This window comes from Neodiprion fabricii, chromosome 2 (genome assembly GCF_021155785.1).
Source record: "Neodiprion fabricii isolate iyNeoFabr1 chromosome 2, iyNeoFabr1.1, whole genome shotgun sequence".
In the NCBI taxonomy this organism is placed as follows: domain Eukaryota; kingdom Metazoa; phylum Arthropoda; class Insecta; order Hymenoptera; family Diprionidae; genus Neodiprion; species Neodiprion fabricii.
Window position 1 is genome coordinate 24266848 of NC_060240.1, and position 1123795 is coordinate 25390642.

The 1123795-nt window shown below is 38.9% G+C and overlaps 14 protein-coding genes and 6 long non-coding RNA genes across 56 annotated transcripts; 13 read left to right on the forward strand and 7 right to left on the reverse strand.

Moving 5' to 3' along the window:
* Nucleotides 1–297: 297 nt before the first annotated feature.
* LOC124176583 (myc protein) lies at nt 298–27751 on the reverse strand. 3 transcript variants are annotated; one of them, XM_046558067.1, is made up of 3 exons: nt 27280–27751; nt 21484–22326; nt 298–4521 (listed from the first exon to the last, which is right to left on the reverse strand). In XM_046558067.1, exons 2-3 carry the CDS (start codon nt 22298–22300, stop codon nt 3779–3781), a joined length of 1560 nt encoding a protein of 519 aa, XP_046414023.1. In that variant the 5' UTR covers nt 22301–22326; nt 27280–27751; the 3' UTR covers nt 298–3778. The 3 variants fall into 3 exon arrangements, with proteins under 3 accessions (XP_046414023.1, XP_046414021.1, XP_046414022.1); XM_046558065.1 differs by having other exon boundaries at nt 298–4524; XM_046558066.1 differs by having other exon boundaries at nt 298–4524; nt 21484–22329.
* Nucleotides 27752–79904: 52153 nt separating this feature from the next.
* LOC124176588 lies at nt 79905–81144 on the forward strand. Its single transcript, XR_006869416.1, has 4 exons — nt 79905–79919; nt 80181–80295; nt 80700–80782; nt 81119–81144. It is a non-coding gene; the product is annotated as an uncharacterized LOC124176588 (long non-coding RNA).
* A 9535-nt stretch (nt 81145–90679) lies between these two features.
* LOC124176581 (tyrosine-protein phosphatase Lar) lies at nt 90680–549506 on the reverse strand. 12 transcript variants are annotated; one of them, XM_046558053.1, is made up of 24 exons: nt 549018–549506; nt 486950–486999; nt 399234–399276; nt 308395–308535; nt 212524–212562; nt 203769–203900; nt 202712–202870; nt 131807–131989; nt 114773–114883; nt 114394–114669; nt 113715–113999; nt 112082–112105; nt 111616–111716; nt 110691–111020; nt 110423–110573; nt 108474–108770; nt 103063–103071; nt 101629–101768; nt 101329–101528; nt 100596–100762; nt 98952–100312; nt 98595–98821; nt 96691–98497; nt 90680–96600 (listed from the first exon to the last, which is right to left on the reverse strand). In XM_046558053.1, exons 4-24 carry the CDS (start codon nt 308453–308455, stop codon nt 96532–96534), a joined length of 6129 nt encoding a protein of 2042 aa, XP_046414009.1. In that variant the 5' UTR covers nt 308456–308535; nt 399234–399276; nt 486950–486999; nt 549018–549506; the 3' UTR covers nt 90680–96531. The 12 variants fall into 12 exon arrangements, with proteins under 12 accessions (XP_046414009.1, XP_046414011.1, XP_046414010.1 ...); XM_046558055.1 differs by lacking the exons at nt 486950–486999; nt 549018–549506 and adding an exon at nt 401281–401502 and having other exon boundaries at nt 112082–112087; XM_046558054.1 differs by lacking the exons at nt 486950–486999; nt 549018–549506 and adding an exon at nt 401281–401502 and having other exon boundaries at nt 98952–100309.
* LOC124176590 lies at nt 311391–394685 on the forward strand. The gene is made up of 5 exons (XR_006869418.1): nt 311391–311498; nt 311738–311843; nt 382877–383096; nt 383840–383997; nt 393402–394685. It is a non-coding gene; the product is annotated as an uncharacterized LOC124176590 (long non-coding RNA).
* A 26428-nt stretch (nt 549507–575934) lies between the features above and the next one.
* On the reverse strand, nt 575935–579118 carry LOC124176584 (opsin, blue-sensitive). Its single transcript, XM_046558068.1, has 8 exons — nt 578804–579118; nt 578207–578398; nt 577895–578110; nt 577684–577814; nt 577088–577260; nt 576551–576708; nt 576383–576478; nt 575935–576311 (listed from the first exon to the last, which is right to left on the reverse strand). Exons 1-8 carry the CDS (start codon nt 578857–578859, stop codon nt 576200–576202), a joined length of 1134 nt encoding a protein of 377 aa, XP_046414024.1. The 5' UTR covers nt 578860–579118; the 3' UTR covers nt 575935–576199.
* Nucleotides 579119–607149: 28031 nt separating this feature from the next.
* Nucleotides 607150–708983, forward strand: LOC124176586. 16 transcript variants are annotated; one of them, XR_006869415.1, is made up of 10 exons: nt 607150–607634; nt 609645–610183; nt 662898–662973; nt 673491–673617; nt 690506–690641; nt 691428–691561; nt 703723–703835; nt 704240–704313; nt 708320–708517; nt 708647–708983. XR_006869415.1 is itself a non-coding variant. In XM_046558075.1 (10 exons), the coding sequence occupies exons 3-10, from the start codon at nt 610138–610140 to the stop codon at nt 708403–708405; spliced, it is 792 nt and encodes a 263-aa protein (XP_046414031.1). In that variant the 5' UTR covers nt 607829–608307; nt 608978–609117; nt 609645–610137; the 3' UTR covers nt 708406–708983. The 16 variants fall into 16 exon arrangements, 15 of the variants coding, with proteins under 15 accessions (XP_046414025.1, XP_046414035.1, XP_046414027.1 ...); XM_046558075.1 differs by lacking the exon at nt 607150–607634 and adding exons at nt 607829–608307; nt 608978–609117 and having other exon boundaries at nt 708320–708983; XM_046558069.1 differs by having other exon boundaries at nt 708320–708983.
* Nucleotides 708984–725489: 16506 nt separating this feature from the next.
* LOC124176592 lies at nt 725490–727259 on the forward strand. Its single transcript, XR_006869420.1, has 3 exons — nt 725490–725724; nt 726057–726176; nt 727130–727259. It is a non-coding gene; the product is annotated as an uncharacterized LOC124176592 (long non-coding RNA).
* A 20207-nt stretch (nt 727260–747466) lies between these two features.
* Nucleotides 747467–749566, forward strand: LOC124176589. The gene is made up of 4 exons (XR_006869417.1): nt 747467–747836; nt 748700–748838; nt 749010–749255; nt 749352–749566. It is a non-coding gene; the product is annotated as an uncharacterized LOC124176589 (long non-coding RNA).
* Nucleotides 749567–755746: 6180 nt separating this feature from the next.
* Nucleotides 755747–757084, forward strand: LOC124176591. The gene is made up of 3 exons (XR_006869419.1): nt 755747–756116; nt 756241–756392; nt 756978–757084. It is a non-coding gene; the product is annotated as an uncharacterized LOC124176591 (long non-coding RNA).
* Nucleotides 757085–821090: 64006 nt separating this feature from the next.
* On the reverse strand, nt 821091–825135 carry LOC124175408. Its single transcript, XM_046555633.1, has 3 exons — nt 825069–825135; nt 824106–824923; nt 821091–821853 (listed from the first exon to the last, which is right to left on the reverse strand). Exons 1-3 carry the CDS (start codon nt 825075–825077, stop codon nt 821664–821666), a joined length of 1017 nt encoding a protein of 338 aa, XP_046411589.1. The 5' UTR covers nt 825078–825135; the 3' UTR covers nt 821091–821663.
* Nucleotides 825136–841401: 16266 nt separating this feature from the next.
* Nucleotides 841402–848732, forward strand: LOC124175409. Of its 2 annotated transcripts, none has more exons than XM_046555635.1 (4): nt 841402–841665; nt 844990–845365; nt 845608–845727; nt 847970–848041. In XM_046555635.1, the coding sequence occupies exons 2-4, from the start codon at nt 844999–845001 to the stop codon at nt 848011–848013; spliced, it is 531 nt and encodes a 176-aa protein (XP_046411591.1). In that variant the 5' UTR covers nt 841402–841665; nt 844990–844998; the 3' UTR covers nt 848014–848041. The 2 variants fall into 2 exon arrangements, with proteins under 2 accessions (XP_046411591.1, XP_046411590.1); XM_046555634.1 differs by having other exon boundaries at nt 841410–841665; nt 848034–848732.
* A 1580-nt stretch (nt 848733–850312) lies between these two features.
* LOC124175407 (serine/threonine-protein kinase meng-po) lies at nt 850313–859590 on the forward strand. Its single transcript, XM_046555631.1, has 2 exons — nt 850313–850652; nt 855644–859590. Exon 2 carries the CDS (start codon nt 855644–855646, stop codon nt 856805–856807), a length of 1164 nt encoding a protein of 387 aa, XP_046411587.1. The 5' UTR covers nt 850313–850652; the 3' UTR covers nt 856808–859590.
* A 3906-nt stretch (nt 859591–863496) lies between these two features.
* Nucleotides 863497–864513, reverse strand: LOC124175410. Its single transcript, XM_046555636.1, has 2 exons — nt 864029–864513; nt 863497–863936 (listed from the first exon to the last, which is right to left on the reverse strand). The coding sequence occupies exons 1-2, from the start codon at nt 864489–864491 to the stop codon at nt 863794–863796; spliced, it is 606 nt and encodes a 201-aa protein (XP_046411592.1). The 5' UTR covers nt 864492–864513; the 3' UTR covers nt 863497–863793.
* A 25417-nt stretch (nt 864514–889930) lies between these two features.
* LOC124175035 (THO complex subunit 1) lies at nt 889931–903465 on the forward strand. Of its 3 annotated transcripts, none has more exons than XM_046554846.1 (9): nt 889931–890147; nt 898036–898204; nt 898751–899443; nt 899827–900074; nt 900641–900931; nt 901154–901303; nt 901384–901531; nt 901688–901921; nt 901998–903465. In XM_046554846.1, the coding sequence occupies exons 2-9, from the start codon at nt 898169–898171 to the stop codon at nt 902151–902153; spliced, it is 1956 nt and encodes a 651-aa protein (XP_046410802.1). In that variant the 5' UTR covers nt 889931–890147; nt 898036–898168; the 3' UTR covers nt 902154–903465. The 3 variants fall into 3 exon arrangements, with proteins under 3 accessions (XP_046410802.1, XP_046410803.1, XP_046410804.1); XM_046554847.1 differs by having other exon boundaries at nt 889934–890147; nt 902013–903465; XM_046554848.1 differs by lacking the exon at nt 898036–898204 and having other exon boundaries at nt 889934–890147.
* On the reverse strand, nt 890116–897397 carry LOC124175036 (mitochondrial cardiolipin hydrolase). 4 transcript variants are annotated; one of them, XM_046554849.1, is made up of 4 exons: nt 897205–897397; nt 893044–893284; nt 891621–891811; nt 890116–890873 (listed from the first exon to the last, which is right to left on the reverse strand). In XM_046554849.1, exons 2-4 carry the CDS (start codon nt 893274–893276, stop codon nt 890656–890658), a joined length of 642 nt encoding a protein of 213 aa, XP_046410805.1. In that variant the 5' UTR covers nt 893277–893284; nt 897205–897397; the 3' UTR covers nt 890116–890655. The 4 variants fall into 4 exon arrangements, with proteins under 4 accessions (XP_046410805.1, XP_046410808.1, XP_046410809.1 ...); XM_046554852.1 differs by having other exon boundaries at nt 897271–897392; XM_046554853.1 differs by having other exon boundaries at nt 893044–893299; nt 897271–897392.
* A 1896-nt stretch (nt 903466–905361) lies between the features above and the next one.
* Nucleotides 905362–1054560, reverse strand: LOC124175034 (collagen alpha-1(IX) chain). The gene is made up of 24 exons (XM_046554844.1): nt 1053674–1054560; nt 1032812–1032891; nt 995138–995409; nt 991929–992204; nt 960405–960476; nt 948077–948154; nt 932240–932318; nt 931266–931375; nt 930831–931001; nt 929019–929216; nt 927437–927466; nt 926600–926960; nt 925100–925491; nt 924524–924532; nt 912278–912382; nt 911455–911716; nt 911059–911133; nt 910674–910768; nt 910184–910276; nt 909374–909496; nt 909241–909255; nt 908391–908588; nt 908186–908301; nt 905362–906152 (listed from the first exon to the last, which is right to left on the reverse strand). Exons 1-24 carry the CDS (start codon nt 1053682–1053684, stop codon nt 905837–905839), a joined length of 3537 nt encoding a protein of 1178 aa, XP_046410800.1. The 5' UTR covers nt 1053685–1054560; the 3' UTR covers nt 905362–905836.
* Nucleotides 911567–934198, forward strand: LOC124175037. The gene is made up of 3 exons (XR_006869064.1): nt 911567–911577; nt 924728–924734; nt 934040–934198. It is a non-coding gene; the product is annotated as an uncharacterized LOC124175037 (long non-coding RNA).
* A 14064-nt stretch (nt 1054561–1068624) lies between the features above and the next one.
* On the forward strand, nt 1068625–1081900 carry LOC124175290. Of its 3 annotated transcripts, none has more exons than XM_046555365.1 (3): nt 1068625–1069017; nt 1079412–1079752; nt 1080025–1081900. In XM_046555365.1, exons 1-3 carry the CDS (start codon nt 1068935–1068937, stop codon nt 1080315–1080317), a joined length of 717 nt encoding a protein of 238 aa, XP_046411321.1. In that variant the 5' UTR covers nt 1068625–1068934; the 3' UTR covers nt 1080318–1081900. The 3 variants fall into 3 exon arrangements, with proteins under 3 accessions (XP_046411321.1, XP_046411322.1, XP_046411323.1); XM_046555366.1 differs by lacking the exon at nt 1068625–1069017 and adding an exon at nt 1075487–1075530; XM_046555367.1 differs by lacking the exon at nt 1068625–1069017 and adding an exon at nt 1075512–1075540.
* A 1903-nt stretch (nt 1081901–1083803) lies between these two features.
* On the forward strand, nt 1083804–1087503 carry LOC124175728 (palmitoyl-protein thioesterase 1). The gene is made up of 7 exons (XM_046556174.1): nt 1083804–1084082; nt 1085154–1085263; nt 1085361–1085488; nt 1085604–1085762; nt 1085852–1085969; nt 1086937–1087095; nt 1087174–1087503. The coding sequence occupies exons 1-7, from the start codon at nt 1083953–1083955 to the stop codon at nt 1087315–1087317; spliced, it is 948 nt and encodes a 315-aa protein (XP_046412130.1). The 5' UTR covers nt 1083804–1083952; the 3' UTR covers nt 1087318–1087503.
* Nucleotides 1087504–1114247: 26744 nt separating this feature from the next.
* Nucleotides 1114248–1119599, forward strand: LOC124175877 (homeobox protein aristaless-like 3). Its single transcript, XM_046556474.1, has 4 exons — nt 1114248–1114508; nt 1116232–1116366; nt 1117632–1117897; nt 1118520–1119599. Exons 1-4 carry the CDS (start codon nt 1114431–1114433, stop codon nt 1118803–1118805), a joined length of 765 nt encoding a protein of 254 aa, XP_046412430.1. The 5' UTR covers nt 1114248–1114430; the 3' UTR covers nt 1118806–1119599.
* The last annotated feature ends 4196 nt before the right edge of the window (nt 1119600–1123795 follow it).

Sequence of the window (1123795 nt, forward strand, 5' to 3'; positions counted from 1 at the left end):
TCGCTTGCAACTTTATGTTATTAATATTAATATTATTACTATAATCATCATCATTGTTATTATTATTACTTTTGTAATTGTTACACTTGATAAGAATAGTTTTATAATTATTACCATATCTTCGCTTATCGTTATCGTTGTTAATATTATTATTATCATCCCGTTCCTCAATTTATGTATTACTCCATAACTGTAGGTTATTCCAAGAAGTTTAATGTTGCGGTACAACTCGGTAAATCGTTCAACGCGACAGCGTGCCAATATCTGTCTACGTGAGTATACGCCCAAAATTTTTTCAACTGTTTCATCTTCGACCGCATACCCGCCATACCACCACCGTCCCCTTAGGCAATTGGGTAGCGGAGGGAAATAGAAAAAAGGAAATTAGCGTAACAGAAAATCATCCAAAAAGCAGGGCAACTTCGTAACCATTGAGGAATAATGAAATGATAATATGCGCATCGTGCTATTACTGTCTCGGACCTCGGAGAAAATGAGGAATTTTTTAAAAAGTAATTTAACATTAGGGATTCACATTGTAACAAAACTTAAACCCGTTTCCAATTTGTACCGATAATATTGTGGCTGATTATCGAGGCACCTCGATTGATTTCACATCCGTCGTTAGAAGATATTAAACGCTTCGTCGGTTACGATTTTTGTTCTCTTATCATCTACGCGGACGAATGAGAGAAAAAAAAAAAAAAAAACTTGTAACGTGTATAATATTAACTTACGCTGAGCAAAAAATTATCCAGCATTCATCGCTTCAACATGTTTTATCGTTATTACCATTGTTATTATTCAATTAGTGTTTATATAGGTATAATATATAGGGAGAAATATAAGTGCTGCAAAATAATTAAAATTAAAACTACGCTTACTGCGTCCGATGCAGAAAACTTCAAAAATTGATTACTAAACCCGATTTCAACTCTACGCCTACCGTACTAAATATTACACCTTTACACGTAGGCATATTATCATTAAATTCTAAGTTTTTTTTAAACGTACCCTACTTGAGAAATTAACTATGCAATATATGTTGTTGTTGTTGTTGTTGTTGTTGTTGTTGTTATCAGTATTGATAATATTATGTTTGTAAATATTTATACACACGTATTTTTAAATTTTATATAATGTAATACAATGTGACGTACCATAATAAGATTATTACTCCCGTGGATAAACGAGCAAGTGTACTAAACAGTTTGAAAATAAATTACCTGTCTTTGATGGCAACGTAAGCGGTCGAAATTGAAAAAAAAAGAACAATCATTCCCTTTCCTCTGCGCAAATTTCGCAAGATTGTTCCGGCATTTGGTTTTGGTATTTTTTCAAAATACTTTCCATCACTTTTTTTCTTTCTTTCGTTCTTCGCGTCGCTTGATACCGTTTTTTCTATTCATCTCTTTATCATAAGTTTATCTCACTATCTACATTCAACTACGTACTCATTTATTTATTAACTTATTTATTAATCAACTATAATTTATTTGCAGATTTTTTGTGCGTTTTTTGTTTTCTTTTTTTTTATTTATAGCGAGTTTCAAACAGACTTTGAACAGTTTTTGCGGACGTGTTTTTCATACGTGCTGCGAAGAGGTATATGAGTTTTCCTTTTTGTTTTTTTTTTGTTTTTTTTTTTTTTTGTTTTTTTTTGTTTTTTTTTTCCACTACAAATGTATACAAACAAAGGCGATTTTCATGCCCCTGGAGCTAGTTTCGTGTTTTCCGTTATTTGAAACAATTGTGATAGACGGGTTTATAATAACATACTCACAGCGCGCATGCCGGCGACAAACCGACGGGAAATCGAGCAAGCAAGTGCGCACAGCGTATATCATAATTCAGTTGCATAAATATTGAATGTTTTTTTTTTTCTTTCATTTCGTTTCATTCCGTCTCAATTCATTTCATTGCTGCTCCCTCTCTCTCTCTCTCTCTCTCTGTCTCTCTCTCTCTTTCTTTTTCTTTTACGCTTTATCGAAGCACATATCATATTATATGTATAGTTTGATAAGCGTGGTAAAAATGATCAACCGATAGGTACATGATTTACGGCAGAACTATATCCTTCAAATAGAAAATTCCAAAATATATGATATATCTGTAATATGCTCCGTTATTTCCTCGTTAAAAGGTATACAATAGCGTGTACTAGATATAATCAGAGCGCGTAGGATAGATATAGAAAAATATAAATGTTGCCGGTTATTATTTATTTATTTTTTTGTTTGTTTGTTTTTTTTTTTGTTTTTTTTTTTTGCGTTTTTTGTATTCCTTTTTTTGTCTGTGTAAAAAAGCTAATATCCGTATCGACCGTAATCAATTACATTATTTAACGCTAACTATTGTATAAGACGTACATGTTTGTCTATATATTTATATTTTATATATTGATATAACGTACGTTTGCCTATATATATATATATATATATACACACGCAAACACACGTATATCAATATATAAGTATATTTATACATTTATTTATAAGAGAGGACATTTAGGTAAAAAGATATTGCCTTTCACATATACGTTGTCAATAATCGCGTATGCGACGTCTATAATATATTTAATTCAATGTTATATACGTACTGAACATGTATTTAGCGGTGGTCGTAAAACAGATTATTCACCCTTCGAAAATTCACAAGTTTTTCGTAGAAACTTTGGAAGAAATAAATTAAAATATCGTAAATCGTTCCAACGTTTCGTTTCAAATTTCGAGAATTTCTAGCCATGTTTCGATTTTGTATTTGTTTCTTCCTTTCACGAAATAATTCAAGTCAAACTGTTGAAAATCTCTGCACACAAGGGTTTCGATGCTGCAAAGGAACAAATATTGGATTCAAGATGAATTTTTACCGTTTGTATCATCAATCTTACGTCACAAGTTTTGCTTTTGGTTGATCGTGAACCATGAATGTCGCTTTTTAATAAACAATATAAATCGGAGGATTTTGATTAAGCATCGATTTGAGAATTTTTCCTTCATATTCTCAACAAAATTGTTTCAGCAAAACTTTTTCTTTCCTTCTCTTTGAAGTATGAAATATATCGTACAGTTTCAACAATTCGTAGGGTAATTATTTCCTCACTTCCTAACCGGGGGGGAGGGGGGGGGGCTGGGGAGGGGGATAATAATTTTTTTCATGTCACTTGGAAAAATAAACTTAGAAAAGAGAAAAAACATCAAGATATAAAAATTTCACCGCGATTGACGCTGTCCTATATACATACTTATGTGCCTGTTAACGTGTGTACGTGACTATGTACATACATATATACACACGTATAAATTTTTAAAACTCGAAGTGTTCGCTACCGATTCCCGCAGCTGCCGAAACTACATCGCCGCGGGTTAGGCAATAAACTCGAATTCCTCGGTAAGAAAGACTGTGCTTTTTTTTTTTTTTTATCCTTTACCGTGTATTTTTTATCCGTCTCGAAATAAAAATGAAAAATTAAAAATACCAAATAAAAACAAAAAGTAACATTCGCGGCGTTATAACCTCGAGGTTGAAACATCGTAGCATTCTACAAAGTAGAAATAAATCAATGAAACGAGTGTTCGAAAAATCTACGAACGTTCGCAACATCAATCCCATCCATCCGTGCTCGCACGGTTTTTTCACAATGAAAATGAATATACCGTGAAAGAAAAGAAGCGAAATCACACGCGTGCATCTCTCTCTCTCTCTCTCTCTCTCTCTCTCTATGCGGTGCGTGTGTTTGTTAAGATAAGTAATATTCGAAATAAACCTTTTCCGCCGCCTAGCGACACGCCGCGAAGTTTCTCCTCAGCTGACTGAGCTTTGACCTGAGGAGATCCTGCCGACTTTTTAGGTCCGAGACAGCGTCCGTATTTGTACGGTCCGTCTCGGTAAGCTTATTACAGTACACCGCGGCCTGGCGAAGGATCACAACCTTCGGCGCCTTCTCCTTCATCTGTACCTCCGGCACCAGGACTCTCAGATCCTCGAAGGCGTTCCTCAGTTCTATTCTCCTCTGGCGCTCCATGTTGTTGTGAAGGCTTCGCTTCTCCGTGTCGGGTTCGTCGTCGGAACTGCTCCGGGAAACCGTGCTGCTCGAGGCCTGTGATTTTCCTGATCCTCCACCGACTCGTTCCGAAAATCGCATGTGATGATGCTCGTTAACTTCGGCAACGTTTTTCGCACCGTCGATTGTATCCCCGATCCTGTCGCAGTTTTCAAATCTGTCGACCTGCATGCTTTTCGAACTTCCGCTGCTGCTGCTGCTGCTGCTGCTGCCACTTCCGGGCTTTCCCCGCTTTTGATACGATTTGTGCCTCGGTCTTTTTGCCGGTCTTGACTCCGTTTGGGCCGAACGTTTTCGCGGAGGGTTGGAAGGTGGCCGACCTCGTGGCCGAGGTGGTGATTTATCCTTCAAAGCCGATGTGACAGTTTTTTGGAGGTGCTGTTTATCCGCCGCGCTTGGATTTGTTGGCAACGAGGCAGGCCTGCACGGTTTGTCAAACGTCACTACGTCGATCTCTTCTTCTGGAAAGAAAATTCAATAGTAGAAAAGAATTATTACCCGCTTACGGCGTTTTTAGAAAATTTTTGCATCGTTTCATGTAAAATGTTCTCCGGCAGGTCCGGCAACAAATTTCCACTCGATTTGACCATTTTGTAATATATCACCAAGCAAATAAGGAACGATTAGGAATTATATGTTGATATGACAATTCGAATGTTAAAATTACAAAAATTTTTCTCACACTTACTAACGGAAATGTAACAAATGATACAAATACAAAGTGAACCTGCCGGGACATTATTTTTAGTTCATTTTTTTCAACAGTCTACGGGTCGACAGAAATTTGGGTGTTTCGTTTAAAGGCAAGTTTCAAGGGAAAGCGAAAAGAAATTCTCAAGCAGATTTAAATTTTTCGAAAAATTATCATCAAGTTTCGATCATATTTTGTGGAAATACGTTTCCAACATTCATTTTGCGACACATTTCAAATCGACTGTTTATTTCTCTTCAAGCTTTTCTCGTGTTCGTGTCAGTTTGTACATTTTCTATAACATCAAAAGTAACAATTACATCGAGTATAAAAATTCGAAATTTTCAATATTTTACTGCTTTTTTATACCGTCAGAAATCTTGGCGTTATTGTTCAATTAAATTTTCATCGCACATAAAAGGCAAATTTGCATGTAACATAAAAAAAAAAATCATTCAAAAATTCAGGGGGGCTTACATTGTAATGAAACCGTGAAATCACCTTCAACGCCTTGAGACGGTTCAATATTTTCAAAAATATTTCTAAGATATGCATATTCGGAGAGATATTTGCATACGAACTCGTATATTATCGTCTCGCAGCGCTGGGTTCAAGTTTTCGAAATTAAGTGAATCGTCAATATTGAAAGACAAAGTTCGCTCCGTGACCGAGCGATCTTCACGTTCGAGTACACAAATTATACCACCTATACATGCGCATGCATATACGTGTCCATGTAATAGAAAATGCACGGATTATTCTATGGGGGTAATTTGCCTCGTGTGATTCACCGAGCAGACACTGCATATTGTAAATTAATGTCTCGCAATTCAACAACAATAAGTCAATGTGAGATGAGTAATTTAAACACCCACGACATTACACGACGAATAAAGGAGGAACGATTAGGGTATTTAAATTGCTTTAATAAACACGATCTCAACTATCTCTACGTAGTTCCAAAGGAATGTCGTTTGTACTAGTCCAGTAGAGATAGACGTTCAAATGGAAATAATTAGGGGGTTATTGGAAGTCTAAATCTCGATTTTCGGGAAAATCCCGCCATTGCGTTCGCCGTCATCTCGATTTAAAGTTCAATTTTTTCGTTTTTCCGAAATAACTCGTTAATTTACAACTTTAGAGCAAAAATGGTCGAATCCAAAGTTGTTGGAAATTCAATTTCCCACAAGTTTGGTCATTGTCATTTTTACGCTAGGATCGATATTCGCAGAGTTATACTATCAAGATTATCAAAAAAAAAATCGTAATGGGTGGAATTTTATTTCCTTCAACTTCGGTTCTCGCACTTTTTCTAATCCACGATCAATATTTTCGAATTTATATATATATATTGCTCCCAAAAATCGAGATTTAGATTTCCAACCACCCTCCCCCCCCCCGCCGAATTAAAAAAAAAAAAAAAAAAAAAACGCTCCCTCTGATTATTTCCATTTAAGGCTATTTTTATGTCTATCCCGACTGGACTATACGTCAATTTCACAGACATGTGTCGGTATGCGGATTGTCGACCAAGAGAGTGGACGCAACTCTCTTATACGCCGAGGTGACAACGCGGGTGAAAATAACTCGACTTATCGCTCTCCCTACTTTACACACGTGGGGATGAGCATATAGATAAAAGATAGAGACGGATAATGCGCAGAGTTCGTACTTTCGTAATGGAAATCTACAACTTCGGGGCACGGACACATACTTGAGAAACAATAACCAACGTGCAGGGAAGTTTCCAAGGAAGAATTCATTCGGACATTCCACACTGAGTGAAATTTTTATTTAGCTCAGTCCTTGACTATTTTCATTTTTTACCACAATCGAAATATATTGTTCTAGGTATAAAATGAAAATTAGTTTTCCAGTGTCCGATACTATTCTTTCTCATTACGATCACTGTTGCTATATTTTCTTGCAACTGTTGCGAAAATTTAATGCTTGTGCGAGAAGAAATTGACGTTGAAGCCTTATTTGAATAAAAAAGTAGAATAAACCGAACAAACTTCGAATTGAGTGGTTGGTCATTTTTCTTTGGTGTCAAGGAGAGATTCATTTAATAAAATTACAATTCCATCGATATCAGTTTCAATTTTCAAACGTTTATTTGTATTTATCCATTCGCTTGTTTTTCTTTTTTACAACCGGTCGAACTCTTGTGAATAAGATTTTCAGAAACCGATTGAATCAGATTTCGAAACAAGGATAATTTTTAACGAGGCTGAAGTTAGCAAGAATAATGTAATTAATGTTGAGTTCAGAAAATCAGAATTTCTTCATTCCGTATTAACAGTTCCCTGAATCGAAAGTAATCCTAAAATTGCAAAATGAAGACTTTTTCCAAAGCTGCGTCGTTGCAATAATCGTTACAAGCCTCGCAGCCTGATAATTTCCGTCACTTATAGGTATGAAAAAGCGTATATATATAAACGTGGCTTGAAAGAAAAATTCCCCACAAATCGAAATACTCCGTGGATCTTCGCTCCGCGTCGCAAATCAAATATACATAATATGCGCGATGTTTCGACCAAGTTCTCGCGAATTTTCAGCACACGTTTTTAACCTTGACGCTGCTGGTTAGGGCCAGTCACAGTTATTTGCATGGCGTGTACGAACAGCCGCGGTTACGCGTTCGGCTTGCTCGCTTTGTGACGTAGTCGATACCAACTTATTCATGAGTGATTTTATCATTCAATGAAACGATCCCTTTCCATTTTTCATTGAAAATAAACTCCACTTTGCTATTCAAAGAAAATATCTTCGTTGAATATTATTACTTTAATTTTTTCCATTTTTTTTTTTTTTTTTTTTTTTTACCCCTATTCAAAACCAGGGTGGCCACAAATTTTTTGGGAAAAAAAATTCCGAGACATTCCCCCAGTTCTAGTAAGTTAACAAAACCAAAATCATTCAGTTCATCAACTATAATTATATTCGGTTCAAATTCGATTCGAATTGAAAAAAAAAATATAGATTACAAAAAAAGTCAGTTCAGGCAAATTTGTTTTTTTCGGCGATAAAAGTAAACTTGCTACACTGAGATAAATTTTTAGTTCCGGTTACCGCTCGGTTCTTAAATATTTTCATTTTTTACCACAATCGGAATATATGGTTCTAGGTAGAAAATGAAAATTAGTATTTTAGCTGTTGCTGGAAACTCTGGTATCCGTTACTATTTTTTTTCATTACGATCACTGTTGCTATATTTTCTTGCAACTGTTGCGAAAATTTGTAATCCCAACGAGATTCAAAAAAATTTTTTAACAATACCTGTTTTACTCAGTTTCTCTAGTCGCCGCGACAAATGAAATTTTTCTCAGTGTACCTCAAAAAATCATCTCTAATTCCTGTCGCTGAAAATAGTGATGTGCTCAGTTTTTCTTTCCATAGCCAAATTAAAAATCCCCTGACAAATCTAGGTTTTCCAGATGTTTGACCATCTCGACAACAGTTTGATCAATCAAACAGCAATATCGGCAAAGAATCGGGTTTCTCTAAACTCTCGTTTGTAAAAAACTACAAAGTAGCCGAGTTGTCGACGTCGTTTTCTCAGCGAGGCTGATATTATCACGCTCAGAGTTTTCCAAATATTTTAAAACGTCACGTATTATTCTTACTATTACCCCACCGTTTAAAGTTTAATTTGTCCACAGCGCGTGTATAAAATTTTCTGCTACCCTAGAATTTTACTCATCGCAAACAGTCGATTTCTTCAGTTAAGTACTTTTGATACTTCGATGCCAAGTATTACAAACCACGCGAAAAACGAAGCGATATTCATTGACGAACAACAACTCGAGATAAAACTACTGTAGGTTTACTTTTACGACTGTTTCGTTTGATATTCATGAAATTCTGTTCACAAACTTACACTATTATATGAATGAATAATATGCTCTTTGCACGCGTAGCTTCAATTAACTGGCAGAATAGGGTGGGAACAATATTTTTCTGTTCTTGCAACTAGCCTTAGTTAGCGAAACGGCAAATAACCGAGGAGACGGTTGAAAAGACGGTAAATATTGATATTTTTCCCCAAGTTCGTTGAATTTCGTTGATGTATTCAATTTGCTAATTCGCCAAATACGCTTTGCTCGTTATACATCGTGCGGCGACTCGTTTGAAAAACAGTGAAACTTCGCGTATTATTCGATGAAAAATGAAAATTTAAATAAAAATCTATCCCTTAATTATCAGACGTTACATATTACACATCGACGACACGTGAGAAAAATTCTAAATGAGAAAAAACCGAGCCTATAACCGCTGTGTATGTGTGTTTATATTCGTGTACGTAATACCATTTATTTCGTAACTTGCACTCGTTGACCGTCATCTTGCACGAAAGCCTGTAGCAAGTCGTCACGATCTCAACGAAGCAAAAAAAATTCCAAACCCAATGAAATTTTGGATAATTGACGTTAGAAAAATGAAATTGCGTTATTACAACGTCTCGGTAGCAGCATGTTGTTATTTTTTTACTCGTACGAAATCTTTCAAGAACGAAAAATTGACAGTATTCGTTGAATACTCATCGCGGTTATCCGTCAACGGAATCCACACCGTGATACTAAACCGCACGGCCTTGGACTTAATTCACTTATGTATTAGTATATCACCGGGTGACACAGGCGATAAAACGACGTTATTTCGACCAACCGAAACGTAGTTAATAATGAGAAACCTTCTTTTATCAATGAGGCTAAAAAACTGGCAACAGTACAGGATGATCAATTTTTTGTTTTTTTTTTTCTTTTTCAAATTTTCAAAGCAAAATCAACCCAAAAACATTACAACCGAATGACAAACAACAACAAAAAAAAAAAAAAATTCAATCATTCTAAACATATCAAATATAAAACCTCTTCTCAAAACATTAATACCTCATTATTACCTTGTATTATCAAAATTTACCCGAACCATTTTCATCGCACGTAATGGAAAGAAAAAAAAGTAAAAAAAAGTAAAAAAAAAAAAAAAATTATTATTAATTATTAATGATTTTTACAAAAGATCTCCAACAATCATTCTATCCGCCTAATTAAATTTCCGATTCAAAGCGGCCACCGTTCATTTTTTTTTTTTAAATATAACGACAGCCAACCGAATATCGCATGCCAGCCAGACGATTCGCCGTGCAGGAATTTCCCATATATGCGTGCGCCGCCGGTGTATATAGACACGCGTAAATCGACTAGGCGTCCCCCCCCCCTCCCCCTCCTGCCGCCGATAGAACGGCACGTGTACAAAGGCTGAACAGTGACCGACGGAGGCGTAACGCCGTGACCTTGCTGTTGGGTCACTGGCCTTCGCGGTAACGTGAACCTCGTGTTGGGGTAGGCGTCTAGTCGCGTCGCTATCTTATCGACCGAGTCCGCTGCCGCCAACATCCGCCACCCACCACCCTCGACCTCACCCTTGGCTCTGTCGCAAAACCTGACTGTGAAATCGACCTCGCCCCGAACGGGATTCGGATAATAATAACGATATTACGATACATCGATTACGGATTGTCGCGATTAACCTTTCGCCGGAAAACGTGGACGATATCGTTCATTCCAGGTTCCTCATTTATCGGTGTCTCGGGAATTTTTCACTGTTTAACGGTTTTTACTAATCGCGCGTACTCGTTCGACTCTTGCAGAGAAAGAAGATCCTTGAAACTGGGTGTACAACGGTCGTTGATTTGAAAAATGGGATCTGGGAAAATTTCAACATTCAACATGGCGGATTGAAGATGAGCTAACAGGATCAATTTTTACATTTTCATTCCGCCATATTGGATCCGCCATCTTGAGGTTTTAAATTCTGACGTCGGATTAGTTTTCCTTAATGCATTGCGACATGTGTATTGGTAGTTCGTTAATTTAGTCGAGAGTCGTGATCTTGCTCTTTTTGTACGCGGTGGAAATCGAGAATGTCTTGAAGCCTTTTGGTTTTTCATTTCACTTAATTTCAAAGAATTTTTGGTAAAATATCACCTCAGACGGATAGCGAATAAACGATCGATCGTTAAACGGAACGAACGTTCGTTACAAAAATTACCGAGCGTAAGTTACGTACGCGCGATTTATCTCTCCACGTCAATTTGAACATCGCCGTAATATTTAATAAAATTCTAGAAAAAAAAACGTCAATTTGAACACGTCCTCATCGCCGTCCCTGTTTCGACTCGTTACATCCCCCTCATCCCAGTCATCCTCAAGTTACGTTTCAATAATAATTACAAGCGACTTACTTGTTGAAACATTCGTAATAATTACAATCTCGGCAAAATACATTAACGCGCATTCGCATGTACATACTATGTATAACTGTTGCATTCTACGATTGAGCGAATGTCGGTATTGAAGGAGACTTCCTTTGATTGGTCCGTGGCAAATGAAAGTAGCATCGACACCGCAGGCCTGCGGTAAGATATCATCATCGACAAGATGTATCGTACACACGGCAGGGGGGGGGAGGGGTCGGTGGCCGTTTACGTGACGCACAGGAAAATACTTGTTACTCGCATCACTTAGCAAGCTCAATCATATATGTATATAAGTTTCAGCGGCAACAGGATCGATATTTCGTTATCAAAGTCCTTTTTTATATATATATATATATGTATCTCATTTGCCAATCCAACGATAAGTTGGATCACGATTATCTTTGATTAATTCGTATTCTTCTCATCTGCGAAAAATTTGATTACACGGATAAAAACTGTGTAAACGTTGTGGATTCGAACGTACAATCGACGTGTAACGTGATACCTTTACGAAATGAAAAATGAAAAAAAAAATAAATAATTACAAACCAAATTATTCCAATGAGAACAAGAAAAATAAGCTATAAAAATGTTTCAATCGATTCTCGTTATAAATTTGTAAAATGAACCGAAATAACCCATTATCAGATCGATCTTCTTCGCTTCCTATCCGTAACGCAGGAAGGAATTGAACGAGAGACGAGGAGTAGACGATGAAACGCGGTAGAATAAAAAGGAAAAGTTATAAGTGGGCAGACGGGTAAACGGGACGGGTAAATCCACCCAGGGACGTGTGCGAATACAGGTGCTCGTCTATGTGGGTACTTGAAAATCGAAAATTATAGCCCGTGGTTAAGCGGATGTGTACGCACAACCATTCAAGCCTCCTACCGCCGCGGTTAATAGTATACGCATAATATCCACACACTGGGTTTCCACGACGAGCCGACTGCCGCAGACTTTTAAATGCCCGAACGAGACGGTGACGACGTGTCGCGTCTTCCTTGTACATGCCTACCATCGTTGATTCACGGACGTGATATCAACGTTCGCCAGGTACAATGTGCGCGTTTGTAGTCAGCGAACCGAGGAATAAAAAGAGCGAGAGGCATGGCAAAGAAGCGGAGGAGAGTTGAGAGTGTCGGGCGGCCTTGGTGAGGACAACGAATCAGGCGGGACGGGAATATCCTAACATTTTTCTATCACGATTGGAATTTTTTTACGATTTTCAACGTGAAATACTGAAGTTCAATATTTTCAGACATTTCGAAACCTAATTTCAATCGCAGAGAATTATGGGGAAAGTCTGTAAATATCTTACACTGACAACGAGAGAAATTTTTAGTTTCGGTTACCGCTCGGTTCTTGACTGTTTTCATTTTATACCGTAATCGAAAAATGTAGTTCTGGGTGGAAAATGAAAATTAGTTTTATAGCTGTTACCGGAAAGTCTAGTATCCGTTGCTATTCTTTCTCATTACGATCGCTGTTGCGAAAATTTAACGCTCGTGCAAGAATAAATTGACGTTAAAGCCTTGTTTAACTAAAAAAAAAAAGTAGAGTAAACCGAACAAACTGATTTTGCGTCGCAATTATCAAAAAAGGATCGACGATAGCGCAAAATGGTTACGCGTACCACGTTTTTCGTAATTTTCGTAATTTTTTTTTATATTCCATGGAAAATCTTTCTTTTTTTCCATTTTCAGGTAAACTGAAAAACCGAATTGCGCGACTAAAAGGGTTAATATATACATAACAGTGGTTTTTCATGTAATTAAAAAAGTTTCGATCGACGGAATTGCGTTTTATACAACATTCGAATATCTGGATTGTTTGAAAAATTTTAATGGTTCAAAATTTATACACAAATCTCGACGGAAAATTTAACGAAATTGATTTATTACATCATTTGCTCATTTTTGAGATCACACAGATTGCTGGATAGGCATTTGTTAGCTTCCACATTAACGCTGAAAGAGTAAACACGAAAACATAAAAAGGCTTTTAGACATTCTCGGTGTCCTCCGCGTACAAAGAGCAAGATTACGACTCGACTAAATTAAGAACTAAAATATACATATTACAATACCTTACAGGAAAGTCGTTGGGGTAGGAATTATGGTGTCGATGGCGATATGCGATCAATCCCCCCCCCCAAAAAAAAAAACGATCAAAAGCAATAAAAAAAATATCGATCTCTCAAAGTTTTTAAATCCTACATCGCTATTTCAAATCGAACGCAGATAAAACAACATCGAAATCGGCGTTAAAAAATAGTTCCGATAGCTGTATCTCTACACTTACGTAAAGGAGCAATTATCAGATTTTATAACAGTGCAAACACACAACGACTGGATATGTACCCGATGTACCCACGTCTTAGAGAGGGTAAAAAAAAAAAAAAAGAAGAAAGAAGAAGCAAAAGAAAAAGACAAGTCTTGTAGTTGGAAAGAAACGATAATATAAAAAAAAAACTAAGAAAAAAAATTCAAAATACCATTCTCAACGGTAAGAAAAATGATAAATGCTACGAAACGGACCGAAAGAAAAAAAAAGAAAGAAAAAATCCGACTGTAGATGAAATCAGCAGACGTAAGCTCGAAGTATGTATCATCGGCATTCGGACGTGCAATTATTAATAATCTGAGAATAAAAAAAAAACCACTTGTACAGAAAAATCTGAGACAGAGTCTGGAGTTGAGAAAAAAAAAATGAATGAAAAAAAAATTGGTAATCAGGGCATCGAACTTGTACAACGCCTGCTCGTAGATCGCATGATTGATATTGATGTTAATATACACATACGTACGAATATTAACATTAATATTAATATGAGTAACGATGAATTTTCGTATTTCAAGACGGGCGTGTCGTGACGAACGATTTCGCGAATATCTTGCAAACTTCAGCAATGGTTGGAGAGGGGGGTGAAGGGGAGGGAAGGGAAGTAAAAGTAGCAGCAGCAAGAGAAGGAGGAGGAGGAAGAACGCGGCGGCGAAGAGCGAGAGAATCGAAGTAAAGAGAGTCAACGAACTCTCCTCTCCGGTGAATTTAAATGCGGATAGTATGTACCGCTGCAGGGGATCGAGATACACATCCTCGTTCGTTGATTGCGAGTGTGTGTGTATGTGTGTGTGTGCAGATCTGGAAGAGGAGAAACTAGAGACGTACGATTCGAGCGGGGCGAAGGAAGAACTGCTCTTGGTACTTTGGCCGCGAGGGGAGTGTATTGCAGGTACATAGTCGCGTTAGATCGTTGGACGATCACAGAATGTATGAAAAGTGGCAGAGGAGGATACAAACGTTATAACCGAGCACCCGGTAACGGTACGTGTAACAAAATGAATACGACATTTCGAACGAACGCGAAAACGAACAACGAACGCGGACCTCCGATAATGAGCTTTTAAAATGTCACGTCGTCGTTCGATCGGGTCTCGATCAAACTTCCGGACCGGCGAACGATTCAGGGGTTGACTTGGTGAATTTCGACGTTGCCGTACACGCGTCTCTGATTATTATCAAAGTTCAATCATTTACTCTTAAGGGGGCTTTCCAGTGTGACAGCCCGAAAAATCGCTGTTTTTCGCGATTTTTTTTTTTAAAGAAAAAATAATCTAATCGGTCTGGTTTTTTTTTTGTATATTAATTGGGTATTGAAGAATACAAAACAATTTTTTAAAGATCGATTTATTTATTAATTAGTATCTATAAAAATGATGAAACAATTGTTGCAGAAAATGCACTTGGATGTGGTGGCCACATTGGGGGTCACAATTTTGATCTGAGACAAAAAACACAAAAAGATTATTGATCGGTATATAATTGGCTTTCGTGCTATGGAAGCTTTTTTCTTTTTTTTTTTTTTTGCAAAAATGGCGCCGGTTTGAACAAAAAGTATCGATTTTAGCATTTTTTTTTGGCAGTTTTTTTTACAAAAAAATAGGAAGATGTCAAAAAAAAAAAAAAAGCTTCCATAGCACGATAAACAATGACGTTAAGAATATTGTGTAAAAAATTCAACTTGATAGCTTTAAAACTCTGCCCTCCAAGTTGGCCACCGTTTTGAAAAATGCTGTTTCGAGAAAAACGCGTTCAAAGTTTCAAGTGAGGAAATTTTAGGTAAATCGTTTACTTACGGTCAATCAGCGATGCCAGGTCCATACAATATCCCTTCTGCTTCTTCGAAAAGATCGTGCTCAATGGATTGTTCAATCCGACGAGCTGTCCTCGCCTCTTTGCTATCCAGGGACGCCCGGCGGTTTGCTTGGGTGATGCGCGCATTCTTGTATTTAGCGGCGAAATCTGCGGCGCTCGGCCCTATCGTGCATCCCATCGTCTCCAAAATTTTTAAAATTGGGTCGTAACCTTCATTGAAGGTGCACACAGCACACTGCGTAGCGATTTCTACTATCTGCTTGCCGCAGAATACGTGCTTTGGGGCTGGTTGCCACACACAGTGATTGATTGATTTTCAAGAATTTAGCACGCCATCCGCTTTTTTTTTGAAAATTGAGTGCGACAAAAAAATAAGTCGCGCGACTAATTTACGGCTAATTAACGGCAAATTATGCAATAGTCCGAATTCACATTTTCGACAATTGGCGAGCCAAGTTCATGTACGTGCAGGTAGGAACGAGACAATAGAAATAACAGTCGCACGGGCAGACGGCCGACGCGGCAGCTGTAGCGCTGCGTTGCCTTCTTCCAAAAAATGCTGTACAGTAACCGAAATAATCTGAATTTCGGCATGAAAATTTCAGGGAATATTCGGAAGAGTGTATACTATTCGATAAAGCAAAAAAAAAAAAAAATCGATTTTTTGAAAATTTCACACTGGAAAGCTCCCTTAATGTTTGCCTTGAAATGAATATTTATTGGAGTAACATTTGTAGCGCGTGAGTCGACAGTTGTAACTAGATTGTGTTCTGCGATTTTGGGATCGCTGATTGCGAATCTGAGATTCCGATTTCGAAAATTCAAGATGGCGGATTCAATATGATGGAACAATAATTTCTAATTTTCACGTTTTCGGTGGGAACTTTTTCCCATGACGGTAGAATTCCCAAGAATCTGACGGAAAAGTTACGTCTTTGAAGCTTGTGAATTTTCAAACCTTTCTCAAAGATGTTCGCAATTGTTTACAAAAAAAAAAAGGAAAGAATAAAAAAATTAATAAATAAATGGAATTACTTGATTTACGATTTGGAAACTTCAAAGTGGAAGTAACTTTTTTTCTATACTGTTGAAGTCGGACATCCTGATTAAACGGTGATTCGGATCTCGAAAGGCGACCGTTACTTGGTGGTTCTCTGTTTTTTCAAAATCAGAAACCGTTTGCAAATTTCTGAAAAAATCATTACAGTGTTTTAGAACCGGAGAGGCAATGAAGAAAATCACCGATTACATTTGAGGCGATAAATTTTCGTACTAAATTAGTAACAAATTCTGAACTGAAACACGCGATAAATCTGTATGAAAATAAAAAAAATTCGATGAAATAATGTAAAAAACCTTACTTCCACTGCTTATAATTTTCACAATAAATTGGAAAGTTTCCGGGCACGATTTGAAATTTCACAGTACCGATCCGTGTTGTTAAAATAATATTGAGAATTCTTGGTTGAAATAAAAGAAAAAAAAAAATAAAAAAACAATGTTACGGTCAATTGTTCACCGAGTAAGAATACGTACGCATATTCTTCGAAAATTTATATTCCTCTGTTGTTCGCTAAATTACATAAAACATACTGGTCGATTTTAAACGGAAAAAGAGATTACTCGGTCTCGTTTTTTCCATTCCGTTTTTTTTTTTTTTTTCAAGAAAGAAAACTAAAGCAGGATAATCAAGAGGGCGAAAAATACGGGCGACGTGGTCGTCACACGCATCAGTTTCTCCAAAGTGACTATCGGGACACCCGCTGCTCTGTCGCTTTCGTCTGTGCAACTAAAGCACATAAATCTTCCTAATTTACCACAATTCTCGGAAAAAGAAGCCCGGCAGCGGTACCCGTATGCAATACGTACATACATGCAGAAGCTGGAGGTTTCCCACAGATCTTACGCATACGCTCGACGACTGACGATTCACGTATTACGCATACGTGCACACGTGTAGAGGTAGAGACGTGGAGAGGATGGGACAATTTTTTCACCCAAGTTTTTTCAACGCGCCTTTTTTCGGACGTTTCTATTCAAGATAGATTCGATATGGGAAAAATATGGTACGATAAAAAGTGGAATACATTTCATTCGTAAATATGTATACCGGGACAATCCGTTGACACTTGAAAATCAACCGCGCATGCGCTAAAAAATTCAATCTCAAGACGCAGGCGTGCCAACCTACGCAAAATGTGTACGTTTGAATTTTTCAAGAGCACCGGCATTAAATTCCGACCGTTCTTCGAAGAATCGACTTTCCGACTCGGTAACAAATGCTTCCCCAAACTTTCTCCGAGTCACTGCCTCAATCATTTGAGATTCTAACCTAGAAAATTCGTGTCAACTAAATCGCCGCCGGAAACGGTTTGACGGCTGAAAACTCGGGATTGGCCAGCCTGCGCGAACAGCCGATAAATCTCGCGCATGCGCGGTTGATTTTCAAGTTTCAAGAGATTTTACCGGTGTGAATTTGTATCGAGTATTTCGTTCGGTTCGCTAAGCATTTGCGATTACGAAATTAATTGTGAAAGAAAAACTGTTGAGTAAATATCAATTTCAAAGTAAACAAGACGACAGAGCAGAACGGACGTTACAGGTATGAGATACTTTAGAATTCCAGTCCAATTTCAGTTGAAATACTATCTTGTTACGTTAAAGTGAAAAAAAAAAATGAAAAAAAATAAAAAATGAATAACTACAGATTTCTTTTATTGAAAAACTTTTCGTCGTTTATTTGTTCTTGACAATCCGACCCAACAGAGGAATGCAAAAATAGACAACGGAGTCAAGAAGGGAAAACAAATTCGAATACAACAAGAATGTAACGAATAATCGAAATGATCGGTGTGTTCCGAAGAAGAAAAACTGCATCCCCGATACCGTCAGGGTATTTTTAACCACCCTGTGTAGACGCGTGTCGGAGTTTCATGCGAAAGAGTTACGTCGCCCCGCCGCATTCCACGCGATTATCATTTAAACCGAGACTGAGCGCGAAAGAGAGAGAGAGACGAGAGAGAGAGAGCGAGAGAGCGAGAGAGACGAAAGAGAGAGACGAGCCTCCCACGGCCGTCAACTGGCCATGCTGGTTGGAATTTGGCGGGGACGAATGGTCGGAGGGGCGGAAGGAGGAGGAGGAGGAGGATGAAGGGGTGACGTCATCGGACCCCCTTCCCTGACCTCGATCATTCATTCGCAAATCGAGATATAGGCGCGGATATGTCCTGAGCGTGGGTGGGCGGCTTTATTCTCGCGGAGCGTCGTGTTCAATGGACTTACTTACGCACGGCTGCGCGTACGAGGAAAGAAAAAGGAAGAAGATACCAAGACGAGGAGGAGGATGAATAAGAGTAAGAATAAGAATAAGAATAAGAATAGGAATAGGAATAAGAAGAGGGAGAGAGGAATTAAGAAAATTACCTGCTGGCGTATTTATAAGCGTGTGTATGTATTGTGGCCGCGACGTGTGTTTCCCAATTAGAGCTCCTTTCTTTCCAACTTTTATTCGACTTGGATATCGGTATGACAAATCGTGCTACATTTTACCGCGTGATCGGTACGATATTGCGTTACGCCAACCAAAGCGTGGAATTTCGCAGCGAGCCAAAATATAAATAAAACGAAGAAGAAGGGAAATCTATCTAATCTGCGGAGTATCGATTGCAAAATGGCGGTATAGTTAAGAGTTGGTACTTGAAACGAGAAATTTTTGACACATCGAACTGCACGAAAGGAAAAACGTAAAAAAAATTAATACATTATTTTTCACCTTCGGAGAAACTTGAAATTTCAAATTGAGTTCACCACGTATGAGCACTGATTTGTTTTATTACGGTTAAGTAAAGTTTATCTGCAATCTAAGGTTCTCGACTTTACAAACCGAGCTGCGAGCAGAGATGAAGGTTTTTTTATGCACGGACCAAAAGCCGTGCGAAGACCGAGACGAAGACAATTTTCAACTGTCTGTAACGAGGTTACATGTTTCCAAAAAATGGTTCAGTGAAAGAGACTCTCGGCTTATTTAAAACAAATCCTCCCGACTTCAAGCATATCGGTTTACCAACATTAATGTCCTCGTGGTTAGAACATCTTGTCTTCTCTTCTCTCTTTCTCAACATACATGAAGCTCAGCGTCTCTCCGTAAGTTTGCTTATACCTCTAAAACTACCGAACCCACTTCGATTCCTTTTTTTCCCTGTGGATAGCTACAGAGTCTCGCCAAGTCTTAGGCTATATTTAGTTACAATCGGATCAATCATTTTAGAAGTCTATAAAACGATATTTGCAAGCGAATTCGGAAGCGGATAACACACAGAGTTTTCAATGTCTCGACGAGCTCTACATAGAAAAAAGAAAACAAAACAAAACGCGAAAGCACGCCATCAGACTATGTCTGATAGTTTTTTCACGAGAAATATTTGAAAATATTCGCGAACGGTGTCGTGACTTGATGCGCTGGTGGTAAACTAATCGATATTTTGGTAGTCGATAATCAGTAGTATCGATAATTTTACTGCAATATCGATGAGAGCGTATCGAAATCCCAACTGCCATAATACCCCAAGCGTATCGTTGTAAGATAAATTTAATTATCGAGTTGTTGTTATATTCTACTTGGATAATTGTAATAAATTTGCTTTATGGTAGAACGTTGCAGAGAATAAGTAATTCTAACATTAAAGCAAGTCCAAATAAATAACTCAAGGTTCATTTTCCAAGTTACAGTATTTATCGATGTTCGGATCAGCGATACATCGATAATATCGATATCGAAGAGCGCGATACTTATCGATATTTCGGCAAATATCGCGCGACGCTATCTGGCAGGCTTTCGCACATGTTCACCAAGAGACAACGAACCACTCCTCCGATATTTAAGGAGGGGGAGATCCTGCGGGCGGCTCGGAGAGATCTCGCCGAGAGGATCGACCGCACTTGACATTCAGACTTTGTCTCGTCGCGTCGTTCGGGCGATGAACGCAGCACTGTAATTGCCTCCTCGTCTAGGGGTCATCGCGGACTATCCGGCGAACGGACAACCGGTACCTAATCTACTACCTGCGCTGATAGAATATAGACGTAGTAAAAAAAACACGCGTACATCCGCACCGAAGCCGGCGCCCGCAGGATTGACCGGGTCAAAGTACGTATTTCCGTTCCGAATATAATTCGGGCGAGCGAAATTCGCGGGACTTTTTACCCGGCCCAAAGCCGGCGTAGCGACGGAGAGTAAAACTGTGTAAACAAGAGATTCGATTATCCGAATGACGCGCGATAATACACGCGCTAGTTGTTTTTACAGACGCCGGGTGTGTATCTCTTGTACACATGTATCGAGTAATAACAAAACGAGGAAGTAAAATATTATCTCTGTACGCTACTTTCCGTTTATCGTACGTATTACACAACTTTCTTTTCTTTTTTGACATTCAACGTCATTTTCATTGGTCCGATAAACGGTTTCGAAATGACGTTCGCAACTTTCGTCGATCGGAGAGTTTTTTACCGTCGCGGAAAAGCTTCGCGATTGTCGCGCTCTCCCTTCCTAATTCAATTTTTCGACGTTCGTGGACAAATTTTTTTCACTCGTTTTCGTTTTTGAGTTGGGAGCAAGTCCGACGATACGGATAAGGAAAGGATCTATGAGTAAACTTGGCACAGAATAATCGCCATTTTCTTAATCTTTTGTTATCGTAAATTCGTTAGTTTGCGTAAAATGACACTTGGTAAAAATAATTTGAAGGTTTCTTTTTTTTTTCAAGACATTTTTTTCCAACGCACAACGTTGGACAGACTGCACAAATTTATGCAATGTCCACCTCGAAATTGCCAATCTATGTATAATTATGTACCGGATTAATTGGTATCTATTTATTTGATTCTACAGTTCTTCACTTTTCCAGACGTTGCGAGCGAATCTTATTCATCTTTCATACTGTACACGTGATTTTCATTACGGATTCCACGATCAATCGAAATTCAAGGATACTTTGAACGATTTAAGGGTATGCGTTACTTCTACCTTTTCCTTCTCGTATTAAATTATCATTAAAAAAAGCTCATGTCCCGAAAATGATGAAAAAAATTCGGTGTTTTTTTTCCGTTGGGGGTAATATTCGTGAATTTAAAAAACGTGATTCGTTCGTTTACTCAATATAGGAAGGAAAAAAGAGTGAGTTTGTTCGGTCGGTAAAGGTAGGAGTGCTACATACCCTTAAAGACCAAATCCATGTGGCTAAAGCGGTACGTCGTCCGGCCGATTTTTCATTTTCAAAAAAATATTGAGAGAAAGAGAGCGTCGCTTACCTGAATCGGAAGGTGTCTGTACTCCTAGGTGTTCGAGCTTTTTACTGCTGGAAGTCTGACTGAGGTAATAGCAGTGATCTCCGAGGGAAACGAGAGACTCTCTGTGAGCGAGGCCCTCGGCATTGTGTCCTACACCGGGCGGTGTGTTGCTGGCTGTTTTCTTCGGCTCCTGGTGAACTTCGGTCCTTCGACCAGTCTCTCTGACCCTCCGGTCGCACTTTTTTCCCGGTATCGCGATCCGCCTGACGAGTTGACCGGTGACTTCGCTGACCGGAGCGGCTGCGGCGTCGCCCAAATACTCCGTCAACTTCTCGTTTATGCTTATCGAGTCGTGCCTGAACTGGGGTGGTTCCTGCTCCTCCTCCTGCTCCTCGTCCTCCTCCTCGCTCTCGGACTCGCAGCTCTGCGGCGTTTCGGGCCTTGTCGAGTCCCCGTCGCTCTCGAGGTTCTTAACCGCGGTGCAAGCCGGCGGCTTCCGGTTTATCAGGAGACTTCTGCCCGCCGGAACCTTCTTGCTGCTCATCTGTACGTCTTTCTTCGCCGGGTGGGTCCTGTTGTGCTCCTTGCTGATGCAAAGTCCGGCCCACATGCAGTCGTGGTGCCGAATCTCGCGCGCCTCGAGCCGCGACATCGAAGTCTTCTCGTAGGGCTCGGGCAGCATCGCACCCTCTGTCGTCCCGTAGTACTGCTCGGTTGTAAACGGCTGCGGAAAGTCCAGATCGAACTTCTTCCATATGTCCTCGGAGACGACGGTCGTCGTCTCTAACGGTTCCTCGAGGAGGCCCAATTCCGCACAATCCCAAGTCGGCACCGGCATGTTTCTCGGGTTTTCGTTCTCCAGAGCTGCTGGAAAATTTCATCAACGTTAGTTACTTCTGCTGTTTACTCTTTCTCGCTTTTCCACCTTGTCACGTTTTTGTTTCAACCGATTGCGACGCGTTTCTTTCAACCTTTCGCGCTTGTCGCGATTCGTGAAATTTCGTTGGGTGAGCGGAAATCGTCGCTCGAGGTTAAACAAGGACATTAGCATCGAATTATCTTCGGAATTAATCAGGATATTCGAGATGGTCGATAAAATCGTGGATTTTATTCTTAATTCGTACGTTTTTTCTTCTTATACGCATACCAGGCTGAAGCTAGCCGGCCGAATTGGCAGGCAAACGTTCCAATGTTCACTCGAGTAAGACCGTTAAGTCCGAAAATCAACATTCTTCGAAATACCTTAAGTCGCCGATACTTTTCCATCGGGTTCCCAAAATTCCGGATAATCGAACTCGGGTTCGGAAAGGGTTTCTGGCAATCCCCAAATCTTTGGGTAACCCGAAATCTTCCGAGTATCTGAAATTTTCGGGTACCTGAACCGAAAGTAACACATTTTACCCGACCCGGCCCAAAGAATTTCAGTACTCGAACACCCCTACTGGTCGATAATAAAATTACTTCACCACGACGTGCTAATGAAGCAGATACGAAAGAATTCGAGAGTTTATTTTTCGGTGAGCCGCTAGTCTGATTTTTTGAGAATAAAACCTATGGAACTCACGATTCCAGACGACTGCGAAACGGTCCTTCAGATTGTCAGGAATTTCGGAAATGACATAAGCCTGAAATTTTCGATAGTCTGTGTTCGCTTTAGAAATCCCGGTATTTTTGGAGGAAGCGAAAACAGCCGTGACCAAAATTTTCAGCAACTTGGGATTTTCGGGTACCCGAAATTTTTGGTAATCCGAAAGTAATCCATTTTACCCAACCCGACCCGACCCGAAGAATTTCAATATCCGCACACCCTTACTTTTCCAGAATTGTGAGGATAAAACTGAACTGCATTTTCCTATTTCCCAAAAAGTTTTCCTTGGCTGCCAGCTTCAGCTTTATTATCCACGTTCTTGTTTTCCGTTGCGTTATTACGGAAAATGAAACATCGATTATACGGATGTTTCAACTAACGATGGGCTTCGGAGAGCCTTGGAACAATTACTCTGACAGACGCGAGAGCTTGTTTCAGAAAGTATATAATTTATGTAAATTAAGAAGAGGGGAGAAAAACTTGACCCATCGACATCACGTTTTTGCAAAGTTATGATATCAATATCGCAATATTTAAAATACGCAAAGTGGAATGAAAAATGTACGCCGTGCGAAACCATCTGTAATCTGTGAAGGTGTAAATAAATGTAGTATGAACTTTCAAAAAATCGTATTCGAATTAAAAAAACACGAAAAACCGAGACGTAAGTTATTCTGCGTAAAGGCGGCCGGAGCAAATTGAAGTATTTGAGCTTCATCAAACAACATTGCTTGTAATCAATGAAAACGTTTTACTTCGAAGGCTGACAAAAGAAAAATGTTGAAAACCATTTGAAAAATTCATTCCTCTGGTTTTTCGGAAGAAAACCTCGGGCACCTTAAAAAACTTAAATAACAAGAAAAATCCTTGAAAATTATGAGCTTTACATACACCGATCGCGTATAACAGATAATTCCTTATTCCTAGTCTGTTATTACTCCGTCAACCTCTCGGAATATTAATAATCCGTTACGGTCTTTTGCGGTTTCCGGACTTTGGTTAATAAGTAAATATATATATATATACACATATATATGTACAAGTGCAGTGAAGTCAAAGAAGGATGCGGATGTGGAGTTTTCTCCACCGAGTGCATTGCGCGTATCAACTAAGAAAGGAAGGGCATACACCTACGGGTGTATGCAACATATGAGGTATTCCGTGCCAACTGAGAGGACATTTTCCCTGACCCCCGCCAATTTGCTTCATTATTTTTTATATGATTCTACAACCTAAAAAAAGCCCTCACCATTTTTTTCAGATTTTTCGTCCCAACCGTTCTTTTTGAAAAAATGTTACAAACCCTTTTATGGTCCTTAAAACAAAACGCCATTTTTTATCTTTTTTACAAAAACCAACATAATTTCTAGGTCCCAAAACAAACATTTTGAGCCATAGTTCAGAGTGGAGAATTGATTTTCTGTATTTTTTAAACATTTTTTTAGAGGAATAATCTTTCTTATTTTGTACGTATACAAAACATATGTTACGTTTGTAACATTTTTTAAAAAAGAACGGTTGGGACGAAAAATCTGTAAAAAATGGTGACGGCTTTTTTTAGGTTTTAGAATCATATAAAAAATAATGAAGCAAATTGGCGGGGGTCAGGGAAAATGTCCTCTCAGTTGGCACGGAATACCTCGTATACGTGTAACAAAAACCGACACGGTGTTAAAAGACGTTGCTTTTATTATCCTGCGGCGGCATGCAGACACGTGCATGTGTCCAAAGAGTCTACACTGCGTGTCTACACACTGACCTCGATAAATTTGAACGAGAAATATAAGCTCCTTGGCGAAGATGCGCCTTCGCGCGGAAAAAAACAATGTTTACACACGTGACTATTCGAGCTCGGAGCTCTTCAACAGGCATTGTAAGTTTCAAAGTTTTCAAAGACGGTCGCCCATTGTACGACTGCATTTTTTACCGTTTAGAGGATGAAAAGAATGAATTATTACATCCTTCGTAGACTTTCGACGAAAAGCTAACAATAAGAAAATGCAGAAGAGAAATAAAGATCCCCGTATATTCTTCTAAACTTCAATGGCTTGATATTTAATTCTGCATTCGTAGAAATAAATATACTTTAAATAACTTGGACAATCTTTGGGTTGCATCTACAGCGTAATACGCGTTACAAATTTTTACGGAAAAATTAACGTTCAAGGGTATAATTGACTAGTATATCGTAAAACGATGCTTGTTTATCTCTTTTATTTTTCCAGCTGTATATTTTCTATGTTTTATTGTCGCTGTCATACGTTATGTCATATTTTCTCTCTCAACTTTACTCTTTATGTAATATTCTAATTTTAACTGCCACGCTTCGATTCCCGAGCTCGAAAATTATCCGTATTTCCGTATTTTTAATTCAACCAATTTCACTGATCGTTCGTCGCCGGTTGTTTCAACCTTCCTATCGTTAACATAAACAACAAGAAAAGAAGAATGCCACGAGTGGGATGAAGTAGAAAAAAAAATTACGACGGTACATCGCGTCGATAAGTAAACCAAGGATGAAAATAAAGAATCGGTCGGAAAGAAACCTCTACGGCGCAAACAATGAAGTGCATAAAAAAAGGTTAAGTCGGCCACACAATCGGCAATGGTGAGCGTATACGGGTCGGCCTGAAGTCGCCGAGTTTCAATGTCAAAATTTTATTTATCGGGGCAACATGTGTCGGAGGTCTTTAAAGCCGCGGCACGACGTTCCGTGATGGGTTGGGAATAGAAAAAAATAGCAACAACAATGATGATAAAAACGTGCCCGAATATATTTAAATACAAGATATTATAGAAAACGAGTTTGGTTATGTTTGATAAATTATTTTTAGACGCGTGTAGCACCGGCGTGCATTTTCGGTTCTTGTTCTCCAATTTCTATCAAAATATTTTAATAATCGGTGATAGAGTACTAATTTTACCGTCACTCTTATCAGACCAACATCAACGAAAATCTTCTCTGTGTATTTTTTCGGAATTGGTATTAAATAATCCCAGTTCGGTAATAATCGTTAGCAAGACAAAAATTATATCAGAAATGATGCACGTATTCGGCACAAGATCGAAATAAAGAGATACATAAAAAGAAAAGTTAGTTTTCCAAACTGTATTGTTTCCTCGGAAAGAGGTGAGCTTGCAAATTGATTAGATATACTCGTACGAGTTCTGAAAAAGTTTGAAAAGAAAGATGGCGAAAATTGGCGGAAAAAAAACAACAACAACAACAACAACAACAACAAACAACAAACAACAACAGTACGGGGGATGGAAAAAAGAAACAATCGAGTTAATTTTTCTGACAATTATCATAACTAATCGCAACTATGTCGTAAATTGTTGCACTGCAGGAATAGAATTCGTATCGCGGCGAATCGACGATCCGATCAGCGGGGATATAATCACGTTGAAGTTGGTAACATTATCGTAAAAAACTGTTACTTTTCAATTTTGGAACTGTTTCAAATTGATTAAACCGTAACGAAACAAAACATACTTATATATTGCAATCCTGGTTACTCAAAAAAAATCATTGTAAAAATAAGAAAATAAGTGATTTTTATCTCGAACGTCTCGTTACGATAACGTAACCGAACTTCAGCTTCGTGAATACCGGATGCCGGTTGCCCGAGCGATTCGGGATTCTGTTGAACCGCCGACGATCGTTGGTTTATGAATAAATTGCGAATCGCATCGTCGGCGGTCGCTTTCAATTCGCGGAAGAATCTACTCGCGCAGTTTTCGAGAACCGAACCGCGGCCGCGACGAATGACGATGAGGGGGGGGGGGGGGGGGGGGGGTTCGAGAGGCTCCGACATCGCACGCGACGTTTTTCAAAGTATAAATTGGCGCGAGCGGCGATCGACTTTGACCGAATACGCGAGTCGAAGTCGCCGCCTGGCGATTAATCTCGCTGCCGATCGTCGAATATTTACAATCGCGTACATGAACGGGTGATATTTCTTATTAATCTCCGGTATGCAACCACCGCCTACTCCTGGGACGAATCGCCCGGTTAATCGATTTGAGAATAGGAAAAAAGCCTCGTAGACTCGTCGCTACTCATTCACGTTTTACGCGTGTATGTATATGGATAGACGAACGAAGGGCGGGAAGAAACGGGGACGGAGAAGGAAAGAGATCGATGAGAGAGAGAGACAGAGAGAGAGAGAGCGAGAGAGAGATGGGGAGAGAGAGAGAGGTTGCGTTGGGTTAAATATTGTACGAACCTTGTTATGGATAATCCAAAAAAACAGAACCAACAATCGATCCGTGCACAAAACTTGCGGATTTCTTCCGGCTTCTTTAGCTATTTCTTTTTTTTTTTTTTTTTTTTGTTTTATATATTCTAACTTTGGCGGTGACGAGAGACGGATCGGAAAATTGAAAAGAGAAAACTTCTCAACCCGGCTAAATATCAGCGGTGTGAATTTTACCACGGATACGATGAAACTGTTTTGTTAAATTTTCCCGTTTGACTACGAGAGCCGAGTGATTCGCTCGGCTTTACAATCGAGTCCCGCGGCTTACGAATTCGATATATATCTCAGGATAAACGATTTCTGCTACGATACGATTGAAAACACACTTTCAATTTACCGAACGCGATGCTTTTACCATTGACAACGTGCAAGATCATTCTAGCGCACGGCGGTATTCGCGGTTTAACGACGCGCGAGTGAGACACGTTCGGTTGTTCAGCCCGGCTTGAGGCGACTGAACGATCCGAATTCCACTTTCTATGCTTGAGGAGCGAGCCGCCCGGCGCCAGGGGCGGCTCATTGCCACTGTCGCCCCATCCCCCCACCCCCCTCCTAGCGCGGACGCTTCTACCGCCCCCGCCCCCTCCCTCCTCCGCCGCTTCGTTTGGACACTGCAAACGGCACGTGCGTCTAAGGCCGTTTTCCCCCGTGACCTTTCCCGGCCGGTCTCATGATCCGCGGAAATCGATTTAATTGTTGCGATACGTGAGGACAGTTTTCCCGCCAGAACTGAACAGCGGGAAGAACCAAGTTCGGAAATGTCGAATCCTTACGGCGGAATTGAAAACCCGCTCGCATGCCCATCGTTCTTCGGTATCGTCGAGGTGCAATTTTTACCATTATCGTCGAATGACATGAGAATATTATCTGAAACGAAATCTGAACAACCGCCGATCGTTCGAGGGAGATTCGTGGAGCCACCGCACGTTGACACGGTGCTGGATGGTCCGCATGGGTGCCGCACCCGAATGAATTATTCCATAGTGCGGTTGAAATTGGAGAAACTATGTCACGCCGAGCTTCGAAAGTTGGATAACCTTGTAGAGGGTCGGTTATTACGTCGATGTGCGAAAGCTCACCGGTTGTCTTTGCGTACTTTTTTAGATATTCGACGATATCCATCGGCTCTTGAGATGCGGACTACTTTATGCGGCGGAGGCGCGCGTGGCGGGCGGAGACGGTGTCGCGCGGCCGGCGCGGCGGAGGCGAATTTTAGAGTCGGAGGGAATTCTGCTGCCCGCTGGTTGCCGGCTTTGCGGTGTAGAGGGCAGGAAATATCGCGGAAAATTAACGTCGAGCGAGGCGGGATGCCCGATGAATGTTAAAAACGACGAAGGACGCGTTCGGCGACAAGCTTGCACGCAGCGCGTCATCCTACGCCAGCGATCAAAATTAGGCGAGTCGGAGGTTTCGGCGGCTCGTTACGGCTAACTGTCTTACCGACCGAGTGGTAAATGCAGTTGGATAGTTTTATTTGAGCAGTGGAACGAGACTGCCGAGATTAATCGTACTTTTATTGATAACGAAGTCTTATTCGTACTGTACGGCTCGAGTTTCCTCAACCGATTACAATATGTATTGCAACGAATGCTACGACGAGGAAGATAAAGCGAAACAATCGAAGAATCGACTGTATGTTGCTGGGTATGTGTAGAAGCAGATTACCGCGTTATTGAATCAATTAGTTCGACGATCTTGACCCTCGAGACTATGAAATTTTATTTAAATATTATATCAAGGGGAGGCGGCCAATTCTCTCGCGTATTTTGCAAGCACGTATTTAAAAAGTGGAATAATGCCAGTAATCAAAATTAGATATAAGGTTGAAAGACCGTCTGTCACCTGCCTCTCGCCGTGACGATCCTAAAAAAATCGAACAATACAGGTCGGGAACTGAAACTTTGATATTTTTTGTTGGCTTTCTTCTGGCCATTTGAAAAAAAGTTTTCGTTCAGTCACGTCTACGTTGTCCGTCAAATAATGACACACCGTGTCTTGTAGTTTTGTAAACATTACAACAAGGGTCAGTCGCAAGGATATGAGAAATAAGACGAGGGATTTTTAGAGGCATCGTCCAAAAGACCGCCGGCCATGCGTCTCTGTCATTGTCAACTAATTAAACAGAAGCCGGCGCACCGTTTGGTAACCTCCTAGGGCTATGATATAATGAATCCGCAATGCTCTATTTTGGGTAATATCAAGTTTCTTTGTTTTCACTCCACGACAGTAGATGGTCAAATGAATATGTGGGAATCAATCGCAGACTGTCTTTCTCCGAAGTAAGAATATGCTAATAAGCTGGACCTACGTATTACCTTCTCGTTTTCGTTTGCCCCTCTGCCTTCTTTAATGAAAATATTTCAAAAACCACTGAGATTGGTTGAAAAACTTGCGAAACCAACGGACGTCCATTTCCTATTCCATTCCAGCCTTTCGTCATTGGCCAGAGCTCGTCTGACGTCATCGCCATCGCGCCAGTATTTGAGTACTTCGTAACTGCAAACAATCGTTCGAAATTTTTTTTCGTCATTATTGATGAGATTTTTTGTTTTTTAAGGGAATGGTAATCGAAGCTAATTCCTACAGTTTGGCGACAACTTGAGCAAATCTAACCTAATCTAACTAGAAACACATTTTTTTTTTTTTTTTTTTTAAACCAAAAAACCGATTTAGCTTGACGTTTTAGGGATATGAAAATGTCCGTTGAAGTTTGTCGGGATCTGTAGAAGTCCACACCTTCTACAATGTTGTATTGGTAAATCGGCCTTCCATAAAGTCATATTCTGTGGCAAAATGTACGGACCTGTGCACAACCCGAAAGTGCTTAGGTTCGACACAATTCTTTTAAGAGTGATAAGAGATAGATTGGTAAGTGTTAGTACGGTAAGCACTCATGTACGTTTGATTATTGGAGCAAGATAACTGAAACGTAGCGCGTGCCATAGTTGCTTCTATAAGCGATAACGAGGAGAAATAACAATAATAATAGTAATAGTGACATAAGTATTAAAAAAAAAAAAAAAAAAGAAAAAAGAGAGGCGTCAGCGCGGCACCTTACAGGCGTTAGATAATGCTATACTCACACTGATTATAGTACACTAACTATACCGTTATATAGCCTATAACCAGCGATAAACGAATGCTCGAATACCATCGACGATGTCGGGAACCTTCGTTTTGTTGCAATGCGGACACCGTGTATAACGTACGTGTTATACGCTGTGCGCGAACGAACGAAACGAGACCCAGACGTGGTTTACCGCAAGCAAGGGTTCGAAGGACGAAGGGCTGCGACACTTCAAATCTGCAACCGGTTTACCTTCAATCGTTACATCATCGATCCAAAAATTTGCTCTTCTATTTTCGCACCTTCCATTGGGCTACATTTAAACTCCAGGGCTGCCTCAAGAGCTCTCGAAGCCCCTATTAGCTTTGTAAAATCGATTTCGTGCCTTCTGTATGCTATGATAATTCTTATTCTCAGGTTCGAATATGTTTTAAATTTGAACGCGAGGTGAACATCCTCAAAATTAACAATTCAGATGAATAGCCTACATGAACTATGTAAATCACAAACATGAAATTGCCACGTAACTTCAATTCTGTTTCTTTCTATTCAGTGGTATTCCGCTGGAGGGGAGAAATTTGTATTTCACAATTCTGGAATCGGTTGACAGCAGTATCTAAGCATCAAGATGCTCAATTTAAAATATATCGATTAGCCGTTCTCCCGGTACGGCGTTTTTAAAAGCGAACGGAGTGATTTTGCAAAATCGACGATTGCTTGAATTTAATTTAAATTTGATATCAGTATTGATAAGATGAGTGTGCGTAAGCTTCGATAACTGTAATTGTGCAAACTACAACATTTTTTAACGACTGCATTTGGTATTAACTTTTTTCAACTATTAAACGCTGCAAGATTTCACGTATTAAACTTCCCAATATGGCCAACATTGTACTCATTTGTACTCCTGTCCCAATTCTGTCCGCACGGCCATAACCTTGACAAGCACAAAAGTGTTTCACATTTTCCATTGGCTATTATTGTTTCAAAGTTACATTCTCACGAAATAAAGCAGACGCGAGCCACGAGTGTTGTATCGTACGATAATTTATTACGATACATCTGTATAATCATATTTTTTACAACTTTTTCAAATAGTTTTTTTCAGAAAATCACAAAAAATCACCAACTTCTAAGACTGTCCTCAGCATGGAAAGTCCATTAGTGAATGAATTGAATAAACCTGTACGTGCAATCAGGGCATGAATTATCAATGAATGAAATGTCGACTGTATTAATAGATGAGTATCATTTCAACGAAATGAAAGAATCAGAAACCACTTGATTTATATCAAATTATGGCTATCGCTATAAATGCCTATGAGGAACTCTCCATCATCTCGGCAATTATTATGTTTCGCCGGTATCGCAGATATTATTTATATACCGTGGGTTTGCGGTAATGCGCGATAAAGCTTTCTGTGAATTATTTCCGATTTTTCGAACGAACCGTTTGGGAGATACCATTTTTTTTTAAACACCGTATTGAGAGCAAGCAATTGGTCGTACAAAAAAACTTTCAGGGCAAAGAAGTTATCAAATTTGGTCAACAACGAAATGGATTTTTAAATGCTAATTTTATCTATATTGATATTGCCATTTATTGGCAAAAAAGTGATAAAATAATTTATATTAAAAAAAAAAAAACGTTCCTGACAATGAGATATAAAATTATTTTCTAACTTTTCTGCCAAGAAATCGCAATCCCAACATTTCAGTGTATTTTACTCTCAAAGTGTAGTATCCGATGTTTAAATTAGATATTTTCGAAGCTCATCGGATAAAGTTCAAAATTCTCATTGTGTTTTTTTTTTTTTGTTTTTTTATGCCAGCGATCCGGCTGCGAGATAAGCTTCAGGCCGGGTTATTTTTTATCCATAACGGCTGACAGATTGACATAAAATCTGTTCAAGAGCAAAATCAATCGGTGTTTATTTTTCGACCACTTTCTCACGAGTCAATTTCTCAATAGTCGATTTATCCCGCATGCTCGAGTTTCACATGTACGATTTAATCAGCAGCGAAATAAAAAATCGGTGCATTCAACCTACCGTAAAACATCCCGTGCCTATAACCTAATTTTTTTCAACTTCCATGGAACAAAAATCACAGGCATTATCGTATTTTGTAGTCGTTTGCACAATTTCGCCATTTCATTTCCATGCGTAACAATTCGTTTCGATATAAATTTATAATTCGTATGATTCGGGATTTTAACCACTCGTAAACTTTGATGTGGACCCGCCTTGGCCGCTCGGCTCAATCTAACCTAACCTAATCCAAATATACGCATGCGTGAATGGACAGGATAACTATGTAAACATACACATGTCTGTACGTTGAACCGTGTCAGGGGTGTTTTAATCTTTTTTCAATGAACCGAAACTCATTAGCTGAGGAGGTAGACACGCACACATACAGGTCATGACGGCGGTAACTCAAAGAGAAAGGCGCACAATGTGCTTGGCGCGAGTTCATCCTGGAATCGTCGAATATAGCTTAATTTTGAGGGTACATTGGTAGAGGAAAAATTTGAAAAGAAATTATATCAGTGAAATATGACACCCTGAAGATTTATGACTCGCGCACAAGCAAAGCAGCTCGACTGAAGCAAATCCCGCAATTATTCCCGCAGGAAAAGTCTGCCCTCCATAGAAAATCGGGGCCTCTACGACCCTTGACAAAACCCGGGGGAGGAAAATTCGAGGATCCCATGCGGATGCGGGTCTGAAAATGGGGTCTGGAAAAATTAGGGGCGTTATTCTCGCTGCGTCATTGCGGCTGGTTTGCGAACGCGTTGAGAAATAGGTTGACGGGCCCCGTCACGATGGGACCAAGGATAACGTCATGGGGCCTTAGATAAACTCGAAACTCAGAGAAGTGTAACTGCACTCTCACGGAAGTGACTCGGCTATGCGTTGATCACCGATTTTTTCACCCATAGTATAAAACGACTTGACTGTAATCGTATTACTTCAATTATACGTATAGAGAGAATTCCTAGCGACTGCATGGTCCGTTGGCTACTAAAATTGAATGCGTACGCTCTAGAATCTGAGAGCGACTGTCTCTAACCTCAAAAATTTTTGTTGTTAGAGACAGTTGGTCGCCCTGACGAAGAGCCGCTCTCGAATTGTAGCGCGTGCGCATTAAATTTTTGAAGACAACGAAGCGGGGAGTCGTTATGAATTCACTCTGTGTAGACTTCGTACAATTAAGCCTGATAAAAGGATCTTCTTTTCAAATCTACGCTGTGCCAATCATAATTGACTTACATTAGCGCAAAAATGATGCGTGGTAATGTTTCTATAGCAACGATCAAGAAGAAAAAAGTAAGCGAGACTTTAACATTATCATAAAATTAAGTTATTGGGATCGAAAGTGAGAGCGTGTCGTATCAATCTGACGTTACGATAAATTAATATAAAAAATCCGATTTCTTTAATTCATTACAACTTGAATCGTGAAATTTACGTATCTTTGTTACAAATAGAGCAATTCTTTATGATTTCTGTGCTGACCACAGCGAAAATAAAAATGATCGATTCCTTTTTGTGTCAGCATGTCACTCCCTTTTTTCGAAGAGTAAAAATAAGAAGGGACGTTATTATAATCACACCGTAAATAAAGAGTCGAGTTTTCACAAGATCTCGACTTTGAAAAACCTAGAGAATATCTTCCGACCATTTTCGGATTGACGTTTGAATTTTCATTCAGTTTGGGTAACTTTGGTCGCAATCGATGGGATTTTTTGAACTATCAGACCTGACTAGATTTTGGATATAATCGGTATATTAGTTTTAGAGATATATTAGATTAAAATCAATAAAACGTCAGTTATAAGATTTCGAGAGATTTTCTAAGTTTAGAAATGACTAATTTTTGTATTTATTCGGTCATGTAGTTTCCGAGTTACTTGAATAAAAAAATTGAAAAAAAATGATAAAATTTCATTCGTCAATGTTTCACGGGCTCGTAATGCATCCCAGCTTGAACTTCATAATTATAGATGTAATAAATCGGAAAGAGAAATTCTCACCGGATCATAATCGATTGCATTCCTTATCGACATTATTACACCGTGAATAAATTTCGCGCAAACGGTCGTTACGGGTTGATGCACCCATCATTTCCTCCCATAACAAAGATTTCGATTAGGCACGTCTGGGCGCCAAAATCCCGGGACTACCGGGATCTTCGGACTAGGATCTAGATTCTACCGCGGCTCGGCAAAGGGGGTCAGCGCCGTTAATTGCACGTCTGATTTCTCTAAGCCTGATAATATCGCGAAATCGATTCTCGGTATAGAGCAACGTGTGCGGATTACGCAGACATGCAAGTCGGTAGAAAAGACGGTGATTAGTCGTCAGGCTACAAACACGTGCGGAGTATCTTCGCGCTCACAAAGTACGTTACACGCATAATGCCTATGTATGCACATGAACGGAATTTACGGACGTTATTAACACACCGATATTCGCGCGCTAATTGTGCCCATGATAAATAACGTTGTTCCGAAAATCCCGTACCGATATTGCTCGTCAAGTCCAGGGTCTATGCTCTGTAACCGTCTTTTGAAGGTAGGTATAACTTACAGCTATATTACACGCCGATTCTGTTCATCGATTAGTATATCGTGTGAGTAGGAAGCAAACTCGGTCTTTTCGGGCCGAGCGTAAGTTTGTAATATGAGGCGTAGGTGAGCCGAAGACGAGTATTGAAAATACGCGAGGCGAACAAGAGTATGTTTTGCTTTTTTTCACGAAGCACGAAATTGAGGTTAGGGTCGCGTAATGTCAGATTTGTTTGCGACTGCGCATGCGCGCAACTTAAAAGTGGTCTTTTCGGTACTCCGCGCATGCGCACACGCAGACTCACTTGACCCTCGTGGAAACGGGTGCTTTGCGTATGGGAAACACGCATGGAAAAACGCGAAAAACATGCTAGCGTTGGATGAAACATTGGGTGAGGGTCAAAATCCCGAAAGACCAAAAAGTCGACTTGTCGAAAACCTGAAATTTTCGAGATACGAATTTTAAAACAACGAATGATCAGCGTACCGAAGCTGGGATTTGCGTTAAGTCATTCGGTAGAATAACTGTTTTCGCGAAAGTTCATTTAAGTATTTTCAGAAGAGTCGGCATTCCGAATGACCAAAGCACGGAATGTGGAGATATGTGAAAACGAAAGTTTCGAAATTAAAAATTGAGAGCGGCTAATACTTCACACAGCCGCAAATCCGAAAAAATTAGTTTTCGACAATCAAAGTTCAAAAGGAGCAAAAGTACGCTCCGCAAAATGCAGAAGGGCCAGAAAGCCGAAAGGCCTTGCAAAGAATATATATATGAGTTTCTTTCTGACGTCATCCAACCTTTTGGCATTTTGGCCATTCTGTCTCTAGCGGGTTTCGGGATTTCGATCTTTCGACTGTTTGGTCAATCGTTAGTGATAAATTCGGATTCGTAAATTTTCGACAAAGGCACGAGTCTGACATTTGAAAAGTCGACTTTTTGACTCTTCGTTATTTTCGCAATTCAATATTTCGCCCTTCTTAATCTTGGCCACTCTAAAGAAAGAATGTCGGTATAAATTTATTTATATATTTTTGCGGTCTCAATTTTTATTTTTCTACAAGTTATCTTTTTGTATTCACGGACTTTCGGGATTTCGTCTCATCGACTTTTCGGTCTTTCCCATTTTTGTACCCAACCCTGAAATATTATACACAGCAATAATGTATTGAACTTCGCTCATAACTACCGTTAAGCATAATACGTTTGTACCCAGCTTTTGAGGGCACAACCACACACGCGTTATGAATCCTCGTAAGTCTGCACACGCACAGGCATGTATATAGACCAGGGTCGATAATTTTTGAAACCAAAAAAAATAATAGTAGGATGAAACCCATTGGAAAAGGAAGAGAATATACCAAAAATGAAAGGAAAAATAAATTACGGGCAATATAACATGGAATATTACGTTTTCCGAGTAATTAAAGTGTAAATTTTAATAAATAGCTCAAAATTGTACATAATGATTAAAAAAAAAATTTCGGATTCGAGTGTTTTTCGTTTCTTTGCATTTTCTGAGAACATTTACCATAGTAGGGTATATTTTTTTTACACCATCAGAAAGTAGAGATTCGAACGAACGAAAAGCCTACCAACTTTTTCGAAAAAGCAGGTATTTTGACGTGAGAATTTTCGATTGAAAATTAGGGTGCTTTTTAGATATTAAGTCAAAATAAGGTGAAAAAATACATATTATAAATCAAAAAAATTACAGTGTGTTTGGGACACAAAAAGGTAAGTTTTCACCAAATTTCGTGGAAAAAAAATTTTTTTGTAAAAGATAAAAATAAAAAACCAAAAACTTGGTTATTTGAATTTTTCACATAAATTTTGAGGTTATGTGAAAAAAGTGTAGATACAAAAGTTGTAGATCTTTTTATTACCTGCAACTTTGCCGTTCAACTTTTTTCCATAGGACTTGTAGTTTTGTCGGAAATCGAGATAAACCTTTTCTTACCCTCAAAAACTCACCCCCTACCACTTCCCGGCCTCAGATCGCCCGTAATTTATATTTCCTTCCATTTTTGGTATATTCTCTTCCTTTTCCAATGGGTTTCATCCTACTATTATTTTTTTTCACTTCTTACCATTTTCAAAGGCTTCAGCCCTGGTCTAATAACCTATGCTCAAGTCTGACTTGGGTTTGTCTCTCGAACACGTTGAATTTCCCGCCATGGTCACTCCGGTCCTCCCCGCAGAAACGAACCTTATCAATTACATCTATACTTACATTTCCTTTGTTTAATACACTCTGCAGGTCTTCACAATCCGCGCATAGATACACGAGAGAACAATTTTCTTTTTCCAGAAATTCTATACCATCATGGTTATCAATGTGTGGTGAAAATAGTGTTGCACGTATAAGATAATTGCAAGCATAGACTTCTCTGATAATATATCAGCATTTCTCTACTTTGATAACTGTAATTAACTGTTGAATGCACGTTTATTTATTTATTTTATTCAATATTCCCCTACATCAGATAGGTTCAGGTCTTAAGTGTGTTACTAATACACGGCGTGCGTTTTCTTTTTTTACAAATCTAGTTCTGATTTTTCAGACTAACCATGCAACAGCATTTTGGATTTATCAGTCTTGTTGGAAATTTATTTACCATTTAATTTCCTTGTATAAGCACCTCCTGGAGCAGGATGAGAAACCACATTTTCTCTCACTAGTGCGTAACATGTCAGTTACCCGACAAACATACTTTAACGTGGCATCAAGGAAACAATTTAACCTTTCGAGCGGCGGTTTTATTTTCGTTTTTTTTTATTTCTTCGATGCTTCGTGACTTTAACCTGTACTAAGGCATTTTTAGACTCTTAGGTTCCTAAATAATGTAATCGTTATGGAAAATTAGGACAACTGACTTGTTTTTTTTTTATTCTTATAAACAATAGATTAAAAGAAATCAATTTCTTCCGGAAAAATTCGGCTACTGGTAAACGGATAGAGCTAGAGCACTGAAAATTTTCACAAATCTTTTCTATGCTTACCATTAGTACTGTTATACATATTTTTTGCAAATTTTTTGGCGCGCGGTTATGTTGAAAAAAAATTTTGAATTTTGAATGCCCCAAATTTAAGGACAAAGAAAAATCATTTTTCGAGGAATGAAAAAGATAACTTACCTTATAAAAATTGACATTTAAATTGGAATTTTGTTTATTTTATCTAGTTGATTGGTATTAAATTAACTAAGTAAACAGAAAATTGCAATTTAAGAACTGGAATTTATACTATATACAGTTAATATCACGCTAATTATAAATTCGGGGTTATGTTATCTCTTTCATTCTTCGAAGAATGATTTTTTTTTTGTTTAAATTCTACTATTACCTCTAGAATCAACGTAAATGTTCATCAGTGCCCTAGTGATGAAAATTATTTTAATTTTTTGACAATTTTACAGTTAGGAAAGGTAAAAATAGAAATAAAATTGAAAATATTATAAAATTAATTATAAACCCAAGTTTAACGTTGACTAACTTTCGAAGGAGTAATTTTATCAAAAAATTATAAGAGACCTTTTTTGCAGAGCATTAAATTTCCTACAAAAACATGCAGCACCCAGTGTCGTGCTTCAACTTACTTCGGAGTAAAAAAATTAAATGAAAAAACTTGCAGAATCCCACGTTATTCAAATGGAAAATGTATCACGGTTTCGGCACGGTTTAAAGTGAAAATTAAGGGCTTATTTAGGGCCGCTGTCTTTTTTTAGGACACAAACCATGGAGATTCAGGGAGCGATTGCTAAAAAAAAAAAAAAAAAAATCGTTTTGGGAAATGACGGACACCCTAATGCATATGCGTATAATAATATATAATGTAACAGCTAATTGACGGAGGTCAAGAGTCCGACGACATGTTATCGGGCTGTGTCCGTTACGTAGGCACAACGTAGTTGCCTGCCTGGAACTGTCGTCCTATCGTTTCCTACGGTTATTGCAGCTTTCGCGATAGACGAGCGTACTTCGGCTCGTGAGAATTCAGTTCCTACTTGCGATAGGTTACGAGTACCCACCGGAGGTGATAACAATTGCCCGGAGCAATTTATGGCTTGACGAGCATATCCCAGGTATAATAGTAGGTTCATGCCTACCTACATCGGCGGTATCGCTTACCTGCGGGCGAGGTTTTTGTTCCGTTCTATTTCCGTCTCCCTTTTCTTTCCACATGTACGTATCCATGCACGCACACACGCTACAACCAAGTTCTTTAAGGCGTTCCTTGAACGAAATCGAATGTTTTGCTATTTACTGATTTTTCTTTACAATAAATTACTGACACGTGCTACTGAATTAGAAAAATTTCAAACCAAGTTACACGAAATTTATCTAAAAATGACGACTTTGATAAGCTGTTTTCGTATCAAGGGCGGAAAGTATTACAATATTTTTCGTCCTACGTAGGTGTAAAGTACCGTGTAAATACGATTTTTGGTGTATTACGACGATTATTTACACTTTACGATTACGCTTTTCGGAGACGACATGCTGGCCGCATTTCTATTTGATAATTTGTGTACCGAGTAATTCTGGATGTCTGATACAAACTGCCATGAGCATGGCATGTGAAAAAATCTAACGAATCTGTAACTGCGATAAAAACAGGGGTCACCGAATTTTTAAGAAAACAACAATGACGAAACTTGGAAAAATGTTGCGAGCAGAAGAATTTTCGTAACCGTAACTTTTTGCGGGTTATGTTTAGCGAAACGATTCACGTAAGATTTTCGATTCTAGTTTTTCGTTAGGTGTAATAATTAATCATACTTCATTTTTATTAAGAGCCAGTCTAATTTACGAATTTACCTCACGTTATTTATGCTAATTTGATTTACTTATGGGCCAACAAAATACTGAAATCCGCACAAGGAATACTTTGTGGGAGAGTTTGTGGTGTAAGTGGTAAAAAAAATTAATACTTTTTTTCCCTTCGCATAAATGAATTGTATACGGGCCAAAATTTGAAAGTGGAGTATTTGTCTGAAGATGAAAATTAATTGACGAAACGATCCCGTACAGTGATATCGAATTTCATCCAAATCGTGTTAGTTTTTGTTATCGAGGCAATTTACACGATGGTATACGTTGCATCAACCATTTTTAATTTCGAAAATATGTAACCAAATTTCCATTCCGTTGTCTTAAAACTTTTTATACTGACATTTGAATGGAGATCCGAATGCTTTGTTCCAGTAGCCTTTCAGCATAATACAATATGTTATTTTTCGTCGGACAAAGACTCTACATTTTTCAACTCCGCGTTCAAGAAAACTCAAAAAGCAACCAGCCATAGGACTTTCGCAAAATATGGTTGAATTGTTTATAGTTTTACCCAAGATTTTTACCAATCGTTATAGTTTTTCATTCCAAGCTTCTTTATTTTTTGTTTAAAGCTTTGTACTTTGTACAAAAAATGATATATTTTTCGACAATTCTTAAATTTTCATCCTTCGATCGCAGGGCTCAATTGATTCGAGTCTTGCAGCACAAGCTAATCATAAATTTGTCGGTTTTCCATCAAATCGAGAATCTAAGATCTGAAATTCGTTTAAATGAATAAATTTACAAAAAATAAAAATTTCTTTCGCTGAATGAGTTATTTAAACCTTTTTTCAAAATTGGCACACCAATTTCGCTATCATCTTCAACTAGAAGTCCAATAATTTCAATGGCAAATTTCAATTCACAATTTGTCTATAACATGTTGATATCGTTCTGTAATTCACATGCTGCAAACTAATTTGAATAATATACAACATTGCACACATTTTTCATACTGGTTATACCGTCAGTATACAATTTGTCTCATACTGTTTGATGAAAATTTTCCTCTCCCAGCAAATCCTTTTTGATATTTAAAGTTACATTTATCAGACTCAAATCGTACTGATTTATTGTTTTGTCTAATCTTTTCAGATTATTCTCTAACGTCGACGTCCATAGAGGTTTGGTAAATTGAAAACTTTAAATCCAAGATGCATATTAGCCACTGATTTCCCATTCACTCCTCTTGAATCAGAATCATACTCCTGAAGTTTGTTTGCACATTTGCTCGAAGTTATTTAAATTCCATTAAAAATGAAAATTCCTGCATACTGTTCAAGGTACAAAAAAATGCATTTTGCAGTACTAGAACGTTGAGGTGTATTTTTTTCTTGAAATATAAAATTTTAATAGTATTATGAAATGATCTTACAATATCTGAAACTCCATATATTTTCGTAGAAACATTCAAATTAATCGCACGAAGGATTTTGAAACCTTTGACTTCCGGTTAATCTTATACAATTTTCAAAATTCACTGTGGAACTTCGTAATCAGGTTATAAATTCCGCTAAAACAATTATCGAATTTTGAAAACTTTGACAAGATTTACTTTCTTATTTGATATCAGGTGAACTGCTTATGAGATTTTTGAAGCAGCACGAAACTAAAATCGCTGAAGGGCGAAAGGAAACAGTAAAATTCTTTCAAATTCCTATCAAATCTCTGTTCGAAAGATGTTGAATGTAATTCCGGTCACGTATCTAATGTATCAAGATCCCAAATAACAGATAAATTCTTTGACATCTGCATTCGAGTTCGGTGCATGTGGAATTTTTTTTCGAGACGTCTAACCCGTGAACAGGCCTCCGTTGTTTCAAGTGTTCGATCAGTATTTCGTGTTTGAGTCTCGTTTACGAGCGATAAAAATCGCGCCTGCAAACGACGAGCCTAAAAAAGTAATGCCGAAGGAGAAAAAAAGCCGCTAAGAAAAATCATAAAAAGTGTACAAAAGAAAAACGCTTCGGGCCAGAGAGAAGACCGGAAACCGGATATCTCGTCACGTGATAATGACATTGTTTAAAGCATGCGCAGCCTGATCGGTACGTACGGTGCTTGTAACATTAGCAGTATCTACTCATCAGCCTGAACCCTCATCGATAACCCGCGGAGTCAACCAACTTCCGCAGCTGTCAAGAGGAAGGTGATTCCAAAGCTTGGAGGCGTGCATCTGTTTACATGAGATTATATTTATTTATGCGTGTGCATGTATACTTGAGCCTGGAAGAACGCGGTGAGCTTGACTGTTGATTAATTTAATTAGGTACAAGGAGGGAAAGGAATTCTTCGATCAACGAAACCGATTTTCTTGGACTCCATTCGCTTCAATCGAGTATCCCTTACTTGTTCCTACGATGAGAAAAATTTCATTTGTTACAAAGCTAATTTTCATTTTGTACCGCGAACTATATTTTTCGGTTGTAGTAAAAGATGAAAATAGTTAAGGACTGAGCTGTAACCGGAACTAAAAATTTCTCTCAGTGTAATACGATGAATCCGATTCAACAATTTTTATTCACAATCAGTCAATCTGTCAAAATGATTCAGCCAAGCGAATTCTTTGATTCAACAACATATTTTCTTGTCGCTATCGAGTGAAGTATTGATTCGATCGAACCTTTTCATGTGCTTCTGAAATTGATTCAACTAAATATCATTTCACTTGAAGTTTATGCGTTGTTTCACCGATTCGGATGTTCGTTGACAGGAATAATTAGATACTTTTAACAAAGCAAGCACGTGAATCTAGGAAACAAAAAATTTACATCGATCGATTGCCATACTTTGTTCATCTAGCCGGAGCTTGTTTGGCGAAACTTGTTGAATCAGTGGCAGTAATTTGTTTACGAGGTTAAAGAAACGCCACATGCTTTGAAAGAAATAGAGAATACCTTCATCGAAAAAATCTGTATCCCAGTACTGCAAACGGTCACTAATTGTAAGCAGTCAACCTTTCTCCTACTCAGTTAGGAAGTCAGATACGGATAACATAAGATAGTCATCAGACCTATTACAAGCGAAGAGAGCATAATACCAAGTTTCGAATTACCGAAATTGACGGTGACGACAAATAATCAAAAAACTATTGACTCATTTTCGATTTATACTTCTACGTATACAACAATGAGTTCTAGGGTTTTACGCATTGAATATTGGGTAAATTTCTCAAGATTTTGAGTCAATAAAACTATAACTCATATCATTCGAATAATATATTTTGTGCGCTTGGATGGCTTGGATGTTGGACACAACAATTTGATATCCTCTGATATTTCCAACATCACCGAAATCGTCAGTTCGATCAAGAATGATCAACGATTTTACGACTAGATATGTGACATGCGCTTTTTGGTTTATATAGATTTACAATCGGTGATAAATACGGTTGACCATCTTGTATAATTGATCCGTGGAATTGTAAAATTTATACGAACACTTCTGGTGGCTTCAGTAATTTTTCTTCGTATCATTGAACAAGTAGTGTTTTTGCGAAATTATGACCGACATTGGTGTCCAAAAGGCAACTCCAAACAATGTGTCAAAAATTGATGTGTGTATGGTGGCAAAGTTTTCGATAAAAACGAAGATTCCACCGAAGCTGAAAGATGTGGAGTAAAGCCGGCTGGTGAGTCATATCATGTTGGTGTGTTAGTGTATCATGTTGATCCGAATTTATGGTATTTGGTCGATAAACTGTAATACTTTACGTCCGGTTCTCGAAAGTGCCTGACAATACACGTGAATCGTAGTCTGCTTCATTAATTGTGTTTTCTATATACTTCTATATACCCAGGAGAGGGTACAGAAATTACTTATTTATTAATATCAATTAGCATCTACCTTTTCCACGTACGTAACCCGACAGATATACCTTACATGTATATAATTAGGTTTGCAGGAGAAAGTACGTCGCTGAGCTCAGCATGCACTGTGGAACAAAAATCACTCCAGAGCACAAAGTGCATCGCAAATCAAAAGTCGGAACATCGATGGCGGACAAAGGTCAAGAATCAATAAAATCTGCCGAATGTCACGAGTGTGCGGTGACCGATGGTATGTACAAAGCTATACGTTTCGGCATAAAATATGTGTGAACTATCATCAATTTAGTATCTTGTTTGGCGGGTGGATGCACGCACGCTATCGCCTCTTTCATGTGGGCTCACCGAAGAAGCGTAGATCCGGCACCTACAGAAGTCAGCTGATGCCGGCAAGAAGCGAAGGACAAGGGTTGGAATGTACAGAAAACTATGCTCTCATAGAACAACGCATTTTGTAAACAATCCATTAGCTGCGTGACACATAATGCAAACGATGTTCGCCAGTCTGCATAACAAATGAGTTACTGTACAAGTATTTGCTGGGCTTAGTGTCTCCTTTTTCGACCTTGTTATCCCGAAAAGTTGATTGTATTGCATTCTGTACGAGTTACTTTTAGATCTGTTCTTGTTTGGTTTCTGTTCGTTCATTTATCATCACAAAGTTTGGAAATTTTTGTGATACACAACGCAAGCTGCAAAGTCAACAGATGATTGCTTGAACACTATTCATGGTTTCATATATTCTTCGAGACACAACTTTGAGCTAAAACATGTACGAAATGTACAGTGCTATGTTTTACGTAAGGGACCGTCCATAAATTACGTTACACGAATTTTAGAACTTTTAAACCCCTCCCCCCGTCCTTGTCACAGGTTGTCACATTTTTAGAACCCCCTCCCCCCTGATGTGACGTCACAAATTTTTCAAACTTATGCATTTATTTAAAAATAATCAAAAGAAAACAGACATATTCATTTTTTTCTTATTTTCATTAAATAATCTTTATATATAAATTTCGTGTTTTAGTATCTTAAATTTTAACGTGTGACGTAATTTATGGATGGCCCGTAATCTATTTAGTTTGTCTAGCCTGAATATTAAAACGTTCTTTCTACATTTTAGACACTGAAAGCTTCGACTGAAGTACAAAATGAAAATTAAGTGTGAATAAAGAACAAAATAACTCATACATTGATGAAAATCCACAAAAAAAAGTAAATCAATAGGTGATACTTTTAGACGGTCCGTTTTAGAAAAATACCTTCAGGAATAAATCAAATTCTATGACTATCGTTTCATGTAATTATCGTGCCTTGAAAGAGGCCCTCCAAGTTTCACCCACTGATTTGATTTTTTTTTTTTTCTGGATTTTCATTTTAGTATGAGTTATTTTGTTTTTTATTCACACTTGACTCAAATAATCCTTTTCCTCCGTTTACGTACACAAGGTTGTAACTAGAGCATTATTTTTTAAATCGTGGACAACATCTTAAGATCTCGGATTTTGTATGTACTTCATTTTTCCTTTATTTTGGTCTACCTACCGAGGGAAGCATTCGCGATTGTTTGCTGTTTTTTTCCGAAACATTCATTTTGATTTGGTCTCGAGTGATTTTTGGAAAAATATAACCTGCTTAAATCTTTGAAGTGAATATGGCTCGAAGTTTAAATGAGATATTTAAAAACATCGACGTGTGTGCGTTTTTCGTTCTGAGTCACAGATTCGTAAAGAATTACGAAAAAGTAACGTCTTTTAAAATTCACGTTTTTTTTTTTTTTTATTCGCAGGTAGTTTTTCTTTGTCGTGATCTTCCTGTTTCATTCTCTTCTGAAAAATGTCTAAAAACATATTGTTTCCTTTTTTTTCATAAATTTTAAACCAAGTATCATTATGTGTTAATTTTTCGTTATATTTTTGTTCGACATTTGAACGGGAATGTGATTGAATTTCTCTGCAAAAACTTCACATCCGGTCGTATCAGGAATGCATTTCATTATACTTTCAGTCGGTTGGGCTGAACTTTATGATGCTCATTTCTTTTTTTTTCATCAGAGAGAAAAATCAAAAAAAAAAAAGAAAGAAAAATATGCAACGAATAAATATTTGGCTACAAAGCATAGCTCAATCGACTACCTATCGACTTTAAAAAAATTAACTCAACAAAACTCACATACGGGTCAATAATAAAATTATAACTCGTAGTTACTCGGCCGATAGTGAAATTTGAATTAAAATCACGAAAAAAATCAACAATATATTAAAGGATATTTTCCATCGAAGAATAAAATGGGAGCGACAAGATGAAATTTTTTTTTTTTCGTTTCAATTTTAAAAACGTTAGCAGTTTTCATTATTTAATATAATATATTCAAAAGTTCATAACTTTATTTTCATGAATCGTTGATTGGATACGAAACGGAACATGTGCTAATAATTTTTCTTCGGTACATATTTTTGAAAGGAAGTAAAATATTTTATATCGGTCATTTTGATACGAAGTTCACGAAGCCAGACTTTGAAAATTGTGCGAATGAAAGTAATCTAGTAGTAAAAGAATTATCCAAAAATCAAAACGATTTCCGATTCGCTTCTCTTGTGATCCGGTTTGACGTTCGAAATTGCATTATCGCGATCAAAATTTGTAGGTATTTAGGATCCTGCTAGATTCGTGTGGACGATATCCTCGGCATATATAAAGAATTTAAAAGTCGAAAATTTCAGCTATAATGCAAACCAAATATAGATAACTTTGGGTCAATACCTATTATTGGGAGGTTTCTCCTACCCCTAAAGTCTAATCGTTTCACAAATTTTCTTGAAAAACAATTAACTTTATTCACGAACATGTCTTTCGCAGATTGTCTACAGATTGCGAAACGATTTTTCAAATGAATTCTGTAATTTTGTTCGACAAACGGTTAATTTCATTAGTAAATAAGCTAATCGATGATTTATATGATTTTGGTACGGTTTTCCAAATTGCTTCTCCGACCTCGTTCACTCGCTGTTAATTTCTTCGGTTAACGAGTTTTTCGTGTACCGGATTTCCAACACTAACAATTACACGATTTTCACATGCCACTAAAGCTGAAAAATTCCTATCTCAAGGATCCAACACATTATTCGCTGTACCGTGTTATTATTTCAATTCCAATTATACCGACAAGTTTATTATTTTATCAAGTGCTGAAATTCGCTGACTAGACGTATTAATTTCGTTTGACAAAAAAGAAAATAAAAAAAAAAAAAAATAAAAATTTATAAACAAACTCGCTCCTCGGCGTGTCGACACTTTTTTTTCTTTTCTTTTTTCTTTCATTGCAAACGATCAGCCGCGATACATCGTTAATTGTAAGGCGGCAATTATTTCCGACCCTTTCAACTGGCCGCCTCGAATTCTCGCGTGCCCGCCGAGATTTGGCAACGATGTTTAGCGTAAAGACTTCCCAGAAGGTCCTGCAAGGATCGCTGCCCATTCTGCGCCAAAGGACGAGGTGCGGATCGGAGAATTCCGTCTTCTCGGCCTGACCTGCAGGGCTAGTCTTCGGACTCGGGTTCTCCCCGCTGATCATTACGAAGTCCTGGCACGTCGAAATAGGGAGCCGGGTGCATCGGAGGACGGCGATTCGCCTCGCTAGTGTGGCCGGCTAACCTCTTCGTCTCGTTATGTGCGTCTGAAAAAGAAGATTTGTTGCCGTATGGACAGGAGGATTTTTTTGCTGCATTAGCGGACCTTTTGCAATACTGCAAAAAGGCTTCGCGCCGGCGCGGCGAACGGATTCACTGTTATACCATGTCTTATTGTCGATCCGTTGAGTCGCATGTTATTGTTGTATATTCTCTGGTTCTTGGGGTCGCTGATTACGAATCCAAAATTAGATTTTCAAAAATTCAATACGGCGGACGAAAATTTCAAATTTTGATCGAATAGGGTCAATATACCCTATGCAAGGATTTATGGGGTCGCTGATTCGATTCGCATTACTGAATTTTCAAAATCTGATTTCAGATTCGTAATCAAGCCCCTGGACAACGTTTTTGCGCCGGGTTCGATTGAATTGGAAATTTTTATCCGCCATCTTGAATTTTTTAAACTGTAAAACTACACGTATTCATGCAAGACATGTATACGTACAGAAGAGTAAATTTCTCGGAAACGAATTATTCCTTCAATTTCCACGATTAATTTCACTTAATTTTGTTTCTAACAATAACAATTTACGTCAGATCGCAATTACTACTCTCAAGTATTGAAAATCTATTAACATACTTTCAGAAATAGCAAAATACTGCGATGAAATGTATCGAAAACTTTTCTAAATTTTCAGAATACACGTCACTACGACTCAAAGGCTTAAGGCGATGATGGAAGTGCAGTATTTACGCCAATGCGAAAGCTTCAGCTGCTCTCTGAACGTCATCGCAAATCGCCGCACGATAAAAGTGACCGTCGATTTATCAAAAATTTTTCGAAAGGTTTACGACGGTAAAACCATAGCGAAACTGTCTTCTCATCCTCAGTCGAACGATGAATCGTCAATTCTCTTTTGTCAATATTCCGTTACGGCGGAGGAAAGGAATTAGCATTATTGCCATACGGATGGGGCTTCGTCTATAGGAATACAAATGAACTCGAGTACCTACCTGATGTACAAAGTCTAAAATCAGGGCTGGATAATATTTCGTACATCTTGGTACAATATTTCAGATTAAAGCGAAGGACGATACATTCCTCGTTCTATCTTAAAGTCATGTTGAATGAAAATTTTCTGAAATCATGCTTTAAAAATCTTCTAACGTTTTCAAATTGAAATTCAAACTTCTTCGGATTTCACAGTTGTAATTACAAAAGGTATTGTAATTACAAAAAGCTTCGAAGAATTTTTCAAAAAAAAAAAAAAAATTGTCAAGTAAATTCACAAAGTCAGTGACTTGTCTACGATTTTTTTTTAATCTGTCTTTATCCGTCGAAAAATTCTCTGACAATCTATCGAACCGTTGCAACACCGTGACGGAATCTCATCTGGATACGAAAGTGATATTTCATTCGCATCCGCGACGTCTAAGATACGAATTATACGAAAAGAGTTTCGATTTCGCAAAAATTCTTGCTCTCCTCCGCACTTTCGCAGCAACGTTGCAACGACCTTCCTGCATGGTTTTAAGACCTGGGTATTCCGTTAGGTGATTTATTCAAAAGTTGGGTTGTTTCCGCTTCCCGTTTTACGGCTCAGACTCTCGTCTTGGATACGCAACTGTACACACCGCATTTCCAGTACCTAAGTCCTTAAATGTTTCAGGACGCCTTTTGTACGAGGCAATACAATGCTCCTCGGTTCTAATTCCTTGAAAGGTCGACACCGCCCGCAGGAAAAATTCGAAGGAACAACGGTGCCAGGGATGTTTGCTTTGCGGGTACGGCAAGTTGTAGAATTGTAGGTAAGGGATCATCCCTGAGTCCCGGGGTGTTCAAATGCCATCCTTGTCTTCCTTTCGAGAACCGACTCCCACTGAAATTATAAATGTGCAGTTACTTGGATATTTGTTTCGTTTTGCCCAGTTACGAACTTACGATTAGTTTTACGAATGAACGTAGGTGCGTGTATAAGATTTTTGAAAAGCAGTCACGATTGATTTTTGTCAAGATTTTCGAAATCCGCTTCTCGAATGAGGAGAGGAAAATAAAATTATGTACAGCAAAAAGTTATTTTCTAGAACGAAGTTAGTTCTGACAGTTGTTTTTTTCTATGTTTCTGTTCAAAGAGATGTAAACTATGTATATCGTGCGTGAAACGTGAGAAACTCATTTTTTGTTTGAAACATGTAATCCGGACACGGGAATATTTAAATATATACCTAGCGACAGTTTGTTCGAGCGTTAAAAAAAGAAATCGAACAATTTACATCTGATCTTAATTTACAAAGTACAAGTACACCAACTTTTGATTTTTAATCATGGAATGGACGATAACGTCGTTTTTCCGTTATGTAAAACACGTTGTTCTCCTTTCACGCATGCGTACCGCGGTGAAAGTTTCCCCGATACGAACCAGTTTTTGCTAGTTTTATAACAAAACGACGAGGAAAATAAATCGCATACTACCATTTTCGGCTAATGAACTCCTTCAAGAATTCCGTCAATTTTGTGAAAATTCGCCCGACGATAGGGCGAAAAAACTCCAATTTTGATAGGAAAAAAATTGAATTTGAAGGAGAGGAAAAAACTAGCAAATGCAATGACGAGTCGTCGTTTCGTACGACGATGAAAGAAATGAAAATAATCTTGTTTTCGCGATGGTCTTGAGATTTATCTCCGATTGATGAGCCGCCGGTTTCCACAAGCACACGCATAATGAATAGCTAATTACCAATTACTAATTAACCCGACGCTTTACCCGTGATAGCGATCGCCGCGATCAGATTATGCGCAGACGCCCTTTCGAAAGAGTAAAGTGTAAATACTTACTTGCCTTATGGCTGTTAGATCGTGCGGGCATCGCATGATAAAATTGCACAGACAACGACGCAATACTTATCTCAATAATAATTACCTACCCAAATGATAGAATATGTAATGAGGTTTTATAATTGGAGTGTTTTATTAAGTAATTAGCTAATAACCGCCACATGTCTTGATTATTCGTATCCTGCGATCCCTCCGTTCTTACAATCAACGGAAAACAAACACAGGAATAAAAAAACAAGAGAAGGTAATATATGAAATTGTTTGAAAAATTCTACAACCTATGCAAAAGTATCGAATTCTTCGGCAATCTGGGAAGGGATTTATTTCGCAAAAATATTGACGTCAAAAAGGAAATGGTTTCATTTATGCAATAATTTTTACTGCCCTTATATTGTTCTTTTTATCTTCTCAATTCCATAGTGAAGGTCATTGCTAGGAATTACTAAAGATAGCAAAAAAGTGCAATTGCAATTCCGCCCGAATTCATAGAATATACATATTTACAAATTTCCTTGGAAATATTCACATTCTTCTACCGTTCATTTTTCTTACCTCGAAGAAACGAAGATTCTTGATCTTTTTGATAAATCTCTAAAAAATTCTTTTACAGTTTGTTATTTTGAATCATTTTAACTCGTTTGGCCAGGGTTATATAAGTTGTCCCAGATTCATCTAAATCAAAAGCATATATACAATATATATACACAACAATACTGCATAATAATAATTGTTCACACTTGTATGTTTTTAATTGAAATAATGCTTGAACACAACTTACACTTTCTCATCTATCGTCAAGTTAGATTCAATTTAAATTTCAACTAGTCATTGATATCTTTCTTCTATCCAATTACAATATTTATTAACGTAATATAATTGCATGCGAGTATCTACAAAATTACCTATACAGATTTGTTGAAACGTTTATGTGAGTATTGGTGTATGCACTAAACATGTTCGCACGTACAAATTAATAATTTTGAATGAATCTTGTATTTCATTTTCGCATCAATTACAAATTATACCTGCAATTCGTAATTTGTAATTAACTTATTATAATTGTGTCCATTGCTCTGAAATAGGAATTCACTTGCTGCCTCAATCGATTGATTTCCTGTATATAAAATCATATATGAGAAGAATATGAATTACAGTCTCTGCGAATTGACATTTTCTCCACACAGATCTGATTAAAAGAATACATCTTGTACGATGTAATTTCTCAATCACGCATAATTATCGGTAATCGATGAACTTTGTTTGCACTTTCAAACATTTTGTACATCATATATCTTTGACTACGTTTGATACATATTTAAAAGTACTAGTCAAATTCACGTTGAAGGATTTTTCTTTGTCTGCTGATAGTTGTAAATCGTTATCATGTAATCACATATCGATGCATTCTTGACTATTCATGCTTTTTGATTTTTTAGGGGGAAAAAAACACATTTCGAGAAAATACGGTTTCAAAACTTTGCGACTTTGGTTGAATAAAACGGCAAGGAACTACAAATCCTTTCATGAGATGCAAGTTTTGGTTTTTATTTTGTAATTGTGCATTCGGCCTTCAGAACTGCGAATTTTTATAAAAATACAATTTTCAAAATGGGAGTAGGACAATGTGGTGAAAATTTTTTCTCGTCCAGATTATGATCACGAAAATATACATATATTCACTGATTGCTGGTATACGTTGTCACAATTAACTATGTAAAAATAAGAGTCTCGACAAGTATCGAAATTTGTCGATATTCGTAAAATAGAAAACAGAAGAAAGTCGAAATCTTTGAACAACCAGTAAAAAGTATCGACATTAATTCATGCACAAATAAACTGAAGTTTTCAAGCTGTTTTTCAATTTGTCAAGTCCAAGCGGATCAAGCCAAGTCAAAGTGATTGTTTTATCCGACTAGAAATTTCATTTTGTTGCATTAAGTTTGCCAGTGCATGAATACAACCGAGTGCGAAATAACGCATGCCAGTGAGACTGAAAATAGTGTTTTTCGATACTAGTGCGCGAAGGTGGCAATGCCCGCACAAGCGTGAAGGCGCAGCACGAGCCCGGAAACGAGTTGAAGGGCGAGTGTGGCGCATTCACGCGAGACAGGCATTGCCAACTTTCGCGCGTGTATCGAACTCTATTTTTTGCTACACCTGTAACGGAAAGTCCGACATACACGATTATTTTTACACAAAACCACGGCACGATGTCTGTTCAGTGACGATGTAGAGCACGGCAAAGAGTGACAAACTATTCCGTCGGTGGCGCTAGTGCAGCTGTTTGCGAAATGCGCAACTGTGGATAAAAGCGCGACCGTCTTTTTCGCACACCGCTAGCAATGTGCGAAGGTTTTTTTCTCACACCCCTAGCAATGCGCGAAAGTTTTTCCCGCACATGTGTATAAAAGACTACTTTCGGTGCTTGTAAATGGTGCATAAAAATGGACTTTCCATGCAGGTGTTGCAAAAAAGAAAATACAACCACAACGAAAATCGGTGGTCGGGCAAACCGGTAGTTATACCAAAGCGAGTGCCACGCTGCGGCGCATGGCGATTCGCAGGTCAGAAAGGCGCTCTTTCGGCTCGTTCCTTTTTCTTATTGTACATTATCCGCATACACATGTAGCCGTCGGAATTAGCCGGAATCATCCGAGAAACAGCTCTCTTATAAATTGCACCAGAGCGTGTTATGCGGAGCGCAGAAAGGGTCCAGACACGCACCTGTACCTTGATCCCAACGTCGCGTCATCCTTCCTTCCTTTCAGGTTCGGGAGCAGGGCCCTTCCTCCGGGGCATCATTCTATCCGCATGCTCCAGACTCGCGGATCTCAGGCAGGTACCGAAATTCGCGCGCATAAAGATAATAAAATTATGCGACTTGGGAGGCTTGTGAATACATATCGGGCGGACGTTATCCGAGACTTGTTAAGTTCTTGTTCGAACGAGCGTGTAAACTGCTTGCCTTGAAAAATTAAGCGCTTTTCTCAAACGATTCAATCACACAATGCCCGAGTCTTTGTAATTGTGCTTTTATTTGAAAAAGTATACGTCGCGTTGATTCGAACGAGGCCGTACGGATGAGAACCTGTCAAGTTGTAAATTCGTACTTGTAATTAAGCTTGCCTCTTTTACCGACGAAAATTCAACTGAATGCGATTAAATTTTCATTCAGTCGCAATTTGAATTCAGACGCGAAGAACCTGTGAATTTGACAGTGTATGTTTTTATTTAAGCTTACCTGTTTTACCGACGAATATTTAAGTCAATGTGAATAAATTTGAATTTTCTCGCAATTGCGATGCAGAGATAAAGAAGCTGCAAATTTGTCAGTTAATCTTTTTATTTAAGCATACCTGTTTTACCGACAAAAATTGGAGTCAATATGTGAATAAATTTGAATTTTCTCGCAATTGCGATGCAGATATAAAGAAGCTGCAAATTTGTCAGTTAATCTTTTTATTTAAGCATACCTGCTTTACCGACAAAAATTGGAGTCAATATGTGAATAAATTTGAATTTTGTCGAAATTGCGATGCAGAGATAAAGAAGCTCTAAATTTATCGATTCGTCTTTTTATTTAAACCTACCTGTTTTGCCAATGAGAATTGAAATGAATACGAATAAATTTTCATTGCAACGCAATTTAAATTCAGACACGAAGAGCCTGTAAATTTGTCAATTCATATTTACGTTTAATCATACCTGTTTTACCGACAAAAATTGAAGTCAATACGAATAAATTTGAATTTTCTCGTAATTGCGATGCAGAGATAAAGAAGCTGCAAATTTGTCAATTAATCTTTTCATTTAAGCATACCTGTTTTACCGACAAAAATTGGAGTCAATATGTGAATAAATTTGAATTTTGTCGCAATTGCGATGCAGAGATAAAGAAGCTCTAAATTTATCGATTCGTCTTTTTATTTAAACCTACCTGTTTTGCCAATGAGAATTCAAATGAATGCGAATAAATTTTCATTCGGTCGCAATTTCAATTCAGACATAAAGAACCTGTAAATTTGTCAATTCGCATTTGTATTTAAGCATACCTGTTTGACCGACGAGAATTAAATTGTATGCGAATGAATTTTTATTCGGCCGCAATTCCGATTGACGTATTTTAACGCATCCAATATGTACAACACAATTAGATAAGAATGAGAACAAAGTACATCGCAGAGATAATGAAAGTCTATTGTATTCAGTCGTACGGATTGAATAAAAAAAGGTGAATGCTCAGTATTCAATTCAAGCATGTAAATTATGCAGATGACCAAGTTTCGTATCAATTTTATTCTCTCCCAAGTGTGAGTTACATTTCGCACAATGTACCATTCTCATGCAGCAATATATAATATGGTAAAATCTCATAAATCTTTTTCGTTCCCGTTGCAAATGTGAAATTACACATCTTTTTTGATTCTAGGAAACCTCTGCTAGATAAAAAATCGACAAGAAACAAGTTGCTTTCACCACGAAGCTTTTTTTCTCAGCGTGTCTGACTTTCGAGTTAATTTTTTTCGAATCCTATAAATCCTCCGTACCGGCTTGTCACTGCAGGTACGCCTTTCACTGCGATCGTTCGTCAAACAGCAGAACAAGTCTTCGCAAGTATTTCTCCTGTTTGTGAGTTTGTACAAGGATAAGACCGGATGCAGTTATCAAAGCGTTTCTCTGATAACCGGTGGGAAACGCACGTGTATTGCAATGCTAAGGTATCCCATGCAGCGTGATTCCCACGTTGAAACGAGTCAAAGAAAAGATTGTGGTTGCGGTATAGCCGTGAAACGACTATGATTATCTCTCAGTGCCAAACCTTGTGCCGCGTTATCATTGTTTCAGAAATCAAGTGAAATAAAAAAAAAAAACCATGTTTAAAAAACAAAACGTGTGTTATACGAATGTCGGGAGAATCCAGCGTTCGCTGTTTGACCGGTAAATCGGTTAACTAGACCGGTTCATCGATTATTACTATAATTATCATAATCCTTGATTTAACATGCGCGCCACAGCTTTAATTAAGACGCATGAAGAACAATCGAATTGTACATTATGTAGATGGGACGCGGATCACACCTGTTACACAACGCGATCATTTCGATTGGCTAATCACGATTTGAAACCCGCAGCATATTTTACAGGTATTGAAATGTTCTGCAATCGCACGATGCGAAAAAAAAAACCGTCGGCTGATTGAAGAGGTAACACTACTGTAAAAACAAAAGGAAAGCGCTTTTTTACCACTTTGTTTTTTTTTTTGCCGGAAGAATAGGTTGGAAGATAATAATATTTCAGGAAGTCATTGGGCATATATTTAAGGATAATACTAAAAATTACTGTCAACATGTATTCAAAAATGCCATTTTTGCGAGACATGTTGAATTCTGCGGCACGATGTGTAACTGGTGCAAATTTGAATCTAGAAAAAAAACTGCTCAATCCACGTGTCTAGAGGTAGAGAAATGCGCGGGGGTTTGAAAGTAAATGTTCAATTTTTGGCTGAAAAAAGGGCAATTCTTTGTTAATAAATAATGTTTAAGTTAATTTATGGAAAATCCCCTACGCGTTTCCGTAGCTATTAAAATGTAGATTAAACTGTTTTTTTTTTTTTTTTTTTTACAAATTCAGATCTGTATTAGCAAGATTGCGTGCCGCATGTTTCGCGATAATGTCTCCAGTGTCACCATTTTTGAATATTTGTCGATAATAATTTTTTTTTATCATACTCGAATATATGCCTAATAACTTCCTTAAATTTTACCTCAACTTTTCTCCCATCCGAAAAAAAAAAAAAAAACAATAGTGCATTTTTCAGATTTTTACAGCGGCGTTACCCCTTAACGAAGAAAACAGGTAAATATCCATCAGACAACTTCTTTGTCGTAGCAACTACTAAAAATCATAGAAAATGTCGTGACGTAATTTATGGATGGCTCCAAGTGACCTATTTATTGCACTTGAAATAACGAATGAAATTTCTCTGTCTTAATGGCAACAAGTATGCTCGCTGGTAATAAAATTATGGCTATGTATCTGTGGCGATTAACTTTTTAACCATTGCTGTTTAGTTGTTATCATTGATTATTATAACTGTTTCCATTCGAATTAAAATGTTCGAATTACTATTACTTGATTGTTAGCGTAAATTAAAATTGAGTTGTGAAAATCTTCCGTAAGGCATTTATACTTGAGTATTCGCTATTGATGTTTTCCTTTGGTGGAAATACTTCGATATGTAGAAGCGTCAACTGATCGATAGTCACTACCTGATTTTCACAAAACAAACAATCAATAAATTTGGATCGCGGAATCGTAGGAAATCTGTTGCGCGCAGAAGGTCTTGACCAGAATTTGTTTTGTCTTTCCGAATAAAATGTCCCTTGGTGAGAATTTTGAAATTATTTTATTCAGAGAAGACGATCATTCGTAAATGCGATAAGCTTCGGACGATGTGGTTTTCCGTTGAGAATGAAAATTTGCAAAAGGTTGCACAGGAATAATAAAATAATATTTAACCGTAAACAATATAAACCTCTCTTTCTCTCTCTCTCTCTCTCTCGTCGTCTAGAAATCTCGAAAGGTACCGGGACACATTAGATCCGTTAGATCCCTCGCGGAAGCTGCTTCCGAGATTTGTTGGATCATTCACTCGTGCACAGGTAAACCGTGTGTTAACCTCGGGCCGATTTTGGAGTTGCGAGCATGACAACGAGAGAAAGAGAGAGAGAGGGAGGGAGAGAAACAGAGAATTGAAATTACTACAATCAGAGGAGGTTTTCCTCTATCTGAGATTCGAAGTAAAATTCGATGTCGTGATGACGCATGAAATGAAGATATTTATTCGATCCTGCGGAATCTTGATCCGAACATATCACATTATGGGTTATTTAGCGTAGCGCTGAATAACATATAAGTAATAAATGACAAATAAATAAGTATAGATTTAATTTATACCGAAATAAAGATTCTCGGGATGTCGAGCATTATCAGTTGCGTGCGCATACCTCCCCACTCCGCGCATGGCGACGGCAGGGGGGGGGGGGTCTGACCATATAAACGAACGCGCTGAAGCGAGAGCGTCTGTCTACAGAGAACTTCGGTACTGAATAGATCGTAACAATAAAGGAATTTAGAGACTCACTTTTCTTTCTTATATTTATATATAACGTCTTTGCTTAACCTAACCCGAACAGTAACTATGTAAAAAATAAATTCATTACACCACACGTTTTGCAGTAACGATTTTTTATCGTTGTTGTGTGTCCAGAAAATACAAAAAAAAGTTACAGAAGACTATACAAATTAACAATAGTAAGTTTCTTTTTAGATATGGGGCAATGCTTGTGAAATTGGACAAGATTTCGATCTGAAATTTTTCTTTGGCTTTGTTTAAAAAAAATTTTATCCGGTTTATTGAAGGAGCATTCCTGATTTCTTTGCAAGTTTTATCTAAATTTTTTACTGAATTGTAAGTTTTTGAAAAATTTCCCGATCAAATTTTTCAAATGCATACAACTCGAAAACAGAAACAGATATTGAAAGAAATCAGAATATGTTTTTTCGACTTGAATCATAGATTAATAAGTAAAACATGAAGAAAATTACATCTCATTATAATCACTAACTTTTTTGAATCTCGAATGAAGAAACTATTTTTTTCATCACGATGCTCTCGGGTTGTACTATTCAAAAAATATTCTTGAAGACTTTGTATTTCCTACGAACTTAAACCTCACGTTATCATTATTGCTTGATTAATCGTAATATTTTAATTACTTGTTCGGATTCGAATTTTGTCTAGCTTCTTTCAGAAAGTTGAGTCGATTGATCAATTCTCATGCTTCAAATATTTTTACACAGAAGATTGAAACATCTTCCTATCTTACTTCGTATCATCGAACATCAAATTTTTTAGCTTCAACGAATCGTTACGTTTCCTAACCTCTAAAACGCGAGTAACAGGGTTTTGAAAATCGCCGGTATATCGGTCTGTCCAAAAAACTCCCACGATGATATTAGAAATGGCTCGACGAAAGAATTTGAAACTTAGGCATGAAAAATTGCCATGTCGCGTTTAATTTAAACTTCCGGTTCTATCGAAAATGAATCGAATCTCAATGCTTAATCGACAAATCTATACCTTTTCTTCTTAATTATTTTTTCTAAACGAAAAATCATGTTTTTCTAATTTTAAAAAATATTTATCACGACAAACTTTCACGGTGATCTCGGAAACGGCTCGATGAAAAAATCTAAAGCTTACAGAATCTTACAACGAAATGATGGGCATGAAAAATTGCCATGTTCTGTTCTATTTGAACTTCCGATTCTACTGTGAATAAATTATTTTTAAATATTTTACCAACAAACCTATACTTTTTCCTCCTCACTAATGTTTACAAATAAACGATTATGTTTTTCCAGTTTATTTATTTATATTTAAAAAATTATCAATTCTCTGTTGTTCAGAATTTTTTATTTTCAATTTTTCTTTTAAAACTTTTTCATTTATCTACCAAATCTGATCAATTTCAGATCTTTGATTCGGCTGTTTCTGAGATCATCGCGGAAGTTTTCCGGACAGACCAACAGACTCTTCCCTTTTACGGTGATGAAAAGTATCGCGAAAAGACTGTTTTTCTGGCGTGTTCGTCGTGTAAGCGAATGGAACTGTTGGTTTGTTAAAAAATGCATATCGAACAAAAATTATTTTACATTTTTAAGAAACGAAACATAACAACATGTATCTATGTTTTTTTATGAGAAATAATTTTCGTGAAATGAACAGTAAGGCGACTTCTGGAGATGGAAATCGATCTCTTTTAGAGAATGAAACTTGTGGCCTTTGTCATAAAAAACTAAGACGATTTCAATTCGATCAACAACTGTCAGATTATTTTCGACCGATTCACAGCACTCCAGAGGTTGCAGAAAAAAGGAACAAGCAAGTTGAAAAAATGACCATTTCTCAACATTTTTTTCCTGTGTATTACTGAGGAAATGTTGATTTCAAAATCTGAAGACAATAAATCAATGAGTAAAATTTAGGTTGCGATTACAAATCCGTAGTCTGAAAATTCCAGCACACCTGCTTTTTTCTAAAATCAAGATAATTATACACATTGGCCATTTTTACGATTTCCAAGTTTTATTTTCTTAAAATTTTAAATCCCGCAACCGACTGCAAAAATTACCGGTACGACGAAAAATATTGAATACCAACGTAATTTGTATTATCTTTTTTTTCTCAAATCGTGAAGTAAATTTCACATTATCCGTGTTTTATTCTCCCTATTATCGTACAATTTGCATTATCGTACGATCCTTTTTTGGTAATTGCAACGCAAAATCGGTTTGTTCGGTTTCCTCTACTTTTTTAGCCAAACAAGGCTTTAACATCAATTTATTGTTGCACAAGCATTAAATTTTCGCAGCAGTTGTACAAGAAAATATAACAACAGTGATCGTAATGAGAAAGAATAGTAATTAGCGGATACTAGACTTTCCGGTAACAGCTACAAGGCTAATATTCACTTTGTACCGCGAACTGTATTTTTCGGTTTTAGTAAAAAATGAAAATATTTATGATGAATTTTCGTCATCACTGATTAGCAGCACTCACCTTGAATGCGGCTTCTCCCGCGTTCGCTTGGTCGCCGTTCGATCAGGTATCCATGGAGACAGACACCCCCATAGCACAGCGACGCGCCCTTTTTCGGATTCTCCGCGAGCCACTTCCCGCCATGCCACCAGGTTGCTCTCGATACCCTCCGGTCAAAGGTCACGTAGTGCCGTTACCCCGCATCCCAGGGGTAGTGGAAATAATCACGTTACATCTTACTCGAAACGAGGGGTTTCACTTTTCTGCAGGAGAAGCCGAACGGTTTGCACTAAAACTCGAAATTGTTTACCAATTTCCGTTGAATAATATTAGACCATGATTGGAGTGTTGCATGAATCGAAATTCAAGTTCTACTTGCAAGAAGGATATAAATGGGGTTAAGGAGGTCTGATCCCTTTCGATTCAAATAATTATAAACTCGAAAACGTCGAACAAGTCTATTTTATTCTTGGCTACAAGATAGCTTCAAGTTTGTTGAGTTTTTGGTGAAAAAATTATTTGTTTTTTATTGAAAATGACGCACTGCGACTGTTTTCGCAAATACCATCCGAGCCGCTGGCCGATCGAAAAACTGGTGGATCTGAAAAGAAGGATGTTCTTATTCGTGAATAGTTTGGTTACGATTTAGCGTTCAATTTTTGCGACAAGTTTATAATTTTTCTAATCGGACTGTATTTGCCGAAATTCTTGCTACTTGAAATTTTTTTTTCATTTTTCAGCCGCCATCTTCCGCCCCCTGTGCATTATCCATTGTACAAATTTTATCATTCTATCAATCTATCAAGTCCTATGACTATCTTAAAAGAAAGAATAAATCTAATTCTAATTTTTTATACAAACAATTAATATCATCAACGATTATAGTCGACTATTTTACACATCACAATCTACAGGAAAGAAATGTAAGGAAACCATTTGTTAAAGTTTTGGGAAACTTTTTGCTTTGAAAATAGGAATGATTCGCATCAAAATTTGTTGCAGTTATAAATTGGTTGACTACTATTTCAGTAATGATCGATGATTATCGCATTACCCCGCACTGCAATAATTACCAGTGCAATTGTAAGTTCATCGCTCATTAGTACATTAATACAGTAATGAGTAGCGTAACTGTGAATTCATTGTTCCAATAATCATAAATGCGGTTGTCGATCCACTGTCAATAATTGCAACAGTAATGGCCAATGTAATTATAAACTCATTACTGTATTAATGATTAGTGCAAATGTAAATCATTTACCGTTATCCATTATTCTACGGCACGGAGAGGCAACGAGCCGAGAGAGATAGCGTCGTGACGTAGTCTCGTCTTTGCTTTATGACGTCGCGCATGCGCTCGTCACGGTATCAAAAAGCATCTGCAAAAAGTCAAGCTACGGTTAGTCCTTTGAGTCATAGTAGGAAGGATTCTTACCACCTATTTTTTAACCATTTTTTGTATATTTAAACAACTTTTCAACATATTTCTTTGCGGTTTTTTTTACTATTTCTGATAGTATACTAATAGGTTTTCAATACTCGAGAGTAATCATTGTGATATAATGTAAATTATTGTTGTTCATCGTGAAAATTGAAGGATTCATTAATTCCCGAGAAAGTTACCCCTCTGCACATGTACGTGTTGTACGTAAATTACAAGTTTTTGGGGGGCTTCAATTGATTGCGATTTTGAAATTAGATTTTGAAAACTCAAAATGGCGGATCCGATGGTGGACGAAAACTTCAAATCCCGGACAAAAAACTGTTCAGCTGTTTTTGCGGTTGGAGATTACGAATCTGAAATCAGATTTTGAAAGTTCAGTATGGCGAATCCAATCAGCGTTCCCGAAAACCCCTGCATAGCGTTTTTTGACCAGACTCGATCAAATTTGAAATTTTTGTCCACCATATTGAATCCGCCATCTCGACTTTCTGAAATTTGATTTCATATTAGTAATCAGTGATCCCAAAAACCACTGCACAGATTTTTTTGACCTGATTTGATGAAATTTGAAATTTTTGTACACCATATTGGATCGGCCATCTTGAATTTTTGAAATCTGGTTTCAGATTCGTAATCAGCGACTCCAAAAACCGTAGGATATATTGGATCCTGTTTTGTTTTAAAAGTTGGCTCAGCACCGTAACGTGTGACTCGAGGGAATTTTCGTTCACTCATAGTAGCATTTTGGAATGGACTGTACAAGGAGAACGCAACTACATCATGACGCTATCTCTTTCGGTCGGCGTCGAAAACATCGGAACACATTTCAGTCATATTATAATTCAGTGCTAACGATAGAATGGCCCATCGTCTGCTACAGTTTAATGCGCATGCGCCGCAAGCAGTTGTTTGCCAGTGCGACCAACCGTCATAAATATAACCTCAAAATTTGTGACAGTCGTCACTGGCAATTGTGTTCGACACCGACCGCTGTCAAAATTTTTTGGGTTACATACATCGCGGCGAAATGTCGTCTAAATTTGTGACGGTTGGTTGCCCTGGTAAACAACTGCTCTCGGATTGTAGCGCATGCGTATCAAACAGCCAACGGACCGTTCTATCGTTATGAATGTAAATTGATAAGGAGTAATCTTTACACGATTTTGCTTCACGAAAATTCGATGCCTTTTTTTATATTTTATCACGAAATAAGCGTACATCAAGTATTTATCAGGTTATTAGACTCGTAAGCCACGTGACCCGTTTTATTCGGATGACTTATTACTACTTCCTACAAATTCACTGAGACCACGTTTTTCATCGTGCTGGCATTATTAAATATCTAATGTACAGCATTGCACCGATACTGATTTTGATCAACAGATGGCGGGCGATATTGAATTGATTAGTGAAAAAAAAAAAAATTATATTTTGTATCTGCAATTTCCTTGAAAATAACCTTTCGAATGAAAAAAGCCAATGGAGGGTAAAATCAAACGATTCTACTAGATTTTTAATCGATTGAAGCATCTTGATTTAAATCGAAGTGTCGAAAAGTCTAAGTTTTTGTTTTTATAATTTCAGTATTTTATATTTTTGTATTTTTAAACAGATCTTCGTAACTTACGTGAGTACTTATTGTACGACTGTTTCGTAATAAAATTGATAAAAACTATCAATCCTTGGCCAACTACCTCCTTCGGTGAAAAATTTTCAACATGACATTCTAAAATAAATTAGTACTTGTTCATCTTAAAAATAGTACTCGACTAATGAAAATGTTGACAATTTTATCGTAATCCATAGAAATTCAGTTGAGTCCGCGTTACAGGAAAATTTCTTATACTTGTGGGGGGATTTTCCACGTTGAATTGAAAAATCAAAAACCCCTCATCTTCGCTGTTTCCAACGGCAATTCCCCTCTGAATCACTCTTCTGATTTTGCCAGATTTATTATTTCTGAACCGTTAACAAGTGAGAATTACGGCCACATTAACAATCTTGGTAGAATTCATCAAAATTTTATGGTCTTGCACACATAAAAATTTGAAAACATTAGAAGGGTGTTTCAGAGGAAGTACTAACATTAACAAAAAAGATCGCGGATCAAAACAGGGGTGAAGAGGGTCTTTGATTTGTAGATTTTACGAGATAAAATTCTGCCGCATTTCTTGATCGGAGAGTTCGTGGACGTAATTTTTCTCTCCTTCAAAGTGTGACCAATGAAATTCACTGGGCTCGTTGAGCTTGCGGAATGCCATGCGTGTCACAACGACGTTGTTATGTAATACAATGATCTTAGTGTCGCTTGAAAATTGTCACGGGTTATAAGCTGCTATCCATCCGTTAAATAATTTATGGTTTTAAAAAAAGTTAGGCGCATAAGTATTCTCGATAAACTTGTCGAGCGCAGGCAGCGCCGTGCCTAGCAGTTGGGGCGCCTGTGGCAGACTGAAGAAAACCGCCTTTTTCAATACAAAGATACGTATCTATGGGGAATTACATACACACAATTAACGTCTAACCCTCAACATGTTTGATTTTGTTTAAAATTTTTTCTGCGATTGACCCAATTCTGATACGGCACCCTATCGATTTTTTTAGATACGTTATTCAACCGATCAATTATTTATAAATATTCAGAGTGATTCTGAAAAGCATCTTCATTAGAATTTTTACAAAAAATTTCAAAAACTGTATTTTCTGTTCCAAATATTTCAAGACTATTTTTTCGGTATTTTTATTTTTTTTTTTTTTTTTATCAACTAGTACGTTGTTTAAACGGTTCTGAAAATTCCCGAAAAATGCTCGAAACTTTTATTTCTCACTTAGAACATTTCTAGACCAATTCCATTATACAGCGATTTTTGTCTACTTTTTTTGGTAAATCCAACTTGTGTTATCAACTTCACAATGAAACCAGTCTAGAAATGTTGCGAGTGAAAATTAGAAGTTTCGAGAATTTTTAGGAATTTTCATCAAACACAGTCAAAGTGCTTAAAATTTTTTTTATTAAAACCAGCTTATCCCAGGCTCGATGCCTTGGCAGGTTTCGAAAAGAAAATACAATTTTGGCGAGTTTTGCGATAATCTTAAAAAAAGGTCCTGTTCAAAATCACTATTAATATTTATAAATAATTAACCAGTTGGATAAAAATTTGAAAAAATTCGAGGTACTCTTTCAGAATTGAATATATAGTAGAGTGTCCCAAAAAAACCGACTATTTTTTTTTTTCAAAGAACGTTGAAAAATCGTTAGAGTATCTCTAGAAAATGATCCTGTGAAAATATAAGCTCTTAATATCAATATTTAGAGGTGGCGATTTGTAATTTTCTATTTCCCATTTAAATAACATGGGAAAATTTTTTTTTGAACTTTGGAATTTTGTGATGGGATAACGAGCTACTTCATAAGTATGACAAAATCAGGCCTTATAGGAAATTTGATGCTCTACAAAAAAGGTCTGATTGACATTTTGCGTAAATCCAGCCGTTTCAAAAATATCGAGCCTCAAACTTCGGACTGTTTAAAATTATGCTTTTTTTTTCGTAAATACAACAAAAATTAATTTATATGTATTATAAACCCAGAATTATCAACTGAAGAATAAATATAAGAATAAATATTTGATAATTCTGGGTTTATAATACATATAAATTAATTTTTGTTGTATTTACGAAAAAAAAAGCATAATTTTACACAGTCCGAAGTTTGAGGCTCGATATTTTTGAAACGGCTGGATTTACGCAAAATGTCAATCAGACCTTTTTTGTAGAGCATCAAATTTTCTATAAGACCTGATTTTGTCATACTTATGAAGTAGCTCGTTATCCCATCACAAAATTCCAAAGTTCAAAAAAAAATTTTCCCATGTTATTTAAATGGGAAATAGAAAATTACAAATCGCCACCTCTAAATATTGATATTAAGAGCTTATATTTTCACAGGATCATTTTCTAGAGATACTCTAACGATTTTTCAACGTTCTTTGAAAAAAAAAAAATAGTCGGTTTTTTTGGGACACTCTAATATATAGTCTAACGTGTTATGGACGTCTGGGGTGTAAGCCACCCCATGCTAAGTAAGTGGCTCATATTACACTATTTCTGAGGAAAAACGGAGATTCTCACACATTTTCATTTCATTAAATGTCATTTCTAAGGTTTGAAAATTTTATTAAAATTGATCACTTTCAACTTTAAAATGTATTATATCGTTTTGCTCGGTTAGCCCTATGGAAACAAATTTTATCTTGAAGTGTGCTATGTTGAGAGTTTGTGGTTAAATATTGAGCAAAAAATATTTACACAATTCAACGTTTTATAAATATTATGGGTTGTGTGGTTTTATAAATATTAAGAAAATTTTAAACGAAAGCGTATTTCACTCAAGGAATCGTGGTGTTAATGACATTCGAAATGTTTCCGTAACCTCCGAAATTACACTGAAATCAGTAATATTAGAATAACATTCTGCATTAATAATCATTGATAGTAATGAGAAATCATCTAGGATTACAGAAAGCTCTTTGCATTCATAGGAAATCGTGCGATATCTTAGTATTCGTGAGAAATTACTTAATCATAGTGAAATTTATTCATCACGCAATCTCTCGTAATCACTTCATAAAATGTGTAAGGATTCACGAAATATGGAATCATAGTGGCAATTTTATTTCTCAGTCAAACCCCCCTTGCTTTAAACTTCGTCTGGTTGAAAAATTCTCCAAACTCATTTGTATAATTTCATGAAATTTCTTCAACCATTAATTCGACGCTACCTTCTACGTAATCGTTATATCAAAAAAAGAATCTCGATATTTTTCGAAAGAAAAGAAGAGGCTTTTAAGGCGACCCGCAAGTGAAATTCTAACCCAACGATACGTGTATGCTACAAAGCTGCTGATTTTTTTTTGTAAATGACTTTGGATAAGAAATGATGATGCGTGTCGATAAATAATTCCAGCAAAATCTTCGTTATTTCCGAAATTGATGTTTTTGAACGAGCAAGAAAAATGTTGCAAAATTCATGCGTGATGTCGTTTGAAATAGTGAACAGGACATGTGAAGAAATCGGCGAATCTTGATAAGAAGTATTGAAGGAGGAGATACGTTTTTAAGTAAACAAAAATGACTAAGAGACCGTTTTTCGAATTAGCAAGCTCTTCAATTTCATGAGTGAAACGGAAAAGTAAAAAAAAAAAAAAAAAAATGTTCAGTAACGGGGTGTGTATATTCATATAAATTTCATTCTTCTTCGTTCAAAAATATCAATTTCGAAAATAGCGAAGGTTTTGCTGTGATTATTTTTCGACATGGGACATTATTTCTTATCCAAAACCATGTTCAACAAAAAAATCAGCGGCTTTGTAGCATATATTTATCGTAGGGCTAGAATTTTATTTCCGGATTTGCGGGTCCCCTTACTGGATTCGTTTTTTTGACGTTATATCACTCAAAATTTATTTACCCATTAGTCATCTATTTATAGTTGTTACTCTCAATGTTCTTTATTACTAAATTTCTAAATCCAGTACTGCCGCATAGGGTGAAATTTATAGTTTTAGAAACTATACAGTTTTTTACTACTACGATGTCTTCTCGTAACCGAAAAATACATTTCTAGGTACAAAATGAAAATTACTTTCGAAGCTGTAGCTAGAAAATCTAGTATGAATGTGTTGCTTGTTATATATACATATATATATATATATATATATATATATATATATATATATATATAACAATATATATATAATATATATATATGAGTAACGAGATGGCAGCACTTCCTAGTTCAGATAGAACCACTGTAATCGAGAATGTAAGTGGTATCTCTCATGTATCAGAAAAAAAGTATTACATATCCGAGGGAGACATGAATGTTCCTTTCTTCTCTATCAAACACAACATTACTAGTTATTCTTTACGATTATGGTCACGCGGTAAAAATATGCCTGTAAGTATTGCGGTGATTTGATATTTGTACAACAATAAGTTAATGTTAATGTTATATTCTTCAATTGACAAATTGTAGAAAACAAGAGAAACAGATTTAATATTACATCAAGAAAATGTAAAACTGATAACAATAATCACACTAACGTCGGTTACTTGTGCCCACATTTTCTTATAATTCCAAGAACGTTTCGAGATAACGATACCCATTTTACAAAGATTTCCTCGTAACTGTGATAAATAAAATTTTTGTCACAACGAATGCGGTTTATTTATCCGATTGATTTGTTTCATTTTATACGATCGTACGTAGAAGTATAGACGAAAATTAAAACTGTTTTCCCTTATACTGAACGATCGTTCATCGCTGGATTTATACATTTTGCTGCGCTACATGCTAGGCCGATAAATTTATGGCGCCCTTTACAAAAAACACACTATTTTTGACGGATATAATTTTTGACGGAACAAAGTTGTACATGCATACATGGGTCCTTCTTTTAATTCCGAAGCTAGTTCTCGGCCTGATGGTTTTTACACTTTCTGTAACTGAGCGTAGATCGTCGCGTCCGATGATGCCATGGATTTAAGGACTTGGATAATTTTTGAAAAAAATACTTGTCTCTTTGACAACCGAAGTCGCTCGGAAAATATTCTAGATTATAAATTTGTGGCAAGGGGTCGCAATAGGAGGGAATACTTTGAAATTCAGAACGTGACATCTTTAGTCAAGTTATTCCGTCTTACTGCTCATGGATCAATAAAGCTTTATGTATTCCTATACCTATATATTCACTGTTCTATTATGCAGCAAAATGAAGTGTGACGGGGATGCAGGTGGAACGAGATTTTGGTGGTCTAATTTTTTCGGTCGGTTTATTTTAAAATGGTTTATCCATAAATTATTTTTTTAAGAATTTCTACCGTGTCGATAAAATAGGGATCTCGTATAATTTCACCAGGCACAGTTTATCAAAAAATGACACATGATGCTAATTACAAAATTTTATTTCCAGAACCTCAAGACTTACACCATATAGATTTTAGGCACTATGAATATCTTCTTGCGATTACTTTCTCTTCAATATGACATTTAATCACAATTACTTCAGCCTGGAGCTCCAAATTTCTCTCAGCTCAATTAGCTCAATTCATCAGGTAAAAAACGGTATTAAGTAACCATCTACATCGATTTCTGAAAATAATTCACACAGTAGTTATACATATATGAATAGATACGATGCAGGAGTTAATTTTACGTTATAAACAGTAACTAACCAAATTCGCATACACGCCGTGATTTCTTCGTCCAATTCTCATATTTTCACTCTGTGAGCCAGCAACCTTCGTTCTTGGACGTTAAACAAGTAAATCACTCGCCGTTGGAGAGGAAATCTGTAAAGGCAGTTGTTTGGCGGGGATAAAAAAGGTTCAGCTTGAACCTGAAGGTGTTTTGAGATTCGGGAATCCATTTATAGATCTACGTAGTTAACATCACGTGGGCTGGAGCGGGGGGGCTTTTCAGATTTTAAAAGCACGTGTCGCCCGCGGTGCTTTTGTAGGTTGCCCCATACCGTGAGTCCATGTCTTCCTCCTGGCACCAATTTACCACACCTGTCTAGTAGAAGCCAGGCTACGGACCGCAAAATACCTAGACGGATACATTGGTACTCAGAACAGGGACGGGCAAGTGGAACCGGAAACACAAGCCTCAGAAATCCTGATTAGAATATACCGGGGCAATCTTTTGAAACTTGAAAATGAACTGCGCATGCGCCAAACAATTCAATCTCATTGGTCGGTGAAATCTTCCCGCAGCGATATTCTTGTCTGTGATGCAGGCGGGCCAACCTACGCAAAATGTGTACGTTTGAATTTTCAAAGAGCACAAGCATTAAAATCCGATCGTTCTTCGAAGAATCAACTTTTCGACCCAGTAACAAATGCTTCCCAAATCTTTCCGAGTCACTGCCTCGATTATTTGAGATTCTAACCTCGAAAATTCACATCAACTACACCCCCGCCAGAAACAGTTTGAAGGCTGAAAACTCGGGATGGCCAGCCTGCAGGAGCAGCCGATAAAACTCGCGCATGCGCCGTTGACTTTCAAGTTTCAAGTGATTGTCCCGGTATGTACATTTATTGTCACTTAACCCATAATTAGAAACGATTCTAACCGCGCTAATTTACATTTGTAATATTATAGCACGGCGAGAGTACTCTTACAGCTAAATATCAGGAAATACCGCGGCTGTTATTATGCAACGTGCTGTTCTCGAAGTGATAAAAATCTCTGCATGGTTGAGTCTACAGGACAAGTTACAGATTCTTATGGTAGAAAGTGAACCGCATGCAGCGATGTGCCTGTGTCACGGGCTCGTGAAAAAAGGCCTTTAGAACCGAAGGATCGAATTTATGGCCCATCAAAGGACGATATCGGTTCGGTAACGGATGTTGGAACTAAGTGAATAGATCAAACCTGGGTTACATGTCGATATCCGTCGACTTATGGTCGATACGTGTATCAAAATTATATAGTTTATGCTGTTCTCATACACACAAGTGTTGCGTCTCCGTAGGAATACAAAATAGCAGTAACGCCATAATTTCGCAGTCATCCCCATGTGAAGGAATTTCATAACGAAATTCAGACGAATAACCGTTCTTCTTATCTAAACGCAATTCTCTCGGAACTTATTGTTAATGGATTCATATCACAGTTGTTGATTCAATGATAAAATTTTCGTTACAGATGTTTTTGCGCGCACTTTATAGTTGTGTCAATGCAATTCCAAAACGATCTTTGAGTACATAGGTACTGAAAAAATTCATGCGTTTCTACCCGGTAAGCTGAAAAGAGCGGCAACGCCCTATCGCTTGGAACACAGCATGCAGGAAAAATTATTACATTTTCCACGGACTCATTTCCTCGGACTTACGTAATTGAAACTATAATGCGTATTATTATTATAATATTTTCTTGGCATTCTTACGTAATCGTCGGATCAGGGCGATTGTGAGGTTTACCACACAAGTTGTTTTCCTTTCTATTCATATCTTCCTTTTACTTATAGCGTAACGTGGGGCATGACGGTCCCCTACATTGAGAAAAATTTCATTTGTTACAGTAACTAGAAAAATTCAGTAAAACAGGTATCGTTAAAAAAAACTGTTTCAATATTGTTGGGATTACAAAAAATGAGGTACACGTAACCATTTTGAGCTATTGTCGATGCTTTTTTTGGTGATTGCAACGCAAAATCGGTTTGTTCGGTTATCGTACTTTTTTATTTAAGTAAGGCTTTAACGTCAATATATTGTTGCACAAGCATTACATTTTCTCAATAGTTGCAAGAAAATATAGTCACAGTGATCGTAATGAGAAAGAATAATAACAGATACTAGACTTTCCGGTAACAGCTACAAAACTAATTTTCATTTTCTACCTAGAACTATATTTCTCGATTGTGGTAAAAAATGAAAATAGGCAAGGACTGAGCGGTAACCGGAACTAAAAATATCTCTCAGTATAAGCCGCTAATTATTTTTTGTGGCTTTTGAGCACCGGATTCAAGTTGTTTTGATCTATCTCAAACAAATTCATTCAAGTTGTTTTGATCTATCTCAAACAAATTCATCATTATTTTACCACAATTCGAAGGAAAAATTTGTGGGGGATGACGAAACGCCTCCAAAAATAATTTTTTTATTTTTTCTAAATCACTCTCCATTCTTTAATTTTCCCTGTAATGAAAAATTCTTTGACTATTTGTCAATATGTATGACAAAAAATGAAAAAACGTATATTCCGGAGCAAATGGATTTGATATAAAATATCATTAGAAAAAAAAAAAAAAAAATTTCGTCCTAAAAGAATGTTGCGTACTTTGATTCAACAGATATTAAACAAACCTCTAATAATATCTTAACGCAAAAGACAAAAAAAATCATTTTTTTGCCCAACGTTACCCGACTCACGAGCACAACGGTTGTTAAATTTTTATTTCGTATTCCCCAACACGTGAGGCTTCTTATACCGGGTTGACCCGAGACTTTTATTTTCATTCGTGCCTTCAGCTGTCACCGTCCCTCATGTTCCGTACACGCTAAGAAAAAGGATCATCTGATCTAACAAAATTTAATCTCCGTCAACAAAATCTCTTTTTTATTCGTGGTATGTGCAGTATGGGCATGAATTCATATACATTGATTCTACTCGTCAGCGGAATACTACCAAGAAAAATATGAGCCAGAATCCTCGGCAGTGAATGCATGCAAATATTCCGTATCACATTAATTGCAATTTCAAAATTGATCTTTCGAAATATTTCTATTAATTACAAAGTCTTTGTCTCGGACTCTAAGAGTTGGAACCATCAAGCGTCTTATCATTAATTGCTTACCGAATATCGAACCGAGATTGATTATGTAATAACATTTTTTTCACCTTTCTAATGACACTAATCGTTTTGTATTTCATAATAACCAAATTAAAACTTCGTTGCAGCAGGTGGAATTTATTGCAAACAATACAGATAAATTTCAGCGTTCCTATGGTGTAAAAATTTTGCGTACCAGATCTGATTTGCAGATATTTTTGAACTTTATACCGTTGATTTTTGTGATATCTTACACGTTTTGCATGGTTTTAATTCTGAAGATTCATACACTCTTTAAAATGACATCGGACATTTATTATTTTGTGTCTACCCACCGCAAGATGGTGGGCTGGATATGTAATACTTGACAATTTCCATGAATGGACCGTGCAACAGTGCTATGGACGGATTTTTCTATTTGTTTTTTAATCATTTGATATGTTAGAAATTTGCAAGCGAGGCTTTTGTCGTTTCGCCACCATTGCGTGACGGAAAAAGATTTCCCCCTGGCTTATATTTGGTACAGAATAAACAGATCGTTTTGTTCTTCTTGGAAGTTTTATTTTTCTCTTGCGATTTCGTTTATCTTTAATAATGAAAAAAAAGATGAACAGTGAAATATGGCACCATGTTTACCTAGTTTTTAATTAGTTTAGATGTAAAACATTGTTTCGTTGGTCACAATCGTCTAAAATCAAAGAATTTCGTTTTTTCTCTGGTCTGTGATGCTTCCAAACAGATGAGTAAGTATATTCAAAAAGCTTTTCATCTAGCTTTCATTTGTTGACAGAATAAATCAAATAAATTGTTATTTTTTTTGTCGCAGATGTGGGAAATTAAAAATCAAAGATATTTGATTTAACTGTCGCAGTTGTAAAGTGATAAGATTATCTTACGTACTAATACAAGTGCAATTTTACATGGTGTCGTAACTTTTGAGAGTGCAATTTTAACAAACTTCTATTTATACTTCAACTATTTATCATTTACACTGTTATATCACAATACATTGGTCGGCGGATTGTTCATTATTTCGGTGGTCCACGAATGGACTAGATTAAAAAATGTAATATTGCTTTTCTTGAATCGAAGGTTGACAAAATATTTCCCACATCCGAATGTTTTGTAAAGTAGGATTCAATGAGCGCATCAAAAATTGATTTTGTATCTCGTACTCAAAGTGCAACTTTTATTACCAGTTTATAAGAATATGTCAATAGGAACTTTACGCTATCCTTAAAAGAGAAGGCTCAAGTTAAGCGTCTCTTGCGGTTTCTAAATTTCATAGAAAAATATTAGGAGACCGAATGATATAAAAACATTTAATTTCTGGGATAAAAAGTGATTTGTGAACAATTTTTAGGAAAATCGGAAGAATTGCGAGGTTTGAAGTATCAAATAAATCAATACAAACGTTATTCAACTTTTTCTTGACGTTTGAAGATGTATTCATTCAAATAATATCCAGCTTCTGCTATCGCACCCATACAATTAGCTTCTTCTTGATGGTGTCACCTTAATATTATAATCTTACTAAAATATTTGGCTTCAGTTGCCAGTTTTGGCAAATTATAAAATATCTCTGAGAGGTGAACGGAAAAAGTTACTCGGTCGGTAAAACAGCTTCTCATAATTATTCATTTAAACATTTTCATTTCAGGCATTACAGACTTTTCGCATAACATAGCCTGGTTCATATTTTACGTTAATTACTAATGGTGCCTATGCAGAGGCATAAAAAAATACGCCACGTGTTATTACTCATCATTCAATTGACATACGGCATCTCATATGCTGTATAAGAGCCTGTTTGGCCGGCTCTCGTTTATCCGGATATCCGGTTAGTATGGACCGGATATATTGAAGCATTATTATACATAATCTTGCGTACGCTCTTTGTCGCGATATTCCTTTTATAGAATACAATTTTCATATCTGTTTTATTATACTATGCCTTGTGGGATATTAAAGATCGAGGAAAACCGCAGGGTGTGGTGGGGTATGTTTCTCTTCGAGTGACACACGTATATTTATATGTATACCGGGTGAGCCGAATTAACAAATGTCAATATTATCCGGATATCGAAAAAATCCGTCAATGAATGGATTCTTCAACCGATGTTACAATAAAAATTAATGAGAAACTTTCCTGTGACTTCTAGGCCTGCCATTTTTCTAAACAGATATTTTTCAAACATGGTTTTGAATTTCTGAGAAAATTTCAATTACGGGAGAAAATTAGCGATCAATAGGGCGGTGTATCAACAAGGGAATCAAAATTGATGCTTTCAGCATGATACTGATAATTCGATTTTTTCCCCATGTTGCCTCGTTTCACCTACGACTAAACCGCATAGACGAACTGTAAAACACCTGATAGAACGGTACCTCATTCATCCTATCATCCTCTTTCTTCGCACGAACAACTCTTTTCTGTATAAATTCTTGTCGTAGGCTCTGCATCAGGATCGGGTTGAACGATCAAGTGACAAAGACGGTGATTTAAGACAACACTGAGTTGAATCACGGGAACGGTATACATAAAAAATTAATATCATAAATAATCAAAGGATTTAAATGACGAACTGTAGCTTAATCGCTGTCGCATCACACGGTTTACCGAAATACAGTCTATTGCAGGTTTAACCCCGCATAGTGCATAATGAATGATAGACGCGTCCCACCATCTATTACAACGACGTACTCACTGATTCTTATCTTCAGCCACAAAAAATTACCCAGCCACAAAAGCCAGTGAGAGTTAGAAAACGGGAAAGAGAAAGAGATAGAGAAAGAAACGAAAAAAAAAATAGAATAAAGTAAAAAAAACGATGTCAAGAATTTTTCCCTACTTTGAAAATTTAATGTTCCATATCAAGTGTACGCTATTTTCGTTAATATTTTATTCTAATTATTGACGCAGAATATCGCCGTATTCAACTTACAAAAAAAAAAAAAAATGCGCAGTGAGTGTATCTTCCCTATTTTTTTGGTCTTTCTATTCGTGGGTATCGACGAAGCTGAATGATTGAAACTCGGCAGATACCGAGGGTCAAAAATAACGTCCAGCCTAATTGAAATCACAAGTGTTACGACAGCGGCCGTTTTGATTTTGCGTGAATTTTCAGTCCGTCTCAGAAGTATTGTTACAGCCCTGGGTATAGAGCCTGGGTTCGTTTCCCCAATAATACATTACTGGTCACGCACTTTGCGGTACCGTATACCGAAGTCAAGAACACCAGCTCTGGCGGAAAATATACTTTTTGTCCGATCCCTTTGAAAACTCGTAATTTCTTGCGTGTAAAGCAGGTGCCAAGTAGCGCGTTTCAGATCCATTCGGAAGCGGGCGGACAAGGACTTTCCGCCCGGTTTTAGCGGGTGTAATGGTATAAGGTCGAAGCGAATACGGCGCCTCTTCGCGTGACAAATAGGAACTATCAATTGGTGTCATGTCAATAATTGTACTGACAATAAGAAATATATTTCACAAAACGTTAAACCGTCCATTTACTGCGTCGTTTTGTCCCGTATATATATATATATATATATATATATATATATATATATAGCTAAATAACTCAATGGCACTGATGTTTTGTTTCAGTACTTCGCCTTTTCAAAAGGGTTAGACAAAAAGTATCGTGTGCACCACGGGCGGTTTGCAATTTTGCCTCGCTTCGCTTGTGCGGCTAGCTTCACACTCCTCATAATCGCCTCTTTTCCACTCTTGATACACAATGCACTAATTTTCCAACACCAGCTTGGAACGGTCCACTTTCGAAACCTGTGTAGCGGGCGAAAAGTGACCCAATTTCGAAACGGTGTGGAAAAATGACGTTCGTGCATGCGCACAGCTGAAATGAAAAATCCATCTTCAATTTTACGCGCTAACTATCAGCAGCATCTTTGGCGTTCCGAAATCAAACTTTGCTGCGCTGAGGTTGCGAAATATAGCCTGTGTTACACGTATGGATGGGCTGTTATGTCTTTACCCTATTTCTCTTTTACTTGGGGAATAAGATTTTTGCTTTCAATAACGTAAATACTTTTACATTAATTTCGTATGTTTATTCTTACATCACGGCGATACCTGATTCCATAATTACAGCGTTCGCCCTGGCTCATTACTGCGCTTACATTAGTCCTTTAGAGTCTTTTTAATATGATTTGTGCCACTGCATGATCTGTTTTTGTCGGCTGCTCGGATTCGACAATTAATGGCGGACTTCGATAGCTAGACAGTGCTAAAAAATCGAAACTAGCGTTAATCTATGTGTGTACGTACACAAACTTCAACTTGCAATTTGGTCTTTCATGCGGATTGCGATAATCTGTTCATTCTAAACGTCACAAATCGTGTCGAAGGCTACCGACCGGAAGGATGCAAGCGGTAAAAATAGTGATTACCGCCATAAAGGCGTTTCCTCAACATCAACAGGTATGAGATCCAGGCGGGATGTCAGCCACAAAAGCGTAAGCTACAATTATTTTGACCTTATTACTGCCAGAAGGGCGTATCCCATGAAAATAAGAAAGAGAGAATACGCCCTTTTGGCCCAGTGAGGAGCTTTCGAAAATTGAAAAGATTCGATTCTAGTGCTGCCAGAAGGACGTATTCCTAATTCTTTTTTCATTCTTTAATAAAACCTGGCAGAATACAGCGGGATGAAATGTTTTATATCAATTTGACCCAAAGTTAAAGTATTGAAGGTTTCTGTCAATACCGAGGAATCTTCTGCTTCTTGATCGTGTTGTCGATAGCTTCGGTAATGTAGGGATCTGCTAAGTGCGAGCTTCATCCGCTCGCTGGCCTTGCATTCTGTGCGCACTCGAGTTGCCGGATCCCTACATTACCGAAGCTATCGACAACCTAAATTCAACGTGTCACTCTGGTTGCCTATTCCAGGCGAATCAGATCCGTGACCGCGGGTACACACGTGAAGATGTATCTGCATATTATGCATCGTATATTCAACATAATTTTAGTGCATTCGACTTTAAATGTGCAGGTAAATTCAATGTGTAAGTGAACTTGGGTATATATAGGGCATTCCATTTCAAATCGACCAAATCTGACCAACACCATTATTGATTTTATTACATTTTTTTAACGTAATATGAGCATCTTTGGAACCCGTCATTTGCATTTTTTCTTTAGAACTACTGATGAGTAACGAATATTTCAACCTTCTTAAAGTTGCACCTTCAGTAAAGTTTTCGAAAAATTCTCAGAAATTTAATATTTGTTCAATTCATTTCAAAATTGAGAACAATTTTGGTTTTAGCACCTCGAAAACTTCGGACTGACGAGAACGATGTTTGAAGTTTCGAAAATATCGAGAAAATTTGTAAGCATTTGCCGATCTAAGAGAAGTACGTGAAAAAATGAAGCGCTGTAAAAAATAACAATATCTATAACTGAAATTTACTTCTCAAAAATTTTGAACGTACTTAATAATGCTCGAATCAATTCTTTAATACACTGCATCGACGTAAAGTTTCGAGAAAAATCGATTGCGCGCAGTCCAAATATGCTGCGAGTAAATGATCAAGACTTACATTTTCTTCGTAATTTCCGTTGACTGAAGAACATACAAATACCCCTGGGTAAATTTATGTGACCAGTTTTCGGCGGGCAAGTGGGCCTAGGTGGGCCTGCGAGCGTAGGAGGGTTCTACTCTATCGACTCTACCTAACGAGCTCGCACCGACACTCGTAGTGGCCAAAGTAGTGTTGGTATGAAAGCTTGAGATTAAGTCTGTACAAAGTGAGTACGTAAGACTCTTTGTCAACTGCGACTTAGAAATGTCGATCAGCTCAATCATCTCTGTGAGAACAAGAGTAAACGCGTCCACCGCCAACCACCACCACCTATCTCCAAGCGCCTCCAACCTCCGTCAAACATCTCCAACCACCTCCGACCACCTTCGTTCACCTCCTACCACGCGCTGCCACCTCCGAACACCTCCTACAACCCCCTACGACCTCCTACCAGCGCCTACCACCTTCTACTGTTTCCGAATACCTCGGACCACCTCCAACCACCACCGACCACCTTCGTCCTTCTCGTCCACCTCGTCTGCGCCCTCCTCTTCCTCCCGCCCCTCGTCATCCGCGTCGACATCGTCCTCATCGACCTCCTTCAATCACCGCCAACCACCACCAAACACCGCCTGCGTCGACTGAAGAATATGAAGACAGTTGCTCTAATGGGCTTTGGCGCGACAACCGAAAATCGTCCTGCGCTTGCGCTGCCTGAGATGTTCCTATGGTAGAGTTGAGAACTTATTGCAGAACATCAGGGAGGTACCGATTTCGACATGATGCTGGCTGCATTCACCTTCCGAGTAACACAGTCTTCGCAATGGTGCGCTCAAGCCAGTACTCAGCCTGTGTGTACTTACCGACTTGTCAGCGATACAAGGAATTAGTAATGAGCATAAATTTCTTCCAAAATTCTTAGCAAAACAGTGATTTAATTAGAGTATAGGTACCCGAGAGAAGAATGTATACGTAGATCATAAATAATAATAGATCAGACGTAATAATGATGCAGAGACCAAAATGTATATATGTAAATGCGGCCCATGTACGATATTAATATGTATGATCCATTTACGATCAATACGTAATGCATACTGTAAATATGATGATTTTCCAGGAGACAAACTAGATTACCTACAATAATACTTTATAGTATGGAAACAGAAGACTTCTTCGTTTCGAAATGGGATTCTATTCGACACGCGCTCGATGTATTCCGTAACAATAATATTCATAATTGTTCCAACAACTTTTCATTTGCTCTCTCGATCTTGAATTTTCGTAGGCATAGAATCGAAACGCTGTTTTAGTTAGTCGCAAGTGAAGTATCGACGTTGGGTAGAGAAGCAGAATTGGTTTCGAAAAGTGCTCGTATGGGAAAAAATTCAGAGTAACTGTAATACATCACGGATGCGCTAATTTTGAACGAGATGAAATGGATGCTTCGTATATGAGACAGTATTTAACGCTGCGTAGTGGTTTAAAGACCTAGAAAGGTGATAGGGAGAGAAAGAACGACGCTTCTTAACACTTCGAGTGTATTTTAACACACATTTGAAAGATACGAGCGAAATTTTTCATCATCCAACTGTCGCAGAACGGCAGCGTTATCAGCTGACCCGTTAACTGAAGGATATATCTTCAGTCAACGGCTGACCATCGAAGGGACTGGTCGCTTGAGTCTGGAATCGGCAGGAGAGATAAAGTGTGTATTTCTTGTATGAATCGTGAAAACTAAAATCATTATACATCACATCATATCATCATACATCATACATCATACATCATACATCGTACATCATACATCATACATCATACATCATAAATCATCATACGTAGTATGAAAGGTCGAAACCAAAGTTTGGATGTCGGATGTTCAGAAAGTGACGTTACCGATCTAAAATCAGCTAGCCAAATTCCTCAGTCTGCAACGAACCGCGCAGTAGAGCGGACGGATGAGAGTCGCGCTCCGCAAATTTCGAGTACCAGGTTCTCAACCTCACGGATCCCGCCCTTCGGGTCCGCTACGCGGTGAAGCTCGACTTCCAGGATAAGCGCTCCGTGGTTCCTGGTTCATGTTTACAATAAATTATTTCAATTCGTTTTTCGCGCAAGCCGAAATTCAGTAGCTGTCAGTCCGCTAATAAAATTTCTCGACTTCCAGGATAAGCGCTCCGTGGTTCCTGGTTCATGTTTACAATAAATTATTTCAATTCGTTTTTCGCGCAAGCCGAAATTCAGTAGCTATCAATGCGCTAAGAATATTTCTACAATTTTCATAATTTTCTCTTGATCTCCTTGGTCAAATCTGTGACTGAAAAAATTACATTATTCCTTACACAATATTCTTGATATGTTCTAATACTTGGATTATTTATTAGTATTCGATGTATAACCCGAGGTGGTTAGCAGTGGTCCTTGAAGGTGGTTGGAGGCGGTTGTTCGTGATCGAGGTAGACGACGAGAAGGACGAGTATTTGTGCATGGTGAGTAAAAGATTTTTATGATATTTAACGGGGATTGTAATTATATTTTATCTGAAATTTTTCAAACTTGTCATGTTTACAATAAACTGTTTCAGTTCATTTTTCGCGAAAGCCCAAATTCAGTAGCTATCAATGCGCTAGAGAAATTTCTATAATTTCTTATAATTTTCTCATAATCTTCTTGGTCAAACCTGTATATGAAAAAAATACATTGATCCTCAGACAATATTTTCCACGTGTTCTAATACTGAAATTATTTATTAGTATTCGAGGTATGACCCGAGGTGGTTGGAGGTGGTCGGAAGTGTTTGAGGGAGGTTGCGGGGGATCGAGGTGGATGAGGAGAAGGACGGAAAGGAGGAGGAGGAGATAGATGAGGAGAAAAAAGTGGACGAGGAGGACGAGGATAATGAGGATTTCTGCACTGTGAGTATAACATTTTTATAATATTTCATAGCTATTGTAATTATATTTCATCTGAAATTTTTTACACTTGTCATGTTTACAATGAATTATTTAAACTCATTTCCCGCGCAAGTCCAAATTCTGTATCTATCAATGCGCTAATAAAATTTCTACAATGTTTTATAATTTTTCCATAATTTTCGTACAATGTGTCTATGCAAAAATTACATTAATGCTTACACAATATTTTTAATGTGTTCTAATACTGAAAACATTTATCAGTGATCGAGGTATAACCCGAGGTGGTTAGCCGTGGTCGTTAGAGGTGGTTGGCAGCGGTTGGAGGTGATCGGAGGTGAACGAGGAGGAGGACGAGGAAGACGAGGATTTGTGCTCGGTGAGTAAAACATTTTTATAATATTTGATGGCAATTGTAATTATATTTTATCAAAAATATTTCAAACTAGTCATGTTTACATTAAATTATTTCAATTCATTTTTCGCGCAAGCACATATTCAGTAGCTATGAATAAGCTCATATAATTTAATATATTATTAATTACTTAATTAATATTCTTATAATATTTAATGACAATTGTCATTATATTTTATTTAAAATTTTTGAAACTTGTCACGTTTACAACAAATTATTTCAATTCATTTCTCGCGCAAGCACATGTTCAGTAGCTTCAAATGCGCTAATAAAATTGATCATATTATTAATTAATTAATTAATTATATTAATCCTTGAACAGTGTTTTTGATGTGTTCTTATACTAAAAATATTCATTACTATTCAAGGTATGACCCGAGGTAGTTCGCGGTGGTTGCGGGTGATCGAGGTGGGCGAGGAGGAGGACGAGGATGACGAGGACTTGTACACTGTGAGTATAACATTTTTATTATATTCATTAGAGTAGGAGTAGGATCAGGAGTAAGAGTAGTGGGAGTTGAAGTAGAAGTGGTAGAAGTCGGAGTAGGAATAGTAGTCGTAGTAGTAGGAGTTGGAGTAGAAGTAGATGTATGCGGGGAGGGGCGGGGAGGGGATATTATCATATCAAGTTATCAGTAATAAGCAATTGCGGGTAACATATTAGCTTACTTTCGTAAGTATTTATGAATATAGCCTCTACGAATATTCATTGTTGGTATATAAGGTCTGGCAACGTATCTACTTTCTGTAAGAGATGTCGACGATTTTCAACACAATTATGTTTCAGTTCTGTGCCCCACCTAGTGATCCACTAGTACATATCCTCCGACGTGACATCGCTCCGCGACGTATGAAGAAGAAAAGATTTATTAGGATGCAAATTGCTCCTCTCTTCTTGCCATTGTGCTTTCAGCCATTGTTGTGCTGTGTGTTTAAAATTTAGGACAGTATATAATATAGAATAACATGTACAGCTACGAATACAGCACTACAATCAATCTTATAGAAATGAGCTTTCATTGAGATTTCTCTGTATTTATAACTCGACGCGAGAAGGCAAAAATCAATGTAATGCCATCTGTAAGGTAATTGGACTCGTATTTGCACTACGAGAACTCGTTGGGCATTTTGCGGTGAAATTTGAAAAATTGTTGTACAAGAAATTGAATAACTATAAAAATGGATAAAAAATATTATCTCTAATAGTGAATGTAGCTAATACAGCTTTAACCGTATATTGATTATGTTAATGATCTATTGTGACAAGATCGGAATTAGATAAGCTCTCTAAATACTCTTTTCTAGTCTATTAATTTATATCATGTTTATGTAAATGTATATTTCTTCAGTTTGTACAATCACTGCACTAGGATTACCCTTGCCATGTTTTATGGTGCGCTTGTGTAATTTGTATATTATTAACCTTACGTTTTACTCCATTTGCGACAAGTTGTTAGTGTTTACATTTCTTGGCAATTATTTATGTACATGTATGTGTATATATGTATACGTATACTTATGCATGTGTATATAAATGTATACACATATTTAAAACTAGACTTTTACAATAAACACAGAGGCCTTAGTATATTCACATACGGATTTCTGTGTATAGGTGTACTTGAACTAAAATATCCTTACCTCTAATACGGTTTTCTTCGTAATTCGCATTTGTTTTTGTAACCCAATGTCCTACGAATAATGGCAAAAATCGAGATCCAACTTAACTGAGTCTCAAAGTCCAGTTGACATAAAAGCAGCTATTTGATAGAAATTATAGTTTGTATTTTACACAGCCCATTGCATGATATTTCATTATAAATACATATGTCTCAATGTATTTAGGAATAATTTATCAAATATACAGAGGTCATGTGCAAATAATAAATGAATTCGACAGCAGTTTGATGTATTCATTGGAGCTTTAACAATAAATTTAAGCTTTGTTACTTCTTTTATTTTATTATGGATAATCAAAAACATTTTCGACTATTCGTGCTGTGGAAGCATGGGGATTAAACCAAATGTAGCTAAAGATTAGAAACAGTGTATGTAGAGTACGGGTATTTTTCTAATAATGCAAACACGTGCCGCTGGCTTAGGTTTTGACATATCTAGAATACCACGCCTTGCGAATTAGCTTTCCAGACAGAGATGAATGATGAATTTTAAGGACTGCATTATCGTTGTTGAATACTCTATGCTTTATGGGAAATGAAAATCTGTAACGATAAAACTGATGCACCGGATCGTCGTCGACTTTAACTTTTGAAATGTCCTACCATTTCCGAACACCTCCAACCATCCTATCTACCTATATTACTAGATTAGCTATGATATGAAAAGAGAAGTATTTTTCATTTCGAAATGGGATTTTATTCGACGCGCGCTCGATGTATTCCATAACAATAACATTCATAATGGTTCCAACAACTTTTCATTTGCTCTCTCGATCTTGAATTTTCATAGGCATAGAATCGAAACGCTGTTTTAGCTGGTCGCAAGTGAAGCATCTGCGTTGGGAGGAGGAGCAGAATTGTTTTTCGAAAAGTATTCGGATGGAAAAAAATTCAGAGTAACTGTAATACATCACGGATGCGCTAATTTTGAACGAGATGAAATGGATGCTTCGTATATGAGACAGTATTTAACGCTGCGTAGTGGTTTAAAGACCTAGAAAGGTGATAGGGAGAGAAAGAACGAAGCTGCTTAAAACTTCGAGTGTATTTTAACACACATTTGAAAGATACGAGCGAAATTTTTCATCACCCAACTGTCGCAGAACGGCAGCGTTATTAGCCGACCCGTTCACTGAAGAATATATCTGCAGTCAACGGCTGACCATCGAAGGGACTAATCGCTTGAGTCTGGAATCGACAGGAGAGATAAAGTGTGTATTTCTTGCATGAAACGTGAAAACTAAAATCATTATACATCATATCATATCATCATACATCATACATCATACATCGTACATCGTACATCATACATCATACATCATCATACGTAGTATTACAGTTCGAAACCAAAGTTTGAATTTTCGGATGTTCGGAAAGTGACGTCACCAATCCAAAATCGGCTAGCCGAGTTCCTCAGTCGGGTAACAACCGCGCAGTAGAGCGGACGGATGAGAGTCGCGCTCCGCAAATTTCGAGTACCGGGTTCTCAACCTCACGGATCCCGCGCTTCGGGCCGCTACGTATTTCGAGTACCGGGTTCTCAACCTCCCAGATCCTGCGCTTCGGGTCCGCTACGCGGTGAAGCTCGACTTCCAGGACAAGCGCTCCGTAGTTCCTGGTTTACGTTTACAATAAATTATTTTAATTCGTTTTTCGCGCAAGCCGAAATTCAGGAGCTGTCAGTCCGCTAATAAAATTTCTCGACTTCCAGGATGAGCGCTCCGTGGTTCCTGGTTCATGTTTACAATAAATTATTTCAATTCGTTTTTCGCGCAAGCCGAAATTCAGGAGCTGTCAGTCCGCTAATAAAATTTCTCGACTTCCAGGATAAGCGCTCCGTGGTTCCTGGTTTACGTTTACAATAAATTATTTCAATTCGTTTTTCGCGCAAGCCGAAATTCAGGAGCTGTCAGTCCGCTAATAAAATTTCTCGACTTCCAGGATGAGCGCTCCGTGGTTCCTGGTTCATGTTTACAATAAATTATTTCAATTCGTTTTTCGCGCAAGCCGAAATTCAGTAGCTGTCAGTCCGCTAATAAAATTTCTAGACTTCCAGGATGAGCGCTCCGTGGTTCCTGGTTCATGTTTACAATAAATTATTTCAATTCGTTTTTCGCGCAAGCCGAAATTCAGGAGCTGTCAGTCCGCTAATAAAATTTCTCGACTTCCAGGATAAGCGCTCCGTGGTTCCTGGTTTACGTTTACAATAAATTATTTCAATTCGTTTTTCGCGCAAGCCGAAATTCAGTAACTGTCAGTCCGCTAATAAAATTTCTCGACTTCCAGGATGAGCGCTCCGTGGTTCCTGGTTCATGTTTACAATAAATTATTTCAATTCGTTTTTCGCGCAAGCCGAAATTCAGTAGCTGTCAGTCCGCTAATAAAATTTCTCGACTTCCAGGATGAGCGCTCCGTGGTTCCTGGTTCATGTTTACAATAAATTATTTCAATTCGTTTTTCGCGCAAGCCGAAATTCAGTAGCTGTCAGTCCGCTAATAAAATTTCTCGACTTCCAGGATAAGCGCTCCGTGGTTCCTGGTTTACGTTTACAATAAATTATTTCAATTCGTTTTTCGCGCAAGCCGAAATTCAGTAACTGTCAGTCCGCTAATAAAATTTCCCGACTTCCAGGATAAGCACTCCGTGGTTCCTGGTTTACGTTTACAACAAATTATTTCAATTCGTTTTTCGCGCAAGCCGAAATTCAGTAGCTGTCAGTACGCTAATAAAATTTCTATAACTTTATAAACTTCTCATAATCTTTTTGGTAAAATATGTCGATAAAAAAATTATATTAAACCTTACACATTGTTTTTGATTTGTTCTCATGCTGAAAATATATATTAGTATTCGAGGTATAACTCGAGGTGGTTGGCGGTGGTTGCGGGTAATCTCGGTGATTCAGGAGGAGGAGGACGAGGATTGGTGCTGGGTGAGTAAAACACTTTTATAACATTTGATGGCAATTGTAATTATATTTCATCTGAAATATTACAAACTTGTCGCGTTTACAATAAATTATTTCAATTCATCTTTCGTGCAAGCACATATTCAGTAGCTATGAATAATCTTGTACAATTTATTATATTATTAAATAATCAATTAATATTCTTATAATATTTAATGGCAATTGTAATTATATTTCATCTCAAATACTACAAACTTGTCACGTTTACAATAAATTATTTCAATTCATCTTTCGTGCAAGCACATATTCAGTAGCTATGAATAATCTTGTACAATTTATTATATTATTAATTAATTAATTAATATTCTTATAATATTTAATGGCAATTGTAATTATATTTCATCTGAAATATTACAAACTTGTCACGTTTACAATAAATTATTTCAATTCATCTTTCGTGCAAGCACAGATTCAGTAGCTATGAATAATCTTGTACAATTTATTATATTATTAATTAAGTAAATAATATTCTTATAATATTTAATGGCAATTGTAATTATATTTCATCTCAAATACTACAAACTTGTCACGTTTACGATAAATTATTTCAATTCATCTTTCGTGCAAGCACATATTCAGTAGCTATGAATAATCTTGTACAATTCATTATATTATTAATTAATTGATTAATTACATTAATCCTTACACAATATTTTTGATGTGTTCCTATACTAAAAATATTCATTACTATTCCAGGTATAACCCGAGGTGGCCGGAGGTGGACGAGGAGGAGGACGAGCTGGACGAGGAGGAGGACGAGGTCGACGAGGAGGAGGCGGGGTGGGTCGTGGGAGAGGACCTCTCCTCTTCTCAGAGGAGGGGAGGGGAAGGGAAGGGAAGGGAAGGGAAGGGATGGGAAGGGGAGGGTGGCGGGGAGGGGCCGGGAGGGGAAGGGAGGGAGGGAGGGAGGGAGGGAGGGAGGGAGGGAGGGAGGGAGGGAGGGAGGGCGGGAGGGAGGGAGAGAGAGAGAGTAGAGGACGGATGTTGATGCGAGCCCGTTAGAGTTAATAGAGTAGTAAAGACACACCCCCCCCCCCCCCCCCCCCCCCGCGCCTGCCCTCCCTCCCTCCCGCCCTCCCTCCCACCCTTGCCCTTCCCTTCCCTTCCCTCTCCCCCTCCCTTCCCCTCCCGGCCCCTCCCCGCCACCCTCCCCTTCCCTTCCCTTCCCTTCCCTTCCCTTCCCTTCCCTTCCCTTCCCTTCCCTTCCCTTCCCTTCCCCTCCCCTCCTCTGAGAAGAGGAGAGGTCCTCTCCCACGACCCACCCCGCCTCCTCCTCGTCGACCTCGTCCTCCTCCTCGTCCAGCTCGTCCTCCTCCTCGTCCACCTCCGGCCACCTCGGGTTATACCTGGAATAGTAATGAATATTTTTAGTATAGAAACACATCAAAAATATTGTGTAAGGATTAATGTAATTAATCAATTAATTAATAATATAATGAATTGTACAAGATAATTCATAGCTACTGAATATGTGCTTGCACGAAAGATCAATTGAAATAATTTATTGTAAACGTGACAAGTTTGTAGTATTTCAGATGAAATATAATTACAATTGCCATTAAATATTATAAGAATATTAATTAGTTAATTAATAATATAATAAATTGTACAAGATTATTCATAGCTACTGAATATGTGCTCGCACGAAAGATGAATTGAAATAATTTATTGTAAACGTGACAAGTTTGTAATATTTCAGATGAAATATAATTACAATTGCCATTAAATATTATAAGAATATTAATTAATTAATTAATGATATAATAAATTGTACAAGATTATTCATAGCTACTGAATATGTGCTTGCACGAAAGATGAATTGAAATAATTTATTGTAAACGCGACAAGTTTGTAATATTTCAGATGAAATATAATTACAATTGCCATCAAATGTTATAAAAGTGTTTTACTCACCCAGCACCAATCCTCGTCCTCCTCCTCCTGAATCACCGAGATTACCCGCAACCACCGCCAACCACCTCGAGTTATACCTCGAATACTAATAAATATTTTCAGCATGAGAACAAATCAAAAACAATGTGTAAGGTTTAATATAATTTTTTTATCGACATATTTTACCAAAAAGATTATGAGAAGTTTATAAAGTTATAGAAATTTTATTAGCGTACTGACAGCTACTGAATTTCGGCTTGCGCGAAAAACGAATTGAAATAATTTATTGTAAACGTCACCAGGAACCACGGAGTGCTTATCCTGGAAGTCAAGAAATTTTATTAGCGGACTGACAGTTACTGAATTTCGGCTTGCGCGAAAAACGAATTGAAATAATTTATTGTAAACATGAACCAGGAACCACGGAGCGCTTATCCTGGAAGTCGAGAAATTTTATTAGCGGACTGACAGTTACTGAATTTCGGCTTGCGCGAAAAACGAATTGAAATAATTTATTGTAAACGTAAACCAGGAACCACGGAGCGCTCATCCTGGAAGTCGAGAAATTTTATTAGCGGACTGACAGTTACTGAATTTCGGCTTGCGCGAAAAACGAATTGAAATAATTTATTGTAAACGTAAACCAGGAACCACGGAGCGCTTATCCTGGAAGTCGAGCTTCACCGCGTAGCGGACCCGAAGCGCAGGATCTGGGAGGTTGAGAACCCGGTACTCGAAATACGTAGCGGCCCGAAGCGCGGGATCCGTGAGGTTGAGAACCCGGTACTCGAAATTTGCGGAGCGCGACTCTCATCCGTCCGCTCTACTGCGCGGTTGTTACCCGACTGAGGAACTCGGCTAGCCGATTTTGGATTGGTGACGTCACTTTCCGAACATCCGAAAATTCAAACTTTGGTTTCGAACTGTAATACTACGTATGATGATGTATGATGTATGATGTACGATGTACGATGTATGATGTATGATGTATGATGTATGATGATATGATATGATGTATAATGATTTTAGTTTTCACGTTTCATGCAAGAAATACACACTTTATCTCTCCTGTCGATTCCAGACTCAAGCGATTAGTCCCTTCGATGGTCAGCCGTTGACTGCAGATATATTCTTCAGTGAACGGGTCGGCTAATAACGCTGCCGTTCTGCGACAGTTGGGTGATGAAAAATTTCGCTCGTATCTTTCAAATGTGTGTTAAAATACACTCGAAGTGTTAAGAAGCGTCGTTCTTTCTCTCCCTATCACCTTTCTAGGTCTTTAAACCACTACGCAGCGTTAAATATTGTCTCATATACGAAGCATCCATTTCATCTCGTTCAAAATTAGCGCATCCGTGATGTATTACAGTTACTCTGAATTTTTTCCCATACGAGCACTTTTCGAAACCAATTCTGCTTCTCTACCCAACGTCGATGCTTCACTTGCGACCAGCTAAAACAGCGTTTCGATTCTATGCCTATGAAAATTCAAGATCGAGAGAGCAAATGAAAAGTTGTTGGAACAATTATGAATATTATTGTTATGGAATACATCGAGCGCGTGTCGAATAGAATCCCATTTCGAAATGAAGAAGTCTTCTGTTTCCATACTATAAAGTATTGTTGTAGGTAATCTAGTTTGTCTCCTGGAAAATCATCATATTTACAGTATGCATTACGTATTGATCGTAAATGGATCATACATATTAATATCGTACATGGGCCGCATTTACATATATACATTTTGGTCTCTGCATCATTATTACGTCTGATCTATTATTATTTATGATCTACGTATACATTCTTCTCTCGGGTACCTATACTCTAATTAAATCACTGTTTTGCTAAGAATTTTGGAAGAAATTTATGCTCATCACTAATTCCTTGTATCGCTGACAAGTCGGTAAGTACACACAGGCTGAGTACTGGCTTGAGCGCACCATTGCGCACTGTGTTACTCGGAAGGTGAATGCAGCCAGCATCATGTCGAAATCGGTACCTCCCTGATGTTCTGCAATAAGTTCTCAACTCTACCATAGGAACATCTCAGGCAGCGCAAGCGCAGGACGATTTTCGGTTGTCGCGCCAAAGCCCATTAGAGCAACTGTTTTCATATATTTCAGTCAACGTAATTTCTTTGCTGTTGGTCTTATCTGTATTCTGTGGGTTAAATCGGTTTGGAAACAATCGTACGAATCGTTTCTGAAACAAAACATTTTTTGCTTACTAAAAACGTAACGGTAACCCCATTGGATTTCTGATGAAAAGTTTCGCGAACTTGAAAAGTGCTTGAATCCATTCTTTGATGCACGATATCGACGTAATTTTGCGAGAGGATTCGATTGGGTGCAGTCTCAATACGCCGCGAGTAACAAGTAAAAAGTTAGAGCTGAAAAACGAAATATTTCCTTCGTAATTTCTCTGCTGTTGGCCACACGCTCTTCTTGGTGCTTTTCTTGCGTTCCTGAGGTTCTTTGCCTCTGATGCCTCAAAAGGAAGAACCGCCCCCCCCTCTCCATTGCCCATGAAAACAAACGTTGACCGATTTATCACAATAATACGGTACATGTCATTATTCGCTATACAAAAAAAGCGACCTGTAGAGAATGAGATATGACTGATCCAATGGTTGATGAAATTCTTTTGTTTTAATAGAAAATATTGTTCGATTCATATTCAAGATATTCAAGAATAGTTCTCCAGGTCGGGTTGCGCGGGCTCACCTTGTTTTCATTGTGAAGTTGTGGAGCCACTTTTTCTTGAGGGCGTGTTGCAAAATAGTTAGATGAAAAAATCATTTTTTGTTGTGCCTAGCTCGGGACCCTTTGATTCAGGGGCCCCTTTGGCGACCGCATTGGTTTCATCGGCATAACTACGTCACTGACCAGATAGTCAAGCTTCAACATTGCATACAATCAGTGACACAGGGATACCAGTGCTATAAGCTACGAAGATTACGCCCATCATACGTACAGTTCTTGTGCATTTCAATTACAGTTTCTTCTACTTTAGTCTCGATGCTGCAGCGCTTGGGAAACTTATGTCTATACATAGGACCACTTTTAGCACTTACCGGTCATAACACCCGCTATATCACAGAACAGAATAACAAAAAGAATCGTTCAGTTCTAATTTCCCTTCGAAAGGCGTTGTAAGATCTGAAAATTAAGCCTGATAAATACTCTCGCACATTTGTGTGTACGTGATTATTCACAATGATTTCTCGTCGATCACAGATAAATATAAAATTTTTTTTAACTCTTCATCTTTTTAAGACGTTAACTATCTTCATTCGGTTTGGTCACAATGTAATTTGAAATTCTCAATAATATACTCAAAACATTACTAACGTGTTTAGATGCGAGATTATTTTCGACGTGACGTAACTTTTTGAATTAACGTAGGGAGCGACTTGACCGAATACACATATTGTACCGTGATGAAGACTGCTGAGCTGCTCTGGTATGTATATTACGAAGACTTCAGATCACAGGTGCTGCTACCCAAGGATATTGCAACAGCTGCACAATTACTCGAGACGGATACCTCTTTTTACGTCCTTACCATGATCTTCTCTTTCCACCTGGCACAGATGTCCATTATCATTAACCGTTTCGAAAAAATTAATGATGTCAAGATCATAAAAAATCACTTGAAAAATCTTTACCAATGCTGCAAGTAGCTAAGTACAAAAACTTACTAGTTTTGAGCCTATCTCGATATCCGTTAAATTTTATACATTGTTTTTAAACAATTGTTTCAGATTTTAGACAGAATAAAAATTGATTTTACAAAAAGATGCATAATATGTTGGTTGCTAGTTTATTGATGCCACGAGGCTATACATAATGTATATATATATATACATGGTATCTCTTTTTGTCAACAGACTTTTTCACGTTTGTCCCTATTATATACACATATATGTATACAATAATATTCGATTTGTATGGGTATGCGTGTGTGTTTGTGTGTTAATAATTGTAATTAGTAACTTGGCATTTTTTTTCCATGTATGCCAACCGCAGCCTGTTGTACTCTTTCTTTTTATTTCCGTGTTCAAAATTTCATAGAAAAATTATACCCGAGAAACTATTAGTAATAGTGATTGTAATAAAAATAATATTAATTCTTTCAAGATGCTTTATTACAATTTTATAAATTATATTTGCCAATTATTACCCTTAAGTATATCTTTTATAATTCCAAGACTAAGCAATTTCATGATCATTCGGGATTAAATTTGTTTTCGATCCTGTTAAATTTCAGAGTTTTAGCATACAGTAGTGATTTACTATATTGACTAACTATATGCCACGAATTATTATACTCAGTGTCTTCGTTATTCGTGATATGAAATTCAGCTTCCCATAGATCTTCGCAATCGTTCAAGAAGAATACAACAAACCACATTATTACATATGCATGCATTCGTGAAACACTTTGGGTTATAAATAAAACTTAAAATTTATAACGATACTGGTAGCTAAAATACAACGTACACTCAAATTTAATTAATATATGGTGGCGATAAAACAATGTTGTAATTATGAGAAAAAAGTTTACAAAGAAAAAGATATTTAAAAAATGTGTAAAAAAAATATATATATGTATAGATATTATTATATAATATATTGTATATCATATAAGTATATATGGGTAATGGACTGTTGTATACAGATAAACGGTAAATGCATTTAATAAATGCTACACTTGCAGTTGATGCAAAAACATATATCATTTAACTATTCGTACACAATTCATTATTTGTTCATATTGTAGATATTTTAATGGAATTACGTTTTCTAGACGTGAGTTTTGAGAAATCTTAATTATATCAGAATAAAATCAAGATTCATAATCTCACCGCATGTTAAGTAACTCTATTCTAGTATGGGAATTTCAAAAAAATATTACAATCATTGAAGGTGTATAATACAATCCGAGGAAGAGATAGGAATGAGAAAAATATATTTCACTTTAATGAATAAAATTATTTTCTGTGGTTGTGAAAAAGTATAAGAGCGGTTTTCGGAACGTATATTGAGATATCATTAAAAATGTCTCAAAGCTCACCCTATGTGGCTGCATATCAGCTGCTCGACGTAAACTAAATAGATAATAACCCTTAAAAAATATAACATGCGATTATTGATTTGTAAAAATATATAAAAACGTGATGATACAAAGTATAAAAGAAGCGTGTTAAAATAATCATATTTTCTAAATGCTGCGCGAATATTGTTTTTCACCTTGATCGGGAGGTGTGCAGTCGATACGATAAGTCAAATACAGTTAATCGTAACTATATATATGTATATTATTATCGTAGTATCTTGATAGTCTTGAAAATATTCATCCGATCAGCTGCACTATGTTTATGTATGTATATAATTCTATACTTTTAGAATAATATCATCGTCATCGTCTTAATCATCATCATTAATATTAATGATAAAATATGCATAATATATATACATATGTGTATTCATGTATATATATATGTATGTGTTATTCTTTCTACACGTATTATATGCTATTAAACGCTATCAATGATAGACGGTGCATTTTTTATGTACACATAAATGTGATAGCCTGGCCCTCGTTAATCGGTTATTACTAAATAATAAGTTTCGTGGACAACGATTTCATTTTAATTCCCTTACAATTCACACTTGGTAATTCATTTATTATCACTTTTGTGTGTGTGTATGTGTGTGTGTGTGTGTGTGTGTGTACGATGATTTATAGTATAGATATGGAATTCGTTTATAATGTTCAAAGTCGGAATGATAGAAGATGAGTTGATAATAACAAAATTATTACATATATCGTTTTGTACAGAAAAATAAAATTGCAAAGTGGATGACTAATTTCGCGAGGAATTTTATTTATATAGTAATGACAATTATCAGTCTTGAACAACGAAAGTAGAAAGAGAAGCTGCCAAAAAATTTCGCGAGCCTGGAGGGCATTGTTTCTTTTTTTTTTTTATTCATAATTATTATTATCTTTAAATATGTATATATATTTATATCTACTAATGTACGCATATGTGTACACTATAAAGGTGCAGTACTGTAAATGTTAACAGGCACAATTAAATTTTTTTCATTGAAACATTATTGTCAGCAGTACTTATTATAATGTATATTAGCAACAAACGAGATCATAGAATTCGATCTGAATAAAGATATACATTCATGTACCCGTTAGGCTATTTACAAACAGCTCACCAGCTAAAATTTGAAGGAACTTTGTCGTGATTGTTGACTCAGAATTATACAATTTCTTGCAAAAATTTCACTATGTGGAGAAATAAAAAAATAAATAATGTAAAGATAAATTTCATTCATTATGGAAATTGGAATGCTATGAAGAAAACAAACGATGTTACATCAGCTGCGAATATTTTTGGCATTCTATACATAGTTTAACGTATGTATAAGTTGTACCTTCCTTGTAAACTGAGCTACTTTTTCCGTCAAACTTTTGAATATTTTTCACTTCTTTTCATATTTTTAGGTCCGACCATACGGGAAATTCGTTTTTTTTTTCATACAAGCTGGCATGTTATGAGAAAATACTTGTAGTAAAATAAAATTTTACTTCACAGCGAAGATTCTGTTGACGGTATATGTATGGATTATATTTAACTGTCTCAATACTCAAAACGTATTTTTATCGTTGAATTTTTTCATAAATTCTCATTCATTTTCTTGGAAGTATACGAAACGTACAGAGAAATGTGTAACATGGTACTTCAAATAGTTTCGTTGTAATAAAATGAAAGCAAATGATGAATTACTACAAAATTATTTTGAGTTGATTGGTTTTTACACAATTCCGCATTAATAGTGGTTTTTCAGTTCGAAACTATCAGAACTACTGATATTACATATTTCCCTATGGATTCTGCACACAGTTAAAAAAAAAAATGAAATACAATTCACAGCTATTAACTTAAAGACGTTGAATCGAACGAATAGTCTGTTTTTAGAATATTTTTCCTTAAGACTGGTCTGCATATCCTCGTTAAAATGATAAGCAGGTAGAATTGCAAAAAGCAGATGATAAGAATATCCTGGATTATTTTGATTCGCGTGATCTATCACGTTCATGCCGTATTGCTTTGGAGGAGAAAAACGGATCTTGTGGTTGAGTATTAAAACATGTGGAAATACGTGAAAAATACCCAAGAAGTAAATAGGAAATGTAACTTATTGACAGTTGACAAAGAACGCTTTATATGCATATAGACATGTTAAAGATAATTTGTGAGAAATTAATCGCGTATACGTACATCCTTATGCCTACATCGTACAATTTTTGAATGAAAAATTTGTCATTGTGATGAGACTGCAGTGTGTGGAGTGGGGCTATAAATAGTGATCGAGGGCGCAGGTAAACTTTACATGAAGTCAACATACAGTGTTCTACTTAAATAATAATTCATCAAATATTGTGCACCAATGAACCGTGCACCGTTCCTTAGTTAGAGGCACCGTACTTTCTTTCATATCGTTATCTCGCTCTATATTTCTATCTCTCACTCTTCTCGTTCACACCATTCATTTATTTACGACAACTTTTTTACTAACGGCTTTCCGTCTTAGTCCAAGCTTGTATAATGTTTCGCTTATTATATCTAATTTCAATTCATTAATATATGTATAATGTAACGTAATAATAATGTAGATAATTCATACGAACAGGAGATTACCTATAGTGCATAGTGGGGTATAATGTATACGTATATTTATAATAGTATTAATAATTGTCGATTTGGCAGTATGGCAATTTTCACCGTTGATAAATGGAAATTTTCATGTATTTGCAAGGAGTTATAATGTTATTACGTTTTACTCACTATTATAGTAATTGTAGAGTGTGAAGCATACGCTAGAAGTATAACTATTACACTTCGTCTAAAGTATAATTCGCATGCTCGTTCTTCTTTATTTAATTCTCATTATTAGTATTATTTATTTTTATTACTTTTTTTTTTCCTATACAGTAGAAATATGGTCGTTTCAACATTATCGAGTTTCTATGCTATATAATTGAACTAACTAGATATGACGAAGAAAGGTTTAAAAGGGCTCAAAAAATTTTACCCTCAAGGTAGGGTGAAAATTTAATTATCTATATCCCAATTTTAGATATGTCCGACTCCGATAGCTATACTTAGTAAGCCATTCTTTGATTTGTGTATAATTCCGCAGGTTTCAATTCGTTTTAATTTCATTTCTTTATTTATATCGTATATATATATATATAATGTTAAGAGTGCTAAAAACAATCGAAAAAAAATCGGACCATCATGGTTCAGGTGTCCATATGATCGAGATGAAAGACGCGATTTTTGAGACTTTTTGAAGATTTTTCATAACGTTTCAAGATGGCGTTTCGTATATATATATATATTCAAAAAGTCTCAAAAATCGAGTCTTTCATTTCGATCATATTGACACCTGGACCATGATGGTTCGATTTTTTTCGATTGTTTTTAGCACTTTTAACATTTTCAACAACATTTTCAATGCATACCGTTGCAAGATAGAGTTTCGTTTGTTGAAAATGTTTAAAGTGCTAAGAAAAAAAAAATAGAAAAAATCGGCCTATCATCGGCCAGGTGAGGGTGTGATCGGAATGAGAAACTAGATTTTTCAGAATTTTTTAAAATTTTTAAAAACGACCGTTTTCGAAATGGGTTTGAATAACATTTAAAAAATACGGTTAGCGAAAAAAATTTGAAAAAAATCAGGGGTGCCTTTTTTAAATGGTAGAATCGTATAAAAAATCGCGGAACGAATCAAAAATGGTGAGGGAAAAAAGGGGTAAATTTGACATGGAATGCCCGATATTCAATCTCTTTGTAACGATCCGTCGTGCTTCTGCGATTATAACGCGCATGGGTAATAATCTAGAAAATATTAACTAATTGTTGTAGATAGCTACTGGGGAAAAATTAGACAGACTCACAATCGGACGTCATTACTGTAAGCTGGAATGTAATTAAATTTTTTAAATTCATCACGTCGACAATATTAAATACTACAGTTGAGAAGACTCTACATATGGTATTAATATAGTCCTAACAATAACGGTGGAATTGACGATACGCCAGTTATCGCTTGTCTACAGATCGTTAAATTCGCGGTAAAAATTGTTCTTTAGTAAACTACCGAATATTTTATCAAATTTTTTTTTAATTAATCATCGTTCTTCTTGGTTTTATTAATTCGTTTACTTTACCTTCTTTTCGTTACTATTACAGCGCAGACACTCATCACTCTACAAAACGATAACAATGAAAATTTCCTTTCGAAATTGCTTCTCCTGCATTCGCTTTTACTATTACTAATCATTATAACACTAACTACATAGTCACTGTTTTTAAACACTTGTTGGAACTTATCCTAACATTTTACTAAGCTACGATCGTAATATAAGTCTCTGTAAAATAAGAATATAACATCCTATGTGTTTCAGCCATCGCCAGTCATCGATAGCCATATTAATATCTTATTTGTCACATCGTTTTTCACACTCACCAACGAGTCACTCGCAATTCTATACACGACGTATTCTCGCCTGATCTCCGGAATCGTGATTTCGCTGCTGTTGCCTTTCCCTTCGATCGCATGTTTCTGCTCGTCAGTTGGCATAGTGATCGAAGGAGCCCAAATATTCAAGGCTTGCTCGATAGCAAAATTGGTATTGGTCCTGGAAAGAAAAGGTGTGATTTACATTGTCGGTATCGTTGGTAACTTAAATTCGATAGTTTTCATTTTTTCAATCGTCGTTTCAACTCACCTCCGTTTGAACCATAGCAGGACGTTGCGTACGGAGTATTCTAACTGTTTGGAAGATATCGACAACACCCTCGTATTGCATACGCTCGAGGACGATGCTCAGGGTGATGAAAACACCGGTGCGCCCAACACCGGCGCTGCAGTGAACCGTGATGGGTCCATCCTGGCCGAATTGTTCTTTCGTCTTGTGCACTTGTCCTATGAAGTCTATGAATCCATCTCCCGACTTGGGCACCCCTTGTTCCGGCCAGTCTATGAACTGGAATTGTCTAACCGTACGGCTCGCTCCGTCTCGTGCATCAGTCACTTTGAATTCCCTGAGTATGTACTGCGGCATGTTATATTCGGCGATTGGATCCACCACGAAACACTGGTACCTTATTGAGCGATCGGAGGGCCAGTACTGGTGGCATTTTTCCCTACCCATTTCCTTGAGCTTTGTTAACATAACGACTATCGTCGAATTGTGCTCCCACAGCATGCGCCAAAAGTCGTCAGTCGTGTCGTTTAGCGGTCCTTGAGTGGCTATGTAGGCACCGCGGTATCTGTATCCGTCTATCAGACTGGCATTTATGTAGTCGGATCCCTCGATGTTTCGCTGCGGCTGAAGACAGACTCTAGTGCATTCGTATGGAAGAATATGAACTAGTCGATTTTTGTGCTTGTTGCACGCAAGGTTTGCAGATATGAACCTTGTCGAGTCAGCCTTTATGTTTGATAACTTTTTGAACTCAAGTTCCATTCCCGTTATATTGTCCAGTTCGGGTTGCATCAGCTTCTGAATGTGGGAGTGCAGGTTTCTCGCCGGTACCTCGGTGTTACCGCAAATCACAGCCTCCAGCAGTGCGTCATGGATGAAAATGTACTGGTCTTCGGTCTGGACCATGTAGTTTCTCTGCGCACGGAGACACGTCACGTGACCGTAAATGTCTATCATCTTCTCGTGCTTGATGCGTTCCAGCATGGAGTCGATGACGATGAAACAGCCTGTTCTTCCTACTCCGGCGCTGCAGTGAACCACTAGCGGCCCGCTGTCAGGTACATTGAGGGATTTGACGCGGCGTAAGAACTGCAAAAACGGTGCAGGATGTTCCGGTACCCCATGGTCAGGCCAAGCTGTGAACTGGAGCTGCTTGATCTCGCGTCGCTCAGAGTAGCCATTCCTGCATACTTGGAAGGTTCTGATGCAATACGTGGCCAGTTCCTGCACGTCGCTGATGGTTACCGTCATCTGACCATACGTGTCAGCGCCTCTGGTTGGCCAATACTGGTCGCACTTGATTCTGGTCCTCTCTTCGAGCTTCGTCATCATCACTATGGTGCTTGTCCTCAACTCCCAACACATTCTCCAGAAATCAGCAAACGTATCTTGGAGAGGACCCTGGGTCGCGACGTATGCGTTTTGCTTTCTGTATCCGTCGCAGTAGTTCGCGTTTATGTAGTCTGATCCCAGCATTCCGTCCAGGGACTGAAGAATCACCCGGGAATGATCATACGCGATCACGTTGGCGTAGCGATTCTTTGGCTTGTTTACTTCCATGTTTGAATGGTCCCATGTAAACTGCTGTCCCGGTTCAATCGACTCGTATTCTTGACTGAATTTCAAATTGTCATTGGCTTTCAAGCGCTCGATGTGGTTTCCTAGCTCGCTAATTGGTATCGGTGGGTGCGAGATCATTCCTGGTGTCTGGAAATTGAGTCGACGCATTTCGACGGGATCTGAAGGCGCGTGGCTTGAGCTTATGTCCGCTGCCATTAGAGGACGAGTGACGGCCGCCTGATCAGGAGCTTTGCAGGGCTGTCTGCGCCTGGAAGAGAATTATACGCATGGTCAACGGATGTTACTCCGATCCGCTATATTAAATTTAGTCGTGAGTTGGTATGATTTACATATGCTGTACTTACTTTCTTACAACGAACAGAAGTACCATGAATACGCTGCCCACAAGAGCTGCAATGATTGGACCGACCACCCAAACCATCCCTGGTTCTTGTCCGCTATTCGTAACGGACACTTCTGGATGTCCATCGACTGGAATGTTAGGGTTCGGCCTACTTGGTGGCTCACCAGGAGGAACTTCCCTCATGTCCAAAGACAGGTATTCCGAGAATGGGGACGACGTGTACAGATGCTAAAGAAAAACACAAATCGTTCATAAAGAATTTTCGTTTATCATCTATGATACAAAAGATTATATTTACAAATAATGAACTAACTAATTCAACTACTAATACTTCTACTTCTATTTCTGAATTAATTACCTTTCGTGGTGTGTCCACAATGGCACGTACAAAAATCCTGTATCGCTTGTTCCTGTCCAATTTCCTATTGACAAAACCTTCGTATAAGCCTCCACTGCCGAGGTGAAACGTGTAAGGGATATTCCTCTGCAAAAACTTGGCAGCAATGTAAGGCGCGTTTTCCCTTTCCTGTTTACCACCGAGGTTCGATATCGTATCTTCGGTCAATTCGTCCGGTTGTTTGTTAGCAGTTGCTGTATCTTCGGGCACAACGATCAAGTAGTAATGCGAAATAGGTCCATATTCTTCGGATGCCTGAGGTAATATCACTTGAATTTCTTCGCCGTTGACGACTCCATAAAAATCAGGCTTCACCATTGGCTTAGGTGCAGCCATCTGAGTAGTAACGGTGATTTTGGCAGGGGGTCTGTACTGCCCATCCGAAGGAACCGCCGTAACATTTACATTGTACGTTGTGAATGGAGCTAGTTCGTTTACGGTAGTTGTAGTGGTTTGTGGATCGACAACGATTTGTTTACGCTGAACTACCTGGATCTGAGTTATACCTTGAGAGTCAACAAATTCCTTGATTGCATCGAAGGATATAGTGTAGTTGGCTGGGTTCAGTCTTATCGGTGGCTTCCATAGCAGCGTCATTGAGTGGGTCGATACGTCAGGTGCTCTCAAGTTCAACGGCACGTCTTCTGGCTTTACCTTCACCGTGACCTTATCACTTAGCCTTCCGAGACCCGTTTTGTACCGCGCTGCTACGGCGACCGCGTATTGAGCATATTTTTCTAAATTAACTAGGTTTGCAGACTCCGTAACACCAACAGTCTTCTGTTGCCACTTGTCAAGATCCTCGACGGCTGTCATGGTGTAAAAAATTTTGTACCCAATTATTTTCCCCCGATTAGGTACAGGCTCCCACCACACTTCGACACTGGATTCTGAAGTAGCAACCGCTTTGACGGACATCGGAGCTCTTCCAACATCTTTTTCAGTCAATATTGTGATCTTTTCAGAGAAGGGACCGGCACCCTTCGACGTGTAGGCTCTGACATGAAAAACATACTCCGTATTCTCTTCGAGATTTGTAAAAACAGCTCTCGTCTGCGTCGTGTTTCTATCTATTGTTGTTGTGTGGTCGTTTTTCTTGTTGAACTGTACATCGTAGCGAATTATCTGACCATTCCTATGGTGACGAGATGGCTGCTCCCAAGTGACACAGACGGTATCCCGCGTTTGAAAGTGGTACGACAAATTCGTAGGCGGTCCTGAAGGCGCATCCTCTGGACTGAACCAGTTCCGTACCGTTTCCTGACCAAAACCAATATGGTTTTGCCCAGCGACTCTGAACTCGTAATCTACACCTCGCTCTTCTCAAAAAGTAAGAAAAATTACACGTTGTCGCATTAAGGCCAAGCACCTACATTGTCTTGTAATATCAATTGTGTGGTGAAAAAAATGCAGACCCTCCACGAAAAAAATTTGTCAAGTATCCGGCGGGCTCATTTCAAATTTCATGGAGCGTTTAATTCTAACACTGTGTATACATTGTGGTACAGTGATTCAACTAGCTCTGCATTCTTCTCTATCCACATAATGTGACAGGCTTGATAAAAGAATTGCATTTTCAATAACTTTCCGATAATAAATATTTACCAAGATCCGTGATTTTATGAGTATCTCTATGAGTACCCTCGAGGAATTCCTCCTTCAATGTCTGATTCTTGATACCGTATCGTATTCTATACCCCAAAAGTTCTCCGTAAGTCTCGCTTGGACGGCCCCATTCCAATTCTAGGACTATAGGGTTTCTCTCCATGACTCTGAGAAATGAGATATTTATTTATTTCAAGTTCACAGAATATTATCTTTTCTAGGTTTCATTTTATATTCAATTGTTTAATTAACGGGTTGAAGAAACGAGGGCGGAACATTGGGTGGAGGCTGGAGAACGGGTTTAAAGTGTCTTATTTCCATGCCATAGAAATCAATGCATTAGTATTTGAATTCACTTCAATGCAAATATTATACTGGTTTCTTTCAGGCTTGATTACGTACGATATTTAAGTATCTGAGGGTGTGAGGAAACTCTCATTGCCCTGCTGAAAAAGTTTGATAGGACATGAAAGATTCTGATAGAATATTCTATGGAATGGAATTTAGAAATATGACAGATTTATCGCTTTGTATCACGTCCCTGAATCCTATTTTACGATATTCTTTAACACTAAATCGTGATCTATCAAATCTTATCGGACTTTTTAAGCAGGAATCTACAAAGTTTCTTCAGCTTTGTTATAGTTCTAAAATAATTGATGTCTAGTAGGCTTGATTAATTTTGGCAAGCTAGAAGTTACCTTACTCAATATTGAAAAATAAAAACACATACTTTAAATTCACTTGCGGCCTGTTAGGTACACCGCCTGGAGTCTGAACATGGACTGGCGGAGACCGATCGCCGTCTCCTTTTCTAGTCAAAGCAGCGACTTGGACCGAGTACCTTGTGTCAGGTTGTAGCCCGGTAATGTTTAATTCCGAAACGTCTTCGAGAACTTCTCGACGCATGGGATCGTTCAAGAAACCTTTTCCCTGTAGCGAACGAATCAAAGTAAGAAGGATTTATCAGAAATGTTGAAAAGTATTACACGATGGAGGGAAATTTTATTGGAAAAAATTTTGCATTACATACCTCTTCTCTTTCTTCTTGAACGTGTATATGATACCCACGAATCAGACCATTCCTGTCCTTAGCTAGTGGTGGTTTCCACACCACGTGAATGGCTGTTGAGTTTATCGCAGTCGCTTTAACGTCTTGAGGGTCTCCGGGCACTGCAATGCAACTGTATATTAGTATCCGGTTGTTTTTCACATACGTTATTGCACGCACACGCACAGACTCACAGTCACACGCAGAGTCACGCTTATATTGGCTAATTAGGCAAAGCAAAAATAACTGGAACGCAAATTTGTAATGCGTATGCTGAAAATAAGTCATAATTTTTTTCGCGAACATAAATATAATAGCTAGAGGTACCGTGCTTGAAAAGTTTGACAAGATACATATGAAAGACGGCGATCAGGTATTGAAGAATATCATAGAATAGGAATAAAAAGTACCGTACAAATAATGAGTCTATTGTGTTTCCGATTCCTATTCTAATAATATCCTATCGCAAACTTTCACGTTCTGTATCGAATTTTTGAAGCAGGACTGAAAACAAATATAACAATATCGGGTTTATTTAGTTATTACAATTAAATTATATGGCTAATAAAGAACGTTTTTTGAAGTTTATAAGTATTTAATTAGACTGGAAGAATTATTTCTCGATGCAACAAAGGAGGTAAGTGATAGCAGCATTGTTGATTGAAAGAGCAAAGAAAGAAGTTCAAACAAAATGAAGATCTCTTTTCGTCCTCTTTGAGTAAATTAATAAAATAAATTATATTAGAAATCAACTGCAGTCACACATGGACGTCACAACACATAATATCCAGGTACTAAATACCTGTCTTCTACCTTCAATTCAAAATTTGCTCCATTTGAATACCAATAATTGTAAGCATTGTTTAATTTTTTTTTTCCTGCACGTTACTTTTTACACGAGATTTGCTCATATATAAAATAAGATATCTACCAGCATTAGACGGTCCATGATCTTTAACACTGTGGTGAAAAATAGCAATCGTGGAAATTCTTGGAACTTGATTTCCGACTATGTGAAAAATTCATACTTTATTTATGTATTGTGATACGACACAACGTTAAGTAATGTTCGATACAAATAATGCTAGAGTTTATGGACAGTCTTATACGAAGCAGTAGAGAAAAAAATATATATATATATATATATATATGACAGACGAAACAAAGTAGTGCCTGCCTAATTGGGATAAATAAGAAATTGAGTCAAATATATTCTACAGTGTATGAGTCAACTTGAGAAAATTTCTCTTACCACTCGCACAATGATCAAACACATTATATTCTACAGACACTCATATACATCTAACTGCCACTCACAGATAACAAAAATCCATAAAAACCGATCACCGCAGATGCCTGCAGGTGAGGAATCAAAAAATTTGAGGCACAACGCTTGAGAGTCGATAAAATACTCACTTTTTTCAGCTGCGCCCCAAAAGTCGCCAAAAAATTGAAAAAACAAAAAAAGTTGTCAAAATTCATGTCAATTTCGCTCGCATATTGATTATTAAATTATAGAATATTTATTCGATTAAATTTGACAAGTAGCATCTACTGTTATATTTGTTGTTGCATAAAAAATTTGTAGCTGGTTCTTTCTCTCTTTCATTTCTCTTTCTTTTCCTTCATTTCAAAAATGATCCTGATGGGAGGGAGAAAAAATTTCTCTGATTGGCTGACATAATGGCTTGGCCCTCAGTTTCGCAGATGATCGCAGAGAGGCGGGAGACGTGAGAATATCTTTAGCATGCGCAATCACTACTATCCAAATATAATAAAATGACTAAAACCCAATTCCACGACGTGGCGTACGTCGAATCTTTAATACGTAGCTCGAAGGAAATTGTTGTTTTTTTCCCTTTAAAAAATATGTATAATGATAATGTATATAGTTACAAAGAAACAAGGATTCGTATCTATTGCGTTATAAAATGCAAAGTATAACAAAAAAATGTATGCTTCATTTGAATAAGATTAATTAAAACGTCGCGCTGCAGTGTCTGCGTGTCAAAAAAACAACCATTGGCTGCAAGGATTTGCAAGTGGGCAAAAAATCGTGGTTAAAAAATCACCCAAAAAACGACCACAAAAAATTGGGCTCAAAAAAATTTTTCGAAAGGGGGGAACTTTTTTTTTTTTTTGTTTTTATAAAAAAGGATTTTTGTCAAAAAGGTACTTCAGGTACTTTTCTCTCATCCAAACCCACCCATTCATCATCCGTTCAAAAAATATTTCACAACCGATTATCACGGATGTGATATCAGTAATATTATTCACTGCTGCAAAATATTACCATTGTGCTTACGTACACGAGTTTATGATACATATTAATTATTATTATCGAGCCTGCAGCGTTCTACGTACGTTAATTTAGAAATTGGCGAATTAAAATTGAATCATGCTTCTTACACGGTTGCAAACTCTGACTCAATTTATCAGCGTTTGTATAGAACTTTACGAAAAGAAAATATTTCAATTTCTTCATTACGATGATAATAGTCATGGTATCAGCATTATGAAAATCATCTGCTGTTGGCATGCAAAATTCACAATTCATTGATACATTAACAATACGTATATAATATATAAAATGTGTAATGCATTCTAGCGAGCCTAAAATATTATGGAATTTCTCATACCAAAATTCGGGTAAAATCAAGACCAAAAATGAATACTGCTTTGATTATTGGTGTTTGCAATAAACAATTTTCGAATTGTAGAACACATACAGTATATAAACAAAAAAGAGAATTCAAAACTGAAGCCGCAGGCGTTATTATAGTGGCTGTTTGCATACTGAGAACTAAAATCTTCGCGTGTATTTGTTGACAAAGCGCTGTTGCTATTCAGTTTTCGTGTAATATGAACATTTTTTTTTTATATCACTCAATAATTGGGCATCGAATTGTGCAGAACGGAAGAAAAATGATTATATTATATATTCACTTGGTCAGATACTGGAGTAAATGTATTGGTATTCAAATGTATAAAAGTACTTGCTTCGTTGTATCACCTGTCTAATGAGAATAAACATTTTTTTTTTTTCAATCTTCATCGAATAATTAGACTTTTTTGTTTTAGAATCGTCGGTTCCTTTCTTTTTAATATCATTTTAACCACAATCGCTCATCCATTCACACATTTTGCCTTTCGCAACGTGGCAAGCCAGCAATATCTTTTCGTTTCACGTAAAAATATAAACTATAGGCAACGAAGTTTATCTATGCAACGTTGCGAAAGGCCAAGTACATTTCGCATGACAGTTGAAAGTGGGGTGCGTAGTATTATATAGGTGCTTTTATAATATTATAGTACTGTGCTGGTGCTTAGCACGATATTGTGCGCTTATGCGTACGTTAGATTTTACATCAATTGTGATAGACGTGATTTGTGCTCTGCGTATAAAGTTAAATATGGTGCAATAAAAGTGCAACCCAGCTGCAAGTGTGCGCTCAAGTACACAATCACGATGATTAAGTAGAACCAATTATCTTTGTGAGTTTAAGAGGTGTAGACAGGCTTTCCCAATAATAATATACAGGTGCTTTCAGCTGTGCTTATAGTTTTTAACCATTTTCCTGCTAAGCCGAGTCTGCAAATGTTTGAAATTCTGTTACTACAAAGATCAATAATAAGTGTGTTCGAATTGTTATAAATTATAACAGGGTTGAAGGATTTACAGTTAATCAATGTTCATTCTGTATGTTAATATTACTCTACGTGTATTCGACTAGTTTGCGATTTGGAAAAAAAACAAAAAGCAAAAAAAAAAAAATAAAACGAAACATGAGGAAACAATAACAAGGAAAAACTGGAACCGTTCCCACTTAAAACTTTTGGCACACCTAACAAAACTCGGAGCAAAAATATTTATCCTACATCTTCATGGAATATCTGGAGTCTCAGATTGAGGTGCATCAATTAACAACGGCTTTATCATTGCCGAAATTACTCACTATTTTCTGCAGCAAATTTTTCGAATAAGACATGTAAAGTACTTTTTGAAATTCCGATAAGCGAAAGTAAACATCAATTCTTAGGCCTTTATTCAATTCTTAGGTAAACATTTAATTTGGCCAATGTAAATTTAGGTGACATTTGTTAATGACTGAGAAAAACTCTACGATTTCGGTTGCCGTGGCATGTCACGCGTTATAATTATTGCATAACTGTGAAAAATAATTGCAGAATCCTGGAAATGAAAACTTTTGTAAACAGATTCGACATTCCGATTTCTAAATCTTTCAATGATGCGTATAGCAGAAAGAACAATATTCTTCACATGATTTAGTATGTTGAAAGCTTGAAATAAGATATGAATATTGAAAATGTAGGTATTAATGGTGTAAAACGAATTATAAACTTGATTATGTATTGAAATAATGAATGGAGGTGAGAAGGTGCAGGTGGTTCATTCGATGTTTGAAAAAAAGTTCCCCATGCATCGGCGTGCCATTCATTGGAATATATTGAACGTATTAACATGTGATACGTGTGTATGAGAAAATTTGCAGACTCTGCTTTGTAAGTTTGTCGATGGGAGTTGAAAATTTTGTAGACGGATAAATTTGAGGTAAAAATTTTGGAAATTGCAGGATGAGGAGAGATATGTGATAAACAAATTAGTAAGGCATGCTCTAACATGTGCAAACAATAGAACTAAATTTAAACTAAAGAATATATCAGTCTTATATATTTGAGATAATATATATATATCAGTAATATATATGTTATATCAGAAAAGAGTTATAAGTGCGTTATTTGTGTGTCTGTTTCACATTCGCGTGTCGTGTGCTAGATGTAAGCGTTTAGTAATATAAATTTGAAATTTATTCTCAGCACGCTGTCATTGAGTTGTACGCCACTCGAACTTTGAGTTCTCTGTACAAAGAAAACTAGATATTTCATATAACTCGAGACAGTTAGCTATTTCTATCGTCATTACATGTGGCAAGAGTGAGTTAACAGTTAATAAATAAATAATGTAAAGTAATCAATAGAGATAAGTGGAAATAAGATTGAAAAAGAATATAAATTAAGTTAAATCAGAGAATGAAAAAAAAAAAAAAAACCATATCAATTAGTCACGTTAACCACCAGAAAAACATCGATTTACATATCATTATATGGATATATAATCTTAAAAACTAGCTGTTCAAAACCTGCGTCATCCTCCTGCAAAAGCTTCAAGGAAAGACAAAAATTGATGAATTATTATTCGACAAAAGATGTTATTCATATTATACTACAAAAACATGTTAGGCCCTGTAAAAAAATTTTTTCATTGTTTTTCTTTGTTTTTTTTTTTTTTGTCAATGTACACATACATATGTGAACCAAAAACAAAATGTTATTTCGGCTGAATTCAAAAAATTGTTATCAGCATCCAAAAAAATCCGTGGCTGCGTAATAAACCTGGAAAAAAATTCTAGTGCGGAAAACACCATCGGTGGAGAAAAATTATGATTCTTTTGGTGCAAAAATTTTTTCCAAAAATATAAAATTCCGCCAGCCAAAAAATACGGCCAGTTTTTTTTTTTTTTTTCACAATTATGAATATTGAGGCGCCAAATATGAAAAAATTGTAAAACGCCCACGATCGACAAAGTGTGGCGAAAAATATAATTTGCATCGTACGTGTACGTGTAAATATACTACGATATGGCCAAAATAAAACTGAAAATAAGAAAAATAAGAGAAAATCAAAAGAAAGTTGAAAACGAATAGTGTTTTGGAAAATTTGAACTTGTTAAAAATACTTTCTTAAAGAATAATAGTTATACGATGGAGGCGTACATGGAAAAATGAAACAGTGAAGAAAAAAAAAATTTTAGTGTATCAACGGATTAACTGACGTAAATAAACCAGGAGTGGTTGATCGATTGAGTAGGAAGAGGTTGAAGAGCGAGAGCGAAATCTGAAATTTAAAATATAATTAATTCGTATTTGGCATATCATTGTATCCCGCACATAAACGCGCAATTTGGAAAAATCGACATTTTTGGCGGGCTTTTATATTTTTGGGTGTTTTATACATATGATTGATGATTTCATGAGGTTATTATATTGATTTTGCAAGTTATGCCATCCGTAACGTATGGTATTCAAAATATCAAACCGTAGGTTAGTATGCAACCAGTATAAAAAATGCGAACGTTAGAATTTCAACAATTTCGGTCAGCACAAAACGTTACATTCGTTATCTTCACGGGAATGTTTCAAATTTTTTCACTTCGTTTGAAAAGGAGGCAAAAATCGAAAAAACTATTAGTCAGTAATAAAGCTGCGTATTTTCGCATAAAGCATTTATTAATCTTCCAAAAGTCAACAATATGTCGATTCGTCAAACGAATACAACAAAAATTTAGAAAGCTTTATGTCATACCTAATTGATGTGATCACCCAACATTGATTCGAATCGATTGTCAGTCGATTGACCGGTTGTGAGTAAGTCATTCGATCGTTTCGAAACCTGACGAGGGAAAATTGTGGACACAATGAGAATTGTATAAGCTAGTGATAACGCAGTTAACGCACCAGATTTTATGTATATTATTTTCAAAACTTCGTGGTAAATTTCCTTAACTTCATTCGAATCGATCGAATCGTTTCTGCGGAATGTTTTTCAAGTAATCATTTTCACAATTACGTATTTAAATATGAGGCCGATTCGACTGTAAATCTGTCGGTACTTATTATCGTGATTATTATACCGAAAGAAACAAACGCAACGTTTTCAAAGTACGTTGAGTGAAGTACAGATATGTTGAACACCAATGTTTGCGGGTGTTTTTCATAGACAAAATCGTACGATTACAGTTACATACCATCTTCGTGAGTGCGGACAGTGGTAGGAAAACTAGGGGGTCCGTCACCAACACTGGTGCCAGCCAAAACCCAAATCCGATACTGAGTCCACTTTTTAAGTTCGTCCATAACGAAGCTAGTTGCGTTGAGTTTGATAACGGAGGCCTCAGAGTCGGATCTCCCACTTTCCACCGCGAACAGTTTGTAGTAGGCTATTCTTCCGTTTGACCTGTCAGCTGGCGGGGGTTCCCAAGAGACCAAAATTGCTGTCGGGCTGACAGCTTGTCCGGTTACATTGCGGGGCGGAGCGCCAGGGACTGTACAACACTCATTTTTAAGGGAAAACAAAATCGGGATAACGGGGATGCATGGTAGACACTGATCATTTTTGATTCCGAGTTAGTGGTACGTAATGTAGACCTCGTGAAACCGGCATGATAGTATTCTAGTCCAAAAGACGTCTGACCACAAGTTGGAAAGACTTGAGAAGACTCTGGGGGATGTTTATCTACAGAGTCGATAGAAAAAATCTTCCCTGACGGTGACTTTTTACCACCTGACAACAGACCTATGCAAGGTTTCGAATAATCTAGATTCCGATGTCACTTCTGATGGACTTACCCCAGAATGCTGCCAGGGCGGTTACGGTATATTTCAGATACAATCAAATTGTGATAAATCCATTCCCTGATTTCAAAAAGACGGTGCAGTTAAACAAGGGGATTTGACATTGAGTAGAAAAATCATTCTGAGGTATTTTTTTTTACGGATTTGCAACATGTTTAACATGCAGGTTTTTCTGGATGAAAAACCAGGTTACTTAAACCGTGTCAAAATTTGAAAAATTTGTCAAATGTTTCGATATTGCATTTGACTGTGTACTTTAAGCATGAACAAATGAAGAGAGTACTTCGCGCTCAGATAAAGTTGTATGTACGACGTGTAGGACAGTACAATATACGAGATGTCACATTGTAAAGATAATATTGAAAATACTCAAAAGTTTCAGGATGAGGAAGTGTGCTTTTGACAAGAAGATATTTTGGCGAATTTAGAGTCGGTGATTGGAAATAAGATAGTTTAAAATTCTTGAATTCAAAATGACAAATCTGTCGCAATATCCCCATAATGGAAGTATATTTTTCAGGACAAAAACCGATTTATTTCACTAGTTATGTCGTGAATAGGAGTCTTTTGAACCAGTAACTTGTGGTAGACTTGAAAATGCATGTATGTAAAGCAAGTGTTGCCCCATGCAGATGATTAATGACTATTATTGCGGTAAATACTGACTTGCCTTTCGAAAACCTGTGACAATTACTCTTTATCCAAGAATCAACAGTGGCTACCAAAGGTTAATAAAATTTGAAAGTTAATACTAAGGAGAATGAATAAATGAAAATCCTTGAACACTTTGAAGAATATGTCGATTAGAAGTTGCCTAATGGTGAATAACGATTATTCAGTCATCATTTTTAAACGAAAAACCAAGATAACGAACCTAAATTATAAATTTATTTATAATAAAAAGGTGCCCAAAATGCACACATATATCAATGCAGTGCATAAGTGCAATTTATATATATGTATATACGTATATATATATAAAATGGCATCCAAAAACGTTTTTGCAACACATGCAGTCATTCTCACTCTCCCACACTGATGTTTTTTGTTCTCATTTTTTTTTCTCTTTTTTTCGTTTTTCTCCTTGTCCTCTTTAAGAAAACAATTCCTTTTTAACTCTCATATTTCAATTGGTAGCTATGACATAATTCGTAGCTTAAGCTACTTGCGGGAGCATCTAGCGGGTGCTAAGTACCTCCTACCTGTTGTGCCACTTACAATGCCCAGTTCCTCATCAAAATAAAACCTTGTCGTGGAATTGTCGTTATATTTTGACGAGTAACGGGGCCGGTAAGCTGATCCGGCATTCCTCGCAGCATGTTTCGTTGGTTTTAGGGCTTACCGTACTGTTTGGTGCGAACAGGATAAGGGCTAGTCGTGGCACCTTCACCTCTCTGGCTTCTAGCTGCCAGCCAAACGTAGTAGAGAGTATTCGGGTACAACCCGGTCAGTACATAAGTTTCACCGATCGGTATTCTTCGATGGTGCTTCTCCTAGGCGCCGGGAAATCACCATGAATAAGTTGCAGTAATTATAAGATACGGTAATTCGCAAGATTGGAGAAAATGAGAAATCTACCGAGCATCGCCAACTGCGACCCCTCAACATACCTTTGCGTAAGTATCGTTCCAGTAAAGCTCATAGCTAAGAATGTTTTCTCCGCTATGAGCCGGTTTACTCCATTGGAGCGTTACGCTGGTCTCCCCAATTTCAGTCGCTCGCAGCATGTTTGGCTGACTGGGCACGCCTTGTTGTGTTTTCACCTGAACCGGAGTGCTCAGAGGTCCTGGACCGACGCTAGTCAGTGCCTGAACCCTGATCGTATAGATGGTGTGCGGAGTGAGGTCAGAAATAGTAGTCAACTGGTTGTTGTCTACCATTTGGGAGAGCCAGGATGCCATTTGCTGGTTCGAATCCGTCGTGTAGTAGACTTTGTACCCCTGATCGGTATAAGGAAATCGCTCGGTTACTAGACACCGTGTTTGTCACATTGTTCTCCACGGATTTTACATCACGAATAGAAAATATTGTCTCGTTTGAATCGATGGATCGACAATAGTTTCCTATTACAACGAACTCTAGACAAAATGGAAGCTAACGGATGCAGGAAAAAGATAAATGAAGATAAGCGGAGAGGGTAACCACTTCTGAAGTTGGGTGTACACTGATTTCGGACCTTCAGGATTCCGTGTCTTCAGCTGGCTTTACATGACTTCAGAAAATTTCACGTGACTTAACGTGACTCCAACCTACTCTAAGACTTTACGCAATTTCATGTGGTTTTAATTAACTTCACAAAAATTTTTTTTACAGTGTACAGATGACTTTGGGAATGGTAACCCTCTAGAGATAATCAAATTTTTCAAGCATTTTCAGGATAGCTTATCATGTATTAACTATGTTCACTTTGGTTGGGCTTGTGACATTGAAATTCAATAATTTTTTTTGTTTCTTTTAGTGTGTAACGATTATTAAACTATTTGAGAGAGGTACTTGTGTGTGATTTGAAACGATTTTTTAATGAAAAAGACTAACCGTTACTTGACCGTTGGGTGTCTCTGGCTCATCCCATTGAATGACCATCGTGCTCGAGCTCAGCGGCCGAACCTGAACGTTGCGGGGTGCGGTTCCCGGTTCTGGAAACACCATGAATTTGACGTGTTATTTTACTCTAGATGATACAGTATGGTGGAATCATACGAATTAAAAAATATCAACGACTATGCTCCGGTTAGTAATTGCACAAAAGTGAGAAACAAAACACAAAATGGTAACGCGTGCTTTGTGATAGTTTGTATAATCGAGCCGAGATTTCTATAAAGGATTATAAAAAGTAAATAGACGTCGTATACATCATATTACAAACTGTTACTGTTAAAGATCACAAGAACAGTCCTAGATGAAACATTAAAAAAAAAAAAAAAAAAACACACATTTCGAGCAATAAAACATGTTTTTTTTTACGTTTTTCTACTGACACACTTAGTACATAGTTACTTACTGGCACCTCCATATGTCGATTCCGCTACGGCAATGGCAAATGCAAAAATATTATCGATTACTACCAGTTCAATGATTTATTAATATTTTTTTTTTTTTTCAAGAATTATGAGGTGGTTTTTGGAAGTGTAGAGATTTTCAACGGGTTTGCTTACACACATAAACAGTGAACACACATACTTATTATCGGTAGATTGTGATTGCAAAAACATCAAAGTGTTAAGAATTGAGAAAAGTCCAAAATATTGTACACGAACGTTGCTATGCAGCGTTCCTTTCTTTTTCCTTAAGTATTCTCATTCCGTTACTGACAGAAAAGTGAAGAGTTTGACGAGTTTTGTAATGGAAAAAAGCCAACTTCAAAAACAAGTTTTTAAAAATACAGCAAAGTGCGACGAATAGGTGACCAGGAGATGAGGGATAGTGAAAATTCTTTCAGACTTACATGGATCAAAGTGTCCAAGGCCAAGCGAGCGGTTCGAGACCATGGACAGCATGAAAAAATGTCAAAGTACCCTCAAAAAATATTACAAAAACATTTCATCATGTTGGTGCAAAAATCTAGCTAGGTGCAAAAACTAAATTTCAAACAATTTACTTTAGAAAAATATTATTTCTCAAATTTCCGACCGTCCGCAATATTTTTTAACGATGACACAGAATCCGAGATGTGAAAATTGACGACGGACCGCGTTATGATACGATGATTATTATCGTTCAAGGCGAATATGCTTTGAGCCGCGATCGTGAATTATGCGCGTTAATCACATCTGCTACTGACGAAAGTAACAATAAAGTTATGTTATACGGTAATAAAGAGTGCAGCATTAAACAATTTTCCAACAAAAATATTACGCCAACGTGAAGTTTTTTAGTCACTTGAATAACTGACGGATGGATGCCAAGCAGGATATCGATTCGTTTGTTCGAATACACAGTCTTTATACACCCCGACGTTTCCTGGATGTATACACGTATATTGATAATTCATCGCATTCAGTGCGACATGACATAATTAACGTTATTACTCATGCCAATTCCCTAATCGCTATACACATATGCAAACAGGTGTAAAATAAACATGACTCTCATCAAATTTTGTTTTGCGGCTGTGCTATCGCTGTAAATATAAACGTATAGGTCACGGATTATAGGCACTACAGCAGTGGTAGCTGCAGTTAGAGCCTTTGATCGTTGGTGTAGCTCCTTAAAAAACATTAACCGGTAAGACGGATCGATTTTTTCCATCTCAAGGTACACTTCAGCCGTTTATAATCCCGTAAAGGTAACGGAGTACTCTCACGTTGAATGAAACAATAATCGAGGTCTCCGTGTTTGCAAAATTGCAAAAATACTTTCGTACGACGTGTCTGAGGTATTTCATTCGGTGAAAACGAAACTGACCGCGAAATTGCGAACCGGATACATCGAATTAAAAAAGTTAAAGCAAATTTCACGTGAAAATAGCTAAATTCAACATGAATGAAAAGTGATTTTCAAATACCGAATTTACTTCCGGTGAAAAAATCCACCCGCCTTCTTACCGTTTGTTCTCTTGTTAATTCTTACTGCTGAAACGAGCTTTGATCGAAGAATGGTAATTGGTTATAAGAGAGCATCGTGTTAATACTGACTTGTTTCACCCGTTGTAACAATCGCTGGCGCACTGGGGGGACCACGTCCGATGTTATTGACGGCAATGACGATGAGCTCGTACTCTGTGTAGGGGCTGAGACTTCGCACGTGATAGTACATGGTTGTGATTCCGGAAATCTCAGAATAAGCCTGGTTGGCATGCTTGGGTTTATGCTGGATTACGTAGTACTGTAACTCGTCGGGTCCCTTGTAGGACCAAGTCAGTTTAACAGACGTTGCCGTGATGTCAGATACTTGGATATTTTCCGGTGGCACTGGCAGAGCTACGCATAAGATGAGAAACATTCCACAGACGTTATTCGCAAAATTTATATTATACTCGAGAAATGAAAAATTCATCTCAAGTGTTGCGGATTGGTGTAACTGTTTCTTGCCAGCTTCTCAAAAAGCAAAATCATGGCGGCCAAGCCGAATCATTCTTAGATTAGTCTAGTTATCGTTTAAAGTTGAAGACATGTCGGAAACATTCACAGTTGAAATATTAGGGTACCTACTTAGAATAACTGGTTATAAAAGCATGTTCCTGAACGTGGGATCGGTTCTTGTTTAGACCCAGGAAAAGAAAACTAGTTGCCATTCAAAGTAGTTGAAATGAATTTGCTTCGTTGAAGCATTAGCTCGTCTTATTCCAAAAGCTCAGCAGTTCTGTTAACTCACATTGCACTTTGACCATAGTTCCAGCTTCAATGATTCCCAGATCGCTGGCAGCAATGCAAGTGTAGTTCGAGCTCTCTTGAATATCGGTTAAGTAGAGTACGTTTTTCCCGATAGGCAGGTTGTCCTCGGGGGTCAAATCCGTGGCTGGATCTTTACGCCATTTGACGTATGGCATCGGGGCGCCAAAAGCCACACAAGTGATGTTCAAAGACGCGCCGAGAACAACGTCGTTCACCGCAGGCGGAGGTATGGAGAATTGGGGAGATACACGACGAACTGGATAATTGATAAATGTACGGTGTGAATTAATCAAGCACGAATATCGGTATAAGCATGAAATACACCCTGCAGCCCTGGGTCAGTCTGTCTTCTAACTTACTTTTGACGTAGAGCAGAGTAGACTTGGAGTATTCCGTACCCACAGAATTGTTTGCGACGCATTCGTACTTCCCCTGATCCTCAACTTGGGATCCAGTGATCTGAAGAGCTCCTGAAATCAAGTCACAATATTTAGGTGGCAGCTATTCGTGACAAGACTTTGCTATAGCTGGTACATATTTTTTTCAGGATTCTCCGGTAAAGTAGTAATAGTTTTGCCTATTTTCTTCTTTAACGTTCTCGCAATTTTATCATTACACCAATCGGGTCATCTTCGGTACAAATTTTGTGTACTGTAATTGTAACTTAATTCTCATTATTATATAATAGTAATTCTATGAGTGAAAAAGAAACCGTGACAATCGGAAGAGATAAATTTTTCGTAATATACTTGCAAGACGGATGTAATATTTAAGGTTTGCGCTACAGTTATTGTTGCATTGATTGGTACTAGGGTATGGAAATAACGAAGCGTGTAAGAACTTGTCAGGGGTTTTACCGAGCTCGTGAAGATTCGGTATTAATCTTTTGAAGAATTGATCTACTCCTGTGGAGATCGAAAAGTGATTACGTTTTTCAAATAAATAAAGGAAAACCTGACTGAATTTGAGTAGGGATTTCATCAGACAATAATGGGTCAGCCTGTACCGGCAGTATTAAAAAGCAAACGACACCGAAAACTTGGGGTTGATGGGTTAGAAGGGATAAAGAAAAAAAAAAAAAAGTTGTAGAATGGCGTGGTAAGGCGCTTAAACAGATTACCGCGTTTCAGAAAATGAGGGTGAGTCTTCTTCTCTTTATACTTCTTTTTTTTTTTTTTTTCTCTTGTCAAATACTTCATAGCGTTCTCCGCCAAGCGTTCATCGAAATAACTGTCAAGATAAAGAGAGCGGAGGAAAAGAATAAAGAAAAAAGCAAGAGGGGGGGAAAAAAATACATAGTAAGAGCTAATGATGGGATTAGGTTGAAATGTCGAGTTATTAACGCTCTTCGAAATTTCGTGTTTTATCGCAGCGACCAAGGGACCAAGCGTTCGAGGGGATACCGAGGATGGAGTTGATTAAATTACTTTGGCTCGTCTCCGCGACGTGGAAAAGTGAAACATAAATTAAAAAATAAGAATCGCGCAAGGTTTCATATCGATCCCCGGGGGGACGAAGCAGCAAAAAATATCCTCTTTTCGGCTCGATGCCTGCGTTCATACGCTGTATACATAGATATTGTTATCTCGCAATATTTTCCTATCTGTCAACGGTGGGGGTATATAATTATAATCTTGGTTAAACCAGCACCGTTACCAGACTCCCCCGGCCGCTCACCCCCTGGGCGACCCTTCGCGTGTTTCGTCATTAATTATTTATGACGTACAACGGCAGCTTACTAATTGCGACTTAATTATTTCTCTAATTAGAATATAATGGTTGTGTTTCGCGAAGAAAAGAGTCATTACATTAGTACCAAGTCACGGCAAATTATACCGGTCGTCTACCATAACGTATTCCGATCCGCAATGATAGTGACTTTGTTCGCCCAGTGATGGAGTGCTTGGCTGGTACCGCCCTGCGATACCGGCACTGTGTCGTATCATTTGTAATGGTGTTCGTTGTCAAGGGGCTTGCATATCGCACCTTCGAGTAGGCAACGGTCAACGTCAAGGAGCAGCTATCCGTTTTACAAAAAGAAATTCTATCTATGCGTACGTATATGAGGATTTTTTCGTACCATTGGAACAACCTTGCGATGTCTTTACTTCGACGTTGACGTGTATATCTCGAAATATCGAAGTCCACGTATCTGAAACGCGAAAAAGGGCTTAACGGCCCCATTCTATACGCAATTCTGAACAAAAATACTCGAATGAATTTTCGATTGAGGAAGAAATAAAGAAATGGCATGAATTCTACGAATTTACTATTGCGATTTCGTAGAATCCATGCCATTTCTTTATTTCTTCCTCAAATGAGAATGCATTCGAATGTTTTTGTTTAGAATTGCATATAGAATGCGGCTATTGAGGATTTTTTTACATTTAAAATTTGTGGACTCCAATCGTTGGAGATATATACCACAACGTTGAAATCGACTAGGGTACCTCCTCAACGGTCTTTGCAGACTGAATTATTATAAACAAAGTTCGGTGTTCTGTGGAGGATGAAAAATCGTTTCGGACCAACTGCATTATTAAACTATAACCCAATATCGGAGCTGTGAAGATATTTTCAAAGATTGCGGAAATGTTTTTATATTCAACTAACTAAGTTCGACATAGCGGCCGAGATAGGAATCATTGTACGTACCAAGGTGACAACAACAACTGGAAAGCAGAAAAAAGGCAAAACTGATAGTTGAGTTATATTCCTGCCCGTGGATGCTACAGCAGCCGTTCTTGCAAACTTCTGAACGAATATTGAAATGTCTGCCTTGGAAGATTTAATATTACGTAGGCGAACGCAGGGCGCGAGCAAGATGCACGTTCGAGGCACCCTCTTCGTTTTTCCTGTTTCTCTCGTAAGTAAAACACAAATATTCCAATGGAAAATATGTTTACGAATCCGAAAGACGGATGCGGAGGAGGCGGCTCTGTTCGTCTTGTGGATATGGCCAAGAGACAACTGCGGGGAGCGCGGAAAATGGGAGCCATGATCGGAAATACTCTTCGCGGAAGCCTTTGCCGAACCCTTTTCAATGAGCATTCACCATGCAAACGTTCACTACGATACACCGAAGGGTCTCCTCTTAGCGATTAGGTCGAAATCAAAGAAGTCACCAATCGACGTTTCGGCCGACCTTTCCGAACCCTCGTTACAATTTATTTCATGCTCTATAAGGCCAAGCCACTTCACAGGAAAAAGGTAAGATTAGCTCGGGATGACAATTTTTTAGGGACTTTGAAGAAATTCGTAAACGGGGACGATTTTTTTTCACTCGTTGAGAATCGAATGCATTGTCCGTTCCGTTCATTTTATAACTTCTTTCGTATAATTCATCCTCTCGTTGCAACGTTTCTGTTTTTAGAAAATGTATTCCGAAGAAGGAATTTATTGTATTTTCCAAACGGATTTTAAAGTTATAACCTCTTACCATACATGTTTCACCGTATGGGAAGAGAGCGTAACGCTAGTAAAAAGCTGAACAGTAAAATTCAAGTATTAGGTACATGAAAAAGCGATAAGTTTTAAGAAATGAGTTTTTTTAACTTTACGTTTGAATTTTCAGGGTTGCCATTAGATGTTAGAAATTTGAATCCGTAAAAACACTGTCAAATTAATATACATTGTAAAAAACTTGAATCATTTTCAAACCAAATATGTACTTGAGTATCATTGGATATGCTCACGAACCTCACGACATTTGACGTTTTAGACGCGAAGTGGCGTTGTCGGAAGCTGGGAGTTTTTGTTAGAAATGTCGCTCAGTTTTTGTAATAAATCAATTTACGGAAGCTGTTTGCGAGATATACCGTTTTGCACGTTGGTCCTATCTTGCTGCCACTTTGATCATTAATTGGTATTTGGTTTGTTTGAATAATACAAAAATGCGTGTACCTACACTGAATGTTCCTACTGTGTAAAAAAATGTTCATTAGGTTCATTGGAATCAGAGTTTGAGACTAGTACCTGATTTCGATTATCGCATTTAGTTACTTACTTATTACTTTACTATAACTTATTCATTTGTCGACGCATAAAACATCGGATCGAAAAAAAAACCTACAATTATCTAGGAAGCAAGTTTTAGCACTCAAGAAAAAGTTTGCTAAGCATTTTCAGAAGTGAATGTATGTGAGCACGGATTTCTCGTGAGTTGATTCCAGTCGAACCGCTGAAATGATTCGGCTGTAATTTGGATGGGCCACTGTTCTTATCCCGAAGATGTGCCAATAAGATTGTCGACTCAATCGCAAGCTTGGTAATGAGAATAAAACATAATACAGCATGTTTCCAAGTAAACGTCGGAGTATGTGGGGTTGCCCAGACCTAAGGGGAATAAAAATCGGTAAAACAGACCTACCGAGTCATCATCACTTTAGTCAAGTCGAGTCATATAATCGCGATTCCGGAACGCGATCACTGATCACTTAAGCGTACGTTATAAACGGCGAAACAACAACTTGGCCAAATCCGCACAAAGTGAGCAGTTCCAGCTCATTCGCAAGGACTTTAATCGCGCTACCTACCCATACCGATATTTATTCCCCTAAGTGGTAGGCAGCTCAACATACTGCGGCGTTTATTTGAAAACCTCCCGTTTATGGCAGTCCTCTTCTATGATCATATTGCGATTATGTGAGAATTTATCATCGAGGATTACTGATTGCCGCCCTGACCATGATCTAGTGAAATTGAAAAAATATGAATTTTAATCTGGAGAGTTGAGAAAAGCAGTATTAAAAGCTCGTGGACCCCTTAAGTGTTCTACGAATCGATCTGCAACGGGTTGGTATGTAAATGAGGGAGACTTCAATGGAAGGGCGTCGCCAGACGTCCGTCAAAGAGTTAATCGTTCACCCGCCATCAACTTTGTTCCAACGAGCTTTCCCTTTGTCCTTTGCGAAATGAAACTCAAAGGTATTACAGGACGCGCGATCGGTAGGGCCGACTGCCAGCGTTACTCCGCCTTCGTGCGCCTGTAGATATAGTTGTTCGGTATCTCGTCGAACAGGTTTGAAGACAGGGTAGCTGATAAGTGCACCGACATTTTTCTCCCTCTCCACGAGGCCGAGGTGCGGGTAGGTTGCGCCCCCCAAGATAAGACGGGAAGCATCGTCGGGGAGGTTCCACGTCGGGGTGTTGCCGCGTTTGGGTTGGTATACGAAGACGGGATCTAGCCTCGGCAACCACCCCAGGTAACCTATACCGCCCCCGTAGATTACCATCGACGGGGTAACTCACTCGAGCCTCTGCGGCACCGTCATAAGTCAGTCCCTGAGGTACGAGGGGGGGATGCAGGGGCTAATGGCTCGAAGGGAGGGTGGTGGGCCGGCGCCTTGGCGTGCTTGAGCACAGGTGTTAAGCGGCCTTCATCTCTAGGCAGTAGGTACCCTTATAGGGGGGGGGATTGTATGCGTGTACCAGAGGCATGAACGAAGGGGTAAGTTGTATCTGGCGCTGTGTTGGCTCTGGGCGTAAGCTTAATGGGTGAAATTTCATGAGCTTTCAGTTTCAGCCCAGTGCCAAATATACGACGTCTTACAACGCGGGCGCGACAAAAATTATGATTCGGTGTCGACATCTACTGGTTAATAGCGTTTGCGTCATTGTTGTACATTTGTTTGGATATCAAGTGTGCGTGATTTCAATTGATGTTCATTGATTTCTGTCTCATCGTGTTATTTCTGTTAATGTTCAATGATTTTCTTATATTCTATAGGTGATTTACAGTTATATATGGGTTTTAAATTAGATCATCACATCATATGACGAATAAATAAGCCGTAGGGATAGTATTTTATGTGGTACTTTTCATCACCACACTAAGCAATCCAATTAGTGTAATTACCGTCCAGTATGGTCCAAATCTTATGGCGTTCAAATTTGTATTTCTTCATAACGTGTTTCTTTTATTTCTTATGAAACTCTTCCTTATTGCAGTATTTTATTTGCATCATAGTGATTTGTATAAAATTTTCTATCAATTTTAGACCAAAGCCAATACGTTTTACTTTTAGTTTTACTACTAGATTAGCAAATCCGCAAGTGAGCTGATAATTTTTATCGATCTTTCCGGTACGAGAGGCGCTAACTTCTAACGAAACATGCCAAAAGTTATATCGAATCATTTCTATGTCACTGTGAAATATCGTGCACATGAAATAAAACGCATGCCAGTCCTCGTAGTAGAAAGAAAATAAAACAGGAAAATTAAATAATATACACATGTAGTTTTATAAATTGGCAGCAGTGCATACACGTATGAAGAAAGAAAGTTGAATTTGCCAAATCTGGTGATTAAGCATGGCAAAAAGAACGATATGTTAGTTTAAAAAATTCTGGTTTCACTTGATAAAACACATTGTATGTATATATAAATGAAGAAAAAAAAAGAATAAATACACCAAGCGGCGAACATTTGACGTATAGTTAATGCGAGTTCGGGTAGAACACTGTGCGTGTTATCCTGCATGACAATTATTCCTGGCGTTAATATCGGAGCGATCAGCCAGCGGAACTCGAAACGTATAACGTATCTGCGTACGTATACGTGGGTTCGTTTACAGGCCTAAGTCGTATACGTATAATTTTATCCAAGGGCGTAGGTCCTTTCATCAGATTAGATCGGTAGATACATAGATAGATATAAATTTATTGTACAATAGGACTGTATTCGTTGTGTCGGTATTAGATCGCAGGTTCACACACAGGATAATGAATTATAGACAAATACTTACGACATATATAATTCCAAGTTCTTTGCCTAAACTAATTATAATTACAACTCGAGTTGTACCGCAAAGATAACGTTTTCATAATGATTTTATCGTATGCTTGTTACTCTACTGAGGGCTTGTTAACAAGCCTTTAGAGATTACACTGAGAAGATTTTTTAGTTCCGATTGCCGCTCAGTCTTTCGACTATTTTCATTTTTTACCAGAATCGAAAAATATAGTTCTAGGTAGAAAATGAAAATTAGTTTTCTAGCTGTTACCGGAAAGTCTGGTATCCGTTACTATTCTTCATCATTACGATCACTGTTGCTATATTTTCTTGTAACTGTTGCGAAAATTTAATGCTTGTGCAACAATAAATTGACGTTAAAGCCTTGTTTAACTGAAAAAGTAGAGTAAACCTCACAAACTGATTTTGCGTTGCAATTACCAAAAATGGATCGAAAATAGCGCAAAATAGTTACGCGTACCTCGTTTTACGTAATTCCAACAATATTCGAAGAGTTTTTTTCAACGATACCTGTTTTACTGAATTTTTCTAGTTACTATAAGAAATGAAATTTTTCTCAGTGTAACGAGTCACTGGTGATCCACGAACTCCAAACGCTATTCAGAAATGTTTAGATAGTAACAGTTAAGTTCTATCGGTGTAGCTACTTGTACCGTCAGTATTCTAATTTCGCGCCTAGGAACGCCTTGAAAATGAACGTGAAACCAACTTCGAAATATCATTTTCGTACGAGATCTTGTGGTCCGGTCTTTAAAGGGTTGAATGATGGTTGAATTTTGATTAAAAGCAATACAGGAATTCAAGAGGCAGAGCTTTCCATATTATTGCCGATGTTACAGCGGAAGATTTTCTCAAAAAATTTTTCTTCTGCATTTGCGTCACATTTGACTGATCCATAGCTGCGGTAGAAATGAAGTGAACCAAAATCCATTTGAAAGCTGCGGATTTTCGTTGTAAAATACAAAAAAAGTTTTTCAAGTCGTCTCAAAAATCGACTCCTGTATGTCTGTTTAAGCGGAGCTTTGCGGCAACCGATCGGCAAAACGGTAACCACGTTTGTAAGTGAACGGAATATCCAAAATACAAAAACCAAGACTTTGGAATCGTCAATATATCTTCTAACCTTCTATCAAACGGATCTTTGATAAATTGAAATTTGGCTTTTTGCTGTGACTTTTTCTTTCGGTCTCAAAGCGGAAACTTTGGCTCTCGAATACATTCTGTTTTATTCCATTCCAAAAATGATAATTTTTTACTGTTCTGGGAAACCCCCATAAAGACTGGATCGATTTAATAGTAGTGCAAATTAATATACTTTTTTTTTCATTCAAATTTGTTCGTCTACCCTCTTTCAACTAGATGAGGATAAATCTCGAACGCTATGCACCTCGTTTGATTAAAATAGCACATAGTTAAATGAATTCAGGTCACATGAAACACGTGACTTTTTTACCACATTTTGTAGGCACGATGATATGAAATAAAATAAGAGGGCAAGTATCGTGCATATTATATAACTCGCAATGCAATTACTCGTTGATTAAAATTCTTTCCGTTCGTGTACCGATGCGGGATGCTTCATGGCTTACAATATCATCGTAGGATTGATGCCAGTGAGGCCGTGCGATTATGTAATATTTTTGTTTATAACTCATGAATAATGAATTCCCATGTACAATATGGTGGTCCTCAAAAAGTTAATTTTTTTTATTTCGACTTTACTCACCCCCCAAATCGGCTCGAAATAATTCAAAAATAATGTCCTAATTTTTTCAATTTTTCATCTCAACTCTAACCCGTGCCGCCAGAGGGTTGACTTTGCCATTTAACCCTTTCTAAAAGATCAGTAAATCTACCTAACGGATTTAGAAGAAATTTGATAGGTTTCCGAGATGTCTGATTACGAATCCGGCCTCGAAATTTCGTAATTCAAAATAGCGGATCCAATGTAGCAATACCAAGTGACTTTTGGGATGTTTGACGGTCACATTGGAGCGACCATTTTGAATTTCCAAATTTCAAAACTAGATTCGTAATCAGCGATCCAAGAAGCCCGCCTCTATTAAATCTCATCAAAATCTGTTTCGGAGAATTACTGTTTCCTTGAAAAGGGTTAAACAGGGAAATAAATCCTCTGGCGGCACGGGTTAGAGTCGAGATAAAAAACAAATTTCAAATTGGGGAATTAGTTTTGAATTATTTGGAGGCAATTCGGTGGGAAGACAGTCAAAATTCAAAAATTAGCTTTTTAAGAACCACCCGAATATACAGTTGGTACTTTTAGACGAATACTAGCGAAATATTGACTAGGGGGGATTAAATTAGATTAGAACGGTATTTCTTGTTTCAGTTTAAATAAACATTTGTGCAAGGAGAGAGAGAGAGAAAAAGAGAGGCAAGGAGGTAGGGAGTGAAAGTCAGTGTCACACAGCCCTCGTATCTCTCACGCACGCGGTGACTCGGCTACATAACCATTCGCATTGACCTAAGTTTATATTCGCGTGTATTCTCCCTTACCGACGCAATATAACCGAGGTTTTCACATAGATATTATACTTCTCGGTAAAAGAAATGTGGATGTGTTCGTATCCCCGTATTTTGTATACGGGGGCAAGTGCGCGATGGTGGTTGTGAACACATTACGTTTATCTATGTAAGGGATGCTTTATAGCTCGAACTTTTCTTCGAAAGCTATTCCGCTAAAACGAAAGTTTTTTTTTTTTTTTTTTTTTTGGTTTAGTTTCTTCTTACTATGGGTCTAATTCGTCGGTAGAACGGACTATTACCCCGTATTATCATGTCTTGGTATAATTATTATTTCATGCTGAACGTGCATGAATTTTTTAACTATTGAATTCGACGTGCTTCGCGTGGCAGTGGTATTATAAGCGAAAAAGAAGGAAGTTTGACAAGTTTCGGGGAACAATGGGTAATATATGATTCGAGATTTATCGTGATCGATTTACTTATTGTGTGTAGATACGGGGTTCGTTTTATAGGGAATAGTTAGACCGTCTGAATTGAGGGAACTTGGATTTCTTTCTTCATTTGTCGATGATATAATTTGTAACTCGTGCCTGAGATAGTATCTTATTTCGGCATTCGGAATGAGGAGACAAGCGACTGGCACGCGCATAGCGAAATCTTTGGATTTCCAAGGCAGGTTGGCATTTCTTCACCCGACCCTCTGCGGGGTGCAAAAAGAAAGGCGAGAACGTGAGGAGAAAATAAGAAAGAATTGTGGAAATATGTGGATTTGTTGCGTAGCTCGACCTTCGTGCTCGACGCGGAATAATCCAATAATATGTAAATGTAAGGGGAGCGGGTATTACGTTAAATTTACTATAATAATAACCAGGAATTGAGGAAAAGAAGGAGAAGTATGAAAAACCAGTGAAAACTGGAATACGAATACAGGATTCATTTCGTTTGGAAGTAAGTCGAGTCTCAAATGAAAATCAGTAATTTCGAACGAACCCGGACGCCAGTCAGTTGTTTCCGTAATTTTTGAAGAATAAACCAGCACCCAAAATTTTAATGTTATGAAATCATCGAGTAAAACTCGACGAATCGCTGGGAGCGATTTTTTTTTTGTAGAGACCGACACGAGTTAAAAATTGTAGGTATTCGTCATATGCGGCATTGAAAATGAACATTTTGTTTTGTTTTGGTATCGAAGATTGTGAAATTTTTTTGCATTTGAACTTTGAAAAATATTTTAGGGTGAAAGCCGTTACCAAATAGCGCGAGTACCTTGTTCTAACTTTTACCACATAGCAGAATTTCTAGCGGAATAACAAACAGCAGCTCTGTTTTCCGAACGCTCAACTGCCTTTTACACGAGAAACGGAAAGAATTTCGTATCGACTAATATCAGCTGTGCGGAAACTACAGTAATATTATCCAACTATAAATAAATACTCTCTCGTGTGTGATTTATTAAACAGAAATAACAAGAGTTACCGGCTTGTGGTTATTGCAGGTAAACAAAAACTGGCGAACAAATACCGTGGATTCGAAAGGAATCAGTTACTCCGAAGATTTCAGCTTCTATGACAAAGTACAAAGTTTTTTAACGCCAAGTTTAGATTGTTTCAACATTTTTTATTTCAAGGATACCGACTATGATGAGAATCGATTGCCGAAAAGTCTATGTGAGTATTCAAAAGACACTAAACTCTGAAATTGAAACGTTATAACTAAAATACCTAATGATAAGGGGTTAAATATCTATGAAAATGTTCTGAAACCAACATTTTTGGAAGAGGTTGATTCGAGAAGAAAAACGGGATTTTAAAGTTCAAATATGCAGAACTCCACGTTGCTTATATGTATCGTCAAGCTGAGCCCTAATAGCATTCGACTTTGAACATAAACGAAACTTTTTAACCCGAACTTTTAAAGTGGATTTGGATTTCGACCTTGGAAAATTTATATTTATGACCGAAAGAGGAAATTTCGTTGCAAAAGTTATTTTCGGTTATTCTGACTTATGGCAGCGAAGACATGATTTAGTTGTTAAAAGTTTCGACCTTCAAACCATTCAAAGCTGTTATCGACACCGGAACTTCATTTTAACCCTCGATTTTTGCAGAGTAGAAAATCGCACATTTCTTCATATTCAACCCTCATCATGTATGGAAAATTGAAGCGGTTCTTTTTTTACGCATTTCGCGTTGATCCTCGGAAATATCGCGAACCGATCAAAGGGCGCATTAATTGGCTCGTGAACTTCGTCGTACCAAAACCCGTATGGTTAGGATTACGCACGCGGTTATTTGAGCCGTTAAATCTCGTGAGATCAATAACTTTAAACAAAGGGGATTATATATACCTATCGCCAGTATTAATGCACCGGCTGAAAGTTTGCCTCAACGGAGAAGGAATGGGTGAAGTTTTGTCGCAGATGACAAGAGTAGCTCTGTACACGTGAGACGAGCATGGGGAACGTTTGGCCAGTTTTTTTAGAGTAGAAATTTCAATCTGGCTTCAGCTTGGATACGCTAAGAAAAATTTCATTTGTTATGGTAACTAGAAAAATTCAGTAAAACAGGTATCGTTAAAAAATATTTTTGAATCTCGTTGGGATTACGAAAAATGAGGTATGCGTAACTATACAAAATCAGTTTGTGAGGTTTACTCTACTTTTTTAGTTAAATAAGGCTTTAACGTCAATTTATTGTTGCACAAGCATTAAATTTTCGCAACAGTTACAAGAAAATATAGCAACAGTGATCGTAATGAGAAAGAATAGTAACGGATACTAGACTTTCCGGTAACAGCTGGAAAACTAATTTTCATTTTGTACCTAAAAATATATTTTTCGAATGTGGTAAAAACTGAAAATAGTTAAGGATTGAGCGGTAACCGGAATTAAAAATTTCTCTCAGTGTACGACGAAGCGTACGCACTAAAATATTGAAATCTTATAATCTTTAAGCTTTCAAACGAGAGACACGTTAATCAGTTTTAACCCATTTTTCAATTGAACCTCATCTCTTATATTTTTAGCACTTCTTGTCGTTGGAAAATAAATAAAAATTGACTTGATTTTTTGTTTTCTTTTTCCAAAAAGTGTCTAATATTTCCACATACGAAATACATTTATCGTAGAAACTCCGCAAGATCAGTTGTGAAGAAATACGCATTTTCGGCATTTTTAGTCCTGTACATGGGAAGGACCAGAAAATTAGTTCGTTTTATTGATAGTCTGAAAAAGTAGGTGTTTTGGAATATATTGTAAAATTTTTAGAGAGCGATGAAGATGGAACTATAATCAAATCAATATTTATAAATATTATAGTGAAAAGTAATATATTCAGAAAATTTGAGGTCCCTGGAATATCTACACCGATTTAATTATGATTCACTTTTCGTCTAAGTCTAAAAAAGTATTCAGTTCAAATCATAAGAATTAATATTTTGGTTAGCCTTCGCATATAAGTGACTATAAATGGCGGAAAATATATTTTTTGTTAGTTCTTGTGGAATTTTTAACCATAGAATGGATTTCATATTTGAAAAGGTCAGTTTCTCCATGCAAGAAACACACCAGATCACAAAAAAAATTTGTATTACAAAAAGTGCAAAAAATTTGAAGTCACAGGTTTAGTTGATTAATGGGATAAAATTGATAAACATATTTCTCGTAAATGATAAAGCTTGAATGTACACTACGACACATCAAAATTGCAGTCAGATAGAAATTCCCACCCCAAAAAGCTGACAAAAACTTGGTGGATCGGCCCAAGGACACGTATGGGTATAAAAACGTGTGGGGAAAACTTTTGGTACGGATATATCGTTCTTGGGACGAATTTGGCAGAACGAAAGTACGGATGGCAAACCTTCGCACGGGAACTCTGGAGAGTAGGCGCACGTAGAGGAAGACACGCGTTATATATCCGAACGCAACTAGACACCTAGCCGCGCTAAAGTGGATCCTGAGACGTACTTCCTGAACCACGACGTGTTCGACACCCTCTCCTACCCTCTTCTCACCGAGTCTCGCAAAGGCATCTTTGAAACTTGATATCACCTTCGAGCGGAGCTACGGCGCAGAGGTGCAAGAAGGGTTTTGTACCTCGCGATATTTTGTAGGTACGTATCACGGGACGCGTCCCGTCGGAACGAATTTTGAAAAATACTTTTTGCAACACCTGCATGGAAAGTCCATATTTATGCACTATTTACAAGCACCGAAATTAGTCTTTTATACACATGTGCGGGAAAAACTTTCGCGCATTGCTAGGGGTGTGAGAAAAAAACATTCGCACATTGCTAGCGGTGTGCGAAAAAGACGGTCGCGCTTTTATCCACAGTTGCGCATTTCGCAAACAGCTGCACTAGCGACACCGACGGAATAGTTTGTCACTCTTTGCCGTGCTCGACATCGTCACTGAACAGACATCGTGCCGTGGTTTCGTGTAAAAATAATCGCGTACGTCGGACTTTCCGTTACAGGTGTAGCAAAAAATAGAGTTCGATACACGGGCGAAAGTTGGCAATGCCTGTCTCGCGTGAATGCGCCACACTCTCCCTTCAACTCGTCTCCGGGCTAGTGCTGCGCCTTCACGCTTGTGCGGGCATTGCCACCTTCGCGCACTAGTATCGAAAAACACTATTCTATGCTGGTGACTGCCGATACCTCGAACTCGAGGAAAATTGGAGGTTTTACTCTCTAGGCTCTACTCCTCTTTCTACAATCAACACCGTGCGAATGTTTCTAGGAAAAGAAATATCACACGTAGGGGGAAAGGATTGTTTGAGTCAAGTGATATTCGTTTGATCAAACTAAATGCTTTAGCCAATACTTCCTTAATTTAACAAAACACTTTTGTCGGACGAAAATACTTTTGACAACTTAATACAGAATTGAATCAAGCCTTCGAATCAGACCATGCTGACTATCAATTTATTCAAGATAAGACGAGTTCTTCCTAGCAATAATGCGAATTTTGTATCAAGAAAATGTGGTGATTGAAATTACCAAAAATTTGCTTGAACGCACCTCAATCGTGTTGTTTTAAAAATATGACATTCTTGTATTAAAATAAATTGATCTTGTTTTAATTCACGTTCTGTTGAGTCAAGAGTTCAATGGTTGAATTGGGTAATGAAGTTTGTTGTTACAAAAATCCTTTGCATTGACTGAACATGAGAGTTCATTTATAGACATCATTTATATAATTCTGTTGACTCAACATTTTGTGGGATTTACCCGATATTTAATGAGTAAGACCCGAAAATTTATTGTCGTATACGTACAAGTATAAATTGAACATGTTTCAATAATTTTTGTCTGTTTGTAGTCAATATCAAATTCGATGACTCGAAACTCGGTGTGATACTTTCCTCGCTTTCAGTGGGTCTGACTATAAATTCATCTTACGTTACCCGTATCTGATTTCCTAGCCAACTACCCCGCTTTATAACTATCTCTGAAGCTACTTCCGTATCGAGAAAGTTCACCGCCTAGCAGCCGTTTATAGTACTGATATACCGAAGTTGACGATCAACATATTCTCTACTTGCTCCAAAGCATGTCATGTTACTTTTACCTCGTGAGCAAATTAGTGCAACTGATTCAACCAATTACGATTAACAGGCTCCGGTTGGATCAACTAAGAATGGCATTAGCTAGTTGCAAATTTTTTGTCGGCTGGATTCATGTACTTATTTTATTTGAAGTATCTAATTATTTCTGTCAACGAACACCCGAATTGGAGGAAAAATACATAAATTTCAAATGAAATGATATTTAGTCGAATAAATTTCGGAAACACATCGAAAGGTTCGCTCGAATCATACTTGACTCGATCGCGACAAGAAACGATGTCGTTGAATTAAGAAATTCGCTTGACTAACTCATTTTGACAAACAAAATAAGGGATAAATAAGGGATAGATTGAAGTGAATGGACTCCAAGAAAATCTATTTTGTCGGTTCAAGAATTCCTTTCCCTCTGTGTGCAGGGTTTTCCGGTTCGTTAGTTTGCAAGGAAATGGTAAAAATTATTTTACCACTGGAACAAGGTCAAAACTATAGTTTTTGTCGAAATAATGTATTTAAAAATTAATTCTTACAAATTATAGAATTCCAAATTATAGAAGCTCAGATCCACTAGGTTTCTTATTTCACGTGCTCTTTCCCATTTAAATGACGTCTAACGAAGTACACTCATTCCAGTTTGTTCGTCAAATCTTCCAAAATCACTTTGTAGTACGGTTTCATAACCAGACTGGCTTCGTTGAAATATAAATAGTAACATATTTTTTGTCGTAAATCTTAGAAGATCGGTTTTAGTCCATCATTTTTAATAAAGTTGAAAAAAGTTTTGGTTCTGACAAGATCTGGTTTTTATTGATCCAACGCAGTAAAAGCTACTACAAAATTTTTAACAAATAATTTAATGATCCATCATTATTATATTCATATGAGACGGTACTCGTGATTATTTTGGAAAATTCCGAAAAGATACTAGACTAAGTACGTTTTTTCGCACGTTGTAAGAATGGGAGAAAGTCACGTGCTGTTAGGAACCTTTTATACTTGAGCTAAAAACCTTAAACTTTGAGGGAAATTTTCTCACGGTAAAAGTTAATGTTCCAGCAAGAAAAAAAAAACTTTTACTACTTCAAAACACTGTATAATATATCCGTTGCTCTGTGCTCTGTGACTTCGGAAGGTCTTGCGTGATTTCACATTTGTCTTTTTCTATTCCACATTGATGACGAATGTACGGAGTGTCCAATACGAGATTGTAAAATTGTGATAAATGAGTTGACAAAGTAAGTAACGCAAAAGGTTTTGCTAAGATATCAACGTAATCTGAGAATCCGTCTTGAAAAAAATACACTCTGGGGTTCAATAAAAATTGTCGATTGAGTGATTTCCGATGACTTTGAGTTTATTACTAATTTCAGATAATTAGTAGTGTGATTCGAAATTTTGTCATTGGTTTCAAGTAATTTTAGGTAATTCCGAATGCAATTTGCGTTTATTGGATGCACCAGAAATTTCAGAGACAGATAGCATCTCTGTTACAAATTCTCTCAATTTCGGGTCACATTGTTCGAAAGTGGAATGACAATTTTAAAAATTTTGCAGAACAGCATCGATTATCGTTTTGATATTGTTCAAACTCTGTACATCAATCGATAAAAGATCTATAGTAATCCAAGTGCTCAAGCGTGATATTTTAATATAATTGCATAAAGTGCAAGTCGACTCATGGTTGACCGATGTGTTTTTCTCAGTACAGTTTTATTTGGTTCATTTTCGCGTTTATGAAGAAAAAACGAATTCAAATCAAAAGCAACGTCGTGTATTATAACCTGTAAATCAAAAACACTCGATCACAATTAAGTGAAGTTCGTTGAACGATTTGAAGGGTGTAGCTTAACTACGTACAGCGTTAATGGTTTATCGAGCGTTTATATTTGCATTGATAATGTAAATATGTGCGAATGTAATAGCGCTAACGACGATGCAAATCAATTTATCGACGACTCGAAGCGAGTAGGGCGATATTGGCACTGCAGCAGAACTTGGCCGCATACGCGCGTTGTAATAACGAGGTTAAAAATTAAGCGGTAACGTTCGTTTGACGTGCACCCCTATACATTACTTGCACACATACGTTCTTCAGCCGTTCAAATGATATCCACATTCGTATACTCCATGTATTCGCGATTTCTATACCGGGGAAAAACTTTTGCGATTTGTCAAACCTCCTCCGCGTGCCGAGCGGGGTATAATATTTTCAAGAGTTTCTTCCGTTTTTTGCCTCACCCGGTACTCTCCTTCGCTAAAAGTTCAACGGTGTTACCAACTAAGGGATATCCGACTTTGCTTCCTTCTTTTCTTTCACTTATTCTCTTTTTTTTTTCCTTCTTCTCTGACCAATTAGCGTTAATTAGGAAGGATTCCACCGGGAGAAGGAATGAAAATTTTTCAATACGATCTACGAAGTTGAGAATGATAACTGATTGCGTATCAGAGCGGATTACAGTTCGAAAAGTATGTCTGGGCTGATTTAAATCAATCCTCTACACAACAAACTCGATAATTCTTTCATCTAACTTGGCTTTTACATGCAGGTTGGGAAAATGAGTGAGAGAATAACGGAAACACTTACCGCTGTCCAGCACCGAGTATCGGGGATTATTCGTGTCGATGGGCATCATGTCTCGGACCCAAGAGATAATGGGTCTTGGCGATCCAACAGCGGCGCAAGACAGCACTGCGCTGTGCCCGATTTCAACTACCTTAGTCGTGGGCGCCTGAGTGATCATCGGAAAACCGGGAGGCAAATTTTCCGCTGTAAGCATAAAAACGAATGTCCAAAAATTAATTGCGATAAAACGGATCCGATTCAAAGATGATAATTATTCGGTTTTGCTTCACTCGTTTTTACAAAGAGTGTAAGGTGTATCAGATGTTTCGATGATCCTACGTTTGTTACTTATATGTTTGTGGTAAAGTTCAATAACCCTTGAACATAGAAATATTTTTCCAACGGCTGCGTGGAAAGTTTGATTTTTAATACGCGTGAAGCGTGCGCAAAGTGCCCCGTTTCCGTACAGTACGGCAAAAGAACATTGGCGCATGCGCGCAAGTGAAATGCCATATTTTACACACCAGGACTTTATTTGGCGCAAGCGCACGTTGGTGCAGCTCAATTTTACGCGCTCTGTTATTGAGCGTAAGTCAATTTTTTTTTTTTTTTTCAAAGTGACCTAACGTCAATTTTCGCGCTGTCAGTGGCATCTTCGTTGCTTCTCGAATGAAACTCTCCTTCACAGGTGTCGGAAAAATAGCGTGTGTCATATTTGCGAATTGACTGTATCTGAATTGCGTGAACGTAGCACTTGTGGTTCACGCTATAAATTTTATAATCATCGGAACTCCTTGAACTTCCGCACTTGTAACACGATATACTATTTAAGCATAAGATTTAAAAAATTGTGACCGACGTTTTCCAAAATTTTCATTTTGTATTTTCATCCCTCAAATAATAATCTAAATTGCGTGAGTCAATTGATGTTTCTTCTATCTGTTACCAATTAGGTAAAAAACGAAATAAATCCTTTCTTTCCAAGCGATTGAACGAAATGTTTTGTATCTGTTATCGATAAAATAATTTCAAATGACTGAATAACGTGACATGGCGTAACATGCAAAGAGAAGGAAACAAAACTATAAGATTTGACTAACCCACAAATGAATTGTTTATAATTTCGCGCTTGCAGAATTGGACGAATGTCACGTTGAAGAGAGAGAGAGAGAGAGAAACAGAGAGAACTGGGACAGTGGATCTCCAGGGAAGGAAAAGTTAGCAAAGGCTCTGTAGGTGGATACTGGCAGTCTTTCGATTTCATGGGGGAAGTTGGCCGGGCGGAGAGGAGAGGAGATGACGGGAGAGGAGAGGAGAAGAGGGGAAAGGAGAGAAGAGTCCGACGATACGGCGATGGATACGGTACAGTGCCGAAGGAGTGGAGAGCAGGCCTCAGGATAGAATCAAAATTCAATATCTCGTATAAAACTTTTTTTTTTCCACCCCTCGCTCCCAACCCCCAGCTTTACCCTGCAGCAGCGGGTCTGAAGTAGCTCGGATATATGCAACCGCGCGATCGAGATTTAGCGAGGATATAAAGAGAGGAGATCAGCCGTTGTTTTCTTTTCTTTCCGCGTGTTACTCAAGCCCTCCGACCCCGGGTTTAATAGCGTCGCGATTCGGTTCTTCCGTGAATGTAGAAACGGAAAGAAACGTAGGAACAAAGGAAAAGGGCGGGGAAAGGGAAAAGGTAAAAAGCCTTGAAATATCCGATTCAGAGCGTCGTCGGCGAACAGTTTCCCGGCAATCCGAGGTCCTAGGAGACAAATGCAAGTTCAATGAGGCTCGGAAATAGGGTAGCGAAAAGTTGAGCCGTTGAAGAGTGCGAGCGGTGAAGCGAGGCGAGGCGTGGGCGATAACTCGAGGCGAGATTTAGAGTTGTCCGTAAAACTTTTGGTATTTATTTTTCTATTAGAATTTTCAAACTTCACTTTTCAAGTGGGTAGTTACGCAGGTATGTGTTGGCCGAGGGTTCACGACCGAGTTTTCAGATCCCCGGAAGGGTTTTAGTCGGACTCGGTTCACCGGAGCTGATAATTTATACGCGAAAGAACAGCGGTGATCTCGTCTGCTTCCTTCAACTCAACGTGATTCGATCCTGCGATCGAGGATGCGATAGTTGGATGTCGCAAGTTCACCCAGATAATTTATCAACTTATGATTATGCTGCTTTGAATTTTTTTTTATTTGACAAAAAAAGTGATTAGCGTATCGGCCCAAATGATTGTACGTTTTACTTTGATTAATTTCAATGCGATCAATAGTATTTACTTATTTTAGTCTTAGCAGTGAACGAATCATTATTTTACGTTACAATAATTGGCTTTTGGTGGATTTTCAAAGCTCTTGACTTACAGGTTTCAAATGTTGTAATCTTAACTCTTTATAAAAGAATACAAAAGTTGATCTCTGAAAGTTCGTACCGTAATTGTAATAGTCGAAAGCACAGAAAATTTTTATCTTTTTCTTTGTACGCTTATGATCAACAACTGTTGATAAGTTTATTGAAAATGAGCTTTTGAAAGTGCAAATTTACATTCGATTTACTGACTTCTTAGCGACGACTTTGGAAATTAAATAATTCTCGCAGACTAAGTACCAGGAAATAACTATCGGTAGAGGTTTCGAAAATCTGTGCAGAAATAAAAGAACCTACTGGATCAGCAAGGAAAGTGTTGACGTTTAGTAGGTCTAAGATTTTGACGCGCTAACGGGAAGTGTGCAATAAGTAATATAAAATAACGAAGGAAAAAAATTAGAAAAAAATCACTTCCCGCTTGATACGAGTGTATAACGATAAGCATTTTCGGCTCAAGAGAAAATAAATTGTTTCATTTCATCAAAGATTCATTTTACGGTTAAAGAAATATTTTTCCTCACAACCGAGTACCCTCGGAAAATTCTTTTTCTCAATTGTCTAGATTAAAACTTTTAATTTCCGGCCAGTCCACTCAGCAGATTTATTTTTTTCGAGTCATCTTACAGAGGAAATCAGGATCTCCGGCAGGGTTAAGGATACTGCACGGAGCGGTGGATGAGTACGAAAAGAAATCGGGTGCGTGGTGAAGAGTTTTGTTGAATAAAAAAATTGTCATCCTCGGCGAAATACCCGGAGGGACATATTGTGGTCAAGTGTTGCGGGTAAAAAGGCACAAAAGACAAATTCCACGGAGGTTAACGGAAGAATATCTCTCTCTCTCTCTCTCTCTCTCTCTATCCCTCTCTCTCCCTCCCTCTCTCTCTCTCTCTCTTCGAGTCGCGTCGGGCAAAGTCTGGCTCGAGAATGGCGTCGATCGCGGCTATATTCCCGGACAATAATTTCCCGGCCACCGGGTATTGTTTGGCTCCGAGTCCTGCTGGTGATTTCTATTGTCGGGTACATGGAAGCTACGGAGAGGCGAAGAGGAGCCAAAGAAGGGCGCGTAGCGAGGCGGCCGCGCAACTCCCTGACATAATTGGCATCACACAGCGGATAACGGAATGATAACAACGCGATAACGACCACAAAAGAAATCGCGGTAAAGCAAAACGAAACAATGAAAAATAATGCTGTATACCTATAGCGAATATTTTGTAAGGGATGACAGGAGCCATTCGGCTCGGATGCTGCATTGTCGCAACGAGCGAACGTCGCTAAAGGATAATGGCGGCCGATGAAACGAAATATAATAGAAAAATATGTCTCGTTTCTTCGATTTTTTTTTTTTTTCACTTCCTTTCTCCTCCTCCTCCCAACGCTTCGTTAAACTTTATTTTTTTCTCGCGCCTGCAACGTTTCTTCATCGATTTCTGTCTCGTCATATATTCTTCTCTTACAAGACTTTCATCATTTTCATTATTCAACTATTCTTGTTCCGATTAAAGTCCACGTGATTTTAAAATGAACGTTGTGTTACTTGTAACTTTTAACTCGCCATTGATTTATTGAAATAATTTGGAGGACAAAGAGAGAGAAATATGGCAGTGCGGGACTAAATGCTACCCTCTTTCAAAGTTGAAGTGAAGGGTTAAAGGGACCCTTTCAGAAAGAATGAAATGTTTATAATTCGTGGAGTGTGAATAAAGTATATCGAGGATCATAGTCTATGAATTTGTGACGTTGCAATCGACGTCGGTAAATAAAAAAATGCTACTTTTTTTTCATTATTTTTTAAATCCGGGTGGCCATTTAGTCCTCTTTTTCCCACCTACCCTACATTTCTTCTTTGTCTGAATCGACCGTCACACTCTCGATTCTATCCTTGTATTATTTATGTTCTACCAAAAGGCAGACATAACAAACAAATTTCTTTTCTTGCACGAAATTGAACAGTAATTTATATTATTAATTTCAAGTTTAACCAGTTCTAATCAGAATATGGAATACCAACTTTAGATATGTGAGCAAAATTGAAGGTATAAATCATCGGTGAAGAAACTGTATCAGTTTAAAACTATGCCTCTAAATTTGTTTTTCCTTGTCGAAATTGTTTCTCTCTGCATTTGTCTACTGAAATCTTCTTAACATTCTGACTTAGCTGTTATCTTTACGTTGTATACAGTCCTTGTTTTGAGTTTCGCCGGTACACTTGAATCTTTACATCCTTATCTCTACATCGACACGGTCGATAATGAAGCCAGATTTATACACTTCGAGAAAGAATTTGTACATTCAACGACATGTCCTTTTATGAGCTTTATTTCTTTGAAATAAGCATAGTTTATTTGACTCAAGAATCGTGAATTTGGCTCGAAAATTTCTAGTAAGTTAAATTGACTGTATAATTTCGTCGAAAAGTTTTCTTAATTGAAATAAAGTACCTCTTGAATCAATAAGAAATCTTTTGATTCAATTAAACGTTACGTTAACTTGGAACGGTTGTTTCAGCTGACTGTGTTTTCGGTTATCGATAAAATGTAATACATCATTTTCCTGTAGATTAAACTTTTGTTCACTGCAACATTTCCACGCTTCAAAATCAAACATATACGATGATCCAATGAGCTGAATACTCGTTCTGTGTATACATAGTATTTTATTGACATGACTGAATTTGTATTAGCGTAACCGATAATTTAGTTCGACTAATCACCATGAAAATTGAGTCGATAGCGGGAATGATGTTGTTTCAAATGTTTAATCGTAAGAATCGAAATGATTTTCGATAACTCAAAGTTATTCCATACAAATATGAATTTCGCCGAAACAAGTGCAGTTTAATATTAGTGTTTCTATTTCTCAGATTTACTTGTGAATTCTTTTAAAAATAATTCCAGTATCATTCATCGTCGCATTGGAGTAACTCGTAGTGATGGAGATATTACTGACACGAATAAAGAGCTCCGTATAAGACAGTGAAAATTGCCATATTCTCAAAGAGTTAGCTTTGTGTGGTAGTTATAAGAGCGTTGTACGACTGGTAATGTAAGCGTCCCCGATTCAAGTCCCTCCGTATGATGTAAAATTACGTATGATAATTAAACATAAACTTATATTTGTCGGATTTGTTTAACCAATAGGCATATAATGGAGTTTGTGGTTCGTTGAAAAGTTTTATTAATATCAAATTTATCGGTTTACTAAATTTAACGGTGTATATAGAATGTAAACAGTAATACTATAGAGTATTAGGCTTCGCTTTGGAGCAGCGTTTGGTTTCAATGTATACAAGCGACTGACTTACTAGATCAACTTTTGTTTTGCTCTATATTCGTTCTAGAACCTTCTAGAAGGTAGAGGAATTCGTAACGCTATATTTTGGTAGCTCCGGTACACGCGCACTTTTACTATACATTGTCCTACGACTATACGTATAGTTTAAACTGCCATGTTCCCATTTGAAATACAACGATAAATTTATCGATCAATTCGTCACAATACTTTTAGTTGTAAATGACCAGTATTACCTCTACATTGTCTGTCCCATCTATTCAACCAAGATATTTAGCTGAATTGGAAAAGCATTTCTTTCGCCGTATTCGATCGCCATAATCGGCAGAGTCAAATAAACGGTAGTTGACTCAAACAATCTTTTCTCTGAGTATGATCGCGTTCATCAGCGATTGACAACAATAGAAGAACGGTCGAAGGTAATTGAGTCGCGATTTGCAGAGCGTGTAGTTGAGTAAGAAGAAAGAAAGAAAGAAAGAAAGAAAGAAAGAAAGAAAGAAGGGAAGAAATAAAGTGGAGAGAAAAACCAACGGAAAAATAAGACAAAAAGAGCGAAGGTGAGGGAGGGGAAAAAGTAAAGTACAGGAAACAAACGACTTTGGTTACACGATGTAGAGTCGGGCGAACAAAGAGGGAAGAGAAAGCGGCGAGCGAAGAATAGGCAGAGGAACGACTATACGTATAGTCTCAACGGTTCCTGAAGCAGCAAGCAGGAACCGGAGGCACCGCAGGATTCTTTTAATGCCGGGCGCGCGCCACGCCGGCGGTCCTTCCCGGGCTTAAAAATCTTTGAAACATGAGAATCGGAAAAGCGGAATAAAAAATAGGGCCCGCCCGGCGTTGAGATATTGCCGGAGTGTCGCGGAATGTATCACGCGGTCACCGCTCCCTTCCTTACGCAAGGGCTTAACTCCATCCAGATGCCGAAGACTTGGGCCCGGCGCTACTCTGAAATATAGAAATAACAACGGCGCATATATCTACATCGTTCAAGGGTGTGAAAAAAACCTTGATATGCCCTGCCGCCATAAATCAACCCCGTATCGTCTGGTGTAACAGATATGTGTGTTTTGTTTGCACTCCGTGTCTGACGATGAGTATATGGGTTCGAATGCGAGATAACGCCATCTAAGTTTACAGATTTTTCGCAAAATACAACTTTGAAAATGATCGTTGTCGTGATTGTGCGAGTGAATGCAAATAACGACGCAGACTTGTAGGAGCTGGTAGGCGATTTATTTACAAAAGTATGTACAGAAATTTGAGAGCTATGATATGAGAGGTCGAGTACTCAGATCGAGGGGACTGGTCGACTGCTCTGCACGAAAGTTGGTTAGAGACTGTGGCATCGTATGCAAGTAGGTAGTTAGGTACACTTGGGGACAATGAATCTGAGACGGCTAATTTTTTACACTAGACAGTTACGTTGGCAGCACAGAGAAACATACAGCGCCACAGTCGGCCGAGCGCGAAACAAACTCAATCTCAATAAACGTAACGTAACCCATGACCGCCGAATCTAACCTTAGAATACCTGTCAATCTGCCAAGTCATTATTCCCGCGGTATTCTCAGATTAGATTCGGCGGTCATGGGTTATGTTACGTTTATTGAGATTGAGTTTGTTTCGCGCTCGGCCGACTGTGGCGCTGTATGTTTCTCTGTGCTGCCAACGTAACTGTCTAGTGGAAAAAATTATCCGTCACACATTCATTATCCCAAGTGTACATACGTGCCGGAAAGCAATATTAGAAAAGGATAGAAAAGTTTTTTGAAAAGAATGATAAAGAAGTCGGGAAAGCGGAACCTGGAAAAAACCTGGCTCGCCAGTTGGTCGCTAGATTTTATATGACCCTGTGACGCTGACCGAAGGCTACCCTTCCAGGTACCGCAGGATAGGGAAGAAACTCAAAAAAAGGTTTGCGGATAGGAAAGTCAAAAGTATGGAGAATGGCGAAAGCAATAGAAAGAACAGAAATATATTTACAACCATAGATTTTTTCACTTTTTTTTAAGGCCCTGCTCGAAAAATGTGTGACATGAACCTGGAGTGGGTGGGAAAATATTTAGGGTCGCTAATAATTATTGTAATATGTATTATTTATTTTTATGTGTACACCTTACGGACTTGTTAGTAGTTTATTTTCTTCTGTATCGTGGCCCGATTAATCGTTCACGAATCAACAGCAAACTGCGCGTAACAATTCCGCAGTTGGCTGTTCTCGTATTTTACCCGAAAGATTAATCGTCTCGGAGAAATTTGGATAACACTTTTTGCTATCGAAAGAGGAATCTCACATGATATTAGTATCCCTATTACGTTTTCAGTTCTGATTTTCATGAACAATGATTAATCGGACCACGATATGAAAAAAATAAACTGATAATAAGTTCCTAAGATATACACGTAAAAATAAATAAAAAATATTTCAATAATTGGTGACGACCTCTAAATATTTTCCTACCTCCTCCAGGATTTACGACAATTTTTGCTACAGTATTTGTCATAAATTTTTCGAGTAGCACCTTAAAACAAAAAGATAAAAAATTAACCACCCTAGTGTACATATATAGTGTACTATTTGCTGGAAACATCTTTGAAGCCAGGATTGCGGGTGCTTCGCAGATGAAAGTGCTAATTGCTTATGTTCTTTACGGGTTCCTGTTACTCAAAAAAGCCAACGACATTGAGAATTCAAAGTATGAAGGGTAGTAGAATGAGTCGATTGGCATAAATGGAACATATTCAGATTCTGTTGCATCGTAATCATTTAACGAAACACCAACATTTTTTGAAATAACGGGGATGTTTAGACACAATTTCCGAATACTTGACTAAGTATGAAATGTTTCAGGCAGGGATGTGTTTCACCATAATTGCATTTCAGTTGCTCTAACAGAAAATTGAAATCGTACTATAACGATCATCTTCTCGAGAAGGAGGAATTAGACTCTCTTGTAGTTGTAATATAATTCCTGATGGTAGGTAAATGAACTGACAATAAATAAGTTTCAGAAAGTCTGATAACCTTTATGCACGCCACCGATTCATTTTTCGTTATGTGGTCTGAAAGATGCAGTTTTTTTTGGAAACAAATTAAACTGCGACCGTATCTGCGTTCTCGCCTTAAATTTGTAATAACATCCGACTGAAGAGGACGTGAAATTTAGCAATTGATATTCTCTCCGTCAGCTCGACGTATGCAGTTTAAACTCAAGCTGTGACAGTGTAAACATTGTCGCTTAATCATAGAGTGTAAACGAGGCGTAAGTGTCTTGGGCGGTAGACGTTCAAGATACGTGAAGGTACAACATTCTCCTGCTACCTATCCCGAGCCAGACCTGAGATTAAGTGAGGACGGGGTGAATGTGTGTAGACTAGAGCGAAATACTATCTCTGCCGGAGCGCCTTTCGATTAGCTCCAGGAAGGCAGCGGCGGCGTGGCGTCTTTCCGTTGGATTTACAGCTGGGGGGTGGTTTTAGCTACCCTTCGTAGTTGCGCGAAAGGGCATTGGGGTTAAGAGAGGAGATGCTATACATGCTGGTCGGGCTGATGGAGGGGGCGTTTCCGATATCTCGGACACGCCACCGGTCTTAGAGTGGAAAAAAAGTGTCTTTAGGCCGGGCAACGGGCCCCGAGCTGCTTAGCCGCATCGGAAGAGCGAGAAATCGTTATTCCGCTATCAGATGCTATCAGTGATCTACGGGAATCCATTTCGACCGATTTTCAACACACCAGCGATTAAAACTCGAAATTAAACCATAAAAAGTGATTTCCCTGAATTACAGTGAAATCTTGCAAGGCCAAAATACTTCTTGTGATTAGTAAACCGCAAATGTTGGGCAAGCTCCTAATAGTTTCTTTCTCCTCATCGAGTTGGTACATGTTTCATTTTACAGCGAAATCCGTGCACAAATCTACCGTGAATCTTCATTTGTGAATCGAATAATGTACACGATAAATTGATTTCCAGCATACAAGTTTATTTTTGAACGATCAGTTCACAAAATCAATTCAAAGTTGAAGTCTTAATATAAGAAAATCGTAAAAGTACGAGCGAAAAAATTTCATTGCTTCTTGTACCTCACTAGAATTACACTTCGAAAATAGCCAACTTTTTCGGATTTCCAGGCTTTGGCTCTTCTTCTTAGGGTAGCTAGAGTTTTCTCCGTATCTTTGTGCAATCAAAAACTTACAACAGAGTTTTTAGGGAAGAACCATACGGTAGTACTAAAGCGTGAAAGATTTTAGTTCGCGAGAGTTCAGACTTGATCTTCCCATCCCCAGTCCGTCATGCGGGATAGTTTGGGGAAGACGTAGAGCACGAGTTTCCGGCAGAGACTCTCCGGAGCTTTCTCGAACGTTCCAGTCGAATCAGTCAAACCAGAGAACGTGTTTGCAAACCATTACGGTACAGTTTTAAACCCCGGATACCCTCCCGTGTTTGGACTCCAGTTCTCCCGACTACTCTTCTCCCCTTCCAGGCAAACCACCCACCCTCGGATTTCGGTTGGGTTGGATGGCGAATTTGGTGCAGACCAGGTTGGGCGTGGAATGTTTCCGTATTGTTCGACAGGTCCGTGCGTGAAAAGTTGGGGTAAAAGAGACATTGACATTTCCACAGATAAAATTTTAGAAATTTTTAATTGTAATTTGTATATCTTGAAAAAATATGTCTGTATAAATATTCTGTTCTCTTGAACCGATTGCTGTTAGTCTAATTCCTACATATTTGAATTCCACGTTTACTTCATTTCACTACTGTTTCGTTTCGCGACACTACATAACTGAAACACCATAAACCTCTTCGTCCAAAAAGCTTCTGAGTCTGCCTTAAACATTGGTTTAAGATGACTTCCGGCAGTGGTGTATGGTACCGATGATCGGTAATTTGGATCAGACGACCTCACAAAGAGGTCCGAAAATATCATGACATATCTCTAGACACATAAGCTTTAAGAGTATTTAACTAGACACCGCGATGAATGCACATTGGAAACATACCAGCCACTAAGAACACCGACTGATAGACGGTGGTGCATTAATTGCGAGAAATTGGGCTGTCCTGACTCGCCCCCATTTCACGGATGATATATACTGAACGGGAAAATCAAGGCGCGGGAAATTCCTGCGTGTATGGGTAGCAAAATGCTCCTACATATGCAGGCCCAACTCGGAAACAGGGAAGAAGGGTGACACCGTTTACCGGCATCTCTTGGTCATTTATACTTCCGGCCGGACGGAACTGCGTCTGAACCAATGCGACGCCGAGGCTAGTCGAGCCGCAGCGATCACTAGTTTCCGGCGATGAAATTGGCTAGAAGTTACTCGCGTCCTCTGCCCGTGCTATCGTCTGCCAAAGTTCCAGCACCGTATCATCGAAAGTCGTTTTCCTCGCTTCTTCTAAGTAAGTTCTAACCACCTACCAACTCATCCCCGTCTGCGCATCGCTCTTAATTGGCGAAAGGGACGGCGGAAGACCGTTCGCAGTGTACCACCAATCTCTGCCCTTCTCCAACAGAAGCCGAGGTCGGCGTAATCATCACTGATGTGAAGAAAACTGATACTGCTAAGATTACATCGCTACTTGGGCGGAACTGATTCTGATACGGCACTAGCTTCAGTAAATATAGCATACATTTTTGATAGGAATTACTCACTCTGGTGTTCGCACGTCACTTGATTACATTGCGGTGAATTCGTTGTGACTGATTCAACACATTGTGCTGGTGTTGGAAGGTCCGATTCTCGCGGTGTAAACATGTTGCGAAATCAAGCCAGAATTACGCTAGCAGTATTGCACTGAGAAAAATTTTTAGTTCCGGATCCACTCCTCAACTATTTTCATTTTTTACCACAATCAAAAAATATAGTTTTAGGTAGAAAGTGAAAGTTAGTTTTCTAGCTGTTACCGGAAAGTATAGTATCCGTTACTATTCTTTCTCATTACGATCACTGTTACTATATTTTCTTGTAACTGTTGCGAAAATTTAATGCTTGGGCAAGAATAAATTGACGTAGAAGCCTTGTTTAACCAAAAAAGTAGAGTAAACCTCACAAACTGATTTCGCGTTACAATTACCAAAAAAGGATCGACAATAGCGCAAAATAGTTACGCGTACCTCGTTTTACGTAATTCCAACAATATTCAAACAGTTTTTTAACGGCACCTGTTTTACTGGATTTTCCTACTTACTATAACCAATGAAATTTTTCTCAGTGAAGGTATTTTTTTCTATTTTGACTTTAACCCCTTCGACGGCATTGACGCAATATCCCGTTGAAAAATCGATGTCTTTTTATGGGCACTAAGTTAACCCTGCCGTCGCAGGGGTTAAGCCTCCTCGCAACTCTACTCTGCATCTTTTCCTTTCCTTACCTATACTTTATACTCAGGAATCCTTGCAACCAACGTTTCCCACACACAGTATTTGCAGTTTCTCTTCCTCGCCTGCATTTTCAAAAACTTTTCCAAGAACTCCGACTTTCCACCCCTACATCCTACTACCAATCACCTCCACACGTTGTTAGACACTCGACCCAGTTCCCTTTATTTTTTTAAAAACAATCTTCAACAGGGATAAGCTGTTCAACGCCAAACGTCAACTAACTTTCATCTCTTTCAATATCAACTAATGGTCTTAGCCTTTTTTAGACTCCCCTGTAAACTATCACCATTCATCTTACATCACAATCATCACAATTCACATATTTAATAAACCAGTTATTTTTTTGTCGGTTAAATTCATCGTACGTCGAACACTATTTCTCCTGCAAATTCACACCATCCCCGTTTTAAGAAATTGTAGTAAGGAAGCTGCATAGCCGTAACGATAAGGAAGTTCTTTGTAGGTAAGGCCTTACAAATCTTGCCACCTCCCATAAATGATCGGAGCTTGTTAGGGCACTAAACCAAATATTTATGACATATCACGTACTGAAGAATATTTATAGAATATCTAATATTAATGTATATCGATAAACCGATCTGAAGTTCACAATAAACGCAGGAATAGTGCTGCACAATATATTCCAGTGATCGTGGTATGGATGGACAAAATGATCTGATCCAGATGCAGTATAGCTGCATTGACCTTGGACAGCACTTCATATCAAACAACAAAATTGAATTCTTCTTTTTAGAATACATTTTTAGAAAGGAAGATTTCAGAGGAGTTAATCACTTTATAGTATTCTCCTCAGTGGTTCATTCTTCTGGCGAAGCAACGATTGGAGAGTTGATTAATAAGGTAAGTTAGACAAGAAAAGGTAATTAAAAGATTCGGAATGGTTTTGGAAGACTTTAAATAACTTGAAAATAATTCCGTGGAACTTTACATGACTTGAAGTGACCTGACCTGCTCGCAATAAGCTTCTCACAAAGCCAAGTGAAACGGTTTATAAAACTTCGAAAGATTTCAGGTGACACAAAGTGAAATCAAACGACTGTCACGAAGGTACGCGCCGGGTTTTAAGTATGGTTAACACCATGGATGCAACAGAATCTGCAAGCTTCCTCAAAGAGACCCTCTGTGTTGATCGTAGGAAAACAGGCGCGAGTTGTTTTGCAACGAGTTCTCTGCGACTGTGCGATGCACTTCCGATGATAGATGCAGACGTTGGTTGGTTTTACACGTGTATTTGCGTAGGTAGGTAGGTAGGTACCTCCTCGTGTTTGGGGACGACGGTGTATACGAGAGATGTTTACACAGAGGTACTTAATTAATTAATGAAAGTCTCACTGGCGGAGTCAGCCTCCCCACGCGAGGATGTTTTAATCCATCTCATTTTGCACGTACCTTTCTCTCCTTCCTCCCATTTCCCTATTCTCTGGTCCGCCAGCCCCATCCCCTGCAGGTGGCCCGGTGTTTACTCGACTTTCTGTTTGATCGCGAGCTTTTTGCTGTTGCTATTGTTGCGTCATCGCCATCACCGTTGCTTTTTCAGGGCAGTTTTCGGAACGAGTCCGTTGCTGACTTTTTTGTCATCCTCCATACCTTTGTGCACGACGTGTTCTTGGGCTCAGTGCAGCGCAAAGTATAACGAGCTTTGCTAGAGTAGGTGCATTCCCAGCAGCGCCGCTCGCCTGCGGAGTGACAACTTCACTTGGCCAGTTTCGCAAGTCAGTCTGAGTTTCAGACTAACTTCGTTTATACCTGCTCAGGTGTTTCAACTGAATTGATTCGACGCCACGTCTGATTGTAAGCCAAATGCAAACGCCCCTGCGCTCTGTGGGGTTCTCGTTATTATTATACCAGGACTTGTACCAGGTTTATAACCCCCGGCCGCAAGAGACATGCACGACCCAACCAATTTCTTCGTAGGCTTCTCAAGATCCTTGATTCCAATTGCTTCGGGCGATTTCCTCTACAAGCATCGTTGCTTACCGCATGTTACCTGCGTTATTGACTTTCACACCTGGCTCACATGCTTCAGCCTTACTCTGCTACCTCCAACCTTTTCGGACCAACGACAATGTTCTTGATATTAACCTCTTTGTAAAAGGACGTATACACAGATGTTTCCATTCTTATCATAGAAATTTGTTTTGGGAATCTAGATATCTCACACACGTACCGACGCACGATTTTTCTTTTCCTTTTCTGTAGTGGGCGTCAATTTGAACTTTAAATACTTTTACAGATAACAATTGATTCTTCAAAAAAGCTAACAATAAAATTTTCATCAGGTTAATCTCTGTTATGTGTTGTCGCAGGAGGTATTATGTATTGAATAATCTACGAACTGGTTTAGACGTTAAAAAACTGCAAGTAAGATCATTATCCTTTCCGACTACATCATACCAAGTATTAAATTTCCCTTCGTGAAAATTCTTATAGTCTTATTTGTCCAACGGATAGATTCGTTTCAGGAGTATTTGTGACACTTGAACGCGAGAACTGACGCTTGTACGATCATGACAGAATCACTGAATCACGTGTAAAACGTTCGAATTTTACTGGCCTTATTTTTGTCACGAATCATTAGCGGTGTTCGGTTTAATCTGTAAAAGAGATCCCTGATCGTTACGTAACGTTATCAGGGTGTGCGGTATGGAATAGAGTAGCCTTAATACATGCGGGGCGAAACACGAAGAGCTTACAGGTTTTGCGTGCGAATGTTGAGTCCTTGAGGAGTTTCTATCGTGGTGAAGATTTCGTCGTTTATGCGCAAAGTCGGGTACACTGTATATTGTATCACCCGTTGCGCACGTCATGCACTGCACCAGGCGAACCTTTTATTGGCTGTATGCTTGTCGGGATCGATTGTTTTACGTAATCAATGTGCGTATTTCTTTATGGGTAGAACGAACAAACTATTGGCTCATCCATTATTCCCTTGACGAATTAATTTAATGGCTCAAGTTACTTCCTCGCCGGACGTGTCCATCAAATCAATTCCCTAGTTTTCGGGCCAGAAGTCACGATTCAATCGAGTTACCAATAGACGCCTATAGTCGGCGCATAGTCGTAAGAAAATTCTTAACAGGCTGAGTACCTGTACTCTAACAAATTAATCACGTTAAAACAGGCAATTTTCCGCCACCTTGTGTCTCTGGCTGAACTGACTCCATTAAACATTTGCCCTCTGCATTTGATCCGAGTTTTGTTCAACAGCTTCATTACGAATGTTCACCAAATGTGTCGTGACACTTGAAATAAAATTCACAGGGTTGTTTTGGAGTGGGGAAGAACTATAACCGAAATTATGTAAAACTTTGTCACGAACACAGTTCGCGTGATGCACGAATATTTGATGGCTGAATTTTTACACAGTTGAGGATTGGGAATTCATGATCAACACAGAGGGTTTATGGTACATTATGAATTTTACTTGAACGATGAATTTATTAAATCAGTGTTAAAGATGTAACAATAGAAATCATTGTATACGATGATATACTTTTTATTTTTTAATTATTCATGTTTGATCGATAAGGAACGAGAATCAATATTCCAGAATTTTTTTAGTCAATCAAGTAGTGATTTCAAAAAAAAAATACGTATAAAAATCACGTTGGCAATTTTTAAGCTGTTCTCTGGAATTTTTGGACTTTTTAGAGACTTAAGAGTTCAGTCTGATGTAACACAGCATGCACGTTCAACTGTTTTACATATAACCTCAGAGGTCAAAGAAAAGTGCTTTTGGTAGTAAAGTGATGTAAAAGTGGTGCTGTATACTGAAAATACGGTTAAAGAGGTGAACGTGCAATGATATCAAATTCTCGTATGTCGTGCAGTTAGTGATCGAGTCGCAAAAAAATCATTGGTGTTATGTAACACTCATTTTAGGCATTTTGATATTTGTGTTTTTTTTACCATCAAGCTTATTACTATAACACAGTGAGGGGAAACTGACGCCTTACAACGGAGTATATTTTTCGTATTTTCAGAGTGTAAAAACAGTCAAAACATTCGGCATAAATTTCGTACTAATTATATGGCTGTGTTCTGCGATGGAAAAATAGTTTTGCTTACAAGATTCGTCGATTTACGAAGATCACATTGCAGGTACCAATTCCCGAAAGAAATTATGATTTTTACATCACCATTTGAATATCTGAATTGTATAGAGAGAAGAGCATTATGTATTCCGAAAGTTGAATATTTGTTTCTTATAATTTCACATTTTAGTAATTTGTCAGTCGTTTCAGTTTCAGATATTCTCAACTACAAATGAATCTGAATTCGTGATAGGTGTATATTATTTCAAGCTGAGCAGTTTAGACGTAAGCTTCTAACCTCTAATCCCCACTCAACAAGGTAATATATATGTATATGTATATATATACATATTGAATTTAACGTGGCGTTTCGACGCTTGCGTTACAAAACTGTTTCCCGAATCTGCCTCTCTCCGCCGTCCCTCCGCATCAACTGATCGCGAAATTTGGTGGAAATAACCGACTAGCAACGAGGACTGACCAGATTCGCTCAAAATTTCAATGGTGGGGGGTGTCCTCTTATTGGAGCATCGGCCGTTTCGCCTAGTGACCACGAGTGTCGCTGCTGTCGAGGGATTCAGGCTGAGTGAGAGAGACGGAAACAGATTTCAAAACCATGGATAGGCAACATCCTGCTTCCATCTCTCTCGTACAGCGTGAATCCCTCGATAGCAGCAACACTCGTGGTCACTAGGCGAAACGGTCGGTGCTTCAATAAGAGGACATAGTCCCATCACCAGATTTCAAACCTGTATGTAAGACCGTGACCGGACCCGTCTTCACCGGCTTATCTAAGAGTTGCGCAAACGACGAAATTACGACGTAGCCTCAAGTTCTATGTTAGCGACAATACAGAAGGTGCGCGACGAATTGCGCGATCAACGGATATGATTCAGAATCGATTGTCACGAATTCTGGCAAGTACGTGACGTCACTGAACGGATGGCGCAAAGGGGTCCGCGTTGAGGTAAGGTCCCTAGATTAGACAGGTCAAGACACGCGTGTTCCAGTTTTCCTCACTATAACGCGGGCAAAAATGTTCTATGCGCGTTCGCCCAAAAAATATCAAATTTACATTACCGCATTAAGCAGTTTTAACCAATCTTGCTCAATTTTTTGAGGTTAAGCATTAACGAGTTGCGCCCTTAGTGTCCTGACGTTCACGAAATAAATAGAAGAACGTATATATTTTGAGGTTAATCATTGTGACAGGTCAGGAATCAGAACCACACCGAGTGCTTTCCATTTAGAGCACAGTGTGACACAGTGTACAAATTTCTATTGTAAGCGGTCAATCCGGGCAAAGGAATAGACCAGAAATGTTTACACCGTGTCATATTGTGCTCTAAACGGAAAGCATCCATTGTCATACGAAACTTTTGGCGCATTCTCACTAATTTTTTTGCCCACGCGTGTCTTGACCTGTCTAATCTAGGGACCTTGCGTTCAAGTAGTACGGAGAAAGATTCGAAACTCTTCCTCGTTACGTTATCGATGGTAGACTGTTTGTTAAGAAACAGAAATTTTTTATAGTTCAAATTTTGGCAGTGAGTCTACCACGTAGAATACGTCACACGAGTAGATTGCGAAGAATTTCGCCGTCTGAAGGATTCCGTTGTTTTGACTGAAAGGCGGTAATGAGATCGATTATACTTCTCGTGGTGGACTTTTGGAGCATATTTGGTTCTTTTTGAACTCCAGAGATTCAATACCGTTCTCCGACGTGTGACCGTAGCTCAGTTTTTGTTCGCGAGTCCAAGTTCCGACTCGGAGTACTATTTATCTCTTCTTTTGTTATTATCGAGACTTAATGTGTCTCGGAGGTTAGTTTTTTTGCGAGAATCGCGAGTCACCTCTCGTATAATTTAGGGAACCGTAAAAGTAGCGTCGTTGTAGAGTTTTTCGTGCTATCTTGAATCTCTTTTGATTTATCTTCAAGTTCGTTTACGCAATTAGCAACTTGCATTAGGTCTTGAGTTATAGACTTTGAGAGATATCAGCAGCGTAAATTTCCTAAGTTGGCTTATTTCTTTGTGATTTTAGTTGCGATTACGTTAGATTTTAAGTTCTTTTGTTATTATTTCGGTAAGTCATGTAATTTTGCTCGTGATTGCGCTAATAATATTGTAATTTTTTATTCCTCTGTTATTTATTTCATAAATTTCGATTGTAAATGGTTGATTTTGGAAATTTCAATTACAGCGCAAGTACGTTAAATTTATTTCCCCGTATTTTCTCTGTCTTATTCTCTGTTTTCCGCAAATCGTCCCACCCTCTCTCCACAACATCGTGTTAGCCGGAGCTGTCGCAAAAGAGCCGATTGACCAGTAGCGTATTGAAAAATCGGTGTGGCAATACACCTGGCAGTGGTTTCCACAAGTCACTACGACAAATACTGAAAATGATATTTAGGGTCCGATGTACACGTCTGAATCCGACGCGTAGCATAACTCACTGAGAGAAATTTTTAATTCCGGTTACCGCTCAGTCTTTAACTATGTTCATTTTTACCGCAATCGAAGAATATAGTTCCAGGTGCAAAATGAAAATTAGTTTTGTAGCCGTTACCAGAAAGTCTAGTATCCGTTACTATTCTTTCCCATTACGATCACTGTTATTATATTTTCTTGTAACTGTTGCGAAAATTTAATGCTTGTGCAACAATAAATTGACGCCTTATTTAACTAAAAAAGTAGAGTAAACCGAAAAAACTAATTTTGCGTTGCAATAAGCAAAAAAGGATCAACAATAGCGCAAAATGCTTATGCGTACCTCGTTTTTCATAATTCCAACAGTATTCAAACAGTTTTTTTAACGATACCTGTTTTACCGAATTTTTCTAGTTACTATAACGAATGAAATTTTTCTCAGTGCTCGCAAGTACCCGTCAAATCCCCATGCGTAGGTACGTTTCGAGTACTGAAAGTTTTTTTCAACTCACGTTCAATATTGCTCCTCGTTGTTAATGCGATTTGATGGCTCACTAATGAAAATTCGGGCATATTGCGACCATGAGATGGAGAATTTTGGATTGCCCGAGTTTGTTGTATCGTTTTCTCTTTTTCCGCTTCTTCATTTGTTCATTTCGCCATTTTGGTTCGCCAGCTTTAACCATGATTAAGACTTATGTCAGACTTTAGTTTTGCCGTAAAGCATCAAGATATTAAACCACCCACTTCCGGTTCCCGATACCGCAGGCAGGTGCGATGCTAAAATTGATAGGAATGGCACCGGAGACTGCAGAAACGTGGCGTTAGCGTCCGGCTAATTTGCCGGCTCTGGCCATTCCATTCATTTGTTTCGAGGTAATTTAGTGGGAAAATACCCGAAATACCGGATGTTCATTAGTTGCGCAGCCTAGTTGCCGCGCAAGCACATATGCTGAGGTCCACTGCCTAATACTACTAATAGGGGTTCGGTAGGTATTTTCTATTATATTATAATACAATGTGTAACCTAGGAAACGAATTTCATTACGTAACCGGCTAATTAATTTATGGTTGAGATATTTTGCCGCCACGCCTGTTTAGCGATCCGTTAAATTAACCGTACTCGGCCAATAATAATCTCCCGTGCAACGTTGATTAGCCATGGGGCCTCGTTCCTGGTCATTAAATCATCAAGACTTCACTGCACATTGCAATTGTCATTTTAAATACGAATTTTTTATATATTTTTTTCCACTATACATATACACCGCTGAATCGCCTGCATTTGCGCTGGTACGAAATCGCACAAAATGCTAACAATGCGGAACGAAATTGTACGAATTACTGCAGTCCGACATGTTAAATGTATTTCAAAGATACGGAATTTTTATTAGAATCCACCAGTTCACGAAGCTTCTACAGATCTGAGAAGAAAAAAAAATATATGAAACGTAATGCTTAATTACGTGAATTCTAGGTCTTGACATCCGTTGGTTCGAACAGCTCGGAAGTTTTCTGCGCATCAACTTTTCACTCTCTGAAAATAAATTAAAATCCTTTTTTTCCGTAAACATCAGTCAACTTACACGATGGACTCTCCGTGAACTCGGTCACTTTTTTCACTCTCGTACATATTTCGATTTGCACCCTTTGATTTTGTCTGTAAAGTTTTTCCTTAGATTAACAGATCTTGAAAAAGGTCAATCTGGCAAGATTTTCCTCGATTCGCGGTAAATTCCAGATATATTCACAGAATTGCATGTCCGGGATTTCGAACGATGGCTGAGCCACTCGATTGTTGGTTGATCCTATTTGGCGACGCGTTACGGATCGTTGGTCATATTCATTTGAGGATCGTTAGGTGAAAATGCACGAAGAACGGGTAAACAGGTGGTGAAAGAATCTGGCAAGATTTTCCTCGATTCGCGGTAAATTCCAGATATATTCACAGAATTGCATGTCCGGGATTTCGAACGATGGCTGAGCCACTCGATTGTTGGTTGATCCTATTTGGCGACGCGTTACGGATCGTTGGTCATATTCATTTGAGGATCGTTAGGTGAAAATGCACGAAGAACGGGTAAACAGGTGGTGAAACGTGACGACGTATGTTCGCTTTTCACGAAATTTCTACTATTTAGCGAACGTATTATAGAAGGGGCGACGGTGCCTCGGGATCCACGTACAGAGGGTTTGGTGTTAATGAAATTCGCAGGTCATAGCTTCGGAGGCCCCAGGAGGAATCTGGAGCCCGGATGCTGGGGTGGACCGAGCCGAACTGGAGTGGCGATAACACAGTCACTTGTTTCATTCCGTCCTATTATAGCGATGGACTTGAGGCCAAGCAAGTCTGCCGGGCCCCGAGGGGCGTTTGGTGGTGGCTGTTAACACTAAACTGCAGATTTGTCGAGCGAACTAATCAAAGACTTTTGTTTGTTAATAAATACCGGTGGAAATGGCAGCGTTTCGCGAATAATAAAGCGAACCACGGGCCGGAAGTTATATACTCTGCGTGTTTATACTTTGAGTAAACAGAAACGGTAACAAGATGACGACGACTGCGAAGCTCCGGCTCTAACTTCACCTCGGTTCACCGACTCATTCCGGCTTTCTCGTCAATGTAGCCACCGGCGATCAAAGGGCCCTTCGACCACCGATGCTGCCTCTTCACCTGACTTTTCTAAGGGTCCTTCTACCTCGACGCAGAGGAGTCAACCCCGCAACTAAACGTCAGCTAAGGTTGCGACTACGTCTAGCTAGATACCCAGTGGTGGGTTCGTGACGACGACCAAGAAGCTACTTGTTAGTTTGATTCGTGACGAGTCTGGATACAAGCCAAATCTGGACAATATGAATCCAATAAGTTGTATCTTACGTTGTTTAGAAGCTATATTATCGATGACTGAAACGACTTCATCGTGATATCCTTTTTGAATATAATTATTAAATTGCAAGAGCCTCTGCAGACGAACAAGTGCGTTTCACACTCCAGGACAATCACTTTTAACCGAGTTGCCTCCGGTTGTGAGTTTTATCCAACTGTACTTTAGAGTGTGAATAAACGGACGTGGAAAAACTCAAGGATTGAAAAATCCCTTCTATATGCAAAAATCAGATCTACAAGTGCAAGAATTATTTTTGAGTTCGGGTTGTACAAAGCTCAAGTAAAATTTTAACAATATTGGTACATCTTATCTTAAATGCTAGTAGAAACATTACCAAGCCCTTGAAAAGACGGTAACATAAAGATGGAGATAGGTTTTCGGAATAAGATTTTATACATTTACATTCTAATATATTTCTTCGAACCGGATTCGTTGTTACAAAGAATTCATTGGAAAAATTAGTGCAGTAAGATATTGAGGTCAAATTTAAGTAGAAATAAAATATTACTTTCAATTCTGCATTAATGCCAGTTTTTACTCAACGTCGCGACAATTTTTGCTTCTAGAAGTTGTAGAATATTTTGTAATTTGCACCGTGAAACAACTTATTGAATTTTAGAGGTTCACGTATAGAGTCTCTAGGGTAAAGGCGCAGCCAATAATACAATTTCTAATTGAAGTAAGAAGTAGAAAAAAGATTCGGTGTAACTCTCATCTTTTGAGAAGGGACGCTAGGAACACAACAGAAATATGGTAAAAAATTGAGGAAAATTGAAATCTACCAAAAATTACCGCTTACTTCTATACTCAGCTGTTATTTTGCTCTGCTTAGCTCACTCAGTCCTAGTTCGCTTTGCTTTACTCCCTTTTGGCGTCGTGTTGCCCTTGTTATCATTATACCAGTTATTATTATCTCATAAAGTCTCGTTACCCGCTGATACAATAAAGCCATTATACGGTCGGGATTAGTTCGCAAACAATCTCCACGTCTATCGCGCCGGACCGCGAATTCTCTCTCCGTTTCTTTCTCTCTCTCTCTCTCTCTCTCTCTCACGTTTCCTATATCGAGGTACAGCTACTCTTACCAACGCAAGCGTAAAACTTTCCTGGATGTCTATTAAGCCGGCGTGGCATTCTGCGGCTTAAGTCGGGTATATGAAAGTGTCTAAAACGTTCATAAAATTATGCGAATTAAGAAAAAAGCGGTGTCAGTGTTTTATTGTTAGCGAGAGTCGTGGTCTGATGAGGTAGCTCACTGTAAATAATCGAATTTTTGAAACCAATTGAGAGCATGACGAAATATAAATGTAAACGAGTTGATTATTAGCTGGCAATTTTCTCAAGTGCAGATCTACAATTTAACTTATCGCGTAAAAAGCCCTAGGAATGAACGCTCAATAAATTGTCAATCGATAAAATATACGACAGCTGAAATAAAGGATGGCGAAACTCATTTGGAAGTGTCATAAAAATGTAAGTACGTACGGAGCGATACAATTATGATGAGCAAAAGACAAGAGGCAAACGTTGAAACTATTATGGCTGATTGGAACATTGGTCGACTCGAAGAGCAAGCAATGTACCGAACAACTTATTCAGCGTCGAACGATTTCGATTGATAGAAGTTTCCTCTATACTACCTACGTAACTTTGGTCGCTAAAAGCTCCGGGGCATTATGCTGTTCGCAGCGTTATCGTGGTCGCAAGCAAATAGTCGAGAGAATATCGAAAAGACAATACAATACACGTGGGTCGAATGCTGGGTAGGCTAATGGTTCCATTTATTTTCAAGCAAGTTCATATCCATTCGCATCCATGATGGTTTGTTGTTCAAAAAGGGCAGAAATTTCGGAAATATCCCTCTGCAGAGTATACATACACATTCAGAATTAACCACCACTCAGCCAATTACGTACAACGATTATTATAGGAAAGGGTTGAAGGTTTAAAACAGTTACACTATCGACAATTAATTTCTATTTTTTTGTATGATTGCCCAAGTACTGATTGATAACGGTACAAAATTGTACAGTTGATGGAAAAATAAAAAATTAAAGAATTCTGGCAGAGTTACGACGAGAATCAAAATAAAAAATTGGAGCTAAGTATAAGAACAATTTGACAAAATTTTAGGGATCAAGTTTGATTACGTTCGGATAGTTTGTGAGTCTGAACGTTTGGCTATAAAGTAAATATCAAATAAAAACGTAGAAAGTGTAAAAAATGCATTATTTTTGAAACATTGTTAATTTTGAGTGTCAACCCTGAAAAAAATTAACCTCAACAATAGTATCAAAGAGCGTCGATTGCTAAACAGTTTTTAGATCCTGAAAATGAATCAAACGACTTTGTGTATAAATTGTTTAATCTGAAAATGGATTTAAAAAATCAGATTAGGTAGCCGTCAAAATATGTACTACACGTGGTAGCCACCAGGAAGTGTATTGGAAAAAAAAAGGAAAACCAGTTGACTCGAGAAAAGTATTTGCAATTTGGATCAGATATTGCACTCACCTCTGTTTCATTAATATCATTTTAAGAAAGTTTCAACGGCGTTACATAGCTAGTCAAAATTCGGTTGCGTTGCGTGGCTGACTAGAGTATTAGGTGTTTCAGATTTTAGCAACGTCGCGTTATTGTGAAAGCTTTGTATATTCACTCCATACTCTTCCAAGATCTGTCATACATGAAATCAATTTTTTTAAATTTATAACCGAAAAGTAACTCTAATACAGTAATTTTATGTTTTACGCATGTGTCGCGCTGTTGCCACGTCACAACGTGTTACGGCCTGCACAGCTGGATACAACCTCAGACATGTATACATTTTTAAAAATAATTTTTCCCAATATCATGTGAGTGGTGAATATTTCTGGTTTTATCAATTATTATTAGACTTGCTTCTACTGCCTCAAAAAATTTCTATAATACTTTAATGTCACTTCATTACAAATTTAATCGATAACTTCAATTCTCGTCCATTCCTCCATAAGAATACGTGTAGAATGTTTATTTTATAAACAATCCCGTCAATCGATACGAAATTTTAATCTGGTCATCGAATTGCATAAATCCATTGAATCGTCAAATTTAATCGAGAATTGATTTTTAATTCTCGTATGGTTAAAACTCCGCCAAGTGACGATACTGGTATACCTTCCGAATAATCGTTTTTAAGGTAGGTATATAAATACTTCAACCCAGCAACTTTGCAGTGAAATTCAAGCGTTTGAGTTACGAAGCTTTTGATAAATTCAGTAAACGACCGTTATAAGTGTGGTCAGAACTCGAGAAGATCTTAGGCGCTCCGCGTGTGTCGTGCAAAGCGTCCCTAATACGTCAGTAAAGGTATACCTGAACACGGTGACAGGCATACGACCATATGGTAATGGTAAAGAAACGTTTTCAATTTTTTCGCTCCAAGTCTTCCAGCGCCGCGTTTCGCCGCCAGGCTCGCATATTTTTATGGGATGAAAACATCGCATTCCTCGTCTTCTCGCAGGGGAAAGGAGGCGCAGGGGTTGGCGGCGGAGGCTAGAAACACTTCGCCCGCTTTATTATTCATGAACCTGGAGCGGACGTTGCGTATAGTGGTGGTAAGGCGTGTTTCCCTATGACGTCACTTAGTGCCGGTGCACCGCACCCAGCAGATATCTAACGCTATACCCGGTGAACTATGCCGGTGCATTACTGCTGCTTGTCTCACGGCGCAACTCCGTCGGAGCCTCGGCTCGTCTTGTCTTTTGCTTCGCCTTTCCCTGCATCCTCTTCCGTAGCCGGATCCTGATGCGGCAGGTGCATTAGCCGCAAGCACCCGGGAGGAACTGTCACGGGAATATCGAGAGAAGAGAGAAAGTTTTTACCTTCGGTTTGGTTGCAGGTAGAGGAGCTCCGAGTGCAGGGCGAAGCCCGTCGAGGTGCGGAATTGGCCGGGTCGAATAGAGGGGCACGGAAAGTCTGTGAAGGATATTTTGAAAAGCGCGGGTACAAGCTCGGGAACCGCTTCCAGTTTCGCTTTTATCCCCAGCCCATTACCAAGCTTGGTAACGCGTCCTAGAACGGAGGCAACGAAGTGAGCTCAGCCACTGCAGGCACCGTGGACCGGCGGAAAAAGACGCCTGTACTAAACCGCCCTGCTTTACGATCCGCGGCCTCTCGCTCGATGTTGGTGCCAAGCTACGTTTTAGCGCTCAACGCCAAGGGCGCAAAGCCCAGGGACACGGCCGATGAGCTTGCAAGCTACGCCGGACCGCCACCTGGTTGTAGAATTCTGCAAGGGTTTCAGCCCCTCTCCTCCTCCTCTTCCGCGTAAAGTGGGACAGATTACTGCAGAATATTCATCATTGAGATCGGGTATAGCGAAGACCATGACAGCTACGGAAATACTATGTCAAATACTCGACTGCCACCGTACGCTACTCTATTCAACGACACTCGACCGAGGGAAACCGTATCGTGTTCTGAAACGCAATGGAGTTTTGCTCTACTTTTGTTCGTATGGGAAACGTTTTAGCTCACCGCGTCGGCTAATGAAACGAGCGTGAAACAGGAAAAATGCATGAAACATATGTGTTAAAAAGCGGACTTGATAAGGATGAATCTCGGTTGATGGATACCATTTATATTGTTCAATTTTTACAGCATATCGTTGGTCCAGTTACAATGGACTATATGGCTCATTTGAACAAATAACAAAGTCTTCTCAATCCGTGAAAATAACTGTTTCACTTGGCTTTTCAGTTAGATCGAATATGAACATAAAATGATAGGTGGAATGATTAAGGATCAGATTACAAGCAACAAGCTTTTAATCTGTCGAAAAAACGTATATCCCATATATAGGGGAGATGCGACCAATTTCGACAAAACAATTTTTTTGTCCTTGGCCTAAAAATACATTTCAAGCGTTGTCGATATTTTTTGAAATCCTATTTTATTGTACAGGGATCTCATTTTGCCCGCTTCTCTCTTATAAATGAATGTTAGAAAATTCATTTCCGAGTAAAACGAGCCGTAGTTTGCCAGAGGGAGAAGTAGACTATGAGTAAAAGGAAAAAAAAGGGAAAAAAAGAAACCGCACTAATCGCGGAGAAGGAAAATGAGATTAAGTCTCTGCTGCTTACAGGAGTTTTTTTCCATGTGATAATTCTATTCTAGTCACAGCCGATGACTGCGAGGCGGGGAAGAGGTTTCGTATTAATTAGTCCTTGATTGAAAAAACTATTATGAGTTTGCCAGGTAGGAGCGAGGTTCAGAATAGATATACGGGTTCAGTACTGAACTGGAGTCAGTCTAGGTTAGAGCAAACGATGATAGAAGGCAACCAGACGTGAAGCGTCGAGACGGGGAGGTGGCGAGGATATTAAAGAGGTACCTTAACAAAAGGTTCCGTAAAAGGGAATGCCTATTTGTACTTCTTCGTCCCTGAAAACGGGCGGCGGAGTGAGCGCGCTCTTTACACTGCGAAAAGAGCCTATTTTCATTCTACTTACACCGTTGCTCTATATTACGTAACTATAGAGAAGCTCCCAATTTGCTGGATTGGTGACCTGAAATGTTTTTCTTTACTAGCTTTTGCTTTTGGGAAGCAGAGCTACGCCATCGTGAGTTTTTTTAGAGGTAAAAAGTATCAAGTTTTGGTGTCAGAGACAAGATACATCATCGGGTGATAGGAACGTTTAGAAGCGACTTACCATTGACCAGAAGTTGAAATTTATCACAACCAACCTGTCTAACCGGACACAAATTGGTCCAGGTCCTTGTTAAGAAACCAAAGATCAACGCATACGCACGAAATTGAAACATTTGAAATATAACAGAATTCTGGAAATTCAGCAGAATCCCGTAACATTTTCATGCTAAAGCTAAGAATACTTAGCAGTATTCAAAAAATTCATGTAGGTATTTTCGTCTGACAGTGAGGTTGTGTGCAATATGCACTCCTTGCTCGTGACTGCGAGTCGCTGAAGTGAAAAGATGATGGAATATGGACATTCCTCGAAATCTCCACTCACAGAATTCTATGCTCACGATGTAAGACTCTACTCTACGTGAGATGAGTAATGTGCCTTCTAGGACCCACACCACCATTATGATTATCGCACAGAGATCCGCACGCTCTGTGAAATAAGACTGAATGAGTATGATGGTATGTTGCTGCGATACGAGTGCAAACAATCATCCACGACACCGTGCATAATTAACGTTTTTGTATTTTCATTATGTGGTGTCGAGGTTCGAAAGCACTCGAGTGCTTGGGCACCAGACCTTCACATTCTTCAGTGTCTGGTCCTCTGACACTGTCGTAAGATTTTTAACGCTCACTTTGTCATCGGATGATTTCACCGTCATTTTATCGATAAATTACTGTAGTACAAAAACTTGACCAATTCTTATTAGTCGACACAGTAACGAGGTCAAGAAAGATGTATAAAGATTGACGATACCAATCCACGAAACAATGATTGAGAATTACTACAGTCGGACTACTGAAGAAGTGAAAAACATTAAATTCGATCAGACGTACGAAAGATCTGACCAGCTCGCTGCGCTACGTTGAAATTTTACGTTGAGAAACCGCGGATGGGTGGAATGGTGAGTCCACTGAGTTGCTCGACACGTAAGAGGACTAAAGTACAAACAGCAGTGGGTGGTTAAACATCTAACGATAAGTAGAGACTGCGAACGTGGGTTTACAATCAAGCTAGACGATAAAGAAACAAAATGAAAAGGAGAAGAAGTGCGCGATTACGGGGTGATGAAAATTCCGGTAACAATGGCCGATCGTGGTCTCGAAGAACGAGCACGTTTCGTATGGTACGCGGGATACCTACGCGTTAATTTATTCCCACTCGGGTGGCGATCGAGTCGGTGCGATTGCCGGGCTCCATCTCCACGGCTTCAAACAATCTCCGCCAATTTTGGGACGAAATTTGATTATACATACCTGGTTCTACCCCACCCGCTGTAAACTGGATTCGTAAAATTAATTATCAGGGTGGTAGAGCGCGGAGACGTGGCCGAGGTAGGCGTACCAATGGTGGGATGGAAGTTATACGAGATAGGGGTGAATCCCTTACTACGCTACGACTGTTCGCCGGGATTCACAGTCCCATTCCTCTCCCCTTGCAGGAAGGGACCCGGTACCACAATCAGCGAAAACGTCTCAGTCCTTCTCGACGTCAGTTTTATCCGCCAACTCCAACGGATTTGAGATTTTTCAAATTTTTCACATTACTTGTGTTATTTTTCCGTTTCCAAGACTCGGTGCATGATTGATGCGTTCATTTTTGTTGATTCAGGGAATATTTGTTAAAAACAACTTTTTTTTTAAATCACCGGAAAACGGAACCAAGGAAAGAATACTTCTTAAAAGATTTCGATAATGGTTCTATGTGTGCTGAACAAATATTCCATTTAATTTTCTGCAATGAACGTGTTAATTAACGCAAGAAACCTTTCGCAGAAGATTTCTCGCACAATAGTCGCAAAGTTTTTGTGCATCTACACTTTCATCGGAGATGATGGAATTTTTCTTTACAGTACACAAATTACCGTAATCAAAATTTTTTAGGATGCAATTTTTTATTACATGTTTCTTTAGGTATTTCATGAACTGTAAAGGCATTTTTACCAAGATTTCGTTAACCCCCCCCTCCTGAAACAGAAATTTTTCTCGGCGTTTCAAGAACGGTAAATGAGCGATAATTTACTGTCCGCCTGAAATAAACTATTCTTGTCCGACCCCTCTGAAAACGCGTCATTTCATGCATGTAAAGCAGGCGCAAAGTAGCGCGTTTCAGGCCAATTTCAGCAGATTGATTTTTTGCGTGGTCCGCGATATAACGAAAATAACCATGTCGATAATAATGAAACTCGGCATTGTGTAATGGAAACGGGTTGTGTAAGATGTTTCATGGAATTGGGGATGAGATGATAAATCCGAGCATAAACCGAGATATTTGCGGCTTCGAAATTATTGTTTCTAATTTGAGTCAACGCTTAAATTCTCTTGAATTTGGTTTTGTTATGCTGTGGAGTAAATTGCGATCTTTGGATGAGTAGTCAACCTTGTCTGGTCTGTAATCATAGCAATGTGGTTACAAAAATGGTGAAAAAGTTATTTTCGCTTGATTCAAATAGAGCTTTATCACAATTGCAACACGATGTGATGTCAGCGTTGGCAAAATTGGATTCAGCATAAAAAACAATAAAACACTAAAATAAGTTAAAAAAGTTAAATTGAGAAAAATTTCATTTGTTACAGTAACTAGAAAAATTCGGTAAAATAGGTACTGTTAAAAATATTGTTTGAATATTGTTGGAATTATGAAAAACGAGGTACGCGTAACTTTCTGGTAACAGCTGCAAAACTAATTTTCATTTCGTGCGTAGAACTATATTTTTCGATTCTGGTAAAAAGTGAAAATATTTGAGGACTGATCATTAACCGGAACTAAAAATTTTTCTCAGTGTATTAACAAATCGAAGAAAAGTTCGAGCTCTTGACGTTCGGGAGGAACGTTAGACCGTGTAAGCTTTAAAAACGTCTTTTCTGGTTTCGTGTTCCGCGGATGATAAGGCTGGCCAAGTCCCAGGGTCTGGGAGTCGGCAAACAATCGAATCGGGCTGTTGTTGTGGTCGGGTAGGACCAGCTCGCTGGTCGCTTTGTGAACGGTAACCGTGTTACCGTGCACTTTGCCGCGATAACTCTATTTCACCCCCTCGCACCCGACACCCTTCTATTCCCCAACTCACCTACCCCCCTTCCTCTCTCCGGCACGGTTATACCGCGTCTCGCCTGTGCCTTGGTTCCCAAGATATTGCCAACCAAACTAGCCAATATGCGCGCTCCCGCAGCGCCAAGTGCCATGGCGCGCTATAACGCGACCCCACACTCTGCGTACCCTGTACAAAGGTATAGTACACCACGACACATAACCGGGCGGTTTACTCGAGAAAGCGACTATGCCAGTGGTAATTATCGTCTCATAACATGTCGCGTTTTTTCCTTTTCCGATTCCTCCGATCGACGTATCGAGTCCCTAACGGGAAAAGTCTCACGCTGGCGGATCGTTTGGCTGATAGACAGGAAACGTGTAACCGTTTTAACGGAGTCCGTATTCAGGCTGCGTTGATTTATCATAGGATCAGGTGAAATTATCACGTCGACCTGGAACACGCGCGCCTCCATAGATCATATCGTTTGGTTTCCTGACCGCTTCCCCCTTCCCGCTTCCCTATTCCCTATTCTCATCCCTCCGTTTTACCTCTCTTCTCTCTCTTCTCTCTCTCTTTCGCCCGGTAACTCTCTCCAGCAACGGCAAGAGAGCAGTTGGGTCCGGTAGTTGCTTATATTACCATACGAATGGGCGATCGATCCAAGAGAGAACCTGCACACCACTAGACGCGGGAGCCAAGGTTGAGCTGCATCCACCGAACCACGAATTGCACCGCGTACTTGCTGCAGCTTGCGGATTGTCCCGAGCGTTAATCATTATTATTGGCATCGCTAACGCTGCCAACGCGATTCTGCAATTGCTTGCCAACCAATTCTCCAGATCGTACAGCCATCTGCCAATTTCGTCCAATCTTAAAAGCCCCGAGGAAGACGATCTACCTCCGTGAACGATATCTTTCAACGTCACCACTCAACAGTTCGAGATGCAGCTGAGGTCGTGAATGACGGTGGAGCGGTAGAAAGATTCAATCAGGTATCGAGAGATGGTGCGGTGAAAGTAATCCAAGGGTGAATAATATCTAGATCACTGATAGCGCGTGATACCGCTATTCAAGATTGCCGGTACATCGTCTAGCATCCTTTATAATCCTTCGAGGATAAGAGAGCGGCGAATAAGGGTAGGTGGGTATTATTCATTCCTGAATTTGCTTGGGCGACGAGTCGAGAAGCGAGAAATCAATTCACTCTCGTTCCTGAAACTTCGACGTCTACTTGTTTTTTCATCTTTGTTCAACGATCTGGGAGCTTGGGTCGACTGGTCAGTGGGAAGAGTGAGAGAGAATGCGCCGAGGGATGGGTAAAAATGAAAGGAACCGGGAGCAAGGGAGATAAAATAGAATCTGAAATCTAGAAGCCGGATCGAAGTGCAACGGCGTACGGATAGAAGAGGATGAATAGGTGAGCCAAGGGGTGAGTGATTCAGGGGTTTAGGGAAACGGGAAAGCACTCAATATTTGAGAAACCGAAACCTGACTTCCTCTCCCTCACTGCTCGTATAGTGTTGCTTTTACCTTCGTGTCTCGACTTCGATGTTCGAAGGTTTACAACCGAGAAAGTCCCAGAGAGCAGAGCCGCACACTATCTTAAATCGAAGGAAAAAGTATCGGTGTATCTGCGAGCAATACTACTGTAAAAGGAAAACATCACGATCGAACGTATGTCAAAGATGCGATAATAACTTTGAGTAACACGGCTTCGTTTTAGATCGATGCACTAATGAAATTTGAGTATCGGTCAAGTGGAATTTCTGTGGATGAGTCAAATCATTGGACGTGACACAAGCTTAACACCTTTGCTTCGTTAATTAACGATCAATCTTTCAACGTACAGTAAAAATGAATTCCACTGTAGTGGACAAGGTGAGTCTTTCAGTTTTTCATTAAAATTTATTTACATGTACCAAAGTTAAATGAAAATTGTAACGCAATAATTGATAAGATAGTTTTTCTACGTGGAAAATGTTTTTTGAAAAAGAGGCTTTTCAACTTAAAGGTCAGATTAAAACGTGAAATTTAGTCAATCGTTGGAAAAGGAATGTACTTGCTATAAGCTTCCAGCACACAATGACAGCATACCCTGAATATAATTTCATTCAAACAATTTCTTGAATAGCTACAAAGATAGCGAATCCGAGTCAATCGATGAAAATCGCGCCTGTTATGCAATGTATCGGGTGGCAGGAAGTCAGTATTCACAACTAATTGTAAGTCGTTCGAGGAAAAGTTTCTAACGTCAGGATAATTTTGAACTCAACTTTCAAGACATTAAAAAATCATTGCTTTGATCCGAGGGGTTGTTCATTCTGTGATCGAGTATATACGCCTGACTTTGAAACTTTAAAGTGCCTTCGTGAATTTGGAATACTTGAGAACACCTCAAGAAATTTTAAACTGACTCCACGCGACTCCAGGGTGACCTTACATGACGTGGAGTATAATGAATTTCCCAATTCGTCATGGAATTGTTATCGTCGATGCAGATTGTCTACGGCAATCGTGAGAAAATAATTGAAAAATTTACGGACTTTAATTTCGTTTACTTATGAATTTTCAAGAATAAGATAAGTTGATTAGGTGTTAGGTGAATCAAAAAATGTATACAGCAGTTTATAATACAGATTGAATTGCTAACGACTGCGTGGTCCGACTGCTAAAATTTAACGCATTCAAGACTGCGTATTAAAAATGAAATGTCTCAGTTTTCAATCAAAAATTTATCATGTAAACTTTTCCAGGACTCGAGGAGTTATTTTTGCTCTCCAGAATAATTCCAGGGTTTAAGGATATCGAGGAACAGTATAGATCACAATTCGAATTTGATCGAATTATTCGAACTTGGACTTGCACACCAGCATCCAACCTTTCACAGTGGTGTTTTTTGTTGTTTTTTTCTTCCATCTTTTCCAGATTACGTCGAACTGGTAATACCGAGGAGGCGTAACGACCCTACTTGACTTTCGGAGATTTAACGGGCATGGCAGAGCGCGGCCTAGCTCGGCGCCTGTAGAGGGTGGCGTTAAAACGGACTAATCTGTTTAATACGTCACGCAAGTAAGGTCGGAGCAGCATATGCACCACCACGTTTCATTATCAAAGTTGCGCTAATTACTTAACGACTCATTCTAGGCGACTGTTCGGGGTGAGAGGAGTAGGGCAGGTAGCCGGCACACGTAGCAACCTTCCAGGGAAGTGTTGGTCGTGCAAAGCACATACGTGCAGAGCTAGATTCGAGTGCGAGTACATGGCAAGGGAGAGAGATGCTTTCGTATTATAGTTACACGGCGGTGTGCAGGGTGCACATGGCTGGGCCAGGGAGGCGGGTAGGAGTTGCGGCCAACCGGCTCTGGCAAAGTGCAGCGTGCTAAAAAAGTTGAGGAAAAATATAGAAATTTATTACTTTGATGGCGGAGTGCCGGCTCCTGGGTCTGGTCTGCCAGTGCACGTCCTCCACTTCGTACGGAAGACGGAAAAAGCGGCTGGCTTTTAACGGTTCGCACCGGGGGTGTGTATAAACGTGAAGTTTTCTATATCCTTCTACCGCTTGGGTGTCGCTAATTTGAATTAACATCACGGTCGCCATTTCCGATCAGTGCACTGAGCTATGAAATTATCTTACATCTTAAAAACGCATGACTATGATTATTGCATGTACGAATAAATGATTGTTTTCGTCAGCAATTCGTTCGATCGTTTCCCGTCAAGAATTATTACAATGTTACAGTATTTGCCGGATTGCGAGCAAACATATATGCGTTTTAATAATCGTCCAACATATCAACTCATAGGAGAAGTCATTTTGCGCGTAACGGTGTAATTAAAACACTGCTTGAATAGCTTGAATGTTAAAAGTTTCGTTTTGGTGTTATAGACCATAAAAATTGATCAAAAATATTCCGACGAAGGGACCGGTGTGAGTTAACATTGACAAATGGTAGAAATATTCATACCGGGTGCTCTTAACCTGGAGCTTTTTAATACCAAGCCATGTTTGGCTGAAATTTTTCAGCAATTTGTAGCGCTATAAAAAAATTTCGTCGAGTTAGCCGTTGAGATGTGGCTTGACGCTAGACGCTGTTGCCGAGTGAAATTAGGGCAAGCTTTCTTCTGTCGTTTCTTCTCCTTTTGCAAATTTCGGTTGCGTATTAACCGGCGTGCGAGATACGTGTGTCTGCACACATGGGAGCACTTTGTATATTTCGTTCGGTTCTCTCCCTTTAATCTCTCTCGCCCACCGCTTTTACCCCATCCGAAGCCCTTGATTAATCACTAGACTTTACATCTGGCCTGTGTTTTCAAGCATAACCACCACTGCTCCCGCTACCACCACCACCACAACTACCACCAGCAACACCGCTTCGCTGTTAAGTATTGTCCACCCTCGGAGAAATATCCCCCTTTAGAGTAACCCCACGGTGTCCGTGTCTCTCTCCGTCTTTCTTTCTCTCGCTCTATGACCCTACCTAATTTGTGGTATTTGTGTAATCTCGGTCGCAGCTGTTCCTTGGCCCCGAATTACTCATATCTTGCGATCGAACAAAAGCTCTGGCAAACACGCCGAACGAGCTTCGCCGTTGGTAACGATTAAGACAGCGTGGCGCGGCGCTTTCTGACGTTACAATCGTCGGACTACGTCCGGACCAAGAAATGCTCGGAAATCGGCGTTATCGGATGTTTTGCAGCTTGCCGCCAGCGCCGTTTCTGCTTACGTGCCAACTCCAGAATTTCGGGACCCGAAAGACAAACAAACCGTAACACGCGCCCACGGACAATAGTTTGTCCATTCGAAGTCTGAGAGCTGCTTTCCTATACACCCGTAATACTGGTACACAGTGACTGGCGGCAAACGCGGATTGCGATATATTATACGGCGTGCTGCGAGGTGGGATAATGGATTACTTGTAATTAAGTAAACACCTGGATTATGTTGGCTAGTGCGCTGCTACACTACGCCTTTTCCATTTCGCCGTTCCCGCACGAATCCGCTCGAACCGCCTCGAGTTTACCTCACGATATACGTCACAGAAGTTGCCGGATAACGAATATATTTATAGGAAAATACAATGGAATATTTTTGATGTATCGCGAACGTGGATCGTGATATTAAAATTTCTCACACCAATTTACAGATTAACCCTGAATAGTTTGATCAAAAACTTCGTCAGAGAACGTTTTTGTTTAAAAGAGTTGTGTCAGTTAAGAATTTCAAAGAACAACTTTCAAGTTATTTACTTGATTATTTTAAGATTGATAATTGACCTCAAGTTTTTGCAAAAGCAAGCGATTTAGACGAAAAGTATTTGGCAAATTCTTTCGAATAAATAAGATGTTTGAATTTCGATCAAAAATCTTGCTATTGGTCAACGGATTTATATTTACCCATAATACCCGAATTCCCAAATTTCGAGCTCAAGTGGCGTCGCTTCGAAATTATTCACCTCGGCTGAAATGGAATTGGTGAAACATTTTCTTCTCCCATAGCGAGTGGTAATATCCATGGGTATAAATGAGAATGCATCTCGTTGAAATCGTAATAACGTAAGATCAAACTTTTCTCGAGACGTCAGAGGGGGGATGAGGGAGGGACGCTGCTCCCGCAATCCCGTTTGCACGAGTGCCCGCTAAAGTTTGCGAAAACTAATTTGAATTTTTATTCAATCCTCGAAACAAATAATTATCATGGCAATATAAGCCCCAGAGCGCCACGGATGAAGTTGAGTATGTACCCGCCCTGTGTATACGCAATAAGAAGGTCTCTTTTTCATTATAACAATACGTATAAATTATTTTTCCATTACAAAGGACAGCGGATGATACAGGCTGATTCTTGCGCCGAAGGTAAAATATACATCTTCACTTACTTTAAGAAACAGGGTGTGACGGACAGCGATAAACTTGCGGAAAGGTCATTATGTCGAAATATAACAAATCAAGTGCAGCCGTAAGAATGGAATTAGTGAGCCTTTAGGTATTTTCGGGGTGGTGGATTAAAAACTTCATTTTGCAGCTTGAACATTGGTAAAAACGTGAAAGTTTCTTTTTAACTTCTGTATTTGATTTAAATCAATTTCTTGCGTATGTTGGGCTCTTGACCGAAATTCTGATCTCAAGACTGTTTATTCGAAATCTGAAACGCAATTAAAATTTGCACCAACAAAACATATATATATATTTCACATTTCGATATACCTTTCAAAATATGCTATTCAAGTTTTTGTTCGAAGTTTTACATTTTCACGATGTCCGTTTTCTTTCTCAATTACGGATCAGCATTTTGGATTCGTTGATTTGCATTTTACTGGAATGTCGAGGTCTGCTTTGAAATCAATCACCGCCAAAACCCTTAACAACGAGTTTTTAAGAAACTTTTTCCGCTAGAATTCTTCTTCACGGACGAGGTGATTATGAACATGACCTTGGATACACGTACATTTTGCAGTTATCTAGGATAATTGTATTCGGCACAAGAAGTACTTTCCTACATCAAGTGAAATATTTTACCCGTTCTGTTTGACGTTTAATACACCCTAAAGATCTTTTGACTATCAAAACACATACAGGTGACCGTATACCGTGAAGAGATCTTCTCTCCATGAAAAAGAATCTCAACGCGCGTCACGCATTGATATTTTGTTCGTCCGAGGAGAATCAAAGGGATACAAAACTGTGAAAATTTACTGAACAAAATCAGGGCATTCAAAGGTAAGGAGCATATACCCGCGAAAAGGATGACGGCACAGTGTGAACAAAACTCCTGATTATAAACGTTAAGCGTGTATACCTGACAAGGAATATGGTGGAGATTTCCCCGCCTTACGGTAGTGGCCGGGATATTATACCACACCAGTGTAGATACACAGCGATGGAACATCCAATTTCAGACGTTACATACGCCATCGCGACAATGCGACAACGACAATGACAACGACAACGACAACGATACCGACCAGGACGAGAAGTACTTGAGGTAGACTTAAAATTACACAACTCCCCGCTTACGGCCACCAGCTAACAATTGGTGAGCGTTATACTAATCTCTCTACGATAGTTGTGCGGGGCCGTTTGCCTGAAGAGTACAAAGCGACGAGTGGTCTTCGGCACTCGTCTCAACTCTCGTTCGAGAGGAACAATAGAAGTCTCACGGGGGGGAGGACTTTCAACGGCTAGTGGAATATATGAATAAATAAATAAAGCGTGTGTCCCGGCTGTAGGAACGTGACGGAAGACGAAGAATAAGAATGAAAGAAAGAGAAAATTCGTGCAAGAAGTGGAAGTTTAGGCGACAGAGAGAGTCTTGGGCAGGATTAGTTGCGGTTCTTCGAGAGCTGTATGAAAAAGTTTTGAATTGAGTTAAAAATCGGCGAAATATTCTTTCGTACATTTGGGGAAAGCGGTGTTGCGAGTGGAGCAAAAGGTTTTTCAGCTCCTGAGGAGTTGAAGTGAGACACGCGCGACACCCTGTCTCTCTCATACTTCTTCTTCATGGTGGAGTGGAAAAGTTTAAGGGTTGATACAGCAGGGAGACCCACTCGGGTGGTTCGGGTTCTCACGAGAGATTTTCAGTTTGCTTAGGCCTGATTTTTATCCACTGCCACCCCAAGTCCAACGTCTTCCCGCCAAAAATGTCGAGCCGCTTCCTGCCCCCTTGCTTCGGTCTTTGCTTCTTCTGCTTCTGTTTCTTCTTCCTCTTCCTCTTCTTCTTCCTCTTCCTCTTCCTCTTCCTCTTCCTCTTCCTCTTCCTCTTCCTCTTCCTCTTCCTCTTCCTCTTCCTCTTCCTCTTCTTCTTCCTCTTCCTCTTCCTCTTCCTCTTCCTCTTCTTCTTCTTCTTCGTGTTCCTTTTCTTGTTCGTGGTATTAACCGGTTGCCTGCGGGACGGATCTTACTGCCCATCTCTTATCCCGAGGGAGACAAGGGACTTTCATCTTTCAATCGAATCACCAAGGTAACTATATACGCGCTTCCACTCTTCGAGGCACCGCGGGTGATCCGATGTCTGCGTGGGTGGCTAGGTATAGAGGAAATAACATAAATAGATGTATGTGGGTGTATGGATGCGCACTGGTAGAGAAAGATAATAATAGTCCTGCGCGTCTGGGAAAGTCAATTTTAGTAATTTTATATTCCGGTACGTTGGATGGTCCGGGGTTCCCCCAGTTTGCCAGTGTTCTGGACGCGGGTAGCGCGTAACGGAATAGGTAACCTCGTCAGTCTAACTCAATAAAACATCGCTCTACCGTCATTCCGACTTTCGTATCTTCCCTTCGGTCGCTCGCCCACCAGCTCCAGTTCGTCTACTCAAAAAATCACAGGACTCCCGTCAAACTTGTAACGAAAATAACACAAATAAAACTATGAAAGTGTATGAGACGGAGAGGTGATTTTACCCTTTCCATGTTCGATACCTTAAGGGACATTCACTTATTCGTCATGGCCCCTGCTGTTCCTCTTGCTCTACATTTCTTGCATGTACAAAGACACAGTTTCGTCGAAAATGATGGTAGGTACATACTGGTCGTTAAGGATGCCAATATAGTTTAGAGTATCAGCCGGTCCAGCCGATTTTTAATGGAATGGATTGCCAGAAGTGTATAAGTACGAAGACTTGAAGAGTTCTAATCGAAATGTTCAAGGGATAACAATGCATGATGTAAGTTGTACGGATCTTAAAAATTTTTGAAGTGAGCTTGATCCAAATGAGTCGAGTGGATAATTTTTTACTCACATCCAAGTACCCGAAACACGATCTTCGAAAAGGTAAGCTCGGAAGAAGTGGAATGTGCAGGGTTTCCAAAAGTAGAGTCCGAAAGTGGATCGTCCCATTCCGTAACATTAACCAGCAGTTTGCACGGCCAAATACCGAAGGTTTAAAATGTAGAATGCGCAGATTTCTGATCGACCGTAATTGGGAATAGCAGAGTGCTCGGTGTAGCAAAGTTACGATAGGTCTTCGTATAGAATCCACCGCATTCGCATAGGGCACACATGCTTACTGACAAGGAGAGTATCAGACTTCCGGATCACAGATTCCGCTGAGACTTCTATGAATTTTTACTCTGCCCCAAAATATAGAGCTTCTGATATATAGTTCCATCCATGGGTTTTTCCTTCGACCGATTTACAATACATCAGGTTGTCGAATATCAGCAGTTTTTGTTTTACTACGGCTTTGAAATAGTATTATATCAGTTTACACTTGAATTGCAATATTTCTTTCGCACATTCGGCTTGAAGATTCTCGGTTGTTTAGTAATTCGGAATTTCGGACTCCCACACGTAGCATCTTAATTTTATTGCAGCTTACATTTTATAAGTCACTCTATTATTTATAATTCGATTTCAAGTTAATAGTAAAAGTTTATACAGCATTTTGATGTTTTTCCCCGTCTATGATATGTTCTCAAAATCTATGAGTATTAATGTCGTCTCTTCTGAAAACGAAGTCAATGGTTTTATACCATGAATCGAGGACAGTGTAGGAGATTCGGAAGTTTGCTCATTAACGGTACTTCGAGCCAACGTTTATCTTGTTGAGAAACAGTCTGAGCCATGTCAAATAATATTTCAATTCTTTAACAAGTCGCGAAATTATCTCTTACATTTCATTAAAACTTACTTGTGATGTAGAATCATGATCGTGTTTTATAATTTATTTTGAACAAATTTTTCTCCATGAAGTCGTGCATTAAGCTGCTTCAAGTACTGCTAATCCGGTTCGTTAATTTGTTGATAATTAACACGTACTGTGTTGGTCGTTTCAATGCTAAATTGAAAATTATAGCTGCACTATACGGTTACAGATTAAGAGCAGACGAGCTCGGAAAGACAGCTTTTTCAACGTCTCCAGCTTTCGAGACAGTAAACAAAGGATGAAATAATCTCGCCTGGCTCTTAATCGTGTCCCGTTTTAATTACCATCGGGTGTCTTCGTAGATGAATTCAATTGAACCAACCTGAACTCGAATCAAACGAACGAAATTACAACCCATTAAGCCAAGAAAGACGAGATTATTTCCAAGAGCTAAATTATGCGGAAAAAGATTTTTCCGGTTAATTCACTCAGCAGAGATCTTAATTAATGAATTACGCGGATAGCGTAAAAAAAAAAAACTGATCGCGAATTAAACTAAAAATGGAGATAAATAAGGTCACCACGAAGCAAGCTTGAGAAAGAGAAAAAAATTGGTTGGAAAAAGTTTTTTTTTTCCGTAAACTGTGAATCCGCGAGGGGATTGAGATATTTTCTTTAAGAATATCGAGACACGCTTTTCGAATTCACCCAAGTGATGCATTAAAACATTTTGAAGTTATTGGGACGCGTAGCAGACATATCAACTCGCGACACGTAGAGGTTTGAATCGTTTCCCATTGGTTGCAAGGTTGTGGTGCATTCAGATCGTGACGCGGTTGGACTTTACGCGATTGGGGATGCAATTTTGATGTCAAATGCGGGGTGGAGGAGAGGCGTGGAGCATCGGATCGTGCGGAGAGAAACTGGAAAGAAGTAAACGATTGGAAGCGGATACACGCCTGTCCACTTTTCCACTCCCAACTCCTAACTTCCAGCCCCTGGAAGCCTGAAGGCAGGCCATTAGGGAGAGTAGGTTTTGACTTATGCCGTCGTTCTTGGTGGCCGATATATCTCTATAAACCGCTGCATAAAATATAGGAACGGTCCACGAAGATCTCGGGAATTCCCCTCGTTCACTGGGGAGTCTCGTTGGGGATGAAGCGAATCTTCGGTCAAAATTCCACCGCGGTACTTATATCACCCGGCAATAAGAATAAAGAGTAGGATGAACTAAATAGCTTTTCTACTTTGCATAAGATACGACCGCATCGCGGATTGTGGAAGTTATCAATTTTCGGAAAAATCAGAGGTTGGCAATGTTCTCGTTGGGAGTATTGAAGCCATCAAAAGTGTTGCAACTTCATTTATTCAATTAATCTCACGTCAATTTCAATCGACTGACTTATTCAGCCGTCCAGAATCCCGGTGTCATTGAATTGGGAAAAATCACACGACGACGTGAATGATTCATGAGCAGAATTGTTTGAGTGACAGTCATTTTAAAAACTGAAGTGACGGGAACTTTGAAGGCACGTCACAATTCAGGGTATAAAAGTGTTGACCTACATAGAAGCGTGCGTATATGTGCGAAATAGCCAGATACAAAAAGTTTTAATTAATCGACTGTGCCGCAAACTTCTAAGAGAAATGAAGAGATAAAGAGATGTAAAGAACGGGGGTGCAAAGTACGCTAGGCGTATTATTTGTCCATTGTTCACCTTCAAATCACACTTGTATCTGAAACAGCGAATATTGTGGGACGGTGGGAGTTGGAAGTTTCGAGGAAAAGTTGAACTAGCGGAGTGGTTGGACAACTTTGCGTCAACAAACTGGAGCGAATATGTGTGGCGATGAAATTTTGATAGAGCTTCTATACTCAGCTTAACGTGATGGAAGTGGAAACTGCAGTGATCGAAAATTGACCAACAGTGAACTGAAATCGTGTCTTTGAGGCTAGCTTCGATCAACTTTAGCTGTACTTCACATCGCTTGGCAAAATCGTACAGGGTAATAAATAACAGTCGTGCCTGTTCTGCTTCTAGCTCCGTGCAAAGCCAATGGCAGAAGAGTGATGGATGAAATTGGGAGGGGGAGCAGATAGCTGGTCTCTTACCTGCTATACATGTAACTGGCACTAAGATGGAGCTACATGTACACTGTCCCATCTTAATGTCGTCCGACAACTTATCCTTGATACTGATGGAGTGCTCCTCCGACTCGTCTCTACTCTACTATTGAGCAGCCTTTCGGTACTTTTACACATCGATAACAGTGATCAAAATATTATTGTATTAGACGTTCATACATTAGCATGTAGCAGATGGCGGCGATAAGTATTAATGTCAAATCTATCGATCCTAATCATTGGGAGTGAGACAAGCACTTCATAGAGTCTTGAGTTTATAGATTAATTATTTTTCACATGTACGCAAGCTTTTTAAACTTCTACAAATAAACTTTCATGGATCACTATCTTTAACGTGTCCCCGCATCGGAGCTCGAAACAATTACTGAACTGATTATTAAGGGAGAGTTGGTTGTATTTATAGGGAATGTGAGACTGTTAGAATATTTCATCAACTTTATGCTTGCGCACTTTTCAAATACCTACAATGACCCCAATGCCGCTAGCAAACGAATTTGTCACTGGTACTCACAATGTTATCTATTATCTTCATGCTTACCTACATACTTCGGCATAAAAGATCGTGACGATTCTGAACAAGGTAACGGAGAGTCTCTGATAAGTTGGCGTGGAGAGTGAAAAGGTGGAATGCTAAAAGGTAGTGGGGACAAAAATTCCTGAACGTCATTAATGGAAGGTTGTGTACATTCGCAAGACACTCGAGGCAAGGTACGAGACTGTTTACTGTACTGTAAGCTTGCTTTTAAAATTTTATACGGTTTTATCGAAAGATAGCAGTATTGCAATTGGTTGATATTATAAACGAGGACACACCACTTTTGATGTGAAAGGAAATCAGTTTGCAGTTTCGAGTATAGGATAATAGCGATACTTCATACGTATGTATGTAAGTATCAAAGTAATTGTGAAAGTGCGTCAGAAGAATGGAATCGTATCATGTGTGCGTGTGTGTGGGTATGTGAAATTTTACAAAATATACGAAAATTAGTCAATTCCTCCCCTTTGTGGTGGGGGCACTGCCTTAATGAGGGTGGGCCGGAGCTAGGCCCCCAGCCAAACCGTAGACTAATTAATAATATCTCGGAGGCATATACCTGCTATAGTTCAATGCCTCGACACGAGACTGGTAACCTCGAGTACGGAGGTAGTGAGCGTGGTTGGCGGCGTATGTGGCCGCACAGATACCAGATAACACTGGTAGACTCCGGTATCCTCGATATTCGAACGCGGGGCGCGTAGGTATAGTTCGACAAATCGAATCGTCCGGAGGCCGGTTGACGCCCAATTGCGTGTCTAATTATTAATTGCGGGTATGCAATTATGCCGGGTGCGGGATACGCGGATGTGTACCCTCCTACGATCTGCTGGACGTCAAGTCTACGATGAACTTGCAAACGTATGAGGGAGAAGCCATAGTTGCACGGTTACCTATTTATTTATGCTACTCAAACAATGCGCTGGCGATTCATTACCGGATGGGAATACAACGGTCTGCAAGGTTGACGGCTCCTGGAAGAAAGAAAGAAACTTGACACGATTACTAGAGAACTTGAATGAATTATCATTAACTGGACACCGTACTTTGAGTACGGTTTGTCCTTGGGTTTTGACGTTGAGTTGCCAGCGAAACATTCAGGGACTGCAAAATTTTTCGTTTCAGGTTACGAGTGACGGCTGTTTGTGATACTAACAGGGGATTGAAAGTAGCGCGGGAAACAAAGTTTGACAAGTAACAAGAAAGAGTAACAAGAGTCGGCGGCAGTAACACTTGGTGTCGTAGTATTGTTGTTTTAGTGAGTTGAATTTAACGACGTCACGTTACAAAATTGGCTATTTGTTATTGCCGGGTAACTAAGCATAGTGGAAACTTTCAACCTCCACCACATCAACAACGCGGGGTTCGAACGTTGGAAACGATAGATTGCCTCGTAATTGGAGCGGTTCTACCACCAGAATTTTATTGTTTCTAATTAAGCGACGTCGGGATACCGAATTTAATATTACCAATCTCTGTTGCGACCAATCAGGACCAAAACCATATTCATAACGTCAGCAATAGCTGGGACTTTTGCAGCAAACAATCATAGGTAGGTATAATAAAAAAAAATGTGGCGAAAAATGTCACCAACCTTCAGTTGAGGTCAAGCCAATGAAAATGTCATCATGACCATAAAAATGGTCAAAGCAACCAGACGTTGGATACATTAGGCCGTAAATCAATTTTAATGCCCTACATAGCCATACATGTATCAATATTTTGCTGTTAGCGTGTAATACATTATTTGCAACAAGTCATAGGTATAAATCGTTCTTAATGGCGTTCTGTTTAAAGGAAAGGTTTACGGAACGACAAACATGCGTGTAGAAATTTCGTCAGGGTTGAAACGAGTTTTGGTCCAATCGGTTCGATTTGCAGCGGAGCTCCCATTACGAGAAAGTATCAACCAGAATTTTAATCTGTCGCACAACGGATATTCATCAAGGTAGTCTATCAATCCTCAAGTCACCTCTAAGTGACCCGAATATGTTCATTCCGTCAATGCCTATCATTTTCACAAATTAAGGGAATACTATCATTTACATCTGACGAGTTCCTGACGGGGCAGTGATAGAGCAACGTTGTCGCGAAAGCCATGGCTACTCCTGATCTAAAATTTAGCATTCTTCAGATCTTCTCGAACCGAGCAGCTACTTTTCTCTTTTCCTTTCGCCAGGGCAAAGAACCACGTCATTCCATCGGCAGCTATCTTCCATATATGCGAAGGAATGCTGGGTCCGTGAAGACGTGAGGAATAATCGTTCGCCTAGCGTAAATCCTTCAGAGTGTAATCGGTTCTCGAGGTGATAAACGAGTCTCCTGGTACTCGTTCAGGGGTGTCGATGGGTAAGCGAGCACGGATTTGCTCGTGGAGTGGCGTTGGGAAGGCAGTTCTAGTCCCGGGTGGCGTTACGTTGCGTGGCCAGACTTCCAGGTTGACGTACGTAGCTATCCGTTAAAAGCAGCGAGGCAGCGAACGCGTCCCCGTAGGCGTCGGAAACGGGTAAACACTAGCTCACCTGGCATGTTTCGCTTCATTAGAGTCCACCAGGTCACGCGTGTCCCAAGTTTGCCGAGCCGGTGCATGAACCTTGCGTCAGAGACTGCCAGTGCAGAACTGCGTGGTGTTTATATACGTGCTCAAGGTGCCACGCATGCGCAGTCAATCTCAATTTAGAAGATGATAACATTCTGGTTGCAAACGACCCGAGAACCATGCTTCGGAATCTTCGAGGCGATCCTATCATCTCGGGACACTTTTTCCATGCAAATTCCGCAGGAGGTCAGACCCTTCAGTCCAGAAGTTAACGACACCTTGGATCATATCGGTTCAGAGAGGCACTTTTTTCTGTGCGGTAATAGTATGTAACCGATGATTATCGATAGTTTTGATATTTTTGAAACTCCTTCAGAATGAGTATCTCTCGCAATTCTTTTGATGCCACAATTGACAGCCTATCTACATTATATGATTCGAGCCTTCGTACCAATTATGTTCCCTTAATGTATACTCTTATTGAAATGACTGTCATGAGCACTTATGCAATGCTGCTTGGTTTGTTCATCGGGGAACAGTGCCAAATTTTCAAATCAAACGAGGTATGGTACCCCGAAAGTGTTTTGGTCGCGAGTTCATGTGGGATAAAATACCGTACGGAGCTGAGCAGACTGTTGTCTACAAGTGTATCGAAATTTTTAAATAGACTATTTGAATAAGTATTTAGCTGAATACAAAGCTGGTGAATATAGATGTGTAGATAAGCTGCGGTGTAGCCAAAAAAATAAGGTACGTACGTACGTGGAAATACGTACCATGAAAGGTTCGTGCTGGAATCTGAAGTCTCAAGATACGGGTGGTTCTCTGGCAATTACACTAATGGAGAGAGAAGGAGGAGAGGAGTTTGGCAGCACGGTTTGGGGTGGGTAAAAAGTGAGCAGTATTTGAAGGGGGCTCTCGTCTGCTCTGTGGTTATGTATTTCTGGTCGACGAGGTGGAAGGGTGGCTTCGGCTGTCCAGAATAAGAAGAGTATTAATGAATGAGACTTTCGCCGGGAGAAACGACCGAGGGCAGTTACATGGAAAAATTTCTGTAAAGAATATCGTTGCTACCGCTAATGAAAAGTATGCAGTGCTCGAGACTGTATCTTTAATCAGTCAGGAAAGGATCACGGATTCTATAACAGCAGCGTGAAGTGATATCTTACGTCTAAGTAGACTTCGGAGATCAAGGTACAGAATTGAATTCAACAAGATAAAGAGCACTTTGTCATATTTGAGAACAATCGCATATCGTTACGACGTCACGTGCTTACGTATCGGTGACCACTTGCCTTCCGTGGTTCCGTCGTTCGATTCCTTCCCCGTTTGCCGAAAAATATTCACAATAAAGGGGTGAAGCACGTATTCCTTTCGGCGAAGGTTGAAATACGGCATTCCCCTTGAATTTGTATGCTCGTAATGTGCGGGTTTAATCAGATAAATGCTACTACGCTCAGGAATTTTATTCACAGTACCTAGGATTGAATGCATTCCAGGCCGGTGAAGCAGTTATTCAATCCGTAGATACGACGGTGCAGACAGTGTGAGCTTTCAGTTATAACCGTGGTCGAAGATCGGTTTTTCGTCACGTGTAAATAATATCAATGTACCGTGAATAGATTTCTTCGTCAAATGGATTTGGAGCCGTAAAAAAATCCAATCACCGGGTAATTTTACCCGTTTTTAAGCTCGAAACCTGCAGGAATGTTCGCCTGGAACTACGGGTCGGCAACCTGGTGAATGAATAGCAGCGTTCGTGAATTCTGATTGTGGTTATATGTGCATCAGAGGGGCCAACTTTCATAATATTCTCAGGCTCAGTTCCAGTAAACCTTTTATTCAATAAAAGTTGGAGAAATTTATCGGAGCTGTGTAACAGACTGAGCATTTCTACGCGCCTCTATACAGTGGCCATTGTGTCTGCAGCATTGTATTGCATTCACACATAGAGCCTTCCTCACCCTCATTCCAGTTCACCACTCCAGAACCAGAGACAGACGGGCTCAGGGAAACACATTTTCGTTCAATAGGTACACGCTGGATATTTTCACGTATGTTGTTTCACTGGGAGCGCCAGGCTGTCCATAGATATACGAATACGTTCGGTCTTCGGGGAATCAATTAACAAACAGGTAAATTGATATTTATATTATATCCCAAGCCCAGCTATTGTTCGTAATGGAAAACAATGCAAGCTCACGGGGGATAAGATCATTGCAAACAAAACGTTAAAAAAGTGAAGACGTGAAGAATATCACACTCTGATCCCAGTATCGAATAAAAAATCGTCACATCATACCGCTTATCGTTAACCTTGAATCTTCGATGTTTATGGAAACAGTCAATTTTGCCTGATTGTCAAATAACGTCAAAATTTGACTTGTGACTTTTATGTGTTAAATAAAAATGTTCCAAGAATTCAGTAAAGCATTGAAAGCGATTATTATATCAATAATTCGTAAATGTCCGCGAACTTTTGGTATGAAAGTATTGTTTATAGACCGCAAAAGACATTGACAGCTGCCAAGATGAAAACAGTCGAACAGTTCGGTTCTTCTTATCGTTAGCTAAAATTGAATAAAAAACAACGCTCGATCAAAAGTCGGACAAAGGCGGCAGGATATCTGACACTGTTCGGTCGAACGAATAGTCAGAGGTGCCCAGGCACGAACGGTCGCTGATACCTGAGCACAAGCGCAATGCTTATACGAAGTCGCCAGCGACTTTATTTACCACGATTATACTGCACGAAACAGTCAAGACTCCCAGCGTAATTACATATAAATATAGATTCAATTCGGATGGTTCAAACGAAACCAGCAATCAATACAACCACATATATATAATGTCTCCTAATCGTAGATTTCTCCTCCGAAATAATTCATTGTGCAAAATATATTTGATATAATGAATATCCTATACACATTGTAAATTCATCATTTGAGAGGAGTTTTTTTCTCTGCGGTTCATACCTCAAAGATTTTCCTCTCTGAGCCATAATAAAACATAGAACTGATGGCTCAAAATGTGTGTTTATTTCATTTATTCCTATCCCCTAGATCCTTGTTTTCTAGAGTTGGAAATCGTAACCAATTTAAAAAAAATACGCGGCCTCGTTTTTATTAAAGAGGACGCGCCCCACGAAACCGACACTGTGCTCTAAGGTACGAAGAAGAGTCAGTGCAGTTTACGCATGTCTGACTTGAAAGGCGGAGGTACCTCCAAGTAGCACAATCAAGGTAAATGGGGTTGATAAAAGGGGAGAGCAGCAGTGGAACCCCATGCAAAGCACGACGAGAGCCCCTCCTCAAGATGCTAATCTCGTACGGTGCCAACGGCAAAACAAGTTTGACCTAATCCGGGAGTAGAGTAAGCATGTACAGGATGAGAGGGATGAAGAGGGAAGGAGTCAGGCCGGCAGGCAGGTACAAATCTGTCAACTTTGACCAGGGATTCCTGAGTTCTCAGTTCTCGTTCGAGAGTTGTTATACGCGCGTAGCGGCTATGCCTCCACCCCCGCCCCTCCATACCCGACGCCCAGCCCTCGAGCTTATAGTTTTAGGCTGTACAGTCGTCGGGTATAGATTCGAGGAAAGGTCGAACAACGTTGGGAATTCTCAGGCACGCGTACCTGTCATGATTCGCCAACCAATTAACCTGGTACCCAGGGCCACATCAGGCCGCCAGCACCGCCGTCCGGATTATAATTAGCCAATTTATAGTGGGTGCACTCGTACGCGAGGTGGCTCAGGATTGGGGGCGAAGGGAGCACGATTTAGATTAAAGGTCGTCCTCGTCGTCGTCGGCGTGTCTATCGTACAAAACGGCGCGGGAGAGGCGCGTTCTGCACGGTCTGGTCTGGGGGTTTCGTTCGTTCGGGACAAAGGAACCACCCGCGAGGATGATCGTAATCGAATATGATTATCTTGCCCCTTCATCAGCCCAACTCCTTTGCCGCTGCTTGGTTGTTCCGTTTCCCGTCGACGAACCGACCCGCTTACGGTAGATTCTATAAAGAAACCGACGTACAGGACACTCCGTCATGTTCTTATCATTTTTTCCTATCCGTTTAAAACATCGTTCCACTGGAAAATGTTTTCAAATATTTGCCGGGATATGACGGGATACTTTGAATTACTTATAACTCGTTTCCCAGAAGTACGTGCATGTTGAGTAAAGAGCCTTGTGAATTTACCTTTACGCGGACAGCAAAATACTTTTTTCAACTCTTGACGTAGTTAGCGAAATGACAAAACGTTTAATTTATTAATTGCCGTGGTTTTAATGGTTGTCGTGAGCTGAGAAGATCAATCCCGAGCTGAGTTCTCGCGGTTTTGTTTTAAATCGTACTGAAGACCTCCGGTACATTAGTTGTCTATTTTCGATTAAAAGTATGGGGCTTTTGAAGCTTTTACCGTCTCTTTTACATAGTTCTTCTCAACCGAACGGGCGTTCGAAGAATTTTACTTTTATTCTTTTATCAATAAAGGTAAGTATTTCGGAGTCGTTCATGGCTGAGCTGCTCCTGCACTATTTCAGTCGACCCATAAACGTGAAAGGTAGGTATAATAAAGAAGTGGTATAAACGTAAATACTTTATGACTAGAGTTTTCTTCGTATTTTCAACTATTTTGTTTAAATTGATGGGAAGAAACGGGGCAGAGGAGAGGTGTAATCGGGTCTCGTCTTACCGAAAAGGGTGTCGAATTAAAAAAATTAAAAATCAACCCACGGTCGAGCAACAAATTTGGAAAGGTACCAAATACGGCCATTAAAATCAATGCGTGCTCATTGATTTTGGGAAGGCCTTAGAGGTTTAAGGGTTCCTCTCGAGTCCCGCATAACCCTTGGAACCGAGTGACGGATGGGGCTAGGTTAGCCATCTACGGGAGGTCGTAGGGTTGATGGCGGTTCGGGGTGGTTTAACGTGGTTGGAGGCTACTTAATATGACCGATAGGCGCCGGCCTAACCTATCAAAGTACCCTACATCTCTATCCCTGCTGCTACACCGTCGCTATCGCATCCTCGCGCCCTTATAATGCATAGTCAGCGCTCTCCTCCCAGCTGCTTCGAGAGTTGAGAACTAAGGGTGGAACTTACGGAGAGCCACTTTCTACTCTACGACAACGCGAGCTGACGAATAGGTGTCCAGTTACCAGATCTACCCGATACCGATGCACTAGATAATTTCACCCCCCCCCCCCCCCCCCCCCGCTCCCAGTCATCCGCGATACGCGCCGTTTCTTCATCCAGCTACAAGCGCAAAGTCCCCTTCGAAATAAATTTCGATCCGTTTTCTATCAGATATTTCAGCAAACGTCTGGGTGACAGGGTTACGTATACCTTGTAGTCGAGGCCACGGTTGATCCCGGTCCAGGCCCTAACATTATTCACAGGATATTAATGGATAATTTTATTGGGTTAGCACCGGTTGTCACGTCCCTTGTTACTTGACATCGGCAAGGCTGCGCTCATTTCGAATCAAAAATCACCAGGAACTGGACAATTTTCTCGCACAGCATTGATGCATTGGAGTCACAGGCTGCCTTTTATCGATCGTCAGGTGTGTAAGTAGAAAGCTTTTGGACCGAGAATGAATCGGTGGAAATTGGTGGCTATAAAAATGTTACTCGGCGTTACTTCGAAGCGAAGCATGGAATCGCACTTAAGTCAGGTTGTATTCGTGTCTAGCCCATGGGTCGTCTCGATTTTGCAGAAAATTTCTGAGCACTCGCAACGATTTATACATTTTCATCTACCGTGCATTTGCCGCGACTACCAACAAAGGAAAGTTAACGGCCTTCTCAACGGGCGTGGACTGACCCCCTGCGAAGTATCAGAATCAGCGTGATTTAAATCAAAGAGGATGACGCAGCTTCAGAACCAGAGATCTGCCCTGCGAACAATGTCTGTTGATGGGGGGCCATCGTTCAGCAAAACGACGCTCATCATATTTTCATTAGTATAACAGTTGAACGGGGAGGAAGAGAAAGAGAAGAAAAAAGGAGAGAAAGAAAGCGAGAAGGCGGTCAGGTCAGGTTGAAAATTACGAAAAATCGATTAGCTCAAATCGTGCCACGAGTTCGCATGATGGTTCATTTGCTTCTGATAAGTTTCTGCGGTGAGCTGTCAACTTCCCTATCTTTTATATTTGCCTTTTCGACGGATGAGAATCAGATGGTAAAATTCACCGATTTGTTTCAAGAAGCGCCGCTTGTTCTTCGAAAACTGCGATAAGAGGGACGAGTGGAAGGAGAATCAACGGCTATTTAGCAAAATTAGGGACATTGATTAAAATAGCGTCTTTCCAGAAATTCAACCACGTTAATTAACTGCTCTTTTGCCAGTGGTAACTTAGAAATTTCATTAATTCAAACTTCTTCATCACTCATCTGCCGTAGCGGGCGCGAATACGTATCGTTTTGTATTCTTGAAGGGGCCTCGTTAATCTCTCGCGGGAGACTGAAATGTATTGTCAGAGTTTTATTTCGCTGCATGTTTCACTGATTTGTGAATATTTACTTGACGGGACAAAATGTCTGCCGGGAATCTAACGAATTCAACCGTCTTAAACTCAAAAAATGTAAAAAAATATTCGAGTATAATTGAATATGAAGAACAAAGAAAAGACTTCACAGTTATTTCCAGAGAATACGAGATTCCAGGTTCAATAAATCGACCCCTAATCGGAATCACATGCTCCAATTATCTTTCATGCTACGCAATACACGTATATGGGACAATAAGTATGGAAAGTACAAAAAATGTATGCGAATATAAGTCTTTACATTAATCTCAGTAGTTGAATATTATAATAATAAACACGATTCTGGTTAATATATATAAAAGATTAGCCACGCCTATTTTGCAAAAGCTCAATTTGTCAATCACGACCTCCGTTAAACTTGAGATTAAACTTTATCAGAAATTGAAGGAAATTAGTTTTCCGGTTAAGTCAACGATGGCACGGAATTTTCAGCAAATCAAAAATTATGAATTGCTTTCAAAGAACTTGGCTGCTAACGTGATTTGCAAAAGAGGTAAGATTTTTCGAACACTATTTAAGAGAAAAATTATCCGACAAAGATATAATTATAGGATCAAACGAACTTACCTGTAAGTGAAGTTCGATCTTAATTGTATTTTGCGCCTCTTCCGAAGAGATCAGAATGTAGTGCCTCTACTATGCACCGATGTCGCCACAATCTTTATAGTTCAAGTTTTTTATTCCGGTCCTATTCCATGTATATTCCGGTACGCAACTCATTTATTCAAAGTGCTGCCGTAACCCTCAGGGTTTCTAATATATGTATAATTAGAAGAAAGGGGAAAACCTGTTGGGTGGGACTGATCTCTTCGGAAGAGGCGCAACATACAATTAAGATCGAACTTCACTTACAGGTAAGTTCGTTTGATCCTATAATTGTATTTTGCGCCTCTTCCTCAAGATCAGAATGTAGTTATTTAAAGTTCGTTACGGCAGATATTCCATGACTCAGAATGTAATGTTTTTCAGAAATAGACTCTTCCGGATCGATGTTTCGTCGTGTTGCAGGTCCGCTAGGAGTTTTGCAACGCCGTTGAGGGGTTCTAAATATTGCTTCTTATCGCCAAGATTCGATTTGATTAGCAGATCTATAACCTTCCCCACCCCGGCGAGTGAAGCAGCGACCTTTTCTTGTTTTTCGACAATTCTTTCGTCTCTTTTTACGACTGTACTATCCAAGGCTGCCTTAACCGCCAAATTCAATTTGGGAGGATCGATGAAGACACAATTCCGCGGAGGTGAAATCTTTTTCAAAAACCCTTTCCGTTCCTCCGCCGGGAGACCCTTTTCGATTTTCTCACTTTTGAAAAAAGTACATATAAAAAAATCTATAAAGGTAGCGTTTTGTCAAGAAAAAGAATTTTATTCAGTAAAAAGTACGCGTGTGCAAAGGCCAATGTTTTTTCTAGAGAAAATTAGCTTCTGGAAAAAAATGGCAGCTACAGCCTCTTTTAATTCATCTCTTCAATATAAAAACAAATCGGATAGCGGAGTAGCGACACTGTGATACACATCGCTGGTGCAGGAGGCAGGAAATGTTAATTCCGTATATACGCGCGTTTTTACTTTCCGTGGATCTCTATTAGCCCCGAGCCTCTCTTCCTCCATTTCACCCTCATGATCCAGTACTTTTTCGTCCTTTTTTCCGTTTCATTCTTGCGAGGGATTTCCGACGACGACTTAGCCGTAGGTATACGCTGCGAGTCTGATTTCACCTCGGGGTCTCTGGCACTTTGGCATAGAATTGTTTCAAAGTATGAATTTTAACACGTCGAAGTTGGGAGCCGCCCTTTTTTACGGGGTATCCCCCGCATCTCTCTGTCGCCTTTCTCCAACTTCTTTAATTCCGGCGCAAGACCCTCCGGAAGCTTCGCTCGGCACCAAACTCGCCCCCCACGGTTAAGGGTTGTGATTATTTCTTCAATTATATAAGAGGGGATGATCATTCCACCCGTTTCTCATGGGCGAGATGCGGCGGAAGTTTTCGAGGCTTCTCTGCCGCCGCGAGACTGAGGAGCCAATATATAATTCTTGTAATTTCTGAATCTCCTCCGGATCTCGTTCTCCCTCGCACCATCATCTCACGCGAGACGATAAGACGCTCCCTAACTTTCCGCCCCCCGTACATACCAACTAACACATCTTGTAGACACGATTCGTACGACGATGATTATCAGTTTTGAGATTTCGTTTACGTAGCTCATCCCCTTTCGGGTGACAAACTGAAGAGTAAGTGATTGATTATATATACTCATGTAACTCGACAATTTCGCCTGATCTTTATGGTAAAAATTGATACGCGTGCTTCGCACCGGTGTTTGTTTGTTCATTTTTGGTCTCAGTTCATAATCTTGCCGATAATTCCCTCCAGCATATTCGTATAAAATTGCGTACTTCGTGATATTCAGCTTCAATTATACAGAACTTGAGGAAAATATCTAATCATCTTCCAAATTGAAGAAACTAAGGACAAAAAAAAAGACGTTTCGAAGTTTTTATCCCGATAATGCGGCCAGATTCAGTCATGGCGAATGTCATCCTACACTGTATAGGAGGCACTGTATCAGGAAAACGTTTAAAAAATGTTTTATCAATTGAGCATTTTTTAGAGTTCATTGGGACCAAGTAATAGCATGAAACTCATTTAGATCAGGATTTTCGGTCTTTATCATGAGTTTGAACGAATTGTTCATTTAATTTGAATAGAACGTTTCAACCCCAAAAATCGAACCAAGGTCTACTTTCAATTATTGCTTGTATTCGTTCACGAGACTCTTATACACCACAAGATAAAATTCGAGAGAAAACTAAACATGAATCAGGTGTAGATTGGGATTGTGGAGAACGTCCATCACTCATTTTCTGTAGAATACTCTCGCGGCTGCAGTCACAACAGGTAATACGGCCCCTGCTCATGTCGCTCGGCTGCTTCACGATGTTTCACAGCTTCTTCTTCCAGTTTGCGATATCGGGCCACATGTTTCTGCATTGCTTCTTCTTCTTGTCGGCGAAGCGCATATCGCCAATGCTCATCAGCTAGCCGATGCTGCTCCAGAGCACGCCAATGCTGCTGGTCTTGTTGCTGCTCCTCTTCTGAACGACGGTCGTCATCTTGCCGGAGACTATATTCGTGTAGCGAGATCCCCTCCGGGGGGTTTACTGAATCGTCGATTATGAATGTGATACAGGAGAACAGCAACTGGTACGTGGTTACTCCGCAAGTGTTCGTCACAAACTGAGCTGTTCGACTCGTTATCGTACTATACCGTTGCGCTAGCGGAAATAATGATTGCGTCATCCGTTCCCGAAACACAATTCTCTACCGAGCGGGCGAAAAGAACAAATGTACTTGGCCAGGCTTTTTCCCCGTCAAGGGGATTATGAGGTGCACCGTCGTTTACTTTTGTAAACATCGAACTTTTGATACACAACTAGTGCACTCTCGACTAGTTCGGTTTTCTATCACCAGGCATCATGGCGTCATTGGCCAGATCCCATCGTTTGAACACGGCGAATGGATATAGTGTCGGTATTTATAGTGTGGTTGATCAGAGAAATCTTCATTCGAGCTGCCCAGCGTTTCTCCGATACGGTGAATTTTCTTAACTCAGTGTTTTCTTCAAGCTCTACATATAATACGAAAAGACTTCGTGCTGGAGTGGTCGCACCATGGAGCTACCGATAAGACCGCGGCGCACGTGACTCTCCAACGCCGCATGGAGCTCCTGGTCACACAATAGATTGAAATGCAGCGACTGTGCTATCTTTGAAGAAAAAACCATGTATTTCTACTCAGGCGTATCAACAGTAGCTTCAGCCCGTTACAGATCACGTTGCAACATACAAAAAGTTGAGCTTGCAACAGATTTTTCAACTTTGTATAATGCAAGCCTGAAAGCCTGTTGCACATAGCAACGCGCGTGTAGACATTTTTTTCAATTAATTAATCACACATGACGCACACGCGCTGAACTTTCGTGAAATTCTGAATAATATTATTGAGGACAACCACTAAGATTGATACCGAGCGATACGGTTACCGTTATCCTCATTTCGCAACGGAACTATATTTTTACATTTTCCTTATCGTCCGGCTGGAAGGTAAATTCCACCGAGATTTACAAAATCACATACCAATCACCCCGTGTAGTTACTGTAATATCGCGAGATGAGGTATTTGGTATCGTTTGGTTGCTATGGTCACAGAATAAGAGAAGTGACTACGGTTTTCACCAAGATGACAGAGGTTTCATAATGTTTGTGCATCTTTACATAACATTGTGTCTCAAGCATCGCTTCACATTACAGTACACAGAGAACCCATCAGACGTTCATACTTGCTGCCTCAAGCAAAAGGCATGTCTAACGTCACTATCATTGCTGAGTACCGGCATGACGACGGATCGTAACAAAGACACTGTTCACGTCATGTTCAGTTATGACCTGCGTCGAGCTTGTGTACGTGTACGACACATGACCACACACACGCACACGCATACAAGGAAAACGTGTTATGATTTCAGTAAATGTCAGGAACGTTTTAAGATAAAGTAATGTGTGTAGCAGAGGTCTGAGAGCAGGTGAGCCTGGCTCAGGTATGGTAGATTGCTGACGTTGACACTAGCCTTAGGATCGACGTTACGTTACCAGAAGTCAAAGTTTTGCGCCAAGGTGTTCGTTAGCTCTGCAGCGTTTATCTTCCTATCTTTCTGCAACACCTGAGAGTCCTATTTTGCAGAGATTCATGCCTAGGCCTTATCCAGAAGCGTGCCAGGAGGCTGGCGACCATCGTTTGTGGTGAAAAAATTCAACTGCATTCTGAGCCAAATGCATTTCAATGCATCAGGTTGACATTGCAATGTCGAAATTCCTATTCTCACCAGATGGTGCATCTAGGAATTATGCATCGTACGTTACTGTGTTCCAAACTGTACGTTCTAAATGTACGACGCTGTCAGATTTCAAGATCTCTCTACAATTAATGAAAAAAATATTGAGCTAGGAGCTAAACATAAATTTTCCACTCCACTTACAGTTGAATTTTTCTCCACCCATTCCATTTCTTAATCCCCTTGGGCATGTTGGCACGAGGACCACGCGTGTATTCGTGGGTTTGGTATACGACGCGATGGGCGGAGTCGGGATGGCAAAGTGGTTGCTTCGCGTACAGAGAGCGACGACCAATCATGTGGAAAATTCAGTTTTCCTTGGAATTAAACGTGCAGGAGTGGCTGCAGAGAGGCTGAGAACAGGGTAGCGAAAGCCTTTACCGTATACACATTATACATGCGCGGAAAGGGGAAACTGGTAGCAGCTACACATCAGGGGATGCAACATGTTTTCAGCCGTGGGTGGTTAGGGAATTTTTTTAAGGAAGGACGAAATGGTCACGCATCGCCAATAACGCAATGCTTATCAAGTGACGATTCGGCTAAAGTATGGACAGCCATCATCAGATATAGTGACGCCACATTCTCCACTTTTTCTCTGAAATAAACATACGGATACGGGTCGAAATTCCGAATTCTTGAAATTCAGATTCACGGTTACATCGAACTATCGTAACTTCAAATGGTCGAAGCTTTGGATGATAGTGATGTTTACACATGCCGTGAAGCTTTCGCAGCATATGTGAAGGTTGGTAACGATCGGAGTTTCAATATCTAAAAATTCGAAGTGTAGAGCATTCGAGGTTTTTTGAGCATTCAGACTGTCAATCATTTGGAATTTTCACCGGTTGTAGCTATGGCCATTCGAGGTTTTGACAATATAGAGTTTTGACCACTCGTTGGACGTAACGGTTAGTCTGAACCGTGTTGATTCTAAATTTTTACCCACACTCCCAACGTTTTGCAGGCACGGTCCAGCTGACTATCTCACCTTCGTTTCGATGTGGCCAATCATTTTTAACTTATCCATACTACAGAATTCGTACGTATTGCAAGCGGTTCACGGTCATGGCAAAGGAACGATTAGAAGTTCGTATTGAGCGTCGTGCACCGCGATACCTATTAACGATTGAAAAATGGTTTGGAGTTGGCTCTCGTCATTTTTCATCCCTTTTCGGTACGTCTAATATCGCTGCAGTTTGTCTGAACCCCGCTGACGCGGGAGATTCCGATCCTCCTGCTGGAGATCTTCGAAGAGAGGAGAGTGAGCGGAGAAGATTCAACCCTTAAGAAATTAGATATGTCTCCCGCTCCGTGCCCTTAACGCAAGGTTAAGTTGTTGAGTGTTCAGACCGGGAGATTAAAGTGCTCCGATGTCCATAGGGATGGGTAAGAGCAGCCTCCGGGGAATTCTAATGACCGGTTTTTTTTCTCTCTCTCTCTCCTTGCTGTCTTTCAATTCACTTCTTCCTTATTTCTTCCGCATTCTCATTCTCCTCCTCTGTGAGGTAGTACATTAGAGGTCGGTTAGTCGGTCTGAGCTACCGGATGTAACCGTCTCATTGTCAAACTTGTCCCGCAAGTTTCCCGCTGCTGTAATCCCTCTCCACTTTCTTCAACTATTCATCCCCTCGAGCCACTCTTTCCCAAGCTGCGGGTGGAAGAAACTAACAGGTGAGCACTCCAATTAGAGAAAGACCATAAACAGCGCGTTTCAAAAAAATAATAGCCGGAATACAGAGCCGCTTAACGTTTCACGGCCTCGTTACACGAGAAGGGTAATGTAAGCAGATCCTGATCCATCCGTGTTTACGGCGTGTGCTACAGCCCTACATCCAGAAACCGACCGCCTCTCTGGCCTGCGGGCCAGGAGATACCTGGTCTCCCAGCGGGGCGGTGTCTTAGAATTAAGATGGTGGGTATTAAGATGATACGTGGGAGATATACCCGGCAACTTAGCACTTAACAGATGCTTTAAAGTTACGTGCTATCGAGAGGGGAGCCTGCCGGGCGAGATGGCGACGACCGGGCACATGAACACACCGGAAAGCGCCGCTTCTTCTTCCCTTCCATCCTCCTGCTCTTCCTCCTCCTTCTTGTTCTCGTTCACGGAGGGTCGGTCGAATCTGCTGAGTATCCCCGGCCGTCCCCGCTCCTTGACGGTGAAAGGGTCGGCTGCGGGCCTCCCTAGTTGACTCGAAGATTTTTATTGAGGAGCTTAAGGCGACGCCCGTAGAAAGTTGCCAGATCCAATTACAATCCGATACTAATTTTGATCCCTGTAGCAGCGCTCCTCCTGCACAAGATGACGTCGCGTCTTGTTTGTACGGCGCAAATTACCGGAGACAGATGGTGAACCCATTTTATACATCCGGCATATCGACGCTCACGGTTCTTGGATATTTCATATCTGGACATGTGTTTTGCTCTCGAAACTATCCATCATTAAACGCTGCAGAATATCTGCGAGGAACGTCAATTGCAGACTCTTTCTTGTTTTTTGGATATTACCCTTACAATGGAAAAGCGCGGAAAAAAAATGTGGGAAACGCGGGTTCGAAATTCGCGGAAATTGGCTAACGAAGTGGCATAAGTTATGCAAATCTGGCCAATTTTTTATTTACTTTGGATGAGGAGGAACAAATTTTGTGAAAAGCACCGAAGTTGTGACGTGGTGGCGAATATCTTGGAGGTACGCGCTTCTGAATTTTCAACAATGGAACAAGCAGACTGCTGTATCATGTATGCTTACTTTAATGTAGAATTACAATGTAGGTAGTTGATCACGTTTGCAACACAAATTGCACGCCACTTGAAGAGCAGCTGGTTTATGTGTAACATAATCCGTTCACAGAATGTCACGTTGCAAATAAGACACGTCACCGAATGGAAAAAACGAAAGCTCACCCACAAAATAGAATTTGGAAATAGAAATTTTTCTTAACAATTTTGAGATGTAACTGGACAAAGATTTAGTTTCAATGATTCGCAGCATATAATAGTAGCGGGCTAGCTTTATTTCAAATGCTAAATGTGGCGTGTCTTACCCTGGCGTTATAACTGGGTACGTGTTTATTTGAACGTCTCTCTGAATATAAACGTCATTTTTACTGGCTCTTGCAAATCCGTTTATCTCGCAAACCAGGGCGGATACATATTTTTTGTGCTCATCGGCTCTCGTAAAAAGCGGGGGGGAACGTATCGATCTTGGCCGATGCGTTTGTCGTTGGTGTCATATTTACATCGGGATTCGTCAAGTGCGCGAGAAGTCACCGTGCGACATGATTTCCCGCCGTTTCCGATCTCGTTTGCCGTAGTCGTTCGAAAGGGCAGGGGTGTCGAAATTTGAGAATAGAATACGAAAACGCCGACAAAACAGCCGAAATGGAGCATGAAATCATAAAGCGACTCTATAGGGTCTCGTGGATCGCGGATGGCGGTTCCATTGACTTCTCTGTATAGGCTTCCCACCACCTCTGACAAACCCAAAAACCTGGGGGTGTAACCAGCCGCCCTTGCTCCCGGTTTCAACCTCCCCCCTTTCTTCCACCCTTTCTCAACCGCTTCCAGAGGACCAAATAGCCTTTTGTTAAATGCCAGCATTATCCCCAATAACCTGAAAAGGTTCAATTTGTCCCATTTCCCCGAGACCATCGAGTGCGCCTGCTTTCACAGAGCGTGACAGAAGTCTCACCGTCCCATATAATTTCTCCGCTTCTCAACGTCTCAGTTTACCAGTTTGTCTTCCTTACGCGACTTTTTGTTATCATTCCAGAATCATGGCACCGTAATATCCTGGAACCAAGTACGTTGAAGTATACATCAACACGTTTATTCTGGCCCGTTGATCACGCGACGTGTCTACTTTACACCTCTATTTTTTATTATTATAATTGAATATACATATATAATAATATTATTATATATTAGAGTGTTTCAAAAAAACCGACTAGTTTTTTATTTTCGAAGAACATTGAAAAATCTTCCGAGTGTCCCTCAAAAATGACCTCGGTAAAATATGAGCTCTTAATATTGATATTTAGAGGTGGCGATTCTCACTTTTCTATTTCTCATTTAAATAACGTAGGAAAAATTTTTTTTTAAATATAGGATTTTATTGCTCGAACACGAATCGGTGTGAAGATATAAACAAAACACATTCTTGTAGGAAATTTTACGCTCTACAAAAAAGGTCAGAATAAAGATTTGCGTAAGATAAGTCGTTTCGGAGTTATCAGGCCTCAAACATCGAACCGTTTGAAAGAATGATGTTATTAATTTATAAATGCTACAAAACTGACTCATATCGTTGATTAATGAAATTTATTAATTAACATTTCATTGGAAGTCTATAGTTTTAATTTTAAAATCAATAATATTGTGTATTTAAGTGATATGAGTCAGTATATATATATATATATATGTATATCGACTTGCACATCTCGGAAAGCTCCACTCCCACCATCTTTAACGACGGAAAGTTGTGGAGTGGAGACTCGAACGTACAAAAAAATTACTCGCTAATGAGTGATTATATAAATCCAATTTCAGAAGTTGAAGAGGTCATCGAACATTATGCAAAATAAGATGGTTAATTTACACATTAAAAAAATATAGTTTAGACGCCTATAGACTATAATTTGGTATTTAATACTGAATTTGTGAATCGACTGCAAAAATCTTTCTTGGGTACATCACACTTCGCGCTTGATTCAATCTACTTGACTAATGTTTAGATGATGTTTTAGTCTTATTTTGGTAATACCGAAATATTGGCGAATGAGCACTACCAATAAAATAAAAATTATGTGTATACGCGGTCAGTGACCATATTCTTGACGATCATTGTCGTTCGCTTTGTAAAAAAAAACTTTGAAGAATTTTTGTTTCTAATCCCGTAAGAAAAATACCAAGTCGACAGGAATTTTCCTGCTCGAAGTTTTCGATCGGGAGTTTCTTCGCGAAGAGTGAAAAATCGCGCTCTGTAATATTGTGCAGTGTGCTCGGCGTGCCAAAGTGCAGGTGCAGAGAGAAGCGCGAAGGAATGAAAACAAGATAAAAATATCTGTCGTGAACTCTGATTAAAAGCTAATCTGAAGCAAAAAGAACGCCGAGTTCGCGAGACAGGGAGAGAGAGAGAGAGAGAGAGAGAGAGAGAGAGAGAGAGAGAGAGAGAGAGAGAGAGAGAGAGGGTAAAAGTTGGCGCCGCAAGGCAATGCGGGGCGGACGTCTGTAGCGTTTGCAAAGTCGCGGCTCGAAAGAAGAAGTAGGGGGAGGCGGAAGGGTGAATTTAATTTGGCCCAAAAAAGCAGTGCTTTAATTAGTAATTAATTGGCACATAAATTAGCCGTGAATTTTCACCCCGCCAACTTTTTTTCCACTATGTATATACGCGATAAGAACGCGAGAGCGCGACAACTATTTTAGTAATTTAACTTTGCGCCGCACCCTTCTCCTCTTCGAGGCTTACTCTATATCGCCCTCCAAGTACCCGGTACTCAGAGAGGATCTCTCAACGATAAACCAGCGATCTTCCGGCGTTATAACGCGCACGTTTCAGACCCCATAAGCAAATACCCGTCGATCCGTTTATCCGTCCATTTTCAACGATCTCTTATAAAAACGACGAATAGCGACGAACTGCACGGTTCTCAGAGAAATTCGAAGCGTCTGGAATATAAGTATGTATAAACGATATACAGAATTGGGATATTGAGTATATTCTCAAAAGCGCGGTAAATTTACATAAATTTTCTATCGCCTTTCATTTTATTCCACAGATTTATTGAAAGTAAACTAAGAATTATTTTATTTCAAATTGCGGAACGTATAATCGATCGAAGAATGGAACTGGGTGGAAAATATACACTCTACCGTCAGCTTTCGTTGGAGGTTATCGAACCGCGAAATGATCTGCGATTTGAACAAATGAAAAGACAAATATTCATTAAGAAACAGAAGGTATAGATTCAAAATTAGCTGACGTCAATATCTCAATGCTGATTGATTTTTATTATACTCAATTATACTTGCTTACAAAACACCTTTTTTCGCATCGCAGATGCTTTTCCCTAAACGTATAATGACAAAAAAATTTAAGCTCAAAGCGGCTCCTTGTCTGTTTTTTTCAAAACTGTGAGAGTTATTCTCTAAAAAGAAAAGTGGGGAATCGGAATAATGGAATAAACGTCGTTGACGTAGGAAGACAGTGAGAAATGCAGTTGATCTAAACTACAAATTTGGCCAATTCGAATAATGAATTTGCTTTAACGAAGAAGTTCCAAGTGTAAAGTGAAGAATGCAGGAGATGAGAAATGAATCGGAGAAAAGAGATAGTCGTAAGATATTGAGCAAAATGGGGAATATCAGACCTGCGGATCACGGATTCTGCTCAAACCTCTAGGGGTCTTTCTTTGGGCCAAAATATGGAGCTTCTGACGCGTAATTCCATGCTAATAAAGTAATTTGGCCTTTCTTCGCTCCGATTAAAACTGATTAGGTACATAAGCAGTTTGATGAATGCAATACCGTAATAACCGAAACCTGTTGTGTATTTCGCCTTAAATATTCACTTTCGTTCACTTCTGTTGGAGTTCCGATAACGGAATTTCATAAATTCAAATGTCAACGGATATAATATGACTTCAGAGCCATAGTGAAGTATAAACTGCCAAATTTCGACAACCTGATCACTTGTTAATTGGGCCGACGAAACGACCCTGAGAAGTTTCAACAGAATCTGTGATATCGATGTCTGATACTCTTGTAAGTCGAAATTCTTGCGATATTTCTCCAGCGCCGGTGACTTCTGATAATTTCGAGTGTGGAGTTGGAGCACGAGTATAAAAAGAGAAGTGGAACAATTTTTTTTCGTTTTTTATTTATTCATTGCGAACGTTGAATCTCTCACGAGGTTTTTATCATTTCATTTTATTTATTTTTGACAGGGTAAATTGTATGAGACAGGGTATAGTTGATGCGCTCCTAGCGATCAAAGATGAACTATAGATTCTAAAACTGCAGACCAACTTATCCGCAAGGATAACGTCATCGGTAATGTAAGTTTAATATAGCCAAATATAAAAACGATGAGTTTAGGGGCAATTCCATATTTTTTCAGATCAAAACAAAATTGATATTCTTCGTATTTTCAATTGTAGGATTAGTCAGGAGAATTTCGAGTGTGGACATCTCCAAACCTTCCACACAACAGTCAACAACAGTCAATAGTGAATAAGAACAATCGATATTGTCAGTTATTTGTGATTTAACGTTTCTGCAACATCAATTCCAAGGATTCGTCGATTCTTTTTTGAACTGTCTTTTCGCATTAGTTATTTTTCATCACGGTTGTTTTTTTTTTTTTCTCTTCAACTTAAATGAGGATGAGAAGTCGTTAGTGAGAAGGTATAAGTAGTCCTTTTACCAACAGCGCTGAGTACGAGCAGAGAGAGCAAAGTATAATGGAATATTTTCAGTTCGAGTGATTATACCTCGTTACTCGCAAAGTATCAAGCGGAGGTGAAGAGGAGGAGGGAAATAATTTGGCGACTCGGGGCGCTTTTGATGGTTATAAATTTAATTGGTGGTAATAATGGAAAGGATTCAAATATTTGCCAGAGCCTTTCTACCGGTTCAGCAGATACAGACGGAGGTAATCTGGGTAAGGAATCATCAAAGCGGAGAACTCGACCCTCGTCTTTTAAAAATCTTTCTAAGGTAAAGTCACTGATGAGTGCTCTTGAAACGTATTGCAAAATTTTTGTTTTTTTACACTCGCAAGCTAGTCAGCAACGTTCGAAAATGTTTTTCTACTTTAAATGTCGATTGAGAAAGTCGACTAGCAATTTTCCGCTACTGCCTGAACTTGCTGCTCCTTTGACAGCTAAATGGTGGGACGTTTTCACCAACCTAAAAACGCTTTTCGTCCCTCCTTTTCCCTAATCTCCCTAGTTACTTCCCTGGGCAAACACTTCGCTGTTCGCTGAATTGTTTCTAATTAAAATGTATATCAGCCCTGTTAAGTTTTGTCACCGAACCGTTATCGCGCCTCAAGTTTTACGCTGTGTACACAAGCGCTTTTGGATATTCAAAGAAAGAGAAAAAGACAGAAAGGGAGAGGGTGAAAAGGTTATTAAAACAAAACAGGAACCCTGGGAATTGCTGATAGCAAGTACCTTTTTTATGGGATCTCATTAACAGAGCACTTACTCTGAGATGTAGTTATGTGATGCTCATACTGAACGTATCTCGTTCCGAAGGTTTTGCGCAAGTCCGTTGCATACATACGCGTGTTGAAATTTGACACAGATAATTTTAAATAACAGTAAAAAATGAACAGTTTCACAAATTTTACTGGTTTCATGCTATATTCGAAAGCAAGAGACTTTCTGAATTACAAAATTTCACCGTGTAAAAGAATGAGAGTAAAATTTTTTCCTTCTAACGAACATACGGTCTATTTCTTAGGTCAAAAAAAAAAAAAAAACTGAAGAGTATCTTGTATCTTGTAAAAGAGCTTTTTTTTATACCGCGTGGCTTTTCGTGGTTCCCTAAAAATATTGTTCACTTTACCCAACCATTGAATGTATTCATAACTTGGAGCGATCGTTCCGCAGAACAGTAATAACCCGGGGTGTAATTATTTCGACTAATTTCGACTTAAGAAGGAGCTGGCAATCAGCAGGGAGGTTGTAACAACCGTTTATTGCGAGAAATATTTTATATTTTTCGTTGGGGAAAGTGAAGTAGTTAGTAGAAAAGAGGATGCCGTACTTTTGAGGGTGTTAAACCTTTTGTCTTTTGTTGAGAAACGTTGATCTTTTCTTCTTAAATAGTGTATCTTGACTTCATCTGTCACGGTTTAAAGTTTGGAAAAGATAACTTGCTTTCGAAGCTTGCCGTCAAGTACAAAGGTGAGATTGAAAACCGAGTAATTGCAACGTTATTCTTTTATTAGCTCTACAATTTTGATACAAGAATCACACTCAATGGACAATTTTTCATTCCGTTTTTTCAATTTCTCTGGAGTAATGGAGGAAGCATGAATCTTATGATCCCTAAGTTGAGGAAATATCAGCGCCCGTCTTAAATCGCTCAAGGCTTGATGTTCAACGTCATTCAATTTTCTAACATATCTGTTTTAGTTTAGGATTGTAAACAGCAGTGAGACATTGAATTGCTCAATGATTATTACAGGCACCAAGGCTAGGTACGATTTGTGACGATGTATCCTGTTCAAAATAAATAGTGAGAATATAAGGTCTCAGGGGATAAGTGAAGCAGTAGGCTTACATTTGAAGGAGAACGGTCTAATTTATATCTGTGCGAAACTATAAATTCCAAAAGTTTGATCTCACAAAATTAATCAACAGCCCGTTTAATTCGACGCTCAACGTGAAAAAAAAGGAAAAAGAACGGGAAAATCATTTCGAACACTAACTAGCAAATAATAATATCAATTATCGATGTCCATTCAATACACGACGTCATTAAAACGCTCTAGTCTCTCATATATATTTTAATTGTTATTGTTTTATTGCTTCATATTTCTCTCTATTTACAATACTTGTCGTTTTTTGTTAAAATTTAATTATAGTTTTATTTATACACTCTCTGCTGTCTACTTATATTTCATATTTAGAACTATCAAGCCAAATTTGTTAGCTTGCGACGAGTAGGAACGATTCAGTTTATGTTATATTACAAACTTTATGGTATGACTCGTTAATAATCAGATAAATAAATGAAAAATCGGCTTTTCTTGACACTGTCTCAAACTATCTCGTGCATTTTTCTTATTGATTATTAAAACCTTACAAATTTAGTTCTCTCTTCACGATCTGGTCGCTGAATTTTTTGATAAAATACATATACACGAACACTTGGTCCAACAAATTGTACATCAAGTGGCGATTACTATTCTTATTAGTCACACACCTGTGTCTTCAATCATTTATATCTTACGATTAAAGTGATCGATTAATCGGTGTTTTTCAATCGAAAGCTCAGATGGTGTAGAAAAAGACAGTATTTGCGGAATGATTATGAAAAAAAAGAGATGTGTCTTCATTTTGAAAATTGTCAAAATGTGACTTCATCCCTGGTTATCCCATACCCACTGCGCCTCTTGGTAGTTAAGATTTTTTTGCGATATCTAGAGCTGTGCAGCCATTCGATTAATGGGATTCATTTCCTTCATAACTGTTTGGTCTGTACTTTCTATTACTAGCTCTTTTGGTCGAACTATTGACAAGTAAATCTTAAGCGGAGCATAGACACTAGATTTCCGAACGTTCGCAGTAAATCGGGCTTCAGTTTGAGTAGAAAACTGGACACCGGAAGAAAACAAGCGAGAAAATAGAAAATAGATACGTACGCGTATAAAAGATACGCCTCGAACGTTGATTCATTTGTAAAATTATTACGATTTCCTGAAAATTTGCGGTTTGAATTAATCGAAATTACAGCAAACAAGCAAGCTGGATCCACTTCGTACCGTCTGTGCGGTGATCGGAAAGTGGCAGGACCTTCCCAGTGGCCGCAACATATATACACCGTATGTAAAGGTGTACAGGTATGTGCGTATATAGATAAAAGAGAGAAAGAGAGAGAGAGAGAGAGAGAGAGAGAGAGAGAACTCGGGACAGTGTGTATGAATTTCAATTTACGTTTTGGTCGCTTAATGGTCCGAATGGGACAAGCGCGAATGGAGAACGGTGCGTTATCGCATGGGATGAACGGAAGAGAGAGGAGTTGTACGCAGAAACTCCAATCAGTCGCTTTCATCGCGTTCACAAAATATTGGAAAATTTAATGGACGTGGGGTCTCGGAGTAGCGGGGGTCGACGAAAAAAAAAAAAGAAAAAAAAAGAAAAATTGAAATTGTACAATATCGAAAACAACCCTTTTACGAAAATATAATATTTATTCAACTTTATCCCCTATAGGCTACGTTCCTGATACGCGTGCTCCATTTCCCGCCGAGAAACGTACGAATAATTATCTTGATTAAATTTTCAGTCGTTCGGAGGAAATCTTTAGGACTCTTGGTTGCGATTTCATTGAGAGTCCTCAGTGTCATTTGCCAAAAACTTGAGTGATGTTGTTGCGTGAGTCCGAGTGTCATTGCTGATTTCGGAACGGTTGGACGGTTCTTTTTCCACAAACACGGATACTGGAGAGCGGCGAAATACCAAGAGACCACTTTACGCCTTACATAAATTAAATTGAAAGCTCTAAGCTCCAAGATATCGGAGGCAAAATGTCACGTGCATACGTAAAATTCCGTACACTATTCTGATTCTTGACGAATCCAAGGAGGAGTGATTAACTTCACGGGAAAAAGGCCCCCCAAACAGAGTGAGAAAGACAGAGGTGGCTAAATGATCGCAACACGTCATGTTTGTTGCACAATTACAAAATCATATTGTTGCTAGCCTGTTTATTTCTGGTAAAAAATACGCTCACTCTAAACCATTGAAGTTTCAGGTGTTAGAACATATCCTTTATCATCGTCAACCGCGCTGCGGATGACTAATGAGAAAAATTAATTGAGTCGTGAAAATAATTAATAAAAAAGACACAGGTCAGTTTCATAGTTGCGTAACAAAAAGTGTAAAATTTGATGCCATTTAGCGTCTCCGGTTGACGTAACTTCTCAAGTTGTTCAATCGCAGTTTATTTTTCCTATTATTTCAACAGATTTGCCATTGATTGTGATAAAGTATTCAACTTATCCAGAATCTGAGAATTTTCAAAATTTTACGACCATTCAAAATGTAGAAATTACACAAGTTTCACTGATCACCTTGCCGTGCTCTTTGAAGATAATTTCTTTGTCTGGCGATAAGATTTGGCCCCTTTAATCACGGCGTCAAATAATTAAGATATCTGTTGACTGTAGTCCGAATCAGGGTGGATCTGATCCTACTTTGAGAGAAGTTTTGTCCGTCGTTTCTTATTGAGAATCGGATTTCAAGAAACACCACTACTGCGTTTCGCTTTGCAAAGGGTTTTCTCTGCACAATGCCAGGAAGTAAATAATTAATTTTGCATCGCACGCCCACCTGCCAGCAACGGTGAGCAACGGCAGGAGTACTCGTCGAGCTCAAGACTCGTCAACGATAAACAATTTGTTTGAATCAACGAGGAAAAGTAGATATTGCGGACGGTTCAGTTTATCCACGACGGTGTATCGGTGTTCATTTTTACATTATCGATGGAGTTGGACTGACGAACTGAATCGAACGATTGGGCCTTTTAAATTCCACAAAAAAACAGAAAGAAACATAGTCTGTGCTTATCTTCGGCAGAAGAGGTTATTAAATTCAATTAAACGCGGCACGAATATGTATATTGCATAAAATGTTCTGAGGTGAAACGTAGCAAGAAACGGAGAGTTTTTCAAATTGCCAAAAATATATTCACGTACATGAGGGAGAAAGCAAAAACCAATGCAACGAGTTATTCGCTTGATAATTTTATTTGAAACGCGTATATTCAATTTAGTTTCATCATTTACGTTTATTCTGAAAGAGTTTTGCTCACTTGCAGCGAATCGTCGAGTTAAATATTAACAATTATTTTTCCAGCAAATCACGGCCGTTGTGCATGATATTACGCCCGCCCGATGGGATTCTACGGCTGGGCGAATCAAGTTTGCGCAACAAATAAATTGAAACTCGGTAGAAGTCCGCTATCACGATCCGTGTAAGCGGAGGGAAAGGGGGGGTGGGGGGGAGGGGAGGGGATAACACCGTCCCTGGATCACGTACGCGCCCTGTTTTTTTTATTGACATATACACACGCGCACGGACAGAGAGATAAAATTTCAGGATGGTTGACAACCGGAAACCGCCGCCTTCTCCTTCCCACTACGAAAACCGTGGATGCAAGGACTGGAATTCTTGCAGATGGAAATACTCTGGGGGCTAGTTGAGGAGGGGCGGAAGAACGGGCGTTGTCAGGTGTAGTTTTACGATTTGAGTTTTGGCAAGTTGCTCGCCTCGTAAACCCAAAACAACCCTAACTAGTGCCTACCTGATATCTTACCAACCCCCCAAAACACTCCATTCGCTTCCGTTTCTACCTATTTAAGCCTTTGTCAGGACTGAAAAGTTTAATCGTAAGTAAAAGTACGCCCTCCATATTATTCTCGTGGCGGTTTGCTAGCCATGCTTTAAAATAGTGCGGCTGGGGTTGATTTTGCACGTTTGTTTCAAACGCAATATTAACGAGATGAATTAACTAGAAATCAGAAATAGCTGTAGAGTGAGTTGAGTTTGAAGTGAGTTGATATGTCGAGTATATTCACACTTACAGAGAGAGATATACTTGTTACAGTTCAATAATTTTTTTTTTAGCAGCCACTATCTGGAAAGTTCGATTTACGAAGCCTGTGGATCGTACGCAAGTGCTTTCTTTCCGCGCAGTGCGGAAAAACAGCTTATTTCTAAACGGGTGTTGTAAAATATACTATTTCATGCTGCTGATTGGACAAGTCACAATACGGTTTTTTCTGTATCATATCAAGTACAAACAGTGGCATTGAGAACAATCAACGGTTATACCGAATCAAATGATTGGGTTATTTCGTATCGTTGTATTTTGTGTCAGTACGAACGAATTGCATATTTCTGGAATGTCAATATAGTCACCGATAGCGTGGGTAGATTTGTAAATAGCTTCGGTGATGATCCATCGTTTACCGTGAACATTCGCATCGTTTAATGTAACAAAGTTGCGTTCACTTTTCACTGTTCAATATCGTCAGAATTACGCGAATTATATTTTCATCGGTATTATACCCTGTCATAGAGAACAGGCTGAAGGCACAAATCAGTAAATGACCATTTCAATGAACTTATTAAAGCTTTCAAATAATCATTCACTAAAGGAATTTGATCGGTTTGCATTTTCAATTGTGTAAAACTAAAATAAATTTCTGCAGCAGCTGGGAACAATGAATTCGTTATGTATTTGAACGTCACAATAGACTGCATTTTGAATAAGAACAAACTGCAAACGATTCCGGTTTTAGAGGATTAAATCCACGCTGGCTGAACTGGTGGTCACATATGGTGGACGCAACATGTATAGAGACGACTCGTAAGACGAAGATAGAATAAAATGCTACGTACAAGTATTTTGGGTGTGTCCGGAATTTGGTCGATGATCAATCAGGTAGTGTGAAAACTTACGAGCAATAAAATACAAATGTTTGTTCTCGATTTAGTTTCTCAATCGATCGTAATTGGATGACCCGCGTAGTTTGAGTTGTTTTGTGTCCGTAATATTGAGAATTTAATTTTTCAAGAAATTGCTTCATGGTTGTAAAGGAGTGCATAAGTTGATAAGTAGTTCAACTGGCCTGGCTACTTAATCACCAGGCACACATGGTGCAACGAAATCGTCAGTCCAATACTACAGACTTGGTGCTTGGTGCCTGTATTCCCACTTATAGCATGCCAAATATTGAAACGATTTCCACACCACCGACGTATCGTAACAAATAATGAAAAGCAAATTAAAACAGATGTAAAAAGGACTCACGTTCGTGGACGGTGAGCTTGGCATCAGCCGAAACGGCATCGCCGACGCCATTTTCAGCAACACATTCGTAGGTAGCATCGTCTCGAACATCGCGCACAGGTTCGATTCTCAGAAAAGCACCACCGGGGTAGGATTGCACCAAGTAACGAGGCTGGGATGCTGCAAAAGAAATTGAGTCAGAACCAACGATTCAAAGAAGTAGTTGCCAGGTTCACGGGACATGAAGCAACGTGTTAATTGCAGGAAGTCAATTGCCCGCAAAATAAGGCAAAATGTAATACATTACTTGATTACAATTGAGAAAAGCTTGCGAGATTTCAATAACATCCAGTTGTCCAGCCTCAATTCCGTACCCCTCTCTGGTCCGTTACCTCAATTACTTCTACGACGCTCTTTGTTTGTGCGTTTACCCGATATGGAGCATAATTTCATTCCACTAGTGTTTGTCTGCTTACAAAAACTAGGTGCGATGAAGACGGTGCGAAATTATCAACAACGGGAGAATTTCGAGATGTTTTGGTCGTGCCGTACAGGTCAAAACCACATAGACCTTGAATAATTTTTGATGGACAAAGTACAGAAGCATCTAGAGCTTGTAAAATGGCTATCGTAGATTATTACAATATAAAAAACGAAACTAGCGAAAATAAAAAAAAATAAATAAATAAATAAAACCTTGTCTCTGAAATGACATGAATACCAGTAATAATGGTGAGGTAATGGAAAACCGTATGAAACCGAGGTGTTTGAACTAGCATGGAACTGTTCATTTCGCCCTAGCTTTGCAGTAATTTCACTAAATCCTGAAAATTATTCAGCTGCGTACATTAAGCGTTCACCATCGGGCTAAAGTGCTTGTTCCGATTATAATAACATGCTTTGAAAATAATAAACAGAATTGCTTTTGTTTGTTAATAAATTAAAAAAAAAAAAGTCGGAAATCAAAATCATTCGACATTATAAATTTTGTTCCTCAGCTTTTCTTTTGGAAAGATTGAAAAATAGAGCGAAGGAGAGAGAAGGCAGAAGGGAAAAAATTGTTTGAATATTTACTCACTTGTTAATTTCTTGGTATTTTTTCGCCACTGTATCTGGGGCTGGGGATCCCCACGGGCGTCACAGTAAAACGACGCTATTCCACCAGCCTTGACATGCTGCGATCGCGGTCTTCTCAAAATTTCCGGTGGATCTGCGAACAAAAATAATTTCCCTCCTCTTAACATTCATTTCATTGCCATTATCCGCATGCGCAAAACATAATTATATCGAAGGTAAAGTAGCGTTCAAAAGTATTTTGAAAAACATATTAATTGGATTAATTAAAAGCAAATATGAAACATAAAAATCAATCATTTATTTTATTGATTGATATTCAATGTTGTACAGAACAGTGACCAAGTGTAGCCCTTGTTCGCAACGTAATAGAGCGTGAATTTTTTTTTAATGAGGAAAATGGTGGAGCAAAAGTGTTTTGACATAGTTGAAAAAAACGTATTTTTTAACACATAATTATTATCTACCGTAATAAGATAATAAATATTTAGTGGGATATCCTTTGGATTTTATGACAGCCTCACTGAGTCGATTAACTTTTGGAATCCATCCATCGGAATTTTATCCCACTCACTTTTGAGAACTTCATAAAAAGCGTCTTTGTTCGATTAATTTTTTATTCTTATTCCGCGATCCAACTGTCACCACAGATGTTATATAGAATTCAAATCTGGACTTTGACTTGACCACTCTAAAACCTTGACTTTTTCGCGTTTTAAAAAATCACTAACGTACTTGGACTTGCGTTTGGGATCGTTATCTTGTTGAAAATACCGTCCAGCTGGCGCGTGGTGTTCAGCGTATGGTAGCATTTGAGTCTTCAATACTTTTTCGTAAACGAACCGATCCATATTTACTTCAATTCGAACAAACTGTCCAACTCCAGAGGGCGAAAAACATCCCCAAACCATCACACCGCCACCTCCATATCTGACCGTGAGAATTTGGTACCGATGGTAATATTTTTTATTTACAGGACGTCGAACATACTTGATACCATCAGGATGACATTAAATTAAATTTGTTCTCGTCACTCCAAAAAATTTTAAACTCATTGTATCATCACAGCCGACTTGCGAACATCACTTGATGATAACTTTTTTATGATATGATCGAATTTAGGAGACTTTTTTTTTGGACGTCCACTACGAGGCTTATTTTCGACAGTCTTTTGTTTATTACACAATTTATTCCGTGCACTAAAGAGTTGACGAGACACTTTAAAAATACGAGCAACTTCGGTCTGTTTCAGTCCTTGCTTTGGTGCATTTATCACGGCTTTTCTGAAGTCACTGGAATATTCTTTACATTTCGGCATATTGAAATAATCACTGTAAGTAAATATCCGTAGAAATCAGAACTAAGAAGCAACTAACGTCCACGAATTCACGGAGCTAACTGCGCGTCAAAATACTCTTGAGCTCGCTGAAAGTTACATTCTCCCGGCAGCGCAAAGTGTAAACAAACAAGTCGAAACCTGACACGTTCAAATAATCGCAGTTATACTGCTCTTCACTATACTCAAGTCACTGTCCGATAGTGTTTTATTTTAAGAGAAATTTTATGTTATCAAAATAGTTTTGAGCGCTACTGTATTTTCATACGAATAACAATAAGAATAATGTCGACAATAATGATAACAATAAGGTAATAAATAATAATAATGATAATATCAACACAATAGCACGGTACAACGGCGGAAATGATCTATATTAAATATGACGATCACGTCCCTGACACGTGACGAAGAAAATGAATATATGACAATAAAATGAACGTGGATTGGATATAATCTATGGATATAATGCAGTCCGTTGCAAGTTGGGATCAGGGATATTTTCTTCGATAGTTTGGTTTCCTTCTTTTTTTGTTTTTTTGTTTTTTAGAGAAATAAAAAATAATCTTGTGCTCTGCGCGCTGCGTTGCAGGTGGTGGGAAAATTTGTATATATGAAGCGTAATTTCATCCGGAATGAAAATTAGAGCAATGTCTGCGTGAGGTTAAAACGAAGGGATTAGGTACTCTCGGAAAATTGCCTTGGCGAAACCAGAAAAATGTTTAGTTTTGACAATCAAAATTTTTTCACCCTGAATAAATTTTGAGATTAATGTACAACCCACAAAAAACCTTGTGCTGGAGTAACCACAAATTTTAATCAAACTATTTTGCATATACAAAACAACGATATTTTAGTCATGTGTAGGAGAAGGTTTGACACTGCATAGTTCTAAAGTTTTTTACAGAGAATATTTTACCATTTTAACATAAAATTTTCTAGGTTCACGATGTATATGTTATTAGGTGAGTAAAATTATTCAATTGCGATAATCAATTAGTGGTTTTCACGATTTTGTAAATTTGACTAATCTTGATCAGCCAGATGGACTTACTGAATTATTAGAAGCAATTTAGTCGAACCTACCAGGGAGTGCTTCAATATTTTGATAATACCATGAAAAAGTATTAGCATCTTAAATTTATAAAATTAAAATCGACATTTCGTATTTACAAGTATATTTTATACGATGAAATTATGCTATTGGCAACAAAATATTAAATTCCCGCATAAAAAAAAAGCTCTAGAAATACGTCTACGAATTGATTTTTTTTTAAAAGAAAGAAATTTTCTCCGAGTGCTTAGGACAAAGCAGGGCGAACGTATCGGGCCGATAGGTATTTTAGATTATTGGCTTAATCGCACGATTAGTCCATAAATTTACAGCGCGTATGTTTATTTGTAATGACACGTTAAGCGCACCTGCGGGATCCGGTAACATAAGCATATAGATATATATATATACACCCATTAGAATAATTTATGACGAAATTAAAAATAAACGGATCAAATACCGTATCACGATTTAGGATTTAGTTTTTATTATCTGTGATTCCTTTTCACTTTTTTCTGTGCCATTTTTCTCCACAGTTTCTATTCCGTCAACCGTCAGCTGTCTCTCTTGATTGTATTTAATTGAATTTGGAAGTTTCGATGTGTCCGGTTTAGTTTCTGGTATGACTGAGCGTGAGAAACAAGTAATAGAAGAAAGTATGGAAGGCTGCCAATGCGCCGTAGGATGGGGTGAAAAACGATACAGCTCGCTTCCAAACTTAGCTAAACACGTCTCGTCTTATTGCAAATTATTCACCTTCAGTAATTTTTCAAGTTATAGCGAACAAGTGAAAGGAACTGAAAGGAAAAAATAGATTTTTCTCTTCCGTTTTTTAAATTCCGCAATTTATTTTCAAATAATGTTAAAACTTAATTATCGACGTCAAGAGTGAACTAAAGGAAAGTTTTAAGAGACTAGTATAAGTTTACTTTGATAAATGAACAGAATACAAGAAAAATAGCTACGTATTTTTTCATAACCCGTTAATTAAACAATATCATAGATAACTGCGTTTTTATCTACGAATACTATCTGCAATTTATTAAGTCACATTGTTGGTGTTCGTAAAAGTACCCTGTTCGGTCAATTCAACAAATTTGTTTAGGGACTCAATAAATCAATTTTAACAAACTACATGCTCGAAATTCAGTTTTCATCGAACAAAGTTATGTAATTTACGCTATTCGTCAAATCTAATCTACAACACTGCTCATTTCGACATCGCCAGCTAGCAGTTTATATTCATTTGCCAATAAAAATGTACTTTGGAGAAAGGTGAGAGAATGCGAACAAAGCGATCCTCTCGATTCGCGGGTGTGAGGATAGAGAATCGAAACCGGCTTCGATACGTGACAAACAATGTGGACAGCGGGAGAGAAAATAATTGCAACTGTACAGTGGAACCGTTCGTTTATTCGTTTGCCCGTTTGTTTTCTGTTCAGGTGCAGGATAGCCATAGAGAGTTAGAGGTGCGTGGGAATGCCTGGTGGCAGTGAAAAAATACAAACGAACAATAACGAAGATCAAAAACCGAAGCAATAAAAGTATAAAGGAAAAAAGGTGGAGCAAATAAAATGAAAACTGAAATTTGCACGAGAGCGAAGCATCCTACGTACAGGAGCGGACGAGACAAAGCCTCGACTTGTGTCCTCTTGCACATATTCCTTCACTCAATATGACCTGTGCTGCCCGTCCACGTCAAACGAAAGAATCGCCAATGAATATTCGCTAATTAAAAGAAGCCACGATTCCGGAACATTCGAGAGGGTCACCCGAATTTTACGGAGAAAAGAATTTTTTTTTTTATGCACTGTGGAGGATCAAGAGGTCCTTTGTCATCGCTTTCTTCTTCGCGCATGCTTTCGATACTTCGTTCGGAAATTCATCCCGTTTTGTTATTGCCCAAACAAAGATCCGCAGTTTCTTCAGAATTTCGGAAAATTGTGACTGACTGTGAAAAATTGTTAATTTTTATGATGTAGTGACAGTCTGCGCGAGTAAATGCAATTCTAGCATTATTTATACTCAATGGTATTGGCTAAGCTTCGGTTACAGGATTATAACGTGTTTTTATAATTTTTTTGTTCTTTGTAATCCTTGGAAACCTTGGATTGGCTGCATGCCAATAATAGAAACCATAATGGGACGATTTCGTCGACAAATGAATAATAGAAACCGAGATAAGAAATCTATTCCCTAAAAGCTTCGTCAATGAGTATAAAAATTATACAATATCATCGGAATAACAGTCACGGAAGGATTCGCGTTTTGAAGTGATGGAACTGAACATTGTTTTCCGTTTTGCCGTGGAAACAGAAACCGAAATACCGGAACGAAATGTCAACAAACACCATTGTGCATCCATAAGCCGAATAAAAATCTGATCAGTGCAGTTGCTGGATATAAATAAAAAATACATAACGCTCACTTTGTTTTCGAATAATTATTTCTGGACTTGTTGGCAAAGCAGCTTGGCTAAGTCAGCGTTACCGCATTGCTCGAATGCGGTGAACCAGGCGAGTTGGCTGGCTGGTCGGTTCGCAGGGTGCCTTTGAAAACACTCATGTATAGTTGTAATTACACGGCAAGGATATGTGGGTCGCGGCGAGAGCGCTTTTAAATTGAATTAATATTTGCTGGCAGCAACGAGTGCGGTTCGTCGCCCGATGGGTTTAGCCGCTCTGACGTGAATAAGACCCGTATAATTGTTTGCGATAAACCTGGCCACCCTCACCTTCCCTTCCTGGACTTCCATCCGCGCTTTCACCCCATGTGGACGAAAAATCGATCCGTTTATCCATTTACCCATCTCTACATAATGTGACAACAGTGATCAATGACGGCTCGAGTGCCACTAGCGGAGCTAATTTTGCCGGCAAGTGCTTAGTATCGGCTACTATTAACGCGCACCTTCAACACGACGGAATTTAATGCTTTTCGTGACCGTCAAGTGATCTAAAAAAAGATTACCGAACGAGTACTCGCAAGGAAAAGATCAGGTTTTGAAAAATTGAGCTTTTTTCGGTTACTGCCGCGCATATTCTTCACGTCAATTTGAGAAGAAGCACCGACAGATATAAGCTTCGGAAAACATTCCTGCAGTTGCTCTAAAAAATTCGAATTTAGACTAGATGGAGCAAATTACCGAGAAACTACTCGTTTATTCTTACAGCTTAGCAGTGAGGAATGCTTGGAATCACTCAGTTTTTTACGGAGCCAAGGTACGCTCCCTGTTTCTGCTCTGACGAAAATACCGATCCTTCGTTCCAAATTTTTCTTCACTATTCAACGCCTCGCGATAAATTATTCAGGTTCACTGTTAACGGCCGATGTTTTTACGACTATCCAGGGTAGAGAGCTATGATCGAGGGAGCTCGGAGGCTGACAATGAGTCTTTGGAGCGGCTGCGAGTTTGAGTGGGATACGTATGCAAAACAGTTGTGTTTTAAACGAGTTCACGCCGAGCATTTCCATTAGCCCAACGAACGGTGCTCGAGCGTCAGAACGCTGCGTGGCATTGCATGGCTTTGGCTTAAGCGAATGATTTCAAATCAACGTGTCCGGTAGCGCGAGTAATTCAATTTGAATATGCATTTTGCAGCGGAGATCTCGCGTGGTCGCGGAATCTGCACAATAATCCGTGAATTTTTATCCTCGACGTTTTTCACCGAGTGTCTTCACGCAGGGCCCCAAACGGGTCAGCTGTTCATCGCGGCGAGCGAGGGATCCGACAGATAATCGGGATGCCTCTGATTCGCGGTTAGACAGCCGTCGTATCGCGGCGATATCTGTGCCATTAGTTACAATTTGCAGCCAATCGGGAGTCTGCGAGACTGATCTCGTCTATTCGCGGGTTGATTATGATTCCCGTCAGAAGTTGGCAAGCTCTCGTCAATCAAGCGTCAAATCTCGGGCGTCAGGCGTTGCGAATGGGGGTGAGTCTTGGGAACGGGGGACGCCAGTTTGCCGGGTTATAAACGCCCACCTACCAAATGCTGGGCGAAAGTACTGTCGGCTTGGGAAGACCTGCGCGAGATGTATGCAGATGTATGCCAATAATATTCTAAACAAGTAAGTGTCCCCTTCAGACCAGGGCAGCTCCTCTGCAGTCCTCGAGAAGCTCTGAATCAACGTAATGCTCCTCCCCTCTTCTCAAACCCCCAGAATATGGATGGACGAACGAACAAACAAGCAAACAAACGTACGGGCAGCGCTGGGTTTGTACGAATCGTATCGCGTTTCGGACACTAAATACTCGAAATTTATCTGCGCTGATCTGGACAAGGAAAGGTTCGGCATTGCGCATATTTATTGGTCGAAATCACCGCGTAATTGATAGGGTTCATAGATGACCCGGTTTCCAGGTGGCTAACCACCAGCTACAGGCATGTAAAACGAACATGCTGGAATTGGCAAAAGATATGGCGTCGGGTCGAGTGGAACTGAGTGTGAAATTTCAATACGGTTGATAACTGTAGCGACAGGATCGAAATTGGAAGGTAAATTTTTTTTTATTTTTCACCAAGAAGTTATCCGTCACCCGAATATTATCTTATGACGCATGTTTTGAGGTAATATCATTTGGTTTAAGCGATAGGCAAGAAAAAAAAAAATACTTGGGAAAAACAAGAGATTCTGAGTTTTATCCGACCGTTACCATTCGTCTTGAGGTATTTGTTGCAAAATTGATCGACATCTCTGGGAAGAGCACCAAGTCGTATGTTCAAAAAAATCAGGAATTAGAAGGCACTTTGGGGAAGTCGTTCCCACTGATCAGTTACTCAACGGAGTCATCGCGTCACTAATTGTGGAAAGATTAGCTTGTGCTTGTTCGAGTAGATAAAAAAAAAAAAAAAGCGAGAGAAAAAAAAATTCCAGCCCGTGAAGTTTGTTAATTCACTTTCACCGAGCAAAAGCTGACGCGGGAGTGTTTTGGGTTACGGAAACGTGAAAACGTGAATTAACGCGAGGTAGCGAATGTGGAGTTGAAGGGAGGGCGAGGGAATTTCGTTAATGGGTATGAAATCGTAATCGCGAAGCATGACGTTGCGGAAGTAGACGAGATAAAAAAATAAAAATAAAAATAAAACGCAATCGAACATACAAAAATAAAGGCAATGCTGATGGCGGTCGGGCGGGCACAGCGCGTATAAATGTAAAAAAGAAGGGAATAAAAGAAAAATTAAATACCCATAAACAGACAGTATCGAAATTGAAAATGCAAAGCGGGTACTGGCAGAGGCATGGCATGGCGGCGTACCTCTGCACCGCTCTACCCAAGCCTCGGGAATAAATCACAAAATCAATTCTAGAACTGAAAGCACCATAAATAAAACGAGGATGTGAGTTGAACGAAACAAATGACAACAAACAGGAACATCCCAAGCTCGGCTTGAACCTTGCCAGCTGATTGGTCCGCTCACCGGTGGATATTTGAAATTCAAAGTACGTCGATAAGAGTGAGTGGGTCAAAAATACACATTAGCAGATTTGAAATTTAGATCGTTTAGCTATCAAACTGGAATTTCACCGATATTCGAGTACCGCTGTCGAAGTCTGTTAGTTCCTGGTTCGGGGTTGAGGCCAATCTCAGGCATCACGAAAAGAATATTACGAACCCTCGTAATCTGGACTAAGAACCGTCGGCTTATTTTTCGACTTCCCTACCCACTCAGTATCACCACTTTGCCGGTTACTTCGCTGGTGTGCTCTCGTTCAAAAGTTTGTATTGAGACAAGGCTTGTACCTTGGAGTAAACCTGTTACTGTTACAAATGGAAAGAAAGCGACAAGGTGATGAGGTTTCTGTTATCAAAAGCATGACTCATGTGTAACTCTGTGATTCGGACGTAGTTGTGTCAAACACCAGTTCTCTAACCTGAGTTGTTAATCTGCTACTAAACAAGCCACGTACGGGTAGGTATACTCTAATACATCCGTATTGTCAGTCTGAAATGCAATGCGAACTGGGTTTTCAGAAACATTCAATTTGATTTTCCGGAACCTTCTTGAACGTAACGAATTCTTTTAGTCTCGACTTAACTGCCCGGTTCTTGTTCGAGTACTCCACTCACTCATTATCGTTACTTAACGGTTCGTCATCTCATTGGCAAATTTTTTTGCGAAATGTTGCAAGAAAGGATGAATAATGCCAATGGGATATCGACCTGAAAGAACTCTGATTGTGAGTCAAAAACGTCACTAGTGCGTTACTTGTAAGTTTTATATGCATACTTCATCAGGGTTTCGACGTTTGCAATTGTCGGTGAAGTCAGCATTTTTTTCATCTTTTATAAATGTCGCTGAGAGCTATGGACGGTTTTACTGTAAAACAAACATTAATATACTTACATCTAGTCATAATACTTACGCGTTAAATAATGGATGTAGGATAAGTCGCTGAAGTTCCCTGAAAAACACTGGATGGTCATCGTCGTGGACGAGTAATCGTCACCTAGCACGGGCCCGATACCATTGAATGACTATTTCAGCCATTCGAGAAAGTGGGAGTCGTTCGTGATGCGATTTTCGTTACAGGTGAATAACAGATTACAGAAATTATCTCTTATTGTGACTTTTGTGGGAAGGTTGAATATAACTGTGGTAAACGTGAAACGTGGCTGAAGGGATGAAAGTATCTCGTGTGTGTGTGTTACAGGGTGAAAGCATAAAAAAATAAAAGAGAAAACGAGAAAAAGAACTACAGAAATGAGCAGGTTTGATAAGAGAACAATAACGTCACTTTATTCGTTTGAATAAATGTGAAATGGAAACCTGATATTAGATTAGTCAAATCATCTTTAAATCTCGAGATGCACACCGCGGTTCCTTACAAAGGCCTACATATTTCGAGTCCCGACAAAGGCAAGGCTTCCACAATATTTTCCCCAGCGAATAACGTGATGGAAGCGTTGCTGCTTGTGCTGGTGCTCCTTCGAAGAATGAGGGAAAAATCCGAATATCTTTTTTTCACTCCATTAAACTCAAACCACCAAACTTACGAGACATACGACAGAAGGCTATAACCCCTTACACCAATAGTGAACACACCATTGCCCAATGTGCTAGTTCCACTGGCAAGGGATGCCAGTGACACATGCAGACTGCATTAGTCAATAACACTACCCTTCGTTCTTTTTTGCCGCGACAACTACATAGGTACATATGTATAGATATTAAACGGTCGAAGCAGGGTGAAAGGATTGCTATCCTACATCTTCCGGTTGAAAAAGGGTCCCTCTGTTGCAACGGGGTCAGACTCTGGGGGGGCAGGTCAAGAGGGAAGGAGGGGTAGGGAATGAAGGGACGAGATCAAACAGTACTGGTATCCAAGGTCGTCCCAGCGAGGGAGTGCTTCCATGCGACCAAAACTTAGATACAAGCCAGGCGGAAAGGGCCTTTGTTTCCCTTCTGTCTGTTTTATGGACGGACAGACGACGCGGAAGGGCTTCCCGGAGGGCGAGCAGAGAACGAGGAATACCGTAACCCGCGGACGGAAGTTAAAGCAGCTAAGCAGCTAGGTCACAGTGAAAATTAATTACCTACCAAAGTGTACACCGCTGTGACCAACTTTACAACTGGGCACAACGTTTATAATATTATTACGAATCACAAACTCGCATTTGCGGTTCGTCGTCAAATCTTCCAAGGTTTCGACAGTTTAAGCTTTGACATTCGGGGCTTCTTCTTAGTTAGGAATTTTTTCTATAATTTCGGCAGCAATCACAGCGCGGCCTTACAGATTATGTTGACCATCAAGTTTTGAAGGTGTTGGTATGACATAAAAATCTACGTACAGCATGGAAGTACGAAAGTTTATGAATGCATTTTGTGCACTGTGATATCGATTTTTTGAGTCCGCTTTTTCATATTAAAGGTAGGGCATTGATTTTTTGATGCTCAATTTAAAGAAAGAAAAGTTAAAATTTTGACTGATCAAGCTCCGTTCATTACAACGGCAGCTTTCGGTGAATCTCGATTATAAAAAAAAATTAAACTTGGCACCTGACGTGGATCAGTCAGGTGAGGTATCTTTTCAGAAATGGCAGTAGAGATCTAATATGCATCTGGCGCTCAGCCGGGAGGTACAAGTTGGGATTTTGTGGGAAGCGAAAAAATGAATAAAATTAAATTAGGGAGAAATCGATGGCGAGTAGCGACTAGTGGAGGGGCAGGGTGGTGAGTTGACTCTTATCAATTCTGGGAGGAGTTTGTCTCGTTAATAACCCATAGATGACGATCCGAAGAAACGCACGTACTTGAGTCGAAGTCTGCTCTATCTCGACCAAGCACGATGGGAGCTTTGCGAGGCTCTGCTCTGTCTGCGCTTCTTCTTACCCTCGTGTTTTTTCAATGTTCGGTTTCTGCTCGCAGAGGGTGCGTTTCACCCTCTATTAATACCGATATATTAGCGGTTAATTTTACGAGCCGAGTCAACTTGCGAGATACAGCAGCTCCGCATTTTACTTTGTGGAATAACCAAATTCAGTCGGTGATTGGGAAACGCTTGTACACACCCGGATGGGGACACGATTTCCAGATAAATTCTAAGGAGATTTTCGAGCCCTTCGACCAGTAGAAATATACACGAATAAGCGATAAGGTATTTTCGTATTATACCTAAGACCAAGCAGCTGTTTAGGACAATCTGCGCGCGTGAAAAGGCGTAGAAAGGTGGTGATACTTTCCAAATCTTTAAAAGTAGAAAAGGACCGTGTACGTAGCCGTATCCCAGCGCAATCTGGTGTGTGCTCTTCGAGCTAGATGTCAAAGTTGTTCTGAATTATCGCTTTTATAATGTTCACACTGCGGAGTTTCGCCCAGGGTAAGTGAACGCCCGAGACCGCGTGCATTGGGGTCATAAATCTGGTCTGCACTGACTAGCTCGCTGACATCGTATCGACAACTTTTGAGAAACTGTAGAAACTGGAGATAGTGTCCCAAGTTCAGATGTGCGACTTGCGACCTATCAACAAATTTCAAGACCTTTCGTTTTCGTATTTCTATCGTAAAGTTTAGCAAAGGTCCGAACCAACCCTCGTCAATGTCGTAAGGGATCACCAAAAATCCCAATGCGGTATTTCTGGGCTGAGTACAACACGTTTGTTAGTCCACGTCAGATTTGGACAATTGAACCAATTCCTTCTGAATTTTTTATGAATTTATTATGTCCAAAAATCGTGTCAATCCTTGGCAAAGCTAATCATAGGACACCTCATTTTCACTCGACGTTCAATATCTTACCGACGACAACCTTTGAATAGGATATATTACCGGAAGGCGTTTTGCTTTCCAAGTTCGTTTCCATCAAATGTACAATGTGTATAAATGTACTCTGAGTGGTAAACATCTAGATGATGCTACGTAACATGCCAAGTTTTCCGTTATGAATTTGCGACAGCTTATCGTGAAGGTTGAAAATTGTACTTGGAATTTTTTCATATTGGAAAATGCTCCACCTTAGGTATTGCTCACAGCGCAAAGTACGTTCGAGACAATGATCCTGCTAGGAATCATGGAGGCTGGCGTAGTGATATTAGTTCTCTGGTCACGGAGATTGGCATATGATCGTGTTGCCGGTGGGACCGGACACCCGTTACATCGCAGATACGATTGTGGGCATTGTGGGTATCCATTGTGGATGGTTTGGTGCCGGCAGTTGACTCAACGGAGGCGTTCACCACGTGCCTAGAATCTCAGAATCCTTAGAGATGCCCCAAGTGTCCGTGTAGCCGGTGGGATATCGCGTGATCCTTATTGGATTACCTGCATCTCTCTCTCTGTCTCTCTTTCGCATCCAAGTTTCATCTCTTTTTGAGGTTTATTTTGGTACAGTTTAACATTTTATGGTGAACAGGTGGACGGGGAATTTAGGAAAGGAACGCAATTCTATTTCGAAGGTACTCCACGTCAGCCGATGTAATGGCAGAACTGGGCGACGTAATTAGCTCACACAAACCACCAGGTGCAGTGCAATGCGTCACTAGGCAGCAATTCACCCTCCGACCCTCAGCCATGGCATAATTCGAATCTATTACTCTGTTCACGCGTCTCATTACCGGAACGAGTCGCTAGAGACGATGAGATGGGTTCACGGAAGGCTAACTGGGTCGAAAATTACGGAGATAAGAGTTCTGTGAAATTTCAAGCTGAGTTAACGCAGAAATATTATGTTGCAGCTCTTCCTGGGTTAAACAACAGTTTCAACCCAGTCTATAGACCATATTCCACAGGGCAGCAAGCTTTACGGCTTTGAGCACGACTGAACGTTACCGCCAAAGATGAACAAATCGGTGCTTGGAATAATTCTAAGAGGCTCTTAACGTCGCTATACCGCAGAGGACATAAAATATGTGTAGTGTGCCGCACAGGCTTACGAGAATACACGTACGTGCACTGGGGTTCAACTTGGTATAGGCGTGGACTAAGCCTGAGGCAATGCCGTGCAACTAGCGTGCTTGTAGCGGAAGGAGATCCACGAAGGAAGCGGAAGGCGGAAGCCTCCTTCGTCTCAGCCGATATTTAAAATAGTTCCACCATAACTTTGGTGCCATTATTCTGATGCACGTTTCTGGCATCGTATAACTGACTACCGGCACTCAAAGTGCAGTTTATACATAGGTAACCGGCACTCGTGCAATACAGAGTTCTTGGTTTTCGAACAACTTCAGCTTGATGACGTTTTAATACGGTATGGTTGGACTTAGTTTCGGTAAGGATATGAATCAAACTGCCAGGGATCAAAGAGCAGTGCACAAAGTGTTCGGAGAACAGGTTCTTTCTATCCGTTGCTTATTCCGAAGATGGGAATAACTATCCGTCGCATTATTCTAGAACGCTCAACGTCCTGGTATTTCTTGCGGCAGAGAGAGAGAGAGAGAGAGAGAGAGAGAGAGAGTTATTCTTCGTATGATGTATCGTGGCGGACTTACCCTGTACACGGGTCAAAGAATAACACGTATTTTCACAAATGAATAGAAGAAAAATGGTACAAGGTTAAGACAGTCTGCATGCAGAAAAATGTCTGCTCTTATACCACATTGAATAGAGGTGTACCATAAATCGTAAGAGATCGTGGAACGGATCAATACAAAGACAAAGAAGCTCGTGCTATTATGAATATTATGAATATTTACTGGATACGATCATGTTAGTGTGAGCAAAATTCTACTCTTGACACTGTATTATGTATTTGACCTCGGGATCGATGGACCCAATTCGAACTCTATTTCAAAAGAAGACGTTTCCTTTGCCTTCAACATTGTGACAATGATATCTACTTTGACTAGGTGAGTTCACTTGAACGTTCATTAAGATTTTCTGTACATTAAAATAAATGAAATTGAATAGATACAATTGATGTCCTTTGTAAGAAAAAACACAGTATCGAAAATGAATCGTATACAGAGGTTTTGACAACAATGAGCTTATTCATCTCAAAATAAATGTTTTTAAGATTCAAAGATTAAGTATAAAATTTTCACTACTGAATTCTAACAATCCCGAGACTTGCTGGACCTCGAGGTTTCCCTTGACATCTTGTCACCCCGGTATATTAGTTCTTTGAGCATCGGTGTGCAGTCGAGTAAGTTTCCGGTATTATATTCATAACTCGGTGGCCAAGTTTTTGCATGCCTGCAAGAGACCGACAGATAGTTATGCAAACTGGTGAGACCCCCACGTCAAGCCGAGGGTTAATGGTTAACGACTGTACTATTGTAGGGTTATGCATGTATTGGTATTCATCATACGTGACTCGCCTGATAATCAGCCTACTTTCGTATCCAACTTTGGCTGTCACATTGTATGCAATTCAGGCAGCGGCTTCTCGTCTCTGTAAAGTGTTACTTTGGACTTTAATTCCACGTCTGCTGTAGCAGTGTAGAATCGTTTGATGCACGGTTCTGCATTTTGAACGGCTGTTTAATCCGTCACGGCGATTTTCGAATCGACAGAAAACCGTTCGGGGAGAAAAAAAAAAATGCAAGGGTGCGTGGGTGAGATAGAGAGAGAGGGAGAGAGAGAGAGAAGGCTGGAATGTGGCATCGGCGAAGTGGGGATATCGCTCGCGTATGGAGAGGAAAATGAAGAAGCAGCTTTTCTGCCCAACGAACTTATCGAGATGAGAATCCTTCGCACGGGGGTCTTTTCACCGAAACAAATTCCAATATTCTTAGCATCGCGCGTTGAACGGTAGAATTTTTAACCTTCATACCTCTCTCCATCCTCTCATCCAACCTAACCTAACCACCCCTTTTCTGCTTTTGTATACACAAGTTAGCCAGTTGAGGAACGTTCGGTAAAACTGCCGGTTATATACTTCATCGTCAGTCTACCGAGAGGGCGTCATTTTATTATCAAGCAATCTTCCGTATTCATCCTTCCATCTTACATTCTCTGGTCGTCCAACCGAGTCGCCGTTATTCCGATCCAATCTCTTTATTCAATATCATTCATACCGCGGTTATAAATGAAATTTATATTTTAATGGAAATAAGACGATGAATTTCATTCACCGGGGGTTTGTTCTCCCTATCGGATGGGGGATTACGGCTCTTTACGAAGCGACTTCGATACTAACACTTCAAATAAGCGATTCTTCTCGCTGTAAAATATGATCGTGACTTTATTTCATTTTGCACTTTTTACGCCGCTTGTCCCGAGTGCAAAACACCAACGTGGAACCGTATGGTGGACTTATACAGAGTATTTTCACGATTTCGGGCGAAGCTTAAGGCTACTAACACCCGCAAATGCTTTCCACGCCGCGCCAGCGACAATTCGCGAGAAGATATAACTGGCCGAAATTCCATTTTCGTTTTACCCGAAAAACGATTTGTCAAGCTTTCCATATTCCGCCCACGGAACTGCGCGTGCCGACCGACGCGGTTTCATCCCAACGCTTAGATCGCCGTCACTTTTTCCTGATGGCCTACTACTTCCGTCGGGACGTCCAAGACCCTCGATTCTACGAAGGTTTAAGGTTTCACTTAGGCATTGTCACGCGCTCGTAACCATTGGCGTGGTAACAGCTTGCTGCAGCAGAGCTGGCGCGAACATTCGGATTGATATTTCTGTGATTAATCGACTGGAATCACGCAAGAAAGAGGGTGGACGATACTCTAAGGTAATTTAGGACAAGTATTCTCCTCAGTGAGAACGAGCTATCTCAAAGTATACAAGACGAAGGGAAAGAGATGCGGCAAAGTTTCGTTTATTAGCTTTCGAGAAACATTCTCTCGTACAAAATCAACTCAAGGCATAAAACACACAGCTTATAGAGCTGCGATGCGAACTGAAGGGTGCAGGGGGGGGGGGGGAGCTGGACTGGAAGCTTCGCGAAAATACGAGATGTCAGACTGAGGATAAAGCATAACCGCGCGCAAGAACTTGCAGTCGTTATACATCGCTGGATTCCCCATTACAAAGTGAATAATACGTCGGTACAATCAGATACATTTCCTCTGAGCTGAGGTTACATTGTGTCTTCCAAAAGCATCTCAAGTGCAAAAGCTTTGCGCCAAGTAGATTAAAGTGTAAACTACGAACAAAAATTCATTTTGCGACTCAGAAACCATCAAAATGATAACGTACATTCAAATAAGTCTTTTGATGAAATTCATCAATTTGTACTGACAATTAAATTCATATTGCTGATTGAGCTCGTTCGAAACTTTAAGTTACTTTTCGTGTCTCTTTGTGAATCAACCGTTCTCAAACGACTCAAACAAACGAAATATATCCACAATTGTGCATCTAGGTTAGGTTCGATGTGATAAAACAAGTTTTTGAATTGCATGGAAAACAATCGTGCTACCGCAGAAAGCTTAGCAGCTTTTATTTTATTACATCTTTCAGCCCAGTCTTAGTTTGAGTCTTTCATGTGAAAACTAATAATAATTCACAGTTTAGTACTCTCTAATCTTACGTCTTATCACAGACGCATTGCATATTAATTCGTGCCTGATGAAATGAAAATGTATTCCACAAAGCATGCTGTTCTGCGTCATACAAATTTTCTTACATATCAAGCTAAAAATGATGGCCCGGCGATTAGACTCATTGATAGAATAATTTTTTGAAGATTATTCGACAGGTAACTCTTCTTTCGTGTAAAATATACTTCATAAATTTTTCACACGAACGATCCAGAGCATTTTTGAATACTTTTTTATTCATTATGCCGACTATTTTAAAAACTATGCTTTTATAACCCTGAAAGTAAAGGCATTATTGTTCAAAAAAGCGAAGCCATATTCGGTGCAATTTTTATGCTGCAATATTGTTGTAGATAAAAAAATCGATGCAAATAATGTTCACCGATTCATTTCTTATATTTTAAAATTGTTTAACACTGACTCTTATGTTCTTTCCGTTCGTTCATTGGCATCATGTGTTACGCAGCTGACAGATTATTTACAAAACTTAATCGTGTACCGCATTACCAGGTTACATTATTATCGACTAAGAGCGAGCGATCGACACGCCCTCTCTTGTGCTGTCTCCGTAAGCTTCTCGGGTGGAGCTATTTTTATCATATATATTAAACGACAAGTTTATGCCTATGTCATATATGTATCTAGTTCAAAGTTTAAAAGTCGACGAAAATTCTTAATCGAACTGACGATTTCGACGATGTTGCAAATATTACAACTGGTATATTTCGGCTCTTCGTACATGGATCGTGTTGATATAGGGCTGAAACGAAAGCTCTTAAAATCTAGAAATTCGCAAAACTTGTCAAATGTCAAATTTCATCGTGAGAGGAGAGAAATATATGATAATATTTTTGTCGGGTAGGCCAAGGGCTTCTCTTCGCAGTAAAAGATAGTAGGTCGGCTCGCGCGCGTTCAATTTCTTTTTTCTAATGAACTTGGAGCGATCGGCTCTCACTTATTTTGCCTATCTTCAATGTAAAACTCATCGGTGAATCGAGGAAGTGAATTCACATCTTTCGCAAGAATACTGAAATATGGATTTTAGTTTAGCGGTCCGGAGACCGATGTGCCTCTCCAACTTGTTTCATGCATACCACTGATCGAAGAGTGGAACAGGCGGTCAATTATGACCTGATTAAACCCCGCACAGTTGCGAAATAAATACCGAATATCCGGGGGGTCTCTGTTGAAATGACACTTAAATCGGACAGTGAGGTTGTTTAGTGGTTTCGGGGCGGTTCCTCGAGGGGCTGGGTAGCAGTGATCTAATGTCCCCCGGAGCATTTTCCTCAACCACTCTAGCAGGTCTGGGTTCCAGCGTACCGTAGCAGCCCTTAAGCCTGGGGCGTACGGTTTTATATCTAATTGTTTGTGGCGTGATTGGGACGTGGTCGTTGCTTCGGCGTCGGGTGGGCCTCGGGGCGGTGCCGACTCCTGAGGGAGAGTATGGGACAGGATTTATTTCGAGGTTTTACAACTGACTCTTGTCGGCCTCTTGTCGGGCGTTTGTCGAGGAGGAGCCGCTGGGATTAGAGCATAATCGAGGAGCCCACGGAGGAGACGCGATCCGCTTAATGACCGTCTGCAAATCACGACCGACACGACTTTGGCCTCGCCTGTAAGGAACCTCGAAAGTGGAAGTAAAAATAAGCTCCAGAAGGAAAAAAGAAAGACTCCAGAATCATTCCTGTTCTTGATTTTGGCACGAACTCGATATTTCTCATTATTCAAAAGGGAAAAGTTTTCACGAGGAGTTCCCATTTGCTGGCGGACGGGGGAAAATTCGTTAATCATTCATTAGCTAAGCTCGGGGGAGCAAACGTGGCGAGAGGCTGTAGCCACGACGACGTTTCGCTATCAAATGAGCTCAAGGTTTTCCCAGGGGTAGCCGGCGGGCTGCTCAAGGCGTCCAAACTATCCGTACGCATTTCCCGCCATAATCGGCCTATGCTTAAGCCTCTGGAGCTGAGAGCTAGGGAAAAAGGAGATACCTGTTGAGTGAAGTTCAGCGAATCATAAATTTTAATATCAAGGCAAATACTGCAGCACGTTACGTATTCCAAGCTCTTGTAACTAAGAGTTCTGATCGATAAATGTCAAGGGTTTGGAGACGAAACTTCAAGTCGTGAAGGAGTGTTGCATTGAATTTATCCCGATTTATTTAACAGTATGTTCCCCATGGCATCGTTTCAGTAAAGTAAGCAAATGAATCTTTGGATTTTCGGTATGTTATAACAAGTTTTGCCATGTTGCAGCTCGATCCTCATACGCCGTTTATGTACGGGTAATGAATTCAAAACTTTCACTGTTTCTCAAGGAGCCTTCAAGATTATATTGATATCAGGCGAACGATATCAATTTTAATAAAATGCGCTCCATTGGTCAATTCATGTTTGTTTGCCTTTGTCGATGATTACCTAATGGTCGGGTAGAATTGGTGACATTCTGACTTTGGAGTATTTTGTTAGCGGTCTGAATCTGCTTAGCGAAAATTATCCCTAGCGTTCGAAGCATGCTAGTCTAACGGATGATTTCAAGTCCACAATCCAGAGAAGAGAAATCTGTCTGAGGGAATGGGGGGACAGGCTGGTTGGTGGTGGCGGCGGCGTTCTCCGGTGTGGGGAGCGATTTCAATTGTCGCAGAAACTCCGAGACTCAGCTCAGCAAGGGGGGCGCGGGAGTACCGGACCGCTAAGAGGGTGGAATTGATTAAATAATTGGCCCCTTAGATCGGCAAGACGGCGAAAGGGAAGGGGTTAGTTTCAGGAATGAATACCCTGGCTCGAAGCCAACTCTGCCCGGTTATACCCGCGGAAGGACCGCAGCCACCACATTGCCCACCTACCAACCTAGCCGTCTATATCCAAGCGAACAAAGTGCGGGGATGAGCTTAATAATGGCTTTGATTGGGGCCGAAAATGTGGTTCTCGACTCCCGCGACGAGATCTTGCTCCGTTACTCCCTGGAAACTTGTCACTTCCGGTAAAGCCTTCTTCCGAACAACCACAAACTACAACCGGTCCCGTCTCTGCGAATAAGAGAGTGGTTCGTTTCTGCCGGTATTTTCTGCCGGTTGGAATAAAGCGGCAGCTGGGTAGCGCGGTAAGATAATGAGCATAAATTCACCGGGTTTTTCGGATTTATATTTTGCCCGGTATCAGCGATCTCATTTGCATCGAGAATTTACCACCGTCCACTCGGCGTCGCCGTGGATCGAGCACGCTTTCGGAGGACGTTATACCCGTACATCGCAGAGCCCGATAGGAATCGTACCGACATAAATGCTGGGTGCGCCGAAAACTATTGAAAAATGATACGAGCTCTGCACGTAAGTTATTGCCGCACCGTGCCCCACCCGATCCATCACCTCATTTTCTCTCCGCTCAAAATCTCCGTTCACTTTCTTATCACCGGAAAAATTTACCTTTGACGACTATTTAATTGCTTCGTGATTAATCAAGACTCCGCTGGCCTTTGAGTACAGAATGGAATTACATAGTGAAACTTACAGATTTTAAACTACCCTGGAATAGCGCCTTGTATTTGAGTAGTAACTGATATCATTTTCGAAATGAGTCAGCACTGATAGATTTCTGCTGAAGATATTGATAAAATGACGCGTATGGTATAAATACATTTTTAATGATAGAAATTTGTACCATTTTTTAAACCGAGTGCTCCATTGTTAGTGATTCCAGTTCATTTTGTGATCATAGAGTGCACTTGACTTTACAGACTGCATTCTTGGATCTTAACTCAAAGACTCTTGAATCGAAAAGTATTGAAAATAAGGTGACGTTAATTCTTGTCTGTAATACCGTGGAAAGGCAGGTCAGTTCGTCGGATTTTATGATTGTAAATAGAGTCAAGCATCGAAAATTCTTAGATTCGTAGCAATAGTATTCACACAAAATTTTAGATGGCTACATTGAAGGTTGATTATGCTGAATTTTCGTCGTCTAAGCATTGGCAACTCACACGGGGTGTTCCCATGACTTTTTTAATTACGGAGGTTATCATGTTCAAGGAATGAAATGAACGGGTAAGTGTGGTTGGAATAAAAAAAATTCCGAGTGAATAAAGAAAATAAACAATACACGCGTCCAAAAAAACATAGAAATAATAAAGAAAGAAAAACGGAGATGACAGAATAAAATAAGGAAAATCAGGTATATAACTTTGATAGCAAGTCGCAAAGAAAACTCTGGCAGGAAATGAATGTATAAATTTGGGCTTAGTTACTATAGGGGCGCGGCGTTTCATCCTCGGATTGAAACGACTTATTACGTTTGAAACCTCTCGGGTTTGAACCCCGCTAGAAGCGACTCCACTCGACTTCTAATAAGAACGTCTTAAGCCATGCACATTGCTTCTGACAATACAGCAGCGGAGGTACGCGGTGAGGCAACAGGAAGGAATATTTTCAGATCTCGCACAAGAAGGCTCTCAACGATGCTCGGAAAGATCACTCGACCGCGCCAAGAAACTCGGTTCGCAGTTCAATTGTATCCAATAATCTCCACCGGCGACAGCTAAGTTTAACCAATAATAACAGCGTTTGATGTGCCCGGTAAACTCTGCGAGGCATGCGCTCTGAGAGCCTCTCGTGTATTTTTTTTTCCCCCTGATTCCAACTTCACCTTTACTTCTCCCCCGAGACAGTTCTTCGATAGCATGAGCTCTAGTGTTTGAAAAATGCGAGGCTTGCGTGGGCTGCGTGAGTCCCGGGGTTGACCAGAGCCCTGGGGCTAGTGGCTAAGGGCAAATCCCCCCTCCAAGATTACCATAACGACCTGAATGAGACTACGTTAAAACAACACTGCATCTTGATTCCTGGCTGCTATTAACCGAATACCGGGAAAAATACCCTCCCCCCCCCCCCCACCCCAGCCCTGTTCGCCGCCCTTAAATCCACATCGTTCATGCGCTATGATTCTCTCTAACGACATCTCACAGGCCACGAAGGTAAGTAGAAATGGACGGAATTAAGTTATGCCATACTCGTATTTTCCTATTCATTCTCACCGATACGAAAGAATATGTGGCGAGTCGATAAAAAGACGTTAAGGGGAGGCCCTAGTCGACTTCAACGTTGTCGTATATACCACCAAATATCGAAGTCCATGTACCTATCTCGAACACAAGAAAGGGCTTAATAACCCCATTCTATACGCAATTCGAAACAAAGACACTCGGCATTTTTATTTTTGCGTTGAATGAAAATTTGTTGGAGTGTTTTTGCTTAGAATTGTGTATAGAATGGGGCTGTTGAGCTCTTTTCGCGTTTGTGATACGTGGACTTTGATATTTGGAGGTATATACGAAAACGTCGAAATCGATCACGACACCCCTTTAATCACAGGCTTGGATTTTGATTTATTTACTTTGCGAAAGTTTGTTTTTACTGTCATGGTTTTTAGCTGCCCCTGGCTTCAGTTTTGAGTTGTGATATAAAAGCGTTTGCAAATTCGTCACGACAAGGATGTCTGACCAATTCGAAAGTCTCGTTGATGTGAGCGTTTTTTTGGGGGGATAAAAATACTGAGAAATAGTATTATTTGTTCCTCAAATGCGGAAAATAATGCCAAGGCTTACCAATATTACCATTGCTTCAGAGGTAATCACTGACCATTTGACTTCTGGTATTGTACGACAGTTATTTCTGATCTTGATTCTTTGCATGGTTCCTAGAGCGATATCATTATCATAACCTGTACGATAAATGTGATAAAAGCAAAGTGGAGAAAATTACTAACAGTTTTTGAACAGTAAAATTATCGAGCATGCGATGTATGGCCGTAAAAAATTGGTGTCACATATGGGATTGCGTTCGGGATAACCATACTCTTCTCACTGTTAGTGAGCTTCAAAATTGCGTGGAAATAAATCAAACTGTTCACCATAAATTTCCGATGAAATCACGCGAAAGGATGAGTTATTAAGTATATTGAACAATTTGACATTATTAACAATTGTAACAAGCAGGTACTTGTGATTAAGAGAAAAAAAACCTCTGGACTAGTAATCCGTATAATTTTTCCGTTTCCAGCGTAAAACCGTTTACGTATTATATAACGAGCAATATATCCTAGAGATAGAAATACGTTGACTTAACGAGATGCGTCTAAAATGGTAGTGCTGAGAAGAAAAGAGGGCGCGTATATCTTGCTAGAGATCAGAGAGTAAAGTATAATACAGGGGAGCGCACGGAACCAACCGAATCGCACTCTTTCCACGTAGAGTAATAAAAAGTAAAGCATAAAATCAGACGCTGACTAGGGATTGCTGCAGTGGTGCAGGAATATGCGGAGTGCGCGATTTAAATCATAAAATTCGAATAAAAATCCAGCTTTTTGCACCACCGCGAAAATGCTTTCGAAGCGATTGCCCGCGCTTGAAAAAGAAATAGTTTATGCCCGTGCATATACATGCGGGTATAACCTGGCGTTTTGGCGCTTGCGTTGAAAATTACTCCTTGAACCCTGAGTTGCGTGAATAGGTAAAATTTCGACTGGAAAGCCTCGAAGTTAATGGCTACGGAACAACTAATCAGCAAACACTGATACTCCGTCGAGTGACGGTAGCGAATTATTGAGCGGACAATTTTTTTCCTTTTTGTATATTTCACTTTCCTGTACTGTACCACGCACGATGAACACAACACACACGCACAGAGTACCTGCATACGGGTTGTGGAGGCACTTGTACGAAATTCGAGTCATAGCGCTTTTACCAATTCATCGTGTCTCACTATTGTGCGAGCGAGCAAAGTGGAAGCAGAGCCAACCTCCAAGTTCGAGTCTCGTCTGATCGTGGCTGATCCTTGAGCCCTCGAGGCATTCGTCCGGCCAAGTTAACGTCCCAGATTGTCAACTGATTCCTAGGTCCGACAGAGATGTCAACGGGGAAAGTAGATGAATAAAACGGTAAAGGAAAATCGTATCTCTTTGTGAGAGATAGGTACGTTCCGACCGTCTACGGATGGTTTAACATCGTCTACATCGGTGCTTCTGATGTCTCTCCCATACCTACGCTAAGGTATTTTCAACTTGGACATTTCTCGTCCTCAGGCTAAAAGATTCAGCGTATAATCGTAAGTGTTCATCTGTCCGGGATATTCTTTCCCGGATGAACACTTCAATTGTGAAAAATATCGATGAATTTTCTCACGAAGGTAAGAAGATGGTCGATTTGTTAGTACCTGACCTAAATACGTGACTAGGTTTACTTCTTGTTACAAACATTTCGACTAATATTAAGTATAATAATAGCAGTGAAGGAGACAGCTTTTTCGGTGTTGCAAGTGACATCAGAGGTATTAGTGATTATGAAGACATCACAACCAAGAGAAATATCGAGTCACTGAACAAATCCGCTGTAGATATCCGAGAATCAACTTTTATTGACGAAAATATCTGTTCGTAATATTATTTAAAGGCCGCCACATGAACTTTTCTATTCAATTTCGATAGCTCAGAGCCAATACTCAAAGTAAATAATGTATAGGACTCTCTGAAGCAAACCTTCGTCTGAATCTGATGGATTTGGCAAAGGTATCAGATTGGTCATTTTGGCTGGCTAAGATTGTGTTAGGCTGCGTTGGCGTAAAAAGCGAAGTCAACAATCCTAGTAGCCCCTACAGGAACGCTATTATTCCGCGAGTCATCCATGGGATGGATCATTGAGTTGGGTTACTGGACCACAGGGGAACCAAGAGCAGTTACCGGTGATCCGGAAGTCAGGAATCCGGCGTAACGAAATGGGCAATATCGATGCCCGTAGCGGTGCCAAATACGGTGCAATACGTCTCGCTGACCGCTCCCTGTAGGTCGCGGTTAGCGTCCATCTCTCTATCTACCTGCCGTCCGAGAGCCCCGGCCGCCCGCATGTGCCGAACCGGATTCCGTCCAGGGGTGATAAATGACGTGACACCCCAGCGCGGCGCCTGGATGCTAGGGGTGCGCGAGGGCGTCGTTAGGGGCAATTAGATTCTTGGGGTGCTACGCGGATGATGAAAAATCGCCGTCGTCTCGAGCGGCGGACGGCGTCATCACCGAGGCAGATCGGCAGGTCATCTGGGGCGTCTTCTACGCTGCGAAAGTCAGCGGTAAGTTGGCACGTCTAGGGGTGCGACTTCCCGCATTCGGGGATTCCGCAAGGTAGATGACGACGCCACTCGACCTCTACCGGGACTCGCACTACGTCGTCTATGCGTCCACGGAGGTTGGGAATATTATTGACCTGGTTGAACAGTACGTTGGTTTCGTGGCGGGTGCCGGGTCCTGTCTTTAAGAACTTGTTGTGCGTGCCGTCGAAACGACGACCGTATGGCCAGGTAGCTAAGGGCGACGGGGATGACTGACGGTGCGCGATCGATACGCACGCGAGACCCCGTTAACGGAAGCGGTTGCGCGGGGGGAAGGGTGAGAGAGATTGACAGCGTGCACTGTTGATTTTAGCTAGCTACATTGGCCCTCCCGCAATTGATGAGTTGCGACACGCCGAGGAGACCTCGAAGGTCAGAGGAAATCCCAAGCAGTCGTGAGAATTGCCTACTCCTAGTGAAGGAATCAAGTCGTCAAGGATCGGGACAGGCGCGTTTCCATTCAGAAATGTACACTAGTCCGGGCTGCAAAAGACGCCCGCATTTCCACCTCGTCGCAGTGAACCGGGTTTGTAACACTGGCGGTGGTTCAGGTGCAGGGTAAATGGGGGTAGGGGAGATTGCAGCCCTCCATCCCAGGTGGGTCCTTCGTCATCATAAAGCCTACAGCGTAGCTACGACCACCAGTGCGCTATAACGTTGTTACCGCTCGGTTCAACTGGTACCGAGTGTCCAGACTCCCAAAACGGTAGTTAGTGCCGTTGCCGATTGTTGTTTATGGTAAAAAGTTATCCGGCGGATGACTTACTGTCAAAAACAATCAGCTGAGGTAGTTTTTCAGTTATACAGTTTAGGTGTCACCGTATTATGTGCCGGCACATAACTCTCGAATGTTTTGAATTGAAATTACTTTTCATTAATAATTCGGTTATGACGTGAGTAAACGTACACTATCGAGTCTTTCATCCATATTTTAACATGTGTACACGGCGCATGTGCTTGTGAGCTCGACTCCTTGTAGTTGGTTTTACGGTTAATTCAAGTCTCAGCTACTTGCAAAGTATTTTTTAAAGTATTCGAGCTAGCCTAATGATCTTTGGGCTACAGGATTCAGCGAATAATTAGCTCTGTGTCGAGTCTATCATTTTGGTACATTGAACTTGAATAAATCACTGCGCGAAATACGTCCTCAATTTTTAACTCGGTTACTTCAGTTTCATTGTCGAAACAATAATAAATGGTTTCAATTTAGAACGTTGAATGTGGATGCGCCTCTTATTAAAAGGTCTTTTGGTCTTGAACGAATCTCAAAATAATTCGTTGGGTCAGGGTTGGGGTTTGATAGCTGTCCAAAGTTTTTTTTTCATTCCCCGAGAAGTTTCGAGTTTGTGCAATTGCTTTAAACCTACTCTGAGTATGCGAAAGAGTTCCGGTACCATAAGTACACGTATAAGTTAGCCCGACAAGAGGGCTGCGCTCGCGACGATACCATTGGCCCGAATCACTCGGACATTTAGGATAAGAGCGGCAGTTTACTCCCTCTTAGACGGAGTTGACGGCGGTGGCAACATAAGCCTTGTTAAAAGGCAGGGCGACTACCTCGGGCTCTCCCCTCCACTGTTGAAAAATGCCACTGCCATTAGTTAACTATTATCGCGGTCTCTTTCGCTCATTATGTGCTTTTACGTTCATCTCCGATCCCACGTCTTCCCCACTACTTATTTATTCAGTTATATTTGTTTACGTGGAGGGAAACGTCGCAGGTTGTATGAATAGGACGATATTTGATCGTTGAAACTGAGAAGCCATTAAGGGATGGAATGATGTCGAATACGGTGGAAAACGCGGAAACTGAAAAGCTCAGAAAAGTTGAAGTGGAGCATAATTTCTTGGTGACAGGGTGGTAGTAGCTTTTTAACCCTTGTAATATTTTCCATCTGTCCTCTTTCCTCCACTACTAGAACGAATACATTTGCATGCACCCCCCCCCCCCCCCCCCCCCCGGCAGATCCGCAGTCTCAACGCTTTTGCTGTCCTTTCTTAAGTTTAATTACCAACTTTTCCTTGTTTCCTAGAATTTGCGCCGCAAGCTTTTTCCCACTTTCAAGCATCGCGCCGCTCTCAACTCATTTCCCTCCTAGATGCTCCGAAGGGACGGAGATAGGGTCCATGTCAATCGGTCCCGATTGTGGAATTCGGGGATATCCGCTGCCTTCCAACCAAAACCTCGGGGAGGACCTAGGATCTTTACTGGTCCTGAAGGTAACGAGCTTTTTCGATATAGTCAAGAAGAGTTTTCCCCAAGGAATAGTACCGTCAACGGTCTCCAGTTCTAGGTCGAATCGCGTCAAGGACGAAGAAAGGTCAGGCGTATCTACTCATCCTGCAGGTACCGTAGCTTGGGCAGATAACGTGACATGAGAACAAATTAGAATTTAAAAAAAGGACGATAAAAGCCAGGATCTTTTGTTTGCAAACGACTAGTGCATGCGAGCATGGTTCACAGTTTAAAATTCAATTTCATTTTAAATCGCCTGATGGTGGTGAAAGGCAGAACACGTTGCTCTAAACGGCCGAAGAACGGGCGACGAACCAGCCACATGTACCTATCCCGTTGGTGCAATGCTCGTTCGAGCAAATGGACGATTGCGAGGGCGAGCTGTGGTGTAGGTATGTTTCTACAGCGACTGGGTTCGCGCTTAACGGCACTTTTCTCAACGGTTCAGAATAATTGGTCTAGTACTAGATGAAATTTAGTCGCGGTTGTCAATTACCAAATAATTCCCCAACAGGCTTTACAATTTCCACCGCCATGTTACCTGGTCGGCGTGAGGTGCAGCTACCCGGCATTTTATATTACTTCGCATATGCTTGAGGCAGGGAGTACCGGTTGAAGTGTCGGAATGAAATGTTATCGGGAAATGTTTGCCGAGGTGCACTTTTTTGAATCACCTTGAATTACGCTGATATCTCGTATCCGCAAACATATTCGGTTATTCTTGTCGGTAGATATCGTGTGCGAAGAATAACGGGATGTAGCGGTTAGAGAGAAGAGAAATCTGGCAAAGACGTAAAGGGAATGAAGAACGCACGCTTGCGGAATACATTAATACATATTTATAGGTGGGCAGTAGCAACGGTAGCAGCAGAAGTAGAAACGGCATCTGCGAAAAATCGAAAACAGAAAAGCACGAAAATATGTCGGTGGAGACACGTGTATTATTTTACTACCAAAACAGTTGCGCGCCAGTTGCTCGATAAGTATATCTACTTTTGCACCTTCGGGTTTGATATTGAAAACCACGAAACGGTTCCTGGTTTTTTTTTTTTTTTATGTATAAGATTCGTTTCCCGGGCATTTTTTGGCTTTTTTCGCGGCCAGACGATCACTTTAATCTTGAACCAATCGAAACGGAACGGCGTCGTCTAAGTAGTTTGACGTTATTAAGATATTTCTGATAAGATCTGACGTCTATTGGTTATTATTCATTGATAATATTGTTTGTCAGACACCTGTGTCACTCTGTGTTTGCCCTATCGGAGTATCTGGCCGGTAAAATATGGTCGAGACAACCGCGAGGGCAACGCCAGTTTCGAAACGGGACAATACTTTTAGAGCTTACGAAAAACACAGCGTTATTCTGTCAGCCACAATCTGTCACTGTCACTATGCAATAACGCCCTACCGTCTCACGTTCTTCTCTGCCTCCTTTACCCGCCCATGTGACCCAGTCTTTCACCTTTCTATTCTTGCTACACGACCTCCGTTCTTTCCGCGGAAAATTTTTCATCACAGTCAACGCAACTCGTATGCCACGAAGCGATTATTCGCGGAAACATTGTTAAGTAAAATTAGAGATGGGGTGATGGGGGACTATGTATGCGTACTCAAGAAGTTTAGAAAAATTTGGGATTCAACCATGCGTTGAATTGCATTGTTTTGCGACATCGATTTTGAGTGACTCTGAGTTAATTTTGGGTTGGTTTGCAGTATGGATACTCTACGTTGAATCAGTTGGCCATGCGCACAATAAAACAGACCTCATGTTCAATAACGCTCGTTTATCGTTTTAAGAATTTTCTAAAATTCACGCAATCTCACATTTCGGAGGCATTATCTAGGTTTAAATTTTTAACGTCTTCAGAAGAAGAGCTTTCTGGATCTGAAGATTTGAAGCTCGAGCGAATCGGGTTCCTCGATTGAAGGGAGGACCGTTCAAAGCGAATTTGTCCGAGGGAGTCGATTATTCGAGTCGAGTGATTCGGGTTCATAGCGATTATGCAAACGTAGCTAGTCTTGGCTGTCCCTCGCTTGCGTTTCCTCTACGTCGTATCTGTCTTCCAGGTGTTTCTTGCAGCGAGAAATTCACCGACCAGGTATGATCAATGGAAAGCTCCGCAGTCAGCTCGGAACTCGTTCAAAGATCGCAGTTTTCCACCGAACCTCGACGAAGTTTGGATACTACCTGTTATCTTTGTAATTTGTATCGAGATTAGGTGATCCCAACGCTAATCTCTATCCTTGAGGCATCTCCTTCTTCTTGTGAGACAGTTAAGATCGACTTCGCATAAACACCCCTGTGAGCCGATTACATTGAGTTAATTCAAATAATTGTGAGGGAGAGTAAATTCTTCGTTCTCTTCACCAAGCATGGGCGAAACATAACATGTTTCACCTTGTCTAGACGCCACGAACCTTGGACGTACGTGACGGATCGATTTTTTGCATTAAAGGTGAGAGAAGTAGAAAGGTACGTAGCTCCCGAGCGAAGCTTCTTGGCGAGGTATGTACGTCAAGCAGGATGAAATCCAAAATCTAGACAAATTCAATCTGGGCTCACAATTAAGAGATCAGACACGCGCGGACGGTCTGCCAAGCTCAGCGAAACAAACTTCTCCGTTCCTTCTGGTTTCTTCGGAGAAAACAAGAACTACCAAGTCTGGGTTACGTCCTGAAACACCCAACCACCCATCTCCCGCCCCTGCGACCCTCCGCTTCGTAGAAGTTGCTCCTCTTTTGCACGAGGTAAAAAGAGAGAAAGGGAACAGAACTCCGAGACGGGGACAGGATGGACGTAATATACCGTAGCTATGAAAAATAAATTAGTTGTAGGTACTAAAGTCGGCGCCGCTGCACGATGAAATCAGTGAACTTTTCGACTGGGTGCAGATTAAATTAACTCCTCCCCCATGTCCCAGTGGCACTCTTTACTTCTTCATTGCAGTGCTTCTTTTCTCAAATGATGAATTTCAATGAGTTTCCACGTCACTCACTTAGCCTGGTAGTCGTACTTCTGGGTACAAACGACTAGAACAAAGCTATAGCAATGACAAAAAAACAGTTTTATGGACGTCGTTTGAGAGGTTTACGGTTTCAAATTGCGGACAATTGTGTCAAGAGCTTCAGGATCAATGTTATGAAGTTAAATAGCTATTACGGACTATCTGAGAATTGATTTTTATCAACGGTATAAGTCCACGTATCACATCAGCGTTACTGCAACATAATTCTGGTAGGAAGTAAAATTTCACGAATAACCGCACATGCAGTTCCATGTTCGAAATCGTAGCCTATTGACCATGTACAGATGCGTATTCAATGTCTGGAATGAAAATAAATCCAGCGAAAGAACGTCGACGCGGTGAGCGGACTTGGAGAGATGTTGAACAAACTTTGTTATAAACGGACTTGAGAGGCGTTCAAAACGTCAATTCTAACTTCGGAACGAAAACCTTTTGACATGCTAAGCGGTACGTAGACAGTTTCTCGACCGTTAAATTTCATGCGGCGTAAGGCGAGGTTACCTATTATATTGCCTATGCATACCATTTCCAGTAGTTCATGCTACCCCGAACAATCCGAACCACGTGTGCCAGTTCTGTAAGAAAAAATGGTAAAAGTAAAAGAAGAGACGGGATTAGGCCAGGGATGTATTACCTCCCTCTACTTCGAACCCCGTAGCATAACATTCCCTTGGTAATTGCTATTCCATTTTCGTTTCAACGTTTTGGCACAACTTTTCCATAGACCGATCCTCTCGGTGGTTCTCTAGCCGAGATTTCTGGCCTCCGGTACCCTGGCACTATGGCTTGCTGGCGAGCTGGCTATCAGATGGTAAGATAATGTAAACTTATGCGAAGCACGCCCTTATTCCACCACCCCTCCAGCCCACCGTGCTCCGGCAAGCTCCAAACTTTACCACGTTTAAATATATCACCGGCCCATTACAGTTTAACCGTATGCTCGGCGTGCCCCGTGTCTCCCTCCAAGCTGCACTCCAGATATAGCTGGATATTCTCAGATTTACTTGCAGGACGTACGTTCGGCGTGCACGTGCATGGCCACACGGGCCACGAAATGTGCCTGGCCGAAGCGTGGCGATTCTTGTGGATCAACCGGTATAAATTCGATGCAGAATTCTCTGCGGTGGCAAGAGCTAGCCGGTATTGTTCCCCGATCCCCCGATTCAAGTGACTGTGATGCGACCAAGGAGAGAGAGCAAGTCAGGGAGTATGCTAAGCCTCTTAGCATATTTCGCGCACAACTTTGCTATTGTTATTGCTCCGTATATTTTTATTGCATTAATTATCGCTGATCCTCTTATGCGGAATTCGAATTAATTGGTTATTTTATAATGAGAACGCCCGCTCCGTATAAGAGTGTTTGGCTTCGTACTAACTTTCAGGGCTTAAGCCACCGCTAGCCTCCATTCGGCCGCCCCCTCTTCTTCGCTCGATCGGCGGATATTCTGAATAATCTCAACAATTTTATCAAATTAGCTTTCATTGATCCCAAAGTATACACGGAGATTTATTCCGACCGTTTTATAGACGCTGCCGTCTCATATCTTCCCACCACTTACACAACTTCTGCTCGAATAAGAGTCATCTATTCCTGCAGGATTATATATGATTTCAAGGCTTGACGCTTTATTCTACGTTACTTGAAATATACCGAATCATTTATGTATTTAATTCAATTAAACAGATTATAGAATAAATTATTCATTTGACATGAATTGATGGTACTTTACGCGACTTTGAATGTACATAGAAAGCTGCTTCAAATTGCTTAGCGTAATTACACGAGACATCCAAGGAATTAAACTAATTCCACGAAAATTCATCCAGTTTGAAATGAGATGTAACATACGATACTTGAAAAGTTCCTTTCGTTTTATTCCTACATTTTCTCTCATTGCATTCAATATAATTATTAACTTGCGCTACAGATACCGAACAATAAATATTGACCGTAAAATAAGTAGCAGTCTGAAAAACTAAACATATACTCATCTTCGTGAGAAAAGTATTATGGGGACGATTCTGAACGGTGGCTCGAGTATATTAAACTGAAAGCGCCACGTCATTTTTGCTGACAACTTGTTGAATGGCGACCGAGGTTCGCGCGTCAATTACAAAGACGGCGTGCCAGGGGTTAATTCGGACGATATCGTTTTTATTCTGTTGTTGTTATCGAAATTTGACGTTTCATTTTCACTCAGTCGACGGAAATATTACATAATTCAATGCGATGATATCAAGTCACGAATTCGACGAACTGTAATTCACACATTGACGTGGCGCTACTACTTTAATGAAAATGTATAAATGAAAAGTTTTTCCTTTTAAAATTACAAATGAATTTGCGAACTGGCCGATAGCTATCCTCCAATCGGAGAATTCGAGGCAATCAGAAGCAAGACCATATCTGTGTACAATGATACCAGGACGCTTGTGGATTTGGTGAAATTAATCTGCGGTTTGCCGTTCCGAGTTCGCACCACCGAGGCTGCTGCAAGCACCCACACTACGTTTACTCGTCGTAAGCATGGCCACGGTAAGTTTTAATTTTCATTCGAATCTCGAAATGCGCAGGAGGTACAGTCTGCCGCTAATGGCCGGCTAATTATTATTTAATATTTAAACGATTTTACGTGCTCTTCTTGTCGAACGTTCGCAATTGCCCGCATATGCAAATATTCTTCGTATAGGTACGAAGTCGATACGTCGATAGACGGACGTCCTACTTCTTAGAAAATTTACATAGGTATAAGACGCGTAGTACATGCCTTCCGCTCACCTATAAGTATAAAAACGAAAAAAAAAAAAAAATGTTACGGCCATACCAAATACTTTCAAGTACGCTTACATACGTGGATACAGATCCACGTTTACGTGTCCGACTGAACGAAGACGGCGCGAAGGGACGAAGCTATTCCACTTTGGCGAGCCAGAAAACTGCCCGTAAAAGTCGTTATTGAACATTAAAGATTCCATTAGAGATGTTACGCTACTACGGGATACGCAACCTGAGATGCGACCGACAGACCAACATTTTCAGTGCGTCTGTCTGTGTGGGCAATAAAAAAAAATTACAAAAATCATTTTTATTCCGCATTGGCATCGTCTAGTGTTTTGCGAAGACGAAACGCCTCTCTAAAATGTTATGAAATTAGGACTTTTCGTAGAGCTTCGGAATTTCACGTAGAGAACTAATGTTTTCACGATTTCAAGTACTAATTTCGATTAGTGCGGTTAGTGACTAGCTGGTTTGACGGGCAGGTGGGAGGGGGAGGGGGGCGGGGTTAATGAAAGGCTATGCTAAACTAGATTGGGGGGCTGGCTGGGAAATGTCCACGATAGACGACACAGGGAGATAGGAGGGGTGGTTCAAAAGTTTCCAAAATAGAGCGACGTAGTTTACGGACAGCCCCCAAGTTGTTTCTCTACCCTAAGTCAATCTTGTGCAAAATAGTGAACATTCGTAGAGATATTATCGGAAAATTACGCTACCATGAAATATCTAATGCGTTCACTTTAACCCTTATACATACGTAATGTGGCCGAGGTATCATCGGGCGAGGATGGTTGACATCAGCTTGCCGAAAAGCTTGGTATGGGCAGCGATGTATTTAAGCCTTATTGGGCTCAACAACATCTCGTAGCTTTGGTCAGTACGGAATTATGTATTCTGTTTTGTTGGAATAAGTGATCCAACTTTACTTCGTTTTCAAGACGACTTTTGAGCGTGAAAATTGCGGCGACTATCTAAATGTTGTTTCCCATTTTTTTTTAACAGCCTGATGATCGGAGATATTTTCCCTGACGCGGCGCCGATAAAACGCGAAGAGCAAAATACTAAAGTCTGATTAACAGGGGGTCATAATGTATCGACTTTATGCGGCGAATATAGCGACAATGATGGTGCCGCGGAGGGCTGGAGCTAAACTGTTCCACAATATCCAAGAGTTTACTACGGTTTTCTAACGGGCTTCTGTATATCACGAGACACATTTTATAGGTTCGTACTACAGGTACACGTGGCGTGTATTAATATCGAACGTTATTCACTACCCAAGTATAGAATATTACTTTTACGGAGTTAATTGCGATAGTCGAATAACCTCGTAGCAGTACCAAAGTTCGCTGGAACCATTCGAGAAACAAAATTACGCGGGGTGCCGTCTGTTTCTCGAGGACTGAGGACGTACAGATTTGACATCTGAAAACCCATTCTACTTGTGTTTTACCCTGAATTGTAAAATTCTGTTAGCAGTACCCGAGTAATTCGATTTAATTAGTCATTAAGAGACCACCGAAGACGTTTCTTCTTACTATCGCACGCGTTGTGGTTCGTTCACTAACGACCAATTTTGTTTTGTTTGACAACAAACGGATGTGCCTTTTCCGGAAACATTGATTTTTAGTGAAACTGACAATAAAGCTAATGAGATCAGGTTCCTGACGACAGTTTGTCTGATTAGCCACACCCTTCTTTATAGTTGACGAAAGATAATGTGTTCGGAATTTCAAGCTTCACCGAATGTCAATGGTAATAAAAGAGCTCAGATTATGCTCGTGGTCAGGGATGCTATGTTCAATTCTGTAGTAATGCTTAGAGACTTTCTACGGGGTACAATGTTTTAATTTCAGAGTCAAAATCGATATTGTTCAGTTATAGCGTAAGAGAACCAAGGATTATCTTTTCTTTCAAAGCTGCTTTCCAAACAAGTCGTAATTTCTGGATGCAGGTGATATGGATGAACGGAATTCCAGTGTGATGAATTTGATAGAAATCTGACTTGATTGTTCAATTCATAATCCATTGAAATGAATTTCGTTAGGTTAGGCTGACTTGCGTTGTGGGGTTACGTTGAGTTAGGTCAGGTTGAAATAGCTGCGTCCTCGTGCGAGTGAAAATGGCTTTTACAGCCGTATAAGCATCGCTGGCGATGGACCGAGTGTCTGCTGGCTCGCTCCCGTAAGAGCAAGGGTATTCAGAAGCTCGACAGTGTTTTGTTATGCGGTCCGGGGTTGATTACATTTTGTTTTATGACGCCATCCCGGCCATACCTGTGCTCCCGAGTTTCCGCTAACTTGTTTTCACTCTGGTTTCTTGATTAAGAATTTTGAACCTGTTCTTTTGCAGTACTGTGACCAATGGTTATGGCGCAGCCGAGCGACCAGTTTTCATCCCTCTTCCTCCCATCCCAACATGCGCGCCACCACGGATCGCACCTAATGTTTCATCGTATTGCATCGTCAGTTACAGGCATACATTTTTTCCCATGATCCTCATTGCCAATTTTCGAAGGGGTAATTCATTTCAAGCACTCGGAATTGGTACCATTTTTCATCATTTGCGGGTGAAGAAAACACCAAATACTCAGCATTCAAGTTATATATTCTGTCTTTCATAACGCAGCTGATATATCGTTTAGTTCAGCTGTATAGTGTCCTATTTGCTTATCCGAAAATTGGGATATTCCGTTTTTCAAAAGTTGGGAAAATCTATTTATTCAATACAATGAATTGATATTAGAGATATAACATTTCTGAATGCTGAGAAAGTTTTCGTCAGGCTGACATTTGTGAGTTTGGGAAATGTGGAAACTTATGGTGTTTCTTGTTGTGCAAAAATAATAAAGAGAACTAAAAAATAATGCCCTTGGTTCGTAAAATCATGCGTTTTCTTTTGTTCATTGACTTTCTTCACCAAAATACTGTAGGGAAGTGGTTTCAATTCCAAGTAATAAAAATGTATGTAAACAGTTGAAATGATCACAAGTTAGAATCAGACTAATTTTACGATCGGTTCCTGTTTCGTTTCCTTTTATTGTCGGTTCAGTGCAGGAGGAATCAGGAATAGCGAGAAGGATTGCGATGCGATTCATCACGGGAAAAGAAAGCGTTCTTATTTCGATTCTGCTTATTGTGAAAAGTGGAGCGAGGTATAGATCTGCTGATCTAAAGAGAAAAAACGTGGGAAAACGGGTTCTCTGTACCTTACCGCCGAAGATAGTAACAGCGAATTCGCGCAAGGGCAATCGGAAAAAGTTTGTTCGTAACGAACCGGGTCTCACTTAGCCGTTTGCTGTGCTCTTGTCCATCTATGCAGTTAGTACACACCGATCCCTGCCATTTATAGCTTTATATATACCTTCACCCTGGCCCGGGTTTTCTGGGTTCCCCGGCCGTTATAAGGGTTAAGGCCTCAAACATACGAGTTCCACCCAACGGCTGGCTTTTATTATGTACTCTGCTATCTGCCTCCGTGAACGAGGGGCGGTCAGTTGCGCCGGAGACGGAAAGACAGTGTTATCATTTCCCCGATACGGTTGTATCACGAATGTATGGTGGCATATTCTTCGCACCACGGTGTCCCATCGCATAGTGACTGGTACCACTGAACGAGCATCTAACTTTCGATGAAATTGTCGTAGATTGGAAGAACGAGAGATAAAAAGTCGAAATGGATCTCAAGAAATGTATTCAACTATGAATTATACTGTACATAATTACCGGTGAAAAATTTAAATGCTTGTGCAATACGAGAACTGCCTTAAACTATACGTTTGTACGCTATGATATGGAAATAAAATTTGTTCGATGATGGCACGTTTGGAAAAGCATCGCATGTTATTCACGAATTTCCTAAAGTGTCCTGACTTTTCTGTAGCTCGACAGTTCTTCGACAGTAGCCCGTTTCCCAGGATCACGGCTTAAGCTTGTATCTCTGACTGTATTGAAATGCTGATTCCAGTTGGATAGAATACCGCACGCGTAAGTACGGGGATAGATAAAAATGCCTACAGCGAATAGTGGGTAAGCTCGTTCTTGAAGCGCATCCAACCACCCGAGTAAAACCTCACCGCACTTGTGAAAATATTTTAAACGACACGGCGACGACGACAACGACGATGACGGGAATCGAAAAAAGAAACTACCCACTTGCCACGTTTGCAATATCACCCCGGATTCGGTTTGGGAGGGTTCGATTCAGTCCGTGTTTGAAGAGCCTTCAATCTGTCTGCCACAGTAGTCCTCACGAGCAGGTCTTGGGTTAGTTGGAGGCTCGGGGCACTCAACCGTCACTAGTCTCTCACCCCAAGGTGTACATATACATATACATGGGCGTCACAGGCGCACATTCACAACCGCAGTTCGGTGCACCAACGAGACACCGCAGGGAGCGTGGCTAATTCTCGAGAGAAGGAACGAGAAAGAGAGAGTGAGAGAGTTGGAAAGGATAGAGAATGAGAGAGATCTTTTATAGTGGTTGAGGGCGGGGGGCGATGTGGTGACCCTTTTCGAGAGGGTCGAAGGTCACTTCGGGGTTGACGTAAAGTCGTGGCTAAGGGCAATAAAAAACAACTGTCCCCCTCCAGGCGCTTTTCCTCTTCGTCGAATCTCAGCAAGGATGCTCTTGTTATATATGAAAACAACGAGGCTAAGAGTGGAATCGAGTATTCCGTGACTGGATCAACGGAAGGGAAACAAAAGCTTAGGCCGAGCCGTAAGCGCTTGGGGCGATTCGCGGTGAGAAGGAAAAAACAGCGGCGCGGTAACGTCAATAAAACGAGGTGGCCACATCGCGGTTTAAAACGCACTTAGTTTCTTTCATATCCGCCCGTGGAACGGCGCGGCATGCCCTGATTTGAAACAATTCCCATTCACGGTGCGGATCTCTCTCTCCACTCCCGCCTCCACCCGCGCCCCCGGCACCCGACTACCCACCCCTCGACGTCGCGACGCCACGGTCTACCGAGCCTTGTTCATCCGGGGAGCCAGCAGTGGGGGGGTTACGCCAGCGTTGGGGAATCGCGATCGAATGAAATTGAGCTTAAAATAGTTCGGCGAGGAAAGGGAACATCCCGAGGGATTTCTTGCCCCGTTCGAGAGGGTCATATTAAGAGGGGTATTTCGATTATTTTCATGCAGCTACCGTTAAGTAAATTTTCGGGTGCAGGAGATGCTGCTTCGAAAATGCGAAAGAACACCGTGGTCATCAATTCAACCGAGCACTTGAGGTGTCCATTGGTAGTTTCATGGGTTTTGGCTATTCGTATTCATCCCACGGCCAACTACTTTCGGAAAGTTTCTCCGCAACTTGAGGTCAATTTCCTTCCTCATCTTTTTGGGATTCCCCTGTTCAAGTCTGTGCCCTCGTGGTAAAACTGCTCTCAATACTTGCCTGATCTTTCGAGTTAATGAATGGTACATGATAATGGTTATTGAGGAGTCAGTTACTTGAGGATCGAAAGCACAATCTCAGTAATATTCACTCGAATTTAGAAAGCTGTCACTATAGGTACTTGATGTCTTAATAAGTGGTTCGAATTACGAATGAAATCTCGAAGTAAAAGAACTATGTTATCCAATAGTCCGTAACACATAAATGTCGTTTAGTAGTATCAAATACAGTCATTTGTGTGATATAGGGTCCGACTATTTACGGAGAGTTATAAAGATACTTCGGAAGGAAATAATGTTTTCTTTTATGAGTAAGTGTAAATTATAGAAATATTTTCCAAAATACACGGAGCGAAAAGGTAGAGGCAGTCGAGCTTTGAGAGCTAGAAAAATGTGTTGCGTAAAGTGTCTACTGCTAGACGCTGCGACGAGATTTGAAATTGAATTGACATCGAGAGAGGTATGGATACGGGATGTATCATCCTCGTCGCCTGGTTCATACGTATATCTACAGAAATGCTTTTGCATTTTTAACATCTACGTCATAGCTATACCCTGCATTCGTGGATTTCATTCCCACGGCAAATATGGGCTAGAAATTTCGTACTCTATGTTGACACGGAGTAGAACGTATCACGCGGTATAAACGATTTCGTAATACCCGCTCGTCGAATTCGAAAGCGGCATTAACCTTTCAAATCGTGAATGAGACCAGATCTGTACGACGAAATTGGGAATGCAGACGCGCTTGTGAATTGGTCATGTCCTAAGATTGCGCGGTGCTGTTCCCACTGCGACGTGGATCTAAAATTGGTATTCTGGATCCCGGAGCTCGGATATCAAGTTTCGAATGACAGTTATACAGGAGGAACAAAAGGAGCAAGAGCCTTGACAATGGGACAGACGAGGTTGACGGGCTGTGAGACTGCTAGGGTGACGGCAGACAGGAAAACGCCAGGGTTACAATGCTGCTTCATTAGACTTTGGCCTCAGCCAACGTTTCCCGCTTCTGGACCATCCGAAAGACGGAGGCCGAGGCTCAGCTGCGTTAGTCGAGGAGGAGGAGGATGAAGATTGAGTTTGGGAATCCAATGGATCTGCCGTCGATTTTTTGCGCGAGCTAATCGAGGCTGATTGATTATAGCGTCGCGTCAAAAGTGGCCTCTGCTCCTTTCGTGGCAGGTCAAAGATGTCGAAAGAGAGTCGAGGGAGTGGAAGGCGAAGAACACTTCCTGGGAAATGAACCGAGTTCAAGTGAGCTGGTCGAGGCGGAGTCGAGCGAAGCGCTGGTGAAAGGGGGGGTACTAATGGACATTTTACGGCGTCAATTATACACAGTCATAAAATATGAATAATTACTCAGATTTATGGACATGCAAAATTTCGCAGGCCTTTATGCACTGTAAAATATATTAGCAAGTAAAAATTTTTTACGGTGTTTTCAGGATATAAAAAGCGTTTCGCGTTCCCGCAAGCTTGCGGACGAGGGGTTGCTATACCTAGATTTTCTCTATTAACCAAGTCTCGAAGAAACGGTAAGCCGAGAGTTGTCTCCAGCCTCCGGACGGAAGCAAAACTATGTGTTATTTGAACCAAGCTTTTCATGCACAAGTCAAGCTAGTAAAAATTTTCGGACTACGAATTTGGCTGGCTAATAACATCACTAGGAATCACTCCTTTCGAAGAAAAAAAAGGGAGAAAAATTCAGGCTCGCAATTTCAACTTCTCAGAAATCTTGGGGTGTTGGAATTAGAGCTGCTTTTCCAAGTGAGATGGTTAAGCTTACGTTTACACGAAAAGGGTGTTCTAGAAGTCGCAGAAGTCGGGGTGTAAGTGAAAAATAATATGCAAAAAAAGATTTTCATTTGTAGTTTCCAAGAAGCGTGTATAAAAATTTTAATTTCGAAAAGGCCATCTTGTAGCTGAGACACAGCCGACTTACCAGCTATGAGATAACAATTTTGCGGCGATGCCAAGCTATTAATCACCAGACGACATAGCCTGGCATCGTGGCAAGTTGGGGCGGGGTGAAGAAGCTTTTTGCGGCAAAAGTATTAACACTTTAACGCGATATATTATTGCTTCGAGAAGTTGACTCGGGAAAGTTTTACCCCACAAATTTGGTCGTCTGAAAGTAAACTATACATCTACGATCTACGTCTTTGCACAGAATATTATTTAATGCCTCAGAAACTGCAGCAGAGGATCAGAGCTGGAAATGTTGCTTTCAATATATTTGTATTTTACATCTGTGGGTAAATTATGAATTACGTATTCAGAGCGCAGAATAAGTGGAAAGTTCTTGAGAGTTGTTCTATTTCGAGGACGAGGTTATCAAGGTTTTTTTTAGAATTGCATGAAGAATGAAGAAGTTATTATGAAAATTGTAACGAGGAGTTTTATTATTCCTGACAAATTTTTCTATCAAATTGTTAGATTTTAACAATTGCGTGGTACACTAGATTGAACAGAGCAGTATTATAGTTTAGTAAAGTTGTTCTTTTTCAAATAATTTTTTCACAAAACAATGTACGGAAGGATTTTTTCAAACCGTTTTTAATGTTTGATTACAAAATATATAAAATCATAAAACTAATAATCAATAAAAACGTGATGTTTGATGGGCCATCGTATGTAAAAATATGAATGTAAAGTATAGAAATACACGAAAACAAAATTGTCATCGGATCGGAATATGTACGGTTTCAAGCCTTACTCAATCTAATGGAAAAGAATCGTTCCATGACGTGTTCGAAACAGCGATCACCACTAAACCTACCACGTCTGGATTTTACGCTTCGAATGACCTTCCGTGACGCTTCGCATTTAGCCAGGTTTGGAGATGCTAATTACTGGTGTTGTTTGTTGGGCGACAACGTGTATGTTCTTTAATTTCAGGTTCCAGGAAACCCTTCGGATAAGATCCTCCTCACTTACACGAGTTCCGCGCTAAGTTTGTCAGTAGCTTCGCTCCTCGCTATATCCTCGAGTCCTAGGCTACGAGACGATATTAACGTTGTTTCTTACAATTTGCGGGGCAACAATTCGCGGGCGGCGTCTTGCGGCGCATGGTGCAGCTTAGCCCGCCGTAAATCTCACTTATTGCGTGGGACCAGAGCAAAACCAAGACGAGAGTAGAACGAGAGAAGTTGGTGCGATTTTGAAGTAAGGTGAGCAGAGGAGAGCCCTGCAAGCCCACGGAAGTCGCAATCAAGACTGACGTTCAGGGATTTAAGCGCGTGCAATTAAACCAGAAGTAATATGCCCTAGCCGCTGATAAATTACTTACTCCGAGACGTTTTTATCAGCATGCGGAAGACCCGGAGAATGAACGTGACGATGAGCGAGAAGAGAGAAAATAAAAATGGCGCTGCGAGCGCAGTTATCTCGGAGGTGGGAGGCGACGGTTGCCTCACGGTTGCCACGAGATTTCTGGTTGAGATTTTCCCAATCTACTCTGGCTATTCAACCATTATACGCCGCGGAGGTGGGAACGAGAAAAATCTCGAACCTCTTGGATGGCTTCGCAAACCGATCCGTTTCCATCAGTCGGAATGACTTCAATCAAATGTTTCGATAATTGGTGGATCTTCTTGAGTCAGTCCGTCCGAGAAGCTAGGTAACATCGACGATTTCCGGACCGTAACTGCGGTACACGAGTCTGATTATCAGGCGATACTTCGTAATCGATTTTCTCCAAACAACGGTGGCGGTGGCGGGTGTTCAATCTGAGGTAATTAATTCCTTGTTGTTTTCAGGTCAAAAGTTCCCGGCTCGATTACCAATCAACGTCTGACTAATGATAGACCAACGTCGAGTCCGGTCTTCCTCCAGTTATTCTTCCGCCCCCGGTCGAGAGGACGGGGAAGCGCTACCGGCCAGAATCTCGTGATAAATGAAACTTAATGATACTAAAGCCAACCCCAGAGTCGAGGTACCTGCCTCTTTGGGTCCAGGGGCTGGATCAGAGGCAATGAGGCAGGTAGATGTCACAGGTCGAAAGATTTCCGGAGGAACAGTGTGAGGTTACTTTGGCTAATGGAGGGAACAAACAGTGATTCTGTCACACTGAAATTCATTTTTCGTCATTGGAGTCCAATTTTTAAATAGATATGAATAAATTATTTATGGGAATGAATGTTCACTTAAGCTTTTTGAAACTCATTTAAATTAAGTTCTTACTTCTTGAAAAGTTCCAAGTTTGATGTTGGTCGTATTCAATTGGTGGTCTGGTTAAATTTTCAGAAAAAAATTTCTTAATCGTGTAAACAGAGCAAATTGTAACCGTATTTTTGTTCTAAACGAAGAATAGCAGGAAATGTTGGATGTTCTTGCACTCTATCATTATTTTCGAATAAAGTTGAACTCTACCAAAAAGTGTGCGAAAGTTTCCTCAACTCACGCGATGGACACTTTTCTAATCGAATTAATGTGCGATTTTAAATCTGAGAACGACGTGTTTTGCTGCATATAAAGATATCTGTTGAAACTATACTCCTATTCAACTTCGAAGATATTGAATGAATGCTTCATGCATTACGGTCTGAGACGGTAGTTTTAACGAAATATGGGATTTACAAAGTAGGACTGAGGTTCGAGTGACATGATCATGCAGGTAATAATATTCAACTGGTCATACGGAGGACCGAAATATAGTAAAAAATCTGTCTCCATAGTTGGACAACGTCTTGCGTGGATATTTTTTGATATATCATTAAGATGTGGGATCTGCAATTAGGGTACCAAGGATGAAAAATGCTCCCGCTAACCGAAAATCTTTTGGCACATCAAGTAACCGCTTGTGCTATTTAACGGTACCATCATTTTCATAAATTTTAATCGATTCGATATAACCTTTGGCATTGTGTGCGAACACTGAGCTGATCCACTATCGTTTGCATGGTTCGTCCTTTGTAAAAAAATTTCGAACACGGCGGCCGTGCTATTCGCGAACATCGCCCGCGCGGCACCTTTTTCTTTTTCTGTTCGAACTTTATTAGCATCCTCTACACACGGATAGAGATGTGAGTACAGGTACAAAGTAGATTTACCCTCACACGTGGACCCGCGCGTATCTGAAAAGTTCACGTGTAAATTCTGACCAAGCAGCGAAACAGGGCGTATACTTTGCCTGGCGTAGTCCATTTCCATCTACCGGACAACAAGAACAAATAAACTATGCACGTCCAGACCTGGCGTAGGTGCTGCCCACCACCTTGCACTTTCTGCCTTTTCTCCTTCCCTTTCCTATTCGTCCCGCGGGATTTTAGACGGTGTTTTCTCATAAATTGAAAATGTCTTTTCTTTACCGTAGCTTTTTCTTTCCGTGTCATCTAATCCCGGTTGATGCACGACGAATGGTTGTTCATAGATTAACATGGACGTATATACGGGGCGGTGTACGCCAATGTCCAGACTTGGATTCACAAAAACTGCAGCATAAGCGAGATTTTCGTTTTTCCAGACGTTTCAGGAGTGGTTCGATCGTATCTCGAAGCTCTTGAAACCAGAAGAACGTTGGTCACGAATTCACACTCTAAACGCCTCTCTACGAGCCTGAAATGGTACGACGAATTCACACTTTGAGGCCACTCCAGGTCATTGCTACGAACGGCACAGGATGTTTCAGGAAGGATTGCGGAATATTAAGTGAAATCGAAGGAAGAGTTACCGTCTCTTCTAATTCTTTTAAACTACTCGGATAAATATTTCATGACAATGGCCTGCTTTTTTCAACCGATTCACGTTATAAGTTAATTATAATTATAGTCATTTTCCCATGCCTGAAAGAAACGCCGAAAAAGCTTATTTTGTACACACAACGATATTTGAATATTATACCCAGATGACAGTATAAGCCAGGTACAGTGGAGACGTAAAGGAATTACGAGAGTTGCCGTATAAATGTGGGCGCCAGTCTAACTTAAGCCGGGGGCAGAGACGGGAACAGGGGTAGGGGCGGGGGATAGAGAGGGCGGATTTCGCTTCTGCAAGGGGAACCCTTCTCTTATTAAAATATCTAACGTGATTACCGCAGACTTGGCAACTATAATAGACCGACTTGAAGTCGAGTTTGCGTAGGTTCCGTGACTGTAGACAGGAGAAGGACAGAGACTCATTGCGGTGCGGAATACGGAGTTCTCCGTGCTCTTTCCCGGGATATAGCACGGTGCGAGCACGAGGAGAGTGAAGAGCAGTTTCAGTTCACGGTTGATTATTACCACCGCCGACAGGGATTGTTAACCATTTTGCATTAATTTCACTTTTGTCGGTACCCATCAACCGCTCCCCTCGCCCTCGCACTCGTCCCGCTGACGCTGTTCGTCAAACTTTGGTCGGTACGGGCGGTAGGTTTTACCCAGTGATAAATTTTACCCAGGAACGCACCAAGATCGACACCGTAATCCACAGGTGCGTGAAGTGTTTTCTCCACCGGTGCCGATTCTGGAAATGGTGGAGAATTTCCGTACAGAAATCTACGGCTATGGAGGAATCTGGGGGAAAAGAACCAAAGTTTGCAGCCCTTGGTCTGGGCATACCTATAGATGCGGAATGACACGAAGGAACGGTAGCGGATAAAAGTTTCCGCGGTACCACGTCGCCTGCACAATAGCTAGTTACGGGACAATGTGCGGACGGGATGGGCGAGGAAGGGGAACGGAATTTTGCCGAATTTAATTATGAAACGTCTTAGCTTTCGGAGCTGGAAACGACGGCCGAGACCCGTGTACACGTGTACATGTGGCTACAAGAGAAATTGAATACAAACTAATTTATCTCACAATATCCTGCAGCGTTTCAGCGCTACACTTTATTCACTTTCTTATTTATTTCCATACCCCCCCTCCCCCCCCCCCCGCCCGTCTTTTCTTTATGCTTCATTTTTTATTCTCATTGTTTCTCTTTTCAGTCTCTTTTATTCTCCCTCTCTCATCTCCTATATATTGTTGTGCCACATTGTAAGAAGGAAGGTTAACGTGGAAGATCTAGAGACGAAGATCTACGTTCTGTAACTATTCACTCTTGTCCAGTAAGACTGGAACCACTTTGGTTCACAATTTATTTCTTGAGGCAATTGTTTTTGGGGTGAGGTGGTGATTCTATCAACTTTTCGTCTTTCAACCGGGAAGGGCTCTAAAAGCCTCTTTCTTTCGCAGACGAGACGCTCCGGCAGGAGGAGAAAAAGGGCCCGCGAGTTGGTCGAGGTTGAGTCAACATAAATTATGTCCGTTTAATCGAATCCTTCGCGGAAGATTTATACGGACTTTATTGCAGCGACTTAGTCTCCAGCAGCGTCGCTGCTCCGTCGTTTTGCCTATTACTGTCTCTTCCATTTTGTCCTCACCCTACGGCATGTCGCCGGCGTCCAGTACACCGAATTCCGAAAACATGGTTCACGGTTTGAAACTTTTCAAAATCTCAACCCTCTCTCGGTATTTTAGATATTAGAGAAGATAAGGCTTCAGGACTTTCGGCAGGTGTACAGTTGACACATTGTTTCCATTTTACTATAGATCCGTGTACACTGAGTTGTGGAGTATTTCATAGGCTCATTTGGCAGGGGAAAAAAATTCCCCCAACAACGTCTTAAAGCTTAACTGTACCGAATTTGAGGAAGCAAAGAAGATCCATCACCGCGTAAAGTAGGTCAGGATTAAATCGATTTTGGAATTTTAGTAGAACGATGAAGAAAAATGAAACCCACAGCGGAACCACCGCGAGGTGGTATCCCTGAATCTACTGGTCGACCGTGAAAGCCTAACAAAATTCCTTTCAAGCCAAAGCGTGCCTGGCTAAAGAGATGGGGTGTTTTACAGGGCAGTGAGTAAAAGAAAAAGAAGAGAATGAGGAAGGAAAAAATGGCGGTGGTTTTCGTTGAAAGCGGTAGTATCTAGTAGCCCGAGGTTGCCCCACGTTGGGGATGTAAGCAAGAACGCTGGGCAGAAGAACCCGCACCGCCGCCTTTTTGCACTATTCGCCAAAATGAAACACGCGAGGGATATACTCTATGGTTGCTTGCTTAGGAGGGTGCCGAGCAAAACACCGAAACCACCTACACCGCGTTATTCGGGAAAGACCTTTAGGTCACTCACCGAACGGGCTGAAGCGATCCGAAGTGTGTTTACGCGTACGGAATACGACGACCTCAAGGTGTCCCTAATTGGCAAAATGTCTATTGTCCTCGAAATCCTCGTCAACCTGGCTATTTATGTATCACAGCGATAAGCCTGATTTCAAAGGTATGAAGTTCACTCCCGCCAACTGCTGCCCAGTTTTTGCTCTGCAGTACTAGGTATTTACAGCAACAACTAACAAGCAACAAAAAAAAAAAAAAGAAATCAGTAAACTGGTATAGAATACTTTATATTTACTAGATACTTGGCGATACTGGATTGAGGAAGTTGATAGTTTTCTTAAAAATTACTATAATTATGCACAGGCGTTTCTTCCAACTAGTTGGTGAAAATAACAGAGTAAAAATGTGAATATAGCAAGCAGGCAGTATTTAAAGTAAACAAAACTCGGAAAAGCTGTTTTTAAACAAATTCAGCGAAGATCTAAATTTCACAGTGTATTTCGTGGCATTTGTACGCCAGGTGATCGGTTCCCGACAATGTTCGTGGACACATACGTATACTTATGTAAGCACATAGGGGTTGGTTAGATATATCACGGGTTAGGTATACCTTAGCGTCGTTGGCGAATGCAGAGCGGGAGAGTAAGGGATTTGAGATATGCGGAAGGGTATCCATTGTCCCATTACCCGACCGAAATCGCGACGCTTACAATACGATTGTTTTAGGTCCTCGGTTTGGTCTTGAGCAAGCCTCTACCCTTCAAACTATTAAATTCGTTATTAATGTTAGCGATGCGTTTGCTCACCCACAACCGTGCCCCCGTGATATTCTTGTAATTGCTTGGGAAAATATAATTCCCTAACCGTTTGTCATACGGACAGACAGAGGCGGGAGGCTAAGAGTCTGCTGTTAAAATGCAGGATGGGGAAAAATAAATCAAGCTTTAGATCCAAGTGATCGGCAGATAGAGGTATTAGAATTCTGTATTCCCATTGATCAGTCACCATACCATAATCTTGTACATTTCTATTCACTCCATAATTGGTATTTTACAAGGTATAGCAAACATAAGTATCGCCAAAACATGATGACTACGATTGAAACGTGACGATCACGTGAACTGCACGTAACATATTAGTGGCAGTGGTGGGATAATGGACGTATATCTGATATTGGACACCAGGAAATAATAGTCAAAAGCTCTTCACGGAAAACGACTGAATGGCCCGTTGGTATAAGCCGTGTATCAAAGTGGTGGACATCCATTAGTAAGATTACTACGGGGTACTCAGAGTTGACGAGTAAGGTATAAAATGATAATATTTACACATCAATATAGCCTAATGAAATTGCTCGATAAGCATAACAAAGCTGCGCAGCGCTCCGGAGCTGGTTCCACAGGTCATTGGTATTAGTAAATCCCCGGCAGGTAAAGTTGCGGGCAGAGACGGTTTAAGTTGAAAAGCAAATCACTGACAAAAAGCGGGGCATCACCTTGAACGGACGAAATCTGTTACGTGTCAGTCTTAGGGAACAGCGAAGTGTTAGGCGAAAACCAATTTGCAAGATCACTATCGCAGCTCTATGCGATGCCAGGCGAGGCATCGTAAGGTGATTGACGCACCGATTCACGAAGGCATTGCTTGGGTGGGCGCCACCTGTAAATTTACTCCCCCCCCCCCCAGCCACATTCTCATCCGTTTTTGGTGAATTAACGGGATCATGGTCTAGCAAACCACAGTACAAGCCGGGAGACCTTTGAGTTCACGTCAGTTTTCATTTCTCACGTAACAGATGCCTTTTGTAATTCCGGGAACACGTGTATTGAAATTCAATCTGAATTAAAATGCAGCAAAATTTTCCTTCCAAAAGTGTTCGAGGTACGTAACTTTTTAGTTTTAAGTCGTTCAATATTGCCAGAGTTGCTGGTAGAGTTCTGAAATCATGCGTATGCGTTACGACTCTTACGAGAATGTTACTATGCTGGTTTCATCGATTGTTTCAGAAACTGCCTACTCACTACTTTTCTATCCAATGTTCAGTGTTTTAGATATACGATATCACGTCTGGTGGAGCAGTTAGGGCAGAAGCGATTGCCGCAGAGCAGTAGAAGAACCGAAAATTTTTAATAAAACCTTATGAACCTTCGTACGTAGGATACGGCGTGAAATGATAGCAGGGACAGGCTTGTGCAGCGTGGGAAGCTTGGCACGTACGCGGCCCACCGTGCCGGCATTATGAGTTGAGCTAAATCTTCAGTTGCCGATATCGCGCTCAGTAGCAGTGCTACGTTGCCACCCGGGTGAATGCGGAGTGCCACCCGTTTACCCAGAGAATTGAGCTACGTTAGTCCTATCACCGGGTGTCTAGGTTTAGGAGAAATAAGCTTAGAGGGTTCTGAAAGAAATAAACGCTTCTGCTGTCGCTTATGGATCGTTGCTCAAGACCAAGGTTCTGGTACGTTCTGGTACGTTCTCCGAAAATACAAAACAGATTCTGTGAATTGAGAAATTTGTTGTTTAATCTTCTTAGAGTTGATGACTTGTAGAGTTTCTGGTTTGTCTTACGGATCAAGCAGTCAACACGGGGTTTCTTGACAGTCCGAAAATAATGAAAATCAATCGCATGCACTGTATTGAGTCGCATGGTGAAAAGTGAGGGTACTGCACGAGTGTACCATTACATGCTCGTAAAGTAAGCTTACCGGACAATCTTGGCTCTTATAAGCCAATAATAAAATGAACTTTGAAGTTGATTTCTGTCTAGTTATACGGCACCGACATATAAGATAGTCGAGACAAGCGTGACGTTGTATCAGTATTCACGGTTAATTTTATGGTTCACATTTTCAGCTGCCATGTAACATGTAATTGCAAAGCGATGGTTTACCAGGGTCGTCCTCGAAATTTCTATGATCATCGGTGTGTAATTGAAAAAAAGATGCGATGTTCGGTAACCCATCGGTCGCTGGTGGTGGCCGTCGGAAGAAGCCAAGTGATAATTCTCGGATGGCTCAAATGAAAATGAACTCTTTGCCGAACAGAGTGTTGGATGTTTCGGCCCCCCGAGTCACCCTGCCTATGCGGGCGGGTAGCTGGTAACGCGGGAGATTTTTCCCGTGAGACTTGGCCTCCGTTGGAAGGGGGTCCACTAAGTGATACGAATGCGTTTGGGGCTTGTGGTTCCCCTAAACTATATTTAATGCCACGCCAAACCCTGCCTTCCCACCACCAGTTCTAGTGCTGCGCTTCGTATACTATATACCAGCAGCTGCTTCCCGGGTTCAAAATGGTGGGTGCAGGATGGATCCGTGTCTGACGTATATCGGGATTAAATAAAAGAAATGGACTATTTTCTACCTCGCTCTGACGTCTTCGATTTTTCGATCAGTACCAGAAGCAAGGAATCTATCGGTAGCTTTACCAGCTCTATTAAAAGAGAAAAGGCTAACTAGAGCAGTAACGGAGGTTAGAAGAGAGAATGTTTGAGTGATATTCGAGAACCGGTGTGCATCGGTCTGTCAATTATATTGAAATGTTTAAATCTAATCGGCACAAAAACTGGTCAATTTACAAATGCCCGACGCCAGGGCAGATGATGGAAATCAATAGGGTTCTGAAAGACGACGATGTTTTGTCTGATTGGAGGGTTTGGTTTACCCACGAGAGTATATTGCATCCTATTACATAGGGAAGATTAAGTCACACAGGGGAAGTAAAGGTGGGTAGACGTGAGGGGCAACCCGTTGCTCGCTTGAAAAGTGTCGGTCGCAGGCAGGCAGCCAGGGGTAACTTCACTGGAGAGTCTTGCAAAGTGGTATTCTAGGAATTACGGCTCAAGTTTTACGCACGTAGTTTGCACGGATAAGAGGGAGCAGGCTTCTGGCAAAAAGCGGATCCGGACACTGATGTGACGTCAGCTTAGCTGCGTCTAACTTCACCGCAGGGCCTCCTCAAGACAGTTGAACAGTCCTTCGGTCTTCTGGAGTATCCAAGGAGGGGCAATTATAATCTGCCTTGAAACGCGTATTTTATTACCAGCTTGATGCCGTAGCGTTATTGATTACTTATTTGATCAAGTTTTAATCAAGTTTTAATCAAGTCTTCGACGGTTAATTTCAATGGCCGAAAAAGGAGGAAAGGCGGAACTGGGTTATATCGAGCGGTTGTCAACGATACACGCGCGGAGATGGACAGCTCTGTGTCGTGTTTGTGTTTATCGAACCACATGTGTGTACAGGGACACTTATTATGGGGCAGCGTTTCGAGATTAAATCTCCGTCCAAGGGCCGGCTCAGGAAGTCCAGCCAAAATTGAATCTAGGTGATGATGTTGACCTGGGCGATTGTGTGCCATCAGAAACAACGCTTCGGTTACATTGCAACGCACTCAGTCTTTGTGTCAGGTAGTTTCACGCTATCAAACTTGAGTTAAATTAATGCAGCGTGGATGGATATGAGGTTACACAATTCTATATGATAAAGTTTTACAAATCATAGTTTCACTTCTGCAGACGAGTTATTGAAGTCTCATGTTTATGTGAATGTGAATCTTGAATTGCTCGTTAACTTTGTACTGAATTAAAAGAAACGGGCTAATTTGACCTACCTCGAGCCGCTGTAAGATTGTCTGCCGCAACTTTGGGGATTGATTAAGCGGTGCCAGTTTTGCAAAGTCAGATTTCGTTACTGCGGGGGTAACATAAAAGACTCGCGTCTTTGCGCGACGCTACAGCTCGGACTACAAAGCTGAAAATTACGAAACCGTTTCACGTCACCACATGGTCGTACAAATCCGTGGTGCTTTCGTAGCACATAGCATATACGGGCAAGGCAAAACTGTGCTCGTAACCCTTTCGCGGTTGGGCTTCACGTTGAATTATAAAGTCAAAACTGTGGGAGGAGATGAAATAAATGCGACTATTATACGCGGTTAGAAGCAGCCCTCCTCATTCCATTCCACGGTATCCCATCCCGTTTCACCCCGCTGCACCGCTCCTCGACACACGATAAGTGTTTGAAATATTGAAAGCTGAAGCGTAGTCTCCCAACTACACCGACCAATAGTCGAGGGAGAGTAGCAGCAGCAGCAGTAGCAGTCGTACTAGCTCGAACATAATGCTGTCATTTATACGGGAAACTGCGGCCTCCCGTGGGTTCGATGGGTGGGGTCGAGGGTAGGATTGGGGGAGGAAGAGCACTTGATATGCGTAGCGAACTGCCTTCCGCCTGGCGTGATTGATACCAGGCTTGTCTCCGAATATTTCAGATCGGGAGCTCAGAAGTTCGCGGTGGAACTCGCACGTTACAAGTGAAATATCACGAATACATTCGAATGATAAGCCAACCCACGGCATGTACGTTATATGTTACATTAAAATAATCGCGTGAAATGTAGGTGCGGGACCAGTGTAAACACTTTCATAATGCGTGCGTAAAATTTCAACCAGATGACAAAGAGAATCTGGAATTGCGTTTTTGTTGCAATTATAAGCTGGGTAGTAATTGGTTGATTTTTTTTTCGTAGATAGTTGACACTTCGGTAGCGATGCATTTGCAGCAGCGTGCAGCAGTGCGACTGAGAAAGGCGGATGTTGGGTGTTTGTCAGTCTCCAGGATTTGCGATGTGGTTTCGACCGAGGTTGGAAGAGCGAAGCCAAACGGAAAGAACGCCAGAAGCAGAACGAACGACGCGAAGGAGATTTTTGTCCCATTCTCGGCGGCGTTGGAAGCAACAGCAGCAGCATCGTCTCGCTACTCTGCTCTGATACCCTGTGCATGACCATAGAAAAATACGGCTCTCCAAGGAGCACCTATATTCCAGCTGCTGCCGTCACTCGTCTACAATCATCCTCGCATCGGCTAGGTGCCTTTGCTCGATTGTTATTTATCACACGTAGAATAGTCTGTCAAGTTATCCAGACGTGACACGTGGGTAGTTTTACATGCTGGCATACTACTACGGCATGCTAATAATTGAACACCTTGCAACGAGTCGGTACATGCACGCATTGGTTTACAACGTTACGTATCAAGCTGTCAAACATTACGTTCCGTACCGTCAAGTTTTACACGGACGTTGAGAGAAAGGCGAGTCTCGGATTTACTTTAATTGGTATTTGAGGTCAATAAATGAAAGTTGTCTATGATCATCTGGTTGGTTTCTCAATACCGGCTACATAAGTGATGAAGAACTTGCACTTTTTGAGTAGTGAGGCATGTTTATGCACGCCTTTATTCATACAACCTTGAACATCAATTCGAACTATAGAAGACTTATCCAATGATGTCGACAATAAAGTATTGAAATATCAAAAGTGAGAATTGCACAAAGATGCTCGTTACGAGACTCAGGACTTGTGGCATCTCAAGTTTATGGAGTACAGGCTACGCCTAGCTTTCTCGATGCAACAAAAGTTACATGTACATCCATTATATCTAACGTATTCACGTTTTGTATGGCAGGTAGTAGCAGTCCAGGTGTTTTATAAGGTGTCCTAGATTGGCACACCGTTTCGATTGCACTATATTTCGATTGGAATAGAGTTTAAACAGCAAATAAATACATGCAGAAGATCCGTCTTCAAGTGCAAATTCATTTCCGCATGTAAAAATATGTTTTATCATGTTCTTCATTAATCACCAATTATTTATGATTTTTTTTCGTCCAGATTATAGGAGTGAAATGCGCTAAGAAATTTGAAATGCGAACTGTATCAAAGCAAAATAAGATTTAGTATCCAGGTGGAAATAAGAAAGTACTTGCGTGGGTAGAACTAACGTGAGTTCAGGGATGGTACTAGCTTTGAGAAAAAACACAAATCAGATTTTGTTCAGCAATTGGCACACCAGAATATAACAGAAAATTTTCGATAAAGTTTTTCGTTTATAAAGAGTAGCAGGCGTATTTGGTCCTCTCGCATAATGTGCTCAATGAGATTTTCTTTGGCTGACGAAAATCCTGGTATCAGAAGGGATTTATTATGTTGCCAGGCTGCATGTATTTCGTTGTAGATCGAAGACGCGTATATTGTCAAATGGTCCGGTTCGCGTTCAGAAACTCGGTGGGAGTTTTCACAACGAACATATGTAAACCGATCATCTTTCTGGGGCTCTATTTAAAGCGGATCCCCATGTGTACCTTGGTGTCCAGAAACGCTACCACCCGGAGTGTCATTAGGTGCCTGCGGCTCGGTGTCAGGTTGTAAGGGTAGCTTTTATCCAGTTTAAAATTCCGTCTCTACGAGGAAATTCTTGCAGATACGAGAGCAGGTACCTGTTCTTAAATTATAAACGTAATCGAATCAGTCTAGCCCGCAGCTAGGGCATTATTGTCATTTGGCGGTCCCCCTCTGCCGGCTTTGTCCAATCAGCCCTTTGTTCCACAGTGTACCTAGCTTCCAACGAATTTTAAGACACTCAGCTACTCGGCGAGAACCTGGATTGCCAGCTCGAGCACGTCACCAAAACGGTAATCGTAATCGGGCTTGGGTGAAAGCAAGCTATTTGGTAATTCTAGGAATTCTACCATCTACACGGTGCAAGTAAAAAGATGAAGCTGAAACTAGCAGCCGGAGTTGGCAGCGAAACGTGTTGAACTTTAAAATGCAGTTCTCGGTCTTATCCTTGTAATTCTATAAAAGTATTGTGGGTTCAAGGTGTTGCTCAAAATTTTGATGTTGTGACTTATTCAAATGAACATAAGAACGTTTGGCTGCTAATTCTGGCTGCTAGTTTCAGCCTTGTATTATAAATTATATGATTGGGGTAGAACAAAAGGGTGAAACGCGGAAATTAACTTGCTGGTAATGCAATCGATGTGGAATTTCGTTCAAAAAATTTGTGCTCAATCAAAACGTCACACAATAAATAGTGCAGAACCAAACTTAGGTAGTACGAGTTGACCTGAAAGTATGTCGCATACGGATTGTGACACGCTTCTTGTTCGCAGAAAATTTAATCTTCTCAAATTACTACTTCTATTCAAAAGAGAACAGAAACTGATTTCTCTTCAATTCATGTATTATAAATTCTACGTGCCATAGTCCAAAATTTATCCATCTATTACACAAGAAAAATTTGTGAGCATAAACTACAAATTATTGTTCTCCTTTGTCGTCGGTGCTGATTATACGCTTGTTCTCATTCGTTGAAATGGATGCTCAACGACCGGCGGGTAAATAACCGTTAGTTAAAGACACTATAGTTTCCGACGAATCTTTTCTGCGTAAATAAGTGCTTGTCACATCCGGGTTCAGTATATTTACGCAGCTATAGTACAACATACGATATCCTATGCAATGCACATGAGAAAAAAAGTCACTCTCAGCAGACATCTGGCATACGGAGGATATACATTAAAAGTTTTCGGTGGATTTGCCGGAGGGTTTCGCCTTTGTGCAGTGTTGTAGGGGCAGAATATATATACATATAGTTGACTAAGCACAACTAAAGCATACCCTTTTATTAACTTGGTGTCTCCGATGCAGCAGAGACCGGCGCGTTTGTGCCGCCTCTGCGGTACCGTATTGTTTCGTATAATTCCAATTGATCTGGCTAGAACGACCCGAAACAAAGCGATCGACTATTCATCCCCTTCTCACTGATTGCGGAAGTTTAATCAGAAAGGCGAAAGAAAACTAAAAACAATAGAAAGCTGAAAGTTTGTAAAATGGCCAGTCGTTGATTTGGAGTTGGAAATGATCTCGAACGAATGTTTCGGAGAGGCTGGATTGCAGTACGTGAGAATATTCCGAGGAGTGCACAGTTGGGATTTGGTTGGAGTTCGCGTGCGGTTATAAAATAACATTACAAAACCAGAGGCTGCAATTCAAAGGCAATCAAGGTAGCGAAGGGTTTGTTGGCGTCTGGGGAGGCGGATGCCGCGGCGTGTCCTATTTATTCATTGTCATAGAAGAGTCGTTCCAATTTCCTGAGCAACCGGGACACTCAGGTTTATTTACTACAAGTTTCTTTCAACGTTACCAAAGAATGGACGAACGGGCTATTTCTGCCCTCTGAACACTCCAACGATACAGCGGTCCTAATACACCGGCATTTGTCGAAGCCAAGGGTCAAATGTCGTGCTGACCTACATCATAATATGAATCTCAATCGGGAGACGGACGTCACATGCCAGATTCAGAACAGCTACGTATTCCTCTTCGCGTATTTTACATAGAAAATTAGACCACACTGCAAGTTGTATTGCCTGTTTTTCAACGTTTGAATAGGAATCTCTCGTCTGACAATAATGCGGATAATGCAGGGAAAAATGCTTGATTCTGTCAATAATTGCTCTTTTAGGCCTCGAGTCGATGGACTAGATTCATAGTACAACTCTACTGCGGTAGTAACTCCAGTGTACATAAATCTAAATTATCGATGGCAGATATAACAAAGTTCTTCTGTTGATTTTTTTTTTTCTACTGTTTGCAGAATCGAAATCCATTTGTGGTATTAGTCATCGCGAGAAAATAGAATTTTCCTTACTGTGATGAAATTTATAAGATGATAGAGTAATACGAGAAGTTTTCAATCTACAAACTCGTGGTCAGTGTAGAAAAAAATAAAATCTCAAATAGCTAAGACATTTTAATATTGAATAACCCATTAGTCTAATTCATACCTGACGGTGAAAAACTCTGTATTTTTGTTTGCGTACAGCGTCAGGAAACTTTTTATTAGCGCTTACTCAGTAAACACTCGAAATTATGCATGTTACGATATCTTGAAATAAAAGTTGGATTGAAAGTCGAAGAAAGTATAATACAATATTCGGAATGGAATCAGTTAGTAGCCGGAGGTGAAGCAAACCAGTGAAACCGTAGTTGCCATCAAAATGAATCTTGTAAAATATTGATACTTACTTTTGATTCTGAAACTTTTTCGATACCCACGCAAAGTGCACCAGCTTTTGAAGTTTTCAACGGAAAACGCAAACTATCACGACAAAAAGAAAAATACGATCACACGCATGGATCAAAAAATATTGTGAACACAATATGGCAAAAGGCATAAAAAAAAAGCTCTAAAAACGAAGAATGCACTGTATAAAGAAACACAAGCATTCGACTTGGGTAGGTGGATTGGAAGTAAAAAAAAAAAAAAAAAATGAAAGGACTGGTTTCAACTCGAGCGCGTGGGCCCATCGTTACAAGGAGTTGGACGACGGGGGCGATCGTCAGAGGTCGAGACGGGGCAGGAGGGAGAATTGTTCTTGCATCTTACGGACGCCTTTCCAAAAACTCGACATGGCAGCGTAAGAACCCACACATTTGAACCGATAAATTCGGAGAAAGTTGCATGAGCCAACGACTGATCGCGATGAGGCGGATACATCCTGCCCTTCGTCTTTTCAAGAAGTTTTAAAATAGTGTAACCAGAGTCTGGAGGGCAAGCTCGCTGAGCGCTCATCTATGAGTCACAAATCAGAGAAAGTGGCCTGAGTCGAGTCCTTCAAAGAGATGCGTGAGTAGCTTCTTCGTATGCACTCAAAACGTGTAGCGAATTCACTACACTGATTGTGGAAGGGTGGTTACCCGCGGTCGGCCCTTTTGGAAACATGCGACTTGACAATATATAGAAAAGGGATTTTGAAGAGAACAGTCACGTCTTCACCAACAGTTCCAACTTTCTTGACCATCTATTTCTTCGTGATTTCACTAAATCCTGTTATCGTTGAAGTTTTAGTGTTTAAAATTTGTTCCATTTGCCAACGTGACATTGCACCCACCGAAACACTATCCTAACTAAAATATCAAACTTACTGGATGAAAATACGGTAACCCAAGGTTCTAGGGCTTTTATCTTACCCATGAGCGAGTCGGGACCGAAGAATCGCTATAAAGAAGATCCCCGAAGAAAAATTAAATATCTTTGGAACAGTGATAAAATGCGAAACTTTCAAAGATCGTGCTTGGCAAGGGATGGGGTGACCAGCAATAAAGGCAAGGCACACAGTGCCTAGTGCTCCCCGTTGACCATCATCGTACAACGTCGACCAAACTACCCACCATCTCAGCTCACTACCCTTAAAATTTAGATCGAACTTACCTAGCCAGCCGGAAAATTCTCAATCAATCGGTGCGCCGCGGTGGATATAAATGCCGAGGTTCAGACGCTGGCTCGAAAAATTTCATCGCAGCTGATATTACCCGGCGATGTTCTTGTTTCCGATGCATCCAGAATTCTAATAAAAATTATACAAGGGAAAGAGGCGAAGATCCGCGCCCAAAGATGCCTGTGTAAGTGCAAACACAAACCAAGCCCCTGCAGGAAGATCGATAGATGTTGCGAGTCGCGTGCGGCTAAGTGACCAAGGAATTAATCGCTATCTCGACAGGAGTCAGAGGAAGAATATTATCTGGGTCGTTATGTTTCCCGAAAAGGGTGTCCGGTTGATAAGGAGGTCCACTTTTTTGTCAACAGGCCACAGCGAAACGTGTCACCTGGTAATTGAGAGAGTGACGGAAATTGGTTTTTTGTATACCGTAAGGCATACAAAATATACAAAAAAGTTCACGAGTATCTGTTATTATAAAAACAGTGAATTAGTTGCGTTAGAAAAATGATGATACGTTTATTCAAAACACAACGGAACTCAGATTTTGTTCAAATTCAAATTCATCGTTGCATAACATGTCTCGAATTCGTTACAAGTTCGCGTGTATTGTGAGTCAGTGAATAATGTGCCATCACTTTGAATGTAAATCTTAATATTGGCTTAAGATCGTATGAGAATTTACTTCAAGTGATTCGGATTGGCAACCTCTTTTGAAAATGACGGCGTTTACAAGGTCGGAGTTGCCTCCTGCTGACTCGAGAGGCGACGATCAACAGCCAGGTATACACGACCCCGCAAAGAAGAGACGCGATAAACAAGAAGTCGGTATAACGTTATATTCGAGTTATACCGACATAGACGGTGCCAGAGGCAGCCGATGTACAACGAAGCAAGCCAAAGAATCTGCGTAACGGGGAGATCCTTGAGTTGAAATGCGGGAGGGATAGAGGAGAGAAAGTACCAGTTGGCTCGCAACTTTTTCCATTCGGATAATATGGGAAATATAATATTTCTCCTCCTGGAGTGTCTGGCGCGGTTCCAAGCAGCTCGTTGATCGGTAGTATTTCATGGATTTCCACCCTATCTATCGGTCTACACATATACAACGATGAACCGTTTTGAAATATGGACAACAGAAGTTATTATGGCAGGGTGTATGACGTTCGGAGGTCTGCTTACGGCAGGAACGCAATTAATCGTATCACCTACTCGCGCAACCAAATAAGCCTTGAATCGAGCTGAGCCGAAAGTGAAGAGCTCGGAGCCTGCAGGAGTAAAAACGGCAAGTAATTCCGTACGAAGAAATCAGTAAGGAGTTGAAAAAAAAAGGTTCGAGTCGACTGATCATTCGACAAAAAATGTGCCGGAAGCTCAAACGGCGAGAGCATCCGTCGCCTCGCCCCGGATCGAGATGTGGAAAGGATAATAAATGGGACCGACAACAAGCGCGTTGCGTCGGTCTAATTTCGGTGTTGATTTCACCGAGTGGATGGAGGACCTCTTACGGGCTCAGGCACAGAGTCCTGTATCGCGTATCCAGTGGCTGCCTGTCACGTCACACGCACCTCGCGCCATGCCGATCGACGTGTGGATTTTTCACACTACACGGAGGTGTAATCGCGAACGTGTACCTACGACTGCGTCATATTGGAGAATCAAGGGGGTGTGCGTCTCGTAAGAGCTACTAGGGTAGTTGTGACGCGGCACGGTGGTCGGGGAGTGTGTTCATTTCATGGGCCGTCAGGTCGCGTCAGTCCAATGGCGCAGGGTGTGATTTTTCCGAACGAATTTCGCTCTGTTTAATAGAGATCCCGTATACGTGCGTCTTGCCTCAGCTTCTTCTCGATATTTTTTTCCTTCTCTTTCCCATCCCACCTCTTGTTCTTTTTTTTCACCCTGCTCTGTCCCTGCATCTCCCTTTTCATGCCTCATCCTCGCACTCTCAACGTAGCCTGGAATTGTTTTCCGCTTTCATTGGATCACCGACTAATAGGTATACCTATTGCGACCCGTCTATCACTCTATTCTCTATCGAGAATTTCCACCGTTTTATCCACCGACGCTTCTTCTTTCTCCACCCATCTTCTGGCAATCTTCCCTCGATCTCGGTATAGTTTTCTCCGTAACATCCAAGATACGGCAATGATTTCAGCTACCGGTATACTCTTATCGCACCCACATGCATACCGCCGACGAGAATAAAGGTAAAACATTCAGCGCGCGGCTTGAATCGCAACTTATTCCTATCGTCAAATAATTTTTTTCACACAGCCAAAACCGTTTGATTTGTAGACAGCTATTGACAATCAAATTTTCTTAGTATCAAAGTTTCTTGGTGCCTACGATCGGTGAAATAAAAGGCTAAATATTTTGGACATTTTGGTTTCATAACGAGAACCGTCTTCAGTAGACCCGAAAACTGTTCATGGGATCGAAACATAAAAAATCATGTGTTTTCGATTGTAACGACAGCAGAGACGAAGAAACTTTAATATCAAAGCTGTCTGATGTCGAAACTTTACTGATACCATTATACATTTGTATGCAGTACAGCAATTACGAAAGCTTCTTATACTCTTGTCGCACATCAGAGTTCCAATGTCGAGTTTATTCACAGGTTGTGGTCGTGATGTCGATTGTTTGCTGCTATTCCGAAGCTCTATATTGCGGTCGGAAATAACTCTACCCCGGAGGTGGAGTTATGCAAAATTTGCAAACTACGACCGCCCCTATTTTCCAACTCCGCGCAGGTAACGCGTGGGTAATTATCCGTACCACGTATGTACGATGCTACAACCATATTAATAATAATGACGGCAATAATTTGTCCGCATTGTATTTTTTCGAACCGTTTTACGGGATGGCGTATAGCCGGTCCGGGATTTCATGAGCGACCAGTAAAGGGGACAAGGCGGGGTGTAACAGACGTCGCGACTAGGCAAAACATGAAATAGAAGCTGCTGCAAGCTATGGGGGAACTTCTTGCGCCGAGCTCGGTCGCGTTACTGTCCGACAAAACCGACCACTGTCACACTAAATAGACCGCACGTATGTACACATAAAGCTTTATACCTACATTTGGGTACCGCGATCGGATAATATATTACATTGGCAGTCCTGCAGTCTCGTAGCAGATGAATGGTTCAGCGCACTAGCGCCAACTTCGCTGGTGTTGCGAGTGAAAAGAGAAGGTTGCAAAAACCTTTTGAAAAAGTATAGTGAGTACGAAATGAAGTGAAAAATAAAAAATGTCCGGTGGAAAAACGAACGTGCCGTTTCACGCGCGAGAGTAAAAATCATCCCAAATGTATGTGTCGGGGGCGTTGAGTTTGTGCACATCCCATAATCGCGTCGACCCAGCAGCGTGAAAGATACATTTTTGCGATAATCATCCGCTGTATTGTTACTCGCGTTTACAGTCGCTTACGGATGTTTTGCTAGCAGGGATGCGAGCACCAGCCTGACCCGGTGGTTCGTGCTCGACTCTTCTTTACATTTTGTTCTCCCTTTCTTCCGGATATTTGCAAGCTTCCCGGTATCTATGTGCCAGCCTGATTCCAGTTTCATCTCAGGGTGTAAATACGAGCTCTCCGTAACCGGAAGTACATTGATTAGAAGTAATGAATACTTTGCTATTTTGATTGCTGAATTGATCTTTACTCCGTGCGAATTGTAAACTACCTTGTAGTACTACCTTGAGTCATTGACACTGTCAATTATGACATGGAAAAAATTTCGTTCGATATTTATTAAAATGTATCTGCGTTGGCAAAACGTTGTGTATAAAATGGATTTATCGGGTGAAAATTCTAATGGTGCAACTGTTAATTGTACGAAGATCATATTTTTGTGTCATAACTGTTGTGAAACGAAGCAAACGTATCGATGATTCTATTTTACCATCAGTTTACATTAAAAATCCTCCAATGGTTTTTGGAATCACTCAATGTCTGGCGGCAACATCCGACTTGAGTAATTAATCAGTGAATAATAAGCTTACAAATACAACTAGCTGTGATACTTTAAAGCTTGACAAACGATACAGAATTTTTATATGCTAAGATTCAGGTACTCCTTACTGAATTTAAATTGATAGAAGTCAAGTTGTGGTTTTAACATTTATGTGTTTGTTTTCGACGGTCACTCGATTTTGGGTAATCAAAATAACGACGATCAAGATTATATAAAGAATTGCTTATCCTTCAATTTACGGACGGGGACAATCAGAGAGCAAATTTTAAAGTAATTGAGACATATCACAGGAAAGATGATTCACAAGCTGTATACTTTGGCATTGATAATAATTGACGAGGTTAAAGTTATTACTTATAACGTAACAAACCACTGAAAATACAATCAGTGTTTAGCAATTTAAGAGTTGAGATTCTAAAGGAATTGAGATTTCAAATTATGAAGGTATTCTCCGTTGTTACGATTCACCAAAATAATCGGCCAAATAACAGTTTTCACCGAAAATTTGTCGTTTACATTGACGTTACGATTTTCAATCTCACGATACTTAAGGATAAGAATTACGGACTTGATGCTTCAAGTTTGCAGCCTAACTACACTAGACATCGAAACCCAAATAAATGGTCCATCGTCACATAACTTACAAACATACAAAGACTTCCAGCAATTCCGTCGCAACGAAGTGAGTATGTATAAATTGCAAACCGCATGGTGCACCTAGGCATACGGGAAAATGGGATGAGAAAAAGAGGATCATTTTGGAATCGTGGCTTCTAACGATGTCCCAGGGCGTATGAAGACGAGAAGAGACGACGAGTATGTACGTCTATATTCGCAGGTCCGGGGGTTGCTAATTCTGGCAAGAGTTAGTGCAGAGAGCAGAGAAGTTCCCGGTCCTTATTCTCGAGCATGCGGTTTTGTCAATGTGCCGGCTGGCTCTTGCCGCGACTTCATTTGCGTCACTCAAGTGCGCGCTTATCTTTTTTTTTTTGGTTTATTTTTTTCTCTTTATTCTCGTTTCGTTTTTAGTTTCTTTTTCTCCCCGGCATCTCCTGACATCCGAAGTGGCTGCGTTGCGTCTCTTGTTCCAGCACTCGCCGACTTGTCTACACCTGGCGACGTCAAGTTTTGACTACCGACATCGTGGTTATGTTTTTTTCGGTACCTTCAATTGACAGAGGGACACTGGGATGCGGCAATGCGATCATATATCAGTACAACATATCCAATCTCAGACAAAAATTTTACTAGCTCGATGTTACAAATTATTGCGGTTTCTGAACGAAAACCTATCTCGCCGGGTAGATTCTCTGATTTTTTCTACATCGGCGCAAGTAAAAAGTTTATTTAATACAATATGGTTAAAAAATAATTTGCTCTTTTTAATTTAACTTCTGACCTCTTCGTTGAGGCAAGCAAGGTTTTAAAAAAATTTCCATACCCGGTATTTGGAAGTAAGCATTTTCATTTGAGAACCAGAATTTTTTCTTCCACAATCTGGGAAATCGATGGTCCCTCAAACAACAGCTAACCTTTTACACGCTTGATACGGGGGCAAGCCGTTCGAATAACCACGAAACCAGTTCAATGGAATTATCCGAATTACTTACGAGGTTCAAGTAAAAGCTTAGAGGCATGCGCAGAGGATAGAGAAAAAAGGTGGACAAAAAAGAAAAAGGAAAAGACGAACGAGAGGGTAAAAAGAGGAAGTAAATCCGGGGGGGGGGGGGGGTGGTGAAAGAACCGAGCAACCGAAGAATTTACCCGTTCCCTTGTTCCGGGGCTCGTTTCGTCGTATTTTCTCACCTTCCGCTTCGCGGCGTTCGCTCATCGACGACCGCCGTCCTGGACGCCGGCCCTCCACCGCGTATCCAATTTGGCCAAGTTCGAGAGCGGAGCCGAGTTCGAGTTTTACGCTGAACCCCGAACTCGGCCCGTCGTGTATTGGATCAGTCAACCGATGGCGGGTCGTCGAATCCCTCGGAGCTTTTCGCTCCCCTCCCGCCCTCACCGCGTATACATCGCGCAAGCACACAAGCATGTTGTAGGTGATCTTGCCGAGTAACGGAGGTCGTTGCAGGGGTCCGGACAGACATTGGCACGACGCTGGGGAAGAGGCCGGAAACTGGGAGCCAAACGAGAATTTCCGCCTTTTGTCGCCACCCTCGACATCCGGTCACTCGACGGACTGGCATGCGGCACGGCGCTCCCGCTCGGCCCGTTCGCCGAACGAGCGTGCGAGCTTGTTTCTACAAAAGCTCTGCAAAGCTTCCCGAAGCTCCTGCGATCGCTTCAAATTGCAACGCTAACAGCTCCGCAACATCCCATCTTTGTCGCACTTTCGTCTCCTGTGGGATGTGATATAAGAATTTTTATATCCTTTCGCCGGAACAAAAAAGGAAGGGGCGGGTAGTGAACGAAATTTTCTAGTCTACCGGAGGCGCGGAAATTCAAGAGACAGGGTTAAGAAGAAAAAAAAAAAAAAAAAAAACCCCGGCGTTGCTGCATGGTAGGTTCTACAGAAATCACTTTCTACCTGCCAATATCGAGGTTTTATCAATCCGAGTCGTGAAATAAATGGTAAAGAATATCAAATTGTTCTTCACAAACCGGATAACGCTGCTTGTTGAAAATTGAGATTTCCATTGACAGGCAAAATCTGGCAGTTTATGTGTGATGTAGAAGCGTTTTTCATAGCTCATGCACTCACAAGCTACATTGCGTTTAGTCTTTTACATGAATTTTTTGAAAATATTATCACAGTAGGGATCATGAACGCTTCTACCAAAGTGCTGAACAGATTTTAGAAGAATTGAGAAATTTAAGACTTTATTATTTGTGGTTTCAAAAACATTTCAGAATTTTTTCATTGAAATTAATAACAAAATGGCGGGATGGCGCATATAAGTAGCGGATGACCACGTTTTCAAACCGGTGGCGTAGATTCCTCGGTTTATTTTTATTCGATCAACTTAAAATTTTCACACAATCTGTAAAGCTTGTTTATCGAATCGAGCTCGTGGTTAGATTTTCGAATTTCAATCCCGAAATAGTGTATAAAAATTTTGTTACGCATTTTTTAGTCGAAAATGGAAATTTTTCGTTCATAATCATACATATTGAAAAAAAAATAAATGTTTTTTCAACATTTGGGCTACGAACTTGAACCCAAAAAAGCGTTTTGAACTCTGAAAAATTTTCTTTCTGTAACAATTTCGTCAGTGATATCAGGAGATGCGTCACCACAAAAGCCCTCGAATTCGGAATTGTTCGCTACTTATATGTATACGCCATACCGTCATTATGTTATCAATTCCAATAAAAAAATTATTAAATGTTTTTGAAACTATAAATAATGACCCCCTGAAACTCAAATTGCTTCAAATGTTTTTTCATGAGTATACGTCAAACTTGTTTCAAGACCTACACCAGTCTTGCGAAAGGTTCTACCTATCACGGCCGTGTCTATTTTTCGTCAAAATTCGTTGGTTTGATGCGAGTCATATCAATAGTTCTTGGCTCTGATCGTAAGGTCAAAAAGACTGTGAAGTATTTCCTGCCAAGTATATATGTTATCCAATTTTGAACTCGCAAATGATGCGAGTGTCGAAAACTTTACTTTCTCCCCGACATTTTGCTGCCGTAGTTGATAGTTCACGAATTCACATTCATAGCTGTTCTCCACCACGTGGGGGAAGAATATCGAAAATAGGTGAAGTAAAGAGAGAGAGAGAGAAAAAAAAAAGAAACTATAAACGAACCAAATGAATAAACGAGACCTTAACTCTCTTAAATTTCGGCAATTTTGTTTGATTACGCGCGGCTCTAGAGGAGCGCTGTCACGACGACCTTTGGCTCCGGATGCAGACTCTGATGGAGCATTGCTCGGCTGGCTCACACACCAGGTCGGGAGCAGCGCAGCGTCTCACGTGCCTCGGGGTGTAAGGAGTAAATTGGTAAAAATGTCCAGCTAGGTTGTCCCCGGGCGACGGTCGACACGGATGCTACTGCCGGCTATCCTTTTAGCTGTCGACTCTCCCTGCCAGCCGACATCCCTTTGTTTTCCTCTCTCTCCTTTCGTGAAATAGAGAAGGAGAGGAAGCGAACTGGTGTTTTACCGCGGAAACTGTAGTCGGTCCGGCTATTCCATGAGACGGCTTCCAACATCTGCCTGTCACGGAAGATGGCGCAACACTTGTTTCGTGAATCCAAGCGGTAAATTAACTATTTCGTTTATACCAAAATGGTGATCCCATCGCTTCGCTTCTCCGGTATGCCCATGCCGGTGAGAAAGGAGAATGGAGCGGTTAAAAATTCATGGATCAGACTTCTCTCTATTTGCTTCATTTTCAACCCTTACGATGCACACCTCCTGTGTACAATACTTGTGACATGCCGGGGCTTTGGAGACCCCGCGTCATAAATTAAATCGTAGGAACGGAGATATCGATTCAAATGAGTTGAAACAATCCTGGGATACTCTTTAAATATTACATTTCAAGACGAATTAGTTATCGTTAGCAAAATAAAATTTTGAACATCGCGCGAAAAATGTCAAAAAATCATCACTTGCTGTATTTTTAGTGTTTTCAACTAAAAATTGACTGAGTAACTCTCAAAACACAGATATTTGAGAAAAAAATATGAAAATACTGCATGGTAAAAAAAAGCTATTTATTTGTGCGTGTGAAGTTGAACTTCTGGAAAAAGAATGAAGTAAAGATTTTTACGATATTTCATTATTTATCTTGGATGAAATGAATTTCGGATGTTTTTCATATGAAATTTACGGTGAAGAAGCCGTGGGATCATTTTTACCCTGATGTAAAGGTTAATGGGAGACACTTTCAACGAAACCGATTTTATACCGCCACGAATAGTCGACTTTTTCACTATCCATTCCGGCTCTTTGTAGTAGAACTGATTTATTTCGTTATCATAATTTTTACACTATTGCGTGAAGTAGTAAATTTACGGCAACTTCGGAAGCTCCAATAGTTAAGATAGCGCTTCGGGTCTGATATTCAAAAATCGTCTTGGCAATAGCTTATACAGCAGCTCAATAGCTGATCAGTTTCTTGAATAGCTGCCATCAATTTCTTACACTATTTCAGTCGTTATTATTATCTCGAGTTTTCAGATCTAACGTTGTTCCTGAACGATACGTTCTTTGAATGGGGCACGTGCAGGCTGGAGATATAATGATCTAACCAGGGTCAAATGTTCACAGGTTATTTCTAACGTATTTTATCTAAAACGTAAGTATCCGAAACTCGTATATTTTCGCTACGCATCGAATTTTTATTTGATATTGCAATCAAGCTGTGCCGTGTTGGAATATTTAGTAGAAAAAAGTAAGATGCCTATTCACTGTTTCTAAAATGTTGAAAATATTCGTATGAGATTGAACTCGTACTATAAAAACACAGATTCAGACACGCTGCAGTCATTGTTTTGTAAAGATTTTAACATTTGGTCATTTTCCCAATGAACTAATGTCATAAACCATACTCACGTGAAGTTATTTTTGAGCAGGTAGTCCATGCACGAAAATCAACCTTCTGCTTTCAGTGTCGGTTACTTATACATATACCTATGGACGATATCCTTCGGCTATTTTTTTTTTCGATTTCATTTACAAGAAGTTTGAGAGAAAAAAAGTATTTCCAAGAATGAAAAAAATTCACTCCCACCACTGCTCACACTCACTCACCGCAATCTTCTTAACAAAAGCAGACCCTGACCATTCTGCCATAGTCGCGTACCGGTAAAGCAAATTCAGGCGTAATAAACCAGGACGTTACGTGTTATCCGAAGTCCAATGCGTGTCAAGTAAGCCTTTCGCGAATCCCTAATCTAGATATCACTCACACGCTTTACTGGACAGTCGGTGTATTATTTGTTTCACCTTTTATTCTGCAAGTACTCGCGGACAAGATGATAGGGCCAAGGTGTAACCCCCTGTAGGTACGCACCTACCACCCGTTAAATATAGATATGTTCACATGCCGACGCGGGCGAATGCGGAGAGAAGAGAGAGAAAGAAGAGAGAAGGCGAGAGGCAAGGAGAGGTGGAGAACCACCCTCATAAATATTCACGATGAAATCTACCCCTCGATAATAACGGGCCCCGAAATATACGAGGGCTCTATACGCTCTATCTGATGGAAAGCCGCCCTTGTCTGCGTTGGTGGCTCGCATAGCTCTCTTGCGGGTTGGGTTGGACCCGGCGTTGGGGGTTGGATAGGCGAGCCTGATTCCGGCGGGCGCACCTACGATTCTCCCAGGCCAGTTCACGAAATTTTAACTGATCGTTCGCAAGGGAGGTTCGCCGCACCCGGCGTAACGCCCTGTTTCAAGGAACACTAGGATCATTATGTTGCACGTTACACGGGCAGCTTTACATCGACGGTTAAGATTCAGCCTAACGAGAAAAACATTACAGACAAATGCCGAGTTGTGCAGACTGTTCACGGTGAGGATCGTTGCGCTGGGAAATTTCGATTCCAATCGGACACCGCACTTTGAACTTTTGCGTAGTGATCGGAGACGTTCATTGCTAAGCTTGAACGTTTCAACATACCTGCAAGGTTGATTTTAGTATCTTCATTTGACGGAAAATTTTTAAATTAAACCGCAATAACAATTGCTGGCCGGCGCGAAGATGAGTCAACGTTATTTGATGTTGCTAAATACAGAGAAGAGCTGAGGAGAGTAAGAAACTTTCTGTTACTCTTCTATACCTGCTAATAACAAATAAAGTCTATTTTTATACAAAATAGGAATATTAATGAAAAAATACATGTGTCCAGTGTTAAGTTTTGAGAAAATTGCAACACGTCGATCTGATGCTGTATCTGTGAAATAGAATCTGGAGAAGTAGTACGGATCAGTGAAATGTCGTGCGTGAATTTTTGTCGATTACGCAGTGGAATTAGTGAGACAATTTTGAGCTCGATTACTTTTTACAGTTTGCAACACAGGCAGAATTTTCAAATTTTGTATTCTTATGTTCATAAATAATAATGCTTGAGTGTTTTACATAACTTGAAAGTCGCTGCAAAACGTACTTATATCTTTTGAAACTGTTTTCTGAAGAAACGGCATTTCAATCAGAGTTCCAGAAGTTAGGGATAATACGTTTTTTTTTTTTTCTTCTATATTGTATCTTGTGTTCCACGCGGTTTCTTGCGTTATTTGACTTTTCATATTGAAACAAGAAATATGAATAAAAAATTGCTGTGCATTATGTGTGCAGCTAATAAATCCTAATTTATTACGGCGGATAAAACATGAGAGAGTAACAAATAAACGAAAGTGTACAGAATAAATGCCAGCGATTACAAGCCAATGAAATATGAATGCACTACAGTAAAAAAGTGACACAAACTTTTCAGCGTAATCGTACTTTTCCCGTAGCATTAACGAGTAGAAGACAAATTGCAAGATTAAAAGAAATAAATCGTTATACACTGCTTGGTTGACGGTGGCGACGGTTGTTACAACAGGAAACGGGGTAAAAGTTTTTTCCACCAAGTATCAAACGAAACGTTTTCTTCTTTTTAAAAATGAATGATACGAATAATACTCAGGTTTTCACGGTACGAGATTAAAGGTAAACGGATACGTATGCATATTATACACATTTATAAACAGACACCCGAGAGTAAGAGAGAAAAACAGGGAAATATAGTAATAATGACAAAAAAAAAAAAAAAGTACAGACGCAGAAAAAAGTATTTACTCGAGAATTATTCATGCTGGGTAAAGGGTTTTGGCTCCTACGACGAGAATATCATCCAGCGGATGCGGGGGGCTGCATTCGGACGGAAAAAAGCACATGCTCTGGTCCGTACGTTACTACGCGTACGTGCAACAAGCTGGATGTGTGAGACGCTAGGCAGATTTGGCTTACAGCATCGTGGATTGCAGAAAGAGAGAGAGAGAGAGATAGAGAGAGAGAATAGGATGCGAAAATGAAAGAGAAGCGTCACAGTAGAATGCATTTGCTCAGGTACTGCAGTCAGCCGTAACAGATTAATAGAGCGTAGCCACAAAGTTGCCTTTCAACACTAAACCGACCCTGTGAGGATGATGCCTTAATTGGACGGGGGTAGTTTTCACGAGTTTCAAGTCCCCCTTTCACCGGCTCATCGTCAACTTTCGGTGCCGCGGTTGAACGAGCCCTGGTAAATATCGCGTGCAAGTGCATCAGCAGCTTTATACGCAACACATGTGGACGTGCACTATGTAGATACGAATTGTGGAAAGTGCTATGTACGTGGACTCAGAATGTGCGTAGCAGTTACGTCATGAAAATTTCAATTGTACGACGGTACTTTGCAGACTAGCAGCGCGGCAGCCTGACTAATTGTAAACGTTACTGACGACTGGGAAAAATGCAAGTTTTCAGACCAATGGCAGAACGTCTACTTAACGGAACGAAAGTAAGTTTGGGCTTTAACGAAGTTTATCTCAGTCCGCTGATTATCGATAATTGATACAGGTGGTAGATAAGTCAATGAATTACCAATTTTCAGTCGAATAAATTTTTGATGACAACTTTTCAAGCTGTTCCCAATTTCACGTTTGATTTCAATCGACGGGATCTCCCGCAGCTCTTGAGAATTAGTCACGCAAGCAGCAAAAACTTTTATCAATTTTTTCTTTTCTCAAAGTGATTCCTGAGGAGTCGCAGTTGTTTCAATTTTGCCAAATTTCACTATTTCAATGAAAATGCGGTAAGCGGAAAAAACAAAAAACATAAAACAAAGCTGAACATCAAAATTTCACCAACGACGTAGATTAAATTCTCACCATAATGGTCAAATGTGTGTTGGTTAATCTTCTCATTTCTGTTTTATGGAATTAAAATATTTTCGATTTTCTGGAGTATGAGAACGATTTTGGTGTTCGTTTGATTCTTTTTCAATAAAGTTTCACGAAAATTAAAGTTTTTGAAAATGACTGTAGTATTTTTTCAACCAAGTCGTCAATACACGATCAATCACAAATCAAACCGCATACGGCTGCGTTGCTGTAGCTAATATCGGCAGTAATAAGGATTGCAGTTCCGTTTGGAGTTGTGGGAATATTTGAGGCACACTTGGCACACACGTACGACGTCATGTTATATTGATTGCTCGGATCGGGAGAGCTCGTTATTAAAGCGAAGCAGCGAGATAGGGTGGAACGGACTCTTGAGGTCCGAACGATGCTGAAATAGTTTGCGAAGTTAAAAATCCCATCCCTCTTAAGCCACCCGGTATTGACCCGTTCACTCAACCGGGCCTCCCCGCCCGTCCTTTGGCTTTAACAAAACTATTTCAAAGTTTTTATATTTTCCGGGCAATTAAACATGAATTTTCCGCTCCACCCGTGGGCCACATATGTCCTGGTTAAATAGCTATGAAACTCGATGGTCCTTTCGTCGTTCACTTCGATATATCAAGTCACGGTGATCCGCCCTCGATTGGACCAGCTTGGATCGCACAAATATACGAAGGTGAGGCAGCTTCATCGAGATGGAGGTTAAAAAACTGAATAGTTCAAATTACCGTGTGGTAAAATCTTTGAAACTGATTACAATTGATCGTAAGAAGCTGTCGTATAGTATTGAGGTAATTTGACTGATAATTTTTCTAAAATTTGACTAATCATGATTTTTTTAAATTCAGACTGCTGAAACTTGGCAGGACTGATGACGGTCAATTTTGATTTTGATAATTCAGAATTCCGACCGACATCCGAGGATGGAAAGCCCGGGAGAGACGGTTGAACGAGAAAATAAGGCGACCTTCGTTGAATTTCAATTAAAGAGTGAGACGACGAGGGCGGAAGTCCTTGAAGAAGTGCTAAGATCAATTCTGGTTCACCCTTTGAGGCTCGACGCTGAGCCACGGCGAGGGAGTCTTTTTGAGCAAGCGTGAAAACGAGGAAGCCGGGAAAATCGCGGGAAAACGCCGAGAGGGCGGATTGAGGAAAGTGAAGATAGCGGCGGAAAGGGGGAGAGGAAAAGGAAGTCGGAGTGACAGAGCCAGGGGGGCGCGGAAGAGCGTCCCAGCGTAACGCCGGCGAAAGGAAACGAGGAAAGGAAATTGGATGGTGTTTGGTGTTCGCCTCTGCAGCTTTGCAAACCTGCACCAGCAAGGACTTGCGTCCAACTCCGCTCAATTGCAGATATTGACTTTTAACTACCGAGACAAAGAGATTCAACCCTAGGTTCAACATTATATTTCATTTGGTCGGGGAATCGTTCCAGGAATGGAATGTAAGTCGTATAATTCTGGCACTTGATTGGCAATTTTCAAACATCGAGACTTTCATATTTTTGTTTCATTTTCACGAACACCCAAATTCGTGGATCTAAAAATTTGATCAATTGTCGAAAAGTTTTTAGCTTCACGACGTTTCATTTTTGTCCGTGTTGTCAGATACGCGGATCCGATTTTTGACCATCGACAACTTTTCTCACGCATCGCAAGAGGTTAGTAAAATGGATGTTATGAAATATTTGGTAAATCTTAGAACACTCTAGAGGAAATTCATTCAAATTTCACTCCGGTAGAAATATTTCTGATCAACAAACGAAATGCTATTGAGATTGAAAGGTATTTTATGCTAATTGTGGAATATTGCCAAGCTGCGAAAATATCTGTTTTAAATTTGGCGAACATCTTTCGGCTGATGATATTGCTTTGAATTATTATAAGGCATCAAACGTCTGATATTTTAGCACGGAGAAATGCTTAGCATGAAATCCATAAATTACACACACATAACTTTCGTGGAATGCTTGAATATTAGAAGTAAAATGAAGTGGACGGGTGAAAGCAGAGCCGGGGGTATGATAAGTAGTTTTAGAGTAGGTACCGCGGATAATCTTAGGGGAATGTATCGTGCACGCAGAATGGTAATCTGCTAAATTAAGAACTCCGTGGGTCGCACGCACTCTTTGTGCTGAGAAATTGCATAAATCATTCTGTCTTAAAAACAGTTTCCTCTGCATCAGGAGATTCATAAATAAGATACGGAAATTACGCCAAGAGGGGTTGGTTTGCGCCTACATCTCGTCGAGTGAAGTTACGTACACTGTCCTGAGAAAATATGAGTGTTGAGAAAATTAAGCGGAGGAAGGTGAAAGGGGTTAAGCCGGCTCACAAAACACGCCTGGTGAATATTGCGAAGTCGGCGTAGATATGAAGAAGAATTATGCGAATTGTACGCGGACAGGTGGACAAGGTATAACAACTACAGATACTCGCTCACGTATAATCATTTTGTATCAAGAGGTAAATGGAACCAAAACAAAAATAGATTCTATGTACATAAATGTATCTACGTACATTATTACCTCAACAAAAGATATCACACTCAAGTTGACTTAAGGCGAAGAAGCTACGGTGTCTAGAAATTTGGAATTCTCTCATGTTATCTGGGGCAAAACTTTGTTTCGATGCAGTGAGCATAGTAAAGCAGTGATAGAAGTAACAGTGAGAAACATCATGCTGGTGGGTTGTTCGCAAGATCAAACATCATCTCGAACTTGTGTCGCCTACGTTTATTGAAACGTCCAGTGTTGATAGACAATAATGTCTATTTACGATAAATTTTATCCGGGAAATAATTTTTTTACGGACTAATCTAGTAGATGTAGAATTTCTAAATTAGAGATTTTGTCACAGTTAAAATGTATGAAAAAGCCTGACGTCACGTACTGTTGATTACTTTACACAAGCTGTCAATTGTAACACGTGATGTCAAATGGCGCCAAGAAAGTGTTTCCACGGAGTGTAAGATATTTTAGAACCAGTAGACTGCGATAAGCTTTGACATATAATTCCATATATGTTCTTCAGCAATGATAACGTTGCCTGCATTTTATACCACTTTGTCAGTGTGAAATCTTCAAAACTGGACTACCGTAAAAACGTGTGGAAAATTTTTATTCCAGTTTTTGGAGCTCTATTGGTTAGTCGCAAGTTGATACAATCGTTCACCAATTCTCTCGAATACACCTATCTGAAGCATATCCGCTACTACAGTGTTTGCGAATTTGGCCCAATGTAAAGCGCAATTCCACATATTTCGTTGAATGCAACGCGTATCAAAATACATACAAATCGTAGTTTGAATAGGAAAACCAAATGAAAATTGATTAAATCACTTTGAATTGGCTTAGGGCCAGATAAGGTACGATACATGAATACATGTACGTACATACGGTCTATTTATTTAATCAATTAACTCTATCAGCCTTTCTACATTGCGTTATTAATCAAACCGCCTGCCAACTGTAGTTTAAAACAAAACCCAACCTTCAAAAATTTCCAGTTTCTACGCTGCGAACCACCGCGGCTTGTTCTCAATATTGAAATTACTGCTTCGCAAACATAATCACTTTGGTGGTTGAGTTCGGAACAAACTTTCTTTTTCACTGGGGAGTTATGAAAAAAATTATCAGCACGACATTCGAACATTAAGCAATTATCAACTAACAGATATATGCCTCTGTTATAGATAATTAGTAGCAAATTTGCATTATTACACGCGGCTCACGTTTGAATCGCAAAATTTTGTGAAATAATACATTTTATTGGCATATGAATTTTTGCTTATAACGTATCGTTAGGAATCCAGGATTATGCGGCAAGTATTACTAAACAGGAATGATGTCCCGCAAGATAACTACTCACAATCATTCGTTAATTTACGGAAATCGTCAATCCGTCGAGTTCGAGGTCGGACCGAATAGCGGAGCTCTTTGAACACGTTGTATTCACTGCCGTGAAAGATAACGGTCAGCTGGATTGAGGGTACAAGAAGTGCTCGATCGCAGAGATTAAAGCTCGGCTAAATTGCAACGAAATCTATTGACGACCATTAACCAACACACCGAGGTATACCATAGTATACATCCGACGCAGGATGCAGACCGCGGATCATTCACATCGGAGAACACCGGGCCAAACTGAAAGCAGTTGGCGATCGCTCTGATCTCCTCCCAGCACACGATTGGAGCCTAGGCACTCAATATTCCAAGCTTCAAAGGCGAGGCAGGGAATTTCACCTCCTCATGGAACGCTTGAGCCGGCGTTCGACGCGAGCGGATGGTAAAAATACCAGCTAGACGTAAATTTTTCAAGAGTGAAACGCAGCACCTGAAAAGTAGATGCTCAGATATGCGAGCCAGCTATCATGTGGCCTCAATTTGTACATCAATTTTGGTTTATCATTTGCGGCACTTGAGAAGCACCCTGGTTTCTGAAACTGGAAGACTTATTACCTTTCACAATTTTACCAAACAGCATCTTAAACGTACTGTTCATGGTTTGAAAGGTGATGGGTCATTTGACTTTGTATGGTAAATGCATGCACGTATCAACTCTTGCATCATGCTGAACTTCAGAGTATCGTGACAAGTGATACGGTTTTATTGCTTAAACGTATTAAATGGATTTGGGTGAAGTATAGCGTGCCCCATATTAAATGTATGAATTCTTCAATTTGAATTGCTGAAGTACGGAGCGTGACATTTTTTCGTTTCTTACTTTGCCAAAAATTTGGTACATCATTTTGATATTTTTTCTGACGAATGATTCTTCAAGACTTTCTTCCGGTTCTTGAAACACTAATCGAATAACCTGTGCTTCAAGTCTAAGATTTTTTCGTTGCGATCCAGTTTCCCGTAGTACGGTATAAAAATAAATACACAGTTTCTTTCACCGTCTCATTTTTGCTGACATGGATAATTTGACGTAACCACTGAAAAGAAGATACTTTAAATCAAGCTTACAAGTCTCACCTGTTTCCCTTTCCCCATTAGATTTTATGATCAAACTGACAGTATGGAAGACAATTGAGCCAACCCGAGGGCCAATTGTTCATCATCTTTTCACGGGTCAGAGGAAAGAAGGGTGTCAAGATCTGTTTGGTGAACAAGGAAAGCCGGGATTGCTGGAGCGGAAGTTGGTAGTCGGCAGCCGGTGAAACAGGGGATGCGTGGGACCGCCGGTAAACAATGGCACGTATTGTTTCGCGTGCTTAAATAAGATATACAAATGGAAAAGTAGCCCGAACATCGCGCGAGGCGCGAGTACATAAACATGACCCTTGTCTAGACGGCGTATACCCGGGCACGACCCTTACTACACACACAGCGCGCCGCTTCCATTCCCATTTTTCACGAACATCCGCGCGTGTAATTGCAGTATTATCAGGAAAAATATTATCGCCGAGAGAAGATATATCTCTATTCTTTCCATTTTCCCTGGTTTATCTGCACCACAACTTGCAACGTCCACACGTACGATGTTGTATTACATCGCTGGATACAGGTAAAAAAGATAGCTGGTGTTCCGAAAATTCAATCGCGTCTCGAATTGCGATATCTTTTTATGGTCAAAAGTTTGTTTAATATATTTCGGGCTAAAGGTCGTCCAGGTCACGGTCGTGGAAAACGCTGATAATTTGAAAAAAAAATAAATAAAAAAAATTAGTCTACGGACACTTTGGAATTTCATTCACGACTTAAATCGATATTCCATTCGTCTCGAAAGGTTCAGCAGACTCTATGACCGAAAACTGAAAGATTTATGTTCAGTGGATGAGTGTAATGAAAAGGTCACTCATCACGTGAGGCTATTGTTATTGATTTGAATAAAGTCGAAAATTCATTTACATTTCTCTAACGATATGAACGGTGGAGAGTCGTTGCTGAAATTCTAAATGAACTTGAGAGAAAATATTGGCAGAGAAATCAGTATAGCACATTAGAGCAAACGTCGAGGGACTGACTTTCTTTGTTTAAAAATCACCGAGCATCATAGCACGTATCAGAGTTTAAATTCATTAGGCAGCGGCAGCATGGAAGAGTTATAATCGGGGGGTGCCAGCAGCTGGCGTATACCTATAGAGTCTGGTTCTGTAAGTTGGTTGTGGGAACTAATTTCTAATCGGGTAAAAACGGAAGCTCAAATTAACCTGGCGCGTTGATGGCGAGGTACGAGGAGGTCGGGTGGGTGGGTAATGCAAGGAAGACGATAGGTGCTTCTCGCATATCGTGCGCAGTACCGGGCACGAGAAACTTGGTACGGGAAACGGCGTCACATATCCGGTTTCGTTGAACTAACAAAGTTTCGCCGGCTCTCGATCCTCGTTCGCGAACCTCTCGAGCCTGAAAATCCTGGAACCGTAATTATCAGCCACAAAACAAGGGCGGTGGCCGGGGCGCAAGGGGGAATGGAAAGTGGTGTACCTGTACAAGGAGCCGAGGATGCTGATTTCTATATTAATTAATATAAGGGGTGTTTTGTGCCCGGCTCGGCATGCCGCTATGCCCGTTGAGCACGAGGGTTGCTCGTGGCACATCCCCGCGGGGATTCGAGGGTTTCTCACCGGCGTGGGCACACCGAAAGGTTTCAGCCGAGTGGCTGTCCTCGTCTTACCCTGGCATCTGCCTTCCTGCAGGGCTACTGTTTGATCAGGAAATAGGCCTTGGTCTATTGGTTATTTAATGGGGTGCTGGATGTGGAGGAGGAGAACTTTACCCCGCTTGTTTCGGGGCCGGGTTGATTAGGTTCCTACAAGTGCAACCCGATGAGGAATTTAGTGCCGGACACGAGAGCAAGACCGGACTTGGTTTCGCCTTGGTCTTGTTTGTTTCAGACGAGACCGATACAAGATCACGATGAAGAAACTCCAAACGATACCAAGATTGGACAGTATTCAAAGGGAAGCCGTAGAGAATAATAACTGGCATTTGATTATTCTAATTTTATTATTTTTTATTTTAAATTCAAAGTTATGACTTTTTCATGTGAACGACTGGTGCATCATTACGAAAATTCGAAATTTATACAGGGTAACACTCGACTAATTCAAGGCCAGGAATTGACCCAATCGAACCGAGACCAAGGCAAAACAAGTCCACGTGCAACTCTGTGTCCGAGAAACACGCGCGGAGACCAAAAGTGAAAAATCGTAACGTATTTTCGTTCGAGCGTTACAGTTCCTCTTGAAAAACGTATATTCATTTGGTAAGCCAACGTCGGCTGCCCCGTTAACGACCGAACAATTAAACAGAGAACATCAGTTAAACGTGCTCGTTTGTTAACTGTTGTGTACTACCAACATTTGTGGTAGCGGGTAACCGGATATTAAGCTTTTGCTACCGAGCTGCACGCGTTCGAAAGCAATCGCTGTATCAAACCAACGCACTGGCATGTTTTCAGATCGGCATCATCAGCCGGATATGGCATTTTTAACACGATCTCGATGGCTGCAACAATTTCCGCACTGACTTTTTCCGTTTTCTTTTTTTCGATTACTCTTCTGTATATATTCATACCGTCATGCTATCCGCCGATAAATCAACCCCTGTCTTTTCGGTCCTCGCGCGTTACTCGACGCCCATTACTATATTTCAATCCTGATCCCCTCCTCCCGAGTAAAGTTTCGATTCTTCACCCACTCTACCTCTCTTCTCAAACTCAAACGTATTCTTTCGCCGACTCGAACAGCTCACCTCTAATCGCTTTGTTTGCGGTTTAACGGCACAGTTTTCGCGCGTCCGATACACCCGCGTTTCACAGGCAATAGGGCGGGACTCGTATCGAATAAATTACTCAAGGGCCTTGATGGAACAATAAAAATAAAAAATAAAAAAAATGGATTTTATTCAATTGGAGAATTTTAGAGCTGACGGATTGTGGAAGGGAAGTGATCGAACATTCTGAAATAGATGTGGTTATCAGTTGGTGTGAAAAAACGCGGTTGAAATTAGATTTTTATAACCTTTGCAAGAATTTTGTACGTTCTGTTAGGTAATAGCTTCTTCTGCTAAGTAAAATGTGGTCATTATTATCTTCTTTTAGTTGCGATTTATGTCAAAAGCTGATACTTGCGACGGACGGTGGTATTTTTTCAAAAATGATTTCTGCACCATTATAGACGTTATACGTTAACCATTACCGATTAAACCACATTTGAGTCGCATTGTCTGCCATACTCAATATTCAACGATTAAAGTCTTCTTCTTCAACGATTAAATCCCGATTCAAAGGCTTTGAAAACTCAGCAACATTGTAGTTGATACGAATCGCGCGTAAATTGGGTGAGCGTACCAACCACTTACATCATTGCGACGTATGATCTCATCTTCGCTGAATCATTGCACAATGCGTTTTTCATAAACAGACACGATTGATTTTGCCATATCTTCTGCACTTCAGCCGAAGGTGTTTCGTCTTTGATAAAGGTCTCGAATAGATTTCGTCCGCAGCGTGTGAGCATGTGCATCGGTAGACGAATCGTAGGCAACGGTTGCTCGTCGGTAGATTCTGTGGGTTTGGAGCCAATTATGGAAGGACGTGTAAGCCCCCACGAACGCAACCATCAGAAAATCGCCCAGCGTTCTTTCAACGCGCATATGGGTACAGGGGCAGGTGGAATCACGCACACGTAGACAGGTATCCATCTAGTCACGTTGCTGGTTGGCTGGCCGATCGCCAAATGTAACAGACGTGTCCATTTTTGTATATACATGTGTATACTGTGTTTGTTCGCTCTGGAGCGAGAGCGACGAGGTAAGGCGAAGCCAAGGTTAGAAAGAGAGAAGGACGCCTACGTTTAATGCTGTAGAAAATGTGTGGTGGACCGACCTGCAGCTTAAACTGTGTGCCACTTCATACCTACACATGCCTCAACACACACACACACACACACACTGTATTTGGATCACGTTGAACGGGAGACACGCAAAGTATTTTTCAACTATGTCGAAACGTGCTTTTCCTTTAAAGCCGGATCAACTTTGAACCCAGCTCCGTTTAGAGAGCGTTTATAAATCCGCATGCCGACCGTTTGCGACCATCTATCCGTCCCGGTCACGGACCTCAGTCCCTTGCTTTTGGGATAAACCGGGTAGCCGGTTGAGGAGCGCGACTCTTGGAAAGGGAAATATGAACCGCGGAAGGCAAGAGGATTGAGAACCAATTACTGAGATTCGTAACCGTGTGTTGGCATAGCGGGCACTCGGACATGTCTGAAAAACAATGAAGTAAGCCGGTGGAAATTGGGGGATAAAAACAAAAATATTCATTAATTAATTGCGAAGTTTGAGGCAGTTTTTATACTCTCGTCCACCTCGAATTCCGCATCGTTTTTGTGTTACAAACGGAACGTATAAAATAAAAAAAAAAAAAAAAATTAAAAAAAAAAAAACAAAACACGAAGCAGCTGCATGAAAGTTCTGGAAATTCAAATCATTTTTGCATGAAGCTACACCTTTTTGTAAAGTAGTGCCTTGTAGGGTCGCTGGAAAAGAATAAGAAATTAATCGGAATCATTCAGAAATAATGTAAACTTTTTTTTTTATAATCGGCTGAAAGTAGTTTAGGTTAGGGTTGGATCGGCTTCATCAAACAAAGAGATTATGAAACCTTTGCGTTACAGAATCTACTTAAACTTTTAGGATTGTTTTATTGGCCTAAAATATTAGACTTGTGATACGTAGTTTTCTATCATAGGCTTCTTTTCACTCTGGCTAAAATTGACTATAGCAGTAATTTGACGAGTGAAAGGTGAAATAAACAAAACTTGTTGCGTAGGTTTGCCTTGAATATTATTTCTCGTTATCTTCCGTTGAAGTTTTGATGACAGGATCTTACTAATTCAAGCGTGAATGGTTACATTATTAAATCAGAACTTTCGTCACTGCGAATTTTTTACAATCTAATTGCAAAGTAAACAAAGAAAATTTTGATTTTTGAATTTTTCCGTGCACCTTTCAAATGGTGAATAAAAATATTTTGAAACACCTGAAGAGATGCTCTTTCTGAAGAAATCAAACTTATGGCATATGCATGACTCAATTGATTGAATTCTTGACATCAACTGATGCAGTAAAGTGGAATGTTAAAAACTTGAGTACGTACGTCTCACAATGAGAGGAAAAGCTTAAGCAACTGATGAAAAAGTGTGCGATCCTGAACGATACATGCAAATCTTCGATAGAACGTCTACATGTATAACAGTTTGTAAAGGGTTTTACCACTAGTTCACCCTGTCCTGCACCCGAAGAAACGGGGTTAAAGTTTTTCTTTACATTTTCATTTTTTCTTCTTGTTTCACCTGCAGGGTCGATACACGGGGTTGAAATTTAATGCACGAAGGACAGGAACGCGCCTCACGTTACTCGCCAGCGCAGAATTATCGATCTGGAGATGCAAACGACCCGATGATTCTTGGTCGACTGGAGACTTTGCGACGTTCGTTTTCCCTTTCGATCATTCCACTCTCAGTCACTCGTCAGTTTAGACGTCATGGTGAACTGGTGCAGATTCACTGTCAAAGAACATCGAATGACTACGCTCGGGGTTATGAAGTGAAAGAATTATTGAAAATGGCTATTTAAAAAACATGAATCGAAATCTACCCCGAACCTTGCCGCAATGTGATTACTTACAGAAACTGAGCATTACGTGTGACTGACCAAGGCGATGTATACTATGAAGACAGAATGAGTGGTCACTTAACGAGCTTTTACTACGTTTCGAGCTCTTGGAGTTGGCAAAAGATGCAGTTAAAGTTTTTTTTTTTTTTTTTTTTAAATCACGCGTAGATTTGTGAGTATTACTTCACGTTCTTCCAGTCACGCGTGATACGCTGACGGGTGTGAAACGGACGTCACTGCGACTGAAATCCTCATTAAAAGGTAACAGATAAGTGAAGAAAGAAGGGTTAGAAAACTAAGTACATGTAATCTGTAGAGTAAATGTAAGTTCAACGATAGGTACGGAACAAATTTACGTGTGTCGGGCGAGGACAATAATTCGGAACTTCGGGGCGGTCGCAAGCCATGTTTCAGGATTTCGTTTTCGGGAAGCACTATCTATTCACGAAGATGAGGGAGTATTCTTTGTTTAAACAATAGATAACGTTTAATCTCTCAAAAGTTGGTAAAATTGTGCCTTTATCACGCTCCGAAGTGGAGGGGGGTGAAGCGGGGTGCGGATGAGGGAGGAACGAGAAAAAAAAAAAAAGCAAAAACAAAACTGAAAAGAGAATTAAAAAACAGAAACTCCATGATTCCCTCTGTTGGGATTGGGGGACAGGGAAGTGGGGAAAGGGCAGACGAGTTTTCCGGATAAAAAGAAAATGGACTGGAGGTAGCGAGGACTGGATGGCGCTGTAAAAAAGCTCAAAACCCGGAGACAATGCAAGCTCGTTAATCAACTTGTGGAAAAACCAAGGGTGCCGGTACGTTGATCCGATCTTCCTTCGGATGCTTACCGCCTGCTCTGCTTTACGAACACCCGACACTTAGTTATACAGCGAGAAGTGGAAGTGCTATCGAGGGTGGCTGGCTTTAGCCAGTTGAAGGTTTCCAGGCTATCGATCGACTGATTCGAAATCGAAATAACTCGAAGACTAGTAAACGCTGCTTGGTTGATCGATCGACCATTCAAAATTTTCTCAATCATGTTTCTCGCTTATGAAATCTACCACCATCCGTGCGAAGTCACGAAAGAGCTGTCGCCTCGCTTCCGAAAGAACCAACCAATAAATTGGTTGATACAATGCCTGCTCGATAATTAAGATTTCTAACTACCGGACTTTCCATGATTGAGTTGTATCTGTAGAGCGTAACTTGCAGATCAGCTATTTTGAATTTCTTGCCAATTCCATACGAACACTTTCAATTTCATGGTGCCGTGTAAGCAGCTTGGTAAAAAGTATAATTGATCGATGTTCGATCAGCTGCATAGCGCTAAATAATGTTTTAAAGGAAGAAGGTTGAAGATGAACTGTAAAATTTCCACTAAAATTGTACCTGCACGGAAAATCAAGATGTTTCCATTCGAAACTTGCTTGCTGCGAAAAGTTTCGTGAAATATCTTTTAAAAACTGTACAAATGAGAATCCCTGCAACAGCTAGGCTTTCTGGGATTTTCAGGTCACTGAATATCCTGTAACACGAGCATAAAAAAACTTACACACAGGTACTCACACGCGACAGTTATGACTAGGTATAGAGAGAAGAGTTTAAGTAAGCTGATAAAAAGCTCTCGCAGTTTGTCTTGTGATAGATTCACTGCAAGCTTTGTTTGATGCATTTATTACAGTAGGTAAGGTATACTGTTTTTTTTTCCACTTCGGTTTCCGTTTTCGTCGTTATTTTTCTCTCCTCCTGTTTGCACGGTAGTCGAACAATAAAAGTGGCAAGTTTACAACCTCTCGTGGCCTACGTCGGTTTACTTTTACAGTGTGTGACCAGTGCTGGTCCGTCGGCGACCAAGGGGTGGTAACGTCCTCCACCTGCCTCCAGAAAGGTGGCAGAGGACGGCCGGAGGGCGGGCGTGGGGCTACTCGGCACGCCACAAGTTGAGATCGCGTGCGAGTCGAAGGCTACGCATCGACCGGTCGAGGCCAACCGGCTGCCCAGCTCACGGAGGAGGGCTCGAGTTAAAAAGGAAGAGGGAAAGAGGAGCGCGATCCTCGAAGAGGAAAGAGCAAGCAGGAGAGAACGAGAAGGAGAGGAGAGCAGAGCGTGGGAGGGACTAGCGGGAACGATTCAAGCAGAACAGACCCAGCACAGACTTCTGGCCGAAGCTATTATATCTGAAATCGCACGCCGAACGCTAGTAAAACCAACCTCGAGAAATTGCCTACACAAATTTATGTGCCGTTGTGGTGCTCGAATTGTCGAGGGCGAAAGAAGAATCCAGAAAGCGTGTTCTGCACTTCGTGCAGGGGTAAGTACAGATAGAATAGTAATCAGCAGCGTGAATGCCAATTTTCTTTTTCTCAAACATGCCTGACCGTGCACAGTGGTTGCTGATTTTAAAACCCTCGGTGATTTCTGTCGTATCGTAGAAGTATCGACACTTGTGGGGGTATAATGGAACTGCGCAATCTGTTCAGTCCGAATTTAGGTAGAAGTAATCAGTGAATTATCCTGGCTAATGGTAGTATCGTGCGTCAGGAGTTGCAATAAAGAGTTATCGATGTATCTCGTCATGCACGTCTGCGCCAAAAACCGTGAAAATTATTTATTTGTTAAAAGTTTAAGGAATTGGAATTCCGAAACTCGAAGAAAGTTTCGGAGCACTTCCTAACCTAACCCGGCACATGATTTGTCTTCCAGTATTCATTGAAATTGGCCACGTCATTTTGCTGTTTTGAATATTGACCACTGGAAATTGTTGGAGATCTTAGAAAGAGACAAAGTTCAGTCTCGCATAAAAAGTGATATTTTCTATCGGGGAAACCGCGCAGAGTCACAATTTCATATCTAAGCAGTGGTGTATAAGGTGGAAACGTATGGTACATACGTAGCATCCATATTTAATTTTGACCGAATCATTCGAGGCGTGAGAATGAATAAGATATGACGAGATCGTGTTGCGTCGGAACGTGTAAAATGGAATATACCCGGACGTAAAACTCTCAGTCAACAAACTTACGATCACAACCACCTGCGTTTCATATTTGCATATGCTCCTAGCGTCGCGGAAAAGCTTGATCGTGAAATTCGCTTCTATCTCATGATTGAATTTCTTACCGTTATCGAGAATATCATTTCCAAATGAAAAAAAGACGTCCAGCTGTTACTCTCTCACTACGTTAGATTTAGTAATTTCGTCTAGAAAGTAAATTTTCTTGTCCACTTGGTAGTAAGAAATCTGCAGAATCGTCGAGATCCAGAAAAACGGCTGGTTGTAGCTCGTTGGAAACTTTACGATATAGCGGTGGCTTCTTGCGTGGTAAGTCTTGCTGGTAGAGATCTCTCTCCGTCTAGCTGTGTAACCTTGTCAGCGTAAAAACGGGGAGTTACCAAGACGGGATAAGACGCCGATGGCAAGAGAGTAAAGTAAAAGGAAGGTGCAAGAAATCGTAGAGTAACGGGAAGTGGAAAGCATCGAGACAGAAGCTAGGCAGGCGGCAGGAAGAAACTGAGCGAATGAGTGAGGAGGGGAGAAAAATCCCTAGTTTTCTATTTCGCAGAAAGATCTCTCCCACACGGCATCGTCCCGGGCTGCGTGGCGATTGGACACAGGCCGTCCTAAGGCGAGATGTCACAGATGGCTCCCGGAGGGCCAGCCGTCCGCGAGGCCGGAAGAAAAGGTGGTGGCACTCTGTCGTCTGGCGCGAAAAAGAGTGGAAGGGGCCAAGAAATATATATGTGTAAATCTCATAAAACGCAAATCGGAAATGAATTGTTACCGTACCACCTCTTCACGCAGGCAGCCGCGCTGAAAATACAGACACCTACAATGGGTGTCATGTGGCTGGGAGGGGGGGATTGATCGTGTGGTAGGCAAAAAACAATCAAATCTATACAAATATACTCCAACCCTCACAGGGGTTCGGGCAAGTTCGGCTAAGTTCGGGTTAGGTTAGGTTAGGTTAGGTTCGGGTATTTCCGGATAGATTCGGGCAAGTTCAGGTAACTTCGGCTAAGTTCGAATTCGGATGGGTTAAGTTAGGTTCGGGTATTTCCGAATAGATTCGGGCAAATTCGGGTAACTTCGGCCAAGTTCGGGTAGCTTCGGGATTCTCGACACACCAGCGGCGGCGGCGGTGGCGATATATCTTTATATAATATAGAACGATATTTTGTATACTTGAATCCCTGACTGAGCGAGCTTCTCTGACGTTCCCTTCCGAATCCTCCTCTTCTGGGAAGTCGGAACCATGGCGTCATAAAACAACCGTCATTTGTCATGCGACGTAGGGTTGAAGAGATTGGGCAACGTTGCGCTCTATGGGAGGGATGAAACGTGCAAAAAACTAACCCTGGTCCATCCGGATCCTACTTCGTGTCTGCTGCTTTACCGCGTATTGCTGCCCTTGGCGGTGACCCCGTCGTGGCACCCGTGTAGCCTATGAATGAATTTCTGAAATTTCTCACTGACAGGAGGCGAACCCAGTAGGCAGATTATCTATCGAGTACCCTAAGCACTGTTCAGAGTTTTTGTTGGTTCAGTGCTTCATCTCGTCGGCCTGAACCTTCGTAAAACACACTGATCACATTCTGCGATGCTCAAATACGACTGGAGGTAGTATGGCAGAGGGCAGAGAGCAGCGCATGTGAGTAACTCTCCGGCGAAATTTGCTTGCGCAACAGCAACGTGAACGCGTTCTGTCTAAATCAACCCGTCCTATATTTACACAATATTTGGCAACGTAGAATTTAGCTAGTGGATATGTTGAGACAGAGATTGTGCTTGGTTATAAATGTACAGCTTCGGTTTAATATGATTATAGATAATTAATCTTTTAATGAACACAATGCTAATGAATTTCAGCAATTTCACGCAGGGGTCGAAACGGTGATGAAGTAGTACTATCCAAATTTCAGATTGTCATCAACTGATTTGATGTGATTTTCCATGACTTCAATCAAGTACCCCGAAATCGCTAATGGAAACAAAGTTTCAGGGTTCATGTTAGAAAGTCTGTACGATTCCACACGACAATGAATGAATCTCAGGTTACACTATGATGTCACGTAACAAAGCGTTCATCATTGAGTGTTCACTATCTACACTACCGAGTATGAAGAACAAAAAGACGTTGTAACCGAGTGCTTAATTCGTGAGCTTTAATCAATGAGTAACATTCGTTACTTCCTTGAACTCTTTTGTAACAACGTTAACGTTCAACTCGACAATACATTCGCGGTAATCGTCCGGGTGTATAGATACGGGGCAAAGGTGAGGCTTGGTGCAGAATATAATGGGTAGGGACAAATCGATCGGAGTCAAATAATTGAATCGATTAAGTTGACCCGGGCTATCGGAGGATCCCGTCTGTCGTAGCGGGCCGCCTGACTGGCTATCGAGCTCCCGTCTATTGTATCCAATATCAGCACCGCGTCAGAATCGTCAGAGCGAGAGATGACCGATAGAAAGACGAGGACCAGAGAGAGGGAGACGGAGGTGCGCCGCTTGCCGGGTCGCCTCCACGGTGTGGTTTCCGGGGGAAATTATCAGGGCGATCCAACACGGGGGAGAAGTGAGTGCTCCGTTACGACATTCTTTGCACGACAGTTTCGCGGGCGAAAGGCCAGCCGCAACGACCCATTACGTGTTCGCAGCCCACCACCTTCTACCTCCCAGGACAGCTCCTTCTTCGTGTTGGTAACTGTCCGCTCACCCATAGACAGAGGACGTTGAACAAGGTGGTAGGCCTTCTGCCCTGACAACCACCGACATCGCCATCTAATCTATTATCATTAATGCTGCCACCTATTACCCCGAACCACACACAGCCTGACTGTGCACGCGTATGCGTAACATGTAACTCAAACGCGCGGAGCGACTACCCATCCGCCGTGGTACATTAAGCTTTGTTATTTCGGGCACCATTTTTTGATAACTCCTTGTTTGTAGCGGGAAAAATCCCCGGCAGCTGAGAATGTTCAGGATGTTGCATTTCGGGTTGTTAATTTTGGTGGACTGCAGCCGGGTGCAATTTCGTAATTACAAATATATCATGGCACTATGACGTATATTTTTCATAGTCCGTATGAGCACCCATTGCCAACATGTAAGCTTCATAATTAACTGTTTGTTCTTTTCAGGAGAGGATTTTCAGAATTGTCTCTCTCCGTAAAAGTAGAAATTAAATCACTGTAGTGTTACAAAATTTCAGTGATATACGAACTCGAGAATATATGACTTAAATTATCCATCAAAGGTAAAACCCTTTGAGAAAGAAGTTTCGACTCTTTTCTTGTTCACGGAGTGAGTAATGAAATGCAATTTTTCTCATTAAGATTTCACTTTTGGTTAGTCTATCTGTATTTCGCTGAGGCGATACCTCCTGAAAGTCAGATATTATACGAGGTTTGGATGTCAATGGATTGTTTCCAAATTCATTTGTTCGACATTACACTGCAGGCAGTGCGAAAGTATGACCGGAAAAATTTTAATGAGCGGCAAACTGGTCGTGAATTTTCATTCGCGAACCATAAACCTCTGAGAACTATTCGAAGTTTGTTATCAACACTAAAGATGAACACCGTTGAGTAGCAGTTTCAGCAACTTGGGCAGAATAGAACATACATTTCGCGGTGGGAAGTTCTGCCAAGTTTCCGCTGTAGTATGTAATTACGACGTTGTTCTTCGTCCCCACGATTTTCAGTTATTGACAATTTCGCGCGTATCTTTGGACGTAGGAGAATAACCATCGAGGATAAAACTATCTATTACCAACACGTATCGCAGCCCAATGGAATCATCGAACCGCACCTTCCCGCATGAGAACTGCGTCGTTCGCTTGGAACGTTTCTCACCTCGAAAATCCGAAGGAAAAAAATCGTCGCTTCTCCATCATATATCTGCTGCCGGGCGGGATAAGGGTGTCCATTGAGCGTCGCGAGACATTAGTTTTACCAGCAATCAACGGGACACGTTGCGGGCAGGAGGATAGGTAGGTGGCACACACTCAACGTGGGATCGGTTTCCTCGAATTTAGTTACGAAAATTGCGAGCCAAGGGCAGTTCAGTGGCAGCGAGGGGGGGTGGGTGGGTCGAAGGACGGGGGTCCGCAAACGGTTAATTGAGGCCGCGGGTCCTCGAAAAACTCGATTCCCTCCCGCGTGCGCGTTCTTCCCTTCACTGGGAACTTCCCGAGTCTTCTTAATCAACAGTTACTTCACCGCAACTTCGAGTTCGACCGAGAAATACGTCGTTGGCACATCCGACCCGGTCTATAGCCAACACCCCGGACTAACCCGCAGAATCGCTGCCTATTTCTTCTCCCTCAGATCGATCCAAAAACCTTGTAATCAAGATCAAATGTTTGCCAAGAAAGAAACAGACGGAGTATAAGATGAAACATCTTCGAAGCGCTCCTTCTATTTTGCCTGTACGTTTCAGAAAGTTCTCGACTTCCGGAACTACGACGACCTATGGAATTATTGCTACGGTCAGAAGTGGCTGGGTTGCATCACCGTCAGATCTATCATGTTGAAGTTAGTAACGTTATCGTGACGATTAACGCTGAGGAAAAAGAGTTATTTCGCAATTTTGGAACTGTTTGAAATTCAGTAAACCGTAATGAAACGAAATATACTTATACTTTGCGATCCTAGTTTCTTCAACATCATTGTAAAAATGAGAAAATAGTGATTTTTTCTCAACGTTTCGATACGATAACGTTACTTACTTTAATCTCGTACACATTTTATAGTAACAAGTATTGTTTATGAGATCAGAATGCAATTATTTGTACAGGATTATATTGACCACATTTTTTTTTTCAATTTTGAATATTCGTACCAACATATGGCGTATATTCAGTTATGAAACAAGATTTTTTCAAATGATATTTCTGTTATTTGGTCTACTTCTTCCATACAATGTGTAAGATCCGTTGCATTTCGTATTCTGCAGACTATACCATTCGAGAGGGATGAGATAATTCGTTGAAAGGCGAAGAAGGCAGGGAAATTGAACTTTTGAACTGTCCCGCCTGTTCCGTGAACAATAGCCGAAAAAGAAGAAATGTTGAAAAAATTATAACGATGATAAAAGGAGGAGTAAAAGAGCGGGTTGAAAAACACATTGTTCAAGCTACTGATAAACGTGACGGTATCGTGTTGCGCTTCAGGGGAGACAGTCTTCAGACAATGTCGATGGGCTCTTGAGATAAGGAAACACGGAGTGGAATGATACGAGGATCTTAACATTCTTAACGTTGCTAAGAGAGCTTCGAGGTCAGGCTCGTCGACCTAAAGTTGTCTGAATAACTATTGCACAGTGCGACTGAGAGTAGCGCAACAAGAAAAATTAGAGGTTTGATCCAATGGACAGCATAAAATTATGCGAAGACTGATTACAATTTCCAACGACTTTTTCCAATTACAATGTTTACGTATCTCAGGTAACGTTAATTTTTCTACGATGAAAATTTATCTCTATACAACAGATAGAATAGATATGAAACTGCGCATGGTATTTGTGCCAACTGTGTTAATTGGACTGTTGATATTATTCCGGGAGGGCACATAGATTGCCACACGTGTATGTAGCGTCTGATGACATACCAAGCGTAAATTTATGCTTGTGTTATATATCTACGGATTTTGAGTCTAGATTAATTAATTGCGTTGATTAAGGTGTCCGACCCTCGTTAAATCATTTGACGGATTAAGCTCAAGCTTGGTTTAATTTACATGATCGATTTCGCGTTGTTAATGGCTTGGTAATTAGCACTTTGCTCAGCGGTGTGAGGCGTCTTCAAGTTCAAAGTCTTTATAACTATAACCAATTCCACGACCAGCCGCTTATCAAAGCCAATCCCCCTTCATCCTCACTTCTCGTTGTGTCAATCCCCCTCCCTTCCTCTCACTCTCTCTCTCTCTCTCTTCCACTTACCCTCGGTTTCATATCTGTGTCTCGCTTTTACTATCTCTTTCCTTGCTTGTCAATTTGTAGAAAGACATTAAATTTCGAATAATTCGCATGTGTAACTGCAGTGAATAGTAAGTAGTTTACAACGGTTGAAAAATCCCCGTGTAGGCTCTTAGAAAAACTGGTTCAAATCCTCTCTTAAGGTACAGTAGACGGGAAACTCTGTTTCTAAATTGCACACAAGAACAGCATCGAATTTTATATCGGTCGTACGAACTACATGGTGAACCGTTTGCAGAGTTTATTGTTCGTGCACAAGTTTTTTCACTAATGGTTTACATGTTATTAATACAAGTCCACATTCGTCGTCCATAACAATACGTAGTGTGCAAAGAGCTGCATTCGAAATTCTGTACCTCGAAAATACAGAGAGAACGTAAACACGTTGACATTCATACGAAATATATACGATGTATAACCGAGTAGAACCCCCAAGGTACCTAAATATGATAGTACCAAGTACCCCCCAACACGTAAAACTTCCCAATCTTCAACAATAAACTTATGATTCCGACATTTGCTCGCACGGCTCACGGTTTCAGGAATCATTAATTAATACATCTTGTTTACAGAACGAGAACACCGAGAAATTTTTCAGACAAACTTACAGTCTATGACCCCCATTTTGTAGTCGCTGCGTAAGGGTGGTTTAGTCACTCGAAATACGTATACTCGTGATTTTTTAATGGATTTTGGAAACAATTTATGTTTTCTCCTCAACTGCTAGTACGCCATACCATACCAATAATTTGTCTTGCTATGACACAGAATTAAGATGGAGAATATACGGATTATGTAATACATTCACATACAGTGTCCGATGAGTGAAAATTATAAATAAAGTAGGTAAGTTCTACTCATTCTGCATAATAGTCCAAATCAAAGTCTACGTGATCTTAACGCAGATGTTACGTTTCAGTGATCAAAAAACAATATCCTTAACCTCATACAAAATCACGGTTACTGAAATTGGCACGAGGATAACTGATCTTTAAAAGCGTTAGGTATTTATTATTCAATTCTCGATCGTGAATTTTCCATAAAAATTTGGTTTGAAATGGTTCATGAAAACAAATTGCCACGGTTCTAACTGAAAATTCTTGAGTTTCGTCAATTTTCACTCGATTGCTGGAGCACATAACTTCGCCGATGCAAAGATTGGGTTCAAATTCTGAAGGCTAGCAATTTGGCTTCGAAATAAAATAAGTCCTTCAATATTCTGTCTATATTTTGGCACAAAGTAGCGGCTGATAAGGCGGGGTTTGACTACAGGCCCAAGAATTGGTCCAGGTCATCGCTCCTGGTAGTTCAAAGCGTGGTCGGAATCACATGGCTACTATGTCCGTACGGTTTTGGGTTATATTTATTTAGGTCAGGCAACGCTCACTGCGACAAGGGGAAAAGGGAAGGTTCGCGAAAGACGAGGACGTATCCATCCTTTGCGTTAACGTTAACGTTTACGTGGCGAACGCCAGGTGCAAATCGACCCGCCACTCGACCTAATGCGTACTAGGCATCCACCTTGGCTACAACTCTCTTTCACAATTACAGGATCAATTCTCTTATACCGAGGCAGAGAGCGGCAAATGGTGAATGGTGAACCGTGAGACTCGCCTTGCCTGGCGGTCTATTAGGAGAACTTAGATCTAATCTTGGCGAATTGGATCGCGTTGTGGCGGGGCAAGCTGCGAGGTTATTGGAATATTTCGCGCCCCTCAGACCCCAGTAACTCACCGGCTTGATTATATCGGCGGAAAAATGTGTCTCAATCATCCCCCGATCATCGATTAACCTCGTAGAAATGTAGGGAATTGTTTGCTCCGGATATGCTGCAGCACAATTTTCTACTCATTTTCACCCAACAATCCGGCAGCAAAAATTTGATTTACCCGCCAGGTCTATATCACATTCTATGAAATAACGGATAATGACTAAGAAAAAATTAGCTCCATAACGCTATCAACCTTCAAATATTCACCTGCATAACATCTTGGACCTTGTTGAAATAATTTTCAGACCTATGAATGATTAGTAAAAGAAAAATGAAAAAAGCATTTTAATGTAAACAAGTTCAAGTTAGGGGTAGTTTTTACATTAAGAAATTTAATTTCTAAAGAAAAGTACATTTCCGGATTCTACGGCACAAAAAACAGTCTTAATTTTTCTCCCTGGAAGTCCGTGTTTTACTTTCAGTGACACTGAATTTCGTAAGATCCAATTTGAAAGGGATAATTATGATATAAAGCATTTTTTATCGTTCATTATTTCGATCTAAAATATTTTTTGCCAAAATGTCACCTATTTTAACAAGAACAAGTTTGTTTGGCGACATCTATGATAAGAAGTTTTCGATGTATAAATTTTATAAATTTATACCTAAATCGCACGTAAAATTCAATAGATGATTGTGGAACCGATATAATTTCAACTAGTGAGAGATTGTACAAAAAAAAAAAATAAATAATACTCGATCGATCAAGAATTTTTTGTTTACTTTTAAATTGATAAAATAGACAGATAGAAAAATAAATTTTCCGATTATAAAAATACTTGGGTTTTCATCAAAAATCTAACTTTTTCGGGGTGAGAACTGCGCCTATGGAAACAGTAATTTTTTTTTTTTCATATTCAACCTCCTTTTTTGACGTCGAAACTGCTTTCCATATTTTTTTCTTGCAAGTCGTTTGCAGGTATGAAAAATTACTGAACAAAGCCTAAATTGCTAATTTGCATAGAAATGACGAATAATCTCTACTGCGAAGGTCTATAAAGCTACTGTGCTGATATTGCAAAAATCACCTTTTAGATCGACGAAAAGGATACGAAAATAGTAAGCAAATCAAATTTTTCCACGCTGAGTGAGAATTGGTGGAATGGGGGAAATACCGTACGCTTCATAATGATTTTATCGTAATTTCTGATACCGCGAATTCCGTCCAAAACTATTGTCCTTATCTAAATAGCTCCTGGAACATAAGCTAAGACTCCAAGACGCCTGCGATATACTCGGTCATATCGATCTGAAAAGAGTGCCCGCGGGGTCGGATTAGGTCTAAATGAATAAACCAAACTCGGTGCAGGCCGGCTGTTAAGGAATTCAGGAACAAGGCTATGTGAGAAGTGTTTGGGAATGTTTTGGTCGAGGTGGGATCGGTACGCGGCTGGTATATCGCCACGTAAGATGCGGGAGGCGTTGTTTGGAAAACACGACAGCGCCCTCTTGCCTCGTTACGTTAAATAGACAGCTATACGTGCTGGGCATGTGTATGCTGCGTAACATGCGCCCAAGCTTGGGAAAAGCGGCTCTGTTTTACCCTTAGACGACGTTGGGTTGCCTTGGGGTGCATGAGACCGGTGACAACATTGAGTTTTTGCTCGCCTTTTCTATGGTCAGCGAAGCAAATAGCGCTGTACGCGTCGACCTTTCACGAATTCGTTAATCCTTCGAGTCGTGCTGGCAAGTATTCTTACCACCTTCTTTTATATCCATTTTTTTTTGCTTTATATACTTAGAGAATTTTTCGACATATTTCTTTGCGGTTTTTTGCGATTTCTGATAATACATTAATAGGTTTTCAATATTTGACAATAATTATTTAAATATAACGTAAATTATTATAGTTACAAATAAATTGGTTGAAAAAAAATCGTAAAGATTGAAGGAATAATTCGTTTCTGTCTCGACTCACAATAACATATGCTTTTTAAGGATCGACCGAAGCACAGTTTCCGGATGTTAATTGAGTCCCATAAAAACGGTCTTCAGGTTCTCGTCAGGCTTTCCAAGTACAGTAATTTGATAAATACCAAATTGTTCGACTGTTGATTCGAATTATGAGAAACAATATTGTAACGGCTCGACCAATAAACGGAACGGAGACAGCTTGGTATTTCATGTCAATTTCACTTCATTTCGTGCTTCTCAGTCAGCCTTTCTCTGTGGATACGGGATATCAACAGCATCAGCTTGACCTCCTCGACGATGGGAAAGACTTTGAAACTCGATCAACGGTACAGCGTACAACTTGCAAATGTAATATCATCGCAAAGGCGATATGGCGAGCGTGCTTGAATTTTCAGTGATCAAAGTTAAATGGTAAATCGCGTATTGAATTCCATCGTACTCGGGTATTTCTATACCGAATTTTTTGTCGCCTCATGCAGAGTGTTGACAAGGCGAAGTTGCTCTGAATTTAGGAAGATCAAGTCGTCAATTTGGTGCTTTGAAATATGAATCCGGGATTTTTGAAGTTCAATTTCAGAATTGTTTGTCTCTCAATAAGTAACAAGCATTTTCCATATTATTAGATAACAAACGACATTCAAATTCCCTACAACGTTGCGTCCATTAGTTTTACACAAAATAAGAGGTGCGTCTGATCAAATTTCGTACGCGCAATTTCATGTCTCGTATATTGCACACCGCAAAAACAATAAAATACGGTACTGAATCAGTTTCGAGATCTCCCGCCTCATTTACTTAGAAACTTAAATTCATTTTCGTGTTCAATTCGCTTAAGAATTTCGGAATAATTCAGCGGTTTTTTTCTCAGCAGATAAGGGGCACGTACGGCAGTTTCTTTATCAAAATAACCTAACGCTTCGTCGCTGTGGGTTTTCAGTGTGCACGCCCAGACTTTTGCTGCCTGAGAGTTAACCATCCCGTCCTCGGCCCTCGAAGGTAGCTAGTTGCTCTTTGGACAGGGATGTATAATAACAACTTTCGTACATAATGGTCGCCGGAACGACCGAGGGTGGTGGACGATAGTCGCGAGTCGCCTCGGGGTCGCAAGAGTACCACGAAGGCTTGATCATAACTGATTTTACGACGGCAAGAGAGCGCTAAACCAGATTAACTTTAAACGTGGACGGTGGTGTTCCTACGGCGCTTCTCCCGCTCTGTACTCGCTTCTGCTGCACCAAGCTTTCCAATGGCTCGTTCACCAATAACTCCGATAACTATCGAACGGAACACGACGATGTCGAGAATTGGGTTATCTCGATGCAGCTTGGTGTCCAAGGAATTACACGGATCGGTGAATTGGGTGGAAATTGGAAGACTGGACGCGCGTGGTGCTGTGGGAGGTTAGTGTAATGTAATATGGGTGTAATCGTCGAATTGAAAGAAAGAGCCGGTAAATTCTCTTCGCAATTTTTAGAGCTGCATTCATCGATTTCATACTTGACGACTCGTACGGCAAAGATCTTCCAGATCAGAAGTTTTTCATTTTTCGTCACCCTATCTGAATGCTGTTAATTAATAGCCTGGAGATTCTCGACACCGACAATTAACAAGTGGCCAATTTTAATCAGAGAATAAATTGGTAAGAAATATATTCAGAGTAGCAAAAAATATATATATTTTTTTGTTTGTTCAGTTATTTCGACACGTGGTATCTGAACTGAGCGTTTTTAGAAACACACGATAGAGTAATGCATTGCTCATGGACGCACGTTTTTAAAAATTGCAAGATTCTTATCTTCCAAGTTTCTTGAGTTCCATTCTGTTTTCTTTTTTTCTGAAAGATTTTTTTTATCACATTTGCAGGACTCGCAAGACATAATTTGGACAAAGGTGCATCTTCGAAAAATCGCCACAAGCAACAGAGTGAGAGAAATAGAAAATCGCGCAATTGCAAAGATCGAGCACTTACCGAAACTTATCTTGAGCCAGACTTTGATTGGTGGATTGTGTACCAAGAAGGCAAAGTAGGTCTTTTTACGACTTTTTATCAATATTGCAAATACGCGAGGCGAAAAGACTTTGTCTCCATGGTGCACACGGTACTTTGTGCAACGAAAGTACAATTTTTTTACCTTTATAGCGGAGTAAAAGAAAGAGCACTTTCAAATACTAAGACGTAAAAGTGCGCTCTTTTTTTCGCACTTTCGCTAAAACGATCATTTCAGGTACGAAACAGAGGCAAAAAAAGACGCGTGAATTATACTGTGTTAGAAACACCATATTACCCAATGAGATCTATAAAGTAAGTACATACGCCGTTGAAATGTCATAAAGCGGATATTTCACACGACTGAGTGACAAGGATCTCAGTCGATAAACGTGAGATTAACCGCCCTTAGACGCCGGATTTTTATTTTATTTTTTTTGTATCTATATTCATCCACATTCATTTTCCCGGGGGTAAATTCACAGCTTGGATCCTGCTTTGTGCTCGCGATTCTCGACGACACACGAATTTCACCCTTGTATTTATGAGCCCGGCCACGACCTTGGCAGCTTAACAAGGCTTTCAGAACGATGGCGGCCGCGGGGCAGCCGCGCAGGACGAACAAGGATATCGCCCAGTCTCCAGGGTGTCCAGATACGCAGAAAATGAGTCAGGTTCGTATCGGAACGTTTCCGTGTTTGATAACACCGGAATTATCGATTTTTGGATAAAACCTGTCTTCGTGACGAGATATGAGGATCAAGCTCCTGCTTGTTTGAATTCGCACATCGAACGTTGCGTCTTTGACTCGATGGGGAAAATATAGAAGAGTGGGAACCGGTGCACCGCTTTTCCAGAATCTAGAGCAGCAGCAGCCGTGCCAACCAGCCAGACAGAAGCGACGTAGTTTATTTTCTCCTGGGTTCCCAGAGCAGGCCAAGAGTGGTCTCTGCCCCCCGCCTGCCTGCCTGCCTGGCTGCTTGCTCGGCCGGGTTTTCCCTCGCGAGTGGTGGAACGATCCATCACAAATTTAATACCCAAAATTTTGCAAATGTTCCAAACGTTTTAAGGGACCATTTGTTTCGGCGAATATTATTAACCGTTCGCGTTTATGCACCCGGTGGCCTCGAGGTTCGTGAATTTTTCATTCCGATCGTATTATACGTGTACGTACTACTACGCTGTACCCAAGACGGAGAGAAAGAGAGTGGCGGAGAGAGATAACGGAAGATAAGATAAAAAGCTGTGAAAAGTGAAAGAAAGAAAGTAAAAAAAAAAGACGAAGAAAAAAAGGAAAGAAAAATTATCCGGGGGAAAATACCGTCTGTAATTTTATCTCATATTGACTCCCCTTTTAATAATTTATGATCGTATAATACGCGAGACATATTCCCGCTTTCCCAGGGATGCGATGTTTAATAAACCATCCATCGATTCATCCAACCCAACCGTCGATATATCTTGGAGGGTTCCTTTGGTCCCAGATAAACTCTCTGCTCAGGAATGCTTCCATCCGCCTCGATTTATGTTGCTCAAAGTGCAATTCTGTGTACCTGGCGTCACTCGCACACGACCTGAGCCTGCGTTGATTCGCACTATTTCCATCCACCGCGATAATTGCCTTTTAGTTACGCGAAGAACAGAAGAAACCGATTTTAAAAATTTTTTCTAAATTATTGCACGCGGCAGAAAAATATGCGAATTTAATGTTACGGTTTCGTAAAATGTATCGGAATATTTTTATTCAGAACTGCGTTTAGAATGAGGCTGTTAAACCTATTTTCGCCTTTTGGATACGTGAACTTTGATATTTGGAGGTACATACGTCAACGTCAAAATCAACCAGGGTATCCCCTCGAAATAAAAATTTTGCCAACCAATGCAAAAGTTGGTCAACATTTCTGTGATACTTTGAGGTTTTAGAGAATCACCGCTTTCAATACAGCCACCACGCGTATCGGTTGTCAGTATCAAATAGCAAATTATTTTCGGAAGGGAAATACAGCGCGACCGAATCCTTCCTCTAACGAAGTAGATGTTTTCGTGCCTCATTTTCCAGGGCATTATTTTTCGTAAACTGGGTGAGTAACGATGTGGTTACTGTTATAAGGGGAAATTTCGAAGGCTAAAAGTGGTCTTTCAGTGCTGGTCGGGCGCGAGAACTGAGCCCGGTTGACTGTTATCGGAGTATCGGCAAAGTTTTACGAACGCGATTGAAATTTCATCGAGCTGCAAGAGTCAGGGAGTTGATTACTTTCAACATTACAGCGGCGGGTTCATTAGCTTTAATTTAATGCTTCGAACGAATTGAACAAATGCTTCGGTTGGTTGGTCAGCGATCTGTACAAATTTAGTATGAGCTTCGATATGTTTCCACGGTTCACTTGCATAATTGCGGATATTACCTGCATATCCGATTCGAGACTGAATTCTGTGGCCAACTATTCCCGTAGTTTTCCAAAGTAGACAGGAACACACGATCGAAATTGACTCGACACTCAAATTCAGGTGAATCAATTATTCACTGATAGTTTGCGATTTCTCTTCATTTAATCTCCCTATTTTTTGATTATTATGGTATTGGTATTAGGTTAGGACTCCATTTGAGAATAATACGACAACGAACATAAAGAATTTCTTGAACTCAATTCAACACACTATATATCGTACGGAGTTTTGGATATTTCTGAGTTCGTCAAAAATTTGTCTTACAGTTGAGTTTATTGGGCACTTTCAATGTCAAGTTTTTTTTTTCCCCCTCGAAAAGAAAATAACATGGTGATACAGATAAAAAACATGAAGCTGAAGCTAGCAGCCAGAATTAACAGCTGAACGTGTTGAAATTTATCGAAACAGAAAAAGGTAGTTTAGTTTTAACCTCATAATTCTTTAAAAGTATCGGGAGTTCGAGGTATTTCAGAAAATTTTCATTTTCGGACTTTATTACCTTATTCGAATGAACATTAGAACGTTTGGCTGCAGCTAATTCTGGTTACCAGCTTCAGCTTCATGTGAAGAATTGGATACAAAAAGTGACTTATTTCACGTTAGACGATTTGAAAGGTGAATCGAGGTAAATCGGTTTGTTGAGCTGACAAACGATTACTCATTTTACCATACTTGCACGTGCATACGAAATTCCACGTATATTTTTAAACATTGACAAGAGAATCTGTTTTGCATGCCTTCGACTGGACTGCTCGGTGATCCCAGTGAGCAAAGTTTCGGGATGTCGTAAGCCCGCGAATGTACGAACCGAAGCTAAGCTTATAAGTCGAGGCCAGGGATAAGCTTGATTCCTTCTCTTTGAGGTAGTTCAGTTTTCCCCTTCCGGCGCCCCTTTTCTTTTCGCACTTTCTTTCCAGTCTCCGGCAAAAAGAAGAGAGCCTCCATAAAATGGGACTAACTTTTTTATTTTATAACCATCCGTAGCCAACCTTCAACCTTAAGTCTATAACCGCGTATCCTATAGACTGCGATAGACTGCCCGCCGTATCACGTTATGGGCATTCGCGATATACCGACGGAGCATGGGTACAGTTTATGCTAACGAACTTTGGGGTGCGATGATCGTGGGAAATATTGAAATACGATCCCGTTTATCGGGTATTCGAGTGTTCACCCCTTGTCGTATCGTGACCCCCGCCGACCGACAGCCAACCACCCCGGCTAACTGAATAAGTGACGTTGATCCAATCTACTTTCAAAGATTTCTTCCAAAGAATTCATACGCCTCGAACAAGGGTAGCGTGAATCGATTCTTTCGAAACTTTTTCAACTCTTGAGAACATCTCAACGAATGTACACTGAAAAAAATTTCATTTGTTACAGTAACTAGAAAAATTCAGTAAAACGGGTATCGCTAAAAAAACTGTTTAAATATTGTTGGAATTACAAAAAATGAGGTACGCGTAAGCATTTTGCGCCATTGTCGATCCTTTTTTGGTAATTCCGACGAAAAATCAGTTTGTTCGGTTTACTCTATTTTTTTTTTAGTTAAATAAGGCTTTAACAGCAATTTATTCTTGCACAAGCATTAAATTTTCGCATCAGTTACAAGAAAATATAGTAACGGTGATCGTAATGAGGAAGAATAGTAACGGATAAAAACTAATTTTCATTTTGTATCTAGAACTACATTTTTCGATTGTAATAAGAAATGAAAATAGTTAAGGATTGAGCGGTAACCGGAACTAAAAATTTCTCTCAGTGTAGATATTCGATATTCGTACAATGGTTCCCTCATTGGAATCCACTTTCTACAGGACCACTTTTATAATGCTCACTTTGAAAGTTTGCCTGCGATCCGATAAAAATCCAAATAGTTGAGTTTCAAACGAGTTAGATTTTTCAAAAGTTTCTCTGGAACGATAGTTCCGGTACCTTCCGCGATTTTTCAGAACCTCTAAAATTCGTAGCGAACTTTCAGCCCTCGATAATTTGAACCAGTTGAAATTTGATCCATCATAATTCCAAACCGATAGAAATTTAGTTCCTTCAAAAATTTGAGGCTGATCGGTACAAGCGGCTAGCATGACATAGTTTTGGAAGGTGTTACTCGCTTCACGGGGCTTACTAATTGACTGTAGATTCTCTCGAGAGTCAGGGAGATCCCAACTTCTCGTTTACTCGACTTAGTGAGCAACGGTACGACGATTCCAGCCAAAAGGCGCGTCAGTTTAAACTCTTACATTTTGAACAGGGTAAAACGTTCGAGTTACAAGTGTTTTATATTCCGGGGCAGCGGCAAATGGAAGGGGCATCAGTAGCAGCAGTTGCGTGTGATAAGGCAGTTCGTAGCACGCGGCGAAACGTTTACCGAGGAATGATTTTCGTCGCTGACTTGGGAGTAGGTATCTCTATGTACACCAAATGCGGCTACATAACCGAACCTGGCCCGACCTGACCCAACCGAAGTCAACCTCGTATCGGAAGACAGGCTTTGTCGTAGCAGAAGAGAAGAGAGAAGAAGCGAGATGGGGTGAATAAAGAATATTAGCACGCCTCAGCGCCAACGTCGGGGTTGGTAATATTTATCACCGCACGGGGAAGCCTCTCGAAAGTAACTGTGGCCTGGCCCACTTTTTATCCCTCCCCTCCTCCCGATATCCAAATTTAGTTAGGCATGGATTTGAATATATTCTAATTTATTCAGATCTAAAAGTCAGTTTATCTGAGTTTAGAGCTCCGACTCGATCCTGGATCCACGATCTACGGATCAAAGGTTGCCTCACGCTTTTCCGCGGGGAAACAAAGACCGACGTACAACCTTTCCTATCGCGATGCATCAACGTCTGGTTGTCTCAATAGTGGCAAACTTTGTGCGGAAAATGAACCTTACACGGAGGAGAAGGATTATTTGAGTCAAGTGTTATTCGTTTTATTTAACTAAATGCTACGGTCAAACGCGGCGAACGCAATACTTACTTGATCCAACGAAACAAAATACTTGTCACAACTTAATACAGAATTGAATCACGCCTATGAACGATCTTGCCGACTATCAATTTATTCCAGATAACACGGCACGAGTTGGCATCTCATTGATGCAAATTTTTTGTTCGCTAGATTCATGATTTGCGACTTGAAGGAACAATGTATACTTTTCAAATGAAATGATATTTCGTTGACTCAATTTCGGAAACAAGTCAAAACGTTCGCTTGAATCAATACTTCACTCGGTAGAGACAAGAAAGGCTTTTATTGAATCAAGGAATTCGCTGAATAAATCATTTTGGCAAATTAACAAAATCCAAAATTGTTGCATTCAATTAGATTGAAGTGAACGGAATCCAAAAAAATCTACTCGTATTTTGTGGGTTCAAGAAATAAAAAAAAAACTATGAAAAGAGTCGCAAGATTTAGCTATCATTTATATTAACGGAACTATTGAAACTCCATGTTGATAAATAAGTGCAGAAAAAATTTTACGCCTTTTTGCCTTACCTCAATTGGTCATGTTAGCGTAACAACGTTCAAAGCATTAATCAATTCCTTAGTCTCTCGTGATCCTGACTTGAACGTCGACGAATAAGCGCGTTTTCGACATTTGCATGCGCGAGGTAGGCGAATCGTTACTTTGTTATTTCTTCTAAATTGTGTTTTCTCAAAAACCGCGACTATCCGCGGGGTTCAAGGTCACCGGGTCACGTCAACGCCGAAAAAAGGTATAGTGGCGCCCCTGCCTAGCCACCCTGAATTCATCTCTCTTGGCGATAAATATCGACGGAAGAATTTCACGCGCTCAGAACGGTGCCCCAACGCTCTTCGCCAACTCTCGGGAATATAATGGTTCTGACGGTGAGGAGGGGGGATCGAAAGGGATGTGGGGTAAGGGAGAGGGGGTCACTTTGCAAAAAGTTGGTCTGCTCGGCTTCACCGAGAAAGTTAGGCAGCGTTGTTTCGACGGTGTTCCTACTACTTTTCAGAGAGGATTCGGCAGTCTGTGGCCTGCATTATTGAGTGACTTGGCTGGAGCCACGCTAGACAACTCCCGCTAATCAGGACGTTGATATAGTCGACGAAAGCAGGAGCTCCTGTTTAATAACTCACTGACCCGATGAGTTTTTAACGGGCCTCGGGGCTTACCGGGTCGGAATTCACCCTCAGCCTTCAGGAGCTGCCACGCGTCAATTTGCTCTGACCCAACATGTTTGGAAAATGGCAATTTTCGATGTTATTATTTCAACTTCTCCAACTGCCACATTTACGTACCCTCAAACAATACTGACTGCTTTATCGTATTTGATACGGTTAAATATTTTTTCACGTGTGTAATTTTTCCGCGTATTATTCGTTCAGGAAGTTCTAATAATTGGGTTGAATACGTACAAAAATTTAACTTTTTGAGTTCAATCTTCAAGTACACTTTTAGGACACTGGTCACCATGTGTTCAAGTCTTGAATCGACCAAATGAATTCAGCTTGAAAAAACGAGTGAAAAAGGAAATACTTTTGTACATATCTACATCATTCAATCAAAATCAAAGCTTATAATCATTCTGGTATTTTATGTCTAATTAATACAGAAGGGCTCTCATTTTCAAACGGACAAATAATTTCATGTGTTGTCAAGTGGATATGATAACTAATTTGATCTTATCCATCTGTGATTTCGTATTTACGACGCTTCACTTGAATGCGTTTACGCAAACATGTACACATGATGCATGGTAGAGTGGAGAAAGAAGTTGAGGAAGCGCAAAAATGATTACCAGCTAACCGACAGTAGTGCAGAGATAGTTTGAAACGCGAATTACTAGAATTATAGTTACAAGACATCAGCCAGTAATTAAAAGAATTTTGGTTCGGTACAGAAAGATTCGACGAATGATAGAAAATTCAATTCAAATATAAAGTGATTCCTTTTTTTAATCATGGTTGTAAAATTACTTTTTTGATATTTTATGCGCATATTTAGTGAATTTAAAACTATATAAAGCAAGTTTCGAATAATAAATTACGTTTATATCATAAGTTTATTGAATTTGATAAGCAGCTGATTTTGTTATTACATTATCAAAAATGTATGGCAATCCCGCTTTGCTGGAGAATAATTCTACTTTAACAGCAATTTTGGGTGTAAAAAAGTGTACTGAAAACACAATTATTATCAACAGTGTAGCAGCCGAACAGACCGCGGAAAACAGAGAATCAAATTTTCCCAAGGTGGAATTGGAGATTGTACGAATCGTATTTGAGGTCGAAAATCACGTTGAATTTTAAAGGGTTAGAGGATCGATTAGCTCACGAGCAATTGCGTTTCAAGGTTTTCGAACCCGTCTGGTGCCCAGAACCTCACATGTCGAAATGGTTGAATTTTTCACTTTTGAAGTTAGTATTGCAATAAAATAACGAAGAAATTTTTATGCTGATGATTCACCGATGCTTTCTAGAAGAAATTTTTTTTTATATAATACTCAAAGAAACTCGAAGAATTAGAATCTACGGTAACATGAAAAAATGTCAGTTATCAGGAAGGAAATCAAAGTTGCAAGCTCTTGAAAGAATTTTCAGAAATATTTCTTTGCTGTAAACACGAACGTGGTTAAATTGAAACAAATGCATATCGGGATCGATGTTGGTGGATGTTAATTTGTCTTTTTTATCCGCATCAATCGCCGTCAGAGAATTGGTTTTAAATCGGCACCCGGTCGAAGGGGTAAAATTGGAAGTCTTATCGAAGGTGTGCGAAGGCGGAACGGCGTTCGAGGAGGAAATTGTTGGAAAATAATACGGAGCGGTTAGACTAAGGGTAAATGAGACGATTCCGTTGAATCAGTTCGTACCTACAAGCAGGCGTATTGTGAACGTTTGAATCGTTGCTTTAGTACTCTCCGAGGAAATCTTCGGTGCGATCTCCGATCTCCTCGTGGCTTCATCTCTGAAAGTTTTGCACTACCACGTGCCCGGCGGCAGAAGATGGTGATGCGGTGTATAAAAATTTTACATTTACTATGAACATCGCCGATTCTTGCCCTATGAAGCCTCTTCGACCCGGGATGGGTTAGGTGCCACAGCGGCCAACAACTCCCTCCGCGGCAGTCCGCTTCCAATCTGTCTCATTTCAGATTCAGGTGCCGAATAGCGGAGGACAGATCGATCGGCGATTAAAAATTGATTAAAAAAAGGGAGGAAAAAAAGTGAGAGAAGAACAAAGGAAGAACTAGAATGAAAGAAAGAGATTCTCCTCTACCCTCGCAGGGTTGTAAAAATAAAGAGCGTAGTCTGCGCGAAATCTAACGAGCGTTCGAGAAAAAGGATGAGGACGAGAATGGAAGAATAAGTGAGAAAGGGAAGAGGGAGAAGACGCTGGGAAAAACGCGTACAAAATAAAAGAAAAATACAGAAAAAGAAAAATACAGAAAAAGAAATGAGAGAGAATGAGAAGAAAAAAAAAAAAATCAAAACCCGACGTTCATTTTCTTTTAATTATACAAAGAGCTTAAAGCTTAGTCATTAAAGAGAAGATTTTTAAACGCATCCGCTTCTTATTATTCTTGGCCTGTCCAACGTTCCTTTTAAATTCTGGATATTTTAAGAGACGTCGACGTCCCCGGGTAAATACCTCCGACTAATTTAAAATCAGTTCAGGTCACGGTTTATTACCTGTAAATTCTCCCTATTCTTAGCGTATAAACGAAACAAAAATATTTTCGAAAGGTGAGGGAAATATCTGTAAGAAGTGGAAGAAAAAAAAAGTATCGGTTTTGTTAGTGGCTAATGCGGTACGAAAATCGCATCACTTCAGACTCGGTTTTCTTTTGGATCGAGCCCGGAAACTGGATGACGTTGTGATCACTTGCTGCAGCCGATGGTGACGACGAAGAGAATTCAAAGTCTCGTATATGCATGATCAAAAACACTGATCCGTCGCGACGTGACGATCTGATAGTCTTTGAACGAATTACGTGCGTAAAGTTCATCGGGTCCTTTCCGTTCTTCGAAATAGTCCGGATCTTGCACGGTCGTAAATGTCTTTAAACACTCTTAATCATTGTCGCAAGTTTACTCACCGTCTGCTGCCGTTAGGATTGGGTTGATCGCCACCAACAGTGCCAGGAAGACGAGGGTCATGTTGACCAGACTCGCCTTGCCCCGGGCAACCACCAGCTGCGCTGCACTTAGCACCTGAGCACCACCTCTCCTTGCGTTTCCTACAATGAGCAAAACAACACCAGTGTCAAAGACGTACCAACCAACCAATGGCTTGAATGATGAAGCTTTCTTCTGGTCAGCACGTTGAGCGAGGGTGCCGAACCTTTTCACACCCTCCAACGTCCCGAGGAATTCTTACATGTACGAGGACTCGTGTTTTGTGGGTGTATGTGTCGTGTATGTTTTGTGTTCCGTGTTTTGTGTACGTGTTTGTGAAAAACAGAAAAGAGCGGAACGTTTAAAAGCAGTTCAAGCACGGTGGTGCCAGTGTGAAATTCGAAAGATGTTAGTCGGTCGCTTGGAAGTTTATACAAACTTTAAGCGCACTTTAATTCACACACTCTGTTTTCATTTATACTTATATTATCGAATTTATACACGGTTTCATTTATTTTACGTAAACAACACCAATGGTATTCCGGTATGAAAAAATATGCGTCTTGATAGCTGCTACGCTGGGCTGCATCTTCGCTCCGCAATCGACGGTCGATGATATGTACTGATGATCACCGGTGCCTCGGATGTGTTCGTTGAAAAAGCTTGTCTAACAACGTTGCACTATGTTGACTCTGACTTCTCTTTGGACGATTTCCACCACACCAGGACTCTGCTTCGGGAATGCTTCCCGGGGAAACAGAGTCAATTGCTATTGATGATCCGATATAAATAATTTTTGAGCTACCTGGGTCTGAAACCACTGCAGGCTATCGTCCTGACCAGTTTCAAACCAATTACTGTAAGTTGAACAGTAACAGTTTTACAGATTAAATTCGGGAGTTTGGCGTGGGTTGTCTCTACAGCGATTGGTTTCTTCGGATCAGGATTTTGAATCTTTTCAGAAAAAGCTGTCGTTCAAGGACCGAGCGTCGAAAGCCTGAAGTGTGCTTTTACAGGATTCTACTTCGAGCTGAAACCGAAGCTATATCATTTCAGGGTTGCCGTGCGTAGTACCCCCATCGTCCCTTATCAGTGCTCTTTCCTTTTTACACACACCTACCGCTTTCCCTTATACTGTTATATTATATCGTTACATATCCTTTCTTCTCTTCTCTTATTCACTAGCTACTATGCACAACGACACATCCAGACTTTCGTAAAGCTGTGTAGTTTACGACTGCCTATTTACCGTTCAGGTAAAAGTTAGCAATTTCTATCCGCAGATCCGGCAAGATGTCAGTCAACTCTTCATCATCTTCAATTGTCGTTCCTCTGCCTTGGTGTACAGAAAGTCCGGTCCAGATGATCGCTGATTACTACTAAATTTCACTTCGATTTTAGATCATTTTTACGTTCATTCGTTGCATTTGTCACCCCAGCCTTTGTCTTTTCTCGTGTCTCACGTGTGATTTTCAATCTTTGCTAGAATTCTTTTTTCCTATGATTCCAAGACCATCCCATATTCTTGTCACTATTAGAAACGGACACTCGGAATTTTTCCAGACGTTTCTACGAAGATCCAGTAAAACTTTGAACCAGTAAATACATCTCGGATAACATAGTTCACGAATTTTCGCATATGCCGGCATCATTTTGAGCGGGAGCTCCCCGCTCCCAAAGAATTTTCATTTTATTCCAACTCTTGTCTCTCTAATGTGGAAGCCACTGTATTAACTAATGAACCGCTCCTGTTCTATCTGCCGTTGCACAATTTGCCATCCAACGAATTTTTGCGATCCCGATCCTCTGCCTTTGCCTTCGCAAAGCAAAGCTTTGTCGGACTTCACCGGAAAACTAACACACGCGCACTCACAGTGCGCTCAACATTTTTGGACATTTTTTTCTCCAACGTAGAAATTTCTAGCACTTTTTTATTGAAAAACTTGACTCGTATTTCTTGTGATTTTTCCAGATAATCGCTCAACGGATCAAAACATTTGAAGGAAAAATCCACCGAGTTAGCTGTGAATATATGGAACAGAGAATTTCTGTGATTTTTTCACACTTAACGTTGACTGTTACCATAAAAACCCTGCCGACGCAAACAAAAAAACGATAATAATCACTCCACCACTCTTTGTCTTCTATCTTTCGCTAACACGAAAACACTTGGGAATATTTATACATAGGCCGTTGAACAATCTTGATGTGATTAATCCAGGGGCTGAATTTTTCTTTCCTGACGGAGGATGGCTGCCTGTTTTTTTTCTCTCTTCAAATCGGTTAAAAACGGGTTCGGGAGATTGGCGCGTGTACTTGAATTCGTGACGTGGATTTATATTCTATCGGGATTTTGAAAAGCTGGCCGGGAAGTAGACCCGACCAAAGCACATAAGGGTAGTTCACAGAGCGCGCGCCGCGACCTCACTGACTCACCCCCGCACCCCGAACACAGCCGCTTCCTCTACCCCGCCGTAGGCGCCGCGACGCTCAGCGCCGGCGCATCAAAATCCACACACGAAGCACTCCGCGTGCACCCTCAAAGGAGGCGGTGACGGCACGCCACGATCATTTCTCCTTCATTTCACGATCACGCGAAACCCAGATGAAGAAGGAAGGCCAGCGATTCAGATCGCCCGGATCTCTGCCGGATCATAAATGTCATTACATACCCCATTTTTTTCGAGCTTTTTTTACCTCTTCGACTTGTGATCGTAGCACAGCTATTGGTCTAGGGGTTGTTCGGATTTCTGAAGGGTCACATTCGAAATTTCGGGTATTCCGGCGGCTGTGATCAGATTAGGGCGTATTCCAAGAACTTGGCCGAATAAAGGTGATGATCCTGCTGGGACGCAACAAACACCGGGGTAGGTTTTGACGGTTCAAAGCGACGCATGCGCCCCTTTATTCCCGCCCCCAGAGAGGGGGTGTGCAGCTCGAACAGCGGCCAAAGTATCGCAGTTTCTAGCCTGATGTTTGTCCGCGTGGTGCTCCCAGGGACCACTTCTGTCACGGCGTTGAAAGCACGAGGGTTGAAGTAACGTACTCTCGGGATCGGTCGAGTTTCAGGAAAAATATACAGGAAGTGCGTTATACATACAAGAAATTCAAAGGATTTTCTTATCCCGTTTTCCGACTGGCCCTGTCCTTCTTTATTTCTTCCCGCTTGGTGCATGCTCCATTCTCTACTACTTCCTCAAACCCCCATCGCAACCCCCTTACATCGCCCGCGAGCAAATACTCGCGATTCTTTCATCCCATCTCAAAACTTTTACTCATACTTTCCGCGTCCTTACGATTTCGCTTCGATGAATTCGGTTCCAGTACCCTGGGAGTAACCTGTACTTCAACATTTTGCGGGCCTCCTCACTCCAAACCAGTACCACGAAGACGAAGCGCAGTTGGTGGAATCGACTTGTGATCATCGTGGGTGAGTACGGTTTTCTGTCTCTTAAGCACGAGTTTTTTCTCCACAGTTCATACCCCATTTTCTGCCAAGGTGGCGCGGGATTGTTTTTCAAATTTTTCGCGGGAAACGCCGATTTGACCTACAAACAAATTCTCAACACTTTAGCACTTGATGCGATGAAAAAATGTGCTGCCGCATTAACCACAGCTCGAATCCTGTGACCGTACCTTCACTTTTTTGTGTCAGTAGATGAATAGTGACACTGGAAAACGTCATGATTTGACACTCGGAAATGTGTTACTTCCAGTAAATTACCACCGAAACACACGCAAAAAAATATGTTTCATGTCATACGCGTGTTGTTATCAGTTTACCAACGCATTTTTTTCATGCAAGTCACGGCAGGTGAGATAGGATTTACAACATATTGAGGTTACTTTGAATGTAGAAGTTAAACTTATTGCAACTATCATTTTAACATCGTTGTTTGACATTGATGGTGAAAAAAAAATACAACATATATCTGAATTTGATAATACAATTTTTTGAAAAAAATGTCGTTTCTATTTTTTCGCAACAGTTTGCATTGGCCAATCATATTAGTTTTTGTCTGTAAATTGATTCGCGTATTTATTTCGTTTCTAACATAGAATTAGAATGGAGAGAAAAAGAAAATTTGTTCAGTCAGCTTGTTAGATGATAGCCAAGATAGTCACTCCTTCAATTAGGTGGCTCGTCGATTCTCGTTGCGTGTTCTGGTTATATTTTAGATCTGACATTGACACGAATATGACGGTTTTTTTTGTTGATCAATTTATCACACAGCGTGATCGTGGAATACATGACATTTTGAAGTACGAGAGTAGTTGTAGTTTAAGTGAACCAGACGGAGGCTCGCGTTTCCCTGGCACTTCAAAGTGCCGATATATTTTACAATCACATCGCGAAACATCCGCTGATCGGATCTGGTCAAGCCTGAATTCTTTCGAACATCAGTTGAAAGATTAAGAAAAGGTTCAGCGGTCTGTTGGAAAAATCTCGTAAAGGCATCTTCGTCGTATATCTCGTGAATCGATCGGCAAATCTGTATTCTATTTTCGCCATCCGATTCTCAGTGCGCAGAATTTGACGACGAAATTCACCTACGTTTGAAAATATACCCGTCTTATACAAGTAAGAGATTAAGGCTTGAATATTGAACGCGCTACTGCTAAAAACCAAGTGCTGGACTTTCGAATCGTTTCTTTTCACGGACTACAAGGAACAGTTTGAAATTTTTCAAGCAACGAATTCAAAGGATCTGCATCTCGAGAAAAAAATATATTTTTTTTTTGTTGAAACCAGGTAAATTAATTCTTGGACCACCTTCGTCGAATATTGTCGAAAGAATTGAATTACAGAATTGGAATGATCATGAATCATAATGCGATGGTGGAACCAAATGTTACTATACTGTATGTGAGTGTTGAGTACACATTTTTCTTCATGTAGAATCTAGCGACCTTGTTTGGATTAATGATTTTTCTATTGACAAAAAAGACTGACCAGATCTTCGTGAAAAAACCGCGTTGTTTCTGAATCGATAAAATTGTTGAAGTAGCGGAATAACTTCCAACCGATTAAACTCGGCTCGAATAAACTTGGATACTATAGTGGCAATTTTATTCGATTGGACAAATTTTACGTGTTTTGTCATTTTGATTAGTTGAACAGCACAGTCAACAGAATTAATTGAAAATGCAAGGTACCCGCAAAATTTAATTGATCTACCCTCAGGCGTACATCACGTAAATTTCGAATTAGTTGAATTCGTTAAAAAACTTTATTCCATAGGTAGGTATTTTTCGTCTGAGACATTTCCACGCGATGGTTTGCCTCAACTATTAACACTTCTTTGCATGAAACGCTATGCGTAAATTTCGAAACACATACGGTGTGTAATCGACGTTTGCTCATCAGACGCGTCTTGAACAGTCGATAATTTTCAGTCAGAAATTCAAGTTTAAAGTGAAAAATTCGAAAAAAAATAAAGTGGCGGTAAAACGATACGAATCGTATAACGAAAGTGAAGTAAATTCATACAACGGTTCCGAAAAACTTGACAATAGTACCGTAACCTTATGCGGGGTCATTAATTCAACGATGACAAGGGCGCGTTGTCGCTTGTAATCGAATTTTACCAGTCGTTATTACTTCCGAACAATAACGATCGACATGATAATCCGAGGCAGGTACATAAAGTAAAAGTAGAAAAAGGAAAAAAAAAAAAAAAATAAGAAAGAAAAAAAAATACAGAATATACCCTGACGGATAAAAGTTGATACAAGAATATTCTCGCGTCAAGTGTTTTAATCTTTGCCGCTTCCGTCTCTCTCCCCATCTTGCTAGCACTCCCGGCTTTCGCATAAGGTAGAGACGTCGACGCCTGGGGCGAGTCGCAAAGTACGTCCTACAACGACGATGACGACGACGACGACGACGACGACGACGTCAAAAACAAAGTTTACGCGAGGGGATGGACGGGGTGGGGTGGCATGGATGTATCGGCGCGTGTGTTACACGTGGGGCGAGGGAGGGACGAGCCCGGCTATTAATTAATTATTCGAGATAATTGATCAATATTTATGATATTACAGCGGAAGTAATCTACTTTGTTTATGCTTTTATACGCGTCCGCCCAGCCTGACATAACCCGAAGCACGACGCACCACCGCTCCGCGTCATATACCAAGCCTATGTTATCATCATCGCATGCTCCCAGTTGCGTTATACGTCCCTCCGTCCTGCCGACGTGCCGTCACGAATACGTCGAGCTTAAAAGTTTACTGCTCTTTTCAGTGCCCATTTATGTACGTAGGCCGTGTACAGGGTGTTCGTGATAGTCTAGAAGCACACCGCCGTCTTCAGTTGACCCTGGAATAGATCCAAGAAGGGCCGGGAAAAGAGTGGATTACAGCTGCCCTCATTGGTTCGTCTGCAAGTCTTATACAAGCTTGGTTTTCGATGAATTGTCAGTAACGCGGCGGAATAAGATTCTGATCAGAAGACTACGCGATTTCGTTCGATTCTGTACGCTTCAAGTCATTGAAATCATTTTTTTCATCACTTCCTTCGTAAGGTGTGACGAATGGTATAATACGTTACGAGTCTTGAAGGTGGGTAATGCCGGATGAGTTTAAAGTCTGAGCATAAGCGGCAAAAGCGAGTGCTTTAGATACACGAGTCTAATATCGCCTATCCGCACGTGTGACACACGGTATTTTGTCTTACACCTGTGATGGAAGATTAGAATTGAAAAGCAACGAAGGTAAAATTGGGGTTAGGTAACTTACGCTGAATGATACAGTGCGTAAAATTGAGTTATTCGATAGTGCGCATTTGCCAGAAAGAGCCCTAGTGTGTAAAATCGAGAATTTCAGTTGCGCACATGCGCCAACGTTCTCTTACCGCGCTGTTCGAAAATGGGGCACTTTACGCACGATCCCTAGAATTTGGAAATCTGACAAAAATTGTTAACCGATTTTAATAAACAAATTTCGAGCTGAGTCGACGTAAGGTACAAGACAATCTGTTACCACATTGAAAAAGATTATTATACAACTTTGTGCTAATTACTTCGTATTCTGCAGCATTATTTCGTACGAAATTTATAGCATTCGGTGCAACCTACCGAACTCCATAGTCTTACTTAATAACAGTATATGGGAAATTCCATGCCAACCCAACCAACGTTTGACCCTCACCAGTTTTGATTTTGTTCAAAATTTTCTCGACAACTGTTCCAACTCTGAAACAGTACCTTGAATTTTTTCGGATGATTTATTCAACTGATTGATTATTTATAAATGTTGAGAGTCACGTTGAAAAGGACCTTTTTTACGATTTTCAAAAACTGCATTTTCTTTTCCAAACATTTCTTGACCAGTTTCATTATGAAGATGATAACAAAAGTTGAATGTGCCCAACAATACGCAAAAATCGATCCGTAATAGGACTAGTTTATAAATGTTCTAAGTGACAGAATAGAAGTTTTGAGAATTTTTTGCAGAATTTTCATATCGTTGATACAATGTTTTAGTTGACCAAAAAAGTTTAAAGTGCTGAAAAAAAAAAAAAAAATGTATTAAAATTCAGTCCATCATGGACCCGGTCTTGAAATGTTTGGGATGAAAAATAAAGTTTCTGAGCATCTTTTGAGAATTTTAAAAAAGGTCCTTTTCAAAATTACTCTCAACGTTTATAAATAATGAACCAGTTGAATAAAATATCTGAAAAAATTCAAGGTACTGTTTCAGACTTGGGATAATTGCAGAACATTTTTTAAACAGAATTAGAAATAGTGAGGGTCAGCCGTTGGTCGGGTTCAATGAAATCTTAATATATATTTTGACTGCCTGCATCTTTATTACTTCACTTTATTTCTGTCTTATTTTGGTTTCACTTCAATCTACATTTCCGCGAATGAGATATTTAATTCGAAGCGAACATTCGAAAACTAATTTTAAGTTTGCATTCTGAGTTCATCATAGTCGGATCAATGCAAACGGTTTCAGAGTAAAATTTTAAACGGTAAATGCGTTTGCTTTCTTTCCGTTGCTTTGCTCGCTCATGCCGTTCGTCGTAGTTTCGTTTCATTTTTTTCGCATTGCTTTTTGATAAATTGCAACAGGATACGGGGAAAATTTATTACCTACCTATGCGATACAGTTAGTTTCGACATGTAGATGTTCTGGTTGGGAAGAAAAAAAAGTCAATATATGGCAAAGAAAAATGTGCGTTTCGGTAAATGATTTGAGGAATATTTTTTAGGGGATTAAATACTGGTTGCGTTAAAGAAAGTTGAAATATCGTAGACATCGCGCGGAATCGAGCAGCTTTGCTGACTCGTCAATTCATCTGAGAGTCAAATTTCTCTCGAACAAATGAGGTATAAGATCGTCAACCTCCCTTTACTTCCGGGATGAAAAAAGCCCCGAATTTACTCGCGCGGTAAAGCGAATGTTCATGTTTCTTCACGTGTGTGTTTAGTGAGATGGATTTGAAACTAAGTATCAGAATTTGGCAACTACGCGACGCATTTGAAATAGCGGGTAGTTCTAGCGTATAACATTTCTTTCCGACTAGACACTCATTAAGATTTTCAACGACTCATGTTCGTTAGTATCGCCAGCTACTCGCAACGTTCGCCGAGCCGCGGTAATAAAAATTAACGCGATTATTTATATCCTCAAACGATTGTCGTAATCGAGTTTAATTTTTTCTCCTCAGCAGGCCGGCGTGTATATGGATTCGAGAATTGTTATTGTTATAAAAGCATTAGAGATGTGGAAACACGCAGAGGGTGGGATTTGGGAGGGAGGCATTATACGAGAGCCAACTGCACTGAAAATAGCTGATTTCTTATTTTTCACGTTACTTTATTCTCCTTATAAGAACTTTTATTCATCGCCCTGTTCCGGCAAGACTTTCATTACGTGGATAGATTCTTTTTAATTGATAGAAAAGGATTTAAATAGATTTTTTTATAATACAAAGAGAACCGGCGGGAATTCTCTGACTCTCGTAACTCGACGTAATAAAATTTGCAAATCATTTCAGTCCTGCAATTATTTTAGCATCAAATTTTACAGCGCCTTACGATACAGAATTTGTAATACAATACTACAACTGAATATTCACAGCGATGATAATTTACAGTCAGGTCTGCGATCATTTCGTAGACGGTCAGTCTTTCATCAATTTAAACATTTTTATAAATTTGATTTTTAACGGGATTAAACACTGTGGAATTATGTACCGCGTAACGTCCTGAGATGTCTTTTATACCATTCATTGCAGTACTCAAGGAATACGACGTATGTCTTATACGTACATTTTCGATCGACCCAGGAAAATACGACTGCGTCGCCAAGATTGAGTGAGAGTATTTAATATACTGCACTGCTGTCAGCCAAACGTGTCTGTGTGAACATTTTCTTATTTTCACACAGTCTCTTCGACAGTGATGCGTATTTTCAATATCGGCATCTCGCATATAGGATAGATAACGCGCATATTCGGACCACTGCAAGTGTTGTAATTTGAAAACAGACTTGCATAGAAGCGATAATGAAGAAAAATATTACATCAAACTCGTAATGCAAGGTATTTCATTAAGAAAAATGTGCGGAACGTAAACTTGATGAGCGTAAATTAATAAGTCCTGATCCTTCTTGAAGTAATTATTTTCACTCTATTGTTCAGTGACTTGAAATTCCGATGGAATGTGTCATTCGTTTTCGAACTAATTTAAGATATTCCTACGTTTATACAATTATTCGTTTCATGAATTGTTTTTATCACTTTATTTTTGCAAATACTAGTTCTTATGGTCTTGGGGAAAAGTACCTGCTATCTCCTTGAGCATAAATAGAAAAAGTTACTTCTATACATAGAGTGTACAAGTTGTGAGATCAAAAATTAAAGAAAGTAATACGCATTCAAAGTCATTGAAAGGATTAACAATAAGATCGAGTGAGTTTTATTCATTTTTAAGCTTTGATGATTTCAATCCAAGTCAATACGAGTAATCGTACAATCACTTTTCGAAATCTGCGATCAGCCACCGAATGCAATCAGATTTTCGAAATGAAGCCTTTATCCATTTTTGAATAACGAAGAAAAAAATTCAAAGCTGCAGTCTGATTACTAGATTACGCATAAATTCGCTGAGGAGGTTCAACTTCAAAGTTTCAACATCTTCGATCATCCAGTGCCTCAAAAAAAAGTACCTGAAATGTACCTCACCGATTTTCTTCCCTCTGTGATATGTTGCAGTACATCAAAAAACATTGGACACGTTTTTCATACGATAATTCGGCCATTTGCAAGGTACAAACCATTAATAATATCAATTCTCAGATATTCTCGATGACGATGTAGATTTTTTCGATGAAACTACAGTTGTGAATCATTCACAATTAACAAAAAATAGTATGCGAAATGTTTTTATCCTGATGGTGGTGTCGCTAATTTTTCGAGGGTAAACTTTAGGGATGATTAACGGTTAAATTATCACGTTAAAAGTGTCGAATACTTTTTAATTCTACTACGACATACCACAAAAGGAAAAAGAACAATGAGTCGTACCTGGAGTGGTTTCCTTGTCGGTGTCTTCAAGTTCATTTATTGCCGTGAAAATCGGGCAGGGTTGGAATTCCAAATTTGATAAGTTCCGAAAGCGCCGAATTCTGAATTTATTGGTGGCGTAACTCAAAGTAAAGAAATCAAACTTTGACGAAACATCAAAAGTCCGAAAGAACAAAAAAGGACGTTACTCGGACAAGTAAAAGTTTCGAAAGTGAAAAAATTAAAAAATTTGAAACACTGAAATTCTGAATGATCGAAGATTTTCAGTTCTGTGAATTTCTGTCTTGGTGAAATTTCACCGCTTTGATATTTCTTTGTTTTGGATTTTCTACATTTTCAAGTTCGGAATCCAGATCACTGTGATTTTCGGTGCCCACATAACATGAACTCTTTCTAAGAAACTTTCAATAAAATATCAAATTATGAGAATCTTTTTAAGAACAACAGCAATCAAGAAATCTGTTGCAAGTTTCTGGCGCGGACATTTTCAACTTGCAGCAACCTTTTTTCAAATGTTTTTTTCCTTTCATGAAAGATTTCAGAAAGTTTTCTGAAATATTCATTGTTATGTGGGATGTTTCTAATTTTTTACACCCACTCGTTGAGTGCGCTAGGCAAAATATATTTAAACTTTCGGATTATTACTCGATCAAAACTTTATATTGGGAACTTTGCTCTATCGGAACTTGAATTTTCGGGATCTTGCACTTCGGAACTTTGAACCGTCGGCTTTTCGACCATTCGAAACTTTGTCTGTTCTTCAAAGTTTGATTTCTTTACTTCGAGCTTCGCCACGAAATTCGGAATCAGGCGCTGTCGGAACTTTTAAAATTCGGAACTTCAACCCCGCCCCGTGAAAATCCATGGCGATGATCAAGGACCGAGAGTGCCGAACTTCCGGTTGAATATCAACGTCAAGTGTTTATTTACGGTAAGGCCAAATATTGATTACTTTGATTTGAATTCCGGGGGTCGGAGCTTCGAGCTACGGTGTTGATGGCAGTCTTCAAGGAACCGTTATACCTACATACACGTATAACCACCGATGAGAACTTGGCAATAATTAACACGCGGTTCCCTGGCAATGCCACGTAGCGAATAAGGGGTGCGGGGTGGATAAACTCCCCGACGATACGCGCGTACCTATGCAAATACGCTCGTGTATGGACGTACAACACAAACCAGACGGGGTCCCCATAACCCGTTAATCGTAGCTCGCAGGTCACGTCAAGTTGATAATTTCGCTGACACGAATCAACGTCGACGATGACATGAACGACTAGTCGTTGCGAGGAATCGCGGCACCTATACGATATGCATATTATATACCGACACGCGTATGCGAGGCGGAATAAAGTTGCTCGAGGGGGTAAACGCGTAATAAATGGAGAGGTAATCGCACTGCTACAATCGCTCTAATTAATATACACGGACAACACATGTTCACATTCGCGTACGTAATTAGCTTTCGAATTATTGTAGCGAATTAATTGAACTGCTGATCCGGCTAAGTGCAATGCAGGAAACCGCTTTTTGGCACATTAAATTATACCTTATTGCCTTTCGCCTCGTTGCGATCGAACTCCTGAACTCAAGACCGGCATTTCAACGAAACATGGGACGCAATGCAAAAGCGTTAGGAAAATGAAATTTTTGTCAGGTCACGCTGTAATGATATTGCGAAAAACTTGAAACGAGTTCTTACGAGGACGCGAATCTAAAAATAAATCAATAAAATGAATCGATACAACAAATACAGAAAAATTTTCACTTTCCTTGGATTGAAAATGTCTGACTAAAGCTAATCGGCCGAGTCAAATTCGATACTAAAAAATTTCCACGATCTAGAGCTAAGGAATATATGCACTCAATTTCATCTGTAACACCATGTCATCGATACGACAGACAGAACATTTTTCAATCATCATTTCGCCGAAAACTATGTATGATTTGTTTATTCATAACTAAATTTCTCTACTAATTTTGTCTCGAGCATGTTAGAAGGAAATTTAATTCGTGTAATCATGACAATTTATCACAGACAATGAACTCATGATTGAGCAAGGAATAAATGACAAATTGTTATTCAAAATCTCATTCAGACACGATTCGTGAGGAAAATTCTCTCTCTTCTCACTATACTATAAAATAGTTACAAAATTTGAAAATAAATCGAACATTTCTAACAATAAATATAACAATCGAAAAATCCACCACTATATGGTCTAACAATAGGGGAATGCGAAGTTATCTCGGAAAATGAACAAATCATGTGCACGAAGTTGCTATTTCAGCTACTATTCAAAGGGTTGAACTTGGGTTGAGTCACGGGTTTTTTTCAGGAGCTTCGTTTGTAAAATGTTCAAGTTTCGAGACAAGGCTCATTACATATTATTGAGAAAAAATTAAAAAAAAAAAAAAATTACTAACCGGAGGAAACGTGATTAAACTGACTGGTTTTCGAAGATTGCGTTATTTCATTCATCCGTATGTCAAGAACTTGTCTTTCTGATTCTCTCTTTTCCCCCTTTTCATTTCGAGCAACGCGATGTGTGAACAGAATCACTCGTAGAATAATATTCTCAATTTTTTTTAGGCCGACGGAAGTCGTATCTTTACACTGACACATAGCCGTATGTAATACACAATAAACGTCTGTGGTAGTTTCTTCGATAAATTTTCGCCTCTGCCGCGAGTAAAGAGCACCGCATTATTTTGATTAGGGAGAATGAAACCGCACGTATTCAAGGTAGCTCGGTTAATTTCCTTTCCCTGACTGAAATCGCTTTGCATTTGGCAAAAAGGGCAATTCTGCAATACTTCCGACCCCCCCCCCCCCCCCCCCTCTCCCCTCCGGTTGTATTATTATATAGCCGGAAAAACGGCGCGGCAAAAGAGGCTCGAGGATCAGACGCTGAAACTGGACAACCGTATCACCACCCCCCATCCCCCCTTACACAGACGCACACAAAAAATATATAATATGCACCTAACGGCGTTTGGATAAAAGTTATGAATAAACATTTCGCGGGGTTAGCCTTACGAAAATGAGTTTAACGAGTTGAGCCACTTTATTCTTCTCACTCAAGCGCGGGAAACGAAATTTGCTAAACGCTACCCACCCTAACTTCCCACATCTTATATACCTGATATATAAAAACATGTACATTATGTAAAAAAGTATATATACATATTTATACATGGCAGGTGTAAGGTATACAAGATTAGCATCCACGGAAAAGTAATTCCGAGTACCGACGAAATATGAATAATTAATTTACACAGACGGGTTCTTCTTCCCGTTTACTCATTTTTCACCCTCTCCTTACATCCCCCTTCTTGCAATCCTTCTTTGTCCTCGTCTCTTTCCGCAGCTTCGACAAGACTCGAGAGCAAACTTTTCGGAAGTGGGTGAAGCGAAATGTGCTCTGTACCAACGTATGATAGGGTAGGTTAGAATTCGATGGATTATTATTGAGTGCGTTATTTAACGAACCCTTTTTCAAGCCGGGAGAAAATTAAAATCTATCGCTGGCCTTTGGCAAGAATTTGAAGAGAAAAAAATATTTGAACCGAATAAATTTCGAATCATAATTATCTCTCAGCTTCGGCGGTGATTACGTTAGAGGCATAAATTATAATTCAATTTCTCTAATGGAAATTTAACAAAATCATCGTGATAATAATTTTTTTCAATTTTTACAGGCATAGCCAAACATCAGTGTTTTCCATGGTTTGAAATGAACCAAAAATTAGAATATTGCGGTATAAACCAATTGGACAATTCGCAAAAATGGATAAAATTCTGAACGTTGTCAAATGATTTTGATGTAGGTAATTTTTGTGCTTTGTATCACCTTAAACAGCATCGAATTTCTTTCCACCTTGTCAATTGGCTACCGCCGGTGAGATTGCACGAATTAAATAACCGTGAATGGAGTTAACAATCTAACGTCAGAAAAGATCTAGATTTGGGGCAGTTTCGAATTGTACAAAGATCACGAAAATTTTGCTATCAGTATCTGCCACAAACTTCTTGCAATCCTACATAAATAAATTTGAAAAAACAAATATAATCATCGCGTTCGTAAGCACCGATATCGATTTAAGTTGTTCATTGCTGGAAAAAGCTCGTTTTGTTTTCCCGTAAGCAACCTAATATGAAATAAGCAGTTTTCAAGCGATACAAGACCCGTATGGATATACCTATAGGTATAGTACATAAAGCGAAATGAATTTTGATAAGACGGAATTTTGCAAGATTAAAGCAAGTTTCCGCAGGTACATAGACGTGCCGTGGTTGGATCGAGCTGCAGCTTATGCACACATATATACACAAGCAAAGTGGGTATCGTGGAGATAGAAAGTAGTAGGGGTGGTGGTCGGGCTCGTTCTATACCGCGTAACCACTCCAATTAATAAGGGGGAGGGGGGAGGGGGTAGCTGCGGTATAACTGTTTTCTTTTTTAAGATTACTTTTTAATGATATCGGCTGCGGGTATTTCATTTTAATTATTACTCAGAGGTAGACGCGAAGATATATGTTTGTACACAGTAAAATCGAGACGGGTTCACAGAGTTGGAACTTCGGCGAAGCTGAGGGTCGTCCAGCTTCGAGAAATGCAATGCAGCTGCAGGTTGTCTATTCCGTCCATTTTACTGCAACGTCTGCACTTACATTTAATAATGATGATGCGAGGTTAAAACTCACGTTCGAACCAACGGTTAAAGTCTTCTCTCGTTACAAGGCCGATTATCGGGCTGTAAGAGAATGATATTCCAAGCAGTGACGCGAGTTCAAATGTTTATCAAATTGAATTGGTAAAATTTGGAGCTTGGATTACCTTTTAATCCTTACCTTTGTTAAGGTTGCGTAGCACGACTACCGTTACCGACCGAGCAAACTCACCCAGTTTCTTTCTATATTAAATAACTAAACGAACGGAAAGGGTTGAAATTCTGACGGTGCATCGCTTTTTTGTAGCGGAATTCATAAAAGTTACTCATATCCCGAAAATCGTCGGCGGTTGTTCGGTCGGTAAGGGTAGGAGTACTACACGACCTTGAGCAAACCCTGAAGCAATTGGAAAATACGGATTTTAGCATTGCATTAGTGAAAAATGATAAGGAAATAGAAAATAGGGCAAGGGTTGCGAGATTAAGCTTCACCGCAAAAAATAAGTTTGTATTATCGTAAACATGCACAAGAAAATTTCCACAAATAATTCTCGATCAATTTATAAGGTAGAGTGAATTTATAATACGACGTATTATCTGGTGTTTCCGATACTACATCTATTTGAGCTGAACGAATTTGAGAATTAAGAAATAATGATGAGCTATGTGGACATAGGTAAGCATAGCTTTTTGAGATTAACTAATCTTTGCCGAAACTAATCTTATATTACCACGTCTCGGGAGTTCGATTCATTGATAATAAGGGGGGGGGGGGGGTCTGCCTCAGTTTTTCCGGTAATTAATAAAGTAACGTTTAATTGTGTCTTCGAAGACAGGCAATGCTATTAATCACTTGAAACTTGTAAGGTACAACTTATTATACTCCGGCGTTAATTAAGGTTATAAATTGAAGAAGATCGTTTCGCGGTATTGTACGAGGTTTTCTACACGCAGAAAAAGGAAGCTTTTTTTTTCTCTCCGACAAGAATCGATAGAATGATTTATTTGCACAGAGAGAAAATTTCTCTTCATGACAATATTAGAAATCGATTATACAATGAAACACGAAAAAAGTGTCGCTAATCATAGGTATTTTAGGGCCGAATTAGTGGATCTTGTAATTCGGAAGGGGAACTGATTTCGATCAAATATCTTTGTCACGATGATACAGTCTACGTATTCCACTGACATTGATGGCAAAAAAATATGAATAGGTACTTCATAAAAAGCAGAAAAAAGGAAAAAAATTATTTATCTTGTTTTGCGATTGCAAATTTGTTTCTGGTGAACGGCAATCGAGCCATTGCGTTTGATTTGATGTTTTCTCCCTGTTTTTTCCCCTATAAAATCGAGACTCCGTACACACATAGAGGCGTTGTTTTTCGCTTTATAGCTTGCAGCAGCGGCGAAGCTGGGAGATTGAAAACTTTTATCCGCGGCACTTGTTGAAAAAATATCTTCAACCTCTCTATTGGGGCGAGCTCGGTTCTCGGAGAGCACAAAGGATTTCAATGTGTTTTGATGTAAGCTTCCGTATATTGTTGGTCTATAGATGCCTCCGTACGATGCATATGATGAATATACAGATATGTTTGAAACCCTTATCTATAAAAATAAGCGATTCTGTAGACGAGGATCGAGTCAGAATCAATAAATCATCTTCGTCAATGTCCGGTACTTCAAAGCTGTCCGTTGGAATCCAAATATCAGTTCTCATTCAATCCGGGAATGCTCAATCTTTTCGCCTCAAGACTGATTTTTAGCATACGAAATACTTGAGAAGAATTCAGTCTAAGTATAGGTTTACAGAAGAAGGATTACTCTGTAGAAAAAAACGTTGATATAAAATTCTAGATTCAATTGAAAGAAAGTTTGGTTACGATAAGAAAAATTTTTATCCATTGGGAAAGAAAATTTCACAGAAAATGTTGTTTTCAATTTTCAAGTTGGCGAAAGATTACTTTATACGAATGCGATGTCAAACCCAATCGATGTTTTGGAAAGTTGACGGAATGTTTATACATTTTGAATTGATTTTTAAACTATCCGCGGATTCATGATCCATGCCCCGATCTTCCTACGTTTTTCGTAGGATACATTAAAGTGCGATACTGATTCCAAGTTGTTCGTATACCTGTGATTCGTGCGAGAAGAGACTAAAAATTTGAAAGTATAATGTCAGTGATGATTATAATTTGAATATGAATATCGTGACGTGTGTATCAAGATCAGAACGGGATATTATACCCTGTATGCGTATCCTGGGGCGGTCGTTTCGTACGTGAGAATGCTTAATACAGATTCCGCACCTGAGGTGACAAGCAATAAAGGGTAAGAGGATACGCGTATCTCGTTACGCATTAATATCGACGACATACGATACCAGTAGCTGCTCCCAAGCTACGTGGCCACACTCGCGTGGAATTTTCCTCCAGATATTTGCCCCGTAGGCAAATTGATCTCAGCTTACACTACAGGGAAAACATAAGACTTCTGACACACATACACACACACAGGTGTGATCTGAGAGAGTAAATAAGTAGAGAGGAGTATAATTTTTTTCTATCTCAGCGTTACAAAGATCGAAGAAGGTTTTTAATGTAATATAATATATGTATAGCGGTAGGTGATAATTAAAGAAAAATTTATCAGAAAAATTAAATTTTGTGGCATATCTGAGTCAGTCAGAAGTTCGTCGTTGTTTACTAGAAAACTATTAGAATTTAATAACATATTACATGCAGTGAGTTTAATATTTTCTTTGACTTTTATTTCGAAATGCACGAGGAAGGACTGTATTTGCTTTTATAATTTCGCAAAGAGACTAAGGGCTGTTCGGACCCACTGACACCTTCGAGGGCCCAGAGGCTTCAGATTTCGACGGCTGGGTCGCAAAAGCAGCGTGAGATTTGAGAATAAGCAGATAACCACAGATTGGATGAAGAATCCTCCGTTAATGATTATATTGCTTCTCCGGTATTCTCCACGTCGAGTTATTTTCGAACCCATGATCTTAAGGGAACATAATTCTAGGTACTGGTGCTTCAATAATCCAATAGAGATTGTAACAGAACCTTAATGATCGTACCTAAAGAGAAATGGAATGAAAAATTGTGATGGAAAGACGGATATGATGAGAAAATAAATCAAACTGCACCCAGTCACTGTCCGGACTTCTATTATGGGAATAATCTCACCGGCGAATATTGTATTTTTTCAACACCAACGCACTGTGATCAGATAGAAAATAAGGAATGAGAAAGCGAGCAAGCGAAATATTGGTCAGAAATATAGATCAATGAACGCGGAGAAAGATGAACGACTAATGACGTCAGGCACGTATGACAGAAATAATGAAGAGGCGAAAGGCAAGGAGAAGCTTATGGAACCGAAAACGCAAAGGGAGATAAGCAACTTTAAGAGATTAAAAAAGTTGAAGGAGTTGAGCATTCTGTGATCATATAAATTTAAAACCCCCAAAATTACTGATGAAATAAACATCTATAATCTGTTTAATTGAACTCTACTGACGTTCGAGGAAACGTACAGAATACAATAAGAGTTTTCAAAAATTCATAAGACCTTGGCCTGTGTTTTATTGCTACGATTATTTCTAATTCGACTGTCTAATATATAAGAGATGAAATTGATATGCCGCAAATTCTAATATATGCCCGAGTCATACATCATCGATATTGAAGATGTCACGTTGATTAGAAAGAAACAATTCCAGGTACCTAATCTGGCATACCCGATTGTACATCGATATTTACTATTTTACTGTCATTGATAAGAACTCCTCATATTTTTGCCAGAGGGTGTTTTTAAGTTGGTAACGGATTACAGCGGAGTCGAGGCGAACGTACGTGATCATAAATGCGTTGTAGCCAAATCAGACCACACGTTTACTGCCCGATACAATGCGGGTAGAATGTCCCGGTTGAAGATGTGTAAAAAGTGAAGCTTGTTAAGCACGTTGGGCGCATTGTTCGAATATTCGGTGGAAAACAAGGCGAACTCTGTTGTAGAATCGAGCACTAGCCGCGTGAAACATCGACCAAATGTTAACGAATGCTTTTAATCTAGTTCGGATCAGTACTCTCAGTCCCATATCAACGCTCCGCCTACGAATATACCTACCACTCTATACAGGTAGCGTTGGGTCGTGTAAATGTTTCATGACTGGTACAGCGGAACGTGTTTGCCGTCCTTCATTTAGATTTCCCTCTGTGACGCCACTACTGAGCTGCTGCGCTCGTCTGGCGACCAGACGTTCCGACAGTCGAACACAACGCAATTATCCCACAAATTCGAGCGTCATGAAAGATTTGGAAAAGAATCCAAAATCTCAGGCTCCGTTCAAATTCCATTCGCGATCGCATAAAGCGTGACAATTTCTACCTTCTCTTACATCATCGCGATTTTCCAAGGATTTTAGTAATGGATTTATATCACGTCCTGATCCTACGCACTTCAGCGCGACACTCGTCAACTCTTCCCTAACGAATAGATCTTTCCAAACTTGATATCAAAGACTACTCTTTTTGCGGGATGATATTTTTTCCCAGGCTAGCCATTGTTCGTTCGTCATCTATCCATATTAATTGAAACTTTCTGACGGACGACAATACACCCGGCCGGGATATGAAGCTTGACGTGGTCACCAATAAGTACTCTGTATAGTGACGAGCACCACCACCGACCATTATTGTTAACGAGCCCCATCTTCACTGCAAGTTTCCCGCACTCTTTGATAACGCTATGACACTTTGTAGACTTCTGAATCGCGATCGAGTGATCCACACATCGTCAATGTTTACGTAGGATTGACAAAAGCCACTTGTAGTTGGAACCGCAAGTCTAGAGTGTACACCGAGATCAATATCCATTTCTTGATTCGTTTCGTCTAATAGACTTCACCGAAGGTAGCTGATAAAACAGCCACAGTTCCGGAAAGTGCCGGAGTGCGAGTTCGAGGTCAAAGGTGACTGTTGTAAGTTCAGATCCGTCACGCAAACGACAAAGTTGGTCCTAGAAACAATTGAATTACTTCTGGCGAGGCAACGTTGATTTGAAAACTCGCCGGCTCGCCCGGGCTCGTTTGATAAGCAGGAAGTATCGAAGGGTGGTGAATGCGATGGGGTAGAAGACCCCCACGTATGCGTGTATGGGGTTGCGCGAAGCTCACCGGCCGAGCGACGCTTTCCGTTAATTAACGGGCACTCTGTTAGGCAGTGAATAAATAATGTGTCTACCCAGTTGCGCCACTTTAGGAGAAAAATTGGATTTGTGGAAAACCCCGTTAGCCGCTTGTTCAACGGGTGACACCACGCCCGACTCCCACTGTCACACGTTTACTATGAGCACACGCGTCAATTACCTACCGCATTATCTCCGATTAGCTATCTTAAATTTATGGAGAAATACGAGAAAATCTTGCTGGCTAACATTCTGACACGTAAATGATAAACAGGGGCAAACAAATTGACGTGAAACATCTACTGCGAATCCTCGCCCTTTTAGATATTTTCCCGCGGTGGGAATTAGAGTATTGATCTAAAATTCCAGCAAACCAGAATATTAAATCAACGTGCCAGCTGTTGTATTACCACAGGTCAAAGCTAGATAACAGTTGGAATGGCGATACAGACAATATTTTGCGAGAAGCTGAACTGAATTATTCAGTTTTCTCTGGAATATAAATTTGAATTGTGATTTGAACTCACACCGAAAGAGTTGAACCACGCAACAATTGAGAGTTTGCAAATTTAGTACAAGTAGGCGAAAGAATAGTATAAAAGTAGAAACGGAAACATTCTTACCAAAGTTCAATGAGTCAAATGGGAAAATGTGAAAGCATTGTAGATAACAAGTTTTTTCTCACTATTCACTCTGGACTCTACCGCTAATTGGAGAAAAATGTTTAAAATTTTGACGAGAAAACGAGTACTGGACTTCGTCACAAAAAAGAAAAAAAAAAAAATCTGCATGTGTTTCGTTAATTAACTATCTAGTATTTGCCATTCCGTGGCGAGCTGTCGACAGATTCGAAGCTTAAGTTTTTTGTTGATGTTTTCTCCATACCAAGGATAAAAATCTACGACTGGGCGAACGTTGTCTCGACATTTTAATGGGAAGTTGGCCAACGTACCCAGTAGTACACTACATGCGGTCCACAGGGAGCTTACTGTTTGATTCGGGTTGGCTTTGCGTCAATTAAGGAACATGCGGTACCTCTGTGTGCACTTACCTATTTCCTATGGCTCCTAAGTAGGCTTTTATCCGCACGGAGGTCCCCGGGGACGATTACGTAGGTACACGTTCACGTACGTAGGTACGTGTCTATTCACTAACAGACTCCAACCATATATCGAGCAGCAAACTGACTTCGATGCAAACATGGGGTTAGAAGCTTTAGCGGCAGTCACTTGACTGCCGGCAGGAAGGAGTGGTTCAACATCCATGAATCCGTTTATTTGAATATTGCGCTAATTATGAGCTATTGCTTATTGGTGGATGTTGGTTGCTTCAGATGTCTACACCGGTAAGCATGCTGCGCGATTCCAGTTCGTTCTATCCTTTTTCGTTCTTCTGATTCCGAACCAGTAATTCACTCCATCACCGACGCTTGAGTTATAAACCTGGTTAATTTCTGATACTGCTAACGCCCGAGTTTTCCGTGCCATGAGTGGTCGGAATGAACGGAGTTGTTGAAACGTGAGTTGAAATTAAATGAATTTGCCTGTAAATATATGCGAACAGTGCGGCGTGAACAGCCGTTTTTATAGTTTTCTATGGGCCTCGGTGGATGCACGTAAGTGCGGCTGGTTATTCTCGGTGTGGTGACGGCGATGGTGATGGGGATGGCTGGTGCCGGACAAAGATTCATTGTGGGTTACTGCTCAGCTTCCCTTCTCCGGTGAGCACATTCGCGGTTACTCAACGGTGAAAAGACGAAGGTTGTTTTTATGGCTCCTGAAAACATCTCGACTCTACGTGGCTGAAAGCTCTCACGCAATGAATAATTTATACATGATATATAAAGGAAGGAAGAAAAAGAAAAACGAAGGTGGACTAGATTAGAGATTTTTGTAGGCTTCTACCATAAGGAGTCAGCACAGCCTGTTTCAAGGTGTCGAAATCGGTTGTTACCTAAGAATAGCCACCTCTCAAAAATTATATTGTCCATTACAACAGGACCTTGGGTCGTTATGTGGTAGTGAGAAGCTTTTTTGAAATGAAACTAGAACTACCGCAGTGCTTATTAAAAAATCGTAACTGGCTTTGGTTTCCAACATAGAGAAGCAGAAAGAATTCGATGAAGGATAAAAGTGCTGATTTTGATAAAAGAAGGTGAGATGGAGAATAGTCCGAAGCCAAGATAGAACTTATTTCAATTAACTAGAGCCGATCATCACCGAGGAACTGACAGATAGAACAGAGACGGGTAGAGGGAAAGAGAGAGAGAGAGAAAGAGAGAAAATGAAAAGAATATTTCTGGTGAGTAAAAAATTGCCAACTTCTCACCGTAGCCCGGCAAAGGCGCCAACTTTGTCGTGGCGAGCGTTGGTGTAAAAAATTCATGAAAAATAAATCATTTTCTTCAACACGGCTTCGCGTAAGGTAGTCGGAGGTTTTCTTAATGTTGCGATATTTTACAGGAAAGTCTTTAAATCTAATATATTACCGACAGTAATTAAATATAAGTTATACCTCTTCGCCCCTGGAGTAGGAGGTGTGGTGGTGGAAGGAGAAGAAAGCAGCTGAGAAGCAAGGGAAGAGAGAAGCAAAAGTATTGCCACTTTCTTTGGACAGCTTTTACCAGGATGTTTCGAGGCGTTCTCTACACTCTGTGTTCTTTTGTTCTTGCCCAAATGCATATATTCTGACACGTTGTACAGTGTTGAGCCGGTGCGTAATGAGGCTCGCCGCAGCCAATGCATTCCCCTTTGTACTATCGGCTCACGGGGTGGGTCAGTTTTAGTCGGGACTAAGCGAAGTGATGAAAGGAAAATCCTTAGAATCACCTGCGACTACTGGAGAGCATTGGAAAAGTTGTATACTTATTAGGAAACAACGCAACTGCACTTTCACCTCTGCAGGTATTAAGCTAACATGCTATGGCTTGTAGTTTGTAGACAAATCTTCGTCGGTCATCGAGGTATGCTGCTGGCCTACTTTTGATTATCAAGGAGGCTTGGACGAGATTATTAATAACTAAAGGTTCGTGGAATAAGCGGTGAAGTAATATTATTTCATAGATAAATATCAGTTGTACTGACTCACACTGTATAGTGCAGGATGCCTGTCGAGGATTATGTCAAATAAAAAAAAAAGCGAATGTATGAAGAAACGTAAAACCAAAAGGCATCCGTGACTCGAAATCAAGTTTATTTACAGAAAAGAAGGCAAATGTTTGAAAATATAACTAAAGGCAATCAAAGGGACAGCGGATTTAAGAAGGAGCGTGTAGAAGGAAGACATTCTCTAATGGACGATGCGTTCAAAATGAGGTCGAACGCTGGATGCAAATAAGGGTACATAGAACAACCGACGTGGCTCTGATTGATACTAACTTGAGTGATGAAATTAAATGCGTTGGTGACACAGTTACATTTATTATATATTAAACTGTAGTCAGTTGGGCAACTTACGTTTAACACCGCCATCACTATTTGCACCCGAAATCAGCTCATTCCTTATAACCCTAAGATATAAAAATTTTGACCTTCTTCTACACGCTCCATATGTTGTCCGGTTAAGAAGTGACAGCACTTGGCAGAAAAAGGTAGTGTCACTGTAGGGGAGTCCAGATACCTAAAGACGTAACTTCTTTCCGATTGGCTGTGCCAAATCCCATATACATGCATGGGCAAATATGTGCAATGGTGAGTTGTGTTTCCATTTTCAATCGAATCGCGCTACAACTCTGATTTGGCAGAAAATGGCGAACGGTTAGGAGTGGGGGGGTCGGTGGCGAGAGACTCTTGGAGTGACGTTAGAAAAAGATTAACATTACCATGAGAACTTGACTGGAAATAATTGAGGATAAAAAAAAATGTCAAGATGTTACTGCATGTAAATACTCTTCGTGTCACATATTTTTACCATCAGCAACGTGATTCAAGTTAAAGAACTACTAACACGCCACTAAATGGTAATCCCTTGGGTTACGATAGCAAAACCTGACAGAACATGAAACGGAAAAAAAATTCATTTTCCGGTACGGAGGTTCCATAATTTTCCAGACCTCTTCTAAATTCCCCGACATTACCAGCATGCGCTTAATCCTCGATTGTCGTCTCCTTGGTGAACGTATTGCGAAATAACGTGTATACCCAAGACGGTAACTCTCCAAAGGCTATAGAAATGAAGAAGCATGCCACAAGAGGGGGACAACGATGTCGGATTACCGAGCTTGTCCCGTTTTCCCTTGTCGTCCAAGTCAGAACGCTTACCGAGGCGGACAGATTTCAGAGCTCCAGTAGTATAAGAGGGAAAGTTTCGGTAATAAATCGTGATTTACGGAGTGGAGTTAATTAAAGAAGAGGTAAAACGACGTGGAGAAAATTAATTTGTCCGATCGATCCATGGCTTAGCGAGCATCCAGGTCTCTGGATATATCATCAAATCAACCCAATCCCCACGTCTTAGAGTGTCCGCTGACACAAATATCATTTCTGGTGCACGTGCAAACACTTTTTCCCAATCTCCCGACTCTCCACCTATCTGAGCCACTTTTGATTGCCAAGTTGGTCCGCAATCTAGGCATGGACTGCGAAGGTACCTTGAGCTAAGGTCTGGGTCCACTGCGTAGATGGAGATTATATAGGTATGAGGATTTTTCCTTTTCCACTTTCTGTCACCCGCGTTGGCTTAACGTGTAAGCCTCGCGTCCCACCTTACGAGTTAAGCTCCGGTTTTCAATATATGATTCTCGCTCGCGTCTTCGTCGTCATCGTCGTCGTCGTCGTCACCGTCACCGTCGCCGGATTACACCTTTAGCTGATATACATTTTTTGCGGTTTTTTTTTTCATCCTTTGTCGAAATGAAGACAGATGCGCGCCAACTTTTCTATACCCCGTAAAAATTCACACATCCGTAGATTCAACGACGCCACAGTCTCAGCCCCCAGCCTTCAGCTTCAGCGTTAGCCTCAGCATGTGCGTGATCTCTTACTTCCCGGGCCATTACCGAGATGATGCCAGGGTATCGCGATATTAATGCGCTATGCCGAGCCCTGAACGACGCCGGCGACCCCGGTATGAGTAAAAACTCACCGAGTAATATTTCACGCTTTATACTTTTCTACCTCGAGTTTCACGTACTCTAAACCCGAATGGTTGATCAATTCTTATGTCAGCTCAGTGGACGTAATGCTCACGGAAAACTATTATTCAGGGAAAATAACTTTTCCAACAGTCGATAACATACATATTTTATTGATTTAAATACGCCAGGATGTCTCTTTCAGAGGCAAGAAAAAAAAAAGTGCAGAAAAAAGGAAACAAAAGAGAAGAAATAAATTTGAAATGTACTTGTGGGTATTAAAGAGACAGGAATTTCCGGGAGATTTTTAGGACACCATTTTTCCTCGTATTCTGCAGAGGCACGTATACACGTACGCCTTTGAATCGACCAAACTTCTTCCGGGATTTTATTACTTCGAGTAAAGCAATAAAAAACATATCCGAAACCCTACGAATCTTCCGATCACTCTGATTTATCCTACTACGATTCGTGCAGTATGCTACCTCAAGCTGTGCGGTAGCAAATTGAACGGTGAAAAATATATCGGATTCAATACACTAGTGAGGATGGTTCAAGAGAAACTCCTATTTAGTGCAATGACTGTTAAAAATTATATCTGTAACCTGAAAGATTCTTTTTATGAGGATTGCTTATAATTTTAGCTGCAAGGGTGCTTTCACAGAGATTTTAGTAGCTGCAACACTTTTTACGGTGATATAAAGAAAACTTTACTACCGCGTTTTTTTCATCATAAGAAATGTAAGGGATGACACAAGTATTACCAGCTCTACAATATAAATCGTCCGTTCCTTTTTTTTTCACATAAGTAATAACACGATAATTATTTGTTTCACATAAATTTTTCTCGATAGGGATTATTACTCACACAGTGATGACAAAAATATGAACGCATTTTTTTGGAATACTCCAGATTTGCATAATACCCAAAAATCACCGATGGTGATTATTCACTCGCACCCCATAAGCCTATGCATATCCCGACGCCCATCTTTGTTTTCATTGAATTTTTATCATCCGTACGAAAAGGATTTCTCCGGCACTCCTTTTCGTGGATTCTCTCTTTCTTATTACGGTGCGGTCGGTTCGGAGGAGGGTAACTTTTCCGGGCTCTCCGACACGCAGGGTGTCTGTAATACCGTGGCTATGTAAATAGTTAATAATGTTGCGGTACGGTGTGATTTAGGGGTCCAACGGAACAAAGAAGGAAACCTACCTTGGTGAAGGAGTAGAGCGAGATGAGAGAAATTTTCGGCGCACACGAGCGGGGGCGAGAGAGAGACGGACGCTTTTAATATAAAAGACTCAATAAATATACCTACCGCGTAGCTTGCGGCAAGACGAGAACAGCGGCAGCAACGAACGTTTCTTATGCTGGAGCAAGCAAGCCCCTGGTGTCGACCGAAAGCATCACCGTGTGAAAATGCCTTGAAACTTTTATCATTTAACCAAACCGGTAAATTTAGTACTCATATCTTCTAATTTTTGCCCGAGATCTTTGCGGGTAGACTTTTCTTTCGCTCTTTATTTTCCCCATTACCATTCCCAGCTTTTTTTTATTCTTCCTAGAGTCACCTACGGCAATGTTGACATTCTCTGTTTCAACGTACTAACCACTCATTCTGATGAAATACGATAGAAAGTATACGTTATGCTAGAAAACCTACCACTCCCTTATGAATAGATATCCGCGTGTAAATTACAAGAGAATTTTTAGATAGCACACTCAACCGGAAATTTTTTCTATTCGGCGGACTTCAAATTTTTTACCGAAAAACTTAAAAAAAAAATGAATATTACGTATAGTATGAGATTAAAGAAAATGTTGTCTTCACAGTGACTTTGGTTGTTCAGCACGCGTTTTATACTCGGACTTAACATTGGTGCTTAAATAGTTAGACAATGATGGTGAATAAACTTGGCCTTCGATTTATTCTAAGTTTATTTAATACAATGTATACTATACACGAGTGATCTTAAAATGTTGAGAGTAGTGCAGAGTTCGAATTTGTTGCGTCGTTTTTCACACCTACATTCGATAGCTGATGATGCTTTGCATTAAAGGAAGGTTATTATTGTTACATGGCATGAAAAATGGTGATTACTATTTATTTGAATTCTAAAGCGGAGGCTTTACGAAATTCTATTGGCTCAATTTTTTTCTCTCTAAAGGAATGGCGTGTCCTGCAGCGTTGAAGTTTCACAAATCAAGTATTTTTCTACTTGTTTGCAGGATTGTTTGTGTTCTACATAGTTTCTTGGATATTCGTGTTTATGGCATATCAATAATTCTACCGCAATCTTGATAACGTAGAGAGCAAAGGTTGCCACCCATTTTTCAATCTTACGAGGGGCAATTAATTACAGCCCTTTTTGAAAATGACATATGAATTTTCAATCGAAAAATTTGAAAAACACAAGAGTCCATTTTTCCTCACCAGAAAATCTTCTTCGTGCTGGTTCTAAAACAGTGAGTACAGGACAACGGCTCTTGGCATTGCGGGTGCGGTTATCAGATATTAGAAAGTTTCCATGGTCTTCTTGTCGCGCGGGAAGAAAACGATGAAGACGGGTGCCTCAAGGGGTAACTACACATACTGTTCTAGCTACCGGCTAGATACCTAAGCACGCCACTGAAAGACGAGCTAACTTACCGTATAATGTCATTTCGATTTTCTCCGTGGAAGTTGAAGGAGAAAGAACCGGTGGAGTTCAGCTACCTAAGCGGCTGCCACAAAGATCCCGAAGTTTTTAGACTCAAGTTTTGTTTTCATACTTTGGTGTATAGAACCTCCGCAGCTACCTAGTCGACGCATTGCACTGTAACGTTGGTCAATCTTGACACCATTTTTGCAACAGAAATCAAAATTTCATAGGTCTTACTGTCGGAATACGACATGAAGATATGTCAAAAATATCCAACTTCTCAAGTGAATTATTATGATTTAAATTTTTAGACTCCTGGATTTTCTTATGAAACGCAGATATGTCTGTGTGAAGAACACGAAAACCAAAGGTGAACAGTTCTAAAATTATGATAGGCGTTAAGATGATAAATCTCCAAAAATGTCGCGTCGATTCATAAATACGCTTTTCATATTACAAGATAGAATGAAGTCTTCAAGCACGTTCGATATCGATTTAGCGGAACAATATCGTCGTGGATCGCAATAACAGTTGGCTAACTTGTTATTTGTTTTCCGTTTCTTAATACAGTTTTGAATCAAAAAATCCAATGCTATTTGCATGATAAACAGAACAAACAATCTCCAAACTTCGTGGGCAAACATGTTTATTAGAAAATTAATACAGTGAAAATTTTTCCCAAACTACATTGACAGTACCAAACGAATGTGAGAGTAGATGAGTTACTCAGATATCTCTATTTCAGAATCTGTCCGTGAAACCAAAAAAACGTAGGTCACATAAGTCGGAATGAAATAACTGAATTTATTGCACATTCCCAGTATTACTGTCTTGCTACAGTAAATTTGTCTTCAAGCTATGACTCTCCACTTTATCATCAAGAGATAGAAAGCATAAGTGATTACATATTTCAGTTTTCTCGGTTCTCGATAAAAGAAGAACGCGTAGTTTACCGTAGTTTCTAAAATGTCTATAAAAATGTATGAAAATGGAAATGCACAAGCTCATACAATCAGAACGTTATTCGCGAGGTAATTTTATACCCCCATAGAATAGACATACGCTGGATGTATGCAGAGTTACGAGGAAAGGCCAGCAACAGCAGCAGCAGCATCAGGCAGTAGCAACGGGGGTCCGACCTGATCTCGCTCGACAATACAGGTTATAATATCGCACGTGCCAGAAACTACCCTTTTCAGCGACTCACCGCAGCTTCAGCTCGCTGTAAGGTTCATAAAATGTAAATCCCTTAGCTTAGCCCGTTCACCCTCGCCCTCACCTTCTGGCTCCACTCTTCATTTTCCCTCTTTCTCTGTACGGGGGGTACATACACCGAACCATGGATATGAGGGCAGAGAGAAGCCTCGAGAGCTTGACACACTGCGTAGTTGAGTTTGGGTCATCTTTGTCAGCTGGTGTTTGCGAACAGCTTATGGAAGGGAGGTCTTTAAGACGGCCATTTGTATGTCCTTAGAGGAGTTTCAGTTTCAAAGCCTTACGGCCTGTCGCTAAACTGGCCTCTCACTCGTCCGGAGTGTCGTCTCGTCTTGCCTCGTCTCGTCTCGTGTCTTATCCTCTCCTCTTCTGCACACGGCTGGCGGTTTATGCGCGAAGGATGGGAAGCATTCCGTACGGAAGGGGATAAAAGGGATATCGTCCAAGCGAGGATTACGATGTTTAGAAAGCACTTAACACAAGCCCCCCACTCCAACTATCGACCAAAATTAATGCCACCCAGAGACAGTCTGGGAGTCCCTAGAGCTGATCCATCTCGGTTTTAGCACTAGTTGCACATCGCATCTTTACCGGTGTAATATCACTTGCTCCTTTCCCTTGCCCTCATCGTCGTTGCCGTAGATACGAAGGCTGAGGCACGTGCCAAGACACCACCGCGGTGAATTAACGTCTCTTAGAAACTTTCGAAGAAGACGCATATCTGAACTAAGGAAAAATTTCTGGCCCAAAATTATTTTGCGCGATACCATTCAAATGTTACAGCTCCATTTTGTTTCGAAAGAACTTGACAGCTGAACTTAACAGAATGATACATATGTTGAATGCTGTACACAAGAATCTAAGAGTCAAATTTAATGAGCATTTGTTGTTATTTTGCAACAGAGAGACCGTAAACTTTTAATTATTCATAGTATATACTGCCAATTTCGGTAATGCCAATGAGTTTATGTTTAAAATCCTCTATATACAATTGGATATACGCGTAAATGGCTCTACTGCAAACATCGAGCGTTACATGTCTACGCAGCTTCGCGCAGTATTGCAACGAAACGGGTTGTGTATTTTATTTCTTTTTCGAACCTTGCTACAGGCGATTAAACGCTGCGAAAAAACAAACGTAGAGGAAAAGAGGGGGCAAAAAACAAAGATAGGGAAGTGGCGGGAGTGGGAGCAGATGTATCACGGCTTGTGCAATCTGTAAAAATCACGAAACGGAGATTTGTCAGGCTGCAGCGGCCATTACGGTGAAGAATCGGGACACCACGGCGCCATAAACAAACAGAATTATACGGGTTGTTCCCCCATCTCTGCTTCTCTCATCCTTTTCTCTTGCCAGGCCAGGGTAAATTCTCTCGTTTTGATACATCGGCTGGTGAATGTAACGGATTTCTATCCACGTGGTGACTCTACGTTCCATTGTTACCTGGTGAACGAAAAGCTGTAGCAGCATCAGTAGCGGTAGCAACGAGAAGGAAGCAGGACACGTCGCCACCGTCGATGCGTGTATGGTAGAGTAGTGACAAAAACGTAACGCGGAGGGCGCAGTAATCTGGAATGGAAAATCGATCAAATGAAACGCGACGACGACGCCTGGCTTTAACCCCGGGACCATCACGGTCGAAGGACGAAAGAGGGAACAATTTCGTCGAAGCCCCATCGATGGGCTACTTTCCTACCGATTTAAGTAGTTCAAACTTTTGGTCCTGGTTATCCTCGAACTACCCCGTGCAATATCCGCCGGGGCTTATCCATGTACCAAGGAGAATCGATGAACGTCAGGATGATCTGTGACAAGTGGAGGAACCCAGCGGAAGTTTGGAATACAAATGGTGAGAAGAGGCGATAGCACGGAGAAAAGTGGACAATGGACATTGACATTTTTTGGAATCACATGATCGAATTACGGGGGCAGTTACGCAGGGAATGCTGTACTCATATCCGAGTTGCTTGATTCAGGCGACGATGGATCGTAAGCGGCGAGGAAATACGTAACGTTAAGGGTGGAAAAAATCGATAAGCGATCTCCCCTACCTGCTGCCTCAGAACAATACGTCAAACCCAAGCCTAATTAACAAAGTGCCCCCTGTTTATTTACGGGCTTAATTCGATAACTCGATTACGCAACGCTCCGCCATCCACCTATAGTACTTCCATTTCGCGATCGAGTGGGACGAACAACCTAACGTGGTTACGGACCACCCACCAAATCTCGAATCCAGAGCGCGGGCTCCGCGTCCTCGAGCTCCAGCCCGGGTTCTAGATGTATACGAGGCAAAAGAGACTTCGAAAATTATCTTGATCCTGCACAGAGTGAGTTACAACGAAGGGCTAATAGAAAAGGTAGGAGCTACTGCCCGACACGTCTCAGTTCCAACACGTACTATCCCAAAACTGGACGATTGTATAGAGGGACGATGCATAATAAAAATGATAACTATTCTAGTCCAGGCTTTTGGATATTGGGATCAAATTTTCACCCCTGGTCCGTAAATCATAAAACACTTCTATACGCACTACTTGTCTTCAGAGATAAAATTGTCGTAAGAGTCTCAATATACTTTCACAATACCTACCCATGAGACGGAATTTTAGTACTACGTGGTTTCCAGTATGCACGCACACATTCCAATTTAATTCTCAAAAGTACAAAACTGTTGAGCGCACGAGATATAAAATTGATCAGGGTGGGCAAAAAGTAGAATGAATTTATAGCGGGTACAACAAGACGGGTGTGAATACTAATATTTTTCAAGCACTTTCGCTCAGTAGAAGAATTGTTCACATTACCCAATAACATGTAAGAATCTTGCTGGTATTTTTAAGGTAATTCACTCACGTGACCGTAACCGAGGTCTCATGCGATTATTTAGTTTGGAATGTTATCGTCAAACAATAGTGAAATATGCTGACTAGTATAATGTAAACAAATGACGCGTAAACTGTTTGATTTAATGTAGAAAAATTTCGCGGCAAGAGGGAAGAAAGCTTCCAGAAGTAAGCGGTAAGCAAAATACTTAAAAAGTGCTCGATTTAAGCTGAAAATTTGTCTGTTCAATTAAAATACTTGTTCGTGAAAAGTATCAGTGAAATGAAGAAACGAATCAGCGTCCATCTTCTACTTGACAGGTGCGGAAGCAGAGCATGAGGCGGTTAGTTCGACGTCTGGGTAGAGAGCAGTGGCCGTCAATAATAAGATTGAAGTAGGTGCGAGGCGTCGGGACGACGAACGTCATCTTCGTCGAGCTCGGTGTTCGTACGCATTACTGTTCGGAGCGATTTTATTAGATCTCACCACGCGAAGAGCGTGAGGGTCGGGGAGGCGGGAAATGCGGGCGAAGAAGAGAGAGTCGCTTGGAAAGCCACCCCTTCCTTCTGAAATAGGAGACAGAGAGCAGGGCGGCTTCATTTATTTGTAACGCCGAGCGACAGCCGGGAGAAAAATTGGTTCCACGCTTCTCCGGCGTCGGGAGAAAAGAAGAGGAAACCCAAGGAGAGAAAACATGGCGAAGCGCCGAGAAAGACCTTAGGACCGGGTGGATGAGAAAAGGAGGTGAGGCCTCATCTAACATCCAGTTATACTGTGGCATAATTGAGGATGTATGTAAAGTAAAAGTGTGTATGTAATACATATGGTACGTTATATTCACAGATGATCGGGAGGGAATGAAGAAGTCCGTGAAAACTATTGAATCTGTCGATGAAGAAGTGATTATAGGAGAGTGCATGGATTTGTCGTAACCGAATCTGTGAATGAAAAGTATCTTGTTGTGTCAAATTATTCATATCATTTTGATAGATTCTTTCCTTCTTTATGATTTGTGAAATATATCTGAAATTTTATGCCCAACTTAGTCACTGGCATGAGCAGAAGCGTCCAACGTGAACTTTAAGACGATGACAGTAGAGCATTTGTAACGTGAAGCTATTCATCCAAAAAAATCATAAAGTTTGAACAGCTTGAAATCGCAATAACATCAGCTAAAAATTCAAATTTGACTCAAACGAAATTTAATGATTGAAATTTTCTCTGAAATAATATGGGGAATTAACGAAAATACCCTAAACCGTTTACGGGAAATATTCAAATCAGAATGACATGGCTACATGTTGAAAATCATGGAAACTGCTGGAAGTCTTGCGACAAACGCCCAATGGATTGAATTCATAAATATTGTTTTCAAGTGGTTTCTGTTGATTTCGATATCGTATCACGCTATTTTCGATGTTTCCAAGTGATAATACTCTGTAATTCCAATATTTTTTTAACGTTTTAGGTGATTTCCGATCTTTATTGCCGATTTTTTATGATTGTATCCAAATTTGGAAAAAGGTGAAAACACCTGAAACGGTGGGTAATCATTGGAAATCGAAATTACTCAAAATCATTGTCATGGATTTGAATTTATTCATTTTGATTCCAGGCGAATGGACTTTAGACCTGTAAGTTAAATGGATTACTTGCATTAGACTTCCAGAATTTTTTTGTCGTGCATGTAATCTGAGTGAGCTGAGCATGAATTTTTGATACCCTGTTTTCAGCCGACAATATAGTGGAACGGTATCCATGCATTCACACTACAGGAGCCTAATGAGAACTTCGCCTGCAGAACTGAATACACTGCCTCATAGTGCATTTACGATTAAACATATCAAGGTGCAACTTAGACACAACACAGACATTGAGCCGACCTGCATCATACGTAAGTAACAGTGATTTGCGTGCGTCACTTAAAGGTATTAAAGCTCGTCAAGAGACGTTTGATATTTTGGAATTAAACGGCCAAGAAAACTCTACGTGGAAGTTTAATAAATGCAAATAGAGTTTCGGATTCGAGTCTACAGCATTGCCGCTTTGTACCAGTTTTATGACGTGCCGTTAAAGCTTGGCTCTAGCACAGCAGTCGACGGACATGCCCGCATCTATACGCTGTACTTAGATGCACTTGCGTCGTGGTTTCATGCGCTTCTCTTTCACTCCTTTCTACCACGCCTCTACTCTTATTCTCTATTTTATGCTTTGTTTCGCGTGCCGCCGCGCCGCCTTCTCCGGCATAGCTGTGGCTACAAAACACTGGCTACAATCTGACGCGTCGTCGTCTAGACTCTAGACAAATTAGTGACTTACAGAGTTTGAAAGGGGCGTCAGTTGCGGGGTGGTGGCGGGTATGTTTACTGAAAGAGCGCTTGTGTGCGCGATGAAATGCTTGGCAACCCTCACCGCCTCACGTTCCACGTTGCCCCACAGGATAGATAAAATCCTAATTAAATTCATTACGACGACATGCAGCCCGTTGCCTCACGCCTATCCACCGATTATACGCTCCCAGATAATAAGCGGTAATGGGGTAGATTGATAACGCAATTGGCGGATGCTTCGAACTGATCATCGTCACTGGTTACGTTACTGAATAATGGCGTGAACCTTGCTCTATGGAACCGAATAAGAAGAAAATGGAGAGTGGAAGAAAGGAACAAAGAATCTCGAGAGCTAAACTTTTCGGGACTGATCGAATGCGACAACTTGAATTTCCTAAAGTACGTAAAAAAGAGGGGGAAGAAAATGCGGACATGGAAAAAGGATGCTAAAGTTGATGGTTGACAATAGAGTTTGTCCCATGGTAAGAAAGTTTCTTTGTTTTTTTTTCGTGTCACGCAATGCACTACTTACAATGAAAGCATATCGAAAAGTGTGGAAACGAGTGGAAACCAAAGTTGTTACGAAATTAAATCAGTGCTCACCGCTAGAATATTTCAGCACCGTGTTCTGTGGCGCCAGCGCCTATTCTGCAAATAGAAGGAAAAAGTACTCTTGGCGGCTACGCAGCTGCAGACCCATTATTTCCACGCAGCTCGAATAAACCGTGGAATCGTCGATAGAGAGTTGTACGTCCGCGAGCTGATTGAGATTTGAGAAGAGAATGTTTACACTATTTTCTCCCTGCTTTTTCGCGTTTGCCTTTCCTTTTTAAACACAGTCCTGCCACTTCTATCCTATAAGCATAGCGAAAAATAAACGGTGTGCAAATGTTTTCTCTCAAGATTAAGGCCGAAATGTTTTCGAACTTGCTCGTATTCAATGTTTAACCAGATCATACAATCGTTTTTCCGTATTCAATTCACTTAATTGTTTGTAAGTTTGTCTAACTCTACTAGTGATGTTGGAAGTTTTCAGATTTCTCATCGTCTTTATCGGCACAATTGACTAACGTTATTCTTCATTAATTGGTCATTGATGGTACAATGAAGATCGATGTTTGTTGAGCAGATAATTTATTGGGTTGAGTAGTAGTACAAACATTTTTCATTACTTGGACAAACGCGATTAACAGAAGCACAACAACGTGCTCCGAGACATGGTTTTCAGAAAATTTAAGCTTCGCATTCACGTACAGTAGACAAGTCTGGATAGATTGATGATGCTGAAGCTATCGTCACATAATAGTGTGCTGTCAATTCACAGAAAGTTCTTACGAAAACTTTTTGAAAATCTTCGAACCATTTGATACCAACAGATGGGTGTAGAAACGCTCAAGCGTCATTGATTCGCGTAGTTTTCGCATTAAAAACAACGTGTGTAAGAACTCAGAGTCAGTGATGATATCGAGTTTTGAATCTAGTCTTGAATCTAACGTAGTTTTCAGAGTGGCGCAAGATCTGTCCGTGAATCTAGACCTCGGTTTCAGGCTTGAGTAAACCTTGGAAAACTTTGGACTGTATATGTATAGGAGAACTCGGAGTTTATGATATAAATGCCGTGATTAACGATCTATCGTAATCATTGATCGTCACGTCTAACTCTAGACGATACCGAACTTTAACGTGATGAATGTAGTATACCATGTACACCACATCGGACATAAGGTTATGAAACCTTCCATCGAACTTCTTCAATGACTTTTGTGAATATACAGCGCTTGCTGATCGGCCTAAAATCTCCGAACCGCAGACAGACAGATTCTGTATCGCTTTGATCCAGCATGAGTTCGATCATGAATCCTATACACCAAAAGCAACCGATGCTCTGAAGCTTAGGTTTTGCTTGATTAGGTGTCTGCAGTAACCGTCTATTGGGGGTGAAAGCCAACAGCCGGAAAAGAAATGGCACAACCTTCAGCCCCGCGTGTATTTGATTTTGTGCACAATCACCAGTGAATTGATGCCCGCCGTCAGATGTAATCTCCGGACGAACACATCAACTTGCCGATCAAGATCAGGGGTTTGATGTATTGCTGGATCTTAGATTGCGACAACGAACCCTTAAAGAGTTGCGAAGGCATTAACTCCACGGGAGGACGGCTTTTCGGCGAAAGATTAATAACGATGAGTGGTTAAGCGGTGTAAACTATAAAGTGAAGCCTCCGAAAGAGCACCTGGGCGCCTCATTTCGAAGAAAGTGGTCTTTATCCCGCACCCGTGACATCAGGGACTGCGGAGGCGTCAACGCAGATCATCTTCACCCGGGAGGGTAACTTCGAACTGGGTATAATTTGAATTATAAATTTTCCGACCTGAAAGCTTTTCGAAAGACGGCGTGCCACCCAAGCTTACTTGTAAGAAATGAAAATAACGACGTGCGACCGGAAAAATCTACTTTTTCTTATAACGTATAGACCGGGATTCTGCCAGGAACTTGACTACCGAAGAACAAATTCAAGAGTCGAAACAATTCAAGTCTGAACAATTTGTTTCTTATGGAATGACCGATTCTTTCAAATTCACGTGTGAATGAGTTCAATTTTAAAATAGATGCTTCACACACATACAAACGATTCGTTCAATATTTAAGAATAATCAGAAAGAAGCACACACATATACATATATATTAGGGTGGTTCATTTTACAAGTTTTTTTTTAAGGCGCTACTCGCAAAATTTGTGACAGATACGGAAGAAAAAAAAATCGTCGTAAATCCTGAAGGATATATATATATATATATATATATATATATATATATATATATATATCCTTCAGGATTTACGACGATATATATATATATATATATTAGAGTGTTTCAAAAAAACCGACTTTTTTTTTATTTCGAAGAACATTGAAAAATCTTCCGAGTGTCCCTCAAAAATAACCTCGGTAAAATATGAGCTCTTAATATTGATACTTAAGGTGGCGATTCTTAATTTTGTATTTCCCATTTAAATAACATGGGCAATAATATTTTTTAAAAATTTAGAATTTTATTGCTCGAAAACGAATCAGTGTGAAGATATAAACAAAACATATTCTGGTAGGAAATTTTACGCTCTACAAAAAAAATCTGAATAAAGATTTGTGTAAGGTAAGTCGTTTCGGAGTTATCAGGCCTCAAACATCGAACCGTTTGAAATAATGATGTTATTAATTTATAAATGCTACAAAACTGACTCATATCACTCGAATACTATTTAATAAGTGATACGATTATATATTTAAGTCGAGGTTATTTTTGAGGGACACTCGGAAGATTTTTCAATGTTCTTCGAAAAAAAAAAAAGTAGTCGGTTTTTTTGAAACACTCTAATATATATCGTCATCATTCAAATGTTAAATCATTTTTTTTTAAGTTAGGCACGATTTAAAAACATGTACAAAAGTGAAAAATTAATGGTGGAAAATCGCAAAATATTTTTTTCCGAAACACCCGAATATATATGACACTTACAATATATGTATATACTTAAAATGACACAAAACATGATTTAAAAAATGTCCATTATTTTCGAATAAAATTGAAAGAGAAAAGGAGTAAAAGTGAAAGAAAATAATTGACTGACTGGTGCGCTTCTCAGTTGGTCTTCAGAATTAATAACCCAACAACTTTTCCCTTTGCGCAATTTGATTCCGGTGAAACTGGAGCGAAAAATATGCGCGCGGTGTTAAAAATCTGGCTTCTCTCCCTAAAGCACGGACCTGGAGACCCGATTAAATTTTACTACGAACTTCTGGTACGGGCTTGTAGTCCGTGTCCCGGGTGAAATTAAGCTCCTGTGGGAGAGAGTTCTGTCCCCCCACGTCCCAGGTTTCAGATCCCACGTCCCGGGGTGCGGGTCGCCGGACTCTGGATGACCAAAAAAATTCCACATACGTAAACGTATATACTACGGTATACGCGCAGGATTTTATAGCCTTCATACCCAGCTACCTGCAGAAGCAGAATAAAAAGAGCTGACAATCTACTAAATAATTGCGAGCAAAGCGATTTTATTTCACCAGCTGTTGTATACTTGGATACCTCGGGCCAGCTCGACTCTCCAGATTTAGATAACATCTTTTCACCCTCTTTCGCTCCTCTTCTCAAGGATCAATTCTCAATCAGGCAAACTTGTAGCAACCAATCACGTTCAACAGCGCGCCGGTCAAAAAATTACATCTATTCTAATTGGTTCCCAAGAAAGTAAGAAAAAAGAATGTTGATAGCATCCCTGAGTTTGTGAAGGAGTTCAGAAATGATTAAGCATATGGTGAAAAATAAAATCTATCAGGATTTCAAAAAAATTATCTCAAACGACTTCAGGCAATCAACGACCGACGGCGGCGAGTACTTGGCTGATAGCCCAACTCTGGGAATCAATCAGTAGGATTTTATCGAGAGGCTACCTCAACCTCCTGTCATACATGATCGATGAGAGTCATTCCAACGATTTTTTATTTTACAATGGCATAGTAAAAAGGTTTCGATATAATAATGTACAAGTACCTAAGCATTCCGCTGATTTTCCAGCGTGTTTACATCACCAAATGCGACTACGAAATTTGTAGGAACGGGAACTTGAACAGCACGAGTGATGTAAAAGTTGTTCATACGCGTGTGCGAACCATGAAAAAAGGTTCACGCACGAAAAGTTTGAATTTAGAATGAGCTTCGGGCGTTGGAAGGTGAGTCTCAGCGGATGGCTAAAACTTCAAAGCTTAAAAACCCTGCAGGGGCAACAGGGGAAGGGGCGACGTCCTTTTGGCTTTCACTCCCGTGGCAATCACCGAGCCGTTTAGCCCACTTAGCCTTCCTGTTGGAATATTTAGGGAGCTTAATATTTTAACCCCTTCAGGCCACGCGCTACTTTTGTCAGTCTCCATCTCCACTTCTTGCACCTTCGATGTGCAGTCAGACCACGCGGCGACTTGCCACCTGCGATTCGGGGTTATCGACTCCGCCATGGCCAAGAAGCAAAGGACAGGTGTTTTCAACTCCAAAGAAGCGTAAGTCATACACGGTTACAGCATGCTATTACGCCGGGTTTTATACCCACCATCGCAGAGACGCTGACGGATTAAGTTGCCCCTTAGTACCAAAAATGAGGATTACGATTCGCGTAATTGGCTCATATTTCACTTCTATACGATAGTTTAAACGGCAATTGAGGAACTACTCAATCCTTCCAAGTACATCTCCCACACCTGCTACGCCTACACTTATAGACCTCGCTGTTTACCCGTGATTGCGTTTGTTGGTAAAATGTTGAGAGGGCTGGTGTTCAAACAAAAAATTTAGTCGAAAAATGAACCTGAAATGTAGATAAAGAATAGGAACAATACGAATTGCAATTTATTTCAATTTCGCAAGAATATCGAGATGGACATCCGAGTATGACGTTTCAATTAAACGAAAAAAAGGAAAAAAAACAGAGCATCAAACCTTGTGATAGAGTATCAAATGAATTTTCGTCTCACGCAAATTGTTTTACCATTTTGTCATTGATATTTTGAATTGATTTTGAGATTGGATTGTTAAATTACAAGAGTATTAGCTGTCTTCTGTTCTCTTTGCTAGAAAAGCGTCCAGAGCAATTTCATTTCTAGTGCTTCCATTTCCAGTCAATTATGTTCCACTTGAAGAAAGAATCATGTTTACTCGTCAGATTAGTTCTACACGAAACGGAGTTTATGAGAGTTCTTCAAGCATTGAAGGGAGCGTTTATTATCGGAGGATGAAAAGTACTCAGGGTTGAAATTCAGTAATCCATGTATTCGAAAATGAAGATCCGAGATAAAATAAGTCCATGCTAATGACTCAAGGATTCGAATTAGCACAAAATCCTCAGGAAGAGGCCATTAAAAAGTGAAAAAAACTAGAAAAGATTCCCGTGGCGTTAGGATATGAGTCTTTCCCTTTTCAGATGGTGACAACGCCGCGTCGCGTCGGCACCGTGTAGTGTTAGAGGCGTTATCTCGTTGTGAGGTTATCTGAACGAAAGCGTGGATTAGAAAAGTGGGATCGACTAAAGGCGTCGTCAGGTAAGGTGGAGTGGGTATCAGGTGTTGAGAGCGCTCCGCCCGTGGCTGGTGAGCGGATGAATGGCGGTGTATATTCTTGGCAGACGGAGAGACAGGAAACTGTGGGGTCGCCGCGGCGCACGGGTGAGTTACAAGGGTGACACGGTGGTTGGATAAAAGCATCATGACTTAGTGATGAACTTGCCTCTTGCTCTCTCGCACTTCCACCCTCTGACGGGTCGTTCCCGGGTTAGGGATCCCCTGCCAAGACGAAGGACCTCCGCCCAAACAATTCTTGGCCTCGTATTTCCGGGAGAAAATCCAATTCACACCTCGCAGAAGCGCGGGCACCTTACGCAGTTTATAAAAGGAAGGAAAGAAAAACTTGGGACAATGATACCGTGTCGACAAGCAATGCGCGGGAACGTTTGCAACAATTTCAGAAACAGCGTAGCTCGCGTCGCATCCACGAATCACTACGCTTGGTGTGCTCTCCAGGCGAGTAGAGCCTCGCTTCAGAGATGTCGGAGAGGGTCGTTAAAGTTTGAAATAATGATTGGCAGAAGGTGTCGTTAAAACGTCGGCCCGCCACGGCATTGAAACGATTCAGGGCACGTTCCTCTTATCGACGGGGTGCAACGCGCCCGATATATCGGGAGATGACGATGCTGAGATGGCTCGGGCGTTGGAGTTAGAAGGGTGGAAGCTTGAGGGCGGAAGGTAGGCGTTGCCGCGTTGCGAGCTAATAAAGGCCACAGCGGGACGTCTAATAAACTGCCTCGTGGGCTTACCTTTTGCCTCCGCCACGCCGCTTCGTCGTGACCCCGCGGTTGGCTTCTCGAGACCCTCGCCGTGCCATCCCTTAGAATCGCCCAAGTTGCGCAGCGAGACGCTTGTTCGATGCCTGGGGAACGATGCTGGGAATGATACCGCGGTCGACCGAGGTATTGCAAAATTTCTAGTGCCCGTTTACCGGCTACCCGCAATTGGTCGCAATGTTATTTTGTAGTTTTCCAACGATTATCATCGATCATCGTACGACGGCGTAAATCATTGGTATTATTACTGCGAACACCAGAAATTTTATCGTCTATTTATTATAAGTCACGCGTCATTCGTTGTGAATTAGGACAAAGTATTTAATGGTTTCGCAATAGTAACCATGCAATTATTTAAACTTAATATCTATCATTGACAATTAGAATGGAAAATATATTGGACACTATCTGAATAGTCATAATCAGCCTTGACGACTTGTCTGATTTTGTCTAATTCTTTAAATGTTTGAAAACCAGCGACGTCACGTCGTCGGTTATGATGACTTGCAACTTCACCGTACTTGACAGGTTCTTTTTTTTATGGGAGTTATTAAAATTTTGTTTCAACTGTACCAACTTCATTGTGATTGGATCTGGAGTTTTACGAAACCTTTTCTTTGCAAGTATGTTGCCTAAACCCTTTGGAACTAAGGATGAGATTTATGAGCTACGCCAAATGACCGTCAAATGTGATTGATTCTGGCCGCTAGGACATCAAAGGTGAATCTATAAGACAGGAACTTATTGTCAGGGTAAAAACTTTCCTTCCAGAAAGGCTAAAACTACATTTTGAAAACAATATTCTAACCATACGATGCATTGTTGAGAAGAGAAACGTTAAATGGTGCGTAACATTCATCGAATATCAAATATTACTGATTTCTTGTATTGTATCGGGTGCTTCAAGTCATGGTGAATGTATCGGCCAGACCAACTGTTTTTATAAAACAACTCCAGTATAATTTGATTATTGTGATTAAAGATTAGAACATCTGGGAAACTGATCTGGTTCAATGGTAAGTTGTTAATAACTTTGTTTTCTAGATGTTCCATCATTATATTAGCTACAATGGGACTGATGATCGTCACTCCAAACGCTTGTTTGTAAAAGAAGTTACTATGTTTAAAGTAACTGAACTTAAGGCAAATTTTGAGAGTGACTATGAACTTTTTTTTGTTGATCGCGGTATGAGTTTCGATTTCTGGTCACCTGTTTTTGACTGCAGCAATGATTACATTGGTTGGAATATTGGTGAACAATGATGTGGCATCTAGACATATTAGTACAAATTCCGTTGAAATAATCTTCCCTTTGATACTTTTTGTAAAGGACCACGTATCTTTAACGTGTCTCTCTGTTTTTCGTACTATGTTCGATAATGTGCTAGCTAGAAATTTGGACAATTTGTACGTCGAAGAATTTATATTAAAGAGTATCGGCCTCGGAGGAATTTTTTCTTTGTGGATTTTTGGAAGAAAATAGATCTTGGGCGGCAACGAATTGTGTACTTTCAGATTTCTGGTAGATGTAGAAGTTATTAGGAATAATGTTATCATTCATCAACGGTTGATGCCAATTATCGAAGTGTAATACCAGATATTTTACATTTTGATCACGGATGCCACTAATTAATCATGTAGTAATCGACGAGGCTTTGAGAGATTTTATAAGATGGTAATTAATTCTCGAATCGTATGCCACAGAGAGTCGTTTGCCATTTATTTGAAGACGCTACTGACGGTACATTGAGAAATCAACATATCGACAAGTTCAGAGCGTTGTCGATGTAAGCTACCAGTCGGTATCAAAAGTTTAGAAAAAGTTATTTTCGTATACAAGCATCAATTGCTAATGCTCTAATTAAGTTTCCATTGGTTGAATAGTAGTCAATTGAGTCAGAATGCTTAACTTGAAACCACCAGACAGCGACAGCAAAGAACTCGAGCGTTTCAGAGAGTTGTGCGAAAGGAGAAGCAAGCGATAAAAATAATTTCACTGTCAGTTATCTGACTACGCCAAGCTGACAATCCTCGCGATAAAAGTTTGTACTGACGTAAATAATTAATTCCGAAACACCCTTTCATTCTGAGAGTTGTTCTCTGACAACCTCGAGCAGATGGAGAGCAAAAGTTCACCATCTATTTCGGTCGCTCGGACATAGATTGATCAAATTACGAATAGCCCGATAAAGACCATTGCTATTTAACAATTTGAAAACTAACAAATGGCACCACCTACAATCTTGCCTAAAACAATTATCTTCGGTTTAACGTGTTCAATGTGGATGGAATTAAAATAATAGTAGAGCGACGCGGTAGCTTCCTCTTTGTGTAGGGGACTGATTTCACTTGCCACGTTCTTATAACCTGCAATTTTTTATCAATTTCTACAGTCATCCCTAGTATAGGACGGCGGTCGACGACAGAGTTGGGTGACGCGTGACTGCCCATTTCGTGCGTGACTGTAACAAACGATCCCGTGCGCCGAAAGTAGCCTTGTGAAAAAAAGAGTGATAGCGATTTTGCAATCTTTACAGGGACAAGAGGGAGAAATTTTTCCTTTTTCACAGGTGTGCATAACCGTCACACGTACGTCGTGCATCATTTTCAAGTGTCAAAAAAGTGATCGAACATTATGTGAATGTTAAAATTTTCAATCCAACGGCGGAACCGACTTTTGCCGACTGGTAAAGCCTCCTATTATATAATATCGTAATTAGAGGAAATTCAAGTGCGCTGGTATTACGTATTGAAATGGGAATTAATCAAGCAGTAAATGAATCTGGACGTCGGCTTTCGACTGCCAATTCACCACCCAGTTTTCAAGCTGGTATCGTTATTAAAATTAGATGTGTTTGCTACGCTCGATTATTAATTAATTCAGGGTTCGTATCTTCAACTGCAGCACATTTCGCCGAGTGCTTTTTATACGTAAAAAGGTTGACTAGGTTAACGGCCGTAGAGACACGGAAAAAGAGAAATAGCGAGTTAGTGAAAAATTAATTACTAATATGTATGGAAAACGCTCGTATGAGCCAGAAAAAGATTATCCCATTTGCTTATTTTCGTTAAAGAGTACATTGCGAAGCATGGCGGCCTATTCGAATACGATCAAAGACGACTTCAAACATATCGGCTTTCAAAGGCGTACAATATTAATGATATTACATCGATATCGCCGGTTCATTCAAAGGCGAATAATTTCCTAATATCCTGAGAGCATGTTATATTACTCAAGGGTCGATTTGCTATTGGTGAAATGAGGTACCAAAGGTAAAGGAGAAATCATAAAATTCATGTGATTGGCGAGAATGAGAAAATAAATGTCAGCTGATGAATGGAGTTAGAAAAAGAATCGCAGCCAATGCCAGTAAGAAGCGACTGCGATGGTTTTGACTTTCGGAACGTTGCGACAGTCGGTAACATACAGGAACTTCAGGTCCGACTTGGCCATCGCTATTACACATCAACGGTACCTGGCGTAGCAATATTTATTTAAAAGTAATGTCTTTTCTCTAATGGAAACGGGGAAGGCGACACTGCAAATAAATCGTACCTTGTTATCCGCACATGAATATCTACACATCGCCGGAGCGATGAACACAATACCATCAGAGTTAATATTCGCTTGTTGTGAACCATTAACAGGTCTTATGCTAGTGAAGCCGGTGACTGTTAGGAACCTACGCCATGGGGTCGCTACGAATTTGCACATAAATGGCGCTCGCGAGGAATCCTGGTCTTACGTAGATGCGCTGATACTAATGCTCATGCCGACTGAGGTTGCCGTTGAGGGTCAGGAAGTAGCGAGCGGTACACTGTTAAAAATGTATGCCGTAAATTTACTGAACATGTATAGGAAGATGAAGGGATTTTTATGCACATACGGAATAGTGAATTCGCGAAAAATTTTTACTTTTTTTTTTTTTAATTTAGATGTATTAAAAAGCAAATCTGCGTATGGATTTTACGGAACATGGTAAACTGAATTTACCGTACATGCCAAGTAATTGCAAAAAATTAAGGATCTCCAAAGTTGCGTGTGTTTTTTGCTATTGTGAATAGAATCACGTCATTTTTTGTTAGTTCAGTCAACCGCCTACTGATAAAAAACGCCCAGTGAGAGAAATTTCTAGTTCCGGTTATCGCTCAGTCCTTAACTATTTTCATTTTTTACTACAATCGAAAAATATAGCTCCAGGTACAAAACGAAAATTAGTTTTGTAGCTGTTACCAGAAAGTCTAGTACCCGTTACTATTCTTTCTCATTACGATCACTGTTACTATATTTTCTTGTAACTGTTGCGAAAATTTAATGCTTGTGCAAGAATAAATTGACGTTAAAGCCTTATTTAACTAGAAAAGTAGAGTAAACCGAATAAACTGAATTTGCGTTGCAATAAGCAAAAAGGGATCGACGATAGCGCAAAATGGTTAGGCGTACCTCGTTTTTCGTAATTCCAACAATATTCAAAGTTCTTTTTTTTCACGATACCAGTTTTACTGAATTTTTCTAGTTATTATAACAAGTGAAATTTTTCTCATTGCACTTTTAAACTGACTAACAAAAGTCTTGTGATTTGGTCGAGGCTCTAACCTGGACGGACGCAGCGCTCGAATTATCGAATGGTTGCGCTAAACGCTCGCGTGACAAGTGAACCAATCTTTCACAACTCATGTGCGTTTAGTATAAATTCTCATTCTCTTCTGTTCGAAAATTGTGTATCATCTGTAATCGAAAACATGATTAGTAAGACCAATTTAAGGAGGTTCTTCAGTCAATACAAAGACTTTAACTATAATTGAGACGTGGACTGATTGTTAATAGGAATAAGGTGAATCCCTTCGTGGAACATCAGATCAGATTATCGGCCAAACACGCAGAAGCGAGCTTTTTGAAAATTTGATTTGAACTTATGGCCGTTTCAAGTTTTTAAACGAAAATGCTATCGCAATTTTTTTATGAAATCCATAGACCTAGGCAAAAAATGAAATAATCATACATCGAACGATATGCTGAATATTAGACATTGCCAACCATTTTGAAATAATCATTAATGATAAACACCACCATGGTGTAGAGGTTACAAATGTCACGTCCGAAATCTGATGATATGGGGCAGAATTTTAATATCGTAAATAGTATTTTTGCAAAACCTGAATAGATTTATTAATGATAATGACAAAACGAAGAATAAAACGTACATTTTTGATTGAAAGAAATTTATTGTACATTCAACTGTATCCAAAAAAATGGAACTGTGCACTCGCTATTAATTATATCTGATAACAACAGTGGGCAAATGAAAAACTATTGACAGAACGTAATTAATAAACCATCATCCAGGATGTTTTGAAAAATTCATGAATTTTATTTTCCTGCATTATTCCAATAGCTTTAATTTCAATTATACACTTCTCCAAAATAATGTTTAATTGACTCCGAAGTCGCTGAAGTACCGCCTTAAATTCAAATAACAGAATTTTTTTTGTTTGTCGTCTCTTTTGCAAGAATAAGACGCTCTATATAGCTTTGTGGCCTTCTTTCATCGATTTGACACTTCGGGGCGAGCCGAAATGCAGTCAGGGTCTGTCCCAAAGCAACACGTGTCGCAGTTACAATCTAAGTAACACAGCTTCGAGGAGAGAGCAAACAGCTGAGGGCGAGGTTGAAGATTCCAATGTTCAGCGAATAAAACACTCGGCAAACAACTCTTCGAAGATTGGGATTTCGGGTTTAGCGAACATGATACGTATTCTTCTGGTCAAAGATAGAGACCAGCGATTCAGGAACTAAATCGAAAAATCCAAGACGAGTTGCATTGAGGGAGCAAAAAAATTCAAACGAGCGTTTCGATTTTGACACAGTTTTAATTTTAATTTCAATTTCACCGTAATTTGGAATGCGAGACTAGGTCTCAGAAACGCATTAGTTTTAATGAAAGCTCTCGTTTTCCCTCCCTCGGAAACTCTGTGAATTCAGACCACCGATTTCTATCTCAGTGACGCATATTTAAAATGAGATTTCAGTGTGATTGACTTCTGTTGCGTCTCGCGAAGAATGGGCTCACGCTTTTCCAAAGTGAAAAGCCCTTGGAAACACATTGCTCTGAACTGACCGTTCCAAACTTGAGGTACTCTGCTCGGAAAAGGTAGGAAATTAGCTTATGCGACAGCTGAAAACCTCAAATATTCAAGCATTCTCGAAGTTTCCTGGGAGAATTTTACCATTCGCTCACACATTGCACGCTTGCGTCATTTTTAATTGCAGTTCTGTGGGGTGTAGGAGAGGCGAATCCCGGAAGAGAGATCACTTGAACTTCAACGTCTAAATAGGTAGTTGGAAAATGTACATTAAAGAGAACGGCTGTGCCTTCGGTAAACTCGATTTTTGCACCGTCCATTTCATTATACCATTTAAATCAACCTCTTTTAACGTGCGTTCGTTTATAGAATATGTTATTATTCAACGTGATATATGACTATTCGTATCGTTATTTAAGATACCTAAGATACTATCGTGACAACATCTAACCTACCGGAGTGTAAATTCGAAAGCTCGGAGTTCTGCGGGCTTTTTCTTGACCATTCGCAAATTTGGTTCGAACAACATCCATTCGAGTTTTGAATACATGGCAGCTAGTTTCGGTTTTGAATTTGTATCGCTAAAATTTTTCAACCAGTTTGAGTAAAATTGATTTGATCGGTGAGAAAGTTTCAGTCGCCACTTTAGTATTACGGAAACTCTAATTCAAATTTATGGTTGTTGTACTAGTTTGATATGGTGATTAGAATTGAGATTTTTGAGATCCATATTATCCGTATCTCTTCAAAAATTACATACCTTCTTTCCCAAGAACATAATTTCTATAACATATAAATTTCGATTGATCCAGAAGTGCTTCGATTTTGGAAGTCCCCGTCTCAGAGTAATTCCTGATGAACATTTCGCCGCAAATAATTATATCAAAGGCAAATGATGAGAGAGACGGAAAGACAGGGAAAGTGGAAGTTGATGAGAAGGAGAGAGGAGAGAAAGTCCACGAGCGAAGCAGTATTAGTTCAACCACTTTTGCCGCAACGAGGGTCCACGGTCTATGTTTACACAGTCGCGCATACATTACTTCAACGGTTAGCTAGACTTCCAAGGTACCATTGGGTTGAGCAACTTCAGGTGGTTGAGAAAAGCCGCTGCTACACTGTTGAATGATGAGGTTATTTTTAATTGCGTCTAACCCCCGCCATTTCTAGAAACTAACCTCCAAGTTAAAAACGATCTCGAATCTTTTCTGAGGAGAACCGTTTAAGACGCAAAAAACTCCGACGTCCGTGCATATTGCTTCAAAAACTTTTATCCGTAGGCCGATCGAACGTTACCAAAAGTTTTTCTAACGTCCAACCACGAGTGCGAAAAAAGGTCGGTAGTTTCTATCGACCGGTTGGGAACGGTGTCCATTTCGTCTAGTGTGCCAAAGCTGGACTTGAAAAATTATTGTCCACGGGTTATGAAGAACCAGAAGGCTTTTCAATTCCATTGGGGCACCAACTAGATGATCCGTGCTAGATCTGAATCCACATCCTGCATGCACGTTCGCATGCCAGTTACCAAGCACCGAGCACCGAGCATCGGGTGGTGCACTTGCGTGTTATCAACTATTCAAGCGTGTTTAACCCGAGTCAAAATGATTGCTGTAAGATTTGATTAGACCATAGAGCCACGATTAATCCCCGGAATTGCCGAGCAGAACACACAGCAAGTTGGCGAGTCTTTTTTTTTTGCGATTCGAATTACGTACTTGCTGCAAAGACGTCCGTCTGATTTCCCCAGCTCGTATAAGGCGTGCGGTTAATCTCTTAAATGTCTCCGCGGTTTCGTGTCAAACCATGGGTGAATATTTTGTGGAATATAAAGAACGAACAAAATTTATCAGGCAGATTTTTTTTTTATCATCTACGCTGGGGTTCTTGATTGCATTTAGACAATTTCTATGACAATCTTTTTCATTTTTTCATCCTTCTACTTCAATTCTCTGAACCGAGGAATTGTTTAAAGTGGCTAATGAAATTTGAAGATAAATAACTTTTGATTATTCGCGCAGTTATTTAAATACGTAGAATGGACTGTTTGACATTGTTTGTGGAGATTATTTCTGAGAAGAAAATTAAAGAGATATTGTTCCGTGCTCTGTGAACGGTTTTCTCCGCGAGGGAAAAAAATCGATCTCCCGTATGGAGGCTACGCGGGAAGTAAATTACTTTCGCTGACTGTGCTGAGGCGAAATAACGCCTAATTAGCTTATTAGACCTGACACGCAAGGAGCGACTCTTGTGCCGACCCTAAACATGCCCAACCTCAATCGAATTCACTCTCTTGCAAAACGAAGGAAACGCAAATACCAAGATAAACCGTCATTACGCACTGTGAATAATGATTTACTGATAAAATTCCTGGAAGCATTTAAAAATAATTCTCTTCACTAATAATAAGAGCGAAGTGTTTTATTTTCTTTCTTCCACCAACGACATGGTTAAAAAAATTAACCCAACTGCGTGCAAGGCGAAGGTAGACGATGAAAATCACGTGATAAATTTATTACGCTGCTCGCGGTTGAATTATTGTAGCTAATAATTATTGACGAGGCGGTTAGGCGAAATTCGAATTTTTCAGTTCGCCGAATATTAAAGCCGCGGCTGCTGAGCTAATCCCACGTCAGTCAAGTGGAAATCCAGCAGATTTTGTCAGAACGCAGCTGCACCATCACTCAACTCGTTGCGTACTGCCTCATAAATCTCACGTGAATGTATAAATTTTAATTAAGCTCAGCGTATAAGACGAGAGCACGGGTCCACCGTGGACAAACTCATCGCATCGAACAATGGTGAATAGGAAACGATCCAGATAGATAAAGAAATATAGAGAAGAGGAAAACGGGGATTATAAAAGTAGCTGGAAACACGGTGGAAGCGAAGAGCGGTAGCGGTGTTCGGAAGATCAAACTGAAGTCTGTCGAATAAAAGCTGAGCTGAGCTGACATGCGGGATTGTGTCGGTGTCGCGTGAAACGTGAAGAATATTAGTTTCGTTTGGAATCCACACGATTTACCAACCTCCTATTTATCTATCGTTGCAGAGAGTCTCGAGCGTCGGGTGTAGAATATCGCGTTCTTTTCCTTTGACACGCTGAGCCACTGGTACTAGTGCTGCTACCACTGGCTGCAAGCCTCGCCTTCAAAAGTCTCGAAACTCGTTACAGTCAGTCAGTACAGAAATGCGCGAGAGGGATCCAGAGGCGATAACGAGCCGACTGCGAAGGAAAAAGGAACGAAAAAGTTACGTCAGAATTTTGGAATAGGGTGGTTGACAGACACCGGACACCATTCTTCGATAAACAGCGTAGCCATAACTTTTAACAACGGATCAACTACAGGTGAACTATTCATCTCTGCAGGGTCCTGAGATAACGAATATGGGGCTAAGTCCAGTTGGAAAGTCGGGATTTTTAACCTAAACTGCGGACCACTAACGGAAGATCTCCTAAGTCGAGCACGGAGTGATGTCTTTTCATCGCTTAATTTCTGGCCTGACGACCGATGGAGGGACATGGACTGAACCCTGCGGAGTTAACCGCCTTAATGACGAGCGTCACGCTATAAATGTTTCTTGTCGAACGTCCCTACGTTTCTTACGTTTCAATTTTTGTAAATCTAGCCTCACGTTGCGGATTGATGGTGATATTTTGCAGTGCCGTCACCTATGACGAAAAATAGTCTGTTATACAACAAGTGAGCAAGTTGTACGAAAAAGTTGCATACACTATGGCGAAAAACATTTCTGGTCCATTGTACACATGTAGCACGATATAGCTGCATATAAAGAGTAATATGTCATGTGTGGAGTTCTCTCACGTCTTTAGCAGCAATATCACGTGTAACAGTGAATAATAACATAATGTCTAACCGAGATTTCTACGAGTCTTTTTCGATCAAGCAAAATAACGTCGGTGTTTCGATATTTGATTTTCTTCAACGAAACTAATTACATATTGTTAAACAAACCCACGAGTTCACGTCCGAATATAGTTTGCGACATAATACGATTGAAGCGCGAACACAAACAACTTTTGACCGTTTGAATAATTCCAGCAGGCGGATACCCAAGTATCAAGCTAACCTGTCCAGCCAGCTATTTCCAACTTTGACCCAGTTCACTGCTGGTTATAGATTCATGTGGTATATTTGAAGTCGGTACAGTCTCATCTGATAAATTCAACTTACTTCCAGTTGAATATCGACCAAAGGTAATTCCACTAATTTTAAGCGACAGTATCAAGTTGACATATCCATGACTAAGTACTCCCAGCTTCGGTTGACTGCACTATGTATTGCGAGTTATAGCCGTTCAGTTTTAGCGAGCATGAAACACTTCCGACGCCTGCTGATATCCCCGAGCTTCTCGTATGAGTTTTCTGTCTTTACGTCACATGGCGACTGGTGACAGCGGTGGGATATAAGAATGTAATTATGGTTTAAAAAAAGTAAATAAAACGGTCTAAAACATATGAAATAGGTTATTCAATACGAAACTACCTACGTATTCACTGTTCACAAACTTGTACATGCTCTGACGTATCAGTTTTCATCAAAAACCTGTCGAGCGTTCGTATTTTTCGCGGCCCTATCACCCTACAGCGTATTAATGTATTGTTAAGCCCCCAGGATGATTTCGTACATCACGGCAGCTGGGTTCATTCTATATACATATAAATATATAGGTACTTGGATACAAATGTATATAAGCAACGGAAACATCATACTCGTCATGACGTCATCATGATTAACTTTCCAAAGTCTCGAACCCACAATCTGGAAGGCTTAACAGATTCGCGGATTGCAGAATACTCGTTTTGCTTTCCTCCACCACGCACCCGCATTTTCCCTTAGGATTCTCATTGCACCAACACCACCCGATATTAAAACCCATTCGTTCCCCCATTTTTTCACCCTTGCTCTTTCCTCAAGCTGCGAAAGCTCGGTTTGAAATTTCATTATTCTTTCAAGATCTGCAGTGCAGGGTCATCATATACAAGTCGGTAAATTTATTCTGCTTCACCTTACCCTTCTGCTTCCAACTACTGTGAGACATTGCGCAGCCTCTGACTGATTATTCATCTTACTAAGTCTGTAATCGCAATAAAACAATGGTTCAGTACCGACAAGCTGCTTCTACACAATTTTAAGCTGGCCACGGAATCGTACTGTGAAAGAAAATGAATAAAATAAATACTCACACAATTTTTCTCTTGAGATGTTTTAAAGTGTTTCACTTCGCGAATTCTCTTGTTATAGTTCAGATGGATAATTTTGACACGTTATTCGTAAAAAATACTTCCCGAGGGTGATAACATTCTCATTTTTGGGTACGACCGTTTGTAAACAGAGTGTCTTATAGTTTTCCCGTCGTAAAAAACTTCGGATTGAAAAAGAATTATAAAACTCCGCTGAAAACTCGTCTTGTCATCTACGAAAACATTTTCAAGTATTTTCAAAAATGTATGTATATCTGTATGTGCGCGTGTCGAATGAAATTGGGACATTCAATTGTTCTTACCAAGACAAAATTCAAATGAGCTTTTTTTCTTATTACCACTTCCGGTTTAAAAATGTGGGATGCTGACTCTGAAATTTCTTGAGAAATCCAGGGAACTTTGAAACACAAATTTTTGGCACTAAAATATGTTTTCATGCATGTCATGTAGATATTCACATAAAAGGCCGTGAAATAAATTTTTTACACACCTTTACTGTACCTAATTTCCATGATTTTTTTTACCATCACGAAAATTGTCCAATACGAATTGTATCGATTATAAATTTTCAAGACTGTACATATAAGTCATTCACTACCATACTTTTATTCTTACTAGTGTGAAGTCCTTGTACAAATGCGAATCTTCATTTGAAAAATGACGAATCCCACTCATCTATAAGCAAATAGTCATCAATGTGCTTTCTGAAAATTCAAAGCTAGCGTTGAAATGGTCTCTACCAGGACAGGTATGGGATCTCAGCATTTAGAGCCAGTTCTTTGTTCCCCGCAACGTTTACAATAAATACGAAGTTTTCAAACCACCGTTTGCTGGATGAGAACCAGTGTAATATATCAGATCTATCTGATTGGAAGCAGAAAAAGGAAAGAAGAAGATCAATTATTAAGACATTTTTATGATCATATAAACTTTTGCGCTGCCCGATCCTGCGTTATCCAAGTTGGAAAATTGTTCTTTCGTATATTGGCAATCCTACGTGTTATAGACGTTGACATTCACCCATAGCTTGAGAATAATTCCTGATCGCTAGCGAAATTTTCCGCCACACGTTAACAATTTTGAAAAAAATTCCTATCACTATTAGACTCAATCCGTGACTGTGGTGATTGAGACCAGTCTGGATCGATGTGACCAATACACAGGTGAGGACCACGGGACGTTGTGAGAAAAATTTCTTCGGTGGATACCTCTTTTGCGTTACCCGATATCTTGGACGCGCGTCACGTATTGCGGTGATGACGTCACGCGTGAAGGGCGCGAAATGCAAAGCCACCAGAGACCAGCCGCGGAGTCCTTCTTGTATATTGCCCACCCGCTTCTCCTTCACCCGGACCCCAGGGTGAGTATGGAAATGTACGTGGGAATATACGATGCTGAAAGGCCACGGGGTTTCCTTGTAAAACAGTCCCTAGGTGCATCTGAAGACACACCGTTTCACGCGGTTCACCCTTTTCAGGTCGAAGTTTCCATCGTTTTCGGAAAGCCAGGTGCTTCAGCCAGCATGGGCCCTATGTATCTTCGATTGGAGTAAATGTCGGAGCGACATCTTTCGCAAAAACAATGTCGATCGAACTGTCATTCACCGCAGGCACGTGTGAACAGGTATTTCGTCGGCAGTAGAAAACCAATTTTCGCGTCACTGCAATTATTTCACAGAACACTGAGTATCGTTTAACAATCTTCCACATTATTGGAATCGCCCAACGCATCACGTCATGAAAATGCGAAGTTGACTGCAATTTATGCAGTGCGATATCGGTGTCGACCACTGAATAGTGTACACGGCGATTCTAGTGTCGTCATGTCGTACCAATCTAAATAAAATTTCAGGGATGGTTTGAAAAGAGCACCGGTCATCTATGGAACCTGTGGTTTGTGGTGCTGCAGTACAACAAAAGGACGGTTGAATGTCGCGTAGTAAATGGAATTACTCCAATCTGTACGGCAGTGTTTGCAATGCCTGAAGCTAGACAGATAACCACTCTTCTTGTCAAACTTGTCGACAATAATTTCATCATCGTAATCAATTCCAAAAAGTATTATAACAGTCTAGACAATAAATGTGTATGAACAAACATACCGTATCGAATACAAATCTATAAAGCACTTAGGCAATTGGATGCTGATTCTGCGCCAAAAAAAAGATATAAAGATAGCTGGTTTGGAAAAATGTGTGCAAGGTAAGGCTTAATTAGTGCAATGAATAATTATCCGTTAAGACAGATACAACGAATCGAAACAGATTTTAAACAGGACTGTAGTTGCGTGAAAATAAGAATAATAAAACAATATTATCATGTAAATATGCTGACTGTTGATATCACTAATTTTTGTATCAGCAACTTTTTTCCACACTAAGTTGAATGGCTGATATGTCGTTTATTTTCCCACTGAAATACTTCTGAACTTTCAACAACAAACCGCATCAATTCTTAGCTATTTTGTTGAAGATTGTAGTAAGTACAAAAGTAGCTTTTCTGCCTATCGCGATGTAATAAACTTTTTCGGAGAGTATTGCATTGCAGTACAGGGGATATTGAATATCATCGGATATGACGGTACAACGAGCAGAAAAACACTTGAGCAAGCTATGAGGAACCGAATATATAAAACGCAATGGAGGCGTATCGTTTTTTCCTTCTGATCAGGCGGCGCATAGGTACTTACAGAGTTGCAGAAACATCGCGGAATGATACTCGAAACCTTTCTCAACGCGGAAGCTACCGTTTTCATAATTACGGGAACGAGTGGATCGAATTCCACGATTGTGCGCTGTGCTATAGCAGATTCTCCATGCTGATGGGCACCCTCTTAAGTGTCACTGGTTCCACAAGGTTCCGTTTCTCATTCCCAAGTTCTTCTTTCGCGAATAAGAAGAAGCGACAGATAGACTCCACTGAAGGTGGAGTGGCAGTCTCGGGAATAAGGGATTCCTAAAGGTGACATTTTCAGAATCAATAAGCCCCGCGCGGGGCTTTGAGTGTTGGAAAACTATTGACCACTGATTCACAAGCAGAATGTGTTACAGGGGTCAATTATTTACCCTTACTTATGTCGTCTTTAGCTTGAAAAATTAAGAGCTCTCAACGTCTCCAAGTATAGTATAGGTATCTCAACCTCTTCCTCTCTCCCCTCGTGTGTCTCGGCGGGAAAGAAAACAATAGAGTTGTAGAAATATGACGGTGTGAATCGTAACCGTTTTGTCTCCAAGTAATAGGGCAAACCGGTATATTGCGTGGTACACCCCGCATGATTTAATCGTAATAATTGGGTCTCATACTTTTTAATGTTAGGCTTACCAATATTTTATCGTTTTAATTTCACCGGCCTAATCTACTTTGTAGGCATAGAAAAGAAGGCTGTAAATCATTATGCAATGTTTCGTGTCGACTAGAATTTCGATGTGACATTTGGCGAAAATCATGCGCGGTCCTTAAACGAAGCCTTCAAACCTTTCACCTTCGTTTATGACCCTTTTTCTCTTTTTCCAAGAGCCCTTACGCTATTGCCTTCCCTTACTGCAAACTTGAATCTACATTTGGCGACCAAAGCACTGAAAACTTTCTATCAAAATTTGCGACCTTTTCTAACGTTGAAAATCTTTGACTATTTTATTATATTGTCTTGTTTCGTTTCACTCTATCCCTGGAAACTTTTCTCCACGTTCCTCTTAAGGCAGACCTAATGTATCACGATCCTTAGTCCAACCCCTAAGAGTAAGCTCCAAAATTCCAAATGACTAAGTACCCGAAAATTTTTTGGTGGAATACGCTAAATTTCGAATTGTCTTAATTTCGGCATACTAAGATCTTAAATTAAAAAATGCCAAAAGTACAAGGCTCTAAATATCAGAGCTGCAAAAAAGAAAGCTCCCAAAGTTCCAAAATCACGCTGGCATGATATTCGAAGAGTTCGACGTTTTAAACAACAAATTATCGAACGTTGTGGTAAAATCCCAAATCATTAATATGCATGTGTGTACTAAGTGAATTTGATGGATTCGATGCAAAGACGATTCGGAATTTTGCTATTTTTGCGTTTTTGCACAGCTATGGTCATTCAGAAATGTGCGCATTCTATATTTTGAACCTATTGTATTCGGCTGTTCAAACAGCTGTTCATTTAGTACGTAAAGAGATCGGGATTCTGTATTTTTAGAGCTCTATTTTTTGGAACCCTGCACATTGTATTGTTTCCACTTCCAGGGTTTTTGAGGTTTCAGAATTCTCTACTTCAAAAGATCATGTGCGATTAAAAAATATGTTTTATAATTTCTTAATGATTGCACAGTTATCCGCACGCTACTTGTGTGATATAAAATATTGTTAATTGAAAAAAATTAACGTATTTATAGCGATTTTCCGATAAATTTTTTCGTGTTACCACAGGTGCCATTTGTAACATTTACAGCTACGTCTTTCTTCGATTGTTAACAATAGTGGAGGTTACATTTTTGAAACGATATAAGTAATATCGCCACGAATAAAAATCAATGCACCCAGAAAAACATGTCAGTTATAAACAGCAAATTGCATGCGAGCAACAATATGTTTTTCAAACAGTTACAATAAACATGGGTCCCCCCCCTAAAAACTATCTACTTGATATCCGATCCTCGACGAAAGCCGTATAACCTGGAGGGAAAGGAGGAATGATCCAGATAAAGTTACAGGTCGAAGATGAATTGACGAGACTCCGATCCTTGGCACTACTCAATAATTAATTTCACCTTCCGTGAGACTCTCAACTTCAGCCCCCTTCATGACGCAGTTATGTTTCATGCATGTGCATGAAACAGTTCGAGAGTTGAGTTTGAGCTTCATGAGTTCTTCGCACAGTTACGAAGAGGCGGTACTCCGAACTTTATTCCGCTGGTATATGACAGGATCATTAATAACGCTGAAGTCGAAGAAGTCAAGTGACAGGGTCTGTTGGCGTTGAGTCGTTAATTTTTTTCTCCCTTAGAGTCAAAGAGCCTTACCACAAAGCACGTGCATCTAGGATCCTACTTACCTTCGATCGGTGTACACTCAGAGTCGACCAAAGTATTGGCATCGACGTACCGCCTTATATCCGGCTGGTAGGCGCAGAAATGGAATGGAAATAGAACTCAGCGGTGCAGGTAGAATGATGGCGTGCACGAAATTGCTCCGGAGCTAAGGCTCTCGACGGTTTTTTTTTTTTTTTTTTTTTTCTAACAAGTTTCGCTTACGCAAACCCGCCTCGATGATATTACCGCATCACTGTCGCATGACTGGCAGCTCCCAAAACCGATCTGTACAATGATTTTAATTTTTTATTCTATCTACTATCAACGAACAATGATTATCCGCTACCAAGATCTATCGAAAAATAACGTCTTACACGACTACGGACATTAAAGTTACCAGGTGCATGTAGGTGTTTCACAGCCGCACTGTTGGAACAAGTCTGGTTTGGAACTATTGGAATAAAACTTAGACCAAGCCGGTTAGGAATTTCAAGACCCGTAAGAAGCCGTTTTCTTATGCTCTTCGATTTACACGTTCAATTTCGTGAGAAAAAATGCCCGTTTCTTTGTGTGGAATTAGCAATGATTTTACTGAAGTTATGACGAAATGTAAAATAAAAATTATGACGTACAAAATGAGGGATTACAAGATAAAAACTTATTTTTTGACACCCTGTATATTCAAAGAAATACCAAACCAGCTCAAAAGCATACAGTCATAGTCCAAAACATTCATATAACGTACCATTCAATATATCGTCTGATTCCGAGTGATTGTTTCATGATTTCTGAGGTTAGGAATCAATTGGTGTAATCATACCAAATATCAAGGTTAGTATTTTCCACGGTGCCAAATTACACTCATCTACGTAACTAAGATTGGTCTTGGAGATATGTTCTTGACAATGAAATGTCGTCACTATCAATCGTTGTAAAAGGAAGAGTTGTGCACCGAGTGAGATTATCCTGCGTCATGAGTTTTATTGCAATAAACAAATAGACCAAGAAAAGTCAAGACCAATATTTTCAGATGGAATAAAAATGTTAATACCAGAGGTAAATCAATTTTTTCCTAGGCAACAAATAGATACACTTGTATACCGACCGTTAGTGACGTATTTTGAGTCGATTCACGAGGATGAAGTTAGTAACGTCACCGTAACGATGCATGTTCAGGAAAAATCGCTAATTCGCATCTTTACGACTTTCCAAAATTTAATAAACCGTTATAAACGAAATATACACTAATTCTGAAAAGCCAACTCTATGAAAGTCACGGTAAAATTTTTTCTTCTCACATATCGTTAGGTTAACGTTACTAACTTCAGCCTCGTGTCAATTCCGGCTTACAGAAGGCGGGCAGAACGTACTTGTCGATAAAAGAGACGTTGCTTCTGTACAATTTAATAAATACACAGTTATAGGCACAAGAATTCGGGCTCTGACTCGCGTGTAAACGAGTGAACCAGTGTAGCATAAGGCCAAGCTAGGTGCGTGTAATCCTACAGGGGGAAGAAACGACAGTCGCGCGAAACCGCCCTGCCGACCACCTTAACCACCTTGGCGAGTTAACCGCACGCTATCAACCAGCCAATTACACAACCCCCTAATAATTTAGCCACATACTGGGCCTTGCCTAGATTCAACCACGATAGAAGTAGCATTCACTGTTATACGGTGTCGAGTGGTGGAGGAGATACGGAGTTACCGAGGGACGAGGTGGTGGCTCCTCCATAGGCGATTGCCGGTACGCCCACCCGGTACTATTTGGGAGCCAGTAGCGAGCGCGGTTATGGGTCCACCGATATTATATGGCGGGGTTATAGCTTACACTAACAACGTCTGGCTAATGCATATTAGGCCCTATAATGATGGGTTACGGGACGTGGCACCAACTCAACTTTCTAATATCACTTTGACACGGTCGCGATGCACCTGCAACGCAATATGCTTGTATGTACGACCGAGCAGACAATGAGAAGCTCTCTGTCGTTTCCTAGCCTTCCAGAGAAATATACGATATCGCAAAGGTTTGCACATCAGGTTCGATCCATTACGGTCAATGCGACAATGATAATTATTAGATACGAAAAGTGGTATCACATTTTTTCGTGGAATAAAAATATACTTGGAGAATACCAGCGGTGTGTTGAATAAAACGATCGGGCGGTCATTCGACATCAGTTTATTTTGTTGATAATGAAAACCAGTTGCAGTGATATTCACAACTGTTTGATGTAATGTAACATCCGCTTAATTCTCGACGTCCTGCAATGTAGTTTCATTTCATCATTCCATTGCTGTTGTCTGCTGAGTGTACTGTATGAATGAGAATCCTTATCCCAGTGCGCAACGTCAATGCACCCACCATATCCTATGCGATTCATTTATACCCAAACGAGTTGCTATATACGCTGGAGGCTTACAGGGATTAACCTCTGTTCAGGGTTGACTTCCCACCTTTTTGACTCGTTGAAAAAGCGAGGATTATACTGACAGTGAGATCAAAGCTCAGTTTTATAGCTTATTATCGGACTAGCCGGTAGTATATAATTGGTTTGTACGTTTCATGACGGGGTTTTCGTACGTTATTTTTTCACTTGCTTGTTTGATATCCCATTCTCGTACCACGGATTAAGCGCCCAGTGATAAAGTCACTGCTTTTGATCTTTTTCTGAACCGAAATTAGCACGATGTTAAAATTTTACACATCCGTATAATTCGGTTTTATGCTATGGTAACCTAATACAATGTCAACTCATATCATGAGGGCACAGGTAGGTAAACGTGACCTACTCGTACAAATGAATTGCAATTTCAAGTCATGACAATTTCCACGTTTATTACACTACAAAGTGGAGAACAAGCATTAGGTTTTGTGGGTCAGTGAGGTACGTTAAAACATTTTTTGTCAAATTTTCGGCCCAAGGTGATAATACACTACAGAGTTTGCGTTACTTTGGGTAATTGTAGTTCCGTTTGACCGAATTTGATCTAAAACTCCATTTTCTACTGATATCTAGTCCCAAGGATAAGAGTGAATACTTTTCGAAGAGTGAATGAAGACTGGTTAGCTATTCGACGGAACAAAACGTTAGAGTTGTAGCTAAAAATTGCATTGATTGCTTCGTTTTTTATTGAAATACTTTTCAATTAATTTTGATCGTTCGAAACTTCATGAAGATTATGCATTGCTGCAATTTAAAAACTAATGAAATCTAATATCGTTAAGTGATTCCTTTTATTTGCTAGTAACTGCAATGACATTCTCTACCCGAATGGAAGTAAAAAAAAAAAATCAACGCCACTATTAATTTTCGGATATAGTGGAACTGATTAAAAATTGCACTTTTCGGTAAAGCGTCTCATTGAAACATTTAAAAAACGCATTTCTCGTAATGTCCTACACTTGCGCATGTATTTAATACCGGTTGTTGGGGATTCTGTTTAACTGCCTGAATGTTGTCCCGTAGAAATCTTAATTCGTTGTCACAGCGGGGGTACGGACGTGTAGGGTAGTCGTGAGAATGAAATTTTATCAGGATTTGGTCAGGCGCCTGTGTTTTTGGGGTGAAGAGTGAGAGACGGGGGATGGGTAGAGGTAGGGGGCGGACCAAGACGAGCTGGCTCACGGTTTGATGGTTTTCCTGATTAAATTTCAACGCACTTTAGGTGGCTTAATAACACAATACAAGCCAGCGCCCCATAGCTCCAGTCCCATAGCGCCGCGCGTAATTAGATACTCGGAATGCGACCGACGGGTGTCAAAACATCTCGCAACGTGGTGCCTCGCCGTACGGAAAACAGGGTCCAACCTTTGCCCCACAGAATTATTAAAATGAAGTTTCTTTTTAAATTGTCGCCGGATGTACGACTTGGCTACAGCATTCCCGGCATGGCATCTCCTTACTTATACATGGGGCTCTATTTTCTGTACCAACTGAGTCCTATTTCCACTAACCTATTTCACACTTTTTCTAACAATAAACCTTTCCAGTTCAAATTCTGACAACCGAAATTAGAATCCGACGACTTATGAAGGGTATCCAAAAGATAGACGCAAAAATTCTTCGGCGTCAATAGAGACCCGCGTCTATGAACTGGTACCCAATTCTATACGGCGTGTCTTCAACAACGTGGCTCAGCAGATATGGAAGCAGAGGATTGCGTTGCTACGACTAAACTTGGAGGCAAATGTCCCGATTGCAATAGGACGAGGCATCGCAGCGCCACAGTGTACAGTGCAGTAGGCAAGAGCAGAGCAGCGCGGTTGGTTGTGTCATGAGAAACATGACGGTGGGTGGTCTCCGATTAATTTGATCCCTCGCACACAACGCAATGGCCTGCACCGAGATCCAAGGCGATGTTTGCGGCAGTGCTAATCACCGCCTGCTGATGACTGCAGCAAGGACATAGTTTGATGAGAAATAACGAAGAAGAAATGCGCTGCGGCGGTAGAACGAAGTTTCTGAATGCAATGTATTTGCACGCGATCCACGACTATAGAACTAGGAAGCTATCGAACACAATGAGAAAGAAAGGCACTGTTCGTTCGTGACAAACGAACGCGGGTTGCGATTCGGAAACGGACTTGATGTAGTGCAGTACGGTTTGTTGATAACTCAATTCTACCGTAATTTATGGCCATCAAACGCCACGATGCTTGTTCCTAAGTAAAAGTAAAAATTAGCCAAAGAGAGAACCACAAAAAATAACCGTCAAAAGTACCGTGAATTTCGAAAATGACGAATCAGAAGTTTTAATTTTCTCAATTCAGCGAAACGACTTTGCAGTAAATGCACATTGCGCAGTTTGCAGTTGCGATATTCTGTGACGTTTTCGGATCTTACGGTCCGCATTGATTCGAGTCGCGCAAAGAAAATGCGATTATTAAAATCGCCATATCAATTGATGCAAAGTTCTTCGAAATTGAACTTCGTTTTTACCCTACACAAAGACCACGGTTTTATTCCATGAATAACCAAACTTTTTAATGTGAAATTCGAATCAATGATTAGAATCAGCTAGAGAATTATTCAAATTATTTTTGCATCCTGTATGGATGCAGAGTTACGGTATAAGAATGACTGTGCAAGGTGACATCAGCTTTGTTAAATAACCAAACAAACAACCACCTTACCTAATAATATCACTCTGACGTGACGGTGGACGATTAGAATCGAGTTATACATAATACCCTACTTGAAAATGAGCTGTAATTTGAAAACAAACAAAACGAAATGAAGAAAAAAGTCAAACAAAAAACCTACAAATTTCAGAAGCACGACGTGCGATAGTTTTCCAGATAACTTGCTTTGAAATTATTTCTCCAGCAGCCAAAACATGTCATGTGTCAAACGATAAAACGGAAGAAAGAAACACGATATATGTTCGACGAAAAGAAAGTACCAAACACAGGTTTGGATAGCGATGGTAAAACGTGCAGAAAGAGTAATGCTACAGAGAGAAAAAAAAATCAAACAACGGCATCCCTTTGAAAAACAAGGATTGTTTTTTAATTGGAGCATTTTTTCAATTTGTTCGGTGCTACGTACGTTCGAAAACTGGAGCTTACTTCTTCTGACGAGATAACATATTCCTCTATGCCTATATATTACATAATAGCACCCTTCACCTATCCCGTGTGTTCTGCAAACGTGATGAGTCGATAGAAAAATTACTGCACGTAGATTATTACAGCATGTGCCCAAAACGGCCGGAGATTGGAACACCTAAAAACGTAATACAATTTTCAAAAACGGTAGTCATGAAAGTGAACGACAAATGAGAAAGAAAAACTTTTTTTCAACAGAAAAAGCCGTCTTGTTTTGGAAACGTTGATGTACGCCTACTTTGGCGAAACAGTTGCGAGCTTTAGCAGTAGAGGAAAAGGGGGTTAAGATCGAATTAAGGCCCGGTTCAGTCGTTTTATCTACAAGATAAATTTCATCTCCTAGTTTTATATTTTATTCGACGCTCTGTTTGGCAGCTAAGGAATTTAACGGTAACATAAAATTCATCTGGAATCCGAAACAACTTGTCTTTTACAGCTGTGTCATAAACTACCATTTCTAAAATTCTCTGAATACTGCAATCAATATTAGGATAGTGCAATTTTTATTCATTTTGATTGTTTAGTACAATTTTAGAAATCTACAATTCGACAAAATTTTATGTATCAACGGTATTCAATAATTAGAGCGTATTACACAGGCCTGCGAAATTTAACATTTAATTTCCCCTTAAAATAATAATGCATTTTTTTAGGTATTTAGGTATGTTGAATTAAAATATAGCGCTAAAATATGCATATTTACAGATTTTTGAACAATTTTTATGAAAAAATCAAATGTAATGAATTTATATATAACTGAATGTTTAGTTATAAAATGAACAGCATAAGGTTTAAAAAAGACTTGAGAGACTAGATGAATCAGAAAGACTTATGATATCTATTTCTACTTTCTCCAAAACTCCTGTTCAATCTGTTTTTCTCGTAATTACGCAGCTCTGAATATGCTTAAAATCACCAAAAACAACAACTAGTGAGGGTAGATATGCCGAAAGAAATTTTTGGTAGATTCAAATAAATGCGGTCTCACCTGATGACGAAAATTGTTGTTTTCACCACTTTTTTCAGTCAAATAACATTTTTCTGAATCTACAAACCTTATTTATCACTGTATTTCGTGAAGTCAACATTGAACACATATCAAAACTTCAACTAAATTTTGCACGTATTACTTCGTTTGTGTTAACTATCGATTGGTCAAGACAAGTTCACTGCGTAAAATATAAAGTTACGAATGTTCAAGAGGAATGTGTAAGAAGAAAATGAAAAAGAATAAAAAAAAATACCCAAGTCCCACCTCGTCTGTAGTTAGCGATTGGTTCGACCCCTTCCAGGTGATATATTCCAGGAATAATTCTCCACCTAACGTTGTTCAATGTGGTAATGTCAAACCCATTATATTCGGGACATTATACGATCTGCAGATAGATGTGTGATATCCAAAAACAAGTGTCCAATGCCTACAGATGGCGTATCTCGTTGTTGGACAGTCACGCCTACTATACACAGACAGTACGACTCGGGCGAACAAACTTCGCAGCCTTTTTCTCTGGACCCAGGGGAAAACGTTATCAGTCGATCGCCCCTATACAAGCGACAGCAAAAAGACCTAATTACGTAAAAACAGGCTTATCTACCCTCTTTCCAAGTGTTTGTACATGGGATAGTTAACGCGTGGTCAAAGACGGGCATGAAATCGATTATGACTTCCGTTCTGTTCTACGCACTTTCGATACGCTAATTGTGAATGTTACACGATGGGTTAACCAAACTTAAAACTGTCTTCTCAATTTGTCTTCGGTCACACGTGAAGTTACATGGATGCACTTGAAGTAACGTGACTTATGGATGAAGACGTAAATTGGATACACATAGGTCAGGGAGCTTCGTTTGAATCATTGTGGAATCATTCGAATCCTTAGAATTAATGTAGTTATTGAAAAGGACACGAAAGGACACAGTATAAGAAAGTTGGGGAAATAAGCATATCGGATAAAAGACAAGTCTCTTATAGTGATGAACAGTTTGTCTCATACAACCATTCTTTTGGCTATGATGTCTCCTACCCCGAATACGTCACATTCAGTTAAACTAACTTAAAGTCATTTGAACACCTTGAAAGTTACTAAAAGTCTTGCATCCTTCACGAAGACGTAGTATCAACCGTATAATGGTCAAAACCGTCAAGTGTCACATTTACATTTGCGACGAGAACTCGGAATGAGCATAAATGTGAACAAACTGCAGTACACCGCCCTAGTAATGCTGATGTTTCTAGTGTTTCTAATTTCATTAACAAAATGACCCACTGGATCGTGAATTAGAAGCCGCTTCACCAGGTGCAGATAGCCGCTTGCATAATACACATCCAGAGAGAAGGTGTATCCTACACTCTGTACCCCCTGCGTCTTTCCAGTCTTGTTACGTGGAAGACAGGCGGGCGTGATGTGCAGGGATTAAAAGCTTACTCTCAAATTTCACGTCAATCAACCAGCAACGGATAATCCACCGCAATATCTCTTTTCGCGCCCGCAGCTTTGAGGATGGTGGTGGCGGTAACGAGGTTGGAGGATGAAATAAATATCAAGCCAGCTTAGACGATCCTTTAATAACATTTAATAATAATGCCTACCTGCACCGCCAGCTGTATGTTACGTGGGCAATGATACGGATTAAACCTTTCAGCCGGTTCACGTCCGAATCAATTCACGAGGTGGAAAGGCGTCAACACTGTACCGGTTATACCGTATTCAGACACAACCCCCCGCAAACGCCAAATTATGATCTACGCCTGATTTACTTCCAAAATATCCAGCTTCTGGCTATAGACAGAGACACGTCGAAACGTTTTGTATTGCGGCTGCATATTGACCTGCGTTAATGCGGTTCGAAAACTAAACCAGATTATATTCGCTATATATATCATATCTATGCAGGATGTATTTTGAGCAAGTCTTTCATTTTTATTTCTAGTGTAGTTTGATGAGTAAAATTTTTTACTGGAATGTTTGCGAGAATAGTAGATTTCAGATTAGCTCTTCCTTTCCGTTTGTTCTAAATTATAATATGCTACAATCGACTTCCTGAGTAGTATTGCGATTTCAACACCGGTCACCCCTACACGCCCGTCATTCGTGGTTAACCTCAGGTATTGACGAATCTGTACTATGTGCAATCTGAGTGAACGTACACCATGGCACAAGTCGAGTTCTCCCGTGCTTGTGATGGTTTGTAGCCACCCCGTAGATTGGAGCTCGTGCGGTGGTGGATAGTCGACCATTGGGTTGAGCACGGTGTTCGACAGGGGATGGAATCAAAGAGTAAGCAGCACGTACAGTGGCAGCAGTACGGGCTTATTCTAGATCTGGACCGATAAGAGATAAGCTGTACACTGATTGTGGAAAACAGAATCCTTACCTTTTGCAGAGGGCGAGGTATAGGTGCATTGCTTACTATGGAGAGTGAAACCGGGTTCGGTAAGAATGAAGGTGTTAAATCAGCACGGCGCACGGTAGTAAAGTGGTTGTATAAAGAAAAGTGGCCAAAGGGGGAGAGTGGCTGTATTTAGGAGGCCCCCGGCTACCGTTGTATTGATTATATTGTACTCGGTTAAGTGATAAACTAGTAAAGATAAGGATATATTTAGTGGAGGGTAGCTTTAGAACTTTATTGGAGAGTCACTACTTGGCACTCCCATGGGGTGTCCCGTTCGCAGCCTGCGCATTAATGCTTGATCCAAACAGCTTACAGCTAGGAAACAAATACCAGTACCGGAAAAAATAAAGGGAGTAACTGACCGTGAAGACGTCACAGGTACTGGTAATGCATCATGAAAGCATTTGTAACTTTTCTGTGCTGATCATGGTCATTCGAGGAGAAGAATATACTTTCTTGACACACTAGGTGTGGTGTGAATGAATCATGACGTGTAATTACGACGATCGCTGTAAGATATGTTCACTCAAAAGGAAGTACAGAAAGACGACGATGAAGTTAATAACGTTACCGTAACGATGCGTGTTGAGAAAAAATCGCCAATTCACATCTTAATGACTTTGCAAAATTTAGTAAACCATTACAATTAAAATATATATTAATTCTGAAAAGCTAAATCCTTGGGTGTCATCCTAAAATTACCTATTGATAATTATTTCTCCTGATGTATAGTTACGTTAACGTTACTAATTTCAGCCTCATACAAAAAGAAGAAACGAATACAGAGAGAACTGAGAAGTAAGAAAACGGTTAAGAGTAAGAAAAGAAGAAGCTTAGTGACAAATTTTCAGGAAATAAATATCCAGCTTCGCGTACAAAAATCTGTAAGATTTAATTAGCTGGGATTTGATACTATGTTGGCAGAAAATGAGCCGGCGGATGATCTAAATAATTTAAAAGTTTTGTGTACTATATTGCATTCTGAGTATTTGAACGCGTGATTTATTTCGAAAATTCGTAACAGAATGAAAAACCGGAATTCTGGGGCACCATTTTTTTTAGCTTCATTTGTAAATTTATCCAAACATCCTATAGTAAAATATTTCAAGTTAGTTCGTTCATCTGCAAATAGGACGCTCGGCATAGTTTCTCAAAATACCCCAGTTTTCTTTCACTTCAAGGTCATAACTTGTTTTTCATCACGAAAAAGTTTATAATTTGTACTTGTTCTCGCATCAAGATGACCAAACAATGCCATTCCGATTAAGGAAAGGCGAAGAAAACTCGACTCAACTGAGAAGAAATAGTTGACTCCGAAGTGGAAGAAACCACAATGATCTTTTGACAGCATTCGAGCCTTTTGTCAAGTAGCTAATATCCAGCATGGATGAAACAAGACGACTAACCTCATTTGATGAAGGTATCTCGTACCTTAAATCATATTTCCCGTATCATTTTTATGGAGAATATAAAAATCTGATGCGCGATCTTTCAATTTTACTATTAAGAGCTCAAATTTGAACAGGCGTACATTTTTATACCCAAATCGAACTTTTGAACCTGTTTGGAAGAAGGAAAAAAAAATCTTTTTGAAACACCCTAGTACTCAGGGATTTCAAAATGAACGTCTCATTCTTGGAACAGAGAAAAAAATCTTCTCAGCATTCCGAAGAAGGCACGCGTACGTATGTGAATCGACAGAGGAGGGGGAGATTTGGTTGACGAGAGTCACTCTGGGGTCGAAGGGACTTTTCCAGGAGTCCTGAAGAATCACGCGAGCTCGCGCAGAGCGGAAAGGGGGCGGAGAGGAATGCGTGTATTCGTGTTCCTGGACTGGTTTTCCCTAGCCCTTCTGTTCGGAGCCTCATCCCCGTCCTCGTGCTCGAGACCGTGTGGGGTCAGGCAACCGTAAGACGGATGGGGGCACTTACCGGCTGACTAGACTCTCTCTTACCCCGCAGCCCCTTATTCCGGTGGGTTTTTAGTTGAAGCAGGTCACGATGCGGCCGGACGGGCGGGGCGGGAGGGACAGGTACTAGATCCAAACTGGTCCGAGGGTTGTAAGTACCGCGTAAGACTTTATACTCGTTCGTTCACCCGCCTTCGCGGATATCGCGGAAAAGCTCAGGTCCCTTCTCCTGGAACACGGAGCCTAGGGAAGAGGCAATTTAGTGCCAAGGCACTCCTACAGCAGCTCGACTCCTATCAATAAAATAGTCGAAAGGAGGAGGAGGAGTAAGCGCCGCGGCGTGTGCGGGCGGGGCGGAAGGGGGCAGCTATTACTCATTCCCTTTCAAGCCCTTTCTAGCCTTGTCGAGAGCTGATTCTTCCTTTCGCGAACTTTCGACCCAAGAATTTTTTTTCTAGATTCTCTCTCCATTTTTGGCCTCGTTATTTATGCACCGAGTCATTAAAATATCATAGGTACCACCCGGAATTTGGAAAAACTGAAAGTTTGCACACCGGAGTGGGTTCACTAATTATTTCATTTTTCCAGTTTATCATATCACACTCACAATCTCGCATTCGAATCATTATCGCAAACGGTTCAAATGTTTCAAAATATGACACTGTGTGGGCTTCAGATAGTGAAGGCGAGGCGTAAACTGACTTCCGATTCTAAGGGCTATGCAGAACGATTTTATCAGTTGGTAGCATGATGATTGACTCACAATTAGTAAGAGGTGCCAGCATTCATTGGGAAACGCATCAAGTCACCGAAGATACCGCAAAGCCGGCTGATAATTTCAGGGGACTTAAAGTGCGATTCGAGAACGCTACTTTTTTCGAACCCATTTCTGTGAATGGCACAATACATTTTTAAACCGATAAGACGTTGTTGAAAATTAAAGCCATAAACGGTAACGAATGACGAGCGTCACGGACAAATAAATTTGATCTATTCGAGATCACTGTGTGATTTCTGTCTTATTGAGATTTTTTATTTCTTTGAGTCGAGTAATCTTCGCCGTCTCTCGCTGATAGGGCGGGCATTGCTTGAATACCTCAACGTGAGAGAAAGCTCGTCGTCGTCGAAAATCGTTTTGGCGGGCTCGAAGAAGAGAATTGATTCCACGCATGACCACCTTTGTTTCCGTAACCCCTTCCGAACGACATTCCATTTCAGTGGACATACATTTCAAGAATTCATAACAAAAATTTTACTTATAAGATTTGTTCAAAGCATCACTTTTGTCAAAAGTACCAATACCAATTTGAAAAAAAAAAAAAAATATATCTTGAAGACTGTTTTTCGTGTACGTTTTCTATTGGAAAAAGTGCAGTTAAAGTAGACGAAAAACGATGCCTGTGATTTTCGTTTCCACTTCTAATTTTATAGGCCATTTAAAATAGTCACAAATGTCATGAAAAAAATATGTAAGCTCTGCACCTGATAATGCCAAGTTATAAACTTAAAAAACATTACGTGTTCACCGTAATAAACAGGCATATAACTTTTGATACAGTTTCGAAATCAGATACCTTAGTTGCAAGATACAGAATCGAAATGCGTTCAAAGAAAAAAGGCCCACCTCTAGATTTAATTCAATTCTGAAAGCGTCAAGCTCACAAGGTTACACCGTAGTTTTTCTGGCCTTGAAAAAAATTTCGGTTCATATTTGATTCATCCGAATAATCATTCAAAACAACAATTTTCTGACAATGATTGTAGAAATTCAGAACTTTTTCAGTGCCTCAGACAGACGGTTTTTTTACTCTATATTCGCATAGTTGGTAATTGAGAGGAAAGAGGGAAAAATTGATTAAAATAAACTGTCTCAGTAGAGAACATAATGGGAATAAATGTTATACCTGGTGAAATTTACACATACAAATTAGTATAAATTACAATTATCATGATTAAAATGTGGTATAATGATTTCCGTTAGCGGCAGCTAGAATTGTTCAATGTTAATGGAATATTTCTAGGCGTTTATTTATCCTGGTTGGTAAAATTTTGTATTGGTTTCTATATTTATTATTCAAAGGTAGGAAACAACTTTTGTGTAAATTGGATTATTTTGATAATCCAACGGGCAAAATATTATTTCATTTCGTAAATGCGATCATTTTTGAAAAACTTTGCAAGTAGTCGAGTTAGTGGAGACTCTGACTAAAGTAAGTGCTTATATATATATATATGTACACAATCTATGACTAATATTTTGCTTCGACGCGACAGAGTATAACAACAATAAATCAATACCAAAAGTTGGTTCACCGTGGGTTGAAAATAAAACCAACTTTTCATCATTTTTTTGTGTTATTCGTTATTTGTATTTCATGTATTTTTTCAATTTTTCTCTCGTTTGACTTTGTTTCATTTTCATCCTGTCATTTCAAAGGCTACTTGGCTCACTTGATACAGGTTCAAATGGGGTGACAGAATCCCTATATACATCGCAAAATGTAGGCCCATGTCGGCAGCGGCGGCCGAGCAGAGCTGTGAAACAATGCCCGATATAAAAGAAACAAAAGCTTTAACCAACACTTGACGAAGTTACGAATGTATTCGTCAGAAAAAAAAACTATAATAATATCAACAACAGCAGCAAAAATAAAAGTATAATTATTTTGTGCAAATCAAAACAGAAAATAGAAACACAAAACAACCCTCGAATGACGACACGGCGCTCGAACGAACACATAAAATGTAATGCCAATAAGAGCTGCTGATTGATAATTGCGTCAAGTATAATTCCCGATGCCCAGAGAGGTGAATTGGCTCAAAGACAAATAAACAGTTTTTTTTTTTTTGATCGGCCAACCATTCGCGAGTAACATTATCACGTAGTAGCAGTCGAAGGAATTTTCATTTTTTTTATGTATAAATAAATATACAAAATGAATATTTTTTCCATTTCTTGGTTGGCAAGAAAGAGACTCGGAGGGCGAGTGGGATCTGGGACTTGAGATAAAATGGGTTCATTCGTCGTCGTCTTATTCACTGCCATCGATTTTTTCCACCCTTTTCGCCCCGCGTTTTTCTTTTTCATTCTCTGTTATTTTCTCGGCTTAAGAGTGAAAGAAAAAATCTTTTGCTTCGAAAAAGATTAAAACTGAGATAATCCAGCCGTCTGTGCCACATCTTATCAAATAAAATCTCATGCATTACAAAACAATTTGAATCAAATATCATAGACGCACATGTATTCGCTGTTAATGTCCGTAAGTATTGCCATAAATTGGTAGGACTAGTTGATTCGTGAGATTTGTAAAGAATAAAAAAATACGTTTGGTATACAATATTCATACCGAGTGATAGCGGTTGAATTTAACAATTCAGTCCGTTTACCCTTAATTGAAGAACTACTCTTTCCAATTGTGATAAAAAATGAGAAGAGTTAAAGACTGAGCGTTGACCGGAATTAAAAATTTCTCTCGGTGTACACTTCCTTTATACGATACCGACATATCGCGGTAAAACTTAACCCGGGCAGAGAAGGGTATGTTTATAAAATGATCGATACGAATGTTGGTAAGTTCTTGAGAGCTTGCCAAACAAATGGCGTTGGTAGAACGTACGGCGTGCATTTCATGCAGGGTATTAAATTCAGCCCGTTATTCGATATGCGCGTATAGGTGGCCCAACGCTGGGTTGGCATACCCTCAGGCTTGGGACCGGCCGACCACTCACCTACATTTTTGAGTATCCAACCCCACCGACGCGAGCTGCCTACCCCTGCCCTCCGGGGGAATTTTGCCAAGCGATATAGAATCCCAGCCGAGTGACGCGTGCCCTATCATATTCCCCGGTGTAAAAACGCTCGGCTATTTATGTCGGCTGACGTAACGACCATCCAATGCACCACGCCCCCATTATGCGATACCCACCCTTTCTACCCAGCCCTGCGTCGTCGCACGCGCCGCTTGTTCATCCCAGCTATACCGCGAAATTTACCTCAGATTTCAGATACCAAAATGAATAATACCACCGCTTCGCTTCACCCGTTGGGGTCCGGCGCTTTACCTTCTTTAGGGGTTGGTAATTTTCTGGTTTCAACGTGAGAACAAAATTGATTAGGTATACCAGTTTCGAGTCGGTACACTGAGAAAAATTTCATTTGTTACGGTAGCTAGAAAATATTGGGTAAAACAGGTATCGTTGAAAAAACTGTTTGAATATTGTTGGAATTACGAAAAACGAGGTACGCGTAACCATTTTGCACTATCGTCGATACTTTTTTGGTAATTGCAACGCAAAATCAGTTTGTTCGATTTACTCTACTTTTTTAGTTAAATAACGCTTTAACGTCAATTTATTGTTGGACAAGCATTAAATTTTCGCAACAGTTACAAGAAAATATAGTAAAAGTGAATATTAAGCTTTCTGGTAACAGCTACAAAACCAATTGTCACTTTGCACCTAGAACTATATTTTTCGATTGTGGTAAAAATTGAAAATAGTCAAGGACTGAGCGAAAACCGGTAGGTACTAAAAATTTCTCTCCGGGTAGAATCTTGAAGCTAGTCGAAGGGCGGTCGCTCCACCTTTATGTCAGTGTTCCAACTTTTTTCCCAATTCTTTATGTCCAGAAAAAAAAAACCATTTTTTCTTGATGCTCGTATAAGAGCATTTTAATCAGGTCAGATAAATATATCAATCATGTATACATAGTAGTGATAACGATAACTTTGCGTACGGGCAGAGAAGATAGATCGCTATTTATTTTTCAAAAACTCGCAAGCCAGACAACGACACTAAAATCTACAATCCGTGGCTATACTGAATTCGGTCAATTGTGCAAACCTGAGGTTCGAGCAAACCTGAAATTAGGTTGCAGCGCGGACTAATTTGAGGCGCGTCAGCAAACGCGGCAAAACAATAAAGCTTATATAGTGGAGTGATCCTGGCTCGGTGCGCCGACATATATTCTTCCAACAACCCACCACCGCCAGGACGACACGAGTTGGAAACGTCCGTCGGCCGGTATTTTGGTAGTTTAATAACAGTAGAGGAGGAGCAGAGAGAAAGAGGCACCTGCGGCTAATTTCTAACAATAACCTGAGTTTAATAACCGCCATGAGGGAAGAATTCGTGTACCAGGAGAAACCCGCTGACAACTAGTTCCTAGGTAGGCTCAATGTTGAGTTAAGAACGAAGGATTTCGCTGCTGGTTACGAATATTTCGGGCTCGTAGTCATCTGTCGGTAATCCGATGAGGGTAAAACGGAAAAAGTCGAGTACTACAAATTAATCTTTAGACTGTATGGTCCTAGAGCATTGTGAGGAGTAAAAACGCATATGCATGTTACCAAGTGGGTCTATCACGTAACCTGCAGACGCTGCGTCTTAATGCTGTTACACTTTCTACGTGAGTTTGCTTTTCTCTCTTTGCTCTCATTCTTTCCCAGAATGAAATCTTCAGCTACTGGATTACATGAAATTAGATTAGATGGCCGTAGTACCTGAACATGAGCTGAGAGGAAATTGAATCATACAAGTATTACTTGAAGCGTAGAGATCAAGAACTAATTCTCTTATTCCAAGACAATGTTAAACTCGTGAAAATCGGATGGCTGAATATCGATTCGACGATTGTCCAATGGGTCAACTAAGTTTACAGTAATTTCAACTTGAGACGCAAAATTACAATCGCTAAGATGCGTTGGCGGAGGAATAATTGCCAGCCTCGATGAGCCAGCCGAAAGTGATATTTTGAAGTTATCAAGTAGAGTGTTAAATTTTAACAGATACTCTTGACTCGAAACATGAGTATTTTCACTGAAACGGTATTTCTCTTTCATTTTAGCATCAATGACTTTGTCACGATTTCTGTTGGAAGAGAAGGCTTCCTGCATCATACGAAGGGGACGTATTACGAACACGCACGGGAGGCAGTGTCGACGAAGCATCCGGGTTACGAGGTTTTTGAGGTAGCCGGTTGACGACATTGTCCACTAAACCGCGTGACCACCGTAGCCAGAGGCTCAATATTGGATGCAGTGAGGCCGGTGTACCGGTTGCTGCAGGTGAACGGGGATGAATGGGGACGGATATGGTTGGAGAGAAGCGAGGTACGAGGAGGCAGAGAATCGCGTCACTAGCCACCCGAGCTTTAATGACTTTAATCATCTCCCAATGACGTGTATGTTCGATGCGATCGCGTATACCTCACGCTGATGAATAACACCGCGAAACATCGAACTGCATCCTACCACGTTATATACGTGCCTACACGGGTGCTGATTAGTAGTTAACTTCGCAGTGTATGAAACGAAGAGAAGGTCGCGCGTAGTGGAAAGTAGAATCAATTGCATGATTTTTGGTATTTTACCGATGTATCGGACGACTAGTGCGAAAAAAATACTATGTGGAATAATATTTGAAACGAAATTGAAGGCGTTCAGTGTACCCTGTGGTGTTCCAATTACCACAACGTTCGACTGCCAGTGATGCAAGTAGCTTTTATCCAATCAATTTGGAAAAATTGTAACGTCTATCAAGGAACTGTCTTCGTTGGGGTGCGTCTTAATCAATCTTAATTTGATTAAGGTGTCATTTATCTGCGCCCTGATTTTGTTTGCAGATTTTGGGAGATGTAGAGTTTTCTTTTCAACCGTGGCCCCACTTGAATTAAGTCAGTCCGAAGTCTTGTCCGAATTACACCATCGATCGCTACAAAATGAATAAATGAAAGATGAAATACATTTACCGAACGTAACGAAATAACAGGAAAATCCACTTTATCGAGCTTTTTATCTTCCTTTTTTAGGTGACTGAGAGGAGGGAGGGCGCGGTGGACATCCAAGGTGGCAAAGAGGGTCAAAACATAGACGGCATAATTGTATCTTGTTATCGCAATGCGAGGCTTATTGGACTGCGATAAGCTGAGAGCTGGGAAGCGGATCGAGGACAATGAAATACTCGACGGTAGGAAATTGAGCGGGAAAACTGACCTCTTGAGAAAACCCCAATATACCGGCTACTGTGTATCATACTGAATAGGAGAAAATTGGCGGGGAACGGTTTCAGAACTGCCCAATTGATTTAACAACGCGATTTATTCAGTTACAAAGTTCTGAACTCTGTCCTCCGGCCAATGCTACAATCCTTACGCCCCGGAACACTAACAAGTATCAACTTTGTCACTGCTTGCGGAACATACACACAGACTATGTTGCAGGGTAGAGTTCAAAAACGCTCTCCACACTTACGCCTATTCACCAAGTCGAATCAAAAGGCCGTTGGATCGTTTGAAATGGAGCTTGATTGGAAAATATTCAAAACGAAAAAATATGCATCATAAGCCAGGTTTGGTAGCTGAAACTTGTGATGACCGGCATGCATGAGAATCCAAAAAAGCACGCAGTTGGAAGCTTAACCCACTAAGTTTTACTGATTCTTTTCAGCACTGAGAGAAATTGTTAGTTCCGATTGCCGCTCGGTCCTCAACTATATTCATTTTGTACCACGATCGAAAATTATAGTTCTAGGTACAAAATGAAAATTAGTTTTGTAGCTGTTACCAGAAAGTCTAATACCCGTTACTATTATTTCTCATTACGATCACTGTTGCTATATTTTCTTATTACTGTTGTAAAAATTTAATGCTTGTGCAACAATAAATTGACGTTACAGCCTTATTTAACTAAAAAAGTAGAGTAAACCTCACAAACTGATTTTGCGTTGCAATAACCAAAAAAGGATCGACAATAGCGCAAAATGGTTACGCGTACCACGTTTTTCGTAATTCCAACAATATTCGAACAGTTGTTTTAACGATACCAGTTTTACTGAATTTTTATAGTTACTATAACAAATGAAATGTTTCTCAATGAGTATGTACCAATAACCCCTACGCTGCACACCTCCTGTGCATAACATTGGTCACACACCAGGTTCATCGGAGACCCCACATCAAAAACCATTGCGTAGAAACGAAGATATCTATTCAAACAACTTGAAAAAAATCTGGGATACTCTTTAACTGTTATATTTTAAGGCAAATGAATTATATTTAGCAAAATGAAATTTAGAGTATAAAAAAAAAGGAAAAAAAAACATTCATGCAACGACAAAACACCGGAAAATTGATCTCATTCTACTCAATAAATCACAACTCACTGAAGTTTCAATATTTGTAACTAAAAATTGATACAGATATATATTTAAGGAAAAAAACATGTACATACATACTACGGAATGAAGATAAGAATTTTTGGAAAAAGAATAAAATCAACGTTTCTTACGATATTTCATTATTTACCTAGGATCAAATCAGATTATTTTGGATGTTGTTCGTATGAAATTTACAGTCAACATCTCATGGGGTTATTTTGTCCCGATGTGAAGCTTAAGGAATAATCGTACAAAGCTGCACCTTTGCATGATACATTACACTTTAGAATTTGAACCATACTGAAATATAAAGCAAATTTCAAAGGGGGTTGGCAACACAATCGAAAAAGTACGCAGGCGCAACGATGTCGAAAATATACCCTGGGGACGATCAAGCGGGAGCGGATGAGGCAGAAAGGTGTAGATCCCGGGCAGGTTGTTCAGCGTATCCGCGTCCAAGTCCCCGACTCTCGTCCCCGCACCGCCAAGAGCCATGAGCCAAGAGGCATGAGCCAAGAGCCAAGAGACAAGAGCCGGTAAAACCATGAAGCGAAAGAAAGGCCGGACCTCAGCTCGTGGGTCTGCGATGCCTCCTCACCTAGTGTAGTTAATTAAAGGATGCCCGGGAGACAGTGACGGGACAACGCCATGCGGAAGAATATTTCTAAAGCTTCGTACATTTCACGGAAGGGCTTAATTTTGCCTCAATTCCAGTTGCCATTTGGCAATGGAAATCCCAATTACATTGAACAACGTATAATTTACGATATTTATAACGATATCCGTTGGGCAAAGAATTTTGCAAATCAACCGAGTAGTCTTCGAGTTTTTGCGAACATCCATGTATATAAAAAAATTTTACGTAGTAATAAAAACTACGATCCTAAATGACAAGGAAAGTGTTCTCGAATTTGATGTTGGATTGATTCTAGTGTTGTTCAGATTCAGCTTCAGCGATCGGGATGAAACGAAGTGCAGGCGTTTTTTTTTAGAATGTCTACAAGAGAACAGTGCACAGTTCATTAAAATAAAGTAAGTAGTTTTCGTTCCAAGTCGAAATAAAGCCAGACACTTTAAAATTTTATCATCAGTCAGGGTGGCCGCAAGTTTTTGCGAAAAATAATTCCATGACATTTCCAGTTATTCAGAATCTAAGGCCCAGTTTTCCCTGACATTTCCCTGGTTCTAGTAAATTATCAAAACCTGAATTGTTCAGCTTATTAACTTTGTTCGGTTCAAATTAAATTCAAATTGAAGAAAAATATAATGTACAAGACAGTCGGTTTAAGCCAATTTGTTTTCTCGATGAAGTAAACTTGTTACCTCAAAAAATCATTTCCGTTTCCCATGACAGAAAACTGATATTTTTAGTTTTTTACATGAACAAATTAAAAATCCCTTGACAGTTCCAGGTTTTCCATGACCCCTTTTATATACCCTGAAATTTTCAGGTTTTCAAGTTTTTCCAGGTGCGTGACCGCTCTGTCAGTAATATATATTTTTTTCAAAATTTTCCGAAACAACACGTTACTTTTATGGTTAAGAAGAATGTCTTGTGAAAGGAGAATATGTGTATAAGTTTTCGTCAGCAAAAATGTCATGTTTTATTGAATTTTTATTCTAAATGAATAAGGTATCCTCGAATAAAGTTGAAATAATCGAAGAAGAGAAGCGCGCATATAAGGAAACTCTCGGAGCATTCTAATATTAGAATATTTATTACACGCGTTTCTTATCTCGGAAATTCGTTAAAGCTACATCTATAAGTCAGAATATTATAATAACATGCTAAAATATGCAGTGCTTGAAGCTTTGAGAGAGTGCATATTTTTACCCTTCGTTTCATATGGACCATTTTATGAGGCGATGAATTATGAAACTTGAGGAATCAAGATCCAAAGTTATATAACATATTTCCTGAATTGATTGAAAAGAAGTTCGTAGCTGCATTACCTTTGGCTAAATTGGAAACATACGGTAGTGACAAATTTCTCAAAGAAAGGAAGTAAAAAAATAGAAAGTCGTAACCAGGTCTGCTACCAATACAATAATTATCTACCACTCACAAAGTGAAGCAACATTATGATACAAATATTAGCACCTACTCAGGTTAAAAATTTCTAAATTTAAACAACAATAAATGTCGGTGAGTTAGTTTTACTTGTATCGATGACACCGTGCACCCAAGTTAGCACACAGTTAAGAAAACGCATTCAACTTATGCGATACAATTGTATATAATACAAAAAGAAGTGCTGAGTTAACGAAATTTGGTGTTATATTTATGTGTACATATATGTGAAGGGAGTGACGAGATAAATGAATAAGAGAAGAATGAGAAGGACGATCGAACGTTGAAATAAAAAAAAAAAAAAAAAAAAAAACAAAACCACGGAAAGCCGCGAAGAAAGAGAATAAAAAAAAAAATAATGAGAGATAGCGGGAAAGTAAAAATGAAAAAGGTGTCGGATGTGAACAAATTTCCCCGGGATGAACGCGCGGTGAGAGGCAAACACTAGAGAATTTCTTAAAACACTTGTTAGCTTCATAATTTCACGGTTGACCTAGATATAAAGCGAGACTCGTCCGTTGTTGTTCCTAAGGCGAGAATGAAGCTTTTCTCTTCGGCACACATGCCTTCGTACCTATCCTAGCCAACTACTTCCCCTCCACCCACACCGATGTGTATACGACTCATTCTCGACGGGCTGCACCGTCGTCTACAGGCTGCACTGTCTAGCGGTTTAATTAAGGGCAACTAGAGCTTCGCGGCAGGGAATCGAGTTTCACTTGTACGTATAACCGGAAACGCAAGCAAAACCCTATACATAGGGTATTCCACGACAATTTAATACAGCCTTTTACTTTAAATGCATCATTTTCGATACGTTTTTTTTACGACGTTGTTTCGAATAACTCAAACAGGCGGATTCACGGTTTTTTCTCAAACGTCATTCGTTTGTCAATTTTTCAAACCGACAATCGATCATACCGATGTTACTCATTTTTAATCACCGAGGGCGTGGGTTTTATAGAATTAAAAAAATTGAAAGATTGAGATTAAAAGTCGATGAATAAGTATCGAAAAAAAAATGTAAGTGATACAGAGGAAAGGGAAAATGGATTAAAGAGAGGTGATGAAACTTAGTCGTGGTCGAATTTGACTAGAATGTACTGTATAATTTACTATTCTCAGTCTCGCATCATCAAATAACGTTCCGTGGATATTCCCACTCGGCTTTCTCCAATCCATTTAATTATTTTTTTTTTGTTGCGACATCAGAAACCATTTTCTAAATCTACTTTGCATAAAGATCGAGGGATCTTTTCCACATAGAAAAAGAATTTTGGGGAATAGAAATTCAGACCAAGTGTGTATGTAAAGTTTTTCTCGACCTATCCTTATACGTTTACGAAGTTTTTTTGAACTACTGAATTCGTGTTAGAAAAAATGGAAAAAAAAAGTTTCGACAAATTTTGAATTCGCTAATGTATTCTTGTCACGTACGAAAGAACGAGTCTGAATAATGTTTGAATCGACTACTAGAATATGAATATAGAACCCTTTTAAATTAAACGAGAACTACCAGTACATAAATATTGCTGGAGGAGTAAATTTAAAAAAAAAAGATTTACGAAAACTCACGTGTTCATTTTTAAGGTTCAACCTGCAAACTTTTGCAGTATTTCGAACTGGCAATGAAAATACCAAACATTCTACACTCGCATAATACAATCTGAGCCGAACTTTTTCGAATTTTCGACCCATGCCGTAAATTGACAAACCACTTGACTGCCCTTACTCAAAGTTATGCGGGTAGGTGTAGTTTATGTTGTTTAGACTAGCATATTATTCACAAAAAACTAGACTCGTGTCCCCGATTTCATATATGCAAAATCAAGGCACCGCCCAAAAGGGTCACCTCATTTACGTCGCATCAATATCGTTGCTTTTTATTTTACTTTGAATTTCGCAAGTCTCCCTTTGTATCATCTTCAACTTAACTGAACTGTTTCATAATCCAATTCACGCACCAGTAACTTTTACATAATTGACAAAATCATTATTTCCCAACATTTATCGGCGGTAGATTTAGATAACGCCACCAAGTATATGTCATAAAATGTTCGTTGAACTTCGCTATCTTTCCCTCTTTCTCTCACAGTTTATTCTATATCTTTATATATATATATATGTATATATGTATCGTCACACACAGCGTGCCTCTTGGCGATACGCAGGTTCTCGTTGGTCGGCTACAGTCAACGGAATGATATTTCGTACCGAGAGAATGATGAAGGCGAAACAGCGTTAGCGAAAGTGGATTGACCGTAAAACGAGAATAACGGGCGTTAGTTTCGAGTTTATTTCATTTGTACTTCATTCGACGAACGAATCGCGTTTCTTTGCCGGGATTGAAAGACGGATAGAAGGAGCAAAAAAAAAAAAAAAAAGAAAGAGGAAAGGGAGAAGGAGAAGGAACCACCGATTTCCTGCAGCTATCTCTCGAATACTCTTCGATTCATTGTCTTTTTTTGTCTTTTTCCTTCTTATTTTCTCTTCTTAAGACACAATCTAGCTATTGGCAAGGGATAAAATTCTATTCTCCGACCTCGTTTTTTCGCTCTTCGTTGCCGTTGTCATCCTCGTCGTTTTACTCTTCCTTGGAACCGGGTCCAATTGACATATGTACATGCACGCGATATTCGATCACAAATAAATCGCGAACTCTCTCCTAATCTGTCCACCTTATATAAGTACTCTCCCTCCTTGTTCGTCACGATTCACCGTATTTTCAGCATACGCTGCTCGCTGCATTTCTAACGAAACGCTGTAATACCTCCAAGGTACCCAATAAAATTCCAGATATCCACCTGATACTCAGAGCCATAAAATCACACTGACGTATCTTCCGGACATTTGTAATCCAGAATCATGTGCACAATAAACGATGTTGAAGCCGCATCTCACTGACGGCATCACGTCTGGTTGGCAACACTGAATTGTACAATATTCAAGCATCGAAGCTAATCCGTGCAATGAATAGGTTATCAATTTCAAACAACGGATATTAAGGTTAGACTTTTTTTCCTTCAGTTTACGAATTATTCTGGATCTTCTATTTTACCTTAACAAGGAATTATTCGAACTGCATTACCGGCGGAATCAACATCGTAATAATATAATGAAGAGCCACAGTTAATTTTTTTTTTTTTTTTTTGCGTTCCTGTTTATGTATCGAAAAACGGATATGATAGTCGGAACGATCAGACTATTTTGCAAAAGGAAACATGTTAGGTCAAATTCTTCTTCTGACGACAGTATCGTGGAAATTTTTTTAAAAAGATTCAATTCTCAAAAATGAAAGAATTAATCAACGAATTCCTTATTAACAACAAAGCTTGAAAGTCTAAAAACTGGGGGATTTCCGTACCTAATACATACAATAACATATCCAAATTGCAGCAAAATCAAATTTTCGGGAGCTGATCGTTGACCGATAATTAGTGGACTGGTCTACATATGAGTCCTCGATTTTTTACTATTTTACGAAGACAATTTCTTCAAATTTGTGCAGAAAAGCCATATACACCGACGTGTGTCACTTATTTTAAAAAATCTTGACCTTTGCCTCAACATATTTTTTAGAATCACGTATAGAATTTGAAATTTCCGACATTTTAGATGTTAAAAATAATCTAATTCAAATTTTTCAGCAAACAAGTGAGTTTTTGCACCATTTTGATCGAGCCAAAAACTGAATTTTGAAGTTGTAGAGTGATTAGCGAAATGATTGATGCCGATAATTATGGTTAACGATAACAAGAAATTAATAGATGCTTTATCGAAACAGAGAACAAACGAGGTACCGAATATACACGATTGATTGATGAAGGTACAGAAGGCAAAAGAATGAAGCTAGCTACTTGATGCGTATGTTACGAGAGCGCAACGAAGACTACTGAAAAAATATGAAAAAGTGTAGACTCGCCCCCGACTCGAGGCTAATGTAAGGGTCACGTCGCGCCATAAATGCCAGATGTAGGGAAATTCCAAGCGCGGTCGAACCCTTGACTCTCAGCTAGCGAGGCAAAGCCTGGACACTTGAAAGTTGTAAAAGACGTTCTGCAGAAAACGAAAAAATGAAATAATGTTCTAAGAATTTTTGCGCCATCTTTGCTGGTGGCGAATGGCCGCCAGATGAATACGAAGAAAATTTATTTCTAACGAGAATAGCAAAAGAAACAACTAAGAATCAAAGAAAAAAATTTACGCGAACGTTGATTATGTGACTTAGAAAACTCGATCACCAAACAAAAACCTTGCTGTTTTTGGCTTGGTACGACGGCATGTTTCTGAATAACTGCCATATCTAGATCTCAAATTCACCGCTGAAACCTCGTTACACTGAGAGAAATTTTTAGTTCCGGTTACCGCTCAGTCCTTATATATTTTCATTTTTTACCACAATCGAAAAATACAGTTCTAGGTAGAAAATGAAAATTAGTTTTCTAGCTGTTACCGGAAAGTCTAGTATCCGTTACTATTATTTCTCATTACGATCACTGTTGCTATATTTTCTTATTACTGTTGTAAAAATGTAATGCTTGTGCAACAATAAATTGACGTTACAGCCTTATTTAACTAAAAAAGTAGAGTAAACCTCATAAACTGATTTTGCGTTGCAATTACCAGAAAAGGATCGACAATATAATTCCAACAATAGCCAAACAGTTTTTTAACAATACCTGTTTTACTGAATTTTTCTAGTCACTGTAACATATGAAATTTTTCTCAGTGTAGTGTGAAGTATTTGTTCTTGATTAGAACGATATAAATTGATAAAAAATAAAAGGAACTCCACTTTCGACGGGAAGAAAAGGTTCTACGTCATGCCTGCACAAAATACTCTGTTTAAATAAATAATTACGTTCACTGACTCTGGCAGGTTGAACTACCGTCACTACATTGTCACACACTTGGGATAGAATAGAAACACCGAAGCTGCATTCTATCACTTATCGGGGACTCGGGTAGATTATCTACGGTCGCTGCATCCCTTTACATCACTGGGCAACAGAGTGCCAAGCCTGTCGTGCCTAAACCGCAGAGTACGAGTTTTTCTAACTACAAACCAGGACGTGAGCCGTGGTTGTCCATCACACTCGGCATCCCCAAACAAACGTCATCGGACACGGATCACTCACGATCAGTGCTGTAGGCATGTATCTGTTTCACCGTTGATGTAACTGCTTGATCCTACTCGAACTTTATGGAAATAATCAAAGTTGTAGCGAGATAAGAGAAATAATTATTTGGTTAACGCTGAATTTTAATCAAACAGTTTGAATCCTAGTCCTCTGGCTTCAAGCAATTTTACACACAAGATTATGCAAGAGAAATGATAGTAGCTGAATTTGAAATCTATCGACTAAGCTAACCTACGCTTCACGCTTATCGTTCACTCTGTTTAAGCTACGAGATTTCTATACTTTACAATTTTACCGAGTACAAAGATTCCTCTGATTCATCGCTTCGCGATTCTGACTAAAATTCATTTCAATGCAAGGTATGCGATATTTTCTAAGTGAGAATAATGAAGGAGAATCCAAATTATCGAACTGCCTCTCGATTGGTACAATCGATTATCAAAGTTAGTTGAGTGAGCGCTTTGCTGCACATTAATAATGGCCAAACATGAACGATTTTTGATTGAATCGATTATTTTTTTCTCGATTAATCGAGTATAACAGATCATTTTTCAAACTCGATTAATCAACCGACTCGATTATCTTTCATCAATTACTATAATTGTCTTACTTACTAAGTACCTATTTGATGTAACAAGTGAAAGTCAAACAAATATTTTCATCTCCAATTGAAAAATATTTTAAATGTGACTGTGACTATAAACCATCAAAAAACTTTTCCGCTATTAAGACTACGTATCGAAATTTACCAAATTTTGGTTTCACGTGCATGATTTCGAGAAAAAAAAAAAAACAAAAAAATCGCAATAATCGATCAATCAATTAATTTTCACCGATTCAATCGAATCGTGTTCGATTATTTCTTTTTTTTTTAAGTTTCATTTCTTTACTTGGCGTTTCGCCATAAAATAATTCGGAATTAGGCGCTTTCGGAACTTTTCAAATTCTGAACTTCGATCCCGCCCCTTTTGAACTCGATTAATCGATGAACTGATTATTTATAGCTTAGTGGCCATCGTTACTACGCTGCTGAGCGCTGGTCAGTCCGTGAATCTATACCGAAGATCCAGTTCGATCTGGTTTCATCGCTGCGCCGCCGCTGCTAACGTCGACGAAGGAAAAGGATTATCTCCCGGTAAGGCTGGGTTCGTCCGTCGCTTCGAGCCGAGCTTTGGTGATTACTTCGCTGTGTTGGTGCTGGCTATTTGCACATGTGCCAAGCTGTATAGCTGGACACGTTACAGTACATTAAGATGCAAATTTGATTTTCTAATAAAGATTAAAATATCACAGTCGCATACCAATTATTCAAAGATTCCGGACTAATCTCACTTTTAACCATCACCACAGTATTTATTACCATAGAAACGATACCTCTTTTACTGAATTTTTCTAGTTACTATGACAAATGAAATTTTTCTCAGTGCAGGCATCCGAAGGATTCGCACCTATGATATCGGGTGTACAATAACATGCCGCGCCCCATTTCATGCTGCGGAATAAAATACAAAATGACGATCAATGAGCTACGAATCGCACGGTTAAAAATGGAATTCAACTAAGAGTGACGTAACAAGCGGCAGAACCGTGGCACACAGCGTCGGTGTTCTCTGGTCTTTGATTAAAAATGCATAGGTCGAGCCAAGCCCGAAAAAGGTGAGTTGAGTTTTATCTCTGGCCCCAATTTAAGCGGCAACGGTTTGCCTCGAGAGCCGGTTACAAGATGACGGGTGAACAGGCCTATATTGCAGCCATAAGACGAGGGGATAAAGGATTTCGTTAGATCCATTCTGGAGACCCTCGGGTCGATCAGGGCGAACGGAATCTAGTTTAAATCTGGATTCAGATCCGGCTACGCGACGTTAGAAGTTGAAAGCAAACCGGAAGAGACGGACACGGACCTTGATAAGAATTTCTTAACCAGGAATGAATGAACGAGCTATCGAGAGTCAGGATCACCGTACAACCGGATGTCCCCGGCTGCAGTGAGCTGCTTTTCCACCGGGGGGTGAACCACCGTGTGTGCAAATTCGACGCGAATCCATCATTCGATTCGATTCGTTCTTCGAATGTACACACAGACGTACGTGTCCAAAATGACGCGTAAGCCCGCACTGTTCACCCTCAGGACAGGCGGCAGAAGCGAGGCAAGGCAACCCCAGCATGACATCTGTCAATCCCCTGGTTTTGGATTAGTACGAATACCTCCGCTCCGCACTGTATGTGAGGCCTGACACACACTGAGAAAAATTTCATTTTTAATAGTAACTAAAAAAAATTCGGTAAGACAGGTATCGTTAAAAAAACTGTTTGAATATTGTTGAAATTACGAAAAACGAGGTACGCCTAACCATTTTGCGCTATTGTCGATCCTTTTTTAGTCAAATAAGGCTTTAACGTCAATTTATTCTTGCAAAAGCATTAAATTTTCCCAACAGTTACAAGAAAATATAGCAACAGTGATCGTGATGAGAAAGAACAGTGACGGATACTAGACTTTCCGGTAACAGCTAGAAAACTAATTTTCATTTTTTACCTAGAACTATATTTTTCGATTGTGGTAAAAAATGAAAATAGTTAAGGACTGAGCGATAACCGGAACTAAAAATTTCTCTTACTGCAGTCGGAGGAAAGAGTTTGTTACAATAAATGGACGTTATATTCTTACGGGAATGTCGAATTGTTGCTCCGTAAGATAAGCCTGCGGGTACAATTATTTGATGAGACTCATCGTTTGCAGTTCACAGAGAAATATAAAATCTCCTTTCGGAGAAATCTTGACGTTCTATGGAATTAGAGGTATTGACAAGATATTTCAAAAGAATTACTTCGCGTTGTGAATTGACGAACATGAGAAGTGTATTCTACTCTACATTATTTTACATACCACGATCCAACTTTGAATTTGATTCATCACAACATTCTTCTCATGCTATCAAAGAGACGAATCAGTTTGTGATTATAACAAGTAAAAATACACATACAATTATTGTACCAGGAGCATAAAATGTACGGTACACACTGTTAAAAATTTCTGTATGGAACTTCCGACACTGTATTGTAAGTTTTACTCGGATATGGAAGAGTGAATTCACCATACATTTACTGTCTATTAAATTTACAAATATAATAAAATAACTACACAACTGAGTAAATTCAAATTACTTTGTTATATGTTTCCCATAAAGCTTCGTAAAATCAAAAATTCTCACAGTAAACTTGTGACAAATACACAGTAATTTATCTAGCTGCACCAAATTTGTAAATTTGTAACCTAATTTGGTAAATTGACAACTCTTTTGTACAGTAAATGTGTAGTAAATTGACAATCAGTTTTAAAAGTGTGTTTAATAAACAGAAGCGTTTAACATTGTCTATTTCATGTTGCTATTCGGTACGCCTAACCTAACTTTGCGCTACCATTCAAATCTATGAAACGCAGATTATCACATCAAATTCTCATGCTAGAATACTTGATAACGATTTAACGAGAGTGGCGCGCATTAACAAGTATCTTTGAGCCTCTAATATGAAAAAGTTAACAACTTCAACTGCAACATATAAAATCTCCATATGTCCTCCGTTAGTGGCTCACATCTTAGATTAACCCAAATAACTGAGAATCAATAAATAAATCCGTAAGCAGCCTCGTGTCGTTAGTCAGATTTTATTTAACTCCTTGTCTTCAGTTTCGGCATGTTTGTGATTGAAATATGCTCTTTCTGTTTGCCGAACACAAATCACGATTGGGAATTCGTAATTTTCTGTTAACACAGTATACCTACATCAACTTATGTAAGATTCTACTTTTTTCCAATATATTATCTGTCTTTCTTACGACACAGAGAATCAGACCTTCTGAACTCGAAGCGTAGTGTAGACTTGAGGACTGTCATGTTTGCGACGACTGAAATGCATTCACTGTCAGTCAAAGAAAAAACGCCGGCAACAAGTTCCAAAGAAGATAATCCGATGTGTTATCGTCTACAGTACTGGAGTGCTAAATTTGTATTTGAAGAAAAAACAGTTGGTCTTGGAAAAAACTATATCAAAGTCTAATATACGAAAATATATCGACGTTTCCGATTTCGTCCAATTTCGCATGGAATCGTACACGAAACCAAAATTAATTACGTCCAAACCAATTATCCACGTATGTTCAACAATTCTGAAATATTTGAAAAGTGAATTCTGCCAATATTGCAAGTTCGTTCACTGAGGTAATTATACGCCTGGATAGACGTCTAATTGCAGTGACTAACCGATCCTGAACGATTGTCAATTTATACCGTAACCCAAAAATATGGTTTTGGGTATAACATAAAAATGAGTTTTTTAAACTGTGATTATTCTGTTCGTATAGACCATGGGTACCATATTTTTTTAAATTAGTAGTTTCATACTGGCCAATATGATGGGTAGCGTGGCCAAACTGTGCAAATGCCAAAATATCGAAATTATACATTTTGACTTGAAATTTTTCTAAAAATCCCTGAACACGCCTTGGAAAAACGATATAGTTGGGAAAAATTTATTCAGGAATTATTGAAAAGTCTGCAGAAGATTTTTGTTTTAAATTAATCAATCATACATTGGGACAGTCTATTTTCTCCCCCGAGAAATCGTAATGATGACACCACATACACCGTTTTGTCGTACCACCCTTCATATAATAATCACCCTATACGGTTACTTGTAAAAAATCACCTTGAAATTTCAAAAATATTTGAAATGTTCTGGTGTAGTAACTGTTACAAATAAAATTTTTTTTCAATATATTTCCACTAGAAATAGTTACCACAGAACTATAATGTATAATCGAGGTCCACAGATATCATTTAATACAAAAATTATCAGTAGTTATAACACTATTGTTATACATGCAAACTATGTTGGAATTCACAGTTTGAGCCAGATGAAATAAGATGTGAGTTGTTGGCGTTACTTGATACATTGGTAATAATTTGATCGAGGTACAATAAGCGTCAGTTAGTCGATTCGATTGAAGTCAATCTATAGTTATCACGGCACATGCAAAATATGGGAATATAAATATTAATTAGACTTGCTTTTTCGACTTTCTTCGCCACGAACATCGGGGTTGAACTGCATCCAATCGGTTGCGTACGTGGAGTTTTCGGCCATAATAAAAGAACTCCTAGTCAACGATTGTCTTACGCGCGACTTCAACTGGTTGCGAATCGCGAATTCATGTAAGATTTATATCGCATCCACGATGAAGACTGAGATGAAAGCAAGTAACATTCTCAAAATAACCAAAATGCGTACAGGTCAAGTGTCACTGTCAAATAGGTCAAAAAAATATGATAATTAACTGCAGCGATATGGTATCGCGCGGTTCGAAAAATAATGAGCAATAATGTGAATAAAAACACTGTGACAAAAAAATTTTCTCACAAAACCTCAATTAAAACACGTTTTTTCATCTGAGAACATCATTACTTTCAGCAGATACTGAAACAGAGCTTGGGCGACATCTGATAACCGAATTTGGTGTCGGTTTAGCCGATTGCGAACCGTACGTAGCCTCAAAATACCTTCCCTTCCTCGCGAAAAAAGTATGCATTTGTACCAGTGGCCCTATCGATGGTAATCTTGTCAATGGTTGATAAGATAAAGGATATAGCATCTTCTTTCGGTCAACAATACGAAGTTGAAGCACCGTAGATATATTACCGACTGAGCTAAAGCACAGCTGGTAAGGTAGAGGGGATGAAACTCGTGAAAATGCCTACACGCCTCAAGATGCCTCAAGAATGCCGACAGTCGCGTTTTTCGTGTTCCTTATAATTTAACAAAGCCGTTTGACACGAAATAGATTTTGGGAACTGATGTGCAAGATGCTTAGTCGGTGTACGCATGTCGGTAACCAGGTAAGTACTCTGCCGTTTTTAGTATCACAAACGTAAATGGTACGGAACAATTTCTGACGATGTGTAGTCGAAACCACACAAATTACAAATTTCAACTGCTTCCGTGATATTAGTATGAAAGCGTACAGATCCGTTACCGACATGCATTTACCGTCCAGGTACCTAGAAAATTAGTTTCAAACATCAGACTCCTCTCTGATTGACAATAAGCCAGGAAGCTGCAAGGGTGAAGTTGGTAAGGTAGAAATTCTCTGACGAGGGTTCAGGGTAATGAATCGATAAAAGAATGGGAAGGGAGTTTTAATACCACTGATGATAAAGATGACGAGCCTTACAGCCAAAACATGAAGAAAAAGTGGTCCTCCGATTAAAGCTTGCTAAATAAATTGGTCTACTTGTAATTATAAGCGTGTCAATCGTAAATTACACAATATTTTTCGAGGCCAATGAATTTGAACATGAATCAAGCTATAGGTTTGGCTGACTACTGCGATAGATTGAATTGATTCACTTTAAATCACGCTCAGTATAGACGAAAGTTTAATGCGCGTATGAGATAACTGGAGTTGTAACATTATTGTTTTCATCAGGCAATAGACACAGATAATTGTTCCGTACAGCAAAGAAAGTCCTTGAAACCATATCAGTTGTGTGATTTATATAAATCAGTGTTTGATAGACAGGTTTGCCTGTGTTTAAAAGGGAAATTTTCCAGAAATTGAAGTTTCGATATCAGAACCACAATTCCAAGTTCATTTTACAGGTACCACACATAACTATACATAAAAGTTTCATTACCACCAATACCCAGGTCACTGGATAACATAATGAAGGTCATAAGTCAATCAGACATCTTAATTGGATAATGGTGAGTGACAAATTAGACATGAAATTAAAGGAAAAGAAACGTAAGAGCACGTTATACAAGTGGTAAATACGTACCAGGCTAGTTTCTTCTGTAGATTCTCAACAAACTTCTCGCTCACTGCAAATAAAGAATAGAAAACCAACATTATTGTTAGAATTATAACAGTAGGCCAACACCATATCAATATGTGATACAAAATGTATTTAATTGAGATAAGGACAACATTTTCAAACTTCAAACCACAACACTTTTTTTTCAACCATGACCAATCAATATTTGCCCGCACTCCCTGTAGAACTGAGTTACTAATTGATTATTCTCGTGTTTTTTTTCCCTCAAGTCAGAGAGTGGATGAAATATTGTAAAGCTCAAAGCCAAAGCAACATAAATTGATTAAGAAAAAGTCGCTCACACCATGGCTCTCTAATTTAAAAGTATTCAAATAGTTTAAAAACTTGAATTGGGAGTACTGCAACAGTATTATTTATAAATAGGCTGTAACTAGCTTGCAGTAATTTTATGGTCATGACTTTACAGATTACTCCTTCCAGTATCTATTGAGATGTTGTCCGAACTAGTTTTTAAAGTACACTCTGCATCCTGGTAAATTGCAACACGGAATTTATGAAGATTGATGCTGAATCTTTGAGCATGTTTTGCAAAGGGTGAAAAAACTATGAAAAATATGACCAAGTTCTAAAAATTATTTTTGAGCAATAGCTGCAAGAGCATTAATCATCGCTGAATGATTGAAGCTACGAACAATTCACAACTGAATTTCATGCGATTCATAGCTGTATATTATGTATACTACGGCCATTTGATCGAAGGCACTATCTGAGCTTAAGACAGCCAACCTTCACAAACTCTATGAAGGAGAAAAAAAAAATGATGAATTTTCTCCATTATTGTACCATATATTTCCATAAACAAACAACCAAGTTGAGGGGAAATCTTTGGAAGATATGTATGTATTTAAAAATATAAAGTGAATATAGAGACAGTGAGAGAAATTTAGTGAATAGCGTAAAATGGGAAGGGGGGAATATGGAGAACAGTTTCTTCCACATTTACATTGATCTGTATCGCGATCTTGTTCGTTGCATTTACATTAGCATACTGAAATTAAGAAGTGCAATGGTGAGCTATGACAGCCAGAATGATATGACAACCCATATGGAATATGTAAGAGAGAGTTTTGATAAAATAATCAGCAAGACGAGAACCCAGATAAGTCTGACATGAATCTCGATGTATTTACAAATTAAATATTATTCCATCATGAAGTGAAAACCTTTCTCCATTTCATTCTCTTCTCATTCCAATTTTTTTCTCTGCCTGAATTTGAGGTCAACGATTGTGTAAAATATGACTGACAATTAGAGACATTGTTACCATACTATTATTCATGAAATTGTTACATTCTGAATGGTACCAACGATAAAAAACAAAAGGCAGAAGCCAATAGTATAAAACTCTTCACAAATTGTATTACACCTTTTTCGTTATAATAAAAAAACAATAAAACTACACAGACAATACTGTTAGCCGGTGCATGATAAGAAAAAAAGTATGTTTCAGTGAATAACACAACATAAAGTACGTTTATCAGAAATCTGTGAAAAATTTGTGTTTCAAGACAATCCCCAAACTCCAGAATCAACCTCAACTCCGAGATCAGTATTTGCTGCTTAGTTTCAAGAATACGAGCAATCGACATTTGAAAACTAGTAAGAAATATAGACCTAGCTTAAACTGCAAGATGCTACATGCTAGATGCAGAGAAAAGTGTAGCCCAGGTAGATATTCCAATCTTCCAATGCAATGTAGAAGCAGGTTAGGTCACTTTAGGTTAGGTTACATAGGCTGTCAAAGGTGAGAGGAGTCGCGTAGGGCAGTGTAGGGCCTGGAATACTAATTTATCGAGATCATGGGCCCGTAGGGCCGCTGCATCTGGTGCAGCTGCTTGCGGGAACGTAATATGTCGCTGCAGGAAAGTATTAGGTTAGGGCAGAGAGAAAAAGGGCCGAAGAGATGAAAACAAAGGAAGACTGAGCGCGTCTCGTTTGTTTACAACGGTTAGGTTGGTCGGTTCAGGCGACAGTAGAGAACGAGACTCACCGATTGTTGGTTGATGGGCCGAGGTTAGACCGGGGAAGGCAGGCGAGAAGAGTTTCACTTGTTTCCAGTTTCATAAGAGTGACAAACGACACTCGACGCGGCTATTTGGCCATCGCACACATTGCAAATTTCGTTGAGATGAGAGAAAAAATTGTTTACGAAAAATACACATGCAAAGGCGCTCGCGGAAACGTCAGACCCAGCTCGACGTGACAGCATCGACACTAGGCGGCCATATTGTTTCTGTGCGTGTTGCCTGCCGCGTTTCTTGGCACCTGGCGCCAAGCTGCGAGTTTTTGCTGAAACTCGATACGAAATCTTCGTGACCGACCGCAGCCGGCTTCATCTGTTTTCACATCACTCTTTGCTGTAAGCGCTCTGAACCATCGCCGTTCAAGAATGTAGCAGATCTGGTATGCGGTCTGTAGTACCGGAACGAATGAACGAAATACCGACAATGATGATGGGCCGTTTCGCATTTCACGTGTTAGAAAGAGAGGTTCGATCTGCTTTTATCGGCCGAGTAACTTATCCACGCCCTCACTCATCGACAAACACCAAGAATTATCCGATGATAAGATACCGACCAACACTGTGCACATTTGAACTGACAGAAAATATTGCCCGGTGATGACTATTTTCTGAAACATAAAATTGCCAGTGATTTGTGAAACTACTTTTACCGGTGAATATTCAGGATTGCAAATGATTGTTGGTATCGTACTTAGTCAGCGATAAGGACTGACCCCCAAGGGGTTAACGATGCATCAAATAAACGTTTCGGTTAAAAGGCTTTCACCAAATAGGTATCGTAGTTTGGTACTATCACGTTTATTATTGCAATATTTAGCTATTGGAATTGTGACAAGGTTTTATATTCTAGTGGGTTTTTTTCCTTCCATGCTTATTTCTTCGTTTGTTTTTTTTTGCTTATTTGTTCGTATTCCTGTGACGGTGAAAAATCGTGACTCCATTGAAAAACGTTGCTCGCTAAGAAAATTTGTATGAAAAGTGAGCACATTCTAATATCTCGTCAATACATGGAAATACACGCAATTATTGAGAATCGTGTTTGAAATTGCCAGCTCTGTATTACATTATGTTACCTTACCTCTAATTTTGAAATGATTTTCCAAGAACTGATCGAAGAACAATAAAAATAATAAAATGCTGTAGATGAATACGTTGGCATTAAAAAATTGTAGATTATCCGAATCAATTTAAAACAAATCAGAACATCAGAAAATCAGAACAGTCATATGAAAAAACACGAGCCCAATACAAGAGGTAAAAAAGGGTCAGATCCAGGTCCAAGTTGTATGGAATGCCTCATAAGTGTGGGAAAACGTGTAAGATAGACGTCAGACAGCACGGTAGAAACATGTTGATATCATCGCGACACTTCAATGGGGAAATCGTACAATTTATAAACTCGATTTTCGCGAAGTCTCTTGAGACTACTCGTGTAGTATTTAGATTTTTTTACAACGCATTCTAAACAGAGTGGCATTTATACATATTGTGTTAAATTTCTATACAATCTTTACTGTACTGAAAAAGTTACTCCGGCTGTTGTACGAACCGAAATTACACAAAATGGTTAACTTTCACTAATAAACTATTGGACGAAGTCAGATAACATGGGCTTTGGGAACGTTCAAATATCAAATAACATTTTTTACGGCGGCAGGAGGAGGGGTTAAAAATGGCCATAGAAATCGTGATATTTTTTCGGTCCATTCCAGTGGAGAAATAAATCCTCGATCGATGTGAAAGTGCAACTCGAAGGGTAAAAGCATTGTTTGAGGTCAGTAGGTTGTAAAATTCTGGGCGTAAACAAGAGGCTATAATTCTTTTACTTTGTTTTACTTCCTATTAGTCCGTATAATTATTATTTCTGTAAAAGAAATTCAGATACCTGGGATATTTCGTTTAACGTACATTTATAGACTCCTGGAATGAACCATAGGTGCAAAAACCTCGTTTACGTATTAACAAAAAAAAAACGCAAATGTCTCTTGTGTGCGGCAGTTTTTGATAAAATTAATGTACGGCGATTTAACACTGTCTCTTATATCTTCAACCTGCTATCTGGTTGATGTAACTATTTTGTACAGCAAGCAGCCACTCAGTTTACATACCCATTAGTTTATCTAGACAGAAAATTGAGGCAAATCGATCACTTTTATTATTGCAGCAACAGAATATTTTACACCGACTCTTCGAGCCCAAGTTTTTTTTTTTTTTTTTCTCTCAGACTTCTACAGTTTTACGAAAAATGTGTAGAAAATACCAATTAATCGATCAAAATGAATTTCATTAATAAATCATGAAGAAAATAAATCAAACGGAATAATCGTTCGTGAGGAAAATATGAAGCAAAAAGAGTGAAAAATAGAATCGCTTATAATATCAGCTCTAATACCTGAGTGACGTCGGAAAGCTGTCTTTCTCTCTGCGAGTCATACTGTTTACACAAGGTAATTCTACCAGCTCTTCTGAATTTAAAATCAATGATTCTGTACACGAAGAGCAACGTTGTGAATCTTATTTGACTTTTTACGGGCTATACAGAGTATGACTACACAGTCCAACATGTTTTGACAAGACGGAATTTATTGCGATTTGTTCCTCCAGTCTTGTACATGATTTCGTGATTCGTTCCTCATATTAGATCTGCTGGTTTGCAGATCTAATAACCGTAATCATCAGAAATGAGCGCCGTGTGTGATTTTATCAAATATTATAACTTCGCACGTGATAGAATTTGTTGATATTTTCAACTGCGGTGAACTACCTCGTTAATGATTAATTTTTCTCATTTCAATGTAATCCTTAGATTGAAGGCTTCGCAAATGGAGCAAATGGTTTCGTCCATCGCAAAGATGAGAGAAGCAGTCATTCAAATTGATCAAATTTATCAAATCAAATAAGGACGAATGGTGATACGATTCAAGACGATAGCAAACCTACGAAGCATGCAACGGATACCCAAGTTCAATCAGTATCAGAATTACAAGTACATCTTCAAAAGACTCGTGACAAAATGCTGTTATACCGGGACAATCTCTTGAAACTTGAAAATCAACTGCGCATGCGCGAGTTTTATCGGCTGTTCGTGCAGGCTGGCCATTTCGAGTTTCAGCTGTCAGACTGTTTCTGGCGGCGATGTAGTTGATACGAATTTTCGAGGCTAGAATCTCAAATAATTGAGACAGTGACTCGGAAAGGTTTGGGAAGCATTTGTTACTGGATCGGAAAGTTAATTCTTCAATGAACGATCGGAATTCAATGCTTGTGATCTTTGAAAATTCAAACGTACACATTTTGTGTAGATTGGCCCGCCTGCATCGCAGACAAGAACATCGCCGCGGGAAGATTTCGCCGACCAATGAGATTGAATTATTTGGCGCATGCGCGGTTGATTTTCAAGTTTCAAGAGATTTTCCCGGTGTATACACCCTGTCACAGCTGATCTTAGTTTTGGGGAAGGTTCATTGAAATCAGGAGCAATTTCTACGCAATTATTGAACATGAGAGCATAAGGAATTCACAGACAACACGTGACACGCCTACTCAGCAGCTGAACTTCGGCTTAAAGCAGGAAGTGGGCGCGGCGTCCGCATTTTCTAATCAGAAGTCAGAACGGACCGTTGAATATGGAGTATGACATTTGAAATTTTATGCAAACTGGTACCCGTGTATAACGGGTGCGGTGGGGCAGCGCGGCTGTTTTAATACAAGGCATACCTAATCCCCGAAGCCGGTAGAAATTTCCAAGCTGCCAATATTCACGGGAAAACGTTACAACTTTCCAACTTTGACGGGGTGGAAAAGGGGAAACCGAATGGCAAAGAGACCCTGCGGCAGAGAGGAGCGACGAGGCGAGAGGGACGGACCCCGTACCGAGGATGACATCCTCTTTGAACCTTCGTCACGTTGGCCAACTCGCAAACGAGCTCGTGTCTCGCGAATCTTTGCTTCAGATGCCGAGGGAAGAGCGACGGGGACGCGGACGAAAGGCGCGAGGGACGTGTACAAACCAAACATGCATATGGGAAATTTCCACTGATTTTACTCAGCTTTCAACCATCCCCATTCCCAATTCTGATCATGCAAATTTGGCACTCCATGGTACTTTTGTACAGCTCAAGTACTCGTAACAGTATTTTATATTTCTCGCATTTTGGAGGAAGCTGTTCGAACTCACTAGCGTCTTGGAGGGCCCAAGGGCTTCAAGTTTCGATGTCTAGGTGGCAAAAACAGTGAGTGACTTGAGAAAGAGAAGTGAAACATATATCGTCAATTTACGATATTCAGAGAAAGAGAACTCTGCAGTCCTCGCTAAGCTAGCTGGAAAATTCCAATAACCAAAATTAAGGACTCTTCGTGTAAAAAAGACCAATTGGTAGTCAAAAAGGACCCTCTATCTTGCCCCATTGTGTCCATGAATAGGGTCTACGTGTCACTTAATATTTGAAAAACTCTGTAGTCAGTTAGAACCAAACTAGTATCAGGTCAACATCAATTATCCATAGTAAACATTACGAATTATATACTTTATATATTTTTTATGAAATTTCCTATTCAATTCAGATACCCATTAACCATCGAAACATTGAGAACTCATTGGGTTTATGTAAATAGTACAATATTTGTCAGTTATAAACACTAATTAGTACAATGTGCCAGCCTCCGATACTATAATCAATTCTGTAAGATCGTGCGTCGATTACTAATAGTTACAGATTCTTCTTCTGCGGTGCGATTATTGCGTGAAACTCAATTATTTTTGCAGATCTGTGTTCGGTATTGAATGTAGAATGGGGCTATTATAAATAGGCTTGAAGAATAGACAAAATAAGTGACACGGATATACATGAAAAAGTAATATTTTCCAAATTTTGATGATTTTTATGACTTTTGTACATCCTGTTACTCATAAATCATCAAATTCCGAATGAACATTCCACTATGTAGCACCGTTTCGTATAGGTATAACCATTTTTTGTTAAAATGATGGGTTATATTTAACAGTTACTTCTTACGATACTTACAATATTCTGATAAGTTTACATTGTAGTTTTATATAAAAGTGGAGATGACTTGACGAGCAGTCAGGAATTCATGTGATTCACCATCGTGATTACCTGTTTTAAGGCTAAAGTACTCATGAAAATTCTAGCCTCCACTTTCGATCCCAGAACAACAGAATAGTCACGAAGCCTCAGGATTCTATAATTTTACCGTGGCAGGTAATTCGAAATGGTCTTTATGTTAACTTTCAATATCATGCAAGGATAATGGTCCCAAATTCCGACCGTTTATCAATTCTCGTTCTATTTAAAACACGTGTGAAAATACAATTGAGTTTGATAAACGATATAATTTTGCCTCTTACAACCTGTCACACTGTGTCTTTTCGATCGAACGAGCAGCTACAGACTTGTGAACAAAACGAGCTCTCGTTCATCGATGTTAGGTGAAATACTGTGACATCCGTCGAGTTTTCATTAATTGAAAAGTATTTTACATTGGCAATATACATCCGAAAGATCGGCGAATGGCGCAAAGCCGAGTGAAATCAATTGGAATTACCCACGGATGCAAACACGCGTGAGAATGGACCGCACACTCGGATGAAGAACCTGCAACTGGTGGCCAGAACTTGAACACGAACGTGGTAACGGGGGTGGATCGTGGCTCCAAATTGAGGATGCGGACCTATCGAGGGATGTTTGCGACTTTGATCAGTTGGAACCCACCCCGGTGCCTCACGGGCCGTCGAAATGGCGGAGAGATTTTTCCGGAATAGAATAAGAGAAATCGGATTCCTGGATCACCACGACGCTGATCCCGAGTCAAGTCAACCGTTCAAACGATTCTTCCGCGCTCAGCTACAACCGTATATATTTTCTGCAAACTTTTCGCAAACCCAGCAATATCTTCCAAATTCGTATACATACATATATATATATATATATATATCCCTATGTGCCTTTTCGCGCAGCTGTGTACCAATTTTGGTGGATATCCGCCTGATTGGAGCCATGCAATGCCGCTGTTTGCAGAATGTCTTACAGATTTTGCGGAGAACCCTTGACCCCGAATCGTGCGTGAAAAGTGTAGAATATTAATCCAACGTTTGGTGAGAGAAACGTTGTGATCCCAGTTTGAGAGTGTGGCAAATTTCAAACGAACAATTATCCAACTCTCCGAGTATCCAAATGCCAAGTGTGAAGCTGACCTGAGAAAAGGGTCGATTTAACCAAAACATTTGAACGTACGAAGAAACGGTAATTATTTTGTCAGAGATTTTTTTTACCCCGTAGTCATCGTCTTTCGGTAAACCGAAACGTACGACTCGATTTGCTGAGTTCTTTTTTGTTGATAAAGCCATTCTTGGATTTTTCTTTACCAAGCCCTTGTACCAGCCATTCGTCGTGACACGATTGGTTCTCGCAGCGGGTTCTATTCGAATTTTTACCGTCGTCAAATCTGCCTTGAATCAAACTTGAAGTACAGTATTCCAGAGATACGGGAATGGTGAAAAATGAAAGGGCATATATTGTGCACCTGAAGGTAGCAAAAACTATGCCGATCTCGTTTTTACTACAAGACGAATGACACGAGTAATGAGGCGCAGCCTGCGCGGCCGTTTCGCTTCACTCTCTACACGTACCGTTGTTTATTCTGCATTTGTTGGTGGATTCAGGATGTAGTTACATACGGCTGAATGCAAATACGCGGATCACCAACTAATGAGTTAGGTCGTTACGACATGTCAGTCACAGGTGCGATCGATCGAGAATAACTGGGGCGAGGGGATCTCTACTCAATGGATGAATCCGTATCAGTGTGTCACCGCCGGGCGTGGCGCAATTTAACTTGCTGCATGATCAGTCCGCCCCAAGTTTACGCCACCTTCCAACCAAACCTCCGGTTCAAAACCGATGCGTTACGCGTAGCTGACGAATTTTTAATCAGCCCGAGGAAAAACTTGTTGGGTGCCATTTTTTAAAATTTTTTTTCTTCTCTTTTCTGGTTTTTCATTTTTAAGTCAACATTTACCATATTCCAACGAAAGCAAAAACTACCCTGAAAAATCCCGAACAACCCTTAACTCACTTCCGTTATAGAAGTGTTACATATTCGATTAATCTCATCGATAGAATAAGCTAATATATTTCTCTCAAAATATTAAAGAATTGCATCATTTTCTGAACTTTTCAGTTTATTTGCAATAATTAAAAATTGGAATAGACCATTTTTCATTATCAATAAATAATTCATGCATCTAGAGTGAAGTCACTACAGGTACTCAAAACTTGAGAATTTCCGCTTCTCAAAATCTTTTTTTGAACAATATATTCGAAATATACGTTCGTAATATATCTTCAACGCTTTAAACAAGACTGTTGGTACAATGTTGTTGGTTGACTCAGTCACGGCGTTGATTAAGACGGTTGATGAAACAGCTAATTCGAAGAGCCTAATCTGTGGATTGCATTGTGGTTATAATATTAATTATTGATGTTGTTATTTGTAATATATTGTAATTATCGATGATGATGTTGTTGGTTTTAGTAATTATCATTACAACTTTCATGGTTTTTGGTATGATTCTCATTTTTCGTACGGCCATCATTTCCTTTATTTTATTATTTTCATCATTTCCATTTTTTTGCATTGTTATCGTTACAATATAGTTTGTTTTACAATCGTGCAATGTTTTCAATACTAGTACGTTAAAATCCGATTGATGACAATAATTCGGCTGTTGAATATACCCTTGATCAAATTTTTTCATTCCAGTTCACCATCTTGCTAACTTTGTGGGTAACGTTCTTCATAATTTTTCTGCATTTAGTAGTCATTAATAAATATAATCGTTGTAATTGACAGATACGATAAATAATAATCCTAAAATCTTGCTGGTTTCATTAATTTAAGAACGTAAATCAATAAAAATTCAATTCCACAGTTATATTCGCGATATTGTACAAAATTGAAAATCGAATCATCGTTACACACATTCTACCTAATTGTCATTATTATTTTATTAGCTGTCAACAAACTGATGATTATGATTATTCTCTTCGGAATTAGTTCGGAAATGTGGCAAGTGGTGAATTCGTAACTGCCCTTTTTTCAAAAGATTCGCAATGCCTCTATATCAGCGAACTGCGATCGGTATCCACGCCTGTTTCTTTTTTTTGTTTTTTTTTTTTTCTCAATTTCAAAAATCTCTGATACAAATATTGAGTCTTGTGTGTGTGAAATATGGTGGTTGCTTTTTAACTTTAAGCCGGGTTCTTGTGATTTTTTGCGCATTCATCTAGAAATAAAATCAGAGGGCTTAGAGTTTTTTTAAGTCAAAGACATATTCTTTGGTATTTTATTTTTCATGATTCTTTAACTCTATATTTTCGAAATTCTGTGAGACTTACGAGTGTGAAGCGAAGGATTAATTCCCTTACGTAAATGAAATATGCAGAGTATCCATGGAGCGAAAATGTAAATTCAAACAATTTCACGTTTCTTGCAAAATTATTCGTTTCAATCTGCATTTCCTTACTTTTTTTCAACACTCTATTCGCACTATGACTCAAAGCCAGTTACCAATGTACAGGAATGATAACATTTCATTTGAGTAACTATAAGTATGTTCCTTCCATGTATCCCACTTTATTCCAGTCTCTCCTATAATATATAGGAAAATGTTCTGAAATTTCTCTAGTCGTAACGTTACATCATTTAAATTGCCGAGTCATTCCTTGATATCCTTCACGATGTCTTACTACTACATTTTGTTTTTTTCATTCGTCGAAATAACAGCAGTAAGAAACCCGGGTTACATTTCTAAAAGTTCTAACGTCGATGATCTAATCCAGGCTTGTTGTGAATAACAATTCTCAATCTAGCAAAACATTATCCTGCTTAATAATTATTAAATATTCTTAGTTTTTCATTCCGGTGCTCATCATTTGATAAGATTGTGAAGATACATCGGATCCCCCAGTGTTATGCAATCAAGAATTTATAATATTTATTGATCAAGTTGAAAATTTATTCTAATCTGTCTGCTTGCTTCAATATTCAAATATTGAATTACACGTTTCCAAGTACAAGACAGTTTTAATTACTTATTGCAGGTAATTTTCTTCAACTCTTTAACCAAGTTTGGACATCACGTATTCTACATTTTTCATTGTTCGCATGTGACATGTTCAATTATCTTATGCTTTGTTTTCGTCAAGGTATAGCGACTTGAATTCAGGTTACCATTCAGTTGATCGTTACATGCAGTGTTTGTGCAATTACCGTTCCATTTCCATCCACCATCGACAGAAATGTAACTCAGTCAATGTAGCCTGAACGAACTGATTGTCCCAATTACCATGGCAAGATCGATACAGATCTGTGCTTGCGCTTCATTCGATACCTTGTATTGTATTCTACCTTACCTATTGTTTAAAATTGCGCCTTTCGCCAGTATGTCTGATACTACTCAATAAATTTTTACGCACTGATTGCTAGCCTCCGATTTATTTTTCCATCTCCATTTCGAGTTAATATCAATCGCTTACACCAAATGAACCCGACTCGTTCGGTTCGAGTGAAAAAGTACTTTTTAAAAATCGGTTTATCAGATATTCCTAAGAACAATTCCCTGCGTTCGAGCGCTGAGAGCGATGAGGAGTAAGTTGATGACAAAGCATGCCACGTTCCTAACTAATTTTGATAAATATGTTCCCGAGTTGTGAGACTGGTATACATCATACTGTCAGCAAAATTCGTGCTAGAACATTGTGCCGTTTGTCTACACATTAAATTACGCAGTCTGATTGGAATTTAGCCTAACTTTACTCCAGAGTGGTGGATACCACTAGGCAGGAAGTTGATCGCAGTTTCGGTGAAAAATGTGCCTGCTTCGTACACACATTTTTGTGACGTACGTAAGGCATTTCATGCAAAGAGAGAAATTTCTTGTTTTATCAAGTATGTTGCGGAGTGCTCAAAGTATCAATTTACCAAAGATTACAAACGATTACAGAGATTATAAGTATTACAAGAGATTGAAAAAATTTCAGCTGTCACAAAAGATTACAAAGATCACAAGAATTACAGGAGATAAGAGAATACACAGGGTTGCAAAGAATACAAAAGATTACAAAGAATATATGCGATTACAGTAACCTGTGTACATCAGATTGTTACAGTGATTAAGCTCTCGCCTATACACTGAGAAAAATTTTTAGTTCCGGTTACCGCTCAGTCCTTAACGATTTTCATTTTTTACCACAATCGAAAAATATAGACAAGTCTAGCATCCGTTACTATTTTTTCTCACTACAATTACTGTTACTATATTTTCTTGTAACTGTTGCGAAAATGTAATGCTTGTGCAACAATAAATTGACGTTCAAGCCTTATTTAACTAAAAAAGTAGAGTAAACCTCACAAACTGATTTTGCGTTGCAATTACCAAAAAAGGATCGACAATAGCGCAAAATTGTTTCGTGTACCTCGTTTTTCATAATCCCAACAATATTCAACCTTTTTTTTTTTTTTCAACGATACCTGTTTTACTGAATTTTTCCAGTTACTGTAACAAATGAAATTTTTCTCAGTGTGAGCATCACTTTTCCTCTCGCTGAAGTGTCTACGGTAATAAAAATCCAGCATGCAGGTAAGGCTCACAGCGAAGTAGCGCTGGAATGAAACGCACGTTTGTATAATTTTTACTGAACAGCAGATCAATAAGTTGTTCGTCGCTTAGTCAAGGCCTTCCGATTCCAAGGGCGAAACAGTGAGAAGGTGCGGTGGTTTGTACCGCGGGCAGGTATTGCACCCCATATATTTTTTAGCCCATAAATAATGCAATTTCTCCATACACAATGCGATGCCAGCCCGGGAATCCCGCAATCAAAATGTACAGGCGGTCCGCATTGTGTTGGTCTTCTGGTTCTGGAACCACATAATATTGTCCCCGTCGTCCGTCTGCAGTCCTGCATGTCCCTCCACCCACTTCGCGTGCTTTGAATAAAGTATCCGACCCGCAATTCTGCATCTATATTTCATGTTTCAATAATATTTTCACTGCGATATGATACGGTGTACGCAAAGCTTGCAGTACTTTTCCAAATTTTTCACCCCTTATCGGTAGGTAGCCTCCACCTACTTCAAGGTCAATGAAGTAATAGGAAGCACTAATTCTACGATTGAAAAGCTCTACAAGTCCGATTCGATATTTATAGCGATTTGCAAGTTCTTTCAAATCTTTTGTGTGGTCGAAAATAAGAATAACTTTTTTGAAATCACCACTTTTCGAGTTGTTTGGTTTTGTACTATCTGATTCATTTTTTGTGGATGGGTTTCAATTGTTTCGACAGAAAAATTGCACGATGATTTCAGTCCACAGATTTGCAGAAGTGAACTAATATACAACAAATTTGTAATTCTTGTAACGGCTGTCCAATCTTGCAGGTAATTATAAATTTCACATTAAAAATTCCTTTTCCATACTTCCTTGATTAGCGATTAGAATAAACTTGAAAAATCTGACGCCACGAGTGTAGGAGAGTATTATCAGTACTCGCGTATCGAACAGTCAAATCTAGCAACTGCTTTTTGACTATTTTGCAATTCAAATTCGTTTCTGGAGGCACAAAGTCTGAAGAAAGAATTCTGGCTATGCCTGCGAGGATTTCGAAGACTTTCCTTCATTTCACAGAGAATTTCGAAGGTCTTTATACTCTTATATCCTTTTGATTCTAAAAGTTCGTATCTATATTCTATGCACGTCTTGCATACATGTACATGTGTATCGTTGAAATTTGCATACTCTGCAGGGTGGCCTCGTATCATGTTTCGTAAAAGAAATTTTAGCCTCACTTCGTACAGCTTATTCTTCTCTTTCCTACTGATGTTTGAATCTCCCAAAATAAGTCTGCTCATAGTAGTTTTTTGTGAGTTCTTCAAGCGGTATAAAAGTATCGAACACCCAAGTACTGCGCAAAAGTCGAATTTCATTTTTTTTTAATTTGGTAATCTTCCAATTGAAACAGAGGATTCCTGTCACTTACGAACCTCATGTACTGTAATATGCACTATTAATGATCTCTAGGTGATAAAAATACAAGCTGAGTAAATATGGGCACGCAAAATCTCAAGTTCTTCTCAATTCTTGAATGATTCGTAGAGCCACGTCGAATCTTAGTATACCAAATGAGGCTTCAAGTATGACATTTTGCTGGGATCGGAAATTGACGAACAGAGAGATAGTTATTGTCATATGAATATTATTGAGAGGACGAATTATATAACATTGGATAAGTAAAAATGGACCATCGTTTCAGTTTTGAAGATACAATGAAATTAGTACGATAATACATTGTTAATGAGTTTCTGATGAACGTTATTTTTCTCAAGACAAGATCTAAACTATATTGAATGACAAGTCAGTGACCCAATAATTTTTGTTTACTTTTTGTATCACGCTAATTTGTTCGCCCTTGACCGTATTTGCCTGTTATCGAAATAACTCTATAATTTACAAAAAAATGTTATCAGTCAATATTATTAATTCATTTAAAAAATGACTGTGAATTAAATCACGATATTATCACACGAGGAAAAACACTCTTGAGACAAACGTCTCGAAATTTTTACTATAAGATAAAATCCCACCCTTATCGGCACTTTGATCTCTACCCGCAAGCTTTGAAGGCTTATAATAGTTGTGCTTTTGTCTATAATAGAGTGCTGCTAACAGATTTAGGCAGTGGCGCCATTTAGCTTTGATTTCCTCGAACTCTGCAAGAACTTACCACAAGAGTGCCACCTGTGGCATCATTTGGCCAAACATGACTAAATCCAGTCCATCGAAATCTTACGAAACATTCGAATTTTAGTCACGAAACCATTACTTCGACAATGGAACCACGGAATGGCCTAAGCAGAAATAAAAAAAAAAAAGCTGCGACTGAGCATTCCGAGTACCCAATATTTGATCATCAGTATGCAAAGAATTTGTTTCGGTAATACTAAAGCTACGAACTGACTCCTGTTTTGCTATATTTGTTTCTAGCTGAACGCGTTTGAAAGTCTTCAAAGCTTATCAGCAGTTATGGCGCTGGTCGAAACTCGGTGAAATTGGAAAAAACAACGACTCTGGAATAACGTCGACTGAACCGATGAAAAGTGAAAAATGAATAGCATCTTAAAAATTCTCTCAGATAGCTATTTCCCCAGGAAATGGTATTACCTTGCAGAGGTCGAGGCACGAAGGCATCGGCTGAAATGATATCGGACCTGCCAGAAGCAGCTCACAGCATGCACAACATACTTCGCGCATTGCTATGTACGTGTAATAAGGTGCACTTGCAATGGCTGTGCCAGATGTACATGGATTTGCATGAACGTGTGTCTGCCAGCATTTACAAGTGCACGCCCACGTATATAAGGAGTCAGGTGCTCCTGCAGTAACGTTGATTCAGTTAGTCACGGAAATTTCAACTGCATCTCGAACACGTAGGTAATAGCTGTTGCTGCAGCCATGCTTTGCTCGCGAGAAACGCTGTAGTTTAATCAGTTTTCCATTGTCACTACACCGGCAGAGAGCGCTGTATGCGCGCGTTCTGACGTCAGCTACGAAATTAGTCGGAATGAAAGTCCCGTAAGTAATTATCAACCGTCTCCGGCATTAGCCTGGAATCTAGTTACGTTTTTCATTATATGCGAGCCTGTGAGCACTAAAGAGCCACGGTAATCGGCTGTTCAACCATTACCATCGACTTAGTCGTGTCGTCTAATTCCCAATGGAAGACTCGTTGTCAGTCACATCGATGAAAGTTGGAGAGTTTATGGAACACGGGTATTTTTGGTGACGTTGCGTCATATGGAACAGCGAAAGCTCTCGAATAATACTTCTGCGCATATTCACAGCCGCCTGTCATTCAAGTGAAAGAATAGAACCATTTAGAGAATTGTCGGCGTCCATTAACCTCGTGTTCGAAAACAGTTGCCATAATTCCCATAGCATGCTGGTTGCGCAGTTCAACGCTGCATCCTGTCGGAAATAATGAATAGGCGAACCCGTGATGGAACGGGGGAACCTACCTTATCTTCTAAGTAAAGCGCTTCCATCTATCGGAACTTCATAACCTTGTTTGTTAGTTACTAGGCAACGTAAACGTCCGTTGTTTCAGTTCCACTCTTACGTTACAAGTCCGTACTGAACATTTCCTACATTCACGCACTAAGCTCGTAAGAAACATGTGAACTCCGTCCCAGGGTAAGTGATACTTCATAGTCGGAATAATTTCAGCCAGTCATTATATTCGATGTACAGATTCTCAACAATCTCATCACATCATTATTTAGACGAATTATTCCAATCGTACCTTCTATTCTTACAACTTAGCTAAAAGTGTAGGGCCTGAACGGCCCATTGTAACGGGCTATATTCGACTTGTGACGAAGGCTGGATTTCTTGTTCTCGGTGTCAAAAGCGGTCCCATAACTCACGTGCAAGTTTGGACGGCGAAAATAATTTGCCATACCAACGCCTTTTTCAATAAACGCTCTTTTATACATTGCCGGTATATTAAACGTTCCTATTAATGAATTAATACTCAAAATCTCGTGTAAGGTACGTCATATCTAAATGTAAACAATAAAGAATGCTTTTTTTCACGAAACTATCCAACATTAAGTACCTCGTTTCGCCCTGCGTTCCCCTACACAAGAATGGGCTATTCGACAATTGAAGTTAAGGCACCAGTAAATGTTGCGTTGAATCAGATCAAAGCATGAACGGGTGGCCACTAGGATGTCATTAAATGTCTTGGAGTGGTTAGAACGTTTTCTTCACGCGTGCAGCGTTTGTAATTGAATCGATGAAAAGAAGGTTAAATTAAAGACCACAGCTGTTAATTGAATTCTCCTTTCGCTGGTTACAGTCCACCCTCTGAATATCGAAGAGAACCATAAGAGAAGCAAAAATCTAAATATACGGGTGAAAGGTCAGATCTTCCGAAGCATGTGTATCTTATACACCTACATTGCACGGGTGGGTTTTATACCTAGCGGCGTTGCTGGATCAGCTGCCTTTCGACGTACGACCTTCTTCATCGATCTCAAAATCCGCTTAAATGACGCCCTTTCCGTAGCTCGAAGCGAGCTCAGTTGCGGGGGACATGACGTCTACCAAGGAACCTGGTCGGATTAGCATAGATATTGGGCACTGGGACTACCAACAGAAAAACATTTTAGACTTCGTAAAAGCAGACCGAGTCCTCGAAGCCCCACCTCCGACCTTCGATCTTCCGGCTCTTCGTATAGCCACCACCCCTGTAATAACCGTAGCGACTCTCTGTCCCGGAATCAGATACATGCCCGCAAATTGCCCCGCTTTACCGTGACGTCTACCAAAGCGGTTCGCCACTAGGCGGTTACACTAGCGACACTCAAGTTTCATTTGCATTTCAGAAAGACCATTTTATTTCTTCGTTTCGGCGATTAGAATGGGCGCTTCTTGGCAAACGAATTGGCCGGTTCAACTCGGGTGAAAAATAGTAAAAAATTGGGTCAAAGTTTGTCACCTTTTCTCAGATTTGCGAGCAATCGATCGCGTTACTGGTAAATTAGAATACAGTAGTCTTAAGAATTGCATTGATCGTTCATATTTGTTTCTGGAATTGTTTTTGAGCATCGATAGTAATGTCGACTGATCATTGAAAAACTGCAGAGAGTTGTGAGAAATTCGGTGAAACCAGGTATAAGAATTTGGACTTATACTTAAACGTAAATAATAGTGGTGGGTAGCCAGGTTGAACCGTGACGCTTAGTAATTGCTCTGGGACACGGAGTCGAGAGAAAATCGTCGTAAAGGATACACAAATTATAACCTTGCTGGTACAATTCATTTTATTCCCCGTTCCAGAAGTTGGACATAAACCATTTCTCCATCAAGTTCGTCTTTATTTTTTTTTAACTTGTATTAGAAAATGTATCGTAACATTGAAACTTTCACTTTGTAACATCGATACTGTTGATATTAAAAAAAAACTTATTGCGTTACATAATTCAACATGATATCGGCATTTTACAGTTAACTTGTATATTACTCTTCTCCTAGTTTAATAAATCAGGTTATCATCAAGCTTATTTCTATGTCTATTCGTAACATCGTATCGTGACCTATTCATTGGTTACAATACGGAAGCTAGTTTCAGATTCTAATAACTTTGTTGGATTTTTGGATTTTATTTTTTTCTGTAAAAAAATCTGGAAATTATAATCCAGAAAATATATTATCATTTTTCGAAATTGATACGCTTTTTAAAGAAACTGTACTTTGAAGTTTTAAGTATTTATTACCGCGGTTAAGGTGATGCACGCAATTTAATATTAGTTTCCATGAAAAAGATTTCGAGTATCTGTAATATAGTTTGTATCAAGCTGTTTTCAGAGAATTTATAAAGAAATAAACGTAATATGTACAGCGTAAATATATTAATAAAATAACACAAGATTTCGATTAATACAACTTGAACATCTTTCAAGTGTTTTTAACTTTCTTATTTGGGAACTTGACCATATAATCATGATAATTTCTGATAACATTCTACCGATCTCAGGATAAAGTTAAAAAAAAAACCGTCACAGCAATGACGAATTCTGAGCATTGATCCGATTTGTCTAGTAAAGTTATTACATTGTGACTTAACGTGCCGTCAAAAAAGGAATTGCAAACGGGTTTATTACCGTACATTCTCAATGCTACGAAGAAAAATTAAAGGCGTCGTTTTTCCGTCACGACGTCGCCATGTGAACTTTCTTCGTCGGTAAAGTGACAAATAACATCTGTAATAAACATGAGTTTTTTCTTTATTTTTTTCTTCTTTTTATTCTTGTTTTCACAACGAAACATCTTTTACCGCAATAGCTCACGGTGCTAGAAAGGAATTACCAGACGTAGATCAGAGGGTGGTAGCCAATTGCCTCGGGGCACGGTCAATACAGAAATAAATCGGAAGAAATAAAAGTGTAAACTAACTCGACTGCACGGCAGCTTTGAATTGTCGCAAGGACTACGGTGCAGCCGACTTGGTACGACTGCTGCTTCTGCTGTTAAAGACACCGGACAACGGTTGCCCGTTTGACTTGATCCATTTACAATTAATCGCATCTGTTCACCGCAGAAAAGCCAATAAAACGGTGAGCGATGGCGGCAGAGGTATTGACCATGGGACCGAGGAGGTAAAGAGAAACGAGGCGGTGCAAGGAGCTGGAAAGAAGGACGTAGCAAGGACACCCTCACCGAGAGGCAAGAGTGTCTAGTTTCCGAAGCTCCGCTGCACGGACAATTTGAGGGAATTTATTCAAAGTTATAACCCACTTCCGGTGCCGGAGCCGCCGACTGCTGAGGTGAGCCTTTAAAAACTTGACGAATAATCACTTATAGTTATTACACCGAGGCAGGGATTCTCACGCGGCATCTTCGGGTCCATTGTCAGGGGGTTTATACACTCCCCGAATTGAGCACCCAGCCCCGAGTTTCCGCAGTGTGGGGAAACCTTTGACGCACCTCTTCAAAGGAACGACTTATACTCTTACAATTCTTTTCAGGGGTACACTTGGATCAAATGACGCCCTCCTTTTACCGCCTTTTCTTACTCCTCTCGCCCTTCTATTCAACCAGAAATTGACTTTGTCATTTTTTTTCCCCTTTTTCGTCCCTTTTGCATTCTCGCATACCCCGGAATTTCTTTTTTGCCCTGCTTTGCCGCGTGATGGGCAAGAATAGTTTTGAGCTCACTAGCTCTGCGTGTGAACATGTAACGCGACGTGCGTACACTGGTTTTTAATAAAATTGAAACCACGTTTTACTAATTAACGTTCGTAATTAGCAAATACTGTACTATTTACACAACCCCAATGGGTTCTTAATATGTCGATGTTTAATGACTGACTTCAGTAGGATATTTCAACATGAGTGAAGTGTATGTAAATATGTTACATGTTTGATGTGGATGTTTGGTTCTAACAGTAAGGAATTCGATTTCTAACCAACTCTAGATTTTGTTGAAACAATGTTATGCAGGCTCTGCTGACGTATCTCATGAGTGGGTAGCAAGACTCGTGATTGGCTGAAGATCGCTGAGCTAACTCTTTGTAAAGAGTGTCTTAGAACTTTCCCCTTATGACCATCACGTAGCCTTTATGCTGTTTTCACGAACTATACAATTTATATGTTTTTGACGGACTTCGAGAGATCCTGGCCAGTATCTAAAACTAACAATAAGAGCAAAACTGAGGCAACCGCCCATAGAGTCGGTTTTCCAGAATCAGACCACAAATCATCCTATGTAATATACAAAGGCGAAGCAAGGATCGTCACTTACAAATTCTGGTACTTATTAGCTCTAGAATAAATTTAATAAATTTTGCACTGTATGTCATAACAGAGAAATGTGACTTGGCACGGAACATGCTCCCCTCGGTTCATCCGATCCTAGGGTAGTGGATCCGAACAAATAGGAATCAAGCATTCTGATTTTCTGCTGAATATTTATGAAGCAGTTCTCCAATTTTTTCATCTTTTCTTGTATAATAGCGATTTACAACCGTTTGGTAATCAGATAGAATAAGGCTCTGATAAAAATAACTTTGACGAAGAGTTTGAAGATACAGTATACAGGCGGTAGAACACTCGTTTATTTAAAAATTGAACATGTGAAATTATTGTCAACGTATTGAAGAGCAATCTTTTTTCTTCATTTTGTTATCAGTTATCGCTGAATCTTTACAAACGACGTCAGAATGCCGTCCGCTGTTCAACCCGTATTATTGATTCATTTTTAGATACTTGCAGATTTCACTGAGAATTATTGTTGGAAATATGTTGCTCAAGATTCCAGACACCAAATGAGTAAGCTTTTTACTTCATATTCACACGGGCTTCTGCTTGAACATTATTATTTAAATAAGAAGCTATGCAAAATTTTCAATGCTTATAGAAGCTATTTTCCCAAAGTTAAAAAATATCCAATACTTCTAGTTTGACGAATATTTATTTTCTGGATCAACCATGGATCATTTATCGCCTGGCAAGTCAAAGTATAAGTATTAAAGGAACATGTCGAGGGCTTCAAACTAAAGGGACGTAATACAAATGATGGAAGCCAAGTGATTTGCAGTTACAAAAATCGAGTACCTACCAGTAAAGGTAAGATATAATCTTTAGGTTTGTTTAACAAACTTCATTTATCCTACTGTGTGTTAATGACAACGATAATGATGCTCCTCGAGCACATGATGAGTCACCGTTGATCAGGTAAACAGCTTCAACACTCTGGGGCCAGGCACGATCGTGTCACGAATTTGCCGGATATTTGATAGCGAACATATGAAAGACGCTCGGGAATTTAACCGTACTTGCTTTTCCACCTGCAACTGTGACTGAGGCATTTTCTAGAGTCGTTAAAACCACGCCTGCACGGGTCGGCTAGTCATTTTGAATCCAATTAGAATCTTGCTACGTGCTCGCAGCGTTAACAAGGGTCACGTCGAGATATGCCATGTGGATAATGAAAGTGTCTTCTTGATTAAAAAGTAGAAAAACACTGAAGGAGCAGATCCACTTGGCCAGAATTCAGCTAAAAAACCTTTCAAGTTCTCCCCTTCTAGTTGACGCTCGATAAAGCATCCCGGTAACCCTTTCATGCCGGAAAAATCATTCGCGCAGCGATGATACGAAGCACCAAGAACGACGAAGTGTTCCATGGCGGTGCGCGGAGCCAATGATCCAGACGGCTCGCAGGATAATTTTCATTTCCTCGATGATGTCGGATTACGCAGATAATTGAAGTGAGCCGACTACAACGAGTCGAGGTAAGCAAGTTGACGGGTGAATTAAGCCCTCAATAAAAGCCGCAAGCTTACGCACATTGTTCACTGTCATATTGTTTTACGTAGTTGGGCTGGAGGTCGTTCTGGAGATAAATTCCAAGCACCGTACGTAGCCGCATCTTTCAAAAGACTCACGCTCTCTTCTTTGCATTGTTTCGAGACGTATCTTGGGAGACTAGGCGAGCTGTAATAAAAATCATCGCACTGTTTAAGCCAGCTTGCTTCAAAGTCTGAGGGACGCGGCTAACAAAAGCCAACTACGTTGCGTCGAATAATAATTTCAACTCGCGACCATTTCAAGCCAAGACATCGCGAGACTGGTCTTGTGCTCCGGAGTATTTACGCAACATCTTTTATTACGTTTCCCGAGTAAATACTTCTGGCTTTCTAAAGAGATATCACGGGGGCTTCTGTCAAGAGCTCAAAACACTTCAGGCTTATTTGAGGCATCCGTTCGGGGATGAAAACCGGAGTAACATGAAAATTCTACGAGATCTGGCACTCTTTTAATTCCCAGACATTCTTCAAGGCTTCGGAGAAGTACTTTTGACTTCCGAATGACGATGCCGCAGCGACGTCTCTGACTTTCCAGGAATAACTGTCCCTCTCTTTCACTCTGGAATCCACCGCGTCATCCCGGATGTGACTCAATTGGTTTGACGCATCTTCGCCGTTAATCTAATATCCTTGAGAGGCTTGATGAGGGGAGCTTTACGCGCCCGGCATACTTCCAGACTTCGTTAAAACGTTACGAGAACTCCTCTGGGATATTCGATATTCCGTCAGACCTCCTCGGGGCGTCAGTGTGCTGGCACATGAGACAAATTGACGCAAACTTATTCAAGCCTGCATGCGTCAGCTGAGAGTTGGGGATGAACGCCACTCTAATTCAAAAATCACTTCCCGTATAAGCTTTAAAACTTTTCACGAAAATCTTCTCCGCCTGAACGATGCCTTTGATTCACAGAACGCGATATGTTCTCCCAGGTAATTAACTCTTGACTACTAAATCAACCCTGGATGAGAGTCTGATTGGTTCGAAGCATCTTCACCTTCGCTCTAAGACTACGAAACGGCTTGACGGAGGATACTTTTCACTCATGGAATACTCCTCTTCACTTTGCATTCAATATTCTTTTGGGCTGAGGATTGAAGAATCGAAGAAGTTCGTAAGCCGTCCTGGCATTAAGACTTTGCGGAAACTGCAGACTCATCGGGATATCGACAGAGATGTGGGAGACCATTGCGGCCCGGTTCAACATCGGCGATGATCACCACTGGAATCGAATTAGCACGACTTCCATTATTTAAATTCAGTGAATATAAAGGAAGGATCAAGGCTAAGTCGCACTGCGAGACGTATTGGCTGCCGAAGCGTTCATGCTTAGTTAGCTTTATACCCTTCCTTTTTGAAAGGAGCTGCGGTGCTGTAACAGCGCGGGAAAAATCGACCTAATAAAGTGGACCAGCGGCGTATATCCGCGCTCTTCAAGTCCACGCCCAATCGAGGACTCAACCAGCATCCAATGGGCCGACCCAAATCGGTGTTTGCAAAGCCCGAGCTGCACACGATGTTCCACTTTCATTAGTAAAAAACGGTTCAAGAATCGATCAAAGTTTCGTGTCATTCGAGTCGCACGCTTTACGGATCTTCTCTCTGCTTTCTCTCTCGCTCTGCTCGTTCCACCCTGTTTTTCTCCCCTTCTCGATTAGGATAACGTCGCAATGTTTCGGCCTTAAACGATACACGATTTTTGATGACTGATCCAGACCAGCTACACGAATCTCAAAACAAAAGTTAGGTCAGGGTAAAAACAGATTGATCGAAATTCTAGATTGGAAAATGTGAATATTGCTATGACTTCAACTTTTTGTTTACAGCGAGGCAAAATCGAAGAAATCAACTCACCTCTCGATATAATATTTTATCGAGAAGAATGACATCTCAAAATTTGCCAAACATTGATTACAATAATTCAAAAAGTCAATATTTTTTAAATCGAATTTCAGACGTTCACTGTTTGGCTTACTCACAAAGAATGAATCAAAAATCAGATACGCACATCGAAATCCAAAATCTTACATCGGTGAAATGTGGACTTCAAAAGTCAATATAACATATCATACGTACCTAACTGAAAATGAATTTACACAAGTTTTTAAATATAAAAAAAAAAAAAAACAACAAACTATCTTGACAGGTCAAAATGTAAGGAGGTTAGACTTTTGGGAGATAATTTATCCATTCCTAAACAAATTGCACATTTATCTTTTCATAATCTACGTGTCTAATTAAACTGTTCAGATACATGTTGTGATAAATGAATTTGGATAGATAAAATGTCCATACGCGAATTTGCTAACAGAAATAAATTTTTCGCTCCTCAAGGCTTCTCGTCTTCCTCTAGCCTTGTTTTGTTCCTTTTCAGACTATTTTCTGTTTCCAATTACCACGTGGAATTCTGCTTGATTTTATTTAAACAACTTATTTGCACTGCATACACGACGTCGCTTGTCTGCCGCTCTGACGTCGCCAGCTTGCGTCTCGTCGCTTCGCTTGGCCCGATTCTGCCGTAGCCAGCATCGCTTTTCCCGTCTACTATACACATAATTTTCATCCGAGGGAATCTAGAAAGTAGAACATGACGGAGCAGTTGATTAGAGGCTGTTTGTATGTAGTCTCGAGTAACAAAACTCATGTCCCTTTCTCTCTCTCTCTCTCTCTCTCTCTCTCTCTCGCTCGTTCTCTCCCCCTCCCTCTCTAAGAACTTTACACATCTTAGTTGCAGAATTTCGCATGTCTGTATATACAAGCCGAGTGCCTCTGCGTCTCACCCGCCACCGAAAAATTCAACCCTGCCATTCTCGCCTCGCTCTATATCACGATGAATTCCATGACGTGACCGGCGTTATAATCTCAAGAATGTAATCTATCCTTCAACTTTTCAGGCGCCTAAACAATGTGTGTTAAATCTCTGACATACGGTGGTAGCATTTTTTCTCTCTGGGTACACAGAACAGAGAAGAAGAAGAAGAAGAAGAAGAAGAAGAAGAAAGAGGAATTGCATTCTTCCGCATATCCGAAAGTGAGAATGCTTTCAGCCTTTACGAAAGCTTTCAATATTTAGTATGGATTTCTGCAAAAAAAAACATATATGTATATATATATACATATCTTCGTCATCAAATTGAGTCATTAAAAAGTGAACTCTGTTCTTCCGTGATTCTCTTATCTTCCAAGCAACTCCAAGTACATGCTCAAAGCCCAATGTGCAAGATATAAGTATGATTGAATGAATTTCTTCAAATTCAACGGTATAAAACTTACACTAGAGAAAAGTGTATTGAAAACATGACGAAATGCAAATGTTCAGATAGAGACAATAATAATGATTGTATATAGATGTACCGATCAGGACTTCATATCGATTTTCATTAGATTTTGATTCACGATATTTCAACAAACGGCTATCGGAATGACCCAGTTGAATTTTCTTCTACATATAACACTCGTCGAATTCCATCACGTTTTGGTTGAAAAATTCCATCCCATGAAAGTTGAGGTGTCCATGATTCTTTATCGGTTGGTGCAATTATATCCGATCTGATTTTTACGCGAGTATCGCGGTTGTTTAGTTTATGATACGAGTATAATATTCCGGAAGAAAAGGGTTCACCCCTGCTATGTAAAATTGCCGGTATCCCCCTGGCCGGGTTTTTATAGTCATCGTGAATAATCGCGGCGAGGTCAAACAACTCTGGTTTACTAGGCCTTAGCGAAGTTATAGCGCTGTACGCAGAGTGTGTATTATAAATATTTGTTTCGTGAACAAATTACGTATATACATATACACGTATAGGTAGTACGCAGAGCGAATTGCACGTGTAGTTAGTTACGGTCGGATGGAAATAAAAGGAAAATGGAAGAACGGAGGGAAAAATAGGAAAGAGTAAAAAAAAGAAAAAAACGGAATTCGTATATCGCACCCGGCTTCGTGCCTGCATTGATATGCACGTGTACATGCATACCTTGTACACGGTTGGATGGAAATGAAATTTTATTGTCAATGCATATATGCGCGGGCATCGCGAGCAGGAAACGCTTGTTGGGAAATCCCCGTGAAATTTGAAAATCGACCTATGCAGAAGCAGGTGGGTAGACATTCCGCATAGATAGAAACGCTTGACGATGCGGATAGTCAAATTAGCATTGACAAGCGGTGCCCAGAATTTTACAGCTTCATCGTCTTTTTCTATCTTAGTATAATCAGGGCAGGTATACGAGTCTTTCAATTTTAATTTAATCCCTCGTTTGAAACGTAATGCAAGGCAAAAAAAACAAAAATTCTTTCAAAAGTTTGAGAATCTCGACTTTTCGTAGAGTATAGTTTAGGTGATCGCTAAGAAACAAATTTAATGTTTGCGGCTTTCGATTTTTTAACGCCTCGATAATTTTAGCAAGTACACTCCGTTTTAGAATACAATATTATTTCTCAATAAGAAATGACCTTACAATTCACATATATCGTATGTACTGATCGCTTTCCTTATTGATTAAATAAATAATTATTGATAAGAACGACAGGAGCAATTTTTAATTTCACAAGTTTTCATGAAAAATTTGGGGTAAAACATGTTCACTGCGAATCAATGTGACATAGAAGATATTAGAAAATGATAGAAAAAAAGTAGTAGCATGAACAAAAAAGTCTCTTACAATAAGAAAGACCGTATTATATGATGATGACGTAACCGAAAAAGATCATCTACGTAACTGGAAATATTAAAGGCTTGAAAAGTTTATGGAAAAGTTTCATCGGATAATTCACTTGACCCTCAAATACAAATGTACCCAATACGCACTTTACTTTGCAGTCTTGCCTGAACAGGTGAAAGATAGTACATTATGGATCAAGGGAATAAAGTCGACGAATCCCCATATGGCCTCATATGTCCCGCAAATTCGTTAAGAGGGAATAATATGCTACTTCCGTCCCGCTTTTCATGTCAAAAAATTGACATTATGGTTGAGTTGGGAATGAAAGTACATTATGTCACAAGGGAATAAAGTTGACCTTCATTCCTGTGTTACATATAGGACTTTATTTTCGACTGAACTCTGCCCGCAATATTTCTTTGAAAACGGGGACTTTTAAATCGGGCACATATTTTCCGCCGATTAGGATTTGGGGGAAAAATATACCACTTTCGTTCCGATTTTGAAGTCAAAAAAGTTAACTTTATGGTTGAGTCGGGAATAACCATAATTGAGTTTCGAATCATTAACTCTTACATGTAATAATCGGTTCTAGGGCTTGATAAAGATCAATTCTTCAAATTCCCTTGTTCTCGTTTTTTTTGAACACCGTGTTTCAGTTCCGGACTTGCGGGAATGGTGACTTCCAGCTGGGATAATAATCGCGGAGGGTAGTTTGGCGCCCGTCGTGGCTCGGCTACAGTTCTGGAATAATTTCCCGAGTAATTTTTCACCCCCACAAATTCGAGGGGCTTCGCACCGTGCTAATCTAACACCGAACGGAACAGATATTGTCCCGCTTATTAGGGGCCCAGGGCTCTACGGGTTGGACGGTACTTAAGCAGCGCGGAAAATATGTTAAGTGCGTCGCGAACATGTGTCGCAAAAACTCGGAAGTTATGAATCAGCATAAACTGTAATTCTAATTGGCTCTACGAAGCTGTACCGATGCTGTATAAGGTACACGCTAAAAATTTAACAACTTTTAAATACACGGCGAAGCAAAAGAGTGGAAAACACTGAATCATGTTATTAACTACTCACAATTGGATTAAACGTGCGTCCAAGCCTCGCTAAGCGCAAGAAACGCTGTCGATCCTGTAAAAAAAAAAAAATTGAGTATTGATGTTCGAGCGGTTCACAGAAAATTTAAGACAATTGATAAACTTCAAGAAAGGTGGGTTTCAACGGGTTTTTGGTCGAAGTTATCTCACTTATCGGCTATAGCGGTTAACGAATGAATTAGGTGATGTTTTCCTTTGCTTTTTCCATAATGAGACACAAATTGAAAAGAAACAAGAGACATTCATTGCACAATTTTTTCTTTTTTTTTACGTAATTTCTGCTAGTAATGTAATTTTATAATTTTATACTTTGCTCGTCACAAGATTTTAGCTATACGAATCTTTCATCTTTATAAGTACACTTGCAAAAAACAATTCCTGCGAGTTAAAAATTGTCCCTCAAGTTAGTCAGTTTCCATAAATGTATTGAATTGTGAGATAACTAGTATCGTAATAGTTTTAGGCATTGTAAAATTTAAAATTTCGCAATTCATCGGATCATTGTCATTTTCATTGCTTTTGCAGCGTTGGATTAGTATTTTAATATTGCCTATTGTTTTTTTAATTGTATTAATTATCTTTCAACCAAGTAGGACGAATCTACAGCACAATCATTGGATGCACTTTGGGATAAGTACTTGTGTCAGTTAATTCACGCTCAATTCTAATCATTTGCATTCAAAGCATTATTCTGGCAAATACACCATGAAAATTGAAAAAAGGCGTTGAATCAGTGTCAATGTTTAATACATTTCATTCATTGCAAGTGGTTAAATTGGTGTGAAATAGCGTATATATGTATAACTGTTTTGAGGATGAAAAATTTTTCAAATATAATTAATGATCCTTGTTTCAGTTGTGAAAATAGTCTGCACTTTTGCGAGATATTTTAGTGCCAGAATAACTGAGATCAAAAAACAGCCCTTGAAATTAAAGAAAAATCAATCACAAACAGTAGAACAAAATCAGCAACGAATATATCAACTTCAATTCCAAATTTCATTCTGCGTCAGCAATATTATTGCAACTGACAAGAATTGAAACCTTGCAAGTCGTTCAGGTAAGTAAAGTGATCATTGCTGCCGAATGATTTTCCTATTTTTTGCATAAAGTCCGAACCTTTGAAACCTGAACACATCCATATTCCTTCGATGTTTTTTCTTTGCCTGAATTTTCTTTGGCAGAAAAAGTTCACTGTTGATAAGTTCATACATACAGATTCGATTACTAATCTGTCCAATGGAAAACTGTGGCGGAAGTGATCAAATTCCCAGCGATATTCGGTACTGGGGGGCTCAATGACTGCGGACGAGTGATCAATGTATTAGCACAGCAAGTGTTTACTAAATACTGGTTTATTTGACAAATAACCACGCACGCTACCTGCATACTTGACAGTGCAGTTATAGCTCCGCCTATCTTTTGCTGCACCACTCTGTACAACCTGCGGACAGAGATGGGCACAATTACGTTTACATATCTCTTCCTGCCTCTCGTACAGGCCTGCTTATACACATGTGTACGCAGCACGAGCAGGCCGTGTGTAGATTGCGTAATGAATTTTACTATCATCGTTAGCCCTGTTTATCCCCCAAACAACATATCGAAACGATCAGGATTGTCAATCACGGAGGCAAACCGATTGGTGCTTCCAAAACCAGCTATATCTCTTTTTCACGACCTCACTCTCCAAGAGAATACAGTATATTTTGGAATTTAAGCTTTGACAATTTTCTTTTGATTTGATATTGTGTGAATCTGCAGCGTATTTCTAACAAGTTTGCGCGTTGTACCATTTTTACAATTTTGGTGTACAAATTTGATGCTTTTGTAAATGATGTAGTTATTACGTAAAAAGCGTAAAGCACACAAACAGCGAAGTCGTTAACATATGTTCGAGTTAAAATGAAAAGAACCAGCTGTGCATTACAGGCGTTTAGTCTTTGAAAAAAAAGTCAACAGCTTAATCCCAATAAACTTCAAAGAAACATTTTTAAAGCAGGGTGTTTGTTGAATAAAGTTTTTCTTTTACACCAAATCAAATTCCAATCCTACTAGTGTACTTCCCCTTCAAGTTTCGTCACGATTTGTTACCGCGACATTATCTGAGATGGAAGAAGAAGTGCGCCATTTCACGTCGTGTTATTGAAATGGGAATATGATAGGTTGGATCAGGCAATTCTCGAACGATTTTATCGAATTTGAACACTAGAGGGAGATAAATAAAAATATGCGCAGTTCTTCCTTTGCGAATAGGCCCGCTGATGTTTTTTCTTCAGATAATAAGCAACACCTATTTATTTTATATTAAAAAAAGACATTTTCACATCAAAAATGTAACGGATGTCGTATTGCTCTACATTACAAGCGATAATATCTGGCGACACTAGAATTTATGACAGTCCAAGTACACGGGAATTTCCCGGAGTTCTTGAATTCCGCAAACTGTGTGGAAATTTACCACGCAATTTTACTCGTATCCTGAAAATTTCTGAACAGTAGAACCGGCAATACAGAAAAGAGATTTTTTTGGAGGCACCGTTTGCTCAAGGAGAATATAGTTGGGCCCCAATTCGGCCTTAGCTTATCGTTAAACAGACCCGGCTACGGATCGAGTATAAAGATTTTGTAGTCCTATAATCCTTGACTTGAGTGATCAATCTTAGGCATGATTTCTTCCAGATGTATCATTCATTTCATTGTACCGAGATTTTTTTTCGTACAGTTTACCGAGCAGAAAAAAACGTTTCCATAGACTAACCTGCCGTGAATTCTGACCCGGAAAACCTTATTCAACCACCATTGCCCTGTGGCGAGAGAACGAATAGACGTAGAGCCTTAGGGGTGGCTCCGTCATGTTGTAATCTCAAGAAAAGGGTCTACCGAGATTAGCCGCTGAGGACGCGCACTCGCCTAAGTACTCCGGGCAGTGAGGCAGCTTTGCGGCGGAACAAGACGGGCATGGTCGATCCCGTAGTACAGGGTGTTTGAATGAAACTCTGGAAGGGCTTTTTGGTTGATATATTAAAGTGTAATATGCCTGTGAAGGTCAACGACTTATTTAGTGTTATTGTATAGGAGGATTCGAGACGCTTTGGAAAGTATCGAGATAAAGTTGATCACAATTTATTCTCCGGAACAGAGTGAAAGGTGAAAATTGGCTTTATAACGTTTGGAAGAGCTGATTTCGAAGCACTGCCTGTCTTTGACGATTTGAGTGCAATGGTCTGAATTGACTTTTATACGTTCTAGCATCTGTCAATAAATATCTGAAATTGGCAAAAAATTGTGATGCTGACGGATGGATGTGGAAATAACTAATTATCCAGCAATTGCTTGGAGAGTTGGATTTTTTAAGCCTGTGAAGCCTGCGCAAAGTACTCCGTTTCTCAGCAGTGCGGTAAAACGACTTCGACGCATGCGCACAGCTGAAATTCTCGATTTTATACACTAAGGTGTTTTTCGGCGAATATCACTTTCAATTAGCTTCATTCTACGCACCGTGTCATTGCGAATAAGTTATCCAATTAAGTTTTACGCATTTTCAGTGGTACTTTCGGTACTTCTGCAATCGAACATTCCATTACAGGTGTTCAAAAAAGTAGCGCGTGTCACATGTACGGATGAACGACATCTGATTCGTGCTATTGTAGAAAAAGAGAGAACTTGATGGACAAAATAAAATTAGAAGTCATCAAGACAGCACACCACAATAGTGTGAAGAACGGATCTCGATTAAATTAAGCTCTTTCTAAAATCATGAATTTTTAGAGAACATTACGGTTCCGACTAAAAATTCTATCAGTCAAATACCGCGTGCTAAGAAAGTTCTGAGCAGTTCCAACAAATTATACTGTTCGTTTTTTCAATCCCAAGTTTCTTTCACTTTGCTCAAGCCGACCCTGTTTTTCAATCTTGATTATTTCATTTCCCAACAGAATATCATAAAGATTCATTTATTCTACCTTGCGATTTGTGTTCGTAGGTCGACTTTTGTATCACGGCAATTTCAAAACACATTTGCGAAAGCTGTACTGTTTGACCTGCTTTAGAGTATGCACTCTTCCGACCCAACGTGAACGCTCCTGTATACACGTAGATAGAACAGGTGGAGGCAGATAGCCTTGCCTTATATCTACAAACGCGGAAGAGTTTTGGTACTAGGCCATGTGCCAGGATAGAGGCTGGTAGTAGCAGTGCGGTTTGTTGACTCTGGTCCGCAGTTCGACCTCATATCGTTTGTGGGGGTCGTAGAAGCCGGTATCTCGGCCCGTGAAAGATACTGGGTAGGTAGGTACGCCTAGCCAGTAACAAATTGTGGAGATATTCGCGCCGGTTGAGTCGTATTAAAACGAGATTCGACGGCGTCGCAACCACGACCTTAGTGGGAGTGGGAGAAGTTTCCCTTATTCCCGCGAGTACGGGACGTAAAAAGCAAGGTTCATGGCTAAGGCCTTGAGCGAGGATCACCGATCCAAACTCAAACCGAATCTACAACTTCCAAGACGTAATGAAATATTGAAATTCAGTTGGAAACAGACAGCGCGGTTATGTCTCGTGCGTCATGCGCATGTTTGAACCCCGAAGTGCCTGAGGCGAATACGCAGCTTTGCAGTGTGATTCGGCGACTTGGGGAATCGTCGTTTCTGGTGTTCAGTCATCAACTTGCCATATATAATAAGCGAAACAGTGGTTTGACAATAAGATAAAGAAATTCACAAGTTTCAGTCCGAGTTCGTGACGCAATGGACTTTTGAAGACGCTGCTCTGAGGGGACTTCCCTAAACTCGCTATTACCCGATAACCAAGTCGTTATATAGGCTTGAAATTTTTACAACGCACATAAAACATGCTCACTTTTGCGGTGAACTTCAATTCCACCTAAAACGAATCACCGTTTATCGCATGAGAAATTTTGTCCACCAAAAAGTTGCCTTTGAAAATTGAACTTTTTGAGGTTCATTGCCCACTGATGTGAACGAAATTCTTCTCTTTGATTCATACACTTTTCTCAGGATGCCAGTGATTACAAGGGTTCACTTTCAGGGATGAATGATCTTCGATGGGATCGAGGACTAAACCTCTGATATGGATGAATATGGATCTTAACAGCAGGCGTGGCTTGTGCAAAAAAACATAATCTTCACTCCGCCATAACTCTGTGAGGTTTGATTCTATCTTATCAATTTTCCTCTCCTTTTTGCTGCAAGATTCGTATTCCAGAAGTTGACAAGATTGATGTAACTTTTCAAAATATTTATATTCGTTAATAATGGACATTAATTGCACAAACTGTTCAACTTCATCCAACATATTCGATTGTGCAGTTGAGATCAAATGAAGAATGTTATGCTAAGGTTCGTTCGGCGCTGTCTCCAATGACGAGATATTGGTAAGGTTCACATTGTACCGGTTCTCCTACTTATTGCCTATTCGTTGTCATAGCATTCTGTAGATAAGGTTCACGAGCGAGGAAACGATTGGAAATCACCTTCTTTCAGCTGCACTTTGATGCATCAACGATCACTGGCTCCTTCCCATTTCGTTCCAACGCGGGCTTGACCTCGTTTCTCGATATTTCACCGACCTCCCCAGGTCACGTGGCTATCGTCAAAGCATCCCGTAATAAAGATACCGACCAACGACATCGCGCACGCCACGTAGATACGAGTATCTTCACATTCCGTAGAACATAGACGTATAGACGCCTACACACTATATGAGCCATCGAACGAACGAAAGGGATAAAAACTTTGACGGCAAAATGGACGTACGTGGAAACACTTCGGATGCGACGGTCTGCACTTCTGCACTAAACACTGTATAGATATCGCTACAGTCGACGACCATTGGTAGGTTTACCCCTCACGGAAAGAAAACCCCACTTGGGTGTAAATTCGTACCCCCAACTCACAGATAATGCTAATTTCCCATGAGAAAAAAATTAGGGGTACGAATTTACACCCAATTTGGGGATTTTTTTCGTGAGGGACAGTAGTTACTCCCAGTAGTGGAAAAAAGAGAAAAACGAATGAGACACACGTTGGCATTTTTGGTATGGCCTCACTTTGGGCAACAAGGTGTAGGTACTATACATATATAGGAGAACCTTCTTCAACGATTGAATCCATTAACGATACTTTGCTTGACGATCGGCTCGCTGTAAGGTTACCTCGATCCAATCAACGATGATGGACCCGTTACGAAACCTTGATTGAACTCACAATCTTCTAATCAATCCTCTACCACTATCCTCTTCTGCATTACCCAACTTAACTTCGACCACACCAACACCACTGCGGATCCTTGTGAAAAGAGCGTCTCCTGGTAAACCAATTCAGGTATGAGGTGTAAGTGATGGAAAGTCCGATTCAAGTAGTTAGACCCCAAACAATGTATGCCAATGTGTAAGTATCCGAGATTCTCACGAACATGAAATGGAAACGGATAGATTGCGTACATTAATTGGAAATGTATGGAAAAAAAAGTAGACAGTGTCGGTTGTATTTTGATTTCTGTATAATCTACTGAAAGAACTTGACACAATACAAATTTCTCTACGATTATAAAATATTTTTGAAGTTTTGATCATTCGCTGCTAGATAATCTTACAAAGAAAAAAAAACAAACAGTATATAATGCGACCATTTCGATTAACTTTTCTTAGAACAGTCACTGGATTCAGATTATTGATACAACCGACGATCGAATAATTCCCATGAAAATTGCAGAATATATGTAATATATCAATATAATAGGTTCGGTTGAAAATCCCCGAATACCCCGAATTGTTCGTTCGCCAAATTTCCTGGCGAAATTCCACACGGTCAAGTGACTCGACCGAATTTCCCCATCCGAAAGGATCGGTTATATTTCGATTCAATTATTCATAATTTTCTCGCGCCCTTGGCAATATCCTGAAAATAACCGCGGCGTCGATACAACTTGTAGGGATTTGATTCCGCAGTGAGGTGAAAGAAAGAACGAGATCGTTGCGGAAATGCTGCGGACCGTCTAGCTCGTCAGTGATTTGAATTTTTTTCATTTTACTTTCCATTTTTCACGGTTCAGGCCGATTCATCCGTATGTGCGTTCATTCACGTAGAGAATATCCCCTCTGCAACAATGGGCTTCTGTTCACTGACCTGATACATTTTTGATTCAATGCATTCTTTCAGCGGCAAGAATTACCGAATATACGCTGCTCGAATCAATTGACCGCATGTGCGGGGCCGACATTCAAACATTACTTAAAATACATCTCTGTTATAATAAATCATCCGTTCCTTACGCGACCATAATTAATCCCGAGTCCTCTCATCTTAACTCAAAATCAGTTGGGGTGTTCATATATTGACATTCATCAAGCAGCTCATTAGGAACCGGCAGAGATAATTTTACATCTGCTTCTCGTATCTATTTCACTTAATTTCAGACGTATTGTTGTATCGAAAATTCACCCATACGTTTAATACTTTTTTCTCATTACAGAATATCCTACAATTAAAAAAATTGCACGGATGAGTGTTGACGATATTTCTCAGTGAATGTCATTCAATAACTCAAATATAATATCTGTTTCCAGAAATGTAGAAACGCCGTTTCGGAACGGCGAAAGCTCCGTGCGTTGAAAGACGAAATATTTCTACAAAACAGCGCCATTCCCCAGAAATTACCCGCGTGTGATATACGGTTTTCGGATACGAATCCAGACGAGATTCCATTGGACACAAAGGGCAGTTGGTGAAATGGTGCATCCGTGTACAGTTGGCTGCAAGCTGCTGCGGTTGAGAAATTTACTTGCATGAGAATTGTGCTCGAAAAAATGTGCTCCGAATCTAGGTTGGCATTCATTTCCTTCCCTGTGAATTGCAGAGTAAAGGTACATGGATATCTGTGTAATTTTCTTCCCGTCAAGGTCCAGTCCGCACATCGATCTCTCTCTATTTATGGATAATCTGAAACGAACTATGATATTGGAAACACATTTGATTTGCGATTTTTGCCAAAGCTTTGTATTACTCAAGAAAATTACAGTAGTTTTCGGATACACCGATAGCAAGGAGGATGAACAACTTCGTGGGATTGCACCTTCCATTCTGCCAGTTGATGCATAATCAATTTCAGCCCTCCAACCTTCCCTCATCTTAAAGTCGTTACTCCTCCTTCTTTCTTTATGGTACCTTATACCTTTTTTCCCTGGGACCGGCCACACTTGTATTCCAACCGTCGTTTATCACATGTAATAGTTGTTTTGCCAGCTTACAGCCATTGAATTCACACAGCATATTCCGCGGTTCTATAAGTATGTCACGTCGCGTCGCGTTACTATCAACGAATCCAGAAACTGGTCAAAGAGTTCCGAAGTTCGGATTTTCATCACCGAATTTAGGGTTGAATTTTACACAATTTTCTTGCTGTGAATTCTGTCGTCTGTTGACTGTCATGAAAAAGTCGTCTGTTCATCGTCAACGTTTGATCAAGATTCCCAAGCAATTGCTATATACCAGAGTATATTAAAGGATATTGGAGAAGATAAAAAGATTGCGGAAAATAAATTAAAGTACAGCTTTCCTTACCTCTATCTACACGGGTTATGTGAGTGTACAGGAAGACATAGAATCGCATGCGCAAGCAATAACCAATAACGACGTATGACGATGAGAAATCATGAGAAATAGAAGTTTCTGTAACATCGATGTGTACTTTGTGTTATTAAGACTGATCGAACAACGAATCCGGGTTGTCAATTTCACTAATTTCTTATTTGAAAAATGGGACGCTTATCACTCGAAGTCGAATGATTTGCTTGATGAAAGGCCGGTTCTGTGGATAAAGCTTCGACAGGACGAGTGATGTACATTTAAGGGAGATCCACGTGGCTGATATTAACCTTTTAAATAATGATTTCACAATACTGACATGGATTTCATTTGTTATGGTTACGACGAAATTCTAGTGAAATTAATAGCGTTACAATAACAGTTCAAAAATCGTTAAAATTAAAATTAAATGGGGTTCAAATAACTATTTAGTGTTATTACAGTTGTAAAAATCTAAATTTCATATCTTATACCAGCTTTTTATAAACTTTATTTATCATCGTCATAGATTTGGTATTCGAAGCTTTTTTATTACTAATGCTGAATATTATCATTTTGATGATTGAATACGCCGGATCCGCTCAAAGCCGCACAGTGGTCGGAAATAAAAAAAAGAAACCGATCGATGACTCAGTTTCAAAAACATTTCAATCAATTTGTGATTACTGTAGAAACTAATATCCGGGTTTTTAATAAATCATAATCAATAAGTATCGATATTTCTACTCTACCGTGACAAACATCAATCCGAACGAAATCAAATTTTAATTATTCTGCGCTGCCATTAGTCTGGACTTTTATAATCTCGAATTCAAACACGTGTTTCACATTGAAACATATGTATTCTGATTCCTTCAACACCAGCGACAGTTGGTTTTTTGTTCATATTGACAGTCTGACATAACTCGTGGAATTGAAAGCTGCTAACTTTTTGGCGTGTGTGGAATACTATTTCTAAAAACTTCTTTTTTGTGATTTTCGAATTTGATTTCACTTATTTCGGGTTTTCTCAAGGATAAAGACACGTTCAAATAATTTGAAGGTTTTGTTAGGTTAGCCTTCGAGGACATTAGTAATCAATTAAAAAAATAAAAATTAGCAACCTTGGATCATCGTCATTTTGTAGGCCGAGCTTCAGCCGTCGGTCCCTTCATAATGAGTACGAAAATTCTTTTACGCTGTGTAACAAAAAGTGTGACTACAGAATAACGAAGTTTCATTGATTTTTCCTCGATAGAAAAAACAAGGATTATCACAAAGCGGAGTAAAATTTCCTAAATTGTACACCTTGAATGAAATATGAATACTGTGAAATGCAAACGCGACATTGATTTCCGATCAAATGCCACTCGATGTAGCGGAAATGAAATTGAATATTAAAATTTGGCTCATTTATAGCTGCTAATTGGTGCAAATGGATAATTGAAGCTGAATTCGTTCACCTTTATTGAACGAAGAACGAATATTATAACGCTGTAATAATGTTTTCTTTGACGAGCTTGTGCGAAAAGTTGATTGGAGGGTATGCTAGTATCATCAATTTGTGAAGCAGCGGACTGTCATTAAGCCGAAAATTGATAGCTGAAAATAAAAATCTATTAAGCTGTGTTCGACGAATATAAAACGTACGAAACGCTATTAAAGCGAGGTCGGTTCCCCAACGGTGAATGGAGAATTGAAAATAATTTTTGCTAACCGGTAATCGCTCGCCAATCAACAATCGTTGACCGAACATAAAATAAACTGTGAATAATCTCGTTAACTTCACGGTTTAAATATGAAACCGGAATAAAGAACGAACCGTCCACCGTAGCAAAGCATTGCTAATGACTGGTCGCGGAACAATTCAGTACGTTACAAAACCGAATAGAAAACCGGCAGGAAATCATTCACGAATGCCGGAAATTATTCAAAACTTTGAAAATTCGTGGTTACGACATTGTCGCATGAAGTATTTCCCGAAGTTGAATGAAAAGCGAGTAAATACAGGATGGAGAAAATTTTCCGACTCGGTGATCAAAAACTAATCGAAATGGGACTCCAGTTTGATCGATTTCTCCATCATTTATCTACCCTGGACTCAATTCGAACTTCCATAATACCCACTCATATTTATTGCGAGGGAAGTTTCGTTTTTTTCTCCGTTTTTCCAGGGTTTGATAGCAGAGGCTTCACGCTGTGCGTGAAAAACAGCTCGTACCTACAGCCAGTTCTGCGCGCGATTGGTATCAATAACGTGGAACTTGCGTGAAGAAACAAAAGCTTTGGTGTTTTGGCCTATGCCCACCTGCCGGCTTTTGTTTCCCCCAGTTGTTTGGGGGAAAATGGCGAAGATTCCAACGGTTTGGTGCATGTTTAAACCTTATAACTTAACCCGTCGAGGCGTGCTAATAAATTCCTCTGCGGCATACGACGAATATGCTTATATACCGTATAACCGTGTTTAATAAAAATGCGAGCCGTTCTTTCCGGCCACCGACGATATTCCGTCGTAGCTAATACAAACTAACGGTGCTCCTGTAGAAGAATTTACCTACGTAACGAGATTTGCCTGATTACTCTTTACCTTGTTTGACTAAACATCTGCATATTACTGTTTCGTTTTTATTATTCAAATCCTTCTGCCTTTTCTTATCTCGTCAATTTATATCCTCCCCCATTCGCAAAATCTTTATGCGAGATTTCATTTGTCCGTCGCAAAGTAGAAAAGAAGACACGGAGTTGGGTCTAACATTGTGAAAATAATAACCGCTTCGTGCTGAATGTTTAAAGTCATTAACCGTACTTGTAGAGATCTTCTCCGCTATTATACTTTCGAGAATTTTACATTTGTTTCAGAGGGTAACTAGCTTTGAAATATGAATTATTTGAATATTTATGCAATCTGCTCATTAGTCGGAATGTGGCTTAACATAGTAAGTCGGTTTCAACGGTTGCTGAAACAATTTCAACCTCTTAAGAAACAGCTCATCATTTTTTTTTTCTTTTTTTTCTCTTTAGTTCACATTTAGAAAGTCATACATCAAACAATTTTGTGCAGATAACAAAGTATTTACCAAATAAGTTTCTCATTTGATAAATAAATATGTTGCGGTTTGCTGCGAAATGCCACATAAATAATAATAATAAGACAACATTGTTCAATGCGATGAAAATCCATAGCTTATTTCCATAAAATAACCAAGCAAGAATTGCGTGTACTCAACTACACTTTCAAGTGATGACGATTCACTGATTCGGTTTGTTAGTAAATGCATAAATCAGAATCAGAAATCTCAATCTTTTTTACGACAAAAAAAGGGTATCACAGCGAGAAAATTAAATCCATTAGAAAAATTCGACGTGATAATTTGTCTGCAACTTTCTTTGCGGCTTGTTTTGCGTTTTTATTCAACTGCATAACGTTAAGGTTATAGAATGTATATTGCAGTGAAAATGGTTTTGCCAAGGAAGATGCGACCGGGTGTAATAACGGAATTGAAGAACAGACGAAGCCGCGTAATACGTCAGAATTCTTACAATTAAATCTTTTCAATGGTTCCAGCGGCGTTCCACGTGTATAATCAAAGGGATGAAAAGCGCGAGGGTGAGTTGACGCTGTGCAACGTCGCGTCGTGTCTGCGGTTTGAGGGTTGCGGAAAAGGGCGACGAGAGACGGAAGGCGAGAGGCGAGAGGCGAGGGACGGACGAAGACCGGGAAGCTGGAGTGACAGATTAAAGGGAAACGTGTACAGTCAGTCTCGATACAGACCGTGCTAAAAAATTATACTTTCTCGGGCTTTTCGCCTTTCGATTTCTTCATTTGACGCCGCACCTACGAGTGTATGAGCTTACTTTCTTGCTTTCGCTCTCTCACTTCTTTGTTTGTTCTCTACTCTTATTTGCCTGAAATTACTTCCTTATAAACCAGTGATCATGAGGATCCTGCCCGAATTCCATTAGCGGAGAGCACGGCCAAATTATCGTACTAAGAGAAATCAAGGAAAAGTTAGGTTTGCAGGTCATTTTGTGCGTTATAATCTTTATCTTTCGGGTATAAACACCGTGACTCTCATTCGACAAGGTTTCGAGGCAGCAAGACTCAACCGAGGTTGAGTAAACTTGATCCTTCAAAATTAATCAAAAGAAACCGTAAATACAGTATTTTTCGCGGTACATATTTTTATCGTCATACGAATCCAATGCATTCTCCCATGTCCACAGTTTGAATTGATTGTGCTGTGAATATTAGATATGTTTTTTCACCTTACTACCACTGAATTGATCGCGGGATTTTTTGGAACCAATGGAGTCATCGAGATTTTCTTTAAATCTGATTTTCAATTATTAGACCCTCAAAAACCTAGAGATTCCTTGATAATAAACAGAGTTATTTTTCAAATAAATCACCACTTTTTCGACACCGGCATTATATAGGTGCAGATTAAAAGTAAAAAATGTGAAAGCAAACATTTTATTGCATACCGAACGTGAAGATCATCAAAATTAAATGTGTTTAAACGTGAATTTTGTGCTGGTGTAATTGATAAAGTAGTATTAAGAAGTGCAATATGGTATGTTACTTTTTTTTTCTATTCTCCAAGGTGTTTGATTTTTGAGAATGATGTCAAACGTTGTGTGCTGTGATAGTCGAAGGTTTACCGTCTGTATACAAAATTCTTAAGAACGATGAATTCTAAATGTAAGGAGGAGTTTACTCATTAGTTGATATTTTATTTGTTACTGCCTAAAAATATGTATACATAAATAAGAGGGTTCAAAAATTCAGTTGGTTTATAACCACGATCATCACTTACAACTATACCGGTTTTCTTTCGTCATGTATGTGTTAGATGTTCGGTTCAACGAATCCAAATTTCTCACAGTATCATCGAAATATGAGCCCCACATTGACAACCGTCGATACTTCTTCAATAATGAACTCGGCAATGGAGGAAAAAACAGATTCTAATTTCCAACGTTGCATCAATAAAAGTTTCAGAGATACCAAGTGTGATGAATTCTGAACTTCTGAAATTGGAAAACTCTCAACTAAGTTTAGACAAATGAAAAATACACAAGCCTCAAGTTGGTTCAGGCTTGACTTGCGCGTTGGCCTCTGAGGGTAAAACGTTGAGCTACGGTTCAAGTGAGCGTCAAGCTGCTTCACCCAGCAGTTATCGCATCAAAAATTCTTATACCAGTCTACTCTACTCGCCTGTTGAGTAACGTGGGTAATCATATTGTGAAAAAATAAGATGCCTAAAGATCATTGAAGACCAAGGTTAGTCTGTCTCCGTTTCTATCCTCCTTTCCAAGGAACATTTCACGGACTCACCAACTGATAAGGTATTCCCAGTTATCATGGTAGCGTTATGCTGCGTCAAAATTAGTGATATATTTTCCTTGCGTGCCCCTGCGACGCGCCCAGCAGTTTCCTGTGCACACACTTCGTACTCTACACTGTTGCCTAGCCTGCACTTGGTGTACTTGGTACGCGGAGGAGGGTCCTTAAGAGTTGAGGCAAAGCCAGGTTCGTAAACGACTCATCGATCGGGCAATTAGCAATTAAACACTCGCCCGTACGGACAGGTAACTAGCGTAAATTTATTTTTAACGAGTCCCACGACTTTGCAGGTCTCGTTACACCTTCGTCAAATGTCCTTCCGCCCCCAATTATCTAGATTTCTCCCGACCTCGCCTCCGAATCGGGGAATCTCAAGAGCGCCTGATTCACTTCTAATCCTAAAAAATAGTCACGTGAAGCTTTAAAATGTTGGTAATTACCAGATTTCTTAAGTTCTGTTTCATTCGCTACGGCGACTTCTGTACCACGTTTAATATTGGCCTTCGCATTTTGGCTCATTAACGGTCATTGCCATATCTCAGGAGAATAGTATTCGTTCTGCTGACTTCCTGCCAACTCGAAGACGAATTTTTCATCTATCGACATTACTAAGTGTGCTATCATGTTGCTCTTTGGTTTACTAGAATTTCGTGCATAAAAAAGTTTGACAGTACTTTTCATTCTTGTAATTTACGACCAAACTGTTAAACGAGAGTTTGAGTGGAAGGTTTTCTTAAAATTCATCACTTCTCGTTTATAAATGACAAGAAATGAGTTTTACCGGTTGCCTGTAAGTAAACAGTAGCACATGGACCGTTAATACTGAACAGAATCGAGCAGAAAATGCATGCGTTCCAAATTCTCAAGAATTTCATCTGGTGTATGACACGAGTGTACTTTTTGAGAGAAATTAATTTTCATCCCAGGAAATTGTCTGAATTCTTATAACGAAGGGTGATTGTTTGTTCGTCTTGAAGCAGCGCCGAGATATTGCGATATTGATTCTTAGGGTCCAGAGAGTGTCAAAAAAGTTTTAATTGTAATTTATACAACGGCTCGAGGCAATTTCACGTGTAAAATCGACTCTTTAAAAACAGCGAAGGCATTCGAGCGACAAACTTAATATTTATTTCAAATTCCGATAAAGTACTTAAAAACTCCTATCACGCAAAGTACAACGAATCCCATTAAAAATTAGTCTCAAACTTTCTATATCGTGCACGATACGCAGGTGATAGTAATAGTTTCTGGACTCAGTATAGTAACAAGTACTAACAGTGTTCCAAATACAACCCTAACCTTTTTACGACCGGAAGGCCTGTGGAGAAAATTTATTGGACGCAAGAAATCGATTGAATCTTATACGGTTGAATGAACTTTTATCGGTTAGGTGGAAAAAATATCAGTTAGCTGAGAGTTCGGTTGAAAATATTCAGCCGAATCACAAGTATAATTTCATCTGTCTCAAGGTCCCTTGAGTCCTCGAACCCTTCATCAATGACAAGGTTATTGTGCTGTACTTATAAGAACATTTCAATTACCCATTCATGAATTAGTTCAAGTGGTGAAGTTGAATCGATATGTGTTCATGAATCCTGTATCAAATGAAAGTTTCTGAACCCGTCCACAACCTTTGCACATTTTTCCAAGCAGCCATTGCCAATTCTTCGGCGACAATTTCTACTAAAACGGGGACCCAATGTGAACGACTCAAGCATACAGATATTAAATTGGCTGAATTATGAGCCAGCAGCCGTAATCTGCGTGTCAAATTTCAATACAATACTGATTAATATTATTGTTTCCCGAGGTGAGAGTTACGGCAATACTGGCCAAACGGTTAGCAATAGTATGAATTAGGGAGGGGTGGAAAACGGATGGAGGGAAAAAAATTTTCGGAGCTAATAAAGCTCGTTGGGTATAATGGCCCGGTATCATAATATTTATGCATCGTGGAGTAATATCTCTGAAGGGGGAGGTGAAAAGTTGTGCGCAGGGTATTATTATCCCGAAAAATTTCGCGGGGAATGCGTACTCTTCCTTGTATTATTCATTCCCTTGGGCCATTGCCTGTTGGGAAACTTTTTTTCTCCAAATGCTTCTTTTGTTTCGACAGGAAAAGATCCCTAAGCAAATCCAGAAGCGTTCGATGGCGTCCCTTGTAATTATAGTGAGCCTAACCAACCATTGCTTGATTAATATCCCACACAGGATTGGTGCGCAGCTTGTGAACCTAGGCAGGTGTGCAATCATCGGTCTAAGGGATTCTAGAGCGTCGCGTAATCCGTTAACGATTTTTCATAGTTGATTGAATAAAGTCGAGAAGCGATAACGAGTTTTCGTTAATCCATGTAAATCGTCCCCGGCGTTTTGTCTCTTAAATTCCTACTTTATTGCTAGAAATCTCTATTTACGATATCTTTTCATATAAGTTTAGTTCCTACGTACAGCGACGGAATGAAACCCGTTTCACAGCCCCAGTGTGGTTTTCATTCTATGCTTAGCATCAACGCGATCTTTTCACAAATGAGGTAGTAATAAATAAATATTGCCACTCGAAATGGCGCGTGTTTAAAATCGATTGTCATACGGAATGTGTAATCAAGTACGAAAACACGACGAGGTGTGCAACTCTCTCAAGAATGAAGACGTTTGAAAGTTCAAAGTGAAAATCTGAGACGCAAATTTTTCTTCAAAACACACAGTAAACAATCAGAACTACGATCCAGGTGAAACAGGCAACTGAAGAAACTGCGAGACAATGGCATTGCGAAACTCTGAATCAAACAGCCAGCCCAGCAGCTTCTGGGTACGTATTGTTCGCTGTTATAGCGCAGCTGGTTGCTCGTTTTCCTCCGCACTAACCCGTCGCGAGCACACGGCACTCACGGTTCGTGAAGCACATAGAGGCTGGGAATGAAAAGAAGCCCGCAAATTGGGCCTTGTTTCCTAGATTGGTCTCAACAGGCCTGTTTTCTGCGTCATACCGCACTCGTACGACCGAGATTTGCATCGTGCAATTGCTGAACTCGTATTCGTGTGAACGCAGCACGGGCCAAGAAAAGCGCTGCAAGCTTCACACTCGTCGGAAATTGCCCACTTTCCGCACTAGTCACATAAAACATCATCATTTTATCAGCTTCCAAGATGTGACACATATCTACACAATCTCTTCAATGAAGATGGAACAAACTTTTACCTAAATGCAACCATTGCCTAATCGTTCATCCGTCTTGGACGATTCCTTGCCATTTGGACTGCTTGAATCTACTCGGGTCACCCGGACACTTAAAGTAGAGCTTTCGTTTCTCCTCGAAATTATTCCCGTCCGTAGAAAATTAGTCAACTATCAACGGATGTCACCGTTTTTTCACAATTACATATGCAGAATTATTTTCGACGTATTTTAATTTCCAGGCCTTGGGTTGGATCTTGTATTTTAACCTGTAACTCGCTTGTAAACGTCGTGAATCAATCGAAAATGAAGCCAATCGATTCGGTTATTTATAAGTGTCTAACGTAGAGAAGCATAGAATAATAAGGTGGTACTTTTTCTGTTTTATTAAACAAAGAAGGTTAGTATTGTTACAAGTAAGCGAATTTCACTGATTGAAAAAAAACAATAAAATACAACCCTATCATGTTGGTTGGTACGCTGTGCATGAGTGACGTCATATCGTTACAGCTGTAGGCCTGTTATATTTTCGTTAAATTTTTTATAATCGAAAAAATCAGTATAACCTAATCATTTATGGGTTCTCCTCTCAGTATGCATAGAAAATTTTTTCATGCAAAGACCCAATCAAGGCCAGCATATGTGGACCATAATCAAAGGCACTGCCCGTCACGGAATTCTCAAATCTCAGGATCTCGATACATCAGCATCGATGAATTTCAGGCCGAAATGTTCGTACATTTTGTGTTGTATGCTAGGTTTAGACCCGAATTCCAAATAACCATCATCCCAATACTCATCATAGGTAATTCCAGTTTTCCATCAAATGAAAATCAAGGTAAACATTGTTCTTCAAAGTTAGCACTTGATCCAAGCGCAAGCGGAAATTTCTCTGTAGCAACACGGCCAAAAAAATGGCAGAAACATTTATCCTCGAGTCGTACAGTGTGCTGTGTTTTGTACCAGCGAGACGTGGAACAAAACGCAACTACTTCATCGAAAACCTTTCGCGCGTCGAAGCGCCTTGGCGATCTGTCGGCTATGCACAGCCCCACGTACCTCTGTGGACGTGAACAAACATATATCTATGCAGGTACACACGTGAAAAAACTTGAGAAGTATCCGTGGGTGAAAATGCTTTTATCCGGTAGGAAAGTGCAACGCGAAGAAAATATTTATCTCGACCAAGGCACAAGGAAACCGGATTCTAGGTAGGAAACTGATTCTATTGGTGTAAGACACTTATGTCTATACGACTGCAGTTATACAACTTCACAAGCCTTGCCAGATGGACCACACTTTCCCAGGTACATTCGCTCCGGAAAGAAATCGATGATTGACACGATCTCCCGACTGATTTGAAAATGGAAACGACTCCCACTCTGGCCGTGAGGGCGGGACCTCTGCCGCCTTTCTGTCTGACAAAGAAAGGGCTTCGACCCTTCGCCTTTTCTTTTCCTGTTTCTTTTCTTTTTTTTTTTGGCTTCGAATTCAAATTATTAGTTTCTTGTTCCTTTTCTTGCGTGTTTTGGTAGGTGATTGTTTTTTTTTTTTGCTTTGATCTGTACTGAGGACACAGGGAATTGCATTCTTTAAAGGCTGAATTGAAATTGCGACGGAGTGTGGATGTAAGTTTAGAGTCCAAGATTCGAAGTACTCAGTATTTATTTGATAGATTGCTTAAGATGGCGTTTGAATGGCATGTTGTGAAATTGATCGGAATGAGGAATGCTTGCGTAAAATATTCAAAGCCAGTTGTTCGTACAATTTTCAAGTCGTTTTATGCGCACGCTGACTCGTGACTTGTCGTTTCAATTAGATTGGAATTCCAATAAATGAATACTGAAAACATGATTAATTATGCACTGACGTATAACTTCGGAAACACTAGGAACGTATTTTCCATATTGTCTCGTAACAAGTTGAAGGTGATTTTCCTCGAACAATCAGTCTTGCGTTTTTTACAATTAAAATCAGATGTCTACGCGCTGGAGAGTTCAGTATAAAAACAGACATGTTTCATCGTTTTTGACAAAAAAAAAAGTAATTTCTTCACTGCTTAAGGTCGTGTTAACAATTAACCCCTACAAATTTAATTCTTTGTTGTTCTGTAATACGTCAGTTCGAACTTTTTGCCATTCATGCATGCGGTTTTCTTCACGCAGACCTTGTTTTGTCTTTTTATTGCGATTGTATATCATCATTCGGACAATTACTTTCTTTGTGACACAACGACGCGTTTCATACCCGAAATTTAACAAGAAATAATTATATTTTGCAAGATACGAGTATAAGAAAGCAGACAAATATATAACAATTACGTCTAATACCGATAGTACGTCGGTTTTCGAAAGTGATCTCTTCTCATATAATCTTAACCAAGACCAACTCATCTCAACTAGGATCGAAAATTGTGCCTGATATTTTTCACGACAAAGCTTTACGAGAAATTTAAAGAAGAATATTTTTCCTCATTCTTATCGCCAAGTTTTTGCGGCCCGAGCTCGATTTTCAGACAATTCAGATAGAATTTCACCCTCCGGAGCGCACGTGGCGATAAACTTGACGTACAGGTAAGTTTGCAAAAATTTCCATGAGATACGAGCGTGGCGACGGATGTATGGAGAAAAACATTTTTATCCCTTCGCCACGATCTTAGAAACGGGAGCAAGTTTCCTCGATTTTATCATCACGTTACACGACGTGGCCCCTTCAATTTAAGCCGCAAAGCCGGGCGCTCTTTAGCGTTGCCTGTCGTCCAACGTATACTGGTTGATGAAGAGAAAAGGGGGAGATCCGAAAGAGATCCATCTTACTTCTTGACTCTTTGACGCTGGATGGTGCAGCTATCTCTTCCATACGGGAATTCCTGTACCTGTAATGCTGGCCCGGAAATTGGAAGAATCCCATTATCATACTCCTACTTACAGTGAGGAAGCTCCGTCCTGCAGAACCACGACTTAATTGACAGATGTGCCCCGTCCTCGTTATAAACCTTCAGCGAGCTGTGAGGGCAATGTTGTTTGAAGTTTGATGCGCAGTTCGATGTGCGAAGTACCAATGAAATACTTTCTTCCTTCAGCGGTACTTCCAGGTCCCGAGGGGTACGAGTTGAAAAGGAGAACGGTCAATTCGCAGAAAAATCATGAAACCAATTTTAAAAAATGCTAAATTCAATGTTAGAAACATGAAGGAAACGAAGAACGTTTAGCCAGTTTATCGAAAAAATACTTTCTAACATAGGCATCTAATTATCCAGAATTGGATATTTAGAATCTAAATTTTAATTAGAAAATAGATACTTCTAATAGAATAGAGTTTCTAAGGATAGATCAAAATTTTGATACGATCAGTCTTAAACTTAATTCGATAGTTCGCGTGTTTAGATTTTTACTATCTTGAATCATCGAAAGGATTTGCGGACCTTCATTTTTGGATTGTTATCAAGTCGAGTAGACGGACTGTTATTTCATACTAGGTTTTTCTCTACCTGGAAAAATTTCTACATGGATCCTCCAGTTCGGATTGTCGGTCCTTCTATTCTGTAATATTTCTTGAACGTTTCGACCCTCATTCCCTTCCACGGACAGCTGCGCAAATCGAGTTCACCAGAGCTTTGTTGTTTCAAATTGAGTTCTCATGCCCTTGTATCCTTCAATCACTGTACCAAAAATGAAAGCATAGCTATAGTATATAGCCTGTCCCGTACCCTAAACAAAATTCGCGATGCAGAGCTTGTCTGAACATTCTGTGAAGTGAAAGTTTGAAGAATTTAGCAAAACAAAACGAAGATATGTGAAAAGGTCTGCTCCTACATGTGGTTATGCCTGAAACCTCCTGCGCCCCGTCTACCCTTTTTTCGTCGGCTGTCTCCTGGGGCAGTTTTAATCCAAATTTTATGCCCACAAAGGAACAGGTGAAACTTATTTCTTCTCGGCCCCTTTTTGTGGTTGAAATTTTTTTCTTTTTTCTGCGTTGTCGCAGTTTTTTGGCTGTTCCTCTCGTTTTTTTTTTTCTATTTTTCTTTTTTTTTTTAGGTCTTCCTTTTTACCCAGAAATATAACCGGTGATAAATTTTCACCGTATACCTTTACGGTCATTAGCAGAATGCGGCGTCAGCAAGCGTCAGCCGTATATCACAAAATTAAAATGCTGCCAAATAAGCTGATTAAGCTCCCCTTCGTATTCCCTTCTCTCCGCTCCCTTCCCTTCACCCGTAATTCGTCCACAGGCTACCAAATCCCTGGATTCCGGGAGAACGAGGGAAAACTAAATGCAGACCGAAGAGAGGAGAGAAAAATCTTGACCGTGGTACGCGACACGTGTGGCAAATGGGGAAAAAGCAAAAAGTATGAAAAAAATTGTGTCGTTTTATGAACAGACAAACGGAATGCTAACTGTTTTCTCTAAAAGAAATCGAACGCCAAATTAGGCTGGTAATTTTCTTATGCCTGAAATCGTAAAGGATTGTCTAAATTCTTCTGGAAATTCGACACCTTTTCATGTATGCATGCAAATATTCCAAAAGAAATTGCAACATTTCAACACGAACAGATTTTTGCCAGCTGTAAAGTGTTTTGAAGTGAGCATGGGAGAATTTTGTTATTCGTTTCAAAAACTAATTTTATTTGCAACGATGTTTAATATTTCCACAACGATATCATAGACACACGGTGTAGGCTGGTAGTTCAGTAATAGTAAACGAGACGAGAGGTGCCTCGTTGTTTCCTTTTTTTTTTTTTTTGGTCGCGGGTTTGTTTTATAATATTTTTATTGTGAACGCAAAACTGCGCAGCGCATAAGTGCTACAATTTATAGTTTGCATTAGTATCAACTACATCAGCTACCTTGTTGGATTTGTGAATTTTCTTCGGACTCTTTTAGTCCGTGAGAAATTATAACGTGGCTGTGATTTATTTGATTCTAGCATGTAAGGAATGGTCAGTTTGGAAGAACTGTTTCATGTATTCTAACATTGCGTTTTATCCACGCATGTCATGGACCACCATGTCCGAACGGTCAAAACTATACTTGTAAAGAATATTTCTTACTTCTTTATTCTGTATACTTTTTCTGGTGTTCCATCTCACTTAACCTTCCCAAGAGCAGTGTGTACGAATTCAACGTTGCCGACATATCAAATTTCAAACTAGCCGCTATTATATCACCATTGCATCTGTACCCAGTTTGAAAACAAGACACAAAGCTTTGTCGTTGCTGAAATGCGGTTATCGTTACATCCCTAGCAGGTACTTTTCTGCCTTTCCGCACCCCCAAAATCCGTGTCTGTGTCATCATCAGTTTAGGATCATTGTAATTAATACTGCTACCATCGTCGTTTGCTGCTCAACTACGCCAACCACCTGACTAGGGATCCAACATCGAGTTGGATCAAGGGCTGATATAACTGGGTCAGTCAGCACTGGTTTCTTCACCTCTGATGAAATCTGTCGTCAGAATAACGAACGATGGTTTCCGTCCGGCGTGTTAAACCACCCCATCTGTTGGCGAGGGTTACTACTTTCTCTTCGGTGAGTTGAAAACCGCTCCATCTACCGGTACCATGTCGCAACTGTTCCTGCTTTGATGACGCTCAACCTGACGACCCCACTAAGCTTTACAACTTTGACAGAGACACGGCGAAATCGTTGAGCACCGTGGATGCCTGGCAGGCCACCTAACGGCTATCTTGATCAACTCTAAAGTCCAAACAACATCGCCTCATATCTTCCTTTTTTTCGATAGCTGCTAGAAGAAGAACGCTTTTAACTTCGCCATATCTCGACCTGTGACGGTGAAAACTTGAGAAACTGTTCGAATCATCTTTTGGGTATCGTACCTTGTTTGTATTTAATTCCGTTTGCGGTTTGTCAATGATCTATCGTATCGCCTCTGTGTCAATCTTGATGTAGATTATCGCGAGTAAGACTTATCGTTTTTCTTTAATTATTGACGGAGTTTTCTTTGCAAAGAGGTTAGTACGTTTTACCTCCGCGACCCTCTTTTCCCTCACAAACACTGGCTGCCTTTGTGTGTTTTGCGTTCATTCCTTGTATCGTGTGCTCCCTGTAATTATTGTTTGTCTTCAATCACATTATACACCCATTTCAATTTTTTAATTGTGACAAAACATCAAGTGATACGAAGATATCTTTTCAATTGTGTCATCGAATCAAAACTCTTGTATCATCACGGATTTGATTGTATCCTGTTAACATTGTTTTCTCTCATTGTATTTCGACTATTCTATTGAATCAATCATATTTGATTTGTCTCTCCCCACTTCTGCCTGTGTTTTCTGCGACGTGAATGACGTAGTTTGTTTAAAATCTGCGTTACCATCTTTATGGGACCGTTTGCACTGAGCAGTATAGTTGAAAACTGCTTTGCCTATCCGGAATAAATCTCTCTTTACCCACTATTTTCGTTTCGGTTGAGTGTACCTTTCTCTCCTCGGTCACTCGTTCTCCTCTACCAACTCCTGACGGTTGAACATATCTTTTGGTCGGCGCAAGTTTCTTTATTAAATTTTATCTTACTTTATAGTATTTTGTTTTGTCGATTAAATTTCGTTTCGTTGGCATTTAGTGCCTGGCACCAAACATTTATTCCGTATCTCTTTTTTCTGGGTCTCTTCATTTTATGTTTATTCTGATATTTTCTTTTTCTAATTTATTTTGGGTGTGCCTGCAAGCATACCCATGTGAGCCTTGATTCTCCGTAGGGTTCCCACAGCCGTCACCGTATATAGCTACCTATCGGAAGGCCGGCTCTCCATCTCGAAGCCGGACGATCACGGATAAGGGTCCGTGCAACATAAGCATGTCCATAACTGTAGGTATATTGTGAAAGGAAAAAAAAAAAAAACCCTGGCTAGCGGTCGTATCACTGTGGGCAAATGCGTCTAGTTTCTAAAATCCTCTCCCTTCCTTTCGGCTCGGTAAACCTGCAGTACAATAATTTCACACCCTAAGGACAAAAACACGAAAGACGACACACATATACATATATGACCTACGCTCATGCACGGACAATGCAAAGCTTCTGAAACGGTGCCCTGTTTCCAGAAGCTTCATACTGATAGATGTCTTAGCTCTCTTTACAGTGCAGCAAAAGTTCCTAAAGTTTCGAGAGGAGTAATATAGGACGAAGACAAAGAGGAAATAGAAAACACTCTAGACTTGTGGATTTTTCACGAGTTTCTTCTTCTCTTTTTTCCCTCAGTCTACATAGCCAGGTGACCCAGGCGGTTGAAAAAGTTTCACCAACAATTTCATGTCCCAGTTCTCAAGAGCCCAACGTTTTTACCACATGATATTCAGAGCCGTTTTTTCGCATGCTTCAAGGCGCGTCTATGCCAGACAATCGAGATTATGCACTTTCGCGAAATAAATGGTAGGTGAACACAAACAGCTGGTGGTTGTCTATCTTCACCTTCGCTGCATAGAGGTGAATATTTTATCAACCAATTTGAGACTATACCCAAAATATAAATTCGTGATGTATAGAACTATGATGGACAGGTTGGTGTTCGTGTAAGAAAAGAAAGCGAAAACGAGTGAAAACAGAGAGATAAAGAAAAAGGGAAAATATATTCTATCGGCCAGAAATTCAATGCCATAAAAATGAGTAACGATGGTAAATGGTATAAAACGTACAGGCTTAAGCTTGTAAGAATCGCAGCTGTGTCTGACCAAACCCGACGGTTTCGGCGGTCGATGATGTTTGAAACTTACTGATGAGATCAGACGAGGAAGTCTTTCTCAGTAAATGACGGTTCGAGATAGCTCAAGATGGGCACTGACCTTATCGCTCGCATCGACCCTGCCAACAAATGAGACACTTCTTTGGAAGGCTGAACCTCGTTCAAGGCATACCGTCAAATATAATCTGTTGGATCTTTCGCGTGTCTTGATTTATGTGCAAAAATTCACTGGAGTTTTTGGAAGTAATACAAAGTGAAGAATGCATGTTATTCCGTTGAATTAACTTTTTGCTGGGTTCTATTCATCGAGATTTTCCGCGGTGAATAATTTTTTGAAATTAAATGAATACGTATCTACCTGTTGGAATAGTTTCGAGCTTAATATTTACTGCATGCATATTATATCACTGCTTTTTCACACAAATCATGAGTGTCCTGCAGTTTTTACCGATATCGTAACAAAGATGGGTTCTCAACCTTGAAACATCCGCGATCTACAGATTTTACTGTTCAAATTAGTTGTTTCATCAACTGGATCAATCAATAACCTCAGTTGTATCTACGAATAACATTGTAACAGGAAAATCGGACAAGATTTTAAATTCGAATTCTTGATTTGCCATTTTTTGTTTTCAATTTCACCCCACTTATCCAGCAACAGAAGCATCTTTGAGTTTTGCGAAATACTCGACTCAATGTGTGCTTCGGCAACAATATTTTAAAAAGTTTTCTGTTTCAACACTTGCATATGGATATAATTCGAAACGACAGAGATTATGTAAACATCCGAAACCAGTTTCTTTGACATTGAAACAAAGGTTTATGAATATATACGAAATATATTCAATTGCTCTCTGTAAAAATATTTACTCAAATCAAGTAACATTCCCGAATTGAATTCACGTGAACTTCACGATACATATCAAGGATGTTGAAATCGCTGTTTGCTTGTAGCATAATCAGTTCATCATATTAAATCACAAAGATACTATAATACGAATCATTCCATCTGTTCAGAAGCAGTAAACTTTGAGAAAACGCGTTATCGATAGTTTAGGTAGAGAAAATCGGAAGAAAAAACAAAACGATATAACAAAAATTATGAGAAGACCAACTTTGGAAATAAAAATAAGACAATTCGTCAAGGAAATTCTCGTGACAAGTTACAGAGGATCTCGAAAAGAGCGTCTGAGAGTTGAGAAACTAGGTGGACTGATCGATATGAGGAGGGTGGAGTCCAGGAGGGAGATGAAAAATTGTTGTCTTCTCGCGTCTGAGACGAGACTCGAAGGGAACTACCGGTCGTTGGTTCTTCCCATCGCGGTGGATCTCGGACCCTGCTGGGGAAGAAAACTGACGAGCAACAAGCCCGCCGACGGATGCATGTGTCTCGCTGGGCAGTTGAGAGTAATTAATCAAAAACATTTGACGATCAACCCCGAGACCAACGTCACCTGCCCACGTTTCCACGCTTCGCTCTCGGCTCTGAAACTCCACAGGAGAAAACACGGATAGATGGACTTCTGGGTTATTCCGAAGTCGCGATCGATGCTTTTGTCTCGTTTTCCCGCGCTTTTATGTAACCTCGAGAGACCCTCAAGCACGCCCGCTTCCTAGTTGCCTCGCGCACCCTTACCAGGCACTCTCGAGCCAAAGAGACACACCTAGGTACCACCCTGACGCGAAAATAAAAGCTTTTCTCTTCTTATGTACCGGTCTTCGTCACATTTTTCCAGTCCAGTCTCGTGTCGCCTTTCCTCTGTAGCCATGTAAGACTGCATCTTCCGACCCCATTTAACGGTACATCTTACAGCCGTATTTTTTTCACTTACACTTTGGTTTTCGTTTACATCATTGCGATTCGAGTAGTGAAACCGATGGTATGATTAAGAATGGTGATAGTCTTGGCATAGCGATACTAGCTGGAAGCCTTCGGCGAACATTCGAAAGAATCTGCGTTCAGTAACCACGATCAAATATTCGGACGACGGATCGATAAACCCGAATCAAGCAAATCTTTTCTTTTCGCTAATGCAAACAAGTACTATTTAGGTCGATGAAACGTTTTTCCTATTGGGTACATCGCTATGGTATCGCTACCGTTATTTTGCTTCTAGAAGGGAGTGAAATCTTGCCTGTATGCAAAGACGATATTTGCTTTCAAATTTATCTTCACAAGCTTCGATTGTACCTTGAAACTAAGATTGAATGGTTTGTGAAGTTGATACTTTCTTGATTAATAAAAAGTTCTACTCTAACCAGGCACTTCGATTCAAATAAAATTTCACATAGGTATATAAGTAGTATTCAATGTACTGATCAAAGCAATGTACGGTGTTCGAGCAGCAGAAACCTAGAAGCCGATCAAAAACAAAAAAAGTTCTACCACCAAACCTACCTATTTCGTTAAAATCGAGCAGATCATAACAACAATGAAAATTAAATAATGAGGTAACGCCAAGAGCGAATTCAAAGTACATCTAGTCCGCGTATCTTAGGTCAAGAGAAGAACAGCAACAAGGAGGGAGGGGGGAGGGGGGGTTGCGAATAAATAACCTTTGCTTTCTGCCGAACGACAGCTTAGTCAGTCAGATCATAACACCCGACGAGTTCGGACGCCCATCAGCGTCAAGTATCGAGAGTGGAGTGAGTGTGAGTGTGAGTGCCAGAGAGCCAAAAGAAAATTTACGACCATCTTGGAATTATATCATCACCAGCCAAGGTAATAAATAGTATAAACAATATCGACATCTCTACTTAGTTAAGGCTTATTTGTGCTCCTCTCCTGCACTTCTTCCCTTGTAATTATCAGTCAGAGTTAGCCGGTATATCCTAGTTCGATTCGGGGATAGGTAAGGGAAATCTCACCCGATCTGGCTCTTAAGTCGTGGATCGCTGACACACGAGAAATAAGGCCCGAATTGTGCCCCTAGGACGCCTTCGAGGACTTTCCAATCGATTGCGGACAGGATGTTTTGCCAGAAAATATCCAACATCCTCGATTTCATGCTGTAAATCGGATGGTACGCTGACATCATTTGCATTTTCCGAACGCATCGCTGCAATCATCACGATAACATGTTTTCGTGGCGGTAATCAGTCAGAACTTGACTGGATGTTCAGTATTTTGAGAAGTTTGCAGCTGTATAGCAACTAACCCACCAAGAATAATGCCACACTTTTTCTTACTCCGGTGAACTGAACTTATCGAGGATTGACGATTGCGTTTAAGAAATATTGTCCCTTTGATTTACATTAAAATCCCTCTCTTCAAGCTGCACGCGATTACTCACAATTCTTTCAAACTTTTTCTCTGTACAGAAGTCTGAACAGAAATGAATGGAATTTCAAGAAATTCACGCTCGGGTGTAACTCTGTTGATATATAAGCAACGTTCCAGTTCAATTCCAATCCAGTTTATCACGGATATTCCTGACGTGCAAGTAGTTACGCAAATGTAAGCGCTCAAAACTCGGAACGTTTAGTCAAGTCCTTTTTCCAATATCGTTACAACTCATGTTACCACGATGATTCCAACGATGCATTCGGAGAACGTGAATGGTGTAAACGTACAATCTGCTTTGGACATGGAATTGAGGATGTTCGTTATAGTACAACTTGTATTCCACGAGTATCCAATTGTTAAATTATTATTGTTATATTTATCTACTTGTTTCGAATGACATAGGCAGATTTAGTAGTAGATGTTTTCTTTCATTTGTTTGATCGGCTCCCAAGTCTTCACTACTCAAATATCATACATCACTTTAATCAGTACACGGAGTAATATAACTATGTCTGAAATTCCATCAGAAGGTGAGTGACCAGTTAAAGTTACTTTCCTTGTAAACGATAACAGAATTGCACCTTCTTATATGGATACAATTAATCTGTTTTTTTGGTTGACTTATATGATCCTGTTCCGGCAAAAGACAAATTATCTCGAGCGTTTCTAAATCTGCCATATCTAAATATAGGAATTCTTATTTCTCGTGCATTCGTAACGGTTCCGAAACAGCCGTCTTCAGTTTACATCGCGTTCTCACCTCAAGCAAACGCATACACTCACACTACAATTCATGTATACACACTCGGGCAGTGTCCCTCGAGGACAATCGAACGATTAGCACGCGTTTCTAAATAAAAGTTGGTCTCTCCTACAAACGTGTGTTATCAAAGTCGTTCTCTACTTCCGTCGCATGTTTTCTCGCATCCACTCTACCCACAGTTTCCATGTGAGATCTCGCTAAAACAAAACAAATCCACCGCCACATATATTATTCTTCATATTAACACCGTTCCGTCTTTATAATTCTTGTGTTCAAGAGCTTGTAAGTATTATGGCTATCAGTTTATTGATATGTTCAGCTGCTATATCGATTGTGCAACCTTTTGGTAAGATGGATTTTGTACAAACGAAGAAAAAATGGAGTTCATAAAATATTATACTCTGAGCTGTATCTTTGATATCAATCTTTTGTGCCCTTCGGCTTTCCTCTGGGACTGACCAACTGCTACAAGAAAAAGGTTGGTTCCTCAGAATAGGTAGTCTTTGGCTTACTTCATTACCGCACTTGAATATTACATGTTATTTACGTGACTCCCGAAAATTTTACTGTCTCTCTGATCCCTTTTAACACGCATGGATCATTGTTTATTATTATTATAATTACCGACTAATTATACTTGGATAATTGAATGCCCGTAGTTATAGTGGTGCGGTACCGATATCTTGAGGCAATATTATCAGATTCGGTTTGACAGGTATTAATTACAATAATTTGATGTTAGTCTTTGATTTTCAAGATTACCCAATTTGCACTAGTAAATCTGCATATTGGGAGTTGTTTCACTTGATTGAATGCAGTTAGCATCGAATCCAAGTTGAACCGATAATCGGAAAGCCTGCAAATAACGCGTTTGATATTGGAAGACCGTTGTCAAGAATCAGCATTCGAATTCAGTTTGACACTGTTACCTACTTTTACGATATTCACTGTCACAGGGAAATCGAAATCACAAAAAATACTGCATATCTCGGATTCATTCAGATACGTTTTTTTACCTTCAACTGGCTGTCTTCTTCTTTTTCGTCGTATTCTTTTTCCAGGCAATGCAAGTCCGTATCCACTAAAAGGATCAGGAGAACGTCATCAAGATATACGAGTATACATACAGATATATTCCCTTACACTCTGTTTCTCTGAGTTGGGTGAAATTTTGGAAGTGGTAATGACCAGCAATTCTCTCGCTACAAAATTCATCCCCTAAGAGGGTCTGACGGCGGTAACAAGGATAATGTCCGAAGTATACTTTACCGAGTTTCATTATTCTGTGATATGTTGCAGTACGTTAGAAAACTTCTGACGTGTATTTTTTACGTGTTAATTGAACCATTTGATATCACCATTTTAAAATTGCTCGGTTATATCGTAAAATGTTTGTATAAAACCAGTTGGACCTCAGTCATTGTTACCAAATGATAATATTGTGTTATTGCGTATTTACCCTCAAGCGCTGCTTCCCTTATTTTTTGCTGTAAACTTTGGGGATGATTTTTACCCCTTGAACAGCTGAATTGGTATGTGAATATTTGTGCTTTATGTTTTTAATTTATTACGGCATATCATAGAATTAGACAAAATTGGTGAGGTGCATGTCGAATACTTTTTTTCCCAAGTTTTGGAATCGAACGATTTTCATTTTCAATACGTTTTTCGACTTCATTCTCGTTTCTTTCCACTGGAAAAATTCTCGTTCATTTTCGCTACACGCAGACCTCGAATGCTAGTGTTTCACCACGAGCGAATCCCTGGAGACAGGTATTTCAATAGATTTCGAACGCTGTTGCTCTTTCCTCGTTGTTACAGCCACACCAATGAAACATTTTCACCCGTCGTTGTTGTCGATTTCTCTTCTCTTCAGCTACACCGTCGTTTCTTGCCTGTTTCTTTTATTCTACCTTTTCATTATTTGTAGAAATTTTTTTCTTTCCAACGTCTCGGGGAGTGACGAGGTCGACAGATGTTTATAACGCTCGACATCGCTAACCTAAACCATTCCCAACCCGATTCCGATCAATAACTTTCTGACACGTGCCCCACAGCTTGAGAATCTGCGTATGTGTTGGTGGATTTACGTGTATTTTATATACGAGCACATTTGTGTGTAACGTCTATTACACCTATATGCAAGTGTGGTAGGCACATGCATTGGTACCGCCATACATATAAATACCTATACATACGTGTAAGGCAGGCATAAACTCAAGCCGGGAATTTAATCCGCCGGACGGAAATGATGCGAGATTTTAGTAGTAGGCGGGATTAAGTACCTTATTCAAACCTGTGAGCCTTGCTTGTACACCATTGTATCCAGACATTACCTTATTTCCGGAACGATGATTATTCATTCCTACGTCTATAATCGCGTTCCAAAACCCGCTGCACCGGAAGATACGTACGTAAATTGCTTGGTGGGTTTATGTTTGTTAAAGTGTTGAAGTATTGCCTTGATTATTTCTTTATTTTTTCAATTTAACTTAAAGAAAATGGGTCACTCTATGAGTGAAAAATTGTATTCTTAGGACAGTTGTAAGCAAAAAAAAAAAAAACTGCAATCTCGGAATGCCATATATTTTTATCAAGTGTTTTGCACTCGATGGAAAAACATCTGTGAAGAAACCATGAAATGACAAATTGTATGAACCTTGGCGTGAAACCACTTTTCCATTTGCAGTTTCACTATTTCCTCAACATCAATACACGAGTCATTCTTCTTTCGGTTCACAGTTTGCCTTGATCTCAGACTAGAACTCCAATGATTGGAATATTGGTTATTTTCCACAAATCGTTAATTGTTAGCGATTTTCTAGTCATGTGAAATTACGATGTATCACATTACGCGTGAAAATTAAACGCTATCGCAGAGCGGACAATTTGATATTCATAGCATTTGAATTGATTAGTTTAACTCTACAATCCCTTCACGCACGTTTGGCCTGCAAATTCGCTGGTGAGCTAGCGTTGAGATTCGATTTGGGGGAGGGGGTTTTGCGGTGTCTGGATAGCTGGTCGAAGTGGCCGAGCGAGCTGGCTGCACGTTAGCATAATTATGAATTCATACATGCGGGTTTTATTGGAGTTGGCAGAAATTAATTAAGTACTTGTAACACACCCTTGCCTATCGCTTAGCTAACGGGACGATATAGCATCAGTACCGCTTCCGCATCTCATCATATATTTACTCCCCGTTTAATTGCTCCTCCTAGTACCAGGTTGACACTTTCTCAACCCCGCAGATATCAACCCGAACTTGACTCTTCTCGTACGGCTAACCATTCATCCTACAAATTCGTCTCCTCGTTCCTCAGCTCAGTAAAGTGTCATACGTACAGTCGGGTCGGGAAACGTGTTGAAACAGAGGCTTGGAAAATGAATTCGAATCTGAATGATTCCGGTTTGAAACTGTCCAAATTAGTCTCCTTCGGTTGGAGAGATGATGAAAATATGTGAATCTCGACTAAGAAGGACAATAATTGAACTCTGAACAACATCGGTCAGATTGTTCCCAAATTGTTGACCGGACGCTGGATATTGTTTATCTGATTTTCACGAATAAGAGTTCGTCCTATTAATAAATCAATGCTCTACTAATCGCGCCGGATATATTTTCTTCTTGAACTTCTAAAATCATCAGAAATCATCAGGGTTGAAAAATCCGTACCAATTGATAGGGTAGAGTTCGTTATTTATTAAAGAATGCATTATCGCTGCGGCGATTCGAAACCTTGTTAAAGAAAAAAATTAGCTACAATTTGAATGAAAATTCGACGATATTCAATAAGATGAAATACTCCCACCTTTCCAATGGCAATCATAATAAGGCTTTATCAATTTAAATCTGTGATTTTATCGAAGAATAATTTTTTCAGTCGAATCAGTTTCAAACAAACTTTGAAATTATTATTTTACACTTTCCTTTTCCTTTCCTCACATTTTTCCCCGTACTGTACTGATGATAAATCCTCAACTTTGCGGATCACTTTTACATCTCTTCGAAGAGAAAATAAAATATTTACCTCACCGTACGAGTGGAAGAGATAGGGAGAGAAAACGACAAAAGAGAACAATAACTCGCGTATCTTAGATTCATAATTTTAATATTTTATTTTGCTCGGAATAATTTTTTTTTTCCTATTACTTTCTCCTTCACAAGATTACCGGTTGATCTGTTTCTCGGAGGCTGGATGCAAGGCCTATATCAATTTGACCATCCGTCTATGTGTGATACACGTATCAAGGATCGAGAATTATTGTTTAGCTACGTGCTATAGGGGATACGAGTGGAAACATACGTGTCCACGTTACTAATGCCGGTTCCATCCAGCCGTACATAGGGGTAATTACCCAGTGTGGCTGAAAGTTCACGCGAGTCATAATTTCGAAGCGTATGTACACAGTTCGTATGTGTACGTACATTTATTTCACACAAAGTCGTTTATATATGCACGGTGAGATTAATTAGGTTGCCCGATTATTTTATTTACTCTGTCTGTATCGTGTTGTTTTTGCTTCTCTTCCTCTTTTTCTCTCTACTTCTTTGTTTTTCACAGGTCTATAATTATTTATGCAGGGATCGTTAGGGTGCCTGCAGAGATGTAGATTAACCGTTACAAATTAAATTTACGAATGATGGACAAATTAGTTTATTCTCTTTGCCAATGTTTTTACAACCGCTGAACTGCGATAATTATCTCGGAGTAATAGTCCTTTTTTCAAATCTACACATCCATGTTTTTTCTAAGATCGGTCTAGAATGCGTTCATTCTTTTATTACAACGACTATGCTTCAAAAGTCTCGGTGTGGTTCAAATTAATTCACGTTTTCGTTCCTATTTTATTTTTAGCTATTCTTCTATTTCTCTTTCATTTTCTCTCTTGTTCAACGCTTAATTTCATCGGGCTCGGTTTTGAAAGTTTTATCATGAAACCTGTCAGGTTTCAGCGAAATACGTGTTTTGCACACTAAAGTACACGAATAGACTAATTCGTTGAGGAGATCTGGACTTTATTCAGTCTTTTGGGTAACTTATCTCAAATTGAGACAACTCAAGTCGCGAGCGTAGAATACAATCAGAATTTTATGTTTTGTTACAAGTGCGGAAAGTAGGTGATTTCCGATTTGTGCGAATTTTGCAGCGTGAACCGCAAAGCCAAGTGCTATGTTTGCATGAATACCACTGCTGCAATTACAGGAGTTAGATATCACCCATCCCCGTTATTAACACAGCTATATTTTCCCACACCATATGTGAAGGAAAGTTTGATTTCGCAAGCAATGAAGGTGCCATTGACAGCGCGTGAAATTGGGTACGGGTAACTTACGCTCAATGACACTGTGCGTAAAATTGAACAGTTCGAAAGTGCGCATGCGCCAAAGAAAGCCCTAGTGCGTAAAATGCAGTATTTCAATTGTGCGCATGCGCCAACGTCATTTCACTACAATGTTCGAAAATGGGGCATTTTACACACGTTCCACAGTTTTTAAAGAGGTATGAAAATTTGTTGTTTTTTGTTTTTTATAATCTTGTGAAGTCGGGGGACATTTTTCCGAATTTCACTCTGGCCCTTGGAGCGGTGAATCGCTTTTACTCGAAGGTGTATAAGCTGTAGGTCGGCGGTTAGCCAACGTTGTTAAATATGATTACGTTTACCAAGGGCCAATCATCGTCACGCAGGTCGGAAGATAACGTCAGACGAAAAAGCTTTGCGCGAATCTTTGACGCGACTCTCATGCAGCGTGACATTGATGACAATGAAGAAAAAAAAAAAAAAAACACGATATGCTGAAAAGAAAATAAAATTACGGTTTTCACCCGCGATAAAATTCAATGCATATTATGTTTATTGGCAGGCGGAAATTCTTGAACGTCGCGTCATTTACTGTGATGGAGCGAGGGTACAGCAGGAAAGTAAAAAAAACGTGGTACGAACAAAAAGTAAGCAGAAAAGACGAAGAAGAAAAAGTAAAAGAAGACGTCGCGGCGTCGCGTCGTTGGCTTCGCATGTACTTGCGATAACATGACAGTTTGCTACGCAGGTCGATTTATCGTACCGATTTATTGCCAGCCAGCGGCTCTTGAGCGCGAACTTTAGACAAAGTTTTACGCAATGTTTAAAGCACACACGTCAAGACCGCGGTTTTTCTGATCTGCGGCTTCGCACGTAGGCTCAAGGCACTTTCGTTTGCCTTGAATTGTTTCATTTACTTACTCCCCGAAGTCCAAGCTCGCCTCTCACCCCTATTATATCCAGCTCCCTTTCAACCTCGATGCCATTTACAAGCTTTGGTACAAACTGTCTTGGCAGCTTATGGGTATAATAAATTCGAAAACTCGAAACAACAACGACATTGGGCGTGGACTCGGTTGTTTGGGAATAACAGTTTTTTAAGAGAGAATGTGTATACTAGGGTCTTTCCAAAAAACAAAAAATAATCATCGATTTTCCACCGTCGCGCACCCTACAAAGTTTGTTTAGGCTAAAGGAAGGATTCCGTCAAAATGCGAGTCGTTCCACGTTACGTGGAAAAAGGCGCTCATTTATTTTTTACTTTCGTTCACATTTTCTTGAATTTGTGAAGAAACATGTTCATGAAAATCACGGTCCGTAACACATCAATACATCAAACGGGAAACTTATTCTCCTAAATTAAAGGTTCATATTAATTTACAACTACATTATGAGATTGAATTAATAAAGAAAACGTCATTGGATACACTTTTCAAACATCAACTGGAAACTTAATATTACAAACGCGCGATGTAAGCAATAAAAAAAAATCATATACACGATTCTTCGTAATTTAAAAAAATGTATAAAATTGAAAAATCAATTGAGCGCGATCTTCCACATAACGTAGAACGCTCATCTTTCGGCAGAAACTTTCTTTTAAACTAAACAAACCTTTTAGGAGGTGCCACGGTGAAAAATCGCAAATTGTTTTCTTCCGAAACACCCTAATGTATACCCTGTTGTAAATACTTTTGACTTTCTAGTAAGTACATTTCGAACTTGAAATTCTATTGCTACTGAAGACTTGGTTCCACAGAATTGAACGATAAAAAATCTCACCAATTTTGTGGAAAAAACTACTGTAATTTCTGCAACCTTTATTGCAAATGTATAAAATTGAGTGTGTTGTTGGGTATTTATTTACGAGTTGATGTGATTGTATCCACACGTCAAGTATCGGATTTCTAATTTGATCATTTTTTCCTCTTTGTTTCGGAACCAATGTACTTAACAGTTATACGAACTATGATTATCGTAAGAATTTGCCAGTCTCGAAGTTTCTTCTTGTTTTGCAAAACACAGTTTCAATCCAAAAGTATGAAAAAAGTAACCAGTAGTCGGATAAACATTATTAAATCAACAAAATTAAGTCAGCTGATTCGTTCGAGTAAAATAAGGGATTGCTGCAGACGGTGGCGACGTACATGAAAAAAAAATGCATAACGTATTATAACTGCGGTATTGTCAAACGATCCGATATACTGTGAAAATTTTCTGAAATTTAAAAAGCTTGTTAGCAGGCCTCGACACTTTAAAATAAAAATACCATACGAATCATGTGGAGAATTTTTTTTATACTTTCAATCGATTTCATCTCAAGTGATAATCATACTCGAACAGCTACAACTTATAACTGAAAATGTAAATGAAATATTTAGTGCAAATATGAACTCCTTTATCTCCACATCAAAAGAGCTCAATCTTTTCAAGATGCGGATGAAAAATCAATGTGATAACAAAAACGCAGAATTATATACACATTGTGATTTCGCAAAGTTGTGCTTATTATAGCCGAAAAAAGGCAGAGAGCTTGGGGCACGCATGTTTCATTAGCGGGGAATATAACAAAATTGCCGAAGCAATTCCTGCCAGTAAAGTTTAAAAATTAACTGAAACTCGCCAGGAGGCGACGAGGGGATGAGTGTCCAATGGTTTTGTCCCGTGACGCGGTCCGCAAACTGGTTCTCGTTTTTAATTCTCGCAGTTTTTTTCATCCCTCCTTACCCTTAGCTTTTTCTTTTCTCCTTGGTAGAAAGGACAATGGGGAGAAAAGTCCACGAAGAGAGGAGGCTCAAACGAGAACGACTGGAGCTTCAGAAAATGAGATAAGAGGGGGTGAAGTGAGCTGCACAAGGCTTTGCAGCCACGGCCCAACGACAAGAATATCAGAAGATCAAAAATTATAATTACCGCGAACATGGGATGGAAAATTTTAAAAAATGTAAAAAACAACGGTGGCCAAAATATCTAATTACAGAAATATCATGGCTTAAACACTCGAGCTATAATGAGTTCAGAAGGGTCATGGTGTCGTAATCATAATGTGGAATCGACAATGTATGCATAAACACACAAAATATATAATTACGCTGCAACTTCTGAAGCATGAGAAAGAAACAAAAGTACACGTTTCAGTAGGGAGATCATCGACCCTTGAAATCCATCACTCGGGATCCATTCGATGATTATGCTTACAAAATTTGAATTTTGAACATAGGTAAATCAATGAGATGAATGAAAAGAGGAGGACGAAAATATTGTGTTCCAGGGACCCTAACTGATCAAATTTGTGCATGAATCTCATTATAGAACGAAAAGCATTGCAAAAATATTACGGAGCGATGTCGCAACAGTGTGTTCAAAATAAGTTTGACAATGGGTATGCGTATATATTCAAAATGGATGAATGGTTTGATACCCAATAAATAAAACAAGAAGCACGGCAGTTGAAAGCAATATGAAATTCAAATAACGCTGAATCCTTTTTGTGAATCGGAATGAACGAATTTCACTTGATTGGCCGTAACAAATTAAATGCGTAAGAAATGTGATATCAAGTCTGACATCTAATACTCCCACTATGTGATAATTGTTTCATGTGATTAATTATTCTCAATGTTTCTATGTGGCAGAAGCGTAAAAAAACATGTTACGAGTAACCGCATAGTGAATGTCGAGATCAATTTTTGTTTATGGCCGTGATTTTTTTCGGTCTTAAGCACGTCAAACTTGCTTATACGTCTGGTGGCCGTCTGTGGAACTGACAGTAGAAACAAACTTCAAGCAAGTCTGAAAGAAATCTGTTCTAATATAAAATCGATTCACTCCCGGCTTCGGATATTGAATACGTCGCGCACGGCGTGTTGATGTATTGATACAAAACATGCCATATGAGCATTATTTGTTTGTGAATTTAACGCAAATATGAATAAATTCAATGAAAAATTATAATAATGAAATTTAATGCAACTATGATGCATAAATTGGAAAAAATATATCATTCAAATATCAAAAAAATGTCTAACGGAACATTGTAATGTGACTTACATGCATTACAAGGACAATATTGTCATGTCGTATTGCAGTCGATGATATTCACAACTGATATTCAATTTCACACACAATTTCTTGAAACGCGGATGATCTGAATTTGAAGAAGAAATAATGTTCGATGTATAATGAACTTGACGAATAACAAGACAATTGGCTTATTAAATATGTAAGATGTGATGATTGTTCATGATGTAAAATAAATGGTGATAGTTATAACGGGTGTCTAGAAAAGGCTAGTTTAGACCGTTATTCGACATTGAGAGAGACGTAGATGAGTTGACTGTTGGTGTGGTCTGCTTATCCTTGTTAGAGACCAGTTTGCAAAAGTTCGTGGTAAAGTTCTTGAGAATCCAGACGAGAAAGAGAGACTACAAATATTGTGTGTCGAAAGTATTGGGTATAAGGATTCCTAGGTATAAAAGACGGGTAGAAAGAGGAAAAGAAACAGAGCAGGGTTGTGAGGAGGCTTGAAGTTAATGTAGAAGAAAGAAAAATACCTAACATTGTTAGCGTAATCCTAGGTTGGCTCTACAACACGGTTTTCATAAGTATAGTACATCGTGTATTCTCGTACGAACCGCTAGGATAAAAAAAAAACCTCTACCGACTACTTTTTTTATTCTAAAAAATATACATAATAACTCAAAATATGTACATCTGTGCCTTGCTGTGGCGCTCGCAAAATTTACCTTTTCATAATAGTGCCACCTACAGTATACTAAAAGTACATCTTTTATTTTTCGACTACTCAATCGACGTCGAATATTTTCCTCAATTTAATTCTTATGAAATTTTTTTGAAAGTCATACGAACCTAACATTTTCCCCACTATATTATATTCGTCGTTAGATTTTGATACTTTTGACCTTAGATTTGGAGTGAGGAAAATAAAAAAAAAACACCAATGAAACGAATAAGTGTTCGAGAATTCGTTCTTCCTTTGTTTTGAATCTTCATATCGCTGAGCTTTTCAGATTCTGCGTATATATTATCTCAACATAATTAGTTTCTATGACATTCGTTCAACTGAAAGCTCATCAACTTTTGTACAGTTTTTCTTCCTGACATATTCGTTGTTTGCCCAGAATAACAGATCGTTGAATCAGGACGATTTCTACATCATTTGAATAGATTGTTTTGTACAATTATCTGCCTTTTAGAAACAAGGATTTGGGTGAATTGCAAAACTCGACCTAACCAACTATTCAATTTTCTTCAACTTTAAACTTTGATAAATCCATTTTTGTCGACTCCCTGCTTTTCTCATTCTCGTCTCCCACCCCGTGCAACTTAGCACCCACCCTGTAATACCAGCTCTGCAAAATAGGCTAAGCAGCCATTCTTATTCCTGGTTTAGGCTCGCGGTGAAAGGCGGCTGACGGCAAGAGTCTGCAAGGCCTAGCCCCTGGCTTTCTGTTGCGAATTAGCTCCCGTCCCTCGCGAAACGACCTTTCGCATGCATACTCTACCCCTAGGTGGATTTTTCCCCGTCACTCGGCTTCGATCGCTTTTCTCTGGGGCCGAAGGCTAATCGATGTGTTGAATATCGATCGAAACACTCGGGCCGTGGCTCAAGTGGGTGGAAAAGGGCCTCCGGCTCTCCTCGCCGCTCTTTCCTTTTCGGGTTCACGTTATTAGTACCGTTTTACAACTTTGACGGGGAGCTGACAGCTCCTCCTGCGCGCGTCAGCTACGCGATGACAACCCGACGCCTCAACTTCGAATAACTTATCGCTGACACTAAACGGCGACTGATATCAGGTCCGATATACCGAATTATATCATGGCTATCGTATCCACGTTAGTCACGTTTTGAAAATCAGGTTCCGGAAAGATATTTAAGCGTATGACAGCAAGGAGATACTTGCGAAAAAAAGCAAGAACACGAAGTTGATGGAAAAATGGTGAGACCTGCCGTTTATAATATGGTGTGATTGGAAAATCAATCGATACTAATTATTCAGTGTTGGGAATTTTCCGCACAAATTTTCGCACTGTATTGCTTTGAAATTAGCACGTATATGAAACGTGTATCAAGTTTCGCATCGACTACAATTCATACGCGACAATTCAACACTGGTAAACTTTGCTATTACCTTCTAGAGTGTCGAAAAGAGAGATCGTTCAGCGCGTTGATGATTTTTCTAGAAATTGGTGGTTTAATTAAATTTTCATATATCCGACAGTTTTTTTTTTTTTCAGATTTAAATTTTCAGCATCCAAATTGGAAAGCATTTTTTCCCCATACCTGCGACATACAGACAATACAAACATGGGGTGAAAATTACACGGCGGATGTTTGATATACGTAAAAGATACCGCAAGGGTGAGATAATTTCATAGAATGATAACGCGACATTTTTTTTTTTTTTTGCTTCTCCATGTGTTGTCCTCATAAATCTCATTCTCAATGGAAAAAAGAAAAAATCTGGGAAAACTCGATGAACGGTATCACAAATGAAATATAACACGTATCCAGGTAGCTGAATTTATACGCGAATTACGGAGGGGATTGAGGGCCAAAGTTGCGCCAAAGGGGTCCTCTTGATTATGAATAATAAATTGATAATTATGTACCGCCGTACATATCGGTACTTCTCTTGAAATCCAGTCAGCGTCGGTACCTTATGATCATCGATCTGTAATCGACTGTAGGATATACTTGATGCTTGTATAAATAAGTATCGGATTGTACTTATGGGGATATTAATAAGACACGCATTACCTATATTGAAACGGAATTTCAAATTTTTTGGTAACTTATCAAACCAATTAATTGATCGATGAAACGGCTAGTGCCGTGCGATTAAATATCGGCGGAAATAACTCTGCGAGTATGAAATTATGTTTTACTACTGTAAACTTTAATTCAATAATGTTGAGTGTAACTGCTTTTAGAGTCGTGGTTTCGAGAACAATTACATTAGCGTGCTGTTGGGCGGTCACACCCATGGTGATTCCAGTTCACGAACCTCATATCTCATATGAAAAACTTTAGTAAACATGTTTTGCTGTTTCCCTAAAAACGGCATTTTCTTGTTGTATCGTAAAAAGGGGGGAATTACGGGCCGTTTAGAAAAATTCTTAACCCTCTGTAAGTTAGGCATCCATAAAGAAGAAAAACGAGGCGAACAGCTCTCGTAATTGTTCAATATTGTACACTATCGATCATAGATGCAAATGTTTTACAGAGTTATGAACAGTAAGAAACAATTGTTTCCTATTTATCCCATTTTATGGTGGATGTTTTCATTGATAAATAAAAACTGAAGATTGTTTTCGGAAGAAAATAGTATTCATGATGTGTTCTAAAGAAACTAGAAGAGATACGAGAAAACTTCTTATACAAAACTTCAAGCGAGTCGAGTGGGAAAGATAATGCGGATGTGCGTTGATTCGTGGATTGCGCTACTTTCGTGATTTTAGATTAATACATGTTTTGACTATAACCAGCTGATAGCTTGTTGGAAAACGGATTCAAAACACAAAAAAAATATGAAATTTTTCACAATTTTCAACAGTGAAGTACTAATGACCATGGTTCAAAAATATTAAAAATCGTATTTTCGGTGTAATCAACTGTCTCTGACAATCTCTTGGACACGAAAAAGTACCAGAACTTCAGGGATGGATGTTTTATCTCAGAAAAAATGCCCGAGTACTAAAATTTTGAAACATTTTGAAAATCAGATATTGTTTTTTTACATTTTTGAATCTGTCTTCAAACCCGCTATCAGATGATGATAGTCAAAATATGTGTTCCCTAATCAAAGTCATGATGTACCCAAAAACTGTTGAAAGTGGCGCAATTTACAAATAAATCCATACTAGCATTATCTTTTTCTCTCGAAACCCTCCGTCTTTTTTTTTTCAACCTTTTCCTTTCATGTTTTCGAGATCTTCGCCTGGCGCGAATAAAAAATTCCACCCTGTATAAGCGACCATCAATTGATGAAGCATTTGAAAAACCGTCGAAAGAATAAAAGAAAAAACAGAAGAAAGGTACGAATGGAAAAAATCACCGGCTGTCGAATCCGATGACTGTCCGCAGTTCAAGTTAAGCCGTACAGTGAAAACCAACGAAACAATGAGAGAGACGGATAAAATTTTGTAAGAACTTGTATACAATACGTATTATACGCCTTGTCATCCTTCGAGGCGTAGAGAAGAGTCGGACCTGGAGGTTTTCGCCGAGCCAAGGAGAAGCAGGGGTGGCTTGCAGTGGGACCCTGGGATTAGTAAAAAAGGATGGAGGGAGACGGAGAAAAAAAGTAAAAACGAAACGCTGACAAAAAGCCCGCAAGGTAAAAGAAAAAGCAGATTGGTTGAACATGGGGGTGTTTCATGACGTCATCGATCACTGGCGTCCCTTTTTACTACATCCAGTATAGGGTAAAGATCCCCCAGTTAGGCTCGGTCGCTGGAGCAAATTTAGGTAGTTTTAACGCTACTTCTTTACTACTACAAGCGAATAGTATAAAGTCCCAACGACTATTCTAACCGCTAAAATCTCGGCAAGTACACACTCAATTCAACCTAAAGGAATCGGTTGTGAAATTATTAAAGAAATGTTCGTTAGCCATATCACATGAAATAAAAGTTTAGCATAACCAAAAATACATGTACTGCAACTTGAATTTATGGTAATAACAGTTAAAATATTTATTATTCCGTAGAGAAGATGTTCGAATAATTTTAATTCGATCAATTAACCTGTTTTTGCCTATCTTTGCACAAAAATGTAGAAACTACTCGTGTGCGTAACGTAGCTATAAACCAGCATGGAATGTTCAAATACGATTCCAAACTAACTTGGTCGGTTCTTTCTCATCTGTATGCGGAAGTTTCCTCATGATACTTCATTTCCTCTGTCATTTTATTAACAAATCTCTCATTCTTGTCTTCATTAAAGTCGTTCTCATGTTTGACTGTCGGGTTTTAATCAACTCGTGACTGCGGTCAGCTCCTAATCACATCTACTCAAAAACCCTGTAATAAACAGCAATGTGGCTGAACAATTAGTCTTTAACCTTTTCAAAAGTGACGTAACATCTCCGAGTACACTTTGGAGAGCAATTTCATTCGACTCTTAAAACTATGGAGATGAAGTTTATTGCGTTTATGAAAACTTTCACCTCAAGTATCCTCCGAAGTAATCTCAAGGTAACGAATTACCGTTGTACTTCCAAAGAAAACTACACACTATTCATTTCACCGTGAAAAGTTCAGGATGAATGTTACTCGATAAATTGCACAACTGACGATAATGGAAAACAGTTTTGCCGTCGTATTATTTACCTGTGTAAATTATCTGATCATTATATTGTTCAGATCAAATCTGTTCTGTATTACTCTTCCGTCAACAGCCGTTCAAACTCTACCATCGATAATTGTTTCATGTTTTTGAACGAATGTGAAAACGCGGTCAGACCCGAGTGCTGTTCCGCAATTACAGGGAATACTGTCATGCCCACTTGCAATGATCGATCTTTGGCTCTTAATTGTCGTTGACATGAACTGCAGACCACAGACACATGTGTCATCCATTTCCCTCGATCGTAGGAGCAACACGAGTAGCAGATTGACAGAAGTGGATAGAACATGTCTGGTTTTATTTACCTCATCAATGATGCTGCACATTCAAGTATTCACGTAATAGCGTACTAGTAGATTCTCTCGTTGAGGTTCTACTCGTATGCAGAAGGGCTTCAAGTGTCTGATGATTTGGATGTGGGTATGTGCTTGTGGGCACGAATACGTACAGTTCAAGTTTAAAAGTATCCTTTGCGTTATATTCGGCTCGAGTGCAACTTGAATGGATTTAATTAAGCACCGGGTAATAAGCTTAAGCTGAACTCAGCAGAATCTCCAAGATCGCACGCAGGATGAATATTAACCAGCGGAAATTATTATGGAGCAGGAACTCACATCGATGCTTGTACAAATGGAAGGAATTTTCAACAGAGATAGAATTAACCATTTCGTAATATCACTTAAAAAGTGAAACGGACGTAGCTTAAAATCTTCCCATAAAAGTGGCTACGTTTTCTCGATCTTCTTACCGATCATGGTCAGTAATCATTGGTGAGAGTATAAGTTCAGAAAGAGAAAAAGCTAAACACAACAAAGGACCGTGAAGAAATTTCACGACCTTGCTCAACTTTCTTCACTAATACTTTCCAATAACTTAAAAACTATTCGACCAATGAACATCAATGGGTTAGATAAACTCTTTAATGGTGAATATAGTCACCTTGTACCGAAACGTATTTTTTTTATTTGAGGTGAAGATTGCAGGTCACATCTCGAAAGCCAACGCTGTATTCAATGTTTACAGAACCGTAAACTAACCAATGACGGTGCTTAGCAGTTTGCGGAACACGTCGACTACACACCGCGATCACTTCAGCCTGACTAACTCTGCGCTTGCATCATCGCGTAAGACATACATAGTGAGTCTTCACGAATTTCGTCCTCGAACGCCATCTCGCACCAGTCTTCCTCGGCCGTGGAAGCTTCCTGGGCCAAGTTCGGCGGATCCTCACCCAGTATATCACGACTGGAGGCTACGATTGGTTTCCGGAGCTCAGCGCCTCCACCGGAAGTCGAGCTAGCAGCGTGCAGCACGCTACTTAGTACCGGGCAGAAGTGTGGGTATTATCAGCTCGGATTCTCTGAGGAAACAATTGTCTATTGCCAATTCACGGCCATGGGCCAAAATCACGTTATGAAGTTTCGATAGGAATTTGTTGTACCGTATTTTGGAGTCTCATAAGACACCACCAGCAAAATTCGACTAGCTGAGTCTTAATTTATCCTACTATTTAATGGGTGGACTACTGAGATGTGAGACGACGAAAGGACGGCAAGAGATGCAACTTCTTAGCAAGTGGGCATAAGACAATCTTTACATCCACTGATTGGGTATTCTTTCAGTGTATCTTTAGTCACCTAAAATTCACAATCTTCGATTGCTCCAAGTATAAAAATATCATTATGAATCAATAGTCCAGCAGATAGTAAACAATGTGCCCTTTTTGGTAGTAATACTCATAGGTACCGAATGCTAACTATTAGATCTGAACAGTTTTGACTAATCTATCGCAGTCTTTGCTGCTAAGATTTTAATGATACACATAGCGAATGCGAAGAATTTTTACACAGGGTGTGCTGCTTAGTCGAAAATTCACGCATAATACATTGCCCATGTGATCAGGTTACCATGTTTCAAGTTTAGCAACAACATGAAAAACTGTTTCATTCTTTTTTTTTCAAAAGAAAAAAAAAACTTGGCGAGTATTTCAGATCATCGCATCAAGATGGATTGCAAAGTGGTTATGCGTATTACCCGACCCAAGCTGCATGACGTGCGGTAAAATTCTGGTTAGTAAAAGCATTTTCATCGTTGGCGAGGTCGTCGTATTCTGCCGTTTCTGTCACGGCAATTCTCGATTCATTACGCGAGCTCCCCCTTTGAGCGCGTTTCATTATAATTGACGTAAGGCGGTTGTCTTGTGACGGTGTGAAAGAGCTCGTGCAAATGAAAATGAGATTGAGGGTAGAAGGTAGGACGAGGGCGAGGATGAAATGGTGGACGGACATAAAGTAAGCATGCGTTTCTGCGTGAATCGAATATATCCGGTTCTTTTGTAGAAAGCTTCAAGCTTTGAAAGACCAAAAGAGGAAAAGAAGAGTATCTCTCGAGAATAAAGACGAATAACTGCCAAGAGTTGCGGTCCCGGCATAAGTCTCCGGAGTATATTCGCACTGTATTCATTACGAATGATGGAATTTAAATTTTACCTCAACTCTGCTAAAGTCAAAGTGCCCTTGACGATGCTTCAGAACCGTCCAGACATTTGCGAGCCGGATGCTGTCCCGAACATCTCACTCGCCATGCGGCTGTGTTGTATTACCAGGAATGAATAATTGCTGGAGTGTAATAGCATCTCGGCCAGTCGGCGTATTTCTTGGTAAAAGATCATTATATATTTATGGAAGTTTATATTACGACTACTCTTCCTTTTTCGAACAACTGCAAGACCAAGTTTATCTTATTCTTATAAGTATTCAGCTCGTGTTTGCACAGACACCAATGGCGGTATTTATTCACGCAGGCGTGCAATCGACGTACGCTTCATAACGATTCAGAAATTTGGTGGTACCGTGTTTCGGGCTCACAACGCTGGCTTGCAATCGAGGACTATCTGAAATCCATTCGTCACACGACGTAATCTTCATACAAGGATGAAATAGTGCTGATGAGTGATGAGAAATGAGTAGTGCTGGTTGGTTTCTAAATTTTCGTCTCAGTTAGCGCGTCAAGAAGCACAACAATTTGTGCATACAACTGCTGTCGAGTCATCACGAACATCCAACATGATAGACAAGCGTTGTCCAGTCGACGAATACTGCCTCATATAATATGAATGCTTACACTATTTGAAACCCTGAAAGGTCTCCACCGTCACTCGGTAGACCCAGTCTTTACTTATGGAATTTCAGCTCCACCAGGCACCTCGGGAGTAATCTTACTGCTAGCAAACAGGACCAACGATGTATAGTTGTATAATGGGAGCGGCTTTTAGGTCGGAGGTTTTGAGATAGGGATAGAAAGATAGGTGAAGGGGGTTGGCAGAGAGAGAGAGAGAGAAAGAGAGAGAGAGAGAGAGAGAGAGTAAGTCACACCCTGGACCAGGCGGTCGTGTGCCTTCACCCTGGTGATCAATATATCAGACCCAAGTTAGGCGAACCGTATGAAAAGCTATCACGATTTATACCCCGAGGAATCCATCCGGTATTCCATGCCCCAGACTGGTCTCCCCAGATAATTGCAGCACGCCACCTATTGTTGATTACCAATCACCTTCTTTTGCCAATTATTGCGCACGTGCGCCCAATGGCTTAACAGAACCGAAGTAATTAAGTGACGGTTACCATGAAAGGAATGAAAAAACCAACCACTCACAACGGGTGGTGACCGAGATTCGATCAACTCACGAACCTCATATTCGTTAATGGAAAAATAATCACATTTTGAATTCACACTGAGCTCTGAATTAATGAAGTCTCCTACGCCAGACAAGCCTTTCAGTAGTTTTCTCATCAAGAAAAAAGATTTGCTTGCCGCAGCACAAGTTCGTTGGACGGAAATGAAAAATTCTCTTACGGAGCAGCGTAAGCACTCCTACGTAAGGATGGTTCAGGTGGATTTGAACTGTTTTCAATTCACCCGGACGAAGTTAGTAAATTTGAGGAGGAAGTTCGTCGGGGACGGTAAAAGAATAATTGATTGAATAGGCTAGACCGAGCCAGCTATCGTCAGGCTATTTATTTACAACAAACAAAACAAATAAACTAAAACTCAACAAAATGCGTGGTGCCATACATGTGTTAAGTACATATGAGGTTCAATCAATGTCATATTACAAGGTGGACAATTGATATAAAAGTGAAATTTGAATGCAATACGAAACGAAATATTATTTAAGTCTAAATTGACTTGTGGAAAATATAGTTGAATAACCATTGATGAAAAACTTTCGAAAAATGACTATCCCAAGTTCTTTGGATATTGATTACGTGGCAATCGGGGAGGAAGAGATATTTCGGATCGATATTCGAAATGATTGAGCGGAAATCGTACATTTTGTCTCAGGTAGTGCAACAGAGTCAAAGATCAAATTGAATGGGTGGCAAGTTCAAATTTAAAAAATTTGTAGTAAGCGTTGCTATAAATTGATTGGCTAATTTAAACTTTAAATGACGTCAGAATATATTCTATAGATAACTGGGATTTTGAATATCTGTTCTTTTGTTAACAGTATGATGTGTGAAGATGTGGATCATTTCTTTATCATTTATTTGCTTTGCCTGCTGTAAACAAACAGCTTGATGATGGCTGGCTGAGCCCAGCCGATAGTTCGCAAAATTGCAACTAAATAATTTTGCAATCCGTCAGTCTTCGACCTTCGACGACGAACTTCTTCCTCAAATTATTCTTCTCGGGTCACCAATTATACATTAATTATAATCATGCTGATCGAATAACTGTGTATCAACCCGAGAATTAGCACATACGTAAATTGATGGAAAAACGTTGTTTGTTTTGGAAATTCACCATACGTCACACATTCTCAAAGTTGGGAAAAATTTGATTCCGGATGCTCACTGCACCTCGCGTTTTACGGGAGTCAAGTATTACGTAACTCGGTATTGTTTCTATGTAAATAGGTGCACCGAATATCAGATACTTGTTCCAACGTCTAATGCCATTACGAATTTACAGCTCTTGGTGGATGAAAAGTTTACACTAGTGTTTCCCCCAGCTCACTGACGGTCCAACCCTAATTTGTCTGGACTAAATAAATCCCGAACCCCTGTGTTCACATGCACCACGGATTTTTATAGCGTACTCCTCGTGAATTTGAAATTCTCTAACATTTACTGGGTTGGTCGGTGTGTATTCGCCGTTATTTGCAGTCCTAAATTTGGCTCAGCGGTGACATTCAAATACGACGGTTCTGCTTTACAGAAAATACTTTCACAGGGCGGAAAATTGCCTGCCATTTCTCATTCACGTACCTGCTGAGTACTGATGACTGATGCTCGAGGGTGGATCGCATTCACCCATCAAGACGTGCGATTGTACTTTTTAATCAATTCGAGGAGCTGCCATTAATCATGATTACACAGACGCAATGCTCGCTATTCATTAGTCATCTATATTGAAAGCTAGATGCATAGTTTGTTGGAGCACTATGCATGGAGTTATCCTAATTATGAAATGGACGCAAAAAACCAAACTATTACAACTCCCAACTCTCGTGCATCAGAAAATTTTTATTCACCATCAGCTTCCCAACACTGATCGTGAGGGAACAATATGCATAAATTTTTCCATTAATTTACAACTCATCGTCCGGATCTCGATTAAGAATTTATCAGAGAATTTTCTTTTTTCAATTCGCGTGACATTTTACATCTTTCACGACTCTGAATAATTTGTTGAATGATTGCGTACCCTCGAATGGTCAATATATCAGCACACAGCTTGAAGCCACGTATACTAGAGGTGTCTAATTGAATTACGATGACACGCGAGCAGTCAATTTGGACTGGCGTAGTGGGCGATCACAAATCACACGCAAAACGCGGTGAATGATGGTTGCAGGGGGTGGGTTGCAGGCGGCGCAGATATTAGGGGAAACTCGCGCTCGTAAAATCATTCGGATAAGAAAAACCAGGCAAATGTGCGATCGAATGTGGTGTGGAAATGAACGAGCCTACTGGCTGCTCAAAAAAGAAATGATGTGAGTACGTTACATGCATACCCAATACTGATTCGCTATTCTCGATGTTAGGTTTGTACGGGAACCTGATAAATTCTTCTGGTCACGTCCTATCCACTGATGTACAGTAATGTTCATTAATGGGTTCTCAGTGGCTCACTATTTTTTTTTAAATCAAAACTGAAACAAGCTTTCTTTCTACAGAAATTCTTTGTATTGTTGGTACTCCTGTCTCTTGAGTCGCTAGTCATTGGACATAAAATTTGCTTAAATAGGAAACTGGTTCCAGTTTTGACTCTAAAAGAATAGTGAGTCACTGGGAACCCGTTAACGAACATTACTGTATGTGGTCGCACTTGCATGAATTCCTCGACATATCTAGTTATTATTTCTCGACATATCTCTTCAACAATGGAACCGAAGTCCATATTCTTGTTTTTTTTCACATTGCATGCATCTGAATGCTCGCGCAGCCATTTTGCAAGCCTCGATCACTCTGACGTCCGGTAAATACGTACAAATTTTCAGGAACCATTGAAAAATCGGGATAATTCACTCTGCTTCCGTCAAACTTGAATATGAGCACAACTATTACCGAGGTCCGCGGCATCCAACGTTCTCTTATTACATCCTGACTTTCGCTCTGTCTTGCAAACTATGCACGCTGTTTCTGGTAATTCAGGCATCCAATTAAACTAAGCTCGGGATGTCCTAGTGGTTGACGTTTGCATAAATCCCACCACCTTCGCCATTGCAGGCAGACTTAGTTGTACTCAGGTTCGTGGGTTAGCTGGTATATAGCTGGATACCCACCGCGCTTCCATCTCGTCCGAATTTCCCGCTCGGTCTACCACTCTGTCAGGATTGTCGATCCACGGCAGATCCTCACCCAGTAGAGAGAAGCTCGCATCTGGATTACCTCAAATTCTGAGGCTGATGAAATGCACATCAAAAGTTATCCACATTGTGCCGTAATTATTTCGGATACCTGGCTAGTCTTCCACGTAGTAATTCACCCAATATTGCAACGTTTCAAATTCTCTATCAAATGGAAGTGAAACGATGGTGTTCCTCGTGTTATTTACCAAATCGAATGAAAAAGAGAGGATCCTCGTCTTTTTCCACAGACTTGCCAAGAAGGTACATACTGGCAGTTGTTCAATCTACAAACCACGTTGCGTTATAAAAAATATCAAATTTTGAAATCACTACATGCACATGGTTAATAACGCGCGATTCTCAAATCATTTTCCGTTCAAAAGAAAAAGAAAACGACAAATACTCGCGAGTTCAGAATGAACTTACATCAGAATTACCTCACTAAGAAAGTCAAGGAGGCTTAATCGAGTGGTTGGTGCGCGAAAGAAGAAATCAATTTGCGGTATGCGTCCAGTGTTCCCCTTTAACAAAGATCCAGCTACGCTTCGGGCACCAATGACTGGCTCGCCCGATTTATCACGACTGTATTCGTGCAATTCGGATAGAAACCTGGGCTCACACCCTAATATATAACTGGAAAAAAGTTTTCAAATCTCTGCTCCGTGATGTCGTACATTAGTCCTTGGTGCTCCCGGCTCACTGTCTGGAGAGCATCGTTACCTGGGGTAGGTATCTGATTATATATTTACGTCTACCGCACTTCGTAGATGGCTCCAAAAATGTACTTGTTACTTGTCAAGCTTTCGTTCAAGATTTCAGCTGTACAGGTCCGAGCCCTTAGAATCGATGCCCAAACGGTGAATAACACAGGGGATAGATCGTAGCGATCGATTTACATTTGTAGGGTGGTTTCGTGACCTGTGTTTTCACGGCATGGGATTCGTCGGAGACGAAGGGATGACCGGAGTCCATGGAAGAGAATACACGGCGATTCTAACTGGTTTATAATACTGGTAGGCGACACTGCGGGCAAAGTGGAGCGTGCGACATGGCCTTACAAAGCCGGGCTATAAATAATAAAGCGAAGTGGTAAGCCCCGCAGTTTGTATCATTGTCGTCCACTGGCTCATCCCATTTTTGTCTTGTCCCGGATAAGGTGTACCTCCAACCCTTCTTCCTGCTATCTACGTGGGATGAATGGCCGGAGATTTGCCGCAATGATAATTTTTTCACCCCCCTTTTTTCATCGCTTTCCCATTCATGTAGGCGATACGGACATGGGCTGCCAGCGTGTGTGCGAATCAATGAAAACTCCGCCATTACCGCTGCATCCCTCGTCACGTGACATCCGTGCCCGGTGTAATTGTAATGTGTAAACAGTCATTAAGATTGACGTTTTATCACCACCGCACCGTCACCACAGCTTGAGACTCTGCCAATTCGATTCATCAATCTCAAATATACTGGCTAATTTGTAGTTAGACCGTGTTTTGCCTACTCAAATTCTAAACCTATGGGCTACGGGTGCTAATACTCCGTCCTTAATTACCGCCATCTGCATTCGAGCATTGGGCGACGCACCGAAATTGAGCATTTGCATAAGAATTTCGTGTCGCCTCGTAACATGATTATACTATATCCGCAATAGATACAGCCTCGGGAGATTTTTTCACTAGTATCAGTATATGAGGTGTTCTTGATTTGAAAATACTGGGTAAATTAAACGAAGAGACATGCAAAAGAGAACTTCAAGGGATTTACAATTTATACCGTTCCACCTCATGTTTCCATAACATTCGTTGGAGACCGTATGAGCTGTTAATGCGAACACACCTTGACTCGATAACTTTCTAGACAAATTTCTAAAGAAATCTGTATGAAAAAAATAATGAAAAAAAAGTATAACACAAGTATGAAAGTTTGAAATTGGAGAGATTTTTTACCAATACTTTAAAATGTAAGCTCGAGTTTTACAAAACGTAACTATTGATTTCAGAGGCCATCAATGAGTTATTAAAAAAACTTTTTTGTTACTAAGCCATGTCAGATGCAAGAAAATCAACTTACTTCATGTATTGTTCGAATGGTTCAAAGCTGACAATTTTGTCAAATCATGTCTTACGTCTTACGTCTTACGTTGTGTTTTAGAGATGACGAGGAAGGTACCCAAACAACCAACTCTCACTGCCACGTCAAGTTCGCACGCCCTCGCTCATGCCGAACCCATCAGCAAAGCCTCGTTTGTTCCCTTGCTATTGAATTTGAAATTAGCTTTCAACCAGATGCAATCACCTTTTATTAATTCACACTCCTCCGGAGACAGGGCCGCTTGAACGACGGTGCGCGTTTGGCGAAATGACTAATTATGTCCCCGACGGTATAAAATCACGGTAACGCGGTAATGGCTCCAATTTACTAGAACTGTAAGCGTGATATTAGGGCCTTCGAACTACCTTGGGCCAGGTTGGCCCGCGGGGAGGCCACGTTTCCTAGTCGGAGTTCGCACGCTATCGACTTCATTTGTTTTCTCTTCTCCTGGGCAATTGCGTGCAACCACCTATCCTAACTTCAGATCAGACCGAACGATACCGGGGCTTTGTTAACAAATTGCTACGAAAATTTTGCTGCACTGTTCTGTCTGGGAAGACAACGTATTTCTCACTTACGAATCACGCCAGTTCTATCCTACAACTTCTTTTCGTTTCTCTTGCTCACTATTGAACAGCACGAATTTTCCTCGATTGATAATGTATTTGGAATCTCTTGTAGCATGTATTCGGACCTTTATGACAAATGTCTTTTGTGCAATCTAACGGTCAAATGTTTGCGATATCAGGCGCATAAGTATTTTTCAAGTCCATCGTAAGAACCTATGAAGACTTATAGTTCAAGAAAAGATTTAGAAATATGCATATTGATGAGAGGAATCAAACGATCCTCAAAGATTTTAGTGCTATACAAATATTCCGGAATCTATTATTCATCAAAACACTTTGGCAGTATTTTAAAATTCTGTTTGTGTTTACATAGCTGAAGAATTTTCGATTTTCAGCTGTTATTTAGTTTAAATTCACATTATACCATATTACTTTCGATTTGAGTATAATAAATGAGTCGGAAGTTTATTACACTATGGTGGCAAAAAACATCCTTTGTCCATTTTTTGTTCTTCAAAAAGCTGTGGAATCTTGATCGATGATATTTCTCGGTGCGTTCAAAAACAAGGTAACACATGTTGAATCCAATTATAGAAAAACCGTGATATTCAAAGTGATCACCAGGCTGTAAGGGACTTTAAGAAGCAAGATTTTGACGCTTAATCAGCCAGGATCGAAGCCATGTTTTTGGGAAATCGTCCAGAAGAGAGACTTTTAATTTGCTTCTGAAACCGATGATGTGATATTCCTTGGAGTTCTTCAAAATGTAAAGGTGAAGTATGAAAACCCGAAAAACATGCTATACGGTTAATGAAAATAACTTTGCTACCAAAGAAAGACAAGAAACAGATTCTGATCACAACAAAGCTCTTCGTATGTGACCAAATTTGCAATCGTCGGGGAATAATTCACCAGATTATCTCACTACTGTACAATTCGGTATAAAGACTTCTGCCACTTTTCTGTACAGCACAAAAATAACGACTGGGCGGATATTGCGTGGTTTCCATCAGAGGTGCCACCTTATAGATCATGAAGCAGTCAAGAGGCGATCTCTTTGAATGTTGGAACCGGCTCCCCACCCGGTTCACAGAGTATAACTCAGAGAGGTTGTGCGAACCCTTCGCGCCGCAACCAATCACATCGCATTACCGATTGCGACTTGCACTCGTAAATCATAAGGGTGAGCCAATGGGGGCCAGAGACGCATTCCCGAGCCAATCGTAACGGCGCTCCGGCGGGCTATCCTGTCGAATATATTCATACCCAGGAAATTACGTGTCCGAATCTAAACTCCGATGATTGATGGGTACAGCCATCGGTGGTTGGAACACCGCCACTAGAGCAGGGAATCCATCGCGGGCTAAAAGGCTGCGGGACTCTAACGCCCGATCGACCTAACCAGGCTGCGTTCTGCTCTGCAATAATTAGTCTCACCCGCAGTCACCTCAAAATTACTCCTGGGCCTTCGAGCCTCCCTCCGAAGGTCGGCCGGGATCGATTATTCCTTTAGACGTACCGGTCTGCGTCTTTATACAGAAACTCGGCCAGCCGTCCCACCGCTGCCACCAGAAACACACAGAGCAGCTACCGCTTTTTCCAGCTTAATTAACAGACAACACTCTGCAGGGGTACCATTTATCGAGGAACGGAATTCCACCACTACGTGAATCGGATATACGTGAGTCGATGTCAGTGGCTCTTCACTTCAGTCGATACTGTGCGAGGTACAGTTTAATTTATCGAAACGCTTTCCCTGATTCTGGTTGGTTTTGATTACTCCAAAGCTAACGCGGCTCGTTCCGTAACATTTTTTGCTCCGCGTCTTTAAATTTTCATTCTTCTTCAGTTTGCTGATTGGTTGTGCAAGCATCCCGTTTTTTTTATAAGTATGTGAGAATTCAAATAATCCAGAATCCAAAGTACAGTATAGATCGGTTTTTTCTACATGAGAGTTTAACTATAACGCGTGGGTATCGAACCAGCGTCTGCGGTACATGAATTCTCCTCCGTCGCCCCACCGAAAAACTTGAGCCATCTCATTTTCAGAATACTTTTTTACACATGTTGAGTTTCCAGCTCTCCCGATTGGATTGAACCATGTAATCAACCTGAAACTGTTTTTAGGTTATCAGATTACTCATCGCTTTCAATCGGTGCATAGGAATACTTCTGATGTTATTTAGGTTCGTAGCTATTCGTTAGAATCAAGTGACAATAATAATGTGTTGATGAATATAATTTGACACATTTCAAGGTAAAATAATACCAATTGTAAAATAATTTCCACCGATTTTCTTTTCCACGCATGCAGTTGTGATTTTTCGGAAATGACGTCTTGACATTCTTACCACGTCTGAGAACCATTACACTTTCAATGATTGCCAAAGTTCACCAGTAGTTATGGTGTGAATCTCGACCGAGATATTTTTTTTAGACGGTGCGTTATTTTCCTTCACCTAACGTACCCGCGCATCGGAATTCGTGCAGAGATTCCAATGGCCGAAGAGATAACGAAATATATCGATTCCCCTCCAATGAAGCAAGGGCGTGATCCGTTGGTGCAGGTAATGGTAATCGGACTGGGAAAAGCTTGATTCGATTCGTGACTCTATTTGCTATTCTGGCTCTGCGATGCTATCGACTCGTTGATGACCATTGGACACGGGGTGGCTGCTCGAGAGAAGCAAATGTGAAGTGGAATACGTACGCAGTGTTTCAGTTCTACTTTATTAGTGGCTCGCCATGGGGTATCAATTACGTACCCACCTGCAATTTTTGGACAGCCAAAAACTCGGTGCTTCCTTCATTTCACTGACTGGTTGACTGAAAAACTTTCCGAGGACAGCTATTGATGTTCATATAGTCTATACCGAGTCGACATGGACTATTTCAGTTTCCATTATTACTCACCTGACCAGTTTCTTATTCACCTCAACATAGTCAACAAACCACTGCACACCCGGAAGACGAATCCGTTTAATCAACTACAAAAACGCGACGGTCTCGAGAAGCGAATCAAGTATTTAGTCACTCCAACTAAACATAATATCAGTCGATTCAACATTTGACGTTTTCACGCAAACAAATGTTGAGTCATATCAACTGCCACGCGATTGAGATGATTGGATCCTCACTTCGCGGCCCATGATTGGTTGTAGTTGATCGACCGATTATTTTTCCGGCTATGCGTAGCTGGGCTTCATTCATGTTTCACAGTGTGTTGGGAGAAAACCTCGCCCACACTTATGACTAGCGGTTGTCTAGAAAAAAATCGAACCTCGTTTCAGTATTCTATGATTATTATAGTGACCTCCCGGGATATAACGGTGGCCTGAAAGAAGTCTCACTGCGTAGAGATCCGGTAAATATTTAATGCCACAGTAGGTTATATCCCAACCCTCAACCTTCGTTGCCGTTGGGAGCTATATTTCTCGTTTGCCGTTATTTGAACACCGCGAAATGAAAACGCTTGCGTTGAAAACCTGACGGGCTGTTGGATGTGGCGAAAAATTATGAAGGGCTCAAACACGGGGGATTTTTTTGAAGTGCAGTTTAGCGAGTGGGACCGATGGCGATGCATTTCAACGGGAGGCTCTTTACCGCTCGAGTAAATTTTCCGCCGCTTGATCACGCTCCGCAAAGTCCATTATGAACTTTTGCAGCCAGTGTATAGTGTATAAGCGTTTTCACCGGACGTGTGAACGCTGCCCGATCCAGTAGAAAACCTACCGCCTACCCGGGTTGTTGCCAGATAATTCAATTATACGGACCTGAATTGAAATAGATGTAATTCTATATTTGTCGCAATCTATACGCTTCTAGTTTACAGTTCACGTACGATATATGGATCAATACAAAGTAACGATGCTTTCTCTTCCAGTCAGTGATTGGAACCTTTCAGAAAGTATTCTGATTTGTTTTTCTTTTTCTCATTTGTAAGAGTGAATACAAATTTACGAAACGAAAATTAATATTCAGATAAATAAAGTATTGGATGCGGTATTTCTTCCGAACGGCAATAGCAGAGTTCCGTTTTTATCCGAGGTGCCAAAACCAACCCTGAGCTGAGAAAAAATTATTTGAAAATTGTGTCTCAGTGGAGCGAATTCGGATCCGTCAAATCAGGTGTGTTTAAAAAAGTCTCCACAGCTTGACATAAAGAAAAAATTGCAGGTTATCTAGTGGCGTTCTGCGCTAGTCATTTACAGCTAAATTTAGCCGTGACTCTATTGTTAAGGTCTGTTTAGAATATTGAATTTATGAGTAAAGTTTCGGCACCCCGTTGAATTCCCATCGCCTTCGTCTTCTCGTTTGCTTGCGCGTTTGTCTTTGCCTTACTCCTCCATGCGACCCTAACTTCCGCCGTAAAACTTTCCACTGGCTCGGTTGAATTCTACCAGGCAAAGCCATCGAGTTCTTTTATCGCCTGGCCGCTGCAGCTTCATAAGGACAAGTTTACGGGATGGAATCGGGATGCCAGGGTCTCCGGTCGAAATTCTAAACCCGTATCAACTTACCACTTCCCTCCATGCATATTCTGACTTCTCTTGAATTAACTATGAGCGTGGGTACACAGCCATTCACCGGGGTTATACACTCGCGAATCTTTAACGGTGACCTAAAACCCCTGTAATTCTTCTGAATGCTTCAGCAGGAATTCGTCCAAGTATATTTTTGAATCACAGCAGCGGAAAGAGTTGAAGAACTCAGTGCTTCTGATTGCTAAAAGTAATGTGTTATAAGCACAAGTACAACCTAGGCAAGCCTGTTTACAGATTCCAATGGAATAAGCCTGTTCACTCTAAAATGAAAGTAATAACTTGAAATGCTTTTATTCGAATGAAAAAAACACCTTCAAAGCAATTTTCAGATGTTTCGTACATGTTTCAGAAATTGAGTTTTGTTTCGTCAAAATTCACTTTTTTCTCACAATGTGAGATTAATTCTACGAAATAAGTAGCGGCAATCGATTTATCAGAAAATTTTACTTCTATTTCATATAATTGACAATTATTTAATATAATTTACGTAATCATATCTCAAGAAAATCGTAAGAAACCGTAAGAAATCAAGATTTTACACCACAGTGTACAAAAAAGCGAATGGGTTAATTTTTCGCAGATGCCGAACGATAAACCATTTTTAGCTCCAAATTAACTAGCTCGTCATGCCAGTACGTAGAAAGCGAATGTTTAATCGTTGAGAAAAGTAGGTAGATCAGTTTGTCAATAACTGAGAATCCTATTATAAACTACCAGAATCTTGTACGTCTACCTCGTAGCCATAATTGACAGTAATATTGCAACGTTCGTGATACAAGGATCGCGGAATCGAATTCCGTTCAACATTCCGAGGTGAGCTAGTTCGAAATTCCCACGCGGAACCGATGCGAAGGAATTTCGAATGTGATCATCAGAGTTTACCTGGAAATGAGTGACCCGCATAATCTATGAATATTTTTTTTTTAACGTCATGATACAGAGCAATCATCGAAATTGATCCGTTCGGAATTGATGAGTACATTATCTAAGCATCCTAAATTTATGGGAAATTGAACTAGGCCCGGCAGCCTTTGCGATCAAACGTAGATCATGAATTAATTGCTTCATCAGCGCCAGATTGACAGTATCACGTTGGCCGACTCAGGCCTTTGCGAAACCTTCCAAACTTTCTATGCGGGAATTATCGCCATTCTACCAAACCGACAGTAGAACTAGGTGTAACGACGATATCTTTCGAAAGCGGGAGTCTCTTGTGACAGTGGATCGGATAATTGAGTCCTAGATAACCTGATAATTGATCACTGTCGGATTAAACTTTCAGCCTATTCGAACGGCAGAAATTGAGCTGAAATTTATCAGGATTTCAGCTTTTCTAACCGAGAGGCGCGAGCCTTTCGAGATTTCAATGTAGGAAATTACGAATTTGGAACTTGGAATACGAAGGGAGAGAAATCAGACTAGGTTAGGTATTTACCGGTGGGTGGTCTGTTGTTCTAATGGTTTTCCTTTCGATTGGTTATCCGCGTGTAGAAAACCGTATCATCTATCGTAATTGACTACTTTTGTCATTCTCCGAAGGTGTTGTGTACGGGAGTAATAAGTCTTGAATGAATTTCACTTCATTGATCAAACGAAATTATTATAAACACTATTTGTGCAAGGGTAGCACCATTGAACGTATAATTTTCCAACATGGAATGAGATCAAAGAATTGCTCCACTCAATCTTCTACGTCGAATCCTCAGAAGCAAGTGTGAAAATTTCAATCCTTAGATCCTTACGTCACATCCCTTCCATTTTTTCTCACCAATGCGTATCTCAGTGAAATTCGGTAGAACATGGAAGCTTTCTTGAATCCGTCAAGCAGCATTGAATGAGCGCTTGCACACTCTTCTAGAGCTTGCACACTTTCTAACAGCATCTATTTAGATTTTATCACGTGGTTAGTAATCACGTGATTCATGGCAATAGTATTGCAAACTCGTTATTGAAAATATTCACAATTTCTTTGCGCGTCACTGAATTTTTCCGAAACTCGACGGATGCTGAAATTTCGTTGCTACGATCTGACACGAAAAATCTTTCGCCTATTCGAGCAACGCTTTGATTTATCTCGTTACTCTACTTCGGTGTTCAGAACAAGGAAGGCGGACAGCAACAATTTTGTATTATTCCGAATTCTTGGTAACTCGGAAAGAAGTCAAACGATTTCATTGAAATTTACAATACATGGTTATATTCACTGGATGTCCGGTTGGTGCATATTTGATTGACAAGCTGCACGTGGTATTCGCGATTTGACACGACCGTATCGCCAAAATACCGGATGATGTTTCGATGATATCGCGATTAAAATATAATATCTCAAATGCAACTCACCGAAACTTTGCAGTTAGGGATTCACCGGAGCTTTTCGTTCCCAACTGCTGCTGCAATAAAGAAGCATAAATATTGCATGACTCGATTTGGCACATGTAGCTGATGAAATGAAAATGAAAAAAAATATGATATTTTATAAATTTTTAAATAAAAAATTTCAGAAGCACAAAAAAGATTATGTCGACATATTTTGGACGGAATGATTAGTGCTTGGTTGATATTTTGTCGAGCGATGGTTGCAGCGTTCTAAAATTTTGTGAAAAGGTAGTGGAAACTGAAAAGAGTCTCATCGTCAGCTGAAATATTTGCAGTCCCGTATACTGCATCCACGCGTACAGTAAAATACTGATATAGCCTGAGCCATACCTATTTTCCTTTGAGATTTTCCGTCAGAAATTCAAACAAGTTGCCGGGCTCGGGTTTTCCACTCGTACCTACTTTCCACTTCTCGCTGTTTACTCGCTCTGTTTATACGTCCACGTCTCGGCCTCTTTGCTGCGACCAGATTCAGCATTGATCAAAGTTGCACATGGGCCACTATAGAGAGACACGCGCTGCAATCTGCGGACCAACCGGCGTGCAGCACATTTTATTAAATTTTCTTGAAAGTTTTCATTCCCAAGTATTTCCTTCTTCGGATTGGAATTCACTTATGATAAATATTGAGAAAACAACCATTCACCTGGATAAGAGAGTTCCTTCTCTCAAAAACGTGATAACCATTTCTACATAGCTGATGAAAATAAATTATAATTAACAACGATTCCCGGATATTATTCAAACTAATTCGCTTTGCAACATTGAATCAAGAAAAATGACACTTATTAATTTCATGACTTATCTTTGAAAACTTATTGTGATTTTTTTTTTTTTTTTTACTCACTTGAAATCCTGCAATTCTTTTACTTTTTATGAAAAACGTAAATTAATCACGAAACATAGCCTCACTTTTCAGCTTTGAAATTGAATATCTCTTCGTACTATTCGGTGTTCCAAATGCTGTTCGATGAAATTTAGAATTCTTATGAAACGCACAGCAAAATCCTTGCCCTTTTGGTGATACCTGCGTTCCAAAAATACCTTCATGATTCAAAATAAGTTCACCAAGAGCAACTATTCGGTTAGTTCTTGTGCTGAAACCACAGGTTCAATATTTATTTTCATCACCTTTGGTGATGTAGGAAAAGTATTTGGTTTCGGTCGAAAATTACTTTATCGAAATTCAATGAATCTTTTCGAAACTCTAGAACCCGAAAACAGGTTTTTAGAAAAATGTTCAACTGGATGTCGGTCTGTACGAAAACTCCCGCGATGATCTCGGAAACGGCTAGATGAAAAAATTTGAAACTTACATGATTTTACAATCAGATGATGGACAAAGAAAATTGCTATATCCCGTTCACTTTGAACTTTCGATTCTATAAAAAATGAGACGATTCTCAATATTCGACAGACAGATCTATACGTTTTTCTTCTTATTACTTTTTCTAAATAAACGATTATGCCTTTCGAAGTTTATGTATTTATCTTTAAGTAAATTCTTAAATTTCTAGTTTTCAAAAAATAAAAATTTTCCGATTCTTCAACATTTTTTCACTTGGCTGCCAAGTTTCATCAGTTTCAAATTTTTCACTCGGCTGTTTTCGGAATCATCGCGGAAGTTTGTCGTACAGACACCCTTTTCATAGATATAAAAAGTATCGCGAAAAAAGAATCTTAACGGTTTGCTTTTTCTTTGCAGTATTTAGTCGGTTACTAAGGTTTGGAGTTTCGCACATGCAGAGGCATAACTTTTAGTTTTGATATATTTGAATTTTAACCTGTTCCACGTATGATTCAGTGATGGTGCTACTTTAATTCACGTGAGTAGATTGGAATGAAAAAATAAAATCAGTCGCCAATCGAATATTCCATTGTTTAGGTAATTTATGGAGATTCGTCTTTTTGGGTTTTTTCTCCAAGATCATTTCCAAGTTCTGCACGGGATATCTTAAATTTTGTCCGGAAACCTCATTTTGATAAATCTTGTAATTTTCCATCATTTTGAATACCTATAGTTCCAGAAAAAAGTAAACCAATTTAATAAATTTGTTTCTACAACTTAAAAATAAAGAAGAGACTTGAAAGTAGCTGAGAATTGCGAATAAGATATTGCACAGAAAAGAACGCGAAGGAAATTAGATGGAGTGTAAGTTAGGTGGAAGAATTCAGTGAGGTGGCATTTTTTCTCTTCGAAATAAAAAACCACAAAGACGAAATTATCTGCTGGTACTTCTAACCTCTCGGGGTCCCAGCTGTGCGAAATGATTCGGCTGATTTCTACATTCGAAAATTTCCTTTGGATAGATGAGTAGAAAAAAACGAGAAAAAGTTTATCGAATTTCTATCAGACTTGAAAAATGGTTGTGTTGCATTTCTGGACATGGATCTGACTCTGAACGAATAGCGACTACGATTTTTTTCTTGTGTGCTACGGTGGTTAAGAAAAGCAGCCTGTAAACTTCTATGGACACTTGATCCGGTATTTCAACAGTGAATAGAAATCTGCGTTTTTGGATTCTTGAAACGAGCAAATTGTCCCTATTAATTGAAATAATTCGTACACTAGATTTTAACCCGGTATTATACAGACCACGATTCGATTCATGACTCCGGCCTTTATCTAAGAGTAGTAAGGCCTCTCGAACTGGACTTTCGTATGGTGAAAACTAAAATCTTGTTACGTACGCCAAATCGCGTCATCAGAAGTGTAACAATTCAGCCTTTGAGGTGCTTCGAACAAAGTTTGATTAACACGAGCAGAGATTACGATTGGTCACCACACGCAAATATTTATCGAGCTTTGTAAGGATGAAAATTATGGCATAACTTGAACGATGTTGTAAATTTTTATGGGAAAAAATGTGACGCGAAAAGCTTGTCGAAGAACAATAATTTTTTACGTAAGAACTTCTTGAACGAAATAAATTTAAACTGGCATAAAAATACTTGTTCAAACTGTCGATACTAGAAACTTAATGATATCAACTTCGCGTCAATCGAAAATGTTTACAGTTTCACTATCGTGTCACCTTGAGGACACGAATGTAGTGAATGTATCATATCACAGAAGCGTCGCTTCAAAATTTCTCGTTAAAGTCACTTACCGGTATCAATTGTTAATTTTTTGTCAATATCCCCTCCCTCACGTCTCCTCCAAGGCACTCTAAGGATAATTATTTCAAGGACGTTTGTCGCCCTCTCTTACTCCGTGAAACCGAAGGGTTGGCAAAGGGTCTTTCAGAGCTGTACGTGCACCGACTTCAAGGAGTCGAAAACACGGAGGCGTTCTTCATTGCTAATTAAGCTCGTCGATATCGGTGGGGATCTGAAACCGCACACTGGGTAACACCTCGCCTCAGAGGCTGGAGGATCGCGGGGCGGTGAAGGGGAGTGGCCGGGTGAGGGGGAAGCTCGAGTGACAAACAAAACTGTCTCTCTTTTCCCGTATTCGTTTCCAGGAACGAGAATAAAAGCCGCGAGGGCCAGAATGCGAAGGGTGGGTGGGTGAGGGTGGAGGGTGAACTCGTACCGAAGTCGATAAATGTATAATACGCCCACCTTGTCCACCTGCCCCCACTTTCCTCTCGAGCCCAGCCCCTCCTTAGGGCTGGGTATCAGCAAATCTACGAAATTACCCCGTCGAATCCCTCTTTTTGCACTTCGGTCCTCTCCCTCCTTTTCTTTCCCCTTCGGCTCTCTGGGAGGAAGAAAGTTTAAAAGGACTTGAATTCACGTCAATCCGTGGAATTAAAACCCTTAGGAGTAAATTTAAGTTTGCTCCCCCGTGGATGGAATCGAAGTAAACCGAGGGCAGGACAGAGGGTAGAATATAGAAGGGGATGGGGGGACCGGAGGAGCCACTGTGTGTGGCGGAGGTGCCGGAAAGGGGGGAGAGTGGCGCGAGGGGGGCTAGATAAGATAAGGGTGAGAAATCGCACTTGCCTTCAGCTCCAACTACCGGCGTTGCGCTTGTATAACTAAAACCTCCTGCTAGACTTTGGCATAGCATTTGCGTACTTGGCAGAATTCCTCCTTGTTGCCCCGTTGCTTGTGCAATAAACAGCGTTGCTTTACGCTGTGATGTTTTCAAGAGAATAATTTCAGTCGCTATGCGACTTTTTGACAAAAAATTTTTCACTTTTGTTTATCAAGGATTTGGAATTCGATTTCTAATCACATCGGGGTGTCGGCGAAACGAAAGAGAAGTTGCTGCTCTAGCGGCTTAAAATTAATACATTTGATTTGCAAAAATATTTGTTCCACAAAAAAACAGCGATCGATTATTGACGATGAAATTTTTCTTTTTTTTTAAATCATCGTCGTATTATATCGAATATCATCAGGAATAATGTTTTGGAAACGAAGAGCTTGGAAATTTTGAATATAGAGCGATGACAGAATTTGAGAAAGACCATGACATGTCTTATTTTAATTTTTCAATGCGTATTCCAAGATTCATTACCCATTATTTTTCCTGCCGCAACTCATCGCTGTCTAAGTATTCTGCCCAGAAAATCATTTCGAATTGTACGAACTAAAATTATCCAACAATATTGTACAAGCACTGATATTATGTGTGGGTTCGACGCATTGAAATATGAGCTATTAAAAGTCCTGGAAGTATTTTGATCAACTGATAGCATGGTGGGGGTAAAAAGGAGACGAACAAACTGCGCCCATTGATAAATAAAGTTGTTGGAGAACCCAATTACTTAGTAAACATCAGTGTATGCGTATTACGTACACATGTATCGTGTTGTACTAATGTCCATATATGTATATATATACGTATCAGGGTGGCCCTTAATATTGGTGAAACAAATTTTTTTTTCTCTCACTCCTTAAATTGACTCAAAATATTAAAAAATAGTACTTAAACGTGAAATGCGCCCTTAATTTTAATATTAACCCGCGCCCCAAAGTCCCTTTCAAGGAGTTAAAATCGATTAGGAGTGATTATCAAGGTACAAAATTTGAAAAAAAAATAAGCTTGACAGAGTTTTTCTTGCGAAAATCAATGTCCTTATCCGTATTTCGACAGCATTACTTTCTTGAAATAGACACATTACATGAAGTAGATACAAGAAAATCGAAAAATGATCGGATCAAAAAACCACAACGCTAGATTGGCAATAATTATGTTCGGAGATGTTATATTGATTTCCAGCTCATTTTTGTAGAAGTTTCACCTTTTTTCATATTAAAAATTTTCCTCAAAGCATTCCTTATTTTCGCTCCTTAAATTCAAATCAAATAATCGTTCATTTTATCTAATTAAAAACCATCATTTTTTACGTATTTATTAGCGATTAATAAGATATCAAAAATTCAGCTTTTATCTTTACATTGTTCTAATGTCCGTATCACCTTAAGAAATTCAGATGAATTTGCGAAATGCGGTAAAATCACTTTTAGATTAATTTCAGTTACCACACAATATTATTTCATTGTTTATATGCATAAAAAAAATCGATTTTAACTCTTTTAAAAGGCCTTTGGGCCACGAGTTAGTATTAAAATTCTCAGCGGATTTCGCTTTATAAATTAATTTTTAGTATTTCGAGTCAATTTAAGGGGTGAGAGAAAATTTTTTTTTTTTTTACCAATATTAAGGGCCACCCTAAATTATATATATATATACACACATATATACCTATGTATCTAATCTGAAGCCATTCCACGATATCTTTCAGCGGTTCGACCGTCTCCTTAGGCGGTGACGTTTACAACCAGATAGATAATTGCAGCAATTAATTTGATATCGTATTACGATGCCCACCCCCCACCCCTCACCCCTCTCACCCCTCCGCCCCGGAAGTACGCGGGGATTCAGATAAACGTTAACGAACAGGCAATTATCGTGATTACTTTACTCAACTTTTGACTTACTGCTTGCCGTGGGAGAATCGATTTTTAACTTATTTTCACCAGAGTTACAATACCGTTCTTCACAATCAATACCATCAATTACCGAACGATTAATTAACCTTTCGATCTCTTGTCCCTTCACTTCCCCGTTATTACTTACCGGCATCACGATTTAGCCTTTGTCAGACTGACGGGCAAATTTGCGGAAAACATTTCGACCGATATTTCGGCACCTTATCACTCCGTTTCATTGTTTCTATTCACGCATTCGGCTTTTCGTCGGAACGAGTGACTGACTGGGTTATTTATGATTCTGACAAATCAGAGATCGATCTTGTTTGGATGTTGATGGGTGAAATCAAACTTTTCACATATTTAAACAATAATATATTTCTTTTCATCTCTTCTCCTTCGTTGTGAAAGATTTCATACGCTGCAGTTTCTAGAAATTCTTATTCAAATCAATATCGTTGCGATAACTGTTCGAATGTTGTTGAAATTTTACGAAAATATGAGATAAGTATCTATTCGGTGCGATTATAGTTAACGATAATACGTTTTCTGGTTATTGCAACATTAAACGTGTTTCTAAGGTATACCATATTTTTTGTTAGTTGAATTTTTTACCGACATCAATTTATTGTTACACCAACATCGAATTATTGTAATACTGACAAGAATGTTTAGTAAAAGTGACCATCGTAGTAATGAATTGTAACGCATTTCACATGCTATCGTACAGCTCAAAATCTCGTATTCATTTTACGTCCAGAATTATAGTTCTAAGTTACGGTAAAAAATGAAAATAGTTAGCGACTGGATACTAACTACTACTTAAAAGTTCTCTTTATGTACACCCGACTTCACGACTTCAAGCGACTTTAGATAATTTCTTCCGAAGTGATTTCATGTGACTTTAATCGGCTTCAAGTGCTTTCGAGTGACTTCACAACACTTTTTTTATCCTGACCTTAGGAACGGTTATCCCCTGAATTCCTGATTACCTTCAGCAGACAACATTAAACCGTATATTTATTGGCTGACGTTAGATTTTTATTAATTATTTACAATCGAATTACTTTACAATCGTTTTAGAGGCATTGAAACAAACATCACGACGTCCTGGAACTGATTACTAAATACTGACTTTTATCAATTCGTTCTAAGTATTTCGAATATTCTCGGACGTTTTTAATCTTGAACACATTTTTGATCATTTCTTTGCTCACATAACAGGAAAGTAGGAATAAAAAACGACAACATATTCTAGAGTTGACGTCAAATTCAAATTTGCTAACAACATGGAAGTATGGAGGATTTCAATGACGTCATTTGATTCGACTATTAATTAGCAAGATATTTAATCGATTGAAAAGTTTTGCTTTCATTCCCTCGAGGCAGTGATTCTATTGTCATGTGTTTCCACCGCATAACGAGCAAGAAAAACAAAATACATAATAAAATTAGCAGATCCGTTGCCATTATATTAACCAACTTGTCGCTCCCTGATAAATTCTTGAAGATATTGTTGCAGAATGAGAAGTATTATATAGTAAAAACAATTCAAGTGATTATTCGTACCCTAGAAAGATACGTTCAAGGCATCTTAAATTTCTTGTCATTTTGGAATACAATATAACATGCAGAGAAGTGAAATGCCCGGGTCCGAATATTTCTGAGCGTAAAAAAAAAAAAAATACCCACTCGATTACACACCCAGGAACAACGATTTGAACGCTAATATTTCCAAACATTTATTGTTGCAAAGGTTTGTTGGATTCCAGGCTTATATTTGAAATTAAAAAAAATGAAATTAAAGATTTTTACCGAGACAAAATTTATAATGATTTTATTATAGTAGTATGCGCTACGATACTCTTTAAATGTGGTAATTTTTACTTCATTTTTTTGTAATCATTATGGCAATAATTGAGTATTGGTGTAACGGTAAATCAATGTTAGGGCTTTATTCGATTGAAAAATCATACATCATACAGATTTCACAGAACTATAATTACACACTGAGAAAAATTTCATTTGTTACAGCAACTAGAAAATGTCAGTAAAACAAGTATCGTTGAAAAAAATGTTTGAATATTGTTGGAATTACGAATAACGAGTTAGGCGTAAACATTTCGCGCTATTGTCGATACTTTTTTGGTAATTGCAACGCAAAATCAGTTTCTGAGGTTAACTCTACTTTTTTAGTTAAATAAGGCTTTAACATGAATTTATTGTTGCACAAGCATTAAATTTTCGCAACAGTTACAAGAAAATATAGTAACAGTGATCCTAATGAGAAATAATAGTAACGGATACTAGACTTTCTGGTAACAGCTAGAAAACTAATTTTCATTTTGTACCTAGAACTGTATTTTACGATTGTGGTAAAAACTGAAAATAATTAAGGACGGCGCGGTAACAATAACTAAAAATTTCTCTCAGTGCACTGAATACTTACTTTCATCAAATTATTCAGTCACTCTAGCAATATTAAAATCGTCGTCGTTACAATTTTCTATTAAACATACTAAGGCAAATTTCTCTCAATACTTTATTGCAAAATTTCAAACACCTCAACTGTCTGAAAAGAAAATTCAATCCACACAGCGAAACTTGCCTTACAATTAGTATCGCACACCGTCTACGTTACGGTGTTAAGTTAAATTTTTAGTAAAAATTCGGTGACACGCGAGACGCGGGTGGTGAACCTCCTTTCTCGTCTTGTCTTATCGTGTTCTCGTCACACAACATAACGTTGGATAGAATAGGACAGAGGGAGGTCGCGGCGTAAATACGCCCCATGAATATACCATGGCTTATTGTTAGCATGCAAGCAAAACCGCAACACTTCACGAAGCTCGCTCGCGGAGAGGCTGCTCGATGTGGGAGATGGGTCTTCGGGTACCTAACAGCTCCGCAGTATATGTGTACACACCCACAAGGAGAGAGAGAGAGAGAGAGAGAGAGAGAGAGAGCGCTTTATTATTGTCTCCTCCTAACCGAGGCGTGATAAACTCGAATTATGATCGTGATAGGTCAAAACTTGATCCAACTATCCCTCGTTTATTAGTTGTTACCAAGCCGCCATTATCCTGCTGGAAACAAGTGTTGCTACCGTACGGTCAATCTGCTACGTTAGCTGAAAATTCTTCGGGAATTCCTTCCTTCTTCCAACGGAACGACTATGCGCAATTTTTCAACGATAAAACCTACGGATCATTGCAGCGGTAGTCTCGCCTTGATTACACTTGTATTGAGAAAGTGATTTTTAACTTCAATTGCTAGTGAAATTTAAGGTTTTATCCAGCGATTAGTAGCTGACCGTCAAGTATAGTCGTGACGTGCAAATTTGACGTATCGCCAGTCGATTTGAAAGGCAACTGGCATCTGAATTTCTAAATTAGTCGTAATTCTCACGCTTTTTTCAGCCAGTCTGGCTCTTTGAAGAGTGAATATTACGGCTGAGCGAGTAATCGATTGGTCAAAGAAGGGATTGGTTGAAAGAGTGGTTTATTCTTTGACCAAGAATTGGATTGATTGATGTTGGCCAATTACAGAAGTATCCGAAATTTGATGTCACTATTTATATTTACTGTTAGGCTTACTATTTGAATAAAAGAGGCTGTTCCTAAAAAATTTCAGGTTCTGAATGATAAGCCACTGCAAGTAAAATCAAATATCCTTTTCTATGCAACATGGTCAAGTTTTCGAACCACTAACTTATAGTTATGATGTCTAAACTACGAATTATTTCGAAAGGATTAAGCATTAAGAATTTTATTATTAGCTCTGAATTTTTTTTTTTTTTTTATTTTTACAAAGATCAACTATAACTTTATATAGTGTGCGGATTCACCTGATTTGACCCTTATACTCCACCCCGGGGTCAAATTGGCCCCCCGGCATCGTCACCGTAAATTTCATATGAAAAACATCTAAAATAATCTGATTTGATCCAAGATAAATAATAAAATACCGTAAAAATCATTAGTTCATTTTTTGCCCGAAGTTCAACTTCACTCATTGAAATATATACCTTTTTCTTTCATCGCGCAGTATCTCCGTATTTTCTTTATTAAATATTTATGTCTTGATAGCTACTCAGTCAATTTCCAGCTCAAAATGCTGAAAATTCAGTGAGTTATAATTTTTTGAGCGGACTGATCTAATTTTCGGTATTTTGTTGTTTTATCAATTTCTTTTCGTATTCAAAATTTCATTTTGCCAGAAATAACTGATTTCCCTTGAAATATGATAGTTAAAGAGTATTCCATAACATTTTAAATCTGCTCGAATCGATATCTTCGTTGAGGTGTGTAACCTAAAGGTTTAAAATTGCTGTTTTCAACAGATGGAATCCCTGTGAGGAAATTCTATGAAAAAAACTGCTCTTTCTCAGACGTCAATCCAAAATTCCCACATTTTTGCACATTTCTTTCGTTTTATACGAAATTTATCATTAAACTTTATGAAAGAGTCGAATTAAAATGTATCTAAAATCCTCGGAACATTCTCCGAATAATTTGAAAATATTTGAATTTGACAAAAAGGTGATATTTATTAGCAAATATTTTTTTATTTTTTTAAAAAATCCCGTCACATATAACGATGAACACGAGTGATTGGAAATTTGAACTGAACTGTGAAATAACCCAGCTGGGAGGAAATCATTGAAGTTGGGTAAAGCTCAATCTTTAGCTATTGCGAGAGGCTTAATATCAATAATAAACGTTGCGGATGAGTTCTCGAATTTTTTCTTTCTTTTCTTTTCGTACGGTGCTCATCTCGTCATTTTATTTTTCCGTTACGGCAAACTTGTATTACGATATGAGGCCAGTATGCTCGGGGCTATATTAGTAAGGGCTTAGTGGTTACTGGAAGGCTGGTGTAGTACATAAAATATAATAATTTAATATCAGCTAAAGTATCGGAAAACCGCAAGTAATAATAGCGAAGTATTTTCGCGAAGATTATTCCAGCCGCGGGGAGTTGCGAGGCAGGAAAACAGCCCTTAAGGTCAAGCCTCCGCGTCTTGGCCGGCGTACGGTTTTAATTGAAGAAATCTCGGACGGGGAAAAAAAAATGAAAAAACAAGAAGAAGAAAAATAAAAACAGAGAACTGACATTCCGATATCGCTCGTGTTACTTAACAACGGCAATCATCGCAGCGCGGTGAAATGATGGCGATAGAAATAATTCGATTTCGAGGGTTGTACGAACGGGCCCTTTCTTTCGACTTGAGACAATCGCGCCGCGAGCCCCGACGCTGAATTAGGCGTTTGATGCCCACTCGAGGAATGGACAGCAGTGGCTTAAATGGTCGGGTATGACCTGCCTGCGTTGAGTACCCCGGCTCGTGGAGGCAATTTTCTCGAGGACCCTTGGCCCGTTGTTTTTATTAGAGGATCACACCGGCTGAAACGGTGTTGGCTAACCCTGCCACTCTCGGACCCGGGTGAGAGGGTCGCCCTGAGAATGCCGGGGAGGGGAAAAAAGAGAAAAGAGGGAAGAGGGAAGGGATGCTGAGGGTAAAAAAATCAGCCAACCCTGGCCGACCGGCTCTTGGTGTGAACCGGCTACCGGCTAACTACGGACACTTACTCGCCGAAGTATCCTTGTTAACGGACTTTTTGTTAAAAACCCCTTCACGCTCGTAGATAACGGCCAAAGTATGATACCGTGTGTGCTCAATTTCGTAAGCGTGAATGGCCACGCGGAGGAAAGAAATTCTTCAACCAACGAAATAGATTTTTTCGTTCCTTGCTTTGTTCCAAATACGATGTTTGTCAAAGTAATTTCCTTGATTCTAAAAAAAACCTTTCTTGTCGCGATCGAGTGAAACTTTTGAAGTTTATGTATCGCATGTTTTTTGACAAAAACAAGAAGGTACTTGAAATAAAATAAGTACACGAATCCGGCGGACAAAAAATATGCATCGATCGAATGCCATACTTTGTTGATCCCACCGAAGCTTGCTTGGCGTAACTGATTGAATCAGTTGCATTAATTTATTTACGATGTAAAAGAAACACCACATGCCTTGAAGCGAATAGAGGATATATTCATCGAATCATCGGTATACTATTACTGTGTATAAACAGCCGCTATGCGGTGAACTTTCTCGATACGGAAATAGCTTCAGAGTCAGATACGGATAATTTATTCATCAGACCTATTACAAATGACGAAAGCACAATACCAAGTTTCGAGTAATCGAAATTGATTTTGACGAAGAATAAACAAAAACTATCGACTCATGTTCAATTTATACTTTCACGTATACAAAATTATAAATAATGTCATTCGAAGAATATATTTTGTGCGCTTGGATAACACTAATGTTCACTAATTGAAAAAGATTTTTCTAACAACAAATTTCATTACCTGTTTCAACCATTGAACTCTTGACTCAACGAAACATGAATTAAAACAAGATCAATTTACTTTGATACAAGAATGTCATATTTTTAAAACAACATGATCGAGGTGCGTTCAATTAAATTTTTAGTAATTTCAATCACACATTTTCTTGATACAAAATTTACATTATTGCTAGAAACTCACGCCGTGTAACCTTCGATAAATTGATATATAATCAGCATGATCTCATTCGAAGCCTTGATTCAATTCTGTATTAACTTGTCACAAGTATTTCGTCCGACAAAATTATTTTGTTGGATTAAGTAAGCATCGCGTTCGCCGCATTTATCGGTAGCATTTAGTCGAATCAAGTTAATGAAACTTGACTCAAATAATACTTTTCCTCCGTGCAGAACCGTCGAGTGGTTCTCTATTTATCTCTAGCAGCTCCAAGCAGACAGCAGTAGTCAGGAAATATTGGCTCGGGTTAGAAACGGTATTGGGAATTAAACCGGAACGTTAACGTCGCTGATTGACAGCTTCACCTTTCACATGCAGCACCCAGTTATATTGGCTGGATGGTCGTTGTACAAGGCATGGTTGAGTATTTTTGCTGTCAGCTTCCGAATCGACTCCAAGGAGATTGAAAGAAAATCCCTTAAAAAATTTGCGCTATTTATCTCAATCCTAAAGCTGTCCTTTATCCGGACGAATCTCATTATTTCCGGGTAATACGTTTTTCACTCTGAAAATTGCATCTAAGAATTGTTAAACCGTTGAAATGAGTCAAAAATATGTCAGGGAGAGGCTCACATTTATTTATTGACAATGAATGTAATGGGATTCTCACGAGCAATGAAGACCAAAAAAGCTTGCCGGGTAGGGTTAAAAATTTGGAACTCGGAATTTTTGGAACCCTACCTAGCTTATCCCGCAGAACGCTAGTGACTACAATCGAATTTTCATCGACGTTAGACAAGAAATACTTTTAAAAAAGCTTGAGCTATTTTCCAGTATTTTTTCGGTTAATAATTGTTTTGTATTTTTAAGTATTCAAGCATTTCTAAAGACTAAGATTTTGGAAGCATTTTTCAGAATTACGTGTCGATTTCAGAAAATAGCTGTGCACAAATTTTGAGTGCTTTTGTAAAAACGCTTAATCACGCGTGAGATTCGATATAATATGATGAAGTGCGATGAAACATTTTGACATCAGACATCTTGAGCTACATGAAATGCGATGCATGGGATATTCCATAAAATATATTCTTCAAAAAATTTAGTATTTTTCGCATTTTCAGTTTTCACAATTAGGGCGAATTGTTCACAAATTTCTACAGTTACTGCTCGTATAGAATTTTGAGGAAAAAGTGTATTAAGATTAATTGAAACGCTTGCGAGGTTCAACTACACCTTCTAAAAAAAATTTTGATCAAACAAAAAATATTTTCGTCAGGACCCGTTTGATTTGATAACGAGTGAAACATATACATTCGATTTAATATGTGCGGAGTCACTCCAGTATTAACTCATGCCCTACAATTTTTATAACAATTGAGACCCTTCGTTAGTCAGTCATTACATACGAACCAAATTCCACCTTCCCTGTCAAGTCCACTGCTTATCTCAATGAAATTCATCTGGCAGAGTGAATGTATAAAGAGAAATAGAGGGTTTCCACAAATTGACTTCATTCGTTATGGATAGATACAGCAACGACAGAAGGGTAGAAGAACCAGCCTTGAAATTTCACGAGGACACGGAGCTTTCAGTCGTTAAGAAGCTTTTGTTCAAAACGCACCGATTGTGAAGTGGGCTTGAAAAATATGATTTTACTTTTGATCTCACTTTATCCGTAACGACAAGTTTTATACAAGCCACTCGGCACCACGTGGCCCTGTCTAATAAGCGAATACATAGTGCCCTTGATGAATGAATGCATGAGGTTAACTAACTCTAGCATGGTTACGATACCCGGAGGTGTTCAAACGTCCAACGTATCGCGTGACGAAGAATTCCTCGACTCCCTAGGCCTGCATTTAACGACTCTATGATCAAACTCAACTTCAGTATTGGATTGGAATTCAACTTAACGTTGGCTTAGAGCCAATTAAGCGACAGTGTTACGTAACCACATTGCAAATTCGCTAAAATAGAATTTCTATGGATAGATAAATTCAACGACTGACGAGTGAATAATTTATGTATGTACGCCATGCGCCATGCTGATATTGCGTCTGTGAATAATAAATAAATATCGAGTCTTCCATTTTAGTCGAAACAATTGAATATCTCGGATTCAAATTAAAAGTTCCAGGCAAAAGTCTTATGGCTTTTATTACTTCCGAGAATTTAGAGTAAAAACACTTTAAAAAAAGGAAAAAAAAAAACCAGGTATCTTCTTCCAGACAAAGGTTTTAGCGGACGTAAGAAAAATCCCACGCATGTGTTTCTTTATAAAGTTCCTACATGAAAAGAAAAATTGTGCAAAGTTAATTGAATAAACTTCAGGGTTTTTTTGTTTATGACCTTATGCTGTTCTTCTGGCTTGACTTTTCATAACGGTTTTCTACTTTCCTGATGTTTTTTTCGTATACGAATTTTATAACGATTATTTGTATTTCATCTTCTGAGGGCCGGAACGTTAAGCAATTGACAGTTTTTGATTTTTTTCCTGAGACACCGAGAACCTGCATTCACATTACATTGGATAAGGTTGGAAAAAACACATTAATGTTTCATTTTACGTCTGGCGTAGATTTTATTATGAATCTTCCCTCAAAACATTGAACTTTTCATGATTCCAGTCTCATCGCTCGCTTTCCGGACCTACCGGGTCATGAAACGAACCGAGCATAACCGCAGAAACTCATAATTAGGTACCGCACAGATGTAATCAACAGTTATAAAAAATTCAGACGTATCGAACAATTTTATTTTTCGACGAAAAGTGTACTTTCACTCTCAAGAACACGCTTTGAGCGTTTTTTTTTTTCTTTTTCTTTCAATTTCCAACGTACAGAAGTTCATTGCACTGATTGAAAAAAGATTAAATAAAGCAGAAAATGTGCTAAAATTTTGCCACATGTCGCATTTCACCGAGTTCTCTCATGCTGTTACAACGGTGAGTCGGGCTTTGACACGCAATAGTACAGGTAGGAGAAAATTATACCGAGAGTGGTGTAAATCCGCCTGAGGTTGAAAGACAGATTCATAAATCCGTGCGTTTCCAGTAGCCTTTAGTACCGACGCTTACAGACGAGCGCTCCACCTCGTGATTCCGAAGAATTTAATTTTACACTTCTCAAACACGGATCTGTACTCGCCCTCCAAGCTGCCCTCAACCGGTGCGAGACTTAATTGCTTTTCCCTCGTCAGAGAATGTCCGGGATCACGTATACTCGCTCAGAAGTGGGTGAAAATAAAAAGGAAACATGGCGAATTCGAGATCGTTGGCTAAATTTTGATCAACGGTCGTAGTACAATTTCCACACCGCGGTATTTGCAGTAATATTCATCAATGCCTTAACCCTCCGGCTAACTTGTTTTCGGTCCGAAATAAAATTGACTTTCATTCCATATCGCTGAGAAAAATTTCATTTGTTACAGTAATTAGAAGAATTCAGTAAAACAGGTTTCGTTAAAGAAACTGTTTGAATATTGTTCCAATTACGAACAACGAGGAACGCGTAAAGATTTTGCGCCATTGTTGATCTTTTTTTGGTAATTGCAGCGCAAAATGAGTTTGTTCGGTTTACTCTATTTTTAGTTAAATAAGGTTTTAACATCAATTTATTATTGCACGAGCATTAAATTTTCGCAACAGTTACGCGAAAATCTAGTAACAGTGATCGTAATGAGAAAGAATAGTAACGGATTCTAGACTTTCTGGTAACGGCTAGAAAACTAATTTTCATTTTCTACCAAGAACTATATTTTTCGATTGTGGTAAAAAATGAAAATAGCCGTAACAAAAATTTCTCTCAGTTTACGAATTATGTGACATTGCATCCGATTCTCTGAAAATGGTAAAATGCATCATCGGTCATTATCACATAATTCTTGTAGAATCGAACGCGCATTACATCTTTCGAACCTTTCGAATCGAAAATCAGTTAGCCGTATGGTTATGGCATATCAATGAATATTACCGGTCTTTGCAACCTGGTGGTTGTTCCACCTCGAAATCTTTGTATAATATAAAAGAATTTATACAAGCAATTGAAAGTGGAGCAAGCAAAAGAGAAAGAGAAAAGAAAGGAAAACACATTGCTTGCTTAATTGAAATAAATTGAATTTCCATGCAGCGATTTTCGCAGCTGCTGCATACAACCCGTGAGACCGGCGGCGGCACGAGGTGGTAATATCCCTGAGGGCAGCTCTAATTCCACCCGGTTCCGGGGTCTGGTCGAGGTCGTGACGTCACACCTCCCGCGAGACCCTCTCTAAACAGGAAACTTCCGCCTCGTCCGACGGCACACGGCGGCCGGGAAGGCTTGTTTGGGACAAACCCTTCGCCGATAATTTCTCGCCTCGTAGCGGCCCCGAAGTCCTTGAATTTTAAGGTCACGCCTGCAGGTTTCGAGGGTCAAGAGGAGGCCATGCGCCAAGGTTTGTCCCAGAGTATACACAGCGCACCGTTGCCGAGGTTCTCTCTTTCCCCGTTGTTTTAGTTGATCGGAATTGATTAAAATTATACGAAGTTCTAATTAATAACGTCACACCCCGAGGCCACCCCGTCGGATCTGTGCAGGTTCGAAGCTTCGGCGAGGCTGGAAGGTTCTAATTGATAACCGCTCGCCCCTGGGTGGGAAGTTACTTGTTGTTTCCGTCGAACCCAGCTGGGGGGTTGTTTGTTGTTGCAAGAGGAGTAGAGGCGGGGGGGGGGGGGGGGGGGGGGAAGGCGGGAGATCAAAAAGGGAAGGAAAAATTAGAGTCGAAAATGTGTGGAGGGGGGGGAGCGGCGAAGAGCAAGAAATGAAAATGCCGCTTTTAAACTTCACCGGTCTGAGAGTTCTTCAACGTTGGACGGTGGATCGGATCCTGCAGGTATCTGCTAAATAATCAGAATATTCAGGACGACTTGCGGGTGTTGGTGGAGGCTATGGAGCGAAGCTCGGCTCTTCGGTGAATAACAATTAAAATGCCACTCCTTGAGGAAGGGCTCGCGTTTCTCGAGTGGTTATAACGTTTCAGACGCGAATTATCACGGCAGTTAAGAGATAAATAAGATAGATAAAGAATTATTAGTCGGCTGCTGCTCCGGCTCGAGAACTGCGGATTATAATTATTACCAAAGTAATTGCGAATTACAAAATTTTACACAGTACGGAGGGATAAGGCTCGAGAATTTTCTTAATCTACAATTTGTGAAAGCTAAATATATGTAACGACCTCCGCCTCCTGACACGCTACTATCTTGATCCTGCGGTGCTGCCAGCAGCGGTGAAAATTCACCGTACAACGGCGGCCTGGCATGGTGTGATCCATGGAAAAAATTCGCTCTTCGTTACACTTGTTTTAACAAAACTTGTGTGTAATCAACTAGAAACAGGTATTCTAATTCTACGCAAGAATTTGAACAACACTCGTACCGGAATCTTCATGTAAATCTGATTTTATAAAAATTTTCTTTTTTTTTTTGTTTTCACCGTTACGCGAAATATATTCTGGGGACGTTGTGGTAGCAAGAAAATTATTTTCATGGATAAAGAAAATTCCTTTCAAACGTTTATCCTGAATTTAAAATCGGGAGACGAAACTTTTCATCTCCCACAAAATATTCATATTTAGTGTCTTGGAAAATGTGATGAAACTATATTTCGATGAAAGCTCCATATTATTGTTTTTCAACAATTTATTTTTGAGAAAATTTTGGCAAGACTTTTAAAATAATACAAATTCTTTCCCATGAAACTCTGTAACAAAAAGAAGAGGATGAAAAAGGAGAAGACATTTAATATAATATAATTCCCATTTGCGAATAATAAAAATTCAAGATATGCACAATAGCTCAACGTACGTATAATATTGTTGCACACGAGCCGCTCCTTGAACCTTCGGGCGGGTTTTAGGGGCAAATTTTCGATTACACTGATATTCGAATGTGTCGTAGTGTAAGCTGAGATATGAAAATCTTGAAATTTTTATGCCTTCGAGAAAAAAAAGTTGATCAATTTTATTAGTGAATTGAATTGGACTTTCGTCTTTGAATTTTTAGTACTTTCTGCCGTCGGAAAACCCATATGACTTAACGTGTTTTATGTCTAAGAAAGATCGATCTTTCCGAATATGAAAACTTATTTGAGATCAACCAAAAAACCAAAGAAACATATACAGTTTAGTTATACGAAATAGTAAACATTTGCGAATATATCCTGAAGTTTTCAGCGTGAGATGAATATGGGATGATAGTGCATGATCAAAAAACGGAACCAAAAATTAACTGTATCAATTTTACTGTACGAAAGAGTACATATTGTGGAGTAAATCCTGAATCATTGATGTGGAACAAAGGCAAGGTCAGTACTGATTAAATATTCTAACGATCTGAAATTTTTTGATAATATTCTACATCGGTAGAAAATCTATAATGATTTAATTATCATCACATTTACATTCTACTTGAAAAACTTCAGAATATACTTGAAAATGTCCATTCTTGAAAAAAAAAACATTTTTTTTCAGGCCTTCGCGTATACAGGTCTCAAAAAGTAAAAGCTAACATGTTTTTCCGCACTTGCTAAGCATCCACCTCACAATTATAGGATCATACTTTTTTTCAGACATAAAACACATCAAGCCATATTTTTCTTGCGACAGCAGGAAGTGCCAAAAATTCGAAGACAAAAGTCTTTTGTAGACGATAGAAATTTGAGACCTGAAAATTTCCGGATTTTCATAGCTCACTATCAGTTAACAATACAACGTATCTGAACTTCAGCCAGACTGAAATTTTTACCTAAAAAATCTGGCCGAAGGTGCGTGGATCAGTCCATATAATAGTGAAAAAAGGTGAAAAGATGGATGTGATTGGTTCATGTATAATACATGAATTTATAAATTTCGTCAATAAGATTGTTTCATGAAATTTTTTTTTTTATCTAATATTGAGATATTATTGGATTTTTTATTTGTTTAATATGTGCTTAACCAAAGCACGCAACATTTTTTTAGGACAAAATAAACATTTAAAAAAATGATATTTTCGATAAAGGCCACTTGCTCCGGAATACACATTTTTTTTTTTTGTCACACATATTGACAGATAATCAAGGATTTATTCGATACAGGTAATATTAAAGTATGCAGAGTGATTTAGAAACAAAAAATTATTATGTGACGGCAATACCTACACGTGCTGTATCACCACTCAAAAACGTTGTTTCAAGAAGCATGGATAAAAGCGATTTTCCTGTGGCATATCAGATGTCATAATGGCAGGCGCCCTTACATCTTGATACACGATATTGCTGGAGTTTATTCAAAAATATCAAAAGTTTCAGGCGCAGGAAAATGCGATGGGTACGAGTTTCACCGAAGGTAATTTGACTCTGCCGTTATATTACGTTGAACAAATAATAATAAAAATAAAACTTTACTCAAGCTGCCTCAGCGCTGTTACTCATTGATTTAAGAAATGTTCCGTGTGAAAGTTGATAGTATCGATTGAATGCAAGCTCATATGCTTCTTTTAGAAGTACAGAAAATTGTCCAGATTTGTGAAAATTTCGACACGTAAAGAGGAAATGGTAAGAATACCGAGACGATCGGAATTGATCGACATTTCTCAATTGATCCTCCACTCTAAGCTTTATTAACTTTTATTCGAAGCTATTTTATTTTATACGATGGCAATATTTCGCTCTGCTGCAGCTCGTGGATTCTCCAGCGTTCGATTCTCGTCGTTTCAGAGGACACATTTGTCACGAGATCCTCGAGGAGTCGCAGTATTTCTGTCTCTACTGAGATTAGAAGTCGGAGGAAAAAAACTAACTTTCTCGCGCCACTGTTGAAGAAAATGAAAAACCGAGTAATGCAAGTACCGAGCAAAAGTAAATTTCAATTCCCGCATATCAATATGGAGAGTCATTTCAGCCAGAAAATGGAGAGTAATATTTTTTTTTTAAATGTAAATTAAACGAGTTACGTTCATTCTCCGAAAATTCTTATCGTGATATGCACGAAAGCACGAACAAAATTTTTTTTGCTCTTTCTAAGAAGCTGAGAAAACTTCTAACTTCGTTAGTTATTTATTAGCTACTGAAAACTGCAAATGAAATGAGTATCGCTACGATAAGATTGAAACGCTATGTTAGAATCAGTATAAAATGTGGTACAAGTGAGTAATTAGTTCGATTACAGTCGTAATTACTTCATTTTCTGATTACTGCTACATCAATTCTGTTTGTTTATTTTACTGCATTTTTTCAGTTCAACAAGCGCAAATCATCGCAATCGCTATGAGAACATATAGTCTGAGTAGCCATAACCAAAAAGAACAGTATCGCGTAGTACACCTTATAGTTATGGCTACAAAACTCATTTTGTACTGCGTTCTTTGGTTATGATGAAAATTCGAAAAAGTTAAGGTGAGGAAAATTTTTCTCAATTAAAACGTGAATAAAAAAGTATAAGTGACGTCTATGGATCTCTCAGAATCGTACAACGTGCGATCTATTTTACGATACGTCTTTCATCCGCATGCACGCGACGGTCAGGCCAAGGAATCTCGGAGTTGGTCGGGGCGAAGGCGACCCAAAGTGACCCACGAGGACCCAAGTTTAATGCCATAATCCAGTGAGTGCTCCTCGCCTATTGGCAAGTCGGCGCCTATGGCCGAGTACGGAATTGATGGCACCCCTCGCAATTCAAAGCCCTACTTAGCGTCGGTCATTCCCCATTCTATGGGTCACTCGTGCTTCTCTTGCGGGATCCACGTGCCCGGTCATTGGTTTATTTCCTCGAAAATTGAACCCTGATTAGGTTAAGCTGAAACTTTTTTTCATTACCTCGGGCGAATCAGCCCCCAAATAAACCCCGGAAGCACGCCTGCGCAGAGTGTTCGTCGAAATACGTAATGCACTGTATTCATGTGCACCGATCAAACTGTGACGTGAACGATGATTCGTACCGATTATACATGCCCGGACAATCTCTTGAAACTTGAAAATCAACCGCGCATGCGCGAGTTTTATCGGCTATTCGTGCAGACTGGCCATCCCGAGTTTTCAGCCGTCACACAGTTTCTGGCGGCGATGTAGTTGATACGAATTTTCGAGGTTAGGATCTTAGATAATTGAGGTAGTGACTCGGAAAGGTTTGGGAAGCATTTGTTATTGGGTTGGAAAGTTGATTCTTCAAAGAGCGGTCGGATTTTAGTGCTTGTGCTCTTTGAAAATTTAAACGTACACATTTTGTGTAGGTTGGCCCGCCTGCATCGCAGACAAGAACATCGCCGCGGGAAGATTTCGCCGACCAATGAGATCGAATTATGTGGCGCATGCGCGGTTGATTTTCAAGGTTCTGCGTTCCAAGTGTACTTTGCTTGGGTCCTTCAATACGAGACAATTTTCTATCTGTAGCGTGCACTCATACCAATGTTAATTTTAAGACCAGTCATGGCGACTATTTTTACCACATGCATATTTTTGCCTATCCTTTTTACATCTTTGATTGACACGTCTTTCGCTGTAAAAAGATCCGCCTGTTGCGGGTTCCATTTTCTTTGTTTCATCTAGATTAAAGTGAGAAATTCGGGTTCGCTGTATCAAATGTACAGACCGGGAATATGGCTATACTCTATTGGAATTCGGGTGACACGAACAAATTACGTAAAGGTCGAAGACAGTGTTTAAAACTTTTATTTTTCGATAGTCTTCTTTTCTTTCTGTCGCTCTGTTTTTCAACTTCCGTACATCAACACCAACAAACTTAAACGAAAGAGTGTAAGATACGCTGTTAGAACCGATCAGACTCGTTGCACGCGTTAAAGAAACGGGTTGAAGGATGCATAAGTCCAAGTATTTTTTATCGTATATCTGCCGGTGGTTAAAATGAATAAGACCTTGAGCGCGTTTCGAAGTTATATTTGGAAAACGGTTGAACGCGAAACTTCTCGAAAGCCGTGCCTGCGGGCACGATAAGCGAAACGAGATTTTATTCAGGCGGTTGTACAGGGCTTGCTGAAAATATCCCCACGGTAGTGCTCGCGCTTGTATCGGCCTAGTCTTGCGGGTAACTTCCCTAACTTCTCCAAGCACGCTCGTACCTGTCCGAACGGGGTTCGAGCATTACATGCAACCGCCTTGTTAGTACTTCCTCGGAGTCCCCAGGCTCCAATTTGCCCCCAGTTTTTCACCCCTGGCAAATGCAGCGGAACGTGAGCTGCACCCGATAATTCGAGGTTTAATTAGTTCCCGCTTCGTTCGAGGGAACCGCATCAACCACTGCCACCTCTAATCGCGGGCACGTGAAAAACTTACGACCACCTCTAAGACGTCATCCAAGATTTATTCCACCTAGACTGAAACTCACCCCTGCCCGACCGACGCGTCCATTTTCCCTCGACATGGAACACGCACGAGCTTTGCTAAGTTGAGGTTTTAATCGCCCAGAGCTGATCGTGAAATAGACAAGCGTTGAAAACGCGGGTTGGAATTATTTTTTCTCCATTATTTTGTTCGAGGTCTTTGCGAAAGAAATGGAATTTAAAATAACGATAACAATAATAGACTTTATTGTTTCATTTAGCCAGCGAATTTTGCAACAGTAGTTACAGTATTCACATTATTTATACATTGCTCATTTTTTTCCCGGACAAGAATTTTAAAAATGGCTAGATATTTGGATAGTTTTAAGGGGGAGGGTGGTGGATTGTTGACAGTAATTATACGCTATAAAATGGTATTTAATAATAATATAAGTCACCATATGCTCAAATTTCACAATATATTTCATTTCGTGTACCAGACTATTTTTACAAGTTGTACAGGATTGCTCCACATTGGAAAGAGAAGTTTGTTTAATTCTTGTTATGCGAGAAACGATTTTAAAACTTACATTGATCTGGAAATTTACAATGAATATCGAAAATCAGATTTTTTTCTCACATGGAGTTTTCGTAACCGTCGAAATAAATGTCTTTTGATATTCGAAACGAAGTAATGCGTGATATAGAATCAGCAGAAACAAGAAAAGTAACTTCGACGGTTTTTGTAGCAAGTTTGGGATAGTTACTTCTTTCACTTTCGCATTAGCAAGGTGTGAGACTATTTAATGCAAAAATAACGAGCCATTGTTGGATACGAGTTATTATGAAAATGGACATGACATCTACGAGATGGAAAAATTACTTTGCCTTGTAATACATTGTGTTTTTTTATGTATTTAGGTGATTCTCGTGATCAGTTGCGGTGAAATTAGTGAAAATTCAGTTTCCTTCAAGGTCAATAATTAGTTGTTTGAAATCGTTGAGTACGGTATTGCCAATTTTTCTCGAAATCAATTTTTATCAAATTTTATAAATAGTAGACTACTCGAAAAAAAACTTTTTGTAGCAGTAATTATACATGCATCACTTTTTTGGAGTCAGAATTCATTTTTCGAACACCTGCTTAGAAAGTTCGATTTTCGAAATCTGTAACGCATGCCTAAAGTGCTCCATTATCGAACAGTGCGGTAAAACGACGTTGGCACAAGCATGGCGCACAACTTCAGTGCTCGATTTTACACACTAGAGCATTATTTGGCGCATGCGCACTTTGAAATAACACAATTTTGAAACAACTAAACCCAAGTCACCCGACACCAATATCACGCGTTGTCAGTGACACCTTTGTTGCCTCTGAAATCAAAATTCCCTTCACAGGTGTCGGAAAAATTAAAATTTACGATATATAACTCGTTCGGTTACAGCACTCGTCTTGGCCGATACTGCAAGCCTTACACTCATCGGGAATCGCCCACTTTCCGGTCTTGTAACACCATATAGGTACTATTTGTATTTGACGGTTTATCATGGCACTCATAACCTAGCTGAAAACTATAATCCAATAAATAAGATCTTTCTACGCACTCATTTATATACTAATCCTTCTAACTCTGTTGGTCCCCTTCGTTCCGGTATGGGAAAAGGTCAGAAGCGCGATTGTCACTGGCCTCAGAGTCCGATTTGTTTAACCGGGCGTCGTAGTTCACGTTATATTGTGCACATGTACCGAAGCATGTCGGGATTGCCGTGGATCAGCTCCCCGTGACGTGACCATCGTGCTACGGCAGTTCGTTGTGCAGCCCGCAACCGGAAGGAGGGGAGCATGTATCGATCATAGCGATAGTAGGGGCTTGCATACCGGCACAACGGAGAGTGGGCTGAAAGCGCGGGGAGCATGAGGCGCGAGGGAGAAATAGAGGAGGATACGAGCAGGGGAGCGACGTCGATCGAACCGTTCCTTTTCACCGACTCTGTGTACACTATAACAGACCCGTCGTGGAGTGCCGCGTGAAGGTTCTCCAGCTAGGAAATTCCTCCTTTCGTCAAACTGCACCAGCCGGGAGCTTTGATGTTCGGTACGGCGGAAAGAAATATCATAGTTTTCTATCGCATTTCCTTCTCACCTTCAGCCGAGATAAATTTCATTACAATGATATCCTATCGAGTTTACCATTGTGAAAACGAATGGTGCGAAACGAACACTGTTCGAGTTAATCGAATGGAGAATCCATTAACAAATACTCTTCAATATTTTTGATTTCTATTTCGAGAAGTCGGCTGACGATGCGTCAGATTTATTTAGTGTATTTTGATCCTGGTGTGATTGATAAATTTCACGATGAGATTGCAAGGAAAAATTGACTACTAGCCAAAATGTTTTGTTACTCGTTAATCACGTCCGAGTTGCTACTGGAAGCTATGGGCGTTAGGTTTGAGCTCTTCATTCTTGCGACATAGTGACACACTGGCGTGTAAGTCGACAAACTACGACATCGAGTCTGCCATCGATCGGATTGAATGAAACGTAGTAGTGACAGTCTCGTTTTACGTCAAGTGGTAAACCCCTTACGTTAAGCTTTGCATTAGTTGCCGTTGACGCTTCTTCATCCGCTTCAACGATACTCCAGTGTCGGGCATGAACGTTGCAACAAACGCCTACCAGGACCGAGTAACACCGTTGGAGATTTAACTTATTGGATTTTTCATTCGATTGACTCGAACGGTCTCCGTTTTTCACCATTTTTCACCATTCTCGACTCAACGGAAAAGTTTGCCGAAGGATGCCGTATAACAACATTTTCTTCACCAGCGAGGGCCGGGCGCCGTATGAGTCAAAGCTGAGAAAAGCTCGCCTCTTATCTAGTCTGGCGATGTGAACGCACCCGTTGATATTTAATGACGTGCCTATAACCTACATGCAACTACAGCTATGTGTAGTATGCCTTATGGACACACTTGGGAATTCAGGTTACGGGGGCCAGCTGCTGTTAAAGTATGCATGAGTAGAGCGACTGTCTTGTCTTATCTATACTGTGCCGTGTCCGACTAGATTGCTTCGCTATTGTGGTCGCTACGGCGAGGCTCCGTCTGACCTTTGCGGCCGTATCTACTTCGGAAGGCAGGAAGAGAAACGCTGCTCCCTCATCCCTCGTCGTAAAACGCACTCGTTTCGCGATCATCTTCTCAACTCTCGGCTACTAGTGGACTGACATGAGGCAAGGTTATACAATTTATCAGAAGATTTTCAAGGTATTGATTGAAAATTTTTTTATATACTTGTTTCGAAATCATCAAATACTCAAACAATATCTTTATCATACTATCACTGAGAGAAATTTTTAGTTCCGGCTATCGATCAGTCCTTAACTATTCTCATTTTTTACCACGATAAGCCTCAGAAACTGATTTTGCGTTGCAATAAACAAAAAAGGATCGACAACAGCGCAAAATGGTTAGGCGTACCTCGTTTTTCCTAATTCCAACTGTTATTCAAACAGTTTTCTTTAACGATACTTGTTTTACTGAATTTTTCTAGTTAGTGTAACAAATGAAATTCTTCTCAGTGTACGTCAACGTAACGTAACGTTACCTGAATTCCACAGTATTCCTGTTGTATCGTGTCAGCTCTTTCAAACCTTGTCATAATATCTCTGATGTTTTGCAACATTTACCGGGATACCCACATGTATTGAATGTCCCTGTTCCAACGTTAAACGCGATGCCTTTATTGCTCCACAATATTTCTGTCGCGCTATCAATATTTTATAGCTTCGTTGAAGTATCTTTAACACTTTGCAGCATTATGTTGCTTTGGTAAGCATTTTGCGCTACTTTATGGAATGGCGAACATGGTCAGCGTTGGATATTCGAACTTAAGATATTCCCCGATGAAAGTTGTTTTCAGAGAACCTACCCATGTTGTCCCAGAACGCAATAAATCCCTTTTTGCCTTTCCCTTTTCCCTCGCGTTCTTCTCCTTTATTCTTTCGCTCCAACGATACCCTGCCGCGTGGCCGCTTTTTCCTTTTCTCATCCAGCGGGTCGATTTCTTATCACCGCGCCAAGCTATCTGGACTCCGGCTCACCCCGCACGTTCGTTTCTTTCCCCTCTTTGTAATTAGAGATCTGTGGCTGAGCTCAGTGACCGTGTACGAATCGCAGCTTGGATATGTGGGTCGTCGCTTCGACGTCGACATCAACACGTAGGGAGCACCGCAAAACCTCGCCTTTCCACTCTGGGCCACATAGATTATTTCCTGAGTTAGTATTTCTCAAAAGTTTTCAGCGAACCTTCTAACCACCTGATCACTTGGATTCTAGAGTTGCGCGGTTTGAGAAAAGCCAAAGATCAGAACAGCTCTTTAGCCGCTTTAACCCAACGCGACTCAAAATAAGCAGGCACTAAATATTCATACAAAAAACCACCCAACCAGCAAAACATGGTGATAAATACCACAAAATTAATTACTTGAATATCAGATCCTATTACAGCGTTTTGAATAAATTTTTATGTTTGCTATAGTTTCAGGTCTGAATGAATCAGGTCATTCAATGAGCTTTAAAATAAAGCTCCGACAATTTGGCCAATTACTTATAGTATTAAAATATTGAAGCACCGAATCTTCAAGTGAGATTCCACGATTATCTCTTTCAGCAATACAATACTTTCAGCAGTTTTAGCCAACGGTACATTTCACGTCGATAAAAAATATCAAGCCCCATATAAAAGTGGTTGAACCGCATCGCTATATCTGCATAAATTTATAGTCTGAAAAAAGCGCTAAAAGTGCGCAGCCTACGAGTTGAAGAAAACTTCACACGTGCAAATTTCCCCTTTACTTGATTCGCTTAAAAAATAATGATCCGTTCATGACTGCAGACCTGACTGAGACACCTTCGGTGCTCGTGAAAGAGCAGCTCAGCACATTCCGTAAACCGAAGCTCTTGCGGCATAGACGAAGTGGAAAAGGGAAGAGGTTCTCGTCTCGTCTCGATGCGTTCAAGATTAAAAACGTTGCCCCTGGAAATGGGTGAAAAAACGAGATCCTAATTCGCCGGAGATCGCGAAGGTTTTCCACCCCGTTCATGCGAGGTGCTAATTGCCGGGGTAACATTATACGGTCACCTTCACGAGCGCTGGCCGACCTCTACTCGTCATTGCGCACCCTGAACACGGCGCTTCAATCCATTTGTCATTTTTAGCCGACCTGGTTCACGATTATCCTCAGCCCTCCATCTACTACAACATTCCCTCAAGCAGCTCCCACCATCTACCGGATACGTATTTGCGTCTATGTCCGTCCGATTGTATCCGGCACCCGGGTAATTAGCTTCGTTGTACAGTTGTAGACCAGCAGAGATGAGCCGACGGCCATGTAAACGCTGAAGAGGCTGTTGGGAGAGAAGATCCGGGTAATTCACCCATTATCCGTTTTCCGAAGGCACGCTGGGAAGGTATAGTGAGCCAGTGAGGTGGTCACACATTGCATTTGGTATTTGAATGGTCAACCATTGTTGCTTTTGAAATATGTATCTTATCTTAATGAATTTAATCTCAAATTATATTATAACTTAAAGGAAGAGATCACGTTGAACTCGATATTGGTCATTTATATTCTAGAAATTGAACAGCTACGCTCAGTTATACGGATACCGGCGTTTGTGCAGAAACGATTGAAATTAGCATTCGAAATAATTAAATAATTATTGGATATATTTTGTAGTGTTGAAAAGCCAAAGTATGAATTTTATTCGATTACCGTGTTCGGAGAAGAATCGAAATCAAGTGTAAAATAAATTTATCTCTCATCAGGATAATGAACCTGCGTATAAGCGCGTATTACCTTAAAATAGAAGACTCACCTTTCGCAGATAAATCTCAAGTATTTGGATATGGATGTAAAAAGCTTTAGATCAGAACCTCCAACACAAAAAAAAACAAAAAAAAAACAACAATGACAATTGAACGTATGATAATTAAAATTTGTTATTGTTGTTATTTCATTTAGCGCAATGAAGAAATGCGATCAACATTCTAGCGTGCATCTCATTATTTTCAAAGAAAAATAATAAACTTGAGTATTTCTCAAACGAATAATGCTTGAGCTACATAGTTAGCTAGACTTTGTTCAGAACTTAAGGTAGACTATGAATTTGTAAAGTACAATTTATGAATTGATTATTTGTTAAAACACTATATTTTTTATCGATAGAGATTCTGTTCAAAAATATGGGAATGGCAAATACTGAAATCAGGTATAAAGAAAAGCTTAGATATCGATACTTATTTTTGAATCGCTTCATTACGGTTAAAAATCTACTAAATTCGTCCGATTTCACTCTACGATGACTGATTTTATGCAGAAGACTATTTTTACAGAATCATTAAAACAGACGTTATTTTCTTCCAGTAATCAGTCCAATAAAAAGAAAAGTGTTTCAGTGCCTTTCTAGAAAATAATCTTCTGCATAAGCTGAGCGATCGCGGAACGAACTCATACATTATTGGATCCTTAACCATTTTGAAGCGTTTTGAAACGAAGCACCGTTACCTGAGCTTTTATATATAATTACAGTATTTCCAATTTCTGCATTTTCAAATAGAAAATATTCATAGTTCACGATTATAAAAATTTGAAAAACATTCAGTGTACGACTATTTCGTAATATAATTATTGAAAAGTATTGATTTTCAGCTAACGAACCTCTTTAAGTCTCGACTACGTTGAGCTCGTGTTTCCTTCCGTGTGTCAGAGTTTTAATGGCCAAGAAAATACTCAGTGCCTACATCTCGTCTCAACAGGACGACGAAGGATAAGTTCTTCTCAACCCTAATCCATAAACGATCCAACAACCAACGACGAAGAAACTGAGTTACAGTATGCAAGGATGGCAACCATGGCGCGCTGTTTCAATCCGCTATATCGTGCGGACAGTTCCTGCTCCATTACCATCCCCTAAATCACACCGGTAACGTTTTTAGGACGGTCGTAATTCGAGTCTAATGTTTTTGGTCTCATTAGTAGCTCACAGCCCCCGTAAGCGAGGGCGAAGGTTGGGTTGCACAGAGGTTGAGGTTTCGGGAGAGGAAAACGCAGCGTACAGTAGCCGCGATTAATATTCGAGTTCAACTCCTACGGCTTCGGGGTATTTGCCAGCTCTACAAGGGGTCGTTTCTCGTACAGCAACTACACGGGAAACTATTTACACGCAGGTATTTCTATGTGGGTTTACTTTGCTCACTAAATTTTTATATCGATAGCCTGCTGACCTCGTATTTTTAGTGTCATTTTATTTATTTATTTATTTTTCATTTTCAATTTAATACGTGAAAGCCTACCAGTGATTATACTACCAGTATAATATTGAGAAGCATTTCCAATTCTTGCCTAAAACAAATCTTTCGTGTACGACATAAATATTCGTTCGATTCAAATACTCTCGCAGATACTTACTTACATATTTTGCAAGAATGATTGAAAAATAATTTGTTCAAAGTGTTTGTTGAAAAAATCTGTTTTAGTATTGAAATTGGCGGTATGTAATAATACAATTTCATGTCGAGAGATGACGCCGTTTTGAATTGTCTGGTATGGTTTTGTTCCGCGAGAACAGACTCAAAGCAAATATCGACATTTGGCAAACTTCAGTCTTACTATGGAAATCGATATTGGTTGCCATTCTATCATTGAGATATCGTGCACGCATCGAAATTCAACGAATGAATACTTTTTATTGGAGTAATGTTTGTAAACAGATGAGGATTACTGATTATCACGATAATTATCAATATTACATCAATTGCTGCTTATAGTAATAAAATAGCGTGTAATTTCCGCAGCTGTATAAGTGTCATATAAATTACTATAAAAACTGTTCGTTCGGGGGAGATTTTATTATTTCAGTATTTTCTTTACATCGTAATCAATTTTGCAGATCTCATACGATCTTCAGTATATGGAATGAGTATCAAAAAGTGTAAAAATACGAATGACTACTGAATTACATTACTCTTTAAAAATATTTTGAATTTACATGAAAAACGTATATTGTTTTTAATTAATGATTAAGGTAGAGTAGTTTCATTTCATTAAATCGAGAATGACCGACATGCATTCTCTTTAACTCTTTTTCATCAGCACACTCATACACGTAAGATTATATTTTTCATCCCAAGTTCTACAAAACGATAAGATATTCTATCGTTCAGAATTTTCTCATTACTTTAATATTTCCGTTTTAGAAAATTTTGTAAAGGCTGTATTTACGAAACTGTTCGTTAAATGCTACGGAAACTTTGTAATTGTAACGTATAACGTTTTTATGAAAACGTATTCAAAATTCACGATTTTTCCTGCATTTTGCTAAATTTAAAATTGCGAAAATGGAAATTTCAAAGCGATGCAAAAATTTTTTAAAAATTCATATGTAGTCAGAAAAATCAAGGAATTTATTACATATTACAAAAAAAAAGAAAGGTTTTTGGCAAAGTGGACTACTCAGCAAAAAAAAAAATGTAAAATTTATTGACAATTTTTTTCAATACAAAGTTATTTCCTCATTTCGTGAAACAATTTATTCGTACCTGAACCATTTCATAAGATCATATGATCCAAAACGAGTCGTGACATACGAGTTTAGGAAAAAATGTGTTTCGGAAGATCAGCACGAATTTTTGCGTTTATTTAAAAAAATTTCAACCGTATTATTGAAGCACAGAAATATATGAATTACAAATCAAATGTTAATACGGGAGAACTAATATTAAATTGAGACGATTTTAAAATAACACGAATACGGAGTGGACCTCGCTGGGATATGAAATATTCGACATCATGGGGAAAAATTTTATGAAATTGTTACGTCCTCCAGACCTCACATTCCTTTTCCACAATCTTACAGTCACTTTACACCCTGCATCCTCTCCTTATCTTCACCGAGTCAGCAGGTACATCTCTGAACTGCAACTAACGAGTCTTCCACCTTCTCTGAACTCTTCACATCCATCCTAGCTTCCACACAATTCAGTTAATTATATCTCTCTATGCAAAATAGAGAAAAGATTTTTTATAAAAATTTCGAAAATCAACAGTTTAAAATTATATTCTTATTTTCTCGGGTCGCCCACTTTGCTCCGGTCTCCAAATACACATGTATAAATGCGGGTGTAATTTGTTACACCTCCGATTCCTTGAGTCCTTAAGTAGCCGCATGCAATTAATGAAGTAGCCGAGTCGTTGCTTGAGAGACAATGTGCAAGACTTACACGTTTGAATCGGAACGACGTAGTCAGGGAGGACTTACAATCAGAGTCGAAAGTCCCTAGGCCTGAGACTCCACCGGTGTATTTCCTATCGGACAGCTATTCCAGAGAACGAATTAATCCGCTCTAGATTGCAAAGCGGGCACCGCGGCGTAACATGCGGAAGCCACTATCGGCTGGCCGTATTTCTTCCCGACGTTATTCCCCAGTCTACATCTACTTGTATAACTGTGCTCAGCAGCAGCGGCACGACGCTGTAACTTGTCCGGTACGTAGTTGCACGGTTGAGGCGCGAGTCCAGAGCCCGGAGCTTTTCATTCGGAATCTCTTTGTCAAATGCATTCCCTCGTTCAGAACGAACTTTTATCAAGTCTATTTTTTGCCAGAATTTAATTTCGTCAGCTGAAATGAAATTTTTTTTACTTAACCCTGACGAATTTTTTCACGAAACACCGATGGAACGGCATCAATTACCCCAGACTCAAAGTGACACGTCTTTCGTGGGTCAGTTTTTGCCCGTCTCGCAACACTGTGTAAACGAAAAGCGGACGATTGATGAGTTCTTCGTATAAAATCAGTTCAGTCAAATGGACTTTGGAGGAAAATGGTGCTTTGTCTCAGCTAATAGATTTCGGTTCTCTGATTATGAATTCAGTTTTTTGTTTCGTGAGGATCTTCCATGGATCACGTAATATTACAAATCGCAAGGTGTCGCAATACGAACATGTTGCAGACAGCTTGACGAAAATCGTCCCCATTGATAGAATATATTCAATCTGATTTGGCTTATCCCATCCCAACGGAATCCCCTTTTCCGATTTCATTTTCTATTGCACAGGATTCTCAGACCGCTACTCTATGCTTACTATTGTCGAATTTTATTTCGTAGTGCTGCAGGATTCGTGCCTTGACCACACTTATTCCACTTTTCTTATTCGTATTCCGCTGATTTTTATTCTCGATCGTTTCATCGAGGTGAAAAACCGGCCCAGATTTTTCAATAGGAGACGTGTCTTTATTCCGATATCGTGTTCGAGATGGAACTGCCAAGTACATCCAGACCAACTCCACGTAGATACGTACGTTGTCTACAAACATTGGCATACTTGTCGAAGTGTTCTCAACGATTCACCAGAACTGAATTGTATGTACACAAAACAGAAAAATCAATCATTCAAATCCTCACTCTGCTTGGATTCCTGAAAGCACGATATGCAACGTCTGCCGCACGAACAACTCTGCACTGCACAGGTCCGATTCCTTTCGATCGATAGCCACACTAGATACCATCATCAGCGTGCATCCGTCACTGCAAGCTGAGGCAAAGACATTAAGACATAGTACCAAGACGCGTACTGCATCCGGCTACGACGACTCAGCAGATCAAGACAGCGAAGCCCGGTAGGAAATATTTCTTTCGCAAAGTCCGTGCATTCGGTACAAGAACCATTTCTTTCCGAAACTCTTCATCTTCTTCCAATCTTTTGGTGAAAAGGTCCGGTCGTGCATTCGATCGTCCGACTTCGTATTCGGTCCAGTGAAGCTTGCACCTCGCCGATCCGACCTCACATCGTATCGCAGAGTGTTACTCTTTCATTCGAACAAACTCGAGAGAGTTTGAACTTCCTCAAAACTCCCAAGTCGATTCGTTTCGATGTTTGCGTTTTTCCCGCAGAGTTTTCACATTTATCAGGTAACCGACTCGTTCGGAAATTGTAACGCGTGGCACGACGGCTGAGAAGAGGTGGTAAAAAATTCAGGTCTGAGAGTAAAGTTTTGACGGTATAAGTCGGTGTAAACAAACTACACAGTGAGTGGCTGGTGCAGCGGAGCTGTGGTGCACTTGCCGCGGCAGTTGGAAGGTATTCTTGTTGATGAATACCTGAGGCTACCGCGCTCACATGCTGGCCGCAATAAATTCCTGTTAATTATTTAAACTGCCTTGAGGTGGCGTGATATTACAGCTTGCGCATAATCCGAATTGTTGCACTCGGCGCAGGGAAAAGAGCTTTAATCCAGTCGCGGCCGGGGACAAGCCGAGGCTGCGTAGCGGTACCTCGGTCCCAAAAGATGCTTCAAATTTCCCAAATATCTTCGCTCGGCAAAATACCTCCCTATCCGCGCGGTCCTCTTTCACCCAGCCGCAAGATACCTACCCTGGAGATATTCGTCGGTTGGGATACCGAATTCTGCCTAGCGTACGTCTAACGTGGCCATGTCAGGGTGCTCGATCGGTTCATCGATGCGAGGAAAACACTCGGATATGGACAGACCAATGGGCTCGACGTTGAATCGGGCCGGCACTGTAATTAGGGTAAGAGCCATTCTTATCCAATTCACGATACCCCGAGCACAGCTCTATACATAATCTCAACGTGCCTTGTTTCAGGTTTGCGGTTATCCAGTTACCGATTCTCACACACGGACTTTCGGAGCTGAGTTCAATATCGTTGAACAAAAGGTTTGCTTAAATTTATCTCACGCGTAAGTGCATTTTCACACTGGGAGGAATATTTGAATGATTTGAAGAATTCTGTATGCTGCTCAACTTATAAAAAAAATGTACAAACTTTATCAATCAGTCGTTACACTTTACACCGTTTCAATTTATTGATGTATTGATTTGATTGCGGGGTTGAATATATGACAATCAGTAATTTTCAATTATTAGTATCTAGCACTAATTCATAATTTTCACTCACGTTATTCGATCGACTTCAGGCTAAATAATGTTGCATTTCATTCTTTTCACTTTGTCTACATATAATTTCGTGAGGTATAAAATCGCGTCAGTTATTTCGAAACATTACCGTTCACATGGAAAAATATATGGGTCATTCCACCAATTATTGACTGAAGTTGTGCCGGGAGGTCTGAACTCTACATAACAAAATCTGTATTATGCTATGCTGAATCGGTATTTCATCAAAAAGCTTTTAACTTTATTTTGCTATGGATTATTTTTAAATATTCCCGAGATCAAAAAATACATTTCCCGTGTAAAAAAGTCTGAACTTTTCAATGAATGATACATTGGTACAAAAAGCGTCTTTTATTTTTTGACCTCACTTTTCAGGGTTTTCCCGACACTGGAGGAAATTGAAAATATTTTTTTTCAGAAAGCTGAGATTTTTTCACACAAAACCCATTATTTAATATATTTTTAGAAATTTTACGAGGGATCGATGTTTTTAATATCTAAAGTCGCCAATTGCAAATCTTGCAATTTTCGATCTACTGTATCTTCGAAAAGGTTTAACGAAAAAATTTGAAAAAAATCATGAAAGTTCTCTTTGTTATGTACTGTTCAATAAAATTTTTTGTTATGTAGAGTTCAGACCCCCTGGTACAACTTCAGTCAATAATTGGTGGAATGCCACATATATATTTTTTTTTGTTTTTGAATTATCATAATTCCTACTTCCGTATTGGGATTCAGAACGTGGAGTCGCAGACGGAAAAAGTTGCCCAGGTACCGCTTTGCGGTAACCGATAGTTATTATCTGAGTCTAATGGCTACTATCCAATTCCAGTAATAGGTTTTATACCTACCAATTTAACGGTGGATTTTCGTAGTGTCTGTGGACAAGAGTTTAAAGAATCGACGGTCGTCAGAGTTACTGTAATTACTCCAAGTATTTTGGAAAATAGTTTTATGAATAATAAGCGTGATTGCCACCAAGCGTGACCTGCGTTACAATTCACTGAAAAAGTTTGCTTCAGCGATTTTGGAAACTTCAGAGATTTTTGTTACCTAACAGCTAGCTACCGGTAATATTTTTTCCTAGGTACGTAAAACAATTTCACGTATTTCGAAATAGATATATCGGATTCGTAAATAGGTGTTAATCGGTTTGCATTTCCCTGCATAACATTTCGCGTGTTACGGATTGTATTCAAATTTCATTACGATGAAAGAAGGTTCTTGATGGGAGTTGAGATGCACACGAAGGAGTTCCCACTCCTTTAAACAGGTTAAGTGAAATTTCTAACCGATCCTTCGAAATAACTTTTGTTGAAGTCGCGAATGCTAAACCAATCAGAGAACACCAAAGTGGCGCGCATTTCCTGGAGATCCATTATCACTTTCGCCGTGAAACGTGACTTGCGTTTGAGTCGAACGATGCCAATTGACTCTTTCGACACAACATATCTTACGCGTATGCCTCTGCGCTCTTGCATGAACCGATCAATTTCACGAAAATAATCGAACTAACTCACAGTATAAGGCTAAAATACGTTGATAAAAATTTTACAATAAACAAAATCAACTTGGAACGAACGGTTGTAATTTGGGATCAACATTTATACATTCAATACTGATAATTATAATCGAAAAGTCAACCCTTTCTTTCATTCTGTGAACGAATCTGTGCGTTCTGTCAAATTGAAAGGTTACATTTGACGAAGATCCAGGAAATCAATCATGCTCACCATACTTGCCGATAATTCGAGCATTCGATTATTAATCGAATGGAAGAATATTTTCCGCGGTGATGATAGAAGCTGCAAAGTCTTCGAAGATTTAAAATGTTCGGTTTCTCCGGCGGCGAGTATGACGTAACGAATATAGTTGAATCGGGTTCTATACGTACTGCGGGAAAAGCTCGTCGTCGCGACGCGTCTCTGCAATGGCTTCCGGGTTGGAGATACGGGAAGAAGCGAGTGCGGGTCGAAGGGTAAGCACCTTGTGCCGCGCTATTGGCAGATAAGTTGGAGATCTCGTCCCCAGGGAGACTCCTAAACTACGAGATTCCCGGATATACATATACGTCGACACAAGAGAACACGGCTTCCTGATCGTTTCAGAACTCCTGTCCCGATCGAGCAAGAGAGGAAAAAAAAAAAGAACAAAACCTGAAAAAGAGCAATTTCCAAACGCGTTGCAGATATATGCATTTTCATACCGTGTATTGGGATGTTTTCGATGTGTTTTTTGCGCGTTTATAACTGTTTTTTTTTTGGTTTTTGCCAATACCACGGGACGTAGATGAAAAGTGAGGATGAGAGTGAGGAACAGAAATTCCAAAATACAATACAAACGCGTTTAATGAGAGCAGCATAAATACAGCTTTTCTGAGCCACCGGAAAACTTTGTGCTTTAGGGCTCGCTCTGCGTACTCAAAGCCTACTCCAGTTACGGTGTAAAAAGGAGCTGAGAGCTTGGTTAATTAGAAAAATTTTCATACGACCCTGTTGACAAAGGCTATTTTCGAGAATGTCCCGTTGTGGCATGAATTGTTAAAAAGGTGAAACTGACCATTAGCACATACACGGATGGACGGTGGACCCGTATCGGACTAATGGACATCCAAATGGATGTCCTACGCGTAGTTCGATACCTAGATACGAGAATTCAGAAAATTTTCGGAGGCATGGAGACTTCTTTTTAATCACTGGAAACATTCCAGTCAAAGGACAAGCGGATTTCGTGAAAACAAAGTGTGGAAAAATATTTCTTTCTGATTCTCTGATTTTCCGATTGTGAGTAAAAAGATGTTTCTTTCGAATCTTATACTCCACATGCCATTCTGTCAGTGTCACAAATTTGATGCATACTTTGGAACCAGCCGACGGATTTTAAACGCATATAATCTCACAAAAGTTGGAGTGAAAGTTTGATTTAACGTGGTATCAGATTAATGTGAGTAAACAATTTCAAACCCATGAATAATGATAATTAACTCCATGGGACATTCGACACCTGAAAAAGCGACGCTATTTTTCTGAATCTTCTTGTTTACTTAGTCCACCGAAATTTTTGCCACAAATTTATCTTTCGTTTTATCCATCCAGTGGTTCTTCACGGATGTTAGGGAAAACAACGTCTGTGACAAAAGTCACGGATTCCCGATAAAATTCTGGATGAATTTTGCAACAGATCGATTCAAAACGTTACAGTTAGCATATGAAAAAATTCGAATGTACGTGACACCGATTTTAATGTTTCATATGCATATTTGGCCAAAAATCACGGTTGATACTCGTGAAAAAATGATGAGGAAGATAGCGGGGAAGAGAAACTTCGAAATAAAATATACGCGCGATTAATAAGAATAGCATGAATTCAGTTTTTCTGATGACTATATGATACTCAGGATACGTGATACTGAAGGATTAATCACTAGATGCAAAAATAGCGTACACTCATTACAATCACAAAGGTCAGTTATTGATAACAATGATTACAGGGATGACGGAGAGATTTGCAGTGAGGTTATAAAGATCGCAGCAAGATTTCAAAAGATCAAAAACGATTAAAGAGGTTACAAGGGTTACAAAAAAAAAAAAATTGCAACGATGACAAAACATTACCTGCATCACATGATGATTTCAAAGATCATAGCAAGATTACAAAGGATGACAAACGATTACAGAGATTTCAAGGATGTAATTGCGAAGTTTACAATAGATTACAGAAATTATCTTATATTGAGAATAGATTTGCAGTAAGGTTACGAAGATCGCAGCAGTATTTCCAAAGATTAAAAGCGATTAAAGAGATTACAAGGAATACAAGAAAATAAATAACTTTCAAGGATTACAGACCATTACTGGGTTCACGTGGTGATTTCAAAGATGATTACAAAGGATGATAAATGATTACAGAGATTTCAAGGATGTAATTGCAAAGATCAAAATAGTTTACAGAAATTACGGAAAGATTACAGTGATTGCAAAGATTAGAAAAAATTACAAAAATTCTGAGGATCATAAAAGATTATAAGAATTACGGTAATATAACAGAGATTAAAAAGATTACTGGAGATTACAAAGATTACCGGAGATTACGTGAGATCACAGTAACTTTTTACACCGCATTACAACAGTGATTAACCCTTCGTATGATGCATACATGTGACTGCATCTATCTAACAGTTTATTTTTTCGAATAAGAGCCCTACAATATCAGATTAGAGTGGATACATTACATGTGAAATAAAAAATCAGTGTGGAGAAAGCAAAAATTATTTCGATACGGGAAAATGTTGAAAATTTTTATCGTATCAATCGACTACATACCGAGTTTTCATTCGTTCGAAGTATTTTTTCTGATGCATTAAAAATGAGAAAAACGGAGGACCGAACAGTGGAACAAAAAGAAGAGATTACGTTCTTAGTGACCGTTCGAAACACGCGTGCGGCTTATGGTGAAAGAAAAAAGGGGTGGATGTAATTCGTTTCGCACCTGCTCCGCAAACACTCCTTCAACGGCAGTAGATGACCAAACGATCGATAAATAACTGTCAAAAATTTAATTCCAATTTTCTTACCACCCGACACACTAATTCCCTCGGCTCCTTCTTTAACTCGAGAGATTTACGTTAATATTCTCGCTTATTAGCGCCGGCACCCGCCGCTGCCACGGGAAAACTATTGTCCCCAAAAGCAACCGTAAATCAATGCTGATTGGATACACCGAGAACTTTTTTCCCTCCCTTTTATCTCCCCCTTTCCACGGAGCAGGAAAAAATTAAATTAGCTCGTAGATATTCAGCCCGTGGAACTGGAGGGTTGGTCTAAAAAAAAAGTTCCTGCCGGGCGATAACTCGATGGTCGTTTCGAAAGTAACTAGGAATTAAAAAGCGACTCGATGTCGTCGTCGCAACAATTGAATTCTTGTGGCATATTTGTTACATTATTCCGAGACCTTACTTCCGGCGCAAGAAAATTCAAGGTGAAGTTTTTGAGTCATGTAATCGCTGATGCGGACTTTACTGTAAAAATGAGATCAGAAGAAATATTTCCGAATTGCCGGTCAATCGGTTAATACACAAATCTTAAACCGTTGCAGTTTCACCATCCACTTGATAACAATCGACGAAATTCTTGTCCCGTACAGATTTGCTAACCTTCAAGGTTTCATGTTATTAAACTTCAGTTCCATATTTCCAGTAGAAATATTCTCTCCGACTGCAGACCATTCGACCGGAACTACCCTGTATATTCTCCGTTGGAGAGAAAACGGTTCACGCAAAATTATCAGTGCCCACATCGCTCGTATTATATATATATATATGTATATACACAGACGAAACGACCACAGATTTAATAAAGTTTTTCACATTAGGTGGATTCACGCGTCTATTTATGGCTCGGCGCAATGCTGTGGCATGTACAACGACTAGGCGGTGTTAAAAAAACATAATAATAAAAATTGTTGTTACCTCGTAAAATGATGGGCGCCCTTAAGAGAGAAGAAGCGGATGCTTGCGGTGGCGTAAACAGCATCGGTGGAGAGACGGGTATTAATACGGCGGTATAGCACGTTGGTGCAGGGCAGGTACGTAATACGTGTATGTAAAGCTGCATGTATGTTGGGGAAAACTGAGGGAGAGGCGATAGAATAAAGTCGTCAGCTCGGCGCATGGACATGTCGTCCAAACAGCCCCGTAAATCTCTTCAAAGCTCCGGCGAAAACGATTTTTCTCTCCTTTTTCTCTTCTACTTTTTCTCTACTCCTCTCCGTTTATTTTTCCACCCTTTCCCTTCTCTTGCCCCGCTTCATCCCTTGTACCCGCGGTACGCTCAAGACTCGGTCCTTGGTTCAAGACATTAACAGAGTCAATACTTTGCCTGCGATCGTAGCGCAGTTTTCACCCTGCGGGACAACTGTTCTCTTAATGCGGATTGATAAATCGCTTAAAACTCTCAGGGCGCTTAAATTTTTTTTTTTTTCAATTTGTTCATTTTTATTTCGATTAATTTTTACACGCAATTTAGGTCTTCGAATTATTCCAACAGTGGGCGTACTTACGAATCGAAAGTTTGTCAACACCTTGTTTTCCGTGTTCTCAGGAATGATTTGTACGATTTTTTGTGCTTCGCGGAATTTTCCGGAATACGAGATTCTGCACAGGTAAAAGTTTTACAATTCGTTGTTCACGATCCACGTTTCAACTTCAAATACTTATTTTTATGCTACCTTCAAGTGTACTAGGGTCTTTATTCGCATTATAATATTTTTTGCTACAGACTCTCAACATCTCCGCAGCATGATTCAAATATTTTGAAATCCACCGGTCTGGAAAATAGAGATGTCATTATTTGATATACCGACGAAACTTGGGGAAGGGGAGATTTTAAAATTCATGGACGTTATATACAGAAAGTCGAATTCCCGTGACGTTAAAATTTCGCGTGGTCAATTTTTTTAAACAGTGTACACGAGTACGATAAAAATTTTATCGCAAGGCTGAAAAAAGTGAGGAACTTAATTAGTCCCATTTCGAGAATACTCTTAGGGATACAAAACTTTGTAAACTATCGGTTCTTGGTACACGCACACTTAACGGAAATAATCTATATAAGTATAAAAATTTCCGTCTAGAATCGGCGATTCATCAATAATGTAGAAAATTTATTTCCACCATATCTCAGCGCTGAAATATCATGTGATACTGAATTTCACCTTCCATTTATGATTACGATACGATATTTGAGTTCAGAGGCGAATCATTCCCTTGGCGAACGTTTTGGACGCAGTAATGGTTGAGAATCGAGGTGAAGTAAAATAATTTTTACCGTTAATTATCTCCACTCGTTTTTATTTGCTAATATCCTCAGACCGCGAAGTAGTTATAAAAAACAGGTGTGATATCCTTCCAGGATTCCTTCGAGCATGCTGTATTTTGAGCGTTGAATACCTGAAATTTCCATTTCCTAGAATTCACGTGGTATAGTATTTCCCCTAGATGAAGTTAGGCCTACAGGTAAAGACGTCTATCTGTATCCACATGTTGTTTTTATGTTCATATGCACATATCCGCCCGTATCTATCCGGCGAAGCCTACAATAGGAATCGCCCATCGCGCACCGAAGAGTTTGAGCACTACTTGAAATCGACGAGCGCACAGCCGACAGCTGGCTCGAGAGTATGCTCTTCCATTTTTATTCCTCATCCCGGCACTCAGCTGGGTATTTGCAACTGTTGTTAACAGAGCAGAAGAATAAAAAATCAATAGCGTGTTCGAGATCCGTGATGAGGAGTATTGCAAATGTAGCCCAGGAAAGTCACCTATGAATATTCGAGATCATATTTAAATCACCTGCTGCAGGAGGAGGACATGAGTGCAAAAAAACAGTATCACTATGTTCATAATTTTAACCTTCTCGCTTCGTTACGTCGAGTGGAATTTGATCAAGTGACTTAGCAAATGAGAGTCGAGACCCACGGTTCAAAGATAAATTCGAAACCAATGTCACTATCCTGAGCTTAATTTCTTGTCAGCCGAACTGACGTTTCCCTCAAGACGATATGTCCAATTTTATTATCTACATGATTCCATTATTCCAGCTCTGGTGAAATCTATCGATAGTTATACGTTTTATATAGTAGCCAGATATTCATTTTATAAACCTAACTATACCGTCCTAGAGAAATATTTTTCCTGTATAAATGTGGATTTATGCGAGTGACCTAGGAAAAATAATTTTTCATATGATTTTCGGTCTATTACTGGACATCACAGAAATATTATGAAAATACATCCATTATACAGAATGCTTCACTACTTGTGACTCGCACAGAATATTGTTAAGTACCAAAATAAGGTTTCATTCGATTCCAAGTGGAAAACCTTGTGTATTGGCTTATATTGCCGAATAAACACGTGGCTGTAATTTATTTCTTAGAATTGAGTAGAGTCAAGAATTAAACAAAAAGGAGAAAGAATAAACGACTCACGAATACAAATTTTTTTGAAGAATTTTTCATCTTCTTTCTATAAACCAATTCAATTATTGGAAGTACCCTCATGCGTGATAAAAATCTTTTTCAATTGATACTTTCTTCTCTCCATGAAACGGTTTACTTGTTTGAAAGAAAAATTGTTTCTTCTTGTAGTATTTTATTGGTTTTGTAGTAATTTCTACTGAAATTTTTAGAAGTCTTAAAAACTGCGGCTGAGTGCTTTTTTCAATCGATTGTTCATCTAAAAGTCTCAACGTAAATTGTCTGTATTTTCTAGAAATTGTGAAAATTGAACACACTAGCGATTCACGAACTAATAATTCGCTATATTATTCGCATGATATTTTAACAGCAAAATGTTAAATAAGGCTTCTGAATTGAACGGAATATGACAATGTTTTATGTAAATTCAAAATCCCTTTCAAAAGCCGTTTCCGAGACTACCACGCGCTTTTGTGAAAACGGACTGACATACGAAAATCTTTCTAAGATCCATTTTTTGCAGACCATAGACTCGAAAACGTAAAGATTCGTCCAAAGTAAAATAAGTTATAATTCTTAAGTGAGGCCAATACATTTCTAACACTTGACCAGCGATCTTCGAATGCAAACGAATTTACAATTTTAATTTGCATAAATGATAACAAACCTGTTCGGTAGCATTCTCGCAAGCTGTTTGTTTGTGATGAACATTGTGCCTATTTTCATATTAGAAACGTAACAAATTCAAAATTATAGTGAATATTGATCGCTCACTGTAAAAAATCTGCGTAATTGGGATTCCTCTGGCAACAAAAATCATATTCACATCGTTATAGACGATAAAAAGTCAAAAGGTTAGGTTCAATGTAAAGTCGAAATTCTTTATGAATAATGTCTGGTATAGATATTACACATCGTATTGCTATGTTTCAAATAATTTGATCCGCAAGCTTGTACCAAAAGTGAGAATCACAATGTTATTCCTCGTTCTAGTATCGATTTCGTATCAGTTATACATGCGCCGCGATGGAGTGTTCGAAATTGAGCATCGAATGCTAATTAATTATCGGTAAGCTATAATCAGATAATGTCTCCAACTCCGGCGTGCCTCTCAAGACGCAGTTAAGAGCACCGATCCGATTAATCTTCTTGAATCAGAAGGGAACTTTGCGAAACGGACTTCTGATCGAAATTTCGGTGAATGAGGGTGATGACTGCTAAAAGTGCCTTTCCTTCTCTCGGCTAGCCATCCCCATGGCTTCCACCCCCATTGCCCTAGTCCTGATTTTCGTATCACGAGAGCGCATCGGGATTTCATCTCCAGCCTCGAACGTTTCGAAGTACTACGGCCTCTGGGGTGAATAAGCGTTCTCGCCTGAATGCGCCTCCCAAGAAATTACATTCGACCCCCACACAGCCGGAGCCAAGGCGGACGTCGAGTAGAAAATCAAGTAGAAAATTTCCGCTCCTCTTACTTTTTCTCAGGATCCTCTTCGCACTCCTCTTTCCGCGCTTCATCGCCACCGGAATCTTTGCTTTTAGACCTTGGATGAGACGATGTAATTTCCAAAGCGACGCCTGGAACTCGACAGGGACCTTTGCATCCTACGACGAATGTCTTTCGTCGATAAAACACTGACGTCGGTGTGCCATCTGGGAAACATCGACGCGTATCGAGGTCTGTTTTGATTTTATTTATTCTTCAGAAGTTTGATGTAACGACCCAACGAGGTCGCAGGAGGTTAGAAAAAGCTGTGAGAACAGGGTTGTAGTTTGAGGGTTGCCAGACCGGAGACTGCCCCCTGTCAAGTTCTCTCAACCGGGTTGCCGCAGCGTTCCAACGTTGCCAGGTTGCGTTTATCGCTACTTTCCACACTGCTATCGGAGAAGTTTGACTTTGAACGACGTCAAGGTAAACCAACATAGTTTTGTAGTGGGCAGAGCAGCTTCTTCTACCCACTTCTCTTCAGTCCGCATCGACGAAAGATATAAACTAGACAAACGCACGTGTCTTTGGCAAGTGAAACTTTGACAATTGCATCCGAGAGGAAACGTCGCTTTCACTACAGGACTAAACTCCAACTGCTCAGCGAGACGGTACGTTGATAGTTTGAGCAGAATTTCAACTCGTGTGTAAAAGAAAAACGGAGAAGACAAAGCTCCACAGTTTTCATCAAGATATCTTACTTCTGCAGAGTAAACCGGGTGGTGAGTTGAGGTCAAGAGTTATTTTCAGAATTCTTATCCAATCAGTGTATCCTTCTGAAACTCTTGCTTGTAAATGATGAAAGAGAACAAACAAGACCCTTCTTTCAATGCTTCAGTTGATTTTGAAAATGAAAATCAGGAAGCGGAAGCTGAGACGATAAAAATAGTCGAGAAACAAGCGTCTGAGAAGCTTAATATTTGGCTGAATCCTTTCACACGAATGTCCAACTTTGAAGTTGGTTACCATAAGGAGCCTAGAAGGGGGAAAGGAAGTTCGGTAGATTACAGGACCTTCGAAGTGGGAGAAACCTTTGAAGCTTACTCTCGTAACTCGGCAGAGGTTCGACACTGCGTCTATAAATTCTTCAATAATACTTTTTACTTTATCGGAGGACATGAAAACTCCGGAACAAGGTAAGACGTCAGAGAGAGCCTTGGAAGCCGAGCAAGAGGGCCGCGGTTATCCACTCTTTCGTAAGCGGAACGGACAGGCTGTTGGTACGCAAGCAGATACGGCAACACTGTCGGCGGTAAAATACAAGCCCTGGTTAAATAACCAGCCATCCAGCAGTCGCTGTTCTCCCGCACGCGGTTCAGCACGCTGAGTTTCGATTACCACGTTACTAGGGTGCGCGAGGCGCTGGATAGGCGCCGACGTCATTAACCGTAGGTCGCTCAACCACCCCTGCATCGAATCATCCTCAACGCCGTTGTCACCTCGCCTGTCGTACAAAGTGTAGGTATCATTGCGCGGAGCGGAGAACGAAATTTATCATTGCTCACAATTATTCACGATATTTCGTGACTGTAATGTGGCTTGGCCATAAGCCAGTGTCGGGATTGTTTTAAGACTTGCTCAATGTCAGATGTCGATTAGTCTGGCCAAGTTATGTCGTAGCTTCGAGTTTTGAAGAGGCTGTAACGAAGCAAATATACTCGTCTGAAGTTCAAACAACAATCAAATACAAGCTTGCTTTAACGCTTTGGAAAATGCATTTTTCTTTGATGTTAAATTCCTTGAAATTGGGTGTGCAAGGGTTCTCGATGTCACTGATTTAAAAAATGGGGTCTGATCGAGGTCGTTTTTAAAATTCAAAACGGCGGATCTGATACGGTGGACTGAAAATGTGAAAGTGATCGGAATGGCTCGAGAATGCACATTCGGGAGCTTTTTGGGTCACCGATTACGGTTTGGTTCGCCATTTTAAATTTCTCCGTTCTGACGTCGGATTCGTTTTCAGTGACCCCGAAAATTCTCGAGTATCAAATTTCAAGCGAATAGGGTCAATTTTTATATTTTTAGTCCACCGTATTGGATCTGTTATTTTGAATTTTGAAATTATCACCTCGGATTCGTTTTTAGCGATCCTAAAAGCCCAAGATTACCGATTCCCACTTTTCTAGTTCCCACGACCTTCCCGCAATTACATTAATTTTATAAAAACAGGCATTTGCCACACTTTTTTTATTTGTCGCGCCACTATATTCGCGAAATCATCATAAAAATCTTAAAACACTAACATTGACATCTTAGAAGTTTAATTATGCAAAATAAAATGACTGCGATTTCTCAAAAATTGTACGTAAATCTCGAATAACCGATTCAAAGAAGGTGTCTCATATATGATTCGCTGCGCCACAAAGCGTTAAATGTAGATTACGTAGTTTTCACCGATGCATAATCCCCCATCCGTCTTCTAGAAGACTTGCTCTCGCTGCTGAACTCTCTTTGACGCGTGACGTGCTGAATCATTTCACAATAAAATGTCTTTCTAAATTATAATTTGATTATAAACTATAACCATTTTCTAATATAAAATGTTTTTACGAAGTATCTTCAAGATCATAATATAAAAGGTGATGTGATACCTTAAAAATTATTATATTCTTTCGGAAACGTAAAAACGTGATAAACATTTTTAACGCACTTGTCGCCATTGAAGAAGATCTTCGACAGAAAAGCGTTGCAAAATTAAGCACAAGTCAGATTACCATCATCGAAGCAAATTTCACCGTAAGATATAAAATTACAAAAGATTATTTGCAAATAAATGATAAACAGCAGAGATACAATTTAAATTAATGACAGATCATTCGCAGAGACAAATAAAACTAATTAAACCAAAGAAAGACGGATTTACATATACAATTCGAACTAAAGAAAGACGATTATAACGTTATACACATTTTTTTGAATAAATAATTGATATTTCAATCTGTGTGAATGATTGACTCGATGAGTGACAAACACGACGATTCGTAGTGCGTTCTTTGAATCATCATTCGGTGCGAATATTCATTCGATATATGAAGCATTTTTTGAAAAGTTAATTTGCCATCTTCTACCTGTATCCCAAGATCATTGGACAGAAGCTGATACGAGTAAAGTTAACAAATGGCTTGCGTTATCGGAAATAATCTCGACGAACAAATGTTTTATGTCAGAGGACAATTCCCAGGTTAATTTTCCAATATGCTTTGCTTTGAGTTTTTGACACAAACACACTGTACAAAATTTCCCCGTCAAAACATCTGCATGGTACTGAAACCGTGTGTCCAATAACGTGCATTTTTGGTTCACTATAACCAAATTCGTCTATCGAAAATACCACGACACGTATGTATAACCATTGATTTCCGCCCATTCGTTTAAATAAACTTGGTATATGCAAAAACACGTAGATGTGTATAGTATAAAAAATGCGTTCACTTTTGAAATTGTGTATTCTTTGTGACAAAAAATGTCGTCTATGTTGTGAACCACAACCAGCTGAAGCTGCTTTAGCGGTTCCCTTCACTGCCAGACTTCTCCCAATGCTAATGGTTAACGAAGTCCAAGGTGAATTGCATTCATTGGACTGATTTGGAGAGCGGCTAGTAACGCTAACCATGCAGGAATATTGGAATGAAACCTGCAGAACGTCACCTGGGAACTGAACATGGCTTTGGAAGGCTGCGCTGCATTCCGAAGCGTTAGAAAGCGCTGTTTCAGCGCCCCGTATAATTTTGGTTCGCGTATGCGGGGTGCCGGTATTCATCTAGGATGACGGATCGGCCCTAATTTCGTGTACCAAAGGTCACGTGCCAGCGGTAAATCTCGCAGTTCACGGACGCGTACTTGTGTGTATGGATAAACAGTGGGTACAAGAGATGGGTTCATGTGTACCTCGGTACGTACGTACGTCCATGCCTATGTCGAACACCCAGTTCAGAGAGCGTGCATTGCGGAATGGCGAGCATACCCAGCGGACAAAATATTCACCGCGGTGAACTTAAATTGGAGGAATCGTTCCGCAGGTCGAAGTGCACCTCTGAATCATTTCAACACGCGAACCTCAACACATGCAACGCATTCCCGAACTTGTTTTTACCCCATAAATTAACCCTATTCGGTTCGCTCAATCGTCGAAGCATATATACGGGTTTACGGTATTTTCCACGCCCAGTAAATACACTCTTTTTTGCCTTTTCTCTCTCACTAACCACAGTGACACTCTGCCAGTGCTCTCCTGTTTCGATGAGATTAATGCCACCCTGGGGATACACACGGACCAACTAATTTAGAAATTTTTAACGAGTTAGCACGCTGTCAATTCTTTCAGGACTTCGTCGGCTCTGTTCCTTGGGAAACGAAGATGAAAAAAGGGTCTCATTTTGGAATGAATGACTTGATATGAAATTCGTTTGGTTCAGCCGACTGGTATTATGAAATGTTGGAGAAGAATTTAGGGCGTCAGTGAGGAGTAGAAGCGGAAGATTATTTATCATTGTCCTTACATCATGCGCCCACATCACAATTCTCGATCATCAAACAGGAGGATGAAGTAACAGCATAGCACAGATTCCTTGAATCGAGGGAACAAAGTTCAATGTCTTTTGTGGCTGCTGGCCAGGATCTTGTTTTTAAGAGTTCCTCTATTGTTATTTGTATAAGAAAACAACACTAGCAGATAGCAATCAAAACTTGTACGTCCTAACGAAACGGTTCTCTTTTTGCTAACCAGTTCAAGAGAGCCACGAAGTGATACTTTATTTTTATTCATGACGAAAAACCTTCAAGTTGAACAATCTTTTCAAGCAGAATTTATCTTTTACATTTGACTAAGCGTCTTAGAAGCCACGAGAGATGTTGAAAAATTCTTTTCGTAAGCCTTGAAATGTACAAACAGACCTGAATAGGAATGACGTTGGCCCTATACATTTTTTCTCTCTACAGAATTTCACTTCCGCCAGCTGTCACTTCCGAAACACTTCTTCACTGTACTGGGAAGAGCAATAGGTGTTCGTTTTTGTCGGATGATGAATTTCCGTACAAGGCGGTGCTTCTGGTCCATTTCAGATTTGTGCCAAAAACAATTTGATAAAATTCATCTTACCGTAAATTGGAAAGAAAACTGTACGGCTACAATTGGCAATATTGTAGATTTTTTTTAAGAACTGATATTATAGTTCAGGCTGATTTTTGAATTTCCGTTACTAGGTCGTAACTATTTGGCTCCAGCGTTTGCACGACCATTCGAAAGTGCTAATCTTTTAATCTAGATTTTTGTTCTTTAATGAGGGAATGACATCTTTAGTATAAGCTACTCGTTATTAGATGAACCGCTCTTTAATAAGCGATGCTAGAATTGAGCTGATTGGAAAGCTCTCGAAGAAAAAAGCATGTATCGAAACTCTGCATCGACGTTTGACTCTCTCAGGGGGAAATAACAAAGCCAGAGCAGAAGATGTCACTTAGAATGCGGGTTGAAGAAAATAATAACACACTTTCGAGACTTGCCAAGACATTTATGCCAGCCCTGGAATGGCGGGATGCTGTGCCGCCCTAAGTCCTCTCCATACCGGGTACTTTATCGCTTCCTTCCTGCGTCAGAGTATCAAGAATATGAGGTACACACTCTAAAAAAGTGGGAAATCTCTGCACGTCTCTGAAATAGCGAGTGATTGACACCTTGAATCACTTGTCAAACGACAACTTTACACCCTCTTACCTTCAACCACGTTTGTTCGTCCTCAATTCTTCAGTCGTCTGTACCTATCAGCGTAGCTCTCGCTTTAGTACCGTTCAAAATAAATTTTTTACCTCCTTGGTGAGTTTAGCTCTGAACTTTTCTCAGCTCTGAACTTGCCCCCCTTCGACATGAGTCAAACTTTTGAGGTAACACACGTGGATGAAGTCAACCCTCCTTGGAATCCCTCGACTTGCCAAAGTGACCAATATTTATTGATAGTTCCATTAGAGTTGAAGGTGGTTCCCAGATCATGGTCTGTGAATGTGTCCACAGTCCATGTACGACGAATAACACTGACTCTCTTGTGAGAGTATTTGCGCTAGGCAATCGGTGACAGCTGATTGTGGGATTCGTTCTCGAAGCGAGCTAATCAGACGTGCAAACTTCACGAAGCTACGTTACGAGTCCAAGCGGAAACAGCAAAGTGTGGCGTCTATTCTGAGATCTGGCCGTAAATGCTCGACGTTGTACGACCACGCTGGATGCATTTCTCATTACGCTTCATAAGTTAAAAGTGAAATGAAGTTTCGTGAAGTACACCAAGTGCAGTGCACACGATTCAACTCTTTTACGAAACTGAATACTTTGCCTCGGATTACCACGATGGTTCTTACGAGAGTACCAGAAGCCTGCTAGGAATACTCATTGTTTCGATCACTCGGTACATATAACAGTTGTAACATCAAAAATAGTTTCATTTCCGATAAAGTTACCAAAATTTATGCGATGTAGGTATTTTATGATTATTCGTTGCAAAACATGGCCTCAAATACCATGGCTCACATGATACAGAAATAGTAGAATCATGAAATGATTTTGTCGGTGATGGAAAGCAATTATTTTGAAAGTGATGTGGTATGTTTTCAAACACTTTATTGATAAACGACTACACGTGTGACAAATACAATCATTTTTCAAACAGTCGTTGGGCGCCGAGAAAATGCTGGCATCATTTTTTCACCCTTTTCATCGCTTTTCATTCAGGCCCAGTACCAACGCTGTTGACATAATTCCGGAAAGTGTATCTATACCTTCAATGAAGCAGTCCAGCTGCGAACTGAATCGCGAAACGATTCAAAATGATTCCAATCCAGTGGATCGAGAGGTAGTTTATGAAAGTGATTGCTTCCCAGTATGCGATTCTATACAACCTCTCGAAAGCAGAAACGCTTCTTACCGTTCTCGGAACCGGATGACGCGGTACAAATGCATTTCATAATACACAAATAGGTTATTGCGAGATACAAAATAAGAATTGGAATTACGATTTCTTGAGAGATGGGATGGTCGAAATTCAAAAAGATTCTTGCTCACGTTTCAATAAAAGAACTTCGGAAGCTTGACAAGGTATTTCTTATTATTCTTTGCTTGTATTCTCCAGGTTTCATTCAGGATACACTTATTTCTTCTCACTGGTTAAGACATATGATTCATGACAATTCGGAAAGGTGAACCATGAACAGATGTGATATGGTTCAATTTCTCCAATTCCAGTTTTGATTCATTTTACATTGTAGAGAACTTATCAACATTCTCACGACCGAGTGAACTCTGCGTACATGGATTTATTTAATAAAACCCGACTCCCGTCAGGCTTGGTTCAGGGGCAGAAGAAACATATACATATATAACAATCTTCCGTCCTTTCTATGACATTGTATTTGTGTGCCGGCGCTTATCAATACTTTGACACTCAGCCATATGTAGTGATATGTGAATTGCAAGTTGGACGTTATACTTGTAAATGTTGCTAAAATTGCTTAAAATTTTCACATTGTACTATTCGAATTCGTAGAATATTTTTAGGTAATACAAAATACCAACAATTTATTCGGGTGAGTTGAATTTTATTAATTTTTTCCAATATCCTGGTTTGATCAAATTCCAGAAAAACGGTTGTGAAAAAAAAATTCCATAGAATTGAATACCAAAAGTTTGTCAATTCGAACTCGGAACAATTACAGCGTAACCGTGGCACAGAATTAAGCATCATTATCGTAGACCGGAATGAAAAATAGCTACCTTTCATCAGGGAGCCTCGCGTCGTGGTGAATTTCTTGAAATCGAATGTACGCAGTTTCGGGGCATCGCTTAATTGGAGAAATTGAACAAACCTACTTACATAAATTTAATTAAGCGAAGAATGAAATCGCCAATGAGAGGGTAACGATTGTTGAGCAGAGCGGGGTAAGATTTGTCGATTCGCGACTGATTTACTTCGCCTCAATGGTAACGAGGACGCTCCTTCTTCCGAATAAAGGAGTCGAGATAACGATAAGCGAATTGGTTCAGTGAAGTCTAAAGTTGATAAATTTCTGTCGAAAATTTTCTCAGGCCGGACGCATGAAATTTAACTGACGTGAACCGCGTGAAAATGTTTATTATGTTGCATTCTTGAGGTGGTATTATATGAAAAATAAAGGAAAAGAGGGTGGAAAAAGACGAGGCATACACGGGTCAACGAAATCAAAATACTGCAGGCACGGGGAATTTCCACTCACTGCCATGATAGACGTGTGTTCGGAAAAGGATATCCGTGAAGTGAAACTTGGAAACACATTTCCATTGTGTCTAAAGCAACATCTGTAAGAACGCGTTGATTTCGATAGAAAGGTCAAAGTATTTTACTTCGTTAAACAGGAGTCTGACTATCTTAACCCTTTCAGTCACGCAATTCAGTTACCTGAAAATGTAAAAAAAAAAAAAATATTAGAAATTTTGAATGGAATGTAAGAAAACATGACAAAGAAAAGAAAAAAAAATTTTCCACTTCAGTGGATTCCGTGAGTGAAAGAGGTAAAAACGAGACCAGAAGACGCTTGACAAAAGATCTTGGAGGCCATTCAAGTATTACGTCGCGGTTGTGGAGGGTAGAGGCAAGGAGAAGTATCTCAGACAGGTTATCAACTGAAAAAGGGTCTACCAAAAAGCAGGAAAAAGTAGTTCAACGAGTCGCCAGAACGGCACTCATAAGGGGAAACAATGTGATTGGCGCCTGGAAATCCGGGTCCAATCGGGTTCAATTTAATTGGTACATTGTGAAACTTTTGCTTCGGCAACGCCATCTTAATTTCTCTCTGCTTTATGGACGTTTTCTATACACGGATATAATCCTTCTTACCTCTATCATCCATGGTCACGGTGTTTTCGGCCCTTTACACCCCCCACATCGTGATGATTTAATTTAACAATTTAGATATACTTACAATTAATGAATCATGGATTCGAGTAATATCAAAAGTAATGTGTATGAAACATTTATTATAAATTAAAAATCTGCTGAATCGTGCAGACGAGGTGTATATGAGACGTAAAGACACGTTCGTTCGTTTTGATAAATAAATAAACAAGGGGCGCGTAATTGTAGAAATAAAAATTGTAAATATAAAACATTCATTCGTCTGTCCATTCATTCGCAAGATTAAAACACGCCTTTTATGCATAAAACGTTCACTGTAAGATGTTATGTTTTTCTTTTTATCCCAATGCGTCTATGACTGTTATTCTTCTTCAAACCACCGCTTATTAGTTGTTCCTTTTGTTTTACTTAACTTTGGTTCTGTTTATCGATGTTGAAGTCGGTTTAGCAGTTTTCACTCTCGCAGATGGCTTTTCAATTTTCCTTATCTGTAAAAATCGTCAAAGAATAATGGAAATAAGGACTGCGAGGTATTGAATCAACGTTGTTCCTTCGGCGTTTTCTCGTAGAGTCCTCAGGTTACAACGAATTTCGTCTCGTACATGATCGTTGTCTTAAACGCCGCGTCCGGCTTTTCACGGTACTATTCGACTCTCACAACGTCGTACATCATCACGTAGTTTACCTCCCTCTCAGCACGATGTGATATGTGATCTACTTCGTCATCACACATCCAACCCCCTCCCCTCATACAATTAACAATTTGTTAATGATATGACGGATAATGTTAGTTGTCCGATCAAAAAACAAATATATATATGCATAAAACAGGGTGGCGTGACATTACAAATACATCCCTCCCCCTCCCCCCTCCCTGTCATAGATCGTCACAATGAAACTAAACCCCCTCCAGCCCCTGAGTGAAAGAGTTATTTCATCGCTGACACTAATTTTCAACTTCTAATCAGCAGAATTATTTCCTTTCGTTAAGGTCTGGAGATTTGTTCGATTATGTTGAACGGTAAAATAAAATTTTGTATTCACTATTCGCGTTAATAACGTTCATGATAAAAACTTTCAACGTTTTTCGCGCCGACCGCAGCCAGCAAGAAACGCTATTGAACAAAGTCTTGCGATTTTCTATTTATTCAAAACGGTACCGGAGGATAGTGTAACCCATTTTTCGCGATGACGAGAGGCCGACAAATTGCGTTTAATAGAAGCGTAAGCATCGGGATGACCGCGTGGAAATCGGACATGACGCCTACACCGCATTTCGTAACACCTGCTACAATACGGTGAAGCGAGGTAGCCCAGCTGAAAGCTGGGTCTACAGATAGCACGCGCAGGTTTCCAATTGAATTTGATCGAATATCTGTAATCTCAATGCGAAATAGCAAATATTAATCCAGGCAGAAACCACTGTCGGTATAAAGCGTTTATAATTTGTTTGTTGAAGAATCGAACACGCGGCATGACACGAAACGTAAATCGTTATTGTTTGCGTGAATGATCTTTAGTGGTGATTAATGTATCAAAAATTATATTGAAAATAATGGAAGATTGCAATATTCAGAAACTGTATCCGTTCGTTCAAGTAGACCAAACAACGTCTGGTTGCACTGGGCGATGATTTACCGATTCGGAAAATGTCGAGTTGTAAGTTAGTAAAGAATGTCAGAAAGCCAAATTATGATTTCATTTTCTTATCATTGTTTCAAAAAATATGTATATTATACAAGGTGTCCTAGAAGCTTTTCTATGTACATGCGATGTGTATGACAGGATATAGAAAGTGATAAAAGCGTGTAGAAGATTCTTGAAACAAATCGCAACAGTCAAAAACACCGAACATCCAAGAATCTCATAGAAAATCGTAAAACATTCTAGATGACGAGAGAAAGCAATGAAGTCAATTATTCCGATAATATTAAACAAATAATGCAAGATCAATAGTTTATATAATAACAAATGAATGTGGTCAAAAAGCAGTGGCAAAAGTTGTTGAAATTTGAGTAATTAACATGAGATTATCTAGAATCATTACTTGCATAAAATACAGAATAGCATCAAAAGTTCTGTAAGAACCAATACTAGCCCAAAAATGGCATCTAGATGTGTCCTCTCGGTATGAGAGGAAGGTGCTCAGCTATTCATCAATTTAATAACAATTCGATAATAAATCAAACTAACAAGATTTTCGCGAAAGCCGGATTCTGAATGTGAGGTAAGCTTGATTCAGTGAAATAGGAAGCACTGAACTTCACATATTGAGTCGTAATCACTATTGATATAAGCAATTGAAAGAATTGTCTCTCTGATCCGGGATAAAACGTCTTATTGCAGTATTATTTAAATAATTACTAATTGTCGATGATAAGTGGAACATTTTACGATTGGATACTGTGAAAAACAGTAGCGAGATATGAACGATCGTTTGCGCGATGATCGGTAATTATCGTGTGGTTTAGTTAAAAGGGGCAAACTAAACAATAACCCCAATAACCAAACTCATCGCTTCATCGCTCATTTTCAAATTCTATTAATGAGATCAGTATCATTGAGATTGCACTGACCAGTCGCACCATCTCATGTTGATTCATCACCTCTGACTACAAGGTGGTAACGTTCTATTTGATTCCGATCCGCAATGAAAATCAAACCGGCGATCGGACAAATTTAGTGATATGACGTTTTGACAGAGGTCAACTCTATCCGAAAAACACGGAACAAACGATTGGCAAGAGCACGGATATCACCCAAAACGTCATGCCACGCATTACGTGTGCATCGTGCCAAACTCCAAAACGAATGCGATTGCATAACCTGAGTACCATGGTAATGTGGAGTCGTTAAATAGAGCCGATAAGCTGTAACAGGCAATACACTACAGATAACGAAATTCGAAATTCAAGCCCAGCGCTATATATTCCAGAATTGTGTAACGTTCATCCACTGGGTGCGAATGAGAAGTAAAGAGGTGAGAGAATTTCTGGTTAATCGGCCAGCAGCCTCTGGTCAACTAACTCGCAAATCCATGAGTCTATGATTCAACACTTGCCGAAGTCTTCTAAATTTCTCGTTCTTTCCATAAATTGAATATTTGATACGAAGAGGGAGTTGAAGCTGCGAGACCTGTCGAGAATAATAAATTGTTAAACAAAAAATTGAGGAACTCTGTCAGGATTCAAAATAATTAATGCGTAACGAAAAGTGAGAGGAGTAAATTGAGCTGTGTGACTTGAAGACAAGAGGACTACGGATAATTGATATCAGTTAATATGAAAACTAAGTTTAACTAAGTTTAAAGTTTAAGAATATCAGTGTGACAGGCTGAAAAATGACGTATTTTTTGGGAATTTTTTTTGAAAAACTGCTCGATCGAATTATTTGGGATTTTGTGTATTTATTATTGAAGCATTGAAGTATACAAGGAAATTTTTTTTTTATTTTTAGTACATTTTATAAAGCAGAGAAGCGGTCGAAAAATGGCACCTAAAAAAAAAAAGCTTTCCGACGGTTGACTACATAAGTGCCACAGCAAGCATCTGAACTCAAAAATTCAAAAAGATTATAAAATTATAATAGTATAGATATCGCAGCATCGTAGGAAAATTGAAAATTTTGATTGGAAAAAAAAAATGGCGGCCATTTAAAAAAAAAAAATCGAATGTTACACAAAAAATTTGCAGTAAATTATGAATAAAAAAAAGTAAACAATTTAAAAAAAAACTCTCCGATGCGACGAAAGCGATAAGTTTTCCGAAAAGAATCCTTTTTGAATGAAGTCGATTGGACAAAATTTGACAGAGTTATGCTGTCAACTAGGTCAAAGAACATGGTTTCGAGAAAAACGCGCTCAAACTTTCGAGAGGATAAAATTGAATGATGTAACTTAAATGTGGTTATAAAACAAGCGTCGACGCTTGGTGCCAATTTCGAATACTTCTAAGCCGAATATTGTTTTTAAAATTTGTAGGCATATTCTTAAAAGTCAAAACTATCTATTTAAGCAAAAAAAAAATCGATTTTTTTTTTTTTGACACTGATATTCCCCCTTAAACTTACACTTACGTACATTTTGTAATTTTTCATATTTACACCCTGATTTTATTTACACATCTTTATGGTGGTTCCGTATGAATATAAAGGCGTGTGTGCAAATACTAATCTCTGTTGTATACAAGGACGATATGTCGAACCTAGACTGTTTATGTTTACATTGCGGTGTAATGTGTCCAGAGCGACAGGTAATGTGATTCTTGTTCAGCGCCTGAGTTCGTCAGTCTTGTCGAATATTTGAGAGAAGGAAGACGTGATAACACCTTGGTGTTATTTAAATTACACAACGCGCGTGTGCAGGGCTCGGTAATGACTGACCATCTTTCTCGTCGCGCAAAACCTTTGCATTCGCAGTTCGGTACAAAGTTTTTCGTCAAACAAACGTATCAACGATAAACTTAAACGCAAATGAACGCTACTCGTTACGCGAGAGCGCCAACCAGTGAGTTTATCATAAGTTAAAGTGGGACCAAATGTCATTCCAACTGCAGCTGTAAGCAAGGAAAAGCTCGATGCTTGCGAGCAGGCAACACGGATGCCTGAACGTCCTGAACGGAGGGAGACGTCGAAATGGAATAGAAGTGAAAACCGGGACAACCAATCACCGCCAATAGTACCTGGATGAACGAAAAGATGGTAAGAAATAATATATTATTGTAAATTATTTCCAGTTACGTTCTTTTTGTATTATTTATAACTGCAAGCAGTCAAGATAGATTGCGGGGAAATAACCAGCTTAAAATTAACCCCTGATATAAAGCCTGCAAACCATCGTGTGACAGAGTTTGAATAAACGGAGATAAGCCAGCCAAACTCGTGCAATGAAAAAGCTCACCGACTCCGATTCCTCCGCGAGTTTTCGAGCTGTGCTTTCACCGCCATTTGAAAAGTGTAAGATCCGCAGTGAAAAGTAGAATTCCGAGGACACTATTTTTTTTTTGTTTTGTTTGCAATTTCGAACAAACTAGCACAGATGCTCCGAATCGTCTTTGCAATATCATTTGTAGTTTTCCGTTTTTCCGTCGTTCAACTTGCTTGTCTTTCTTTACTTGATATTGATAGAAAAGATTCTTTTGCTTCATTCACCTGTTTCTTGTAAATCAGTGTTTTTTTTTTGTTTTTGTTTTTGGTCCCTACATTCTTCATTTTCACCTCTATTCTCGTCTCTGCATGCATAAAACTCAACGTCTTTCCGTCTGTCTGCCTGTCTGTATGTTCGGGTATCCGCCCAACTATCAAGGTACGGCATAGTTCGCGAGAAATATAGAGTAGCGGGATAAAGTCCATTCAATATTCGATAATATAAAAATTACGCAGTTGGTTAGAGTATAAAATAACGTGGCACTAAAGTTATTTTCATTTTGAGCTATAAATCAGTTGAACGACACTGTGATTCAGCCACAAATAGGTGTTTATTCACAGAAAACGTCCTATCACTGTTATTTGCAATAATCTTCGAATTACGCGGTAACTGTCACTGTTGAATCTGGAAGCCTCAGTGACGTTTTAGAGAGAGAGAGAGAGAGAGAGAGGTGTTCGTGATAGACGTCGTTGCATCGAACGTCAATGTAACAAGGATTTAGTGGATCGTTATTGTAATTATTATGTTCAGCGAGTCTCGCGTTGCTAAATAACGAATTACCCTTCATAACACTATATACGATAAAAATTCTCAATTATTGTCGAAAGTTAGTAAGTGTATAGTTTCTTTACAAGAATAATGGTGCGATTAAGGCATTGATCGAGAATGCAGAAAGAAACTCAATTGCAATTTAATGGAGTATCGAAACAAAAAAACCATGTTAAAGAGTCAAGTATTTCTGAATATAATTTGATTGGGTATTTATATACAGAAACTCATACTTTTTCTCAATTTTTAACTGTCAATTGTTCACATCAATTTAAACTGAAAACCATTCCAGCCTCGTGGAAAATTTTGACGCCTGTTTGAAACTCACTCGAATGATTTGAAATTGAGATTTTTAATGCGTCGCGTCGCCAAGTAATTGTTCATTGAAATCGGAAAAATTTGAATTACGATTTGCAGACAATTTTGAAGAAATTATTTTCAACCAATTCAGAAAGAATTACGATATTTTCCTCTTAACAATTTTTCTTCCAAATGTACAGTTTTCGAGTTATGAAAGATGAGATCTAAAACACCTACTCCTGAAGAGCACGTGGAAAAAGACTACAAACATTAGAAAATGTATATTTGACGGTGTAGAAATGTAAAATAAATCTGCGACCAATTCGGTGGGGCTCAGGATCAAAACTTGTTCACGTTTACTTGGACTACCATACGGACAGTAATCTTGGACAATCGGTGTTGTAATTATTTTGAACTAGTTTACGGCCATCCCGTGTACAGTCGAAAACGAAAAAGGTTACCAATACAATTACAACTACATAAATTCTACACTTTTAGGGCTAGAAATATTTAAAAATAATGGAGAACCAAACAGAAATTGCGTAAGCTCACGATGGGGAATTCTTAGAGGGGAGTCGAGTGATGCTGTTTATCTTGGAAAATACTTGAGGGTGGCTGTTATTCCCGTGCAAAACAATTTGCGAAAGCCAAAGAAAAAAGTGGCGGGGAAATCGAATAAATAAAATTCCTCAGTCAAGTTCGGTATTTCGTAAGCGTTTCGTTCTCAGGCTGACACCGTGTCGTCCTTTGTGCGAAGGTAAACCCTCGCAAAATTACCTTCAAGTCAACTCGGCCGCGCGGTTTTCATCCTCTCTCGCAATTGGTGCTCGCAAGTTTTATAGTTGATGTGAATTTTATTTCGCGCTGCTTAACATACAGCCATAAGAGCACCCCTCACCGCGCAGCGCTGCACGTAGTAATCATTTGTCGTAAACTCGCTCGCCGCAGAGAAACTATTTCGAAGCTAGGCGGGCACCTTCGTATATCTAAGCTGTTCCGGCCTTCCGGACAACGACACCGACACACGCGCCCAACCCCCGTGTCCTCGACAGATATTTCACGAAATTATACCAACGGAACCGGCTTAATAAGTTGAGGAAAAGAGCCATTAAGTACACTTAAACGAACTCTCACACTAAAGCTATGCGGCCTCGCCGCTTCTGCGGCTCTTCTACCTCAAAGCCATAAAATTCAGTAGAACTTCTCGCATACAATGTATGTTTGCGTGTGTGCATCAAGCACTGGATGTAAGTCTAACACAAGTGCATCCGTACCCCTCTGACCTGCAGCCCCGTCATGCCTCAGCTCTGCATAAAAGTGTAACGATTTGTCTTGCCTCGTGCGAATTCGCGGATAAGCATGTACATGGAGGATTCCAAGCCAACTCGCCGATCCGCCGCTGAAACACGCCATCTCAGATTTCTTCTTCCTATTTGTAAGCCGCGGGTTATCCGAGAAGCATCCGGAAGTGTTTCAGATTTCTTCGATATCTGGTTGTTGATGATTGATTTGATGCTTTGAAACGCTGCCGTTCTTCTCAATCTTTTACCACCAACAAGGGTCTAACAGTTGGGTTGGAAGATATTCTGAACAATGAAGTTCAGTGATTAGATGAAACAACTTGAGGCAAAACACAGTCTTGGGTATTTTATAAAATGCTTATTGAAACATCGTTGAGATAAGTACAGTGTACCGTTTTCATGTATCGTCAAATTTAACGATGTATCTCGAATACGAATTACAAAAGTTCGTATCACCGACTCATTGATCATTGAAGGTCTCGAAAAAATGTGTCAAACGAAAATTCAACGGAATGAAATTACATTACAAAGATCAATGAACGACCTTCATGAGATCGAGAGTATTTGAAAATTCAAACGTTTGCCACTTTGAAATGGGATCAAGAAAAGGTCTGACCAACTTGAACCGAACCAACAAAGGTCTGAAACATCGTCCACATTCAGACAATCCACTGCATAAATTTCATACAAAGTGCTCCTGTTTACAAACAGATGTGCCTCTAAATCAATAATCAACCGTTAGGCAAGTCTGAAAGCTTGCGCAAGCTGTCTTTTTGATATGTTTCGCAACGTGCTAATTGGAAGCAGGATCCGAGCATGGTGGAGGTGCAGGACGAGTTGAGTTGGCGCGGAATCCATCATACACATCGTGCACGAGTTAAATATGAAGTAGGATTTCTGCCCCATAAGTATACGTAAACGGTGGTGCACACCTATATATGGCGATACACCATCATACCGCACGAACGGATCCTCGCAGTACGTGTAGGCTTTTCCACGAGTTCGATAATATCACGGTAAGCGAGTACTTTATCGTATCTTTTCAACTTTTTCCCATCTTCTTACCTTTCATTTTTCCCCTCTTTCTCTTCTTTTGTTCTCGCACTTAATTTCAGGTATAGGTATACACAACGGCCCGCAGTGACTCGATATGAATTGTACAAGTTCCCTTCGAAGTTAATGAACTTGAGCACCGCAATTAGCCCATATTAAAACTCAAATCAGACTATAAAAACGCTAAGTGTACTCTTGGTTCATTGTTCTCATGGTCGATTTGTTACCTTCGGACCGTAGCTCTGCGAGCACTCAATCCTACCGATCGCGAAAAATTCGAAGCGCAAGATTAGATGGTAGAGTTTAACTGGATTGAAATTTTTGATTCGAGAAGAGTCTCACGCTTGTTTGATGTGTGAGAAAGTAAACTTCACGAAGTCACGTTATACTTCGAGAAAGTTGCAGAATCGTAGCTAAGCTCACTTCTGAAAGGATCAACTGTACTACACAAACGATCAGCGAGTGGCCAAGTCGGACCGCGTAAGGCGATTAGGCAACCTCCTGCATATTCAGGCAGTAGTTTTGAAGTAACGCGAAAGTCCAGCTAGCCGTGACACGTGGGATCGATAAGCTCAACCGTTAAGAATTCTCAAAAGTACACCCCAACAACGAGTTGGAAGCGAAAAAAAAAAAAAAAGAATTATCGTAAGTCGCCACTCACCAATGCCGGCGGTTGGGTGGAATCCTTTAAAAAATCAGCACATGTTTCCGAAGCTCAATACCTCGACGAGCGTAAGTAATCACTTTTCACAAATACGTGTAATATCCTAGACGGTGCGTCAGCGCGTTGACTATACAATCAGCACAACAACCAACAATCACAAATTCAACTAACTAACTGATTACACAAAAACGCACTTGTCGACTGATATGAGAAAAATTCTTTTTCCTTCGTTTCTTGGGCACCTGAAAAACCCTCTTATTCTCTACGATTCCTAACCTCAGCGGGTGCCCTGATTCAAACAGGCTCGATCTCCTCTCGAACAGCTTTCGCACAGCGTGAGCCGATAATCGTCAAACGGGGTCGTATCAAGGTCGGGAAAACAACCCCTCGAATAATGCTGACGTTAGCGATTCCAACGAGATCGGTACGAGCAATCGGAGAAACGCACGTTGACCTTATCTCCTCGCGAACGCGCAGCACCCCTTCCAAAAGTCAGGGTCTGACTGAGCCAAAATCAACCCTCTAACGGCTACGGCTTCCGCGCAGACGCCTTCGTCGCACCCTCCACCCCCCCTCCCCGCTCCCCGTCAAGTTCTCTTCACTGCATGTTATATTCCCGATGTGGGTAACGGGTGAGGGGCGGAGGGGGAGGTTAGAGGGTGGCGCTGGAGAAGGGGGGGGAGGGGGGAGGTTAAGGGCTGAAGGGTCGTCGCGCACTCTTTCCCCCTCCTCGTCAGCCCCCACACCCCCCCGCCCCTGGCGGCATACGACATGTCTGAAGAGCGTAGATGACTGGACGTGTGACCATGCTCGGTTTACAACCCTTGAGCGTCTACGGATACCCGTGAAGGATATGCATGAGGATGGGGTCAGACGTTTGTACATTTTACAATACGCCGCCAATCTTTGCCGGGCATGTATATGTATAAGGTAGAGCTTCGGAGTTTCGCAAGGATAGTCAAGTTCAGAGTATACCTGGTCAAAGGTGTATGTATACCCTAAATCCAACTATTCGTGATCGTAAAAGCGACCTTGACAGCTGTAACGACTGACTGAGTTTAAGGTGTTTACGATACATTTTGATAAGACGTTGAAAAATTTGTGAGAATTTTACATAGTACTACGCGGGGAATCTAGATAGTTGTTATTTCGTTGGAAATGCAGGATTTTTGTTTGTTTGTTTCTTTTTTTTTTTTTTTAGAAACATTGTACAGCGAATATTTGAAAATCGTTTTTCGAAGCGAGAAAAAAAAATAAAAATTGTCACAGTTCGTGAAGTAATAGTTTTTTATTCATCGAGCAGACTCTTTGCTGCGCGATAAGTTGGAAATTTCGATCGATTATGCGAAACATTCTTTTTAATTTTTTTTTCTTTCATTACTTTTAATATGAAATATCCAACGCAACTTGTCTCGCTACGGGACGATCCGTACAGATATTTTGCTCTCTCGAGTTTTTGCAAATGACTCTTGAATCGAATACTTCTTCCAAACACGGGTGCTTTCAACTCAGCAAGAAAAGTGTTAATTATGCATAGGTGAAAAACGAGAAGTTTCGGCTATGTTGATATAACCATTTCGCAAGTCTGACCGAGTTTTTTTTTCATGGCGTAAGGTACAATAATACTTTATATTTCCATAAAAAAAAGAACTTTGTAGACACGGCTCCAACTCCTGTGAGAGAATCTTGCAACTGTTTAATATATCAACCAGCTTGTCTCTTTCCATCTCATCTTTATTCATGATTGATTATCAAGACGAATGTACAATGGTTTCCTAGGAAAAGTAATTTCCAGACTGCTTCGAGGGGGAAGGAACTTTGTTGAACATACGTAGTAAAAACATAATTCTGTTGCTAAGAAGGCTGAATTAAGAAATCTTGCCACGAAAATGTAGTATACGATATCATAATGTTCATATTTAATAGAAAATTATGTTTTCTGACTACATGGTTAGAAAAAAGTGACTCAGAAGGTCCACTAATATTTCTGGGTTGATTTAACCTCTTTTTAAACTCAACGAAATAAAAAACACAAATTGCAACAAATTTACAAATTAGAGGTTGATATGATAATTAGTGTGTTATAGTTACAACAACTTCTGTCGTATTTACCAGCAGAAATATAAACTGGATCTGTTGGGACATTATATTTGGTTAAATTTTGCTAACAGTGATATGTGTTTGTACGAAATTGATTTTTCTTTTTCTAGATGATTGGTATTTTTGAAATGCTGGTAAAAACTTTAAACGATGTAGATACGGCTTTTAGCTGTTAGCTTCGAACTTTAAGCTTCATCCCTTTCCTGCACGGTGGCACATATGCATGTACCACCTATATTCCATGGCTCTGATTTCAGATTCGTGACCAACATCCCCGAAAACCCCCCGAAACACCCCTTGCACATAAAAAATATGACTTAGAAAAATGAGTGCGACAAAACGTTAAACTTTACCTGAGGATGATTTTCCACTCGTAGTTATTATTAAGATACACGCGAGTCAAACGTGGTGTGAGATGTACTGCTATTCAAACTAATAAGAAGAGCGAAATTACGGTCATCTCTGTGATGAAAATTTGCGGCATTCGATGATCGACGAAGTTGTTTCGGTGTTTACGCATTTACGTAGATTCGAAACCGTTCAGCAAAGGCGTCATGATCCATGCCTTGGATAACGTCAGAAAGAATAATTGTCCGAGCAGTGAAAATTTGAAAATTATGACCGAGCATTAGCGCACCGTGTAAACATAATTGATTATACTTCGGCTGCCTATTAAAGACTGAATTATCAGCGAGCAAGTGTCTAGCGTCTAATTATGGCTTTCCATTCCTTCGGAGCAATTCGCGGAATGTCGTGAATTTTGGTCGGTTCGAAGAATCGATGTGTTCACAATTAGTAAGTGATCATCTCTGTTTTTTTCGTTGAACAATCACCGTCCTTAGATATTAATTCGCACGTAATTATCAAACTGCGTGGGTACGCAGGAACGACTTTGGTGAATTTATGTCGATATTATTATATACCTACCCTGGGAATTATGATCCTTCCGCCAAAAAGATGAAAATATAAGCGGAGCTGAGGGGAAATCGTAACTACGCGCATAAATTTTTTGGGGTTATCCCTTACCCCTATTATTTTGTACCCATAATTTTAAGCCCGATATCGGTGTACGAGACGTAGGTTTATTCACATATTAATTTGTGAATTTCCAGCTCCCCAAGGATTCTCACAATTGAGAGGGTCACGTGAAACTGCAAAGCACAGATATTAGTAGGGCTTAAAGACAGTAGCACAGATTGAAGTCTTTCAATAGTCACGATTTTGTTCGCACAAATTGAAGATCATTCACTCTGGTGGAAAACTTGCAGATCCCCAAGTCATTGATAAATGAAAAATCGAAGTATCGTTCTCGTTTCGAATATGAATTTTGGAAAACTCGGAGCCTCTCGAGATACATCGAAATCTAAAAATTGCACGATGAACTTACGGTTCAACGCGTATGTATCGGCACTATCTGGCGCGACGTCATAATCAAATATGGCGGGCACAGCGACGACGGCGCAGAGGGTGGGGGTCCAAGGAGGGATGAAGTGGGTACCCACCAGCCTAAGCCGAGTGACCTAATCGCTGTTTAACGAGCCGTGAAGCGGGAAATATTGGGACATGCGTGCAAGCTGGAAGGCGGATATTCAGCGGCCGCAGAGCTTTCGGAAAATCAATTTTGTTTGCGTAACGTTCTCGGCCTATTAGGGCCGGAAGCTTGTAGGTACATGCAAAGAAGAAGAAAAATGAGAGGAAAGAAATACAGAAGCTCGTCTAACGGAGCTTTGCGTGAAAGCTACGGGGTGCCGTTTCACACACTTGCACACTCGTCGTCCCGTCTCTCTGTGCCTTGCGCATAAATACTTCCATTGTACGGAATAAAGCAACTTCTGTACTTGCGTGAAGAGCCTTCGACCCAGTGACCCGGTAATTGTCGGGATTTCGTGTTTTCTCGTTTTTTTTTTTCCCCTTCGTTTCCCTTTTTTCATTTCTTTCATTAAATTCTCGACTTCTCTCGCGTGTCCATCGAGGTAGGAATTTTTCAATTATACCAGCATGGTGGACAGAGATCCGTTCGTAATCAAAGCTCGCCCGTCGGCTGCCAGTGTCCTTCGAATCCAACGGAGGATCCGATTCCGCGTCCCGCAACGCGGGAAGTTTACGCATTTTTATCGGGGACGGGTAAGCAATTTTTGAAAATGGGACCACTCGCCCCCTGGGCTAAACGCGGGCATTGCGCTCTAGGTCGTAACTCGAGCTTTATCGTATCCGTTTAATAAAAGTATTCCGTCGAAGATTGCCCAGCGCCCGCTGGCGGGACGCCGGAGAAACGACGCGAGAACCGTCAGGTGGGCCGCATTGGTATAATGCATACACGTATAGATATACACTCGCATATTTTCTGAGTATTTATTGTATTTTGCATACAGAGTGCGAAGTGGAAGCCCGGCGAGGATCAAAAGTCTGGTTCTTGTAGGATATTTTAGTGTTGTACGGGCGGGCGCCGTTTTGAAAGCGTGTTCGGTTTTTCACGTTATTGTGTATTATATGGTGCATGTATGCTTGTGATGAAAGGTGTTGTCTCCCGAATTTTTATCCACCACTTTATTTTGTTAAGGTTATTTAGTTATTTTGTTCGTTACCGAGAAGTCTTATGAATTTATCGTAAGATGAATTTGCGATTTGTTTAAGATGTTTCCTTCTTATTTTTTGTGAATTTCTGAAATCTCCAGCTGGTCGGATCCTGGTCTATAGTTATCTTGACGACTTTTCCGTTTAGACAAACTAAAGTTGCCAGAATCTCTCTAGTGAACTTTTACAACAGAGATGGAACGACTTAAATTGAATAATGAATTTAGATATACTTTTCCAGTGCACTCGATGATACCAGTGATATGAAATTCGTAAATAACTTTATTTTTTATTTCCAAAACGTCTCAATTTCTACAACATCTTTTATCGAATGCCTTCTCCTCCCTTTTCACAACAATCCCGCGAAAAGAACGTTGTTTATTAAACTTGAACTTATCTTCTAGCAATCAAACATTCACAAATAACTCTAAATTAACTATTAGAACTAATTTAAAAACTTTAAACCAATGAAGAAACCTTTCCTACACATGCTATACCTTGAAGAATTACGGTGTACGCAGCAAAAACTCGTTTCTTACGTGGGAAGGTAAATATTTATCAATTACATGGTTGTTTGTACAAAATTGTGTTTGCTAACGTAATTTAGTGGCAAATTGTCTAGATTTCTGCGGAGATCTACGAATTTTAAAGAATTCTTGAGCGACTACTTTCAATTACTTTGGAGATAGCTATTGTTGAGTATCTAATGGACTATGAATCAGTGTTATATTGTTAGTTGAGTATTCTAATACGGAAAAAAAGAATATCTAATTATATCAGAAGTATAAATTCTGTCAGGATGTAGTGCGAAGAATTTGCTAGACAGTGCTGACAAATACCGGAGGAAATCGATTTCTAGCTTATTTTTCAATTCCTAGTTGAAGTAACGTTGCGTTTTGAATGAAAAAGTATCGGATTCAGAGCAATCTACGATAATGACAATTCGTAACATGAAAGAAGAAAGATCAAAAACAGTTAGTCTTAAATTTCAACTTTATCCATATACTTCCGAAAAAAGAAAAAATGTGATTAATTAACCGTTGTAAAGTATGAGTTTCTCATGAGTTCGAAGTACCGTGTCCTAGCCGTCGAAAATATTTGAAATCACGAACAACTACCACAAGCGATCGTTAATGAATCGTATTAATTTTGGAAGTATAGTTCAAGGAGAGTGTCCTATTATTTTCGGCAAAACCGAGAGTTTTATTTTTGGATTTAATAAAAATTAAAATGTAGAATAAATAACTTCCAAATTTTCAGCGCATATTTATTGATATTTGTGTATGAACAAACAGTTATTAATTATTTTTATTAAAATTCCGCCGGCTTAACCTCCTCATTTGTTAACCTTCATTTCTTCACTTCTGGTAGTTCAAATAAAAACAAAACCAATCGGAATTTTAGTTTGTACACATGTAGATAACGTTCGGTGAACCAGAAAAAAAAGCTTCTTATGAAATGGTCATGACTCAAATGAACGATTTTGCACAAAAAAATTGTCCGATTGGAAGAAGAAGAAAAAAAAATCCATCCAGTATCGATTTTTTCGTTCATCAAACGATATGAGGATGTATACTCTGGATACTGTTGAAATTTGAAGTCGATCAGTTCTTTGGTTTTTCAAATATTGTGCACTCCAGTTGCGAAAAAGCTGTTTCCAGAAACATGTGTTTAAACTTTCAAGTAGAGCTACTCTGAGTCAATTTCACATGTTTCGAGTTGAAATTTGGTATAAATATACTTAATATCTCAAAGAATGAAATGAGGCACTAAAAAAATCGATGTTTAGAAAAAAAAATGGAACATCCCACTTTTTTGACTCGGAGCGTTTAAACGTTTTGGAACTAAATGTATTTCGAAACAAATTTTTAACGAGTTACGCAATGTTTCATAAAAAAAAAAAAAAAAAAGGAATAAATGTAACCCGCAGCCTCGTTTGGTTTTATTCCACCGCTTCCGTTATAGTCAGCATAAAATTTGCGGAAAGCAGTTATGCAAAATAGAATAAATGCCAGAAGAGTCTAAAGCTCTGATCTTTGATCCTTGAAATTAGTATCTGCGTCCCTGTACCGTTGCCGTTCTACTCGAGGGTGCGTAAAGTTGGGACTAAAGCTGTGGCCGACTCTTTAAGCCTCTATAGCTTACCCCGAGCTGTGCCGCGGAAATCTAGTCAGCCATCGAATTCCATCCTGAAAAGGTTGGGCTCGGCTTTTATCTTAAATTTTATTGGAAGACCTCCCAGTTTGACTTTCAGGAGCTGACAGATGCTGCAACTCAAAATCGTTCTACCGCGTAGGCGCACTGAGGAGGAATTATTCGGCTGTAGAAACGAAAAAAAAAAATACGTGCTGACGTTTTCGGAATTAAACATGGAGCGAGCGGCAATATTAACAAATGTCACGCTATGGTGCCAAAGCGACATTCATTACTTGCCGAAAAGGTGTCACTCGGCTAACGAGCTGAAACAGAGTGTACGTCACGAATTTATCTCCATTTGCTTCAGTTACAGCTCCCTCGATTCATTTCCATAAGTCTGTCTATGGCTTTGTTGAAGGGTGGAAATGGTAATCATGATCAACCGTATCACTAGAATTAAATGTCGGGCTTCTGCCAGCCGCGATCTTTACCAGGTGACTTTTCAAGTGCAAAGAACACTCCACCTGAGACAATGAAATTGTTCATTGAAGTTGCATCGCGCTGCAGCTGGGATTCTACCACGATTTTCACGCTCCAATTCATTCTACATCCGAGCTTATCTCAAATCAGCGTTCGCTATGGTTTTCATTTTTTGATACTTTTAGAACGCATCACATTTTTTAGACCCTTTACGGAAAGCGGTTACCTTGGACAGCCGACTTCACCGTCATTCAACTCCGCACTCTAAACTCGACTGGTGTATACAGCTTGTCGCGGTTCAAACACTTGGAAATATGCATTCGAGGGCGCTCGGTAGAAAGGCGGTCACAGCCCCAGAAGCTGAGTAAAAGGTTGCAGAGTCAAGGGTCCTCTGGACACTGAGTGCCACAACAGCCGTCTTTTGTGTCCCAGCTTCGCCTGCAGTCCTTAATAAAACCCGACATGCTGCAGTCTGCATCATCGCATGGCAGTAATTTTGATGCATGCACACAGAAGGTACCACCGGAAATATACTAAAATACCATACCGTTATGGTGCCAATCTACTGTTTCATTTTCCCGTCCTCACTGTCTTCAAGTAATTGTTTCATGAAAGTAGAAACTACTTGCGACCAGATCTTGCGTATCATTATCCTAAATTTCAATATATTGATCATTCTGAATCACAAATGGTTTGAATTTTTGAGGGTAAAAACTTCCAACGGCTTCCATTCAAATTCCTCACAGAAATATGCTTTATCGGTTAAAGCTATTCGTCATTTCGGCAATTCAGTAATCCATTTGAAATCTTCATCGTTAATTAGGGCTCAGGAGGTTTGTCTTGATGGTAAATCCGAATATCGGTCGTTCTTCGTTTCTACCCACACTCTGCGATGGCGTCTCATCGTCGGTCTATTTGCTGAACGTCATTCTCCGAAATCGGATTGGCGATCATTCCTACGCACAGTTGCGAACCAATTAATGCGTCGGTACGACATCTGTTCCGATTACAGTGTAGGTGGGTTCATTGATAACTTACTCGTGTATCCCGTTGCTCCGTTCTTTCCATTTTATCCTCTTGTACGTTCGTCGAATCCTGAGCCGCACGTATGATGAAGCGTGGTGGAGCTCCCATAATTTTTATTCAACTGGTACGCAGTTGAGTTGCGTATCGCTGCGTTCGTGACTTGTATTCCGGAGGAGAATTTCGCTCATGTTTCAATTACTCGGGGGGAGGCAGGTGTGGGTGTCTTCGTGGATTGATCGTTGGCTGATAGCGCTTACCGGATACGCCTCTTCGACTTAGCAAAGAGCTTTCGTATATCTGCTCGGGTTCGCCGTTGCGCGAGTATGCGTCTCTAGATGCAGGCATTGCACTCGATTATCCGTCTGACGTGTGACTCCAGACCGAAGCATGCAGACTAACTGGTTCATTGACACCACGGCCAGGAACGAAGGAGTGACGTTATCGCGTTTTGCCGACAAATTCCCAGCGAGCTCAACCACCCATAAATAAGTCCATTCAATGTTTTCGCAAAGATTCGTACTCGGGATAAAGAAGCTTGAGAAAGGACGTGGACCTCTCTGGTTTGCGGGATTCCCCGTTTACGTCGCAGCAACCGGCGAGTCTCCGTACTTTCCAGAATGAATCATCTGCAGCGTCCCCTCTTCCACACTTTCTCTTAGCTGTGTATAATGTAGCCGGTGGCGAGACGGAATCAATAATTATTCTGCAAACTGAAAGCTCCGCTAAATTACTCCCAGTTATTACCAGATGCCAATATCTAGCTGTAACTTGATGCTCCTTGAGCTAAGTTCTTATTGACGGGTTAAAGGCGACAACGCAATTCATTTTGAAAAGCCAATCACAAGTATGCTCAAGTCGACGAACGTAGTGTTGTTGATACCTACCTTCGTACAGTTATTCGATGATACTTTTAAACCTCGAAAAATATCGGAAAACTTACCGAGTTATTCTATAAAACTCTAATTTATAGATGCGAGAAAAAGTCTTCAGATATATCATGTGCACCTACGTGATACTTGAATAAAAATTCAAGGTGATCGCAATTTCTGAGGTTGTCAAATCAGACTTACTCTGCTCACTGTTCCGAGTTGGCGTGAAAAAATATTAAATTCTAATCAATAAATGCTGATCTGGTTGAATTTTCGTATATAGAGTCTTACTAATTCTTACATGTAATCAGATTGATTTTGCTCAGTTAAAGGGTGTAGATTCTATAAAAAATGTTATTTACTTGCAGTTCGGTGTTAAAGGATATCTGTTTCTTTTTTTAAATGAGGCAAGTTTATCCAATCGCAATCTACCTTTATCGACAGGGCATTACAGGTGATGGCGCTTAGCGTAAACCCGATGCCCATAAGTAGCTACTCAAGATATAGTTTCTGGGTTCATATTCGATTAGCTTTTCGTTTTTGTTTGCTTTTCGGTGTAGCCGTCTTTCTGGCATATACGGTGTTTTTCCTTCTTTAAATCGAACTTGTATTCCACATCGTAACTCCGGTCTGACTTTGTTCTACATCTTCAACCGAGGTCGATAATTTTTTCCCAAATTATCCGGATTATGTTCAACCCATTGTTCATGAAATAAAAACTTGAACCTTAAGATGAGAATAGACGGATTAAATTGGAAGCTTAGAGTCATCCGGATGTCACGCCTTTAAGTTATGTCTGCGAAATATCAAGGTAAACGTTGGGGAGTTTTCGAGGACGACAAAGATTATCTAACGCGAAATCGTGTAAGTAACGTGGTGATTATCCGGCAACCAAAAACTGTATTCGTGGGAGTGTGTAGGTACATGTAGACGTTCGTACAACGTCCTTTCGGAGGGCCAATTTAATTATTAACAAGCTTTTGGGACTGGGAAAGCTCGAGACCAGGCCTGGCTCACTTGGCGCGATATCAAGCGATGCTTAGCATATTATCTCAGTGGGTCGGATACAACTTTGCCAGGTGTTAACTGCGAACTTTTACTATAATTACAGTTTAAACCGAGTGGATCCGCGCGGAGCCTGATCGTGACCAAAAGCTGTTTCGTAATATCCTTTCCCCTATCGTCTATTACAATATTTTTTTAATCTTTTTTTCGTTCGCCTCTAACTTTAATTTTTTTTCCTTGTATCCAGCAAGTTCGTCTTCCAGTAACCATGGCTGCGCTTCTTTTTTCCCGGAACTAATTTAATTTGTTGATTCCTCGGCAGGCTCAATGAACGTCTTTGCTCGTTCAATGCAGGGCTGAAGAGCGTTCACCAGGTTTCAGGAATTCAACTCTCTTTCTCATATTTTACGCACTGCGAGTAATTGCCGACGAATTTTCCAGATAAGAGCTGCGCTTCGAATGTGACTTTGATATTACGAGGACGATCTTTGCGGCCCAACAAACTTTCCTCCAGCTCGCAACGACTAATTCCCCTAAGCGGTTTAAGCTCCGGCACCATGGCAACGCAGTGTACTTAAATCAACAGAGAAACTAACTAGCGGCCTCGGCTGGTCCGATTTCATAAAGTTTTCAAAAGTCTCTCAGAATTGAAGACCGCCGGTACGCCGACGCTTCACTCTGACGTTACGGCATGCTGAAATTTCTAAAACGATATAATTTAAAACTCTCTAAACTTTGAGGTAAATTTTTTTTGCCAAGGATTTCAGGTGCCTCGAGACTGATCACGTTTCCAAAATTCAATTAAAAAATAGCCCACTCACCAATACCGTCAATAATGCTTGATATGGAAACGCGGTTTTCACTTGCCAGAAGAAGCTTTTTAGCGAAGATGATTTCGAGTAGAGAATAAAACTCGAGAAATTTGCAAAGCCAATCATAACATAGATTTATTCTACAAAAAGCCTGCACATTTTACGTTTGAATATCTAACATGAATGATTGATCTGGTGAAAAAATATATCTGTTGTATTTTCGAAGAAATCCAAACTTTTTCTGAGTCTTCACTGAAGTTATAACTTAGACACAACTTTCAAAGTTTCTCAAAATTTTTTTAGATGGATTGAAAAAAATAATCCTTGTTTTTTAGATATCTATTGGGAACGAAGGAATAGCATTTTTAGTTTCAAGGATTTGGCAACATCTATTTTTCAATCCGACAGCTGATTGATTGGTTGTACTTAAATTTCGACTCTTTTATTATTTTAGAATATGACGAGTTATTCTTTCTTAAAAATACTAACTACATATATGCATAAACTATTCTTTTTGCTCGATTCATCATGCCAAAAACCCCAAAATCCTCTAAAAATCCTCCGCTGAATTTACCAAGTTTCTTTGAAACTTCGCAAAAAAAGTTTAAGAATTATTTGAGAATCTTTGAATCTTTCCATTTCTCTACGCGACTATTTCAATTTCATTGATTATAATGTCTAGAATATTTCTGAAAAGTCTCAGATAGTATATTTCTTATCAATTAATCAGAAAACCTCATTAATTTTTTACAATTTGCAGAAACTATCTTCAGATTTTCTGCAGAAAATCTTTTAAACGTTCTCTTATTCCACTGGTGCACATTTTCAATACGGTTTTGATTGCCTCCATTTTCTTTACATACCTATCTAGTAAGTTATCGTTATGAAATGTTTGTGTGTAATTATGTTTACTTTCATTGAGAGTCTTCATAGAATATCTGAGACTGTTCAAATTTTGACACAGCTTCTTCAATCTGATTAACTAAGATATAAAGAAAATTTCACGAAACTCTTGAATACATTTTTATTTTTTTGTACTCAAACAGAGTTGGTGATCTTTAAAGAATGTCAATACAACAAGTCCAAGATTCTGTAACTATCGATTGGAACAGTTTTAGAGATTCTCCGAAAATTGAGGGCGAACTTTAGATACATTTTTTGCGTGCACTCAAACCGACACACGTCATAATTTTCTGAAACACTAACAAAACATTATGAAAGGTTTCGATTTATCTTTACAAATGAACTTATGATTGCAAAATCGTGAAAATGAAAGGAATCAGTCACGAAACGTTTAGATAATTTTTTTTTTCACTTTCAACAGCTGAAGACAACAAGCGATTTCATAGTTCATTTATTTTCGACTGATTAAGAAGTGAATGGAAATTGTTTCCAGGCAGATAATCAATAGACAGCATTGTTTGACTTACCGTGAATTTCGACGTATACGAAATATCGTGCTTGAATGTCGGCGGTCGAATAACCGAAGCATAATCTTACTCGGTGACAGAACTATTGCGAAATACTGTAGCCACGCCACGATTCAGCGATGAATTCGGAGTGTGAGGAATAATGAAAGTAAAGAAAATTTGCACGCATTTGACAAAGGGAATAAAAGTAGACACGCTGCACATGTAAGTATCAAAGTTAATTACTTTATCTTCCGGAAAACACCTAGCGTATTGTCGTAAATAACGAGGTGGCAATAAATATGACTCCTTATCACGAGTGGTTTACCACCTTGTTAACGTCGATCGATTTTTCCCTCTGCTGCAGCAGCAGCAGCAGCAGCGGTGCAGGAGTAGAATAAGAAAGAGTAAGAGGAACAAAATATAACGCGAACGGGGGCTTGCCGTTCATGCTATCAAATATAGGAGCACAGGGTAGCTTTTCTTCATTTCCGGGTCAACGATTCTCATCCTAAAATTATACCGCTACTGCGGACGGTGTGCGGTTGTTGAATAAATGAACATACCTTCGCGGAGAAGCAGATATTGTGTATAGATGTATATATACCTATACGTATAATATCCTACGTGCGTATATACATACACATATTCCAGGCAATGAGCAAACGTTCAACGTTTTTCCTTCATCAAAGTCAAACTTCTGCAGTATTATATGCACACTACCTATTCATCCCCCCCTTCTATAACCCCTCTACCGTTTCTGATTCAGCTTCAAATTTATTTCCGAGGCAGCGGCTCACTCACGTGTAACATTTCAATTACATCTGAAAACCGGCCGCGGTAATAAAAATACCGAAGAAACCTTATTTAGGATTAATCAAACCCGGCACGTGGCTTATAGTCAATCGCTGATTCTCAACGATTTTCTGATTAGGAATTTTCAATCATGTTATCTTCCACGTCGGTTGGATTGAACGACGAACAATAGAGGGAGTCAGCTAATACGGGGAGGATTACGATTTAGTTCGGGATCCGGCACCCTGTCCTAAATTATTTCGGAATATTTTCAATCAGTGAAATATGATTTTCACTTATAATCAGTGCTGAATGTTCTAGACTTGACAACGTTATCGCTCACTGAGAAAAATTTTATTCGTTATAGTAACTAGAAAAATTCAGTAAAACAGGTATCGTCAAAAAAACTGTTTGAATATTGTTGGAATTACAAAGAACGAGGTACGCGTAACTATTTTGCGTCATAGTTGATCCTTTTTTGGTAATGGCTACGCAAAATCAGTTTGTTCGGTTTGCTCTACATTTTTAGTTAAATAAGGCTTCAACATCAATTTATTGTCGCACGAGCATTAAATTTTCGCAACGGTTACAAGAAAATATAGTAACAGTAATCGTAGTGTGAAAGAATAGTAACGAATACTAGACTTTCTGTTAACAGCTACAAAACTAATTTTCATTTTGTACCTAGAACTATATTTTTCGATTGTGGTAAAAAATGAAAATAGTTAAGAACTGAGCGGTAATCGGAACTAAAAATTTCTCTCAGTGCTGTTTATGTTGAAAAAACAATTTGAGTCGATGAAATGGTTTCGAAGAATGAACTTGGCTACGGTATAATGAGCATCCTCAAAGAGCTTACACGCACTGCAATTCGCTTACTCTGGTATTTTAATAGGATTATGCCTTACACGTTCACTTCTATACAACTAAATAAACGTAATACTTTCACTACTATGAATAACACCTCAGCCAGTGGAGTTCCTCGTTTTCCTAATTAGGATTTAATTTATCTTCTGTATAAAATCAAAATAACATTTTTTTACGGAATATTTATTTACTTTGATAGACTTTAACATTAGTCAGTTCTTGCAAAAAGAGTATTCTGGCCACTTGAATGAATTTTAACAATGTAATATTGAATTTGTGAAAAACGTTGACAGTTCTTGATCATGATATCGAGTCGTCTAAGTACTTCGTCAGCCACCTATATCAGCTTCTCACTACAATTCAATACCAGTATGAACGATTGAAATAGGTATGATTCGGTTTCAAAGTTCCATTCAGTACCACGTAAATGTCACGTGGTTTCGTAAATGAGATTGAGGTTCATACGGATAAATAACTGATTTGAAGATGTGATTTAGAACAACGATAAGATCATTTGAGAAAACTGTTCACAATAATAAACCAGACCCGTGTGACGCTCTGAAAAAAGGTGAGTTTTAGGAATTTTCCCTGAAGAAACCGTACGATTGATACTTTCGAAATTTTCAGGGTATTTTATTGTAAGTTTGAGCGAATAAATTATAAACTGATTTCTTTGGCGCGTAATCGTTCCTACGATGACCTGGCGGGTTGTCGAGTGCTGAATATATTCATCAGAAATAAAAAATTAAAAAAAAAAAAATACTTTTCTCGAAAAGTATACGCATGACTCAAACCAACGTTTACGATGATATTGTATGGTTACATTACTGTAATTGTATAATTGACGTGGACATTTTTTTGTCGAAATCGCATTATTTTCTTCCAAGGATCATCATTGGTATAATTTGGCATATATTACGTTCAAATCGTGCTTAAACTATTTGAGAAAAGTAATCGTTTGGAATTTTTTATTCCGGACAAATGCATCAGGCGTAGAGTTCCCGCCAAATCGTAATGCTAACGGTTTCGCACCAAAGAAATCAGTTTGAAATTACTGTGATAAACTTTTTTGATACTAAACAAATTTGGCTTTGTCCAATTGTCAATTTTGATCAATTGTATGGTACGTTGAAAAAGAAAAATCTTAAATATCACCTTCTTTTCACCGTGTCAAACGGGTCTCCACCTTTAATAACTACCGAAATTTGGTGAGTAATTTTTACAATCGCGAACCGCTTCTGATCCATCAGGCAAGACAATACGATTACGGGTTTTATCGTCCCGGTAAAGTAATGTCTGGGAAACGGTATTAGCAACCCTTAATCCCGTTAAAGGCGACTTGGCCGAGGGACAACACATATCCCCCCGGCGGCTCTCCCTAGTTTATATGCAGTTAGTACGTCATTTGTTTCTCATCGCTCCGGGAGAAGGGCTTATCGTAAGCCGTGACGTCACAACTTCTGAAACCCCTGTCCCCGACTGCAACGCGCCGTTATCACTTGACGGTTTAAACTTTTTCGTGCTTCTTTTGTTTGAGGTACGGCTGAAGATGATCAGACGTACACCTGGGGACAATGAATCTGAGACGGGTAATTTTTTACACTAGACAGTTACGTTGGAAACGCAAAGAAACCTACAGCGCCACAGCCGGCCGAACGCGAAACAAACTCAATCTCAATAAACATAACGTAACCCATGACCGTCGAATCTAACCTTAAAATACGGCGGCGATGATGACTTGTTGGATTGACACGTATTCTGAGGTGAGATTCGACGGTCATGGGTTATGTTGTGTTTATTGAGATTGAGTTTGTTTCGAATTCGACCGACTGTGGCGCTGCAAGTTTCTCTATGTTGCCAACATAACTGTCTAGTGTAAAAAATTAGCCGTCTCAGAGTCATTGTTCCCAAGTGTACAATCTGGTTGACAAGAAAAGTCGGATAACCGATAAGCAACAAAAAAAATTTTTTTTTTTTGAGAACCGACGGATCTTACGGCGAGCATCAAGCTACGTGGTTCAGGGTTAGAATCAATAAAACGACAAAAAGGAGAAAATGAATACATGAAATGTTTGTTGAATCGAATTCGATTAGAATAATTTCTCCTGAACGTCGTATTGATGTAAATAACGATTGTCAGAGATTTACAACGCTGATCAAACCTATGAAAATATAAATCCCGAAGGAAGAGGAGAAAAGTTAAAAAATGAAAAACTCCAAAATTCCTTCATCGTCGATGGCGAAGAGTGGAAATAGGATATAAATTTTACCGTTCAAATCGAAGGCAAAGGATGAGTTGCGAAGATTCAGGTTTAAAAATTATTGCCCGAGAAATGTCCTCAGCTTTTTCCTGAACTTTCCCGCGCGCAACGAGCCGGTGTACCTGCAGAAGCCCGAGTGGTTTAAAAATTCAATTACCACCTTCGATTTATGACGGAACCTGGGAATATTTATCGTCTGAACAAATTAAATAGAATTTTTAATAGCGAAAAACGACATCGTCCTGCGGTTCTCAACTCCGCCGCCATCTTTCGCGTCTGACTATCGCACGGCGGTTGGATTCACGGGTAGGTGGAAGGTGGGTTATATATATATCATGTGCGGAAGATTTTCACTGGTGGGATTTATCCCGAGATCGGGAAAAACGTACCCGTGAAACATTTGTTCGAGCTTTGTTGCGTGCTTAAGAGTAATTTACGGAAGGAATTATTCTAATGCGCTCGCCTCGTCGTTTTGCCGTTTTTTTTATTGTTTTTTCTCCTTGTGCTTTGTCCGCATTTTTTACTGACAATCTCGTTGTACATGCATCCGCCACTTTCTCTATGCAGTTACAATTCTATTCGAATAAATAACTTCACGCTTCTTTTTTCTCTTGTTTTCCATTCTGATCCACATGTTGTGAACTCCTGTACGTCAACAGGGTTTTTTTTTCTCTTTCCTGCATAGGTTGAATATAAAATTTGATATATGCATAAAATAATATATTCCTGGGATAAAAACAGTGATTTATCAAACTTTAAAAAATCTTGATGCGTGCATTAATTGAAGCAATTATAAATCATGTTTATTCAAGGTGTGTGTAAAATATTGAGTGTTGACAAATGAGAAATTTCCAATTTTTTTATATTGACACGAAATGCGATTTTTGTTCAAAGTTTTGATAACGCAAACCAAAGAAATTCGAACCTGATTTGATAAAATCTCGATAGCATATAATTCTAATCATTTAATATCTATAAATCTATAAAACCTAATTGGTGGAATGAAGTCTGCGCAAATCTATCAGATTAATTTTAATCAATGCATTTGTTCCGTGTGATTTACTGAAATAATAATTCTGACTGAGGAATTGGCTTGTAACTATGTAGTAACTACTAAGAATTAGGTGATAAGTAACGCACTAGAATTATCAACTAATAGTATATTATGCAACAAATCCGTTCATCTCACGCAAGTATCTTACACGCCATTTTTTCACATGGTGTGCGTAAAGTTATTCGAACTTTTTAAGCACTGTTATTAGCGCATAAAAAGTAACTTTACGTATGCGTATAATAATTTGAGAAGGTACCATTTCCCTCAATCCACTTTGCACACAAAAGGATGTGCGCACGATTTGATATCACACACAAAATTATAAAACACGACATGTTTCAACACGGGTATTATGAGATACGGGTGACATTTAGCAGCACGTTATTTTACTATTTGTACATAATTGCGCGTAGGATTGTGTTATGTGAGCACGTAATTACAATGAAACGTCTACGCAAATACTACTTACGGTAGAATAAAACCGTGTTGAGTAATCAGTCGTGTATAATATTCCGTATCAAATAAAATCGATATGTAATAAGTCTGTATAGAATATAAACTTCGCGTAGAATAAGTCCACGGAAATCGCATTTCCGCACTTGTGACACAATGTGTTATTCCTCCTTCGGGAAATTTTCAATGAGGGAATTTCAAGTCAACTCGACTCGCTACTGACCATCACCTCTGTCGATATCCTTGTTGATTTTGTGTAACATTCCACGAGGTAGGATATATTCCATTTTTTTTCTTTATCTTTCTCGAACAAAAATACTCGACCAATTTCTGTATTAATAAATATTGAAGATTCTCACCAATCATCACATTTTCAAAATGCTCGTAAATTCCAATCGTGAAATACATGATATTTTTCTTACTTAAAAAAATGTTATGAAAACCAGTAAGGAAATCGAAAAGAGTAAGGGTTGAACTTTGGTTCTGTTAGTATGAAATTTTATGAAAATTACCTGGAAATTGACCGACGAGGAGTAAGGCAGACGCCCCAGTTTCTGACCCTTTCTCTTCTCCAACATGATACAACGCTCCTTTCCCCCGCCATTCGATAAACAGCCAATGGCGGAAAGCAGTGAGAAATTGCAACGCCGTTACCTTCCTTGTTTATTCCTATCAATTCCCACCGGCAAAGTAACATGATTGCCTTTGAAAGTCACTAGCTGGGGCTCTCACTTCAGTATATTGTATTACAAGTGCGGAAAGTAGGCAATTTCCGATGAGCGTAAGGCTTGCAACACCTGAAAAGAGAAGTTTGATGTCAGAAGTACCTGAGATGCGATTGGCAGCACGTAACGTTGGGTTTGTCGAACTCACGTTCATTGAGACAGTAAACAAAATTGAGTTATTCGAAAGTGCGCGTGTGCAGACGAAAGATCTACAGTGGAGAATCATTCATTTTTCCGCACTGTTCAAAAATGTGCAGCCCTTTCCGCACGCTCTGATCCTCCCAAGCAGGCAAGTACAAAAAACTTACCACACCTCATGCCTACTGAAAATTGGATGGTTCACATTGTTCAGACCCTAAAATCCTTTAATACATCTTTAACTACACATTATAAAGGGCATTAGGTATACATTCTCTATATAATCCTAATGGTTCACTTTGTTCAGACCCCAAAACCGTTTAATGTATCTTCAACTACACACTATGAAGGGCGTTACGTGTACATTCTCTATATAATTGCTTATGAAATAGCTTAACGAACGCGAAGTGTTTGATGTGCCAGTTTCGAACCGTACAACTAATTACATCGTACTTTTGAGGATCGTTAAGGTGAAGTGTTAAATTTCATAATTGCCAACACCCAAGTGGTATTAGTTATATTCGTGCCGAAAACTTTCGCCAAGAGTTGACGCGAGATGGAAGAGACGCTGTTTCCAGTTATGCAAGCACTAGAAAACAGCCGAGAATTCACCCGTCAGAGGCATCACATCCTATTTATTTTCCAACCGTGTATCTCCAACTTAGAACGTGCTTAGTACCCCGAGGCTTTTACTCCGCCGCCTCAAGTTCCTCTGACAAATATCTGTGTCATTTATTTACGGGAAACACCCTGTAAGCTGCTATGGGCGAATTGGATATTCAGCATGTACCCTACACCCGCCAATTTCAGGCGTTCCTCACTCGTTCCAGTCATAGTTCCCGCGTATAATCAGGAATTCCCGATATGCAAATTCCTTGAACGAATTGACGCAACCTGTGTGATTAAAATGCATGAGCTTACGGGCGATTTTCACAAAAATTCACACATTATTACTCGGCTAATTCTCTCGCGTGTTAATTCTGTCTTTTGCAGCTATGACGAGGGATTTAATATGCGCGCGATGGGACGTTGCATGTCAACCGCTAACTAACTTTGTTTACCTCTTCCTTATCACTACACATGCAGGCTGCTGTTTCCGCGCGTACAATTTTGTCAAAGCGACCCAGCAGCAGCTTTAGCCGTGATATTTCACCAACGACAATCACATTCTGTTTAGGGTAAGGATGAGACTCGAAACTTCTCCAAGCCACCCTTAGATCTGGCAGCTGTCTTCGAGCAGATCACAATGTAGGTTATATTGTACGGCTTCATGCTTGAGCGAAACGTTCTGAGGGAAACAGGATTAGACTTAGTATTGACGTTTTGTGTGCAATTGTTTCAGCAGAGCCAACAGAAACGTTAGGCGCAATATTTGGCTCGCTGATTTTGCTCATCTAGCCCTAAGGAGTTGCACATTGATAGTTTGTCCATTCATGGACGGTGATTACTTGCTCGAAAGAGATGAAAGGCTCGGATATGATGTCCTACCTTTGTTAGTCTGGTTGAAATAAGCGATTCTCTCCAAACCAATGAAGAGAACAAGCTTTGTGAGTCGCGAAAGCATTTGAATGCTTCTCGCAATCTTACTTATGTTACGTTGTAGCTAGCACTTTGGTTAATAAGCAGTGAAAGAATCCTTTCCTTTATTATTTCTAGGAGTATTTTCTTTGCAAATCGTCTCGTAACCGATTCACTTTCAAAACAAAAGCAATGAATAACGTTACGCGATGCTGTTTCCTCAGATCTTTGCCTGGAAACTTTTGCCGACCAAGAAACGTCGCTTGGTACGAGAAAAAAGCTGGGAAGGGTAAAGAAGGGAGAAAGAATCGTGAGAATCCGTTAAAACTTGAAAGTTGAGTTGACTTGAGTTCCGCGGAATTATATGTGAGCGCACTTCACACTGAGAAAAATAAAAACTACGAGGCCACTGCTCGGCAATCATCTAAGTGCAATATAGTCCGCGTACAGCAAGATCCGCGTATCGCTTGTGAGGGCGCCATGATATTTCAATAGTACGAGGCAGACTAAAAGGGGTTAATCGTTGTTGTAATGTGGCGTACAAAGGTTACCGTAATCTCATGTATTCTTTGTAATCTTTTGAATTTTTTACATTCTAGTGTATCCTCATTATCTTTTTACAATCTCCATGTAATCTTTGGTAATCATTTCGATTTCCAGTAATCTGTGTAATCTATAGTCTTCCCGTAATTCCTGCAATCTTTTCCTTACAATTTTTATAATTTTTTATAATTCTTGCAATTTCTGTAATCGTTTGTAACGTTGCTATAATCATCGCAATCTTCTTCTAATCTCAAGATTCTTTTGTAATCGTTACAATTTTTTTTTTGTAATTCTTGCAATGTCTGTGATTGTTTCTAGGCTTTTGCAATCTTGCTCCAATATTTCCGATCTTGCTGCACTCCGTGCAATCATTGTAATCTATTGGTGATTTTTGCAATTGTAATCAGTGTACGTCATTTTTGTACAGCGATTAATCTCTTGGTAGACTATAATAACAAGAATGTTTCGCTGATAATAACAACGAATGCACGGCAGCAATATAACGCTGAAATCGCGACGCAATCATGCGCATAATAAACGGTGGAATGGTTAAATGTGGATTTTAGAGATTCCAAAAGCATTTTACGAGTTCGTACCGGTAGGTTATTCATGGATCAGATATCACTTTAGTGGTGTTTCGACACGATTTCATCACACCACTTCATAGATCTTGTAAGCGATTTCATAAATTTCACCAGACTTAAAATTTCGTGAATAGTTAGTGAGACTTACGCATTGGACATACTGTTCGGTTATTGTATCAGTTTTTGATATTGAATTCTTTGAAAATTGACACCAATTGAGAGAATTAAAAATTATTCAAAGACACCGAACTATCCGACTTAGGAGTTTCCCGCTCAATTGGTACATTTAAACATATTTCCAGAAAATTTTGTCAATACAACTGAACCTCATGTATACATGTCTCACTTGTCCATTTTCTTGTCTGTACATTGAATCTTCTTCATCCCGGCAGTTTTTGTTTAAAGACCATGCCAATAAATTTAATTTTTTTGTCACTCGATTACACATTTTTTGCACTGATACAGCATTGATCGCCGCTTCTAGCGTTTTTTTTTTCTTCACCTGAACGATTAAAACTGAACTTTCATTCGAAACTTACATTTCGATGTTTCGTGCGCCTTCCATTAGATTTTCCAATCAGTAGAATGGATTAACTCTGAAGTAAAATTTTTCATAAACGTCATAAGCAAAATGTGATAGTTGAGTACAGAGTGGACTTATATAGAAATCTCCCACATTTATAGTAATGTGTCTAATGAATATTCATGCATGAATTATAATTCATGTTTAATTCATTCTCGGTTCCTATTTTATCTCGTAACAACTTTTAGGGGTTGCATGTCGAAGTTAATGTGAAACAAACTACAATATTTTTACCGCAGGATCTGCCATAATTTTTTCCCTGTGCAATAGTAGTCAAGATTGTGAAAGCTTACCGTATATTCACGTATGTTACCGATGAGCAATAGGTAAAGCTTTTATAAAGTTGATTAATCTGCCCCTTATATATATTTATTTCATAATGTTAGTCAATTACACAAAAAATGCAATTATAATGAAATGTCCACAATGAAGCAATTCAGAATCATAAATTGAGAGTGAATGATGAATTAGGAAAAAGTTCACTCTAATACTATTCTCAGTTATAAGTCACGATCGCTATGCCCATTGAAAAAATTATGACAGTTGTGTTCACATTTGCAAGTGAACTGTGAACGATGGAAACCTTATGCGTGCCAATTTTAATTTTTCGTTAACCCGTGACGTTATCTTAAACTTCAGAAATGATGGACTGCATCTTTTTACTAGAAACATGGATATGCAATTTTTGTTCGTCAAGCACACTTTCCGTTTTCGAATCTAATAGTACTTGTACACCGTTTTTACGTTCCAACTTATTTAGACCCAAGTGAAGTTGTCCTCCCAACTTCTGGTTATCCGACTTTTCTTTATAGAAATTGTTAGTAGTTCACTTTGGAAGTATGGTGACCAAAATTTTCTCGGAATTCTAGAATCGAAGTTAAACCGCCAATTTGAAGGCTTCTCTACCGACTTGTTTTTTTTTTCTCGTTTGGTGGTTGTGTGATGGTGATTGATATTCTACTTTTAACGTTCGGTAGTAAATGATTGGAAAATTAAAAAAATTAGTCGATCAAAAAATTTAAAATTCTATTTATACAACGAAAAAACGTGAAAATCTTGCGTTTTTGTAATTATCCAGCTTCATTATTCAGCCCATTTTGACCGATCTAGGCTCATTTTGTTTGCAAACGCACACTCAACAAATTGCCTAAGATTAATTTAATTCATTGGCTCTCATCGTCAGTTCATTTTAAGAACGTTGCACAGAAAGTCATTATTCGGTATAGTTGATTAACTTATGATCCTCTGAAAATCGAATGAAGGTTAAATTCATTTTTAAGTGATCTTCAGAGTGAACATTCGGGAAGAAAATGAGCTCCAGTCCATAGAAATTCGTAGAATTATACGAATTTTAAATTGTAAGAACGGAAAAATAACGTGACCTCTGAATATGATTATTAGGCAACTTGCCTCTGATTGAATTCGTGGTTTTCTTTTTCGATCAGAACGAGAGTTTACTGAAGAATTCTATGAAATGAGCCTAAGAACAAGTTCAGCGTTCTTCATAAGCGACTTTAAAATTTCTTGTTCAATCAAATTTTCAAATATACTGTACTACTCCAATGTTTTCGTATTTCTTCAACATTGAGAAAAAATACTCACTACCAAATGTTGCAAGTAGGCTGCCAATCACTTATAAATGAAACAAAAGAAATAAAATTTCAATGAGTTAATACAGGGGCTTCAAGTTGATGGTTAAAGTTTGATTTTTAAATTTTAGGAAAACTATTCGCGACCAAATTTCCAAAGTGGACTCAAAACACGACTAAATGATCACCCAACGTGTTCAATAGAGTCGAAAAATCAGAATCCGGAGGGTTAACTTCGCAAAGGTCTTATCTTAAGCCTTAGTGCCCCTGAAATTGATTCTTTTATAGAAGGCAGCTAGCTTGGATTCAGGTTTAGTAACGTTGTAAGTAACTTGATACATAATGGTTCTATCGAACGCATCGTGACGCACATTCCCATTTTCAACTACGGTATAAACAGAACCCAATATTCTGAGGAATTAGTATTAAATTCGTATGAAAATTGTGAATAACCATGTGAACAATTGACGTACAGTGAATCATTTTCGAAACAATCTAGAAGTGCGTCAATGAATTACGCATGAATTTCGTCGATCTTACTAATCTTCGAAAGGATCTTCCATTACCCGAAAAAAAAAAAAATAAACGAGAAATACCCATAATTGTCATTATACACTCTATCACACTAATAATTGATCGCATATATACGGAAACAAAGAGATTAATCCAATTATTATACATATATATAACCATATAACCAATTATGTACTGGCCTTTATTGCATCATCGGGTATTGCATCGCAATATTTACTGCATTTTATCGGGCATATTATAGAAAACGATATTCATAGCATCTGTAGGTACGCCAAATAGAGAGTTAGAATATTAAAAGACACGTTCCATGTCCTTTAGAGACGTGTGAGTCCGAACTTATAAATATGCGCAATGGTGTGTGTGTGTGTGTGCAGAGCATGGCTGGTCATATTTGTAGAATGTCTTGGGTCGGAACGACGCCTTGATGAAATTTTTCCAAGCTTTTCACAGTCACTGTTATTACCCTCGCACGGAGCAGACAATGGGGACTGGTCTGTGCCACCGATCGGTATGGCAGCCAAGCATAGCTTGGACGTTGGTAGGTAGATAGAGATCCATACATGGCTGTCCGCGAGTACGGCTGATCCCCTTTCAGAGTTCGGGGTACACAGGGAAAATTGTAGAAAAGTAAAGTCAGTCCATCATTCACATTTTCCAATTAACGACACCCCTGGAACCGTCCCCACACCCCGCGAATCGGGAATTTCGATTTCGATTCATTTCGTATCTACCATCGCTGCCATCGCCACCTCGACCGGGCGAGCTTTGATATATTGAAGCTTTTTTTTGCGGATATCTTAACCTCTCTTTTTCAATTATTTTTCCTGATTACACGCGTCGGATCTGATTAAGCGACTCCTCGTTGATCGCTTCCCGCACGAGAAGCCTTCACCACGAATAACGTTCCGGCCTTTGTTATGGGCTGGTTTATACCTAGAGGTAAAAGGCGTCGATTTCTTAAGCTGATTTAAGAGAGTACATGGCACAATGGTTGTTCATAACCGACTGCGAGCATCGCTTGTTCACTCTGGATCAAATTTCTCGCTTCGCATACCGTCGAGACAATCCCTTTGAAATCAGCCATGACGCCTAATTACGTTGGAGGTAGGTTTAAGTGTGTTTAAAACTGTATTCAAATTGACCCAACGTTTCCCTGTTGCCACTCATAAAATTAAGGAATCCAGATACGCCCACTCAATATTTGAATGCGTTATGTTAAACACATAATATGGTTATACGTGTGCTCTTTTCACAGCGAAATAATGGAAATTCGGTTTGCTCACATTTGAGAATTCTTGAAAACGATTGAATACAGCAACCACATTTGTTTCATAAAGGGTCGTAGAATTTGCGAATGGTAAATATTGTTGGAAATCAGCGCTACGACGGTATCAACTTTGACCTATGAATCAATTCTCATGTTATTAAGCACGTTCGTAAGTATACGATTGATAAAAAGTCAGGTACGAAGATTTCGAAATACAGCTTCATTTACTTCAGAAGTGAGCTTTACGGTTTAGTCCAAGAAATTACGTGCAGAACTTGACTCCACAATTTTGGGATGGAACTGAGGCTGATGGAATCAGATTGACGTGATAGCATCTGGAGATTTTTCCATTCACTGGAAATAACGAGCTTCGTACGGAGAAAATAATGGAATATTGATCTAATTCTGAGTCTCAAGTGTCGAGCCACAATTATTCTCAGGACTTTGATAAATATCTAGAAAGCAACGGTTCTAGTCGGGGTAAAACAGCGAATGCAGCACAGTGGGTAATGTGGCGTGACCTTATTCAGACGAATCGGTTCTAATCGTGGAGCTCAAATCATATTTGTGTGATTTATTCACTGGATGCCACCCTGCAGAAAGTATTGATTGTTATACTATTGTCAACCATACATTATTGAATAAATTTGCTACAAGTCCGTGCTTGTGCAGAACTAGTATGAAAAGAAGAGATAAGAATGGATTTCTGTAATCGGTGCCCAATTATAAAACCTTCGAAATTTATTGAGCCCAATTTTATTTATAATAAATTGAACTTTTTAAATCCAGGCAGCCTGCTTTTCTATATCATTTATATCTGGTGAATCGAGTATTGTCTTGAAGTGGCGGATGTGCTTTTCTGAATACCTTTATTAATACATTCATTAAAAGCTAAGGAATCATAGTGAAACTTTCTCCAAATTATAAAGAACATATCAATGTATCGTATCGTTTTTATTGCGCCGTGTTAGCAGATACCTCTTTTCTTCCATGTATGTTACAAATTCAGTATAGCGATGATACGATAATTGTGTAAATTAATTTGACAGCGTGTTAGGAAAGAGCTTTTTTCTGTTGAGGTGTTCACAAGCACCACCACCATACAAACAGATGAATGCGCCCCTCTGCAGAGTCTCAACGAATCTTCATTCCGACTACCTGTAATTATTTGAGTCGGTAATTTCATGTAACGTATCGTGATAAGGTAGATTACAGCAGTTCTGTTCTAGTCAGAAGCGACGGCGAAATGTGAACGTAGAAAATCGATCGGGTGGTTTGGGGTTACCCACCGTCGCGCAACAACCTACAGGTTTATCAGTTTGTAGAAACTTCGATAGATGGTATTACCACCACTCATGTTGTGAATTTTAACTCGTTGAACCACTCGGGACATCTTCTTTGCAATGTCAGTTATTTCATAGTTTTTAAATTCATATTTTTCGACAACTTCAGGGAAACCAATTCATGACTTTCTTCTGTCGATTACTACAGTGAGATCTATACTATGCGATTATTGATGAACGAAGAACCATAAAGTCTGGTGAAATAGGTCAAGGGCGTAGGTTTTTCGTAAATGGACAATTCCAATACAATTGCCTTTGAAATTGCTTTTATTGAATTTATACAACGGTGAGGGTAACGATGAGCATCACAAATAACAATGCTACAGCAACAGAGGAAGGTACTCGCGTGTCCATATAAGAGTTGTCCAAATTCAGCCAGTAATTCGTTGTCATTTACAATGTAGCCAGTGCAACACAGTGGATGATTCGTAAAGCTTGTACTTCTGGTGAAAATACAAGCTTTCCGTTGCATCGGAGAACTTCAGTTACACCCCTCTAAACAACAACTGTTCAATTAAGCGTCCTCGGTCTTAAGTTTCTCCGTAGTCGCGGATACCGTGTCATGCGTGGGTTCTGGTTCATGGATTCCCATCCATTGGCATCTCTTCTGGAGTTCTAATCTGTACCTGTTGATATCACAGAGTTATAGATCACTTCTTCTTTTATGGCATATTCAAAATGAAGATGCGCGTTTTACCTCGGGTGATTGATCGCGTATATCCAAGGGTCTATGCAGGACACCGTTTTTGCAAATAGAGCTGGTAACATCGTTGAAAACGGCGTCAGTGCTTCTCTGAGGAAAAAAAGCTCGTGATCAAAATGTTTTTTACCGCTTCAGGATGGGATAATGCGACTGATAATTTACCTGTTTCCAAAGGCACCGGTCATGGCCACAATAGCATATGGAGTCCAGGAGCAAAGGAACAGGAAGAATATCGTAAACGCCACTTTGGCAATTCGCATTTCCGTGCTTCTGTCTTTGTCTTGATTAGACACCAGGGACTTGACGTTCATTTTCTTAGCCTGTGAGGAGAACATTGAATACCAATGACCAACAACAAAAAGGCCTCGATCAACGGGGAGCTCTGGTGGTGTTCATAATTCTACAACCTTCGAGGGATTCCAATCCCATGCATATGCAGCGTTCGTGATATTTCAACCGAGGTCGAATCAGATTATTATCCCATTTACTTACTCAGTTTCCACGTACTTCTGTTGTCTATCAATAAAACCGTGCAGCGTTGGACTAATGTTCAAGATGCATTGCTTATGCAAAGGCTTAGGGCAATCGGTGTCGAGAGCATCACTTGAACAGACAGCTGAAGCCCCACGCTTTTAGCATACTCACTCACTACAGCTCCCCTGTTAGTAAACGAACATTGTTAAGATGTTCAAAGTTCACCTGATCACGGAGCATCTTCTCGTGCTTGCGCACGCTTCCAATTAACTGAGAGTAGAAGTAGACGATCAAGCTAATGGGAATAGCGTAGGCCCAGGCAAATATCGCTGCGACGAAGACCTTCGTATCCTGGTCTTCAGTGAGAAAATCGAAGCTGCAGGTGGTTAGGAAACCCTCTGTTGGAAGTGATATTGGCTTATGTAAGGTGTCGAAATTTCCATGAAATTAAAATTTCTCTACGGACTCGGTTACTTCGCTCACAATAGAGCCTGTCGCGAGTTTGACGTCTTACCGGTTGCACCGGAACGTCGGGGTTACCGATAACCGTGCATTGAGCTACCCACCAGCTGCATGCAGCCGTAATTAGGTGGCTGTGTAGCGTGTACGTAGGCCAGAACCGGCGTAGGCAAGTAAGTTCACCTTACGGTAACTGAGAACCTATTCTTGGGCTAATTTTACTCACAGCAATATATGCGCCGTGCAGCTGCCTAGGAGCGAAGCAACTTCGCCGTGGCGAAACCTACGTCGCGTAAGCTGACGAAGTGAACAAGACAATAGACCAAGGATCGAACGGGTATGGGTAAAAAACAACTTGTCACCTGGAACGTAGCGACCCCAGATGTTGCCGATGGGCAGAATGGTGAATGGCATGGACCAGAACCACGTGAAAGCCACAATGACTGCAGCCTGTTTTCCGTTCAGTCGGCCGTCTATCGGACAGGATATTGTTCTGAAATAGCGTCAAAAAGTATCTCAGTAATACCGACACTCCTGTGTCAGCGGAATACTTTTAAATTTATCAGAATGAACCTGTATCTGTCAAAGGCGATGGCCGCGTTGTTGATTGCTGAACCGATTCCCGAGATGCTGCCCAGGGCTGCATATATGTCACATCCAAGTTGCCAGCCAATCATGCGTTCGACGAAGCTGTTTGCTATGAACATTGGCATTTCAAGCATCATGAGGAGGTCGAACAATGCGAGGTTCACGATGAACATGTTGGACGCGGTCCTCAGTGACTTTGATCTGTGGAAGCACAGGGCGGAACAATTACCATTTATACCACTAGCCTCGACCGTGGAGAATCTCGTGAATTTCTACCCATGGAAGTGGTCTGCTCACGTTGTGAATATCCAAACGACGCAGCCATTTCCAACGACCGACATAATCATCAGCATGAAGTAGACCAGGGCTAAACTAATGTGCCAGTATTTTCCCGGAGCCAGGAATCCTCTCCAGTGAGGGTGAACCAAATCCGAATGTTCCGGTGGCACGTTCCAGCCCAAGAGTCTTTCCTGCATCTGTTGCACCTGCCTGAAATCGATGAAAACCGTGTTTAGTTAACATGTGATATTTGACATTGTAGTGGGTGAATTATGGATTGTGGTGCGTTCAGGAAAAAATGAATCTAAATTTTGACTTGATTAACGGAGTAACGAGAGAGAGACGGAGAATTCGTATTTTCACTTTTTTTTTTTACACTCGTAACTTCATTTCGTGAGGAACGGTACGGCGGAAGCGTGAAGAGGGACCATAGTTAAATTTAAGCGTTGGAATCGAGCGAGGAAGAGGACACGATCGTTAGCGGTGAAGTGTTCCCGTTTAGCATATCGCATCCTACGCGGATACGTAAAAATGAATTTTCATATCCAGGGATCGATCAATCCTGGTAACCGGGAGGCACTTAATTATACAGAGTATAAGCGACGCAATACAAACCCGACACCACCGACAAAAGCCGCAGGGGTGATGAGGACAGACTCGTTGAAGTACATGTTAAATCTCTTCCTGCACACCAAACTACGGTACCAAAGCGCGAGGTTCGGCAAAAATTTGATTATGCGAGATGAGGACGTTCCTTCACCCCAATCGCGAATCCGTTTTTGCCAATTATTGTGGTTGATTTCGGAGAACGTTTGCAAACGTCTAATTGATTTTCATGTAAAGTCGTGTTCGCCGGGGGGCCGAGATTTTATTATTGAAGTGAGACGCGGTGCGACGGTTGGGATGGCGACCCGCTACTCACTTATTTGAACCCTGGGGACGCGTCGCTTTTATATCTAGACTGATGAAGATCGCCGATGGCGTGCCTGTTGATAATTTAATTCAATTTACAGATGGGGAAACCTTTTGTTTTGCTGAGTCTTACTGGTCACGCGACCAACTTTCGAATACCGTATGCCATGTGCCACCTTGTGGCTATATAGAATGAGAAAATTATCTCCACCTACGACGTATAAGGTAAATTATTCGATTTAATCCCCGCCCTGACCTCCGGCTGTCGTCGTACCCCCAGCTGTAGGTAACGTTTTTACTTTGATACTCGGTCTAAGGTGCCTTGACTCTGTTTCGAAAAGAATAGAGCATTCTACCGTACCCCGGATTTTCCACAAAGAAGCGCTCAAGCTTTGCACTCGCTAAGTGCCTCAGAATAGAGGTCAAGTTGAGTGTGAGGGAGGGCCTTCTCCACTGTCATTATTATTTTTATTCATTGTCATTTCTTCACCTTGATTCCTTCGCCACTTTGTGCAATGCGAACCACTCACACACGAGTGGTTTAACAATAAAAAAAAAATATGAAGAAGATCATACAGTCTTTTAGGGAATAACAATGTTTTTCTTGAAATGTATATTTCGGTCAAACACAAAAGACACACACACCTTCATCTAGAATATCGTACGTGCCATTTTACAGGATTTAGCGGGTCGTTGAATAACTACCACTGGCGCATGAAATTCTGAGAGGTCACCTCGCAACCTCAGTGGATTCACCCTGAAATCTCGATGGTTGAACTAAAGAAATTTGGTAAACAGTCTTCCATTTTCTCAAAGCTTATTTCTGAATGAATATTCTTTCAACAATTCCTTTGACATTTATTATTTGGCTAAATGATCAATCAGAATCTATTATTTGGCGGTATATTTATTTTGATTCCAAGTCTAAGTGGAAAGCAGAGAATTTTCTACAGAATACTAATGTACGTATCTCAAAACGAACGACGTGCTGCACAATTCTTCCGTGCCTACATTGTGATTCTGATGAAATTGATTTCTATTGAAAACTGAAATTCATACACAGCACACGCCATCGTGTGATCCAACAGTGAAAGCTCTTTAAAAATGCCTTAAAGTGAGGGTTGTTGTGTGGACGACGCTCGCTTTTTGCTTGACCCGCTCTCGAATATTGAGGTCAGAGTCTAGAGTGTTCCACTCTTTTAACACCGCCAAAAGGTATGAATAGCCCTTACACGTATGAACCCTGAGTATTTGTTTAAAGCCGAGCTGAAGTATTTTTAGCCTTCACACCGCGTTTCGGCGTGTTTGTACTAACCGTGGGTAATTTTGTTCCCTACGCGTTTATTTGGGTATTTTTACAGGTATCATATTTATTCATGCGGTAAGGTTTACGTTTCTATAATATTGTTACAAGCACGCAGCACACGGTCGCACGGTCATCAAAATCACCGGCCATTCCGAAAGTAACGATCATATTCGCTGACCATTGCAGGCACCAGTTCAAACAACCGTCCAAAGAGGCATTTACGCGAAAATTTGAATGATCATGCTCACATGCTTCCGCTCTTCTCGTTTCATGTGCAAATATGACCCTTACCCATTAGAGAAAAGTCACATGACATACGAAGGCTTTCTGTTTCGGCGAAGTGCGATACTTGGTTACAGTAATATAGTAAATCAAGACATTTTGCAATACTGCTTGTTACAGCTTGAAATGGGAGAATGGCAGTTATTTCCAGAAGGAATGACAAGGACTGGAGTAGAAGAAATTTGGTATTTGCATTCGAAAAAAAATCATTCTTGATATCTGTCTACCGCAGAGAAACACAAAATAATTAATTCATATTTTTTCTTCGTCAACTGAGGTAATGGCGGGCGTGACAAGCAATTGAATTTCACTGATTTCGTGAAGTATAGATAAACCTCAGCTACATTTTTTACAATTATTGTTAGTTTCTCTGCCGAATACGCATATGACATTTTTTCATGCAGACACACAATCGGTCTCGTATATAGATACAACAAATCTGCTCAAATTTATGAAATTCTATATTTAATAATCTGATTATTCATCCATTCAATCGCCTAATTTATTACTGACAACCAACTCGAAGCAGCTTTTGAACAGCAGTTTCAAGCACTCGATACATTTTACTGTGTAAAAATTGGTATTCCCTCAAATCAAAATGCCATGCATCATTTGTGGCCATAATGAATATGGCCACAACGAGATGAAACAACGCCTTCAATACTGGTACCAAGGTCATCGAATGCGATCTAAAACACCAATTAGGCTTAAAAGTCATCCACAGCTATTTTGTCCAGGCTTTCGACGTGTCTATTTGAAATCCAGTCACTTTCAACTGCTGTCTAATGAACGTATTTTTTTTTTTTTGATATATAGAATGAATAATTGCACGGAGGCAAAGGAATTCTTGAACCAATAAAATAATTTTTTTGGAGTCCATTCCCTTCTATTTAGTATCCCTTATTTGTTCCGAATACGATGACTTCAATTCAACAATTTCGATTTAGTTAATTTTTCAAAATGATTTAGTTAATGAGGTAAAAAAAACATCATATTCTTTGAAACAGGTAAAGAATAAATTCATCGTAAATATCAGTATACTAGTACTGTAAATGGCCACTAGGCGGTGAACTCTCTCGCCGCGGAAATAGCATCAGAGAGAGTTATAAAACTGGGCAATCGGCTGAGAAGTTAGATTCGGATAACGTAATATATTTAAAGCACAATGACAAATTTCGAGTCATCGACAATGATATTGACGGCAAATAAAAAGAACTATTGATAAGTGCAAATTTTATAATTCTACTTATACAACAAGTTATCGGGCTTACCGATTAAACATCCGGTAATTCTCACAATATTGGACTCAAATAAACTATGAGTGATAGTATTCGAAGAATACGTTTTGTTCGCTTGAATAACTCTCATGTTCAGACAATGCAAAAGATTATTATAAACAATTCTGTAATAAGTTCATTACAAGTATATCATACGGCAAAAGTATTTTGTTGAATTAGGCGAGTATCGTGTTCGCCGTATTCGACAATAGCATTTAGTTGATTCAAACTAACATCACTCGACTCAAAAAATCCGTTCCCTCCGTATGTCAGAGAAGCTACAGCGGTGGGATGTGAACGTGTCGCAAATTTTTTATTGAATTACAAATACCAGAATCAATCTATACCTGGTTGCCTACTGATGGGGAATAAATTCCATACATTGCCTCGATCATGCGTCTCTGAGAAACCGATAGACTAAACCGAATATAACGTTTGGCACGAAACCACGGGTGGCGGCGCTGGCTGCAATTGGTGGAGCATTAAAAAGCATAAAGGCTTATCCAATCTGAAAAGGTGCGTGACTACGTAGTTGCAGGTGACCAGGCTCGTCTGCACGCGAACAGCGTCGTCGATATATAGAGATAGGGAACTGGATGCATGCATAAATAATTCAAGTCTCTGTGCGCGGACGTTGAGGACAGTGGGTGGCAGCGTTGGCGGTGCGATTTAATCGGTCTTTACCGAGAAAAACCGAAGGACTAAAGTTTTTTCAAACCACAGGTCTGAGTAATAGCTGTGTACCCACGTCTTTTCTACGTATACACGTTACAACGCAGGTACTTGTGAGCTTTTTCCAACCGCGTCTAAACAGCAGGCGGAAGTCCGCTCTGCCAACCAGAACACGAGTAAAGCGCGCTCCCGAATCACCCTGCAGGTTGACTTTGCTTACATCTAACTTTTTTCTACGAGCTGCACGTTTCACCGTGGATAACGTGGATTATCGCGGATCTTGCTTTCCGGTTTCCCGTTGAAAACTTTGCGAAATGGACCGCTATTCTTGGATTTTCACGATTGCCTGCGCTTCTAAGACACTTCACTCGAGCCTATCCAGCATCAAGAAAGTTGGATACTTTGGTTACGGTTAGTTGAAATTATTTACGATGAGATCGAAACTGTTTCTGGAATCGCACACAAATTTGCTGATCAGAATCGGATGTAACTAAGTCTGGCATGGCGTATGAATGAATTATGTGGCAGATCTTACCAGAGTCACCCCTTAAAAAAAAAAACTTTAAATAAATAGATAAGAATCTGTACCAAGTAAACGCAACTCTGTATCTCAGTCAGAAATTATCCCTGTATGAAATTATTATTTTCTTCCAAGTCATTCTCTTTTTCCAACGTTACTGCATCGAAATGCAATTTTAGCTATGAGTGAAATAAACATAGCATTTTGATGGTTATAATATAACGTTAGATCTAATCATTGCACACAATTTGATCTCAATGAATAGAAATTATACTTTACAAAAACTATAAAGTTTCACGATTCATTTCTAATTAAAGTCGTACGATATGATTAAACTGACAATTAAGGCTGATGGATACAAATCTGTGCGTGTCTGCTTTAAATTCTATTCTTTGATATATTTGAGTTCATTTGTTTGTCAGAATTTCATTTCGCGAGACGGTAGTTCATAGAGAGTTCGAAATTGCCGGGACAAATATTTTCCTCTCAGCTACTTGCGTCGCTTTCTATGGCATGTGATTATGTTGATCGAACGATTGTTTCCCTGCAAACATTTGCCGATAAGTATAAGAGAGGGCGAATTTTTTTTCATACAAAATCAAGGCGGAGTCAAGGGTTTGTGGAATTCAAAAACGGACGATTACATGCCGAGCGCATATTTTTCATCTTGAGTCCTGATGCTTGCGAGGCGATTACGGGTTACAGATGTGCGTAAGATAGGTGTGATAATGACAGGACTCTCGATTTGGGACGGGGACAATATTTTACTGTAATATCCGCCTCATTTTGCTCGTCAATCACGCATAAATAAAAACAAGGGAACAAATGGAAGCCCGAAGGTACGCCGAAATACTTAGCGATGTATATACATAAATTTGATGGAGAATACGGCGCGAAAATATTTTGCATATAATCTTTTTGTCGTACCGATTTCATTCCATTTCAGTTTCATTTCGACAAAATCGTATATACTGCAGGTAAGCGCTCGCTGTTTTTACACTTTGCATTATTTTCCGGGAGTAGCGGGGCTTGAAGACCGTCTCGCTTTCAGTTTATGCGGGAATATTGAGTACAAAGTATTTGAATAATTTCTTTGTCTCTTGAATCGGAAAAAGTTCAATCGACGCGCCTTGCCGAGTTAGAGTTAATTCCTGTTCGTTTGTTTGTAATCTTTGTTCTTTGGTCGTCGGTCGTGAGTTACTTTTTGCTGCATTTCACCCGCAATCAGTCTCCTCTTTCTTCTCCTTTGCGCTCAAACTTCACTGAGATGAATGCAGTTTCAACTTGTTCCATAAATTCCTCGAATCATTTTGATGATTTTATTTTTCTTATTCTCAATTCATTTCTTTTTAATAATACATTTAAATTGTTTCCACATCCTCATCGATGACATAATAAATCAGCGGGAGCAACTTTTCGGTCTTAACTGAAGTCTGTCTATGAAAGTATCGGTTGAGTTTGGTTGGTTTGAAAACTTGCCAAAACACGCTCAGCCCGAATAACCAAACCTTTAGTATTCAGACTTGTGACGAACCATGCATTCGTCACGGTAAATGAATGGTTTGGAGATCACCTCACTTACATAGTTTGACTTAGGCGATTTGATTGATTATTGACTAAATAATTGTCGCGATGGTTTTCAGTAACCTTGAGCCAATGATTAATTGAAATTATTTCTATTCAAATACAACTTACCAGCTTTGCATACCATTATTCCTACAGAAATAAAACATCTGTGATTTCCTGTGGTAAGTCATTGCAGTGTGATGTGCATGCATGAGAAAATTATATAACGTTCATTAACGATGATTGTGTCTCAAGTTTTGTAACTCTAGTCTTGCGATTTATCTTTTTCTTCATTTGTTCGCGCAGCATGGAACTTCATAGTTTTGAAAGTTTCTATCTTGTAAAGATGGTTTGTGCTCCGCCAACGTTTAAAAATCAATAGCCAGACGTTTGAGAAATAAGAAATTGATAATTGTTCACGTTTTTCCGTAATAATCGAGGAGAGCATTTTGGGATAAGATGTAATTAATGAGATGCGTTAAGTTATGAGAACGTATTGGGACAGTCAACAATATCCAAAGTTTACCCACTTTTCTAATATCATGAAAATTAAAATGAAACGACGAAATGCTCAGCATTGGTGATCCCAAGGTTTACACTATTGTACAGACAAAATTTGTGAATATTATACCTGTAGAAAGTAATTACACGAAGAACACAGATTTTTTATGGCTGTTCGATACCCTCATGATCAAAGAGCTAGAACTTTTCTTCCTCAGGTTGCTAAGGTGTATGTGCGGGTCTTGAAACGCGATGCGTTCAGAGGATACGTAGGCTTCTCTTTGCGGAAGTAGGGTGGGACTTTTCTCGATTCCTGAAGCTAGCTAAGGATGCAGGGGCAAATGATAGTTACTGGCCCCCAGCTCTTTCATCTCGACATCAAAAGGGAATTGCGGAAATTATGGAGATTTTCTCGAAGAATTCCGCTGAATCGAAGTTCGAACGGCACCGTCTCTCTGTACTTTGTCTTCCTCTTTGTCGAAGGAACGAACGACCGGTTCGGAATAGAGTCTGTGAGAGTCAGACGCCGTTGAAACAAATGAGAGGTTACGAAACTGTTCCCCTAAACCAAGGTGGGCGAGGACGAGTGCAAAGGCTCCTTTATGCCTCCGATGGTTCGATTATCGATTCTCGATTGCCAATTGTCGCAGTCTTACTCCAAAAGTCTATCGATTAGACAACGAGGAGTTCTTTGTCGTTGGGAGTACGATGGTGTCAGGAGTCGGATCAATTTTCGTATTACATTGTTATCGCGGAGGATTATTATTTGAACTTATTGACACTTGGAAATCGGGAGATTCTCCAGGCGCAATAAACGATAAACCAGATTGATTGTCGAATCTAAGTACGGACTGCACGTTGTACCAAGACAGTACATTTTATAAACATACTTATATAATTATTTTGTGGTTTTACCAAGTACAGAAAATATATTTTTTTACCGCATGATATATGCATAATAGAGCTTTTCTTTTCTAAGCTTGAATTGTCAGTTTGTTTTACACTAACGGTAATTTTTATTTTTTTTTTCAATTGCTTCTCTAGCTACGGTAAAACATATCTTGCATTTGAACTCTTTGTGCTCAATTCCATTGTGGGATGATTTGACATCTTTTTCATGGTAATTAACCTGTCAGGGATAATTACACCATGAGACTAACTTCTTTGTGTTTTATGAAGACCTTGTGAAGGCGAAAGTCTCTTATCACATTTGATAACGTCGTTCAGTTGATTTCAAAGAACATTAGAATCGGATTATATGAGAACAATTCAAATTTAACCATGAACAAAATCAAGCCGACCAATAGAATGATAGCAATCTGCAACCGGGTATTTAAACATATTCACAGAAACTTAAAAATTATCGCATTAAATAGTAGTATTCCGAAATCGCGTGAATGGTTTTAAGAAGTTATATGAATTTTCAAGGTTAAAAAAAAGCATTTTTCCTGTAATTTAAAAAAAATATAATCAATAAATTATTTGTGAGAAGTGTGAGAAGTGAGAGGAAAAATTTTTGATACGAAAGAGAAATCGGTTCTGCTAATTTTGACATCAATTGAGAACCCTTGATCCTGGTTTTGGCCTAGTAATCGATTTTGTTGTAAACAATTTTCAGCAACTATTAGCGTTAAAAGTATCGAGCCACCGTGTGGCCGCCTCCCTTCTTTCTGTTATCATCATTTTTATTTTCCGGGCTGAACCTTTAATTGATTTCACTCAAAATTAATTGGACCCAGTCGATGAATATCTCGAAAACATAGAGGTCGATCCATAATTGGACCCATAACAATCATTGAATGAATTAAAACATTAGCAGAGGCAACTTACTGCGAAACGGATAAATGAGATTTATGCTGCAGTATTGTAAGTGACGTCAGTGAGCAGATGCAGAATGCATCCGCAGAACATAATTAAAGAGACGTGGGAGCTGCGCTGACACCAACTAAGAATCAGATTCTTGACGTAGTTGGTACGAATATTCATATACGTATTAATCTGCAGAGTGGAAAATTACGCTTCGCTTGTAATATTCATCAATAATTGCAAAATGATTGGCGAAAGTTGTCTGCAGGCAACGCCAGATACGAGGGTCCATTCACTTACAAATTAACTGACAGACGATTTCGAACGGTATTAAAATGATTTCAAACGGTTTCCATCGATTGGAATATGATTCCGAGCTGTCTCAAACTGATTTCCAGTAGTTTCAAGCGATTTGTGTTTTTAAATCATTTGAAGCAGTTTCAAATGATTTCAAGCTGATTTCAAGAAGTTTTTGACGATTTCAAAATTGTTTCAAGCAATGATCTCAATAGTTGGAAACTGATTTTAAGCAGTTTCAAACAATAGCAAGTGGTTCTAAATGGTTTAAAGCAGTTTCAAATGATTTCAAACTGATATCAAGAAGTTTTTGACGATTTCAAAGCTGTTTCAAGCGATGTTTTCAACAGTTTGAAACTGATTTTAAGCAATCACCATTTAATTTCAAATGAATTGATGCTATTTCTGAACGATTATGGTAAAAAGTGGTTTATGATTTTAACGATTAAATAACCCCTTGATCATTTTTTCTTTTTCAATGCGTTGAAACAAGTGAAAATGAAACTGCTTGAATGAAGAATAAAAGTGAAATGAAAAAATACGGAGATACGAACCGCACGCATGCTCTTCTTATACGCAAGCAATTTCCCGATTATTTGTGGATAAAATTGTACCCTTAACCGGAAATGCGCCGATACCGCCGAGCACGCAACGCCATCGCGGTAGTCCTTTCACCGCACTTGAATTCCTTCCTTGAGAATCCGTGATTAAATATCGATTTAAAGGGATTTTTAATTTCGAGAACGGCATTGTGTTTCTCAGTGCTATCGTGGGAAGTTGTCGGGTGTTCGCTATACGTCACAGTCAGGCCGACAATGGCCCGCGTAGCTATATCAATTCCCTTTATTCCTTCAAACTTACAGTCCTCGTGGGACTAACTAACACTTGGGTAATAAGGTTTACGAAAATCCTCATACCGCAGTACGAGCCTGCTAAAAAGTCCCCCACTTTAAGCTGCGCATAGAACATTAGTCAAGAGTCCTTCTGTATCATCCCCCGAGACTTGAATATTTCTCGAGCATTCTTCAAAGGAGTTTCCACCCGATGAATCGATAGAGTAGCTGATCGTCCGATGCTCAAATCTACCAATTTTTAACATGGCGGACATAAGAAAGTTTTCACGTCAACTTTGGCTCTGTCGTTTTCAGTATGGAGGATTTCGCTGCTCTGGAAACTCAATACAGAATCCCTATAAATCTCAATATCACAGGATACGCCTAAGCCGGCAGCCACCGATTTGTCATACTAAGTTTTACGTGATAGTAAAAAAACGCCTCGTGTTTCGACGGGATTTCGAATTGGCGAAAAAGTGGCACAGCCGTTTCTTGGGTGTATTATAGTTACTACATTTCCGTTGAATTCAAGCGAGTGCCTTGGTCGAAAATACCCACCCCTAGAATTTTTTTACATGTATCAAAAACGGAGCATTCAAATTGTTTGTCCCTGTGCTCTCGGATACTTCTTAAAAAAAAAAAAAAAAAAAAAAAAAACAGATTTTGATGAAAATCTTAAATCAATCGCGTGAATCGTAAGATGTGAGCGTGTCACTTATGTCGATTAATATCTAAAGCTAGGCATTTTGCATACAAAACAAAAACCAGACAAGTTCGAGTAGAACTCGCGTCCTGAGGGTTCCCTTCAAAATTGATTATTTTCTTTTATGTGATGTAACTATAAGTCAACTATTTTCAAACATTTTCTTTTGCTTGCTTCTCTCCAAAATTCCATGATTCTAGATCAACGGGAAATACTCTATAGGTTTTGATGAGTGAGTTTGCGAGTATCAAAATAGAATGTGACATAAACGGCCGCATTTTTTGATTGCGTTTACTTGGAAGCTTGGATTTTTTACTCATCCAAGGAACCGTAGACGCTGGTATTTGATATTAATTTCAACTTGATACATTTACCTGTTCCTGAGAAAAAGGGTTTCGACAGATGGATAGATAGACAGACGGACAACGAAGTGATCCTATAAGGGTTCCGTTTTTTCCTTTTGAGGTATGGAACCCTAAAAAGAGCATAAGAGCCCCGTTTTACATGCATTTCCGAACAGATAGACCACAAAACATGTTCGTATCACGCTGAAATGAAAAATTCTGAAAAATTGTGACAATTTGTACTCCCCTTGAGGGGGTGCCCTGGTCGATTTCGACGTTATCGTATATGTCTCTGAATATCGAAGTCCATGTATCTCAAATGCGAAAGAGAGCCGAAATAACCTGATTCTATCAGCAATTTTGGACAAGAAGAAAAAACTGTAAGACATTTTCATTTGACGCAGAAATAAATTAAATAAATAAACAGAAACTCTCTCATCGTTTCAACTTTGCTTGATATTTCACGTAAACTGAATTGGTTTTTAAAATGATTTGTATTACGAGGAAATTACACTCCGCCGATTGAAAAAGAAACGACTGATCGATCCATCGACAAACTCCGACTACATAAAATCTTCACTAAGTCGGTCTTGTACAATCGTAAAAAATTATCCCGCAACTTCTCTCGTGCGTGCTTTACGCGAAACGTCGAGATCAAATTATGGGATTAAACGTAAATGCTGATGTTCACGAGGAACTGTGGCACGTGAGCTGCAGCGTGCCGCATGGGTAATAACATCTGCACATAGACGCAGATGCGAGAGGAGATATCCGAGCGAGAGCCGCGTATGCGCTTCCTAATCCTATCATTGGACTGTAAGTAGTCATATATAAACGAATAACGGGGTGCGATTTGCTAGTTGAATGGTAGGAAACAAGGAAGCAAAGAGAACGGAAGGGCATAATCAGTATGCAGGTAGAGGCATATAACGGCAGGATGTGTAACGGCAATTCCGTATCACGTGTTGTCAGCAGGCTTAATTTTCCCCCGGCCTGCAGGCGTGTTTCTAGCATTCAGAGTCGTCGACCGCCAAGAGTGCGCAAGGGTATGGGACGGTCGTATTGCCTCGGGTATCCGCCATCTTTTGTTTAGAAACAATAGCCCTCAAAGATCTCCTCCTGGCTCACGTACAGAGGAAAGTACAAAGAGCGGGGAAACTGACAAAGTGCCCGTAATATTCGCAAACACCGAACACAACAAGGATGTGAAACGGAGTGCCTGCAATGCTCACCCACATTCCTGCATCCCTACAGCGATTTTTTCTATCTGCGGTTGTAAGATAGGCGCCGGACCGACAAACGCCGGATGATGGTCACCGTTTCATTGATATTCCTAGAGTGGATGGAGGGCTCGGTATACACTTGCGGAAATAGGCTGAGTCTGTGTGCACGATGCCTCGACTGGCGGCATGCAGCTCATTCCGCAAACAAACAGGAGCCTAGACATTCGCTTTGTGTCGCCTAATGAGAAAGGCATCGTCTGTGCTTTTCCTTGCCGATCCTTTTTTCGTCCCTCACTCTCTCTCTCTCTCTCTCTCTCTCTCGTTCTTTCTTTGCCGCTTCTTTGCCTACTTCTGGTTTCGCGATAACGCAACTGCGACTACACGATAGACGGAGGTGAAAACGAACGAATGGTACATTAGCTCATGGAAGTCGTTAAACAGTTGGAAATCAAATCGTACAGAGGAGGAATTCACAGGGTTAAAGTGTTTTGTGATGTCGAGAGGAGAGAACCCGGATTATTAAAGTCGTGGGAAATCGTTGTAAGTCTTTTGCAGCAAACGCCGAATGATTTCAATTTGTTAATATCGATGTCGAGTGTTTTCTATTGATTTTATTCTCATTAGGTGCTTCGTTGTTGCTTCCAATTCACCATTAGAGTAGTTACCATTGATTTCGAATGATTTCTCAGCATTCCTGGTAATTTATAGTCATTTGTTGAAATTCTCCCGTAACTTGATCTGACTAATCCGAAAATCCCTGGGGATTGCCCAAATCAATGTTGACGGATTAAAATCAATTTAAAACATGGTCACATATTCCGACAGCTAGGTTCTGCATTTGAACAAGAAACGTGACTTCTTCGAAGCATGAAATAACATTTCTTTAAACAAACGATCAATATCATTGTTGAGATATTAAAATCGATTAACCCATTTATTTATTTATTTTTTTTTTCCTACACTATAGCGTACAATCTGGATTTTCGTTTATTGCGATTTTCTCGAGATATACTGCATATTGAATAATTTTCAAGGATATGAAATTGGGGTGAAATTGATTGCTGCTATTTATTTTGTAGTGTTATTCTCACATTGCGAAAAAAACGCAAATTTAAAAAAAAAAAAGCTTCATTTCTGAAACATGTCCAAAAAATCTGAAAATCGTCCAAAAAATGTTTCATCATTTAAATAAAGGTATTTTGAGTTAACATTTTCATTTTAAAGTGAACGGGTTAAAATATTGTCATGCTTGACAGGCACTTTTTTTTCGAAAATATGATTTGTGAATTTGGTACTCGTTTGTTTGAAATTTCGTCTCCGAAGTTTTGAGGTTATACGAAACTGGAAAATTTGAGTCTTATCGAAATTCAAATGTTCAAACTTTGGTCGTCCAATGGCTGCGATAATAATAATTCTTGCTTAAAACTGGCAACTTCAACCATGAGTCCAAGTTTCACCAAGCACTTTCAAATGCTCATTCAAAAATGTGTATAAACGCTTGCGAAAGACAAACAGGGATTACCATTACTTGATTCTATCGGTCCCAGTTGATTCTTTTGCTTTGTTCGCCAGCAGTGAATTTCACCGTTAAAAATGAGACTCTTTGGTTGTCGCCTCAGGTGGCCATGTTTAATGCAACATATATGTATAGGATCGCATTTCGGAAGACGGTGTTCACCATAATCCAATGATCCTACGTAAACATGAAACCGCGGTGGTCAGAGGCTTTGCGGATTCCTAAGCGGGAAAATTTCCGTGAGCTTTTTCTTTTACTTTTACTTCTTCCCCTCCGTCGCTTTTTTTTTTTTTTTTTTCTTTTCCCTCTGGCTGTTTCACGGCAGTCTTCTTCCCCTCATCCCCCTATCCGCGGCATCGCCGTTGTGAGTAACTGTGCGTCCGTACGAACATTGATTGAATTTATCCAACGCGAAGTAGGAAAGTTCTCCGGAGCTGGCACTTTCACCCCCGTAGCGGCAGGACTACTTATTGAAGTTGAACAAGTTTCGCTAATTTGTGATATAAATAACGCCGCCTCCGCGCCAACTATCCAACCTACGCGATGCCACGTCGTACAACTCACGTATGTATGCCGTGTCTCCAGGTATTTGTACATCGAGATGGTACAAACAAATATACAGATAAACTGCTTGTGCCGAGGGCTGCACCGTTACGTGCATGGAGTATGTCAAACGGCGAAAATTCTGCGGGGGTTGATGTGTAAATTGATCGTGATAAGTCAGCCGGTTGTGCTGGGCCAGAAGTGAAGAAAGTATACGAGTACTGTTTCGGAGTTACAAGAAAACTGCTGTAATGAGTGAAGAATTTTTGTACGTCGTGCCGTAGACGAAAAATAGAATAAAGAAAGAGAGTCTTGGCACCGAGTCTTAATTGAGTCTTGGCTGTACAGCGGATGACAATCACTGTACAAAAATTAAATCCATTACGTAGTTGTTCAACTTCCATCTAGATGTGCAAAGCAACCCCAGAAAGATATTATTATTCCAAATCCAATCATTAATTGCAGAGATGGGTGTATCGCACATGCGTGATTTTATAGAATTTGACATTTTGTCTGTAATGAAGGTCTTGGAATAGTTCAAAACAGTCCTCAGACTTATCGTGCGAGGGAGGAAAAAGGTGGGGGTGTCAGACACTCGATAAACCGTTTTAAGATTAATTCAGGGCGCGGTTTAAATCGCAGGGTACAAAATTCAAAATGAGAATACTATAGTAGTAAAGGATTTAGTAGTGATTTTTTTATTCTGTAAAGATATCTCTGATCAGTGAGTTAGAACGTAACGAAAAAAAAAAATCAATTTTCCGTATGACAAGTCTTTGAATCATTAAATGAATGGATTTGACATTGTATAAGATGATAAAGTAGTCATTATTTTTGTAAATTATATATTCTCAATTTGGGCTACTTAAACGAGTGAGCTTGTGAAATGTGAATAATTTGAGAATTATTCGTTGGAGGATTGTTACATTGTGTGAAAAGCAATTAGTTACTTGCGACGAATAATCGGATGAACTTTCACACACTTGAATACGTGTCGTCTTATTGAAAAGCAGATCAGAGGTTCCGGAAGTATCCGCTTTTGCCGTTCACTCGAGCATCTGGTAAGCGGGTATCAAACAAAGTTCAATAATATAATAAAAGCGGGTAAGGGTGGATTGATTTGATAATATTTGAGAATCGATTATAAAATGATCTCCTTAGTCGAGCAGAAGTTCGAGGCGCATTTCTGTAACTGCTTCTCTGATTTTATGACGCACGTATAATAAAAAAAGCGACGGAAATATCAAGGGTGCAGGTCCAGAGAAGATATAAAGGTGACAATGAGAGAATTTCAAGAATTGAGAACGATGAAGCCGGCTCCGCGAACGGACGAGGAATCCTAAGCTTGCAGCTAAAAACAGTATATCAGGCTTAGAATTCAAGGCGCCGAATTTTTAAACGATGAAAATTAAACTTTCCGTTGATAATAATAATTCTGAAAATAATAATGATTTGGCGTCAGCAAAAATCCCCTCCCTTGAAGGTTTCGTCTCATCGGAGAAAACACGCAGTAGTCATACTCGCAGCTGGCAGTTAGGTACCTGTATATACATATAGGTCATTCGATATGAAATAAGCCACCTCCGGAACACAAAATCCTTGATTTTGATTACCTTTCAAGATATCGCTACACTATATCAGAATGACTTCCTCGATTTCTTTAAAAATTTTTGAGCACTCTATCCAGAAATTCAAAGTCAATGTTTGGTGGTCAAGAAAATGAAAAGTTTTGGTTGATAATATGTTGAAATTGGAATGATGTATGAACAGAAACAAGATTGTTGATAAAATCGTCTTGAGATTTTAGATGAAAAATATTTTAAAATTTTACGGAACACTTTCCATTGACAAAAATTAATCTGGAGGACAAAAAACAAAATTTGATCAATCGCGTGATCTTTTGGAATTGTGAAAACTGTTTTTCGTATTTCACACATTTTTTTAATATTGAAATATTTTTTGTGAAAAAGTTGGTTTGAAAACGAATCCATTGACTACCTCGATTTTGTTAATACACCATTCAGAAAAACTGTAAAAACAGAAAGAGGTAAGGTACTCTCACATGGTGTAACAAAACCCGGAAATCGAAACAAAAATAAAAGTATCGAGGTCTGGAGGAATGCCCCATATAATATATACTACATGTGGGCAAATTGAATTAATCTACAGGCGATGAGGGGCGCTGTGAGTGACTTTCGCGTTCCGATTCATCGTTAATCTTCATACCATAAAATGGAATGAAACAGCGTGGAAGAGGGAAAAGTGAGATGTACTTCACGCGGGATGAATAAATGAGGCGAAACTCGGTGTTGCCTAGGTTAGAATTTTCATGTGTATTCTCCTTCAATCAGATTTTCGAATCTGAAACGTATTCAGAAAGGTGCTTGCTAGTCGAGCGGGGCAAGAAACAATTTTGAAATGAAATGCGGAGCTAAACATCGTTAGTGATAAGCTGAATAGCTGATGGGGCACCGCATCGCGCGTTCCCTCTTTGCGTACGCGTAATCTGTTTATACCTTCAGTGCCTGTATTCGCGTACCTACATTTTAGTCTGAAAGCAGCAGGGTTGTAGCTGAAAAGTCGGATGAGTCAGTATATGAGATTTGAGACGTGTATTCGTTGGAGAGAAGACCGCAAAACAAACTATATTGAAGCGTCGTTGGTACTTCAATATTGATATCTTCGTGAATAAGGAGCTCATCCACCTAGTCATCGACTCTGCAAGCAGTCGTTCCAAATTATAGTTGAAATATGGCGAATTGTACAGAATTTTTTAACAGACCTTGTACAGAGGTGAGTTTTATATTTTATCAAGATCATCCGTATTGCTACTGCGTGGAAAGAAATCTGTAAATTACCAGGGGGTGTAGTAATTTTTTCCCTGCCTCGCGAGACTTATTAAAAACTCGGCTAATTATAACGGCAACTAACGAGCAATAAATAACGCAAAGTCGGTACAGACGAACTAAGGTTGAGTAAAAGAGCCTAGTTCATACCGTACCGGGAAAATGAACATCCTTTTAATGGAATTAGTTATTGAGTAATAAAAACAATTACCGTTCTATTTTCGACACGCACCCCGTGCAATTAAAAGACACCCCCGAGAAACTGACGCGTTGTATTGTGGGGGATATATCCACTGTGGGCGTGCCGCAGAATTTTGAGCGTGATGATATATATATATACGTATGTACGTATATATATGACGTCGACCCGGAAGTCACGTACCGTGTTCTACAAGGGAAGCAAAAGAGAGGAAAAAGCGGGATATTCCCGTACAGGCGGGCGAGGTATGCATGCCAGATACACGTTTACAGCATCAGCCAACAGCCGAAAGTCGCGAGATCCCCGAAGTGGTTGACTAATGAGGGAAGCAGATTTCGCTAATCGCGACCCTTCTTCATAATTTTATTTCCCCCACGGTGAAAAAGAATCTCGAAACGCGTTGAGCCGGCTTCGGGCAGTTGCTGAATAATTAAGGCTCAAAGGGAGTCAGAGCGAGGTTCATTCTCTTTTCGATCTCTGACGAGTCAGAACGTAATTCAAGGAACCACGTTTTTAATTTCGCTTATTTAATGTGCCTGGAAGTGATTATTTATTTCTCGTTTTGTACGCGCGCCAGTCTGTACAGCAAAATTGTTGTTCACGTTTGCTTCAGTGTCCGGATGTGCCACGCGTACGAAACGTTCGTTGCACTAACTGAGCACGCGGGTCGTAAATTTTTTTATTTCGGGTAATTGCAGTTCACTCACCGTCATTCTACCACGTTTCTCGGCGAACCAATATCCGTTTCACCGAAGTTACACCAATGCTGCAATTATTATTCGAGATAAAGAGAGAATTTTACCGAGCTATCGAAACCGGTCATATTATTCTTGGAGCTGTCTCATTTCGAAACCTGAATTATGCAGACTGAGGTCGGGAGAAAGCATCTATTCCTTTTCGCGGGATGAGATATCGTGCTTATATATCATTCAAGTAAAGCGAACTAATGAAAATAGATCTAGCCGTACTCGGCGATCCAAACTCGGTTGCCATAATTGCATTTTTATCTCAGTATGTCTTCAATTGTCTCCGAGGAACAGCTAACGCCATCAGTCATTAGGTAACGTCGAAAGCGATGAGTTTTTAGAATCTCTTGGCACTCGCGAAATCGAAGTTCACTCATCGTTCTTCAAATATTTATTCTACGGTCATGCGATTCTCTTGCGGTTATGGCAGATAAATTGAATGAAAGTTAAAGTGAAAGAGAAAACGTCAGTCTCAACTAGAGCCTGATAAAAACTACCATCAGAAGTCTCCGAAGATCGATTGACACCGTCAAATTTGACGTTGCAGCGTACATTTGTCTTGAGTAATAATTCGATTGAACATCGCATATTGTTGAGTCTGAACATTCGGCTCTTCAGTCACATCAATGGAAAAGCTGTTGGATGGAATCTAATACATCAGCTAGAAGCTTACTGTAATGAAAAATTAGTATTCTCTGATCTAAGTTTAACCACAATATCAAAGGCAGCATGAACTGTTTCATCAACCTCTTACCCTTAATCCAGTAAGACTCTTTACTTGTCGACGTCACATTGATAAGTGAACAAGAGTATGACTGGTTGCGTCAAACGAGTGAAGAATACTTGACTCGGTAAGTATACCGAGTACGAATTCTTTTGTAATCGCCTTGAAGTCACTTGAGGTATTTCGAATTTTTTTCAATTTACACGGAGTTGCTCCAACTCTCAAGGATGGGTAAACGTAAGTTTCATGAAATTGTTCACAGACCGTACGGATTAGACAACAAATACAAATGCTAATACAATTATTTTTGTTGTAATTGGAAGTCTTACAAACAAGGCCACAGCCAGTCACAGGACCATAATAAATCTACTACAGTGCTACTGCGATACTCATTAACACATGTTTTTTGCTGACACGAATGACACTCTTGAGTCTGCTGGATCCAGCTGCTTGTTTCTGCTAAAACTCCAGCTGGAATTACTTTTTCTTCGTCATGAAGCACTCATTACGCGTAACTATACGACAAGCATACTCAAGCATAAATAGGTGAACTTTAACAACGAGTGAATTAATTACACACCTATAACAGCTAACCCTTAGAATGTTTGCAAAATTATCGAAATTTCATTCGGCTGGTGATGTTTTCATAAGATTGAAAAAATGGTACGAGACTTCGATTTGATTTCAAGTCACAACAACGCGATGGTGCAAAGTTCCTTCTGCTGTTAAAGAGACGTGTTGCGCCAATATCGTGGCTGATCCCGACAATTTCGATATCCTGTATCCTGCTTTTTTCTTTCCTTTTTTGCGCAGGAAACGATTGAAATGGAGGCCATCTTGCAGGCAGGAGTAGGCAAGCGAGGGATAAATTGAAAGACAAAGATGCGCCCATTGGATGGATAGAAAGTTGAATCCGGCCAGCCGGCCAGCAGCCCCTGGGGTCTTCGCGATAGATTAACCGCCGAGGAGAACCGAGTTTGACCTGATTGTAGAACCAGCTCGCGTAGAGGAATCTTATCCACTAATTCCTTACCAAGTCCAACTTCACTTTTCTATCTACGAAGGCCTCAATCAATTTCTTACCGACAAATCGCTCCTCTTTAACTCGGGCTATTATGTCTTCCAATCACCGTGTTCCTAGACTTTTATTCAGGTTTTCAGGAGCATTTTTTCACTTTTGAGCGCAGAAAATCTTCCACGTGATCAACATTTCACTTAATTTGAACAAAGTTCGGTATTGTTGCGTTTGCATTCCGATATAGAGTGAAATCATTCGCATTTTATTGACGGTATGATCGGAGGTTGCGTCAAGGACAGCTGGCGGCGACTTTGGTACGATACACCACATGATTTTGTCAGTAAAATTGATTTTTGATAAACTTTTACGATCTTTTGAATCGCATAAAAATTTTAGTAGGTAGTAACGCCAGCGGATCAGACAATATTTGAAACTGTACTGTGAAACTGTGTTACAAGGTGAGTGCACGGCCGAGATCCTTGGGTTGCAATATGATCAACGGGTGACCGATGATCTCATTTGAAAGAGTCATCAAGAAGAAGTTATAGCAGAAGAAAGAATAGACGGAAATGTAATAGAAGAAGCAGAAAAATAAGAAGAAGAAGAAGAAGAAGAAGATAAGAAGATAAATAAGAGGATGTAGAGGAAGCAGAAGCAGAAGAAGGGTTAGAAGTAGAAGAGGAAGCAGCAGAAGAAGAAGTAGAAGAAGAAGAAGAAGAAGCAGGCATCATTGGGAATGAGCGACGGACGTGTATCTCCAGTGACGTTCAATTTGTCGTCGACATATCCATCCCCTCTTTACTAGCTCGATCCAACCCTCCTCTCCCTCTTCAAAGAAGTGGCACGGGGGTTGGTCTCACGGGTACTAACGACACCTTCTGAATCTCAAGCAAACTACATTATATAGCCTTTGCCTCGATCTCAGCCTTAGAGTCCTCTTCTTCCCGGAGACGGCCACGTCGCTTCTTATTTCTACCGTGAGCCAGGAGATGCTACGTGAGACCGGTGATAACGGAACGAATCTGTCGAAAATAAGCCGTATTGTAAATGCATCACCATCCTTGGCTGACCCGGCTCAAGTGGTAACCGGTTTACACCGGTTTCCCGGTTCGACGGAATTAAGTGACAAAGGTCCCCGGAAATAGAATGAACGTTCGGTAGATTGCCGAACCAGGTGACCCGGGTGAAAATTGATATTTGGAACCCTACCAAGAGGATTATTCAAGACTTGGCAGATGGTCAAGAGAACAAGCTTACGGCTAATTTGATGATTGCGTAAAAGCTTCGCCGTCACAGGTTCTTGGTTCAATATTGTAACGAACAACAAAAACGTTGGGCTTTTGAATCGAGGACAGGATTTGAAACGATATATTCCAGAGATTCCGTGGAATAATTTGTCAGAGTGATCCTCACGTTGTTCCACTATCATTTATCCTAATAAGTATAATCCTTGGTAGTACATGGTAGGACATGCAATATTCTTGAAAACCATTCTTGGATGGTGCATTCTGCTCACTTCACTTGTTCTAACACACAAAATATGCAGATACGGTAGCGGTTCACGATCAGTTTTTTACGGTAATAGCCTACCAAAAATGTTACGAATGGTCTCATTTCTACCCCAAACGGTATGTTAATCATGCCCGCTGCAAGAAGGAATTATCCAAAGTAGCGGTAAAAGCCAAACATGTTAAAGAATGTCGACGTCTCCCCAATTTTCTAATTTTCCGCAAAACGTGAGCAGTCGCAGACTGGTCTGCAACCGTTAACACAGACGATCCTTCCGTCTTGACGAAATGCATTACTCGCCGGCTAATTTGACTCGGTGTTTCATCGCGATTCCGAGTTGCTGTCGCGGTGCATGCTACATACTACCGTGAATGGAAAGTCGGGACAAACAGAAGTCTAAAACTGGAACCATAGAAGAAGAGTAACCTACTGTAAAGAAAGCCAAAGTGCGGAGAGACTGACAATGAGGTGCAGAGTTGGTTGATGAGGGGGAACAAAGCCTTTACTTTATCCAAAGTTGGAAACATATCAACCGTAACTCAACCCGGCCGTGAGCCACAGTGTCAGCTTACCAGAGATTATAAAAAGAGATAACGCGGAGGAGGACTGGTCTCGGGACTCGTGTCAACCTCCGGCAAGGACGAGGACCGTGACAACGAGTTGGCCGGAAATGTTTTTGCATAATTGATTAAAGAGCGTCACCGTATGCCATTCGCCATGTGGATGTGAGACCGTACGCGCTCGTTGGTCTCTCCGACGTCGACGAAACGGGTGTACGGTTCGTGTAATTAGGGGACAGAAGCTATCTGGCCACCCACCTCTGCCCCATCATTTCGGTCGGCCAAAGACCGCAAGGCAGGCATTCCCGACAAGCTGTGAAATCTGAGACGGGCTATTTTGCATCGCATGATTTCAACCGGTGCATGTGTATACGGGACACCCGCACCCCGTATTAAATGGCACAGAAGATTATGTCAATGTTGTGTCTACCCGCGGTAAAAGGATTTCACGGACTGCAAAATTGGGTCGACTTCTCACAAGGGTACGTGGTTGCCTGGTCCCTACTTGGTTTGTTGAGCTCGACTCTTACCGGAACCAACCAACCGATTCTCAAGGCAGAAAGTGGCCTGTGTTTCTTTGCACATGTGAAAAAGACCTTCCCTTAGTATCAACGGATCCAATCAATTTACGTGAGCTACGTCAGCGTTTGGTTTTAATTAGTTACGTATCTGTCGTTTATTTCCATAAATAATACTTTGTATCGACATATAGATAGACGAACTTTGCCATAGACTGGAATTTAAATCGTGCCATTGTATCCTTGTTAGGAAAAATACGAATGCGTTCACACACATGTAAGAGAGAAGGAGAGGCTTGGCTGAGCAACGATTATGGTCAGCTAGTCAGTTGGGTTTAAAGTCTGTAGCTATCATGCTCGGCCAAGCAAAGTATAAAATTTCTGCAATACCATTTTTCTTATATTCATAATTATAATAATTTCGGTGTAAAAGAATTCTTTTGTATATACCCGGGTATATTCAACATTTGGAAGTTTCTCTACCAGTTCATATGTATGTGTTGTGAGGATGAATGAAGGTAATTAGTTAGATGATAGCGAAATGTGGGTTTTTAAACGAGCCATCACTGAATAAAGTTGATTTCAAGTAAATAAATACAGGTCCGAGAGAAATCTGGATTATGTTTAATTTCTTACGTGCATTATTTTAGTAAATTCATAAATTTATTTATTGTATATTATTTAAATTCGATTACAATTTTTTGTCGCATTTATTGTTAGCTCCAAAGAAAACAGAACTAACTACGTAGTGTCGTATCGCGAATACGATAGGTATATCCACTTACACGGTTCATTAAAGTGATCTGATACCGTTAGATGGCGGTGTCAATTACTTGCGTAAAAAAATTTCGGCTTAGTTTCGTTCAATGAAATGTCACGTTGATCCTAAAACCAAATTTATATTGATATCTAGCGGCACAAGATTATTTGCTGTGACAAGAATATTCTATAAAATATATTTCACGGTGGTACATTTATAGTCCTTTAGAATATGACACAAGGATGTTCAGTCGAACGATTAGCTTTGTTTGTATGGCATTCTGTTGCATACCGTCTGACGAATGATCGTGGCTGAAGTGTTCAAATGATACAAGTGTTTAGATGATAATCGATAAGATAGAGAAATGCATTATGAAGACATTGAACGTTGTCGTTATCGTTGTTGCTGTTGCTGCTGTTGTTGTTGTTATATAACGATATTAAAATTGCTCGAGCAATGTAGTAGAGCGATACCATTTTATTGTATTTCACCCACCTTTAACTTCACTGCGAGAAAATCGCCAAAACTACGATCTTTCCAATCAGAATAATTATAATATTTGGTAGTATATTCGAATGATGTGGAGATATTATGCAATTGCGCGTTGAAATTTTAAGAAGGTATATTCAAAATATTTTGGGCGCAATTAGTTTTCCTTGTCCCGTTTCATTTTCCACACAACGGATATTGAGTAAAATCGATTGTTCAAGGGGTGAGAACTATCGAGTGCGGTGCTAGGCTGACATAATGTTTGATACGGATGATGGATCGTAATAAAGTGACTGTGGAAACCGGGAATCGCGTGAGCCAGTGAAAATCAATTGCCTTGGGAAAGGTCAATACGATCATCAAACTCCGTAAAGAAATGGCGCGTGGATTTTTCAGCAATGCTCAGCACGTCATCTCGGCAGGCAGATTTCGTGCAACTTCTATGAATATGTTAAGAGGGTCACATCGCCCCGTTGGGATAACGACTTTTTTGCTAAGGCCATTGCTGTAGCGAGGAAGGAGAAAGGGCTAATGACGGCTAAGCGAGAGAGTCATAAAAACGCAATCAGCCTCGATCTGCCGGGCGCAATAAAACATCGGGACTAAATAATGTCTAATGTGTATAGAGGGAGATAAGATCTGTAGTGGGAAAGTTGTGCGTCGCTGTTGGCAGACCTGCCTCCGTCCGATAACAAATACTCCACTTCCGGAGGACTGAAGATATAGAGTCGTACTACTTTGCATGGATAAATAGGCTCGCTTCGTTTTAACCAAGATACTATCGCGCTCTCTCGCTGCCCTCTTACGTCGCGTCACTTCGCCTCGTTCTTTCACTCTTCCAGGTGATCGAGTTGCCTGCGCTGAAAAATATAAGGAGCAAGCGTTAAGTAGAGGCTACGTGAGCCTCCCCAAAGTGGCAACGGTTATCGACACGAACCATTGATCAAGAAAATAATCTCTCCGGAGTGATTACGGTGAACGGTTCTCAAATACATGTATTTGTTGCAATAGTTGTTACGACTATTCGTTACTTTTTCAACTACAAAAAGAACTCGCTTCAATTACCCGACACCCAGAGCTTGATGTTAATATTCAAGAAACTGAATCATTCTCACGTGATCGTAACTCAGTTAGATAACCACTTTCAATCGAATTGTGTTTTGTTACATTCACCACTGTATGAATTTTCCGTTCAGAAAAAAAAAACAAGAAAAAAAAACTGCCAAATCAATAGCTTTGATTACAGATCTTGCCAACGGACTTTAATTCCGGAAAGTATGTTTCTCGCGTGTTTATCGGTTAAAAAGTACGAAAATCCAACGAGAAATTGAAAGTTAAAATGATAAAAAAAAAAAGTAATAAAGAAAATATCCATCGAAGACGAAATAGGGACAAGCTTTCATCCGAAGGATTCTCTCTCGCCTCTTCCGCATCTCTCAGTCCCCCATCAACATCGAGATATTCAATCTAACGGACTAATTTTACCGAGAAATGCAAAGAAGTACTGTATCAAAGAAACGCTTTTATCATCTGCATCGCGTTACGAATGATTCGGAATCTGCTCTCTCCGTCGTTCCGCCATTCTACTGTTTTTTTTTTTTTTATTTATTTTATTTTTCAATCAAACTCAGCAGTCGCCTACAACCCTTTGACACGTCTTTGTCTTCCAGTATACCATGTCTTCCGGAAAAGCTCGAACCCAAGACAAGGACTACGGATTATGGGTATTATATTTATAAAAAAGATAAATGTTACCAACTATTGAAAATTACTGCTTCTGTTAATTGGCCTGCAGGAAATCTCGTCAAATAATGCTTGAATGAGCTAGGCATGGATTCAGCGGATCTATTTCATTCCAGCGCCGGTTATTAGCCGAGAATTATAGCCAATACGGTTCAGCGTGCTGGATCAGAAAAGAGATAAGCTTGCTGAATAGAAAAGTGTGGCTACGTCCCTTGTGCCAGCAATGTGGAGTTAAAAATCAATGATTTAATCTCACCGGTCGAACCGTACGATGAAAAATTAATTGACCCGAGGATTACCAGACCATTTCAAAAGTTCGCGATACGCGCAATTGGAATCGAATCATTTTGCAAATCAAAATTTTGGCAAATGTTTTTCATCTTTCCACATGGTTCGGTTTACTTGTCGGTACGATTTGTAAAAACGATGGCTTGACTTTAACGACTATTCCCGACGGAATTGTTGAACCTAAAAGTGATTTATGCGAGATTTTGTAAGGGCATAAATAACAACAGCCTTAGTTTGACCTCGTGTACTTCGAATTCACGAGCTCCTGTAATCAGTGGTACAGGTAGTACGACCTTCACCCTCAGCGAAGAAAGAGAAAACAGCGTAAACAGCACGAAACCCCGACGTATAAAACAAACCGTACTCCTCATTCAATATTACATAATATTTCTTTGTTTCTGAAATTGAACAATTTCGAAACAGCAGAGTGTATGCGTACCCTCATAATTTCCCCAATGGCTTACCTCGGGAGTGGGAAATTTCAACAACGCAAAATATCTGCGGTCTTCACTTTATCGTAACCGCAACGCCCCGCTGAAAGTCATCAATACCTCTGCCAGGCAAAGGGGCGTTTACCTGTCAGCCGTACGTGTACCGCGACTTCCCCAACTCCATTTTTCCGTTTTCAAATTCAGCTGTTTCACGAGGGTGCGCAGGTACGATGTACATTTTACAGGGAGAGATTGTTGCCCGGAGGTAAAATCTTTCCTCGACGCAGTTTCATTAAAGCTTACTCCATTGGTCTTCTCGGATATAACAAGCTGACGTTAGAGATCCGTAAGACATCGACACTCGGATTTTGATGCATGAAAAGTTAGACTCGTAGATGCTGTTCTGATAAATGGAGTGAACGAGACGAAAAGGGTTCTATCGAATGTGATAGCTGTAATATTACGTATTGCGAAATTTCACCATATTTCCAACGAAATTATATGAGAACTGGATACACAAGGATAAGACTACGTCTACATTCTCTTTTGTAAGACGTGTACCTACTCTGCGTCTCACAAGCAGCAGTTTATTACCCTTCGACTACGTAGGATTACGAGTGAGATGGTTCAAAGGTACTAGACTGCCTCATTATTTTCCAGCGAACTATCAAATGCTACTTTAATTGAACTGCTCTGTTGAAATATGACCTATATCGCCGAGAATCTTTCATTTTAATACATGTAACTCTTGTACAACGTAATTGCAATAATGACGTGATATCGAATATAGTGCTTGATTCGCTTTACTAAAAATTGTTTAATAACGGACTGCATTGCGTTATAGATTCGTTACCATTTATATCCTGAATAAATGAAATACCGTAGATAAATTATACTTACCGAAACGAACGATATAAGTGATTTTCTCCGATCTAAGCATATGTTGACTTGAATATTTCACGAAAAAAATCTACTGGCTGTTTTCAACAGTTCGTTGTTTCTTACGCTCCGCAATAGCACAACGATAATTGTCGTTGTTTGGATCAAAGGCAAAGCGCGAAATTTTGCACGATTGTCATCACCGACGAAAACTCGAATGTATATTCCGCTAGATTCTTGTTGTAATTTGCTTCGCGAGCACGTCCCACTAGCTTCTGTTTTACTCTAGTGTCACAACTCGATTACTGTGTGCAAATAGAATCGATAATTTTCGTTAGCCTGACAAAGCAGTATTAGGCGTTGCTACGATTGTGTCCAAAAGATAAAACTATTGAGTTCCGGTGAATTTTGTTCAGTAAATTTTTCGGCGTAATTCCGCTGGATATTCTTTGCAAAATTCAGTCGATTGAGTATTTAGGTACTGGGGATGAAAATCGCAGAAATGTTTAAAATAATTTTCCGATACACTCGGTATTACTTTTATTATTATCGTCTCAACTCGCGATTTCATCGCCGGAATTATCGATATCATTTTTGTTTCCATTTTTAAATAGTTTTAGGTATAGTCCTCTGTACGACATTCCGATGCGAATTACGACTTGTAAGTTTTCGAATCTCTAGTATCGCAAACTTCGAAATACTTGGATGATTACAGTTGTTTTTTCGAAGGGAAATGAAAAACAAAATACCTGCTTACATCTACTTTGATCTCTAGGGTTGAATAATTATACTCGATTTGATTGCAGCTTGCTATTCAGATCAAGTGAAAGGTCAAGTTGAAAAAAGAAATTCGATTCATTGATGCTTTTTTAGTAGTACACTGCATATACCACATGGTGTAACAAACAATCTTAATTTCGTTAAACTCAAATCAGATTACTGCTTTCTGACGCGATAAACGACCATCCCTCAACCCTTTCTAAATTCCATTACACTGGGTGATAACACCTGAGCTCATTCTTTGCAAATTTGCGATTGTTGTATTTTCAGAATCTTCTGTTTGATGATATATCGGAATTGGTCATTGGATTTACCGTCAATTGAATCTCTTGATAATTATTTTGTAAATCTACAGCAAATTATTAGTTGCCGAAAATTGATTCGAAAGGGAAGAGTGTGTTAATATTTTATATGATTTGTTTGCGTGAATGATAATGCTTCAACTTGTGGGTTTCAAGTATCTAAAATCTTACCTAATAGATGAAAAGCTGTACAAAATTTGTTAAAAATATTCTTTGAACATTTTGACTGAAGACAGGAGAGCGTATGTTTCGTAAAATCTTACACAGAGTTCAGATTCTTTCAAGATAAAACGACGAGACGAATCTCACAAAAATATCAAGTTTCTCAGGAAAAAAGTAGCAAAACCTAAGTAATGAATTAATTAATGTTTCTTACTGAATCATGAAATCAAAATCGAATCGCAATTCTTATCACCGTAAAATCATATCAAAAGTCACCATAAAAACATGCCGGTTCCTCTTAGAATTTTCGTGAAATTTCTTACACTTTTTCTCCGAATGTATGCCAAACTTTGCGAAGCAATAAAAGATAGAAATCGCATTTACTCGACGCGGACAATACGGGATATTTTTCTGCTGCGGTCACCTTGAATAACTACGATAAGACATCGACAAATAATAATGATTTATTCTTTGGCAAACGAAACTTAGACGTAGGTATACAGTGTGAAAAGTCATTGGAGATAATTTGCCGGCCGCAATTTGTGCACTGTGAGTTTAACTCGCCATACATACCCGAGTGCCGCAGGTATGCGAGTAAATAGGATATAACTCAAGTGCATACTAAGTGCATGAAATTGACGAAGACGCAGGCGCGCAGGTGGATTTCGCAGGCGCCGCGGCGTCAGGCGTCGCAGTCGGCAGTAGCCGCTCCTGTCGACAACCTGCAGCGTTGCGCGGAGGACGAATCGAGCTTGAAAGCTTGAAAAGTCGCGTGCGCGTGCCGGAGTGTTCAAACGTCGCGAATATCCGTATTAAAAGTGATATCGATCCTTTGTAAAGCCGAAAATAATTCTGTCAGAATCGATACGATAGAAGAAAATAAATAAATAAAAATCGCGTGAATTAGGCGCGTGGCGGGAATTTGGTTTCAGGTGAATTTCGGACTTTCGAATTCGTTTGGTGGTACACAAAGTAAAACACGAAACCTAAAAGAATAAAATTAATCTGTAATAATTCGGGGTCGAAGTTAGGGGTGACAAGTTTTTAAATCGCCGGAACGAACGATGGGATTATAAACGAAATACTGTACGATAAATGATTTCAAAAACGAGGAAATTATGCGGTCTCAATTTCTACTACGGCAAAGAAATTTTGATCCCACATTGGTATGATCGTTGGTATTTAACCGTTGTTCGTAATTAGTCCACGAACATTTTCGATAGATAATTAAGAAAAATTTCTGTAGCGATCGACGGCTAATTTCAGGTATTATGTGCGATAGGACTGTAATTTTCTAATTATTTGTGACCAGCAGCTAACCTTCGTTTGAAGTATGTATTTTCAATGCGATGATCAGAGGTCAGTGAATAGATAACGATATAATAGAGGGTCAACGACGGCGGAATTTTGTTTTTTATGCTTCATTCATTCGACTTACAGTGTTTGTAATGTGTACCTGTTGTAAGTGTGGATCGACGTCGTCAATTATTCAAAATGTGTCTTGACCAGTAACGAGACTGCACGGAATTGTGGAAATCTTTCTACGCGAAGAGATTAGATTACTTTTCATTTGAGTTCCGGCGGTTGAAAGAGAAACTCTCCGAATTCGAGGTGTAAAGCTTTGACTCAAAGCCACGTGGTTCCGAGCTCCGTGCAAGCCTTCCGTTCAAGACGAGGCGGGTGGCTTTGTAACGCCGAGTGATATCGGACTTACTATTTTATTTTGGTATTTACGAATCGCGCTGTTTGCTTTAGATTAAGGCTAAGAAAATCCCGAGTGCTTCTTCCAGAAATACTCAGACCAAATGTCGGTTTCGGTACGTGAAATCCGGCTCGCACTTCCACGTCTGGGTTTGAATGAAATGTAAATTTGCATCGTCTCTAAATCTTTAAGTCAGCCCTTAAACCATGTTTACATTACGCGTTCATCAAACAATTTGTTTCTCAAAGTAATTCGCAACTGCAGTGTAGAGTTGTACGTTTATAGCGAAGCAGCCTTGTTCATAAGTTCGAATTATACACCGCGATTATAATTGAATGTTTTTCTTATCGTAGCTTATTGGAAAAGGATTTTTTGAATTTTTTTTTTTTTTTGTTTCTTCTCTTTTCATTCATTTATTAATTTTTTTGCACTTCTGTAGATGCAGACTTCCCGAGGCGAAATAGGAATCATATTACTTGTAAAAAAGCCACGAAGCTTTCAACTGCATTTCACCGGCGAAGTCATTAGTCGAAATATTTTTAAAATGGACTCGCAATACGGAATTCGTTACGGAGAAGAATACATTCCCGGAATTTAAACGATTTCTAATACGGTCGTTCTTTTCGAACCGTAAAATATTTTAAAAGATCAATTCCGCTCTATTTGGGGAGTAGAATTTTTTTTATTTTCAATTTCCTTTCATTCCTTCCTCCATTCGGTTCACGTTGACGGCAAATGTGGTTACGGTAACGGCTACGACTTATTTGCGTCAAATATCGATCATCGCGGATTTAAAGTTTGGTGAAATTGATTAAAACTTTTTTCCCTGTAGTCGGAATCGCTGTGGGAAAATTGGAAGGTTAACAAATTGAAAAACATTCCACAACGTATTTGCACGAACAACTTGATGATTAGATTAATTGAATCCCACGAATTCCCAGCAGAGGATGAGCAGAAAGTAATTTTCAAAAAGTAAACAAAAACCACCAACACACATGCGGTGGTAATAAAATACCTTTCATTCACCACATTCGGAATTTCCCACAGTCGCGAGTTGGCTTGTTTTTTCAAAAAATTCAAAACACCCACATGATTCACGACAAATTCGCGTCCATGGTTGGTTGGAATCCGCACTCCATTTTTCATATTTTCCACATCTGTTACTACTATCGTGTTCCATTGTTTTCCTTCCTCGTCCATTCGTGGCAAATGTGATTTCCGAGAACGCAACGGCGAGTGGAATACTCCGCGATCTTGATCCAGGTAGACCGTCAAAGCTTTTGATAGCCTTCACTGTGCTTTGTACATATACCGATTACCGCAACAAACATAACGCGACGCAGCCCGGAATGCTTACTTGGTCAAAAAATCAGGCATTCGGTATGCGGTATTTTATTACGACTGCGACGTATTAGTTTAACATGAGAATTATAACGATGTTTGATGGATGTATAACTTGCTTTCCACCCGCCTATCGCATTATCCGACGAATGTACCAGGCACAGGGATTGGATTATGCGTTAATGAAACAGCACAACAAAGTGTTATCATTGTAACAGTAAAGCGGAATAAACATAATTGTCTATGATAATGATAATGACAATTACGAGAATAACAGTACCAGCAATAAAAACGATGATATGAATTTGTATACAGGGTCTTAAGTATCACCGCGAGTCATGAAATTTAATCAGGGTTTAAAGGCCGGTGTATAAAGCTCTGTACGGAGGAGGGATTCCATTTTATTAAAGTGTGTGTGTACCGGTGAAGGTATCGAATGTTATCGATGCATTTTTAGAAATAATCAGTTTTCCGTTAAACGAAACGTGCACAAGCAAACTGCAGTGCGTGCTTCGGATTCTGTAATCTTGTGGAATGAGTTGAAAATCGCTCAGCCCTCGCAGAAACTAGAGTGACTAACGTGGTTGTTAAAGAGACAGCAAGTAAAGCTCGTAGAAAAAGCTAAAAAGTCACAAGAGTGTCATCTCAAAAATGGATTTCACCTTCGTTCTCTTCATCATTCTGCTCAGACATCAAGGTAAGCTTTTTACGGAAATATACACTGTGCGTACAAGTGTGCTGAGGTACGCATACGTTAATCGAGGTGTGGATGAGGCAGGCATATGAATTCAGCTTCCATGCCCCGCCGGAACTATGAAATTTCATGGGCAAACATCCCTATCCGGCTCGCTGGAGGTCCTTTGACACGAACAAAAAACTGGCAAACAAAAACCTCTCAGCTGCCTGCTCGAAACAGCCAGTTGTGTGTGCATATCGTTACCATTTCAAATAAAACCTGCACGGATTCTTGAACCCTGTTACGGTTCGGATGAAAAATGAACTGACGCATACATGCCCGCAGAAATTAGGGATTGCACCTCGGAAGGTTATTTTTGTGTTTCAGCACACAATTTTGATATCAACACAACATATTCGCATAAAACGTCGAAACACTTTTACATCAAATAACAACGTAACGCATATCAACATAGATTTAGATTCTATAATTCAACATTTCGATTATATTCTATAAGGTATTGAAGAGGTAAACTATAAAAAGTAGTTACTGATATTTGAAAAAAAAAAAAAGAAATCTATAGAAAACATTTGTCTTGGCAGACAATTACATTCTAACGATTTTTTTTCTTTTTAAATGGAAATTACAGCCTTTTTTAATACCCATCTTCAATTCCACGTCATATTCTTAAAACGGACACACTGACAATGAGTCTGGGATTTTCTACCCGACTCCGAGGTGAAATATATTTCCCTATAAGCCATGTCAGTCCGTACCGCGCTGTCCGACAGCTGCAGCCAGCACACATCTGACAGTACAATCTGCTCACTCGGGAGTTTCCAATTAAACAAGAGATACCTTTTTCGACAATGAATCAAGATCCAAAAATTTCATACACGCGTGATTCACGATTCAGGCTTTTCCCGTTTTACAACTCTCACGATCAGTTGGTCGACAGATGTGGATGGTGACTAGACTGGGCAACGTGGTTGCGAATGGGCTGCGTATTGTTTAATCACAAGAATATAACTCACTTATTTCCCAATTTTTTACGACGAACAAATTCACCAACCCCCTACTACTTTCCAGAAGCAATTTCCGTGACCAATCCAACCAATTAAAATCACCTAGATGTGACACCGTTTCACCAGTTCACTTTCCCAAAACACTTTCTAACTCTTGCTTCGCTAAACTAACGTAAGACAGTTTGCATCAATGTTTCAAATCGACAACAATTGTTAAACTACTACAACTATTTTCGACCACCTTAGTACCTTCTGTGGTCGTTCATTGATGTCAATGAGAACATGGCCACAAATGATGTAATCTGTTGAATCAGCTTTGATCACTTTTAGAATTGCTATTAAAATAGTTTATTGTCGAAGTAATATCATCTACAGAGTAAGCTTTTGTAATAAATTCAATAATTGGATAGATTTGTAGCACTAGAAACAAGTGTAACATCATAAAAGGTGGCCAAAAATGGTGCAGTGGCCACAAATGGTGTTTCTACGCTATCTAATAATCAAATACCAAATGAACATTCTGTTTGAAACCTGAATCAAAATTCGGCAGATAATCTGTTCGGCAAACAACATCTCATGTACGTATAATGAACCGAAACTGTAACCAACCGTTGATACGTGCAATTTGTAATCCTGTGATCAAATCTCCCAAATTCAATATCTAAATATATAATTATATTTCAGCAAATTCCATCAACCAACTAATTACAAGAAAAAATCATCCTACTCCGTTTAAATTGTATTGCGAGACAAAGGACCTACAATTTGAATCGTGCTGTGATAAAATATGAGGGAAACTAGCAATCAGAAACAAGCAAACCAGTAATTATTACGAAAGATAAAATTAACATCATCTTTCGCAACCTGCCTTAACAGTTTGAGAAATTTTACCGTTTGCACCGTGAATGTAGTATTATTCGTATATCGCAAAGAGGGAATATGGGATAGAGTGGATATTTGGCGGATATATCTGCTGCTAACGCTATCTCTCAGTTGCAAAGGCACGACTTTTCCTTATATTCGATAACATGGTAGGTATCGGAGTATATTTGTATGATGGAGTTGCCGGCGCAGTCAATTGTGTTACACGACATATATGTGAAGAAGGGGGATCTCATGCATTCTCAGACCCGATGAGTGGCGCTAAAATTTATACGTAAAGAAAAATTCATTTTGGCCTTATAGAAGTATCCACTTTGTACTATATACAGAGCGAACAAAAAAAAAAAAAAAAACGGACCAATGTGAAACGTGAACAAAATCTGAAGGCTTCAACGGATTTTTATTTTTTTTTTATCTCAAAACGAGAAGATCAAACCTTTCGTACTGCGTCCGGAAAGCCGAAAAATCTTCATTCCTTACTGAAATACACACCCTTGAAAAACGGTTTTCAAATACGAGTAGTCGCTTGGAGGATGAATGGAATGAATATTGAAACAAGTTTTTGAAAATCAGTAGACGCATTCAGATTCTAGTCACGTGTTAAATTAGACACGTTTTTTTTCAGCTCATCCTGTATATTTTTTTTTAGCCATTTCCTGCAGCAGCTAACAAGTACGACTCGCCAATATTTGTCAATCTTAGCATACTTATAAAGCCGTAAGAAATGTTCAAAAAGTGCTTTTCAATTTTGAGAGTAAAAATCGCTCATTCTTCATTTCGCGTTGCGAATTGCCGCGTAACTCGAAAACAAGGCATTTCAGAAAAACTATTTCACACAAAAGTTGTAAGGATTTAAATAACGAATCAACTTGTGGTATTCGATTGACTTTGGTCCAAGGTGTCAATGTCAAGTAAAGTTCAACCTTGAATTCTCAAAGAGAAATTTTCGTTTTGATTATGGTTTCAGTCCCATCATCATTTTCAATTTTGTAAATGTTATCCGAACGTAAGTCAAACTTCGATTTCTTCAGCTTGATATTTTTACGGATGATCAGCAATTTTGTTCCCGAAACGATAAATTTTTGCGAAAAACCTGAAGAGAGTCCTTTTGATCCCATCATCCATAAACTGAGATGATCGAAAGTCTTATGCGGTACAAGATCAGGAAGATATATCTCAGCGTATCTAGTAGTTTTTCGGTTGGCAAAACTTGTTAATCGCTTGACCACAATACTGCTTTTTCGATATTTAAGCGTGAAAAAAAATCATATTACTTGAATCGTAAAAAGATCTACTTCATCTTAGGTGTATATGAGGCATTACACACCAAATCGACCCATGTATGTGTATCCATCGGAAATTAACATTTTTTTAACTATGGTGTAGAGTATACAAAAACATCTTTCACCGGGTTTTGATTCTTACTGCTGCCATTAAACATCACGATAATGTCTCGACAATGTCACAGCCTGCGCTTTTAGAATGTCTGCGGTGTAAATATTGAATTCGAACTAACGACGCTGGATGGTGCAATTGGATATCCAACCAGACCATTGTCTCGCTAACAATGCTCGGTGGTTCGTCTCTAAGCCCATGTGTTCGAAAATAATTACTCCACGCTAATCATCCATTAAGAACACGTTGAGAGTTTTCTCCCGTAAATACCGATCCTCTTTTATAATTCGACATCACCAGCGTATTCCTGGGAAATTGCAGGATTCTACTGCACTGTCGAAACATTAACCACTGCGACTGGAAGTTTTATGTACTCCATGCACCGGATTAAGGCAATATCGCGAACTCGATCAGTGTGTGAACGTCTTACAGTAAACTTTAGCGAACTTGGGGTTGTTTACTGGGATATCAGTCTGTTGGAACAGTTCATCCATTGACATGTTCACTCTACAGTTTGAGAGGATGCCGAGGCTCCACACGAATGGGAAGTATTTGAAAATGCTTTCACCGGATGCCATCCGTTGGATGATTTCCCCCAGCACCGAAGCGTTACTTGTTGTCGTCGTGAGGTGAGGCAGTTACTTCGAGTCAAGTGTTTCCCTCGGGGTAACAAGTCACCGGGAATAAAAAAAAAGGAGACAGGATGGTGAGAGAAAAAGAGAGAGAGAGAGAAGGTGCGGAAGTTCCAAGGCAAATCGTATTACGGTAATTGACCATCATCGTCCGTTGAGCTTAGATATCGATCGATCTAAGCCGGAGAATGAATACGTATAAAGCGCCCCTATTCATGCATGGATGTGTACAATATGGGCGACGTGGAGTTGATGGAATAAAACGAATATTTGAAAAAGGGGGGTGATGGTAGGTAACCGATAGGACCACGGTAACAGCTTGAATGCTTTGGTATTCCCGAAGCATATCGACTCACGGGTAAGTGCATTGAGCCCCATACACATATCGATATCAATATCGATATTGATATTGCGATGGAAAGTAATATGGAATTTTAAGACGGGAAAAACTTTGCCGATGAGTTTATCATAAATAAATAAAAGATGAACGTTCGCCATATAATAATAGAGATCGGGAGTGCAATGGTTCACCTCTCAAAATTGAATGATACACCTAGCGTCACCCTTATGGGATGACCGAGTCATCTCCCATTTTTATACATCCGTGAAATTTCGATTGCCTGTAAGACTAGACTTCCGCCTCGACAAGTTGCCTCCAAAGCTCATCGCCTATGAAATCAACTCCGCAGCTCGCATGGCATAATTTACTATCGCGTCTCCATGTTCGGACTGACTTGCGTGCGAGTCTTGCCTCGTTGGCTGCTTTATCTGCACTCTTGATTATAAATTGCTTTATTTTCTCAAGGTAGTTATAAAATTAGCCTCACCATACACGCGTGCAACGAACCGCGTGTACTAACAATAAGGCACACATCTTATCGGTCGGCACGGATTTGGAACAACATACTTGGGGTGATGCATTTTTTTTTTTTTTTTCTTGTGAAATATTGAAACCGTTCATGCGGAAAATGTGATCTCATGTTCAATAGCGAAGAAAATTTATTATTGTTGATCCTCTTTGGTGCGAGATTTCAAAAAATTCGACGTAACCTTGAAACGCTACGCAGATTTTCAAGGTCTGCTACGGCTCAAGTAGGTCTGTTCTATAATTTGGACTGTGGTTGTTTTCGTAAGGTTTAAAGTTGAAAAGTAGTTCGAAAACAACAGTTTTGACGATAGACCGAAGAGGACTTGTGAATCTCAAGACAAGTGACAATTGGCTGCGGTTTGTCGTAGGTAAACTCAACAGTGTCATTCGTGGATTGACTAAGAGCAAAAGCATGAACGAAGCTTATTTTCGGCGAAGTAACCAGTTAGAACAACATTGATTCAGTACTACACTTGTGTTTCTACTTTACCGTTATTCTTGAAACTGTTTTTTCTATAAAAACGAAACGTTTTTGAATAAATACAGTTTTTATTCGAATAGCGCTTTATCAAGGTCTGTAGCTCCGCAACTACCAATGAATGACAGAAAAAGTGTTCCTAAATTTTTTCTTCCATTTGCAATGATTTATATTTATAAATGTTGAGGAATGGAAAAATAAAATGCTAAACTCAGGCTGCATGAAGATTGTAAGTTTCCCGAAAAGAAATTTAGTCAGGGTTCAATTCAGGCCCTGGATAATTAACCACGGTTTAGGTTTAGTGCATAAGGAATTCACTTTATCAGTCTGACAGCGCTACAGCGCCCCAGCAGGACTGCGATTTTTGGGTGACTTAGTTTGTCAAAATGATTTAGTCAAGCGAATTCATTGATTCATCTAAAGCATTTCTTGTCGCGAACGAGTGAATTAGTGATTCGAGAGAAACTTTTGAGGTGTTTCCGAAATAGAGTCAACTAAATATCATTGCATTTAAAGTTTATATATTGTTCCCTCAAGTCGTATGTTCGTTGACAGAAACAATTAGGTACTTCGAGTAAGATAAAAACATAAATCTAGCCAACAAAAAATTCACACCTATTGAATGTCAGAATTTGTTGATCTAACCGGAGCTTGTTCGGCGTAACTGGTTGAATCAGTTACATCAATTTATTTACAAGGTAAAAGAAACACATGCTTTGAAACAAGTAGAGAATATAATATTCGTCGTAAATATCAGTATACTAGTACTAGAAACGGCCACTAGGTGATGACCTCTCTCACTACGGAAATAGTATTAGAGATAGTTATAAAACCGGGTAGTCGACTAGGAAGTTAGATACGGATAACATTAAGTAAGGTTGTCATCAGACCTATTACAAACGAAGAGAGCGTAATACCAAGTTTCGAGTCATTGTAATTTATATTGACGTCAAATAGACAAAAACTATTGACAACTGTTCAATTTATACTCCTACGTATACAACAATAATTTTTCGGGTTATACCCATTGAACATAGAATAAATCCCATTAAATTTGGACTCGACAGAATTATGAATGATATATGCGCTTGAATAACTCTAGTGCAAAAGATTTTTGCAACCACAAATTTCATTACTTGCTTCGACCATTGAACTCTTGACGCAACAAAACCTAATTGAAAACAAGCTTCATTTGTTTTGATACAGCAATTTGATATTTTCCAGAGAAAACAGTCGAGGTCCGTTCAATCAAATTGTTTTGACATTTCAATCATACATTTTATTGATACGAAATTCACATTAACGTAAGGCATTCACGCCCTGTTATCTAGAATGATTTGATAGTTTGCACGATTGTTCAAGTTGTCACAAGTATTTCGTCCGAAAAAAGTATTTTCTTTGCAGTAAGTAAATACTATTCGCGTCGCATTGGACTACAGCATTTAGTCGAATCAAACGAACATCACTTAATTCAAATAATCCTCTCCCTCCGCGCAGTACTCCCAAAAAAATACCATCTAGTGCCTCTTTTTCAGATGCGGCCATATTTTTTGAAGCGATGGTTCAAAAGCTAAAACTTCCATCTGAAAGTGTTAAAATCCTGAACGTCATGATTTTCCAACCGTCGTAACTTTAGCAGAATCAATCCATATCACTGGTTCTGCCTGATCAACGTTGAGTGTAGCTGGAGTCGAGTTATGGATGAACCAATTCGTCCGTGGAGTGTTTCCTGGCCGATTGATCTTCTTCGCCGCGCTCTAGTGCCTATAACATGGGAATGATTCGGAGCCAGCTCACGATTGCACAAAGTCAAACTTTGGAATCACGGGCGTATGCCTTACTAACACAAACGCAACTAGGTTACTCTGGAAAGCAACAGGTTGCAAGCTCTGCGGCAGCTTCTCTCGCCGTAGCGTAAACAGAATTTTTATATTTTCATTTTGGTTGACGGGTAAATTTCATTGGTGTGCATACGCCTTGGGCAAAAATTAAAGGTGCGAGCTACGAATGCATACGCTCCTCTTCACCGGAAACAGTTGCTTCTTGTGGCGGTGGAAAATCGTTGCTTGCTGCCTCGGGCATCTTGGCTGGACTCGAAATCACAGGGATGGGAGAGAGCCGATAACGGAATTACGCTAATCTCAATTGGGTTCACTTTATCGAGTAATTAGTCATTCGGTAAAAACCTCCTTCCGACCCGCACCTCAACTCTTCCTTCTTAAAGCCGCGTCTTTATCGCGCAGCTACCCTCGTTTCTTCCGCAAGTTATTTGATAAGTTTATGAAATTACACCGCAAAGTTAGACACCCTCGCCGATGATTCAAACGTCTACTGAAATTAAAGGTTTCTTTTTAACCCTTGCACCGAATGTTCGACGATTCGTCGAGATTCTTACAGCCGGAGAAAAACTTATTGGCATTATTTTTCAGCCGAATATGTAACGTATTTGTCAACTTTTAATACTCCAATAAACGATTTGAAAGGTGACTAAACATTCCTCAGCATAAAAATTATCGATCAGTCGATATTCTGTGGAAAACGGAGTCAAAGCACAATCGATGCCATTGAAATCCGAGCTATTCCGAGAGTTTAGAAATGTGCTCGGCAATTAAAGTACCAATCAATTTGCATTCAGTATTTATCACGCCACGTTGTTCTTAATAGTAGTTCATTCGCATACTTGACGCTCTCTAATTATCATGATTAATACATAAGATTTTCCTGTCAAATGTCATTCGTATATTATGAATCTTACAATTAGTAACGGTCTTTCCTAATTGATCAATAAGCTTTACGTGTGTAGAATTGTTTAATCTCTGATGTCTTTTGCTGGTGATGTTATCACAATGATATTTTAGGTTATATTCTCATTTACCATTGCATATACGTGAATTATAGTAATTCATGTTTCAGAATGATTTTCTTACCCTCAAAATATAAAAAAATATATATATAATATACATATATTGGAATATTCGGTTATGTTGGTAAAGATATTGCATACAGTTGTTTAGCAGTTACAATCAAGTTGGTAGTTCATTATATGCACTGACTTAGATTCAGTTAGGCTGTGAAAGATTCGTTTTCGAAGTAAAAGGAACAAATTTTTCTTTTATATTTGTGTACTGATAAGCTACGTTGTGCAATACATTCTGATACAGTTTAACAGACGTTGCAGAATGCTTAGAGTCATTTGCAACGTTTTTCACTGAATAATTTTCTGAATGTCTACCTGATTGCTTGAAAGTGATTAAGAAAACGAGGAATTGTGTACTTCGTCGGTTTTCATCAGAATTGGAAACTCACTTGCAATTCAAGTTGTCCTTAAATTTCACTTGACACTAGTGAAAGCTAGGCTATTGTGTTACATTCAAAATTGATAATTTCTCGAGCCCGATCAAAGGATATCCGTGAGCCGAATACAGAAGCTTGTAGTTCTATAAAATTATCCTTCATCGTTTTTCCGACAAAATCTTCCTTAACCTTTAACTGGCACCTTTATCTGGTATAACATTACTGTCACCTTGGGGTCATGCACGGAAGCAACTTAATATTTTAACTCGAATGTTTTCTTGTTGGAGTATTCACTCAAGTGTGTTTTACCGGATCAAAAAACTCGTAACAATAATTTTTAATTTTAAGGTACTAAAACACTTTTTAAAAGGCAGAAACTTTCAAGTCACGAAAATCACGCTTAAAAACCCTCAGGTCACGAACCACCCCAAGGTACCAGCTAAAGGTCAATGAAATTTGAACTGGATCTTGAATGCGGAGAAAAAGGCCCATACCTGAGGCATAAATGTACATCTGTAGTTTGGAATCGGATGCGAATCGAAATAGATAAAGAGAGGAAGCACAGTGTAACCTGTCGTAGGGTATTTTCCCCGAAGTCTGTGAAATGTAAAGTTGGAGTCGGTCTCATGTGCACCCATACACTGACATTCGGAGTTTGATAGTGTTTAGGAGAGGGTGACGGGTGACGGAAACGCCCGCGGAAGCGAAAGACGGGGGTCGAGTGTCTGCAGGTCACCATCCAGACTCTAAAATATTCACGTGACCACCAGCTCCAGCCGAAAGGAGTCCCATGGGTGAAACACTGTTCGGCCGCATCCTGTCCCTGTTCCGGGCGGATACTCCGCATCTTTAGGAACGAGTTGCTCTCTCATGGTCTCTGCAGCACTCTAAGAGTCCATTCGTTCTGCGAGGTGGGGCCTCGAACGAGTTTGCGATATTTGTTGAATTGACCGTCGATGGCCTTTAATGCCCTATACGAATTTCAGTGGATACTCTTTTCTGCATCTAGGCGTCGTAAAGCTCCAGCATGTTTATTTATACGGTAACTACTGCAAGTTAACCAAAACAAGTGATAGTTCGGCGACGAGAAACTAAATTACTACAACTATACACGGAGGGAGAGGCATTCTTGAACTAATAAAATAGATTTTGTTGGAGTCCGTTCATTCCAATCTAGTATCACTTATTTTTTCCAAATACAATGACTTCAGTTCAACGATTTCGATTTAGATAGTTTGTCAAAATGATTTAGTCGAGCGAATCCCTCGATTCAATGAAAGTCTTCCTTGTCGCGTTCGAGCGAACCTTTTGATGTGTTTGTAAAATTGAGTGAACTAAATATTATTTCATATAAAGTTTATGTATTGTTCCTCCAAGTCACATGTTCGTTTGTAGAAACAATTAGCTTCTTCAAATACAATAAGTATGCGTTGAAACAAGTAGCGAATACATTTAAGTAAGCATCAGTACTCTAGTGCTATAAACGGCCACTAGGCGGTGAACTTTCTCGCTGCGAAAGTAGCCTCAGAGACAGTTGTAAGGCCGGGTAGACGACTAGGAAGTCAGATATGGATGAAGTGAGATAAATTTATGGTCAGACTCGTTACAAGCGACAGAAAGCTTAATACCAAGTTTCAACTCATCCAAACTGGTAATGACGATTCGTCGCCGCGAGTATCGCCGAGTATTGACGAATACTTTGAATAGATGAGCAAAACAAGTTAAATAAGGTAACTACCTAAAGTAAGAAGCGACTATACTCGGGAGTGACTAGCCCCTTGTCAGGATCTAGAGAATCGTCGCTGACCATTTTTGAATGGACGTCTGTGTGTGCGTGAGTGCGTGTCTGTGATTAAATACTTGAAATAATCAGTAGTAGTTTTCGAGTCCATTAATCAACCACATCAAGGAAAAAAAATTATGAAATGTCTCGAGAGTGGATCAACGGAATTTATTGATTCTGGGCTCAGTCGACGCAGTTTTTCTTGGTTTAGGAAGTGAACATTTTTCTATTTGAATAACAAAACGAAAAAATTGAAATAATTCCATTTGTAAATATTTCGTTAGCCAAATCAACTACTTATTTACTTTTGTACTGCACTTAGTATGAACTGACATACACAGCCATCGATAATGTGATAAAGAAGTTTCGGGAATAATTCAGAACGCGAGTCGAATAACGTTAACCCTTTTGTATCCTATCAGCAGCTGCGATACCTGTAAGGTATTGTTAATTGCATGTATAATTGTACAGCAGAACACAATTGTAAATGACACACATACCTAATTTTAAGTAATAGAAACCAGCGAGTCACAAAGTAAATTTTTCGTTTTCTTTTCTTTTTTTTTTTTTTGTTCAAATGAGTTTGAATCACTCAAATAAAATACGTTTCACATCTGTGCTGAATACGGTTGACTTTGTACATTTCTCGTACGAAAAATACTTCATAGGTTTCTATAAGAGCAATTTCTTTTATACGACACGAGCATGGCTTGCGGGCTTTTCCATGCGTGCTTGCCGTACACAAAGTACCCGTTTCTATGACGGTCGAGTGAATCTGCGAATGCGCTGTCGCGAAAAAATCTGACATTACGCGACCCTAACCTCAATTTCGTGCTTCGTGAACAAACGCGTAACATACCATTGTTATGTAAAGAATTGTGTGCAACAAGGAAGCAACGGTCTTTTCGCCTCGCGTGCTTGCAATATTCATTTTCGGATCACTTACGACTCATATTGCTAACTTGCACTAGACCCTAATAGACCGAGTTTACCTACTTGCTACACGTTATGCTATTTTTCAGTGTGATCTCGTATCAATCAGCCCATCATATCTTAGGACATTTCCAGTTCAGTTGCATGATCGCTCGTTAGAATAGACTCGGACACTGATCATGATGAACGATTCCCATCCTTAACGCGTCATGATCGGTCTAAAATATACATTACGAATATATGATCATAAAGTTGGCTTGACGAAGACAAAATAGAACGAAGTTCACGTAAATCGATGTTAATCGTCGAGGCACAGTCTCGACTAACCTGTGGCTGATCATTACTGCCAGGAAGCTCGAGTGCAATGCGCCATACCTCGGAGTCTGACGATGGTATAACTCCAGTAGAAAAAGTGATTGCATAGTTAGACGTAAATATGTTTACCCTGTTTGGCATGATTGATGGCATGTAATAAAGTCGGAGTGGATTTTTATTTGAATTATGTAGAGAAACCGCCAATATACAGGCGGGACGCGATCCTCTTTGATAAATTCCACCCTTGTACGTTCTGCAGACTCTGTCATACCACGCGCGTTATATCGACATGAACGTTGTTAAGCTACTTTACGAATGAGCACAAAATTCATTTCCACCAGTTAATCTGCCGTCTACGTTAAACGTTGAAAAAAGACGAGAAACCGATCGGAGAAAGAAAAGTGGCTCCTTTTTCATTTCCCATTTGCCTTTTTCGATTCTACTTTTATTGGAATCTGCGGTTGATAGCTGACCGATGAACGCAGGGTTATTCATTGTGATCCCGGAGTGACTCCATATTCGCTGATTCGAACGTCCGTCACGAAGCTCTATTCGAGTCCGGACGAAAATAGCTGATTCGGAAAAAGACTGGTTCGATACTTGCAAACGAATCGCGCAACGTTGTACCACGTACATCCGTACTTGTGCTGTAACTAATGGTTCAAATTAATCATCTATTCAATTGGCCTCGATCTTACCCAAAATTATCAAATCGCCAAACTGATTACGCCTCACAATCGACGTTGCAGCGCGTTTTTATTCGATATGGAGTCGATCCAGACAATATTGTAAACGATAATTCAGCCCCAGCATCCAACGTGCGAAACATAAAGAGGCCCAAATTGAATTATGAAAATCGGGAAGCCGACTATTTGAAAAGCAAATGCGGACAATATCCAGCCGGCTTGCTCCAGATATCTGCCTGATAGACTATTAATGGCCTCAGGCATTCTCCCCATTACTTTTTTGTTTTATCCCCCCGGCTCTGGAGAGGTCTTCCACTTTTCTGCTCTACTCGGCTCTTTATTTTATGCCTTATGGCTGGAGATTTGGGAAAAATGGGACGCGGTTATCACCGTTGGGTGTAGCTGGGGTGTCTTTTTCATGTCATATAGCCAGTTTAATTGCCACCTATGTGTTTCCCGTTTCGTCGGTGGTTCGCGGGGCAATATCTTGGATATGCTTGTTACGCTGTACCGACGAACTCGTAAACAGTTTTTTCGCTGATAAAAGTAACACTTCGCAAGTCGCAAAATATACCAAGGGGCTTTCAAGTTTTCATGAAACAGGATGTGGATGTAAATTGGCTTTTCCCACCGATGTCGGGAAGCTCTACAGCCACGTACCGCGAACGGCACTAGTCAACCTGCGTGAAAGACGCAGGTTGGCCAAATCGCCACAGCATCCACAGATTATACCGAAATCTGTAATAACTTTTATCTCGGAACGGCGTTCACATTGTTCCTGGAAGGACACGCCAAATGAAACAGGAAACCGTGGAGAAATTATATTACCTCGAGCGGAAATCGAGGAGGGTTCCACCGGCTATTCAGCCAGCCGAACGCCTGCGATTCAAGGGCGGTCAAGTGTGTGTAGAGCAGATGCGCGAGGCGTGAGATACCGAGGGGTGACTCGGGGTCGAGGCGACGTTCAACCCCAGACATTAGACGTCTTGGAACGTAAGAGATTCCGGCGTGCACCATTGGCTGAGATTTTAATCTCGACTTCATTGAGCTTCGCGTGCAGATTTAATTTTACTAGCCCTTCAGGGTGGGCTGATATTTGAAATGGTTTCATTCTCAATACGCAGGTAAAATGGAAAATGTCCTTTTCTATTTTTCATGCATTTCAAATAATCTCCGATTTATACCGTTTAAATAGGAAAGTGCTCGCTATTCGATTTATTTTTTAAGATCTTAGAATGGCGAATGGTTCTTTTAACCGTTAACAAATCCAAATTACTTGTACGTATATTGAAACATTTTTCTTACACACGAAACGTTATGTGTTCTGGTGTAAAAACCGATGTAAAAAGTGTACGACAAGAGCGGTGTCTTCTTTCCTTTACGTTGAAATATTTATGAAGACTTTTAGAGGATACTCAGAAAATTTCAGGGGGTTCTCGAGAGATTACAGGACAACGAGTACTCGTAACATATGCGTAATGCTCTCGGTATTGTAACACTGATCCAACCCACTTCTAAAATTATGCTCTCAACATCTGCTGTAAGATTGAAATTACAGTAGTCTTCGTTAATATTCTACACATGACCACTTGAAAACAGGTATTAAAGATACTCAAATTCAAAGTTGAAAAAATCTCAGATCAAGAACTATGAACAGTAGATTCAAGGGCGGTTAAAGAAACCAATAAAAGCGGACGGAACAACAACAACGAATACAGAAGAACAAGAAAACTGCACTACGGAAAACGTCCATTCAATAGTCTTAGAAACAAAAGTAATTTGCAAGGAACTTTCAAAATGGCTTTTAGAATTCTCGCAACTCATCTCCAACGGCTTGGCTGTGCAGAAATAGTTTCAAAAAAATGGTCTATCAAAATACCCTGGTCCTGATTCATTCAGGGTCAATTTTCTGTGGGCTGAAATGAATCGAATTGAATATATTCAATGTTCTCGATGCCCGTTGGACAGTGATATGCTCCGCACCGCGCCACGTTCGATATCCACGACAAACTGTTATTGGCACTTGATGTCATGGCTGGACAACCAACAACGTCCTGAACGCTCTTCATATACCCCAGACCGCATGAGGCTGACAGAGATGACACTCGACAGTTCTCGAAATTATTGCCCCGCGCCGTTTTCCTCCCCAAATCGTTATTCCGGTACCAGGGGTGTAATGGCTTGCCATAATAATAATAATCGATCATCGCTGAAGTGGATGTTATTCTGCACGAAATGAATTTTCGGCAGGGCTTGGGTTTCGATATTTCACTCTATGATTTTCGATAAAATCAAGCAGCTGTTTTGCGCATATTCTTATGCTATGAATCATTGCTGCATGGAGTTTAGCGTCCAGTATGTATTTAAAGGATCCGCTATGTCAAGAAAACCGATTATCTTGGGAGGCAAATATCGATTTTTTGCTCAATAGCGAACGCGTATGGTCGACGTTTGCTGATCAAACATCATAAACCACGTTTTACATAATATATTTACTGGCAGTATAACGTTCAACGCATAGGCACATTTTCCTGGTTTAAAACAGTTGGTTGTCGTAAAGTTGAAAGTATATCGTCGGTACAATTTTACTTAACAAGGCGCGTATTTGCCAGAAAACATGCGATTGTCACTACGGTGTAAAAATCTGCAATAAATAGTCTTCATAGAAAATACCGTCTGCTGCCTATTGACGAACAAAAAATCCCAAGAAAATACACGTTCAAACGCATCAAAGTGTCATAAAATAATTGAAATAGTTGTTGGATCACAAGTAGCAGACTGCTGTTAATATAAGAAAAACTCAAATAAGGCCGTATAAGAAATACGAAATTTAACACGAAACTCGATCTACAAGAAATGCCGTTCACTTTTTACCTAGCAATGGATTATAGGGATAAGTGTTGTTCAGCTTGTGCCGTAATGTATTTTTCGTTTCATCGTTTATTTTTATAGATTGACGTGGCTATTCGTCTTTAGTAAACGGTAAGGTATCTAAGGAACAGAATTATATAGTTGTAGCGAGACTTTTTTTTGCCGTGAAGACGTTCTAAACTTATAAAGAAGTGAAAATGTAACGCAAAGTCAAAAATTTGCATGAAATTTTAAATTATGATGTCATTTAGAATTTTTCCAGGAGCAAAAAAAACATGATAAAACAGTTGGAGATGAAAAAACAATTGATATCAACGTCTAATTCCATCATATGCTTGGACGTTATGTAAAGCAGAAAAGTCTCGAGTTTTATCGTTCTTTGGGTGAAAGTATCGGAAAAGAAGATACCTCGCTGAGAAAAAAAAAAAACATGAAGAATAAAATTTATTATCAGATAAAAAAACTCTTTCCCAAAAAATGTGACTGTGATAAATACGATACCAGTCGGGGCCTTAACTCTAAACGACCTGCACAAAAACAAAGCGCCTCACTACATTTCGCTTTCAAGATGAACTCGCCTTTTACTGCGAGTAGGATTACATTATTAAAATTCCTCACCAAGTGTGAGTACAGGTAACTTTACGGCGTGAGAGAAAAAAAGATCGAACATAGCGCAAAATATACTTTAAGGCTATTATTACGAGACAAATGATAAAAATTACCCATTCAGAAGGTACGGGTGTTACGTGTATACATATAAGTGAAGTTCATTAATTGGTACGGACTTTCGGCTTCGAGCCGACTATCATACCAACATAAAAGATGAAGAATACAAGTAGATAATAATTCTCGACCATGACAGGCTTTCAGCAGGGTTGCAAAAATATACGCGATGTATTATAGGCTGATATTTATACGGTGGATGAAATTGCTTGTCAGTTGTGAAAATCTGGTAGCGATTACCCACCGTGTGCCTATAGCACCCATAATCCCACCGCCCGAAGAGCAGTCCATTATCCGAGCGAAGTGGGGGGATACATGCGATTTGCTCTGGTTGATTTACTCTGGGGTATACTTTTCACCTACCGCCATGCCACGCTGTCACACACATCTTGAGGCGTGTGCGGAGCTCACCTACCACGGTATCGATATTGATCAGAATTTAATAGCAATCTCCCGTACGAGATTCAGGGCATATTCACAAATACCTCCTAGTGGCTAAAATATCGTTGCGAAAGGAATTTTTTTTTTTTCCTAATCCTCCTAAAACAGTAAATTGTGCGCCACTAGTGCGCAAAATAGATGATTCCCGCACGTGTTGGGCTTACCGTTTTTTCTAACTAAGAAAATTAGATTTCTTGGGTACGGAAAATTGAACTTTCTGCACTTGGTTAGGAAATGCCTATATTACGTTTCAGTGAGCCGAGTTTTTCGGCTCGTATTAACCGGCCCATTTGTAACACTGGACGCTTTCGAGCATTGCCTTCTCGATTGCAGACAGGGATTTTCGTTACAATACTTTGTATTCATCTGTACTATTATATTATTATTATTAAAACATTTTTATTAATTCACTTTCTTTTCTGTTTGTTTGACTATTCGGTTGGAATTTCGCAATCGATTTTAAATTAACTTCTCGATGAGTTAGATACTCGAAACTTTAAACATTGCTCCGAACTGGATGACAATGCAATATTATTCGTTTGTCTGAAGCTCGAACCCAGATTGTTCGATTATATGTCGAGGTCCCTGTCCAATTGAGCTATCTTATTGAGCTCTTTTCTCAATTTATCCGTAAGCTATTAGTTAATCAATTTTATTGTCATTAAAATAATTAATTATCTATTGCATGCAGCCCACGGTTTTCGTTTTGTACCGTTATTTTATACGTCTAAGTCTGTTTTAATAATATTTGAAATTAGAAACTTTATTTTCAATCAAATGATTGTTTTATTTGTATACCACACGACGAATCGCGTCAAAACGAGGGTGCGTTTCACGGAGAGAATTTGTTTATTGTGTTTCTTTACTTTTTCACAAAATAACGCATGCACGCTTAAAAAATGGCAGTTTGTTGTGAGCTGAAAATTTGTAAACATGGTAAAAGTTACGAAATTAATTTTTTATTGCACGCGTATGCGTCGATGAAACTGTACTTCAACTAGTAATTATTAATCCCTTCCTTTGAGAACACGCTCGAGAAAATGGTTCGTTCAAACGGAAATCTGTGTCGTGGGAAAAGGTCTTCTAATTCTTGATTCAACTAGTTCGTTGCAATTACGCAAAATCCGCCCTTTTTGTTCACTGAAAACTTAATCCTGCAGTTCGTACTTTGATGCGAGTGTAAGTGGCCTTCCGTACCAATTCAATATCTTCTACAGATTTTTATTTTGCATCGTTTTCTCGAACGTTATATTAAGAATTTCAATTTTTTACTTTCGAAATCACACTCGGCATAGAATTCGCACGAGAAATCATTGAAATTTATAAATTTATATCGCAAAATACGTGAAATGAAAATATGGAAACAAAGTCCCAGAACCAACTTGGTTCCATGGAACGTAATAAGAAACTCGCAAAAAGGGTCTTGGTACGGAATGATCCATGAATAGGATCTCTATCCGAAATTGTTTCTTATGCATTATTATCACGATGGACGTCGAAATAATGTAAAAACTACGGATTGGACATAATTGCGTATTTTTATTAACTTCGAGATTCTCACTTTAATCGACGATAATTACTTCCTTGAAGTTGATGTAAACTTTTTTGGTTGTATAAAAATAGTATGTGGACTACGACAGAATAAATTATTCACTACATATTTTTTTTTTTTTATCGTGCTTTCACCGAGTAATACAGTTGCGCACAGACGTAAATCCGGGTGATATTTACCGAGCGAATAACCTGCAGTGCTAATGCTGAAGCTTTTTCTGTTGTTTGGGTGAGCGGCTTTTTCGCCTCTTAACTTGAGGCTGGTCTTGCGAACGGATGGAATTAGTCGGTTAATCATAAGCAGGGTAATGAATTCTTTGGGCGAAGACTGATTTACAAAATCAACATCTTAATTTACATTCTGTCGCAGCGGCACGTTTATTCCTTCATTATACATTTTTCAATATTCAATTCATGTATATTTATTCATTCGTTTTTCTCATTTCATTCTCGAATCTAATCTGTTTTCTTTCCTGTATCCTCTCCCAACAAAATGATAGCGATCAAACATATTCGCAAATCATGCTCCATGCTTTGGGTCAAAGCTGTGCATGGATGTCAATCCACTCAAAGAGTTTCAATGAAATAAAGTAAACGAAAAGAAATGTCAATGTTGGACCTAAAGTTGATTGTAACTTCATCGCCTTTGCACAGATAATTGAAATTAACGAAGTCTGAAGAATGATTCATGCTACCGATTTATTTCGTCTGCAATTCGGAGTACGGATGTTTCCAAAAAAAGTGACACAAGTGTAACAAAATACTTACTCATTCATCACGCATAGAATTTTCAAATTTTTCCCTTACTGAATGCGCAGAATGAAACAAAAATTTGATGATGAAATTAAATGAGAGTACAAAAATTTCCATGCCCGTAAGATACACGTATAAATTTCTTCCGTTTCATCCGCACGCAATCACGCAAGAGAATTTTGACTGTGAACGGAAACGCTTGCTTCCGAATCGTGTGTAACACGTATCATGCAGCAAAACGAGCGTTTCTTCGGTTCACTTATACTCATGCGTTGTACGTGCGCAAACCACCGCTTTTCATGCCGCCTAAATCCATTGTCTCAACTTTAACGTGGTTCATTTTTTTTTTCCCCCCATTTACCTTTTTTCTTCGTTTCGTATTTTCATCCTCTCGACAGTTTGCCAAGCGCAAATAAACCTCGTGTAGAAATACGTGCAGCTATGGTGCCTGTGCCTACGGCATACGTAGGTACACGCACCTTCTTCATTCACCTGAAAAATTATACCTACCCTGCTCGAATATTACACGAATAAATATCTCTCTGCCGTTGCACGCACAACCCTGAAACACGAGGTTCATGCCTTCTGTATACGTTAACTCGCATCCGCAGTACTATCAGGTATTATACCTTGAATGTAACATGAAGAAAGTGCGCATGCTAAAGCTCAATGTTTGACAGTTGGAAGGGAAAAAAGAAAAGTCGATTATTTTCATCCCACTTTTACGCGTGATGTCGAGGGAGCTATTAATTGAACTGGTCAAAAGTTACGAAATAACGTGTCACAGTCCCCAAACTGAAATACACTTCCAACCAACACTGACGGTGCACGTTGTACCTTTAACGACCTGACATGACATTAATGACCCTGGAAAGGTAGACACAATCGTTTGTGGCCGGAAACTGGGTGTCGCAGAGGCGAACTTCACCTTTGATTAAAATAGTCATGGAATAGTCTGATGGAATGTCGATAAAATGCTACGACGCTGCAGAGCACGAACTGTTTTGAACGATGGGATCCCAGGAGTTGTTTTGAAGTGACTTTAAGAAGGAAGTTTATTCTTGATTCGGACTAATGCTATGCCTCCACGTGCCAAACTTGCTCTCGTATTTTGTTTGACATTATTTTCTTACATTTTCATGAAGAACACTCGAACTATTTTCACAGTTTTCTTTTTAATTTTCACTAGTAATTTCTCTCAAATTTACAAAAGTAAAATTTATTCGTCTGGACTAAATTGTTACGTTGAATTGAGATACGATTTCGAACCAGGTTTAAGAATGTATTCAAAGTATTCTTGCTAATTTAACTGATTTCGAAAAACTCCGGCTAGATAGCATCGTGTTTTAAGAATGGATGAATCGTTGACGAATATTATTCTCGAAAGAAATCGTTAGAAGACTATCATTTTATATCTAAAGAGACATATTTTTTTATGATGATATTTTCATCAATCCTCACTGAAACATATCATTCTCGACAATTACTTTATATTGAAACATCGAAACGTCCGTTGACGCTCAGTTTGTTGAAATGACCATAATCGGTAAAAGGTATCGAAGAAATAATCATACCGTTGTTGAAAATGACTCGAAACAATAATTACCTAACAGAGAAATTTTGAGTTTTTATTACTACATTACGAATCCAGGCCTTCGGTCAATATAAGAACAGACCAGAGGCAAATGAAGTTTCAGAAAAAAGAAAAGTTTGACGGCAATCTAAAAGTCAAAACACTGGCACAAAAGGATGAGTATCAGTTTCGTGGAAGGCAGAATTAAACATTAGTCCACTTCGCATGAAAACACTCAATGTTTTCTGTCCAAAAGGCAGGAGAAACAAATGATTATTACAAAGGAGAATGAAAGGTTGGTATTCAGCATAATGAGAAGGGCATTTCACTGCGTGGTTACTACTACAATAATTGTAACCCGAAAAATAAATAAGATATCTCACGGTATCGTTAAAATTTGAGGAATCCAATCACAACCAAAATAAAACATGTTACAAAAAATTTATCGCCCTCGTGTGTGTTTCGTTGATGAAAACTCAGTCTTATTAATTATGAACAAAAAGTTCCGTCAGATCCAGTGAAAATTGTTAGAGACCGAAATTTGAACTTCCGGTGGTCCGATGAGGAGAAATTTTACCGTCGCAAATGATCACCGAAAAAAGCTTCTCTTTCATTTTTCTCCCCGTTGTTACGAGGCTAAAATTATACTTCTCATTTTCCTTCCTCTCCTTCCGTTATTGTCCTCGTTGTTTTATCCGGTGTTTCCTGGTTCCTTTTATATTTTATTAGCAAGAGTAGAAGGCAGGGACGGATGGTGGGGGAGGAGGGGGGCTAAAGGTTTTTCACATAGGATCGTGAATACTTGAAAAGCTTCTCACGTTTGTGCGCGGCCCGCGTCGTCTGCGGGATAAATTTTTCCAGTCGGCCTTGCATGTGAGCCGGTAATTAATATTAATGCTGCATTGTGTTGTAGCGATTGTGCGCCTGTGTGAGGGCTCGACCAGTGCGTGTGCCTTACTCTCAGGGTGACTCACAGGGGTGCAGAACCGACGGTTTTTGGGTGGTTGAAACCGGCGCGACGCCTCGGGGACGGGAAAATCGATAGTCGTAAAACACGTGAAAAACGGTCAGTAAAACGCGTCCGATGTTACACCAGAGGTGAAATGTTCAACGGTATTATAGCTATAGTCACGCTATAAATCGGAAGTTCGTCACCCAATCCCAGCCCTCCCCCCCATTCACCCGCCCCTAGAAACCTGACACATCAACGTCATGCACGTCAACATCACGTGCGAAGATAAGCGGTTGAAAAGAACGTAGGAGAATGAAGAAAACCAGATTAGATTAATGAGGGAATTAAAAATACAGAAATTATTTCACCACGTACATGAAGGGTCGCCATCGTTTGTACCGCGTCGCGTCCTTTGTCAAAATTTTCTTACTTCATTTTCTTCTTCATTATTTTTCCCTCCGCTTATTTCTTCTCTTTTACTGGTTTATTTACGTATTGGAAAAAATTTTCTCACAGACGTGACAAGTATTCGGTCACCTATGTTCAACCGGCTCAGTGTCGGACTGCGCATGCGCGAACATCGTTATTTTTTCTAACAGGCTGGCCACCGCAAGCTTCAATTGCCAAACGAGACTTTTAGAGGTTATGTACGAGATTCAGCGTTTTTTTTTTTTTTTGTTGCGCTGCGTAGTTTCTGAATAATTTATGCAGTGATTCGAGATAGCTTAGCAAACTTTTATCGTCAACACTGTCTGATGACTGATGATTACAGACGAATCACGACACGTTTTGAGTGAGTTTTTTGTATACATGAAAAGTTTATCCATTTTTTTTTTTCGGCTACGCAAGTTTCGATTAATGGATACATTGAGAAGAATTCGTAACCAAAATTTAGGACATAAAAACTGGGATAAATCAGAATAGTGATGGTAAAAATAGAAATTGAAAGAAGTCAAGTTGTACGTTCTATCTTGATTTCTTACTCTGAAATTTTTCGCTTTAGAAACTGGGTTCTACAGGTGATACCGCTATTTGACGAGAGGCTAAAATCCTGATTGTTTTCCGATACGGGATTCAATTTAACAAACTTACCGGTACCTGCACAAAGTTACGATGATGATACGATGAGAATCGAGATTTTCGATTTCCGCTAAGGAGTCCTGAGAATTCTGTAAATCGCAATAGTAATAGTAATAGATAGTAAATAATACTATCAATGATTTGCCCATGACTAATCAAAGGAATTGTCACACAATTTCACAGTTCACGTCTTTTGTTTCGAAAATTTAAATGCGTTAACAAATGCGCACCGAGGTCTTAAAGCATGGAGTGCAATAAAAAATGTCTAGTCATCACGTGTTTTCCGAATTCTCAAACCAAGGTTTTCGGTTCACAAAAAAGCTCGTTTTTCGTTATGCTTTAGCGGCGAGTGATCATAATTTACAAGATGAATGATCATAATACATGGATATTCAGCCATAAACATCAATGCAACAAAGCCAAAGTCTTTATATCACAACAATCCATTCTGTAGTAAAATAAACATCTCAAATTAGTGAAATTTATAAGAAAAAAATTTTTAAAAAAATGAATATAACAAAAGAATTGGAAAAAATAATGAAGCAACTTTTAGTTGTTTCGAGACTGCGTATTTCAACAAAATGATTTTTCCCATCAACTTAGCTGTCGGGATACCGCATTTACTTACCGCCGCTGTGAAAGCGAAGGATTCGTCGAGTAGACCGATGCTTATTTTGATAACCAAATGTGGCTATTACGCGAACGATGAAGCGAGTAAGTACCTTGTTTGAGAGAAAAAAGTCTTGAGAAAAAATGAATAAGTAAACAGAAAATCTATTTAAATAGAAAACGCGGTCTAGACGGTATTTTACATATTTTCAAAGGCAAAAGCTCAATCTACATACTGGGATCAAATGGAAAATAGGTGCCCGGTAGATACTCACAATTATTCCCAGCAGAAGGTGTTTAAGTGATGGAAAAGATTTGTTCTCTGCACACGTGTGACACATGTGTACGATATTTCTGATACGCATCAACGTGGCGTCGCGTAGAATTCCATTCTCCTCGAAAAACGATATCACCTGTGCTCTCGGGGAATGAAAAAAAAAATGTATACACGTATATCACGTATATATATACGTGTATGGGCTACGGTGTGCTAATAAAAAATTGATAGCTGTCATTTGAGGTGCGTCGAACGCCTGGGCATGAGGGTGATGTGGAAGTATACCCATAGTATCAACAAGGCTTATATTTTCACCGTAATCCGCTCGTTCGTCTGGAGGTTATTTACCGGATTTCGATATTGATTATTGCGTTAACCCGTACATCATACCGGGCAAGAGAGAGAGAGAGAGAGAGAGGATATGAAAACAAGAGGCTAAAAAAGAAAGAGAATTAAGAGGAGGAAAAAGAAATTTTGATAAAAGTAAACAAAACTGGGAAAAAGGTAATAATAAACGCATTTGACCGGCCATCGCGGTGGTTACCCATTCTATACGCGCACACATGGGAAATGTAGGCACGATCGGAATCGTTTCATGCACGCAAACTATTTACGGGCAACCCTCCGCAATCCAAACATTGGCACGCTATGCACGGTGCTGCGCCTTTGTACTTTGGCCGTATATTTTGAAATGAAAACGAATAAAGAGGATGGCTACAAAAATATTTATTTACAAACGCAAGGGAAATAGCATTGAACTCTGTGTACAAGATTTATCGGCAATCCATTTCTCCCTCTTTCTTATTCGATTGACGAAAATCGCCAAATGATTGTCAGATTGAATATTGATGCTTTTCTCTGTATTTTTATACTTAACCGTAGGGTATTGTGGCAGAAAAGGTTTTAATTACCTTTGATCACAAAGAAATAGTATATTGTGTAACAAGGAGGCAAACTCGGAAGCTTGAGCTAAGAGAAATATGCGAGATGAAAAAACCGTTGCTTCCTTGTTGCAAACACTTCTTTACATAACAAGAGTATGTTGCGTGTTTTTTAACGAAGCATAAAATTGAGGTTAGGGTTGCGTAATGTTAGATCTGTTTGCGACAGCGCATGCGCGCAGTACAGAAAAACCACTTTTGACCATTAGCAGTTGAAAGTGATCCTTTCCGTACTTCACTCATGCGTATTTGCAGATTCTCTTTACCGCCATAGAAACAGGTAATTTATATACGAAAAACATGTAAAACATGCTCGCGTTATATAACAATATATTTTTGCATTTGAATTTTCCCACAAGTAAAATACTGGACAGATCTAAGTAAACTTAACACTCAAGTCAGCATGCGCCAAGTTTATCGTTTGTTTAGACAGGCTGGCCAACTCAGTACGCTGAGAAAAATTTCGTTTGTCGTAGTAACTGGAAAAATTCAGTAAAACAGGTGTCGTTGAATAAACTGGTTGAATATTGCTGGTGTTGCGAAAAACGAGGTACGCGTAACCATTTTGCGATATGGTCGATCCTTTTTTGGTAATTGCAACGCAAAATCAGTGTTTTCGGTTTACTCTACTTTTTTAGTTGAATAAGGCTTTAACGTCAATTTATTGTTGCACAAGCATTAAATTTTCCCAACAGTTGCAAGAAAATATAGTAACAGTAATCGTAATGAGAAAAAATAGTAACGGATAGTAGAGTTTCTGGTAACAGCTAGGAAACTAATTTTCATTTTGTACCTAGAACTGTATTTTTCGATTATGGTAAATTATGAACACATTCGGATTTCCAATAACATAAAAAGAACCCAAAGAAACATCCAGTTAAAAAGTTGTTCTTTGCCACAACGCGTTCATCTTGGGTCTAGACGATGAAATTGAAGAACAAGGGTGAAAAGTAGCTGTCGAAAAAAGCTGATAGCTACGAAGCCGAATAAATCAGCGAAATTTACATGTTCGCATCTATTCTCCCTAAAGAACCGCCAATTTACTGGGTAAATTTTTTGAGCATATTTACCTTTCGAAGGTATTTTCAAAGATGTTAAAGGATACGAGTGGGCGGTAAAGAGGGAAAAACACGCAGAAATAATAACCGAACTTGAAATTTACGGGTTGAATAATCACGGTGGATTTATCCGCTACCGATTGGTATAATAAATATTCCACGACGGTTTTCGGTACCCACGGATTTCTAAACCACTTCACCCATCGTTATTCGGCTTTCGGCTCATTCGTCACCGATTTTCAGCACTACAGCCAGTAAAACTAAATAATGAAACGAGTGGAATTGGGCCAAGATATTACATGTTTTTTTTTTTTTTTTTTTTTTATTCCGAGAGCACTACTCAAGGTGTGGGAACCAGACGGTGCAGAGAGGCACGTTCCTGCATTCTCTATGTATGTGTGAAAATAATTCTGCTGCCTCATGACAGTGATAACGTGAGCTATATTTCACCCCGGCAGCGTTCCTCACTGCTGCGTGAAATCTACCCAACAGTTATTACACGTATATACTTCGCTCGTATAAGTGAAACGCGAGTAGCGTGCTGCTCACGAAGTGTCCGCCTGCCTTATGACTTCTGTCCTTATGTAAGGCGTCATAATTCATTGATAGTTCGGACCTTAAATTGAATTCGTGCAGTGTTTGATGCTGGCTAATAAAGATGGTAGTTTTATTCATACGAGAGAAAATTTTCAAATTACAAATCTTACCTCTAAACTATCCCATTCGTTAGTCAACCAGGAATTGTTCTGAATTAGTTAAAGCTAATTGACGAACTTGAACGGAATTCACTTGTAGAACCAAGTATTCAATGAATATTTGACTCGCCGTAAACCTTTTTACTCTTTCGAAACTTCAGGTCACAGAACAAAACCTCTCAGAATCCTAAAACAATGAGGTGTAATAAGTGAATGAGAAATTGAAGGTAAGATTAGAAGACAAAGAGATTTTTAAGATACTTGGCGAATCACTTGGATGCATTATTCGTGTGGATAATTAAAGCACAGTTGGGACTAGAAAAGAAGATTAGAATATTTTTCTTTTGAAAGTCAGCTCAATGGTAGTTGAAGGTGGAGAAAATCGAGGTCGAATATGGTTCTCGTGTGGCGGTTATTTCTAGATAGCCATCCTAAGCCGTTTGTGGAAAATCTTCACCCTGAAACAGGTGAATAATTAACGAAGATCGTATCCAAAGGTGGACGAAAACTGTCCCCGAGTACTAACCCAAGCTTGGCTTATCCAAGCGACACCTGTTTAGCGACACTTTCCCGACCAACGACCACGCCACTCCGTGACCATATAATAGGCCGAAATTAGGGGACGTGGGTTTCGCCAAACGACAACCGCGTATCACCGCTGTTATCCTCTTAGCGGTAGATGTTGACCGCCTCTTATCGCTTTGAGATTGGATGGCTTGATAGGACTGGGTTGCGTATACAGTCTTGTGGACGAATGTGCGAAGCTATGGGGTAAGGATGGGAATTGGAGAATGCAAAAAACACAAGTTCGGAGAGAAGTATGGGAAGTGATATCGAGTCAAGAATGTGTCAAAGTAAAAATTTCAATGAACAAAGGTTTCAAAGTGGGACTGAAGACAATCAAGTTAAACATAATTAAAAATTTAAGAAAGATATGAGAAACATATAATTGAAGCTTCGAATTTCAACCGTAGAAGACTTCGTATTAACGAGGCGAGGGAAAAATATTCAACTATTATTGAAACCAAGAATCCATAAATTCGTTCGATTTTGATCGACGTGAGTTTATTTTACTTATAAACGCATATACCAAAGATTGTCTGACGATGAGGCAGGTTTTTTATTGCTAGCTCGTTAGTCGGTAGGAGCCCAATATGTAAGTACATTAGTTGTAATTTACAGATGGTAAACCTTTGACTTAGCAATACTTGCAACATTCGTAACCCAAACATAATTCAGAAGATCTATAGAAAATTAATTTACGGTAACTCGCCAAATAGCCAAATTCTACGAAATGAAATAAAAATGATAGTATCTTGAGAATAGGTGAACGGATTTGAATAAAATCTGTATAGTGGAGTTTTTTCAGATCGCTGATCACGAATCTGAAGATAAAGATGCAAAATTTAGAGTTGCCATATTCCATATGCTGAAAAAAACTAAAAATATTTAGATTTTTTTAGAATTTTGTTGCTGATTACGAATCTGAGATCAGATTTGCGAAATCCAATATGGTGGAAAAAAACATTAGCTCAATTCTCTCTGCAAAACAGAACTAAATTGTGTACTTGTACCTAGCACTGGATGTTATCCGGCTAGAATAGATACAACGCAGAGGCAAAAATTTACTTCGACGGGTATAATCTGATAAACATACCTACATATGTATGCGTAATACAGCGAATCGTGATTTATCGCGAAAGGTGGTTCGAATCAGGAGCCAGACACAAGAGCAATGTTGGTTATACCGAGGTGCACGAGGTGAAACTTTCATTCGCCAGTAAGATCTAGGAGTTCGAGAAGTACTTATCGACTTTTATTCAGTCTTTTCGTGTAGATAAACGGACGGGTATAAATCCGTCGTACGGCACAAGAGACAGGAGCGCCTTTTTTTACCGAAGAAATAAAACCAACTTGATGCCCGACGCCAATGGAAAGAAATTTGCCATTTCTTCATAACTTGGAACCGAATAGAGAGGATCACTGAAAATGATCATACGCTGAGAAAAATTTCATTTGTTACAGTAAATAGCAAAATTCAGTGAAACAGGTATCGTTAAAAAAACTGTTTGAATATTGTTATAATATTGTTGTTTTCATTCTGTATTTAGAACTATATTTTTCGATTGTGGTAAATAATGAAAATAGTTAAGGACCGAGCGGTAACCGGAACTGAAAATTTCTCTCATTGTCAGTGTAGCTTACTCAAACAGATGCTGAATGTCGATGACTTAAAAACTTTTTTCAGTCACGCTTTTTGTTTTTCGTTTCTATTCTTTCTCCACGATGAGTCACATCGAGCCTTGAAATAATCTAGCAAAAAATGTCACCTTCAGATTTTTGGCAGGTTAGAAAATTTCTTTTTTCTCCACCCGACGCGCCAAATAAGTCTTTGATACTAGGTTGGAAATTATCAGATAAAATATCGTACGAAGATAATATTTACTTTCGTTGTTTGTAAAAAGTAACGTCGTCACAAAAAACGGACACACGATCCTTACAGGTATTTGTCCGCAAGGGGATAATAGCAGGATTTATCGGACTATCGATAAGCAATTAAAGATCGAGATCACACTCATTTGATGCCGCTACACCGCCAATCAACCCTGTTGTTAGCTTCACAGCCAATCTGCTAATTGCGTATTCCAATAATGCAGTATTGAATAACGGCAGTGTATTACCTGGCGTATACCGATAACCATTATGCAGATAAATTCTCATTCAAGTGCACACGCAGCCATTCGGTGAATATTATCATTCGATGTTACAACAACCCGGAATTCTATGCTCGGAGTGAGATCTAATTGCAACTCCGATTACGCTGTTTCGCAGTTTCACCCTGTTGAAAAATTGGCGAAGGAAATAATTTTGAAAAAATTACAAGTCTGTCAGTGATATTTTGAGAAAGCACTTTTTGTGCCTCGGAGAGCCAGTATTGTACAAATTTACTTTATGCCGTTCTCTTTACTCACCTGCAGACTGGACTCAGGTAACTCGATATAATTATAACCAAGCAAAAATTAGTCCCCGGACTTAATGAGCAGTTCCGTTGAAATTTAGCGCCTTTGATGTAACTCTGCAACACTTCCTTTTTTTTTATTGAGCATTCTTTGCGAAATTTTTCATACCTTCGTGATTTTCTTTAACTTCTGGCTACGGTGAGGATAAACTGTCCAAACAAAAATGATAAGCCAACCGAGATTCACAGCCCTCCGTAATTTTTTCACCCTCAGAATGTTTCAAGGCCTAAGATTTTTAGAAAGAAGCTCTTATGGGTATATTTGACAGGTTTTTATGTACTCTTCAACCCCAGAGTAGTTTCAAAAATGATACATTTCAAAGTGGATTTGAAAGCAGAATTTTTATCCCCACGAACGGAAATCGTAGAATCAAAATTCCAATGTACCACACGAAAAAAAGCTTTTGTCAAGTGAATCGTTCTCCTCCGTTATGAAAATTATTCAGAAAGTATATCATTCGCGTATGAAGCGGAATCCTACTCGTTTAATTAAATGAATAAATACATTATTCCGCTGGGGGGAACATCACGAAAAAGATTTACGATCAGATTTTCCTCTCTTTCCGTTTCCGTAACTTTGAAAAAATTCCCCAAATAAGCTGAGTTACGGAAGACTTCAAGTACAATCGAGGGGCGAAAGAAAGTTGACCGATAAATTATCAATTTTCGTAACCCGTAAAATACGGGAAAAATATATTTATATCAGAACAATGTATAATATATATATTATATATATATATATATATATATATATATATATATATATATATATATATATATATATATATATATATATATATATATATATAACAATCTTAAGTACAGCAAGATAGCGTGGCTGATTCAGTGTAAAATTTATTAGTGAGAATAAAAACAAAGGTCGTTCTTGTAATTTTAGCCCAGCTCTTAAGGCACTGAGTGCGTGAGTTTACCATATTTTTTTTACATCTTTATGCATGAAGTTGTGTCGCACTCCGGCGTATCGCAATCATGGTATGTATAATGGTGGAGGTATTTTAACTTATGATTTTCCCCCACCTTCTTCATCCTCCAGAAACTAGTAAAAACCACATGTCTTACTAAACTACGCTGATCACGAGAAATGTAAATTTCTAGAAACTATAAAGCTTTTTCTCTATCATCCTTCATCAAAAACTGATCTTCTCTCACTTGCTTAGCTGTTCAAATATGATAAATTGTGGCCCGATAAACGGTAAATCTATACACAAAGTAAGTCTACTTCCGTTTGATTTATTTCGTTTCATCATTGAATTGAAGTTTTTTTTTTCGACATTTCCATATGAAATTATTATTGTATAAAATATACGAATTTTTTTATTCCAATTGAAAATAATTTCACAACTTCTTTGAACTTTTCCAGAATGCTTGACAGTTATGCATTTAATAATAGATACAATTTAAGAACTTTATTTCATAAGCTTTTAACGAAAATAGACACTTCTCTATTTAATCGTATACAGCTGTTTTCAATGTAAAAATATGATCAGTTTCGATTTTCAAACGAATAGTTCACATCTTATTCTTGGCGAACGAACAATTTTATCCAATTCGACCTGATTCCAAAATTGCTCTGAAGGTAGAAACGAAATTATCTTGTATTGAAAACCGAAAGTAACATCAATTTTTCACTACACCTTGTTCTTTAAAGTCAAGTCATCAGAGATTACAGAGATTAGCCTCAAGCTTCGAGAGTTGTTTGATATATCAAATTTCAATATATGCATGATAGTTGAATATTAAATTTTCGTCGATACTCGCCCACCGCGGGTGGATCCTTTTGAAATTGGTGAGCAGGAATGCAGCGAATTGATAGACTTCAAGTCGCGTGATCCTTTTCGATGAACATCCTGAAGTATCCGCCCGGAGAAATCTGAGAGGAAGATAACGCCGCTGTCCTTCCTGGAACTAGATGAGAGTTTTTCGGTAGTTAGTAGACCGAAATAATGAACGCAGACATGATCAGCTTTATCGACACTATCAAGAGCTTTAGGGGCTGATGCTGTAAATTTCTCTTCTACGCAACCACTGTATGAAAAGGAAAGAATAAGTCCTGCAAAGCTTTCGACATGATGGAGGGTTCGAAAATTTTTCCCAAGATCGAATAATCGTAAAAACGGTCACACACGGTATTTGTGTCAGACTGGAAATTACTATACAGTGTATTTAAGGTACGTGTTCGAGCTGTTGTTGTGAAGATGTTTAGTCAGGAATTGTGTTGCAACTGCAATTATGCTTCCGATCTGACACTTCGAGTAAATCCGAAGCAAATTAATTAGATGCGTAGCATAATTCCAAAAAATTTACCACGGATCCTGCTGAAGAAGTGCCGAGAATTTTACAGGAAAAATAGTCTAACAGGTTTCCAACCCCCTGCAAAATCCTTTCAATAGAAAATTTTATTCGACTCCACAGAATGTCGCAAAAATTTAAAGCTGCCAAAATCTCTCTGATCAAATTTTATAACAGAGGTAAAACGACGCAGATTAAATAATGAATTCAAATAAACTTTTCCAGTGCACTCGATGATACCAGAGATATGAAATTCGTAAATAACTTTATTTATTATTCCCAAAGCCCTCTCCTCCCTTTTCACAACAATCCCGTGAAAATGGCGTTTTTTATCAAACTTGAATACTCCATCAATCAATCATTTACAAATAACTCCAAATTAATTTAGAACTAATTTACAAACTATAAACCAAAGAACAAGCCCTTTCTACACAAGTATACTTTGATCTAATCTCTTAATCCAACATCAAGCCATCAATTTTTTCAATTTTTTGTAACGCCGATTCGAGTCATGACCGCGAATGATTCTCCGAATTTTGGTTTTGTTGTTCCCACGATATCTTACGGTCAGCAAAATATTGGCTGTCTATTTTGGCCGTAATCCCTTAAATTACCGAGTGTCCAACATTGCGCGATGCGTACACGGAGTTGCATCTGCCTCCGGAACAGCATACTGCAGGCCAATGTGTGCTCTCTGACAATTTGCGGTACACCGCTGGGCTGTCACATCGCAGGGCTTACTGTTTAGCATTGAAACGCGGTCAAACGGAGTCGGGTTTGCATTCTAATTAAACATCACGTCGGTCATCTGAACCACAGAAAACAATTTGACGATTAATTCCCGGCCCCGTCATACCCGGGTCAGATCGACAGCTGTGGCTTATTCCGCATCCCTTCACTGAAAATTTCATCGAGGCTTTGCAATGGGGCTTAGTTCAAGCCCGCTATGATACGATAATTCTGGCATTGACATACCGAATATACCAAGGTGCTATTTGGGGGCGTGATTTTGTCGGGTCAGCTGATCAAATCCGAGCCAGGATTCGTACTCCGTTTGGGGGAGGGGTTGAAATTCCGAACATGAAAGCTCGGAAAGTGCCAAATTCTGAATTTTTCTTGCGGTGGAACTTAAAGTGAAGAAATCAAACTTTGCCGAGACGTCAAAGTTCCGAATGGTCCGAAACCCGACGCTCAAAGTTCGGAAATTCCAAAGTTCCGAAGGGATGAAATTACGAAAGGGCACAACTTCGACAGGCGAAAGTTCCGAAAGTGCAAAAATGAGAAAATTTCAAAATTTGAATCATCGAAATTTTGATTGATCGAACAGTTTTAGTTCTGTGAATTTCTGGTTTGGTGAAATTTCACCACTTTGATTTTTCTTAGTTTTGGCTTCTCGATACTTTTACGTACGGAATTCTGGTCGTTCTGATTTTTTTCACCCACTTGCTGAGAGTGCTGCACAAACTACACTGTGCGAGTATATTTTAACTTTCGGAACTTTACTTTTCGGCACTTTTCTCCATCTTAACTTGAATTTTATTAACCTTGCATTTCGAAACTTTGATCTGTCGGGTTGCAGACCATTCGCACCTTTGCTGTTTCGTAAGATTTTGATTTCTTTACCTCAAGTTCTGCCACCTAATAATTCGGAATTAGGCTCTGTCCGAACTTCAACCCCGCCCATCAACGTGCGGTATTGTATTCGCATCATTCTGTTCATTGGAACTTTAATGGGAGTGTACTGCGATTCAACGATGCAGTGAATATAGCGATGAAAATAAATGTTACATTTCACTAGACAAAGTTAATAAAAACTGCATTTATTACAGTTCATAAGAAAAGATCTTAGTAAAATTCAATCGATTTACAAAAAAATTTGGCACAAGTAACTGTTTAGTGTAACTAGAGTTGTAATTTTTATATTACGGTAAAAAACAAAAGTATATCTACTCAAGGATTGTACGTAGTTACCACAACTATACAGTTAATATTGCATCACTCAACAAATCCACGATCTTTCGGAAATCGACAGACTAACTCAAAATCAAGCATGCCTGGTATGAAAATCTGCTATTATGATGAGACCGAACGAAATTCACACGTCCAGAAATATTGGGATCCAAATTTCCGTGTGGGTAAAGCAGTCGATTCACCGACTCAGGAACTCGCGGCTGGGTGAAAAAGTGCTTCTTAAGAGCCCCAAGTGCCCATACATATCAGGGAAAGTGGCGACTTGAATATCATATGAAAATAGTCGCGTTTCGCGTTCCTTATAGCTGGGTTAAGGAATTTCGACGGCAATAAAAGGAGGGCACTTCGTACGGAACGCCAAATCATAATCGACTTTCAAATTTTTTTTTTTTTCTCAAGGTGAAGAATTTATATATCTTTTCAGGGTCATAGGCACTTTTCATTCCGTAATTCCAGTTTTTAAAACAATTTTTTGTGCTTAAAAACAGTGAGAAATGACGGAGATATAACCAGTCGGCGTGAAGTTGTAAAGCTGAAATTTTTAGTCGGTCTTTGATTCATCAATTAGACATGAGTATCATGAAAACTTGTTTCAAACCTGAGCTTGATCGGTCAAATAGTTTTCGAGTAATCGTGTAGACCGATTTTGAAAGTCATTGAAGAAAAGTTTCGAGATAATCGCGTTCAACGCCTCAGGTACAGTATTTTCGTATCTTGATCTTTCAGCGTTCGGATTTCAGTTTTTCCTTGTAGTTCCGCGGACGAGGAAGTCAATACTTCCCAACTTTAGTTGCCATGCCTTCCTTTTTTTTTTGTATGAGTTATATTTCGAATTAGAAATTAACGAGAACAGAACTTAACTTCCGGTCCATCGATCATCAGCGGTCAGCATTATATCGCTTTTCAAGTTCCACAAAGTTGTTCGTACAGAACTTTTGACCGCAACTAACATCGTTATTTCAATTAGGGTGGTTTTCAAAAAAATGAAAAAATTCTGATTGTATTTTTTTTTTTGATAATAAATTCAACGCAACTTTTAAAATGTGTTTGATCATTTCGAGTAGTTTATTGTTAGTGAATAAATGAATACTTGTGACGAAACTTTCGCAAACTGAATCATTTTCGAACTGAAGCCTGCATTTCGGAAAAATTTTGAAAAATTTGATACTTCGAGTATCACAGTAGATTCTGTATTGTTGGCTGAGTATCTACCCGATAAATTATCGTTGAATGTTCAGCTGGTTGAGCAAATAAATTCCAAGTCCATTCTTTAAACGCCTCTTGAATTGATTTTTTATTGATTATAAAATTTTGAAAAATGAACGCTCTCGCAAGGTGTGTTAAAAAATCTAAAGCAATGCTTCCTCGCTTACTCATTCATTCCCATCGAGGTGAACAAATTTTATAAAAAACGTCGGAAGCGGTTATTCATAAAGCGCCATCCCATTCCGTAACAAAATTTCTCGCTCTTTTCTCCATCCCTTTCTTTCTTTCAGAAACCCAAAAACGTGAGACCAATTCCAAATCGATTTCCATCCACGTGACAATATCTTTGCCAACACAGTGCACGTATAGATAACCATGCAAGGCGGAGAAAATAAAAGAGATTGAACAAAACAAGAAACGATTTTCATCAATCCGGCTGACAGTGCATCGCACCGACGCGGAGTTCAAGTCGTCTGTAAAATTGCCGAAAGGTGAGGGAAATTTGCAAGGCAGGGTTCACCCTCTTGCCACCCTTTCCTTCTCAACCCCTTCGTACTGCCGACGGAATGCGGGCGTCAAGATTTTCAGATTTCCAGCGTCGCGTCGGAGGTCCAGAGACAGCCAAGGAGGACTGAGAACCAGACAAGAGCCGTCTGGATGTAATTTAATCTAGAGATCGGACTGATTACCGACTTGACGGACGTCTGGGGTGATGGTACGGCGTAGTTTTCCAAGCTGGGACTGAGTTCGCGCAAAGAAATAACCCCGCGTGAGTCTTGCATCCGCCGTTTCACGTCAATGGGCTGTTATTATAATCCCATTAAAGTTGACATATCTATCAATAATTACTGGCTGCCCACAGTGCTGAGGTGAAATTACGCCGTAGCGCGCGGTTTTAACGCCGAGAGAGAGAGAGAGAGAGAGAACACCGGGTTGGCGGTATGGCAGCCATCTTTGCCTCGACTGCACTATCTCGCGTGAGATAACGGCACGGGGCTGTAAATTTTCTTCAGCGAGATTGGTATTATTTAATGTACGGTAGCGGTGCACTTCGCTGATGGTTATCGGGTGAAGAACGATTCGAAAAAAGAGTCGGGCAGATTGGGATCTGCTGAAACCGTACAGCCACTCGTTACTGAATTTTTGAACGTCGAGTCCAAAACATGTCCCAGAAAGCACCTCGCAGAATCCTTATGGAAATTGGCTGGATTTTCAATATGCCATGGTATATATTCTCCCGATTGAAAATTCTCATGGGCGCAAGTCCCAAAAATGCATTAAAAAAAGTTTCATTTATTACAGTAACTGGAAAAATTCAGTAAAACTGGTACCGTTACAAAAACTGTTTGAATATCGTTGGAATTACGAAAAACGAGGTACGCGTAACCATTTTGCGCTATTGTCCATCCTTTTTTGGTTATTGCAACGCGAAATCAGTGTGTTCGGTTTACTCTACTTTTTTAGTTAAATAAAATTAGAGCGTGTCGATTTTTTGATATTCATGAATAACGTGATTTTTACAAACAACAAAGCTTCAGGGGGACTTAAAATTAAATGTATCACTCAAAAATTGTACGGTCGATTCGCAGAGACTCCGCACACGCGTGAAAAACAGGACGAGTCGAAATTTGACGTCGCATCTCCTTCGAGAAAACCAGCGAGTTCATGCATGGGATCAATCACAGCTTCTTGCCTATCTTTCAGAATCAACCGTGCAGTTTTTTGAGTGATTTGTTGGATTTCAAGTCCCCTTGAAACTTTGTAATTCATGAAAATCACTAAATCCATACATATCTAAAAATCTGACAGCTTTCTTCCGAAGTCTGTATCTCGAAAACTACTGATTTTTGGGACTTGTGTCGATGAGAACTCATGATTGGGAGGATATGTACTATGACATGCTGAAAATCCAGCGAATCCAATTTCTATAAGGATTCTGCGGGGTTCTTAGCCAAAATATACCAACCACGAACCCTGAAGAGAAACTGTCAAATTTAATCTTTAAAATCAAATGGATTAAAGCGCGGGTGACTGTAGTTCAAATTTCAAAGTCGAGAGATATGAGAGTTTAAATGTCAGTTGAACATCAGGTTCGAATTATAGAAATAGCCGTTCCACCAATCGTCTACGTGTTAGTAATTTGGGGCAGAAATGTCGAATTTTCCACAACTTTGATATTTTTTAGACAGTTCCTATTTTAAGCGGGAATCCCGAATATGATCTAAGGTTTTTTCACGCAAAAAAGTCTGAACTAGACCGTCAGAAACTATGGAAAACACGTTTGTTCGATGTTTTCCAACTTTTTTCTCGGATTTGCTATTTTTATCTGAGAGCTAGCGGTTATTTACATGAAAGACTCATCATCCTGGAAAGTTCTAGAAATGAGATCATGGCGGAGGCTATAATAGATTTTATGAAGCATAATTTTTTATTTCTTTTTGTTTGGCGAGACATTTTCAATGTTATTTAGGTAGCAAAATATATTAATTGTAGTGAAATTTTTGAAGCTACATTCAGCTACAAATGTAACGAAAATAAAAATTTTGTACAACTTCATAAAGTCAATTGTAGTTTCCAGTATCTTCCAAATAAATCAATTTTTTACGTGGAAAACTGCGACCTCCCTGATAAAAATGGTAAATTTCAAATTGGAGTTGGAGAATTTTTTTTTTTTTTCAAGATTGTTGAAGGTTTGGACTGAAACGGATTCTATGGTTGAAAAAACCAGACGAGCTTCCTAAATTCAAGACACTTTGAATAATCCATTTTTATTCCGATATAAGAGTAGTACTATATAGAAATCAATCTGATGAAAGTTTAAAAATTTATCCTAAAGGATTTTCACATCTCAATACGTGTTACGATATATAAAATTTTCGAATTACAGTATAATATTCAAATCGAGACATCAGTCGTCTTTAGGAGGTTCTGAAAATATCTGCATATACAAAAAATAATAATTATTACTCTTGTACGCGAGGAGAAACATTCCATCAAAATTCCTGGGACGAGTCAAATTATAGAGGCGAGACCAGTGCTCGGAAGAAGAAGAATCATTGGCCCCTCACGTCAGCGATCCGAGTGCACTCTATCTGGGTACGAGTAAAAAATCACATCTGCAGGGAAACTTTTTTATTAATAGCACGGTCGAGTAGAGGTGCAGGTTCGCAATACAGGCGCATGCTGCGGGGAACAGAAACTCTCAAATCTGCGACTATACTGAACTTTCGACATTTATTATACTCGCCAAAGTTGAAAACTGAATTTACGTGCGAGCTCTGCTGCACAGGGACTACAGCGAATGGTACACGGGAGTTATGCAGTTTGCAAATAAACCCAGCACGTTCGCCACACGTTATGCAATACTCGACATCTGGCCTTCAATGGTGACACTAGTAATTCACAGACTTCGTGATAATCCAACGCTCAGCAGTTACGAAACCGAATTATTCCCTCCCGTTGTATACTCGAAGCACTGAACGATCGAATCATAAATTCAATGTACGGTAAGCGCTGTCAATACGAAAAATCAATTGAGAATAAAGCAAAAATGTGACTAGTCGCGGGATTAGAAATTCTCGCTAAAGGTTCAAACAATGAAAAAGTCGGTTTTACTCGAAAAAAAATTCCAAAACCATAAAGTTTTTATGTAAATACGCGATTGTGATAACGATTTTAGAGAATTAACATTGATCTGTCACTTTGCACCGAGAAAATCCTCGCTGCTTGTCCGATTCTGTTTGATAACATCGCATTTTAACCGTGATAAACCAAATGAATCGTAAGTTTAACATTTGTAAATGTTAATGATCGCAGCTCATCCGATAATCCTTTACGAAGTAACGAGCTCAGAAGTGTACTCATTTAAATATTAGTGAAATGAACTATTAGTCATGAAAATCGGACGAATTACACGGATTAACGGACAATAACAGAATCTTTACAGTTGAAATCCAGGATTTATGCATTTTTTCTGAATCACAAGGAATTTCAAATTGTATCTAGTTCAATTAGCTTTAGCTTTACTCTTCGAACCTTTCTCGTGTCATGTTTTCGTCACAACGCATTTTTAGGCCGATTTCCGGGATTAAAATAAGCTCTCACCGTCTTAAACGTGAACATCATGGTAAAAAACATGCAAAATAATTTAATCCGATCCAAGATAAATGATGAAATATCGTAAAAATCGTTGATTCATTCTTTTTCCAAAAATTCAACCTCACTCGCTCAAATAAATATCTTTTCTTCATCACGCGGTATTGCCATATTTTTTTCTCAAATACTTGTGTCTCAAGAGGTACTCAATCAATTTTTAAAATATTAAATATTTGACGAGTCACGATTTTTTGAGTGAATGATACATTTTTCGGTATTTTATTGTTTTTTGAATTTTTTCCCCTGAAAGTAACTAATTTGTTTTGAAACACTATAGTTAAAGATTATCCTAGAATTTCTTCAAGTTATTTGAATCGATATCTCTGTTTTTACGCAATGATTTTTGATTTCGGGTCTCCAGCGACTCCGGTGTGACACGAGTTTTATACACAGGATTTGTGCAACGTAATGGCCAACCATGAAAGCACTCGTGAAATCCTAACTTGGAAAATTGCCCTTCATGTAATGTTTCATATCAATTGACTTTCGAGCACTTCATAATCAATTGACCCGTATTGAACTTTCAACATCCGTAACCATTACTGACACTTCTATTCCGCCGTTCCGTATTATTTATGCATAACAGCCGATCGCATTTCTGGAAACGGCGATAACTCAATAATCTTCCCAACTGTCCAACTACAATTATTTCCCAATCACATGCGGTGTCCATTATTGAGGAACCTCAAACAATGGAAGTAGAGCAGCCTACAAATAGTAAGAATTTGAGCATTAATGGTTGATATAAGAGCGGCACCTGTGACGAGAGAAAAGTCAGTTGTTCGGAGTTCGAACCTTGTTGAAAAATCTATTTACATATTCCCTGGTAATTGTAAATTTTATACAACTGCAGATTAATACAATTGAAAAAACCAACGACTCGCACTAGAATTCAAGCAATTCAGCTGCAACGAAACCGACGCTTCTAAAAGATAAGTAAATACATTTAATTGTTAACTGTCCAAAATCCTCAATTCACAAATCAATGTAGCTTGTAATAATATTTCGTTAATAGATAAGTGTACATTCATGTTACCGATTCAAAAGAATTTTTTGAATTTATTTAATTAATTTACGAATAAACTTTACGACTATTTCGTAAGGTACGACGAAAATAGGACGATTTCTTTAATTTTTTTCTTTACACGCGTACAAAACATGAGCCGTCCTTCAGTTTAAGATTCATTCGTTCATCCATTCCATCATTCATTTCAGGTGTAAATTTTTTGAACCAGTGTATATTGTTAAAATTGCAAACAACTGTCTTTTCATCGATACACTTGACTTTTGGATTTCACTTTAATTTATTTTGTTTCTTCCTTTCAAACAGTCTCTCTATAATGTTGATACTGTTTTTGGAGTTTTTACTTTTTGTGTTCGAAATGTCCGTCTTGATGGTAACTTTGATTTTTATAACACGTTAGTCGATCTTCGGTATCTGATGTTCTATTACCGAGACTGTAACCTCCGTACCTTGTTCCTCTAAGAGAGTCATTGACCAAGAGACCCGCTTCTTATGAATATAGTTGAAACTGGTGAAGAAACACACCACGTGTCCCACTCCGTGATTTAAACTCACATCGGCTTTCGTTGTGTCCATTAGGCGGGTATATTCGAATCATTTATGCAGACTCTTCACTCAATGTCTAAAAAAAATCAACTGACAGAGCTGAGCAATTATCACGTGATCTCAATAAAAATTGTTACAGTTTCAAGAAATTCCTTACAAAGTACATCTTCTTCACTCTCGTTCGAGCGTTTAATTTCGCGATATTTCAGGCGAAGAACAAAGAAACAAGCGTGACATTTTCGCCACATTAAGGTTCCTGGTCCGCAATATCGGCGCGGATAATCGTCAGGCATCCAGGACCCGTAAGCTCGTATTCCCACGGTTTATTAGGGAGACTGTTAACTCCCCATTAAAGATCCTCCGCTGAGTAGCTGGCGGATGTATCGGCAGGGGTTTCTCCTTGCGCATTTCCCTCGTCGCGGCTCGACTTCCTTCACCCTCGGCTCTTGGAGCTCTTCCCTCTTCTCGTCCTCCTCCTTTGCGGGACACTCGACTTTCCGCTTTCCGCCGGCCCATGAGAAAAGAAAAGTTTACCTCGTAAAGCTCGCGGGCACAGGTAAGCGCCCAGGTGTGCAAAAGCTCGTGTAAACACCCTCGGATCAATAACGACCGCACTTCTCGACCAGCTGACGCTGATTTTGGCACTGCAGTCTCAAGGTGCCGGCTTATGCCCAACCAACAACTCTGCTACTCGAGTTGGAAAACATCCTGGAATGACTAATTAAACTCGAAGCCGACGCAATTAACGGCCCTGTATTGCTGATATGCTTTTCTGCTCCGCGTCTTCATTCTCGTCACTTCGCGGATCGAATCGTTGGGATAAAAGTGAATCTCAGCTCGAGAACTGTGTCATCCTTACTCGCATATTTCTGGGTTTTATTTTACACGTATTTCTATCAATGAAACTCATATTTCTTGTTCATTGTCTGAGACGTCAATTGTTGAATTAAAAATACATGTCTGGCAATTTCTCATTCGTGAATCTTACTAAATTATTCGTTCACGTGATTTTTGGTAGGAAAATTTTCTATTTTGAAAAAATTCCAAGATTCACACGTGAAAAAAAATATTCACAGTCGAATAATGTTTGAGGGATTTGTGACGAACGGTGCACACTGATGAAGGGAATATTTTCTGAATGTCTTTGGAAAGATAATCAGGCAAAAGCAGGCATCTGTGAATACTCGCTTTCCACGCAGCTGGAGGCAACCACAGGGAAAGTGGTTTTCGTATAAGTTAGAGACCACATCGTTCATCTCCGACCCTTGAAACTTTGTACGAATATTGCACTCCAACATTTCGGACCAAACGAAAGGTCAAATGTGAAACGCGATGTGTCTTCTTTCTTGAGCATTTGTGTAGCAGATTTTTTATTTCGCGCTCTGTATTATATGTTTGGTAAATTTTGTGGGGAAATAAAAATTTCATCGAGAATGTGAAGAGGCCTGAAAAGTTTAGTTGGAGAAAACAGAAGCGCTCATACATACACCATCCGTGTTTCTTAAAGTTGAGAATTTTATAAGATCTTATGAATCCAATTTATTTATAAGTCTTAAATAAAGATTCTCTTATCTGCTGGAGAATTGTTACTCTGAAAGTTTTTGTTGCAGGGTAGAAAAATTTTTCTTCGGAAACTTAAAACCTTGGTGAATATCAATCCGATTAAAGCCCTTGACTGACGAAAAAGTGTATTTTCATCGTAATACATTGAAAGATTGATAGCTTGTAATAATTTTTATCACTTGATACTCGTGCACTTGGTATTTATCAAGTTATTATCTTTCTAAAAATACTAAAATAAAAAGTATGGTAGTCATACCGAAAAATTTCAAACTACTTCCAAACGGTTAAAAATTTATCAGCTCCGTTCGATTTAACTATACGATGATTCCTTTCATTCGGAAAACTATTTTACACATAGTCACTTACATGCAAGAAATTCCTGACAGCCGACAAATACACCGAATACATGCCAAGGCGTGCTCGCCGCCCAAACGAAGCTCCGTGTTCCACTTGGGCAATTAACATTGAACGGTTTGAATGTGAGATTTAATGCCGGTCATGAATCAAGCGGAGCGGTCGTCTCGTCCTAGGGAATAAATCACAATAATAATTACCTAACTGTTATTTATATCCCCCTGACGACCAGCCCGCACGGCGTGCACATGCGATTTCAACTCCCAACCCTCTTTCCTCCGGCGCGGTTCGCCAGACATCCAGTCCAGAGAGCGGCAGGGGCGGAGAGTGAGTGACCCGTGGATTTTTCAATTCAAAGGAAAAGGCGCTGGTTACACTTGGGTCTCACCCTTGGCGTGTATCTCCTCTCCCAGATCTTGAAGAGGGTTGAGTGTCGGAGCTGCTTGCACCCGGGACAATAAGGCCGCCTGTTCTTGACGCCCCGAGATGCGAGTCAAAAGCCTATCGGAGGGATGACATCTTGTTCAACGAGCACCGAGATAAACGTAGCGTAGCTCAGCTCTCGGGTGTTCGTCATTGCCCCGTTGGCCCTTCATTTTTCCCATGTTTATGCATTTTAAACAGATGAGGCGTGCGCGAAATACGGAAATAATCTGTTGAAAAGGTGATTTTTTTTTTTTTTTACGTAAAGCGAACCTCACTTTATGTGACATGTTGAGGTTTTGAAAACGTATCAGGTGAAACCGAAATTTTTACGTATCATTTCAAGTCTTAGCAGATGTTTACAAACCAGTGAATGTCAAATTGTTCTGATATTGGAGATCAGTGACGCTGATTTTTAAGTGTATACCTGTACAAGGTGTTTCCGAATAATCGTTGCAGTATGTTGGGTTGCCTACCACTGAGGGGCATAAATGTCGTTAAAACAGACCTGCGGAGTTATCGGTAAGTAACGCATTAAATTAACCTGTTCACTTCAAAATGAAAATATTCACTCAAAATTCTTTTATTTAAGTAACACTGTTTTGACAATTTCGAGATGTTTTTTGGCACGTTTAAGAAGTGGAGTTCTTCTTCTCAAAATTTTGGGTTTTTCTCGCAACGAGAGAATAATTCTACAAAATAAATAGCAGCAATCGATTTGTAAGAAAATCTTACCCCTATTTCATATACTTGAGAATTATTTAATATGCAGTATATCTCGAGAATATCGTAAGAAAACGATAATCAAGGTCGTACATAATAGTGTATAAAAAAGTGGATGGGTTGGGGTTCTCACGATAAGTTCTCTACCGATAACCCGGTAGGTCTGTCTTAACGATATTTATGCCCCTCGTGATCGGCAACCCAGAATAATGCCACGTTTACTAGGAAGCACCCTGTATATGCGGTGCACATTTTTCGTCGAGTTGGTAAATTGTTAAAAACCGTTTAGATTCCTATAGGCTCTGTGAGATTTTTAAAAATTATGCGAACATTTTTGAGAAATTTACAGCTCGATTGGTATTGCAGTTATGAGAAAAATTTCAATCTGGCTCAATATTTTTTTAATGGTACGGTGGTAATAATTAATCGTAACATTATTTTACTGGAGAAAGATTGTTTTCTACTTTGTTAGAAAATTTTTAATTGTCAAAGCAAATGTGAAAGCATCCTTAAGACCTGCCAGAAACATGTGTTCTCAGATTTTTATTAGCCAAAAGTTTCCTCAAAGAATTTGCTCTGAAAGACTCTACCACACACGCGTTATTTATTATTACGGATAATTTTTGTCAAACGCCTAAGAATTCCCAGGCGTTGAAAAAACTGAAGCATATTTCTCAACGAAAGCATATTTTCACTAGAAAGTATGGATCAAAATGATTAGTTAGTTAAGTGAAGTGAGTTACTAAAAATTCTCACGTGTCACCAATTTGTTGATTTCTTGTTCAAAAATCACATCCAGTCTTCCAGTGCGATCTTTACCTTCAGAGAGCGATCACTCATTCAGGGGACCCTTCAATAACAATTAGAATCCCCACCGCACCAAGTGGTAGACATGGTAGATTATGTCAATAACCCAAGGTACGACCTTCCCTGGATCAGGACTAAATCCAGGGTTTAATGGATCTCTGAATCCTTGCGGTTTCGACTGTTTGAACTCCACAGTAAGTGTGAACCTTCATTTTATGTAATTATAGTTGATGTGAAAACTCGCCACATTCATAATAAACAATTTTTCTTTTCAACCTAGCTAGATTCGATAATTTAATGTTTGGTGTAACTTTTATGAGGTCCGGACTATGGCTCACTGCAGTCAACATGGAGACGGTAATCCGAACAGTGGTCAACATTTTGATGGATTCTCTGTCCAGATCTTGACCCTTCGGGATATTGAACGCATCACTGTCTTCTACGAGTCGTACGAAATTGATATTTGTCTTGTTCACTGAAGTATTGGCAGATATTGAGACTGATGAAATGATTCCTGATTTACAATACTCGACCAAAATATGTCACTGCTCGGGTCCACGATCTTTGAGTGGTAATTTCCCGTTACTGAGAAGGTGCTTGACGGGATGCTCACGAATCCGTAATCATTCTGCGTTGAATTTTTGTGAACAAGCGCGTCAAGTATCTGCGGATAAGCTGATGGTGCGTAACGTAATATCCCCCTGAAAGTTGGTGCTTGAATGATCAACCAAACCAGTAAGCACGGTCTTTTTCTCCGCTCTTAAGTCACATTATGCAAGCTCATCTCGAATATCTTATCGCGTATACTATTAATCACAGCGATAAACGTTCTTATGATATTTTCAATGGTTAAAGGTAGCAGTTCAGCCTGATTAATTATTCTTCGGATAATGCTAATCCAGTCACGATATCACTTTTGTTAATTCGATAATTTCTCGAGTAATTCTGACCACCAGTCAATTATGACCTTCGGAAAATCGGAAGCTGAGTATTAATGGCATCGTGTATTTTAGGAATTTAAATTTGTCCGATCGATTTTACCCGATTTTAATCGCGAGGTATCGAGGCCCAATAACCCAACTGCGGTCAACAGATTCACTGTAGGTATGTATAATTGTCACGCGCTGATGACGCGGAGCTTAACGGGGTTGCAATATGGTAGGAAACCGAGGGTCGAGGTCTGATTTGATAACTCGGTATTATATACACAGATAAGCCAGGAAACATTCCCGGCGAGAATCCGGTCGATAATTACCCAAAGCATCCTTGTCCTGTCAGGTATCCTTACGGACGCAGGATGCAGGGTTTCTGGCGAGTCGGGCGAGCTGCGCAACCTTTGCACTCTGCCCGCTTACGCGAATGAAGGAGGGTGAACACACATGCGTACTTTGAGACGAGGGAGGGCTGAGTCAACTTGAATAAGTAAACTTGTCCTTCTCGGGGGTGCGGAGGCGGAAGTGGAGGCAGCGGCTTGCCTACTACTTCTGTTTCTACTAGAGTCTGCGGCCCAGTTGCTTCGGGCCATCTCTCACCAAACTCGGCTACGTGCTTCAAGGATGGCTGAATAATTCATCCCGTTTAACATTCTCTGTATATATACACTTTTTGGGGATCATGCACGCGCATAAAGGCCGACGCTCCTTAGGCTTCGGCTTCATTGGAGTTGCGCCTTACCCCGCCTTACCGCTATCTTGGTAAACATGGGATACGTATTCTTCAAGAGCAGCAGCGTCTTCTACGGCAATCGCATCGCCGGCAAGTCTTGCCCGCAGTCACCCTGAACTACACGGTTTGGGTGGATAGTATTTCGGTTTTTAACACTTTCAGTTACATGGGATGCTCAGCGTCCAGCTTCAAGAATTTGCTTGTCCTAGCCTTAAAACACTTTATTTACAACTTCCAATGATATTTGTTACTTTCTTCAACCCCAAAAATCTCCGAGTAAACAAGTTTCGGTTGGAATCATCGAATTTTCATAGTTTTTTCGAGTTTACATCGGACAGATAGGAATCGCTATCTTGGATTTAGAAACTATTAAATTCTTGGTTCAGATTCGTGATCAGCGACCCTGAATACCTCCGAGCAACAGAATTCGAGCCAAAATATTAATGTGTCACTGAAAGAGTTAAGAAGGTTGAGAAAAATTTTATTTGTCGTAGTTTGTACTAACAAATTTTTGTAAAATGACCAACGTTACACTCATATACTTTGAGTAGATATTGTAAGAATTGTAAGGGAACGTAGTTGAAGTAACTGCTAGTTCGTGTGACTATAATTATCAACACCAAATTTATAGTTATTGCGAGAATCAAATCTGTTTGTTCAATTAACTACGTTCTTTTAGTTAAAGGGTCGTGGCGTTAGTTTATTAATGCATCAATATCAAATCATCCCAATAGTGACAAAAGAATATAGAACGAGCAATCATAACAAACAGAATAGTTGTATATATTGTAACGTGGTATTTCGGTTAGGCATGCCCGTTACAAGGTTGAACCTTGGGTGGAGTCCAGGAATAAGGGTTTCTGAGATCGAGTTGCGAAATAATAACAGAGAGCGCCAGAACTGGAGTCACGCATCCGAGCTTCGACAGGGACGCAACAGCGAATTACGACTAAGATATTGCAGGCTTTTGTTTTTATTTATTTATTTATTTTTTTTTTGAGTACACCGGCCACAAGCCAGCGACAAACTCCGACGCCAAAGATATTTCGAGGTAAGGAAAAACCGCGGAGATCTCGCGTGAAGGATACCGAGGCTGCGGAAGGGGAGCCAACGCAGATCCCTGCAGCGCGGGAATCCAAGACGGACGCGATTTCCGCTGGCGGTCGGCGCACCGCAGCCTCCCCGCTCACTCCGCCTACACCTGACCGAGGCAACCGCAAAAAACCGGCTAGCGACGAGGGAGCACCATCCCGTTCAACCCCTGGACACCGTGGAGCTGCGCGGAAGACGAAATCGCGATCTAGCGTTAAGTTCTGCGCCGCGAAGCGATGATAGCTGCGCGTCAGGCTGCGCAATCTCCGAAATCGATGACAGATCGATTGTTGCGCATTCTAAGGGTGACGACGTCACGAAGGATTATCGTGACGGCCGATCGGCCATCTGAGATCACTCTAGTTCTGGCGGTTAACTGCAACGGTTACCCCTTTGACGTGGCGTTTTAGTTCCGTTTCTTTTTGAGTAGACAAGGGTGAAGTGTTGTTGCGTGCCACGATGGACGGACACGGACGTGAGGGAGTGGGAAGCTTCGTGAGCTGGATGTGGAGCGGTGAGCGTTGCTGATATTCTTGCGATCGGATTTCGAGAGGAATTGAGCGAGGGCTTGTCCGAAAAAGGATAGCCATTTGTAATTTGCGTGTCGAAAAATCCTCGAAATTTGTTTGCCGATTCTTTCGTTTGGTGTCCGTAGCATGTGTTGCGCGGAATAACGTAGAGCCGATTTTAGGTGCCCGAGCTGGTCGAGTAGCGTCACGGGTTTGAGTCGCGGCAAGACAACTGCAATTTGAGAGTAACCAAATTCCGTTACCCTGGGTCACATCGAATCAAGTACGATAAAGTGTAACTTCGCGTGTAAGTCGCGAGTCGTCAAAGGGGGAGCGTTCGCACTCGCGAACTGCGTTAAGACGTCGCGAAGAAACTCGAGTTCGGATGCGTTTAGATAACCGTCAGGCGATTCCCGTGGTGACCGGCGCCATTAAAAATAACGGCTGGAGATGCGAATAGCGCGTCGAGTCACATTCTCTTTTGTTTTAGTATTGAATTATTGCTTATTAGTAAAGTGGCGATTAGCGCCCGTAGGCTTAACGAATTTTCTAGATTTAGTAACCATCGCGGTTAGCACGTCGCGTAAAGTTTTGTTTCTGGTTTGAAATTATTGATTATCGTCAGAGCCGTGATTAGGGCAAGTAGGTATAAGAAGTCGTCTAGATTTAGTCCCCTTTTCTTTCTCCTTTTCTGTTGTATTATTCTCATTTTCTTTTGTTTGTTAACTCTAAGTAGTTGAGTATGAATCGCGAATAGCGAATTACGAATTAGTATTTCTATTGTTTAGCCTTTCGAATCGCGAGGAGCGACCGTGGCATTATTATTTCTCGTTTGTATTTGGAGTCGCCACAAGCGACATTTGAAGAATTATATTTTTTTTTTTTTGGTTTTGTACAATTTTTTTTGTTAGTACTATCATTGGGAGAAAATACATTAGTTGATTTTATCATTACTTCATAAAATAACGTATTGGCGTTACGTGTATATATATATATACATAGCAGATTTTCTGGTTAAGACTGAAAAACTTATATTCGTATCGTGCCGGAACTACATCGTTAGATTATGGTAAAAAATGAAAATAATTGAGGGCAATAGTAACCGCAGAAGTAGAAGTTTGCTCGATGTGGTAAAATTGAACAGATCACGGAGTTCTCTGTTTCAAAGCTTTTACCCGACATGACAAAATTAGCCCAAAAAAGCTCTGACTAACGATGAGGTTGACCGAGTTGAATTAATTTGACGAGACATCTCTTTGAGCTTTTCCTTCAGTTAAATGCCTTTTTGCAATTTCCTCAGCAGGAGCTTGATTATCTGTACATGTGCGTATACCACTGTATACTGCATAGATATAGTTCAGAAATTGTTGACACTGAGAAACAAAATATAATTCTCAATAATTTGAGGTAACATACGCGACTTGAACTGTGAAATTCAAGGTGATACTCAAGTGGTCGTAGTCGAGAAAGAGGCAAATCTTTTTTTTACTGGCTTTCACTCAGTTTGAGGATGACTGTGGGGATTATCTTTAGGGCTTAACGAATACCCTGTGAGTAAATAATCGTCTGTGACGTACAACTGTCTGAAAATTTCTCCATGTTTTGTTACTGGAATTGTGCGCGTTTGAGAAGAAACTCCTTTCGTTAATTTGTTAAGGTTTCACGTAGGTAAAATTGATAATTGTGCTCGAGGATCCCATGAATAATGTCTAAATGTTCGGTTTATACGTATGCCTATAAAAAAGAATTTTTAATTAAGCGATTATTTCCACTTAATTTTTTGATTATAAAACAAAATTCATGTAATCCGATTCTTGATACCATAGGTTGAATCTTATGCGCATTACTAATAGTTTAGTGGCTGCTTAAGTAACTTCCAAGTACATATTAAAGGGAATGTTGATGAAAAAAAGCCTTCATATAGGAGTTCGGCGATTATCCTTATTTACACTATTGTTTCATTTCTTTAAAATTAAAGTTCAATTATACTTTCATTCATACACTTCCTACTATACATTTATATTTGATGTTTAGAACTATATCAAGTCAGATTTGATGGCTTGTGACGACTGGGTATATTTTATTTTTGTTTTTATAAACTTCTCTGGTTTGAAACCATGACTAATCATATAAATAAACGAATAATCTATTTTTTACACACTTCAAACTATTTTGTGCATTCTTATTTATTTTTCCATTTCATTTCATTTGAAAACCTGCAAAAAAACTCCTATACAACGATCTTATGTTTGCATTGAAATATTTAATAAACATGAGAGTATCTAAGGCTAGCAATATAAACTAAATTTTCAGTTCTGTAAACTGTACATTATCCCCTGAAGTATACATGAATACAATTTGGCTGTCTACAATGTAGACGTATCGATCCTCTGATTTAATAGAAAATATTTATAAAGTGACGTTATTAAAACTGTATGTTTTTTTTTCTTCAAAATTTCGGCCGACTAGACATTTTTTTGTGCGTTGTCTGGAATTATCAGAGCCTGTGACATATTGACTTTGCTTCTGCCAAATGTTTACTTACAAGGCTGGGGGGTACAGCTTGGACGGTCTAAAATTATACCTATTTTTAAGAGTTTTTTGAAAGAAAATGAAAACACTTGGAGCAATTTCAATTCGAGGGCTTTATTATTTATAGTTTTCAGACCATTTTAGAATTTTTTTCATTGAAATTCATCACAAACTGGCAACATGGCGCATATAAGTAGCGAACGACCACGTTTTCAATCCCGTGGCGCAGATAACTACGTCACTTTTTTTCCGATTGACTTGAAATTTTGACACAATCTTTAAAACTTCTTTATCGAATCGAGCTCGTAGGTAGGATACATATTTTTTTGTTTATAATAGTATATATTTGAAAAAAAAAATTGTTTTTAATATTTGGGTCACGAGCTTGAATCCGAAGAGGTGTTTTTAACTCAAAAATTTTTTTCCACCTGTTACAAGTTGGACAGTGAAGACAGGAGAAACGCTACCGCAAAAGGTCTCGAATTCGAAGTAATTAACTAATTATATACACCATGCCGCTGTTTTGTTGATAATTTCAATGAAAAAATTTCAAAATGTTCTTGAAACTATGAGTAATAAAGCTCCAAGGTCAAATTGCTTCAAGTGTTTTCAATTTCTTCGAAAAAAAAAAAAAAAAAGAAATAGGTGACAGAAATTTAATTTCCAAACGATAAGCTGCATTTTCTTCTCATTTATTGGACAATCAAATTTGAAATTTCTCAAATAATGTACAAAGTTATATCTCAACTTCTACATATTCATAGATGATATTTTTCGACAGTCGATTTCGGCGAAGGACCACCTTACAATAATAATTTCCCATCCATTTAGACTCAAACTAAAAAATTCCAATTTTTCACAATTTCAGAACAATTACATCAAATTATATCAGTCGAAATATGCTGATAGCCTAGAATAGATTCGAATTGATTTTATTAATTTTCGTACATACGTTTCACTGTTTTAAAACAATTACTCTACTTTCTCATAATAACTCACACACACACACACGCGCGAACGCAGACACCGTAAGCAAAGTGTCTCATGCATAAATCAGTCCTGTCCTATTTTCCTATCGATCTTCGCGCAGCAGCTTAGAAATGTGTCTGTATCTCTTATTGCGGAATTTTTCCGTCTCTTTCGAGGCTCGCGATTATACCTCGAGCATCCCCTGCACTATATATAATACATGGCTGGCATTGCGAGGGACAGATAACACCTGCTGTGGGGTTTGAATGAAACAGAAAACTGTTCTTCGCCAGCCTGCCCGCTGGACTGATCCCTTTACCGTACCCAGATATCGGGATTCATGGTCCTGCAAACACGATGCTTTCGTCTCACCAGCATATTATATATGGAATTTTATTGGAAAAATATCTGTGAGGATTTCAAATTTAAGCGGAATCAATTTGCTATTTGTTGTATCGGTGGATTAAGAAATTTAGAATTCACACGAAATTGTCTTTTCTGAAAAAAGTTATAGCACGTGTGACTGGAATTCACACTGAGAGAAATTTTTAGTTCCGGTTACCGCTCAGTCCTTGACTATTTTCATTTTTTACCAAAATTGAAAAATATAGTTCTAGGTAGAGAATGAAAATTTGTTTTCTAGCTGTTACCAGAAAGTCTAGTGTCTGTTACTATTCTTTATCATTACGATCACTGTTACTATATTTTCTTGTAACTGTTGCGATAATTCAATACTTGTGCAACAATAAATTGATGTCAAAGCCTCATTTAACTAAAAAAGTACAGTAAACCGATTTTCAAGGCAATGTGTCCTTTAAATTATACATTGAAACAAGTGATGGAAATACATGCTTCTATTCGCACATACGAAAAAACTATTTCTTTTTTCACCATTCAGGATGAAATGGATTGGATTTCTTTTTGAAACCTAAAATCGTTTTGTTCACATATTGCAATGAGGGAGCGAAGATGAGGGAGTTGAAAAAGAAGTCAACCACTATACGAAGCTTTATGTACTGTTTCTATTTCCTCGATTTTGAAGATCAGATATTATACATACATATACATATGTGTATAATAAATAAACTTTGGGTGCTTATTGTAACGATTGTGACCCAAAAAAAAAGAGAAAACTTATTATTTATGATACAAGACTCAAACAGGAAACAACATTCTTCAGACATATACTCATAGATGTAAAATCAGACAGTTTAGTTTTATTATCAATTTTGAGTGAATTTCTTTCTTTTTAGGTAAACTGTATACATTTTCTTTTTGTTTTATAAGCGAATAAATCACAGGTGTATAAACTTGTAGAAACAAAATTGTCATTATTAATTATCGTGGATAATTCATTCATCTATTCATTCCTTGGCAAGATTAAAATACGCTTTTTCTGTATATAAATGTTAATTTTCAAATTTAATTTGAATATTTTTACGCAACTGGTCTTTTATTTAAACATTACCAGTTTTCTGTTTTACTTAGCTTACACCTTCTTTTCCTTATTGTTGTCGAAGCAGGTTCGTAGTTTCTTCGTGAAAACGGAGGCAGATATTTTGAGACGGATTTTGTCAAGCCGTTGAACCACGTTTTCAATTTATATTATATATTTCGTTTCCGTCGACTGCTTTTCACTCTTAACTGTTATAAGCTTGTTAAAATTGCTACGATTTCACTTACAGTTTTAGAAAAAATGTAGCTAGACTTTGTAATATGAAAAAAAAAAATATAGATTGTAAAATTGGATACATCTAAATGTGCGATAAATAGATTTAAAATGTGGATTACGAAGTATTGATTAGATGTTGATTCTTCGGCGCCTTCTCGCAGAGTTTATGAACCGGTGGTAATAGGCGCGCTATTTAAACCGTCACAATCTCTTTTATAGTGAAATATACACGCCGACGAAAATCTGATTCTTGAGTTGCAAACTGTTTATTAATCAAATGCATAATCGATGATCGTTGTGAACGATGAGCTACGATGCTCTGTTTCGGGCTAATTCTTATTTATTGTTTTCTAAAACTTCCTCTCACTTCTCTGTTACAGCCGACGCTGTCAAGCTTCTCCATATCCACGTACCACCTTATACTATCAAGGGGGAAAATGCGATTCTTCATTGCAGGTAAGGACTAGTTAGCCAATGGATGCGTGGAGCTTGGTGTGAAGAGGTGATATACCATTATACACCGAGAGAAATTTTTAGTTCCGCTTATCACTCAGTCCTTAACTATTTTCATGTTTCACCACAATCGAAAAATACAGTTCTAGGTACAAAATGAAAATTAGTTTTCTAGCTGCTACCGGAAAGTCTAGAATCCGTTACTATTCTTTCTCATTACGATCACTGTTACTATATTTTCTTGTTATTGTTGCGAAAATTTAATGCTTGTGCAACAATAAATTGATGTTAAAGCCTTATTTAAATAATTTCTCGTCAAGATTCTTAAAAACGATGTATTGTCTTTAACAATCAAGCTATTAAAATAATCCTGTTATAATTTGTGGGCATTTGTAAGTACACTATGCCGAAAAAATCCATACGCTACGCTACAAATATCAAGTGAGAAACCTTGCACGCAATGAATTTTCACCGTTTGATACTATATTAATATTTCTCTCTGTGCATCACCCTGATACATTTAAATGAGGAAATAATAAGGCAAATTCACTCTAAACGATCTAAGAAATTCATACTTGAAACCTCTAAAATTTTTTTAACTTTTCCTGCGTGAGAAAAAAATTAACTGAAATATCCAGGAATTTCCGAAAATCTCTGTAAATGCCCCCTTAAACGCTCTTAATTTTCCGCCCTACTACGGTACCTTATCACCTGACTCTTCTACCATCGGTAGGAGGGTAGAAATGAAAAGGAAATTCTGTGACGATGCAATAAACTTATGTTTTAGTCAAAGGAACGTGAAAACAGGTATAAAAATTGAACGAAGATTCCCTACGTGGAAACAAATTTCGTAAGATTTCAGTCAATTGGAAAAACATTCACTGTTAAGCACAACATAAAAAGAAATTTTTCAGGGAATTCCGATGGTAAAAGCTCTGTTATTGAAGATTTTAAGCAGTCAACTTAAATTATTCTTCATTTCCATCATGTCAAAAGGGCATTGTCGGTGTTACAATTTGCGTAGATTAAAATAAATTTACCGAAATTTGAATACATTAAACTCAATACTGCGTATCTCAGCGTGTGTCAGATCAATTTTTTGTACAACGATATCTCGACAACGAATGAAAGGATTTGGTTGATTTTGAGCTCAATCGATGGGAATATTCTTAACTTAGCACTGATTAGATTTCGTATATGATTGCCAGAGTAGTTTTTGCGTTACTTGAATAAAAAGATCCCCCCAAAAAAAAAAAAAAAATTAAAAAAAAGTTATGTCTCGAGATAGTCCAAGCGGATTTTGATGATTTTCGTTTTAGTCGACGCGGCTTTTCCTAGCCTAAAACAGGATGAATTTTGGATTTTATCGACCAATTAGTTATCGAATTATTCGAATAGCAAGATGGAACAGATAAAACATTACATTTGTTAATGTTTCACGGGCTTGGATTGCATTAGAGTCGTAATTTTTTTACACGGCGATAGGTGAAACTAGATAAAAATATGCTCAATATCTGATAAATTTTTTATTTAAAGTTGCAGTTCCACTATTGTTATAATCTGTAATGGTAGACATTGAATACGACTTTTCTCACAATTAAGAAAAAAATCAAAACTCACCACAAGGCTAACTATCCGTAAGGCTCTTTGAATGCAGATTCGGATCTTGTGCTCAACTGCAACTTTTTCTTAGACGATAAAACGACAAATCCCTGATTGTGTATGCTCGTCACTCGTAAATTAGATACAGTGGTTATGATGAAAAAAATGGAATAGAATAATAGTAAATTATGTAACAAGGAAATAATCAACTTTTATTCCTGTATTACATATAAGACTTTATTTCCAACTCAACTCTGGCCAGATTATTGACTTGAAAGTGTTTTCCTTTAACGTGCGAGTGTTATCTATAAGTCTTGAAATTATTATATTATTCAAAGTTTCTAATTAATACAGAGAGCATGTAGTTCAAAATGGAAATGAAAGAGAGAAAACTCGAAAAGACAGAAAATTTATTGGTGAGAAATATGATATTATGCATATTTCCCGCTAATTTGAATTTGCGGGAAATATAATGTCATATTTCCCGCAGATGAAAAATAATAGTAAACAGGGAGTAATGTACCAATTCCGTCCCGCTTCACGGGTGAAAAAAAAGTGAACATTCGTTGAGTTGAGCAAAGTTGAGTCGAGAATAAAATATAAAAGAAAACGTAGCTTCGGAGAGATAGAACTTTCTACTTCACGAGGGTCAGTGGTGGTCCCAGAGACCCGCGGTTCAGCTCACGCGTTTCTGTAATTGCGCGATTGGATCATAATCCCCAATCCCAACTAATAACGTACTACTCGCGTAATCCGGGTACCAATAAGTTTTCTCGTGCGAGTTCCTGACAACTACAGTACCGCCTACTAATGAAAAGGAGAGGAGGTATACAGGCTGGATGGAAGCAGAGAGTAAGAGAAAGAGAAAGAGAATGAGACAGGGAGCAGGAAAAGATCTGAATTTTCATTCGGGTGGGATTATGGGTCCGGACTCTGGATCAGGTCAGAATTAGGCGCAGTATATACAGAGAGACTAATTCTAACGTCCACCAAGTTCAAATCCCTTCTCAATCTTCCTGATTATTATCCCCATTGATTCTCGTCCGCACAGTTACACGGGGGTATTTCGGTATACGGCTGATCACTAATGCATTAGCTGCGTCCTTGAGCATATAACAAGACTGCTGATACTTGCGGGAAACTGAGGAGGAAAGGAGACGGGCGTAGGGGGATGAGAATAACACAAACAAACGACAACGAAAAACCGAAAAAGCAATAACAACAAAACAGCACACCGGAGCTTGGAATTTCTCCGCGTTCGGTACGTGCCTTCTTCTAATTGGCAACCTTCTACAGCGAACATGGGCACGTTTCTCGCCAATTTTACCACCAAATCGATTTCGCAACTCTCGCTGCAGGGCGAGAAACTGTGTTATTACGGCCAGCCGGGAAAAGATTGGGATTTTTAGAAAACCGGAATCCACATATCTATACGTTCGTGCCTTATTCGAAATACTCGTGGGGAATTCAAATTTGGCCTCGTGTCTTTTAGCAGTCGCTGCAAAAACTCTGGCGAAGATACACGTAGCGATAGAGTGAGGTATTCATTGATTTTTTTACTTCATCAGTCAGCGATATTGAAATACTAATATATTAATAATCTTCATGATATTCTTAAAATTCCATTTTACTCCGTACAGTGATAATTACGTAACTTGAGAGAAAAATAATCTGTTTTTTTTTTTTTTTTTTATGGCAAACCATGTTCTGTCCTGATATGAACGGGAGGTTCGCAAAAAATTATACGGATAGTGAAATAAAATAATGTATGCTAATCATTGACTCGCGATACAAATTTCGAGCTTCTGCGGTTCTGTGCTGAAAAATTATGACCATGCGAAACGTTATTACTATTTATTTTATGCACTGAAGCAAGCACTTCCGCTTAGTTTCATGAAATTTGTTATTTTCAAATTCAGAGTCAGAGAAATATTTTATAGAAACGCTATAGTTTCTGCAGAATGGGGAAATATAAATAATACTGAAAAAAAATAAAAAAAAAAAAAAAACAAGAAAGAAAAATCACAAAATTCGTTGGAGATTTCCGAAATACTGAATTTCCTTTCTAAATTACCGTCTCCAAAATATTTTGCCTTTAAATTGAAATGGTGAATATCTTACTGACAAATGTAGATAAGTTTCAGTTGAAGGGTACGTTTGAGGTTTTGAAATAGAAGATAGAGAATATATAATATTATGTACGTAATCCAAGGTATTAATTTACGAAACGTTAACCTTTGTGAAAGTATTTTTGTATAAATACGATGTTTTCAGCGCGATAAAATCAATCTCAATAAAATCAACAAACCCTTTAAACTCATACCTTGAGAATTAAGAAATATTTGGATCCCTATAATAACAATATATGTATATATAGAAACAGTTACTAAACATAAATGATAAACTTATTATTATTTTTATGGGATCGTTGTTGCAAGAATAAGAATAATATTTTCTCATTCACGAGCAGTTGAAAAATTTATTGAACCAATTAATTCAACGACCACAGACCACCACCGAATGAGAATTTACTCGCTGTAATAAAATTTCATCGCCAGTTGGTTTTACCGAACATCTATTTACGCACTGATACCACTAAATAAATCAACCGATGTTCAATTCCGATAACTGAATCATTTATTCGGCAGACCATGATCGTGAATTCAATGCGTTCAACCATATCCATGTTCTCGATGGAGCCGCAGTTACACCAAGCGTAGTAGACAGTCATATTCAACCAAAGTGACAAAAAAAATGTACTAAATATCACAAATGACTGTTCAAATAACTCTTAAATATTTATACAATTATTCTCACTGCAAAATTCACCCAATTTTTTCAATACCTATCTTCGTACAACTGTGTATCGATGGAAAACTGATTAGGATTTACATTAATAAATGAGTGAGCGCTGCCGAAAGAATTTCTCTCCGACAGTGAGTGAGAAGATGAGGACGCGTAGTTGACGCGCTAAATTTCGGACATTCGCGTGATTCGCGTTGCAGCAGCGATCGGTGTGGAGATGCATCTGGCAGGAAACGAGGCACGTATCGACAGAACGAAATGCCTCGGTTGTGAATAGCAGACCAAAGTCAGCATAGAGAGAGAGAGAGAGAGAGGGAGAGAGAGTTTCGATCGAAAGCCTATCCACACTTATCGCCGATCTGGTTCGATGCTCATCCGGAGCCGGCGGAAGTTGCGGACGTTGTCGTTCCCGGGATCTCTCCCTTCTTCTCTACATGCTGCCAACGGCAACCGGCTTATTTTACGAATTCTAGAAGCGTTCCTGGCTTCGACTAATGCAGTTGGTGTACGCGAAATGGAACGACGCGACGCAGCGCGGAAGGGGCGAACGGAAAAGGGGAGGATGGGGTTGAACGGCATGGAAGAGGAGCTGCGCTCCGCCCTTACCTTCCATTCCCTTCCCTTACCTTCTTCGTCGAGTCTCGGGCACGCCTGACAACGTCCTCCTAAATTATGATACAATTATCTCAGATTTTTCCATATACCATCCGCGTGCGCGAGCGCAAGAACCGGGGAGGCAGGCAGTCGAGTAATCTGGTAATGAAATTTTCAGCCATGTCTTCAGCGAATGCGACTCACCAGGCATCTAACGAACTCAATAACATCTCTTCTCGTAATTTACATTCCCACCCGATCTCTCGGTCCACCTCAGCTCCGATATTCACGCTTCAACGTAAAATGATCTCTTCGCAATCAGTTGCGGGATAGGAAGGATGAGAATTCTTGGGTGCAACGGTCAGTTGCCAATAATAAGAATACTTTCTTGACACGTTTCGGACGGAGCATTGCCTGCCATCCTCGGTTCTGCGAATAGTGATTTTAATCGCGTAAGGTTGAAATTTATTTCAACGGAAATACTACGATGATCTAGAATTGGTGGAAGGATTTCCTTATACGACTTTTTATAATCAGTCAAGAATTACGAAAATCTTTTTTTGGACAAAATTTCACCAAAGTGTCCTCTTAAAATATTTAACCCAAGTTGTCGCACACTGCATCGAAAAATCAATCAAATTTTGATGTATCCTGCTGCTTGTTCATTTCCAAAAAAGGTCAGTCTGAATCTCTGATTTACTGTTGATTCCTGAGTACCAGCTAGTTCTCCAATTTCCTATTCTACATGTTTTTCATCCCACTTGTAACTAACAATAAGATTTTTATCTGTGTTGCACAGTTATCGTAAGTTTGGAATCAAATGAACATCTGCAACACTTTTTATACGATGAATAAAAGATCTACCGGCTTCGAAGTGAATCAATTTCGCCTCCAGACGTACCCGAATTGTATAACTGTGTGATTTTCAACCACAAATACGCTAGTAGCTGTACAACATGATAGTGAAATTTATTATCAGTGACACCAGCGTAAATGTCTTCATTATCGGAGCGCCAAATGTCACATGAAGATTGTAGAATTATCGATATCGTATGTGGAAGCAGATTTTCATCACTGCATTATGTCGCAGTGTTACCGGTGCATTGGAACGCACACAGCATTGTCATGACAGTGTGCGATAACTAGCGTAGACGAAATGCCTAAACATTACGAATGGCACACTGCCAGTGGTCTTTTGGTAGTAGACACATTTGCCGAAACAATTATATCCAGAGAATCCAAAAGGATCCGAGATGGTCGGAAGAGTCCCGAGTGTCCCGACAATCCAGTTTCAAGATAGTCTTCCGCCAGTTCTCTGGGGTGATTCTATACTTGCCTAAACTGTAACCCGTTTGCAATTAAGTTTTCTCAAGAACTCCTCGTTCCGAACGACGAGCTGAACAATATGGCGTTAATTCCTCGATCCTCAGCCCAGCTTCCAGCTTCGTTGAGACTTTCGCCTACACTCACCGATTCCGTCTCGCTCTGATTCACCCTCTCTTAGTTCCTCCGTCTCTTTTGACCCGGCTGTTGTACAAGCGCTTCTTGCGTTTCTGTCAAATTTACACCATCTCTGAATTCTGCCGTCGCCCTGACGCGATCGGGCCTCCGCGATATATATATATATATATATATATATATATATATATATATGTTAGGTTACACGTAGACGGACGTATAATTTGACGTCAGCACTGCTCGTGGCAGATTCCGCCTACTTCGGCTCTCTATTTTCTTAGCCGCGGGGGCTCTCTTATCTATATGATCTTCAAGACGGTGAAGCGGCGTCAGCAGTACTCGGGTGAAAAATAACACGCGCCCCCAAGCACGTACACGATGATATGAAAGATTTTACAAGCGCCCCAGCTCTTCTCTCCGCATCTATCAACCGCGGATTGTGGACCAGCACGCGACTTGAAGGCACGTAAAACCGTTTTGGGCGTAGTGTACACAATTTCCCATTCCTCAATCCTTAACTAACCACCTTTACGGCTTGCGTTACAATCCGATAACGTAAATTGCGGGCTTGATGAGACTGAATGCTAGCCAAAAAATGGTCATGGTGAAGCTTGCTATCCGAGTATCGAACCAATGAAGAATGCAGCCCGATATCAAAACGGAAAATCCGAAAATGAATCACTAGAGTAAACCTTTGGCATGAACGTTGGGAAACGTATTCGTGAACACAAAGTCCTTCAAAGCCAGAGGGATACTCGAGTGTCGTCCAGTTTTTATGGGCTTCGTAGCGTAAAGTGCAGTCCAGGGATTACCAAGCGACCGTTTGTAATTAGCCGTAGCCGCAAGTGCAACAGTTTCCGAGGTGAAAAGAGCTGCGTCTGGTATTCTGCACGTATAGAAAGCCGAGTTCCCATTAAATCGGTGAAAATTGTAGGTGGAACTAACGATTGCAAGAGCAACTGTGGATCGTCAAGGAACTTGTTTCACATAAGCATGTGCTTGCGGTAAAAGCTGCTTTTGGAAAGCAGAAAAGTCGCCATTCAGATCGGAAGCTTTGGACCGGGGAGAGCTCACGTCACATAATAATGGATCCCAGCGATCCATGCAGCGAATTTTATAGTGCGACGTTCATCCTAGCCGGTAAAACCACGGGCAACAGTTTGTATAATATCGCGGTATATAATGGTACCACGAAGCTGTATTTCAATACTGCATGTTCATCAATTGATGGTCGGGTTGAACCACCCCTGGGATGTGACCCGGCAAATAAGCCGGAGGATGCAAATCAATTCCAGTGTAGAGCGCACCAAATTGTGCGCCCGTATTCACGCCTCGATACTCGCGCACGATTCACCCACACATTCCAGGTTCCTCGATTCCCTTTGTATTCTCGTTGCACGCCCATTCAACGTCCCGTTGCAGTTATTGCTCGCGATTCGACTTTTTCTAATAATTTATTGTTGCACTAGACGCGTTCGACACGGGCCAAGATCGTTATGAGATTGTAAGGCACGTAGCCAATCGGAAATTAAATAAACATAAAGTGATTTACGTCCTCCGGAGCCTTGCGTGCTGGAAACTTCCGGAATAACATATTTTTCTGTGTATATACGTGGATAATATATACCGTGCGGAAACGAAGCTTCACTGTAACCTAACTTCTAGCCTTCGTTGCGAGGGGTGCACCACCCTTGTGGCTCAAGGCGATGAGCCTTCGAGTGCGGAAAGCCGATTAAAAATTGACGGCCCCTTAGGTACTGTTCTCTAAAAGCCTGTTTGTTGGCCATAGACAAGGTTTTGGATGAGCTAAAGACGAGCGCCTTGTTACAGTTTTCTTTTCACGCGAAACATCGACGTTCCTCGGAGGAATCATCTTGTGCGATGATAATGATTCGACTTCTTAGTTCCACTCTAGTGCTCGATGCTCGCAGCTGTGTGTCCACCTACCACCAAACTTTATCTTTCGAGTAGAGTTCAACGACATTCATCGCGTGCAAACAGTGTGCAATTACTATTTGAGTACGAAGTGTTTGAACCCAGAATCTGATGCCTGGATGTGGTGATCCAGGTACTACAGTCGAAAGCCAACTCGGAGGGAGACGAATCTTGTTATTACGCAAGCGCTGAACAGCAGGGGTGAAACTTCATCGACACATATGCCGATACTTATTCCAGGATCACTTTGTATCCGAAATTGAAATCCATTTCAGATACTGCGAATAAACCATGTGAGACTTCCAAGTACAGTTATATCGAGATGCGTCAAAAGAGTACGAGATTAACTTGGGTAACGTCCGTTTATGGTACCGTAAATATGCGGAGTGACAAATTCTGAGGGTTGTAGGTCAATCTAATTGGAACGTTGAAATTTATCACAACCCACTTACGTATTGCAAGATTTATTGGTTTTGAATTGGATTTGGACAACATCTGAAAACCTCTCTCCAAAACATACGTGAAAACTGATCTTCGCGATGGAGCCAACAGAGGTAATAACTGTTTCGCTCGTCTCTATTCGTTGGGATTCTCGGATACACGGAGTACAGAAACACACATTCAGCTATTTCGGAGTGAGGACCAATTCTGCATAAGGCATCATATCCCAATGCAACTGCACAGACAAAGGCTTCACCGCGGCGCTTTCTGCGGGACGCTGGTGCTTTGTATTGTTATTCATGTGGTGCAGTAGCGGAGATATAGGAACGTTCTCCAGGGAGGTCAACACCTAGTAAGGCAGTTCTGATGGTGCAACGGTGGCTTTGGAAGTCGGAACGAGCGCATCAGATTTCCAGATGATGAATATTACCCACTATCCACACTCGCACCCTTAAGCAAACTGCTCGGTGACTACAGGTTTCAGTTGTTCACAGCTCTCCCGCGAGGAAACAAACTGTTCACATCCATACGTGTGCATGTATTTGTCTAACAATCCACGAATTAATTAAACCCTCAGAAATACCGACAGTGTGTTTTTCTTATTATAAGCAGCTTTTATTCGTTTTATCCGAGGTATTCCACAGGATGTCATTCTGTGTCGCTTAAATAATAAACGACAAAATTCTGCGGAAACTTTTTTGCACTGAGTATTATGGACAATTTTTCGGAATCGGAAACCATTTCACTTGTCGGAATGTGTAAGAACGTAGATCGAGAGTTTCATGCGATTTCACCTAGCGTCAAACGGTCACTGTTCCTCATTTTTTGAAACTTTGACACAGGGTAGTATCCTCAAATCAAACTATTCACATTTTTCTCACCTATACGCTATTTATCATTGGTTAAACTACCTGATTATTCATTGGCAGCTCGAGCTACTAAAATGGACATGACGTTTGACCTCAGTTTTCATTCGATGGAACAAATTTTCAACTACAGAATATCACCAACCAGATTTTGAAACTTTGTATTGGGCTGCCCCAATATTATAAGTGTGTCGAACAGACTGCTTATAATTTCTGGAAAATTAAATGAGGCTTTTTTAAATTCAGGAATCTTGTTGTGAAGTCGAACCTGTTTCTTCGACTTTCATTAAGGTGCTAATATTCTGAACTTCAAAATCTTGGAAATTAAATCGAAGCTCACTGCAACCTTGAAACCAACTTTTCATGAAAATCGAAACTGGTTTTTACGTATTCCTCTATCCTTACAGCCTGAAAGCTAGCTCTGACCCGGAATCAGGAACTCAAGTAACACAAGACCATTCAATCGAAAACAGTTTTCTCTACACACGTCAAAGATTACTGCAGACACTCATATTCTTTCACTCTGAAAACTCTCGTCAGACACAATTGAGAACGCCTGAATTCTGACGATCAAAATCAAACTTATATTCACAACTTGTCGAAAGGAATTTAACGGCAGAAAGGTCGAAGGTATCAGGTAGAAATTGGCTTCCACTTCGTACCGCGTGCGATAATCTCACTAGACTTGTTAAATCGCAACCCCGCGTGGTGAGATAGGTACGATAACCAGCGTGAGAGACGTTTGGTGTCTGTTGTGCGACTCGAATTAATTTCACGATTCAATGTAGATTAACCCTTTCTAACCCTTTGTGTTTACAGATACGACTTGGGCCTAGACAAACTCTACTCAGTGACGTGGTACAAGGACCACGAAGAGTTCTACAGATACGTGCCCCGGTCCAATCCAACCCAGCACAGTTATCTCGTCGACGGGGTTAAAGTTGACGTGAGTATCCCTGCCCGCCCTTCAGGCCCCCGGGACTATTGGCTACGGACAGTCACTTCTCCATCCGTTTTCTCCCCCATTCCATCCCTTATTCCTCCGCTACAAACACGTTCACCTACCGCACCCACCACATCAACGCCCACTCGCAAACTCCCTACATGTGTCTTTGACCCCCGATCGGAACGGGTCTTCCATTCTGTGGCGTGAAGGTGTTCCCCGCCTCTAACCTGCTATCAACTTCTTACACTTGCACGGAAAAACTTTTTGAATTTACTCCTAGACGCACGCATCCGATATTCGAGGTACACAGCTTTCCGAGAACGAACGATTTCGGTCTTCGATTATTGATAAGATTGAAGCTCCACTGTGGAACATAATTTATTAAGTTATGAGAATCCATCAGCCAGAATATGACACTCGCGGTTAGTTTATGAACAGACAATTTAACGGTACGTTTCTAATCCAACTACGCTATAGAGGCAAGGATAAAGCATTTTCATACATTATAATGATCCAACTATGGTACAACTTTTCTTAGGAACAAATTCTGATTGAAAGACATGTGTGTCCAAATGTTATCAAAGAGACTATAATACCCGACAGATCAGTATATTGTATTTCAAGTGCGGAAAGAGGATGATTTTCGATGGTATGAGCCAAAATGAGCGCTGTAATCACGCAAGTCTCTCTTCGATGACTTCTCGCTGTTGATTTTAGTCATGTGGACTGGACAGTGCAACACTTTCGATAAATCGATTTCTCTCAAATTTCCTTGTAAATTGTTTTCCAATTTCTTTCATGGAAGTAGTTCTAATGAAATTATCTATTTCGACATCAAATTTCTTATTGCCCAGAAATTACCCTAAAATTATGCTCACGTATGAGCAAATCAACATCGAGGTGTTATTTATCGCGGAGATTAGCTCTGGAAAGCCGTCTTGAAAAAGCAATGATCAGATAAACGGATACTAAACGCAGCTGATGATTTAAAATTTATGTAACTTTCGATAGTTGTTACCCTGCCCATACCGAGCATGTAAGACTCAAGTATGAATGTGTTCTTCTCCAGTTGTATCAATTAAAATATTCAGAATAGAGTAGTTGGAGGTGGCATGTTGGATCTCTACATATCCCAAGGCTGATTAAGAATTCAATGATGGTGTGTGAGACGGAGTAGGGTTTGGTTAGGATGGCTACCTTAGGCGATACCTTTACGGACCACCGGGAAACTTTTCAGGGTAAAGCAAATGTGCACCGAAAACGCCGAGAGTCGGAACATTGGTGAATGGCACGCAGTTATTTTTTATGCTATAATTTCGAGTCAATTTCACGAGTCATGAAATAAAATACAGTTGGGATTTGTTTCCTTCCCAGGTATGCAGGTCCACATATGAGAATCGTGAATTTTACATATGTGAAACGGGTCTCCGATAAAATAAGCTGAGTACAGTAAACACAGAAAATATGGGGCAAAATGTGTATTTTATAAATACATGCTCTCGTGTTAAAGTCTTGAGAGTGACCGTTCAAAAAAATACAGCCCAGCAGTTCATCTATTTATGACATAAATTCATTTCTAAGGGCTGAGATTTCCTTCTATTGTTATACAGGGTGAGAGGGTACCTTTGTAACAATATGATATGCAAGATGTTTAGTTCTGCGTACAGCTTTTCATTCGTCTTTGCTTTCCTTTCGAGTTAAGAAAAATAGAGATCATCAAATATTAGAGCCACGCGATTAGTTGACTTATCGTCGACAATTGATTCGTCAACTAGTCGGTTAATCGAGACTTTGACTAATCGATATTTAGAAATTTTTTCTCATTGGTATTTCAGAGTTATCGTTCTCTTGATTGATTGAGTAATCGACCCTTTCAATTGGTTATTTTTAATGAAACTGTTTTTTTTGTGATCATAGGAACAGAATACGAAGGTATGTGTTTTAGCAGTTTTTTTTTTCAAATACTGCTGAGAAATAATACTTTTAGTCTATCTTCTAAATGTCAGCAATTCTTAAATTCCAAGACAAATGTGTTCTAATATGACCGTTGACCTCCATTCTCTTGCAATCAACAGAATTATTTTCTCAAAATTATACAGATTCCATCAAGATTTTTGCAATAAATAATTCCTAATTGTTCATTTTTATGAGATTAAATCGCTGATTGATTGTATTCAAATACTTCACGTAAATACTTCTGAAATTTCAAACAGTTGGCTGCCCAACTTCCGATAACGCAGAATTTTGTGCATTTGTTTAAACAAAATGGCTGGAGCAGAGTTCAATTCCAATCAGCTTATTGCTTTCGAAGAATGGTGCAGAACAAAATTATATTGGAACTTTCATACGAAAATCATACTTATGATTTGCTTTTAATTTCTTAGACCACTTTATTATTGTTAAGATTTTTACGCAGGCTGCTAATGAGGAGATACAGCCATATCAAGTAAAAGAACAAATGTAATGACTGATTCGGGAAACCTCAGTACATAGCGTAACGAATCGTTAATCACGACCAAAATGTAATTGACTGTGAGATTATACACCTGGTTCAAGTACAACGAAAATAAGTAGAAAAGACTGACGCAGTTATAAGAATATACCATATTTTATTGTTAGTTAACTGCACTTGAACTCATGAACATTGTATATTGGGAGTTAAAATTGCAATGCGACACTACCGGGCAATCCGCAAACTAACAGTAATGCGTTTACACGCGCCTGCACGATACATAACGAATTAATCACCTTTTGGCTTTCAATCACGTTCTGTGATGATGGCATCGCTTTCGCCCAATTATAAGTTATATTCGAGCGTGATAACAACATGATCGTGATTTTTGTTAATTAACAATACACTATTTCCTATCATACTCCCATGTAAATACATTTTGAAATGTATACTCCGAGCAGTCATATTGACCAGAGTCCCTATCATAGCCAATGGTATCAACACAATCTTAAAAACTGTCTTTAGATCCAATAAAAATTACCAAACATTCGCTAGAAAATTGTATAACCTTGTTGACGGATAGCATCGTTAAAGATACGATAAGTTATATATATATATATTGCACGGAAAACTATCTCTGCTACATCCATGGTTCTACCCTTCTATCCGCATTCGTGAAATCATGTTGTGCAAGTGTGCGGTGTAGGCGTATTCGTGAAGTACGTACTTGACGCAGACATTTGTGTTTATATTGTTATATGAGAACTGCAGGGTTGTGTACGATTATGCACAATGGATGGCGAGTGGAAGCATGTCCGATCTGGACAGTGCGAATAATTAGGTCAATTTTGTTCAACCGCCTGAGCCGCAGATCCCTCGGCTCAACGGATGCACATTATACGTACGCGGTGAATGAATTACGGATAGAATAGCAATTTACACATTTTCACATCGACCGTGGTTACCAGGGATTCCATCCGAGGACTAGAAGTATAGGTATACAGTGATTCAGCTCATCATCCTCGTCGCTACGGCTCGTTCTTGTTTCTCTTCTACTCATTGAAATATAACCTCGTTGGAGGCACCGGTACAAATTAAGACAACATAATATTTGTGCAATTCTCGTTCGAAGATTAGCTCGTGTAAATCGACATAAGCGTACGATGTTAAAAAATGCTTCACTTATGAACGATCCCAAACTTGTTTCGCAGTGGTACACTGAGAGAAATTTTTAGTTCCGGTTACCGCTCAGTCCTTAACTATTTTCATTTTTACCGCAATCAAAAATATAGTTCTCGGTACAAAATGAAAATTAGTTTTCTAGCTGTTACCGGAAAGTCTAGTATCCGTTACTAATGTTACTATTCTTTCTCATTACGATCGCTGTTACTAGATTTTCTTGCAACTGTTGCGAAAGTTTGATGCTCGTGCGACAATAAATTGACGTTAAAACCTTGTTTAGCTAAAAAAGTAGAGTAAACCTTAGAAACTGATTTTGCGTTGCAATAACCAAAAAAGGATCGACAATAGCGCAAAATGGTTAGGCGTGCCTCGTTTTTCGTAATTCCAACGATATTCAAACAGTTTTTGTAACGATACCTGTTTTACTGAATTTTTCTAGTTACTGTAACAAATGAAATTTTTCTCAGTGTACCATACTCGTATCTTCTCTGGAAATAAGATGGCTCTGCCGAAATAAATAACTTGACATTCATTGAACAGTGTCCCCTCGTTGTTGGTGGTCATCCATACCTTTGACGTCCGAGAGCAATTACCTCTCGAAAAGAAAACACTCTTATACAATTCGAAAACGATTCCCATGCGAATACCGGAAGCTCTCAATCCAGACTCCAATGCACGGGGGTTGCGGTTGGCGTCGGATTGGATTGGATGAAAGTCAACAACGAAAAATTGTGACACACGTTAGGCTTGGCTCGCGGGGAGAACTTCTGATCTCAGTGATTGCCTGAAGAGTTCGCGGACTTTTTGTCTTCGGAGATTCAGCAGGTTGGGATTCGTTCAAACGGTTATCGGCTCATTCTTTTCTCGCACTTCCGTTACCATTACCGTTACCGTGGTTATAGCTGTAGTTCGTTCTTCGTGTCCGTCTCCTATTTTTTTTCCATTCTGTTTTCCTCCTTCATCGCAGTACAACCCACTCGCATCACCGCCAACTTATTCAATTCGGCATTTCGGCACTGCGGAGAATTCCGGATTTTCCGATACGCGTATTTCAATTCGATTCAATCGCGGCCACGTGGAGGGATTACCCGTTCCATCACGCTCCCAAAAACTACACCAATAGTCGCTCCGTCAAATAGGACGCAAATTCGACCCACTGTTGCTGAATACTGTGCTTAGAATCAGTTCCGGATTCTGGCGGCTTATGCAGGGAACACTTTTAAAATTAATGCACCGAGATATGCTGAATATTGTTTAAAATAGGATCGAGTGAGCTGGACAGCAAAAGTGTATCCCTAACCATGGGAGAAATTTTGATCACAAGACAAATCATATCATTATACGGAAATTTACCTCAACTGTTGACCTTCATAATCGAAAAATCAACGTCACGTATCCCGCCACTGTCCCGAATGTGTTACGATTCATTTGGTCACGCTTGGTTTGTTGTAGCTAAAAATTGTTGTCGCATGGTCAATATTTGAAGGTATTTTAGTAATTGAACGTAGCTGGTGACATTGATTAAGAATTAATAGTTTGTGAAAGCCGACAAAAATTATTGTAACCCACTCCACAAACTGACTGAAAAAACAAATTGAAAATTTTCATTCCAAAATTACTCTGGATTAATAAGTTTCATTATATCTATTTAACTCCAGGAGTTTGCATATTTAAAAATTTTTTTTAAAATTTTTTGTACCAGAAATAAATTGATATTCTTTAGCATTCGGCGGTTATTCATTGCACAAAAGTAGCAATTGGCTGACGAAATTTCGCGAAAAGGTTTCACATAGTGTATATATACGCGTATAAACCGGAAACGGCGGCACTTTTCCAGTCTGACAAGTAGCCCCGGTAATAGACTTAGCTCCCTATTACAAGATAGATTTGTGCTGTAAGAAGTCGATCAGTTGGGGGTTGCCCAGTCAGGCAGCTGCGAGCCCTCCAATTTGGTGGAAAGGGGCGCAGACAAAGTACACCTTTCCGGCTGATGTGTGGCCTCAATCTTCTCGAGAAATCTTCAACCTATAACCAATACCCGGCAATAGCTGTCAGCCTTTATTTCCTGGTTGCATTTCGATTTATCGTTAGTGTTCGCTACGAGAGAATAATCCCGCCCGAATTCATTTGCACTGCGGAGTTCGGAATGCGTTTCACGATCCTGCATACGCGTTCGTATTTCTAGTTTTAAACTCAGCCCGCGATAATATAGTCGTGAGGAAAGTTTTACCTTGGTATTAACTCAATTTCCTGTTGGGGCAAAAAGTTTCGTTCGCCAGGGAGAAAGTCTGGTGCACACGATGATGTAGCGGATAGGGCATGGATACGCGTAAAGGTGGTTCATGGTTGTCATTCCCGCATGCACGTTATAACTTATAAGTAGCGTAAACGACGCGGTTGTGACTGTAAAATGAAACTCTGTATCGTGACACATGAAATGAATAATGTGCCGGGCTGGGGAAGGAATTGCTGCAGGAGCGTTAGTTTAATTAAGAGACTTAAGTGGCAGGTCTCTGCAGTAAATTCGAGACAAGGTTTCGCGTAATTTGAGCTGAGATAACCGGAATGGGTCCAGTGGCTAAACAGCAATTGATAAAGCAGCTTGTAGGAACTTTTCTTTCTCTAGCTGACTCCGATTCATGCATCCTGACATCATTAGTCACGTGCGGAATTATCGACGTACAAAATAGTCAATGTTTTTCTGAACGTTCATTGTTAAAAATTTCTGTATCGAAATTCTTACACTGCATTAGACGTTTTATTCGGATGCGGAACAATGAATTCACCATACATTTACTGTGTATACAATTTATGAACACAATAAATTTCCTACTAAATTTAGTGAAATCAACAATTTCAATTGTAAATTTCAAACAAATGCATGGTAATTTACGTTGCTGAACTGAATTTGTAAATTCATTTACACCTCTTTTGTACAGTAAATGTTTAGTAAATTGAAAATCATTTTTAATGGTGCTGTTTAGTGTTTTGAAAAACATAGCGTTGAACTGAACCCTGTCATCGAGGAACTAACGGGGCTGTATTTTCTAAATTGGGCTGAAAAAAAGTATGGAAGATCCATAAAAACAGATACTTTGAATGATAAACTGAGAGTGCACACTAATAATCATACAAAAATGTAAAAAAAAAAAAAACGTATGAGTTAATAAATAGTAAATCAGTCAACATTGTATTGTGGCAATAAAACGCAGGTATTTCGATCATGATTAGACGACAAAAAAATATTTTGAAGATTATTCTAATACTCCGAGCATATTCACTCAAAGTCAAACCTGAACCTCGTCTAAGGTTGGTGTTCATGTCGTTATTTCCGCATGAAAGCTTGACGGCGAATAAGGAGAATGAAAAAATTCAATATACGCATCATCCCTAAGGTTCATCTTTCTGTATCCTTTTTTTATACACTATTATTGTTTCACAATACTATACAGTGCGTCTGTTGTTTATGGTTTTTTAATCGCATCTTATCGGTGCTTGCAATCGTAATTGTGAGCTCGAAGAGCACAAGGAAATCAAGTAGAAAATTTCAATGAGCTGAGCGAATTATCGAAGTCGAAAGTGACAAAATTACATGCTCAATCGATCGTCTGCTATATCTAGAATAATGGATTACATAAGGCGAGCTCGGATCTGAAGTCGGACCGTAATCACGTAAGGACATTTATATATATATATATTTTTTTTTTTGCAAGATCGTTAGTAAACAGCCTTATACATTGCGCATCGCAATAAACTTCAGTTTAGGTTGAAATCCTAAAATCACCTACGAAGTGCATTTTAGTACTCAAAAGAGAAAGTTAGCAAGTATTTTCAGAAGCGGATATATGTTTGCATGGACTCCTTGTAAGCAGGATTCCAATCGAACTGCGGAACCGATTAGGATGAAATATGGACATAGCATTATTTTTGTCACTACGTCATTTTTCGATATTTTCAAACGAGCTTTGGAATACGGTTTGTCGACATTGAAAAAAAATTACCGAACTTCTTTGGATGTTTTTGTCTCACGAGTACGGGTATGACTTTTTTGTGAACAGGATTTCAGTAAAATCGCTAAACTGGTTTGAAAAAAGCTTTGTACGGGATGGTATTTTTGTTGTTACGAAGATAGGCCAATAAGGTTTCGAGCTCAATCGCATCTACGGATTTGAAAAGGTTATCGATATCACTCAGCTATTTTCATTTCGAAATTATGCAACGACCTTTGCAATGTAATTCAACAGAGTTATCTATTAACTCAAAAGTTTCTTGGACTAGCCGCTCGAATCGGGCGCTACAATCGGGCAGAAACGAAACGAGCTGGAGGTAGCACGATGATTTTCAGATTTTCAGTTGAGCTCTAGACATCGTGACAACCAGAAGTGCTCGAGACAGTTAAGTAGATATCGGTTTCCAATCAACAGCGATACGAGGGGAGGGGAGTCCGTCAATTTGAAGTTGAATACGAGTATGTGGTGATGCATATCAGAAGCGCCTGGTTCTCTGCGGCGTAGACACCGAGATGTTCATGTGACCGCGTAGAGATCCCGGCGTCTGATTATGAGCAGATTGCACGTATCGAATCGGCCATTGTTCCCGATTGTTGTCATCATTGAAAGAAAGCTTTAACCTGTCTCGTGGCTAAATATACAAAAGTCTTTGGGTTTGAGGCGTGTGTGCATATGTGTGCCGGAGCTCTTAACGCCACGATTGATAAGTCAGTGGCGACGATGTGGACTCAATGTCGACGTGACTGCGTTGGGACTTCGGCTTGGTGCACGTGGTGTACATAAGGTACGTTTAGAATTTGTAGCTTCTTGATCAAGAATCAAGACATTTGGATGCACTGCCGTGTATTGTGACACGTGTGTACAACAGATTGTAAATAATTATGTACACCGGAATAAAAGAGTATTTGGACAAGATTGAAAGATATTTTTGAATGTAACGACGGCTCTCTATATTATGAACCCGTTAGTCGGTGACGTGGAGGTCCTTGGTGACCTGATTCGAGAGCATCCCCTTGCATATAACATATGCGATTGTCACTTTTAAGTGAAATTAAAAAACATGCTATCATTATTTTAACGTACTTGAGCAAATGCGCATATTTAGATTCGAAAACAAATCTTAGGATGTGCTGATTTTTTGCAGATTGCTTCATCATTAGCAAGAATATCAGGCAAACCAGCTTTGAGTAATCGTGCCTTTTGCAAACAAAAACTGACGAGCTTTTCAGCTGAAATTTGCTCGTTAACCGTGAAAAAAAAAATTTTAATTTTGGAAAAACGTCAACATCTCGACACTCTTTACATCTAACGATCTAAAATCTAAATTGATTTTGTGTGAAACCTATTTCACTGGAGTAACAAATTGCAAAACAGCGATATATAATTTCCAGCACAGTAAAGAATCGGGTCGGAAAACTAAATTGTACACTTTTACCTTCGGATGTTAAGGCGGCGGATTTCTAGTGCCAATCCAGTGTGGCTGGGTTACTTTCAAACGTGATGCATTGTGGTGAGGCTGACGGAATGCCGACGAGGAAAAATTCAATACCAGGTGCTCGATCTACTTTTTTCTTTCTTTTACAATTCCTGTGTGATTTTCTCTTTTGACTTTACCACCGTGTAAAAATAGTGCATAAATTAGCCTCGTTATAAAATTCCACCAAGATCAAAGGCGCTGCACCTCACCTGCAATCTCCCACCACCTCGGGCGGCTCTGTGAAATCGTAGTACGGTACAACTTATCCGGTGCGTTGGCGCCGACTTGCAAAATTTCCTAACGAATACCTAACGTCGCAGCGCAGTTGGTTGCAGCATTGAATTTCGCCACGGTGGAAAAGTGTTTGACGATGGAAATAGGGGGATAACTACGCTGTGCGGTGAACATCCCTGCAGACGTAACGAGTTCTACGTGGGATGTCTGACAACTATCCGGATCCCTGAATTCCGAAAGAAGTTACATTCGCATCCAGATCGCCAAATCTCACGTTGAACTTCTTACGGCTCTCTGGGGTGTTGATCAGCCATACTGCGGAAACTCTTTTTAACAGTATCCATCAGACTCCATTTCTTCACCTTGTTCTTTTTACCGTCATGCTTTCCCGTACAATATTTACTTCACGAGAAATTCATTGAGGCCTGAGAACACGTGACGTCGTGATGAATCTATCTTATTTGCATCTCAGATATTGCAAATCTGGTGTGATTTATATAGGAATGAAAAAACGCTACAAGATCTCAGACGGGCATCAGACGTAAGCGAGCAAATATTTGCCAAAGTAGGCCAACTGCGGATGATTAGTAATGAAAATACTGTTACAGAGATTGTGAAGCGCAGATCTGTGGCAACACCTCAAAACGGTATAGATAGTGTAACGTTTAAACTTTATAGTTGAGAGTTTACAAGACATTTGTAAACAAAATAGAGAATTTCGGGTAAAATACAATACCCCAATAGTTACAACATAAAAATATTTCTTTAATCATTTTTTGGAGGAGTTCGTCGTGCTCTGGAAATTTTTTTTTTTTAGTTTAAGTTATAGCAATATAATGATGAATTTGTTCGAGATATATCAAAACAACTTGTACCCGGTGCTGAAAAGCGACAAATAATAATTAGCGGCCTAGTGGGTTCGTCGTATCCCAGAATACCCTATATAAAATATGTTCGAGTACCTCTCAAGTAAAACTTATTATTAGGTAAGTTTCGGTTTATTACTTCCATAATCTGAGCAGCGTGATTTGGAAAATCGATTTGTTCTCGACCGATGTGGCGGTGGGTAACGTACCCTTTTAATCACGTTTCATGCAAGAATAAACAAGTAAAATTTCTCAAACCGCAGAATTGTTGAAGCGGCAATGTAGCTGTACAGATATACAGATCGTTTAATAGCCAATAATTCGTCATTCAAAACGTATATTGGTCGTAGATTTGGAGGGCGAAATATTCATTGCAATTCGTTTTCCATTTCAGTCAACTAATCACATGATGTGTCCATTTGGATCCTGAATTCACATTTACACAACTGATCGCATACGTCTATGCAAACGATTTATCACAAAAATTAGGGGAAAGTACACTGAGAGAGATTTTTAGTTCCGGTTACCGCTCAGTTCTCAACTAATTTCATTTTTTACCACAATCGAAAAATATAGTTCTAGGTACAAAATGAAACTTAGTTTTGTAGCTGTTACCAGAAAGTCTAGTATCCGTTACTATTCTTTATCATTACAATCACCGTTACTATATTCTCTTGTAACCGTTGCGAAAATTTAATGCTTGTGCAACAATAAATTGATGTTGAAGCCTTATTCAACTAAAAAAGTGGAGTAAACCGAAGAAACTGATTTTGCGTTGCAATTACCAAAAAAGGATCGACGATAGCGCAAAATGTTTACGCGTACCTCGTTTTTCGTAATTCCAACAATATTGAAACAGTTTTTTTAACGATACCTGTTTTACTGAATTTTTCCAGTTACTATAACAAATGAAATTTTTCTCCATGTAGATTATATCACACCACTTTGGACTTGGTATGTTTTCAAATTTTATTTTTAATTCCGATGTCATGGACGTATTTTTGGATGGTGGTCAAGACTTGGAAGGGTCAATATTTCGAATTGCCGATACACGAAAATTTCAAACATGCGTATATAAAATAACGAAAGATGTATTATTCGAAATCATGACTTTCGAAAGTGTCACTGATCAGAATCAAATTCCACAGTACCATTCTTCTTCATGAATGTCAATCGTGAAATTCTTTTTTAATATAGATGCGACGGGCTTGACAGTTTTTGGCAACGAATTCATTTATTTCTACTATCTTTTCACCTTTTGGTGTTACTTTGTCTTTCTGGTTTTCTTCTTTTATCTGCAAATCGTCTTGGCAGTTCGTAACGAAGACAATTTCGATTTCTTGACTTTTTTGTCCTTTGGTTTCACCTTTTGTTTATGGTTTTCCTTTTTCACATGCAAGTCATTTTTGTATGGACTGCTAATAAGTTCTACAGCACGTTGTGCTTCTTTCTTCATTAGTTCTGATTGTATCCACTGAGGCAGAAGTGTTATTTAGTATCCCGGTACAATTTACCGGAACAGCATTGGTACGAATTAGCCAACTACGTGTTGTTTTGCGAAAACATTTCGCATTTGGCTCATAGCAACTGTAACGTAAGTACCAGCGCGGTAAAATAACCAGGAAGGATCACACTTTTGATGTATTAATACTGAAAAGCATTAGGATTTACTGTCAAAAGCCTTATCGAGTACTAGTGAAATAAATAATTATGCGAACCTTTTCGAGGATTGCATCCAGCAGCGTCCAATTTCATTTTCGCGCTTGTCAACATGGTGGTGGTACGACATAGCCTATTCCCACCTAAGAGAAAACAGAAAGTAGCAAAAGTAATGATGGAGATCTAGCTACAGGAGTGACTTAAACAAGATGAATATTAACGATGGCAACTTATTTAATTATGAATTTAATATTCTGGTAGTATACTTCAAATCCTCGACTTCTACATCAATTTTATCCCAAAGTAATATTTCAAACACATCTTTGGAAACAGTATCGCGTAATAACTTTTGAGCAGAAGTATAACTAGTTTTCTGTAAAGAATTAAGTCTAAGTCATTGTGCAAGTATAGTATTTATATTTTCACGATTCGTTATACTGGAGAATACTGAAAACATGGTCAACATTCAATTGCGAAATCGTAAACTTGAGTTTATCGTCGACTCCATCTTACATCAAATCAACTGACCCACCGTAGGCAAACTTATTCTCTTAAGAAGAAATAACGTAATACTATAAAATTAGAACATTGTATTATGAAGTTACTGGTTTAAGCATTGGAAATCGTTCTCACACACAGTTCTTCAATATCCTGGTCTGGATCCCTTTTCCTGTTTCGAACGTTTTTTTTCTCGAGTCACTGCGCAGTCTTGCACTCCCACACTTTACAGCGGGTAGGCACTATCATTCTTCTTAAGGTTCCACTCCAAGTTTCTGCTCGCGAGTCCCCTGCAGTGAACTTCTTGAAATCAAAAAACTGAATTACAACTTTAGCCCCCAGCTGGTCGGAAGATTGAGGAGCATGGCTGTACGATGACGACTCCCCTGGGCAGCGGAGCATCCCTGAAATCCCAACACCAAGCTACACGACGAGCGACGCGTACATTGTACTTTTCGATCGGACACGCAGCGACCACGCAGAAACCAAGAACCGGCAAAAATAGGAATGAAAAATCCATCCACGGTTATAGATGGCGTGATTTACTCTCCGCTAAGGTTGTGATTGTCAAGTGATTTGCTGCGAAGGATGTCGTATGACGTCTTATAATTGGATTGGCACGACGAAACCCACCGATCCGTGCGGACTCAATTTGCGTAGAAGGTACACAAGCGCGTGTACATCGATTTGCCGTGATATCTTCGATTCGATATTGCTTATCGAATTACACCTGGTAGGTTACCAGCAATATTGTGCGTTGTGTTCGAGTATCCTGATCTTGTCGAACCACGCCTCGGATAAAGCAGTTCAATTAGACTTCATAGGTGAATTCCGATTATCCGTAACTGCTCTACTAATTGCTGATGCTGAAATTAGCCCAATTATTTTATCTGAGTAGCCTGTACGTTGCGTGCTCGAACTCATGCAAATACCGCGGATATCAGAACACATACTCACTGGATATGTGGTGATCCATAAAGTAGGAACTGATCCATGTTGGACATTAGTAAACGTCCTCTTCATCGGGGAGTGCCAACCGATCCAAGGATGAAAGACAGCTAATTGTAAGAGGAACGTGCCTCTCTTTCTTCTCAGCGATTTATTACTTTCAGTTTCAATATTTCCTTTAAGTGGTTATCGAGTCTTTTTCACCAAGTGCCATGATTTTCCGTGGGTCGATGATTGAGTAGATTGAGGATAAGTGATGCAAAGCAGCCTGCCATGTTACTTGGCCGAAATGTATTTCGATTGCCTACGTGGAGCGTCGCGGTTTAATTCAAATGTCCAAGGCTCGTTATTGGTGCCGTGTTTGCAGAGTCGATAACGAATTTTTACCATGTACAGTAAAAATTGTTGTTTTTTCAACATGTGTTCACTGATGATGATCTGTAATCGCAGATGTTTTCAATGATTCAAAAATTGGCGTCATCGCATCTTCCGAACTGAAAGTCATAATGAGTGGGGAATTCATATTGTCAGTTGGATTCTCGGCATTACAAACGTCACAAACTCGACAAATTTCAACCAGCCGTAGGTACTTGCTTGATGTTAAAGTAATTTGGAATAATGTTATCAGTTTTCTCGTTATCTAATTATTGGATAATATACCAAATAATACTTGAGACTCAGGCTGTTAGTTTGGTTAGACAAACACTTGGTTTTATAAAGTACCTATAACCTGCAGACTTGCTTCAATACTTATACTGTCAATTAATGAAAACGAATTATGAAATTTGTGATCGGTAGAAAATCGGAACGTCAAGCTTCCACAGATTTTTTTATGAACGGCTTACTTCGCCAGAGACTTGTGTTTATGGACGTGTGCTTGATGATCTAGAAGATGTTGAGCAGTTTCGCTTCTTTCGATGAAGATTGTGGTAGCAAGATCCAGGAACGAATTTCGCTATCAATGTTTTCATATAAATCGATAAGATTTTTTAAGTGAATCTCGTCATTCGCAATGAGAAGGTACAACTACTGTACTTGGAAAACTGTTTCGCGGTCTTTAACCAATCATTGCTCCAATGATGCTCGACAATTTACGCCGTTCCACATTTGGGATAATACCTTTTTTTTTCTTTCACTTGTGTTTATATTTAAATGAACAAATTTTGGTTCTATAGAACGAATAATAACCAAAATCTTGATGCATTACTTCTAAAGTTTGTTTTTGTCTTTCTTACGTTGATAAAAACAAGTCTTGAAGTTTTCGGTGGACAGCATAAGTAGCAGGTAGCAGCACGTTGAAATAAAGAACTTTGTGTCACAAAACTATTTTTCCTTGATTAGTTACGTGGAAGAAATCACAATTTGATATATAGAACCCATACTCAAAATTCATGTTGACCAGTGTTATCGGCGTGTATATAATTCAACGTACTCTGACACTCAAAATCGTAGTACGTCAGTGAGTACGCGCTACTGGCACAGTGATACCTCGACATATATCAGCTCTGGCTCTTCAGCGACGGATCCAAAGTAATCCACATCCCTTATCCCTTGTCAGGAAGAAACGTAGAAGCCCCCGATCCCCGGGTTGAGATACCCAACTTCATGGTCAAATTGTGACGCTCTTTCAAGACTCCGCGAGAGTCGCGTGATGGTCAACAACGTACGAAAGTTATATAAAATCGATCAAACAATACGCGAGTATCGATCTCATCAAGGTGTACAGAAAATAGATTTCGTTACTCCGGTGTTTGTTTTGTCTGCGGCACCGTATTTGCCAAATGGTGCTTAATCGATCTCGCAGTTTTCGGTGCAACTACGAAATCACGCTTGCATTATATTTGCAGTGGATGAATCTCGATACAAACTGCCAAAGATTATCGCAATGAGATTCATTTTGCAACTGCATCGAGTTTGAGACTTTTCCACACGGGTTCAACGACGACGTTACTTTGTGGCACGGTAGAAGTTTGGTAAAAGGTGGCGAGACACTTCCAAATTATTCTCTTTATTTTCAAACGAGACAAATTATTCCGGTGAATAATTTCCATGGCTTAACTGCGAGAATTATTTATTCGATTTTCTCGTAAAGGCTACACAGTATATTTTGTCGTGATGAAATTGTACCTAATTGCATTTCGTTTAGGCATATCGTTGATCTCGATACGAATGTATAATTTAGCGCACAAGTCTGAGTTCGAATTCAAGTATGAACACCGTTTGCGTATTTTTCATCGTATCTATAAATTAATGCTAAACACTTACTTTTTCGCGTTGGCTGTGAAGTGTAAACGACATACCTCGTTATGTGTTCAATTCTTTAGCTTGAATTTTTACTTATAGAGGGGAGGAATAGTATGGTATACCCATAAATAAATAAATAACAGAAGAACGAGGAAAAGAAAAAAAAATTTACACAAGGGAGTATTAACTTCTCACAATTAGTCAAACTATATCAAGTATCACACGATCTGTGCTGATTCATTAGCATTTAAAAACAGACGACAAAATATTGATTACCTGCGAAAAAGTAGATTTATACAATGTTTATTTGTTTATACAACAGTTGGTGTTATTGAATATATCTGAAAACGTTTTGTAACTGACTGAAATCAGTGCTAAAGAACTAATAATGCTTGCTAGAACGTATCGATGGACAGTAGCATTTGAAAAAGTATACTTTGTAACGATGGTGAGTAAAAATAACACTTATCTGCCTAGGTAAAATGAACTTACGTTTTTTTACACCGCTGTAGGAGAATAACGGAATATTAGAAGTAACCGGTGAAATGAAGGAAAATGATTTCTTTTTCTTTTGCATAAGATACCAAAACCGCATCATGAGTTACAATAGCTCATAGGTTTCTCAAATGTTGAGATAGTGGAAATATAAAAAATTATAACACCAAAAGCTTTTATGGAATAGATACTTCAAAGAACAGTTCAGGAGGGTGTGTAAAGTAATAGAATCATACGAGACGCGACAGTTAACGCAGGTTTACGGATAATCGCAGAAATTCAATCAATTTTCATCAAGTTTAACAAAATTTGCGATGTTTCATCAAGTACACACCTCCACCAGATTGATTGTTCAGCCAAATTTCAATCCAATTGCTCCAGGTATTTTTTAGAAAGTCGGAACGAAAAATCTTTTCTGTACAGATATACCTACAAATATGTAGAAACAAGTTCAAAAACCAACCTGCGTGTGATACGAAACAGATTTTCAAGCAAAGAAAGTCATTATAAAGACAGTCGCAGGCACTTTGAAACTGATGCAAATTTTATACCATGCGACAGCAACTCAAAGTAGGTGGCTGAGTAAGCAGATTAATTGTCAGGTTCTTGTCGATCGGCTAATTCAGCATTGGCAAAACTTTTTTGCCCATGAAATTGGCTACATATAGCCTGAAGGGAAGGTTTAAGACACAAAACAATTCGTGCAAACCCTAATCGGTCCGATCAGCTGCGTAATTGTTCACAGAATTTTATCGTTTCTCACCAGCGGGACGAATGCCTCAATCGCTTTAAATTTTCTCAAGAATCCAATCATTTGTTACAGGCGCACATGTCGGACAGCCAGCAGGTCTTCTTGAGGCACGTAAGCTTACGCACGAGTGGACTCTACAGATGTGAAGTGAGCGCAGAGGCGCCGAGCTTCACTTCCGTTCATGGCGACGGCCACATGGAAGTTATTTGTGAGTATAAGAACCATTGGATGACATTGGATTTAACGACAATGAAATTCTCACGATCAATCAATCGCCAGTGAGCAAAGAGATGGGACTTTGGTGTTCTCCAAACATGAACGCAGCTTCTCATTGGACTTAAACATGAGGTGAAGACTCCCTTTTCCGAGTACTTCGGTGGTCAACAGTAAAACTCTAGACCGAGGCCTTTGTTCCATTTGAATTTTTGAATTACGATTCAAAGCACCTAATCACCGGCATCGTAATACATTGTAAAAAATGCAACACCACATATTCGACTACTTGACGTTGAACCTTAACCAATTTAAATTCTGTAGTCTATGTTCTACAAGTGACTCTGTTTAGGTCGATCTAAGTGTTTCAATCTACAACATGACCTTTTCACGCAAGAACATATCCAATTCACTAACAAACTGCTGGTATTCTTTTTTGGTGGTAGTATTTGTTCGTGATATACTCTTTCTGAAGCACAATGATGGCTGTTGTATAGTGTTGTATTGTAGAAGAATTTCCAAATAGGCACTATAAAAGTACCTATAAGAGTTTATTTACTTTATTTTTTTTTCTTTGTGTAGTTTTTTTCAAATACTAGAGTAAAGTAGAGGCAGCTTCCACACTTAGATTCATTTCCCTGACAAACATTAAGAGTCAAAGCTTGGAACCAGGACTTTCTAACCTACATCTCAAGCTTGTGAAACGATATTTCCACTGAGCGCAACAATTTAGCATAGTTATATATGCATGTTGTCAAATATGTGCATTTCCTTGTTACAGCGCTCCCTCAAGAGGATCCGCAGATCACGGGGGAGGAAAAAGTCTATGCCAGTGGGGATATCCTGGCGCTAAATTGTACGAGTAGCAAATCCTTTCCACCAGCACGGCTCAAGTGGTTTATCAACGGCGTTCCGGTAATATTTTAAATCTATGCTGCATCACATTGCATTCTTTCTGAAATCTTTATTTGCTGTTTTCACTTTTCGTGAACCTTAATAGCACGATGATCACTTTTGCACGTTATGTATACAATTTTTATCCGAGATAATAATCTAAGATGCATTCACCTCGTTTTTTATCTCATAGATCGTGATGACACAAGTTGAAAATCTTTTATCATCTTCGTCTACATAAATCTGCAATCCCAACTCATATTTTTTTCTTGTAAAGATAAGATGAACTGTTTACTGAAACATGGGTGACGCCATTGAAAGTCAATTTAGTACACAGAACAAAAAAAAACATTGTTTCAGCAAAACATATTTGTGTTCACTGGTGACGTGGAATAGTATATTATGTTACGATGAGTGTGAAATTCGCAATGTGAGCCGCAAAAGTGAGTGCTAAGTTTACGCTATTCTGTCCGAGATCTGAGAAGGAAAATTTGATCTGAAAAGCAACGAAGGCGCTACTGACAGCGCGTAAAATTGGGGTAAAGTAACTTCTGCTGGGTTATACAGCGCGTAAAATCGAGTAACTCGAAAGGGCGCATGCGCCAAGTAAAGCCGTGGAGTGTAAAATTGACTGCGCGCATGCGCCAACGTTGTTTCACTGCACTATTCAGAAATAGGGTACTTTTTGCACGCTCGACAGGCTTCAAAGATCGACGTACCCAAACAGTAAATTTTTCATTTTTTCAACAAAAAGGCATTCGTGACAAAAATGTATGTATGAACAATGTTTTTTTCTCTGTGATACGAAGAGTCTCTCGATTTTGTCGTTATCTGTTTGATTATCCATATGAGAATGAGGTTAATATTATCTTTCATAGAAATAATTGCAAGATAAAATAATTTTGTTCGTATGCAGATGAAACTTCGTATGAACAATCTTGCCTTCATCTAAATAATAATACTTATCTTATACAATACCGGGGGTGAACTGGGAAAAGATTGAAGACGTGGTCGCGTAGAACGCGGGTAACAATACGGGTTTCCGTTTGTTGTCGCGGAAACCGTTATCGCGATGTTCGCCGATAAGCCCGCTTCGGCAGGGGGCGAGTAACACGAAGCGAACGGACACGTGGGTGCTCTGAAAACACCCTGTGTATCTATACGCGGATGTACGGAGGGTGCCGTCTTCCTGAGAATATTGGGACGCGATAAGGTCGACGATGCGGTTGAACCTGTCGATAAAATTGATCGAGCGCTCAGTGAACCACCGAGCTGCACACTTCCGATAAAATAGATTTTACAAGCAGCAAATCCTCTCCGCTCTCTCGCGCTATCTCCGATCCGCTCAGCTCTTCCTCAGCTACGAAAGTGAAGAGGATTGAACCGCGCCGCGGCGTAGAGAAACCTTTTATCGACCATTCTCGGTACCTCGCAATTTTTAATTCCCACACCTGTCTATCCCCATTACGTGTGTGTATAGACGGCTGCAATGGCCTTGGAAATGTATCAGTAGAACTGGATCAACTTGATATAGCCGCTGGACTAGGAATATTCTAAAGGCGTTCGACTTGCCCCGATCTATGCATGCGTATTGAGACCACCAACTACCAAGCAACTTTTCAGGATAAGCGATTTGATTTTTCCAGAACCAGTATGTTATAGGATAATATTCATAATATTTATGACATAAATATCGATAATAGATTGTTCCAAATAACGTGAGTGAACCTGAATTGAACGATTTTGCACATGGTGTCCCAGAACCAAGTGCAAAAATTTAAGGGGGCACTAGAGAGTATCGAACTGAGTGAATTGAACAACAGAACATGTGGTCACTCCAGTTGACTATATATGCTGGTCCGAGCGCTTTCAAATTTGAAAACATCAAACTAAAGTACTCTTAGTATCAAATTTAAGTTAAAGAAGAAGCCAGTCGTTACTAAAATTCGCTTAAAATTACGTTCTTCAATTTTGACGCACAATTCACTTGCATGAAGTAGTCACTGGCGCATCGAATCGATAATGTTATCCGTCTTTTTGTTCGGTTGTATCTCGCAAAAGCTGCTTTGGAGACCACATGTTCTATGGGACAATTTACTCAGCTGGGACACCGTGTATACAATAACTTGCATCCTCCGGTGCAGCTTCGCCTGCTACATTTCGAGCAGATTTCGGAATGATGTATGTCCAATAGATATTTGGAACGCGGGAACGACTTTTGACCTACCGCTATCTGGCGAAGGATCTCAAACTAAGACGCACTTACCACGAAACGTCTTCGACTATCACCAAGCTGTTGAATATTGTTGATAATAGCAGCTTCATAAGATATATAACTGTAGTTTATACCTTCTATCGCCATCCGCAGATATTGCAGAAAATTCTGTTAAAATATCATAATAATCGGCTTAGCAGTTTTTTAGATCATTGATAACAAACACAAACGCTCTTTCTTTATAATGGTAGGGCAAGACATGCTAGTCTTCGCAACACCTGCACAGGAAACTTAAATTTGAGAAGCAGACGAATAGTGTAAGATAGCTTAAACGAAGTAGAAGGCTGATTGTGAGCCACACTCACGATCAGTAACGTCACTGACGCATAGCGGTGCGAAAAGTGATCGTGAAAAATTGCCATACTATGAAAAGTTATGTAGAAGGTTTCTTCTCCGCACCGTTTAAAAAAAAGAGTATTTTACGCACGCTCTATAGACTCCGAAAATTGAACCTTCCAAGCAAGTATTGCAAACGATTGATTTCGAAAGTTCAGGTTCGTTTTTTGTTCTAGATCCTTTTCCTCTCCCGTAGTTGCTTCTTTGTAGTTTTCTGAATTTATCGGATTCAACGATGCTAAATTTTCTGCGCTGTCGTACCTTTCTTGTGGTACTCCTACATTTTTCGGTCTTCCGTTTGTTTTTCTCGTTATTCAGCTTTTCTTTTTCTTCAGCTCATTCATTTTCATCTGCTTCATCTTCGTTATTCAAATTTATTCAAACTCGGTTTCTGGCTTTACTTCAATATTCTCATGCTCGTCATTATGTTTAATCAATCCCTTAACGTCACTGCTGAACGTGACGTAGTCATTATTTTCATTCAATATGCTTTCAATTGTTTTGCATATCCGTCGAAAATTAATTTTCCCACTTTTTCGCAAATATTTTTGATGTAATCTGCTTTATTACAGAAGAAACCATTTCTTTGCGTACAATTCTAATTTTTATTTCGTTTCTTCACTTGAAACTGTAACTCGAATAGTTGTTCTTTGAAAATTTTTTTCATCATTGTATTCAGGCCTCTTATACTCGTCTATGAGTTTATGTTTGACTAATTCTAAAGTGAGATCTTCCGAAGGTCTACTCTGTACAGCAGTGATGAAAGTATTATGGGATTGAGGTAGATTGCATAAGAAAATTTGCCACTGCCATTTCTACCTTCAAAGTTTTCCCGAATTCCGTCAGCTGATTATTCAAGTTTAACAACGTATTTCTGTGTTCCGCCATATCTCCTTCCTCCGATAATCTCAAATTACAAATCCTTTTCATCATGTAAACCTTATTGTCAAGTATTGCCTTTCGGCGCTAATGGCAGGATTATTGTCAGCTGCTCGTAACAATACTTCGCTCGGAATGGATCCGACTCTATTTGATCAAAAGATGTTTTTCTTGTCATACGCTGCATACGACGTTCAAAAATAAATCCATGTAATTAAATGCAAAAGAATGTAGCATCAAAGTTGAAAAACGTGTGTTTAATATTGCGTGCCAAATACATTATAGGCTTATATAACCTTTCATGTTGATTTAATATTCAGGATTTATTCATGAATAGCCTGCAAGCTCAAGATCTAAGACTTTATTATTTGTATTATATGCTAAGCCTACTTGCGTCGGTGTCTTATGTCGTAACGATTCTAAATGTAAAGAAATAGTGTTGTTTGTTTGAATTATTATTTTTTTCGTTATTTCGAGAATAAAATAACACGACTTAGGAGTACTTTATTCTGGGAAACTCTGTACAGTTCGCATGAAACTTCTCAAACAGGACAACAGGTCAAGATGTAAAGTTGAACTCAATGGTATCAATAACTCTAACTTTGCCATCAGCTACTACTTTAATTGTGGAAACAAATAGAAGACTAATATCATGTACAAAACGTGGGCAAAGTTTTAAGTCGTAAGAAAGACCATCGGATTCAAGTCGCAAAAACCTGTCCTTTATTTCGTGAACTTGTCTGCGAATTCGATTTTCACATTTACACATTTTAGAGAACTAAACCAGTGAAAAGCTTAAGCTTATTATATAAGAATGTTTGAATAGCGTTTGAAGTTCATGGGTCACCAGTGTAGCCCATTGATCTCTAGAGGATTAATTTACTATAGTTTGGAATTTTTTTATGAACTAATACTTGACAGTTTTCCGGCTTTAAGCCTAACATTGGCAACAAGATATTTTCAGCTAATCAAATCATTCTCTTCACTATCGCTCTATTCAAGTGATGAATAGCCTGCAATTTGACATTTCTTCGTACGTCCATTTTTATTCGGTATTCTTCACTCCACTCCTCTGCATGTAGATGATTACATGAAAAGGGCTTGAAACGAGTGAATTACACAAGCGTTGCCGGCAAATTGCTGATGTTTCACCAAGCAGAACATGAGTAAAGCCAACCCCTTTTCCATCATCGCTCTAAACCGTGCATTCAAGCTTTCGCGTTTTCATCCGTAGTGACAAACGCACTCGGAGTGAAAAAGTAGCGTGTACCCTGAACTGAAGATAGTAGGTACTTGTTTTGAATGTAATAATGTTACACAGCCCGTTGAGTTTGATTGAACATTGTTGACACAGATGAAAGCAAAATATACTATTGCTAATATAACTCGAGATTTCGGTATTACATGGGTATGAATATTCGTTTCGTCTGTTCAAGTATCTTCAACTAAACTTTGAAGTCGACATTCCCCATTCTACCACATTTTCCCTACATGCGTTTGCATGGAAGAAAAACGTCAAAGTCACAGAAGGGATTCTTAACAATGTGGTGTACCAGCCGTTAGTCTTCATTGTTTGAGAATATATCTCTCGGGATCATTAATCACGAGTATGTGTATTACCTAGCTCACCATCAGTTACCGAGTAAAAGAACCAATGTCGTTTAACCACATCAATCAATACATCGTCATTGACTTTGTTCATCCGTTATTCTAATCCTCGATGAAATTATGAACCGTCACGATCGTGTTACGTCTTTATTTGACGTTCGGGGAAAAGGTGTCAAAATTTTTTTGTTTCATCATACAAACGACTGATGACGAGATCGCAGATTTTCAGCGTAGCCTTTCACCAGATGCGTCGCAGATGATTGACTACCACGCGGCTTGTCTTTTCGCCCATGAAAAAGTTGCACCTATACACTGACCGCGTCTGGTTCCCTCATTGCGCCCTCGGCTCGGGAGATTACAATTAACTTTCATCCAGCAGCGGGAGCGATGAGGGCTCTTTTCGTCTCGGCGTTTTTTGATCAGATCGATTCTGCGGGCCTTAATGAGGCGTGGATGCCTCGACTTCTTCCTTTCCTCCATTCTTTCTTATCCTGCATCCATCCTTACGCACGATCGAGGATAACTTCAGGAGCCACTTGTCGGGCCTCGTTCAGGGGTCGAAAATAGCCCAGCTGTCACCGTCGAATTTCTGAAGGAGCCCGGGTGGAGGACACGATTAAAATATGTCTCGGCGCTACTTAATTGCTAATCTTTTAACCGGTTCTGGAATTGATCCTGGGGATATTATTACCAAAGCTGTTAGAAGAGTCTCGAGCTAATTGGCAAAAATTTTTACAGAATTATGGAACATTATTCTTAGCTGATCTGTACACACACGTATACACCATTTTCAAAATTAACCGGAGATCAAAGGACCCCGAAGAAAATTGTCGATGCTAAGAATTTTCACCTTAATTTCTACGGCGATTTAAGCTATCTCCTCGTAAGGCTGCTACGTGAACCCAAACTCGGTCTCTACGCGCTAATTGGGACTGAGCTTTGGTTCATCAACCATACCGGCACTTCCAGTGGTTCAGAATATTTCCGCCCTCTTCCCCATGGCTCGCACGCTTGTTGGAATAGACTCTTGGGGCCCCGTGATATAACCCGGTCTTCTTACTCCTAATGACGACAGGGGCGTGTCAGTTGGTAAATTCTTAAGCGAATTGAAAAGAGTCACTCGTCAACTTGAATCAGACGACGAAGATGACGAGGATGAAAAAGAGGTGGGCTCAAACTGATTGCTGTGAGATTATTAAATATTCTGACGACGCTGCGTCTTATTAAACTCGGATTTGCTGCTGGGAATTTTTAAATAACACGACCCCCGCCCCCCTTTTATCTCGCCTCATTCCATACCCATAAGCGAAATTCTACGATTTTATTTCATTTGGTTTCATTTCACACGCTCATCTTCCCCGTATTCTATGTGTTGCCTTTATTTTACTTATCGATTTGCTTCTGCCTCGTCCGTGACCTTTTCCTGCCTTGAATTTATTCATTGGAAATTATTAAAAATCACAATGAATATTTCAGACAGCGATCATCGTGATCAGAGGCACTTCTCGAGTGCAGGAGAAAATGTCGTTCGAGTGATGAAGTGCTTTTTCATTTTACTGTTATTAGCAAGATTAAAAATATATACTTTGTCTGTGGTATCAGAGTTTATAACCTTAGTAAAAATTAATGTAAAAAATTTTTCAAACTTTTTGAATCCTTAAAATTGTGATCAAATTTTTGCATCCATATAAGGCTAACATCCCAAATGAAATGGCAATTTTGTTCGATGCTCCAAAATTTTTTTTTAGAAACATTGATACAAGAAAGATCGTCACCAAACTGTTTCCTTGGTTCACAGAATCGATGCCTTCTTTCGACAAGTTATAGAGCCAAACATTTGAATTATCTCATCTATCGACTTTGGACCTTACAAGACTGCTTCGATCACCGAGTAAATCTGTTGAAAAACAGTGATTCGTTAATATCCGAGCAATTAACATAATCTTGAACTACTTACGAAATAAATGATCAAGTCTGGTTCCTCTGGTGGGTTTTTATCGTAAACTTATAAGTAAAAATGTGATTAAAAAAAAAAATTCCTTTCCCCATTTGTCAAAGCAAACTTCATACCGGTTCCCCGTAAATTTGTATTCAAGCATAGCGTGGGCCGTTAATCGTTCGCCTCTTCCACCCCTGCATAAGGCTGCAGCAAGGCACGCCGATGTAATTGAATTTTCGTTCGGGGCTCCTTATTTAATTACCATAAATCATATTACATCCAAATAATTCAACTGATCCCGGCTCCCCTCCCACTCGTTTTGCAGACGTCAATATCGTGGAATAACAAGGCTCGTTACGAACTGGCTCGTTCTAATGTCAACCAGACACGCCAACTGGTGAGGGCTGAACCAGTCCTTCAGAGAATCTGGCGGTCGAGATTCAGATATTAGAGAGTTTAGACTCACCGCAACTCCATCCATAATCCGATTAGAAATTTTAACGGGCCAGTCTGGTGTCCCAGCCCAGTACCCGATCCGGTTGAAATCAGAAGTGCCTTGTTAAGGCAGGATGATCAGGTTAATATCAGTCACGTATAAGTAGGGCATGCTTGATCTGGTCCTGAGCAGGCTCAGGTCAGGCAAACTCTACTACGGTACACCTGATCCAACCCTGATTAAACCTGGCGCATATATTGCAAGTACCGCGAGCAGCCGCCAGGTGTCGTGAAAGTTCTTGGCGTTCTCATTAAAACAGACTCGAATGAATAGTAACAAAGTGTGGCCATCCACTGGCAAAATCAATAAACCTGATCAACCGTTTCCCGATTCTGATCAGCTACCGCATTTATATGTTCTAATCGAATTCTGATCAACACCTGATCTGGGTCTGACCAACGTACTTGAATTCAGGTTAATCAGGCATTCCAGAACGTGTTACGTTACATTTCTGCTCAGGCCCCGATCAGACGGTAAGGCAAGCCTGATCATGGCCTTTTCTCTAAGCCTAATGAAAATCTCTACTTGGAAAAACTCTTTGATAGAAAAACTAAACTGAATAGAATTTCAGCTTTTGAATCGCGTGGATGTTACGGGTATGCGTATGCGGGTACTGACGGGAAATGAAATGGAATCAGTTTTTGAAAGTTCAAACATCTTCGTCTCGCATAGGAGATGGACGTGTGGGCGGTCTCAAAGAAATTCAAGTGAGCGCGGCTTGACGGATAGTTGCTTTTCAGGGGATCTTTGCTCGACGTAGAATGATGCCGGTCCGAGCCTCGGGATTCCCAGAACCACGGTCAGGTCCGACAATCCCAACTTGAACGTCAAGAGACTGCAAAGACGCGGTCGGCTGCCTTCTAGAGTTTCCTTTATTTTCAATCATACTATAGAATTCAACCTTTCACATTTTCCTCTCAAAGTTTACTAGTCGTACCCACTTTTCACATCACTCGCAATCAAAATTTAAACGTCTCCAGGCTTGTTGGTCATACGGAGTATGAACTACTCTTTGAATATCGAATGGCAGAGCAACTTGACTTTTATCTTTGAGAAATGTTATTTACATCGTAAAGTCGCATTCCGTTCAAAAGGACCTTCATTACAATTTCACTATTCAAATGAATAAAAATATGAAATAATTAACTCATGCGTCACGATGTTTAATGTATATTGCACATAATTCGGAATAAAACGAGATTCTCGGAGTCATACGTGCAGGGCTTATGCGAACTAGTTTTTGTATTTGCAGTGTGATTGAGTCAATAAACAATGACCTAATTTGCTAAATTCCGAAGGTTAATAGAATTAAATTGAGCTGATTCTTGAATTAATTGAGAATTGCGTCAGACAGAACGAATTGAAACGTCGTTCACTGATTTCTCATTTCGAAATTAAGATAAGTTACACGTGCGAGTAGCACGCACAACGTGACATCACGCTAGGCCAGACCCTTCAAACCTTGAAGTCACAATTTGTCATGCTACCAATCCTCCCACTCACTTGTGGCTATGACATCATTGGTGAATTTCAGTAGAAGGTTTATAATAATCATGCAAAAGTTATTACGACAAGATTTAATCCCGAAATATTTAGTGAAGGAAGGCAAAAAAAAATAAAAATTTCTGCAAAAAAATGCAATATATTTCAGTGGATTATTGTACTTCATATTAATTCTTCACATTAAGAGTTAACCAATTTCAAGTGAATGTGCAAGAAATAAAAAGATTTTTTTTTGAATATGCCTGTGGAAAAGAGGGAAAAAACTGATTCATTCTCCGTAAAAGATTTGAAGCGAGAATCTTCGGCTTAATACACGTTAAGTCTCTGCGGCTAAAATTGAGTTCTTGGTAAACGCAAATTTTCGTGGCTGAGTAAAGGCCGCGACATAATTGATAGGAAAACTCTTGATCTTCCAGAGCGAACCGAGCAATGAGTAGGCAGATTTCGAGTCTTTAGAAGCGGATAAGATTTTAGTACGACGTTTGGGGTTAGCAAGAGTCTGGCAGAAGTTCCGGTTGAACTTTGGTAAATTTAGCGTCAAAGTTTTATCCGTATCGGATAAACCCGTGCGGTGAACTTTCTCAAACATTCCTTAAACTATTTCGACGGTAAATTTCCCGCCAATATTGCTTATTAGCTGTATCGGACGCCGCGCTGGGCCCGCCTGACTATTTTGGAAAATTTGATTCCTCCTCCCTCGGCTCAGAGCTCGCGATAGTAACTTGGGATAAAATCCCTCCACACCCACTCACCGACCTACTACAGAATTAAACTTTTTTTTTTCCCGCATTTTTCGCCAACTCTGCGCACCGCTTCCATTATTATACATTCCCACGCGGAAAATTGCTTCCCTCGCTTATTCTTGCCGAGTCAATTAATTTTAAACGCCCCTGGATTCTCAAGAATTTATACCGATGAATGTCATCATCTCGAGTTAACAGTTTATTCGAAAGAAAATTCATTTTACCCATAACGCTTTTTCTACGTTATAGAAAATCATACTTCACGCCGATGTAATTTAACTTCCAATCTGGAATCAGCTTTCCGACAATACCGAATATCCAAGATCATAATCGGAAGTCGAATAGTATCCGACTCGAGATATACCAATCGAGGTGTGCAAATGCGCGAATATACAGATACATCTCGAGAAGAGAGAGGATGAGAGAGATTCGAGTAAAATCGCAAGCAGAGCTTGAAATTAATGATATCCTTAACTGGGTTCCAAGGTTCGTTTGATACTCTGACTTCCGTGCAGTAATGTAGAAAGTTTAAAAAGATCTAACGGCAGGATAAAGACGAAATAAAATGATGAACGAGATGAAAAAAAAAAATAAATAAATAAATAAAAATACATCAGGCAAAGTGCGTTACCGACGAAACCAGAAATTAATATTTCTCAGTATTTTGCTAATTGCTCCATCTCATTATTCCTTAATTTTTTCTCATTTCACTCAGTCTCTATTTGCGTGGGATTATTGCCGGCAGATTTCACGCTCGAGATTCACTGATCCGATATTTCATTTCGATAGCTTCGCTCTAGCAAATAAATAATCGCGTATCTATATAGTTGGGAAATATCCTCATGGCGTCGGAGCCCATAACCTAGTTTTGTACTCATTCAAATCGTAGCTTTTTAAGTCTCATACCACCAATATCGCATTCAATCATTATACATAACAAATAATATACTTGTTCAAGCAAACCGCACGCAAAAGAACTCGTTTTTCGAAGAGGGCATTTCTTTTTAGTGAAGTTTACCCTCATGGACTTTGAATCCAAATCTAATCGCGATGAGACGCGACATAATTGTTCCAGATTTATAACATCGTTAGTCAAGATTGAGTCAAAATCCAGAGAAGCCGCAGATATTTTGAAAAATTATTCTGAAATTCAAAACCATTATTATTTGTCGTTTAATTTTTTTGTTCTTCTTTCTCCCGATTGTGTTATCAAGCCATGACTTTGCTAAATTTAATTCGCGGTTAGTAATTTGAACGCAAGTTCTGCACAATTCTACTTCGGTAACAAAGTTTGAATCTTTGATTCATTTTTCTTTAGAATATTCTAAATCTGTAATTGAGTGCGGATGTTTTATTTCTACCCTCGAGTTGCTGGACTGTGAAATGTCTTTCGGTAAACTCTTGCCTATATTTTGACCGGTAAACTAATAACAGGAAAGTTTCGACCTCGGACAAACTTGTAAATTAAAGTCAGGGCTGAAGTAGAAACACAGCGAAAGTCTACCCGCCGTACTTTCCGCGCCTATGCGCAGTAAGTTATGTTCTGACTTATAACCTTCTGCTGCTCGACTGCGTAGGCGTCACGTTTGGACAGTTATAATTGACTTAATTAACACCATACACACTCGTAAATACACCCAGAGATGCTGATTAAACTTCCGGTGAGAAGGTACGAGAAGATAATTAGTACTACTTTCAACAGAAATAAAAACACGTAAGAACCGAAGAAGTTGAACACTTGCAGTTGTGAAAAACAGTGCGAGACATCATCGCGCACTTACAGACTGTCGAAAATGACTGGAAATTTTTTTCTCTCGAACCAACTCCTTTACGAAACTGATTTGAACTTGGTATGTTTACGTAAACTATGTGAAACACCTTTTTGTCCAGTTAACGAAAATCACAAAATGAAACAACTTTGAGTGAAGTTAAAAATCTCTACAAATTAGAATCACTTTCCAATATATATGCCCTACAGTAATACTAGCACACGGTACGAAATTGAAATGTTCGTTTAGCTCGAAGAGATAAGCACCGGGGACCAAGTTGATTTCAATTCGAATTGAAAACAGCGGAAATGTGGGGGAAATGAGCAGAACATTAATTTCCTGTATGCAGCTGACGGCTGCTAGGCCGAAAGGCGTTTTCACTTAAATTTTGGAATTTGAATGCATCGCTGCTACACGTGTAGTTGTAGTTGTCCAAGCTAGGTTAGTCCGTCATCTATGCATGGGGATCCATGGAGAAGGGAGTAGGAAAAAAATTGGTCACAATTTCGCCGTCTAACATTCCTTTCTATCGATATTATCAATTTCTGAAATTCATCAATCATCCCAAAACTACCCTACGCAATTCCTTCAATTTCTCTAATTTCTCTTTATCGCCATTTTCTGTATTTTTCAGGCACGCTCGGACTACGAGGCGCTGATACAACAGCACGGTTTGGTTTCGTCCGTGTCGGGTCTTCGTCTGGAAGTTGGACCGCATCACCTCACGGAGGGAAAAATAAACGTGAGGTAATATTCCAATCGGTTAAATCTGACCCTCGGAAATATAAAAATACGTTGCGGCGAGGGAAAATGAACTTTGTTTGCCAATTTATCGCACTGGGAAAAGTGGATGATAAATAATTATATCTGAAAATTGAAACTGTCTGATTTACCTTACCTCGTGATTGAAAATAACAGAGAACTTTTCGTACTGATATACAAAGTAAACCTGAATTATGACACAGTGAAATGCGCAGAAATGAACAGGTTCTTTTCCTTTGTGAAGTGTAGACAATTACTGCGCATCCCTCGGTAAATTTTCTAACAATGAATTAATTTTCCGCGGTACTCGAGCCTGTGATAAGGTAATATCTTGAAGCAAACTAACATTGATTTTTCTATCATCTCCTTTTTACTTCCCTGTTATAAAGGTGTGAGGCGACAGTGCAATCAAGTCGTCCAATCAAGGAGCCGCTGATTGATTATCGAAAGGCGCAAGTATTCGGTAAGTTTTAATGAAAAATTAAACCTACCGTTCAATAAAGAAACATATATTTGTATACTTCAATGAAACATTTACGACTTTCAAGATTTGTGGTAGATCCAAAAACGAACTTATTCCTCTTGATGGCAAAGTTATGCCGGACATATTTATACTCTATTTGATAAAGAAGTGGGGATAAAATTTTGATTTTAAAACGGATGCAAAGATCGTTTTTTTTTTTTTTTTTTTTTTTGGTTTTGTTTTGCTGAATGAGTACTTTGGCGAGTAATTTCGTAAGTACGTATCACTGATTCACAGTATATTGGTACAAGATGCAGCATTACTTGTTCAATGGTTGCGTAAACTTGACGTTGCTTTGACAGAAAAAAAAAATACCACCACCAGATAATCGAATAACGAATAAAAAAGTTCCACCGAACTTTGCTCTCAAAAAGATCGTTAGGATGCTACGGCTTGTTAAGTACCAATTTAGCAAAAAACGAACTTTGTTTCGGTATAAAAATAAAACGTAAAAAACAATCTCCACATAATCGAATTAGGAAGTAAAAAATCCTTCACAACTTTCCTCTCAGAATGGTCATGCAGTAATTACTGCTTGCCAAAAGTTCACTTTTACAGATGCAGAAGTCTTGAATATCGTTAAACATTTTTATGATCATAATTTGATCACATTTACCGTAAATTCATATGATTATCAGAGCAATATCGCGGAATGCATCCAGCCTATATCATTTTATCATTAACGTACACCGATGGAATGCACTTTATTCGCAGCTTATAAGGTGTATCTAAGCTTTGGCTGTGTATGTTTATGTATATATTGTTTATACGGGTTGTTCACAGCCCAGTGTGTACGTTATACAGTTTACGGCTTAATCAAAATCAAGAGACTCTAGTTGCACGGTGAAATTTATTCATGACATTTGGTTAAATTTATTCACGGCTCTGGAGCCGTCGGCGTATATACCAGCCGGTCTTTGCCCGAATGCGCTGATGTTCATAACGCTGGGCTAAATAAGTAGCTGAACCCACCCTGTCCCAAAAAGTTGCTATAATTACCCGCTCGTGTCAGTTTTTGAATCAGTAACTTCTGAATATTACTCCTTAAACTGATGCCGAAATTGTGAAATAGCCGTCACGCGCACTGGCTGCAATATCGATTGTTACGAGGGGGAATTAACTTGTTGAAATCGCCATTCACTTTGGAAAGAACTCACTTTAGAATCGCTTGAAATTAGTTGAAACGATAGAAGATGATAATGTAATTGCGTGAAATGACACCTGTATTCGCTTTGATAAAATCGCAAATCACTTTGGAAAACAGTCATCGTTTGATGTCACTTGAAATCACTTGAAATCGTATGAAATCGAATAAAAGTGCGTGATATGGCATGAAATTACACACGTATTCACTTATCGAACTCGCAAATCAGTTTACAGAACAGTCACTGCTTGAAATTACTTGAAACCACTTGAAATCATATGAAATCACTTGAAATCGTGTGAATTCGGTTGATATCGCATTGAATCGGACGTGCATTCACTTACTGAAATCGCAAATCACTTCGGAAAACAGTCATGACTCGATATCACTTAAAATCAGTTGGAACCGCTTGAAATTATTTGATATCGCATGAAATCGTGTGAAATCGCTTAATGTCACTTGAAATCATTGAAATCATTACAATCGCTTGTCACCCAATTTACGATAATTTGATTCCCCCCTCACTCTTTTATCGTTTTCTGAAATTTTCGTTTCCATCCTCCATGTCAACGTCAAATAATAATTATATTAAAAAAATCAGTGATAGATTATCTGAATCATCGCTGGCGGATCATGATAAAGTGTAACGGACGTTTGATTTCCTCTAATTGTTGTTACTATTGTTTGTAACGGCACTAGTAGGTACGACCGCGGGTGTGATTTACGAACAAATTCCGACCCTCCGTGACCATATTTCTCAATTCTAACTTGTTCTTTATTGCGCCAGTGAACTGTACGTACGCTTATAATAAGACAATCTGCCACTGGGTCTAATTTAAGAAGCAATTAGGCACAGCGTATACATTTACCATAGACAATACGATTGAAGAGAACCGCCGGCCGAGAATCGGAGCATACTGAAACGGGAGAACACCCTGCTCACCCAAGGGTTAATTAATGTTACAAATTCTCCGAGAAATTTCAATATGTCCACGTTACAGGCTAACTAGCTACGTATACTGTATTATCTGACTGTCTACACCCAGTGCTAGCGGCTATACTCATTCCCTCGATGCCAAAAAGAAGAAACAACTTTTTAACGTTACTTATACCCAACAAAACTGATTCAAATGCATTGCAACACAGAGTTTTTTTAATATTTCTTATTAGGTTTATAACAACGAATATATGTTGTAACAAAAGATTGTGGAATATCTCCATCAGCAGTACCTAGTTGAACAAATAGCTTCATTACATCTGGGAAAATTATAACGTCGTTGTTTTGTAACAGATTTGAAAATGAATAATGACTGCGTTTTTTGAGATTTGTTGAGACTCGATCGTCATTATTCGTTGTTCGTTTTTTTGTCTCTTCACTCGTCATCTGTTACGATTTGGTGACCACATTACTGTCGCGAATTATGCGATCAATGATTGTTAATGTTTCACAATCTAGCTTACAATTTGCGCGTAATCGATGATCTGCTCTTTTATTTGCATCAATAACGAAGGTATAGCTGAAACTGGGCCACTCATTAACTACAGAATGTAACACTGTGTTAATTTATATTAGTAAATCCGTGCATGAATTTTGAAACAGTACAGCCTAAATCTATTGATTATGCATGATTGTTTGAAAATAACGATACCAATTCTTTCGGTGAAATTGATATAATTTCGGGAAACTCGTCACTGTGAGAACAGCAATCATTGAGAAAATCTTTATTGAATACCTTTTCTGTCTGCTTTCATAATTTCAGTATTGTTTATTTTTGCATTTTCAAAGAATTTTTCATAGCTTACAAATATTATAATTTGACAAATCCTGAATTACGTACGACTATCTTGTAATGAAATAAACGATTAGTAACGATTGTTAGAAAACGAACCTCATTCGTGTCGAACAAGTTCACGAGTCATTGATCTTTCCACTGAATCATTTTTCCATTTTTCTGTTCATTTTTCCTCTGTTATCCTCATTGGGGCGACAAATAAACTGATGATTTTATACAAACGCTAGATCGCCTGATTCGCAGGACAACGATTTGGAGACCTTTAAACATCATTTTTATAATTCCATCTTGGGCGAATCATAGCGTTCCCATCACAAAATGAAAATGAAATTGGAATGATATTTGACGCTGTAATTGTTCGGGCGTATACATCACGAGTCCTTGCAGAAAAACATAAATCGTCTCCATTCTGCCAGGATGAATCTGATGGGGAAGCTGCGAAGCATTCTCATTGGGTACAAATGTGTTCAACGTTTCCGCATCTTCGTCTCCCAGCTATGTGGCTGCGCTCACGTACACGTAACGAACTTTCATTCCACTTTTCACCCATTATATTGGCCTCTCCTCGTCCACACAAAGATCTCCCATTGTTCCGAATTACCTCGAAAAGTTGAACAGCAATACCATTCGAGGCTCCCCATCCTTCATTCGGACCGTTGGAGAGGCCCAACAGCTTTTGTATAAATAATTCTTCGAATTCACCACTGTATACAAAATTTTCTTTTCTTTTCCATTTTTCTCTTGGTATTTATATTTTCTCAGTTCATTTATTCCGAGATGAGAGAATCGTCTATTCAAAGCAGGGAATAAATTTGTTTGCAATTACTTGGAAACGAGTTGTTGGAATGCGATTACGTATTGTCTACTCAAACCTCGTCTAATCCGATCAAATTTCAAGTCGACTTCTCATAAAACTTGTTTTATACGGGTGTTGTCAGTTTCTGAATAAAAACACGTTCGGCAGAATGGAAATGTTTGTATAAATCGAATACGTTATTTTATTTTACAGTTCAGGGCAGCGCGTATCTCCCGAGGCCATGCTTGATGTTGCTGGTTGGATTTTTGACGGTCACTCGGCTACTTGCGCTTTCGTAAATTCGGAATGCGAGTACGGTGAGGAAGAACATGAAGAAGAAAAAATTCGTGACTAAAGACAATCAGAGCAGCTGCGAAAAATCAAAGTGGATAATCATAGAGCTGCGGTCAGGTTAATATATCAATAATTATATGTATATGTATATATATATATATAAAACATATATATACGAAGTGTACAGAAAGTACGTGTGCAATGTGGATAGTTGAATCGTCATATCAGTTTTGTAATTAATTATAGTTAACGGTATTCCTGTTCGATCTAAACGAAGAGTAAACGTCGTGCTTTTCCTGAATTATACGGGGCTTGACTTGGAAAATTTCTACCATGAATCCGGTAGGATAATTCATCCGAATTTGTTCAAATACTTCCGTAAAACGTGTTTTGTATTGTTGTAGGTTATAATCTTATAACCGGACTGAACATGATAAAGCTTTTTGACAAAACAAAGCTGTGAAATACAGATAAGGAAATAAGTGGACGAATTGTGATGATTTTTTATGTCTTGAAATTTTTGTCACAACAATGCTTGAAAAAAACGACAGACACTGTAAAAAAAGAAATTGTACTAATAATACTTTGGTTGATCGTCTTACATGGCTTTGTGATATATCTGCGCTAGATATTTAATGAAATAAACATATCTTCGAAATCATGTATACCGCGAATGAAACCAATTGTGTGTATGTATATACATGTATATTCTGTAGTGATATTATTGAGGGTGGAATCAGCGCACACGTACTGCATAGATAAATAAATAAATATATCACATATGTAATATTCATAAGCGAGGAGAATAATCTGCGACACATGCTAACCGTAAAACGCTGTACAACGTTAAGCCTAAAACAAGCTCTGTACCTACTCACAGGATGTAAGAATAGGGGATTTTTTTTTTTTTTTTTTTTTTAGGAGCCCCGAGCATCGAAAAAGCGCCTTTGCTTTCTTTTTTTGCGTGACGATTTCACCTTAAGCCTGAAAATATGAATGTCGTGGATTTAGTATTTGTTGAATCGTTGATACAAGCCACCGAAAGAGACAATGTTGAAAAAGATTGTATGTTGTGTTACGTCCATCCACGCTTGTGATACACGCTATCTTTTCGAGCACCTGTGAAGAAAAGTTTCATTCGAAAAGCAACAAAGATACCACTAACAGCGCGTTAATTTAGGGTCAGATATGTTACGCTCAATGACGCAGTGCGTAAAATTGAGTTGATCGAAAGTGCGAATAAGCACGAAGAGTGGGCGCTAGTGTGTAAAATTGAGCATGTCGATGGTGCGCATGCGCCAACGTCGTTTTACCGCGCTGTTCAGAAACGGGATACTTTACGCACGCTCCACGGGCTGCGAAAATAAAAATTTCCTAGCAGGTGTTGAAAAATCATATACAGACACGTCTCGAGAACAAAGTTGTACTTGTATTTGACGTACTGCGGACAGATAATGCGAACAACAAAACAGAGATGACGGGACCTCTTGAGAAGAAAGCTTTTCTAAGAAATTCATTTCATCAAAGGCAAAAGCGTTATATTGATATGATAATAGAATGAAACGTAATTAGAAATAGATACATAACGAATGAAACAAACTAACGAATAACTCTGATCGCCCATTGGTTCTCATTCCGAAAGAGCTGCAGCTATACACCATAGACACGCATATTTATGTATACCTATCCCTGCGTTAAAGTAGTTAGATCCTTCAATAAATATGGAATTGTACATGTATATATATATGATATGTATGGTGCATATAATATACATATATGTATGCAATATATACTTATGTGTACGGCCTAATGTATATAATTCGCAAGTTTAGTAATAAATCAATATTTCATTACAGCTGCAATGTTCGCACATCAATTGACCTAACTTCACCCGAATCCGAACAATATTCAGTCAGCAGGACGATAGTCAAAGGCGGTATCAATATTTCAAGGTAACTGCTAAATAAAGACGTTTTTTTTCGATTTTTCAGATATTCCGCAGGATTGATTTTACGTTCGTAACTTTCAAAAGCAGAATCTTGACTGTTTTGAAAATCATGGGAATATGTAATTAGACGATAAAATAAGAAATTAAAAATTACTTTCCTCCAACAGAGAACCCCGAGTGTATTTTGAAATGGTCTAATTTCAATCAAGACACTTCTCATTCTTTCGTATTATTTAAAAAAAAATAAAAAATTATGCCGCAGCCAATTTCACGATATTAAAAGACATCGGAAACCAGCGAGTGAACAAACCGATGAATTAGTACAAGTTGTCGTGAATGGGATCAGCGATTTTCAATAACGTCGACCAGCGTGCATATCTCGTCGTTCAAAGTCATTAGGCATAAATCAATAATGCCCACTCGGGTAGAATCACGAGACGCTGAATATCTTCGGAAATGAACGATTGGCAGGAGATAAAGTTAAATGAATAATTGGTGGATCCCTAATATTTGCGTACCAGGCAGCGCTTCGACGTTGTATAAATCCGAGAGCCCAGCGTTACCTTGTCGGTAAGGAAGATATCCGATACTTCTTATCGGCTGGAAAGAATTTCATTTCCACTGTATCAGAAATCGGCTGGAAAGTTCCAATCCGTGATAGGTTTTTTTTGCCGTTTTTAATGTTTCAGGGAAGTCCCATGAACGTATTCAGTCTCTTGACGTCTTCGATGGAATAGAAGAAGTCGGAGTTTGAACGGAAGAACAAAACTGGCCGGTCCACAATTCGACGTAATAATTTTATCTTGGCAACTGATCACCACCAGTCGGGCTTCTGTTCTTAATTCCTGCGGTATCCGTCACGCGAGGGGTTCACAGTAATTCAATTAATTTCATGAATTATGAAACTTATAGGGGTTGCGTGACACTGATTTAAGCAAATACGAACCTGATGCAAGCTCTGAATTATTGATTGCAACAACTCGACTAAAAATAACATCAGCACACGTTATGATATTCGGGCTCCAACCGCTGAGTTTAGATTAAAAAAAAACCCCGCGGCAAAAACATTCCCCGCTTATAATTGGTTATCTCGTTCCTCAAAATGTTTTTAGAAATACAAGCACTGTGCGTATCACATGATTTGAAATTCGTTGATTCGCCTCTCTGTGACATATTTTCGGTAATTAGAAAACCACGACCAAAATTAAAATATTACGTAAAGTTTGTAGATCCACGTATTTTGATACCTGAAGCGAGGCAGAAATGGTGCACTTTTGCAACACTCGTCCCTTAGATCGGCCCATAAAACGCTAAAATGGTCATCACAAGATATGAATACAGAAGGCTCACGAAGAGGGACGAAAGATTTTGCAAAATCACTCGTGCCAAAGTGTTGAAATAAGATTTACTCGTAAGTCGTCAATGGAGCGATGTCTGTAATCCTTTTGCTTTCTTACTGAAAATTAGAAAATATGAAAAACGTGTCGATTCATCAAAAAAGCCAACTGCGTTGGGTCCCAAGTTGTTTTATTAATAGTAAAATAAAATTTTACCCTACGTCAATTTTCGGGTAAACAGTTTTTGGACTCAAGAATCGCAAAAATTAGGTATTTACAGTTTCCAATTGCCAGATAAAAAACAAAATGTGACGATGTCGACTCTAAAATTAAAAGCTTTTGGTCCTATAAATTTCGAAATTAGTGAGGCGGATTAAGGCTTCTAGCAATACAAAGCTCTAAGCAATATAAAGGACCTTTGATATTTGTTTGTACGGTAGTTTTGAATTTTTAGGATCTCAATTGGTGGCAAAAGGTCTCTGTAAATAGGTTCGGTGGCTAAAGGTTTGTCAGCCTGAAAAACTTTGACAATTAATTGTAAATACTGAGATTGAAGGATTGTGAATATGCCTAAATCAACTATTCAAGACTCTATCTTTGATGGAAAAATTTTATAGTAACGGTAACTAAAATTATAGTTACGGTTACCAGAGAAACATGGTAAATAAGTAACAGGTTTGCCATTTTGGTGCTCCGAAGTATGCAAGCATAGTAACTGTTACCGCGTGATATGCGTACTATCTGTTACTATAGTCACATAGTAGCCACTCCGCGTCACATTGTGGCGGTCACAATATCGACATTATTCCCGGAACTTCGCACATAGTCTTGGCAACTACATGTTGCGAATGTATAAAATCTGCCGAGATTCCGTATCACGGTAACGACCAATAAATTAGGAAAGAACGTAACTAGTCCATGATATAAAACTTGGCTGACTCACGAAGTCCCACAAGCGTAAACGCCTTTATAAATTCTCAGTTAACGATTCAGAGATTACGTACTATAATATTGATGATACACGAATTTCAGTTTATTTTTATTATTCCGGTTAGCCTTTAATTTTCCTCATTTGTGTGTCATTCACATAAAATAAAATAATTATGTTCAGCTACTCGATTCGTTTAAAGAGAGGCCGTTGCCCGCGAGAGTAGGCCGAACGAATGGTATATAGTAGAAAAAAGGGTTCAGAACCGAGTAGGTAATCGTAAACACGACCTGACCTATGTAATCAGCGCCACGTTCGGCTAACCGGATGAGCCGACAATATCTGCTCAGTATTGCTCCGAACGGCGCGCCAGCAAGTAGTAAGTGCTGAAGGAAAATTTGTCTAGGCATAAATACGCGGTCAGTGTGGCATTGCGGGAGTGAACGGCTGTCGGCGTGTCGATCGTAACGACTTGCACGATGAAATTAATTTGTTGCTAACCATGAGACGAGGGCGAGTCTGTGCGGAGTACGGGATTCGCGGGCTGGCCTCCTGGGGACCCGATACGAGGGGTTACGCCAGGGTGGTTGACACACGGATGGAAATTGCAGTCCGCGAATCGGTAGTGGAAGCGAAAATTATTGGCGCGGGTTGCCCTTCACGAATGGGTCTCGCAACCGCGAGGAGATTCTCGTGATGGTTGACGTGCTGGGAAACCAGCATGGGTATGAGAACCGAGACCGCGGGATAAGTAACGGTAGTGACCGATTATGTTCGGGATAAACTTGTGCCAATATCATTTACCGACACGCCGCATAGACTTCGCCAGTTAGATTTCACAATCGGCAAAGTTAACAAAGGGAGAACGTGTGAGATTGGTAAGTGATGTCGTTTTCATTAGATTGTTACTACTACTTGGAGTATTTTAATGTGCAATAAACACAGATAAATTCACTTCACCCTTAATTGAATGCTTGAAGTTATTAAGCTATTAGCGAGATCTGTTCTCCACATTGTTGTCCTGAGTCTATTAGTATATCGACGGTTGAATCCAGGCCCGTCGTTAAGACGTACCTAAAACAAAAAAATTAACATTTATTCCAAATTTTACATTACGGAGCTTTCATAAATTACGCAACGCGGTCGCCGGAGGGAGGGGGTCAAGAAATTCGTTACGCTTTAATTGTTACACTAGGGAAGGGGGTGGCTTGATATCGTTGTTGCGTAACGATATTTTCTCGTTGAACAATTCATTTATCTCTTATCAATAATTAGCTTCAAACTCTTCCGATAAACGGGGCTCATTGACGGAATGTGTTATGTCACATTGGGAGGGGGTGGGGTTCAAAAATTCAAATTTTTGCGTTACGTAATTTATGGAAGCCCCCTTAAACAAAGTTGATAAAATTCCAAAGTAACATTGCGTAACTTGGCATAGTATCTATTACTATGTGCCAATAGTAATGATTACTGTGTTGGACAGTGAAGGTAATTATGTGGTTGCATAGTATCCGTTACTATACAAATGGTACTGTTACTACATTTTCATGAATTGGACACTATAATCCATAATTACACCTTATTCACTTGCACGTACTATCGATTACTATGTCAAAATAGTAAGCGTTTCTACAAAATTTTATCAGTGTTGATGCGACGATCAGATAGAAAGCGATGGATATTTGTGGTCGTTTAAAGAATGTCGAAGTCTCAGTCAAAACATAGACAAACCTCTAATTTTTATCCCATTGGACGGGCCTCCGTTGTTTCAGTTACTATTATAGTTTATATAGTATATAGTTTTCGAACTATTTATATTATACAGATTGTAATGTGGATTGCGCTAGCATAGATGACAATGATGAAAAAGGTGAGACGCAAATTAGACTATTTCTCTGAATTCTTCGGTTTATTATTGTTCCTTTTTTTTATTGATTTATTATATTGATCAGGCAATTATACAAAGTAAATTCTATAAACTCCAGACGGAATTCTTGTTCTGATGACATGATTTTCATAAACATTGGAAAATTGACGATTTTCACGCAAAATGAGAATATTCGCTTTTGTCTTGGTATGCGAATGTTTTATGACATGGTTCCCAATCAGGTTGAAATTGAAAAAGAATAATACCTACTTCGTCGATTTAGATGTAAGACATTGAATTCCATCATCGACAGGTCTAAGAACTCCACGAAATACGAAAATATAATGCAACTACATTGATTCAAATAAAAAATCAACAGGCCTCCTCTAATACTATTTGTGATTGTGATGAATCAATATATTTTGATTGAATGCATAATTGATGAAAATACTGGATAAACATATATGTGTTTTTTTTTCGAATTTATAGTTGCGTATCAATAATCAGTTTGGCAACTGTTTCGAACATTTCCTAATACGCTTACTAAATATTCGTCTCGTGGAGTAAATTCTTACACCTTTCAAGCATTCGGAAATTTTACTGAAATTCAAAAATCTTTCAGAAAAAATACTCCAGAGAAGTTCAGATTATTTCAAGAACCTTGTGAAGAAACTTTCGCTGATTTGTATTCATAATCATTATTCTACCGTCAGAATTTGGCACATTCCTGTTAATCCATTTCTATTTCACTTAAATTTTCACTGACATGTCCCATGGAATTTCTGCGAATAACCGAAAGTGTACCAACCAAAAAAACAAAAAATAAGGCACATTATAGAAGGCTATTATACCGGGCGTATTTTTTACGTAATTTTTTTCATCTAATCGCATTATGACAAACCTTATTCCAAGAAACTCTTTTGAAATATTACCACGAAACTATCTGACAAACATCAGAAGCCGTTTAGGATTTGACAGTATTACAGAACTGGTTTAAAATCTGCGAACTGACTCTAGCTTCCCATCATCGATTCAGAAGTGATGTAATTATCTAGTTTGTACTGATTGTAGAATAATTAAAAGCAATATTTGAATCAGCGGCGGCTGATATCCGGTTGAATAAAATAGAACATGTCGGATGAAACAGCATAGAGGATGCAGCGGGAAGTAAAATAAAAACGGTAAATCCTAGAATGACAAACTTATGCGCGTGGGTGTAAAGGAGGGTGACTTCATCCGGGTGAATGTATCCTGGTTTGCCTATAGATCAACTAGGAGAGACGCATGGTATATTGGAAAGTCAGCGAATTCTGAATCCTCTTATACGACCTATTCCCTCCTTCGGTTGTCCACTGCTCAACCAGTGATTCTTCTCTAGTCCACTGTCGAGGGTTGTTAGGAAGCGGTGCGGCTAGAGATAACGGGCGGCAAGGTTTCTTCGTTGGTATCCAGCGCCGTGATATGCCAGATTTTATGCCTGTGGTGTGATTGAGGTTTAATATACGATTAGTTTGGCTCTGTACGTAATCGTCTCTTTCAATTAGTTAATTAATCTGGTTGTTCGTCTCAACGATTATTGAGTTAAGCAGGATTTTCAGGGGCTTGACTGAAATTCCTCCTTTGAAAATTTCCGAAAGCGACTAATTCCGAATTATTTGGTAGCGAAGCTTGACGTGAAGAAATCAAAGTTTTACGAAATATCAAAAGACTTCTTTCCAAAACTTACTCAAATTTGGAGTTCAGTAATGAATTCAGCATAACTAAAGAAATCCCAATTCTCGTCAATTAACACAGAATTTCATAAAAGCTCCCATAAATCCCAAAGAAACCACAAATTGTGCGTCTAATTTAGTTAACGTGCTTGTTTGTTGTTAAAATTTTTTTGCATCAAGGAACATTTCACGCTCTCAGTAAATTGGGCCCAGCAATTCTATCGCTGTAGTTAAGCTGCTGCTCGTAATACTAACAATAAGTTATCAGCGATAATTATGCCTGTGGGCATCACGCAGGTCCAATGAGACATCAGTGAAGAAGTTATAGGACGGTTTGTCACCTTGGTTCGCGGCATCCTTGAGTTGATAGCAAAAGTGCAATATCAAGCCGCCGCCTGGCGTTATACGACTTGTTAGAAAGCAATCCAGCCCGGTTTGCCGGACAGAGACATTGCAATCTCACGGGTTCTTGCGCCTAAACGGATTTCCGAGGCTCGACTGAGTACTCGGGCATTCCGCGCATCGTATCTCATGCAGCATTCTACGATTAGCTATGCTGCGTCAAGTGTACAGGATGGATATTCTCTGATCGTTAACGTGCCGCAAGGCATCGAGGCGATGGGATAGTTGTGGCAGCTACGTGTGAGAGGAGTTGGAACAGAGGTGGGAAAAATGAAAACTTCAGCAAAATTTTCATTCATACTTTATCGGTCCATTTGTTTCTTGTTTCCACTGGTCGTTTGATAACGGCATCTATTTCATAGCGTGTTTTCAGAGTCTTGAATGGTTGAAAAGAAAAAATGAGAAAGTTTCTCATCGTCTTTCGAGTTGATAAAAAAAAAAAAACAAAAAGAAATTTGGATCCCAAATCATTTGTAAGAAATAAGTAGAAATAAAATGATACTATTTTCGGTCTGCGGATAATTTGAGCAAGTAGTATTTGAATTCGATTTTAAATGTAGCGATAAGTCAACGTGTAATTAATTCAAAATATATAAGAATCCAAAGAATACTACACACGTCATTAATATTGTTGAAGTTTTTGACGAAAAAGAAAAGTGTAGCACTCAACAACAGTTTAGTAACATATTGCGAAGATTAATTCCATAACATAATATCGTGCTTCGGTACAGGTAATGAATTAAAGTCAACGTCTGCTATTGGGTCGTTCTCCGAATTCTTCAAATACTATTTTCCCTCACCCCCGCAAATTTGATTCTAATTTTTGTGTAAATAGTATACATCACAAAGTACAGTTCGTGTTTTTTCAAAATTTGATGGTTCTTCATTTCGTCAAAACAGTGACACTAATTTTTCGGATAATCGAAATCCTGCGATTCTTCCAATTTTCAGTAAATTGGATTTGAAAAGTACATTTCGATTATTCAAAACATCGGTACTATGATTCTGTTAAATGGAAGCGTTCGGGTGAACAGAAAGTGGTGAGGGTTTGGACCAAGGGGACCGGATCGGAGCCACGAGAACCTAGCTATCGACTTGTGTTTACCTGAAAAGTCTAACTACGAAGTCCAGTTCCGGAACGCTGCCTTGCTATATTATATAAAAGCCAGTTGCCTTCGCTAGAGTTCAGTTCAAGATCGTCTCTAGACGAGATCACATCTGACGAGCGATCAAGTACGATTGTCAGTAGTGTTGTGTCGAATTATCATTAATAATCAAATCGGTGGGGGTGAGGTACAAAAGGGTTCTGATAATTCGAAAAATGACCCCATTACAGAAAACATCAATATTGTATAGACTGACATGATATTCTTGACGGTGTCTGTATAATGTGCACCAGATACGTTCGTAAATATTCAACACCCTGAATATATTATTAATCTACTGGCCATAAATGTAAAATATTGTGTAAGAAGGGCGGAAAGTAAGCGATTTCCGACAAGTGTGAAGTTTGCAGCATAAGCCAAGCTGTAAACAGCACAACAGACTCTTTTCTTCCTACACCGGTAAAGGAAAGTTCGATTTAAAAAACAAACGAACCTAATACAATTATTTGTAATAAGTAAATTAAGGGCGATCATGAGGTCCAGAAGCATAGACAGTTTCATGAAACCTAATCTAAACGTGCAAACTTCGGAATAAACTCAGCCGAATGATGTCACTGGTGCTGCGTAAAATTAAATTATCGGAAAGCACGCATGTGCCAAGAAAGCCCTAGTGTGGAAAATGAAAATTTCCAGTAAGCGCATGCGCAAGCGTCGTCTTACCGCACTGTTCAGAAATAGGCAATTTACTACTTAGAAAATTCCAACTTTCCGAACATGTGCTACAAAAATGTTTTTTCATAGTTTTTCACACAAATAACTGATTTGGTCAAACACAAACGAACAAAAGTCCGTTACAACTAGTCAAAGTTTTGATTCCTGTTTTCCGTCTGAAGCTGACATATTTTTTAAACAGGCATCTCGCAGTTTGCAGCTGTATCAATGTAAGTAATGTACTGAACTAAATCTGTCTGAAAATTAACTGTAATCATGATCGTCTAAACTTTGAGCGAATTTTACTTTCCATCGGCAGTCGCCTCGCAATGCAGAAATTAGCCGAAGCTTGTGGGCGTGCCAATGTTCGGTTTTTGCAAAAAGATGTGGCGGTTAGCAGTTGAACAGTTATAGTGATGGCGCAGCTTGGAGCGATTAATGGTAATGAGGAGGAAAACGGGGCAACGCCATTTGAATATATGCATATTCCGATCGCGAGCGAAGCAAACCATTCGAAAAGTACAGTGTGGGAAATGTACCAATTTATACCCACCATTCGCATGGGTATCTCTGCTAGATATTGATAGTTCCCTGCGGTCTTGATTTCCCTCCAGTTTGTTTTCCCGTTTCAATCTTTACCTCGCGTGAAAAAAGTTCTATTTAATACGAACGCTTGCATGGTTGGCTCCAGAGACTCGATGCTTGTTTTATTTCGAAAATATGTGTAACCCAACTTATGAAAGATGCAGCGAAAGAACGCCTCGATGAACAAGGATTTACTCCAGGTTCCGCTAGCACTCGGGAATGGAGATTCTGAATCGTACCGGCGCAGAAGTGACTGTCTGATTTCCCAGAGCAATTTTGCCAAAAACTTGTGCAGTTAACCTCTGGAATGTTTTGGATACGTGCTTCGAGTGCGCAAATTCTGCGCCATGCTTGTTTGACGATTCACAGCATTTCCTACGCTCTTCAATGCCGGTGCGTCATTCCAATGTACGAATTTTAATGTACTTGGTTATTTTGCGAGAGATAAACGAGTGCGGAAAGAGGTGAGGTAAAATATCGCGAAGAAAAACGGCGATTGCGAAAAGAAAGGTGGAATTTGAGTTCGACCGAAACGTCACGTAGCGTGTTGTAAAATTGGAACAACTTAACCCTCGATAAAATAATGATCGAATGATTAAATACGGAGATTTAACGAGACACTCGCTAAACGCGTTTATTAATTTGATGAATATTCGCACGAATTACCCTCGGGCTGGCTCGAATTTGCGAGATCGATCGAACAAATTAACGGAGAATGGATATACTACCTCGGTACATACGCTTAATTTAATCTGTCTCACACATACTGCAGGGACTCACGCTGTTGGACACAATTAGTACGAATTAATTTATCATTTGCTACTCGGTTTTATTTAGGATACGTAGCTATTCGATATCCACACAATATTCTTCGGCTGATTGTCAACGGTTTATACGTTCATCACAATCATACGAAAGTTTTCAAACCACGAATACAAAACAAAGGTCCGCATATGCCATCACTAGGAAACGTAGGAAGCATAAACTGAAAAACTTGATATTGATTGGTGGAAGGAAATGCGAGAAAAATATGTATGAGGAAGATTATACTGTAAAGTGTGAGGGATGGAAAAGTCCAGTCTTGGAGTTGGTTGATTTCTAGGTAGACTTTGGATACGTCGTGTTACGGGTTTCGAGGTTGGATTTTGCGTCTGATCCCGCATCTCAAAAAGAATCTAGGTACGCATGCCATAAATGAAGTAACTCTCAAATTTCTATATTCGAATCTTGACAGGACGTCAATAGCACACCGTCGAGTAACCGGTGCCTGGACTGAGTCGGGGATGCAGGTCTTATCTCGAACTAAACGTCGTTTGCCAACGGATCCGATAATATCTGGAGCTGCATCGCTGGTACATAGCGTTGGGTTGCGATCGAATAAAGAAATCCGTAGACCGCGGAGGGTTGAAATTGGTTCTCGGTTCGAGAGGATGGTGGTAGGAACTCTTAATGTGATTGCGATTGTGCAGGTCCGCATGCAGAAATCGGCTGCAGTAAAATTCGAATATTCATATTGAATCCGAGCCTCGAGCATTAATCTCGTGATATAGAAATTTTTACTTTTGCAATAAAAGTTGCGAGTTCAGAGAAAGCGGCAAACAAGAAATCATACATTTTTTAGTAAAGGAAACTCGTGAAACTGGTATGGCTGCTGCGTGTAGATCCTGCACGTGTTATATACAGTGTATTCAAAGAAAAGAAACTTCTCGAAGTTACGGTACACACTGAAAAGAATAATGTACATTACTGTATACTTTTAATTCGGAAGGAATTATTATACTTCTTTCCAAGAGTTGCTACGAACTTTCCAAGAGTTACTCAAGTTGGGGGGAAGGGTGGGTCGTCACCCACTTTGAAATAAGACCAGCTCGTCTCAAGGTACGCGTATGCGTACGTGTATTATTCATAGCACACGTCGTACCGTATTCCTTCAAAGTTGGATGGTCTTCTCGAAGGTTTAACACTCAGTCGTCCTCTTGAATATACAGGCACGTGATATTAGAGCTTTACTCTGCACTTGACACGATATCAATATTCAGTTAAATGTCACAAATAGAAGGAGGCTACCTGTATGATCTCTAGAATATTGAAACATGAATCGATTGGAAACCTGGATATACAGCAACAGTGACAAATTCAATCGGTCTCTGATATCGAGTAAAAAACCATTGTCAGCAACCATGACTCGAAATTTGAAAAATTCCATGAGTGGTGGTCAAACTTTCAAGCAACGGTGTATTTTGTAAAGTAATATTTCTGACAACTAGGGAATCTTCTCAAAAGCTGGGAAGGCTGATGTATGTATTTCTTTGACAATGAAAGTTATCACGATTCTGATTTCAAATTATCGTGCAATAAGCATCGATAGCTAAACAATCTTTAAAATAGCTTTGAAAACGTTTCATAACAGCGCATAAGCATCTTCAAAACGCATAGTTTTTGAGAATTCATACATTGAAAGTAAGGAAAAAAACTTTGAATATCCGATTATGAGATGTTTTAATTTAACCTTACAAACGAGGTGAGAGCAGGATACGCATCACGTGCATAGACGTTTGAAGCGTAAAGGTCATACGGAGGGTTAACGTTCTCAGAAGCCTTCTAAAGTTCACCATGCCAAAGCTAAGTTGCGTTTACTTATACTTCATGGACATGTCTTCATGTTTCATTCCCTCTTTGACAACCATCGTCTCTCTTAACTGTACCTTAAAGATGGTTCGGATCGTCTAATGATTAGAGGATAGTGCGGCGTTTACCGAGTTCTGCATCTTCATGATTTCGGAGTTTTGTAATAATAGAAATTAATAAAATTACATTCATGGAATAAATTAGAGATAACTGTAACTGCCTATAAACCTGTTCGTGACAATTCAAGTTCGCGTTTGAGCACATAAATCAAGATATTTGCTTGCTTGAGGAAGATCAAATTACCGGTGGAAATAGATAAAAATCATACTTGAGCACAGGCCAGTTTTGTATAGGCATGCACGTTAGCTAAGCTGGGGCGGGATTGAATTCCGAATTTGGAAAGTTCCGAAAATGATAAATTACAATTTTTTTGGCGGGGAAACTTAAAGTAAAGAAACTAAAATTTGTCGAATCATCAAAGTTTCGAATGAACCAAAACCCGACAAATCAAAGTTCCTAAAGTGCGGAAATAAGAAATGTGAAAAATTTGAAACATAAAAATTCCGAATGATCGAAGATTTTCAGTTCAGATCTATATTTTAATTTTCAATATTTTACTCTATCGGAACTTTACTTTTCGAAACGTTGCTAGATTGTAACTTGAATTTTCGAAATCTTGTAAGCTTTAAGTCGTCGAGTTTCCCACCATTTGAAACTTTGTTGTATCATGAAAGTCTTATTTCTTTACTTCAAGTTTCACCACCAAATAATTCGGAATAAGGTGGTTTCGGAACTTTTCAAAATCGGAACTTCAACCCTGCCCCACTAAGCTAATTCTACTATTATGCAACTTTGCCGTGTTGTGTTGCAGAAGAATTCTCACATGAAAAAAAATTTCAGTTTCAGGACACCGTAGAAACGCTGAATAATGATAATCTTGATCGATTAAGGGGTTACATGTACCTGGTACGGCTAAAACTAAGGTTATATTTCAGACTTTTTTTTCGTCTATAAAACTCTATTTTATTGAATAACCATTACATATTTTTTAAAGTATAACATTTTATCTATATTGTTTGAAAATTTCAGTCATTCTTCTGGGACGGTTTTGTTGATAGCGTTTGCGATGCCAGACATGTCTCCGCCACTTTTTATGTGAAAACAAAATTTCATATAGGTAGATAAAAGTAATACTTATTCAGCCGGATTGTAAAAATTTAATTTTTTCGAAAAAAACACACGATTTTTCGCCTCAAAATTGTTCAGTACTAACGATGAAAAAAAAAAAAAAAAAAAAAACTAAGCCGGGGATGGAAAAAACGGTTCGAAAAATACTGGATTATAGTGTGAAACCTAACTGTGCAAAATTAGATCCCGATAGATCCAGTAGTCGCGGACATATTTGTGGAACCGATTTTGAAAACACTGTTTCGAAAAAAACGCGTTTACAGTTTTGAGTACAGTTTACACTGATAGTGAAATAACTGGTTCATTCTAATCTTGTATAAAACCGTCGATTCCTAGGACACATGATGGATCTTCCTGAGATGTCGATGCTTCCATTACACCTTTTTTCTTTTGCTGTGTCAACCTCATTCTTCCGTTTTTGATGCCCTTGTGGCTGCTCAACGAATCGGTTACAAAACGCTATAACTTCGTCATTACTGCGAGTTTTCCTGGCGAAATTTCTAGGTTAGATACTCAAAGGATGGTACTTTCGATTGAACACTTTAAAAAAAAAATCGATTTGTTTTTTCTACCTACCCAGGTATATCTAACCCCTTAACAGAGATGCAGTCGGAAACCGACGACGCGAGAATGCATGCAAAATTTATAGACTTGAATGTAGGATAAGTGAACTCAGGAAGAGTAGTTGGAATAGGGAGAATGATACAGAAAATAGTTAGAAAGCCGCCAACATAAAATAATTCCAGTGATTAGGTATAGCAAGTACATATATCACAAAGAAACCGTTGAAATCGATCAGAGTTAGAATAGAATCGTCTTCGTTTTGTTATTATTTGGCTCTTCAACTCATTCTTTTTTACTAGTCCTTCGTATAGGTAAAACAAAGCTATTTCTTATTTTTGTTTATGCCACGATAATTCGGAAATTATTTGATCTTTTACACCTGGAATCGAACACGTTCTGGGCTGAAGACATATTCAAGTACGGATAGTTCAACATTACTACCAAATCGGAAATACTAACGGTTCAAATTGAACTCAGAAGCCCAACATCGCTAACACATCCTACCCAGCAGCCCCAAATGATTTGAATATACCAGCGCAAGCAAATACATGCAAATGATTATTGGCTATAATATTGTTGCAAGTGCGTGGCAATTGGTATTAGTCAATCGGGTTTCATGATTTGCGTATAGTCATTGCGACCTTGACAGTGCATCACGGAGGTACACATACACGAAACACTCGACACATCTCATTTATGTGCAAGGAGTTTCCAAGTGAACACCGTCGTAGTTTGGGGTGCCTACTACTAAGGGGAACAAATATCGGTAAAACAGACTTACCGAGTCATTACCATTTCAGTCAAGTCATGTCGTATAATTGATTTAACGTTTCGCCAGAACGCAGTCAATGAACGGTTAAACATAAGTTATAAACAACGAAACGATTGCTTGGCCAAATCCGCACAAGTTGTAGTGTATTGGTATGAGTGCGATGAGATTTTTTAGTATTCGAAGTGGAAGTACTCTTTTTCAGCCTCACTTCGTTTCACGAGCTTTTTGTTCGATTACTTTCAGCTGTACAATGTTTCGCTGACAAACTCATGGAATCCTGAAAATACCCGAATTGTGTAAAACTTGCGAATGAAAAAATTGATTGACTTCGAGTAGCGTTTAAATCGACACCGATTAACGTGTTACAATTCACAACGTTGTTAATTATGGCCTAAATCCGCTACTGCAATTATTATAATCTTTAAATTCCAATCCACATCACTTTTAGTCAATTATGGTTCGGGTCAATTTCGGATAAGACTTACACTTTACACTCTGAAAAAAAAACCAAAAACAAAAAAGAACCAGACACAGCATAGGAATGACTTCGTTCAACTTTGCCAAACATTGATCGATGCAATAACGGCACAGATGGTCACATGTATCGATACACGGATTGACGCTAATATCCTCGCATGATCTCGGAGTAACAATTCTGTTTTACAATTGACGCCTGTTGCAATTTACACTGGTATTGAATATGCAGAACTTCCGTGAAAGAATACTTGGGTATATGATAACGACTCCTGATTACAATTGTTATTCAGAGATAACATTCTGTATCAACCAACCGTAATTTGATGTAATAATTGTGTAAGCCTATTGACGGAACTTTTCTTAACTAGGGTTTTTTTTTTTTATTGGTATTACAATATCAAAATATGGAAACAGTAGGAGAAACGACAAACTCGTGTGAATTTCGAATCAACCCAATGTTTTTAGGATAATTTTTTAGCGAGGCCCAAGGAGAATACATACATTTACTTTCCCTTGCAACGCCACGGGCATACTACAGACAGTAACGGAGGAGTTTTCTTGAAGTAATTCAGATACTCTGAGCTATCACAGAAGGGCAGAGTATGATGCAGAGGCTGTTGATCGGACTGCTGGGAAGTTTGAAGTGGGTATACAATATACATACATAGGCGAAGGCGGGCAGTATTGGTGAGTATATGAGCTTGTTATAAACTACCCATATTGGTTCGCGCATGTGATGTGGAACATGGCCTCGCCTTTCAGGAGAGCTCGCAGTTTGCTTTCAATAAATTTCTGAGGTCAGGGGGGTCTCCACGGATGGGGAGGGGGAGACAGACTTATAGCCTTCCTCAATCGATATCATTCTCTACTTCAAGTTTCAATTTGCTTGAAACGAATCGTTGAAGAGCTACCCACGATGTAGAGATTTATCAAATTCACATTCCAGCTACAGACCCCGACTGATATGTGGTCTCTGAAATCTCTCTGGACGCCGAAAATTTATCATACGCTCAAACTTTTACCCAACATATATGAGGTGAGGTACTGCCGTGGATTTTTTACCCCCGGACTACCAACGTGAATCGACGAAAATAAATCGGTGTGTCTTCGAATTACATCGTCTGTATAGACCTAAGAGAAAAAATTATATGCGAAGAATTACATGCGGTTTTTGATGGTGCAAGTCGACGTAGGGTTGCATTGGTATTTGATGGTGTTTTTGGATACAACCTACACCGTTAGAAAGTTAATGTTATCTAAAGTTATTCGTAATTTTTCACTGATTTTTTAGAACGCAGATGCAGAACGACAAATTGAATAGTAACGGTAGTGTTTTTATAATTAATCCTTTTCAAGCCAGTGAAAATAATACTTCCTGCAAGGCTTGAAAATATTGCTAGCTTTGCGTGGAATTCATTGTAATTGTTTCAGATTTTGAAACATGATCTGAAAGTTGAAAGTTCAGCGGGTTCTGGTTTCGTTGTGGTGAGGAACGTACGAAAAGAAAACGGCGGTTGTTGGAGTTGAGAGTCCGACTATACCTATATTGAAGTAAGGATAAAATTTGAACGCTATCTGAAACCTCGAGAAATACTTCTTGTACAATGCAAAATAATGGGGAATCGGAATTATCACTTTCCCCAGAAAAAGAAAATGCTTTGTATTTTGCAAAAAAAATGTTCACGGACCCTCTTTTTTCAAATTTGAATTATTGTGCTGCCATTTGTTGGTCAAATGTATTTAAAATAATATAAATTATGTCACGTGCTGAACCTAACTTTCTAAAAACAATTTTTTTCATCGCTGATCGTGCTTTATTGATTGTTCAGATATCGATTAATCTTCGTTCACGCCTCACGAGGAAGATGAGGATGTTGATATAATCAGTAGCAAAATGAGTAAATAAACTCTTCGGGTTGTATTGAATTATTTTACCGCTCAGATCCTAAATCATTAACCTTCAAAATAAATATGTTTTTTGAAACACACTGTATCAAACGATTTTTTTTTTAAATTTAATATAACTTCCGAGTACCGTATCGAAATTTTTCGAAGTAATATTAAAATTGAAAAACTTATAAATTCAAGAGTGAGGATCCACGTTCTTTTGCAAAAAATGTTATGAATTTATTTCAGACTAACAAGACAGTATTTTACAATTCATTCAGTGAGAACATATTTTCCAATGTTCAAATTGTGTCTCTAAATTTTTTCACGGCAATGTAATACGTCGTCCTGCCCCAGTAATCGCTCAAAGATTCCCCGGGTCAAATTGGACCGGTGTAATCAGTTTGAAACTGTACTGAAGTGTGATCATTACGGGTTAATATACCTAACCAACAGATCCTTAAAGATAATTTCATCCTTCCATAGGTTATGACAGGTTAGCATAGACAAGAGCAAGGGTATATATTTCTGTATTTTTATTTTCCTTTTTCTCTGGCATCTAAAAAATTTTGAAATACTCAATCTGAACACCTCTCACTGGGGTTTATTTCGTTAAGCTTCAGAGTGGCCGTTGCAGTGTTGGAATGGCTAGGTTCAACTCGACCGAATAGAATTTCAGTCTATGAATAAAACCGATGCGATGGACACGTAAAAACTCTCAATCTGTCAAACTGTCAATTGGAAGTGACATGTGGACTGTCCAACCAAGATAATACATTATTGACGGTCTGATTTGACCCCAAGCATTTATTATATCTTTATACATGTATTATATTATTATATTTGTCTTATAAACCATGCTAGGATAAATGAAAAATGACATGTAATCGGAAAAGATTCCCATCTCTCGCTATTCCATGCAAATTCACCAAAGATTCTAATCAAAGATAAACGATCAACAAAAGACAACCGAAAACCTCATCAACCTATGAAGTTTGTGATCCGAAGTGAATTGTGCAACCACGTCTAGGATGTATCATCAGTCCTGGAAGTCTGGAATATAACCCATGCGTGCTACCAAATGCGTACCTTGAATGATTTATCGCCGATATCGCTTCGTTACTTTCTGAGTAAGTACTTTAACGTTCCTTCAGTCCTGGCATGCACAGAGTCGATGCTCTGTATAAGGTGAAAATTAGATGCCAAGCGTGGCACGGATTTGTTGACGGCAACAACTCCTCGGTTCTTTTTTCAACACTGATTTTAATTGATATAAAAAATATCATACACCTTACAGATAATGCCAATCGGGACTTTTTGATACTCTGAAATTTGTACAAACTAATGCATACAATTATTGAAACTGATCGAACAGTTTTGTACTATTTTTGGTCGCATCCTCATTTCCATACAATATACACATATAATTTATACGACCGCAAATGAATCAATCGACGGATATTATTGTTGCATAAACTAATTTGGGAGCTGGCAGATTCGCGTTACAGAAATAACTGCAATTTTTCTCCATGACAAATCGTACCGTCGATCAAGTAACTCGCAATAAATATACCGCAGGACCTATCTAGCTTCAACAGTAATCTGTACCAGTCCCCCATTTTTCCAGATATTGTAGTAAATTCAGCGACAATTTTGTTTCCGTTGTGACATCGATATTTTGCATAAAATTTGTTTGTAGCTTGCATTTACATCAGCATAAATTGCATACTTCAGCTTGTTGAAAAATTATCAATAAATAATGGAAGCTTTCTTTTGATGTGGGCATGATATTTCAGGGATCAAAGCTACGGCATCTTTTATTTTTACGTTACATGCTTCTCTGTGGTTGTCACCCGTATAACATGGTTTATATACTACATGAATATTGCATGAATCTTTTATAATTCTGAAAGAAGAATATGAATTCTGTCCCAAACTGTCATTTCGGAGTCCCATGCATAATGAAATTCTGAGGTCAACAATAGTGAACAGTGTTTTTGGACGCGTAATTTTCTATCGTATTAGATAAAAGTTCATTTTGATTCAACGAAAACATCATTGATGTGTGCATAAATCCCAAGAAAGCTAATTCAACAAACCAAGATTCTTAACTGAACCTGGTTATTATCGAATACAGCTAAATTCCAACAGAGGTTAATTTATTAGGTTTATGTGACTCCATTCAGCCAGTCGAAAAATATTTCTCTTGATAATCCCTTGTTTCAAACGCATACCATTCAGCCTGGAATCCACTTATATATCCACTGGGACAGGCAACCATCACACCGTCCGCGTAAAAGATACCAAAGACACCATAGTCAAGTAATTTCGTACGTAGTCAAGAGGTATAAAGGCGAATTCGAGACGGACCGATACGCAATTATCGACATTTCATCGACGACGCGCCAATCTTTTCGCGCGTCACCAACGCCGTTTAGGATAATTATATCATCTGCGGCGTGTGATCTCCTTTGCTGGCGGTAACGAGCGGTTTAGCCCAGTATTTACTCAATCTCGTGTGTCACTAGAGTCATTGATTAGAACGTGTGTACCAAGTTTGGGTCGAATTACTGCCGGCTACGCGGCTAGGAAATCATTCCCTGTTACGCTACGAAATTTTATACTCTTTTATCAACCCAATTCGCGGTTTGCTCAAAATTATTTACCCCAAAACAAATAAACAGTGGTTGGATGTGACCTCAAACGAGAGGGCCGCATTCCGTTTAATAACCGAGTGAACTCTGGAATTTTTATATTTCTATCTACAGCTGTTTCGGAGGTAATCAAGTTCATTTGAAAAACGGTACGACAGACCGAGAACCGATTTGAAAATGGTGGACACTGCTCCGACATGTTTCGAGATAATTTAACGCAGTCTGAAATACAATTTTTTGACGTTGAAATATGTTTCTGTGCACGTCATGTACATATTTAAATAAAAGATTATAAAAAAAATTCGGCATACATCTCTACTGCACTTAATTTCTATGATTTTTGCTATCATCATCCAAATTGTTAAATACACAAACGAAAAATGAAAAGCAAAGCCTTTTAGCCAGACTGCTTTTTTTTAACTCTATTTGAAGCGTGGTCGGACCACTCGCAATCAGTTTCATTCGACTTGATGATTTTTTAAATTTAACGAGGCTCAAATCTACATCGGACATGGAGCGGATTTGTATAACTAAATTTTACCACTTTTCATCCAGTTAAAACATGATTTCTCTTTGGGTGCTCGTTCCCATAGACCAACACGTTTCACAATTACTAGTACTGAAAAATAGATATTATAAAACCAATGCGTGTTACTTTTTTTCATCGAAACCACGTTTTTCACGCTGAAAAATCTAATCAGTATTGGAAAATCTGATTGAGCATATTATAATCTAGAACAAAGAAGTACCAAAATAAATTAAAAGAAACAAATAAATATTACCAAATAACACAGTCATATCGATGTGAAGGGGAGAAATAAATGGAAGAGAAAACGAGATCGTACGGAGATCGACAGAATGTCTGTTCTATTAGTGTAATAATTTTCCAACACAGTGCGGCAGTTACGAAGCTTTGTGGTAATAAGTTTTTGAAGTTGTTTGTATCGAGAGAGAAGTCAAAACACTGTTGTAAGTTGGGGATATTAAATTTTCTGCTTTCCGATTGAAATTCGTTTGAGCAAAAGGAATCGTATAACGATAATAATAATCAAAGTGAAACAAAATTAAATTAAAAATGCTTGGTACACGCAGATAGAAACAAGCCAAGAGGCTTGTGCGGGGAGAAACGGACGCTTTTTTAATACTGTGATCGTGACGGTGATTGCGCTTCATCGATCGGAATGTAGCCACATTTTCCAACATTATGCCAGCCCTTGAATGTTATACGTATACCTGTACATTTGTACATATTTCCAACACCTGCTATGACAAATCAATTTTCGAAGTCTCCGAAGCGTGCTTAAAGTACTACATTTCTTAAGAGTGCGGTAAAATGACGTTGGCGCATGCGCACAACTAAAATGCTTAGCTTTCTACACAACGGCCTTCTTTAACGCGTTCGCACCTTCTAATGACTCAATTTTAACAGCTATCAAATGTACGGCCATCTTGTGATAATATTGGTAACAATTATCGATCTTCGGTTAGGCAACTTTCTCAAATTTATAGTATATTGAGATTTTTGCGACATAATGAGCACAGGGATTTTGTCAAATTTGGTCGAAACTCTGGTGTAAAAAAGCTCCGTCATTTCTGCATTGTTTCTCTGAAAAACTCTACCAATGAATAAGTAGAAAAAAAAAACATAGTCTTAAAGATATCTGAATTCTGGGAAAAAAAACCCAAAAATCCTAGTAAATCTGTAAAGTTCTGTTACAGGATAGAGGGGTTGGTATTAACGAGCGAGTATCAATACGCTTTCACGCCCACCCAAGATGTTGTTTTGGGTTTCTTTGGGTTCTTTCTCGTCAGTACCCTTGGCTCGGGGAAAAATGGAAGGAGCAATAAATGAGATTGAGAAGGTCAAATTGACCGCGTAGACGATTTATTGAACTACTGATTGTCAGTCTAAATGTGTAAACGAAGTGAATTTTGGAATAGATGAAATTGGAATTTGTAATTAAAAGTTCAGTTGGTTGGACGTAGGAATAGAAGTTGATCAGACGAACGTTGGAATTGAAGTGTATTTGATGAAGGGTGGATTAGAAATGGTCTTGAGAGAATGAGTACGAATGCACGAAAGATGCGAGAATCCAGAATGGTGGGAAATAGAATAAGGGTGATAACGAGTGGCGTAAGGCTGAGTGGAAATAGGAGGATCGGATGAAGACCATAAAGTTACTACATGAAATGTGGAAGAGTTGGCAAGTAGAGGGAATACGTGGAAGAAGAAGATGGGAAAGATATGTGGTGGTACGCTGGACGTAACAATTCTGTGAAAATCAGCCGAGTTTCCCAAAGAATATATCTTGAATCAAAATTTTCGAACTTCTGATGTTCCAATTAATTAACGAACAATACAAAAGTTTAACTAAAAAAAAATGATTCATACTCTATAATTTTAACTTTCAAAAATCAAGGCCATCTTCCAAATACAGCTTGACAAAAAGATTGTTTATTAACGAGTAGATCAAAATTTTGAGCGTGATATCCTCTCTCGCAGATGGTGCAATATTTCAAACTCAGTATATATAAAAGTTTCCAGAACCTTCTGTCATTTTTATATGTATCTACGTTTGAGTTAAAAGTTTAAAGTAAATATGCAATGCGTTGTATTAGTTTTGTGGTTCCATACGATTGACAATTGCAGAGACATTTTGCAGCCTTTCATAGAAATGTTTTAACCAGTGATATTGAACAGAGTTTTGTAGAAAAAGTTTGACTTTTCTCTGACAAATATTCCAAACAACAGACGAAAGCTGAGTTTTCAGCAACGATTTCCACAGAAATTTTTATTCACCAGGGAAAGCAGACTGGGAATTAGTTTCTCTTAGTAAAGTGCCCAGAGCATGTTTGATTTGTTATTGCCAGGTACATATTTCAAAAAATTTTATTCGTCGGCGAGCAGCGTTGAGTTTACACGAAGCTGTCAGTCGACTGTCTGAAACATTTGGAAGGTGTCAAATTGAAGTTTTTTTTTTTTTCCATTGTGACCTACGTGGCTAGGAGAAAAATCCGACCACTAGCCTTGGTAACACGTGCGTGTCGTGGAATATGAACTTCGCCCCTCTCTTATCCTTTTCAAACTTTATTTACAGTCATTTTACATGCGACATACACTCATCTCTGCCATTAAACTTGTTCTTCATCTCTTCTAGTGACATTTTTTCCGGCAGATATGAATAGACAGATAACTATTCCCACGATAAAGCGATCGCTTAACTTCAGACGTAGAGTGGACATATTGCAGACGAATATATGGTACATGTCTGGTGGACAATGGTGGGGAGAACACTATTTTTGTTACCACCTACAGGTAATAAGGAAATTGTAATTCTATTCGTTTCACGTTACAGGCAGAAACTGTGAAACTGAGCAAAGCTGGTAGCCCATCTCACCGGTGAAGTAAGAGGTATTTGCAGAGCAAGGTATATTTGCAAAGGCAAGCTCTGCCATGCGAGCCCGGAACCGACCTGTTGTTTCGATCCTTCTCAGTTCATGGTTTTCATCTGTGGTTTAGAGATTAACTACAAAGGTTTGAAACGTTACCGCGAGCACAGATCTGTGTAGGTGTTGGTCGAACAGCCCGAACATAGAACGAAATTATTTTCTCGAAACACAATTTATCTTTCCTTGGCAGCTTTCTGTAACAGCCACATCCAGACAGATGGATATTTTTCACATTTTTCGACTCAAAGTTGTATAGATGAACGAATGATTGGATTTCGTTTATCACGCCCTGGCCTCGAGATGAGCTAATGAAAGGATACAATGAAATGCAGGCGGGCTAGAATTTCAAATAAGAAGATAAAGAGAGATACAAATTTAAAATAAACTTATGAAAATATGGCATGGAAATAACAATTCATCAAAGTACAAAAACGTAACAGTGCACAATTTACACATGCAAAATGTTTTTTCTTGGAATTGTATAGAATATGACAAGTCTCATTGTACGAGATCTTACCGATGATTGTCTCGAAAATGGAATTGCAATCAGTAGTGAACAGGAATAGCTGTGTAAAAAGAATCAATCTGTTACAGTTCAGGCCTTCATACATAATCTAGTTATGTTCTTGTTTCATGTTTACACATAATTTCCGTTTCCGTTCCCCGGGATGGTGATCGTTGTTCGTTCAAGCCTATAGCTCGCCCCGCAGGGAACAGGAACCCGCTTTCCGATTGCTTTGCCATTTACAAATAATAAATGAGATTGCCAACAGTCAACAATTGCACTACAGTGCAAATTTCATCTAGCCCACCACAACGCGCATACGGTTTTCCACCGGTGGACTGATCATCAAATCAAAATTACATAAATCATGTGAAATATCATATTTCATCTTTTCAACTTCGTCATTAAAGTATTTGAAATCTGCGGCAAGGCTGCGTTGACTAACAGCACGGCTGAAAAGAGTGCTAAGTAAATAATTGTTAGCAAAGTGCTAAATGGTTAGAATTTTCCTGAGCATTAAGTTTTTCAAAGATGCGAGTGTTTTAATTCTTCCATAAAAATCCACTTTCAGAAACCCAAAATTATACGTTGTGAAAAATCTTTTGAAACCACTTAAATCACATGAGATGATCAAGTGTTAGGTAAAGTCGATCAAAGCAACGTTCTGAAGTCATTCAAGTTGTGCGGTTTCATTGTGAGTCGTAAGGAATTATATCAAGTAATCTGAATTCAATAAAAATCAGATAAACGAAGTCATTTTTTTTTTACTAGGATGAAACACGGTCCCGTGTACAAAATACCCCGACAAAAATTGTGTATTGATAATCGCACGGCGAATGGTGAATATCACACATCCCTGGTCTCTAATTCTAGGTAAGTATGTGTAGATATAATCTCCTGGTTCCTTCGTTCACTAGTAGTGACTCAGTAATAGGTAGGTCCGTAGGGAGGGGGGCTTTCACCTAAGCGGTTATATGACATATGTATAGGCAATCGATCGAGAAGTGTAAGCGATAGACGACGGATGAGCGGTCGATCGTCGTCAGAGTGCGCTCTAAAATAAAGAAATCATAACGAACGAATAAATACAACCGAAGAAAAATGAAGTAAAACGCATACGGATTCTATTGCGAGAACGAAGGACTCGTAGCAGCGACCCATCTTTTACGGATTCCCGATCAAGGAAAAACCACCTAGATATGACGGACGAGGGGAGTCAAATTGGCCGGGCACGGAATTAGCGAGCGCAACTGAGGAAATGGAAACTGGGATTTGAAGAATATCCCCAAAGACACGCTTATGATAAGTTTTATATTCTGACCTGTACTATTTTATCTGTAATTTTACGAGTATGCCGTTTATGGAATTGTTATTGTCCTAGATGTCCGCCGTGCCCATTTTATTCATACAATTTATTTATTATTTTCTCTCATATTTATACTTTTCTTTTATTCGGTTTCCATTTATAGATGCATGTCATTCGGTCATACCGACATCCGAAATTCCGTTTTAAATAAAAAAAAATAAAAAACAATAAAAAGTAAATTGATAGCGGATAATTTTTGTTAATTGCGAGAGGCTCCGCAGTTGGAGTTAATCCTGGTCGAAGCAAACCGCGAAAACGAAAAGACCGTTACATGGCCGAGTGTACAGGATGACATTCCATTACGACGATGAAACACGATTCGGCAACGGTAACGGATATTCGATACAACCGTGTCGTAAACTTTTCCCAGAGGTATTTTCTGTTTCTTGTATTATACATGTTCGTACACGTGAACGACGTACCATACATACATGTGACCGAGTATCTGAACGAAAATACCATCGCATGTGTACAATTCGTCCTGATACGAAATATGATTGTTGTGGTGTTTTCCAAGTAAACATTAGTTTTAATTTCATCGCGAGCCATTAATTCTTCCAATAAATCAATCGTACCATTCACAGGCCAGTGTTACGAATTATATCCAAAAGCACCGTTACAGCCGTCCAAGTGCCAATTGAGAGAAATTAATCCATGGATTTGTAGGATCTTCTGTTTCCTCGGGCAGGTAACTTGATACCATTCAAGAGAGATAATTCTCTCGAAGTTAAGTAAGCTCCTTAGGAGTCGAGTTCTTCGGAGAAGGCTAATTGGGATTTGGAAGTGAAGAAAGAGAAACAAATCAACGGCCCGCCACATAATATATATATATATATATATATTAGAGTGTTTCAAAAAAACCGACTATTTTTTTTTCGTGCATTCCGTATATTGAATTTTGTCATTTCGACGTTGAATTCGTTTTCAGCGACTGTGAAAACCCCCGGTTAACAAATTTCAAGAGAAAAAAATCAATTTTCATATTTTTTGTCCACTATCTTGGATCCGCCATCTTGAATTTTGAAATTCTGACGTCAGATTCATTCTCAGCGACCCCGAAAACCCTCGTATACTCAGTATCAAGGAATTAGACTGTTAGGAAAAATGTATGCTTCAAAGTGTTTCAGGTCAAACTTTCGGATGCGCGAAGACGTATTGTACACATTATTATACGTGTATTGATCTATGGAGAGAACAAAAAGAAAAAATCAAAAAAATAGAAAAACGGTAAAAAAAAATGTTAACTTTTTAAAAGCTGAGGAACTCCGCGGGCATGTGGAGCGGTAAGTGGAGGCTTAACTTTTGAAATCGTATAAAAACAACGCCCAAAGAATGGATATAGCTACGTATGATATAGGTATGCCGGGAAAAGGAAGATAAAAGTATTTCTCAAGTAACTATGGGTAAAAGAAATCGCGAGTAGAGACTCTCCTGTCTGATACTTGAGCGCCGAACTGAAGCCTCATGAATTTCGTACCAGTATCCGCTTCCCGTGCTCGCAATTATTGTCAAATCGTTTATGTGTCTCGTTGTCAGTGATTAATTTCATTTGGATTCAATCGAAGAACAGGACACCAGAGAGGTCAGCGCATCAAACGAGCAACTGCGTTTTCTTCATTTTTTGAAGTGTATTTAAGTACAGCTGGATCTCAGTCGGTCAATTCACACAATCGGATGTCAAATTTAAATAACAGTGATACTCGGGTCCGCGTCACCTCTGATCATTCATCTTGATAGTATAAACGGGTCGACGAGAATGCGACAGATGTTCTTCCCACAGCTCCGACTTTGGCAAGAGATAAGATGAAGGCGAGCGTGACTCTAGCCGCGTGGGATTAGTCGATTAGCTGCGATCACTGGCTGATCTTCTCCTGACGGGCTTAAGCCGTTTGATTCCTCTCCTGAAGTTCACGACACTCGTTTTCGTTTTAGATTTCTCACGATCCACACATTCTAGTACTTATCAGTTACCAACAGAAAGACACAGGGCTGCTGGTTGAAGAAACTGGCATTCAAAGTGTACAAGCGATTACTGTGACGTAGATATTTAACTAGAACGTCAATTCAGGGCCAAGGCGTTTCGATTCAATTGGGATGTTGTTTTTTGTTTTTTCACATGTTTCATTTTTTTGCCGTATCGCAATTGGAACGCTTTAGGGCTCACGAATCACAGTATTGGGAATGAGACAGGCGGAAAACAATATCGTAGCGTTACTTAGGGTATACGATTACACGAGGGAACATCAAATCAAATTTACCACTCGCCTGCTCGTTCGATACTCATTTACATTCGAATGAACGATTCCGGGCATTCCACGCGGTGATCACATCGCGTTTTCTGTTCTGTTATTGTCTCCGAAGGTAATTTTTTGCTACAGATTCATTGTCGCTGTCGGTACAAAATGCCCAAACAATGTTAAGTAATCAGGCGCAGCCTTGAACCAACAAGGCTTACTTTTTGCAGTCTTTCCAAGCTCGTTCAAGTCTCTGAAAATCAGAAACACATTCAACATTCCGCGTTTCGTAATCCAATCACTAATAAGAACAGTGCCTAAAAAGGAAGACAAGAAGAGACACCGCAACCGCATCTGTAATATCTGAAAGTGGAAGATGATGTGCCAACTAACTTGCTTCCTCGTGACGCGAAAAATCGAAGCGAACCCACCTTATCTGACATTCAGATTCGCGCGCCAAGTCTTCATTATTAAAAGTTGGTCGGCAAGAATCGAGGAAAATGCTGGAGAAGAGACCAGGTGATGGGATGAGGGTGGGGGACGGGGGGAAAAGGTAGGTGGGAAGAGATAGAAATTGACGATGAGATGTTGAGCTAGAGAAGCATTGCATATCGATTTTCTTCCGGGCCAAACGCGCCGGGGTCGTTGAGTTCAGTCAGTTGGTAGGTTGACAGTGTTCAGCCTCGGTATATCCAATCCTGTCGAACATGTAGGAGGGTCAAAGCGGTTCTTCGCAGATCACGAGACAATACACCTACTTTCGATCAGGGTCTGAGTCCAAGGTGGATGGATAAGTGTTTCTTACTCTGGTATCCTATCGTTATATGCGTGAACTTCACTGTCTCCATCCGTCTCTCTGTTTTCACTTTCGTCCAAAAATATATTTTCCCGAGATGGACTTGATTACTCTGTCTTCAGTAAATGAAATTTGATACCTTGTGAACTTCGCGATCACACTTGGCAACGCGAGTTGGTTGTTAAAACTGCACGAAGAACTTATGGTGTGATACTCTAATCGAAATGGTTGAACAAACGATGCTGTGTCTAAGGGCACGTGACAGAAGCTCTTTATATCGTATCTATAGACATCAGAGAACTATCGAAGAACTATGATTGGGAGTCCAATTCTGGAGTTTACTTTTCATATGATCTGAGCCAAAAGTTTTCTTCTTTCGCGATGACTTATTGTTACGGAACGGTGTGGCGTGATTTGGATGCAAATATTTTGCTGCTGGCTCCCGGAGTGATGTTATCACGAATCGTTGAGAATTATCTCTGAAAGTAGCTTTTACGCTTCTTATGAAGAGGGATTCACCTCATCCGGGTGGAAAAATGCCGGAACGCTAGCCAACGCGATGCTCGGTCGTTCTCCATCCTAACACAAAGACAACGCGAGAAGCTTTCAGTAATCACTTCACCAGTCGAAGAGCTGAACGGTGATCTTCAGATCGCGAAGAGAGCACTAAGTTTGAAAGCAAGAGATAAGGAATAAGAAAAAGACGAAGACATTAAATAAAGACGGAAGCTTTCTTTTCTGACGAGAAAGCTGTTCGACCTATTCCAAGTTCTTTTTCCATCGGGCAAAGGTGTAGCCCGTAACTGCGAAACAGAATGTAGCACAATGCGCCGTATCGTCAGAATGCGCGATTCACTGCCATTCGTACTTGTTAGACTGAATGCAATTGTGAACAATCCGCTTCGAATTACGATGTTTCCATCAATTCCATCCAATAAGATGCCGAAGAAACGCTTCGAACTATTGAAAGCTAATTATTGGTTAAGCGCGAACCATAAGTTTACCAACATTCCTTAGATTGCCAATTAACAATCACATACAAGTTGTCAGTGGATTGATTCGTCGTTATCAAAAAACCGGTAAAAAAAACTTATCAATTTGAACTGATCTGTTTTTACTATTCATCATTTATGGTGATACAAGAAAAGTATTGGTTTCGGAAAAAACCGTCTCTTGCCAATGTCAAAAATTTTTTACGTTTTCAGAACACGCGGATCCAAAAAATCAGATTCATAGAAAAACTTCGACACGTCTGTCTACCTCTCTGTCCCAACAAATTCCCGTGACGATCTTGAATATGGCTGGATGAATAATTAAAAATTTACTAGACTTCACATTCAAATGATGTGTATCAAAAATTGCCATCACCAATTTTTTTTACACATGCTTCTAACGAAAGAAATCGAAATTCAAACGACTCGAAGCAATCTGACACAGCTTATCCGATGTAGATAAAAAGTATTATACAAATCAGTACGAAACGAAGGAACTAATGGAATGGGAAACAATTTTATGAAGCGTAAAGAAATCATTTTACGAAAAGAAATAGAATCTTAATGACAAAATATTTTTATCATAATTGATGGCACTTCTAGGAAATGAATTGGTTCCTAAAGTGATGGAAGGTATCTCAAAAATACTATTTTACGACTTTTTTTATAATACCCTTCGTTTTGATCATTATAGAGTACACCGTGGAGATAATTTTGACAAAGCTCTAGCTTTGGGATTATTGACTGTGAGTTATAGAACTCCGATAAATAGTCGCTGTTCTGTTGATCGTATGCGGGCTATAAATGGTCAAATGATGACAGTCGTACCAACAAACATGTGACTTGGGTTTGCACAGGATTACCTGCTCCATCAACTTTAACGATTCAACACCGAATAGAAAACAGAAATTGTAATTTTTGAATTATTTACAATTTTTGTAATATTTGCATCGTCCAATTTCATCTGCACCGGTTACGTAACAGATGTACTAGTTTCAGTCAGTTAAGTATCAGTTGCATATGTTTTCATTCAGTCTCAACCATGTATATGCGTTACGTACAATGCCAGGTTTTGAAAAATGATGCATTGGCCAAAAATCTTGCATCTATCCTACACGCGACCAATAATCAATTAGATGAGAGCAGCAGTCACTCGATTGTTCACGTAATTTCTGTTGCTCGATAACTTTCGTAATTGAAGAACAATCGAAGCCTTGTAAACAGAAACTATTCCAATCGATTCAGATCGTCTTTGACGACATCGAAAATTAACGGCATTTGTTCCTTCAATTGGCTTTCATGACTAGCTAAACTTTGGAAGTTTAACTAGCTTTGTGGGAATCGAAGCATGATATAACTCAAGCCAATTTTCAATCGACACCTGCCTTTCAAGATTTATGACGTATGGATGAAGAAACAAAATAATAAAAGAAAACAGAGTTAATGAATTTTCAAGTAAATTTTTTAGAGGTGTAACGATGACTTCGCGGTAAAGAAAAGTGGAGAGCCAGTAGATAATCCGGAACTTTTTTCAATTCTTGATCTCGAGCGAATCTCCTGCGCCGTTGTATCGTAATGATTCGTTTCACCCTCGAAATTTAACTTCACGAAACCTTGACTCGCTTATTGGCAACATGTTTTTCTTTCGTTAAAATAATTGTTTCGCTCGTTGGAGTTGGACTGGAGTTAAAAAAACAATAAATCACAAGTTTACCCTTCGATTAATTTTTGATTATCATGAAAATTTCGTAATACTTCGAGTCCTCATTGGACATCTTAGTCTGCAGTAATTTTCCGAAACTTTATCGATTTCAAATTTGCATATTTCTGTTAAATTCGCTGTTCATAAAATATTTCAGGCCATTCAACGATGTGAATAAGAAATCTGAAGCCTCTAACTTTGAACACGTGTTTACCAAATTGTTAGTGAACCACAGAGATGGATTTTCATCGAGCTCAATATTCTCCCCACGTTTAATATCAACCTACAGTTTGATCCTTTGCGGACAACCTGTAGGCTTGATACAGAGTGTTGGTCGCTTGTGAAAGGTGTGCTGGAGCCGTAGGGCCCCACCTAATCAGATTACACGAAGGCCGATCGATATTTTCGCGTGAGTTTTCCAGGCAATTGGTGCCACGATAGCGTGGTTGGCATATTTTATACTCCCACAGTTTCTGCCCTTTCTAGGGGTGCAATATTCTGGTACACAACCCCCTAAAGGCGATTCTTCCCACCCGGCCGACTGGCCGTCTGATCCTCGAGCCTTCTTTTTCTCTTTATTCTTTTGTTATGTATTTTATCATTTTTATTTTACGCCCTCCTCTCGTTCTGTCATCCTCATTCTCTGTCCTTCGTTTTATCTTTCTGATCCCTATCAACGCTCCATTTCGCAAAATCCATATTTCGCATTCCGTAGGCCGTCAGCTTCGATGGTCCTCTGAATAATTGCGGTGACGCCTCTTGTCGCCGACGATAAATTTGGTGCAAAAAAAAAAAAAAAACAGTTTTGCCTACACAGTTAGGTACGCGGGATATAAATTTCACCGTTTGAGCTACGATCATCTTTGGTTTTCAGACGATTCGTACGTACGAGAATAAATATGATTCAGAAAAAGTTTTTACGAATTGCCTCGATATTTTCTGTCACATGCGAATGCAAAGACACAAGGTACATGTACGCGAAAATGTCTTGCGCGTGTGTGATGAGCGAAAGTAATGTATGACGGATCTTATAATTTTTCGCTCCCTTTTCCATTATTTCACACGAAGTACAAACTCCGTGTAGTTGAAGGTGCGTTATGATTCATGTCATTTTTTTCACAAAAAGAATGATCCTAGTGAATAATCTTTAATACAATAGTGGACAGAATTTACAAAAGGTTTCACATTTGACACCATATATTATCGTTATTGTCTTCACTGATCTTAATGAATGAAAGAACGAAATAATCTCCTTTATAAAACGCTTTACTTTTCAAAGTCGAAATTACCGAAATGAGTATCGATGACTGGCTGATTTCAGTTCCAGCACCGTAAGAACTCCTTTAATTTTCCTCTGCCATGGGTATATAAACACGATGTATCTATCAAAGTATACTTTACATTGTTAACTTGAGGGTCAGGGCGGCAGTGAAAAGCTGGAAACAAATCGTCGACCAGTAGAGATGCGGTGAATTTATTGGGTTCGGTAATAATTTTGGAAACAAGGTTGTAATTGTGCACCCGTGGCCTGCGAACTCTGGCGCCAAGGCAAAAGGAAAGCGGGGGGGCTGGTAAAGGAGGGAAGATTTGTTACCTAATCGAAGTACGGTGTGATAAGCTTGATATAAGGGGGTGTAAAATGTATGACCGCGTTACCGGCGGTATTACGTTGTTCGCTCTTCGCGCTCCTCGTTCCTCGCTGTTGTGATACTTGCGGTGCCGAAGCCGCACTCCTCGCCTCTGGAGTCGCACTATCTTCACCCCAAACCCCGACTTCCATGTGGGGCTTCGTACCCCGGCTTTCCTTGTGATATTGCAACGCCATTATAAACTGGGAGACTTACCGTCCCCCCTTACCACCGTGAGATGCGCGATTCAGAAGCTCCGTCCCAGTTTGCCGAAATCAGTCCAAACGCCTTTCAAAACTGACCCCTTGACTGCACTTCGAAAGAATTAATTATTTCTGACGGTAAAAATACCTACTCACTATTGCACAGAATTCGTAATACCCTCAGTTGCCGCAAAGCGAATGTCGTCGTTGCAACTCGCCTAGTTTCCGGTTCGAAAAATTTCTGCCAGCCAATTTTACGTCGCATTCGTTAATCTGCAGCCGGGATTTGTTTCGTTTCCAAGGATATAGAAGTCTAAAGTAAGATTTCATGCTGCGCTCTAGGTACAACTGTGTCAATGCAGCGTACCGAAAGGAAGTGAGTTAACTGGTGAATTCACCGTGCCGAGCTAAGGCATGGCGGGGATTGTGGATGGCTAAAGTAAGCAGCTCCTTCTAGTCGAGAAAGCGAACCCAAAGAGAATCCAAATGGTAGAGAGAGAGAGAGAGAAAGGAGGCATGGGAAGGGGCAGATTGCTACCGTTGTCTTAAGATTTGTCGAGCGAAGCAGCTGCAGCTTTTGGCTGAACTCTGCAGGGATTCCACTCTCGGTATGGCCACCACGCAGCGCCAGACTTGATCCTTACCCAGAAAATTTACTCCGTATTTTATATCCCTCTCCCCGCCCCTTCCCTCACTCCGCGACTTTGCTCTTTGCAGGGAAAAGGTCAATAAGATTAGGCATTCGAGTTACGATAATTACACACGTGTCATTGGACAGTAATTTTGAATATAAAGTTAGTCGATGTTGAGTTGGGTGGTCCTTGTTTAGGGTGTTGACGAATTTTCACCGCCCCATCACTGAAATCAATTTCAAAATCATTTAAAAAGAGTCGCCAAATTTTTTTAGATTCTTACAGCAAGTCTGAGATAGCACGCATTGTGATCGAAGTTTCTTATGGAAATGACATGAGAAAAATTTTTTTTCGCATTATATATTTTATCGTGAAAGTAATCATGTCATTTGGGTTAGGATACGAGTTTATTTTCATAAACTTAAACACCTTCAAATACTTATGACTTTCATCGACTAATCGTGGGCCATTCAGTCTTGAGAGTCGATCAATGCAAACGTTCTGAAAAATCAAAATTGAAATAAATCTGTACAGTAATATGTTAAGAATGTCAATTGGTCATGATATTTTATCATTCATCCTGTAATCATCCGCAGAAAAAAGGGTACCAAGGTAATGTGTTCGTTAAAACCTATCATTGGTAATATAATTGCCACTTAATCCAGGAGTTGCGGATGCTTTGTAACAGAAAGACCTGCAAGCTCATTAAACAAAGATAATTTTATTCCAGGTAACCTCGCTACAAAATCATTACTGATGATCACACAAAAGATCTCAAGTAATGACCATTCACGAACTTACAGTTTGCTCTCACATCTGTAACCAACCAGATGATTCCTTCAGGAAGTGGGTTTGTGGTCGTCAAACTTCATCGAACATCAAATGGTATTTACACACTTACGGAAGTGGTAGTCTCACTGCATATTCTGGGTATTCCACGCGGAAATTTGTCATCATCAGAATCAATAATCGTGTCTGTTACGGTACATCCAGCACACCAATGGTCCATATGCAAACCATTAACGATAACCAACCTCCAGTATTTGGCACTCACGGTCGAGTCTGTGCGTCCTAACTATATAAGCCGCATTAACGGTCAAATCTCCGGATAATCTACTGCACCCTAATTGATAATAGAAAATGATTTTACTTCGCATAAGATTATACGTCAAGCCACGAGTTGTGAATTAAGATCAATACATCAGCGGTACATTCGAAATCTTCAAAGTCTAATACAAAATTTAGTGATGATCCCTCAAATTTGGTTGTCGACCATTGAAAAAGACAGCGATTTTTGGTGGTAAGAACGAACACAAACTTGTGCAGTAAACAACGTGAATTCGTCTCGTTAATTTCAATCCAGCCGATGGAGAAAACTGGTAATCAATATTGATCAGAGTTATAGTACGAACTCCAACTCGCCGAGACAAGACCAGAGAAGAAAGGGACGTAACATGAGCTTCGGGAACTTGGAGATCGATCATAAAGTCTAGCTGTTCGTGACAATGCCGATCCACTGAGAAGACAACAAATATTATATTATTCATGGGAAAAAACATGACTATCACCTGAGGTGGACACACGCATGCAACAGATCACGATACAGAGATAACTTGCAGGGATGAAGGTACAGCGGTAGCGTTCGGTGGCGGTGTATATTCTCGTACTGAGTTTGGTCCCCGTGGATGTAGGATACACAAATACGGCTGGTCGGGGGATATTTATTCACATTTTAGCAATTAGCTACCCATTAGACGCGCATCCGGGGACCGAAACCCCCGTCGAAACCAGCCGGCATTCCGACTGCTCGCACGGCACGGCGGAAATACGGACCTGGGTATTGAAATATATTCAATGACTGGGATGACAGAGTGCCTGGAAAGCCACTGGAATGCGATGCGTGAGGCTGCTGAAGCTCGATTTTGCGCTTTTAAAACAGACCAGTACAGTACAGGTACACCTTCCAAGGTGGATGGATGGTGACGAACGACCTTGGTGGCCTTAAATGGATCAGAATCCATCTCGGGAAGTGTAAAACTGCATGTGAAAACAACAATTCTAACGAATGTTATACAATTTAGTAAAGCAAGGGTTGATTCAGGGATGATAAACATTTTTGTTGTTTATCTTCGTCGTTAAATAACACTAGGCCTTGATTATTAAGCAGGCGGTAATATTCAGCGATGGTGAAGTCGGGCATGGAAAACGAAGATATTAAGCAACGAGGCGGCGGTTGAAAGTTGGATAACGAAAGTCTCAGCAATTTGCATTCGCTTGAGTCACGCCCCGGAGTCAGAGTCCAGGCAACAATTGCGCATGAAAAAAGTTACCCTGCAGAGACTGAGCTTCATCGACGGCAATGGGGTGAAAAAAAGGGAAGACAAAAAAACAAGAAATAATGTCAAGGAAAAAAAGGGGCAGAGGGGGAAAAATACGCGTCTCGAGTTAACGAAGTAACGAGGCTAAAGTTTAAGGAAATAATAAAGGAATTACGACGGTATGATTGCCGGGCAACGGGCGTTAAAGGAAATTTCTTATCGATCCCCATTAAGCTCCAACGTTAACGAGACAATTAAGACTGGCTTCACAACTTTTTATACGCCCTTATCCTGATTTTTCAACATTATTTCTCGTAACAATTATTACATAAGTACTGAACATTCGAAATCAATATTCATACATAAATGAGTATTGATTCTTGTCTGTTATAGCACTTGCGGATAAAATAAAAATCAAAGTTTCCTGCTACACTAATTGTTTGGAATGTTTGACTTTTGAAACCTGTGCAGTGTGCGTCAAGTGCTTCATTTCCGAACAGTGTGATAAAACGGGATTGGCGCATGCGCTCAACTGAAATACTTGACTTTCCACACCAGGGCTTTTTTTGGCGCATACGGAGGTTCGAATGAGTCAATTTTACGGACTGTGGCATTGAGTGTAAGTTACATAAACCTCGAAACCTTCGATCTACTTCCTTTTCAGGGTTTTGTTACACTAACAAGAAGAGTAGAGGCTTGACGTTGTGAATTGAGTTGTCCTCGTACGTGGCGAAAGGTGAAGATCCCCGATTTAACGTGATTTTTGATTTTCAATCCAATAGGCCAACCCAATAATGTGAGCCAAAACCCTCCAGAAAATCGAAAAATTTCAAATCGTGATATCTCAGCAACCAAGGCTCATTGGATTGAAAATCAAAATCCACGTTAAATCAGGGGGTCTTCAACTTTCACCACGTGCAAGAACAACCCGATGGCGACATCAAGCCTCCCTACTCCCTTTGTAAGTGAGTATCTTTCGGGCTTTCATTTTGGACTTCTGAAAAGGCAACATTTTACGTTTCATGAAATCGAGAATTTTCGGTAAATGTTGTCCCGAAATTAAAATGCTGTATCAATAAGAACAAGATAGTTGATAGATTTGGATCGAATTCGACTACTCGAAAGCAAATGGTTTGAATTTTTTTCATCACCTATTGGTTGCTAGAAATTTATTTGAAGGAAAACAACAAGATTTAGTCGAATAATCATGCTTAGACATTTTGACATGAACTCTACACATTCTTACACATATAAACGAACACCCAAATTTTTTTTGAAGAAATACGAAATTTACTCTTACATAATATAAGAATCAACAAAACCTTGAAACTGAAACAAAATTAAAGGTACTTGGGTTTGGATCTGGCACATCTCATGTGGATGATCCAAATTTATATACGGGATCTGATAAGTAAGTTTCACTCATCCCAATTTATTGACCCTTTAACTGATTTTCCAGTTCTTATCCTCTTGAAAAAGTTTTTAGGAGAATGGTCAATTTGCGGGCAAATTTTCACAAGTCAGATCCAAGCCTTTATGGGAAGCTAAACGGGTAGAATATTGGAGAATATATCTAATACAATGACACATGATATTGTTTTGCATGAATGTCACTCATTATGATGCATTACATCCATGATCGAAAGATGTCACGCGATGAAAACTTGGAAAAACTACAAATTAGATGAGATATGTTTCATTCATCGATCATCAGATCATGCTGTGAGACTTCCGAATCAAAAACACTTCTCATATTGGCTGATGTCTTTTCACATTGCGGAAGGGTATTGGTCAAGAATATACTAGTGGCGCAGCGGCTATAACACGTCACGTCCGAAGCCTCGAGGGGTCGTTCGATGACGGGAAAGAAGGTACACAATCTGGAGATTTATGGTGATCCTGGATCGTCGAGCAGTGCAGTTTCGTGATTTAAGAAATTGATTGGAAATATTTCCAGACCGAGGAAACTTCAGATGGATAAATGGATTTAGAGAGCTGTTTACCTGTGCCGTTAATCGATTGCACGACGCATTTCCCACGCGAATTTTCGTTATTTCCAGGTGAGACTAAGTGGTGCGCGGATGCGCAGGAACCAAAGAGGAAAGGTTCTTCTCACGACCAGTCTGGGATAGTCACAAAAACCGGTGTGTGAACACTGACACCAACGCTGATCAAAAAATGTCTCAGGAATGGAGGAGATTGAATTAAAACCGACGAAGATCAATATGTCGTATGTCGTAATCATGTCATCAATGTATAATGAGCATGAGTTTCCCATGCTGAAGAAACAAGTATACGAGTTTAGTCACGAGCTTGAGAATACCGAAACTTTCACGTCTATTCTTCAACAATAAATATACGTACATATTCGTTTCTGGAACATCTGTAATGAAATTATACTTGACTTAGCTTGTATATTTTTTGTTTTAACAATTTTTCATTTACTTAACTTTTTTGTTTCATATTACCGACTAATTACTCTGGGAGTCGTATGTATCGGCTCACGATCAGGGACAATCGATTTTGACAAAAGTGAATGTGCAGTGTGGAATTACGAACCAACCGAATTCTTTTATTTTTAACAATGGGTGAATGTAATATTCAATGATGTACTATCATCGACACGTCATTTCTGAAAGCAGCCGGTGAATCGAATGTGCGTTCTTAGGCAATTATAGCCCTGAATAACCGATTCACTCTTTCTCTTCCACCTCGCACCATTGCGTGAGATTCTCTTCTTTCCTCTTTTACAGTTATGGGACTGAACTATGGGGTTCTGGAAATGACTGAATTGCGAACAGAGCAAGTGGATCATTATTGCCGATATGAAGATAGCCGACTAGCGTAGGTGGATTATAGATGCTTTTAAGGCAATGTTATAACTTTACCCGCAGCTCTACGCAGACACACGCATTCCCTTGAGCTATGAGCTGGGTGGAGGGCCAGAGGCTCCAGATCCTTTAAAACCTCAAAGTTAGAACATCCTGGGTATGGGAACGTAACGTCCTTTGAAATTTTATTACGTCGTTTCCATGGGGTTCCAGTATATGTTGATCTATTCGCTGGAGACTCGTTGTAGCCTGAAACTCAGATATGTATACAAAGCTGCATGCATCCTGCAGGAGTCTTTTATGAGAGATAATATTTTCGAAAAGATTGCATTTGATATTCAGTATTTTTCTTTGCATCTGCCTAAACTGAGATAATATACAAAGCTGTAAAGTGCTTTCGTTGAAAACTGAAAAAATTAGAAACAATGTTTGCATTTCGTTAACAATGAAGTTTTTTTTTTCAATTGTGGAAATTGGGATCACTTGATTGTCATAAATTTATTTGGATCAACGCATCTGCTGTAGTAACTGAATTTTTTGTATTGTTTGAATACTAAGAATTGTTCAAATCATTTTTATATCATCATATTTTCTATATTCAAGTGATTATTTAACGTAAGTTTTGTTCCGAGCTGGCGTGAAAGTTCTGATTTTGATTAACCTTGCATTGTTTTGTAGTAGAAGCTTCCAGAAGTGATCTTTATACTATCCAGATTGATTGGGTAGGAAATAAATACCAACAAAATCGGTCGAAAATTATTGTAAAATCGTAATCCATACATGTATGTATATTGTACACATGTGCGCGAATAATTTGAAAACTGTTTTGGCATTGAAATCTTGTTTGTTTTCATTCAGCTTGAACTTTTGTTTCAGTTATTGGACATCGATGACAAATATGTAATACTTTTTCAAATACAATCATACGTGTCTTAATTGAAAAGATTTACAAGTTTAATCAGGAAACCTCCGACAGAGTTTGTTTTTAGAACTACCAATCGCAGAAAAAAGACAAGTAAGGTTTGAACATTAACCGTCTTTTCAGCTTCAAGATTGAATCGTAATCACGCAGTTCTTCACGCATTTTCAGACTAAATTTTCGATAAAAAATACTCTTCCAAGTAGAAAAAAGGTCCTCGATATCGGCTGCGAAGCTAACCGATTTAATACCTGCTCTATTATATAGTGTGGGCACTTACGCGGTTTTATTTCACGCATGAATCAGCCCAAACGTCTGACAGGAAGTCATAGCCATTCGCATTCCGGTGGTATTGCAGGAATGAATTTTCGCTTTAGGCAACTATCGGATGCCTCGCTGATCCAAGATAAAGGGTCGAAGAAAAAAGGACTTCCCGTCGTTATTATCCGCCGTAAAATTTGGGAAAATTGGCTGAATGATATCTCCTGTCCGAGTCCCCACCTCGAGGCAGAGGTATTCCAGTAAGAAAAAGTGTCTGCTCAGAAAAATAAAAGGGACTCAACAAACGACCACAAAAATCATTTTCCTACCATTCTCCACATTTTTCAGTCGATCTTCACCGATTACTCCAGGTTTTGAAATCAACCTTAGTCGCCGTTGTCCACCAAAGAAGTACCATCGGAAAAATTAACTGTATTGTATATTATGAAATATTATGTTGGAGTCAGTGCAGATACAATAGGATACAAAATTCATATTTATGTCACAAGTTCTAATTATTGAGATCTTACAGGCTCCAATTATTTTTAATATGTCAATGTCTAATTTCGTACGTAATTTGGACATAGATAAATGAAACTTTGTTCAATGCAGTTGTGTTTAAATTGCTCGATGAAACGAAAGATTTGGCATTTTCCTTATACATATACTTTCTTTATGTGAGTTCGAATTATTTATAGTTAGATTTAAGATTACACCTGTGTAAATTTGTTGAGACATGTTTGTATTTGATCCTGAACTCTGTTATTGTATATTGAATTTGGTCTAACATTATATCAGATGATCAGATCTGGCCACTCGTGACTCGTTTTAATCGGCCGTGAATTCAGGCTTGCAATTAGTCAAAAATATTGTATCCAACTGCGTAGAATACAGAGTAAAATCAGACATTATTGGTCGTAATTGAGGAAGGCAATATATTAAAAAAAAATTTCCACGACGGTGCTTGAAAAGTGATTCATGCTTGTACATTGCGATGTCCCGCAAAGATTTTCTAAAGCAACGACACAGCATAAAAGCCAACGGCAGGAAAATATGGCAAGAGATCGAATTCGCGTCGTGATGTGAGAATCAGATCTTGGCTGGACCTTATCCCGTTGAATAGTGCTGACACGAGCGCTGTCGATGCAGTCATGCCGGATAAACTGATAAATTATTTCACCTGCATTGCGCGCTCGCCCGTCAAGGGGAACAGCATAAAATGACCCAGAATTCAAGATCCCTTGGGACACTTCGATCACGCTGCACTCGTTCGGTTCCCACATATGCCTCGCTGCATTTTGCCCGGTAGATTTCCCCCGCAACTCCGATCCCAGGGGAAAACGAGGTGACCTGTAATTACGCCCGAAATCATGTGAGGTAGATTTCCTCGGTCTTTAACGTGGAAAGAATTAAGAAGCGACACGGCTGCCCGGTAAGCTGATAAATTATTTCACCTGCATTGCGCGATCAATCGTCAGGGGGAACAGCATAAAATGACCCAGAATTCAAGATCCCTTGAGACACTTCGACTCCGATGCACTAGATCCACTCCTATACAGGTTGTCTCCGAGTAAGTACCGCGGTATGCTGGGCTGCCTACCACTGACGGGAACAAATATCGCTGAAACAGACCTGCCGAGTCATAATCACTTTAGTCAAGTCAAGCCGTATAATTACTTCAACGTGATTCCGAAATGCGATCACTGAAACATGTGTTATAAGTCAACGAAAAAACTTCTTGACCAAATACACAACTTGGTAATACGGACAATTCCAGCTCACTTTTGAGGATTTGAAAAGTATTACCGACCGATAACTCTTATCCATATGTTTCCCTAAGTGGTAGGCAACCCTATATACTGCACACTGCAGTTATCCAGATAGATTTCCCTCAGAACTCCGATCCGACGTGAAAAATTGAAGTTGACCTGTAATTACGCCCGAAATCGCGAGATGGATTCCTCTCTCCTTAACGCGGATAGAATCAGGGAGGGACAAGGCTTGTCTGACCTGAGAAAATATGATTCGAGAAACATAAAAAATATATCGTTGGAGATGAAGTATCTTTGGTCACGCCACGCACTCTGTGAGATATAATGTTTCTCTGTCCGCGGATCGGTGAACGGGAAACAAGGTCCTCCGTCCGGATCCGGCTGCAGGAGGAAATCTTTGCGCATTTCGTGAGCACCCTTCACCCCGCGTGAGCACCGCTTACCTCAGTTGTAGATTTTCATTTTTACTGCGGTACTTCTTGCTCTACGTTTAGGTATACATATATACTGCATAAACGAATGTTAAAATTATTTTTTTTTAAATGAGGTTACTTTGAGTCACGCGAGCTTTTCAGGTGTCTGACCGAACTCAAAAGTGCCTACTCAAAATTATCCTGAAGTTTTTATCATATACCCAGTTTTTGTTGTCACACGTGTCACGCGGATTTAAAGTTTATGCGAATAGTTGACAGTAGAACTTAATAACTGTGCATGAAATTCACTTGCAGAAAAAGGAATTCGTTCTGTTGATAGATTTGTTACAGTAAACAATTATGCATTCACCTACCTGCAATAACTATATCATTTCTAAGAGAGGAAAATATAATTTTCTATAGTTTTTAACTTCTCTAGAGTTTCGACAGACGTTCATTGCGTCATACATTCTTCCTGCCCATACGGAACTGGAAAGATTCTCTCTGTTTCCCCCGCGACGAGATCGTGATTACACAATTATTATTTCGAGAGGGTAAATATATTCAAAATTAATGCTTTGGCAAAGCTTTTAAAAGATTTGAACAATCTCGAACAACATCGTGCAACCAAAATAATTCTCTGGTACAATTTCAAATTCATTTAACTTTGTGTAGAATATGTCAATCAATTATCAGATCATATCAGTAATATTCTGCTGGTATGTAGGTACAAGATATGTGGTAGAAAAAGTATACCCAGTGAGGCTTGAATGTTAACCACGCTAAATTTGACGTACATTCCGAATTAACGACATGAGAAAAATAAATGTAAAAAAGAGAAATCCGCCCAAGGGAGAGAAGCGAAATTTCACTCAACCGAAAGACGCGAAATTAAACACACGTACTTGACGAGATTGCGTAGCAGTCAAACATAACATTCCCATTTCAATCGTGATACTTTGATTATTCAAGTGTACAAGTTTATATTTCGAATTTTATATTATTTTAATTGACGACGAAAAGTAAAAAGAGCGTTATTCATCAAGAACAATGTAACAGTAACAAATCATAAATTATTCATCGACAAGTAACAAGAATTACCTCGGATACGGTCCAACGTGATGAGCATAAAATGAAAGATAAGTCATAATTTTGTAAAAGAATCGATATTATTAAAACAGCGAAATAGAAGTTGAAGAAGAGGGAAATTAATTCGTGGAATTTGTAGGGATGTGTGGATCAATGTATGATTCTGATTATTGTATGAACAGTAATGTTAGCTTTGTCATACGTAATTTTAATCAGATTATTTAAATACGAATGTCAAATGACAGAATAAACGACATATTTCGTGTGCACCAAATCTTTATGCCTGATTTGAATTTATTTTTTTCTTGTTTTACTTTCATCTTAAAAATTACTTGATATGTATTATTAATATTGTAATAGACAGCTAAAAAACTGGTACAACTTCGCCGGGCAGATTGTTTTTCAAATTCCATTCGCTCTGCAAATCAAGCTCAATTAAGCAAGCTATTCCCATCTGTAGATGAAAAAGTTTCATACGTTAAATTTTCAATGTTGAGAAAAAAATTGACACTTTCTTTTGTAATTTCTGAGGATAAATGTCCTTTTCCATTCACCAAATCAGTCCAAAATTGTATTAAATTACTTCAATCTATTTTTTTATTAATCCAAAGTACGGATTTGTTTGAATTGAAAACTACATAAATTGTCGTTTTAAATAAACGTGCTCTCTGAACTATACAAACGCATGGATTACTTGGATCAATTAATATTTATTAAATCCAATAAATTTTTTTCACAGTGTGCAGTGAAAATATCGTGGTGAACTAATTCTCGAAAAGTACATCACTCGATAAATACAAATTTTCTGTGCCGTCGATACGACAAAGTCCTGTGTTTGAAAACCCTCGGTCTGTTTTCCATATGTAGTTTAGAATTCGCATACGAGAATCCTTTTCCTTGAACCCAAAGCGTGCCTCGGAGCCACGTGCAATCAATTTGTCAGAACATAGAGCGTTGAATATATCGAGGGCCGTTTGATCGTGGAGAAAATCGGATACACCGAGCTGCTCGGCAGCTCTCGCCGCCATCCGGGCGTAAAAGTTGAGCGTTTGAAGATTCGGAAACAGTTTACAGAGCGGCCCGCGATTCTTGAGATCCTCGACTCGTCATCTCCCAGCCCTCCTCTTTCCTCCCCGAAAACTTCCGGTTCACCTTTTCGCCGAGTCGATTGTCGGGAATTCGGTAAGCCCGAAACCTTGCCGGAAGTTCTTGCCTCTAGTCGAGATGTTGTTTGCAGGCCAGCATCCCCAGAATGCTGCGGAGAGGCCCCTTGATTGATGGAGGTATGCCGAGTGCAGATATCGCCTCGACGTAACATTAGCATAACTGTAGGCCCTTCGCCTCGAAAACCCTACGTGAGCCGCTTCCAATTCCCCGTGGTACCTGCATTCCTATGGGAAGCCGCGAAGCCGCCGGACCTGAATGAACGCACAGCTGTCGAGCTGATTCACCGTGACGCTGCTGATTTATTTACGAGCCGAGCCCCAAGCTTCGACTGCGACGGAACAATCACTTCAGATCCGCGATCGTGTGACTTGTATCAATCGTGTTTGATTTTCGTGATCACTTCTTCCCAAATAGCGCCAGCAACGACGACTTAGGTTAAAGATCGTTGAATTTTAGTTAGCAATGCGTAATTATTTACTGTAATCGCGATGTTAAACGTTTTAGTTCAACATATCAGTTATGAATTTTTCACCAAGTTTGTTGATAATGGGATATTTATTACATAAACTCAGAATATGTCATAGTAATACCGGGACAATCTCTTGAAACTTGAAAATCAACTGCGCATGCGCGAGTTTTATCGGCTGTTCGTGCAGGCCAGCCATCACGAGTTTCAGCCGTCAAACTGTTGCTAGCGGCGACGCAGTTGATACGAATTTTCGAGGAGAGAATCTTAAATAATTGAGGTAGTGACTATGAAAGGTGTGGGAAGCATTTGTTATTGGGTCGAAAAGTTGATTCTTCAAAGAACGGTCAGAATTTAATGCTTATGCTCTTTGAAAATTTAAACGTACACATTTTGTGTACGTTGGCCCGCCTGCATCGCAGACAAGAATATCGCTGCGAGAAGATTTTGTCGAACAATGAGATCGAATCATTTGGCGCATGCGCGGTTGATTTCCAAGTTTCAAGACATTGTCCCGGTCGTTGACTAAAGAATATAAAGACGGATATCCCTGAGTAAATTTTTGTGACCAGTTTTCGGTGGGCAAGTGGGAACAGGTGGGCCTGGGAGCGTAGGAGGGTTCTGCTCTATCGACTCTACCTAAAGGGCTCGCACCAACATTCGTCGCAGTTAAAGTAGTGTCGGGATGAAAGCTTGAGATTGAGTCAGTACAAAGTGAGTACGTGAGACTACTTGTCGACTACGACTTAGAAATGTCGATCAGCTCGATCATCTCCGTGAGGAAACGCGTAACCGCGTCCACCGCCAATCACCGCAACAACCTCCGAGCACCTCCAACCACCGTCAACCACCTCCTTCCACCTGCGACCACCTTCGTCCTCCTCGTCCACCTCGTGCCCATCCTCCTCTTTCTCCCAGCCACTCGTCGTTCTCGTCCTGCTCGACCACCATCGATCACGTCCAACCACCACAAAACACTTCCTACCACCTCCAAACACATCCTACCACCTCCGTCCACCTTCTACCACTCCCTGCCACCTCCAACCACCTCCTACCAGCTCATATCAGCTCCTACCATTTCCTAAGACCTCCGACTACCCTCTAACACCACCTGCCATCTCCGACTACCTTCTACAACACTCTACCACCTCCTACCATTTCCGGACACCTCCAATCACCTCCAACCAACTTCGTCCTCCTCGTCCCCCTGCTCCTCCATGTATTCTATGATATAATTGTTCATAATTATTTCAACAACTTTTCATGTACTCTCTCGATTTTGAATTTTCGTAGGCGTAGAATCGAAACGCTGCTTTAGCTAGTCGCAAGTGAAGTATCTACGTTGGGTAGAGAAGCAGAATTGTTTTTCGAAAAGTGTTCGTATGGAAAAAAATTCAGAGTAGCTGTAATACATCACGGATGCGCTAATTTTGATCAAGATGAAATGGATGCTCCGGATATGAGACAGTATTTAACGCAGTGTCCTGATTTAAAGACCTAAAAAGGTGATTGTCGGCGATTTTTTTTTTCTTGGGGAGAGATGTAACAAGGCTTCTTAAAACTTGGAGTGTATTTTAACAGACGTTTGAAAGGTACGAGCAAAAATTTTTATTATCCAACTGTCGCAGAACGGCAGCGTTAGTAGCTGACCCGTTAACTGAAGAATATATCTTCAGTCAACGGCTGATCATCGAAGGGCCTAGCCGCTTGACTCTGAAATCAGTAGAAAAGATAAAGTGCGAATTTCTTGTCTGAAATGTAGAAACTAAAATCATTATACATCATACAATATCATCATACATCATACATCGTATTGAAGTTCGAAACCACAGTTTGGATGATGGGATGTTCGGATGTTCAGAAAGTGATGTCACCCAAATTTTTTTTTCTCCTGACGTCATCGATCCAAAATCAACTAGCCGAATTCCTCAGTCTGGAAACAACCGCGCAGTAGGGAGGACGTATGGGAATCGCGCTCCGTGGATTTCGAGTACCGGGTTCTCTATCTCATGGATCCTGCGCTCCGGGTCCGCTACCTAGTGATACTTGACTTTCAGAACAAGTGCTCCGTGGTTTCGGCGCTCCAGGTCCGCTACCTAGTGAAACTAGACTTCCAGGACAAGCGCTCCGTGGTTCCTGCGCTCCAGGTCTACTATCTGGTGAAACTCGACTTCTGGGCAAGCGTTCCGTAGTTTTTGCACTCAAGGTACACTATCTGCGGAAACTCGACTTCCAGAACAAGCGCTCGGTAGTTTTGACTGTCCAGGTCCTTGACCTGGTGCCGTTTGACCTTCAGGACTAATTTTCAAGTTTACACGTTTGGTTATTAGAAACGTCATGTTCTGTACTATCAAACCAATGTTAAAACAATGGTTAGCGATAGTTGAAGGTGATCAAGATGGACGCGGAGGAGGAAGAGGAGGAGGAAAACGAGGAAGACGAGTAAAACAAGGTGGACGAGGAGGATGAGGATTTACGCACGGTGAGTACAACATTTTTATAATATTTAATGACTATTGTATTTATATTTTATCCAAAATTTGTTGAACTTGTCACGTTGACAATGAATTATTTCAATTCATTTTTCGCGCAAGCCCTAATTGAGTAGCCATAACTGCACAAATAAAATTTATTACATGATCAATCAATTAATGAATCATATTGATCCTAACGCAATATTTTTGATGTGTTCTTATGCTTGGAATATTTATTACTATTCAAGGTATAACCCGAGGTGGTTATCGGTGGTTGTTGGAGGTGGTTGGCGGTAGTTGAAGGAGGACGAGGAAGACAAGGAGAACAAGGTGGACGAGGAGGACGAGGATTTGTGCTCGGTGAGCTTAACACTTTTATAATATTTAATGGCAATTGAAATTATGTTGATTTTGAATTTTTCAAACTTGTCGTGTCTAGAATGAATTATTCCAATTCATTTTCCGCGCATGCAGAAATTCAGTAGCTACAAATGCGCTAATAAAATCAATTACATTATCAACTGATTGATTAATTATATTGGTCCTAACACAATATTTTTCATGTGTTCTTATGCTTGGAATATGTATTCAAGGTATGACCCGAGGTGGTAATCGGGGGTTGTCGGAGGTGGTTGGCGGTGGTTGGAAGCGGTCGTAGGTGGACGAGGAGGAGGATGAGGAAGATAAGGTGAACAAGGTGGATAAGGAGGACGAGGATTTGTGCTCGGTGAGTAGAACATTTTTATGATATTTGATGGCAATTGTAATTATATTTCATCTGAAATATTACAAACTTGTCACGTTTACAATAAATTATTTCAATTCATTTTTCGTGCAAGCACATATTCAGTGGCTATAAATGCGCTAATACAAGTAATGATATTATTGATTAATCAATTATTTAGATTAATCCTTACACAATATTTTTGAAGTGTTCTTATACTGAAAATATTTATTACTGTTCCAGGTACAACCCGAGGTGGTAATCGGTGGTTGTTCGAGGTGGTTGGCGATTGTTGGGGGTGGTCGGAGGTGGACGAGGAGGAGGACGAACTGAACTGAGTCTCAAAGCCCTTTTGACATAAAAGCAGCTATTCGATAGAACTTATAGTTTATAGTTTACACAGCCCATTGCATGATATTTCATTATAAATACATATGTTTCAATGTATTTAGGAATAATTTATCAAATATACAGAGGTCATGTGCAAATAATAAATGAATTGATTCGACCGCAGTTTGATGTATTCATTGGAGCTTTAACAATAAATTTAAGCTTTGTTACTTCTTTTATTTTATTATGGATAATCAAAAACATTTCCGACTATTCGTGCTGTGGAAGCATAGGGATTAAACCAACTGTAGCAAAAGATTAGAAACAGTGTATGTAGGGTACGGGTATTTTTCTAATAATGCAAATAGAATAGAATACCACACCTTGCGAATGAGCTTTCCAGTCAGAGATGAATGATGAATTTTGAGGACTGCATTATCGTTGTTGAATACTCTATGCCTCACGGGAAAAGAAAATCTGTAACGATAAAATTGATGCACCGGATCATCGTCGACTTTAACTTTTGAAACGTCCTACCATTTTCGAACGCCTCCTACCTCCCCCTGCCACCTCCGACCATCAATGGCCACTTTCGACCACCCCCTATCACCTTCTGCCAGCGCCGACCACCTCCAACCATCCTATTGACCTATATTACTGGATTAGCTATGATATGAAAAGAGAAGAATTATTCATTTCGAAATGGGATTCTATTCGACGCGCACTCGATGTATTCCATAACATTGGTGTTCATAATTATTCCAACAACTTTTCATTTGCTCTTTCGATCTTGAATTTTCATAGGCATAGAATCGAAACGCTGTTTTAGCTGGTCGCAAGTGAAGTATCTCCGTTGGGTGAAAGAGCAGAATTTATTTTTCGAAAAGTATTCGGATGGAAAAAAATTCAGAGTAACTGTAATACATCACGGATGCGCTAATTTTGAACAAGATGAAATGGATGCTTCGTATATGAGACAGTATTTAACGCTGCGTAGTGATTTAAAGACGTAGAAAGGTGATAGGGAGAGAAAGAACGACGCTTCTTAACACTTCGAGTGTATTTTAACACACATTTGAAAGATACGAGCAAAATTTTTCATCATCCAACTGTCGCAGAACGGCAGCGTTATTAGCCGAGCCGTTCACTGAAGAATATATCTTCAGTCAACGGCTGACCATCGAAGGGCCTGGCCGCTTGAGTCTGGAATCGGCAGGAGAGATGAAGTGTGTATTTCTTGTATGAAATGTGAAAACTAAAATCATTGTACATCATATCATATCATCATACATCATACATCATACATCGTACATCATACATCATACATCATACATCATCATACCTAGTATTACAGTTCGAAACCAAAGTTTGAATTTTCGGATGTTCGGAAAGTGACGTCACCAATCTAAATTCGGCTAGCCGAGTTCCTCAGTCTAGTAACAACCGCGCAGTAGAGCGGACGGTTGAGAGTCGCGCTCCGCAAATTTCGAGCACCGGGTTCTCAACCTTCCGGATCCCGCGCTTCGGGTCCGCTACGCGGTGAAGCTCGACGTCCAGGATAAGCGCTCAGTTGTTCCTGGTTGATGTTTACAATAAATTATTTCAATTCGTTTTTCGCGCAAGCCGAAATTCAGTAGCTGTCGGTCCGCTGATAAAATTTCTCGACTTCCAGGATAAGCGCTCCGTGGTTCCTGGTTCATGTTTACAATAAATTATTTCAATTCGTTTTTCGCGCAAGCCGAAATTCAGTAGCTGTCGGTCCGCTAATAAAATTTCTCGACTTCCAGGATAAGCGCTCCGTGGTTCCTGGTTCATGTTTACAATAAATTATTTCAATTCGTTTTTCGCGCAAGCCGAAATTCAGTAGCTGTCGGTCCGCTAATAAAATTTCTCGACTTCCAGGATAAGCGCTCCGTGGTTCCTGGTTCATGTTTACAATAAATTATTTCAATTCGTTTTTCGCGCAAGCCGAAATTCAGTAGCTGTCGGTCCGCTAATAAAATTTCTCGACTTCCAGGATAAGCGCTCCGTGGTTCCTGGTTCATGTTTACAATAAATTATTTCAATTCGTTTTTCGCGCAAGCCGAAATTCAGTAGCTGTCGGTCCGCTAATAAAATTTCTCGACTTCCAGGATAAGCGCTCCGTGGTTCCTGGTTCATGTTTACAATAAATTATTTCAATTCGTTTTTCGCGCAAGCCGAAATTCAGTAGCTGTCGGTCCGCTAATAAAATTTCTCGACTTCCAGGATAAGCGCTCCGTGGTTCCTGGTTCATGTTTACAATAAATTATTTCAATTCGTTTTTCGCGCAAGCCGAAATTCAGTAGCTGTCGGTCCGCTGATAAAATTTCTCGACTTCCAGGATAAGCGCTCCGTGGTTCCTGGTTCATGTTTACAATAAATTATTTCAATTCGTTTTTCGCGCAAGCCGAAATTCAGTAGCTGTCGGTCCGCTGATAAAATTTCTCGACTTCCAGGATAAGCGCTCCGTGGTTCCTGGTTCATGTTCACAATAAATTATTTCAATTCGTTTTTCGCGCAAGCCGAAATTCAGTAGCTGTCGGTCCGCTAATAAAATTTCTCGACTTCCAGGATAAGCGCTCCGTGGTTCCTGGTTCATGTTTACAATAAATTATTTCAATTCGTTTTTCGCGCAAGCCGAAATTCAGTAGCTGTCGGTCCGCTGATAAAATTTCTCGACTTCCAGGATAAGCGCTCCGTGGTTCCTGGTTCATGTTCACAATAAATTATTTCAATTCGTTTTTCGCGCAAGCCGAAATTCAGTAGCTGTCGGTCCGCTAATAAAATTTCTCGACTTCCAGGATAAGCGCTCCGTGGTTCCTGGTTCATGTTTACAATAAATTATTTCAATTCGTTTTTCGCGCAAGCCGAAATTCAGTAGCTGTCGGTCCGCTGATAAAATTTCTCGACTTCCAGGATAAGCGCTCCGTGGTTCCTGGTTCATGTTCACAATAAATTATTTCAATTCGTTTTTCGCGCAAGCCGAAATTCAGTAGCTGTCGGTCCGCTAATAAAATTTCTCGACTTCCAGGATAAGCGCTCCGTGGTTCCTGGTTCATGTTTACAATAAATTATTTCAATTCGTTTTTCGCGCAAGCCGAAATTCAGTAGCTGTCGGTCCGCTAATAAAATTTCTCGACTTCCAGGATAAGCGCTCCGTGGTTCCTGGTTCATGTTTACAATAAATTATTTCAATTCGTTTTTCGCGCAAGCCGAAATTCAGTAGCTGTCGGTCCGCTGATAAAATTTCTCGACTTCCAGGATAAGCGCTCCGTGGTTCCTGGTTCATGTTTACAATAAATTATTTCAATTCGTTTTTCGCGCAAGCCGAAATTCAGTAGCTGTCGGTCCGCTAATAAAATTTCTCGACTTCCAGGATAAGCGCTCCGTGGTTCCTGGTTCATGTTTACAATAAATTATTTCAATTCGTTTTTCGCGCAAGCCGAAATTCAGTAGCTGTCGGTCCGCTGATAAAATTTCTCGACTTCCAGGATAAGCGCTCCGTGGTTCCTGGTTCATGTTCACAATAAATTATTTCAATTCGTTTTTCGCGCAAGCCGAAATTCAGTAGCTGTCGGTCCGCTAATAAAATTTCTCGACTTCCAGGATAAGCGCTCCGTGGTTCCTGGTTCATGTTTACAATAAATTATTTCAATTCGTTTTTCGCGCAAGCCGAAATTCAGTAGCTGTCGGTCCGCTAATAAAATTTCTCGACTTCCAGGATAAGCGCTCCGTGGTTCCTGGTTCATGTTTACAATAAATTATTTCAATTCGTTTTTCGCGCAAGCCGAAATTCAGTAGCTGTCGGTCCGCTGATAAAATTTCTCGACTTCCAGGATAAGCGCTCCGTGGTTCCTGGTTCATGTTTACAATAAATTATTTCAATTCGTTTTTCGCGCAAGCCGAAATTCAGTAGCTGTCAGTACGCTAATAAAATTTCTATAACTTTATAATTTTCTCATAATCTTTTCGGTAGAATATGTCGATAAAAAAATTATATTAAACCTTACACATTATTTTTGATTTGTTCTCATGCTGAAAATATTTATTAGTATTCGAAGTATAACTCGAGGTGGTTAGCGGTGGTCGTTGGAGGTGGTTGGGGGTGGTTGCGGGTAATCTCGGTGATTCAGGAGGAGGAGGACGAAGATTTGTGCTGGGTGAGTAAAACTTTTTTATAACATTTGATGGCAATTGTAATTATATTTCATCTGAAATATTACAAACTTGTCACGTTTACAATAAATTATTTCAATCCATTTTTCGTGCAAGCACATATTCAGTAGCTATGAATAATCTTGTACAATTTATTATATTATTAATTAATTAATTAGTATTCTTATAATATTTAATGGCAATTGTAATTATATTTCATCTGAAATATTACAAACTTGTCACGTTTACAATAAATTATTTCAATTCATTTTTCGTGCAAGCACATATTCAGTAGCTATGAATAATCTTGTACAATTTCTTATATTATTAATTAATCAATTAGTATTCTTATAATATTGATTGGCAATTGTAATTATATTTCATCTGAAATATTACAAACTTGTCACGTTTACAATAAATTATTTCAATTCATCTTTCGTGCAAGCACATATCCAGTAGCTATGAATATTCTTATACAATTTCTTATATTATTAATTAATTAATTAGAATTCTTATAATATTGATTGGCAATTGTAATTATATTTCATCTGAAATATTACAAACTTGTCACGTTTACAATAAATTATTTCAATTCATCTTTCGTGCAAGCACATATCCAGTAGCTATGAATATTCTTATACAATTTATTATATTATCAATCAATTACTTAATTACATTAATCCTTGCACAATATTTCTGATGTGTTCCTATACTAAAAATATTCATTACTATTCCAGGTATTACCCGAGGTGGTCGGAGGTGGACGAGGAGGAGGACGAGGTGGCCGAGGAGGAGGCGGGGTGGGTCGTGGGAGAGGACCTCTCCTCTCCTCAGAGGAGGGGAGGGGGAGGGGCAGTGAAGGGGGAGAGGTGGGCGGGGTGGGGGAAGGGACGGGAAGGGAAGGGAAGGGAAGGGAAGGGGAGGGGAGTGACGGGCGGCGGAAGGGGCCGGGAGGGGGAGGGGAGGGAAGGGAGGGAGGGAGGGTGGGCGGGCGGGAGGGAGGGAGGGCGAGCGGGCGGGCGGGCGGGAGGGTGGGCGGGTGGGAGGGAGGGAGAGAGAGAGTGGAGAACGGATGTCGATGCGAGCCCATTAGAGTTAAAAGAGCAGTACATCCCCCCCCTCCCCGCGCCCGCCCACCATCCCGCCCTCCCTCCCTCCCACCCGCCCTCCCCCCCTCCCTCCTCCGCCCGGCCCGTCCCGCCGCCCTCTACTCCCCTCCCCTTCCCTTCCCTTCCCTTCCCGTCCCTTCCCCCTCCCCGCCCACCTCTCCCCCTTCACTGCCCCTCCCCCTCCCCTCCTCTGAGGAGAGGAGAGGTCCTCTCCCACGACCCACCCCGCCTCCTCCTCGGCCACCTGGTCCTCCTCCTCGTCCAGCTCGTCCTCCTCCTCGTCCACCTCCGACCACCTCGGGTAATACCTGGAATAGTAATGAATATTTTTAGTATAGGAACACATCAAAAATATTGTGCAAGGATTAATGTAATTAAGTAATTGATTGATAATATAATAAATTGTATAAGAATATTCATAGCTACTGGATATGTGCTTGCACGAAAGATGAATTGAAATAATTTATTGTAAACGTGACAAGTTTGTAATATTTCAGATGAAATATAATTACAATTGCCAATCAATATTATAAGAATTCTAATTAATTAATTAATAATATAAGAAATTGTATAAGAATATTCATAGCTACTGGATATGTGCTTGCACGAAAGATGAATTGAAATAATTTATTGTAAACGTGACAAGTTTGTAATATTTCAGATGAAATATAATTACAATTGCCAATCAATATTATAAGAATACTAATTGATTAATTAATAATATAAGAAATTGTACAAGATTATTCATAGCTACTGAATATGTGCTTGCACGAAAAATGAATTGAAATAATTTATTGTAAACGTGACACGTTTGTAATATTTCAGATGAAATATCATTACAATTGCCATTAAATATTATAAGAATACTAATTAATTAATTAATAATATAATAAATTGTACAAGATTATTCATAGCTACTGAATATGTGCTTGCACGAAAAATGAATTGAAATAATTTATTGTAAACGTGACAAGTTTGTAATATTTCAGATGAAATATAATTACAATTGCCATCAAATGTTATAAAAAAGTTTTACTCACCCAGCACAAATCTTCGTCCTCCTCCTCCTGAATCACCGAGATTACCCGCAACCACCCCCAACCACCTCCAACGACCACCGCTAACCACCTCGAGTTATACTTCGAATACTAATAAATATTTTCAGCATGAGAACAAATCAAAAATAATGTGTAAGGTTTAATATAATTTTTTTATCGACATATTCTACCGAAAAGATTATGAGAAAATTATAAAGTTATAGAAATTTTATTAGCGTACTGACAGCTACTGAATTTCGGCTTGCGCGAAAAACGAATTGAAATAATTTATTGTGAACATGAACCAGGAACCACGGAGCGCTTATCCTGGAAGTCGAGAAATTTTATTAGCGGACCGACAGCTACTGAATTTCGGCTTGCGCGAAAAACGAATTGAAATAATTTATTGTAAACATGAACCAGGAACCACGGAGCGCTTATCCTGGAAGTCGAGAAATTTTATTAGCGGACCGACAGCTACTGAATTTCGGCTTGCGCGAAAAACGAATTGAAATAATTTATTGTAAACATGAACCAGGAACCACGGAGCGCTTATCCTGGAAGTCGAGAAATTTTATTAGCGGACCGACAGCTACTGAATTTCGGCTTGCGCGAAAAACGAATTGAAATAATTTATTGTGAACATGAACCAGGAACCACGGAGCGCTTATCCTGGAAGTCGAGAAATTTTATTAGCGGACCGACAGCTACTGAATTTCGGCTTGCGCGAAAAACGAATTGAAATAATTTATTGTGAACATGAACCAGGAACCACGGAGCGCTTATCCTGGAAGTCGAGAAATTTTATTAGCGGACCGACAGCTACTGAATTTCGGCTTGCGCGAAAAACGAATTGAAATAATTTATTGTAAACATGAACCAGGAACCACGGAGCGCTTATCCTGGAAGTCGAGAAATTTTATTAGCGGACCGACAGCTACTGAATTTCGGCTTGCGCGAAAAACGAATTGAAATAATTTATTGTAAACATGAACCAGGAACCACGGAGCGCTTATCCTGGAAGTCGAGAAATTTTATCAGCGGACCGACAGCTACTGAATTTCGGCTTGCGCGAAAAACGAATTGAAATAATTTATTGTAAACATGAACCAGGAACCACGGAGCGCTTATCCTGGAAGTCGAGAAATTTTATTAGCGGACCGACAGCTACTGAATTTCGGCTTGCGCGAAAAACGAATTGAAATAATTTATTGTAAACATGAACCAGGAACCACGGAGCGCTTATCCTGGAAGTCGAGAAATTTTATTAGCGGACCGACAGCTACTGAATTTCGGCTTGCGCGAAAAACGAATTGAAATAATTTATTGTAAACATGAACCAGGAACCACGGAGCGCTTATCCTGGAAGTCGAGAAATTTTATTAGCGGACCGACAGCTACTGAATTTCGGCTTGCGCGAAAAACGAATTGAAATAATTTATTGTAAACATGAACCAGGAACCACGGAGCGCTTATCCTGGAAGTCGAGAAATTTTATCAGCGGACCGACAGCTACTGAATTTCGGCTTGCGCGAAAAACGAATTGAAATAATTTATTGTAAACATCAACCAGGAACAACTGAGCGCTTATCCTGGACGTCGAGCTTCACCGCGTAGCGGACCCGAAGCGCGGGATCCGGAAGGTTGAGAACCCGGTGCTCGAAATTTGCGGAGCGCGACTCTCAACCGTCCGCTCTACTGCGCGGTTGTTACTAGACTGAGGAACTCGGCTAGCCGAATTTAGATTGGTGACGTCACTTTCCGAACATCCGAAAATTCAAACTTTGGTTTCGAACTGTAATACTAGGTATGATGATGTATGATGTATGATGTATGATGTACGATGTATGATGTATGATGTATGATGATATGATATGATGTACAATGATTTTAGTTTTCACATTTCATACAAGAAATACACACTTCATCTCTCCTGCCGATTCCAGACTCAAGCGGCCAGGCCCTTCGATGGTCAGCCGTTGACTGAAGATATATTCTTCAGTGAACGGCTCGGCTAATAACGCTGCCGTTCTGCGACAGTTGGATGATGAAAAATTTTGCTCGTATCTTTCAAATGTGTGTTAAAATACACTCGAAGTGTTAAGAAGCGTCGTTCTTTCTCTCCCTATCACCTTTCTACGTCTTTAAATCACTACGCAGCGTTAAATACTGTCTCATATACGAAGCATCCATTTCATCTTGTTCAAAATTAGCGCATCCGTGATGTATTACAGTTACTCTGAATTTTTTTCCATCCGAATACTTTTCGAAAAATAAATTCTGCTCTTTCACCCAACGGAGATACTTCACTTGCGACCAGCTAAAACAGCGTTTCGATTCTATGCCTATGAAAATTCAAGATCGAAAGAGCAAATGAAAAGTTGTTGGAATAATTATGAACACCAATGTTATGGAATACATCGAGTGCGCGTCGAATAGAATCCCATTTCGAAATGAATAATTCTTCTCTTTTCATATCATAGCTAATCCAGTAATATAGGTCAATAGGATGGTTGGAGGTGGTCGGCGCTGGCAGAAGGTGATAGGGGGTGGTCGAAAGTGGCCATTGATGGTCGGAGGTGGCAGGGGGAGGTAGGAGGCGTTCGAAAATGGTAGGACGTTTCAAAAGTTAAAGTCGACGATGATCCGGTGCATCAATTTTATCGTTACAGATTTTCTTTTCCCGTGAGGCATAGAGTATTCAACAACGATAATGCAGTCCTCAAAATTCATCATTCATCTCTGACTGGAAAGCTCATTCGCAAGGTGTGGTATTCTATTCTATTTGCATTATTAGAAAAATACCCGTACCCTACATACACTGTTTCTAATCTTTTGCTACAGTTGGTTTAATCCCTATGCTTCCACAGCACGAATAGTCGGAAATGTTTTTGATTATCCATAATAAAATAAAAGAAGTAACAAAGCTTAAATTTATTGTTAAAGCTCCAATGAATACATCAAACTGCGGTCGAATCAATTCATTTATTATTTGCACATGACCTCTGTATATTTGATAAATTATTCCTAAATACATTGAAACATATGTATTTATAATGAAATATCATGCAATGGGCTGTGTAAACTATAAACTATAAGTTCTATCGAATAGCTGCTTTTATGTCAAAAGGGCTTTGAGACTCAGTTCAGTTCGTCCTCCTCCTCGTCCACCTCCGACCACCCCCAACAATCGCCAACCACCTCGAACAACCACCGATTACCACCTCGGGTTGTACCTGGAACAGTAATAAATATTTTCAGTATAAGAACACTTCAAAAATATTGTGTAAGGATTAATCTAAATAATTGATTAATCAATAATATCATTACTTGTATTAGCGCATTTATAGCCACTGAATATGTGCTTGCACGAAAAATGAATTGAAATAATTTATTGTAAACGTGACAAGTTTGTAATATTTCAGATGAAATATAATTACAATTGCCATCAAATATCATAAAAATGTTCTACTCACCGAGCACAAATCCTCGTCCTCCTTATCCACCTTGTTCACCTTATCTTCCTCATCCTCCTCCTCGTCCACCTACGACCGCTTCCAACCACCGCCAACCACCTCCGACAACCCCCGATTACCACCTCGGGTCATACCTTGAATACATATTCCAAGCATAAGAACACATGAAAAATATTGTGTTAGGACCAATATAATTAATCAATCAGTTGATAATGTAATTGATTTTATTAGCGCATTTGTAGCTACTGAATTTCTGCATGCGCGGAAAATGAATTGGAATAATTCATTCTAGACACGACAAGTTTGAAAAATTCAAAATCAACATAATTTCAATTGCCATTAAATATTATAAAAGTGTTAAGCTCACCGAGCACAAATCCTCGTCCTCCTCGTCCACCTTGTTCTCCTTGTCTTCCTCGTCCTCCTTCAACTACCGCCAACCACCTCCAACAACCACCGATAACCACCTCGGGTTATACCTTGAATAGTAATAAATATTCCAAGCATAAGAACACATCAAAAATATTGCGTTAGGATCAATATGATTCATTAATTGATTGATCATGTAATAAATTTTATTTGTGCAGTTATGGCTACTCAATTAGGGCTTGCGCGAAAAATGAATTGAAATAATTCATTGTCAACGTGACAAGTTCAACAAATTTTGGATAAAATATAAATACAATAGTCATTAAATATTATAAAAATGTTGTACTCACCGTGCGTAAATCCTCATCCTCCTCGTCCACCTTGTTTTACTCGTCTTCCTCGTTTTCCTCCTCCTCTTCCTCCTCCGCGTCCATCTTGATCACCTTCAACTATCGCTAACCATTGTTTTAACATTGGTTTGATAGTACAGAACATGACGTTTCTAATAACCAAACGTGTAAACTTGAAAATTAGTCCTGAAGGTCAAACGGCACCAGGTCAAGGACCTGGACAGTCAAAACTACCGAGCGCTTGTTCTGGAAGTCGAGTTTCCGCAGATAGTGTACCTTGAGTGCAAAAACTACGGAACGCTTGCCCAGAAGTCGAGTTTCACCAGATAGTAGACCTGGAGCGCAGGAACCACGGAGCGCTTGTCCTGGAAGTCTAGTTTCACTAGGTAGCGGACCTGGAGCGCCGAAACCACGGAGCACTTGTTCTGAAAGTCAAGTATCACTAGGTAGCGGACCCGGAGCGCAGGATCCATGAGATAGAGAACCCGGTACTCGAAATCCACGGAGCGCGATTCCCATACGTCCTCCCTACTGCGCGGTTGTTTCCAGACTGAGGAATTCGGCTAGTTGATTTTGGATCGATGACGTCAGGAGAAAAAAAAATTTGGGTGACATCACTTTCTGAACATCCGAACATCCCATCATCCAAACTGTGGTTTCGAACTTCAATACGATGTATGATGTATGATGATATTGTATGATGTATAATGATTTTAGTTTCTACATTTCAGACAAGAAATTCGCACTTTATCTTTTCTACTGATTTCAGAGTCAAGCGGCTAGGCCCTTCGATGATCAGCCGTTGACTGAAGATATATTCTTCAGTTAACGGGTCAGCTACTAACGCTGCCGTTCTGCGACAGTTGGATAATAAAAATTTTTGCTCGTACCTTTCAAACGTCTGTTAAAATACACTCCAAGTTTTAAGAAGCCTTGTTACATCTCTCCCCAAGAAAAAAAAAATCGCCGACAATCACCTTTTTAGGTCTTTAAATCAGGACACTGCGTTAAATACTGTCTCATATCCGGAGCATCCATTTCATCTTGATCAAAATTAGCGCATCCGTGATGTATTACAGCTACTCTGAATTTTTTTCCATACGAACACTTTTCGAAAAACAATTCTGCTTCTCTACCCAACGTAGATACTTCACTTGCGACTAGCTAAAGCAGCGTTTCGATTCTATGTCTACGAAAATTCAAGATCGAGAGAGCACTTGAAAAGTTGTTGGAATAATTATGAATATTAGTGTTACGGAATACATCAAGCGCGTGTCGAATAGAATCCCATTTCAAAATGAATAATTCTTCTATTTTCATATAATAGACGTATTATTGTAGATAATGTAGTTTATCTCCTGGAACATTACAAAATTTATAGTATGCATCACGTATTAATCGTAAATGGATCATATACATATATTAATATCGTACATGGACCGCATGTACAAGTCGGTAAGTACACACACGCTAAGTACTGGCTTGGACTCACCATTGCGAAGACAGCGTTACTCGGAATGTGAATGCAGCCAGCATCATGTCGAATTCGGTAACTCTCTGATGTTCTGCAATATGTTCTCAATTCTACCATTGGAACATCTCAGGGGGCGCATGCGCACGACGATTTTCGGTTGTCACACCAAAGCCCATTAGGGCAACTGTTTCTATATCCCTCAGTCAACGTCCCGGTATACGTGGAATCCAAGTAAAAATCTGCGATTCACACAATCCTATGTCAAATTGTCAATCGTTTACATTTTGCTACAATATTTTGTTAAACGTTCGAAAGAATAACATTAGAATCGTGTAATATTGTTATTATAGCCTGGAGATCGTCGGCAGGTGCTCGAACGAAACGTTGTTCAATAAACATCATGTTCCAAAATGACGTACCTTGACGAATTTGGAAATGATTGATCATGTTTGAGTTTCAACAGTTTATCGATGTCGGTCCTTTTCGAAAAGCTGATCAGAGTTGCGGCAATCTTTCAACCGTAAACTGCTCTTATACTAATTAATTCAATAATATATTAAATCTGCAATTCGTTGTTTTTCGTTCTACAGTTTAGAATTGGAAAATAATTGAAGATTTACGATAATAGGTAGCGTATGAAAATTTATCAAAATTCATATCCTCATCAGCGCGAAATAATTGTATGGTCAGGGCTATAATTCTTAACGATATATTATTATGAACATGCTGAAAATTTTAGCAGCCAACTATGTATTAACTTTGATGAGCGTCGATCAACGTCAGTATGTTTTTACTTCACCGAACATTTTGTTATTCATCGAATCATTTGCTTCCTAAAAGATTTTTACGGAGTTTCATCGTAGAAATTGGAGAATATCTCTGAACGTTGGGCAAAAGGACAGAGAATTTTGAAAACTAGGCTTTTGTGGGCAGCTTGCCTATTAATTATTGAAATAGCCCTGAATCACGAAACAAAAAAAAAAAAAGTAGGAAATACAAACTTAAGAGATATTTGTTTCCGAATGGATTCAATTTGCAGTAGATAGGTATTCAGGTTCTAACCAAAAACCACTTGACAAAAATCCTCGGCTTAGGTTTTCAAATCGTCCTAGATCATTGATCTTTTCTCTTTTCATCGAAATACGAATCAACATTTCATCGTTGCGAAGAGACGTGCCAAAAAGTCCGATAACGGTCCTTCGTAATATTCCATCTAAATCATACGGCGGAGTGTTTGGGTTGTATAGACCTAAAGAAAGGAAAAGAGGAAATAAAAGAGTTCCAGACAGAAATTCGATTGGAAGTGAAACTGATTCGAATCCCCATTTTTCTATTTTTTCGATCGTTCGCGTCACGACGCTTGTGTATAATGGGGGTCTCACATTTTTTTGTTGGCTAGACCGTGTCTAATCGGGATCAACCGTCGCGCAATGAATATCAACCGAATCGATATCGTACCGCTCTACGGGTGTCGCGAATCCAACGGCCATGATTAAACGACAAAAACATTTCATGCAGATCGAGTATCGGTCGCTTGCTTTTATATCCTTCACTTATTCATCATTTCTGTCATCGCTATCTCTATTTTTTGGTAAAAACGTAAGAGCTTTCGAATCTATAGCACGATTACTGAAAGATTAAACCTGTAATTGGAATCCGTGGCACTGAATAAAATCAATATCATTTTTTATACACAATGAAACACTGATTGCAAGCTTCTTTTCAAACCGTTAATAACTCACCGCAGAGTGAGCTGGGATTTGGTCTCAATTATGCTAATTAGTCAAAGTGAGACGAGACAATGTAATAAATTATTTTCAGAAAACAAGAAATTACAATATTTTCAGCAAATAGTTCACGCAACTCTTGACGTAACAATTATCGTGATAACTATGAAAGTGCATCACTTTATGACAAAATTTGTCCATCCGCGGTTGGTTCTGTCCTGGAAAGTACGAAGGTAAGACGTAAGAGCTGCCGGCAATTCTGTACAGGTCTCTGAATAAAGCATCGAAGAACCCGGAAAGTGAGTTAAAAAGAGAAAAAAAAAAAAAAAAGAACAGAGGAATAAAGAAAGGAATAAAGAAAGTGAAATAAAATAAAAGGTAAAAAAGGGATCACAGCCGACCAAATCGCTCGGGGCAACAGGACTGCCTCCATATCCCGTTCTCCTCCACGTGTAGGAAGGAGGTACACCTATACCTACAGCCCCACTTTCCTCAGGGATCCCTCTATGATTATTCTTTTGAAAATTACCAAAGGTTCGGGAGAAATGTAGTCTTTTGTTGGGCAAGAGTATAGGCACCCTCCCGGGGTCGTGGCAGGACCTCGGGCTGCGATATCCCATCGGCCACGAAACGGGCGCGAATTCAGGTTAATATGAAGAAAAAGAGAGAGAATGGAAAAATAAGACAAAAAAAAAAAAAGAACAAGGTGGCGATAAAGAGAACGGGGAAAACGAATACAAGGGGAAATAAAATAGTAACAAGAAACAAACAAACCGGATGAAAGAGAAAATCAGAAGAAACGACAAGCGGCGTGTAACTCTTTGAGCGAACCCGGAGAATGAATACCCGCAGCTTGAGATTTTGATCCCGGCTTATGTCGGATCGCTATAATATTACCGGAGGAGACAGAGATTGGCGGGAAAAGTGGAGGGAGACCGAGAGAGGGAAAAGGGACGAGTCTCGGTCCCTCGTTGAATCCGGCACAGACTCTTGGCCGCGTTTCCTCCCAGCGATTGTGTTTCGCTGTATGATCGACATTCCTCGAGTCAAGATATAATCGTTTTGGTGCGTAGACTGACACACACTGGTAAAGAATGGGGCGAAGAGAGGCCGGGGATTGTTGCGCGGTTCCATATCCGCACGTTGAAAGGCTCGCTGTAAGCTTCTGGAGATGTTCATTCTTCAAGAGCCGTGGCCAACTCCCGCACGTGCCTCTTTGTCACGTCACGCGCACTGTGGATGAAAATCCTAAAAAGCAAGTCAGAATATCGAAAAATGTAAATTTGATTCCGGGAATGTTGACTTGTAGGTTGGGTAGAGGGATGATTGAGAATTTAATTCTGTTGACACTTGAGCTATATTCAATGTCTCATTCGTGTGCCATAACGTATAGTTAGCCAGTAGAGTTAGACGTGTACGAGTGCTTCGAGACTTAAGCTACGCGTTATATACTCGTGGTTTTGGTTCATCCGCTCCTTTCTTCTTCTTCCGGTATAGAATTTGGAGTGAGCACGTTATTACATTATAATAAAAATCTATTATATGTAATCGTGAGTCATCTGATTCATATAATTTCCAAATGCCTCAAATCCAACGAATTCCAATAAGAGAAAGGATTATCTCTTATACCTGAGTCAATATTTCAGTTTAAAGTTGGCCGTCATTCTAAGGACACGCGGCCAGTGAATAAATCAAGCAAATTACGCTTTGCTATAGATTCATTAATCTTAAAATAAAGTATTTGATTTCGTTCTACAACGTTGTTTACAGAGACAGCGATTGATATAGGATCGTTGATGTAGGATCCGCGAATCATTGATGAATGATTATAGTGAGGAAGCGGGATGATGATTGATATAGATAATGATTAAAAAACAATAACAGATATTTTATTTTGACTACGATAACGTGGCCGCGGTGCATTACAGCTGACGTTTAGTGCATATATGCATGAGTATAATTCTTGATTCAAAGTATAAAGGATATTTGCAAAGCAAAAACGAACATGGATGTTTCGTTACATTGTTTTCAATTTACTAATAATATTTACTTGAGATTTCATGAAAAACAACAAACTGTTCATTTTCATTTCCGCGAATTCTGAAAAATCAAATAATAACGTATTTGTTTTTATTAACTCAATGTCTGAAAAGGATGAGGAAAAAAACAGGGGTACTCATGAAAATTTAGAATTCGAACTTACTTAGAGTCCATTTTGTATATTCTAGTCACGATAAATGTTTTGGATTTTCAAATGGAAATCAGATTTTCAATTTTCTATGCTTTTTTTACAGGACCTGATGATGATCAACACCGATACACCTGACGGGAAGTTTTTGAAAGATGGATTAACCACTGTAATAGAACACCTGAAAGTAATGATTTCCGAAAAGCATGGACGTTTGGTACAATTGCCCGAGAACAATAAAACGGTCCTTTCAAAATTATATCATGCAATGAGAACTAAGTGGCGAACAGTCAATAGGTCAGAGGGGTTCTTTTTTCATAAATACGAGGAATGGCTTAATGCTTCTGTATCGTTTCCGATACCTGCTACTTCTCAGAATAAACCCATCAATAGAAGCCAGAGCTGGTCGCCCTTTGGCGAAGTTTGCGTCTTCCAGTGAAACATCAAAACGAAGGAAGACCAAAGAAGATCGTGGAAAGTTCGCCCCGAACTTCGCTTTGCAGGGCAATCAGATGCTTCCAAAGTTGCGATGAAGGCAACATTGACGAGTCCATGAAGAGCTTCTGAGTGCCGAAAAGCTTTCGAATCAACAGCCGAATGTACTTCATTTAAAGAGGTTGCACTTTCCGTTTTGATTGAGTATAAATTCGCGAAGATTCAATACCAAGAACTGATATCATTGAGTAAGGAAGTTTGCATAGGTCCGGCTAGGAGCTTTATGAGACCATATAGTTGAATGCAATTTACTCCTTCAACGTGACGGAATCCGAAGCTTGACTCAAACAAATGTTAGTGACGTGAGCTTCGTTTGCAAGTGGAAACAGAACTTCACCGAAGACAGCAAATCAGATGTGAATGTGTTCTTCACTTCCTCGTAGCTCGGGTTCGTTGATCATGAATCGAAGGTACAGATTGTGCTTTGGCCTTCCTCTCCTCGATTTTGCAAACTACTAATGTAAGCAAAGATTTTACTGTAACAAATGCTATTTTACAAATGGAAGACAATGAAACCGATTTGAAGTTCGGTTTGTCGACATTTCACGCCTGGACACGTTTCTTCGAATACTGTTTACATATTTGACCTACAAACTCGGCATAAAATAATGGCAAGCGCGTTGCGTAGAAGAGAATGGTGTTACAGAACACCGCAAGAGAATAATCCAGAACCGGTTTATATCAAAGTTTTAATCAACCGGCGATGATCCGAAGCCTGGATACGGAAGTACCTGCAATGATGGAAACACAGCTTGGCGCTTTATTGAAAATTCGACTGTATCTACTATTCTTCTTGTAACGCTACCTCGGTTATCCTGAAATCAGTAAATTTTATTACAGGTATGAACATAATTGATATAAAAAATGTCTCCGTGTGCGCGCGCATGTTATTACAGCCCAATGTGAAGATGGGCGACACGCGGTGGTTTCAGAAATCGATGCCATTTACCCGAGTCAAACAATAAACTGTCGTCTCGGTAGGATCTTCATGAATGTGGATAAATAATTAAGGAGTTAGTGGCTCGGGAGAGAAAAAGGGCGTTAACCAACCCCTTATGGCTGCATTGGATGTTTCCTGAGAGTAACCTCACGCACCCAAAACAATCAGTCTATCTTTTAAAATTGTAATGCGGACTCGGCAGGGTTTCGGGGTTTAGAGTTTCATTTTTTCTTTCTTCTTCCACTGCCTTTTCTCATCCTTATTTTTTTTTTTTAAGGAACGCACAGCTCAAGTACACCCCTCCCCGCCTCTTGCTACTCTTTTTCTCCGCCACTTTTACTCGCACTCGTACAATCATCCATTATATACAGAGACATGTACATACGCCTGCGATACGGTGAGTATGGAGAGTGAAAAATGTATGCATGCGTACCGCGTACATACGTACATGTCTACCTACGTGCGGCCCGTCGCTTAGTCAGTCTTCTTAAATATTAAGATCACCTGATACCGAGGCACACCTCAGGCTCGTACCTGCATCGGGGGATGGTTGGATGGGACAGCGGAGGAAACGGATTTTCGATTGTTCGTGTTATTGATAAAAAACATAACAGTGAGGATAGTGTTTTTGATATTGAATAAACCAGAATCACAAGCTAAGTATAGCCGTCCTGATTTCCGTTTTCAGTAAATTATTTCAGTCGGTACACGATCAAGGCATAAGAAACTTAGAAACGAAAATTCTAGAATGTCAATTGTCTCATAAATCACTGCCTAGTATACATTTGCAGACGAAGTCAAGAAAAAGAAAATTCTAATTATAAAAAATGTTTGTAAAAAATTTCGAAATTAACTGACACCTAATGTTACATAGACGGTCTAGAAATGTAGGAATTCAGGAAAAATTTGGTGTCTTTTCTGACATCGATCCCGTAATAGAATCGCATGAAAATTCATTCGGGACAGCACTTGTAAAAAAAAAAAAAAAAAAAACTGTGAACAAGGAAACGTGAGCTGACTGATTTCTGTCGGAAAAGATATTTAGAATATGTTTATATATGAATATGTATGTACAAACTTGATTAATATAACTTTATCACTCCTAAAAATGCTAAAGAAGAACATGAAATTAAAGTCTTACTGTCGTAATATAAAAAAAAAAAATTTTTTAAAAATCCAACGGCATGATTTGCATAGTTTCTGTGAAAAAGGTAGAAAGTTTTTACCGCGAATTCCGCTTCTTCGTTAATTAGAGCGTCCATCGAAATTACGATAATTTCAGTAGCAAATTTTAAAGAACATGAAGATCCATTTTCACCCGTCAGTCAACCTGATAATATCGCTCGTCGAACTCTCACGAATGTGTTTTATTTTCTTCATCTTGGACGGTTTTGGAGAAAAAAAAAGAAGACCATTGTACCGTGGGTTCCCTTAGGTGTTAATAGGACAATCGACACGCCCCTGGAAGAACGCTGCACTTGTAAGATCAGGAAAACGGCAAGGGTCGGTGCGAGATAAGTATCAGCGAAAACAGCCGTATCCACCCAGCTCTGCGCCCCATCACGTACGCTTATGTTTACCCACAGCTAAGTGTGGCCCAGTGTCTCATGTACGCGGGTGGCTTTTGAATTGGTGTTAACTTAAATGTTTATGCACGAGTTGAGCACGCTCTCTCGCAATTTCCCAAATACCAGCCATTCATGCTCGATCATGCCTACGTTATTCCCATGTCAAGACTGTGCAAACGAATAACTCTTCTCGATTATTATTATTCTCTGGCTAATCGTAAATTATTATTCGTTGGTTATTAATTGCAGTTTGTTCGGTGGGATGAAAAATTAAAACAATAAGATAAGTGCTATAAGCAAACTTCATGGATGCTGAGGTTTTTTAAAGTTATAATTCAAAATTTTAAAGGTACAGAATTACGTATGGATTGTATTTGTTTTGAAGTAAGATCGAAATTTAACGCGAAATTCAAGGAGAAAGGGCTAATAATTCGAAAGATTCTACGGGAAGACGCCAAGCCAACCCGGTCTTCAATTCCCCGTGGAAATTGCGTAGTCATTTTTAACACAATTAGAATTAATTTTAACACATCGTTATTGCCAGTTGATCTCCGTAATTACGATAACGTGTAATTTAAAACTGAACAATAAAACGAAGTCACAAAATCGAAAAAATCATCAATTTTAAAACTTTCGCGCATCACTGAGTCAGCAAGAAGAAAACTTCAAAAAAACCGTGGACTTCAACTTCATCGGAAAATTCGCAATATCATCTAGACGATTACACGACGGAGCTGCTGCCAAATAATAAACAAGGGGATGTGAGTGATTTTTAATTTATTTGTGACTTTTGAACTGTTTCGTCATCATCCCCGAAAATTGTATATCCTGACGTGTGTTATTTGCGGCGTATTTTACTTTAATTTTATTTGTGAATGTCCGAACGAATGTGCAGTGTTAATCATTTTGACAATGGACAGGATTTAAAGAGTTTTTATATTTTATTTATAGTTCGTTTATATTTTACTTATATTCAATTTATTCAACTCAACGTAGCTCTTGTTTTTTTTTTTTTTTTTTTTTTTTTTGTAATCCTGTCTATAGAGTCGGAAACTTTCCAACGTGGAGGGCTTCTGTGATTCTATGGTAAAAAAAATGAGGTCGGAGGATGAGATATGGAACGAAATAAAATAATCAAAACACTCGATTGAGCCATGAAAATTATTGCAATTTATTGGCTAGCAGGGGAGAAGCCGCTGAGGCATAAAAACCCCTTATTATATAGTAATATAAGTCGTGTCAAGTGTATATGAGGTGTAAGTGTATGTTAAATGGTTTTGTCTCGCATGTGGAGAGCTGCGGTGAGATTCAGAGGCCTGAAGGTGTGAACCTACGGAGGTTCGATCGACTGGCGAGAACCTGCTGTTTGCAATTGGAGCGGAGAGGATCGGGAAAAATGAGAGTACCTATGATCCGCGGCGATGTTATCGTTACCGTAGACTCGATCAGACTGAGACTCCGAGCGTCCATTCGCGGTTATTCATCGCTATTCAATCAACGATCAGAGCCATCTTTCACGATTAACGGTAGAGATTCCGCGGGCGGACATGGGAAAGGAAAGGATAAGTGCAGTCAAACACTGTCCATTTTATATTTGACCGTAGACTCAAATTCTTAACCGTCTCCTTATTTACATTTGTTTTTACCTCCCACGCTAATCGAAATATATACAAAAACAACAAAAACAAATATTTACAAACTTCGGCGTCTCTTTTGTTACACATACACGTTAAAATCCTAAACCGATAAATGGACAACAAAAGTTTTATGATTGTTATACAACTGGTTGATTTCTTTCGTCGGTAATTTCAAAAATTCTTGTGGAACATGGCGGTGGACATAAACGTCGAGTCAAACAAAGTTCACGTCAAGCTAAAAAGCATCACCTCTTATTTTGCAATCTATTTTTCACCCTAATAAAAATGTGGTTTCACGTTCCCACGGTAATCACATAAGCGACATTAACTAGGTACGGGATAAACAGGAACACCTTAATTGTGTTTGGGTATACAAAGCTCCTTATATTCATCCGGAACCATGGTAATCGCCTTTAGGCGTCTCAAACGCTGCTTTCAACGTAGGCGGGAATATATTTTCAAACAAACACGTGTAATTCACGAAACTATTAAAAATCAGCAGACTTGTGAAGGTCGATTTTTGTTCGAATACTCAAGTCTCTGAGACTCGGGAAGAAAAAAGCTTCAATAAATCATTATTTAATAATGACAGACGTAGAATTCCAACCGAAGCAATTGTCTAATTGTTTCTCTCTGACTAAAAACTGTGTATTGAGTGAGGGCCTTTGAAAAATTGCACGCTTATGAAACATCGAATCATTCGATGGTTGCTCGTTCAATATTGCTAGGAATTCAAATTTGTACATATTGTAAATATTTATTTGATTTAGCATATATATATTTGTGTGGAAATATTACAAATTTAGTGGCTATAATTTACAAAGGGAAGTTGACGGGATTACGAGGAATACAGATAGTAACGAATACATGCGTTAAATGAAAGGAGTTACTAAAATAAATTAAGCATAGAAGAAATAAGAAACCTTTCACTTAGACAGATCGTTTCTTTAATTAATCATTCCACCGAATATCAATTATAACTTTCGTTACTTCTGTATATATCATCAGAACATTTCTTTCGTTACTTCTTAGTTGACAATGTTTACATTATATTACAGTAGACTATTTCATTAATGCGTTCGGAAGCATTCATTAACAGTCAAAATTCATACATTCGTACGTCACATAATCACAATAAATACACACATTAAAATACATCGGAATATAAGTAAAGTTTGTCATAGATAACATAATTGGGAAAAATTGAAGAGCCGGAAATAAATAAAAAATAACTCATCCGTATGTTTCGAATGTAACAGCAGCTTCATAATTTGAGTAATCAGATGTTATTGACGTTGCGATGGATCCGATGGGTTTAGATATCGCTCTCGAAGACTCGGGATTTGCCCTCCCATGTTTACAAAACATTTTACAAGTCAAAATAAATTAGTAGGATAGACTCGGAACGTGAAATTCTGGTGGTAAGCCATCTATACGGTTACTTTCGGAATACTGACCTTTCTGAATTGTACGATTCTGAATAACGAGCCTTCTACATTCTGTATAACTGTTTTCCGCCGTTTCTAGGTGATCAAGTTCTAACTTTTATTCTCATAATATTTAGACATTTGACAATATGAAACTTTCTAAAAGTTCATTCTCTGGAATATTGACTCTATGCATTATTAAATTCTGCATCTCTGAATTCTTGGATTAACGTTTTCTGAAATAAGTGGGTTCGTATAATAGAACCTTCTACTAAATAAATTTTAAGCGAACTGCAGCTTTTTATAGGGCACCATTCGGGACTTAAAATTTCTGACAGTATCTGTTCTCTCATATTTGTTATTCGAATTTATTAAATTCGTAATTCTGGCTCCTATGATTTTCGGTTTTTCCGATTTCCTAGCCCCACCCTTGGACGTGGCGGGTCGAATTCACATTTTGTAACACCGAAGTCACATCATGTCACGGCGTGCGCTATTCAAATTAGCTGTTATCGTCACAATATATTACCAGTGTTGATTATGCAGCCAAATTATCCGGAAAGCGGAAGTTACGACTTCCGCTTGGAAAATAGGATGACGAACAATTTCACTGTAATAGCACTGCGGATAGCGATACGTAACGGATAACGTACGGGGCGGATACAGTTCCCTGAGAATCGTTATACCACGGGGCTGGAAGGGGCAATCGTAGCTTTCAGGAGCAATCGACCGTCTCGTTCGTCTGTTTAAAATTTCAGGATCTCGCAAGTTTCGTGCAAGGCTTCGCCTGCTTTTGAGGGGAATCGGCCTAGAACCGCCATTTCGTCTTGACATGCAGACGTAAAGAGCCATGGTTTCGAGAGTCAAATTCGAGGGCGTAAGCGTGGGGCACGAAGAAATATAAAACCAAAGGACACGGTAGACCCTTTTAGTGACGGTAACTCGAGAGGCGGTAAAAATGTTTTTAACCAGTTTAAAATAGCAATCGTAATGAATAAACGATTATCAAAATTTGAAAATTGACCAGAACTTTGTCAAAATTTTATTACAGCCGATTGTAAGTAAATTCCTTGTTCAGTTGTCACCATATCCTTGCCTGCGGAAATAAATTGTCCCCTTTCTCATCTGAGAACGAAATTAGTTTTTGTTTTGTTGTTTTTTTTTTTTCACGTTGCTTACAAGAAAATATTCTTCTTCGTAACGTACTAAAAAGCTCTCGCTTAATGAGTGTTTATTCATCATCATTTTTACTTCCTTTGGCCTGACAAAAACGGTTTATTTTACCCTGCTTACAGGACTCGACACACGTACTTTCGAATGGTCGGCCGAGGTAAGTAGAAGGAATTTTACTCGAGCAAAAGATACTTGTACATGTCTTTGCTGCTTCTAATGATATTTTCAAGAGACTTCCTTCAAAATTTTTCGGAAGGTATGAAAGATACCTTGTAATTTATATACCTAGCATCGTTCAATCCTTCACGGTTATTTGATACGCGCAGTAAAAATTTGCTATCGACTGAAATCTTCACGTTTCACCGATTCCCTCGAACAGAGAATAGCTGGAACTCCTTAAATTTATTTCACCAAAGTTAGTCGGATAGCGATCTCTTGTCAACTTTTTCAGAGTTTCCACAAGCTCACTTCACCAAAGTTTATATCAGACCACGTCATCCTTTTCAATTCGGGCCGTTGCGTAGTGATCAAAACTGTTCAGTCTGGCGAAGAAATTGCCTGTAAGATTTTTTCTTGTTACGTTTTCTCATGTCCTTCAATTTATTTCGCTGTATGCAGCGGGAAGTGGTTTAGGTATTTTCATCTATCAGATAACTAAGGGGGGGGGGGGGGGGGGGGGGGGGGATTTTCTGTGAAAACATTACAAACGGTTTTTGAATAAAGTGCACGATGTACTTGGTAACATTGAATAATCTTCGAACAAAACGGATTACCAAAAAGGGTAAATACGATAACGAATCAGAGTGACTGTAACATCAAAAAACCTTGCGTTAGATTATGATATAAAGAGTAACTGATTGTCTTCTGCAGTTTTCGCGTCACGATGTTATGTGATTACTTTTGTACAAGTGCAATGGGTGAGAAATCGAACATGCAGAAGTAGCGACTGGTAAAAACCTTTCACCAAGTACATTAAAATGGTGACCATTACTAAGTATCTATACACAAAAATATCCTATTCATCTACGAAAAGTATTCAAATCTAAGGTTATTGCCAAGTACACTTTAATGCTTGCTTGTACCGTAATATTGGGGTTGGGTTATTATATTCAATGAACGAGTACGTGAAATGGAATTATTCGATGATATGCATGCGCCAAAGTCGTTTTACCGCACTGTTCGGAAATGAAGCATTTTACGTGAACTCGAAAAATTTCGAAAATCAAACTTTCTGAGTAAGTGTTAAAGAACAAACTGTTGTGCAAGGGCTTTCTGTTATGGGAAAACACCAATGGAATTGCGCAGAAGTATGAATAAGTTAAAAGTACCGAATCATGGTGCTACACATTCAAAAACGAAATATGATGAATACGTAGTTATAGGAAATGTTTCTCACACAACCTGCGAAGGAAATCTGAAAAATATTTCCTGCGCCAATATTTTCATGGCATGGAATTTATTTTCTTCCGAAAATATCTGGTAGTGTTACTGGATAGAGGTTTAGTACTGATAAGCGGTTATCAAAGCTAACTTTATATCTACCCAAGATGTTAATTTGTAGTTTTGGGTTTGACCTTGTCACTGCTCTCAACTAAGAGAATGGAGGAAGGAGAAGAAATTGACGTGATTATAAATATGTATATTACAATGTATAACGATTTATTGCAATGATAAGAAAAGCAAAGGTGTTTGTTACAAAAATACCTCCTGATTCCATATTTAACATAGTTTCCCGATGACGATGCATTCAGAGTTACGAAGGGCCGACACAGATAATAAAAATATGCACAATTCAGATACCAATGGCTCACCTTTTTTTTGGAATAATATATATTTACAGTTTTCGAAGAACACTATAAAAATTTTAAAGCATTGACGATGGCGTTGTCTGAAATGGATCCGATACTTTTTATTTGTCAAACAAAGAATGCCAGATTGGAAAGAATGGTTAATTTTACACGCACAAATTTGTAAAGACCGAACTTTCTCAACTGATCTGGTGGGAAAAATTGCAGGAAATTTAAGACTAAAAAAAAGCTAACCTTTCATAAATCACGGATTATGATTCTGACAGGTCGTACCTCGGATTGCAAAGATATTGAGTCCATAAAACAAGATTACAACTGGTCATTTCCACAGTAATATTATACTTTCAAAATGTTAGAGATAAAAATGAAAGTTATTCGAACTTGTAGCAAGCGCATCGACGCTCACTAAATTAGGTTTTCACTTCTATTCGCTGAGTTGTTACGTTCAACGTTTGCAACAAAAAAGTTTAAAAACCATTTTTATGGTAGTCAGTCTTGTGTCCACGAAGCTAGGTCGATTGAATACGGCATGTTCTTTATTATTGTAATGGGACGGACTGGTTCTTAATTCGAAAATCTGATATTACCGATACAGTGAATCCTCAATTTTTTACATTTTAATGCACCAAAAAAATCGATTTATTTTAGTTACTATTCCAAGATTCTAATAAAACAGGTTTTCTTTAAATATTGTTGGTATTACAAAAAAGGGGTACAAATGACTGTAATTGTGGTTGTTAATACCGCATTTATTGATTACATTTTGTGACATCAAACCTGTTGTTTTTTTTTTCAGCTTGAACCAATTTTTTTAATTGAAAAAGGCCTCGATATCAAATTACAACAAAACTATATAGTTACAAAAACCACAAGTGTCCATAATGAAAAAAAATAGCAACGAATACTGAATATTCTACATTTCTTTTAAAATCCTCAAGGACTGTGCCTACTATCGTAAATTTGTATTTGTGTGTTGGAAAATTTCAAATCAGCATCTTGCTGCTTCTTTCAACCCATGTAAAGCTTTATTTAATTTACAGAATTGATCATCCTTACTTATGATTCCCTCAGGAACTTTCATATAAATTTCCTCTTTCAATACACCATTTAATAAGGCTGTTTTCACATCCATATGATGAACTAACAAATCAAATTGATTTGAAAAAGCTATTATGAATCTAAAGCTTGAAATCCTGTCAACTGACGCAAAAGTTTCATGATAATCTGTTAGATATTCTTGACTGAAACCTCTAGCAACGGGACGAGCTTTATATTTCAACGGGTTTCAGGCTTCATCATTTTTAATACCAAATACTCATTTGCAATAAACGATGTTTTTATTTTCAGGTTTCGGAACCAAAGACCAGGTTTTGATGATTAAAAGAGAATTGATTTCATCTCTCATGGCTTCCTCCCACTGAATTTTGTCTAGTTTGAATTTCCTGATATGACAAAATATTAACAAAATGTAGATGAAATATAACTAAAATATAAATAACATATAAAAACTCTTTAAACCCCATCCATTGTTCTAACGATCAAAATTACAGATTCATTCCAAACGTTCACAAATAAATTAACATAAAATACGCCGGAATTCACATTGGGTTATAAAATTGCCTATAGTGACGATGTAAAAAGTTGGTCGGTCATAAATATATTAAAAATCACTTATCCCTCGGTTTAATACTCGGCAGCAGCTCCGTCGTGTAATCGTCCATGTAATTTTGCGAATCTTTTGACAAAATTTGGAATCCACGGTCTTCTTCAGGATTCTTCGCGGCGATTCCGTAATGCGAAGAAGTTTGTAAAAATTGTTGATTCCTTGGATCTCGTAACTTAGTTTTGTTTTTTTTTTTTTTTATTTTTGACTTAGGCGTTAAGATTCGTACGGATATTTACTGGCGAGGTCGATGTGTTAATTTAATTTCAATTATCGTTTACAATGATTAAACAACCACTACGGGGAATCATAAACCGGTTGGTTGGTCGTCTTCCCGTAGACTCTTTCAAATGCTAAGCCGTTTCTCCCCCTGGCTGTGCTAAGCAAAATTTCGCGGGCACTTTTGAATTTCTAATGTCGTCACAATATCAACCATCATTTGTTTGTTCTTCAATTCTAGAAATTTATTTTTTCCAATGTGACCCAAACGTTGATACCACAGTTCATAATTACCACCTGTGGTTTTATTTACTCGAACAATAGAGTTGACTACATTTTTCGCGATGTAAAATTCAACACCAATCAAATTATTTAAAGGCTTACCTGTCATTTTAGTCCTATCACCTTTACTGACTTCAACACCTTTTTCGTTGAAAACAACGGTCAGTCCAGCCTGTTGCATTCTTCGGACAGATAGCAAATCATATGGAACATCTGGACAGTAAAGAACGTTCTCTATGAGTCCTTGGATTCTCACGTTTCTGATGACTCTCAATGTGCCTTTCTTCGTCGCGGTTACGAAGGCTTCATTTTTCGCTACGGAAATCTTCATTAGTGGCTGTAAATCGAGGAAACTATCAACTAAGTCGTCTCTATTTACGAGATGAGCCGATGCTCCAGAGTCCAGAAGGAACGGGATTTGTATTTTTTTTGCATCACAATTTCAAATTGATAGTCTCCGGCCATAAAGGCAGAACCTGACGTGTCATTTGATGTGGATGGTTCAGTTATGTTGACTGTTCGCACAGTTCTCCTTCTCTCGGTATTTTGGTTACGAAGCGTCCTTTTATAATGAAGACAGTTTTAGTTAAAGTTAAAGTTTCTTTATGTGACCTTTCCTTCCACAATGATGACATTTGACATTAGATGACATCTTTTGGGATATAAATGGCGGTATTCTCGGGCGATCCTGATGATAACTTTTTTGTATTTGGTTATAATTCTTGGACGGTTTTGTAATGTCAAAATTGGGCCTCTTTACGGCTTGAAGCACCTTTGCACTTGTATCACGGCACTCTTTTGTTAGTTTCACTTCATGATCCAGGAGTCCCATCTTGACGAAAGCCGAAGTTAAATTATCTTCTAAATAATGTGTTTATTGCTGTTATTACTCCATCGCAAGATGTAGGAAGAGTCAATAGCAAATGAGACGCTTTGTCGGTTTCATCCAATTTCGCACCTACTGCTGATAATTCCGTAATTAAATCATCGAATGTTGTAAAATGCTTTACCTGCGACGTTTCACTTTGCAATTTCAACCCAAGCAATCTCTTTCTCAGGGCCAATTGTGTGGCTAGACTTTTACGCTCGTAAATAATATCTAAAATTGATAGAACTTGTCTTGCAGTACTTTCTATCTTTGCAAAACCAAGAAAAGAATCGGACAAATATTCCACAACAACACTTTTAGCAATTCGCTCGGCTTTCTTCCGTTCTTCGGTCAGTGGATCAGGAATTGCATCATCAATAACTTGAAGCACATCAAGTTCTTTTAATAAAGCCCGTATTCTAACTTTCCGTACACCGTATCTGTCACCGTTAAAAGGTTTAATGTTCATTTTTCCTTTTAAATTTTCCATTGTCTTTTGCACCAATGTCACACACTAGATTAACGCGTCAGTACACAGACACAGGTAACTATGTTCCTCGTTCGAGGTACTCGACAATACTGACGAACCGAGGGGCTGTATGACAGAGAATTATACATTCGTACCCGTTGCTCTAAGCACTTGAGAGCGTAATACGAATGTATACAAATATTAAGTAATACAAATATCGACATAACACCTTTGTATACACGGACTCTAGAGGTCATTTTTGTATACTTAATAATATGAAACCAACGACACGAACTTCAATTTATTTTCATTATTCCGATTAGCCTTTAATTTTCCTCATTTGTGTGTCATTCACATAAAATAATATAATTATGTTCAGTTACTCGATTCGTTTAAAGAGAGGCCGTTGCCCGCGAGAGTAGGCCGAACGAATGGTATATAGTAGAAAAAAGGGTTCAGAACCGAGTAGGTAATCGTAAACACGACCTGACCTATGTAATCAGCGCCACGTTCGGCTAACCGGATGAGCCGACAATATCTGCTCAGTATTGCTCCGAACGGCGCGCCAGCAAGTAGTAAGTGCTGAAGGAAAATTTGTCTAGGCATAAATACGCGGTCAGTGCGGCATTGCGGGAGTGAACGGCTGTCGGCGTGTCGATCGTAACGACTTGCACGATGAAATTAATTTGTTGCTAACCATGAGACGAGGGCGAGTCTGTGCGGAGTACGGGATTCGCGGGCTGGCCTCCTGGGGACCCGATACGAGGGGTTACGCCAGGGTGGTTGACACACGGATGGAAATTGCAGTCCGCGAATCGGTAGTGGAAGCGAAAATTATTGGCGCGGGTTGCCCTTCACGAATGGGTCTCGCAACCGCGAGGAGATTCTCGTGATGGTTGACGTGCTGGGAAACTAGCATGGGTATGAGAACCGTGACATTCCCGGAGCTTGGCTCTTGGGCACCGTCTTCCATACCGATCTGGTGACTTGTAGGGTGGAGGGTGACTGAAATAGTGTGGCTATTCTTAGTGCTCATTTCCACCACTTGGAGCAGTGCAACCTTGGGGTAGGTAAGCCAATCGAGTTGGAATGGAAAGAGTCAAGAGGTAGCTTCGAACAGCTGTGCTATGACAGAAGGTAAACAATATTATATTTTTAATCAATCAAAAATGAGTGCAATGCTCGTTAAAACCTAATATTTCTCTTTACGAACGAAATACGCATATGATTGAAATGATTATTTATTTGATATATGTACACGATCTTTTGCAGTAATAAATATCGTAACATTTTCAGATGTAATCATTTTTTTATAGCAAAATTTGCGGAAAGAATAGTTATTTTTTACCGTCAAAAAAAGTTGAGCTCATTAATTGTCAGACAAACTGTGAATCCTAAGCTGGGACACACGACATTTGAGACACTGATACATGAATTTATATATTATCGACTAGTAGTGCAGTGTCTCGCACGTGATCGACGCAGACAAAATCCCATTACAGTTTTTTTTTTAATCTTACCGCTAATTTTTCTGGCACAATTTTTCGTTTGTGAATTTGTATTTTTTCAAAAACTGTTTTATTACGTGAATGTACATCACGGCCACGAAGCTCTACGAGGTTATCTGCAACTGTTTATCTATATCTACAATAGGGTAGACCGTGGCGAATCGGATCAATTTTTTTTTTAGGAATATGAAAATCATACTAAAGTGAAATATATGTAACTTTTATTGACACAATGGTAATCGGTAACAATCCAGCCACGCAATAAACATTTTAAAACTTAAATTGTCGATAAATTCTCCAAAATATTAACCGAAAACTTAATAGACAGAAATGTCCGAATCGCCCCGATTCTCGGGGCGAATGGAATCATAAATAACATGTAATTAAATTGAATGTTCTTAACACTAGAAGCTTTGGAATCATTAATAAAACTTGAATATAATGAATAATGCGATCAATATTAATTACAAGCACATAAATCACATATGAACGGGCCTTTTTTTTTCCTCCCATATCAGCACATTTTTCGTGGCACCATTCTTCGCATGCATGGTACTGAATCCAATCCTCTGACGGTGGATGAATAAATTTATCTGAGCAGTAAATACAATGCACTCTTAATTAAAGGCTTAAAGTTATTAAGTTCTTAGCGTGATCTATTCTCCGCGTTGTTAACCTGAGTCTATTGGTAGGTCAACGGTTGAATCTAGATCCGTCGTTAACAGTTATCATTACACATTATCGCACTATGTTACCATTGCCAATGCTGGGCCAACTTTGACAATTTTATTCGGAAATTTATAAAGCGGGGTTTAAATTCCGAATTTGAAAAGTTCCGAAAGCGCTAATTCGCGAATTATTTGAACGTGGAACTTGAAGTAATGAAATCAAACTTTTACGAAACAACAAAGTTTCGAATGGGCGGAAACCCGAAGACTCGAAATTCCAAAATGCAAATTTTTGAAAATTCAAGTTACGATAGAGCAACGTTCCGAAAAGTAAAGTTCCGATTGAGAAAAATTTCGAACGTTAAAATATACTCACACAGTGTAGTTTACTCTACGAGTGGGTGTGAAAAAATATCGAAAATCCGAAACAATGAAACATCAAAGTGGTGAAATTTCACCAAGTTATAAATTCACTGAACTGAAAATCTACGATCATTCAGAATTTCGATGTTTCAGATATTTAAAGTTTCTTATTTTCGCACCTTTGGAACTTTGACTTGTCGGTTATGCCCTTTCTGTATTTTGTCCTCTAGTCCTTTTGCACTTTCGTAACTTCGATCGTCGGATTTCAAACCATTCGAAGCGTTGACGTTTCGTCAAGTTTAATTTCTTTGCTCCAAGTTTCACCAGCAAAAAATTCGTAATTTGGCGCAATCGGAACTTTTCAAATTTCAAATCTCAACCCGCCCCAATTTTATTCACACACCCATCTATCCCCTGCACATATAATTTTTCATTCGTTTATTTTTTTCTTAAATCATGAAACACCCCCGATCCTCTAAAACTGCGACTCACCCCTACCAGGGGCACACAACCGGAATAAATTAGTTCTAATTCTCCGAGCGTGAGGTTAGCTTGCCCATCGGTTAATGCGAAATAAGAGACGCGTTTTTCAGAACCGTTTACCCTGTGGTCAGGCTTAAGCGCAGGGCGGTGGGGCTTCGACCACTATAATTTTCCTTATCTCGAGTAGCTTTATTACGGGGCAGCTTGCAGCGGCGCTAAAATTGGTGAACCAGAGTCACACGGCTCCTGCGTGGCTGTGGCCGTGGTTTTTCTACGCTCAGCCCGAAAGGTTGGCATCACTTGTTGATAGCCACGTGGATGCTGCACCGACGGAACGTCGATTTGCGGCCGCCGTTTTAAGCTCCGCAGCGCGCTTCGGCTCGACGTCCTCGAATTGATCCAAGTTCTGATAAATTGCGGACTTCCCAGCGCCGCGGCGCTGTAGCGTCGAATTTTCATTGGGTTTTTCGCTACACCGGTGTACGAATATTTCTATCCGTGATACTCGGGCTCTTTCTATTACGCGATTGGAACGCTGGTTCGTTGGGTTGGATCACTCGATCTACTTCGAACCAATCTGATCAACTTTTCTGAGTGGAAGTGCCGAGGGACTCTAAGAAACGCCAAGTGTTTGATGTAATCGTTTCGAATCACAATGTAACCGCGTTGCGGGTTATCGGATATCCTCGCTATCAGGTAGTAGAGTTCGAATGAAATCAAGCGATTCATTCGGATGAATAGAAATCGAAACAAGTTTGCAAAATATATATATACATATATATATCAACTACTGTTACTATTACATATATATATATACTACTGAACATATTCAATCCCTTGAAGACTGTTCTAAAAATTTTTGAAAAATATATTGCAATTTGGTGAAAAACTCTGAGCAAAAAATTGGTCGCTTAAAAAATATTTTTAGAACAAGTTTGTCAATCTGCAGTGGTGCATAATTTTTCAGCATGAGATAATCGCTACCCCATTTTTTAAAAAATTGCAATTTCTTATCTACCAATGTATTTACTGTAAGAGAGAAATTTCCAAGTGAATTAGGAGTTAACAATTTTCTTGAAACAAGACTTAATTTATCTTTGAATACGATAAAATGTCAAACTTTGGATTCGCACCCGTTGCAACCCTCCGGTCAATGGTGCAGCCCTCGCTGCTCGGATGACGAATTTTTTCGAAACACGTTACAAGGCAATTTGCGATCCTTTGAGCCTTGAACGTTTCGTTGATCGTTAATTACGTCCAGCTCATATCCGGAGAGAAGCTGGATAACGTTTTTCCTTTGGCACCTGTCGCGGTGTCAGTACCTCTCTTGGAGAATTTTTTTCGCAACAATGAACCAGGGACGGTGAACAATGGCGGTGAAAAATCGACATTAGCGTCCAGCGTCAACAGGACGAAGGTAAAATTTCACCAAACAATGTCAAATTCGGTAGGTAATAACGTTGTTTCTGTCTCGCGTAGGCTGGATTCAATAGAAAATTACTGACGTTGTTCTCAAGCCCTTATCACCGTTCGTCTTTTCGAAGACGCGAGGCTTTAGCTTAAAGAAGATGCAGAAAAGCTCTGAAGCCTGATAGTGCAGTCAGCGCCTAACTTCTAAATAAATAGCAATTGTGATTAAAATTTGCCCCTGTCAAATTATGTCCAACATTATCAATACAAGTAGAAAGAAGAGATTGTTTTCATTTCTGCACCGAGTGAAATTTTCAGTTGTGGTGATGACTGTGCTATAATCGTTCACTATTCTTATTTTCTAGCATAGCACGAAAGAATGGATAGATGAGTTTTCGACTTATTAACAAAAAAGATCTAGCTTTAGTACTATCTTTTTGACAATGGTCAGTCTGTTTAATTTTGGTAGGACAAATATTAATTAACCGTAAATCGAACATTATTTAAACCATTGTTGTAAGGATACCTATGATCTATTTCACTATTATTTTCTAGTATTTATTATAAATAATATTCTTCTTTTTATCACCCGAAATTTCTCTGGTGATGAAACATCATGGATCAAACCCTAAGCAGGACCGAGTTATAATCAGTGGACGGTATGATCGCAGAAATCAGTTTTTACATCCAAACTAATCACGTTATTGCATTCGAGGTGTTTTGGAACAAGAACCACGGTGTAGAATCATTGTAAAATCGGGGCTAAGGTTACGTGGTTAAATTTTTCATCAATACAGGTTTTCATATTTATTGGCTTACCGACGTCGATCCGTCAGAAAAGTAAATTAAAAACCCAAAGTCAGTCGTAAAGTGAATACGATTCGATACCTGAACGCGTCCTGTCGTCAGGCTTCTCGCGTTTCTTCCACGAAGCGTGACCGACGAAGGGTTGCATTTCGCCATAAATGTTCGACTTTATCGTCGCTTACTTTACCACTGTAAAATGGTGCGCTGTAAAGTTGAAAAGGTATCCGTAGAAGTGAAGGGGAAACCAGAGGAAACGAGAAAAGGAGAGAGAGCCAAAGAGAGAGAAAGAAAGTGAGAGAGAGAGAGAGAGCAAGGAAGGCGCATGGCGTGTCGGATCCAGTCTGCCCTCCAGTACTACTTACCTAACTGGTAATTAAATGCCAACCAATTTACAGGGCGTGTGCTACTTCACTTAATCTATCTCATGAAGACGCGCCTTTCAGCAAGTGCGTATTATGAAGCAGATTATAGGCAATGCATGAAGTTGCGGCAATTCGGATATCTGTAATACGGAATTACTTCCTCGTGATTTCCAATCTCTGCCGAGGGGAGAAAAAAGCAATTCAATAAACTAAAACATGGTCAGTCTGATTCAAGGATGATTCATTTATCGCTCAGGTTCAGATTTTCCAGCAGCTATGCCAGACACGAGTTTATACGAAAGACGCATAATACGTGTAAATTTTGCTATTAAACATTTACTGGTATCGCGTGTAATAAATTTGAGATTATACCGTTAATTTTAACGTTATGGTATTCAAAATTCATGGGACGTACAGTCGGCTCATAAATTAATCAGACAGAAACAGGAAGAAAAACTGTTCATTTTAGAGAATTGCGCTTGTTTTTCAAACATTATTTTGCCTGAATAACATGGAAATTTGTCACTAAAATAACGATTTTTTCTCCACAGTCCAACCGTTTACTCAATTTTCTATTTTCTTTGAAGTTTTATTAGTTATCGCGTACGAGATAATTGTATGGTATATGATGATCCTTCTTGCTTTTTATATTCCAGCAAATGCCAAACCTCCGTAATGATTACAGAATTGCAAGCAATTGGCACAATATTTGAATTGAAAAAAAAATAAATAAATAAATATCGCCTCTTTTAATGTAATGAATCAGATTCCCGTCGTAATGCGCCACGAATTTAGTAAGACTCATCTTTATACGTAAATTATAGCAGTTTTGAATCAAAATCATTCTAAATAATTCCAAATACTCTTGTAATTTTAATTTCAATAAGTCTTACCAAAGTGAAAATACTTATTTTGAATATCAGAGAGGTATTGAATTTTGGTATTGAATTATTTAAAAATATTACTGTAAAAACGAATCCGGGAAAAAAGTGTAGAAAATAGTGAATTTTATCCCAAGGATGCAGATTTTTGGAAAAATAGCAAAACATTTGTCCTTTTTTTGCCTCTGCAAATTGCAATTTATCCGATCAAAATGGGAATATTATTAGTCTCTTTTTATTAAAGCACTTTTGTCGACTTCCACCCCTACAACTCTTGCGAATTTCAACTCTCTTATATAATATAAAATATAATTTCAATTATACGCAACGTAGATTGTGTTATGTTTGTGTTCATTTTATACTTTCAACTGTAAATATGTGAAACTTGAAGAGTACTTCTTTAGTGTTCTAAATTTAAAGGGTGGTATCTTCCCCTAAAAACACCCTCTTCAACTGACAAAAATATGTTTCTGTGAGATTTCCATAGAGATTATTCATTGCGAGATATAGTTTTTCTGAAACTCGTTAGTTAGAAAAAAACATCCGATATATTTAACAATTTACAGATGATAAGCTAATTTTGATTGAGAAATAAATACATTATTCTCGCGTGAAATTCAACTCTGAAAGGGCTAATATGAAATTCATTGACGAATCAAATGAGTGGTTGCTTAACTGAATCGAACAATCAATGTAAATTGTTCGGTCAAAAACGGTGAAATGACGTAATTTTGCTAAAGTTGTAACAAAAACGAAATGCTTAAGTTTGAAATTCAAAGTTTTGAATATTTTTACTGTATCACGGAAACTTTTTAGTTTTATGTAACTAGATTAGCTCTAGTGAGTCTTTCTAATCCTTTGTTTCATCACATTTTCGATATGCCCGTAGCTTGTTAAAAATGGACTATGAAAAATTGCGCGTGTGATTGCGCATTGAATTAAAAATCAATACGCAGAACCAAGTATTGAAAAAAAAATAGCAATCAGTGCGAAGTGGTGAACTGAAAGATCTCTGAAAACAAATAAGTTAAACCGCAGTATACCGGGTCTTCAGTTCGACAAAATCTCAGACTTCGACTTTGTTCCAGCAGAAAAAAATATGACTATCATCCAAAACAATCCCATGAATTGCATATTGTAATTTGTTAGAAGGAATAACTTTTTTTTACTTGGGAATTTTTCAGTGAGGCGTTATTGCTGATCTTTTCTGCGCTCTGTAAGAACTGTAAAATATAAACAATGTTACAAGCAATGGTATATATACCAGAACCAGCAGAATCATGACATAATTATTATTTAAAAACTATGGATTTCATAATTTCTTGTCTGGGAGGTGGGTAATCATACGTCGGGAGCGATTTACACGTATATAAGAATTCATGATTTATTACAAAGATCGTGAGAGCGATTTTCCCGCAGCGTTTGTTACGCCGGTAGTAAAGTGGTCATCACGAACCAGTCATTTCGGCCTTGCAGGGCGGTTATGGCGTGCCTGAGATGAAGGTTTCGCAAGCGTGAGCCGAGGTCTGATATTAAAAGATTTTTAACCCTCACGGACACGACTAAAGTCATGATTAGGGCTTTCTTTATCGATATGAAATCTGAACGTCTTAAACATGCAACACCCTCAATTATAACACAGCGGACCGAGCTGATAGGGTTGCCAGACATTGCGGGGAAAAAATAATATCCAGTAACCAATTGCTGGTAGGTATACCGGGACAATCTCTTTAAACTTGAAAATCAACCGCGCATGCGCCAAATGATTCGATCTCATTGGTCGACAAAATCTTCCCGCAGCGATATTCTTGTCTGCGATGCAGGCGGGCCAACGTACACAAAATGTGTACGTTTAAATTTTCAAAGAGCATAAGCATTAAATTCCGACCGTTCTTTGAAGAATCAACTTTCCGACCCAATAAAAAATGCTTCCCAAACCTTTCCATGTCACTACCTCAATTATTTAAGATTCTAACCTAGAAAATTGGTATCAGCTACATCACCACCAGAAACAGTTTGACGGCTGAAACTCGGGATGGCCAGCCTGCACGAACAGCCGATAAAACTCGCGCGTGCGCGGTTGATTTTCAAGTTTCGAGAGATTGTCCCAGTATAAGGTTCTATAACCCAACAGTCACTATTCGTGATTAAAAGACGTGTTATTTGGTATCCAACCTGCACGATTACAAGGATTTTCATTGGTATTTGGAAACTTACAAATTGGTGCAAGGCAATATATGAATTTCGAAATATTCAAACTTATGAATAACAGTGTAATGCATAACGAAAAACAGCGGTACACGTTGTAGGGTCCGTTTTTCAGATGTAATTTCAAAACCAAAATAATCATCAAAATACCGTTTACATTGGCCTCCGAAATCTGTTAAAGCAAGACTGAATTATGCTTACAATCTCTTCAATTAATCATGAATCATCATATTCGTGCTGTCTACTTATTGTTAAATCATATATATAAACCTTAAAAGAACCTGATAAAGCTGAAAATTATGCACTGAGAGAAACTTTGTTCATTTTAGTTACTAGAGAATTCTATTGAAATAAGCATAGTTACAATAATGCTTTCAATATTTACGAAATGACAAGAAGATTTGGGAGAGACACCAATACATTGCGATAATAATTATCAATCTGTTTGTTCAATTTACTATAGTTTTTCATTACACAAGGCTATGAAAATATTTGGTTAAGGCATCTCTATAAAATTATGGAATTAGTCACCAAAAAAAAAACAAAAATTTATTACAAGTGTCCATAATCGCAAAGAGTAGAAACACATACTAGATTTTCTGGTTACACCTATGAAATTCATTTTTATTCCGTACCCAGAACTAAATTTCTCGGTCAAGATGAAAGATAAAATTGGTTAATGACTATAGCAACCACAACTAAAAGTCTTTTGCCAGTGCAGATTTCATTCGAAAAAAAATTAAGTTGCAAAAAAAAAAATTGGTCCAAAATTTCGAATCTTTAGAGTACCTACTAGAAACAAAATCTGAATACCGTTTTTAAACGATTTTGTGAATAAACAATGAATCAATACTTTGGGGTAAACCGAGTTTTTCCAGGAATGTTCAGAACTCCAAATAGCTAATGCAATATTATTTGTGAAGTTGATTTTGGGAAAATCCTGAGAAGATGCATATACGCACTACGAAAAAGTCAAGGAAACAGACGTCGAGGTACTCGATTAACGATACCTGTACGAAGGATGTATATAATAGATTGGTTTCCCCTGCAAAGTGTAACGTCAGGTAGACGCCTAAGTGTCGTAGAGTGTACGGCTTATACGGAGTCCCTCGGGAGCCGGGAAGGCATCCGTGTGGCGTAACTAATCGGGCCTTTGACCTCGGAGACTGTGCGAAGCCTGCGTGATGCAGTGAGGTGCGAAAGAATAGAATAATAATAATAAGGACAATGATGAAAATACGGTGAAGGAAGGAAGGAAGGAAGGAAGAAAGAAAGGAAGAAAAAGAAGAAGAGGGAAAAAAATGATCAGACCTTATTCACTGGAAAACTTTCACTCGGCTAATGCCATCATCGCCCGGGGGGATTACTTGATTAAATAAAACTCATGAGACCGTATAAATATACGCACTACGTATATACATAAGCATATATATGCGCGTTACTCCCTAAGTACGTTTTAGTATTAGGTACAGCATACATACGCGCATAGCGAGAGGAAACAGAGGGGAGGGGGTGAACGAAATAAAACAGGGTGAAAAAGATTCCTCTCCGGGTATAAATTTTGTCCCGTATCTCATTCGGTCGCCGGGGTTGCAGGGGGTCAGAGTTTATAGTGTTTCTAGAGTATCGTTCGGGGGTTCGAGGGGTGGAAAATCGTGCGGCGAATGGGAGGCGGAGTTTGCATGGCCGCTGTCATCCCCACCGCGGCTCACTCATTGATTATGTAATTAATAAAAGGAACCGTACTCGCTGCAACCACGCAATAATTACATTAACTGGGGCGCGAATTGCGTTTTACGATCCCAGTACCCCAGGGATCAACGTACCTGGACGAGGGACGGGGAAATGGAAGGGTCCTCACGCAACACGACGCTCGCACCTTCGACGATGTCACATAAGTTTCATTGCCCACCTCGATTTCTTGCAGAGGGCAATATACGCGCACGAAGCTTTGTTTATTTCGAACTAGAGGCAATTGGACCATGGCTTCACAAATATCGGGTTACTGAGAATCGGAAATTTTGTCGAACACACTGAGTTTTGGTGAGGCAGCCCGATTTTTACTTTCGCGACGGTACCGCAGATTTCGATTGCGCTGACGTCATCGCGGAGAAGGGTTTGAGTCTGGGTACGATGTCGGTAAGTGTCGGTAGTAGAAATCTATATACAACAACGGTAATGTATTCCTACTCAAATCGTGAAGCAATGGCCAGAAACGTCGAGATTGAATAACAGTTTAGTAAAAAAACAAAGGTCTTATGGACTGATAGACACGATCGTCTACTACTTATTCAACCATAAAATCCTGTGTTGAAGAGTTAGGTCGAATATATTGTTCTTCTCTTTTCGTAGCTTAAAGTATAAATTAATCAACTAAAAGCGAAAGGTCGTATGGGCTGGTAGATGGGATCTTTTGGTCCTGATGAAAATTGGAAAATTTATCTAGTACGGTGACTGCATAAGGGCGTAACGGTCAAAAACTATTATTGGTGTTTATTTTATTTCGATAATTAACGATTCAGCTAACCGGTGTTCAGAAAATCGACATCCTCACTGTGTAACCTTGGTAGTTCTGGAAAAAAAAATGTTGTGATAAATACGAGCACAACAATCACCTAGGGTTTCAGAGCTCTGCGGTATGTAGCCCAGTGTAACGAAATATGAAACTATATGAGGAAAACTCAATTATAATTAGTTACGGTGAATCTTTGCTTTTCTTTGTCGCAATTTACTTAGGACATTAATCACTTAGCAACGTCAAAGGCTCCGTTATTGCTGGAAGCTTTGGTACTCTACCAAAATTATTGCAGCTTTGGAATATCGAAATATTTCACGCTGTACAGCTGATATTTTAATATTTTAAGATCTGAAAACTAAAATGTTCTCGTATTTAATTTGTATATCAATATTCATATATATTTCAATTGATTCAGACTCTTGCACTTTATGCAACATTCTTGCAACGTTCTAGTCGTGTAATATTTAGGAAGTAAATAATCAATCCACGTTATAATCCAGTGTATCAAATATTTCAAAGACAAAACGGTTTTGATCTGAATATTGTTGCAATCTATCATACTTATCAAAAATTTCAATCAAATATTATTACTAAGAGAAGGAAAGTCTGAAAAATTATATGTACAATTCAGAAACCTTTACGAGTGTCCGCACAAAAACTCACCAAAGTATTATCGCAACTGGATGAATGGTATAGAAACGCATACGGAATAAATAAACAAAATAAAGAAACATTCATTTTCATATACATATAGATTGTAGTTTTGGGCAACGCTTTTCAATGTTTCAATATTCGCAAAATGTTGCAGCGCTTTTACAATATTGAAAATACTTGTGAAACACTGAGATGAGAAATCAGCTGTGAGAAAAATTTCTGACAATCGCAGAATATGTAAACGATGATTTTGGAATCCGTTCAAAATATCATTTCATCACACGATCATTACTATTGAATAAAAAATTTCTTTGAGTTGGAGCAGTTTAAATGGTTGTGCAAAAATTTAAACATCAGAATCGATGCGAATACCATGTGATTATATCCGCAGAATTGAAACGTTGAAGCGCGATATTGCGAATACGCTTTATTCATAACGCAGCCAAGGGGCGTTCAGTAGAGTGAAAATGATATTCCTAGCATAACTATGACTGAAATAAGACATTGCAATAGCGGAGCAACGTAAAATACGGTATAGCGAGCTAACCGTGTACAAGGATAGTTTAAATGAACAGAATATAAAAGCGTTTAATTAAACCGAGGATTGGTAATTGGGTAGCTGGAGGTAGTTTAAAGCCAAAACCGTTTTATACAAGCTGATATATGTAAAAGCGGGTTCGCCATACCTTGCCGTGCACAGGTCTAAATTCATATCTGCAGTAGAAATCAACACGAAACTTTCCGATCTATTCAGTACACGTGGCTGTGCGAGAAGGCCGGGCTGAATTTTCTCCAGGCGATATATCCATTAACAGAGTAAAAAGCATAATGTGCATATGGCCGTCCATCCAACTGTGACGGAGACAAATAATCGCTACGGAGTCGCGACGGGCTGATCGTGATTATATTATCGGTTTTCATGCTCTCGAAACTATTGTCAGACATCGGCGGGCGTTACAACCCTTCGTTCCCTTGCTTCCTGCCTTTCTCCCTATTCTATTTATTACTTCAGAGAACGACTTTCGCGGTGCAATGTTCAAGAATAGAGCCTAGATTGTATCGGAGTGATTCATCTGAGATAAAACCAACGTTTCTACCCTGCGGAAGTTCCCAGCTTCCGTGTTCTTTATATCCACTACCATTGCAGAACCCTTCGAGCCATACGGCACAAAAGCTTTTCAATAGATTATCTCCTGGCTCAAGACTCGCGTATCATATTATTATTCCAAATGCTGTGTGCGCTTCCATTCACCAAATACAAATTCACTCGGTGCAATGCAGTTCTGAAGATGTATTGCATTTTAATTTTCTTCACGTATATAATCCGATCCAATGTTCGATGGGTGAAAAGTATATCGTAAATGTGCGAGCGTAATTATAAGATGAAAAGTTAATGGAAAATATCCAATTTAATCGTTAATTCAACTGTAATTTTTATCAGAAATGTGAGAAAAAAGTACAATATATACCTCTGACTAAATCAAATAAGTGTTTCAATGAATTTTTCTGAATTCGTGAGAAAATTTATCAAGTGTAAGCATTATTAATTCTGTAGAACTTAATCGGAATAAGCGTAACATTGCGGCAGAAAAGTACATCATAACGGCTTCTAAATTGGGTATCAATAAAGGTAAGCAATTGATCTAACTTTTCACGATTCAGAATCAGAAGGAACCTACGAATTATTATTAATTAATTGATCTTGATCATTTATTCGAAAATGTTCATTGTGTTGCGATTGATCTACATATTTTTCACTATAAAGCGATTCATAAATTCGAAAAGCCACTCCAGAACGGTTGGGTACAAAAATCTGAAAGAAGTTGGATGACAAAGTTGACCCGATTATCACAGAAAGTCGCAGACCGAGACTGCAGGGGTATAAAAAACGAGCCAAACGAAAATTGGCAGAAAATTAAGACGCTTGAGTTAACTTGTATGGCGACAAGCCCGATGAAGCAACAGCTCGAAACTTCCCCATTAGAGATGAAAGTCTCGACTTTACAGCTGCTGACACAGTTTGAGAATTCTTTTGACTCAAAGTTTATCCTCTGACATTAATTGATTGAGAATTTTCCGGCTTGTCATCAGGAACGCGGAAGCTGTTTCAAATTCCGTGATCGATCGACGCGGAGAGTAAGCCGCGTGTAAAACACACCTGTAACACCGCAGCGGTAATAATTAGATACACGGGTAAAATTTCACACCTTGAAAAAGCGACTTAACGATTTTGCAGACATCGCGTGAAGAAGAGCCTGATCATCACTTTGAAGACGGGGAAACAGGTATGAAAAAAATGTTCCTCGGATCGCGAAACTTTTTCGCGGTTTAAATTAAGCGATTCAACTACCCCGGGGGTTAACGTGTCGACTTTGTAAGTCGAGTTAAAGGTCGAGTAATCTTCGCGTAAAGTTAAGAGACTCGCCGTGGCGACAAGCTACCCTCGTAAAAAAGTTGTCTGCAAGCTCTCTTCATTCGAGCTTTAGTTACCGCTACAGCAGACGATTTTACACGGGAATTTCTGAATTTTTTGAATAATCAATTTTCACGTCTCGAATTTAATTACCAGCCGGCGAAGACGCGAAGACTGTATAGGACAGTCGTGAAATGCAACCGAACTCTAAGGTTCCATAAAAAGGATTGAAAAACAAGGCGGGGTTGAAGACTCCGCTACCAATCATTCGGAATTTGGAGCTTTCGGATCTTTTCAAAATCGGAATTTCAACCTCGCTCGTGAAAAACGTGCCTGGATTCTGAAAAATGTACGTCGAATCGAAACTTCGATCGTCTCGCTTGATTTTGTAAGCTTTTGACCATCAACTTGCGTTTTGTCAAAATGTAAAATTCGTCAAATCACAATCAATCAACGGTTTCAACTTTCGCGAATCGAAAGCTTCCGTAAAGTTCGAAATACTCGGCACATTCTTCGAACAGGATAAAATCTAGATGCGGGGATAAATCGAACGTCAGAATGGAAAAAAAAAACAAAAAAGAATGGAACAAGCGAATCGATTTGAATAACGTGCTACATCGTCAAGGCTGGCCAGTCTGCCAACTCCTTGATGCCGAATCAACGAGAATTTCTGACCGAAAGTAGCAGACCGCACGGGAAGTCAAGCGATACCGATCAGCCCCTAAATTTGTTTCAAGATATAATCCACTTCCATGAAGTGAACTCCGGAGCCCCGTTCTGTAATTAACGTTATACCTATACAGCCAGACGCGACTGCGTTTAATCGATAGGTCGGCATACCCGGGACTGGCCTACGAGTATATCCTTTCCTAAAAATCACGTGAGGACCTTTTCTACAATCGTGCACGTTTAAATTTAGCCGCCATTGCCGCCCTCTGATTACCTTTGGCCATAAGTTAAGGTGCTTCACCATAAATGTACGTTATACTCGGTTTTTCCCCCTTTTATTTCGTTCTGAAGATGGGAGTATACGGTCAACTGGAAATTGCGCCTAATCACGTCATGAACCTCTGCACACGTTAAACCGACACAATTTATTATGATCAAGAAAGTATTTAAAACCCTGCCATACCGAGAGAAATTTTTTATTTTCACCGAACACCGAGAAAAATTGTATTTGCTATAGTAACTACAAAAATTCAGTTAAACAGCTGTCGTTAAAAAAAAATAGTTTGAATATTGTTGGCATTACGAAAAACGAGGTATACGTAACTATTTTGCGCTATTGTCGATACTTTTTTTGGTAATCGCAACGCAAAATTAGTTTTTTCGGTTTACCTTTTTAGTTGAATAAGCCTTTAACGTCAATTTATTGTTGCACAAGCAACAGTTACAAGAAAATATAGTAACAGTGATCATATTGAGAAAGAATAGTAACGGATACCGGACTTTCTGGGTAACAGCTAGAAAACTAATTTACGTTTTGTACCTAGAACTATATTTTTCGATTGTGGTAAAGAATGAAAATAGTTAAGAACTGAGCGGTAACCGGAACTCAAAATTTCTCTCAGTGTAACCAAATGATCTATTATGAATTATTATTCTTTCAGAATATCTAGATGTTTTGATGTTGATGCAACAATGAATTGATATAGAGGTCTTATTCAGCTAAAAAAATCCATTTAACTAATCGAATAGATTGAAATTCGAATTAAAAAATGCAGGACCACAAGAAAAACATGTTGATTGTACCACATTTTTCTAAAATCCGAATATTTAAAGCGTTATCCTCATTTGACTACAGATTTTCTAGGTACAACTAAGTAAAGTAAATGAAATCAAATCAATATTCAAATAAAAGAATCTTGAACCAACTGAGATTATTCCCAGCCATAAGGAATCCCATTGAGAATAGTACCGCAATCAAGTTAGATGTGTGATTCTACAGCCACGAAGCTGTTCTTGTTTCACGATATTAAACACTGTAAAAACTACCATATAAAATGAACGAATGAATGAAATGGAGAAATATCTCGGAAAAATGTTCCCAAGTATTTGCCGTGTCGTCTACCGAAGCAATATCGTCCCTAGGGGAAATAATTCTTCATCCAAGTATAGTTTTCTGCATTATCTTTCCGGTACGTGCAGAGCGAAGAAAAGACTCAGTGTTTGCACACCTCGTTTATCCTCGATAAAGGAGGGCGAAGGGGGGGACCAAGCTAACAACTTGGACCAACTCTTACAAGTGGCCGGTCAATTGAGCACCGGGTTCCACAAACTCGATTTCTCCAAAGTTTTTCACCTCGCGTTTTACCCCCCGACGTTTGAAGTCGGTGCATGAGTTCGAAGAATTAATCACACCCACCCCTTGTGACCGTTTCATAAATCGAGATTTTCTCGTGGTGATTATAAGACGGCGATTAACACGGAAAGAAAAGAGAACCGTGCATCATAATATTCACATGTAAATCCTGGAAATCCTGGAAATCCCTAACCATTCTATCGCTTGTATTCCTTGTCACGACAATTGTGGGTTGGCACACCGTCTTTGTTCAATTTTTCAATACCTGAAATTCACTTGCCTGCTGGTGATGTTTTGTTCTTATTTATGATGCTGGAAATAAGCGAGGGGGAAAATACGATTAATGATATTGCGAGTGGTAAGTTTTTGTTTGTAAGTGAAAAATTTGATTTTTGATATCGAAGTTTGAAACCACGTCGATAAAGATTAAACTCAAAGTGAAAAAGACGCGCGGTTTCATTTATCCGAATTGCAGAACAATGTCGAAATTGTCGAAAATTTCAAGAGTCTTGACACCCAGAGGCCTGAAGATAAAAATGTCAATGTCCAGCCAGTAACACAATCAGCGTCTGATCACGCAGTCCGTGACAATCGAGAAGAAGATCGAGACGTCCCAAAGTGAAAAAGTAAATGGAATGACGAGACCCTGGATCGTGGAATAAGAGAATAGTTTTTCCCCTAGAGGTGAACGGCCGGATCGGTCGAGAATTGAGGGTAGAAAAGCGATACCAGTCGCCTGGTAGACTCGCCTGTATAAAACTGCTGCGGTGATATGTGAATACGACGAATCGATACGCCCGTTAATAACTCGGGAGAAACGCGAGGCAAAACGCTGTCGGTGGTGAAAATTATAAAATAATAAGAGCGTGGTTAATGCAGAGCGAGATAAGGCGGAACACCAACACATCCGGACCGCCACGTGGCTCTGGCTGCATGCTCTCTCCGTAAGCTCGTGTATTCTTGTGGTTTATTGATTCCCTCTGGCCACCGTGTTGCCCTCGAGTCCCCCGGGGCGACGGGCGACGGGGAAGCAGCATGACTGCGGAGGTGATCCGAAGATAACCCGGAGCCCCGGTAAACCGCCCGTTACGGATCTTAGATAGAAAGTACCCGATGTGTGCTTCGCCGATTTCTTTCTTCATTCTGCGACATGTTAGGGTAGGTACACTTGGAGACGATGAATCTGAGACGAATAATTTTTTACACTAGACAGTTATGTTGGCAACGCAGAGAAACCTGCAGCGCCACACTCGGCCAAGCGCGAAACTAACTAGATCTCAATAAACGTAACATAACCCATGACCGTCGAATCTAACCTTAGAATACGTGTCGATCTAACAAGTCATTATCCCCGCGGTGTTCCAAGGTCAGTTCGACGGTCATGAGTTATGTTACGTTTATTGAGATCGAGTCAGTTTCGCGCTTGGCCGACTGTGGCGCTGTAGGTTTCTCTGCGTTGCCAACATAACTGTCTGATGTAAAAAATTATCCGTCTCAAATTCATTGTCCCCAAGTGTACCTACATCCAAAAGCATTATACAAGGTTTTTTTTTTTTGACGTATTAACCCTTTCAATCTTCTCAAAAATTTTCATTTCCCAACCTTATCACAGTTTATTTATAACTTCAAATGATCTTCGTTACTTCGTATGATCACTAAAATATGTGAAAATCTAATTTTTTTTCGCCAAAATCATCGAATTTTCATACTTTTCTCGATTTTACATTCGCCATATTAGATCCGCTGTCTTAGATTTAGAGATTATCGAATTGTGATCAAAATATTGATTGAAAATGTGTGTGACTGAAAGGGATAATTCGGCCGTTCAAGGGATAAAAAACTAGCCCCGACTTTTACCCTCGACAAATAAGAGATGATGCAGCCCTTGAGGATAAGAAAACTGCGCATACTATCGTCTAATGTAGGTGAATAATGCCTTGATTCGTGAAAAAATATATATTATCGAAGAATCTTATCAAAGAACCAGTTTTCGGGGATATGCCGAGATTTTTACTCCCCAAACGAAGAAATTAGGAAGTGATAAAATGAGTGTCTCACTTTCTTCGATACGCTACAATATGTCACGTAATGAAGGAAATTGGAGAGATACAGTTCGAGTACTCTCTAAAATCAGGGAGTCGCTGAACCGATCCGTCAAACTTCGAAGCATTCAACCCTCTTTAATCCTGGACTCGTGACAACTCTCCGGGTGGCAGGAGTGTGATCATTGTTCTTTCTTCTGGTATCATTGAAATAATTTTCCTCGAATTAGTTTTCTTTCTTTTTTTTCATGTCACGTAAACGGTGCCGCCAAAAACTAATTGTTTCCCTTCTGATGTGAATATCGCTTAAAAACACTAAGCAGCTTATTGTTGGTCAAAAAAAAAAAAAATTCGTACAAACCAGCTCCGTAATTTCAACCTGTACAACTTAACGAGTACTGTATAAGGAATATATCCGAAAGCGTACTTTGTTTCAAGCCTTCAGAAGTTAGTCCTAATAGTAAGTTTCTTACAGTAGAACGATTCTTATCTCAGGTTGATAAATAGATTTGGGTTTCACTCGAGCGTGTATATTTTTACTCAGTTTTTTTTTTTTTCTTTAGAAGGGAAATTCCGTGCTTCACTTCTTTTTCACATCAAACGAACGCTACACGTTTTTGAATAAAACACGAATTATAAGTAATAGTTTTACCAAACGAGTATCGTATAAATCATGAAACAAGATCAACGATTCAAAGTATACAGCCGATGAAAATTTTTTATCGCCACAGTTGGTGTTTTGATAGTGAAATTCATTGTTCCTTGTTTGCCAGCTTCGTATAAACTGATATTATGAAAAATTCCATAACCTATGGAGGTGTGATATTAGAATTGAGTAATCTTGGGTGTTTGGCCGCGTGCCATCAGAGAAATGAAGATGCGTCTGAAACTTTACAGGGTGAGATAGATCTTCTATAGACAAAAGCGGTATAGGATAAGATTAATTTCAGATTTCCGGAGGCCCGCATGAAATTCCTATTTTCCATCAAGATTGTATAATTCCTTGCCCGGTTTTTCGGGAGATATTTTAGGGTTTATTTGAATGCGAGCTCACGGAAACATCTCTGATAGGAGAATGCCGTGCGTGTTGAGCTTGGACAGCAAACTGTCGACAAGAAGGGGTGAGCGGGATTTTAGAGTCAAGTTACACATGAAATATCCCCCAAATTTTTTGTATTGTGTCGTCCATGAACATGTCACCAAGTATATTTGTGCTCGGAGTATACAATAAATTGAGAACAGATTATCATGAATTAAAAGTCCGAAGCACATACGAAAAAAATTGCAATGAATGGGGTGTAATAATTATTTAATTTTTCATCTGGCGCCCGAAATGTTACCTAAATCAATGACAGTTTTCACGATTTTCTCTGACAGTCTGATTTATTAAACAATGTGTAGATGATATTATTCGAAACTTTGAGTGAAACTAAGAATCTTCAGAGAGAAATTCTTTAAGCATTCCGAGAAATGCGTTGTGAATTCTTTAATCTTTAACCCATCAAGGTTCTCTACGTTTAGTGACTTTCCCTTCGCACTGATTAACATCATTATTCTGTTTTCCCTGTGAACGTTCTTGCAGAATTTTACGACGTTTTGTGTGGCTTATGTGTATATTTGATTTTATTTCGATAACGGAGCAGTGACCACTTCAGAAAAACGGATCAAAGCAAAATTGTAAGCAGGTATTGTTACCAAATTTCGTTGAACAATTAAATTCAAGGATATAATCAAATACAGCCAAATGATTCAAGTCGTAAAGAAAATGATCGTTAAATATTAATGATTATGCAACTTTAAAGCGAGTAAAGATCTGGTGTAAAGATAAAACGGCCATATAAATAGTGGATACATATAAATTGAACAGATGGACGTATAACAGTTGTAAGTAACAAAATGATCGAGTGGCTTACGATAAAGAAATTAGGGCAAGAACGTTCGACAAAATAGATGATAAATGCAGGTAAAATAATCAGGCACGGCGATAGTTATTAGCTGATGATGATAAATTTGCAGAATTATTTTCGCATGTTTCCACACGCAAATGGGACTTGAAGGTTTTGAAAAAAAAAAAAAAAAAAACAGCGCCTTGTAAAGTCAAATTGGATCAATAGTGGACCATCAATCAAATGACCACGAAATGGTTTTCTAGAAAAATGGACCTGTACATCAAGAGGGTTCATTTGTTAACTCTTTTTTTTTTTAAAGTGCTACTCAAAAGTTTGTGAGAAATGCTGAAAAAACATTGTCGTAAAACCTGGAGAAAGTGGGAAATTATTTTGTAGTCGGTACCAATTATTGAAATACATGTAATTTCACTTTAAAAGCACCTTTTTTTTGTAGCAACAAATGAATTTGCACATTTTCACCCTTCTTTAGGAGCCATGATTAATATAAAGTTGTTGGCTTATTTTATATTAATCATAATTCCTAAGGAACGGGATAAACAAACTGTTTGCTTAGATGGTGAACGCTAGTCCCTTGTTTAACTGGAATTTTCAACTATCTTAAATTACGAAGTGCGTGGTTCTCATAACCTGTCGTTACAGATGACAACGTTGGCCTGTGACCGGGATTGATTTTGACAATGGATGTTCGTTTTAATCCCCAATTCGATTATTTTTTGTTTTTTTTTTTTCTTGACCGCTGTCTTTGCGGTTTTTCATCGTAATTGAGACAAGTCCACGTATAATTTGAAATTGTGATGTTCGCTTGCGTATTTTTCTTATTTTTGCATTATCGCCAATTATCTCTTAAGCCTCAATTGCATTGTATATTTGCAACAAATACCCCCCCCCCCCCCCCCCCCAAATAGGGCCGAAACGTCAAAATAATAACTGGAAAAAGATGAATACATATTTGGACTAAGGTCAAGAAACTCCGTTCAACAGTTTTTTTTTTCTTATGTTTTAGCAGCAGACTTATGAAACCATCAGAACTGGTAATACTCGGTAAGATCGAATTGATGTTTTCATATGATTCTATGTAAACGGTGAAAGCTCTGGTACAGAAACACGCAGGTATCGCAGAAATCTCTTATCTCTGGTATTCCGCGCATGTGTTATTTCCATTTTTCCCAGCAACGAGTACAATGCGAGGACGCATTAATGGCTGAATCATTGTTTCGGTTGTCCGGACGACTCTGTGACTCCAGCGAATAATCAGGAGCTACTCATCCCTCTGTCGCAGCTCCGGGCGTTACGAAAGGTTCCGCATCTGCAGCTGGGTATCCTACGGATTACCTCATGGGGCGGAAGGGTTTTTATTCTAGGAGAATAATAGACGAGAGGTCGCTCTATGCGATTCCATTGGCGCGCGGCGAGGTCGCCGAAGACTGGACTGAGGGTTGGAAATGGGGTGGAGGAAGGGTGCTGGACGTACCCGCTGTGAAGAGGTGCGGTGTTCCTCGGCTGGGAATTAATATTTCGAGTAGTCTACTTCAGGTTAATTGCACAATTAGTTACCGTTCTCCGCGGTTTTATTGAGACCGGCTGCAGTCGAGTGTTTTTATACAATTTTTCTTATCCCCGCACCCACTCTTTCTGTGATTACACCACACCACCCTCGTTCATCCCGCTCTGTGGAAATACAATTATGATATACAACAGTCGCGGAAATTATAAAACTCGAGGATTCTTTCAGGTTTCACCCGCGGGTTCGTAACCTCCAAGCATCTACGTTTTGTTATGTTTCATTGTCTGGGAGATGGAGAAAAATAACATTTATCCTAAAATCATCGATCAGATGACGTAATTGGCACAAAATACCGAATAATTTCAGATACAGCAGAGTATTTGATCATCATTCTTGCATTGGACAAACATCTCAACGTCTTAAAAACCGTATCTCGAATCACAAATCTATCATTAGATCTTTAGACCCGGAGAAATGCGCACACATATTTCACAGAACCTTGATAATATTTGCAACAAATGTCCGGATGTACAAAATTTGAGTCACCTGTATTCTGATATCTTACACGTTTGAATTTATACCGCCTACGCTAACTTCACCTGAGTAGTAACACGCCATCTTTAAATATAGATCTGTAATCTCACTAATCTCAACTCAATATTTGGTTTCGATATTCAATCGGTTTGGACTTGTACATCTGATAATTTATCACTTCTACACATCATGGCAAATACATAACATCTAGTCCAAGTTCTCACCTACTTTTTTTGTGAGTAATATTACTCTTCTTTATTTGAAACTTGACTATTATGATGGAAAATTTGGGTATCTACTTGTCGTACTGATATTTATATCAATTATCCTGCTTGTTCATCATTTTCTAAATTCTTTTCAATGCAAACTTTCGCACACCGTGTAACCTTGGCCGCAATAATTTTGACGGGAATTGCATCGAAATTCAGCAATTTTTTCCAAATTAAGGAGCTTATACCAGTAGAATATTATTGTCTCTGATCCATCAATCTAGTATAAGGGTATATAGATATACAAATTATATTTTCCTGGTTTTAGTTTTTTCTTTTGTTAATTAGAGCCCGATGATGGCCGGCCGGGCCCGAAACGTTGAATCAAATAAACAAAATTTGATCATATCCGACGAATCCTGATCCGAATTGAACTACCATAGTCACGAATCCCAATTCAGAGTATTTGATATATTTGAGAAAAATATTTGTCGCGTGATCGAAATTTTCAGCTTTAAAGGTGGAAAACCTCGTATCGTTACCATAAGTAATTTAATCCTAAACAGCATAAAAAAAAAAAAAATATTTTACCTTTTTAAAATTAACTACGGACATATTGTCATGTTAAATAATAAGTATGGTATATTTTCATGAGAGGTGGAAAATGGGGCTAAAAAAAATAATAACCCGAATGCGTACCGCACCGCACTGTAAAGGGCGGTGAAGAAAAAATGTAGTATATTAAAAAATTCAGGGAACAATATGCTTTCGTCGGTAAATCGTAAAAATAATCTCGTTAAATCGTTTCCTCTATGCCGCGTCAAGGCGAAGTCTATATTTTCACCAAAGTCCACGCAGCGGGGAATCAGCTTTTACGACTAAACTCGCACGCCCGTCAACAAACCACGTGAAAAGTACCCTCACACTGTGCAATTGGGAAAAGTACTCGCAGGGTTGTAGAAAAACGAACCGAACGACAAAATGCGAATCATTGGCACGCGAAGCGGTCGGACTGATTGTAAGTTTACGCTGCTTCAGTTTTTTTAAGTCTGAAAATACCGCGTGATCCTTTTTTTTTTTTTTTTTTTTTTTTAATTTCGTCGAATAGATTGAATCTCCGAGACAAAAAATTTGGCAAAATTCTCAAAGATTATCGGGGTGTTTTCGGTCGAGGGTCACGTGTCACGGACAAGCGTCACGCACAGGCATCTTGGGCATAAATTCCGCAGCTAGTGTTAGGCGAACAATAAACTGGCTCCTGCCCCAAGTGTCATCCCTGCAGAACGACATCAATACTCTTCCCGGGGGAACCCGGCTCTTACCCACCAAGACAAATGACGAGCGACACGACGAAGAAACGCCGTCATGTGTAACCATCTTCGTGTAACACACCTGTTTTCGTATTTATTCCACTCCCATCCCCGTGGAATCCGGTAAGAATAAATAGAATTCTGCATGTTAATACATTTTTTCATCGCCTCTGCGATCCTTTTTTTTCTTTTTTATTTCTGTCACAGATTCATCTCTCCGTTTCCCAGAGGCGCGTGGTGAACGTGTTCGCCAATTCCTCGCTCTCCAATGGCTGAGGATTGTGACCTGGGAATATGAGGGGTACACGGGTATAATGCTAATGATCGCGAACGAAGAGAAAACGCGTTACGTACATTTATCGGTGTGATTGTGTGCGCGAGCTTGCGGGCGTCTGCGAAAGTGTACATAAAAAAAAAAAAGAAGCAGACTAATAAACAACGGAGCGAAGCTTCCAGCACCCCGCAGAGGCTTGCACGTCAGATTATTAAACTTCATCGTGCAGAATAAGGTGGGTAATACTTATACCTTCCTGCCACCTGTATTATAACCCTGGATACTGGGGAAACGGTATACCGTCTACGCGTGTATTGAATTTCACGTGTACGAATACATTCGCGCTGAAGAAAGCAAGGTGTGAGGGAATTAAGCTGCCTTGAAACGATCAAATTAATAAGGAGACGAGATCATTCCCCGTTATATGGTCGCCAGGCAACTCCGGGGAAAGTAAAAGAAAGTAAAAAAAAAAAAAAAGAAAAAAGTATACACCACCTGGGATTTTGGGTGTAAACGAATGAGAATATTACGCTGGACGGAAGAGAATAACCTTGGATTAATCGATAGAGGAAAATATTTATAACGAGTCAAGTTGGAAAATGGATAACCATTGGGAGATGAATGAGTTAAGCGGTCGATACGGTGCAGAAATGCCAACTGCATGGATCTGAAATTTGCAACATACAGCCGAAACGAACCTGATCCCACGATTTGTGAACTGATTCTAGAAAAAAATTCATTTCGTCATCTTTGCTGAGACATATAAGCTTGCTCCACATTTCTCAACTCATGTTATAAGAAGTAACGTTTGTTTTCAAAATGTACGGTGAAAAGTATATACGGTGGCATGACATGCAATGAACCGTGCACGAAACGGTTACCATGTACATGTACCCAGCAGCCAAGTAAAAAATCCGATTACGAGGTATAATTTTTGTACCTCCAACCTATTCCACGCCAGCATTCAGACGACAGGTAGCACTGTTTATGAAATTCGCTTTCAGCCACTGTAACAACGCAGCTCGACACTCGCGTGGCTTCGGTCAACGTTTCCCTGATCCAATGAAATCCACAGTAGTGTACCGGCGACTACGTGAGCGAATTATATAGGCAGTATGCGAGTCAATAAAGTCGATGAAACCAGTTTTTAACCAGGGAAAACCATGCGAAACACAATCATGTGTCTCCCTGGTTGAATGGATTCCACAAGACTGCTAACCCATTGTCAAAGAATGAGAATGCACCGTGAGATGTCGGACGCTTTAGGCATTTGAACGAGTCGCAGTCGTGCCAATTTTCCTCGCTGGTTACACCGATGCTTGTTAATCGCTAGAATCACTTCACACGGACTATTCGTACTGTCGTTGCTGTCAAGTTGGTTGTATGAATGATGTTTTACCGTAACTGAAGTGCATAGAGTGACGCAGCTTCGGAAGTTCTCTTAAAACTCGTCACGAAGTAACGGAACGTACCCTTTACTTCGTCTTTGACATTGAATATTTTTTAACACCGACCATCAACCCAACGTTTCTTCTTGTCATTTATAATCATCATGATCTGTGACAAGCTGGGTTAATTTTTTGGGGGGATCCGAAATGAAGTTTTGTACGTGAAGTTGGATTTAAACTTTATGTACCCGAAAATGACACATTTCTTTAACAATCGACTTCAGTGAAAGACTACCTTGCTTTCAAACTTACCTCAAACGGTAGTTGTACCTAAATAATATTAGTCAAGCCGGATATAGCATTGCGGAGGTATTTTCTCTCGCCTAATTACTTCCTGAAAACAATTAGGCCTCCTATTGTTAATTTAAGTTTTGACATACACTTTTAGTAAAAAGCATGCTGCTGGCTTACCAATCTGCCCCTAGTGGGTTCGCCTATCACCAGCGGCTATCAAAGCACTCAACTCCTTTGCACGCAACTGGCGCATAAGGTAGCTAATGAAAATAACGACGTCGAGGCGTTAAAAATGGTTAACCAAAATGAAGAAAGAGAGAAGGTGGAGGCGGCAGGAAAAATTTAAGAAACAGGCTAAACTACTTGGCAAGAAAAAGATGGAGCGATATCTGTCGTGCAGCGTCTGTCATGGCTCACGACTCGGCGGTTTATTCGTCAAAGGAATTGCTGACAAATTTTTCATGAATATTGAATGTTTGTCAAAATTGAATTTACGTTGCGTGGGTAAATTGTCAAGAAAAAATACGGGAAGTATATTAACTGTGTTGACAAATGGGCTGACATTTGAGACTGACTGGTTGAAATAAGTTTAAAATCACCAGAGACCAAACAAAGTTGATTGACTTCCATCCACTTTTCGAATGAACTTCGAAATTGAATGTCAAGAAATTAGGTTCCAGTAAGATGATAATGACACTAATCAAATTCGATGACTTTAAAATCATTGCTAAGGTATTTTCCGTCGTATTCTCACATGATTGTGCAGTTCTAGTTCAGTTTGAGTAACAGTAGGCTATTTTGAAATCACGTAGGTGGCGCAAAATGGATGGAAACATGCTGCCGATTCTTATTGTAGAAATGTTACAACAGCTTCTCAACTAACCGAGATACTATCGACACTAAAAAGTGTGTCTACGCACGATTCAAGGATAGGATCACACGCTTCCTTGGGTATGAAACGCATTGTTCGAAACGAGGTTGCAGTTCGCTTCCTTCGCTAAGTGAAGGACTGGAGCAGCGCCATAGTCTCCTACTCTCATCCGCGTTCCTGTGTGAAGATGTTGTACGTATGAAGCGCATACATGCCATCCCTTAGCGAGAGAGATTTCAGAGCCTAAGACCTGCTTGACCCCCACTACGCCGACTGATGCATAGTTTAGGACTCGTGATAAACAGTGCCAGGTTCCAGCATTTCAAAGCTAACTTCAAGATCGTCAAGAGCACTATGAGACCCTCTTATCTACGCGCCATCCCGTCCATTTTACTTCAGAGACTCACGTGACGCCTCGCGACTTGTTCAACGTTTTTCAAATGTCACGAGAAATGGGGGAATGAGTGATAATGTGTTTCTTGAAATGAGAGTTCAACTCCAGGCTATTTGACGCGTCAAAGTCTCTTCGGCAATCACTTGTCATACCACTTTTTCAATCGCGGAGGTTTTGATTGTGCCTAAAATTATTTGGCGCCTTTCAGGTGTTGAAGATGTTTGTAAAGAGTGAATTTTTTTTATTAAAAAATCACTATCTCGCTAATTGAACATTTGAAAATTTCAATTAATCCGACGTGTTATTTTTTTGTTGTATCGATTTTCGAAATCATTACCGTTATAGTATACGTATTCGCAACGTTTTGCCGAATCGAATTCCAACAAGTGCCGTACAAGTTACCCACCCAAAATTTATCTTTCAGGTACATTGATTTTTCTGATTCGTAGCGTATTCTACACGAATAAATTTCAGAGTTCCATACATTCATTTACTCTCGCAATTTTATAACTCGATATTATCACATTACTATTTTTTGGTCTTTCCCCATTCCGATTCATATTCTACTACGTATTTTTAAACGAATGTTTGCAGCTTACGAATACAATAATTTCATAACCACCCAATGTTCGATTTATCGATCTTTGATTCGTGTAAACTTGACAAGGTTGAAATTTTTAAATGACACTACCAGCTTCATCGGCCGTTTCACAGTGAGTATCTACAGATATAATCCGTCTATCGTAGGTATACCTATATTGAAACACGTGCTTCAGACACCATAAGAAATGTCCACTGGATGATACATTCTTTATACCCTCTGAATTCGGATGAAGTATCGATCAGTTTTAGAAAACTCTGTACCAGAACGCCGAGAGAAGTGATCTTTGCTTTGATATAGAAAGATAGGTAACAAGGTAAAGTCGGGTGGGCCTGAATCGAGTAGATCTCAGCTTATTTTATGATCAGATTCTGATCGTTTTCTTCGCTCTATTTTGATATACATCCGCACGACAGAAAGTCCGATACGACTTCCCGACCTTTATTATTATGTCGATTTATTTTCCGCTGGGATTTTAGCGACACTGTATCTACCGAACCGATCTTCAACCGTGATAAACCTTTATTGCCGAATCTCAACCGTTCGGCATTTCGGTCGCATATTCTAACCCCTCGCTCTTTGTTTCCACGAAAGCAATGTCACCGAATTGAATGATTTTTTCGCTCTCTTATTTAACTGCCGTTTTTGTTCTCTTCCGTCTGCAGGATTTTCAACATGCGAACGTTCCTTATATACAAGATACAAGAACTACATGACGTATATCAAAGTTTTTCAAAGAAACTGCTTACTGATTACAGTATAAATTGTTCTCTTAATTTAATTTATACGGAATTATATACAAGAACCTTGCTCCAATTATTTCTTAGAAATCTAGTGAGATGGCAAAATCAATGTCGGTGAAATCCAACTAATTTGTTTAGACACGAAATATAACAGTAACTGATGTGACAAAATAGCAAATCGATATTAAGAAAAATCAATACGCAATAAAGACAACCAAAAAATGAAATATTTTTTAACTAATCGCATCTTTATGTACTTAAGGATAGAGACTTGTTTACATAATCCTCATGAGATTATTTGAATTTCAGAACAGAACTCACTGTCGAATTGACAATTGTCTACAATGTTCGAATTTTCTAAAAACCAAATCGCAACTGCTGTTACAAAATATAAAAAAAAAAAATATGTGAGGCCCAAACGAAACCTGAAACAATATTCTCCACACTGATTGTGAGAGAAAAAAAAGTTATCGAACCAAACAACTAATTTTTTTGACATCCATTTTATTTGATTCGAACAATTTCTCCTTCAAACAAACAACTTTATTTCAAACAAGTAAAAAAGTTTCGCTTGAATGAACAAACCTCATTTAATTAGTGAAAGAATAGTACTTTAACGAGGTGAACACATCGGTCCAAAAGTACCCAGAGATTGGAAATAATAATCCTACGCTTGCTGAAATATCAAAGTTATTGCGAGATGGTATATTTGGCTCGATGTGATGTTTTAATTATTTTAAAGTGACGCTGCTATACTTGTTTAGTATCAGTCAATAACAATAGTACATCGTATTTAAAAAAGTGAAAAAACGTATGTAACCGAGCGATATTTACGCTACATTTATATATTCTAGAGCAGTTCATTACATGGTCGCAGAACTGGCGTAATACTTGAATACTAAAGGAGAATCATTGAATTATTCAATTACGTTATTAATCCAAATACGGGGTTAGTCGTTGTGATTTCAATTTTGAAGAATGTCCCCTTTGTTCCCTGTAAACATTATTTGAGCGAAGTATGCAGCGTTTGGATAAAAATATTAAACCAGAATAGTAACTCAATGAGTTATGCCGCTCAATCTCTATCCAATTCATTCAAATCGAATTTCATTGGTCTTTTTTTTAATCCAAACCTACATAAACTGTCGCTTTGAACAAATATGCTCTCAGGACTATACAAACGTGCATGGATTATTTGGATCAATTGATATTTATTAAATGCAATAACTTTTTTTTCCCCGTTTAGAATCCCATGAAACAGGGATTCACGGTTAATTAAACGGCGAATGACATCACGTGTGTATCCCATTTTTCTTTTTTTTTTTTTCTTTCACACCTGAATGTAGATAAATGACAATCAGGCGTGGCGAGGATGAAAAAGGCCGTGGATACGATCGGAATGTGAGTGAATAGAATAAGGAACGGGCATGTAAGCGAGGCGCAATTATTATCAGTTAGCTCAATACTATAGTTTGCAGCCGGCTGTTACATGTGTGGCCATACCACTGCCATGCTTTGCACCGGATACAGCTGATTCTGGCGGCCACGTACGACTCCCCAGTGGGGCTAATTATGATGTATAAGCATCGTTCATCACCAGAAAACGGGCGCCCCCGCCCCTGGACCATGTGGACTCGACTACGGGAAACACGCCTACGCGAATAGCGACAAACGAGGTGGTTAGCAGAATTAACCCTCGGGTGAATTCCCGCCCAAGTTTTGTCGCCAACTCCGCGATGATGTTGCAACTCTGCGGTGCAATGTCTCCCCCTCACCACTCTCTTCCCACCTTTTCGTGCACCTGGTCAGACTTTTCGGAACATTTCTACTTTCTCTGCCTCTTCCGATCTGTCTCTCTCTCTTTATCGTAAGATAAATTTGTCATCAGACCTATGACAAATGACAAAAAGCATAGCACCAAGCCTCGAGTCATCGTAAATTGATATTGACGACAAATAAAAAATAAAAAAAGTATTGAATCGTGATCAATTTATACTTCTATATGTATGAAAACAAGTTTTCGAGTTTTACTCATTGAAATTAAATGATGTAAATCAAAGAATACGTCTTGTGCGAACGAATAACTCTAATGTTCAGTCGATGCGCAAGATTTTTGTAACTACAAATTTCACCACCCGCTTTAAACATTCAACTCCTTACTCAACAAAACACGAATAACAACAAGATCAATTTTTTTTTTGATACAACAATTTCGTATTTTTAATACAAAACGATTGAGGGGCGATCGGTGCGATCAATCAAGTCTTAAGTCATCACGTTCACACATTTTCTTGATACAAAATTTATGTTATCGCTAGAATCTCGCGCCGTGTTATCTTCAGTAAACTTATGTTTTCAGCATGATTCATTCAAAGACTTGATTCGATTCTGTATCGAGTTGTCACAAGTAGTTCGTCCGACAAAAGTATTTTATTGAATCAATGAAGTGTTGTGTTCGCCGCATTAGACTATAGCATTTGATTGAATGAAACGAATATCACTTGACTCAAATAATCCTTCCCCTCGATTGTAACCTTGGTTGCGTGATATCGAAGAAGATTGATTTGCTGAATAATTCGTCATTTCTTCTAGTGGAGATCCTCGGTAATTCTGGATTATAACCTTGTGCTAGTTTGCCCTGCGTCACAGGCCTTACGTGATTACAATTTATCTAACCTATTAGGTTGGAGCATTTTTTTATTGACGTTTTATCCTTACGGGGAGTTCAAACAACATCAACATATTATTATCACTTCTAAACACACACGGTGTACTAAATTTCAGCAGGTTTTTGGTAATTTTTTGTGACATGTCTTCAATATTTGAAAAACCAAGTACTCTTCGACTATTTTGATCGTCAAGATTTTGCCGTGTTAGATCGGAGTCATAGAAATCTCCAGTCTTCAAATTCTCTAATCTATCGCTGACATGTTTATTGTTGATGCAAAGGGATGATCATTGGTCATTTGTAAATAGAGCTTGTACGATAAGATTAATGTTCTTATCGTAGAAGTGCTGGTGAGCAAGGCTGATTGCTGTCTAGTCAACCTGATATAATCTGTTTTTTTGTTGTATAGAATGGTGTAAATTGTTGTTAAGATGTCTCGTCGACCACATTGGTTATTGGTACCAGTCAATGACGATCTTAAATTCTGTTGTAAATATATCGAGAAAGCTAATTTTATTGTTCTTGTCCAGTCGCATTGTGAATAAATATTTCGTTTGACGATTTTAGGAGTGACACCGAAGTTGATTAAGTTGGATTTTGAAGAAAGAGTCTCTTTAAACTCCGCAAAAAGATAAATATTATATGTAAATTTAAATGTAGAAAGTTAATCTGTCAGATACTTCAAAATGATCTCATCATTGTTTTGTTTTTTTAATGCCGTAATCTCATTCTTACTCAATTCGTCACGAGTCGCCGGAAATGAATTTTGTTTAACGTTAATAAATGTTTGTCAATAAATCGAAAGCTTATCAATCATAGTTGACGATGATTCTGCATGTTATATAATAATGTTACATCGTCTGTAAAACATGACATATCGTATAATTTTTCGCTTAAGGAAAATGATATAACCATCCAATTTATTTGGATATTATTGACAACACTATGCAACTCAAACAAATTTACTAATATCTCGAATAGTTATTCGCATTCGGTATACTTAGTAAGCAAAAGACAACAAATTCATATTTATGCTTTTTACTGTGAAATCTGACGTGATGTAACAATGTTATTTATAAACTTCAATTGACTTTAAGGTGAGGAATCATAATTACGTACTGCAAGCCCAGTGAAAAAAAGTGTATACTTGTTGCGTAGCGTAATCTGGGTTTAAAGTCAAAAGTTAAAGGTTGTGACACGTCAGCCACGTGCACTTTGTTAAAAAATAAAATATGGATATTGGACGCCAATTGTTTTCTGTAATAATAATTAAGAACCAAACCGAGAGCGGCAAGATCCTTTTCAGGACGTTTGGATTATACCACGGGCTATGAATAAATGTTGGGTTAGATAAATGAGCGTAGGCAATAAAACGACAAGACAAGTCAGACAATTTGCATGATAAAAAAAAAATTAAGGTAAATTGAAACAATTAACGAGATAGGAGAAATACATGATGGGTTAGAGTAAGAATGTTGGATGCTTGAAACTTGGCACAGTTTTCTGTGTACTTGGGACAGGCGAGCATACTTGGGATAATTCATTCCATTTCCACTAGCTGGGACATCCAAGAATAATACTGAACCTCCGATATTGGACAATTTTACTCAAAACTAAATTATTAATTAATAATAAAAACACCTCCGCTATCGTATGGATAAGGGATATAAATAATAATTCCGCTTTCGGTTTGTTTCTATTAAATCCTTGTGAAGCCCCCTTCAAGCCCACCAACGACTGGATAATAATCCAGACACACGAGCTGCATCGTTGTATTTTCACACTTCCTCGATTGAATTGTGCGCTTGATTCGTGTTTAATATCGAGAGACAGCCAAGAGTTGAAGATCGAGAAGGCAGAAATTTTACAAGTACAGTAAAACGAATTTTTCCAATCGATCGAGTTTCCGTTAATGAAGTGACTGAAGATTCATATCCGCGTATTTACAACGAGAAAAAAATTCCTGCTACCACGGCTACATTTTTGTAACTGTTTCAATTGTTTTGTACCGGCATGATACGATGACTGCGAAATTGAAGTTCGGTTCTCGCAAGAATTTACGAAACAGTTTATCGAATGCTCGTCGCATCGCGAATTGATCGCGTAGCGTCAATGCAAATTTATTGAATATAATCCACAATATCAATAATTCGCATCTTCAGATGAATTAATATCCAAAGAAGAGTGGAGGACGTATTATTTTACTATTATAAAGCGCAGCTTTTTTCTTAATGAAAGAAAAGAAAACGAGAGGTTTAGATTCTTTTTTCGTCCGAAGAGACAAGACTAATTTTTTAATTGATTTTGCAGGGTATTCTGCTTCAGACGAGGAGCTGAACGTTCAATGATAGACTTTAGGTACACCTTCCTTCGAGAGTGACTCAAAGGATTCAAAAAATTCTTTCAGACTTCCAATGAATTTAAATTACTGCAGTGCTTGACTTTCAATGACTTCGTATGACGTCAAATGAATTCACAGATTTCCAGTAAGTAAACGAATAATTTCATTTAGATGTATTGACGTCAATTAACAAATTTATTTATAAATATTTATTTTTAATCACAGACATACTTACCAATTCCATATAGAACAAAGTTCGTTCTTATATTCAGCACAATGAAATTTTTCGTGAAATAAAACTTAGCAGACGAAGATTTCAAATGTGATATTTTTTTATTCTTGTCATCGTTAGCAATTTTCTCACCAAGGTAAATCACAAATTAAGATTTAAAATCCTTCACAATCTCCTGTTCGAAATCATTAAACACAGTAATTCTTCAGGATCATGTTACTAGGCCATATTTTAGAGAGAAAATAAAATAATCGAAAGATGCACAACAATTTTCGTACCGGTAAGAGGAATAACCAAATTTATACTTTCAATATTTGATACGGGTGAGTCGAGGAAATCAGCATATTTCGAGCATAATTTCTTTCAAATCTGTCTACTATTAAATAACGACTGGGCCAAGTTTTCAGCGAGGAAACATATTTCGCCCATATCGTGTTATATTACAACCAGTTGTATACCCACCTACGCAAGTTCGTGAATACGTGCATATACAACACGATTCCTAATCTTTACTGTGTACAGGTAGCGTGATAGTAGCGATATGCTGCATGAATATTAATTTCTGCTTGTAATAAGGCTCGCCGTTTGACGAAGCATTCTCTACACCTACCTTGTACGTCTGTGCAGACGTGTGATTATTTAAGACGTCCTCGCGGCGATACGATCATACACACCCCTCTAGCATTATTATATGACCCGTTGATAAACCCTCCGCGATACATTACACCTACCTAGATGAGGATTGGGTCGTAGAAATGTTGCGCAATATCACCTCGATCGATTAGTATCACTACTGTGTTGCACCAGTCTCAGAGATTATCGTCTCAAAGTTGAACAGGTTTGTTCCCGTACGTGAATACGTATTAGGCATTTACTCGGGACTTCTTTTTTTTCTTTACTCTAGAAATTCAGCAGGCTTTCAATTTGCAATATTTTGCAACAATCTTCACTGTCCTGTAGAAACGTTCCACGAGTAAAGTGTTAGAATTTTCCAGCTCTTAGGAGACGAGTGCGTTGTACGCTTTCGAACAATATGTCGGGTAGATTGTATCACACGAACATAACTTCCCAAAATATATATTCATTCAATGTTCAATGTAATAAATATCTGCAGTATTGAATGAAACAGGAACAAACTTAAATATCGTGAAAGAAACTTGCCGTTTGATTTTGATTAGCTTTCTTTGTGTACAAAAAAAAAAAGAAGAATGAAAAAAATAATTCATGTAATCGTACACCAAGTAAATACGATTACAAAAATATTTTTATTACCCGATTTACATCGTCTTTATTTTTATTGAGAAAAATTCTTACTCATTGAAAACTGTCATCGATAAGAGAAATCATTATGGAGTAATAAATTAACCGTCAAGTATGGTGAGTAAGGGCTTCGCGACAAACATGATATGTCGTTCAAAACCAAGATTGTACAAATATTACTGACATTTTATTGTGCGACTAAAATAAATTAAATAGTCTTGACGTCCCAACGACGAATCTGACCAGTTCCTCATCGTATCAGTTGAATTTAGTCGTTACATTGCCACAGTAAAAACTATACTAAAAATACATACCGCATGTGATATATATATATATATGTATATATCGTGATGTGGATGTAGGCGGAAACTACACTAATTGCTAGTAAGCACTGATCATCAAAAATCCGTCTATTTCCATCATAATATTCGCTATTGTTTTTTATCGAAAGTAATTTTGTGCCAAAATAAGAAAGAAATAAAGTAAAAGTGGTGTTAATACCAGTACTAATATTAACGAGGAAGGTAAAACCGCTATTCCATTGGGCCGAGCGAACTTCTTGGCAAAATTGTATCAACGGTGGAACTTTCATTACCGCTTACGGTATCTTCGCTGGTCTTACCGACCGAAACGTTGGCTGGTAATTCGGAATCCGTTATCGTCCGCCACGTAGCCTATGTGGATGGGGATTCCCTCGGGACTGGTGTAACTGTAGCTCCCTTCTTTAGCGATTACGTACTCCCATCCACCGTTGGTTGTTATCAAGTGACCCGATTCCTGGACTTGGGTGCCGTCTGGACCTGAGAACCTGGATTCACGGATAAAGCCGAGTTGTATTGACGCATGTGTTGAGTATGGAAGAGTTGCAGAAGACTGTTATACCGAACCAAGAGCTCGATGTTGCCGAACATCGGTAAAACAGCGGCATGAGAAAAATCATAACTTGCTGATTTGTTGCTTCATTCGTCGGTAAGAAAAATCCGTCGTTAACCCAGTGGATCAGCATGAGTGAGTTTTAAAGATTCTGTCTTTTTCGATACTGAAGTTAGCAGATTAATTATAAGGAATGGCCAAATCCGCAGTGCAGTTGTTTTATGAAACTCGTCTGGGCGAGCGTCAAGTTCTTACGCCGATGTACAATTTTGATTACAAAATTCTCGGCCACGAAATTTCAGATTTAATTTAAAATGTCTCAAGTGTCGAAGAAATTTTTGACTTTTTTCACGCTGTACAATGCTGATATTTTGCTGAAGAATGATGATTTGTTTGTTTCCATGCGAATATCATCAAATGATGATAGGAAGCTTTTTTTTTAAATTGGACCGAACTAAATTGGACTTTCTTGAAGTGAAATTGGGTCGTTCAATGAAAAATTCCGAAAAATTCCATTGAACCCGTTAGATATAATGACGAAAACTAATTGATACTTTTTTTTTTTTGTTTTCAATTCAATGTTTATTAATACCCTTAGCGGCCACATGAGGTAACGCATTACCCCATGCTGAAAACCTAGTTGTACAAGACATATGGGTGTTTTAAGACTTCTAAGCGATTGTTTCATGTTTGTTGAAGAGTTCTTCAACATTTTTAATGATTTTTATCACACTTCTCTACTACCGGCAGATGTCGTTACTTGAATCAATTTCAAAGGTTTTAAACCTCTAATTTCACTTTTTCTGAGCCCGGGGTAACTAGGTACCCCGAGTGGCCGCTAAGGATTAACAAAGACATAGCCAGTCGAAGTTGCGTGACGTCATAATGTCGCATACTTATACCTATGCACATTGTGACGTCACGAATAAATTTCAAACTGTTATATTTTTGTTAATAAACATTGAATCGAAAAAAGAAAAAATGCGTGTCAGATATTTCCGTCATTCTATCTGACGGACCTAATGGAATTTTTGATTCAATAACCTAGTTCTCGTACATCGAGTATAGCTGGAAATAATCTATTTAAATGCACGCTGTACAGTCTAGCTGACCATATCGATTGAAACAGCAATTCACTCTTGAAGGACAAGTTCATAGTTGAAGCAAACACCGATGGGTCTGCCTCCGACTGCCCAGGAAGAGGTAACTAATGATTCGTGGTTATTGGCCAGGGGTATAATGTGAACATGAGACGTAATGGTTTGGACTGTGACGTTAATGACACTTGGAACGATGTAAAAACATCGATAACCAGGCTTTTACCCGATCCACAAATTATAGGGAAGTTGTTGGGAGAAATAATCAACTGGTGACGCGAGCAATGCTGTTATTATTAACTCGGTTCTGAGCAATAAGTCGTTAACGAACTCACGCCGCGAAATAATCGTTTTATGATTGTACGTTTAACGATTTGTAATTTCAACAGGAAATATTCTGTTGTCCACCAACTCTCGTCACGTAGTTTTCTTTCGGAGATGAACGTTAGAGTCACGGGACAATAGGTGTTCCTGTTATTCAAGCCTTGGCAACTTCACTTTTAAATATTCCAGGACGGAACCAGACTCTAGCATATTTGCCCCATTTTTGACCATCTAAACTGCTAGTCGAGTTTTGGCCCTATACAAAGTACATTTTTTCTATATTCCGATTTTTAAGGTATCAACGTTTCGAGTTTAAATGTCATGAAGATTCACGATATGAATGAAAAAATATATTTCGCCGATGTCAAATCAGTATTTTAACAGCTACCCTGGAAAAACATGAGTTACAACAAAAACTCCGAATGGATTTAATACTTCTTTAACCATTTTGGGGGAATTTTTGACGGAGAATTTCGGAATAATGTGAACAATGTGAGCAAAGTCCATATTTAGCAAAGCAAAAGGAACATAGCTCTGTAGTTCAGATTCTTGGATAACTAATGTGATACCAGAAGTAACATACAGAACCTTGAGAAAAGAATGTGTAAAGAAGGTCAAATCTTACAATTAGTATATTCGACTTAATCCGTCGGCAACTTGGCTTCTGGATGATATCTTTGATGTTCTGAGCTCGAATCCAAAGATTTCTCTGAACCACCCACCATCTACAGTACTGCTAACGATAAGTACGTGTTACATCACTCACCCATGTGAATACTGCCCACGATTATCCTGGATCTTGCTCGTGGTCCCAGGTGGAAGAATCACAGGAGATTGACTATTTGATGTCGGTAGAGGCGATGCACCAATGCCAGTCGAAAGGATGTTCTGACCGCTTTCTGGTTGAGGAAAACTCGGTCCGATCACAGTTTCGTAAATGTTCGATCCAGCTTCCGGTGGGAACCGTATACCAGCACCCGGTGCTGGTACAGGTGGGTAGTAGTAGTACGGAGTCTGCGTGGACGGTTTCTGGTAATCATAACTTATAGTTTCCGGCTGCTGGGACTCACCACCCTGATTATCGGGTCTTGGGTAGTCGTAACCCTGGCTTTCCGGTTTCTGATATTCGTAACCCTTACTTTCGGGCTTTGGGTAGTCGTATCCTTGGCTCTCCGGCTTCTGATAGGCGTAACCTTCACTTTCGGGCTTCTGATAGTCGTAGCCCCGGTATTCAGGCTGCTGTCGGACATCACTAGCCCGGTAATAGGCGATGGGTTGGCTAAAGTAGCCGTCGTGGTACTCGTGCTGCGGGAGCTCCGAGTTCTCCGGAGCCACGGCGACCTCGAGGACTTCTTCCTGCACCGCATTATCCTGGTTTAATTCTGGGATAGGAGGTAAGTTGGGCAGCTGTCTCCTCGCCGCGAGATTCCTCGTGCCGGGCAGCGCAGCCACCGGTGTCCGACTCGCGGTGTTAAAGAAATCGCGAGTTCCTTCAAAAGCATTTCTGGCGGGAACTCCATAGCGCAGAGTCGACGCCCTCGGGATACCCAGAGCCCCGTGAATCGCAACGAGGGACAGTATAAGCTGTAAAATAAAAGATAGATGAGCGAATCCGGCCGTAATTTGTACTTTGATGGACGTTCCCCGCTCCTTGTTTCACAAAATATTACACTAAGTTGTATTTTCGATGCACTGTGGGTAGTGGTATGGTGCTTTCCGTTTCACCTACCTTGATCATCTTTCCTCAGGGTGTGGAATAAGACTGTCGTTCAAAACTCCGGTGTCACATTTATATATAAGCTCTGCATACCGGACTTACGACACCGATGATCGTTTTATTTTTATTATTAATTTTGCCCGCGGGGAAATTTTCAATTCTGTTTTGTCAGAACAGGATCTCAGCCCACCTATCACACTCGTATCAATGTGCCAGCGACACTGCTGGACAGGGACCTCTGCCTTCACCCATGCCTGCACGTACACCATCCCACCGCAAGTTACACCTCCACCCTCCCTTTCTATCTCTCTCTTTGTCTTCATCTCCATCTATCTCTACAGAAACCGTATCAAGAAATACCGTTCACACGATCTGTTTAAGTTTCCGTTATTTCCGACCGAATCACGCTGACCCTCAAACTGCTTCATCAACACAGACTGATTGATGTTGGTTATAAGGGACTTTAAACTGTAAGCTGTTCGAACTCGTCTAAGGGGCATGAAAGATTTAAACTAGGTATCATCAATTCTTTATCATCAAATCATTAACAGAATCGCAAAGTTCTTTGATGAATGCTATTGATATTATAGGCCTCAAATGTTGCCACGCACTCATCACAGGTACCTATAGTAATCCGATCATTTCAGCCTTGGTTTTGGAGATTTCAATGAAACTCTTTTCACTATGAACAGGTTCACTTTTAAGGTGCTGGAGAACCATCAAAGGAGGTTGAGAAAGTGCTGTCAGAATTTTGGAAAGATACAAGGTGAGAAGCGAATGGCTTGGACTGAGAAGATGGAGAGACCATCGGTATCGATCAGCAGGTATAATTCTAAAATATGTAAATATTATCACTACAGAGCTTGAGCGCCTGGCATAAATTAGTCAAGGTGATCCAGAGCAGCTAGCTAGGGCTCTGTTAATAGTTTGACTATTTGTTTTAAAATCGTGGTGCGGTTTGTTGAACACAGTGGGCTGCGAATCAACCCCGCAGAAAAATTATTGCCGATTTGCTAAAATCTCTCTTATATATTTATCTAACTGAACGAGCAATAACTTATTCCTACGATCCTTAACTCTCCTCTTGATCCTATTGGCTAATTATAGATCATCGTCTGCAGCGAAGTTCACGGCGATCATCATGTGGAGGAAAATAGAATTTACCAAATTGTTAGCCACCAAAAGTATCAAATTTGCGTTACGGAAAAGTTTCGTTGTACAATTATAAGAGAAAAACAGACGCATTCCTTCCTGAACTTCAGACTGCACGACGTCAACTTACTGTAATGATCGTTCCGAGAGGCTTCCAACGTACACGGACGCTAGCACGTAATTTCATATCCTAAATTCGAAGAAATTAATGACTTGACCCATTTATGCACTGTCGATTACCGATACACTCATCCGGCCGAGTGGTAACATCAAATTAGTAATACCCTTCGCTTTTTCGGTTATTATTAATGACATGGCACATCATGAGGTTACACGTGTCATACATTGAGGAATCGAATGGCCCTTCTGTTGTCTGGCAGTTACAATGACGTGTTAAAATCATTCGTGCGTATTCTTCGTTGTCACACGTACTGTTATGAAATGATTCACGGTTTCTTAGGACATTTCAGTGTTTATCAGGAATTCGAAATGCCCGATCTTCGGAACTTATAATTGCCTGGTGATAACTTTTAGTATTTTCAATCAAATGTTTTCATTTTCACAACATTCATGAGTTCTATTATTTGAAGTATGGTTTAAAATTCGACTTTTACGTCTATCTACTGTAAAAAGGCGTATAATTTCACCAATGAATCCCGGAAAGACCGTCGATATACGAAATTTTGCAATCATTAATTCCGTCGCTGTTACGACAGAAACGATCTATTTCACGGTGCAAAGTGAGACAAGCATTTGACGGAACGAACAATAACTTGCGTACTTCGCGTCGAACGAGCACTTTCATAATTTGCAGGTTGCAAAAACGTGCTGCGTGCAGAAAGACATCCCTGCATGCGCAGAAGACTCGAGACTCAATTTTGAGTCCAATTGCAGGTGCCAGAGGAATACTAAGGCGACTATATCTCGGCCCCTTTGGCAGTCCGACGTAAAACATCCTGTAATAGAAGGTACGGTACGTAACGAGTTTGAAACCTTGGCTATTCCGTCGGAAAGATAATTAAATACCGAATTGGCACAATCCCTTCACTAATATTCGTTATATTCGATTTCCGTCCGACTTTCTTACACTGTCGAACGTTTTGCAATCCAAAGGATCTTCAACGCGGCTATTTGTTATATTAGGTTTATTTTTGCTCGAGCTTGATGACGACCTTCCACCGGTGTTCAGTTACTATTGAGAGAGTCGTTCGATTTGTGAAAGCGATTACAGGGTTCGCATCGAACACAGAAACCCGTACAATTTCATACTGAAATAAGCGAAAAGTCAAAACATGAACAAAAATTTTGGTTAATATGAAAATTCAATGACTACCTGTTCAAAGAAAAGAATCAATTACAGTGGCCGTAACGAGCTAATATATTATATTAAACACTGTACTGCCACTTCATCCGGATCCGAATACGGATGCATAATGATAGGATAAATCTATTATCGATAATACTCGCGATGTGTTTAAAAAATGAACGAGGAAGTTGGGCATAAATCATTGTCCTATTATTAACAGGACGATTAAAACCGCACGGCAGGTTTCTCATTCAATAGTCCCTTTTAATAAGAATAACCGTAACATTTTTTTGAATAGCGTATGTAAATGTTTGACATAAGTTCTATTGCGTATTCGTTCGGAAATGAAAGATTTGTTATCTGTTGATCGAAGATGCTCGGGATTCAAGCTAATATCCAGTTGTGGCTTACTTTACAGTTCTTAACTGTTTTCTTTCCTTACCGTAACCGAAAAATACGGTTCTGGGTACAAGATGAAAATCAATTTGTAACTGTAACCAGAAAATACAGTTTCATTTACTATTCTTTTTGATTACGGTCACACGTATTTTATTTTCTTGTAACTGTTGTGATCGTTTGATGTTGGTGCAACAATAAATTACGTTTAATGCCTCATATGACTGAGCAAAATAATATACATAATGTACAAAATTAATTGCCAAAACAAAGTTGACTTTGCAATATCAATAAAATGTAGTATTGACAATTATTATCACATGGAACACTTACTACATTTTCTTGAAATTCCAACAATATTCAAAATCATTTTTGAAAGCATAAAGCGAACGAAACTTTTCTTAGCGAAATCTTTACAATATAATTAAGTTATTTTTGCAGTTTTTGAACTACAGCTTTTGGAACGAATTGTAAATCGTTTTCAAGGCCTTTAGTTTTTTTCAAATGAAATTCGGATGTCAAACGAATGCCTTTTAAGTATTTTTTTTATTTTTTAGTATTTTCCTACAAGCTATGACTACGGAATGTAGGATTCCAAAGTATTCAATTGAACTAACATGACTTAAATTGTAAACTAAAATTGGAACTCATTGTAATCCCTCTAGAACAGGATTGTTTAGCTGGTCTAATTTGATTAATTGTAATTAGTCAACCGGCAAAGATTGGTTGACCTTCCAAAATGGTCAAACGGTTCAACCGGTTGATCGTTAAACCAGCTGAAAATTGATTTGTTTAAAAATCATCTACCCGGTTAACGGGTCAATCCATTGGTTAATTAACCAGGTTAACCCTCTTGGCTAGTTTAGCCTATTGAATTGTACAGTTGTACAGTCCTACTTTCGAATACGTATACGATGTCACAGTTGCGTTGTGTTAAAAAAAAAAAAACGGTGAAAATTTGTTTCTGTGATTTCAAGCAATATCGCAATTCATGGCGATTTTCGTCAGAGACGTAACCACAACGACGATATGATAATAAATTTCATGTTTGTTCGAAGATATATTTCATCGCGTTGTTTATAATTTTTAGATCAGAAACAAACTTCCAAGTTTCCAAGATCGATGAAATAATATTTTGCATGTGTTTACAAGGTCATGTATGTTACATATTTCATTGCTGTCCGACTGGCATGGCACGTAAAAGATTCCTAGATCAACAGAATAAAACGGAAAGTAAATTATTACGTATAAATGAAGAAATGAAGAACAATGATATGAGGTCAGGTTGTTTTTTCTCACCTATGATAAACGTACGTTCCATTAGTATTTTCAAATTGACGTGATACGATTAGAATTTGTATCCTATTCCGTCAAGCTCTGCATTAACGAGGTAAATTTTCGTGAAATCATTTAATTGATCAATCAAAAATTCCCATTCAACTTGATATATACGAATGTGGAAAGGCCTAAGGTAATTGTCGTTATTGATTATCGTTGAATCAGCTGCAATAAATGAAAAAATTTTGAAACTTCTGGTGAAATTAAACTCCAGTCGACAAAGCAGTATTAATTTAAAATCAAATAAAATTATGAATAGTTTTTTTAAACTGTCGTTGAAATCGTTGAAACGACGAGAAGCTAAATTTAACCCAAACAACTGTAAACATGTCAAGTGTTTTAAAGAATTCAATTACGGATACGTATACTTGAAAAACGCAGGCATTTCATATCAGTAAAAAACACCACATAAGTACCGATACTAGGAATTTGTTTCAAATTGCTGGACCCCTGATCGTTGAAAAAATTTACGATCAATTAAATGATTCAGAACGCAGAAGGAAATAATTGAAACGTTTCGACGACCGAACAACTGGGAAATTTGGTGAATATGACTTTCCTATTTCTTTCGGGAACATTCCGTAAATTCTGAACTACTTAAACTCGTTCTGACATTCTTTGCGCGATCAATATTGACGGTGGTATGGTAAGAATTTTAATGAAACTGAATTTCGTTGAGTTTAGAGAAAAGGGTGAACGAAAATCTGGAAACATGTCAATACTTGACAATATGTTGTTACAAGATTCACACGAACGATTTTGTGTCATCGATCCGATGAGTTTTCGTATCCAGTTTCCACTGTCATTGAAGAAAAAAGAACGGAATCGTTTCCGATTTCGCAATATGCATTTTTTATTCGTCAAGAAAGTTACCTTCTTGACTGAAAAGGATAGGTAGGGGATTGATTTTTATCCACAGACGATGACTTTCTAAAAATGGAAAACGGAAAATTGGCGGAAAAACTTGCAAGAAATTTCATCATAAATAAAAATTCTCTTCTGCACACGAAAAGACGGTGTAATCTTGAATCTATTAAAACGTTGGCTATTAAAACGAGCCAGAATAACAGGCGGTTATAAAATTATTTATAACCAACATCAATTGTTGGTTTATAGTTGCGACGGCTAACTTCTCAACTTTTAACGTGACTCCGGGAAGGTTGAAAATAAAATTTCAGTCCAAGTCGATAATTTGCTTTCAAATCAACACGTCTTTACAATTCTTTGGCTAAAATTTGTAAATCTTCGTGTCAACGGGTGAGCATTTCAATTTGGAAAACGTCAAATTTCGTTGCTTGCGATTTAATGGACAAACATCAGATTCGACTGCACTTGTCTGCGTGGTCCTTGGAATTACTTGTCGATATTTCATTCCGCAACATTTATTACTTAAATATCACACCGCCGATACCAAATCACTCTGAAATTAAGTGTTCTAAGTTTTTACCAACACGCTTTGAAATATGGCTGTGAATTAAATTGAATACGTATCACAAGTGCAATTTAGAAAAACAAAATACAATCTGAAAAAGAGAAAAAAAAACGACATATTGAAGCTTGTAAAATGATGTTAAAATTGATTGAGTTGCAATAAATGAAAGAATGATATGGGAAAGAAATATAAATCATAAACACAAATTATATAATTCCAGTTATTGATGATTATGCATGCGACAGTCTTATCACTAATTAAACAGGGATCTGAGTTTTAAAAAATTATCCCAGTTAATTTTTGGACGATTCGCTGGCATGAAGAATTAATATTTAATATAATTGGACCAAGGAACGCTTTTTGGGATAAAGAGAAGTAGAATAATTCAATTATCTGAAAAACGTATTTTTTTTTTTTATTTCTTGCAAATTGGCAAATTTAGAATTTTCATTCCTACATTAGGTGAAAATCATTTCAATAAAAGTTGTATTCATAACTTTTTGACTTCAAGAAGTTTTTGTTACCACCGCAGTGAGATCCCAACAACATAAACTCTCTCAAAAATGAATCATCGCATCATCGTTTCCCAAATTATTCCTCATCCAGTATTGAAGCACCACCCCAACGCAAATTTCGTTTAAACTGATCTCTTCGAAGTGCGTGTATAAATTTCCACCCTAAGATTTCAATTAGCCGTTGTAATTACGGCCGACCGTGAAGCGGCGGTTGTATATATAGACACAGTAATTCCCGACTCGGAAAATCAGCATCAAATCGGCAAACGGCCTGTGCAGGCATTCACGTACGCCAAGCCATCAAGATTACACAATCGTTTACATTAGCTTTACCAAACGAACGCCGACGAAGTAAGTGCGAGCTCTTTATAACCGAATCGATTTACTTGGTTTCCGAGTTATCCAAGGTCAGAGGGTAAACCTTAAATTGTTTCTTGATTTCGGAAACGTTTCACCTGTCTTATCTCTTACCGTCTACCTCGGTCCCAAAATTCTATCCGCACGGAGAAAAATTTCATTTGTTACAGTAACTAGAAAAATTCAGCAAAACAGGTATCGTTAAAAAAAACTGTATGAGTATTGTTGGTATTACAAAAAACAAGGTACGCCTAACCATTTTGCGCTATCGTCGATCCTTTTTTGGTAATTGCAACGCAAAATCAGTTTGTGAGGTTTACTATACTTTTTTAATTAAATAAGGCTTTAACGTCAATTTATTGCTGCATAAGCTTTAAATTTTCGCAACAGTTGCGCGAAAATATAGTAACAGTGACCGTAATGAGAAAGGATAGTAACGGATGCTAGACTTTCCGGTAACAGCTAGAAAACTAATTTTCATTTCTTACCTAGAACTATATTTTTCGATTGTGGTAAAAAAATGAAAATAGTTGAGGACTGAGCGGTAAACGGTACTAAAAATTTCTCTTATTGTTAGTGCGCATTTGTAGTCCACCGGCAAATTCTATAAGCGTTATTTTACAACCGCCAAACGAACTATGCAGCCAGATTCTTCGTGTCCAGATCAACGGGAAAAACAAAGCTCTACTTCATACTCGTAAGCGATACATGGGATGATATAAACTGTTTACAATAATAATTCTATCACGCGAGTCTCGCATATTTTTTCTTTTTCTTTTTCCATTCCTACTCTAAACCAAAAGTACCGGTTATCAGGAATAATACGAATACGAATTATTGTCCCGAGCTAGAAATAACCGCGACCCTTGACTATTGCTCCTCCATTAATCCTGTCCCGTGGATACACCGTCAGAATTCCGCTGATTTTTATGAGAATGTAGAACAACGTCGAGGAAAAATTACTAGTTGCTCTGTTTTCCTTGAGAGCAAATCACTGCGATTTTTTTTCAGATCGGTGGAAAATAATGAGAACGTTTGTTTCTTCAGATCTATACGGATTTAGGGGTTGGAAAACATTGTTTGGCACAGCTTGAAAGACTTCTTGGTAAACAAGTATCGATCTACGTTATTTGGTAGAAGGAAATAGCGATGCAACTCGGCTGCAACTGAGCCATAATCATTTAATTTAATGAATTTAACGGTAAGCATCGTTTTTTATTCCGCGTTTCGACATACGAGAATCTCTAGTACGGCTATATTGATGTCCAACAGCCTTTGCGAAGTTTTCTTCGACTTTAAATTCTCTCAATTTAGGTGTCTCAAAATGATCATCTGATCAACCATTTCCTTGACGATCTTCAACAGGATTCTTCGAACAAGAGGAAATGATAAAGACACGTTGAATTATTTTTGAGACTTGAAAAGCTTGTTCGAAATTCCGAAGATTCTTCAAATTGAATGGATGATAAAAATTCTTTGAACACGAATTTGAAGACGAAACACACTGAGATCCGTTGGTAAATTCGTAAACAAAGAAATTACGAATCACTCAACCACGACAAAATCAAATCTGACAATATTTTTAGATTCTAATTTTGTACAGTCACGCTGGCAAATATTTTTCGCTGTTACGACGGTAAGTAGTTTGAAAAATGAACGTTTTCCAGGAAAAATCGTTACTTGTTTGAACATTCTCGTCTCTCATATTCATAAATGTTTTTTATCGAGTTTGTTTTCTGCAAATTTTGTATCTACCACTGAATAAGTTGTATTTTTAGCGGCGAATTGCGCTTCTCTATTGCGAGCGAGTATGTAGGTAGATAGTGAATTATTGCGCTGGCACATCGATTCAAATTGATACATTTGCCGGGGAGTTTCTGTTGAAAGCCTCAAGTAAGAAAGATTCATCTTCGCATTTGGAGAGGGTTCAACGACGTTTCGTTTCATCGATTACCAAACATAAATCGTTCTTCATAACGAAGAAAAAGTGCCTGAACCTCGATTATTATCATCTCCAACAGTTAGAAATGTATACATTTAATGCTTCGATGTACAAACCTATGTACTATTTCACTCGAAGAAATTGATTAAGTACTTCATTTTGGTTCGTATAATCATGCAGTGATCAAAAAGAAATGTCGAAAAAATACAATATATTGTCAAATAAATTTGGCGATGTAAAAATCTACTTTTCCCTCTCATACTCTCTCTCTCTCTCTCTCTCTCGCTCTCTCTCACTCCCTTCGCAATTACACAAGCGTGTAGCAGCTATTTCGGGAATTTCAAATCACGCTAATTACCGAAGGCATGAAATTCCGCAAGTCATTTTGTAACCGCTCACATTTTTCCGGTAATTTCGAATAAATAATCGCTCAGCGAAAATTTCTGCTGGAAAATTTAACACTGAAAATTATTTCATTTGTTACGGTAGATAGAAAAATTCAGTAAAACATGTATCGTTAAAAAAAACTGTTTCAATGATGTTGGAATTACCAAAAACGAGGTACGCGTAACTATTTTGCGCTATCGTCGATACTTTTTTGGTAATTGCAACGCAAAATCAGTTTCTGAGGTTTACTCTACTTTTTTGGTTAAATAAGGCTTCAACGTCAATTTATTGTTGCACAAGCATTGAATTTTCGCAACAGTTACAAGAAAATATAGTAACAGTGATCGTAACGAGAAAGAATAGCAACGGATACTAGACTTTCCGGTAACAGCTAGAAAACCAATTTTCATTTTGTACCTAGAATAACATTTTTCGATTGTGGTAAAAAATGAAAATAGTTAAGAACGCATCGCTAACCGGAACTAAAAATATCTCTCATTGAAGACATGCGTAAATATATTCGCTAGGCTGGTCCAAAAAAATCGCACCATTTTTTCTCCAAATCCCGTGTTTAAAAATTGTACCAAGAGGAAATAAGACGCCTGTTATAATCGAACCCTTCATATTAATATTTACTGGTTCCTGAACGTAATTTTCACGCCTGTAATTTGCAAAGGTATGTAAATACAACGTTTCCAACAGCTCTACTCGAATCTACGGTGTCATTTGCACCGGCTGAATGCTTGTCTCATAGACATAGTTGTCTAGAGTATTCGACCGCTGACTTAACGACCCGTAATGCGATGCGTTCAAACCGACATTAGCAAACACGTTGGTGCGTCCAAAGACGACGCTTTTCACGCCAAGTTCTCCTGACGTGCCATTTTAGGTGCGCAATTTTTGAGAACACCGCGCGCCAGACTGTGCGTGCTAAAATTTTTGATTGTGTCTATTTTCAACGATTAGTTGAATAAATGAGAGAAGCAGATGTAGATATTAAGGTGCCAGCGGCTAAAAGACCTCGGGCAATTTTCGGAATTCACATTTGGAACTCTGTGAATTTGCTACGACATCTGCTACGTTTTCTGAATCATGATGCCGAAACAGATGTTTCGAATACGAGGAACAAGTGGCTACGTTACTCGGTGCATGTGATGGAACAAATGGTTTCGATTGATTTTAAACGTTTAAAAGAAAGTCTTTTCGACAAACCGAATCAAATGAATCACCTAGTTCAAATGGAAATGTAAAAAAGTGTATGAAAATATAAAGAGAAAGAAGGGGTAATGGATTAATTAATCTATAAGTTGAAGGTTTGATTGGTTCATAGACTTGTAAAGTGGAAAACCGCGATAAAAATGGTGATTCAAATTTCCAAGAAAGCGTTTCGATGTGGAATTCACTATTCAATATCTAGGAAGGTCCGTTTCTTAGAATTATTCTAGGCGAAGGACAAGTAGAAAAAATTAAAATTCCAGCAGAAATTAAGCGATACTTTATAAACACCGAGTATTTTTAGAAATTGTGAATAATTGAGAGAATGCTTTAGTGTCTTGAGGCGAATCAATATTTTCTCAATAACGTTGCGAAATTGGTGACCCTTGCAAAACCTTACCTCATCAAACATAAAATGGATATGAAAATCTCCTTCGAATTCTAAAAATGACATGTCTTCAGAATGATTAAAAATATTTGGGTGTAATATTTTCTGAAACATCTAATTCTAGAGTTTTTCAGAAATGTTACCAGACAACAATTTAACAACAACAACGTAATAAATGGGGAAAATATAGTCAGGATTGTACAGGGCAAAAGAATATTAAAAATCCCAATATCTGTCAGAAAGACAAGGAAAATTAGCGATCGCAAGTTCAGATTTTTCGAAACTCAACTCAATTCATTCTTCACCAAACTCAATTTATCGGTAACTTGCCAAATTTCAAGTCTTTCGAATTAGAACATTGATGCTATTGAAGTATTCTTTCACATCGTACAGTTATTGGTGGAAAAACGATTCGAAAAATTCCAAACTTTTTCAATCGATGACATTAGTTCTATAAGCGATCTTGGTATCGTAAATTTGATGCTAACTTTTCAGTCTCCACGCCACCACGAAATCTACAGAATTATCTGAAACTCTTATGGGATAAAAAGAGTGAAGCAAGGAAATTTATGAAGAACACCAATTTTCGAAATGCAATTCAAATCAATATCTGGGAACTTGCTTCCAATCAAGCGTTATTTTTTCCAATTTGCTCAAGAAACATCAATTACTATATTTTAATTCTGCTACTCGTACATGTTAATATAACTCTTGAAGTACAAGAAAAACGTTTTTTTTTCATTAATTTCAAAACAGAATGGTTGTGAAGTGGCTGATGAAAGGGAACTTCTTTTTCTAGAATGACCGTTACGGGCGACGACCTGCAGGTCGCAATTTTAATTCTAGAACAAAAAGCAAAAAAAGATTTCAAAAGAAGATACCGAAATCCAGTACAGCATGTACGATTTTTCAGAAATATTAATTTTTACAAAAAATGGCGTCAATTTAAATGGAAAAGTTGTTATTTTTTTTATGAAAAAATCGGTCATATAATCGTTATGATTCAATAAAACGCAAAAATCCTACCCACTTCACTAAAAAATATTGTTATAAAACTATAATCAAAATTTTAAGTTGATCGGTTGGAAATTAAAGGCGCTAGTTGATAGATTTGAGAAAAACGCATTCAAAGTTTCGAGTATTAAATTGTTGAAGAAACTCATCGTTTACCATTAGTCTGCAATGCTTGGCTCATACAATTGTCCGTCCGAATGAACAATCTTCCCTTTCTCATCCTTCCTTGATGAAACAGTTATTAGCGGCCAAATAAACTCAAAATTGAAAGAGCAAGCAGTCGAAGCTCGCTATTAAATCACCTGAAAATCGTCATCGCGACTTCATACAAGAATTCGCGTATTTAGACGATTTAAAAAATTTTCCCTCACATACAAACTTTTGGGTATTATTTTTGAATAATTAAGGAAGAATTTAAAAAAGTTACAAGGTAGCATTACCCCTTAACTTCAGATACTTATTGTTAGTTGAAATTTAATGTTCACCTACTGAGAAAAATTTCATTTGTTACAGTAACTGGAAAAATTCAGTAAACAAGTATCGTTAAAATAACTGTTTGAATATTGTTGGAATTGGCAAAAACGAGGTACGCGTAAGCATTTTGCGCTATCGTCGATCCTTTTTTGGTAATTGGAGCCCAAAATCAGTTTGTTCGGTTTACTCTACTTTTTTAGTTAAACAAGGCTTTAACGTCAATTTATTATTGCACGAGCGTTAAATTTTCGCAACATTTACAAGAAAATATAGCAACAGTGATCGTAATGAAAAAGAACAGTAACGGATACTAGAGTTTCCGGTAACAGTTAAAAAACTAATTTTCATTTTCTACCTAGAACTATATTTTTCAATTGTGGTAAAAAATGAAAATAGTCACCGGAACTAAAAATTACTCTCGGTGCCGTAAAAGTTCCGCTTGAAAAAAATAAACGGTACAATTAATTCCGAATTCGTTGCGACGACCCGAACGAGATGTATGATTTCTGGATTTCGTCTGCATCGGGAAAACTTCGGAGTCAGAATCCAATGCAGAGGCAAAGGCGCAGGGAACGGTGCCAAAAGTGTATCTATAGAAACAACTCTCCGCAGTTTGTCAACTCGTGCTTTGTTTATGTTTCTCAGAGCAACATTCTGTCTCCCAGGTTCCACGCCGAGCCGGCTTCCGGAAACTCCGAATCCAGGAAGGATGATGGCTCACCGGTTACTCGGAGGTTGACAAACTCGCGAACTTCTTCATCGTGTGGAAACTATTAATACGCCGCTACGGACATGTAATTATTAAGTGTCTGTAAAAAAGCGAGTCTCGATTTCGCGGTACATTAAAAATACAGCACGTGCTTGCACCCGTTCCATAACTCGTGGATTAAATCGACGATGACATAATCAACGGTTTATACGATTCAACGTTTTCTCAATTTCATATTTCATCTCACTGGCTATTAGAAAATCGATATGATTGAAGAAAAATTCAACGGAAACGAAATAATACCCTGAGAATAGCCATTGAAATTTTCACAGCACTTTTTTTTAAGTAATGAGGAAACCATGACGATTCAAAACTTGTTATGACCAAATCGGAAAGGTGAAATTCCGATAACAATTGATGTATATATCTTCTTCGTATTTTTCAGCTTCAAGAAATTTCAAACCTGCTTTCGAAATCTATCAATATTTCCACGTTAATTGTCTGATATCAATTTCACACGATTATTTATCATTCATGTAGTGATTCTACAAAACGTATGTCAGCTAAGTCATTTAATACTCTTCAACTTCAAATTTCTAGTTGTTGGTAAAGAAGGATGGAGCATTTTTGAGATTGAAAAGAAACTATATTTCGAAAGAAAGAGTGATTTTGTCAACAATATAGTTTCTAAAACACGTCTCTTCGTATCATTTGATTGAAATTCTGACCATAAATTTTCCTGAATTACGAGCAAACATTATTTTACAGAGTTCAATTATCATGAGAAAAAGAAAATTGTAGTCGTGAGACTCGTTGAAATGGATCTTGAACATAATTAATTTCGATTGAAAACAAGTTTCCGCTTTTACGCAGGCAAATATATAAGAATTTCAAAGTTTATTATCATTCGTTTCGCTTTACCGAGAACGCCCTGAGATCCGGACTTTTCTTTGTTGTGTGTATAACACTGTGTATAGGGTATACAGAGAATGGAACGTAGGTAAAAATGTGGAAAACTCGTGTTCGGATTAAAATAGCTCTGGCTCTCCTGGCGGGGGTTAATTGAGGATGCCTAGAGAGTTCGTTAACACGATTCAACCAAAATTATAACTCTGAACAAGGTAGCGAATTGTCTTTAGGTCATCAATTTTTCGACGTAATGTAATTAAAATAATTATAACGAACGTAGTTCCCCGCTGTTGGAAAGGAAAATTGAATCAACAACAGATATCTCGACATTTTTATTTAACGATTCGTATTTTTGCCTTTTTTGTTTTCTTATCGCTGTAATAGTTGTTCATTAATCGATGGCGTTTTTTTTTTTTTAATTCAATATCAATTTATCCTTACGTTATTTCTATTGTACTTACGACCTTAATGTTTATTAGCTGATATAAATTTATTACTGTACGTTACACATATTGATATGACCTATAAAAAGGGCAATCCGTATCGAATTGAACTGCCGATGTTCTTGAACACTCTCAATATTTTCGCCTTCACACATGATTTACGTTGAATCTGAGTAACTAAGGAAAAAATTTGTTGTACAAAAATTTTTCCGTTCTCTGCGAAATTTTCCGGTCTCGTTCATTTTAAATTTAGAATCCAAGCAGCATGATATCAAGAATAGGAACGAATAATAAACTCTAGAAGAGTATCAAAGAAAAAGTTGTGTGTTGTAATAATACTTGTAAGTATTTACATACTCTTTGACATTCATCTTCGGTTTGTTATTCATTTTCGTTCCGAATGCCACGCTATTTGAATTCTGAATTTCATCACGGAATTTCCTGGGCAAAGAGAAATAATTTAATCTTGTGTTCATGTTCAATCTTATTTTGAGTATCATGATATTTATCATGACATTCCAGTCGATAGCGCCAAAATGCCTCTCGTAATGATACGTGTGTTATTAACTTCTCGGTCGTAAAAACTGCACTTTATTGGCAATCTCTTTTTTCTTTTTGGCATCGAATATTAAAATTTTACAATAAACAGCAAGAATTTTCTGCAAATTATTCAGATTTGACGTTACGCTGATCTGAAAAATTTTCGCACTACCGAAATCCAAAGTTTTCACGAATCTCAGAGAAGATCACTTGATATAAATAATTAGTATAAAAGCACGAAAGAGGTTTAAAAAAATTGTATTTTTGGGTTCTGCTTAATAGAGAATGCACCATACACCATTCCGTGTTCTTCTGTATATTCTTTTCCGAGTCAGTAATAAACAATTCAGTAATCGTAATCCGACAAAATACCAAATGAAATGAAACCTAGAATTAAAGGCTAGCTTAATGTTTATACAAATCATCCTCATATTAGATTATTGATCAAAATTTAGTTACCGAAAATATAAAACGTTTCCATAAATAATCATAACAACTGTGGAAATAGATTGTTTTCGGAAAAAGAAGCCAACACTTTCTCCCCAATTACGTCGCTATAACCGCAGGCCTACCAGAACTGCAAGCTGACAATGAAACGTAGATTCTAGGTACGTAGGTGAAAAATATCAATACGCGATGCCTACTTGTTGACCTGAATTTCCTACTTTCGACTTCCGGAAACTTCATAAACTAGGGCTTTGATTTTTCCCCGTATCTGTGCTTCGTGCTACCGTTATAGACCATCAATCATACCGACCTGCGGCACACACAGTTCATTAATCATTTTCAAGAAAAATCAAAAATTAGAAGCGTTAAAGGTTCGTGTCCGTCAGATTCAACGAATGATTTTCCGGGTCAAATATAACCGCTCGAAAACTTCAAGGGAAAACTGTAATTCATCTTTCCTCGAATTAATTTAAATTAGTCAAATTCTCGAACTTTAGTACCGGACAGTTTTACTTCAAGAAGAGATATAAGCAGTCATAATATTGCAGACAGAGTTTTCATTGATAGACAGACGATGAACACAAATTCACTATAATTTATACAAACTTGTTGTCAAAAGAGAGGAAATTTCTTCGTGGTATATAATTATATCGTACATTCTTTTCATCTTTCTATCGAAAACTGGAAGGAGAAAAAAAATCTCTAATTAGAGCACATAGAAATGATTGGTTAAATTTATCACATCTGTACTACGCGGATGAGGATAATTCACTGAGTCTTTTTTTTTTTACAGTAACAATTCGGTATTAACATTTGTTGATTAGAATCAATATCGGTGCAATGTTGAGAAATTGGATATTCAACGCTGTCAACGTAATGAAAGGAATTAGTGTTTCAGTGAAATATTGATGAAAAATAATCTTCCGAATGAAGTTATCCGCCATTGAATGAAATCGAACTGATCTACTAGATTTTTAACAATTTTGAAGCGATTCGAAACGAAGCGTTGATATTTAACAATAAGCTCTCGCTTGCAACTTTATGATTTCCTGTTTCTTTCCATGGAAAATTACATTTCAGAGAACCGTTGAATTCGATATCTGTTAAAAAAATTCGATACCTACGATCCGATAAATTGTAATTCGATAAACCAGGTGAATCTGGCGCTCAACAAGAGATTCTTTTCAATATTATCCCAGTCCGAAGCCTCTGGTTACATTCTAATTTCGTTCTTCAATTTCACTCACGTTTGGAAATAACGGTCGGTTTTTTCACCCGCAATTAAGTCTTACCCTCAATTTAAATTTCTCCGTCACTCGCCGATTTCATCGCAATTCGATTACACCGCGTTTACCTGGAGGATGAACTGGATCAGAGAAAACAAAAATAGTCGGCTTGTTTTCCATTTCGACCGCAAAGATTGAAAGTCACGCTAGGCGTCCCTTTCCAGACTCCAGCAACGAAATGTTTCACCTCTAATAATTGGCAATACTGTTAGATATTTTGAAGACGGACAGACAGTCAGTACACAGGTGCGAGAGACTCAAGAGGGATTATAGTTTCAAGTTCTGTTTACGTGTCCCGGTCTGCTGTAAAAGTACGAGCCGCCGAAACCAGCCGTTGAATCAAGTTCACCCTGAAAACGGTGAGTGCAATTAAAATCAGGACTACGAGAAAGAAAGTAGGGTGAAAAAAGCCCTGAGCCAAGGAGCAACGAAATTTGGCTTTTATAGCGCGAGTGCCAAGAATTTTGCGAGGCTTTAGAACGGTGCTTGTAGTTATTACATCGATATTAATACTAATTGTAAGTAACAAGCGCGCTGGCTGACTGTAGCCAATATTACTTGGTCCAACATGATTTTATGGTCGATCTCGAATCGAGAAAGACGTTTGCCGGGGAAACACTGTGAGACACTGAAAGAAAGAGTTGAAATAGAGAAAACGGAGAGAGCAGTAACTTCATCTGGTTATTATTGATGATTTAAACGTTTTTTAAATTTTGAATTGATTTTTTTTTAATATCTCGTAATTACCACCCACGAGGTTCGAGGGAGAAGATTTTTATAAAAATGTCGAAGAATATGATCGAATTGAACGCACGATGATCAAGTTGATTGATTCGGATAGCCGAAAAGTATTCATCGATATTTGTTAATCAAGTTTGAATATCGAAAATCAACTTGAATTAGTCGATTTAATAACGATCTTAGAAATCACTGATGTGAAACAAGCATGCATGTATTTCAGCAGCGGCACTATTGAGAGGTTGTGCCGTACAAAGAGAACCAGTCACCACAGTTATTGGTCTTGATAAACGATTCGCTTTCAAAGTTAAACAAATTTTACAATTCAGTAATATAATAAGTCTGAAATTCTTTTAACTAGGCTTCGGTAGAATCAATTTTTCCACAATTAAACGCCAATAATTTCAGCCACACGCAATACTGTAATCATCATTTCAAATTCACAAATTGATGTCATTGTCAGTGGAATGTTTCGATATCTAAAACGATGCCTCAATTAAGTGGCAATTTCGAGATCCATTCACGGTATCAAATTATATTACACGCATGTACCAGCGATCTGAAAAGTGAATAGCCTCTTGGCGCCGGGTCATCGTCCGCTGTTGGTTTGTTACAATAGAAATTCTGCTTCCCTGCTATTCTCCAATTTCAAAATATCCAACGTCGTTAATCACAACGGCCACAAGTTGTGATTGTTTGAGGTAAATAATCGCGAGGAGTTAACGTTACAGCCAGCGAAAGATAGCCGAGGTACAAATGTTGTTTCAACTTTGAATCGTGTACCAGTGATTAGTTCTATACGTCGTTCGAAATGTCTTGCAGGAAAATAAACCCGATCCCTGCTTCTACGCACACATTGAACACGCAAATGGACGCAAGTTTGTACACGCAACAAGAATCCGCGGTATTTGTTACACGTTCACAGTTGAACTTTTGTGTAGAACCTTTGACATTATACAGATTATACGATATCGACGGAGAAAGAAAAATTTCCTCTCTTCCATTAGTCAATTCAAAATCGCCATTTGTTGATCACCATCAATATCAGTGAGATGGTGAACTGAGAGAAATCTTTAGTTCCGGTTACCGCTCAGTCTTTAATTATTTAATTTTTTACCACAATCGAACAATATAGTTCTAGGTACAAAATGAAAATTAGTTTTCTAGTATCTGTTACTATTCTTTCTCATTACGATCACTGTTACTATATTTTCTTGCAACTGTTGCGAAAATTTAATGCTTGTGGAACAACAAATTGACGTTAAAGCCTTGTTTAACTAAAAAAGTAGAGTAAACCTCAAAAACTGATTTTGCGTTGCAATTACTAAAAAAGGATCGACGATAGCGCAAAATGGTTACGCGTACCTCGTTTTTCCTAATTCCAACGATACTCAAACAGTTTTTTTTAACGATACCTGTTTTACTGAATTCTTCTAGTTACTATGACAAATGAAATTCTTCTCAGTGTGTGAAATCAAATATTCAGTAATTTTACCATAATATGAAACAAAAAATTTCACTCAGTTTGTGAAAAGTAGTCTTTTGAATAAAGTGAACCCATCGTATATAGTAACATCAAACGAGTCTACGAAATCTATTCAAAATAGGATATCGATGTTTAAACTTCTTTTAAATAATTTTGGTATTTTTTTTTATTTTTTCACCTTTAACGGCGGCTTCACAGCGTACGAATATAACGCGCGATTACATTGTAATAAAATTGATCAACACCGTCAGTTTTTTGCCGAGAAATTTTCTCGATAATTTCTCATATATATTTGGAAATAAAAAGAAAAAAAGAAAAATTCTTCCGCTGCGACATTCTTAAGACTGTTATACCTATGCAGTGACTGTAATTTGGTATAAGGGAAACATTCTTTCCTCAGTAACATTAAATCGCAGTAAAAGTCGCATTAGCATCTGATACTCAATCAAACTAACTTCCGTTTCTTCGTACGCTGTTTTATATCTTTTTCTTTGCACAGACGTTAACAGACGGCCCGTTATTTTCAAGACGCAGAAACAGTGGCGCGTTTCATCGATTTCAGGCTTGTGTAACATTGTTGACGTTAACGTCAACGGTGAGAAGGCGAACGAACAAGTTTTCACCTACGCCTAGAGCTCGTTGATACGAGTGAAATTAAGTCGTATAACAGGATTTACGACCGTTACCGATATCGGTGACCTTGATCTTAGTTTGTTTGACGGTATTCCTTAATTTGTGTAAAAAAAGTAAGGATACAAAAAGCTGCCTCAACTATCTAAGGAAATACCCAATTTTAAAATCAGGGCCAATCTAATTTTCTATTTCACTGTGTAATAATATGACTGAGTAATTGGAAATAAATATTCATATCTAAAAATAATCAGACTGTATGATCAGATCTCGAGAATTTTTAGGTTCGATCACCGCTAAGTTTATCCGCATGAGTTTGTTTGTAAATCACTTATTGCAAAGTGCCGAAATGTTTTAATTTACTTGGGAAAATGTGATCGTACAATTAGGATTAGGTAGAATTTCATAAATAATCTTCTACATGATTCGAACGCCGTATTTCAATATTAAAAATACTTCCGATTCATCATCATTACATTCCGTGCACGATGTGAAAAATTTCTCATCCCCTGACCAAATGTTTATTTGCACTAATTTCTTAGTTAAATATGAAAATTAGCCTCGTGCAGTATGAATTTAAACGAACTTCAAGCGTTAATTAACATATCGACGCTTTCATTTACGAATTTTATGCATCAGAGCTTTTTGCAGAGCGTTCAGTTCTTTACGAAAATATTTATTTACGATAACTTTAGGTATATTCTTCAACGACTTATAAAATTTCAATTTTTCGTTGTTAATTCGAAAGCTTTTGAGCACCTGGGAGCATAAGAACTCAAAAACAAGCCTATTCAGAAAGTACTGAAATGTTTTTTGATCAATTGTGCAGAACATCAGCATGTCGTCAGGACCGCGTTTGAAGTCAACGGTTGTCTTGACATCGCCGAAGAAGATGAGCCCCGCAGAAACTTCGACAAATCCTGATACAGAGGGCGGTCAGAAGACCGAGAAGGACATCAAGAAGGAGGGCGCAATCAAAAGACTAAATTTGATCGACGCGAACATTCAGCAATCGACAAAGAGCGATGATCGCGCAAACCTAGTCTCAGATATGCAGATGAAAACGTCGAAAATGGTGCATAACGTATGTGGCAAACTTCAGAGGATGAAGATAAAGGATGCGGGACAGTACCGAGCGACGAAGGAAGAAGCCGGGAAAAGTTCAGATCCCGAAGAACCGACTCAAAAAACTATGAAGCCTGCTTGTAAGGGAGAAGAATCGGAACTCGATGAAAACGGGAATAAAAACGCAGATAAAGAAGGGATGTAGAAGAAAGAAGGGATGAATAATGAATCGATCTATCGTATTCTGTATCCTCCATTGCAACTGCAGAATTTTTAATTTCAAACCGCGTCGCCTTCAAACTTCACAGAATTCATCTTGATCCCTTCTTACTCTGCGCTTCAATTTTAGTTTTCATCTAGTGACGAGTTTTCTTTCTTACAGATGACGAAGATCCGAAGCTACTAAGGAAAGAAGATCGCAGAACTGCGCGATTGGCAAAGAAGATATCAAAATTCAGTGCGAAATTCATGGCGGCAGCCAGAGAATTAGGAGTCGTTGACCGTAAGTTGTTTTGGAATTGAAAATCTGGTGTTCTTTCAAGTTCGAATGTATGTGTAATCCTTGGTTTCGTAATATCTTTCAACATTTACTACGATCCATTGAAACTCCATGAAACCACCGTGAAATTTTTTATTTCTCACGAATCGTGAATTTCCATTGTGAAGTTGAGTGCAATCCTGTAAAATCTTTGGAAGCCCTGTGAAATACCTTGAAATTTATTTCCATTTTCTGAGATTCCTTCAAGCCGGATGAAATCTTTTGGAATAACGTGAATTCTTTGAAGTTTCAAGAAAATTTGAAAAACCTATGACTTCCAATTTTGAATTTCACAGCAATCTTACAAAATCACACAGAATCCGTTAAAGTGTTTTAAGCCACATGAAATCTTACTGTTTCAGTATGAGTTCCATCAAGTTTTGTTACAAAGTGATCAACCTCTTTAACGTTATAATTTTTTTTTTTTGTTTTCTTTTAACTCAAAATACAAACGGAATCAACAGAACAGTCAGAACGTAAAATCGATTATCAATATCAATGCGGAATATTTTTCAAATTCAGTTTGATCTTAGCGCGTGATTATCTGCAGAATAAAATTAACATCGTAATATGCAATCTGCGGGAAGTATTCCCTCTTTCTCCATTAATTTCATGCTCGGTGGAAACTGTTGTTCAATTTTACGATTAATTGCGACTTGGAATAGAAAACGTACAACGGAGAAAAAAGAAGTGAACTTGAAAGCTATGCAGTCTCGCGTCGCGAATTCTAACAATCTAATTACTCCTAGCTCAGCCTCAGACATGTAACTCATTAAGGCAACTCGTCCTTTCGCTAGGGAATCTAAATATTGTGATGGGGGATTTGGCTTTGTTAACTAAAGACGGGTAAATACTGCATTATGTAATTTAACTTTAGAACTGTGAAAACATTTGCGGGATATAAGTATTGCATCAAAACTAACGCTAACAATGAGTAAATTAATGAAACTTTTCGGGAGTTCTGCGGGATATTGAATAACGTTGTGCAGCATGTACCTGCAAAATTATTTGACAAATTATTTTCAAAATGTTTCGATATGACCTGGACATTATCAGAAAGATCCACTACGCCCATTTGAAATCTGTAAAACAATACAAATTCTTGGAACAACTGAATCTTCGTAATTCTAGACAAATTTAAGTGGATCTTCTGAAACTAAAAGCGTTCTGAAGTTACATTGAAATAGGTGTTTTCGAACAATGAATGTTGCGAAGGTTATGAAATAGCGTGAGTTTTTTTATTTATAGAATTCATGGAAAACTGTGGAAAAAATTTTGTGAAGTGTTGTTATATTTCTAAAAACCATGCGATAACCATTCGGATTGCGTTCAAACGTTTCATCGTTCTCCAAATTCTCATGACCCTTAACCCCAATATGTCACACCTCGATAGAATCGCATAACGATCGCATGGGGTCAAATTCACCCCAGCTCCAAAAAAGAGATATCCTGCTTCAACAACGAGTTCTAAGAACCTGAAAAGAATATCTAGTTATTGTTTAAGTATGGCAAAAAAAGTTTTCTCAGTTTTCATAGCCAAAATCAATTGTTCAAATATTATACAACGTCGGCAAAGTTAAGGTAAAATGTAAAAAAAAAAAAATGTATACTGATTTGTTTCTTTTTTTTCTTTTTTTTTCTTTAGAGTAAACAAACTATGAAAGTTTATTTCTGAACTGTTCGAGAAGTTTGAAAAATGTCTGGGGTGAAATTCACCCCCATCGACCGATCAAGGCCAAGTAATCTGTCTGAACTAATTTTTTTACGGAATCATTGCGTGTACGAATACTTTTGAATACTAATTCCGTATAAAAATTACAGTCTTCAAAAATTTAATTCAAACGTGTCTTTCGAAATTCATGAAGTGCGTTTGAAATCGTCGAAGAATTGAATCAAGTTTCTTAAATCTGTGTAAAGTTCGCAGGCTCTTCGTGAGAAGATTCAGGAAATATTTCTACAGTTCGTTAAATTTGTAAACTTCTGCCGAAATATCGCATAAAATTTTCGAAGTGCGTGCAAATATCTGAATTTATGATATCTCTAAGATTCTGCAATGTTTTTACGAAACTCTGACGTCCGTTGTTCGAAAAAGCATACAACTCTTTACGTTTCCATTTGTTTTCATTATACCTACGTCAATTTGACGCGAAAAAATTTCACTGCGACACGACACCGATTTCTAGATAGCACAAAACTGATTGCGAAGGTCGCAGCATCAACGTTTATTACTACACCAGAAAACGACGATAACCTTGTGCCGCCAATTGCAGTGAACGAGGACTACAATTCAGATTCTGATTCCTCCTGGAGCTTGACCAACTCCTCGTTGTGTTCAACCAGCTGCTCGTGTTCGGAGAGCTGCACAACCGATTATTCGTCGTGTAGCTGTTCAATTTGCTGCTCTGACGAGGAAAGCAGCTCAACTTCAGACACTGCAGACGCGTCGACTACGGATTCGTCGTCAGAATCGAGCACCAAAAGCGCGTCTTATTCTCTTTCATCCGATAATCGTACTGACTGAAATTTTTAAATTGCGCTTTAAGATTTCGATATTGAATGCTGGATAACAGACTACATCAATTCGGCTTTCTGCCTGAGTAATTGTTGCTTCGAATTTTGCCAAGATTTCGGGAGTACTTGATAAGAATTTTAAACGATCATTTTCGATAATTGAAAATTTGTTGGAGTACCAATCTGATGATGGTCATTGATCGGTGTATTTACTGTAATAATCAAATTTCGATTCCCTGTGATTGTACAAGAAAGGGAATTAAAACGAAAAATATGTAATCGAATAAATACAACGTATATGATATTTTACCCTGTTAGAATATAACGGTGATTTTTACATGTGTGAGGATTTTTGTATCTAATTAAATGCGATCTCTTTCGTGCTGTATCCTGTGATTTTGAAATAGATAATTAAGCTTGTATAATCGTGTGCTGTAAATGAGAATATATCGTTTATTAATCAAAGATAATAAATAAAGTTTGTTTTTAATTCATCGGCGAAGTGATGTCAGGTTTCACGCTCTAAGCAAAATTGAATTCTAGCTACCACGTTTACGTATAATTCAGTCTGTCCTCATGACCGAAAAGAAAACGTGTTATTATTCACACTGTAAATAATTTTCAGAATCCTCAAAGCGAAGCCAAGATGCTGAGAATCAGATGTGACACCTAGTGCCGGGAATACACGTACACCGAAAGGAAAAAAATTCTTGAACCTCATTATTGTAAATGTTAAAACGTTCAATTTTCTCACGATCAGAGTTGTACCAAAGAAAATCTCGTCACTGTAATTTGGAGGAGAATGCGTTACGCCAACTTTGAAAAAGGAATTCGTAATTCCGAGAAATCTTAGCTAACGCAATAGAAATTGTAATCCAAGCAGTTTATCCTATTCTATAAATAGATGATAGGTGAGCTTCGCACCTATACATACATATATCCTCAGTCACTGATCGCCCACGGCGTCACGAGAAATCCAATTCCGTCCTTCCACCCACAGTTCCGTCGCTTCCGCTTCCCCTCGCTTTCTCTTTCCACTTCTCACATCCATTTCTCAATTTCAGACCCTTACATCAATCTCTGGATATATCTCTTTGTGCTTGCGGTACCTGCGCAAACACGCTCGTCGAGAGGACCGAGAGACTACATTACCTGTAATTGCCTCTCAAATTGCGGTCTTTCATTCATCCGTTTGCTAATCTAACTTCAGGAACCACTGAGGTCGAGCTTTAACGATCGATTCAGCCTGTCTGGAATTATATGTCACTCTCGATTCATGTTTTACTTATATTGAGATAATTTACTCATTACACTTGGCGTGAGCTTTTTTCAAACGTTCTTCGTCTCTTTCAGAAATTATTCATTCGCTATTCGGATTTGGATGAAATTGAGTTCAATTTACGTCCAGCATCGCAAGATCAACGTCGTCGCACCGATCCTCCGAAAGACATGTGCAAACTTATTTCGAGGGTTCGAAGACACGCCAGGAACACGAAAACCACGACGTAAAAATGAAGGAAAAATCGTTCGCCGAAACGTTGTGCCTCGTACGATAAAACGTTGCGTGTCACGTGCGCGAGATGGGAAAAACAGAAGACGAAAAGAAAAATTGAACGCCTTCCAGAAATTACGTGCTTCTTCATTTGTACGTATAATTTCATCCTTTTTCTCTCTCTCTCTCTCTCTCTCCCTTCCGTCGAATCTGCAGCACACGAAAAGCGAGCGGCGGGTAGCATCGGCGTAAATTATCGCCAGCTATTCGGTTTCGCACACGTTTCTGTATTTCCGATGACTCGCGTTCGGGGTTAATGAGCGTCCTACAAGTTTTTACTAACCTAGGAACGAAATTCGTGATTTTTGGGATCTAAGCTGGGGGGCGAGAGGAACGCGAGTTAGAAAAATTGAGGCGAGGGTGGTCGTGAAATCGGGTCCGGAAAATTTTCCGCAATATCGGACGAATGTACGTCTGCGCGTCGCGCCGTCGGTTCGGGTCTATATAAACGACGTCGAGCGTCGCGACGCCGTCAGACGTTGGGAACCGCGCACCAATGAAAATGCGATGCCGAAGCTCAGCTGGCAGGCAGGTAAACACAGTGACGGGATGATCTTCTGAGTGACAGTTTTACCATCGATAATCGCGTCCGATGACACAATTATATTTTCGCCTAAACGAGCAATAATTCGGACAATAATCTACAAACAAACCACTCGTTACGTGTGATTGAACATTATCCGCAAAACTGATTTTCCCGGGGCCGGTTGTGATTGCTGAGGAAACGAGGCGCTTATACTCGAACCTGTGTCGACAATGTAAATCAATTGTTTCTAATATCAGTGCAGTTTCTTGGAATACCCCGTCGACAAGAGGCTATTCAAAGGTGAGTTGGGATTGCCAATACTTACGCTATTATTATCGTAAGTTGAAACTGCAACTTGCGAAAAACAAGAGAGATTTGGTATCGTCACGAAGAAGTCTAAAATGTTAGTAAAACACCGCAAAAGTTCTTTTTTCTGCGTTATCAGTTGTTTACGAATATAGAGTCGGCGTAATTTTTCTACTCCAAGCCCGTTTTTTCTCTTCATAGTTTGATTGATCAGCTTTCGTCCTAGATAAATATTCGCTCTTTTACACGGTTACCGTAACCAAAACAAGGTTCCATTTTCAATAGGCTAAAGTTTGTAAGGTTATTGCAATGATGCATCTATGGAAAAATTCGTTATTTCACGACTTTAAGATCACTCGAAATTTAGTAAACTGTTAATACAGCGTCAAAAAGCTCAGATTTCGTAAATTCAACTTCTGCAGGGATTCCAAAGGAGCAGAATAAGAATTTTCATTTCAACGTTTCGATACATGAACATTACATTTTCGGTCCCAATGACACCATGATCAAATTTCTTTCACCGTCTTGAACAGACCGCGAAAGCTGTTCAATTTTCGGGTGACTGCGGCGAAGAATGCGAGTCGGCGTTGATCGACTCGCCGGCACCAAAGGTAGTTTGGAAATGGCATTAAGTGACGTTCAGAAGTTGCAGAAATTTCACTCGGACGCATCTAGATTCGGTAATACAGTCCGATAATCGCATTATACCGACGTCAGACTTGTGTTATAAATAGAAGTTGTACATCCAGGAATCGACCAACCCTGTCCTGGGTCAGACGAGAGTCATAACTGTCGAGCCATTGACATTATGGGAGGTCATTGAAGGGGCTGGTCGAATAAATGGATGAAAATCAATCATCTTCGTGAAGCGTCCAACGTTATTGATGATCGTGTTGGGGTTTCCTCGAAATTCAAGCCGAGTAAGACTCGGCTCTCGCATCGTTCACGTCACTCAAAATTGCGAAAGACCCGTCATTCAAAGTTGAAACACAAAATATGGTTAGATATTTCGGTTTCTTTCACCTTATTCACCGTCCTTTCAAAGTCTGGAAGGATGGCATTCGAGCCAGGCGACCATCTGGGTATTTTCTATCGACCACGCCCGTGCAAAGGTCTCGAGTTTGAACTGTAAAACTTGCAGGGAGGTTGGAAGTGGCGGTATAAGCCAGCCGAGGGGGGGCGGGAGGGTGGAAAAGTGTAAGGGTGCACGCTGGCTGAAGTCCAGCTCAACAAACGAGAGCCAGCCGAGTTGAAGTAGCATTGATCGCCCCTCGGATGAGCTAAGGGTACTTTTTTCCGACTTTAGGTTCCACCTGACGTCGCAAAAAACTTACCTCTCCGCGCTCGAAGTTCGTTTTCCATTACTTGTTAGCGCTAGATTTCTCTCTGATGCAGAAAATGCGCTGTTTTCAAAAAGCCCTTGCAAATCCTGACAATTTAATCAGTCCAATGATGCAATCCGTACGTAACTGAAAGATTGTAATTTATTCATTTCCTCCTGCATGCAAGTAGCATGAATTTACAGCGATCGGTGAGCTGAAAAGAGTTTCAGAAAGTCTGCGAATAAACCTTTATTTTTAATATTCGTATGACTGCAGACGTTTTTCCGTCGGTCTCATAAGCGAAGTTTTTTAACAGACTTGATCTTGTCGTGAATTAAGTTACCTCATGATTTATTGAAGACCCTTTAAACCTCACCGTGTCTGATATTTACGGACAAATCCTATCGGCTCTCATTTTAATTTAGTTTAATCTCTAAGAAATTAATTGCGATTACAGAGATTTTTTAATTAAAAAATTGAACAGCTCCGATTACTCAACTCTTGGGATTAAGAGTGCGAGGGGATGCGATTAATTAATCAAAAGTAGCTTAATCAAGTACGATCGCTATATTGGATCTAACGCCAGCTGTTTTACGACTGAAAAACATTTAGGGGTGGGTGTCGAAAATTCGAGGAATTCGAAATTGTTCGGGGAACGTGTTTAATCGACACTTCATTAATTCAGACTTCGTTACAAATTGTTAAACGCTCTGCAGCGTTGCGAAATTATGAAAAATGACCGATAGCAAGAACTGTGTGAATCGAACCAGAAATGGAATCGTCTCATTTTTACGACCACCGATCGATCGATGACGTCTTTCTCAATCGAGAGATTTGTTCGATCTTCAATCATTTGCCCAATAGCTGTGTAAAACGAATATTAACGATTTGCTTACTTCGATCTCATCTTACGAAGGTTTCAAGTTGTTTCGCATTTATTTTGTCTTCGAATGTTTTTTTTCCGTTGATTTTCTTTCTTTTTTTTTTTTTTATCAAATGGCGTGAGTAACATCAGATGTTAAAATAATATTGATAGGTTGAAAAGCCAGGAAAGAAGTGTTAATGTGTTGACATGTCAAAGGAAGTTTTTTAGCCATGATAATTGCGTGTATGACGATTCTTTCGATCGATCCAAACTCATTGCCAATTTAGCTATAAGGCTTGTTGTTTTTTAACAAATGACGTGGATAGGGTTACAGGATGTTGTTGGTAGAACCCTAAACAAATTTGTTTTCTCGGTGATTACCACGGTGTTTTTCATCTAGGCTCAATGAGAAGAATCAAATGAAACAACCGTTTTTTCACATTTTATTACCACGGAATATTTCTTAAAACAAATGTCTAATCAAATTCCGGCATTAATTACCTGTGTAATTTTAATTCATCAACGAACACATTCAAAACAGAGTTTCCAGCGGTCGAGGAAAGAAGGATGAGCAAAGGCTGAAAAAAATTGTTTCTGATTATTCAACACATGTAAAGCGTGCAGATAATGGCCAAAGCTTTCGATTTACTTTCCTTCTATATCTTGGCCGATCAATGAACGGGAAAAAAGATGTAAGATCTTCTTTCCTTTTTTTATTTTGTCTTCGTCCGTTGCGACGACATCACTACGTATCCACGCGTATCTGCTATTACCGCTATTTTAAGACAAAACATACGCCCATAGCATAAAAATATTTTGAATGATCAAAGTACGGCGATAAATAATTTTTTTCCGTACGATTTAACAGTGCCGGTGTTTCTTTTTTTATACATACATCTCTTTTTCACACACATCGGTAAGATAGAATAACAAACATATCGCCAAGTTTTTGCCGCAGAATGAAGAAGCTCGTTATAAACAATCATTGCCGGAATATATTTCATTGCGTGCTCGTGGTCTGTCTGGATTTTATCGCTTTCCCAAATTTTTTTTTTTTTTTTTACTCTTTACGGCTGCTGGATTTCATGACGTCACAACGATTGAAAATTTCGTTACCCTACTCGTGATGTATTGACAAAAGTCTGTTCGGTCCTTTCGCGCTTCGACTGGGAATCGATATCGTGTAACAATCGCGTGCGTCAAACGCACACAGCTGAACGTAAAATGTATAAGCGTGACGCACATGCCGGCAATTCTTGCCTTATACTTGGAAAATTGGTTCATTTGCCATGCATTGTGTCGCCTCGTATCTCATTTCGACATATTAAACGACCTGTGTCTGGTTTTCCGAAGAAGCAAACCCGGCTCTATGAGATGAATATTAAATTTTTTCAATGCTAAAGCTCTGACACGTGGTATCATATTGAGGATTTTTTTCTGGGATCTTCAAGGTTCGGATGTTCGTGTTTGAAATTATTATCCGAAGGCATGAATATTTCGTAATAAGATCAGACATTCACAAAGCTGTTTCTGAAGATTAGCCGTTACCGATTAATCGTCAGAGTAGAAGATTTTTTATTGACAAATTCATCGCAGACAATTCGGTAACATGTGTGTAGATTAGATAGCATGGAGATGAACGATCTGCAATGGATTTACTGATACACGCAAAACAAGTGAACGGAAAACGACAGGTGTCAGTGTGTTTGTAATTGTTTTTTGCATATTTTTTTTCTGTGAATCGTTTGGAAACTACACGTTTTAGTTACAACCGCAACAAATTAAACAGGGACGTTCGAACGTGGTCTGATTGACACGCCAAGGAGAAAATATTATGGCAATTGATGTACCTAAACCAAATTTCGATACCTACAGCTTTTGCTCAGAAAAAAATTGTGTTGTGGTAAGGCTATTTTTATACACGAAGCTCGGATTCACGAATCAGGCGCATCACATGTCCGGTTTAGCTATGATTTCAGTTCCATTTCAGGGTTAATATTCCTTCAAATGATAATAAATTATTCATGATCAGGGCATAAATTGTATTTTCCGTTCAAGAATAACGCGATTGAATAAAGAGTAGAAAATTTCTTACAACTAGCTTTTACGTTACATGTAATTCGCAGAATGGTTATTGTACACTAAATTGATCACAAAAAATCATTTGATACTATAATTTACGTAAAAGAATTTTTTGTCGCGAATTCTGACATGAGATTGAATTTGTTTTCAGTGTAATTACGTCAGTTGAGTCAGTGCACTTAATTGGTTCTGTTATTAATTCACGAAATTGTTTCCAATGTCACTACATATTCAACTTTACTGAAAAAAATCTTTGTGTTCGGTTAATTTTATTCTAAAAAACATTATACAAACTGTGGATAAAAATCTGGTTCTATTAATAAGATTTTTAATAACGAAACACAATTGTTCATTGATAAATACGGGTTCTTGTAAGCGAAACAAGAATATTCTATTCCTGATTCGGGTATAATTTTTGAGACGAAAGTAGTAACGTATTCAAAACTCACTGCGAGCTCAAACATTGCTGCAAAATGGGTATATTATTCGTGATTGAGGCTCATTTTTTCTGGGTACTTATAATATTGTCACAACATATGGGCGAAATAGTTTTACCCTGACACATATCTACATGAATTTACGCATCGACATATGTTTATTTCGAAAAATCATAGATTTGTCAAAGTTAAGTATTCGTTGTTTCGAACAAACAGACCGAACGATTTGTGGACCAGAAAAGACCAGCCGGAGATAAACGTGTATACTTCTCGTTGCAGATGAAGCTTCACGAAAAAAAAGAGTCGGGTATTCACCGCGTGCAGGAAGTCGCCCTCGAGGACTTGGACCTCACTAAGGAGTACAACGTGGAGAAGACGCTGGGCGAGGGTAGCTTCGCGAAGGTGCTTCTGGCAAGGCACAAGCGAACGCAAACCCGGGTTGTCCTGAAAGCTGTTCACCAGGAGTTGACGTCGGAGAAGGACTTCTACAGGGAATTCCACTACTCGTATCATCTGAGCCCACACCCGAACATCCTGAGCTCGTACGCAGTGGCCTTCAGAGCCGAGAACTGCTACGTCTTCGCCCAGGAGTACGCGCCGTTTGGCGACCTCTCGGGGAACGTTAAGGCCGGGGGACTGTCCGAGGACGTGTGCAAAAGAATCGGAGGTCAGCTGGCATCGGCGCTTGATTTCCTACACTCCAAACAGCTGGCGCACCGCGACGTAAAGCTGGAGAACATCCTGGTATTCACGCACGACATGTCGAAGATAAAGCTCTGCGACTTTGGGTGCACCAAGAAGGAGGGAACCCTGGTGAACAGGATACGATGCACGTGGGTGCCGTTTTTACCACCGGAAGTCTACGAGGTGATAAAGAACGAGCGGTACACCTGCAAGCGCAGCGCCGACTGCTGGCAGTTCGGGATTGTGCTCTTCGTTTGCCTGACCGGAAACCCACCATGGCAGAGCGCGGACCTTATCCAGGACCCCGACTACTCGGCCTTTCAGCGTTGGCTCAAGCGAAGGACGACCAAGATCCCCGCTACGTTCAGGCGTTTCACACCCCGGCTGCTCCGGTACTTCAGGCGGACATTCGAGCACAAGCCCGAGAAGCGGGCGAACGTCACCGAGATCAACAAGTACCTGAAGGACTCCTGGTGCGTCAACAAGCTCAGCCATAGCGCTACATCCACTTCCGTCGACGTTAGCGAGAGCCTTGCGAGGCGGGGCGACAGTCTGCTTTACCTCGATACGCTCGTCGACGACAAGAACAACATCGACGAGAACAAGAACAAACTGAGGAAACTGCTCAACAGCTACGGCCTCGAGACCACCGTCGATCAAAAGGTCGTCACCAAGCGGATCTGGGAGTGGGTCATGCAGTGCGACTCCAATATCGGTGAGCCCGGGCTGATCGGCGGACTGAACTCCGAGCCCATGTGAGTGCTGGCTGGGCCATCGAGATCGGTCAGCGAACCCAGCCTCAGGGTTGACGCGAAGGTGCCTGTGATCGAGTCGAGTCGTAACGTGCGCGAACGGCAGAGATTCGTTGTTGCCAGTCTGGGCAGAACGAAAATCAAGTACCACAAGTACGTCGAGGGGTATCAGAGCACAATTGCTCCAGCGAATTTGTCGCTACAAAACTTGGTATATATGTAGTTTTTAACAGCTGTCAATTATGCGTGGTAGGGGACGAGTGAGTCGTCTATTACTACAGCTTGATAGTTACGATCGATTAAAATTGCTGGGTTGGCGAACGTGCCGCGAGTTATTCGAAGTGATCCGAATTGGGTCGAACCGTGAGTGACACGTGACTCAAGTATGAGTGAATTTCAAAAGCGGAATTTTCAGTTCTCCTGCTTCCAGCCTAGATGGAATTGTGACCAAACTGTTCTTGCCGTCATTCTGTTGAGCAGAAAAAAACGCGCTGTAGCCAATTAGGTCTGGACTTAAGCTTACCTTCGAAATAAAATCGCTAGTGTGTCAATGGCGGCCATCTTGTTTCACCTTCCAGCTTCTAAATTCGCTCGGAAAAATTTGAGAAACATTGCTTTCCACCCCGTGAGCCAAATTTTTACCAAACGCCAAACATTCGAACCGATAAATTGAAGTAGATGTCAGTAACAATGATGTAGCACCACTTCGTCGTTACTATTGATAAGTCAACAGGAGTTTTTTTGGTAGCTCCGGTCGTTTGCCAAACTATGCATCTTTGAATAACGAAATACAAAAGTAGATGCGTGAATGACGGTTTGATGTTACGAGTAGAATTGCACCAACGTTCAATTATACTTTTAAAATTATTGTACATAGATATTACGAACTTGGTTGACTCTGCATCGGATGATGAAGTCTTCTCACGCGTGAATCGTCTTGCGACACCGCGATGAGAATGGTTATTATTTTTAATGAAATGATGGGAACATTCCCACTTTTCCTCGTGTATTCTTCACTTCCTCGGCCGAATGAACAAACAGGTATTTTTGTCAATGTATTAAAAGTCCGGCGTCTAAGGAACGCGTACCTACCGACGTCGGACTGATAGAGACAATAAATAACATTTCCATGAAATTTACTTTCTAAGATGATAATAGATATAAATGATAACATTGATAATCGTATTGATACAATATAACATTAATAAGCGTAGTCACGGCAATGATAATAATCGTCGCGTTAGTGTACAGAAATATTTGTGGTAGTAGCGGTATTTTATTAGAAATCGTTTAATCGTCAACAATCAAAATTCCACAAACACAGCAACAATTTTCGACATGCAAATGCTTTACACACGCAAGGCTTCGATCCTCAATCATCCGACTCTACGGAAATTAAATAAAATAAAACAGAAAAATAGAGGGGGACAAGGTTAGGCAAGAGTGAAAAAATAAAAGGAAATCGATATGTTTTCATTCGATTTTTTTTTTTTTTTGTTAAAAAAATTCACCCTGTCAAGTTAACGGTGACTTTTACACGTACATGACTCTAAAACTGATACACTACACGATGATTTAGAAGCTATAATACACGTTACCCACTGAAAGCAGAGTATTACTATAACTGTGCGAGTAGCGTATTCGTATAGGAAAAGTGTCTAATAGAGCCAAATATGGTAGAAAAAGAAGCGAAGAAAAATTATTTGGCAATTGCGTCAAGTGCGATAAATTAAGGCGTGCATTTATAGCCAGAACAATGGCGACTTCCTCGCCTTACATATATTCTTGTAGTAATTTACGATGCCCTTAGGAATTAGGCAATATATAATACATGTATATTCATGTACGATATATACAGCATATATATATATATGTGTGTATAGACTATAGACACATGCGGTAGCGTGTATATTACATATTTATATACATGTATATAAATGATATATGTTTAGGAATCATATAAGTTTAAAAAACGGTGTATATAATTAATTGTGAACGATAAATTATTGATACGCGAGTGTATGAATACGTAGACGTATATAAAGACGGTGATTAATCAAATTCGGGGACTTGTCGCATTTGTTAATCAAAAATTGATCCGCGCATAAATGTGTAGATGCAAAAGTCAAACGATAGATAAAGAGTAATGAAACTGCTGCAATTCACGGAAAAAACCGTGAGCTTGAACAATGTCCTTGGACTATGTTTATATACGTGTATCGTATTTCATGTTGCATATGAGAATCACGTGTGGTATACGTATTAATTTGTTACTTCGGTCGAGTGAAATTGAATTCTGGTGCACTTGTAGATTGAATGGGATTCTAGTCAGGTATGTTAATGTGACTAGCTGATAGCGGAAGTGATATACATATATATGCACTTACAGCGAGGAAATGGGTTATTTATAATCGTAGCGATAATTTAATTTACAACTATTGTTTAGCCATAATTCATTCATTCGTTCATTCATTCATTCAATCACTTATTCTATATTGATCGATGAATCATTCAATTTATTCATCGCGCAGTGATTTCTCGCTGTGAGAAACGTAGGAATAAATCGAATTCGCAACTGGCACGTTTCTATATTTATACGTTTATATAGAAGCGAAGTGAGCATATGTTTAGATACTTTGTGTATAATATTGTTTGATAACATCAGATATTAAAAAAAGATAAACAGCTGGTTGCCATCCGACGACTTGGCCTTATCCTAAAACTATAAGTAAGATAATGTACAGTGTGTACGTCACGATAAACTATTAAACGAGATTAGTGGTCTGACAATGTTTTGGGCTTAGTTTAATTGAAAATATCTACGTAAATACATACGTGCGTACGAATAATTTGACGAGAGGTAAACATCAACACATATTCGGGTTTTCATTGTTTTTGTATATAATTGAAATAAACGTTAATATTGTATAACGAAAATGCTTAGAACACCATAAATCCTCATTTTCATTTTTCTCTTTCCATACCCTAGTCTGAAATGCATTCAGTCGGCAAAACTATTCGTCTCTGGATAATCATAGTCGAAAAGAATTCATGAGAAAACACTTCGTTTATTCGGTTGAAACGCGGTTGCGAAATCGTTAGATCAAATCCTGAGCTTCCAAAGGTTTTTCTCAAGAATTCATGAAATTTGGTCGCACGGGTGAAATTGCATTGACTGCGACATTTTTACTGCATCGGTGCCGCGCAGCCTTTATAATAATAGTCAAAGAGAGTGACGTCTTACTCTGTCGGTAATAACTGATTTCAGCATCCTCTTAAGTCTGGCCGTTTAACACGGTATTTTAGACCAAATTATATTCGTAACAATAACTTAATATCCAAAAGATTTACAGGTTCAAATTTCCCTCTATTTTATTCAATTTCATACGATACGTTTCAAGATTCGGGGCAATTCCTTGCGACGAACGATCGTCTTTCTTGTTCGAGAGAAAAAACCCCGTCCACCAAATTAACGAGTAACAGTGTTTGAAAGTTCATCAAGCCGGGGAAAAAACGACACAGCTCCCTAACGCCTCGTCGCAGCGTGGGTACAGGAATAATTAGAGTACCGAGGCAAGAACCACTTGAACGGCTGACGTCGAGCCGGACCCTGGGGATGCCTGGGGAAAGTCTCGTCGCCATGACGACGCAGCCTGGATACCCGGGCTCCCGACCAACCACCCACGAGAATCCCCAACTTCACCCGGGGCGACGCAAAAAGTCATTTCCGGCTTCAGGCGTGGGTAGGGCCAAATTTGCTCGTGTTGCATGAATTACTCCATGAATTGTTGATCCCGGAAATTTGTTACAGTAACTAGAATGATTCAGTAAAACAGGTATCGTTGAAAAACTGTTTTAATATCGTTGGAATTGCGAAAAACGAGGTACGCGTACAATTTAGACTAGGCGGTAACCGGAACTAATATTTCTCTCAGTGTACCATGGATTTAGTTTTCAGGCCGTGGATGCGAGAATCGATCGCTGACGAATGGATTTTCCAACACTACTGATAGGATTTGGATATTTAATACAGATTTTCCCCGATGGATTGATTTGATTCTCATGGAATCCATGCAATCGTGAATTATAGCCATTCGAAGTTTAGAATCACTTTTTCATTTAGCCCTCATGTACGTCGATTCTTTTTTATGAACGATAAAATTTTCGCACGTTATTTTCACCAATCAAAACGTGGTTGTTCATCTTTAAAGTGTATTTATGCAACCGGGCTTGATTTCATAATTTCATTCGAAAATAAGTAGAATTAAAGTAGCGGTGAATTTCAATATTTTCAAATTTCGTTTATACAGTATTTACGAGATTGGTTAATTGCAGATAATACAGTCTTAAATGTGAATAACCTTCGGGAACTCTTGGTTGGCGCATGGCAAAAAATGGCTCGTCAAATCGTCATTTCTGACTTTGAATAATTTTGCGGTTTACGTGGAAAAAAAATTCGAGTCTGTTATTCCGTAATTTCGTCTCGATATTCTTGCATGTCGGATGTTACGATTCAGAACGACAGTAACTTGCAGATATTGAAACAAGCAAAACTATTATTTCAACCTTCAGACTGCCGGGATTTTAAGAGCTTTATTCCTCTTAGAAGGTCTCAAAATGTTGTGCTTTTATCTTGTGTATAACATATGTTGAGTCCTGATCACAGGCAAAGACTATATTGAGAATTTCCGCCTGTATGAAGGTTAGTTGATTGAAAAGCTAGTCAAATATCGCCTAGGTTGTAAAATTTGGAAGATAATATTTGATTTTTGCACGAAAGTCAAAAACGAACTTCAAGCACCATTTCAGAATGCTTTATCAATTCGCATTAATTTTCTGTTTTTTTTTTTTTTTTTTTGAAAATGTTGGCTGAGTAAATCGGGTTTCACGCACATAAGATTTTCGTCTCGCAGACAATTCAGTGTTCGATTTTCACACCATCCACTGTCGGCGGTTGGATATCTCCTTCAAGGCAGAACGCACAAACGTTTTTGGCGGTGAGCCAAATAGAAAACTTCCGAAAAGGGATAACGAATCGTTTTTCACTGCTCCTGTACAAAAAATAACGCCTTAACTTAGCTTTCAATTTGATAAACGTGATCGCAAAATTAATTTTCAAATATTACCTTGAAAATTACATCTGTTGCTTATTTCTTAATAACATTCAAACCACTTCTGGGGAAAAATCCCATTCAATCTGTGATTGATAATCATCTGTTTCGCAGTATTATAAATCGTGATAGTCCACATTGTGAGTATAAAAATATAATACATCGATACGATTTAGTCTAATCCAAAAAGCAAAAAACACCTCAAACATTCCAGTTCAAAGACGAAGGTGTTAGAGCCGAACATATGTTCAGCCGAATTTAGATTCAATTTCGTTCTACATCGAATAGCAGAAGTGACTTTCACCCTAAATTGCGCGTTTCGCTGAATTGAACGTCGCAGTGATCGTCGCAGTCAGCCCCTGCTTTACGAAAATCACGTGTCCCTGGGGTGGAATCCACGTTCTCCTTTGAGAAGGACGATCAGTGACCTGCAATAAATGGTCTGCGACGTTGATGGCAGTTGGTGGACATATTAGAGGTTTGGAGACGCACTGAGAAAAATTTCATTTGTTACGTTGACTGAAAAAATTCGGTAAGACAGGTATCGTTAAAAAAACTGTTCAAATATTGTTGGAATTACGAAAAACGAGGTACGCCTAACCATTTTGCGCTGTTGTCGATCCTTTTTTGGTTATTGCTACGCAAAATCAGTTTCTGAGATTTACTCCACTTTTTTATTTAAATAAGGCTTTAACGTCAATTTATTGCTGCACAAGCAACAGTTGCAAGGAAATATAGTAACAGTGATCGTAATGAGAAAAAATAGTAACGGATGCCAGACTTTCTGGTAACGGCTAGAATACTAATTATCATTTTGTACCTGGAACTATATTTTTCGATTGTTGTGAAAAATAAAAATAGTTAAGGACTGAGCGGTAACCGGAACTAAAAATTTCTCTCAGTGCAGGCTGTTGTAGCTGCACCGAGAATCGCTCTAAACGAGACAAAGAGAAGAGCTGAAAAGAATCCCCGGCATGTCAGCAGGCTATGTTCATTCCAGTCAGATTGGTGAATAATTTATTTTCTGTAAAATTTATTGGTAAAACAAAATTTTTTATTTTATTAACATTCAATTGAAAAGTATAATATACATATATAATTCATATTCTGTTGTTCCTGTTGCTGTTGTTACTATTATCATTATTGTTGTTGCTGTTGTTGTTATTATTATGTATAAGCATATATATGTGTAAATATATACATGTATGTATAAAATCGAGCCAAGTACCACTTACAAATGTAATTTCTTTTCTGGATTTTCAATTTCATTAGGTAGCAGTTGTCAATCTTCACTTCTTCTATCTCGCTTGGAAAGTTACAACAAGTTTCAATCATACTTTTATTGTAAATTAACAGACATGTACTTGGCAGTAGTATGTGATTTGAATCTTCTTTTTTTTTATAAAGGATGAGAGTATTTAGAGAATTTTTTTTTTTTTTTCTTGCGTGAGGTGATCATGTGCATACATTTTTTAACAGAGCAGATATTTTTGGGGCCAATGACCACATTTTTAATGTACTTGACGAAAAGTTTTTGCACCAGAGATGCTTTCTGGGGAGATGTATTTATAACATGGGGTATGACGTATGATGCGCAAATTTGTTTTCGTGTTGAAAAATTTCTTGAAAATTCTGTAACTTGAAATTGAACCGTGGCGCATTTTTTGGGATGATGGAATCCCTGACTCGAATGACTAGAGATGAATCCATTGACTTATTGTTCAAAGTCTTTTCAATTAAAACGTCATCTGTTGTTCGATAAGTACTTGTACTAACAATAAGTACTAAATGACAAAATATATTGTAATAGCACACTTTTAGTATTTCGTTATGAACTAATTAATGGTTACGATCGTGACTCTACGTGCTTATCAATTTTCGCTCAAATCTCAATCTCGCATATAAAACGTCCGTTGTATGTACAACCGTTACGTAGCAGTCCTCGATAGTTACGGCTCATCACGGTACAGAAACCTAAACTGTTAGTTTCACCTGCTAACCAGGGTATAGACGACAGGATCGATCCTAAATTACCAATGTTCGTAGACGTTAGACATTATCCGACTCTGTGTTTAAAAATTATCAAAGGCCATTGCAAGTCTCGTTCATTAGCTTACCTGTTCTGAAGTCGACCCAATCCTGGGATTCGTACATGAGAGTTATGCCTACGTGGATGTCTTCATCGGGCGATAAAATTGACTGGGCGACGTCGAACTTGCGCCACGAATCAATCACCGCCAAGTTTCCACCCTCGTCGACGCATTTCTTCGCAGCAATTGGCCACTCCACCGCTTCGTCACGATGATGCTTGAAGGCTACTCCGAGTTCAGGGAACCTTACATAGCCATCCGGGAGCATCTTTCCCTTCGGTGATGATTCAGTCACATATGGATTTGAAGTCGGAGTTGTGTCGTACAACAAGTCAGCCGAGTTTTCCGCATTGGAGACGTTCAGATTTTCTGATTGAACCGACGTGAGTTTTGAATCCAAATTTGAGATGTGCGTGCCTGGAGATCCCGGGATGACGAGATTACACACGAGCTGCATCGCAGGCAGCGTATAAGATATCATCGGTGCCATCTTTGCTTCCAACGTTAACTCTCCAGATTCACTAATGACATGCTATCAGTTTTCAGCGCTATTTATACAGCCTTGCGGTCTGATATCTCGCGACATTCGTGTGGGAAAAAGTAAGACAGGATTGGATGAACGCAGAACATTTGATAGAGTCAACTTCTCAGTTACGATGCCTCGCCCAATTAACACATGATTTTTAAATCCTCTTGTACTTAATTGCTCAAGGAAAGACTTTCCTGGAGATTTCAATATTCGATTCTACTTTTGTTTTCGTACGACAGAATGTCGGATCAAGAAATCCTTTCAGAAAGTAATTTTGAAATTCATCGTTCAAAAAAGAGACGCACAGTAACATGATGAAAAAAAATTTGCGACAAGTGTTTTTAATCAGAGATCTTTTTGCATGAAAGTAAAAATCCAAGCGGAATGTACGAAATTTCATCGAAATCTCCTTCCTGTTGGGATGAAATTGAGCTACTGATTTTTTTTTTTTTTTTCCTCTAGATCTTCACCGTGCGGATAGAAACGGCAGCTTTGCGTCAGCGATTAAATCGGTGACCATGCGTATCGTGGCTGAAGATGTAGCAAGTAATTGAACATTATGCCGATATTTGAATTTGCGTTATATACCGACTTCGTACCAACTTAAAATATACCCTTTTTACTAAACAGTCTAGAAACGACACATCCTTGTTCTCAGGATGTCGATTTTCTTTGCAAAGGAAATTCAGGATAATATAATAGATCATACCTACATTTATAAATATTAACGAATCGTAATGTCAAACCATCAATTTATCTGTATTCGGTCCAATACAAACATGAACAATAATATCTCTGATTCTGAAGATAAAGGTTTAATATTCAATGAATTTCAAGCAAATAATTACAATTTCAACGAAAATATGTTGATTTTCCAAATTTCCTGCTGATACTTTTGACGCTCACGTTATCATTTTAAGCGTTTCGCGAAGAATGAATAATACGGGTGGAATAGTTTAGGTTGAAAAAATTTCAGTCATTACCAATACCACAAATACATGTTTCATGCAATATCTGAGATCTCGTGGTGTAGATTGTTGGTTTCATATTATTGTGTATACAAAAATAATCTCTATAATGAAGATGATTTTTCTTGACCTTGGAGATTTGTTGATTAAAGTTATTCTTGGATATGAAGGTCACAACTCAAAACACTTTTTATCGTGTTAACGTTTCGGCCCTGGTGGTGGCCCTCCTCAGAACAATTTTATTTAAGGTAGTAGCCCGGTGTGACGGGTTCAAAAAATCGATTTTTTTTTTTTACATTTTTCGGAAGAAAAACATCTTAAAAATATGCTATAAAAATTTCAGACATAAATTTTAATTATTCTTAAAGTTATAGCTAAAATAAGAGAGCGCGCCGTAGTGTGTATGAAAGCGTGTGTATGAAAGCATCGCTGTCAAATCTGTTGCTAATATTGTGCTTAAAAAGCCAACTCCAAAGAAGCCAGAACTTTACGTAGAGCTCTAAAAGTTGCTGAAAATGACAACTTTGAGGAAACGGAAGGACTGCTCTATGCACCAGGCATAGCTGATTAATGTAAGTATAATTTTATTGAAAAAAATCTGTTGTCAAAACTTTAAAAGCGTTTTTCTCAAAACCATGTTTTCGAAAGTTCGGGGAATCACTGACTCAAAACTATTCAACCGATTTAGCTAAAAATTTAACCCGTTATTCTAGACACACATATCTAGATGCCGAAGCCTTAAAACATTTAATTTTTCAATTATAAACTATTTTATTTAAACAATTTATGAAGAAAAAAAATTAGATTTTGAGAACTTTTTTCACAAGTCCGCCATTTTGTTTTTGTTTTTTTATTTTTATGTATATTTAAGGTTCGGGACCTAAAATAAAGTCTACAGAATAATAATCTCTTTGAATTTTTTATTTCAGATGACTTTGGAAGGCTGTGTGTTTCCCCAAACCAACTCATCTTTTCTTTGAGGACTCCATATTGACGTCAAAAATTTTAAACAAATCAATGTAAAATTAACTTTAAAAAATTTTTTTTATATACTTCAAAACACCAATAAAAACATGTAAACACTTTAAAACGATAGCATTTTATTTACTTTTTAAAAAAAAATCATGAAAAAACGTCTAAATTTCGGTCGTCACACCGGACTACTACCTTAAATATCTCATATGAGATGACACTTCCAATTACATAAATGCGTGTTGGTAATTGAAGAATAAATAGAACAAAAAGGCAAAAAAGACAAAAACCGAAACACACTGCGTTCGCGACACGTAACTCCCACGAATTCATAATTATAGTTGGTTTGTTAAAATGAAATAAAATACACAGCCGTTATGTTAACTATAATTATGAATTCGTGGGAGTTACGTGTCGCGAACGCAGTGTGTTTCGGTTTTTGTCTTTTTTGTCTTTTTTGCCTTTTTGTTCTATTTATTCTTCAATTACCAACACGCATTTATGTAATTGGAAGTGTCATCTCATATGAGATATTTAAATAAAATTGTTCTGAGGAGGGCCCCCACCAGGGCCGAAACGTTGACACGATAAAAAGTGTTTTGAGTTTTGACCTTCATATCCAAGAATAACTTTAATCAATAATCTCTATAGTCCATATACAGAAATGTCTTATGTCGATCTTTAATCTGTTGATATTTGTAAACTCGTATTACGCTCTTACGTATTTAGAGCAATGGGTACGGATGAATAATCCTCTCTTCTACAGCCCCTCAGTTCGTCAGTCTTATCTAATGCCTCGAACGAGGAACATCTAATAAAAGTATAAGATAACAGAATATAAGCAGAATTCATTAACCCATTTCTTACATAGATTTCTACACCCGGAATATTCTAAAGTGAACTGAGAAAAAAAAGTCATGGAACCAAATAACTATTTTTTTTTCTTACTTCCAGTTTATTTGATTCAAACAATGCCTCACTCAACACGGTGACTTTTTAGTTATAAAAAAATATTGATGCTTTGATTTGAATGCTGTATGTTTTCGAGTTTAATATATTTCAAACAAGTACATATTGATTTCATAGGATTAAACGAGAAATTTTGGAACGACAAATTTACTCGAATCAACAAACCTCATTCAGCTCACGAAAGAATAGTACTTTAACCGCTGAACACATCGGCTGAACGGTACCAAGAGATTGGAAATAATAATGCTACGCTTGCTGAAATATCAACGTTATTGCCAGATAGTATATTTGCCTCAATGTGATGTTTGTCCGACATAATCAATGATAACTATGATCAAAGAAATGTGTAATATGTTGAAAGAAGAATTTGTTTCTGAAGACAGGTTTTGATATTCATTTAAGAAAATTATTTCGTTCATCAGATTATATAGCTACATCGAACAAAAAAAAAAACTCCATCCAAGTAAACGAAGATATGTTTCAGTGCAACCAAGAAAGAGTTCTTAAGTTGCTATATGTTTCACATTTAATTCAAGTTATTGACAAATACAATGAAATGTAATGTTTCTCAGTTTTGTATAGTCATGTGTAGTCGAAAATTGCAGACATACACTTTAAATTGATTTCAAGAACTCTCGATACAATTGCATAAGGGTTTGCTATAAATGAATCATTACCTCTAAGAAATAAATATTATTTTATTGAAATAAATTTTTTTTTGATTCAGAAATCTTCTGAGTTTTGGATCTGCATGTTTTACGTTTTTGAAACAAAATTACAATTCATTCGAAGTAGTACCAATTTTGGTCACTAGATGGCAAGTTTTCCCGCTTGAAAAGTAGCTCCAAAGATGTTTATACTCGAATTCTTCCCATTACCTCAGCGAAGATTGATACGAATCCTCCAATTACTCGTGATGCGGAATGTTGGGTCGTGAATTGATCGAACCGTGTAATCCAAGAACTATATTGGAACAATGCTACTATAGTTGTTTGGTGACAGTCGATAACATTAGCACATCGTATTGAAAAAATTAAAACGATCACGTAACCCAGCAAATTTATACTACATTTAGGTATACATATATCATAGAGCAGTACATCACGTGTTCCAAGAACTGACATTTATGCTCCAATACTAAAAGAATGATTGAATTATTTAAATACATTCTTCATCCAAATACGGGGTCAGTCGTGATTTCAATTTTTTCTGTACAATACCATAGCTTCTTTGATCGGAAGGATATTCCATTTGACTTTGTAAACATTATTTGAGTGGAGGAACAATTTTATTGACATGAAGCTGCTGCGTTTGGATAAGAATATCAAACCAGCAGAGCAATTCAGTGAGTTATGCCGTTAAATCGTTATTCAATTCATTTAAATTATTTTCTATTGGTCCTTAATACGGATTTTTTTAAATTGACAAGTACATAAAGTATCGCTTTGAATGAATGTGCTCTCAGGATTGTACAAACGCACGGATTATTTGGATCAATTATTATTTATTAAATCCAATAACTTTTTTTTCTCAGTGTCGGGAATGCTCACATTATCCACATAACCGACATGGTGCCTAGGAACGCTTGGACATTTTTTCGGACTGCAGTGATTTGGAATGGAGAGAAAAATTACAATTTTCCCTATCTACAAAGGTAAGTTTCTTAAACAACACATCTGTCTACGATATCGCTTGAATAATTTCGTTCACACCAATTGAACATTCACATCATTCTGTATATATATATATGACATGTATGGAAGTAAATGGAAAAAATTTCATAGTGAATTTCACATATGTGTTACAATTTCCAGATCATTTATATAAAACGACTGATTTTTTGCCCGCCTCATTTTCATTTCCGTGCAGATACAGAACTATGAGACCCAAACGATTCAAAGCTTGAAGTGTGAGACGTTTACACATCGCAAAGGTTAAGCAAGTTGATAGGCCGTCTTAGAATACCGGTGGTATACGCACCGATGAAATTGGTTAATAACAAGAAAGAATGGAAACTGGGAAATATACCGTAAAATGGAAATTTTCCTATAGTACATTTGAATTAACGCGGTATTTGATAATACCGTTGCTGGGTACTTAGTGTCTTATAAATGAGATTACTTTTTTGTATCGAAGTGTTTTTGGATCAGACCAGTATCGAATTTTGTTGAATAATTATGATCAAAATTGGCTCAGCGGAATTTCGAACCCGCATAGAAAACGTATTTCATCTCAACAATTACAAATTTACAGTCCATCCTTCATTCGATTTATATTGGCACAACAGTGATTGCCCCTGCACTGAGAAAAATTTCATTTTTTATACTAACTAGAAAAATTCAGTAACACAGGTTTCGTTGAAAAAACTGTTTGAATATTGTTGGAATTACGAAAATCGAGGTACGCGTAACCATTTTGCACTATCGTCGATCCTTTTTTGGTTATTGCAACGCAAAATCAGTTTCTGAGGTTTACTCTACTTTTTTAGTTAAATAAGGCTTTAACATCAATTTATTGTTGCACAAGCAGTAAATTTTCGCAACAGTTACAAGAAAATATAGTAACAGTGATCGTAATGAGAAAGAATAGTAACGGATACTAGACTTTCCGGCAACAGCTAGAAAACTAATTTTCGTTTCGTACCTAGAACTATATTTTTCGATTGTGGTAAAAAATGAAAATAGTTGAGGACCGAGCGGTAACCGGAACTAAAAATTTCTCTCAGTGTGGGTTCATATGTCGGCCAAAGTATGATCAGCAAGGGCGATGCTAAATTGATTGATAATTGTTTTTGAATTATAAGAATATGTGTGAACTTTTGTTTTTTTCACAATCCGTGCGTCAAAGAAAAATGTAATAACGGAATTGATTTATTGTTTATTCCCATATCCGGTGCACCAAAAAAATATTCCTTATTTTCCAAGTACGGCAGGCAAAGCGGTGTAATTTGGAAGCTCGAAGCTACAAGATTCATACGAAATATTCAGAAAATTGAATAATATGTTTTTTGTATTCCAACGGTCAAACATATTATGGTCTTCTGCGACATAATTTCATCTTTACAACGTCTGTGTACTGCTGATGATTCGTATTTTTAGTACAAAGTAGTTAACGAGATATCTCGAAGTTGTGTTCCACATCGAGTTCCGTTGGTTTTTGTGGCTTACTCCGACATTTCCATCAAGCGCAGATGACGTTATCAGCTTTGTTCGCAAATCCGAAGACTATCGCGTTGGTAATAAAAACTGTCACTTGACTTGGATAAAATATAATTCTGTAAATAATTTTCTCCTATAACAGAAAGGTACATTTGCCTCATATATCTGTTTCAATACATACATCAGATTAAGTCATACATTTTTGTAAGACCCGGTGAGTTCTATCAAAACAACGAAAGTAATACTTTTGGCAGCGAAACAAAAACTGCATGTTGTAACGAAGTTGTGTTCACGCATCTTATACACCTTGGCACCCTGATGCCGCTGACATCAAGCTATCATCGGTTGTTCAATTATTTATTCATGTATTGTCTTAACGGATACTAGATTGATTGTGAGCAAACGAACATCATCGTAAAAACAGTCAGTCTTGAGATTTTAAACAAGAGCGTCGACCTTGATTATATCTGCTTTTCCTGATATTATCTTTGCTGTACATTTCTTTGTGTCAAAGTTCACTCTTTACGCACAGAGAACAGGCGTTTTTCTCATTATTGCACGGACGATTGTCTATCCTGAGTGGAGTAAGAAAATGGAACTTGTGTTCCTTTGGATTCTTCCCATATGATTCCGAAAATCCAAACTGCGTGCGTCCGAAAATCGCAATTTTTGCAGTCCTTGGAAATAGCAAAAATCACACTTCGGTGTCAAGTGTAATTGCAAAAGTATACAGAAGATACGTTACTTGAATAAAACTCGGGAAAGACGAGTTTTTCCTACAATGTATCACTCTCGTACGGGAAGGATGTGGCGAATAAACTACGACGTTGCTTGACTGTGGCTCCTGAGTCATTGTCCAAGTTGTAGAATCATCGCATCCTTCTCTTCATTGTGAAATGCAAGAAGTTCGATTTATTACTACCAGCCTTGAGGTTCACGAAGTTAGCCTCTGACAAGTTTAATTTTCAACTCTCTAAATCTAGAACTAAGTTTCACTTCAGTTTGTCTAAATTTCAAAAATTTGTCTTCAATCTTGAGATTAATAATGCTAAGACTTCCATTATTAAGCTAAAAAAAACTCTCTTTACACTTAAGAATTCCGTCACATCTGATCTACCTGTGGCTGTGGAAAAAAAATTCTTTCACACTAAAGCAAAAAACTAGACTTATTGTTCACCGCACGCAAATCTTCTAATTTCAAAATATTATCGAATCTGATAACTTTGACGAATAGCTTATATGAACATAATACCTTGACTAATCCTCATCTCCCTAAAAAGTACCTCCGGTGCAAAAATCTTTCGGCAAGTACGTTAAAAATATGAGTATTACCCATAAAAACACTTTATCCGATCAAAAATATATGCACATAAACACCTCATACTAAAAACAAAAACGTTTCACAAAAACACAGCATACATGAATATTCTCATCGGTAATAAAAAAAAATGAAAATCACACACTACTGTCAAGTACATGGTTGTTAATTCACAATAAAAGTAGGATTGAAACTTGACTCTTTGCTTCCACACCTCTGAGGAATCACACTACTGCCACACTGGGGTCAGACAGACCCTAAATTTATTTAGTTTCAAATGATAATCAAGTATGAATAAAAAACGAAAGAACTTTTGCATTGATTCACTTTCAAATTATAGATAAGATAGAACGGTGCCAACTGGACCCCGGTGTAGCAGTCAAGAGTCAATAACACTTTCCGACCGAAATGTAAACAATGGATATTATCTGTGCTGTCGACGCCCAACAATAACTGTGCTATCCGTGACTAAATAACGCTTCAAAACTGACGGGACTCAAAAGTCATCCTTATGTAAATATTTGTCTCTAAACGTATTTAATGACTAAATTGTTGATTTTATAACAAAAATTCACGTGACATATTTATGGGTGATCCAATTCTCTATAAAAAATATTCATGTATTAAAGCACGAAGCTTCGGCGGCTAAGAAGTAATAAATGTCGAAACTTCAATGTAAAAATTAATGTACGTCTTTAGTGGCTAAACTATTGAGTTTACAACAAAAATTGTAATAACAATTTTATAAAAAGCTTTAATCATCTAATAATTATTTCCAGGGTCATGTCCGTATCATCAAATACCTCTGACGACGAGTCGTAACAATTTAAAAAAAATTACATCATACGTTATTTAAATCGGGAAACACCAACGTCCCGAATCAATCTTTCAAACATGGGACTGGGAGATATCCTTTCAAAAGCATTTTTTAGCTGCCTGCAATAAGTTTTTCAGTTAGAAACGAAACAACCCAACGTAATAATTTTACCTCCATACGTAATCATGCCGAGTCCTAGGGGACTCATTGAAGAGACATCTTGAAACTGTGCTGCAGGCGGTTTGAATATCTCTTCTGTAAATACTATACTCACCAAGCATACTTTTTTTTTATAGAATTCCACCAAATGTCTTCTTTGTTGCGCGCAGTGTTGCAAATGATGATCTGATTCCAACAACTTCTCTAGCTATCCAACGACAAGTTTGATCATAGGAACTAAATCATTCCTTAGCGTGGTTGATTAAACATGTTAATTTCAATATTGGATTAAAAACTTTGATCATCGATTACATAACTTAATTTCTAGAACTATCAAACCATTTCAATGTTCGTGATGAGATACTGTTTTCAATCAAGAACAACTCGCATCTCTTAATTCTCTAATGCGTTTATTATTTAAGATCGTACCGAATAATGCAATAGTTTTAATCCTGTGAAGGTTTGACAAAGTGCTGCAACGAAATGATCGGGTAAACTTGAGTTCAACCGTGAGAAATTTCAACTTGTACTTTTATTCCATTTACAAATTTGAACCCAAAAGGCAGCTGGACGGTCGTTGAATCGGTTTTCTGTATTCAGTTTCTTGCCCTCTTGTCACGTCTTCCTTTTTCATCTCTCTTCTTCTTCTTTTTCTTTTCATTCCTTTTTTAGTGCTTTTTCTTTTGTACTTCTTAACAAGTTTTTCACGTGATACGTTTTAGAGTCTCGTAGATCTCGCGAGTCGTGATTTTACGAGGAAAAACATTGGATTTATGTGTGTATTCACATGAAAGCCTTTTGCGCACACGAGGCTCGACTGACGGACACTCGAGCTATGCGAGAGATGGAAATAAAGAGGCTGGGTTATACTCTTCAACCACACATGGACGCCACAAAGGTAGTTTTCTCAGACGGGACCATAATCTTTTTTACATTAAAGAGTAGAAAGACCCATAGTCTGAATTGAGGAATAGAGAAAATTTGAAAAATGCAAAAATCCGTGTATAAAAATGAAAGAGTTTCACAAGTGTCATAATTAGCTGGGAAGTTAAAGTCGAGTGAGCTTTTCTGATTTTCTCAAAACATTTCATTTGGAATTACCTAACTATTTTTTGCGTTTATAATGTCTGAATTCTACGGAATTCAAAACGTCGATAACCGTTCTGAAAAAGCGACTCTTCGACTACGCACTTTCCGCATAAACCAATTTGGGTGAATTTTAAAGCATGCACTAACAAGGATCACCAATCCGGTGTCCCTCTTCGATTTCGCTGCAACTCATGTATTTTGTAAAACATTGAAAACTAAGAGACACGTATTTCTTTTTATCCGTAGAAAGATAGTTTAAAAGCGTGAAAACGACTCCCAAAAATGGGCACGCAATTGGGTGGTTTCTCAATTTCGGATAGAAGCGGTTGATGTATTTAAATGAAACCAACGCTGAAATATTTCATTCATCAACAGAAACATTTCTATTTTGGTCACGTTCAAATGCATCAAACGCATCAAGAAACTAACCCGTTGGGTGCCCATCTTTGGGGGCCGTTTTCACCGCTGTAAACCGTTTTTACACCGATAATAAAAATATGCTTTTTTTAGTTTATAATGTTCTAAAACATACGTGAATTGCGAAAAATTCGAAGGGAGATACCAAACCGGTGTTCCTTGTAAGTGAACTCAAGTGAACTCGATTTTTCCATTTTTAAAATGGTACCTCCATGTTCCAACCATCAGATTCCTGGGGCTTTCGACCCTGACGCATTATTCCACCCCAAATGTGGCTTCGTTCAGTCATCGGTGATTCCAGCGCTCTCTTTTCCTGGAATAAATTGGTACACGATGTCGGATACAGTCCAATTCCGAGACGTTGGATTTGTTGGATTACGGGGTTAGCATTGGCTGACGGACCGGAGGACGGGAGATTTGGCGTGGGCGATGCTGACCCTTGACAAGGCGGTGCGGCATCGACGAAGACGTAGATGCGGGAAACGAGGAAAGCTATTTATACCCTGGAAAGCTCGAGGCGCAACCCACCCTCGTCCGGCCAATCGATGGGGTGGAAAACCGGGCAGGCAGCCTCTGGAGATTCGCATCCGACGGCCACTTCGATCCGGACGCATAGACGACTGCTACGTTGCATGTTTGTAACGGGTCTTGATTAATCTTGCTTTCGACTTCACGTTTCTCCGTGTCAAGGTCGGAAATTAACACCCTGTGGTGAAATCAGCGGCTGATTTCTGGCTCTGCACCCTTCGAGGGTCGCTCGAGGGTTCGGTAATTCGATGAATACCCTTAACGTTATCACCTTCGTAGATTCGCCTTAACAACTTTCCGTGGGGTCACGAATACAAGGAAATATCTGTTGCTAGCGGGGGTGAAAATCAATAAAATGTATAGAAGGATTGCACAGAGTCGAATTTTCGAAAACGAAAAAATTTGTTCCATGGGAATTTAATGTGTAGCAAGTTGAAGTATGGGAAGATCTCAATGTGAAAAGTCAAAACGAATAAGAATATAGCAAACCAAATCAGAGATTCGTTTTCATTACTTTACCTTTGCGCGTATTTTCACTTTTATACACTTCGACTGTGTATATATTCGAATTATGTGAAATGGGTTTTCACGTTCTTGAAAATTATGTTTTTACTCTGGTGAGATATGAAAAAACAAATATTTCTCTGAATAAATAAATTATACTACTACACTATTGCAAATTAAAATTGGAATATTGTAGTTATTATTGAAAATATTGGATTAGTGAAGTGACATTCTAGCCATTACAATGTTACAAAGGTTATGCATATTATTACTGCGTAACGATCGGTATTAAACAAATTGTTCCTCATAAAATACGTATAGCTATGACGTAATACAGTTCATAATTTTGGTCTGATTATAGAATGAGGTAAGATATTGGTATTATAAAATATAATGATTTATCATTCCGTACCGGGAATACATTATTATTAAAAACGTCGGAATAAAACGATGATTTAGAACGCCGGCTTTCAAATGATAAAATTGAAACTGCTTAGTTTATAATGAAATGGTTTGAAACACCAACCTTCGAATCAAATCATTACAAATGCTAACTTTAGAAATGTAAATATTTCGATTTTAGGACGGCGGGTGAAAAGACTTCGGATTCTATGCTTTCAAACTAGACAGTTTTGCATTCAAGTCTAGGAATAAAAAACTCGAAATACATTAGCTTCACACTGAAATGATTCAGAATACTGACCTTCTTTCAAAATTGTTACGAATTTTGGAATGAGAATGAAAGAACTTAGGATCTCACAATCAGATTTTTCATAAAAAATGCAAACTCCTGGATTTAGAACGAATTGGCTGAAAATACTGCAACCTCAGAATGAAATCATCATGATTGATACTAGACTGAAAATAATACTAGATTCCGAAATAAAACGACTCAAAACGCGAACACGGATATAAGACAGCTGTTGAGCATTCCCAAGTGGAAATAAAATAATTGATCGATCAAACGAACTAAATAAAAGTTGACAGTAATAATTCGACGTCTTATTCTCGGGATAGCGTATAGTATGGAAATGCAAAAGCAAAGCTTATAATTAGAGTGAAGTTGCTGAGAATTCTAGAGTCAAATAAGTCGACTTAGGATTGCAATCTCACTAAAGTGGTTTACAACACCTTCGCACGAAATCAGAATTATTAATATGCCAAGTTCAGAATGCGGTGGTGACTTGGAATTCCAGCTTCGAAATGGAATAATTTAAAACGTTTACCGTGGGATAAACCATTGTGTAAAATTTACCATAGAAAAAATGATCCCAAGTATAATGGGATAGGAAAAGAATTTGGAAAATTGATATAATAACAAAGCCCAATTAACTGGTCCTTATTCCCTAAATTCCCTAGATCAGCGAAATGATTAGCGAATCACGCGAAGATTGTCCGACTGTGAAATCCAGTTGTAAATTTGAGGGAAAACTTATCCACGATCATTTCCACGCGAATGATTTACGGCATCGACCTGCATGCGATGTCCTCACCTACTCACCGCGCTTCATTGGGAAGTAAATATTTGTGGAAAACTCGTTGGTGGATCGGAGTAGAAATGAGGGATTTTTATTACACCCCTCGAGAACGTAATATGAGACAATCGATGACCGTCACCCTCTCCAAGCCGCCAGTCTTAATAATAAAGATGCTGACACGGTGTGTCGATGGAGTAGAAATTTCCAGCCATCTGAAGCATCCTCTCGAGGACCGTAGACTCGTTTCAATGCGGCGAGTAATCCTTGACTGCATCATCGACTCTCACCCCAAACGAATATTGGCGCTTCTATTATTGCCTGCAAAATCGGGTCTCTGTTTGGCACACATACGCAGGCAACGGATGGTTTTCGTTACCGACCGGATACGTAATTAATTGCCTGAAACTTGCCGGTTGGAACATCGATAAGTTTGTTGATCGAAAACAACTTTAGATATTGATTCTATACCGGATCGCGGTAAAATCTGGGTCACTGTTTCACAATTCCAATCATAGATATGGGTATGCGTGTGTTCCGTTACGTTGTACGTTACTTTCGTTTCTGCCTATTTTCGTCAACACAATGGCCCGATTCTCCGTCATAATTCACCTATACTCCGATTTTTCAAAGCCACGGTAAAAAGATGAAAAGAAGAATTGCAAACAGGATTGAGATCCTTGAAGTCTTGATTTACCGCGCCTTGTAACGACCGTGACACCAACCAAAATAGAAGCACAATAACCGCTGGGTATTAACGTTGTTATACACACCTCAGCCTTGGATCGTGCGTTTTTCTTCAGAATCATATTGCGTGTATTTTCACTATTTCGAAAAATTTTATACAAAAGCCAGGTTGCATCGATTTTCGAGTGGTCAAGAATTGGAACATTAACGCGATGCTTCGATAAATGATCAGTAAAATAAGTTAATCTTTCATGGATTCGGTATATTTTATTACCATTGCACAAAGAAAATTATGAAATTCGATTCTTCGCCTACTTATATTCTGGGCCCTAAAATTTTACATACAACAACAAAGTTGAAATAACCATCTGCACGGATTCATCGATGTGTTTCACCGGTAAAACTTTGAGCTTGAAAGCATTAGCGTAGTTTCATCTCTTCTCTCGCCTGGCTAAGCTTGCTCAGCATCATTCCTGAATTTCTTTTGGAACGACAATAAAATACACTACCATACGAGACACGGAGCCACGTGATTTAGTACAGACCAGACGCGGTTAGAGCAGTGAAAACAATTTTGATGTACATCCCTTGGAACTTTTCCGGCATCGTCAAGGGGTTCATCGATCCGGTTTAGCCGGACCGCGTCGACAACGACGTCATATCTGAGTCCGACACCCTCGCCCCACGTCAACGACCTCCAAATTTGTATGTGGATGAAAACTCGGTGCAGCCCCATAACGGCAATAATACAGTGCTACTGATACAAGGTAAATAGAAAGCACTCGACGTGTCATTTCCGAATGAAGGGTAATTTACCGAGCGTCAACGTATTAAACATACGCTACCGCTTGCAGAGCGAGGTGGGCGTAATGTATGGGAATACTTATACCGTTCCGACATAAATGGAGACCCCTAAGAATAGACCCTTTATATTTCACCGTTTTCAACACGCTTGAATAACAATTGTCTTCCGAGTCAATTCGCAGTAAACCCTAAAAGGCACTTGTTCGCCTCCTCTGACGCAGGCTGCTAGTCACCTACTACCTAATGTCAGATCCTTCACGTGTCTAGTCCAGATCACCCAGGCTCCGAGAAAATTTACTCGATTTTTACAAACAGATAAAATGAAAATAGACCGTACAGTCTGCTTTTTACTTGCAAGAAGTTTCACGTTCGAATGTTCAGTTATCAGAATCGTGCATAATCATAGTATCTCAATTTAGCTTTCAAGCTTTAAAGGCCGGACAAACCTCGTTTGGGTGTCAAGTTTCTTTACTCGTAATGGTCGTGGCTAAATGAAATGAAATGATAATTCAAGAATATGGAAAGCGTTACATGGGCGTGGCCTTCGTCTCGACATCTGATGAAGAAAATTATAACTAATTACGGTAGGATCTGCGACGCTCACTATCAGCTGGTTTTATTAGCGAAAAGACCCTACTGTCGGTAGTTAGGATATTGTTCGTAGTTTGTCAAACACGATTTTAAATGTATTCTTCTGACGAAATGTGTATAACCATTTCAAAACCATGACACATTTAGTCAAGAACATTGTAACGAGCACTGTATTTTCTCGGATTGAACTATTTTGTTTTCAGTCCAACAATTAAGACATTTCATTTTCAGTACCGTGATGCGACTGAGATTTGTTCAGAGTCTCCTACTCTCGATTACCATACCGTATCTATATACCAGAGACATTTCATATACCGTCATATGGATTCGCGGATCGTGCTCATTAATCACGGTTCAAAGCCCCAGACGCGCTGTAATATGATAGAAAATAAAAGTTGTAAAGCTACCCCTCTGATTGGCGAACAACTTCTGTACAGAGCTGAGAACATCGATCGAGATTGGCTCGTTTTTATTCCCATTAATTCTTATTTCTTCGCATTGTGTCTGCAGAGGCTTGACTGTCGCGTTGTTGGAACGAACCCGACTCCAGCTGAGCGGATGAAACGCAATCACAGAGATGTAAGCTGACGTGAAATATTCGAATGAATACGTCACATTATATACTCAATATATAGTGTCAGGAATCTCACACAGCTGTGGTAAAACGGCGGAGGCCAGCCCCCCTTGTTGGTGTATTTCCGTGGGTGAGGTGCTATTTGAGGACTGGTCAGGATATTTTTAGAGTCTGTTTTGACAAGCTTCGCGAGCCAGGCCCGCGGGAAAATACACTGATCAAGATGACTTGCGATGGTTGACAGTGTCGGAGAAGCCGTTCGCTTTGGTTCGTTAGTAGACTTCAGTGAGCGTGTAGGTACTCATCATTCTTGATAGCTGAAATAACACACGTTGCGTGCCTGTTAAGGTGCTTCGCAAACAACATCAGCATCGATTTATTATCGATAACTATGAAATGGCCGGTGCTCAACTAGTCATCTCAGCTGATTTACACTGATATTGCTTTTGGACAGTGGTTGGGGCCCGTTTAATCTTCTGTCTTTCACCGAGTCCTAGTGACATTCGATTAACTTATTTCCCAACCTCTTGTCAGGATACCAGGATTGTTCCCTGATTTACGGTGCAATAAGTGAACTCAGTTTTCATCCTTTGAAGTACGATTTCTGGTGCAATAACAGAACCGCTCTAAATGTCTCGTGACAAAGACAAAACTTCAAGTATAAGGGTCAAACTTAGATCGAATCTAAGTTCACGGACCAAATCACTTCTTCGAACAACTGGTTCTAATAAACTTGTAACCAGGTCGTAATCAGGCTATCGTTGAGAAATCCTTAAACATGGAAGCCCCGTTGTAGCCAGTCCAAGGACCAATCTTACGAAAGCAGAGACACGCCTCTTGCACAAGTGTGGTTCGAGGTTTCTGCAGGTAGGCACTTCGTGCACGTGAATATTTCTCAAATCTATATTTACTTTGGAGTGATGCTATTTATACTGACAATGTTCCAGTTGCATCAGTCGCTTGTGACGCCGAAGAAATCCCAAGACCCTTGCTCAAGCAAACGTGGGTGTTAGTTATCGCGAAGTAGGGACGAACGACAGCAACGCACCAACAAACCACTATAACCTGATGGGTTTCAGGCGACGCCAGGCGCCGTATTTCTGTTATCTGCCACTGTAATGCACGGCCATTTCTGCTGCTCGTTTTCCCTCTCTTTGATGACGTCAATGCCTCCACATGGTAAGAGAACGGACGAGTCCACCACAAGGACCTGTTCCACAATTTTGGCCAAATTGAGATGAAACTGCGATGCAATTTATTCGAAATTTATCGGAATTTCGCGGTATTGAACAGTCAAAAAAGACCTGGGTAAATTGTGAGGCATCGTAAAATTTCGTAAAGTGTAAAATTTTGAAGAGTTGAACATAATCGATCTAGCTAGATGCTTTAGTCTCGAGATAAAATAACTTTAGAATTCTTTTCTAATCAAATTGATAGATGTCTTGAATTGGGATAGCCTGTGTCGAGAATAGCCAAAATATATTCGAGGAAATAACACAATTCACGACATGTATCAATTAAGAATAAATCACGAATCTAGTAAATTGATGTAAACGATTCAATATCTCAAAGATCTCAGATTGATAGAAATTTGTTCATAGAAAAATAAGTACATTTCAATTCCTGCTACAGTCTGTTGCTTAGGCAATATTGATTGATGATTTTTTTTTTGCGATAAAACGTATTGGCTGATCTGCAGGAAACAGCCGTCTAGATACAAATTCATGTAACCAATTTTGAGAATTTTTTGAGGTGTATGCCCTAAAGGATCAACTTAACCTATCATTAAGGAATGGAATATTCGGTTGTATGCAGTTTTGTTCGTAATTTAAGAACTAGGCAATATTCCACCGGTAAGATTTCAAAAATCAGAGAAAAAAAAAAGTAGATTGAATTAAAATCTTTACCACCTGCATGAGAAGTTAGTAACACATACGAGATCAACCTGCACAAAACTGAGACGTTCTATAATTTATTACTATTTAGAAAAGTTGGAAGCTTTGCATGGGCAGAGTTTATTATTGCAGCAAATTTTCGAGAGTTTTTTTCCCCCACAATTTTTCTGTTAAATAAACTTTTCTGACGATCTTTCTAGTCGGGAGTCTCAGATCTTGCCGAGTTTATCACGATGAAAGTGGAACCCCAAGACTTTTATTTAGTCGAAGCTGGTTTAGAAAAAAATTGCTGCTTTTCAGCTACGCAACATCAGGGTACAAACGCGTAGATGCGCCGGATCCAGCCCGCAGTGATAACGTGAACTCTGAATCAATAACGTGTTACGAACTTGGAAGCAGCCTGCCTCGAAAGAATAAAAATCAGAAATTACGATCCGTTAAAACCTGCAGATATCATAATCCTCCACTTTTCTGCTACGTACAACACGTCACAGGTGCAATGCTATTTTCGCGTTTGATTCGATATTGATAAATTTTCTTCCCAACTTCGATGTAAACAAACTTCGGCCTTCTAGCCTCTAGAATCTGCAGAAAAAATATACTGAAAGAAATTTCGAGAGCGAGTACGGTCTGGAACTTTACGCTTTGGGTCGATCGGTGTACAGATACCAGGGTTCTTTCGCTGCGGTGTAAAAGCGATTCCGGGTAAAGATAGCAGCACGCTTTCAACGAGCGAAAGTACACCCATGCTGTGAAGTTCGCACGAAATTACCAACGAAAAAGATAAATTATGGATGCTTCGTTCAGCGGATCCTCGTCTTTGGGGATAAAGTGAAAAATAGTTTAATAGTTGATTACGTCCTGATAATGTTTAGCTCCGCATTCCAGAGTTGTATTATGTTATTATGTTATGCACAGTATCACAGGGCACAGAAATTCTATTGAAAACTAAGGGTTGCAAGACTATAAGCCGATGTATTACGAAGCTTCTTATTTTTAGCGTTGATAAATGTGCACCTATAACATACACCCGTTACCGAGTTTCAGTCGAATACACAATTCTGCTATTCGTCGGATTTACGAGGCACCAAGAAATTGCGCAATGTTTCCCGACAGTATATTCGTGCTCGCGACTCGGTTCGTGCTTCGTAAATGCAAACGATGCGACTACAAACGTGCCGCAAGTCGTAGTGGAAAAAATAAAAACGGTAAAAAAAAGGAATTAGTAAGTAATGTAAGTTCGATGAAAATCCAGATAAAAGTCAAAATTTGCAACCTGTACGGTTTACTGTCGGGAGCGTGGCCCGTGTTTGCGGAATCCACATGTGGCCGATCGGAGTCACGTGAGCAGACTGATTGTAGACCGAAATAATCAGAGGTTTTTTAAAATATTCCTAACCTCACAACAAGTTTAATCCTGTGGTATAAGTTACGGTCGGGCATCCTTATCGTTCTCTGAGTTTTTTAAAAGCAAGACAAGCGGCACATGCAGGCTTTCAGTGCACTCCGAATGCGAAAAATTTCACCAGTAGAAACAGTTTCTACAACGCACCACTTCATTTGTTTTTCTTCCTCCTCTTTTATACATCGCATTTGTTTATTTTTTCTTATTTTCATCACGCTCTCCCTCGCTTTAGCGAGAGTTAAACACCCAGCCGGCTGATCCGCGGATGCAAAATTACCATCTATTTTCGGGTCGGCTGTTACCGGTGATTTGCGAGATCGCTGCATTTGGCTGTGACGCACGTGGTTTCGTTTCGTTTCGTTTAGTTTAGTTTAGTTAAGTTTAGTCACCCGACCACCGTGCATGCAGGCTTCCCAACTTGGCGGGCGGGATGATCGGGACAATGCGAATAAGCGAAGAACGAGCTCCACGCCAATTTTCACCTGAAACAACATCGTTCATATCCGCCGACGTTCTCGTACTGTTTTGTTTTCTAGCACGAAATAAACTAGCGAGGCAACTTTTATTTCGACACTTGAGGACATCGCCGTCTGCAGACATTCAACTCTGCTGAATCAAGGGTAAATATTATTGTCGGTCAACGTATACTGCCTCCACCGAATTCAACATGGCGGCACGACAAGTAAAGTTTACCGAGCATTTTATCGTAACAAATTTATTTTTCGATCCTTCAACCACGAAATAGCATTTATTTGGAGCAGGAGTGGGACTTGGGAGCCCATTTTCATAGGTTGAGCGATAAACGCGCAGCGAAATAGGGTTATAAATAAAAATAGGACAGGTTAGTAAATTCCCGTGTCTCACCTCGCGTTTTCAAACATCATTTTCGCTGCTTACACAGCTAATGTTTTTCGCTCGTTTGAAACACTCTAAACATACGGTTTGCGCTCATCAAATTCTCGCAAAAATATATTTCACTCTCGCCTGTAACTGAACAATTCTTTGTCGAAACACCTCGCGATATCGGCGCCATTTTTCTGCTCGAAAATTTAATTACCGACGCTTATGTTACAGAGAAACTAGACACGTCATGGAACTGTAAGTTTCAAAACGATTTCGCTCTAAACTGATGGGAATACAGTTAAGGGGCCGGTCGTTCCTTCAATCCGTCCGAAAATATCTCATGAAAGGATATAATGAAAATGATGGGTCGACCGTAACCTCGGCGGGATTCTATGCGGCTTTGACGGTCTGGTTCAAGCGAATTATATCAATTGACGGTGGTACCTAGACTGTATTTATGTAGAGGTAAGGTGGGTTTTGCTTGAGTTAAAGATTAATGTTTCACATGCTTATACAGCGGTCTCCAGCTGCGGGATGCCCTGTGATCTAAAAATACTAAATCAATACCGGGGCCTGAATAAATTGATCTAAGCACGTAGTTAGATACGTGAGTAGGTGTTTGGAGCATCAGAATTTGGATTCTCCCGGCTCACTAAAAAGCAATTAGTATTTCCACTTTTCAAATAATACTAAATACAAATATTAGAATTGAAGAATTTTCCATACAGGCACGTAGTCCTACGGAGATGAATTATGTACTCTGACTCGACGAGCTTTGTTATATACTTTTGAGGTATAGATTTAACACGTTTTGAAAAATATGTTGTATGCCCTATTCTCATGATTTACAAGATATTGAGGTACTAATTACGTAATCGTTCGGTTTGAAATTACCGAAGAAATTGCGATTCATTAGTTCAATTTCATGATCAGGAGCCCAAAATCTTTCAAATACGAAACCGTGAAACCGAGTTAGTCACGTTCTTCATTTTTCATTTACTCTTTTCCAAGCGCCGGTTTATAATCTAGAAATTAGATCTTTCATTCGAAATCAGTGACCTCGGAAATCTACCGAAACCAAGTTTCAATAAAATCAATAGTTTTTTTTTTTTTTTTTTTTGGATGTAAAAGTCTTTTGACCTCAGGAAAGAATTTTCTTCCTTTGTGCAAAGTGCGTAATGGTGTCGAAAACTTTCTACAGGGACTGGTGAATAATTCCAAACTTTGCTAGGAGTGCTAGGATCCATTATCAGTGTATGCTCATAACGCGATATTTTGGGTCACAAATTCTACAAGCCGTGCGAATTTTTGGTCAAGACCATTCGAATAGAAAGTGACGTGCTCTTCCCAGTTTGAGCTGGCCAGCCCATGAAACAGTACCGAATCGAACTTTTTTTAAACCTGTTGGTCAAATAACTCAAAATCTGTATAACATATGAAATCTATAATCTGATCACTTTTAAGTTAAGAAAAGTTGCGTCGATTGACATGAATGTAATTTAAATCCTGACGTGCATCCGATAATGGTCCGAGGTGATTTTCTAGACCTTGAAGCATCGAGATCCCGTGAAAACTCAACTATCTAACTATCTAAATCAACTATATTGTCGGAGTGATTGTAGAACTTTCCGTATTCTTTTATCCTTTAAAAATAAAGGGGTAGAAAGTTAAAATACCGCTTGAATGACCGTAATCATGTTCCACATGTAAGTACGACAACTTGTCCCAGTCTTTTCTACGCTGGTTTCCTGTGTTGAAAAATCGTCAAAAAGCTCTGAATACGTTCGACCAGACGTTTGTATTATTCGGTCTTCAGCCGCAGCGTTACTGTGATGACTAGATACATAATATGTATACAGTCAGAAGATTCCGCTTTGTTCACGCTATTTGTTTGTACCTCGGGTGTTTTCAAACTCACAGAATCTATAGCTTGCGGCTAGAATTCGACATGAAATAGACATTCTTTTTCGAGTCAATCAACGTCTCGACGGTGATCTGAGCTCACACACAAAACTGGCTGTAAATTAATATTTATTTAAGCAGGATTAAAACTTCAACGATGCGGAACCATCCAAAGTTCATCTGAACCGGGTTAAATTTTAAAGAATCTAAATCGACTTCCTTTTATTTTATCCACGGACATTCGCGATGGATTCGGAAATAATTTCATGTAATTTCACAATGTACGTCACACATGGGACATTCTAGACCATTTTCACCAGTTGGACATGGCCCTCGTTTTTTTTTTTTTTTTTAATACACCGTAGGGCGTCACAAATAAAACGCAAATCGCAAGGATCGGCATTTGTTTTAAATGAGCTTTGCTATAATTTTAGAATTAAAAATCATGTGAAACAAAACGACTACCAGACATAACTGATTTCACTTGAATAGGTATACACAGTAAATACTTTGTGAAAAACAAAAATGTTTAGCAAAGCAAAGACGAGCAAACCAAGTCAATAACCTTCCTTTCACGTACTTGTGAAGACATAATATTTCGACAAAAATCCTTCGAGCACATCACGTTAGTTCTGAACCAGTTCATAATTGCAGAACAGCGTTCCAAGTACAAATATTGCTTGCGAATTTCGTGTAGAGGATATTTTTTCAGGACTCCGCAAAAAAAAAAATCTATTAAATTTTCTCGAAAATGTATTTGACACTTGTACGCATGAAAACAAAGCACGATTCAGAGAAATCAATTGTGCATGCGACACATTACAGTACCGTGATCTATTATAGGGGCGGATGAAACCACGTCGTAGAAATTCATAAAAGAATAACGGTTTCTGGTTTAGTTTGACTTTCGTAAACAGCATTGTAAAGACGTGGGGGAAAATCTTACGCAGCTTTGAATAGAAGCTCTTGACATTGATGAGGTTAGTGTTCAGAATTTAGGCTACGATTAGGTGGTTTTAAGTCGTCAATATTTCAAACATAGCAAGAATAACTCTCGGTGATTTCGTTAACGCGGCGAGTCCGTTTCTCGTCTCGCTGCAACGGCCGGTTTTCTTTCTCTTTCTTCGTAACACCAAGTACTTTATGCTATGCAATGCATCGCGCAAGAGCGGAGTCCAATTCCTGCTTAATTGCTTCTCAAGCTTGTTCAAAAGCCGTGAAGTTCAAGGGGCGTCGTATAACGTTCCGTAACAATGAAGAATGAAAATATTATAGTTTTACGTGAAATCGGTCCGAGCCTTGGCACGAACTCGAGCGATTAAGCTGGCGCACAAAGGCGGAGGGAGATCCCTAAGAATTCTGATTCGACAATAACTTGCGTTCTAACTCTCCGTAAGCGACATGCCGGCCGTTTTACGTAGGTCGCGTGAATGCGTAGGTAATTTCACGATTACCGACTCACGGCAGAGTCAAAAATACGAAAACAAAAACAGTCGAGAGAAATGCGTAAGCGGTCCTCGGATTCAATTATCCCTTTCAAAATCAATCATTTCGCCAACCTTATATCGCAGCACAATGCCAAAGGACGCCGGGTGAAGGCCTGTGACGAAACGTTGGAGGGAGGCTCGATGCATCGATCGTCGGTATGACGTCACAGAGCGACTGCGTGCGTGAGGAGAGAGAGAGAGAGAGAGAGAGAGAGTGAGGAAGGGATAGAGAAGGGAGACGGCCCGGGGAAAGTAGGGGACAAGCACCTGTGACGGTGTCGAGGTGGGGCGACTACGTCACAGACGAAAGCGCGCGGGTCGAAGGTCGAGATAACTCGGCATTGGGGAAGCATTGCAGTGGTTGTCAAGTTCGTTCTGCGTAGATACCTTCAGGGTGGCCACACTGATTGGTCATGGAAAAAACTGAAAAAATATCAGTTTTCTGTCAAGGGAATCGGAAATTGAGGTAACGAGTTTACTTTCTTTCGTCGAGAAAATAAATTCGTTTATACTGGCTTTTTCGTGCATTATTTTATTTTTCAATTCGAATTGAATTTGAACCGAATATAGGAGTTAATAAGCTAAACGATTCAGGTTTTGGTAACTTACTAGAACGGGGAAAATTTTGGGGGGTTTTTTTTTGGAAGAATTTTGTGGCCACCCTGTGCGTTTGACTCGTTCGACTGATCCTGCGATGGAATTATACGAAGATCTTTGAACGCAACATGAATCAGAAAACACAGTCGATGTTGGAAATATGATACGCGTCATGACATGTGATATGTGATATGCCGAGACTAGGATACTTATAAGTAGTAAAACCATCTTAAGCCTCCGGGCAAACACTAGTCTTTTAGGGAACGGTCGTTTTGTAAGTATCAATTTTTGTGAACAATACTTCGAAATTTCTGAGTTTGCCAATTTTTGGATAATGTAGTTAACACTCTGAGAAGAGGCCGTGAATTTTTTCCGATTTCTTGAAAGCCTGGAACATTTTGAAAAAGTGCACGGACAAAAGTATCTCTTTAACGTACTTTATCATCTCGTACAGTTGCATTTTCACAGCCTATGAAAAATATCAGGAAGTACAAAAAATAATACAGTAAGATCGTGTGATTGTGTGATTTTGTCATCATGTTTCACTAATGTAAAATCGTTTTCATGGCTTCTCGCTAGATTTACACATGGTAATTCATGAACTGAAAATATAAACTAGCGATATTCTTTCCTACCACTTCGAATTATACAATTCGACAATTATGAGGATAAAATAGACGATCTGTAAATATCTGACGGTCTGAGTGGTAGAAGCTTCACGAGAATGGGATTCAAAATACTATGCGAAGTAAGAAATACTCGAACGGTATTCTAGCTCTAGCGGTTACCGCTAGATATCGCGCCAATCTCGTAAGTGAAACTACTCGGCAGTAATTTATAGTTATAACAATTCTTGGAGACGAGATTTATCGTGTCCATCTATTTTTGAAGCATAGTCAAGGCAAAGACAGATACATTTCGATTTATCGTCTGTGTATACGTATGCATGCCTGATACTTGCGTCTACTAAGAAACGAAGACAAATTGCGAGGCAACGCGATCTGAATAATCCGTATTAGCATAAGTTGAACATACATCGTGCTTGCAAGCAATGTGAGTGAGTTTTGCGATACGGTGAAATTGAGGATCGCTTACTGGGGATGATGTCACAATCGTCATGGCAACTCCCACAAAAGGGTAGTTGAGTCGAGGAAGAAAGCTCATCGTCGGTGTTTAATTGCCGGTTTTCGTTTCCGTCTCTGAATTATTCACGGAGTCTCAATTCTACGTAATATTTTTGAAAGTCGTTTATGTGTTTGAAAATACAATGCAGACTCAATGAAGTTTTCATTTGTTGGGATATTCATTCAATTTCGAAGGATCTGCCAGTATAATAGTTGGGAATATATGCCTCGACCAATATGTTTCGGAATAAATCATACGAAGTTCGTTTTTCTAATAATACAGACTCGGAGAAATTATAGCATGTACATTAAAGAAAAATATGGAGAATGTTACGATGCGTAATTAAATAACTATGATATTTTGTAACATCGGATTTATGTTATGTTTGAATGAGTGGAGGATTTTTGGATTTTTCATTGACAGAAAAACTTTATTGAGAGGTATTGTAAAACAATTGCTGGGAAAATGTTGAGTTGGGATTTGAAAAAAAAAATGTATTGCACAAGTTTTTATTCATCATACTGTTTAATAACAATGATTCGACGTTTGGATCTTGTATACACACGGCATGTTGAAAATCATGGAAGTTGCATTCTTATTCTACGCTGGAAAATTTGCTCGAAAGAGAACGTCAAGAAATCGTAATAAGAATAATAAACTTAATGAAAGTTAATAGCATTAAAATAATTGATTGAGAAAATTAATTAGCCTTAAAAAATACAGCATTTCGCTGAAACAATCGATAGATATTTCGATCTTATTCAGGTGTTGGATATATTTACCTCACATTCGATGGCCGAACATTTTCAAAGTACACGAGTACAGCTAAAAAATTTTACGAACACAAGCTGTACAGTTAAAAAATATCGTTTCACAACAACGTTTTGCCTGGGCATTCTTCACTTACGCAATGCTGATTTTTCTCAACGGCTAAATATTGACGACTTCTTCGTGAGTATTTCTCTGTTGGAAGACTATTCAATTACAATACTCAAACTTTGCGCTTAGTTCTGTGTTATACAAGTTCAGATTGTGCACGTGTGCCAAATCAGCGTGGTGACATAGGTTAACAGCTAATTAATTCAACTAGTTATACTGAAGGTCAGGGGTATTTTTCAGATGAAAAGGTCAACGCATAAAGCCGCACGTCACGGCATCCTCATGCGTCACAGCGCAGACGCGTGCATTAAAGCTCCATCACGACCGTACGTCATAAGCATCATTCAGACGATAAATTACGATTCTGGATTCCTCGTGAATACTGAAAAAGGCGTCATCGCCATATCTGTGTCGAGTTCGAACGAAGACTCTACTTCTGTGCTAGGCTGCATGGGTATGTACCGCAATATTTGATAGTTTGATAGATTTTGTCGCAGAAATACACAGAATTGTATTTCGAGTCAGGAAATTGCCAATTGATTGGTAAATCTATGCATTTCGTACGCCCATGCTCTTCTTTCAATTTTCATAATCCCTCGCACCGACTCTCCACAGTATATGTATATTAATGTCTTGAACAACATTTCACTTACAATTATTTCTATGAGTATCGAATCGGAATCGAAATACGTTTAAATAACCTCCCTCGAAATATTTCCTAAATATTACTAATTTACCATCGTCAATAGCTACTCGGCGTATTCGAACGCGTAATGCACTTCAGATTAAAGCGGTCCATCAATCGTAAACGGCGGCTTCGTTCCCAGAAGGGAATACAGTCTTAGAACGACTAGGAACCAGTGTTTGTAAAAGAATTGTTTAAAGATATTCATCAAAGTGTTTTTTCAAATTATTCCATACTTCGTTGCGGTATACCTTTGAACCAAATGAGTTTATATTCATCAGTCTTCGCCTGTGGTGAGCAAAATCCACATTCTGTCGAATTCCGCAATGAACGGCTTGACTAGGGCGAGTTGATTCGAAACTATGACGTTGTCCCAGTTTCCGTGCATCGCTTGCATCGTCCAATTTGTACTCCCCGTCAAAATCAGCTTCCTATCAATTATCGCAAACTTGTGATGCATCAAGTATTCCGATTTCTTCATCCTCACTCGAATACCTGGCGATGAGGTTATACAAGAAATGATTAAATATCATTCGCTTGACCTTTATTTCGATTTTTGATTCAACTTTGTATAGCTGCTATTTACATGAAGAATTTCACAAATACTCATTGATTATGCAGGTGAGAAATACTAGCTTTGCTTCTACTTTGAGATTTGAAATTTGAAATATGGTCTACAATTGTGTGATTTTAGCGGGTATAAACGAAATTCTCGAGGTCCCTATAAATTTCACGTTGTTAAACGACATGCATTAACAACAATCAACAAAAAAAAAAACATGTTTTCACGTTCAACACACTTGTAATTGCACTTGAAACTTAAAACCCTGATTTCGTCACGACAGATTCTTTTTTCAGTACGTTGTTCGAATTTTCTTCGATTTTCGGTACTTGATTAATTTTTAAATTACAGAGTCTAATTCGGACGTGAATAGTTCTTGAGAAACTGTGTACCTAACAGCATAGAATATCTACGAAATTTCATCAATATCGTACAAGCTATTTCGAATCAAGATATCACGTGAAGAGTGTCGAAAAACGTTGTTCCATGTAAATTAATTGTGAATTTTACCGTATCAACTGCAAATACTAAAAGTTGACTTAGAAATTCTACGCGAAATGGTGACGAATGGCCTTACTTTCTGAGAAATCCTGTTATTCAAATTGTTTGGGAGTGATTTAGATAATGATACGCGTGCGATTTGAAGAGCCTGAATCGCTTTGAACTAAGTAAAATCTTACCTCGTTCTCGAAAATCTCTTATACGACGCTCACAGGCGGAATTTTCCGCCATTCCTCCATCGACGATAATTCTGACAACTACTCCGCGACAAAACACCTTGGCTATCGCTGCTGCTAGATCCTCACAGCTGAATAGATACATGCAAACATCTAGATTTTGCTGAGCAGATTCCAAATATGCGCATAGTTTCCTATAGCAGAAAGAAAACGTATTTCACAAGTCGTATATATCGTAGCGGATCATTTACAGCGGACAGGCCGTGTCCATACTAAAAGCAACATGACGACGTTGAAGCAAAGATTTCCAGGGTGGGTGTTTCGACGCTTCGAATTGAATAGATATCTTGTGATCTGTCTGTTCCGAAATATGACGTTTGTTGGTAGCAGGGTGGGTTATAAAATCTACGAGGTTGAAGTTAGCAACGTTATTGTAACGAAACGTTGAGAAATAATCACTATTTTATTACGGTTTGCTGACTTTCAAACAGCTGCGAAATTATCTCTGTGAAGTTGGTACCCCATTTTGGAAAAAGTAAGTTTTCGTTTTTACGAGTTCTGGATAGTGCTCAAATAGTTCTACAGTTTTATACCCATATGAGAAATACTTCTGGTTGTTTACCACCAATTGTAAGAAAATAATAAACAATAAAAAAATAACATCGATGCCAGCACGCCATAATTAAAGTACGGCAATTTTTTCGAGTTCTAAGAAGATTTCAGAATAAGCTCGAGAACTCTTCGAATTCTGATTGAATCGGAAAAATTCATTCGAATGATTGACGGAACTCACGCTCGTCTATGCGAAACTCTCATCGTAACTTCGGGAATGGTTAAAATTAATTTTCGCTGTAAGTAATGCGCGTGGATATTTTGTTCGATATCTCGGTAACGAAACAAAATAAAAAAATTTCAATCGGCTGAAACTCCAGAATTCTGAAAAAAAAATTACTGGTTTTAAATAACGGAGTGCTAGCATTTTTGTTATTTTTTATTTTCTATTTTATTAGTGGTAAATAACCAGAACTATTTCTCATATGAGCATAGAACTGTAGAACAATTCGAATACCATCCAGAACTCGCAGCAAAAACTTATTTTTTCGAAAACGAAGTGATCAGCGAAGTTGGCACCCCATTTTTTGAAATTAATTTTTTGAACCCTAATTGACCGGAACTATTTTTGAAAATTATCCGGAACTCTAGAACTCTTTGAGAAGATTCAAGAACGCTCGAAAATTTTAATTTTTTTTTTTCCAAAATGGGGAGCCTACTTCAATTGATTTTTCGACAAAGTTAGACTGTCTTTTTCGGTTTTATTAAACGTGAAAGCCTGATCTCGAAATGAGTATGGCACCCAAGGTACATCGAACGTCTCTAAAAATCTTTTCATCGATATTCCTATCGCATTATCTCGATTGATTCTCACCTCAATTGTGTAACCGAACAGTTGGAACGGTCGCAAGGTGTTCTAGAGACGGCGTGCATCCGACAGTTGGATGATTCTTCAGAGAAAAAAAGAACCTCGTTGATGCTCTTTGAGGGTATTTTACTTCGAGTTCTTTTATACAATTGCCATAATAGTTCTGTGGCCAAAACTCCCGTGAAAACTACGATCACCACCTTGTTGGAACGGCCAAAAATCCACATGTTCTTCATCATCGTGATTCCTGCACGAAATTATCCTATGAATCACGTTTCATTGGTGTGTACATATTTATTTGAATTTATGTGAAGGATTCGCATCAGAAACATCGAATTCAAAACACGAAGCCCCAAAACTGTGTACCCCTATCAATTGATTCACGATTCACGTTTTCAAAGAGCCTTCCCATAAATTGCCCGTTTTGTGAATTTTTCCGAAACAAGGGCCAAATGATACTTTACGATACCTCAATATTCACGAATAAATTCAAGCTCGAGTATACACAAGCTTACGGAGATACGGGGAAGTAAACTTGTCAAATTTCTATTTATTCGGTAATAGAGTTCCACAAAAAAAAAAAAAACATTCTCATGTATTTTTCGACAATACCCGTAGACCACTAAAATAATTCAATAAAGCAGAAGACATCCCCTAAAACAGGATGAAGCAGGTTCTCTCTGTACCTGTACGTACATGTGTCGGTACGAATTAGTATTTGTTAAAAACATAGACACGTGTTATTCAGATTTATTTATAATATTATTTACATCTCATCAATTTCAGTGTTTTTTTTTGTTTTTTGCTGAAAAAATAGATGCACGGATTTTCTTTATCAAATCCGTAAGCACCATATTTCTAAGTCCCTATTTCATTGCTTGAATTTCACATCAAAATACATTTTAAATTGTCAAAATTATCTTCGAAAAGTATTCCTGCTGTGGTTAAAATAAAAAATTGCGCGAAATATTGAACATTTCAGCAATTACACGACTGCTATCTACTTTTAGAATGAGTTTCGTGAATTATCCTTCTTTCTTTTGAAAACCCTTTCACAAGACCCCGTTTTAGATAACAGCTTTAAAGTGTAGGGATCGTTCTAAAGTGCTAGCAGACAATTATTAGCAAACATTCCATACATTTAGATACAGACAATAACTCAGCTGACGCAATCAGAGTAATCGTGCCTAAATATTGTCAATTCATATCATATCTAGTCATCGTCGATCACGCAGAGCCGTTCACAGCTCGAATCATCAAGATCAACGAAAGGTAAGTGAAAGCTTTTATTTTGAAAGCTCAACCAAAAGAGGAAAACTCCGCGTCCATCTCAGGTAAATCGTATTTAGGAATTTTGTCTTTGCATGAGCGTTAATTTATTGTGGCGAATTTTGGTTTTCCGTAAATAAATAATAGCCAATTGAAATCCAGCCCATAACACCCGACTAGACCCGATTCGGAAGAATTTCAGTAATGGCAGACCTCAATTAGGTATGTTTTTTTTTTTGTCCTCATCGCTCATGGTTATGCTCAGAAAATCGCTGGAGGGTCTTTTAAATGACTCTCTATGTTCGCCCAACTTGTAGTTCGACTCAACCGCCTGGTTCTTACTTTGGAAGTTTTTTCACATAATATATTTCAGAGTAGTCGTTTATGGGGAACGTGGAGTTCATGTTCAGCAAAATCGTGCAGTGGGGTTCTTCCGAGAAACTAATTCTAGAAGTGGATATCGGTCGTGTAATTTCTGAAATAAAGGATATTTCCCGTAATTTCGTATTTTTACTATACCAGGTATAGCTTTGAGTTTTCCAAGCTAGTGTCAATAATTTAAAATTCATTTTGACGTGAAATTCAAGCAACTATGTAACAACGAAGTGAACCGTTGTTATTATTATTATCATTGAAAAAAAAAAAAAAAAAATTGTACTTGAGGTAATACCAATTTTTTCCAACCTGGCATCGCTCCTGATTCCTACGAAACGACTGGAGCAGCAAAAAAACACTAAATCTCTATAAAGATATTGATCGATTGTGCTCAAATGGTCATGCCATCTTTAGAAATATCGGGAAGTTACCACCTTTAGGACATCGCGGGATGACGTATCAAAAACATGGACTTATTACTAGACCTATACTATACGTGGAAGCAAGCCACCTCAGCGCCTACACATAGCTAATCGGAGTTACAATTTTCCATCTCACAATCAGTAATGAAATGTAGCGCTTGGTTGCCTATGCCTAGGCGCCAACGTGGCATGTCCCCACGTTTAACGCAGTAGAAATAGACTGTGCGCGCTGTGCAGCGAGCTGAAGCCGTGACAAGACAGAGAGAACATCAGCCGCAGGTATTTCCTCTCACTCTAATCAGTGGCTTGGCGAGAAAAACACATATAGGCTTATTAAAAAAACACTGCAGGACTAGCTCTGTCTTTCGATCGTGTCTTCAGCAGCCCCGTAAGTGCACACAGTCTATCACTGTAAGTCTATGATTGAGAATGCGAAGTGTAAGATTTATTACGAGGTTGAAGTTGGTAACGATAATATAACGATAATATAATGAGAAATCACAAAAAATCACTATTGTCAAGTTTCGAATGAGTTTGAAGATATTGGAATTTCAAAATTATGGTATCACTGCGAAATTAGTATGTTGGTTTTGTTTCGTTAGAAGTAAGAGGATGCCTGCGTTGAACTTCACGGATTTTGGCTATTTAATCGAAGACTGTATGTATCGATGACCTGAAAACAGCGATTTCAGCGCAATTCCATACATGTAGTCCAGGAAAATTAGAGAAAACAAAACCAAACAAAAAGAAAGGATACGTTAATTTTCGTATCAAAAACAAAATCTGAAAAATCCCCGCATCTCTGTACCGGACTTTACGTTGATCATGAGCGAAAGCGTTGAAAAAAAAAATGGTTTTTCTTGGATGATTCCGCATGCGTTAGTCCTACGACAAAAATGTATAGATATATTTTTCATCGTAGAATAAATAGGTAGGAAGACATTTGCGGAAAACTGATTTTACGCATCGATGACGCGCCATAAAACCATCACGCACCCCATTTGTCAGCGGCAAGATATATTTTTGGATAAAAATTTCATGGTAAGTAATATTATGGACTGAGAATTTTCGGCTATACAAGACGGAAATTCTTACATGTATTCGATTCGGGAAGTATTCGCAGCTCGCTCAAAAAAGTACGGAAAATCTTGGTCATAAAGTACAAACTTTGACCACTTATAAACTTCGAAGGTTTTTAATGTAACGAAATCGCACAAAAAGCTTTATCTGCATTGCTTTTTTCTTCGAAAATAAATCCGTTCAAAACTTAAAATCTGATTACTAGCTCGATAGGTACAACGCTGAAGCAGAATTCTACATTATCCACGCCAGACGCCGCGTCGTGGTCGCCGAAATTTATCTGGTGTTTGCACGGTTGTAGAAATTTGATAAGCTCCATTTTAAATTTGAGAATTTTTGGTATAGGATGAACGCATACGGATATATCAACGAAAAACCATTTTTTTGTATATTTTCCACAGATGATCGACGAAGACTGACTTATTGTCATAGCATTCTTTTGACTGGATTTCATCGTCAGACAAGCCTGTAGTTCAGAAATAACGGGCGGTTTATAGACTTCGATATTTCAACGTTGACGTATAGATCTCCAAATATCGAAATTCACGTATCTCAAACGCGAAAACGGGGTTAATAGTTCCATTCGATTCGTAAGTTTGAACAAGAACACGCCAACACATTGTCATTTGACGCATAAATAAACAAATGCCATGGATTCTAAGAAATTGCAATAGTAAAGTCGTAGAATTCATGCCCTTTCTTTATTTCTGCGTCGAATGAAAATATATTTGAATATCTTTCTTCAGAATTGTGTATAGACTGGAGGCTGTTGAGCCCTTTTTCGCGTTCGATACGTGGACTTCGATATTTGAAGGTATATACGACCTCAAAATCGACTAGGACACCCCTTTGAGAGTATTTAAGAAAACATTAGTTCGGCCTGAAATTTGTTGTGAGTTATAAAGTGTATTGTACTCCGCTAAAAACCGATAAATTATCATATGAGTCTTCGAAATATAACCTCAAAAGAAAGAAAACCATAAAAATCACCCATAAAAGACTTGGGAAACAATTTTCTAACCTCAAACTGGATTCAAAGTTCATTCTTCGCGATAAAAGCCGGTACGAAGATATATAAAATACACACTCTAATCGTGATAACGACGCACGTGGCGGATGAACTTCGACATTGTTCGAATGCAACCAGTAACACTACACAACAGCAACAGCTAGTTCCACTATGAAGAAAAACCCCCGCTTCTGTATTTGCTGTATTTTCACGTCCAGCAAACAGTTGGATGCAGCAACAGCAAAATGCTCTCATTGGCTGCTTGCTACGTACGTAGTGGGGGGACTTCTGTTGTATGCAGCAAAACCAACTGCTGTAGAAATAGGTTTATTTCTACTTTAAACAGCAATATTCATGACTGCAAAAAGCTGGAAAAAAAACACCAGAATCATTGACGAATTAGTGTATTTTTGTTGCTGTTGCATCCAGCTGTCTGCTGCACGTGAAAAAACAGCTCCAGTAATTTGCTTCGGCCAACTTGCACGTTGCACCGTGCAACCGTGCAACAACAACGAAACGTAATCACGTGTCAGTTTCCGCTCATTACGGATCTCTAGGCAATGATGTATTATGTAGTGACGTTGACAGTCTTCAGTCAACGGTAGTAATCAGCTGTAATCGGTGCCGTTCACGCATCAGTGTGGTCATGTGACTTCAGTGCGGTCACGTGACCTTTTCCGTAACGTCAACAGGCCTGGACGCCTGCATATAGGCAACTCAAATACGCATCGATAACTAAACATACATCAATAGACGCGTTACGAGAAGCTTCGCCAGCTTTCCGCTAGGCAGTCTCGGCGCTTCATGCAGTGTTTGACTTCCTAACCTCTTTCTTCTCGGCAGACGAGTGAAGTGGAGCCAGCGGTTATCGAAGGGTAGACAAGCGGCGGGTGATTGTGAGAAGCAAGTGAAAAGTGTTCGATAGTGCTGATAGTTGCAAGATATTGATAAATCAGCGTACCGCCGAAACACGACGATGGCTTCTTTCGAGACACTGAGGCATGATTACAACGTAAGTAGGCCGCTTTTTCAGTTAGAAATAAGACTCAAGCAGGCGGCAATGTTGTTTACTAATACATAACCTAACTTAACTGAACGTAGTACGAATTAAGTTTGTTTGTAGATTGATGAAGCTCAACTAATTCAATTCAAGTTGGCAAAATTTAGCCGAAGGCAATATTGATGAATGTTTAAGTTTTTTGCACCTTTGCTTCGCAATATAATTCATCCGCCGATTTGTTCCCCTCAGTGTCTATTGTCATAGATCGATGATGATCAGATATCGTGTTCATTCGTAACTTGTAGTGTTGCACAGCTTGGTTCTGTAAATTTTAACTAAAGTCAAACTCGGGATCAGCTGTTGAATTCTGTAATTCAAGCCATACGGGTAGAGAAAGGTAGGGAAAAAATACTACGCAACTACTGTGCAAAATAAAGAGCATGTGCATAGTTGCTGAGCGATTGACAAGCACCGAAAATAAGTGCTTCGTTAATTTCATTGATTTATAACACTTCCTGTAAAGTTGAAAATAACAACACATTTAATTTTATATTTCAGAACCACCTGGAAAAATGCTTCAAGTTGTCAGATTTATCCGGATTCCAAAAAAAGTGTCTGGAAATGAACACAAATGTCTCGAATAGAAAGTCAATCGTCGATCAAGCGCTGCGAGATACGCTGCTTACTGTACTGCTGGATGATTCTGTGGGAAACGTACAGCATCTTGAATCTTACATAACGTTTTGTATCGAGTTATGTAGGAAAGATTTAACAACGGCTAGCATGCCAGTCATATTACTCGGTGACATATTTGATTGCATGACATTGGACCGATGTGAAAAGTTATTCACGTTTGTTGAGAACAATGTTGTTGTGTGGAAAGAAGAAATATTTTTCAGTGCCTGTAAAAACAATTTACTCAGGATGTGCAACGATCTGCTCAGAAGACTTTCTCGCTCTCAACAAACTGTATTTTGTGGAAGGATTCTTCTATTCCTTGCCAAATTTTTCCCATTCTCTGAGAGGTCAGGGTTGAACATAGTTAGTGAATTTAATCTCGACAATCACACAGAATTTGGCAATGAGAAATCAGAGAAAGAAGTGCTTGAGCAGATCGTAGAAGATGGCGACAATACTGAGAACAAAATTCCAATAGATTACAATCTGTACCGAAAATTCTGGGCGCTGCAAGACTTTTTCAGAAATCCAAATCAGTGCTATAATAAAATGCATTGGAAGGTTTTCTCTGCTGTAAATATCCATTTCTACCATTATTCCATTTAGATTGCACAGGTCTGCAAAATATAACTTTTAATATCCCCCTCAAGTAATAATCCTTTTTTTTAGTTATTTAAATATAATGAATTAAAATATAGCGCTAGTTTTTTTTACAGCGAGTCGAGATGTATTTTTGAACTATTTTTATGGAAAGAAATAAAATGAACATAAAACTGAATGTTTAGGTATAAAGTAAACTGGATATACAGTAAAAAAAATTATCGATATATTTTAATTCAAAATACGTAAATACCTAACAAAAAGCATTATTACTTGAGGGGGAAATGAAAAGTTATATTTCGCAGACCTGTATTGTTTTTATACTTGTTTGCATCAGTGTCGTCAATTGATTATAGCATACGTCGCACGTCTTGTCAGCGTTCACGTCTTTCAAATTAGAAGAGCAGCGTAGCCTTCCAACAAAATGTACAAAGATGGACACTTCGTCGGAGGAAAACTACAAGGAAACTCACTACTTCGCTAAGTATCTCACTAATCAGAAGCTGTTAGAGTTGCAGTTGTCAGATTCGAACTTTAGGAGATACGTACTACTTCAGTTCCTGATACTCTTTCAGTACCTCAACAGCGCCGTGAAATTCAAAGCGTAAGTTCATATTCTACTAAATTTATTATAAAAATCAAATTATACATGATTTCACTGCAACTTCAAAATAACGCTCATTCCACATGTCAAGTCAGACATAATTTCACCGTCCAATGCCACATCGCAACCTGAATATGTTAAAAAGTAGACAGTTACTTGTTTTCTCCTCTCTTCTGTTTCTTTTTTTCTTGTGAATTAATGAACAAGAAATATGGCTAGCATTTGCTTGGATCCTTGCATTTATGTTATGTAAATTTAAGTTTGCAAACAAGTATTACTGATGAGTGTTAAACTAGCTGTTAGTCCCTTGAGACCTTGCTCCACAGTATACAGAATATTTCAATATGCCTGTGGAGCCCTTAGCTACATTTCAAGTAGAGTTATACAGATTAAAAAAACACATCGGATCCAAACCAGGCCAACATTGCATCCCAACATTATGCGGTGAATAATTCATGTCGATGTTTGTATTTTTATATGAATTACATCGGTCATTTGCCTGTTTTTGAATCGATAACAATTTCGTTTCTGACCTCAATCTTTTTGTGATCACTGTCTTCGTTTAGCGAAACACACGAGCTGAAACCTGATCAAGTCGAATGGGTCAAGACAACAACAGACCAAGTATATTTATTACTCTCTGAAACACCTCCCAATGGATCTGATTTTGCGGAAACTGTAAAAAACATTTTAAAACGAGAAGAACACTGGAATGCCTGGAAGAATCATGGGTGTCCACCGTTTAAGAGGCCTGCTCTTGAATCCAACTCTGAGGGAGAAGAACCAAGAAAACAAAAAAGACGGATCGGTGACGTAATCCGAGCTGCCGAAGATGAAAAAAAGTATCATTTAGGAAAGTAAGTACCTATTTGAAATGATTTAATGACTTCATCACTTTCTAATCTTGATTACACATACTTTTATTCATTTTCATGATGGTAAAGTCTTCATGATTCAAATTGGTTTTTAACTTTGTTATTAACCATTTTTTTTTAAATTTCTTATCTGTAGCTGCATCATTTTCTCCTAAAGCTTGATAATCTAACATGAATTTCATCCCAATGACCTCATTGTTTCAGTCCTGAGTTGACAAAGCTATGGAATTTGTGCCCCAACAATTTGGAGGCTTGTAAATCAATGGACAGAGACTTCCTGCCTTCCCTAGAAACCTATTTCGCCGAAGCTATAGAGCAATTGGATCCAGCTGCGATGGTCGATGATGAATACAAGTACGTATGACGAAGTATTTCCTGATTCTTACCCATTTTTGTGTTTCGAGAAAGTTTTATATTCGTTTTTCCCTTTGCAGGAAAGTAAATGATGGTAACTTTGGTTGGAGAGCACTGCGATTACTCGCTAGGCGGAGTCCTCATTTTTTTGTACACGGGAATAACCCCATCAACAAATTACCAGAGTATTTGGAAGCTATGATAAAGAAAATCGCCAAAGATCGACCGGTAATATTCGCGATATTAACTAACTGCTAAAATGTACATTAATAGAAGTTTAAGTAGTCTTTGAACAAAGCTTAATCTCGAAAAATATTTATCTTAATTATTATGAAGTGAACATATCATCATAGTCTCTTTCATTTCTTCATTTCATTTTCTTAGCAAACGCAGTCGGACATAAAAACAGAATCTGAAGAAATTCCCACCGACGGAAACGAGGCCGAATTCAACGAGGACGTACTTAAACAAGAGACCGAACAAGTTGAGGTTGACGCATCAACAACAAAGTTCAGTAAATTCAACAAAGTGACGGCCGATATTGTTGCGAAACTGTCAGATATATTAAAAGGGAACTGGAAAGATCTAGCAGCGAAATTCGGATACCATGCCAACGAAGTGAGCACCTTGGCATAAATTTAATATTGACGAAATTCGGAGACACAAACAACTTTCCAATTTTCCTTTATTACAGATCGCATTCTTTCAGAAGAAACGAACACAGTACGAACAGTGTAAAAGCATGTTAGAAATCTGGGCCGAAGAGGACGAGGATGCATCGATCGAAAATTTGGCTTACATCCTCGAAGGATTGGGCTTTACAGAGGCAGTTGCTGTATTGAAGAGCTAAAACATGTTCTTAATCTGTTTCTAGACAATAATCAATGTGACTGATCGAGGACTATCGAGGACTACTGCAGCTGCTTTACGTGGCTGAAGACAGGAGAAAATTTGTTTGTTCTTAAATTTCCAAAAACACTAAGAACAATCGAGCGGATTAGAGAGGTTGAGAATAATTTTCGTCAAAATTGTTTTTTTCGTAAAATTCTCTTTGTATTTTATCCGAAATGAAAATAGTAGTGTATATGGAATTAATATGAACATCACAATTAAAGTAATTTTAATATAAATCATATAAAAATGAAATGAACGTAACGTGAATACAGATCTAAAGAGTATTCACTTGGTAATAAATTGGGCACTGCAGTAAAATTTTTCGTGGTATAATACGAATCTTTTATGCGTAATACAATATCCTCGAACAAGTATACAAATCGTATTTCTCGCACATACACACACACACACAAACTCACGCACGTATGCAGTGATACGTACAACTAATAAATAATTCACGCGTCATTGCGATTCCTCTTCATCTTCTTCGTCTTCTTCTTGTCGTGTATATTGCATACTCCTACGTTACAGATATTGGTTTGGAGCTGGTAATTTTATCAAGTAGACGATTAACGATGATAGTATTCTTCTACGATAGTAACAAATGTTATTTTGACTGTTATGTGGAGGCAGTCGTTTCTGGATTCACTTTGAGCCTCTAGAATCAACGCTGCTTGACTAGTTTAATATTATCTGTTTACTATACGTATGTTGCTACAGTGAATAGTGTTTAAATTATGAATACACTCGTTACGTTCTTGCCACTTGACCAATTCAGTTACACCTATTTGATGCCTGCAATTTAGGCCATCGATTCGTTTCTTCGCAGCTGGGGTGAAGATGATTTATTAATATTCACCCATCGACAAGTCATTTCAATAAAATAATCCAGATTACCCGTTACTTTTTGCACTATAGCCATATGCACTATACTTTAGCTGTGTCAGGTAACATTAAATATGCCGTCTTATTTTTTCAAATGACTTATTCGTTGGGACCTTTTAAGCATTCATTTGAAAGCAAAGTTGACAAAATTACAGTAGCCACTAGAATTCTTGTAATACGTAATAATTCTGGATAGAAATCTTGTATATGCGATTCAAAAGTATAAAACTTGGGCCACATTTTTCATCATGGAGAAAAGAAATCTAGCTGACAGGTTTAAATTGTACGCTTGTGGGACAGACAAAAGAGAACTCTAAACTTATTTTTCTGCAAAATTACTGAAACAAATTTTTGGACAGATTTTTATACAAATTTTGTAGCTGTAATTTGAACAAAAATTAAAAAACAAAAATAGGTGAATTGCAGAATTGTGTCTGAAAATTTCACTATTTAGTTGTGATCATGACTAGTTTGAATCGGTTCTACAACCTTTGAATGCGAAACACTCCCTTGAAGCCTGATATTTTCCCTTCGACTAGTTTCATATACTATAAAATTTGTCTGACAAGCTGTAAAGTTGCTCAAAGTATTGTCAGAAAAAAAAAATCGTTAGAATAAAATTTGAAGCTAGCGTCACGAGCAAACTCTCAAAAGTCTAGATCTTTAATCTTGAAAGATATTCTAAGAGAGTTTGGCGTTATCGAAGGTTGAACAGTTTATGAAATTGTATTCTTGGATAAATTCACAAGTACGATGGTCAGAATCAGATGTTTTTATGTTCAACCTTTTTTCGGTGACAAATTTTTTTGCCTTGCCGTTTTTACAGAAATTTACTTGTTCCACTACTGCTCCCCTCGAAAATTTTCCTTGATGTGGAAAACTGATAAATATACAGACAGAGCATAAATCTAAACATCATTAAATGCCTAAATACAATTTAGCAATTTCATTTGATATCCGCATATCGAGTAGTTTTTTTTTTTTTTTCTTAATTAAAGGTGACCCGTCTTTTCAATTCTTATTCTTAGTTTTATTTTTCATTATGACAACCCTCCGAATCAATTGCTTTCAAGCACACGTAGGTACTTTTGCATTTTATTTATTTTATTGTTTTATACAAAAGATATAAATTTTAAGAGTCAATTGAAGGAAAGTAAGAGAAAATAATCGGTAAAAAAAATTATGACTTGCATTGTAGATTTGGTTTTTCAGAACGTAACCATGACTTTTCTACTAAATTAAGTGTGATATCCGATAACTCCGCTTTTTATAACTTGAAAGTAAAATTTGCTATAGATTGCATACGAGAAATGAATTTGGCATAAATCTTTAACTCAATTCTCATCTTAATTTAAACGAATCTAAAGCTGAATAGTCAGGTAAACTGTGATTCAAATAAATGCAAGTGGGGTCACCTATGCTTACACTTAACTATGGCTTAAAACATGAACATTCATGCATACTTTATTGACTGTAACATGTAAATGCATCGATGGTAATTACGTATATGTATAATGGTATAAATATTTAATTTTTAAAACCTATGCATAATAGATATGCAGACGGTAGTGCATAAGTAGTTAATATTTTTTTCCCTAAGCCGACTCAAACAATGTTCAACAATTACTATTGATTTTTATTTCATTTTATTTTTTTTATCAATTTTTTTTTTTTTTTTTTTTTCGTTTTAACGTCTTTCTTGCCGTGCTATAACTATGTCATACTGGACGTTTTATGTGATTAGGCAACATTCATATCGTATCATTAGTATGTATAATAACGACATGTCGGAATTCAATTTACTTGACAGTGAATGGAATTATTTTCTATTTCCCTGCAGTCGAACAGTTATATAGAAGACCTGGGATTAGTAATTTCCGACGGTTAAAGATTACACGAGTAAATTTATTGATATGATGGCTGATATGACACGTTGAAAAATTATTTTTGAGACGATCAGTCTTTTATTTAAAACTGAAATTATTCAGAAAGCATACTCGCTATGTATTTAGATTATATTGATCATTTTCAAATGTGATTATTATTCTTCATGCGACATTGTTTATGCGGATTAAGGTTATTATTCTTGACAGTTATTTGCGTACTAATTTAGTTCTTCGAAATAGATCGAATTATCAGCGAAGAACTCGCACTCAACGACGTTCATTTTTATCCAGCATCAAAATATTTTTCATTCCAGATTCCCCATTGCGGTCAAAATCTCTAACCGAATTCAAAAAGTTTTAAACAAAATAATTTGCGCTTGCAATTTTTTTTTCATCACGTTTTTCGTCAAATCTAACATGTATTCCAATTATTTTTTTTTACCAGACTGTGTGCTTCGATTTATTCCCAAATTTTCTTCAACAATTTTTGAGATGCAATGCAAAATTGAAATGCAAACTCCTACGGAACGTGTTTTTTCTTCATTTGATCAATATTTCTTAAATTCCAGTGCTTAAAATCAATATGATTTCCGATTTTATAGAAAATCTTTGATATATTCTTAAATATGCGAACAGATTTCAGTCGATTAGATTCTTTGTTGTCTGTTTGCTCCTCGTTTTTCAACTCACTACTATAATCTCGCCGCATACTTATAACTTATATACGATTCTCGTTGTAATGAATAGATATTCTCATCTCTTGAGTACGAGTTCTGTACAGTTTTTAACTTAGAATTGACGTTTCCATAATTTTCTTTCTTTCTTCTTTCTTTCTTCCTGGTAACTACCTGGTATTAAATTTCTAGGATTAATATTCCATCAGTTCCGCCAAGTGTCTGTTGTAATCTTCTTCGGACAATTCTACATCGTCATCTTCCATAACGTCAAATTGCTCTTCGTTATCAACATCCCTGCGACGTCTAGACGTCTGTGTAGTCACCTCCACGCACAATAGAGCGAATTTACTATCGCACGAATATCGGATCTGTTCCAGAAGCCGCTCTCCGTTCAACGGAGAACCCAATCCGTAACGATCCGAGCTACTTGTATGCCAAGCATCGCAGTAAGTGTCCATCGCCCTTTCGCCATACTTGTGCGATCCGTGCCAAGCGACTTTTTCAGGCCTGGAATAAATTCGCAGGTATTTACTTTTCGTCATATTCGGTGATATAAGCAAAGCATTGTTTTCGGTCGAAAAGTTTTTGTAATTTCAACGAATCGCAACGTTTTCGGAACTATAGAATCCGAAAAACAGCTTTCTAGAAAAATGGTCTCTCGGTCTGTCCGACAAACTCGACAAACCGCGATGATCTTAGAAACGCCTCGATGAACAAATTTTAAACTTGTAAGATTGTACAACGAAATGACGGGCATGAAAAATTGCCATGTCCCGTTTAATTAGAACTTCCGGTTCTACCGGAAATAAATCGATTTTCAATATTTCACCGACCTCGTTACTTTTTCTGAATAAACGATTATATTTTTCCCTGTTTATATATTTATTTAGAAAAAAAAAGTGTAAATTTTTTGTTCTTCGAAAATTTTTTTTTTTAATTTTTCTTTCAAAACTTATTCATTTGGCTCTCAAGTCCTATCAGTTTCAGATTTTCTACTCGGCCGTTTTCGGGATCATCGCAGAAGTTTGTCGGACACACCGATAGATTCTTCTCTTTTCATGCGATGCTGATGAAAAATACCGCGATAAATCTGTTTTTCTTCACTCAGTTTTAGGATCTTTATTTATTTGCGCAAAAGAAATTTTTTGACATGTTATATTATACGCATACCGACAGAAGTTTTCAGAAGGATTTGTGAATCGGCTTGGGAAGTATTCCTTTTAAAAATTCGCGCTTTCGGAAAAATAAATTGTATGCCGTGAAAATTCGTAGCCATCTTTCACGTTTTCAATCCTTTACTGTTTTGTAGCTCATAAAATCGATCGGTAGATTTAGAATCTATTGTTAAAAATATAATACTGTATGAAATTTACGGTGTATACAACATTCCCATTTTCCCCACTAACTCGCAGAGCATTCTTGTAAACAATGAAATAGAGTATGTATAATTGTATATAATTTATAATGTCTTTTCAAGAACTGGGCTTCAACTTTAGTATGGTGTACAATTCCCTGAATCTATGAATCCGATGCGAAATTCTCAATTTTGAATGAAAAGATGTTTTTTAAAAGTTTATTTAAAAAAAAATAAGAGCAGGAAGTTGTTATAATCACCCCAGAAATGAAAGTTTTCGTTCCGACGTATATGTGAATGTTAAGTTATTAGAATAAATATATCAAAAATGAACAGGATATTGTCTTCCAGATAGTTTGATGTATTTTGATGATTTCGGACGAAATCTACGCGGCTATTTTCAACCCAAAATTGACTCAGTTTTCAATGTCATCGGTCATAACATCAAAAAACAAATAATCATTACGATATCTCGAAAATGGTTCGTCGAATTTTGATGATTTTAGTCTGAATCAACGCGGTTTTCTTTAGTTTAAGATGAACTAATTTTTGAATTGCATTGGCTCAGCAGTTTTAAAGTTATTTGAACAAAGATAGTTGAAAAAAAATGACATCTTGCACATGAATTTTTTAAAACAGGCTAACAGTTAATAATAAGTTTAAAATTTTCTAGTCTCAGTCGACAACGCTCTTCTTAGCCTCAAATTACCTCAGTTTTGAATTTCATCCGTACAGTGGTTTAAGAATTATTAACACTTCTGATAACTTGCATAGCTACGAATAAGTTTAAATTTTTTCTCTACAGATTTTGACAGGAAGAAAAAACTATTTTTCTTCCCTTTTTATTGATTGCTCGAATTGGAATATTGAAATGTGTTATTTTCGTAATACTTCCGCCTCTCGAAGCAAATTTTTAAACATTTTGACGTTCAAATTCTGCTTTAAAGAAGTCCGAGGCAACTGATAATCGATTCATTCGAAAGCGTGTTTCACGCGGGTTTTAAAATCTTAAATACAAAGGCGAGGCTGTAAAAAAGAGACGATTCTGATTTAAAGAGTTGAATGTAACGAAAACCAATCCGAGTCCAATCGAAAGTTTTAGAATGTTGATACCTATATGTGAAATGATAAACAATTCGTTATTAACTCCAGGAATTTTCGAAATCGATAACTCAAATACTCGTACCAAGAGAAATCTGTAAGGATATTTTTTCCACTGAAGCTGTAGATTCTCGGGCTTTGCGAAAAGTAGGCGCCGTCTCCATTGAACATTTCCTTCCAGGAATTGAACAGGACGTCTCCCTGAAATTGTAATCATAATTATTGATCAATTGATATTCTCGCATTGATAAGCTGCCGGTTATGGAGCCGCTTACAAGCGATAGTCATACCTTGGTATTCACGATCGGCAGATCTCGGTCGGCGAATCTGACAATGCTGTCCACATTTTGTACCCTTGAGCTCAAAAACGCCCGGAAAGTGCTGCTCCTGAAGCCAGCTCGCCTCGATTGTCGGTAGCAGGAATAATCCGCGCCCCGAATTCCATGCATGTCACCGGTAATTGGCTCGTTTAGTGCAGCCATTCGCAGCTAAAAAAAAAAAACCCAATTATTTTAATTTTTTGGGCCATTGTTTTTCAGAAAGGCAAAAAAGAATGTACTCGAATGAATAATGCTGTGAGATTGAATTGTCGTTGATATAATTATGAATCCTATTACCAAATTGCCAATCTGGAAATTGTGGCTGCAGTTCATCGAGCTCTGAATTGTTAATTTTTCAGTTTTTCTTTTCTTATGCAAAGATTACGATACAAATTTATATAAACCTCTTGAGATGTAGTGTTAAAGTATCGAATTGCCATAAATTTCCACGGTATTCACGATATCAAATTTTCTGATACTTGTCATTCTACTATGAAAATTTTTCAAATGAGTCGAAATAAGCTTTGCTAAGTCCGAAGTTATTTTTTGCACCGTTTTGATTTTGTTATTTTCTTTGAAAAATTTACTGAAGACATTCGCATATGCAATACAAACAAATGTTGTGGAATTCTATTTCAACAAATTTGGAAGACTTTTTTAAACGATATAACGATTTTTAATGTCTCAAAGGTTTTGCTGTATCCGTTTTTGTTGAACGATGAAAATTTTTGTTTCGATATCAAAAACAACAATGACTATCTGTCAATGATACAATTTATCGTGACATTAGAATTGATATTATAATTGAATTCAGCCTTACCATTTTCGGGTACCACTGAGCAGCGGACGAGGGATGTAAATATGTTTACGTTATTCAATAAAGCCGTGTGACGTCATGTTATTCCGTGAGTTATTAATTAACAAAATGATTGATTGCATTGTTGAAAACTCACCCCTGTACCGTCTGTCTTCAACAGGATTTGATTCACCAAGTTTGAAATCTCGAACGGTGGTTTTATCGGGGGTGGAGCCGTCGTTGGTGGGGCTGGCGTTGTGATTGGTAGGAGCGATCCGAGCTTGAAAAGAAAACAATATGTACTTCACGTAGGCATACAATATGCAGGGTGAATTCCTAACGACTGCACGGTCCGTCGTCTTCTAAAATTAAATGCGCACGCGCTACAATCCGAGAGTAACTGCTCGCCAGGATTACCAACCGTCATGAATTTAGCCGATGTAATGTTCATTGATAGGTTCTCAGTGGCTCACTATTTTTCTGGAATCAAAACTGGAACGAGTTTCTTGTCGAAGCAAATTTTATATGCCGATTGACTAGCGACGCAAGTGCCAGGAGAAACAAATGATACGTTGATTATGGATACATAGAATTTCTGTAGAAAAAAAGCTTGTTTGCATATTCATTCCAAAAAATATAGTGAGTCGCTCGAAACCTATTAATGGATATTACTGTACACTTAAAATTTTTTACAGTTGTCGGTGCCGGTTGTACCCGATTCATAACTGTCAAAATTTATGAAGTTAGAGAGAGTTCGTCGCTCAGGGAAATAGTAGCTCTCGGACTGTAGCACGTGCGTATTGAATTTTAGTAAACGACGAACCATGCAGTCGTTAGGAAATCACTCTATATACAACTTAGGTAAGAAACTGTGGGGGATTATTGTGAGATCTTTGACGTGTTCAATTGGATAAGGTTTGGCCCTGGATAAGCAATGTTTCATGTTATTTTTGACTGGTATACTCACAGCGATGTACTGCCATCCGTTATTCACCCTGACAAGCAGAGCTTCTTCGTCAATTATGTACGCCAATGTGCCGACTTGACTGACTGCTGACATCTGTGGAAGCAACACGCATGTGTATAAATTGGGGGACATTTTACGTATTTGTGAGTAGGTATTATAAGTCACGATAATTTCACCGTCATCCAAATTACTTTCCAATTCTCTTACGCCCTCATCTAAATTTACACAACATAGCTAATTTGATAATAATTTCATTGCCCGAAATGATTCGTTATATTTCATTGTTAGATAAGTCTTTACCTGTATTTTTGTTTTTTTTAACTCGCAGTTATTAACACCACGACGGCAAGTATATGGAACATTTTAGACATCTTTTTTTACACGAGGTAGTAATTAAAACTTGTTTATTCAAAACAACAAGAATTCTGGGAAAATTTTCATTATGCAGACGATAATTTTTGCTAGGGATTAATGCAACCAGTATCGGTACCTTGGTCATGGCTTCTGTATTTTGGAATGTCACAGCACCAGGAACAATTTTTGTTGTACTTTCCGGTGGACCTCGCGTTGACACGGTACCGGATCCTGAAAACCAAAACCAATATATTCAAGTCCCGGTATCCGAGTATGTTAAGAGGTGAAATTGCATATTAATTCAACTAACTCCACATGGTATTCGGTTTTCTTAAAGTATGCATGAAGACATCGTGGAATAAGATAAGCAGATCAGTTCTGTCGCATGTCTGGCTATTCCAAAGAAACTGAATATCTGATGGAGTTTTTCGACCGTGGACTCAACGGCAGATCGTCCAATAATACATATTCTCTTTCATTGCGCATTAAATACCGTACTTGCAATCAATTAAACACTTTACCGTAGTGTTCTTTGAGCTCCTTGAGCTGTTTAAGCTCTCGGAGAGCCTTTATCTCGTCCAAACTGCTTCTCGGTCCTTGAAATGTAGCATGAAACAGTGATGGTATGATTTAGAGCGACTTGAATTAAAGCGTAAACGCCAGATGGCCTCGATCATCGATAAAATTTGATGAAAGAAAAAATTGAGATTCGTCAACTTTGGGCACTAACAGTAAGACAAATGAAAAATGATGTCGTATATCAACCTTTCGCACAAAAATTTGCTAACACGCATGAACGTGACAAGTGACATCAGTTTTTAAATCCAACAGCATCTAGGTACTGTTACATGAATTGGAACTGAACAAAAAAAACTTCCTTAAAAAATGAGACACTCCACAGAATGTTGTAAGTATACCTTGTCTAGATCCGTAACGGCTGTCTCCCCGGTCCATAAAGATATGACCTCGCCTGATGCCAGGTTCTCCCTTCTGGCCGATGAAAGATAATCCGGGTGAACCTGGGGGACCCGGAGGTCCTGGTGGCCCAGGAACTGGAATGTATTTTCCTAGCGACGGCGGACCTGCGGGACCAGGTGGTCCTGAAGGACCGCGCTGACCATCCCGACCTGGCTGACCAGGAGTCCCGGGTGTTCCGGCATCTCCTTTGTCCCCTTTGACCTATTTTCGTTGTAGTTCAATTGTGGTTAGAGCTTGGAAGGGATTTATAATCACGAGTGTGAAATGAATACAGTTTATCCTGTAGAAGAGAGATGAAAGTGACACGAAACGGACTGAAAAAGACGATTCAAAACCACTTGAACTTCCGAAGATTTTAACGGATATTAGAGGATGCTGAAAGGCTTGGTATGATTTCTAACCATTGAAGAGACTCCAAAAGTCCACGTGCACTTTAAAGATTTAACTAACTGATGCACGTAGGTTTGTGTGTGGAATGAATCGAAGTGCTTTGAGTGCACTCAAGGTTGCGTGAAGTCATTTGAAGTGACACAAATTTATTTCTCATACGTAACGTCTTTTATTTTATTTATCATTTTGTAGACGTAAAGTCAACAGTTTTGATGTAGTTACGTCCGACCAAAGAATGATCAATCCCTGGTTGTTGAATTATTGCATAAATTATTTCAAAAATTCCTGGGTGATCTAAACGAGTGTCGAGTCGAGTCTTGTGGGAATAAATCGGTTCATCGCATCAATCAAATTCACATTATAAGTACTCACCCCAACGGAAAGTCCGTAAGGACTCGGAGCGCCTGGTTCGCCCTTATCACCCTTGGATCCCGTCCCACCTGGATTACCGGGAATTCCTGCTGGACCAGGCCGACCCTGTTGGATTCAAATAGCGAGGATGATAACTGATATTCTGTGATGGATAGAAGATGAGATTTTTTCCGTAAAAGTAAAGAAGACATTTTTTGTTCATCTTTGTTATATCTCCACGTAATTTATCATCAAAATGGACAGTTTAGTCGTCAAAGACCATGATTATTTGACGAAATTGGAGACACAAGGGAACCGCATTTAAAGAAATTTCCATTGGCTTCAAACTAGTTTTATGTGTGTGTACCATAAAGGCCAAGTACTGTTAGTGTAACGCAATAATAAGAACTTCAGGCGCAGAACGATATAGTTCATTCCGTTATAACTCTCAACTGTGTGAGATTAAAGATTTCTTACGATAACTAGTCGCAGCTAATCCCAGTAATCGAACATGAAATGGGACACAATTGCGAAATTGAATAATGGTCGACAACCTGCCAACTGACAATTCGTTTGCAACATCTGAAAAGTCCATCACTGATACGTTGCTGTAAAATTGAATGTTGACTTCACTTTCATCCAGTAGCCAGAGATTATTTTACTCTCCCACCAGCTAAAAAATATATCTTAGAATTTGGTATAAGAACTTTGTGCGCTCTGTGCGTATTGCTTGAAATGTTTCAAAATATAAACAAATTACAGAAATACTGTATTACACCGTTAGTTGGAATACAGTTATTGCCCTTGCATGCGAGAAAGCAGAGAGGAAAGTACAACACCACCTCTTCTTGTGTGCCGGTGCATAATTATTTGTTTATTGATGTTATCCGATTTTTCATGGAATCTTACTGTAATGTCCTTTAGATACTATTGGTGTATAACAGGAATTTTGTAGTCTTGGAAATGTTTGCCCAACGAGTATCTGCTGTCTAGATGTGACGCGGCTTTAATCAGTGCTTTCTGTAGTTGGTTAAAGGGTGTAGATGTGTTTTAAAAGCACTGCCCCAAGCCATGGTGCCATATTGAATGACGGAGAGAACTAGAACATGGTATATCTGTCATCTAGTTTTAATCTGGTGATTGGATTACATAAATCTATTGAATTGCCAAATTTTATCGAAAACTGAATGTTAATTTTCGCATAATTAGAACTCTCTCAGATCAATGTTGCCATCGTTCCATGTCTTAGTGAGGACGATGACGTTGAGGTCTAGAACAAGTTCTGTTAGAAGGACTAATAGTTCGTCGGCATGTTTATTTGAATTTCTGATATTGAGGTGTAGTATTTCGAAGTTATCGATTATTTTTACATTGTTTTATAGTGTTAGTATATCCTTGTGAACATACGTTTCCAATTGTATGCATAATCGATTTGTTGGTACGGGATTTCCGTGGGCGTTGACTGAAGAATATCAAAACAGTTGCCCTTATGGGCTTTGGTGTGATAACCGAAAATCGTCGTGCGCTTGCGCCCCTTGAGATGTTCCAACAATAGAGTTTAGAGCTTATTGCAGAACATCAGAGAGTTACCGATTTCGACATAATGCTGGCTGCATTCACCTTCCGAGCAACGCTGTCTTCCCAATGGTGAGTCCAATCCAATACTTAGCCTGTGTGTACTTAAGGACTTGTCGGCGATACAAGGAATTATTAATGAGAATGAATTTCTTCCAAGATTCGGAGCAAAACAGTGATTTAACTAAAGTATAGGTACCCGAGAGACGAATGTATACATTGTTCATGAATAATAATAGATCATGAATGATAATAAATCAGATGTAATAATAATGCAGAGACCTAAAAGTATATATGTATACTACGATATTAAGATATATGATCCATTTACAATGAATACGTGATAATACAAATTTGATAATTTTCTATTGGACAAACTAGATTACCTACAATAATACGTCTATAACATAAAAATAGAAGAATTATTCATTTCTAAACAGGGTTCTATTCGACACGCGCTCGATTATTCCATAACATTCATATTCATACTTATTCCAACAACTTTTCATTTGCTCTCTCGATCTTGAATTTTCGTGGGCATAGAATCGAAACGCTGTTTTAGCTATTCGCAAGTGAAGTATGTACGTTGGGTAGAGAAGCAGAATTATTTTTCGAGAAGTGTTCGTATGGAAAAAGATTCAGAGTAACTGTGATACATCACGGATGCGCTAATTTTGAACGAGATGAAATGGATGCTTCGTATATGAGACAGTATTTAACGCTGCGTAGTGGTTTAAAGACCTAGAAAGGTGATAGGGAGAGAAAGAACGACGCTTCTTAACACTTCGAGTGTATTTTAACACACATTTGAAAGATACGAGCGAAATTTTTCATCATCCAACTGTCGCAGAACGGCAGCGTTATTAGCCGACCCGTTCACTGAAGAATATATCTGCAGTCAACGGCTGACCATCGAAGGGACTGGTCGCTTGAGTCTGGAATCGGCAGGAGAGATAAAGTGTGTATTTCTTGTACGAAACGTGAAAACTAAAATCATTATACATCATATCATATCATCATACATCATACATCATACATCATACATCGTACATCGTACATCATACATCATACATCATCATACGTAGTATTACAGTTCGAAACCAAAGTTTGAATTTTCAGATGTTCGGAAAGTGACGTCACCAATCTAAAATCGGCTAGCCGAGTTCCTCAGTCGGGTAACAACCGCGCAGTAGAGCGGACGGATGAGAGTCGCGCTCCGCAAATTTCGAGTACCGGGTTCTCAACCTCTCGGATCCCGCGCTTCGGGCCGCTACGTATTTCGAGTACCGGGTTCTCAACCTCACGGGTCCTGCGCTTCGGGTCCGCTATGCGGTGAAGCTCGACTTCCAGGATAAGCGCTCCGTGGTTCCTGGTTTACGTTTACAATAAATTATTTCAATTCGTTTTTCGCGCAAGCCGAAATTCAGTAGCTGTCAGTCCGCTAATAAAATTTCTCGACTTCCAGGATAAGCGCTCCGTGGTTCCTGGTTTATGTTTACAATAAATTATTTCAATTCGTTTTTCGCGCAAGCCGAAATTCAGTAGCTGCCAGTCCGCTAATAAAATTTCTCGACTTCCAGGATAAGCGCTCCGTGGATCCTGATTCATGTTTACAATAAATTATTTCAATTCGTTTTTCGCGCAAGCCGAAATTCAGTAGCTGTCAGTCCGCTAATAAAATTTCTCGACTTCCAGGATAAGCGCTCCGTGGTTCCTGGTTCATGTTTACAATAAATTATTTCAATTCGTTTTTCGCGCAAGCCGAAATTCAGTAGCTGTCAGTCCGCTAATAAAATTTCTCGACATCCAGGATAAGCGCTCCGTGGTTCCTGGTTCATGTTTACAATAAATTATTTCAATTCGTTTTTCGCGCAAGCCGAAATTCAGTAGCTGTCAGTCCGCTAATAAAATTTCTCGACTTCCAGGATAAGCGCTCCGTGGTTCCTGGTTCATGTTTACAATAAATTATTTCAATTCGTTTTTCGCGCAAGCCGAAATTCAGTAGCTGTCAGTCCGCTAATAAAATTTCTCGACTTCCAGGATAAGCGCTCCGTGGTTCCTGGTTCATGTTTACAATAAATTATTTCAATTCGTTTTTCGCGCAAGCCGAAATTCAGTAGCTGTCAGTCCGCTAACAAAATTTCTCGACTTCCAGGATAAGCGCTCCGTGGTTCCTGGTTCATGTTTACAATAAATTATTTCAATTCGTTTTTCGCGCAAGCCGAAATTCAGTAGCTGTCAGTCCGCTAATAAAATTTCTCGACTTCCAGGATAAGCGCTCCGTGGTTTCTGGTTCATGTTTACAATAAATTATTTCAATTCGTTTTTCGCGCAAGCCGAAATTCAGTAGCTGTCAGTCCGCTAATAAAATTTCTCGACTTCCAGGATAAGCGCTCCGTGGTTCCTGATTCATGTTTACAATAAATTATTTCAATTCGTTTTTCGCGCAAGCCGAAATTCAGTAGCTGTCAGTCCGCTAATAAAATTTCTCGACTTCCAGGATAAGCGCTCCGTGGTTCCTGGTTCATGTTTACAATAAATTATTTCAATTCGTTTTTCGCGCAAGCCGAAATTCAGTAGCTGTCAGTCCGCTAATAAAATTTCTCGACATCCAGGATAAGCGCTCCGTGGTTCCTGGTTCATGTTTACAATAAATTATTTCAATTCGTTTTTCGCGCAAGCCGAAATTCAGTAGCTGTCAGTCCGCTAATAAAATTTCTCGACTTCCAGGATAAGCGCTCCGTGGTTCCTGATTCATGTTTACAATAAATTATTTCAATTCGTTTTTCGCGCAAGCCGAAATTCAGTAGCTGTCAGTCCGCTAATAAAATTTCTCGACTTCCAGGATAAGCGCTCCGTGGTTCCTGGTTCATGTTTACAATAAATTATTTCAATTCGTTTTTCGCGCAAGCCGAAATTCAGTAGCTGTCAGTCCGCTAACAAAATTTCTCGACTTCCAGGATAAGCGCTCCGTGGTTCCTGGTTCATGTTTACAATAAATTATTTCAATTCGTTTTTCGCGCAAGCCGAAATTCAGTAGCTGTCAGTCCGCTAATAAAATTTCTCGACTTCCAGGATAAGCGCTCCGTGGTTCCTGGTTCATGTTTACAATAAATTATTTCAATTCGTTTTTCGCGCAAGCCGAAATTCAGTAGCTGTCAGTCCGCTAACAAAATTTCTCGACTTCCAGGATAAGCGCTCCGTGGTTCCTGGTTCATGTTTACAATAAATTATTTCAATTCGTTTTTCGCGCAAGCCGAAATTCAGTAGCTGTCAGTCCGCTAATAAAATTTCTCGACTTCCAGGATAAGCGCTCCGTGGTTCCTGGTTCATGTTTACAATAAATTATTTCAATTCGTTTTTCGCGCAAGCCGAAATTCAGTAGCTGTCAGTCCGCTAATAAAATTTCTCGACTTCCAGGATAAGCGCTCCGTGGTTCCTGATTCATGTTTACAATAAATTATTTCAATTCGTTTTTCGCGCAAGCCGAAATTCAGTAGCTGTCAGTCCGCTAACAAAATTTCTCGACTTCCAGGATAAGCGCTCCGTGGTTCCTGGTTCATGTTTACAATAAATTATTTCAATTCGTTTTTCGCGCAAGCCGAAATTCAGTAGCTGTCAGTCCGCTAATAAAATTTCTCGACTTCCAGGATAAGCTCCGTGGTTCCTGGTTCATGTTTACAATAAATTATTTCAATTCGTTTTTCGCGCAAGCCAAAATTCAGTAGCTGTCAGTCCGCTAATAAAATTTCTCGACTTCCAGGATAAGCGCTCCGTGGTTCCTGGTTCATGTTTACAATAAATTATTTCAATTCGTTTTTCGCGCAAGCCGAAATTCAGTAGCTGTCAGTCCGCTAACAAAATTTCTCGACTTCCAGGATAAGCGCTCCGTGGTTCCTGGTTCATGTTTACAATAAATTATTTCAATTCGTTTTTCGCGCAAGCCGAAATTCAGTAGCTGTCAGTCCGCTGATAAAATTTCTCGACTTCCAGGATAAGCGCTCCGTGGTTCCTGGTTCATGTTTACAATAAATTATTTCAATTCGTTTTTCGCGCAAGCCGAAATTCAGTAGCTGTCAGTCCGCTAACAAAATTTCTCGACTTCCAGGATAAGCGCTCCGTGGTTCCTGGTTCATGTTTACAATAAATTATTTCAATTCGTTTTTCGCGCAAGCCGAAATTCAGTAGCTGTCAGTCCGCTAATAAAATTTCTCGACTTCCAGGATAAGCGCTCCGTGGTTCCTGGTTCATGTTTACAATAAATTATTTCAATTCGTTTTTCGCGCAAGCCGAAATTCAGTAGCTGTCAGTCCGCTAACAAAATTTCTCGACTTCCTGGATAAGCGCTCCGTGGTTCCTGGTTCATGTTTACAATAAATTATTTCAATTCGTTTTTCGCGCAAGCCGAAATTCAGTAGCTGTCAGTCCGCTAATAAAATTTCTCGACTTCCAGGATAAGCGCTCCGTGGTTCCTGGTTCATGTTTACAATAAATTATTTCAATTCGTTTTTCGCGCAAGCCGAAATTCAGTAGCTGTCAGTCCGCTAATAAAATTTCTATAACTTTTTAATCTTCTCATAATCTTTTTGGTAAAATATGTCGATAAAAAAATTATATTAAACCTTACACATTATTTTTGATTTGTTCTCATGCTGAAAATATTTATTAGTATTCAAGGTATAACTCGAGGTGGTTGGCGGTGGTTGCGGGTAATCTCGGTGATTCAGGAGGAGGAGGACGAGGATTTGTGCTGGGTGAGTAAAACACTTTTATAACATTTGATGGCAATTGTAATTATATTTCATCTGAAATATTACAAACTTGTCGCGTTTACAATAAATTATTTCAATTCATCTTTCGTGCAAGCACATATTCGGTAGCTATGAATAATCTTGTACAATTCATTATATTATTAATTAATTGATTAATTACATTAATCCTTACACAATATTTTTGATGTGTTCCTATACTAAAAATATTCATCACTATTCCAGGTATAACCCGAGGTGGCCGGAGGTGGACGAGGAGGAGGACGAGCTGGACGAGGAGGAGGACGAGCTGGACGAGGAGGAGGCGGGGTGGGTCGTGGGAGAGGACCTCTCCTCTCCTCAGAGGAGGGGAGGGGAAGGGAAGGGAAGGGAAGGGAGGGATGGGAAGGGGTGGGGAGGGGCGGGGAGGGCGGCGGGGAGGGGCTGGGAGGGAGGGAGGGAGGGAGGGAGGAAGGGAGGGAGAGGGGAGGGGGCGGGAGGGAGGGCGGGAGGGAGAGAGAGAGTGGAGGACGGATGTCGATGCGAGCCCGTTAGAGTTAATAGAGCAGTACACCCCCCCCCCCACCCCGCGCCCGCCCTCCCTCCCTCCCTCCCTCCCGCCCCTTCCCTCTCCCTCCCTCCCTCCCTCCCTCCCGCCCCTTCCCTCTCCCTCCCCACCCCAACCCTTCCCACCCCTTCCCTTCCCTTCCCTTCCCCTCCCCTCCTCTGAGGAGAGGACAGGTCCTCTCCCACGACCCACCCCGCCTCCTCCTCGTCCACCTCGTCCTCCTCCTCGTCCAGCTCGTCCTCCTCCTCGTCCACCGCCGGCCACCTCGGGTTATACCTGGAATGGTAATGAATATTTTTAGTATAGGAACACATCAAAAATATTGTGTAAGGATTAATGTAATTAATCAATTAATTAATAATATAATGAATTGTACAAGATTATTCATAGCTACCGAATATGTGCTTGCACGAAAGATGAATTGAAATAATTTATTGTAAACGTGACAAGTTTGTGATATTTCAGATGAAATATAATTACAATTGCCATTAAATATTATAAGAATATTAATTAATTAATTAATAATATAATAAATTGTACAAGATTATTCATAGCTACTGAATATGTGCTTGCACGAAAGATGAATTGAAATAATTTATTGTAAACGCGACAAGTTTGTAATATTTCAGATCAAATATAATTACAATTGCCATCAAATGTTATAAAAGTGTTTTACTCACCCAGCACAAATCCTCGTCCTCCTCCTCCTGAATCACCGAGATTACCCGCAACCACCGCCAACCACCTCGAGTTATACCTCGAATACTAATAAATATTTTCAGCATGAGAACAAATCAAAAATAATGTGTAAGGTTTGATATAATTTTTTTATCGACATATTTTACCAAAAAGATTATGAGAAGATTATAAAGTTATAGAAATTTTATTAGCGGACTGACAGCTACTGAATTTCGGCTTGCGCGAAAAACGAATTGAAATAATTTATTGTAAACGTGAACCAGGAACCACGGAGCGCTTATCCTGGAAGTCGAGAAATTTTATTAGCGGACTGACAGCTACTGAATTTCGGCTTGCGCGAAAAACGAATTGAAATAATTTATTGTAAACGTGAACCAGGAACCACGGAGCGCTTATCCTGGAAGTCGAGAAATTTTATTAGCGGACTGACAGCTACTGAATTTCGGCTTGCGCGAAAAACGAATTGAAATAATTTATTGTAAACGTGAACCAGAAACCACGGAGCGCTTATCCTGGAAGTCGAGAAATTTTATTAGCGGACTGACAGCTGTTGAATTTCGGCTTGCGCGAAAAAGGAATTGAAATAATTTATTGTAAACATGAACCAGGAACCACGGAGAGCTTATCCCGGAAGTCGAGAAATTTTATTAGCAGACTGACAGCTACTGAATTTCGGCTTGCGCGAAAAACGAATTCAAATAATTTATTGTAAACATGAACCAGGAACTACGGAGCGCTTGTCCTGGAAGTCGAGAAATTTTATTAGCGGACTGACAGCTACTGAATTTCGGCTTGCGCGAAAATCGAATTCAAATAATTTATTGTAAACATGAACCAGGAACTACGAAGCGCTTGTCCTGGAAGTCGAGAAATTTTATTAGCGGACTGACAGCTACTGAATTTCGGCTTGCGCGAAAATCGAATTCAAATAATTTATTGTAAACATGAATCAGGAACCACGGAGCGCTTGTCCTGGAAGTCGAGAAATTTTATTAGCGGACTGACAGCTACTGAATTTCGGCTTGCGCGAAAATCGAATTCAAATAATTTATTGTAAACATGAATCAGGAACCACGGAGCGCTTATCCTGGAAGTCGAGAAATTTTATTAGCGGACTGGCAGCTACTGAATTTCGGCTTGCGCGAAAAACGAATTGAAATGATTCATTGTAAACATGAACCAGGAACCACGGAGCGCTTATCCTGGAAGTCGAGAAATTTTATTAGCGGACTGGCAGCTACTGAATTTCGGCTTGCGCGAAAAACGAATTGAAATAATTTATTGTAAACATGAACCAGGAACCACGGAGCGCTTATCCTGGAAGTCGGGAAATTTTATTAGCGGACTGACAGCTACTGAATTTCGGCTTGCGCGAAAAACGAATTGAAATAATTCATTGTAAACATGAACCAGGAACCACGGAGCGCTTATCCTGGAAGTCGAGAAATTTTATTAGCGGACTGACAGCTACTGAATTTCGGCTTGCGCGAAAAACGAATTGAAATTATTTATTGTGAACATGAACCAGGAACCACGGAGCGCTTATCCTGGAAGTCGAGCTTCACCGCATAGCGGACCCGAAGCGCAGGATCCGTGAGGTTGAGAACCCGGTACTCGAAATACGTAGCGGCCCGAAGCGCGGGATCCGAGAGGTTGAGAACCCGGTACTCGAAGTTTGCGGAGCGCGACTCTCATCCGTCCGCTCTACTGCGCGGTTGTTACCCGACTGAGGAACTCGGCTAGCCGATTTTAGATTGGTGACGTCACTTTCCGAACATCCGAAAATTCAAACTTTGGTTTCGAACTGTAATACTACGTATGATGATGTATGATGTATGATGTACGATGTACGATGTATGATGTATGATGTATGATGTATGTTGATATGATATGATGTATAATGATTTTAGTTTTCACGTTTCATACAAGAAATACACACTTTATCTCTCCTGCCGATTCCAGACTCAAGCGACCAGTCCCTTCGATGGTCAGCCGTTGACTGCAGATATATTCTTCAGTGAACGGGTCGGCTAATAACGCTGCCGTTCTGCGACAGTTGGATGATGAAAAATTTCGCTCGTATCTTTCAAATGTGTGTTAAAATACACTCGAAGTGTTAAGAAGCGTCGTTCTTTCTCTCCCTATCACCTTTCCAGGTCTTTAAACCACTACGCAGCGTTAAATACTGTCTCATATACGAAGCATCCATTACATCTCGTTCAAAATAGCGCATCCGTGATGTATCACAGTTACTCTGAATTTTTTTCCATCGGAATACTTTTCGAAAAACAATTCTGCTCCTCCACCCAACGCAGAAGCTTCACTTGCGACGAGCTAAAACAGCGTTTCGATTCTATGCCTATGAAAATTCGAGATCGAGAGAGCAAATGAAAGGTTGTTGGAATAATTATGAATATTAATGTTATGGAATACATCGAGCGCGTGTCAATAATTGCTTGTATCGCCGGCAAGTTGGTAAGTACACACAGGCTAATTGCTGGCTTGAGCTTACCATTGCGAAGACTGTGTAACTCGGAAGGTGAATGCAGCCAGCATCATGTCGAAATCGGCAACTCTCTGATGTTCTGCAATAAGTTCTCCACTCTATTGTTGGATACATCCCAGGGAGCGCAAGCGCACGACGATTGTCACACCGAAGCTTATTAGGGGCAATTGTCTTTATATTCTTTAGTCAATGTAGGAGGTGTTTGGAGGTGGCTGGCGGTGATTGGAGGAGGTCGAGGAGGATAAGGACGACAAGGATGACGAGGAGTAGGAGTGGGACGAGGTGGACGAGGAGGACGATGGTGTTTGAAGATGGTCGGAAGTGGTTGGAGATGTTCGGAAATGGTAGGAGGTGGTAGGCGCTGGTAGGAGGTGTTAAAGGGTGGTTGGGGGTGTTCGGAAATGGTAGGAGGTGGCAGGGGTTGTTAGGGGATGGCTGGAGGTGTTCGGAAATGATAGGAGGTGGTTGGAGCTGGTAGGAGGTGTTTGGGGGTGGTAGGAGGTGGTTGAGGGTGGTAGAAGGTGGTTGAGGGTGGTAGGAGGTGGACAGAGATGGTAGGAGGTGTTTGGAGGTAGTAGGAGGTCGTAGGAGGTGATCGGAGGTGGTTGACGGTGGCTGGAGGAGTTCGGAGATAGTTCGGTGTGGTTGGCAGTGGACGCGGTTTCGCTTCTTCTCGCGGGGATGATCGAGCTGATCGACATTCCTAAGTCGCAGTCGACACGTAGTCTTACGTACTCACTTTGTACCGACTCAATCTCAAGCTTTCATACCGACACTACTTTGGCTGCTACGAATGTCGGTGCGAGCCCGTTAGGTAGAGTCGATAGAGCAGAATCCTCCTACTCTCTCACGCCCACCTGGGCCCACTTACCCGCCGAAAACTAACTAAGATATTCAGACAATTTCTATGAATTTTGTTTCGAAAGAATTGCCCGACCGCAAATTCCATGCCCTTATTTGTGAAGAATGTTACAAAAAGTTCCTGACAAAAGAACTTTCAAATTTTTAAATCGATTTTTACAACTTCTGAAACATTTTTTCAGAACAAAAAAATTGTTTTCGCCAAATACCTTCATAAATATAAATTTCTGGCGACACGTGTGTTTATCAAAGTTATAGGTCTCGTCCAGATGCGTATTTTCAGTCTTTTACATTTTTTCACTCACCTGCATAATTTTTTGTTCGAATTGTTGAGCACACCTGAAATATAAGTCATATTTTCATCTATAATAATTAAGCTGGCACTTATACTCCGATCAATACGAATGACTGTTTGATGTATCATTGCCACGGTAATGTTAGAGAAATGCGTATCCATGTTTCGGCATGTTAATTCCAAACTCGAACATCATCATTGTCTGTATCAGCAGGCGTTGGCATATTGCAACTACCGCACTTCTCTACCGTTTGCTGATGCGAGTATTTTTTTTTTTATTCATCGTCGTATATACTTGCGTTGAATATCAAATAAAAACGAATAAAACCTAGTAGAAGTAACGAACTTGATTTTATGAGAGATAAACCGGCTAGTAATCGCATCATGCAAGTTATGTTAAAAGCGTCAACGTATTGACGATAATGGACGATAAAATATCAAATAAGATCAACTTTACTGATATTTATTGAACAAGTGTAACGCTCCAAAGCGATAGTGAAACCAAATATCGTTTGAATGCTACTATTGTTTGACGGTCATCATTATAATTGTATTATCACTATATCACTGTAACAAACTATTGCTGTAATTTGTTTACATGCTAAAACATGTCAAATAATACGGTAGGCGCGCACAGAGTTCTTATACCAAAACCTAAGATATAGTTTTCAGCTGGTGGGAGAGTAAAATAATCTCCGGCTGCTGGATGAAAGTGAAGTCAGCGTCCAACTTTACAACAACGTATCAGTGGTGGACTCTTCCGGTGTTGAAAACGAATTTTCAGTTGACACATTGTCAACGATTATTGAATTTCGCAATTTTATCCCGATTCATGTTCGATTACTGGGATTAGCTGCGAATAGTAATCGTAAGAAATCTTTGGTCCGATACAAATGAGAGTTATAACGTAATGGACTATACGGATTAGCACCTGACAATCTTACCATTGCGTTACACAAGATCATTCTATTCACTCGTTATCAAATCGAATTAGCTAAAGATCAAAGCCACTTACCTTTCCATTCTTTGGTAAGCATGTGAACGTATTTTGTGAGTAGTTATACAGTATTCAAAATATTTTGCAGCGTGAAACTCAAAATACATCAATGGCCAATGAAGCTCGCAAAGACCCAGTTTAATTCTGTATGGAATCCCTAAATTCTGTGAATTTTCAAACGTTTCAGATCTCTTCCCACAGAAAAATCATAAGACTACGAAGCACTGAAGTCAAATTTCATCAGGAACGAATGTTTTCCTATTAAAATCGCTATTTTCCGGAAGTAACAATCATTATCAGATAGATACGCCGATATTCTCACCGAATTTTCCAAAACTAATTTCGAGCGTAATTTTTCATAAAGAAATACTACACGAAAGAATCATCCAAAATCTCCAAATTGAAACTCTGCAGACTAAACCCGAAAATCAGAAAACCGGTCTAAAATTCTCATTATCACAAAATTTATCACCAAAATTTAATCAAGTCCTTGAAATTTTCTAGCGGAATGCAGTTATCTGGTGAAAATAGGAGTACCAACAAGAATTCGGGGCGACAAAAAAGTATGAAACAGCAGTAGTATTCAAGACTCACCATCCAGCCCGGCAGTCCAATTTCTCCAGTCGCGCCATTTTTCCCAGCGGGTCCAGGAGGTCCAGCCGGTCCCGGCGATCCTTGTTTCCCCTTCCTTCCCCTAGCGCCCTTTTCGCCCTTGATGGTCACGTAATCCCCAGGACCCGCAATGGCCGTCACTCCTGGCGGTCCTTTCTCACCCCGTTCGCCCTTCGTCCCGGGAGTCCCGCTGGATCCGGGCAGCCCGTCTTTTCCTGGTTCGCCCTTGTTGCCCTGGGGACCCTGGATTCCGTTGACCCCGGGAATACCGGCGGGACCCAAATCCCCTCGGTCACCCTTCTCACCCTTCGAGCCGAAATCACCCTTGAATCCCTGATCACCCTTGTCTCCTTTGTCGCCCTTCTCACCTGGATCTGTAATTCCACAGTTTTTCGGAATGTTACATTTCAGTTGAGGTTTCGAGAGCACCTACAATTTTGAGATGTTATAAAGATTTTTTAGGGTCGTGAAAAGCTCGTGGATTTCAGTTAGTAATTACAAGACTCTCGGCATTCAGTGGCATTTTATTACGAATAATTTTCATCGGGGTAACAGAATGCTAGAAGATAATAGCAGATAAATTGCGAATGGACTGTGCAGAATTTTTATCGAAGCTTGAAGGTGGGTTGTTATGTTCGTTGAAAGGTTTTAAGATCGCAAAAGAATTTCCGAGAAACTTCGTTGAATTTTCGATGGCGAAGATCTTTAAATGACTGGACAAGGATTTCAAGTAAATATTAATTATCTTTGGTAAACTTCACTAAAATGAACTTGAATGTCACTTAAACTTTGGCCAAAAATTTTCATACTCTCGAAGGATTAGATACGTTTCTGCCGGATTTTAGCACAGTTTAATGAAATTTAACAAACTTTCCTGGATTATATAGGGATCCTATCAATTTCATGAAACTTCAAAACGTTTATTAGAAGGATTCGTCGAATATGAAGAGTTTCTCAAGGATTGAACAAGAATTGTGATTAACTTTGCAAGAAAATCATACATCACGTTCAACGTTATACATCTACGACAGACTTTCAATTAAAATGAATGTTTTTTCGAGAAATTCAGAGAGGTCATAGGAAAACCTTAAGTCTTTGAAAGAACTTTACGAAAATTTCAAGAATTTCACTAAAATCTCAACATAATTACACACAGCTTGATGGAATTTCACCGATTTCGCGTGGGTCTCGGGAACTCCGAAAAATATTTTCTCATATATACGCGTCGAAGGTCTTTGTTTGAATTTCACAAGCTTACATCGGATGTAATAAAAATCCCACGAGGATCTTTGATAATCGTCAAATTTCCTTCTCGAGATTTCAACGTTTTGAATTCTGCATTTTTTTTTCCAAGGGTAAATCCACGCAACACATATCAACCACTAATTTAAATAAATATTTTTTATATTCCGTAGAATGAACGGCTGATGTTGGACCTGATCACACCAATTTCATCGCCCAAAAATATCAATAAAACTGTACCTATATCACCAACGTTTATTCCACCTTCCGACTTGGGTCCTGGAGGCCCTGGAGGTCCGGTAGGTCCCATTTTTCCTTCGGGACCAGCGTCTCCTTTGCTTCCCTTTTCAGCTGGCGTGCCGTTTGCTCCTGGAGCTCCTGGAACTCCCGGTGCTCCAGGCGATCCGGGCTCTCCCTTAAATCCTTGGAGCCCTGATGAGCCGTCCTTTCCGTGGTCACCCTTCGTACCCTTCAGACCCATTTCGCCTTTCACTCCCTTCGCACCCGCCACCCCAGTTTCCCCCTTAGGCCCACGTTCTCCTGGAGTACCAGGATCACCTTTGTGGCCGGGAAGTCCGGGGCGCATCGTTATTCCTTCCATCTGATTGGGAAATAATCGTTTGAGTCGTTTGAAGAGATTGTTTTATAAGATCAGAGATGTCAAATTTGATAATGCTTTTAATTTCTTTATATTACGAGTCGAATTCTGACGGGGTTAAGAATGTAGAATGAATTTTCAGAACGAGTCGAAATATCGAAAAGTGAAAATATGGAGAGGCAAGGTATAGAAAATATGTGTATAAAGAAGTCAGAATTATGACTATTCTACGTTGTGCCTAATTGTAAGCATATTTTTACTCATTCTGACGATTCACATATGATTTGACTTTGTTTACGCATCTCCGCTTTTTGTTATTTCGATTTTCTACACTTTCAAATTCTATGATGAAATAGATAACCTTTCTCTTTCTTTTTTTTACGTTTCATTTACATTCGCAAAATTACAGTGCACTATAAACAACAATGTTCACTGTGTTCATTGCAATATTACGACACAGTATAAATTGGATGACTCACCCTGTACATGCTCCTAGGTTTCCAGCTAGGCTGCATTGTATAAAACGATTTGGAAACGATTAAAAATATGTTAAATTCATTTTTTCTGTTATTCCTGAGTTTAGCACGTACGTTTTTTCAGGCTTGTCTTGTATTCTTTCATGTGTACCTTAGTTTACTCTCGTTTCTTTTGGTTCATATGTGTTTCGTTGTGCAATTGTTTTTTTTTTTTTTTTTTTTAATTACTTTTAATGCTTCAAACTATTTACATATATTCAAACTCATTTACGTATATTGTATATTCTACTATAATATTAATATTGGACTACATGTGATAACTTTTGCCCTCCCTGGGTTCCCCTGTTGGGTATTTTTTCCTTAAATAAACAAATAAAAATAAACAAATTACATATACTATCAGCTTCTGCATATTTTCTTCGACTTCAAAGATTAAATCTCGCAACCAATATTCTCCTAAAATTGATCGCCGACGAATATTACGTGAATTTTAAAATAATAAAACGCATATTAGAATCATAATTGCGACGAATTGAATATCGATCGATGGAAATCACCTGCAGTATTAGGAACGTAGAAATTCGAATTATTCGCCAAAGAAATTCCCACGGACAGTTCGACTCTCGACTCGCGGCCAACTGACACCTGTTGCTCGTAAATAAATCACATTTACAATACTATAACACCTACTACACACGCGGCAAAGTAAATGTTACTGCAAATCTGTGAAGTGAACAAGTTTATTGATCTTAAGTTTCGGAATTAGTCGATACATCGTCTCTAGACTAACCGTAATGGGGTTCGAGATGAGAGAACACTTACAGGAATACATACTCAAACAGCGGCTGAGCTAATCTCGGAGTGAATGATGATCAGCAGGGCACTTTCGACGCAAGCATTCGAAGTTTAAACCATTCATCTTATCGTTTCGGAAAATGAAACGAACGCCTCACGTTTTATGTACCACGTACTTCAATAAAACACCAGTCAATTAACCAGTCACTAAGCGTTAATCGATTCACAGCTTTTGCTTTACGTGTAAACCAGATTTTTTTTTTTTTTTTGCATAATCTAGGTCAAAATGACAAAATTTTCCCTCAATCTATTGACGCAAAAAAAAATGATGGTTGCACTTCTCTTCACGTTACGGAGTATTTTCGCGACGCATTAAGGGGAGGGGGGGTACCGTTAATTGGGTGAAAAAAACACACTTTTTAAACATTGTTTTACAAGATGCAGGCAATGTATTTTAAATGAACTGATTACGGTATTGTAGAGTAACATTTCAAGAATATTTTCTGAAAATTTTAGGGAAAAATATTATAATAGAAAAAAACTTTTTTTTCGAGACTATTCCGGAGATTTGTTGCCAGCGGCTTGGTTTTTAATATTTTTCACTGAAATTTTCAGAAAATATTCTTCAAATTTTACTCTACAATACTGTAATCAGTTAATTTAAAATACATTGCATGTATCTTGTAAAAAAAATGTTTAAAAAAGTGTCTATTTTTTACCGATTTAACGGTATACCCCCCCCCCCCCCCCCCTAACCAAGTCGTGTCAAGTAAGGCGATCAATTACTTACGTCGTATCCGGAAATCTCTCCCTTTCCCGGGGGACCTGGAGGACCTGTGGCCCCCTTTTCTCCAGGAACACCGTCTCGGCCTGCTTCTCCCTTCCGACCTTGCGGACCTTCCACTCCATCAGCTCCTGTTATGCCCATGTCGCCTTTGGGGCCCTTCATACCCGGTTGGCCCCGTTCACCAGGAGGCCCTGCGGCGCCCTTAGTAAGAAACGGAGAACAATTTTTAGTCATATTCATATCCGAGAGCTGCAGACGTTTTATTCGAAGAAGCAGTTGTCACGAAAAACTGAAAGAAACTCATCGCCTGAGTCCTAATTTTTTCTGACGAAAAGGTGAAATCGTGACGATCGTGTGGAAAAAATTTATCGTTAAAAATATTTTGAGAAATCTTGCACATGAGCCGGAGAGAATTATCGATTCTGGAATACATGGACGATTTGATTAAAATTTCGGAAAAATAATCAACAATTCGACGGAGATTCAAACGAATTTTTTGGAACTTCTCTATATTCGTAAATATCCACAACTTTTAGAATTTTCATTAATTTCCTTAGAATTTGGTATACGACCTTTTGTTTTCAATTCGAATGTTGTTCTATATTTTGTCAGGTGAAATAGTCGAATATCTCGGGGATGATAGGATAGGTTGTACCGAAGAATATTTCAGAGAAAAGTTGTAGAGTTTCACGGAGGATGAGAGAAAGTTTTATCAACAAATTTATTTTTACGTGCGTCTGTTTCTTTCTCGGTATCGTTCACCACTTCGAAATTTTTTGCGTTGTTACGATATTTTTTCCGGTCTCTCCTAGTTCGAACATCTAACGAACTATCTCGAGCTATTGAGAACTAAAAAGACGATCAGCCGATCTTACCTATTACCAAAGAGTTAAGATTTTTTATTCATCCAGCTAGTTATTTGCTATGAATATAAATATTTCTGAGACAAATGATTTCAGGCAATTTTCGCAGAGATTTACGGTGAATAAAATAGGCCTAAAATATCAGAATTGTATAAAAGACACCAGAGTTTGTTAATCTTAAACGTTCTAAACATAAAATATTTTCTAAACGTATTGTAATATCCGTCTATAATTCGAAGTTATACAGATTTATTTCTATTAAGTAACAACAATTTGGTTTTGTGACGATTTATAGTGGAAATAGGAGAAGAGACAGAGAAAGAGAGAGACGAATTTGGGTCGAGAGGGGTTATTAGATCTACGTAGTTCAAGAATATAAGACGTGTGACAACAGTGAGTTGAAGCGTGAGTCCTGGCCAGGTAGAAATTTTAACTGAATATAGGACCGAGAATATAAAGACTTCAATCACAATTTTTAGAATTTATTTTTAACATCTTCACCGTCTTCTACATGTATCTATATATCTGAATCGAACAACCTCTCTTGTCTAAATTTTATTTTACGGACAATTTTCTCCTCACTCGTCGTTTTATCCTTTTATTCATACATATGTGTGTTATTTGTTATTTGTTATGTATGTGTGTGTTTTTTTTTTTAAACTATCAGGCTAAGTTCGTTAGACCTGCGACGAGTAGTGTCACTTTTATATTGTAACCATAGAATAACGAATTTAAGGAAAGGTGAAGAAATAGAAGAAAAAAAATCGAAAAATCTCTTGGTGTTTGTGTCTTTTTCTGATTTTATTCCGTGGATTTTAGATGAAACTAAAATCGTTACAGTTTCATTCGAGTTGACTATTATTGGCATAAATAACATTTTTGGAGATTTTTCGAACGGTTCTTCCTCTCCTCCCTGACGCGGAACATTAATCCTTAACAGTTTTCTCCTCACCGGCAATCCCGGTAAGCCTTGTTTTCCTTCTGCCCCCGACGCACCCGTCTCACCCTTTTGCCCCTGCATCATTTTTGGCATTGTGAAGGACGACATGAGGGCAGTTGTGTTACACGAACACGTGCCAGGCTCTCCCTTCTCTCCAGGTTCACCTTGAGGGCCAACAATTCCCTGGAAAATAAGCCCGTAAAATTCATGCACTCTTATTTTATTCACAGTCGTAATAAAAGCTTAAGCTCTGGAGTTCGCAATACAGCCAAGTCGTTATTGTTGAATTCGAGTTCATTAGATCCAGCGAGATATGCATGAATCTGCAGGGTAAACAATAGCAAGTTTTTTTTTTTTTTTTTTTTTTTTAGCAAGGAGAAAATTGTTTCTTCACGTTGTCCACTATTAATATTTTCTATTTAAATTCATTCCATTAATGGTTGATACCTTCTGCTCGCCGTCATAGCCAGGTCCCGGTGGTCCCGTGGGTCCTGGTGGACCTCTGACACTCTCACCTTTTTCCCCTTTGTCTCCCTTATCCCCCTTTTGCCCCCTCGCTGTGGTAAGAAAAGGAACGGTGATTTAAAGAGCTGAAGATGACACGAAAGATATCTTATGCGCTGTAGGAGTCGTACAATTTTGTGCCGGTACATTTTTTCATGGTTCTCGGTCTTTCGACAACAGCTTTCGGATGGAAATTGTGAATCGAGAACGGCTAATTAAAGGGGATTCCAATGCGATCGTGATTTTCAGAGGCACAGTTGGAGGATTTTGTAAATTTGAGTAATGATGTTTGCGAGTGATGTGAGAAGAAACAGTTTCAATGAAGCTGAATCTCAAATGGTATAAATTTCGTATCTTGATTAACCATCAAATAACAATTTTTTTCAATGTTGGACAAATCTTAAATCGTCATTATTTATAATTTTTCAGATAACGAGTCAAGACATTCAAAGAATACCTATGACATAGAAAAAGGTGATCGTTTGATAATTGAAGTTTGCAGTATCAGATATTGAAACACATGGAAAAAAACGTCCCTATAGCTTAGAAGAAATTTGTGATCGGGTAATTTCGTTGATCGAAGATAAGAGTTATTGCTTCAGAGATTTCGCAAGTCACATTAAAGATCAGCACCTTTAGAAATCAAGATCTTCATTTTGTACAAATGAATAATTGGAAGATTTGAAGTTGACACAAATAAATATTGACTTATTAAGTTCAGAAATCTAGTCTGAAAAGTATTTATAATGATTTCGAGGTTCTAAAAATTATCGCAGGTTGTTCCTCGCATGCTAACATTTCAATTAACTAAAATCTTGAGAATCTGTTGATAAGTTGAGTTTTGCCTTCTCAGGCATTGTTGTGAAATAATCACAATATCGTTAGCGTGGACTGAAACTTTTGAGAAATGAACTTACGATCCATATTCGGCGGCGGTGGAGGTGGAGGAATGATCGGGTACTGTCTGTCGTCATCATCGTCATCCTCGTTTTTGTCCTGTTTCAAAAAAGAATTGATCAGACGGTGTACATTCAGTTTTTAAGCTCGCGTGAAACAGCAAGCAAGAAGCGTCAATGTCACTTGAACGCGGATGAACACAATACATAATATCAGAGCCACGGAGTTAATTCGGTTAATGTCAAGTCGTCCTTTAGACAACGCTCTGGCTCGTAGAGATAGTTAGAAGCGATTGAGCCGTCAAGCAGAATGGTTAGCAGTTCCTAGTCCGCCCAAAATTGCCCTCAAGCATTATTCTCCCGAATTTTCCAGGCAAGCACACACGAGATGCACGCACATACGCAGACGTACTCGGAAATTTATGATAAATGAGTATCGTGTAACGATTCAAGTATACCAGCTTGTTAAAATTAGAATCGACTCGTAGGGCTAATCACATACACCTCCTAATTCACGATGTGTTAATTTTATTTATTCAGTAATGTATTCCTAAAACTCTTGAATATAATTGACGAATTATTAAAAATCGAAAACAATAAATGGTACCGAAGGTTCTAACGGTAAGTAATAAGTGTAAACAGATAAAATAGAATCACGACGATAATCGATCGGAATATCATCGAAATAAAAAAGGAGCGTGGATCCTTGCTTCGTAACGAACAAGTCGCCATTATTGACATACGTCTACTAAAGACCTTCGAAACACAATTATCAAATTTAAGCCAATCGTAAGAAAACTTTATTTAAAAATAAAAGAAATATCGAGCGACAAGTTCCATTTAATAATTTCAATGTTATACACTTTTTTAAATACTTGATCAATCCGAAGTACAAATAATCGAATGAATGAACGAATTCCTTAGATTATACGAGTATACAATATGATGTGCCATTTTTCTGGCTCCTCCCCCCCCCCCCCCCCTCCAAAAAAAGAAAGCAGCTAGGAAACAGAAAAACAAATATTATTAAAAAATTTCTCTTCAGGTATGGTAAAACTACTATTGTAAAGTTGTTCCTAAGAAAACCTATCCTTGATTTGTGTATCTTTTTTTCAGGAAATGTTAGGGTAGTTTTAAGCTCCTCGTTTTTTAAATTTATTTATAAGTTTATTTACAATACACTCGGAGTTGGAATAGTCGTGACTAAAGAAGCGCATGAAAGCAACCCGCCGATCAAGTTTGCCACTTTCAACTATCGAAGATTGTCGCAACCGTAACGAGGTTGACTACAACTGGCTAATGATCAGCCCCCAGTTTCACCGTTTCCGATTCCAGAGATGCTACGACGATACTGTGATAATTAGAGCTGTATCATTCGCCTCGGAGTTTCTGCCGCCAACTATCTACCCAATTCTGATACCTCTACCGACACCAAAGATGCACAATACTCACTGCGAGGAATTATTGTTCGATAGAAGTGAACATGAAGATATTTATTTGCTGGAAATCGCGTTACCGTGTTCGCTTGCTTATTCGGATTTCTATGTACAGAGAAGCTTTGTGTTTATGTCCAGAGTCTACTCAGAGGGAGATGACAATCACGCATTGTGTGACTATGGTTGACCGGTCCGAAGAACCTCCACTTCGGTGTGTACTGACGCAAACAGTACCTAGGAAACGCTGGTCTATGATCGTTACGCTAGCTTCTGCCTGTAGGACGTTTCGAAGCGGATATTATGCCCTCGTATCTATACTATACTCAGAGCACAATAAAGGAGTCAGATGTTTAAACATAATGTAACAAATTACGCTGACGATGAGAAAAATTTCGTATGTTACAGTAACTCGAAAAATTCAGTCAAACAGGTAACGTTAAAAAAAACTGTCTGGATATTGTTGGAATTACGAAAAACGAGGTACGCGTAACCATTTTGCGCTGTTGTCGATCTTTTTTTTGGTAATTGCAACGCAAAATCAGTTTGTGAGGTTTAATCTACTTTTTTATTTAAATAAGGCTTTAACGTCAATTTATTGTTGCACAAGCATTAAATTTTCCCAACAGTTACAAGAAAATATAGCAACAGTGATCGTAATGAGAAAGAATAGTGAGAGATACTAGACTTTCTGGTAACAGCTACGAAACCAATTCTCATTTTTTACCAAGTACTATATTTTTCGATCATGGTAAAAAATAAAAACAGTTAAGGATTGAGCGGGACCCGGAACTAAAAATTTCTCTCAGTGTAATATTGTTATCGAATTGTTGAAGTACGAAATACATTAACATTGATTCCAGTACATGATATGCCATGTCTAAATCCAAGAAGTAAACTCGCGAGACACACACAAAATATAAACATAAGGTGTGCGTAAAGGCCGTTTTGGTCATATATTGTCCTCTGTACATAAGCCGTAGCAAAGGATTCCATGAGTCGGTGATGATGCTGACCAGTACAATATATACATTTAAAACAAAACATATCCTATATGATATTGTGTGAAATACAAAGGTGGATTTTGCTGTATACAATAACCTACACCAGTTCCTCACGCACTTAAAGACGAACACCTTTCTCAATCATGCGAATTGAACAATGTTATTAATTGAAAATCTTTTGAAAAAAAGCAAATGAAAAATTAAAGCCAATCGATAATTTTTTACAAGACGTTTATCTAAAATACAATCAGTTTCTTTTCGTTGAAGCATAAATTTTTCACTATAGACGTGTTCATACACGGTATTTTTGAAAATTATTTCTACAAAAGAATGTTCCAAGACACATGGCTTGGATTGATTAAAAGTATTATAACGACTAGTTGAAACAGAGAACGTTGAAAAATAAATATCTCGGAAACTACGTGAGTTTAAAATATAAAGCAAAAATCACGAGTATCCATTTCAAATCGAAGAATATGATAAAAACTTGACCAAGAATTCGAATGTGAAATGAGGGTAAAGCGTTAATCCATACTTTACTGCGTTTCTCTGATACGGAGATTTGCAAATTATGCACAGTAGCCGTAAGGTATTCGCCATAATTTCACTCCAGAATGAAGTAAAGGGATGCTGGTTCCATGGGCCACTGAGTTATCGTAAAACACCCCTACCAATCGATATCCAAACAGATAAAACGTGATATTTTATACATACCGAAAGCTGGAATCTAGAGCTGGGATTGAAATTCCGAATTTGAGAAGTTCTGAAAGCGCCGATTACCCACCGAATTTTTGCGTGATAAAACTTGAAATGAAGAAATCCAATTTTGACGAAAGATCAAAGTTTCGAATGGTGCGAAACCCGACACATAAAGTTCCGAAAGGTTCAAATGCCAAAAGGACATAACTCAGAAAAGTCAAAGTTTGGAAAGTGTGAAGGCAAGAAAATTTAGAAATCTGAAACATCGAAATTCTAAAGGTCGAAGATTTTCAGCTCTGTAAATTTCTGGCTGGGTGAAATTTTACCACTTTGATCTTTCTTTGTATTGGATTTTCGATATTTCTACGTTCGGGATCCTGGTTATTCTGATTTTCGGCTTACATCCACTCGTTGAATAAACCACGCTATATGAAAATTGTAACGTGGCATTTTTGATACCCGTTACAAGTGGCTCCCGAAACTCTGGGCAGAACCAAACGTAAGGGATTTCCGAGATCTAGTCGCGAAATATTTGCAAGAGAGCTCCAGAACTGCAGTCACGCATTCGAAATTCCGAGAGGAGACATTGTAGCAAGTAGCGACTAAGATAATTCAGGCTTTTTGTTTCTTTTTGTTTATCGAGTATCAACGGCATCAAGCAGGAAGTCAGCAACAAAGTCGAAGAAATTGCGGAGCGTCGGAACAGCGACGATTTCGAAGGAAGGATGTCGAGGCTGCGGAGGGGGAGACAACGAAGATCCCTGCATCGCGGGAATCCAAGGCGGACGCGATTCCCGCTGGCGGCCGGCGCGCCGCAGCCTCGCACGCTCGCCCCGCCAACAGCTGACCGACGAATCTGCGAAGGACGGACTAGCGACGAGGGAGCACCACCCCGCTCACCCCCAAGACCTCATGGAGCTGCGCGGAGGACGAAATTGCGATCCAGCCCTAAGTTCTGCGCCGCGATGCTACGACATGTGCGCGCCGAGTTGCGCGATATACGAAATCGATGACGGATCGGTTGTTGCGTATTCTTGCGGGTATGAGGTCACGTAAAAAATAGCGTAACGAGATCGGTGTTGCGGCTGGTCGACGATTTCAAAAATCACTCCAGTTCTGGCGCTCACGCGAGGTGGTGGCTCGAGACAATTTGCGATCGGGAGTTTGGTTTTTTTTTTGTTTCCACGACGGCGGCGAGGATTCGCGAGTAGATGGCAGATTTCGCCTTCTGGATGTCGAACGGTAAGCGCTGCTGATATTCTTGCGATCGAATTTCGAGAGTAATTGAGTAAAGGCTTATCAGATAAAGGATAGCCGTTTTGGAATTTGCGTGTCGAAAAATACTCGAAATTCGTTTGCCGATTCTTTCGCTTGGTGACCGTAGCTTAAGTTACGCGTTATGAAGTTGAGAAAATTTTGAATATACGAAAATGTTGCGTAGAGTCACTGGCTTGATTCAATTCTTTCTCTTTTTGGAAATTACGTACAGCCTGAATTCCGCTGTACAGGGTCGAGATGCGGTATCGTGTTTTACAGTGTCACCTCTGGAGTAGCTCGCGTATCGTCGGGGGTGAGAGCTCGATTTTGCGGTACGACTTTTTAATTTTGGGTTGGCGGGGATACTGATTGAGTTTCGGACGTATCGCGATAAGTCTCGCTAAATTGAGGTCAAGACAAGTGTCATTTCAGATGGTGATTAGTGATGCGATTCGGGCTGTAGTTTAATACAGCACGATCGCGATTAGCGCGTCAAATAAATATTTTTTTTTTGGTTTTTGCCCTTTTGTTTACCACTCAGCGTGCGACTAGCGCAAGTTTTATGTTGATTTATTAAATTTTTTTATTTGTTTCGAAATAACAGGACTGGGATATATTGATGATCAAAACTTAAGTAATGTTGATTACGGACTCAGAAGATTTATTATCGACATTGATAACATTGTGTATACCGGTATTTTTTGAGGCTAAAAAGATGTTATTTCATGAGGAACTAAGTCAATTTTACGCACCATTTTCCCTAATGCATCACTCAACCTGACGATGTCCTGTTATGGTCATCAATACTTCACCTATAGAACGAGACTGTACCATCCTAGTATTCATCACATGTAAAAATGCTACAACGAAAAGACAAGTCGTTAATCACTTTTTAATCACTTTGCTGGGCGCTTCCTTTAGTTCTGGTTCTCCGTCAAGAATATTTTTGGAATTCCTCTCTTCTATTCATTTCACGGAACCCGCAATTCCTATTCAAGACGCACTGATTTGCCTTGAAAAATGCCATTGCTTGCCGCTAACTCTGCGTAGACTCTTCCAACTTGGATACCCGACAACTGCTTTGTGTTATTTTTGCACCATCTTCGATGCAAATATTTGGATCCCTTCATTTGCTAGCCATACCGATAATTTTCCGTGCGGGTATATGTATGTGATGCATATCCCAACTCACTACCATCTCCATTAAAGATTGCCTACCTTGCATCCTGTGATATAAGATGTAGCTCTGACGTAATTATTCCATGGTGGATAAGCTTTGTGAAAAACAGAATGATTGACGATGAGCTGTTCGTGCCTAATATCCAACCATGAACAATGCAAAATGAATTTTATTCTATCTATTCTTCAAAGGCGATGGGTTTGCCATTGAACAGTACCCGATGTCATTGTTCGGATTGAAAAAGCCAATATCCTTGGACACGATCATGCGTGTATCCCAAACTTTTCTATGTCTCTTCCACATTCAGGATGGCGAAGGAGGTCGTATAAAGTATCTGGGAAAACACCAGGAAATCTTGTCTTGATTTTAGCAGTCCTGAAGCTAGTCTCAGACACTTTTTTAGTTCAGATCGAAAGATCTGGTTTGTTGTAATCTAACAACGTCCTCGTATTGATGTCGTCGTACAGTTACTTTGGTTTTTCAAAGTCTTCATCCTCCGCTATCCTGACAACTCTCACGTCCATCATAACTGGTTTCTATGCATAAACTTCTTCATCTGCGATATTGCATTATGAGGACATGGCCACTGATATATCTAGACACGAAACTGCGGTTGCTCTCCCTCCGCAGCCTCTGCATCCTTTATTTCTTGGTTCTGTCCAAGGTTCCGGAAGCCACTTGTAACGGGCATCCGTAAGGCCACATTAAGGTTTCTTGGATAATTGGTCGTTTTTGATTCTATGTTTTTTTTTTTGTTATTTTCGATAAAGCGAAGAGAAACTGGTGAATTATGGTCTTTTGGTTTTGTGTGACACCGCCATGACAAAATGTATTCTTTTATTTAATTTTTTTAACTAGCGTGTATTTATCGAGTGCCTCTATCTCTCTCCCAAAATCACCCCGCCCCTCTCTGCGGTACTGAGCTACCCAGCATATTAGACGAAACTCAGCGAAGATTAAGATTTCGAGACGTGTTGATCACGCCTGGCTCGCAACAGAATCTTGCGATATCTTTTTTGAAGGTCCATCTTTTTTCCAGTTTACATCGCGGGCCGTCAATTTATCGTAAGGCGGTGAGTTCTCGGTGACTTCCGGGGATTGCTGAGGTGCAATAAAAATCCCCGTCGCAAATTGGCGCCAAACGTGGGGCCATTCGAAATTTCCGTTATAAATTTCCGAGTAAGATAGTGGCGTTGTGCGCTTCGAAAATTTCAAAATTTCGGGTTGGTAACGGATAGCGGTCACGAAAAGTACACAACGGCGGTCGAATAATAACAGGAGAGAAAGGTCGCGACACACCTCGGTCCAGTTTGTTGACGTCATGGGATTACAGCAATACGATTTCTTAAACGTAGCAAGAAACAAAATTGTATACAAAGGGTGGAAAATAACACCGAATATTGCGGCTTACAACTAAAGCTACGATGTCACGAATGTACCGGTTGGTAAGTAAACACACCGCTTATAGTCGCGCAGCCATTTTCCGCTTACGTTAGCATAAGATTGTCTGCAATTATCGCGTGTTCTTTTGCTTTTGATTTTGTTTAAAATATTGCCTTCTGATATTTTTTTTACGTTTTCCGTGGTCTCTCCATTTTTGTTCTGTTACCTTATTTTCAGCATTGCGGTTGACTTCTTTTTTGTCACGGGTGAAACAATATTTTTTTTCAGCCCGAGTCTTTTAAGTTCCTTTAGATTTGTTTGTTTGAATGATTTTGAGTTTGGTTATGCTTTTGTTTGGTTAGTTTTGATTTTGGCAATCTCGTAATGACAAGTGCATTCGTGCGAGTAATTACCTCTCTCTCACTTTCTGCTGATACTTTCTTTTGATAACGAATTGAGCTGAAGATTTTTTTTTTTTGAGTTCCCATCTTGTGTAATATCGCTTGCGATCAGACTCTACCTACGGCTTCCTTCTTACGGTGGGATTAATTTTTACTTGGCGTGCTTATACCTTTTGCTACTAATTTCCTTTTTCGTGCGGAACACGACTGAGAAAATCTAACCGATTTCGTATCGCAAGCTAACCTGAACGCGGTTCCATTTTCCACAGTAAACCGATTTCAGGGAAACTGGGAAGAGGCTTCCCCGATTCTAGGTTAGCGACACGGACTCGAACATCCCATAATCGAGTTGCGATGCGAGACGAATAGTTGGGTGACGTCACTGATATATATAACTACACTGGATTGGACATAATCGCGGTGCAGCGAGACCAATTAAGCGGTAGCCATTTTGTAGAGATTCTTGTCACTTCGGATATATATAATATACATACACAATTACACACATATAATCAAAGTTCACGTGAGCGCGGACAGTTGGGAGTAATTTCAATTGTTGTTAAAATGGAAACTTATAGTGACAATTATTGTGACAATAATAGCTGGATACGTTTTTTGCAATACAAGAAAAAAAAAAGATTGTGGACGATCATTTCACAAGTGAGTATACAACGCTGAAGCGATTTGCAAATGACAACGGTTATGTAGAAGTTATGTCAAAATACAAATTGTTTAATAATTGTATTTATCGAGTATTATAGCGTACGAATCGTGTAAGTAAAAATTCATCATATTTGAATTATCAACCGATCTTATTACAATTGAAACTGAGAACTCAGGTATTATTAACTCAGTGATTAAATGATAAATCGATATGTTTGGTTGAAAATGTTTTTTACACGTCTTAAGCTCCACTTTGATGAACAATGGATGGTAATTCCCTAACGGTTGAATTAGTGTTATACAAATTTTAAAATAATCCGTACGGAACTCAGCCCATCACAGAATAAAGGATAACGGACGGTAACTTCTCCGAATTGAAAACTTCTTTTGAATATCAAGAAAAATCCGGCTTAAATACAAGTTTTTCGTCATATTAGTAAATGATCTTTTGCATCATATAATTGTAAATAATATTATACTTCCGAAAAAGTGTTTTATTTTTCATTTAACGCATCAAACGTTATTTTACACATCAAAAACATTTTTTTGTGTGACGAATATGTCGTTGGATCTAAATAGCTTATATTACGCAATTCAAATCTTGCGCGCTTTTTGTGACAACTTTCCCTACAAGATGGCGGAAATTCAGCTGTTCAATTGCTAGATTTTTTAGATTTATTACATTTAGAATAGAAATTGGTGCGAATTGATCTACCTCGCAATCGAGCGGGAACGAAATCTCACGCTGTTTCGCGAGTATGGTTCTCCACCCACGCCAAAAAAATCGTTCATTAGCGAATTAGCGTGTCGATAGAAACCCGCAGCAGCCCGAGGTTCCGCAGGATTAGCCGCAATTGCCGAACCGGACGTAGAGGAGACGATGGCGCAGACAATGGAGAAGTCGATCGAGACTCAGATAAAGGTTCTAGAGAAAAGATTGATGAAGGTAGCGGTAACAGTCCGGAAATGAAATCGGTAAATCGGTATCGCCGAAGCAGCCTGCGCGCGAGCAAGTCGAGATACGGCCGCGTCAGCTGATCGGCTAGCGATGCGCGCGCCGCGCGCCGTACAGTTTCATTGGATAAGAATTGGGTCCTACTTCGCGGAACACTCGATTTACGTACAGAGAAGCACGCCCATTGATCAGCGGTATTATCTCATTTCTCGAAAAGTACAAGAGGCGATTTATGAAGAGATGGATCGTATGCTCCCGGATGGGGTAAGCGAATCATGCCAAACTTCGTGGTCAACACCGATTGTGATCGATGATTGTGTTTTTTTCCCTGGAGCCTTGTTAGATAATTTCAGGTACCATAGCGAGACTGAGCACTCACCTCGGCGGACTTGGCGTTGGAAAGGGGACCAGTGGTCAACGGATCGAAACAGGGTATACGTCTCATAGATATTATGGTCGATCCATAATTTTTTTTGTTCTTCCATTTATGGGCTCACTTTGAATCGTTGAATAAAGCGCAATGGCGTTTAGTTACCTTAAGCTGGTGGTCACCTCGCGGAGTTCGGCTCGCAGGATGCAGCGCTGGCGCTCTGACACCCCACGTTCCGTCCAGGGAGGCGGGAGTTGTAATGAGAAATGTTGGATGCCCGTTACAAGTGGCTCCCGGAACCCTGGGCAGAATCAAACGTAAGGGATTTCCGAGATTGAGTAGCGAAATATTCGCAAAAGAGCGCCAGAACTGGAGTCACGCATCCGAAATTCCGAGAGGGGACATTGTAGCGAATAGCGACTAAGATAATTCAGGCTTTTTGTTTCTTTTTGTTTTTCGAGTATCAACGGCATCCAGCAGGAAGTCAGCAACCAAGTCGTGGAAATTGCGAAGCGTCGGAACAGCGACGATTTCGAAGGAAGGATGTCGAGGCTGCGGAGGGGGAGACAACGAAGATCCCTGCATCGCGGGAATCCAAGGCGGACGCGATTCCCGCTGGCGGCCGGCGCGCCGCAGCCTCGCACGCTCGCCCCGCCAACAGCTGACCGACGAATCTGCGAAGGACGGACTAGCGACGAGGGAGCACCACCCCGCTCACCCCCAAGACCTCATGGAGCTGCGCGGAGGACGAAATTGCGATCCAGCCCTAAGTTCTGCGCCGCGATGCTACGACATGTGCGCGCTGAGTTGCGCAATATACGAAATCGATGACGGATCGGTTGTTGCGTATTCTTGCGGGTATGACATCACATAGGAAGTAGCGTAACGAAATCGGTGTTGCGGCTGGTCGACGATTTCAAAAATCACTCTATTGCACGATTGTGCGAAATAGTGGCGCGAGACAATTTGCAATCACGATTTTGGTTTTTTTTTTTTGTTTCCACGACGTTGGCGAGGATTCGCGAGGGGATGGGGGATTTCGTCTTCTGGATGTTGAACGGTAAGCGCTGCTGATATTCTTGCGATCGAATTTTGAGAGTGATTGAGCGAACGCTTGTCGGATGAAGGATAGCCGTTTCGGAATTTGCGTGTCGAAAAATACTCGGAATTCGTTTGCCGATTCTTTCGCTCAGTGACCGTAGCATGGTTGAGAAGATTTTGAGTATTCGAGAATGTTGTGTAGAGTCACGGGCTTGAGCCGATTCTTTCTTCTTTTGGAAATTACGTACAGCCTGAATTTGCTGTACAGGGTCGAGATGCGGTATCGTGTTTTACAGTGTCACCTCTCGAGTAGGTAGCGTATTGTCGGGGGGTGAGCGCTCGGTTTGGCGGTACGACTTTTTAACTTTAGGTTGGTGGTGATACTGATTGAGTTTCGGATGCGTTGCGATAAGCCTCGCTAAATTAAGGTTAAGAGAAGTGTCATTTTGGATGTTAATTAGTGTTGCGAATAGCGCTGTAGTTTAGTAGAGTACGATCGCGGTTAGCGCGTCGAATAAATATTTTGTTTTTGGTTTTTGCCCTTTTGTTTACCATTCAGCGTGCGGCTAGCGCAAGTTTTATGTTGTTTTTTTAAATTTTTTTATTTGTTTCGAAATAACAGGACTAAGATGTCTTGATGATCAACACTCAAATAATGTTAATTAGGGACTTGGAAGATTCATTATCGACATTGATAACATTGTATATACCGGTATTTTTTGCGGCTAAAGCGATGTTATTTCATGAGGAACTAAGTCAATTTTACGCACCATTTTCCCTGATGCATCACTTAACCTGACGATGTCCTGTTATGGACATCAATACTTCACCTATAGAACGAGACTGTACGATCCTAGTATTCATCACGTGTAAGAATATCTAGGCGATTTTAGGCACCATTTTCCCTGATGCATCACTCAACCTGACGATGTCCTGTTATGGACATCAATACTTCACCTATAGAACGAGACTGTACGATCCTAGTATTCATCACATGTAATAATCCTACAACGAAAAGACAAGTCGTTAATCACTGTCTAGAGTTGTAATTTCTTTGCTTGGCGCTTCCTTTAGTTCTGATTCACCAACAAAATTATTTTTGGAATTCCTCTCCTTTATTAATTTCACGGAATCTGCAATTCTTATTCGACACGCACTGATTTTCCTCGAAAAATGCCATCGTTTGGTTATGATTTGTTACGTCACGTTGCACGGATTCGCACGTCAAACGCAGGTAACACGGAATTATAAATGTGGAATCGATGAACGATCTACGATTTGCTGCAGGAAGTGTTCACTGAACAAGCCAATATCCTTAGACTCAATCATGCTGGTATCTCAAACTTTTCTATATTCAGGATCGTGAAGGAGGTCGTATGAAGTATGTGGTAAAATATCAGGAGATCTTGTCTTGATTCTTGCAGTCCTTAAGCCCGTCCCAGACACAGTTTCAATCCAGAGCGAAAGATCAGGTTTGTTGTAACCCAACCTCTGCTCATTGTTGTCATTGTAAAGATGCTTTAGCTTTTCAAAGTCTTTATCCTCCACTATCCTAACAACTCCCCCGTCCATTATAATTGGTTTCTGTGCATAACCTTTACCATATTCGATATTGCATAATGAGGAGATGGCCACTGATATACACTGAACAAACGTTTTGCGTCTCTTCGAAAAAACGGCATAGCCCAACTTACCGCCAGCCGTCCGCCTTGGATTCCCGCGATGCAAGGATCTTCGTTGGCTCTTCCTCCACAGCCTCTGCATCTTTGATTCCTAATTCCTAATAAGTGTTACGATTAGCGCTGTAGTTTAGTCAAGGACGATGGGGGTTAGCGCGTTGTGTCATATTTTGTTTTAAGTTTTTGCCCTTCTGTTTAACATTAAGAGTGTGGCCAGCGCGAGTGAGATTAACGTTTCTTGGATAGTTGATTGTTCTTGAATTGATTTATTTTTATTTTCTTAATTTTATTTGAAGTAACTGGACTAGAATGTCTTGATCAAAACTTATATAATATTAAATACGAGCTTAGAAGTGTTGTTAACATTGTTAACATTCTGTTAGACTATAGTCTTTAAGGCTCAAGAAATATTATTTTATTCAGAGCTAAATCAATTCTACACATGACTTTCCCCGATGCATCACTCAACCTGACGATGTCCTGTTATGGACATCAATACTTCACCTATAGAACGAGACTGTACCATCCTAGTATTCATCACATGTAAAAATGCTACAACGAAAAGACAAGTCGTTAATCACTTTTTAATCACTTTGCTGGGCGCTTCCTTTAGTTCTGGTTCTCCGTCAAGAATATTTTTGGAATTCCTCTCTTCTATTCATTTCACGGAACCTGCAATTCCTATTCAAGACGCACTGATTTGCCTTGAAAAATGCCATTGCTTGCCGCTAACTCTGCGTAGACTCTTCCAACTTGGATACCCGACAACTGCTTTGTGTTATTTTTGCACCATCTCCGATGCAAATATTTGGATCCCTTCATTTGCTAGCCATACCGATAATTTTCCGTGCGGGTATGTATGAGATGCATATCCCAACTCACTACCATCTCCATTAAAGATTGCCTACCTTGCATCCTGTGATATAAGATGTAGCTCTGACGTAATTATTCCATGGTGGATAAGCTTTGTGAAAAACAGAATGATTGACGATGAGCTGTTCGTGCCTAATATCCAACCATGAACAATGCAAAATGAATTTTATTCTATCTATTCTTCAAAGGCGATGGGTATGCCATTGAATAGTACAAGAAATCTGAGATTGAAACCCCGATTTGTTGGGATTGAAAAAGCCAATATCCTTGGACTCAATCTCGCATGTATCCCAAACTTTTCTATATTCAGGATCACGAAGGAGGTAAAACATCAGGAAATCTTGTGTTGATTGCAGTAGTATTTAAGCTCGTCCCAGGCATAGTTTTAGTTCAGATCGAAAGATCTGGTTTATTGTAATCCAACCTCTATTCATTGTTGTCATTGTGAAGTTGCATTAGCTTTTCAAAGTCTTTGTCCCTCTCTATCCTGACAACTCTCCCGTCCATTATAATTGGTTTCTGTGCATAAACTTCTTCATCTATGATATTGCATAATAAGGACATGGCCACTGATATATCGATACATGAAACTGCGGTTGCTCTTCCTCCGCAGCCTCTGCATCCTTTATTCCTTATCCCTAATCAATGTTACGATTCGGGCTGTAGTTAAGTCGAGGACGATCGCGGTTAGTTACCATTTTACCATTTTTTTTTACCATTAAGAGTGCGGCTAGCGCAAGTAGGATCAAGATCTGTTGGATAGTTGATTGTTCGTGATTTTATGTTATTTTTTTTTGTTCTATTTATTTTATCTTTGTTATCGCGAAAAACGACTGGTGAATGATTATCTTTTGTTTTTGTGTAACACCGCCATGTCAAAATATATTCTTTTATATCAATTTTGTTAACTAGCGTGTGTTTATCGAGTGTCTTTTTCTCTCTCCCAAAATTACCCCTCTCCTCTCCGCGGTACTGAGCTACCGAGCATATTAGCCGAAGCTAAGCGAAGATAAAGATTTCGAGGCGTGTTGACCACGCCAGGCGCCCAACAAAATCTCGTGATATCTTTTTTGTAAGGTCTGATTTTTTTCCAGTTATTATACTCGTAAGCTGCGAAAATTTCTCTCAAGATGAAAACGTAGATTATGATGGTATTTTAATAAACAAGTTCAGAAGTTGATATTTGGCTTAAAGTCGCTTCAAAATGGCTTAGAATTTAGTAAATTCGTTCCATTTTATCCTACTATGTCGGATTTTATTCAAAAACACTATTCTCTGCGAAGTCACTGAAACAGATTTTTTCTTCATCTTTATTTTGAAAAAAAGGTCTCAATGAATTTGTAGAAAATATTATTCCAAATAAAATGACCTATGGCCGAGTGAAATCTAACGAATCTATTACATTGTTGACATACTTCGAAGCGATTTGAAATGAAGCATGGATATAATTAAGCTTTTGATAATTCCAATACTTTCTATTTTTCTGTTTTAAGGAGATTTTCGTAATTAATGTACGACTATCTCGTAATAAAATAAATAAACAGTATCGATTTTGGCCAATACCAACAACTGCCTCAATTCTATTCGACTATTATTCGATATTCGAAACACCATCTTCAGCCGATTAATATTACAATATTTCTCTTCGCTTTATTTGAGTGCTTGAAAAAGCAAACAAGGTTACACCCGTAATTTTTCACCGCAACATCAGCCGAAATTATTTAGGTAAACTTGCTTTCGTTCCATCGCGAATACATCGGTCGCAAAATAAAAAATGAAAATATTTGCGAATTGGAATAAATTTTTTTCTCCTACTGATATCGAACGCGAATATTTACATCTTGTATGGGAAATTTAAAAATTTTGAAAGCACGCTGAACGACACAGTCTTCTTATTATTTTCTGATCGTTTGACGGCAAACAATGGGAAAACAAATAAATTGTCTCTTGTCCCTAGGCACGCTGCAAAATATTGGTTATTAGTATCGGATATTGAATCCATATCACAATTTGATAAAAAATAATCAATATCGTTTTCATTTCTAATTTTAAAATGTTAGTTTGTCTTTTATTAATACACATTCCATCTTTATATAGTTATGCAGATTCGTACGATACATTCAGATCCAAACGAACAAGAAACATAATTTTTCAAGCTTTTTGCAGCATGAGAAAAACAAACACAAACAAATATTGAGGCATTTTGCATCTCGCTAGGCTGTTTGCAAAGGCTTCGCGTGATTTTCTCAGATGCATTGATGTACAAAGAAAAAGTTTAAGAAAACGGTAGGCCATACAATTGGAAAAATAATTTATTTCTTCACACTAGCGGTTATTTTATTACATAAGATCAAGATAAGAAATCATATAACATGAAAAATATAATATTCATTTCGAGGGCGATAAATGAAACGCAATTTCATTTTGAAAAATGTACTGAGATGAAGAAATCATGTTGCTATACGTAGGTGATTCATGACAAATTATTATTATTATTACAATGATTATTCTTTACATGTATAATTTTTGTATGAGTTACTGGTGAGAAACAAGCAGCTGGTTTGCAAATAAATTTATGCGTATATTTGATTGAAAAAATTTTTTGGACACGTAGTACAGCTTTGTTTGATTCGGTGTAACTTATAAATATATGCATTTTGTTAGCAGACAATGTACAGTGATAGCACATAAAATTTGGAAACGATTTAATGACAATAACAATCGTCACCCGTAGGTGCCAATAATTAAGCCTGAAATAGCGGCGCGAAGGTAAGAATTTGGAAGTGCGTAAAAAAATGAGAAAAAGAAAAATGGCATGTGTGATAATAATTAAATAAAGCACAAAAAAATTGTACAATACAAAATTTGAATGATAATAAGTAAAATATAAAAAGGTGATAAAAAAATTCACGAAACTCACGAATAAATGTTCCACGTCGACTAATGAGGCTAAATCTGAATCATTACCTGACCCCCCCTCGGCATCTGGGAAATGAAACTACAAAGGAAAAGTATAAAATTAGACAATGAAAGATAAAAGTGTGCTATTATTGGAAATTATACATTTTTACGTGTGTTGCATATCATATAAATTTGCCTAAGGATTGACCAAAAAAACGCATATCAGCAAAAATATAAATTATACTGTTACGATATTTCATCGACATGTTGAAAAATGTTCAACATAATTCCAGTATCTTTGAAAAAACCTCCACTTTTTTGTGCAAGTTCACCTGAACTACAGATATAGATTTATATTGTACACGTTTTTCATTGTTAAAAGTGCAATTCCAAATCTAAAAAAGTTTCTGAACATTTTTAGCGATCGTAGGAAAAATTAGCGCAAGATTGCGTTCATTTGCAGAATTCAACGGACATGGGATGATGCGTGTAATATAAACCCAACTTTGCAACAACAAAAAATTGCGAGTTAATTGGGGACAACAGAGGATCGAGTCCGTGCAAAAAAATCGCATTCAATCGAAAGTGTAATTAGTAAGAAATTGCAATACAATGCATTGGTCGTCATAACGTCTACTGCGATGATGAAATTGTCCGCACGCGTTCGACGATCAATTGTTTGACAATTATGCAAGCGGCAAATCGATCGCAAACCATTAGCGACCGAATGGGGCTGCAAAACATGTTCCGGAATGTTTGCGTTGTATATCCTGTATACCTATACATGCATGTAATGTATGCATGCGGTTCGCAACGTGTTGCATTGACGTTCAATCGTTTGATTATGATTTGTTACGTCACGTTGCACGGATTCGCACGTCAAACGCAGGTAACGCGGAATTATAAATGTGGAATCGATGAACGATCTACGATTTGCTGCAGAAAGTGTTCACTGAGTGAGATTTCGTTTGTTGTAGTAACTAGAAAAATTCAGTAAAACAGTCATCGTTAAAAGAAACTGTCTGAATATTGTTGGAATTACGAAAATCGAGGTACGCGTAACCATTTTGCGCTGTTGTCGATCCTTTGTTTTGTTAATTGCAACGCAAAGTCAGTTTCTGAGGTTTACTCTACTTATTTAGTTCAACAAGGCTTTCGCGTCAATTTATTCTTGCACAAGCATTAAATTTTCCCAACAGTTACAAGAAAATACAGTAACAGTGATCGTAATGAGGAAGAATAGTAACGGATACTAGACTTTCCGGTAACAGCTAGAAAACTAATTTTCATTTTCTACCTAGAACTACATTTTTCGATTGTGATAAAAAATGAAAATAGTTGAGGACTGAGCGGTAAACGGAACTAAAAATTTCTCTCAGTGTTGAATCACGTGATTCTAATATTGAGTTAATTTGAAGATGTGTGAAATGTGCGGTCGGTTTAAAATTTGCAGAAACAAAAACGTGAGTAATCAAAGGTTTCGGAAGTATAATTGAACCTCACAAAGTTGAATATGACTTGAAAAAAAAATATCAACTCTTAATTTTAACTGCAGAAATCTAGGATTTAGCAATGAATGCATCACCACAAATTTAACTTGGAAGATCTATGCAGAATTCAATCCCGAATAAAATATGCCATTGTTAATAAAAATTGGGCAAGCGAGAAATCATACAATAATGTTATTTTTCTGAAGCTCATGACATAACGAGATATTCGTATTCAAAATTCAGTTCTTTCAAAGTTTTTCCTGTGTTACGATGATCTCTGATTTACACGTACGTAGCTTGATTTTTACAAGTAAGACTTTCCCAGCAATCCCAGCCTTCGTTTCAACACTTTTTTGAGTCAACCACTTCTTTGACCGAACCGTATATCTCAAAAATCCGTTATAAGTTATCCGTCCACACGTTGAAAAGGAAATGTACAATTCCCACCGAATCAGATAAACTAACATATTTTCCATATCCGTTGTCTTGTTTTTTTCATTACGGTTGCTGAGATTGTAATCTAATCCACCGCTATGCTGTAGCAACAATATAGCATCAAACTGAGAAATAACTGATCGTATCAGATACAAATATATTAAAACGCAAAAAACTTCGTGCAAGCTGTTCGTGCAATACAAATCAGTGAAATTTCGGATTGCAAACTAATTTTATCATCAAATATGAACTGCATACTTATTGACAACAGATCTGTTTATCAATCTGTCAGTGTTTCTTTATTGCAACATTAGCTTAGCATTGTATTAGACACGCACCTAAGTTATTTTAACCCAATGAAAAAAGAAAAAAAAAGGAACCACGATTAGAAGATTGAATTAAAAAAAAAAAAAGAAGAAGAATATCACAGAATTTGATAAGATTAGAACCAATTCACCTGGAAATTGAAATAAGAGCGTAACGATTATAATGAAGAAAAAAAAAAACTTGCCTTAATCTGGCGTGTCAGTCTTTATCTATCTGATCAGATTCTACTTCTCCAGGCGAATAGGTCGTTGCTCTTTGGAAGCGCCGGCTTAATTCTGACCGCTGAATTTAAATTGTACAGCAACTAATAGTTGCACTTAACTAATAGTTGCACTTATCTTTACCGGATATTAGATGCAAAACCGCAACAGCATTCTTCACTTGCTATAAAGTTTTTTTTCTGTCAAACTTCTGTTTTTCTGATTTCGAAATATTCGTAATATTTATATTTTCTCATACAATTATGAAATAAATAAACAGATGGAATGAAAATATGTAAATTGAGTGTATTATCGTGACTGATATTTTGAATGTTTATATTTTATTTTCCTTCACTCCTAAATTACCGAATAAATAAAATTCATTTCAGAATATCCGTAAAGTAAACGAATAATCCTGCAACTTAAAAACTATAGATCTGGCCAAATATAAATATAAATTGTAAAACTAGCTTGTGTAATTTTGAAACAGAGAAAAAATTTACTCAAATTTGTTGAGGCGGTATATTTTGAATTAAAATCAGCTTCTCATAAATTGATCTAGCTGACCAATTTCCAATAAAAATTTCAGAACACCAGAAACTGAATAAACAGAGAATTTTAGTCATAAATGATAGAGAAGCAAAGAATTAGAGAACTGAAGGTAGAATAAAATATGAGAGTCGTATAGGTAGAAAATCAGAAACAAATTTTTTTTTTCAACGAGAACTCACGTCACTTTTATAATTTAAATTGGAGAATGCAGTGTGAAGAGGCAAGGCGCAATGGTGTTCTTTTGCCTGCAGATGCAGCTCATGCTACCGCGGCACTTAAGAACGAGTAGAGTTTTTTCTCAGTTGCAACCTCTTCAGATATCAACTTATATGCCTTCTTATCGCGGCAGCGACTCAAAGTGCCCCGCAGCTGTTGCAGACACAATTAGCTCAGGAATCTCGATTTTTAAGTTGGCTTCTATTTAAACTTTTACATCGCGATCGTAAGCCAACTCCCTTTTTAGTATTGCTACCGTTTTTGATAGGCATATAGTTACGAGGAAACGAAATTTGCTAGGGAATTAATGGAAGATGGGAAATTTATCTTGAACTGGAAACCAAATTTTCTGTTCTCGTCAGAGTTTACATCACATTTCAATTCCACATTACAGATAGTCTAGAGATTGTTTAAACCGGCGTATTCAACATCCCCTCTTCGGTGTTCGCAAAAAAGGAGTGAATGATTTCATGTTTCATTTCGTTCTCGTGTCTGCTGGATAGACGGGCGCGGGAGAAAACGAAATCAAAACAACCGAAAATTGAAGTTCCTTTGTTTATATCCAATTAGCTCTCACCCAATGTAATAACATGAAAATTCTATTCAAATGAAACAATCCTGCTTACCGTGAAGTATATTTGAATGAAGACTTATAATATTCGATCTAGCCTGACTTAACATAACCTAACTCGATCCAACCTAACCTAAAAGAGTTCAATCAGCGTTCGCATAAGTGTGTGATGTCGTTCTGACTTGGTTTACAAATATCGTTATATCGCCAAAACTGTTTATCTATTTGTAGCGAAATATAGTCTAAAACCTTCCTAGACGTTGTAACTACCCACAGAAAAAAGATAATCGAAATTAGTTTGGTATGTCTGGAGTTACGAGCGAATGTACGCCAGATAGAGTTAGTTTTATACACGGGGCATTCCATGTCAAATCGACCTTGGTCTGACCCTTGATCGCGCCGATTCGACCTGCGATTTTTGATGATTGATTCAACTCTTGAAGGCTATCATTTTTGTTCCAAAATTTTTCGAATCGGTTTCAGTTGCCGAAAATTTTTGAGAACGACCTCATTGATTAACACAATTTCAAAGCCTGAAATAATTCTGAAAAATCATGTGTTGGATATAAAATTTTTTTAACCCAGAGCCAAAATAGGCCGGATCCTCTTTACATTTTGTTCGAACTTTCCTGGAAGAATTTTTTTAAAAAAATTAAAGGAAGAGTCAGTTTACAATACATGGTTACTCAAACATTTTCATATGGAACAACAGATTTTGGAAAATTGTCTCAAATTTTTTCATCTTGAGGAATAAAAATATCTTGACAAAGATCTGAAAAATTGTTTAAAATTGGGTGTAGTATGTTTCAGACAACAGCCTCTAGTGTACTGGATTTCTTTCTAACGAAGAAGAAGTATCCGAAAAAAAAACTTTCAAATTATAAGGGAAAGTCAGTCAGTATATGTAACGCTAGATTTGAAAGAATTTTTTGAGATTTTTAAATTTTTCAAATAACTAATTAGCTTACGAAAATCTTAAGCAATTCTTAAAAATCTGGTGCTAGATATAAAAATGTTTGAGCAACCACCCCTGGCAAATTGATTCTTCCTTTCAGTTTTTTTTTTAAGTAATTTTTTTCGATACAAACTTGAAAAAAATGTTAATGAAACGCCAGTTAACTGCGGCTCAAAGTTCAAAATTTTTCGCATCAGACAAATGATTTTTCAGAAATACTTCACCTTTGAAAATTGTGTCGATCAATGTAGCAGTTTCAAAAATTTCAAAGAAAAAAAATTCTAAATTCCTGCCTTCGAGAGTCAAAACAATCGTATAAAAAATTCTGACCCAAATCGGAAAGGTTAAGGGTCAGACCGCGCTCGATTTGACACGGAATGCCCTGTACGTAGAGGTGAGAACAGGATATCGAATATGGCGAAAAATCCCAATTCGTTCCCTTCCGATTAGACCTTAAATTTTCTACAGCCGTATAACTTGCATTATAGTCGAAAATCGGAAGGTGTGTATAATCAGTTTCAAACTGTTGAGTAGCTTAACGTTCCATGAAATGAAATCTTCTTCATCGTCTCCAATGCCCCGCGTGTTTGATTTCTCGGATGGGCGCAGGCTGAGAGTCTGAGAGGGAAATTGAGTGATAAGCTTCGTAAAAAGGCCGCGACGCAGCGCTGCGCGCGCATCTAGAATGATTCGTACATCTCGTTTCGCGGTCTATTTTTAAATTCATGCCGTATTCAACGGTTGAAGCTATGGAAACACAGATTTTTTTCTCTACTGATGAGACACGGGATTATTTTATAATACTCTCGATCGGCTAGACATTCGCCGACGAATTATAACCACAGAATTTTACTCGATGTTAATCGGATCGGATCGGATAATTTCGCGAGTATGCGTAAAACAGACAATATTGACGAATAGAATGCACTCGTTCTCAGAAGAGTACTTTTTTTTTTATGCTGGAATATAAGCGTATTGTTGAACGACCAGTTATTAATTATACGTTGTGTAGGAAATACTCGTTCGTTGGTTTATAGTTTGCAAATTAGTTCTAAGTTAATTTAGAGTGATTTGTAAATAATGCTTGGTTGATGGAAAGTAAGTTCAAGTACGAATTTCATATCGCTCGTATCGTCAAGTGCTGTGGAATAGTTTACTTGAATTCATTATTCAATTTACGTCGTTTTACCTCTGTTGTAAAAGTTTATTAAAAAGATTCTGGCAACTTTAGTTTATCTAAAAGGAAAAGTCTTCGACTTCCAGAGCACTAAATATCGGGACTTAACCATCAGCTAAGGATTTCAAAATTTCCAAAAACTGAAAAGAAACTATCTTAAACAAATCACCAATTTACCTCGAGATAAAATGATAAGACTTTTCGTAATGAACCAAATAATCAAATAACCGTAATAAAATAAAGTGGGAGATGTAAATTCGAGAGACATCTTCCCGTAACAATGTAGATTTTCAATGGATAAAAAAATTATTTTTGACACTGAGTTACATAGTTTTGACTATGGGTAATTCTGTTTTATAGTTACGATGTCGGCAAAACCAAAAATTCGTTTATGAGACGTAAGTAAACAAAATACTTACGGTTCGTTACTTCATTGCATTTGCATATTAGACCTTTCCAGATTACGGCAATGTTTTCTTTTTTTTTCTGCCGGATAAATGTCTAACAATAGTTTTTGCTGAACTGGAAATGCTTAGAAGTGTAGGGTTTTGGTCTCAAGTCTAATGATAAAATGTGTATTATATGGTATGTGTAAATCTATACATGTATCTATTAACCGTAATTCAAACAGTCTGATATGATATACAATATATGATGATTTTCCTGGAGTCACCGACTCCAATGTCATGGATTAAACATTGAATTCAAGCTGGTTTGAGACAGCGGTGTGACTCATGCGGAAAAAATTTATGCATATTTAAATTTTTCGTTAATAGTCTTCGACCGCATTCTTAAACGCTTAGGTAAATCTACTATTAGATAGTATTGATTATAATCATGATCATCGTATAAACGGATCCATTAAATTATGAATGAAAAGTTGAACAGGGAATGAATTTTTTACAACTGATCTATAATTACGTTAAAATTGCAAAAAATTGAGGGACAATGAAGGTAAAGTCACAAGAAGTTGCATAGTGAGTGTGAAAATGCAAAGCTTGTATCTTTTTTTGGAATGACTCGTATAAGAATATCAGAATATGAGATCGGAGAAAATACAGTGTAGACAAATATTCGCCAAATGCTTTTGCGCAATGATATTTTCAACCCCCCACCCCAGAAAACAAGAAATCAAAAAATCGTACATCTTTTTACCGAATCGAAAAATATATAAAAGAGAAATAATCGTAATAATTGTTCGTTCTTGAGCTTTATTTTTTTACTCCGGTGCACAAATTCTAAACGATTCAAATATTTCAGAATCATTTCTGACGTATAAAAATTGTGCATTTTCAAATGCTCGTCAATTTCACCTATCCCACTTCAATATTCCAAATGGAATTGAGAAAATAACAGAGATAAAAGAATTTTCAAAAAGAATCGTGTCTTTAATCTGATGAATTGTTTTAGCTGGTTCGAACTGATGGCTCGTGTTGGATGTAAAGAAACTCACTTTGGTAGAGAGGCATGAATAAATTTCAGGTTACAAAGCATCGACATGTTTAACATGATATAGTAAGATTACTATCCTTTCGAACAGGTGAGAAAATTGGCCCCTTAAAAATATAGAGAGAAGACTTAAATGATGGGAGTCGCGCCCACTTTTCAAACTCCACTTTTACATATCCCCGCGGTTAGTGGACCCAAAACCCATCATATAACCCACCAATAACCATCATCGCCTCCTACACTCGACTGTATAAATTTGAAACTTTGGCTCGTTTCGATCCTGGCGATTGACGAAATTATATTTCATTCCATTTCTGGTCTTTCGTTTTTTCGAATATTTTTCAGAACATAAAAATAAAAAACAACTCTTGGATTGTACGTGAAGAATAAAACCGAAAGAAATATAGTAATATGAAAAAAGTAGAGCGAGCCAAGATTGGATGAATTACGCACATAACAATCAGTTCAATTTTATCGAGACTGCTTTTCATATTCGAATCGTATCTGTCAAAAGAAATCGTTTTGCTTCGATATTGGGTAAATTTTATTTATCATATCGCACGTATGGATTTTAATATGTTTATAAAAAGGAATCGATCATCGGTTGAAGAAAGAAAAAAAAAAAAAAAAACGTAATTGTTATAATATTTACATTCAGCCTAATTATTCTATCACTGAGACAATAAATTTTTCATATCAAAACGAAGGACTGCAAAAAGCAGTAAATTGACTTGATGAGTCTGCTTTCCAAAAAAAAAAAAAAACAAGAAGAAGAAATAAACCATTCACGATGTCGAAACCAATTTCTTGAAACAATCGCTTCGTTCTCATTAGATGCACGAGTGCATTTGTTACACGAATGAACGATTGGGTTTTTAAATTTGAAACAAGCCGGTCCGAATGAGATTTATCCCAGCCACCCGGTAGGTAGGTCAGAGGTTCGTCGAGTTCGGTCAGCAGTTAATAACCACGTGTTGACGTCTCTTCTCCGTATAAATTACCGGGCAGAAATTGGTTCCCCGTTGAACAAATGCAGACCGTGTTATATATATGTATGTATATATATATATATATATACACACCGGTGGTTAGATCCTGCACACTATCCCTGACTATGAGTTAGGGCAGACAGTGAACAGCCGGGTTGATTGAGTCACGACGCTTCATTAAGTAGCGAAGTTGAGTTGCTGAGAATCGATATTTGTTTACCAATTTTATTATCGAATGATCGTATCCTGGATTTTTTACAGATTATCACATTTTTAAGCTACGAGGATGTTTTTTCCGAAAATGATGGAGATCCACCAAATGCGAAATCAACTCGCAGGCGTTCTTTTTAAATGAATTCTTTGACCTTTGGAAAAAATTTACAGGGCTGACTTTATTGATTTAATTGATTCTTAAGGAGGGACTCCGGTGAAATTTCGTTAACACCGAGTTTTATTCGTTTTTGAAATGACCGAACGAGATGTGGTCAAAAATTCCTTTCCAACAAAATTTAGATTACGATAGTATGTTTTTTGAAAAGATATTTTAATCTTCCGGAGTAAAAGTGTGCGTGCGAGGTATTTTTGGGCAGAAAATGTACAAGTAAACAGGCAAAACCTACGTTTTCAATTCGTTTCTCAAATTTGGGGCTTTGAGAAAATAAAAAATAAAAATACGCTGATTCCCAGAGTTTTTCGTAAGAATTACCGTAGAAACCAAAAAAAAAAAAAGAAAATAAAAATTCAACACAGCCTGACACATCGTTAAAAAGAACTAGAAGTGGGACGCCCAAAACTTAGAAAAGATTGAAATATGCGTTTAAAAACACTCTATTGATTTTAGAAAGTTTCTTCCCAGTTTTTAAGGCCCAAGGAAGAAAAACCAGTGCATTATTTTCTGTATTCTACAATGTGTATGATGCATTACACGACAATTAGTAAAATGTTGACCGGGAGATCTTTCAATTTCGTCAAGAATGTCTCTTACGCTAGTACCATCCTTAAAAACATCTTAAAAATACGTAAATTGATTTTTATGAACCAAGAAAAAACATTCAGTTGGCGAAATAAAACATCTTTTGGAAGGACACTTGTTTCCGTTTTTTTGTTACCATTGTTTAAATTTCTTTTAAATAGAGGGTGACATGTGGGTAGAAAAAAAATATCATAGCGCAAGAAGTGTGGAATAAAAGTTTTTTTTTTTTCAAATCGTGAATATCTTTGCGGACTAGATGAAAAATTTTTGAATTCAATAACCATATCGAAGATGTGATATGCATTATAATAGATTTGGAATAGGTATAAATGTTTTTTTTTTTTTTCATAATTCTCAAAAATTGAGTTCGGTGTTTTTGAGATGGGTTTTAATAAATGATCGAGTAAAGACGAGTGACCAAAAGGTGTGAATTTTTTGTACCGTTTCCAAGAGCAGTACCAACATTGAAAAATCATTGGTAAAATAAAAAAATCTTATGCTCAACCGTTTATTTAGTTGGAATGCCCCATGTGTGCACACATACGTACGTAAGTGAAATGGCAATGCAATTAAGTTACTTGGAATAACGGTAAAACATTGCTTGCAGCGTATGTTTTACCTTCGATATCTGAAGGAATGCCCTTCTTATATTTACGCTACGATTAACACCGAGAACTTCTTACATGGTCAAATAGGGATAACTGATAATGGGTCCACATAACGGCGAGCACAAGTGCATTACTTGCTCGACTGACATCTTTTTTAGGTTTTGTGTTATTCTATCACTGAGAAAAATTTCATTTGTTACATTGACTAAAAAAATTCAGTAAAACAGGTATCGTTGAAAAAACTGTTTGAATATTGTTGGAATTACGAAAAACGAGGTACGCGTAAACATTTTGCGCTATCGTCGATCCTTTTTCCGTATTTTACGTATCTTTGACCGTATTTCTCGTTTCTTAACTTCATTCGACATTTATAATTGTGTTTATCTAAATAATCTAAATAATTGATTGAAAATTAGAGTTGTGAATTCCGTCAATGTAACGAACAATGTAACATAAAGCCTGATTGAATTTTACTATAGAAATCGGTATTACTTATTGTATAAAGATGGTTTGAAATCCAAAAATTGATAAATATTTGATGCTAATTATATAATTAAAATCTGAATTAAATACTATTCAAATAACGAATTTCTTTTGACTAACGAATTCTCTTTCTTATTATTATATGCAATTACGACAGATTTGACGCTCTTGAATCAAAATATAGTAACAAAAAATATGTACCACATGTAATTTTCATGTAAAGTTTTTTTTTTTTAAGTAAAACGGTATTTTTTCTCACAAATTACAATCAAAAACTAATGATAGCAACAATATTTGTAAAAATATTACAAAGTTGAAAAGTCTAAAGATTAAAATCGTCGAAAAACAGAAAAACACGACAAATTCTGAATTTTCAACAGTAAAAAAAAAAAAATTATAGTATGTGATATATACGTGACAACAAAAAATGGATAGCAAATATAGATTCGGCACGTTAAAAACTTCATATATATATTATTTATTTATTTATTTTGCAGACCTGTGTGATTAATAATTTCCTTTGAAAGTAACTACTTATATTCGATGTACCGCGTAAACGTAAATGAACCAAATTACAAATAAAAGAAATAAGTTTTTAGCATCGCTCTGCTTAAATAAGCGTGACGAAACATTAATTGCTAATTAATGCAGAGTGATGAATTAATTTGTGGTGTGCGCACTTCTAAATTAACGTTCTTCGACACTCTTCCTAATATCGCAAATTTGTTATTTTCTATTTTCAAAATTGCGCAATATGTTTTGTTATTTTATTGGTGAATTCTACACGAAACTTGAAGAAAAAAGTTTTCATTTTCAAAGTAACGTAAACTTTCTTTCATCATGATTATTATGTCTTTACAATTGATGTTTTTTATCTTTACGGATTAAAAATCTCGTTTGATCGCAAATTTCTAGTTGAAATTCCTGAAGAAAAATAAACAATCAGTTTACAAAGTTTCTTTCTCATAATTAAAAAGGCGAGAGAATCGCAGCGAAGAATATTCTATTCTCTATAAATCTTTTTTACGTCATTTCAGAAAGTTTTCTTTGCATCTTTTCCACTCTCATTTTCTTAACAACTCGAAGAGTGTATATCGGAGCATCTATAAATTATAGGTATATAGTAGAGTGGAGTAAAAAAAGTTGATTTATACAGTTATCCTTACCGTGTCGGATTAAATGTCATTAAAATATATCTCTTCCTTGAAAACTAATTGAATACGACAAATGATCCCTTAGAATTTAATTAAGAGTCTTAAAAATCCGTCCGAGTTAAAAACAAATCCATAATTCGCTTCGACCCGTCTGAGATAGGACGACGTTTTTCTTTCTTTCCTTTGTTACTTCACTTTTCATTTCTTCTTGAAATTACGCACACTGTCATTATTATCGTGCTTTTTTGTCCAGTATAATTGCATCGCTAATTTTTTAATTCCAAATTATTTAACTTTCAAGATAACTTTCAGCCAAGTTTCATTTACAGCCACATAAGAGTGGTGTTATTTTTTTGTCTTTTTAACTTTTTTTTCCTCTTAAACGTTCGTATTGAGCACAAGATACCTTTTACAGATAACTTTTTGTACAGAAAATTTGACTAACCACAAAATAGAATCAAAAACAATTTCCCAGCTCGTACAGTTTTCGAGATTGTGTTTCGAATCTATAGAGCGTTTGAAAAATTCAAACCGAATGAGGCACCCGTTAGAATTTTACCACCGAGTTCCGGTTTCACGAGGCTGTGTTTGAGACTAAAATCTAAGTAAGCAAAAGAAAAAAAAAAAGTTTCAAAAACAAAAAAAAAACACACTCTAATCTACGTACAATAACATAATGTAAATATTTAATAACCTAATATTCTGACCGTGAATGTAATACGTGTGGGTATATTAGAGAAAAATGAATTTATTAAAATGTATACTTACGTCATTTCCGATGTTGCATTTAACCAAATACGGATCAGTTCCTTGGTACAAGTCGAGCGACTGAAGAATCCCCTTCAAAGACATAACCAAATAGTAGTAAAATATCAATCTGTTTATAATATTCACCATTTTCGACGACGAGTCTCGCTGATACGCGCAACGTATAACTCTGTATTCGTGCAACGTGTGATACACGGAAATTTAACGTCCCTGATGACGCAAAAATGGATTTCAAGAGTTGCAGGTTTGAGGACACAGATTCTTGTACCTACTGTTGATTTAAATTCTCGATTATTAATGCCGGTACGCAACGCTGGCGGGCACGCTTTTTCTATTACGCATCACTCTGTATTTAGCCTTGATTTATAATCCACACCTTAATTCCTTCGAACTTCGAAGTCGATTGTTATTCAATTTTTATACCCACTATTTATTATTTCATCACTGTCGTAAATTTCAGTTCCGTTCGTGCAATGCTCCCTAATTACTGTCCCTTTATTTATTTCCCTCCAATTCTTACCGCTTGTCTTGTCAATTTTCGAATTTCTCATTTCCCATTCTTCTCCCGTATGAGGAAATGGAAGTAATCAAAGATCGTTAATAAATCGTCAAACTTTACACTAATCTCAATTTATTTTCATTCTTCGCTCCCTTTTAAAAATTACACCCACCCGATTGGGCCCTCAAAGCCTCTTCTCTGAAATTTCAAATCTCTATTCACGACGTGATTGGTTTAAAAATCAGCCACGTGTAGCTAGAAATATAAAGAATCAAAAAAAAAATGATCGATAGAATAAATCCTCAAAACTTTTAAACAGTATGTCATTAATTACGTTACATGATCAAGACAAAAGGCGCACAGTTTTTGGTTCAATCTTAAACAGGCATCTGCAAAAACGACATCAGGTCAACGATTATAAAACTCTCTTTCGCTTGATATTGGGAAAGCAATGATCAAAAAAATAAATAAATAAATAAAAATACACAAAGATACACAAACGTGTAAAATCACGTGCAGCGAGATAGAATATCAGGTTAGGCCGATGGCGACCTGTTGCTGGTACCGACCCTTTTCCGATAACTTATCATTACTGGATATCTGTCGTAATTCAACCGAGTGACGCGAACGATTGCCAAGAGATGACTGTCTCCTGTATTCTGACTCCGGCAGGCCAAGCTGCTGCATCGTGGAGAACATTGAGCGGGGGAGGAGAAGAAGAAATACACGTGTGTACTTCACCTTCTTTACAAGACTCGTTTCACAGTCACTGTCGTCGGGTACAAGCCTCACGGATATTTCTATCGCCTGACGCTATCGATTCGTCATAATTGTTGTCGGTATTAATATAGATCGATAGACGTTAGTATCAGGGCTGTGGGATTAGTTGGAAGGGCCGATTTATTGGACAGTATGATTGATCGGAAAACCGTCGTTGGATCGAAAAGGCGGAATAATCGATCGATCGAAAGGAACGAATAACGGAAATGGTGAGAAAAACTAAACGTCGGATGTACCGATTAATCGATTAGTCGATCGATCGTTTAAAAGATAGATTAATCGCGTGTACCTCAAGAAGATCACGATGACGAAGAGAAAAAAAAAAAAGAAAGAAATCGAGTCTATGATTGTCATTCCAAAAGTCTCGAATTTTACAACAAATTTCTTGTCATCGCAAGTATATTTAATAACGTGGGAAAAAATTTCACCGTCCTGTTCTACGTGTCGCGTGTATGCCTGTGAAAATTTCGATTGATCCGAGGATGAGAGAAGAAAAATTTCAAATCAAGATACGTGATTATTTTTATTCCTAATTATCATACAGGAACGATATATTGCTGATTAGAATTCGCGCGTTTCGTGGGCAACGATACCCAAGCGATAATTTTCCTTCTTTTATTTTTTCACTTATCCAACTTTGCCGGTGAAACGAAATTTGAATTTCTCAACGAAAGCCGAAGGTGCGAATAAAATTTCTGCACAATGGCGCAGTGACATTCGGGCAACGTTTTTGCGTGTTGTTCCATTGTTTTCCCCTGAGCTTTCACAGCTTCGACTCAAATTGGCCGATTGTTATACGCGCGAAATATATGCGATGCGTATCTCTGCCTCTGATCCGATTCTGCAACAACGGCAGCGCGATGCTTTCGCAGATTATACTCGCTGAAAATATTATACGTGCATTATATGCACCATGGATGTCTTAAATTCAGTATACAGGGCAGTCCGGGTCAAATGAATCAATTTTTACCATCACGTTTTTTGATTTCGTTTAAAATATTTCATATCACAATATCAACTCAAAAACATTCGATTTATTAACGGAATCTTTTATTTGTGCAATTATTTTTTATTCATAGATATTAAAAACCTTGTCCAAGTATCGTCTTTTTCCAAATTTTAATACTTAGCTTCAATCATTTTCAGACGTCAAGTTGATTTGTTTCGATATTTGATCAACCGCTTTAAAAATTTTAGTTCTGCATATAGCGAGAGATAAAATAAATGGAATATATTTTCTACCCTGTTAAGATTACGTTAAAATTATGTAGATAGCGATTGTTAATTCGCTTGATTTTTCCCAAAAATTTTCAAAGGTATATCGAAGCTGTAAACTAACATAATCATAGCGCTTGAAGATGCGGAAAAATAATTAAACCTGTCCGAAGTTTCGTTTGTTCTGAGTAAAATTTTCAACGCGTTGAACGCTCGTTTTTATCAAGCAAAAATTATCCGGAGTGCTCGAGAAAACAAGAAAGTAGATAAATCACTACATCACGGGATTAATCTTGAAGCTGTCTAAACAGAAAATGAAATAATTAACACATTTGGTAAAATTTTAAAAAAGACAGAACCTTAAGAAGTTTATGAGTAAACACCTTCAAGGACTTAAGAAGAGTATATTTGTATTTTGAATGCACATGTCGTTGCAGAAAAAGATATTTTTCAAACGAATCGCGACTGTTATTAGCGAAAAAATGTCGACAATATTACCGAATCAACATGCCGAATTTAGCATGGCATGCTCCATACATGTCTATTACGTGTATTTTTTGTGATTCGTTTGTTCCTTTTTTTTGTTTCGAGTTTCTTCTTTCTTCTCTACTTCTTATCAACCAAAAGTTTCCCCGCGTTTCTTACAAAGTAACGAATTTTGTTTTTCTGGCACCGTTTCACGTGTGCAGGCTTCGTTGCTTTAAAATAAGAAAACTTCTCCTATTTCTGTTGCTTTCCTTTTACTAGACTATACTGAATTTTGTGAGATATTATTCTCCGCGATGACGATTTTTATTCTTGAATCCATTCGCGATTATCGACTCATTCTATACGAGTGTCTTGAATTAACTTTCGGACAACATCGTAAGTCGTGCAAAGTTGAAAATTCATTTTCCAACTGAAATTATTTTATATAATATCCTACATAGAGAAATTTTTAGCTCCGGTTACCGCTCAGTCCTTGACTATTTTCATTTTTTACCACAATCGAAAAATATAGTTCTAGGTACGAAATGAAAATTAGTTTTATAGCTGTTACCGGAAACTCTAGTATCCGTTACTATTCTTTCTCGTTACTATCACTGTTACTATATTTTCTTGCAACTGTTGCAAAAATTTAATGCTTGTATAAGAATAAATGGACGTTAAAGCCTTGTTTAACTAAAAAAAGTAGAGTAAGCCTCAGAAACCGATTTTGCGTTGCAATTACCAAAAAAGGATCGACAATAGCGCAAAATGGTAACGCGTACCTCGTTTTTCCTGATTCCAACAATATTCAAACAGTTTTTTTAATGATACCTGTTTTACTGAATTTTTCCAGTTATTATAACAAATGAAATTTTTCTCAGTGTACTCTTTTCAAGTTTCTTCACATTATTTTTATAGAATATAATACTGCATGTACAAAGCCTCGGAATTTCATTTTCTCCAATTTTTACGTTACTCTTAGAAGAGTTCCAATTACGTTACACCAGGTATACAATAAAAGCTTTGATCTTATCGTCTCAGGTACAATTTTCTATATCACTCTGTGCAAAATTCTTTTCTCCGCGCTTATTAGTCTTCTCCCTTTCCGACTGACGCATGACGTCAGGAACTTTATCATTAAGCTCAATATGAAAAAAATTAACGAACGTAACGATAGGTATGATTCACATCAGAGATTTTGGGATTGTTTACATTTAAAAGGCAGAAGTAGATTCAGCGATTGACTTTAAGGAGTCCTTTATGCTAAATTAGCGAGTATAACATTGGTTTTTAATCGTTTATTTCATTTTCAGAGCGTACCGAAAGTGGGATAAAAAAAATTTCAACGTAAAACGTTATTTTTTTCCATGAACTATTTAATGCAATACATGTCATATTTTTCACCGAATGGCATCAAAAAACGCAATTTAAGTTGATTTTTTTTCTTCCAACGTGATCCTTTAACTTCGCTGTAAATTTTACAGGCTATCCGGCAGTGTATTGGAAATGTGTAAAAAAAACTTGGCATCGTAGCACTCGAGATTCTGAACGAGTAGAAAAAATATTTTACCGAGAAAATTGAATTAAGGTACATTTCGGTATAAAATATAACATATTCGCAATAAATAGTTCTGAGGAGGACCCCCAACAAGAGGCTGAAACGTCAAAATCTTGCAGATATTTTTCATCATCGATCTTGGATACCAAGAAAAAATTTCACACACGAATATCAATAGGGTCGATCAATTCGTCTAAATAATTATAGACAAGATCGTTGGATTTCTGCGTTTTTATTTAAACTCTGCAGACACGTGTAATGTAAAATACATTGTTCTAGTACCGAAGTAAACATTTATTGGATCGTTTCCCTGCATCTTCTGCTGTACGGAAAGTAAGTAGACGTACATAATGCAGCATTATATAGGAAAGGAAGATATTACTACGATAGTTTTCTATATTATATGCACACGTATACACGATATCAATTCCGATTCAATTCACTTGAACTCTTTCCGTATGTTTACACATAAATCCCAGAGGAGGAGACTGATATTTATTGAGAATATATTTGTCCTTGTGAAATATAACGGACGCACGAAGTAGACAAACTCAAAAAGCATAGAAAATCGGAAAATAAGGAAATGTGGTTGATTTAGTTGACCTGGATTGGACTGGACTGAAAACTTTTTCCTGGGATGCGTTTCGAGCACATAAAACATCGACGAATGAAGTATTCTGTTTCTTAATTTTATTACTGGAATAACTCAAAAATTGCTATACCTATAAAATCCAAAATTTGTTTAGTTCGTATTTAGTATTTTAGTTTAGATCAACCCATTAAAACCTAAGAAAAAACTGGGTCAGATAGGATCGAACTGACTATTTCGTTCACACAAAACGGGTAGATAGTGTATAAATATTTTTTCTTGCGTTATTTTCAATTGTCTAAAAAAAAAAATTATTTAAACAAATTATATCAAAAGTTGTTATTTTTAGAAACTGACTGCGTCAATCGATTTTACGGGAAAAATAATGAGGAAAACTTACGTGACATTTTTTCGTCAGAGTTCAATTTGTTAATGTTATAGTTTTTATGGTGGAAATTATGGAGAATTTTTATTCAGCTCGATTTCATACCGACAAACTAACTCTGAAAAAAATATGTCACGTAAGTTTTCCTCGTGATTTTTCCCGTAGAATCGATTCGTGCCGTCAGTTTTTGAAAATAATAACATTCAGTATAATTTCTTTGAGTATTTTTTTTATGAACTATTGCAAATAACATTAGAAAAAATAAGTATATTTCATTTCTCCATTTTGCTACGAATGGAATAGTTAGTTTGATGTTACCTGACCCAGATTTTTCTTGGGCTTTAATGGATCAAGTCCAAAATCATCCGATAAAACGAGCCCCATGTTAAAAACAAAATGATAATTTGTCACTCGAATTTATAGTCAGAGAGTAAGAGAAATTTTCCGACTCTCGAAAGCATTGCAGAATTACCAATATCGATACTGAAAGTTCATCAAGATTTTTAGATGTTTGTTTTTTTTTTTTTTTCATTTTGCTGATTTCGAAAAGATTCCGTCGAATTGAAGGATACAAACGTGATAATTTAACGAAAACAGAGACACTAAATCGACATTAAACTGTTTCGTATTTTGATTCATTATTTCTGTCTATCCAAAATGAGTTTCTAATAAAACACGGGTTATTTACTGAAAAACAAATTGTTCTTCTGAATATTATCTTAGAACAGTCAACTTCTCATTCGGTGAGACTAATTGTAAACAATTCTACCGAACGTCGTTCAAAACGAACTATGAATAATATAACAATAAAACAAAAATATTACTTCAAAAAAGCTACGTCTTCATATTTCCACGCGTAGAAACAGGTGTTATAAATTTACTCCAAAATACAATACCCAAATTCCGCCATTGGAAAATTTTCGTGATAGCCGATTTTAGTTTACATTGGCCAACCTCTTAAAATTGTGTGTAATTGGAAAGACTCGGTCTAAACTAGACGTTATTTTCCTCCCGTTTTTCTTTTTGATCATTATCCAAATTTCGTTTTTTATTAATTTGGACATAGCAAAAAGAAAATACTAATTATGTCGATTGTGATTGATTCATACACTGAGAAAAATTTAATTTGTTACGGTAACTAGAAAAATTCAGTAAAAAAGCTATCGTAAAAAAAACCGTTTTAATATTGTTGGAATTAAGAAAATCGAGGTACGCGTAAATATTTTGCGCTATTGTCGATCCTTTTTTAGTTATCGCAACGCAAAATCAGTTTCTGGGATTTACTCTACTTTTTTAGTTAAATAAGGCTTTAACGTAAATTTATTGTTGCACGAGCATTAAACTTTTGCAACAGTTACAAGAAAATATAGCAACAGCGATCGTAACGAGAAAGAACAGTAACGGATACTAGACTTTCAGGTAGCAGCTAGAAAACTAATTTTCGTTTTGTACCTGGAACTATATTTTTCGATTGTGGTAAAAAATGAAAATAGTTGAGGACTGAGCGGTAACCGGAGCTAAAAATTTCTCTCACAATCAGTGTGGGTGCGGAAAATATATTTCCCAATTACTCATTGATAAAACCAATCGATTTTCATTTCTTGCTGCCATTTTCGAGACAGTGGTGGTTTAAGTTTCCGTAGCTGATTGAAAATTAGTTAATCCGGAGTTCGGGTAGGGCTATTATTAGAACTCGAGACATTGGCATCTGAATATTTCAACGCACGAGACGAAGTTCGGAGAAGATAGCCGGCGTTACTAGTTCTTTCTATTCGGAACTTACAATCAGGCAGTACGTATGCAGCAACGCCTTACAGGGCCCTGTGTAGCACCATAAGTTACACCTTGAGTACACTGCAAGACACGTATCCTACATTTCCAATTCCTAAAAGAGGGATTTATTCCCAGAGATGAGTCTTTCACTCAATTTTTCTCCGACATAATCTGAATGAGATGTCGATGTGCGGATTTTCGAACTTAGTTTAAGTTTCCGAAATTTCATTCTGACGATAACTTGTTTCTCTCCGATTTTCGTTTACTTGTATTTTAAGTTTCACAAAATTTGAATATGTTCGTAAAAATTTCTATAAAAAATTTGGCTCAATTAAGGACACTATAATTTGTAGAAGCGTTGGAGTGCTTAAAAAAAAAAAAAAGTAAAACTACCGATTTTTATCGAAAAAATAAAATCGATAGTTTTCAGATAATTGTAATATGTGTTCTAATGACGATAACTATGCTTTGTCATAGAGGTTTGGAAAGTTTGAAAAATAAGCTTTAAGGATCTGTGCATGAATCTCAAAAATATTGAAGACTTTACGAGTGTTTGAACCGTTAACGAAAAGTGAAATTTTCCCATGTTAAATGAATGGAAAATAAAAATCGAAATAGCGGCTTATTAAACTTGAGCTAGACGGCTCATCTTTTGGGAAGATCTTTTTTCTATCAAAAACTATCGTTTGAGTGGGTAAGAGCGAAAAAAGACAATTTTTTTTTTCACCACTCTAATAAGTTTTCACAAGAAAAAAAAAAAAAAACAATCACAAAAGAGAACATATGTAATGAATTCTTAAGACTGATTTTAACAAATAAATTTTCAAATCGTTTCTTCAAAATAACTTTATTTGGTAAAAGTCTTTTAAACAGTGGATCAGAACTAGACCAGTTGAGTGGCGTAGAGATTTCTTCCAACATTGAGTGAAATTTTTAGTTCCTGTTACCGCTCAGTCCTGAGCTATTTTCATTTTTTACGACAATCGAAAAATATAGTTCTGGGTAGAAAATGAAAATTAGTTTTCTAGCTGTTACCGGAAAGTCTAGTATCCGTTACTATTCTTTCTCATTACGATCGCTGTTGCTATATTTTCTTGTAACTGTTGCTTGTGCAACAATAAATTGATGTTACAGCCTTATTTAACTAAAAAAGTAGAGTAAACCTCAGAAACTGATTTTGCGTTGCGATAACCAAAAAAGGATCGACGATAGTGCAAAATGGTAACGCATACCTCGTTTTTCCTAATTCCAACAATATTCAAACAGTTTTTTCAACGATCCCTGTTTTACTGAATTTTTCTGGTTACCATAATAAATGAAATTATTTTCAGTGAAGTGTCCGATGAGTGTTTTCGAAACTAAATACCAATAAAAATATGCGGGGGAACTTTATACATCTATCGGACGTAGGATATTCCTAAATAATTCCAATAAAATTCTTATCGATCTTCAATGTCGAGCGTCGACTTCTGCTCCCTGCATAAAATCGAATTCAGAGGGATTCACTCGCTCACTCACCTCACGTTGTTACCCATTAAATGCCTGCGTAACGATCGCGTGATACAGGTATGATACCTGTATACACAGAAAGTTAAGTTTCATACGTTGTTGGACTGGCGTGCCGAGCTCTGCTTTGGATTATAAATCAGTGCCTCGTCAAATCCTGACAAGTTACTGACGGGCTTGTTACCGCTGATACATGCAGCTATGGATGAATCGGGCCAATCTCTACGTCTATCCTCGGCTAGCCGTACTCCTACACCTGTGCAAGACGTTTCTACGAGAATACTCTTAACTTATAATTGTTCCTCATCCGCCACGATCGCGATTTCAAGCACTATTTATTGACGTTCGCAACACCTGCAGCGTTAGAAACGCGGGCGAAAATCTGAAGGATTTACCAACGAATTGTTAGCGGTTTATATTCCATACTTTTTCCTCTTTTTTTTTTTATGTTTCTCTCTTCAACACGAATTGCAAGTTTACCCTCGGGAAAAATAATATGGCTCGAGTTACTGATATATTGGCAGATCCACGAACCTTCGGCCAGATTGTTAGGGTAATATTTTAAGACTTTACTGAAAGAAATTTGGATGTATTCTGTAGTGTACACTGACTTATAACTGTATAAATATACTTTCCGATAATGAAATCAATTTTGAAGTGGATATTGAATACGTGCCAATATACACGGTGGTTCTTTTAAATTTCAAGTGGCGTATATATGCAGAGATCCAGAAAGTAAATTATTTTTAATTTTTTTTCTGTTTCAAGGAGTAGATATTTTCATAGCAAGATGAAAATTGAAGCGTGATTAACTTTGCGTAACTGTTCCAGATATATCGAACCTTTGGAATTCTTTACAAAAGTTATGAAACAAATTTTTTCTCCATGTTAATATGAAAGAATGGTCTTTCTGGACTACATTCTTAGGTATTCACAAAAATCTGAATATATATGTATATGTAAAAAGAAAAACATATCAATTGAGCTACAACTCTTTTAATTTCTTTGCTCGAAAGAATAGATGCTTTGGAGAAAATTTTGAACTTTGTAAGAGTGGATCAAAAATGGGGTCATTATTTACGAATAAGAATTTTTTGAATATATATTTTGTAGCACTCGAATATTTGTACCCATTTTATTACGATATTATTTCCATTAAACTAAAAACCTTGGGATATGCTCCAAAATATCCATTTTTCGTTTACACGACAACAAACAAAAAAGAAATTTCCACCAAACATAAGGTCATTTACCCTTACTTTATTTTTCGGCTAATTTTAGTGCAGATATGAGTTATGTAAAAAAAAATAAATAAATAAATAACGACACGCCTTTTAACCCACTAAATTCACCTTATTTGCGCACACGTCCTTACGCCATTAGACAAGCGACACAGACACGACGAGGGAGTTTTATATTTCTTCCAGTGCAAATCGAGCGGTACGGATTTTCATGAACTGCGAGTTAATTTGGCCGTGTTCCTTTCTTGCTTTCTCTATTTTTATCAACACCGCAGAACAGGGAATTCAAAAAAGCTCCATCCATCAATACAACCCATCAAGTTACACGGGGAATATATTCGACACTACGAAGACAAATGGCGATTTTAATAATAACCAGAGAAGGATTTTGCCCTCATTGATTACGTTTTCTTTTTTTAAAACATTTTTTTTCTATGTCGCGATACAAGAAAACACGCATATATACATGTATGCAGGCTTATTAATTACCGTGAAAGCTTCTCGACTCGCTGTTTTTTTCCATGTTACACATTAAAATAATAATAACATAGTGTAGTTGTGGTTACTCCAAGAATCTAGGGAACTTGAAAAAGATTCCAAGTGTCAAGTAAATTCCTCTGCCCATCCATCATTCAATTTATGAATAACCGTCACAGTTATCACAACAGTTAGATTTTGAAAGTTATGCCCACACTGATGTGGGTATAATTGTAAAAAGTTTCGCAGAGATTTACGAAACTTTTATATTAAATAAAAATAACACGACTGTTTTTATCGGAGTTATACAATGTATGCAAATTTACCGCAGCTATCGAATTCTTCTATCGCACTGCTGCCGATCAGGATAAAACTAAGAAGCAGTGCATCGATTGCTTTATTTTTGCGAATATAGGTGTGTTCAAAAAGTTCGTAAAGCTGACAAACTTTCAGGATCGTCGAAACTTGGATACCCGAATTAATGACACGAAAAAATATCAGTCGTGATCGAATCAATCTCCGACGAATTTAGGTAAAGTAATTATCAGAAAATTGACAGATTTCCGTTCCTCATCATTCGTGCGTGTGATCTCCTCTCGATAAAAAACGAAAATTCAAACCTTACACGAGGAAACTAACGTGTAAGAAATTGAACACACGATAAAAAAAAAAAAAACGCAAAATACAGCTTCGATGAAACAGTAATAATCGTGACCGATAATTGAGGATCCTTTGACGAAGAAACACGATTACGTGTCTGTAGGTCAATACAGAACCAAATCATCAGATGAATCCGATTGAAGCTGCGCGGAAGGCACGTATAGGAATTTAACACGCTTCGATTTGCAGGCATGACTACTCGACGGAATGTAGAATCTAGAGTGGTGCCAGTGCTTCAGTTATATTTTGTCAAAGAGTCTAGAATGCACGATTGAAAGTCATTGCAGCGTAGCTATAACGTAGAGTAACGCGCCAATTATTATTTGAAGAACGCGTTTGATCAACGCGGGTAGAACTTGTTCTATAAAGCTGGTGGAATCTGTCACGTTAGTTGCTGTTATTACACGACGTTCGCAGAGTACAAAAATACTCGATTCGTAAGTGCAGATTTAATTACTGGACACCATTTCCGCATCGTTGATTTCAAGTTATTTACGACAAGTTTTTTTTTTGGGCATCAAGGCTTTTCGTTATGATTTTCAAGGAATTCTGGGACGCGAACTGTAAGTTTTTACCAATTCATTGTGAGAAGGGAAATTCAACGGTGCGTAAAAATATTCCGAGCGACGTTCTACGACGGTTCGTAGAATCGCAAATTGGGACAATAATTGATAGCGGATCGACGAGCAGCTTCGTATAAGTTCGTACCTGAACTCTGCCTGTAGGTATTTTTCAATAAAATTCTATTGCCAATATGCGGCACATCGATCTGGAATTTTTTAAATCAAATACAGATAGTGCGTGGAGGAATGAATTTCACCGGTTTTCGTTCTACGAGGAATTTTTTTTTTTTTTTTTTTCAATTTTTGAAAACGTACTCGCAGCGAAGAACTTCTTCGTAAATCTTTTTCAACCTAGCGCAGCGAATGCTGAAGGAAATCTGAAGCGATGGTATCGTGAAAAGTTTAGGGAGTCAAGTCATGTGGACTGAGATATCCAGGACTGCAATCAAACGCTGGAAACTCTGAACGAACGCTAAACGACTCCGGGGGCATCTGTAGAGTTGGAATCCTCGCGGGTCGCATGAAAACAACAATTCGACAGGCAAACTGCAGTTACCTACACCCTGCACCCTGAACGTCTCCTAGGTCGAGAGTGACTGTTGCGAGTATCAAGTGTGAGGAAACCTCAAACGAGGAGCGAGAAATCCGGCCGTATAGCTAAAGTCGATGTTTTTTCAGTTATATAGAATATCGTAGTTAATAGAGCTGGTTTTTCCTCGTGTAATAGCATATAACACGCGACGCGATGCATCCTTGATCCAAAATTGAGGTTAGGGTCGTGTAATGTCCGATTTGTTTGCCACAGCGCATGCGCGCGGTGCAGAAAAGACAACTTTGAAGTCCTAGGAGTTAAACGTGGTCTTTTCTAAACTCCGCGCATGCGCGTTCGCAGATTCACCCTGTGCTTCGTAGATACGATAAAGTCGTAAAAACGGACACTTTGTGCACGGAAAACAGGCACGAAAAACTTTTCCACTTTTCTTTTGAACGAAAGTATTTTCCAAAATATAACTCACTTCCTGCGAATACTTTTTTAGTAGGTTTGTCAATTAGGAAGGTATTCAAACTGGCGCTAAGTTTTCGAAAATTTAAGGGGTAAATTTCACCGAGATTTGTGAAAAATTACGGAAAAATATGCTGATTTTCATCGACGGTCAGAAATCCAGGATATCGAGTCTCGATTAAAGATTGAGAATGAAAAAATCCGTGCACCGAAATGCAAGATGCATAAAAATTGCCCGAATTATTAACTATCGAAGAATTCTGATCGGAAGTCATTTTGAAACCTGTTAAACCTGCGGCTTCAAATATTTGCATCCACAAACTCATACGGCTTGGTGAAAAGGTTAACCGCTAAGGATCTCGAAATTATTAGAATCTCGGAGCAGAGTAGCAACGTAAAGATCTTTCCATGCAGTAAAGCGTAATAAAAGAGTCGTCCAATTATGAACCTTAGCAAAATACAATTTCCGGCTTTACCCATGAATAGGTACACTTAATGCGACGAGTATAATAATGCCAAATTATATTAGGTACACAAATAACCTGATACTGCAAAATTACGCCCTTCAGGTTTTTCAACGAGCTTAATCATGCCTCGCCGTAAAAGATCTCGCGAATATTGTTCGCCCCTAGGTCAAAGCTGCTCTGTTCAACAATCAACTTACATGTTTGCTCGCTGTGTAGCCGGTAAACTGCTGTAGCCGACTGCTGATCACTTTCGAGCCTCCGGAAGGCGGTTTTGCATTGTTCTGCTGCCACACGCCAATTACCCCGGTAACAATTAACGCCATTAACACTATTATACCAATCAGCAAACACAGCGTCATTATCTTGTTCCGAGGCGAAATTACCATAGCCATACTGACTGGTCGAATCTTGATTTTTGTTCGAAGGATTCCTCTTCTTTCACTCGTTCTTTATCCGGTTTTTGAATCTTTGATTTTGTCGACAATGCGTCTGGTTAGCCGCTTCTCAACAAAAAAAAAAAAAAATAATAACTTCGACGGAGATAAAATATTTAATTATAGCTTGACGATATTTGTGTATTCATAAATTGGCCACATGTTGCAGCGAGCCTTGCCGAATCGGATTCGTACTCATTGCAGCGTTAATTCGTTCCTCCTCGGAGAAAACTCAACTGGAACCGGAGCTTTTACGTTGTTCAGCGAAACGAAGCGCGCGGCAGAGGCAACAAGATTAACAATAGATCTATATAATTTCATATTAAATTCACGCGGCCGGTTGTGGAATTCATTGTACAGGGTGCTAATTAACACCACAATATACGAACGTATGCAGCAGTCAATCATCTGTCCACAATATTTCTCGTTCTTCGCGTGATTGTAAGTAGTCAACGGTTATTTAATTCACATTACTTAAGTTTCTCTGCCGTCAATTTCACGCACTTTTAAAACGTTTTTTTAACACTTCATCCAAAGTTTTTGCAACATTTCAATCCAACGTTCCTACTTTAAAATCTCTCTCACGCTAAATCGTTGATTATATTTTTTCATTTACGGATGCGTTCGGTTGTTCGCTATATCGAACGGAGTCGAGGTTGTAAAATACTTTTTTTCGGCGGTTATGAACAAAAAGGGAAAAAAAGAGAAGCGAAAAAAGGTTGACGGTAAAAAAAAAAAATTTGCGTAGTGTTCCCGTACCGTTTCAACATCACCAAGAATGAACAAAATTTCATTTCATATCCGCCCGCAGCAAGATTTTGCAATCTCGTACACTTTACAGAAGCATGGACTCGAGGATACGTTACATGCTTGTTTTATTGGTGTATGAACCATCAAAGCTTGACGTATTAGCCACTTGAATATCATACTCGAAGCGAATGTATTTTCAACCAACGATATTCATTCGTGTGTAATTAATTCTTTAGGAATCGGAAATTTTCTGAATTTAATTATACAATTTGTGTTCATGCGAACTCTCGGAAATATTTTCACAATTGTCAATTCAACGAAAGTTCGCGAACTCTTGAAAAGTTTTCACGTATTCAAGAGTAGACTGGTTATTATTAATGTTACTGATGAAAAAATCGTTGAATTTGATACACTTTTCACCGGATTAAGATTCATTATTTTTGGATAAAAATAATGATATTAAAAAAAAGAGAATAATCTGAAAAAAATAAAATAATAAAAAGTGTTTCGTTGACGGTTTAAACCTAATGTTAATCGAGTTCGGTATGCTAAAATTCTAAATCAGTGGCAGCTACCTATATTATTCTGATTGTATAATCAAGTTTACCGCGTTAGACGAAAATTGCACACGGTTATTTGCATCGAGCCAATATATTGTCTGAACCCTCGAGTAATCTATGGTACCTGGTATTACAAGGTCTTTCAAGGATTTCCATTGCAATTTATACGAGACTGAATTATATCCGCACGAATTTTCCTGTTACCTTGAAAAAAGGTCCATTGAATACTTTGTTTCAAAGGGTGTTAAGATGAAAATTGAAAAAGTTTTGAATACTTGCGATCGCTGGCATTGCTTTTGAATTATAACTGTAAAAATTAATCTGATCAGTTTTTTCTTCTTGCATATTTACGCTACGACAGTTTCTTGGAAATTGAATTTGTCGCAGAGGAAAAACGTATCCGATCACATATTTTGTAATTTGCTGTAATAATTTCATATTTTTTTCCAAATTATTATCTAAGAATACGTATTTTTAATGTAGTTAATTATTATATTTGAAACCAGCTGTAGAATTATAAACATTTTTTTTTTTGAGAAATTATCAGTCAGTGATATTTTTCCTAATGAGATTCGTATTTTTCTATTTTCAATTCAATAATTCGAAAAAAATTTGCAGTTAGAAAGATATGAGGAAAACTCTATCGGTAATCACGAATTTATCAACAAATTTAAAGATTCTTATCTTGAGATTGGAATTCGTTTTTTTTTTCGAATCGGTGTAATAATCACCGGCACATGACATCAGTTTTCACAATTTTTCATTAATTCAATCACACAGTGTATACTTCATTATTTCATTAGGAAAACGTGAAGTTACAAAGAAGAATTTCTTTACTGTCTACTTCTGAAAACCTCGATCGCTCATAATTAAATTCTCATTTGAATTATTTCTAAACATTGCCTACAGATCATTTTTTTTTTCTTCAACAAATAAAAATATCTAAACACGATTATCTACATCATATTAATGAATCTTGCCGACAAAACAAAAATCAACTGTTAAAACAATTCTTGAAAGTCTTTATCCCTCATTCAAATCACTGATTCCCTTTCTTAACTTGATCCAAGATATTATGCTTCTCAAAAAATAAATTACCGACAGGGTTGACAAGGTTTATTTTTATTTTGTTTTAAAATTACACTAGTGCGTTAGAAAAAAAAATTTCCCCTGCGTAGATCAGACATTCGTAAATAACCATAAAGTTAAATCCAATCAGACACTAACTATGCGTAAAAAATAATTTAATCCGTATGTTGAAATTCAGGTGCGCATGTGCCGTAAACGAGACGGAATAAAAAATCCGCAACAAAATAAAAGAAGAAAGAAAGAAATTTATTTCAAATATCTAAACAACTCCCAGGAATATTATATCCTCCGAACCAAGCCCCGCGAAGTTGAATAATGAGCTTAGGCATAATATCCGTGCAATCAAGTTATAATTATCCTCTGAGTTCGGGTAAACAAGACGAAACTTTTCGAACAGTGAACGCGTCACTTCAAACGCGTGTTCGACACACCGAGAGAAATAATCCAAGGCAGTTACATCCCCTGTAATACACAGGAGGATCGAAACCGTGTCGTCGGCGTGATTTCGGGAGAATGGAAATCGAAAAAAAAATTTTTAAAAATTAAAGACCACCCAGCCTTACACCTTTCGAAATGAATGTCGGATATCTTCATCGCGGTTCGTTTAAGGGCGCGCGATAGGATAGCTGCTGCCGCCTCGCGGCTAGCCGATGAACTAACGTAGACGCTTTTCTCTCCGGCCAGAAGCCCGCAGCTTTGGCGCAACCCCCGGTGCGTCTATCTAGGGGGGTGGGAAGGGGGAGGGGGGAGGGGGGGGGGGGGTGTTGGAGTGGGATCGACGGGGTGGCAGCTCCTGTATATTTTACGCAAGTGGACCTCTCGAGATTCCCGTTGATACATTTGATCTGCGCCCAACTGGAAACTTATCGAGAGTGTAATTTTTAACTGCTTATAACTCGGGCTTTACGATATTGTTCTTTTTTTTTTTTTTATTAACCCCGTCGAGAGTCGTAGCGGTAAGTATTTTTACCAGCTATTTTATATCTGTTTGTATTTTTTCTTATTTTTTTTTTTGGTTTTTTTTATTTGGATATTTAGAAAAGTTTTCGACATATTTCATGGCGGATTTTTTTTTTCTTCTTCTTAGTTTTGATAGCATGCTAACAGGTTTTCGATACTCGAGAGTATTCATTGCGGTGTAATGTAAGTTGTTATTGTTGGTGATAAATTGAATGAAGAAAATCGTGAAAATTGAAGTGACGGGCCGTTTTTTTAGAATATTACCCCAGTACACATATAATTAATGTTTTACATAGAGTGTAAGTTTTTCGAGCTGCTGATTACGAATCTGAAATCGTATTTAAAAATCCTAAGAAGCCGGATCCAATATGCCGGACGAAAAATTCTAATTCGATCAAATGCGAAGGTAAAAGTCTGTCCTGGGGATTTTGGGGTCGTTGATTACGAATCTGAAATCAGATGTTAAAATTCAGTATGGATAATCTATTCAGTGATCGCAAAAACTCGTGGATAGTGTTTTTTGGGCGTATTTGATCAAGTTTGAAATTTTCTTTCATCAAATTGGATCTAACATCTTGAATTTTCAAAATCTGATTTCAGACTCGTAATCAGCGGTGCTAAAAACCATGGAACAATGTCTTGTTACAAAAGTTGATTTCCTCGTCAATTTTATTACGAGATGATCATATGTTGAAAATTTCTTAAATTTGACTATTGGCAAGTGACAGAGATAGTGGAAATACGAAAATGACGAATGCCGAAATCGTAAAAAAAAAAAACTTTGTCAATGGCTAGTTTTAAATCACTTTCAAATGGTTCAAGATCTACCTAGTGAATTCGTTCGATTTCACTCTTCGACGATTTATTTTATTTGAAAGAATATTTTCTACGAATTTGCTCGAACCAATTTTCGTTTTTCTTTGAGAAGCCAATTCAATATTTGCATTTTATTAATCATCAACGACATGTCGATGCCAACTTGTAAAATTAAATACTTTATGACGCCAACGTATTGAAAGCAAGTGTTTCAGTGAGTTTGTCGGAAAAAGTGTTTTGAACAAAATAAGAGTGAATTTGTACAAATCCACTAGATTCGTAACGATTTTCAAGTGATTTGAAATCAATCATCGATATTCAAGAGTTTTTTACAATCAGAGTAGTATCTGTTTGTCCTCTTTGAGTATTTTCAAAGACTATCGTAACTTACAAATATAATCACCCGGTGGATACTTGAAATACAACTGTCTCGGAATAAAATTACCAAAAAGTATATATTTTTCATTAACAAGTGACCGTAAGTTTATTTATTTCTATTTTATTCACTTTTCCACGTCTACGTGATTTCTTTTGTTATCTTAGTCTCGAATATGAATACGAGAAGATTAAGTCAGAATCAACCAGCAAGGAAATTCGAAAGGCACACATTGTTTCTAATATCCAACTTGAAATTAATGTGCGCGAAATTGGAAGGCTTTTCAATTTCTTTTCAACATGTATCAGTCGATTTCTGCTGCGTCTGTTAGGCTGATAAAATATTTTTATGCCAAAAGAATTTTATGATTTCGTTTTCACCTTCACTCGAAGCGATAATTACCTCATTTTTCAGGCTGTTGATATGAACTATGAAAAGTAATTAGAATAAACTTGTGTATGCTCTGAAATATTTTGAATCAAAGCTGTTTCAATATCTGTAGATTTTGCATACAGTCCGCTTAGAAATTGCGGTTAAATTTTGGGGTGCAATGAATTTCGAAATATTTTTTTACCGCTACAACTTGGGATTTAGAAATTATCCCGAATTACATTAAAAGCAAAGGTGAAAAGAAAACAGTATCCGCATGGAATAAGTAAAAGTTTAAAAATAAGACCTTAAGTGACAAAAATGTTCGTAATTATTCTTCCATTCTCTTATTCTTTAATCAAATTATCAATCTCGCGGAATTAAGTAGGACAAATGTCTCTCGTTAAAAATTAATGAATCTTCGAGGGGAAACATTAAAATTTAAATAACTCTTGATATAATTATAATTTATCGATCAGCAAGTGGGGTTAGAATGTAATACCTTATCGCTATTCTACGACTTGGGTTTTAAGCTTCACGTATCAAGATAAAATCCAAATAACAATCACGGTCGAAATTCCTGGTGTGATTTTTTGCAAATTTCTCCATAACCGTACCATTTTTCTCACATATTATCAATTCAATTTTCATCACCCCTGCTAAGAATCCATTATTAAAATTATTAGCTTTACACTGAAATCATATTCTCTCTTTGAAAACATAAACCCAAACAGTATAAAATCGATTCGCCGCAGAAATTTTAATCAGTCAACATTTTCGTTTATTGTCACAAGAACCTCATCTAAAATCGAACCACTTTTTCATCCCCGCTAGGATCAAACCACCCCTCGATTCAATTTACTTTCTCTTCTCATGTTTATCTCCTTATTACCAATTACTCCTCTGTTGACAAAATTTCCATACTGGGTTCGTTCTATTTCACGTTCAATCACTCCACCTTTTTACCATTTAATTAACTCGATGTATCTTCATCGATGAACTCCCATTCCATTCGGCCCATAATTCACTCATTCATTCGCGTGACTATATTTAATGAACCGACGATCGGATTTCTTTTTCACATGTCTTGTGGAATGACTTTTAACGGTACAGGATTTTACGTCTTCGATCGGTATTTGCCAGCATGACGGGTAACATATTCTGTTCACTTACGTATTTGGATTTTTCCACTTTGCGTTTTTTTTTTTTATTTTTTACTCTATCCTTTTCTCCTTCTTGCCTTCTCTCTCTCTCTCTCTCTCTCTATTCACTTTTTCTATCTCTACGCTGAATACAAATTTTCACGTGCATATAAGCGATGCGGCGATAGATCCATTCAGCTTTGAAAATCAAGTCCATTTCAACGCTGCGGCATTCGCGAAAATCCGTGGCTTCGACTCCCCGGTGAATCTTGGTAAAATTTCGACGATATTCCAAATTTTTCACATCCGACGCTGACAGAGCAAATCCTCAGCTAATCTGTAGCTTAACATTTTTTTTTTTTTGCATACGAGGGTACCGAAAAAGTGGACAGTTTAATGTTTCGTTACCTTGTGTCTCTCGTCGAGATCTTTTTACACTTTCGCAGGATATGGAAATACAACGTGTATCATACATGAAAAGAAAAATAAATAAAATTGGATAACAATTGCTTTTAGTATTCATTTTTCTCGGTGTAAGAAGCAATTTCTTTACCTGGCTTCATATTCAGATTTTAGATTCGTCGCAAATATGACGAAAAATGTATCTTATGATAACCGTACGTGGGAAGATTGTACGGAAAACGAAGAGATTGGTGAAAAATAATTAAGTTTTCGAAAAAAAAAAAACAAACGAAATACCGCCGGATGAAATATTCGGAGAGTTGAAAAACAAGAGAAAACGAAATATTACAGCGAATCAAATAGGATGCTGGAGAAATCGGATGGCAAAAACTTTTATTTTCTTCATTTATTTGCGAAGAGCACATATGAACCAACTTCCGAGAGGATGTAATATTTGCAGAAGTATTCGATGGACTTTTGATGCGGAAATGTAATTCTAGTGAAAATGAGAAAAGGCGTAACGATAAAATTAATCCGGTAAACTTTGTATTCGTGTAGGAAATTAACGGTTTACACTCGGAAACATTTCCGGTTAGCGGAAAAATCTAACGAGGTACACAATATGAAAAATAATGTATAAAATTATGGTTACTTTCCAGCCCCAGCAACTGTTTAAATTCATCTGACTGGTATGAGAATAAGATATATAAACGGGGGCTAAAAGACAGATTTTAAAGACATCGAAAAATTTGCCTAAAACTAACCCTTTGCGTTTACTTATGATTGTATCTCAAATTCATCGAAATATTTGTAGTCATTCTAAATGAAACTTATGCAAAAACCATTCAAACGCAATTTGAATTAGTTAAATAAGCATCGACCTGTATAATGTAAAAATTGAAATCGTTTTTTTTTCCTGAGATTTAGGCACAAGATAAATGGAAATACAGGAATTTCATCAAAATTAACTTGATCTGAACAAAACACCGTTTAAATAATTGCGAATCAATTATTGGCAGGCTCGCGGTTCTTATCATTTTCCGATAATACGATGCATTACGATACATACTCGAATCCCACGCCCGCCGTTCCGAATTCCCCCCGTATTTTTATGTTACTGATTGTACTTTTGCGAGACGATTCATCCTTCGATTCGCTCGACGTTCCGTCCGATGATCAGACTTGTGATATTTTCTCGATATCCCCAAAGGCTATAAGTTCCGAAAGGGTTTGTCAAATCTTCGCGACACGCTCCTAAACCTGTTTTACGATTTTTTTCATCCCTCTGGCATGATCGTCCGACACGTATGATCCACAGAACGAATGTAGCTGGTTCTGCTCTCTAAGGTCGTTTAAGATATTCCTGAAACGTGATCATTTTGGGTTGTTTACTTTTGCAGCACGATTTTTACGGGTGAAAGAACATTTCGTCGCTATTTTAAATTGCGTTTCATTTATTTATTCTTACCGTTCCTTTTTGTTGCGAGACATTTAGTTGAACTCAGTGCGAGATTTCGAGGCTAGGAAGATTTGAGAAGTCGTCTGGGCTTTTTGTTGGTCAAGAACAAGTCAGAGCAAAGTCGGAAGTTTTTTTTTTTTTTTTTTTATCAGAGTCAAGGATGTTTAACTTCTGAATTATTCTGAAGAAAATTCCGAAGAGAGCATTTTGAATTTTTAACCTTTCGAATCACAGATTATTGTGCCGAGTCAACTTTTATAACAGAATAGTATTATATAGTTTTTGGTGTTTTTGAGTACGAATCTGAAATCGGATTCAAAAAACTCAAGATTGCGTATCTAATTCTAATTTATGTAAAACATGTTTATGTGTAGAGGGGTAGCATTCTCGAAAATGAATTATTCCTTCAATGTTCACGATTTTTTTCAATCAATTTGTGTCTAACAATCATAATTTACATTGTATCACAATAATTGCTCTCGAATATTAAAAAGCTATTATTGTACCATCAGAAATAGGAAAAAACTGCAAAGAAATATGTTGAAAAGTTTTCTAAATATACAAAATTGTATATCAATTAACACCGAAGCGCTTAGATTCTCACTGTTCATTTTACACTTCATTAAGATTTTTTTCTTTTTTAATTCCTGTATTTCTGCTGTTTTGAATTTCGTTCCACCCTTTTTGTGTTTTGATTTCCCTTCAACAACCCTCAAGGTTTCGAATTTATAACCATTTCCACACAGCTTTTTAAAGTTGCACGATGATAACTCTGCTACATTTTGTCTTTCATGTTTCTTTTCATTAGACTTATTATTAACGAAGTCATCTAGAGCGGTCGAGTGTTCCGCGATGAGTCTGGTAAATATGTTCATAAACCGATGCATACATGAGTGTAAGTCCGGTAAACGAAAATTCACCCGATAGAGGGCAAAACGCAGCTACGTGACATGGGAATAAATTCGCTTATCTGTCAATCGGATGAAATCTTTTCCCTCTTATATTCATAACTTTGAATTTTTTGCCCTCCAGCTGATAAGGTCCAGTATATTTACACTAAATGACATTCCTGGGTGAATTCGACTCGGAACATATTTTTAAATTATTTTTACATATATTTCAAATTTTCTTACTAAACTCTAGAAATTTCGCATTGGCAGAATTCTTCAGAATTCTCAACTGTGTTTTGCCGAATAAATAAAATAAAAATAAATGAATAAAAACTCCCCCGAAAAGTACCAAGTAACAATTCTTCACGGGAAAAAATCACTGAGTAACTTCGTCAGGTTTACGACATGTTTTCATAAAAGTTTGAACGTATCTTAAAAAAAAAAAAAATAAAAAATGAAATTTGAATCTAAGAAGACGAAGAAAAAAAGAAGCTGCATAAAACTGTTAATAACCGCGTTGAATTTTATCCATAGATGTGCTGGATTATTTTCTGGAAATATAATAGAGGCATTTTCAGAGTAGATTCGCCTCTATTTACGCAATTCAAGATACACCGTACAATTAGTCCTAAACACTGAATCAAGTAGCGATCGGTAAAATGTATTTCCCAATGCCAAAAACAGGCGAATATCGGTGAAACGTACTTTAAATTGAACGAAATCAAGTGGATTAATTCTTCGTAAATTTCCCACGTAAGATTTTGACGGATTAATCCGTTTTCTGTGAAACTTGCCGCTCAACGCCGAGATATAGGCAACCGCAGCAACATTTCCAACATGTAGGAATAGAAAATGAAGCTGTGGTTGCCTATTTACCGGCGTTGAGCAGCGGGTTTCACGTCACGTTTAATTATCACGTCATTCATATTTCACGATCGATTTTCTACGGCTTTCTTTGGCAAAAGGTTATACACGCGGTTGTTTATATATATATATATATATATACATATATATATATATATATATATATACATATATATATATATATATATATATATATATATATATGAGAACAAGGGTCGAAGATTCGCGGATCTCAGAGCGATAGCCACAAAGACGCGACTGTTTAGATGGGCATCTTTTGATTGCAGGGATTTATTTAACCGGCGATCTGATAACCGACATCGAGCGCCCGGAGCCAAAGCTTTTCGAGCTTTTTGAGCGGTTCTCTCTCTCTCCCTCTCTCTCTCTCTCTTCGTCCCGAAGAGTCTTCCCTGGAACTCGGGGAGGCGATAGGAGGGAATCCAATTTTTTCAAATTGTTTCGAGATCAGAGTTGCGCGCATGGGATCCACGGCTATAGCTTTGCCCCTTTCCTCTTCGTCTCGCTTTCTTTCTCGTAAACTCTTTATGCGATTCGAGGTTCTCCCGCGAAATAACGTACGTCTCTAGCCATGAAATTACAGCTTTAAAGCCTGCAGCAGAAGCGGGGATTGGGACTTTCACTATGATTGTATTGTCATGGGGTTTCGGCTAGTTTTATGCACCGATGTCACCGATCGTCGGCACTCGACACGAATGAGTTGCGTTACTGAGAAGGTGTTTTTGGAATCGCCATTCGGATTGCGGTGTAAAAGCTTACCATGGTTATAAAGTTCGCATATTATTTTGGGACGGCTTATCGACTGGATAAAAATCATTCTCAACTTGACCGAAGTCATTCGTTGGGAAAGAAACCTGAATCGTTCTCAAATTTACTGAACTTGTGACTTAAATGCCAAACTTTGCGCAAGATTTAAGATGGCTAGTTTGCTATAAATCGATTATATTAATTTCATCACGAGATAGTCGTAAATTTGGTATTCGTCAAATTTTTATACTCGCAAACTATGAAGATCTCTTTAGGATACTCGGAAAAAAAAAATACTCGAATTATAAACAAAAGCCGAAAATATATCGGTGCATCATTTCAAATGCTCCAAAATTGTTGAAAACCTTGTAGAATTGTTCGATTTATACAGAGTTCGCGAAAATTGTTTCCATTATTCGGAATAAAAATGTTATAACAATACAGCCATGATATAAAAGTATACATTATGTTTTTTACAGGGTGATTGATTGAATAACTTATTCAAATTGTTGTTAAGATTTGTTCACTTTATTTTTCACAATTTTGAACTCGAGAGATCAATTTTTTAAAAGATTCTCAACTTTTCCAACGATTTCAAGCTCAAGCGAATGCTAATTTCCGAACTTCAACGTGCGCAATGTTTTATTATTCTTCGATATTTATTGTTTAGGGAATCATTAAACTCCAAACTTTGATTTCCAATGATTTCCTTAAATAAACTTCAGGTTATAAAATATTTTTTCGTAAAAATTTTCATTTCGTAAGAGTTCGTGAAGCTTGAAACTTAAGGGGTTCGTCTAGTGTAAAGGTTGTTTATAAAGATTTTCGGAGTATCTTTTTAAGACAAACCATTGAAATAAAAGCATCATAATTTTGAAATTATGTTCATTGACATTTAAACAAACGTTGTATATTTTTGGCAAACAAAATATTGAATGTAACCTAACGTATGCTGCCCGATAGGACCGTATGTGAAAAAAAAGTGTAGACATTCTCAAATTTTTACAGCATCGTTATTAAACCTATACCTATCACGTAAATTAGGATAATCATAATTGCTTTGGTAGTTTGTATTTTACTAAATATTTTTGAGAAAATTGCATTTACTCAGCTCGTGAAAATCATGATAAATTTTATTTCAATGGTTTGCACGCAAAAAAAATTCTCGAAAAACTTTAAAAAAAAAAAAAAAAAAAACAGCCTTCACACCAGACGACCCACTTAATATTTATCAGAGTCCCCACACCCGCAGGTGCAAAGAAATGAATTTACAATCGTCGAAACTATATTCTCACGTATTTTACGACACGAAACAAAATAAAATGCGCGCATTAGCATAAATTATTTCACATAATCAGTGACGAGGTATTCAAGCAAGGCGGTTCGTAATCGTTCGTTCGACGCAAGGATTTAAATGAGATGAAAAAAGGAAAAGGAACAAAACGAAAAACTAACGGAAGGAAAAAAAAATTCAAACCACGTCGATACGCATAGATTGTATATTGCAATGCCGCGATGCGGCCTCAGCGGCAGGTGCAGCAGTATTTCCATGCTTCATACAGGTCTGTTTGGTACGGTGGGATGTTCGGTCGGTCGCGTCTTCCTATGAAAGCCCATAAAACAGTGGGACAGTGGAATGGGAAATAAATAGAAACGGTAGGTAACGTTGGAAAGTGGTGCCGCAGAGAGGAGAGGATGGGGAGGGAAAGAGGAACGATTTAGAGGGGTTTAATTTTCCAAAAAGCTGGATTTGCGGCCCACCAAGTTGGTGCCGCCCTCGATTTATCGACGAGGGATGTATCAGACCGCTCCTGTATGCCGAAACCTCACCAAATCCGAGATTGTTTAGCGGGTTCAAGTTCGGAATGTCGACGCAACAATGTTTTTTTTTTTTCAAGCTTAAGAATTCAATTTCACAAGTTACGATTATTCCGAACTTAGTAAACGGTAAATTACACATCGAATTATGTAAAACATAATCGTACTATTGTGATTGTCATTTTGCAATGCCTCATCTGCTGGGAAAATTCAAACTGATGCAAACAGGCTGGCAACTGATCGTTGACCGTATTTTTTCGCGTATCGGAAATAGGAGAAGAGACAGAGAGGGAGAGAGAGACGAGATTGGGTGTAGAAGGTTCGGTAGATCTACAATGAAAGAAATTTTTAGTTCCGGTTAACGCTCAGTCTTTGACTATTTTCATTTTTTACCACAATCATGAGAATCGAAAGACATGAAAATATGAACGTGTTTGTTCTTTCGCTTTTTTACTTGGTTTTTTTATGAATTCAACCGACGCAAGCCTGTCAGATTTTTCGTTACGATTGGCCATATAGATACAGGAATTCCCGTAGGAGTAGTAACACCAAAAGTGGATGAAGCCTACTAGGTGGATAGATACGCTTTGTAAAAGTCAGCATCGTCGTTGGGTGCAAAAAAGAAAAGGGACTCGGAAATTTCGACGCAAGCGATTAAACCTGATTGGTACATAAAAAAAGGGGGAAATGTTGAAACTGGGGATTTGTCTTTTGTCTAAACAATTCTTCTCCGTGACAGAGGGACACGAAACTTTTTCCCCTTGACTACGATTCCCAGCTGTTCATTATTTTTAAGGTAGCTGCTTGGCCGAAAGTCGATATTCGATTGTATCGATTTCATATCGAAATGGTGGAACGTGAAATATTTATCGAATTATTATATTTGCAAGGAACAAAGAATATAATATAAAAATTACAAGAGTAAAGAATACTACAATTATAAACAAAAGCTCAGTATATAGATTAGACTGGGCCAAAAAAATAGAAGAATTTTTTTTTTTTAATGGTACTGTAAAAACATTGTTCATGACGACAGATAAAAATTATCCTAAAAGTTTGAGCCCTTATTGAAATTACTTTTGAATACAATTTCACTGTCGAATAACTTTTAAAGGAGTGAATTTCATGAAAAATGTTAAGAGACCTTTTTTGTAGAGCATCAAATTTCCCACAAAAATAATGGTTTGATCTATGAAAATATTGATTTTTCTGGTAATTACAAAAATCAAGAATTCAAACAAAAATTTGAAAAAACAAATCAATGTTTAAGGCACGGTTACAAGGAAACGGCTCGATCTACGTCAATTTAGTGAGAGAGCTTTTTTGTAGGAAATTTAATTTCCTTCTAAAATATGGATTGATAAATTTTTTCAGATTGATAATTGACGGATTTTGGCTTAAAAAATCAATAGCTGTAACAGTACACCCCTTAATATTAATATTAAGGGCTCAAACTTTCAGGATAATTTTTATCTGTCGTCGTGAACAATGTTTTTACGGTACCATTAAAAAAAAAATTCTTCGTTTTTTTTGGCCAAGTCTAATACAGATACTTTTATTAATTCCGTTAAATTTTATTCTGGGATTGCTCATTTTCATTAAGTAATTAACTTTACAACATTGTACCGATATTGATTGTAATCAAGAAATGACAATTGAACTGACTACTGGAGAAAACTAAAATATGTTTCACTAAATTTTTTGAAAAAAATCTTCCGAAAAAGATACAAGAAACAAATTGACTAGATTCATAACTATTTTATAGCGATTTGAAATAAAGCGTCGAAATCTAATTGCAAGCTTTTCTTCATACCTATAGTACTTTGTATTTTTGCACTTTCAAAGAATTCTTGACAGCTACAAGAATGTAATAATTTGATAATATTGAATGTTTGACTATCTCGTAATGAAAAAAAAAAAAATGATAAAAAGTTTTGTGGAGAGCGGGGCGGTTTAGTAACACTAAATCATTTTCTGCTATTTAATCCTTCTTTTGCACTCCTGTATCCTGTATTCCTTCGCTATCCGCTCCCCGATCTCTATTGCCTGGGGAAATGCAGCGTCCCGTTTCGTTCTCGAGGGTTTCTGTACATCCACTATTATTCGAACTTTATACATTTCCCTGAGCAGACTTAACGGTCAATTTATCATCTCAAATTCCGCACTGCCTGGCGGTTCCACTCGATTCCCAAAAACAATCATTACTTTCTGATTATCCAATCGTGATTATTAATTAATATATCCATGTATCAAAACATGACCAATTACTTTTCTTTCACGCATCCCAAGCAAAAATAATTTCAGTTACATATCAGGCGTTTGTATTCGGTATTTTGATATGACAGTTCGTTATTTCTCACCTCAGAACGAAATGATCTGTCTTCAATTTCTCATGTCCTTTAATGTCTCAGTTTTTATTCACAACTATCTAAACAGCCAAAAATGATTTCAATGGTTGTTAGAATAATTCTATGCCGCAGAAATCGATGGAAATATATGAAATTCTATAACGAATTAGGATTCTGTCGGTCCAGACAAATACGGTTTCGATTTCGGTCGTGATATATAATGCAAAAATCTTTTTGCTTCGTGGTGAGAATTATTTGAATCTTCAATTATTATTTATTACCAAATTACGTGTCTTTCGAATCATTGTCCATAAATAGACATTTGCAATAGCAAAAACGATTCTCAAATCTTCTAAAAATCATGTGCGATTCTTTAAGCTTCATTTCCAAATTTCAGCACATGTCATATCGTGTCGTAAACATTTTGTAACGCAACTTTCCGGCCAAACTTTTCCAAAACCGGAAAGTACAAGAGTAAATTCTGTATCCTGGTAAATATTCCAGTGAATGCGTAAATCTATACGCATGAATCTAATTTAATAATGGTAGTAAAGATTACGATCCACGTCACTGGGTGATGAAAAAAAAAAAGAGCGGGCAAATAACAGATACAAATTCGAAGTATAATTATCTGTCGCACCTTCACTTGGTGTAAAAACACTATATAATTCCCTTACAGGTGAAGTTGGTGAAAAAATTACCGGCATTGAAAGACGAGGTCAAAAGTGCGGGTTTCGAGAGATCGAATTCTGAGAGATGTAGAGTCATCGTTTCTTTTCGAATATAAAGAGAGATAGAGAGAGAGAGAGTGAGAAAGAGAGGAGAAATAATGAATCAATTTAAAAGAGAATTAACCCGATAATTGGAAAGGTTCTCCGGTGATAAAATGCATATGCATTCGAGGGAGGAAAGCCGGCCGAACACTTAACAGCCTGTTCTTATTATACCTACGGGACATGATGAGAATTTAACGAGAGAAGGAACTTTCCTCGAGAATTCAGGGTAATATGAGCAGGTTTGACGGTGCAGTGTCACTGTCGATTCTCAACTACGAAGCTTCAGCCTGAGGGTGAAATTACTAAAATTAGAACCAGACGATGGGATTTTCTTCGTTTTGACCGGCTCCCCGATCTCTCGTTGACATATTTCAAATCAACAAGTAACCGAGAACGATAACGAAGTGAATTGGTGATTTGTTAGTTTACTGGAATTGAACTGATTGCGAAAGAAGTCCCCGGTGAAGCGATTGTTATTGGATTAGGCTGGATGAAAGTGAAAATATTCCCACGCCGGAGGAAGTTTCCTAAATTAAGAACGGCGGAAATCGAGAGAGCCGATTGAATGCTCACGTGAAAGTTGAAAACTAGGAAACCGAGAAGTCCGAAGGACGCGTGCGAGTGCTCGAAGAGAAGAAGGTGAAGTTGACGACCACTGGCTAGATTACGCTGCTAGAAAAGTAGGTGGAAAAAATTCCATTCCAAAGAAAATTACAATATCTAAGAATTCCAGCGGCAATCGCGGACCTCCGGTGAAAAAAACACTAATTTTATGCAACGAAGTAATCTGCTTTGGGGCGATGCGATGGCGCTGCTACGCCGTATCAAATTTCACCTGATTGCATTGGGCAGACCGCGACTTTATTCGTTACGGTAATCACTTTGACTCTAATGTACCTGGACAACAAACGCAGGTTGAACAAGTTGTTTCGCAAGGAATCGATTTTTTAGGGAATTCTTTTACGAGGTAGACGTACGTCTAGAATATCTCTCTGAAAGTGAAGAATTACATAATTGTAATTACATAATTGGAACTGTATTTTTCGATTGCGCTAAAAAATGAAAATAGTTAAGAACAGAGCGGTAACCGGAACTAAAAATTTCTCTCGGTGCAGTCCAGGAAGAAGGAGAAAAATTTATACAAACCGGCTCTTGGCATTATTTCTTGACTCATTTTTATAAATAAAAAAGCAAATTGACTGAAAAAATGTAACGTGCAAAACGTGGAATAAAATATCGTAGAAAAATACGATGTTACTTTGAGCCCTCTATTTCTCATTAATAAATCGATCTTCCGGTGAAATTGCCTAATAAATACAACGTAAAGAAGGAGAAAATTACTAATAATTAACAAACCGTCCATTCTTTGAGCATCTCAACGTGCAACGCGTTATAAAATTGCGTATCATCTTCCAGCGTAAAAAACAACCCGACACGCGGATATCGTACGAAAATCTGCGGTATAATTAAATATATTTTTTTCTCTTTATTCGTCAGTTTTTTTCCTCCCCTGACAAACAAATTTAAATGCTGATAGGTCGGATCATCGTATCGCCATAACGCGACTACCTTTTTGTGCAATACGGTTTCCGTTTGGGTCTCGCAATTTCGAAGGCAAATTGATTATCGATTAGGAATAAATTTACAAACTGTCTTCCCATTTGTTTCCCTTATTTTTGCAATTTGTTTCTCGCCTTTCCCACAGTTCCACTTGTTCCACTTCTCCGCGGAATCCGCGTACACACAAACGCGTATATTTCCGCCCATCCGAAGCCTTTTATAAACTTGGAATAAAACCGGGGCTCGTTGTTCCACATCCTCCATCCCCTTTCTCGAACTTCAAATTAACTTCCGGTTGTTAGACGAAAGTCTCCTCAATCGTCAATAAACGGTCAAACCGTCTCTGACCCGACGGAACGCTGTACGTATGATTTATAAGATGCCGGGGCAAAGGGCCTGTTTTATTAAAACCCATGGCATATTTATTACTGACAAGCGTTAACTTTTATGTAACGCATTCTTTCAAGCGACGGTTTATCGCCGTAGTTTCAATTTCATCGAATATTTTAAGACCCGCCATCTTCCTTGCTAGTTTCAAGTACACCGATCCTTGCACTTTTTTACACAACACACGCGTTTTTCCCCCTTAGGCGTTTCATTCTCATTCCTGCAGGCAATTCTTCGCTTTTTCACCTGCCTCTATCAAAGTTTGAGACGATATTGAAACGTAAGTTAACTGTTTATTTCATTATCTACTATTTTCTAGCATACCTGCACTCTGCATCAAATGACTGGCTCGCGTGTTAAAAATTAAACTTTATTCAATATTGTTATCAGCGAGACTCGTCGAATGGTGATAATACTTGACTAAATTAACGAATCGGCGAAATGTTATCGTTAGGTGCTAGATTTAAACCAAAAGAAGAAAGTCAGTCTTTGAGTCACACGTGCGGATTAAAGAACTGATTTCCTTCTTTGATTAATGATAGTTTTCGATGGATAAAAAGCCAGTTGATACTCACGTAAAAGTTTCCTTTAATGTTGGGACCAGCCTGTGCTATGTACAGCTTACTAGCGGTGTCGAAGATGAGCTCCGACGGAATTCTGGTTACCTTCTGCTTCCCGAATTCGTGACAATTTACATAGAGCGTGACGTCGGTGGTCGTGACTCTGAAGACAATTTCAGTCCATTTATTGACCAGACGTTGAACCGTGAAGGTCGCTATCTCGTCGGACAGAGAATGCTGGTCTGAGTTGGTGTAGAGGAGCGTTACGTTCTGATTGGTTCCGGGGCCGTCCTGGGAAAAGAGAGAAATGAAAATGAAAATCAATTCAGCTTTCAGTCATTCCCAGTTTTAATACACAAAACGTAGCTCGGCAGTTTCGGTTTCGATTTGATTTTCGAATAGGGGCAGTTCGTCACGTTCTGAGAATCTTGAATCAATTTCGTCGTTTTCAATCAGAAGCTTACGCGACATATTTAGTGGCTATCGATTCGAAGTATGAGACTTTTTGTTGCACGGTAAATCTGTAAAAAGAATCAACTAAACTATTTACATTCGAATTTGGAGTTGGAATAGAATTTAGTCCAAGTATGCGTATTATAGTCATGGAAATGAAGTAGCTTAAGGGAATAATCCGTTTTGAAATACTCAGCGAAGGGCAATATGCTCGTAATTAATTACAACAAAGCACGATGATAATTATGTACGGCGTAAAGTTCATCCAGTTTAACTAATTTTGTAGTATATTACGTCTGCATTATAACAATTACGTAGACGGAAACTCGTTGGAGCGCTAAATTTAATTACAAATTAGCATTCCGTTGGCTCGTAGATCTGTGTGCGAAATTAGATATGTACCCGTATTATGTGCGCTTCCTACATACTTGATCAAGTGTCACTAACCGCGCATATCTCGGCTCGGTGAACCCACGTCTACGTCTGTAAGCCTGCCCGATATTTAAGTACACAAGTAAATAAATACATCCGACATTTCGCGTCTTACTCATCACTCTGAGAAAATATCAATAGAAAGTGTTCTTCCTCTTAGGCAACATATGTATGAATGTATGTAAGGAATGTTTACAATTTGGAATCTTACGCTTCTGATGGGAAGCCCGTAAGACAGTCAAAGACCGTCTAATAATTGAAATGCGGATATGCATTATCATTAATTACGAGAAAATTTATTGTTGAAGGTATATATTATATGATTTATACCTTCAAATCTGAGAAAATTGTCGTTTGTTACGGTAAATGGAAAAATTCAGTAAAACAGGTATCGTTAAAAAATTGTTTGAATATTGTTGGAATTACGAAAAACGAGGTACGTGTAATCATTTTACGATATTGTCGGTTTACTCTACTTTTTCAGTTAAAGAAGGCTTTAACGTCAATTTGTTGTTTCACGAGCATTAAATTTTCGCAACAGTTGCAAGTAAATATAGTATAACAGTAATCGTAATGAGAAAGAATAGTAACGGATACTAGACTTTCGGGTAACAGCTAGAAAACTAATTTTCATTTTGTACCTGGAACTACATTTTTCGATTGTGTTAAAAAATAAAAACAGTTGATGACTGAGCGGTAACCGGTACTAAAAATTTTTCTCAGAGCATTTACAGATTTAATAACTGATTCATTCACAGATTTTTGCACTATTCAAAAATATGATCTTCAATTTAACGGTGATTAAGTTTCACACGGTTGTCACTTTTTTTTTCCCTTGTTTAAAACAGCTCTGTATCCTAATCGAATGGAACACGTCGGTAAAACTCTGAACTTTTTTTTTTTTGGAAATTGAATTCAAGCCATCGGTAAAGTTTCACGAAACAAGTATTTTCCTGTTTGTTTGGATTGATCGTATTCTCCAAGTTCTTGGATATTGGTTTACACAAAATCGGAAGTTCATGTTTTTTAAAAAGCTCTGGTTGTCTTATTTTTGCTCCTAGGGATTTGTAATTATTTCACCGATATCTTACCGTCTTGGACAACAAAAGTTGGCATTCAATTTTCAATCTGATGACAAATTAAGAATTTCTGCTACTCGTTTGAAACTATCAATAGTCAGATATATTTTCAGTCAATTCAGAAAGATTAAATTTTGAAGACGATTTCAATATCAAATTCTGATATTTGTATGGTTTTTTTTTTTTTTTTTTATTCCAACTTTCTTTAGCAAATAAGTAACACAATTTTATAGTTAATAATGTAATAGCGGATTGCGATTTGCACCTATCCGTAAATACGGATTCCTATTCTTTGTTTAACAAGGATGGAATTATCTCGAATTTTGATAAGAAAAATTGTAAGAATGACAATAATTTTGAACGTTGTTCGCATCAATATCTCAGGAAGCCGTGCATCATATCGTCGATTTCTTTATCGTTCCGGAAAAATTGAGTAATTAAGAAAATCATGCTCACGTGACGAAACCTGCATACGATTTGCCTCTTGCTTCAAAGTTTACAAAATTTTCTGTTCTGGATTATTCAGAAACATTTCTAGACCCAGAATTTGAGCTATTAAGCATACGAGTACATGCAATTAAATAAATGGAAACGGAATCGCGGGAGCTTTGAAGTAATAGTTTTGAATTTCATTAATTTCCTTACTTCACCCCATTGTACCCTCAGGAAAGCATCTCGACCTCGTCTTAGACCCACTTAAAATAAACATATATGAGCAACGAAATGGAAGCCCGTAAATATCTTGGACCCGAAATGTCTACGTCTGTTTGTAAATAATTACCTGAGTCTACACCAGGAGTAATTGAATATCTACGTATCATCGATTAATTTCCCAAAATTTCGTACTCCGTTAACCCAACCAATTAACGTTGTTTGATTATGGCACGTACCAATTTGAATAAAATTTGAAATATAGCGATGTAGCGGATTGTTTGTCGTTTCACATTATTTAACGACGGAAGATTAGCTTCTACCTTAACGAACATTTTGCTATTTTCAGTTAAAAAATTGACTCACTTATACTTCAGCGAGATAAATTTCATTTCTTACCTAGAACTATATTTTTCGATCGTGGTAAAAAACTGAAAATATTTAAGGACTGAGCGGTAACCGGGACTAAAAATGTCTCTCAGTGTTCGTTAATGTTCGGACAAAATTGACTGCAACATCATTGTTTCTGAGAAAAAATTACAATAACAACGGTGTGGCAAGCGATGAATTCACCGCTAATGATAATTTGATAATACTGAGGGTACTTACCGAAATTTTGATACCCAGCTGGATGACGGTGTCTAAAGGATTAAGTACGGCGAAGAGATAACTGGGTCCACTACGCTGGAGGGTTTTGAAAGAGGCGACGAGCGTAAATTCCTTGGGTAATTTGTCCGGCAAATGAAGTCTGTGGGGTCTCTTGATGTCCGATCCGGGTAAAAGTTTGTAGGCCAGAAGCTTGTCCAACCCGGAAGTAAATTGTATGAATTTTCCTTCTGGGAACGCTTTCATCACTGACCGCAACAATTCCCATGACATCGCTGTAACATGAATCGGTAAAACGATTGTTAGAACTATCGTACAATTTATCGGTACAGTGCCGATAATGTGTCGGATACTCGTATAAGCGAGAATTCGAATTTTTTCTCTTTATTCTCACGTTGACGAGTAATGTGAGAATTTTGCTGACTCAAACCTAGTCAAAGTGAAAGGAAGTCAAAATAAATTAAGGGAATTATTCAAACGTACAGTGTGAATTATTTGGAAAAAATTACAATAGAGCGATTTCTTTGACGTTGTTGATTACGGGACTTTTACTGTTGAAATTCACTTTCCGACATTTTTTTTCTTATCCTTAACTTAATCAACTCGTGTGTCACTTTTTACAACTTTTTTTACAATTAGTCTGCTGTTTTACGCGTTTTTCAACTGACTGTACATCCCTTACGTCCTCGAGACACGCTCCTATGCTTTTACTACATCGCATGGTGATTTTTCAATATTTTCAACAAAGTTCATTTACCAAATTCGTCGGGCTAATTCCTTGTCGAAATACTGGAAATAAATATTATCGCTTACAAGAATCTCGAGAGAGAATCAGTGTCAAGTTTTCAGTAAATATCAAACAAAGTGATTCAATTACGAACGACAGGACTTTGAAAATGTGACCCTGATGTTTGATTCTACAGCGACGGAGTCACGCTTGTAAGCCGAGACGACTCTCTCAATTACTCAGCTATTAATAAAAATTAAAAAAACTGTTAATCACGTCGCTAGCAGGCCCAATTAAAATGCTACATAATTGTTTTTTGAACTATGCAAACCACTTTATCAATTAATAATTGTCAATTCTATTAATGTTGTTCGATCTAATATTTCAGTTCAGAGAATCAATAGCTGTGATATATGATTGTTGAAAGATTTGAAATGAAAAAAAAAAAATACAAAACATTTTTGTCGATCCGTGGCCAAAGAAGAATTATGTATTCTTTAGAAACAAAACTTGACTCAATGATCTGTCTATGGTCCTTTGATGTAAAAAAATTCGAGTTAATAATGCTGACTTTGACTATGAACGAGCGAAAAAAGCAGTGCGGATTTCTTCCCGCGGACGATATAGTCGGAAATGCAACAAGTTCCAGGTTCGCAACGCAGATGGCAGCTAGTGACGTTAAACTGGAACCCAAGGGGCAGCGAATTCGAACTACACGGAAGGTTGAATCCTGAAAAATTGTTGATTTTGGGACTCAGGAAAAAATATGAAAACATAATTAACTCGGTTAAAAAAACAGTGCAGTCTAATTTTTCTCACTTGGATGTTTGATTCGTAGCCCAGCACACAGCGCACATTAAATGTCATCACTTTGGTATCAGCGTAAAAACAAATTTCAGGCAATCGCGATGTAAATGAATTGATTTTTGTTACTCAACGCGTTTTACAATTCAAGTGTCTAAAACAGTTTGCACACCTTTCAGAGGCTGGCTACACAGTTCATTTTACATCATTCGTACAACCGAGACGAATATTTTCCAACAGTTCGTAGTTTTTTCTTTTTTATTTCTGATTAGTTTATTCATCTGACGTAGTAAAATTCAATTTATCCTACCAAATGTAAGATAGTATTAAATTCATTTCAAGCCACCATAGAGTCAAGTTAATATTTGAACCTGGTTATGGACATTTCGATAAATTTGCCGTACCTTATTTCCCATCGTAATTGTAAAATTGAAAACTCTTCTCGCAGAAATTTTTTTCCGAAAGTCTATTCCATCATTTTCAGAAACGCCGTTCCGCGTGGGTTCGAATAACACGATGATTCCATTTAGGTAAACGATAATCAATCAATGCTGTTTGATGTGAATCATAACTGCGAAAGTTGGGTTATTAGTACAGGCCGGGCGGGATACTCGAGTACACAAATTCCGAAATGGGGTAAACGTGTTCGAGTACATTTGAAATGTTCACGGCAGGGTTTGAGTTCGTTTACTTTCGTTCATTCTGTTTGGCCAACGGGTTTATACACCTCTCTACACGTGCTGCTCGCCCTATTCCTCTGGGTTAGGTTCACGCCTAACTTCTTAACTTTGATGCCACTTTTACGCCCGTTTTGTTAATTAAGGAAATCCGCGCCAGAACAAGCACCAGGCTTCTTTTCAACTCGGAAAATTAGGTTTCTTTAACCGGAACGATGAAGTCATCATTGTAATTAAATAATAACAGTACAAGTCGGAACTGAAATTGTTGTAAAAAATTGTTTTACCGAGGTTTGAATTTTTTTCGATCAATAACGCGAAGCATTTATTTACCGGATTGCATCTAACATTAGTTGCTGAACCGCACGTTGAATTGAAATTGCATTTCTCAATACTATCCCTATTTTTTTTTTTTTTTAATCGAATCCAGTACATTGCGATATTTAAAAAAAATAAGTAACGCGACTAATCAAGTTAAGTTTAATTAGATAGCACACAACTAACGCGGTAATCGAGTCAAGTTCAATCACTCGTCTCATAAATCATCTGTGATTAGGGTGAGTTTGATCACGCTTCGACAAAGTGTCTAAAAGTCATGAATAGTCGAGTGAAATTTAATTTTATAATTAATGATGGTAATTGAATGATAAAGTAATCGATGATTGTGACTTATTATCAAGCAGTTAAATATTAGCAACTTATAAAGTAACGATAAGGTATGATTTGTAAATTGTTGTTGTAATTATCGATAAACTTAATGAATATAATTATTGTTGAACCTTTCTTTTGTCGAAAAATTACTTCTTTATTCTACTACGAAAAAACTATCAGTTCAATGTACCAGAGTGTTAATAAAAAATATCGGTAATAAAACTCGTAAGTTATTGGTACAAAAACAAGTGACCTGTTATATTGCCGATGTATAATTAAATTAATTTGATTAGATATATATTACCGTATAAACGTCTGAATAAATTTACTTTTTCCTTGTGTAACAAAATTCATATCGACTAAACATTGCCAAGGTTAATTGAGTGACTATTTGAATATTTGTCGGTACAAAAATAATCATTGCGTGGAGGAAAATTGATTAACAATCGACCGAAAATCATGCAATTAGTGGTAGAATTTTACAAAAATTTATAATCAGAGAGAAAAATGAATTCTTTCGTGGCTTTTGTCCACGCTTTACGAAATTGATGAACCTGAGTACCGATAAAACTTGTATCTCAATGAAATTATTGTATCAAATAATAAGACATTGAAAATTAAAATCTGATACTTTTTTCATACATAGCATCGATTGTAAGTAAAAGCGAGTGAAATATTGTACAACGTACGTGTATGTAAGGGTGTTGTACAAGTACGCAAAAGCTCTTGACGCCGATAAGAAAAACTTTCGGTCGTTTGCCGGGTCACGTGTAGTCAGTTTTCGCAGAACGCGTACGAGTCAGGGGTTTACTGTTGATTAACTCAGGGCTGTTAAATCCCCTCGAGATGTTGTTCCGGTTCAAAGTTTAATATCTCTCTCCAGAGGAGGAGGAGGAGGAGGAGGAGGAGGAGGAGGAGGAGGAGGAGGAGGAGGAGGAGGAGGAGGAGGAAGAGGCGGAAAGCAGCACCGAAGCGCTCATTGCAGCCTGCGGGTTGCGGGCAAAAGAACCGAATGTTTATCATTCCTTCTGGTTTTCAGATTTTTATACACTGTAAACAGAAAGGCAGAAGACTAACGCATTTTAACCCCTGAGCAGCTTGAGAAGTGATTTGTAGACATCCCCTTAATTTTTCTTTCGTAAAAAGTATATTGCTTCAACTTCCACTCATTATTTAATCCATTCAATTATGTCACGCTTCGTTTGATTCAAATCGGATTAAGTTTGACCCGATAAATTCGTTGGATCTACGAACTTTCGGTTTGATTTAGGTCCGTGCGAATAATTGATTAATCGCAGACTTTGATTGCTTGTCTTTTCAATTGATCGATTTATCTGCGAATCGAAATATTAATTAATTGGTGATTCTGGTTATTAATCAGTAATTCGAATCAATGAGTACTATATGTAATAAAGTTAACAACGTTCGATGATGAAAAATATCTATTGAAAGGAAAAAATATGCGAGTGTTATCATAAAATAAATAAATAATCTAATGAAACTGAAAACTTTTTTCACGCGAGTTAGAATGATTGTGTTCACCGGAATCTAATTTTCATGGAAACAGTGGACCAGTAGAAAATATCTCGAATTCGTTTTTCAAGTCAAAACACCGATCTTAATTTATTTCTAGTGTACAATAGAGTGTTTCAGAATACAACAGCTTTGATTTCGCTCGTCCTTGCACCCTGAGAAGCTTGTCCGTCCGAAATCGAAATTTTTTTTTTATTCCGAAACACCGTAGCTCACACAAAATTATCAAATCCGAGACAATAGTTCCAAACCTAATTACAGAGGTTCACCCAATCGTTTCACACGTGCAAGAACAAACATTTTGACAAAAACCACAACAGTGAATAAAAATAAAAACATCCGACGTCGAAACGACAAGGTAATGAAAAAACACCGCAGTGCGCGACTGAATATTCGATCATGTCAAAAAATATCGGTTCCTACGTCACCCAGCCGAAGATCGTCGAACCTCGTCCTTGACGTGGGAGCGAGGGTCGCGACCAAAGACATACAAGGGTGTGTGGCGGGTAGCCCTTGGCGTTTTGCGGTGGTGCGAGAGGGTTAGATTTCGGGGGAGAAGGACGGTGTTGATTTAGGCTGACTTTTTAATATCTTGAGCATTGAAAGAGGACGCGCATAATCCAGCTGTGGATCCTCCCCCTCCCCCCCCCCCCCCCTCCCTTGGCCTTAGGCGAACAGAGGGTGTGAAATCTTAATTGAAACTGTATGTGTAATTGGAGTGGTGGGGTCGTTGGCGTGCGGATTTCGTCACGTGCGAAGAGAACGCGCGGTGATGACGATGACGATGACTGTGCATGATCGCTTGCTGAGCTTTTGTAAGCTTGTTTTCAACCACCGCGAGATCTGCAATCTACATCTTCAATTGCGCATTGACGCTGTCACATTTACCGACGCATATGACTGCAGCTTTTATAATAATCATTCTACTCCCTCAGCTTCGGCTTTGTCCAGACCGTGAGGTGGTCCTGCTGTGAGGGCTCAGTTTCATTCCGAAATACGAGAGCCTTGCGTTCATCAATATAATCCATCCGTTCTGGCACCCCGTCCCTCTTCTCACCCTTCCTCTAACTCTCTCTCTCTCTCTTTCACTCCGCCGTCAACTTTACACTCTGGAACATTGAAGCTTCGCGGGTACGCGTTGCATAAACTTCCCAATTTCATCCAACCTTCTCGTTGGCCGTCGGAGGTGTGTACGCGATGTAAAATACCGTCACTTTATGACAGATTGCCCAATGAATTATGATGTCTCAGTTAGTCCTGATCGTCAAGTTGACATCAATTTTTCAACTGATTCAGCGCCCGCGATTTGGCGGATATTTTTTTCCGTTTCATTGGGCGCGGTGAGATCCATTCGGCAATTTGAGATCCGATTGTTTATACATGCATTGTTTTCATCGGAATTGATAATCACCGTATGACTGATCGATCAACAATCGTCAGTCAATGTAGATCTTCGCTTATATATTACAGGATGGCAAAGATTCGACGTGATTTTAAGTATCCCCAATGATTCGGAAAGTTAGGAAGATCCGAAGTATCTTTGTACAGGATGTCAAGAAATTTCCGAGGTTATTGATTGCGGTATCCTTGGGTCCATTTTGTAGATGAGATCGATAATAGTACATGGCTGTAATTGAAACGAACAAGACACACGCGTCGGATATGTAAATGCTGATAAAATCATTGCCTCGTGTTAAACGTGGAGAATAAATTGTGCAGATTAAGCCAACGACCCCCGCAGGGCACGGTAATAAATCAAGATCGCGGATTGGATGTCTTTGGTCAGATGTAAGGTCTGAACTTCCTCCGCCCGCCTCTCAGTGAGATTTAATCAGAAAACTTCGGAAGCTGGAAAGGAAGGTGGTCGTCTGTGGTAAATGTTGGCTTTGTTGTTTGACTTTCTGAAAAGTACCCGACGTGCTCTTTGAGCACGTACGGAGCCGCGTGTAAGATGAGAATTTCACCTGTTATATTAGAGAAATTCATTTCTTAGAAATTTCCGTTCTTTGAACGTCGGTACTTTCTGATTTCATACCTCGAGTTAAGAATCGCTTTTGTATTGTTCTTCGGGGATCTTGGCTTCGATGAGCAAGAGGATATAGAACTGGTCCTTTCAAGGCGAGGAAATCTGTTTTTAGACTAATTCATTTTGAAGCCTTTGGCACGACGTTATTTATCGTCTTATAGCAGCCTGCAGCTGCTCTTTTATATCAGTCGGTCCACATTGCCTAAGGCTGAGGAGAAAGAGAAGCTAGAGGGATGAGGAACTGCCACAAAAGAGAAAGTGGGCCAAGAAAAGGAGAATAATTACCAAGATTTACCCCCAATATCATGTCATCAATTCACCAATGAAAAATCGCTCGGATTTCCTCCAACGTCACGTCGACAAATAATAACGAAAAACCTAAACAAAAGACGTCCGTGAACGTCGAAGCGTCGGGCTTCACCTACCCAACATCGGAGGGAGGACCTAAAACGGAGGCTGAAGCTCAACCCATCCAATTTTAGTTACCACTTGCGTCCGTTATTTAGCGGATGAATTAACCGGAGTGCGGCACGTTGTTATTCTTTTCATGTTTATTACTTCGCCCATCGGCACGTGGCTTAATGACTTGTAAAAAAAAGTCAACTGGAAGATAAAGGAGAGAGAGAGGGAGAGAGAGAGAGTGTGATCGAAATCGACTGCAATAAGCAGTACCCAGCGAAATAGCGAAGATGTTATTGTAAAATTTCGTTTGTTATTACAGGTAACAAAGTGGCTCTTTGCTGTAGAACCAATCGACCGCATCTGAAGACGAGGAGAGAGGTGAGAGAGGGTGAAAATTCTCTCGGTTCAAGTAGTCGCTGCGGGATAGAGGAACGCGGGAGGAGAATACTTGAATAGAAACGTACAGATCCGCGGATCTATGATAATAATATGGTTTTCTTCTCCGCAGACGAGTTTCTCCCTCTTACCTCTCGGCTACGTCTCGGAAGATCATCGTCGGGATATTACGGAATGAGAGATGGAGACTCTTACTTTTTGATTTGGTGTTTGCCAGTGAGAAAGAACTTCGCATCGTTTGTAATACCTACATCATTTCACGGTACATCCCATGACTCCGGGGAAAATAGCCAATCAGAAACTGGCAAATATTTCTTCTAAGCAAACATAGCTCCGCACGCGCTGTACCGGGGTGACATGGAGTGTGGCTGGGTTCTGGGGTGTGAATTTTTTCACGTCAACGAGCCATGAACACAAGGGAGAAAAAATTGTCTTTCGACTCTTTATGCGAACACCGACGCCACTGCCGTTCTGTTTGTCGTAAACCTTTTCCCGCAATGTCTCCATCCACCGAAACTTTAAGCTGAGTCTCAATCGACCATTTTTAACAACATCGTTCACCATCGGTATCGGGACAACGTTTTGGCACAACGTTCATCGGATCAGGAAAGTGAAAGAAGAGATGATTCGCCTGGAGCACAATTCAAGATTCATCTACAAGCACTTTATTCGTGCAACGGTGATGCGTTCAGACTTCTGTACATCCATGATAAATTTAAAAAGAGGGGATTTTTATGCACATGTTCCTTGGAATACACATGAATTACGGAGAGATTGATAATTTGATCAGCTAAAATTATGGAACACGCTCCTGACTCCAAGTGAATTTACAAATGTGTTCGCTAAATCCATACGACCATAACTTTGACCGTAACTGTGAGTCGAAAAAATTGAAGACCATGGCTTTTATTGTCCCATAACGGAAATGAAGCGCCAACGTGTACAACAGAAGTCGATATTTCTATTCCGGATGCCAAGCTGAGGGGCAGAGAGGAGGAAAAGGAAGAGACGACAGAGGTCAAATGACAAAACGATTGTACGGTTCATTTGACGTTACACCTACAGAGTGACAGGCTGCGGTGAATTGCTAAACATTTTACAGGCGCACCTGTGCCAATGGTGAACGCAGCTAGATATTGGGCGCAAAACTTGTTGAACATGGCTTGTAGCTGCGTTGAGCGTAGCAATATCCACATCAGGTGCAGGGTGCAGGATGCACAAGTGTGAATAACATGAACAGCTGCGGCTCGGCGTGAGCTAGAAGAAAAGGATTCTTTATGCATGGAGAATCACGTTGTCCATGGTAGCAGGCTAATGAATTGCACGATAAAGAGAGTCGAAGTGACACGAATTAGCTTCGCCCAGCGTCTAGCTTGGTTCTATTCACACCGGAAGAACCTTCGTCGTCTGGAAGAAGCTGCGTCTAGCCGGTTTTTGTTCCCCCTACGGGCAACCAGCTACTCTGTCGTAGAATGTGAGAAATGATATGAAACGGGAGAAAAAGAAGAAGGAGAATAAAATGAGAAGGAAAAGAAAATAGGAACCCACACCTCTGCTCTGAGATGAACAAAAGCCGGGTGAGTGTTATATTGTTTATTACGCCAAGCCTGCAGGCTGGTCTGAGTGGAGTCTCGACATATTCTCTCGTCGTCTTCACCGTCACGCATACACCCGTACAGTCTCTCTTTCGAGGCTCCCGTTACCGAGGTTAATTTGTAACCATGGATATTCAATTTCACCTGGCACCCTCCTCTCGATTCAACTTCTGTTTGACGAGTGAGCGATCACAGGGGGAACGGAACCCTCACCCTCAGGCACAAATCACGCTCATACATCACGCATCATATACTACCTGATACACCTGGCGCTGATCGAACCACTGAACATAAATTCCTGTATCTCTTTCAATTTTGGAAAATGAAAAAGTTCAGAAGAAGAGGCATCTTTAGATGGGTATCAAGACATTTTTACAACCTCTTATTGGCAGTTATAAAATTCCAAGGATTCTTCGACGGAAATTTCTGGGATTTCAACTGCATGAGCAATGTTTTGACCGTCAAAAACCGTGAGGAACGCTAAGAAAATGATTTCTTCCAATTACGTTTCACCCCCATTGAATTGTTTCGAGATACATTTCAACTCCGGTCGGATGTTTTTCCAAAAAAAGTATGGTGAATTATCTTCATTTCGTACAAGTAACGCCACGAAATTCCCACGGATAGTCAAAGTCATGCGACATGTGTGCAAACTTTCCCGCCACTCTTGGCTTCGCAACGCAGTCAAGAGACTCTTCAGAATTACTGCGATTGCTTGATACGAGATTATCGTTGACATGCTCAACTTACTGTTTCTTATTTTATACACCCTCGTTTCTTCAACTATCTTTATCTCTTAGTCCCGGTGAGACCAACTTTTATCCAACTGTAGAGAGCAATGTGAGAGCGTAAAGAATCGGTCGATTCTTTCATCGACTTTGCCTTACAGACGATTCTGAGACGAAGAAGAAGGGGCGAGGTGTTTACATATGTAGGTAAAACAAGGATAAGTCGAGACGAACGAGGTGGAATTCTACGGATTCTATCACCCTTAATTCTCTCACGGAGGGATGTGATCACCGAACCTTACCGGCAAATCGATGTTGCGAAGTCGCTCCGTCGTTTATCGACGGCTCCGAACGCTGCGGCGTATCCTCCCATTTATTTCACCTGCCACTTTTATTCGAGTATGTATCTTAAACTTTAGCGGTTAGTAGCGGGAATAACGCGGCCGTTGGAATTGTACCGTAAAACGAGTGCAAATTATACTTTGAAGGTCCATTATTGAAAATCGTTTCAACTGCCGCCCCCCGGCCGATCCATCCGAAGAACTATTTTAATCTCAGGAAAGTTTTACTGCCCCCCGTCACTGCCAGCCAAGTCCCACCAGCGTCCATTGACGTTCAATTCATTTTACCGTGGCGACAGTAGTTAGACGTAGGATTTTTGTACCTGGAGTTAAAACGTGAAAACTAGACGTGGCTCTTGTTATAAAATAAAAAAAAAAAAAAATACCTCCGAGTAGGAATGGAGCCAAATCAGGTTTCAAGATCAAAACAGGAACGTTTTCCTAATTTATTTGCAATTTGTAAACCAAAGTTAATCCTCCGATGTGAATAATTTCGAAATAACCGTCGCCTCGTTCACCACTTTGTTACGCTTGGTCTGTGGAGGGTGTAGGGGAATAAAATTGGTGCTAATACGAGGAAATCACAGGCAGCCTTCGACGTTGTCTGCATATAACCTGCTATCTGCATGTATTGAACCCCTCTGCGAAAGAACCTGCAGGGACAAATGTTCCCCCGTCGAATATACTTTTATTGCTATTCCGATTCCTGCGCCGGGTAGAACGAAAGCGGTATATTTATTTTTAAACAGCAGTCGGTATACAGAAACCCAATGCCTAAGGAAAAGTGGATGGAGAGGGTTGTAGGAAGAAGGAGGGAGGATGAGAGTGAGATAATCAAGTTTCCCATGACAACCGCCGGGCCCGTTTTTAAAGTTTGAAATGCCCTCTCAATATCTGATCTCATATTAGATTCCTCTTCAGTCAAGTGTAGAATACGCGATACGCAATACGATCAAATTACCTTGTTCATATCCACATGCGCTGAACGTTATTTGATGTGATTCACGAGACTCGATTTCCCGGTGTGGGATTGAAGAAGTTCACTGAGTTAATAAAATTTTTTCCTACAATAAGACGTCTACTTTCCAATCATTTAACTTTCAATAATCTATTGGCACTGGCTTACCGTCATCTAAAAATATTCGCAATTTGTAACCGAATCGAGTCTCGTGTCTATGTCGATTTAAATTTAAACTGGTGACAGCGGTGGGATGCTGACATTTTTTTTTACGTCACCTTAGCGAAATTTGACAGAGAATGTGACCAATGAATGCCATTTTAGAACCACAACCAGGTTAGATTTCAGAATTTGAATTCAGTTTGACGAAGTCTTCAAGTCCCGAATCGAATCCCATTTATAATTAAGTGTCAGACTAATTTGCTGAGCAGTTCGGCTCTGTGATATTTGGAGACATTCCAAAGGCAGCTACTGTGAAACCGAGGACAGAGTTCCTAACTTACCAATTAAGACAGATTCTGTTATTACCCGCATGGATTTTGCTCGTAGTTAGACACCCTGATGAATGCATTGCCAGACTCACGATAGTCCGTACTTAACACACCAAGATCCGCGTGCTAGATCTTTATACACATGAGTCAAGAACACTTAAGTATTAACGAGCACATTGGGGAATTTATTGTTGGTCAAGCTTTAGCTTTGAAGTTACGGCTTTGTTAGGAATACCTTATGTGTTTCAATTTCAAAAGTTCGGAAGGCCTGTATTCACAATACAAAGAGTTCTATTGAATTTGATTCCAAACTTTCTTCGAGCATTCAGAAATGTCGAATTGCAATATTATAAATGGACTTGAATGAGGAAGCTGTGTGTTTTTGGTTCTACAAATACCAAGCCTGGCGTAAAAATTGTGCAATAGTCGAAATGAAAACGTGATAAGCTATTTAGAAGTGGATTACAAAAAAGTAAAACTTAGATGGTCACTACGTGAAACTGTGTTATTACTTTCGTGCCAAGGACTCCTAAATTTACCGAATCGTCAACATCTGTCCCCGATTTCATTTTCACAATCGTATAATAGCGGAAATAAATGCGTTAGTCGATGTATCGTCCGTTCCAGCTGCACAGCCACCAGCTATACGGAACTTTGAACGACGGTATGTTTTTCTTGTTCCCCTAGACAGAATTCGGAGAGTGGAGATAATAATTGAGCAAATATGGGCACCCTGGTTCCCTCGACGGATCGTGAACTGTTCGCCAAGTTAAAGAACCCACCAACGGAATATTGGAAGCTTGTATGGCCGGAAGCACATCTCGGTGAACGAAGACACCACAGATATATGAGGAGGTCTTGTCACCGGGGATTCTCGAGTTTGTTGGAGGTCCAAATTATGACTATATGAACCGAACCCATTCTCTTTTTCGTCTGACAATTATTTGTTGAAAACTAAAAATGTTCAACGTAACACAACGATTTCCCGGTGATGAGTTTCGGCATATTCGGTCAGTGCGACGGTACAATACGCGCTGTAACTGACCCCGAGAACTTCTTGAGTATGTGGATATACTCATCTGCGAATCTCCAGGGTCTGCCCTCGGTTTTCATATCATTATACGCATGATGAATTCACGCTAGACTACGCAGTCAGCAACAACTTCGAATCGGGAAGCAAGTCAGAGGGAGAGAGGGAGAGGAGAGAGAAAGAGAGATGGAACCCAACGGGTAGATGGACAACGTTAATTCTACAATGTAGGAATTTCTCGCGTCAATGCCTAACACCCGTTTACGCGAAATGATACGTACCTTGTTACATTCGTTTTGTGAAAGTTCAAGTGAAAGATTTCCAATTCAAGGAAATATTAAAGAATGAAGAGTAATTGATCGATATTTGAATCGTTACCATTTCTCAAAAGAACGGATTCTCAGGCAACCGAAATAGTCAGGACTCATAAGAAGTAAGATTCAGGTCGATTTCGCTTCATAGACTATCAGTATCTTATCACACTCTGGTATTATTTATAGAAGAACGAAGTACCGTTTTTCACAGATTTCGTCCCAATCCTCTGTTAAGTTAGGATAAAATTTGTATGAAATATTTCTGAACGATTGTTTCACCCAGAATTCCGTGTTAGTATTACTGCGATGTGAAATGTGCCCGAGGGTCGAAGGTTGTTTGCAGAAGCCGCGCGCACTACAAGCAAATAAAATATAACTCCTCGGAAGATCCGAGAGCGGATATTTGCATTATACGTTCTGGTGGAGTTGTGGCGGCGTGGCAAATGCGGGCTAGTCTATCCGACTTGTTAGATGCCACTGTGGTACAAAAGGTCCCCGATGAAAAGCGTTCAGGGATTCCAAGCTCGAGCCGCTGCTGGCTTAGGACTCCTGGAATACGTAAAAGGGGCTGCAAGGATTGCACGGAATGAAAACGGGACCGAGGAAATTATCACACATGACCGATCGAAATCGACGCAAAATATTTTGATTCCACTGGGGTGAAACTCGCACGAGTACAGCGTACATTTATTGAATAAATTTATTGCAACGTTTTGTGACGTATACTACAATCTCCAGTGGAATTCGAAACCCATTCGGTTCGGAAAACGGAGAACACTTTACGGGTATGCGGGTTTTATTTGTCGAGGAAGCGGAGCCTCGGTGGAGGTATTGAATTTTTCAACAAATTTATAGTTAACCCTCCACGGTTGAAAAGTTTCCCAATACTTCCGAGTAAACAACTGTAAACGCATGCGGCCCACGGGTATAAGCATTAATTTCGCATCACGCCTTCGCATAATTTATTCCAAACTCGAACACCGGTTATCGTTAAGGGTGCTGCTGAAACGTATTCGAATTCGCTCAAGTTGAAATGCTTACTGTGGGTAAGTTCTTGTTTGTTTTTATCCGTGTTATTCTTTCATTTAGTGTTACTGAGTTCCTTGTATTCCATTACAATAAAAGACGAGAAACAAGACTACGGGTTGTACATAAAACGTACAAATAACAAGCAAACATACACCGCGATATTTTCGCCAAGTAAAATTCCATTATCCGATGACTGTTGACTCACCGGTCAGAATGAATTACGAAATTAGAAAAAATGTGAAAAAAAAAAAAAAAAATTAAGACGAGTCATCCGTCTTATCGAGTTTCTTTTACGTCGAGAAAAATTGACTGCGAGTAAAAAGCTTGTGCGAATTCAAAGATCGGTTAGATATTCATATAGGTATAAGTAACAAGTCTTTGAATTCTTGAGGCTGATCTATCTTGAAGTTCTGTTCTGAACGGATATTTTAGTACGTCCCATAGAATTATCAAAGGCTTGTGTAGTCTTTTGAAATTTGTTTCGAAGTCTCATATAATCTACTGAAATCCGACGAAGTCTCGTGAGGTGATCTCTAAAGTTCTGTGTATTCTTTGTGTCCTACCAGCGAAATCTACCTAGCTAATCACAGCTTTGCATCGGCTCTCTTTCACCATGTATTAATCCTTCCGGTCGTGCATTTTTCATCTGCATCGATTTCGATGAAAATTGGTACTCGGGGGTTTTCGGGGTCGCTGATTACGAATCCGGCATTAGATTTTCAAAATTCAAAATGGTGGATCCAATATGGCGGACGTGAAATTCCAAATACTTATTAATTCTTCTAAAACTTTGTAGTCAGGGGTTTTCGGGGTCGCTGATTACGAATCCGGCATTATATTTTCAAAATTCAAAATGGCGGATCCGATATGGTGGATATCAAGTTTTATAACTTATATTTTTCTGCTCAATATTTTAGCCTGAATTTAGTCGTTTGGGGGATTTTGGAATGGCTGATCACGAATCTGAAGTCATAACTTCAGAATTTCTAAATCCAATATGGCAAATGCTATCTTATCTTTCTTTGTCTATATTCGTCTCTCTCTCTTAGCCTTACCCGGAACTAACGACGAGGACGTGGAGAGCATCTAGTTCCACTTTTTTGTTTGTTTTTTTCCTGTTTCTTTGTTTTTTTCCTGTTTTTTTTTTGTGTTTTTTGTTGCTTCTTTCTGTTTTTTTACTGTTTTTATCTTCTACTTGCTTTTTCTTTTCAATATCCCTATTATGACGCACGCACGTGCATCAATGCTAATGATGAGAAACCACGGATTTTAATTATCTCAAATTCCATCTCAAATTAACTGAAATATTTATTTGTAATGCATATTTGAAGGAATATTCCTGATAAAGTAAGATTTTACGTGATTGAAATTTTTACTGTCACATTGCCCAATTGAATCGACTTTAGCGGATCCACCATTTCGAATTTTCAAAATCTGACCTCATATTCGTGATCAACGACTCAAAAAACCCCTAGATACGTATTTTCAGAGGCCTTGGTTCAATACTAGAGCTCTGAGGTGATTTTTTAAAAGGTGGGACCGTAGCGGTCCCACTATGACTGAAAGGGTTAAAAGACTTACGTAGAAACTGGGTAAAGTGTTTTTTTTTTTTATTTTGGCAATTCACGAAAAGATGTCTGCTTCTCGCAACCTGATACATTCCGGTTTCCCGGATTTCCTCGGTAACAAGGCATAGCTGCTAAAACATGAACATAGGGTCATGAATTCTTGAGACGATCGTCTTGATCCCTTTTATTGGATCACCCAGTATGTATATATATACATATATATATATATATATATGTATATATATATATATATATATATGCGATGATTTTCCGGGATGGCAAAGAGCAGGATTCGGGACTCAAGGAGAGGACAAGTTTGGTGTTCTTCCAGCTGCATAATTCAGAGGAATAAATAATTTACGATGGATCCTTCCTGTACATTATGGGTAGGTAGGTATGTACATGATACGTGTATGTATCTATGCACGCTGATACGTAGCACCTTCTCCCAGAGCCGCGTTCTACTTGCTTCGAATTATTCATAATTAGTTGGCTAATACTCATGCATGCCATTTGCGAATTCAAATTCAAATTCAGATTCAAATCTCACGCTCAAATTTATGTCCTTTGCGATATTTACGGTTCTCGAAATTGTGTGTTTATTTTCGAGCACGTGATATTCAATTGAAGTTACCGTGACTTTTTTGAAAACTTGCTAATGTGATTTGCAATGGTAATAAGGTAAAATTTTTTACAAGTGTGGAAAGTAAGGGGTTTCCGATGAGTGTGAAATTTGCGGCATGAGAAAAAAAGACCCCATCGGTACGTCTGGTGAACGCTGTTTTTTGTGACACCTATGCTGTAGTAACGTTTCGATCAGCCATCTGTTCACATATTATTACATTATGATTCGTCATGAACTAAAATTGGACAAATGTAGCGACTGGAAAGCTCCGTTTCTAAGATAATGACGAGATCGATCCCAGTCTCGGCATTTCATCACTGTTATATTTAGGCGCTAAGAGAAATTTTTAGTTCCGGTTACCGCTCAGTCCTCAACTATTTTCACTTTTCACCACATTCGAAAAATATAGTTCCAGGTACAATATGAAAATTAGTTTTGTAGCTGTTACCAGAAAGTCTAGTATCCGTTACTATTCTTTCTCATTACGATCACTGTTGCTATATTTTCTTGCAACTGCTTCGAAAATTTAATGTTTGTGCAACAATAAATTGACGTTAAGGCCTTATTTAACTAAAAAAAGTAGAGTAAACCGAACAAACCGATTCTGCGTTGCAATAACCAAAAAAGGATCGACGATAGCGCAAAATGGTTAGGCGTGCCTCGTTTTTCCTAATTCCAACAATATTCAAACAGTTTTTTTCAACGATACCTGTTTTACTCAATGTTTCTAGTTACTGTAACAAATGAAATTTTTCTCAGTGGGGACGGGAACTTAGTAGTACATTAAATGAACTCCGTACCCATTTATTTAATGCCTTGAATACTCCTGAGCTACTTCCGTTTTATACGAACTATCATATCTATGTGAAAATAGAGAATTTCTTGTGAAATTCGGAAAGACGCGGGTGCAATATTTTCAGTGAAAATTACAGGCTCCCATTTTGCGACATAGTTACCGGGTAAAATTATTTATATATTCAAAGTTCGCGATTATCTTTGAGACAGAAAGTGGGGGTGATATTTTTTACCCTAACGGCTTCCCGGGAATCGCTTGCGGGGAAAAGCCTGTAGGAACGGAACAAATGTCTGCCGATAAGGCGGATCCGTCATCTAGGGAAGTCGGGACCTGGCTGCCTTCACCGTAACGTACACACATGTGCACCGCGTAAGATAGCCAATTCGTTTGATGTATCGCGTCCAACTCCCACCCCCGACATCCGTTCAGCTTCACGCAGTCATACGCCCGCGTTATAGGCATGTAAAACTGTAAAAGGCTGCCAAAGAACCGATTTTATCAGAAAACTGACAGAAATTATTACATCGTTTCGAAATCCCATTTTTACAGCTTTTTCTGATTTTCTACGACGTTGTTCATTTTTTTCATCGACCAGTATGAAAGGAACGGAATTCTAGAAGTTAAGCAAGGCTACACCGATTATATATCGACGAACGATTCGGAACCGAAATCTACATATTCGTCTGCGATTTTGACATCTTCTAGTACGTATTGAGATGGTAAAATTCTGCAATTTTTAAACATCTGGCTCCTACGGTTTAGCATAACGAATCGTTGATCAATTTTTTAACTTTGAACAGATTGATTTGCGCGTTAGAATTTCTTGCGTAGCCTTACCGCGCGAAAAAAGTATTTTCTAAAATCTTTTTGAAGTAGAAAAGATTCGTGTATTCGATTATGATATTCGTTTGATTCTAGATGCTCAAGAAATGTGAAGATGTCGTTTTTTCTCACAAAAACTGTCTTTTTCAACATTCGCAAATTTTTATTTCAAATTTGACACTTATTTCTGAAATATCGTAGATTTAATTCAAAATAGTTGTTCTCCTGTGTTTAAGATTCGATAAAAATTCGAATTTGAAATCGGATCCATTCAAAGTTGACAAATCGATTAACGTGTTTCTCCCAACATGAAGGAGCTAGATGTCTTAAATTTACAGATTTTTTACACACCAGTACAGACTACATAACGTCAAATTTATAGAAAAATCGAAAGTTTGTCCCTGCATCCTTTGCAGATGACGATTATATTATTTTTTTTTTATGGAAGTTCGAAGAAATCTCATTAGAATTTTGAAGTATTTTGAAACAACTTTTATGATAAAAAATCATCGCCAGATGCATCAACATGTAATAATTTGCAATTTGTTTTTAACCTTCGTCAAATTTTGAAGCATCATTCGAAATATGAATTTTTTATATTTACAATCAATACCATCACCGGTCCACTTAGTTAATTGAATACTTTAGCACCAGACTCTCCAATTTTCCGGCTAAATTCTGGGTAGCGTAGAATTGGCGATATATCTCAGTTTAAAATTCACAATAACATCGTCTGCTCGTTTCTGTTCGTACAAGCAATTAGAATCACGAACTGTGAAAAGGGTGCAAAACTAAATACGGGGATGTTACCGCTCAATGAACTCGCCAGTCGAAAATATGGTAACAATAATTTTCCGACCATGAAATTCGTGCGTTTCTGCAAGCTGCTGTTAATCCGTATACACCAAGAATGCAACGAACGACGGTTTTCTAGTCACTGCGTCGAACACGCTCGGAAAACTTTTCGCTCAACGAAAACTTCTAACGAGATATGTAATTTGATCACTTTCTCACGCGTGAAATTTACCTCCGGTTCGACGGTTTGATTTGCACGCGGAAGAAGCGGATGCATGACACAATGCGAAACACGGATATTATATCTCGTTGAATGCACAGAATTATTGACTCAATGCTCGTAAAACTTCCAACAAGTATCAATTCGTTATTTCCCTCTCCTTTATTCACACATACATTTCGATAAACATTTCTGAGAGTATAATTCATTTCTCCGAAGAATGAAACGAACGTCAATGAAAATTGCGAGAAGAAATTATTCGCAAGAACTTTAACCGCCGTTTCTGCGCCTTATGGAGTATTCGGAGTTTTCTAACGACAGCTGGAAGCCGAAGGTGAGATGTCTAAAATGTGGAGAATGTGAATGAGCTCTTGGATCGGCGGGTGAAGTTGGCTGAGGTATTTTTCCGCGTCGTCAAACAGGGTCTTGAACAGAGGCTGCCGAAGAAGGTATAGAGAGCCGTGGGTAATATGCAGGTGAATATATGTGGCGTGTAGGTGGAGAGAATCGCGGGGACAAAGTTACGGTTGAGTCTGACTGGCTGTGACTCCTGGAAGCTTGCGAGAGAGCGCGAGGCCAAGCGATGATCCCTGAGGATTTCCTGACACGGATGAAAGCCAGCCGGCTACCGGGGGGTATGAGAATGAAATAAAAGAGTAGGCACGGAAGAAAGAGGGGAGAGGAATAAGGGCTGTGGGGAAAACGAGGAAGAAAGCTTCGAAGAACGACAGAAATCGCGGCATAGTTGAGGGGATAGGGGGTGGGGGTGGAGAAAAAGATAGAAGAGGAGGGGGAAGGGGAAGAACTCCCCGAGGCGTACTACCTTCGGCATGACTTCTCGGGCAAACATCCGCCTAAGCGGTAACTTCCTCTTACTGGTCTTACCCTTCCAAGTTGCGCTTCTGTTCTACATTCTTCCATGTTTGTAAGAAACTACAAGCAAACTTGAGGTACAAAGAATTCTCAGCGCCTTGACTGAGCAACGGGCTTATCCCGTGATAGGGAGCTGATACCGGAAGTTCTCGATCTCGTGATATCAACGGGAATGATCGGTAAAAATTTTCTCTGCACCTCGAAAAGTGTACCTACGGGTTTAAAAATTGGCTTCAATTTTTAAAATTCATGTCTCGACGAAGGATTATTGAATTCGATCAGGTTTCTCTTTACGTAAAAGCATGTGGATTGTGTGGATTCGAAATTTGTTTTTTTTTTACAGTTGAATTAATTTATAGAAAGTATTGTTATCGATAATATCGTCAGCGATTGCTCTCGGTGACATCCTTCGCAGTGCCCAGGATATCTCAATAACGGCTGAACTGATTGAGTTTCAATTTTGAATGAAAATTGTTGGATTGCTTGTATTTTTTGCGGCAATCTTATTTCTGTTCATTCGTCATATTTTATTCGTGGACTGGATGAAATAGCCGTATATTTTTATGCGATAAATCGAATTCCATCTTCAGGTCTTTGCTATTTTGCTGAAAACGGAAAAACCGACCGTGGCAGAAAGTAAATTGTTCAAGAACAGTTTCAAATTTGAAGTTATGCCGTTTTTGAAATATCGCGAGCACTACTAAATGTGTTACCGAAAGATACAGGGAGGAGTTCAAAATAGCGAACCAGCCGCTTAAACAGTCTTAGTCATCGTTGAAAATATTTTCCCAACCGTGAACATTAGTAAAATGTACCATCCGAACTCTGGAGCTGTCTTGGAAGTCAAGTTGCACCAGGAAGCGGACTCAGAACTCAGGATCCAGGAGGTATAGAACCCGGTATTCGCAATTTGCTGAGCGCGATTCTCATCCGTCCGCTCTACTGCGCGGTTGTTTCCGGACTGAGGAATTTGGCTAGCTGATTTTGGTCGTCGACGATTACTATAGATCGATGACGTCACGAGAAAAAAAATTTTGGGTGACGTCACTTTCTGAACATCCGAACAGCCGAACATCCAAACATTGGTTTCGAACTTTAATACTATGTATGATCAATGGCGGATTTTATGTCACGTAGTTCACACTATAGTTATTCTAAGTATTACAATGTAAGATATACTGTCTTTGCAAGAAAGTGACGCAAATAGATCTAGGTTGAATCCATCTCGAATCATGCAGGCCAGTGGAGATCATATTCCATAATTGCTCGTAATTGAATTATATTCTTCCTGAGCCAAAATATGTAGACAAGTGTATTTTTTTATTAGCCAAATAAATTTATCACACACGATAACGATTTTTAAAAATTACGAGTCAAGTATAGTTTTTTTCTGTGTTTAACGTAGAATTTCTGAAAAGTAACCACCAATTTTGCAATTTTCGAGCTTTACCAAAAATTTTTGTTTTGGAATACGTAGAATCTCACCGTCCCTCGAATCAGATATCAAGATCCAAAAATTTTGCAAAATTGCGAGAAATCTAGAGACAAACAAAAACAAAGAATCGTTTTTCTGAAAAAGGCCTCTTTTGATTTTTCTGAACATTTCGTTTGTTTTCGTGGAAAATACACACTATATGATACCCTACGAACGGCAATATCGATTTGTTACTATTTTCCGAGATATCGATTGTCTTAATTAATTTCGTTTGGCAGTCGTATTTACATTACAACGCAACGAAAAGTGTGAATACGAATGTTTCATTTTGCAGAATCCGAAAGATTAATAAAATAAAATAATTGTAGCAATGAAATGTAGGTTTTCTTTCACCAAACGAATGGAAACTTCAGTAAGTTCGTAAATGGAATCTATTAAATCCGATCAAATCTTTCCGTTTCCTCAAGAAATCTTGTACTTGATGTAAAATATATTGACAACTCACGGAATGGAATTTTCGAAATGTTAAAGAATTTTCCAAGATCCGTGAGAGTTAGGATGCAACAAATCTCATTCAAGTTCTTGGAATGTGAAAAACTGTAAAGAACCACTTGAAATCTTATACAGTTGAAAATTTGACAAAATCTTTAAAAGTTCAGAAAATTCATGAATTCTATCAAACTCTGTGAACACCTGAAGTCTATTTATATGATTTGTAAGATCGTAACAATCCCACGAAGTTTACTAAAGCCTTCTAAAGTCCCCAGCAAAATAAGATCACATGAAATGCATCAAAGTTTCGATCTAGAATTCTGTGTCTTTCCATCAAAATCTTCAATTCGAGCAAAAGGATTCTGAAAACCCGATGAAAATTACCCGTTTACATATTTGAATCCTAATGTGAATTACCGTGCAAGCAATACTCTTTTTGATTTCCCTCCAGACGAATAAATACCTTCATTTGTCTCCAGCCAATATTTTTTTATAGCAAAAACGTTTAATCGGGCATAAGATAATCCTTGTACGAAGAATTACAAGTGGAGGATATTTCTGGTTTTAGGGAAGTTACACGTATGTCGCGGGACATATCTGCACGCTCAGCATCATAAACTTGAGCTTGGAGAGGTTATCTTCTTCGGACTGCCTGAGAGCTTGCGGATGCTGTGCCTCCGGGGTGCAGCCCGGGGGAATCCCGTGGGTAACGCCATCCCGTTTTTATTCGATCCGAGGTTTTATTAGAGCAGACGCAGATGTCATATCGGACCCCAGGGTTTGCCGCTGTGATGCTTGTTCCCGCTATGTTTCAGACTTATATCTATGGATATATTACGATCCATCTTGACCAAATATCACCGGCGATCATTCTCCTCGCTCATCGCATGTGCCCCCCTCCCATTCCGTCAATGTTGGATATTGTTTGTGGAAAATGCAGGATTTTCACTTCCGTCGATATTCCGTGTAGGAATTGACGATTCTTTTTTTTTTTTATGCTATTGCAATATTTTTATGCCTGATTTTTCCGCTGAAATTCTTATTCTGCAAAAGTGTCGTGAAACGTAATCACTGCAGTTCGTTTTAGATCGCAGGGGTTTTAGGTTTGTTGAAACGTGACTCCGACTAATATGAAAGTTCAAAATAGTTGTCTGAGCACCGCTCAGTATAATGCGACATAAAATGCTTTTTTTCCGGTACAGGCATGAAAAAGACACTTTTCGATGCATGTTTTCGATCCGTAAGGTGTCACTTTATATGGCCAACTTCGGAACTGCCTGATAAAGTCTTTGTACGGCAGTTCTGACTGCTGTTGCATGGGCCAACGCTCGAATCTCAACTGGTGTCAAAATGACTTTTAATCTTTTGCCGGAAAAAATATAATATGCGGCTCGCCCATAATCTGTTTTTTTTTTTGTTTTTTAACATTCAGTTTACGGATATGCCACATAATATACAAATCTAAATACTAATCCCAAATTTCGTAATGAATTTGAACTCGAACTACAAAAATAATGGTATATTGTGTTACAAGTGTGGAAAGTAGGTGGTTTTCGATGAGTGAAATTTGCAACGTTAGACGAAAAGGCGCCCATCGGCACTTTAAACACACGCTGTTTTTGCAACATCTATGAAGAAAAGATTGATTTGAGAAGCATCGGTGATGTAACTTACGCTCAATGACACGGTGCGTAAAATTGAGTTACGTGGAACTGCGCTTGCGCCAAATAAATCTCGTCTGTGTAAGATCGAGCACTTCAATTGGGCGCATGCACCATCGCTGTTTTACCGCACAGTTTGGAAATGGGACACTTTATGCACGCTTCAAAGATTTCGAAATTCCCATTTTCGAAAGTAGCGGAAAAAGAATTGTTTCGTTGATGGTATTTAGTACGGAAAACACAGCATAAAATTTTCAACTGAATTACGAAACGCAATAGTGAAACATATACTTGAAATATATGGGCGATTCTCTTTGAATGCAGCTAAATTTTGCAATAATTCCAACTGTTACACATTTTGAAAAAAAAGTCTACAAAGATTTTAAGAGCTTGATGATTGCTAGTAAGGTTAGGGGTGAATTCTGCCACACCGAGATAATTTACCAATCTTCTTGCCTTTTTTGAAACTGTTCTTAAATCTTGCGGTATCATCCAAAAAGCGTCGAAAATCTTTGATTTTTTTAATAATTCAAAGTAATAAAAAGTTTTCTTGAATAACCCTTATCAATGGTAATTGCGATTTCAACAGGGCATCAAAATATTCTTTATAGCTCGAGCGAAGCGTCAACGTGTAAAAAGTATATTAGTTTTTCCGTGCGATTACTGAGAAGTGAGTGAAATAAAATAGAGCCTGTATTTCTCTGGAGGAAATGTACTTTCCGATGGTAAAGGAATTACGGAAATTGGTCGAGCAAATTGGTTTGAAATCATGGAAACCAAACAAAACACAAACAACTACTCACTTTTTGTAATAATACTATAAAAATTGATGTGAACGAGTTTTTACTTCACGTTGTGCTCAAAAAGTTTCCTTTTATTGGGATATTCGGGGTAAAATCTTTCCACCCCGCGGAATATCCACGCGCTTTCAATCTGTGCAATAGCCATTCAGACTAGTAACAAATCATGAAAAGCTCCAGGCATGAGTCAAACTTGAAGGTGCTCAGCCGCCTTAAAGTTCGTTGAAGAAACAACGCGAATCTGCACGTACTTGTATCTCCGGAGACTTTGACCGAAAATTAGGGCATGAGGCAAAAGTCGGGACGACACGAAAGGTGAGAAGGCTACAGAAAGGTTAGTGACTTCTTTTAACGAGAGCCTGGAAACTTAGTCCAACCCGTAGCACACCTACAATTAGACGGTCACGCTCATTACTTGGCTTGACTGCGACCACACCGCAGTAACAACAATCTCGTGCCATCATCATTCCCCTACGATTTTGTGGACCATTTCATCCTCATCTGTTTATTTACGGTGCTACATATTCCAAGAGCCGCGGTTGGCTGAGTGAGTCAATTTACGTAAAAAAGAAGAGCCTTCCCTCCTTTTTCTGAAAAAATACTAGTTCTTAACAAGCTTGGAGAAAATTTATTCAAAAAAAAAAGTAATGAAATTGCAAATAAAAGCTTGGACGGGAACTTTTCGTTTCAAATCAATTCAAGCTCATAGTTATAAGTCTAGTAGATTAGTTCCTTTTACTCGACGATGGTTGAGATATTGCTATTTTTTAAATCGAAGTCGTTGTCAGTACAGCTTTGAAAAATTGAACTTTTTTCGAAAGCATCATGATGAAAAGATTTCATGAGAAAAGGAAGAAGAAAGAGAGTGTAATACAATTAGTGGGACTGTAGAAAATAATCTTCGGAACAAAATAAGCCATCACCGTACGAAGTCAAAGGAATATACATATTAAGTTTTTTACTGTTTTTGAAGTGATTTAAAATGGAAAGAAGATATCCAAGCTCTGGTTTATGATTTTGTTTTTTTCTTCAATTTTTAAGATAATCTCCGTAACTTCCGGATGTATGAATTTGATAAATCCTCAATGTCCGACTATTTCGTAATGAAGTGAGCGTAAAAGTATTGATTTTGTTTCACCAACCTCCTCAACAATTTGCCTTGTGTAATTTTATTTTCAATCCAAAGGCTAATAATAAAGATATTATGCAACGCATATCGATGAAGAAAGCCTTGAGAAATTCAATTTTGAGTAAGACATTTTTGATTCGGTGACGTGATTCTAGAAAAATAGCAATATTTCACTTCTACATACTTTTTTCTATATATTTCAGATTATTTACAACTTTATTAAAACTTTATGACTTTTTTTTTTGTGGGTTATTATTCGCAGTCCAATTGGTTTTTTCACTACGCGAAGGGTTCACGCGTTTAATTCTGGCACTGGATCCAAAAGAATCTTGACCCTCGAGCTGATTAAATTTTTTTTCTCGACTACCTTGTACTATACGCAAAGGTATAGAATAATGTTATATAATCATTACCGTGTCTTTCAAAAGCTTTTTTCAACACGGTGTAGAAATTTTTTACGTATTAAAAAACATGAGAACTTCACTCTTCGTTCTTCTAATACTTTAGCAAGTCGCTAACAACGACGATGCAGTATTGTTCTAAATATTATTGATAAATTTTGTTTTTTGCATCAACGCAGAGAAGTATTTGGTGTAAACAGATCTTGGGATCGAATTACCAGTTTGAATTGGCTAGTATTATACCTGTCAGGCATCGCCTGGAGCTGCGTAATTAATTCTTGGACCATATCTTTGGTCCCCTGTAGTCCAAGTCCACAAATGTAACAGGCCAGCTATCATTCAACCTGATAATCTTGTATTCAAGAGGGCGGAAGATGGATCGAGGGTCATCAGAAATGAGAAGAACCAAGACATGTGCAGACACAACAGTTCTGAAGTCATTCGAGTTGTTGCTTACATGTTTCTGCGAAATCCATCACGTTTATTAACGAGGAAAAAGTGTCGCGATTCTGCAACTGAAGCGCATTTCCGGTTGACTACATAAAGTTACTTTTCCATCCAGAGTTTCAACATCCGATGGTTGGAACAGGAATAATGCAGCTTCCAGAGCTTTATATGCCTACTTCTTGTCTTTTTCTTCCTTTTGGCTACCTCCACTTGTGGTACTTGGAAACAATTATAAGTGTAAAGATTGTTTTCTGAACATTGCAAAAGTGAAATCAATCCGAGAAGAACGTTCATTCGAACACCAATCTCATGGACAACTCGAAAATATTTGTTTCAAATAGACTCAAGGTGCATGAAGAACTGATTCTTGCATGGTCGTTAATTTTGATCTTCACATGAGGCAGCTCTTTTGTAAATACTCGTGGTTATGGCGACGATTAGTTCTTTCAAAATAACATTCTATGACTACTGTTGTAGTCTTTTAATGAAGGAAGTCTTAAGAAAATATTCGAATCTAAAAATTGAAGAAGTATTCACCAGACTTTCTCAGTTAGCTTAGACGTTTACTTCCACATTTTATAGTTAGCGGTACTTGAAGTAATCTCTGTAGATTTTTTGGAATTTTAAATCAATCCCATTCGGAGATGAATATATTTATTTTTTTTTCTTTGTAATCCATGTAACTTGCATTGAGTAATGACAGGAAAAAGAAGGTGTCAATACCAAATGCATATCGGTTTTCCTTGCACTGTGTAACGCACTAGGTTTTATATTTCTATTCTCAATACAAATTTGTAAATTGTTTCGAGTAGCAATCATTTGAATTGAATTTCTTCCACTCACTCGGACACATTTTCCCTCACTTGGACATTTTTTCACCGCACTCTTGAATTTCATGCGATCAGTAAATCATGCAAACGTAAATAACCAACGGAAGAATCAAAACTGTGAGCATCAGTTATCTAACGGATTTGAAATTTTTTCCCCAAACTCTCAGCACGAAATTTCATCAAAGTAGTTTAAGTCGTGATAAATTATCCTTGAATGAAATTGGTTTAGTTGTATTAAAAAGGATAAACTTTCGTGCAAATCCAGGGGTTCAGGGTTGAAAAGTTTCGTTCTCGGACAAGTTTCTCTTTCTTTTTCAATTTCTTACGCAACTAATTTTGCCCGGGCTATATCGCCTCCCGTAAAAGGAGAAACAAAGGATATAAAAAAGAAAAAAACAAAAAAGTTTTCAGACCATACTATACACACAGGCGAAATATTTTTCACGGGTTAAAAAACATAGGGTGTGTCCCGCGGGACCGTTTACACGCCCGTTTGTCCCTCTGGGATGCTTCTGGTGCCTACTTGATGCCTCCTCGTTACCGAGAGCGCCAGAAATCAGATCCCTCGAGGGTTGCAGAGTCGACGCTACAGGGTCTGCCACGAACAATTAAGTAACAGCCCGGTGATCCCGACGTTAGTCTCATGCATGCGAAGATCCACCAGAGAGAGGGACGAACGCCTGCGTACGAATCCGAGTTTTAATTAAATCGGGCCTGGCAGGCCGCCGGTCCGAGCTTGACGGCATAATCAAAGCCTAATTACATGTTTAGGTCGGAGCTTAGTTCCCCAACAATTACCAGGCTGCTTGACACTCCCTTTGGAAACTAGCCAATAAAACTTGCGAAAGCTGACCGTGTGGGATACGGCGAATTTATATCCGTGCATTAGATTGTTACATTTGGTATTAGATTTTTCTTTTCTTGTTTCTTACCCCCATCTGAGATGCAATTCAATTTCGTATTTCCGAGGCACGCGGTTTCTCAGATCTGAGCAAAATTTTGGAAACTACGAAGTAATGAATATATTGAGACATCAAATATTTACCACTTGGAAATATTTGTAATTATTATTCGAAATTACTCATCTTCTGGTATAAATAAAACTCCATTTTTACCAGCAGCTGAAAAGTTTTGTTACAATTCACAAGATTTTTCTGACATGTACGAATTTAAAAAAAACCGACGCTTCTGAAATTGCAAATTAACCGAGAAATCAACTCATATTTCACGTGCAAGGGTTGTTAAAAAAAAGAAATCTCAAAAGGAATGAGGCTATATTTTTTACTAGGACTGGAATATTTAAAATTGTGGATCGAATACAAAATTTCGATTTCCGATCTTGATTGATACCAATTGAAATTGCCCCCTCATACAAAATACGTGATAGGGTTTAATTAAAATTTCATTAAAAAAAAGTGAAGGATTAAACAAAATATGCATTTTTCACATACCTAAGATATTGCTTTTCCAAGGCGGAACCTAAAATACAATTGAAAAATTTCCTTCGTGATGAATAATTAGTTTCATTTCTGTCTATTTATGAAAGATCATTTGTACTAATTCTCATCACAATATTACATACACATATTACATATCCATTCCCTGAGCAGAGTGGAATATCTTATTTCCGCTGTAGCACAGACATTACAGATAAATCTATCAACCTCTCCCCTGATGGAACGAAAATTGGCCTCTCTCTGGATGTTCAATTCAGACCCATCAGCGTCCCGGAGTTTCTCAGAGACTTTACCTTGAGGCTTGAAAGATGACTCGATGACGCGAGTTGGATCGAACAGACGAAAAATTGGTAGAAGAACCTTGGGTGGGAGGAAAATAGTAGGAAGATGGTGAAGGTGGGGGAGGAGGAGAGGAACAGACAGACAGACAATCCGATGATTGCGAAAAGCGCCGATTCCCATGGGAAAGATATGGGACGAGGGTGGGTATCGCGCCATTACAGGGTGGTGGCCCCGGACCACCCCCTCCATCGTTCTCCGAAGAGACCCCGAAGAGACCAGCCTCGCACTTACGCGAATATGACACGCGAGAGGGCTGCTTAAAATTCAGGGTGCGCGTAAAGTCGTGATTGTCTCCATAAGTCTCGGCTGTAGATAAAACCTTTTATTCGTAAAGGAGTCATGGCGGTCTGCGGCTGGTTTCTACACTCGTACGTCTCTCTTTTTCACGGAGTTTCACTCCCCCCACCGCCAACCGCCGAACGATTTTACGAGACGTATTATACAGATACCGAGATTTGCATGCAGACGTTTTTTTCTTGCTCTTATTTATACGGGTTTCGGTTTTATTCCAGGCCGCGGAACGCGCGCGAGAAAAAGAAAAAAAAAAATTACCCAAATTCATACTTTGATCGATGTTCGCGTCAAGACTCGTGCTTGAAGTAAAAAATTGAACTTGGAAATCGGTTTCTTTTTAGTTATAAAATTTTGAAATATTTATGAAAGAAACGAATGTTGTGTCAAACACAGAATTTAAGTGAAATTGAAGATTCGAATTTTGTAGAAAATTTCTTTACAGGTACATGTAAAAGGTTTCTTCCCCGTAAAGAGAATCACGAGTTTTATTACACTTTCGTCGGTTTCTTTATTACGGAGGAAAAAAAATTCTACCTACGACAAACAAAAGTTTTTTTTCGAAGATATAACTCAATGAAAAATTGAAATTGTAAATTTTACTAAAATGTTTCGCTGGGTATTTTTCTCCGCAATGAATCTGATTTCTCAAAAACCGTGCATTTTACAGTAGAACAATCTGAATACCTTGAAAATAAATCTCCGTTATCGAAAGTGACGTTTTTCACAATTTCCAATTTTCACCATTCGGTTATCTGTTATAAAAAAAAAAAAAAAAAACACACAAATTGACTGGGAACAAACAACAATGTTTGCTTTTCTACTAACAGTACACAGTGTGTACATCTATTGTGACGCGTCGACTCGAAGCTTTTGAAAACACGCAAGCCGGGCATGAATACATTTTCGAGTGATTCAGCCGACTTCAGACCAGAACTAGAACCCCTGTATTAATTCAGGCAGACTTTCAAAGCTGTATCTCTGTCGGAGTCTAATTAATTATCATCTCCGCTACCTGTTCGCCGGCTTGTTTCCAACATCCTTCCAAAACTCGTTTCATTATTCGAGGCTAAGCAAATACGGCTAAAACAGCACCGTTCGAGCTTTGCGATAATTTGAATATCCATACTTCGAAACCGAACGCGTAAAACATCGATAAAAGTTGTATCTCATCAGCGATTTTCAAGTCTTCGGCTCTGCCGCGCGACTCTTCATTTTGCTGTAGTTGAAATTTCAGGAGAATCACAAGCATTAAATTTGTTAAAGTTCAAGTTGTTATTTGACGCCGAGGTGGAACCGGATTCACAGTCTAGCGTCCGCAATGGCACACCCTGAAATTAGTTTAGCGCCTGTGGCCGGGTTCATTCATGCTGAATTGCGTAGGTAATACAGTTCGTTACGGTGGATTGGTCGAAGTTGACGCTTCTCAAATCGAAACCGGTCACCGGAGCTTGTTCAAAGCTTGAATCTGGCAATAATCAGCCGAGTCATTGGAATCGCGATAACATTCGCTTCCATTTCCGTTTTTTTTTTTTTTTTAGTATTTTTTTTTTAATTTATTTATTTATTTTTTATTGCATTCGTTTTTGTTCTTTTACTTCATTTCATCTCTTTTATTTATCCGACCCTCGGTGATCTCTGTCGATGTTTTATAACACATGGCTACAACAACGTATCGCGTACGTTATACATTGATCGAAAAAATGTAATCCACCGATCTGACAATGAGCGATACAGTCTACAGCTCCATTATTTTTTGCGTCGTATTTACCCTCCGAAATACGTTTCGTTACTCGGGTCGAATAATTTTTACGGTCATTGCAGATTTTTTCCGCGTGATAACGGTCGAGATTCTTCGATGGTTGGTTGTTGCGTGAAAAAATTCTCCTTCGCAAAAAGGAGAAATTCCAGGCTTTAGGGAAATTTGTTAGACGAATTCGTAGGTCCAAACAATATCGGAAGACCTCGCGGGAATTTTTAGACTTTAGAAATGCAAGTCTTCATATTTTAAACAGATTTATCAATTTGCTCAAAGAGTTGGATTGATTTTCGGTGATTAGCGTGAAAATTCGAATCGATCAGATGCTGTTGTTATTGAAAAACTATAAAGTAACGCATGTAAATATTCTTTCCATACGTAAATACGGTTTTCGACATCTGACACACTACTCGAGCCACAATCACCACTCTTCCAATCATTCAAGCATTCTATCGATTTAGGCAATACACGCTCCTGAGATTTAGATAAACCGAACAAAGTTCGTGAAAACAAGAAATTTCTTTGAATGAAAAAAGAATCTCGAGAATCGTGATGGATATCGATAGTTTTCTGATCATTTTTTCCATCGAATAAATCTAAAATTTTGCCGATCTTTAAACACTTCCACTGATTTTGTAAGTGTACGAAGATGAATTTTCTGGAGATTGCTTGAATTATAAATTGTACTTGAACAATACGAGGGAAGTTTATTTTTAAACTTCTACCAGTGGTATTTAGGGACGAAATGACTCTTTTCAAATCGTTTAAGCGACTTCCACCGAATTCTTGAGCCTCGGGAGTACACGCGTGAATTTGGAAGTTCCAACTCGTTCATCAACGCTAGCCTGCAAATTGTGTAACACACTTGTAAGGCAGCATCCTTCGCTGACAGCTACTGACAAGATTTTTTTCTCGGCAACAAAATGATGAACGGAGGCTACGTTCGACGGCTGTTTGCAACGCAAAAACGCCTCGTTGAGACTGACTGACGACTGACAACCGCAGGCAGACGACTAAACTAATCTAATTCAGATATTCCTTTGCCTGGTTTCTTCACCGTGCCCGAGCGATCTGAGTTTTTTAATTTGTTTCCTTGTTTTTTTTTTCTTTTATCTTCTATGAAAAGTTAACTTTTCGATGTTTAAAATAACAGCGAAATGCTCGATTTTTTAACGATTTCTAAAAATATATTGAGCTTCTTCGATGAAGATGACATCGATTAAAGGACGTAAAAAGGATAGTGAAAAATTCTTCAGATTAGTCTTAATATGAAAAAATCATTATTCAAACTTCCAATCTTTTGTTTAATTGAGTAAATTAAATACAAAAATGTTTACGCAGGTTTTCTTTCCGCGAGGATCTTTGTCGCGTTTTCAAATTATATTGCATAAGCTGTGATCGAGTCATTAAGTAACAATTTTTCTTTTACCCCGATTTTTTCCGTCAACCTCGGTATTTGAGAACGTAGAACTTACAGGTTAAATCATGATTATGTTAGATTGGCTTTAGTTTTTATGTTGTTGTTGTATTGTATTTGAGACGACTCAATGTTTATAGGCAAATATCTCTTAATCGGTTAGAGTTAGAAAAATTCTATCTCAATACTTTTTTATAAAGCGTGAAATTTTCCATAATAATCTGTATTTAGATAGTTTATAAGTCAAGCCGTTTACGAGAAAAATAATTCAAAAATTGTCGAATTTTATTTGGGTCTTATTTAAATGGAAGATGGAAAAAATTAAGTAGGCACACCTAAATATCAATATTAAGAGCTCATATTTGCCTGAGATATTCTATTTGAGATGCTCTACCGAAATTTTTCAGGTACACGAATTGTCATAAATTCCTGCTTCAGTCTTCTTATTCTAATCACGTACATGGGATGCATTTTTGTATAGTAACTTTTTATGATTTTCAACTGCATTCGCCGGAATAGTTTGCCAACTTTTCAATATTCGCTCATTGACTAGACCTATAATTTTTCCGGCGTGATAAGATTACAGTTATCTTACGAACCCATTAAATAACGCAAGAATTTCCTTAACGCGACGATGCCCAAGGCAGTAAAAAACTTTAGCGGTTCCGCATGACCCGTCCTGTTGGTTTAATTTCTTCCTTTCTTCCCCTGATCCGCAATCAGCTATCGCGACAATCTTTACTGTAAGTCTGAACGAGTTCGTCGAATCGAGAAGTTGAAAAAGAAGATAACGAAGGTGAAACGCAAGAAATGATGAGGGCCCCTGGCCCTAGAATTCAGTGATTAGACTCGGTCGAGGATCAGCCGAATGACGCGGCCGTTTCCACGCATTCCGGCGGCCCAGACGAAGGTGGCAACGAAATTTCATCGTCGTTTCGAGTGGCCCGTGTTCTGTGCTCGCGTATATTCTACACACGCGAGACACACGCGTGTGAAATATTACACAGTCTTAAAACGGTGATTGTGAAGACTTAAACTGTCGGCTGAATCCAGCCAGCAACGTCTTCATAAGAAAAATACGACCACAAGTCGAGAAAGAAAATTGTTTGAAATATCTCGAAAAATAATATATCAAAACAGAAAGTTCCAGCGACTGATTTTGCAGTGAGGATAAACGTTTCACGGAATGCACTGAGAGAAATTTTTATTTCAGGCTACCGCTCAGTCCTTAACTATTTTCATTTTTTACCACAATCGAAAAATACAGTTCCAGGTAGAAAATGGAAATTAGATTTCTAGCTGTTGCCGGAAAGTCTAGTATCCGGCACTATTCTTTCTCATGTTCATTGCTTGTGCAACAATAAATTGACGTTGAAGCCTCATTTGACTAAAAAAGTAGAGTAAATCTGAGAAGCTGATTTTGCGTTGCAATTACCAAAAACGGATCGACGATAGCGCAAAATGTTTACGCGTACCTCGTTTTTCGTAATTCCAACAATATTCAAACAGTTCTTTTAACGACACCTGTTTTACTCAATTTTCCTCAGTGTGGTTTCAATGAGTATTAAATATCGGGAGATTTGGAAGATTCGGTTCTACTTTTAGCTTATTTGTTTTTACGTTGCAAACGCGACGCGGGAAGGGCGGATACAAATGAGGGCAGAAACGAGGATGAACGTTATCGCTTATCCTGCGGGAGCTATTCGTCCCAGCCTCTCTGATAAGAGAACACACTGCTCACCTCGCCTCGCTTCGCCAAACTCGAGCCTGCAGCAATGGCAGCGGAATGGAACCTCGAGGACAACGCCCTCAAATCGCCTCTGGCATTAGGACAACGAGGCATGGCCGTTGATTGAGAATCCCTGTCGGAGAATCTCTTAAGCCCCACTTGACCTGTAATTGCGGAATGAGAATTTTCCAAATAGTTTCGGGGCGAACAACTGACCGATACGAGGTTCGCGGCCCAAGGATGTCTGTCTAAGGAGATCATGCTGCAGTTCTACCTTTACCGACCGAGCAAGCTCACCCTTTTTCTTCCTACATTAAGTAAAGGAACCGAAGGGGCACAAATTTTGACGACGCAGGGCGATTTTGCAACGGAATTCAGGAAAGTTACTCGTATCCCAAAAATCGTCAAAAAAAATGTGTGGTTTTTTTTTCCCGCATTTCAAGGACCAAAAAGTGCATAGTTGAGATACTTTGAGCGATTCCGAAAAGAATGGGGAATAAAATGAGCCATCGCGGGACTATTTTATGCAATGTTGAGGTCGCTGAACGAAAACTAGGGATTAAAATAATGTCGTAAAGAAAAGATGTTCTGTGATTTAAATTGAAATTAAATTTAACGTGAGTCGAAATGAGTGAGTACAAAGTAAGCCAACCGACTGAAAGCTGAAAGTAGTTATTCAAAATTTGAAGAGCACGATTTTTTTACATACTAAATCGAATTCACGCAATATTACGTATATTTTTTTTACTCGACTTTAATGTTCCGTTATATACGGGTTTAAAAAAAACCATTTCCGATACGAGGAAATTAAAAAAATCTGAAAAAAAATTCACAGAGAGTACCCTTAAGTAGTACTACTATATAAACAATTATGCATTGACAAAAATTTCGTTTTTTACAGTAACTAGAAAAATTCAGTAAAACAAATATCGTTAAAAAAAACTGTTTGAATATTGTTGGAATTAAGAAAATCGAGGTACGCGTAAATATTTTGCGCTATTGTCGATCCTTTTTTGGTTATTGCAACGCAAAATCAGTTTATGAGGTTTACTCTACTTTTTTAGTTAAACAAGGCTTTAACGTCAATTTGTTGTTCCACAAGCATTAAATTTTGCTAGACTTTCCGGTAACAGCTAGAAAACTAATTTTCATTTTGTACCTAGAACTGTATTTTTCGATTGTGGTAAAAAATGAAAATAGTTAAGGACTGAGCGGTAACCGGAACTAAAAATTCCTCTCATTGTGGAACAGATCCAAGAGGATAAAATAAAGTGACATTATTATAACAATGAATTTTGATTCTGTTTGTACGAGTTGCGTGGGATTTTGTTAAATATCGTGACAATTTAGTCAAATTTCTTGAAACAAATTTCTCGACAAAGTTTTTGGATCGACTGTGTACGAAGAGAGCCGACGTTGCTTCTACAATGACAGCAATTTGTCAGATAGCTCTGCAGTTTTATTGTAAGAAAGTGATTAGACAGCTCTGACAGTAAAATGGAAGAAAATTGTAACATATCGCTGTGATAGCTCCTTATTTTGATCGAACGAATAATACTTTTTACCAGTGACTGACGATACAATAAAACTACGAGCAATCTTTTAACTCTTCTACACTTAATTTTATGTTACCGCGGCGACTAGCTGCAGAATAATTAAGATCAACCGCAATTATATCAAAGGTCACCGTTTCCGACGAGAGATATGGAAACCAAAGGCTGACGAAAGCACGGATATGGTATATGATTAATCCCAAGTCTTCGCAGTTTCCATTTCTTCTTGTCAAATAGGTTCATTTGTTTCATTAGACAACCATATCTGGCTGTCACTGAGACGTTGCGTCAAGAAATATAAGTATGCGGCATTCCGTGAGATTCCATTTTTTCATATTTGTACAGCGGGATTTGAATATTTCATCTAAAGAATTTCGACATAATGAATCATGGAATTTTATCGTGACTATTGTTCATTAGATTTGTTAAAATTGAATAATAATAATATGCTACAAAAACGAAAACGTGACCAGTTAAGACGTTATTATTGATACGAAATATTTAAATCGGCTTATAAAAATTTTAAAAACCGAAATTTCCTTCTTATTTCGGTCTTAAAATTATCATTCTAAATTGTATAACCTTTGTGAAATTTTCCAATCATTAAGTCGACGTCGGTTTTGAGAAAGCTTGAGTAATGTACAAAAAAAATTAATATAGTTCGAAAGGTAGTTTTTATTATACGTATAGTCATATACTAACAAAAGTGGCATCTATGTATCATACGAAAGTAAAAAAAAAAAAAAAAAATACTAAGCGATTCCAAGCTCAGTGATTTGGAATGGAATATCCCATATATCTTCTACCTCTTTCTTCTAAATCCGTAATTTGTTAATCCGATTCCGTTTCCGACATATGAGGAAATAATTCGATGCAGAATTTTCCGCTCTACACAGTGGTCAAGTAATTTTTCATCCGTCGACAGCAGTTTTTGAGGAAAACGCAAGAAACGTAAAATTTTGCTGCTCCCCAAAAACGCCGTCTATGCGTTCAAAAATGACTTGAGATTTCAGTTGGCGAGGGTCGAAAATTTCCATACACAAAAATGCAGCCGTATCCCGAAAACTTTTAATTCAGGCCTATTTTTACTGGACTATGACGAATGCACGTAAGCCGTCAGGGTGACTGCACCTATTAAACAAACATGACGTTATCCGAAAACAAACTTGTACGTATTCACAATCTGCTTCCCTGTAGACATAATTCCTGAACTGGTTTGACAGAGGGGGGGAGTTTATAAGAAGCCTAAAATAAAAATCTAAACGTAAACTGCATAAATCGCTCCGCTTCCTGAGAGACTTTGAATTCCAGACACCGCGTCCAGATGTGCATTTGCAGCGCGACTCGGTTCTCGTTTCACGATTTTCTTTCCATGATGTTCAAATCTCCCAGCCTCTGAAAGTTCGTTTCTCGACAATCGTTCAATCCCGTAAATAATGTGAAAATGGTCAAGCTTTCCGAACGATCTGACGAAAGAAAAATTGATGTGACGAGTGTTTCTCACGCAGGTGAGATCATTGACCGCATTTTGTACCTAGAACTATATTTTTCGATTGTGGTGAAAAATGAAAATAGTTAAAATTTCTCTCAGAGTGCTTAAATTAAACTGGCTTTTCGAAAAATTCTACCGCGATTCTGATGCGTTCACCGTTCGACAAAGAATAGTGCATGAACGTTCGGCGCAAGAGTTACTTCGCGTACCGGCATTCGTTTCCAGTCGTTCTATATCTGAACGGTGTACAGTTGGTACACTGTCAGTCAGTCTGAAAATTACGACTATTTATATGTGTGACTGCGGAGGAGCTGACGAAATCGGTATTACGATCTTAAGCGACTATTGCGAGCGATCGTTCCATAGACGAAGGCCAACGTTAAGATAGGCGTGTCCGATCAGTCATTCGTCCCTATCTTTTTCCCTTTATTTTCTTCTCTGTCCCGTCTCTTCTGCGTATTATTCCTCATCCGTGTTCGCAGCTGCAGCGAGCAGAGTTAAATAGCGTCAACGAAATATGACGAAGAACATTCCTGAAGCGTGATCGAATGTCTGTTGAAAGCGCAGTCTGAACGTACGCGTCACTGCACGTTTCACTTAAGGAAAGTCAACTTGATCGGTTATCAAATTATCAATCAGATTATATTGGATGAATGTAATATTCTTTGAAATGATAACGAGTCAAGAAAGAGAACTGGAACGATCGAAAATCACTTGGAAAGTTTCAGAAGTCATGAAAATCGTCGTGAATTTTATGGTGAACGTCCATTCGTTTTCATTCTACGAACTTTTGCCCGATCCTGTGCTTTCGCATATTGTCAAATTACCAAGCAATTTTCATTAACATCGAGTGAGTTGTTGTAGTTTTCTGTAAGCCAATTCGATCTTAAAATCACTGAAAATATCCAGAACGCTTGGAAACCAGAGGTAACATTGAAAATGAATAATTGATGGGACACAAAATGAACAAAAATCTGAAAATCAATGTCTGCAAAGAAGCGGAATAATTCGTCTGCTTTGTTTGTCTTTTTGTCTACTCACCATTTTTTTCGTTGAATGGATCGAACGCCTGATTTCGCACGGTGATGAAAACGGCCGATAAGATGACCAAAGTGCTGAAACTGAGAAAAATAATCGCTTTCAGATTCGGTTACGGATGCAACTTGTAAACTCAGACACGTATCCATGCATGGACGGGCCAATTTAATATGCGAGCAATTAAAACGAGGAAACCGAGTCGTAAACGATCCCTCCTAACGCGACCGTTCGCCAGGAACGTGACGCTTCACCTGAAACTTATCCCGTGTTACGCTTATTGCGCCAGGCAGGGAACACGCCGTTAATGTGTACACACTGTGCGTGCATGGATTTGTGTGTGTGAATCCCCGGAGAGATACAGTGTCGACTAATCTAACATCCCTGGCATTACGCCCGGGAATCTGATATTAGAATCTCGGACTCGTATGGCGCAAGAGAAGATCGGATTTCCAAAGACAAACAAATTTTTCGGAATTTCGCACGGGGCTACGAAACTGAGGCGATGACGTTTACTCGAGGAGGTAAATGTAACCACTCACGTTTTATGCCGCAGTTTAATCGGTCGAGGATAAAGACGGTGAAAATAATTCGTAGGAAGCAATTTTTGAAATCGTATGAAATTTCGGATTAATTGTGAATATTATTGGAAGTCATCGAAGTGAATGTGACTGCTTAAAGGCGATTTATTGGATCTGTTGTTGGAAGTAATTTTATTTGTATGGGTTTATATTTAAATTGAGGATAAACCCTTCTTTGAATTCCATACATTGTTCAATCATAATTATCACCAGTGTATTATATTATTACTTAATTTTGGGAAATTAAAAGAAAAATGGTCACAGAAAAATTCTATGATAATTATCATGGTGAAATTATTGAGATGAAATAAACTAAATCCGACGAAAATAATAAGTATGATGCAATTTATTTAAATCGTATGAAATTTCAGATTTCTCGTGAATATTATTGGAAGTCATCGAAGTGAACGTGACATTGCTTAAAGACGATTTATTGGAACTGTCGTTGAAAGTAATTTTATCTGTATGGATTTTTATTTAAATTGAGAATAAACCCTTCTTTCAATTCCATACATTGTTTAATCACAATTATCACCGGTGTTATATTTTATTCAGAAAATCTGACTTTGACTTGTTAATGAACTAAAAAAATGAACGTAAAAAAAATTGTTACGACTCAAAGCTCTTATATACAGGGTGGTGAGGCTGAATGTTATGCATAATAATATTTGGAAGGCAAATCTCGATATTCGATGGCTATTCAGACAACTTTTTCTCGATACATGCTTGAAAATAGTAAAATAACTATAAAAAGACACGCGCCATTCAGTTAACATACAAGTAAAGCAATGAAACGACAAAAAAATAGTTTTCGTTGCATCGATTAGCTTTCGCAATAAAACTATTTTCAAGTTTTACGATTTTTTTCGAAACCTTGGGAACGGCCGCTTGCGCCTAAATCAATTTGCATAAAAGCTCTTTTGCTAACGCATACCCATCGTTTTCTTCATAAGGATCCGTGAATCGAATCTTGAGACGAAAAATCGATTGCATAAAATGTCATTTTTGTACTCCCGTCGAGGGTGGAGGAAATAATTGAGTCACGAACCGCCGGGCACATGTTTTATGACCCAAGAAATATTTCCGAACGGATAATCTAAGCATTCCCGAAACCCTTTAAAGTAAAATCCATGGAAAATTCGTTTGGCAGATTAAACAGGGTTGATTCTGATTTGTAGCATCAGGCTTTCTCATCGGCGAATGAACAACAGCCGTCCGATATTTTCGAACCTCGTACAAACAAACGCGGGCAATTTCATCTCGAACTCTCCATCAACTATGACCCGTGACCTTTCTGGCACGGGGTGGCGAAGAGTCTTCGAGTTCAGGGCGATAGAATCCCGCAGGCATAAGTCAGAGGATATAACGCGGGTATATATACCGTATTTGAGATATTTGATAACCGCGTAAAGCGCGGCGCGTGGTTATACACGTGTGTGAAAGCTCAGGATGTAATTTATGACGTAATACAAGGCGAACGAACCGAGCCGGGAGAGCTGCTTAACCGCTGAATATAAAACAAGCCTCGGGAAAACTTATGGCGTACAAATGCGATTTATGGTCATACAACGATAAAGAATACTGTCACGGGGTGGAATTCACACGTGATATCAGCCGTACGATGGAGGGGACGGTATTCCGGAGGCCTCGACCCTCCTCGATATATATCGACGGACCTCTTGCAACCCTTTAAAATGGACCGTAATTCTCAGACGAACGTATATTTCCCCTTTCTTCGGGACCGTTATTCGCTATCTCGATCAGCTCGAAAAAGGAAACAATTTTAACCGGGAATATATTGAACCTTACCGCCGTTATTCGATTATATACGCAGATTTTCTTCTTTTCGAGGATTAGACCAAGTGCGATTTCACATTTTTGATAGCACACAGACTTGGGCATGCTTGTTCAGATTTTCTGAGACGCGCTGGCTAGTCAAAAAAAAAAAAAAAAACACTTGGCAACACAAAAGGCTCGGAAAGTCTCCCTTGAGTTAATCGTCTAGTTACGTATACGTGAAAAAATTTTGGAAACGCTAATTTTTCAATGTAAATACTTCGTTACGTTAACTCCTTCAAAGAAATAATCGGTATTGATTATACGATTCTGATTAACAATAGATCATTTTCTTCGTAAATTAATTCCCCATAGATAATCTAAATTTAATTTTAAATAACTAGAATGTAAACTATAAAGATTCTGCGTATCAAATTTTTATCTCCATTCGACGAGTTTAAGAAAGAAACTGTCTGAGAGAATTTTTACCAAAATTGGACGAACAAAAAAGAGATTTCAATAAAAAAAAGAAAGTAACATTATGATATGATTTCTCTGACGTTGATGATGACAGGATTTTTACACTTGAAATTAGGTATTTCAAATTTTTTACATTCTATTCAACTTGATCGGCATCAGTTTCATTTTTTGAAACTTTGAGATGTCATATTTTTAATTCGATAAACTTTTGATCGAACTGTACGTTCCGTACATCCTCAAATGTAATGTCTGTTAACTTTCTAACTGTTGGAAAAATTCGTTTCGTTTTCCCGAGCGAAGGTTTCGATCATTCTCAAAGAAGCGTTGAAGGTGAGGTTTTAAAATCCTCGACGATTTCTTTCGGGGGTTTCGTTCAGCATCGCGATAGCAAGTGACGAACGGATTTCATCTTACTTTCGTCAGAGTGATTTGTCCTCAAGTCTGGGCGATATTTGTCTGATCGAATTGCACTCGGGAATGTCTTTTTTCTTTGAGGCACTGATTTATTCCCCGGATAAAAAAACTACGGACATCTCACGCCTCTGCGTGTGTTTTTCAATTTGAAAAATACGACTCCTTACCAGTCACGTTGACATTTAACGCACTTGAGTTGCATGGGAAGTGAGATTTTGCTTACTTTTTTTAGATTATTTTTAACTTCCCGTTTACTGAATTTTGCTAGTTACTGTAACAAATGAAATTTTTCTCAGTGTATGTGATAATTTGTTTTGTCCGACGATATCTCGAGAACAAATCACCGGATTTCAATGATTTTGGTCTCAATTGACGCGGTATTTCCAAACATAGAACTGATTAGATATTGGTTTTGATCGGTTCCGTACTTTTTCAGCCATTTAAAAACAAATTAAAAAAAAAATTAAATGAACATGATGATATCTTGAGAATCGATAAACGGATTCGAATGAAAATTGGTACCGTTGGAATTTGAGGTTGCTTATCACGAATCTGAGGTCAGATTTGCGAAATTTGTAATGGTGGATCCGTTACAGTGGTTCAAAATACAAAAAATCCTCACACATATTTTCACGTAATATGGTATCCGAGAGATTTAGAGTCGTTAATCACGAATCTGAATTTTTTGTTGGAAATTCAAACTGGATATTATTCTTTTTTTTCTCTATGAACTTAGAGCTTGCAGTGTGATAACGGGCTAATGGCCAGTCTAAAGCCGCTTCTTAATTGAAATTTCAACGCTTGTTGTCGCATACATTATAACCGTGACACGCGTCGACAATCTTCTCGAGCTCTTTACCATTAGACGGTTAACGCTTCTCGTCTGTTTCAGTTTATGTACTCAATTACGGAATTATGGACGCGTCCGCACGTCTTGACTAAAGCGAACGAACGACAGGCCGCATTTTATCTCGGCTCGTCTCCTACCGCCGATATTTTGATGAACGAATATTTACGTTGACGAATTTTGAACGCATGGAAAAACGATATTTTCATAGATTGAAAAGCTTGATTGGTCGCGCAAAGCTGAGTAGCAAAATTGTTTTTCCAGCATTCAATATTTCCTAAAGCTAACTGTAATCAAAGAATCGTAATAACCGTCGAACACTCAAAGACCATTCGTTACACGTACACTGAGAAAAGAGTCTTGTTTATAGTGAACAGAATTTATTTACTGTTAACAAATCGTATATTTTAATGTGGTGAAATAGGTATTTTGCTATAGGTACGAAATCGCGGATTTGTATTATATACTTTTTTGTGTGAAATGAAGATTAGTTAAGAGTTAATAAGTTGTCTGTTTCTTTAGAAACAGTATCCTGTTATATAAAACAATCGAACACAATGTTCAACTACTTAAATATCGGTAACGAATGAAGATTTGTTAACAGTTAATCAGTCGTCTACTTTATTGAAAGTCGTATTTAGTGACGTCAAAGTACATACTCGTTGCCTCGTTACCGTACTACGGATGAAGCCGCTGTCACTTTTTCCAAACCGAGTCACTCTGGAACGGTCAAAAAGCTCACGTCGTTCTTGGCGCACGAAGATCACGTAGCGTGCGTTTGAATCGAATCGGTGATACGAACGTCCGAATTTCCCCGTGCGAGCAGGAAATAAATCTTACATCGCACGCACCTAACTTCAAACGTAACTTCGCGTATCCAGATCAGGAATTTATGAACAAAAACAAACCGCACTGACAATTAAACGCTGGAAGAAGCTCGGATAAGTCCGAAGATTGTAATATCAGTTCCGTAACGTTATTGTCGCACTGTCGGACTGGCTTTTATTATACATCAACCGCTCGGTCTGCGAATTGCGTGCAAAATGTAAAGAACGTGCTTGGAACGTGCGATCGGTGAGCTTACGAACTTCGAATCCTCAAACAAGATTTTTCAACTGTTATAAATTTTCATGTGGGATAACACGGTGTGAAATTTCTTAAAACTAGTGCTAATTTTTTAGCAAGAGAAAAACAAAATTTTAATCAATTCTCGCTTTATCTGCCACAATTTTAGAATGAGAAGTGAATATTCTATTTGCTGCAAATACTACAAAATTTCGATCGTAATTTTAACAGCACACATATTTATTACACGTTAATAATTTTTGTCAACAGTTAAAAAATGGTTCCTTAAAATAATCAACGAAATACATCTATACATTATAACAAGACTCTTTTCTCAGTGTATAATTATACACAGCATGACTTTCGATTTTCTAACGACCAGGAGAGCTGCGTAAAAGGAAGATTCTTTCGTTCAACAAATAAATTCATTTGATAATTTCCATTTCTTTCCGACAGTTTATTAATTTGTCAAAATTTGAAACGATCAACGTTTCAGAAAAATCGAACGAATCTGAACTCTTTTTACCTAACACGAGGCGTCAAAAGACTTTGAGGATGAACTCCTGGGGCCAGATTGAATGAAGATGAAATGTGACTCGTACGTATAAACACATAGGAAGATTGAAATCACCGAACCGGCGCCCGGCTAAGAAAAGATTCATGCTTCTCTTCTTCGTCCCAAGTGAGGCTGCCCTTACGAGGCAAGAATTCGTCAGTGCCGAAAATAACCGGCGTCGTTGCTATTAACTGAACGAGGCTTGCTTTGGCTTCGAATGCACGCATAATAGTCTAGTCGATAAGCTCAAAATGGTCTGAAATAGAGATACTGCTCTTAAAATTATGTGCGATAGCTCATTGGATTCGGAATGACGCCTAGACAAATGTACTAAAAACTTTTATCAGCACATAAAAAATTGCAAAAGTTATAAGCAATTAACGATGAAAAAAAAGGCATTTCGTTTTTCGCCAACATCTCATAGACTATTCATATTTGTGAAATTTTGAAAAAAGATTCTTAAAGAGGAGGAAATTTCCAATAAAAAACTCCAAGCTTTCGGAACTCTATCTCCATTGTTTATAATTTTAATTTAACCCTGAAAATGGGTCTCCACGCTTCGTTTTTTGGTCGCGCGCGCGGCGTCAAAAGCGAGTACGACACGTTGATTAATTTTTTCAAGGTATTGAATATTTTTTTGAAATTTGAAAAAATTATGGTGTATTTTGAACACTTAAAAAAATTTATCCCCGTTGGAAATTTGACTTAAAGTTAATTTTTCAACAAGTTAAACGATTGTTAAGTAACGAAATTTTCTCCAACTTCCGTCTTCGTTGTAAATGAAAAAAAATGTTTAAATAATTGTCGCAAAAATATTTCGCTTCGTCGAGCCTTTCTTATATACATACTAAACAATATCACGCCATAAAGTTAAAGAAATATTCATACTTTGTTTATAATAATTTTTGTTCTCGAACAAAAAATGAAAAATCCAAGTAATACTGTTGAAAAAAATTTTTTTTTTCTTAATCATGATATTATCGTTTTTTTATCAATACAAGATATCAATTGATTCGCAAAAAAAATTTTTTCCGCCATTTGTTCATAAATTTTTTGCAAACAAATTGATTATTTGAATATTTTTTCAAAATTTTTTTTCATAACTTTATTATATTAAAAATATTATGATTTAAAAAAAAAAAAAATTTTTCTCTTCTTAACAACAATTTTTACTTGTTTATAATCGTTTTTTTATATTTCTATTGTTTAAATAATTAGTTAAGAAATTATTTTTTATTTAAAAATCATAATTGACAGTCCTCTATAAAGTAACAAAAAAAAAAAATTTTTTTCAATTCTTTATTGTTATTTTAAAAAACACGCGCCACAAAAGTTGCAGCGGCTGCTTCATTTGTATACTGAAAAACTACTATAACTTTTAAACTATTACAGATACGAAAATGAACATTCCAGTCGACTTTATCAAGAATTAAACGATCTTTCAAATGAGTTATAAAAAAAATTTGTATTTGTTGTTAATCTGTTGTTATGCGCATTTGTTTATAAAAACTGATGTTTTTTTCGATGTTTTTGGAACTTTTATGACTTCTAACTTTTAAAATAATGCAGATACGGTTATAGACCTTTAAGGCAATTCTGATAAGTAATAAAATATATTGACGTTACATTTGTTTATTTATAAATAATGTTATTTTTCAATTAATTTATGTATCTCTATCCTAGACCATTTTGAGCTTATCGACTAGACTATAAATTTGATAACGTTTACGCTCAGTCTTGGCCGGCGTGGTTTACAAACATTGACGATTGCGAAAAATCGTCTGCGTAAACGTGAAGTCGGCACAAGGACTGATCTAATCAAATGACACGTCTCTTCAACCGTTAGAAAAGATATAAGTTCGTCGAGCGAACTGATTTTAAACATTGATGTAATTGACGTTAGCTTATTATTTATTCAATGATCGTTACGTGCGTAATCAGTTGAGTTTTATTGAAGGCCCAGGTCGTGCATCGTGATCATTCGGGTTCATCCTCTTATTCGGTGCGATTTATGTGCTGTGTAGAAGGATTCGTGTACGATCGAAAGATGATTCATTCCACTAGCCATTAGAATCCAAAAATTGCGTCTGGCACAATTTTTCTTGATCGACTCGAGAATTTCAAACTGCTTCTCGAACTGCGCTTTTATCACGGTATCTGATTAATGCTATTGTTTTTATTTTCAGATTTACTGTGCAAAGAATACATCTTGACACAAAAAGTCAAAGATCAATCAAATTGTACAGGAAAAAATCGAATTCAGAGTTTCTCTATTTAGTGACGAGAAGAAATATAATAAAAAGCATTGCGGGAAGTAAGATATTTGACAGTAAAATCAGCTGTAAGATCTTTGAGTGGTCATTTTGAATTGGTTTCATATTTGTAGACTGAGAGAAATTTTTAGTTCCGGTTACCGCTCAGTCCTTAACTGTTTTCATTTTTTACCAAAATCGAAAAATATAGTTCTAGGTACAAAATGAAAATCAGTTTTGTAGCTGTCACCGAAAAGTCTAGTATCCGTTACTATTCTTTCTCACTACGATCACTGTTACTATATTTTCTTGTAACTGTTGCGAAAATTTAATGCTTGTGGAACAACAAATTGACGTCAAAGCCTTGTTTAAGTAAAAAAGCGGAGTAAACCTCAGAAACTGATTTTGCGTTGCAATAACCAAAAAAGGATCGACGATAGTGCAAAATGTTTACGCGTACCTCGTTTTTCGTAATTCCAACAACATTCAAACAGTTTTTTCAACGACACCTGTTTCACTGAATTCTTCTAGTTACTGCAACAAATGAAATTTTTCTCAGTGTAGACTCAAAGTAGGCTTTGTTTAAGACCCCCTTCAACCTTCCACAGGTAAAGTTCAATGTTTAATATATGAATAAATTGTGGAATCTGTATTTATATTAACTAGAAGTGTTTTTATATTCGCAAGAAATTTGAATAAAACAACGTCGAAATAAGTTTAACCTTCAACTAAGAGCGTCAAATTAGGTTTTGGTGCTTTGATTTTTAGGAGTTGGAGGTTCAATTTAAGGTTCATTTACAAATTTTCTAGAGCTAAAGGCTCAGCGTAGAATTTCGAGGTTCAGTGTCCTTCAAAGTAGGTTCAGGTGAACTTTGGTTAACGTCAAATGTAGGCGTTAAATTTTGACTCAGGTGATTAGCCTGATATCCTAAAATAATGATGGTCAACTAACAGCCACTCGTTACTATAAACTGTCTTCCCGTGCACCAAACCGGTTTCCGGTTTCCGAGTTTCTTCTTCCCTTCCTTGTTTCTCTCTTTTCGTTTTCCTACGCACTTAGCGCTATACCAATCCGTAAGATTCTATTACTCCGCTTAAGATTCCGCTACGCAATTACTTCGAGACTTCAGAAACAAGTCGCGCATTTCTGGACACACTCGACCAGACATCGCTGAAAAAAATCTGAGAATTTTATTACTGAGCTAATTATAATTTGTTTGGCAGTAGACGCTCAGTAATATTTCAGTTCACGTGGATCTATCAATTCTTTATTTATTTACTTTCACGCTTACCATTTTGTGCACCGAAAATCACAAACTTTATTTGAAATTTAACTATTTAACAATTTTTCATTTATAGTTAAACAGAGTATATAAATCCTTAATAATTGTGTTCGTGAACATTTTGGACAGAATTTACCCGAATCGATGTGTGATAACATACACATAGAATAAAAATTGTATAATATCTAGTCGGACCGTTTCTTTCTTTCTTTCTTAGCGAAGAAATTTTTTTGGCCTGAAACCATCAGACTCGCATCAAGCCTGAATTCTGTGTCTCATAGAATTTACTCACAGAGATGCATCGCACAGAGTTGAAACGATCGATGCGTGTGTGCAAGTGAGTGTGAAACGCCGAGCCCAGTTTCGATTGACAAAAAAAAAAACGCGAGTACCGATCTGTTAGAAGAAAAGAAAAAAGAAGTAACTCTAAGAAGTGTGAGCGATGCTTCAAAGCAAAGTATCGAAATTATTTCACGGTTCGCCAGTTTCGACAGAGACCAGATACGACGGGTATTACGACAGAGACTCCAATGGCTGTAGGAACCAGCTACCTCTCGGTTTTCTTGCACGTTGTACGTGTGCAGAGAGGGAAAGGAAAAGAAGATCGAAAAAGTAAAATAAACAAATCCACAAGGAGAAAGAAAAACTTCAATGCATACATTGCGTGTAAACGATGCGCGCTCCGTGATAACTTGGTAATTTTTATCGGTCGAGATACACGGAGGGAAACATCTGAGAAAAATTTCCCTGCTGCTACACTATAATCGTGATGTAAAATACACCTAATGCAGTTTTTATTGATGCGTGTTGCAAAAATTATAGGTTTTTATGAAAAATATTACTACCTTAATTGCTTGGAAACTAAGCATTTCGGCAGCACAAAATTTGAAATGTGACGACGCATTTTTCTGATCCAGCACCGTAAAAATGTGAACCTTGTAATTTTTCATCTGCTCTCACAAAAAATATGATACGCATTTGAAAAAAAAAAAAAACAATATCTCTCAGAATCGTTGAATTTAAAATGTAATGGCGAATTTTTCAAACGCAGCACGTTAAAAATTCGGGCTTTCAAATTTTTGCATTTGCGACCGCGGAAAAATTTATGGTCTCATCGGAAATAAATTGAAGACAGCGGAGAAATTTTACCGTGCTCTCTTAGAAAATGCTTTGAGGAGAGTGGTGAGCGTCGATACAGTGTTGCCATGCTAAGCCATGTTAACAACATAAAAAATGTCAAAATTTAAAGAATTTCATAAAATTTAGTGAATACATTCTTTAGTATTATATATGACAATACAATTTTTTCACATTTTTCTTCTAACCAGTTTTCGAGTAATTGAACATTGAAGTTCACGTGTTTAAGCATAGCGTTTTCATTTGTATATAAGTATATATTCCGGGCATAAGAATTCTGCTTTAATGCTTAATTACTCGATAGCTAGACAGAAAAAAAATCATGTTTATTGGAAAGTACGGTAATATTTTTAAGGACTGAGCGGTAACCGGAACTAAAAATTTCTCTCAGTGTTACTTGTTTGAAACATTACCGAAAAAACAGGACATCATACGTGCAGGTGTAAAAGTAAATATCGCATATTTGATTATTGTAATTTTGGAACCAGTCTAGACCAAAAGCGAAATTACATGCTATTCAAATTATAACAAATTGTTGTTTTCCGAGAATATTTGATCAACTTTCGCGGATGAAATGACCTCTTAGATTGCGGAGAAAAGGCTTGTCCGGATGACGGGTTTAAAAGTATGTCGAAAATTGAATTGAATAATCGAAAATTGGAAAGAAAAAAAAAAAGAATACCGTTTAAAAATCTTCCACGAGATTTTATTCGCGCCAATGATATTGTTGAATATCAATGAAACAATATCCCGGCTATGTGATGGAAATGAATCTGAGGGGATTCGAATAACACAAGCCGAGGAATTGACAATTTAAAAAATCTTTTTATAATTGGATGGTTCGAAATTAATCAATTCCGGTATATTTAATCAGATTCTTCTTGATCAGAGTATTCGTGCAGTCATTTTAATCACTGACCAGATCACCAAAAATTGCCTCAAAAACATTTGAGTGATTTTAGATCCCAGTAAAGTTACAGTGCGCTGATACAATTATTGACGAACGTTTGGTTTAACGTAACCACACAAATCTAATATTATCCACTTTGGAAATGAGTGTACGTGAAAAAAGAATTCAGGAGATTTTTGGAAATCTTTGCGATGAACGAAATAAGCTGAAAAACGTTGTAATTGAACATTAAAAAATGACGAATAATATTGTTAGAGATTTTTTCATCGGTCGTTTTCATTTCCCCAACTTTTGATTCCGACGGCCCAGCCGATTTATCCTTAAACATTTGATTAAGTTATAAAGAATCGGAAAAAATACATTTACCATTTGTTTTTATTGCTTATTTAGTACATGCGTGGCAAATGTGATCGGCTGAAAACTTGGAATCGATATTGTTATGAAAAATATTTCGCAGACACAATATGAAAATTAAATCAGCGTGACAGTCACATTGCTAAATCGTAAGGCAATTTATTTTGAATGATTCGCCGATTTATCCTGCATACTACTTTGATGATTCCAAAAGTCCGATAAGTTCTAAGTTTTTTAAATAAACATCCTCGGTGTTTTCGAAGAAAAAGCACATGCATTACGGATCTTCTTTCAGACCCGTTGAAATTAGACCGTTACATGTACAGCTGCGACACTTTAATTAAGGAACGTACGTGTCTAGATACATATATATAGCGTATAACTTGTGTACTTTAGCGATCAGGAGTGAACGAAACTCGGAACGAACTCTTTTCTTCCAGTAATTACGGAACCTACTTGAAACGAGCTGAAACAAGAATAGTTTTCATACCATCAAGATAAAGTTCTTTACGCAATTTGTATCCAGACTGTTCAAGCTTGTTCGTATCACGTACTCACAACTTACTCCAATTCTGTATCCACATCATTATAAATTTATTTCATTTACGGGGTAATTGTTCGGGAACAGGCTTTTATCATTTTCATGATGGAAAGATTTTTCGATCTTGTTTTAACCAACGGTAGAATATTTTTAAGTTGCAGGCGTTTCAATTTTGAATTTCAGTCTTGTAACGTGTAAAGAAGTACATGAAACACAATTTTTGAGACAGTCGAAATTTGAAACCAACGTGATACGAGAAGGTAAATAAGTGATCAAAAAATAATCCCACTTTCGATATTATTGTTAGAAAACTTTCTGTCGTCCAGTTTTTCCTACCCGATTATTTCATTCTCTAATCTCATTCACCTTTCACTAAATACGATTATACTTTATTTCTAAGTACAAGATCAGTGTTTTTATTTACCGTATCGTGAAAAATACCCAAATTGATATCACAAATTTTGAGGTTATATTTCGATAGGATCAAGACCAATACAAATGGCTAGTATTGTTTAGTATTGGAGTGAAGAAGTAAAAAAAAAAATGATTGTAACAGTTGCATGAAATTTATTCGCATACTGGAAAAAGAATTCAAAATGATGGATTAAATTTGGAACTTAAAATGTTGAACCTTTAACAAAGTCTTACGAAACGGCTTTTGATTTGAAATTCGAAAGTGAACGTTGTTGGTAAATTTAGTGTAAACTCGCATAAAAATTCTACTTATCGACGGCATCAGGATAATGTTGCTGAAATAATTTCTCATTTCTTAATTTGTTAATCCGACTCCGTTTCCTACATACGTACGAGGACATAATTCGATGTAGAATTTTCCACCCAACAAGTCGGCCAAGTTATTTTTCATTTACCGAATGCAGTTTTCGATGAAAATGTAAATAAACGTCAAATTTTTCTGTTTTCTGCAGAAAATTCAGCCATACCAAGAATATTTCCAATCAAAGCTTATTCTCCCTGGACTAATAAAGAATAACGATAATTCCCCGGAAGCTTATCGAGCGAATTGATAACCTGTTTCGCTGAGCGATACAAAGCGTGGGATTATGTCACGGGTCCGTTAAGATTTAGTGCATAATTTGATGAACTTGTTGAACCATCGATATCGGTAAAACGACCGCGATAAGCTGGAGTTGCGGGCGTCGGTGTGTTGAGATTAAGCTTTTGTTTACTACGAGAGAGAATAGAGAGAGACAGAGAGAGGGGCGAAAAAAAGGAGCCGTTTCCTCGCGTGCTTTGTGAATTTTTCATCAACGACGTGATCTCGGATTACGACATTGGCGCGGATCGTCTCCATGGGCCTGTATCTGTGTCCATAAATTTTCAACCGACGACGTGTGTATGCAAAGCTTGTAAATCGAGGCCGAGATACCGGCGTTTTTGAAAAATTAACGCACAATCATTTTTTAACAGCGTACAAAGCTGGAGAACAAGTCAATGTAACGTGCTAAAAGGCAGTTTCGAGTAAGGAAATCTTTGTTTTCAGTTACAAGAAGGTGTGAATATCAGTTCTAGATATTGTGTTTCGCTAAAATTTAATGCAAGAACTGTAGTTGTTTCAGGATTTTTTTTCCATCGAAGTCGATCTGTGAATGTGTTTGTACGCAATTCAAAAAAATTTATTGGTAATTTGATGGTGTTATTGTATTGATAAGAGTATAATTCCTTATCAGCACTGGTTTGGTTAAGTTGGTTTACTGAAACTAAAAAGGAAATTGTGCGCAACATTTTTTTTTTCTTTTTTTGTGAATCGATCAGGAGTAAAATCGAAGTTGGTCTGTCAAAATCAAAAAACATAGCTGCCAAGCTTTTTTCTTCGGAAGAATATACTCGTTTCACTACGATGAGTGATTAATGATTGCTGAATTTATCGACATCAAATTTTTTTAAATACTTTATTTACACCAAGCCTTCTCGTATATGCGTTGAACTGTACAAAGTGGATGAAATTTCTTCACATTTTCAATACTCCGTATTATATCTCAGTCATCAAAATTTTACGTTCGATTGGAAATTGAATGATGAAAACGCTAGTTTTTTCTCCAAATTTTTAGGACGTGAAGATCATGGTGTAAAATCTATTTGAATATTTGTAATAATGAAAAAGACGTTCGCTCAGAAAAGAATTCAGAAATTCGATTACAATACTGTCACTGTAATTTGCAGAAAATGCGAATAATTTTCTTGAACGAAAGACAAAATTTTCACAAAACTTTTGTAAAATTTAGAAATATCTATGCTCATTTTGCCTCAAAAGTGTTAAATTTCATGCGAAATGATTTATGTACCCAAAATTTTACACCTTAGGAGGATTTTTAGTCCGGTACGAACTGAGATTTAGCTCTTGTTCCAGCAGAAAAAAAAAACATTGCCTTAATCTAACTCACTGCTGCGTCTACGCAATCAATTTTCGCAAGCAGTGTCGTAAATGGTTGGAAATTTTCGTTACGAAACTTCAACAAAACTTGTTAATTCTGGATCTATCTTGAAAAAAGGTTTCCGCATGAAAGATATGTAAATTGCCCGAATCGAGAATGTCTATTACAAAACTCATACTTCGGATGTTTGCTAACTTGAGATAGAATTACATACAGAATCGCTCAAAAGTGCTTTGATAACGTGAAATTCGTAATTACTTTGATCAATCGTTTTTCTTACTTTTCTTCATTTTCACTTTATTTTCGAGCAGTCGAGACTTAATTTTTAACAATGATGTAGAACATCGAATTTCATTCAACAAATAATATTATTGATTTTTGTAGTTTATACTCGCATGTAATTAACTGAATTACTATCTTTGTCAAAATACTTTCGAGCGCTACTGTTTCTGATCCTAATTGTAAGATATCGGGCATCCAACAAAAACACACATTTCATTAAGTTGTACGTACGTTCCGGACTAAACCAGCTTATACAAGCAATAGTCCAAGAAACGGGCATTTTTTCATGTCACGGCCTGCGTGCCGGATTCTTGAAGATCAGAAATTCAAATTTCCTTGCACAACTACCTTGGCTAACATTTTCCGTCGGACATAAACTCTGTTTTGCGACAACTCGTCGGTGGTAAATTTATACGAGTATAAAAATGATAAGACAAAGAACAATTTGTTTTACACATTTCTTAACTATAACTGTTGGAAATTGGCTACTCGATGAAAAGCAAACAGTGAGAACCCGTTGATTTAAACGCCGAATAGTCATCATACAGGCACGTGTCAAGTATCAGTACAATGTTACACAATTAACGATAAGACGTGATAGTAACGCGGACCGCAACGTCGCTCGACCAGCACGCCTAGCATTCACAAAACTGTTCTCTGTTTTTTCTAAGACCATTTATTCACAATCTCATAAATGAAACGAAGGCATATTTATTCTTCAGGTTCTTTATACAGCGACACTAAGAAAAATTTCATTTTTTAGAGTTACTTGAGAATTTTCTAGTAAAATACTTTCGGAGTTACAAGAAAATGTCTTCACTGAGAAAAATTTCATTTGTTACGGTAACTAGAAGAATTCAGTAAAACAGGTATCGTTGAAAAAACTGTTTGAACGTTGTTGGAATTACGAAAAACGAGGTACGTGTAACCATTTTACGATATTGTCGGTTTACTCTACTTTTTTAGTTAAAGAAGGCTGTAACGTCAATTTATTGTTGCACAAGCATTAAATTTTCGCAACAGTTGCAAGTAAATATAACAACAGTGATCGTAATCATGCTAGACTTTCCGGTAACAGCTAGAAAACCAATTTTCATTTTCTACCTAGAACTGTATTTTTCGATTGTGGTAAAAAATGAAAATAGTCAAGGACTGAGCTGTAACCGGAACCAAAAATTTCTCCGAGTGTTACAAGTATTTTTATTGCAAAATTTTCTACTTACGCAGCTATATATAAAGAAGCCACGTGAAACCCATTTTCATTTCATTCTACTCAGAACTATATTTTTGAATTATGGTAAAAAATGTGTAAACAATTAAATACCGTGTACTATTTACAACTATATAAATTTCTCTCGGTGCAATGAGGATGCAAGCTCGATTTTGACCTATTGATTATTTGAGGCTGCTTAAATTTTCACGTTCTTCGCCGTTCAGTCAATTTTAGTCAGTCCAGCAAGTGCATTTAACATAATTGAACACTGTGGTAATGAAAATGACGCAAAAGAACAAGCATCCGGAAAATTGAGACGCGTACAAACACTGGAATCTGAATATTGCAATATTATGAACCATATTTCACATTCTCTTAATCTCACTCTTCGTGTAATTCTTGTACCTCCACGAATCAATTTTCTGAAAACAGAGACCGTTTGTCATGGAATTTTTATTTCCGCTCACTCGCAGTATTTTGATATAAATTTATCAACCTTCTTTGAATATAAAACTTTCTTTACCTCGTCAAAAATATGGATTCTCAGCTCTTTCGCTGTCTGCATTAGTGACGGTGAATGTGAAAAGCAACAAATTGCAACCTCAACATTTCTCCTTTCCTCTTACCCGCTATTATTAGTTGATCTTAGATTTTTGGCTCAGAGTCAAATGTATTCCGCATAAATTCTCAACTCGATAGCCAGCGAACGATCTGTTTTTATGCAAAATTTCTTGACCTCTGTCTGATCGTTGAACTTCAGACTATTAATTCCCTAAACTTCAACAACGAACTTTCTTTTTTGCGATATATTTTTTGTTCAGTTTTCGATATAAGGTAACAGATGAATAGAAAAAGATAAGAGTTCCCTCGAGGTCTTGGGGTTAGACCAAAAACTGTCATATATTTAATAAATATTTTTCCATTCTACAAGCTTTGAGATTAAATTTATTTCCCGTCGTTAATGGTGTGAGCGATAAAAATTATATAATATTTTACATGTATTTCTAGGCCACGCAGGGCCTGAAGTAACAACGGTGAAGCGTAATTTGTACGTTCCACCTGTCCGTACCCGAAAGCAGTGTTTACCGAGTAAATTAACAGTTCAATCGTTCGTTTACATCTACGCATGTATCACTCGTAGGTGATCCAGGGTCGAGGATGATGTGAATGGAATTCCCTAAAATCTTGTTACGAAATACTTGAAACCGGAAAGTTGGTTGACGGGTGAACAGCGAGAGAAGGAGAGAGGGAGAGAAGGAGAGAGAGAAAGAGAGAGAGAGAGGGAATGAGTCCCGTTCGATAACCCGAGATCAACGTATAAGACTGCACGCGGTGGGGATCGAGCCTTGCAAGCACGTGATTCCGTGGAAATTATGATCCATTTTTTCCATCTTCGGACAGTAAAAAATACACGCCTTAAGGTTGTTCGAACATTAGAGAAAAGTAAAGATAAAAAGCTGAATGTTTTAAATTAATTATTAAAAATTGACTTATATCCATTTTTGGTACAATTTAACCACGACTGATACAGATAATAATACCAAAAAAAAAAACTGTTATTTATATTAATCTATTTTTGTAGATTACACGAAAATTATTAAAAAAAAACGTATTCTGACGTGTAGTTTTAATGCAGCATAGAATTTAACTAAAACCTAGCAACAACAACATAAACTATTAGATGCGCTGATGCCGGATTTATTTTTTGCGAAACAATACTTAATTAAAATAACATTTACTTATTACTGTTCGTGAATAAATAATTAAATAAGTTGTGATCAGAGGAAATATCTAAATTCATGTTATAAACGTACATCTTCGAATTCTTTATTTTAGTCGAAAAAGAAACAAAACTAGATTATTGCAACTTACGGGGTAATTGAAAAGGCGTCTGATATTGAGCGGAAAACTATTTTCAGAAAATCTTAGTTTATTTAGCTTATTTTTATGTTTATTAATATAATCGTCAGTTTGGACTTTCTGAAGCTCGTTTCACTTCAGTGAAAATCGACGATACGATTAAAGGTACAATTAAATAAACGAACTAAAATCTATTTTTTTTTTTTTTTTCTCCAATTCGATCATCGATCCATTTCTTTGATGTGGAAAACAGGGAAAATTATAAGCCATTATTTAACCAAACCTGAAATGTCTTCGTAATAAAATTAAATCTTTGAAGAACGAATGCATTGTACATTATATAATGTATTGCATATGAATTATATCGAGCTGTCCGCCTACACGAAACCAGTTTTCGTCCGACAAATAGATAACATATATACGTCCTGCGGCTGCGATAAGTAAATATGGATCAATGCAATTGAGATTGTCGTTGAAATACTTTGTGCGCAATCTATTGTGCTCGTGCGTGTAAATTTTTATGCGTTCAGCTCAGATGAATGAACTACGCGAAAGAAAATCACACTCACCATTCGCAATATCCGTCACAATGTTGCATTCAACGTTGAAAAGTTTATTACACTCAATTCGTGTTTATTCTTTAAAATTGAAGCGATAAGAAATATTGTTTGAAAATCTGATCGAGTGGATTTTTGTGTAGTTTGAAGAAATTTTGAGCGACATTTAGTTCCGGTCGGAGGACCAGTTGAATGACATTTTTATTTTCGAATTTCAATTTTATATAAAAGTTGAGCGATTCGCAAATCAATGCAACTATTTGATCGTGACGAGAATTAACGATTAAACAAACGGAATCGGAAATTCATGATTTTCTGCTCAATTATAATCAAGGAACATAGAATGAAGTTAATATTTTTCGAAAGAAATCGTATTAATAAAATGACGGTGTTTTTAAATAAAAAATTGTACTCAACGCACTCGCTCGAGAAAGAAAAGAAAATGATTCAGTCATGGAAAAACATTCTAAAATACTAGAAAAAAAATGGTATAAATCCGTATAGGGTGAAAAAAATACCTGCTGTTGAAACTCTCAAAATTGACATGACTTTGCCGATGAATCATGCTCCAACCGTCTGCTCGGAAAGAACTTTCTTAACTTCTGCTTCACCAAATTCATCGCCACCGATTCCATGGGTTTGATTGTAAAGTGTTACAGACTAAGAATTAGTACAAATTCTATCGATATTCCGAGAAGAAGAAATTACGAATGGAGCATTACCGGTGAGTATAAGAGTAAAATTGTCCGTTACAACACATGTTAAATAGTTTAATATTGAAACACAAATTACCACTGAATTAATAAATTTCACGCTCAACCCAGCGTGAAATGTGCCTGGCAGCTGAAAGAAAGTCTTAGTTTGAAGAACGAGATGAAGAAAGCGCATGAAAATATTATGATAGTAAGCAATGTAATATCGGGATGACTATTATCATTATTCACTACATTCGTGCGTGCAATGCGTAGTGCGTCGACCTTACGGCATATCACAAAAGTTTTTTTTATATCTTTTCGTTCCTTAGTCTCGTTTTTGTTTTCAATCCGAACGACGGTTTAAAATCTCGCGTTTCAATTTTTGTAAATTTAGACTCATGTAATATTAATTCGTATCAATTTTTTTTCCAACTATCAATCGAGGATCATTCTTCTCGTTCCGAAGTCGACTCTACGTAATTTACTCAATGTATACGCAAATTTTTCACGTCAATTTTAAAATGGAAAAATCTCTTCTCGGGCATCATATTTTCGAATCCAACGATAAGAATATTCATGCTCGTTACTGAGGAAAATTCACTTTTAAATTAAACTTCTTTACGTCTGACGTTTCTCGGTGATATTTGCGTATTGGGCTAAACAATCTTCAAAGCAAAGTGGACAAAAATTTTTTTACACTATCGTGATTGTTTAACGATGAAGCGAGGAAGCATTCAAAGACTGAGCGTCTTGAAAAAGACCTTTTTTCATTTTAATATCTTAACAACGATATTTCCTACCAATAAAAAGGTGTTCGGACCAAAGAGGGTCGATATTTCTGGCTATCTATGATAGCCTACTTTCTTTGGTGTTAAATCCAACATCTTTCGGTGTTGATTAAACCTTGCTTATACAGTTTTTTCTATTATCCATGAAATTGGCCAGAATAATTACGACTGAAAACCGTTGAATTTAACGCGAGATGGGATGGGCCATTGTAAGAGAGAAAAAATAGAGCAAACGTTACTCAAACTGCATGAAAAGAGGGACGTATCAAGGTTTTCGGTAAAAAATGCTTATGTAAACCATATGTTTTACTACAAATATAACGGATTTTACTCTGTACACAATAGTTTTCACCGTTTCTAGAGTAAATTCTGCATTTGACGAAGTATATTTTAAGAAAAAAATCTGACGTGTCTGTCTTTTCTTACAGTTTTAAGTAAAATCTGCTCTTTTATTCACCCCGTGTACGGGATTCCATATTTCGAGTATACACTGAGAGAAATTTTTAGTTCCGGTTACCGCTCAGTCCTTAACTATTTTCATTTTTTACCACAATCGAAAAATATAGTTCTAGGTAGAAAATGAAAATTAGTTTTCTAGCTGTTACCGGAAACTCTTGTATCCGTTACTATTCTTTCTCATTACGATCACTGTTGCTATATTTTCTTGTAACTGTTGCTTGTGCAACAATAAATTGACGTTAAAGCCTTGTTCAACTAAAAAAGTATAGTGAACCGAACAAACTGACTTTGCGTTGCAATAACCAAAAAAGGATCGACAATTTTACTGAATTCTTCCAGTTACTGTAAAAAAACTAAATTTTTCTCAGCTAATTTAAAGGATTGAAGACAGAGTTTGACGATGTAAATTAATAGATGCTCCTTACCTGGGCCACATTTTAAATCATTCACCTGCGACGTTGACTGAGGAATTGAATTTTGTTATCAAAGCAGTTCACCCGGCTGTCAGAAGCAGGTCTTTGGTAGCGCGTAGCGCGGGTGTCAAAACTGTCTGTTTCTTAATTAACACACCCGGAAGATCAGAGCGAAGGCAGCTCGAATCGTCGGGAAAAGTTAATCAACGAACTTTTAATGAACTCTGTATAAATCGACGGTTGTTTCGCCAGTTTCACGCAGGTACAACGATCGCATTCACATTATTATAAACTTCCGGCAGTCGCTCTACGACTTCTTTAGCGCGATTCGAAAACGAGAAGATCCCACCAGCCGGTACGAGCCGATCATAAAAGCTCCGCAAAATTCCACAACGCTCCGTAATTGCGGTTCCTTCTATTTCGGCGTTTCTAATTTATGCCTCGCGTAGTTCGAGCACGTTTACGCACTAAAGCGACGACTCGGCGCCTCGAATCGTCGTTCCAGCAGTCAAAATCAATTCACAATTCTTCTTCTCTCTTCCGTTCGTCCGCGCAATTTACAACACAAATTATTAGCAACACTCCTCGAATAACAATTGTCGTTCCTTCGTCGCAGATTCACTAAACTTCCGCTCGCGATTTCACCGTTCGCAAACACTCGTCGCATCAATCTTCTCCTAAACACCGTTCACCAAGAACTGAAAGCTCCAACGCACGAATGAACGCCCTGAGCTTCCGCGATCCTCGACAAGCTTCCGCCGGCTTTATTCTTCCCGAATGTCCTCCTTATCCGTTTTATATTCCACCGCTCATTTTTCCAGTAGATATAAATTATTCATAAAATCACAACTGCACGTGTGTGATAACGCCGTATATATATATATATTATATATTATACACACACACACACACACATATATATATACATATATATATACCTATACGCGAAAGCATACGTGTACCTACGTTTACCGGGACGTGATTATTTTTCCCGATTGTTGGAAATTTCTTTCTTTCCTCCTTTCTAAAACTTTTATAAAATACCTCGATTTTTACTAGGTCCTCGGCAGCTGTCGCCGCTTCTCGACGATTTAAATTTTCCACGCACGTGGCGGGCACAGCGTCGGGCTTGCGACTGGCCGTTGTACCTCTGACGGTGACCCGTCTAGACTACCGTCTCCATCCTGCGGCCGTTCCGTCAACCTGACTTTCGAAATACACGAGATGATACAACTGCCCGATCCGTGTTTCGTGTCGTTCCGTGATTTATTAGTACGATTTGTCAGGAAAGTTTCAAGTTTTTATTGGCATTGCTTCGTCTATATTTTTCCACGTCTTCGTACGATTCTTCACCTTTTTTATCCCATGTTTTCTTTTCTTTTTTTTTTTTTTTTACCTTCTTTTACGCGTCGCGCAAAGTGTTCTCGATATCAGAGAACGGTCGAATCGTGTATTTGCAATTGAATTTTTAGAAAAAATTATTGTTTTGAAATAAAGTGGATTGTAATGTGGCAAATTAAGCTTTCTACGCTTCATGCACGATTTGGTGTTTCGGAATTACTTGATATACGTGATTTTCAATATTTATTCATTTCCCTGAATAAATTTCAAGTACATTTCGAAAAGAGCTCGGCTTCTTTGTGAATTTTCGATCGTTAATATTTTAATCATACTTCGGACTCTCAATTTTGTAACCCTGGCATAGATCGACAGTTGTTCTTTTTTTTTACTTGCGTATTTTTCTTCGAACTCGAGAGTTTTTCTTTAGAGTGATTAGATGTTCGTATACTTTGCTGATTTACAAATTATTACGGATGTTCAAAGTCAAGTGTCTCATTGTCAGCTGTCATCGAAAAAAGATAATACAATTTGTGAAATGAAACGTAATTGAAGATATATAATAAGTCAAGTTTAAGGTTTAACACCTGCAATATTCAATTTATAGACCAAATTGAGTAACATGCGTGTATCATTGATAGACGAATGAAATTTCATACAGCTTAAGATGTTTTCAAAATTTATCGATAATTGTTACGGTTATCAAATTTTCGTAGAATACTGAAGTTGAAATTATTCACATTTCTTTACATTGGGAGAAATTTTTAGTCCCGTTTACCGCTCAGTCCTTAACTATTTTCATTTTTTACCAAAATCGAAAAATATAATTCTAGATTCAAAATAAAATTAGTTTTCTAGCTGTTACCGGAAAGTCTAGTATCCGTTACTATTCTTTCTCATCACGATCACTGTTGCTATATTTTCTTGTAACTGTTGCTTGTGCAACAATAAATTGACGTTAAAGCCTTGTTTAACTAAAAAAGTAGAGTAAACCTCAGAAACTGATTTTGCGTTGCAATTACCAAAAAAGGATCGACGATAGCGCAAAATGGTTAGGCGTACCTCGTTTTTCGTAATTCCAACGATATTCAAACAGTTTTATTTAACTATACCTGTTTTACTGAATTCTTCTAGTTACTGTGAGAAATGAAATTTTTCTCAGCATACTCGTTATTAGTACTGCCGTGATATTTCTATCGTACTACTCGTACCAGAAATCTACTACTATAACTTTCAGTATTTGAATTATGATCGAAGTGCTACTTTAGTTATCCAAGTTTTAGCTACAGTATGAAGCTGAAAGGAACGGCAAAAAACCATGAAACAACTTCAGTTCGCGTTTTTCAAATCAAAGTTATCAAGCTTTATGCGACCTTCGCTGAGATTTTTCTTTCCAGATTTACGATGGTAAATTTGTGATTTCATTGAGAATAGGCGATGATTCCGATACGACAAATATTGCTCACAAATGTAGATATATTACATTCAAATAGAGATACGCCAGCCATTTTCTTATTTTTCGATTCATTGTTTTGATCCATGTTTCGTATTCATCAGAATTCGACTACATTTTCAAACAAAGTTACAACCTTCAAATGAATCGTTCATTTTTTTCCTACAAGTATATCGGAAGAAAATAAGATTGAAAAACCCAACCCACGTTTATGTAGTAAGAATACCTTTCTTCATTTACATTTCTCAATTACTTTTCTGAGTTTGAAATTTTTTCCAAACGTCATCGAAATTATACCGATTCTAAATAGATCAGATAATATTTCAGAAAATTTTCAGTTGTAAAATTAACGATAGTTTCAAAATTTTCGTATTTTGAAATTGTAAAAGTTGCGATGTAAATTATTCAAAAAATCAATTCGTCGGATGCATTTCCTGAAAATACCACTGATGGCGCCACTTTCTAAGGGAATTGTTCAAACTCAAATATTGCAGAGTGTCGTTCGTGTACCACAGGCTGCATATCGTAAGGCGCATCGAAAGTCTTCAAGAATTAGTGATTAATTCGTTATTTTTACCATACTGTATTTTGATACATGTATAGATATGGATATTGATAACAACCCATATCGCATATCAATTTAGATTAGATATATTGAAATACTATCGAATTTCATCTTTTCAGAATTTATTCATCACGGACTGCTTCTATCATTAATATGCTGAGAATGAACTGGTCCTCATTGAGTTTGTTGTTTCTGTGAGAATTCCTTCTTTTTTTTTTCAACAGCCATCTTGTATTTCTAAGGTACTGAAAAAAGCTGTGCGATAGATCGCTTCAAGTTTCTCTGTACTTGGTGAAGAAACTTCTGAAGTTTCAACCAATGTTCTCTTATATTCACATACTTAATACGCCGATTTAACAGAGCTGTTAATTCTGAACGTAATAAAACTTCTAACAGACTTCCGAGCGGTTTTACAATCATGCAAAACGAAGATTCTAGAGCCCGAGATAGTAAACTGAAGCAACTCGAAGCGCGTATATGAACAGAGAAATACAAAAGCTTACGCGCTTTAGCTCACTCGTAGTAACATCGTGCAGAGAATTTGTGAATTATCGTGATAGATGGTCGGAATTTATTCATATAATTTATTTATATACATATATATATATATATATTTAGTGTATATTAGACGCGTTTCGGTTGATGAAAATTTTTGCTGTATCGATGGATTGAGGTGATAATGCAGAAATCTTGAAAAACTTTACAAGAGTAATAACGACATAAACAAATAAGAAATCGGAATTTACCGATGTAGCATTTCAAGTCAAGCGAACCACTTTTTTAAATGACCATCATCGATTTTGACGTCCGCAGGTATTCTGTACTACCAATGGCCGTGAACATCCAAACCAGGCCAAAGGTGACTGTACGATTCGGTTGGTTTATACCTAACGTAGGTAACAGAAATTCTGATTCCACGAGTGATTTCTTCTTTCGCGAAGAATATTTTGCAATCAATTTTTCATGTCAGAGATCTTAATATCTTTTCATACAGGTGTCTGATTGTATTATAGTTTACATGGTTCTGATGTAAGAGCCGATTGATCTGGTAGTTCTTAACTATTTTCGTTTTTTACCAAAATTGAAAAATGTAGTTCCAGGTACAAAATGTAAATTAGTTTTTTACCAGAAAGTCTATTACCCGTTACTATTCTTTCTCATTACGATCACTGTTGCTATATTTTCTTGCAACTGTTCCGAAAATTTAATGCTTGTGCAACAATAAATTGACGCTAAAACCTTGTTTAACTAAAAAAGTAGAGTAAACCGACAACAGCGCAAAATGGTTACGCGTACCTCGTTTTTCGTAATTCCAATAATATTAAAACAGTTTTTTTAACGATACCTGTTTTACTGAATTTTTCTAGTTACTGTAACAAATGAAATTTTTATCAGTGTATATTCACGGGAAATTTCGATTTGAGAAAAAAATCTTCTGGTGATATCAACTCGTCATTCATTTGTCTTCAATAAATTCAGAAGTGAAATTCAATTCTAGCATTTTTTTTTTTAGCATTTCGGAAAACGGGTAACATGCTGGCGCCTCTGTTGTAAAGTTGATGCGATACTTTCAAAGACACGTATGGTACACAGATAGCATAGCGTTAGGCGTTCTGCCACGGTTATTAATTTGTCCGTTAACCCGGGAGTTTCAAATCATGATATTAGTTTCGTATTGAACAAAAAATAAGACGAAACTGAATTATTAAAAATATAAACATTCAATTTTTCAAGTTACAACAGAGGATCATCTTTTTCGTCCGAATACTTGATGTTTCTATTTCGCATAATCCTATCTGATTAATTGCGGGCTACGCTTAATCCCAAATTCGACTCGATAAAAAAATCCAAGGTACCGGAATCAGAAAACTGTGAATTGGCAATAATATATCAAATTTTAGAAGCATAAGAAATATTTTTGACAAAACTGATCGAGAGGTAATGTTGGAATAAAATACATTCGACGCCATTGCAAAATGATTGTTTTTTGGTATCAGATACGATGTGTTTTCACGAGAGACATAATCAGATCTACGGTTTACGGATGAAAAATTACAATATATCATCTAACGTCAAGATTTATTAACAATAATAATCAGTATCACAGGTATTGCAAAAAACAATTCACAAATATAAACAATCATAGCTGTTTACTACCACGGTAAAAAATGTTCCGACTTTTTCAAGAAACTTTACACGGATATTACCAAGTCAAACGATCAAAATACACATTGAATCAAAACGCAAAAGTGCAACTGCAGTTGATCGATTTGAATTCAATTAAAACTGTATGCCTGTGACTTGTTAAAGAAATTAAAAAATCGGTGATCTTGAACTTGAGCAACAATCTGTGGGAGATCGTATCATTGCGCCATTCTCTTATCGCGAAAAACGTATCAACATTCCGATTTCGCTAAATCATCGTTGTGATTTCCTTCGTAAGTAAATTCTTCCTTTGACAGCCCAGTTTCACAAAAACAAGCGAAATAAAAAAATAAAAAAGAAAAAATTGTACGTCAAGTGAACGCGTGTGTTACTTATACTTTTTTCGTTCAAAATTGTCGATTTTTTTCATCGTTTCTCTCACTCTTTCGGTCAAATTATTTTAAAATTATAAAATTTTATTTCGTTTCTTCTCTACTCGCAATTAACCGTTCATACTGTTTTACGTCTGTTATCCCCGCAAGGTGCCATAAATTATGCCCTTGTTAATTTTATATATTCACGTGATGCAAACTTGACCTAAATTTCTGCTCAATTCTATACATCCCGAGCGTATTCGGCAAGGGAAGAAATTACATCATGTGAACAGAGTCGATGTACAGCGAATTGGATATTTTTAAACCATCGTATAATCTATGTTTAAAATTTTTCACGAGAGGTTTTCACCGTGATATTTCGTTACATACATTAGACGAGCTTGACAAGGGCAAGAAAAAAACTTCTCTCTATCAATGTGAATGAATTATGAATTGTTGTATAATTTAACAAGGAGGTGTAAAATTATTCGAGGTGCATTGCCGTGTTGCAAATTCAACTGGCGTTGGCTTTTGGCCACGAAGAACGAAGAGCAACGCGATGGACAAAAATAAACGATCCAATGAGTATTCGGAATCAGGTTGGTGAGAACAATTCTAGCCGAGACAAGTCGAAACGATTCTTTCGATGCTCTCGTCACGAGCCACTGGCGATGAAGGAAAATCCAGCGATAATTTTGCGGTTTAATTGCAGAACAACAAACTTGAGTCTCGTTAAATTCGTGTGAATCGTATCGTATAATTTTCGAATCTGTCGCATAAACATTATAGCCGTGAATTCAAGGCGCTTTTTTATTTCTTCAAACATTTTTCTGCTATCCGAATACAAGATTTATTTCACACGTTGAACAAGGAGATATTATTTCTGTTGAACACAAGAAAGGATGACAATAACACAACACTACGAAAAGCTCGTAGCGGGAAATTTACACCGCGTAAAAGAAACTTCGAGCTGTGGATCGAAAACAGAAATAAATTAAAGAATCGCCGATCGTAAAATTGATCGCACAAATTCATCAAAGCCTGATTAGTCTTATGAAATCACTCAATGCCGCTGATAAGTGGTTTCCTAAGAACCATTCAACGATATCACGTCAAGCAAGCAACGTAACTTGTTTCTTTCGTTTGCAGAACGCATTTGTTACTTGATAGACGCGATAAACAATTTCGATATAACGATTAAAATTACTTCGATTGAAATGAAATTCAAGTTGTTACTGAAACGGTATCGTTGAAAAAAAAAATCTTAACCAAAACTTGGAAGTTCGGTCAGAATTATGAGGGTATAAAAACGGTAGATAAAAGTTTTTCTTCCTGAGTTTGTCGCGCTGAATAAAATCCGTACGCTCGTAATTTTCGTCATTGAAACTAATCTCTGACCAAAGAAAAATTTTAAACGTCACCACAGCGACTTATTTCACAGTTCTTATCAACAAGACGCTCGAATGCATCGTTATATCTTATTTGCACTGTGACTAACTTAACTCTGATCGAAATTACAGCGTCATCGCTTATATTAAGATAAAATAGTTCACGCTAAAGAAAATGAATCTTCAATCAAACGAATGGTTCATTTTTTTATTTTATTTCCCAAGCTATGGATATTCCATTATTTCGAAGAAGTGCTTCTTATTTGTCGAAAAGAAAATTGTATTATTCGAATAAAAGAAACTTTCTGATATGCTTATATTTGGTTTAATTATTAACCTGGTTATATTGATGCTTAAAAGTAAGAAGAAAAAAAAACAAACAACTGGTGCAACAAGCAAAGCGTAACTGCAAGTAAATCCGATATGAATACATATTAGCTATGAAATTAATCGACCCAATTTTCTCACTAAGACTATAAATAAATTTAAAAAAAAACAGTCCCTTCTTACACGAATGACACATTAGGCACGAATAACGTCGCTTTGGGTGAGTTGGTTGAATATGTAAAAGGTAAGCCAATAATCGTTTGTTTGAGAAGAAGAAATATTTACTCAGAGAAAACGAACGTTTATCACGAGTATTTAATAGCCTTAAACGAACGATCTGTTTATCCTAATTCTACAGATAATTCGAATTACGAGTTTGCGTAAAACTGACGACGAGTAAATGATCTATGGCACTTAAACGCTTGAGCACACTCAAAGTCAAATACATTAACACGTAATTATTTTATACACATTCTCTTCCGGGAAAAAATTCTAATCCTACATATTACGAAAATGAGAAAGTGATACTTTGTAATTTAGAAATGGGTCATCGACTTGGACGAATTCAACGCGTCCTGAAACAAGAAGAAGGAAATTAATCCATGGTAGGTGAGAATTAATCATCGAACAAACACCCCTGCGCACGTATACTTATCACAAATTTATACTTAAGCTAATCGTTTCTTTCGAATTTGTTTTATGACACGCATTAGCTTGTTTTCAATACTTATTCCCAGATATTCCGCAAAGCTATACCTATGCACAGAAGGAAAATCCAGGCCATTTCACATCGCTGTAGATTCTAAGGAACGTAATTATTTCGGGTACAACAGTAAAAGTAACAAATGAATCTTCCGGTCTGCCGAAACTCGCTTCGAGTTTATTGGTTATCAGCAACCGATAATAGCCACGCGGAAAAAACGATTCGTCATTTTTCTACAGAACTACTCGGCTTCCAAAATATTGCGAGGTAATCGTTGGTTCGATTCGAACTGTCAGATTTTTGTTTTATTCTTCGGTAACAATTAAATTGTACGTATGCCGCGGAAGTCTTGGCACAATCTGACACAGACTTTGATTCTAAAAGCTGCGGAGTGGAATAAAGATCGATAGAAAGCGTCTTCCGATACTTCGGATCGCAATCATTCGGTTATTCTTTGCATACAATAATCGTTTACTCATTTTTACACGAGTATCATCAGCAGCTTATGAACGTTGACCTAAAACGATTATACAGAAGCGTCGAGACTCGTCTTGAAAATAAGTTTACTCGAAAAATGTAATCGCAAAGTGATATTGAATCACGTAAATTCCCAAACAGTCGGAGTTTCTTTATACCGCGGACTCCTTTACGAGTAAATAAACTAGAAACATAGTCGTATTTATAGATTGGAATTCTTCGTAGATTTTCCTCGTACACTGAGAAAAATTTCAATCGCTACAGTAACTAGGAAAATTGAGTAAAACAGGTATCGTTAAAAAAACTGTTTGAATATTGTTGGAATTACGAAAAACGAGGTACGCTTAACGATTTTGCGCTATCGCCGATCCTTTTTTCGTAATTGCGACGCAAAATCAGATTGTGAGATTGACTCCACTTTTTAAGTTAAACAAGGCTTTAACGTCAATTTATTGTTGCATAAGTAATAAATTTTCACAACAGTTACGAGAAAATATAGCAACAGTGATCGTAATGAGAAAGAACAGTAACGGATACCAGACTAATTTTCATTTTCTACCTAGAACTATATTTTTCGATTGTGGTAAAAAATGAAAATAGTTCAGGACTGAACGGTAACTGGAACTAAAAACTTTTCTCGATGTACATAAATAGCCTGTTAACATTAGACAAGATGTTGAACATTTAAGTAATATTTACAAACCGCTAATCTCCGCCCACACAACACATATTGTTTAACCTTAACTAGACACATAAAATTATTGTCCCCATAGCACAGTTTTTCTACATAATTTTTTCACATAATATTTTTCTGTTATTCTGTATAATTGTTTATATTAGGTTCACCTTCACTCTGGATCATATTTGTTTCTCCCATCAGTCGCTATTCACTAGTTGACCCAATCGGTTCAACCAAAAATAATTTTTGTTAGACATGGAGAACATAGTCATAAAGATCCCAGCTCCACTTCTTGTACATTGTGCAAACCAATTTTACTGCTAAAAAGACCTTCTTTAAAACCTTTTAATACAATGACATATAGACTGTGAAGAAACATAGTTTTTTAATCTTTTTAATCAATGACTTCCAACTCGTAACTCCTACATGTAAAACAACCAGAAGAGTGACAACGATTACCGTTACTCAAAGAACGTTGTCTCCACAAATTGTAAATTATGAATTCGACTGCATCTTAGTCCGCTTACTATATTTAAAAAAAAGGTAAATAACACTCTTAAGCCTATCTTTTTTTCAATTAATCAAAATGTACTCACTAACCAATAATATATAATAGGCCTAAGAGTATTACATCTACAACATTTAATGTCTGATTGTACTTCTATTATAAAAAATGTTTGTTGTTCTTGACAGTTTAATAAACAAATCGTTCTGAGGAGGGCCCATAACCGGACCGAATCGTCAACTAAAAATACGTTTACATAATTCACCGATCACCAAGATTCAATAACAGATAAATAGCCTATTAACGATAATCGATCTTATCAAGCCTCCTCGCTAAGATCATCTTTGCACCGGAGTGTGTGCAGATATTCTTTGCCAATGACTCATAAAGTCACGCATTTTCATGGTCGTGGTCACACGATGACCGTGCCTCGGTACGCGAGCACTAATCAATTCTCATACGGACTTGGTAAGACATCCTTTACCACTCACTTTCAAAGCTACGTTTCTCGTGCGTATTTTGCATGCCTGAGAATCGTGCCGATTAACGCGAGTGCGAATGAATTCTCATACGTGACGATCGGAATACGCGTATTCGCGACACGTCACGTTAGCATAGATTTGTACACGTTGCGACACTCCCTTTGTTTCATTTTCGATCTTCGATTGCACCAACTTGCAACGTGTGTCGCCTGTTGAAACGAGGACAAAAGTAGCTCCGAATCTTAGCCACGCTTTGCGAATTTATCACCGTGTACAGTGGATGTAATTTGTCGCGGAACTTCGTCTTGAGCGATATTTAAAACTTGTTTATTCGCTCTTTATGCGGGCTATAAAACGAGCCACGGCTATGATAAGAAGACGATAAGAGACTGACGCCTGCACTCATCGTGACATTCCTTACGAGGAACTGATAATCGAATAGTTGGCGGAATGAATGAGGATAAAAACTTATCTGAGCACCTTTGACTGAAGAAGGTTGTTATGTTGCAAATAAAGTTGCGGTTGAAATTTTGTTGATGTTAAAAACAAAGAAACTAGAACGCTTTTTCGGCCAAACTTTTTTCAAAATTACCAATCAAACCCTTTGAAAAACGGAGGTTCGAAATTGCTTGGCTTAAGAATACGGAGAAACGATTAATCGCGGCAACTTAAATTTTTATAGGACTAAAACTGTAAGCGGTGGAAAATTTTATTTATTTATAAAAATTGTTTCTCGGATTCTTCACTGTGCCGCAATAAATTCCTCTGAGTGACTAGTTGCTCGCAATCGTAATATTACGCATCGATCGTGTAAGAATCGGTTTCTCTGTTCGAAGATAAGCGGAACAGCGCCGCATTGTCAATGAGATGTAGATTAACTCTTAGCAAAAATCATACGTTAATGGATAAATGACAAAGCCGACTTGCTGATCTGAGATCGTTATCGTCATCCGTAACATCTGTCTGTAATTAAATATCGAAAATTTTTACAAATCTCATGGACATACAGTATTTACCTGCGATGAGTGTAACACGTGTCATTGCATCGATAATTAATCTAACAAACGATATAAATAGCTACAAGGTCACGTAATTAAATCTCGGAAAAAAAAACCGTACAACAATTAATTGTGTTTAATGTTTCAACGTCGGCAGCGTGAATTTAAGAATTAAATCAATTATAGTTTCATCTTCACATAAAGATATATATTTATGGGATGGATTTGTTTCTTTGATGATCTTCTTGTCACCGAAGAAGAAAATATATATATATACACATGTGAGGCGTATCGCAAAAGTAAAATCACTTGGGCAAATGAGGTCTTAATGAGATAATGAGGTAAACGTGAAAATAATGAAAAGAAGAAGAATATACTTGAAAAACACAAAGCGCAATATATATATATACATATATTTTATATAATTGCAAACAATTGACGATGAGTAGCGAAGAGATGAGTGGTGTACTATGAATATTGATTACATTACATACGCAATACATAAATATAGTTAGCAGAGGGATAAATATACAATTTGTATATTTAGATCGTATGTGTGCTGAGATTAAAAGACTAGTGCGAAATACGTGTTAAGAAAAACAAGTGAAGAATACACGGAAGGAACGTCAGTTTACTTTGGAAAGCTAAAAACAAAGATGCAGGGAAATCTCGATGAAACGGAGCAAACGAAACTCGGACGACGAATGGCTTGCCGGATGAAAGAAAAGCATAATACTTACGTAAATCTTACTCGATTTGAGAAAACTTATCAGCACGTTGTTACGTGTGATCACGTTAGTTGGCTACTTTTGAACTTATGAAAGATACAGAGGATGCATAATAAACTGTTAAGCTACGGGTAAATAATCTCGTCGTTTGTTAAAAGAGTGAAACGTAGGAATGTATGAAGTATAAATATTTTGTACACATGTACAGATATCAAAGTGAACTTTTGGAACGTTAATTCTCGCAAACGATAATGCAGATAATTGTCGAACCGTTGTTAGTTGAAAAATATACTCTGCGATAAAAATATTTTGCATGAAATAACGCTGGAGAATTGCATATTCGGTAGAACCGCGGGAAATGTGTGTATATTTTTTTTTTTTCAAGAGATATTTTTGTCAGACAAATTCAAAGGCTGGTGCAAAATGAAAACAAGGCTGCTTTTGAGTCAATTGCAATTTCATTTCGGCTAAACGATCATTTTCGAACCTTTTAGTAGGTACGACACGAAGTGATGTCAAAAGTTATTTGAATGTTTCTGTGCAAACGACTGAATCCTAACAATTATAAAATTGTTTAAAAATTGGTTTTGTTCACGACGAACTACGTTTCAAGAAAAGTTCTCTTTAGATCTTATTCCCTCAAATGTTAGCGTTTGATAGAAAAAAGATCCTTCCTAAAGATGAGCTATTTAGCTCTAGTTTAGCAGGTCGCGCTTAAAATTTTTATTCTCCATTCGTTTAACATGGGAAACTTTCACTTTCGTTGGAAGTCAAAATACTCGTAAGCTATTCGACATTTTTTAAATCCATGCATTGATACATGAAGCTGAATTTTCAAGATTTCCAAACCTCTACAAAAAAAAGCATGGTTATTATCATTGGAACACTATCGGTTAAACTTCAGCTAAAAAGCTCATAATTTTTTTTATAAAACACTAACATTTGAGGTGGTAAGTGGTAGAAAAAACTTCTTTTTTTTTTTACCACCCTCATAGAAAAAAAAAAAAAAAAACAATACGAATCCGCACTACGGTTCATTCTCAAAGAGAGGAGGATTTAAAACTCGCCTCATTTTATCCGTGTACGTAATGTTAATCTCATTTTTGTAATAAGCTTATTTTATATAGACTTATTATTTCATACTGTTGAATTTAACTTGAAATTTTCATAGACTTTAAATCATATCGATTTCATTGAAAAATTTTATCTATTAGTTTCTAGGCACCATTTTCAACAACAGAAGTGCCTCATAAATTTGTTATCGCAAAGAACCTTGGATTGAAAAAAAAATCCTAAAATCACCCAGGAAGCACGTTTTGTATTTCAAAAATGGAAAAATAGTTTGTATAGGCGTATAGGTAATAGGCGTTTAATCGGAAACTATACGAAAATGCGTTTAATCCGACTTACTAACAATCACAAGTTATTTGCGTTACTGAAAAATCTACAAACTGGCGTAATTAGGCTAAAAATATCAATTTTACTTTTGATCGGAACCATTCCATGGTTCCCTCGCATCAATCGAAATTCATAGTAATTTTAATAGAGCATCACCTTATGACATGAGCTACGGTCGTCAAATGAGTTGTTGCAATTAATGATTGAAACACTACACTGAATATTCAGTTGCTTGTACCTAGCTGCGATTTTTCCAACTTAATATTCAGTTCCGTTATAACTGAGATTATTTTGAACCAAAAGAATATAAGCTTGCATCAATCAAACATTTGTTGGATCAAAAAGTATGATATTCAGATTAACAAAATTATTTTCAAGTTAACTGTACAATACAGGTCGTTCAACTTAATATTTCTTTGACTTCACGTGCTCGTGCTCGTATTAAACAATAATTTAATTAGTAAAAAGTATCGTTCATTTAGTTGGTGCAACTTGTAAACTATTGTAACAACCAAGTAATCGTTTCGCCGCCCGTGTACGCTGTACTTAGTTGATCGTAACAATTTCTTTTTTTTTTCTTTTTCATTCGACGACTTTCTCCTCTCAGTGCACATACGACCTTATATCGTTACGGCCGATATCATTCTTTGAGAACGTATAAAATTTTTAAAATTCTACCCGAAATCGACAAACCTAACGTCGCGATAAGGTTTTTGCGTCGTTGACGAAAAAACAACACAAAAACGGCGGATGCGACCCCAAACCATTTATAGATGTGACGAATAAAAACATATTTTAGTGCACTGAGAAAAATTTCATTTGTTACAGTAACTGGAAGAATTCGGTAAAACAGGTATCGTTAAAAAAAAACTGTTTAAATATTGTTGGAATTAGGAAAAACGAGGACGCCTAACCATTTTCGGCTATCGTCGATCCTTTTTTGGTTATTGCAACGCAAAGTCAGTTTGTGAGGTTTAATCTACTTTTTTAGTTAAATAAGGCTTTAACGTCGATTTATTTTTGCACGAGCATTAAATTTTCGCAACAGTTACGAGTAAATATAGTATAACAGTGATCGAAACGAGAAAGCATAGTAACGGATACTAGACTTTCCGGTAACGGCTAAAAAACTAATTTTCATATTGTAGCTGGAATTTTTTTTTTCGAATGTGGTGAAAAATGAAAATAGTTGAGGAACTAAAAATTTCTCTCATTATGCCGAAAGGGCTTATCCGCCAAACATACGAGCTTTTATCCTTGTTTATTTTTTTTTCTCAAACCACGGACTCGCGGGAAACGCGAGCACGTGCCTAGCAGGATCGTGGTGGGGGTCTGGTGGCGACTACCAACGAATATAGCATAAATACGAGTTGACGCATTGAAAACGGCACTCACCTCCTGACTCGGAGCGCTAGCGTGCGTAAGCCGCTTGGTAAAAGGGACGGTAACTCACAGTGTGACCCAAGACACGGAGCTTGCGGTACCTACGTCGACGAGAATCGCGTGTTCCATACCTGCGAATGTGTGTTAACGAAAAGAATTTTTTCGACATTGAAGTTGACGATAATCTTCCAAGAGTATCGAAATACTGCAGAGCGAAAACGTGAAATATTGTGGCAGTCGAGGATTTTTTTAACAGAGAAATCATCGTCCAAGTGAACAGTGCTTGCCAAAATTCAGGCAAAAGTGGAATCCGTCCCGGTGGAATCGGCCATGGGCCTCGTTTCGTCCACTTTCGCCTCCTTGGCCATTCAATTGGCCTGGAATTGTCAGAGGCTTCTCGACCCTCAGTACAGGTTAGTGGAAACTTTGGGATTTAAGGAGTTTAAACCCTGCGGACGTGCCGACAACGATATCTCGTAATCAATTTTCCGGGATTACAACTCGGTTGATACCAAAAAACCAAGCAGAGAATTCACGCGGATTAATTTTGTTGCGAGTGTAAAAGAATAGAAAAAAAAAACAAAATAAAAAATGAATAAATAATAAAAACCCAAGATCTTGAAAACGTTAATCCGAAGCACGAGGCCCGATATCTCTTCTTGACTTTGCACAACGTGATAAATGATAAATTGAAACGGGAACAACAAAAATATGAGCAGCGATAAAACAAGCCGTGCTCATGGTCATCTGAAACTGTAGTGGTGAACAATTTAAGACGTAAGATCGGCCGACAATTGTCGAACGAGAAGCAAAGCATCGTGATGATGAGATGATAGTTTTTGCACAATCAGTGCTAGAGTTCGTTTTGTTTATCGTGCTTAACGAAATGTCAGAGCTCCCGAAGTCGTAGAGTAACGATTTATCCTGAAGATTTATCGTTACAGTGACGTCACTAATTTCATGCTCGTATTTGCCGTAGGGAAAGGGACCCTCGAGTGATAGTCGAAGACCACGTCTTCGTGTCAGCCCGCATGGTCACTTTCTCTGCAGGCGAAACCACCGGTTGAACTTATCTCATTCGGCTAATAACCGTTAGATATATCGCCTCGTAGAACGTATTTAATGTCTCTGCGTATCTTCGTCCGTGTTTACACCGTCTGGGATATTATAAGAATTGAACAAACAGTTCAATTCGATGACCCGTTACCAAGTTTCCTCTTTATTTACCACATTCCATGACTGATTCCACCACGACACTGAGATAAGCCTAATGGTTGCACGTATTCCGACCTGGTCGAAAGTTGGAAAGGAAAAGTTCCAGGAAGATCCCGCAGTTTCGTTAGAGTCATTGAATTACTGTCGAAGTTAGTTTTCGTGAGATTACGAACGATAATCGAGAATGTCGGGACTGCTTGATGTGCTGACAGACGTTTCGCAAGCTTCCGTTATTCCATTCATACAATTCGAGCTTTGGAGTGAAGCTTGACGAAAGAAATTGTGAAATGAGGTGAATTCCTCAAGCCCGAACAAACCAAGTTCTTTCAGTACCTGTTAAGCATTAATTCTTATTGTTAGTGCAAGATGAGGACGGCGTGCATTTTATTTAAATGATGAAAACATTCGTGTTGGTTTCGCTTGAAAATATGCTGAAAACTAATTGGAAACATTATAATTAGGTCTACGCTCTTAATCGCTAACTCGTTGTTTTCAATAATACGGGATCGGAACATCAAAACAACTTGCAAATAATATTGACATTTCAATAATAAAATCTCACGGTTTAAAATTTTCTCATCTCAACAACTTCGCTTAATTATCGTACAATTTTTAACGGACCTTCGACGATGTGTGGAAACTTTTATAAACCTTAAATATTTTTTCCAACTGTACAGCGGTATTCGCTCGATTCCATATGGGTTGATAATCGTTTCTACACTCAATGAAAGACTTTGAAACTCAAGGTGCAAACCCAGTTCACCTTCACTTTTAACCGAAGGAAAATTTCATTTCCAATAAAAGTCGCTGCTCGCGTATCTAGCGATTGAAGTAACTTCTACGTATGCTCACCAAGTAAAAAATAGTTTGCCGGAACGTTGGTTCAGTTATCCGTGACCTTGATCAAAGTTACCAAGTTCCAATAACATCATCTTGAGCATAAGTGGGTAGAAAACATCAGTGATGAAATATTCTTTGCAGCGATTGGTAACCACCAAGTTTCATTTCGGTGATAGGTTTGATGGGTACAATTTAAAGCCATCATTTTTTCATCCTTCCATCACAGACTTCATCGCTTTTGTAAAGTTATCGCAAGTGAGCATGTAACCACGTTATTTCCAGCCAGGATTTTCTGTTCAAAGCCATAAATTTTTTTCCACGTTGTGAAATTTTGCCTGGTGTATGAATTTTTCAATTTCTAACCAGGATTACTCGCGATTTTCGCTACAGATCTGTTTCTGGCGATAGACCAAAAACGCTAACTCAAAGCATAAATTTCGTCCACACGAAAGCTTGTACGAACAGTTCGCCAGTAAATAGTTTTAATAATTCTGGCACAGAAACTCGTGGCGACTGAACGTCCGATATAGAAGTTCGATCAGGCACGCTTTGGCGTTTCGGAAATCACAATCTCAAAAATATTTCAGTTTACCAGTGCAAAAAAAATTCCTACGACATTGAATTTCCACAGCGAGCCACAATTTCTCACCATTAAATATACGTTATTATTATCGTTATCCTAGAATGGATATGTTATACAGTGTATTTACTATCTGACGTTCTTAACGAACGGTAATATTATAATTAAAGTGTACGTCATCGGCGTGTAGAAAAACATTGGATTTAGTTTTCAGCGCCACTACAATTGTTGGATGTAGACTAGGCCGATAGTTCCTGAGGTCAATCGTGATGGGTATAATGACCGACAATTTTTCATAAACTGTTTCATCCTTCACCTAGACGTATTAGTAACAATTCCCCGGAAGGCCGTTAGGGCTCACTGAATGCTATCTGACAATTTTCAAAGCGATAGCTGAACTTTTTCATGCTCGGTAAAATCTATGCGGGTACTTCTTCACAAATATCGAAATCAAGGTTGTAATTTGTCTTGTATAATTTTTTACCAATAGCTGAACGTTAGATTCAAAGAAAACTTTATTTTTTAATCGTTCTGTACTGTACGCATATAATTTGAAAATCAACTTCTCGGCAGACAGAAAAATCTTTATACATACACGTCTTTACTTCAATTATCACTATTAAATAAATATGTTGTTTGAAAAGCACGTAATGTAATTGTTTCGAAATAATAAGTATTCTCGGCGACTTGAATTAACGTTTCTATAATTATCAAATCAAGCTTTTCTCTACAGATCAGCAAATTGTTCGAGAATGAGAATCCAACTAGTATTCTCATTTTCCACTTGTTTGAAATAGAACAAACGAACCATGAAGCGCCGGCTTCCAAACCCGAAGGTGCTACTGAAGCTAAATTAATTTTAGTTGGAGCCAGATCCGGAGCTCGCACAAAAAAAAAAAAAATAAAAAAATGGAAAACGAACCCTGAACTTGAAACAAAAATGTCAAGTAAGTTATGCAACATTTCGTACGAAATATCTCGTTATTTCTCGAATTTTGACGAATGAAGTTTCATTTTCTAACAAAGGCGAATGAATTATCCAATTTCAGTCAAGATTGATTTTCTCCTCACATTCCTGTATTCTTCGATAAATCATAAATTCGTTACTTACGAACCGTACGTAGATTTCGCACGCATATATCCCTAGTGTTTTTTCTTTCTTCTTTTTATAACTTTTATTTATTTATTTATTTTTTTCATTAGACCCGTTCTTTCTATTTCGTATCAAACGAGAAGCTGAAAGAGAAACCTACGCTATAAGGTCGTTTATTTACAATAAAAAGTTTCTATAATTGGTTTTGCGATAAAATAAAAATGGCGCGACAACGCAAGCTCGCCGGCAATGAGATTATCATTTCTCCTAAGGTTTTCTTAGATAATTTCCTACGCGTAAATAAACCCGCGTTACCGAAGTAACGCAAACCGGCGTGATAACGCGATCGAGTATCGATCATAAGGATCGCGTGGATCCACGCTTTATTGCGAGGGTATAGTTATCGGAATACCTTGCGGTTGGTTGTGAACTTGAGAGCTCCAGGGGATTCGAAATCCGCGTTAGCTGGCGACAAATTTAAAAGTAACTAAAAATATACCAACCAACTTTATACAAGCTGCTGCTGCTACTCGAGTAGGTACAGATCGTTACACAAGAGCGTTTGTGTTGGTGGTGGACGTGGCCTACGCCTACACCACGTCTCGGTAGGAGATCAGCCTCTCTAATTTCAGTCCGTTCCAGTGCGTCCGCACTCGGTGCGAGTAAACAGATGGCTTATTTATGCGCGCAATTTTTAATCCAGGAAATTTATGTGCGTTCTCAGTTATTCGTCTTCTACTTTGATTATGATAATGCCAAAATTCGCACAGAATTGCTCTTGATCAATTTGTTGATAGAATTTTAGGATTCTTTTTTCCGTGAGCAAAACTAGCTCGAAACTCGTTCCTCGTCCTGTCCAAACTACCATGCGTGACTGTATTTGAAGCGAAGAGCAAAATGTTCAACCTCAAGTTTTAACGGTAACTCGATAACGCAACATCGTTTTTTGAGCGCACCAGCGACAATAATTTATTGATAAATCATTTTCACGGATAAGAAACGGTAGAGACGTCTTCTGGTGTGAACAAGTTGAAATTTTCTTTCAAACCCCGGGTACTGTGGAACCTTATTAATCCATACAAGCACACTTTTACGGGCTCTGCCAGGTTCGAGGAGAAAGCCTTATTGGTCGGTATGAGCACGGAAATCAATTGATGGATATCGTACAAGTCATGTCGTACACACGGTTGAGTACAAGTGTGCGCATAAGACGAAGGCCAGGCGGCGTGATATCGCTTTGTTGGGGCTATTAGCAATTCATTGGTTTTATTGAACAGCTCGATATGCTTGATTGCTCGCAAAGCTGGGTGTGTTTTTTTTTATACCGTGTCACGTATTTGGATCAGAACCCGACTTATTTCACGTGTGCAAACGCACTCCGACTGACACCCGATGTACCCTGCATTGTAAACATATTTCGAACACTCATTCCGCAGTTGAATAAGCCCTGCGCGTGCGTGTGTGCTTAGCGTGTGACAATAAACTGTAATTATATTGCAGAGGTAAACGTTGATACTGGAATGAGAAAAGAGAAATGGGAATTATAGACGCCAACGCGGAGCAAACCCAGGCAAAATTTTTCACCCGAAACTCAAAGTCGCGATCTTCTATCTTCGTTTATCATTCTCTGGATGTCCGAATTCAACGTCGTGGCAGTGACGTTAGCATCGAATTGTTTGACTGCTTGAGTCAGGAAGCAGGTGAAATTAAGGCGGTAAAAAAGAAGGGCTAGACATCGAAGAATTTTTGTTTTCTATTGAATGTAAAAATAAATAACGCGTTTCGCTGTGTTGAAGATGACCGAGGAATGTCGACGTGAAGCCGCGTACACAACAGGTGATACTCGCGCGTGTCTATATTTACAATGAAACAAGAGCGTAGAAAAACAGAACTAGAAGAGAAAAAATAGAATTACAATAGCGCTGAAAAGTATTTTGACAAAGATAGTAATTGAGTTAATTACATGCAAGTATAAACTAGAAACATCAGTAATTTTATTTGTTAAAAGAAATTCGATGTTCTACATAATTGTTAAAAATTAACCAGGAATCATTTTAATGCCCGCTAATTAACCGCCAATTTCATGGAAAGTCGTAATTGTCATGGAAGTAATCGTAGACAAGTGTTTCGAAGAAACGATTGTATATTTGAAAAGCGTATCCGAACAAAACTCTCGTATTGTAAGATTTCTGTGCATGGTTAATTTTCATTTGAACATGAATAAACGAATTTTTCTTAGATATTGTACTGAATTTTTGAATCACTGCTTCAAAAACTCGAGGAAATCTATCGGAGTAAATCATTTTGAAAAAACGTGTTCCAAAAATGAGCCTGGAATGGAAATTGCAAAGATTCTATGTCGTGGCTTGACGAAATCCCAGTCCAGTAAAAAAAAACCGATGAAAGCCAACGAAAAAAAAAATTATGAAATGAAGGTTCAAGTGGAGAAATTAATCTTGATTGAATTGAATCTCGATCTCAAGACTCTCTCCTTCGCGAATAAAAAATTCAATTTCGACAGGTTTAGAAAGCTTGTACATTGTTTCACCTTTTCTCAGTGTCGATAGATCAGGCCTCGTCTCTTTTTGTCAATGAATTCTGTACAAATCACCTAATATGAATCTTTGATTACCTTAATACGGTGTCCAATAAAACATCACTTAAGTCGTGCCAACAATAGCTTCTGAGGAAGTAATTTGTGTCGAGCGATTTGGAGGAGATTTTTATTTTACGTCTCAAATGAGCTGGAATCTATTCAGAGACGGACTGAGATAAGTGTTTTTTTGAATTACAAAAATCATGAAATAATAAGGAAACTTTTCTGAAATAATCGAGAATGGAGTTCCTCGAGTTAAATACTGTGTACATGAAATTTTTTTCCTGTCGCGAAAATATTGATTTAATCGTGTTGAATTTGATCGAAGTTTGCATCGTCGTTTGCTCTTTTGGATGCTTTTTTGCTGGGTCTGCATTCCGGACACATCATTATTCATTTTCTTGGTTTGTTACACTTCTGCTCCTGCCACGCGGATGTTTGATGACGAAGAAACATCGCTCACACCCACTTCTTGTGCACTTTGTGCACCGAACCGGTGCGTTCCACGCCTCCTAATTCGATTCAAACCGTGAGTCCGTACAACATAACACGTGAGCTAGCGAGCAACGTTTCATGCGAGTGAAGTCTACGAGGAAACATGCGTGGGTATAAGTGCGTCTATTCTTAACATCAATTAAACTCAATTAAAGTGGCCAAGCAGCGGCAAAAGTGTCCCTGCAGCCTGCAATGCCACGCTACTCAGAGCACACGAGGTGTTCTTAAACACATAGTGATTCGGTGCACGTACCTACTTGCGTACGATATTGTACATGGTAGTGGTAGGTACAAAACGGCAGCGATATAGTCTAGAGATGACGACAGAGCAGATTCTCTCCTGATAAGTCGTACGACACTGTATAACACATGTGACGATTCGTATTCTTAAAATGAAAATTGAACGTAGTCATCGTGACTTGTACATTCTCCACGACAATCCTCGTCAACCCGATAATTAACACGCCTCACCGAGTTTTCTAAGCAATTAAATGAGACGTCGCACATCGTTCGATTTGTTTTCGCCAAGTTTGATCGGTAACTTATAGTCTGAATGTTATACCCCGAGGATTCCATCTCGACGTAATCGACGGTATATAAGTATTAAGTCACCGATTGGAACGTAATCTTGTACCAATTGAAGGAGATCGATGATGGTGAACGGGGATTCATCCATGTGAAGAATACGAATGGTCGAGTGAACGAGATAAAAGAAGGGAAAAGAGCTGGGACCTTGGAAGTTCGAGAACTTGAGACCTTGACGTGTCGATGTGACCGAATCGAGATGTCGTGAAGTCCGAGGCGGTCAAGAATGTCCGCGGACAGCGTACAGACCGATCATGATATGGTTAGATGACTGGACGCGTGTAGGGAGTTTGTCCACTTGAGCATAACGTAATATCTATACTCGTAGACGGTTGTTGTTGGTGTGTGTTGATCGTGTTCGGTGCTCGTGCACCCGGCCGGTCTCTCGTCTAGTTGGCGCGTCTTGGGACTGATTGTGAGTTTGCAGATCCGGCAAGTTACGCCCACTGCACACGGCGTCTCGTATAAACATGTCTCCGATGTTGTACCGGCTGTATAGTAAACGGCAACGGTGATCAACACTTGAGAAGAACTTTTATAAATCTAGATTGATAGATGCACAGACAGACAGGACGACAGTTACAACGATGTTTTCGCGCCGTGAAACGAGTCCAGAGAATTTATACAACAATAGAACAGCGGCGTCGTGTTCAAGGTTCACTGCTAATAAAAGTCTCGGAAACTTGAGGAAGATTTTAAACACGGATTATGCAACGATGTTCCTAATTATCAAACGCTGTCTCGTGTCCTTTTATGGAAACCAGAAGTAGTCCTGGGTGCAGTAGCGATTCAGTGGCGACTTCCGAGGTCAACCGCTCGTAGAGTGAGGTTTATATACTGTCGATAAGAAATCATCTGAATCGTATGGACAAATTTAACGCTATTCGAAGTGAGCTACCTATAAAAGACCTAATTGAAACCGTACTGTAATTCTGACAGGTTGATTGTCGTTCGACTCGAATAAGTTAGCAATAATACACACTTGATCGCTTCTCAAAAAGATTCCAAGTTACGCGTAAGAAGGCACGTGAGATTAGGCAAAATGGTTCCAAGCTGTTGGATGTTAGATGAAGTCACATGATCATGAAAGGCCAGTTAAAGTCACGCGAAGCTGTTCCAAGTCATGCTATTATAAAATCAGGTGAAGTTATATAGAGCAATTTGGATTCGTTGAGACAATAAAATTCTTTCAAACCTTTTGATCTGTAAAAGAGGTGTACGTTAAGTCGAAGGAATATAAGCTGATCTCGAAAATTGAGATAATGAAATAATTTATCTTCTGATTTTAATGACCGGTTAAGAAACCGAACTATTTCAAAGGGAATTCAGAGTTTTTGGAAACACTGTAAACATACAGAGCAATAACGAATATTCAAATCACATATTATCGACGTGTTTTTACTTAATATGGTAATTCTTGTTTACTGCCAAACAAGTCGTACTAGACCAGTAAATGAATGGGAGGTATTTCAGAACCACACCAGCTTCATGCGTTGCGAATCGATTCGCGCACGATCGGAAATAAATGTGAGATCGGGAACAAAGTAGAAAAAGAGAGCATTGGACATGAGCATGCGAAGAAGACAATGTCTGGATGTTTCGTAAGCGTGTTGGATCTGTGGGCAAAGGTCCTAATTGTACAGCAAGGGTATTGGAAACGTTAATTATTGAACTTGTATATGAATTGTGTTAATGAAGGCTTCGAATGTTTTCTTGTGTCACTGAATTTCACGTTGTATGTCACCTGATACATGAATTTCGGGAATTGATACTCAGCTTTTTTTCACGTGGTATGCGGAATCCAATTGACATTCATTTTTGGGTAAAGGTGCCTCTTGTAAAAATGCACAACACGAAAGTCGCACTGTACTGACAATCCAATTTAAAGGTCAACGCCTTACTTTCCAATAAATTTAAGTTCTAGTGTTTAAAGTGATATGCCAATCAAAGTCGTGTGTGATGGCCTTGCTCGAGTGCACATGCATAACAAGTATCCGTGAATCACCGTGCGACGTAAATCGAATACTTAAGTGGTAGATGGAGTATTCCATAATTAGTCGATGGAATCCGATGGACACCTGCGTTAAAGGCCAGCGATAATCTACCTTACGTAACAGGACGATATTGAGAAACGTATCGCCAAAAAAGGGCCCTCGCTAATTTCTCTGTTCAGGAGCAAGAAGTGACGACTTGTAACTCGGGGCAAAGACCCATGTCGCTGGTATACACGTCATTCTTGTACCCGGAACATACGTGAGCAAGGCACGATTGTGTGGTCCAACTCGGTTCAACCAATCTCAGTCAACTTCAACACGAGCATTCAGCTCTACTCACGACGAGTGCGAGCGCACCGGATTGTACTTGGACGTTTTGCCGATTCATAAGCAAGCAGCAAACGCACAGATAGATAACCACGCAGTCACTATCTCGTAAAACTGAGGTTTAATAACTGTTTGCAAAAAGATGATAAGCGAAGTTCGAACACAGAGAAAATGTAAATCAGATCTCGATGAAGAGCTGTTCGTTTAATCTCCGCAAGAATTGCTGCGGACTTCTATTTCGGGTTCGGTCCATGTCAATTTAACCCATTCTCGGTCAGGGTTCATCAAACTGCCCTTAACTCGCAAGACGCAGCGGCTGCTTCTCACTTAACCATTTGTCAGCTCTTTTTGTCGGGTCCATATAATACGAGTGGAAAAAATTCCAGCGACGAAACGAAGAACTAAATTACATTCAATCTACCGAACGAATGTTACGGTGCATAATTTATAATACCCGGAATTACATCATGTCGATATTCAAAGAGCAAGCGTGCAGCCGTGATTGGATACCGAAATAGAAACCGCGTCACGAACGAAAAAAGCCAGACAGATATTATTGAGTGTACAGTGTATCCATAACAGTTCGCACAAAGCATTCGTACGAGGCCGAGTTGTCACAATCACGTGAATGAATCAATCCCCGTAAGCTTTTCATTCTTATCAGAGCTGAAGAAAGATCTCTTTTCATGCCTAACCAGACACAGTAAGGCAAGGGCCAAGAGCCAAGAGGTTAAAAGGACAATACGGCGCCGGTTCCACGAGCACAATAACTCGCACGGTACACCAGACGAACAGCCTGCACTAAAAGCATGTGGCTGATAACGACATTTCCTAACTCATACCCAAACTCGTCATCCGTCGGAGCCTTTGACCCTGGACCTCAGACGAGATTGAAATATTGGTAGGGCTACTTGGTAGCTAGCGACTTCTCGAGATCCTTCCGCGTTAGCTGATCATGCAAGATTCACGAATCACAAGCCACATTTACGCACTTTACAATCTTGTAACATTCGCAGAAAAGTTATCATCGTTTCGTTCATTCTCTAAAAGACCATAACGAGATGTGTTGTTCGGATTTACAGATGCGTAGAGTTGAAACGAGCTACAGAATCGCCGTCACCGGACAACCAGAAGCTGGGTCATACGGTTGATCATGAATCGCAGCGGCCAACCACAGTCGTCGACAAACGGAGTCCAGTAACCCACCTGAATCAGAGGACACGTGTGATTAACCGTCAACGATACAGGAAGAGACCTGCCAGCTTCGACACTGCGATGATAGCGAATCGGTGCGACAATCCGTCCGCCGTTCGTGTCACCTGCGTCGTTACTTCAACCCCGAGCTTGAAACGCAACCCTCAGCCCCAGTTCTGGGACGTCACTTCTTCCTCGGGCTGCTCTTCAGACTCCGGATCGTATTTGGGTGAGTTTAAAAATCCGAAATCCCAAATGACCTTGTATAATTTTTGACCACGCAGAATTTTTCAGACCTTCGACGGTTGTAATCCAGCTCAAGTTTCAATCTGAGTTTACCGAAATGAATTTCCATGAATAGCATCGGATTCCGTAGAATTGACAAATTTCGTGAAGCATTTTCAAAAATCAGAGAATAGCCAGTTACAGGACTTCTTGATTTGGCAAAATTGTTATGAATATGCGCATTGCCAATCAATGAGAAATCTTTGTTCGTTACAGATTCGGATTCGGACGTGGAAGATCGTCTGAGCGGATCATTCGCGGTAAAGAAACACGAAGAAACTGAGGATGAGAAAACTTTTTCGATGTCGGCAGAAGAAGAGGCGGCCTTGAGGATGACAGTGGGTCGAGGTCACTTCAGCAGGTCAAAAAAAGACAGATTCCTCAATCATTTGAGGTTGGAAAAACGGCTCAACGGTCTGAGCGATAACTTCTGTGGAGCAAATCACCGTGGCCGTGGTGGTATAACAGGCAGACGTTACTCTGGGGATCTGTACAGGGTCTTGTACTAGTCTAGATTCAGAATTTTACCACGGAATATGCCCTATGGAAATTAATCGAGTAATCCAAAACGGTTGTGATACCGGAGGTGAGCACTTTCACGGTTATTTGGATGAAACGATAGCTGTTTCGGCACTCAAGGATCACGTGACGAATGTGAGGATGGAGGAACTTGAGTGTGATACAAGTTCCAATCCAACATCTTCACATACATGTGCAAATTGTACAGTGTTCATTGAGCAGCCGAGACTTGTGCAGATAAGTGTTCATCTCTGATGCGTTATGCGGGGTTTGATTTACAAGGCGAGTACGGGTCAGTAGTAAAAGCCCTAACGAGGCCAAGAACGAAGCCTGCGATAAAGCGATACTCGAACCACATATACGACTGTGTGGGTGCAAACGATTCTTGGGAAACTTTGTTCCACATTCGAAATTTTGTGACGTTAATTTCTCGATCCTAGAATGGTAACGGCTTCGCAATAGCGATGACAACTGCATGGACAAATTCGCGTCATTCGATGAAATTTACGACCAGTCGTCACTTCTGTACAGTACATACAGTCAATCAGCGCAAAGCCAATTCTCTGTCTATTTGGTTCTTCAAAGTGATCTGATATTTAACACGATTGTTTTGCCCCTTGGTCCTGAAACGTGACGCGTGCGATACCTACTCGACGAACGTGGTTGCGAGCTATGCGAACTTGAGACCATTTACAATCGTTCTGCATCATCGCGAATGCTCGCTATACATAGCTGGATACCTTCTTTAGGATATCAAAGTCGTTTTAGTGCAGGCGGATTTTTAATTTATCGAATCTCATACGTAGTATATACGTGTCATTGTAAACTGGTACTTTTAGGGCCTTCAGCCAAGGTTTACACACGATTGCTTTCAACCGGGCACCTTGAGTCGTTTTTTTTTTTTTTTTCTTTTTTTTATCTCATCCTGTTTCTCACAGTTATCTTTGTTTCAAGACTTTAGATATGGCAGCGAAAAGCCGCTTTTATACGATGAGTAAACGAAACCGTGTGTTTGATGTTTGAGCAAATGATTCTTCGGTCATTTCATATTTTATTTACATATACGTTATAACTGGTATTACGATTCATTATTTAAAATATTTATATCCGGTCAGTTGAGTCAGAATGCCGCGTGTTCGATAAAAACTATTATAAAACGAACGTTACCTACTTCGAACTTTTCCTTTATTTCTTTTTTTTTTTTTTCTCTCTTCTGTCTCTGTTTAAACTGTAATTTTCTTCGAACACGCGAATAAACACATGCTTGGCTAAATTGTGGGTCAATTCCGCACGACTAGCAACCACGTAAATTCACATAATACGGTAGGATACGACGAGTGCAAAAAATTAAAACCTTATATAATTGCATTGTCTTAAAAATCATATACACAGTAGTCTAGGTATACTTATATGCTACGGTAATTGAAAATTTATAATCGAATCGAATTTAAGGTACGAAAGTACTCGTACAGTTGTAGAAGGGTGATTGAGCCAATACAGGAATGTATAATGAAATGAAAAACCCCATTGAATGAATAGAACTTACCATGTATAAATTGTATCAAATATTTCATACGCTAGACGACATGTTCATTTATTGGCATAATCCCTTGATGATAAAAAAGAAATGTTTACGTGTAGTATATCATGTAAATAGTGTCGCGATATCGACACAAAAAAGACTGCTTGAATAATTGAAAATAGTCTAATATTATATAGATTATGTTATTGCTAATTCTTCAAATATGTATTATAGGTATACCGAATTACTGCAGCGCGTTGTACATATGTACAATGGAAATTTTATAATAATCTTAACTATTATTATCCTCGCAAAAGATTTACATGTTTCAATATATTCTATGTAATCAATCCCATATATCATTATACATCCCGTGTTACGAACTGAATTCGAAAGAATGATTATTACTTTCATGATTTATATATATTTTTTTTTTTTTTTTATTTTCTTGCGAAATGAATCTGTTTCTATATTTTATAATAAATGTGTGTGAAAAATAATAACTCTGTGATGCATTTACACTGGTTAGAATTATTTCTTACCTGTCATGATTTTTTTTTTTTTCTAATTCATCAAACCAAAATATACACGAAAGTTGAATCGTTGACGATTGCTGATTTGCATAAAACATAACAAATAGACGTTTAACTCCCAAGATTCTTATCAGCGCAAAGTAAAGTGAACGCAATGACGAATCACTTATTCGAAGATGAAGGCAAAAGGGGTAAACACTGCCCGCACACTTGACGGACTCTTTAGGACCACCAAGGAAACTACGAAGATAATATTGTGACATTTTACCCTTATGTTATCGCAAAATGTGGATTATCGAAAGTTCTCGAGCTTATACGGATAAGGGAAGTACCTAATTTGGTTAATTGTAAAATAAAACATAACACGCGTCTCATTTTCACACGCACAATTCCCGTGGATATTTCACTTAAAATTTCACGTTTTTATGTGAGTAAAAAATTTGCGTCGCAATTTGGACACGTGAGATTCGTCTCGAGTGGTGTACACGCGTTTACAAAAATATATTCACACCAAACGTCGGTTCGTAGTAACACTATTCAGATGTAGCCTTGCGACCCACATTGCTTACTCTTCACCCGGAAGTGTTTTTCGGCCCTGAGACCTGCGAAAAGACCCTACGTTACTAAATTTATCGCCCATTCTTTGGCAGCTCAATTTATACGCCGTGGCCCTGTAATTACCGCGCAACCTAACCTCTGACTATTTCTTTCTCGTGAAAATATCAGCAGTTTACAAAGAGAGTAAAAAAACATTTAGGTAATAAAGCAATAGAAACATCGTGCCGTATGTTTACGTGTACAATATACATGTAATTACGATGCAAAGTATGATTTACGCTGGCAAATTAAACATAGTAGACGTTACAATTGCAGGTTCTATTACTGAATAATGTAGTTGATAATTGGCTTTTTACCGTAATATGGCTACTGGGTCAATTTTTATGCAAAGTTTAAATTATATTACGCTATTGAAGTCGAAAAGTACCCGAGAAGTACGTAATATTCAATAATTATAAGACAAAATCAAATATTTCTGTAGGGTGCAAATCTGTTTAGGACCTCGTAAAGTGCACATTGGGGTGAAATTTAATACATCAGATTAATACCGGTTGATTCGGAATTTGAAAATGTCCGTAATTTAATCGTGACGAATGAAATTGTCAAAAATGTATACCTTAACGATGCTAACGAAACTACGAAATAACGATAATCAAAATGCTGTATCCCATCGGAACCGGGTCATTACTTTTTTTTTACTGAAGTAAATCTGGATTTTCCAGATACTAATTGAAAATAATGACAAGGGATTTAGTCAAGTTTAAAATCCTGAGCATCGTCCGAAGATAAATACCTATAACGCGCAATACGCGTGTGTTTCAACGAGTTCCTATAATTCCCGCAAGAGGCTCTGCGCGATGAAAAAAATAGGCGAACATTAGTACACACAGACTTGTTTATCAGGCTGACATTGCATATTTGTGAACTGCATATAACAATTTGAAAAGTGGTGTAAACCTTATTTACACGTGGTGGATTGTTCATTTGTCACCGGTAGAAGTCAAACGTTAAAATGTTCGCGGGATATAAAATAATAATATTTCTATCGGTGTTTACATTCGGTTGTGAATACTCACTGGCTGAGAACCAGAATCACGGCGGCCCTGAGCCCCAGATTCCAGTTGTTCTTTGGCACGGAATGGGTAAGTCGAATTAACGCTAAACATGAGAAAGAAAATATGTTCTTGAAGTAACATTTATCTCTAATCTCGCAAACAAGTCGAAACAAGTGACAAGCAACCGGCACCCGTGTCGTATACAATTTTAATTCATCGAGCTTTGCAATTTGCCCGTAAGATGCCAGCACAGTTTTCTTATTCGCACATACGATTCAGATTCTGTCAATCTATTAAATATGTCCCTAATGGTTCCTGTTGCGATTAGTCTACATGTCCTTAGCCTTCACAACCAGCGTGAAGTTTTACTTTGTTTACTTTGAACGAATCAGACTAACGATGAGCTTTTGCGAGCTTGCTTTTCGAACTCTTTATCAACCGTTGTTGTGCGCTTTAGTGTGACTTTCACTTCATGACTTCGTCGTTTTTGTCAGTCGGTAATGCAGACAATGTTACAGTCGGTAAGGCGGGTTCCGTGGTGTTCTTGTAAGGGGGATTGCCGCGAGATCAACAACAAAGGGGTAACTGTATCCAACGACGTTGCAAACCGGGGAAAATTTACCCAACTCCAACAATTTATCGGTGTTTTGATAATTACTGAAAAGCGGATGGATTCATAAGATAAAATTTATCGGACATAAGATGTCCAACTAATTTTGAATTATGAGCTTTTTAAATTATTCCAATCCTTTGGCCAAACAAAGATGCAACATGAACTGTTCACTTTAAAGTATTCTGTCACGTTTCTGTGTATTATATTTATTAGTATAGTCATGTTCACATAAACATCATAAAAATCATTTTGCAGACTCATGTACCGATGCAATATTTATATTCCATTTGCAATTTCAAAAAGTTTCGAGAATACTGTCTCGTTCTGTATAATTAAGAAACTCCGATTACTGATCAGATCAGATAAGTGATCTTTTTCCAGCCATAATTAGAAAAGTGTTCAAACAGTCTAAACATACAAAATGATCGCATGGCTTCGCTGTTTGATAAATTTGACCAATTTTTTTCACGCTCGATACTTTGGACACAATTTTGTTCCTCAAGTTCATTAGAACCAACGAATAGTTACGTAAATAATTATTGCAGGTGATAGCTGCTGCTTTTCTTTCAGTCTTGGGCAGATAAAGAAGATACTCGAAGTCCATTTAACCGGTGTATACGTTAAATCCATTCGTATCGGGGGTTCCGAAATCGAGGTACACCCAATAATTCAACAAACACGATTGTAACCTTTCATCACGCTCATTACAGTACTTGTTTTATAATTTTACTACCTTTAGTCACTCTTTGTAGGACGTTGAAAACAGCTTCTTCAAAAATGTAAACGACCAAGTTGCCGAAGCTTGTAATCAGTTGGCCCAGGACACCCGTCTTCAACGCGGCTACAACGCCATAGGATTTTCACAAGGAGGACAGTTTCTGTAATAAGATAATAACGATGAAAAATACTACATATATCTAAAAATATAACAACAACATTTTCAAAGGCTCCAATATCTAATTCGTATCTTAATATTGATTACTCGTTTGAACCAGACGAGCGGTCGCCCAGAGGTGTCCCAACCCGCCAATGCTGAACCTCATCTCTCTTGGGGGTCAACACCAAGGAGTCTACGGCCTTCCACATTGCGCGTCCTTAGAGCACCGCCTCTGCGACTACTTGCGACGGATGCTCAACTATGCAGCCTATCTTAAGTAATGTTCTAATTGAAACGACTTAGGGTAACGTGTTGTCGAAGTCAAAAAGGTACGATGGTTTCTTAATAGCGTAATTTGAATTCAAGGGAGGTGCAACGCAAGCTGGTTCAGGCCCAATACTGGCACGACCCGCTGAAGGAAGATGAGTACAAAAAGAACAGTATCTTCCTCGCCGATATCAACAACGAGCTGATTTTGAATGAGGTAAGAATTTCGGTAAGCTGCAGATGTAGCGATCGTTAGTAAACAGAGCACGCTATACATTTGCCATCGCAGAAGCGTTGGATTGATAAGGAATCCTAAAATTAGTTGAGAAGCGTAGCTTGAAGCCCGAAAAAATTGTTAGCAAGTATTTTCAGAAGTGGATGTATGTGAGCTAAGATTTCTCGTGAGCAGGACTCGGCCAGTCAAACCGTGGAACGCATTTGGATGATATTTGCACGGGACACTGTTCATATGGCGAAGATAGGCCAATAAAGTTTAGAGCCCAATTACACTGCCGGTTTTGAAACAGATATCGCTAACTCCGTCATTCTTCACGATATTCAAACAAATGCTAATTCAGTCAGATTATTTCGAGTAAACCCCGTTTGGACACCCCAGATAGGACACCAGCTTTATTGGACACAAAAAATAACCGAAAGCTGTATTGGTAACAAAATTAATCGGACACACTCCGATTGGACAACAAGATTTATTCAACACAGTCCGATTCGATACCGAGAATTGAAACGATTTCAAAAACTCCGATTGGACACCAGCGATTTTGGACACAGCACGATAAGACACTGCACATTGAATAAACTTTGACAGACCAAGAAATTGAATGAATCTTCAAACACTGGATTGAAACCAAAACTGTTAAGATATGGAAAAGTAGCCCAAAACTTCGTATTCGATTTTCATTCAGTGTATCCAGTTAACAACACTGTACAGTTCTTCCAGTTCATGACATAGGGTGGTTACTAATACTGCAGTGGAAAAAAAATCCTATGTCCGATGAATCTCTGTGTCCAATCTGTCTGTGACCAAGTAATCTCGTGTCCAATAATTCTAGTGTCCTACCGAGTGATGTTCAAATATCAGGCAAACCAGCAGTAGGCGATCATGCTTGATGCACAAAAGCGGTGAGCCTGTTGGCTGAAACGGGTTTGTTTACTTCTGAATTCAGGACTACAAACAGAACCTTCAAAAACTCAAGAAGCTGGTGCTGGTAATGTTTGAGAACGACACAATGGTTCAACCACGGCAATCAGAATGGTTTGGATTCTACAAGCCTGGCCAATCCGTGCAACTTGAAACTCTTCAAGAGTCTGCCATCTACACAGAGGTATATACCTATTTTTATAACGTGCATCAAATTTTTCCATTCTCCGCATTATTTCAACCATCTTTTATTCACCGACAGGATCGTCTCGGTCTACGTGCCATGGACAAAGCCGGGAAGATTGATTTTTTGTCCATTGCAGTGGATCATCTTCAATTCACGGATGTTTGGTTTATCGAGAATATAATAAATAAATATTTGTCCGGGAATTCTTTCGAATTTTAATTAAATCTGTTCTCTACTCATACGGCTATGTGAACGGATTGATATATGTTTTTATAAAATAATTTTATACCAAAAATAAGATGAAACTCTTGATTGTAATACGATTATAAATAGAAATAACTTGCGAAGATCTTAATATACCTTATCGAACAAAATAAACATACTCATAAAGTAATACAAAAGAAATGAGTTCACGTGTAAATGTTATCTATAAATCTAAATATCTGCGTTCCAAATATTATAATCATCAAAGTGTTTAAATAATTATTATCAGCAGAAAACTAATGATGTATACACATAAATATCCAGCCGCTTATATCACGGTTCAACCCTACATTGATCGCGGAATTAAGCTTCAACACGTGGTTACAAGTAAATATTTTTACCAATGAACTGTTATATTAACGCTATGATAATTTAATATTCTGACTCTTTTCACTCAAGCTACAAAGTACATGTACAGGATTCGTCGTAAGAAATGAAACTCGGAAAAGAAATGAAATTTCTAAAAATAATAGTTTGCGATTTTCGTGCCCCGTTAAAGTGTAATTTTGATGAAAAATCTTCGAAAATCTTCTGTAAGAAACTAGTGCCCTAATCAAATTGGCTGAAAGTTTTACACAGCACGTCTTTTTCAATACCAAAGATTGTCTACAAGTTTCGTAGTGGGCGGAAAAGTAATTCAAAAGTTACGAGTAATAGTTTACGTGGAACTGTGAAATCTCTCATCCATACGTACGATAATGTGGCGGTACGAATGGTGAAAGTTATACAATCGGTATTGCGATACGCGACACATAGTTGAATTCTTACCTTGGACGAATATGCTTCAAAAGTGTTGTCCGGCAGTACGGAACTCACATATCATGTCAGGAATCGCGATAAATGGTAAATAAAGTATACTTCTCCAGAAAAAGTCGTCGACTGAGGTTGTAAACAAAACGCGTGACAATTGAAGATCGCCCTCCAGTGCGCAGCAGCGCCACGCGCAGGGTAAGAAAATAACTTGCCGCGCCGCGAAGTTTGAACCGAATTCCCGCCACTGTGTGAATATTTGTCGATATATCTTCCGAACCACTGCACCGCCCAGTATGAAGTTTTCAGACAACTTTTCGCATTGAAGAAGGCACGCTGTGTATAAATTGTAACCGATTCGATTAGGGCACTTTTCACTTACGAATAAGTTGCCCGCATTTTGCATCAAAACTACACTGAAACGGGGTATGAAAAATCCGAAAAAATACTCTCGAGAAAATCACAAGGGAACCTAAAATTTTTGTCGACGAACTTTTTTCATGTATCGTCTAGGTTTTAAGCTACGTAGACGCGAAAAATCAGAACATTGTTAAAATCAATATATTGGATGAGTTGTCGTGAAGAAATCGTCTGTCGGAAAAATCTGAAAAAATTCAAAATTTATCCTTTCAATGTGTCCTTTGATTGTGTATAAAGGCAGTCAGATTAAAATGGGTCAGGGAAACCGACCGTTCGATTTGACGTCGAATGTCCCATACACACACTGTTAAAAATGATTATGAATTTACTAGACATTTACTGTACAAAAGAGGTGTAAATTTACAAATTCAGTGCAGCAACGTAAATCACTATGCATTTGTTTGAAATTTACAATGAAAATTTTTGATTTTACTAAAATTCATAGGAAAAGCACAAAAAAGTAATTGGATTTCACTAAATTTTGTAGTAAATTTATTGGGTTCATAAATTGAATACACAGTAAATGTATGGTGAATTCATTGTTCTGTATCCGAATAAAACTTCTAATACAGTGTAAGAAGTTCCATACAGAAATTTTTAAACAGTGCAGTAAATCGATAGAAACAAGCCGACTAAACAGTCTATTTTTAGCGGTTCTTTTTATCATTTAAACAAAGTAATTCAATTTTTCATGCTCATCGTTATAATTTGATGCCAACACTTGTACAGAAAAGTTTGATTTTAAAAACAAAGCTGTCCCTAACACCGCGTAAAATTGCGGATAAGTAATGTACACTTAATGATAACGTGTGTAAAATTAAGCTATTGGCGAGTGCGCATGCGTTAAAAAAATTCCTACCGTGTAAAACATAACATTTTAATTATCCGCATGCGCCAACGTCATTTTAAACATTCTTCGAAAATAGTTACGCAGGCTTCGAAAATCGAACTCTCCCAGCAGGTATTGGAAAAAAGTGATTTCCGACCGAAACCAATACATTTTTTATATCACCACAGGCGATCAAAATTCAAATAGTGAATATCGTCTATTTAGTACAATATTTTCCACAAATTTTTTCTCAACGCCAAAAAATTTTTGTTTCGCGATTAAAAAAAAATAGTCATGACTGAGTAACAAACCAAATGAATCAGAATTACGAATAAGTTGAATATTAGACGTCGACAGAATAATCGTTTTGCTCGGAACTTTAAAAAAAAAAAAAGAAAAAGGAAAACGAAAACGACTCGCATTTGCAAAATATTCAACGTCTTCGAACATGGACATTAGTCGAGTTGAAGCGACAAATTTGAGTAAACTCTCCAAAAATCGTAATGAGTTAACGACGGTAAAGAATCAGTAATCCCGTGATACTCGAGATCGACTGCCGAGTATAAATCCGACGTTTTGAAGAAAGGCATATCGCCAGGGCCGAAGCGCGTAGCCCCCTCATCTCGCGGACCGGGCGGCGCGTGGCTGGTGCCCCCATTAAGAGATTACATTATGACTTTACGCTGTACATATACGTATGTATTGTAAGTACATGCGGACGTTAGGTACATATGTACGAGGCTCACTCCCCGTTCGGCTAGGTATAGAAGCGCGCAGAGTTAACTGTACGTACCCTCATCCCCGTCGCTACCCATTGTACGCGAAAGAGGGATTCATACATGCAGATAAATATGTTTTTATACAAAAAGTCGCCCACCCCCGCTCGCTGCAGAGCGGCATACAAACACGGTCATCATATGATTACATGGTACACTCTCCGAGAGGCCGACTCCGGCTCTCTTCTCTATAATATGCATTATACACACTCGGCGAATGAGTGCGTGGGTGGGCGTAGTAGCGTGTCGGTGTATATACAGGCATTACCAAATGAAATATCTTTACGAAGCACACGAATTGTATGCTACGTAATATACTGCTGCAGGGTTCGCCGACCCACCTGACCCGCGAAAAGATTCAAAAGACTCCGCGAGATATTCACGGTACAAGCGGGAGTACAAGAATTTATATTTTCAAATCGCATTGCGTTATGTTGTTGAGAGAAATTGTTCTGCCACTCTGTCTCAACGGTAGAATTTCAATCCAGCGAGCCGATTGATAAGTGATGCCAATTTTATCCAAACTCTTAAGTTTGAATCGAGTTGATCGCTATTTGTTGAACTATGTGAAACACTTGGGTCATTTAATTTGAACGAGGTTTCAATTAAATCGTGAATCACATTGACTCGCTCATTTTTGTACAGTAAATACGTAAAGGCCTATAAGAAATGTAAATGGAAATGATTTCTATCCATCCTGAAGTCAGTTATACAGAATTGTAGGGAAATTTTCAAGAACCACAATAGCACAAATTGATTAAACTGTTGCACCGTATTGCAATAATCAAACGAGTAAACGAATTTCACGCCTGCGAGAATCTTGAAGGCAATAGGGAAGCACGAAGTTGCTTTCGTTTTTCTCTCTCGTGTTTTTTTTTCTCTCTCTCTCTGTCTCTCTCTCTTTTCTCTTCTCATTCTGTTGGAAAGCGATGGAGAGGAGACGCGTATTCCGGTATTCCATTTTATTATTGCAGGGAGTATTTCTTGATTTTTACGAAGCAAACGAGAACCGGCGTCCTCGTCGGATCACTTAATAGATTGCTCCATTATTTTTATTTGAATTCTTCTTTCATTTCTCTCCTTCTAATCGACTCGGCCCATCTTCGCGCTGCAACGATCGCGATTCTGGACGAATTCGGACGAACCGAACGGCTTCGCACCGGCTATTTTTTAACTTTATTCTTTTCTTTCGCTATGGAATTTTTTCACCGTTTCAGGTTTAATGGATTAACAAAAATCAGGTCCTTTGAATCTTTGAATGATGGGAAAAGTGAGAAAGTAATTTGAAAATGAGGTACGTTTCGCACTACAGAAATGGTAGAAGAACGCTGATGATCGTGGTTTATGATATTTTATACCGTTGGCGCGGGCCGCATAACGAGGCTCGATGTTGTACAGCAGAAACAGACACATATAACTGCAGAAACAATGGGCCATTGTTTAGCACGCTGTCCGGCCGAATATTCCAATACGCCAACCAGCTGGAAAACTGAAAAAACTGGAAAACTGAGACCCTGAAAGGCCGAAACTCGGTGTAACAGAGAACAGGGAACACGGAACAGCATTCATTCGCAATTCGCGCTCTAGCCTCGCCTCCAGCAGACGCGGCGCCCAAACAGTTGTTTGTTGGACTCCACTCTTCACGTCGAGAAAATACCGGATGAGTGGATACCCTCGAAATTATACGCCGGACAATACAACCGTTGTACGACGGCAGCCAAGTACGATTTCTCCAGTTCGATATCCCTTTCTCGCTGAACTGTGATCTTCAATCCTCGGTATGGATGTTTTCAAGAAATTTTTTATGCAATAACTCAGAACCAAACAAGGTACCAACAAAGTGTAGTCTTATGGAAGCGATGCCAGAAGTTAAGAAACCAATTTCTGTTAAGGTCATACGAAGCTTGGCAATCTCTTTTAATAAATAAAGATGGAAATGGAATCAAAGAATTTCATTCTCTGTGAGATAAGACATAGCCGCCATGGTATGTTCTAAGAGTTCGTTCACGTTAGACGAAGCTTCTCGAATTCGTCTAGAATTTGTACAATACGCATTGATCTGATTTTTAGAGACCTTCATTATCGATTACCAATTCATTACATTCGTCCGTTGAAAAATGGTAATACCATTGGCAAGTCTTCTGGCGTGGTCAGATTGAAATGATACCAGTTACTTCCCAACAAGAAACTATAATGGTTTAAAAAACGTATGACTGGACAACTCATTTCTTCAATACCCGACGAACTTCTCGCGGTAATGACGGGTCTTCTACCCTACAACCTCTTGTTGCTTTTCCGAAGCATGCGGTCACAGTTCGATGGAATATAAGCAGGATTGGAATGAGATGGGAAGGCAAAGAAAAGGCTGAGATCGGGTGAAACAAGTACAATAATGAAAATTGACAACGTCAAAGGAGAGTTTCACGTCACATCGTCGGTTTGCCCGAGGATAGGTACCCCGTGCGGAGACACGTCTAAGTATAGTCATATGTTATTCCTGTTTCACATAGAAGCCCCCGACAGCGGGAGAGGATCCGTAGAGTAATAATAATAACTTTGACGTACGAGGAGATATTCGCAGATACATATCTACATATAATAAGCCCGAGGCTGCGTCGCGTTACGGTACAGAGACATAAACGCGGCGACATAGTCATGTACCAACCTAACGTTGGGGCGCAACGCGGCCCGATACGTAGGTAGGCACGATACAGCGATATACACGAGTGAGTGGCCATATTATACAAACGACATAGCTTCCCGGCAATAGCTCGCTACCCCCTCCCCGATGCACCCTTGTCCCGATACGTACGTATACCTCCAGAGCAGCACACATCCCCCGCGAGTTATAGTAGTTCGCTCAGGAACCCACCTACAATTACCAGCCCGCACCAACCATTGGCATCAAACCAGCCCCTGTATTGCCTACCTATATCTTTCGGTTGTAGTTTATACCATGCACTGTATCGCTCCGCCTTCGCAAAATGCATACTGGGTGTTCCTTCGTTCGTTATCTGTCACTTGGCACACCTTCAGTGGTCATACGATCATCCGATTAGACGTTACCAACCATCCGTCAATCATTGGTGACGACGGTCTGTGATCGGATCCATGCAACCTGCTGATCGGATTACGGTCCCGATGTCGTTTACGAAAAGTTGCAAGGTCCACGTCACCGATGCCGTGACACAAGAACAATGACAATGAAGGAGCGCAGTGCTGCTCCTTGGAGTCATGGAGTTTGTTGCGTATATTACCACATACGGGCCACCCAGTAGGGTAAGAGACAGGCAGAAACGGTAGCGTGCTGATATGACAATGAATTGATATGTTCCTTTTCGAGGCACCCCCTCCTTCCGTTTTTTCCTCTACCCCGCCCCCACAATAGCTCGACAATGGCGGGCGGCGCACATCTGTAGGTACTGAGAAACAATGAACTGTGAGCTGTATATGCGATTGTGGACGCTGGATAGCATTGTATAATATACTCTGTTGTTCCTTTCCCATCCCCTCGTTTCCCCTGACATCTATACTCCCACCGTGTACCTCGATCCAATGGTCGACTTCGCTTGGGCCTTTATTTTTGTAAAATATGTGTGTTCCAGACTGTGATTGCCTGCATGTTCGCGTATGCTGGCGCATAGCTCTACTTCTTCTTCCAGGGCTATGTATGGTTATGAATGAATCAAATGCTTAGCCAGATTAATCAACCTTCGTCACAGTATTGGTCAAGGGATTGAACGAGTGTCAAACTGCATCTCCGTTGGCATCCAAGGCCTTTGTTGTCATTCAATTTGTCGCAAAAAAATATAACGCTATATACGGTGTTTCGTTGGAATGGTCGATTGTGGAAAACGTTGTATCCACCATCCAAAATTATCTTTTGAACAAGCTCCCAACAATTACGGTTCAATGAGACGAAATTGTGTGATGATCAAGGAACTATTGGGTTAGCATAATTAATTACTTTGGTGAACAGCTGGGACGCCTTGATCGGGGTTTGAGTAAAGACATGGACGTTCAATGGGTAGGACTGAACATGGGAATTTAGTACCTCTAGGCTTACCTGTTATCATCGTTGGAACTAATTGCCATGTAATGAAGTTGAGAGAGAAGCGTCCTAATTAAAGAAATGCAACAGGTGCCATAGTCATGTGAAGCTGGCAAATTATAGTAATCTTGTTATACGCGATTTTGAGTTACCGCAGATAATCAAATAGCAGTGAGCACTAAACGCTGAGATGTGCGATACGACAAGAATGTGAAATATTTGAAATCGTGGTTGGAAGGATAAACTGGAATACAGATAGCAGCTGAGAATAGGGATCGACTTGAACGTCTCTGCTCACTCCTCCCTTCCTCACTCACTCCGAGCAGGCGGAACGAACTTTGAAGTTTCCCACAACTGCCGACAAAAGGAGAGAATAATAAGCTAATCCAAGCTGAGCGAGTTGCAGAGTCGCGAGTTTCCGAGATTACCCTACCTTCGCCAAACCCACGTTACCGAAGTAATAGGGATGATTACGGTTGCAGACCGCGCCTTGTCTCTCCACCCTCATTTGAAACAACGAACCCGTTACATATCTCATTGGGATTGATGAATCTGAGGTTGGAAGCTGGAATTAGAAGCCAATCATTCGACTTTCGAGTCAGACTGACTTATACTCTGCACATCTTGCTGAGAAACTTTTCACGCCGATCAATCATGACAAACGAACATATGTGTGTGAGGTGCTGACTTCGCTTTTTACGATTGGGCAGATCGATTATGACATTCTGATAGTCTCGAATAACATTGATATCGACGGAAAAGAATCTCCGATCAAGTACTTTCGAAATCGTGACGCTATAGAGCCGAATTTTCCTCTACAAAGGTTGAACCAAAAATAACAAAGTAACACACATCACTCCGTATAAACATACGTAGATATTTCATCGAAATACCAGTCTGTGCCGTTGCGTAACTTGCGCGTTTCTCCGTGGATTTGCTGGAGTAAAGGTGGAGCGTGGGGCCAGGGGATGATTTGGAGTGAGGAATTGGCGGCGGCGTCGGCGTCGGCGAGTAGGAGGGTGTGGGGTGGTGGGTGGCAGGAGGGAGGAGCCCGGTTGGTAAATGGAACAACGCGGCATAGAGGCTTGATTAAAATATTAATTGAGATGGAAATAATGATTCGATGCACGCCGATGAATTCAACCTATTGCCCTGTACCATCCTGCGACTTCGGATGACGTAACGACGACCTTTCAATACCTTTCAAGTCCATTGTGGCGGTTTTGAACACGGGCCGAATTACGAGAATCATGAAATCTCTTTGCTGATTACCCCAGCCAAACGGATATCCCTCCCAACCGCGCCCTCGTCCGGTGGGCCAATCATAAGCTAGGTCCTAGAGGTGGAAGAACAGCTCCTTAACAAAGTGACGAAAAGTATTCTCATACTTGTGCATCCTTTTCCATGGTTGTTGCAAGATGCAGAACGTCTCTTTCTTGTCATCCCAACCACCATTCGTACATCGACGAATAGAAGACACTGCACACATGCATGTACCTGCTGGCCCTTCGTCCACTTTTTTAAAGTAATTGCGAGATATGGAGCGACAGTTGTAGCTTTTAGTATAAGTTTTCAACGTCTAGTGGATACGGGATTAGATTCGGTACTTGAAATTTTATCGCCCAATGATCTCATCATCATTCCAGAAGTAGTCACATCAATGTCTCTTCGGTGTATTCAAGTTTCGGCAGGGGCTCTTAAACACCGGATAAGCCCCTCTGAAGTACCCCTAACTTGTCCACTAAGCACAATACTCCGGGTGCCCCTTTCGGGCCGATTTCCTACTCCCCATCAACTGGCAGCTCACCCTTAAGCGTAAACTGAATCAACTACAACATCAAACTCGATGAAAACTAATCTTTCGCTATGCCCATGGTGCATCCATATGCTTCAACGCGAGTCCGTCGACGATCAGAAACTATTTATTAACTCCGTAATGGGTATGACGGGATATTGTGAAGGGGATGCTTGCTACGGCGTCCAGTGGTGTGTTCACCCGCAGAGAATTACTGGGACGATTTCTTCCTACGGCAAACCCTGATCCTGTTCATTGCGGCACGTGACCGTACGTGGCGGAGGCTCGACCTATTAATACCCGTTCGCATTGTAGTTGGGCGCTCATTTAGACGTTACTCACTAAATTGCACAGGCACCGATTACCTCGAGAATATTGAGGGAGGAGAAGAGTCAGGAAGATTTTACGCACGAACGAACCAGTTTCTGAATGTAGTTTATCATAGTACTATTCTCCTATTTTCACCGTACGTACTAGTGCACAATAAAGTATCGTGATATTGGACTTGAGCACCTGTAGGGGAGACCGGTGCCAATTTTAGCTAATGGCTATCGTAAGAGAGACGATTGGCCCGCTATTTTTTGGGTAATGTCAAGACTCATTACACTCTCTTCACAGTCATCTTCCCGGCTAATATCGACCGACGAATTGAGGAATTTGTGCAAATCGTTTTTGCGTGGCATCCAAATATGTGTTTTTAGCCGCCCAAAGTAAATATTCTCAGATGCAAGTCTGAATGTAGAGTTTATATGTTGATTCTTGTATGGTACTTTGATACGCTTATCAATTATAACACTATTCCTAACAAATTATTTGTCCTATACACATCTGCTTACATAATTCAAGTATTTTCATACATGAATACTGTATAATCAGCTCTACATTTTTCTGCTAAGACTAGTAAAGCTTATAGTAAAGGTTGACCGGCGGCAGTTTTAGGCGTAAATCACGATTCTCGTTGCGCTTTGCTTCAAGCAAACAGCCAGTCTCTGCATACCATAAATTTTAGAAGAAAAACTCGTTCCAAAATTTTACTGATAAAATAGTATCTTACTGCCGTTAGTGTACTGTAAAAAAACGTTTGTTAAAATGAAAGAAAATATTATTGCAATGGTTCTCCCATGAATTCTTCAGTGATACAATTAACACCAAGCCTGTTATAATTGACACAGACGCGGTTCAAATCAAGGGACAGCAAAAACTATGTTAGAATTGAACATATTGAGGCACCGAAGCTTATGACAATAACAGTGCTAACGTCATCGACGAAGATCATTAACGTTTATCGTTCACATTAGTAATATCTGTTCTCAAAATTGGTCAAACTTGAGTCAATTCAATCGATTACTCAACTTAAACAGTAACTTGATGGTAATGAATTTTAAAAAATCCGAGTTATGATGACAGTTACGATAAAATGACGGTTAGTTACAAAAATGTTATTCAAAAAAAGATATACATTTGTTTCATTGCAAACCCACCATAAACTTCGTTTGTTCCCATGTACTGTTCTTATTCTAAATAGAATGTAATTCCACAGCTCAATGTAATAAAATATTAATCCAAGCAAGTCAATTCGCGACCATGTATTCCCATTAGGTAAGTAAAAAAAAAGTAGTATCAATAATGTTATTCATACATCGCAGACAGTCAGCTTTAATCTAATTCAGTAATTTAATCCAGTGTTCAATGTGAAAAATGTGGTGCTCAAATTGGCTAGCCTGAACTACAACAGACAATTTCACCAATTGATTCGAAAATTTAGCATCACGTCGAATTAGATTGAATGTTTTGAACTTATACCAAATCACAGTTTTGTAAGGGTAAATACGAATGGTAAACACATATAGAGAGCGAGTAGGTGAGACTTAGGTGAGGATTACGGCAGTCTGGCAGTCAGTCGGTCATCAAACGTTCACACGTAAGGATTAGTATCTATAACGCTTGGTCAATCAATATGTAAAAGTTTTATTGTATTATTGTTATTGTCTTGATTATCCTTTCCTATTTAATTATCACGTCGATGAAATCTGTCAAAAATTTTGATTATAAAGTGAACGTGACCGACTCACCAACAACGCTTTTCGCGAAAAGATAAGTTTTCGATTAAATTGTACTCCTGTCGATGTAAAAAGAATTCGTCTCTATATATTGAGGCATGTTAAAAATTTAGCAAGATTCACTGTAGTTTACAAATATTTTTTGATGTATGTCTCGTGTGAATGGGAGTGAATGAATTATCGAAATGCTGAAGAAACGTAAGACTTGACCTGAACCATCACGAATAACGTTGATGTGAAATGAATAAACAATGATCTGAAGGGTAGATGAATTGTGCTTTACGATTTATTCACCATTCTTTCGTGAATCAATAAATTCATTACAGTCTGTAAAAGTTCACCCCGAAATATTTCTTGCAGTCTGAATGGGCTGGCGATCGAGTATTATCTACCGCCCAACCGTAAAAACCAATTTCCAATTCGTGCGATGGAATGTTGTTTGAAACAGGCAAATAGTTGATCAGATCAACCGACGTTCATTCACCTGTTAATAAAATACTTTGGTTAACCAGCCGGTAATCGGATGATTTACTTGATCCCGTGAACAAATACGCGCGTGAATGCTTCCGGAAATCCTTTAAACAAGCGGACACAGCAGGCGAGCAAGGGACTTCGATGATGGAGACGATTCGCACCGCGACTAGCTGATTAATTACAACCCCTACCGACCCCCTCCGTTTTTCGTGACGACGACGGTTTCGGGGGTAGCGCCAAAAAGCACAGTGGTTTGGGCTCGCGGCTCGGTGGGACGGGGACAAACAGGATTCATTACCGAACTGGTTTCAAAAGAGACGCGAGGTGCGCGGCGAAGGGCGAAAGAGCGAGAGAGAGACCGAGACCGAGAGACAGAGAGAGAGTGAGAGAGGCGGGGGTGGAGGGCGGAGGGTTGCCGTTTGATACCGGACGGGTAAAACGGATTCATTAGCACGTAGCAGATGTGGCTCGTCGACGACTGCGCGCCCTGGTTCTCCTCTGCAGCTTCCAGCTCGTCGACGCGAATTATCGCCACGCCATCGACGAATTCTCGTCGACCGTTGGCTGGTACCATTTTCACCATCGCGAATTACGACGCTCTTCGAGCTGATTCGATCACTCGACACCTGATCCTGCCTGGCGGTTTGCGTTACTTTCCCGTTGAATATCTTACCATTTACTTATTTGCACTCAGCTTTCTCAATAATTTTTCGAAAAATGTGACAGACCATTTGATGAAATGAAGTCATATATTTCTGGAATTGTTCAGAAGGGATGGGAAAAGATTTGTAATTTGGAAATGACTGAGAATCTTCTAAAAAGTTCGGATCGTTTCAAGTTCTTGTATTTGCTATGTTTATTTTCGAATGGCACATAATTGAAAAACTCCTTCAAGAATTTTGATATCGAGATTTTTCAGAGTAAATTACGAAATTTCGAAAACATTGTTTGAAAAATACAACTAAATTGTATTGTTTCACGCATGTCTCAAATTTTAAACGCTAAGGTGGCCAAAAACTCAAAAAATCGTCACTTTTTATTGCGAAGTTTGTTCGACATAATTGAATCAAAATGAATTGGTTAGCGACGAAGGTTTGTATCCTAATTACAGAATAATTTGATACGAGAAAACTAAGTAGAATTAGAATCAACCTCCTTATAAACTTTGCAGAAGACACGACGTAGAATCGCAGCTAGATAAAAAATGTTGCAAGATTTGTAGCACCCAGACTTCACCTGTAAAAAATTTCTAGATTCATGTTCATAAAAATTGGCTAGCTAATTTTTCCCTTTTAAAAGAATTCGTACGAGTCTACAGAAGTGCTATGATAATTTTTGTTACAAAAATTTTTATCGACGCGATGAACTCCACTTTGGAATGGTGTTTAAAAATAAAGTAATGTATGATTTTGAGAAGCGAAAGCTCAACTTTGACACCGAAGTCGAGTTTCACGAGCGGTCTTTAGAAGCGGTTCTCGAGGCGAATCGCGAGGGAAGGAGAGTGGATTTTGTTCAAAGATGCGGCTGCCGGATGGGAGGGGGCGACTCTTTGGTCGTTGGGTGAATATTGAAAGGCGGCTTAGCCAGGTAATTAACGATATTTCACCGGTAATTAAACACATCCAATCTCCGGCAAAGGGTGGAGAGAAGTTAGACCGCCAATGTCTACCGGCTAAGACTCTCCGTCGGTCCAGGTTTTCAATACCTGATGCTGCGCTCCAGGACCACCCTTTCCCTCCATTCACTCGTCTCCAACCGCGCGCCGCGTTCCCGTGGCAGCGACCGCTGCAGCCAGCCTATTTGCTTTTTAGCAAATCTCCGTGGAAATATACCTACGCTGCACGTTCGCCAACTATGTATCTCACCTTTCAAATCCCTTTGACCAGAAGTTGTGCACTGCACGGCTTTAATTAATATTGAATATCACGTCCCTGCGCCGTAATGCCAACCCTCTCATTCTATCCTGCTTTCTCTTGTCAATTGCTAAGGAAACACGTAAGGCTTGAGAAATAGTTTAATACCGGTGATGAAGATCAGACCGAAAAAATTTAAGAAGTTATTCGTCAAGTTTTATGTAGCTTTGAAATACTTTAATCAGTCTACCTTCTTCTACAAGACTACCTTCGGTGTTCATAAATTTGTTGGTTCATGTTGTTCTGATAATGTTTGGAATATCTAATTGTGTAATTTTATGCAAAGCGTTGCAGTCAAATTGATTTTATTCTTAATGTAGTAGAAATTGTGGAAAATACCAGGCGGATTGATCGACGAATCCAAGGCTGACAATTTCTGTCCAATAGGTTGGTACAAATTTGAATGAATTGTGTAAATAATTGGATTAGGTTTCAATTGTGACATATCAAAGGAATATGAAAACGAAGTTAGAATGTGTTTACGAACTTCAGCGTGTACAATTTATCACTAAATTAACGAGTTTAAAAAATACAGGTATCTTAAAGAATATTGACGGCCATAAATACCCAAAAAATCTCAACTCGTCCCTTATCATCCGTATTTTCACATTCTTTCAGATGCATATCTTGATTATTTCATCCATCAGTCATATAATATTCACTAAAATCTAATATTCCGTGAAACCAGAATATTCAAATTGTTTGCATCACGCTTCGCATCCTTTATTGATCAAACCTCTCCGATCATTTCTCCAGATCGGAATCTATTCGTTCTGATTTCAGACTTTCAACTCACATATCACGTCGGCCACAAAACTCAAACAGCATAGCGTGTTTGGATTTTGCTAAGTTTCGTTATTTTTCACCACATGCAAAAGCCGTGCAAGTTTTTATTGTGCGCCCAAAACGTGTAGATTTCCTGCTCGATGAACCCTGATGCACAGCAGAAAGACGCTGAATTGTATCCGCGCAAATGAATATCGTTGAGCATCAATCAAGGAGCCTGTTATACATTCGTAGAATCATTGATCCTCGGTCTCTTTATGCGCTAATGACTCGCGTATGCGTAACCACGCGCATGCACACCTGTATCGGTAAGTTCCATACAGGTTAATTAGCAAAATGTGTTTAGGGAGTTGCCGGTTATACGCGGCCCCGTGGCCTCTGCGGTATTTCTACTCCCCGAGGCGGGAGGGTGGTTTTAATTACCCCTTCCATTACAGGAAAACCAACCCCGTTAGCGGATTCATTTAGTCACATTACCCGCCCCCTTCTTTCCACCCCTTCATCTTCCTCTCTCGGCGCACATTTGTATGGATACACGCGACGTGCGTCTCTCTCTCACTCAAACAATCCGCCTCTCTCTGTCCTGGCATGGAGTATACGAGTAGATGCACGGCACACCGACCCAGTCTGGAACCATCCGCTGTAGAACTATCCCTGGAATTGATACGGTATAAGCTCTGTCGAGTATTCCGCTAACCGTTACACTGGTACCAGTCAGAACGTATCGAACCTTGTTTCGACAAGTCATGTATCGGTAATACGACCACATATTCGTCGATCATTTTGTACGCAAAGTTGCCGTTCCTGGATTTCGCGAAATGGCGTATAATCATTGCGAGAACTCGAACCGACCTCCGACCAAGTTCAAGCACCCCATTGCCGTACTAATTTAGTGTTATCACCGCGTTGTTCTCATTGTCAGTATATCAAAATTGCCGAAATGGTGGGATTTTGCAATGACCTTGAGATGGCTCGAACCTAGGATAAAAATCAGCCCGATCTTCAAACGTGTATCTTCAAACCATAGAAGAAAAATCGAATGCTGCCAATGAGTTACCTTTTATTTGATCGCTCGTCGAAACTTCATCTCAACTATTGGGTAAATCCTAATTGAATTTGGCATCAAGATCTCAACAAGTTGAACGCTGAAGGTTAAGTGGACGGATTCGACGATGGTTGCCTCCAGTTTTTCAACGTCACGCAGCTTTTCAATGTCCCTAATCGCTCTCGTCGGGATAATTGGGTACTCTCGAGGGTCGACCTTGGAAAGGACTCACTCGTACTTGAATGACCAAAGATGTTTCGTGAATGTCAAGATGCTCGGATGCGGAGATCCGCGGTAAGATTGGATGATTGACTCCTTGGGGTTGATAAAGGAATCCTACAGTCCCTTTTTCACGGTTGTTTGCCGTATTACCGGGTACACTTTAGGATCAAAACTAAGGCAGGCTTCGAGTGTCAGAGCAGAGTGTATTTGTTGAATTCCGCTATATTAGCAATCATAAAGGAAGTGAGATTGATTGATGAATTGAAGCTTGATCGTACTTTCTTGAATCCACCTTATACTAGCCAGGATTTCCATTAAAAATTAAAGCTCTCAGTGCGTTTGTCACAATTGAAACACACAATAAATTATACTTTGGACTACTTTGATGTGGCTTCACCGAAGAAACTTAGCTACGAATGCATGAAGAAAAAAATTTTCACTCCACTAGAAAGAAGTACATCCTACCAACATCTTGGAAACACGTCCCCGACAAAACGACATCCTAATTGCTTGTCTTGGGACGTAAACCTACTCCATAATAATGATGGTCTGTTTCTATGGAGTGCAGCCATTTAAATATTCACTAACTCTCCGGACACCCTATGCACGAATATGACGGTAGACAAGCGAACACACAGACTCTATATGTATGTATACATATGTATCGTATGCACCGGCATACCAACTCGTATATCGTACATGCATGGGTGCCGCGAGAGATTACAAAACATGCCTAGATTAATCTTTTCTCATTCCCAACTCCTACCCTGTTACGAGCTCCCAACTCCAGCCTCCCGCGTCGCGGCGCTGTACATATACGTACTTCGTCTATTCTTCGAAGACTGCAACTGCACGATTCGCACTGCGAGAAACCAAAACCTGATGCGCTGTACCAAGAAGCGGATTTAACCATCTTCTGCGCTCCTCGCATGTCAGTCTTTAACCCTGTGCCCTGTGATAAGGTACGTGATTTTATCGTATGTGATACGAACACGCAGAAGACACTCGAAGTAAATCCGAGTAAGCCAAGTTACCGGAGAATTTTTCATCGCAATCCCAACAGGAGGAAAAGAAACGATGGACAGAAAACGACTACATCAATCTCATACATTATGACCAAATATCGTCTTCTAAAAGTATAACCGAGGATATTTTATCGTTTGTGAAAAATATGACATTGTCTGTCGGTACCAACTTTAACTATCAAGAAAACCGTTTGTAACCAAATGCATTTTCTACGAAACCCTGACATGGATGGTCCTTCTGTAAGTCAAGCTTAACTTCTGGAAATGAAAAATTATTGAGTAACAAAATGCACTGTAGTGTATTCCACGCCAATTATTGACAAAGTCGTGCAAGTGGCTTGCGGTATGAAGTCGACCATGTCTAGTGTAGCACCATCCGCATCCGTCAACATGATGACTGTTGAAGACCCATGTTCTGGAATCGCGAACAGATACGAAATACTGAATACTCATCCTCATACTAACTACATTATGGTAATCGTTCCCAAACGTTACGGTAAACCATCACCGTCACACGGAATGAAGTGATTCTGAAACGATAAGGAGTGTCACTATAATTCGGAAATGAAACGGTTTCATGACTCACCATAGGTGATTTCCGGGTGAACTCAATTATGAGTGTCACATCACTTGACTTTTTAAATATCACGGATTTCGCATACAAAACCTCGACTTTCATCATGTGGCATAGTAAATTACACTCACAATCAGTCACGTCGTAGTCTTGAAATATCATAAATTGACGCACTTTCAGATCATTTTTCACCTCGCAATTTTAAAATTCATAAGACTTACAAATTTCAGAATATGCAGCGTAAATTGCAAACGACAGAACGGCCTTTTCTTTATTATGGTTTAAAGCGCATGCGCGACAATCCGAGAGCAGTTATTTTCCACGGTGACCAACCGTAGTAAACTTATACGACAATGCGTCGCGATGTATCTAACCTCAAAAACTTTCCCAGATGTCGGTGTTGCGCCCAACTGCCAGCGCCAACTGTCAAAATATTTGAGGTTACGTTCACGAAGGTTGGTCATCCTGGCAAACAACTGCTCTCGGATCGATAGCGCATGCGCATTAACCTATAACATATGACGGACCATTTTGTCGTTGGTAATTCACACCGTGCCTTGAAGATAGTCGTAGATCGTTGGATGGCGCACGATTTTTCTCATCATCTCGTGCAAGCGACGTTTTTGCAGGTTTCCCGCGTCTAGTTTACGTGAATGTACAAAAGTATTTGTGTCCGAAGTCGGTGTGTCGTCGGTTTTAATAACAGCTCTGGCTGCTCCGTCGTCTGGTTCTGGAATGGTTGCCTCTTCACGCACGCCCGCTTCCTTGTTCTTCGCCGTTTTTCCCTCCCCGATTCTAAACAATGGCCGGCGACCTCTGCTCGGCATGTAATAATTTTAATGAAACTCTTCTTTGCTGAGGCGGTTGGCAGCCTCGTAAAGACTTCCGGAGGTGTCCGTGCGTGCACTTCCGCCTTACACCTCCCCTCGAGGCGGTGCATCGTTGAGCACTGAAGACACTCGTCGTCCCTCGACGATCCTGCAAACCTTCGCGAACTGATCTCTCTACGTATCACACTCGCATTGTCTATTCTCCGAGAATGGATGCGCTTATTTAAAACTCGTGTAACCCACACTGGTACTCGTATTCACTTCGAAAAAATTCCAGTGTTTCTTCACAAGAGAACGGTTAACCCCAACACAGAAACAGAGATCTCCTAACTTCCTTGGAATTGAAAGAAGATATCATAAATTTACTTGGAATTGGCAGATATTCCTAACCGCAAATAATTGACATCTTGAAATCGTCAAGTATTAGAGTGATTAACTAAAAAAAAAGTTTTTTTTTTCGGGGCATCTCCCTCATGAAATTAATGTTTATGATGAAAAATAATCCCCTGCAAATTTGAGGTTGATCGGATAAGATCTAGACATCCCGCTTTCAGGTTTTCATTTTTACATTAGAATAACACGTTAAAAAATGTTCGCCTTGACTCGAAATTGAAAAAATCAAGCGACGTTTTTTGTAGGTAACAATATTTAGTACAAAAACGGTCTCTAGATATTTTATTCAATTTTGCATATTCTGAGACTTATTGTGTCTTGAAACTGACACAATTGAAAAATCAAAAATAATCGTATTAAAATCATAAAAAATAAATGAACCACTCTGGTCAAGTATATCTGAAATTTTGAATGATTTCTGGAATCTTATGCAGAATCACCTTAAACTGTTGATATCAATTGATCTCGTTTAAAGCTTGAGTTAAAATTTAAAAAATTTGAAATTATTGTTTTCATATTATTTGTACAACAAATATATCTTTTTCAATCATATATGCAAAGTTCCCGGGAATATTTTTAAACGAAATTCGGAATCATTTTCGTGGTGCAAGTTTCTCCGTCTCTTCGTCATTCGTCCGATACTCGTATTTTCATATGAACCGTATCCTCTGCTAACACATCTACCAATTCTGCCCAATTACATTTTTAACTTGTTTTCCGTGAATCTCGAAATTCATTTATTCAGTCTTAAACTGCCGAAATAGTATTAATATTAAATTTTACCATCCGAAAATTACATTTCCTTTTCCCATTGCGAAGTTTACATGCATCGCAAGGCCAATCACTGTACTCCCAAAATCTAAAAGTATCGGAGAAACATCTCTGAACTTGAGTTTTTCAAAAGCCCACTATTCAAATAATTTTTTCTCCACTCGTCTTCGTCTTTCCTTCTCCACAATACCTGAGGAATTGAGAAAATAAATGAGCGAAAGAATTCGAATGATTTATTAAAGTGAAGGAATGTTGTAGACGTGCCTTACCAAAAGCTCTGAGGTAGCAAAGACGTCGCTGGTCGAGAGGAGGGGGAGGGAGGGACGTCGTCGTTTTGGTACGAGGAAAATATCTGTACCTTCAGCTCGAGAGGAGGATGAGTATAATCAATGAATAGCTCAGCGAGGCGGACAATTCTTGAGTGACAAAAGCCTTTACATTTTTGTCCTCGCCAGTTTCATTACCATAATAATACGAATGAAAAAGAATCTGCTACCGGAGTACCCGGGAAATGGGGTATGAGGCGATGGCGATGGCGATGGCGACGCTTCGTCTGGGACGACGAATGCACCACCAGAGACCTAAACAATATAAGTACACAGGTATGCATCTACGTTTCGAGTTGTCTGATCTGGGCTTATTCCCGTATCGTCACCCTCACCGAGCTTGCAATAATTCGACGAACATGCTGCCCCGTTATTATTGGCTGTCTCTTCGCCGTGTTTCGCATATTGTTATTTTGAATACTATATCGGTATCTTAGTCTTAAACTAGTTAAGGATGTACTTTGAAAGTATAAATTTACTATTACTATTTACCGATAAAACAGCAGCAATCTTTGTGACGAACTATTTGATCGGTGAATTAAATTTTACATTTGCGAACTTCGTACTGCCGAACGATCCTGCGATGTACGAATTAGCGAAAAAATAAAATGATATAAATAAGGCTAGAAAATTAAACTAAATGTCGTTGTGTTGAATTTTACTCAAAGAATCTCCTCTTCGCGGGAAATACAATTCGACATCATCGATACGAGTGAAAAAAGTTCACGTTTTAAATACCTTTCGTAAAAAAAGATTTTCTTTCTTATAGTTATTTCTCATCCCAAATGTTTGTTCAAATGCGGTACATCAGAGTCAAATTTGTTTGAACAACAGTCGTGTCATTTTGTTCATGAGATTTTTTTTGTCAAGCATAACTTCATTAATTGTATAATTGTAACCCATCGTGTTTCTTCGAACAGTTTTTTTTTTTCCGAGACATCGCTTCTGAAAAATATGCGTCACGATTCATTGAAGTTTTACAAATAATACATTTTTCGAATTAGACACATGACAATTAAATTCAACTTGATAAACTTTCGCGATGGTTTCTGAAAATTTATTTACAATAGTCGTTTATCGAGGTTTTACACCAATTACCCCCCCCCCCGTAGATGTCCCCTTGAAATTTGGAATGGCTGACACGAATTTTCAGAACTTGGAAAAAAAGCAATGTTCAAGCGTTACGTATCGAAGTAACGTTAATCGCATTCAACCAAATGCCTATTGCTGTGCAAACATATTTATTAAGAATAACACCGTTAGACCAATTTCTTATCTCATGCCAGAAGAAAAGCGGACTCGGACTGACAAGCTTTTAGCGAGAATTGAGAGGGAAATTATAACGAATATACTTTCGGACCGAGTTTGCCATTGTCGAGGAAGGTCGTATTCAGCGAGGAGCGTGCACTGCTTGTTAATCAATTTTTCATTTCTTACCCTTCGCTGGTCGGCTGCACACGTAGGGAGGTATGATCCAGTTGTAAAAGCTTGGGCGAAACATCCCACAATGCAATTACGGAATATTATTCATGCCCGTTGATGGATCGCGGAATGAAATATGGGTGCGGAGTCAATCACGCCCGCGATGCGGGAAACAATGATTTTACCCCCCTTCCACCCCCCTTTCAAAAACCTGCAAGACCCTTTTCGACGATTGTATGACTGCCTGCACGGTCTGCAGCTATGGGGTAAAAATTGATTCGAACCAGGACAATGTCCTGTCCTCTGTTGGGCGGCCACACGTCTTCTGGTAATTGATTGTTTCGTTGGATATTTTCCTGTCTCTTTGTTTATTATGCCAATCTATTTCGGCTTATTTGTTTTTAGATCCCTGCCACTCGGTGCGCGATCTGTTTTCACAGCGATTGTGAGTGGAATTTGAGTAGTGATAGAATAATTCATACGATATATCGATATTAGGGGTGTGCGAATTGTGGTCGAGTCCAATGAAATGTCGAATAGTGGAAATCGAATAGAATTTTAAGATCTTCGATTAATTTGAATAGATGGAAAGTTTTAGTAACTTGAATAGTTCGGGGAATTTGAATATTTGGAATCTTTCTAGTAATTTGAATAATTGGAATCGTTAAAATTATTTCGTTTTTATCTTGAATTCTCCATATTTCGATTTTGAAAGTACTTACAAATAGTGGAATAAAAGTAGGGATTACGAAAATTATTTTTGACAGGAAACCGAATGAAATTTCTGAAAAATAACCAGTAAACTTTAAATTGAACAATTTATAAACCCAAACGCTAGCCAAATTTCAGAATTAAGAAAAACTAGAAAGTACGTGTCAACTTGAAATATATATATTTTTTATTTTTAATCGCATATTTGAGATTCCGAACGAATTATTTGGTCATTTTATCACTGGCCTATAAAATAAGAATCGAAGATTTGAGGTGGATACCAAATAATTCGAATTATCCGAATTCGAATAATTCATCATTCGTTAATAAAATACCTTTTTTTAAACATAGACGAATAAGAAATGTTCACATACGATTCGAACGTCGAATTGCATATGATTAAGCCGTTCCATTCGTATCAATTATCATCCTAATCAATATTGTTAAATTAACTTTTATAAATTTACGAATCGATGATTTTATCGTAGCAGAATATGATTCGATAACTATAGTTTCTATTTATTCTGAATTTGTTACGAAATTACATTATAATATGCTTGCGATTAGCTCTCTCTTCAAGTTCAATTTCCGATTTCGCGAAACCTGTGAATACGTGAATAAAATGAAAAAAATTCTGTTAGTATTCGGAATATTAAATATCCGTAGCTTTACACTCATAATTCAATAAATCATGATGCTTTTTATAACATCTTACAAGTAACGTTGAAGGATTATCAACAGTTTTTCCATTAAAATTCTGCCTCCGAAATCAGTAGACTTGAAAACATAAATCACAATTTTACAACAAGAGAATAAAAGTATGTCAATGTTAATAATTATTCACACAACGGTAATAAGTACGATACAAATACGGAATACCATTTTCTCCCGCATAAAAATCTCATAGATGTTGAAAACTTTTTTAGTTCCAAAATTCTCGATTGCTCCGAATTCGAGTCATGTGACGCTGCTTTCGGTACGATAAAGTCTCTTCACACACTTGAAAATTCATTTACAAATTTCTGCTTTCCTAATTCCGACCATAAGCCTGATGTCATGGTAAGCTATGGTCAACGGTTGAAGCTTAAATCCCTTAAATTATCAGGGCACTCACCTTCTTGGCTAATAAATAATAAAAGCAACGAGTGAAAGTTTAACTGGCATTTGATACAGTCTTCGAAATGAGCATCCATTGTTGAGCGATTTGTTGGTGGGCGGGACAAGTCTAAGGCAAAATACATAATGCGTCGACGTGCTCAGGCGCCCCGTCACAAGATGGGGTGAATTAATAAGCCCTGAAGTACGGGGTGGAAAGGGGCGGCAACTTTGTTACCGTCCAATGAATGCAATGGCCGTACGCGAGGGTGTTTGTCTCGCCCTTATCTCTAATGCTGTACCTGAAACTATCGTGTCACCTTGGCGCATTTCGAAGCCCAATAAACATTCTAAAAAAATCATGAACGAAATTTCAACATTACGAATAAAATTTATCTCGACAATTTTTTGCATACATATTTCACAGTATCAAATGTTACCTCACTTTTATTGCAGTTATAACCTGGATAGAATTGAACTGGAAACAAAGCTTGAGTTTTATTTTAATCAAAACATAGATAAATAAGAAATATATTTACGTGTGATTTTAGCCGACGGAAAAATATTTTTCAAATTAAACAAATCGTCGGCTTAGAAAAACTGAGATAAAAAAAAATTGCTTTCTTTTACCGAATACGTTGTTTTTCTGTGTAGATATATTTGTTCACGGAGTTGTCCAAATACCGTTAATACGTATATAATTGTTATCAAAGTCTCAGGCCAACATTTCATTCTCACAACGCAATTTTTATTCGACCACTATAAATAAATTTTTATTTAATATTTTTCGATGAAGAACTAATCACAGAAGTGATAAATTTCATTTTTTATTCTAATTTATTTACTTTTCTTAGAATTTCTCTTGATTTCGTTTCGTTTACAGAATAGTCAAAATCGGTGTATATTTAGCTAAGGTGTACCAATGTGACTTTTTTTTGTTGATTTTCATGGCGCTACGTTTTAAGTCACTACGTCTTATCATGAAAAAGACATCCCGATTAGTACAAATTTTTTCAATCAAGTTTAAGAAGTTCCAAAAGATCTTTGTCTTGTCTAAAAAAAAACTATTTTCGGGTCAATCCACATGGCATTGTAATTATTCAGTACTTTTCAGGTTTTTCAAAAGAAAAAAAAAGCAAAAGAAAATATTGACCTGTAAACAATTTTTGAAATTCTGTATTGAAAAAAAAACTAATAAAAACAACAACGGAACACTTTAAAAATTATAAAATTTGACAAGTGCTCGCCTATGTTTAAAAGGTTATTCTTTCAACTTTCAGAAATTTTTCACACATTTGAAAATTATTGAACAAATAGGTCGTTATGAACATCCAGCAGAAATTTTTGTTATTCGTATGTAACTTGAGTGAAAAACTATAAAAGTTTTGGGAACAACTTAGCCTTGAATCACTTTATGTTAACGAGAACCATCCGTTCGAAACGTAGCAAAAAAAGTTTTTTTTTTTCTAACATTCTCCAAATTATTTACCCATTAAATGCTGTATGTGCAACAATTATATTAATCCAGTGACAAAGTCCATAACACCGAGCTTTCATCAGCACATATTTGTACGCTGAAAGCATATTCATTTACTTACTTAAAAAAGAATCTTGAAACGCGTTGGAATTTTTGAGAAATCGAATAAATACTTGCATCAAGATATTCAGAATTTATATCCGCAATCTGCTCAATCTTACATATTTGTTTTTATTATTATTTTGGTATTCTGCTTCTTTCTTCGTTTCATCAGTGCATGAAAAATGGATCGAGAATAATTATGTACACGGAGCATTCAGCATTCTGTGGAACGGTTTTCATTGAACAGCGTAAAAAAGAAAATACGAAGGGATAATATTCTTCTCCCGCAAGGATAAATTTTAGTCGATCATTGAATATTCTTTCTTCGTCGTACTTGTTACTATACGTAGACGTTATACGCGTTTTCTTGAACGAATATCGAAATACTCGATGTAGATCTGACATACTTTATTCCAACTCCGGATAAATCATAATACGTTATATGCTGCAATTTTTCTCATTGCATCGTATCATTATTTCCATTTATTACGATCGTAGAGTGACAAGCTTCGCCGTTATCAGTTGGACTAGCAATAATGGATTCCAAAAACAATTTTTCTAAGCCACACGAAAATTCGATATTCCGACCCTTCCGTTCTCCGATCCTTCTACCCTCGCACCCCTAGAACGGGTCCTCGGGGTGAGACCAAGACGTAGCAGCGAAGCTGGCGGCGTCGAGTTCAGTGAAAACGGTCTTCAAGCCGGACGGCGAAGCGGAAGAGCGCCGTACACGTCGGACGCAGTAGAAACGGACCGGCATAGCCAGCCGGAAAGTAGTGGCGCCTCTTTCCCGGTCGGGTGCAGACTCTCAGACAGAGGGAGAAAGAGAGACGGAAGAAGCGAGGCGAGGGGCGGAGGCACGGAGGCAGAGGCAGAGGCACACAGCCTCCAGCTATGTAATTCATTACTAAAGCAATCTCACCCTGGCGCCCCCAACCACGCCGTTTTCCCCCGCGCTCGTCAACCTCACCCTGCACCACGTTATAATATAAAACCCCCGAATAGAATAGGCGGACTGACAACAAAACAAAATGAAACACAAAAGCGTGTTTCCATAATTAAAAAGATTGCGCGTACACCCTTGTATCTCTCTGCACCGCGCGTTACGTACCCTCTAAACCGTATCCGTATTCGCGCAGATATTTTTTTTGTCCGGGTAAGCGAATGAATATTTCGGTCGTCTCGGAAAGAAGAATTGAATACGTCATTTTCTAAAATATCTTCCGATGTTTTACGGATTTTTTTCTCTTCTAGTTTTCCACAATTGTTTATCCTTGGTAGCTATGGAGAAGAAGCTTTTTTTCCATCGGTGATCGAGTTGGCGGGAAAAATTCTACTTTCACAATTGGTTCGTGATTCGAAACTATGATATGGTTGATGGTTCACATATTTTTTGTTCGAAAGTCAGGGTTGGAACTACCACAAGCACTGCATTTAATGCATATCGTGATTTTTTGAAATTAGGTTTTTCCTCTGTTTGGGCCTTAATTGTTTCGAATTCATATTGAACCGATTTGCTTCAATTCGACGGAATACCAACTAGTTGAAAAATAAATTTCAGTTTTTTGTTAAAATCTTGCTAGAACGAGAAACCGAAACAATAACTCAACAATAAACCGAACATCTCGGCACTATTTACACGCCTGTGATACATCAACCGTAACTTCTAATTATCGACTGAGCTTGCTCTTGACCTTATCTTCTTATCACATTTTCGTATCTATTTGACTCGTTGTCTCATAGTCTATGCTTCTTACTACTTACTGATTTCGTTCTCTTTCCGTTTGCACGCTGGAGGATCTACAAGTTCAAAAATCGATCTGTGTCGAAAATTTCAGTTGTGTATTTAAATTAATTTGTAAACCAATACGAATGCATGGGAGTTTCGTATCGCTCTTTTTTTAAAATTAACATTGGTTTTTTAGCCTGCTTTGGTTTTAATTATTATTTTCTTCGCGTTGTTCGTTAAATTTGAAATATCCTACGTTATCACCAGGTAATTTCCTTTCAATTATATCGGCACAAGTTGCTTTCGTTAATCTCATAATTGTCTGTACAAGATTAATTTTAAGCAATTCAATCCTGTTACTTATTATTCTTTTCTCGTGACAGATGGTTCTGTAAATATATAATCGTTCTGAGGAAGGCTCTCACTCGGGCCGAAACGTAAACAATTTCTTGTCTGTCGTTACTGACCTTCAATTCCAAAGAAAATATTCACTTCTAAATTATCGAGGCCAAGAAACTATTGTTTGTTGTAAAATAAGCCCAGGTTTAAGCGTACTTTGCGTATCGGTTACCTATGCCGAGTTTGACAATTAAAATCGGGTGTCAGTCATGTCATGTGAAATCTGAAGTAATACAGGGGAAATAAATAACCTCACTTTGAGGTAATAAAAACTTACAAATAACATTTACGTTTAATAGATATAAAACAGAAAAAAATCACAATCGAAAAGTGATTGCAAAAAAATATGAAGAAAAAAAATAAGTCATCCGAAACACTTACATTTTTTTATCACATTGAAGTAAGTAACGAGAAATTCATGCCGAGAAAAAACCGTTATATCGCGATTTTGGAACTGTCTAAAAATTCAGTAAACATCAATAAAACAAAACCCACTTACATTTCAAAATCTTAGTTCCGTCAAAATCGTTGTGAAATTAAAAAAATATCAATTTCTTCCCGGATATTTCGTTACGATAACTTTACTAACTTTAACCTCGGATGTTTTTGAGCGAATAAAAATTTCCGAGGATACGTTTCACCCAAAAAATGTCACAAAACTCCCTCCGTCCAACATATACAGTAACCAAGTAGCAACAAACTGTGGACGGATAAAACGCGTGTGACCGCCAATCATTTTGTCAGTAAATTCGGGAAATCTATTTATTCGGTGCGGTGTGCGGTGGATTTTTTATTATCCGTCGAGCAGAGGGTGTTTCCCGCAGCTATCGAAGCTCCGCCCATCGAAAGCTCGGCCAATAGAAGCTCCTGTTTCTCAGCAACCCCCGACCACCCCCGATTATTCGCAGAGGGTTTCCAACCCTCGGTTTCACCGCGACTCGGAGATTCCGCTCACAGTCTTCAGTCAGCTTCGTTCACCATACGACTAGTCGTTCGCCACGTTCCGTCCGTCTCATCAAGGGCGGGAAAAACAAACTTTCATCGTCTTCGGACGCCAGGCCAGGTCACGGACAATTTTATCCCTCGGGCAGCCATGGCGGGTCCTTATCTTTCACCTCTGGGACCACAGGCGGACCTTCTAACCGAATATATGTTCGGCCGTCGCCGACAGGTCAGTGTGAATTGCTCCTAAGTTATTTCAAAGCGCTCGATTATTTTGCTTTAGAATAACGATTGACTCCCGTGTGAAAAAAACCGTATCAAGACAGGCTCGATTTCATGCCAACCAATTCGAATTATACCGGAAATCTGTTTCGCGTGACACGGAAATCAATCCGAATTCATTGACTTATCGTTTCAAATGTGTGTCTACGGGTTTTGTTTCCTCTAATTTTTTGTTATGATCATATTATTACGCAAATTCAATTCGATCCAGTCTGTAATATACAACTTCGACTCTACCCATCCTTACAAGCAAATTTCTTTTTTCACAAATCCTGAATAATTCGATTTCAATCCATTCGATCCTTTTTGGATACACCGTAACGATTTGAATTCATGTGAATCCATAAAAAGTATTAGCGCTTATATCGATTTTTAACTCATTCCGTTCCTGTAAATTCAAAATACTATAAATCCAGTTGAGTCCATGTGGAAAGGTTCTGAATATTTTCGTGGATTGAAATGTATTTCTCTAAACACTATGACCTATATACATATACTTTAATCATAATTGCCTACTCGATTCTGAAAACTGAGACTGTAACAATATCTGTCAATCCAACGTAACCACCAGTCACTTATCGGTGTGGAAATAGATTCGACTAGTCTCCCAATCTATTGTGTTTAATATGCGTCAAAACTGAGGCGACTGATTCTTCTATGTAAAGTTTACAATGTTTACAAAACGGAGATTCGCGATATGAAGCATATAACTCGAGGAAACTGGTTGTAACTGTGAATTTGGGACACGATAAGCTTTTCACTGATTCAAAAATTTCACAATCAGTAAATAAAGCCTAATTTGGACTTTTCTGGATGACTAATCTTGATTGTACCAGTTAAAAGGATTAATGGATTTTCAGCTCTCGACTCCAGTGTAAACTTTGTTGCTAATCAAAAAGTATCCACCGAAAAATCATTTCTGCGAAAATTCGAAGTAAGAGAAGTTTTCTAAAATACAACTTCGACGTAAAAGAATCATATACTTTCGACAATTTCTCTCCGTTCCCCGCATTTTCAATTTTGAATCACCCCTTAGCCAACAAATCAACTAGCAATTACGAAGCTTACAAAAATTAAAAATTAAGAAATAGTATAATCGAACTCGCAAAATAAAATGCACGAGTTAATCGGCGTTTCAAGATTACTCTGAAAAAAATATTTTTATGAAAAATTATTGCGAAAATGGCACCGATGTTTGACTTCATATTTTCTCAATATTATGCTCGAGGAATCTCATACTATTTGAATGACATACTACAAAAATAAGAAACAACCTCAAGTTTTGTGTGGTTTGCGTGTCACAACAATTGCTTTAAATATTAAAAACTTGAAAGACTTAGACTGCAGTTTTAGTCCCTGCTCATGTCAAAAATTTGCAGTTCTCCATCAATTTGGTAAAATCTACCGCGCCACAGAGAAAACTTTCGAAAAAATGGTTAGGTATACTCATAGAAACAGTGTAAAGACGGACATGATAATCTAAAAAGCACATGAGTCTCAATACTGTGCCACATGACCAATTTGAAAAAATATATGTGTAGTGGTGACTAATTTTATCTCAAAGACAACGTTCTTCAATCAAAAATTACAGCGCATGTAAACTTTCATCAAACTCATCTCTCACCACGTTTGGAAATCAGAATTCATTCCTTTTTTGCTTTCACACGCAGAGACGGAACCGTACGACATTCACCCCCCAGCAACTTCAGGAGCTGGAGTCGCTTTTCCAGAAAACTCACTACCCGGACGTATTTCTTCGGGAGGAAGTAGCCCTCAGGATTGCTTTATCCGAAGCACGTGTTCAGGTAAAACGGTTTTCAAAATCTTACATCTATGTTTCGCTCGTCTTTGTTTATTAGAGTGTCAGTATACTTATCGTTAGTCCTACGACTTGAAAACCATTCGCATCAGACTATACGTTTCATCGGATTCCTCTCTCTTAAAGAACACAGATATCCATTCATGAAATTTGGTTTCGGTTAATCTTGTGCTTGTTATTATCTACCATATACCAAGCGCGCAAAATAATTCAACTGAATGGTTCTCGAGAATGTGCAAAAGAGGGGAGCCAACTGTCTGGCAACCTTGCGAAGTAGTAAATTAAAATCATATCGCCATGATCAGAGTAGAAATTTGATCAGGCCAGCTTGGTGTCCCAGCAGGCCCTGATCAGGTTGAAATTAGGCGTGCCTTATATGGCCGTAGTCAGGTTAATATCATGCAAGTTTGGAACAATTTCGTAGTTTAGTCGTAGAATTTTCTCATGGATTGTCGTACTTTTGCGTAATGTATCGTAGGAGTCCGACGGAAGATAAATTTTATTTTGTCAAAATTTTGTATTATAAACATTATAATTTTTTTCACAAGACTCACCTAATTGAGACAAGATGAGTTAAAAAATAAACGACAGATTCTCTAAATCCGTCTAGATTTTACTCAGAAAATGAGAAGAACGGAACCAAATTTTGCTGGGTACTTAACTTGTCTGCATCATAAGTTTTCCTTGTGAGAGAGATGCAACATCTAGCGGTGGTTTGGGTCCGAAACTGTAATTTTTTTGCATAAAAAACTCTACATTTTCATCATTTTTCGTAGTTATTTGTTCTTTTCTACGGAATTTAATGCGGTTCTACGAGGAAGAAAAAATTCACAATGTTTGGGGGGTCCAAAATTGAAATTATCTTTTATAAAAAGTCGTAGATATTAATAATTTCGCGGTAATCCTAGTAGTTTCTGACGCGATACTACGAAAAAAAAAAAATTTAAATCAACTTCCAACATGTAATTTTCATGATTTTTCGTTGAAAGTCATAGATTTTGATAATTTTTCATAGAAATTTGTACTTTCTTACGAAAAATACTGCGATTTTTCACCATTATCTTCAATCTTTTACGCATTTCTACGATTTTCTGTTATATTCCACGTTTTTCTACGACTCGCAATATTTCTTAGTCTGACATAGAAATTATTTTTCCCAGGGTATGCTCATAAAACACAAGCACGCTTCTTTCGCACCAGTGTAGTTACACACGAAAATCGGACTTTAATTGCAATTCTTCATCCATTCAGGTCTGGTTCCAAAACAGACGAGCGAAATGGCGGAAGCAGGCTCGACTCCAACTGCTTCAAGACGCCTGGCGAATGCGTTGCCTTGGGCTGGGTAGCGCTGGACCGCTTTTACTTCGACCACCGCAGACCGGCGTCGAGCATCCCGACGCCTCGCCCCCGCCGCCGTCAGTTCCTCCAGGGCAGATGCCCCAGTCAAATGAAAAGGGGATCGAAGGGAGCAACTCGCTCTCGATCTGCAAAGATTACCGAGTTCTTTCACCGCACGGGTGAGAGTCGAAAGTTTTTCTCTGGTAGTCGATCATCAGTCTTCAAGACTAAATTTTCATTAGAATAAATTGGTGTTAAAAAAAACCTCATCATGCTATTAAAATACACGTGGTATTTTTTAATTTTCATGACTTCAACATAAGCTTCCTAAATTTTTGGAAATTTTTGCAACGATTTCACGATTCTTGGAAAATCGCTATCGCTATCTTTGAGTTACCGATGTTTTCATCAGTCCATTCGTCGAATCGATTTTCTCGATTAAAAAACGTCCACTCTTTGGCTAGAGACATCTTCTAGTTGACTGAGAATGAATTCTTCTCTTGAACCGACTGAATTGTTAAAGAAAACGTAAGCACATTTATTCCCGACTCAACGATAAAGTTACCTTTTTTTTTACCTCAAAAGCGGGACGAAAGTGGCATATTTTTCCCAAAAACGCATTTGCGGGAAATATGAGGCCAATTTAAAAGTCCGAATTTTCAACTAAATATTGGGGCCAGAGTTGAGTTGGAAATAAAGTTCTATATGTGTAACACGGGAATAAAGCTCGACTTTATTCCCTTGTTACATAATGTACTATTATCCTCCTCAATCGTTCCTTCGTCTTCTTTTTTCTCACAGTTATCCAGTGGCCTGCGACAAATCGCCGGAAAGAATGAGATGCGGCTGCAATTCGCCGCCGAGAAGATCCGTCAGCCCTGTTTCAAGCGGCGCGGGGATCGCCGAAAGACCTCAGGAAGCCGAGATGGACTTGACAGTGAAAGGGTCTCATCCCCAGCCTCATCCCCATCCAGCGCTATATCACCACCACCTCTCTGCGGTGAATCAATCCCAAAACGTCGGCCCCGTTACTCAGCCAATTGACGAACCTCTCGACGTTACTCTCAGCAACAAGAAGAATAATTAGACACGAAGTGCGGTCTTTAGGGTGGAAATATGTCAAAACGAAAATTTTAAAGACGCAGTCGAAGTTGTGTGAGGTAACTTTGGTCAAAATAACTTACCTTCAAAGTGAAAAAAGAAAACACTTCAAATACTTGCACTAAACAGGTCGCAGTATTTTTAAATCTTTCCAACATCAAATATCCTTACAACTTAATTCATCCAATTTCGATCACCGTAACTTTTTCGAATAACTGTTGAATTGATGAAAAATCAGATTTTCATTGCGTATGTACAACTTATTTATAGGAGAATGAAACTAGCTACCATCTATCGAAATTCAACATTTGATTCCCTTGAGAGGTTCAAAAAACGTGGTGTTTAATAATGTGATCCCTGCGAAGTTGGCTACACTTTGAATTTATATTTTCAAGTTTAAATTTTTTGTTATTTTAGATCGGATATTGTTTGACCAAGCGCAGTACGAATAACTTTAATCGCACCCTTTGAAACCCGATTATATAAATTCTCGATCTTATTCTTTTTGAACCTAAACAATAGCAGCAAAAATCTTCAACCACGGATTTATACCAACTGGAATTATTGCATAGACTTTGACGTGTGCATCGAAATATTGGTCAAGTGATACGGTTATATATGTATAGGAACGTGAAGTTTTTAATATGAATTCATTACAAACGCTCTATGATGAAAATCAAGAATATGTATGACATTGTAAATAATTATAATAGGTGTATATACCATATATATATACTGCGTATACACAGATATAAAACATATACGTAAATTTACCCCGTACGGCAAAATGACTTCAGTTTTATATTCGGTTTAACATGCTATGTGTTGTCACGATGAACCACGAGATGACCCGATCCTATAATATAAACGAGTCCTTGGTATTGATATCAGCGACGTTTTCACGGTCGTGACGGCTTTAAAAAATCTCAACGCATTCTTCAATACGGTGAACGGTAAGTTGAAAGGAACCAGTATAACGATCCTATGTGTATATGAAAAAGAATTGCAAATATACAGATTTAGTCATCTTGTGATTTTGTTTTTTTTTGAGAAACTCAAAAACTCAAGCCTTCTACTTCAGCTTGTCCGTTACGAAACGATTACCTATAAAGGTGTATAAATAAACCTTCTCGATGAAAATTAGTTGGTTATTTTGACTCTTAAGGTTCCAGGTTCGGTTGTTAGTTTGTTTTCAAGTTGATCAACAGGTTATTGTTAAACTCAAACTCCATTTATAAAAAAAAATTAATCCCTTCTTCTGCAAATGTTGACGAATGTTAGATACCCGATTATGAGGCCATCGTTGGCCAAACGTTCGATTAAACATCCAGTCGACCTTGGTTAAACTTTTATTCTTCAATTGGTAGTAAAATCGATGATAACGAACATGGAGTTGGATTCATAGAGAAACGGAGAATAATAATAAAGTTCTAAGTACACGATAACCCGATTTTTGTCTCAATAATTTCAAAAACTGCGAAGGGTTTTCAAGCTTGACTTGACGAGGACGAAGAATCGTGTTACATCTTTAATAGCCAACTTCAATTTCAAATTCATTTACGAATTCATTTTTGATTACAAGATCGATATTTGGTTCTCAGCGATGTGGGAACATCGGTCCAATGTTGAATCGACGTTGGTGTAACAAACGGGCCAGCATGGTCCTCAAGTTATTATTGCCAATGGTAGACCTACGTTGACAATTTCATTTGCTCGACGATCGGATGTGACCATTAGGCGATCCATGGATCGTGAGAAATATTCCGTTAGCCCATATAGTTACAAGCAAAGACGATTTAATGATTTCAGGTAATCTCAAATAATCCCACAACTGTTTCACGCGATATCATGCGATTGCAAAAGTACTTTCATATTAATTCAAGTTAGATTACAAACTCCTTTTACTCATTTCAGGTCATACGAAAAGGCGGTTGAACCTACTGTTTTAGAAACGAATAGCACCTTGTGCAGAATTTATTACGAATCACTGAGAAACGAGGACGATTCATGCATCGGTGGTCAGGGTCATACTTATCCAATGGGTATCAATTTTACCACGCACCTAAACCTATCCGTGGCCTTAACTCGTTACCTTTCAAATTGCACGATGCCTTCGCCACGCCATCGAGACGCTGATAAACCGGCTATGCGTAACTTTTGTAATTCTACTTATGAGCAAAGGCATGCAGGTGCTTCTGCAGCCGGTGAAACCAGTTTCAGTACAACTCTGCTTTGCACCATTGCATCATTGATAGGATATACCTGTAAACGTTATTACATTCATTTGTAGCCTCTTAAGTAAGTCTTGACTTAAGTCAACTTAAGGTCAGTTTACCTTCGTATTCATTCCGACATTCTCGAGACGAATTTAATTTCTCAGCTCTGTAATAAGCTTTAAAAAAATATTGCTGGTGTATTGAATCGACGCACTTCTGTCGAGACAGACATTCGGAATATTCGAGTGATAAGAGTGAAATTTTTTTGAGTAATCTTAACCCTATCGATAATAAAACGATTCATACGTTTTCTCATTTCTTATCCACACACACGTATATTTTCTGGGACCAAAAAAAAATAAAAAAATAAAAATTGTCGATGTTCTGCGAGAATTCATTGTTTAGACAGCAAAAATTTGCATTTCGCCGTTGTAACCAAAGAAGTATTGAAAAATTTTGTTCCTGCGAACAATAAACCGGTTCTTATATATATATTATGCAAATCATCGTGCAACTTGACCTCTCCAACAACTTTCCATTCGTCACTTATTCGTAGCTACGTCTAGCCGGGATAAATTGATGAACAAACGTACACTGAGAAAAATTTCATTTGTTACAGTAATTAGAAAAATTCAGTAAAACAGGTACCGTGAAAAACCTGTTTTAATATTGTTGGAATTACGAAAAACGAGATACGCGTAACCATTTTGCGCTGTCGTCGATCCTTTTTTCGTAATTGCAACGCAAAATCAGTTTCTTCGGTTTACTCTACTTTTTTAGTTAAACAAGGCTCTAACGTCAATTTATCGTTGGACAAGCATTAAATTTTCGCAACAGTTACAAGAAAATACAGTAACAGTGATCGTGATGAGAAAGAACAGTAACGGATACTAGACTTTCTGGTAACAACCACAAAACTAATTTTCATTTTGTACCTAGAATTATATTTCTCGATTGTGGTAAAAAATGAAAATAGTTAAGGACTGAGCGGTAAACGAAACTAAAAATTTCTCTCAGTGTAGGTAAGAGTGCAGAATTTCGGTGAAACCCTACCGAACCTACAGAATCGCCTTTGTCGTAAATGCTAATGATTTGTCTGATCAAACAATTTACAACACTGCGATATACGTGGTTGTTATTATATCAATATGCTCATTGATTAACGTGCAAATATTTATATTTTAACGCTGAAATAACGGAACTTGTATCGTGACTAGTAACTATTCAGAGTGTAATGCACGCATCAAAAACGTTTTAACGGTTCGACTTCGCACGGCCGACACACGCCATGATCGTAAACGAATCGCAATGTGTAATTATACGCGGAACAACGCCATGTCGAAGATTTTTGATGATACGGATGAGGTGAAATTACTCACCTGTAAACGATTGGTCCCCTATTATCTCCAGGCGTTTATTCATACAACCACGTTTGGCGATCACGTTTACCCCAATTACACTTCGCCATAAATTTAACTCGTTACCGCATACAAAGCCATATTTGGCCGTTGAAGTTTTAACTTTTTTTTTTCAGTATGTTGAAGGATTTTGTTTTTTTTTCAAAACCAACTTTGAATACTAATTTTACATTTCTTCGTTTAACGGAATGTATTTTTTTCCATCTATGGTGAGTGTAAACTATCAAACTATTTGAGTAAATGTAAAACTTTTATTCCATCTTCTTCATAATTTATGCAATAAGCGGTTAACAGTGAATATCAGAGCCGCGTTTTTTGCTCTTACAATGAATTGTACGATGCAATGTAAGCGCCGTTTTTAATGTATGAACAGTGTATTTTCTAACCCTGCACTGCTTGGAAAGTTCGATTTTCGAAGCCTGCGGAGTGTGCGTAAGGTGTTGCATTTCCGAACAGTGCGGTAAAACGACTTTGGCGCATGCGCACTTTCAATCAATTCAATTTTACGCACGGAAGAGGCAACCAAAGTGACACGTTCAATTTAGGTTGGTGATAGCTTAGGTAATGTAGAGATCTACTAACTCGAGTGCAGGACAAATACGAGGCTAGCGAGTGAATCAGCTCGCAGTTAATGGATCCCAACGTTACTCAAAGTTCGTTTTAGTGTGTACCAAAATGAATTTCACAAGAAAACTCATGATACGATGCGAAAACTAGTCCTGGTGGATTATTTCAATGTTTTGAACGTGCGTCAACAAATTTGACTTTTTTTCATTTCTTTATGTTCGATTTTTAATGTAATTTAAATTCGATCCAATTTGCGATAGTAAATTTCGTCCTTAATCATTTATAGACGATTTTTTTGTGAACATTTTAATTCACCTGGAATCGAGTTTAATATATCTCAAATCGTTGTATTTTTATCTATTCATCTCCGTCGAAATACTGCCATGATTAGAATCCATGTAATTCCGTGAATAGCATTAGCTTTTTTATCCATCTCAATTGATCAAAAATTGATTCAAGTTTCTTCGAATCTGGACAAACTTCTGACGAAATATTGCAAATCCTTTTGCGGTTTGGAATATAATTCAGTAAACACTCTGAACTCTATTGTTATAATTAGATTGAGAATTACATGATTCGAAACCTCTAATTGTAACAATACCTGTTAATGGCCTGCGAGGCGCGGGTTAATATTGAAATTAAGAGCGGATTTCACTTTTGAAATAATTTTTTAGTTTTCCGAGTCAATTTAAGGGGCGAGAGATAAAAAAACACTTTCTTACCGACATTAGGGGCCATCCGAATGCACTTTGTTGCAAATACTTGTGAACGATTT

What these genes read in the sequence shown, in the direction of transcription:
- LOC124175728 (XM_046556174.1), top strand. Translation starts at nt 1,083,953, where the DNA reads ATGTTCGCGGGATATAAAATAATAATATTTCTATCGGTGTTTACATTC. An exon ending in TCACAAGGAGGACAGTTTCT is followed by an intron (nt 1,085,489 to 1,085,603) that starts GTAATAAGATAA and finishes CGTTTGAACCAG; the next exon opens with ACGAGCGGTCGCCCAGAGGT. An exon ending in AACTATGCAGCCTATCTTAA is followed by an intron (nt 1,085,763 to 1,085,851) that starts GTAATGTTCTAA and finishes TTTGAATTCAAG; the next exon opens with GGAGGTGCAACGCAAGCTGG.
- LOC124175410 (XM_046555636.1), bottom strand. Translation starts at nt 864,491, where the DNA reads ATGGCACCGATGATATCTTATACGCTGCCTGCGATGCAGCTCGTGTGT. An exon ending in TTGGGTCGACTTCAGAACAG is followed by an intron (nt 863,937 to 864,028) that starts GTAAGCTAATGA and finishes TTGGTAATTTAG; the next exon opens with GATCGATCCTGTCGTCTATA.
- LOC124176583 (XM_046558065.1), bottom strand. Translation starts at nt 22,300, where the DNA reads ATGCCGGTGCCGACTTGGGATTGTGCGGAATTGGGCCTCCTCGAGGAA. An exon ending in ACAGACACCTTCCGATTCAG is followed by an intron (nt 4,525 to 21,483) that starts GTAAGCGACGCT and finishes TTTTCTTTCCAG; the next exon opens with AAGAAGAGATCGACGTAGTG.
- LOC124175290 (XM_046555365.1), top strand. Translation starts at nt 1,068,935, where the DNA reads ATGGGCCTCGTTTCGTCCACTTTCGCCTCCTTGGCCATTCAATTGGCC. An exon ending in CTTCTCGACCCTCAGTACAG is followed by an intron (nt 1,069,018 to 1,079,411) that starts GTTAGTGGAAAC and finishes TCGGATTTACAG; the next exon opens with ATGCGTAGAGTTGAAACGAG. An exon ending in AGACTCCGGATCGTATTTGG is followed by an intron (nt 1,079,753 to 1,080,024) that starts GTGAGTTTAAAA and finishes TGTTCGTTACAG; the next exon opens with ATTCGGATTCGGACGTGGAA.
- LOC124175035 (XM_046554846.1), top strand. Translation starts at nt 898,169, where the DNA reads ATGGCTTCTTTCGAGACACTGAGGCATGATTACAAC. An exon ending in CACTGAGGCATGATTACAAC is followed by an intron (nt 898,205 to 898,750) that starts GTAAGTAGGCCG and finishes TTTATATTTCAG; the next exon opens with AACCACCTGGAAAAATGCTT. An exon ending in AAATCGCCAAAGATCGACCG is followed by an intron (nt 901,532 to 901,687) that starts GTAATATTCGCG and finishes TCATTTTCTTAG; the next exon opens with CAAACGCAGTCGGACATAAA.
- LOC124175409 (XM_046555634.1), top strand. Translation starts at nt 844,999, where the DNA reads ATGTCGTCAGGACCGCGTTTGAAGTCAACGGTTGTCTTGACATCGCCG. An exon ending in AAAAACTATGAAGCCTGCTT is followed by an intron (nt 845,366 to 845,607) that starts GTAAGGGAGAAG and finishes TCTTTCTTACAG; the next exon opens with ATGACGAAGATCCGAAGCTA. An exon ending in AGAATTAGGAGTCGTTGACC is followed by an intron (nt 845,728 to 848,033) that starts GTAAGTTGTTTT and finishes CGCCAATTGCAG; the next exon opens with TGAACGAGGACTACAATTCA.
- LOC124176584 (XM_046558068.1), bottom strand. Translation starts at nt 578,859, where the DNA reads ATGTACTTCAACGAGTCTGTCCTCATCACCCCTGCGGCTTTTGTCGGT. An exon ending in GTCGTTTGGATATTCACAAC is followed by an intron (nt 578,111 to 578,206) that starts GTGAGCAGACCA and finishes GTGCTTCCACAG; the next exon opens with ATCAAAGTCACTGAGGACCG. An exon ending in AGAAGATGCTCCGTGATCAG is followed by an intron (nt 576,709 to 577,087) that starts GTGAACTTTGAA and finishes TTCTCCTCACAG; the next exon opens with GCTAAGAAAATGAACGTCAA.
- LOC124175034 (XM_046554844.1), bottom strand. An exon ending in AACCTAGGAGCATGTACAGG is followed by an intron (nt 926,961 to 927,436) that starts GTGAGTCATCCA and finishes TTTCCCAATCAG; the next exon opens with ATGGAAGGAATAACGATGCG. An exon ending in CCGTTACGGATCTAGACAAG is followed by an intron (nt 911,134 to 911,454) that starts GTATACTTACAA and finishes CTACATTTCAAG; the next exon opens with GACCGAGAAGCAGTTTGGAC.
- LOC124175407 (XM_046555631.1), top strand. Translation starts at nt 855,644, where the DNA reads ATGAAGCTTCACGAAAAAAAAGAGTCGGGTATTCACCGCGTGCAGGAA.
- LOC124176586 (XM_046558069.1), top strand. Translation starts at nt 610,138, where the DNA reads ATGGATTTCACCTTCGTTCTCTTCATCATTCTGCTCAGACATCAAG. An exon ending in AATGCGATTCTTCATTGCAG is followed by an intron (nt 662,974 to 673,490) that starts GTAAGGACTAGT and finishes TTGTGTTTACAG; the next exon opens with ATACGACTTGGGCCTAGACA. An exon ending in TCGACGGGGTTAAAGTTGAC is followed by an intron (nt 673,618 to 690,505) that starts GTGAGTATCCCT and finishes CATTTGTTACAG; the next exon opens with GCGCACATGTCGGACAGCCA.
- LOC124175036 (XM_046554849.1), bottom strand. Translation starts at nt 893,276, where the DNA reads ATGATGAAGAACATGTGGATTTTTGGCCGTTCCAACAAGGTGGTGATC. An exon ending in TGTTCGGTTACACAATTGAG is followed by an intron (nt 891,812 to 893,043) that starts GTGAGAATCAAT and finishes TTTCTGCTATAG; the next exon opens with GAAACTATGCGCATATTTGG. An exon ending in AAGAGATTTTCGAGAACGAG is followed by an intron (nt 890,874 to 891,620) that starts GTAAGATTTTAC and finishes CCTCATCGCCAG; the next exon opens with GTATTCGAGTGAGGATGAAG.
- LOC124176581 (XM_046558053.1), bottom strand. Translation starts at nt 308,455, where the DNA reads ATGACCCTCGTCTTCCTGGCACTGTTGGTGGCGATCAACCCAATCCTA. An exon ending in TCATAAAATCACGGATCTTG is followed by an intron (nt 100,313 to 100,595) that starts GTAAATATTTAT and finishes TTACTTTTTGAG; the next exon opens with AAGAGCGAGGTGTAGATTAC. An exon ending in CTTCTGTTCGTTGTAAGAAA is followed by an intron (nt 98,498 to 98,594) that starts GTAAGTACAGCA and finishes ATTCTCTTCCAG; the next exon opens with GCGCAGACAGCCCTGCAAAG.
- LOC124175877 (XM_046556474.1), top strand. Translation starts at nt 1,114,431, where the DNA reads ATGGCGGGTCCTTATCTTTCACCTCTGGGACCACAGGCGGACCTTCTA. An exon ending in TATCCGAAGCACGTGTTCAG is followed by an intron (nt 1,116,367 to 1,117,631) that starts GTAAAACGGTTT and finishes TCATCCATTCAG; the next exon opens with GTCTGGTTCCAAAACAGACG. An exon ending in CGAGTTCTTTCACCGCACGG is followed by an intron (nt 1,117,898 to 1,118,519) that starts GTGAGAGTCGAA and finishes TTTTTCTCACAG; the next exon opens with TTATCCAGTGGCCTGCGACA.
- LOC124175408 (XM_046555633.1), bottom strand. An exon ending in CGTGGGCAGTATTCACATGG is followed by an intron (nt 821,854 to 824,105) that starts GTGAGTGATGTA and finishes CCGTGAATCCAG; the next exon opens with GTTCTCAGGTCCAGACGGCA.